The sequence below is a fragment of the Budorcas taxicolor genome, chromosome X, assembly GCF_023091745.1.
Source record: "Budorcas taxicolor isolate Tak-1 chromosome X, Takin1.1, whole genome shotgun sequence".
In the NCBI taxonomy this organism is placed as follows: domain Eukaryota; kingdom Metazoa; phylum Chordata; class Mammalia; order Artiodactyla; family Bovidae; genus Budorcas; species Budorcas taxicolor.
The window spans coordinates 55,753,540-56,906,972 of record NC_068935.1 but is presented as its reverse complement, the minus strand read 5'-3'; the positions used below and the strand labels follow the sequence as shown (position 1 = coordinate 56,906,972).

Sequence of the window (1,153,433 nt, the reverse complement as noted above, 5' to 3'; positions counted from 1 at the left end):
AGAGCACCTTTCAAGAGGAGACCTGCAAATGGCCTGTGGCTGCCCAGGCCTGTGGTTCTCAGGTGAGGCTGTTCACAGCCCCTCTATCCACCATCTGGGCCCATGGTCCTCATCTGTCCCCATTTGCTCCCATGCCTCACTCTGTGGTTTGATCACAGGCATCATGCTTGTGGTCGAGATGATTGAGCTGAGCAAGCTCAAGGAAGACCTTCAGGACCCAGGCAAGGCCCAGGGCCCTGTGGAGGCACAGCTCTTTGGGGCTGAGGCGGGGGAGGCTGCATCCCCCTCCGCTTCCTCCCCCACAGTCTCCTGCTCTGCCCTTGCAGAGGCCTTGCCCCAGGAAGCTCTGAATGAGATGGTGGCTAACCTGATGAAGTTCTTTCTCCACAAGTATCTGGCCAAACAGCTGACCTCCCAAGCGGAAATGCTGAAGAAGGTCCTCAGGGATAACCAGGAGCACTTCTCAGTGGTCTTCACTCAAGCCTCACAGTGCCTACAGGTGGTCATTGGCATGGAGATGAAGGATTTGAACCCCAGGGAGCACATCTACATCATGGTCCCCACCCTGGGCCTCACCTGTGATGAGATGCTGAGCAGTGGGCAGAGCCTGCCCAAGGCCGGCCTCCTGGTGCTGGTCCTCAGCCTGATCATGCAGAATGAAGACCTGGCCCCTGAGGAGGCAGTCTGGGGAGCACTGAGCAGGATGGGGCGGTGTGTGTTGGGAGTGAGCACTGTGTCTTTGGGGAGCCCAGGGAGCTGCTGACACAAGTGTGGCTGTAAGAGGGATACCTGGAGTACCAGCAGGTGCCTGACAGCCACCCTGCTCGCTATGAGTGCCTGTGGGGTCCCTGGGCCTATGTGGAGACCAGCAAGTGGCAAGTCATGGTGTTTGTGCTCAGGGTCAAACAGAGGGCTTTGAGGGCCTTCCACTCCTGTCTGCAGAGGCTGCGAGGGAGGAGGAATAGGGGGCCTGAGCCAGAGCAGCAGCCAGGTTGATCATTCCCTCTGTGAGTGAAGAGGGAGTAGTCAGCCTTCTCAGAAGTGAGGGCCCGGGCCAGTTGGGGGAACCAGTTCATACCATCTTTGGGCTTCTGTTCTCTATGATGACATGGAGGTTCATGTTTTCCTTAGAAATTTTTCAAGCTTTGATTGTTTTCACAAAAGGCTAAATAAACGTCAGTGTGTTAGCTTGGTGAATGATGTTGATCACAATGTGTTTGTGCTTACCCAGTTCAAGAACAAGAGTTTTGCTGTTTTGTAAGAGATTGGAAACTCTTCCATTTTGTTTTGTGATCCTGAAAGGGACACAATCGAATTGGAATCAGAACTGTTTGGAAATGTGAGCTTACTTAGCGGTAATATTGATGGGGAAAGAATTAGATGATAAAAGTAATTGTAGTGAATTCATCCTCCTGTCCTTCTTGTGTGTCATTCTGAGAGGGTAACAGGCAGGAAGGCCAGGGGTCTCCAAACAGAGGAAATAAGCTGCAAGTGTCAGACATTTTTATCTCTCTTAAGAGGCAGAAGGAAACAAACTAGTGATATTTTTTTCCTTCTCTATACAAATTTAAAAGGAGGTTTCTCTTAAAATACTGTGTTGCCATAATGACACCTGGTTTCACCTGAAGTTAACTATTCTCAAACCTTAAGTTAACCAATGCATTTTTCTTATGGAAATGTTTGTCTTAAGCTATGTTAATGTACTATGCATTTACCCCAGACTCTGTCTTCAAGTTGGTTTGCCTAATGGCTCAGAACCTAGTTGACAAACCAATATGTTATACTCAGATATTGTTCCCCTAATCTATGTAAACGAAACTATTTGTATGGTAATCTGCCCTTCTACAAGATTCAAGCCAATCATTTTATGGCCCGGGATGAATCATCTGGTGCCAAGATTATCCCAAAATGCATCTTATGGGTGAGGGGCCTAGTGCCATTCTGAGTTTTAAGACATTCCTTTCTTTAACAAACTGCTAGTGACTATATAACATCCAGCTGATGCCTAGCAGGGGGGTACTCTTTCTGCCCCCTTCTGATGCCTATGTCAGAAGCTTTCTCTATCTCCTTTATACTTTGGTAAAACTTTATTACACAAAAGCTCTGAGCAATCAAGCCTCGTCTCTGGCCCCGGATTGAATTCTTCTCCTCGGAGGCCAAGAATCCCAGCGTCTTTTCATTCAGCAACCACCTTTCAATTCTCAAAAACTAAATGATCTTTATTTGGATTTGCCTGGGTTATTTAAGGAAGTAGCAGACAATTCATCTGAGGCCCCTGCTCACTGGCTCATATGTTCTGAAGACCTTTATGGAGCATCTGCTACAGGAAAGGCCGTGTTAGCAGTGGGGACCCTAGGAGAAGCAGGACACCCCCACACCTAGAGCAAAGGTCTAGGAGCCGCAGTCACACAAGGAAGGTGGAGAGACGTCCCCTAGTCGCACTGAACAAGGCAACATGGGGCAGGGTGGTGGGGCTCCAGGAGGAGCACTCGAGTGTCAGTGCCTGAGCCAAGGTGGTTCGTGGCTTTGGGAAGCTGGGTTCCTTATGTGGGAGGTGATCATCATGAGGCTGGCTGGTGGCAGCCCTCAGACTTGCAGACAGTGTGTCTTCAGGGTGATGGCAAAATCTGAAACAGATCATTGCTGTAAGGTGTCCTTTTGCATCTTGGATAAAGCCCAGAGAGATCTCTTTCTGGGGAAGGAAGGAAGCGGTCATAACTCTGGTCGCATTGCTGTTGATCACAGGGGCAAAGGAGGTGTTTTCTACCCCATATCTGCTAGGAATCCTGCAGAACTTTGGTCGCACTCCCTTGAAGTGGTGCCCAAGAAATGCACGGAACTACCCTTTCTTTCCTGGCCCTGGGGGATCCAGAACCCAAGGTGTTAATTAGCTTACAATTATCTTGATTGTAATTGGCCATTGTACTCAAGGACTTGACCTTTGTTGGGGCTGCAATGAAGGAAAGTAATGTCTTGGATGGAAGACCAGCTGGGGCACAGACAAAGAGTGGTTCTTGCTTCTATTTCCTGGAGCAGCTTGAGTCCTATTGGAACACTCCTCCACACCCACATTTAACAGGTCTTCTATGGAAATGGGGCTTGCCCGGTAGCTCAAATGATGAAGACTCTGCTTGCATTGTGGGAGACCTGGGTTCGATTCCTGGGTCAGGAAGATCACCTGAAGAAGAGCATGACAACCCACTCCAGCATTCTTGCCCGGAGAATTCCATGGACAGAGGAGACGGGCAGGCTACAGTCCGTGGAGTAGCAGAGTCAGACACGACTGAGCTACTAACGTTATGGTCCACTATGGTCTAAGTAGCAAAGTTTCTTAGTTTTATTTATGAAACATCCTGTTTGGCTGATTAGCTATTCCACACCTTATTGAGGTGCATATTCTCTGACAAGCCCTGGACCACAAAGCAGCCAATTCCTTCCCACAGTGGAGAGTGGAGGACAGTCTTGGGGCAACATTGCGACAGATTCCTGCCCCGACATCACAGAGGCAATGGCCACCAAGCCCTGGCAGCTGCATCCTGTCCCTCAGGCGCATCCTGCAGCCCAACAAATGGGTTCCTCAAATCGGCGGGCTTCACAGGAGAACTTAGGCCACGGGGCTTGGGACCTTCCGAGGCCCACGTGCAAGTGAGGGCTGTGGGGGTCTCAGAGCACTGGTCTCAATTCCTCTGGAGCCCCAACCCTTTCCACACACCCCAGGCCACGGTCCAACCTTCCAACTTCTCATGCCATTCTCTCAGTGCTACACAATGCCTCTGAGGTGACAAAAAGCAGGTCCATGGAATGAAGGGGACAAGGAGAATCAGGAGCACTGTGGGGCTGCTCTGTGGTTTGCTAAGAACTGACTCTGCCTACAAGACCTTGTAGAACTAACACCCAAAAAAGGTGTCCTCTTCATTATAGGGGACTGGAATGCAAAAGTAGGAAGTCAAGAAACACCTGGAGTAACAGGCAAATTTGGCCTTGGAATGTGGAATGAAGCAGGGCAAAGGCTAATAGAGTTTTGCCAACAAAATGCACTGGTCATACCAAACACCCTCTTCCAACAACACAAGAGAAGACTCTACACATGGACATCACCAGATGGTCAACACCGAAATCAGATTAATTATATTCTTTGCAGCCAAAGATGGAGAAGCTCTATACAGTCAGCCAAAACAAGACCAGGAGCTGACTGTGACTCAGATCATGAACTCCTTATTACCAAATTCAGACTCAAAATGAAGAAAGTAGGGAAAACCGCTAGACCATTCAGGTATGACCTAAATCAAACCCCTTATGATTATATAGTGGAAGAGAGAAATAGATTTAAGGGCATAGATCTGATAGATAGAATGCCTGATGAACTATGGAATGAGGTTCGTGGCATTGTACAGGAGACAGGGATCAAGACCATCCCCATGGAAAAGAAATGCAAAAAAGCAAAATGGCTGTCTGGGGAGGCCTGACAAATAGCTGTGAAAAGAAGAGAAGCAAAAAGCAAAGAAGAAAAGGAAAGATATAAACATCTGAATGCAGAGTTCCAAAGAATAGCAAGAAGAGATAAGAAAGCCTTCTTCAGCGATCAATGCAAAGAAATAGAGGAAAACAACAGAATGGGAAAGACTAGAGGTCTCTTCAAGAAAATTAGAGATACCAAGGGAACATTTCATGCAAAGATGGGCTCGACAAAAGACAGAAATGGTATGGACCTAACAGAAGCAGAAAATATTAAGAAGAGGTGGCAAGAATACACAGAAGAACTGTACAAAAAGGATCTTCATGACCAAGATAATCACGACGGTGTGATCACTCATTTAGAGCCAGACATCCTGGAATGTGAAGTCAAGTGGGCCTTAGAAAGCATCACTACGAACAAAGCTAGTGGAGTTGATGGAATTCCAGTGGAACTATTTCAAATCTTGAAAGATGATGCTGTGAAATGCTGCACTCAATATGCCAGCAAATTTGGAAAACTCAGCAGCGGCCACAGCACTGGAAAAGGTCAGTTTTCATTCCAATCCCAAAGAAAAGCAATGCCAAAGAATGTTCAAGCTACTGCACAATTGCACTCATCTCACACGCTAGTAAAGTAATGCTCAAAATTCTCCAAGCCAGGCTTCAGCAATATGTGAACCATGAAGTTCCTGATGTTCAAGCTGGTTTTAGAAAAGGCAGAGGAATCAGAGATCAAATTGCCAACATCCGCTGGATCATAGAAAAAGCAAGAGAGTTCCAGAAAGACATCTATTTCTGCTTTATTGACTATGCCAAAGCCTTTGACTGTGTGGATCACAAGAAACTGTGGAAAATTCTGAAAGAGATGGAAATACCGGACCACCTGACCTGCCTCTTGAGAAATCTGTATGCAGGTCCGGAAGCAACAGTTAGAACTGGACATGGAACAACAGACTGGTTCCAAATTGGAAAAGGATTCCGTCAAGGCTGTATATTGTCACCCTGCTTATTTAATTTATATGCAGGGTACATCACGAGAAACGCTGGACTGGAAGAAACACAAGCTGGAATCAAGATTGCCAGGAGAAATATCAATCACCTCAGATATGCAGATGACACCACCCTTATGGCAGAAAGTGAAGAGGAACTAAAAAGCCTCTTGATGAAAGTGAAAGAGGAGAGTGAAAAAGTTGGCTTAAAGCTCAACATTTAGTAAACGAAGATCATGGCATCAGGTCCCATCACGTCATGGGAAGTAGATGGGGAAACAGTGGAAATAGTGTCAGACTTTATTTTTCGGGCTCCAAAATCACTGCAGATGGTGACTGCAGCCATGAAATTAAAAGACGCTTACTCCTTGGAAGAAAAGTTATGACCAACCTAGACAGCATATTCAAAAGCAGAGACATTACTTTGCTGACTAAGGTCCGTCTAGTCAAGGCTATCGTTTTTCCAGTGGTCATGTATGGATGTGAGAGTTGGACTGTGAAGAAGGCTGAGTGCCGAAGAATTGATGCTTTGGCTTTGAACTGTGGTTTTGGAGAAGACTCTTGAGAGTCGCTTGGACTGCAAGGAGATCCAACCAGTCCATTCTGAAGGAGATCAGCCCTGGGATTTCTTTGGAAGGAATGATGCGAAAGCTGAAACTCCAGTACTTTAGCCACCTCATTTGAAGAGTTGACTCATTAGAAAAGACTCTGATGCTGGGAGAGATTGGGGGCAGGAGGAGAAGGGGACGACAGAGGATGAAATGGCTGTATGGCATCACTGACTCGATGGACGTGAGTCTGAGTGAACTCCGGGAGTTGGGGATGGACAGGGAGGCCCGGCGTGCTGCACTTCATGGGGTCACAAAGAGTCGGACACGACTGAGCAACTGAACTGACTGCCGGGGACCTGCATCTCTGTCCAGTCCCAGGGCCTCCCACGTGAGGATGGTGCCCTGTCCCTGCTGCTGCCATGGGGCCTCCTGCCCAAATGAACCTGCCAGGCTCGCCAGCTCCTCACTAAGCAGAAGGGAGGGGGGGTCTGACCTTATGGCCCCAGTGACCACTGGGATAAAGCCCCTATAGAAGCCTCCTCCGATATGGGAGGGAAGGTAACACGACCCCCAAGGCTCCAGGTCTCCCCAACCACAGAGAGGGAAGGGAGCAGCTGGAGGGCCTCTGGGCTGGGGACACCAGGGCAGGGGACGCCAAGCACAGGGGCAGGAGAGCGAGGCTGAGAAAGGCAGGCCTTGGCCATCATGAAGGCTTGTGTGTGCACAACACAGCTGTCCTGAGCCACAGCTGACAAAAACTCCTCAGTGCCATGAAAACCCACTGCCAAAGCCCACATGGTGCCTGGAGGAGGGGGACCAGAAAAGGCAGCTCCCTCAGGACCCAGGGGGTGAGGAGGGGCCCAGAGTAGGGTGGGGGTGGGGGCAGGAAAGGCCACATTAGCCAGGCTGCCCACAGATAGCACAGTCTTCAGTCCCCTTTGGAGGAGCCACCAGGGACCCCCACTGAAGATCACAGCCTCCAGGGTCATGTCCCAGTCAGGTGAATCTAACTGAAGGAGCTTTATCAACCTGTTTAGGAGCACAAAGGCCAGGGAGCAAGCTCAAGTCAAGGCCTGTGAGCTCCATTCCGGCTGCCAGTCCTCAGGCCGAAGGGCCTCTGGGAGAGCCTCTTCCACACCCTCTTAGCTGTCCCCTTTCAGACACCAGGCTGTGGCCCTCACACAGGGCAAATGACCCTGCTGAGTGGCAGAACTAGGTGGACAGTGCCCTAGGGTACTCAACACACATACCTTTCCAAGGTGCCGGTCTGTCCCCTACATGGTGATTTTGCAGAACAGTGGCCCACAAAGGTCAGAGAACATGCACCTCGAAACCCACTGCCCCATCATCCATATGCAGTGAACACCAGTGACTCACTCGGGTTTTGTCCAGTCCCATACCCAGACTCTCATGCATTTTCAAATACAGGTAGATGGGGGCTCCCTTTGGTCACATCTATCCCAATAAGTCAGACATGTCCCTGGGAGTGAGTGTGTGTAAAGGAGGCCCTTTGGAAAACACCTAACCTGTGAGCCAGCAAAATCATTCGATGTTCCTGCCATCTGGGTAAAGGAGATCTGGTCCACAATGGTAGTGGGGACAGGGGAATGGGCGGAGAAGATCAGAGCTGGCCTCGTAGAGGACCAGTGAAGTGCTTGTTTTCAACAGAACAGGCTATATCTTGAACACCCAACCAAGTCCTTGAAATGGCAGGGAACCACAGATACCCAAGTTGGACATGGGAGGCCAGGACCGGGGGTAGCAGAAGCCTAACCACCCCACTATCAAAAGAAAACAGGGCTTTTGAGGCAGCCTCTAGGGAGGCTGAATCCGAGTCTGAGACTCTGGGAAGGGGATGGGAAAAGCATACACACAGATGGTCCCAAAGTGAGAACTCTAGGGCCACAAGAGTGGTCTTTATGGGAATAAATGGAAACTGAAGACAACGGCCTGTGATCTGCAGCAGGATGCCATCAGGGGGTGGGCAGAGCTCAGGAGGCTGCAAGCTCAGCTGAGCGCTTGGCTGTGCCCTACCACAAGGCCTCCTGGGGAGTCTGTCTCGGGTGCTTGGGGAACAGTCAAGTGGAACGTGAGGTCACTACCACTGTGCTTGAACACAGCTCTACACTGCGGAAGGCTTGACCTGGGGGGCGATGGGGGCAGGAAACAGGACTCTTGACTTTGGGGCCATCTGAGTGGGACCTACCAACTGGCAGCACCAGTCAGAAGAGACCAAAGCCAGAAGAGGGACAAGGCCTGGGGATGGGGGAGGGTGGGATCACCAACTCAAGCGAGGCCAACCAGCCCGCTATGGACCCCATCTTCTGGGAGGGACAGTCGCCAGGGGCCCATCTGACCCCTGGGGCCTCTCTCCAGGACTCACCAGGGCCTGGCCCTTTAGCAGAAGGCAGACACAGGCCTGTTCGTTGGAAGGGTAGGGGTAGAGCCAGGGGCATGTTTGTCAACCCATCCAGGGCCTGGACCCCTGAAACAAGGCGCATGGCAGCAGATGGGAGCCTTTGCAGGCAACCTGAGACATACTTTTCTGTACTTTCAGACAAGAGACAAGCTGGGGATCACATCTCTGTCCCCAGACCCCCTCCCCACACTGGGCCAGGGCTGCCTCTCCACATCACCTCTGTGACATCATGAAACAAGTAAGGAAGTGGACCACTTAATTGGCTGCCTGGCCCACGACCCAGATCCTAGAATCTCCAGACAGTATTTATTGGGCACTACCACCCTGCTCTGGAACACAAGCTGGAATCAAGATTGCCAGGAGAAATATCAATCACCTCAGATATGCAGATGACACCACTCTTATGGCAGAAAGTGAAGAGGAACTAAAAAGCCTCTTGATGAAAGTGAAAGAGTGAAAAAGTTGACTTAAAGTTCAACATTGAGAAAACGAAGATCATGGCATCCGGTCCCATCACTTCGTGGGAAATAGATGACATGGGGAAACAGTGGAAACAGTGTCAGACTTTATTCTGGGGGGCTTCAAAATCACTGCAGATGGTGACTGCAGCCATGAAATTAAAAGACGCTTACTCCTTGGAAGGAAAGCTATGATCAACCTAGATAGCATATTCAAAAGCAGAGACATTACTTTGCCGACTAAGGTCCATCTAGTCAAGGCTATGGTTTTTCCTGTGGTCATGTATGGATGTGAGAGTTGGACTGTGAAGAAGGCTGAACACCGAAGAATTGATGCTTGTGAACTGTGGTGTTGGAGAAGACTCTTGAGAGTCCCTTGGACTGCAAGGAGATCCGACCAGTCCATTCTGAAGGAGATCAGCCCTGGGATTTCTTTGGAAGGAATGATGCGAAAGCTGAAACTCCAGTGCTTTGGCCACCTCAGGTGAAGAGTTGACTCATTGGAAAAGACTCTGATGCTGGGAGGAATTGGGGGCAGGAGAAGAAGGGGACGACAGAGGATGAGATGGTGGGATGGCATTATTGACTCGATGGACGTGAGTCTGAGTGAACTCCAGGGCTTGGTGATGGACAGGGAGGCCTGGCGTGCTGCGATTCATGGGGTCGCAAAGAGTCAGACACGACTGAGCAACCGAACTGAACCACCCTGCTCTGAGGCCTTTCTGCCCTGACCATTCACTGCTTGGGTAGAGAATGCTTCTGAACTAGACTGGCTCCATGGATAGTCAGAGTTCCAACAAGCCATGTGCAGCCCCGCTCGCCCCATCCACTGATGGAGAGCCCGCAGCAGGGCACCCTCCTGATGTCACCCAGACCCAAATGTGGATTCAGAGGAGGCTTTGGAGAAGTGGTGGGACCAACCTGAGAGCCCAGATCCGGGCCCCCAAGACAACCCGCCCCACAGGGCCCGAACCCAGCAACAGCCAGTGAGGAAGTGAACAATGCCGTCCTTGGGCTGTCCTTGCCCAGGAAGCTCTGGATGATCGTGGAGGATGCGGCCTTCACCTCTGTGCACTGGAACGACGAGGGAGACATGGTGTTAACTGAGGCAGATCTCTTCCATATGGAGGTCCTCCATCACACATGCACAGACAGGATCTTCAAGACAGCATCAAAAGTTTCATCCGCGAACTGAACCTGCATGGGTTCAGTAAAATCCACCATTCGGGTTGCTCTGCAGGGAAGAAAAGGATGATGGTAATGTAGAAAGCCCTTCTGGGGAGCCTGGACTAGAAAAGCTGAGTGCTGGATGGATTTCAATTTCCAGGAGAACTTTTTTCTCGTGAGAGGGTGGTTAAGGAAAAAGGAGAAAGCAGGCCTTGTCGTGTTCCACGAATCCCCTTAGACAGGATCCACAGGGGTGACTCCAGACCCTGAGAGTCCACTTGATGTCAGAGAGTGCCCATAACACCTGCCAGGAATGAGAAGACCTTGTTTCCATAGTTAGGCAAGGACGGGACAGTGGTGGGAAGGAGGGCTGTGAGGAAAAGCTATTCTCCCCCATGATGGCTAAAGTGATTCGTTTCCTTTCAGATCTATCACTACTCCAAGTTCCAGAGAGACAAGCCTCTCCTCCTGCAGAACATCTAGAGGAAATGTGACCCCAGAAGAACTGCTCAGCCCGCCACCAGCACAACAGCGACCCCAAAAAGAAGCAAGCAGTGATGACCAGATGCTCTCCTTGATTCCATCACTAGTGCACCAAAGAGGCTGACAAGCAGGTCCAGAAGGAAGCCTCAACTGTTCACGGAACCCCTGGCCAGTGCTCATTTGAGTTCTTGGCCTTTGGTTTATGGACAGTATAGCCGGGCGGCCCAGGTCAAGCCATCTCCCCAGAGAGCAGGGCTGCCCCAGTGGAGAGGGTACATCCAGCAATGCCATGTCTGTACCCATGGCTACTGCTGGAAGGGACAGTGCAGGGGAACTGCCCAGGAGCTCCCCAAGGTACCCAGATTATGGTCTGGTGATGACTTTGTACAACACCTTTGATTCCATCGTGAGGGGAGCCGTTTCAGTTGTGGCCCCAAACGAGGCCCCTGAAGCAGAGGAGGAGCAGGAGGAGTCCTCAGAAGTGTGCCCTCTGTGAGTTCAAGGACAAGCCCGATCCCTGAGCTGCCAGGTCCCCAGGGACACCCAAAAGCGCTCTTTTGTAATCAAAAATCTATTTTTGGCTCTAATAGAGTACACCAAAACTCCACGGGAGTAAATAAAGAATCAAATGAGAGCTGCGAGTCTGTGTTCTTTCTGTCTGTCCATGCTATTCACACGGCACTGGGTGAGCCAGATGAGGCTGGAAGCCCACGCCCCAGGCAGGCCTCAGTCCAGTCCCCACAGTTCCTTTTCACCTGAAGCAGCAGCATTTCACACGTTCTGCCAAGAGTGTGGCTCCTGAGCCCTTCGCTGAGGCCATCCCAGGACGGGCGGGTCCCTGGGCCTTGCCTGCCACACAGCAGAAGACCCAGCCCGGCTCCTGACCATGGGGGTGTCACCTTCCATGAGTCATGCACCCTGAAGCAGAAGGGGCTCCTCCTGGGTCCCCCAATGATGCCACAAGTTTCTGATCAGCAGCTGAGCCGTCACCAGCTCCCAATCCAGGGGCTTCCCCAAGAGCCTCACTGGAAAGCAGGGTCACCCCAACCGCCAAGGGCCCTGCAAACACGTGACCCCATATCTGAAGACAAATACAAGGTTTCCACAAGGTGAACACCAGCCGGTGTTGCTCTGCCCTCACAGCTTTATTTAGAATTCAGGCCCAACACACAGTCCCTGGTCCAGACATCAGCCCCATGTGCTCGAGCATCCTCTAAGCCTGGTGACACAGAAGGGGGTGGTCACAGATGGCTGGCTCTTTCCATCTGCCTCCACGCTATCCGCTAACAGGAGGGTGGCAGCCCAGAGGACCCGTCCATCACATGCAGTCTGCAGGGAAGTCAGGAAGGAGGGCGGGACAGGTGGAGAGAGGCACATGGTGAGTTCCAAGACAAAGGGCCATGAAACCCTGGGAACACTGAGGAGGGAGGGCAGGTCCCCCTGGTTTCGCAGCCCAGTGGTTGGGCTCTGATCGTTTCTCAGCACAGACAGGCACAGTCTGGGCTTGGCTTCCTCCCAACCCCCACCCCATCCCTCATCTCCAGGCCCCATCACTGCCGACTCTGCAGATCCCCCATGTTACCCCAGGCCTCCTGAGCACAGATCTGTGCTAACCAACCTGGCCTAGGCCCTGGGGCTGCCCTTGACAGCCCTGCCAGGTGTCTTCCCCATGCGTTTGGGAGCCACCTTTCTCCCAGCCCTTCCCACACCACTGCCTCCACTGTCAGCAGATGCCTCGGCCCCTGCCCAGGGCCTACAGAAAGAACAAAGGAGAGCAGGAACTACTGGGTCGGGTGTTCTCCCTGTCCTCGCCAGGGCCTGGGATGGCACCATGCAGGGATCACAGAATTCAAACCTCAAATAACCTGCCAGGTTACTGTCACACCTTCCCATGGCTGAGGAGGCACCGAGGAGGTGCTGAGGGATAGAGAGATAGCCCATGACTGCAGGGGAGCTGACCACAGGCAACTCCATCCTCACTTTTATCCTTGTACCTGGAAGGGGGTCCCTGTTTACTGGAGGGGGGAGAGGCAGAGAAGCAGCGCCACGGGCCTGAACCTCAGCAGGGTCTCAGTGCCTTGCAGAGCCTCCATTTCCACATGGCTGTGAGGACGGGGACAAGGTCCCAGAGGCTCCCAGCCCAGGTCCTCCCTGGCCTTTCCTTCCCCAAGCACAGCAGAGCCACAGTTCTCACAGCCCTCATGACAGCCAACGACAGCCAACATCTCAACCCCGGCTTCTGGCCTCCTGAACCAGCACGGTTTGTAGTCTGAGTCACCCAGCCCATGTGACCCTGATGTGACTGCCAGCAAATGAAGCCAGAGAGTCAGCCCTGTCCAGACATCCCTCTGCAGGGGCAAGTGGGGAGTGGAGGGATGATTTCTACACTCCCAGCGCCTCGGGCACACTCCTCCACCTCTGCACAACTTCATGCATCTGTTTACACCTCCCAGTGTTGGGGGTCCCACAAGTTACTGATTCGTCCCTCCTGATGGAAGGGAAGGGAAAACTCATTCTGCCAATACAGCCACTCAAAGGGACCACACACGCACTGACTGAAGATCCATGCAGGAGGAGGCCCAGGGCACAGGGCACACACCCAAGGGGCTGACAGACACCAGCAAACAGCCTTCCACAAAGGCTCCTCCATGTCCATTCCCCCAACCACAGGCAAGGGTGCCATGTCCTCACACACTGGCGGGCCCTGAGATTCATCATCCCGCTGAATCTCTGTCTACCTGCTGGGTGACAAAGGGTCACCCTCCTCACTGGGTCTGGATGAGTTACCAGGGAGCCTGGCTGGCCCCTGGGGTGTGGCCATTGCTATGTCTTCTACTGGGGTATGTGACAGGATCCCAGGCTTGCCCAGTTTCCACCACTCAAGTGTCTCAGCCAACCCAACCCCTTCCTCCTAGGTGCCACCGAAGCTCAGCTGTGTGGGTGGGATGCCTGAGCAAGAAGGGGCTGCAAGCACTCCTACCTCTGGAAGCAGAGGGTGCCTGCTTGGTGGCCAGAGGAGAAAACACTCTTCTGCCTGCTTGTCTGGGCATCTTCACCTGCGCAAGGACCAGAGCAACAGGGAGAAAATCACCTGTGACAAGACAGCAATGTTGGACAACAGGTCACCAGTTTTCTTCTCAGCAAGGGCCTCGCACCACGGGGACCCAGGAGGGCCCAATGGATGTGAAACACACTTGCAGGTTTCTTCAGGGTGGGTTCTGCTCATCACAGTAGCTGGCCTGTTCTCACGTGGCTGGGACAGGGACCCCACGATGCCTCAGCATGCATCCCCCAGGAATGATGGTGATTTATAGTCCAGGAGACGCCACAAGGAACAAGAGAAAACGACTCCTCCCCTCACACTGCCACTCTGGAAGGATCTGGGGGCCGCCACAGTCAGTGGGCTGCCCTCCATGGACTCGTGGCTGGGCCCCACCAGGAGGGGAACCATGGACAAGCAACTGAGTCCTGCAGGGGCAGGGCCTGCCTGGTGGGGGCGGCTCGCAGGGATCAGGTGGGGCTCGCATGAGGTCACAGTCTGGGGGCGGAGCTGGAGGCTGGAAGGAAGTCGCAACCACGTGAAAGGAAAGGGGCGGGGACTGTGACCATGGAGGGGACCGGAAGTGCAGCGTGGCCATCCGGCAGTCACTCCTTGTCCCAGAGCCTGGAACCCCCGCCGGGAGGTATGATCAGCGCACGAGGCAGGTCCCGCCTTCCTGCAAGCAGAGATAGTGCCAGGCGATTTGGGATGGCCGGGCTGCAGCCACTAGGCAGGACAGTGGTCCGCCACCGGGGCCCGAGACCGCTGACAGGTGACAGCGCTGACTGGCCTTCGTCCCGTCGCGTCCACAAACACTGAAGCCCCTGATTTCCGGTGTGTATGGCTTCCTGTACTCACGTACTACTAGTTTGACTCAGTCGTGTCCGACTCTTTGTGACCCCATGGACTGGGGCCCACCAGGCTCCTCCCTCCATGGGATTCTCCAGGCAAGAATACTGGAGTGGGTTGCCATTTCCTTGGCCAGGGGATCCTCCCGACCCAGGGACTGAACCCGGGTCTCCCGCTTTGCGGGCAGACGCTTTAACCTCTGAGCCACCAGGGTGCGTACTCACGTAGGCACGCAGTTCTGTAGACACGCACGTAGGAACAAACGCGCATTCCCCAGCCAGCCCTGTCCCCTTGGAGACGAACTAGGATCCGCCAAGCTCTGAGGCGCCTGGAAGGTCAGGCCAGGAGGAGCCTCGAGACCCGCGGCCTGGAGCGGGACCCGGGGGAGGACCAGAAGTGAGCGGTCGGGCGGGCGGAAAAGAGGGGAGAAGATGGGAGGAGCAGGGCGAGAAGTCTGTGGCTGAAGTGTGGGAAACACGTGGGTGAGGAGGAGCTTCAGGGCTGGGGCAGGGCCCGGGGCAGGGCTGGGGCGGGGCCGGGTGGTGCCGGGCAGGGCTGGGGCGGGGTGGAGCCATCGGGGGAGCGGGGCGGGGCTGACAGGGATGGAGCTGTGGGTACTAGGAATGCACGGAGGCTAGGACTGACCCACTCAGTGGCGTAGGCCAGACCGTGCCCTTTTGAGTCTTTGCCATAGGCGTCCAGTCCGAGAGACTCGGCGAGAGGCAAAGTGACAGCGACCGCATCCGAGCTTCAGCGTGGACCCCAGGAGCCAGGGAAGCGGGGAGAGGCGGGGCCTCTGGGCAGAATTGCGCATCTCTGGGCAGAAAGCCCAGGCCAGCTCCCCTCCAAGCCACCCGGCGGCTGCTAGCCGAGTGCTGAGCAAGTCTTTATCTGGGTTTTTTTGCAGATGAGAAGGACAATCCTCGCTGTGTTTCTTGCTGCCCCTGGGACCTGAGATGTCCCAGAGAAAGGCAACTTCACCTTCAAAACTGTTTCCTGTCCTCTTCCTCTCTTCTGGGGGCTCAGCCCACCCAGGGCAGCCACCTGACTCTGCTCCTGACTCTGCCACCCTCCCTGCTGTGTCCCTGCCTCCCAAATGCCTGATCAGAGTAAATTCTCCTCTTCCTGTCCACACTGCTACTGGCTGAGCTCAGACTGCATGGCCTGGGGTGGGTGCTGTCAGCCTAGCCGTCCCCACCCCCCCACCAGCCTGAACCCCTCCTGTCTCTCCTCCTCCCACCGGTGTTTCACATACCATGGTTCTGGTCACACTGCATGCCCATCTGTCCTCATCAACCCCGGATGGAAAGCACAGCCGAGCCCTCTCCTCTTTCAGCCCCAACATGTCCATGGTGCCCTGGTGGGGCTTCCGGTGGTCCTAGGTCTCCTTCCTCATCGCCCAGCACTCTGGGTGGCTGTGCTGGCCATGCACTCTGCACTGAGCTCATCCGAGACCCAACACTTTCTCATGCAGTTCTGCCCCTGGACCACTGGCTCCTCTTCTCCTGACCCCCTACTGTCCTCCTTCCAGGCAGGACCTTAACATCCCTTTCTCCATCTGCCCGAGTGTCAGATGCTCTCATCTGGGAGTTCTGGGGCACCCTGCGTCTTCCTGCAGCCTGCCTTTGCCCCCCTCTTCCTCCCAGGCTGTGGCTGCTGTGCACAAGTGTGGACCGCCCCCCCCCCCACCCGCCCCGAGGTTAGCTGAGCCCCAGGAAGGCAGGGTCAGTGTCTCACTGGTTCCAGTTACCTGGGCACCCACACAACTGCTGCTGTGGGAATGAGTCGGTGGAGCAGTGCTTTCCCTTCCAGCGTGCAGCCTGCTCTCTCCTTGCAGAAGCCTCCCAGCCACAAGTTGAGGGGCAGAGGCTGCCTCCTGGATTTGAGGCCTCAGCAATGCCAGGACCCGAGTGGTCACCAGACCCAACTCCCTCTTGCTGGCGCCTTGCTCCTCACCCCAAGAGTGGTTACCAGCAGCCTCCAGACACCCCAGAATCTCCTGGTAGTGGTTTCAGATAATGAGGGAGGGTCCTGTGAACAGTGGGTGGGCTACTGCTGTTCCTCCGAAATCCTGGTTTTTTCACATTAATTAATTAATTTATTATTTTTTATATGACAATATACATGTTTCAATGCCATTCTCCCAAATCATCCCACCCTCTCCCTCTCCCGCAGAGTCTAAAAGACTGTTCTATACATCTGTGTCTCTTGCTGTCTCGCATACAGGGTTATCATTAAAAAGAATACATTTGAATCAGTTCTAATGAGGTGGATGAAACTGGAGCAAATCTTGGTTTTGAAGTAGACCTTGCCCAGTAACTGGAGACCTATGACATGTGGTTGCTGATGGGGCAGCTGTGAGGACCTCCTCCGTGGCATTTCTCCGCACCCATCCCTTCCCTGCTGCTGGCCCCAGCTCTCCTCATGTGTCCAGATGTGAGGACCGAGCCATGGGGAGTGCTGCCTCCCACCCCACCTGGGTCTCTGAGGCTTGGTGAAGGTTTCCACTTTGCTCCTGCTGTGCATTTGCAGGCAGCACTGATCTGGGACGGGCTCAACCCAGATTCTCAGTTTCCCTCGGGTCCTCCTTGGCCAATGTGGTTTCCTCTCTGAAATGCCTGTTGCCCATCTCTCTGCTGAGCTGTGTGTCCTTTCTGTGCTGAGTTGTGGGCACTTCTTTCAGGGTCTGGATGCTCATCCTGCCCTGGATTTTTGTGTTTCAGATTTTCCCTCTTCTGTTTGCAGACTAGTGACAGACTCAGTATTCGCCTGGTCTCTTGGAGCCGTAAGTGCCCCAGAGGTCAGTGCGTGTCCCTCAGGCCCTCCCACTGGGGGCTGCAGTCCATCCCCAGGCTTGGCACCTGGGGCGAGCAGTCCCAGAGGAGACACTGCCCTGGCATCCAGCACTCTGCCTGTGAGAGAGGGCTCCTTCACGTCCGTGTCAGTCCCTTGGTCCCTGCCTAGCTTCAGTTCCAGGCCTTGGACTTCCCCAGGACAAGCCTAGGAGCAGCCGTGTAGCTCTGGGACATCAACCAGCCTTCCCCTCTGTCCCCGGGGCAGCTCCTATTGGCTCTGCCCCTCTCCATGCAGCCCAGATCGAGGGGCCAACCTGAGAACCGACCGCACTTCTGATTTCATCTCAGTTTCACTGCAGTTCCTTGAGAGGACACGGGTGTCCACTTTGCTGCCACTTCTCGGGTGCTGCCTGCCCAGGGGATGGGGTACCGCCCAGGGGGACCTCAGGAGTTTATGTGAGCTTCTGGTGCTGCCCCGCTCACATTCACATCACAGGCCTTTTTATCGCATCTGACCCGGGAGCAGGAGATGCTGGTTTGCGTGTCTCCATCTCTCCTGAACTCTGGGGACTACGTGCTCTTCACTGTCCTCCATCTGGACAGGTTGGCCATGACCTGGGTGCCAGGCCCCCCAGCACTGGAGGGGGCTTCTGGACACCAGGCTGCAGCCCACTGAATGGGTCCAGCTGTTTTGTTTCTGAGATCAAGGAGCAGGGAGGGCAGTCTGGAGGGCACATTGCCATCCCATACCCATGGTGGGAAGACTTCAGTGATTGGACTCTTGTGCTCTGGGCGAGAGCCCCATCTGGCTACCCTTTGAGTACTTGCGTGCACACCATGGTAACTTGGCTAAGCACACAGAGGGTGTGAGCAGTCAGGAGCAGAGAATGCCCATGAGGCACCACCAGGGTGAGAAGGTTCTCCAGTTCATCAGTGGGATGTGTATCTTCTCCTCTTTTTCTGTGCCTTTCTTTTACTCACTGGAATTTACACAGGGTTTCCCTTTGGCTTTACCATCTTTCACTCATATCACATGTTCGCCCAGGTCTCACTAAGCCCCGCACGTGGCTCTGGGGGATACTGCATTCCAGGCTCTCCCAGCTCAAGACCCACTGATAATTCCTCAGGACTGGCCTTGTGTCCCTTGCCCCTTGACCCCCTCTGCTCAGAAAGCCCAGCCCAGGGGGTCCTCCCAAAGTGACTGCAGAGTCAGAGTTAACTGGGTCTGTTACATCAGTGTCAAGTTGACCCTGTGTCTGGCAACATCCACGCCTCTGAAGGTCCCACCTCCTTACATGGGGTCACTGACCAAGAGCCTGAGGTCCCTTTGGGAAGGGCTGGGGTCATTCCCTTGTTTGTTTGCTGTGGTGCTGCAGCGTCCTTCCCCCAGGGGCCCAACTTATCCCTGTTCTTTGGTTCCAGATCTGAGAATTGGCTTGGGGGCCGAACCTGGACGAGGGATCTTGACCTGTTTACTGGCGTGGCTGCCCTTGGCCTCAGCATCATTTTGGAGCGTACCTTAATCCGTTGCCCATCCACTGAACCCCCAGGAGGCCGTGTTGTACTGACCACCTGCCCGGCTCTGTGGGTTCGGTCTTCTGGGCGGCGGCAGTCCTCATCATGGCCCCTGGCTCCAGGCCACTCAGTGCGACCCTGGAAACTCTGCTGCAATCCCTGGGCAGTGGGGACAGGGAGTGGGGAGTGTCGTCCGTCTCCTCCATCATGAGGCCTGGCGAGCCTGGCCTGTGTTGTGTGGTGACTTCACTCTGCTTGGTGGCCGGGCAGTGTGTGACCACCTCTTCCCATGGTTCCTGGGCTCTCCTGCTGGTAGTGCTGTGGGTCCTGCCACAACTCGGGGTGGGGAGCTCCCCTGCCTCCTGGGATGGAGGGCACCTGTGAGGGAGGGCTCCAGTCCCGTTTGCTCCCTTGGGGGTGGGGGTGGGAGGGCACCAGCTCTTTATCGGGTGGGGGGATGGGCTGCTGCTGCAGGCTCCGAAGTTCAGAGACATCTGGGTAGTCCTGGTCTTCAGGGGCCTGCCTCCCAGTCTCCCTGGCCTTCATGTCAGGGATGCAGGTTTTCCCAGGAGGACCTCCGATGCCAGCGGGTCAGGTCTGCCTTAGCGGAACGTTCAGTGTCTTTGAGGTTCAGCCAATCCTGTAGAATCCTGGGCTGATGTTAGTCCACTGCCTGAAGCTTTGTCAGATACCGGGGAGACCTTGGCTCCCCTGCCCCCAGTTCTTCACCTTGAGCTGCTCAGCCCCCTGTGGACAGCACAACAAAGAGGTCACTTCCCTCTATTTCCCCCTTGTCCCACACTCCTGGATCTTCTCACTTGCCAGGGAATTCGTCTCCCCCTGCCAGCCCAGTGAAAGTTCTAGCAGCTGGGCTGTGGCCTTGAGCCCAGGGCTGAGTGCACCTGACTACCCCCAGGAGGGGATCTCATAATCAGTGGGGCAGGGGATGTCAACCCCGTACCAAGGCCCCATCTTGCCACCTCTCCTCGGACCACTCCAGGGCCAGCCTCCTCGGCATGGGTCCTTCGTGAGGCTATTCCCGGGGGTGGAGTGGAGGGGAGTTGGCGCTGGAGGCTGTCTGGGGACTCACCACTAAGGGGAGAGGGAGCAGGCAGGGTGGGCAGGGCATCCCTGCACCTGCGATGTTGACCTGACAGTTCCTGCCAGCCCGTTGGGAGGTGCAGAGCACAGACAGGCGTTGGAGGTATCCACGGTGGGCCCTGGTGGTCGGGCCCTCACAGTGCCTCAGGCTCGTGATCGCTACTGACCGAGCGGGAGAACTTAAACCAGGAATTGGTGCCTGAGCAGTGGCTGTGTGTACACACAGGATTCCAAGTGCCTTTGGCTGGGTGGCACCATGCTCTGCCCTGCTCTCAGCCTGGTGGGAGGGCCTCTTGGCGTCTTTCGCATGAGACAACTGCTGGGTTGGGCAGGAGAGCTGCTTCCAGTGCGCTGGCCACCTGGCCATCAGCTGGCCCCGGTGTAAGCACAACCTGATGGGAGAGGGCAGGTCTGGATGCCAGACCTCACGAGGCAAAGCACATTCAAGCCCAAGGACACCTGTCCTGCAACAGGCTCCTCCACCATGCAGGGAGTAAGGTCTCCACTCATCCCTATATCACTCAGGGCTGGGGTGGGGAGGCTGGAGCACATCTTCCAGGCAGATCTGTAAAGTGCAGAGCCTGAAATGAAGCAGAGGTTGGGGAGCATGAAGAGTGGGGAACCAAACACTGACTCACATCAAGGGCTTTTTAGATAGGAGTGTCATCTGGGCTGGGTCTCATAGTGAAGAGGGTCTCCTTGGCTGGAAAATGGGGGAAGGGCCCCCAGAAGGGTCAGACCCATGGAGGGAACTGAGCCCAGGTGTGTAGCTGGATCAAGGTCATGGGAAAGGGCCTGGGATACTAGCCTGGGTCCCACTCAGGGGCGACTCTAAGTCATCTGGCCTTTGCCCTGTGTACAGTTGATTAATGCCCTCACTTGCAGTTTTAAAGTCAAGCCTTTGCCTCTCTGCCCGAGAAGAATTCATTGATTCAGTGATTTGGTTAGTCAGTGATTGGACAAAGCTTTGTGTGCCTCCCATACACAGGGTCAGGCAGCAGATAGACAAGAGGGGCGCACAGGTGAGTCAGGCGACCGGCATGGCTCTTTCCAGGATGAGTGGCTCTGGTATCTGATGCCTGTCCTCGCTGAACTGGGCATGGGCACCTTCTTCCACAGGCTGACTTCTCCTGGCTTGTGATGAGGTCTCCAATTCTTGTTCTTGCATCCAGAAAGAGGTTTAGAGATATGACATTAGGTTTCTATGTTATGAGAGTTATTGTCGGGAGATGGTTAGATACCATCACCAACTCTAAATTGCCTCTCTGCCCGAGGAGAATTCATTGATTCAGTCATTTGGTTAGACGGTGATTGGACAAAGCTTTGTGTGCCTCCCATACACAGGGTCAGGCAGCAGATAGACCAGAGGGGCGCACAGGTGAGTGTGTGAATTTGAGCAAACTGGGAGATGGTGGAGGACAGGGAAGCCTGGCATGCTGCATTTCATGGGGTCACAAAGAGTAGGACATGACTTAGCGACTGAACACACAGGTGAGGGCGTTGGGCCCAGATTCTTCTGGCCCCCAGCAGTAGGTTGATTTGCCCCCTGTGGCACCCAGTGTCCTCCAGGCTGAGCAGAGTGGCTGCTGATGATGCATTGTGCAGAGAAGGAAGACGTGGTGCAGCTTTGCCCAGACCAGCTCCCCAGTGGCCTGAGCTGTGGCAGCTTCAAGCGCCAGGAGTTTAGCAGTGTGGGCCCCTCGCTTACTGCCTTAGAAGGAGTAGTGCAGACAGTGAAGACAAGATGATATGGGGAGGGTGGCCTTGGCCTGTTGTATTGCCCACCCAGAGTCCCCAGATGACACTTGGAGGAGGCTTTAGGAAAGGGGCCAGCTTTGTGTCTGAAATGAAACTAGAGTTTGACAGTAATGTGCTGCTTGCTCGTTGTGCCATCTGCTGGCCTGCTCTTCCAACTTCACTTTGTGTGTGTGTGTGTGTGTGTGTAATAAAGTTTTATTAAAGTATAAAGGAGATAGAGAAAGCTTCTGACATAGGCATCAGGCCAACTTCACTTTTTTTTTTAATTGAAGTATAGTTAGGACTTCCCTCATAACTCAGTTGGTAAAGAATCAGCCTGCAATGCAAGAGACCCCAGTTCAATTCCTGGGTCGGAAAGATCCCCTGGAGAAGGGAAAGGCTACCCACTCCAGTGTTCTGGCCTGGAGAATTCCATGAACTGTATACTATATAGTTCATGGGATGGCAGAGTTGGACATGACTGAGTGACTCTCCCTCACTTTCACATAGTTGGTTAACAATGTTGTGTCCATCGTTTCTGGTGTACATCAAGGTGATTCACTACATAAACACTTCCAGATTCTTTTCCATTACAAGTTATTGCAGATATTGAGTATAGTTCCCTGTTCTATACAGTAGGACCTTAATTATGTATTTTATACATTGTTGTTCAGTCACTCAGTCATGTTCGACTTTGTGACCCCATGGACTGCAGCACACCAGGCTTCCCTGTCCTTGACTCTCTCCCAGAGTTTGCTCAAACTCATGTCCGTTGAGTCAGTGATGCCATCCAATCATCTCACCCTCTAGCAGTCTCTTCTCCTTCTGTCTTCAGTCTTTCCCAGCATTAGGGTCTTTTCCAGTAAGCTGGCTCTTCAGATCAGGTGGCCAAAATATTGGAGCTTCAACTTTAGCATCAGTCCTTTCAATGGATATTCAGGGTTGATTTCTTTAGAATTCACTGACTTGGTCTCCTTGCTGTCCAAGGGACTCTCAAGACTCTTCTCCAGCACCACAGTACTACTGTTTTATACGTAGTAGTGTGTATCTGTTAATCCCAAACTCCTAACTTATCCCTTCCCCTGCTTTTCCCCTTTGGTAACCAAAAGTTAATTCTCTGAGCCTGTTTCTGCTTTGCAAATAATTTCATTTGTATCATCTTTTTAGATTCCACATATAATTAATATCATAGGACATTTGTCTTTCTCTTTCTGACATACTCCACTTAGTATGATAATCTCTAGGTCCACCCATGTTTCTGCAAATGGTATTACCTCATTATTTTTCATGGGTGAGTAGTATTCGTGTGTGTGTGTGTGTGTGTGTGTGTGTGTGTGTGTGTGTACCATTTATTCTTTGTCCGTTTATCTGGTGATGGACATTTACATTGCTTCCATATCTTGGCTACTGTAAATAGTGCTGCAATGAACATTGGGATGCATGTATCTTTTCAAACTAGAGTTTTTGTCCTTTCCAGGTATATATTCTGGAGTGGGATTGCTGGATCATATGGCAGTTGTGTTTGTAGTTGTTTGGGGAACCTCCATACTGTTCTTCATATTGAGTGTACCAATTTACTTTTCCACCAACAGTGTACAAGGGTTCCCATTTCTATGCACCCTCTCCAGCATTTAGTCTTTGTAGGTTTTTTGATGATGGCCATTCTTTCCTGTGTAAGATGATACTTCATTGGAGTTTTATTTGCATTTGTCTGATAATTAAGAATGTTGAGCATCTTTTCATGTGCCCTTTGGCCATTTGTGTCTTTGGAGAAATGTCTATTCAGGTGTACTGACCATTTTTTGATTGGATGGTCTTTTCTCTTTTTTTGCAGCTTCAGTTTTAGTAAAAGTGGTTGGTGATAAGAGCTTCCATGGCAGAAAGCTCCATGCAGTGCTTGGAGGGTGTGAATATAAAAATGAGGTGCTAAACCTAATATGTAATACATTGTAAATTATTTCTTTCCCTTTTCCTCCTCTGACCATTTCTGCCTTCTTAATCTTTATAACTTTCCCAAAGCATGGAGATGTCAGATACATAGCAATGGACATTAAAATGGATTCTTAACTCTCCTTACCACAAAGATACAGCAACTGAATTTGCATGTTCCGTGCCTTGAGCCTATAGCAGGAGCCCAGGCATTGGCACAGAAGCCCATTGTTTGTATCCCACAGGTCCGTGAGGGTGGATGGCTCCTTTTTTGAGTGGATGTGTGTCCATGTAGCTCATAGCCTTGGCCAATGCATAGAACACACAGAGGGGCTGCCTATTTGTGCTCATGATGTGAATGACATGATCCAGAACCTGGGCTTTGGGATCCAGGGACCCGGGTTTGGACATCAGCTCTTCTCCTGCTGTGTAGCCTTGGCACTTGCTATCTCTGGGTGTGTCTGTCCTCTGTTGAAAACCAGGTAGCACAAGATGATGCTCATGTCACAGGGCTTTTCCAGGGCACAACCTTGGACGTCATGATGTCTCCCACTAGGGCTCAGGGTCTGTCTTTGCCTCTACTTCTGCAGTTGGGAGGTTATTCCAGCAACACTGCCTATGAAGATTTTTCTTGATTCCCAGACTTTGTATATTTCAGAATTCTCTAACAGTGTTCAAGGGACTATAATGTGATCTCGGTAAAATTCCCTTATACTATTTGGAAGTTGTCAGTTGTGCATGTAGAAAATGAGATGATTGGTCCAGAACAGTGATTCTCCAACCTTTGTGCCCTGGGATATCTGTCTGGCAGGTGGGGTGGGGTTCAGCTTCCCAAACAGATCAGAGGCAGGCTGCTCAGCTGAAGCGAGGACTGCTTCCCATCCCTCTTCTTCTTAATCTGTTCCTGGTCCACTCCTCATAGAGGTCCCCAAAGTGTGCCAAAGAACACGGTTTGAAAACTAGATCTCAGATTTCGGTGTGCATTCAGATCCCTCAGTGATCTTGTCAAATGTGGCTTCTGATTCAGATGTTCCGAGGTGGATGTGAGATTCTGTGCTTCTGAACAGACCCTAGTTGATGCCTAAGTGTCTGGTCCATGGATAGCATTTTGAAAAGCAAAGGTCTGATCACAGACCGCCTTTGACCTTTCACATCCTTTGTTTCGGACTTCTTACTGTTACTCTGATTGTGTCATAAATTTGTTGAATGAATGTTTCTATTAAGGGCAACATCTTCAACTATACAGATCTGGAAACTGACCTGGGATATGAAGGAGACAGAAAGTATTTGTTTCTCAACTGCGAGTGTCTGAAACACCTGTTAAATATTTTCTGAAGAACACAATTTGGGTTAAGAAGCTATTGCACTTTGTTAAGAAGAGTTGCATTTTGGTTTGGTTGTAGTCTGGATCATACAGAAAGTGTTAGTCGATGAGTCGTGTCCAATTCTGGGTGACCCCACTGAGTGTAATCTGCCAGGCTTCTCTGTCCATGGAATTTCCCAGGCAAGAATACTGGAGTGGGTAGCCATTCATTTCTCCAGGGGAATCTTCCCGACCCAGGGATAGAACCTGAGTCTTCTGCATTGCAGGCATATTTTTACCATCTGAGCCACAATGCAAGCTAATGGACACTTTTCTAAGGGAATTTCTGATGGAAACAAGTGACCTGCTTTCAGACCCTGGCTGAGGCCTGTCTCCACACTCTTAAGTCTAAGTGAAGGTTCAGAATTGTGGACAGCTGTTGGTGTGTCTGGCATCCATGTGCTTTTTTGATCATCTTAATGACATAGCATCTAGAAAGATACCTTCATGTAAGTGGCCTCCACCCTTTCTGTCCATTGCTGAGTTGAGTGCTCCAGGTTCAGAGTTGGTAGAGTGTTGTCTTCTGCACTCTGTTGGGACTCCTCTGGTGTGTGTCCAGAAGACCGGCTGCTTTGACAGACCATGTCAGTCTTTGTCTGTTTCAATTCAGTAACATCATGGCTAAAGTGGACCCACTTTAGCAAGGAGACAAAAGCCCAGTTGCTAGAGTAGCCAGTGTGTTGAAATGTCAGGTATCCTTTGTGGAATACGGCAGGAGAACAGTATGCTCGGTGGCATTGCCCGAGCCCTTCATTCAGAAGGATGACCACTTTCCCATGGGGGTGGAGGTGGCATGTGCACCATCTGAGGAAGCGAGGTGAGACTGAACACCAGGGAGGCTGGATCCAAACACAGAGGTGTTCCTTTGGTGGTCAGTCAGTGAAGAGAACAGTCTAGGGGGTGTGTGTTCCCAGGACTTGTCAATGGGCTTGCATCAGGCACCTGGGAAGCCCAGACGGAGTGGGCCCAACCGCCCCCTCCTCAAGACGCTGACAGTCTGGTGACACTGGCCCATCAATAGCTCTGTCAACGGCCACTGGTCACCTTTTTCCTTCATTAATCCCCTCCCTCTCTGGTGTGTGAGCACCTCCTTGGTGCCTGGCCTAGGGATTACAAAGGTGGAGAAGATGGGGAAATTACTGACAAGCCCCAGACTGGCTGACAGCACAAGGGGCCTTAAGAAAAGTGCAGCCCCTAATCTGGAATCTCTGAGGAGGGATGATAGGCATGTTGGTGCAGAGGCCATGGAGCTCAGTGCATGTCTGGGATACCAATCCAGAGTGCATTGCCTTCCCGTCACATCCCGAGATCATTCGAGTCACCGTAGGTACACGTGGAGGGCCTGTGCCTGAGCCTTGCTTGCACATCTTCATCAAAACATGAGAGGCTCTTTTCCCAGCCACCCCTCTCCCCCTCAGTTCCCCCTGGCATAAAACCAACAGTTAGGAGTAGAGGAGTCTCAGATAGAATCCTTAAGAAGAAGTTTCTGGAAGAATACCCTGTCTGTCCAGTACTTCCTGAGCTCTCTTAAACCCAGGGCCTTTGCTGACATGACACAGGCAGACTACTAATCGCTCTCTGGTCCCTGCGACCCAGGCCACCCTAGTAGCATAAGCACAAATCTTAAACCACAGCTTTCCCCGAGGCAACCCCTGACTCCCACAGCTTGGTGTTTGAGTGCCTGCAGCTCTCTGGCTTTATCTTGTCCATCTGTCTAATGAGGTTAATGAAAACAGTTCTGGGCCCAGGATCAGTCGTCACTCTCCATGCTTCTCAGGGCTCTGACCCCCACCACGGGCCTTCCTCCCTTCCTCGCAGCAGCACTTCCCCCTGTCTCCCTGGTGGTCATGGACTCGCCTCCACTCCCGCAGCCTGACTCCCAGCGTGCCCAGCCCTCCACACTGCTGCTCACAGCAGATCCCTCCCTCCTCACTTCCTGTGTCCTCCTGAAGCCTCTGAGGCCGACTTCAGGACTGTTCCTTCCTCCCCACAACTTCCAGAATCCTCTCTGTAGTACTCTTTTTGTGAAAGGATACCTTGGGCGGTTTCTGTGTGTATGTGTTTGTGTGTGTGTGTGTGTGTGTGCATGTGTGTGCAACCTTCCAGAACCCTCTCTATAGTACTCTTTTTGTGCAAGATTACTTTGGGTGGTTTCTGGTGTGTGTGTGTGTGTGTGTGTGTGTGTGTGTGTGTGCATGCAACCTTCCAGAATCTTCTTCATAGTACTCTTTTTGTGCAAGGTTAGCTTGGATGGTTTCTGTGTGTGTGTGTGTGTGTGTGTGTGTGTGTGTGTGCACGCACGCGCATTCACATGAAACCTTCCAGAACTCTCTCTATAGTATTCTTTAGGTGCAAGGTTACCTTGAATAGTTTCTGTTTGTGTGTGCATGTGTGTGTGCATGCACTGTTACCCTAGCTAGACTGCAAGCCCTCTGAGGATAAAGACCCCACCCTGCTTACCTTGGTACTGTCCCCAGAGCTGCCTCTGCCAGAGGAGACACTAGGTGCTGACGGCTGGCTTTGAATCACTTGGCACTCATCAACTCTGCTGCACCACTCTGGACTTGGTAGGTGATGAGATAGACCCTACCCAGGAGGCAGTGTGTGAAAGGCGAGTAAGCAAGGCAAGTATGTCAGTAATCTCATTGGACACAGGACCACTCTCTGTAGAAACATCTGAAGTGCTAGAATGCCTCTCCCTGTGAGAAGAAGGAGGTGGGCTCTGAGTGGCACACTGCAGAGTGGGTGGGGTGTGGATGGTAACAAGACAGGAGTCCACCCTCAAGAGGCCAGTTCTGATCCCTGCACTCGTGACCTGCTCCCTGTCCCCAAAGAGGGTGTGGCGTGGAACATGGGACCTAGAAGGTCCTTTCAAGCTCGGTACATATTGGATGCTATGACTGTACCATCCTGGACCTCAGTGTTGACAGACTCAGCGGGCTGTCTTTGTCTTTGTCTTTTTGGTTTCTGCGTTACTTGACTCGATGCTGTGCTGGCCCAGCATGGTTCTTCTCTGATGCTGGTTCAAGAAGCCCGCCTCCCCTGAACTGCTCCCTCCTGTGTCTACCCAACATCATGCCGGGCTTCTCACCTCAGCCATGGAGGAAAGACAGCTGTGGAGTTTGGGTCCTTGTGTGGTGTCCCAGCTCAAGCCATCTTTCCATTCTTTAGGTCACATGCTACTCACTCACTCCCAGGTACTTTTTATTTTTTGAGCCCTCAGTAAATGTAGATGATTTTTTAATTTTTATTTATTTCTTTTGGCCCTGATGTGAGGCATGGGGAATCTTAGTTTCCTGGCCAGGGATTGAAGCCAGGTCCCCTGCAGTGGAAGCGAGGAGTCTTAACCACTGGACCACCAGGGAAGTGCCACTCCCAGGTACTTCTGGTTATCTGGAATTCATCCTGATTGCCTTATCCTTGCTTCTGGTTAAGTAACTTCCTCCCTTCTGCCTTGTTATCTGAGTCCCAAACCTTTTCTCAGTGTTTTGTTTCCCTTCTGTAACTCTTTGGACCAGCCAGAGATAAACAGCGAAGCTATTGAAGTTTAAGATTAAGCTTCAGAGTCATTCACATTTCCAGGACAGGAAGTGGCCCTACAATTATGGTATATTCCAGTCGTCTGGTTTGTAAAATCAGCTAAAGGTGGTTTAGCCACAGTTGGCTCAGGGCATCTCTGTGTCCATTCTGCTGCCTCCATCCCTCTTGCTCTTGTATTGGGTGGCTATACAGTGATCATGGGCATATTGGGAATCTGGCTAAGGGGAGATGAAATCAGGAGAAAGTAGTTTGGATTTGGAGAAACATATTTTAGGGGCTCACGTCCAATTCTGCACACATGCACATTATTCCTAGCCATACTGTATTGAAATAACTTCCAGGAATACTAGAACTTATGGTGCCTGTGTGCAGTATCAAGACAAGAGGTGTGAGGCTGGAGGAAACATTGTGATATGTTCACCCAGTGAAGAGGGTGACCCTTTGTCACCCAGCAGGTAAAGGTTCAGCAGGATGATGATGTTTGGGGCCAGCCAGTGCGTGAGGACATGGCATGCATGACTGTGGTTGGGGGAGTGGACACAGGGGAGCCTTTGCAGAAGGCCATTTGCTGGTGTGTGTCAGCACCTCGGGTTACGCCCTGTGCCCCGGGCCTCCTCCTGCATGGCCCTTCAGTCAGTGAGTGTGTGGTCACGTCAAGTGGTTGTATTGGCACAATGAGTTTTCCCTTCAAGTCAGTAACTTGTGGGACCCCCGACACTGGGAGATGAAAACAAACACTTGAAGATGTGCAGACGTGGAGAAGTGTGCCTGAGATGCTGGGAGTGGAGAAGTCATCCCCACACCCCCTCCTTTGCCCCTGCGGAGAGATGTACATACAGGGCTGACCCTCTGTCTTCATTTGCCGGCAGTCACATCAGGATTGCATTGGGTGGCTCACATTACCAACTGTGTTGGTTCAGAAGGCTGGCAGGCGAGGTCAAGGTGTCAGCTGATGTTGGCGCTCATGAGGGCTGTGGAGAGAGTCTGTCCCATCTCTCCCCCCCTCACTTCTGGGGCATTGCTGGCCATGGTGGTCGTGTCTGGGCTTGGAGATCTCTGCCTTCCTCTTCACCCCAGTTTTTCTGTGTGCCTGTCTGTCTGTAAGTGTGTCCTTTGTATGGGAACGGCTGTCCTGTTAGAAGAGGGACCATCCTAATCAGCTCACTTGAACTTCATCAGCTCTGTGAAGACCTTTCCTTTGTCTGTACTGAGGTACTTGGGATTGAGACTCCAGCACCTGGATTTGAGGGAATGTGATGTGACTCCTCACACCCTACAAAGGTTCTGAGGTAGGAACACACTGGAATGTTCCACGGATGGAAGAATGGCCTTCATAGCTACCAGGGGTGAATCCAAGGGTGAGGAGAGCAGGCCGCCAGGGCAGGAGCCAGATCACGTGGGGCCTCATGGGCCTGTGAGAACTGTGGCTCTGCTGTGCTCGTGGAAGGCAAGGCCCAGGAGGCCCTAGGATGGGTTCTTCTGGGACCTTGTTCCCGTCCTCACAGCCACATGGAAATGGAGGCTCCCTGCAAGGTGCTGAGATCCTGCTGAGGTTCAGGCCCATAGCTCTGCTCCTCTGCCTCTACCCCGATCCAGTGAACAGGGACCCCCCCCCCCCAACTTCCAGGTACAACTAAATAAATGAGAATGGATGTGTATGTGGTCAGGTCCCCTGCAGTCATGGGTTATCTCTGTCTCTCACCACCTCCTCAGCTGTAGAGTCAGATGACAGTAACCTAGTGGGTTATTTGAGGTTTGAATTCTATGATTCCTGTGTGGTACTGTCCCAGACCCTGGCGAGGACATGGAGTATGCCTGTCCCAGAAGTTCCTGCTCTCCGTTTTTTTCTCCAGGTTCTGGGCAGGGGCCGGGGCATCTGCTGACAGTGGAGGCCGTGGTGTGGGAAAGGCTGGGAGGAAGGCGGCTTCCAAAGGCAAGGGGAAGACACTTGGCAGGGCCGTCTGAGGTCCAGGGTGGCCTCAGGGCCGAGGCTAGATTGGTTAGCACAGATCAGCCTCAGAAGCCCTGGGCTAAGATGGGGGATCTGCAGAGCATGGGCAGGCATGCGGGCCAGGGAGTTGAGGGCTGCAGTGGGGGCCGGGGGTGGGGGAAGCCAAACCCGGGACTGTGTCTGTCTGTGCTGGGAGAGGACCAGAACCTGGCCACTGGGCTGTGAAGCCAGGGAACCCACCCTCCCTCCTCGGTGCTCCCAGGGCTTTGAGTCCCTCTGTCTTGGAACTCACCTCGTGCCCCTCTTCCGCTGTCCTGCCCTCCTTCCTGACCTCCCTACACACTGCAAGTGATGGCTGGGTCTTCTGGGTCACCACCCCCTGTCAGCAGACCACATGGAGATGGATGGAAAGAGCCAGCCCTCTGTGACCCTCCCCTCTGTGTCAGCAGGCTTGGCTGTTGCTTGGGCACATGCGGCTGAGATCCTGCCCAGGGCTGTGAGCTTGGAGGCCTCTGTGTCAGGCTCTTGGTCTTTGTGGTTCTGTGTTTCTGCAGCCACGTGAGGCCCTGGGAGCCCTGGGAGATGAAGTTCAGCGCTCTGTCCTTTTGACAGCCTTTCACAGAATTAGTCTTAAATGGTGTCAAGACCCTGGAAACTCAGTGCCGGCCTGTGCTATGCAGACCAAGCAATGTACCCTGGCCGTCCATATCAGGCACCTGCAGTGAGAGGACATGTCCTGGCGGGAGCTGCTGGAGCAGAGGCTGGGGATGAGCCCCACCCAGATCCGGGCCTTGCTGCGGGATGGGGACCAGTTCAGCCACAGAGTGACCTAGGGCAAGTGAGGATCGTGGAGCAAGCGCCCTGCCCCATGCTGCCCGCACGGCCCCAGGTGCTGCCCTGGATCTCAGCTGGGTTGTGCTCGTTTGTTTTCTGTTGAACCAGTTGGTGGAGTGGGCTAGGGTTTCTTCAGAGGGGCAGCGAGGGTACCTGGGCTAGGAGATGGTGGCACGAGGTACGTGACCACCACTCTGGGCCTCAGTCCTGGTTGTGCTCTGAGGCAAAGGTGGGTCCAGGTCTGCACGTGGCGCTTGTCTGTGTGTGTGTGCATGTTGAGAGGCAGCACAGCACCCAGCCTGGGTTCCCCACCCCCACTACCTGCAGCCGGGCCTGAGCAAGTCCCCTGAGTCCCCAGGGGTGAGGCCCCACAGCAACACCTCTCTGCTGGTGAGTCACTTGGGGACCTGATGTCCGCAGGCTCCCCACCGGGGCCCTCCTGCTCTGTCCCTGCGGCCTGCAGTGGGCAGACTGAGAGCTGCCCGTGGCCTGGTGGGTTCATGGAACAGCAGGCCTCTCCCTTTCATTTCGCTCCCTCCCTCGATTGGCCTCATCCTAAATTCCCTTTGCTGAGCTGAGCCCATCTGAAAGGCTCAAACAGAGGACCCAGTTCACCTCGGGTCTGCTCTGTGATACGGTCTTAGTCTCTAGTAAGCATGACTGTGAATCACCTTGTTCTCCTTCTGTGTCCTGTCTTTGCACACAGATCTTGTGAACGTTGGGGACACTTTGCTGTGCCCAGAAAACCTAGGTCCCGACAAGATGGAGGAGCTGGAGAATCAAACCCTGCTACCCAACCTGCAACAGAAGTACCTGACTGTGCTCGCTGACCCCCACTGGCTGCTGCAGCCCATCCTGGGGAGGGCCGGGAAAGACGTCTTCCAGGTAGACATCCTCAAGCACCTGATCCCCTTTGGGCAGGAGGCCTGTCCAGGCTGGGCTGTCAAGCGGAGGGTGATGGAGAGACCAGCTCATGGTGATACCGTCCAGTCACTGCTGTGCCCTGTATGTGCCCATCTGGTTCGGTGTGATCCGGCCCCACCCTAGGGTGTGGTGCCCACTTGGTGGGGGTTCGGGGTCCGGTACTCCTCTCATGTGGTTCTGCTCTCAACTCAGGGAGACTCTTGGGGACTTTGACCTTTATGAAAAGATGGCGTTGCCAGTCGTTTTGGCCCTGCTGGGTCTGGGTGCTTGAGAGAAATGTGTTGTTAGGAAACTGGTTAGTGTTTTTCCCTCTGTGTTCTGGTCCAAATTCCCTGTTTTGGAACAGTGTCCAGAGGGTGATGGGGGAGCCCGGGGGCTGGGCTGAGCGTCGGCAGGCAGAGAGGCCCACAGGCCCAGAAACAGGCAGCAGTCTGTCCTTGCAGGTGACCCTTGTCCTGCTGTAAAGCGTCCCTTGGCTCACAAAGCATGTGTGTTGGATACAGTGCCTGGCAGCCTCACATCCAAAGACAGGCTCTTAAATACACTTCTGAGGGCAGAGCGACAAGGGCTGGTGTTCACCTTGTGGAAACTTTGTGCTTGTCTTTGGGTTTGGGGTCATGTGTTTTCAAGGCCCTTGGTGGGTGGAGTGACCCTGCATGCTGGTGAGCCTCTTGGGGAGACCCCTGAATCAGTAGCTGGAGATTCTCAGCTGCTGATTTGAAACTTGTGGCAACATTGGGGGACCCTTGAGGAGCCCCTTCTGCTTCAGGGTGCATGACTCATGGGAGGTGACACCCCTAAGGTCAGGAACCTGGCTGGGCTGTCTACTGAGCGGCAGCTGAGGTCAAGGTGTCAGCGGACATTGGCTCTTGTGAGGGCTGTGGAGTGAGTCTGTCCCATCTTTCCCCCTCCTCACTTCCGGGGCTTTGCTGGCCATGGTAGGCATGTTTGGGCTTGGAGAGATCCTCTTTTCTCTTCATCGTGAGTTTTCCTGTGTGCCTCTCTATCTCTCAATGTGTCCTATGTATGGGGACAGCCATTGTGTTAGAGGAGGGTCCATCCTAATCAGCTCACTTGATCTCCATCAGCTCTGTGAAGACCTTTCCTTTGTAAGGTCCCACCGAAATACTTGGGATCGAGACTCCAGGACTTGAGGGACACGATGTGACTCCTCACACCCTACAAAAGTCCTGAGGTAGGAACACACTGGAATGTTTCATGGATGGAAGGATGGCCTTCATGTCTACTGGGGGGAATCTAGGGGCAAGGAGAGCAGGCCACCAGGATAGGAGCCTGATCACGAGGTGCCTTGTGGGCCTGTGAGAACTGTGGCTCTGTTGTGTTTGGTGAAGGAAAGGCCCAGGAGGCCCTGGGCTGGATTCTTCTGGGACTTTGTCCCCATCCTCATAGCCACGTGGAAATGGAGCCTCCTTGCGAGGTGCTGAGACCCTGCTGAGGTTCAGGCGTACAGCTCTGCTCCTCCCCACCCCCCTCCAGTAAACAGGGACCCTTCCTCCAGGTACAAGGGAAAAACTGAGGATGGACGTGTGTGTGCTCAGGTCCCATGCAGTCATGGGCTATCTATCTATCCCTCAGTGCCTCCTCAGCGGTCGAATGAGGTGACAGTAACCTAGTGGGTTACTTGGTCCAGGGTTGCCCCAGGGCCAAGGCCAGAGAGGTTAAAACGGATCTGCCCTCAACAGCCCTGGGCTAAGATGGGGGATTTGCAGAGCATGGGCAGGGATGGGGCTGGGAGCTGAGGGGTCTTTGTCAGTTGTGGCTCGGGACACTTGTGTTGTGCACACACAAGCCCTCATGATGTCTAAGGCCTGCCTTTCTCAGCCTTACTTTCCTGTCCCTGTGTTTGGCATCCCCGCTTCGGTGTCCCCAGCTCAGGGACCTTCCAGCTGCTCCTCTCCCTCACTGAGGCTGGGGAGACCTGAAGCCTCGGGGTTCTGCCCATGTTACCTGCCCTCCCGTATCAGAGGAAGCTCCTGTAGAGGCCTCATCCCAGTGGGCACTGGGGCCATTCAGTCAAACACTCCATCTCTCCTGCTCGGAGAGGAGCTGGTCAGCCTGGCAGGTTCAGCTGGGCAGGAGGCCCCATGGCAGCAGCAGGGACAGGGCACCACCCTCAGGCAGGAGGCGCTGGGATTGGACAGAGATGCCAGCCCCCAGCAGAGTCAGTTCCCAGCAAACCCCAGAGCAGCCCCACAGTGCTTCTGGTTCTCCTCGTCCCCTTCCTTCCACAGGCCTGATTTTGTCACCTCAGAGGCATTGTGTAGCACTGAGAAGAGGAAGGCAGGAGAAGTTGGAAGGTAGGGCCGCGGCCTGGGGTGGGCGGGAAGGGCGGGGCCTCCAGAGGAATTGAGACCAGGGCTCCGAGCCCACCCCAACCCTCACTAGCAAGTGGTCCTGGGAAGATGCCCAAGCCCCGCAGCCTCAGTTCTTCATCTGGGAGGCGAGCAGGTGTGAGGAGCCCCGTGTATTGGGCTGCAGGATGCCCCTGAGGGACAGAACAGAGCTCAAGGCCTGGCGGCTGTTAGCCCTGTGATGGCGGGGCAGGAATTTCCCACACTGTTGCCCCCAGACACTCCTCCACTCTCCACTGGATGGAGTTGGCTGCTTTGTGGTCCAGGACAGGTCAGAGGATATGCACCTCAATAGGATGTTTCATAAATAAAACTAAGAAACTTTTCCAGTTAGACCATAGTGGAACATAGTGTTAGTCACTCAGTCATGTCTGATTCTGTAACTCCATGGACTGTAGCTTGCCAGGCTCCTCTGTTCATGGAATTCTCCAAGCAAGAATACTGGAGTGGGTTGCCATGCCCTTCTCCAGGAGGATCTTCCTGACCCAGGAATCGAACCCAGCTCTCCCACAATACAAGCAGTTTCTTCATTGTTTGAGCTACCCGGTAACCCCATTTCCAGTTAGAGGAACTGTGAAATTTGGGTGTGGAGGAGTGTTCCAGCAGGACCCAAGCTGGTCCAGGAAATAGAAGCAAGAACCACTCTTTGCCTGTGTCCCTGCTGGTCTTCCATCCCAACCCTTATTTTCATCATTGCAGTGCCAATAAATGTCGAGTCTTTGATTACAATGCCCAGTGAAAATCAAGATAATTAAAAGCTAGTTAACACCTTAAGATCTGGGTCCCTGGGACCAGGAAAGAGAGGGTCAGCCCATGGATTTCTGGGCATCATTTCAAGGGAGTGTGACCTGAGTTCTGCAGGATGCCTAGCAGATACAGGGTAGAAAACACCTACTCCATTCCTGTGGTCAGCAGCAATGCGAGAAGAGCCAGGACCCCTTCCATCCTGCCCCGGAAACAGATCTCTCTGAGGTTTATCCAAGACCCAAAGAGACACCTTACAGCAATGTCTCATTTCCCCTCATTCCCACGATGTACCTCATGTGACTGTGGCTCTGAGACCATCGCTCCAGGTGTGGGGGTGTCCTGCTTCTCCCAGTGTCTCCATTGCTAACACAGGGCCTTTCACGAAGCAGAGACTCTGTAAAGGTCTTCAGAATAAATGAGCCAGTGAGCAGGGGCTGCTTGACTCAGATTACTTGCCACTTTTGATAACCCGGGCAAATTCAAATAAACCGAGATCCCTTAGCTGTACAAACTGACACACAACAAGTATAAGAAGCAAGAATTCACTACTATCACTTTTTATTTTCTAATTCTTCCACCAGTTATGTCACTGCTAAATAAATTCACATTTCCAAAATCATTCTAATTCTAATTCCATGTTATCTTGTGCAGGACCACGAAACAAAATGGAAGTGTTCCCAATCTCTTTTACAAAAGAGAAAAACCCTTGTTCGTGAACTGGCTAAGTACAAACACATGGTGATCAATGTCACTGACATAGTTAGATACTGGGATGCATCGTCTTCTATAAAAAGGAATAACATTTGAAAATTTCCTAAAGAAAAGAAAGATGAGTCTCCATGTCATTGTAGAGAACAGGAACACAAAGATGCCACACACTGGGTTCCCCCAACAGGCCTAGGCTCTTACTGCTGAGAAGGCTGACCGCTCCCTCTTCAATCACAGAGGGAAGGATCACCTCCCTTCCTGCCCCCCCTCCCCCAGGGCAAGCTGCTGGATGTGGGCCTGGAAGGAGCCTGGCTGCTCCTCTGGCTCAGAGTCCCCCTTCCTCCTCCCTCGCAGCCTCTGCAGAGGGGCTGGAAGGAGCTGGGACCCCTTCAACTGACTCTGTCCAGATACTCCAGGACTTAAAACTTGCTGGTCTCTGCATAGGCCCAGGAAGCCCACAGGAACTCGTAGTGAGCAGGGCTGCTGTCAGGCACCTACCGGTACTCCAGGTACCCCTCCCACACCCACACTTGGGTCAACAGCTCCCTGGGATCCCCATACGTGTAGTGCTCCCTCCCAGGACACCCCCCATCCTGCTGAGTGCTTCCCAGATCTCCTCCTCAGGGGCACGGTTGTCCTCCACAGTGATCAGGCACAGGATCACCACCAGGAGGCCGGCCTTGGGCAACCTCTGCCCATCCCTCAGCATCTCTTTGAGGGTGAGGCCCAGTGTGGGGACCAGGATATAGGTCTGCTCACTCTGGTCCACCTCCTTCACCTCCAAACCAAAGATCGGCTGCAGGTACTCTGAGGCTTGACTGAGGACCACCAGGAAGTGGTCCTGGTAATCTTTGAGGACACTCTTCAGCACTTCTGCCTTTGTGATCAGCTCCTTGGCAAGATACCTGCTGAGCAGGAATCGCACCAGCTCTTTCTTCTTCACCTGTAGTGCATCTTGGAGTGAGGACTTTGCATCTTCCTGGTCACCTGAGGTGTCTGGTACTTCATCTTGCCTGCTGAGGCCATGGTCTTCAGATTGGCTCCCAAGATTGGCAGCCATGGCAGTGGGAGAGGGGCAGACACCAAGGGCTCTGGGGGAGACTGGCTGTTGCAGCAGCAGCCACCTCCTCCAGGGTGCCCCAGACCAGGAGAGAGGAGGAGGGGGAAGCTGCATCTCCTTCCTTCATCTGCTCCTCCTCCTCCTCACCCCAAAGGAACTTTGCCTCCATCAGACCCTCATCCTCTCTTGGATCCTGAAAGACTCTCTCAGGCTGGCAGAACTCATGCATCCCAGGCAATTTGACCAGGGTCGAACTGCAGAAAGGAGTGAGACAGGGGGATAGATGGGGACCCCAGGTCTGCAGGAGAGGGAGGTTGTGATCGGCCTTGGCTGAGAAACCACCCTGGGCGGTCTGACTCAGGCCACTTACAGGTCTCCTCTTGAGGGGTGCTCTCGGGCCTCATAGAGGGGCTCCTCCAGATCAGCCTGATCCCTGTCTACCCGAAGGAGGACAGGAGTTGGCTCCCCAGGTTGCAGTCAGCACAGTGTGAGGTTCTGGGTCTGACGTGCTGTGGGGATTAGGGCCTTGTGGGTTCCCCTCTGTGCTGGGATGGGGAGCCCCTGGTGCACACTCAGGGCACCCTCCTCACCTTGACTCCTGGCACTGCCTGGACCTCCTCTGCTCTCTGACACAGGCCACAGACCTCCACCTTCACCTCCTGGTTCCTGGAGCTCCTGTATCAAAAATGGAGGGGGCACCTAGGGGGTAGACTGTGGCACAGACTTGAGCCTTCTGTGCTGGTAGAAGGGATGAACTCTGCGATGTCCCCCAGTTGTGGGGTGGTTGGTCCCCTCAGGACTCCCTTGTATTGCCCACTGTTCCCCTGGCATGGCCTGGTCCCTCCCCTTTGGGGGCCTGCAGGGAAACTCAGAACAAGACCTGAGTCTGAACAGAAAGCACTGAGGACCCCCACGTGTGGCGTCACCTGCCCAGGGCCTCCCGCGAGTCCTAGGCTGGGGAGATGCTCGGTGCTCACCTCCTCCTCACATCCCGCCTGGCCTCCTAACACTGACCACAGAGGTGGGAGGTCTACTCAGTCCTGCTTGAGGGTCTTGAGAGTCCATCCTCTGCGGATCTGAAGCTTCCACCCTCTGCCCTAACACCTCACCTCCTGAAGTTCTGTGGAATAAATGAACCAGTGAGAAGGGGGCTTATTAATCTCATCAATTTTCTCCTAGTTTCTTAAGTAACAACCTGGCAAAATCCAAGTAAACAGATGCAGATTAGCTGTAGAAAAGGACAGTCAAACCCTGTAAGAAGTGTGAATTCACTACAATCGTTTTTTATATTCCAGTTTTTCCACCAAACTATATACTGCTGAGTAAGTTCACATATCCAAAATACTTGTAATTCCAATTTTTATGATCTTGCTCAGGGTCACAAAATAAAATGGGAGAGTTCCCAATCTCTTTTACAAAACAGCAAAACTCTGGTCCTTAAACTGGTTAAGTACAAATACATGTGGGATCAATGTCATTCACAAAGTTAGACACTGAAGTTTATTAAGGCTTAAGCTGAAAAAACACATTTGAAAAATTCCTAAAAAACAGAGATGATTTTGCATGTCATCACAGAGAAAAGGAACACAAAGATGCTACACACCGGGTTCCCCCAAGTGGCCCAGGCCATCACTACTGAGAAGGCTGACCGCTCCATCTTCAATCACGGAGGGAAAGATCAGCTTGGCTACTTTTCTGGGTCAGGGCTCCTATTCCTCCTCCCTCACAGCCTCTGCAGATGGGGGTGGGAAGGCTCTGGAAAGCCTTTGGTTGTCTCTGAGCAGATACTCCGTGACTTCCTACTTGTTGGTCTCCACATAGGCCCGGGGACCCCACAGGAACTCGTATAGAGCAGGGTCGTTGTCAGGCACCTGCCAGTACTCCAGGTACCCCTCCCACACCCACACTTGGGTCAGCAGCCCTCTCGTATCGCTAAAGACACAGTGCTCCCTCGCAACAAACATCCCCATTTGCTGAGTGCTCCCCAGACCTCCTCCTCAGGGGCACGGTCTCCATTCCACATGATTAGGCTGAGGACCAGCACCAGAAGGCCGGCCTTGGGCATGCTCTGCCCACCACTCGGCATTGCATCGCAGGTGAGGCCCAGGGTGGGGACCATGATGTAGATGTGCTCCGTGGGGTCCACCTCCTTCACTTCCATGCCACAGACCAGCTGCAGGCTCTCCGAGGCTTGGCTGAAGATCACCGAGAAGTGCTCCTGGTTATCCCTGAGGACCTTCTTCAGCATTTCCGCCTGGGAGGTCAGCTCCTTGGCTTGATACTTGTGGAGCAGGAACGTCACCAGGTTTCCTGTCACCATCTCATTAAGAGTTTCCTGGGTCAAGGCCTCCACAAGGGTGGAGCAGGAGATTGAGGGGATGAGGCCGAGGCAGATGCAGCCCTCCCCGCCTCAGCCCCCAAGAGCTGCGCCTCTTCCGGGCCCTGGGCCTCTCCTGGGTCCTGAAGGTCTTCCTCGGGCTTGCTTGGCTTGCTCAGCTCACTCATCTCAACCATGAGCATGATGCCTGGGATCAAACCACAGACAGAAGTGAGGCAGGGGGACATGGGGACCACCCGCCTGGGGGAGAGAGGGGGTGTGAGCAGCCTTGGCTGAGAAACGCACCCTGGGCGGTCTGATACAGGCCACTTACAGGTCTCCCCTTTAGGGGTGCTATCAGACCGCACAGGGGCATGCCTCCAGAGTGGCCAGTCCTCTGGCTACCTGAAGGAGGAAGTGAGGTGGCTCATCAGGGTGCAGTCAACACAGCTCGAGATTTCCAGTGTGACAAGTTGTGGGAATTAGGCCCTTGTGGGTTCCCCTCTGTTCTGGGGTGGGGAGCCCCTGGTGCAGACTCAGAGCACCTGCCTCACCTTGACTCCTGGTACTGCCTGGAGCTCCTCTGCTCTCTGACCTAAAGGACACGGGCCTCAGAGCTCTGCCTTTGCCTCCCAGTTCCTGCAGCTCCTGTGAGAGAAATGGAGGGGGCAGCTCAGGGTTATCCTGTGGCACAGCCCTGAGCCTTCTCTGATGGTAGGAGGGGTGTACTCTGTGAGGTCCCCCCAGTTGTGTGGTGGGAGGTCCCCTCGGGGTTCCCTTGTAGTGTCACTTTTCCCGTGGCACGACCTTGTCTGTCCCCTCTGGGGGCCTCCATGGAAACTTAGAACAAGATGCAAGCCTCGACAGAAAGTGGTAAGTGGCCCCACATGTGGCCGCACCTACCAAGGACCTCCGACGGGTCCTAGCCTAGGGAGATGCTCGGTCCTCAGCTCCTCCTCACGTCCTGCCTGGCCTCCCAGCACTGACCACAGGGGCAGGGGTCTGCTCAGTCCTCCATCGGTGTCCGGCAAGTCCACCCTCTGTGGACCTGAAGCCTCAGCCCGCCGCCTGATCGCCTCAGGTCTCGAGGTCCCTAAGCCAGAGGTCAAGAAACTGCTCACCTGTTCACCCCACTCTGCGGCCTCCAAGACCATCAGAGGCAAGGGTCCCTCCCCATGTTGGGTCTAACTGCCTCATTCCTTCCTCTCATGGAGCCTGGACTCCAGGCAGGACCCGGGCTTATCGTGTCCTCCATTTTGAGGCCCTGCTGCTCCCTGTCTCTCTGAGACCCGCATGTGAGGAGGGCAGACGGGCCCAGTGTGCACTTCTCACCCCAAGGGCCCCCACGGCCGACTTCAGGGGCGGGGACTGTGGGGTCTCTCAATCCTCCCTCGGGTCCCCTCAGCTCTCCTCAGGCACCTCACCTTGCCCCCGGGCAGGACCTGGATTCTCGCCTCTCCCAGCTGAAGCCCCGCGCCTTACACCAGGGCCCCATCTCTCGCAGCCGCGGGTGTCAGGGAGTCAGGCCACGCCTGCTGCACTCACTCTACTCCACTGTCGCCCTGGACTGACAACGGAGACAGGCTCTCTGAGGTCTCCTCTGACTGGGGTCCAGGGTCCTCTCAGTCCTCCCTCGGGGTCCTCACCTAAACTCCTTCAAAGCCTCAGAGTCTCCCCTCCAATCTCTGAGGCCCCGCCCCTTATGTCAAGTCTCCAGTGTCTCTGAGACCCCGAGCTCATGCCCCCACGAGAGTCGCCCCCGACTGACAGCAGGTGCCGGGACCTGTGGGATTCCCTGTGTCCTCCCTCAAGGTCCTCATCTTGAGCCCTGGCAGGTCCGGGGGTGCCCCTTGCGTTGACTGGAGGCAGGGCCCTCACACCAAGCCATCACTTCACTGAGACCCCAAAGGGAAGTCTGTGGGCACGACATCAGGGCTCCAAGCCCGGGGCTTCCCAAGCTGAGATGATGTCCTGGGCATTCCTCAAGCCTCCTCCTGCCCTTCACTTTGACTCTCAGCAAGTCTGAGCACCACCCTCTGTCCCTGACCTTGCTCCCCTTAGAACCAGGCCCTCCCCAGCCAGGAGCCCGAGAGGCAAGCGGAAGTAGGGGGCTCATTCCCACAACCCTGCCAGGGCTGAGAACAGTGATGACCTGGATTGTCCTGGGGCCCCAGAGCCCCCCTGAGGGTTCTAGCTTGACTCCTAGCACAGCTGGGTTCCTTCACTCTGCTGACCTGAACCCGGGCACCTGACCCAGGCCCTCACTTCACTCCCATTGGGATCAATGACATTACATCTGGATGCCACGCCCCAGGGTCCCCCAAGGCTGTCAGGAGGGCTGCACATGCATCCCCTGGGGACCCTCAGCCTTCTCTGGTCCTCACCTTGAGTCTTAGCAGAACGTGGGCCCCTCCCTCTGCCCACCTGAGACTGCGTCCCAAAGAGCAAGCCTCTGACTCCCCAAGTTCACTGAGGAACTGAGGGGGTGTGGGGTCTCAGTCTGACAGCCCAAACTGGGGCCCTCAGGAGTCCCAGTCAGGGTGGAGTTGTATTCTATAGGATCCTCTGTTCCAGGGTGACTGGACCCCCTCGTCCTCTCTCAGGAGGGGGCCTCCTTAAGCCTTGAGAGAAGGCTGCAGTCCTAGCACAGATGCTGGATGGGGGCTGCTGTGCCCATGACCATGGGGGAGCACAGGGAGCCACTCGCCTTCCCATGGGGGCCCCTCAGCATCACCAGACTTCAGAAACTTTTGTATAAATAATGTTGTTTTAGCTGAAGAGGGTGAGCAGCGGCAGGTGAGTTAGCAAGAACTCAGCAGCCTATAGATGGCCTTGGCTGCTCACAGTAACTTCACATGCCTCCTCTCTGGGGTATCCCCAGGGTCATTTCCTGGTGGCTCTCTTCCACTGGTCTGCATGGATGCCCCCTCCCATGAGCCCTTCATGGGCAGAGTGGGCAGAGGGGCTCTCGGGGTTCAAGAACTCATGAGTTGTGGGTTCTAAGTCCCCACTGGTCAGACAAATTTAGACTCTTCTCCCAGAAAGGAGAGACATTCGAGGGGAGGGTGGGTGGCTGACCCGCCCTGCGCCTGGGGCCCCTGAAGGCCAAGGGCTCAGCCTCACTGCAGTCCAGCCTAGCCCCCATGATGGCCTGGCCATGCCCAGCCCCCCTACAACCCCCCATAGCACTGCTTGGAGGCCAGAGGTGCCACCTGAGCGAGGCTTGGGCATCCCCAGGTTTGCTGAGGGTGGGGGCATGCGGAGCTCGTCACCTGGGGGGTTTGCATGGGGCCTTGGCAGGTCCCCTGGCCGGGACCTCAGACCCTGGAGATGGGGACCATTGCTCTCTTTCCAGAGGCTCAGCAGATGGCTGAGCACCTCGCTGTCCAGTCACAGGCCTTGCTTGTGGGGTCGGGCATGGACAAGACCCAGGCTGTGGTGTCTCATCAGCCTCCCCTGCAGATCTGTAGCTCGATCCAATCCAGTGCCTTTCCTGATGACGGTTCCCGTGGAGTCCCAGGCAGTTCCTCCTGCAGAGAGCTGGCACTCGAGAGCACTGCCAGCTTTGCTCACCTTGTTTCCATCCTCCAGAAATCAGCCTTTTTCAGCCTCCCCACCTCATCCCTGTTTGGCCGTGGTGCCTCCCTTTGTGAAGGGACAGAGCAAGGGAGCCCAGGGGCCACTGAGGACCCAAGATGAGCACTGGGCTGAGGGAGGCTCGGGCAGGGCTGGGGGAAGTGAGTTGCCCATGGATCACCAGCTCCCCAGGGTCTGCCCAGTTGGGCCTCCAGGGTCACCCTTTCTTAGCTGGAGCACTTGTGAGGCAGGGCCCCTCTCTGAGACACCCTGTCTGGTTGAATTGCATTTCCACTCTACTAGACACTGTTGCCTGTGCGGCCCTGGGGACAGAACTAATTCTGTGCCTCTGGAGCCGCCTGGCCTCTCCTCTGGTGACCCGGGCATGCATGGGGCTCAAGACAGTTTCATTGTCCAGGGCCAGCCCATCAAGGCCATGCTCCCTCCCTGCACTCCTGTGTGACCTTAGGCTGCCGCCTCTGCCCGGCCCAGGAGGACACGTGCTTAGCCACTTCACTCCACAGACATCATTCAAAATCTACCGAGGACTGAGCAATGTACCACATGGGTCTCTTTTTTGATGTCGGGCAGCCTTGACTTTGTCAATAAAAGGTGCCTTTTGTGACAAGCAGATGACTTGAGATTGAAATCTGCCTCTCTCTGCTTTCTCTATAGATTTACAGGTAAGCGGGCGCTACACATGCTGAGGCTTCTGGGAACGTGGTTTTAAAATAGCAGCATCTGTGTATGATTCCAGGTCAAGAGGCATATGGAAGTCAAGGCAAAAAGACAAATGAGAACTTCTCAAAAGGTAAGGTGTTCCCCAGGTAGCGAACCTTCATAAGGGGCAGCGTTTTGGCTTGGAAGTGAGCAGCCTGTTCGGGTGTCATGGCAGCTCAGTGCTGGGGCTGACAGAACCCTGGCCTATACCGCCCTGTGACCTTTCTCAGGGCCTCCTCTGCCTGCGCCAGACTGTCAACAAGGGAGACCCAGCTTTCCGCTTCCAGTGGACTGGCGCTCTTCCCTCACCTGACCTCAGAGCCATTGTCTCTGCAGCATGACCCTGGAGGGCTAGTTACTATGCTCCTCAGGACAAACACTCTTTTAAGAGAAAGCATGTTACAAACTGGACACCCCAGCGAGCAGAGGGTGCTGAGGTGTGACACCCTCGAAGTGCTCAGCTGAAAAAGGAAAAGAAAAGAGAAACAAGAAAATGTCACCAGATGCAGGCCCTGCAATGAAGCCAAACCTTGGGCCTGGTGTCCAGACACCAGCGAGCCCCCAGACTAAACACCCGCAGACCTCAAGCAGGGACCACAGGCTCCAGCCCTGTGGGTCTCAGGGCAGTAAGTGCTCTGTTGGGGGCTTAATTTCTCCTCATCTGTCAAGTGAGGAGCCTGCTGGACACTGTCCCTGTGCCCATGAAGCCACTCCACCAGGCTCTTGTCCAGAGTGCGTGCAGGGCGTCTGCAAGACTTCCCCAGCTGTGTATGAGGTGCCCGCATTGTGCTGGGGTGAGTGGCCATCTGTCTTGCCTTCGCAAGCAAGCAGCTACCTGAAGGGACTCAAATGCTCAGCCAGGCCCAGGATGGAGGTACTGCAGATGTGTGCTGGGTGGGAAATCCCTCATGTTTTCAGCCTCTTTATTGCCCTGCAGTGTTCTGACCACAGGGCCACCTCTATCTGTCTGAATAGGGTGCATGTTTGGGGTCTTCTGGGGGCGGACCTGGAGGGGTTTGGGGATTATGGGAAAGAATGGCTGGAGATTATGGGAAAGAGGGGCTGCCTGAGCAGTAGCAGAAGGGGTTCTGGGCCTGAGTGGTCAAGGTCAGGTTGCGGTCTGGCCCGGCAGCCATGACTGGCATCCATGTGGTGCACAGAGGCACCAGCGTGGCCACTGGGAGCTGCCCAGAGGGTAGGCTGAAGATTTGGGTGGGCACAGTGGTGGGGCCCACCACCAGCATGGAGGGGACCATCTGAGCCGGAGGCCAGGTGAAGCAGAGCCTTGGGCCCTCAATGGGCAGGGCCACCACATCAGGGCAGGGCCACCACGTCAGGACAGGGATTAGAGAGACTGGAGCCTCTGTGCCCTTGGGCTGCCAGGTGTCAGGACCCATCAAGTGGGGAGGGCCCGCTTTCTCTGGACCAGCAGCAAGGGAACATAGGTCCTGGCCAGGGCGGTGACGGGGGTGAGTTCCAGGTGGCTCGCAGTCCCCTGGGCACCCTCAGGGCAGGGTGACAGGCCGCACTCTGGCTGTGCGGTTCTGGGTGCAGCAGGGATGCCCAGGGCTGCTGGCCTGCCCTTCTCCTGTCGAGACACAGACTTAACGTCTCCTCTACTCTTCATCTTCTCCAGGAGGTGTGGGCTGTCTCTTTTAAACAGAGGACTGCAGCAGAACTGTAACCTGGCTTCACTGAGAGAGAGAGAGAGAGAGAGAGAGTAAGAATAGCAAAGTCCGAGTCTCAAAAGGCTTACTGAAACCAGCACCCTCCTGGCTAGGCCCCTGGGTGCCCTCACCCATCCATCTCCAGGCCACTTTGAAGAAAGCAGGACCCACAGGAGGCAGTGCCCCAGCTTGCCCATCCTCAGGACTCACTAACTCACCATGGTCTCTCGCCCTTGGAAAATGACGCAGAGTGGCTCAAGAGTATCCGTACAAGTCCCAGAGAGGGGACTTGGCATTTGCAGTGGGCAGACTGCAGAAGCTTCTCTGCTTTCTATGCAGGTGTCAACCCCTGGCCTGCACTTCCTTGGCTGACCAGGACACTTCCCAGGAAAGGACCTGTGCTTCCCTGCACTAAACTTCTGCTCCACAGCTATGGGAGTCATGTGCTTAGTCAGTCATGTCTGACTCTTTGCAACCCCATGGATAATAGTCTGCCAGGCTCCTCTGTTCATGGGGATTGTCCCGGCAAGAATACTGGAGTGGGTTTCCATGCCCGCCTCCAGGAGATCTCCCCAACACGGGAATTGACCCCAGGTCTCCCATACTGCACGTGGATTCTTTCCGGTCTCAGCCACGAGGGAGTCATGGGGGCACAGAAGGAGGACAGGCTGCCGTCCTCTGGGCTCCGCAACCTGCCATGTCCACACCAGGTAGGCCTTGCTCTGCACATCATGGTCCCAGGCATGCGGGAGGGGGTGGTCTCCCTGGGCCTTCATGCATAGTGTGGCTCCCTTTCCTATGACTGCCATCCATGGGACCTCTGTCCAGCTCTGTGTCCAGGCCATGAGAGCTGCCATTCTGCTCTGGGGCCTGGTGGTCTAGCATCAAAGAGGCGGCCATGCAGGGCAGCCCACAATGCTGGCCCACCCCACTAATGCCCCTCACCCCAACTCTGGTCCTGGGGTTGAGGATCTTCCTGAGATTTCCAGAATCAGAAATGCCTCTGACCTTGAGGAGTCAGCCAGCTGGGGCCCAGGAGCCTGGCCCAGTGGGTGAGAGAGAGGGCTTGTGTGAGGAGATGCCAAGGTGGGCACTGCTGCCCTGCTGATCCCCAGCTGCTACCCAGCTGCCTGGTTCACTCACTCTGAGCCTCTGCTTCCCCACACAGGTAATCCTAGGAGCGCCTGCCTCATGGGGTCCCAAAGACTCGGGGGAGGTACAGGAGGTGGCAAGGTTCCTGACACTTAAGTCTGCCACGTGGTTATGGGGAAGCATGCTATGTCTCACAGCAAGTCTGCATCTAAGGTGCATAAGCACTGATCATCCAGTGGACCTTGGCTCCATGCTGGAAGCCTCCTGTCACCAGTGAGGGGATGGGCTTCCTTGTCAGTTCTTGCAACCTGGGGGCTGAAACACCACCTGAATTAAATGTTTCTAGACAGCTCGGGCGAGCTAGATAGCTTTGCCCAGTGTTTCCTGTAGCCAGAAGCCCTACTCAGTGCCCTCCCATGTGACCCAAGGATGGCTCAGACCCCTGAAAATGTGAGTTCCATTTTAGACTGTCTGGGACCCTGTGAACACTCTTGGCTACCTCCTCAGCTGTCAGGATTGTGGCAGGGCAGTCCCTGCCAATGGCTGAATCCCTCTGCCCTTTCCTCTCTGTATGTTCTGGTTGCCCTTGCATACTTCTGCGAGATGCTCACCCACCCCTGCTCCCTTTGGCTGTCCATGGCAGCTTGAGGTTCCCTTTTGTTCTGGCCGAGATAACTCCCAGCATCCTGGTCCAGAAAACTACTAGAGTTCATCAATGAATTCAGTGAAGCTGCAATATAAAAAATTAATATATAAAAATCTATTCACATTTCTGTACCCTAACAGCAACCAGAAGAAAGAGAACTTCAGGATATTATCCCATTTGCCATTAAATAATCCCATTTAACTGCATCAAAAAGAATAAACTACCTAGAAATAAACGTACCTAAGGAGGCAAAAGACCCTGTACTTGAAAAGCTGCAAGACATTGATGAGAGTAATTGAAGACAGCACAACATGACGGAAAACTATACCGTGTTCTTGGACTGCAGGAATCAATTTTGTAAGATGACGATACTACTCAAAGCAATCTACAGATTAAATGTAATCTCTATTAGATTACCAATGGCATTTTTTCACAGAACTAGAAATTTGTATGGACTCAAAAGACCCCAAATAGCCAAAACCATCTTGGGGGGCAGGGAAACAGAGCTGGAGGGACTTCCCTGGTGGTCCAGTGGCTAAGACTCCATGCTCTCAATGTAGGGGCACCAGGTTTGGTCCCTGATCAGAGAACTAGACCCCACATGCAGCAACTAAGAGTTACCAAGCTGCAACTGAGATTCACATGCCACAACTTAGAGTTCATGTGCTACAGCTAAAGACCCTGCATGCTGTATCTAAAGAGACCCCACGTGTTGAAACTGAGGATTCTGAATGCCACACCTGAGGATCCCATATGCCTCAATGAATATCATAGGTTCCATGTGCTGGAACAAAGACCAGACACTGTCACATAAAGGAAAAAGAGAAACAGAGTGGAGCTGGAGGAATCAAGCTTCTTGACCTTAGACTATACTACAAAGCTATAGTAATCAAAACAGTATGGTACTGGCAGAAAAACAGACATACAGATCAAGGAAAGAGGATAGAAATCATAGAAACATGCTTATGAACCTATGGCCAATTAATCTACAACAAACAGGCAAGAATACAGTATGCAGTGGATAAAAGAGAGTCTCTCCAGTAAGCGGTGTGGGAAAACTGGATAGCTGCAGGTAAAAGAATGAAATTAGAACATTATCTAACTGTATATACAAAAACAAACTCAAAATGGATTGAAGACCTACATGTAAAATTGAATATATAAAACTTCTGGATGAAAACATGGGGAGAACACTTTTTAACATAAATCACAACAGCATTGTTTTTGGATCCATCTCTTAAAGTCGAGGAAATAAAAGCAAAAATAAACAAATGGGCTTCCCAGGTGGCACTACTGGTAAAGAATTTTCCTGCCAATGCAGAAGGCATAAGAGATGAAGGTTCAACCCCTGGGTCGGGAAGATACCCTGAAGAAGGGCACAGCAACCCCCTCCAGTATTCTTGCCTGGAGAATTCCATGGAACTTGGCAGCTACATTTCATTGGGTTGCAAAGAGTCAGACATGACTGAAGCGACTTAGCATAGCACAGGGACCTAATTAAACCTAAAAGCTCTTGCATAGCAAAAGAAACCATTGAAAAATGAAAGAAACTACTGAATGAGAGAAAACATTTCAAATGACTGATTTGGGGTTAATATCCAACATATATAAGTAGCTCAAAAACACAATGTCAGAAAAGCAAATCACTTTAAAAATGGGGAGAACAACTGAATAGGCACTTTTCCAAAGTAGATATACAGATGGCTAACAGGCACATGAAAAGATGCTCAACATCACCAACCCATCAGAGAAATGCAAATCAAAATCACAATGAGATGTCACCTCATACCTATGATAATGGCTGTCATCAAAAAGAACACAAATAACAAACGATAGCTTTCATGCATTGGAGAAGGAAATGGCAACCCACTCCAGTGTTTTTGCCTGGAGAATCCCAGGGGCAGGGGAGCCTGGTGGGCTGCCGTCTCTGAGGTCGCACAGAGTTGGACATGACTGACGTGATTAGCAGCAGCAGCAGCAAGGATGTGGCAAAAAGGGAATCTTTGTGCACTGTTAGTGGGAATGTAAATTGGTGCAGCCACTGTGGAAAATAGTAGGGATGTTTCTCAGAAAAATAAAATTGAGCTATGTGACCCAGCAATTCCATTCCTAGCTATGTATCTGATAAAAACAAAAACACTAATTAGAAAAGATACATGCACCCCAACGTTCATGGTAGAATTATTTACAGTTGTCAAGATATGGAAGTAATCTAAGTGTCCATCAATGGATGAATGGATAAATAAGGTGTGGCACACACACACAGAGACATACTTATACATAATGGAATACTACACAGCCACAAAAATGAATGACATTTTGCCATTTGCAGCAACATGGATGGACTTGGAGGGCAATAAGCTAAGTTGAATGAGTCATACAGAGAAAGACAAATACTGTATGATCTCACTTAGATGTTGAATTTAAAAAATAAAACAGACTAATAACCTCAGATATGCAGATGACAGCACCCTTATGGCAGAAAGCAAACAAGAACTAAAGAGCCTCTTGATGAAGGTAAAAGAGGAGAGTGAAAAAGCTGGCTTAAAATTCAACATTCAAAAAATGAAGATCATGGCATCTGGTCTCATCACTTCATGGCAAATAGATGGGGAAACACTCAAAACAGTGACAGACTTTATTTTCTTGGGCTCCAAAATCACAGCAGATGGTGACTGCAGCCATGAAATTAAAAGACACTTGCTCCTTGGAAGAAAAACTATGACCAACCTAGACAGCATATTAAAAAGCAGAGACATTGCTTTGCTGACAAAGGTCCGACTAGTCAAAGCTATGGTTTTTCAAGTAGTCCTATATGGATGTGAAAGTTGGACTGTAAAGAAGGCTGAGCACTGAAGAATTGATGCTTTTGAACTGTGGTATTGGAGAAGATTCCTGAGAGTCTCTTGGACTGGAAGGAAATCCAACTAATCCATCCTAAAGGAAATCAGTCTTGAATATTCATTGGAAGGACTGATGCTAAAGCTGAAACTCCAGTATGTTGGCCACTGATGCAAAGAACTGACTCATTAGAAAAGACCCTGATGTTGGGAAAGATTGAAGGCAGGATAAGAAGGGGAGGACAAAAGGCGAGATGGTTGGATGGCATCACCAACTCAATAGACATGAGTTTGAGCAAGTTCCGGGAGATGGTGAAGGACTGGAAAGCCTGCCGTTCTGCAGTCCATGGGGTCAGTCACAAAGAGTCAGACAGGACTGAGCAACTGAACAACAACTGAATATTAACAGATAAGTAGCTGACTCACAGACACAGAGAACAAACTAACGGTTACTAGTTGGGAGAGGGAAGGAGGAAGGGGCAAGATAGGAATAGGGGAACAAGAGGTACAAACGATTATGTATAAAATAAGCTCCAAGGATATATTGCAAAACATGGGGGAATATATCCAATAGTTTGTAATAGCTATAAATGGAATATAACCTTTAAAATTGTAAATCACTATATTGTACATCTGTAACATATAGTTCTGTATAGCCACTGCTGCTGCTGCTGCTGCTAAGTCGCTTGAGTCGTGTCCGAGAATCCCCCATCCCTGGGATTCTCCAGGCAAGAACACTGGAGTGGGTTGCCATTTCCTTCTCCAATGCATGAAAGTGAAAAGTGAAAGTGAAGTCACTTAGTCATGTCTGACTCTGTGCAACCCCATAGATGGCAGCCCACCAGGCTCCTCTGTCCATGGGATTTTCCAGGCAAGAGTACTGGAGTGGGGTGCCATTGCCTTCTCCGGTATAGCCACTATACTTCGAATTAAAAAATGAGTTTTCTCAATTGGTTCTGTGGTTTCTAGAATTAGCTCTGTAATCTGATTAGGGTTAAAGGTGCTAATGACTTTGTAGTAAAGACAGCATCGATAGTCTATGGCAATACAGATATGCAAAATATGTCCTTTGGATATGCCTGATGAACCACTTAGAAGAAGTGCTGGGTGCAAGGTGTTCTGTGACTGTGTATATGATACTTTTGAACATTTTTAGAACACTGATAGGTATAATGAGCTTTCTGGTTGCTCCCAATGTAGTTGGAAAGAGTGGTGAAAGAAAAGGAGTAGCTCAGTTTACAGTTAAAGATGTAAAAGATTCTATGTGTACCCACAAGGAGACACTTATCTCCTGTAGATACAGGGTTGAGATTGCTAATGATCATATGCAAATGCTCATCCTGCAACTGGTTGAATTAGACTAGAAGTTAAATTCTGCCACTAAGGTGTTTCCTTTCAAAATGAGGGCGCTGACTTGGAAAGAATGGGATTCTGTACACTGTGATAGAGCTGTGTGGGGAGACCCTGATGAAGCTGGGGACACTGAGCCCATCAAGTCTGGTGAGTCATCCTTGCCAGGAGAAGTAACCTCCCCACTCTCAGTTGGAAGCAGCCTCCTGACCCCCAGTGGGATCAGCCTCCCCACAGAAAGCTACATCAGGCCAAAATGATTCACTAAGCATACATTCTGCATTTAGTATTGCAACTCAGGGAGTGAGAAAAGGCTTTCATTAGTTTGGTAGGCTGAACTATGGACCAAAATTTGGCCCACAGTGAGTGAGTTGGAAATGTCAGCCCTGCCTTGGTTTAATACAGAGAAAGGCATTCAGAGGTTTACAGAGATTTGACCATTAGTGTGGATTTGTCATTTAAGACCTACTCATTCATACTGGGAGAATCCCGAAAACATACATTTCCCAAGACTGTGAGGGGAGCCCCAGCACCCTTGAAGAACTCTGTGATTGCTCTTCTCTGCAGGCCAGAACTCACAGTAGGAACTGCAGTCCCTGAACTGGGAATCCTAAATGCAGTGGCGTATTTAGATTCCCAGATGGCCAGAGCCAAGTGGGAGCACACAACCACCAAGGGCCAGGTGGGCCTGGTCACAGTAATGGAGAGAAGAGTCAAAGCACCAAGTTGAACAGGCTGACTTAGGCAGCTCTATGGTTTTATTCAGTTGCTCATGATCTTCCTACAAGCATAAGAGTTAGGAAGCCCAGTAAGTTCTTACTTGGTCTGTATAAGCAGGGATGTCACCGGTCAAATGATCAAAAGTCTACTCTGAATCACAAAAACAGAGAGTCGCAGCCCTTTGATCAATTCCCAGACTTGAGCCATTAAAACTCTCAGAAGAAAATGCAGAGATGCATTTTTATGACGTTGGATTTCAGAAATGGATTTGTAGATGTGACACCAAATGCATGAGGAGCAAAATGAAAAAAGACAATGTAGGTGAACCTCAAAAACATCATGCTAGGTAAAGGAAGCCAGCCACCAAAGACCACATATTATTATTTCATTTATATGAAGTGTCCAGAATAGGGAAATCTACAGATAAGAAAAGAGAATTAACAGTTACCTAAGGCTGGGGGCTTCCCACGTGGCACAGTGGGAGACACGGGTTCGATTCCTGGCTTGGAAAGATCCCCTGGAGAAGGAAATGGCTACCTACTCCAGTATTCTTCCCTGGGAAACTCTATGGACAGAGGGCCTGGCAGCCTGCAGCCCATGGGGTTGCAAAGAGTCAGACATGACTGAGCGACTGAACACACACACACACAAGGCTGGGGTGGGCCGGGGGGAGGTGGTGGTGGATACAGTGTCTGTGAATGTTCATCCACTTGGGTTCTTACTGGTGTGCTGGATATTTTCTAAAACGGATTGTGGTTATGCTTGTCTGACTCTCCAAATACACTAACAATGACTGCATTTTACACTTTAAATGGACAAAGTTTGTGCTATATGAATTTGTATCAATAGACATATTTCAAAGAATATTTAAAAAGAAGTAGAATATCTATATAAAACTTAAAAATCGGGATTTGGGGGACTTCCCTGGTGGTCCAATGGTGAGGAATCTGCCTGCCACAGTGGGGAACATGGGTTAGATCTCTGGTCTGGGAAGATTCCACATGCCATGGGGCAACTGGGCCCATGCGCCGCAACTACTGAAGCCCGTGCACCCTAGAGCCCGTGCTCCACAACAAGAGAGTGGTCTCCACTAGCTGCTACTAGAGAAAGCCTGTGGGCTGCAACAAAGACCGAGCACGGCCACAAACAAAAGAAATAACTTTTTTTTAAGTAAGAATTTTGAATTATTATATAAAAATTCTTTCCACAAAGAAAAGCCCCAGTTCAGATGGCTTTAATTTTGAATTCTACCAAACATTAAAAGAATGAGCACTGATCCTCACACACTGTACCAAAATGTTAAAGAGAGAGGAAACACTTTACACAGCCAGTATTACATGCCAAAGTGAATAAAGTCATCACAAGGAAAGACAACGATAGGCCATGACAAATGTACAAACGCTCAACAATATGCTGATCAACTGGATCCCACACCACATAAGAGGGTTGATACACCATAGTCAAGTTGGGTTTATCCCAGATATGCAGCTGTTTTAACATGTGAAAGTCAATTAATGTCATGTATAATATTAATAGAAGAAAGGACAAAAACCACAGGATTACCTGAATATATACAGGAAAAGCATTTGGTGAAATCCAGCAGCCTTTTTAAATGAAAACTATGGGCTTCCCTGGTGGCTCAGAGGTTAAAGCGTCTGCCTACAACGCGATAGACCTGGGTTCAATCCCTGGGTTGGGAAGATCCCCTGGAGAAGGAAATGGCAACCCACTCCAGTATTCTTGCCTGGAGAATCCCATGGACAGAGGAGCCTGATGGGCTACAGTCCACAGGGTTGCAAAGAGTCAGACATGACTCAGTGACTTCACTCACTCACTCATTCATTCAATGAGCTAAGAATAGAAGCATAATTCCTCAACCTGATTAGGGTATATATAAAGAAAAACTTACAGCAAACACCATACTGAACACTAGGATGCATTCAATGATACACTGAAAATGAGTGAAGAGTAAATTTTCTGGTATGTAAATTATATGTCAATACAATTGGTAGATCAGTTGTTCATGTTGGTCTCCTGGGTGCTATTTCTGATTGGTAGAGAGAAAGAGCACCTACCAGGAACTTATGGCTTGCCTCTCTGGACAGTAACTGAACTGGGTAGTTTCCATCACCATGGCCCTTTCTCTTCCTTTCACCCTTTCCCACCCACTGCCTGTTACCCACAGGTACCATCTTGGCTGGGCACTGTGTGACCCTGGAAAAGGAGAGCAGAGAAAAGCAGAGGGAGTCATATGTGGGGGAACGGGGCTGGGAGACAAGTCAGTATGAGAGAAAGGATGCTTTAAGTATTTCCATAGTGGTTGCCAGCCATTTAAAATTCGGAGAGGCAACATCAAAATCTGGATTTACAGCTCAATTAGAAAAAGAGAGGAAGCACTGACAACACTTGGCCCCTGTGCTGGGCTGGTGTTTCTCCTGCAGCTGGGCAGCTTCATTCGTTTTTAACAGCCACCAAGACCCCACGAGCATCTGCATTTGTGTTCCTTTTGTCTTGCCCTGTGCCACAACCTTCTGTTCTGGCCACAGAATGACCCTATTGGGACATCTCACATAGGACTGCACTTCACACTTCTGGGATAGTGGTGCATGCAGTGAGCTTCCCCTCTCTCTCCTATTGTTAGCTTTTCCGTGAAGCCTCCTCCCATTCCGCCATTCATATCTGATTTCACTCTTCAGTCTCTGTTCTGAACCTTGCTCAGATCTGAGTAGGCAAACTCTACACCTACCTCTGCCCTAGGTATCTGCATGCTGTTCTAGGGCCTCCACTACACTTTCATCCTGGTTTCTGTCTTACTGATTGTTGCCTTGACTGCCTTACCCTTTAGATACGTGGTACAGAGTAGGTGCCTAATATTTTACAGACTGGATGGTTCTGCTGGTCTGGCCTGATGCTGAGAAAGGAAAGTTGCTATCACCATAGGAAAAGATTCAGCAGAGAAAATCATGGTACACTAACTCAGAGCAGTGACAAGTTAAGGAATTTAGCAGCAAAGACCATGGGGAAACACTCCTTGCTTGAACTAAGTCTGTTCAGAGATATTCCCATTCAGAGATATTTCACAATGTGGCTCAGCAGTAAGCAATCTGCCTGCAATGCAGGAGATGAGAGTTCAATCCCTGGGTCAAGAAGAGCCTCTGGAGGCGAAAATGACAGCCCACTCCAGTACTCTTGCCTGGGAAACCCCATGGACAGAAGAGCCTGGCAGGCTGCAGTCCATGGGGTCACAAAGAGTAGGACACAACTGAGCGACTGAGCACACAGGATCTCACTCAAACTGCAAGTGGCCTCATTCCTTCCAACAGCAATGCTCTCCTGATGGTGGCTCGTAAGTGACATGTGGGCAGCTAGGGGTGTGAAAGGTGATCTGGCCTGTGCAGCCAGTGCTTGCAAGTCTGACAATCACGTTTTCCGACAAACTCATGAAGGCAAAGCATTACTTCCCCCTCCCACTAGAACAGGCTAGACTTCAGGGATGATGTGCAGAGCACAGAAATCACTATTTATTGCCTGTCTCCACCTGAGACATTAGGAGAAAACCAAGAACAGAGGTTTGGAGGTGGGGTGGGGGCTGGGAAGGGAAGTCCTAACTTCTGTTTTCCTGTAAACCATTAAGATCAATTTTTTTTTTCCTTCATGGTCCTTGCTCTTCAGTCATGAAAAAATTTCTTCTCAAGAATGAATGAGATCACGCTCCTAAGGAACTGAGAACAACTCTTGCTAGGTGAGTCACACTCTGGAGCTTCCAGAAAGTCTCCACTGATGAAATCAGCCTCGATTACTTCTGAATATGCGTGCGTGCTAAGTCGTTCACGGACTGTAGCCCCACCAGGCTCCTCTGTCCATGGAATTTCCCAGGCAGGAATTCTGGAGTGGGTTGCTGTTTCCTCCCGCAAGGAATTTTCCAGACCCAGGGTCCCAACCCTCCTCCCCTGCAGCTCCTGCATTGCAGGCGAATTATTCACCACTGGGTGGCGGTAGGGTTTAAAGAACCGCTTGCCAACCCAGGACAGAACTGAAGCGACTTGGCAGGCACGCAGGAGCCACTGGGGAAGCCACTCCTGACTATGGAAGACACAATGACCCTGCATTCAGACTCTACAAGGCAGACACCACAGCACAAGGCGCAGTGAACACGTGGTGACTTGCCCCCTCCCCGTCCTGAAAGTGAACGTGTGAGTCTCTCAGTCGTGTCAGACTCTGCAAACCCAAGGAAGCCACAGTCTCCTCTGTCCATGAAATTCTGGGGTTGCCATTCCCTTCTCCAGGGAATCTTCCAGACCCAGCGATCGAACCTGGGTCTCTAGCATTGCAGGCAGATTCTTTACCATCTGAGCCACCAGGGAAGCCCCTCCCCCTTCTGGGGATCTCATTAATATGCAGATCCTCGCTGTGTAGCAAGGTGGAGCCTGAGATCTCAGCTCTCTTCTCTGCACCCAGGTGATGGGGATGCTGCTGGTCCAGAACCACTGGTGGGCTGCAGACGGCAGAAGTTGGGGTGGGGGAGGGGAGGGTGGCTTGCAATGGAGACAAAACAGCCAAAGTGGGCCTTTGCTCACCCCAGGCACAGGTGGATGCACCTGGTGGTCCTTGAGAAGGCTCGGTATTTGTTCAAACAGCCCTGGCCCCATAGCAGTTACTTTTGGCTTCTCTCTTCTTACAGATCAGAGATTCCCTGGTGTCTCAGAATCATGGTAAGGCACCTGCCTACAGTGCAGGAGACCAGGGTTCGATTCCGGGGTGAGGAAATCCCCTGGAGAAGGGAATGGCAATCCATTCCAGTGTTGCCTCAAGATTTCCATGGACGGAGGAGACTGGCAAGAGAGTCGGACATGACTGAGCAACTTTTACTTTTCCTTAAAGATCCACCAAAGGATGGTGACGGCCCTGGAACCGGTCACTGTGTGCAGGAAGAATGTCAGTGTGTAGTGTTGAGCATGGGCTGGGACTAGATATGACCTCCCCAATGTGTCCTTTCCCGAAGTGCCAGAGAGATGAGTGGGATCGGTCTTAGGGATGCCCTAGGGAACACGGGGGAGACCCCCACACCTCTCCCCAGTCTCTCTCCTCAAGGAGACCCTGGGTCCACTCGGGAGGTGCCCCGCAGCACCTGACAGTTCTCCCTCAGCCTTAAGCTTCTTTGATTCCCACCGGCCAAGGGCAGAGCCTCCCGGCTGCACCACGGTGAAGGAGTCTCGGGCTGGGGGTCCAGGGGACCTGGTGTCTCCACCAGACCGGGCACGCCCTTGGCCCCAAGTGAGCAGGCGCCCCAGGGGTGCTGGCCCGCAGAACTTTCCTCCCTGTCAGGGCGTCTCTCCACGGGTGCAGGTGGCAGCCCGCACCGCTCTCGTCGCTGTCCCTCCTTCAGGACCCTGTGGCGCCCCCTCAGCGGGACCATGCAGGCCCTGGTCTCCCTGGTGACCAAGGCCATCTTCATGGCTCTGTTCCTCTTGGCTATCCTGCTCATCCTCTGCATGATCCTGTGGTACATTTGCCGGGGCCTGGACAATGACTCCATCTGAAGCAGGTAAAGCTCTGCCTCAGCCCTCTGAGGCCCCAGCCCCGCGACCCTGCGTTAGTCCCTGGAATCCGCATCTCTTCCCAGGACCCCGAGCTCTTCCTATGGATTCTGTGTTGCTCCCCGGGACCCCAAGCCCTCTCCCAGTCCCGCATCCCTCCCCGTACTCTGGGTGCCCCCATCTCAGACTCCGTGCCTCTTCCTGAGACCACTTGCCTTTCCCTTGTTTCCAAATTTCTTCCCTGGACCTGATGCCCCTCCCCAGATTCCTTGCCCACAACCCAATCCCACGCCCCACCTCTCACCCCGTGCACTCTTCCCCTGGATCCCGTGCCCCTTCCCAGGACCCTAGTGCCCTCTCTTAAGCTCGGCATCCTTTCCCAGCACCCTGTTGCCCTCCCCAGACCCCCAGAGTCCTCTCAGAAATCTCCAGGATTCCATGTTCTTTCCGAGACCCTGTGGCTCCATCCTGATCTGTGATCCTGAGCCCTCTCCCTGGATCCCCCTCTCTTCCTTGGAGCACTCTCCCCTCCCCCCAAGCTCCAAGGCCCTCTTCCCATCGCTGAAATCTGTTTATTGCCCCTATTCCCCACCACAGCCCTGCATCCTCTTCTGACCCCACACTCTGCAGCTTTCTCCAGACACTGGAGAAACCCAGTCTCTTTCTTCAGAAACCCATAGCCCACCGGCCAGCACTTCTCATCCCTCCCCAAGCCCAGAGCCTCCCTCTCTCCTTCCCAGGATGCCTGGGCCTTCTCCCGAGCTTGTGCCATTCACGGGGTCCTTCGCCCTTCTCTGGATTCTGCTCCCACCAACCCCTGTCCCTACCTCCAGTACCTGCTCCCCTTTCTAGCTCCTGGCAGGTACGCAGGCTCACTTCACTGCCCCCTCCCACTCTGCTGTTGGATTTTGTGTCTGAGCAGCAGGTGACTGAAGGCCAGTGCGGGGAATTCTGGTGGCCAGGGGCCTCCTGTCCCCACCCTCCCCCACCCCGTAGCCTTTCCACACTGCCCTTGCTTGTTCCTGGCATGGATGTGCTTTCATCCCTCCCACAGGTAGAACTCCAGGGTTTCTTGAGCCTATACACCAGCAAGCAAACTGTGATTTGACATGTCACTCCTGTGTCCTAAGTTGCCTCAGATGAAGTTCAGTCCCACAAAGAAGTTGCTGGAACTGTGGGTGAACGTGACCCTGGAGATTAAAGGGTGCACCAGGGATGAATTCTTTGGTGGGCATGGAATAATAGAGGCTGGTCCATACTAGTTAGATCAATCACTTCTAGTTTTGCACTTCCGATGGGGTGGGTCCATCTGTGGGCAGATGGTTAGTCAGAACGTGACCAGGTGGACATTGGGGCATCATCTACTGAGGCTGCTCTGGGAGAATCAGGTGGGAATATGGGCAGGGAGTGCAAGGCTGCTGCCTTTGGTGCCCTTGGCATCACTAGGACATGAAGGCAGACCCAAAGACATGGTTGAGCAGAGTCTTGAAGTGAGTTCACCCCAGATTCTTCCTGCAGAGGCCAAGGGTCTCCAGCAGGAAGGAGTATGGCATCTGCAATGGACCCTCTGGACAGACGTGTAGGACGGTGCAGGTACATGGTGTGAGAGCTGGGTTCCCGTTCCAGGCCAGCTGATTACCAGCTGTACCACTGTGCACATTACATCTCCAAGCATCTATTATTTTATCTGTAAATGGGAATTAATGATGGTGTCAGGCTCATTGAGGGGATTATGTGAAATACTGTATTTAAGCTAATAAACAGTCTTACATGCATAAACTTTGCAGTTAGCGGTGGTAGTTATTTGTGGACAGCCAACCATCTTCTAAAGATAACCTATTGTTTTACTTATTTGTGGGGCATAAGTTACATGCAGTAAAATTCACTATTTTCTGTGTACACTGCTAAATTTTGACAAACACATTAAGCTGTGTAACTGCAACTATAAGTAAGATATGAGTACCTTCTATTGATAATCTAATACCAAAAATATTTTCATTTCCCTGTCTTTAAGTCCAAGAAAAATAGCATCTAAAGCTTGTTTTGAAGAAACAAGGGAAATGTTCATTTATATTTATATTCAATATAAACGTTCATTACTTGTTTAATATTTTAGTGGTTTGAGATTTGTATGGTACTGGTTTACTGCCCTACCAAAATGCGTCATTACTTTTTTCACCAATATTCATGATACTTTATGTTCAGTTCAGTTCAGTCGCTCAGTCATGTCCGCCTCTTTGCGACCCCATAAATCGCAGCACGCCAGGCCTCCCTGTCCATCACTAACTCCCGGAGTTCATTCAAACTCACGTCCATCGAGTCGGTGATGCCATCCAGCCCTCTCATCGTCTGTTGTCCGCTTCTCCTCCTATCCCCAATCCCTCCCATGCATCAGGGTCTTTTCCAATGAGTCAGCTCTTCGCATGAGGTGGCCAAAGTACTAGAGTTTCAGCTTCAGCATCATTCCTTCCACAGAACACCCAGGACTGATCTCCTTTAGGATGGACTGATCTCCTTGCAGTCCAAGGGACTCTCAAGAGTCTTCTCCACACCACACTTCAAAAGCATCAATTCTTTGGCACTCAGCTTTCTTATGGTCCAACTCTCACATCCATACATGACTACTGGAAAAACCATAGGCTTGACTAGATGGACCTTTGTTGACAAAGTAACGTCTCTGCTTTTGAATATGCTGCCTAGGTTGGTCATAACTTTTCTTCTAAGGAGTAAGCGTCTTTTAATTTCATGGCTGTAATCTCCATCTGCAGTGATTTTGGAGACTCAGAGGACTCAGCATACAGTTGCACTCACAGCTAAGATGTAAGTACAGCAATGCAATAGGGACACAAAGGTGGATCACAGGGAGAAAGACAGGCAGAGCCTGGAAGAATCCCTGTGCAGACTTCCTTATGCTCTCTCCCTCCCTTGGGGGGCTACAGAGAGGATACCCTTCCCTCAGCAAGGAAAATGCACTGACAGGTGTGCAATGTTTCTGCCCAGGGCAGCCCAGATTCAGAGCACACAGCTTTTCTTCAGGGCTGGTCACATAGACAGCATCTGCCTACTGTGCACCAGAATCCCGGACTCCCAGAAGGAAAATGGAGTTTGGCATAAAGCACTCTGTATAAATGGTCTAAGCACAGTTTTCTGTTAACTGGGGACATTCTGAGAGCCACGATGCTAGATGCCAGCAGAACGTCACTCTTATAAGCAGCCCTTTCTATGAACAGCAGTCTCAGGCCTGCTACATTAATTCATCTGCACACACACCCCTCAATGTTTGGGGTCTTGTTTCATGTCTGTGCCCACAATGTCAGGGATTCTGAAGAACATCTTTTCCCCCAAGCCCCATCCAAATGGGAATATAAATATATCTTGTGTTTATAATTGCATACGCTGCACACTGAGTATACTCCTGACAGGACAGACCTTGTGTTCATTGGCTTTACATATCTGATTCATGACTGAAAGACTTTCCCATAGACTAGCTTCTAGCTCCATGTAGTGTGACCTGTGAGGCTCCCTCACTGTCAGCATACTTCTGGTACCTAGTGCTGTGAAGCACAGTAACATCACAATGTTCCCTCCAGCCTCAGACCTCTTGTCCTGATACTGCACACAGGCATGGTAAGTTTGAGTATTCCTGGAAGCTATTTCAATACAGGACAGCTAGGAATAACTTGAATGTGTACAGAAGTGGTTGGGAGTCCCTAAAATATGTTTCTCCAAATCCAAACTAGTTTCTCCTGATTTAATCTCCCCTTAGCCAGATTCCCAATGTGCTCATGGTAACTGTATAGCCACCCAATACAAGAGCAAGAGGGATGGAGGCAGCAGAATGGACACAGAGATGCTCTGAGCCAACTGTGGCTAAACCACCGTTCGTTGATTTTACAAACCAGACCCTGGCATATACCATAATGCTAGGGCCCCTTCCAGGCCTGGAACTGCCAATGACTCTGAAGCTTAATCTTAAACTTCTTTAGCTTCGCTGTTCATCTCTGTCTGATCCAGAGACTTACAGAAGGGAAATTAAACACTGAGAAAAGGCTTGTGACTAAGATAACAAGGCAGAAGGGAGGAGGGTATCTAACCAGAAGCAAGGATAAGGCAATCAGGACGAATTCCAGATAACCAGAATGCGAAAGTACCTGGGAGTGGGACTTCCTTGGTTGTCCAGTGGTTAAGACTCTTTGCTTCCACTGCAGGGAAATGGGTTCGATCCCTGGCCGGGGAACTAAGATTCCACATGCCTGAGAGCAAGGCCAAAATAAATAAATAAAAATTAAAAAGACATCTACATTTACTGAGGGCTCAAAAAATAAAAAAATAAAAAGTACCTGGGAGTGAGTGACTAGCATGTGACCTAAAGAATGGAAAGATGGCTTGAGCTGGGACATCATACAAGGACCCAAACTCCACAGCTGTCTTTCCTCCATGGCTGAGGTGAGAAGCCCGGCATGATGTTGGGTAGACACTGAATGGTAGCAGGAGGAAGCAGTTCAGGGGAGGCGGGCTTCTTGAACTAGCATCAGAGAAGAACCATGCTGGGCCAGCACAGCATCGAGTCAAGTAACGCAGAAACCAAAAAGACAAAGACAAAGACAGCCCTCTGAGTCTGTCAACACTGAGGTCCAGGATGGTACAATCATAGCATCCAATATGTGCTGAGCTTGAAAGGACCTTCTAGGTCCCATGTTCCACGCCACACCCTCTTTGGGGACAGGGAGCAGGTCACGAGTGCAGGGGTCAGGACTGGCCTCTTGGGGGTGGACTCCTGTCTCACTACCATCCACACCCCACCCACTCTGCAGTGTGCCACTCAGAGCCCACCTCCCTCTTCTCGCAGGGAGAGGCATTCTAGCACTTCAGATGTTTCTACAGAGAGTGGTCCTGTGTCCAATGAGATTACTGACATACTTGCCTTGCTTACTCGCCTTTCACACACTGACTCCTGGGTAGGGCCCATCTCATCACCTTCCAAGTCCAGAGTGGTGCAGCAGAGTTGATGAGTGCCAAGTGATTCAAAGCCAGCCGTCAGCACCTAGTGTCTCCTCTGGCAGAGGCAGCTCTGGGGACAGTACCAAGGTAAGCAGGGTGGGGTCTTTATCCTCAGAGGGCTTGCAGTCTAGCTAGGGTAACAGTGCATGCACACACACATGCACACGCACACACAAACAGAAACTATTCAAGGTAACCTTGCACCTAAAGAATACTATAGAGAGAGTTCTGGAAGGTTCCATGTGAATGCACATGCGTGTGCACACACACACACACGCACACACAGAAACCATCCAAGCTAACCTTGCACAAAAAGAGTACTATAAAGAAGATTCTGAAAGGTTGCATGCACACACACACACACACACCAGAAACTGCCCATGGTAACCTTGCACAAAAAGAGTACTATAGAGAGGGTTCTGGAAGGTTGCACACACACACGCACACACACACACAAACACATACACACAGAAACCGCCCAAGGTATCCTTTCACAAAAAGAGTACTACAGAGAGGATTCTGGAAGTTGTGGGGAGGAAGGAACAGTCCTGAAGTCGGCCTCAGAGGCTTCAGGAGGACACAGGAAGTGAGGAGGGAGGGATCTGCTGTGAGCAGCAGTGTGGAGGGCTGGGCACGCTGGGAGTCAGGCTGCGGGAGTGGAGGCGAGTCCATGACCATCAGGGAGACAGGGGGAAGTGCTGCTGCGAGGAAGGGAGGAAGGCCCGTGGTGGGGGTCAGAGCCCTGAGAAGCATGGAGAGTGATGACTGATCCTGGGCCCAGAACTGTTTTCATTAACCTCATTAGACAGACGAACAAGATAAAGCCAGAGAGCTGCAGGCACTCAAACACCAAGCTGTGGGAGTCAGGGGTTGCCTCAGGGAAAGCTGTGGTTTAAGATTTGTGCTTATGCTACTGGGTTGGCCTGGGTCGCAGGGACCAGAGAGCAATTAGTAGTCTGCCTGTGTCATGTCAGCAAAGGCCCTGGGTTTAAGAGAGCTCAGGAAGTACTGGACAGACAGGGTATTCTTCCAGAAACTTCTTCTTAAGGATTCTATCTCAGACTCCTCTACTCCTAACTGTTGGTTTTATGCCAGGGGGAACTGAGGGGGAGAGGGGTGGCTGGGAAAAGAGACTCTCATGTTTCGATGAAGATGTGCAAGCAAGGCTCAGGCACAGGCCCTCCACGTGTACCTATGGTGACCCGAATGATCTCGGGATGTGACGGGAAGGCAATGCACTCTGGATTGGTATCCCAGACATGCACTGAGCTCCATGGCCTCTGCACCAACATGCCTATCATCCCTCCTCAGAGATTCCAGATTAGGGCTGCACTTTTCTTAAGGCCCCTTGTGCTGTCAGCCAGTCTGGGGCTTGTCAGCAATTTCCCCATCTTCTCCACCTTTGTAGTCCCTAGGCCAGGCACCAAGGAGGTGCTCACACACCAGAGAGGGAGGGGATTAATGAAGAAAAAAGGTGACCGGTGGCCGTTGACAGAGCTATTGATGGGCCAGTGTCACCAGACTGTCAGCGTCTTGAGGAGGGGGCGGTTGGGCCCACTCTGTCTGGGCTTCCCAGGCGCCTGATGCTAAAGAAGCCCATTGACAAGTCCTGGGAACACACATCCCCTAGACTGTTCTCTTCACTGACTGACCACCAAAGGAACACCTCTGTGTTTGGATCCAGCCTCCCTGGTGTTCAGTCTCACCTCGCTTCCTCAGATGGTGCACATGCCACCTCCACCCCCATGGGAAAGTGGTCATCCTTCTGAATGAAGGGCTCGGGCAATGCCACCAAGCACACTGTTCTCCTGCCATATTCCACAAAGGATACCTGACATTTCAACACACTGGCTACTCTAGCGACTGGGCTTTTGTCTCCTTGCTAAAGTGGGTCCACTCTAGCCATGATGTTACTGAATTGAAACAGACAAAGACTGACAAGCATAGCCCTATGGTCTGTCAAAGCAGCCGGTCTTCTGGACACACACCAGAGGAGTCCCAACAGAGTGCAGAAGACAGAACACTCTACCAACTCTGAACCTGGAGCACTCAACTCAGCAATGGACAGAAAGGGTGGAGGCCACTTAGATGAAGGTTATCTTTCTAGATGCTATGTCATTAAGATTATCAAAAAAGCACATGGATGCCAGATACACCAACAGCTGTCCACAATTCTGAATCTTCACTTAGACCTAGAGTGTGGAGACAGGCCTCAGCCAGGGTCTGAAAGCAGGTCACTTGTTTCCATCAGAAATTCCCTTAGAAAAGTGTCCGTTATCTTACATTGTGGCTCAGATGGTAAAGAATCTGCCTGCAATGCAGAAGACCCAGGTTCAATCCCTGGGTTGGAAAGATTCCCTGGAGAAAGGAATGGCCATCCACTCCAGTATTCTTGCCTGGGAAATTACATGGTCAGAGAAGCCTGGTGGATTACAGTCCATGGGGTTGCAAAGAGTCGGACACAACTCGTTGACTAACACTTTCGCTATGATCCAGACTACAACCAAACCAAAGTGGAACTCTTCTTGACAAAGTTGAACAGCCTCTTAACCCAAACTGTGTTCTTCAGAAAATATTGTACAGATGTTTCAGACACTCGCAGTTGAGAAACAAATACTTTCTGTCTCCTTCATATCTCAGGTCAGTTTCCAGATCTGTATACTTGAGGATGTTGCCCTTAATAGAAACATTCATTCAACACAGATTTATATTTTATGACACAATCAGAATAACAGTAAAAGCTCTGAATCAAAGGATGTGAAGGGTCAAAGGCAGTCTGTGATCAGACCCTTGCTTTTCAAAATGCTATCCACGTACCAGACACTTAGGCATCAACTGGGATCTGGTCAGAAGCACAGAATCTCAGGTCCACCTCAGAACATCTGAATCAGAAGCCACATTTTACAAGATCACTGAGGGATCTGAACACACACCAAAATCTGACACCTAGTTTTCAAACCGTGTTCTCTGGCACATTTTGGGTCCTCTATGACGAGTGGGCCAGGAAGAGATTAGGAAGAAGGCGGATGGGGAGGAGGCCTCGCTTCAGCTGAGCAGCCTGCCTCTGATCTGTTTGGGAGGCTGAAACCCACACCACTCCCCAGTTAGATATCCCATGGACACAAAGGTTGGAGAATCACTGTTCTGGACCAATCATCTCATTTTCTACATGCACAACTGACAACTTCCAAATAGCATAAGGGAATTTCACCAAAGTCACATTATAGTCCCTTGAACACTGGTAGAGGATTCTGAAATTTACAAAGTCTGGAAACCAAGAAAAATCTTCATAGGCAGTGTTGCTGGAATAACTTCCCAACTGCAGAAGTAGAAGCAAAGACAGACCCTGAGCCCCAGTGGGATACATCATGACGTCCAAGGTTGTGCCCTGGAAAAGCCCTGTGACATGAGTGGCATTTTGTGCTACCTGGTTTTCAACAGAGGAGAGACACACCCAGAGATAGCAAGTGCCAAGGCTACACAATAAAAGAAGAACTGACATCCAAACCCAGGTCTCTAGACCCAAAAGCCCAGGTTCTGGATCATGTCATTCACATCATGAGCACAAATAGGAAGCCCCTCTGTGTGCCCTATGCATTGGCCCAGCCTATGAGCTACATGGACACACATCCACTCAAAAAAGGAGCCATCCACCCTCACGGACCTGTGGGATACAAACAATGGGCTTCTGTGCCAATGCCTGGGCTCCTGCTATAGGCTCAAGGCACGGAACATGCAAATTCAGTTGCTAAATCTTTGTGGTAATGAGAGTTAAGAATCCATTGCTATGTATCTGACATCTCCATGCCTTGGGAAAGTTAGAAGGATTAAGAAGGCAGAAATGGTCAGAGGAGGAAAAGGGAAAGAAATAATTTACAGTGTATTACATATTAGGTTTAGCACCTCATTTTTATATTCACACCCTCCAAGCACTGCATGGCTGCCATGGAAGCTCTTATTGCTAACCACCTTTAATTAAAACTGAAGCTGCAAAAAAAAAAAAAAAGACTATCCAATCAAAAAATAGTCAGAACACCTGAATCGACATTTCTCCAGAGAAGACACAAATGGTCAAAAGGCACATGTAAAGAGGCTCAACATTCTTAAATATCAGACAAATGCAAATCAAAACTCCAAGGAAGTATCACCTTACACTGGACAGAATGGCCATAATTTTAAAACCTACCAAGAATAAATGCTGGGGAGGGTATAGAGAAAAGGGAACTCTTGTACACTGTTGGTTGAAAACTAAATTGGTACAGTCAACATGAAGAACAGTATGGAGGTTCCTTAAACAATTACAAACAGAACTATCATATGATCCAGCAATCCCACTCATGGACATATGCCAGGAAAATACAAAAACTCTAGTTTGAGAAGATACATGCATCCCAATGTTCATTGCAGCACTATTAGCCAAGATATGGAAGCAATGTAAATGTCCATCACCAGCTAAACAAGATAAAGAAGATGTGGTATACACACACACACACACACACACACACACACACACACAGAGGAATACTACCCAGCCATGAAAAATAATGAAGTAATACCATTTGCAGAAACATGGGTGGACCTAGAGATTATCATACTAAGTGGAGTATGTCAGAAAGAGAAAGACAAATGTCCTATGATATTAATTATATGTGGAATCTAAAAAGATGATACAAATGAAATTATTTGCAAAGCAGAAACAGGCTCAGAGAATTAACTTTTGGTTACCAAAGGGGAAAAGCAGGGGAAGGGATAAGTTAGGAGTTTGGGATTAACAGATACACACTACTGCGTATAAAATAGTAGTACTGTGGTGCTGGAGAAGAGTCTTGAGAGTCCCTTGGACAGCAAGGAGACCAAGTCGGTGAATTCTAAAGAAATCAACCCTGAATATCCATTGGAAGGACTGATGCTAAAGTTGAAGCTCCAATATTTTGGCCACCTGATCTGAAGAGCCAGCTTACTGGAAAAGACCCTGATGCTGGGAAAGACTGAAGACAGAAGGAGAAGAGACTGCTAGAGGGTGAGATGATTGGATGGCATCACTGACTCAACGGACATGAGTTTGAGCAAACTCTGGGAGAGAGTCAAGGACAGGGAAGCCTGGTGTGCTGCAGTCCATGGGGTCACAAAGTCGAACATGACTGAGTGACTGAACAACAATGTATAAAATACATAATTAAGGTCCTACTGTATAGAACAGGGAACTATACTCAATATCTGCAATAACCTATAATGGAAAAGAATCTAAAAGTATTTATGTAGTGAATCACCTTGATGTACACCAGAAACAATGGACACAACATTGTTAACCAACTATGTGAAAGTGAGGGAGAGTCACTCAGTCATGTCCAACTCTGCCATCCCATGAACTATATAGTATACAGTTCATGGAATTCTCCAGGCCAGAACAGAGGAGTGGGTAGCCTTTCCCTTCTCCAGGGGATCTTTCCGACCCAGGAATTGAACTGGGGTCTCTTGCATTGCAGGCTGATTCTTTACCAACTGAGTTATGAGGGAAGTCCTAACTATACTTCAATTAAAAAAAAAAGTGAAGTTGGCCTGATGCCTATGTCAGAAGCTTTCTCTATCTCCTTTATACTTTAATAAAACTTTATTACACACACACACACACAAAAAGTGAAGTTGGAAGAGCAGGCCAGCAGATGGCACAACGAGCAAGCAGCACATTACTGTCAAACTCTAGTTTCATTTCAGACACAAAGCTGGCCCCTTTCCTAAAGCCTCCTCCAAGTGTCATCTGGGGACTCTAGGTGGGCAATACAACAGGCCAAGGCCACCCTCCCCATATCATCTTGTCTTCACTGCCTGCACTACTCCTTCTAAGGCAGTAAGCGAGGGGCCCACACTGCTAAACTCCTGGCGCTTGAAGCTGCCACAGCTCAGGCCACTGGGGAGCTGGTCTGGGCAAAGCTGCACCACGTCTTCCTTCTCTGCACAATGCATCATCAGCAGCCACTCTGCTCAGCCTGGAGGACACTGGGTGCCACAGGGGGCAAATCAGCCTACTGCTGGGGGCCAGGAGAATCTGGGCCCAACGCCCTCACCTCTGTGTGTGTTCAGTCGCTAAGTCATGTCCTACTCTTTGTGACCCCATGGAATGCAGCATCACGTCCATTGAGTTGGTAATGTTATCTAACCATCTCATCCAGTATCCAGGCAATAACTCTCAGGACATAAAGACCTAATGTCATCTCTCTAAACCTCTTTCTGGAGTCAGTAACAACAATTGGAGACCTCCACACAAGCCAGGAGAAGTCAGCCTGCAGAAGACGGTGCCCTTGTCCCATTCAGTGGGGACAGGCACCAGCTGCCAGAGCCACTCATCCTGGAAAGAGCCATGCCGGTCACCTGACTCACCTGTGCGCCCCTCTTGTCTATCTGCTGCCTGACCCTGTGTATGGGAGGCACACAAAGCTTTGTCCAATCACTGTCTAACCAAATCACTGAATCAATGAATTCTTCTCAGGCAGAGAGGCAATGGCTTGACTTTAAAACTGCAAGTGAGGGCACTGATCAGCTGCATGCAGGGTACAGGCCAGATGCCTTAGAGTCTCCTCTCAGTTGGACCCAGTCTAGTATCCCAGCCCCTTTCCCATGACCTTGATCCAGCTACAGGCCTGAGCTCAGTTCCCTCCATGGTTCTGACCATCGGGGGGCCCTTCCCCCATTTCCCACCCAAGGAGACCCTTTTTACTACAAGTCCCAGTCCAGACGGCCCTTCATCTAAAAAGCCCTCCATGGTCCCTTGATGTGAGTCAGTGTTTGGTTCCCCACTCTACACGCTCCCCAACTTCTGCCTTGTTTCAGGCTCTGAGCTTTACAGATCTGCCTGGAAGATGCGCTGCAGCCTCCCAATACCCCAGCCCTGAGTGATACAGGGGTGAGTGGAGACCTGACGCCCTGCACAGTTGAGGAGCCTCTTGCAGGACGGGTGTCCTTGGACTTGAATGCGCTTTGCCTCATGAGGTCTGGCATCCAGACCTGCCCTCTCCCATCAGGTTGTGCTTACACCGGGGCCAGCTGATGGCCAGGTGACCAGCGCACTGGAAGCAGCTCTCCTGCCCAACCCAGCAGTTGTCTCATGCGAAAGACACCAAGAGCCCCTCCCACCAGGCTGAGAGCAGGGCAGAGCATGGTGCCACCCAGCCAAAGGCACTTGGCATCCTGTGCGTACACATAGCAACCGCTCAGGCACCAATTCCTGGTTTAAGTTCTCCCGCTCGGTCAGTAGCGATCACGAGGCTCAGGCACTGTGAGGGCCCGACCACCAGGGCCCACCATGGACACCTCCAACGCCTGTCTGTGCTCTGCACCTCCCGACGGGCTGGCAGGAACTGTCAGGCCAACATCGCAGGTGCAGGGATGCCCTGCCCACCCCTGCCTGCTCCCTGTCCCCTTGGTAGTGAGTCCCCAGTCAGACTCTGGCACCAACTACCTCCCACCACCACTCGTGGGAACAGCCTTACGAAGGACCCATCCCAAGAAGGCTGGCCCTGGAGTGGTCTGAGGAGAGGTGGCAAGATGGGGCCTTGATACGGGGTTGACATCCCATGCCCCACTGGTTATAAGATCCCATCCTGGGGGTAGTTGGTGTGCACTCAGCCCTGGGCTCAAGGCCACAGCCCAGCTGCTAGAACTTTTGCTGGTCTGGTGGGGGAGAGGAATTTCCTGGCAGGTGAGAAGATCCAGGCATATGGATCATGGGAGGAATAGACGGAAGTGACTTCTTTCCTTTGCTGTACGCTGGGCGATGATCAGCCTAGGGTGAAGAACAGTAAATACCAAGACGGGGTCGGCAGTGGGGGGGATGCCAGGGTCTTCCAAGTAGCTGACAAAGCTTCAGGCAGTGGACAAACGTCAGCCCAGGATTCAACAGGAGTGGCTGAACCTCAAAGACACTGAACGTTCCACCAAGGCAGGCCTGACCCACTGGTATTGGAGGTCTTCTTGGGAAAACCTGCATCCCTGACACAAGGGCCAGGGAGACTGGGAAGCAGGCCCCTGAAAACCAAGGTTCCCCAGAGGTCTCTGAACTTCTGAGCCTGCGGCAACAGCCCGCCTCCCCCCTCAACCCCATAAAGAGCTGGTGCCCCCTCACCCCCGAGGGAGCAAACAGGACTGGCTTCCTTCATCACATGTGCCCTCCATCCCAGGAAGCAGGGGAGCTGGCCGCCCCTGATCTGCTGCTGCTGCTGCTGCTGCTAAGTCACTTCAGTCGTGTCCGACTCTGTGCGACCCCAGAGACGGCAGCCCGCCAGGCTCCCCCATCCCTGGGCTTCTCCAAGCAAGAACACTGGAGTGGGTTGCCATTTCAGAACCCAAATCACTACCAGCACGACACTCCAGGAACCACGGGAAGAGATGGTCACCTACTGCCCTGCCGCCAAGGAGAGCAAAGACATTGTGTAACACAGGCTGGGCTCGCTGGGGCTGGTGATGGAGGAGATGGATGACACCCCCGCCCCCCTCCGTCTCCACTGCCCAGGGACTGCAGCAGAGCTCATGGTGTTGCACTGAGAGGCCAGGAGCCAGGGGCCAAGATGAGGGATGCCGCCACCCAGGAGGCTGGACCTACAGAGCAGGACAGGTGGTCAATACAATGTGGCCTCCTGGGGGCTCAATGGATGGGCAACCAACCAAGGTACAGTCCAAAATGACACTGAAGCCAAGGGCAACTGCCCCAGTAAAAAGGTCGTGGTCCCTCATCCAGGTTTGGCCCCAAAGCCAGTTCTCAGATCTGGAACCAAGGAATGGGGATGGGTGGGTCCCCGGGGGAAGGACCACAGCAAACAGACACCAGAATGACCCCAGCCCCTCCCAAAGGGACCTTGGGCTCTGTGATGGTGAACCCACACAGGGAGGTGAGACCACCAGAGGGATGCAAGTTGCCACACCTAGGGTCAGCTTGACACCTACGTGAGAGACCCAGTTTACTCTGACTCTGCAGCCACTTCAGTAGGACCCCATGGGCTAGGGTTTCTGGGCACAGGGGGTCAAGGGGCAAGAGACATGGTGCCAGTCCTGAGGATTTGTCAGTCGGTCTTGAGCTGGGAGAACCTAGAATGCACAAGAGTCCACTCGCTGAAGTCCTTCACCATGGGCATGGGATGGCAGCGCGCACTCCAGACTGTCCTCCCTTCTCCTCAGTCTCACAAACTAAATATCTGGACTCGTTCAGTGGGCCTCAGCAGGGTGTCTGGACGCCTCCTCCAGCGGTGGGCTGCTGCGATACGCTCCAGCCTGGGTCTCACCGTGCAGGCTCAGCTGCTTGTCTGCAGTTCCCCTCCTGGTGGGGCCCAACCACGAGTCCATGGAGGGCAGCCGCACTGACTGTGGTGGCCCCTGGATCTTTCCAGAGTGGCAGTGTGAGAGGAGGAGTCATTTTCTCTTGTTCCTTGCAGAGTCTCCTGGGCTGTAAATCTCCATCACTCCTGCGGGATGGGTTTCTATGCTGCGGGCTGAGGCATCGTGGGGTCCCTGTCCCAGCCATGTGAGGATAGGCCAGCTGCTGTGATGAGCAGAACCAACCCTGAGGGAACCTGCATGTGTGTTTCTCATCAGTTGGGCCCTCCTGGGTCCCCGTGGTCTGAGGCCCCTGCCAAGGAGAAAACCATGGCAGCTTGGTGTCCAACACTGCTGTCTTGTCACAGGTGGTTTTCTCCCTGTTCCTCTGGTCCTCGTGCAGGTGAAGATGCCCAGACAATCAGGAGGAAGAGGGCTTTCTCCTCTGGCCACCAAGCAGGCACCCTCTGCTTCAAGAGGTAGGAGCTCTTGAAGCCCCTTCTTGCTCAGTGATTCCACCCACACAGGTGAGATTTGGAGGCATCCAGGAGGAAGAGGTTGGGTTGGCTGAGACACTGACTGGTGGAAACTGGGCAAGCCAGGGATCCAGTCAGATACCCCAGTAGAGGACATAGCAATGGCCACACCCTAGGGGCCAGCCAGGCTGTATGGTAATTAACACAGACCCAGTGAAGAGAGTGACCCTTTGTCACCCAGCAAGTGGGCAAAGTTTCAGCAGGATGATGATGCTCGGGGCCAGCCAGTGCGTGAGGACATGGCATGCTTAACTGTGGTTGGGGGAGTGGACACAGGGGAGCCTTTGCAGAAGGCCATTTCCTGGCATGTGTCAGCACCTCGCGTGTGTGCCCTGTGCCCCAGGCCTCCTCCTCCATGGCCCTTCAGTCAGTGAGTGTGTGGTCACGTCAAGTGGTTGTATTGGCCCAATGAGTTTTCCCTTCAAGTCAGTAACTTGTGGGACCCCCGACACTGGGAGGTGAAAACAGACACTTGAAGATGTGCAGACATGGAGCAGTGTGCCTGAGATGCTGGGAGTAGAGAAGTCATCCCCACACCACCCCTCCTTTGCCCCTGCGGAGAGATGTATATACAGGGCTGACCCTCTGTCTTCATTTGCCGGCAGTCACATCAGGATTGCATTGGGTGGCTCACATTACCAACTGTGTTGGTTCAGAAGGCCGGCAGCCGAGGTCAAGCTGTCAGCTGATGTTGGCGCTCATGAGGGCTGTGGAGAGAGTCTGTCCCATCTCTCCCCCCCTCACTTCTGGGGCATTGCTGGCCATGGTAGTCGTGTCTGGGCTGGGAGATCTCTGCCTTCCTCTTCACCCCAGTTTTTCTGTGTGCCTGTCTGTCTCTAAATGTGTCCTTTGTATGGGAACGGCTGTCCTGTTAGAGGAGGATCCATCCTAATCAGCTCACCTGACTTCCATCAGCTCTGTGAAGACCTTTCATTTGTCTGTTTAAGGTCACACCGAGGTACTTGGGATTGAGACCCCAGCACCTGGATTTGAGGGAACACGATGTGACTCCTCACACCCTACAAAGGCTCTGAGGTAGGAACACACTGGAATGTTCCAAGGATGGAAGGATGGCCTTAATGGCTACTGGGGGTGAATCCAGGTGCAAGGAGAGCAGGCTGCTGGGGCAGGAGCCAAATCACGTGGGGCCTCATGGGCCTGTGAGAACTGTGGCTCTTCTGTGCTTGGGGAAGGAAAGGCCCAGGAGGCCCTAGAATGGGTTCATCTGGGACCTTGTCCCCATCCTCACATCAATGTCGAAATGGAGGCTCCCTTGCAGGTGCTAAGACCCTGCTGAGGTTCAGGCCCGCTGCTCTGCTCTTCTGCAGTCACCCCGCTCCAGTGAACAGGGAGCCCCCTCCAGGTACAAGGAAAGAAGTGAGAATGGAGGTGTGTGGTCAGCTCCCCTGCTTCATGGTTTATCTCTCTGTCTGTTAGCACCTCCTCAGTTGTGGAACAGGGTGACAGTAACCTAGCGGGTTATTTGAGGTTTGAATTCTGTGATCCCTGCATGGTGCTGTCCCAGGCCCTGGAGAGGACACAGAGAATGCCTGTCCCAGAAGTTCCTGCTCTCCTTTGTTCTTTCTCTGGGTTCTGGGCAGGGGCTGGGGCATCTGCTGACAGTGGAGGCCGTGGTGCAGGAAGGGCTGGGAGGAAGGTGGCTCCCAAAGGCATGGGGAAGACTCCTGGCAGGGCCATCTGAGGTCCAGGGTGGCCCCAGGGCCGAGGCCAGATAAGTTAGCATGGGTCTGCCCTCAGCAGCCCTTGGCTCAGATGTGGGATCTGCAGACCATGGGCAGAGATGGGACCCAGGAGCTGAAGAGTCTTTTTCAGCTGTGGCTAGGGACAGCCAGGGTCCCTGGGCTGGGAGATGACAGCTGAGGTGCCTGACCACCTCTCTGGGCCTCAGTCCCAGTTGTGCTCTGAGGCAAAGGTGGGTCCAGGTCTGCACGTGGCACTTGTCTGTGTGTGTGTGCATGTGTCTACGTGTGTGTGTGTGTGTGTGTGTGTGTCTGTGTGTGTGTGCCCAGTAGAGACCATGAGAGGCTGCACAGCACCTAGCCTGGGTTGCACATCCCCGCTGCCTGCAGCCGGGCCTGAGCAAGTCCCCTGAGTCCCCAGGGGTGAGCAACACCTCTCTGCTGGCGAGTTGCTTGGGGACCTGATGTCCACAGGCTCCCCACTGGAGCCCTCCTACTCTGTCCCTGCGGCCTGCAGTGGGCAGACTGAGAGCTGCCCATGGCCTGGTGGGTTCGTGGAGCACCAGGCCTCTCCCTTTCATTTCAGTCCCTCCCTCGATTGGCCTCGCCCCAAATTCCCTTTGCTGAGCTGAGCCCATCTGAAAGGCTCAGACAGAGGACCCAGTTCACCTCGGGTCCCCTCTGTGATACGGTCTTAGTTTCTAGCAGGAATGACTGTGAATCACCTTGCACTCCTTCTGTGTCCTGTCTGCACACAGATCTTGTGAACGTTGGGGACACTTTGCTGTGCCCAGAAAACCTAGGACCCAATGAAGTGGAGGAGCTGGAGAATCAAGCCCTGCTACCCAACCTGCAACAGAAGTACCTGACTGCGCTCGCCAACCCCCGCTGGCTGCTGCAGCCTGTCCCGGGGAGGGCTGGGAAAGACGTCTTCCAGGTAGACATCTTCAAGCACCTGATCCCCTTTGGGCAGGAGGCCTGCCAGACTGAGCACTCTAGAATAAGGTGACGGAGAGACCAGCTCATGGTGACACCGCCCAGTCGCCACCACACCCTAGGCATGCCCATCTGGTTCGGTCTGAATCAGTCCTGCCCTGGGGTGGGCTGGCGACTTGGTGCGAGGCCAGGGGCAGGGACTCCCCTCATGCAGTGCTGCTCTGGACTCAGCGAGAGTCTCTAGGACTTTGACCTTTATGAATATATGGCATTGCCACTCGTTTTGGCCCTGCTGAGTCTGGGTGCTTGAGAGAAATGTGTTGTTAGGAAACTGGTTAGTGTTTTTCCCTCTGTGTTCCAGTCCAAACTGCTTGTTTTGGAACAGTGTCCAGAGGGTGATGGGGGAGCCCGGGGGCTGGGCTGAGCGTCGGCAGGCAGAGAGGCCCACAGGCCCAGAAACAGGCAGCAGTCTGTCCTTGCAGGTGACCCTTGTCCTGCTGTAAAGCGTCCCTTGGCTCACAAAGCATGTGTGTTGGACACAGTGCCTGGCAGCCTCACATCCAAAGACAGGCTCCTAGATACACCTCTGAGGGCAGAGCGACAAGGGCTGGTGTTCACCTTGTGGAAACTTTGTACTTGTCTTTGGGTTTGAGGTCATGTGTTTTCAAGGCCCTTGGCCTTGGCATGACCCTGTTTTCTGGTGAACCTCTTGGGGAGGCCCCTGGATCAGGAGCTGGAGACACTTAGCTGCTAATCAGAAACTTGTGGCATCATTGGGGGACCCATAAGGAGCCCTTTTTGCTTTAGGGTGAATGACTCATGGGAGATGACACCCTCAAGATCAGGAGCCCAGCTGGGCTGTCTGTTGAGTGGCAGGCAAAGCCCAGGGACCAGCCCATCCTGGGCTCACCTTAATGCTTGGCTTATGAGCCAGATCCTTGGCTGAGTGTGTGAAATGCTGCTGCTTCAGATTAAAAGGGACCACAGGGACCGGACCAAAGCCTGCCTGGGACGTGGGCTTCCAGCCTCATCTGGCTCATCCAGTGCCATGTGTGAATAGCATGGATAGATAGATAGAAAGAACACAGACTTGCAGCTCTTGTTCGATTCTTTATTTAGTCCAGTGGAGTTTTGCTTTACTTTATTAGAGCCAGAAATCAATTTTTGATTACAAGATAGTGCTCCTGATTCTCTCTAGGAGTCTGGGAGCTTAGGGATTGGGCTTGTCCTTGACCTGCTCACAGAGGACACACATAATCTGAGGACTCTCCCTGCTCCTCCTCTGCCTCAGGGGCCTTGTTTGGGGCCATGACGGAAAGGGCTGCTATCAGGATGGAGTAACAGGGGTTGTACAAAGCCATCACTGATTTGTAATCTGGGTACTCTGGGGGGCCTCAGGCAGTTCCCCTGGGCTGTCCTTTCCAGCAGTAGCTGGGTGTACAGACATGGCACTGCTGGATGTACCCTCCCCACTGGGGCTTCCCTGCTCACTGGGGAGATGGTTTCCCCCGGCCCACTCGGCTACACTGCCCATAGACCAAAGGCGAGAGAGCACAAATGAGTGCCGGCTGGGGTTCTGTGAGCAGTTGGGGTTCTCTTCTGGACTTTCTTGCCCACCTCTTGGGTGTACTGGTTATGTTGGGAGTCAAGGAGAGTGTCTGGTTGCCACCGCTCGGTTATTTCTCTTTGGGGTCGCTATTGAACCGGTGGTGGGCTGAGCAGTTGTTCTGGGGTCATCTTTCCTCTGGATGTTCTGCAGGAGGAGAGGCTTGTCTCTCTGAAAATTGGAGTTACAACATATCTGAAAGGAAATGAATCATTTTTGCCATGGTGGGGGAGAGGAGCCCTTCCTCCCCGCTCTCCTCCCCACCACTGTCCTGGCCTTGCCTAAGTATGGAGATAAGGTCTCTTCATTCCTGGCATGTTATGAGGCTTTAGCATGTCGCTCCTCACTTGAGGTGTTACTGGAGCTCCCTGACATCAAGTGGCCCCTCAGGGTCTGGAGGCACCCCTGCAGGTCCCGGAGTCACCCCTGCAGGTCCCGTCTAAGGGGGTTCATGGAACACAACAGGCCCTGCTTTCTCCTCTTTCATTAGCCACCCTCTCACAAGAAAAATGTTTTCCTGGCAAATGAAACCCGTCCAGCACTTGGCTCGCCTAGCCTAGTCTCCCTGGAATGGCTTTCTACGTTACCATCACCCTCTTCTTCCCTGCAGAGCAACCCGGAGGGCAGATTTTACTGAACCCATAGAGGTTCAGTTCACGGATGAAACTCTTCACACTGTTTGTCTCAAAGATCCTGTCTGTGCCTCTGTGCTAGAGGACCTCCATCTGGAAGAGATCTGCCTCGATGACCACTATGTCTCCCTTGTTGTTCCAGTGCCCAGAGGTGAAGGCCGCATCCTCCACGATCCTCTAGAGCTTCCTGGGGAAGGAAAGCCCTAGGACAGCATTGTTCTCTTCCTCCTTGGCCATTTCTGGGTTCGGGCCCTGTGGCGGCAGATTGTCATGGAGGCCTGGATCGGGGCTCACGGGTTGGTCACCCTGCTTCTCCAGAGCCTCCCTTGAATCCACGTTTGGATCTGGGGAGGAATCACAGGGATCCCCTGCTGTGGGCTCCTCATCAGTTGATGGGGCCAGCAGGGCTGCACGTGCCTCATGGGCACTCTGACTAACCATGGGGCTGGTCTAGTTCAGGAGCATTCTCTACCCCAGCAGTGAATGCTCAGGGCAGAAGGGCCTCAGACCACGGTCGGGGTGCCCCATAAATAATATCTGGAGATTCTAGAATCTGTGTCTCGGGCCAGGCAGCCAATTAAGTGGTCAGCTCCCTTAATTGTTTCATGATGTCACAGAGGTGATGTGGAGAGGCAGCCCTGGCCTGGTGTAGGGGAGGAGGGGATGGAGACAGAGATGGGATCCCCAGCTTGTCTCTTGTCTGAAAGTACAGCAAAGTACATTTCAGGTTGCCTGCAAAGGCTCCCATCTGTGGCCAGGCCCCTTGTTTCAGGGATGGGTTGACAAACATGCCCCTGGCTCCACTCCCTCCCTACCGACAGGCAGGCTTCTGCTGAAGGGCCAGGCCCTGGTGAGTCCTCGCTCAGCTACCACTGAGAGACCCAAGGGGTCCGATGGGCCCCTGGCAAGTGTCCCTCTCAGAAGATGGGGTCCGTAATGGGCTGTTTTGGCCTAGCCTGAGTTGTTGGTCCCACCTCTCCATCCCTGACCCCAGCCTTGCCCCTCTTCTGGCTTGGTCTCTTCTGGCTGGTGCTGCTGGTTGCTAGGTCCCGCTGAGATGGCCCCAAAGTCAGAGTCCTGTTGTCCTGCTCCCCCGCCGCCCAGGTCGAGCTCTCCCCAGAGTAGGGCTATGCTCAAGCACAGTGGGAGCGACCTCACATCCCACTTGACTGTTCCCCAAACACCTGAGATATAGACTACTCATGACGCCGTGTGGGAGGGCACAGCCAGGCGCTCTGCTGAGCTTGCAGCCTCGCCAAACTCTGCCCACACCAGACATCATCCTGCTGCAGATCACAGGCTGCTGTCTTCAGTTTCTACTTCTTCCCATGAAGACCACTCTCGTGGCCCTAGAGTGCTCACTTGGGAACACCTGTGTGTGTGCTTTTCTTGTCCCCCTCCCAGAGTCTTGGATTCAGCCTCCCTGAGGCTTCCTCACAATTCCTGTTTCCTTTCGTCAATGGGTTGAATGGGCTTCTGCTACCCCTGTTCCTGGCCTGCCATGTCCAACTTGGGTCTCCGTGGGCACCTGCCCTTTGAAGGACTTGATTGGGGGCTCAAGGTACAACTTGTTCTGTTGAAAACAAGCATTTCACTGGTCTTCTATGAGGCCAGCTCTGGTCTTCTTTGCCCCTGCCCCTGTCGCCACCACCACTGTGGACCTGATCTCCCTTACCCAGACGGCAGGAACATAGAACGATTTTGTTGGCTCACAGATTGGTGCTTTTCAAGGAGCTTCCTTTACACACACTCACTCCCAGGGACATGTCTAACTTGTTGAGGTGCTGCTGCTGCTGCTAAGTCACTTCAGTCATGTCCGACTCTGTGCGACCCCATAGACGGCAGCCCACCAGGCTCCCCCGTCCCTGGGATTCTCCAGGCAAGAACACTGGAGTGGGTTGCCATTTTCTTCTCCAATGCACGAAAGTGAAAAGTCAAAGTGAAGTTGCTCAGTCGTGTCGGACTCTAGCGACCCCATGGACTGCAGCCCACCAGGCTCCTCTGTCCATGGGATTTTCCAGGCAAGAGTACCGGAGTGGGGTGCCATTGCCTTCTCCAACTTGTTGAGCTAGATGTGACCAAAGGAAGTCCCCATCTGCCTGTATTTGAAAATGGATGAGAGTCCGTGTGTGGGACTGGACGAAACCCCAGTGAAAGTCACCTGTCTTCACCACACATGGGCAATAGGGCAGTGGGTTTGGAGATACGTGTTCTCTGACCTTGGGGCCACTGTTCTTCAACATCACCATGTAAGGGACAGACTGGCACCTTGGAAAGGCCCGTGTGTGAGGACCCTAGAGCTCTGTACCCCTAGGGAGAGTGTCCCCCTAATTCTGCCACTCAGCAGGGTCATTTGCCCTGTGTGAGGGGCATAGCCTAGTGTCTGAAAAGGGAGAGCTAAGAGGGTGTGGAAGAGGCTCTCCCAGAGGCCTTTCAGTCTGAGGCCTGGTGGCTAGAATGGAGCTTGCAGGCCTTGACCTGTGCTTGCTCCCTTGCCTTTGCGCTCCTAAAGAGGTTGACAAGGCATTCCTTCAGGTCAGTTCATCTGACTGGGACGTGAACCTGGAGGCTATGATCATTGGTGGGGGCCCCTGGTGGCTCCTCCAAAGGGGACCAAAGACTGTGATACCTGTGGCAGCCTGGCTAGGTGGCCTTTCCTGCTCCCATGCTCACCCCACTCGGGGTCCCTCCTTGCCCCCTGGGTCCTGAGAGAGCTGCCTTTTCTGGTCCCCCTCCTCCAGGCACCAACCGGGACCTGGCACTGGGTTTGCGTGGCACCAAGGAGTCTTTGTCAGCTCTGGCTCAGGACACTTGCATTGTGCACACACAAGCTCTCACAACGTTCAGTACCTGCCTTTCTCAACCTCGCTCTCCTGCCCCTGCACTTGGCATCCCCGCCCCAGTGTTCCCAGCCCAGAGGCCCTCCAGCTGCCCCCACACTCAATGCAGCTGGGGAGACCTGGAGCCTCGGGGGTCTGCCCGTGTTACCTTCCCTCCCATATTGGAGGAGGCTCCTGTAGGGGCCTTATCCCAGTGGGCACTGGGACCATACAGTCAGGCCCTCCTCCCTTCTGCTCAGCAAGGAGCTGGTCAACCTGGCAGGTTCAGTTGGGCAGGAGGCCCCATAGCAGCAGCAAGGACAGGGCGCCGCCCTCACGCGTGAGGCGCTGGGACTGGACAGAGATGCCAGCCCCCGGCAGAGTCAGTTCTCAGCAAACCCCAGAGCAGCCCCACAGTGCTTCTGGTTCTCCTTGTCCCCTTCCTTCCCTGGGCCAGCTTTTGTCACCTCAGAGGCATCGTATAGCACTAAGAAGAGGAAGGCAAGAGAAGTCGGAAGGTTGGGCTGTGGCCTGGGGTGGGTGGGAAGGGTGGCGGCTTCAGAAGAATAGAGACCAGGGCTCTGAGCCCACCCCAACCCTCACTAACACATGGTCCTGCAAAGATACCCAAGGGCTGTGGCCTCAGTTCTTCATATGGGAGGCAAGTGGGTGTGAGGAGCCCCATGTGTTGGGCTGCAGGATGCACCTGAGGGACAGGACAGAGCTAGCAGGGCCTGGCAGCTGTTTGCACTGTGATGACAGAGCAGGAATCTCTCACATTGTTGCCCCCAGACACTTTTCCACTCTCCACTGTGGGATGGGGTTGGCTGCTTTGTGGTCCAGACATGGCAGAGAATATGACCCTCAATAGGATGTGGAAAAGTGAATCAACCAAACAGGATGTTTCATAAATAAAACTAAGAAACTTTTCTACTTAGACCATAGTGGACCACAGTGTTTGTTGCTCAGTTGTGTCCGACTCTTTGCAACCCCATGGACTGTAGCCTGCCAGTCTCCTCTGTCCATGGAATTCTCCAGGCAGGAATACTAGAGTGGGTTGCCATGCCCTTCTCCAGGCGATTTTCCTGACCCAGGAATCGAACCCAGGTCTCCCACAATGTAAGAAGATTCTTCATCATTTGAGCTACCTGGTAATCCCCATTTCCAGTTAGAGGACCTGTTAAATTTGGGTGTGGAGGACTGTTCCAGCGGGACCCAAGCTGCTCTAGGAAATAGAACTAAGAACCACTCTTTGCCTCTGCCTCAGCTGGTCTTCCATCCAAACCATTATTTTCCTTCATGGCAACCTCAACAAAGATCGAGTCCTTGATTACGGTCCTTGATTACGATGGCCACTTATAATCAAGATAATTTAAAGCTAATTAACACCTTGGGTTCCAGATCCCATGGACCAGGAAAAAGAGGGTACTTCCATGGATTTCTTGGGTACCACTTCAAGGGAGTGCAAAGGAGTTCTTCAGGATTCCTATCAGATATGGGGTATGAAAATACCTCCTTTGCCTCTATGATCAACAGCAATGCGACAAGAGCCGGGACCCCTTCCTTCCTGTCCCAGAAAGAGATCTCTCTGGGCTTTATCTATGATGAAAAAGGATACCTCACAGCAATGATCCATTTCAGAATTTCCCGTCACCCCAAAGACACACTGTCTGCAAGTCTGAGGGCTGCCACCACCCAGCCTCATCAAAATCACATCCCACAGAAGGAACCCAGCTTCTCAAAGCCCCAAACTGCCCTGGCTCAGCCACTGACACTCCAGTGCTCCTCCTGAAGCCCCACCACCCTGCCCTGTGTTGCCTTGTTCAGTGTGACTAGGGGACATCTTTCCACCTTCTTCGTGTGACTATGGCTGCTAGACCATTGCTCAAGGTGTGGGGTGTCCTGCTTCTCTAGTGTCCCCACTGCTAACATGGCCTTTCACAGAGCAGAGGCTCTGTAAAGGTCTTCAGAACACATAAGCCAGTGAGCAGGAGGCTCAATTAATTATCTGCTACTTCCTTAAATAACCCAAACAAACCCAAATAAACAGAGACAATTTAGTTTTTGAAAATGACACACAAGAAGGACAGAAGCACGAATTCACTGATTACTTTTATCATCTAATTCTTCTCCATCTATTACTGCTAAGTAAGCTCATGTTTCCAAAACAGTTCTAATTCCAATTCCATTGCATCCTGTTCAGGACCACAAAACACAATGGAAGAGTTTCCAATCTCTTTTACAAAACAGCAAAACTCTTGTTCTTGAACTGGGTAAGTACAAACACACTGTGATCAATATCATTCACAAAGCTAAGACACTGAAGTTTATTTAGCCTTCTGTGAAAACAATGAAAGCTTTAAAATTTTCTAAGGAAAACAGAGATGAATCTCCATGTCATTGTAGAGAAGAGGAACCCAAAATTGCCATACACCAGTTTTCCCAACTGGCCCGGGTCCTCATTTCTGAGAAGGCTGAACACTCCCTCTTCAATCACAGAGCAAAGGATCAGACTAGCTGCTGCTCTGGTTCAGGCTGCTGAGTTCTCCTCCCTTGCAGCCTCTGCAGACAATGGAGGGAAGGCCCTCAAAACCCTTTGTTTGAGCAGAAATGCCATGACTTGCCACTTGCTGGTCTCTGTATAGTCCTGGGAACCCCACAGGAACTCGTAGTGGGCAGGGTGGCTGTCAAGCACCTGACAGTACTCCAAATACCCCTCCTGCACCCACACTTGGGTCAGCAGCTCCTTGGGCTCCCCAAAGACCCAGTGCTCACTCCCAACACACAGCCCTATCCTGCTGAGTGCTCCCCAGAACGCTTCTTCAGGGCCCCGTCTCCATTCTGCATGATCAGAGTGAGGAGGCTGGCCTTGGGCAGGCCCTGCCCACCACTCGGCATTGCATCACAGGTGAGGCCCAGGGTGGGGACCATGATGTAGATGTGCTCCCCGGGGTCTACCTCCCTCACCTCCACACCACAGACCAGCTGCAGGCTCTCCGAGGCTTGGCTGAAGACCTCCGAGAAGTGCTCCTGGTTATCCCTGAGGACCTTCTTCAGCATTTCCGCCTGGGAGGTCAGCTCCTTGGCTTGATACTTGAGGAACAGGAACTTCACCAGGTTCCTGCCACCATCTCATTAAGAGCTTCCTGGGGCAAGGCTTCCACAAGGGCAGAGCAGGAGACTGAGGGGACAAGGCTGAGGGGGATGCAGCCTCTCTTGCCTCAGCCCCGAAGAGCTGCACCCCTACTGGGCCCTGGGCCTCTCCTGGGTCCTGCAGGTCTTCCTCGGGCTTGCTCAGTTCACTCATCTCGACCACGAGCACGATGCCTGGGATCAAACCACAGACAAAAGTGAGGTTGGGGGACAGATGGGAACCACAGGCCTGGCTGAGGGAGAGAGGGACTGTGAACGGCCTTGACTGAGAACTGCACCCTGTGCGGTCTGACACAGGCCCCTTACAGGTCTCCTCTTGAGGGGTGCTCTCATACCTCACAGGGGTGTGCCTCCAGGGTGGTCAGTCCCCTGGCTACCTGAAGGAGGAAGTGAGGTGGCTCTCCAGGGTGCAGTAAGCACAGCCTGAGATTTCTGGGGCTGACTTAGCAGGGGGATTAGGCCCTCGTGGGGCCCCCTCTGTTCTGGGATGGGGAGCCCCTGGTGCACACTTAGGGCACACTCCTCACCCTGACTCCTAGTACTGCCTGGACCTCCTCTGCTCTCTGACCTTAGGCCATGGGCCTCAGAGCTCTGCCTTCGCCTCCTGGTTCCTGGAGCTCCCGTGAGAGAAATGGAGGGGGCACCTTGGGGGTATCTCATGCATTTCTCAGCCAAGGCTGCTCATATACCCTCTCACCCTGAGGTGAGTGGTCTCCATCTGTACCCCTGCCTCACTTCTGTGTCTTGTTCAACTCCAGGAATCATGCTCGTGGTCAAGATGAGTGAGCTAAGCAAGCCCAAGGAAGACCTTCAGAACCCAGGCAAGGCTCAGGGCTGGGTGGAGGCGCAGCTCTTGGGGGCTGAGCGGGGGGAGGCCCCACCTGACTTGGCCTCCTACCCCCCAGCATCCTCCTCCTCCCCTGGGGAGGCCTTGCCCCAGGAAGCTCTGAATGAGATGATGGCTAACCTGATGAAGTTCCTGCTCCTCAAGTATTGAGCCAAGAAGCTGACCTCCCAGGCAGAAAAGCTGAATAAAGTCATCAGGGATAACCAGGAGCACTTCCTAGTGGTCTTCAGCCAAGTCTCAGAGTGCCTGCAGTTGGTCTGTGGTGTGGAGGTGAGAGAGGTAAACTCCAGGGAGTACATCTACTTCATGGTCTCTACCCTGGGCCTCACCTGCGATGCAATGCTGAGCGGTGGGCAGGGCCTGCCCAAGGCCGGCCTCCTGGTGCTGGTCCTCAGCCTGAACATGTGGAATGGAGACGGGGCCCCTGAGGAGGCAGTCTGGGGAGCACTCAGCAGGATAGGGCTGTGTGTTGGGAGTGAGCATTGCGTCTTGGGGAGCCCAGGGAGCTGCTGACCCAAGTGTGGGTGCAGGAGGGGTACCTGGAGTACTGGCAGGTGCCTGACAGCCACCCTGCCCACAATGAGTTCCTGTGGAGTCCCTGGGCCTATGTGGAGACCAGCAAGTGGCAAGTCATGGCGTTTCTGCTCAGGGTCAAACAGAGGGCCTTAAGGCCCTTCCCATTCCCTTCTGCAGAGGCTGCAAGGGAGGAGGACTCGGCAGCCTGAGCCAGAGCAGCAGCCAGGCTGATCCTTCTCTCTGTTATTGAAGAGAGATCAGTCAGCTTCTCAGAAATGAGGACCCAGGCCAGTTGGGGGAACTTGTGTGTAGCAATTTGGGGTTCCTGTTGTCTACAATGACATGGAGATCCATCTCTGTTTTCTTTAGAAATTTTTCAAACTTTGATTTCATAGAAGGGTAAATACACTTCAGTGTCTTAGCTTTGTGAATGATGTTGATCCCAGTGTGTTTATGGTTACCCAGTTCATGAACAAGAGTTTTGCTGTTTTTTAAAAGAGATTGGGAACACTTTCATTGTTTTGTGGTCCTGAACAAGATACAATGGAATAGGAATTAAAATTGTTTTGAAAATGTGAACTTATTTAGAAATAATATTGAATGAGAAGAATTATATAATAAAAGTAATTATAGTGAATTCATGCTTCTGTCCTTCTTGTCATTCACAGTAACTAAATTATCTCTGTTTATTGAATTTTACTGGGTTATTAAAGAAAGTATCAGACAATCTGAGCCCCCTGCTCGCTAGCTCATTTATTCTGAAGACTTTTACGGAGCCTCTGCTCCATGAAAGGCTGTTAGCAGTGGGGACACTAGGAGAAACAGGACACCCCCACATTTACAGCGATGGTCTAGAAGCTGCAGTCACATGAGGTTTGTGTTGGGGGTGAGGGGAATCTCTGAAATGGATCATTGTTGTGAGGTGTCCTTTTGCTTCTTGGATAAACCCCAGGGAGATCTCTTTCTGGGGCAGGAAGGAAGGAGTCCTTGCTCTTATCCCATAGCTGTTGACCACAGGGATGAAATAGGTGTTTTCCACCCACCATCTGCTAGGAATCCTAGAGAAATGTGAATCTTGCTCTTTTATGTATGGCCCAGTATTCCCTGTGCTGGCCCTCCTGTCTCTGCCCTGGGAAGCTGATTACCAAGTACATTGAAATAACAATTTATTTGGTCATCTGGACTTTATTACTTTCACTTGTGAGCATGGTCTAGATTTCATTTGGATGAAATGAGTGGAGAGAAGCTACAAAAGTGGATAGGACCTGCTGTGTGACTAGAATCCTGGGATCTTTGAGTGAGCTGTGCCCAGCTCGTAAAGACACTGCTCCCCATCCTCAAACCCTCACAAACACCCAAACTGAATAATATATCACCGGGGAGGAAAACACACAGAACAGCAATTCTGAGTGGTTTTCTATTTCATTTCCTATTGAGCTGCCAATTCTCTGAGGTGTCTTAAAAGAAAACAATTCCAGAGAAGAGAGGGACAGAGTCTGAGATCCAAATAACACTAGAAATAAGTAGTAGCCAGGAAAGATGCAACATCTGCCAATGTCCCTGAGTTCAGGCAGGTTGAGAAGTGTGAAGGCAGCAGAGACACAGGTTAAGGCTGTGCCTGGCATCAAAAGGCAGGAGTGACTTCTGGGCCTAAGGAGGTGGTAAGGTCACTGCAGTGGGGGGTGCGAATGGGTGCAGGGGGCTGAGGGGGCAGCTCTGTGCTGAGTGCCAGAGAACAACGGGAACAGGAGACGTGATTCTGCCCACATATGTGGCAGCTGCCAGATAGTCAGTGGACTCTTGGAAAAGGTGGAGAATTTCAAGACCCATGTGACCTGCTCAGACTCTCCTCCCAAAACAAAGGAGATTTTTAACCGGTGCTCTTCGTTGAGCATCTGCTAGGCAGTGTGCAATTGGAGAGATGTCAGGTGCTCGGCCACCTCTTGTCTTCCTCTCTTCCTGCACACATGGGGACACCACCCTGCCAGGCCTCTTCACTTAGGAAGGGTCATGTGATGACCTGTGACCAGTGAATTTTGAGCAGAAGCATTTTTGTCAGGACCATTTGTTTCGAAGGGACACAGGTGCCCAGGGCTTAATCCTCAAACCGGGACAACACACAGACACAGACTACTCTGAGTGTGGTTCCTCTTCCAGAGACTAAAGTCTTGTACTCTGACCCTTGAGAGAGGCTGCCCCACAGGAAGCTGGCTGCAGGGATTCCTCTCACCTCTCACACAGACACACACCCCCGCCCCCGCCCCACCATGAGCTGCACTGTCAGCCCCCTCGGGGCTGTGCTCAGTCCCCATCAGGAGGCCAGCAGCCAGCTGCCAAAGGCCCCTGTTGGGGTTGGGGGCATCCTCCTCTTGGGGCCCAGCCCTGAGGGCCCCCACCCCTGCTGCCCACAGTGCCCCCTCTCCCCGGAACCTGGCCTTGGGATTTGTCCTGCCTGCCCCCCAACTGAGAGCGGCTTAGGCCTTGGTCCTGATGACCTCATGTTGTATCTTTATCTGGAAGTCCCAGGGCAGCATCCCCTTCCACTGTGCTTCAGCTGGAGCCGGCAGGACTTAATGCAGCCTGTAGGCAAGTCTCCTGGTGGTGGGTCAGTAGTAATCATTGCCATGGAAGTGCGGGGCACATCTCTATGATCCCGAGGTGTATCAGACCATTCCCTGTGGAATCCCACATGTTGGAGTAAACTCAGGGTCTTGTGAATGTGACTGTGAGGTCCTGGCTTTTGAGCCTGAGTGTAAGAGGCAGAGGGGTGCCTGGTCAGCCACCTGTGCAGCCAGCTAGGACTTCGGTGTCCCTGTTATGGCTGTCTGAGCAGAGGATAGGCTCTAGCAGTTGGCAGGGTTGGTCCCCAGGACACTCCCAGGCACCAGAGGCCCCAGACTCCAATGAGGATTCAGAAAGGATCCAGGCAGGGGAGGACTGTGGGGTCCTGGGGGTACAGGCTGTAAGGAGGGTTGGCTGCCCCAGAGAGGTGGAAGCAGCAAGCCCCTGGAGATCTCATCAGACCTGCCCGGGGCTGGCCGGGAGAGGGAGGGGGGAGCAGATGCCACTGCAGGTGAGCTGCTGCCCCGGCCTCCATGAGGACATCTGCGCTCTGGGGCCAAGGCCGGGACCACAGCCCCAGGGGGCACTCCAGGATGTATATGTGACAGCTCTCATAACAGGTACTCCTCATGCCCCTCATTGGATATGACTGCTAGGTGTGGTTGGGTTCTTGCTCTGGGTATATAAGAACCTCAGGCCTTTGGCTGCTAGGAGGCGCAAACTGCCCCCCCACCCCCATCCCCACCGACTTCTCTGGAGGTTATTTCCAGGATCCAGCATCTTCTGCAGCAGTCTCTGTGTGGACACACACCACCCTGTTCCCCAGCTAATCTTGCCCAGGGCATCACAGATTGGACAGGCACCTCCCCTGGCTTAAGGAGTCTCAGTGAATGTTCTGTTCCTCTGAGAAGTCCCTGTGTCTCCTTATGGCTTCTCTGGAGGCTCAGTGTTAAATAATCTGCCTGCAATGTGGGAGATGCAAGTTCGATCCCTAGGTGGGGAGATACCCTGGAGGAAGAAATGGCAGCTCACTCTAGTATTCTTGCCTGGGAATTCCCATGGACAGAGGAGCCCCGGGGGTTACATTCTTGGGGTTGTAAAGAGCTGGACAGGACTGAGTGAATGAACACTCACATGTACGCACAGCTAAAGTTTTGCTCTGGACCCTTGTATCCTTGGCAACAATCTGAGTCCTGCCTGGATCTTGACAGACTTCTGTGGCAAATAACACTGGCAGATGTCTTAAAGTGGTTTTCTAGCAAATACAGGGTTCCAGGTCTATACCTGGCCTCGGTTGGGGGCTCTCCCCAGGGGGCTCTCCCAGGAAAAGCAGGTATTCTTTGTGTCTGTTCATGAAATGAGCTGACTGATGGGTGACAGTACTAGCCCAGGGGGAGTTCAGCAAGCATAACAATAGCAACCATATCAAGAGCAACCCAGGGCATTCTGGGGGAGGGGCATTTCCCGGGGAGGGGGTGGGGAGGCACCATCTTCTCCAGTAGATGCTGCATAAGCACAAACCACCCAGGCACCCAGGTCATTCTCACCAAGGTGGGGCCAAGCACAAGGAGCTCCCTGCCCATCAGAGTGAAGCTCTCACATTCTCTAAGTGCCCTGAGCCTGCCCCTTTAGGTGCTGGTGGGAGTTGTCTCAGCCACGGTTCTTTTCCGGAGAAGCCCCCATTCCCCAGCCACAGCTGATGTCTGTTCTGACCTCTAGCCTCCTTGGCAAAGGACTGACTTCCTGTCTGGCTCTCACCTACCCTCCTCTGTGGCAAATATCACTGGCTACTGCTTTAGGGACCTTCATGAGCAAGGAAGGAATCCCAGGCTTTTGCTTGTCCTGGATCCCTGAGCTAGGCCTGGGTACAGGGATAGGGCTGGGATGGTGGTGGGATGCTGGATGTGAAGCCAAGGGATACTCACAGGATTACATCTGGGTGGAAAGCCACGTGTGCTCAAGCATCCAGAAGGAGGGGCATCTCAAAGACCCACATTCTCAGACACTCACCCTGCTTTGGATGAGAGTCCACCAGCCCTGCAATCACTGTCCTTTAAAGGACAGGCTTCCCCTTGCCTGACATTCAGTCTGCCCGGAGCAGTGAGCCTGCAGGAGAACATGGAACTCTGCAGCAGCTGGGAGAGAAGGGAGGAGAGTGGGCATGGAATGAGAGAGCAGGACTGTAGCCTGAACATAAGAGCAGCCTTCAGTGGGCTGTGCCTCCAAGCCTCCATGTCCAGGAGCCTTCTCCATCCTGACACTCTCTGTGCCGCATCTCACCCCGCATCCAGGGTCTCAGTTTCATTCCAGTGGAGATGGTGTCTTGAGGGGTTTAGGAGAGTTGCTGTGGGCAGGGTCCAATGTCAGGCTCTCTGTAGAATGGAGACTGTAACAGTACAACTTCTGAACCTTGATATGAGATAATATTAGGTTCCTAGAGCTGTCCAACAAGGCACCACAAATTGGCGGGTGGGGGCAGGGAGGGGGGTTGTGACTTCTCTCTTTCCTCAAGGCTCAAGTGATTTTCTGAAAATCACGGTGCTGGTAGGGCCATGCTCTCTCTGATGGCTCTGGAGGAGGATTTTTCTTGTTTCTTCCATCTTGTGATGCCTCCAAGTGTTCCCTGGTTTATGGCTGGATTACTCCAGGCTCTGCTTTCAGGCTCTCGTGGCTGTCTCCCCTCTGGATATGCCTATGTTCAATTTGCCCTCTTCCTATAAAGATAACAATCCTATGAGATAGAGTTCAGTTCAGTCTCTCAGTCATGTCCGACTCTGCGACCCCATGGATTACAGCATGCCAGGCCTCCCTGTCCATCATCAACTTCCAGAGTTTATTCAAACTCATGTCCATTGAGTCAGTGATGCCATCAAGCCATCTCATCCTCTGTCGTCCCCTTCTCCTCCCACCTTCAATCTTTCCCAGCATCAGGGTCTTTTCAAATGAGTCAGTTCTTTGCATCAGGTGGCCAAATTATTGGAGTTTCAGTTTCAACATCAGTCCTTCCAATAAATATTCAGGACTGATTTCCTTTAGGATTGACTGGTTGGATCTCCTTGCAGTCTAAGTCTTCTCCAACACCACAGTTCAAAAGCATCCATTCTTTGGCGCTCAGCTTTCTTTATAGTCCAGCTCTCACATCCATACATGACTGCTGGAAAACCATAGCCTTGACTAGATGGAGCTTTGTTGGCAAAGTAATGTCTCTGCTTTTTAATATGCTGTCTAGGTTGCTCATAACTTTTCTTCCAAGGAGTAAGCGTCTTTTAATTTCATGGCTGCAGTCACCATCTGCAGTGATTTTGGAGCCCCCCAAAATAAAGTCTGCCACCTTTTCCATTGTTTCCCCATCTATTTGCCATGAAGTGATGGGACCAGATGCCATGATCTTAGTTTTCTGAACATTTAAGCCAACTTTTTCACTTTCATCAAGAGGCTCTTTAGTTCTTCTTCACTTTCTGCCATGAGGGTGGTGTCATCTGCATATCTGAGGTTACTGATATTTATCCTGGCAATCTTGATTCCAGCTTGTGCTTCACCCAGCCCGGCATTTCTCACAATGTACTCTGCATATAAGTTAAAAAGCAGGGTGACAGTATACATCCTTGACACACTCCTTTCCCAATTTGGAACCAGTCCATTTTTCCATGTTCAGATAGAACTGTTGTTTCTTGACCTGCATACAGGTTTCTCAGGAGGCAAGTAAGGTGGTCTGGTATTCTCATCTCTGAGAATTTTCCACAGTTTGTTGTGATCCACACAGTCAAGGGCATTGGCATAGTCAATAAAGCAGAAATAGATGTTTCTCTGGAACTCTCTTGCTTTTTCAATGATCCACCTGTTGTTGACAGTTTGATCTCTGGTTCCTCTGCCTTTTCCAAACCCAGCTTGGACATCTGGAAATTCACGGGTTAACGTACTGTTGAAGTCTGGCTTGGAGAATTTTGAGCGTTACTTTACTAGTGTGTGAGATGACTGCAATTGTGTAGTAGTTTGAACATTCTTTGCCATTGCCTTTCTTTGGGATTGGAATGAAAACTATGGGATCAGGCCCAGTCTAACGACCTCATCTTAATGTGACTATATCTGCACAGACCCTATTTCCCCTTCCGTTCCCCTGGAAGCTATGGGGATGAAGATTTCAGCATACTTTTTGGGGATATAATTCAAACCCTAACAACTATGATACAAGGTGTTACCTGCATATGAAGTGGCTGATCCAGAGTTGCTGCTCAGTGACAAGGGGCTATTGTTACTGAGTATTCAAAATGTACCTTCCCCCACATTTTAATATTCCCATATCTATGTATGTCTAACGATCCATTTATGCATTGCTTGATGCATATTTCTCTCTTTCCAGTTAAAATATTATCAAATGGATGACCTATCTCATGTCTGTGCAAACATGGTTTAACTTGTTCTATAATAAGATTCGAAAAGCCTCAGCATGTCCATGCCCTGGGAGAATGAGAGGGCAGCTGCCCACAGATAATGCCTATAGCTACTGGAAACTTAGGAAGCAGAGATCATGGTTCTGACAGAGGTGGGGGACCCAGGGTGAGGTCTAGGGTGCGGGGAAACTGCTTGCTAGCATGGCTCTTGTGTAGGTTGGACTCCCAAATTCATTTCCTGAGCACCTATGATCTAAGGGGCTGCAGGGAGGCTCAGCTGTCAGGACACAGAGTTTGGGGAGAGCACTACCCCCTTACAATGCAGAGAGGTCAGGGCAGGGTGGAGTGCTGTGTGTGGGGCTGGAGAAAACATTTTAGGAGGTGGCAGGATCCCACTGTAGACGGGAGACTTTGACAGAGCAATCTATCCATCTGACAAATGTCTACAGCTGCTTGACTGTTCCAAATGGTGCTTCTCAGAAGCCCTGGGACACTTTCCTGGAGTCTCTGGTGGCAAGAGAGGTCCACAGCAGAAGCCACAGGGACATCCTGGTGGCTCTAGAGGCCCAGACACAGCCTCCCTGCTTGACCTTCCAACAGGAAATGGTCCCTGCTTGCTTTAGTGGGTAGCTTGCTCCAGGAGAGGTGTTCATCCACTGGCTCCCAGGGATAAGTGACAAGAGGGCCGGAGGGGCCTGGACACACCCCTCCCTCTTGTCCCAGCAGCAGCAGTATGCTAATCCTAAGGGATTCCTCCCAGCAAGGGGTGGCCTTTCTGATCTCTGGAGGAAGATGTAGTGGGGGAGGGGGGTGAAGTTCAAGCAGAATGGAAGCCCCTCCCTGAGCTCCTCAAGCCCCCAAACCCAGCCTCTGCCAGGGAGCTCTCAGGGCACAAAAGACTAGGCACTCATGGAGTCTAGCTAAAGGAGCCAGAAACAAAGGGTCCTCTCTGGAAGTGGGCATGGGCATGGGGGGTTGCATCATATAAGTGAAGTCTTGGGACTCCAGGGATTTTCTCATTGGTGGCATTCAGGATGAGCCCTTTCAGGAACTCAAGAGTGCAGAATTTCAGGTCGAGAGGGCCAGCACAGTAATACAATTCACGCCCCAACCGCTCAAGCCAAAGAAGCTGAAGTCAACAGTTCTATGAAGACCTACAAGACCTTCCAGAACTAACACCAAAAAAAAAGATGTCTTATTCATCATAGGGAATCGGAATGCAAAAGTCAGAAGTCAAGAGATGCCTGGAGTAACAGGCAAGTTTGGCCTTGGAGCACAAAACGAAGCAGGACAAACATGAACAAAGCTTTGTCAGGAGAAAGCACTTGTCATAGCAGATACCCTCTTTCAACAACACAAAAGATGATTCTACACCTGAACATAACCAGATGATCAATATTGAAATCAGATTGATTATATTCTTTGCAGCTGAAGATGGAGCAGCTCTATACAGTCAGCAAAAGCAAAACATGGAGCTGACTGTGGCTCAGATCATGAACTCCTTATTGCCAAATTCAGACTTAAACTGAAGAAAGTAGGCAAAACCACTAGGCCATTCAGGTATGACCTAAATCAAATTCCTTATGATTATACAGTGCAGGTGACAAATAGATTCAAGTGACTAGGTCTGGTAGACAGTGTGCCTGAAGAACTACTGACAAAGGTTTGTTTGCATCATTGTACAGGAGGTGATGACTAAAATAATCCCAAAGAAAAAGAAATGTAAGAAGGCTGAATGGTTGTTTGAGGAGGCTTTACAAATAGCTGATAAAAGAAGACAAGTGAAAGGCAGAGGAGAAAGGGAAAGATATACCCAACTGAATGCAGAGTTCTCGAGAGTAGCAAGAAGAGATAAGAAAGACTTCTTAAGTGAACAGTGCAAAGAAATAGAGGAAAACAGTAGAATGGGAAAGACTAGAGATCTCTTCAAGAAAACTGGAGATATCAAGGGAAAATTTCATGCAAAGATGGGCACAACAAAGGACAGAAACAGAAAGGACCTAACAGAAACAAAAGAGATTAAGAAGAGGTGGCAAGAATACACAGAAGACCTGTACAAAAAAGGTCTTAATGACCTGGATAACCAGGATGGTGTGATCACTCAGCTGGAGAAAGACATCTGGGATGTGAAGTCAAGTGGACTTTAGGCAGCATTACCATGGACAAAGATAGTAAGGGTGATGGAATTCCCGTTGTTGTTGTTCAGTCGATCAGTTGTATCCGACTCTTTGCCACCCCATGGACTGCAGCATGACAGGCTTCCCTGTCCTTCACTATCACCTGAAGCTTGCTCAAACTCATGTCCATTGAGTCTGTGATGCCAACCAACCATCTCCTCCTCTGTCATCCCCTTCTCCTCCTGCCTTCAATCTTGCCAAGCATCAAGGTCTTTTCCAATGAGTCAGCTCTTCACATCAGGTGGCCAAAGTATTGGCGCTTCAGCCTCAGTATCAGTCTTTACAATGAAAATTCAGGACTGATTTCCTTTAGGATTGACTGGTTTGATCTCTTTACAGTCCCAAGGACTTTCAGGAGTCTTCTCCAACCCAAAGTTCAAAAGCATAAATTTTTTGCCATTCAGCCTTCTTTATGGTTCAACTCACATCCATACATGACTACTGGAAAAATCATAGATTTGACTATATGGACCTTTGTCAGCAAAGTAATGTCTCTGCTATTTTAATATGCTATCTAGGTTTATCATAGCTTTTCTTCAAAGGAACAAGTGTCTTTTAATTTCATGACTGCAGTAACAATCTGCCCTCCAAATTAAAGTCTGTCACTGTTTTCATTGTTTTCCCATCTATTTGCCGTGAAGTTACGGGACTGGATGTCATGATCTTAGTTTTCTGTGGAGTTTTAAGCCAGCTTTTTCACTCTCCTCATTCACCTTCATCAAAAGGCTCTTTAGTTCCTCTTCACCTTCTGCCATAAGCATGGTGGAATCTGCATATCTGAGCTTATTGATATTTCTCCCAGCAATCTTGATTCCAGCTTGTGATTCATCCAGACTGGCATTTTCCATGATGTACTCTGCATATAAGTTAAATAAGCAGGGTGACAATATACAGCCTTGAAACACTCCTTTCCCAATTTGGAACCAGTCCATTGTTCCATATTCAGATCTAACTGTTGCTTCTTGATCTGCATACAGGTTTCTCAGGAGGCATTTCATGTGGTCTGGTATTCCCATCTCTTTAGGAATTTTCCACAGTTTGTTGTGATCCACACAGTCAGTCTTTAATGTAGTCAATGAACCAGAATTACATATTTTTCTGAAATTCTCTTGCTTTTTCTATGACCCAATGGATGTTGGTAATTTGATATCTGATTCCTCTGCCTTTTCTAAATCCAGCTTGTACAGCTGGAAGTTCTCAGCTCACATACTGTTGAAGCCTAGCTTAGAAAATTTTGAACATTACTTTGCTGGTAGGTAAAATGAGTGCAATTGTGTGGTAGTGTGAACATGCTTTGCCACTGCCCTTCTTTGAGATTGGAATAAAAACTGATCTTTTCCAATCCTGTGGCCACTGATGAGTTTTCCAAATTTCCTGGCATATTGAGTGCAGCACTTTTAGAGCATTATCTTTTAGGATTTAAAGTAGCTCAGCTGGAATCCCATCACATCCACTAGCTTTGTTTGTAGTGATTCTCCCTAAGGCCCACTGGACTTTGCACTCCAGGATGTCTGGCTCTAAGTGAGTGATCACACCATAGTGATAATCTGGGTCATTAAGATCTTTTTTTTAATAGATCTGTGTATTCTTGCCACCTCTTCTTAATCTCTTCTGCTTCTATTAGGCCCATACTGTTTCTGTCCTTTATCGTGCCTGTCTTTGCATGAAAAATCTCTAATTTTCTTGAAGAGATCTCTTATTTTTCCCATTCCAGCTGAACTATTTCAAATCCAAAAAGATGATGCTGTGAAAGTGCTGGACTCAATATGGCAGCCAACTGGGAAAAATCAACAGTGACCACAGGACTGGAAAGGACCAGTTTTCATTCCAATCGCAAAGAAGGGCAATGTCAAAGCATGTTCAAACTACCACACAATTGTACTCAATTCACGTGCTAGCAATGTAATGCTCAAAATCCTTCAAGCTAGGCTTCAACAGTACGTGAACCAAGAACTTCCAGATGTTCAAGATGGACTGAGGAAAGGCAGAGAAATGAGAGATCAAATTGCCAACTTCTGTTGGATTGTGGAGAAAGCAAGATAATTCCAGAAAAACATGTACTTCTGGTTCATTGACTACACTAAAGCCTTTGACTGTGTGGATCACAACAAACTGTGGAAAATTCTCAAAGAGATGGGAATACCAGACCACATGAAATGCCTCCTGAGAAACCTGTATGCAGGTCAAGAAGCAATAGTTAGAACCTAACATGGAATAATTGACTGGTTCCAAATTCGGAAAGGAGTATGTCAAGGCTGTGTACTGTCACCCTATTTATTTAACCTATATGGATAGTACATCATGGGAAATGCCAGGCTGGATGAAGCACAAGCTGGAATCAAGATTTGTGGGAGAAATAACAACCTCAGATAAGCAGATGATACCACTCTAATAGCAGAAAATGAAGAGGAACTAAAGAGCCTCTTGATGAAGGTAAAGAGGAGAGTGAAAAAGCTGGCTTAAATCTCAACAGAAAACTGAGATCATGGCATCCGTTCCCATCATTTCATGGCAAATAGATGGGAAAACAATGGAAACAGTGACAGACTTTATTTTTCTGGGTTCTAAAATCACTGCAAATGGTGACCTCAGGCATGAAATTAAGACACTTGTTCCTTCAAAGAAAAGCTATGACAAACGTAGACAGCATATTAAAAAGCAGAGCCCTCATGTTGCCTAAAAAGGTCTGTCTAGTCAAATCTGTGATTTTTCCAGTACTCATATATGGATGTGAGAGTTGGACCATATAGAAGGCTGAATGCCAAAAAAATGATGCTTTTGAACTGTGATGATGGAGAAGACTCTTGAGAGTCACCTGGACAGCAAGGAGATCGAACCAGTCAATCCTAAAGGAAATCAACCCTGAATATTCCTTGGAAGGACTGATGCTGAAGCTCCAATACTTTGGCCACCTGATGCGAAGGGCCAACTCATTGGAAAAGACCCTGATGCTGGGAAAGATTGAGGGCAGGAGTAGAAGAGGGTGGTAGAGGATGAGATGGGGTTTGATGGCATCATCAACTCAATGGACATTAATCTGAGCAAACTCCGGGACATGAAGGACAGGGAAGTCTGGTGTTCTGCAGTCCATGGGTCACAAAGAGTCAGACACAACTGAAGGACTGAACAACAATAAGGGCCAGCCTGGATGAAGAAGCTCTAAAGCAGGTTCCCCAGGAACCCTGGGGCAGGCCCTGTCCCCCAGTAGGCCTGGCATTGACTCCTAGCTATCCCTCTCTCCACTGGAGGGACAGTGACACTGGTCTGAGTCTTCTGTGTCCCCTTCATTCTGCTGCTCTGGTTGCCTGGGGGAGCAGCCCTGGTGGCATGGACAGCTGGGCAACAACTATTTTGTTCCCTGACCCACGTCTTCCATGACCAGAGTGTCTGAAGGCAGCATTGGCTCCTTTTAGGGCCCTGCTCTTTAGAAGCCCACCTTCCACCCACCACACTGGAGTCAATGTGAATGTTGAATTGGAAAAGTCACCTACTTATCCGAAGCGTAGCATAAATCCAAGGTGGTCTTTAAAACCATGGTCCAGATATACATTGAAGTTTCTTGAACTCAGTAACACGTGTCCACTCCAAAGCCACATGGATATGCTTTCTGGTTTACTTGGAGTTCATGCGTTTTTGATCCAGAACCATTTCAGGCCTTTGTATGAAGATTATTGGCAGCCTCTAAGTAAGGTGGCCCTAAAATGTGGTAGCCAGTCCAGGTTGGCTAGAGATGATGAAGGTGTCATCCTTTGCATGGCTCAGGGGCTTTCCTCAATGCTCGGGTCACTCATGGATTTGTCCACACAGGCCATTGAAGCTTTGGGCTGCTGCACATGGTCAGACACTGAATGAGGGGTCTGAGGTGGGCAGCAGATTGGCAGCAGAGTCTTTTGTACTTGGAGAGAGGACAAGAGGGTCACCTGGATGCTCTGAATCTTATTTCCATGGGAGCCCCAGAAAAATACATGGCAGGGCCACCAGTAAAGTTGAGGCAGTCCAGGTACCTCCACTTCTCAAAGGTTCAGGATGGGAGGCTTGGGTAGTCCAATTTTTCCTATATGTCCTCATGGACAGGCCTTTATGCTCCCTTGGCAACTTGGCTTGTCAGGGCAAAAGAATACAGTGACAGTTGTTTGTGCATTGGCATCCTGTTCCCCCAGGCTAGGCAGCCCCCACAGGTTGATCATCTTGGATGTGGGAGGTACTACCAGTCTACAGAGCAGTGGCTCAGCTCTGAGATCCTCTGGGACCTCACCAAAGTAGTGCCTGCTCTCAAGGCTCCGGAGTCTGAGCAGCCTGTTTGGTCTCTGTCCATGAATCTCTTGAAAGGGCAACAGTACCTGGTACTCAAGTGTCTTAACTGACCAACAATCTCAATCTTAATGCCTGTTTGGAGTGAGGCCACTAGTAAGGAAGTGGTGCTGGCCAATCTGGTCACTGGCAAGTATCTCTTTTTTTGCAGAGTGTGGGCTGCATGTTTGTCAGGAACTCCAAGTCCTACCTCCTTAGTTGCTGGGCAGCTCAGGGCACATTATACAAGCTTTTCTGTGCCTCAGCTTTCCCTTCTGTATTTCTAGGCTCATTGAGAACCTCCTCAGGGGTAGACAAAGGACTCCACTGGAAGGATGGGCTGGGGAGATAGACTCAAACTCTAGGACAGTCCTCTGGTGTTTCAGCAGCTAACAAACTTGATTCAGGTCACTCATCCTTAAAAACAGCTCATATAATAATACCCATTCCCTAGTGGGTTTGGGAAGCCTAATTACCACTTGTGAAATGTTTTTCAAGTTCTCAGAAGAAAGGTAATACATCATGGCAAAGTATGCCTCTCATAATTGTGATATTCTCAAGCTGCCTCCAGGGCTAAATCCTATAAAATTGCCATTTGAGAAAATGCAATTGTAACAAAGTACAACTATTACCCATAATGATAGGAGACTAATGTCTAAGGTATTCCTGTGCCCATGGAAAACTCGTATCAGCCCGGAAGTGAAGAAGGTAGACTAGGCCACCTGCTCGAGCTTGCTCTGCTAATTTCAAAAGTTAACAGACTCCTTGAAGAGAGGCCCCTTTAGAAGCACCAGATAGCAACAGTGTTCTCTGAGCACCGAGTGTGCACCAGGCAGTGTGTTATGCACGCTATCTCACCAAATCTTGCGAAGTTTAGGAAGTAGGTTTTATTATCTCTGTTTTGCAGAGGAGAAGAACATGAGACTCAAAGATGTTGACTTGCCCAAGGAAAATGAACCCGGCAGTTATAAATAGGATGGGTCATAGTGGAGGAAGAGCTGGGCCAGGTGGGACGTGACCACAGAGTCTAGGCAGGAGCCAAGGAGACTTTGAACTAGGTTAGCAAAGCCAGGATAACTTCCAGATATCCAGTTTGGGCACCCCACCTTGCAACCAAGCCGGTGACTAGGTCTGCTGCCAACGCAGAGAGGCAACCAAGGAGGGGAAGGTCGTAGGGAGGGCGGATGACTTTGGAGCAGGGTGGCCCGAGTTTGGGACGGCCAGCATATCTCCACGCGCTGACGTGGGCCTTGGGAGGGAATTTGAGAAGCAGTCATTGACACGTTTGACAGGTGAAGCCTGGGAGGAGATCACCAAAATGCAACGTGATTCCCAGGGTCACTACCCTCAAGGCTCAGTTCTCGCTGAGGGAAACCTCCAGAAGGCAGCGCGGGCCAAGGTGTCAGGGGTCCGCGAAGACCTCCCCGCGGGACTCCCGGGCGGACGCTCCCTCCCCGTGGGCCTGCGCAGAGTCAGCAGCCCTGTTTGGTTCTCCGTGCCCTCCCTCGGGTCCCCTGTCCCTCTGGCCTCCGTCGTCCCCGCCACCTCCTTGGCCCGGTGCGGCGCCGAGGGGTGGGACCTTCGCGCAAGGGGAGCGGAGACACCGGCGTCGCGCGTTGCCCACCGCGCTCCTCGGGCCGGCGGGGCGGGGCTCAGGGCGCATGCGCAGCGGCCTTACGGAAGCCCGGAAGGAGGGGAGGGAGGTGCAACTCAGGTTTCTCCGGGAGGCGGCGGCGGCGACGACGGTTACGCGGCCAGCGCTGGCACCATGTACCCGCTGTAACGCGCAGACCGCGCTGCGCGGCGGGGCGGGGGGAGGAGGAGGAGGACGCCGCGGTGAGTTCTCCGCCATGAACCTGAGGGGCCTCTTCCAGGACTTCAACCCGAGGTGAGGCGCCGCCCGCACGGCTTGGGGAGGCGCGGCGGCCGTGATGCCGCGGTGGGCGACGGGGCCTGCCCGAGCCTCCTCGGAAAACCGATCGGCCCCGGCGCCGACCCGCTGCTCCTCCCGCGTCCGCTACATTCAACCTCCGGCCCACCGTCCCTTCTAGAACCTCCCGGCCGCGGCCCCAGCCCTGCCGGAACTCCGCGCCCCTCCGCTCGCCCTCCCTTGTCGATGTCCCAACTTCCCTCTCACCACTCCATCTTCTGGCACCCACTGCCTGCCTCCGTTCGCCGGGCCAGGGCCGCTTCACTTGACCCGACACCCCTACCCCCTACCCCAGCTGTTTCCTCCAGTTCCTCCCAGCCCTTGAGGTTTGCCTTGGACGTTTGCCCAAACCTCGCTTGTTTGCTTCTTTGTGGAACTGATATCTGAAATACTGTTGAATCCTTGGAGTCCGTGTCAGGGTATGGCGGGACCTTACGTAATGCTTTCTGGGGGGATAAACCTGGCAATTTTCCGTGCGTGTTGTCTCATCAATCTTGATTATATGTTTATTTGCAGGAAGTAGATATTGCCGTTCTGTTTCCCAGATGGGGACTAGCGAGTGGACAGGATGGAAGGCACTCAGGCTAAGGAATCGAGCGTCTCTCCTTGCGCTTGCCCAAGTGTTCTGTAACTCTCTTATGTCCCCAGACTGTGAACTCCCTAAAGCAGAGATGGTCTCCTACTCAATTCTCTATTCCCAACAGGCCCCGCTGTGTCTGACACACATAGGAGCCACTTGTGAAATATGGAACTAAACTGAACCCAAAGACCTGGGTTGGAGACCAGGCCATATGTAACTGGGGGATTTTCTGCTCATGTGAAAAATAAGGAGTTGGTCTAGCTGATCTCTTAAGTCCGCTGCCCTGTGAAAGGAGTGCCCTGTCTCTCATATTTGCTGTTTGGAAACCACTCACTCGGTGAACCTTTCCTATGCTGGGTCCTGGGCTGGGGACTTCAGATGCTGGGAGGGCCCATGGGAATGGAGAAGGGCAGGGAAATAGACGATTTATGGCAGTGTGCAGTGTTGTACTGTGTCAGCCCGGAGAGACCACTGTCCAGGCTGCTTGTGGGGGATGCAGGGAAGTCTTGAGGGAGAGATAGAGGATGAGTGTGTGTGTTGGGAGTGCCGTCTCCTTAGGGATGGTGACGTTTTAAGCTGCGAGCCACTGTGACTTCCTGAGTGCTCTTACTCCTCTTTGAGCACTGTCCTGTTCATCTTCTGTCTAGTCTGAAGTGCCAGTGTGCCCATCCCAGTGCAGTCATGGTCACCGTTGGCCTTCAGGATGCTCTGCATAGAGGAGCTTGTTGAGAGCAAGTAGCAGAGAACTGGCTACATGCACCGCCTTCCTCTGCTGCTCCTAGGTAGGGGTTAGGGTTCATCTCCGGTATAGCAGAGTTGGATAGGCCTTGTGTAGCTACACTGTTTGGCAATGGTGATGAGAACGATAAGATCTGAATTGCTTTCTGTCCTTGGGTCACTCACTTATCTGTTTTATCGGTAGCAGAATAACGAGGCCAATTTAATGATTGATTGCAAAGCGCTTTACAAATAGAAAGCTCCAGGACAATTTTGCAAGGTGACAAGAGCATTCTAAAGCTACAAAGAACTGCCTGAAGTGATGGAACTAACAGTTGCCGAAGCAAAACCGTGCTGCACAGATAACGTCCTTAACCACTTTTTTCGGTAGCTTCTCCCCTTGCTCCCCAAAATTTGCACATGAAAATTATAATCAAATACCAGCTATCTAAAGGCTTCCCAGGTGGCACTAGTGGTAAAGAACATGCCTGCCAATGCAGGAGACCTAAGAGACATAGGTTCGAGCCCTGGGTTTGAAAGATCCCCTGGAGGAGGAAATGGCCACCTAGTCCAGTATTCTTGCCTGGACAATCCCCATGGACAGAGGAGTCTGGCGGGCTACAGTCCATGGGGTCACAAAGAGTCAGACACAACTGAAGCGACTTAGCACACACACATGCACCAGCTATCTAAACAGCTTTATAGTAAACATCACCATATTTGTCAGCCCTTTAGTTCTACCAGGATTGAGATGCACAACTCCCTGGGAAGTGTAAAGGTGTGGTGGGTCAATGGAAGTGAGCAGTGTTTCCTCATGGCGGAGACTGCTGAGACAGTGGCCAGCTCACGTTGGCAGCTGCCAGTTTTCAGCTGGTGGTGTGTTATGTCTCACAGGCACACCTTGTTTTTGACACTGTTCTGTCATTTTTAGTCTTGCTTCATGCCGAGGAGGACCTGCCAGAGAGCTCACGAGCAAACAGGGCTTGTGGCAGGGCGTCCAGCTTTGCCCCCTGCCTGGGATTCAGAGCCCATTCCACACCTGCCTCCTAGCCCAGCACCTTGGCACACACTGTTCTCTTTGTTGGGAATGTTCCCCTCTCCTCCTGACCTAGTGAACTCCTGTTTCTCTTTGAGATCTCAGCTCACTTGTTGCTTGCTGAGGGCAGCTTTTCTGCCTTCCCCGACCAGCCCACTGAGCCCTGTTTGTACCCCTGTGCATAGGGTGCTGTGCTCCTCCTCCATGCACTCGTCTGGACCCTTGTGTTTGTCTGTGTGCTTGTTTGATTAATGCCTGTCTGCCCTGTGAAAAGGTAACTGTAGCTCTGTCGGGGCAGGGACTTGACTCTGTGCGTTATGGTCGCCTGCCTACCTGGCTCAGAAGGTGTTTGTGGGAGGGATGGATGAATGAATGAACGACTCACTCTGCAGAGTCACTGTCTTCCTCATGGTCTGTGGCCTGCTTCTCTTTCTTCTCACCCCCTTCCCTCCTTCAGAATGCAGCCCTTCCATCGGAGAGCTGGGAACACCATGACACCAAGCAGACTGTGGCTGCCTTGACTTTGCAGATTGTGTGTGTCACAGAAATAGTCACTGTCAATAGTCAAGGCAGGGGCCATGACTCCAAATCTCCTTTCCAGCCTTTTGATCTTGGTGAGTCTGAATCCGCTGCTGTATTGCCAATGCTCTGGGAAGTGGCACGGACAGAATGATTCACAGCTGTCAACACTCAGATGTGCAGGACTGCCAGCTGACCTTCTGCCTAGTTCCATCTGGCTCAGAACTGGTTGATCATGAGCTTCTTTTTAGTTACAGAGGTTAAGGCTTGCTGGTAATTAACAAAAGGGAGCTGCCTGGCCTTTAAGAGGTGTTTGTAAAGTATATGTAAAGCATTCCTTCATCAAACATCTCCCTGGTTCCTACTGCATGCCAGAGAGGTGCTGGGTGCTCGGAGTAAAACTGTGAATGAGATGTGGTCCCTTGCCACGCTCCTCAAGCCCAGCAAAAGAAGCAGAAATGGAAACAGATTAAAACACACACAGGAAGAGGCATTCCAGGGACAGGAACCTAAGAACCATATGCTGTGGGAACATGAGGGGCAGAGCCCCGAATTCTGTCTAGCTCAACAGGGAGGGTTCTACAGCCTGGTCCTGAAGAATAGAATTATAGGCTTTTGTCAGCCCAGAGGGCAGGGAGGGTATCTTAGGAGGGATGAAGTATGCAGAGGTGCAGGGTCATGGGAAGGCCTGGTGTGTTAAGACAGTGGTGAAAGGTCAGTGTGGTAGGGGCATTGCAGACAACGCCCATCATGTGATTTTAAAATACTCTATCTACATAGTGCTCACAATTCCTGTAAATATTTTTGGCACATTACTGTTTTTTTTTTTTTTTTAATGATGCTCCAGATGCATCAGTGGTGAGTGTATGTTGGTACTGTTAATGAACTCCTAACCTCCCAAATGTCTGTTTATCTGTCGTTCTGTCATCTCAGATTACCTATAGTAAGAAAACCCTGTTGATTATAGTGAGGTTATTATTAATAATAGCTATGACTTATGCGACACCTACCATGTGCCAGGCACAAGGTCAGTGCTCTGTACCCATTATCTTGAATCTTTACAGCAGCCCTGTGAGTTTGATATCAGCCTTGTTTTGTAGAGTCTTAGCTTGTGACTTCCTCAAAGCCACCCAGGCAGCAAGGGGCCAAGTCAGGATTCTAAGAGGTTGGTCTCTTTCTGAAGCCTTTGCTCTTTTGGGTAGACCATGCATGCCTTCCCTCTATTTTAGTGACATGCCCCCCACCCCAATCATGGCACAGTAGGTCCAATATACTAAGGAGCCTTCTATTTATGAGTGGTAATTAAACAAAGCAAACCTTGTGTTTGAGCTGACACATCCAAATGAGTGTTATCTTTCAAAGAAGTTACTTAGGGAAGAGGTAAATATATACCTGTTGCATTGCTCATACCCCTTGTTACTCATCTGAAATTTTCCTTTGAAGCAAATCATCTAAGAAAATCTGTCTCACTGCTTTATAATCATATACAATTGTTTAACCAAAATAGTGCCACCTAGTTTGATCACACTTCCTATTCACCAAACTTAGCTCTGACTGACTTTTGGCCATTTCTAAAAATCCACTGTCAATGAAGATTTGGCACCATTGAGGGTATTCAAAAGAACAGACTGTGGGTTCTCAAGGCAAGTCCAGGAGGAAAGGTCCAAAGATGACTTAAGCAGTGAAGTGGGATTAATGCTCTGGCTCCCAGGAGGACTGTTTAAATGAGACCAGTCTCACTTGAATGCAGAATTTCTGGTTTTGAAAATACCATTCCCATTACTTGCTAATTACACACACATTTTTCTTGGGTATGAGTTCTTTGAAGAGCAGGATGGTGAAGGGTTCGATAAATGTGCAGAGTGTTGGGTACAGAGAGCTATGAGCCATTGAGAACTCTGTTATAGGGGAGAGACAGTGGATTGGAGGCATTTCAGATAGTTTCCTAGGACTTTGGAAGTGAAGCTTCCCAATGTTGAGCTTGGGGTTTCCAATTGCATTGCTTGATCATAGGCCATGCCTGTACAAGGAGACTAGAATTTAAGATGAAATCCCTGAACTCTGGAGATAGGCTCTTTATAACTGACAATTTGTACTTTGTCACCTATGACCTAATAGTGAGTAAAATGATTGCTAAGTGAGCTTGTTACAACTAGTTTCTTTGATCATACTGAGGTAAAATTCATCATTTACAGGTACTTTCTTATCCCCTTATCTTAATGAGTGGATATATGAGCAACCTAGTGTGGAGAGAGTGACCCCCACCCCACAACCACAAAGCTGGGAAACTTCCCACAGTCCTGGGCTCTATCTAGTCCTCCTCAAGAGTCATTTGCTTTTATTTGGCTTTTGTGTGTTCTTGCCAGTAAATGACTAAATTTTGTAAGTTTCTGCTCAGTGTAAGAGGTGCAGTTCCTTTAAAATGTTGGGAGAGTGTCAGCAGCTTGTCGGAGCTATTCTCTGAAGTTATAGACAGGTGCTCACAGGGATGTGTCACCTAGAGCATGTATGTGTGCCTGCTTCAGGTAAAGCCAGCGGCTTTCACTGGAGAAAACTATGAGTCCAGTTGCATTCTTTTGACTTGTAGAAAACAAAATACTAGAACTTTATACTCACAGTGTCATCTCTTTACTTGGTATATTCCTTCCGCCCCTAAATCCTTTTCCCCTCACTCCAAGGTGGAGAGAGGGGATTTGAGCCTTAAGCAGAGAGCTCTGTGTACATTTCAGAGAGGATGCTAGCTTTGTAGTTTGACTCATGTGACTCTACTTAGTGATCTTGTATTGACATTACAGATTCAGATGAGAGTGTAGTAAATCCATTTTTAAGGTGTAATTGGAAGAGTGAAATTGAGGAAGTGGTAGTTCGATGCCAGAATATCCACTGGAACCTCCATTTGCTGATTCGTGGAGAATTGAGCAGTCTGTTTTTATACTTGGATTCTGGTCTGAAAGTTCCTTGAAAAGTAACTCATACTAGTTTAGGCTTTTTTTTTTTTTTTAACTTTTAATGATTTTTTTTATTGTGGTAAAAATCACATACTGTTCTAACCATATTTATCTGTTCAGGTCAGTGGCATTAAGTCCGTTTACATTGTTGTGCAACTGTCACCATCATCCATCTCCTGAATCTTTCACCTTCCGAAGTTTAGACTTTTTTTAAAAAGTAAACTTTCTTATCACTGTGTTACTGCTGTGTCATAATCTCTTCCTGCCAATCAGCTTTGAAATTTCCTATTTAATAGGCAGTCATCTTTTTCAACTTGGGTTTAAATGTATTGCTATTGTTGAGATACTATTCTTTTTCTTCCCAGTTAAAAATGTGTATAAATTCAACATTTTATAATTTCTGATGGTATTAATTTGTTTTATTTGATTGACTCTGGAGTTGTTTGTTTTTTCAAAGAGCCAGCTATTCATGTTACTTATTGATTTCATTTTGGTTCCACATTTCTACTTCTACTTTTATTATTTCCATATTTTGGCTTCTTTTCTTTTTTCCCTTAAAATTCTTGGAGAGGAACTCAGTTGTCTGGTTTTCCTTTTGTCTCTTTTCTTTTTAGCTTTGATTTACACTTCTCGAGTGGATACATGTTCTTTGAGCTTTGCTTTGGCAGCTGCCTAGGCATATTGATGTTTCAGTTGCATTTTAAATATTCTGTGTTAATTCTGTTTCGTCCTTGGTTTAGTCATTATCTAAGAAAGGAAACTAACATTTACTGAGTATTACCTGCTTGGTGCCAAGCCCTGCAATGGTGCTTTCTATATCTTTTTAAAAGAAATATTGTCAGATTAGTTCCATACTTTATGGTCGTGCTGTTAGGTTTTCATTATTTAGATTGTCCTTATTAGTCATTTGAATGCTTTATGCTTTGAAATCTAATTTATCAAATTAATCTACTAGTAAATTGCTCTTTTTCTTACTCAATCATGATAAACCTGTGTTGTCTCCTTTCTTGTAGTTGGTTTGACTTTTGACATTGGTTGCAAGTCTGACTGTTGACTGCAACAGATTTAGATTTTATTTTTTAATCCAGTAAGTGATCTTTCTTATTTTAGGCCTGTGATAGCAGAATAATGACACCTGTCCCCCAGATATGCCCACATCCTAATCCTTGGAACTTCGAAACACATTCCATTACACAGTAAAGGGAAATTAAGGTAACAGATGGAATTATGGTTGCTAATCTGCTGACCTGAAAATAGGGGAGATTATTCTGGATTTTCTGGCTGGGCCCATTATCCGAGGTCTTAAATGTAGAAGAGGAAGTCAGAGTGAGTCAGTGTGGGGAGGAGTGCTGGAGCTTTGAAACTGGAGCGGGGGGTTACTAGCCAGCTCTGAAACAGCTTCTGTGTGTGCGTGTGCTTCAGTTGTGTCTGACTCTGCAACTCTATGGGCTGTAGCCCATCAGGCTCCTCTGTCCATGGGATTCTCCAGGCAAAATATTAGAGTGGGTTGCCATGCCCTTCTCCAGGGGATCTTCCTGACCCAGGGATCGAACCTGCATCTTTTATGTCTCCCACATTGGCAGGCAGGTTGTTTTCACTAGAGCCACCTGGGAAGCAGCTTCTTGAAGCTGGTAAGACAAGAAAACGTTCTCTCATAGAGCCTCCAGGAGGCTCAGAACCCTGGTGACACCTTGATTTTCACCCAGTGAGACCATTTCAGACTTGACATTCAAAACTGTAAAGATACTGTTTGTGCTTTTTAAGCCACTCAGTTGTGCTAATTTTGTATGGGTGCAATAGAAAACCGATACCACAACACTTCATCCTCTTTAGATTTTTCCAGCAACAGTATTTGAAGAAGTTATATTTTGTTATTATAACTTATTATTTGTCCTCTTGTAAGGTCACCTTGTTTCCTTTATATTTTTAATTTTTCATGTAATAGACCCAGAGCTCTTCATATCCCTTTGAAAAGTGAAAGTGAAGTCACTCAGTCGTGTCTGACTCTTTGCAACCCCATGGACTGTAGCTCTCCAGGCCCCTTCGTCCATGCGATTTTCCAGGCAAGAGTACTGGAGTGGGTTGCCATTTCCTTCTCCAGAGGATCTTCCCGACCCAGGGATCGAACCCAGGTCTCCTGCATTATGGACAGACGCTTTACCGTCTGAGCCACCAGGGAAGTCTGCTGCTGCTGCTGCTGCTAAGTCACTTCAGTCATGTCCAACTCTGTGCAACCGCATAGACGGCAGCCCACCAGGCTCCCCCTGTCCCTGGGATTCTAATATCCCTTTAAATTATGTCAAAAATTATTAAATACTTTTCCAACATTTTAATTTTCATTATTTCCACTACTCTTTCTTCTATTAAGTAATAGAACTCTTTTAGGGAAGATAATGTATTTAGCTTACAGGGTTTAGTCTCCCCCACCTCATTTATTTTTTTGCTTATAGTCTGAAACTCTTTGGAAAATTTTTGTCTCCACATATTATCCTTTACCTAAGATCCTTGTGTTTGTCCTTGTCCTTGCATTTGTTACTGTTCTAATCCACTTTTTCTTTTAAAAATCCTTTCTGTTTTCCAGTCCATTGTTTCTGGCAATGATATATGTAGCTGAAGGCTTTGGTTGACAAATTGGTTCTGATTTTCTAGATTGTGTGATATCCCCCTGTGCTATCAGAGAGAAAAAGTTCTCTTACCTGCTAACTTTATTTCTGGTGATCACTCCATTTCTACTAGCTCTTGAACCCCCCTCAAACCCTTTTCTTCTCTGAAGTCTAGGAACATCATTCTTCTCTTGGCATCTTTCAGTTGTAGCGCTCTCCCTCTGTGTGGCGGCTTGTAAAGGCCTCTCCTTGTTTCTGAGCATGAATAATCATAATTAACATATGTTTAGTGCAGGAGTTATCAAACTGTTTTTCACAGACCCCCTTGGGGCCTTGAGAAACTTTCCAGGGATCTGCGAGGTCAGAACTATTTTCATAATAATACGAAGACATCTTTCGCTGGGTTGCCATTTCACTCCGGTGAGTAAACTGCTGGCACCTGAGCACAAATCAAGCTGTGCCAGGAAAAGTGAAAGTTGCTCAGTCGTGTCTAATTTTTTGTGACCCCATGGATTATAGTCCATGGAATTCTCTAGGCAAGAATACTGAAGTGGGTTGCCATTTCCTTCTCCAGGGGATCTTCCCGACCCTGGGATTGAACCCCGGTCTCCTGCATTGCAGGCAGAATCTTTACCATCTGAGCCAACAGGGAAGGCCTTCTGATAAAATAGGTTGTGATAACAACGAATGTGCTTTTTTTGTTGCTATAATATAGTGAAATACGTCAGCATTTAAAGATCTTCATTACTCAGTGCACTAATATTTTCTGGTTGACCTATATGGAGTTAAAATCATCCAAGGATAAAAGATTCATCCAAAGTGCAAGAGAGACCAGTGCATTTTAATGTAGCAGACTATAAAAAAGTTCACTGAAGGAATTCCCTGGTGGGTAGGACTCGGTGTTTCATTGCCAAGGGCATGGGTTCAGATCCTAGTCGCGGAACTAAGATCTTGTAAGCCTTGCAGCATGGTCAAGAAAAAAAGTTCATTGATAGTGTTTCAGACTCCACATCAGGGAACCACCACTTATTGAGTTTTGGTGTCCTATTGAAGAAAAATATCCACCATTATCTAAAAGACCAATTAAAATACTCAGTTTTTTTCTGATGACATATCTCTGTGACATCAGCTCTTCTTCACATGCTTGAACCCAGACAACGCCAACAGAATGAATGCAGACATAAATATTATAATCTAGGTATCTGCTATGAAGCCAAACATTTTATTTTTTTCTGATTAAAAAAAAATTATTTGAAGAATAATTGCTTTACAGTATTCCATTGGTTTTTACCAAAGAGAAACATGAATCAGCCATAGCCTTACCCATGTCCACTCCCGCTTGAACATCCTTCCCACCTCCCTCCCCATCCCACTGCTCTAGGTTGTTATCCAACCCTGGTTGGAGTTCCCTGAGTCATAAGGCAAATTCCCACTGGCTATCTATTTTACATATGATAATACATGTTTCCATGTTACTCTCTCCGTATCGCCCACTCTCCTTCCCCCACCCAGCTGTGTCCATAAGTCTGTTCTCAGTGTCTGTGTCTCCATAGCTGATGTGCAAATAGGTTCATCAATACCATCTTTCTAGATTCCTTATACATGCGTTAGTATATGATATATGTTTTTCTCTTTCTGACTTACTGCACTCTGTATGATAGGCTCTAGATTCATCCACCTCATTAGGACTGACTCAAATGTGGTCCTTTTTATGGCTGAATAAATATTCCATTCTATATATGTACAACAACTTCTTTATCCTTTCATCTGTTGATGGACATCTAGGTTGCTTCCATGTCCTAGCTATTGTAACTAGAGCTGCAATGAACATTGGGTTACACGTGTCTTTTTCAGTTTTGGTTTCCTCAGGGTATATGCCTAGTAGTGGGATTGATGGGTCATGGTGGTTTTATTCCTAGTCTTTTAAGGAATCTCTATGCTATTCTCCATAGTGGCTGTTATCAATTTGCATTTCCACCAATAGTGCAAGAGAGTTCCCTTTTCTCCATACCCTCTCCAGAATTTATTGTTTGTAGATTTTTTGATGATGGTCATTCTGACCAGTGTGAGGTAATGTCTCATTGTAGTTTTTACTTACATTTCTCTAATAATGAGCAGTGTTGAGCAGCATTTCATGTGTTTATTAGCCATCTGTATGTCTTCTTTGGAGAAATGTCTGTTTAGTTTTTTTTGCCCATTTTTTTGATTGTTTTTTTTTTTCCCCGCTGGTATTGACTTATATGAGCTACTTGTATATTTTGAAATTAATCCTTTGTTAGTTGTTTCATTTGCTATTATTTTTTCCCATTCTGAGGGTTGACTTTTCACCTTGTTTATAGTTTCCTTTGCTGTGCAAAAGCTTTTAAGTTTAATGAGCTCCCACTTGTTTATTTTTGTTTTATTTCCATTATTCTAGGAGGGGGGTCATAGAGGATCTTGTTGTGATTTATGTCATAGAGTTTTCTGCCTATGTTTCCTTTAGGAATTTTATAGTTTCTGGTCTTACATTTAGGTCTTTAATTCATTTTGAGATTATCTTTGTGGATGGTGTTAGGAAGGATTCCAATTTCATTCTTTTACATGTAGCTGTCCAATTTTACCAGCACCACTTACTGAAGAGACTATCTTTGCCCCATTGTATATTCTTGCCTTCTTTGTCAAAACTAAGGTACCCATAGATGTGTGGGTTTATCTCTGGGCTATCTATCTTGTTCCCTTGGTCTTGTTGTTCAGTTGCTTAGTCATAGCTGAATCTTTGCCACCCCATAGACTGCAACATGCATGGCTTCCCTGTCCTTCACCATCTCCCTGAGCTTGCTCAAATTCATGTCCATTGAGTCAGTGATGCCATCCAACCATCTCGTCCTCTGTCATCCCCTTCTTCTCCGGCCTTCAGTCTTTCCCAGCATCAGGGTCTTTTCCAATGAGTCAGCTCTTCGCATCAGGTGGCCAAAGTATTGGAGCTTCAGTATCAGTACTTCGAATGAATATTCAGGACTGATTTCTTTTGGATTGACTGGTTTGATCTCTTTGCAGTCCGAGGGACTCTCAACAATCTTCTCCAACACCACAGTTCAAAAGCATCAATTCTTCAACACTCATCCTTCTTTATGGTCCAACTCTCACATCCATACATAACTACTGGAAAAACCATAGATTTGACTATACGGATCATTGTCAGAAAAGTAATGTCTCTGCTTTTTAATATGCTGGCTAGGTTTGTCATAGCTTATCTTCAAAGGAGCAGGCATCTTTTAATTTCATTGCTGCAGTCACCATCTGCAGTGATTCTGGAGCCCAAGAAAATAAAGTCTGTCACTGTTTCCATTGTTTCCGCATCTATTTGCCATGAAGTAATGGGACCAGATGCCATGATCTTATTTTTTTGAATGTTGAATTTTAAGCCAACTTTTTCACTCTCCTCGTTCACTTCATCAAGAGGCTCTTTAGTTCTTCTTCACTTTCTGCCATAAGGGTGGTGTCATCTGCTTATCTGAGGTTATTGATATTTATCCCGGCAATCTTGATTCCAGCTTGTGCTTCACCCAGCCCGGCATTTCTCACAATGTACTCTGCATACAAGTTAAATAAGCAGGGTGACAGTATACATCCTTGAAACACTCCTTTCCCAATTTGGAACCAGTCCATTTTTCCATGTTCAGATCTAACTGTTGTTTCTTGACCTGCATACAGGTTTCTCAGGAGGCAAGTAAGGTGGTCTGGTATTCTCATCTCTGAGAATTTTCCACAGTTTGTTGTGATCTAGATGGAGGCTTTAGTTTAGTCAATGAAGCAGATTCTTTTTTTTTTAATTCTCTTGCTTTTTCTGTGAGCCAATGGATGTTAGCAATTTGATCTCTGCTTCCTCTGCCTTTTCTAAATCCAGCTTGTATGTCTAGAAGTTCTCAGTTCACATACTGTTGAAGCCTAGGTTGGAGAATTTTGAGCATTACCTTGTGAGCGTGTTAGATGAGTGCAATTGTGTAGTAGTTTGAACATTCTTTGGCATTGCCTTTCTTTGGGATTGGAATGAAACTGACTTTTTGCACTCCTGTGATCACTGCTGAGTTTTCCAAATTTGCTGGCATATTGAGTGCAGCACTTTCACAGCATCATCTTTGAGGATTTGAAATAGCTCAGCTGGAATTCCATCACCTGCACTAGCTTTGTTCGTAGTGATGCTTCCTAAGGCCCACTCAACTGTTGAAAGTTCTTGCATTTAATGTTGTCCCAGGGAACTCTGAGGCTATCCTCAATTCTTTTCATTCTTTTTCCATTATTCTGCTCTTTAGCAGTTATTTCCACCATTCTATGTTCCAGCTCACTTATCCATTCTTCTGCTTCCATTAATGTATTGGTTCCTTCCAGAGTATTTTTAATTTCAATAATTGAGTTATTCATCACTGTTTGCTTAATCTTTATTTCTTCTATGTCCTTGGCAATTGTTTTAATCATGTTGATCACTTCTTGCATTTTCTCCATTCTATTTTTAAGGTTTTGGAATATCTTTGCTATCATTATTCTGAATTCTTTTTCAGGTAGTTTGCCTATTTACTCTTCGTTTAGTTGGTCTTGTCTGTTTCTAGTTTGTTCCTTCATTTGCACCATACTTCTCTGCCTTTTCTTTTTAAAAAAAATTCATTGTGTTTGAGATCTCCTTTTCTCAGATTTTGAGGTCGAATTCCTCCTTCCTCTTGGTTTCTGTCCTTGGTGGGTAAGGTTGATTCAGTGGTTTGTGTAGGCTTCTGTTGGGTGTGACTTGTGCTTGTGCTCTGGTGGGAGAAGGTAAGTTTTTTTTTTTTTTTTTTTTGTCCTCTGGTGGTCAGGGCTGTGTGAAGTGGTAATCCTGTTTGCTGGTGATTGGGTTTGTGTTTTTGTCTTGTTTGTTGTTTGGGTGAGTCATCCTGTATTGTGTTCTGCTGGTAGTTGGGTACTGCCAGGTCTTGTATATGGGTGGAGGCCTTTGTGGGAGTTCTCACTAATTAATACTCCCTGGGTTAGAAGTTTTCTGGTAGTCTAGAGTCTTGTCAGTGCTCCCACTCCAAAAGCCCAGGGCCTGATCTCTGGCCAGTGAACAGAGATTCCACAGGTGGTTTGTAATGGCATTGCTAAGTCACTTCGGTCGTGTCCGACTCTGTGTGACCCCATAGACGGCAGCCCACCAGGCTCCCCCATCCCTGGGATTCTCCAGGCAAGAACACTGGAGTGGGTTGCCATTTCCTTCTCCAGTGCATGAAAGTGAAAAGTGAAAGTGAAGTCGCTCAGTCATGTCCGACCCTCCGCGACCCCATGGACTGCAGCCTACCAGGCTCCTCCGTCCATGGGATTTTCCAGGCAGGAGTACTGGAGTAGGGTGCCATTGCCTTCAAGGGGATTAAAACAAGAAACAAAATGCAAACCCCAGACAATTGGCAAATACAAAATCAGACAAATACTAATAGAAATAATGGAATATATATACACACACATATACAGATATAAACAAAACTGAAACAGTCCAAAAAACAAAAAAAAAAAAGAAAGAAAGTAGAAGAGATTGACCCAGCAAGCAAAGGAAAGCAAAAATGATATCCAACAGGTGAAAACAAAACTAATTAAAGCATAAGCTGGAAAACAAAGCCAAAGCAATATGCCAACTGGGGAATAAAGCCATGAAAGCAAAACAGACTGATAAACATGTTGAGAAAAAGAAAAGAAAGAAAGGATAGAAAAGCAAAGTTAGAATTAGATAAAGGAGATTTGTATATATTAAAGAATAAAAAGCCTCTTGAAAGTGAAAGAGGAGAGTGAAAAAGTTGGCTTAAAGCTCAACATTGAGAAAATGAAGATCATGGCATCTGGTCCCATCACTTCATGGGAAGTAGATGGGGAAACAGTGGAAATAGTGTCAGACTTTATTTTTTTCGCTCCAAAATCACTACAGATGGTGATTGCAGCCATGAAATTAAAAGACACTTACTCCTTGGAAGAAAAGTTATGACCAACCTAGATAGCATATTCAAAAGCAGAGACATTACTTTGCCAACAAAGGTCCGTCTAGTCAAGGCTATGGTTTTTCCAATAGTCAGATATGGATGTGAGAGTTGGACTGTGAAGAAAGCTGAGCACCGAATAATTGATGCTTTTGAACTGTGATGTTGGAGAGGACTCTTGAGAGTCCCTTGGACTGCAAGGAGATCCAACCAGTCCATTCTGAAGGAGATGAGCCCTGGGATTTCCTTGGAGGGAATGATGCTAAAGCTGAAGCTCCAGTACTTTGGCCACCTCACGTGAAGAGTTGACTCACTGGAAAAGACCCTGATGCTTGGAGGGTTTGGGGGCAGGAGGAGAAGGGGACAACAGAGGATGAGATGGCTGGATGGCATCACTGACTCGATGGACGTGAGTCTGAGTGAACTCCAGGAGTTGGTGATGGACAGGGAGGCCTGGCATGCTGCGATTCATGGGGTCACAAAGAGTCGGACACGACTGAGCGGCTGAACTGAACTGAACTGAACTGAAAGAGTAAATACGACAGGAAAAGAAGAAGAAAAGCAACAAAAGAATATATGTAGAAAAATAATAAATTTTAAAAAATAAAAAAAGAAAAAACCCTCAAAATCGTAAGAGGCCACCATAGATGCAGATGTATTTAAAGGAAATAAAAGGTGTGATTAGCAAAAATATTCTCAAAAGTGTAAATAGATTTAATAGTACTATTAAAATCAACAACTACAGCAACAGAGGGAAAAAAAGGAAAAAAGAAAAAATCCAGAAGCAACTACAGAACAAGTAAAAATATAAGAATAATGAATGTTTTTCTTTGATCTCAGTTGTCAATGTCATTTACCTCGCTGTGAGTCACAGTCCACCCTATGATGCCCTCCAATACTGGGCTGGTCTCTTCACCTGTTGCAGGGGAAGTTCAGACTCTAATCTGGTCCTGCTTCTGTGTGTCCCTGACTCTAATGTCCACATCTGCCCATGCTAGTGTGTTTCTTTTGAGGGACTTCTCATTATGCTTTTATATATTCCATAGACACACAGTTAAGCCAGATATTTTAAAAAATTGCAAAACTCTAAATACAATTTTGAAAAAGTTTTCATTAAAATTATGTTGTTTATGTTAATATGTTTATTATTTTTATTTTTATGAAGTAATAAATATTTTGAATAATGGTTTTAAAATCTGATATAGTAAATAGCAATAGCAAACATATAACCTATATAAACAAAGCTCTTTAGAGTCCTCAGTCACTTTTAAGAGTGTAAAAGATTCTTGATACACAAAATTTTGAGAACTATCAATTTAATGCTTTACACAAAGCACTTTTCATATTAATGATATTATATTCACAGCCACCTTATGAGGTACATATTATATTACCCTGCTTTTGTAGCAGAGAATGCTATGAAAGTATTCAGTTCAGTAAGAAAAGTCTGTATAGACACGCCAGTTAGAAACCTCTCCAGATTTGATGGTCCTACCACTGTTGTTTATACTCTTGGAGGTTAGCTTCTGAGCTAAATTTTGTGGGTCCTTGTTATTCAGTCGCTCAGTCATGTCTGATTCTTTGCTACCTCATGGACTGCAGCATGCCAGGCTTCCCTGTCCTTCACTATCTCCTGGAGCTTGCTCAAACTCATGTCCATTGAGTTGGTGATGCCATCCAACCATCTCATCCCCTGTCGTCCCCTTCTCCTCCTGCCTTCAATCGTTCCCAGCATCAGGGTCTTTTCCAAGGAGTCAGTTCTTCACATCATGTGGACAAAGTATTGGAGCTTCAGCTTCAGTATCAATCCTTCCAAGGAGTATTCAGGGTTGATTTCCTTTAGGATTGACTGGTTTGATCTCCTTGCAGTCCAAGGGACTCTCAAGAGTCTTCTCAAACACCACAGTTCAAAAGTATGAATTCTTCAGTGTTCAGCCTTCTTTATGGTTCAACTGTCACATCCATACATGACTACTGGAAAAACCATAGCTTTGATTATATAGACCTTTATCAGTAATGTGTCTGCTGTTTAATACACTTTTGAGGTTGGTCACAGCGTTCTTTCAAGGAGCACGCATCTTTTAATTTCATATCTGTAGTCACTGTCTGCAGTGACTTTGCCCTAAAGTGATGACACCAGATGCTATGATACTAGTTTTTTGAATGTTGAGTTTTAAGCCAGCTTTTTCATTCTCCTTTTTCATCTTCATCAAGAGGTTCTTTTGTTCCTCTTTGCTTTCTGCCATTGGGGTGGTGTCATCTGCATATCTGAGGTTATTGATATTTCTCCTGGCAATCTTGAATACACCTTGAGCTTCAGCCAGTCCGGCATTTCCCATGATGTACTCTGCATATAAGTTAAATAACCAGGCTGACAATATACAGCCTTGACATACTCCTTTCCCACTTTGGAACCAGTCCATTGATCCATGTCCAGATCTAACTGTTGCTTCTTGACCTGCATATAGGTTTCTCAGGAGACAGGTAGGGAGCTTTGGTATTCCCATCTCTTGAAGAATTTTCCAAAGTTTGTTGTGATCCACACAGTCAAAGGCTTTATCATAGTAGTGGAGCAGAAGTAGATGTTTTTTCTGGAATTCTCTTGCTTTTTCTATGATCCAGCGAATATTGGCTATTTGATCTCTGCTTCCTCTGCCTTTTCTAAATCCAGCTTGTATGTCTGGAAGTTCTCAGTTCACATACTGTCAAAGCCAAGGTTGGAGGATTTTGAGCATGACCTTGCTAGCATGTGAAATTAGTGCAATTGTGCAGCATTTTGAATATTCTTTGGCATTCCCTTCTTTGGGATTGGAGTAAAAACTGACCTTTTACAGTCCTGTGGCCACTGCTGAGTTTTCCAAATTTGCTGGCATATTGAGTGCAGCACTTTAACAGCATCATCTTTTGGGATTTCAAATAGCTCAACTTGAATTCCATCACCTTCACTAGCTTTGTTCATAGTGATGCTTCCTAAGGCCCTCTTGACTTTGCACTCCAGGATGTCTGACTCTAGGTGAGTGATCACACCATTGTGGTTATCCGGGTCATTAAGATCTTTTTTGTATAGTTCTTCTGTGTATTCTTGCCACCTCTTCTTAATCTCTTCTGCTTCTGTTAGATCCATACTGTTTCTGTCCTTTGTTGTGCCCATATTTGCATGAAATGTTCCCTTGGTATCTTTAATTTTCTTGAAGAGCTCTCTAGTCTTTCCCATTCTATTGTTTTCCTCTAGTTGTGGGTCATATCATCTTGAAATCTCCCCCCTTTTTTCCAATTGGAATTTCTTACATTGTTTCTCATAATAGAAGAGTAGTGCATGTATGTATCAGTCAGTTCACTTCAGTTGCTCAGTTGTGTACGACTCTGTGACCCCATAGACTGAAGCACACCAGGCTTCCCTGTCCATCACCAACTCCCAGAGCCTACTCAAACTCGTGTCCATTGAGTTGGTGATCCTGTGCAACTATCTCATCCTCTGTCATCCCCTTCTCCTCCTGCCTTCAATTGTTCCCAGTGTCAGGGTCTTTTCCAGTGAGTCAGTTCTTCACATCGGATGGCCAAGGTATTGGAGTTTCAGCTTCAGCATCAGTCCTTTCAATGACTATTCAGGGCTGATTTCCTTTAGGATTGACTGGTTGGATCTCCTTGCAGTCCAGGGGAATCTCAAGTCTTCTCCAACACCACAGTTCAAAAGCATCAATTCTTCAGCACTCAGCTTTCTTCACAGTCCAACTCTCACATCCATACATGACCACTGGAAAAACGATAGCCTTGACTAGACGGACCTTTGTTGGCAAAGTAATGTCTCTGCTTTTGAACATGCTGTCTAGGTTGGTCATAACTTTTCTTCCAAGGAGTAAGCGTCTTTTAATTTCATGGCTGCAATCACCATCTGCAGTGATTATGGAGCCCCCCAAAATAAAGTCTGACACTGTTTCTACTGTTTCCCCATCTATTTCCCATGAAGTGATGGGGCTGGATACTATGACCTTCATTTTCTGAATGTTGAGCTTTAAGCCAACTTTTTCACTCTCCTCTTTCACTTTCATCAAGAGGCTTTTTAGTTCCTCTTCACTTTCTACCATAAGGGTGGTGTCATCTGCATATCTGAGGTTATTGATATTTCTCCCGGCAATCTTGATTGCAGCTTGTGTTTCTTCCAGTCCAGCGTTTCTCATGATGTACTCTGCATATAAGTTAAATAAGCAGGGTGTCAATATACAGCCTCGACGTACTCCTTTTCCTATTTGGAACCAGGCTGTTATTCCATGTCCAGTTCTAACTATTGCTTCCTGACCTGCATATAGGTTTCTCAAGAGGCGGGTCAGGTGGTCTGGTATTCCCATCTCTATCAGAATTTTCCACAGTTTTTTGTGATCCACATAGTCTTTGGCATAGTCAATAACGCAGAAGTATATGTTTTTCTGGAATTCTCTGGCTTTTTCAATGATCCAGCAGATGTTGGCAATTTGATCTCTGGTTCCTCTGCCTTTTCTGCAACAGCTTGAACATCTGGAAGTTCACAATTCACGTATTGCTGAAGCCTGACTTGGAGAATTTTGAGCATTACTTTACTAGCATGTGAGATGAGTGCAATTGTGTGGTAGCTTGAGCATTCTTTGGCATTGCCTTTCTTTGGGATTGGAATGAAAACTGACCTTTTCCAGTCCTGTGGCCACTGCTGAGTTTTCCAAATTTGCTGGCATATTGCGTGCAGCACTTTCATAGCATCGTCTTTCAGGATTTGAATATTTCTGGAATATTCAACTGGAATTCCATCACCTCCACTAGCTTTGTTCATAGTGATGCTTTCTAAGGCTCACTTGACTTCCCATTCCAGGATGTCTGACTCTAGGTGAGTGATCACACCATCGTGATTATCTGGGTCGTGAAGATCTTTTTTGTACAGTTCTTCTGTGTATTCTTGCCACCTCTTCTTAATATCTTCTGCTTCTGTTAGGTCCATACCATTTCTGTCCTTTATCGAGCCCATATTTGCATGAAATGTTCCCTTGGTATCTCTAATTTTCTTGAAGAGATCTCTAGTCTTTCCCATTCTGTTGTTTTCCTCTATTGCTTTGCATTGATCACTGAGGAAGGCTTTCTTATCTCTTTTTGCTATTCTTTGAAACTCTGCATTCAGATGCGTATACCTTTCCTCGAGTTCTCCTTTGCCTTTAGCTTCTCTTCTTTTCACAGCTATTCATTAGGCCTCCCCAGACAGCCATTTTGCTTTTTTGCATTTCTTTTCCATGGGGATGGTCTTGATTCCTGTCTCCGGTACAATGTCACGAACCTCTGTCCATAGTTCATCAGGCACTCTATCAGATCTAGTCCCTTAAATCTATTTCACACTTCCACTGTATAATCATAAGGGATTTGATTTAGGTCATACCTGAATGGTCTAGTGGTTTCCCCTTCTTTCTTCAATTTAAGTCTGAATTTGGCAATAAGGAATTCATGATCTGAGCCACAGTCAGCTCCCGGTCTTGTTTTTGCTGACTGTATAGAGCTTCTCCATCTTTGGCTGCAAAGAATATAATCAGTCTGAGTTCGGTGTTGACCATCTGGTGATGTCCATGTGTAGAGTCTTCTCTTGTGTTGTTGGAAGAGGGTGTTTGCTATGACCAGTGCATTCTCTTGGCAAAACTCTATTAGCCTTTGCCCTGCTTCATTCCATATTCCAAGGCCAAATTTACCTGTTACTCCAGGTGTTTCTTGACTTCCTACTTTTGCATTCCAGTCCCCTATAATGAAAAGGACATGTTTTTGGGGGTGTTAGTTGTAAAATGTCTTGTAGGTCTTCATAGAATCATTCAGCTTCAGCTTCTTTAGCATTACTGGTTGGGGCATGGCCTTGGATAACTGTGATATTGAATAGTTTGCCTTGGAAATGAACAGAGATCATTGTGTCATTTCTGAGATTGTATTCAAGTACTGCATTTTGGACTCTTTTGTTGACCATGATGGCTACTCCATTTCTTCTAAGGGATTCCTGCCTGGCGTAGTAAATATAATGGTCATCTGAGTTAAATTCCCCCATTCCAGTCCATTTTAGTTGGCTGATTCCTAGAATGTCGACGTTCACTCTTGCCATCTCCTGTTTGACCACTTCCAATTTACCTTGATTCATGGACCTAACATTCCAGGTTCCTATGCAGTATTGCCCTTTACAGCATCGGACCTTGCTTCTATCACCAGTCACATCCACAGCTGGGTATTGTTTTTGCTTTGGCTCCATCCCTTCATTCTTTCTGGAGTTATTTCTCCACTGATCTCCAGTAGCATATTGGGCACCTACCAACCTGGGGAGTTCCCCTTTCAGTGTCCTATCATTTTGCCCTTTCATACTGTTCATGGGGTTCTCAAGGCAAGAATACTGAAGTGGTTTGCCATTCCCTTCTCCAGTGGACCACATTCTGTCAGACCTCTCCACCATGACCTACCTGTCTTGGGTGGCCCCACAGGCATGGCTTAATTTCATTGAGTTAGACAAGGCTGTGTTCCATGTGATTAGATTAACTAGTTTTCTGTGATTATGGTTTCAGTGTGTCTGCCCTCTGATGCCCTCTCGCAACACCTACCGTCTTACTTGGGTTTCTCTTACCTTGGACATGGGGTATCTCTTCATGGCTGCTCCAGCAAAGCACAGCCGCTGCTCCTTACCTTGGACGAGGGGTATCTCCTCACCGCCACCCCTCCTGACCTTGAACATGAAGTAGGTCCTCTCAGCTTAAGTAAATACCTAGGTATGGGATTGCTGGGCTGTAGAGTAACTGTATACTTAACTTTATGAGAAACTACCAAAGTGTTTTCTAAAGTGCCTGCACTGTTTTGCATTCCTGCTAGTAATATATGAGGGTTCCATTTGCTCCATATCCTTAGCAACAGTTGTCATATGCTGTGAGGTTAAGAGTCTAGGTTCATTATTCCTATCTATCCAGTTGTTTCAACACCATTTATGGAAGCCCAGTTCTTTCTCTACTGAATTGCCTTGGCATCTTTGACCATGTATGTATGGGTGTGTTTTTGGAGTCTATTCTATTCTCTGAGTCTCTCCTGATGCTAATACTGCATTTTCTTGATTACTGTAGCTCTATAGTTAAGTCATGAAAGCATGCAGTATAAGCACATAGTATAGTTTCTCCAACTTTGTTCTCTCTCATAATTGTTCTGCCCATTTGCAGTCTTTTGCATTTTCATATAATTTTTAGAATTAGTATGTTAATTTCTCCAGAAGAGGCTGCTTGGATTTTCATTGGGATTGCATTGAATCTTTTTTTCCTGTATATTTATAGCAGCTTTCATCATAATTGCCAAAACTTGGAAGCAACCAAGATGTCCCTCGATGGGTGTATGTATAAATAAACTGGTACATCCAATGGAATATTGTTTAGCACTAAAAAGAAATGAGCTATCAAGCCTTGAAAAGACACGGTGGAACCTTAAATGCATACAGGCATACCTTGTTTTATTGTGCTTTGCTTTATTGCCCTTTTCAGATATTGCATGTATTTTTTTCTTGCAGTTTTATTGAAACATAGGTGACAGACAGCACTGTGTAAGTTTAGGGTGTACGGCATAATCATTTGACTTACATACCTCATGTAATTATTACCACAGTAAGTTTAGTGAACATTAATCATCTCATATACAAAAATAAAAGGAAAAAAAATATTTTTCATTGTGATGAGAACTCTTAGGGTTTGCTCTCAACAACTTTCATATATAACATACCACAGTGTTAATTACATTTATCATGTTGTAAAATTCCTCTCTAATACTTATAAACGAATTTTCTCTGTTTTGACTACCTTCATCCAACTCCCCCTTGCCCCACCCCAACCTCCAGTAACCACATATCTAATATCTTTTTCTATAGGTTTGTTTGTTTTTGAGGTATAATTCACCCACAACATTACGTTATTAAATAGTTCCTGTTGTACAACATAGTGATTCGATATTTCTATGCATTTTTAAATGATCAGCACAATGTCTAGTTACCATCTGTCACTATTCAAAGATACTATATTACTTTTGTTTAGCACTAAAAGGGGACTATATTCCCCACACTGTATATTCCATACCCATAGCTTCTTTATTTTGTGGCTGGAGGTTCTAATTCTGAATCTCACTTACCTAGTTCTCTCCTCCCCTCCTCCCACCACCTCTGGCAACCACCTGTTTATTCTCTGTACCCATGACTCTGTTTCTGTTTTGTTTATTTCTTTTTCTAGAGTCTACATATAAATGCAGTTACATTATATTTGTCTTTCTCTAACTTATTTTACTAGTATAATGCCCTGTAGGTTCATCCAAGTTGTCACAAATGACAGGATTTCATTATTTTTGTGGCTGAGTAATATTCCATTACACACACACACACACACACACACACACACACACACTTCCCCCATGTTCATTAAACAGTCATCTCTTCATAGCACTTAGGTTGCCACTTAGGTATATTTTAGCTACTGTAAATAAGGTTGCAGTAAACATAGGGGTACATATATCGTTTCGAATTACTGTTTTTTTTCTTCAGATAAATCCCCAGGAGTCGAATTGCTGGAGCACATAATAGTTCTATTTTTAAGTTTTTAAGGGCCCTTCATACCATTTTTCATAGTGGCTGCATCAGTTTACATTCTTGCCAACATTGCATGTGGATTCGTTTTTTTCTATATCCTCGCCAACACTTGTTATCTGTTGTCCTTTTGATAATAGTCATTTTGACAGATGTCAGATATTATCAAACTAGACTACTTCCTCATACCATATACAGAAATGAAGTCAATTTGGATTAACAACTTAAATATAAGACCCAAAACCATAAAACTCCTCAAAGAAAACATAGGTAGTATGCTCTTTGATATCAGTCTTAGCAATATTTTTTTAATATGTCTCCTCAGGCAGAAGAAACAAAAGCATAAATAAGCAGATGGGACTTTGCATTGATCTTCAGAATAACGTGATGAGTATGGTAGGCTAAATAATGTCCCTCAAAGATATCTACTTACTAATCCATGGAACCTGTGTATATTACCTTCTCTGGCAAAAAGGTGAATATTACCTTATATGGCAAAAGATATGATTAAATTACAGATCTTGAGATGGGAGAATATCCTGGTTTATCCGGGTGGGCTCTAAATACATTCATGGGTTTCCATATAAGAAGGAGGCAGAGGACATACTATAAAGAGAAGACAATGTGATTGAAGCAGAGAAAGAGATTTGAAGATGCTGCCCTTCTGATATTAATAATGGACGAAGGAGTTCAAAGGAGTACAGGGAATACAGCTCTAAAAACTTGAAAAGGCAAGGAAAGGATTCTCTCCTAGTCTCTGGAGGGAGCGTGGCTCTGCTGACACCTTAGTTTTAACCTAGTGAACCCCATTTTGGACCTTTAGCCTGCAGAACTATAAGAGAATAAATGTGTGTTGTTTTAAACCATCATGTTCATGGTAATTTGTTATAGCAACCATAGGAAATGAATAGAGGACGTAAATTTCAACAGTATTGAATTTTTTAATCTGTAAAAATGATGGGTCTCTCCATTTGTTTAGATCTTTAATTTTAAGGCTTCTCGGGTAGTGCTAGTGGTAAAGAACTCTCCTGCCAATGCAGGAGACATGAGAGACATGTGAGGGTTCAATCCCTGGGTGGGGAAGATCCCCTGGAGAAGGAAATGGCAACCCACTCCAGTACTCTTGCCTGGGAAATCCCATGGACAGAGAAGCCTGGCAGGCTGCAGTCCATGGGGTGACAAAGAGTCAGATATGACTGAAGCAACTTAGCAAAGCTACAACATTTTTTTGGCAGTGTTTATTGGATTTCAGAATCTAAGTCTTGAAGATATTTTGTTAAATTTGTCTTTAGGTATTTCATACTTTTATACTGTTGGAAATGGTAGTTTTTTCATAAACTTCTGATTTTAAATATTATTGTTTTTAGGAAAGTTGCAGTAAATTATAGTTTTTAAAAAATCTGTGGCCATTTTCTCATTGCTAGCATATAGAAATGCAGTAAATGTTTTCATTTATTTACCTGGTATCCTGCAACTTTACTAAATTCACTAATTAGGTTTGGTAGCTTTTTTGGTCGAGTACTTAGGATTTTCTACATAGAAAGTCACATTGTCTGCAAATATTAGATTTACTCCTTCCTTTCCAAATCTTTATCCTTTTTATTTCTTTTCTTGTATTATATTTGTGGCTAGGGTTTCCAGTACAGTGTTGAATAGTTGTATTGAAGTGGACATACATCTTGTTTACCGTCTTAGGGGGAAAGTATTTAGTCTTTCACCACTAAGCATTTTTAACTAGGTTTTTTCTAAACATGAAAGTTGCTCAGGCGTGTCCGACTCTTTGCAACCCATGGACTATACAGTCCATGGAATTCTCCAGGCCAGAATACTGGAGTGGGTAGCTGTTCCCTTCTCCAGGGGATCTTCCCAACCCAGGGACTGAACCCAGGTCTTCTGCATTGCAGGCAGATTCTGTACCAGCTGAGCCACCAGGGAAGTCCAAGTCCAAAGGCCCAGAGCCCTTGGCAGCAGACACTGAAGGGGACTGTCAGGTTTTTTCTAGATATCCCTCTATTCCTAATTTGCTTAGAGATTTTATCTTGAATGAATAGTGAGTTATGTCAAATGTTTCTCCTGGAACTATTAAAATAATCATATGGCTTCTCTTTTTCATTCTATTAATTCAGTGAATTACATTGATTTCAAATGTTAAGCCAAACTTGCAGTCCTGGCTAAACCACACTTAGTCATAATGCAGTATTCTTTCTATATATTGTTGGATACAATTTCCTGTTTTTTAGGGGTTTTGCATCTGTCTTGCATGAAGGATACTGGTTTGTAGTTTTCTTTCTTGGTCAGGTTTGAGTATCAGGGTAATGCTAGTAGCTTCATAAAATAAATTGGGAAATGTTCCTCTCTCATGTTTTTCTGCAAGAGTTTGTGAAAAATTGGTACTATTTCTTCCTTATGTGTTTGGTAGATTTTGTCTGGGCCTGGCATTTTTTTGTGAGACTGATTCTAACTACAGTTTCTGTTGTTCTTTAAATAGATATAGGAATATGAAAGTATTTCTTCTTGTGTGAACTTTAATAATTTATTTATTTCAAGAAATTTGCTTGCTTGAAGCTGTTCATAACATCAACTTCTAATTCCTGTAGGATTTGTCATGATGTCCCTGATTTCATTCCTGGTATTAGTAATTCATGTTTACCGTTTTTTTCCTGATCACTCTAGCTATCAGCTCAGTTCAGTCACTCAGTCGTGTCTGACTCTTTGCAACCCCGTGGACTGCAGCACACCAGGCTTCCCTGTCCATCACCAGCCCCCGGACCCTGCACATATTCATGTCCATTGAGTCGGTGATGCCATCCAACCATCTCATCCTCTGTCGTCCCCTTCTCCTGCCTTCAGTCGTTCCAAGAATCAGGGTCTTTTCCAGTGAGTCAACTCTTCGCATCAGGTGGCCAAAGTATTGGAGTTTCAGCTTCAGCATCAGTCCTTCCAAAGAATATTTAGGACTGATTTCCTATAGGATTGACTGGTTGGATCTCCTTGCAGTCCAAGGGACTCTCAAGAGTCTTCTCCAACACCATAGTTCAAAAGCATCAATTCTTTGGCACTCAGTTTTCTTTATGGTCCAACTCTCACATCCATATATGACTACTGGAAAAACCATAGTTTTGACTAGATGCACCTTTGTCAGCAAAATAATGTCTCTGCCTTTTTAAAAAAAAATCTTTTCAAAGAACCAGCTTTTAATTTCATTGATTTTTCTCTAACATCTTTCTTATGTAGTTCATTGATATTTGTGTATATATTTATTATTGACTTCCATTCATTTTTAAAAAATTTCCTTCTCTTCCTAGTTTCTTAAGGTGGATCATAGATTGTTGACTTGAGATCTTTTCTACTAAGCATTGGGTCGGGAAGATCTCCTGAAGTAAGGAAATGGCAACCCGCTCCAGTGTTCTTGCCTGGAGAATTCCATGGTCAGAGGAGCCTGGTGGGCTACAGTTCATGGGGTCGCAAAGAGTTGGACATGACTGCGACTTTCACACACACAGAGAATACTTACTTTTGATGTAATTGGCAATAGGGTTAGATTTTAACTGCCTTCTTCTGCAGTCTGGAATTTGCCTCCAGGCAGTAAGTTGAGGCATTGATAGAGTGTATTTCCTTTTTTTTTTTCTTTTTAAATTTCTTTCTGCCATCATGGTCCTTCACTGCCTGTTGCCCATTGTTTGAAAACTGTTATTTCATATATTTCATCCAGTTTCTTTTTAAGGTGGAAGGGAAAACTCCATTCCTCTTATTCTACCAAAGTTGTAAGTAGAAGTCCTTAACAATGTAATTTCTAATTAATATTTTTAAAACACCCTCTTCATGAAGTTTGAAGTCTGTTTTATGTAAAATATGAGTGTATGTATGTGTATAATTCAGTCACCAAAAGACTAACACATGGATTAAAACTGTATATGACTATGGCAGGTGGCTACTTTTTAAAAAATAGAATCAAATAATAAGTGACACAACTTGACCATATCTTGAACTGTCAACTTTTTTCAGTCTCTATGTCTGGATGGCTAGCTCCTTCTGCTTGGAATGCTTCCTCATCTCATATCCTTTCCTGCCTGGTAGCTTTCTGTGTATCCTCCAGACCAGCTTCAGGCTTATCATTTCTCTGCTTCCCAGTCCCACCAGACAGAATCCATGTTTCCTCTGTGGGCTGTCATCACATTCTACCCATAGAATCATTCTGACATATGCATGTTATATATGTTTCTGTATGTACTTCTCTTACCAGGAAGCCCTGTAAAGCAGGGAACTTGTTTTAGTCTTCTTTATATTTCTTTTATCCTCTAACAACAGTATGTCTTCTACATAGAATTTTCAATATATGATTATTGAATTGGTGATTCTTTTCACATGCTAAAAAGTAATGCTGTTATCACACCTCATTTTAATATCGCCTATTTGTAATGTGAATCTTCTTTGTTTTTCTCCTAGTAAATTCCTCATCTATGCCTGTCTACTGCTGTTCTCTGTGTTGCTGGCCCTTCGTCTAGATGGCATCATTCAGTGGAGTTACTGGGCTGTTTTTGCTCCAATATGGCTGTGGAAGTTAATGGTCATTGTTGGAGCCTCAGTTGGAACTGGAGTCTGGGCACGAAATCCCCAGTATCGGTAATACTGCTTTATAAAACCTGTTGGTCTCTACCCTGGGCAGGTGCCGGGGGGAGTATCTTGTTTTTCACTTCTCATAAAGTAAGGAGTATTTTCTTTTCTACCTGTCAGAGGTTTTAGAAGAATATAAGCAAGCTTATTTCTGTTTTAAGTTTTTAAAAATTAAGTGTTTGATAGCCATTGTTAAACAAAAGCACTGTTATTTTAGGTGCTTAAGTTCCTAGCCGGCCCACAAAAGTTTATGTAATCTAAAATGCATCCAAAATATAGAACTGTTACACCATGCTAGACAAGGAAGTGTGAAACCATCATATTTGTAGGAGCAGTTCTACAAATCAAAGTTCTAGTTTTGGCCATCAGGGATATACCCTTCTCCATTAATTTCTGGAACTGTGTCTCCCCTTACCCCAATCTCCTAGTCCTGGGATTTTAGGCCTATTAGTGCTGTGGGGGAAGCAGCTTGGCCAGGACACAGTGAGGCCCTGAGATAGGAAAAGATGAGGCCCAGATGCTATGAAGGAGAATAGAGCCCTGGGGGCCAGGAAGAGGTGTACTCTTTACCTTCACCCGCTCCCCTCACACCTTTCTTCTTGGATGCCTCAGTCGGTCCAAGTTCTTGTCATGGGCTTAACTCCAGTGCACATCCTGCTGCTGCTGGGGCCCACCAGAGTCTGTCTGCTCTCCCTTGCAAAGTCTGCCACTTGGGAAAGGAAAAGGGGAGACTTGAGGGGAGCTATTCTAAACCATCACCAGGCAGATAAGGAGTGACAGAATGCCCAGTAGGCAGGTGGGGAGAGAAGAGGGGGACACATGCAGCTGCTCATATGAGAAAAGTATATACGTTGGGACCATCTCAACTTGTTTAAATCTTCATTATGAACTTTAAAAATAAGATTTCGATCATCTAAAATATGTTACCACATATGTAGCTAAGAACTTGAAAATAGCCACACAGAGAGCCTTAGCAGATGGGGGACATTAGTGTATAACTTAGATTTTTATAAATTCTTAGATTTTTTTTTTTTTTAAGATTACCTGTGTGGCCACAAATCTTTTTTTTTTTTTAATGAGATATTTTCAGATATCTAATGTTTGCTCTACTTTGTCCACCTCATGCAAAGAGTTGACTCATTGGAAAAGACTCTGATGCTGGGAGGGATTGGGGGCAGGAGGAGAAGGGGACAACAGAGGATGAGATGGCATCACTAACTCGATGGACGTGAGTCTGAGTGAACTCCGGGAGTTGGTGATGGACAGGGAGGCCTGACGCACTGCAATTCATGGGGTCGCAAAGAGTCAGACATGACTGAGCGACTGAACTGAACTGAACTAAATGTTTGCTCATTCTCTGCTGCCCCCTTCTCCTTTTGCCTTTAATCTTTCCTAGCATCAGGGTCTTTTGTAATGAGTCAATTAAATAGCATCACCGACTCAATGGACATGAGTTTGAGCAAACCCCAGGAGATAGTAAGGGGTAGAGGAGCCTGGCATGCTGCAGTCCATAGGGTCACAAAGAGTCAGACACGACCTAGTGACTGAACAACAACCTTTGCTACTCAAAGAATGAAAAGTGAAATCGCTGAACAGTTCAAGTTCCACTAGTTATTTAGAAACTGTTTGACCTTTTCTCTTTTGGTTTAAGATACCTTTCAAGATTCCCTTAAGAAAAGGAATTGTATGTGTGTAGTTGAATGTCCTGAATGTACAGACATGGTCATTCTAGCATCAACATTGTCCAGTGGAACATTGTTGGGTCTTACAGAATATAACTTCTGATCTCATTTTCTCTGTGTCCTAAAGTCACACCAACATGATGCATCACAGATGTTCACCTGTATATTGAATTAGGTGCATTGTTGGCCTTGCAGATGCATTTTTAACCATCTTCCTGATTAGTGGTTTTATTATTGTTTTAATTGTTAACCTATTAAGTCCATGCATGATCCATAAGCAGCTTAAACTGATTTAAAGAAGTGTTAATGGCTCTTCTTTAGCATCTGCAGGTGTTAGTTTATCCTAATGGAATAGGAAGGAAAATAACATTCATAATTTGATTTTCATTTTAAAATAGCACCTAACAACAGTTGCTATATTTTCTTGAAATATAACAGACACTTATGCAATAAATCTAGGTTTTTCTTAATTGTATTGCATGAAATATGATTTACATGGTTTTTAATTCATTGAGAGATGGGGATCATGAGATTTAAGGGATATGTGTCAGCTGTTAGCATTAGATGCAATAGCTTAAATAATTTTGGAAGTAGTTGAATTTAAATTTATGAACAAAAGTGTTAATGTACACTGTCAGGAAATAACTGTGGTATTGCTTCTGAGAATATTCAGTTAAAACTCTTAAGTCTGGTTTGGTTGTAAATGTTTATTGCTTGTCATGTAGTAGTTCTTTGATGTTTGAAAGATTGCCCCTTAAAGAGGAATGTTAACTTAGCTTTCCACCTGATTTCCCTTTGCCTTTTGTCAGATTTACAAATACAGTCCAGAGTATCCATGTAAGTTGGTGTTACATGGGCTGCTTGCTCGCTATGGAGATTCTGAACTGAGGATGTTTTTTTTCTTCTTCTTCTGTCCCTCTTTAGAGCAGAAGGGGAAACATGTGTGGAGTTCAAGGCCATGCTAATTGCAGTGGGCATTCACTTGCTGCTGCTGATGTTTGAAGTGCTGGTGTGCGACAGGATTGAGAGAGGCAGCCACTTCTGGCTCCTGGTCTTCATGCCACTCTTCTTCGTTTCCCCTGTGTCTGTGGCAGCTTGTGTTTGGGGCTTTCGCCATGACAGGTCACTGGAGGTGAGATTTCATATATTTAGGAAGGTTCAAAAATCAGAATCTTTTGATCAGTTACTGTGATAGAAGAGGTTGATCACTAATGCTAGATCATGGTATATAAGGAAACGAAAAACAATGGAAATGATCATGTTTCTCTTTCTTGACTTAAACACCCAGGCCATCAGGCTTCTTCCTGCTTCATGTCTTTCCCTGTTCTCCTGGATCAGCCAGCTTCTCCTGAGAAACAGACCCAGTTGGATAGATGCAGATGGAGATATAGTTGCAGATATGTAGATAGGTGTTCACATAGGAGGATTATTGGAAGGTGCTGGCTCACGTGCTTATGGGGGCTGGAGATTCAGCAGGACTTCTCCCTCTCCAGGAAACCATGGTCTTTACTCCTTAGGCCCTTTAGCTGATTGGATGAGATCTAACCATACCATCAAGGGGAATGTCCTTTAGTTAAAGTCAGTACCCTCACAGCAATACCTAGACTATTTTTTGATTAAATGACCAAGTACTACAGCCACGCTGCCTGCTTTGGCACTGCACCACCACCCCCCACCCCCGTGTCCTGCAGCCTCATCTGAAGGCCTTTGGAGCCCTCATCTCGCTGACTACTCTGCAGGTCCTGACACTCTGGGTCCCTCCACCAATCTGGCTACCTCAGCCTGCATTCAGCTTCTTCACTGAATTCCTCTTCCTCTATTCCTCACAAGTCACTGTTTCTTAGGCTCCTCAGTTTAGTCACTCAGTCGTATCTGACTCTTTGCGACCCCATGACTGCAGCACTCCAGGCTTCCCTGTCCATCAGCAACTCCCAGAGCTTGCTCAAACTCATGTCCATCTAGTCGGTGATGCCATCCAACCACCTCATCCTCTGTCATCCCCTTCTCCTCCTGCCTTCAATCTTTCCCAACATCAGGATCCTAACCTTGGGCATTTTCTGTCCTCACTGTGCACACTTCCTCTGAATGATCTCATTCACACTTCCTGCCTCCACTGCCACTTCTGTGCTCTCACTTCCTGATTCTCCATTTCTCAACTCTGATTTCCACATGAGCTCTAGGCTCCTACATCACTTCCCCCAAATCTGTATTCCCTGTATTTGTTGAAGGTGCCATTTCCAGCCAGTCACACTTACCTTTCCACCTTATGCCTCTTTTGCTTTGCATTCTTTTCTATTATCTGAGCAAATGAAGTAACAATACCATGGTTTAAAAATCATTTATATATTAAACAAAATCACTGACATTAAACATTCTAGATTCTGCCTATTTGGGGCAGTGTTTCTCAGTGGGGGCTGGATATGCTGTTGTCCTTTGGGATAGGAAATGTATTCTTGAGCAGGACTGTCCCCTGCATTTCAGGTCACTTACTGCTGATGTCTGCCTTGTAAACACTAGTGGATGTGCTCCCGCAGGTTATTGTCACATCCAGTAGGGTCTGTGCACATTTCCTAGCTCCTCCCCGGGCAAGCAGCATTACCCAGGTTGAAAAGCACTGAGAAAGTTATGTAAATACTGTTGGATGGGAGCTGAGGAAGAAGTTAAAGAAAACTAAAAACTTGAAACTTTATTTCTTAGAAAATGAAAGCATATACCAGGGCTACAACTATACTAGGCACAAAACCGTATTTTCCTAATGCAGAGTTCTAGAAAATATGTCACTCATAGGGTCACACTCTTGGCAGTCTACCTGTGAGAAGAAACCATGTGCCAAGACTTGAGCCCCCTCTTGGTTTTTATGTCCCAGGAGGAGGAGTACTCATTGGCTAGAGGTTAGTGGGCCTAGGCTCCCCCAGGGCCATGCAGGAGGAGTCAGGGTGTGGCAGGGTGCCCTGTGCAGGAAGGAAAGGGGATGGTATTTTTCAGGCAGAGGAAATAACACATAAGAAGCCATAGACATAGAAGAAAGTCTGTCATGTCAAGTGAACCAGTGGCTCAGATATGACTGCAGTATGGTTTTGCAAGATGCAGAGTCCTGGTGATGGTTTCACAGCCATACTCATATGTTAGTAATATGAATATACTTAATATGGTTAAACTGTACCCTTAAAGAGAATTAAGATGGTAAGTTTTACATTATTTGTATTTTTCCACAGAAAAAAATGCATGGAGCATAAAGTGTAAATGAAGGAACTAGGGAGAAGGGAGAGGCTATGTAGAGAGGGATTGGGCTGACTAAGGGCCAGTCCTTAGTCTTCAAGGCAGTGCCCAGCTGCCCAGGGCACCACAGGGTGCTCACAGGGCACCATGGGATATTGGGCATTTTTGAGGGAGAAGCAGTGATCCCTGACATCTGTGGGGACACACAGTGAACTACTAGCTCCACATAGTTTGGGTTTTATTGTTAGGTCACACTGCATTGATTTCAGTGGTGTCATAGAAGAGTCTAGGTTGTTCGCTTTCTCTGTGATGAGAAGGCAGTACTGTGCAAAAATCCATAGAGGGCTACTTAGGATGTCAGTATTCCTTTTAGATCTAATGGCTTAAGTCAGTGGAACCATTAGATGTTTCTTTTCGCCCATAGGCCTTAGAAGGAATGGCTGAATCACTAACTGCCCAGGAACTGGGAGCTTTGGGGCAGACCTGGGCCAGGTTGGGTAGTGTCGTATGATTTTCATTCTGTGGGTGGTGGTGAGCTGTTGAAGAGCAGCAAGTGCTGGAGCCAGCAGGAGGGCCACCTGTGGGGCACTGGGACAGAGACTGGGCTAGGGACCCTAGAGAAGTCTGCATGGTGGAGGACACAGGCAGTGACTGAGCCTAGAGCATGGAGAAGGGAATGCAGCTGTGCGCCCGTGTCCTGATTTGGGGAATCCAGGCTGCAGTGGCTCCTGGTGAGACAGGAGGCTATGGGAAGCTATGGCACAGGGTGAAGGAAGCCAGGTATGGGTGGTGATTGAATCCCTAGGGGATGGCCGTCAACTGAAGTGCCTCAGGGAGAGCTGACTCTGGGCCCTGCAGGAAGGCTGCAGTGGAGACGGAGGTTGCAGAAGCGAGCAGGAGGAGGGCGTGCCTGCCAGAGGTGTGGAGGCCAGCTCTGCTCCCCACTGAGAACGGAGCAACAGAGTCAAGGAAGTATGCATGTTTGTGTTTGTGTCTCTCCAGTGGGTAGAGAAGGCAGACTTCGGGGGCCACCACCATTTAAAGAGAGGAAAAGGTACCTGACAGGGAAGTATCAGAGACCAGGAGACTGGCAAGAAAACACACTGGGTTCCTCAACAAGGGAAGGAGTGATGGGCAGTGTCACTTGGTGTGGCAGTGCCCAGTCGGGTGCCAGTGGCAGTGTTCCCAACGCTGCAGAAGTGACTGGGGACCTAGAGGAAAGCAATTTCCAGGTAGTTGTGGGAACAGAGACCAGTGCACAGTGGACCCTGGGGCTTGGAGTAGCAGGGGAGGCCATGGAGACTCCAGTGTCCACAGTGTCTCACAAAGCTCTGGGGTGATGGAAGGAGAGAACTAGGGCTGGTAGGGGCATAGATCAAGAGAAGTGTGGGTTCATTCGGTCTTGGGGTTATTTTGTGTCTAATGGAGATGAGTTGAACATGTGCTTGCAGGAAGGATCCGTGGCATGGCGTGATTCAAGATGCAGTAAAGCATCCACGAGTGGCATCTTGATGTGACAAGGTCCTCCAGAATCCAGAAAGGAAAGTGTGGGGTGCAGGCGGAGTCCCAACACAAGAAGAAGGCAGGACAGTGATGGTTAGGAACCATCCTAACGTAGACGCTTGTGGGCAGGGACAGGAGGGGAGCTGGCGAGTCCAGCAAAGACTGCCTCTACAGATTGCAAGCCTGGAAACAGGTCACTGCATGGACGAGCTTAAAGGGCCAAGCAGCCACCGAGCAGAGAAGACAGGACACAAGGCCAGAGCCAGGCTTCTTCTTGGCACAGCACTGCTTTGCTCCTCTCTGCTGAAAATCAGGAGGTTCCAAGGGTGATGTAATAAAACTTTTGCTGCATTATAATTTGCATTGCCTTTTTAAAATGTTAACCAAACAACTGTGGTATTGAATACAATTGTTACTTTGTTTAACTGATTCTTCTCTTCATTTTTAGTTAGAAATCCTGTGTTCTGTCAACATTCTCCAGTTTATATTCATTGCCTTAAGACTGGACAAGATCATTCACTGGCCCTGGCTTGTATGTAACTTTTTAAATCTTTAAATAAACTTGTTTTGATTATAAAACTCATGTTCATCATAGAAATCTTGGAAAAGACAGATAAACATAGGTAATAGGATAATAATCACCCATAATCCCCTGGGAGATAACATAGTTAGTGGTTTTTGTTTCCTTGTTTGGGGGTTTACTGTTTCATAAGGACAATTGAGATCATACTGCATTTATAATTTAGTATCCTGCTTTGTTGTTCTAATGTTGTGTCATAAGCAGTTTTCCATGTCAATAAATGCTCTTTATATGTATAACTTTGAAAGTTTAATTGATAACAAAATATTCTTCAAATACATTTACCAGACTGTCCTCTCATTTCTGAATATTGAACTTGTTACCAGTGCTTTTACAATTATAAATCATGCTGCAGCATATAATTTTGTGTAGATAAATCTTTGCCTGGTTTTTTTTTTTCATTGCTTTTTTTAAGGAAAGACTCCAAAAACAGTATTACTGGCCCAGAGAGTAATAGCTTTTTGAGATTTTGAAATATAAACTGCACTGCGAACTCCCTTTTTCAAAAAACAACTGTGCCTGTTTATACTTTTGCCAGGGATGAAGTCTAAGTCACACTAGTGACCTCTGACTTCCATGAATGGCTGTTTGGTTAAAACTGATTATGCTTACATAGGTAGGAGAATGGATGGAGCTACACACACACACACACACACACACACACACACACACAAACATACGTGTAAATGGCTCCATCCATTCTCGGCAAGCTGCAAATTAGAGAATACAGTACAATTTCTACTAGTAACACATAGAAAGAAGATGAGAGAAAAGGTAGAAGACTTACGTTGCCTGTGTGCAATGAGGTCTTGCCAGGGTTTGGGATCCCGTCCCTCCACTGCTTGTTGTGTACTTTTGTACACAAGACATTTTCTGTGATGAACATGATTTACCTTTAAAAAAAATAACAAAGGTAAAAAAATATACTAAAAAAAAGAAAATAATCATTTGGAGACAAGAAAATAAGAGAATAAAAGATGCCTTTATAATGAATAAAGATAAGATCTATCACTTCTTCCTAAAATCTTTGATAAAACATTCATAATAAAAACTATTGTTCAGTCATCCATCTTACAGCTTCAGGGTTCTGTATCTGCAGAATGGTAATTGGGCTCAGAGCCTTCTCTTGTACCATGGCGGAAACAAATCTGAGTAAGACCACAATTTGAGTGTAAGATACAATCAGAAAAAAAAAAAAAAGATTAGGAAAAACTATGCATGTTTTCTATAGATAAACAAAGACATTTTTCCTGCCCCAGTGCTGTGCAAATCCTAGCAGATGAAACAGCCTGACTGCAGGTTTCCCACAGTGTTCAAGAGAAGCCCAGTGAGGTTACTCACTGACATTCTACTCACGAGGGCCAGGCCACTGTGCCTGACCCCAGATGTGCTTTAGGAGGAAGACCACAGCAAACCTCCTTGCAGGAAGTCCAGCCTCTTCAGGAGTCCAGCTTAAGTCCTACGTCTAAAAATGAAATGTGAAAACCAGAGAACTGTTAGGAGACAGTCTTTGGGATCTGTAGTTAGGTGAAGAGTTCCCAGAAATGATACCAACAACATGGTACATAAAAGAAGCTTAAAATTAAAGTAATATTAATGAAAAACAGGTTGCAGACTAGGAGGAAATACTCATAAAACACATGTGTAACCAAGGACATATATCCAAAGCATCTAAAGAACTCTTTTTTTTTTTTTTTTTTTTTTAGAATTTGTGTCACTTCTTTGGAGGGCAATAACTTTTCATATCTTATATATTAAGAATGCACATAAAAAAACTAAAAACCTTAGCGACAAAATTTTAAAATTAACTGAACCAACTATTCACAAAGAAGATAGACATATGGTGAATATGTACATGTAAAGGACAGCATTACCTACTAGGGAAAAGCAAATAAAAACCAGAATGAGGTGCCACAATACCTTTACCAAATGGCAAAGATAGCAACAGTACCAGGTGTGCTAGGGTGGAACCAAGGGACGAGGACATTTGCCCATTGCTGGTAGAAAGGCCAAACTGGATAGACGCTCTGGAAAATGTCTTGGCAATTTCTAATAAGGTTAAATATAGAGTTGCCATGTGACCTAGCAGTGCCAAACCTGGGTGTTTCCCTTGGAGAAATGAAAATGTACAACCACACAGAAACCTGGGCACAAATGTTTACAGCAACTTCATTTGCAACAGCCCAAAGCGGGAAAGCACCCTCATTTCCTTCCCAGGGTGAGCAGATAAACAGGCTTGGGTGCATCCATCCAGTGGATCACCACTCAGCAGTGACCGGTAGATAGACAACAATAGCCTGGAAGCATCTCAGAGATGTCCTGCTGAGTGGGAGAAGGCAGCCTCGGAAGGTGACATGTTGTATGAGTCCATCTCTGTCACATTCTTGAAGAGACAAAAGTGTTGTGTTAGAGGACAGAGCAGTGGCTTCTGGGGGTTGGGGTTGGAGCAAGTTGGTGACACAGCAAAGACAGAGCATGAGGGAGTGTGGCATGGTGAGGGAGTTATCCTCTGTCTCGCCCAAGGCCCCACAGATCTATACATACGTGTATGAACCATCATGGAACTGGCCACCAATAGAAAACAGTCAGTTTTACTGTTTCACAACAGAAAACAAAGGGATGACAGATGTACCCAAGGGGCCATCGAGAAGGGGGAAAAGGTCAAACAGAGGGAGCTTGGTGAGGCCCCTGGGACTCATCTTCTGGGCTTATATGGGGGGTGAAATGAAGTCTTTCTGATGTGACAGCAACAGACACAGAACCCGTCTGGGCGAGGCAGCAGGGAAGCCTCCTGGCCTCAATGTGCAAGTTCATGGAGGGCCTGGGTCCCCTGGGCAGCCTGAGTTGCCAGGGAGCACGATCCCCAGCCTCTGGCTACAGAACCCCTGGCAGGATGGGCAGTGCCTGGGAAGAGGGGACATGCTCGTGAACTGGGGCGGCCTCACTACCCTTGGCAGGTGGAAGGGAGGTGGGCAGAGCGCAGGCCAGCTGAGTGAGCTCAAGATTCAGGGAAATGGCTGCTCTCCACCTTGAGGGTGGCCCCGGCTGCGGAGGATCCCACCAGGAGCAGCGGATCCTCTTCACACACTGGGCACATCCAGGCCTGCCAGCCACTTACATGCAGAGATCCAAGATGAAGTCAGCCGTGCCTCCTCTAAAGACCTTTCTTCTCTCCTCCTGCCCTCAGGTCGTGTGTGTCCCCCTGTGGATTCTCATGTCCTTTCTGTGTCTGGTGGTCCTCTACTACATCGTGTGGTCCGTCCTGTTCCTGCGCTCCATGGATGTGATCGCAGAGCAGAGGAGGACACACATCACCATGGCGCTAAGCTGGATGACCATCGTCGTGCCGCTCCTCACTTTCGAGGTAAGCTCTCTGGCAGACTGTGCTCCCCCGGGGCTTGGAAGGAGTACAGGACAGTGGAGCTGCCTTTCTTTGGAGGCCTGGGAACTGGCAGTGGGAAGTGGACCTTTCCTGCTACCATGCGTCTGAATGTATTGGTTTGTCTTCTAGAAAGAGAAAGTTGGATGTGGTGTTTTGGTATTTGAGCCCTGTGGAGAATTAGAGAGTGGGCACTGTTGACTTCTCTGAAAAAACAAAACAAAACAAAAAAACACCAGGAAGAGTTTCCCATAACAAGCCAGATGTTGGAAATTTTCTAGGTGGATGGATTCTGCTTCATCCTGAAGAGCCATGTGAAAGCTCTTCTCATCCTTTCTCCCAGAATGGAGGGTTTCCGTTATCTCCTGTGGGGTGACCTTTCCCCCTTAGGAGGCCTGACGAGGGTGGGCAGCCTGGCTTCAGACAGGGTCCGTTTTCAGATGCTCCATCGACAGAACGTTGACCATTTCTCTTTCCTTAGATCCTGCTGGTTCATAAGCTGGACGGCCACAATGCGTTCTCCTGTATTCCCATATTTGTCCCCCTTTGGCTTTCCTTGATCACTCTGATGGCAACCACCTTCGGACAGAAAGGCGGAAACCACTGTATGTACTTAGCATTTCAGAAGTCCTTGAATGGTGGGTGTGCACGTCTCTGTCTGGTGTGTGGCTATATGGGTGTGTGTGTGGCCCTGCTCTATGAAAAAACGAACCTGAGGACCCCAGTCAAGGAGTTTCCCTGGGAAAGCTGGGACTGGAGAAGACCTAGAGTCTTCCAGGAAAGGAAGCACTGTTAATCCTGTGACTGGAGAACTAAGCATGGTGGGTGGCCTCTCTGAGTCCATTCACTGTGACATGGGAAACATTATCCCTTCTAGCCAGGGGCTCCTGAAGATTCAGTGAAAATCTGCATCATCTCCCAAACTCTGGACATCCTCTGGGATCTGTTTCCTCACTCTTGGCAGTATCATTCTTGATATCACTGACTCTCAGCAGTGGTTCCTGGCTCGCTCGCTCTCTCTCTCCACTGTAATGATACCTGTTTAGAAGTGCTCTTTGATAAGAGTCTCTCCTCACTAGTCCTTGAGCTCCTTTGCATGTAACCCTGGAACACACCCTTCTCAAAGCTAATGTGACAAGATGTTGTACCCAAGAAAAGCCAGCACTGACCTGATGGTTTAGTGGTACCCAAACAGGAAGAGCAGGCCTTGAAGAAGGAGCTTTGAGGTGGCCCTGTGAGCTCAGGCCACCTGCTGGCCTGGACCAACACATACCTATTGTCTTCCCAGACTCCAGGGGTGACAGAAACCCTTTTCTTGGATGACATTCGTTGTTGTACATGCCTTTCTCCTGGGCCAGGAAGATTGAATGGTTGACATTGCCTAGGTGCCATAGGCATTTGAGATTCATTAGGGCAATAGTTCTCAAACTGGAGGACCCATCAGAGTCCCAAGACCCCACCCCACCCCCCCACCCCCCCAGACACAGAGTTTCTGGTTCAGGAGGTTTGGACCAGGGCCCAAGATCGCATTCCTGACAGGCCCCAGGGAGACATCCTGGGGGCTGCCAGTCCAGGACCCCCAGCTACAGAGCCACAGAGCTGCAGGGCATCCTTCTGGTCCTTGTTGGTATTAAGGCCTAGCTCAGGCTTCATTCTAAGACATCAGGATAAAGCAGTACATTATACAAGGAAAACTTCTCTTCAGGAAAGAAAAGCAACCTGAGATTCAGGGGAGGCTAGTGTTTGAGAAAGTACATTTCTTCTGTTTCAGGGTGGTTTGGGATTCGCAAGGATTTCTGTCAGTTTCTGCTTGAAATCTGCCCGTTTTTGAGAGAATATGGAAACATCTCCTACGACCTCCACCATGAAGGTAGTGAGGAAACTGAAGAAACACCAGTTCCAGAACCTCCTAAGATCGCTCCTATGTTTCGAAAGAAGACCCGGGTGGTTATCACCCAGAGCCCTGGGAAATACGTCCTCCCACCTCCCAAATTAAATATCGAAATGCCAGATTAGACCGTGCTGCTCCCAGGGTAGATCAAGAGTGCACCTGGCCCGCCCTCTTTTCCACCTTCTTCTGCCTCTCCATTCACCCCCTCCCTCCCACCCTGAACTGAAGCTGGAGCTGGGTCTCCAGGGACTTCCATCTCATGCCTTGTTTGCACTCAATGCCTACCCAGTGACTCACCGCCACGGGACATGCGGCTGGCAGGTGCCTGGAACATGCAGCGTGGTGTAGGGTGCACATCAGTGGCTTTGGACCTGATGGAGGGAGCATATGGAGACAGAGGAAGCAACTCCCAGTGGGCAGGTGCCTTCAGAGCTGGCTTGGGCCCGAGAAGGAATGGCCACACAGCTGGTTTTCTAAGTGTGAAAATTTCCGTCAAAAGTGTTATTGAAAAATGTATTATTGAACCAAGCTAGCCTGGCCACTTAGCTCAGAAACTCCTGTTGTGGTATGGTCAGGGCCCCTGACTAGGCCTCAGGCCTCACATACACCCACACCACTGTGACTGGCCGTGCTCCTGCCATGCACATCATTTCTCTCTGGGTTTTTACTGACCCCATTGGTGAGCCCTTTCTAATGGAGTGACTCCGTGCCTGTATAGTATTTATACAAATATTTTAGCGTTGTAATATACCGTGTTAAATCCTAGTTCTGTACAGTATATTCTGTTAAAGTATTTTTTTACAAGCTTGTACTGGAGACATACACATTCTGTTGCAGAAGTAGAAGCCAGTAGCACCGCACCCCTGTCCTGACCACTGGAGTGCTACCCCCTTCATGGGACATTGCCATCTCCTCTTCAGTTTCTCCATATACATACTAGCTGCTGCTGCCAAAACCACCACAGTAAGCAAGAAATGGTTTGTACTTTTTCTCCCACACTGGGAACACTGACTTGCAGAAAGCCTTAAAGCACGCCTGGAAACCGGAGTGCTGGACAAGGGTGCCAAGACTAGGAATGTCCAGCAGCGTGCACAGGTTGAGATGTGGGGCTTGCTGTCCATCGCACGCTGGGCCTGTGCTTTTAGCTAGGAGCTTGGGGTATAGCCAAGAGTCAGAAGGAAAAAAGCAGATGTGATGCAAACAAGATGGCCATGAGTAGAAGAGGGTAAAAGGAGCCCTGGCTTTGTCACCCAGGAACAGGGGAGAGAGGGAGAGAGGGCAGCTACTACCTTGTGTAAACCAGGCTCCGCTGATGTACACTGCACCCACCACTCCATCCTGGCACCAGCCTGGAGCAAGCCTGTGCTATCTTCAGGGGGACACTTGGAATGGTGTTGCCTTTCCTGCTTGGTATGTAACAAATGTAGCCCAGTCTACTCGTTTCCTCCCCTTTAGCTGTTCAATAAACTAGTTCTTCATTTTCCATGTGCACTGTGCAGGTCTTACTTTAGATGTGGACCAGGATGCTGGGAGTTCTCTTGGCCAGCACAAAAGGGAATCTCGAGCTGCCACGGCCAGCTGAGGGGAGCAGGGGTGGGTGAGCATCTCTCAGGAGTATGCAGGGGCAGCCAGGACATACAGAGAGGAAAGGGTGGGCCCGGGGATTCAGCTATTGGCAGGGAGTGCCCTGCCACAATCCTGACAGCTAAGGATATAGCCGAGAGTGTTTGCAGGGTCCCAAATAGTCTAAAATGGAACTCGCCTTTTCAGGGGTCCGAGGCATCCCCGAGTCACGTGGGAGGGCACTGAGTAGGGCTTCTGTCTAAGGGAAACACTGGGCGATTCTGTCTAGCTCACTCGAGCTGTGTCTAGAAACATTTAATTCAGGTGGTGTTTCAGCCCCCAGTTTGCAAGAATCGACAAGGAAGCCCCTCCTCGCTGGTGACAGGAGGCTTCCAGCACGGAGCCAAGGTCTACTGGGAGATCAGTGCTTATGTGCCTTAGATGTAGACTTGCTGTGAGACACAGCAGGCTTCCCCATAACCACGTGGCAGACTTACGTGTCAGGAACCTCGCCACCTCCTGTACCTCCCCTGAGTCCTCAGGACCCCGTGAGGCAGGTGCCCCTAGGATTACCCATGTGGGGAAGCGAAGGCTCAGAGTGGGCAAGCCAGGCAGCTGGGGATCAGCAGGGCAGCCGTGCCCACCTTGGCATCTCCTCACCTGAGCCCTCTCTCTCACCCACTGAGCCGGACTCCTGGGCCAGATGGCTGACACCTCAAGGTCAGAGGCATTTCTGATTCTGGAAATCTCGGGAAGATCTTCAACCCCAAGAGCAGAGTTGAGGTGGGGGGCATTAGTGGGGTGGGCCGCCTGTGTGGTTTGCCCTGCATGGCCGCCTCTTTGATGTTAGAGCACCAGGCCCCAGAGCAGGATGGCAGCTCTCACAGCCTGGAAACAGCTGGATAGAATTCCCATGGATGGCAGTCCCAGGGAAGAGCCACACTGTGTGTGAAGGCCCAGGGCAACCACCCCCTCCCATGTGCCTGGGACCACGGTATGCAGAGCAAGGCCAGCCTGGGGTAGACATGGGCAGGCTGCAGAGCCCAGAGGATGGCAACCCATCCTTCTGTGTCCCTGGGACTTCATCTGTAGCCTCTATAGCCCCTACCCTTGGGCTCCTACAGACCAATGGCAGGACCCAGAGAGGGTCTATGTGGGGGACTGGGTGCCCAGCCAGCGACAGTGCGCAGAGGGCCAGGTGGCTGTACCCTTGGCCATGGACCCCCACTCTGGATGTGGCTGTGCTTGAGCACAAGGGTGCCATCCAGAACCCTCAAGGCACCTGTGAACACAGAGGATGGGCTGACTTTGAGGGTCACACATCTTTCGGTGCGCATCTCCCCAGACCTGGGACTCCAGGACCAGAAGGCCATGCCCAGTTCGCACAAGTGCTCGGCCTGAGACTTCACGCCCATGCACGAGTATCATGGGGCCCACTGCCATGATGAGCGTGGACCAGGAGGCTGACACGCTGACCAGCCTGGGTGCAGCAGCCCTTTATTAGGTCACTTAATGATTGCCTTGTAATGTCAGCCCCAAGCAAGCAAAGGCCTTTGATGAGGGGCCGAGCACCCTTGTGAGCCTGGACTGCTCCTGGCCACTGCACTGTCCCATTTCCAAGAGGGAGGGGTGCACCACCCTCCACGGGGCTGCAGACAAGGAGGGCCCCATGATGGATGGGGTGCCCGGCTTCCGGGGGGCTCCCTTTCTTCCAAACACAGGGCCTCCAGCCCTCGGCTCAGGGAGCTGTGACCCTCCCTGTGGACCTTCCAGTAGCCCTGGCTCAGCCTGTGCCCATGGGCCACCACAGCTTCAGGCTGCTGCTGGAAGAGAATGCTTTCCAGGCTTTGAGCGAAGAGCCTTTGTTGAAGAGGCCACACACCGAGTGTGGTGCCCTGCCTGGGGGAGAGGGCAGTCTCCTCTCCCTCCCCTTTCCCATCGTCAATAGTCACCGCTTTATGTCTTTCTGGTGGGAGGAAGACAGCACTTGCATAGGCATCAATGAGGAGCTCTTCGAGGACATTTTGGAGAGGGTGGCTCAGACAAGGTATTTGAGACAGACTGCATGAAGAGCTTCGTCTGCCAGCTTAGTCTGTACAGATTCAGCAAAGTGTGCCAGAATGTGCTCACCTCCCTCTGCCTGACCAGCCTGCTCATGGAGGAGCCGCCTGTCTGTGTCCTGAGCAAGTTAAGGGTGGGGGAGTACCTGCTGAGCCCTGGGGGCAGGGTGGGTGCCAACCTCAGGGCCAGCGGGAAAGCTGTGTGTAACAGGACTGGGGACCAGCGTGACTGCTGGAGCTGCCAGTGTGCATGCTGCGTTGGGGAGTTGTGAGGGGGAGAGCCTGAGCATTCTCAGCACAAAGAAGTCATTGCCCCTCCTCTCTTTCTCCGGTGAGGATGTCCGTGTGAGATGCTGGAGGTGAGCTGAATGCACAGTAGGGATCAGGTCAGGATACACGGGGGCCAGGTGTCTCTGTACCGCTGACTCATGGGCCCTTAGATTGCAGTCACACCAAGGAAAGAGATGACACTGCTCAAATGCTGGGCCTCCTGTCCTCCAGCCAGGGCACAAATGGGCCCAGGGTGGAGGCAGGCAGGGAGAGGGGTTTGTGTGCCCGCATGACTCCCTCGTGGGTCAGACCAGAAAGAATCTGCCTGCAAGGTGGGAGACCTGGGGAGGGAAGATCCCTGGGTTGGGAAGGTCTCCTGGAGGAGGGCATGGCAACTCACTCCAGTATTCTTGCCAGGAGAATACCTATGGACAGAGGAGCCTGGCGGGCTACTGTCCATGGGGTCGCAAAGAGTCAGACACAACTGACTAAGCACATGCCTCCCATAGCTGTGGAGCAGAAGTTTAGTGCAGGGAAGCATAGGTCCTTTCCTGGGAAGTGTCCTGCTCAGCTGAGGAAGTGCAGGCCAAGGGTCAACACCTGCATAGAAAGCAGAGAAACTTCTGCAGTCTGCCCGCTGCAAATGCCAAGTCCCCTCTCAGGACCTTGTATGGATATCCTTGGGCCACTCTGAGTCATTTTCCAAGGGCAAGAGGTCATGGTGAGTTAGTGAGTCTTGAGGATGGGCAAGCTGGGGCACTGCCACTTGTGGGACAGGGTCTCACTTTCTCCATGAGGCCTGGGGATGGCTGGGTGAGGGCACCCAGGAGCCTAGCCAGGAGGGTGCTGATTTCAGTAAGCCTCCTTTTGACACTAGGACTTTGCTATTCTCTCTCTCTTTCTCTCTCTCTCTCTCGGTGAACCCCAGTTACAGTTCTGCTGCAGTCCCCAGTTTAAGAGAGACAGCCCACACCTCCTGGGGAAGATGAAGAGGAGAGTGGGCGTTACGTCTGTGTCTCGGCAGGCGAAGGGCAGGCCGGCAGCCCTGGGTGTCCCTCCTGCACCCAGCACCGTGTAGCCACAGGATGGCCTGTCACCTTGCCCTGAGGTTGCCCAGGGGACTGCGAGCCACCTGGAACTTGTCCCCGCCACTGGCCTGGCCGGGACCTATGTCGCCCCTGCTGCTGGTCTGGGGACAGCAGCCCTGCTCCCCTTGATGGGTCCTGAGACCTGGCAGCCCAAGAGCACGCAGGTTCCTTTCTCTCTAGTCCGTCCTGACAGGTGGGCCTGCCCATCGAGAGCCAGTGGCTCTGCTTCACCTGGCCTCCTGTCCAGATGGCTCCTCCCATGGTGGTGGTGGGCCCCACCACTGTGCCCACCCAAATCTTCAACCTGCCCCCTGGCCAGCTTCCAGTGGCCATGCTGGTACCTCTGTGCGCCATCTGGATGCCTGTCGTGCCTGCCAGGCCAGACCCCAACCTGACCTTGACCGCTCAGGCCCTGAACCCCTTCTACTACTGCTCAGGCAGCCCCTCTTTCCCATAATCTCCAGCCATTCTTTCCCGTAACCCCCACCCCCTTCAGGTGCGCCCCCAGAGGACCCCAAACATGCACCCTATTCAGACAGATAGAGGTGGCCCTGTGGTCAGAACACTGCAGGGCAATAAAGAGGCTGAAAACGAGGAATTTCCCGCCCAGCACACGTCTTCAGTGCCTCCATGCTGGGCCTGGCTGAGTGTTTGAGTCACCTCAGGCAGCTGCTTGCTCGGGAAGGCAAGACAGATGGCCATTCACCCCCGGCACAATGCAGGCACCTTGTGCACACCTGGGGAAGTCCCGCAGACACTCTGCACCCACTCACTGAAGAGACCCATCAAGGGCTGGACAAGAGCCTGACTGAGTGTCTTCAGGGGCACAGGGACACTGTCCAGCAGGCTCCTCACTTGCTAGATGAGGAGAAATTAAGCCTCCCCTTGTCGGGGGCCCCAACAGAGCCCTTACTGTCCTAAGATGCACAGGGCTGGAGCCTGCAGTCCCTGCTCGAGGTCTGTGGGTGTTTAGTCTGGGGGCTCGCTGGTGTCTGGACACCAGGCCCGAGGTTTGGCTTCATTGCAGGGCCCGCATCTGGTGTCATTTTCTTGTTTCTCTTTTCTTTTCCTTTTTCAGCTGAGCACTTCGAGGGTGTCACACCTCAGCACCCTCTGATCACTGGGGTGTCCAGTTCATAACATGTTTTCTCTTAAAAGAAAGTTTGTCCTGAGGAGCATAGCAAATAGCCCTTGAGGGTTGCACTGCAGAGACAAGAACTCCGAGGTCAGGTGAGGGGAGAGCTCACACACCAGTCCACCGGAACCAGAAAGCTGGGTCTCCCTTGTTGGCAGTCTGGCATAGGCAGAGGAGGCCCTGAGAAAGGACTTGGGGCGGTGCAGGCCAGGGTTCTGTCAGCCCCAGCACTGAGCTGCCATGACACCCGAACAGGCTGCTCACTTCCAAGCCAAAATGCAGCCCCTTACGAAGGTGCACTGCCTCGGGAACACCTTACCTTTTCAGAAGGTTTCGTTCTTTTTTTGTCTTGACTCCTGTATGCCTCCTGACCTGGAATCACACGCAGATGCTGCTATTTAAATACCACGTTCCCAGAAACCTCAGCATGTGTGGCACCTGCTTACCTGTAAACCTACAGAGAAAACAGAGATGGGCAGATTGTAATCTCAAGTCATCTGCTTGTCACAAAAGAAACATTTTATTTACCAAATCAAGGCTGCCTGACATTAAGAGACCCATGTGGTATTTCACTCCCACTGCTCAGTCCTTGGTAGATTTTGACTGATGTCTGTGGAGTGAAATGGCTAAGCACGCGTCCTCCTGAGCCGGGCTGAGGCAGCAGCCTAAGGTCACACAGGCGTGCAGGGAGGGAGCATGGACTTGATGGGCTGGTCCTGGACAGTGAAACTGTCTCGAGCCCCAGGCGTGCCCAGGTCACCAGAGGAGAGGCCAGGTGGCTCAAGAGGCACAGAATTAGTTCTGTCCCCGGGGCCACACAGGCGACAGTGTCTAGGAGAGTGGAAATGCAATTCAACCAGACAGGGTGTCTCAGAGAGGGGCCCTGCCTCACAAGTGCTCCAACTAGGTAAGGGTGACCCTGGAGGCCCAACTGGGCAGACCCCGGGGAGCCAATGATCCATGGGCAACTCACTTCCCCCAGCCCTGCCCGAGCCTCCCTCAGCCCAGTGCTCATCTTGGGTCCTCAGTGGCCCCTGGGCTCCCTTGCTCTGTCCCTTCACAAAGGGAGGTGCCATGGCCAAACAGGGATGAGGTGGGGAGGCTGAAAAAGGCTGATTTCTGGATGACAGAAATAAGGCTTAGCCTGCGGTGAGCAAAGCTGGCCGTGCTCTCGAGTGCTAGCTCTCTGCAGGAGGAACCGCCTGGGACTCTGTGGCAACTGTCATGAGGAAAGCCCTTGGGATGAATCGAGCTACAAACCAGCAGGGGAGGCTGATGAGACGGCATAGCCTGGGTCTTGTCCACGCCTGACCCCATAAGTAAGGCCTATGACCGGGCAGCAAGGTTCTCAACCATCCTCTGAGCCTCTGGAAAGAGAGGGAAGGTCCCCATCTCCAAGGTCTGAGGTCTCGGCAAGGGGGCTCCCCGAGGCCCCATGCAAACCCCACCAGATGACGAGCTCTGCACATCCCCGCCCTCAGGAAATCTGGGGACATCCAAGCCTTCCTCAGGCAGCACCTCCGGCCTCTGAGGGGGCTGGGGCAGCCAGGCCATCATGGGGGCTGGGCTGGACTGCACTGAGGCAGAGTCCTTGGCCCTCAGGGGCCCCAGGAGCAGGGCAGGCCAGCCACCCACCTTCCTCCCAAATGTCTCTCCTTTCTGGGGAAAAAGTCAGGCCAGTGGGGACTTAGAACCCACGAGTCACAAGTTCTTGGCCCCTGAGAGCCCCTCTGGCCACTCTGCACAAGAAGGGCCCATGGTGGGGGCATCAGTGCAGACCAGTGGGGAGAGAGCCACCAAGGAGACAACTCTGGTGATACAGCAGAGAGGAGAGTGAAGCCATTGTGAGTGGCCAAAGGCCATCTCCAGGCTGCTGAGTTCTTGCTAACTCACCTGCCACTCCTCACCGTCTTCAGCTAAAACAACATCATTTAAACAAAACTTTCCAAAGTCTGGTGATGCTGAGGGGCCCCCATGGGAAGGTGAGTGGTTCCCTGTGCTCCCCCAAGGTCATGGGTGCAGCAGGCCCCCATCCAGCATCTGTGCTAGGACTGCAGCCTTCTCTCAAGGCTTAAGGAGGCCCCCTCCTGAGAGAGGATGAGGGGGTCCAGTCACCCTGGAACAGAGGGTCTCATAGAACACAACTCCACACCTACTGGGAATCCTGGGGGACCTGGTCCGGGCTGTCAGGCTGAGCCACCACACCCCTCACTTCCTCAGTGAACTTGGGGATTCAGGGGTTTGTCTTTGGGACGCAGTCTCAGGTGGGCAGAGGGAGGTGCCCACGTTCTGCTAAGACTCGAGGTGAGGACCAGAGAAGGCTGAGGGTCCCCAGGGGATGCATGTGCGGCCCTCCTGACAGCCTTGGGGGACCCTGGGGCGTGGCGTCCAGATGTAATGTCACTGATCCCGATGGGAGTGAAGTGAGGGCCTGGGTCAGGTGCCCGGGTGCAGGTCAGCAGAGTGAAGGAACCCAGCTGTGCTAGGAGTCAAGCTAGAACCCTGAGGGGGGCTCTGGGGCCCCAGGACAATCCAGGTCATCACTGCTCTCAGCCCTGGCAGGGTTGTGGGAATGAGCCCCCTACTTCCGCTTGCTTCTTGGGCTCCTGGCTGGGGAGGGCCTGGTTCTAAGGGGAGCAAGGTCAGGGACAGAGGGTGGTGCTCAGACCTGCTGAGAGTCAAAGTGAAGAGCAGGAGGAGGCTTGAGGAACGCCCGGGAGATCATCTCAGCTTGGGAAGCCCCGGGCTTGGAGCTCTGATGTCGTGCCCACAGACTTCCCTTTGGGGTCTCAGTGAAGTGATGGCTTGGTGTGAGGGCCCTGCCTCCAGTCAATACAAGGGGCACCCCCAGACCTGCCAGGACTCAAGATGAGGACCTTGAGGGAGGACACAGGGAATCCCACAGGTCCCGGCACCTGCTGTCAGTCGGGGGCGACTCTCGTGGGGGCATGAGCTCGGGGTCTCAGAGACACTGGAGACTTGACATAAGGGGCGGGGCCTCAGAGATTGGAGGGGAGACTCTGAGGCTTTGAAGGAGTTTAGGTGAGGACCCCGAGGGAGGACTGAGAGGACCCTGGACCCCAGTCAGAGGAGACCTCAGAGAGCCTGTCTCCGTTGTCAGTCCAGGGCGACAGTGGAGTAGAGTGAGTGCAGCAGGCGTGGCCTGACTCCCTGACACCCGCGGCTGCGAGAGATGGGGCCCTGGTGTAAGGCGCGGGGCTTCAGCTGGGAGAGGCGAGAATCCAGGTCCTGCCCGGGGGCAAGGTGAGGTGCCTGAGGAGAGCTGAGGGGACCCGAGGGGGGACTGAGAGACCCCACAGTCCCCGCCCCTGAAGTCGGCCGTGGGAGCCCTTGGGGTGAGAAGCGCACACTGGGCCCGTCTGCCCTCCTCACGTGCGGGTCTCAGAGAGACAGGGAGCAGCAGGGCCTCAAAATGGAGGACACGATAAGCCCGGGTCCTGCCTGGAGTCCAGGCTCCATGAGAGGAAGGAATGAGGCAGTTAGACCCAACATGGGGAGGGACCCTTGCCTCTGATGGGGGTCTTGGAGGCCGCAGAGTGGGGTGAAGAGGGTGAGCAGTTTCTTGACCTCTGGCTTAGGGACCTCGAGACCTGAGGCGATCAGGCGGCGGGCTGAGGCTTCAGGTCCACAGAGGGTGGACTTGCCGGACACCGATGGAGGACTGAGCAGACCCCTGCCCCTGTGGTCAGTGCTGGGAGGCCAGGCAGGATGTGAGGAGGAGTTGAGGACCCTCAGGAAGACCTGGGCAGTGCAGCCACATGTGGGGACCCTTAGCGCTTTCTGTTCAGACTCTGGTCTTGTTCTGAGTTTCCATGCAGGCCCCCAGAGGGGTGGGACCAGGTTGTACCAGGAGGAAGGTGAGCACTACAAGTGAGCCCTGAGGGGGCCACCCACCACACACCTGGGGGACCTCAAAGAGTCCACCCCTTGTACTGTCACGGAAGGCTCAGGGCTGTGCTATAGGACACCCCTGTTGTGTACCCTCCATTTCTCTCACAGGGGATCCAGGAACCAGGAGGTGAAGGCAGAGGTCTGAGGACCATGTCCAGAGGTCAGAGAACAGAAGAGGTCCAGGCAGTGCCAGGAGTCAAGGTGAGGCGGGTACCCTGAGTGTGCACCAGGGGCTCCCCATCCCAGAACATAGGGGAGCCCACAAGGGCCTAATCTCCACACCTTGTCAGCCCTGGAAATCTCAGTCTGTGCTGACTGCACTCTGAGGAGCCACCTCACTTCCTCCTTCAGGTAGCCAGGGGACTGACAGCACCCATGAAGAGGAGACCTGTACATGGTCTGTGTCAGACTGCCCAGGACGTGGTTCTCATCAGAGGCCGCTCTCATCCTCTCCCTCCCCCAGGCCCATGGTCCCCATCTGTCCCCCTGCCTTTTTCCTGTCTGTGCTTCGATCCTAGGCATTGCAGATGAGTGAGCTGAGCAAGCCCGAGGAAGACCTTCAGGACCCAGGCGAGGCCCAGGACCCAGAGGAGGAGCAACTCTTGGGGGCTGAGGCAGGGGAGGCTGCATCCGCCTTGGCCTCCTCCCCGCCAGTCTCCCTTGCAGTGGCCTTGTCCCAGGAAGCTCTGAATGAGATGCTGGTTAGCCTGATGAAGTTTCTTGTTCTTCAAGTATCAGGCCAAGGAGCTGGTCTGTGGCATTGAGGTGAAGGAGGTGGACCCCATGGAGCACATCTACATCATGGTCTCCACGCTGGGATTCACCTGCGATGCAGTGCTGAGCAGTGGGCAGGGCTTGCCCAAGGCTGGTCTCCTGGTGCTCGTCCTCAGCCTGATCATGCAGAATGGAGACCGTGCCCCTGTGGAGGAAGTCTGGGGAACACTCAGCAGATTGAGTGTGTGTTAGGAGTGAGCAATGCGTCTTTGGGGAGCACAGGCCACTGCTGACCCACGTGTGGGTGCAGGAGGGGTACCTGGAGTACCAGCAGATGCCTGACAACGACTCTCATCGATACGAGTTCCTGTGGGGTCCCTGGGCCTATGCAGAGACCAACAAGTAGGAAGTCACGGAGTATCTGCTCAGAGTCAGCCAAAGGTTTTCCAGAGCCTTCCCACCCCTGTCTGCAGAGACTGTGAGGGAGGAGAAGAGGAGTCTTGACCCAGAGAAGCTGCCAAACTGATCCTTCCCTCTGTGACTGAAGAGGGAGCAGTCAGCTTTCTCAGTAGTGATGGCATGGGCCACTGGGGAACCCGGTGTATAACATCTTTGTGTTCCTTTTCTCTGCGATGATGTGGAAATAAATCTCTGTTTTTTATGTATTTTTCCAATGTGTTTTCTCAGCTTAAGCCTTAATAAACTTCAGTATCAAACTTTGTGAATGACATTGATCACACATGTATTTGTACTTAACCAGTTAAAGGACCAGAGTTTTGCTGTTTTGTAAAAGAGATTGGGAACTCTCCCATTTTATTTTGTGACCCTGAGCAAGACAACATGGAATTGGAATCACAACTATTTTGGATATGTGAACTTACTAGCAGTATATAGTTGGTGGAAGAACTGGAAAATAAAAAATGATTGTAGTGAATTCTTGATCCTTCTAGTTTTTGTCTGTCCTTCTCTAGAGCTAATCCATATCTGTTTACTCGGATTTTGCCAGGTTATTATTTAAGAAAGTAGAAGAAAATAGATGAGATTAATAGCCCCCCTCTCACTGGTTCATTTATTCCACAGAACTTCATGCATCCTCTGCTCTGTGGAAAGCCCTGTGTTAGCAGTGAGGACACTGGGAGAAGCAGGACACCACCACATCCCATTTGCGCTGGTATCTGGGATGGGGTGGGAAGATGTTCTGGATGCAAGTGGTGCCACATCCATGGGGCTGAGCTCCCAAGAAGCAGGAAGGGCTCCTGCATGAGTGACTGATGGAAGCTCTGTCCAGGTGCCATCCATTCAAGGCCAAGGGTGAGGACCTGGGCTCCTCCCAGTGGCACAGTCAGAAGGTGGGTGTTTTTAGGAGAACTACTCTCTTCCTAGAGCCCTCCAGGAATAGTTATGATGTAGACAGGGTGGAAGAGGAAGGAGCATTTTGGATTCTGGGCACTGCAGATGGTATCCTGGGAGTGGTACAGCCAGAGGGACTGAGGAGGGTGGAGAGCCCTGGGAGCAAGGGGCAGGGATGCAGCCTAGGAGTCTGGAGCTGAGCTTCAAGGCAGAACCACGTGAAGACCACACAGTCCTCACCCTCTGCCCTCCTTCTGGGGTCCATCCGTCTCTCCCTTTCCCTTCATCACATGGCAGGGCTGGGTCAGGAGAAGAGGAGACATGTGGATGGGGAACTGGTGCCTGAACCTCTACGGAGAGGAGCGCAAAGTGCCAGGTGGGAACCATGGCTCATAGGTCAGTAGGACTGTTATGATATCTCCTGGGGGAACCATCTTCCTTTGGGAAGAGCAAGTCCTGTCACCACCATTAATAGAGTAACCAGTAGCCACATGAGGCTGGGTAGTGTGAACTCAAATGTGCTTAGTGTGTCCCAGGGCCTGACCATCTGCCTTAATATAATGTGAAGTCAAATGTAAATAGTTAGAAGTGGGTAACGGCTAGATAGCCCCACTGAGGAACTGCAGAACCTACTCGGGGGACCAGAAGCACAACTTCCCTTGTGGGTCACTGGGAGTGGTGGTAGGTGGGGTCACTGTTTCCTCTGGTTCCAGGGCCATATATCTTACTCAGTGGGGGAGCTAATGATGACAGATGTGGAGTTTGTCCAGTCCCTGGAAGGTGAAACCCCAGCACCGCGGGCTCTCATATCCCAGTGTGCACCTCACATGTTCTTCGTAGAGGCCATTCCACTGGCCCAGGAGACCAGCAGCTCTGGAAGCTGTGGTCTCAGGGCAATGAGGGCTTTGGTGTAAGGGTCCAGCCTTGGGTAAACTCAGGGACATCCTGTACCTTCCAGAGCTCAAGATGAGGACCCTGAGGAGGACACAAGGACCCCTTAGATCCCACCCCTGCTGTCAGCCCTAGGCATCCCTGGTGGCAGCATGAGCACTTGGCAGTGTGTCCTAGCTTTGGCATCCCTGTCTCTGACAGGTTGGGGCCCTGCTTTAAAGGGGCAGGCCTTAGAAGGAAAAGGGGAGGATCTTAGGTTCTGAAGAAGTCTGGGTGAGGACCCTGAGGAAAGACTGAGGAGAACCTGGACCCCATCACAGAGTGGGCTCAGGGAGCACATAGGGTGGGATTGAGCACATGCCGCATTTCCTGACATCCGGGTCTCAGAGAGACTGGGGACCCGGTATAGGCGGCAGGGCCTCAGGTGGGCAGAGAGAATTCCAGGTCCTGTGGGGTAAGCAGTTGAGGTCGCTGAGGGGGGACTAGGGGACCCTTGACCTCAAAGAAAGCTGTCTCTGTTGTCGGTCCTTGAAGACCGTGAGGTAGGATAAGAACAACAGGCATGGTCTGACTTGCTGACATCCGGGTCTCAGAGAGACGGCACGTGGTATAAGGGGCGGGGCCTCAGTTGGGGAGAGGAGAGAATCTGAACTTGTACTCGGAGACAAGGTAAGGCCTTGGGAACGATAAGGGGACCCCCAAGGAGTACTGATGGAGCCCCACAGATCCCTGCCCCTGTCACCCGCCCTGGGAGACCCTGGGGTGAGAAGAGCACACTACACCTGTCCTGACTTTCTGACATCCGGGTCTCAAGAGAGACCGGGGCCCTGGTGTGAGGAGCCAGGCCTCAGACTGGGGGAGGACAGGGCTCCGGTCCTACCGGGAGTCAAGGTGAGGACGCTGAGGGAGGAGTGAGGGGAGCGGGACCCCAGAACAGAGGGGACCCTGGTAGTCCCCAGGCAGGACGACCTCATGCCGCATTTCCTGACATCGGGTCTCAGAGAGGCGGGGGACCGGGTGAGAGCGGCGGGGCCTCAAAATGGAGGACGGGCCAATTCCAGGGCCTGCCGGGAATCCAGGCTGCAGGCGGGGAAGGACTGAGGCAGTTAGACCCCAACACAGGGAGGGATCGTTGCCCTTGATGGGGGTCTTAGAGGTCCCAGAGCGGGTTGAGCAGGATGAGCAGTTTGTCGACCTCTGGCTTAGGGGCCTGGGGAGGTGAGGTGCTCAGGCGGAGGGTGGAGGCTTCAGATCCACAGAGGGTGGAGTCCCCGGACAGAGCCAAACCCACCCTGGTGGTCAGTGCTGGGAGTCCAGGCTGGACGTGAAGTGGGGACCGAGCATCTCCCCAGCCTAGGACCCGCGGGAGGCCCTGGGCAGGTGCAACCACATGTAGGGCCCCTTAGCGCTTTCCTTTCAGACTCGGGTCTTGTTATGAGTTACTCTGCAGGCCCCCAAAGGGCAGGGTCCAGGCTGTGGCAGGGGAAAGGTGGGCACTACAAGGGAGCTATAAGGGGACAATTTCCCCCACAACTTGGGGGGGGGGGGGCTCAGAGTCCAGGGGTGTGCCACAATCTACCCCCGAGGGGCCCCCTCCATTTTTCTCACAGGGGCTCCAGGAACCAGGAGCAGAGGTCTGAGGCCTGTGTCCAGAGGTCAGAGAAAAGAGGAGGTCCAGGCAGTACCAGGAGTCAAGGTGAGGAAAGTGGATGAATGAGCACCAGGGGCTCCCCATCCCAGAACAGAGGGGACCCCACAAATCCCTAATCCCCCCACCATGTCAGCCCCAAAACCTCTGGCTGTGTTGGCTGCACCCAGGAAAGCCACTGCCCTTCCTCCTTCGGGTAGCTGGGGGTCAGACCGCCCAGAAGGATGGCCGCTGTGAGGCCGAGAGCGCCCCTCAAGAGGAGACCTATAAGTCGACCACCCAGGGTTTATTTCTTAGCTGAGGCCCATGGTCCACAATGTCCCCTGCCTCACTCTTGTCTGTGGTTTGATTCCAGGTATCGTGCTCGAGGTCAAGATGAGTGAGCTAAGGAAGCCCAAGAAAGACCTTCAGGACCCAGGCGAGGCCCAGGGCCCGGAGGAAGCACAGCTCTTGGGGGCTGAGGGAGGGGAGGCAGCAACCCCCTCAGCCTCTTCCCGCCCAGTCTCTTTGTGCGCCGCTGAAGAGGCCTTGCCCCAGGAAGCTCTGAATAAAATGGTGGCTAACATGGTGAAGTTCCTGCTCTGCAAGTATCGAGCCAAGGAGCCAACCTCTGATGCCGAATTGCTGCATACGGTCCTCGGAGGTAACCAGGAGCACTTCCCGGAGGTCTTCCGCCAAGCGGTTGAATGCGTTCTGCTGGTCTTTGCTATAGATGTGAGGCAGGTAGAAACTGCGCCCATCTACATCATGGTTCCCTGCCTGGGCCTCACCTGTGATGTGATACAGAGCGGTGAGCAGGGCCTGCCCAAGGCCGGCCTCCTGGTGGTGGTCCTCAGCCTGATCCTCCAGAATGGGGATCGCGGCCCTGAGGAGGAGATCTGGAGAGCACTCAACAAGATGGGAGTGTATGTTTGGAAGGAGCACTCTATCTTTGGGGAGCCCAGGGAGCTGCTGACCCAAGTGTGGGTGCGAGAGGGGTACCTGGAGTACCGGCAGGTGCCTGACAGTGACCCTGCTCGCTTCGAGTTCCTGTGGGGTCCCCGGGCCTTTGCGGAGACCAGCAAGGAGAAATTCACAGAGTATCTGCTCAGGGTCAACCGAAGGGCTTTTAGGTCCTTCCCATTCCCTTCTGCAGAGGCTGTGAGGGAGGAGAAAGAGGGGTCCTGAGCCAGAGCAGCAGCCAGGCTGATCCTTCCCTCTGTGATCGAAAAGGGAGCAGTCAGCCTTCTCAGGAGTGATGGCCTGGGCCACTTGGGAAACCCGATGTGTAGCATTTTTAGGTTCGTGTTCTCTGCGATGACATGGAGACTGATCTCTGTTTTCTTTAGGAATTTTTCAAACGTGTATTTCAGCTTAAGGCTTAATAAACTTCAGTATCTAACTTTGTGAATGACATTGATCACACATGTATTTGTACTTACCCAGTTTAAGGACTACAGTTTTGCTGGTTTTTAAAAGAGTTTGGGAACTTTCCAATTTTATTTTGTGACCCTGAACATGGTAACATGAGATTGGAATTATAAGTATTTTGGAAATGTGAACTTACCTAGCAGTGAGGTACTTGGTGAAAGAATAAGAAAATAAAATGTGATTATAGTGAAATCTTGCTTCTTATACTTTTTGTCTGTCATTTTATACAGCTAAGCTATCTCAGGTTATTTGGGGTTTCCCAGGTTATTATTTAAGAAAGTAGGAGAAAACTAATCCAACTAAATAAGGCCCTGCTCCCAGCTCGTTTATTCCACAGGACTTCAGGGAGCTCGTGCTCTGTGACAGGCCGTGTTAACAGTGGGGACACTAGGAAGAGCAGGCCACCCCCACACCGGGAGTGATCATCTAAGAGCTGCAGCCACATGAGGAAGCTGGAGCGACATCCCCTAGTCCCAGAACAAGGCAACACGGGGAGGGGCAGTGGGGCTCCAGGAGAAGCCCTCGAGTGTCAGTGCCTGAGCCAGGGCAGTTTGGGCTTTGGGAAGCTGGGTTCCTTCTGTGGGAGGTGATCGAGATGAGGCTGGGTGGTGGCAGTACCAGACCTCTCGACAATGTCTTACGGGTGAGAAGAAAATTTGAAATAGGACATACACAATAGAAGTTCTTCTTCACTTGGAGATGAATCTCCTGGGTCCAAAAGAGAAAGTGCACTTTGATCAGAATCACGTAGACTCCTGGTTTTTCTGCCTGAGTGTAAATACACTTGAAAGGTTCCAAATGAGACATGAGTGAATTCGGGTTGGCACACAATCTTCTCAGCCTCAGGGTTTATAGCTGAAGACATTTCAGTTACCATGTTGCAGAAACTGGTACTCGAGAATCCAAGCACGACACTAGGAGATTTGAATAACTCAGGTTTATTATGCTGGCAGGCACAGAGGAGTCAACACTCCAAGTTCTGAGCCCCGATCAAAGGGACTGCAGAGTTTTCATAGACTGTAGTGGGCAACACTAGCTGTTAATAGGCTGGTTTAAACTAAGGGTTTCTCACGCTTGGGAACAGTGGTCAAGATGAGGAGGGGGATGCCTGACCTGCACAGGCATGATTAAGCAGGTTTGCAGGGCAAAGAGCAGGACAGGGGTGAGTGAGATGAACTCCAGTTTCTAGCATTGCAAGTTCCCGCTTTCTGGGACTACAGGACCCAGGTGATCTAGACTTTGCAAGGGGGAAGCTGAGTTACAGAGGCAGAAGGAGAAGGAGGTCGTGTAAAATGTTAACTTTTCCTCTTCATTCCCCACTCTTGATGCTTCTATCACTCATTGTAGAAAGCATCGTTCCATGTTTTTGGTAGGACATTCCAAGCTCCCCATCATTTAGGGAGAGTGTACTGAATTATTAGCATTTGTAACTTTGTGGATTCAATCCGAGAGCTTATGAACTGGGTAAGAGCATAGAGAATACAAGGGCCAAACAAGAGCACTGCAAAGAGCATGAAGAGAGGACCTGTTAAAGGGAGAAGCCATGATGCCCAGCTCCAGATATTGCTCCAATTACCCCAAGAATTAGCTAGCTTTTCTCTCTTTTTATGATTTGTTCTCTTTGATGTTGGGCCATGTTCCTGACTATTTCTGACTGGTGTATATAAAAGCAGCATTCTTCACTCAAGAAGAGGCAGCTGAAAAGGCAGACACTTTTCAACTGTCAGTAGGTCTGATGCTGCTGCTGCTAAGTCGCTTCAGCCATGTCCGACTCTGTGCGACCCCGTGGACTGCAGCCTACCAGTTTCCTGCGTCCATGGGATTTTCCAGGCAAGAGTACTGGAGTGGGTTGCCATTGCCTTCTCCAGTCAGTAGGTCTAGACCTCTCTTATTTGGCAAAACCACCTCAGCCTGGGAGTCTAGTTGGTCCTGTAAGGCCACTAAAGATTTGGCCACTCTCCCAATGTCGTCTGTGAAGTCTTTGGATAGTGTATGCTAAGAGGTGGTTGATGAAGCAATTCCTCCCATTCCCATACCTATCCCAGCCATGATTCCCAGACTAGCTAGTAGGGGTATAAATTGGATGACTCTTTTTGACAGCATATGTGCTGCCAGAGGTACGGTGGGAGTCTGGTTGTTAGGGACAATATTCATCTGGGGAGTGAGGAAAGCTAGGGTGCAGATACCCACCTAATTGACAGGTAGACGTAAGTAAGCATCTGTCCCACAAACAAAGAAAAGGCCTTGATGGGGGCAGCACCATCTATAACAGCAAGGGACACCCAATGGCTGCAAAGCAGCCTGCACATAACAGATAACTGAAGACTTGCAAAAGGTTTTCTCCCCATCTTTGGGTTGTCATGGCTGTAGCAACTGAGCCTATCGTGAAGGGGCATCAGTTATACTGTGGAGCAATTTAGTTAGTAGGGAGAATCGATCGTAAGAGACTTCCAGTAAGAATGAAGCTTCCCATTACAGTGAGATAACAGACAGTTAACTGTAAATTCTGACCTAAATCCTAGTCCTGGGGTGCGACAGAAGCTAGTCCTGTGGCGAAGAGCACAGAAATAACAGCAATCAGGGATAGAGTCCAGGGTTGACAATGAAAATCCATTGATATTTTGATAGCCACATCCTGAAGCTTCTGCCATGTGTTGACCAGCTAGCTGCCGGAGTGTGGCTGGAGCAAGGCTGAAGAATCCTCAAGCTTCTGCTGTGCATGTACTTAGTCAGCTTCCAGAGTGACTAGAGCAGAGCTCAGCATCCTTCGCGGGTGAGGGTCGTCGTTTCTGAAATAGATCTTGAGGAGCTTTTTGGGGTCCTGAACTGCTTTCCAGGTGTCCTCATTACAGGAAGCCACTGCCTTCGTGACTCTGGTGTGGTGGATCCAGGGGATGATGCCTGTAACTTTAACAGTAGTAGGGGTTGCCAGGATGACCGTGTGAGGGCCTGTCCACACTGGCTGAAGTGGCTCCTTTGTCCAGTCTTTAACCCATGCCTCATCTCCCGGCTGACAGGGGTGAACCCAGTTGCCCAGTGGAATGGGTGTCCTTTCTCAGGTTTCTTAGGCGATATGGCGGAAGACTTTCCAGGGCCTGGGGGTGTTGGGACATCTCCAGGTTAGCTAGTTGTTGATGGTCTCCTTTGAGCTTTCTTATCACTGTGGGTGGTCTCCCGTATAAGATCTCAAAAGGAGAATAGCCTGAGGTCCTCAGGGTGCACTTACGGAGGGCAATGAGAGTCCACAGGCTAAGGCAGCTTGTTCTAGTGTTGTCTGAGCGTTGGCCAGGGGATATTTTTGTCGTACTACTACTTGGAGAAACAAACTTAACAAGAATGTTAAAGATATATTGCCCAAAGATTAATAGAAGTAGGAAAGCTGCTGAGGTGCAACCATGCCCAAAGATTAATAGAAGTAGGAAAGCTGCTGAGGTGCAACCAGGAGAACCAGGTCCAGACATTGGTTCGTGACATTAGTGTTTCTCTAGGTGGGAGAAGATGCAAGAAGTTGGACTCATAAAAATCTTTACCTGAAAATATCTGACTATCTGAAGGCCTGTTTTCCTGGGTTTTTCCCAGAGCACAGAATGCCTTATTTTTTGTCTCCACCCTGAACTCCTTTCAAGGAGGTGTTGAAGGTCAGCATCTTGTAGTGGTCATGATTCAGTCTTTCTAGAGGCAGCTGGCAAGGGCCAACTTCCAGTCAGCAGGGCCCCTTCATAGTCATATTTGACCATGTTTGGGAGACATTTCGTGGTCATTGTGTCCCATGGTGCTGGGAAGGCTCATTCCCAGGTCTAACAAAGATTCCATTGACAGGCCACTTAGTGTGTTGTCACTAGACCAGGCCTTGTAAGTAGCAAAAGTCTCTGGACCATACCTGTCTTACTAGCTTCTTGGTCCAGGAAAATGCTTCCTCTTGTTCCTTATTCCCATATCTAAAGTTACATTATTACAGTTAATGGTCTCATATGGAACTGCATATGGGCATTTTATCACAGGCTCTGTCACACATTTGGTAACATAAGAAATTATCTTCTGAAACAAGCTACATAGAAAATAATATAGCTAGCAGTTATTAGTAAGGTCACAAGCAAGAATTTAAGTCAAGAACTTTCATTGGGGATAGCCCGGTATACCCCAGGTCACCTGTCTCAGTTAAATGATTATAGCCAAGTGTTAATCTCCTGGTTGTACATCATGGAGCATCTGACCTTTATCCAAAGACTGGCTGCTGAGGTAAGCTTTAGAAATAATCTTGAGTGTCCTTTTTAATAATTTAATTAAACCTTTTAGCAATATAACATAACAAGGAACTATCTCAGAAGTGAGTCTTAGTAGCAGAGACCTTAATTAACAAAACTAGAACTTAATATTTAATGAAACATGATTTTTTTGGAGAATTCATGTGAGGGCATTAACACTGTAGCCAGGTAAGGCTTTAGCCCATCAAATAAAAATGAGGTCTGTCAGGGAGCTGGGAAAAGCTAAGCAACTTTCTTGGATTTCCCATAGCCCTGGATCTTTGATTTTTAGCTATTGTCTATTTATTTTTAATTTCCTGATTTAAAAGGAGACTGTCACCATGTTTTAAGGACATCAGGATAGCAAAAGTCTAACCTTGAAGGGTTATTTGTTGAAGCAGAATGAGCTTTGTCTACATGTACCATAATCTTAAATAATGTTTATTTACACTACTAAAGTAACAATAAGATTTTTAAAACAAATAAAAATCACTTAAAGGCAAATAAATTTATAATCTGTTATCAAAAGCTGAATTTTAAGAAAACTTTCTTCTCTAAACAGAGAGAAGACTAAATTCTAGTCTGGTACCAGCTTACTGTTAATAACAAAATTTGCTTATCTGTTTAATCTTAGAAAGTCTTTTCCATAAATCTTGAAGAACTAGCAGTATTCTTCTAAATGCATGGGAGTAAATTCATAGAAGACATGATTAGAATCTGATTCTATTGCGATTGACAAGGAAACCTGGTCATAACATTTTAATATGGACATGGAACAACAGATTGGTTCCAAATAGGAAAAGGAGTACATCAAGGCTGTATAATGTCACCCTGCTTATTTAACTTATATGCAGAGAACATCATGAGAAACACAGGGCTGGAAGAAGCACAAGCTGGAATCAAAATTTCTGGGAGAAATACCAATAACCTCAGATACGCAGATGACACCACCCTTATGGCAGAAAGTGAAGAACTAAAGAGACTCTTGATGAAAGTGAAAAAGTTGGCTTAAAGCTCAACATTCAGAAAACTAAGATTATGGCATCCGGTCCCATCACTTCATGGCAAACAGATGGGGAAACAGTGACAGACTTTATTTTTTTGGGCTCCAAAATCACTGCAGATGGTGATTGCAGCCATGAAATTAAAAGACGCTTACTCCTTGGAAGGAAAGTTATGACCAACCTAGACAGTATATTCAAAAGCAGAGACATTACATTGCCAACAAATGTCCATCTAGTCAAGGCTATGGTTTTTCCAGTGGTCATGTATTGATGTGAGAATTGGACTGTGAAGAAAGCTGAGTGTTGAAGAATTGATGCTTTTGAACTGTGTTGTTGGAGAAGACTCTTGAGAGTCCCTTGGACTGCAAGGAGATCCAACCAGTCCATCCTAAAGGAGATAAGTCCTTGGTGTTGATTGGAAGGACTGATGCTAAAGCTGAAAATCCAATACTGTGGCTACCTCATGCGAAGAGTTGACTCACTGAAAAGACTCTGATGCTGGGAGGGATTGGGGGCAGGAGGACAAGGGGACAACAGAGGATGAGATGGCTGGATGGCATCACTGACTCGATGGACATGAGTTTGAGTGAACTCCAGGAGTTGGTGATGGACAGGGGGGCCTGGTGTGCTGCGATTCATGGGGTCTCAAAGAGTCGGACACAACTGAGCGACTGAACTGAACTGACCTGAATTGTTGCTTCTTGACATGCATACAGGTCTCACGAGACAGGTAGGATGGTCAGAGAATCCTATCTCCTTAAGAATTTTCCAAAGTTTGTTATGATCCATACAGTTGGGATTCCCTGGTAACTCAGCTGGTAAAGAATGTGCCTGCAATGCAGGAGACCCCGGTTTGATTCCTGGGTTAGGTAGATCCCCTAGAGAAGGGATAGGCTACCCACCCCAGTGTTCTTGGGCTTCTCTGGTGGCTCAGCTGGTGAAGAATCCGCCTGCAGTTCTGGAGACCTGGGTTCGATCCCTGGGTTGGGAAGATCCTCTGGAGAAGGGAAAGGCTACCCACTTCAGTATTCTGGCCTGGAGAAATCCATGGACTGTATAGTCCCTGGGTTCTCAAAGAGTCGGACATGACTGAGCAACTTTCATTTCACACAGTCAAAGGCTTTAGTGTAGTCAATGAAACAGAGGTAGATGTCCCTCTGAAATTCCCTTGCTGTCTCTATGATCAGAAGAATGTTAGCAATTTGATCTCTGGTTCCTCTTGACACTGGATATGAGCCTTTGTTACTTCTCACAAGGACTTCAGGAACCTAGAGGTGAAGACCTAGGTCTGAGAATGTGTCCTGAGGTCACAGAATACAAGGTCCAGGCAGTGTGAGGAGTCAAGGGGAGGTGGGTGCCCTTGGTATGCACCAAGGGCTCCCCATCCCAGATTAGATGGAACCCAACATGCCGCAAATCACTTCCCTCCTCATCCCATGAAACACTGGCTATGCTGGCTGCAACCTCAGGAGCCATCTCACTTCCTCACTTGATAGTGGAAAGTCGACCAAGGAGGAACGCCCGTGTGAGGCCCAAGAGCAGCCCTCAGGAGGAGATCTGTAAGTGGCCTGAGTCAGAGCAGTCCAGGGCATGTCTCTCAACTGACCATTTACTGCTCCTCTGGGTCCCGCTCCGCCCGCCCCCTGCCCCACCCCGCTCCTCCGCCAGGCCTGAGGTCCCCGTCTGTCCCCTGCATCACTCCTCTCAACGGTTCGATCCCAGGCATCATGCTCATGGTTGAGATGAGTGAACTCAGCAAGCCCAAGGAAGAACTTCAATGCCAAAACCAGGCCCAGGGCCCAGCGGAGGTGCGGCTCAGGGGGGCTGAGGCAGAGGAGGCCTCAACCTCTCTGGCCTCCTCCTGCCCAGTCTCCTCTTCCTCTGCCATCGCCCATGCAGAGTCCTTGCTAAAGAAGGCTCTGAATGTAATCACAGCTGAACTCCTGGGGTTCCTGCTGCTCAAGTATAGCACCAAGGAGCCAATCTCCCAGGCTGAAACAGAATACGGTTCTCAGGGATAACCAGGCCCACTTACCGGTGGTCTTCCGTAAAGCCACACAGCGCCTGCCCCTGGTCTTTAGCGTGTACATGAAGGAGGTAGACCCCAGGGAGCACATCTACTTCCTGGTCCCCACCCTGAGCCTCACCCTCAAGAGATGCAGAGGGATGGGCAGAGCATGCCCAAGGCTGGCCTCCTGGTGACGGCCCTGAGCCTGATCCTTCCAGCAAGGGACCTGACACTGAGGAGGAAGTCTCGGGAGCACTTAGCAGGATGGGGCGGGTGTGTCTGGAGTGAGCGCTTCATCTCTGGGGAGCCCAGGGAGCTGCTGACCCAAGTGTGGGTGTGGGAGGGGTACCTGGAGTGCCAGCAGGTGCCTGACAGCGACCCTGCTCACTACGAGTTCCTGTGGGGTCCCCAGGCCTATGTGGAGACCAGCGAGTGGCAAGTCAGGCCATTTCTGCTCAGGGTCACACAAAGGGCTTTGAGGGCCTTCCCACCACTGTCTGCAGAGGCTGAGGGGGAGGAGGAAGAGGGGGCCTGAGCCCGAGCAGCAGCCAGGCTGATCCTTCCCTCTGGGATTGAAGAGGAAGCAGTCGGCCTTCTCAGAAGTGAGGGCCCGGGCCAGTTGGGGGACCAGTGTGAAGCATCTCTGTGTTCCTCTTCTCTGCCATGACATGCAGATTCATCTCTTTTCTTTAGGAACTTTTCAAACTTTGGCTGTTTTAATAGAAAGCTAAATAAACTTCAGTGTCTTAGCTTCGTGAATGATGCTGATCACAGTGTGTTTGTGCTTACCCAGTTCAAGAACAAGAGTTCCGCTGTTTTTTAAAAGTGATTGGGAACACTTCCATTTTGTTTCATGACCCTGAACAAGATGAAATGGAATTGGAATAGAACTATTTGGGAAATGTGAAAATACTTAACAGTAATATCATTGGGGAAGATTTAAGAGATAAAATGTAATTGAGGTGAGTTCTTGCTTCTTATATTTCTTGTCTGTCATTTAATACAGCTAAACTATTCCTGTTCAGTTGGACCTTTTTGGGTTATTATTTAAGAAAGTAAAAAAAAAAAATCTGATCCAACTTAATAAGTCCCCTGCTCACTGACTCATTTATTCCACATTTATTACTTCATGGAGCTTCTGCTCTGTGGAAGGCCCTGTGTTAGCAGTGGGGGCATGTTAGCAGGAAACATGGGATCCTTATGTAAACCTACCAAAATTTGGAAATAAATATGTGATTAATTCAATGCTTTTTTAAAGTAATTCATTGGAAGGACTGATGCTGAAGCTGCAGCTCCAATATGTTGTCCATCTGATGTGAAGAGCCGATTCATTGGAAAAGACCCTTGTGCTGGGAAAGATTAAGGGCAGGAGAAGAAGGGTGACCAAGGAAAGAAATGGTCGGATGGCATCATCTACTCAGTGGACAGGAATTTGGTCAAACTCTGGGAGACAGTGAAGGACAGGGAAGCCTGGCATGCTGCAGTCCATAGGATGGCAAAGAATGGGATGTGACTGAACAACAACAAGTTCACTGTTTTAAATACAGACAAAGGTTTTATCTAAATAACAATAGCACGCTGTTTGGGGGGAAAAACATACCATTTGCACTTTGCCTGGGGTGGGGTGGAAATGTATTTTGGAGGCAGGTGGTGCCACATCCATGGGCCTGAGCTCCCAAGAAGCAGGAAAGGCTCCTGACTGACCGACTGATGGAAGAGCTGTCCAGGCGCCATCTGTTCAGGGCCAAGAGGGAGGACCTGGGTTCCTCCCAGTGGCACAGTCAGAAGGTGGGTGTTTTTCCAAGGACTGCTGTCCTCCTAAAACCCTCCAGGACAGTTGTGATGTAGACAGGGTGGAAGAGGAAGGAGCATTTTGGATTCTGGGCACTGCAGATGGTGTCCTGGGGGTGATACAGCCAGAGGGACTGAGGATGGTGGCGAGCCCTGAGCCAAGGGGTAGGGATTGAGAGAGTCAATTCCCAGGCAGGTTGATGACAAGTCCAGGTTCCCTGAGGAGGAGAAAGGGGTCTGGGGCTCTCAAGGAGGAGATAGGGGTCTGAATCCTCAAGGAGGAAGAAGGGACAAGTGTTTTTCGCCTTTACATTTCTTAGTCTTAGTCACATAAAATGTTTTTTTCCTTTAAGCCTCAAACTGATGAGTACACAACAAACAACTCAGCTTAAACTCTGTACTAGGGATTATACAGCAACAATGCTTGAGGACAATTTCTCCTACCTGAAAACCTTCTGACTGACTAATCCTGCTATTTTAGAATGTGTATTACGGGAGTGGGTCTGGTAGGATCTTTCTATTTTTAAGTTCTAGTCCTGTTTTCCTAAAATGTAAATTGTGAGAGTGGGTCTGGTAAGATTTTTACAACCTTGAGACAGTCCTTTGATTAACTGTAATAACCAATTATAAAAAAGTATATAACTCCCTTGGTAACACCAGCAAAGGGGGCACTCTCCATCCCCCTTCTGATGTCTATGTCAGAAGCTTTCTCTGTCCCTTTTCTTACTTTAATGAAACTCCGCTACACAAAAGCTCTTGAGTGATCAAACCTGGCCCCTGGTCCCCGGTCCCAAAGCTAAATCTTCTCTGGAGATCACGAATCCAACATCATTCACCATAAGCTATCAGGATGCAGCCTAGGAGTTTGGAGCTGAGCTTCAAGCCAGAACCACGTGAGGACCACACAGTCCTCGCCCTCTGCCCTCCTTCTGGGGTCAATTCTTCTTTCCCCTTCCGTTCCCTACGTGGCAGGGCCAGGCCAGGAGAAAAGGAGACACAGAGATGGGGAACTGGCCTAAGAGCCTCTGGGGATGGTGAGAAAGCAGCTGGGGTACACAAGACTGTGAAGGCCATTTATACCAAAGCAGCCTCCGAAATCTCGGGTTCCTTCTCTAACCAGCACAGTCGTGAAGCATACCACTCTGCACACCAGGAGGAGCTGGAGTCTTGTGTATTTCTCCCTTTTTCATGAAATGTCACACTCTGCATGGCTCCTGATGTGAGTGGGGGTGGTGGACTTCATACAAGGGGCCACCCTTCAGGAAACAAAGTCCAGGAATTCCTTCCTGCCACCTGCTCACTTTAGCTCTCAGAGCAGCACCCTTCCATTGTCTCAGAGCTCTTTGGTCCTCCTGATGGTGCGTTGGAGGCAGCGACCCAAGTGGACCTCCAAGGATGGGGGCACCCTGTCCCTGGTGTCCAGCCCAGAGCTCATGTCACCCCTACTGTGGACCCCTTGCCCCCACTGTCTCCAACCTGGCCTCACTCTCTGCATCTCGGAGCTCTACACTTCCTGTCCCTGTCCAGACAACCTCCCAGCCAAAGGTGGCTGCAGGGTTGGCATTCCCTCACAAGTCGTATATGAAGGTCCCCAGATAATAGTCCCCTGTCACGACTGTTGTGAATCAGATAAATGGACAGTTGAGGTCGCTTTTGGTGAGTGTCATGACGGCTAGCAAATAACAACCCTGTGCGATGTGAATAATCACAAAAGGCTATGAATATGAATAACTATTGAAATAATTCCTTAATTCCCGATCTTTGATGAAAGTGATCAGTGAGCCTGGGTGGTAGAAGACTATCCTTTCTGAGGTTTAGCCAGAAGTGTGTTGCCAGGATGGTGTGTCAGCCACCACAGAGCCAGAGAGGACCTCAGTGTCCACAAACAGGCAGTTGGAGCAGATGAAAGGTTGTAGCAGATGACAGGTGCAGTCACCAGCCTGCTCCCCAGACCCCATCTTCCCCAGGCTCAAATGAGGGTGGGAAGTAGCTGGCTTCATCACACAGTCTTGTTTGTCCATGTGTGGGTCAGGGGCATTTCCTCACTGGAGCAGTAAAGGAACCCTGGCATTCGAAATCCAGAATGTAGTGGTTGTTCATTCTCCTCTGCATTACTGTGCAATGCACAAATATTCTAATCACAATAGCAGTGGTAAATGCTTACTAGTTCTGTTCTGTTTATTCACTGGGACAAGAAGATGATCTGACTTGTCAAAATAACCATCAGGGCACAGAAGCCTTGAGATATAGCTTTGTGATTGAGTCCAACAAAAATACGTGGGAATCATACACCTGGAACTTCTGACAGGGGCAGGGATCGCCCCTGCCCATGTCTTCAACCTCCAAAGGCTAAGCCTCTATGTCTAACTTGCCTTTCATTCTGTTGTTCACTTCTGGTGCCATTTCAGAGCACCGTGATCATAGTAATTTTCAGAAAGCAGACATGAAAAGGGAAGACTCTGCAGAGATCAGCTTAATCCAGGTGACGGGGTCAGGCCAGTGTATCCTCCCCATACTGATCCTGTGAGTAGTCTCTCACAACGAGCTGCCCCCAAGGAGGCAGTCCCCTTCACGGGAGGGCGAATTTGGAGAAGACTTTTGCTCTGAATCCTCATCCATCACACCGGTGGGCCTGCACAAAAGAGTGGGCTAGCCACAAAGAGGAGATCTGGGTGGTACCACAACATTCACTATAATAGACACCTCCCAACAAGGGACAAACACTCCCTTCATCTGGAGAGTTCACCACATCTGAGGACAGCTCCTTGCGGATTCTGGTTGGTCTCCTCTCCTCCTAAAGAAGCTCAGAGAGAAAGACTGGACAAATGCTGGGCCCTCACAGTTGCAGCAGCTGCTGAACCACAACTGATGGTCACTCTCTCTTGCCTGAGATCCGTTCTAAATCCCCTGTACTCTCAGCCAGGACCTCGGCCATTTCCAGTGGCTTCTCTGGTGAGGTAATACAGACTTTGTCCCTCAGGGTTCTGAAGGCCTGGGCCCGACGCCCTTCCCAGACCCTTGCTCTTGGACCTGTCAATTCACCACTGAAATGGGGCAGGAACCAAGACATATCCCCTGGCTGTTAGAGATGTTTCCTGGCTGTTTCCCCTGTGCCAGAGTAACCCACACACTCCTTAGGATCAAGGTCAGCTCTGTCTGCTGGGATGGGAACTATTCTCTGTGTGTGTTGGTCTCCTAGCAGGAGGAGCCCAAAGTGCCCAGATGGGAACCATGGCTGATGGGTCAGTAGGACTGTTATTGCGTCTCCTGGGGGAAACTTCTTGCTTTGGGAACAGCCTGTTGTGTGTCATGACCAGCAATAGGGTAACCAGTAGCCACATGAGGCTGGGTATTGTGAACTCAAGTGTGCTTAGTGTGTCCCAGGGCCTGGCCTTCTACCTTAACATAATGTGATGTCAAATGTAAATAGCTAGATGTCGCTAATATGGATAGTCCTGCTATGGAACTACAGAAGTTACTCTTAAGAACTGGAAGCACAACTTCCCTTGTGGGTCACTGGAGTGGTGGCAGGTGGGGTCATGGTTCTTTGGAGGTGGTGATCAGTGGGGTCACTCTACACTCTGGTTCAAGGACCATGCATCTTACCTTGTGAGAAGGATGGCAGATGTGGAGCATGTTCAGCCCCTGGAGGGTGACATCCCAGCATCACGGGCTCTCATATCCCAGTGTGCACCCCACGTGTGCTGTGTAAAGGTCATTCATTCCATTGCTCCAGAAGACCAGCAGCTTCTGGATGGTGGGGGCTGAGATAGCGACTTTGGATCCCATGGCCACTTGCCCTCTGAGCCTGAGGATCTCTTGGTCTTGCATGGTTTTCTGAAATACCCTGTGTCAGTCAGTTCTGCTTTCTGTGAGCCCTCAAAGAGTGGTGCCAGACAAGGTGCTGCAAGCAGGAAAGTGAAACCCACATCCAGAATGTGTACCTATCAATTTCAGTAAAGATGAACCTCTCCTCCTACAAGGATGGAACTGAGATATTGTGATCAACTCACCATTAGTGGCTCAATGATCTTCTGGCGGGACGGTGCCACTGAGGGATCGGCATCACTCTCTGTCCATGGTAGGGCAAACACCTGGTAGGCGCCGTAGCTCATCTGGCCTGCTGGTGGCGCCTGTGCTGCTGAGCCCAGATGCAGCACCACCCTCAGCCCCATGGCTCCTCCACGCATGAGAGCACTGTGCAGCCCTGAGGGACCACTGACAGAGGCTGGGCGCTCTCAGTTCTTCAGGCATCAGGTCTTCAGCCATGTTTCTTGCCTCTTGTATGCCGCATGCTTTTGTGAGTAGTAAGAGGCAATGCAGATATCTTCCTTTTCGGTGTCTCTTCCTATCGGTTCGTTGATGTACCCCTTCTCCAAACCTACTTGTGGCAATCTACCATAATGTCTCATTCTAAGTACCTGACTGACTGGCCAATCCATTTTCCATCGTCTTTAAGCCCAGTCTATTCTTGACGCAGGCCATTTCCTTTATCCATATATAGTGGATCCCTAGAGGCACCCTCAGAAGTTGCATCCACTGGGAGCGGATTTCTGCTCGCCCCCGTCTCTATGGCCACGTGTGGTGGAGGTGTACTGTACAGGAGTCCATTTCCACCTGCGGTTTCAGTTCATCTCCACTCAGCATTTCTACACCCCAGCACCTGGTCAGGAAGGAACTTCCTGGTCCATTAATCTCCAGGAATAAACTGAGGCAGAGCTGCTTGTGACACATTGGCAGGTCATATTGGGGTTTAGCTCACCTTCTTGTAATCGATGGCCCTGCTTGGGTCTGGTCTCCTCAGAGACACCACTTCTGTTTTGTGGTGGATTACTGTTGCAGTCGCCTCCCTTTGTGGGTCTGACAGAACCTAGCTCATGAGGACCAATGGCTGCATGCTGTATGCCGAGGAGGTGGCCATGTGTTCCAGTGAAAAAAAACAAACCCGGCAAAGCAGTTGCTATCGAGTGGGTGGTGGTCCACAGTCCCACTGATGAGGTATGGTGGGGACCACCTGCCTGCATCCTTTTGGCGTTAAGGGTGTCATTAATGTTGCACATCTCCCAAACCAGAGGGAATCTTGGTTTGCATTTACTTTCACAGTCAGGTGCAGGGAGTGCACTTGGTCTCCCCCGCTCTGAAGCTTCTATACTAATGGCCTTGTGTGCATTCAGGGCTTGTGCCCATCATCAAGCACGTCTGTTCTAATCACATATCTGCAGATGGCAGGCAGGAGCTCTCTGGGTCAGATCTAGGCCAGAACTCCATATGTTCCTGTGCACACATGCTCCCCATCCACTGCGGACACTGGCGGAGTGAAGGCCTGAGTATCACTTCCCACAGCATCCCATTTCTAGACACGTCCTTACAATGTTTGCGTCTTTCCTCTCTCGCCCGCATTCAGTCACCAAGGTGAACGATGTGGGTCTCTTTGTGGGACAGACTTGGGGAATGATGGCTGCATACTTCTGCCAGGGTGTTGCGGAGTCTTTACTCATGAGGATCCCTCCTTCCCTTTGGTGAATGGATTCTGTGTCTGACAATTGACTCAGGTCTTGGAACTGAGGAAGACCTCATGACTCTTTTGGAGCCCTCTCCTGCATCCTCCTGCTCACTCAACTTTGTTGTCTATCAGACAGTAAGGAGTCTGCCTGCAATGCGGGAGACCTGGGTTTGATCCCTGGGTGGGGAAGATCCTCTGGAGAAAGGAATGGAAACACACTCTAGTATTCTTGCCTGGAGAATTCCATGGACAGAGGAGCCTGGCAGGCTACAGTTCATGGGGTCACAAAGAGTCAGACATGCCTGAGCAATGAACATTTTCACTAGTACTATTTAAGTCGCAGATTTGTGGATGGCCCATGTCTTCCCTGGTGGCTCAGTAGGTAAAGCATCTGCCTACAATGTGGGAGACCCGGGTTCAATCCCTGGGTCGGGAAGATCCCCTGGAGAAGGAAATGGAAATCCACTCCAGCACTCTTGCCTGGAAAATCCCATGGACTGAGAAGCCTGGTAGGCTACAGTCCATGGGGTCGTAAAGAGTCGGACACGACTGAGCAACTTTCCCTCCCCATCTCTCTTGACCCTAAGAACACTGTGTTCTATTAGCAAGCTCTATACATCTCTGCAGATCAGAGCCTCTCGCTGCCACATCAGTGTTGTTAATTTTATAATAATAGAGATCACATTCCTTTTGAAATTTAAGTGCCACCTGCTGAATTGAAGGGGATGTGATCAAAAACTTCTAGGTATTTGTGTGTGTGTGTGTGTGTGTGTGTGTGTGTGTGTAATACAGGAACAGTGTCTCTGGAGTCAACACTTGCACAGGAATAATGCCAGAATTTTCTGCCCACAGGCGCTGCTGTGGGCACTGTCCTCCTATGGCTTTAAAGGGTCTGATAAACCAAATGTCACTTGGGCACTAGTTGTGAACACGCATGAGGCAGCTTGGAGATTTCGACCAATCAACCCTGTCTTGACTTTAGGAGGATGGTGATTCCATATCAGGGAGGACTGAGAGCAATTGATGAAATTTAACTTTTACTCTTTATACTATTCTGAAGGAAACAGGAAAGCCGGTATTACTGAGAGACAATATGAACTTGCATAGCAAAAATTCTAGCGAACCCACCAAAAATAAATAAATAAATAAAACATCTAAGAACCAGTTAATGAGTTCAGCCAGTATGCAGGATATGAGATCAATGTTGTAAAAAACAAATTACATTTGTGTATAGCAGCAATGAATCATCCCAAAGAGAACCTGAGAGAACAGCTCCGTTCAGCGTAGCATCCACAGGAAGGAAATTCTTCAGAAGAAGACTAATAGACAAACAAAAGATGTGTGTGACTTGCACACTGAAAAGTACAAAACTTTGCTGAGTGGAGTTTACAAACATCTATAAGAGAGAGGGTCTCTCTGTTCATGAGTCAGGAGGTGCGATGCTGTCAGACGGTGGTTCCTTCCAGCGTGATGTGAGTCTCTTCAGTCCCTCCCCAAATGCCCAGAGACTTTTCTGTAAAAATGGAGAAGCTGATCCAAAAATGAAGGTGCAAAAGACCCAGAATAGACACAAAATGTGGTGGGGGGTGGGGGGACGATGGAAGACTTATTTGCTTCGTGATTTCAAAACCCAGAGTTATGATAGAGGCATCATGACAATACAGTTTTCTTGTAATTGTAAATGTAGAGCTCAAAGGGACAGAATTGAGAGTTCATAAATAAGCTCACTTATTTATGGTTCACGGATTTTTTTTTTTCAAGGTGCTAAATCCACATGGAAAGGATAAATCCACTTTTCAACAAGTCGGGGATCCACCTGCAAAAAATGTGAGTTTGCACCACTTTCTCAGAACATACACAAAAACTAATTCTTCTGAGAAAATGCTCATGACTTTGCCTTTAGACAATATTTTCCCAAATAGAACACTAAAGCCCAATCCCTGAAGGGAAAACAAAAATCAATACAGCGTAATTAATTGAAAATTAAAACTCTTTTCACATATCCTTGCAATGGAATTCAGATTAGGAATAAAAAGAAAAGAATGACAAATATGTGGTATAGCATGGATCAAGGAAATAAGTCATGTGACTCCTTTTCTATGCAATTTCGAGGAAAGGCAAATCTCTTAGAGATGTGAAGAAGAGCAATGACTGCATGGGAGTGGGCTGGGCAATCAGGGATTAACTGTAGGTGGGCAGAGGTCATCTTCCTGAGGGATGGAAATGTCCCCAAACTGGACTGTGATGAAGGCTGCATGACTTAGGAAACTGACTAGCAATCACTGAATTGTACCTTTTCCATGGATGAATTCCAGGGTATGCAAATTACACTTCAATGAAGTTGAACAGTGCTTCTATCCGACCCTGGGCTCTCTGAGACAAGGAAGAAGACCTTCTTCCAGCAGGTTCTGGGCCTCACATCAGGGCAGAGTCACTCTTCCTCTGAGGAAACACTTGGAGATGTGGGTATAGAACACCTAGCTCCCTACCCCATTCAAATGTAATGCGACAGGCACCCAGGATGACTTCCTTTGTTTCCCCAGGAAGAGAACTCTCTGGCTTTACCCAGGATCCAAAAGGACACTGCTCAGCAATGTCCCCTTTCAGACTTTCCCTCATCCTTGAGACACACCGTCTGCAGGTCTGAGGGCTGCCACTGTAGCTGGCCAAAATCCTGGCTTTCTCTGTCCACTGAAGACAAATAAAAAACATGGAGACAAAGTGTGGAGGCAATAGACAGGTGGCTTTCATTCTCAGCCAGCAGAGAGGGGAACAAAGTAGGCTCATGCCTCAAAAACTGAGCCCCCTGTCCATGAGGAATCTAAGGGCTGATATAAGATGAGGGCTCCCAGTCAGGACTCAGTGATGAGGAACAAAGGTGTTAGGATCTTGATTTCTTCGTCTTGCATTGCTTCAAAGTCAGCCATAGACTGGCACCAGTAACCCAGTAATTGACCTGGCAGTTTGGTGACTCTGTGGCCTATTTTCTGATATGTAACTACAAGGGGAAGGGTGTTGTAAGGGTAAACACCAGATGCACGATGTATTTAGCATAGAGTCAAAGAAAAATAGATGTGAAGTATAGCTCCTGTGGGCTTCCCTGGTAGCTCTGCTGGTAAAGACTCCATGTGAAATGCAGGAGACCCCACTTCAGTTCCTGGGTTGGGAAGGTCCCCTGGAGAAGGGATAGGCTACCCACTCCAGTATTCTTGGGCTTCCCCTGTGGCTCAGCTGGTTAAGAATCCACCTGCAATGTGGGAGACCCTGAAGCTCCCCTGGAGAAGGGAATGGCTACCCTCTCCAGTACTCTGGCCTGGAGAATTCCATGGACTATACCATCTATGGGATCACAAAGGGTTGGACACATCTGAGTGACTTTCACACTTTTATAGCTCCTGTACAGTTAGGGTGCAGAAAGCAAACGTTAGTTACAGATATGCAGAGTTAGGAGCAGTTAAATTAAAAAAAACAAAAAAACACTAGGAATGTTCAGGCCTGCTCACTGTTCTCCTTACATTCTTCTCAGGAAAGGGTAAAAAAAAACAACTCGTTCTTCTTGTTTTCAATTTCACTGCAACACTACCACCCAGCCTCATAGCAATCATCTCCCACAGAAGGAATCCAGCTTCCCAAAGCCCCAAACCACCCTGCCTCAGGCACCGAGTGCTCCCTCTGGAGCCCCACCACCTCACACTGTGTTGCCTTGTTGTGAGGGACTAGGGGCCGTCTCTCCACCGCCCTCATGTGACTGCAGCTCCTAGACCATCGCTCTCGGTGTGGGCATGTGCTGCTTCTTCCACTGTCCCCTCTGCTAACACGGCCTTCCACGGAGCAGAGGCTCCCTGAGACTCTGGGGGAGAATAAGCCAGTGAGCAAGGTACTTACTTATTAACTGCAACCAATTTTACCATAATTTGTTTAATAACTAATGCAAATCCAAATAAACATAGATCTTTTAGTTTTATAGATTAACACATGACAAAAGGTTTTAGAATTAACTTTTATTTTTTGTTCTCTATTTCCTTTTATTTTTTTCCACATGCCCAGCAGTTTTGAGGATCTTAGTTCCCCAACCAGAGATTGAACCTGGGCCCCAGCAGCAAGTGCTGAGTCCTAACCACTGCACTGTCAGAGAATTCCCAATTCTTCTATTTCTTGACTCCATTAATTTTATTGTTCTTTCCCATTTCCAAAAAAATTCCTATTCCAAGGAAATGTTAGCTTCCTCAGGGTCACAAAATAAAATAGGAGAGTTCCCAGGCTCTTTTACGAAAGAACAAAACTCCTATCCTTAAACTGGGTAAGTATTAATACATGTGTGATCATTGTTATTCAAAAAGTTAGATATTGAAGGTTATTAAGTCTTCAGCTGAAAAAAACAACATTTGAAAAATTTCTAAAGAAGACAGAGATGAATCTCCATGTCACTGTGGAAAGAAGGAACCCAAAGATGCTACACACCGTGTCCCTGCAACTGGCCCAGGCCCTCAAGACTGAGAAGGCTGACCGCTCCCTCTTCAGTCACGGAGGGAAGGGTCAGCCCCCCTTCCTGCCCCCACGGCATGCTGTTGCACGTGGACCTGGAAGGAGTCTGGCTGCTGCTCTGGCTCAGGGCCCCACTTGCTCCTCCCTCTCAGCCTCTGCAGATGGGAGTGGGAAGGACCTGGAAGCCCCTTGATTGATTTTGAGCAGAGGCTCTAGGACGTGCTGCTTGCTGGTCTCCGCATAGGCCTGGGGCCCCCACAGGGACTGGCAGCGAGAAGGGTCACTGCGGGCCACCTACTGATATTCCAGGTACCCCTCCTGAACCCACTTGGGTCAGCACTCCCTGGGGTCCCCATAGATGTAGTGCTCCCTCCAGGGGTATACGCCCATGTCGTTCAGGGTTCCCAGATCTCCTCATGGGCGCAGTTGCCCTCCAGGAGGATCATGCCTAGAACCACCACCAGGAGGCCGGCCTTGGGCGTGCTGTGCCCATCACTCACCATCCCATTGCAGGCGAGGCCCAGGGTGGGGACTAGCATGTAGATGTGCTTCCTGTGGTCCACCTCCCTCACGTCCACGCCGAAAACCAGCTGCAGGCACTCCAAGGCTTGGCGGAAGGCCTCAGGGAAGTGGTGCCCGTCCTCTCTGAGGACCATGTTCAGGATTTCATCCTTCGTGGTTGGCTCCTTGGTGTGATACTTGAGGAGCAGGAAGCACACCAGCTCCAGCACCAGCAGATGCAGTGGGTCTGGGTGCGTGGACTTGGCCCCTTCCTGGTCCCACTGGGTGCTCTCGGCCCCTCATCTTGGCTGCTGGAGGCCTCATCTTTGGATTGGCTCCATGGAGCGGCAGCTGTGGTTGGGGGGGGGGGGGGCGAAGGCACCCTGAGGGCTCGGCGGGGGGCGGGAAATGGGTGCTTCCACATCAGCCAGCTCCAGCTCCTCCAGGGTGCCCAGGGACAGGGCAGAGGAGGAGGAGGAAAGCAAGGAGAAGGGGGAAAGGTATGCGGCCTCCGCCTCCTCCTCCTCCTCCTCCTCCTCCGCCTCCTCCTCCTCCACCTCCTCCTCCTTCTCCCACTAAATGAACTGTCCCGCCACTGGGCTCTCAGCCTCCCTTGGGTCCTGAAGGTTGGCCTCACTCTCCTCATGGAGCTCGCTCATCCCAGGCATGACTGGGATCAAACCACAGACAGAAGTGAGGCAGGGGGACAGATGGGGACCACGGGCCTGTGGGAGAGAGGGGGTGCGAGTGGCCTCAGCTGAGAAGCCCACCCTGGGTGGACTGACACAGGTCACTCACAGGTCTCCTCTTGAGCGGTGCTCTCGGGCCTCACAGGGATGCTCCTCCTGCGCAGGCTGTCTTCTGCTAATGCGAAGGAGGAAGTGAGGTGTCTCCCAAGGGTGCAGTCAGCACAGCCCGAGGTTCCGGGGCTGATACGGTGAGGGGAATTGGGCCTTGTGGGGTCCCGTCTGTTCTGGGGTGGGGAGTCCCTGACGCACACTCAGGGGACCCACCTCACCTAGACTCCTGGCACTGCCTGGACCGCCTCTGCTCTGCAAGCTGCGGACAGAAGCTTCAGACCTGTGCTTTCCCCTCTGGGTTCCTGGAGCCCCTGTGAGAGGAAACAAGGGGGTACCTCAGCCATAGACTGTGGCATGGCGCTGGGGCCCTTGGTGCTGACAGGAGGACTGGGCTGGACTCGGTGAGGTTCCCCTTGTCCTGAGGTGAGTGGTTCCCCCCTGTGCTCACAGAGGGCCCTCCACTTCCTCCTGGCAGTGTCTGGGCCCTCCTGTCTGTTCTCCTCAGGCAAAATTCTCAAGACAATTTCCCTGTACTGAAAGGAAGAAAGAGAGGGGCCCTGAATACTGGTCACGCCTGCCCAGGGGCTAACAGGGCTCACAAGGGACAAGAAGGGGTGGCCAAACTCTGTGGAGTGCCTCTGTGCTGGGACGACGGGTAGTCACATGAGTCTCCACCTTGACACCCTGAAAGGACCCTCTGTTGACTGTGACCCATCTCCTTAAGCAAAGGCCTTAACTAACATTCATGACACCAGAAGTGAGAACACTCAATGCACCCACCTATTCTGGGCCACCCCTGTGTCAACAAAGGGACATGGCAGGCTGGGCTCCATGTATTGGGTGTGAGGAGGGGGTCTCCCCGGTGCTCCCCCGACCTCTGCGTGGGCCTGAGTCCAGACCCTCAAAGGAAGGCCCCTGGCCTTGACCAACCATCTGGCTGAGGAGGTGGGCCTCAGGGTTCCAATGGTTTCTAGGGCTGGTAGGAGGGATTTCTGCGGCCCCCTCTCTGTGGAGGGGATTGGGGTTCCCCACTTCTCCTCAGGGTCCTCACCTTGACTCCCGGGGATTCTGGGGCTCCTCCTGCTGCTAAGCGGACATGCTCCCCAGATAGCTGCCCCAGCGAAGTCTCCCCCTCCGGGCCCACCTCCACCACAGGCGCTCCCCCATCCCCACCACGCAGGGTCCCCACTGTCCTGGGGGAGGCTGATCCTCAGTCCATCCTCAGGACCTTCGCTCTGATTGCCATCCAGCCTGGCCTGACCCATGCTGACTGATTTCCCCTGAAGCCTGAGCCCTCCAGAAACCCCCAGAGCTCCCTTCCAGGTACCTTGGCAGCAAGAGTGCATCACCCTGGCCTCCGTGCTGGGCTTCCGCGGGGATACAGCAGACCGCCCTGCAGGGAGGTTCCCTTCTTTCTGAGCAGGAGACCCGGCAGTCCTCCCCAAGGGCTGGCTCAGGCCTTTCCTGCCCAGGCTCACCCTGGGGCCCCTCGAACTCAGCCCCATCCCCCCGAACCCTGAGGTGCTGCAGTTGGGAGGGGGATGTTTCCTAGGGACCTTCCTAGGTGACCTCCTCCGGGTCCTCCCTCACTGTCTGATGGAGCCCGGGCCCCTCCCTCTGCCCACCTGCAGCCTCCTGACCCCTCAACCCAGACCTGCAGCTGGTCCAGATGGAGAGGCTGCCCTCAGGGGGCAGCACCTGGAGCCACACGCCCAGGCTCCAGGGTGACAGCAGAGCCGGAGAGGGGGACGCTGGGTTCTGGAGTCCAGGGCCCGACTCTCCCTCAGGGTCTCCACCCAATGTCCCTGCAGGTCCTAGTGGCCCGTCTTCATGCAGACAGCCCACTCCTCACACCAGGACCCCAACCTCTCTGAGACCCAGATGCGGAAGCTGGGACACACCACATTTGCTCCTCTCACCTGGGGGTCTCCCAGGCCTGGAGGCAGGGGTGGGTTTTGCTGGGGTCACCTCTGTTCTGGGGTCCGGGGCCCCCTAAATCCTCCCTCAGCGTCCTCATGTTCACTTTGGTCCCATGTAACCCTCCCCTCTGCCCACCTGGGTGCCCACCCCTATCCCAGGCTCCCAGTCTCTCTGGGACCCAGATGAGGAAGTTGGCACAGGCTGCTTATCCTGCCCTGCGGCCTTCCACAGCTGAGCGCAGGGCCAGGTTCTCTGGGACACTCCACGCTCACCCATATTCTGGAGTCCAGGGTCCCCTCAGTGCACCCTCAGGGTCCTCACTTTCTGACCCAGTAGTCCCTAGGCTTCTCATCTGCCCACCTGAGCCCCCCTCCAACCCCACGGTAACAAGTCGCAGTCTGGCTGAGACCTAATGCGAATGTCAGGACGCCCTGCCACGTGCCCATCCGCCTGGGGCCTCCCAGGCCTGACGGCAGGGCTGGGCTTCTCTGGACACCCCACTTTCTTACTCCCCACTTCTCAGGGCTCCAAGAGCCCTTCACTCCTACCTCTGCTCCTCATCTCGGCTCCCTTCAGGACATGGGCTCCTCCCTCTGCCCACTTGAATTTTCTGCCCTGAGACTCAGGCCCTCCCTCTCCGGTCCCCATTGCAACAAGCCCACTCGAGGTCTCCCAGGAAGGATGCAGATCCTGTGGGGTCTTAGTCCTCCCTCAGGCTCTTCTCCTGACACCCCCCCATATGGCTGGCTTCCTCTCTACCGGACTGGACCCTGCTCCCAGACCCAGGCCAGCACTTTCTCACACCTCTGAGGCTGACAGAAGTCGGGTGACATCACATTGGAATCCGTGGCTCAGGGCCTGCCAGGGCTGAGCTGGGAGTGGAGCTGGATTCTCTGGAGCCCCTTGGCAGAGGCCCCTCCCCAGAACTCACTCCTGAGGGTCCTCACTTGGGAGTCCTTGAGGAAATGCTGGCTGCAACGGGCTCCCTCCCAGTCGGGTCTGCAACTCCATCCAGCTGCACCCCGAGTGCAGAGTGACTCTGCGACCCAGACTGGATGCTGGAGGGGGGGCTGAAGCGCCCCTGACTGCAGAGGAGGGTCCCTGAGGAAGCACACCTTCCAGTGTTACCTCCCTGCCCGCAGCCAGACTTAGTTTGTTCTAAGATTCCTTCTCTGCAAGGAAGAGCCTGAGCAGCGGGGTCTGGGGAGGTCTTTTGAATCAAGTTTTCTAACTTTTCACAGTTCAGAGCACTGATTTTCACTCTCTTAAGCCACATCCAGTACTCTTGTCTGGAATGTCCCATGGACAGAGGAGCCTGGTAGGCTGCAGTCCTTGGGGTCCCTAAGAGTCGGACACGATTGAGCGACTTCACTTTCACTTGTCACTTTCATGCATTGGAGAAGGAAATGGCACCCCACTCCAGTGTTCTTGCTGGGAGAATCCCAGGGATGGCGGAGCCTTGTGGGCTGCCGTCTATGGGGTCGCACAGAGTCGGACATGACTGAAGTGACTTAGCAGCAGTAGCAGCAGCAAGCCGCATTCAGAGTCCGAAATATGTTTCACATCTTGCCAAATTTCAGGAAAGAGCATCCACTCTTACGCTGCCTGATTCACTCTGATGCTCAATGCTATTCTCTTATTTCTAGTGCAGTCTTTATCTGCTATTCAAAGCGTACATCTCGGAAAGGCCAGTCCTCACCCTAAGCTGAGGTGATTTCAAGTGGTTATTAGCACAGACACTGCAGCCCTACTGCCTCAATTGCCCCATTCTTTGTGCTGTCCTGATCTTACCCTGTGGCTTCTGTGGTCTGAGACACTGTCTCCCAATTTACACAATGAAATATGGGCAGAAACTTAAACTTTTCTGTTACCCATCCAGTCACCTGCTTCTATGCAGGCTACAGCTATATAGATATAAATACATTTAATTTCATTCACTCTCCCTTCTTAGTTTTTCAAGATTTCTTTTGGGAACGGAAGACAGAAGCTCAAGATTGACTGTCCTTTTGGTAGATAAGTTTATAGCACTAATCTTGTAAATCTACTTAAAAAAAGGAACATTGGTATTGTCACAGAATTCTGTTTCCCATCATTGGATTTGCTCTCCTGCTCTATTTATTGGGGAACTCTTGAACTTGAGTCTACCAGTAAGCTTGCGTAATGCCTCCATAGAGATCTTGTCTACATATTTGTTAGGATTCTTTTTAGATAACTTTTGCAATTTATTGCAGTTTTAAAATGAGGCATTTTCTATTACATGTTCTACACAGCTCTTGCTCTTGCTGGGCATAGCACTTGATTTGGCAGTGGAAGTATTCCTTCCCCTATTTTTCTGAAGTCTCTTATTCATTTGACCTTTCCAAGGGCTCATTCTTTTGAATTTGCAGGATAGATGATCACATTGTAATATGAAATATTTTTTTCAGTATAAATTTATATTGCAAAATATAAAGACATTATATTTATATAACTCTGGTTTTCTGTTTCAGGGCAGCTTCAAAAATTAGACAGGATAGATAACATACTTATAGGACTTGTCCCTAGCAAGAACACCTCTAACATTTCACATTGCTGTATGTATACATATGTGTATATACATGATCTATGCATGCTCTATGTTTATATATGTGCACACACACATATGTGTATATACAGTTATGTATTTATAGTTGTTTTCAGCTGCTGGTTTATTAAATTCAACTGCACTTCAACAACACTGCATTGTACTCTCTGGCCCATGTTTAATGGTTTGGACATCATTTGTCCTTTTGCTTTGTCTATGCCTCACCTATTCTTTGTGGATATAGATGATTTTCCTTTTCTCATTTGTCCTTCCTCCACGCTTATATGTGGTTGATTACTGCTTTCACTGTTCACTTGCTTTATCCAATGAGATTTCCCTTTGTAATTTTCATAGTTGTACTTGTGGCCTGTTCTTTTCAACTTTGAGAAGTCCTGTTAAAATTTCTTGTAAAATTGGTTTCATGGTGCTGAACTCTTAGTTTGCTTTGCTTCAGAAATTTTGAACTCTCCTTCAAATCTGAACAACAGGCTTTCTGGATAGAACACTCTGGAATGTACTGGGGGTTTTTTCCCCTCTTTCAGCATTTTAAAAGCAAGGTGCCCCTCCCTGTGGCCTGCAGCATGTCTGCTGAGAAGTCATTGGTAGCCTAATTGAATTTCTCTTGTAGGTAACCAACTGCATTTCTCCTGCTGCTGTAGTATTCCCACTTTATCTTTTATTTTGGACTTTTTAATTACAGTGTGTGGTGAGGTGTCCCTCTGAGCGTTGATCCTGCTTGGGGTTCTAGGTGCTTCCTGAAACTGGAGATCTGTTTCCTTTCCTAGGATAGGTAACTTTTCAGGTATTGCATCCTCCATTATATTATCTAACCATTTCTCTCTCTCTCTCTCTCTCTCTCTCTCTCTCTCTCTCTCTCTCTCTCTCTCTCTCTTCTCTTTCTGGGACCCATATAATGCAAAGGTGAGAGTGTGTGGTGCTGTTGTCTCAGAGGTCTCTTGAACTGTCCTCGTTTTTAAAGCTTCTTTCATCTGTTCAGCTTGAGTGATTCCCACTACTCACTCCTCAAGTTTTCTGACCTGTTCCTCAGTATCATCTAATATACTCTTGATCCTTATTAGTGTACCTTTTTTCAGCTGTGGCATTCTTCAGCTCTGTTTGGTCCTTTGTTTTGTTTTCTCAGTTTCATTGAACTTCTCACTTCACTTCAGTCAGTCACTCAGTCGTGTCCGATGCTTTGCGACCCCATGGACGGCAACACTCCAAGCTTCCCTGTCCATCAGCAACTCCTGGGGCTTACTCAAACTCATGTCCATCGAGTCAGTGATGCCATGCAACCGTCTCATCCTCTGTAGTCCCCTTCTTCTCCCTCCTTCAGTCTTTCCCAGCATCAGGGTCTTTTCCAGTGAGTCATTTCTTTGCATCAGGTGGCCAAAGTATTGGAGTTTCAGCTTCAGTATCTTTCCTTCCAATGAATATTCAGGACAGATTTCTTTTAGGATGGATGAGTTTGACCTCCTTGCAGTCCATGGGACTCTCAAGAGACTTCTCCAATAGCACAGTTCAAAAGCATCAATTCCTTGGCGCTCAGCTTTCTTTATAGTACAACTCTCACACCCATACGTACTACTGAAACACCTTCGTTTTGACTAGATCGTTATTGGCAAAGAAATGTCTCTTCTTTTTAATGTGCTTTCTGGTTTGATCATAGCTTTCCATCCCAGGAGCAAGCCTCTTTTAATTTCATGGCTGCAGTCACCATCTGCAGTGATTTTGGAGGCCAAAAAATACGTCTGTCACTGTGTCCATTGTTTCCCCATCTATTTGCCATGAAGTGATGGGACCGGATGCCATGATCTTAATTTCTGGAATGTTGAGTTTTAAGCCAACATTTTCACTCTCCTCTTTCACTTATATCAAGAGGCTCTTTAGTTCTTCTTCATTTTCTGCCATAATGGTGGTGTCATCTGAATACCTGAGGTTAATGATATTTCTCATGGCAATCTTTATTCCAGCTTGTGCTTCAACTGGTTCAGCATTTCTCATGATGTACTCTGCATATAAGTTAAATAAGCAGGGTGACAATATACTCCTTTCCTGATTAGGAACCAGTCTGTTGTTCCATGTCCAGTTCTAACTGTTGCTTCTTGACCTGCATACAGATTTCTCAGGAGGCAGGTCAGATGGTCTGGCATTCCCATCTCTTGAAGAATTTTCCACAGTTTATTGTGATCCACACGGTCAAAGGCTTTAGTGTAGTCAACAAAGCAGAAGTAGATGTTTTTTCTGGAACTCTCCTGTGTTTTCGATGATCCAACAGATGTTGGCAATTTGATCTCTGGTTCTCTGCCTTTTCTAAATCCAGCTTGAACATCTGGAAGCTCGTGGTTCACGAAATGTTGGAGCCTGGCTTGGAAATTTTGAGCGTTACTTTGCTAGCGTGTGAGATGAGTGCAATTGTGCAGTAGTTTGAACATTCTTTTTCATTGCCGTTCCTTGGGATGGGAATGAAAAGTGATCTTTTCCAGTCCTGTGGCCACTGCTGAGTTTTCCAAATTTGCTGGCATATTGAGTGCAGCACTTTCACAGCATCATATGTTACAATTTGACATAGCTCAACTCGAATTCCAACACCTTCACTAGCTTTGTTCATAGTGGTGCTTCCTAAGGCCCACTTCACTTCACATTCCAGGATGTCTGGCTCTAGGTGAGTGATCACACCATTGTGCTTCTCTGGGCCATGAGATCTTTTTTGTACAGTTCTTCTGTGTATTCTTGCCACCTTTTCTTAATCTCTTCTGCTTCTGTTAGGTCCATTCTGTTGCTGTCCTTTATTGTGCTCATCTTTGCATGAAATGTTCCCTTGGTATCTCTAATTTTCTTAAAGATATCTCTAGTCTTTCTCATTCTATTGTTTTCCTCTATTTCTTGGCAGTGATTGCTGAGGAAGGCTTTCTTATCTCTCCTTGCTATTCTTTGGAACTCTGCATTAAAATGGGTATATCTTTTCTTTTCTCCTTTGCCTTTTGTTTCTTTTCTCAGATATTTGTAATGCCTCCTAAGACAACCATTTTGCCTTTTAGCATTTCTTTTTTCTTGGGGATGGTCTTGATCACTGCCTCCTTTACAATGTCACAAACCTCCGTCCATAGTTCTTCAGGCACTCTGTCTATCAGATCTAATCCCTTGAATCTATTTGTCACTTCCACTGTATGATTGTAAGGGGTTTGATTTAGGTCACACCTGAATGGTCTGGTGCTTTTCCCTACTTTCACTATGTAACTTCTCACTATGTACATCTGTTCTTCTCTCAAATTCTTTCAGCCACTTTATGATCATTACCGTGAACTCTTTATTTGTTAAATTCTTTTCTCCTTCTCACTTAGTTTTTCTCCTGGGGTTTTATCTCATTCCTTCAACTGGAACATATTCTTCTGTTCCCTCATTTTTCTTCATTAGCTATTTTTATTTCTATGTCTTTGGCAGGTTGGTTTTATTTCTTCATCTTGGAGTAGTGGTCTTTAGAAGGAGACAGCCTATGTATCCCAGCAGTCCCCTGACCTCTTGTCACCAGATATACATGTTCTAGTGTTGTCCCTGTGGGGACTGCATGGTCCCCTCTCTTGTCGCAGGCTGACTGGTTGGGCAGCCTGGTAGGCATGGCTGACCCCTGGTCTGCTTGGTTCCCAGGCCTTGCCTTGTGCAGAGGCTGATGATCACCAGTAGGTGCAGTTGGGTCATGAGGTGTCTGGCTGCTGAGACCGGGTGGTCCCAGGTAGTGCCAGCCCACTGGTGGGGGGAGCAGTGTTCTGGGGTGGATGGTTACACTCCAAGGGTTCCCAGATCTACTGCTAACCTGCTGTTGTGTGGGGCTCATTCCTGACACAGCTGGTTTCAGGGTCCAGGGTGTCTGATTCAAGTCTCCTCCTTCTCGTCTGGAAATCCAGCTCCTATGGGATCCCAGGTCTGCTGCTGGCCTGCTAGTGGGTGGGCTTGGACCTGATATGGCAGGCTGTAGGGCTACAGTGGACCTAGGGTTGCTTCCTTTTCAGTGTTGGGTGCAGCCCAATCCTGGCGACCCTGGCTACAGAGCATGTGTTCCTGGAATGGGTGCCAGCCATCTGGTAGGCAGAGCTGGTCCCAGAGTTTCTGACTGCCAGCCTTGGGTTTGCTGAAGTTGGTGCCAGCCCACTGGTGGATGACGCAGGGCTTGGACCTCTGGCTGTGGTGCTGAGGGTCCCCAGGCTCGTGTGGACACACTGGTGGCTGAAGCACCATCCTGGGCACCCTGGTGGCAAGGCCAGGTCCTGTGTAGGCAGGGGACTCTGAGGGTCCTAATGCAAATGCCCTGCTCGTGGGTGAGGCTGTGGCCATGCTCACCTATCTGCTTGGTCTGAGTCTGCCCAGTAGTGATGCCAACAAGCTGCCTGGTGGGGCTGAGACATCTTGCTAATAAGTGAGATGGAGGATTTCAAAATGGCACTTACCAGCACCCATGTCCTTTTGTAGAACACAGGCCCTCAAGTGGCTGCCACCAGCAGCTCTGCCCCAGGGTGAGCTCCATTTACCTACTGCCTCTCCAGGAGCTCTCAGAGATGAGCAGGTGGGTCTCACGCAGGCTTTCTCAAATTTCTGCATCCACACAGAGTCTTGGAGTGGGTGAGGTTTTCTGTATGTACTTGAAGAGTGGAGTCTCTAGCTGCTAAAGCTGCCTGGCTCTCCTTAGCATAAGACCCGCTTCCCTTCAAGCCAAATGTTTTGTGGGCATGTTGTCCTGGTGCATGACCTACAGGCTAGGTGCCCAGTGTGGGGCTCGGATCCCTCACTTCCTGGGAAGAACATCAGCACTGGTGATTATCCTACCATGTGTGCATTGCCCACTCAGGGTACGGCTCTTGACTATACCATGAGTCTGCCCAGCTTACCCATCCTGATGTGGTTGCCTTTCTATACCATATATATATATATATATATATATATATATATATATATATATGTGTGTATATATATATATGTGTGTGTGTGTGTGTGTGTGCATGTATATAAATATATAATTCTAGACATATTAAATTCTCTATATATTTTTTATATATAAAATTATATTATTTTCATCACAGACTATTGCTCAATCCTCAGTGTCATACTGTTCTTCAAGAAGACCATTGAGCTATCAATGGTAAGTTGATCACAATATCTCACTTCCATCCTTGAAGGAGGAGAGGACTATCTTTGCTGAAATTGATAGGAACACATTCTTGACGTGGGTTTCGCTTTCCTGCTTGCAGCGCATTGTCTGGTGCCACTATTTGAGGGCTCACAGAATGCAGGACTGAGTGACACAGAATATTTCACAAAACCGTCCAGGACCAAGAAATCCCTTAATAGCACACCAGGGGCTGAGAGGGCAAGTGGCCATGAGATTCAGAGTCGCTATCTCAGCCCCTACTTTCCAGAAGCTGCTGGTCTTCTGGAGCAATGGAATGACCTCTACAAAGCACACGTGATGTGCACACTGGGATATGGGAGCCCATGGTGCTGGGTTGTCACCCTCCAGGGACCGGACATGTTCCACATCTGTCATCCTTAGTTCCCCCATGAGGATACATGGTCCTTGAACCAGAGATATAGTAACCCCACAGATCACCACTCTCACTGACCCATGACCTCACCTACCATCCATCACTCCCAGTGACCCACAGGGAACTTCTACTTCCGGTCTCCCAAGAACAGGTTCTATAGTTCCAGAGCAGGACTATCCACATTAGCCACATCTAGCTATTTACTTTTGACTTCACATTATGTTAAGGTAGAAGGCCAGGCCCTGGGACACACTAAGCACATTTGAGTTCACAATACCCAGCCTCATGTGGCTACTGGTTACCCTATTGCTAGTGGTGACAGACGACAGGCTGTTCCCAAAGCAAGAAGGTTCCCCCAGGAGACACAATAGTAGTCCTACTGACCTATGAGCCACGGTTGCCACCTGGGCACTTTGGGCTCCTCCTGCTAGGGAACCAGCAAACACACAGAATTGTCCCCATCCCGGCAAGCAGTACTGACCTTGATCCTAAGGAGTGTGTGGGTTACTCTGGCACAGGGGGGACAGCCAGGAAACATCTCTAACAGCCAGGTGATGTGTCTTGTGTTCCTGCGGTGAAGACAAGAGTCTTCTCTTGTGTTTCAGTGGTGAACTGACAGGTCCAAGAGCAAGGGTCTGAGAAGGGCATCGGTTCCAGGGCTTCAGAACCTTGAGTGATAAACTCTGTATTACGTCACCAGGGAAGCCACTGGAAATGGCCGAGGTCCTGGCTGAGAGTACAGGGGATTTAGAACGGATCTCAGGCAAGAGAGAGTGACCATCAGTTGTGGTGCAACAGCTGCTGCAACTGTGAGGGCCCAGCATTTGTCCAGTCTTTCTCTCGGAGCTTCTTTAGGAGAGGAGACCAACCAGAATCCTCAAGGAGCTGTCCTCAGATGAGGCGCACTCTCTAAATGAAAGGAGTGTATGTCAGTGTTGGGAGGGGTGGATTAGAGTGGATGCTGTGGTACCACCCAGATCTCCTCTTTATAACTAGCCCACTCTTTTGTGCAGGCCCACCAGTGTGATGGATGAGGATTCAGAGCAAAAGTCTTCTCCAAATTCGCCCTCCACTGAAGGGGACTGCCTCCCTGGGGGCAGCTCGTTGTGAGAGACTACTCACAGGATCAGTATGGGGAGGATACACTGGCCTGACCCCGTCACCTGGATTAAGCTGATCTCTGCAGAGTCTTCCCTTTTCATGTCTGCTTTCTGAAAATTACTATGACCACGGTGGTCTGAAATGGCACCAGAAGTGAACAACAGAATGAAAGGCAAGTTAGACACAGAGACTTAGCCTTTGGAGATTGAAGTCATGGGCAGGGGCCATCTCTGTGCCCTGTCAGAAATTCTAGGAGTATGAATCCCAAGTATTTGTGTTGGACTCAATCACAAAGCTGTATCTCAAGGCTTCTGTGCCCTGATGGTTATTTTGGCAAGTCAGATCATCTTCTTGTGCCAGCGAATAAATGGCACAGAATGAGTAAGCATTTACCACTACTATTGGAGAAGGCAGTGGCACCCCACTCCAGTGTTCTTGCCTGGAGAATCCCAGGGACGGGGGAGCCTGGTGGGCTGCCGTCTATGGGGTCGCACAGAGTTGGACACGACTGAAGCGACTTAGCAACAGCAGCAGCACCAATCACTACAATTATGATTAAAGTATTTATGCATCACACAGTAAGGCAGAGGAGTATGGATGGATGGACTCCAAGTTAGACATTTTCACCTGGCCTCCTGTGTGCATTTCATGGGGCACAAGGAAGGGGCTTCAGGCTGGGTACTTACAAATGTTAGTATCCTCTGTGACAAGGGATAGGTCAGCTACAGTTGAGGTACTTACTATCAGCCTCTTGTTTACTCTCTGAAATGAATAAAACAATAGAGACAGCATAAATAGCCAGTGTTTGTCTCTTATAAATACCTAAAGTAACAGTCATGGCAAGGACAAAGAGGGGCAAAACCTCGTTCGAGTAAAGGATAAAGGGATCTCCACTCCCACATCTTTCGGGACAAGGGAGACAGCAGACATGTGAAGCAAGGCTCCTTGTGGGTCAAAAGTCAAGGGATAATGCCAGACCATAATGAGTCTTGCTCCTCATGGAAACCTTCACTTCAAGATCCATGTTGGCTGAGGGATGTGTGTATGAATCCAGGGGAGTATCCCAGGGAGGTCAGGTGTGGAAAAAGAAACCAGATGATAGGCCTGAAGGAAGACAAAAATCCAGAAGGACTGCCTCATATAAATGACTTGACCGCCCCTTGACTGTGCTCCTGCTCACCGGGGGTGACATCCACACTCTTTCTCTCCAGGATTGCATCTCTGCTTTGCTTCTGTCTCAACTGAACCATTTCTTTCTGTGCTCTCCCACTTGTGCTATGTTTCTAATAATAAAGTCTGTACCTGCATTTACAGTTTCTGCCTCTGTGATAAATGCACTTTTCACTGGAGGCAAAGATCCATGAAACAATATCATTCAGCCTCTAGTCCTCGCTAGTCTCCTGGCTAGGATTCCGGGCTCTCATCCAGGGTACCCAGGTTCAATTCCTGGGCAGGGAATTAAGATGTCACTTCGCTCAACCGCTCCCTGCTGCCTCCCGAGATCAGTGCCATTGGGAGGATCCCAGGTCCTCACCTTGGCCCTGAATGGATGGCACCTGGACAGAGTTTCTATCAGTCAGTCAGGAAGAAGCCTTTCCTGCTTCTTGGGACCTCAGCCCCATGGAAGTGGCACAACCTTCCTTCAGAATATCTTTCCACACCACCCCAGATATCAGCACAAATGGGATGCTTTTTCCCCAAACAATGTGCTACTGTTATTTATCTGAAAAGGTTTTTTTCTGTCTTTGTATTTAAACTGGTGAGTTGATCATGTATTTATTCCCAAACTGTTGGAGGTTTACCTAGGATCCCATGTTCTCTGCAGGCAGCTTCCAGGAAGCAGAGGAGAAGAGACGTGAACAAGGACCTGGAGTCTCTCCCCTGCCCTGGAGTGTGCTCGGTGCTCAACAGACAGCAGCCGGTAGGGGTAGTTTGTGATGAAGACGATTCCCTTCGTGTTTGAGGAGTTCTTGAGAAAGCCAAAGTGCCTTGAATCCCCAACTGTGGACCCCTCTGTGCTGGCACTTTCAAATGCAAGATCTGATTTAGCTTCAAGGCTCCTGGGAATGTCAGGGAGGGGTCCCCCGGCTCCCTCCCGTGCTCGTTCTGCCCTTCCCTCTGCAGTGATGCTGCCCACAGTCCCAGCGACCTGAGGCTGTGCCCCTGCCTCCTGATGCCAGGCACAGTCTCCCCCGGGAGTCCCGGCTGCCTCCACACGCTGGGACTTGCCTGCGCACCTCCACAGGTGCCCGTAGGCTCCCGACAGCCATGAGCTTCATGAGGGCAGGTATCAGACAAGCGACAGTGAGAGGACAAGGGCAGTGGGCATTTTATTCATAAACTCTAGCTAGGATATGCACAATGCCGCACTTTCCACCTCCAAGGAGAATTCTGAGGTGTGTGAATTCAAGTTCAGTGCAGATTTTGCCACTGTGGTTTCCATAATCCCTCCTCATCTATGGCTTTAGGGCCTGACCACCTGGATAAGCTGATCCATTAGGTTAAGTGCACAGCCACCAGTTTTAAAGAAGACACTCCATCAAAATCCTACCAAAATTTGGGGATGCTTACCAAGACGTCTTCAACTATATTCTCCAAGACTGGGTAGATTGTGCAGCAAACCAAAGTCCACTCACCCCTCCCCATTTGGCAAATTTTTGGTGTACCTAGATCAAGCAGCATAAACTGGTGTCTAACTCTCCCTGACCGCAGCGTAACTTCCCTTCCTGCCCCAGGAAATTTATCTAGGACAGAAGCGGATCTTCTAATGTGTATGTCCCATTTCAGATTTTCTTCTCACCCATAAGACACTGTGTATACCTGGCTGCTGCCACCATTCACCCTCATCACCATCACCTCCCACAGAATGAACCCAGCTTCCCAAAGCCCCAAACCACCCTGGACCAGGCACCGACACTCAAGTGCTCCCCATGGACCCTGCCCCTGGTTGTCTCGTTCTGTGGAACTAGGGGATGTCTGTCCACCTTCTTCATGTGACTGCAGCTCTCAGATCATCACTCTAGGTGTTGGGGTGTCCTGCTTCTCCTAGTGTCCCCACTGTTAACACAGGGCCTTCCACAGAGCACAGGCTCCATGAAGGTCTGTGGAATAAACGAGCCAGAGCGGGACACTTATTACGTCAACTCAGGCTTCTTGTACTTTCTTAAATAATAACTTGAAAAACTCCAATTGAACAGAGATAGTTTAGCTGTATAAAATGACAGACAAGAAGTACAGAGGAACTCACCTCAAATATATTTTGTCTCTTAATTCTTACTAAGTAATATGATATTTCCAAAATAGTTATATTCCAAGTCCATGTAATCTTGTTCAGGGTGACAAAATAAAATGAAAGTGTTCACAATCACTTTTACAAAACAGCAAAACTCTTGTTCTTGAACTGGGTAAGCACAAACATACTGTGATCAGCGTTACTGACATAGTTAGACACTGAGGCTTATTAAGCCTCCTATTAAAAGGAATAACATTTGAAAGAATTCTAAAGGAAACAGAAATGAATCTCCATGTCATTGTAGAGAAGAGGAAGCCAAAGCTGCTACACACCTGTTCCCTCAACTGGCCCAGGCTGTCACGACTGAGAAGGCTGAATGTTCCCTCTTCCAACACAGAGGGAAGGATCAGCCTCCCTTCCTAACCCCAGGACAAGCTGCTGGATGCGGGCCTGAAAGGAGCCTGGCTGCTGCTCTGGCTCAGGGCCCCTCTTCCTCCTCCCTCACACCTATGCACACCGGGGTGGGAAGAACCTGGGACGCCTTCCATTGACCCTGTGCAGATAGTCCTTGACTTGCTGCTTGCTGGTCTCTGCATAGGCCCGGGGACCCCACAGGAACTCGTAACGAGCAGGGCGGCTGTAAGGCACCTGACGGTACTCCAGGTACCCTGCCTGCACCCACACTTGGGTCAGCAGCTCCTTGGGCTCCCCATAGATGCAGTGCTCTATCCCAGCAAATACCCCCATCTTGCTGAGTGCTCCCCAGACCTTCTCCTCACAGACCCGGTCCCCTGCTACGACAATCAGGCTCAGGACCGTCACCAGGAGGCCAGCCTTTGGTATGCTCTGCCCACCCCTCTGCATCTCATTGAGGGTGAGACCCAGGGTGGGGACCATGACATAGATGTGCTCTCTGTCGTCCACCTCTTTCATATCCACGCCAAAGGCCAGCTGCAGGCACTGTGTGGCTTTACGGAAGACCAGTGGGAAGTGGGCCTGGTTATCCCTGAGGACCCTATTCAGCATTTCAGCCTGGAAAATCGGCTCCTTGGTGCCATACTTGAGGAGCAGGAACTCCAGTAGTTCAGCCGTCATCACTTTCACAGCCTGCTTGAACAAGACCTCCGCATCCACAGCGGCAGAGGACGATGAGTCTGGAGGGAAGGAGGCCACAGGGGTTGAGGCATCCTCTGCCTCAGCCCCCAGGAGCTGCGCCTCCACTGGGCCCTGGGCCTGGATTTGGCCCTGAAGGTCTTCCTCAGAAGTGCAGAGCTCATTCGTCGGGACCACAGGCATGATGACTGGGGTCTTGTGCCCAGTGGGGGTGTGGCAGAGGGAAAATGGAGACCGCTGACCTGGGAAAGAGAAGAGAGTGTAAATGGTCTCAGTTCTGAAATGCGCCATGGGTGGCTCTGACTGAGGCCGCTTACTGGTCTTCCTTGAGGGCTGCTCTTGGGCGTTAACAGGGGCGCTCCTCCTTGGTGGTCAGTCCCCTGTCAAGTGAGGAAGAGAAATTCTGGCTCAGGGTGCAGCCAGCACAGCCCGAGGTTCTGGGGCCGACAAGGTGGGGGAATTAGGGCCTTTTGAGATCCCCTCTGTTCTGGGATTGGGAGCCCCTGTGCACACTCAGGACACCCGCCTCACCTTGACTCCTGGCACTCCCGTGACCTCAAACACAGACCTCAGATCTCCGCCGTCGCCTCCTGGTTCCTGGAGCCCCTATGGGACAAATGGAGGGGGCACCTCGGGGGTAGACTGTGGCACAGACCTAGGCCTTCTGTGCTGGTAGGAGGGGTTGACTCTATGAGGTCCCCCCAGATCTGGGGTGGGTAGTCCCATTGGGGCTCACATGTAGTGCTCACATTTCCACTGGAATGGCCTGGACCTTCCCCCTTTGGGGGCCTGCAGGGAAACTCAGAACAAGTGCCAAGTCCGGACAGAAAGTGCTGAGGGGCCCCATATATGGCCGCACCTGCCTACGGCCTCCCAGGGGTCCTAGGCTGGGGAGATGCTGGGTCACCTCTCCTCACGTCCTACCTGGTCTCCTAGCAGTGAACAGAGGGGCGGGGTCTGCTCAGTCTTCCCTTGGTATCCTGGGAGTCCAGCTTCTGCAGACCCGAAGCCTCCGCCCTCTACCAGAACACCTCACCTTAAGCCCGCTAAGAGGTTAATAAGCTGCTCACCTCACTCTGGGGCCTCCAAGACCGTCACCCCCCCCAACCCCCCCACCGCCCCCACCGCCCCCACCGCCACCACCCCCACCCCCACCGCCACCACCCCCCACCCCCACCCGCACCGGCCCCCACCGCTCCCACCCCCCCATCGCCCCCACCCCCCCCACCGGCCCCCACCGCGCCACACCGCTCCCCACCCCCCCCACCGCTCCCACGGCCCCCCACCGCTCCCACGGCCCCCCACCCCCCCCACCACCGGCCCCCACCCCCCCCACCACCGGCCCCCACCCCCCCCACCACCGGCCCCCACCGCCCCCACCGCCCCCACACCCCCCCACCGGCCCCCCCCACAGCCCCCACTCCCCCCACCGCCCCCACCACCAGCCCCACCACCCCCCACCGCCCCCACCACCGGCCCCCACCACCCCCCACCGCCCCCACCACCGGCCCCCACCGCCCCCCACCGCCCCCACCACCGGCCCCCATTGCCCCCCACCGCCCCCCACTGCTCCCACCCGCCACCACCCCCCACCACCGGCCCCCATTGCCCCCCCACCGCCCCCCACTGCTCCCACCCCGCCACCACCCCCACCACCGGCCCCATCGCCCCCCACCGGCCCCCACCACCCCCAACCCCCACCACCGCCCCCCACACCGTCTCCCACCGCCCCCCACCGGCCCCACCACCCCCAACCCCCACCACCCCCAACCCCCACCACCGGCCCCCACCACCCCCAACCCCCCACCACCGCCCACACCACAGGCCCCCACCGCCCCCCACCGGCCCCCACCACCCCCAACCGCCACCACCGCCCCCCCACCGTCCCCCACCGCCCCCCACCGGCCCCCACCACCCCCAACCCCCACCACCGCCCCCACCCACCGGCCCCCATCGCCCCCAACAGGCCCCCACCACCCCCAACCCACACCACCGCCCCCACCACCGGCCCCCATCGCCCCCAACAGGCCCCCACCACCCCCAACCGCCACCACCGCCCCCACCACCGGCCCCCATCGCCCCAACAGGCCCCCACCACCCCCAACCCCCACCACCGCCCCCACCACCGGCCCCCATCGCCCCCAACAGGCCCCCACCACCCCCAACCCCCCACCACCGCCCCCACCACCGGCCCCATCGCCCCCAACAGGCCCCCACCACCCCCAACCCCCCCCACCGCCCCCCACCGCTCCCACCCCCCCACCACCCCCCACCGCCCCCCACCGGCCCCCACCACCGGCCCCCACCACCCCCAACCTCCACCACCACCCACCCCACCGTCCCCCACCGCCCCCACCGGCCCCCACCACCCCCAACCCCCACCACCGCCCCCACCACCGGCCCCAATCGCCCCCCACCGCCCCCAGCACCCCCAACCCCCACCACCGCCCCACACCGCTCCCACCCCCCCCCACCGCCCCACCACTGGCCCCCATCGCCCCCCACCGCCCCCACCACCGGCCCCCATCGCCCCCCACCGCCCCCCACTGCTCCCACCCCCCCACCGCCCCCACCACCGGCCCCCATCGCCCCCCACCGCCCCCAACCCCCCCACCCCCCCCCACCGCCCCCACCACCGGCCCCATCGCCCCCCACCGCCACCACCCCCGCCCCCACCCGCACCGGCCCCCATCGCCCCCCACCGCCCTCTAAGAGAACACCTCACCTTAAGCCCGCTAAGAGGTTAATAAGCTGCTCACGTCACTCTGGGGCCTCCAAGACCGCCACCCCCCCAACCCCCCACCGCCCCCACCGCCCCCACCGCCACCACCCCCGCCCCCACCCGCACCGGCCCCCATCGCCCCCCACCCCCCCCCACCGCTCCCACCCCCCCCACCGCTCCCACCCCCCCCACCACCCCCCACCGCCCCCACCACCGGCCCCCATCGCCCCCCACCCCCCCCATCGCTCCCACCCCCACCACCGGCCCCCATCGCCCCCACCGCCCCCAACCCCCCACCGCCCCCACCACCGGCCCCCATCGCCCGCCACCGCCCCCACCCCCCCACCGCCCCCCACTCCCCCCACCGCCCCCCACCGCCCCCACCCCCCCCACCACCGGCCCCCATCACCCCCCACCGCCCTCTAAGAGAACACCAAACCTTAAGCCCGCTAAGAGGTTAATAAGCTGCTCACCTCACTCTGGGGCTCCAAGACCGCCACCCCCCAACCCCCCACCGCCCCCACCGCCCCCACCGCCACCACCCCCGCCCCCACCCGCACCGGCCCCCATCGCCCCCCACCCGCCCCCACCGCCCCCACCCCCCCACCGCCCCCACCCACCCCACCGCCCCCCACCGCTCCCACCCCCCCCCCCACCGCCCCCACCACCGGCCCCCATCGCCCCCCACCGCCCCCACCACCGGCCCCCATCGCCCCCCACCGCCCTCTAAGAGAACACCTCACCGTAAGCCCGCTAAGAGGTTAATAAGCTGCTCACCTCACTCTGGGGCCTCCAAGACTGCCACCCCCCAACCCCCCACCGCCCCCACCGCCCCCACCGCCACCACCCCCGCCCCCACCCGCACCGGCCCCCATCGCCCCCCCACCGCCCCCACCACCGGCCCCATCGCCCCCCACCGCCCCCACCCCCCCCACCGCCCCCACCCCCCCTCCCACCCCCCCACGGCCCCCCACCCCCCTCCCACCCCCCTATCGGCCCCCATCGCCCCCCACCGCCCCCACCACCGGCCCCCATCGCCCCCCACCCCCCCACCCCCCCACCGCCCCCACCACCGGCCCCCATCGCCCCCCACCCCCCCACCCCCCCCACCGCCCCCCACCGCCCCCACCCCCCCCACCCCCCCCACCGCCCCCCACCGCCCCCACCCCCCCCACCGCCCCCCACTGCCCCCACCACCCCCCACCGGCCCCCACCACCCCCAACCCCCACCACCGGCCCCCACCGCCCCCACCCCCACCCCACCGGCCCCCACCGGCCCCACCCCCCGCCCAAGAGCAAGGATCCCTCCCTGCCTTAGGGGTCCTTCCCCAGTCCTTCCCCGCATGGAGCCTAGACGGGTCCCCCGCATGGAGCCTAGACGGGTCCCCGCAGGACCCATGATTGTCCCGTCCGCCATGTTGAAACGCCGCCACATTCACCAGGGCCCCAGGCTCTCTTGAGACCCGCATGTCAGGAAACCCTGCACATGGTCATCCCGCCTGGGGACTACCAGGGTCCCCTCTGTTCTGGGGTCGCGCTCCCCTCCTCCCTCACCTTGACTCCCGGTAGGACCTGGACTCTGTCCTCTCCCTACCTGAGACCCGGCTCCTCACACCAAGTCCCCAGTCTCTCTGAGACCCGCATGTCAGGAAGTCAGACAGGCTTAGTGCGCTCTTCTCACCACAAGGGCTCCAGGGCCAACTACCGGGGCGGGGATCTATGGGGTTCCGTCGGTCCTCACGCAGGGGCCCCTCAGTCCTCCTTCAGGCACCTCACCTTGCCTCCAGTCAGGACCTGGGATTCTCGCCTCTCCCCAACTGCAGCCCCGGCCCCTCACACCAGGGGGCCCAGTGTCTCCAAGACCCGGATGTCAGGAAGTCAGACCATGCCTGTTTCGCTCATTCTATCCCACGGACACCCCGGACTGATAACAGAGACGGGCTACTCTGAGGTCTCCTCTGATTGTGGCCCACGGTACCCTAGTCTTCCCTCAGTGTCCTCAACTTGACACACCACAGGACCTGGGAATTGGCGCACCTGAGTCCGGGCCCCATACGCGAAGTCCCCAGTCTGAGACCCGGATGTCAGGAAGTCTGCCCCTTGTTTCAGGAGCTCAGGCTGAGACCCGGATATCAGGAAGTGAGACCACGCATGTTGGGCTCAACCTATCCCAGGCCCAGGGTCCCCGCAGTCCTCCCTCAGGGTCCTCACCCAGACTCTTTCAGAACCTAAGATCCTCCCCTTCACCCTCTGAGGCCCCTCCCCTTACATCCAGTCTCCAGTGTCTCTGCGACCCTGTGCTCATGCCGCCACCAGGGTCTCCCAGGGCTGACAGCAGGTGCCAGGACCTGTGGGGTTACCTGTGTCCTCCCTCAACGTCCTCATCTTGAGCCCTGGCAGGTCCGGGGATGTCCCTATGTTGACCCAAAGCAGGACCCTCACATCAAGGCCGTCACTTCCCTGAGACCCCGGGAGGAGACTGTGGACATGATATCAGGGCTCCAAGCCCAGGGCTTCCCAGAGCTGAGATGATCCCACAGGGGTTCCTCAACCCTCTTTCTCTTTGTCACCTTGACTCCCAGCTCACCTAGGCACCACCCTCAGCTGCCAACTTCGCTTGCCTTAGAGCCAGCATTCCCCCAAGCCAGGACCCCTGAGAGGCAAGCAGGAGAGGGGGCTCGTTCCCACAAGCCTGTCGGGGTCTCGCAGGGCTAAAAGCAGTGACGACCTGTATGTCCTGGGCTCCCAGTGGCCCCCTCAGGGTTCTACCTTGACTCCTAGCAGAGCTGGATTCCTTCACTCTGCTGACCTAGACACAAGCTCTGTGACCCAGGCCCTCATATCTCCCCTCCTAGTGCGGTCTGTGACGTCACATCTGGACGCCACACCCCGTGGTCCCTCATGGCTGTCGGGAGGGCCGCACATGCATCCCTTGGGGACCCTCTGTCCTCACCTCGAGTCTCTGCAGGACATGAGCCCCTCCCTCTGTCCACATGAGACTGTGCCCTCAGACCGACTCTGACTCCCTGAGTCACTGAGGAAGTGGTGGGGGAGGTGGCGCTCAGCCTGACAGCCCGGACCAGAGTCTCCAGGAGTCCCAGTAGGAGTGAAGTTGTAGTCTATGAGAACCTCTGTTCCGGGGTGACTGGACCCCCTCATCCTCATTCAGGAGGGGCCTCCTGAACACTCGAGAGAAGGCTGCAGTCCCAGGACAGATGCTGGATGGGGGCCTGCTGTGCCCATGACCATGGGGGAGCACAGGGAACCACATATCTTCCCGTGAGGGCCCGTCAGCAGTCACCGTACTTGGAAAACATTTTGTATAAAATATTTGATTTTAGGTAAAGAGGCTGAGTAGTGGCAGGTGATTTACCATTGGTTTGATGATTAGATAATATTACCTGTTGGTTGTTGTTCATTCACTCAATCGTGTCTGACTCTTTGTGACTCCATGGACTACAGCATGCCAGGCTTCCCTGTCCTTCACTATTTCCCAGAGTTTGATCAAACTCATGTCCATTAAGTTGGTGATGCCATCCAACCATCTCATCCTCTGTCGTCCCCTTCTCCTCCTGCCTTCAATAGTTCCCAGCATCAGAGTCTTTTCCAATGAGTTGGCTCTTCGCATCAAGTGGCCAACGTATTGGAGCTTCAACTTCAGCATCAGTCCTTGCAGTGAATATTCAGGGTTGATTTCCTTTAGGATTGACTGATTTTATCTCCTTGCTGTCCAAGGGACTCTCAAGAGTCTTCTCCAACATCACAGATCGAAAGCATCAATTCATCAGTGCTCAGCTTTCTTTATACTCCAACTCTCACATCCATACATGAGCTGGAAAAGCCATAGCTTTGACTAGATGGACCTTTGTTGGCAAAGTGATGTCTCTGCTTTCAGTTGCTTCAATTAATCTGCCTTTGTGGCTGTCCTGGTGTTACCCTAGGGTATTTATACCTATGGTCTGGGGCCACCTCAACTTTGTGCAATGAAATGAGTCCAAAGTTTAAAATCTTGTCTTCTTAGCCATCCCACCCTCTGCACCTATGCAGCCCAGAGCTTCTCCCTAACTTCCCCTCTGCTTCCCATCCCCTCCCCAAACACAAGAACCAGCTCTGCACAGTCTTCACTCTTCCCCAGAGCTTTCTCATGTTATGTTGTTTAGATATTGTTTATAACTATGTTTTTAAAAAGACTTTTAAAATATAAGTTTATTTATTTATTTATTTTGGGCTATTCTGGGTCTTTGTTGCTGCCCGAGCTTTATTCTAGTGGTGGAGAGCAGGGGCTACTCTCTAGTTGCGGTGTGAGAGCTTCTCGTTGCAGTAGCTTCTCTCGTTGTGGAACTCAGGCTCTAGGCACTTGTGCTTCAGTAGCTGAGGCTTATGGGCTCTAGTGAAAGTTGCTCAGTCTTGTCTGACTCTTTGTGACCCCATCAGTTGTACAGCCCATGGAATTCTCCAGCCAGAATACTGGAATAGGTAGCCTTGCCCTTCTCCAGGGGATCTTCTCAACTCAGAAATCAAACCCAGATTCTTTACCAGCTGAGCCACAAAGGAAGCCCAAGAATACTGCAGTCGGTAGCCTATCCATTTTCCCATAGGCTCTAAGGCACAGGCTCAATAGTTGCAGCACACTGGCTTAGTAACTCCACAGCATGTGAAATCATCCCGGATCAGGGATCAAACCCGTATCTCCTGCATTGGCAGGCAGATTCTTTACCACTGAGCCATGAGGAAAGCCCAAGACTTTTTTTTTAGAACACTTTTCCATGAACACAAAAATAGAGAGATGGTACAGCGATTTTCCATTTACTTCCTGGCTCCAAACAAACATAGCTTCCTCTGTTATTAAGAATCCCACCAGACTGGTACGTTCATTATAACTGAGGAACTTACTCTGATATGTCATACTCACCCAGAGATTATAGTTTACACAAGGATTCCCTCTTGGCATTGTATATTCTATTGGTTTGGACAATTGTAAATGAAATTCCACTTTCTAGATGTACCAAAGTTTATCCTTTCACTGACTCCAGGATGTCTGGTTTGCATCTATGTTTTGACAATAATAAGTAAAGTTGCTAAAAACATTCATGTGTAGGTTTTTGTGTGGACATAAGTTCTCAAGTCTTTTGGGTAAAGACACATATGGTTGCTGGATCATACAGTAAGAGCATGTTTAGTTTTATAAGAAACTGCCAAGCTGTCTTCCAACATGCCTGTGCCATTTTGTATTCTCACTAACAATGAATGTGAATTCTCGATGGTCCAAATCCACAACAGTGTGGTATTGTCCCAGGAACAGAGTTTGGCCATTCTAATAGGTGTGTAGATACTCTGTGTGTGTCTGGGTGTGTGACATCATCAAGATGTCAACTAATGGCCAACTAATCACTAAGGATCAAACTGGGAAAGGCACAGCCAGGCCAAAGCATTTTAGAGTCCTATCTGAACCATCAGGAGGCAGCTTTGGGCACATTATGTGAGAAGGTTCACATTCTCTGGACATAATTACTATTCTGACTGCTTTCTAGAAGGAAAAGCAGAAAACAAAATTGAAAATATTACAGAAAACAGCACGTCAGGATCAGAAATTGGTAACTCAGAGTGTTTTACACATTGAAAGACTTTGTGTGAGGAAGAATGGTTTTGAATTAACGGGGTGGAGAGGAGACCCTCCAGTTCCAGGCTGTGCAGGGGAGATTTGGAACGAGGTTCCATACCCAAGGAAACATGCACTTTGGAGAAGAGGCAGTAGGTCCAAGGCAGAAATGTTCCCTAGACATCCAATGGGTCCCCCAGGAGGACCCTCTTTCTCAGAGCCTTGTGGAGGGGGTTTGGATCAGGATGGTCCACCTGGAGTAGGTCTTTATGCTCCTCCCCCTGGCCATTTCCCATAGCCCAGAGCATTTGCCCTGCCCTGGGCCAGGACCATAACCATCACCCTTGCTTGGTCTAGACAAGTTATGCCATATTTAACAGTTCTGCCATGTGAGATGTACCGTTCTCCATAAAAGATTTTCAGGGAGAAAAGGAAAACTACATCAATCAATGTGCATGAGCTTCAAAAGATATGTACTGATTCGGAATCTTCACAATATTGGGGAAGGTACATCTCAGACCTTCAGTAACAATAGCTACATCCACTAACCAAGCATTTTACAGACAGGTCACATCAAATTGGAACTCACAGCAGTGCATTCACCATGTACTGTTATGAGGCCCATTTTACACCTGGAGAAATCCAGACTTTGAGTGTCCATGATTTCATTGGGTTATCAGTAGCAGGATACGTATTCAAACTGAGCTTCATGTGGGTGAAAAGCCCTATCTTCCCAGGGGCCTGACTTGTCTCCCTGACAGTCAAGGGGGATCCAGCTGTCCTCCCACCTGATGCCTCAGATCACATAATGGAGAAAACACAGGGAAGCCAGGCATCATTGCCCATGAGAGACTGACACAGGATTCTGCCCACGTGGCCTCCCCAGCGCCATCCAGTCACCATCCCTACTGAAATGGACACGAGGCCCATGGAGGAGGGATAGGGTGTAGGACTCAGAGTGTGAGGATGGAAAAGGCTCCTGGATGTGGGGGCACAGCCCGCCGAAGACGGCTCTTATGTTCAGGCTACAGCCCTGCTTTCTCATTCCACTGCCCCCTCTCCTCCCTTCTTTCCAAGCTCCTGGGGATTCCAAGCTCTCCTGCAGACTGGATGTCAGGCAGGGGGAAGCACAGTGATCATGGGTCTGGTGGACTCATGGCATCCACAGAGGAGTGAGTATCTATGCCCTTCAGGGCCACGTGGACACACCTCCATCTGGGTACTGGAGCATACAGGACATGTTCTGTACATATACTTGGTATGTCCATATATAAGTATATAAGCACATGTAATCTCCAGACGTTTTACATATATATCAGAAACACACCATACAGACATGTGAAATATATTTCACTCTATGAATGAGGATTAAACAGTGAAAATCATGGCACTCCAGTTGGTAATATTATCTAATCATCAAACCAAGGGTTCCCCTAACTCACCTGCTGCTGTTCACCCTCTCTTCTGCTAAAACATCTTTTCTACAAAAGGCTTCCTGAAATCTGGTGACTGTTGAGGGGACCCCCCATGAGAAGATGTGTGGTTCCCTTTGCTCCCCCACGGTCATGGATGCCGCAGCCCCCCATCAATCATCTGTGTTGGGACCGCAGCCTTCTGTAAAGGGTCAAGGAGGACCCTCCAGTGAGGACAAGGGAGTCCAGTCACCCCAGAACAGAGGGTCCCATAGAATACAACCTCATATCTACTGGGACTCCTGGGGACCCGGGGCCAGCTTGTCAGACTGAATCCCCCTGCCCAGCTTCCTCAGTGAACTCAGGGAGTCAGAAACTTGGTCTGTTGACATGTGGAGAGAGGGAGCGGCCCACATGAGTGGCCTGCAGAGACTCCAAGTGAGGACCAGAGGAGACTGAGGGCTCCTAGGGGATGCATGTGCTGCCCTCCTGACAGCCCTGGGAGACCACAAGGCATGGTGTCCAGATGTGACATCACTGATCCCACTGGGAGGTGGGGAAGTGAGGGCCTGGGTCAGAGAGCTCGGGTTCAGGTCAGCAGAGTGAAGGAGCCCAGCTGTGCTAGGAGTCCATGTAGAATCCTGAGTGGGTCTCTGGGGCCCCAGGACATCCAGGTTGTCATTGCTTTTAGCCCTGGGAGACCCCGGTAGGGTTGTGGAAATAAGCTCCCAACTCTGGTTTCCCTCTCGGGTGTCCTGGCTCAAGAGGGCCTGGGTCTCTAAGGGAAGCAAAATCAGGTGGGTAGAGGGCAGTGCCCAGACTAGCTGAGAGTCAAGGCAAAGAGCCCAGGGAAGGCTGAGGGACTCCCAAGACACCACCTCAGCCCATGGCGTCCTCAGCCACTAAGAAGCCCTGGGCTTGGAACCTTGATGTAATGTCTGCAGACTCCTCCTGGGGCCTCAGGTCAACGAGTCCCTTGGTGTGGGGTTCTGGTCTCTGCTGAGGACTTCATCATCCCAGGACTTGCCAGGGCTCAGGATGAGGACCCAGAGGGAGAACACAGCTGACCCCACAGTTCCCCACCTCTACTGCCAGCCCTGGGCATCCCTGGTGGTGGGATATGCACTTCACAGGGTGTCCTGACTTCCACATCAGGGTCTCAAAGAGACTGGGGACCTAGGATAAGGGGTGGGATCACATGTGGGCAGAGGGGAGGGTCCAGGTCCTCCAAGAAGTCAAAGGGAATACACTGACGGAGGACTCAGGGGACCCTGGACCCCAATCTGAGGAGACGCCACAGATCCCCACTCCTACATTCAGCCCTGGGAGGTCTCAGTGTGGAATTAGTGCTCTAGGCCTGTCCACACTTTCTGACATCCAGGTCTCAGAGAGACTGGGTACCTCGTGAGAGTGGTGGGGCCTCAAAATGGCAGACGGGACAGTCTCGGGTCCTCCCTGCAGTCCAGGCTCCACTCGAGGAAGGACTGAGGCTGTTAGACCCCAGGGCAGGGAGGGATCCTGGCCCTTGTGGTGGGTTTTGGAGGCTGGGTGAGCAGTTTATTCACATCTGGCTTAGGGGCCTTGGGAGGTGAGGTGTTAGGGCAGAGGGTGAGGCTTCAGATCCGCAAGGATGAACTCCAGAGATCCCAAGGCAGGACTGACCAGACCCCCACCTCTGTGGTCAGTGTTAGGTGGCCAGGCGGGAGGTGAGGACCGAGCATCTCCCCAGCCTAGGACCCGTGGGAGGCCCTGGGCAGGTGACACCACATGTGAGGCCCCTCAGCGCTTTCTGTCCAGGCTCGGGTCTTATTCTGGGTTTCCCTGCAGGCCCCCAAAGGGGAGGGACCAGGCCATGCCAGGGGAAAAGTGAGCACTACACATGAGCCCCGATGGGACGACCCACCCAAGATCTGGAGGGACCTCACAGAGTCCACCCCTCCTACCAGCACAGAAGGCGCAAGTCTGTGCCACAGCCTACACCCGAGGTACTCCCTCCATTTGTGTCACAGGAGCTCCAGGAACCAGGAGGTGAAGGCTGAGGTCTATGCCCCATGTCCACAGGTCAGAGAAAAGAGGAGGTCCAGGCAGTGCCAGGAGTCAAGGTGAGGAGGGTGCCCTGAGTGTGCACCAGGGGCTCCCCATCCCAGCACAGAGGGGAGCCCACAAGCCCCTAATTCCCCCACCGTGTCAGCCTCGGAACCTCAAGTTTGGCTGGCTGCACCCTGGGGAGACACCTCACATCCTCCTTTGGGTAGCCATGTGTCAGGCTGCTCAGGAGGAGCTCCTCCATGAGGCCAGAGAGCACCCCTTAAGAGGAGACATGTCAGTGGCCTGAGTCAGACCGCCCAGGGTGGGCTTCTCAACCGAGGCTGCTCACATCCAGCCTCTCTTGCAGTCTCATGGTCTGCCTCTGTCCCCCTGCCTCACTCCTGTCTGTGGTTTGACTCCAGTCATCATGCCTAGGATACATGAACTCTGCCAGCCTGAGAGAGACTTTCAGGATCCAAGAGAGAACGAGGGTCCGATGGAGGCATAGTGCGTTGGGGGTGAGGAGGAGGAGGAGGAGATGGAGGTGGAGCAGGAGGAGGAGCAGGTGAAGAAAGGAGATGCAGCTTCCTCCTCCTTCTGTCTCCCAGCCTGGGGAACCCTGGAGGAGGTGGCTGCTGCTGCCACAGTCAGTCTCCCCCAGAGCCCTCTGGGTGTCTGCCCCTCTCCCACTGCTGTGGCTGCCACTCTGGGGAGCCAATCTGAAGACTATGGCCTCAGCAGGCAAGAAGAAGTACCAAGCACCTCGCATGACCAGGAAGACACCAAGTCCTCGCTCCCATGCACTACAGGTGAAGAAGAATGAGTTGGTAGAATTCCTGCTTAGCAGGTCTCACGAAGGAGCCAATCACAAAGGGCAGAAGTGCTGAATAGTGTCATCAGAGATTGCAAAGACCCTTCTTGGTGGTCCTCGGTCAAGCTGCAGAGTACCTGCAGCTGGTCTTTGGTTTGGAGGTAAAGGAGGTGGACCCCAGTGAGCACACCTATATCCTGGTCCCCACCCTGGGCCTCACCCTCAACGAGATGCTGAGGGATGGGCAGGGGTTGCCCAAACCCAGCTTCCTGGTGGTGATCTTGTGCCTGATTGCTGTGGAGGACGACCGTGCTCCTGAGGAGATATGGAGAACACTCGGGAGGATGGAGGTGTGTCCCCGGAGGGAGCACTACATCTTTGGGGAGCCCAGGGAGCTGCTGACACAAGTTTGGGTGCAGGAGGGGTACCTGGAGTACCAGCAGGTGCCTGATGGCGACCCTGGTTGCTATGAGTTCCTGTGGGGTCCCTGAGCCTACTCAGAGATCAGTAAGTTTAAAGTCCTGGAGTATCTGAATAAAGTCTGTTGAAGGGGTCCCAGTTCCTTTCACCCTCTCTTCAGAGGCTGCAAGGGAGGAAGAAAGGGGAGTTTGAGTCAGAGCAGCCACCAGGCTCCTTCCAGGCCCACATCCAGCAGCTTATCCTGGGGGGCAGGAAGGGAGGCTGATCCTTCCCTCTGTGATTGAAGAGGGAGCGGTCAGCCTTCTCAGCAGTAAGAGCCTAGGCCTGTTGGGGGAACCCAGTGTGTGGCATCTTCGTGTTCCTGTTCTCTACAATGACATGGAGACTCATCTCTCTTTTCTTTAGGAATTTTTCAAATGTTATTCCTTTTTAATAGAAGACGATGCATCCCAGTATCTAACTGTGTCAGTGATGTAGATCGCAGTGTGTTTGTACTTAGCCAGTTCAAGAACAAGAATTTTGCTGTTTTGTAAAAGAGATTGGGAACACTTCCATTTTATTTCATGGTCCTGCACAAGATAATATGGAACTAGAATGATTTTGGAAATGTGAACTTATTTAGCAGTGATATAGCTGCTGGAAGATTTAGAAAATAAAAAGTGATAGTAGTGAATTCTTGCTGCTTATATTTTTTGTGTGTCATTTTGTACAGCTAAGGGATCTCTATTTGGATTTACCTGGGTTATCTAAGGAAGTAGCAATTAATCTGAGTCAATCAGCCCTCTCGTCATTGGTTCATTTATTCTGAAGACCTTTACAGAGCCTCTGCTCTGTGAAAAGCCCTTGTTAGCAGTGGGGACACTGGGAGAAGCAGGACACCCCCACACCTGGAGCGATGGTCTAGGAGCCACAGTCACATGAGGTACGTCGTGGGGGTGAGAGGAAACTCTGAAATGGGACATTGCTGTGGGATATCCTTTTGGATCTTGGATTAATCAGAGAGATCTCTTTCTGAGGCAGGATGGGAGGGATCTGGCTCTTGTTGCATTGCCGTTGACCACAGGTATAGAGTAGTAGTAGTTCCCCCTATCTGCTAAGAATCATACAGAACTCTGGTCACACTCCCTTGGAGTGATGCCCAGAAATCCATGGGCCGACCCTTTCTTTCCTGGTCCTGGGGATCCAGAATTCAAAGTGTTAATTAGCTTTTAATTATCTTGATTGTAATTGGCCATCATAATCAAAGACTCAACCATTGTTGGGGCTGCAGTGATGGAAAGTAAGGGTTTGGATGCAAGACCAGCTGGGACACAGGCAAGAGTGGCTCTTGCTTCCATTTCCTGGAGCATCTTGTGTCCTGCTGGAACACTCCTCCACACCCAAATTTAACAGATCCTCCAACTGGAAATGGGGCTTGCTCAAATGATGAAGAATATGCTTGCATTGTCAGAGACCTGGGTTTGATCCTTGGATAGGGAAGATCCCCCTGGAGAAGGGCATGGCAACCCACTCCAGTATTCTTGCCTGGAGAATCTCCATGGACAGAGCCTGGCAACCTACAGTCAATGGAGTTGCAGAGTCAGACAGAACTGAGCAACTAACACTATGGTCCACTATGGTCTAGCTGGAAAAGTTACTGTGTTTTATTTCTAAATCATACTGTTTGGCTGATTAGCTATTCCACATCCTATTGAGGTGCCTATCCTCTGACATGCCCTGGGCCACAAAGCAGTCAACCGCATCCCACAGTGGAGGGTGGAAGAGTGTCTGGGGGCAATAATGTGAGACATTTCTGCCCTGCCATCACAGTGCAAACAGCTGCCAGGCCCTGCGAGCTCTGTCCTGTCCCTCAGGCCCATCCTGCAGCCCAACACATGGGGCTCCTCACACCCACTCACCTCCCAAATGAAGAACTGAGGCCACAGGCCTTGGGCATCTTCCCAGGACCACGTGCTAGTGATGGCTGGGGTGGGCTCAGAGCCCTGGTCTCAATTCCTCTGGAGCCCCCAGCCTTCCCGCCCACCTCAGTCCACAGCCCGACCTTCCAACTTCTCATGCCTTCCTCTTCTCAGTGCTACACAATGCCTCTGAGGTGACAAAAAGCAGGCCTGCGGAAGGAAGGGGATGAGGAGAACCAGTAGCACTGTGGGGCTGCTCTGGGGTTTGCTGAGAACTGACTCTGCCGGGGGCTGGTGTCTCTGTCCAGTCCCAGCGCCTCCCGCATGAGGGCAGAGCCCTGTCCCTGCTGCTGCCATGGGGCCTCCTGCCCAACTGAACCTGCCAGGCTGACCAGCTCATCACTCAGCAGGAGGGAGGAGGGCCTGACTGTATGGTCCCAGTGCCTAGTGGGATAAGGCCCCTACAGGAGCATCCTCTGATACGGGAAGGAAGGTAACACAGGCAGACCGCTGAGGCTCCAGGTCTCCCCAGCTGCAACGAGGGAGGGGAGCATCTGGAGAGCCTTTGGGCTGTGGATGCCGAGGCTGGGCCACCAAGCACAGGGGCAGGAAAGCCAGGCTGAGAAAGGCAGGCCTTGGACGTCATGAGGGCTTGTGTGTGCACAACACAGTGTCCCAAGCCACAACTGACAAAACCAACTTGGTGCCACGCAACCCCACTGCCAGGGCCTGGGTGGTGCCTGGAGGAGGGGGACCAGAAAAGGCAGCTCTCTCAGGACCCAGGGGGCGAGGAAGGGCCCTGAATTGGGGGAGTAGGGGCAGGAAAGGCCACCTAGCCAGGCTGCCTACAGATGCCACGGCCTTCAGTCCCCTTTTAGAGGAGCCGCCAGTGGGCCCCACTGATGTTCACAGCCTCCAGGGTCGTGTCCTAGTCAGAGGAATCAACCTGAAGGAATGCTTTGTCAACCTATTTAGAAGAAGAAAGGCCATGGAGAAGCCCAAGTCGAGGCCTGGAGCTCATCCAGGCTGCCAGTCCTTAGGCAGAAAGGCCCCTGGGAGAGCTTCTTTCACACTCTTAGCTCTCCCCTTTCAGACACCAGGCAGTGGCCCTCACACAAGGCAAATGACCCTGCTAGTGGCAGAACTGGGAGACAGTGCCCTAGGGTCCTTGAACATGGGCCTTTCCAAGGTGCTGGTCTGATCCCTACATGGTGATGTTGAAGAACAGTGGCCCACAAATGCCAGAGTACACACATCTCCAAACCCACTGCTCTACTGTCCATGTGCAGTGAAGACCGGTGACTCTCATTCAGGTTTCCTCCAGTCCCACACCCCAATTCCCATCCATTTTCAAATATAGGTAATTGGGGGCTTCCTTTGGTCACATCTAGCTCAACAAGTCAGGCTTGTCCCTGGGAGTGAGTGTGTATAAAAGAGGCTCTTTCAAAAGTGCCTAAGCTGTGAGCCAACAAAATCATTCATTGTACCTGCCATCTGGGTAAGGGAGAACAGGTCCACAGTGGTGGTGGGGACAGGGGCAGGGGTGGAGAAGATCAGAGCTAGCCTCGAAGAGAACCAGTGAAGTTCTTGTTTACCACTGAACAGGCTATATGTTGAACCCTCAAACAAGTCCTTCAAAGGGCAAGTACCCACAGATACCCAAGTTGGACGTGGGAGGCCAGGACCAGGGGTAGCAGAAGCCCAACTACCCCACTGACAAAAGGAAACAGGACTTTTGAGGCAGTCTCCAGGGAGGCTGAATCCAAGGTTCTGGGAAGGGGATAGGAGAAGCACATGCAGGTGTTCCAAAGTGAGCACTCTAGGGCCACGAGAGTGGTCTTTATGGGAAGAAATGGAAACTGAAGACAACAGCCTGTGATCTGCAGTGGGATGAGGTCTGGGGGTGGGCAGAGCTTGGAAGGTGCAAGCTCAGCAGAGCGCCAGCATACCCTGCCGCACAGCATCCTGGAGAGTCTGTGTCTCAGGTGCTTGGGGGAAAGTCAAGTGGAACCTGAGGTCGTTTCCACTGTGCTCGAGCACAGCCCTGAACTGGGGAGAGCTAGACCTGGGTGGCAGTGAGGGCAGGACAACAGAACTCTAACTTTGGGGCCATCTGAGCGGGGCCTACCAACCAGCAGCACCAGCCAGAAGAGAGCAAAGCCAGAAGAGGGGGAAGGATGGGGGGCCACCAACTCAGGCTAGGCCAATCAGCCCACTATGGACCCCATCTTCTGGGAGGGACAGTCGCCAGGGGCCCATCTGACCCCTGGGGTCTCTCTTGGTGGAAGCTGATCTAGAACTCGCCAGAACTTTAGCAGAAGCCAGCCACAGGCCTGTACCTTGCTAGTGAGGGGAATGGAGCCAGAAGCACGTTTGCCAACCCATCCAGGGCCTGGCCACAGATGGGAACCTTTGTAGGCAACCTGAAACATACTTTTGCATACTTTCAGACAAGAGACAAACTGGGAATCACATCTCCATCCCCGTCCCCCACTCCCCCACACTGGGCCAGGGCTGCTTCTCCACATCACCTCTGTGACATCATTAAACAATTAAGGAAGCTGACCATTTAATTGGCTGCCTGGCCCACGATACAGATTCTAGAATCTCCAAACAGTATTTATTGGGCACCACAACCCTGGTCTGAGGCCTTTCTGCCCTGAGCGTTCACTGGTTCGGTATTGCAGTGAATGTTCCTGAGCTAGACACTGTCTCCATGGCTAGTCAGAGTCCAGATGAGGCATGTGCAGCCCCACTGGCCCCATCAACTGATGGGGAGGCCACAGCAGGGGACCTCCCTGATTCCTCCCTGGATGCAAATGTGGATTCAGGGGAGGTTTTGGGGAAGCAGGGTGACCAAACTGAGAGCCCACATCGGGCTCCCAAGACAACCTGCCCCCACAGGGCCTGAACCCAGAAACAGCCAATGAGGAAGGGAACAACACTGTCCTTGGGCTGTCCTTCCCCAGGAAGCTCTGGAGGATCATGGAGGATGCGGCCTTCACCTCTGAGAGCTGGAATGACGAGGGAGACATGGTGGTCATCGAGACAGATCTCTTCCAGACAGAGTTCCTCCAGCACAGAGGCATGGACAGGATCTTCGACAAAGACAGCATCAAGAGTGTCATCTGTGAACTGAACCTGTATGGGTTCAGTAAAATCCACCCTTTGGATCACTCTGCAGGGAAGAACAGGATGATGGTAACATAGAAAGCCCTTCTGGGGAGACTAGACTAGACGAGCTGAGTGCTGAATGGGTTTCACTTCCCAGGAGAAGGTTTTTCTTGTGAGAGGGTGGTTAAACAAAGAGAAAGCAGGGCCTGTCTTATTCTAGTATCCACTTGGACAGGATCCACAGGTGTGACACCAGGCCCTGAGGGGCCACTTGATGTCACGGAGGGCCAGTAAAACCTCAAGCAAGGCCAGGCCCAAGGAAGCTGTAGAGAGCACACATGCTAGGGCCTCATAACCTGCCAGGAATGAAGAGACTTTGTCTCCATAGTAAGGCAAGGCTGGGATGGTGGTAGAGTGGAGGGCAGCGAGGAGGGGCTCTTCTCCCACACGATGGCTAAAATGATTCCTTTCAGATTTATCGCAACTCCAACTTTCAAAGAAACAAGCCTCTCCTCCTGCAGAACATCCAGAGAAAAGTCGACCCCAGAACAACTGCTCAGCCCGTCAGTGGAGCAACAACTACCCCAAAGAAAAAGAAGTGAGCAATGGTGACCAGACACTCTCCTCGATTCCATCACAATGAGTCCACCCAAGAGGCTGACAAGAAAGTTCAGAATGGAAACCCAACTGCTCATGGAAGCCCCAGCCGGCACTCACATGTGTTCTCTGGCCTTTGGTCTACGGGCAGTGTAGCCGGGTGGGCTAGGGCAAACCATCTCTCCAGTGAACAGGGCGGCCCCAGTGGAGAGGGTACATCCAGCAATGGCACGTCTGTACTCCTGGCTACCGCTGAAAGGGACAGTGCAGGGGAACTGCCCAAGAGCCCCCCACAGTATCCAGGTTATGGTTCGGTGATGACTCTGTACAACACCTGCCACTCCATCCTGATGGCGGCCCTTTTAGTCATGGCCCCAAATGAGGCCCTTGAGGTGGAGGAGGAGCAGGAAGAGTCCTCAGATTACAAGTGTGCCCTCTGTGAGCAGTTCAAGGACAACCCCAATCCCTGAGCTGCCAGGTCCCTAGGGACACTCAAAAGCACTCTCGTAATAAAAAATATATTTCTGGCTCTAATAAAGTACAGCAAAATTTCACAGGAGTAAATAAAGAATCAAAAGAGAGCTGCAAGTCTGTGTTCTTTCTGTCTGTCCATGCAATTCACACGACACTGGTGAGCCAGATGAGGCTGGAAGCCCACTCCCCAGGCAAGCTTTGGTCCAGTCCACATGGTCCCTTTTCATCTGAAGCAGCAGCATTTCACACACGGCCAAGGGTGCATGCAGCTCATGAGCCATGAGGCCAGCTCAGCTCAGGCTTGTCCCTGGCTGAGAGATGGTTTGCCCTGGGCCTTGGCTGCCTCTCAGCAGACGGCTCAACCGGGCTCCTGACCTTGGGGTTGTCACCTTCCATGAGTCATGCACCCTGAAGCAGAAGGGACTCCTCCTGGGTTCCCCGATGATGCCACAAGTTTCTGATCAGCAGCTGAGCATCTCCAGCTCCCAATCCAGGGCCGGCTCACTGGAAAGCAGTGTCACCTCACCCGCCAACGGCCTTACAAGCACATGACCCCAAAGACAAGTACAAGGTTTCCCCAAGGTGAACACCAGCCCTTGCCACTCTGCCCTCACAGGTGTATTTAGGAGCCTGTCTTTGGATGCAGAGCGGCCAGGCACTGTGTTCAACACACACATTTTGTGAGCCAAGGGACACTTTGCAGCAGGGTAAGGGTCACCTGCAAGGACAAACCACGGCTTGTTTCTGGGCCTGTGGGCCTCTCTGCCTGACAGAGTCCTCGCCGGCTGCTGATGCTCAGCCCAGCCCCCAGCCTTCCCCCATCACCCCTGGACACTGTTCCAACATTGGGGAGTTTGAACCAAAACAGAGAGGGAAAAACACTAACCGGTTTCCTAGCAACACATTTCTCTCAACCGCCCAGACCCAGCAGGGCCAAAACGAGTGGCAACATCATGTTTTCGTAAAGGTCAAAGCCCTGGAGACTCTCACTGAGGCCAGAGCAGCACGGCATGAGGGAAGTCCTGGCCCCAGACCCCATACCAAGTGGGCAGTGCACCCCAGGGTGGGGCCGATTCAGACTCAACCAGACAGGCACGTCCAGGGCCTGGTGGCAACTGGATAGTGTCACCATGAGCTGGTCTCTTGGTCACCTTCCTCTTAAGAACCCAGTCTGGACAGGCCTCCTGACCAAAGGGGATCAGGTGCTCGGGGATGTCCACCTGGAACATGTCCTTTCCAGCCCACCCCGGGATGGGCTGAAGCAGCCAGCAGGGGTTGGTAAGCACAGTCAGGTACTTCTGTCCCAGAGCTGGTAGCAGGGCTTGATTCTCCAGCTCCTTCACCTCGTCATGACCTATGTTTTCTGGGCACAGCAAAGTGTCCCCAGTGTCCACCAGACCTGTGTGCAAAGACAGGACACAGAAAGAGAGCAAGGTGATTCAAAGTCATGCCTGCTAGAGAGTAAGACCGTATCACGGAGAGGAACCAGGGTGAACTGGGTCCTCTGGCTAAGCATTTCAGATGGGCTCAGCTCAGCAAAGGGAATTTGGGGTGAGGCCAAGCAAGAGAGAGAGCCAAATGAAAGGGAGAGGCCTGGTGCTCCACGAACCCACCAGGACATGGGCAGCTCTCAGTCTGCCCACTGCAGGCTGCAGGGACAGAGCAGGAGGGCCCCGGTGGGGAGCTTGCGGACATCAGGTTCCCAAGCAATTCACCGACAGACAGGTGTTGCTGTGGGGCCTCACCCCTGGGGAGTCAGGGGACTTGCTCAAGCCTGGCTGCAGGCAGTGGGGTTAGGGAACCCAGGCTGGGTGCTGTGGTGCCTCTCATGGTCTCTGCTGGGCACACAGATACACATGGGGACACACACACACAGACATATGTACACTCACAGAGACAAGTGCCATGTGCAGATACGGACCCACCTCTGCCTTTCAGAGCACAAACGGGGACTGAGGCCCAAAGTGGTGATCAGGCACCTGGGGCCACTGTTTCCCAGTCCAGGAACCCTCGCTGCCCCTCTGAAGAAACCCCAGCCCCACCCCACTCCCCCACCAAACGGTTCAACAGAAAACAAACGAACACAACCCAGCTGAGATCCAGGGCAGCACCGGGGGCCGTGCAGGCAGCACGGGGCAGGGAATCAGTTGCCCATGATCACTCCATGGCTGAACTTGTCCCCATCCCACAGCAAGGCCTGTATCTGGGCGGGTCTCATCCCCAGCATCTGCTCCAGCAGCTCCCGCCAGGATGCGTCCTCCCAGTCCCGGTGTGCGATGTGGGCTGCTGCCAGGATACAGTGCCAGTGGCTGCATAGGATGGGCTGCCACCACATTTCCAGGATCTTGACACTGTTTAAGACGAAACCCATGGAAGGCTGTCGGGAGGACAGACAGCTGAACTTCATCTCCCCAGGCTCCCATGGCCTCATGTGGCTGCAGAAACACAGAACCACAAAGGCCAGGAACCTGACACAGAGGCCTCCAAGCTCACAGCCCTGGGCCAGACATCAGCCTCATGTGTCCGAGCATCCTCCAAGCCTGCTGACACAGAGGGGAGGGTCACAGAGGGCTGGCTCCTTCCATCCATCTCCATGTGGTCTGCTGACAGGGGGTGGTGACCCAGAAGACCCAGCCATGACTTGCAGTCCGTGTGGAGGTCAGAAAGGAGGGCAGGACAGTGGGAGAGAGGCACGAGGTGAGTTCCAAGACAGAGGGGATTCGAAACTCTGGGAGCACTGAGGAGGGAGCGTGGGTCCCCTGGCTTCACAGCCCAGTGGCCAGGCTCTGGTCCTCTTCCAGCACAGTAGACAGACACAGTCCTCTTGACAGACACAGTCCTGGGCTTGGCTTCCCCCACTCCCAGCCTCCACCTCACCCCTCAGCTCCCCAGCCCCCAACCGTGCCCATGCTTTGCAGATATCCCACTTCAGCCCAGGGCTACTGAGTGCAGATCCATGCTAACCAATCTGGCCTTGGCCCTGGGTCCCACACCTTTGGGAGCCACCTTCTTCCCAGCCGTTCCCATGCCACGGTCTCCACTGTCAGCAGATGCCCCAGCCCCTGCACAGAGCTAGAGAAAGAATGAAGGAGAGCAGGAACTAATGGGACAGGTGAGCTCCATGTCCTTGCCAGGGCCTGGGACAGTGCCATGCAGGGATCACAGAATTCAAACCTCAAATAACCTGCTAGGTTACAGTCATCTTGTTCAATGACTGAGGAGGCCCGAGGGATAGAGAGATAGCCCATGAATGCAGGGGATCTGACCACATGCACCTCCATCCTCACTTCTATCCCTGTACCTAGAGGGGGGTCACTGTTTACTGGACAAGGGGCAGGCAGAGGAGCAGAGCCACAGGCCTGAACCTCAGCAGGGTTTCAGCACCTCGCAGGGAGCCTCCATTTCCATGTGGCTGTGAGGATGGGGGAAAGTCCCAGAGGAACCAGCCTAGAGCCTCCTGGGCCTTCCCTTCCCCGAGCACAGCAGAGCCACAGTGCTCACAGGCCCACGAGGCCCCACGTGATCTGGCTCCTGCCCTGGCGGCCTGCTCCTCGCCCCTGGATTCACCCCCAGGAACTATAAAGGCCATCCTTCCATCCTTGGAACATTCCAGTGTGTTCCTACCTCAGAGCCTTTGTAGGGTGTGAGGAAAACATTGCGTCCCCTCAGATTCAGGTGCTGGAGTCTCAATGCCAAGTACCTCAGCGTGACGTTACAGATGAAGGAAAGGTCTTCACAGAGCTGATGGAGGTCCAGTGAGCTCATCAGGATGGTCCCTCCTCTAACAGGACGGCTGTCCCCATACAAAAGACAGATTTAGAGACAGACAGGCACACAGAAGAACTGGGATGAAGAGGAAGGTGGAGCTCTTCAAGCTCAGACACACCCACCATGGCCAGCAATGCCCCCGGAAATGATGGGGGAGAGATGGGACAGACTCTCTCCACAGCCCTCATGAAAGCCAACGTCAGTTGACACCTCAGCCTCAGCTGCCGGTCTCCTGAACCAGCATGGTTCATAGTTTGAGCCAATCAGCTTGTGTGATCCTGACGCAACTGCCGGAAAATGAAGACAGAGGGTCAGCTCTGTCCAGACATCTCTTCGCAGTGGCAAGAGGGGAGTGGGAGGATGACTTTTCCACTCCCAGCACCTCAGGCACAGTCCTCCATGTTTGCACAACTTCATATGTCTGTTTTCAACCTTACATGGTGTCTGTTTATACCTCCCAGTGTTGGGGCTCCCACAAGTTACTGACACCTCCCTCCTGATAGAAGGGAAGGGAAAAATTCTGCCGATACAAGTACTCGATGTGACCACACACTCACTGACTGAAGGGCCATGCAGGAGAAGGCCCAGGGCACAGGGCACACACCCGAGGTGCTGACACACACCAGCAAATGGCCTTCTGCAAAGGCTCCCCTGTGTCCACTCCCCCAACCACAGGCAAGGGTGCCATGTCCTCATGCACTGGCTGGCCCCGAGCATCATCATCCTGCTGAACCTTTCCCCACCTGCTGGGTGACAAAGGGTCACCCTCTTTACTGGGTCTGGGTGAGTTACCAGGGAGCCTGGTCGACCCTTGGGGCTTGGCCGCTACTATGTCTTCTACTGGGGTATGTGACTGGATCCCAATTTCCGTCATTCAGTTTCTCAGCCAACCCAACCTCTTCCTCCTGGGTGCCACTGACTCTCAGCTGTGTGGGTGGGATCCCTGAGCAAGAAGGGACTGCAAGCGCTCCTACCTATCAAAGCAGAGAGTGCCTGCTTGGTGGCCAGAGGAGAAAACACTCTTCTGCCTGCTTGTCTGGGTGTCTTCACCTGCACAAGGAGGAGAGGAACAGGGAGAAAATCACCTGTGACAAGACGTTTTGAACACCAAGTCACCAGTCTTCTCCTCTGCAGGCACCTGAGACCACAGGGATCCAGGAAGGCCCAACTGATGAGACACACACGTGTAGATTCCCTCAGGGTGGGTTCTGCTCATCACAGCAGCTGGCCTGTCCTCATAAGGCTGGGACAGGGACTCCATGATGCCTTAGCATGCAGCACAGAAACCCATCCCCCAGGAGTGATAGTGATTTACAGACCGGGAGACCCCACAGGGAACAAGAGAAAATGACTCCTCCCCTCACACTGCCACTCTGGAAGGATCCACGGGCCGCCACAGTCAGTCAGCCGCCCTCCATGAACTTGTGGTTGGGCCCCACCAGGAGGGGAACCATGGACAAGCAGCTAAACCGTGCAGGGTCAGAGCCTGGTGGGGGTGGCTTGCAGGGGGCAGGTGGGGCTCATGTGAGGTCACAGCCCAGGGGCAGAGCAGTTCTGCCCCTAGACCACTGGCTCCTCTTTCCCTGACAACCTACTGTCCTCCTTCCAGGCACGACTGTAACATCTATTCCTCCATCTGCCCGAGTGTCAGGTGCTCTCATCTGGGAGCTCTGGGGCACCCTGCATCTCCCTGCTGCCTCCTGTCTCCCCCTCTTCCTCTCAGGCTGTGGCTGCTGTACACGAGTCTGGGCCCCTGAGGGTCGCCGAGTATCAGGAAGGCAAGGTTGGTGTCTCATTGTTTCCTGTTAGCCGGGTACCCACACAGCTGTTGCCATGGGAATGTTGAGTCAGAGCAGAGCTTTTTTTTCCAGCATGCAGCCAGCTCTCTCCTTGCAGAAGCCTCCCAGACACGAGTTGAGGGGAAGAGGCTGCCTCCTGGATTTGAGGCCTCAGCACTGCAGGGACCCAAGCGATCACCACACCCAACTCCCTCGTGCTGGTATCCCGCTCTTCACCTGAAGAGCGGGTTACCAGCTGCCTCCAGAAACCTCAGAACCTCCTGGCAGTGGTTTCAGATCATGAGGGAGAGTCCTGTGAACAGATTGTGGGCTGCTGCTGTTCCTCCCAAGTCCTGGTTTTGAACGAGACCTTGCCCAGTGAACTGGTGACCTATGACGTGTGGCTGCTGATGGGGAAGCTGTGAGGCCCTGCTCCGTGGCATTTCTCCACACCTGTCCCTTCCTTGCTGCTGGCCCCAGCTCTCCTCACGTGCCCAGATGTGAGGACCGAGCCATGGGGAGTGCTGCCTCCCACCCCACCTGGGTCTCTGAGGCTTGGTGAGGGTTCCACGTTCCTCCTGCTGTGTATTTGCGGGCAGCACTGACCTGGGACGGGCTCAACCCAGATTCTCGGTTTCCCTCGTGTCCTCCTTGGCCGATGTGGTTTCCTCTCTGAAATGCCTGTTGCCCATCTCTCCACTGAGCTGTGTGTCCTTTCTGTGCCGAGTTGTGGGCATTCTTTTGGGGTCTGGGTGCTCATCCTGCCCTGGTTGTTTGTGATTCAGATTCGTCCTTTTCTGTTTGCAGGCTAGTGGCAGACTCAGTAGTCACCTGGTCTCTTGGAGCTTTAAGTGCCCCAAAGATCAGTGCATGTCCCTCAGGCCCTCCCGCTGGGGGCTGCCATCCACCCCCAGGCTTGGCACCTGGGGTGAGCAGTCCTCAAGGAGACACTTCCCTGGCGTCCAGCACTCCGCCCCTGAGAGGGCTCCTTCACGTCCGTGTCAGTCCCTTGGTCCCTGCCTAGCTTTAGTTCTGGGCCTTGGACTTCCGCATGCTGGACAAGCCCAGGGACAGCTGTGTAGCTCTGGGAAGTCAGCCAGACTTACTTCCCCTCTGTCCCCAGGGCAGCTCCCATTGACCGCACCTCTCTCCATATGGCCCAGATGGAGGGGCCAGCCTGAGAACTGGATGTGTTTCTAATTTCATCTGATTTCATCTCAGTTCCTCTGCAGTTCTTTGAGAGGATGTGGCACACATGGGACCTGCGGACACGGGTGGCCACTCTGCTGCTGCTGCTCGGGTGCTGACTGCCCAGGGGATAGAGTCCCGCCCAGAGGGACCTCAGGAGCTTCTGTGAGCCTCTGGTGCTACCCCCACTTGCATTCATGTCACAGGCCTTTATATCACATCTGACCTGGGAGCGGGAGATGCTGGTTTGCGCATCTCCATCACTCCCGAGCTCTGGGGTCTACGTGCTCTTCACTGTCTTCTGTCTGTGCAGGTTGGCCACGACCCGGGCACCAGGCACCCCAGCACTGGAGGGGGCTTCCGGACAGCAGGCTGCGGCCCACTGAACCGATCCAACTGTTTAATTTGCGAGATTGAGGAGCAAGGAGGGCAGTCTGGAGTGTGCATTGCCATCCCATATCCATGGTTAGAGGACTTCAGTGAGTGGACTGATGCTCTGGGCGGGAGCCCTGTCTAGCTACCCTTTGAGTACTTGCATGCCCACTGTGGTGACTTGGCCAAGCACAGAGAGGGTGTGAGGAGTCAGAAGCAGAGGATGCCCATGAGGCACCACCAGAGGTGAGAAGGTTCTCCAGTTCATGAGTGGGGTGTGTATCCCCTCTATTTTCTCTGTGTTTCTCTTTTACTCACTGGAGTTCACACAGGGTTTCCATTTGGCCTTACTGTCTTTCCCTCACATCACATGTTCCCCCAGGTTCTGAAGGACTGCTCGACAGACGTCTCACTAAGCCCTGCACCTGGCTCTCGGGGATACTGCATTCCAGGCCCTCTCAGTTCAAGACTGACTCACAAATCCTCAGGACTGGCCCTGTGTCCCTTGCCCCTTGATCCCCTCTGGTCAGAAAGCCCAGCCCAGGGGGTCTTCCCAAAGTGGCTGCAGAGTCAGAGTTAACCGGGTCTCTCACATCAGTGTCAGGTTGTCCCTGTGTCTGGCAACCTCCACCCCTCTGTTGTCCCACCTCCCTGATGTGGGGTCACCAATGCAGAGCCCGAGGTCCCTTTGGGAGGGACTGGGGTCGTTCCTGTGTCTGTCTGCTGTGGTGTGGCAGCGTCCTTCCCCCAGGGACCCAGCCCACCCATGCTCCTCAGTTCCAGGTCTGAGAACTGGCTTGCGGGCTGAACCTGGGAGAGGGACCTTGACCCATTTACTGGGGTGGCTGCCCTTGGTCTCACTGTCATTTTGGACTGTATCTTGGTCTGTTGCCCATCCATCGAGCCCCCAGGAGGCCATGTTGTACTGACCACCTGCCCCGCTCTGTGAGTTTGGCCTCCTAGGCGGTGGCAGTGCTCGTCATGACCCCTGGCTCCTGACCACTCAGTGCAAGCCCACGACCTCTGCTGCAATCCCTGGGCAGCGGGGATTGGGGGAGGGGTGTTGTCCATCTCCTCGATCACCAGGCCCGGTGAGCCTGGCCTATGTTGTGCGGTGACTTTGCTCTGCTTGGTGGCTGGGCAGTAGGTGACCAGCTCTCTCCATGGTTCCTGGGCTCTGCTGCTGGCAGTGCTGTGTGTCCCACAGCAGATCAGGGTGGCCAGCTCCTCTGCTTCCTGGGACAGAAGCTTCCTGGGCACCCTTGAGGGAGGGTTCCAGTGCCATTTGCTCCCTTGGGGGTGGAGGTAGGGGGTCACCAGCTCTTTATGGGGGTGGGTGGCTGGGCTGCTGCCACAGGCTTTGAAGTTCAGAGACGTCTGGGGAGTCCCAGTCTTCATGGGCCTGCCTCCCGGTCTCCCTGGCCCTCATGTCAGGGATGCAAGTTTTCCCAAGAGGACCTCTGATGCCAGTGGGTCAGGCCTGATTTGGCAGAACGTTCAGTGTCTTTGAGGTTCAGCCACTCCTGTCGAATCCTGGGCCGATGTTTTTTCACTGCCAGAGGTTTTGTCAGCTACCGGGGAGACCCTGGGCCCCACCTTTGTTCTTACTGTTCTTCACCCTGAACTGCTCATCCTCCTGCGGGCAGCAAAGCAGTCACTTCCCTCTATTGCCCCCACGTTCCATACTCCTGGATCTTCTCACCTGCCAGGGAATTCCTCTCCCCCTGCCAGCTCAGCACAAGTTCTAGCAGCTGGGCTGTGGCCTTGAGCCCAGGGCTGAGTGTACAGGATGGGTCCTCATAATCAGTGACGCAGGGGACGTCAACCCCTTACCAAAGCCCCATCTCACCACCTCTCCTCAGACCACTCCAGGGCCAGCCTCCTCGGGATGGGTCCTTCGTGAAGCTATTCCCGGGGGTGGGGTAGGGGGGAGTTGGTGCCGGAGGCTGGCTGGGGACCTACCACCAAGGGGACAAGGAGCAGGCAGGGGTGGGCAGGGCATCCCTGCACCTGCGATGTTGACCTGACAGTTCCTGCCAGCCCGTCGGGAGGTGCAGAGCACAGACAGGCATTGGAGGTGTCCACAGTGGGCCCCGGTGGCCGGGCCCTCACAGTGCCTGAGGCTCGTGATCACTATTAACTGAGAAGGAGAACTGACAAAAGGAATTGGTGCCTGAGCGGTGGCTGTGTGTACACACAGGACTCCAAGTGCCTTTGACTGGGTGGCACCACGCTCTGCCCTGCACGCAGCCTGGTGGGAGGGACTCTTGGCATCTTTTGCAGCAGACAACTGCTGGGTTGGGCAGGAGAACTATATCCAGTGCTCTGGCCATCCAGCCATCTGCTAGCTCTGGTGTAAGCACAGAGTGATGGGAGAGGGCAAGTCTGGGTGCCATACTTCACAAGGCAAAATGCATTCAAGTCCAGGGACACCTGACCTACAAGAGGCTCCTCCACCGTGCAGGGCATCAGGTGTCCACTCACCCCTGCATCACTCAGGGCTGGGAGATGGGGAGCCTGGAGTGCATCTTCTAGGCAGACATGTGAAGGGCAGAGGTTGGGGAGCATGAAAAGTGGGAACCAACCACTGACTCACATCAAAGGACTATGGTGGGCTTTTTAGATGGGAGGGCCATCTGAGCTGTCTGGGCTGGGTCTTGTAGTGAAGAGGGTCTTGTTGGCTGGGAAATGAGGAAGGGCCCCCAGAAGTGTCAGACCCATGGAGGGAACTGAGCCCAGGTGTGTAGCTGGAGCAGGTGAGTTTCTGGAGGGCCCCCAGCCTGACACCATCAGTTCAGGTCCCCAGAGGGAGCTTTGGCAAAGGATTTCTAGAGACTCTGATGTGCTGTGAAGTTTCATCCATTGCTTGCAGAGGCAAGGCTGCGTGCTGGTATGTGTAATGCTACCCAGGTAGGCTGGGCAGACTCTGGTCCTCCACAGAGGCACTGTGAGAGGAAAACACTCTGCTCTGCCATCTCAAACCTGGATTGATCCGCAGCACCACCACTGCCGGAGTGTGAGTCTCAGCAAATCACTCACTCTCTGAGTCTCCATTTCTTTATCTGAAGGATGAGCACGGTGTGAAATGTCCCCATTAGGAGTAATCCTATTTGTCAGTGTATGTGATGGGAGTGAGGAAGTCACCGGATGGTTCACATGAAAGCAATCTGTAAACCAGAAAGCACCTACTATGAATAGTGGTTGAAAAGGCATCTCTTTTCCCAAGAGAGCTTTCCCCAGAATGAGTGGGAATGCAGGCTTGCGCCTTGAAGCCTGCAGCTGGGAGACAGGCAGACAGTGAAGAACCTCCAACTCGGAAAGGAGGAGAACATGGACACCATCGGCCCCCAGTCCCAAAGGTCCTATAGGATGTGGCCTGGGTTGGGACTTGAGGGCCATCAGTGGATTTCGAGTAAAGATGTATATAGTGGCCCCTGGGGACAGAAGGCAGTGTGAGCTGAGTCAAACTGACAGGCTTTGTGAACTGGGGGCTGTAGCATGACCAGGAATCCATAAAGCTGGGAGCTTCTTCCCTGAACTGCAGGAGTCAACATCTGCATGTTGCCTCAGGTCCATGATCTGCTTTCCACCATTCCGTCTCCCAGAACACTTCAGCAGCCAAGTGTTTTCACTAGCTTGACCTAAACACTTTTGGTAGTCACACCAAAAATGGATGATATGAAGAAGCTATTTATAGTATGCCGAGTTTTCCCTATGTAGCCCACTTGGTATTAACAGTCTCATTATTCACTGCAGCCATGTCAGTGTGTTTGCCAGCCCCTGCCAGGGTGTTGATGATCTCTGCCTCCCTGTTAATGATTTCTAAATCCCTAAACTCTTGTGGACCCCAAGGCTTTTGGACAGCATTAGGCACAAGTGATCCTAGCCCCAGTAAGAGCCAACATTTTCAGAGGACTGACAGAGGCCCAGGGGTACTGCATGTGTTACCTTCCTCCAGCCTCCGGCCTGCAGGGGTGCCCTTCCTGAGACAGGCAGGACTGAGGGCCAGCCCCAGGTCAACCTGGGTGACTACACACCCCACCATCTGCCAAACTGCCTCAGGATGTGAAATCTTTTGGTGCCAGCCGTGGTCTTCTGTGGTAGAAATGGGAGGAACCTAGAGCTAAAAAGAGGAAGGAGCCTTGGCAAGCACATGTATTCACTAGTTTGTAATTCTGGGCACCTGTCCACCATCTTGTTTCAGGACATCCGGAGCCTGGTGCGGTCTCCCAGTACAGACCCACAAAACCTGGGTCCACCCACACAATTCTGGGGTGTTAACATGATTCAGGAGTGTCTGGTTTGGGGATACAGGCAATGACACTGGAAGCTCAGCAGCATTAGGCTCACCTTGTTGACTTGCTTTCATAGCACACTTCTCAAGCACCGATAGGAAATGCAGGTAGAGGAGACGAGCAGAAAGGGCATTGTGCTGCTGCTGGTGCTGCTTGCCCTGCTGGGCAGCCCCCTCTGTCTCGGAGAAGCCTGTGCATTAACTTTGGACAGGATGGAAAGCTGCCTTCAGGGAGTGGCACCCGGGCCTCACTTGCAACATGCTTGATAGCTAATCATATTCTTAGGATTAACCTGGACCCTAAATTACAAAGACCATGTTTTCCCTGAGCAAAATTGTGGTTTTCCATTAGCCCATAATCAGGAAGCTGTTTCTTGAATGCCCACCCTGGCTTCTGTGCCCTGGTGACCCTCCAGGTACCCCAGTTATCTGTGAGGGTGTATGGCCATCAGCCTCCCAGCACAGGGCTGAGCAGCTCAGATCAGTGTCCTTGCCTGGGTTTGTCCTTTGCATTGTGGCGTTGTGGCTCAGAGGCCAGGGTTTAAGATCTTGAGCCAGTGATGACCCTTTTCCAGCCTCAGTTTTCACATCTCTATGCTCGGTACAGTAACAGTGCACAGTCGCTGGGACAGCAGGGAGGGTTCTATGAGTTGAAAGGCTGGGATAAATTTGGTGCTCAAAGATATTATGGGGAAGAGAACCAGGAAAATTATGCCAGGGTCTTTCATCTGCTTTCGGTACCTACTACTGGCTGACAAGGGAAAAAAAAAAAAAAGTGTTCCATGCCACGTTGCCTCCAGCCTGCTATCCTGTCCCTCTGGAGTTCTGGGGACTGTTTTTAAGCAGCTTGCTGTTTACACAGCAACATTGCCAGGAGAAATAACAGTAACCTCAGATATGCAGATGACACCACCCTTCTGGCAGAAAGTGAAGAGGAACTGTGGAGCTTCTTGATGAAACTGAAAGAGAAGACTGAAAAAGCTGGCTTAAAACGCAACATTCAAAAAACTGAGATCATGGCATCTGGTCCCATCATTTCATGGCAAATAGATGGGTAAACAATGGAAACAGTGACAGATTTTATCTTGGGGAGGGCTCCAAAATCACTGCAGATGGTGACTGCAGCCATGAAATTAAAGACACTTGCTCATTGGAAGAAAAGCTATGACCAACTTAGACAGCATATTAAAAAGCAGAAACATTACTTTGCCGAAAAAGGTCCGTCTAGTCAAAGCTATGGTTTTTCCAGTCATCATGTATGGATGTGAGAGTCAGAACATAAAGAAAGCTGAGCACCAAAGGATTGATGCTTTCGAACTGTGGTGTTGGAGAAGATTCTTTAGAGTCCCCTGGACTGCAAGGAGATCAAACCAGTCAATCCTAAAGGAAATCAGTCTTGAATATTCACTGGAAGGACTGATGCAGAAGTTGAAACTCCAATACTTTGGCCACCTGATGCGAAGAACTGACTCATTGGAAAAGACCCTCATGCTGTGAAAGATTGAAGGCAGGAGGAGAAGGGGGTGACAGAGGATGAGATGGTTGGGTGGCATCACTGACTCGATGGACATGAGTTTGAGCAAGCTCCAAGAGTTGGTGATGGACAAGGAAGCCTGATGTGCTGCAGTCCATGGGGTCACAAAGAGCTGGACATAACTGAGCAGCTGAACTGACTGGCATAGAAGACAAGTGACACTGGAAATGGGAGACCAGAGTTCCTCTGCTCATAGTTAGAAGCACCCCATGCTACAGGCTGTGGCTTCAGAACCAGAAACATTTCGCTGGCCCAGCTGGCACCATCGCTGCAGCTGTGCCCCAGGGAGGCTGGAGCTCGGGTAGGCCAGGGTCTGGGACTCCACTGGCTAGTGTCTGCTCAGGTGAACAGAGCCTGCTCCCCACAGTCCCTGCTTATTGAGTACCTGTTGGATGCTGGGAGCAGACCCTTAGGTCGTCTCTTTGCGGGAATTCATATTTCCTGATGCAGCAAGGGAAGTTTAGCAGTGGGTCAGGACCACCCTGGGGAGCTAAGATTGAAATCACATCTATTTGAAGGCAGAGCCAACAATCATTGCCCCATCAGTGTCCATCTCATGTGCCATCACTCACAGAGGTGGGATACAGGCAACTAGCTGGAAGCAAACAGGCAATCAGGGACAGTCACATTTGTCAGTGGGTGGTTTCTGCCCAGGGCAAAAGGTCAAGGCTAGGACTGGGAGTTTCAACTTTTTGCTCCTTCCTGGGGTTCAAAGGCAACACTTGGCTTCCAAAATTCAACAGAGAGAAATGCCAGCTTTGAGAACTTTTGCAAGCTGCATTTTGCTTGTGAACACACATGCCCTTTAGTGAGAATCCTCTCTGGTATGCCTTCCACCCAAGTGCTTTTTTTGTGTCTTTGTTTTTTGGTCCCTTAGAGATTCTTAGAGAAGTTTCCAATGTTGATAGACTTTAAATGATGTTGCAGAAATGTCATGTTGCATCGCTTACACAAGGGATAATATCGGCTGCTTCCCTAGTGCCCCATTTCTTCAAGTAAAACACAGACAACAGCATGCAGTATATAAGGAAATCATGTCCTGGTGAAGACAATTTAAATTCTTGATATTTTTAGTATTCGTACTGCCGTAGAAAATGAGGGCTTTCTTTTTCTCACCAAGCCATTTGTTCCCCTTGCTACCTTTCTGGCATAAACTACTAACCACAGGAGGACACCTGGTTGACGAGGCACGTAATAATTTGCTGTATGGCTGAAGAATTCTTCCACACTTCAGTTTTTCCCCTGAAAAGTGCTGCCTTTCAAGCTGTCTTTAGCTGTTCCTTCTGTGGATGGACCCATTTGCACCTGAGGTGTGTTGCATGGCACACCTATGAGAGGGGCCCCAAAGGAACGTTAACCCAGGCCTCACGCTGCTTCCCAGTTCCACTTTCACTGGAGAGGTGCAGAAGGAGTGGGGGTTGCCCTGGCCATCCTGCTGTGGGATCCCCTTTGCAAGAAACACCCAGATGTCAGCAGCTGACAGTGCAGGTGTGCAATGCCCCTAGACTGTCCTGGGGCTGACCTACAGCCCTTCCCTTCAAGCAGGAAGCCCCCCACCCCCTGACTGTGAGACTCCTCCCTCCTTGAGACCTCCTTATTTCCCTTCCCTGAGGCTCTTTGTAAAGCTCTATCTAAGGTAATATGTAGAAATCCTCCCTAGATGGAAGAGGAACGAGGAAAACCAGGAGGAGGGGGTGACCAAATAGAACCTCCATGTTCCCATGCATGCAGGGCAAATGTGGGGGAAAAAGCAGTCATACTTCATTCTATGCAATATGTGATTAGGCTTTTCTGTTTTGTCTGAAGTGTGTGTCTTCGTCTGTAATCAACAGTCCCCAAATTTTTTGGCACCAGGGACCGGTTTTGTGGGAGACAGTTTTTCCACCGATGGTTGGGGGTGGAGTGGGAGGTGGGGGAAGTGATGATTTCAGGATGATTCAAGCACATTACATGTACTATGCACTTTATTTCTATTATTACTATTACATCAGCTCCACCTCAGATCATCAGGCATTAGATCCCACGGTTGGGGACCCCTGGTCTTTATGTTGTTGTAAGGAAGTGAATCACCACTGAAGCCAGAGCTTGGGCAGCCCCTGGTGGAGGCTTTTAGAAATACTCCACTTCCTGACTGACAGTACTAGGGTTGCCTGCTCCAAGCCTGTCTGCGCATCCAGAACTGAGCTGGCCAAGTCAATGAATGGCAGGATTAAAAGGTCTGGGTTTGAGCAGAAAGGAAGGAAGAGGAGAGGAGAGGAAGGGGAGAGAATGGAAGGGAAGGGAAAATTCATTCAGGATGCTGCAAGGTGTCCAGAGACAAACAGGACTGGGACCAACTTGTTCTGTGATGAGCTGATCATCTCCCCTTATACAGGCCTTGGTGGAGCATGTGACTTAGGGCAGAGAAAGTCGCTCAGTCGTGTCCAACTCTTTGCGACCCCATGAACTATACAGTATACAGTCCATGGAATTGTACAGGCCAGAATACTGGAGTGGGTAGCCATTCCCTTCTCCAGGGGATCTTCTCAATCCAGGGATTGAACCGCACTGCAGGCAGATTCTTTACAAGCTGCACCACCAGGAAAGCCTGGAGCTCAGCAAATGTCAAGGCTGCAGTGATGCCCAGTCCTTCTTCTGCATCTTCATGTTCCACTGGGCTTTACTTCAACATCATCAGGTTCTGGTTGTACTTCAATTCACTTTCACTCCCCCCAGGAGTCCCCAGCTAGAAACCAGGCTGCGTGCATGCTAAGCCACTACAGTCCTGTCCTACTGTTTTTGACCCCATGGACTATAATAGCCCACCAGGTTCCTCTGTCCATGGTATTCTCCAGGCAAGAATACTGGAGCAAGTTGCCATTTCCTACCATGGGGGATCTTCCTGACCCAGGAATCAAACCTGTGTCTCTCATGTCTCCTGCATTGGCAGGTGGGTTCTTCACCACTAGCACCACCTGGGAAGCCGCAGAAACCAGGCTAGTCCTGCTCTATCATCCACCTCCTGGCAGCCCAGATCCAGGTCCGTGCACCAGCCACTCCCCAGGCAGTTAGAGACCTGTCTAGCACATCCTGAGACAGCCACTGCCTGGAACGGGGCCCTCGGTGCCCAGCACTTGTGGTAGCAATTGCAGTCCACATCGGGCTCCTCAGATTCCGCTCACATGCCCAGAGACAAGGGTGCTGCCTGCTGCTCTGTGCAGGGTGAGAGCCCTCACTGGCAGCACGCTGAGCACAACCTGGGCTGCTCTGCCTCCTCACTCAAGTACTTCTGATTGTGCTGCTCATCCCAGTGATTCCTCGAAATCCAACAAATCATGCCAGACCTGCTCATACAGCAGTGAATGGAAGGGGCAGAGGCTGACTTTGAGGAGTACCCATCTGAGGACCCCAGATCGGGAATTAAACAAGCCTTGAATTCTCCCCGAATCCTCATCCTTCTGCTGTGGCAGGATATTTGGGGATGTTGACCAACAGATGTATGTGTTCTATCCTCACACCCAGGAGTTAGGTGGTGTTCCTCCATACTGCCTTTGGTTGCTAGAATGCACCCTTAAGTAACCTTTTACTAAAGGATCAAGTAGGGGATAACTTTTTGAATTCTTGTATGTCTGAAAAACTTTATTCAGTTCTCATACTTACTTGATAGTTTGGCTGTATATAAAAGTTCATGCTGAAACTTTGTATACTTTTTTTTTTTAATCTGTACACGCTTTTGGAATCTTTTCCTATCCTTGGTGTTCTGAACTTTCACAAATTATGCATAAACTTGGGTGTGTGTTCATTCATTATGCTAGATACTTAATAAACCTTTTCAGTATGAACTGGTTTTTCTTTAGCTCTAAAGTCAAGATTGCGGGGAAAAATAGGGATAGCCTCAGATATGCAGATGACACCACCCTTATGGCAGAAAGTGAAGGGGAACTAAAAAGCCTCTTGATGAAAGTGAAAGAAGAGAGTGAAAAAGTTAGCTTAAAGCTGAACATTCGGAAAACTAAGATCATGGCATCCGGTCCCATCACTTCACGGGAAATAGATGGGGAAACTGTGGAAACACTGTCAGACTTTATTTTTGGGGGCTCCAAAATCACTACAGATGGTGATTGCAGCCATGAAATTAAAAGACACTTACTCCTTGGAAGGAAAGTTATGACCAATCTAGATAGCATATTCAAAAGCAGAGACATTACTTTGCCAACAAAGGTCCGTCTAGTCAAGGCTATAGTTTTTCCAGTGGTCATGTATGGATGTGAGAGATGGACTGTGAAGAAAGCTGAGTGCTGAAGAATTGATGCTTTTGAACTGTGGTGTTGGAGAAGACTCTTGAGAGTCCCTTGGACTGCAAGGAGATCCAACCAGTCCATTCTGAAGAAGATCAGCCTTGGGATTTCTTTGGAAGGAATGATGCTAAAGCTGAAACTCCAATACTTTGGCCACTCATGTGAAGAGTTGACTCATTGGAAAAGACCCTGATGCTGGGAGGGATTGGGGGCAGGAGGAGAAGGGGATGACAGAGGATGAGATGGCTGGATGGCATCACCAACTCGATGGACATGAGTTTGGGTAAACTCCGGGAGTTGGCGATGGACAGGGAGGCCTGGCATGCTGTGATTCATGGGGTCGCAAAGAGTCGGACACAACTGAGCGACTGAACTGAACTGAACTGCAAGTTATTTTTCTAATATGCCTTTAATTTCTTTCCCTCTATGCTTTTTTTCCCATTTCTAGAACTTAGTAAGATCTTGCTCTTCCTAACTATCTCATATTTTATTGCACACTCCCAGATTTTGTTTGCCTATGTTACTGAGGTATAACTTACACATAGTAAAGTGCACAAATCTTAGGCGTAGAGCTTAATTTTTTTCATATGTACTCACCCATGTAATCACTAATCAGATAATATACTAGAATATTTCCAGCACTCCTGAAGATTTCCTCATGGCCCACTCCTGTTCCATACCTTCCTCCAAAGATAACCACTATTCTGACCTTATCACCACAGATTTGTTTTGCTGTTCCAGAACATCCTATAAATGTCATTGCACACTATATACTCTTTGATGTCTGGTTTCTTGCAATCAATGCCATGTTTTTGGAATTTAATTATGTTTTGCATGTATCAGTAGTTTGTTGTTTTTATTACTGCATTGTATTCCATTTTGTGATGATACATCACAGTTTGTCTACTCAAATTATTGGATACAATCAAAGGACCTCTGGGTTGCTTCCAGTTGAGGGCTGTTCTGAATAATACTTTGAACATTTTTCTCTGTTTATTTTGGTGGCCAGAAGTCTCACATCTGTTGGGCATATGCCTTGGAGTAGAGTTGCCAGTTCATAAGGTAGGCATATGTTTAACTTTAGCTTTTGGTAAATTCTGCCACAGTTTTCCAAAATGGCTGTATCAGTGAACACTCTTACAATCAATGTGAAAGTTTGAATCGCTCTATATTCTTGCCAGCCCTTGATGGTGTCCTTTACTGTATTTCTGCTCAACATTGTAAAAGTTTCTCTCAACTTGACTTTTCAATTCTTTTATTGAATGTTGAATTTTGCAACTATAGTTTTAATTTCCAAGTGTTCTTTCATGTGCTGTTGGAATTTTTCCACAGCAAATCTATTCTTGTTCCATATATTCAATTGCTTCTTAAATCTTTCTGATGATGTTTACAAAAGGTATTTTGTTTGTCCTTTCAAAATTATACTTGGAGGGACTTCCCTGGTGGTCCAGTAGTTAAGACGTGGCACTTACACTCCAGGGGGCTTGGGTTCGATCCCTGGTCAGAAAACTAAGATCCTGCATGCTGCACGGCATGGTCAAAAAACAAATAAATAAATACAATTATTTTCCTGTGTCTTAGTCCTCTAGGGACAGCTTTGCTGTTTGTTCTTCTTGGTATTTCTCTGTCACCTTGTATGCCATCCTCAAATGTTTGACCTCTCTTTGTCACCTGATTACACTGAAGAATGAGGATGGCTGGAAGCTCTGTGTACAGCGTGGGAACTATTCATTTGCAGGCTTTGTTTTAACATGAAGAGGCAGTGTGCTGATAGTTTTGTTGTGGGTCTGCAAAATGTCATAATATGGAGAGATTTTTTTGTGTGTGTGGTGGTGTTTTCAACACTCATTCCAGCTTTCTAGCCTTCCCCCAGAGAATTTATTCAATTTCTTTAGAGAAGAGCCCTTCTTTTTTTCTTTTTTATGCTTGGGTTAAAGACTGATTTGGGGCTTTCTGGGGGAGGTTATCATCCATATAGAAACCTTCAATTAATCTCTCTGGTTATGTCCCATGTCTTACCATGCCAGTATCATATCTGCTCTCTTGGAGTTGGGAGACTGTCCAGGCTAAGTTTGTTCCTCATTTGTTGAAATCCCTTTGTAGGTATTCTAGGCTGTGGCTTCATTAGTCTCCATTGTGGCAGCTTCTAGAAACTTGGGTGAAATTTTTAAGCCATTGCAGGTCCCCTCCTGTTTTGTTTTTACTTTTTAAAAATTGAGATAAATTCACATAATGTGAAATTAACCATTTTAAAGTAAACAGTCTAGTGCATTCACAACTGTTGTACAACCACTGCCTCTGTCTAGTTCTAGAACACTTTTACCATCCTGGAAGGAAACTCAGTACCCATTAAGCAGTTGCTCCCCATCCCCTCTCCCCCAATCCGTGGCAACCACCAATTTCCATTCTGTCTCTACAGATTTATCTATTTCAAATATATTTTAGGGAAATGGAATCATACAATACATGACCCTTTGTGTGTGGATTCTTTCAACTAGCAGGATGCTTTCAAAAGTCATCCATGGTGTAGCATGCATCAGTATTTCATTTTTTTTATATGTCTACGTGATATTCCATTGTATGTATCTCCCCACAATTCATTTATTTGTTCATCTGCTGATGGGTAGTGAAAGTGAAAGGCACTCAGTTGTGTCCGACTCTTTGCAACCCCATGGACTCTACAGTCCATGGAATTCTCCAGGCCAGACTACTGGAGTGGGTAGCCATTCCCTTCTCCAGGGGATCTTCCCAACCCAGGGATTGAACCCATCTCTCCCCTCATTGCAGGCAGATTCTTTACCGACTGAGTCACCAGGGATATTTTCGCTTATTCTGCTTTTGGCTATTGGATGTGCTGCATGAACATGTGTGTGTTAAGTTGTTTCAGTAATGTCTGACTCTTTGCCACTCCGTAGACTGTAACCCGCCAGGCTCCTTTGTCCATGGGATTCTCCAGTCAAGAATGCTGGAGTACCAGGGTGCCATGCTCTCGTCCAGAGGATCTTCCCGACCCAGGAATCAAACCCAGGTCTCTTACATCTACTGCATTGGCAGGCAGGCTCCTTAACACTAGCACCACCTGGGAACATGCATGTACTTGCATATATTTGTTTGGGTACCAGTTTAAGCTGGAATCAAAATTTCCAGGAGAAATATCAATAACCTCAGATATGTAGATGACACAACCCTAATGGCAGAAAGCAAAGAGGAACTAAAGAGCTTCTTGATGAAGGCAAAAGAGGGGAGTGAAAAAGCTGGCTTAGAACTCAACAGTCAAAAAAAAACGAAGATCGTGGCATCCAGTCCCATCAATTAATGGCAAATAGATGGGGAAACAATGGAAACAGCGACAAACTTTATTTTCTTGAGCTTCAAAATCACTGCAGATGGTGATTGTAGCCATGAAATTAAAGATGATCCTTGGAAGAAAAGCTATAACAATCCTAGATAGTGAATTAAAAAGCAGAGACTTTGCTGACCAAGGTCTGTATAGTCAAACTATGTTCTCCCAGTAGTCATGTATGGATGTGAGAGCTGGATAATAAAAAAGGCTGAGCACTGAAGAATTGATGCTTTTGAACTATGGTGTTGGAGAAGACTCTTGAGAGTCCCTTGGACTGCAAGGATATCAAACCAGTCAATGCTAAAGGATATCAACCCTGAATATTCATTGGAAGGACTGATACTGAAGCTGAAGCTCCAAAACTTTGGCCACCTGTTGAACTGACTCATTGGAAAAGATACCAATGCAGCGAAAGATTGAAGGCAGGAGGAGAAGGGGATGGCAGAGGACAAGACGGTTGGATGTCAACACAGACTCAGCGGACATGAGTTTGAGTGAGCTCCGGGAGATGGTGAAGGACAGAGGAGCTTGCTGTGCTGTAGTCCGTGGGGTCACAAAGAGTTGGACACAACTGAGCAACTGAACGACAACCAGCTTTCAGATCTTCAAACCTTCTACCAAAGAGTCATATGGTCATTCCATTTAATTTTTGAGGAACTGAAATCTGTTTTCCACAGCAGCTGAATCATTTGACATTCCTAAGGGCAATGTATAAGGGTTCCAATTTTTCCACATCCTCATCAACACTTGTTAGTTTTAGTTTTTTTTTGGGGGGGGCATATTAATCAGCCTAGTGAGTGTAAAGTGCTACTTCACTGTGGTTTTGAGGTGCATTTCCCCAATAACGAATGATTTTGAGCATTTCTCCCATTCTATCTCGCTGTTAGGTTATATTATTTTGTTGTTTCATGATGATTTCGAAGGGCAGAAGAGATATGAATACAGATATGTGCAACCTAAGCCCCCTCTCAGTGGAAGCCTTCTTGCCCCAGTAGCTGAGAGGGCGGCACTTCAGGGACATATGCACCTTCAGGGCTTGCCTCAGTTACAGAGAACCTCCTTGCCCAAGGTCACAGCCCTCCGAGGGTAACCACATTCAATGACTTCTCAAAGTGATGTACAAATACTTGGCCATCTGGCCGCAGTTTGAGACAACTCTGAAGGCCAGTCCTAGCTCTAGACTGCCCCGTGATATTTGCCCAGGCCTGTATCACTGCTCGATTGATCTTTCTGTCCACTCTTGCTGCCTTCTCACCCTTTCCACAAGTATTTTTCCTAAAAGCACTAAACACCCTGCACACTTAACTCCATTTTAGAGTCAGCTTTCTGATGAACCCATCCCATGCATGTTCAGTCACTTTAGTTGTGTCTGACTCTTTGTGACCCCATGGACTGTAGCCCACCAGGTTCCTCTGTCCATGGGATTCTCCAGGCAAGGATATTGGTGTGGGTTGCCATGCTCCCCTCCAGGGGATCTTCCCAACCCAGGGATCGAACCCACATCTCCTGCACCTCCTACGTTAAAGGTGAATTCTTTACCCACAGAGCCACCTGGGAAGCCCAAACCCAACCCATAAAAGACAATAAATGCATGTGCCTGGTTAATTAATTTAGTTAATTTAATTTGATGGTGGTACCAATAATTATTTCTTTAATATTCCAGAAATGTATTTAAGATGTGCTTGTATAAGCTATTTTATATAGAAAGATTTGGGGCTGCGTGCTTTGAATGCCCTTATGAAATCTCATGAGCTACAAAGTAGTGCCAATCTTGATACACCCAAGCTCTGATTTTATGTTTCCACCTAAATATTTTAATTTTTATGGAAACTAAGTTCAGTTCAGTCTCTCAGTCATGTCCAACTCTTTGTGAAACTAAGTCATTCCCTTAAAAATTGCTCAATGAATTGGAGCCACTGTATGAGTGCAGCTGATATGGAGGAGGGCATTTCACATTCTGGTCTGTTGGGGTGTTTAAGTACTTAAAAAATTAGTTTTGAAATTTTAAGCCATGAGAATCATTAAAATCAAGGGTGTCTACAGCAATGAAGCTGCTTTGTGTTCCTGAAATTGGATTATGTGTTCAACAATGTCCGTCTTCAGCATTTGCTTTCACTTTCCTCCACTATCATCTCCCTTTACTTCTGCATTTCATTTTTCAAAGCTCTTCCACATCTGCTTGAGTTTTGTTAGGGTCTCCCTAGGAAGGAAGCTGACCTTGCAGTCAAAGGGCCTATTCATTATATGAATGAAGAATGTTGTATTCATCTTGTATTGTTTCACAAGTTACTGCAAATTTAGTGACTTAACACAACACACATTGGACTTCCCTGGCAGGTGAGTGGTAAAGAATCTGCCTTCTAATGCAGGAGACATGGGTTTGATCCTAGATCTGGGAGGATCCCACATGCTGCAGAGCAACTAAGCTCATATACCACAACTACTGAGCCTGTGCTTCAGATCTTGGGAGCCACACCTCTGAGCCCATACGTCCTAGAGCCTGTGCTCCACAACAAGAGAAGCCAAGATGATGGGAAGCCCACATACCACAACTAGAAAGTAGCCCTCACTTTCTACAACTAGAGAAAGCCCATGCAGCAACCAAGACCCAGCAGAGCCACACATAAAATTTAAAATAAACAAATAAAAAAATTTTTAAAACACCCCACATTTATTAGTTCACAGTTTCTATGGATCAGGAGTTCAGGCACAGCTTAGCTGGATCCTCTGCTCAGGGTCTCACAAGGCTGCGTTCCCTTGTGGAGTGCAGAGTCCTCTGTCAGGCTCACGTGGTTATTGGCCAAATCCATTTCCCTGTGGTCCTATGACTGAGTTCTTTTGGCTTCTTAATGAATGTTGCCTGGAGGCAGCCCTCAGGTGGCAATTTTCTAAATAGACACTGGGGTCCTTGGGTCGGCTCAGAGCTTCCTGAAACATTAGGGGCCAGACTTTGGGGAGGGAAAAGGCAGCCACCAATGCAAGGGCTAGAAGGAGATCAAACCAGTCAATCCTAAAGGAAATCAACCCTGTATTCATTGGAAGGACTGATGCTTAAGCTGAAACTCTAATACTTTGACCACCTGATGCAAAGAACTGACTCATTGGAAAAGACCCTGATGCTGGGAAAGATTGAAGGCTGGAGGAAAAGGGGATGACAGAGGATGAGATGGTTGGATGGCATCGCTGACTCTATGGACATGAGTTTGTGTAAGCTCTGGGAGTTGGTGATGGTCAGGGAAGCCTGGCATGCTGCAGTCCATGGTGTTGCAAAGAGTTGGACACAACTGTGCGACTGAACTGAACTGAATGCAAGTGTAATGTCAGCATGTGGAGGGACAGCTGAGACGCCACCTCAAGCCTGGCAGCTTGGGCACTTGGCTGGGCTGGCCCATCCCAAAGGATTCAACATGGTCTAGTCTGGTGAGTGCAGGTGGAAGCTGGCCCTTCCTGGGCAGGGCCGGCAAGGGAATGCCAGCCAGGCTGCAGTGTGAACAGCCACCCTGCGGGGACCTGAGGAAACAGCAAAGCAGGTGCTGCGGCAATGGTAGCAGGCCTCCTGCTATGACTGCATTGTGGCTACCAACAGATTAGGTTCCTTATCATGGAAGTTCACCCTGCACCTCCACTTCCTGGCTGTGTGATAGAGTGAGTGATTTAGCCCCTCTGAATTGCAATTTCTGGATCTGTGAAATGGGAATGATAGTAGCATCTAGCTCACAGTGTTCATGTGAGGAGAAAATTAGCATGTGGTCTGGTATAGGAAACCCTCAATGACAATACTAACATGTATGGATTATTGTATGCAAGAAAAGATCTCCAATCTGCCTGGCAATCTGCTAGGTTCTTATACTGGGAGAGGTGAGTCAGAGAGAGAGAGGATTGTGACATCCTTCTCAACCCTAAGCCCAGGCACACACTGAATGATTTTTGCCGTCAAAGAGTTGTGACCTTCACTTCTCTCACCTCTTACCTGGCCCCCATCTCCTGTTTCCCCTCCAGCCACACCAACCACTGTGCCATTGGCCCACACTGTCAGCATGCTCTCCACAATGAATGGTCCCTCACTTCCTTGTTTTTGTTCAAATGAGACTTTACTATTGAGGCTTTGCCTGGTCACCCCATAGAAAATAACATGAAACTCCCCATGCCCCCCCCCCCCCCATTATTTGGTCGTTTATTGTCCACAAGCTCCACCACGGTAGGGACTTAGAACTCACAAGCCACCAACAGTGCTCGGGATACATATCTGGTGTACTTAATAAGTGTTGAACAAATGCATAGGAGAAGAGTCCTTTTAGATGGAGCAAGGTGGGCTCTCAAAGGACACCATGGAAGGAGAATGGCATCCGGGCTGATCTACAGGGAAAAGTATGACTTTTATAGACAGAAGAGGGAAGGGAAGGGCTTCTAGGCGAAAAGCATTGCAGGAGCAAAGGCAAAGAGGCGGGAAACTGCTGGTTGAGGACAGTGGTTGCAACGGATATCTTTGAGGACACCTGGAAAGAGCCACTGTGCTCCTGTCTTACAGGGGCGGTAGGCCACCGCGAGACGCTCGAACAGGTGGGCGGAGCCACCACTCCCCGCGAGGAGGTCGGCCAGGTGGGCGGGGCCGCGGGGCGGGGCGGCCGCCGCGCTAGAGTCGGGGCTCCGCCCACTGTGGCCCGGATCTCGCGCAGGCGTACTCGCGCTTGCCCCCGGTTCCAGCTTGTGCGGCGGCTACAACCGCCTCGCTGTTCTCCTGGGTTTCCGATGAGGGACAGGCGGCGGGGGCGGCCCGGCCCTGCCGAAACCTGTCGCCGTCGCCCTGGAGCGGATGCTCTGGGGCAGAAATGCCGCCACCCAGTCGTTCTCTACTATGGCTTGGCCTGGTCCTGGGTGCTGTCTGTGCCTCCCGCGGACCCGCGGCGCCAGGCAACGCCACAGGTGCGTCCTTCGTCCCCATTGCGCGGCTCCGTCTCTCGTCCCCTGGCTACGTTCCTCCTTAACTCCCTTGCTCCTTCTCTCCTACCATTCCGGTCCATCCTGCCTCCCCTCCCTCGTACGGACCATCGCTTCTCCCCTCCCTTCTGCCCTCCCTCCCTTCTGCCCTCCCTCCCTGTTCTTTCTCTCCTTCCTTCCCTCCCTCTCTCATCCAGGCTTGAGGCCACAGCCAGAGCCTAACCTTGCCACCCAGGACTGGGGCTTCCACTGTGCGTCCGCTTCCACTCTCCCTGGCTTGGCTGGCCGGGCTGTCAAGGCTTCGGTGCCAGCTTTAGGCCTCTTGGTACCGTAGCATCTGCCACTGGTGGGGGTTAGGTGTCAGTCCAGGTGATCTCACTGCAGCCCCTCCCCCATGCAGATCCTCTGAATGTCCTTCTCATCATCGTGGATGATCTACGCCCCTCGCTGGGCTGTTACGGGAACAAGCTCATAAGGTCCCCAAACATCGACCAACTGGCCTCCCGCAGCCTTCTCTTCCAGAATGCCTTTGCCCAGGTATGTCTGGGCACCTCTGGGTGTGCCCCCCTCCCACTGTGCACTGAGGGTTGTGGGATGGCATCTCCTTATTAAAGGGGAAGGAACATGGTCTGGAAAATGGTGGTTGAGAAAACCTGGTTGTCCACTGGCGAGACATCTGGTTGCCTTCAAGGGGTACTTCTTCTGGGGTGGAGGGTGTGCCCTGGCCCTGTCGTGCTCAGGCCAGCCCTGCTCAGCTTTCTTCCCCACATTGGAGATTGCCTGGTGCTGAGAAGGAGGGGGTGCTGCCATGGTGGTCCTCCCCCCTGTGCCCCCCAAGACCCTGCCTGTTCCAGGCCCCTGAGAGACGCCATCAGGCAGAAGGACACAGTCATCTGCTGGATGGAGGGGCTAAGGCCTTCCGCTCCTCTCGGGAAAGACTTCTTTCTGGCATAAGGCCCAAATCCAGCTTGTTGGCTTTGAGATCTGGATGACTCAGCCAACAAGCTGTTAGCTGAGGACCGGGGAGGTTGCCTAGTTACCTTTTAGCTGCCAGACGTTGTTTTCCTCTGAGGACATGTCCTTCTGCTTCTGCTCCCTACCAGCAAGCTGTGTGCGCCCCGAGCCGCGTGTCCTTCCTCACTGGGAGGAGACCAGACACTACCCGCCTGTATGACTTCAACTCCTACTGGAGGGTGCACGCTGGAAACTTCTCCACCATCCCCCAGTACTTCAAGGAGAACGGCTACGTGACCATGTCGGTTGGAAAAGTCTTTCACCCTGGTACTGCTTGCCCTGCAGAGTCTGGGCTCTCTCTTCTTTTGTGCCTGGGGACTGGAGACCCCTCCTGGGATTGGAGCTCTCTCTGTAGAGGCCTTTTTGGGCTCGGTGGACACCTTGTTAGTCACTGACGTCTTTGTCCAAACTAGCACTTCTCACCTTGACTTTGTGTTCTCACCCACAGTGAGAAATGGTAGAAGAGCTTTTTCTTCCTTTCGGATACTGGTGATAGGGGGAAGGAAGCGGGGGCCAGCTGCCCGTGAGTCCAGCTCTGCACCTGACCCCCTGTACCCCGGGCTCCCTAGCAGTAAAGTAAGATAAGGGCAGCTCTGTTGACATGCCCAGTGAAGAGGCTGCAGTTTTGTGGGGGTTGTCTGCCTACTGTCTGTGAGTTAGGTCAGAAAGAGGAGAGTGAGCTGGTACCAGGGTCTCTGACCTTCAGCACTACCGGGTAACTGGCTCTCTTTAATGCCAAAATGAGAAGGATGAAGCACATAGTTTAATTTTTTTTTTTTACCTTGAAGTAATTCATGGTTATTTTGCAAAAAGTTGGGTGGAAAAGAAGGAAAGTATAAACTACTGCTGCTGCTACTGCTAAGTCACTTCAGTCGTGCCTGACTCTGTGCGAGCCCATAGACGGCAGCCCACCAGGCTCCCCTGTCTCTGGGATTCTCCAGGCAAGAGTACTGGAGTGGGGTGCCATTGCCTTCTCTGAGTATAAACTAAAGAGTATAAATTACCTGTACTTGTGGCACATGGAGAAGAGCTGTATTTTGATGACTGCATTATTTTTCTGATTTGAGATTTGCCTGTATGTACAGTTATATACTGTGAGTGTTTTAAGCACAAGCATTTCCCCACGTAGTGACTCTTGACGCCATCGTTTTTAATGGCAGCACGGTGGTAACAGAGACATGTACAGTAGTTTAGTCCTTGTTTTCAGGCTCTCTCACTTCCGCCTTCCATGGGATGGGCATCTCTGGAGGCAGAGTGAACTGCTGATGAGCAGTAGCACTGGGGTGCGGGCCCCTGGCTTCCAGTCCCAGCTCTGCCACTGCTTTGTTGTTGTTCCCTCATCCAGTCGGGTCCAGATCTTTGTGACCCCATGGACTGCAGCACGCGGGGCTCACCAACGTGAGCCAACGTGCATCACCAACTCCCGGAGCTTGCTCAAGCTCATGTCCATTGAATCGGTGCTGCCATCCAACCATCTCATCCTCTGTCGTCCCCTTCTCCTCCTGCCCCCAGTCCTGCCACTGCTTAGCTGTGCAGCTGACCTTGGGCAAATCTTCATCATCTTTGATCCTCCCATTCTTCCTCTGGGAAGCTGGAGTGGCAGCTGCCTTGATTCCCTTCCCAGGGAAGCATGGGGGTGCATTGTGAGCCCAAGCTCTGTCTCCAACGGAGCACTTATCAGGAGGGGCTGCAAAGTTGGGCCCAGTTTTGAAGGCGGATCTGCCAGGAGTCATGTTGCGTGGCCAAAAGGCTAGCAGCACTAGAACTGTCTGCTCCCATCTTGACACCTTCGCCTGAGCACCACTGGAGGGAGAGCCAGGGAAAGGAGACACAGTGGAGGGGAGATGGTGCTTCAGGAAGAGGGCCTCCTTCCTCCCAAGAATGAGCTCATGGAATTGTCTTAGTGGGGACGACAAATGCAGCACTGCAGCCCTTGTGGAGATACATTTTTCAAGAGGGTCTTTGTTCTCAAGAACCGGTTCTGTCAGGGAGGGGCCTGCCCGAGGCTGACTTGGCCTCCTTGACTGAGTGCCTGGCCACTGCTCTGATCCTCTGGCAGGCTGGGGGTGGGGTTTTCTCATGGGTGTGACTTCCCCAGGGAGGAAACTAAGGCTGGGTAGGTCAGGTCACTTGCCCAAGGTTGCATGGGCACAGAGGCCAGTGCTGGGGTTTGGAGCAGGTCTGAGCCACGTCTTGGCGCCTGGGGTGTTGAGAAGCCCTCTGCCTGCTGCCCCTTTGCCTCAGGCCCACCTTGCCCAGCTCGTCATGGCAGTCCCCTTGTGTGCCTGTGCTGCCCTATCACCTCCTCCCCGCTGAGCCCCACAGGCTTTCCCTCCCTCCCTCCCTCCGTCCAGGGCCCTCACTACGCCCCCTTGCCTGGACCCATGTCCCCTCTGTGCCCAGGGCTCCCTGCTTCCACAGTGCTTGTCCTCCCCAGATGCCTGCTGTCCTTCCTGGGTGTTGCACGTTGTTATTTTGTTTTCCCAAATAGACTGTGGACTACTGAGCTTGGGTGGGTTTCTGCGTCATGAATGAGCACTGGACCTGACGTCCTAAGGCAGGGGTTCAAGTCCCATTCCCCTCGCTTCCTGTCTGGTTGGCATCCAACAAGGCACCCCTTTCGTGGAACCTCCCCTGGCCTAGCCATCCCTGGTTGTGCCCGTGCCTCTGCTGCCTTCCTCGTCGGGTGGGGAGAGGTGCCAGCGAGGGCTCATCGGGGCCAGGTCCAGTGCTCAGTGCTCAGGAAGAAACCTAGAGGGACAGCTCTTGTGGAGACTTCTTGTCATCTGGCCTAGCTCCTGATCTTATAGATAAGGAGACTGAGGCCAGAAGAAGGGTTTGGCCCTTGCCCAGTTGTGTGCAAAGTGTACATGTTGGGTGGGGAGGGCATTAAGGGACTCGCTATGCTATATTTAATGACTTTTCCTTTTCCCCCCAAGGCATATCTTCCAATCATAGTGATGATTCTCCATATAGCTGGTCTGTTCCACCTTATCATCCCTCCTCTGAAAAGTATGAAAACACCAAGGTGAGGCTCTGAAAGGGGTACTGTTCTGAAGAGGAACCTCTTGTTCTCTGTCTAACAAATTAAAGTCAACTATTGCATGTATTCTATGTTCTTTCTAGCTGGTTCTATGGTGAGCTTTGTGGCTTTGGTTTGTGATCATGAATTGACAGAGACAAGTGTTAGGATCTTTAGCATTAGGTCCAGTGGAGAGGTGGCTGAGTTTTTAGAAGCTGGCTGGGATGTGTCGCTCTAGAAGCTTCTGCTCTAATGTGTATGACTTATTTAATGGCTCTTTTCTGTTCCTGGATAAAGCTCTGTGCAGAGGGTTAGAGGAGATGCTGAGACATGGAAGGGAGAAGACAGACCTGTGCTCTGAGCACCTCAGCCCAGATGGGGAGAAAGGCTTTCCAACTGTCTGTCTCTCTGTCTTGGGCCTAATGGATGTGTTCTGGTGCTGAGACCTTTGATAGGGGCTTTAAAGTTTTAGAGCATTATGAAAAAAAGGACTCTATAAGGTAACTTAATGATGGTTCAGAGGAACACCCCCCAATGTATAAATGCAACTAAAATTCACATTTAAGAAATTCAGAACACCAGCTAGAGCACTGAGAAATTACATGTTTCTCGGAGGTTTTTAGAGCCACCATGTGGGGGAAGGGTGTGGATTGGGGGAGATTGGTGGGGTGCAGAAGAATTTTCTAAATTTGTGGCAATTTTCATTTCAGAATACAGTGAAAGCCAGAGGGCTCTGACCTTTGGCCGGTGGCTTGAGTGTTAACAGAATGAGGTTGGAAGACTGCATCTCAAGCCTTCTGTTCCCTGAGATCATCTCCCTACTTTTAGTGGCCTCACAAATGCCAGGTCCCTGAAGCCATCCCTCATGTCATTCTCAAAGTGATGAGTCTGACTGCACCGCATCCCCAGGGGTGCTGGGGACCATGTGAGCAAGGCGGCTGAGTGGGTGCTGAGAGGCAGGTGCTGGCTTCCTGGCAGGGCGGCGTGGGCAAGGCAGGTCTCTGAAAGGATGCTCCCCAGCGAGATATGGCAGCAGCTGCCACTGCCTCTGCATGTTTGTGAGGCAGAAACCATGGTCCAAACTGAAATTGGCCTTGTGGCCGACGTGTCCACTTTAGGAAATGAAGCATTAGGTTCAGTTCCATCCTGTGCATGATGTACATGAGGACCTTGAAATTCTACTGACTATCACTTTATCCAGTTAACTGCAGCCCTGTCACTTAGAAGCTTTAGTCTGGCTTTGAAATTGAAAACATTTTTTTTTTTCATTTCCCTAATGACATTAAGTATCTCTACATGTAATTATTGGCCATCTGTCTATCTTCTTTGGGGAAATATGTATTCAAGTCCTTTGTCTATTTCTTTTTTTGTTGAGTTGGAGACAGCTATTTTTTTTTAATCATTAGTTTACTTGGGTTTCCTTTAATTAATTATGACATAGAGGCAGAAGATACACAATAGGAAGCTAAGTGCTGGTGGACTTCTGGCCTCTGTCTGGAAAACAAGAAACACTTCTGTGTTTCGGTACTGCTTCCTGTGTGCCTGTCTAGTCTGGATGACTAATACTTCATGTTCTGGAGGTGAAAAAGCTGAATTGGTTGTGTGAAACTCTCATGGCTTCTGTTTCTTGCATTTAAAAAGCTGATTTTATATGTTTTGTTTTGAAAGACCTGTAGGGGACCGGATGGAGAACTCCATGCCAACCTGCTGTGCCCCGTGGATGTGGTGGATGTGCCTGAGGGCACCCTGCCTGATAAGCAGAGCACTGAGCAAGCTATACAGTTGTTGGGAAAGATGAAAACATCGGCCAGTCCTTTCTTCCTGGCTGTGGGGTACCATAAGCCACACATCCCCTTCAGATACCCCAAGGTGAAGAGCTGGCTGAGGGCTGATCCAGCACAGCTGTGATAGCTAGGTCATCATAAAAGTGGCCACATCTGGCTGTCCCCAGTCACAAGGGCTGCCAGATGACACTGGTGTACTCAGTGGTGGGATGCTGGGTTTCAGAGGTCAAGGGTAAGAAGTAAACTTAGGATAGTAATCTAGTTGGAAACGCTGGGTTTTCTACTTCCTCCACTGGAGGGTTTTTTCCTTGGATACAGTGAGTCGTGTAGTGGTGGATGGTGAAATCATCATGGAGAAGGGCGGTAGAGCTGGCCACCCTAGCTCACGGTAAATGATGGTCCTTGAGACACCCCTCCAGGGGCTATGCAGCCCTAGTCAACTTAACTGCCTTTCCCCCGAGCTTTGAAACACAGGCCCCTGTATGGCTTGTTCGAGCCTCAAATCCTGTGCTTACATGCATATTATTTAGAGTATGTAGTCACTTTTTTTGCAGAATATTTTTCAGTTTTCCCTATCATGTTTTCCCCGGGCCTAAGCAGCCCATCCTTTTGGTTTCACAAAGCATGCCCATCGTTAGCGATGGGAGTGGAGACCAGAGGCTGCTCTCTGATGCTGTGGTTGTCTGCCTTTGACTGGCCCAGGGCATCAGGCCTTCCTCGCAGGACCTGTCAGCCCCCTTGCCAGAGGGGGACTCACTTCTGTGTCCCATGCAGAAGGAGTTAGCCTACCCCTGGGCCTGCTCATGAGGTTGGACCTTGGCCCAGCTTTGGGGAACCTGGCTCCTGGGAGTGAGTGTTCTCCCCTCTCCCAGAACTGCCGAGTTGCTCCCTAGGCCTGGACTGTCCACAGAAACCCCTGCTTTCCTGCCTCAAGTCTGGGATTTTGATCTGTGCAGGCAGAGGGTACCTGGGTGACCAGCCTCATCAAGGCCTTGGGCCCTGAGGCTTTCATGAGCCTCCGCTTCCCAGCTGGCAGTGTGGCATAAATGTCAAACAACTTATTGCTGGGGGAATGACTCAGATCCTGTGTGACTGCACTGGGGCTGTTCCTGGTGTCCCCCAGACTGTCCCCTTTGCTGTGTCTCGTATGCTTTCACTGTTATAATCGTAGCCTGTGAGTTCTCCAGTGACTCTCTGAACACGAGAGTGGTTCGAGGAGCTGGCAACACCTCTCCACATGTTTTCTAGTTGGAAGGGAGGTGGTGACAGAAATAGGAAGGCATCAGTCCCTGTGAGGGAAGAGAGCTGTCACTGATTGGTTTGCAGGAAACCAGTTGAGTGATTTCATTAGCACTGGCGTCTCAGGACGGTGACTTTCAGAGGGGGAGACACCTGTGTCAGTGCATCACAGATTGAGAGAAGAGGTCCAGCATGTGTCTTTGCCAGAAGAGTGACATCCTGGTGGCTTTGTGTGCTTTTCCCCCAAGGAATTTCAGAAGCTGTATCCCTTGGAGAATGTCAGCCTGGCTCCTGACCCCCAGGTCCCCGCTGGCCTTCCTCTGGTGGCTTACAACCCCTGGATGGACCTCAGGCAGCGGGAAGACGTCCAAGCCTTAAATCTCAGTGTGCCCTATGGCCCAATTCCTGCTGACTTTCAGGTACCAAGTTTCTATGTGTGAGGCATCCTGTGGAGCACAGGGGTTGGGGGTGGATGTGCTGGGTGGATCGAGAAATCTCCCCTTCAGCATCCCCATTCCAAAGAAGGGGATTTTCAGGAGACTTGGGAACTCACTGGCTGGGGCCCCAGGGTGGAGATGAGGCCTGGGTGACCCTCACTGATGGGAGATGATGTTGAATCCAGGTGACAGTCTGTCAGGTGGAGGGTGGTTGGCGACTCCTGTGCCAGCTGAAACTCTGGGTTTGCTGGTCCTGGTGAGTCCCCTCTGTGGGAAAGCTGACACTTGCACCTGTTGGTGTCAGGAGGTGGCTTAGTGAGTGGGGCCTTGGTGCAGAGCGTGCGGGGCACATACATGGCCAGTGCTGTCCAGCTGCTGTGTCTGGGGTCCATTGGTCATGATGTGGGGGTAGAGCAATTCCAGAGTTGGAATCCTTGTGCTGACTTGCCAGCCCCCCTTCCCTGCGTGCAAAGCAGATGTTGAGGACACTCTTTCTGGAATATTCCATATGTGGCCCTGCCCTTCTGTTACCACATGAACACTCCAACCGGGCCCTCTACATGGGAAGGCAAACAACAGTGTTTTCACACTGTCTTCCTGTTGGAATCGCCAGGTGTGCTTTGTGGGAAATGCAGGTTCTCGGACTCCACTCCCAGCTTCGAGCTTTCTGAGTCAAAGTGGGGCCAGGACACCATGCAGCCCACAAGTCTTCATGGGGATACTGATGCAGGCGGCCCAGGGAGACACTGAAAACACGATCTCCTTCCTTCCCGTGAAAAAGGCAGGGGCAGAGTCAGGCCAGCAGGCAGCTTCTGCTCCAGGAGCCACTCGGGCTGAGAGTCTGGGGAGGGTGCACTGTAGGCAGCTTGTTGGAGAGAACGTGGCTATGATCTCCTGCCAGGTGAGAAACAGCCCAGAGGAGAGGCCTGCTCATGGCCGCCCTTAGGGTTGAGTTGTATCCCTCAGGAAGATCCGTGACAGTCCTGACCCCCAGGGCTTCACATTGTGACCTTGTTTGGAAAATGTGACATGAGTGAGCTCATGCTGCCATAAGCCGGGCCCACATCCACTGTGACTGGGGTTCTCATGAGAAGAGAGAGACAGCAGAAGGACTCCACGGGTGGCTGGGGCAGAGGCTGGAGCCCTAGAGATTGCAGCCACCACCCTAAACTAGAACATCCTTCTCCTAGAGCCTTCAGAGAGAGTCCAGCCCTTCGTACACGTTCAGTTTAGACTTCTGGCCTTCACAACTGGGAGACAATCCGTTTCTGTTGTTTTAAGCCACCAAGTATGTCATACTTTGTTAGAGCAGCCCAGGATATGAATACAGCTTTATGGCATCTTTGGCGTGACTCTCAGAGTTTGGGACGGTAAAGCGTCTGCCTACAATGTGGGAGACCTGGGTTCAACCCCTGGGTTGGGAAGATCCCCTGGAGAAGGAAATGGCAACCCACTCCAGTATTCATGCCTGGAAAATCCCATGGACTGAGGAGCCTGATGGGCTATAGTCCATGGGGTCACAAAGAGTCAGACACGACTGAGCGACCTCACTTCACTTCTCTTCGGAGTTTGGGAGGCTGAGGGGTCAGTTTCTGTGTACATGGTCATCTCCTGAGACTCATAAGGATATGTGAAGGAGACAGAAAAGAATAGTAAGAGGCATATCCATCCAGTGTGATCTGTGCCCAAAAGTGAAAACTGATTTGCCGATTTGCCTCAAAAGTGGGAATTTGGCTGTGGCTGTGGAAGGCACTAGTGGTGAAGAACCTGCCTGCCAATACAGGAGACGTAAGAGATGCAGTTTCAATCCCTGGGTCAGGAAGATCCCCTGGAGAAGGGAAATGGCAACCCACTCCAGTATTCTTGCCTGGAGAATCCATGGACAGAGGAGCCTGGAGGGTTATATTCCATGGGGTCACAAAGAGTCAGACACGACTGAGCAACTTAGCACACACACACGTGGAGGCGAGGGTATGGGGAGGGAATGAGTGTTCTGTTCTTGTTGAAAATGTCGCCAAGGGCGCCAAAGGGCTGGGGCTCAGGAGGGGCGCTCAAACAAGCACTGTATCTGGGTATGCCATGCACTTTAAATCGTAGTCACTTGCATTACTATTTTCATCTGCAGCGGAAAATCCGCCAGAGCTACTTTGCCTGTGTATCCTATTTGGATACACAGGTCGGCCGCCTCTTGAGTACTCTGGACGACCTTCAGCTGGCCAGCAGCACGATCGTGGCACTTACCTCAGATCATGGTAAGTGTTTTGAATGGCCTTGGTGAGTCACTCAAAGCATCTGAACTTGTCTGTGAAAACTTCCCTAACTTGCGTGAAATAGGTGTGTATTCTCTTCTGTGAATCAGGAGTGCCCTGAGTCTGCACTCTTGGCTGCTTTTGTGTCCACCTTGTTAGACCCAAGACTTCTCTCCATGGAAGCCAGGCCTCTTTTGAGTCAAAGAAATATCTTGGCTGGTGGAGGTGGGTGGGCGGGATGGACCTCATACTAACTTTTCTTTCTTGGTGAACTCAGCAGGAGCCCCCACTTCTCACCAAGAGAGTTGGAGGACTCTTGGTTTGTCTGAGGAGGGTGCAGAACAATGCTGGCAGAGCCCAACATGGCCTTCAGACCTGACCCCTGCTGTCCTCTCTGCTGGGATCCTAGGGCTCACTACTCTGGGTCTCTAAGGAAGTTTCCCACATGTTCCAATAATGAAAATATCATTTTAAAAGAATTCTTTTCTGGGGTGTGTTTGGGGCCAGTGAGCCCCTTTCCCCATGTCCCTGTGCCTCAGTTATCTACTCACAGCAGTCTTGTTGGTCTCATCCTCATGCACACCCCCATCCCCAAATTGTTTTGAAGCCAGGTTCAGGTAGTTCAGTTTTCTAAATAGTACCTCTAATAAATTTGGCTCTTTTGAAGTTTGACTGTACTACCATTGTCCTACTTAGAAACAGGAAAATAATTCTCTAATATTGTCAGATATGAAGTGGGACAACTTTAGATCATAGCATGTGTTCATTGTGATGAGAAAGAAGCACACACAGCACACTGCCCTTTATCCCACTTGCCCAGAGCTAACTGGTGCTGACAGATAGGCATCCATCCTTCAGTCATGCATATACAGGGGACTCGATGTCATGAGTGTGTGTGCATAATGTATAGCCGTAAAACATGGCAAGATCAATAGTGCTTGTGTCCTGTTTAGTTCCCTGGTTTGTTTTTTCCACTTAATGTCATAGACAGTTCTCTGTGTCATTTCTCACAAGCCTACCTTATGCCTTATAAAGACCCATATTATTTTGTTAAGTATGGAGGTGTCATAAGTTTTCACTGTTTCCATAATGATCTGCCATCAGATTATTCCCACTTCTTAGTGCCCAGTTTCCTCCTCCAGTGCTACCCTGGCCCCTGCAGCCCTGTGAAGGCCAGGCAACTGGAAGCTAGCTTCTGCTCTGAGGCAGTTGCACTTGATGACAAATGGCCCTTCCTAAAGGGCCCTCCTGGGACTGCCTACATCCGTACCACAGAAGCCTTCTTGAACCTGTACATGGCAAATTGACGTGATTTTGTTTATTTTTTAATATGAAATACTTAATGCACAGTCTCTCTCTTTTATATTTTTTATATCAAAAAGGGCACTCAAAATGATTGGAAATTGCCAACTTGGGGTATTCAAGCTGTCTTTTACAAGAGGTATTTTAAAGGAGACTTAGGAATTGTTTTTAAATCAAGGTTAAGCATGTGCAACCAGAAGTTATTTTCTTTGGTCTGTGGTATTTTGTAAAAATTGAAAAAGATACGCATGTCTTTTTAAATGTGAGAAACTGTGCCCCAGTCTCACAGATCTTGTTTTTGTGGTATACACTCACAAGTGCAGACCTGAGCTTGTGTGATTTGAGTCACAATGACTCTACCTCCTACCTTTCTGTGTGGTAATTCTAGCAGAGTTTCTTCTAGATGCTGAGTTTTTGCTTCCTCTGGCTTTTACAACAGGGAATGAAATGGTGTCTAACTGAAGTGAGCAAGCCGTGAGGTGCTGATTCATGTTCTGTCATGCTCTGATTTTTATGACCAGGATGGGCTCTGGGTGAACATGGAGAATGGGCGAAATACAGTAATTTTGACGTCACTACGCGAGTACCTCTGATGTTCTATGTTCCTGGAAGGACAGCCCCGCTTCCGGTGGAAGGCGAGAAGTTTTTCCCTTACCTCGACCCTTTTGATTCCATCTCAGAAGTGCCAGAGCCAGGTATGGAAATGCAGAAGTGATGCTACTTGACAGCAGGGATGCCTTTAGTTGGTACAGAAACCCCCTCACCACCCAGCACAGGCCTTTCTACCTAGGGCAGGGGAGCGGCAGCGCTAGAGTTGATGAGGGTGGCCCCTGTCCCTGAGGGGCTTGGAAGGGGGAGGGGCAGAGCAGGGGCCATCCCAAGATGGGGAGAGCCATCATGGAGGTGAAAGGTGTGTGCTCTGAGCTCAAAGCAGGAGGCAGGGGCTTCCCCATTACAGGTGAGCAGAAGTTCATTACCTGCGTCTTTCTGGCTGGGACTCGGCCCTCTGCAAGGGGACGATAGCCACCTCAGCTCCTCCATCTGGTGTGGCGCCAGGTCTGTCCCATCAGTGGCTCTTGTTTAAATTTTTCTTGGTTCTAACCCATCATTCTGGCCTTTCTGGATCTTTCCAAGTTTGCTCTCTACTGCCCAGTTTTTTTCCGAACCTTTGATTTCTGTGTGCTGCATGCACTGTCTTCTTTCATGTCATTGATAAAAATGTTAAACAGTTTGAAGACATGACCGTAGCCCTTTATTTGCTGGGAGAAATCTTCTGACAGGTTGAGAATCCTTTTTGAAACTTCAGAGGGGAGGTGTTGAGCAGCTTATAAATTGATGTTGCTGCACTGTCATCCCATTTCTTTTCAAATTTTCTCTCAAGCCTGTATATCTTCTTTGATCTTTGGACTTGGATTTCCAACAGCCAGTCTAACGTGCCCAAAGCTGAATATTTGACCTTTGACTTTAAGCCTTTGACACTCTTCTCCTTCTCAGGAAATGGCAGTGGTTGCCCAGGCCAGAAAACCATGCTGATAGTGGCCCATTTTTTCTCTCACGGTCTGTGCGCGATGAGCAGTCTTTTAGCACTCCTGCCACTCTTCATTCAGAATCTGTCTACACCATTTCTCCCACTTACCGCCACTATCATGCACCACACTGCCACTTTCTCTTGGTAAAACCTCCTGGCTTGTGCCCTTGATCCCTAGAGTTTTTCTTCAGTGAGCCTGATGTTAACAGCTTCAGTGAGCCTGTTAACTCCCAAGCAGGTGGTTTCAGAACCCTGCTCTGGGGCCTCCTACATGCCTGTCTCAACTCTGAGTGAAAAGTTATTACAGTGGCCGGCTGCCACCTGGGCCCCCCGTATCTCCCTGAACTCAGGTTTTTCAAGTATCCAGGGCAGCTATATTGTACAGTGTTCTGCAGTCTGGGTTTGTCTGACTGCTTCCTGAGAGCTAGATTCAGGGTAAACCTTTTGGATACATGCTTCACCCTGTGAGGTTGTGGGTTCCACCTGTATACCATTGGGGACACTTCATGGTGGCCTGTGCCATTATTAGTGATGTCAGGCTGGACTGTCTGGTTAAGGTGGTTGTGTTAGACAGGCCTTACCATTGTAAAGGTATCTTTTAAAAAATATTCTTTACCTTTATTTTTATTTTGCTTACAAACCCAATGTGTTGGAAATAAAATTGAGCCATATAAAGCAAACTCTTAGAGATCCAGAAAGGCTAGAGTTATGGCCCAGAGTCACAGTAAATTTTAACAGGAATCACAATAAAGTGCAGGATTTAGCCTTTAAAGATAAATCAACAACAATGAGATATCATTTCATACCTGTTAGAATGGCTTTTATCAAAGCAGACAGAAAACGGCAGCGCTGCCAAGGGTGTGGAGAAATAGGAGCCCTCAGGCCTTGCCAGTGGCAGTGTGAAATGATTCAGTCCCTGTGTAAAAGTTTGGTGGGTCCTCCAAAAGTTAAACATAGAACGATTGCGTGACTTGGCAGTTCCACTCTTAGGTATATATCCCACAGAACTGAAGCCAGGTACTCCAAGAAAACCATGTAGAAGAATGTTCATAGCATTATTAGTAGCCCAAAGGTGGGAGCAACCCAAGTGTCCATTGACAGATGAACGGATAAGCAAAACATGGCACATCCATACAGTGGGCTATCGTCCAGCCTTAAAAGGGAAGGAAACTGACGTGTGCTATGACCCGGGTAGACTCCAAAGACATGATGCTAAGTGAAAGAAGCCAGGCACAAAAAGACAAACACTATGTGATTCCATGTCTGTGAGGTGCCTAGAGCAGTAGACACACAGAGACAGATAGTAGAAGGGTGGTGCCAGGAGCTGGAGGTGTCATTTCACAGGGACAGTTTCAGCTGTGCAAGGTGACGATAGTTCTGTGCTGGGTGGTGAGCATAGCTGTACAACAGTGGGAACGTCCTGAGTGCCCCTGACCTGGGCACAAAAACCTGGTCACAGCAGTAAATTTCATGTTGTTTGTATTGTACAACAATAAGAGGGAGATGGATGAGATGCAGATACCCAGAAAGGAGGGATCAGCCGGGTGATGCTGTGAGGCTGGGAACAGACTGTCCTCAACAGACTTTCCCCAGCAGTCTGGGCCTTGCCTGAATCACCAACACACTGGTGGGTCCTACATTTAAATCGTTTCTAAAAGTGCCAGCAAGCTGCGGGTACCTTCATTCTGCCCTGCTGTTGGGTGAGGACCTGAATTGGTTTTGTTCCTAAAGCTCTTGGGCTAAAAATAAATGCTGTAAAAGAACACAAGTCAGCATGTGGGGCTGTAACCTGCTCCACGGGATGGCTTCCTCTTTCAGGCCGGCAAACTGGGGACCTGGTGGAGCTGCTCTCTCTCTTCCCCACACTTGCTGGACTTGCGGGGCTCCGTGTCCCTCCACGCTGCCCCATCCCCTCGTTTCACATGGAGCTGTGCCGAGAAGGCCGGAACCTCCTGAAGCTCTTTGAAGGCCGTGGTGAAGAAGAGGAGCCCCACGTCCGCGGTAATCCCCGGGAGTTGATCGCCTATAGCCAGTATCCTCGGCCTGCAGACTCTCCTCAGTGGAATTCTGACAAGCCGAGCTTAGAAGATATAAAGGTCATGGGCTATTCCATACGCACGGTAGACTACAGGTATACTGTGTGGGTGGGCTTCAATCCCCAGGAGTTTCTGGCTAATTTTTCAGACATCCATGCAGGGGAACTATATTTTGTAGCTTCTGACCCTTTGCAGGATCACAATGTGTATAATGATTCCCAGGGTGGAACCCTTCCCCAATCATTCATGCCTTGAGTTCGCCAACCACAGAGATCATATATAATGCCAGTGAGAGAAGGAATTAGAGCTGGTTTTTCATGATTACCCATACTATCAGATTCAACCCCAGGGGCAGGGAGTTAAAACTGCATCAGTAATTTGGCCTAAGAATATGTAACAGCCACAACTTTTGATTTTGTCATAATTGGGCTGAACTTTTTCTTTCTTTTTTATTTTTATTTTTTTTGGTAACAGTCATAGCTTATTTATTGAATGAATAAGCACAGAGTGAGCAAGTTGAAATTGTCATAGCTTCAGCTATCAAGAGCATAGTAACTGAACATAGCACTGTACTCAAGAAATATAATACTTCAATTATTTGTGAAATGTAGTACATTTCAAAGTGTAACCACATGTCAAATTAGGTTTGACACTATAATTCCTGGTTCTTTTGTTTATAATTTAATAATATATCTAATTTAGCCTGATATACTCAAAATATTATATCAACATGTACCCTAGGTTTTTTTTTAATGTAAACTTAATAATGCTAGATGCCAATACCTGAAAGTCTAGCTCTAACTTTTCCAAGATTGCAAATCTTCAAATCCAAAAATAAAATATGCATGAGGTGATTACCATGGAATTTCTATATCAAATAATAAATAATGCTAAGTAAACTAGAGGCATGCCATGTATGAGAAATTTAGTTAAAAATTTTGAGAGACTTTCTGGCACAGACAAAACTTTGTTAGCAAGTAATATGACCCTTGATCACCACGGCCATCTTTAAAAGGCATCTTTATTCACAGTGGAAAATAGTTGAAGGCATAACTGTATCCCTGAATTGAGACATTCAAAACCATTAGCATTCTTCTTCTCTGGAGATTGTTGGTTGCAGACATGTATTTATCCAGGAGGCAGGAAGGAAATAGTCCACTGTTAGTTGCTATTACAAATAGCATTAATTTTAGTAAATTCTAAATTATTTTGAGAACTGTGAAAGCTATTCATTAATATCATATTAGGTGATTTCTAATTCCCCAGATGGTAGTTCTGTATTCACTAAATAAAGTTACCAGGAAAGGCAGGTAGTAGTAATAAGCTTAGCCTATGTCATCTTAAAAATAATGGAATATTCACAAGTCATGTTCACTACATGTTGATCAGTCATCGGTAGTCATCAGAAGAGTGAAGCACTCTGTTAATAAACATTAATGTAGTCCTGTATCAAAGTAACTTCTTGTAATTCTTTACATGTGCTGCTTTGGTGTTTAAAAGGTAAATGTTTGTGAACCAAAATACAGCAAATTAATTTACTGCACTGTATTACATTGTAACCAAAAAGGCAAGATATTATAAGATTACTTCAAATCAGTAAAATTTCAAATACAGATTTTAGTTTTTACTAAGCCTACAGTGGAGGCGTATATGGTGACACAACAGTCTTCTAATTGATTCAGTGACTTCATGTTCTGCCAACAGTTTGTACTTGCAGAGTGAAGGGCCCTGTTCCTCTCTGCTGATCCCATCTCTCTTCTGGAAGCCTCCACTTTTGTGGATGGTGTCCGTCAGCCTTTTCTTTTTCCTTCTCCATCCTCTCTATTGCTCACATCACTTCGATGCAGAATTTTACAATCCAGTCCAGTTTCTCGTGATGTCTTTTCAGGGTATTTAGCTTTATCTCCTTCTTTACAGTTATAAAGCTTTTATTTCAAAGCTTTTATTTTGAATTCCTGGTTGACTATCATCTGTACACTTCATCGTTTTTTCTCTTTATTTCTTGAAGCACATTTTAGTATCAGAAAATCTCCAAATTGTCCTCTTGCTGAAGTTGTAAGCTGAACTGTGCTGAAAAGAGCAGAGTGACTCGCATTCTGGCTGTCTCTCACCTGGGTGACAAAAGCCACTGCTGGGTCTGCTTGGGGGCATTTTGCATGTAGATCTGACTCTGCAGGAAGAGCTTCTGTCTTCTCTTTTCTTGGTGAGGGCGCAGACTCAGAATGCTGCTTCTCTCCTTAGGTCTTAGCTTTCCTTGGCCTCCCTTTACAAATGTCTCCTTTTAGAAACTCGGCTGCGTTTCACATACAGGGGCATGCTCTTCTAAATCAGCTCACAGGTGATGGTTGCTTTTTGTGTTTTTGACACTCATGCCAGGGTGGAGCCACTTGTGCACGTCTCCAGCATTCATCGAGACAAGCAGCTGCTCTCTGGTTTTCACAAATCAAAGCTGACCACATTCCTTATCTTGACCACGCTTAGGGAAACCACATATTTGTTGCATCACATAACTTTTCTCCAATCCTGCTGAACTGGACACATCATATGAATGCTTCTCTAGTCATTCTTTGTAGAAATCCCTATTTCACTTGAGCCAGGGAGTCTTTCGTGCAGTTTACTTGAAACCCAGACCAGTGATTTCAGAAATCTTGAGTGGCCCTAATTCAGAGGCTCAGATACATGAGGGGGCAGCTTCTGCTTCAGTGTGTCTGGGCGGGGGTCTGAGAGCCTGCACTTCTGACCCTTCTCCTCCAAAGAGTGCCCTTTGAGAACTATTGCCATGTGTGTGCTGACCAGTAGCCACTAGGCCCCAGTGACTTTAAATTTCAATGAATGAAATTACAGCCAACATTTTAAAGGCAGAATTTCTGTTGCACTTGCCCTATTTCAAGTGCTCAAGAACTAGTGTGGGTAGGGCACTGGGCCACTGTATCAGACAGATGCTACAGCCTTTCCATGTGGCAGAAAGTGCAATGAACAGAGCTGCCCTAGGTTAACTCTGAACTGGTTGACTTGATCCGCCTAGCTGTTGACAGGTTCCTCCCATGGGCTGATTGTCTCCTGTTTGCCTGCAAAAGCTTGTCCAGCGAGGAGCCACGTGTTTGGTATAAATGCAGAGCAGGGAGTTCCCTCTGCCAACTGATCTCTTCCTCTCCACCACCATCGCTATCACCCCAGCCCTTCCCTCCTCCTTCCCAAGTAGTTTACCTCCCCCCCTCTTTCCTTCCCTGCTCCCCTCAAAATCCATGTGTCTTCCTGAAATCCCTCTTTGATCCTGCCCTTTGAGAACACCGTTAGTGCCTACTTCTGGGTCTACACAGACCTCCGCTGAGCAGTCAGAGTCTTCCCTGACTCCACAAAGCCCCTTTCCTTGGCTGGCCAGTCTGTGAGCTGGTGCCTGACTCTCCTTTGCCGATCCCTCCCTCCCAGCCCGCCCCTAGGTTCTTCCCTCCCCCCTTCACCATCCATCCATACGTAATCATCTGCCTCAGCCTGCTTCTATGCCTCCACTTCCAAGAGGGTGAGGGCTCTGAACTCTCTCGACTGCATTCTTGGATGAGATGAATGTCACTGAAGAATCTTGTGGGCACCTTACTTTAATAAAAGGTTTTTTTTTCTGATTGTAAAATTAATATGTTAATTTTAGAAAAAAATGGAGAACAGAAATGTAATAAAAGGTGAGAAAACACATCAGTATTTTACACCAAGATAGTCACTAAATATCTTGCCTTTTTGGGGCATAAATTTTTTACACTGTTGTAATCATACCATGTCCTTTATCGTGCAGTTTTATATTCCTATTTTCCTATGTGGTTATTACAGATACTTTATATTGGTGGTAGTATATTGTGTTGTGTAGTTTTATCCTAATTTCCTAAACTTTCTTTCAGTTATTGGCAATTTAGTCAATTTTCAGATTTTCAGTATTGTAAATAATGTTGTGATAAGTAACTTTGTGAAAAAAATGTTTTTGTGTGTTTCACATTAATCCCTTAGGATGGGAGCTTAAGTGCCAAGTTGCCAAAAGCATCTCCATTTTAGTCCTTTCCTGCTCCCTTACGATAGTAAAACTGAAAATAAAGCAAACAAGCATAAAGATAATACGGACCATAAAAACAAACAAAAAAACTCACCCTCCCAATAATAGCTGAAAGTACAATCCTGTTTGAGCTTTGAATTATTTGCTTATTAATGGCCTTGATCATTGTTCTCTGTGTACATTTGTTGGGCATTTGTATATCTCATGTGAGTTTGCCTTTAAATTTTGGGTTTTGCTTTCTTAAGTAATCAAACAAATTGCTCTTTTCCTATGTGATTTCTTCCTTGTCTTTTCCTATTAAACATGAGACCCATCCCAATCTAGAGATTTAATAAATATTCATATTCCTCTCCTTTTCTTGTGGTTGGTTTTTATACTTAATTTACCCTGTCTCTCCATCCCATGATCAGAAGAGTATATATGCTCATTTGTAAAATTGGGAAGGCATGGGAAATGGTGAGGATGACCAGTAGCCACCTCCGACACCTGGACACCTACCACATTAAATCCTGTGTTCAGGTGTTTTGGTACAGTTGGCATGACTGCACCACCCTTCCTACATTAATCTTTTTTTTTTTTTTTTGACAGAAATTCTCAACTTCTGTATGCTTTAAAAAACTGTAGTAAAATGCATATAATGTCCGATTTACCATCTCACACATTATTAAGTGCACGCACTGTGGATTAAGGACAGTCAGTGTTATGCCGCTGTAACCAGCATCCATCCTCAGAACTCTTCCTCTTGCAAAAGTGAAACTGTCCCCATCCAACAGTTACTCCCCATCCTTTCCCTCCCCCAGCCCCTGGTAGCCACCATTCTACTTTTTGTCTCTGAATTTGATTACTTTGTGAACCTCATATCAGTGAGATCGTGCATTTAGTTGCATTTTGTGCCTGGCTTCTTTTGCTTAGAATATCTTTAAGGTTCACCCACATCTTAGCAAGTGCCTTAATGTCCTTCCTTTTTAAGGCTGAATACTGTTCCATGGCATGGATAGACTGCATTGTGTTTATGTATTCATCCCTGAGGGCACTTGTGTTTCTACCTTTTGGCTGCTGCAAATAATGCTGCTGTGAACGTATGTGTACAAATACCCAGCCCATGCTCACCTCTAAGCAGTTAAAAATGGTGGGGTATGCTGAGAGATAAGACTCAGCCAGCTACAGAAGGCAGGATTTCTCCAGACCCTAGCAAGGGGCTGGCCCTCCTCCTTCAGGCCAACTTCAGTGACACCTGCCAGGTGTCTAAGCTGTCCCACCTCACTGTGAGAACGAGAGTGTACACATTCCCAAATGAGGCTCAGCTTCTTCCCCAGTGCCCAAGTCCAACCGGTTATAGCTCCTCCTCTGAGTCTCAGATTCTGGCCTGGGCTCACATTGAGCTGGAAGCCAGCTGCCCGTGTCGGCCTCTGCCCATCGTCTCTTTGGGCCTTAGGTACAGCCCCTTGTGGTTGAACCTGCTGTCAACCTCACCCCTCCCACCCTGTGCAGTCTCTCTTCTGTGAAAGAGACCTTGAAGCTGAGAAGGCTGTCACTGATAGGGATGCTCGGGTCACCATACTGTTGTGATGCTCAGAGCCTTCACTTCTGTTGGGGACTTGCCCTCCACGTGCTACCGAAGCTCCTTGGGTATCTCTTCCATGTACTCACTTGCTGGGGCAGAGGCTGCCTTCCTGTCGAGTCTCTGATGTGGTCAAAGCCCACCCTCAAGGGCTTTTCTTTGAAACAGTTTCCTGCCCAAGATGGCTGGGAGCCAATGGCCCTAGTCACCAGATGATGGCCATACTTGGCTCTGGATTCGAGGCCATGATTCTGGGCCTCCGATGGAGACAAGTACAAGCTGGAGAGGACAGTTGTGGTTTGGCTTGGCTCTGGATGAGGTACCTGCACAGGATCACGTGGCACAGCCTGGGCAGGAGGAGCAGAGCCCTGGGAAACAAAGATACGAGGTCTAGTGTACTTGGCACTGGCCAGAGAGCAAGAGTTAGGATGTGAACAAAGGCCAAGAGTTAATAAGGGCTTTTGCTTTTTCCTGCCTGCAACAGGCACTGGGATTTATGCAGGGAAGAGGGTTTGCAGCAGGACCTAGGCTGCCATTTAGCAAGCCCTTGTCCTAATTTATCGTTGTTTCAAGTGTTTTGGAAAGAACCTTTTGCAAGTGATTTATATTCAAAACTCATTATTTACTTAACAGGTTTTATCAATTAATCTCTTCCACGCTATTGAAAATGTGGCCTTGTATATGTGTTTAAGTGCACCATGAGTTATTGTATGAATAAATCACATAAATTTGCCATTATCAGTGTGTGCAATTCTTACTGCTGCTTCAGGATGGCTTGCTGCTGCCCTTAAATGAATAAGGCCTTCAGCAGCTCTCAGCGCTGTAGTCCAGGTGTGCCGTGGGGTGGCTGCAGGAGCTGGATTCATGGTGAGAGAGGTGAGTTGCACCAGAGTGTTCTAGAAACACCATTCTGGGTGGTGATACTTCTGCCAGCTTGCCCTGCAGTTAGAGACTTCCCAGAAAGAAGGAGGCAGCAAGCAAGGTGGCCAGTTGGTGGGTCTCTGTTTAGGGAAACCAGATACGCAATAGTAATGACTTAGAGGAGGGCCAACTTGTTTTCTTGAATGAAATGGGTGGAATCCTGGGGTCCCAGCTGCAAAAGTCACCGCTCAGTACCTTGATTTAAAAGTACCTTGGTGAGCCTAGCCTTGTCTTTTTCCACCTGGCCTCGTGGATGGCTTTAAGTAAAGAATTGGAAGGTCTTTGAGGATGAAAGTGAGGACTCTGGAAGATCCATCATCCCTTTCCAAATGGGTCAGGACAGATTGGATGGACTGGGTGACCCTAAGCAGGTGAAGTATGTCCCATGGGTCTATTTGCTGTCTTGTTTACTGTGACCAGGGAATATATGCATGCAGCAAGAAGTTTACAAAGCACAGATGTGTATGCAGTCTTCATTGTGTGCAATTCATTTTCTCTTCCATCCCATCCCTAGCCACCCTGCTGTCCCCTGAGACAAGCATGGTTACAGACTTCTTGTGAAGTGAAATTTGAGAAGGATAAACATAGTCCTAAGGAGGCAGGGGGAGGGTGTGGGTGTGGGGAGTGATGGAAGAGAATGGTGTCACACAAAGCTTCAGCGTTTTGGCCAGCAGCTCAGAATGCTGTCCTGGTGTGACATAGCTGCGAACTACATGAACGAGCATCCAAGAGGAGGGAGGTGATCATGATCACTCCACGGCCAGCCAGCACCTGAAGCATCATATGTAACTGAGGACCTGACGCAGTCATGGACCCACAGAAGACCCAATCTGTCCTGTTAGGGACAGCTGAAGGAGGAATGCTCAACTTGGGAGAGAAAAGATTTGGCAGCAGGTGGAGGAGGGCAGTGGGGAGCAGAGCAGGGCACTATGTTGATCTCTGCAGAAGCATCATAGGAAAGGGAGATTGGACACAGTTGCTACCGGCCCCAAGGAAAGAAGCTGGAGGGAGACAGATGGTCGCTCAGTGAAATGCTGAACTCTCCAACAGCAACTCCAGGTTGGAAAAGCTTGCTTATAGGTGTGGTGAGGTCTCTGTCACCTGAGGTATGTAAGCAACACTTAGGCCAGTGGTTCTCAATGCGAGTTATTCTTCCCTTGGGGACATTTGGCAATGTCTGGAGTCACCTTTTTGTTGTCACAAGTTGGGGGAGAGATGCTAACATTGAGTGGTGAGAGGACAGGGAGGATAGGAAACATGCACAGGACAAAAGTCAGCTGGCCCATGTGGCAGGAATGCCAAGATCCAGAGACCCTGGCAGGTAATCATTTGCTGGAGCGCAGCTGACTCCAAATACCCCTTCTGTCTCTGGAACTTTTATGATTTGGGGAAGACACATTCAATTATTAAAATAGTGTGCTGGCTATATAAGGGGAGTGGCCCTTTGCATATAGCTTTGAAAAAAATCTTTCAAGAGGGCAAGGAGTTTTCAAATACAGATGAACATTTTCAAACAACAACAACAAAAGGTTTCTATGGTAGTAATTAATTGGATTACTCCTGTCTTCCTGTCCAGAGATTTTCCCATCTCAGCTTCCTCTCTGATAACAAAAGAGTTATATACATACTAGGTAATTTATTTTAAAAAATAAGATCGAATTCCTCCCTTATTGCAAAAGTATTTACATATTTATCACAGAAAATATACAAAGCAAAGATAATCTAACACTATAACACTATTATAACACTATAATCTAACACTACAATAATGTAGCCCTTCCTGTGCACAATATATGCAACGATTGGACCTTGTTCTGCATCCTATTTTTCTCCATATTTTACAACCTGCCTTTCACACTGTATGATCTCTAAGGGCTTCCCTAGCCCCATCTTTCTGACATGCAATTCTGACGCATTTCCATGTGAGCACGTGATGCTGTTTCCTTGAGGACAAAGCCTGAAAACTTGGTGTGTCCTTTCTCTCTCATGACTGCCAATCCATGTGGCTATTTCTACAAAGGTTAACACCAAGACTGCTGCTCTGCCCAGCCTTGACCTTCATATTGTCTGTGCTGCCATCCCCAAACATTTGGATGCAAAACCACTTCCTTGGGTTTCCTGCTCCTTCTGCACCCCAGTCCAGTTCACACAGTTCTGATCTTTGCAAAATGCAAATCTGTTCATGTCACCATTTGTACATCCCTCACAGGCTTTCCTGGTGGCTCAGTTGGTAAAGAATCCACCTGCAGTTCAGGAGACCTGGGTTTGATCCCTGGGTTGGGAGATCCCCTGGAGAAGGGCATGGAGACTCACCCCACTATTCTTGCCTGGGGAATCCTATGTACAGAGGAACCTGGCAGGGTACAATCCATAGGGTTGCAAAGAGTCGGACACGACTTAGTGACTAAACCACCACCACCACCTCCAAATGTGTCAATGGCTTCCCAGTGAAATGAGGGCAAGCAGAAAATGATTTAACCTGGCCTTTCTGTAGGTCCTTCATGGTTTTGTCCCTACAGACAGGCCTCCAGGTCCTGATGCCTCCTCCTCTTTCTTTAGGGCCAGCTGGACCCTCACCTCCCAAGAGCCTTCTTCCCTGCTGCCTCTGACTGGGCCAGGTGGCATCATGCCCACCCGACTCCTTCATAGCCCTCAGCTCACTTGTACTTTCACACTTGCTTTGGGACTGATTTCATTTATATCTGTTTCCCCAGGAAGCTCCATGGGGGCACAGAGTGTCCATTTTTGCATTCTTATCTCACGGTGCCTAGTACATGGTAATATATACAACAAATATTTGTGGGATAAATGAGTACCTGTAACGTATTAACATAATTCTAAATGATTAAAATGTAGAAATGGAATTTCCAGGTCAACGTGTGTGTGGAGGACATTTGTCATGATTTTGGCCACCAACATCACCATCTTGTGGGGCTCTACTTTTGGGTGGAAGGCATAGCCCACTTGCCATTGTGGAGGCACAAAATGTTGGATGCCCACCTTCCCTGTGCCTCCCTTGTGTCTAGAGAGCAGATGTGTGACGTCCACCCAGCTAGGCAGACCCCCTCCCCCCCATTTGGCCATAGGAGGTGATGGTGGCACAGCACACAGGCTCTGCACCCACAGCAGGCAAGTGGCAGCCACCAGTGCCTGAATACTTCATAGTGCGATTTCAGCTATGGTCGTGGCAGCTGCCTGCTCACCTATGTGCCTACCTGAGCCTGAGACTGCAGCCTCCCCTAGGGCTCTGTGAGTTACTCCATAGCCTTAAGGAAAAAAAAAAGCCAGCATCTTTTCTGCTTTCAAGTAACCAGGACTCCTGACTCATATAAGGTATGCATGTGACAATCTGGAAGCTGATGCCAAACTGGCCTCTGAAGGAAGGCCCAAATTTGTACTCCCATCAGCAGGGCAGTGCACCAAGCTGATCCCTCTCCTCAGGTACACTTTCTGTCACTTTGCAATGACCTTGTTCTCAGGAAACGGGCATTCCCTATTCATTTCCCTATGTTAAGCCTCTAACCCAGTGCCTGGCACACTTTAGGCACACTCATGTTTGTGAATTCCCATCTCTTTCAGAATTTTCCACAGTTTATTGTGATCCACACAGTCAAAGGCTTTGGCATAGTCAATGAAGCAGAAATAGATGTTTTCTGAAACTCTTGCTTTTTCGATGATCCAACGGATGTTGGCAATTTGATCTCTGGTTTCTCTGCCTTTTCTAAAACCAGCTTGAACATCTGGAAGTTCACAGTGCACATATTGCTGAAGCCTGGTTTGGAGAATTTTGAGCATTACTTTACTAGCATGTGAGATGAGTGCAATTGTGCAGTAGTTTGAGCATTGTTTGGCATTGCCTTTCTTTGGGATTGGAATGAAATTAAAAGACGCTTACTCCTGGGAAGGAAAGTTATGACCAACCTAGACAGCATATTCAAGAGCAGAGACATTACTTTGTCAACAAAGGTCCATCTAGTCAAGGCTATGGTTTTTCCAGTGGTCATGTATGGATATGAGAGTTGGACTACAAAGAAAGCTGAGTACCGAAGAATTGATGCCTTTGAACTGTGGTATTGGAGAAGTCTCTTGAGAGTCCCTTGGACTGCAAGGAGATCCAACCAGTTCATCCTAGAGGAGTTCAGTCCTGGGTGTTCATTTGAAGGACTGATGTGGAAGCTGAAACTCCAATATTTTGGCCACCTGATGCAAAAAGCTGACTCATTTGTAAAGACCCTGATGCTGGGAAAGATTGAGGGCAGGAGGAGAAGGGGATGACAGAGAATGAGATGGTTGGATGGCATCACCAACTCAATGGACATGGGTTTGGGTGGACTCTGGGAATTGGTGATGGACAGGGAGGCCTGGCATGCTGTGGTTCATGGGGTTGCAGAGTTGGACACGGCTGAGCTACTGAACTGAACTGATGTTTGTGAAATGAATGAACTAAAGGAATTAAAAACAATTTGAAGAAGGCTAAACGCATCTTGGAGCTCCTCAGGTGGTAAAGGATCCTCTTGCAGTGTGGGAGACGCAGGAGACGCGGGTTCAGTCCCTGGGTAGGAAAGATCCCCTGGAGCAGGAAATGGCAACCCAGTCCAATATTCTTGCCAGAATAACCTCATGGACAGAGGAGCCCAAAGATTCCAACAGGACTGAGCAACTGAGCAGGCACGCACGCACAAAGGCTCCAGTGCATTGAGAGAGACTAGACTTGGGAGGATGCCCACGCAGCTCATTATTCCACAAGGGGAAGCTAAAGCGCAGAGCCCAGCAGCCTCTGGGCCAAGGATTTGCAGGTGCCCCAGGGGGCAGGCCTCAGACCCAGGTTCACACACTTCTCCCACCACCTGTAATCCAGTTCTCCATGGCCCCCTGCAGGGGCTGCTGCAAGGGCATCAGCTCCTCTCCTTGGGTCTCCCCACACAGGAGGTAGATTTCAGCTGAAATGGTGTGCAAACGAGCCGGCTCAAAGCTATTCTGGCGCTGCCAGAATATCACACTGTGAAAGGGGAAAGGCGGGTGACCACCCATTCGGAAAAGTGCCTTTGTATGTACCTGGAAGATTCACGTGTATGTGTGCGTGTGTGTGTTTCAGGATCAAGAGCCGGCCCCTCTATGGCCATATTTTTCATTTCCCTTTATTCTTTGTATTGCTTTCAAATCAAAGGGAAGCTGCAGCAGAGAACCTTTTGCCCCGAGCTGCATATATGAAAATGAACAAGGTTCTGGGAGTCGTGTGTTTTCAATAATGGATCCGCCGGTGCAGCCCTTGCTTGGAAATGAAGCGAGACTGTTGCTAGGTTGGAGGTAAGAGGCAAGGGGTGGGGGTGGGAGTCCTCATTCCAGTGGTTTTACTTTGCCCACATCCTCCAGCTAGCCCTTTAAGTATCACCAACTGGTAGAATAAGAATCAATTCCGAGGCCAGTCTTCTCTCTATTTAAATGAATTTTTTTTGACGTTTCCATCATCAGGACTTGATAGTTAAGGAAGATTCACAAAGCCGAGTCCATTTGGAAGAGAACGACTGTAAAACTGGGTCAGCAGACGCGTTCCACATTGGCACGCAAGATGAAATATAACCTTGGTCTGGTCGGAGCTTCACAGCCACAGGCAAGAGCTTTATTTCCGCGTGGCGCATTTGGATTTATGCCTTTCGGCTGAGATCCTCCCACGCATGCCGGGCCCGGAGGTGTCTCGCCTACCGCACTTGCGAGGCCGGCCTCGCGTTTTGGCCGGCGGCGGAGACCGACTGCGGTTTCTCGATCGACCACTGGAGGCCACTGTGACACCAAGAACGCGCGGCGGGCGCCCAGTTGGCGGAGCGAGAGTCCCTTAGGAGGACTGGCACACTCACGCACCAACAGTTCTTGAATTCTAGTCCAGGATTTAAAAGATGGTGTTATGAATTAACGAGAAGAAAAGACTCGGCAGATGAAGCGCGGGTCTCAGCTTCCCTGGGGTTGTTTTCTAGCTACTTTCTAACTTATTTTCCCCCTCTGGGACTGGGTATCATCTGCATCCCACGAGATGCAGGCTTTCTGTATGGTGAAAACGCCCTCCAGAAACGACACAAGGGGAAGAAAAACCGCGGCTGCAGCCTGTAGTATTTTATCCCCCAGTACTTTTGCAAAGCAGGATATTTTACTGTTTCTCCAGCAACCGGTTTGGCGGCAGGTGCCAGCCACGAAATGGGCTGTGGGAGTAGCACTGCCTGATAAAATCCAAGATGCCCAGTTAAATATGAATTTCAGACGAACAGTGAATACGTAACTTACTATCAGTACGTCCCACATGTCACATGGGTCATGCTTAACTAAACAATGATTTGTTGTTCACCAGAAATTCCAATTTAACTGGGCATCTGGGATTATGATTTGCCCATTCTGCCCACCCTCCGCTGGCAGGATGACTTGGGTAGGGTAGCAGTGGACTGCCCTGAGGGGACTTTGAGCCTGGGAGTAGTTAGGGCTGAAACCAGGCACTGAGAGTTCTAGTCCAAGCTGGGCAGTGATAAGCACCACCGTGTTCATTCAGAGAACATATAGGTTCTTAGACCCACCTAGCAAATGGGAGTCTCAATTAGCAGAAACAACTAGAGGTATTGTTTGACTTTTCCCTTTTTGTTTACTGCTCTCGATTTAACACCTACACAGAGACACCAGTTTCAGGGGACTTTATTCTGAGCTCAACCGAGTTCAACCATTGATCACCCGGTTATGGCTCCGGGAGGCCCTGTGCACACAGGATGCACTGCTACAGGCCCTGCCTCTGGCATGGGCACCCCACAGTGGAAGAACCAGCACTGATTTAAACCTGGGTGGCCTGAGAAGGAGGCGAAACCTGCCAAGAGGCATTTGCCTGGTATCACAGGCGGCAACAGCAGGTATTTTGAACGTGGGGCTCCTGAGATCACTGGGGTCCCAACACATTCCTGCTCACTTCTCCAGACTCTTCACAAGGCTCTCCCGTCTGACTGGAGGGGTCCAGGACTCAGTGGGGATGCACCACCACAGAATTTTTGTCTTCTGATTTTGGCAAGTAAATCAGATTCCCAAGCAGCACCCTGTCTCTGGACCCCTCTTTTGGTCGGCTTGAGCCTTTAGATGTCTAAGCAAAAACCCTGGGAAGGTCCAGAAGAGCCCACACAGGTCAGGGTTGATCCCATTCCACCACGTGGAGGCTGAATGACCTTGTGCAAGCTATTCCCCCTCCAACGTGTGACACCCTCCCTCCCCATCGCCCAACTCCTGGCAGTATCTGGCCTCTTTTTCCAAGCTCCATGAGATCAGGGACCCTCTTGAAAGTGAGAAATCTGTGCATTCCAAGCTGCGACTGCTGGCATAGGAATAGTAAGAGGGACGGGGGTCCCTGGTCAGAGGATACTTTTGCAAAAAAAATAGCTAGGTAATAAAATTACTCTAAGTATTAAGGTCTATGGCAATTATTTGAAACATTTCTTCATTGTTTGCCTGGAGGTCAGGGATTGTGTTTCCATTTCTACCCTCCCAGTACTGACACTGAAACCCTGACCCTGACCCTGCCCATGACTCATGGGGTGACCTGGAACAGATCTCCTTTCTGGGCCTGGGTCACCCCATCTGGGGCTGATCCTGCCCAGCTGTCACCCTCAAAAGTCCTGTGAAAGGCCAGCTCTCCTCCCCACAAGAGCTGTGTTTACTATGAGCAACAACATGATCTCTGGGGTTTATTTTCCTTCTTTCTTTATAAACTAGGGTTGGATGAGTTTAGCCTCAAGCCAAACTCTCTCTCTCTCTCTCTCTCTCTCATACACACACACACACACACACACACACACACACACACACACACACACACACACACATTTTCTGACTTCCTGGGGCCACAGGGTCCAGCGCTGGCCTGACACCATGTCAGCCTGCAGCTTGAGGGCCACTTCCAGGATGGGCTCCCAGCCTGGGAGAGGCTTTCTGGTAGAAGAGGTGGGGTCATGGGGTTACCTTGTGGTTCCTCACCTTCTGAGGCCAGCCCCTGATCTGGACAGCCCAATTGCCCGCTTCCCTGCCTATCCAGTCTTCAGACCTGCTGCTACAGATTTCTCTTGTCTTACTTGGCTTTGCTATTTTTGAACTTGTTTTGTTCTCACGAATGTGTCATTGTACGTTTCCCTCACTGGAATATCAGATCCAGAAAACAGAGACCTTGTGGTATCTCCTTTACCATGCCTTCTCACAGTCAGCACTCAGATCAGGGCCTCGAGGGTCTTGAGGAGTACTGGGTTGGCCAAGAAGTTTGTTTGGGTTTTTCCATAAGATGTAACAGAAAAATCTGAAAAAAACTTTCTCGATATTTGTTGCATCAATTTTTGATCACTGTCTGAAAGCTTATAAGAGAAACCATGGCAGGTGAGAACAGACCTGATTTGAGAGTGAATTCTGACTCCCCTACCCTCAACTAGTTGTGTGGCCTTAGGTAAGTGCATTAACCTTTCTGAGCCTTAGTCACCTCATGTGTAAAATGGGATGATACATCTGCCTGTCTTACTGGGTTGTTTCCAGGATTTGCTCAGACCACTGATCTGTACAGACTTTCCAAACCCAAAGCCTTAGAGAGGTTCTGCTGCTGTGACATCACCCAGCATGTGGAGAGTCCTTGACACCGTGTGTGTCAGCTTGGGGGTCGGTGGCCATGCTGACACTTGGACCCTGGTTTCCTAATCTTTGATCCAGGTGGCTTTTGGTTCACTGCTCATGGTCTCATCAATGTGACCTTGACAAACTATGTATATGTACCCACATAGGAGAACAGCTGAATGGTTTTCCCACTGGGAACAGGGACCCTCAACTGGTGCTGATCAAAGCAGGTCAGACAGGGGGCAGTAGGGCTCAGAGGCTCGGCCTTGTTTGCTAAAGTATTTCCTCTCATGGAAAGTTCCTGCTGTCCTCATCATCATGTCCCCCTCGACCTGCCGCTAGAGCCCTTTCATTGTCTTCTTTTCCTCTTTATGTGCTGCAGCTGTGTGTGCTGCCCACCTACAGCCTGGATGGGGAAGGGGCCAGCTGTTTCCACACCTACCTGCATCTTCCAGGAGTGGCCCAGACCACGTGAGAAGTCTTGTCTCCGGGGGCAGTCAGAAGATTCTCAGCTGGGCCAGGGGTCCCTGCACCAGCCCCCTTTGTTTTGCTGCTCTTAACTCCCTAGGGTTTGCCATCTCTGCTGAGTTTATCTTGTGAATCCACTTGCCCAAATCTGTGGCCTTAGAGTCCATGACAAGAGAAGTTGCAGCATCTGTAAGCACTTGGGCAAATAGGCTCATGAGTGAGGACTTGAGAAGAACAGGATCAGCTCTGTGATACTAGTTTGTTCTTTTCTTAGGTCTCCTAAAGGCCACAGGAGGGGGAACCTTGGAAATAACTCCCTGTGTTGTTTGTTCCTTCCTGAATTGCTTTTCTCAGCCCATCAGTGTACAGTACCACCTCTTCCTGTCAGGTCCACACTAGAACCCTGCTCTGGATGGACTGTCAGATCTGGGCTCTGGGTATGCTAAGTCACTTAGTTGTGTCAGACTCTTTGTGACCCCAAGGACTGTAGCCTGCCAGGCTCCTCTGTCCATGGGATTCTCCAGGCAAGAATACTGGAGTGGGTTGCCATACCCTCCTCCAGGGGATCTTCCCAACCCAGGGGTTGAACCCGCATCTCTTGCATCTCCTGCATTGGCAGACAGGTTCTTTACCATGAGTGCCATCTGGGCTCTGGGAATGTTACTTCATCACAGTTCAGTGTCCTGGGCATGGGTATTCAGGGGGGAATATCAGGAAATGGAGTAGGTTTGAATGGGCATGTAAGTGTGTGGTGGGGGTAGGCAGGGTAGGGTGGGGCTGAAAGGCACCATTGACTCCAGTTTCAAGTTGCTGATGAGGCATCAGAGGCAGGGAGAACTACTCAGACTCTGCCAACTGCTGCCAAAGTCAGAAAGCACGGCCATGTGTTTCAGAGAGGTTCTGAATGGTATCTGAAGAGGGACGGTGAACAGTCTCTTCTTGTACACCAGGCCCTACCGACTGCAAAAGGCTGTCCAAAGTGAAGCTTGAGAAAGTTTCTGAAGATGCGACTGGGCCCAGAGGAAAAGATCAACTCACAGTGTCTGCATGGACACAGGAAGAGGTGGACGAAGCAAGCATTTGCCAAATCTTCATAAGTTGAAACAATGCCAGCGAGGAGATGGGGTTGCTCGTCTGAGCTTTACATCAAAAAATTTTGCGGCTTCACTAAGTCACTTAGCTCTATTTATCTATCCAAATATGTGTGTGTGTGTGTGTGTGTGTGTGTGTGTATAGATATAGCTACAGATTTATGATGTATTTTACGGATTTGGGGGCTGGAAAGTCAGAAATCTGCAGGACAGAACAGCAGGTCAGAAATGCAGGGAAGTATTTTTGTTGGAACTCAAGTCTGAAGGCCATCCAGAGCAGAGTTCCTTACTCCTTAGGGGAACCTCAATCTTTTATTCTTAACACCTTCAACTGATTGAATAAGGCCCACCAACATGGAGGGGTGCAATCTGCTTTACTCAAGGTCTACTGAGTTAAATGTTAGTTACATCTAAATAATACCTTCATAGAAAATGTAAAGAGATGTTTGACCAAACAACCGAGCACCATGGCCTAGCCAAGTTGACATATAAAATTAACCATTAGAGAAGTGATCTGAGAAAACATCTACAGAGGAATAAAAAGAGGACACAGGGAAGGAAAGCAGCCACCAAAGGGTATGTTATGAAGTCAGTCATCACTGAGCAATGAGAGCTTAATCCTTCTGGAGTTCTCTAGGTTCTAGAGTAGAACACCTGTCTCCAAGTGGTGCAGCCCAAGAGGTGAAGGACTAGGTCATTCATATGCTGACTCCCACCAGTTATGGGTTCAGAGTTGCTCCCAGCATAGGGTGAATTCATCATCCTTCAGGACTGCCCCATGGGCAGGTGGAGCAGATGCTAGTGGTCAGAGACAGTGCCCAGGCAAAGAAACTGGCAGCTGGAAGCAGGGCCAGTGTGCATGAGGGCTGAGGGACAAAGAAGAGAACCCTGAAAATGTCTACAAAACCAGAGAAAATAATAGTCACATTCTCAATCACCTTAAGTGAGTGTTTATAACAGTAAAATGAGAAAATAGAAATGAAAGTACTGGAATTTTAGTCTTTATGAATGAGGTACTAATATAATTAATTATTTACTTTAAAAGCTAGAAATTTCAATTTACCTAAATCCATTATTCTTTGAATATTCCATTTAGTCAAGATTTTACTGACAGATGCCATGTCAGGTTAATTCCTATTCATCCTTCCGACCTCAGAGAGAATGTCTTATTTTCTCTGTCCCTTCTGGGTAGGTCAGGTCCCATGTGATACACTCTCAAACCACCCTGTTCTTTTCCTTCAGAGCACTTCCCAGCCTGGAAGAAGGAACCATCTCTCTCTCTCTCTCTCTCTCTCTCTTTTTTATGCTACTGATACCCCATCACCTAAGAGAGTACCTGAAGCATAGTAGGTACTCAATAAATATTTGATTAAAAAAAATGAAGAGGATATAGTGGAAAACCTTTCTTGGAATCCATTATGGATCAGCAATTGTAAAATAAATTCATTCAATGACTCAGACCAGGATCAGAAGTTATCTTTGAGAACTTGCTTTAATGAAGAGACACTAAGGACTTCTTATCAACGTGGCAATTGTTGATTAGTAAATGGGTAGTCTTAAAGTTCTTGAGTGAAGTCCAAGGCTTAGAATTCTTAACTCCAAAGAAATTAAAGCCCACAATTTCTTCTCTCTAATTTCTGAGTCTTCTTGGTCTCAGCCACAGGCTTTCTTCAGCAGCTGCTGCCTAGCTGCCTTCCCCTGGAGTGGATATTGTTCCTCGGAAGCTGAATTAGCCTCTCGTGTGCTCTGCTTTTAAGAGTGCCACAGCTGTGGCCATGCTGGTCTTCTCAGCATACGCTGAGTTGGCCACACCATGGTAAAGAATTGGTCTTTGTCCCAAGTGCAGCTCATCCTTTGAAATGTTTTAAGAAGGAGGTCGACACGGTGATTGATATGAATTTTACACAGATCCTTTAGACTACGGAGTGGAGTGTAATTGGAAGGGGAGTTGAAACAGATGGAAGGAAGACCGGTCATCAGACTTGAAGAGGTGAGGCTGGAGTGGATGACAAGATGGTGGCAGTGGCAATAGAGGAAGTGGAGGAATGGGTTTAAAGATGTTGGGGAGTAAAATCAGCAGTATTGATTTGATGTGCAGGATGAAAGAAAGTTCTCTTTTTCATGCAGTGACTATGTAGTGCTTTTTCTTTTTCTTCCTTCCTTCCCTCTTTCTTCCCTCTCTCCCTTCCTTCCTTTCCTTCCATGCTTTCATTTATTCTTTCATTGAAAAACATATACTGGATGCTGCCTACATTGACTCTATTTTTCCTGAACTTTGCTCTGTGCAGCAGGGAGATAGAAAGAAGTATCTTCTCTCAGGAAACTCTGTCCAGTTGAAGATGCTCGGAACAGTTTCAAACAACTATGTGGTCATAATAGTGTCTACCATGTGCTGACTCCTCTGTACTGTGCCAGGCACTTGACATATTCAGTAGGACTTTGGTATTTAGGGGTATATATATTTTATGTGTTTTCAATGACTGTTCCAGAATATGTTGGCATTTGCAACTCTGATGGAGGCACTGGGAGGTTGGTAAATGGAAAGGAGGCTAGCCCAGGATCCAGCATCTGCAGATTCACATGGTTTTGCCCCTCTCTACCCACCCCTGCCCACAGAAAAGCTCTAATTAAGGATTCAAAAATGCCCATTAAATTTCCCAGTGATACCTCTTTTTTCTGGGGACTCTATGACTCTAATGTGTTATAGTCATCTTTGAACCCTGATTCTGTGATGGCAAGTCTTCTGGGAGTCATAAGTATTCATCATCACCTCTGACTTTCTACTTGTCCCCAGTGGAAGACCAGGATCGTGAAAACACTCTTGTGCAGGGAGTGACTGTGATTCACTGGGCAGGAGGAGAGGACCAGATCTCCTCCTTTATGCTAAGCACACCCTGCAGATATTTCACTACTGGAAAAAAGAATGAGGAGGTTTCATTCCCACAGGCTCCACATGGACTTGAGACCATTGTTCTGGCCCCCTAGCAATAATGGACTCCTTCTTTGGAGTCTGGACCCCAACTGGCCCAGCTGCTGAGATTTCTGGTGCCCTTATCTTTCCCTTAGCCTCCTCTCAACCCCCCTTTCTCCCTTCCTCTCTCAATGCACTGCAACCTCAATATTTAGAAATTGTCCGAGTAATGAAATTTGGTAACAACCAGCCTCGGGTAGAATCTACCCAGTGACCTCAAGGGGAAAGAATTTTTTTAAGTGACTTTTTTCTTTTATGTTTTCAAAGGAACAAGTACTGGACTTTTCATTTCACACATCACAAATTTACATCTTCAAAAGCAGGGAAACGTCAACACCTTGGAAAAATAGAGTGGAAAATCTGTAGATATCTGCTCGCGTGGAGTGGCAGTGATCACAGAACTGTGATCTTCTGGACCAGGGCATGACTAGGCTTCAGGGCCTATGATCTAACTTAGAGCCATCTTCAACCTTCTTAGCTTCGTATAACACACAAGGCCAGGCATCACATTCCCTGAATTAGGCTGCTTGTGAAACCAGAACCTTATTTCTATAGAAAGTCAACAATGAAGCTGTTGTGTTTGACTGGAGTTAGACAGGCTCAGAGGAGCTCCACTTCCCACGGTGGGGTAGCACGTTCAATGGGGCCTTCATCTCAAGTGCAACCCACGGAGATGGGAGTCAGAATTTTCAGGTATTTCCTGAGGGCCCCTGTCACAGTTCCCTCTCAACGTGTGCATTCATGGCCAGGTCATTTATCCTGCCTGCCACCTTGGGCTGATGAAAATGTTACTTTGACTTATGGCTTGAGCACTTCCTCAGAAAGTTGTGGACCCCGAGTGAGTTCCACTCTGGACTTTCTTCATGGAAAGGTTTTCATTGTTTATAGTCTGTGAATTTTGGCTGGCAGCCAAGGCCCAAGCCAAGAGGAAGGCATTCTCTGTGGGATTTTGCCTGCATCCACCACTATGATAAATATGTAATGTTATTATCAGTATATTTGACTTTCTATAAATGCTTTCTTTGTCTGAGAGGAAATGTGTGTGGTTTGCAAGTTCACACATTGTCCTCTGCTGTTCACTGGTCATCACAGATTCATTTAATTGTTAGGAGATTACTGCAAAAAAGATTACTGCAAAGAGATTACCTCTTTTTGAGCTCAGATACATCACATGGTGAAGAACACCCAGACCTTTTTGGATTAAGAAAAGCTACTCTTCCAGTAGACCTCTCTTATAATTCCTGGAAGATGAGTCCATTGTGCTAAGACCCAGCAGTATAGAAAAGACAAACTTTCTGTGGAGTGAGGCTTGGTAGCAAATAATAGAATTATTATTTACTTTGAGGACAATTGTTTTTTGGGATTGTAACTGAGAGAAGTGATAGAATCTTTTCTGACAGTCTTTAGGACTAAAAGACATGGTCCCGCCTGGTATAGTTTAGGCGTTGTGTTGTTGCAGTTTAGGGGGAGGCAGTGATGCTGTCTGGGGAAGATCCCTTGAAGGAGGAAATGGCAACCCAATCCAGTCCTCTTGCCTCGAGAATCTCATGGACAGAGGAGTCTGGCAGGCTACAGTCCACAGGGTCGCAGAGAGTCAGACATGACTGAAGCATCTTAACACGCACTCATGCTGTCTAGATACCTACGTGCCATCTAGGCGGATGGCTAGTGGTGGTGGGGTTCCTCAAAAGCAGCTCCTTGGTTGGGTCACCCCATTATAGAGAAGTGATTTTTTAAAAGCTTACTATTACTGGTTTTTTCTGAAGGGCCCAACTCAGAAATAGCCAAATGAGAAAGATGCATAGGGTAAGGTATTATTGGTGTAGGGTGTGGCATGGACCTTCTATATGCTCTCTGGGCAAGCCATCTTCCCAGCAGCTACATGTGTTCATCAACTGGGAAGCTACAGATGTGTTTTTTAAATAAGTTTTGGTTTTTTTTTTTTTTTTAACTTTCTGGCAACACTGTGTGCCATGTAGGATATTAGTTCCCTGACCAGGGATTGAACCCATGCCCTTGCAGTGGAAGCATGGATTCATAACCACTGGACCCCCAGGGATGTCTCAAGAAGTGGTTTTGACCCTTTTTTGAGTCATGGGCCACTTTGGGAATCTGAAAGATTTTTTTTTTTTTTTTTTACTTTATATCACTACATGCTCATATGCACCTGTGCACACATTTCTACATGTAACTTTATGGAATTCCTTGAACTCCTAAAGCCCTCTCCTAAAAGGACGTGAACCCTAGATGTAGCCTCCAGTTTCTGCAGTCGAGTTCTCAGTCTGAAGCTGTGTCACATCAGGGTGCCAGAAGTGAAGACAGACTCATGCAAGCTGAAATATCAGCAAGAGGTCCAAGAATCTATAACGGTATTTCCCTCTTTATAATAACTGGTGTTTTTGTGTCTCCTTCTTGGTCTCCAGAGACCTGAGGAGCAGAATCATTATGCCAAATATTGCTTGGAGAGGTGAGTGGCTGAGATGGGCATTTTATTCCAGCACTGAGGGACCATGCTGCTCTGTCCCTGTCTTGAGCAATGACCATCTCTTTACCAAGCTCAGATACAGGAGCTCTGTCCTTCAAATGGTGCTGGATAGACATGACAATCTGCACTTCTTTGAACTTGATTTTCCAAGCTGATTGGTCCCCTTGATGGATTCATTCTTTCTTTAGAAATTTCCTGTTTCCTGGAACCCTGGAGCCATGTGTGTCCTCCAACTAAAGGATGCCCACAGTCTTAGCTTCAAGATCACAGGTATGGAAGGTTCATGAGGGCTGAGGATGGAGTCCATCCCTTGTGTTCATTGCCTCTAGCTGTCCTAGGTGCTTACAAGAAAACTGGAAGGAGCTCCTGACAGTTTGATGTGGTTTGTGGCCTTCGTGTTTCCGTTGTGTCTACCTCAGCCCTGCAGTAGAGTTGCGCTTGGGACAGGAGAGGACAGCAGCCTGTGTGGTCAGGGAGGCTGTGATCTACCATTTTCCCCAGATGACTGATTCAGAGCATATATATGCCTGTTTTAATATGGTGTGTTTGTACTGCAGACCATATTTCCAGCTACTTTGCCAAAAATCCATCTGCATAGTGTGCCCCACTGGCTTCCATATTTGAAGATCCAAGGGGCCTGCAAAATGAAATAGCTGAGTGCCAACTTTGGGGGTTGCATAGCCTCCTGAAGTGCTGATGTTTGGGTATTCTTTGATATCCAAAAACACCTTCATTGACTCTTGTAACCTATGATGGTAGAAGGATGCATTTCTAAGCCCACATGAAGACTCCCTTGGCCTTTTCTGAACCCTAAAGGGGCAAGGTTATTTTGGCATACAAGGGCACCTGGGAGAATTGGTCTAGTAGCAATGCCTGAGAAGGGAACCACCAGCCCAAGCTTTTATTCATCAGTAGGTGAGCTGGCCATCTGGAAAGATGATGAGTATCTTAGAACAGTTATTACCTCCCTGTCGAAAGCTTGACATTTGAGCTGGGGCCTAATATTTCTAACAATAAGAGCAAAATGTTGCAGACTAATGACTGGTCCTGGAGAAGAAGGAGTGTCACAGCACAGAGCACTTGTCCCTGAGGCACTGCCTTGTATTTTCATTCTTGTAGACTAGCTTTACACCTCATAAATCTGTCAGTCTTTTCAAATAAACTTTCTGTTTGTGTTGGGCAAACCATTTCCAGCATTTTATCAGAATGACCTGGCAAACTGGTGAGTCAAGGAAGATTGTATTCCATGCTGAAATGAGGAGAGAAAATGAGTTTTTATCTTAACTGATCATTTCTTTGCTACCTCTAATGCTGCACACCTATTAAAAAGCTAGTGTCACATTTCCTTCAGATTGGAGAATTTAAGTTGAATCTTCTCATTTGGATTGCCATCTGGTGTGCTACTAACAGTCTCAGGGAGTAAGAGGCCATCTGTTAATACCTTTTCCAGGAAGCTTTTTATAGAGCAGTGACGTGGCAACTCTCAAAAACACATTGTAATGACTTACAAGATTTTGGCTATCTGTACAAGTTTAGGCTGATATTTTGTTTCTACCAACAGTATTTTTTTCCATGGAAGAGAGAGGAATCAGTAAATATAGTACATTTTGATGCAAAAAAATGTTTATCCCTGATATGTGGAGAGCCATAAGGCTACCAAGTTATCAGTCTTATGGTATTTCAAAAGGAGGATTGTAAATATATACACAGAAGTAATAATAATGATGATGATGATACTGATAGTCATTGAACATTCACCATCTTCCACCCACTGTGCCAACCATTTAAATCCATTGTATTCCTTTCTCCTTATGAGAACCCTGAGAGGGGGAAGGTCGAAGATGGTGGAGGAATAGGTGGGGAGACCACTTTCTCTCCCACAAATTAATCAAAAGATTATCTGAACACTGAACAAATACCACAAAACAACTTCTGAATGCTGGCAGAGGACACCAGGCACCCAGAAAGCAGCCCATTGTCTTCGAAAAGAGGTAGGATAGAATATAAAAGAAAAAAAGAGAGACAAAAGAGTTGGGGACGGAGACCCATCCTGGGAAGGGAGTCATAAAAGATAAGTTCCCAAACACCAGGAAACCCTCTCACCAGCAGGTCTGTGGGGAGTTTGGGAATCTCAGAGGGCAACATAACTGGGAGGACAAAATAAATAAATAAAACCCACAGATTACGTGCCTAACTGCAACTCCCAGCAGAGAACCAGCCCAGACAATTGCGTCTGCCACCAACAAGCGGGGTCTGAACAGGGAGGCACGGCTGCATTGCTTAAGGTAAGGACCAGGCCCGAATGTCCTGAGGACAACCTGAGGGAGCTATGTGAGATAGCAACCCAAACCGTGGGATAGCCAGAGAGAGAGGGGGAAAAAAAAAAAAAAAAAAGAGGAAAAAGAGAGAGAGAGAACTTTCCTGTGAAAAGCTCTAACCCGAGGCACTGCTGGCCCGCTCACAGAACAAAGGACTGAGCGAATACCAGAGGAGAGCTAGTCTGCAGAAGACTGGCCCATCCGCTGCCTGCCGGAGGCAGGCGGACAACAGCCAGAGCCGGAAGGCAAGGGGCAAACTCGGCCCCAGATACAGCATCCTCTACCCAACTGCGAGCAGGCTCCCAGTTGCTAACCAAGTCTTCCTAGGATCCTGGACAGTCGACATACGCCAGGAGGGTCGCAGCCAGAGATCAGCTCCCCAGAGGAGACACAGGGCACACCTGAGACGGCGCTCCTGCTGTGCACCCAGGAAACTGAGTGACCCAGACAGGGGAAGTGATAAGACACACCGCACCTGGGGAGAGTGCACTCGCCAAGCACCTGGTCACCTAAGCTGCTCAGACCTGGGAAGGGCACAAAATGCAAGCCCAACCAAGTCTGTGCCCTTGTGGAGTACCTGAGAACCTGGACCTGAGCAACACAGACCTGGTATGTGCACACAACGTAGGTCCTGCCTTAGACAAACAATAAATGCTGGAGAGGGTGCGGAGAAAAAGGAAACCTCTTACACTATCGGTGGGAATGCAAACTAGTACAGCCATTATGGAGAACAGTGTGGAGATTCCTTTAAAAACTGGAAATAGACCTGCCATATGACCCAGCAATGCCACTGCTGGGCATAGACACTGAGGAAACCAGAATTGAAAGAGACACATGTACCCCAATGTTCATTGTAGCACTGTTTACAATAGCCAGGATATGGAAGCAACATAGATGTCCACTGGCAGATGAATGGATAAGAAAGCCATGGTACATTTACACAATGGAATATTACTCAGCTATTAAGAGAATGCATTTTAATCAGTTATAATGGTGTGGATGAAATTGGAGCCTATTATGCAGAGTGAAGTAAGTCAGAAAGAAAAACACCAATACAGTATATTAACATATATATATGGAATTTAGAAAGATGGTAACGATGACCCTATATGCGAGACAGCAAAAGAGACACAGATGTAAAAAACAGACTTTTGGACTCTGTGGGAGAAGGTGAGGGTGGGATGATTTGAGAGAATAGGATTGAAACATGTATATTATCTTATGTGAAATAGATCACCAGTCCAGGTTCGAAGCCTGAGACAGGGTGCTCAGAGCTGGTGCACTGGGATGACCCTGAGAGATGGGATAGGGAGGAAGGTGGGAGGGAGGGTCAGGATGGGGAACACATGTACACTCATGGCTGATTCATGTGAATGTATGGCAAAACCCACCACAATATTGTAAAGTAATTAGCCTCCAATTAAAATAAAGAAAAAAGAAAAAAAATACAAGAAAAGATTTTAAAAATAAAGGGAAAGGAAACACACACATACACACACACAAAAGAACCCTGAGAAATAGTTGCCATTACTATGCAATTTACAAGATGAAAAAGAATTTGTGCTTGGAGACATTAATGACTGGCCCATGGCACAAAATAACTAGAAATAGCCAGGACTTGAATACGGTTTTCTTAGTTTTTCAGGCTCCAAAGTCCCTTTGTGTTCATCAGGCCACAGTGGGGAGATGTACACAGGGACACTTTTTAGGCAAGTCAGCTTGTCTTGGTTAGACAGTATCACTTCTGGAGGATTGGAAAAATAAGCAGTAATATTTAAAATATCTGGGTTTTTTTGGTAACGCCACAGGGCATTCAAGATCTTATTTCCCTCACCAGGGATCAAGCATGGAGTCTTAACCACTGGACCACCAAGGAATCCCTAAAAAATCTGTTTTATTTTATTTTTGTTATATTTTCTTTTACATCTACTGTTTATGTCTTAAATCCTTCATTGGGGTCCGATTGGCATTAAAAGCTGTATATATCAATATTTAATATAAATAACTTGCTGAGTTTGGAGACAAGTATACACCCATGAAACCATTACCACAATCTATGTCATAAACATATCTGTTACCTCCAAAAGTTTTCTACCACCATGTTTATTTATTATTTTTTATGATAAGAACATTTAACAAAAGATTTATCTTCTTAGCAGATTTTAAGTATATAATATAGTACAGTTAGCCTCTGGAACAGTGAGAAATGAATGTTTGTTGTTTAAGCCATCCAGTTTATGGTACTTTGTTATAGCATCCTGAACTAAGACAACCATGTTTTCTTTATCCATTCATCCTAATGGGTGTGAGGTGACACCTCTCTGTGGTATGGATCTACTTTTCCCTGATGATAAGTGATGTTGAACACCTTTTCATGTGCCTCTTGGCCATCTGTATGTTTTCTTTGAAGAAATGTCTATTTAAGTTCTTTGCCATTTTTAATTGAATTATCTGTAAGTTCTTTGCCATTTTTAATTGAATTATCTGTGGGTTTATTTATTTATTTATTTATTGCTACTGAGTTTTTAGTTCCTTCTATATTTTGGATATTAACTGTTTATCAGACACATGGTGTACAAATATTTTCTCCCATTCTGTAGGTTGTCTTTTCACTGTATTGTTTCTTTTTCTGTGCGAAGGCTTTTTAGTTTGATGTAATCCTACTTATTTATTTTGCTTTAGTTGCATGGGCTTTTGATGTCCTAGCCAAGAAAATCATTGCTGAGACCAATGTGAAGAAGCTCTTTCCCTGTGTTTTCTTTTAGGAGTTTTACAATTTTAAGTCTTGTTGTTGTTCAGTTGCTAAGTTGTGTCCGATTCTTTGTGACTCCACGGGCTGCAGCATACCAGGCTTCCCTGTCCCTCACCATCTTCCAAAGTTTGCCCAAGTTCATGTCCATTGAATTGGTGATGCCAACCAACCATCTCATCCTCTGTTCAGGTCTTACATTTAAGTCTTTAATCCACGTTGACTTTACTTTTGTGTATGGTGCAATAGAAGGGTCTAATTTCATTCTTTTGCATGAAGATATCCATTTTCCCCAGCATCATTTATTAAAGATACTATCCTTTCTCCATGTGTATTCTTAGCACCCTCTGCAAGATCAGTTGACTATGTAGTTGTGGATTTATTTCTGGCTTCCTTATTCTGTTTCATCGGTTTATATATCTGTTTTTATGTCCATGTGATACTGTTTTGATTACTGTAGCTTGTAATATATTATGAAATCAGGAGGTGTGTTGCATCCAGCTTTGTTCCTCTTGCTTATAATTGTTTGGGGTATGTGTAGTCTTTGGTGGTTCCATATGAATTTTAGGATTGTTTTTTTCTATCTCTGTAAAAATTGCTATTAGGATTTTAATAGTGATTGCATTGAATCTGTATATGGCTTTGGATTATATGGACATTTTAGTCCATGAACATGAGATATTGTTCCATTTATTTGTATCTGCTCTAATTTCTGTCATCAGTATTTTATAGTTTTCCTTGTACAAGCCATTTGCCTCCTTGGTTAAGAGGACTCCTAAGTATTTTATTCTTTTTTGATTACAAAAGTAATACAGGTTCATTGTTGAAATTTAGGGAAATATAGCAAAAAAAAAAGTTGTAAAAAGGAAAAATCACTAATGATTACCAGTGAAGTGAAAGTGAAGTCGCTCAGTCGAGTCCGACTCTTTGCGACCCCGTGGACTGTGGCCCACCAGGCTCCTCCATCCATGGGATTCTCCAGGCAAGAATACTGGAGTGGGGTGCCATTTCCTTCTCCAGGGGATCTTCATGACCCAGGGATCGAACCCAGGTCTCCTGCATTGCAGGCAGATGCTTTAACCTCTGAGCCACCAGGGAGTGAGATCCCATTAGAATAATAATCACTTTCGATGTTTAGAAAGAAACATAGTTCTTTTATATGCTCTTCTAACCACCCCCACCCTCCTAACAAAGCAGTCCCCCTTTGTGTTCTAGAATGCTGTGCTGTGCTGTGTTTAGTTGCTCAGTCATGTCCAACTCTTTGTGATCCGTAGACTATAGCAGCCAGGCTCCTCTCTCCATGGGGATTCTCCATGCAAGCATACTGGAGTGGGTTGCCATGCCCTCCTCCAGGGGATCTTCCCAACCCAGGAATTGAACCCAGGTCTCCTGTTTTGCAGGTGGATTCTTTACCAGTTGCGACACCATGGAAGTCCATGTGCTAGAGTACTAACCTGCAATATTTCTTTAAGATACTTACTGAAATCTGTAGTTGTATATTTATTTGTGTATTTGTATGTCAAATACATCTGCTGCAGCAGTGTCAATGCCACAGATCAAGTTTATGGCTGAGTAGTATTCCATTGTACATATATACCATATCTTCTTTATCCATTCATCTGTGTATAGACACTTAGGTTGCTTCGATATCTTGCCTATTATAAGTAGTGCTGCTATGAACATTGGAGGTACATGTATCTTTTCAAATTAGGGTTTTTGTCTTTTCCAGATATATGCCCAGGAATGGGATTGCTGGATTGTATGGCAACTTTAGTTTTTTAAGGAAACCTCCTTACTGTTCTCCACAGTGGGGACTCCAATTACATTCCCAATAACAGTGTAGGAGGGTTCCTTTTCCTCCACACCCTTTGTAGCATTTCTTATTTGTAGACTTTTTGATGGGGCTTCCCAAGTGGCTCAGTGGTAAAGAATCTGCCTGCCAAGAAGAGATGCAGGTTTGATCCCTGGGTCAGGAAGATCCCCTGGTGAAGGAAATGGCAACCCACTGCAGTATTCTTGCCTGGGAAATCCCATGGACAGAGGAACCTTGTGGGCTACAGTCCACGGGGTCGCAAAGAGTCGGACACGACTTAGTGACTAAACAACAATAGCAACAGACTTTTTGATAATGGCCACTCTGACCAGCATGAGGTGCTGTCTCATTCTAAATTTGACTTGCATTTTTTCTAATAATGAGCAATGTTGGGCATCTTTTCATGTACCTGTTGTCCATCTGTATGTTTTCTTTGGAAAAATGCTCTGGCAATGTGGGTTCTTTTCTGGGTCAATATAAATTTTAGGATTATTTGTTCTAGTTCTGTAAAAAAAATGTCATGGGTATTTTGATAGAGATTGCGTCAAATCTGTGGATTTCTTTGTGTAGTATGGACAAACTAAGAATATTGAGTCTTCCAATGTAAGGACACGAGGTATCTTTCCATTTCTTTGAATCACCTTCAATTTCCTTCATCAATGTTTTGAATCTTTCACCTCCTTGGTAAAGTTTATTCCTAGGTATTTTACTGATATTTTATTTTTGATGCTTTCTTTTTTTCAAAGTAACCATCTTCTTGAGGCAATTGTAAATAGGATTTTTTTTGTTTGTTTCTCCATCTACTATTTCAATATTAGTGTATAGAAATGCAACAGAGGGCCTTTCCTGGCAGTCCAGTGGTTTAGACCTTGTACTTCCAATGCAGGAGACACAGGTTTGACCATTGTTAGGGAACTAAGATCTCACATAATGCTGGACATGGCAAAAAAAAAAAAAAATGTATCAGATTTCTGAATATTACTCTTGTATCCTGCACTCTTTGCTGAATTTATTAGTTCTAATAGTTGTGAGGTAGAAACTTTAGGATTCTCTCTTTATTCTGTCCAAGTCTTTTTTCCTGCTTATTTGTAAGCACTCTTTACATATTAAGGTTATTGATCCTTGTCTTTCACATATATTACAGTTTTTCACCAAATTTGTTACTTCTCTTATTCTTATTTATGGTCTTGTTGAGGTAAATAAATTTAAAATTTCAATGTAGTCAAAACTACCACTCTTTTCCTTTATAGCTTCTACCAAATTATGCTTTAAGAATTATTCTTTCCCCTGGGATTAAATAGTCACCTTAATGCTGTGTAGCTTATTTCCCCCTAATGGTTAAATAGTTCACATTTAACTATTTATTTCATAAGATATTTATAATGGTGTAGAGGAGTAACAATAATTTTCCCTCTACCCTTCTAGATTCTTGGCTGAGACTCTCCTGCAATAAAAACAGATTAAAAGGAGAAAAACAAGCAATTTTAATTACGTATGCACATGTTTACATACAGGAGCCCTAGAAAGATATGAGTCTCAGAAAGGCAGCCAGGCACTTCAGGCTTATGTACCATCCTGGGCTAAGGAAAGGGACACTGGTCTGGAGTTTCAAAGGGGAAGAAGGCCACTCACAGGAAGGTGGGAAGAGGAAATCTATAGTGAATAGAAATTTCCCTGCCATGTAGGAAAGTGTCTCAGATGAAAATAATGATCTCTAGTAATAGCTCTCTTCCTGGCTCAGACTCCTTTCTAATGTAAATGTCTCTTACAAAAGGGTAGCTGCTACTCTGCTTTCAGAACTTTTCATGTGTCTGCAGTTTCTGAAAATAATCAGCTCAAAATAATCCTCAACAAAGAGTCACAGTTTGGGGTGGCATATTCTTCTGCTCTTCAATGGCATATAGTGTAGGACATTTATTCACTTTATTTTTCCCCGTTTTTAACCAATTCTGCCAACTCTGTCCAAACTCCTTACTAGCTTAGATTTCAAATCCTTCTTGCTAAAATCTTAATTTATTCCTAATATTCTAAAAGTTTTACTTGTGAATTGCAAGTTTCTTTTAAAATTGTATTTTCCAACTCGTAATTGCAGACGCATGGGATACTCTAAATCCTATACATTTGTTTTGTAGCCACCTCATTGAATTCTCTTGAGTTCTTATAGTTGATTCTCCTGAATGTCTAAGTAAGGTATGATAACATCTGCAAATATGACCATTTTGTCTCCTTTTCCCAGTATTACCTTCATTTTTCTTGTTGCTATTTGTATATCTATGAATAATTATACAGAATTGGGATTATACAGAACACAAAATTTATATACATGGCATATCTTCATTTAATATAGTGTGAACATTTCCTCATTGGTACCTTATTACTTTAAGAAAACCCTAAGTTTAATACTTGCATAAAATTTCTATTGTATGATATACAATATAATTTAAAAACTTTGAGAGGGCTTTTTTCAATTTATTTAACTTTTGACTTTGAAATAATTTCAGATGTACAAAAATTTGCAAAATAGTACAAAGGATTCTCATATTCCCTCCATCCAGTTTCCTCAAATGTTAGCATCTTACATAATCATAGTAAAAGTGTCAAAAGCAGAAATTAGCATTGATACAATATTATTAAGCAATCTACATATCTTATACAGATGCCTCAATTGTTACACTAATGTTTTCCTTTTTTGGTGTGAATGAATGAATATGTGTGCATGCTTAGTCATGTCCGACTCCTTGCAACCCTATGGACTGTAGCCCACCAGTCTCCTCTGTCCATGGGATTCTCCAGCTAAGAATACTGGAATGGGTTGCCATGCCCTCCTCCAGGGGATCTTCCTGACTCAAGGGTCGAACCTCCCCCACCCCGCCCCACTCTCCTGCATTGCAGAAGATTATTTATCACTGGACCATTGGGGTTTTTCTATTTTGGTCTAGGATCCAATCCAAGATCACATATGGCATGAAGTTTTCATGTCTCCTTTGTCTTCTATAACCTTGGATGGTCATTTAATCTTTATTTTCACTGTTTCTGAAACTTTGAAGAGAACTATCCACTTCTTTTGTAGAATGTCATTGAATTTGGGTTTCTCTGAGGTTTCCTTTATTAAACTCGTATTTTGCATTTGAGGCAAGAATATGCAGAAGTGATACTGTGCCCTTTTAGGGCATCATATCAGGAGGTGGATGGTGGTGATATGTCCCATGCTAATCATGTTAACTTTGATCATTATTTGCTAACTTTTTTCACTGTAAAGTTACTTCTTTTCCCTTAGTAATTCTAAGTATCTTCTGGTAAAATATTTTGAGACTATGTAAATATTATGTTGTTCATCATACTTTCATGTACTAATTTTAGCATCTGCTATTGATTCTTCTTGAAAACTGTGATGTTTGCCAAATGGTGATTTTCTATTTTCATTATTCTGCCTATATTTATGAGTTGAAAGAGCTTTTCTTTCTACCTCATTTATTCATGCCATCAAGTATTAGTTATTTTATATTTTGGGTTGTACTCCAATACTACTTTATTTTGTTGCTCAAATTATTCCAACTTTAACCATTGACTCCTGTTTCAGGTTGGCTCTTAAATTCCTTTGGCATGTCTTCATCCTTTTATTCCTTAAACAGTTGCTACTTTCTTGTATATAAGATGCTTCAGGCACATCTTGTACATTTACTGCCCCAGTCCATTTCTCCAAAAAGAATGATATTCAGAAATCAAGATCTGGGCACTAAGTGTGGTCATTGCCGTTGGGGTCATTGTTTCTAGGTCCTCTCAGTAGACAGAGCTAGAAAGTTCACATGTGTATACCCAGACACACATATATACACACTCAGATGTATATTGTATGTCCTGCTAAGAATATATCTTTATAATCACACTTTATTAAGAATGATTATTAAGAACTCATGTGGATTTTAACATACCCTATTAACATCTATCAAAATGGTCATATGGCTTTGATTCTGATGTGATGAATACTAATCATAGAATTTTCTAATGAATATCTAAAATAAAACCTACCTGGTCTTAGTAAACTAGTCTTAAAAAATTATTATTTTTCAGGAATTGCTTTGCTGATATTTCTTTTAGAATTTATGCTTCTATATTCACAAATTAGATTTTTAGTTCTTATTTTTGGTGGTTTGTTAGATTTGAATATAAAAGTTAAGGTGGTTATATTAGTTTCCAATGGTTGCTGTAACAGGTTATCACAAACTGGGTAGCTTGAAACATCAGAAATTTATTGTCCTAATTTCAGAAGGCTGGAAATCTGAAATGAAGGTATAGATATGGTTGGTTCCTTCTAGAGGCTCTACGGGGGAATTGGTTCCATGCCTCTCTCTGTGAGCTTCCGGGGGTTGTCAGCGATTCTTGGCATTTCTTAACTTGCAGATGCATCGCTCCACTCTCTGCCTTCATCTCCAGGTGGCTTTCCCTGCGTGTCTCTCTGTGTCCTCTTGTCTTCTCATAAGGACAGCCATTGTATTTAGGACTCACCCTAAATCCAGAATGGTTTCATCTTGAGATCCTTAACTAATTATAACTGCAAAAACTCTATTGCCAAATAAATTCACAGTCTTAGGTTCCGAGTGAACATGAATTGGGGTTGGTGTGGGGTGGGTGCAGCACTATTCAACCCACTACAATGGCCCAGGAAAATTAAGTGGATAACAACTTTTATTTATTTATTTATTTTTTTGCAAATTGGAACAAGAGTTTCCTTGTAGTCATGATAGCCTAAAAGCTAGGTGTGAAGTTCTTCAGTCAGTTCAGTCGCTCAGTCGTGTCCAACTCTTTGTGACCCCATGAATCGCAGCACGCCAGGCCTCCCTGTCCATCACCATCTCCCAGAGTTCACTCAGACTCATGTCCATTGAGTCCGTGATGCCATCCAGCCATCTCATCCTCTGTCGTCCCCTTCTCCTCCTGCCCCCAATTCCTCCCAGCATCAGAGTCTTTTCCAATGAGTCAACTCTTCACATGAGGTGGCCAAAGTACTGGAGCTTCAGCTTTAGCATCATTCCTTCCAAAGAAATCCCAGGGCTGATCTCCTTCAGAATGGGCTGGTTGGATCTCCTTGCAGTCCAAGGGACTCGCAAGAGTCTTCTCCAACACCACAGTTCAAAAGCATCAGTTCTTCAGCACTCAGCCTTCTTCACAGTCCAACTCTCACATCCATACATGACCACAGGAAAAACCATAGCCTTGACTAGACGGACCTTAGTCAGCAAAGTAATGTCTCTGCTTTTGAATATACTATCTAGGCTGTTCATAAATTTTCTTCCAAGGAGAAAGTGTCTTTTAATTTCATGGCTGCAGTCACCATCTGCAGTGATTTTGGAGCCTCAAAAAAATAAAGTCTGACACTGTTTCTACTGTTTCCCCATCTATTTCCCATGAAGAGATGGGACCAGATGCCATGATCTTCGTTTTCTGGATGTTGAGCTTTAAGCCAACTTTTTCACTCTCCTCCTTCATTTTCATCAAGAGGCTTTTTAGCTCCTCTTCACTTTCTGCCATAAGGGTGGTATCATCTGCATATCTGAGGTTATTGATATTTCTTCTGGCAATCTTGATTCCAGCTTGTGTTTCTTCCAGTCTAGGGGTTTTTCATGATGTATTCTGCATATAAGTTAAATAAGCAGGGTGACAATATACAGCCTTGACGTACTCCTTTTCCTGTTTGGAACCAGTCTGTTGTTCCATGTCCAGTTCTAACTGCTGCTTCCTGACCTGCATACAGATTTCTCAAGAGGCAGGTCAGGTGGTCTGGTATTCCCATCTCTTTCAGAATTTTCCACAGTTTCTTTTGATCCACACAGTCAAAGCCTTTGGCATAGTCAATAAAGCAGAAATAGGTGTTTTTCTGGAACTCTCTTGCTTTTTCCATGATCCAGTGGATGTTGTCAATTTGATCTCTGGTTCCTCTGCCTGTTCTAAAACCAGCTTAAACATCAGGAAGTTCACAGTTCACATATTGCTGAAGCCTGGCTTGAAGAATTTTGAGCATGACTTTACTAGTGTGTGAGATGAGTGCAATTGTGCAGTAGTTTGAGCATTCTTTGGCATTGCCTTTCTTTGGAATTGGAATGAAAACTGACCTTGTCCAGTCCTGTGGCCACTGCTGAGTTTTCCAAACTTGCTGGCATATTGAGAGCAGCACTTTCACAGCATCATCTTTCAGGATTTGAAACAGCTCAACTGGAATTCCATCACCTCCACTAGCTTTGTTCATAGTGATGTTTTCTAAGGCCCACTTGACTTCACATTCCAAGATGTCTGGCTCTGGATTAGTGATCACATCATCATGATTATCTGGGTCGTGAAGATCTTTTTTGTACAGTTCTTCCATGTATTTTTGCCACCTCTTCTTAATATCTTCTGCTTCTGTTAGGTCCATACCATTTCTGTCCTTTATCAAGCCCATCTTTGCATGAAATGTTCCCTTGGTGTCTCTAATTTTCTTGAAGAGATCTCTAGTCTTTCCCATTCTGTTCTTTTCCTCTATTTCTTTGCATTGATTGCTGAAGAAGGCTTTCTTATCTCTTCTTGCTATTCTTTGGAACTCTGCATTCAGATCCGTATATCTTTCCTTTTCTCCTTGGCTTTTCGCCTCTCTTCTTTTCACAGCTATTTGTAAGGCCTCCCCAGACAGCCATTTTGCTTTTTTGCATTTCTTTTCCATGGGGATGGTCTTGATCCCTGTCTCCTGTACAGTGTCACGAACCTCATTCCATAGTTCATCAGGCACTCTATCTATCAGATCTAGGCCCTTAAATCTGTTTCTCACTTCCACTGTATAATCATAAGGGATTTGATTTAGGTCATACCTGAATGGTCTAGCGGTTTTCCCTACTTTCTTCAATTTGAGTCTGAATTTGGTAATAAGGAGTTCATGATCTGAGCCACAGTCAGCTCCTGGTCTTGTTTTTGTTGACTATATAGAGCTTCTCCATCTTTGGCTGCAAAGAATATAATCAATCTGATTTCGGTTGTGTGTTCTTACACACATTTCTCACTTTAAATCACTGATGCTTGCATTTACCATAGTCTAATCTTTGACATTCTTTTGTTGTTTAGACTATTTAGTGCCTCAACCATCTTCATAGCTTTTCCCTTTGTTAATTGTATTTTCTCATATATAAATCTATAAATCACATGTAATCATGTCATTCAAAAGTGTTTCTGTTAATCAATGCATCAGGGTATGTATATGATATAAAGTGATAAGGTTATAAATATTGGCATCTGGCAATAAGCTGACATCTGGTGTGGAGTACTGCCAGATACTTCTTATTAATTGATTTATCTTCATAACTGGTTTATGCATACTACATAAATATCACTTTTATTTTTATTAAAAGATTAACCATACATTTGTGATAGCTTTAATATGGATTAAACTCTAATCAGCTCACATCATATTAAAGACCTGCCATTCTCACCATATGCCATAGAAAGGCGGCCTCAACTGTTAGTCCCGCTAGTGTCCCCAGAGGGGCCATTCAAACTTGCAAGATGAGTTGAATTTCAATGGGCATATAAAGTCTTCTGCCAGACCTAGGGAATAACTGAAGATACCAAGAAGATCAAAGAGTGGGGGTCTGGCAGGATCTGCAAGGAGCCTGTGTGACAGATGGGGAGGTGGGAAGGAGAGTCAGTGGGCCAAGGTCATTCTGTGTGGGAGGAAGTGCAAGCCCCACTTTCTCTTGTCAAGACCACTTGAATGGCCCAAGTCTTTTCTGCCCTCAGTTTGGTTTCTATCCAGCCTCATTTGCAACATCAGCGAGGCTTCCTTCACACCCCCACTCCCTACCAGAGCATCAGGTCCCAGTTTGTAGCCTTAGCTCTGAACTAGGAAATACAGGAGAGAAACTTATGACATTTAGAGGCTCATCTGGCCAGTAGGGGTATTTAATCCAACCTCACCCAAGCCCTTCAAAACTCAAGAGAACCAGTCAAGATTGAGAAACTGAGTCATGTGCTTTCTTTGGACACCCCCATCTCCACTTTTTAAATAAATACATGGTAGGTGCTCAAATGAGATTTGCTTTATAGTTCTTGGCACAAAGCTGAGCATGCAGGAATAACTGGCCACCATTTTATCAAACACCCTACTACCTACTGGTCATCTACCTGGGTTATCTCTCTTAATCCTCACAATGAAATCAGATGACACCAACCTCTGAAGTTGCTGTGAGCATTACAAGATAGAATCCATGTAAATCACTTGCCATAGTAAGTAGCTATTAAGAGACTAATTTTATAGATGAGGAAATGGAAGACCAGAAAGTTTAACAACTTGTCCAAAGTCACACAGTTAGGAAATCATAGAATTTAAATGGTAGTATGACTTAATCAGGCTCAAAGCCCAGGTCCCCTCTGTCCTATGCTAGAGGGAGTTTAGTTAACTGCTATGAAATAAAGAGCCTCTTTAAAGGCCAGGAGCACACTGAACTGGTTATCTGGCTACACAATTTTGCTAGTGAATTTAGTACTTACTTAAAACCACTAAAAATTATTATGGTAAAGTTTCACAGTTTCTGGAGAAAAGGTGATTTCATTTTGGCACAGAGGGAGAAGTAGGGGAGAGGCAAAGAGATGGAGGAGAAGAGAAGCAGAAGCCTGCACTGGCTTGCCATGTGCCTGTTTTTCAAATTAGACGTTCTTCCATCAGAGTAGTTTGATGTATCCTTCTAGGCAGATTTCCATTGCTTGGAAAAGACGCAAAAGCTTTTGTTCATCATGAAAAAATTTTCTCCTTCCCACCTACAGTAATTGCCAAGAATGAGCTCTGTTACAGTCATTGTAAAGAAGAATCATGGCCTGTCCCTGCCTAATGCCACGTCTTAGAATCAGGACCAGCTTGAGACACTGCAAAAGCAGCAGTCTCCTGTGTGGGTCAGCGGTGCTGTGGTTTGAGTTACCTTTTAGATCACCCCTCTCCAGGGAAGGTCCAGGAGGCTTCAGACACTATAAAGAATTGTATGCTTTTAAAAAGGGCCATCAGATTTTGGATGCAAAATCTGAACCCTAGAGAGAAGGGAGGATTTGGTCCATGTTATGCAGTAAGGGTGGCAGAAACGAGGGCTTCAACTGGATCTTCTCACTTCAGTGGGGAAATTGAACCGAATCCAGCCTTACTGAGGAATGCTGAAGAAGGTAACTAGTCATAGGTGCTAGATTAACTGTCAGGGGAAACTGGTAAAGAATTGTGAAGAACAAATGTCAAAGGTAGCCTGATTATTATGAAAAACTATATCAGAGAAACTACTGTCGAGGTAACTCCTGAGGTAAATTGAGTATGTGCTGCTTACTAAAAGTAGGGTGGTGAATAGTGACTATAGCTTTACTTCCATGTCAACAAATCTGAACATCCACTGTAATTTGGAGCTGCTTGCTAGCTCCCTGAATGAGCTCAAGGTTTTTGCAGCTCAATGTACACTGCAGAATCAGTGTCTTTGGGTCTTGACTTTTTTCTCTTCTTTTCCTCCAACACTTCCAGGCCAGCAAACTGCACTGCAGAGGGCCTTTTCACTTCTTGCCTGTTTGCTATTAGAGACCCAAGAGTGTTTTTGCAGGTAGTGAGAGAGTAGTCCTATTGGCAGAAATAAACACAACTCATCTTCCCCCATTCCCCCGAGCTCTACTGTTCTCTCTGTCCAGTTGTCTGTGAATTGGGAACAGTATAGCTGTTTGATCAAGGTGCCTGCCATCCCTGGCTGGGTTACTGGACAACCTTCCCCCATACAAGAATTTTTGGAGGTCAGAACAAGGATGTATGGGCACCAATGTATGCGTGGTAGGCTGAAAAATGGCTCCTCGAGACATCAGGCCCTAACTGCAGGGACCTGGAAATGCTACCTTATTTGAAGACAGAGTCTGTGCAGATGTGATGGAATTATGGATCTTGAGATGAAGATATTATCCGGGATTACCTGAATGGCTCTAAATGTAGTCCCATGTATCCTTATCAGAGGCTTGAACAACTTAAAGGAAAGTAGTGTAAACCAATTGGGTAGGAAATACTGGCCAGAAGACCAGTATTTGCAGGGGAAGATCACGGCTTCAGCTTAGGAGAAGACTGATGGAGCTTGAGATGCCTATTAGTGGTCCAGGTAGAGGTGGTGGGTAGGGAACTGGATCTTGGGCAGAGGTCCATCTGTGTGCCATTGCAAAGGTTAGGCATTGATGAAATCACCCTGGGGAGGAAGTGTAGGCTGAGGAAAGAGAGCTCAGAAGCAGTCTCTGGAGTACTCCAATACTGGCTTAGGAAAGAAAAAAAAAATAGTGCTTTAAAAAATGCTAAAAATAATAGCAGCTAATCTTTATTAAGGACTTCCCTGATGGCTCAGATGGTAAGGAATCCATCTGCAATGCAGGAGACCTGGGTTGGGAAGATCCCCTGGAGAAGGGAAAGGCTACCCACTCCAGTATTCTGGCCTGGAGAATTCCATGGACAGAGGAGCCTAGTGGGCTATTAGTAATTAATTTGTACAGAGCCCTATTGTAAAGGTTTTACTTGTTTTTTGTTTAATTAATTAATTTGTTTCTTTGTTAGTTGAGGCATGTGGCATCCTTTTAGATGCAGCCTGTGAACTCTTGGTGGCAGAATGTGGGATCTAGTTCCCCAACCAGGGATGGAACCCAGGCCTCCTGCATTGGGAGTGCAGAGTCTCAGCCACTGGATCAACAGGGAAGTCCCATGGCTTTTGACTGCTGAAAGCTTTCAAGCCTCATTCATCCTTCTTTCCCTTTGGCCTGGTAGCTGAGCAAGTCTGGTGATCCATCCTGGTGTGCATGTGTTTTAAGTTGCTTCAGTCATGTCCGACTCTTTGTGACCCCATGGACTGTTGCCCGCCAGGCTCCTCTGTCCATGGGATTCTCCAGGCAAGAATACTGGAGTAGGTTACCATGCCCTTCTCCAGGACTGTCCTGGCACCACTGGGAATTTCAAACCATGAAAGGCCCAGCTCCCCCCCACACACAAATATCCATTGCAGCTCCATCCCCTCACCACAATAAATACCTGAAGCCATCCACCACCATCTCACTGCTATTTTGCCCTAAACTGAACCTCAACTATTCACCTTGGGGAATCCAGTAAAGAAATTGTGGTGCCATTACTGAAAGATGGAGGGATGGATGCTTAATTTTCTCCTGTAAATGATAATCTGGCTTGCAATAGAAGCCTAACATATTACCATTGACCTAGATGATCCATTTCCACCCTGCTTATCCAGTGCTGTCTCCGACCCCTCCTCCTTTCCTCTTCCTTGTTCTTGCTGCTCCTTAGACAACCTAAGCTCATTTCTGCCTTGCCATTTTTATCATCTGTTCCCTCTGCCTGAAATGCTGCTCACTCTGGCCCTGTCTTTGTGTGGCTTCCTCCTTCTCTTCATTCACCTCTCAACTCAAAGATTATCTGTTGACAGATGCTTTCTCTGGCCACCCTAACTCCAGTGCTATTTTGTCTTTATAGTCACTTTGTTACTCTGTCTTCCAAGTTTTTTTCATTATTTGATGATATTTCCATTATGCCTATGTGCTTACTTCTGACTATCCTTCTTCCTTGATAGAATGCAAACCCCCCTGGATTTTGGACATGTACACACTGCTATATTTAAAATGGAAAACCACAATCACAGAAAACTAACCAACCTGATCACATGGATCACAGCCTTGTCTAACTCAATGAAACTATGAGCCATGACGTGTAGGGCCACCCAAGACAGACAGGTCATCATGGAGAGTTCTGACAAAACATGGTCCACTGAGAAGGCAATAGCAAACCACTTCAGTATTCTTGCCTTGAGAACCCCATGAACAGTATGAAAAGGCAAAAAGATATGACACTGAACAACAGCATCAATCCATTCTCGCCCAAACTCCTCTCCCATTCAAGCTGCCACATAACATTGAGCAGAGTTCCCTGTGCTATACAGTAGGTCCACATTCAGTTCAGTCACTCAGTCATGTCCGACTCTTTTTAACCCCATAGACTGCAGCACGCCAGGCTTCCCTGTCCTTCACCATCTCCTGGAGCTTGCTCAAACTCATGTCCATTGAGTCCGTGATGCCTTCCTACCATCTTATCCTCTGTCATCCTTCTCGTCCATCTTGTCCATCACCCATCTCGTCCTTCTACTCCTGCCTTCAATCTTTCCCAGTACCAGCATCTTTTCCAGTGAGTCAGTACTTTGCACCATGTGACCATCATGAAGCGGAGCTTCAGCTTCAGCAGCAGTCCTTCCAATGAATATTCAGGGTTGATTTCCTTTAGGAGTGACTGGTTTGATCAGTCCCTTTGCTGTGCACCTGAAACTATCACAACATTGTTAATTGGTTATACCCCAATACAAAATAAAAAGTTAAAAAAAAAAATAAATCCCATGGGATCAGGGACCATGTTTGTTTCATTCATCACAATAGTCCCAACATCCAACATAAGGCTTTGCACACAGCGGAACCTTAAGAAGTGTTTCTTAAATTAATAAGGAATTTAAAAACTGCAGATTTACTGAAATGAATTTTATGTATCATATGACATCACATTTTTGGACACAGAGCAATGGAAGGGGAGATGAGTGGTGAACAGAACCCCAAAGAGAGAAAAATAGTAGGAAGTTGGGAGCTTGATGATAATCATTCTGTGAAGTAACAGTATTAGAATGTCCAGGAATCCATGAAGATCAGAAATCAGTGCTGTGAACGGGACCTAAGGCAGCCATTCTCTGACGTGCTGTGGTCCAACACATTCTGTTTGTCATCATTTTCACACACTCATGTTCAGTCCTATCTCCATCTCTCTCTCTGTCATATTGCTGCATCTAATAGGGAGCTCACTGAGGCCCTGGCAGCTATATATTTCTTTGTTCCTGAAAGCACCTGCATTACTGTGCATGGGACTATTTCAATTCCTCTGCATCTTCAAAATCTCTCCAGTTGGTGCCAATCTATACAATGCTGCTGGGTGTCAGCATGCCCAGAAATCTTGGTCGCCATCCCTTTCTTGGAGGCATCTGTCTTCTGAAAGCTTCTACCACAGCAGAATTCTAGTGTCTATGGCAATCCCTGAAATGGTTACTGGGGCATGGCTCAGAGGCTCCAGCCAAGCTGAGAAAGGCAACCCAAGAAGGTGTGTGACAGATGACAGATTGCTGCTGCTGAGTTGGTCTTGAGTTCTGGGCCAGCCCTTGGTGCTGAGTGAATGAGTATCAGGTGTCTCCATCTGCACCAAAGGAATGGCGACACATATGCACACTCATCCATGGGCTGTCCAGAGCTGAATGTCCGCCTGCATTGGGCTACCTTCCCATCAGCTGCTTGCTCAGGTGTGAATAAACAGAGTGGCTGGCTCTGCTCAAAGCAGACAGGTCACAGTGAAGGTGGGAGAGTGTTGGGCTCTCTGTACTGAAAAGGACTTCAAGCTACCTACAGAACAGCTACCACACAGTGTCTTGGTGTTCACCATCCATTTAAAGGGACATTTATTTTTTCATTCAGTGTTTATTACATTCACCTTTAATCACATTGTTTTTTTACCAATTGTGGCCTTGTTATTAGTATACATTTTTATTCTTTTTTATATTGCTGCATAGGCACTTTTTATTACACATTATGTGTAAGCCTATCATTGTGAAGGCTGTATGTGTGATATTCTATCTATTCATACAATTGTGGTTTCAACCAAGGGCAATATTGTCCCCTAAGGGATATCTGGCAATATCTGGTGATATTATTTTAACTGAAGCATAATTGACACTTAACATTATATTAGTTTTGGTGTATAATATAATGATCCAATATTTGTATACACTGCAAAGTGATTACCACAATTAGTATAATTACCAGCCACCACCACACAAAGTTATGACATTTTTTTTCTTTTCTTTTTCCTTGTGAGGAAGACTTTTAAGATTTAATATCTTAGCAACTTTCAAACATGTAAAACAGCATTATTAACTATAGCCACTATGCTGTCCATGACATCCCCATGACATCTATTTTATAACAAAGTTGGTACTTTAAAAATTATTTATTTATTTTGAAAATTTGATATATTTAAAATATTAAAAAAATTTTTTTGGTTGCACTGCAAAGCATGTGAGATCTTAGTTCCCAGATCAGGGATTGAACCTGTGCCTCTTGTAGTAAAAGCATGGACCACCAGGGAAGTCCTAGAAGTTTGTATCTTTTGAAAAAGGGGTGAAGGGGGTCAGTTATGAAATAAAAAGTCATCACTTTTGGATGCAAACAGTGAGGAGAACCTGGGGCCAGGAAACTCTTACTCCAGAATAGCTTTCCCACTGTCCTAGCGAGAGGGTCTGGGAGCCCCCTGGACAGCCCTGTTAAACCACAGGTCTACGGATGAGGTTGTTGGGAGGCAGGTTGAAATCTGATAGGGGAAGAGAAGGCAGGGAAGTGGAGGTGTATAGTACCCATTGTTGCTAGGGCCCAGACTGAATAATTCCCTTTAAGGTAGCTGTCCCCCTTTGCCTTGATGGAAATGAATTGTTATGGTCATCCTAATGGCACAAGCTGCGCGTCTCCACTTTCAGGGTTGAACAGTAGCACCACGATGGTGTGATCACTCACCTAGAGCCAGACATCCTGGAATGTGAAGTCAAGTGGGCCTTAAGAAGCATCACTATGAACAAAACTAGTGGAACTGATGGAATTCCAGCTAAACTATTTCAGATCCTAAAAATGATGCTGTGAAAGTGCTCTACTCAATATGCCAGCGAATGTGGAAAACTCAGCAGTGGCTACAGGACTGGAAAGGGACAATTTTCATTCCAATCCCAAAGAAAGGCAATGCCAAAGAATGTTAAAACTACCACATAATTACACTCATCTCACACGCTAGCAAAGTAATGCTCAAAATTCTCCAAACTAGGCTTCAACAGTACGTGAACTGTGAACTTCCAGATGTTCATGCTGGATTTATAAAAGGCAAAGGAACCAGAGATCAAATTGCCAACATCCATTGGATCATTGAAAAAGCAAGAGAACTCCAGAAAAAAACATCTAATTCTGCTTTATTGACTATGACAAAGCCTTTGACTGTGTGGATCACCACAAACTGTGGAAAATTCATAAAGAGATGGGAATACCAGACCACCTGACCTGCCTCCTGAGAAATCTGTATGCAAGTCAAGAAACAACAGTTAGTGAGGACATGGAACAACAGACTGTTTCCAAATCGGGAATGGAGTGAGTCAAGGCTGTATATTGTCACCTAGCTTATTTAACTTATATGCAGAGTACATCATGCTAAATGCCAGGCTGGATGAAGCACAAGCTGGAATCAAGATTGCCAGGAGAAATATCAATAGCCTCAGATATGCAGATGATACAACCCTTATGGCAGAAAGCAAAGAAGAACTAAGGAGTCTCTTGATGAAAGTGAAAGAGGAGAGTGAAAAAGTTGGCTTAAAACTCAACATTTAGGAAACTAAGATCTTAGCATCTGCTTCCATCACTTCATGGCAAGTAGGTGGGGAAACAATGGAAACAGTGAGAGACTTTATTTCTTTGGGCTCCAAAACCAGTGCAGATGGTGACTGCAGCTATGAAATTAAAAGACACTTGCTCCTTGGAAGAAAAGCTATGACAAACCTAGACAGCATATTAAAAAAACAGAGACATTGCCAACAAAGGTCAGTTTAGTCAAAGCTATGGTTTTTCCAGTGGTCATGTATGGATGTGAAAGTTGGACCATAAAGAAGGGTGAGCACCAAAGAATTGATGCTTTTGAACTGCGGTGTTGGAGAAGACTCTTGAGAGTCCCCTGGACTGCAAGGAGATCCAAGCAGTCCATCCTAAAGGAAATCAGTCCTGAATATTCATTGGAAGGACTGATGCTGAAGCTGAAGCTCCAATAGTTTGGCCACCTGATGCAAAGAACTGACTCCTCAGAGAAGACCCTGATGCTGGGAAAGATAGAAGGCAGGAGGAGAAGAGGATGACAGAGGATGAGATGGTTGCATGGCATCACCGACTCAAGTGAGTTTGAGTAAATTCTGGGAGTTGTTGATGGACAGGGACGCCTGGTATGCTGCAGTCCATGGGGTCACAAAGAGTCAGACACTGCTGAGTGACTGAACTGACTGACTGAGGAGCTCCATGGAGGAGCAAGACCGCCAGTGGGCACATCTCTCGGACCACTGACCATCAGTCTCCTCCTGTCTTTTTCCCCCTGAGGGTTTGGCAGACTTGGTATCACACTGTGACTTATGTAAAAAGAGCCCCACACTGGTCCCTGAGCTTCAGATGGCCTTACTTTGAGGAGGAGACAGTGGGATCCAGAAGATGTGACCACACAGAGCAGGTGGCCACCTTCTAGATTACACAGTAGATAGATACCTGGGAAGTGGGAATTCCTTGCCTAAATGGCCATAAGCCCATCTCCAGAGCCTTCACATTCTCCTTTTTGGTGTCTGTCTACCCAGGGATACACATGTCATTTATGTGTGTACCAGTGTGCCTGAGTGGTGGCCAGGAGGTAGCCTTTGGCTATTCGGGGTGAATGGGGATAGAATTTAGAAGCATGAGCTAGTAAGTGCCCATGAGCATGTGTGCAGCCCCTCCAGTGAGGAGTGAGCCAGTGTGAGAAGGGAAGGGACTACGTGGTGGGTCAGTTGCTAGGGGCTGGTATTCTACCTTGAGGTGTAGAACTTTGAGTCAGAGAATTTAACATTTGAACCTGGCTTTCCAGGTTGTCTTGAGGGTGTATTTGTTAAGGTAGAAGGACGGGATATTTGGTTATTGCAAAGCTTTCAGAAGGAAACAGGAGAAAATCTTCACAACCTCCGATTAGGCAAAGATTGCTTAGATTTGATTTTTTAAAAAGCAAGCACAATCTGTAAAAAACAAAAGTTACAAATTGGACCTTATCAAAACTAAAAACTTATGCACTTTAGAAAAATTATTTAAAAAAGGAAAGATAGCTAACAGAATTGGAGACAATATTGGCCGATACTATGTCTGATAAGGAACTTGTACCCAAAGTACAAATAGGGCTCTTACAATTCAATAATAATAAGACAAACCAATTGATTCCAATAGAAATTCAACATAGAGCATTTATGAATGAATAAAGAGTCAGACTCGACTGAGTGACTAACACTACTGCTAATAGTAAGCACATGAGAAGGTATTCAACATCATTAGTCATTAGGGGAAAGTAAATCAAAACATAATGATATATACTTCACACACACTAGGATGGCTGTAGTTTTTTTAATGGAAAATAATATGTTGATGAGGATGTGGAGAAATTGGAACCTCCATACACTGTTGGTGGGAATGTAAAGTGATCCAGCCGCTTTGGAAAACAGTGTGGCAGTTCCTCAAAAGGTTAAACATAGACCCAGCAATTCCACTCCTAAGTATATACCCAAAAGAATTGAAAGTAAACAAAAACTTGTACCCAAACATTCACAACAGCATTATTCATAATATATGACAAGTGAAAACAACCTAAATATCCATCAACTGATGATGGATAAATAAAAGGTTGTATAGCCATACAACTGGATATTCAGTTCAGTTCAGTTCAGTTCAGTCGCTCAGTCATGTCCAACTCTTATTCCTCCATAAAAAAGAGTGAAATACCAGTGTGTGCTCTGACATGGATGAACCTTGAAAGCACGATGCTAGGTGAAAAGCCAGTCACAAAATGCTACATATTGCGTGATTCCATTTATATGAAATATCCAGAACAGGCAAATCCATGGAGACAGAAAGTAGATTAGTGATTGTTTAAGTTTAGAGGAACGTTGGCATAAGTAGTGACTGACCAGGCCGGAGAGCTCTCTTTGCAGTGGAAGAGATGTTCTAACACTGGAGAGTGGTGATGGTTGCAAAAATATAAATTTGCTAAAAATCATTGAATTGTGCATTTAAAATGGAGGATTTTACAGTATTTAAATTACATTTCAATGAAGCTGTTAAAAAAATAAACCCTGAAACCATAGGCCTGCCTAGAATGCAGTAAAATTGAGGAACAGAGGCCTTGCTGCCCAGCAGTTCACAACTTAGAATCTCTAATTCTAATGCTGATTTCATTTTTTTGTTTGTTTGTTTGTTTTCTGTGAGTTGTTCATGATAATCTAGATTTCTTCCCAAACTGTGTGAAATAAGCTTGGAACAGCTTCTGATGGTAGAAGTTTTTACTTATAAAAAACTAGTAAACTGCCCTTGGCCCACCTCTTTGCGTCATTATAAACCACACAAGCCCTACAGACAGCTGAACTTCCGCTTGTAATGTGTGTAAGTGATGAGGTATGAGGCCTTGGTATGACAACAGTATTTTTAAAGTTTTGCCTTTGTTTTCTTGCTTGCAGTATTCATGATATGGAGCTGCAATGGTGGCGTTTCCATCTATACTGCCCCTTCAGAATGTTTATTTCTTGCCATCACCTGGGCAGTCTAAGCAATCTATGTGCTATGTGCATGTGCTAAGTTGCTTCAGTCATGTCTGACTCTTTGCCACCCTATGGACCTTAGCCCATAAGGCTCCTCTATCCAAGGGATTCTCCAGGTAAGAATAATGAAATGGGTTGCCATGCCCTCCTCCAGGGATTCTTCCTGACCCAGGGATTGAACCTATGTCTTTTTACATCTCCTGCATTGTCAGGCTGGTTCTTTACCACTAGTGCCACCTGGGAAGCCCAAGCAATCTATAGCATAATTGTATTCTGCCATGAAGCTCTCAGCAACACGTTAATGCAGAACTTCTGAATGCTTAATGTAGTCATTGTTGTTGTTCAGTAGCTCAGCCGTGTCTGACTGCAGCATGCCAGGCTTCCCTGTCCTTCACCATCTTCTGGAGTTTGTGCAAACTCATGTCCATTGAGTCAATGATGCCATCCAACCATATCATCTTCCATCACCCCCTTTTTCTACTTCCCTCAATCTTTCCCAACATCAGTGTCTTTTCCAATGAGTTGGCTGCTTGCATTAGCTGCACAGTATATTAGAAATTTGTGGATATGGTAGAGGGTTGGGGAGAAGCTATTTTTAAAACAGAAACAAATAACAGAATATCTGCATACTTCTGCTAAGAGTCCCTATTTTCCTTTCTTCTTTAGGAGTTTGGAATTAACTTCACCAGAAAGAGCAGTTGAAAAAACAGAGTTGGACAGAACCAAAATTCTCCAGGAAGAGGTGTTGGGATGGGGTGGAAAGGCTCTCCTCCAAGAGCAAACTTTGGGGAGTCCGAGCAAGGCTGCCAAGCCCTTCTGTTGCTAAAGCGGGGGAGTGTGGTGGCACTTGTCCTGCTGTTTAAAAGTAAAAGTGCCTCGTACCAAAGAAAAGACTCCAACCTGTAGGAAGAAAAAATTCAGAGAGAGAAAAAATTAGTCCAAATCTTAAAAATAATGTTAAGGAATATTTTCTTAGGGACTTGATCATGTTTTTATAGAGCTGCACTGCTGTCTAATACAGGAGTCAGTAGTCAAGTATGGTTATATAAAACTGAATTGTTGTTGTTATTGTTCAGTCACTCAGTCATGTCCGACTCTTTGCGACCCCATGGACTGTAGTATGTCAGGCTTCCCTGTCCTTCACCATCTCTTGGAGATTGCTGAAGCTCATGTCCATTGAGTCAGAGATGCCATCCAACCATCTCATCCTCCGTCATCCCCTTCTTCTTCCACCCTCAGTCTTTCCCAGCATCAGGGTCTTTCCTAATGAGTTGGCTCTTTGCATCAGGTGGCCAAAGTATTGGAGCTTCAGTTTCAGCATCAGTCCTTCCAATGAATATCCAGGATTGATTTACTATAGGATTGACTGGTTTGATCTCCTTGCAAATTTGAATTAATGAAATTAAAATCTCACTTCTTCAGTCTTGCCACATTTCAAGTGCTCGATGGCCACATGCAGCTATAGGCTTCCATAACTGACAGTGTAGACCATTTTCATCTTTACAGAAAGTTCTTTGAAACAGGGCTACTAATCAAGGACAATAAGAAAAAATATTGTGTCTGGTCCTGCCTCTTTATACTATAGACAGGGAAACAAACATACCTGTTGAGGAGATAGGATTTTATGAGATTAAATCTGGGCCAAGACTTTGTGGATATGCATGTAGCTCCTGGGACTTGCCCAGATCAAATCCTTACACTCAGGCTCTTATCCTAGAGTTCTCAAATCTGACTGTTCCTTAGAATCATCTGGAGAGATTTTCACAGAGACTGAGACAGAACAGTGTTTGAGTGTCTCCTGTGGAGGTACAGGTCAACCTCAGACTGCTTCAGGCACAGGGACTCTGGGTGCAGTAGACCTCGGTATAGAATAAGCCCTCTTGAAGGAGGTTGCCATTAACCCCACCATTCAGTTCAACCTCTCAGCTGTACTGCAGCACACCAGGCCTCCCTGTCCATCACCAACTCCCGGAGTTTACTCAAATTCATGTCCATTGAGTTGGTGACGCCATCTAACCATCTCATTCTCTGTCTTACCCTTCTCCTCCTGCCTTCAATCTTTCCCAGCATCAGGGTATTTTCAAATAAGTCAGTTCTTCACATCAGGAGGCCAAAATATTGGAGTTTCAGTTTCAGTCCTTCCAATGAATATACCGGACTGATTTCCTTTAGGATGGACTGGTTGGATCTCCCTGCAATCCAAGGGAATCTCAAGAGTCTTCTCCAACACCACAGTTCAAAAGTATCAATTCTTCAACACTCTTTCTTTGTAGTCCAACTCTCACATCCATACATGACTACTGGAAAATCCATAGCCTTGACTAGATGGACCTTTGTTGGCAAAGTAATGTCTCTGCTTTTTAATATGCTAGCTTGGTCATAGCTTTTCTTCCAAGGAGCAAACATCTTTTAATTCATGGCTACAGTCACCATCTGCAGGGTGAGAATACACAGCCTTGATGTACTCCTTTCCCTATTTGGAACCAGTCTGTTGTTCCATGTCCAGTTCTAACTGTTGCTTCTTGACCTGCATACAGATTTCTCAGGAGGTAGGTCAGGTCGTCCGGTATTCCCATCTCCTTAAGAATTTTCTACAGTTTGTTGTGATCTACACAGTCAAAGGCTTTGACATAGTCAAAAAGCAGAAACATATGTTTTTCTGGAACTCTCTTGCTTTTTCCATGATCCAGCGGATGTTGGCAATTTGATCTCTAGTTCCTCTGCTTTTTCTAAATCCAGCATGAACATCTGGAAGTTCACAGTTCATGTATTGTTGAACCCTGGCTTGGAGAATTTTGAGCATTACTTTGGTAGCGTGTGAGATGAGTGAAATTTTGTGGGAGTTTGACCATTCTTTGGCATTGCCTTTCTTTGGGATTGGAATGAAAACTGACCTTTTCCAGTCCTGTGGCCACTGCTGAGTTTTCCAAATTTGCTGGCATATTGAGTGGAACACTTTCACAGCATCATCTTTTAGGATTTGAAATAGCTCAACTGGAATTCCATCAGTTCCACTAGCTTTATTCATAGTGATGCTTCCTAAGGCCCACTTGACTTCACATTCCAGGATGTCTGGCTCTAGGTGAGTGATCATACAGTCATGATCATCTGGGTTGTGAAGATCCTTTTTTGTATTGTTCTTCTGTGTATCCTTGCCACCTCTTCTTAATATCTTTTGCTTCTGTTAGGTCCATACTATTTCTGTCCTTTATTGTGCCTATCTTTGCATGAAATGTTCCCTTGGTATGTCTAATTTTCTTGAGGAGATCTCTAGTCTTTCCCATTCTATTGTTTTCCTCTATTTCTTTGCACTGATCACTGAGGAAGTCTTTCTTATCTCTCCTTGCTATTCTTTCAAACTCTGCATTCAAATGGGTGTATGTTTCCTTTTCTCCATTGCTTTCCAATTCTCTTCTTTTCACCGCTATTTGTAAGGCCTCATCAGACAGCTGATTTGCTTTTTTGCATTTCTTTTTCTTCAGGATGGTCTTGCTCCCTGTCTCCTGTACAGTGTCATGAACCTCCATCCATAGTCCATCAGGCACTCTAATCCCTTGAATCTATCAGATCTAGTCCCTTGAATCTATTTCTCACTTCCACTGTATAATCATAAAGGATTTGATTCAGGTCATACCTGAATGGTGTAGTGGTTTTCCCTACTTTCTTCAATTTGAGTCTGAATTTGGCAATAAGGAGTTCATGATCTGAGCCACAGTCAGCTCCCGGTCTTGATTTTGCTGACTGTATACAGCTTCTTCATCTTTGGCTGCAAAAAATATAATCAATCTGATTTTGGTATTGACCATCTGGTTATGTCCATGTGTAGAGTTTTCTCTTGTGTTGTTGGAAGAGGGTGTTAAAAGGCAGAGACATTTCTTAGTCAACAAAGGTCAGTCTAGTCAAAGCTATGGTTTTTCCAGTAGTCATGTGTGGATGTCAAAGTTGGACTATAAAGAAAGCTGAGCACCGAAGAATTGATGCTTTTGAACTGTGGTGTTAGAGAAGCCCCTTGAGAGTCCTTTGGACTGCAAGCAGATCCAACCAGTCTATCCTAAAGGAAATCAGTCCTGAATGTTCATTGGAAGGACTGATGCTAAATCTGAAACTCCAATACTTTGGCCACCTGATGTGAACAACAACTATTTGGAAAAGACCCTGATGCTGGGAGAGATTGAAGGCAGGAGGAGAGAGGGCGCCAGAGGATGAGATGGTTGGATGGTGTCACTGGTGTGATGAACATGACTTTGAGTAGGTTGCAGCAGTTGTTGATGGACATGGAAACCTGGTGTGCTGCAGTCCATGGGGTTGCAAAGAGTCAGACACGACTGAGTGACTGAACTGATCTGAACTGAATGCTCTGGTCACAAAGCTGACCAAGTAAAGCAGACTTTCTGGGGAGTTGGATCAAGCATCAGGTTTTTATTTACTCATTTATTTATGTCTACCCTAGGTCTTTGTTGCTGCATGTGGGCTTTTCCTAGTTGCAGTGAATGGGGGCTACTCTCTAGTTGTGATGTCCAGGCGTCTTATTGCTGTGGACTCTCTTGTTGTGGAGCATGGACTCTAGGGCATGCAGGCTCAGAAGTAGTGGTGTTTATCCTTTATCATATTCTGATTATCAATACCATTAGGTTTAAATCTATCATTTTCTATTTGTTTTCTATTTGTCCCATCTGTTCTTTGTTTCTCTTTTTCTGCCTTCTTTTTGGAAGAACTGTTTTTTATATTTCCATTTTATCTCCTTGGTTGGCTTTACAGCTCTAACTCTTAGTTTTATTACTCAGTGTTTCTTGTAAAGTTTATGATATACATTTTGTGCTTATCACAATACGTCTTCAAGTGATATTATACTGTTTCCAATTGTTGGGGTCCTTTAATGGACCAGAACCTGGTGGTCTGGAGTTGACAATAAGAAAGTGAAAGAAGGAAAGAGGCTAATAATCCCTGGGTTACGCTGCTGGCATCAGCCAGAAATAGAGAGAGAGAGAGAGAGAGAGAAGGAAGGACACGGGGCCCCAAGTCTCTGGTGGAACAAGGGTGTTTTACTGAATTCTGTGTGAGTATATATAACATCTTACAAGGTAGCTTCTTCAGATAAAGATCAAAAGACCAGACTTTACAAGTTACTAAGGAAACAATCTCAAAGAAAGGCTATGCCAGACAATGCTCAAACTACCGCACAATTGCACTCATCTCACATGCCAGTAAAGTAATGCTCAAAATTCTCCAAGCCAGGCTTCAGCAATATGTGGACCGTGAAGTTCCTGATGTTCAAGCTGGTTTTAGAAAAGGCAGAGGAACCAGAGATCAAATTGTCAACATCTGCTGGATCATGGAAAAAGCAAGAGAGCTCCAGAAAAATATCTATTTCTGCTTTATTGACTATGCCAAGGCCTTTGACTGTGTGGATCACAATCAACTGTGGAAAATTCTGAAAGAGACGGGAATACCAGACCACCTGACCTGCCTCTTGAGAAATCTGTATGCAGGTCAGGAAGCAACAGTTAGAACTGAACATGGAACAACAGACTGGTATCAAATAGGAAAAGGAGTATGTCAAGGCTGTATATTGTCAGCCTGCTTATTTAATTTATATGCAGAATACATCATGAGAAACGCTGGACTGGAAGAAACACAAGCTGAAATCAAGACTGCCGGGAGAAATATCAATAACCTCAGATATGCAGATGACACCACCTTTATGGCAGAAAGTGAAGAGGAACTAAAAAGCCTCTTGATGAAAATGAAAGAGGAGAGTGAAAAAGTTGGCTTAAAGCTCAACATTCAGAAAACGAAGATCATGGCATCTGGTCCCATCACTTCATGGGAAATAGATGGGGAAACAGTGGAAACAGTGTCAGACTTTTTTTGGGTGGGGGACTCCAAAATCACTGCAGATGGTGATTGCAGCCATGAAATTAAAAAACGCTTACTCCTTAGAAGGAAAGTTATGACCAACCTAGATAGCATATTCAAAAGCAGAGACATTACTTTGCCGACTAAGGTCCATCTAGTCAAGGCTATCGTTTTTCCAGTGGTCATGTATGGATGTGAGAGTTGGACTGTGAAGAAGGCTGAGCGCCAAAGAACTGATGCTTTTGAACTGTGGTGTTGGAGAAGACTCTTGAGAGTCCCTTGGACTGAAAGGAGATCCAACCAGTCCATTTTGAAGAGATCAACCCTGGGATTTCTTTGGAAGGAATGATGCTGAAGCTGAAACTCCAGTACTTTGGCCACCTCATGCGAAGAATTGACTCATTGGAAAAGACTCTGATGCTGGGAGGGATTGGGGACAGGAGGAGAAGGGGACAACAGAGGATGAGATGGCTGGATGGCATCACTGACTCAATGGACATGAGTCTGAGTGAACTCCAGGAGTTGGTGATGGACAGGGAGACCTGGCATGCTGCGATTCATGGGGTCGCAAAGAGTCGGAGATGACTGAGCAACTGAACTGAACTGAACTGAAAGAGAGTCATAGTATTCCCTGGTGGCTCAGAGGGTAAAGCATCTGCCTGCAGTGCCAGAAACCTGGATTCGATCCCTGGGTCAGGAAGATCCCCTGCAGAGGGAAATGGCAACCCACTCCAGTACTCTTGCCTGGAAAATCCCATGGACAGAGAAGCCTGGTAGACTATAGTCCATGGGATCGCAAAGAGTCGGACATGACTGAGAAACTTCACTTTTCACTTTAAAGAGGGTCTAATCCAATTCATATCACCTAAGAGTTTCTGAAAATCATTTAAGGTTATCAGTACGAATCTGAGTTAGTTGGGGAGTAATATGTTGTCTATTAACAACAAATCCTAAGTAATGATAAGGTGTAGAGGTTTGAATTTTTTCAGGGGCAATAATTAATCCAGAGTTTTTGTTGAGCTATATCAAACATGTGTTGAGTTTCTAAAATGGATGGAGCTGAAAACAATATATCATCCATATAATGGATAACAAGAAAGTCAGGAAATTGTTTTCTCACAGACTCAAGGGCGTTAGCTACGTAGTACTGACACGTGGTGGGAGAATTCATCATTCCTTAAGGCAATACAGTCCATTGGTATCGTTTATGAGGCCCAATAAGATTAGGATAAAGGGGAGAGAAAGCAAATCTCTCTCAGTCTAAAGGGTGTAGAGGTATATTAAAAAAAAATCTTGCAAATAAATAATAATAATGTCTGTTAAAAGACGCCATTTGTTAGATTTCTTTTCATAACAAAAAATAGAGTTCCAAGAAGAGCAAGACCCCTTGGTACATTTCAATTCTAACTGTGTATCTATAAGTTATTTAATGTATATCTGAGTTTGCCATTGCATAGGTAAATCCCTTCCTATTAAATTAAAGGGTGCATCTATCACATAAGGTTTTAATGTTGCAGGTTGGCCTTCTGGTCCCTCACATGGGTAGATTTGAACACTTTGATAAACTTCTTGTACTTTGGTTTGAGAAATTCCTGCAATTTGGCAAGAGATTTTTTTGTATAGGCCAGCATTTGGGCCATAAATATTTAGATATAATAGTAATATCAGATCCAATATTGAGGAGACCAGAAAATCTTTTACCATTAATTTTGATATTTATATTTGGTCGGGCATATTCAGATACCAATGATATCATAAAGATTGTTTTTGATCTGTACTGCCAAATCCACCTGTCCGTACATCGTTAGAAAAGTTAATAGAAATATAGGGTAAAAGAAATAATTGAGCAATTTTGTCCCCCCTTTTGAATTGCCATAAAATCTTAGATGACATCATAATTTGAATTTCTCCTTTATAATCTGAATTGATTACTCCAGGGTGAACAGTAATTCCTTTAGAAGTCAAACTAGATTGGCCGAATAAAAGACCAAAGGATTGTGGGGGCAGACTTTTGGAGGTTTTTTATCAGCTTTCTTAGGGCAATCCCTTTTTAAATTGTTCTTATCCCCTCCTGTAAAACACCCCTCATTTCCCTTTTTAAAGCAAGCAGCCATTGTTTCAGCTAGCATTCGCATTTTTTGAGTTTCTGATCCTAGATTGCGACAAGCCTTCAAATGATCAATAATAGTCCCTGTCTCACAAATTGGGGCTATAGCCTTTTGACATTTCTGATTTGCATTTTCATAAGCAAGTAATTTCTCTAGTTGCCTTTTAGCTTTTTTTCTGATTACACTACGGGAAATAGCATTTTCTAATCTAGCTAAAAAATCAGCATACTTTTCATTAGGTCCTTGTAATATTTTAGTGTAGCTACCTGTAGGTTCCCCTTGAGGAGTAATTCTAGCCCAAGCTTCAAGGGCCACTGTTTTTAATTGTTCATGCAACAAAGGAGGGCATTGTATTTGAACTTCTATAGCGTCAAATTGTCTGGTGCCAGTTAACATTTCAAAAGTAATTTGGTTTGGGGGAGTGCCAGCTTGAGCGTTTTTGTTTGTTAGCATGATCTCTGGCTATATCTTGAAACCACATTGTCCACTGAAGATATTCTCCTGGTTTAAGGAGAGCTTTTATTAAAGTTTGCCAATAGTAGGGAATAAAGGTTCCAATAGAAGACACCATAGCATTTTGAATTTCTCTAGTAAAAGGCGAATGTGGGCCATACATAGTTACAGCCTGTTTTATTTGTTGCCTGTGAAAAAAGTTAATATCTTCATATTGAGGTATTATTTGCCCTTGAGCATTAGCATTTCTTAAAACAGGGAAGGCGGAAAAACCATGGGCTCTAGAGACTCGTGATTGCAAAGCGAGCAATTCAGAGAGCCTCTGCTGTGAAGGAGAGTGAGTAGGTAGCAATTTTTTGCAAATATGAGTTTGTGCTAAGGACTTATCATTATTATCCAGAAAAGTATTACCAGTTTTGGTGTCAAAAAGTGTCTCAGAAGAGTCATCAGAATCATTAGGTTCTAGAAAAAGAGAGACTTTTGGATTCGTGCCTGTTGGCAGAGGAGGAGCATTTGGAGCAGCCGGGGCAGGGCTTGTAGGAAAATTCTGAAATATTTTATGTTGTTCTAATTGGGCCTTTTGTAAAGTTTCATCATCTAATTCATATTTATGTAATAAGCGTTCTGTCTGTTGTCGAATATCGGGAGGGCTAGAATTGCCTTGAAATGGCAGAATTACAGCTATAACGAGAGCCCACGGGGGCCAGAAATCAATTGGAATATTTTTTCCCGTCTGGCGGCTCGTTCAACATTCTCTTTGACCCGGTGCCAAATTTCTAAATTAAAACTGCCTTCATCAGGAAACCAGGGATAATGTTCAACTGTTGTTTGAAGGCAAGCCTCTACTCGTTGGCGCAAAACTGAAAGTCCCTGAACTTTAAATAGATGATGAAGTAAAGTGGAAAAGTGAGGGGGCTTTCCAGCCATTTGACCCATGTCCTTGTACTTAACAGCCTCAACAGGCCCTGAGTCACTCCGTCCAAAGTGCTGCGTATACCAGGCCCCTGTTCTGGGCGCCACTTGTTGGGGTCCTTTAATGGACCAGAACTTGGTGGTCTGGAGTTGACGATAAGAAAGTGAAAGAAGGAAAGAGGCTAATATTCCCTGGGTTACACAGCCGGCATCAGCCAGAAATAGAGAGATAGAGAGAGAGAAGGAAGGACGCAGAGACTCAAGTCTCTGGTGGAACAAGGGTGCTTTATTGAATTCTGTGCGAATATATATAACGTCTTACAAGGTAGCTTCTTCAGATAAAGATCAAAAGACCAGACTTTACAAGTTACTAAGGAAACAAGGAGCAATAGAGGCCATAAGGCCAAAAGGCAATCAATATCAAAAGAGGGTTGTAGATACTGCCTTTCACCATATGGAAGTATTGGAGTTTCAGCTTTAGCATCAGTCCTTCTAATGAACACCCAGGACTGATCTCCTTTAGGATGGACTGGTTGGACTTCCTTGCAGTCCATGGGACTCTCAAGAGTCTTCTCCAACTGACTGACTGACGGACCATATGGAAAAGCTAATGAAGGAAATCCTATGCAAGCATCCCATCTCTATGATCTCAGTCCTGGGAGTGGCTTGCCACTCCTCTTGTTCCTGACAGGAACTGATAAGGAATAGAGGGCTCAAGAGAGATAGGAGACAGCATACAGGAATCCTACTGTTAAACATTTCCTGACATCCAATAAATATGAGGATCATACAGGAGTATCCTTCAATTTCTCCCCTCCTGACCTTAGTGCTATAATTGTCATACATTATACTTCTACATATATTATAAATCCCCCAATACAATATTGCCATTTTTCCTCTTTAAAACAGTCCATTATCTTTTCAGCATCTTTACTTAAATGTATTCATATACCATATAATTTACCTATGCTCGCCCTATCTATATCACTCATTTGGAAAGAACTCAGTTTTCTGATATGCTATCTCATGTACCTAGCTGCTGTCTGTCTTTAGGGTAATCACACATTTAATAAGGGTTGTCATTGACTTGTCCTGAAAGCAGAGATCCATGACTTGAATCTTGAATTTTGGATGTGTATTAGATCAAAAAGTTTAATATTGGAAGACCTCAGTGCAAATCTGTTTGTCTAGCTTATTGGCTGAAGTTTTGTCAAGTCCATTCTCTAAGTCACTTTTGTAATACAGCACCAACAATATGAAAAATACTTAGAACAGTTACCAAATTCCCAGACCTTCTCTGTAGCTGCTTCACATGTTTTTTAGGACACTGTTTCTGAAGGAGTCATGAAGTGCTTCATTCTCAGATCAATATTAAGTTTAATAATCACCACCTATTTATTTTCTGTGCTTTCTTGAATAGCTCTAAGGGGCCAAGTCAAGGCCCCTTATTTTATTGAGCTTTGCTTTATTGAGCTTCACGGATAATGCATTTGTGTGTGTGTATGTCTTTACAAATTGAAGGTTTGTGGCAACTGTGCACTGAGCAAGTCTATCAGCGCCATTTTTCCAGCTCTATTTGCTCACTTCGTGTCACATTTTGATAATTCTAGCAATATTTCAAATCCTCCGCCAGCAAGAAGATCAGTACATGCTGAAGTCTCAGATGTTGGTTAGCATTTTTTAGCAATAAACTATTTTTAGTTAAGGTATGTGCATTATTTTTCTTAGACATGATGCTATTCCACACTTAATAGGCTATAGTATAGTGTTAATGTAACTTTTATCTGCACTAGGAAACCAAAAAAACTTGTATGACTCACTTTATTGTGATATTTGCTTTATTGCAGTGGTTGGGACCAGACCTGCAATACCTCTGAGGTCTGCCTGTACAGGCTTGAAGATAATTTGTAGCTAAGTGAGCAGGCTGCTTCATCAAAGCCTCCTTAGTGGGAAAGTGGATGCTAAAATTCTACAAAAAAAAAAAAAAAAAAAGAATTCTTTCTTTCCATCTGGGAAATACCTATACCCCAGTGGGTCTATAAATTCCTTGTGATTATTATTATTCAGCTTAATCTGAAGCCACTCACTAGCTCCCCTCCCTTCAGATTTTTGCCATTTGGGCTGTCAGCATTTCCACCAAAAGATTAGCAATCTATTAGTGTGCAGAAAGAATTTATAAATATGTGAGAACTGTGTTTCCCTGGGTTAAATGGGCTACAGTATGTTCCTGTACCTCATCCTTTGCTGCTTCCAGAAGCATCATAATTTCCTGAAATACAACAAGCACGTGCAAGCTCAATGAGCAAATAAAATCTTTCTTTGGTGGTTTTCTGGTGTAGGAGGAAAAGCCAGATTTGCTGGTAGATGAGTTTGTGAGAGATGCTTTTGTAATGCCCTGAATAGAAGGCTTGAGGCCAAGTACGTAATTGAGCAAAGCTCACTCCAACACTACTGTGTTAGTAGGAGCACATGATCCCTTCTGAGTGAGTTTACAACTGCAGGGCCATTAGGTGGCCATAGTTCTTCTAAGTACTAATGGTAATGGAACATGCTGGCCCACATCTAGCCACATTGGGGACAGTTATGCCAGGAACACTGCTCACTACTCAACATCATATGGACTATCTTTCTGGACAATGCTGCTCAAGTTAGCAAACAGTCAGCTTGGAAGTTATTCTTCTGAGACTTATTAGCTGCTGGTCTTCTAGCCAAATCGCTTTGTCATGTGTGCACAGAGCATTTTAAAAGGGAAGAGCGCAATGCACTTGGGAGATTCAACCTGATTATCTTGCTGTCAGTTGCTACAAACCCAAACATTAGTTTGTGCCATATCCAGCTCGAGGTGGCTTAGACTCTTTTTGGCAGAACACATAGGATATTCCATGTCACATGCTCAGGGGGAGCCATGACAATCTGCAGGGCCTGGGAGTAGGATATACCCAGACTGTGTCACAGGCCTATAATTATCCCAAATATTTCTCCTCCACCCAGCAACCCTGATTCTCCCAAGCTTGCCATCTAGAGTGGAGATCTTTGCCAAAAGCAAGGTGATGGTCCTGTACACTCTCGGCTTCATGGAATGGAGGAAGCATTGCAGGAGCCCAGAGAAGACTTGGGTTGGTTCTCAGCAAAGGAATTAGTAGAAGACTTGGTCTCTAGGTATCAACCATGGCCACACTTTCTCTTCTTTCTTCCCTTCCTACTGTCCATATTCCTGGTCTGCCGTCTCACTCAGCAAGGAAAGCCTCCATCATGATTCTAAATCAGTGATGTGAAGGGAGAGAAGAAACCTGCCCTGTGAAGATCTCAGGCAGTTTGGAGTCAAGTTTCATGTTATAAATGACAGAAACCTTCCTTGCTAGTAGAAGCATACAAGAAAATTTATTGGAAGGATACTGAGGGAGCTCCCAGAATCAGTGCAAGAACTGCAGGAACGAAGGCAAATCAGGAAACTTCAGGGACTGAAACTAGAGACTTGATAGCCTTGTGTGCCTATATGCCCCTGTGGTCCCTCTCTCTCTCTCTCTCTCTCTCTCTCTCTCTCTCTCTCTGTCATACACACACACACACACACACACACATCTCTGCTTATTTCTTCCCAACTCCAAACTTTGCTGTTGCAGATGAGCTTTCTTTATCTGGCATAGAACATGGCTTCTAGCATCCCTGGATTTACAAAATCCCAGCCTGGAGACCCCAGAGGAAAGATAAAACATCTTTGTTCTCTTGTCAGTGTTTAAACATCCCTAAGGAAGGATTTTGACTTTGAACATAATCCTAGGATTTTAGTTGGCCACAACTTGGCATAACGTGACATGTAGCCAATGAAAATGAGACCATGATCAGAGCTGCAATAGCATAAGCAGACTGTCTAAATCAAAACACGTGATGGATTCAAAATCGTCTCTAGTTTTATTTTTAAGAGAATGGGGATTGAGTTTATGAGCCCTCTAAAGATCTGGAAATCATGAATTATGAGGTCATTTTGAAGAAGATGGGGATGATTCATGAAGAGGAGAGAAGGCTCCAGTAGGGTTAAGGTAGTGAGGGATATGAAAACTGTGTCTGCGTGATGGAGAGGAATGAGATTTACTGGATGCTATGGAAAGTGGAATTACAGTCAGTCCCCTACACATAAACAAATTCCATTCTGAGAGCACGTAAGTCCAATTTGTTCTAGGTCCAACAAAGTTAGCCTAGGTACCCAACTAACACAATCCACTATATAGTACTGTACTAATAGGTTTATAACACTGTTCACATGAATAATACATAAATAAATTAAAAAATAGAGAAAACATGCTAAATTTTACAGTATAGTACCTTGAAAAGTACAGTAGTATAATTACACATCAGGCATTAAGTGAACAGGCAAGAAGAGCTACTGACTGGAGGAGGGAGAGGAGGTGGGAGATGGTGGTGCTGAAGGATCATGAGCAACAGGAGATGGAGGGCAAGGTGTAATTTCACTCACACCTGATGTGGATGGTTCAGGTTCTGGTTCCTTGCTGGATTCAATTCTATTTATCCTCTTGAAAAAATGATCCAGTGTTTTCTGAGTAGTAGCTCTTTTTTCATCATAAATGACATGGTAGCACTGGATTGCATTCTGATCTGCCGTGCCCTCTTAGAGCAGTCAACACATGGAGCTGGCAACCTTAGCCTGTAAAGGAAGTTTCAGATCTCCTGACAGGATGATGAGGCCTAGATTCTGAATTTTCACTTCTTTTAGGTAGTACCTCTTTTTGAAAGGGTCAGAGTGTGCCTGGAAGGTATTCTCTTCTAGTGGCATCAGCCCTTTCACACTTGGCTGGTTTTGCCCAGACAGTGGAACCACTGCACTAATTGGATGTTCTCTATTTGGCCACAGCAGGAAGTAACATAAACACTCTTCAGATTTTCACTGCTGAGAGTATTTTTGTTGTTGTTGTTTTGGTCTTCTCTTTGGAAAATCTCCATGGCTGCACCATTTGGCTATTGGAAGCTTTTGCATGCATTGCAAACACCATCTGTTATAACCCAGAACAGGCACACTTCGTGGAATTAGGAATAGAAGCCTGGGATACAGCTGGATGTGACTTCCTCTGTAGGACTGACATGGTGAATGGGGCATTGGTGGTTCATCTGAGCTTTTGTGCTCATCAATTCAAGATCTCTTTTGCCTGCTGTGAAGATACTGCCTATTTGATTCTAAAACTTGCCTTGGAGAAAACAAGTAGCTGTTTGTTAGTGTACGAGGAAGTCCAACCTGGGAGCTGTTTCAAGAGACCTAAGTAGGATTCCTTGGTCAAGAAGTCTAGCTCTAGGTGTAGGAGGTGTGGCTCTCTCTCTGTCTCCTTCATTCATATTCTCCAGAGGGGCCTTGTGGGCCCACCAAACTGGCAGACTCCCCATCTTCCCAGCTGGCCATGATAAGCTCTTGGCCTCTCTATTGCAATCTCACCTCGCATGCACATGATCACTGCAGCATCTCAAGCAGGGAAGACTCTACAGTGCAAAGGATTGAGGGCTCCTTTGTTCCTGTACCCCAGGGCCCAGTTGTCAGGGTGGCCAAGAGGGTCCTGAGCATCAAGCAGGCAATGAGGGCCTGGAATGCCTATTCTCTACCAGGCCCTTTGCTACCTGGGGACTAAGGATATGACTAAGCAACACTGAGACACAATCCCCTCCTGGAGTGGACAGTCTAGCTGGGGAGATGCACTGTAAATAATGAATAAACTGAGACATGATCACAAGTTGTGATGTGTTCTTGGAATAAAATTAATTTGCATGACTGTAGAGAATTGTGGGTGGGATGGGGTACCTACTCCAAACAGGTTGCTGTCACCTGTTAGAGATGATATACAAGCTGAGACCTAAAGGATGTGAAGGAGGTAGCCAAAACTTTTGGCTTTTCAAAACTCAGGAAAAGTACTTCAGACAAGTACCACCCACCCAGGCTGGTCCCACACTGTTATGCCCAGAAATCTTCCTGCTAGAGAGAGATGTACTGAGAGGCTGTGAAGATATGCCCTTGACTTTCAGAGAGAGGCTATGAGGTCTCAGCTCAAATGAGGCCAAAGACATTGATATGGGCAGGTGTCCCCCATTAGTTATGTAAACAGTACTGCACTTGGTGCCCCTCAAGGGCTTGATAGCTCTAAAACCTTTAAGGACTTCAAGGGTCCCTCAGTTTTGCTCTTGATGGTATCTCCACACTGATTCCTGGTAGAGCAAAATTCATCTGGCCAACAAATTTGGCAACATAGCAACATCCACAGGAATTTCACATTGGGAAAACATAAGGAAAAGAATTCTATTTATGTGCACCTTGCAGAGTGGTCCAAACAGGAAATTTGGAAGCTATCCAATGGCTAACAAAAAGTATTGGATTAGTTTAAAATGGTAGTTAGTAATAATAATATTGATATTGACCAGGGTTCTTGGCCTTCCCCAAACAATAGAAATTGACTAGAAGCCAGGCAAGAAATTCAGGCAAGGCTTTATTGGGTCTCCTGCTGCACCAGGGGGGCCAAAAACAAGTAACAGGTTCCCTTGCTTGCTTCCTGAAGCAGAGTGAGTTGGTTCCCTAAATGGGGTGAGGGTAGGGGTGTATCCAGGGGTCAGGCTGGAGGGGTGGCTTACATGGTTTGCCCATCTCTTTGGTGGTGCTGAGCGCAGGAGCATGCTTTTGCTCCCAATTCTTCAGAAATGGCAGTTGGGTTTTTTGATCTTTTTGTATCTTATGGTCCATAATTTGCTCCAACTGTGCGTGCATGCATGTGCTAAGTTGTTTCATCCGTGTCCGACTCTTTGCAACCCTAAAGGCTCCTCTGTCCATGGAATTCTCCAGGCAAGAATACTTGCCATTTCCTCTTCCAGGGGATCTTCCCGACCTAGAGATTCAATCTGTGCCTCTTACGTCTCCTGCATTGGCAGGCAGGTTCTTTACCACTAGTGCCGCATGGGCAGCCCCTGCTCACACTGTACCTGCATGCAGTTTTTAGTTCTTTATAGTTTCTTTGTGTTTTGTTGCTCAAGGAGTTGTTTGTCCAGGTTCAAGCACAGGAGTAAAGTGTCTCAATATCAACTAACACGTACTGTGGAGTTACTACCAGTACAGTCTGAAGTGCTTTATGGTATTAGCTCATTAGGCCTCTAAGCAGCCATGGTGATGGGTATTATGCTATTGTCATCCCTTGTTTATAGAGGAGACTAAAGGTCAGAGTGATTCACTTGTGCAAGACTATAGGCCAGGAGGTAACAGAGGTACAATTTCACCCCAGCTCCATCTGACCTCAAAGTCAGTGCTCTTAACTACTTGCAGTATACTTTTTGTCTCCATCACATCCACATCACAGACTATTATGTGGTTCTCAAAGTGATGGTTGCAACATGTAGAGATGCTTATAACTGCATGCGAAAGAAGCAAGATATGAAATTGTGGATATGACCAATCATAACCATGCCAAGCAAGTAGCACTTATTTATAACCAAAAAGGTAGAAAGGATTATACCAATGTTAACACTGGTCATTCGGGGATGGAAATACTCAATTTTCCTTTTACCCTCCTCTGTATTTTCTGCATTTTCTGTAATGAGCATTTATGAGCTGTGATATAAATGAATGTGTCTGCTATTGAGCTTGTCATTGAACAGGGGAGCAGCAAAGGAAACCCCCTCCCTCTTTTCCCACTAAATTTGTCTCCATTCCATTTGCCTTTGGCCCACAGGTTGTAAACCTTGTTTGTTTATAGTAAGCATAGGAAAGGAAGAGAAGTGTAGGAGCTGCTTCAAATGTTTGACTTTAACTCCTCGCAGTAGGAAGTGGTAACTTCTTGCAGAGTCTTAGAAGAAAAGCGTTTGGTGACAAAAGAATCCTATGGCTTTATATAGTCAGATGGAGAAAAATAATGTTGTTGCCTTTGCTTCCTCTCCACTTCTTTTCCCCAATGACAATCTGAAGAGTTGAGAGCTTAAATTGAGATGTACCATCGTTTATATTTGGTAGATGAAATCACATGACTCTAGACTTTCCTGGAAAAGAAAGTTTCCTTTGATTAGAGTCAGAAAGCCCTCAGTCCTTCATCTGTGCAGTGATTTACAGAATGAAAATGAAAGTCAGGTGGGCAATTTTTTTGGTTCTTTGATGGTTCTTGTTTAAACACCCAATACCCATTTCAGAACTTTTAACACTCAGTTTGTAGGTTGAGATGGCCTCTCGTCTGCTGTGAATCCTAAATTAGCAGGCATGTGGCTGACCAAGATTTGAGTGAGCATGATTACTTTGAGTAAATATTCTGCCTTCATGTTTGATTTCTTATTAAACAGTGTTTCAGAAGCTCTTGCTATACAATGTCCCTATTCATAAGTGTTATAGTTTATTTTTCAAAACTTCAATGTTGCAACGTATGTGTGTGTGTGTGTGTGTGTGTGTGTGTGTGCATGCATGTGTGCATGTATCAGTTAAGACATAAGACTCTTTATGTCTAGGAAGTAACATCTTTCTACCGTTAATTCTCAGTTTAGAATATTTTCCCCTTGCCAAATGTTATTTTCAGACAGATTGACAAGAGTTACTTTAAAGGTATGAATAATCCTGGTCCTGAAAAAAGCAGGGCAATTTCTTCTCTAGAGCAAAAGAGAGGCAACTTGAAGGATATTGAGTCACCTAAGACCAGGCTGTCAAGATGTGACTGGCTTGAATGCCTGGATTTTGGAATTTGAAATCTTTTTGTTTGAAATACCGACTCACCATGCAGAAGCTGTCTCTGTGAAATGGATCTCCCAAATGATGGCAGGAACAGCTTTTTCCTAATTATGAGATGCAGCCAGGCTGTCCATGGGATGACAGAGTAGGCCTGCATCAGCCAGGACGTGTGTCAGCGGAGCAAGTGGTGTCTTTGTGTCACTTGGATAATGAGCACTTTGCTCTGGGCTAATGGAGTGACTCTAAGGGCAGGGCAGAATTTAGACGCTTCCAGTCAGGCCCACTGCCATTTGCAGGGCCACTGTGTTGCATCCTTGCTGGGCCCTGTGCTTGGAGCTCACACTCCCAATTTCACCTGGCTCAGGCAGGGGTGGGACTTTTCTTGTGCTTCCATGGATCTGTCTGGGAAGATCCCTATGAGACCACCTCCTGTGCCCACAAGATAGAAATGGGCTGGATTTGCCTGAGAAAGGACATGCTGGGTCCATGGCAGAGTGGAGACTGAGCCTCCCTCCCAGTTTTGTATCTGTTCTCTGAGGCAAGTGTGAGTGTGCATTTCAGGGCTAGGCAGGCAGCTCCTAGGGCCTTGGCCATGCCAGCGCTGGTGGTCAGTATCAGATTTCCTGCAGGGACTGACTTTCCACATTCTGATCAGTGAGAGTGAATGTCTGGGCTTCCAGGGCACGATTCTTTCTCTCTCGGCCTTTTGTCCCAGTGGGAGGGGGCTTTGGCGGCCTTGTGAAGTGTAAAGAACTTTCTCCCCTTCCTGCCTTCCCCCACCCACCCCCACCACAGCCAGAGTCCTAACGGACCTCCTGACCTTCTACCTCACTGAGCATCCTCGAGAATTTCCCATCCGCTCCCAGCAGGATAAGGGAGGCTTCCTTGTGAGTGCCATGCTTCTCTCTCTTGCTGCTTGATTCCAACCTCCTTTTATATTTTTAAGAACAGAGGTGGAAGGAACATCAAGAATTGCTTTAATCTAATGAAAACTACCCACCCTCCCAGGGTCCTCCTCTCTCAGCAGCAAAATTTCCCTTAGTTCTTCTTTTTACATTTTTACTGCTTCCAATAAATCCAGAATTCTCTAGTAACAGGTAAAGGTAATTGTAGTAATCACACGTTTCATCTGTAATTTAAATTTCTCCTTTCAGGCTTTGCCTTTCTTCTCTGTGAGGTTTCGGTTGTTGTTGTTTTGTGGTTCACTTAAGCCTGATCAGAGAAGGAAATGGCAACCCAGTCCAGTATCCTTGCCTGGGAAATCCCATGGACAGAGGAGCTTGGTGGGCTGCAGTCCACGGGGTTGCAGAGAGTTGGACACAACTGAGTGACTAAAGACCACACGTACCCAAGCCCAATCTTCTTGGTTTTGGTCAGGCGATATTTTGACTATGAAGGATTTCAAGTGGTTGTGTGGTTGAGAAGGGAATATGCAAAGCAATCGGTGATGCTGCCTGAGTCAAGATTGACATATTTTTCCCTTTCCTAACTTTAAACCTGCAGTTTCAGATCGACAGTGTTAATATTCTTCTGTCTGCTGCCTTCTGGCCTTGTATGAATTGGCTGTGAGGCTGTGTGATGTGGTGTCTGGGCTGCGGATTAGAGGGCCCAGGTTTTCATCTCTAATGCTTTCCTTATGTTTACAGACCTCAACAGTATCTGTGTACAGAGGCACGTACGCGGGTGCAGGGAACTTCTGTCTCCCGGGTGACTGGAGGAGGCAGCTGTGAGCCACAGAACAATTTCCAAAATAATGGAGAAACTCAAATGGTTGTCACCTGAGTTTTAAAAACTCTCCCATTCAAGTGAAGTTTCCATCATTAGATGGCCTAGCTGGGAAGGCAGATGCATAATTCCAAGGGAAATGATTCCCCAGAGTTCTGGAATGTTAGTGATGGAAGGAGCCATAGCAGAACGTTTAGGCAGCAAACTCTTCAAGGCATCACGTAGATGGCCAGGTACAGTTTGGGGGTGGGGCACTGCTGGGGATACAGTGAGGTGCAAGCATCCTCCAGTCCAATCCACTCTCTTGGTGAATAGGCGCCTCAGTTCCCCAGGGGAGGGCACTTGCTTGAAGTCACACAGCAAGTGTGCAGCAGGGCTGGGCTGGAACACAGCACCCCTTGTGCCTAGGCCTTTTATGTCTTAACTCTGCTACTACTCCTGGCTGTGCTATGGCCATGGTTAAAGTCCCCCAAGTGATCTGAGCATATGCCCCCCATCTCCCCATCTCTCATCCTAAAAATTCCAGCTTCCATGCCATGCAGATAGACGGCTCTGGGTACCAGTCACCTGAGGGCGTGCCATAGGTCTGCCCCTTTGAGTGTGTATCTAAGTCCACAGATCTTCAAAAGAGGTGTGTGAAGTCTTCAAAGGAGAGACTAGGAAAGGATCCTGACAGGGCTCACTCAGGGCTTTCCTGGTGGCTCAGATGGTAAAGAATCCACCTGCAATGCGGGAGACCTGAGTTCGATCCCTGGGTTGGGAGGATCCCCTGGATGAGGGCATAGCAACCCACTCCAGTGTTCTTGCCTGGAGAGTCCCCATGGACAGAGGAGCCTGGCCAGCTACAGTCCATGGGGTCACAAAGAGCTGGACATGACTGAGCGACAAAACACAGCACAGGGCTCACTCAAGGACAGTCAGTAAGACTCTTTTCCTGTGCTCCCATTGGCCACAGCCCAGCTTAGTAGCCAAGAGGCCACTTTGAGTCACCTGGTCTATTAATGTCGAGTCTTCAGGATCTTACACATGGAAAACACTCTGTAAGTTTGGGCAAAATTGAGCTAATGAGTAAGAGGAGCACTTCAGAGGAAGATGGTGCAATCGCTGAATAAAAGGGGCCGGTTACTCCTGAGCTTCTGAACCATGAACTTGTGCCCGTGGGCAGGTGGCTTCAGAAACCTGGTTCCAGAAAGCTGGTGCTCCCTACCCTCCTTTTGCTGAGTTGTTTCGAGCATGGATGTGCCCTGTCACATCAGACACTGAGCTGAACGCTGTTGGGATTAGCAAGCTGCCACGTTAGCACATCTTTCTCTTTTCAGAGCAGAGTGTGCCAGTCATAGTGATGGGCAGCAAGACAGTGTTCATTGTGAATTAATTATTAGTTGTCAACTCCGAGACTTTGTGGAACTAAGAAGATGCAGGCAGGTTGTAGAATTCCTGCTTGAAAGATACCACAAAAACATTGTTTAGAGCAAATGAAACACACTCCATTATCAGAGTCTGCAGAGAGCCTTTCACACTTTGCCTCTGCTGAGAATTCACATCATCATGCCCTTACCTTAGGGTTGGCTCCTTGCATAATAGAAGGCCAAGAAATGAGATACTTTCATCATCTCTGAAATGTCTGAAAGTTTATTGTGTTTTCTAAAGAGAAAAGACTCAAAAAGGGATGACTTGGGCCTACTGTCCACTTCTAGTTTGGAAGGGTGACCTTGAGAGGTTCAAGACAAGCTTTTTCAAGAAGGATTTGGTCCTCATCTATACATACACTGACTAAGTGAACTGTAAGCTTATGGTGAACTGTCTTGTGAAATGGAACTCTCATCTGACCTGCTGCTGCTATCAACACACCTGTTTTGTTGATTTGATTTCCCCTATGTTCCCATTTAAGGGAGATGCATTTATAGCAAGTGAAGTGACTTTGACACTTGGATAAATGGGCTTTGGTGACAAGAGATGGAGTGTCTTACTGGAATTTAGTCTTGGGCAAAGGTCTTTATGATACAGAGCCCCAGAATTCCTATGGTCTCTTGTCTGGGGCCATTTTAGCAGCTTGTGGGTGATATCTGTAGACTTTCCAGATGCTTGCTTTGCAGTTCAAAGAGGAGATTACTCGGGACTTAAACTCTTAGGCCTGGTTTGACATATAACAAAGTAAGAGATTTACTAGAGCGTTGTGGGAGGAAACATTGAATGGCCATATGTGTGGGGATTTAGAGGTGATTGCTTTCCTTTAGCTTGTTTTCTCTGTTATTTCCTAGAAGGTTTGAGAATCATGCCCATTTCTTGGCCATCACGGCTTTTGATGAGCGATCTCCCTGGCTGGTGGACCAGAGGGCTACATGCTAGAAGTTTTCATGTCTCTAGAGTTGAAAGCCACACTTATAGGCTCTTTCCTCAGTGAAATAGAAAACTCTTGAGCCTTGCCACTCAAGTGTGGTCTGGGGATCATGGAATCAGCATCTTCTGGGAGTTTGTCTGAAATACAGGTTCTCAGGCCCCATCCCAGGGGCACTGAATCAGAATCTGCCTTTGAACAAGATACTGTAGACTCGTTCTGTTCTTGAGAAGCCTGGATTTAGTGATTAAGAGTTTGGGACTTTGGTCTTGGACAGGCTTGGGTTCAAATTCTGGATCTGCTACTTATTTAATGAGATGTCCTTGGGTATATTAATTGCCTGCTATGAGCCTCACTTGTGAAATTGAAACAGGAATAATAAGAGTATATGTCTTGTGAAGCATTGGTGATGTCTGCATGATTAATTCCATGTAAAGCACTGAGCATGGGGCCTGGTACAGCGCAAGCCCCCAAACAGGGTGGGGGTGGCATGGCTAGAACTGTGGTTGAAGAAGAATTGACTGGTCCTTTCTCAAGGGATGTTTGATTTCTAGGAATGAACTCTGCCCTCAGGAGCCTCTGGTCCTTCCAGTCCCGAAGGACGTAGTAGAACTTCTCTTTCAGCCAAGGGCAGAGGAAGGAAATTTCAAGGCACCAAGCACAGTGATGAAAGAAAACACCTTGTGATTCCTCCACTTATTAGGCACGGGCCAAGGAGAGACAGAAGTACCAGTGGACCACAGGCTGCAGCACAAGGGGATTAAGCCTTCACCTCAGCACTGGGGGAAGGGAAGCTCTGCAAAGAGCAGATGACAACCTGGATTGTTTTCCTAAGGCTGGACCCAGTGAGACTCTGAGCTCCCAGTCAAGCTAGAAGATGGGGTCCTGGCTTCAGATGGGGTTGACTGAAAATCATCGCTGATCTTGGGGGAACAAGATACCACCCTGAGTCTAGCCCTCTGATGGGAAAGGCCATGTCAGGTTGTGTGTTTTGGAGTGACTGTGAACTTTATACAACTTAGGCAGCCTGTCTGCTGATAGGTGGGGTTGTCCTCCTATCTTTCTTTAGAAAAATGGTGTAGATGAACTTATTTGCAGAGCAGAAATAGAGACACAGATGTAGAGAACAAATGTATGGACTGCAAGGGGGGAAGTGGAAGGTGGGATAAAATAGGAGATAGGGAACCACACAGTGGTAAAGGACCCGCCTGCTAATGCAGGAGATGCAGGAGACCTGGGTTCAATCCCTGAGTCAGGAAGATCCCCTGGAGAAGGAAATGGCAACCCACTCCGGTATTCTTGCCTGGAGAATCTCATAGACAGAGGAGCCTGGCAGCCTACAGTCCATGGGGTCACAAAAGGGTCAGACACGACTTAACGACTAAATAGCAACAACATGGGTGAGTTAGCTGATGACATTTGAATCCCTACTTCCTGTTGTTTCTGAGGATTCATGTCCTTTCCAGGCCTTAGATTTTTATCTAAAACATAGTTTTTTGAGGGAAGCTTAGGCTAGACTGGGCTTCCCTTGTGGCTCAGCTGGTAAAGAATCTGCCCACAATGCGGGAGACCTGGGTTCGATCCCTGGGTTGGGAAGATCCCCTGGAGAAGGGAAAGGCTACCCACTCCAGTATTCTGGCCTAGAGAATTCTGTGGATTGTATAGTCCATGGGGTCGCAAAGAGTTGGACACGACTGAGTGACTTTCTCTTTCATTTTCAGTAGGCTAGATTGATATTGATTTCTGTCACTTGCAACCAAAAGGTTCCTGAGCAATGGAGGTGGCCACAGATCTATTCTATGACTTCTGGAAAATGCCCAGAGAATGAAGCATGTAACTGAATAGCTGAAACTCCAAGGATACCTATGAAGAATAGCTACTGCCTCAGAGTACAAGGGACCCAGGCAAGCATCTTCTTGATCATTAAGTGAAGGTGTTGGATAAACAGGCAACTTAGGTGTCCTGCAAATCAAAAGGTTAAGCTGTATTTCCTATAGTCTCCTCCGAAAGAATGGAGGGGTCATGATGTTTGAACTCAGCTCTGCCACTTCCTGGTCATGTGGCCCTCAGTAAGCCACTTCCTCTCTGAACCTTGGTTTCCTCATCTGTTAAGTGAATGATGATAGTACTTCTTTTACAGGAGCTTTCTGCAGTTAAAGAAGTCAGGACAGAGGAAAGCATCTAGCATTGTGCCCTCAGCTCTGTAGAAACTCAATGAATATTGATTTTCCTCCATCCATTATTTCCCTGATTGAGTGCCATCAAGGAGGCTGTCCTGCCTCTTCTTAAAGAGTGTCTGAAAGGGCTATTTATCTATAGAGGCAAACTTCCAAATTTAATCCACAAATAAGCATCTTCTTTTAGCTGTCCTGTTTGTAATCGTTTCCTTCTTTCCTGGCATTTTCCCTGCCCCTCATCACAGAGAATTTCTCATCATGTCTGGATTCCTTTTAGACTTGAAAAAAGCCTGACATGGGAGTTATTTTTTATGTTGAAGTCTTGCCTCTCCTGGCCAGAGTGGTCTTAGAGAGACGACCTTGGTAATGAAGATGTTGTGGATTAAAATCTGCTCTCAAGGTGGGGCTCTCTTGTTCAAGTGTCTGCATGGTGTTTCTCCTTTGCAGAGATGAAGGATAAAAGAAAAATAAAATCACCAAGCATTTTTGTTTAACTATGCCATTGTAGTTTTATAGTAGTTTTATTACCTGAATGTATTTAGATATGAGGATTCTGAGAAGGCTGTGAAATACATTCTAAAGCTTTGGGGGCAGGCGCGTGCTCTGAGCTAGTTACTTGGTCTGTGTCTCAGGAGAATTATCTGCCAGGCTGCAGATTCTGACAGAAGGCGCTCTGCCTTTTAGAGTCCTGCTCTCTGAAGGGAGAGGTGGAGGAGGAGAAGATTCTGGAAAGTGTCTTGCAGAAGCCCAGCAGAGCTCTGTGTTGCTTTCAAAAGATGTTTCCAACTCCTTTTCTCGCTATTAAAACTACCTGTAAGCTAAGCAGGCTGCATAAAATGAGGGAAAAGGAAATGAAGTCCGTTAATCTTGCAAGACAGATATTTATTATCTGAAAGCCAAATGACACCTTCAAATTGTGGCCTCACATTCTGCAGAGCGAAAGGCTGATGCCTGGGGGAGCTTCTCTCTGATAGGGGGCTGCACTTGCCTCCTGAAAGAGGACTGGCCTCAGCCAAATGTCATCTCCACGAATACTGGCCCAAAGTTGCAGTTGCTGAAGTTACTGTTGATTAAAGAGCCATGATAAATGTCACAGCTATAAGATCAGAGCCCTGAATCTCAGAAGCCAGTCTCTTGTGAGATGTCACAGGAGTGTCACCCACTCCCTTGGAGTACTGATCTCTGGTCTGGGCGAGGCAGTGAGTACACAGGGTATGCAGGAGGTGGTGCCAAGTAGGGGAGGGAGCACTGGAGATGGAGTCTGTGGCTACTAGCAATTTGTAAATCACAGAGAGTGCAAACAGCCTCTGTTTCTCAGCACAGAATCGTGCATTCTGGACTTAAATGAGCTGAGTTCAAATCCCAGCTCCACTGCTCATCAACTATGTGATCTTGTGCAATTTACTCAACCTCTCTGCCTTAGTTTCCTCTTTTGTAACAAGAGAATAACAATAGTATCTACCTCAAAGGATTGTGATACAGAGTCAATGGGTTCATACTTGTAAAAGATCTGGGGCAGTGTCTGGTACAACGTGAGCATCTTATTCACTGTCTGTCAATTAAATGTCTTCCTTGTTCTCTTGCTTTTTTCATACCAAGTCTGTTCTCAGCACGTTGCAGATAGAGACACTGAGGTTCAGAGAGATGAAAGGACTGGTCCAAGGTCATCCACCTCATCAAGGCCAGCTTGAGCCCTGAAATAAAGGCCTCTGATCCTGTCCTGTGCTCTTCCAGCCCACAGTTGCCACTCTGCAGTCCTCCATGCGAGGCTGGGTGAGGTAAGCCTGCAAGAAAGGGGCGTGTAAGTGAAGTCACTGTGTTCAACGTTAGGATCTATTAGAACTCTGTGCTTATCACATGCGGCTGTTTGAAGAGATCTGGGCCATTGGATAGCAAGACTATTCAGGTAAAACATCTCACAACATATTCCATTTTCTTGAAAGCAGCACCCGAGTCTACGGAAGTTCTAAGAAATGACTTCAGCACTGAGGGATGTTTGTGTTATTACACCGAGGATGGGGAGGCCTAGGAGAAAGAGCTGGAGACAGAAAGCAGAGACTCTTGAATGGAGCCTAGCTGCAAAGCCTTGGCTGCTGTGTGGCGGTAGCTGCACTGGGGGAAGGTCCAGGTTTGGAGGGAGAGGGCTCTCTTGGGATGTGGGTTGCAAACCTGAGAAGAACTTACGGTTAGTCTTTGCATTTGAAGGGCTGAATGGGACATCCAAGACTGCTTGGTTCAAATTCCCTCTATCCCCAGGAAGGCATCCAGCCCCTGAGAGATGGAGCATGGTCCAAGGACCCTTGGTAGTATCTCCATGTTCCTCAAGTGACTTTCTCATGGTGAGTTGGTTCCCTGGGACCCATGGATGAGAGGGTCTAGGCTCCTTGGTAGTTTTAGTTCTTATTGTCATCCAGTCAAGAGTCTTTTAGTGTCCTTCCCTAGAACCTTCACAGCTTTTGGAGTGTAGGAGAGCACTCCCACAGCCAATCAACCCAGAGATCATGATGTATCAGCATAGAAGCTTAGCAGTGTGGACCAGGCCCCATGTATTCACCCAAGTGCCAGCTTGTTTGGTCTTTGATTAGCTGGCAGGCCAATCGCAATGACACTCTTTGTGTTCCTTTGAGCCACACATTTTCTTTTCAAAATATCACCACACTGCCTGAGAACAGGCAATAACTCTAAGAGTGGCGAACATTAACAATGGTTCTGTATGTTTTTAGAAAGTTCTGTCTCCTCCCTGGTCTGGGCAGAGGCCAACTAAAAGGAGCTGTCATCTCAAAGCTGGCTAATGACTGGGAAAGGCAGCCTGGAAGTTGCTAGAAGGCAGTCTGTGGTGGCGGTTGGGCTCCCCCCCTCCCCGCGCTCTGGGCTGTGGTGTGGTGCCAATGCTTCCCAGGGCATGGGATTGGTCCTTGCAAACAGCCAGCAATAGGGCCAAAAGGAGTCTCAGGAAGCCTGAAGTGTTGCATCACAAAGGCTGCATCTGCCTGCTCGTTCACTGTTCCCTAGAACTAACTCATCTCTCCTCCTCAAGACTCAAGGATGTTTCTGGAAGACAAAGCACATCACAAGCAGTCTGGAACCCATCCCATCTTAAGGTAGAAGGGCCCACTGAGACTGGCTTGCTCCAACCTGCAGGCAGAACTGGGGCTGTCTACTGCAGTTTTGCAGGTGGTATTCCTTATCTAAAAAGTTGCCTTCCTTTGGGTTGCACACCTTTTAACTTGGCCTCTCGACCACTCACCGCCCCCCTCCCTGGGATGTGCACCTGCTCTCAAGATAGGGTCTCCCACAGAACAGACAAGAACAAAATCCGGTCTGCTCAGGCTTGAGAAATCCCAGGGATGCTGGGGAGAGTTGGGACCTCCTTTTAGGTCACTCTTCCAAGAATCAGTTCTCTTTGGCCAAACCCTGGTCCTGCAGGCCTGTGCACCTGGGTGCAAGGTCCTGGAAGGAGCTTTGCTGAGGGGAGGTCTAGAGGAGGTCGCAGGGTGGCAGCTCAGTGAGGGGCCCCTGGGATGAGAAATAGACCAGCAGCCTCTCTAGGTTTTGTGGCCAGCAGATTCAGAACCAGCACATGGCAGGGACATGCTCCCAAGACAAGAAAGAGGGCTCAGATGGGAACAAGGACAGAAAGTGTTCAGGAGGGAAATGCTGTGCTCTTTCTTGACTGGTCAGAGGTCACTTGATGGATTGAAACCAAATATGGGCTTTGTACTCAGAGGCCCGAACAACAGTGTATTTATTCTATGGACTTACATACTCCGTCTGCTACTTACTGTGTGATCTTGGAGAAATTACTTAACCTCTCTGTGCCTCTGTTGCTTCCTTTGTAGAATGTGGTCATCGTGAGCACTAAGTAATCCATGGAGTGTTCCTAGCACAGAGTGGGTGCAGAGTCTGACTTCAATACATCTTAGCTGCTGCTCCTGTAGTTTGTTACTCCCATGAAGCTTCTATCACTAGTATCAATGTCTGCCATTCAACAACAATCTTGCCTTTGGGTTCTCTGAGTCTTCTCTCGGTTCTGCATCCTTGTTTCCTTCATTCTTCATCTGACATGATTTCCAGCTCATGCCTCATCCAAATTATGCTCTCCTCCCTCCCTCCCTTCTTTTCTTGTCTGTGCCCACCCATGAGATTAGGCGCTGGACCGAGGGCAGTGAGACTGGCAAACTTGACTGCTGGTGGTGAGGTAACAGGGCAGGGCTCTGGGAATCTTAGGCTCAGCCTGAAGCTGTCGTCCTCTTTCTGGGTGGGGGCTTTAGTTCCTGCAGATGAACTCAAAGGTACTGTTATGTACGTATCCCTTGAGGAGGAGCCAGCTCCTGCTTTAATTGCTGTACTATTATTTCTTGATTGCTCCCCCTTTGTTTCTGCTTCCCATCCCTTCTGTGGTTAGCAGCTATTTGAATTGGCTGGAAGCTGAGGCCTTTTTTCCTACAAGCCAGAAAAGGGGGACACAGAAAGGCTTTGGGACCCAGGATGACCACACAGGGTCCCACTGGATTTCAGAGCCTTCAAATCACTAGAGGATCATCTAAGAGTTAACATTTCTTTGTTATCGAAAAAAGCAGAGATCTAGAGGGCAGGGAGGAGACCAGTGATTGAAAGCAACAAAAAACTTACTGAGGGGTCCAAAGAGCCAACAACCTTCTTTAGGGAGAAGTGAGTTTCTTGAATTGGAGGAATTCAAGCAGGGCCTGGACTAGCCTCTGACCTCTTTAATATTTCTTTATTTGGCTGCACTGGGTCTTAGTTGTGGCACTTGGGGTCTTTAGTTGCGGCACGTGAACCCTCAGTTGTAGCATGTGCGATCAAGTTTCCTGGCCAGGAATGGAACCCAGGCCCCTGCATTGGGAGCTCGAAGTCTTAGCCACTGGACTCCCAGGGAAGTCCCTGGACTAGCTCTTGACAATGATGTTGCAGAGGGAATTCGAACATCAGAGGGCACAGCACTGGCTGATCTGCAAAACCCACCTACCTCACCCCTTTCTCCAGACTTCTTGTTGCTCATTGAATAGCTGGTGTTCTTGTGAGTGCAAATGATGTGTGAAGTTAACTTCTGATCTTTTCTGGCACAGTGCAAAGTTGTGCAAGGCTTAAGGAAATACTTAGCTCCACCTAGCAAGCCTTTCCCAAGTCAGTATTGGGGAAAAAAATAACTCCATTAGAAGTGCTAAATGAGGACCATAATGAGATATCCAGAGTCTTGCCAAGTGAATTTAATCGCTTTCTGATCCCAACAGCCACACAATTCAACTCTTTCTTAGCATAATTAAGCAAGTGACAATGAGGATACTATTCTAAGACACGGTAATGAGATGCCGAGGGGCCTAAATTCAGCTGGAGGGAAATTCCTATTAAATATTTATTAGATATGCAAGTTCTTTAATAGTTAGAAAAAATAGAAAAGGAAATTTAGTTAAGTGAGGTCCATTTCCTTTGAAATTAAACTGTTAAAAACAGAAGCTGCCAGGTCACTTGCAGGCATCTTCATCATAAAACTTCTTAGGTGAGAGGGAGCCACAGAAAAGGTGACTTAATTAGGAAATGATGGAGATCGTTGGCTGTGGAGTAAAGAAGGAAGAAGTAATGAGGTAGTGGAGTGGGGTAGGAGTGTGGTGTCCAGACCTGTGATTGAATTTCAGCTTGGAAATCACTAGGGATGTGTGTACACGTGTGGGTGTGCATCCGTGTGTGTGTGTGAGGAGAGAAAGTGCAAGTTCAGATGGAGCGCTTTACAGTTAAGGTTTGATCCCTGGGTTGGGAAGATCCCCTGGAGAAGGAAATGGCAACCTGCTCCAGTATTTTTGCCTAGAGAATCACATGGACAGAGGAGCCTGGCGGGCTAGAGTCCACAGGGTCGCACAGAGTCAGACACGACTGAAGTGACTTAGCACCGACAGTTCAGTGCAGTTTCCTGCTCTGTAAAATGGGTTTGTTCATATCTACCTCAGAAGGTTATTCAGAGGTCTAAGAGTGATACTGATTGTGAAAATGCCTTAGAATCTGGAAAGTTCTGGAAAACATCTGGGTCATTGACTCTGAATCTCTGCAAGAGAATTTCCTGGGGTGCTAGCAAGCTCCTAGCAAGTTCAAGCCCCTTCTCTGGTTGTAGCTCCCAGGAGAAAGATCAAATTGGCTGGAAGACCGGCTGTACGTTGAATTTTTTTCTACCAAGCAAGAGTTACCCTTGCACACCCACAAGGATCAAAATCTCACATTTCTCCAGGGAATGTGACTCAGTATGCAAATAACATGCAGGCTCCAGGCCTCACCTGTATGAGAGGCGGACTAGGGCGGGGCTTTACTCAGGTCAGCTCTTGGAAGACCTGTGTGAGCATGCACAGATGTGTGTTTCACATTAGTCTTCATCTTCGGAACAGAGAAACTCTTTTAGAAAAGTTTATCTTCCTTGTTTCAGGAATAAGGGCTTCTGCTGAGAAGCTTTAGGTCTCTGGAGATGGGAGTCAGAGTGGTGGAAGGACACTGAAGGTCTAGCCAGGTGAGGGTTACATGCCTCTCAGCACCAGAGAGCAGGAGGTCCCAGGAAGCAGATTTTTCTAATGATGGCAGCTCCCTTGCTTACAGGAGGATCCAGTCCTGACAGGAACCCCGCCATCTCTCCTCTCTCTACCACTAAACTTCTTGATCTTAAAAACATGGAAAACTAAAAATATACAAAGTAGAATAGTTTGATAAACCACCATACACCCATTATCCAACTTTGGCAATTATCAGCTCCAAGTCAGTTTTATTGTATCCCTGGCCCCATCTATTTCCTCCTTCCTGTATTATTTTAAAGCAAATCCCAGACTTCATGAATCAAGTAGTCCATAAATATTTCAGTATGTATCTCTAAAAGACATGAAATACTTTTATAACAACCGAAATACCATTATCAAATATAAATAGTGCAGTAATCTCTTAATATGATCGAGTAGCTCTTCACGGTTCAAATTTCCAGTTATGCACACGTGTGTGTACATGTGTGCACATGTCTGTGTACACACACACACACACACACACACACTACAGTTTGAATCAGGATCCAAATGAACTCCAAATTATCACAATCAGTTAAGGTTAATATGTCTTTTAGAACTTTCTAAAATTGTGGGAACCCTCTTCTTTTATCCTCCCCGCTCATAATTTATTTGCTAAAGAAACCAAGATGTTTTCCTACAGAGAGTTTCACAATCTGGACTTAGCTGATTGACTCTCCTCTGCCCTTAGTGTTTCTTATGAATTGGTAGTTGTATTTCCAAGCTTGATCTGATGCAAATTTAATTTGGGAGCAGCAAGAATGATGTCATAGGTGATGTTGGTCACCCCACACCCTCTCCAGGTGCCTACTTATTTCTTGGTGATGCCAGCGGTTATTATTGTTCAATACCTAGATCCATTGCTTCATTACCGATCGTGCAGTAGTGTTATTCTAACTCTAATGACTTCATTTATTGGTTACAATACTTCTTTTTTAAAATAATTTTATTGGAGTATAGTTGATTTACAATGTTGTGTTAGTTTCACATGTACAGAAAAGTGATTCAGTTATACATATATTCATTCTTTTTCAAATTCTTTTCTCATATAAGTTATCACAGAATATTGAATAGAGTTCCCTGTGCTATACAGTCGGTCTTCATTGTTTACCCATCTTACATATAGCTACAATATTTCTATAAAGAGAAATTTCCCTCATCTACTATTTGGTTGCCCAGTGGTTTAGTCCATAGAGAAATGTGGAATTAATACCCAATTCTTTGTCTAATTATCAATTTCCAAAAGAATAAATTGGCTCCCTTTCATGGCACTAAAGTGACTAAGTAGATTTTTTAAATAAATAAATTGTGAGTTTAAATATCTTTTAAGTCCATTGCAGTCATTATTATTATTTTTAAAATTTTTAATTTATATCAAAGCAAAGCTGATTTACAATGTTGTGTTAGTTTCTTTAAGGGCTTCCCTGATAGCTCAGTTGGTAAAGAATCTGCCTGCAATGCAGGAGACCCTGGTTTGATTCCTGGGTTGGGGAGATCCACTGGAGAAGGGATAGGCTACCCACTCCAGTATTCTTGGGCTTTTCTTGTGGCTCAGCTGGTAAAGAATCCTCCTGCAATGTGGGAGACCTGGGTTCGATTTTTCCCATAAAGGTTATTTTTTGTTTCTAGTACATCACTCCCCCCCCCCCCCCGCCGCCCCGATAATCTCTCCTTTTTATTTATTTATTTATTTATTTTTAAGAATATAATTTCTCTCTGCCACCAACTACACACACAATTATAGTTCCCTGTGCTACACACTAGGTCCTTGTTTTTATTTATTTTATGTATAGTAGTGTGTATCTGTTAATCCCAAATGCTTACTCCTCCCACCACCTTTCCCCCCTGGTAATCATAAGTTTGCCAATCCATGAAAGTCAGTATTTTTTGATATTCAAAGTAGCCCATCTTTGGCCAGTAGAAGCCTCTTTAAGTTGGTTTCCTGGGTTCTTTGGCCCTGATCCCTGTAGTTTTTGATTGTTTCTTGTTCTCAAATAGGACAATGTTCTCCAGATTCATCTTGTACATCTTCTGCCCCAGAGCTAAAACCAGCCATTTGTCCAGGAAGCCCTTGTTCCTTTTAGTGATAAATGATATTTCAAGACTACAATCTGCATTTTAAGGATGCCCCATTGCTACTGGGATTGTAATTCTTCCTAGAGATTTTCAGCAGAAGAGTTGCAATGCTAAATGCTAAGTCACTTCAGTCGTGTCCAGCTCTGTGCAACCCCATAGACAGCAGCCCACCAGGCTTCCCCATCCCTGGGATTCTCCAGGCAAGCGCACTGGAGTGGGTTGCCATTTCCTTCTCCAATGCATGGAAGTGAAAAGTCAAAGTGAAGTCGCTCAGTCGTATCCGACTCTTAGCGACCCCATGGACTGCAGCCTACCAGGCTCCTCTGCCCATGGGATTTTCCAAGCAAGAGAACTGGAGTGGGGTGCCATTGCCTTCTCTCTGCAGAAGAGTTAGGAAGTGTATTATTATTATTTTTAATTAATTTATTGCTGCACACAGGCTTTCTCTAGTTGTTGTAAGTGGGGTCTTCTCTCTAGTTGCTCTGTGCAGACTTCACATTGCTGTGGCTTCTCTTGTTGCAGAGTGCAGGCTCTGGGGCAAGGGCTCAGTGGTCGCAGTGCACCAGCTTAGTTGCTCTGTGGCATGTGGAATCTTCCTAGACCAGGGATTGAACTTGTTTCCCCTGCATTGGCAGTCAGATTCTTAACCACTGGACCACCAGGGAAGTCCAAAAGTGTATCATTTAAAGTAAAACATATCATGAGTTCATAACGATACTTCCAATTCAAATTCAGAACTACAGGGCATTTATGTAACATCTTCTATTAATATCTTACATCTACATCTCCTTTTTTCTATACTAAGAATCTCAGTTTTCAAGGCCACTGGGGATAATACAATTAAAGTATCACACAATTACTTTTTCAGTTTATCTCATCATACAAACAAAACTGTCTCAGAATAACAATGCTAATGCTACCAACACAATATAATCTCTATAAATAATTTACATATTTTTTCTAATTCTTGTACTTACAGCAAATCTCACTAGGGATCTACTATCAAATGACTGTGTTTAAAAGTCATTGGAAATAATTTCTCTCTGCCACCAAGTACATACACACAATTAGGTTCATCTATTTCATTTTGCTTTCAGTTTGGGAATTTCTATTTTGTGGAGTTATTAATGTTCTTTTATGATTATGTGATATGGTTACATGATTCCAAAGTCAAATTTGTAAGCCAACACATATTCAAATAATCTAGCTTCTATCCTTGCCCCTTTCATCCTGTTTCCTCTTCACCTTATAGGCAACCATTTCAAAAATATCTTAGGGCTCATCCTTCCATTTTTTAATGGTTTAACCTGGGAATATTCATCTGGATGAGCTTCCCAGGTGGCACTAGTGATAAAGAATCCGCCTGCCAATGAGGTGACATAACAGATGCAGGTTCGATCCCCACATGGAGAAGATGCCTTGGAGGAGGAGATGGCAACCCACTCCAGTATTCTTGCCTGGAGAACCCCATGGACAGAAGAGCTTGGCCATGGAGTTGCAAAGAGTCAGACACGACTGAGTACACACATGCACACATTCATACACATATATGATTTTTTTTGGTTACACTGGGCAGCCTGTGGGATCTTAGCTCCCCAACCCCAAATTAACCCAGAACCTTGGCAGTGAAAGTGTTGAGTCCTGACCACTGGCTAGCCAGGGGATTCCCCATATATGTGTATTTTTACATCCCTCCTTTCTTGCAAAAAAGATAACGTGATATGAACCTTTTCTACACCTTGCTTTTTTTCCACTTAAAAATAGGTCCTGGAAATCACTTTATAGTATCTTCTCATTTGTTTAACAGCTCTATGAATTCTTCGTGTGGATGCACCATTGTTTGTTCAACCAATCCTCTATCGAGGAACATTTGGGCTATTGCCAGTCTTTGCTTTTACAAATTATTCTGTGTCAAATAGCTCTGTGTATATGCATTTTCATATTTTTGCCAGTGTATCTATGGATTAGATTCCTAGGATTGGTATTGTCAGGTCAAAAGGTAAACACACACATATTTTTGTTAAATATTGCCACATTTCTCTCCATAGACAGGGTATAATTTTACATCCCTGCCAGCAAGGTCAATAGCATGTACCTTCTGTTTAGTGGCTGTAATTTAGCCTTGCCTGCTTTTTCTGTTGTTGAAAAACCAGTCGCAACTGTTGATAGTGAAGGACAGGAGAGAAGGAGTGATTTGGCATACAGTCTCTGGAGCTGAACCGCCTGCATTCCAAACCTTGGCTCTGCTACTTAGTAGCTGTGTGTTCTTGAGCAAATTACTCAACCTCTCTGTGCCTGAATTTTCTTATCTGTGAAATGGGGATGTGAGGGAAACTTCTTGAAAGGGTTGTTCTGGTTGATCACATTAATGCTTTAAGCAAACACGTGAAACTTTTTGTGCTCTGCGTGGCCGAATAGATGTTAGTTACAGCTAATATTAGTTTAACACTCCTTGTAAGAACTCTCTGCGGTGGCTATCATCAGCTCCCATGTAGAGCTGAGAACTCAGACACAGAAATGAAATCATTTGCCCTGGGTCACACAGCTAGAAGGGGGGAACTGAGGCTCAGGCCTGTCTGCCCCCACAATCCATGCTATTGGGCGATGTCACACTGCTGACTTCCTGTAAAGGGCTGGTCTGGGAGGAGCTGGGGCACAGGAAGCCAGGGATAGTCCAGGCTCCAACCCGCTTCCAGCAACTGTCTTGGGTACCACCACCACACCAGTCTTCCAGGCCTGCCATTCTCCCTGTCCCTCACTCTGGGCTCAGTTGGCCACATTTCCGCCATCCCTTGAAGATCCAGTGGGCTGTGGTGAGCAAGCACCCGATGAAGAGTGAAGACTGAACTTGGTTTTCCTGGCCCCCGCTCCCCTCTGTCTCCTAGCGAGAAGCCATTTTAACCCTTAATGAGGGGAGAACTTCCTCCCCTTAGGCCTTTGCCCACCTGATTTTTCAAAAGTTGCAGCTTCAGCATCATTCCTTCCAAAGAAATCCCAGGGCTGATCTCCTTCAGAATGGACTGGTTGGATCTCCTTGCAGTCCAAGGGACTCTTAAGAGTCTTCTCCAACACCACAGTTCAAACGCATCAGTTCTTCAGCACTCAGCCTTCTTCACAGTCCAACTCTCACATCCATACATGACTACAGGAAAAACCATAGCCTTGACTAGACAGACCTTAGTCAGCAAAGTAATGTCTCTGCTTTTGAATATACTATCTAGGTTGCTCAGAACTTTCCTTCCAAGGAGTAAGCGTCTTTTAATTTCATGGCTGCAGTCACCACCTGCAGTGATTTTGGAGCCCAAAAAAATAAAGTCTGACACTGTTTCTACTGTTTCCCCATCTATTTCCCATGAAGTGATGGGACCGGATGCCATGATCTTCGTTTTCTGAATGTTGAGGTTTAAGCCAACTTTTTCGCTCTCCTCTTTCACTTTCATCAAGAGGCTTTTTAAGGAATGCTGCTGAAGCTGAAGCTCCAGGACTTTGGCCACCTCATGCGAAGAGTTGACTTATTGGAAAAGACTCTGATGCTGGGAGGGATTGGGGGCAGGAGGAGAAAGGGATGACCGAGGATGAGATGGCTGGATGGCATCACGGACTCGATGGACGTGAGTCTGAGTGAACTCCGGGAGTTGGTGATGGACAGGGAGGCCTGGCATGCTGCGATTCATGGGGTCGCAAAGAGTCGGACACGACTGAGAGACTGAACTGAACTGAACTGAGCAGAGCTATCTAGATTTCAGGCTTCCCTGGTAGCTCAGATGCTAAAGCGTCTGCCTGCAATGCGGGAGACCCGGGTTTGATCCCTGGGTCAGAAAGATCCCCTGGAGAAGGAAATGGCAACCCACTCCAGTACTCTTGTCTGGAAAATTCCATGGACACAGGAGCCTGGTAGGTTACAGTCCATGGCGTCGCAGAGAGTCAGATATGACCGAGCGACTTCACTTTCGCTTTTCTTTTCTCTAGATTTCACCTCTCCTCTTTGGTACTCCTACCACACAGCTACCCCATCTCTTCTGACCCTCTTGCCTGGCTTGATTCCAAGGTGACCCAGAGTCTTGCATGGTCAGTAAATATTTTTTCTTTGAGTCCACATGCAAGAAGAAGTGTGGGGGGTGGTGAAAATTTTTCTGTGTGTAATTGACAAACAATGCTCTGAGTGATAGGCAAGTTGCGGCTCCCCACAGGGGTGACAATTTGCTCCTTGCTGCACGGTTTTCAGGCCAGGCAGCCCAACTCTGCTTGGTGGGTGCACCAAGCAAGCCTTTCCCCAGGTGTGGGTAACTGAGACAAGACAGGAATTTAATGCATAACTCACTTTTTATTATTAAAAATGTTTTGTGGAGGACTTACACAAATCATGAATATACCGACAAATCTCTGTGATCTTTCATCTCCTACCAGAAGCAGGTCTAGATTTGGAAGGCCTGAAGCTTACCAAATTTGTGTGACTCTCTTTAAGAAAAGCCACCTGAATCACAAATTCAAAATTCAGTACAAAATCCAATGTTTATTTAGAAAGGGAAAATAAATCACAGAAATCACAAATTTGGAAGGCTGACAAATACCACAGACATCATAAAATCCAGAAAAGTAGCACAATATTTTTATTAAGCAACTGTCTGACATATTCTTTAATCATTTGCACATATGACAATTTTATAGTATTCTCTGTGGAGAGACTTGGAAGATCATTTTTCTTTCCTCTATCATTATTGGTTGGAATTTGTTTCATATCATTTTTAGTTTAAAATCCTTTTTTTCCCTTCCAGCTTCACAACTCTTTGTTGGTAGTTCATCTAACCATGCATTGTTTCTATTGTCAAATTTAGGAAAATCTCTCTTGCTCTCTTTAAATCTGTATGTAAGATTTGAAAGAATTTTCCAAAGACTAAGCTTCTGACTTGGTGCACTATAGCCCCGATTGTTTTACACTACTGCCCACTTTTGGTACTAGCTGCTATAGGATGTGTGCCTAGACAGCATGACTTCTGTACCATTATGTCATGGCTCCAGGTGAGTCAACCTAGTGGATGGTACAAAGGTTCCACAAGTCATTCCTACAGCGAGATGCTTAGGGATAATGTAACTCGTCATGGAAGTAACTGCAAATCCCATAAATATATCTTACTAAACTCAAAATTGATCTATCCTAAGTCAACTTCCTCTAGTTCACTCCCCAAAATGTGTGAGGCCACTCCAATGCCACCTGACACAAGGGGAAATGGGGGTGGCAAGAAAGGCAGAGGAGAAAAGAGCAGTAGGCTTAACCAGCTGTCATGAAAAATCTTACTTTTGCAAATTTAACAAAACATATGGCCTTGTGAACACATTGTAATGACCCTGTGTACACCCACCCCTTCTCAATCCTGTCAATCTCTGGGCCCCTAGAACCTCATACAAGGCATGTCAAATTGTTTTGGTTGTTGTTTTAGTTTTTTGGCCGTGCCACATTACATGTGGGATCTTAGTTACCTGACCAGGGATCGAACCCATGCACGCTGCAATGGGCGTGTAGCATCTTAACCAGCAGACCTCCAGGGAAATCTTTTTGAATGAATGCTTTCAACTTCTGCCCTAATATGTTTCATGGACCAAGATTTAAAGAAATTAAAAACTTTCTTATAGCAATGATTTTCTATTAATATCTTGAAGACCTTGGGTATTTTATTAGGGATAAATGTTAGCCTCATGCTTCAGGGTGGAGACTAGGGTTCAGTAATCGAGCACACAGGATGGACAGTTCAAAGAGGCACTGGATGCCTCACTCTCATCCCACTAGTCCCAATCTGGTCACAGGCCTCACCTCTTCTAGAAGGCTCCCTGGGGTAGGGAAATATTTAGTTAATACTGAAAATAGAGTGTGAGTCCTTACCAAGTAGCCAAATGGCAACCTTTTTGCTGAGAGAATCTATAGGAACATACGGTCTTTGTACCGTAAGGGACAACATTCCAAATATGAGGACTGGAAATGTATATAGCACACAGAAGACTACCACCATTCTGGCTAAGACTCCAGGCCCAGGCACCAGCCCAAAGGCGGAATGAAGAGCACATTTAATCCTCTCACCACAAAGGCATGAATAAACTTCTCAGCCTCTGAGTTCAGAGCTCTCCTAGATGGATGGGGAAAAGGCTGTACCCTCCTCTCCAACATGGTGGAAAACGCATGAGAGTGCAGAAGGGAGAAGTGAGAAGAAGGTAAGAAGATTGCTATATGACAGGGTAGTATTGGGATGGCCCCTGTGTTTTACATTCCTGACTGCAAAGAAGTTGTGATCACCAAGGAGTCAATGCCAAGGTTCCCTCCATAACCTCTGATGATCATGTCACTAGAGGAGGGAAACTTTATATATGGATTCTCATTTTCTGGGTTCCTGGAATTTCTCTTAAATTTTCAAATATGCTAGAACCAAGCCAAAATGCATTTCACTTTTCTTTCCTTGTTAAACAATACAGGGAATTCCCTGGCAGTCTAGTGGCTAGGACTTGGCACTTTCACTGCCATGACCCTGGGTTCAATTCCTGGCCAGGGAACTAAGATCCCACAAGCCTCCTGGCATGGCAAAATAAAAAATTAATTAAAAAATACACACTCATTGGATATAATGTGTTAATAAAGTGTGAAGATGGAAGAAAAACTACTCATGATTTTATCACTCAGACATAACCATAGGTAATATTATGGTGCATTTTATTCTGGAATGTTTTGGACACATAGCCAACCTGCACACACATGCATGGGATCCAATTGATTTGCATACCACTTCTTTGACTAACTATATTTTGACCATCTCCACATATCATGATATTAAATATGATTTTTAGCAGCAATGTACTATTCTTATGTATGGAAGTACCACAATCTAATCTGTTGTTGAGAGTATAGGCTCTTTTCACATTTTAATTTGTTTATCTAATAGGTTCCTTAGACTAGATTCCTAGAAGTCACCTATGACTGTGTCAAAGGTCATGAGCATTTTTAGGGCTCATAAATAAGTAGATATTCTTATTCCCATTATACGGATGAGGAAAATAGGAACAGAGACATTTAACAACTTGCCACAGGTCACACAGCAAGTAAAAGGCAGAGCCAGAATTCAAATTGAAGTAGTCTGACACCACAGCAACCTCCGCATTGTGGAAAGGTATTGACTTTATGTTATAGTGGCTACAGATATTTTTACCCTCTGTCATTTGTGTCTTAAATTTTGCTGGTGATATTTTTATATGGAGATTTTAAATACATATCTGTAGGCAAATTTGTTAATATTTTTGCTTTATGTTCCATTTTTTCATGTTTATAAAATCTATATCCTATGAGCTGGTAAATATTTACCCATTTTGATGGACTGTTTGATAGCTTTCTTTTAAAACTTGACTCTTTCGATGCAGGATACAGCATGCTTGGGGCTGGTGCACGGGGATGACCCAGAGGGATGTTATGGGGAGGGAGGTGGGAGGGAGATTCATGTTTGGGAACGCATGTACACCCGTGGTGGATTCATGTCAATGTATGGCAAAACCAATACAGTATTGTAAAGTAAAATAAAGTTAAAAAAAAAAACTTGACTCTTTAATTTATTGGAATATTCTTAAATGAAAAAGGTGATTTTCTTTCTGGCTTACTTCACTCTGTATAATCGGCTCCAGTTTCATCCATCTCATTAGAACTGATTCAAATGTATTCTTTTTCATGGCTGAGTAATACTCCATTGTGTATATGTACCACAGCTTTCTTATCCATTCATCTGCTGATGGACATCTAGGTTGTTTCCATGTCCTGGCTATTATAAACACTGCTGCAGTGAACACTGGGGTACATGTGTCTCTTTCAATTCTGATTTCCCTGATTATACAGAGTGAAGTAAGCCAGAAAGAAAAACACCAATACAGTATACTAACACATATATATGGAATTTAGAAAGATGGTAATGATAACCCTGTATGCGAGACAGCAAAAGAGACACAGATGTATAGAACGGACTTTTAGACTCTGTGGGAGAGGGAGAGGGTGGGATGATTTGGGAGAATGGCACTGAAACATGTATACTATCATGTAAGAAACGAATTGCCAGTCTATGTTCAATACAGGATACAGGATGCTTGGGGCTGGTGCACGGGGATGATCCAGAGAGATGATATGGGGTGTGGGGTGGGGGGTGGGAGAGGGGTTCAGGATTGGGAACTCATGTACACCTGTGGCGGATTCATGTCAATGTATGGCAAAACCAATACAGTATTGTAAAGTAAAATAAAGTAAAAATAGAAATTAAAAAATAATAATAAAGAGAAAGAGATGAGGCAAAAAAGTTTTCATTTGTTAGTAGTTATTTGACATTTTGCCACTGTTATCAAATCCTGAGTGTAGAATAGAGATGGTAATAATCTCTACTCCATAGGATCATTGTTAGATAAAGTGAAAAAAATTTAAACACACACACACAAAGTTAAAAAATTAAACAAACACCCAACAAGAATTAATTCTTTTTCTCCAAATCAGTCTGCCCTACTCAGAAAAGGTTTCTATGGCAATCATATATTTACATCCCTCTCTTCCGTACTTTGGAGAAGGCAATGGCACCCTACTTCAGTACTCTTGCCTGGAAAATCCTATGGACGGAGGAGCCTGGAAGGCTGCAGTCCATTGGGTCGCTGAGTGTCGGACACGACTGAGCGACTTCACTTTCACTCTTCACTTTCATGCATTGGAGAAGGAAATGGCAACCCACTCCAGTGTTCTTGCCTGGAGAATCCTTCTGTACTTGCTTCCTTGTCTAGAGAAAAGAAGGGTCCTTATCTAGTTTTGCAGTCTTGAGAATTTTATGATTTCTCCTTGAAACATTTTATGAACAGTTTGGAACAATTTGAGTAAAGTTGACTTCTTTGAAAGAGCTATGCGCTTCATAAATAGTAGGTACTTTTGCTACTTTGTCTGGGGGATGATATTTAAAACATTGATTTATTTATGATGATGGATTCACCTATTGAATTAAGGAAATCAGTGTGTTCCAATTTGTTACCCTAATTATTTTGGTGGAAAAAAGATTGACTTTGTATTTATCTGTTTCTTCCATTTTGTGAGTATTATACTGTGGAGTGACCACAATTCCAATGGGTATGTCACTTGAATAATCACAAACATGATGGTTTAAATAATGGTGGCATCCTCAATACTTCCCTCTACTTCAACACATTACTAAGTTCTGTTGTATAGTATAACCTCTATCCATCTATTTTTCTCCCAACCCACTGTTCCTACTCTGGTCAAGTCACTATCATTCCTTTTGGACCACAGCCCCTGCTGGCCCCCTGCTTCCATCGCTGCCCCCAAGCAATTCATTCTGCATGCAGCAGCCCAGGGTGAGCCTCTTCATATGCAAGCCATATCTTGTCATTCCTCTACTGAAAACCTGGCATTGGTTCTACCTGTCAGTGTTTAATCTTAAGAGTGTGGTCCTTGGACTACCTACAGAAGAATCACTTGAGATACATATTTTTAAATATGAATATCTGGGCCTTGCCCAAGACCTACTAACTGAATTTCTGTGGTTGGAGCCTGGGGAATCATATTTTAAATAAGCATCCTGAGTTAGTCAGTTCCCAAAGAGATCCAAGTCCTTGCCAAGAACCCCTAGATGCCAGCGACCTTGACTTTTTCCTGTCATGTCCCTGCTGGATCTAAGAAAGGGCCTGGAACAGAAGAGATGCTTAGGCTCTCTGGGTTGACTGGCCAGGCTGGAGGGTACAGATGTGTGCATATTTGAACTAAAGCTTGAAGCAGGGTTCAAGACAGGGATGTTTGATTTGCTTTAATATTTGAGATCATTCCAACTCTGCCTTTCCTTCTACCTACTATTACTCCTGCCACCCCTTCCTCCCTCCCACATAGCCCTAGGTGTGCCTGGCCTGACTGATTCTGGAATCCTTGATTCCCATAAGCCTTATGTACAGGTTTTCCATTACTGTATAACATACGACCACAAACTGAACAGCTTAAACTGACACATGTTTATTATCTCCTGGTTTCTGGGATCAGGAGTCTGAGCACAGCTTAGTTGGAGCCTCTGATCAGAGTCTCACAGGCTGAAATCGAGGTCAAGGCTGAGAGCTCTTTTAGTGGCTTGACTGAGAAAGAATCAGCTCCCAAGCATCAAGATGTGGGCAGAATTAATTTCCTCATAGCTGTTGAGCTGAGAGCCTGAGCTTTTTGCTGACCATAAGCCAGAGGCCACCTGAAGTTCTTGCTGTGTGGTTTCTTCAACATGGCTGCTTCCTTTATCAGGGCTTCCGTGGTGGCTCAGACAGTGAAGAATCAGCCTGAAGTACAGGAGATCCAGGTTCGATCCCTGGGTTGGGAAGATCCCCTGGAGAAGGAAATGGCAACCCACTCCAGTATTCTTGACTGGAGAATCCCGTGGACAGAGGAGCCTGGTGGGTTATTGTCCATGGGGTCACAGAGTCAGACACAACTGAATGACTAAGACTTTCACTTTATTTTATCAAGGAGAATCCTCCTTCCAGTCTGGTGAGTTGGAGTCTTACATAACAAGATAACTGTGGGAGTAACATCTGATTGCCTTTGGCATATTCTGTAGGTTGGAAACAAGTCATACGTACTACCCATGCTCAGAGAAAGCAGAGTAGGCAAAGACATGAATACTAGGAATTGGAAGAAGCATTGAAGGTTACCTTAGAGTTTGTCTGCCACACCCCTGTCGTTGCATTGCCATTGGCCCAGGGACTCCTTCAGAGAAGCTGTCTCTTCTGACCCCACATCAGCATCAGTGAGATTTTCAGCCATCCTGTCCTGAGCCGTTGCCTCTTCACATTCTAAGACTTCTAATGGGATGTGCAGTCATAGTGGGTCCAGTACCTTAGGCCCGTCTAGGTCTAGCTCCTCTGGGTTGCTGACTGCATTGTGCTAACACCTCTGCCCCCCTGGGGCACATTAACCCAGGTGACGTCAGTAGGATTGGGAGGTGTATGTGGGGAGCCCAGGTTCATGTATATGTACATGTATATCTGTGCCTGCTACTATTTAAAGCAGTCCTGGGCTCAGGGGCTACTGAGATCTTGTACTTGGGTGTGGTCCAACTGGAAGAGTTTTAAGAAGCTGAGGATTGAGGGGAAGCCTTGATTTCAACTCATGGAGGAATATGGAGCTAATAAAAAGCCAGAGAAAATAGTCTAGAAGGCTGCCAAACTGGGGCCCCAAGGCCAGCAGAGAGAGGGTGCAGAGCCTGATGTGGATTACTGAGTGGGAAGCAATGGGTGATACACGAAAGACCTGCAGGATGATGACCCTGTTGGTCAGATATGATGAGCGAATCTTTTAAACATTTAATTTTACATTTTCACGTCAAGTATCTTGACTAAATGAATCGCCTTTAGACACACAGGGTATGTAGGAATCTGATGTTCTGTACAATCTAATCTTGGGTTCAGGTCAGATTGTGTTCTTGACTTGACAAGACATGTGGAATAAAATAGCACTAAAAGCAAATGATCTTGTTTTCTGGAACAAATGCCTCTTTGAAGGGCCATCCGGCTATCATTCTGTTCAGGCAAAGATTGTTCAACTTGTTCTCTCTTGATAGATCATCTTGCAGAGTCACTGGGTTAAACATTGAGATTTTCACCGTCTGATTTTTGAAACCTCTTCTACTTTCTCCTTAGTGGGCCTCCAGATGGGCTGGCAGTTGGCCAGATCAGCTACAGAGGGCAGATAGTCTAAAACGCCTGTATGCACTTGAATGTTTCAAAGGTCTTTAAAAGAACCAGTGAACAGTGTGTTAAGCAAAAACAAGCACTTGGGCGCGTCACCAGTGTCTTGTTCTGCAAGCTCTATTAACTGAGTCATGTAGGCCCAGGCTGGGAAACCTGGTTGTGAAACCATGAAGACGGCAAAGAGGTTTGGGCTGCTTATTGGCGGTGACAGGGGGGCTTCCACAACACAATTAGCATCACTTTTAAAGAATAAGCCCTTGGTCTGCAACCTTGAGGGGCCCTAGTCTTCTCACATGATGCTGTTTGAGCTTCCACTGACCAGTTCAGATGCCTTCCTGACTGAGAATGACATTTCACCTCAAAAAGTGCTGCAAATCACCAGGCCAGGGAGGGAGTACTCTCCATGTTTGTGTGGAAAGGGATTTCCTGCTGGAATAGAGAAGAAATAGATGCCAGACATGCAGAGTGTCCTCCTCCATCTCCCAAGCCCTATCTCAGTGGAGAGTGGTCTCCTCAACCCAGAATCTGAGAGTCATCCTCGACACCTGTGTCTCCCTGGTTTCCTGCAGTCAATCCACCACTCAGCTCTGGAGAGTCTGTCCTCTAAATAACTTTCCCCTCATCCACCCTCCTTCCTCCTCTCTGCCCAGCCATCATTGTCTCCTCTCCTCGGGACAAGAGTCCTGGTTTCCCAGTTGGCTCCATTAATCACTTTTAATCTGTACTCCATTTAGTGGCTCCAGAGACCTCTTAATGCAGATCTGATTGGTCTCTTTCTCTTTGCTTAAACCCTTGCAGTGTCTTTCTATGATCCTTGGGCTACATTTTCAAATCCTCAACACCACCGCCATGGTCCCTTTTGCCTCTGACAGCCTCACAGTGGGCCATCTCCCCCTTTACTGTCTGCTGTCCAGTCTGCTGTCTGCTGTCCAGTCCCACAAGCTGCCTTGGGATTTGTCAGAAGATGTGTCTTCCTTTCTGCTTCTGGGCCTGCCTTCTCATGTCTCTTTTGCCTGAATACCCCTTCTGCTCTTTTTTATCTAGTTATTGCTCATCGAGCCTTAGAAGTGTTACTCAAATGTCACTTTGTCCAGGAAGCCTGTGTGATCCTCCTCCGAGATGAGGTTAGTCTTGGCTGCTGCTGGGTCTCCTGGCAGCGAGTGCTGCTGCTTCATAGCACTAATCACCAGGGTAGCTATGTCATTAATTGGGCTATTAATTGTGTAATGACAGTCTCCCTCTATAGAGCATTGGCTGGGAAGACAGAGGACACGTTGTCTTGCTTGCTTGGTCAGCCTGGCACCAAGAACAAGACCAGTCACTGTGTGATCTTAGGCAAATTACTTAACCTTTCTGAGATTCTTCACTTGCAAAATTGACTGTTCTCAGGATTCAGTGAAAACATAGTTCACATAATTAGCCCATGATGGTTATTCAACAAATATCAGTCTTTTCTCTGAACAGAGTCAGAATCCTGGGAATTGGTCACTGGAAATTCTATCAACCTGGTCAAACATTTCAAAATTCATCCTGCTAACAAAATGCAGTGTTCCTTGGATGGGCCAGTGTCACTTGGAGTGCTGGATTAGGAATGTCTCTGTCTAGCCCTGCCACCCACCCAGAGCACAACTGAGCAATGCATGCATGCATCCATTCGTTTCCTGAACAAATATTTATGGAGTGCCTATCAGCAAGGTGATGGTACTATTAGAGCAACCAGTATTGTCTGTGACCTCTTACAGCTTATAGTTAGCTCCCCTCAGTGATTTTGCTTTCTTTTTCTCTTTTGTAAGAAATTGGCTGTGATGCCCTTTCTTTTTGTGTTTTGGGGTTTTTTTGACCACACCCTGCAGCATGCAGGATCTTAGTTCCTGGACCAGGATAAAACCTGTGTCCCATGCATTGGAAGCACAGAGTCTTAACCATGGGATCAGTAACAGAGTCTCAACTGTTGGATCTTGTTTACATGTCACCAAAGAAATGGCTTGACTCTTCTGGATCTGTCCTGAGACAGCCCTAGCTGTGGCTTGTGACATGGTGTGGGGGACACTTTAGCTCTCCTGGTTCAGTCAAAGCTATTTTCATCTCCAGATAAACTTGCACTGGGATTTTAAAACTCTATCCACAGTTCTTCTTCTTCATTTCCTATCTTCATCTTGTGCCCCCATACCCTGGTCCTCTTCTGAAGCACACCCAAGACTGCCTTCTTTCTTATGATGTGTTGGTAGATAGGATGCATGTTCTTATCCTTATAACAGCAGCTATTTGTGGAATATTAGGAAGATAAAAGAAAAGATGGGAAAGGCAAAGGAGAAAAGGAAAGATATACCAATTTGAATGCAGAGTTCCAAAGGATAGCAAGGAGAGATAAGAAAGACTTCCTCAGTGAGCAACGCCAAGAAATAAAGGAAAACAATAGAATGGGAAAGATGGGAGACCTCTTCAAGAAAACTGGAGACACCAAGGGAACATTTCTTGCAAAGATGGGCACAATAAAGGACAGAAATGGTACGGACCTAACAGAAGCAGATGATATTAATAAGATGTGGCAAAACCACAAAGAAGAACTATACAAAAAAGATCTTCATGACCCAGGTAATCACGATGATGTGATCACTCACCTAGAGCCAGATATCCTGGAATGTGAAGTCAAGTGGGCCTTAGAAAGCATCACTATGAATAAAACTAATGGAGGTGATGGAATTCCAGCTGAACTATTTCAAATCCTGAAAGGTGATGCTGTGAAAGTGCTGCACTCACTATGCCAGCAAGTTTGGAAAACTCAGCAGTGGCCACAGGACTGGAAAAGGTCAGTTTTCATTCCAATCCCTAAGAAAGGCAATGCCAAAGAATGCTCAAACTACTGCACAATTGCACTCATCTCACATACTAGTAAAGTAATGCTCAAAATTCTCCAAGCCAGGCATCAGCAATACGTGAACCGTGAACTTCCAGATGTTCAAGCTGGTTTTAGAAAAGGCAGAGGAACCAGAGATCAAATTGCCAACATCTGCTGGATTATCGAAAAAGCAAGAGAGTTCCAGAAAAACACCTACATCTGCTTTATTGACTATGCCAAAGCCTTTGACTGTGTGGATCAAAAGAAACTGTGGAAAATTCTTAAGGAGATGGGAATATCAGACCACCTCACCTGCCTTCTGAGAAATCTGTATGCAGGTCAAGAAGCAACAGTTAGAACTGGACATGGAACAACAGACTGGTTCCAAATTGGGAAAGGAGTCCATCGAGGCTGTATACTGTCACCCTAATTATTTAACTTATATGCAGAGTACATTATTAGAAATGATGGGCTGGATGAAGCACAAGCTGGAATCAAGATTGCCAGGAGAAATATCAATAACTTCAGATATGCAGATGACACCACCCTTTGGCAGAAAGCAAAGAAGAACTAAAGAGCCTCTTGATGAAAGTAAAAGAAGAGAGTGAAAAAGTTGGCTTAAAATTCAACATTCAGAAAATGAAGATCATGGTATCTGGTCCCATCACTTCATAGCAAATAGATGGGGGAAACAATGGAAACAGTGACAAACTTTATGTTTTGGGGCTCCAAAATCAGTGCAGATGGTGACTGCAGCCATGAAATTAAAAGATGCTTGCTCCTTGGAAGAAAAGTTATGATCAACCTAGACAGCATATTAAAAAGCAGAAACATTACTTTTCCAACAGAGGTCTGTCTAGTCCAGGCTGTGGTTTTTCCAGTAATCATGTATGGATGTGAGAGAGCTGGACCATAAAGAAAGCAGAGTGCCGAAGAATTGATGCTTTTGTACCGGGGTGTTGGAGAAGACTCTTGAGAGTCTCTTGGACTGCAAGGAGATCCTACCAGTCAATCCTAAAGGAAATCAGTCCTGAATATTCATTGGAAGGACTGATGCTAAAGCTGAAACTCCAATACTTTGGCCACCTGATGCAAAGAAGTGACTCATTTGAGAAGACCCTGATGGTGGGAAAGATTGAAGGCGGGAAGAGAATGGGTCAACAGAGGATGAGATGGTTGGATGGCATCACCGACTCGATGGACATGAGTTTGAGTAAGCTCTGGGAGTTGACAGTGGACATGGAAGCCCGATGTGCTGCAGTCCATGGGGTCTCAAAGAGTTGGACATGACTGAGTGACTAAACTGAACTGAGGAAGATAAAGGCATCTGTTGGGCAAGACATGTCCTCTAGGGTATTGAAAGCTGCTCAGTTTGCTTCATTCCTTACCCTGTGTCCAAGTGGGCAGCATGGCTTTGGTTCTGAAGTCTGTTTGCATTTCATGGTGATTTGAGTTCCCAACTCTTTGCAACCCCATGGACTATACAGCCCATGGAATTCTCCAGGCCAGAATACTGGAGTGGATAGCCATTCCCTTCTCCAGGGGATCTTACCAATCCAGGCATCAAACTGAGGTCTCCCACATTGCAGGGGTATTCTTTACCAGCTGAGCCACAAGGAAAGCCCATTAAAGACACAGAGCTATTGGAATACGAGAGAAACTCGCAACTACAAGGAACCCGAGTTCTCTCCCTCAGTAATTTTCAAGAATGTGGATTTATGACATTTTTGGGTGGATCAGGATCCCTTGACTAAGAAACACACATACAGAAAACTGCTTCACAGAACAGCTTACACCATCGTGTAGATCCAGGCTTGTGTGAGCCGCCTTGGGTCCACATCAGCTGGATGGAACCCCTCTCACCCTGAGTCCCCTGAAATTGTGGACCAGGCGGGTTTGCAAAGTCTGTCAGCCATTAGTCCCTTGCAGAATCATCTGGCTGGGAGGAAAGGAAAAAACTTGTCAGTACCCCATTTATTTATTTTGGAAGGAGGTAACAGAGCACCCATGTGTGTGTCTGGCTTGGAGTTCGTTGGTTTTGAGGGGGAAACCTTTCCTGTAGGGGAAGAGCCCCATTCCTCCTCTTTTTGGAAATGTGGGGGCCTCTCCTGTGACAGAGTTAGTTTCCCAGCTTCGCCTCTAATGGAGTGAGCAGATTGCAGGAAGAATGTGATGCTGCTCAGTAAATTTAATGACTTTATGAAGATAAATGTTTCCCTTCCGAGGCTCCTTCTTGTCAGAATACATTTAATACCACCATTCCTTTGAGAACTAAATTCCTGTAGCACTTTGCAGCATATTAACATGTTTTTCTCACCACATGAAATTGCACTTCAAGCAAGAAATAATAATGTTTCTGCCTCCCCTTGTACATTTTTATTACTGCCAATGAATAGGAGTAAATTAACTATTATGGCTAACATTATTCACGGGGACAAATTCCTAACTCATTTTACAGAGAATAATAAATAACAGAATGAATAAGATGCCTTTAATTTCACATGTGAATTATCAAAGATTCCTCAGACTAGTGGAAGAGAGGCCGTCTTGTTTATACACAAAATATCAGTATCCAGCCAGTGCTGAGCATCGCGATGTGTGTCACCTAAGGGTCACCTGCTTGTGGCTACACACATAACCAGGCTGCCCCAGGTTCCCGAGCTGGGGAAGCCAAATTCCCATCCATCGCTCATCCTCAGCTACCTAACGCACACTCTAATTGTACACTCAAACAACTATATTTAGCTTTTATAAAATTGAGTTCCCAAGTCTATCCAGGCATTTATCACTTCATTCCATAGGCAACATAAAGACCAGGCAGATCTGGTTTCCATTAAGGACATTGCAAGGCAAATTCCACTCAAATGGAAACTGCTGAAGTCCTGGCCAGTGGCTCTTTCATTCTGAACTGCCTTCCACAGCCCAAATTCCAGTACAGTGACACAATTTGAACACCTCCTAGAGCCTGTTCTAATGGGATTTTTGCTGTACCATAAATTGTCAAGAACCTGAGAGGTACAAGCAAGCAGGATAATAGGGGACAGAACAGCATACACACTCTTCTGGAATATCACTCCACTTAATGGCCTTCCCAGCTCTCTGTGGCTGCACTGCCACAACTGTGCTCTCTTGGCCAGACCACTATTGAGCAGGGACCATGTGTGGGTGCAGAATACCAATGTGAGGGATTGCCAATATCTTGGAGAGAATGCATGCTGCCTGGTATCCTTGGTTATTGGCCTAAAGGGGCCACAGGCTGAATGTCTGCAGGGGTGGGGGTGGGCCTTCAGGAAAAGAGGGTGGGTCTGATGGAGAGGAGGGCAGGCTGCAGAGTTGCACCAGCCAGGCATATGCCAGAAGTAGATGTAGGGACGTGGGAAAAGGCAGGAACACTTGTGCAGGGAGTGAGGACTCGTTTCTTCCATTTGGCCTGTGTCATCTTCATGCATACCATGAATTCAGATCTTCCCCTAAAAACATGGACTTTCTGGACCTAAGTGCAGAACTTTGGACTAACTTGATTAAGCTTCTTCAGACTTTCAGTTTAGCAATTCTTCCTTTCAAATGAGCATGTGTCCTTATACTTTTCAACATATGGGGTTGACCAAAAATTTCGTTCCAGTTTTTCCTTAACTAACATGGTAGAATTCATTACAATTGTGGGTGCATAGGTAATAATTCATGATAATTGTGAGTGCACAGTACACCCAACTGCACTGTGATGTATAGAATTGGCCATATATTCTTTTTGGAAAATTAGAAGCAAATTTTGCCTTTTCTATTCTTTTGGTGTCATTTCTCGTCTTTTGGGAGAACTATCTCAAGGATTGACAGACTACAACTGTTTCCTCTCTATCTTGGCCAGTTGCCAGGTCAGGAGATAGGAACTTATTTAGAATAACTTACAGCTGCCCTTTGGTAAAACACATATATTTCTGATTATAAAGTCACTGAATAAAATTTGGAAAACACAATAAAATAAGGAAAATGTTACATCACCAGTGATGCTAACTCCCTGAGGTCCCTTTGCTACCATATTTGTCTGTGTTCTTTCAGTATTGTTCTGTGCACATACAGATGTATACATACTTGTATAAATGGGTGCATTTTTCTACTTATTCCCATAGGATACATCTTAGAAATAAGTAGAAATATTGACTCAAACAGTATAGATTTTTAAGACTTTTTACATCAGTTGTCAAATCGCCATTCAGAGAAGTCATTATGTCTTCAGAGAAGACATTATCATCGCAATACATTTATCCCTGCCCCTCTGTCAATTGTGTGTATTCTCATGCTTACAATCTTTGCCAATGTGATAAAAAAGAAAAATTAGTGTCTCATTTTCATTTTGCATTTCTCTGATTGCAAGTCTTATTGGGCATTTTAATGCTTACTGTAGGATGTATGTGTTGTCATTGTCTATTTGTGTCATTTGTCTCTTTTGTGATTTTTTCTTATTGATTTATGAGAGCTTTTTGTGTATTAAGGATATAGTCTTGTCTTATTTGTTGGAATATTTAGTTTCTCATTTGCTTCAGATTCTTCTGTAAAATAGGGATGGTTCTATGTATTTTGCAAGGCTGATGTGATGGCTAACCATCATTAGTAATGTCCCTCACACAATGTCTGGGATGGTGGATGCTCAGCATGGGCTAGCTATTACTATTGTTGCCAGGGATTAGATTTGTAATCCACACTGTATGGGTATGGATGTTTGGGCATTTTCCCCACAGCCCAGATCTCTGTGCAGGAAGTTGTGACACTAAAACTGTCAGCAGACAAGCAAAGGGCCCCATCGCCTTCTTCCTACAGGTCTATTCATCAAGGAGGCTGACTTTAAGGGATGGCTTCAGCTGGAGGACACAGATCTTGGTGCCAAGAAAAGGATCTGCAGAAGTGGCACAGCATGCCTATGGAGTAGATACTGTCACCACTCCTACTTGACTACTGAGGAAACTCAAGCACAGGGAACTCAGGCACCTCCTCAACATCACACAGTAGCTGAGGCCAAGTGTATGACATCTCAGAAACCAGCTATGGGAACTTGCTCTCTGTGCTGAGGATTTCTCAGCCATAAAATGAAGAGGCTTTAGTAGGCAATCTCTGAGACCCTTGGAACTCCAGCAGTCCTTATTTCTGAAAAGAATCTGTGGGTACAGCCCTGATTCGTTAGCCATAAAATTCATTGTATTGATTCAGAGTTGCCCAAGGGCATTTTGTGTCCTTTGCAACTCTTGGTTCTATTACTTATGTTGCCAGTGCCAAGGGGGTTTGGAGACACAGGAAAAAACTTCCTTATTTTTAGGTTTGATTCCTAATAAAAATCTGTTCTATAATACAAAGTGCAGATACTACCTCATAGGCTCATCTAACTCAACACGTCCCAACTGAACTCAGCTTATCTTCTGGCCCCAGAGCTATTCCTTCTGGGAGAGCATCTTGGCTCCCCATCTCAGCATTTCTCATAGTTTGTAATTATGCCTGTCTTGGTGGTGTTATTTGCTTGATGTCTGTCTTTTCTGGGATTTCTGCCCATCAGGAGGTGAAAAGTGGTCCCTCAGTGTAACTGTGCATTTTGATCCTGCCTTTATACAGAATGCTCCATGCCATATTGTACTTGTTGATTTAGTTCTCTATATCTGGCCAAAGACTGTGAACTCCTTGAGGACAGGGCATGTTATAGACTGAATGTGTCCCCCAGCCCACCACCTCAATTCATATGCTGAAGCCCTAACCCCTAATGTGATGGTATTTGGAGAGATTGCATAGAGGAGGTAATTAGGCCCTGAGGATGGGGCCCTCATGATGGGGTTAGTGCCCTTACAAGGAGAGACACCAGAGATCTTGCTTTCTCTTTCCACACGTACACACTGAGGACAGGTAACATGAGTACCCTGTGAGATGGCACTTGTCTATAAGCCAGGAAGAGGATGCTTATCAGAACTGGACTGTGCTAGGCCCTGATCTTGGACTTCCAGCTTCTAAAACTGTGAGAAAATGGTATTTATGGTATTTTGTTGTGACAGCCTGAGCTGGCTGAGACAGGGCACCTTTTCCTTGTCTTTGGCCTCCAGTTCCCAGTACAAAATAGATGCTCAGTATTTTTTTAACTGACATCAAATAGATGCTCAGTAAAAAGTAGATGCTGAAAGAAGGATTGGCTAGCTGAGAATCCTAGCCATACTTCAGGTTAGAGCCGAGATCCCGATTCCCCTCAATACCAACAGAGCAGCCATGGTCCCCTCCTCTCAGCATACCTGTCATACACGATACTGAGAAAGCTTGACTCTGGACTGATTTCCATTCTCCAGGCTCCCGCTGGGTAAAAGTGTGAGAACCACTTCCCAACATGAAAGTGGCCAGGAGCCAAAATTGATAGCAAAACATCAGACTGTTAGATCTTTCAACAGCTTGTTGTAGACCACCCTTCCCTACTGTAAGAGCAATCTGAGTCTCCCAGAAAGAAGCCAAGGTTTCTAGAAAGAGACACTCTCGTCAAAGACAGGGTCACCAAAGATCCTCCTGAGAGTGCCCTGGTTTGGATGTCCCCTAAACTATGTCCAGCTCAGATGAGGACACAAACCTCTTCCCATGGTTTCTTGTGGCATAGCTGAGGCAGCCTGCAGTCTTCAAGACAACAGAACACCAAGAGAGCATGGCTAGGATGCTTTGCCACATGCAGGCTCAGGAGAATCCCAAGTGGCTGGCTCTCCTTTGCCCTTTAGCCCAGGATCCTTGAGCTCCAATATGTCACCATAGAGAGTGCCAGCAGGTTTCTCAGTGCAGCTGAGTGGCTAACTCAACAGATAGACCATATCCTGCCCCAGCCTGGAATGTGCCATTTTTCCAAGCAGCTATGATGCCTTTGAATAGGGAATTTAAGCCAATGTCTGGGGCCTAGGTGAACTCCCTGCTACTAGGACAGCCATGTTTCTAGGAAGTACACATACCCTTTGCATCCCTGACCCCACCATCTAATTTTAAGTTGCAGCTTGATCCTGATACCTTGAATTTCAATCCAATCTCCCCATATTTATATCTCTTTTCTTCCAGAGTGAGAACTGTGGTTTCCAACAATGTCAAGATATTTACCCATTTGATTAATGCATTACCAGTAGTTTTGGAGTTGTTGCACCCATGCTATTATCCACAACAGGCCTACTCAATCGAATTTCAGCTTCATTGGGAACAGAGGCACCACATCATTACTGCTAGATGAGGGTAGAATTCTCAGTTTACCGTTGGGTCAATTTTGACACCCAGGGTGGGTGGGGGTTCTTTTTTTAAATGCATTTATTTTTAATTGGAGGATAATTGCTTTACACTGTTGTGTTGGTTTCTGTCATACATCAACATGAATCAGTCATAGGTATACATATGTCCCCTCCTTCCTGAACCTCCCTCTCACCCCATCCCACCCCTTTAGGTTGTCACAGAGTAGTGGGTTTGAGCTCCCTGTGTCATACAGCAAATACTCACCAACTGTCTATTTTACATATGGTGATATATATGTTTCAATGCTAATCTCTGTATTTGTCCTACCCTCTCCTTCCCCTGGGTGGAGGTTCTTCCTACTACTGGGTGAGGGTGGAAGTTCATGCTCTCCACTTGGTCTTCACTAATTCACCTCTGGTTGGGTGAGGAAGGAAGGTGCTATTACCACTCAGCACCTGGCACAGGTGATGGGGCTGATTCCTATTCCTATCCAGAGGATGTGAGAATCCTGGCAGGGAGTAGGAGGAGTCCCTCTTTACTGCAGGGCAGGGTTGGAGTTCTGGTCACACCGCCCCCAGTGTTCCTACTCCCTCCGTGTTGGGGTAGCCTTGTGTATTAATCAGGGTTCTCCAGAGGAAAAGCACCAATTGCATGTGTGTGTATCTATATGAGGAGGTTTAATGTAAGGAATTGGTTCACATGACTATGGAGGCCAACAAGCCTGCTTTGGGAAAGCCTACTCTTCTTCACCCCTTTTCCCCACAGCTTCTGGGATCAGCGAGCCAAGCCATTTTCTTGCACACTGAGGCTGCTGCCAAGGGAGGTCACAGGGCAGGCCTTTGTCCTATATCCTGTCAGGCAGGAGTAGGAAAATTAAAAGCGAGAAGCTCATGACACTGAGGGTCAGGCTTGTCTGTGGTTGAGATGAATTACAATGGTGTGTCCCTGTTGTGTCAGGGCAGTCTCACATGAAATACTCTTTTAGGCTTTGTGAGGAAGGCAGGTTGAAAAATTTTTTTTAATTTAATATCACTCATCACATCTAAAGGTTTGAATGGAAAATACTCGGGGCTGAAATGCCTATTAAAACTTTAAATATCACTTGGGGCCAGGCAGACATGGCCTCTACCACCAAAAACCCCACAAAGGTTCTTCAGTGTCTCCAGCCTGGCTTTGCTACCCTTGGCCTTCATCTTTGCACAAGGGAGTTGAGTCATTTTCTTAGAAGTTCCCAAGTGAGAAGAGATACTTATAGAATCAACTCTAACCTCTTTAACATGGTGCAGACGGACCTTGAATGGTCCAACCTTGGCCTCTCTCACTCAATACTCCAGCTAGAAGAACACACTCCTAATTCAAGGGATTGCCAGCTCTGAGCCTTTCCTCCCATGACCTCTTCTGCCTGGAGATACCCTCCCTCCTCTGATGGCTGTCCACCTGGTCAATGGTCACATCACCTGGGAATGGTCCATCTTCAGTAGAACCGACTCCCTTGTAGCCCCACATAGAGTTTTCTCCCAGTTTCCTCTGCTTTTGTTTCCTCAGGTCTCAAGGGAATGTTCCTTGAGGGTGGGGATTGTCACTGCTTTATCCTTAGAGTTCTAGTGACTGGCATGAGGTGGGGTCATGTGGATGAGGACAGGAGGCTTAGCCTTGGAGATTTGGGAAGGAAAACCAAAGGAATCACAGGTGTACAACAACCACTGTGTCAGTAGTTTTTGCCAGTACAATTTTCTTTTGCTAAGTGTGATTTCAGACTCTAAAATGTCAACAGTTAACGTCACTCGGATCAGTGGGATTGACCCATCATGAACAAGACTGGTTGGTTTCCCTCTTTTTCAGAGAAATCTTCCTGGGGAGAGCTACTTGGGGGACTTAGTCATGTCCTCTAAGGATCAATAGCTCACCAATTTTGTTCTGTAGAGCAGTGTCAAGCGCTTTTAAATCACTTCCACTAGTGTTATTAGATCTTTCTGAGTCAAATATTTTTTGTAGTACCATCCTCTTAATAAAGCCAGACCTTTTTTTTTCCCCTTGCATTTTTTCTTTGACTCCTGGATTAGTATCAGACATGTTCTTCCTTTGGCCTGTACTCATCTATACACTTCCTGTTCCCAGGGTCTTTTCCATCCTGTAACATCCTATCACATCCAGACCAGATAGGACTCTTTCCAGCTGATCTAGTTCAGACTTCGGGAAATCTGAAAAGTTCAGACTTTTCCCAGCTTTATTGAGATAGAGTGGGCATATATTGGGTGAATTTGAAATATACAATGGGTTGATTTGATATACTTAGTATTTCATACTTCTAGTAACTCAGTGACATCACCTCCCATCTTAGATATTTCATACTTCTGGTAACTCAGTGACATCGCATCCCATCATTACCATTCTTTCTGCAATGAGAACATTGGATATCTACTCATTTAGCAACTTTCAAATATATGAGACAGTACAAGCTACTGTCTTGACTATAGAGCTTCCTCTGTTTGAGAGCTCCTACTTCTCCCCATCCACATGGCAAAATCCTTAAGCCTTCAGGTTTCAACTTTTTCATCATGCTTCTTAAAGCATCTCTCATCTCTTCATTCTTGCTTCAGTGTTCTTTGTTTGTGGTCCCATATGCCACTCTTTTCCAGTACTGAGCTGCTGCTGTCTTTTGGACTGATGCTGAAGCTGAAGTTCCAATACTTTGGCCACCTGATACGAAGAGCTGACTCATTGGAAAAGACCCTGATGCAGGGAAATATTGAAGATAGGAGAAGGGGGCAGCAGAGGATGAGATGGTTGGATGGCATCACCAACTAAATGGACATGAGTTTGAGCAAACTCCAGGAGATAGTGAAGGATAGGGAATCCTGGTATGCTGCAGTTTATGTGTTGCAAAGAGTCAGACAAGACTGAGTGAATGAACAACAAAGAACCATTAACAGGAGATCTACCCTCCTAACAAAATTCTCAGTGCACAATACAGTATTGTTACGTATAGGCACAATATTGTACAGCAGAGCCCTAGAACGTATTCATCTAGCATAACTGAAAGTTGATACACATTGGATAGTTCTGCCATCTTGAAAAATGCTAGTTGATTTGCCTGTCTCATCTTGAATACATCTTGAGTTTCTTGGGGACAAGGGCTATGTTTTATTCACCACTGTACCCTCAATGCTGGGCAGAATTTGGTACTAGGTAGCTGCTATCATCAGGATTCAACTGGAGAAGCAGACACTAAGTAAGATGTGTGTGTGCGTGCATGTGTGTGTGTGTGCATCTCACAACTATACTATATATTAATATCTTATATACAGTTAGGACTTCCCTGGTGGCTCAGACGGTAAAGTGTCTGCCTACAATGCAGGAGACCCGGGGTTCAATCCCTGGGTCAGGAAGATCTCCTGGAGAAAACAATGGCAACCCACTCCAATATTCTTGCCTGGAGAATTCCATGGACGGAGAAGCCTGGTAGGCTACAGTCCATGGGGTCGCAAAGAGTCGGACATGACTGAGGGCTATGTTTTATTCAACACTGTACCCTCAATGCTGGGCAGAATTTGGTACTAGCTAGCTGCTATCATCAGGATTCAACTGGAGAAACAGAAGCTAAGTAAGATGTGTGTGTGTGTGCATGTGTGTGTGTGTGCATCTCACAACTATACTATATATTAATATCTTATATACAGTAGTATACAGGGAATTGACTTATGTGGTTGTCCAGGCTGGTTAAGCCTGTCTGTAGGGCAGGCAGGCAGGAAGGGAAAATCACAAGCCAGCTGGAGCTGCACAGGCCCTGGCTGAAGCTTGTTATCCTCAGGCTGCAGTCAAAGGGGACAATCCTGGGCAGGTTGAAGCCCTGTGAATAGGAGCTGTTTGATGTCTCTGCCTCAGGGAAGGCATAAAGCTTCCTTTAAGAGCTTCCTGGATTAGACCAGGCCCACCTAGCATAATCTCCCTTGGGTTAATTTACATCTACTCATTATGGAATTTAATCACATCTGAAAATCCCCTTCATGGTTGCATCTATATTAGTGTTTGATTGACTAACTGGGGACTACAGTTGAGCCTAACTAAATTGATGTACCAAAATGCTGTCAGAGTGCTCAATAGATGATTCTGGAAGGAAGAATCATAAAGGAAAGTAAAGGAAGACTGGTTGAGGTCAGTACAGGGAAACAGAAAGGCTTTGAAGTCACTGCAGCCAGCAGAAGAAAATCAGAGTCCATGGAGTCATTGCTGACAGTGCATGGCTGTCTACAGCTCTGTGCTGAGGACCAACTGAAGGCCAGGTTCCTAGTCTCATGTTCGCGGCTTCCGGGGCCAGGCCACATCTGATCAGCTTCTCTGTGTGCTCTGCGTGTCGCAGGTAGGCCGGACTCAGGCCCGCGTCTCCCTATTTCAGCTGCTTTGCTTTTGGTCTGCTGTATCTCTGTTTGCCTCCTGTCTCTGCCAACACACACGCTCCCTTTGGGTCCTTCAGGGTCTTTGTTTAGAACTGTCTTGACTTCTTCCCAGTTAGAGAAGACTGCAGTCCTCAAGGGAGCCCCGGCCTAGGGCATCAAGCCTCCGGCAGTGCCAGCCCCCATGCTCTGTCTCGTGTTTCTGTGTGGCCTCGCTTTCTCATCCATGTTGAACTGAAGGCTCCACAGATCCTGGCAGCTTTGAATGAACACAATGAGTTTCAAATACAGCATCCTTATTTCTTAAGCTACTGGATTCTGTAGCCCAGTTCAGAGGAAAGAAAATTTGTCTTCTAATTAGGCTTTAATGAATTGGACTTGACCTTTGAGCTCTGTTTTCAACCTTGAGAGCAGGCCACAAATGGGTAAAATCCAAGGCTTGATTTAATAATAAAAATTACTTCTGTTTGTCTCACATTTTTACAGATTTCAAATTATAGTGCCTTCTCCTCTCTCACTTGAGCTGGGGGCTGGGGGTGGGCTCTCCCATCTTACAGATGAAGAAACTGAGAACTGGAGTGGTCCAGGCCTCTTTGGGATCACTCAGCTTGTCGGAGGAAATCAGGGACTCCAGGCGGGGTCTCGTGGCTCCTGGCCCAGCTTTCCCCGAGGAGGAGGGGAGCGTGCTGGTGGGGAGACAGCACCGAGCACTGGCTGGCGAATGTAGCCGGGGTTTGGGTTGCGGGGCTTCCTGTCGCCCCTGCTCTGTGTCCTCACCTCCCACACCAACCTTCCTGGCAGCAGGGTGTTTTCCCAGGATTCACTGGGCCATGGTGGCACATCTCCCAATATTTGCCCAAACCAATCTGCCTGTGTTTTGTCACAGCAGTGGCTCGAATGTGCCTGTGGCAACTTCCTTTTCTGTTTTTGGCTCTTGGCATAAATTATTTGACATGTTTTCTTACAAAATAGTTAGACTGGTCTGTAGAAGCTGGAGCAGTAAAAGATAAAAATGATGGCTTTGGTCACCAGACTGTTGACAGCACTTCAGGATTGAGGAGCCCTTTTCCATTCTTCATTTTCTTTCCAGTGCTGAGTGTCTGATGATCTTCTTTTGAGTCTGCAGTGATACTTGGGACAAATAACAGGGAAAGGACTGTGGTTCTCTCGGCCATAGAGTCAGCCCCTGCTGGGCGGCTCGTCCTGGGACAGGCTTGTCTCTGTGGCTGTCATTGTGCTTTTCAACCCATGGAAGCTCCTTTATTTTCCTTCTGACCTTGCAGAATCTTTGCCAAACTTTCAGCCATGTGTCACCTTCTCTGGGGAAACTGCTCAGATTACTCAGTCCTTGCTGAGTCACCAGGGGCACCACCTGCCTGCATGCACAATGGATGGAGCCCTTTACTCTCCCTGGGTCTGTTCATGTTCCCACGAGGGAGGCAGGGCTGTCAGCTTCTTACCCATTGTACAGTCAAGGGGCCTGGGGCCAAGGGAGTTGACATGTTTTTTTTTCAGGGTCACAAAGGTGGTGTAAGTGGTAGGATCTAAATGATTCTGTAGCCCCTTCCCTGCCCTGATCATAGCTGTGTCAGGCCAATCACAAGAGGGCTTGTGGGCATTGATCGTTGTGCTTCTGGTGTCCACCTTGGGTGCTGTGCCTGACACTAGGGTGCCTGTTGGTAAAGTATTTGCTCACAGGCTGAGTATTTTTGGATTTCTTTCCACGAGCTTTTCCCATGTCACTCTCCCTTCACCATTAGATGGTCCACCAAGAGCATTTCACACATGGGTGGACTCAGGGCTGCCATGTCCTTCAGAGCTTGAGGGCAACCCCTTAATGTCCTTGGAAGAACACAGACACAGAGTGGGAGGATGAATTTCCAAGGATTACTCAGTCAGGCTGGGATGTGAACCCAGATTCTGGCACTTTCCTCAACACCATCTGCCCTCATAATTAGAGACAATCTCCTCTCCTTTTAATTGCTATTCGTGTGTGAGTGAGGTCAAAGGGACTAGACTGTATGCTTTGTATTTACTTATTTATTTTTAGTCAATTGCTGATTTATCTATGTAACATTTTATTTTGTATTGGGGAATAGCCGATTAACAATGCTGTGATAGTTTCAGGAGAACAGCGAAGGGACTAAGGCATGCATATACATGTATCCCTTCTCCCCCAAACTCTCCTCCCCTCCGTCTGCCACAGAACAGTCTAAACTGGTAGGCTTTTAAAAGATGGGATCCACATCACAATTTTCACCCTGGAAATTAGTTATCCAGTGCTGAGTCACTAAGTTCCCCGCAACTTAGTGGCTTCACATGACTATGGTGTATTATTTCTCACAGCTCTGTGAGTTGACTGTGTGATTTTTTTCGCAGATCTCCCTTGGGCTCCCTCATGGGGTTGGATTTAACTGGTAGATGGACCGGGGGCTGGCCACAACGCTGGGGTGAATGATTGTGACTGGTCCCTGGGCCTCTTCACATGTTCTGTTGCTCCTCAGTCATTTATATCAAGTGTCCTAACATGGTACTGAATTAAAACTTCTGGGCCTAAGCTCAGAAGTCAGTGCCACTTTTACCACATTCTACTGGGCAAAAGCAAGTCACAGGGCTATTCCAGGCACAAGGAATGGGGCAAATCAAGTCGACTTGTTGATGGGAGGAGGGGCATGTGTTTACAGGAATGAGAGAAATGATTTGCAACTTTTTTTTTTTCCAGAAAATCTACCACAGAGGGTATTCAATGACTGTTGGTGAACCCCTTGATTAGGGATGCAAGTGGGGGTCAGCAGAGAAAGATAATTAGTGAAGTGATTGATGAATGAACCAGACAGTGATATGACTTGGCATATGGGAGAAGACAAGAGCTGAGTTGTGACAGATTGGTTGGACCAGATCAGGTTGGCCTAGTGGGTCCCATGGAAGACCTTAGGCTTTCTTTTGAAGACTGTAGGGTTGAAGGATTTTGAAGACTGTAGGGTTGAAGGAGGACTTCAAGCATTTCAGTTCACTCACTCAGTCATGTCTGACTCTTTGTGACCCCATGGACTACAGCATTCCAGGCTTCCCTGTCCATCACCAACTCCTGGAGCTTGCTCATACTCATGTCCATTGAGTCAGTGATGCCGTCGAACCATCTCATCTTTTTTCGTCCCTTTCTCCTCCTGCCTTCGATCTTTGCCAGCATCAAGGTCTTTTCTAAGGAGTCAGTTTTTGCATCAAGTGGCGAAAGTATTGGAATTTCAGCTTCAGCATCAGTCCTTCCAATGAATATGCAGGACTGATTTCCTTTAGGATTGACTGGTTGGATCTCCTTGCAGACCAAGGGACTCTCGAGTCTTCTCCAACACCACAATTCAAAAGCATCAATTCTTCAGTGCTCAGTTTTCTTTATAGTCCAGCTCTCAAATCCATACATAACTACTGGAAAAACTATAGCTTTGACTAGATGGACCTTTGTCAGCAAAGTAACATCTCTGCTTTTTAATATGCTGTCTATGTTGGTCATAGCTTTTCTTCCAAGGAGCAAGTGTCTTTTAATTTCATGGCTGCAGTCACCATCTTCAGTGACTTTGGAGCCCAGGAAAATAAAGTCTGTCACTGTTTTCATTGTTTCCTCATCTATTTGCCATGAAGTGATGGGACTGGATGCCATGATCTTCATTTTTTGAATGTTGAGTTTTAAGCCAGCTTTTTCACTCTCCTCTTTCATCAAGAGGCTCTCCAGTTCCTCTTCACTTTCTGCCATAAGGGTGATGTCATCTACATATCTGAGGTTATTGATATTTCTCCTGGGAATCTTGATTCCAGCCTGTGCTTCATCCTGCCTGGCATTTTGCATGATGTACTCTGCATATAGGCAGGGTGACCATATACAGCCTTGATGTACTCTTTTTCTAATTTCGAACCTGTCTGTTGTTCCATGTCCAGTTCTAACTGTTGCTTCTTGACCTGCATACAAATTTCTCACAGGCAGGTAAGGTGGTCTGGTGTTCCCATCTCTAAAAATTTTTCTGCAGTTTGTTGTGATCCACACTGTCAAAGGCTTTGGTGCAGTCAGTAAAGCATAAGTTGATGTTTTTCTGGAACTCTCTTGATTTTTTTGTTAATCCAACGGATGTTGGCAATTTGATCTCTGGTTCCTCTGCCTTTTCTAAATCCAACTTGAACATCTGGAAGTTCTTGGTTCACATACTGTTGAAACCTCTCTTAGAGAATTTTGAGCATTACTTTCTGATCCTGAGTTGTCTTAGCTTCTTCAAGCAGGGCATGGGCATAATAAGGTCTACATTTTATTTTTGATACATCTGTGTTTTAGCCAGATGTCCCTGGTAATAGAGTAGGAAGAAGAGTGACAGAGCACAGGGCGATAGCTAGGAGGTTGGTATGGTGACCAGTAGAGAAGTGGTGAGTGTTTGATTTATGGCAATAGCAGAGGAAAGGGAGAGATGGCTAACTTAGACAATATTAGGGAAGTCGTCCTACTTTGAAAATATTTTGTAAACTTGCACTTGCCCCCAAATCAGACTGGATAATTCATGAGGGATGGTTGACTGGGAGGCAGGAAGTGTGGTCTCTTCACTTGACTCCTCTTCTGTATTATTACTATGAGAGCCTTCTGTCAAACCTTTCACTTAGTTATTTCAAAACTCATTCAAGAAGAAGCCATGGTGCAGTCACTTCATGCCTTGCCTGCATCTCAGGGTATTCCTTAAACTAATGTTCAGGAGCAAAAGCCCAGGCCCTGGGTCTGTACACCATTTTACTCTGTGTTTAGCATATGTCTTCACTGATTCCTTTTAAAGAAGAAAAGTGACTTTTAGAAGAATAGTAGCTAAAAGTGACTCCATGTTTGTCCTTTCCTGAGTCTTCTGAGGATGATTTATCACAGTCCTGCCAGCCAGACTTGTATCCATGCTGGTGACACAGGAAAGGTGATTGAAAGCCATCTAGTCCAATCCATTTTCTTTTTAAAATTTTGCTTTTTAATTGAAGTATAGTTGATTTACAAAGTTCTCTTAGCTTTCTGTGTACAGCAAAGTGATTCAGTTATATATATACATTGGTATGTATCTATTCTTTTTTAGATTCTTTTCCATTATAGGTTATTACAAGATATTGAATATAGTTCTCTGTGCTAAACAGTAGGACCTTGTTATCTATTTTACAGCTGCTAATCCCAAGCTCCTTATTTATCCCTTCTTCCCCGTTCCCCTTCAATAAACATAAGTTTGTTTTCTATGTCTGTGAGTCTATTTCTGTTTTGTAAATAAGTTCATCATATCTTTTCTTTTTAGTTTCCACTTATAAGTGATATCATATGATATTTATCTTTCTCTGTCTGATTTACTTCCCTTAGTATAATAATCTCTAGGTCCATCCATGTTGCTGCAAATGGCATTATTTCATTCTTTTTTATGGCTGATTAATACTCCATCGTGTATGTATGTATGTGTGTGTGTGTGTGTGTACGTGTATGTATGTATATATATATATACACACACACACCATGTCCTTTTTATCCATTCATCTGTTGATGGACTTTAGGTTGCTTCCATGTCTTGACTATGTAAATAGTGCTACTATGAACACTGGGATGCATGTATCTTTTCAAATTAGAGTTTTCATATTTTCCAGATATATGCCCAGGAATGGGATTTCTGGGTCATATGGTAGTTCTGTTTTTATTTTTTTAAGGAACCTCCATACTGTTATCCATAATGGATGTACCCATCTACACTCCCATCAACAGTGGAAGAGGGTAGTCCAATCCATTCATTTTTGAGGTTGGGTATACTGGAGAGGGGATTGGACAGGAAACTGGAGAAAGAGTGTCATATGGGCAGTTCACAGAGGCCCCAGAGCCACACTCTGGGAGGCAAAGCAATGACTCCATGTCTTCCTAAGCAATGAAAAGTTGTCCTCTTCCCTCTGTGCTGCTCCATGCCTTGCACCAGGCCAGAGCATTCAGACATTTATTAAACTGCAGAATGAGCAAAGTCTTCTGGGAGAAAAGGCCCCTCTCCAGATGAATGGGCTCTCAGGTGACCTGGCCTTGAGATGACTCTCACTCTTGAGAATGCCACCTTCACAGATTTCTGTGAAACAAGCGTTGATGATGGGTGGAAGGAAAGCGGGAATGTCGGCAAGAAAAATATTTGCATCTGCTACATTTGTCACACAAATCATGAGGCCTTTATGTCTAAAGGGAGATCAGAACCCTGTTTACAGAACAACTGTCAAGGTGTGGAGTGATTTAAGCACAGAGGCATCTGGTTTATTTTATGTTTGGTGTTTTCCTGTAACATTTGTAGTCATTGGGAATGACGGGTGCGCCAAAGCCTGGGAAAGGAAGAGAAAGCCCCCAGATCTCCAGAGACTACTGAAAGGATGATGGAAAGGCAACAGCGAGGTGCGGTGCTGGCTCTATCTGCATGATGCTGATCATCACCGACATCATGAGCAACTACCGTGCGCTGGCCTTTGAGCTCCACTCTTGATGTGGATGATCTCATTCAGTTTTCTCTACAGTTCAGTTAAGTAGTCATGCTAGCTTCCCCTTCTTACAGATAAGTAAACTGAGATAGAGAGTGGTGAACTAATCACCCCCAGGACAGATCAGTGGAAAGACACAGAACTGGGATTCAGAATTCTGAAGTGAAAGGGGTTGGATGCCTCTGTATTCCTAGGCAACATTTCACTAACCCAACCCCTTGGCAGTGTTCAGTAACAGGGATCTGCGACCTGTTTCTACTACAGAGAAGCTGTGTGATCAAGGGAAGGTAGCTTAACCTCTCTGAGTTTCAGGTACCTCATCACTAAACTGGAGTGAAAAATTCCTGCCCTCCCCCTTTGCAGGATGAGCATAAGACTACAATTAAGCCAATTAAAGGCATTTGGGATTGGCCAAGTACCATATGTGTGGCAACTAGGAGAGCTCAGGACTCCGTGAAATCCTCAAGAAGAGGGGCCAGGCAGGAGCCCAGGAGCTTACAACTCCTACTGGGCACAGCTGGTGTAGAGCAGGGAGCTGCCAGATGCCAGGGGGTCCTTGGAGACCATGTGGTCTTAGCCCTCATTGTACAGGTGAGACCAACAGAGCCCAAGGAGAGGAGGGACTTTGCTTAAGGTCACATGGCAGATGCTTTTCATTTACCTTTCTCCAATTTGTACTATTTCATTTCAGCTTGGCATCGCACAGTTCCTGTCTCACTGAACTCCTCCTTTGCATGATAATAAGTTCTGCAAATTATTACAGTGTAAACTGAAAGATAAATGGTCGTGGCATTTGTTAATACTGTAAACACCATTTGTTGGCAAACGATAAGCTTTATTGATACCCCTAATGTATGTATTAGCAAGAACAATGCACCATAAAATGTTAACATCTGCCAACGCAGTGCAAACAATTACAAGTAACTTTCATTTAATGCAGAAATTATGCAATCACAAAAGGTATGCCTGCAAATTAATGTGACATGGAGCCAGGTTTATGCATTGAGAGGCATAAACAATAATTTTATACAGCAAGCCAGGAAAAGTTCTTTTAAGCGTCTGTGTCAAAAATGACTCCCTGACACCATATACAGGGGAAAGTCTGGGAATTGAGATGGTTATTAAATCTGACCTTGATCAGATTTTTATTATGTCAGAAAAAAAATGGTTCTTAAGAGAGAGAGTTGTCATGGGATTAGAGTCCATCTACAGTAAGACGTTTCCATGGCAACAAATCAAACACCATTTCCTCTGACTCCAGTCTCCTGCTTCAGAAGTATGAACTTAGCATTGAATAATTAGAGTGAGACACAGCAATGTTGTGTAAAGACAAAAAACAGAAGAATCAATCTGGAGGCAGTGAATTATTTTAAAATGGCAATTAACCCCATCACAGTGACTATCTGCAGCTCACACTGGCCATGACAGGTCCCACGTAGATATTTGGTTTTACAAATTGAAAGCATAATTTTTTTGTCACACACAACCTTTAAAAAAAACAAAGCCAAACCATAATTCCACCCAAATTAATGAAGTCTGAAAGTTATGGTGAAGGCCATAATAGAAATTCAGAGCTGCCTCTGAGTCTGCAGTCGGTGGTAGCATGCCAGATGCTACCTTACCTGAATTCTCCCCATGTTGGAGGGATCTGAAAACATACTTGATACCGGTGCGTGGTTAGTGTCCCACAACCAATGAGCTATCTAAATTCATAGGCTCCGATGTCACACTCCTAAAATCTTAGTGGAAAGTTAACCTGGTGCACACAAAGCCACTTAGAATTTAGGGAGATACCTATGCCTTTTAGCTTCTTGGTTGGCTTGCCATATCATGAACTAATTGCATTAAGGGCATATTGTTCTTCCAAAGAAAATGTATCTCAGGAGCCAATCTGGTAGATGGCATCTGAGGTTCACTGCCAGGCTGTGTTTTTCCCCAGATGTTTTCCATTTCTTCCGGAAATGTTTCCTACCCACAGGGAGAGATGAGAATCTGAGATCTGCATCCGAGTCAGGATGCAAGTTGTAATGAGTGAATTCATCAGTGCAGCACATCCATTCCAACCCTGTCTGTTTCTATAATGGGTCTTGGGGCTGGGGGCTCTAGCTGCTCCTTCAACACACACTTTGACTCAATCCTAAAACTTTCTTATCCTCATTTATAGGTCACACCCAAGTTCTTGCTGTCAAGGACCAATCCCCCTCCCGTCCCCGACCCTGCAGCACCCCGCCTCCATCACCCATTATGTTGTTTCTTAGCTGTGTGCAGGAGAGGGAAATTTTCCTGTAGATTATTTCTACATCCAGAGGAAAGGTTTTGTGTACTCACACATCTAGAAAACCACTAACTCTGAGAGGACCAGAAAGGGCCTTGATGAGAAACTTGTGGTCTTTATTCAAAGGCAAAACTCAGCCTGTCTTAAGGCAGTTCTTTGCATTTTCCTTGTTTTTCTCTATTTCCAGGATGCCTTGTCGTTACCTCTTTATTGTGCAAATTTGGGCTGGCCGCTGTGGGCTGGGAAGCATGCGAGAGCCCTGGAAACTTACTTCCAAGGATAGGAAGCTGGGGGGGCGGGGGGGGGCGTGGAGTGGGGAATCCAGTAGCAGGCCCATTCATTCATTTTTTCATTCCCAGTTATTCATTTTTTTCATTCCAAGTTATTCATTAATTGGATAAACAGATAGGAAGCACCCCAAGGTGTTAATCCAGAGAAGAGGATGAATCATGGAGCCAGGATGCCCAAGCATGGCTTGTTAGCAGCCCCCCATCCCCTGGCTCTATTTGGAGGGTGATGCAGACTCATCCTCATGAAGGAACATTCCCTCCCTCCATGTCTCCTCGGGTGGAAGTGCTGGACTAGCTTGTCAATGAAGTTAGATGTGAGATGAAACAGGAGAGGTGTTTCCCAATTTGCATGACTATGAAGATTAGTCCCTCATCCTCCAAAGGGGAAAGGAGCCCTGGCCAAGTAGTTCCTCAGGGTGGTCTATACGGAGTCAGATGGCTACTATTAGTTGATTATTGGACAGATAGAAGCCCCAAAGAGTACAGACATCAGTGTAAATCCTGGTGCTCTCTCTCGCTGGCTGTGTGACCCAGGGTGAGTTACTTCGCTTCTCTGAGTCTCAGTTGCTACAGTTGTAAAATGGTGTTAATATCTGCCTCACTGGATTGTTGCCAAGAGCGTAGGAGATAAAATATTAAGGTATTCAGTGTGGGGCCATACAGCTCAATACATGTCAATAGAATGCCAGTCAATGAATTGGTTGTTAACTGCATTTTCTGGTTAGACCTTAAAATAAGGATGATCATGAGGAATTTCTGATGAAAGCCAATGTAAATGGGTAGCTTATAAAAATGCATTGTGCTAGCATGACATCTCAGTTCTTTAAAACATTTTGTGGCTGAGAAAGTTAAGATAAACATTCTTCCCATGTTCCCTTTTCAATTCCCTTTATAGCATGAAATCTCTTACATGCAAATTGGTAGATACTTTCAAAAATGGGACAGTGACTCACTTAGGTGCTTGACCTCATGCGTTTGAAGGACCTCCCGATTTCTTTTATTCCAGGACAACTTAAAAGCCATCTCTGTTAATGGTGCAATAGTTACTCTAGGTCTATTCTAATGCCTTTAATAACAGTTGGCAGTTAGAGAGGTGACAAATGCAAGTGTCCCCAGACAAATTGTGTGTCGTGGGTCTTGCTGAGGGAACATTTACAAAGGTTGCTTTTTCGTCAAATGGCTCACTGACAAGCATCCTGGCACAGGGTCGATGACTCCCTCGGGGAAGAGGACACACCTCTGTAGAACATGCTGTTCTCTTGGGACTACTGTGAGCACCAGGCATCTGAGGGCCCCTTCTCCTGGGTGACAAGCAGCCCTGGTCCTGGTGTGCCAACTCTCAGCACCTAAAGGGCTGGGACACTGCCTCCATGGACCCTTCCTCACTCACCTTTTAGGGTTCCAAACTCAGCTATGCTGTTACCTATGCAGTAGCCAATCAAGAAGGAGAAAATGGAAAACTCCTCCCACCCCACCCCCATACCTGCCCCGCCCCTGAACCCCAATAACTGGAGTGGTTCCAGCCAAGTTCATGCTCTGCTGGACATGACTGCATTCAGAAGTCCCTCTTATGGCCTCCATGTCATAGTCTGGACTTGAAGTCTGTTGTCCGGTCCACCTCCCAGCCAAGCAGAAACAGGAGTGAGCTGCGGGGTGACAGGTTTCCAAGGGCAGACTGCCAAAAAGTAGGAAGTGACACCTGACAGAATAGGTGGCGACTCAGTAATTGCACAAAACTTGTTCTTCAATACAACACTGGAAATGCCACCCCCACCACCAAGAGCCTCTTGTTTGGAGCAAGGTGGGTCTCTAGGAGGCCCCTGCAGACAGCACCCAGTGCCCAGCTGGTGAGGGGATAAAAGTTACCAACCTCCTGGCAAGATCAGTAAGCTGACATGCTGGATGGAAGGGAATTGGTAGAAACAACACTGGGCTTGGCCATTGGCATGAGCACAGAGTTCTTATAAAATGCTAGAAACTGGGGAGGGAGTTCTAGGTCTGTCTCTAATGCACTATGTGACTGTGGGGAAGTCCCTTCTCTTTGGGCTGCCAGTTCTCCTTTAGAAAGCCTTTGGGGTTCATATAACTTCACTGCTCATTGCTGACCTCTGACCTTTGGCTATACTTGCTACTAGGATTTGCATTGTGTCCTCTGTCAGTTCATATGTTGGAGTGCTAAACCCAAATATCTCAGAATGTGACCTTATTTGGAATTAAAATCCTTGTAGTTGTGATCAAGTTCAGATGAAGGCATCAGGGTGGTCTCTAAGCTAGTATGACCGATGTCCTAACAAGAAGGGGAATTTGAACATGGAGATAGGCCTGCAAGTAGAAAGATGGAATGTGAAGATGAAGGCACAAACCATGATTATCCTTGCTGACACCTTGATCTTAGACTTCTGGCATTCAGAACTGAGACATTTCCATTGTTTCAGCCACTGAATTTGTGGGACTTTGTTAGGACAGTCCCAAGACACAAACTCTCCCCAGCCTACGATACAGCCCGGATGATCTCCAATGGTCCTGTCATTCCTGAAGATCGGAGTCCCCTTTGAGGGTATGTGCTGCTCCTGTCTCCTGAGGGCCCCACACAGGGCCGTGTTCCTTGGTCTAGTATTTGAATTTGGTGTCATTCCAGTCCTGCCCAAATGTTGCCAGGTATGTGGCAATTGATGCAATCACTTTACTGTATAGCAGAAATTAACACAACATTGTAAATCTACTATATGTTAATTAAAAAGAAGGCACGCACAGGAGCAGGCCCGCTGAAGTGCCCTAGCATGTTAGCTCTTCCCTAAAGGAGGGGTGTGTGTGTGTGTGTGTGGTCATGTACAAGCGCACAGTGGGTTGTGAAGGAGAGTAGTTACAGCGCCTGACGCACAGTGGGTGTTTAGTTCTGATGCTGTTAGCAATCCCTCCCCTCACCCTTCCACAGGTCTTGAAAGCTTCATCTCTCCAGGGAGGGCATATTCATACAGGGTTTAGATGCTGCCTTAGAGTCCTTCTCAACACAGCACTGTCAGCAGATACCCCAGTCATTCAGAACCAGAGTAAGGTGAATCCCTTCAGCTGTTCCTGATGTAGGCAGATCACTAGGTCGCCCACTAGCCTAAACAATCAGGACTCCAGCTTGGGGACAGTCCAGGGTATCAGGCCTAGAAAAACCTCTAGTTTTGCTCAGTCATTGGAGGTCTCTGTGAACCCTTCCCCAACCTGCAGGGAGTGGTTTGGGGGGCGTGGGGCGGAAAAGCAGGCCCAGGAGACTGTGTGATGAGGCAGGCTGCTCCCCACTGCCCACCCCTCCTGGCAGAAGAGCCACCCAGAAAGATGATCTAATCAAATAGAAGAAAAAAATGATCCCTCCATTCCTCTTAAATGAGTGTTTATATGACTTAGGGTAACGAGAGCAATAATGATTATATTGCTCCAATAATAAAAATTGAGGAGCCTCGTGCATCTGAGCTGACCATATGGGAAGCATCAGGCCTGGCAACAGGGGCACCGACTGAAGAGCTGCCGCGTGGTGAGCACAGTCAGGGTGGAGGAGTCCCCCACCCGTGCCTTCTGGGGGCCATCCCGGCTCTGGCTGCTCTCAGGAGACCTCATAATTTCACGAAGATCTTCTTCAAGCCAACAAAACCAGATAGAGGCTCTTGACCATATCCCCATGCACACCTCTCTTGCCACAACCCTGGGATGGCCTTCAGAGTATGGGATGACCTGGGGATTCAGGAAGCCATGGTCAGCAGCTGGCCTCTGCCTCCAACAAGACCAGGCCTGATCTGTTCCTTTCCCAGCAACTAAGGACTCTCGCCAGCCTGAGAGCCTCTGCAGGCTGGGGGTGGAGCTTCCTGACAGGACCACCCCCATGCCCTTTTCACTGCTTCCCATCAGAATCTCACTTGTCTACAAGGTCGCAGGTGACATTTCCTCAGGCTACCTTTCCTGGCACCATCTCTCACCACCTTCCTATCCCATCTAAACTAAGTTCACCCTGTGCTTTTTGGAACTCTCTTGAAGAACTCAGCAAGTCCTTTTGGACATTCAGAACTGTTGGGGGCCCAACTGTTCACTAGACTGTGAGCAGCTTAGGGACAAACATCCTGCTTCCTGTCTCCAGAGTTCTCCAGGGGCTGAGTTTTCATTTTTGAGCTTGGCTGTCCCAACCCTGGCTCAACAAGGTGGGCTGAAGTGGGGTCCTTACTGGCCTTGCACTTCCCTTCCTGCTGCCTGATGTGAAGGTACCCAGGAAGGAGAGGCCCCAGGACTTTCTTAGGCCTGGTAATCTCAGCAAGGTCCAAGATGCTACCTGATCTAATAAATAATATAACTCTAGTTTTAGAAGGGTCTCAGAAAGCAAGGGCTTCCCTGTTGGTTCAGATGGTAAAGAATCTGCCTGCAATTCGGGAGACCTGGGTTCAATCCCTGGGTTGGGAAGGTCCCCTGGAGGAGGGCATGGCAGCCTACTCCAGTATTCTTGCCCGGAAAATCCCCATGGATAGAGGAGCCTGGTGGGCTACAGTCCATGGTGTCGAAAAGAGTTGGACACAAATGAGCGACTAAGCACAGCAGAAAGCAAGCCGTGTTACTGCTTATATTTGAAGTAAGGGAACAGAGAGGGGGCTGTGACTTGTCCAGGGTCATAGGGCAAAGCCATGGTAGGAACAGGAAGAAAAGCAGGTCCCCTGATGCTGTGTCCACTGCATGGTACGTTCTGCCATATCCCTTAGCCAGCACCCATGGCCTGTTGCCCTGTGCACTGGACATGGGTGTGTCTGGGAAAAGGGCTTGGCGATTTCTGCACTCTGCATGTACAGTTTTTAGAAAGCCATTTATTATGATGCGTAATTGATTAATGTAGAATGCCCTTTCAGTATGTGAAGTGAAATTGCTATAAATAATTCACTAGATTCTCCATTTGACTGAGTATGTAAATTGTTAAAGGCAAGATTCGCGAGCAGAATGGCGAAATCCTCCTGGTGGAAATTCTCTGAATGATGGTTGTCTGTGTTGATGAGAGTGTGGTCAAAATGGTCCAGGGATTGTGCAAATGGGAAAAACGTCCTGGGGGTTGCTTTGCCTGTCATTTGCTGACTGACAGGCTCACTCCTCCCCTTCTTCATTCATTTTTTTCATCCACGATGCATGTGCTGAGTCTAGGCCAGGCCTCCCTGTCCTTCGAAATCCTGCTTCCCCTCAGCCGGGCTATAGAAAAGGATTTGTTCCCTCATTTGTTCCCTCAATAACTGCAGTTCCCTCAGAATCATCCCTGTGAAAGATAAAGTTTTGTCCTTAGACGTGGCCATGGCAGCATCATTTGTAAAAATGGGTATATGGAAGTTAACGGCATAGGGCTGCCAAATCACTCAGGGCCCATCACTGATGCAGCAATTAAAACAGCTGACTGTGAAGACAATTAAGAAGCATGTAAAATGCTTATGATCAGTGAAAAAGAAAAAGCCTTCTACAAAGCAAGGTTGTCTAGATAGCATTCTACTCATGTAAAACTGAATACTTGTGAACAGGGGCTGGAAAGAAGTTACTCAAAATGGAAGTGATGATTTTGTTGTGGGAGGAGTGGTCCTGAATCCTTCTGTGTTCCTAACTCCATGAGATGTCACTTAATTGGTTTTATTTATTCACTTAAAGGGAAACAAAGCCCGCTGTCTGCAGTGAAGGTGCTGTGCTGCAGCTCTGGTCTGCTGCCAGCAGATGGAGATGGCCTGCTTTATGTTTTCTGGCAGTCAGGCTATCAGCAGAAAAGGCTTGGTTTCAGCCTGAAGTTCCTGCAGATTCTCTGCATTTTTATTCAAATATCTAACCATGACTGCTCCAGCACCCGGGGAGCCCTGGAAGTTATTTCTGATCCTGTTATTTGCCTTCCAGGGAGCAGATCCAGGTTTTATAAGGCCAGAAGCTTATAGAATTTGGGGGACCTTTTTGAGAAAAATAACTCAAAATCATTAATACAAAATCAAGTGGAAGGCCTTGGAAGGGGGTCCCTGCAAATAAGGACTGTTTTGCTGAATCTTCAGTAGCTTCCCAATCAATGCACCGAAGATCACTGCTTTCCCCCAGTCCATCTGGCCTGGGGAGTAAGGGCACTGCCTGAGGGGACACCATGAGTTTCTTGGTGGTGGGGGTGGTCACGTTTTCATTTCCATCATTGTCTTTCTTCTCATTAGTACAACACTTAGTGTCTGGTAGATCCTTAGTGATGGCAGGTTATAGGAAAAGAGGCAGAAACACGATCTAGGAGGAAGTCTGGAGCTCAAACCCACTTTGGGGGAAGAGGAAGCTTGAAAATGATGCTTCTCTCTTCTGATCTTCTGAAGACATGTTCTGGACATGGGTGGCAATGGTCAGAAGGGCTGCTCTGTGGGTTGAATCTTTTCCTTCCTACACATCAACTACCTGGTCCAACTCATGTCTGGGTCCCAGAAGGTCTGGATTATGTATTCTTGTTTATGTATAGTTTAACCCCTGGAAGACCCCTTCAGTGTGAAATAAATAAAGGAAGCATTTCCTTTCAATTCTCCTATAGGCAGAGTTATACCCATGATTCACCTAGATTGCCCTGTCTCATTTCCTTCCTGTATTTTATATACAAGTAAGTCCCAGTCTTCCATAATACAAGGATTCCAGTGGTTGGCTACTTTGTTCTTACTTTTCTGACCATAGCAATAGTCAATCCCTTGTTATACCCATGGCACCTCTTTCTGGCCTCATATCGCTGCTTATTCTGGCCTATGGTAAGTCAACCAGCATTGGTCTCTGATCCCAATAATTTTTATAAGTTGTCCCTAGGGATAACTACACACTGAATAGGCTTCCCCATTGTCTTGCCTTCCTCACTATATTATTTTGGTTAGGCTAGGCTTCAGTAGTAAATAAACCCACACATCTAATGGCTGAACACATGAAAGTTTATTTCTTGCTCATGTAACAATCCAGGATGGTCCCAGATTGGCAAGGAGCTCTGTTTCACCTTGCCACTCAGAGCCCCAGGCTGAAGGAGGCTCTGCCTTCTCTAGTATGTGATTTTTAGTCTCTCCAAGGCTATCTCCAGCTTAATCAGACATAAGGAAGAAGGTATAGAAGAGGGCAGGTTGGGGGGTTTTAATAGGCAAAGCCTACAATTGGCATACTTTGCTTCTACTTAAATTCCATTGGCTAGATCTCAATCACATGGTCACATATAATTGCAAGAGATGCTAGGAAATGTAGTCTTGTTGTGTATTTAAGAAAAATAAATCGATTCTGGTGAACAGTCTCTGCCACACCACGTATAGAACAGCAGGTACAAGTTGAGCAGTCTAGATTCCTTCCAGACATTAATTTAAAGATATTGGAATAAAAAGGTCTTTGCTTCTCTCTGAAGCCAAATTAGGGGGAAAAAGAATAAGAAACAAAAATGAAAACTCTGTTTATGTTGAATTGGAAACACCTGTAATCTTGAACCACAAAAATAAGACAGTATGTCACACACAGTGAACACTGGCTTGAAGTGATGGGGACACCAATGGAGGACACATGCCTTTCCAGATCTTGGGAAGAGCTGGCAGAGCACAGAGCTCTCCAAAGTAGACAGTCTACTCTGTGGGCAAATCCAACAGCTCTTTACTTGGAACAATAAGATTGGAGTGCATGTTTGGCTACAGGAGCTTCCTGAGCCCTCTTGGATACTTTAAAATGGTACAGACATTAGTAGAAATAACTGAGAAAACTCACAGATGTCCCATCTTTGTAGATGTACAGTGCGTGGAGGAAAACTTGGTGGGTATTAAGTAACTCAATGTCAGCCATCTTTTTTTGGTGTGTGTGTGAGCTAAAAACAAAGAACAGTTAAACCACCTCTTGATCATTCACTCTCTATCACACACAACACACATCTACACACCACTCCCCCCATCTTCTCCCACAAGACCATAAACTATAAAGGACTTTACTGGGAATCAGGGGATTTTCTGCTAACCCAGAACATTGTCCTGGCTCCTCCCCCACACAATTCCATTCAAATATCTGTTCTAGGGAGATTTCTGCTCATTTGACCAATAATGGAAAAGGAACCAAGAGATCCATACAAAATATTACAAAATGGTGGAAAATAATGGGACAAAAAGGCAAACTAAGCCTACATAGTATGAGCATTTTGATATGGAGCTGATGAAAATCATGAATAAATATTTGTCTAAGAATTCAAATAATGTAACAAAAAGTCTAGTCAAGGCTATGGTTTTTCCAGTGGTCGTGTATAGATGTGAGAGTTGGACTGTGAAGAAAGCTGAGCGTCAAAGAATTGATGCTTTTGAACTGTGATGTTAGAGAAGACTCTTGAGAGTCCCTTGGACTGCAAGGAGATCCAACCAGTCCATTCTAAAGGAGATCAATCCTGGGATTTCTTTGGAAAGAATGATGCTAAAGCTGAAACTCCAGTACTTTGGCCACCTCATGCAAAGAGTTGACTCATTGGAAAAGACTCTGATGCTGGGAGGGGTTGGGGGCAGGAGGAAAAGGGGATGACAGAGGATGAGATGGCTGGATGGCATCACTGACTCGATGGACATGAATCTGAGTGAACTCTGGGTGTTGGTGATGGACAGGGAGGCCTGGCGTGCTGCGGTTCATGGGGTCGCAAAGAGTCAGATATAACTGAGTGACTGAACTGAACTGAACTGAACTGAACAAAAAGTCCTATGTGAAATAAATCCTCAATGCAGAGGTGTAAGGAATCAGGAAAGGCAGCAGAAGGCGATTAAAATTGAGCTGACTGTGTTTAGAGCACAAAGTGGAAAAGAAAACTAAAATCAGAAATTATAGCTGCCTTGCAAATAGACAAAAGGATATGGATGGCAGCCTTGAGACAACTGAGCAAAATGAAGGGGAAAATTTTAAAAGTGATTAGAGAAAAATTGTAGATATGGAAGACAGGCAAAGAGAAACAACATAAACACAAATGTTATCTTGAAGAGAAAACCGAGAAAAAATGAGAACATTTTCAAAGATGTAATTTTTAAGTCTTTCCTGATATTAAAGAAAATTTGCATTTAAACAGTGACAGGACACAGGGAACCTTAAGAAAAAAAAAAAAGATTAGCATAGAACCATAGTCTGGTAAAATTTCTTGAATTAAAAGATAAAGGGAAAAAAATCCTATGGGCACCCAGGTAAAAATGATCAAATTACTTATAACAATACAATAAAATGCACAAGTTGGCTTTAGACTTATTGAACATTAGATGACAGTGAAGGAATGCTTACAGAGTCTTCAGAAGGCAATATGACCCAATAATATTTACCAGCTAAATTGCCTTTCAGTTATATTGGCAAAAGGCAAATATTTCCAAATATGCAAGAACCCAGGTGTATAGTTCTCATGAACACTTTTTTGAAGAAACTAGTAAAAGATGAAATTAAATCAAAAATGAAGGGTAGAAGCTGTGGCAAAATCAAAAGTAAAACTGTGGATAAATATTATAACAGTTAAGGGAATTACCATTAAAGACAAAATGTCAATGTAGCCAAGCATCATAATGGAGAAATACTAAAATAATCAATGAAAGTTAAGGGGTATAAGGGAAGGGAAAGTGATTTTGTACATATAACTTGGATTTCTTATTTTTCATAATAGAGGCCAAAAATATTTTTAAGAGTGACAATTAAAATTTTAAAAATATAAATGTATTTGAATAGATAAAGCTAACTATTAAAAGAACTAGAAGAAGAACTAAGATAAATAGCATACACCACAAAATTGAGATGGAGGGGAGGGGAAGTTAGAAATAGAGGTATATTCGTTTAGTTTATTACTGTTATTAGAGAGTAAATAGATACTAGCTAAATAAACAGAGGATTACATATATAAAATTATTCTTACAGACTTTCACTAGAATTAGAAAGAGACCATACACCTTTGAAAATAACAGAAAGAAACACCATACCAAACAAAGCAGATATTCAATTTTAAAAGTTGTAACACTTACAGCAAACATATTGACTATGTTAATACACAGCAAAAGTGATTCTCATATTGAACTGACAAAGCAAGGCCCAGTTAAATACTGACTATAGGATACTTACCTAAAAGGAATGACTCTGAAAAAAGTAGGCAAAGACATGTAAGACAAATGAAAATTAAAGGAGAGCAAGACATCTGAAAATTACTATTCGACAAATATTAGACAAGGTTGAATTCAAGGAAAAACAAGACAAAGAAGGGCAGAATACAATACATAATGAAAGTCTAAAAGCAATGAATATCTACGCATTAAGTAACATGTCATCAAAAGTTATAAAACAAAATGTAGAGGAATGCAAAGAGAATTAGAAACACTCAGAGTAGGAGTTTTAAAGTTAGCTTCATTATTCCATGACAAATAGTAAAAAAAATAAGTAATTGTAGAAGACTTCACCAAATTTATAAGGCGTATTATTAAACTCAAGTTTTAAATCTACCTGATTAATGGCTAATCAATAGGTATATTGATTCTATATTCTGAAATTAGAGAATCTATCTTCTTTTCAAGGGCCCTTGGAATAATCACGAAAACTGACTGTACATTGATACTACAGAGGAAGCATTGACACCAAAAAAATGCTAGCTTGTCTGTTGCTCACTTGGCATCACCCTCAGCTCTTGGATGCAAAGGGACTGCATTTCTCAGAATCACCTGCCCTGCAAGTGTTCCAGGGTACAGTTGGCCACTCTCTAAGATTTAGAAGACCAAAGGGAAGCAGAGATCAATTGTCTCTGGAAATAGTGCAGTCATACATAGGGAGAAATGAGAGATTCATGGTGGCTGCTTATTGATAGTTTGAGAACTACCACTTCTTTTGCTGCCGGTGAGGAGTTTTTTCAGAAATTCTTGAGAATTTCAACAGCTTCCAAGTAGGAATTTGAGCAGGGAAAGGCAACCCACTCCAGTATTCTGGCTTGGAGAATTCCAAGGACTGTCTAGTCCATGGGTCGCAAAGAGTCAAACACGACTGAGTGACTTTCACACACTCACTCACTTCCTAAGACTTGGATCTTTGATGTCTGATTCCTGGACTTTCGAACCACAGATTTTACTGCTGACCTGCACTAACAACTTTCCCCAAATTTAAATAAGCCCAGATTCCTACATTAATTCAAATAATTCAAATTAATCTTTAGTCAAATTTATCAATCTTTGGCATAATGAATAGTTGTCGGCTACTCAGAATTAACTTTTGTTTCATTCAGTAACAGGCCCTAATTTTCATTTGGAATCCACCCTTACCCCTTGTAGTAGTATTGCAATAATAACTCATAAAATCCAAATAATTCCAAATTAAAACAAACCCAGATTTATAAAGTAACACTCCTGGGATGTTTCAGTGGCTCTGTTTTTCTGAATGAACCCAGATTCATAAATACAAAAGAAAATTAAAATCAGTGTGTCATGTGAATATAGATATTAAAATTCTAAGTAAAATGCTAGCAAATGGAATTAATATTTGCAGATATTATACCTGGAAAACCTGAGAAAAACACTGCAAAGCTATTAAAAAGTAAAATCACTTAATGTTATTGTTATTCTTCAGTTGCTAAATCATGTCCAATTCTTTGCGATCCCATAGACCATAGACCACTAGGCTCCTCTGTCCCTGGGATTCTCCAGGCAAGAATACTGGAGTGGGTTGTCATTCCCTTCTCCAAAAAATCTTCATGACCTAAGGGCTCGAACTTGGGTCTCCTGCATTGAAGGCAGATTCTTTACCACTGAGCCACCAGGGAAGCCCATAAAATTAATGTACAAATATTAATAGCTTTCCTTTACTCAAACAACAGCCACATTAAAAATATAGAGCAGAAGTCAGCAAACTTTCTCCTGTAAATGGTCAAATAGTAAATATTTTTGACTTTGTGGGGCATATGGCCTCTGTTATGAGTACTCAGTTCTGCCACTGTAATGCAAATACAGCCGTAGAAAACATGCAAGTGAATGGGTATGGGTATGGCTATTTAAACATTATTGTAAGACTTTATTTGCAAAACAGCAAGTGGGTTGGATTTAGCCTGCAGGCCATAGTTTGTCTATCTCTGATGCATCAATAGAACAAGGAGAGAAAAGACTACACTAGAAATCATCCAAAAAAGGATATTGGAAAAAAAAAAACAAGAATAAACTTATAAGAAATATGCAATATTTATATGAGGAAAAATGAGGGACATAGCAGAAGATGGGAATATACGGAAAGACATATTCTGGCATTGTATAGAATGACTCAATACTACAAAGATGTCAAATTGCCTTATGTTAATATATAGATTCAATGCAACTTTTGAGGCATAAAATCAATTTCAGTAAACAATATCTTCAATATTTAATAGTGTTTTAGAAAAACCTAGACGTGGCAAAAAGTAATAAGAAAAAGCAGGTCTCTGCCAAAAGCAAAACCAAAAGTAAAAAGACATTGGAGGAAAGAATTGGGTGGGCTGAAAGCCAAGTGGCAGCAGCAGGATAGAAAGGCAACATCTAGCTTCTCATAGATCCATAGAAATGGAATGCACTTTCACACACTTGGAGGAAAACAGATTTGTTAGGCTTATCACCAAGGAAACACTGCTCAGGTGCTTAAAAGTTCACCTAAGATGCTATATCACTCCCCAAGTTAAAAAGATGTAACAGCGGCCACCAGAAACATCAGCCCAAGGTGGTCTTGGAAGAGGAGACACTGTAAGTTCATCTTAGGGAAATGATAATAATAATAATAATAGTAGATCAACAGCACTTTAAAAAATAATATATTTATCTATAATTTGGTCTTAGTTGCAACACGCCGGATCTTCATTGTGCTGCGTGGGCTTAGTTGCCTCACAGCATGTGGGATCTTAGTTCCTCGACCAGGGATCAAACCTGCATCCCCTGCATTACAAGGCAGATTCTTAACCATTGGACCACCAGGGAAATCCTTCAATAGCACTTTTAAAGCATTTTTTGCAGGCCCTTGGTGGTTTAGATACATTAACACACTTAATACCTCATAATAACTCTATGAAGTGGCCATTATTATACATCGGGTAGGAAAATGGTGACAGTGAATAAAAGAGTTAAAGGAAAGGTATATAAAGTTTGCAGAGAAAGTAATGACACCCCACTCCAGTACTCTTGCCTGGAAAATCCCATGGACAGAGGAGCCTGGTAGGCTGCAGTCCATAGGGTCGCAAAGAGTCAGACACGACTGAGCAACTTCACTTTCACTTTTCACTTTCATGCATTGGAGAAGGAAATGGCAACCGACTCCACTGTTCTTGCCTGGAGAATCCCAGGGACGGTGGAGCCTGGTGGGCTGCCGTCTATGGGGTCGCACAGAGTCGGACAGGACTGAAGTGACTTAGCACGCATGCATGCAATGTAGATATCTGATCATGAAGTTGCTTATCTCTATTGTTTATATATGAAGGAAGTAAGGAGTATGGAAAAGTAGAATCTCAGTCCCGTAGGCCCCCTTGCAAGCAGCTGGGCCCAGGGTAATTTAGGCAGCCTGCTGTAAAGTTGAATCTCCTGTTCAGAGGAGGACATGCAACTGGAAGGCAGCAGCTGAACCCTGGCAGCACCTGAGGTTTCATGCTTGTCTCAAACAAGTCCCTGTTGTGGGGAAAGCAGGTACCAGGGAATGCCATGATTGACATGGCCAAGTCTGATTATATCCAGCAGGCTTTAGGCTTCTAAGCCACGCATACTGCAAGAGTAGAGAGGGGTGGATCCAAAATGAAAATTGTGGCTTATTACTGGATGAAGCAAAAATCAATTCTGGATAGGCCAACAGAAACTATCTCTTATGCAAGAGACTGATAAATGTGCCTAAATATTAATCTCTGCAAGGAGATCAAACCAGTCAATTTTGAAGGAAATCAGTCCTGAATATTCATTGGAAGGATTGATGCCAAAGCTGAAGCTCCAATACTTCGGCCACCTGATGAGAAGAACTGACTCATTGGAAAAGACCCTGATGCTGGGAAAGATTGAAGGCAGGAGGAGAAAGGGATGACAGAGGATGAGATGGTTGGATGGCATCACCAATGCCATGGGCATGAGTTTGAGCAAGCTCTGGGAGTTGGTGATGGACAGGGAGACCTGGTGTATGGCAGTCCATGGGGTCAAAGAGAGTCAGACGTGACTAAGCAACTGAGCTGAACTAAAATATTAACGAGTTCTACATAGAAAAATATAAGCAAAGTTGAAATATAAATGACAAATGGGGAATAATAAATTCTAAAGTATGTGGGTGATGAAGTAATCTCATTAATATATAAAGAGTGCCTGTAAATCAATAAGATAAACCTGTCACTCTTCTACTCAAACCTCCCAGTCTCACCCCATCTTACTCAAAGTCCTTATAATAACCTGCAAGGCTACTTGACCTGTCATGTGTCCCCATTCATCTACTGCTCCCCTCCTCTTTCTCATTCTGCTTTGGCCATACTTGCCTCTTCATTCTCCTCCAACAATTCTTACCTCAGGGCTTTGCTTTTCCCTTAGCCTGTAATGCTTTTCTCTTGGATGTCTATGTAGCTCACTCCTTCATCTTTAAGATTCCACTCAAGTGGCACCTTCTTGCTAAAGCCTTCCATGTCCACCACATTTACAGTTGTAACCTTCCCACTCCACATTCCCCACCTTTCTCACCCTGATTTATTTCTCTCCATGGTTCTTATATATGGATGTATGGATGTGAGAGTTGGACTATAAAGAAAGCTGAGCACTAAAGAATTGATGCGTTTGAACTGTGGTGTTGGAGAAGTTTCTTGAGAGTCCCTTGGACTGCAAGGAGATCCAACCAGTCCATCCTAAAGGAGATCAGTCCTGAATACTCACTGGAAGGACTGATGCTGAAGCTGAAGCTCCAATACTTTGGCCACTTGATGTAAAGAACCAAGTCATTTGAAAAGACCCTGATGCTGGGAAAAACTGAAGGCAGGAGGAGAAGGGGAAAACAGAGGATGAGATGGTTGGATGGCATCACTGATTCGATGGACATGAGTTTGAGTAAACTCCAGGAGTTGATGATGGACAGGGAAGCCTGGCATGCTGCAGTCCATAGGGTCGCAAAGAGTCAGACACGACTGAGCGACTGAACTGAACTGAATTGATGGTTCTTATCATCAGACTGTGTTGCTAACGCTTTGTTATCTGTTTCCTACCACTATACGTCACCACTGTGTCCTAAACAGTGTTTGGCACACAATAGGAACTCAATGAATATTTCTGAAATGAAAGGATGTGAATTGACAGTTTATAGAAATGGAAAGCAGATGAATTTTACTTTTAAGTGTGTATATAGAGCTGTTGCCAGAGAAGGCAATGGCACCCCACTCCAGTACTCTTGCCTGGAGAATCCCATGGACGGAGGAGCCTGGAAGGCTGCAGTCCATGGGGTTGCTAAGAGTCGGACACGACTGAGCGACTTCACTTTCACTTTTCACTTTCATGCATTGGAGAAGGAAATGGCAACCCACTCCAGTGTTCTTGCCTGGAGAATCCCAGGGACGGGGGAGCCTGGTGGGCTGCCGGCTATGGGGTCGCACAGAGTCGGACACGACTGAAGCGGCTTCGCAGCAGCAGCAGCAGCAGCAGCAGCAGTAGAGCTGTTGCATTGTTTCTAATAGTGCTGTGGATTTCCACAGGACAGATGTACTGGAGTTCATTTAACTGGTTCCCTACTGAGGAACATTTATGTTGCTTCCCATAGTGTGCGATTACAGATACTACTGCATTGTAGGAAGATGGTAATCTTCTCAGCAAATGTTGTTGGAACAAGTGCATATTCAAATGCAAAAAACCTGAATCTTCACCACTGCCTCACCATCATCAGAAACTGACTTGAAATGAATTACAGACCTAAATATCAAACTTAAAACTGAAAACAACTTCTCAAAGAAAATGAAGGAGAAAATATTTGTGACCGTGGCTTAGGCAAAAATAATTTTAGGTATGACACCCAAAGCACAAGCCTTAGAAAAACCAAATAATGTGGACTTTGTCAAAATTAAATATTTCAGCTCTTTGAAAGGCACTATTAATGAGTGAAAAGACAAGGCGCAGAAAAAATTTGCAGAGCACATATCTGACAGAGGCCTTCTATCCAGAATACATAGAGAACTCTCAAAAGTGTATAGTAGGAAGATGAAAGCCCTCTTCTGGTAGCCTGGCACCTTCAGGGACTGAAGCTTGTATTCTAGAGATCTGCTGCAAACAGTTACATCATTCATTCATCCAGCAAACATTTGCTGAATGTCTACTCTGGGCCAGACTTTATTCAAGCACAGTGGATACAGCAGTACACAAAACGATCATGGAGCACTCATTCTTGTGGGAAGAGGTGGGCAAAAACAAAGGAACAGGTTGGAGCAGTATAGTTGTAATCTAGTTAGACTTAAGTCATCCATATAATTGCATCTTCAGTTAACATTTTCCACTGCCACTGACAAGACAGGAGCCTCAGTAACATGAGGTTTCCTTTCAAGTTGTGGGCATCCTTAGGCATCTGAAGTCAGTCTTTCCCCTGTCCTCATGTATTAGAAGGATTTGATCGTATACATCCCTTAGGTCCAGTCCTTAGAACTGCTGTCTGCCAAGCCAAGCAAAATTCAAGCACCTTGAATTTAGGATACAACATGTGAATCTACTTTCAGTTCAGTTCAGTTCAGTTCAGTCGCTCAGTCATGTCCAACTCTTTGTGACCCCATGAATCCCAGCACGCCAGGCCTCCCTGTCCATCACCATCTCCCGGAGTTCACTCAGACTCACGTCCATCGAGTCAGTGATGCCATCCAGCCATCTCATCCTCTGTTGTTCCCTTCTTCTCCTGCCCCCAATCCCTCCCAGCATCAGAGTCTTTTCCAATGAGTCAACTCTTTGCATGAGGTGGCCAAAGTACTGGAGTTTCAGCTTTAGCATCATTCCTTCCAAAGAAATCCCAGGACTGATCTCCTTCAGAATGGACTGGTTAGATCTCCTTGCAGTCCAAGGGACTCTCAAGAGTCTTCTCCAACACCACAATTCAAAAGCATCAGTGTGCTTAAAAAAAAGTAAGTGTAACATGGCTCATGCATATCCATATTTTGCCAGATTTCTTCCATACTCTACAGTCAAGGATGAATATCACGTCATGGGATTTGGAGCTTGAGTCCTTCATTGGGAATTCTTTAATACAGCCTTGCCTGTTCTTGGCATCAGACAGTGCCATCTTAGATTGCCCTCCTAAAGATCAAGGTCCTTTCAGTTTGAGCCTCTTTTACTCATCTTGAGCCCAACCAATGTGTCATTTCTGGAAGTGGAAACATCTCATTATTTGTCTTACTACTCATCAGGAGCCAGGAGATCCCCAAGGGAAATATGCTACCCTAGGGGAAAATAGATGGTAACAGCCTCTGGTTTTCTGTAGGTGTTGGCACATGGTACTTGTGTGGTTAAAGTCTGTAGTTTGAACAGCCCCCAGCTAGCACTTTAGAAAATTTAGATTTATTCCAATTATTACTAATTACTACCTGCATGCTTCCTGAGTCTGGGTATCCAAGAACAGATAAATCATCCTTCCTGTTGACTTCCACTGCCCACTCAGGAGAATTCAGTCTGATGGACACACAGCAAATACATGTGAAGGCTCCACACTCCAATTAAGCCACTGGTCCAACCCATCTAATCCCTGCAATGAGCAAAGTTTTGACATCCCAGAGGAGACTGGGAGTGGTGATGCAGGAAGAAGATTTTCAAGCTCTCCAGCAGCCAGTGAATGCCGACCCCGCTCATGGAGCCAGGGTAGCTGGATGCTGTATAGGCTGCCTCACTGGACTTGTGCACCTGTCGGTGTAGGGAACCCCCATGCTGCACTCACACATCACTGTGGGGCAGAGGAACTACCTGATGCTAAAATGGCATATGCTCTCATCACTTCTGGCCCTTTATCATCCCTTCTACTTCTTTATAGTAAGTCTTATTGCCTGCCATATTGTTTGATTTTGATAGTTAATTTATCTATAAATTAACTCACTCAGAGCTCACTTCCTTAGGAGCAGGGACTTTTTTCTGCTCGCTGATGTCTTTCCACTCTTTAGCACAGTGCCTGGCCCATAGTAAATGCTCAGTAAATATGCTTGAAGGAAGAAAGAATGGAAGGAAGGGAGTGAGAGAGAGAGAAGGAGGGAGGGATGGAGAGAAGAGGAAGGCAGGGATCCTTTTCACTGTGAGGGTGCTCAATCTCTTCACTTCTGATGGAGCTGGCTTCATGGACCAAAGGCCAGAATTTGGCCCACAGAGTTGCCAAGTCCCTGCTTGAACCCCTTGCCTTAAAATTTCTCAGAAGCTCCTCCCCTTTGGTGCCAGGCAGTGGCAAGGGATTGCTGCTCCATTGTGCAGATGAGCAAAAACATGTCATATGGTAAAAGAAGACCTCACTCCTTCAGCTTTCTGCAGGTGACTCCCCAGTGGCTATGAAAGTGAGAATGTCTATCATTCTAAAAAACTCTCTCTTTCCCATGCTGCATTTCTTCCCTTATTAACTCTCCAATGCTTTGAGTTGGGTCTGCCCCCACTGCGAGCTCTCAGAAGATGTTGACTGACTAGCTAAATTATGCTATTGATGTGGCTTAATTAATACTAATGACTTATCATGAGAATTACAGATATGTACCCGTGTCTAGGAAGTGTCAGTGACAAGAGAATTAAGGTGTCAGTTCTCATAAAACATGAGCAAAAATCTCTTCAGGGTAACTGGAGACAGTTACCTTCTCTCCTAGCAAAAATGCCCTTGAATTATATTGGCACATCCTTGTAAATCTTGACTCTCTAGTCTTCTTAGGTTTGGAATGAGCATGGTAATATTGAAACTCCACATTCTACACTACTTCGCAGTTCTCTGTGAAAGGATAACAAGAAGGATGTGGATACAGGTGGCAAGAGTACTTGTGTTCAGAAGTGTGTTGAGCAGTGCTGTGGAATGGTTGGCAATGCAACTGAGCAGCCATGGGTAATATATATCCAGACAGAGGAAGGTATAGATTAGCATCCTGGGGTTAATTTCACTCTGCAGATAATTAACATGTCCTTATTTTGGAAATAAATGCTTCTGCAGTTAAAAATAAATGTATTTAATTAGTAAAAGCATTTAGTTCTGAAGTGGGAAGTGAATGTACTAATGGAATAAATGGTTGTATAAACATTTTATATTCCTAACCCAAGTTAAATGCATCTCCTTCAAGCTATATATGCGGGAGGTGGATCTTAAGTTGTGAGAACTCATTGCCATCAGGCTTCATGGCATGTGCCTCATGCCAAGTTGAAGGTCAGGATTGCCCAATTTGTCTGAGTCTCTGTTCCAAGTCAGTGACATTGTTCTGGCCTGGTTGAAGGTTGAGTCATCCCATGTGGTCAAGGTCATGTTGCTCTCTCCAGAGGTAACCTCCCTCCCTAGCTGCCTATCAGACATGTGCACCCAGCTGGCTGCTGAGACTTCCAGTACAAACTGGTCAGGACAGGTCTCTGCACTCCTGTTGCCCCCAAGTCCCTCCAACCACACAACCCCCGACTCCACAGGGCTCTTCCTCCATTCATCATTTCCAGTCCTGGCTCTTTGTAAAGCTTGAGTCACTCTTGCCTCCCACAGTCAAATCAAGCCCATCTTACACAGTTCACCATCATCTCCTTGACATCCGGACCTGCCTCTACCCTGTCACTACTGCTCCAGCTCTGTTAAGTCCATCTCCTAAATGTCTCCTCAGTCATCATCTGTCCACTTTCCTCCATGTCTTTAAATTTTTTAAAAAATTTATTTAGGGCTACACTGGGTCTTCATTATTGTGAGGGCTTTTTGCAAGTTGCAGTGAGCAGTAGCACTCTTCAGTTACAATGTGTGGACTTCTCATCACGGTGGCTTCTCTTATGGAGCACAAGCTCTAGAGCTCAGGCTTACTTGCCCTGAGGCATGTGGGATCTTCCCAGACCAGGGAGGGAACCCATGTGCCCTGCATTGGCAGGTGGACTCTTAACCACTGGACCAGAAGGAAAGTTCCTCCCCATGTCCTTAACTATTGTGGTCTCCTCTTTGTCCCTCTGTGCCTAAATCTTGCCTTCTGGTCTGCTCTCCACATGGCTACCTGACCCAGAGCTGACCGTGCCACACTCCTTTCTAAATTCTTTCATAGACTACTCTCCCCCTCCCATCAGTATGAAGCCCCCACCTGATGGTTGAGCCCAATGTCTCACACCTTTCCTGCATGTATCTCCAGACAAATAGCTTCCCATGGTAGCCTGCAGAAATTTCCATGCTCTTCACCGTCAGTGCCTTTGCTCAGACCATTGCTTTGTCCTAGGATGATGAGTCCCTTGGGCCTCTAACCTTGATTCATGGGAGGGGCTGTGGGCGAGTGTGGCCATGGATCCCAAAAGAAATTGCTCTTCCCTACCCTATTCCTTCCCCTACAAGAGCAGTGTTTAGCCTCTGGGGACTCCTGTGGATGAGTCTATGAATATATGGAGGGGGGTGCTCTTCTCTTCCTGAAGCTCTCCTTGGACTTGGCTTACAAACTAGTCTTTTTTTTTATACTTGCTCCCAGACCCCAGAGTTCCTAAGAGCACCCCAGGGTGAATATCCTGCTGTGAGGTCTACTTCCTGAGTTGGCTTTGGGCTAAAGGCTTTCCTCCTACCCCAGATTCTGTCCTGGTGGTGACAGGAGAACAAGGAAACTCTGCCTGTCCTCACCCCACAGCACAGGAACATTGGATAAGAGAACCCCTGAGCTCTGCCTCCTCTTTTTCTGTGTGATAGAAATAACCTGAGCCTCCCTGCTGGGGATCCCACATCATATGCACACAAGCCATCTGCACACACACAGCAGCACACTTGCACATGGCTGCATGCACACACAGCTACTCCTGCCCTGGACCCGGGCTGAAGACAGCAGGATCCATTGAGGTACAGACCACAGGAAGGTTCCGAAGAGTCATTATCATGCACCTTGCAATCAGAGCTCAGGTGCAAGCAAGAGCAGAAGTCTTTGAGATCCAGTAGAATCAGACACTTGCACTGCTGGAGAGTGCCTGCCTCCGGATCAGGGAGAAGGCCCAGCCAGGATCCCTGGATCCAGTAGAGTTCATTTATTTTATAAATATTTATGGAGCACCATGGAGAAGGCAATGGCAACCCACTCCAGAATTCTTGCCTAGAGAATTCCGTGGACAGGGGATCCTGATAGGCTGCTATTCATGGAGTCACACAGAGTCGGACAAGACTGAAGCAACTTAATATGCCTGCATGCATTGGAGAAGGAAATGGCAACCCACTCCGCTGTTCTTGCCTGGAGAATCCCAGGGATGGGGGAGCCTTGTGGGCTGCCGTCTCTGGGGTTGCACAGAGTCAGACACGACTGAAGCGACTTAGCAGCAGCAGCAGTATGGAGCACCAACTACATACCAGACACTATTCAATCTAGGCAATGAGGGAAAAACTATGACAATGACAGGTGTGATCTTCCATTTCGCTTATATTCTTGTGGTAATAAGAAACACAAGTCAATTGCCAAGTCCTGTCAGTCTGCCTCATAATAGCTCTGAAGTCTACCCATACCACTCCCTTCTGCTGCTGGTCCTTTGGTTCATGGTCTCATCATCCTTATTCATTCAACAAATATTTATTTGGGACCTCAGAGTGCCAGCAGTGTGCAAAACAGACAAGTCATGTTTCCTAGACTTAGAGTCTAGTCAAGGGAGACAGACATCAGGTGACTTCACAGGGTAGATTTTCTCAGATAACAGTCTGTCCAGGGAAACTTGAAGACTAGAAGGAGAAGGAGAGCAAGGTCAGTTCTTCAGTGTCAGTTGATGACCAGGAGACGCTTGCCATGAGCTGAGTCTTGACAGATGAAGGGATATCCTCTAGGTGAACAGAAAAGTGGGTTTAGGTTCAGGGAGCAGGAAGGGCAAACACACAGGGACAGGGCACAGTCTGGGGTATTCAGGGAACTGCCAGTACTTCAGTGCAGCTGAAAGATCAAGGTGGCTGATGGGTATGACCACAGCCATGAAAAAGACTGAGCCAGAACTCAGCTAGTTGCCCTGGAAGGATTTACAGGAGGGATTGCTGAATGAGGCCAGCAAGGTGAAGAAAAGTATACACAGTATGGTCTCAGTTTTGTAAAACAATGATCAACTGACCCAAATGTATTTATTTGAGCCTGTGTGTGCATGTGTGTCTGTGCGCACACTTATCCAAAATGATTATGTGAGCATGTAGAAAAATATGGAAAGACATGGTCCAGCTTGACAGGTGTTATAGAGGATGAGGCAGAAGTCAGTGTGTGACAGCAGAGGGAGAAGAGTAATGCAAAAAGAGAAAGAGATATTAAATGAGTGAATAATGCCATTCATTTACTTATGAATACGTGAATGAGTGGATCATAGATTGAAATGGCAGGAGTGATAGGAGTCTGGCTTCTTGAGTTCAGTGAACAAAAGTCCAGCCTGGGGTGGGAGTGGGCTGGTACCAATAGTCTACCCATGAACCTGAAGGTCTTTGCCGGGGTCCAGGGACTTATGATTTGGGACAAGTCCAGGCTTTATCCAGAAGCTGGAGGAAAGCCAAGGCTCACAAACACCTATCGGTAACCAACAGGAGTCAGTGTTGTGTGACAGCTGACACGTGTTTGCATTGGGATCATTTTGGATTAGAGTCCTTGTTTTGCCTCTTATGAGCTGAGTGACATTGAGTCAGGAACTCAGCCCCTCAGTGCACTTCTCCATTGCTTCAGTTATAGAGATCAAATTATCACCTCCCTTATGGGTTGTTGTGATGACTGAATGAGTAAATGTATGTACATCATTTTGGATGGTGCCCGGCATATAGTAATCATTCCATAAATGTTACCTAATAACTATAGCAGCAATAATCATTTCAGAGTTGAGAGTGCCTACTCTGAAGAATGCTGGAACTTTACATTGCAATTAGACTCAGAAGAAGGGGAAGGAAAATAGTATTTACTCAATGCGTACTATATGTCAGATAGTAATACTTCTCATAGAACTTTCAGGACAGTTCTCTTGGGATTATGTCCACTACACAGGTGTGGGCACTGAGGCTCAGCAAGGGGAAATAACTGGGCTGAAGTTACACAGCCAGCAAGTGGCAGTGCTGCCACTGAATCTCACTTTATCTGATTCTGAGGTCCTCTCTTCATTGACTTCACCCTTATATAGATGGTATCCAAATTCACAAGTCCAGCTCTAAGTCAGGAAAGATCTTGACAGTGATGAGGACACTTGAGCTGGAGAATGATTGGCCGATGGGGAAGGGGTGCCTTCTTGAGGCATTGACTATCTCCTCTACTACCCACTTTGGGGACTTGGACTCAAAGCTAGAGCTGCTTTCTCAAAAAAATATCCATTCCAGCAGAAGCACATAGCAGCGTGTGGACTGCTTCAGGGGTCTGTAACACTCTTGAAACCTGTCCCTGGACTCAGGTAAAACGTTATTGCTGGGTGGGGAAAGAACTTCATGGCTTCAGAGGCCTCCCAACCCGTCCCCTTGAAGCTTTCTTCTTTCTAGTCACCTGCTAACAACCCAGTATTTCAAAGAGGGAAACTTCAGAAGTGATCCCTTCTTTAGTTTAAACTTAAACCCCCTTTAGTTTATGAGTGTAGAAACTGAGGCCTGCCGCCTGAGAGGAGTGATATGCACCAGCCTGCATGGACCATTACCTGGCATTTTGCAAATGCTGTACCTGCACAGACTCCGGGGAAGGCAATGGCACCCCACTCCAGTACTCTTGCCTGGAAAATCCCATGGATGGTGGAGCATGGTAGGCTGCAGTCCATGGGGTCACTAAGAGTCGGACACAACTAAGTGACTTCCCTTTCATGCATTGGAGAAGGAAATGACAACCCACTCCAGTGTTCTTGCCTGGAGAATCCCAGGGACAGGGGAGCCTGGTGGGCTTCCGTCTATGGGGTCGCACAGAGTTGGGAACGACTGAAGCGACTTAGCAGCAGCAGTAGCACAGACTCACTTGATACTTTTTATGTATTTCTTAAAGGAGTTAATTTTATTTATTTATTTTGACATCGCTGCAAGGTATGTGTGATCTCCATTCCTGGACAAGGGATCAAATCTATGTCCCCTTCATTGGAAGGCAGATTCTTAATCACTGGATTGCCAGGGAAGCCCTTTGCTTAATTGTCCTTAGACTCTGGGTTCTCATCTGGCTCTGCCAATTTACTACCTGTGTGGGTAAATGACAAAATCTTCACAAGCCTTGGTTTTATTCAACTGTAATCTGAGGATAACTCCCAGGGCCACTGTGAGGATTGAGATACTATGCCTGTGTCTGGGCAGGTAACAGCCTAAAGATGCTATGTACTGCTCTGTTCCATCGACTAGTCCTCTTTGATGGGATGGGATGTCACCCACAACAAAGTGAACACATCTAGGCCCACAGTGGAGGGGCTTTTGAGCATCTGATTTGGGAGCAGCACCAGGAATACTCACATTTCTAGATACACATGGTTTGTGGGAGCTTTGGCAAGGTGCATACAGGATGAAAAGGCTCTGTCTTCCAGAGCTTTATCCTGATAGTGGAGCAGATAGAGGTAGTCATGTAGGGAGCACAGAGGGCAGGGTCTGTAGAAAGATTCAGGGAAACAGCTATGAGACCCTCAAAGGTGGGGCTGGGCAGTGAAGGCCAGAGAGCTTCAGAAATCAGATGTCAGCCAATCCCTGTATTGAGCAGAATGTATGATGGGAAAATCCCAGTAGAATCAACAGTTCTGTGCTCTAGCCAGTAAAGTTGGTGGCAACCCTGACTGTCTTTGAGATGCTGTCCTTCCACCAGCCCAGCCTTCCCTTAGCCACACAGGTGACTTCCAGTGCCCCATCCACTTTGCACTCATGAGTTGCCTAATGGCTGATTACCCTCTGCCTCGTGGCACAGCAGGGAAAAGGGCAAGCAGAGTATGGGATTGTGGCCCAACTGGGCTCTTTGTTGGCAATTTGTGGCTACTGCTTCATCACTAGTGGCCCCTGTGTGTCTAGGGATGCCATGAGGAATGCACTGGTGGAGTAGGGGGGAAAGGCAGTTCCACCTTTCTCACAGCTAGGCTGCTGTGGAGGTGAGAACACTCAGAGCTAAGCAGTTGTGCTCACTATGCAGGCAGAGTCTTCCCCAGCCAGCAGTCCTGATGCTGGGGCCTCCCACGCAGGCCTCGGCGGGGCTCACCATGTGACCCCAGCAGGGCTGCCGGATCAGCTCATCCCCCCACCCCCTGGTCCTCCCCTCTCGCATCCAGTGCTGAAGTGAAGGCTCTCTGGGAAGCCAAGCTCCCAGCTAGCAGAGGTCATTTTAAAATAACCTGCAGAAGTCCTTTGAAGACATTGCTGTCGTGGCAGATAAAGGAAACTCAGGGGCTACAGCGTGCCTGGATTTTTAAAAAGTATCTGACAGTGTTGGGCTTGGAGATGAATGGGCAACATGGGTAATGGGGAAGGCCGGTAGGTGGTGTGAGGGCTGAATTAAAAATAGCACCTGGCCCTTTTGTAAGTGTGTCTTTGAAGGGTCTCTCCTACAAAATGCCAATGGCTACACTCAGTTTCTCTCAAGCCAGACTCATCTATGAGCCCACTTATTTCTTGCCAACAGAACTTCAGCCTATTCAACACAGCTGCAGGGCTGGCTCCATAACCCTGACCTTGGAAAGGGAACCCCCGGGCACAGCATTTTGGACTCCCAGCTAAGACTCCCCCCATGCAGGGCTCCTGCTTCTGTGTTTCCCTTCACCTTAACTATTGAATACAGTAGCGCAATAGGGATGCAATATGATGTTAAGCCTACGTATAACCATGCCTTCCCAATCTAATTAACACCTGCCAACTGATGCTCACTGTGGCAGCAAGTCTCAAGGGCCACATGGATTGGGGGCACTGGAAAGACCCCCTCCACGCGATTGCACTTGGTCCTCCAGTATCTCCTGTTTGAGAAGCATGGCTGTCACTGACAGAGTGCTGAACTGGTGGTGGGAGAGCAAGGTTTGGGCTGTGTCCCATCATTTGTTAGGAGTGTGGCCTTGAACATATCACCTCCCTTCTCTCCACCTGGTTTCCTGATCTGTGGGGTAATGACTTCTGTGGTTCCTCTCACTCCGAAGATCTGTGATTCCATCCTGACATTTCTTTCTGGACCTACCTGCATAAGAATCACCTGTGGGTAGAAACAGGCAGATCCCTAGGTCCCTGGCCAGGCTCCTGACTCAGCATCTGAGGGCGGAGCTGGGGGACCTACACACCTAACAAATTGCCCAAAGAGTCACGATTTCTGTAGAATCAGAGAACCACTCTGCCCTTGCAGCAGTGCGGTGCTTTGTAACCTTTTGGACAAGGAAATCTCTGTAACGTGTTGTGAAGACCTCCCGGGGTGCTGCACAGCACCTCCTTGTGTAATGTAGAAGTGTATTCACAGGTAGATTACTGGCTACAGTGGGTTCTGTTGCTTTATTGCCTGTGAAACTGGGGCTTGGCCTCCCTGGCTGGGTGTTGTGGGTTAATAGAGTGCCTACCCACTGGGCCATGTCTTTGTTCCCTTCATGCTTCCATCTTTTTCTTAAATTGAAGTATAATTGATTTACAGTGTTGTGTTAATTATTGCTGTACAGCAAAGTGACTCGGTTATACATACACACACACACGCACACACATATACATTCTTTTTCATATTCTTTTCCATATGGCTTATCCCAGGATATTGATTATAGTTCCCTGTGTGATAGAGTAGGACCTTGTTGTCATGCTTCCATCTTTAAAGGCCAGCTGTGACCTTTGGTTTCCATGTAGATGTCTACTCATTGTGCATGGAGAAAGGATTTTGGGAAAGCCTGTGCTGGTAGTGAGGTTCTTAGAAAGCTGTGGAAAAGGGAGCAAGCTGGAGAGAGAGTCACCAATGAAGGTTGAGGGTTCTTGGGAGGGGAGCCTCTTCTGATTTACTTCTTTTCTTTGCTTCCTTGCGTGGTACTTGGTGCAAGGTGGGTGCTCACAGTGTATTTGTTGAATGAGTGACCATATACACCATCATCACCCATACACTCACACACATACACACTTTTTCATACATTTGAGTTCTTGCTGCATGCCGGATGTTTCCAGGCCCTTTAAGAGCCACCCATGTCCTCCTTGGTGTTTGTGGGTCTCAAGTGAAGCTCCCTCCTTCCCTTCTTCCTCCCAGGAAACACGTGACACCTTTACTGGGCATCCCAGGTTGGGGGAGGGGATGAGGGGCTGCAGCCATGGGAGCCCACCCTCTGCTCTCACCGTCCTCTCCCATCCTCTCAACTCAGGGGTGGCAGATGACCCCAAGTTCCCTGTTCCATGCCTCAAGATGCCAGGAGAGAGCAAGTGACTTTTGCTGTTCTTCTATTTATATTTTTAATTACAAGTAACTGGGGACAGGGTGAAACATTTTAGCGATTTAATCTTAGTGTAAAATCGTGTATTTTCACTTCATTAACTAAAAGGGAAATCAAATGGCTTATCAAAGGTTGAGCTTCCCATTGCATATGAGTCTGAGATTCCTGAAGCAGGATTTGTAACATCTATAAAAGGCCCTTGGCTGTCTCTGGGGATCACCGGCTTTATTATGCTGACTGCAGCATCATCCAATGACATTTGGACCTGGAGTCGGGCAGGTGCACTGGTGGCAGTCAGCCCTGTCTGCTGGCTGGGCTCCTGAAGCTGGTGGCATCAAATCTATTTTGAGTCACAGAGAAGCAAGCAGAGTCTCCAGCTGTGTATTAAGTATCTACAGAGGCAGAACAAAATCACCCCACAACCTAGTGGGTTCACACCATGAACAACTGTTATCTCACAATTTGTTTGGGTTAGGAATCGGGGTAAAACTTAGCTGGGAGCCACTAACTTGAGTCCTTTTGAAAAGTTGCCGTCATGATTGCTACAGTCACGTCCAGCTTTGACTAAGGGGGCCAGTGATCCTCTTCTCTGCTCACTCACATGGACCTCTCCAAATGGCTGTGTCCTGGCAGGGCAGCTGCCTCCCCCATGAGGAGTGACCCAAGAGAGAGTGAGAGAGTATAAGAACTTAAAGAAAAGAAAACCACGATGGAAACTAGACTGTCAATGATCTAATCTCAGAAGTTACATGCCATCACTTCTGCCACATTCTGCTCTGTTAGAAGTGAGTCATTGGGTCCAGCCCAAATCTAGCATGAGGGTGTTATTCAAGGGACATGGATACCATAAGGAGGGACCACTGGGCCATATCTAAGAGGCCACCTTCCATATCACTTACTGCCATTTGCAAGGGGACCTGGGAAGAGAAGTTATCATTGAAGATGGAGGACTAATTGACGCCCTCTTCAGACCTTCCTTCAAACAGTCTCCTTCTTTTCTTCTTGTAAGGACTTCTCTTCACCTCCAAAACATCATCACAGGGTGCCTCATCGATTTATGGTGGAAACAAATAAATCACCTTAAAATTTTTGACCTCATGAGAAACTCAGTTGTGCAGGTAGTGTCTGGTGATGGAAACTGACAGAGGCCTCAGTGTCTCAATGTGGCAAAGTGTGCAGCAGTCCCTAGAGAAGCATAGTCCCTAGAGAAGGGAGGAGAGAGGATGGGAGAACCACCAAGGCTGACCAAGAGCCGCTATTGGAGTTTCGTGAGAAAGAGGAGAGAAACGGGGTGAGTAGTGACCAAAAAGAGCAGGTTTCAGATGGAAAGGTGGAAAGATGACTCGGGGTATTTTGTTGCATATGCTATAGTATGAATTTTCCTCCTTGTCCCCTCTACTCTCTCCAGCCTTCTCCAGGGTCTCTTAGGAAAGTTCTGCCTTGCTCCTCACTTGATCTTAGCCAAAAGGCCGAGAAGCGATGCCTTGCTCCTCAAAGCATTCTGGAGTTTGGTATGTGATTTGTTCACCAAAACACTAGGCTGAGCTTAGCCTCAGAGTAAGCCAGTTTCCTTCCAGTTATAGATTTCTTTGCTTTCATAATATGCCTTGAGGAGCAGATCTTAGTCATCACTCCACCCCCATGATATGGCCCAGTCTTGGCAAACCTGGACTAGGTATCATAGACTGGGGAATGTTTATGGGGTCAGAGCGTACACTCATATCCACATTTTTTTATGGAACATCTAGCAGGTACCAGAAACAGTGCAAGGCTAGAGGGGAAGCAAACAACACAAAACAGCTCTTGTCCCCTAGAGACGGAAGACAGTGGACAGAGGAGCTAAGAAACAAGAACTTGACATAATATAGCATGTGCAGGAAGGGTTAGGAGATGGTGTGAGGGTTGAGCCAGGGGTAGCATGACTTGTGGCTGTAGGTGGGGAGAGTGTGAGATTTCCTGGAGGCTGGACTTGCAGATGTCAAGGGAGCAGGCTTCAAAATCGGTGTAGAGACAGACACAAGCATATTATTGCGGGAAGCTGGGATCCTCTAGCTTGGAAGGCTTGGGGTCCACACTCAACTGTGGTGGGGGGCAGGGTAGCAGTGGCAGCATCAGTTTGAACTTCTATCCAGAAATGTTTGAAAGCCACACAAGGGAGCTTCATGAGTCTTCAGAGGGATTCAATAGGTCCATTGTGCTTTGCTCCGGGATATGTCTGGAAGCTCTGTTGAGTGGGGTGGCTAGAGGTTTGGTCATGATCGGGGTTAGTGGGACTAGACTCCTGGATCAGGAAAGTGGTCAGGGGTGTGGACAGGAAGGACTGGGTGCGAGAAGCAAAGCGACTGCTGACTCCCTGGGGCTTGGTAACAGGTGGGACAGGTGAATTAAGGAGGAAGGAGGAGGCCTAACTGTCAGGCTTGAAGCCAGGATTGCTGGGAAAAGGTGACTGCAGACAAACACAGGGAGCACCGATCAGAAGGCCTGGGGGCTGGCCAGCTTTGTGAGGATGGTGCTGAGGATGCTGTTGGCTGATCTAGCAAATGCAAAACCAGGTATCCAGTTAAATTTGCTTTTCAGATAAACATTAAATAAGCTTTTGGTATATAGAAGTATAAGCCATACAGTATTTGAGATAAGCATAACTGTCATATATGTATACTCAGAATTTATTCTTCATTCGTCTGAAATTCATATTCAGCCTCCTGCGTTTTGCCTGCAGCCCTAGCTGAGCAGCCTCATCGCCTGGGGGTCAGGCTTGGCTTCCTGCTGTGCCTCTTTCTGGGGAGGAGGTCAAGCAGCAGTGGTTAACTGTGTGGGCCCTGGAGTTAGAGCAGCTGAGTTTGAATCCGCTATCTGCTGCTTATTACCTGTGTGACGTCATGAAGTGACTCAACCTCCCTGAAAGCTCAAGTAGGAAGTGGGGAGAATGAGTCCTGTCTTGACCACCTACCAGGGCAATTGTGGGGGCCAAATGAGGCAGCGGTGTGTGGTAGCACTTTGAAAACCATGCAGCATCTCGAGGCAGTGTGATGGTCCCCATGTGGGTTGGCTATGGATTGGAGAAGTAGGCTGAAGAAGATGAATACTTTAGCCTCATTAAGAAACCTGCTGGCTGGTGTGGGATTTGGGGCTCTAATTAATTCTAAATATCAAATACTGAGTGGCAGCTTTTTCTTTCTTCTTTCTAGAAGCTGAGGGAGGGACGGAGAGGGGAGCAGACCAGCACTGTCCACGCACTCCCACCTCCGGGACTTCATCATGTCCGAGGGAGAAATATTCTCCAAATAGCTTGTGCTTCATTTCCCTGAAGCTGTCATGCAGCTGAGACCAGAGCTCCAGGTCCTCCCAGGTACCTGTGTCATTGTCACACTGCCATTCCCCGGATCCATTCCTGCTCCTCAGCTGCCTAACTCTGGCAGGGGGAGGGGCCAGGAGCCTGAATTCAGAGTGCATCTCTCCAAAGGGGTGGGGCCTTGGAGGCAGGCAGGGCTGTCAGAACACAGGGATGAGACAGACACTCAACCGATCACAGCCTGGCACTTGAATAGAATTCCAGGGAAAGGGCATATTTATCAGAAAACAAATAGAGGGGTGGCAGGTATCAGCACAGAAAGCGTGCGTGTGTAATTGTGATTTTCCTCCAAAGCTTGACAACCAAGTCAGGGCAATGTGAGAGAGCCAAGGCAAATGATGGCAATTCTCATCCCTTTTATTGCTTGAGCTGTGCAGTGGTCACAGAAAAAACAACCACAAAACAAAGCCACAAAGCACAGAACTCCACAGCCTGTTAGCAGATGCAAAGATTCGCTATGTCAAAATGCTGGGACCCTAAACCTGCCCAGACGTGGTCAGATGGCTGTGTGTGTGGAGGGAGGGGCCATTTGTTTCTTGCAATAAATTCAGGAAGGAATTTTTCCTCTTTTGGCAGTACAATGCTGTCCCTGCTCTTTAGATTAACCTTAAAGTCTGGTATGGGCAGAATTATGATTCCTCACCCCCCAATCTTATGTTGAAGTCCTAATCCCCGGTAGCTCAGATAGTGACTGTATTTGGAAATAGGGCCTCTGAAGCAATGATTAAGATAAAGTGAGGTCAAGGAGAGAAGCCTCAAAATAAACCAAAATCGCCACCACCCTGATCCTGGACATGGATGGATCCAGCCTCCAGAACTGTGAGAAGATAAATGTCTCTGGTTTAAGCCCCCCAGTCTGTGGGCCTTTGCTCTGACAGTCCTGAACTAATACAGGACTATCCCTGCAGGCTCTTCCTAGTACAGTCGTGTCCCATACAGTTATTCAGGGCTTACAGGGATGTACTGGTCAGAACTTTGCAGCGTCTCAAACCACTGGATAAAGACTGGGCGTCTTCTTGGCACCATAATTGTATTTAGAAATTTCAAGGGAAATGGTTTAGATATAAACTCCCCATGAGCATATCTTATAGAAGAATGTCAAAATTTCACATGAATTTTTAAGACATGGTGAGTTACCATGAGTTTGATGGTACACTGACTCGATGGACATGAGTTTGGGCAGGCTCTGGGAGTTGGTGATGGACAGAGAAGCCTAGCATGCTGCAGTCCATGGGGTTGCAAAGAGTCAGACACGACTGAGTGACTGAACTGAAATGAGTTACCCTAAACAAACTTGCTGCTTGCTTCTGGAAAAGTATTAAGATTTAAATCATGGAAAAGCTTGTAAGCCAGTGTTAAATGTTGCTGTTCAGTGGCTCAGTCATATCTGACTCTTTGCAAACCCATTGACTGTAGCATGCCAGTCTTCCCTGTCCTTTACTATTTCCCAGAGTTTGCTCAAACTCATGTTCATTGAGTCAGTGATGCCATCCAATCATCTCATCCTCTGTTGCCTCCTTCTCATCCTGCCCTCAACCTTTCTCAGCATCAGGGTGTTTTCCAATGAATCAGCTCTTTGCATCAGGTGACCAAAGTATTGGAGTTTCAGCATCAGTCCTTCCAATGAATATTCAGGGCTAATTTCCTTTAGGATTGACTGGTTTGATTTTGCTATCCAAGAGTCTTCTCCAACACCACAATTCAAAGCATCAATTTTTCAGCGCTCAGGCTTCTTTATGGTCCTACACTCACATCTGTGGATGACTTTTGGAAAAACTGTAGCTTTGACTAGACTGATCTTTCTTGGCAAAGTGATGCCTCTGCTTTTTAATACGCTATCTAGGCTTAGCATAGCTTTCCTTCCAATGAGCAAATGTCTTTTAATTTCATGGCTACAGTCACCATTCACAGTGATTTTGGAGCCCAAGGCAAAAAAAAAAAAAAACAAACCAAGCTGTCACTGCTTCTACATTTTCCCCTTACATTTGCCATGAAATGATGGGTTTGGATGCCATGATCTTAGTTTTTTGAATGTTGAGTTTCAAGGAAGATTCTTCACTTTCTTCTTTCACCGTCATCAAGAGGCTCTCCCTCTCCCTTTTCACTTTCTGCCATTAGAGGGGTATCATCTGCATGGCATGGCTCGTAGCTTCATTGAGCTACACAAGCCCCTCCACGATGACAAGACTGTGATCCCTGAAGGGACAGTGTTAGGTGACTAGGTGATGAGGATGTAATGAAAGGTTTTGATTAGGGAATCTGACCTGGATTGTTTCTGTTCTGCAATATTCTAGGTGTGCGCTTGCTTCTTAGACAACATTTAATCAAGACATCAGTAATTTAAAACCCACAATTCCTACCTGAGATCAGGAATGGCTAAGGTAGGGTATGAGGGTGGGAGAGGAATTAGGCAGAATGTTTAGCTGTTTATTTTATTATTGGATTTCTTGTTGGTACCTGTGATGATTAATTTTATATGTCAGCTTGACCGGGCTAAGGGATTTTCAGTTAGCTAGTAAAACATGATTTCTGAGTGTCCACAAAGGTGTCTCTTTTGGAAGACTAGTATTTGAGTCAGTGGACTTGAGAAAAGAAGATCACCCTCAACAATGCATGAGGACATCATCCAATCCTTTGGAGGCCTGACTAGAACAAAAACTCGGAGGAAGAATGAATTCAGACTCTATGCTTGAGCATAGATACATTGAGGAAACATTGAAACATTGAGGAAACATAGAAACGTTGAGGAAACACGCATCGTTTCCTGTCATTGGACGTAGGTCCTTCCAGTTCTCAGGCTTTTGGACTCAGACCATGCCTTCATTGGGTTTTTTTTTTTTTTTTTTAATGTCAAGATTCTCAATCAGAAATAATCCACTTTACAAATGAATTTTGTTTATTTTTTTCTTTTTTAATTAATTAATTAAATTTTAATTGAAGGATAATTGCTTTACAGAATTTTGTTGTTTTCTGTCAAACCTCACCATGAATCAGCCATAGGTATACATATATCCCCTTCCTTTTGAACTTCCTCCCCAACTCCCTCTCCATCCTACCCCTCTAGGTTGATATAGAGGCCCTGTTTGAGTTTCCTGAGCCATACAGCAAATTCCCATTGGCTATCTGTTTTACATATGATAATGTAAGTTTCCATGTTACGAAAGAGTAATGTCAGCTTCTTGAATCTCAGGCTCTTTGCACTCAGACTGGATGACACCACCAGGTTTCCTTGATCTTCAGCTTGCAGACAGCAGATCACGGGACTTCTTGGCCTCCTGTAACAGTGTGACACAACTCTTACTTCATATATATATATATATGGTTATGGTTATATGCTATTGATTCTGTTTTCTCCAGAGAACTCTGACTAACACAGTGCCCATGGTTGTAGAAGATGGTAAGTTATAGCAGAGAGTATGGCGAAGATGGATTGGATACTCAGCACTTCTGCTTTCTCTCCCTAGACACAGAGGAAGACTACATTTCTCAGGCAACTTTGTGGTTGCCTTGGGGCATATGACCAGGTTCTGGCCAACAGTATGTGGGCAGAAGTGACAGTGTGGCATTTCTAAGGCTGGCCATAAAGTTTCCTGGACAACTGTCAACGTTCTCCTTGCCCCTTGTTTAGAGACTGTGGAAGCTCTCTGCTGAAGACTGCAGCATCACTAGATGGAATTAACCCTAATCTCTGGATCACTATGTGGAAAAGCACCACCAATGAAAACTGCCCAGTCCACATTTGATCTTGATGTCAATGAGGGATTCATCTTTACTGTGTTAAACAGCTGAGATTCAGGGGTTGTATGTCACAGCAGCTAGGTCTACCTGTCCTGAGCAATACAGGAACAGAGAGCTTTGATGACTCATCAAATAATTATTGAATGTCCATTATATTCCACCTACCATGTTAAGTGCTACTGCTGCTGCTCAGTTGCTTCAGTTGTGCCGACTCTTTGCGACCCTATGGACTGTAGCCTGCCAGGCTGCTCTGTCCATGGGATTCTCTAGGCAAGAATATTGGAGTGGGTTGCCATGCCCTCCTCCAGGGGATCTTTCCGACCCAGGAATCAATCCTGCATCTCTTACATCTCCTGCATTGACAGGTGGATTCTTTACCACTAGCGCCACCTGGGAAGCCCATGCTAAGTGTTAGGAATGAGCCAGTCAGACATGATCCCTGCACTCTGAACGTCCAGTTCCACGATTGCTCAGATATAAATAAAATTCCAACTGTGATAAGTGATAAAACAGAAAGGTACATGGCTTGGTGAGAATGTATAATAAGGGGGTTTGATCTGTTCTGTGGGGGAGGGGACTAAAGACGACAGTGACAGCTGATGTGTCTGCCTTCAGACAGACAGAGAAAGCACTTCCCTCTTCCTTACCTAGGTAATGCCTAATGTGTAGGCATTACCTAGGTAAGGAAGAGGAAAGTGCTTTCCAGGCAGAAGGAGCAAATAGCTTGTGTGTCAAACTGAAAGGAGGCCAGAGGTGTTGATTCTTTGGTAATTTTTAGCTAGAGTAACCTGCTCATTAGTCAAAAACTTGCTCATTTGGTTCTTTTAATAGCATCCCTTCTTCATCATTAGGGCTGAGCTGCAGGAATGCCTTCATCCACATTTCTTATTTACCAGAGATTCTAAGACAGAGAGAAACAAATGTGGTGAGAGGGAACTTTCTAAATGGATCCCTTGGCATAATCAGGGTTCCATTTTAATGATAAACAGGAGCTTCTCATTTGAAGCTATTGTAGTTTATCACATCAGAGCCAAGGATTATTGACACTAAAACCTCAACAAGGTGTCACAATCTGCTTGGGGACCCCTTAATCCATGGGATATTGATACCACTGACCATAACAACTTCTTTGGAGGGGAAATAAAATAACTGTATGATATTGCTGTGGCACAATAAAAATGGAAGTTGTAAATTTGACAATGTGAAATAGTTTATTTTCTTTTTTATAGAACAGATGTTGTTTGACCTAGAAGAAGGAATAATATTATAGGAATTGTGATCAGTCTGAAGGAAAAAAAGGGATGTCTAAAAATAAAATACAAATAGCAGCTGTTTGAATTGTCTTCCTAATATATCAGAGTTGACAGCTCTTACTTTTTCATTTGAGTAGGGATTTGCAAGGAGGCATTTGGTTGGGAAGATTGTTTCAGGAGGGCATCCACCATGTGTGGTGCATGGCCCCTTTTGGCAAGAAGCTTCATAGTCACAGGACATCTCTGAAGGTCTGGAATTAAACCCTGGAACTGAAAGCAGTCGCAGATCCATGAATCAGAGAAGAGCCCACTTCTTTTGCCATGGCATGCCCTGGCTTTCTTTCTCTTTCTCTTCCCTCTTGACCACTGATTTTGATGACACATTGACATGTAGATTTCCATTTTTACACATGGCCCCTATTCTCTACCACCATATTATTTCTTCTTCACTAGAGTATCTCAGGGAAAACTGGAAAGAGGAAGAAAATGTAATTATGAAACCACTATAGTTTGAGAACCATGGAGAAACCTTTCAATTTATGGTTTTGTTCCATTGAAACTTGCCATTAGTTACAGACAAATAACAGCTATTGGTTTACTCACAAGATAATGCAATCCTGTCTTGTTTTTGTCTCCTCCAGCTGAATCTACTTTAGGAACATCACCTTGGGGCTCTGACTTGCTCTCGTTCCTGGGATTATCTTGATTGGAGCTATCAACATGGAACCACATGGTGTGATTCTGGATCCTATCCCTCAGCCCACAGGATAGCTATTCCTTGAGGACACAATTCATGACACCCTCAAGTTCCTGTCAGTTAGGTCTCCCTCCACAATGGTTACGCAGACCATGGCTTCCCTGGTAGTGATCTGTCCCCTTGAGTCATGCTACTGGCGTTGGCTTCCTTGGACTCCTTGGTAGAAACAATCTCTTGATCCATATCTGAACTTGTTTTTCCTCCTAAACCCTTCCCCCAGTTTCTCACTTCAGCCCTGTGGAATACAAACACTCAGCCTTGTTTCTTTTCCTTCACCCAACATGTCTTGCTGAATACAGCTCCTAAAATCCCTCTCACATCTGTCTACTTTCCTTCCATTCCCTGCTATCTCTACCTCAGTTCAGGCCCCCATTGTCTCTTGATGTTGTTCAGTCACTAAGTCATGTCCAACTCTTTGCGACCCCATGGACTGCAGTACGCCAGGCTTCTCTGTCCTTCACTATCTCTCAGAGTTTGCACAAACTCGTGTCCATTGAGTTGGTGATGTTATCTAACCTTCTTGTTTCTTACTTGGACTATTTCAACAATCTTCCCATGTCGGTAGAGTATTTCCTCCTTTAATCCATCCTCTGCTCTTTCTGGAAGCCAGAGGGGTCTTTCTAGAATGAAAATCTAACCAGCTACTTCCTTGATTGAAACCTTTCTACAGCTGTCCATTACTGCAATGATAATTCAAACTTATAAATGGGGTTTCTTGATCAGGCGCTGGCCTGTTTCTCCAGCCTCGTTTCTTGTTTCTTCCTTCTCAGTCAGGCTAGACTTGGCTCTCAAAGCAGACTAAACTTCATTAGGTCCCCGTAATGTGTCTTGTTCTTATTCATCTCTAGGCCTTTGACCATGTGCTTCCCTTTGCCTGCAGTCTCCATTCTCCTTCATCTGACACAGTGTTGTTCTTTTCTCTGATCTCATCCTAGATGCCACTTCCCCCATCTTAAGTGCTGGCTTAGCATCTTACCTATCTTGATTAGCATACTGATCATGATGAATTTTGGGCTTTCCTAGTGGCTCAGATGGTAAAGAATCTGCTTGCAGTGTGAGAGACCTGGGTTCAATCCCTGGGTTGGGAAGATCCCTTGGAGAAAGGAAATGGGTACCCACTCCAGTATTCTTGCCTGGAAAATTCCACGGACAGAGGAGCCTGGTGGGCTATAGTCCATGGGGTTGCAAAGAGTCAGACACAAATGAGCGACTTTCACAGTGAATTTTAATTGGGCTATATGTATCTCTTCCTGCTACTTTGTGATCTCTTTGAAGTCCAATGCCACATCTTCTTCCATGCTATATTCACGGTCCCTTACATGATCTCTGCCCACAAGGAGATCACAGAGTCACCTGCTACTTTGGGTACAGCAAATGTTTGTAACATAAATGGAGAAATGACAACTGAGGAGCAACTTCCAGGCATGACAATTGGATGCCCCTGTCCAGTGCCCTGGTGCTTCTTTTTCCTTCCTGTAGATGATAACATGGGTCCACAGGCAAGTTCTGCATTGAAGAAATTGGGAGGTCTGGTTGCCTTGCTGTTGGCAAAAGGCGTGGGGATCCTTTTGGAAGTTCATATATTTCCACTAGGAAGTCATGACAAACAGCCTGTGCTCTGCTGTAGTTGACATTAAAGAAGACCAGCAAGCCATTTTTTAGATGCCAGAGCAGCTGAAATTCAGATCACGGTAGAACAGATACCATCCATTTTTATTCTTATACAAATGTGCTGAATTCCATCCCTTTCTCTGGGCTGCCCTGTCACAGGGGAATTCATGATGTTCACTGGCCATTTATTTGTCTCTGGCCTTGCTCTTCCCAGAGGGAGGCACGTCCTTTGGATTGATGGCACAATTGCTGCAAAGGGTACTATTTTCAAGTAATATCAGGAGGCTTTTGTATTCTGTGGCTCAGTGAAACCAGGGAGATGCAGCGTTGGTTACAGAGGGAAGGAAGCTCTGATGGTTGCTAAGCAAACCCCAAGTAATCCTGCAGCCTCCTGCTAGGATGGAGGGTTGGGATTGGAACAGAGCCAGAGGGCGACTCTATTTGTTAGGTCCTGACCGCCTTGATGCCACAGGTATTTCCTGAATATCTGTTATGTGTCATTATGTCCTGTTCTCAGGAAGCCCCTTAGTCTTTACAAAATGCCTTTTCAACCCATCTCTCTCTCCCCAAAAGGAAGGTTTATTTTCTCTTCCTTCTTCCAGCAGAGTCGGCAACCAGAAGACCCTTCTGAGCACTCTACAATTTGGGACAATCACAATAGGCCACTAGGGTAGCTGGAACCCAGTAAAGTTGATGGGAAAGTGGCACTGTCAGCTGCCTGGGAACCTGTGAAGGGAATAGCAACATGCTGACCCTTTCCACAGCTCCTGGAGATCACATGCTCTCTCTCTGCACCCATGGCCAGGGTTCATGGCTCCAGATGGGATTTCCCTGAGGACTCTGCATGGGCTGCTAAGTAGAAGCTTCCACTGGCTGTTGCCCACTTAAAAGTGCTTGCTGACTTGTGCCTGTGTCTGTGAGTGGGAGGGAATCCTAGAAATTCTGAATTTAGGCAAATTCAGGTTAAACAGGTTCCTTTCAAATTGTATATGGTTTATGCCAAACAAAACTTGGATTCATTCCTGGAAGAAAGGTTTGACTGTTTTCTTCTGTATCCACTTGTACTATATTTCATCTGATTTATTCTTACCAATGCTCTGTATTTTTAACCTTTTAGCCTCTTTAGTGGAGTTACAGACCAGCCTGTATCAAAAAAAAGGAAGCTGAGTTTCCTGTTTGTTCATTCTGCACTCATTCATTCACAAATGTTTGTTGGACCCCTTTTATGTGTCAGGCACAGGCAGAGAGGTGAAAATAGTCAAGGTCCCTATCCTCAAAGATCTTGCATTTTTTGTGGGGGAAATAAATAATCAATAGTCATGGTAATAAATGTAAAATTGCAGTGATGACAAGTTCTGGTCCAAGGATCAGGAAGGGCTCTCAGAGGAAGTACTCTCATGATCAAATCTCAAATCCTCCAGGATCTTCCTCTAGGTAGCCAGAGATGCTAGGCCTGGCCTCAAGGACAATTGCATGGAGAAAGAGTTCAGTTTTACAGACAACATCACTGCTCTTGGCAAGCGAGGGGAATGGCCATGTGGCAAGTTTGTGGAGTAGCTTATAGCAGGTGTCAGCTTCATTTTAAGTATATAATTCCCCATTTGACATTCCATCTGATAACAACTTGAGCCAAACTTTTGGGAGTATTTATTCCCTGTGAAAAAGTGAGTATCTGTGGTGCTCATTTTCACCCTCAACTAGTAACAACATTCCTAAATTTCCTGGCTTCTAATTTAGCAGGCTTTCAACTTGGCCTCTCCATGGAGGCCACAGGACATAGTGGAAAGAAAAAAAAATTTTTTTTAATTAGGCAGGTCTGGATTCACATTTTGGTTCTGTAACTTCCAAGTGTGATCTCAAGCAAATTTCTTAACTTCTCTGAGTTTCAGTTTCCTCATGTGTTTTTTAAGTGTACAGTTCAATGATTTTTATTGAGTTTACTGTGTTGCACCACCATCACTATAACTCAGTTTTAGAACATTTTCAGCACATTTTCCTCACCTATTAAAGGATATGAATAATACTATTAATATTAATAGGTTTTTATAAGGATGAAATGAGATCTTTATAAAAATAGATACTTCTGTGTTTGTAACACAGAAAATGTTTTTAAAGAATGGTATACAAGGTGACTTCAGCAAAATACCAGAATAAGAAAATCTAAAACTCTTTCTCTTGAGAAAAAGAATGAAAAATGACAGTACTATGAGAATCAACATTGGAAATATGCAAGTTAAATGTTTTCATCAACCCAGGGGAACACTTATTTTTAAAAATACACAACTGAATCTCAGTAATAGCAGCAAGCTTTATGATGTTTTCATTGACCCTAGTCCAATCCACAACCACTCATTGCAGAGATAGTCTTGAAATTAACTGTCAATATTCCTGATTCTGGAGGGAGCAGAACAGATTTCAAGGAAAGAATTGTCATTATTTCATCTGTCTGGTGGTTCCTCGGAAGATCTACTCAAAAGCTTTCTGTTTATTTTACCTGACTCAGAAGTCACCCAGTGCTAAAGTTGCTACCCTGGAACATATATTAAAAACACTTACAGGCAAATATTTTTGTCTTTGCTGCTTGAGGCAATTGGTAACAACTGGGACAAACACTAGACTAACCAAAAATGTTTGGGGGAAAGGCTGGGGGTTGAGATGTCTATAAGTGTTGTATATAACTCCCAAAATTGATATCATCCAGTTTTAGCAAAAAGAAGCAAAAATGAACAGGGCCGCAGAGACCTGTGGGCCACCATCAAGTCTACCAACATTTGCATAACAGGAGTCCCAGAAGAAAGGAGTGAGACAAAGGAGCAAAAGAACATCCAAGGAAATAATGACTGAACAAATGCCCAGTTTTTGGAAAAACATTCACCTGTACATCCAAGAAGCTTGAAAGTGGCAAGAGAGAAGTGACCCTTCACATACAAGGGAGCCTCAATAAAATTAATAGTTGATTTCTCACCAGAAACTATGTGGGGCCAGAAGACAGTGGGATGAAATAGTCAAGGTGCAAAAAGAAAAACGTCTTTCAACCAAGGATTCTATATCCAGGAAAACATTGTTGAAAGAAATTTAAGAAGACCTAAATAAATGGAAAGACAGTCCATGCTGATGGATTAGAAGACATTAATAATATGGTTAAAATGACAACACTCCCCATATTAATGTAAAGATTCAGTGCAATCTCTACTAAACTTGCATCTATCACAGAAATTGACAACCTGATCCTAAAATTCATATGGAAATGTAAGTGAACATTGATAGCCAAAGCAATATTGTAAGAGAAGGACAAAGTTGGAGAACTCACATTTCCTGATTTCAAAACTTACTACAATGTGTAAGTAATCAAGACAGTGTGGTAGTAAGTATAGAGACAGACATAAAGATCAACGGAAGAGAATCAGGAGCCCAGAAATAAACCCTTACAGTTACGGTCAATTGATATTTGGCAAGGATGGCAAGAAAATTCAATGGTGAAAAACAGTCTTTTAAAGAAATGGGACAACTGGATATCCAGTTGGGAAAAGAATGAATGTATCTGTACTTCACACCATATACAAATATTTACCCAAAATCTATCAAAAACCTAAATGTAAAAGCTAAGCACACTATGGAGAAAGTGAAAAGGTAATTCACATAATGGAAGAAAATATTTGCCAACCATATACTTATAAGGGATTTGTATCCAGGACAAAATTTTGTAATAAAAAGACAGATAGCCAAATTAGCAAATAGACATATTAATCTTAGTAGACGTTTCTTCAAAGGAGATATGAAAATGATCAAGAAATACATGAAAAGATGCTCACCATCATTAGGGAAGTACAAATCAAAACTATAATGAGATATTACTTAATACTCACTAGGAAGGCTATAATTTTTGAAAAAAACGAAAGTGCAAGCATTGGCAAGGATGTGTAGAAATTGGAATCCTTATACACTGCTGGTGGCTGTGTAAAATGATGCAGCTGCTGTGGAAATCCGTTTGGCAGTTCCTCAAAAAGTTAAACAAAGAGTTACCATGCAACCCAGCAATTCGACTCCTAGGTATATATCCAAGAGAAATGAAAACATATGTCTGCACAAAACTTGTATGCAAATATTCAGATTACCATTATCCATAATAGTCCAACTACTCAAATGTTCGTACAATGGAATATTATTCAGCCATAAAAGCATTAAGTACTGACACAGCTACAACATGGATGAACCCTGAAAACATTATGCTGAGTGAAAGGAGCCAAACACAAAATCCACATATTGCATGATTCCCATTTACATTAAATATCCACAATAAGCAAATCCATAGAGACAGAAGGTAGATTAGTGCTTGCCAGGGCATGGAGGTATAGGGAGGGGAGTAGAAAGTGACTGCTAACAGGTAAGGGGTTTTTTTGAGGTGGGGTAATGGAAATGTTCTGGAATTGGATTGTGATAATGGTTGTACAACTTTGTGAACATACAAAAAAGCCCACATTGAATTGTGTGTTTTAAATGGCGAATGTTATGTTACGTGAATTTTATAGACTTTATTTTTTATTTAATTTTTTGTTTGCTGTAACCTGAGTTTTTATTTTTATTATTTATTATTTTTATTTTTATTTATTTATTTATTTTACTTTACAATACTGTATTGGTTTTGCCATACATCAACATGATAAAATTTATATTCATGGAAAAACTAAGCAAAAGTACAGAGATTTCTCATATACTCCCTGTCCCCCACCTCCCAAAACATACAACCTCCTCCAGTATCAGCATCCTGTACCAGAGATGTACATTTGTTATAACTGATGAACTTACGTTGACACATCATAATCACTCAGTCTCAGAGTCTATAGTCCATAGTGGAACCTATATCTCCTATAGTTTATAGTAGGGCTCACTCCTGGTGTACATTCTATGAGTTCCAACAAATGTTAATGACATGTACCCATCATTAACAGAGCATAGAGAATGGTTTTACCATGCTACAAATCTGTGCTCTGCTGATTTGTCCCTCCCTAGCCTCTAATCCCTGACAATAGCTGTTTTACTATCTACATAGTTTTGTCTTTTCTAGAATGTTATACAGTTGAAACCATATAGAATGTAGTCTTTTCAGATAGGCTTCTTTCACTTAGTAAGCCATGTGAATTTTTTCTCAATAAGAAGTTGCCCAGAAAAACGGGTAGAACAAATCATAGTAATGCCATGATGTTGGTGGTAGTCATTACTACAAAAACTTCTTGAGGAAAAGAAACTAGAAATAATTTTTCACTCAACATTTGTTGACTTACTACAATATGCATGGAATAATGTATTCAAATATAAATAAGGCAAGATGGCTCAAGGCACTTAGAGTTTAGTAGGGGAGAGAGACACATAAACAGAAAATTAAATTATCAGTTAGTCATTCAGCAAATATTCCTTGGATGCCTCCTAAATGCCAAACCACGTATAGTGTGGCAAGTGTGGTCATGGGATGTCCATCGGGGCATGTAAGCCCAGCGTGGGGGAGAAGAGAGCACCCTGGTCAAATTCACCCAATGGTGGGGTCAGTGTAAACATGACACTCTGGGAGGGTTAAGGACATACTGGATGGAGCATGTCTGAAACAGTGGGTCAGGATGGAGAGGGTATATGAGGATACTTAACCCAGGAAAGAGAAGGCTTGGTGAGAACTAATTGCTTTTCACTAAGTGTCTGATCCCCAGTGAGCAAGGAGCAGTCTTAAGGGGTCAGGCTCATGGGGCCAAGGTGAGGCACTGGGAATAGGTGTGATGTGTCATTCTGGCGGATGGGCAAGGATCCGAGGGGCTGTACTATAAGGAGAGGGCCAAGATCAAAGCAGAAAACGAGTCTAAAACAGGGCAACAGCTTCAGGGCCAAGACATGAACAGAAGTTGAAATACAAAACCAAACAAGGGTGAAACCCAGAGTGGGTGAGGAGAAGGATTTGCGAATAGAGGGAGCAAAGTGACGCCACGATCTGGAGACAAATTTCCTTCATTTGAGTTTCATAGCAAGTTCGGCCACTTGCTAGCTTAATGACCTCGAGCAATTCACTTCACTCCTCTGTACCTCAGTTTCTCCAACTGGAGATCACAATGAAAGAAAGTGAAAGTGTTAGTCACTCAGTTGTGTCCAAGTCTGTGACCCCATCTACTGTAGCTTGCCAGGCTCCTCTGTCCATGGAGTTCTCCAGGTAAGAATACTGGAAATAGTTGCCATTCCCTTTTCCAGGGACTGACCCAGGGATTGAACCCACATCTCCTGCATTGCAGGCAGACTGTGCCTGACAGGAAGACACGGCCTGGATAATGGACCTTAAGGAGAGCCCAGGGGTTGCCACTTACCACAAATTTCTCTCCTCCTCTCCTAACAGTTCTACCAATAGAACTTTCTTTGGACGTCCAAGCCCCTCTCAGAATGTAAATCCATTTCACCAAGTCCTTCTAGAATCTGAAGATTACCGATGAAATTGGGGTTGCAACAGGGGCAACAGTGACTGAGTAGGAGGGTCTGTAACTGTGGTGGATCCGGAGGAATGCTTCCCAACCAAGGCCACACAGTGGAAACACCTGGAGCTTTTGTACTATATGAATGCCTGGGTCTCACCTCCACAGATTCAGAATTAACTGTTGGTGTGGATTCTAGTCTGTTTTAAAAAAGCTCTCCAGGCGATTCTATTGTGTAGCCAGGGTTGAGGGCCACTCAGCTAAAGATAATGGCAAAGCAAGAGCAAATGGTCTAGACCAAGTAGTCAACCTGGGAAACTTCAGTAGTCTCCATTTCTTTCAATTCACCACTTTTAACATATGATATGCATGACAGTATCCAGAGCTGTGACCCAACCAGCCTGGATACATGGGCAGGCAAGTACCACCAAGCTTCAGATACACAAGAGCTTCTGACTGTGGAAGTATGGGCTTTCCCTCGACAATGTCTGCTGCAGAGAGCCAGGAGCCTTGCTGGGTGCTTCCATGCAGATAGTGGTTTACAGGATTAGCTCTTTGAGTGAGTAAATAATGAATTTGTAATGTTAATTTGGAAAAGGATTTGTTTTGCTGAATTTATTTATTTTGGATTATTTGCCTTAAAATGTTGGAATGTGTTTAAAACAAAGAAGACTAGATCTTAACCCCCTTTTAATTTATTAGGCATATAATTATTTTGGGTGGTCAAACAAAGCTTGATTACCTGATGTGGTATAATGTGGCCATAATCTGATTGCCACAATCTCCACAAATGGTGATGTGATATATGTGTGCAACCATCAGCTACCAATCTTATAAACATGAGCAAATGGACAAGAGCAGGATTTTGGCCTCCAATCTACAAAAGCATTAAGTGTACCAACTTTCTAAGCCAAGGAAAAAGCAACACATGACTTGCCAAGATTCACAAAATTGACACTCTGTGCTGTCTATAAAATTATGCTAAGATTAGCCTGCAGTCATCAAAATCTTAGATGATAACCTATCTGAAAATTGCCACTGGTGGCTCTTGGAAAAAAAAAAATGTTTGCCATATGGCTGAGGGTGCCTTGCCAATTTACTACAAATTTCCCAGTCAAGGAGGCAGATGAACCACTAAAGTCCCCTCAACCATCTCAGTAAGAGCTCAGCTTGTCAAGACATGGAATTGCTTAGGACCAGGCTACTTCTGTGATGGAATTATCCTTGAATGTAGCTGTCGTGCTCAGCAATTATAATGTGGGGAGCTGAGAGAGCACTTAATCTTAGAGAAGATGTGCAGTGTGGGTATATAGGGTCATGACCTGGCTCCTATTTCTGTATCTGCCCACCTGTGTCTCCATATATGAATTTGGAACTCCCCTTTCTTCCATCCAGCAACTGTTATGAAGTGCCCACTAAATGCAAGGTATTGAAGGTTCAAAGATGAGTGTAATACGACCATTGTGTTTGAGGACCTCATAGTGCAGCAGTAAGTTTAGGCATATAGATCAATGTAATAGAACAGAGTCTAGAACTTGACACCCTCATATACTGTTCTCTACCACTAATGTTTTACCTTGTGGAGTATGTCACATAAATGGATATACCTGTAAGATTCATCCACAGTGCTTTTAAGATTCATCCAAATTGGCACTTATATCAGCGATTGATTCCTTTCTGTTGCTGAGTAGTATTCCACTGTATGGATGTCTTGCAATTTGTTTAGCTTTTCACTTGCTAAGGGACATTTGGATTGTTTACACTTTATGACTATTATAAATAAAGCTGCTTTAAGCATTAATATACATGCTTTCATATGGACTTCAAATCTAATTTCTCTGGGGAAGAATTCCCTTAGAGTGCTATAGGTGGATCATATGGTTCGTACATAATTTGACTTTATTTTAAAAAGCTGTCAAACTGTGTTCCAGAGTAGCCATACCATTTTTTAATTCCCTGCAATGATGTGGAAGAGTTCCAGTTGCTCAGCATGTTCTCTGTCAGTATTTTTTGTTTGAGACATCCTGACAGGTATATAGTGATGACTCATGGCTTTAATTTGCATTTCCCTGATGGCTAGTGATGCTGAACATCTTTCCATGTGCACATTTATCATTCATATATCCTCTTTGGTCACATGTTTGTTCAGATCTTTAGTCCATTTTCTAATTGAATTGCTTGTTTTCATGTTGTTGAGTTTCTTCCTATGTTCTCAGTGTAAGTTCTTTATCAGGTATGTGATTTGAAATATATTTCCCCCAGTCTTTAGATTCTTGTCATTTTCCTGCAGGGTCTTTTGCATAGCAAAAGCTTTCATTTTTGGTGAAATCCAATTTATCAACTCTTCCTTTATGGTGTCATGCCCAAGAACTTATTTCTTAATTTTAGGTTACAAAATTTTTTTCCTGTGTTTTCTTCTAAACATTTTATAGTATTAAGTTTTATATTTAGATTGATGTTCCATTTAATTTTTTTTGTAAAAGGTGGTTTAGGGAGATTGAGATACTTAGACTTTGTGGGGAGTGGGATAGGGTTGTTCATTCTGTTTTGCTTGCCTCTACATGACCAAAGTTTCCAATACCCTTTATTGAAAAGATAACCTTTCCTCTGTCAAAAATCAGTTTTTGTGAGGGTCATTTCTGGACTTTTTTCAGGTCCATTGATCTATGTGTCTATCCCTCTGCCAATATCACAGTCTTGATTGCTGTATTATAGCTATAGAATAAGTATATATAAAGCATAGAGATATAGTTCTATTTTAGCTCCTCTTCCTTTTTCATATATATTCTATAATCAGCTTGCCTATCTCTACAAAAAGTCTTAATGAGATATTTATTGGAATTGCATTAAATCTGTAAAGTAATTTTGGGAGAACACACATTGTTAGTATGTAGAGTTTTCTAATCCATGAACATAGTTTGTCTCTCCATCTATTTAGGTTGTCTAATGTTTTTCTATCAGTGTTTATAATTTTCAACATACTATCCTGTACATGTTTTGTCAAATTTATACCTACATACTTCATTTTTAAGCTGTTATAAATGGTGTAATTTTAAAATTTGGGTTCCTAAATGTTCATTGCTAGTATGTAGAAATATGGCAGAGTTTTGTGTGTTGACCTTGTATCCTGTGCCTTTGATGAATTCACCTACTAGTTCTAGGAGGGTTTTTGGGTAGATTCCTTGGAATTTTCTGTGTAAGCAATCACATCATCTGCAAATAAGCTCAATTTTATTCCTTCTTTTCAATCTGCATGCCCTTTAGTTCTTTTTCTTTCTTTATTGCACTAAATCTTTCAGTATGATGTTGGATAAGACTGGTAGAAGCAGACATTCTTGCCTTATTCCCAACCTTAAGGGGAAAGCATTCGGTCTTCCTGGAGAAGGAAATAGCAACCCACTCCAGTATTCTTGCCTGGAGAATTCCATGGACAGACCTGGCAGGCTGCAGTCCATGGGGTTGAAAAAAGTCTGACACAATTGAGCGACTTCCACTTTCATTTCACTTATTCCATCTTCTACTGCTGTGCTGTTAACTGTAAGTATTTTTATGATTGCCCTTTATCAGTTCAGGAAGTTTCTATCACAAGTGTATGCTGGAGTTTGTCAAGCGATTCCCTTGCATCTATTAAAAGAATCATGTCGTTTTTTACCTTAGGGTGTTAATATTGTGGATTTTATCCAGAGATTATTGATTATTGAACCAACTTTGTGATTTCAGGATAAATCCCACTTGCTTGCAACATTATTACTTTTACATATTACTGAGTTTGATTTGCTAATATTTTGTTGAGAAATTTTGCATTCATGAAGAATATTAGGCTGTACTTTTCTCATAATTACTTTCAGCCTCATAAAATGAATTGGAAAGTATTTCCTTCTCTTCTAATTTTGGGAAGAGATTATATAAAATGGGCTTTATATCTTCTATAAGTATTTGGTAGAAGTCATCAATGACTCCATCAAGGACTACTGATTTCTTTGGGGGAAGTTTTTAAAATGCAGGTTCAATATCTTTCATAGATATAGCTATTTTGATTATGTATTTTATATTTGATGAGTTTTGGTAGACTGTAATTCTCAAGGATTGATTCATTTTATCTAAGTGTTTATGGGGTTCTCAGTTTAAGAATGCTGAAGTGGTTCCCCATTCCTTTATCCTGTGGACCACATTTTGGAATGTTCAAACTACCAAACAATTGACTCATTAGATATGCTAGCAAAGTAATGATCAAAATTCTCCAAGCTAGGCTACAACAGTACATGAGCCTAGAATTTCCAGATTTTCAAGCTAGATTTAGAAAAGGCAGAGGAACTGGAGATCAAATTGCCAACATCCATTGGATTGTAGAAAAAGCAAGAGAATTCCAGAAAAACATCTACTTCTGCTTCATTGACTACATGAAAGACTTTGACTGTGGATCACAACAAACTGTGGAAAATTATTGAAGACATACCAGATAGCAGACCACCACACCTGCCTCCTGCAAACCTGTATGCGGGTCAGGAAGCAACAGTTAGAATCAGACATGGAACAACAGACTGGTTCCAAATTGGGAAAGGAGAATGTCAAGACTGTATATTGTCACCCTGCTTATTTAACTTCTATGCAGAATACATCATGTGAAATTCTGGGCTGGATGATGCACAAGCTGGAATCAAGATTGCCGGAAGAAATATCAATAACCTCAGATATGCAGATGACACCACCCTTATGGCAGAAAGCAAAGAGGAACTAAAGAGCCTCTTGATGAAGGTGAAAGAGGAGAGTGGAAAAGCTGGCTTAAAACTCAACATTCAAAAAACTAATATCATGAATTACAGTCCCATCACTTCATGGCAAAGAGATGTGGAAACAGTGGAAACAGTGACAGACTTTGTTTTCTTGGGCTCCAAAATCACTGCAAACAGTGACTGCAGCCATGAAGTTAAAAGATGCTTGCTCCTTGGAAGAAAAGTTATTACCAACCTAGACAGCATATTAAGAAGCAGAGACATTACTTTGTCAGCAAAAGTCCATCCAGTCAAAGCTCTGATTTTTCCAGTAGTCATGTATGGATGTGAGAGTTGGACTATAAAGAAAGCTGAGCACCAAAGAATTGATGCTTTTGAGCTGTGGTGTTGGAGAAGACTCTTGAGAGTCCCTTGGACAGCAAGGAGATCCAACCAGTCCATCCTAAAGGAAATCAGTCCTGAATATTCATTGGAAGGACTGATGCTGAAGCTGAAAGTCCAATACTTTGGCCACCTGATGTGAAGAACTGACTCATTTGAAAAGACACTGATGCTGGGAAAGATTGAAGGCAGGAGCAGAAGGGGATGACAGATGTTGAGACAGTTGGATGGCATCACTAACTCAATGGACATGAGTTTGAGTAAACTCCAGGAGTTGGTGATGGACAGAGAAGTCCGGCGTGCTGCAGTTCATGGGACCGCAAAGAGTCAGACACGACTGAGTGACTGAACTGAACTGAACTGAGGCTCGCTCAGGCCTTCCATGCCCTGGTGTCTTGCTGTCTTTCTGACTTCATTGGCCACCGCTCTCTTCCTCATTGCCTCCACTGCAAGCATGCTTGCCTCTGCTGTTCCTCAAATAAGCTGATCCTCCCCTTGCCTCAGGGCCTTAGCAAGTGCTTTTTCCTTTGCCTCAGTTCAGTTCAGTTCAGTCGCTCAGTCGTGTCTGACTCTTTGCAACCCCATGAATCGTAGCATGCCAGGCCTCCCTGTCCATCACCATCTCCCGGAGTTCACTCAGACTCACGTCCATCGAGTCCGTGATGCCATCCAGCCATCTCATCCTCTGTCGTCCCCTTCTCCTGCCCCCAATCCCTCCCAGCATCAGTCTTTTCCAATGAGTCAACTCTTCACATGAGGTGTCCAAAGTACTGAAGCTTCAGCTTTAGCATCATTCCTTCCAAAGAAATCCCAGGGCTGATCTCCTTCAGAATGGACTGGTTGGATCTCCTTGCAGTCCAAGGGACTCTCAGGAGTCTTCTCCAACACCACAGTTCAAACACATCAATTCTTCAGTGCTCAGCCTTCTTCACAGTCCAACTCTCTCCATACATGACCACAGGAAAAACCATAGCCTTGACTAGACGGACCTTAGTTGGCAAAGTAATGTCTCTGCTTTTGAATATACTATCTAGGTTGGTCATAACTTTTCTTCCAAGGAGTAAGCGTCTTTTAATTTCATGGCTGCAGTCACCATCTACAGTGATAGAATCCTCTTTCTTCTGGTTTCTCTTCCCCTCCTTCATGAAAGTGAAAGTAGCTCAGTCATGTCTGACTCTTTGCGATCCCATTGACTATACAGTCCATGGAATTCTCCAGACCAGAATACTGGAGTGGGTAGCCTTTCTCTTCTCCAAGGGATCTTCCCAACCCAGAGATCAAACCCAGGTCTCCTACACTGCAGGAAATTCTTTACTGTCTGATCCACAAGGGAAGCCCACCTTCATGGTTTTCCTCAAATGTTAATCCTCTTAGGGAGGATTTGCCTGCCCATCGTGTTTAAATTTATAATCCTTCCCTCTCCCAAACCTTTATTTCCCTTCTCTGCATCATTCGTTCTAATAGTAGTTTTCACCAACTAACAAACAATGTAATGGCTTGTTCACTACATTTCATTTTCTGCCCATTCCCCCACCTACCTAGATAGCATATTGAAAAGCAGAGACATTACTTTGTCAACAAAGGTTCGTTTAGTCAAGGCTATGGTTTTTCCAGTGGTCATGTATGGATGCGAGAGTTGGACCGTGACGAAAGCTGAGTGCCGAAGAATTGATGCTTTTGAACTGTGGTGTTGGAGAAGACTCTTGAGACTCCCTTGGACTGCGAGGAGATTCAACCAGTCCATTCTAAAGGAGATCAACCCTGGGTGTTCTTTGGAAGGAATGATGCTGAAGCTGAAACTCCAGTACTTTGGCCACCTCATGCGAAGAGTTGACTCATTGGAAAAGACTCTGATGCTGGGAGGGATTGGAGGCAGGAGGAGAAGGGGACAACAGAGGATGAGATGGCTGGATGAAATCACCGACTCGATGGGCATCAGTTTGAACTCCGGGAGATGGTGATAGACAGGGAGGCCTGGCACACTGCGATTCATGGGGTCACAGTCAGACACAACTGAGTGACTGAACTGAACTGAACTGATACCCCCACTGGAATGTAAACTCGCAAGCAGGCAAGGATCTTCATTTTGATCATCAGTGTATTCCAAGCACCTATCAAAATGCCTGATGCTTGAAAAATATTTGTTGAATAATGAATGGATGAATGAATTCTTTTTACTACTCTTTGATGCCTCAACAAAAATAACATTTTTTTTTGTAATAAAAGCTACTATTTATTGAGGGTCTTCCACTCAGATGCTGTGTGTGTTTCATCTTGTTTAACTATCCAAATATATCTGAAAAATAGGCTGTATCATGTGTATTTTACAGAGGAAGAAGACTGCTACTAGAGAGAATACAAAACGAGAGAGAGGTTAATAGCAGCGACCATTTGTTGAACATGTGCTACTAAGTATCAGCTATTATCCCAATAGCTTACCATGCTCTATCTCATTTAATCCTCCTAAAAGTCTAAGTGTTATTATTTTTCTCATTTTGCCAATGAGAAAACTGAACCATAGTGATTTTGAATGACATGCCCAGGGTTACACCACTGCTTCAAAGTGGCCTTGGGGTTTGAACACCGCCAATGGATTTCAGGGCCCAGGCTCTTCTCTTGTATGAGAGTCAAAGATAATGATGCCTAAGTTTCTGGCTGGAGCAGTTGGGGAGATGTTGATGTTATTACAGATGTGGATATGGCTTTGAGAGGAATCCATTTGGAGAAAGAAGAAAATCAAGTGTAGTTTGGCTCATTCAAAGATGTTTATGAGATGTTCATGATGATGTTCATGAGAACTCCCGGGGAAGATGTAAAGACAGCAGTAGACTGGAGACATCAATTTGTAAACCATGTGCAGAGAGCTGGTATTTAAAGCCATAGGGATGGATGTAATCATGGTCCCTTGTGTGTCTGTGGTATGCACACATGTGTTGTAGCTAAAGGCTGCCTGGGAAAGAGAGAATCCATCCCAAATGTATGAATGAAGCTGCCCTTGGAGATGAGTCCAAGCCCAGCTTGCATGGGATCCCCTAGCTACCACCATGCTGAGCTGGAGATGGATCGTTTTTCTGTCGGCATTGAAAAGCACCTCCCCTTCTTTCCAGCCATCTCTCAGAACCTCTAGTTTCAATTATCTGCATTACAGCTCCTGTCAAAACCCAGAGGAAGCCATTGATATTCAAGAGTGCCAGTTTTAGGGAATTCCTCCAGTGTTTCGAAGCTGTATCCCTATATCATTCCAGAACTCCAGGAAGCTACAGACCTGGTCTCTATCACTCTGTCCCCCAGTGGAATTGCCTTCACAGAACTATAGCTTAACATTATACATTTGGATTTTCCTGAGGGTCTACATAATAGATAGCATATGTGGACTATTGGTACATTTCTTGGGTAAAAAGTTCTGTTAAATATACCATCCATTATGTGACTCAAGTTCCCTTAAGCAAAGACCTAGGCAACAAATTTTTCTGAAAGTTCTGAAATGAGAAACCGGTTTTCTACTTGTTTTTGTGAGCTGCTCGAGGTTCTCTAGGCCATCACCTGTTCATCTTCACCTTATCTCTCAGGAACCTCAGAGTTTAATTGGTGCTCATTTTAAACAGTTTCTCTTCATCTAGGTCAGGAGTCACTAACTGGGACCAAATATTGCATATAGATGATTAACATTCAGCTAGCTTTGTATTTAAAAACAATCACATGGCTTTGGGGATGAATATATCTACATGTAGAATATATATACATTTAAGATATCTCTCAGTTGTCTTAAATGTATCCTGATTTGCACATCTATGCTGCCTGCCTGGTGCCTGTAGAGTTTGCAACCTCTGACCCAGATTTTTCCATGTCATCAATTTTCCTCCCCTCAATTCCTTATTAATACCTGGCCCTTCTAGTTCATAGCTCTTGTTTAAAAATTTTTCATTTCATTGTATTGCCACTCAAATATTGTGTTTAGGTTGCCTAAAATCCTTCTGGAGAAGTAGATTACCGAAGAAGAAAGCAAGGGAGGAATAAACTGGGAGGTTGGTATTTAACATATATACACTACTAGATGTTGGTGTTGTTCAGTCGCTAAGTCGTGTCTGACTCTTTGCGACCCCATGGACTGCAGCACTCCAGGCTTCCCTGACCGTCACTATATCCCAGAGTTTGCTCAAAATCATGTCCATGTAGTCGATGATGCCATCCAATCATCTTATCTTCTATTGCCCTCTTCTCCTTCTGCCCTCAATCTTTCCCAGCATCAGGGTCTTTTCCCATGAATTGGCATATTGAATTGGGTGGCCAAACTATTGGAGCTTCAGCATCAGTCCTTCCAATGAATAATCAGGCTTGATTTCCTTTAGGATTGACTGGTTTGATCTCCTTGCAGTCCAAGGGACTCTCAAGAGTCTTCTACTGTGCATAAAATAGGTAATCAACAAAGACCTACTGTATATCACAGGGAGCTCTACTCAGTACTCTGTAATAACCTATATGAGAAAAGAATCGGAAAAAGAACTGATGTATGTATATGTATAACTGAACCACTTTGCTGTACTCCTAAAACTAACACAATTTTATAAACCATCTATGCATGTGCTGTGTGCTTAGTCATTCAGTTGTGCCCGACTGTTTGTGACCTCATGGACTGTAGCCCTCCAGGCTGCTCTGTCCATGGGGATTCTCCAGGCAAGAATACTGGAGTAGGTTGCCATGCCCTCCTCCACGGGATCTTTCCAACCCAGGGATCAAACCCAGGTCTTCCACATTGCAGGTGGATTCTTTACCATCTGAGCTACCAGAGAAACCCAAGAATACTGGAATTTGTAGGCTATCCCTTCTCCAGGGGATCTTCCTGACCCAAGAATCGAACTGGGGTCTCCTGCATTTCAGGCTGATTCTTTAACAGCTGAGCTACCAGGGAAGCCCTAAATCAGCTATACTCCAATATAAAAGAAAAATTTAGAAAACTCAAACTTTGTTTACATTTCCACGTGCATTTGTATTTCCAAGGCTAATTATTTGAGGGATTGCTTCCATCTCATCACCACATGAAACTGTGTTGGAATTCTCATGAAGGCTCAGCCAACAAGCACTTTCAGAGCTCACAGTGTTCAGGGTTGCCAAAGAACCAAAGGAAATGTGGGGGCCCCATTCCTTGGAAGGATGACAGGGATGTGAAATGGAGGTAGTTTAGTTGAAAGGGCATTTCTCTTAAGGATCCTATTATGAAACTGGAGGGTGAATATTAAGATTTATTAGTTACACTAAGACCCTGTGCCTTCTGAAAGATGGTCAGCTGATGACAATATTAATAGGTCCTGTGTCAAGGTGGGTCATCTCACTTTTGTCCCCTGGACATTTTTGCAACTGTGTTCAGTGCTAAGCTGGATATCCAGGTTAGACTCTCTGCTCCTATTTTCCTCTATGAACATTTTTCTACCTTGTCCTAAAGGGCAAGAACATGGAAGTTTGCCATCAAATTAGTGAGCTTTGTGAAGTGGGTAGTAAATAGCCTGTGGATTAGGAGGCTCAAAGAAGGATTTACAATGATTTGTGAGTCATTGATCTCACCTCTTTTCAGTTAGCAAGGATCAATCAGGGATTTCTTTACAACATGTGTCCCACCCACTTCACACATGCTTTCGAGGTGGCCAGGTCTGAACAGCTCAGCGGCGGCAGGGATGTTGGGGACTATGGAGTCTAACTCCCACCTAGTGTCTGAATACCTGGCTGTTTTCATCTTACTCCTGTTGAAATGCCACAAATGATAGAGATTTCACTACCTCGTGAAGTGTGGATTCCAGTGTTGCACTTCTTTAAACGTTGAGTGTCTCTTCTGTCAAATTAAGATCTAAGTGATATAATGGAAAGAGCACTGGCCAGCGTAGAGGACAGAACTGAAGTCAAGATTCAGTTTCCCTTGCTTGACTCTTGGCAAATCCCACTGTCTCTCCAAGGCCCAGTTTTAGAGAAGAATAATTGTACTTCTTCATGGCATGGGCCTGAGTATTCAAGGAGACCATATAAGTGTATGTCCATTGTTTGGCATGGTAAAGGAATTCAATAATGCTTGGTTTAGACTCTGCATTTCCAATGCAGAGGGTGCAGTTTCAATCCTTGGTCACAGAGCTAAGATCCACATGCCATGTGGCGCAGCCAATAAATAAATAAAACATAAAATCTTTACATGTAGTTTGAGCTTTTCCTCTGGTGACTACATACAACCCCTTCTCCTTGTGATGTCCCCACTAATAAACTAAACACACTGACAGCACACCCATCTGGAACCATCACCCCACTAGCTGAAACCCTGGCCATCCTGAAAGGCTTTCCTATGCTGTGAGTTCAGACCCTTCCTTTCTGATTGACCTTCTCTGGACTTGGTCTACTTTCGCACAGCAACCCTAAAAGCGTGGGGCCCAGCCAGGGTCCCCATATGTCATGCAGAAAAGCCTACCCACTAGCCAGAGTCTGTCAGCTCCAGTCCCAGGTCTAGCTAGCTTAGGAGCCCATGCTTCCACAGAGCCCCTCTCTCCTTGTTGAAAAGCTCTTCAGTCATATTACAGCCTGATGGCAAAATGGCCTGCAGCCTCCAGGGATAGACCGCTTGCCAGCCTATCTTTAATTTTAATACTTCAATTATCCTCTAGTGCCTCTTTATGGCTGCCATCACTTTCTGCTAATTTCTTGATTATTCTGCCCAGGCAGTAGAAGAGCCAATCTTCTTCTGCGTTCCCAATTTTCATATCCTTTAACTGTAATTAGCCTTTATCAGACTCTAGATACTTCTCATCAGAATCCAGTCTTTAAATCGCAGAACTATTGGGGAATGAGGGGCTCAGGTTCTAAGCAGGCCTGATATGGAGGCCCTGTGGAAACCTGGCCAATTCTATGCCAGTCACTCCTTACAAAGGGTGTGAGGTTGGTGGAAATATCTGAGCCTAGGGGCCAGGCCACTTTCCTGTGACCTTGGCTGGTTGGGTAGCCTTAGGTCAAAAAATATCTCTCTCTGTGCAACTTGCCTTACCTGTTCTAAGATTTTCTATGAAGACAACAGTGAATTCACTGATGGAGAAATGCTTTGAAAAGCACAAGTTCTGAATTTATGCCAGGCTTGTATTACCATTAATGATCACCAGCGAGCATCTGACGGGCTGTCTGTGAGTGTGGCTAGGATGTTTGTTCATATATGGGCCACTAGGCATGAGGCTGGGGCCTCAGCTGGTCTGGATCTACTAGTGCTGCTGTGGGTCTAGGGTTCCAGGCATAGCCTTTTTGGTGAGGGCTTACCCATTCAGCCTTTACCTTACCAAGCCTACCACACCAGTGTGTTTAAGATCTAATCTTTCCTATCCATACTGTTGTTAACCTGCCACTGGCTTTACCCAGGGCACAGCCACTTCTATTCTATCCAGAACCTGAACTCCAGGGGTTCCCCTCCCATTGTTGGGACCCCATTTCTCTGACTACTTCATTAGCAGTCAGCACCTTCTCTCTGATTTCCTTGTATCCTGACCCATCCTGCACCTAACATACATCTTAACACTCATGATATATCAAGACACATCCAGAAATGATGTGAAAGCAGATGTTTGGAGCTTCCATGGCCCAGTCAAGTTGACACTTGAAATTAGCCATCACAAGTCCACCCCTTGTCAACCTGGCACCTACACACATCTTTGTAAACCATACTTAATCTTCAAATGAAGAAAATATTAAGATTGTCATTGTGTTTTCCATGATACAACTATCCTGCACACAAGTGAACATGTATCAAGTCCTTTCCCAGAAGAGGAGGTAAAGTCCTTGAGTGATGTTTACTGTCCTTCACACACTGTCACTGAAATACTATGATGGAAAATTACAGCAGTGGTAACCTGTGCAAGCCAGAGCTTTCACGTGACATCTATGTACTATGCAGTGCTTTGCTGCTGCTGCTGCTGCTAAGTCACTTCAGTTGTGTCCGACTCTGTGCGACCCCAAAGATAGCAGCCCACCAGGCTCCACTGTCCCCAGAATTCTCCAGGCAACAGTACTGGAGTGGGTTGCCATTGCCTTCTCTGATGCAGTCCTTTATGTTCTACCAAAGGCTTTCGCTCACATGTGAAACAACATCTAGTCCACTTCAGAATGAGCTAGAATGCCAACTTCTAGAGAAGGTGTTTAGTGATGTGAATGCCAAATTTCCTTTGCCTTTTGATAAGCTGGATAAGACCCTATTAGAAGCTTCCTATAAGAACCAACAGATGCTGTGCTGAAGATTTTGCAAAGCAGAAGCACAGTGCTCCCTGGGGATGGGTGACACTCACCTCAAATCAGACCAATAACAAATGAAATTTATTTCAGTAACCAAACTCAGGGTCTCTGGGTTTCAGGAGGGCTGGTGGGAGATGGGTATACAAACAAATGGACTACAACGCGCAGGTCTGTGTACCCTTTAATTTTCTAACTCTTTGTTTCAATATTATCTTATCAAAGCCAATCCCTTTGTGACTGGCCTTGCTGTTGTCATGTTTTATGTTGTCTTAAACCTAGCTGCTATAAAATTCTCAGAGATCAAAAAAGTGGCAGATCCTAATACTGTAGGGAAAAAACGAGCCCCTGGCTCAGATGGTGCGTTTGAAAGGGTCTAGGGCTCTAGCTGTTGGAGTTTCACAACTTGGCCTCTAACCCAGCTTTTCTGTTAGCGGGGGCCTCATCTACCTAGGTTCCTACTGGAAATGTGGCCAGTTTCCCCGTCCAGAGTCTGGTTTGGGGAAGATTATGTATCTGGAATGCCCATGCCTCAGTTGACAAGATTGAGGCTAGTGTCAAGTTGCCACAGCAGAGCCATCAGCTTGCAGAGCTGGTAGTCTGCAGTGGCAATCCCTTTGCCTTCAACCCAGAAATTCATAAGCTCCAGTGGTGTTTTCAGATCTCCAGGTAATTCTGAGCATTCTTGGATCCTGAAAAATGATGCATGTTCCATATTCTTCCCCAGAATCCTTTATTTATGCCAAGTGCAATTCTTGGTACAGCAAAGGGAACATTATCATACAGTTAGATTTTTCTGTGCTCCTTTTGTGGTCGGTAACATATACAATTTCTCCTTTAGCCCAGATTTAAACTCTACCTTAATTTACACATTATTGAAAACATTACAAAGCATAAATCAGTTCAATTTTGAAAGTTCCTGTATGATATTTTGAGAGCAACCAAATTCCCCTGCTTGTCTGGACTCTTTCCCACCACCTGCCCCAGCTCATGGCAGGCTAAATAACTGTGGAGAAAAAGCAGATTTTCGGCTGCGGCTCAGATTACTCTGTCACCCTTCCTGCGTGGCAGACAGATCCCTGCTGACATGGAGAATGAAGACAAGAAAATCACTTCATTATAGTGTGTCCTGATCAATTACAAACATCTAGGAGTTGTGTCTGTCCATCTGCTGCTCTGAACTGGCCCTGGACATAGTTCTGGGTTATGAAAACAAGGGTTGTGTTGCCTTAGCCCCCAGGAATGAGCAACCGAGAGGTTTTCATATTCCCAACTGGGGTTGCTATGCTGTGGCGTGTTCCTGTTGGAGTCAATGTGTTCAAGCTGGGCAGCTTTTAGAAATTGAATTTACCCATTTCCTTCCAAAGATCCAGAGGAGGGAGGGCAAGTGACATGCTCAAGGTCACAGCATAAAATGGTATTGGAGTTAAGTCTAGAACACAAAGAATGCATCAGGTCTCAAATATTATACCCTCAAGAGATGGCAGTTGATGTTTAGTTTTACCAGTAACCACTTCCTCTTGCTCCCTTCCAGAATCCAGAGTCCCCAGGGTCCAGAGTCCAGGGTCCCCAGTAGCACTCACCTCCTTCATAATGTCTGCGAGCTCTAAGGATGTAGGAGCCTGGCTTCCTGGTTTATGCCAGTTGTCTCCAGGTCATTCTCCATACTGTCAAGCACCTTCTATCCCTGGATGTATGTTTGTTCACTTAATTTACACAGCAACCCAGTTATCTTCACCAGTGCTTAGAGAGGTGACATAACTTACTCTACTAAGTCGCTTCAGTCATGTCCGACTCTGTGTGACCCCATAGACAGCAGCCCACCAGGCTCCCCAATCCCTGGGATTCTCTAGGCATGAACACTATAGTGGGTTGCTGTTTACTTCTCCAATGCATGAAAGTGAAAAAATCAAAGTGAAGTCGCTCAGTCGCGTCTGACTCTTAGCGACCCCATGGACTGCAGCCTACCAGGCTCCTCTGTCCATGGGATTTTCCAGGCAAGAGTACTGGAGTGGGGTGCCATTGCCTTGTCCTAACTTACCCTAAGTTACACAGATATTAGATTATGGAAAGCTTGGATTAGAAACAGTCTGTCTTCAGAACCCGCCTTTTGAACCACTGTGCTACACATGTCCACAATCCCTTACCTAAGAGCCAGGTGTGGTTCAAAGAGTTATGTTTCAAATGTTAGAAAGATAATATATTGCACTATTTTGTATATTACCTAATACTAGGGCAGCACCCCATCATCAAACAAGTGATGCTTCTACAGTAAAATGTGTGAATATTCACATTATGTGGGATAGATGAAAATTATGAATCTCCCTGGCCTCAAGTTCAAGTTGGATTTTGCTTTAGTTATAGAGAAACATTCCATGCTTGGATCTATTTAAAAGTGGATGATGCAGACAGGCAACGGAGGACTGGGGTTGCTGATCTCAGCGTAGCTCTCACAGTTTCCTCTCCCATTGTCCCTACAGCTAGCTGCGTGAGTCTGGGCCACCATCATTTCTCACCTGAGTGTTGCAATATCCTGTCCTCGGACCACAAAGCTGACAATGAGGAGACTTCTAGAAGGTAGGAGACTTGCTGGTATCACAAGGGCCTTTCTGGTCTTTGAGTATGTTGAGTCAGTCCCTCATATCCAGATTTTCCCAAGCTCTATGCTCTTCCCTTAGAGAATCATTCTTCCTATATCCCAGAATGTCAGTTGCCAAGCATGTGTTTCATCACTGGACAAAAAGAGGCCATCGACTTAGCCACTGTCTGATTCAGTTTGCTCTTAGGTCATTGAGTTGCATTCACTGGCTTCAAGTGAGATGGGTCTGTACCACAAACAGATACAGGGTGAAGGGGGCTGGGTCATAGTCGTGTGGCTTGGTGAGTCATGAAACACATCAAAAAGCCCTGGCTGTGTGCAAGAGAAACCTTTGCAGAACTCAGCACCTGTGATCTGAGACGGGTGTCCACCACTCTGAATTTAACAGCATGGTGGTGTCTTCCTGGATGCTGCCATCTTTGGCCTTCTGAAGCTGAAAATGTGATTCCTCTTGCTGACAGTATGAGTGGCTTAGGTAAAAATGATTCTTCACATGGGGAGAGCACTGTCCAGAGCACAAAGACTGTCTCTTCATAGTGGCATGTGATTCTCACACCAGCCCTGAGATGGACATAGGCTTTGGCAACCTCCCTGCAGACAGCTCTGAGGTACACTCAGAAACACTGTATTATCCATAGAGGAAAAACATTAAACTGCCACACATGCTAAGTCACTTCAGTCATGTCCGACTCTTTGTGTCCCTATGGACTGTAGGCTCCTCTGTCCATGGGATTCTCCAGGCAAGGATACTGGAGCTGATTGCCCTTTCTTCCGCCAGGGGATCTTCCTGATCCAGGGATCGAACTTGAGCCTCCTGCATTTCAGTTAGATTCTTTACCATGGAGCCACTGGGGAAGCCCTAAACTGCCATACCGAAATTCTTCTATTTTTCAGTTAGTACACTAGTAGTTTAGTACTTAAATTATTTCCTGAAGAAGACCTACTAAATTGGGAAAATTCAAAGTATGGTTGTACAGTGGTTATGTTTTGATGGTAGATGAAATGATGTGGGTAGTAAAAGATTATAAACAGATCACAATTATTATTATAGAGATGACAAAAAATAAACATCTATAAACTGATAAAGTGAAATTGTGTGCAAAAATACTCTTATTTCATTTATTTATTTGGCCATATGGTATGGCTTGTGGGATCTTAGTTCCCTGACTAGGGATTGAATCTGAGCCCTTGGCAGTGGAATAGTGAAGTCCTAACCACGGGACTACCAAGGAAGTCCCCCCAAATGCTTCTATTTTACATAGAGTTAAAACTAATGAAAACCTAAATACAAAGTCAATAGCCACAAAGAGCAAAGTCTTCCTGAGCGGGCTACATAGGAAGAAATATAAATCTATGATGAGGAAATGTACATAGAAGTTTGACTTAACAGATGAAGCAGATATAATATAAAAGTATTGCAACATTTAAAGCATTTTATCTATTCAAAAATAAGAGTATAGTTTAAATAAATGCAATTTATTGTATCTCAATTATACCACAATTACAAGACATGAAAAGGAACGTATAGCAATGGTCAATAATCCAGAGAAGCTCCCTGAGGACACTTCAATAGGAGGGGACCATTCTAGTAGGAGCAATTAACACATGACACTCCAGCCTTCAAGGCAGCCCAAGGGATGCTTGGACATGAGCCAGCCGCCACTTATAAATAACATCCTCCACAACCTATGAATTTGAGCTCTCTACAATTTTTTTCTGAGGACATAGTAGTTCATCTAAAGCCTTTGCACTCAACTGTATTGCATTTTTAAAAATTAATTACTTTTTATTTATTGAATTTGGCTGCACTGGGTCTTTGTTGCAGTGTTCAGGCTCCCCTAGGTGGGGAGCATGGGCTCTGGAGTGTGCAGGCTCAGTAGTTGTAGTGCGGGCTTCTCTAGTTGCATATGCGATCTTAGGAATTGAACCTGTGTCTGCTGCACTGGAAGCCAGATTCTTTACCACTGGACCATCAGGGAAGTCCAACCTATATTGCTTTGATTTGTGGTTTAAGACATGTGTCAGGGCAGGACTATGACAGTGTGTTAGGGCATAAGCCTGTCACAATGTCTTCCATGCATACTGTAAGTACTCAATCACCATTTTTTTTTCTTTTTCTTTTTGCTTGGGAGGAGAGTTGAAATGTTTCAATGTTTGCTCATTTAAAGCCATTCATATTTTACTTCATAAAATAACAAACTAACCTACAAAGGTTACATTATTTTTACTTTTACAGTTAATCAATGTCACTGGAATAGTTTTTAAAATATTTTTCCCCCTGATTACAGGAATGTCAGCCCTTCCAAATGTTTTCAGTGTTTCCTCAGGCTAACGCCTCAAAATTTACAGTGTGGTACATACACACAATGGAGTATTACTCAGCCATTAAAAAGAATACATTTGAATCGGTTCTAATGAGGTGGATGAAACTAGAACTGATTATACAGAGTGAAGTAAGCCAGAAAGAAAAACACCAATACAGTATACTAATGCATATATATGGAATTTAGAAAGATGGTAACGATAACCCTGTATGCAAGACAGCAAAAGAGACACAGATGTATAGAACAGTCTTTTGGACTCTGTGGGAGAGGGAGAGGGTGGGATGATTTGGGAGAATGGCATTGAAACATGTATAATATCATATGTGAAATGAATCACCAGTCTAGGTTTGATGCAGGATAAAGGATGCTCAGGGCTGGTGCACTGGGATGACCCAGAGGGATGGCAGGGGGAGGGAGATGGGAGGGGGGTTCAGGATTGGGAACACGTGTATACGCGTGGCTGATTCATGTTGATGTATGCCAAAACCAATACAATATTGTAAAGTAATTAGCCTCCAATTAAAATAAATGAATTTAAATTTTAAAAAATTATAGTTTATACCATCCTGTTGTTTGCTTTTGATGAAATGACTACAAAAAATAAAATAAAATAAAATAAAAAGGATTGCCATATTGTTTTTTACTGAAACCAAAGGAATGGATTCCTTTGGCAAGCAGAAATCTATTACTAATGCATTCATTCATTTTGTACTTCTCTTCCCCAGGAGAGTCACTGGGGACCCTGGATTCTGTGCAGACTTTCCCTACCTGTTAATGACTTGTTCCAGAAGTTTGAGCAGCTGAACTATAACAGAAAATACCACAATCCAACCAGGAAGAGGAGTAGCTATTTCCTGTTCTTGTGGAAATCTATTGCTATGGCTCGTTCCCTCATCACTTTCTCCCTGAGCCTCAGTGCAGAAAGGGGTAAGGAACAGAATTCAGTGTAAAACTGATTTGGGTTCCCATACCTGCTCCTCCACTTGCTCATTATGTGATCTGAACTGAGTTCTGAATGTCTTGACATGTCAGTTTCCATCCAAGTACAATGGGGTTTATATTGGTAAAGACTCTGTGGGCTTACATGAAATAAACTTGTGTGGAGAACTTGGCCCTGTGCCTGGTTCTAATGGTGGGTGCTCTTGTTGGCAGGACAAAGAAGGTCATGTTGAATTTGTCTAGTCAGGCCTTTTGGTCAATGGATAAGTCTGGACTGTGTAAGCATCTGCGTGGGCAAGTTAATTTCCAGTAGTGTGAAATTGCTGGGCCAGAGGGTATGTGAGTTTTAAATTGCTATAGATAGTGCCACACTGATCCCTAGAAAGATGACATCTCTTTACACTTTGACTAACTCTGTATGAGAGGCCTGCTTCCACCTGGCTGCACCAGCGTGGAGTATAACAGAGCCTTGTGTTTTGCTGATCCACTAAGCAGAAAATGATATTGTATGGCTTTGAGGTACATTTCTGTGTTTGTTTGGGAAACTGAGTATATTTTCTTGGCCCCACATTAAGAGAACCATTCATTCGAGTACTCTGGTTGTATTCAGATGCCACTCTACTGGGTTAAGCGTGGAGGATGCTAGACCAAGGTTGTCTTGGGGGCAGGACAGCTGTGTGTGCCTGGGGACCTCAAAGGCCTATAACAGAACTATTTCCCACCTAGTCAGGCTGAGTGTGTCTCAGCCTGTGCCAGCTCTCTTGTCTCTGGTCCTGGGGGGAAGGTGGGGAATTAAGGGAGAATTTGAAATTACTCAGCTGAGAAGTCACAGATATGGCCTGAATTCTCATCTCTGCCATTTACTTGGCATGGGATTGTGGGCAAACCACCCAAGCTTTCTTAACAAAGCCATGAGGGCATAAAGGGGCTAGGGCATCTCCTTTTGGTGGTCCTCTCTACCTAGGGCTGTCAGATAAAATACATGATGTCTACTTAAATTTGGATTTCAAATAAACAATGAATAATTTTTTAGTGAAAGTTTGTCCCATATAATATGTTTTATTTCCTTCTTTCTTCCTTCTTTTCTTTTTCTTTTTTTTTGCTAAGTTTGGAAACCCAAGCTATAGCAGCATTTCTATGTACACTTTTTGTATCCTCATTTCAGTCTCTCTGAGCCTCAGCCTTCTCCTCTGGAAAATGGGACTAATAACATGAGCCCTGAAGCCCTCACAGGAATATTGTAGGGGTCAGATGTGTTGATGCACATGACACTGGCAAATTATAAATATCAGGTGGCCTTACCAGGATTTATATATGGTGTATTATATACTATAGTATCCAGCAGAGCTGGCATTAGAGAGGGGGTCCTGCAGTGACAACACCCTTTGCTCCCTTTGTCCTCACCAAACAATATATAGGAAGTGTTTGGGAAAAGTATGGATTGTATCTCATGGACTATGGTATGTATCTCCAATACAAACACAATAGAGTTTCATATTTTACACTAAATAAGCACTTGGGTTTAAATATAACTCTTTCTGTTAAATCGATATTTTTAAAAAATGTTGGCATGGGATAATTATTTTCCCTAAAGAGCACCAGGAATCCATTGCAGCCTCCTTCCTGCTGAACAGTGTAGAGTAATAAAAGGTCTATCACCCTCAGAATGCTTATTACGGTGACAAATCACTAGGAGAAGGGGAAAATGATTTAGTACCTGCTCAACTCCATTTATTCAGATCCTGCACATTCCAAATCTGAGGCACACAGTCCTGGTTGGAGGGCAAGTGGGAAGCAATGGTTTGGGCAGAAAGGTACTGGGTCAGTTTTCCACCTGGATATCGTTTTCAAATTGTAGCCGAGCAATTAAATTTTTTATTACCAAAGTTCGATCACCTCCCTCCTGCCACCTAACTCTCCCCAAATAGCAATTCTCTTGTCTTCTCATCGAAGTGAGCTGTGCTATAACTTTAAGAGCATGAAAGCGAACGTGGGGAGGAGGTCAGTGTGCAGGGCACCCAGCAGGTTTGATGTGTCAGTGGATAAATGATGGGACCACATCTGGAACAGTTTGGTGAATAAATAAAATGTGAAACCTCATATATCACTACCCACCTTCCAATCTGTAAGGGAAAGAGCAAATACATTCTCTAATGACCTTGTAAAGCACGTAAAAAGTATTGAATAAACTCTAGAAATTTTGTGGCTCAAAGTGTCCATATTATATAATGAATTGAAGAGTGGGAAAATCCTTGAAATATTAGATGAGCCTTCCTCATAAAGTGCTGCTTTAGTTTATGTGTTATTTACTAGTCCACACTTGCAGAGCACTGAATAATGTAATTTAGATTTTAACTTGGTATCATAGAAGCACTCTTCCTGCAGAGATGTTCCCAGAGGAGTTTTTCGATCTACACCTAGGGAAGATTCTTCTAGATTTTTATGGCTTTGCCTGCTACAAGATTCTGTCATCTACAGTCCTCATTAATTGGTGCATATTTCCAGTGCCATTAGCTTTAGGAAATCTTTGGGACAACACAAGTACAGGAAATTCCATCTGACAAATATTCATCAGAACGGAGGTGCTCCTCAGGACAGGTTTGAAAGGGGGAGGAGGCCGGAGGTGACATGTCTTGGCTCTGTCAAGGATCCATCACACATACCTGCCTAATATTAGACAGCAACCGGTAAGCACATGGCTTCCTGCCCCCTGCCCCAGGAGACCTAGATTCTAGTCTTGATCTTGCCCCTAACTTTCTGTGTAACCTCAGACAAGCCTCTTCTCTCCCCACTTCTACTTTTTCATCTGTGAAATAAATGAGGGTGGCCCTAGTGCTCGCTAAGGGCCCTCCCAGCTCTGGCATTTCTCAACTCTCTGATTTGTCAGGTGGGACAGGCAGCAGCTGACTGACAAACAGGTAAGTATGATCGTGGTACTGAGAGACATACACGCAGACAAAGCCCTTTTGAGATTCTTTCAGTGACCGTAAAAGAAAAGACCGTCTGAGCCAAATCTTGGGCATCTCTGTCATTTTTAAGTATCACATGCTCCCAGACAGTTCTGTGGGTAGATCTAGCAATTCAGAGCCACAGTCATCTTTCAGTTAATATTGTTAATGAAGGCAGGGTTGCTCTGGAAGATCTGACTGAACTGTACATGTGTTGGCCTAGTGCTATTGTCTCACGTCTGGTCTGAGGACGTGGGAGGCCAGTTGCCCTCCATTCTCCTTCCCCAGCTCAGGACTTTGGGTCACTTCTCTTGCAGAAAGTGTGCCTGGTTGTGGCTGACCACTCCAGAAGCCTGGCTCAGGCCCTTGAAGGAGAACCTGACTTGCTCTCTTTTTCTCTCTCATTCTCTGTCCCACTCCCATTCTTCTCTCTGTCCCACTAGGATGGCTGATCTGGGGGAAAGCTTCTGACTTGCGGGTCTCTTCTGAGCTGTTGAAGAAGGATTTACTAATGTGATAATGAAGCCCTTGGTCATGACTCCAAGTGGCTTTCTCTTTTGCACGTATTGAATACATCTGCAAATAATCAGTAAAGGATGCAATTAGATAGTTGTTTCTCCAAATGACAGATGGTCTGCTCACTCCCATTAATTGTACCAGCAGTTGAGTATTTACAGGTGTATTCTGGACATTTCCCATTAGACTGCTGTAGGAACCACAGATATATCCAGAGAGAAAGTTTGATGGGAACCTTTAAATGGCCCATCCCTTAATTCCTCTGTTGCTCATATCCTGTGCTTCCAATTGGAAAATTCCTATCTGAATTGCCCTAGGACTCTGGGCATGTCTCTGGACAGACATCTTAGGATTTGGAAGAAAACCCCATCTACTAGTGAGACAGGACTGGTGTGGCTGTCTTCTCACTCAGCACCGTCTTAAAAGTGCAATAACCTGGGGCTGTTGGGCCATGTGGAGACTCTTGGTGAGAGAGCCAAGTCCAAGTGCTAGCTCTGCTTCTGGCTGTCCATGTGAACTTGGGCAAGGCAAGTGACTTTATCTCCTTGTCTATCTAAAGTGGAGATAGAGTCAAGCAGATTAATTAGGGTGCTGTTTGTAACATGTTGTCTTAAGTGTGAAATGCTCTTCTAGTACTTTATATGCGGCCACTCCTTTACAGAAACTGTTGCTACATCCTCACTTACTCTGTGGGAATTTCTCTCATATGAAAATTAGAGTGGTTTCTGTCCAGATGAGGAAATAATGTATATAAAAGCAGATCCTGCTATAATAGGAAACCACGTGTTGGTTGAATGCATAAACAAAGCATTATTTGTTGGATTAAAAATAAATATCGGAAGATGACAGAGAATGCACATTTTTCACAGTTTTACCTTTCCCCCAAAGGAATGCACCCCATTATCTCCCAGTATGACCAACTGCAATGTGCACAAACTCAGTGAAAGGGAAGGGAGAGGGCAGTAAGGGACAGGGTGATGGTGCCAGTGAGAAGCATTCTTCAAATACCAGAGTTAGGTGCATTCTCTCCACTCACTCTCAATGTCCAACCTTGGTGAGGAGGTTTTTTACAGGGCATAGACTGAAGTGTATTTGATGTTATTATGTTTTTAATTTTGTTTTATTATAGTTAATTTATAATGTGTTAATTTCTGCTGTACAACAAACTTACTTAGATATATGGATTTCTCCAGGCACAAATACTAGATTGGGTAGTCTTTCCCTTATCCAGGGGATCTTCCTGATCCAGGGTTTGAACTCAGGTCTCCTGCATAGCAGGCAGATTCTTTTCCATCTGAGCCACCAGGATGCCCATAAGATACATTATTTTACATATCCTTTTTCATTATGGCTTTAGTTCAGTTCAGTTCAGTCACTCAGTTGTGTCCAACTCTTTGTGACCCCATGGGCTGCAGCACGCCAGGCTTCCCTGTCCATCAGCAACTCCTGAAGCTTGTTCCAATTCATGTCCATTGAATCAGTGATGCCGCCAGTCATCTCATCCTCTGTCATCCCCTGCTTCTCCTGCCTTCAATCTTTATTATGGCTTATCAAAGGATATTGAATATAGTTCTCTGTGCTATACAGTAGGCCCTTGTTATTTATCTATTTTATATATAGTAATGTGTATCTGTTAATCTCAACCTCCTAATTTTTCCCTCCCCACATTTCCTCTTTGGTAACCATAAGTTTGTTTTCTATGTCTGTTGATCTATTTCTGTTTTGTATATAAGTTCATTTGTGTCATATTTCAGATTTCACACATAAATGATATCATATGATAATCTCTAGGTCCATCCATGGTGTTAACTGCAAATGGCATTATTTCACTCTTTTGTAAGGCTGAGTAGTATTCCATTTTATATATGTACCACATCTGCTTTGTCCATTCATCTGTTGATGGACATTTAGTTTGTCTCTACTGACCAGTTGTTTTTTTTTTTTATTTTAATATGAATTTTATTATGAATGAGTTTGAACCCCTTCATTTATTTATCTAAATTTTTATTTTTACTTTATTTTACTTTACAATGCTGTATTGGTTTTGCCATACATTGACAAGAATCTGCCACAGGTGTACATGAATTCCCAATCCTGAACTCCCACTTCCACCTCCCATCCCATATCATCTCTCTGGATCATCCCCGTGCACCAGCCCCAAGCATCCTGTATCCTGTATTGAACATGGACTGGCGATTCGTTTCTTACATGATAGTATACCTGTTTCAATGCCATTCTCCAGTTGTTTTGAAATCATGCTCTTTGCCCAAGTCCAGGGACAATCATTTCTTGCTAGAATGAAGAATCAGGTTTAGCCTTTTTCTGGCCCACTAAGGGGAAGAACTCAGTCTACACAGGCTGACACCGCAGCCCAGGAGATCATGTAGCAAACCTCCTGTGGGATTACTAAGAAGGGCCTGGACTTGTGGCTATGGCTTGGTATTGATGGATGGCATGATTTTAGTTCCTCCAGCATGAGTGCTGCTCCTTCCTTGAGTCAAGCCTGTGAGCAGCATGCTATTACAGAACAGCTCTGAGTTGCGCTGCTCTGGTGATGAGTTTGTATTAAACTGTTCAGCCTTGGAGGTTAGCCTTTCTGGGACAAATAGTGCCATTTATTGTGAGGTAGAAGGTCTTAGTGTTTCCCAGGTGGCACTAGTGGTAAAGAACCTGCCTGCTAATGCAGGAAACACAGGAGATGCAGGTTCAATTCCTGGGTCAGGAATATCCCCTGGAGAAGGAATGGCAACCCACTCTAGTATTCTTGCCTGGAGAATCCCATGGACAGAGGAGCCTGGTGGGCTATGTCCATAGGGTCACAAAGAGTCAGACATGCCTGAAGTGACTTAGCATGCAGGAGGTCTTAACCTGGTTGTGCCCTGGCTCCCTTAGTGGTCTGCTGAAGCCTATAGTTTCAGAAAGGTCTTTAAATGTATAAAGTACATGAGATTAGAAAAGGAAGCAATAATATTGAAACATAGTTATAAAATGTTTTAACACACAAGTATGTGATACAGTAGCATATGTACTTCTTTATCAAGGATTTTTGAACAATGACCATAACTTTGGAGGGGAAATAGCTATCAAATTACATGAGTGATGATTTGATTTATGGACTTTTTTTTGAAGGCATAGCAAAAGATTTAGTGACTTGTTTTTAGATAGAAGAATGCCCTGTAAGATCATAATGAGTAATGAGCTGCCTCATTCCCAGATCCTGGTAACAGGGATTCTCATTTGTTAAAAACACACACAAAAAAATACAAGAAAATATAAATATCTAATAAGGAAATTCCAATTCAGTTATTGCAATGCCAACCTAAGAAGAGGGACCAAGGTAAGCCAAGGACCTTTTGCTTTCATGTCTTCTTGGCTTTCAAAAGCCTCAGGATGTACCAGTGATTTGCAGTGCTCCCTTCCATTGCAGAGCACAGTTACCAAAGATCATGAACTCCTCGCTTCAGGAGTCCCAGACAGATTGCATATTGCCTATATTTCCAGATGGATTGCTAAGGCTTACAGTTTATAGGTTCCCCCCTACCCCCTCAGCCCAGAAGAAAGACCCCCTTTAATCTTAGCACAGCAATTCCTACCACCATCACCATGCCCACCACAGTCGCCATCCTCATCTCCATCATCATTCCCACCACCATGACCATCCCCACCTCCATCATCATCCTCACCACCATCACTATCACTGAACCACCACTGGAATACAAACTGCTGCTATGTTCATCCTCAGGGCCAGACCAAGCTAAGTCTTTCTTTCTCCTAGAAGCTCCTCAGTTTACTATTTGGCAGAAAAAATAGCATCGTCTGGGGCTCCCGGATTGTCAACACAAGAGGAGAGTGCTTTATGGCCACTCACATTTCTCACAGCAGCCAAGGAATGGACTGAAATATGAACATTCAAATCAAGTCTCTTTTGCTCTCTTCAAAAGTGTGGCTGGGGAAGGAGAAGGATTATGCTCCTGAGAATCATCCCTTTTAGGCTGTATTACAGTAGAAACATTGTCCTGGTCAGGGGCCTGTTTCTAAAATATTCCCAGGACTTTAAATTTTGAAACCCAAAAATGTGAAAGAAAGTTTCCTGTTATAGTTGTCCAAGGCAAACACATGGCCAGGCCCCCAGAAACTAGAAAGCACACAATCATACAGACAGACTCAAGGGGATCGACACAGACCCTAAATGGAAAATTGCTTGCTCATGCAGAATGTGAGACTATGGAAAGCAAATGTGGTACTTTCCCCCAACACCTCCTGGCCTCCCTGATTGGGAAGATTTATTAAAGCATCAGGCAGGGAAGAACAAAATTGCCTTTAGGGACCAGCTAATTTCATGTTTTTGTTGCTGGTAAATAAGTCCATGCTAGATATATGTACCCATCATGTGCTATGGAAGTTTCATTGGTAGAGGAAGAAACACCAGTTCTTTAAAATGTTTAGGAGATTTCTGTGTCAAGTCCACTCTTTCTCGCTATGTCTGGGCATCTGAGGTGTCTGAAGAGGTCTCCAGAGTCTAGGGCCTGTTTGAAATGACCTTGAGAAAGTCTTGCCTGAGAGGACCTGTGCCAGGGTCCAGCCCCGGTGGATCCAGGGTGATTCAAAGCGTGGATGGCGTAGGCGAGAAGAAATTTATTTATTTATTAATATAAGATTAGATTATGAAGAAATAGTATAGTAGGAAAATTAAGTGGAGAAAGGAGGCTGAATAACTTGGCTTACGGGGAAGACCAATAAAATCTCAGGACAAGAGATTTGCACCATCTACGTTGGGCCACCAGCGCCCACTTGAATATCAAAGGGTGCCCCACCTTAGGCTCCCTTTCGCAGGGGTCTTAGAAGCCAGGACAAGTAAGTAGACTTGGTGAGCCGCCCTGCTCCAGATGGGAATTCAGCCTGAAATTAGAGTAAAGAGGAGACACGGGGGAAACCAGTCCAGCGACTTGCCCGTCCTCTATTGTTCAGAAGGCCTTTTATACTTTTTGATTATACATAGCTATCAATGGGTAACACAAAGTTATGCAGTGTTAGCAGCCCAGACTCTTACCAAAACCAGGCTTTTCTCTCTGCATACAAGTCTTAGGTGATTTACATCATCTTCCAGCCAAAAGGGCCAATTAACATTTTACAGCCTTTTTTCTGATAAGGGTTTGTCAACCAGAAGACTTATTTGTGTTGATCTTCCCCAAAGTCTGGTGCCACTCTCAGAAAGCACTAAATAAAGTTACATTCTTGCATAGCAAGGACACAAGAGGAGTGCAGTGATATATAACAAAAGAAAAGTAATTAACTCAAAAGTCTAGTGTTGCGAACATCAAAACTACTATATATCTCTTTCCATATCCTGTTTACATTGATTAACATCCTCCCAGGTGCCTAAAAGATAAAGAATATGGAGGCCTGGCAGCAATCATTGAGTCAACAGTGAAATCCGTCACCAATATGATTTTTAGCTCTTTAGAAAAGGCTATGTATCTTTAAGATGCTTTAAGCTTTGTGCCTCTCATGGTTGAGGGGCTGTAAGCAATTCACAAGCGCTAAGAGGTCCGGGGGAACCTGTTAGGCAAGCTAGAGAGCTATCAGAGGGGGTATGAGCTGAAACATCCCTTTCAAATGCAGAAGACTAAAGCCCTAAGTTGACTTTTTCCAGAGAATATTAGAAGAGTGGAAAAGCAGAGTACAAAGGCCGGCAGATTTTTGCTTTTGGGGGGTACATGCTCAGGAAATTCCAGGGGGAACCCCTGAAGCCTGATCACATCCTTGTGTTTTGTCAGGCTTCCTTCCTCATGACCTTGTCACAGGCGGGATTCCTCATGCTGGCCCCCGGAAGACCTGGTCAAGTATTTGTTGTCATCCAGAAAGGGGTCAGTGACAGAAAAGTAATCGTTTCCTATCATGTCAGCAATCAGGCCATTCAAGGAATGACATTCCTCCCTCCCCAAGCCCAACCCCATATCGAACTGTAGCCTCTGGCTGGGTCATTTTGGAGAGCTTTGCTTGGCCCACAAAGAAGAGATGTCTGTGGGACTGCCACCATCACTCTGTTGATGAGGTTTCTTCTGCTTCTTGCTTAATGGTAGACTCTTCGAATCTACTTTGCTCAGTTCAAAAGTCACATTCTTCCTTATTGGTCCTGGACCAGTAAAATATGCCTCACAGGGCCAGACTGATGGCTTTCCCAGCCCCTGATTTCTTTTGTTTAAAAAAAAAAAGCCAAATTATTTTTTAACTGAAGTATAGTTGATTTACAATGTTGTGTTAGTTTCAAGTGTACAGAAAAGTGATTCAGTTATTTATATGTGTGTGTGTATTCTTTTTCAGACTCTTTTCCCTTATAGGTTCTTATAGAGTATTGTGTAGAGTTCCCTGTGTTATACAATAGATCCTTGTTGATTATCTATTTTAAGTATAATAATGTGTATGTGTTAATCCCAAACTCCTGATTCATCCTTCCCCCACTTTTCCCTTTGGTACCATAATTTTTTTTTCTATCTGTGGGCCTATTTCTATTTTGTATTAAAGTTCATTTGCATTTTTTAGATTCTGTATACAAGCAATATCTTATGATATTTGTCTTTCTTCTGACTTACTTCACTTAGTCTGGTAATTCCCAAATACATCCATGTTGCTGCACATGGCATTATCCCATCCTTTTTCTTGGTTGAGAAGTATTCCATTGTGTATATGTACCACATCTTCTTTATCCATTCATCTGTTGACAGACATTTGGGTTGTATCATGTCTTGGCTATTGTAAATAGTGCTGCAATGAACATTGGGGTGCATGTATCTTTTCAAATTATGTTTTTTCTCTGGACATATGCCCAGAAATGAGAATGCAGGATCATATGGTACTTCTGTTTTTAGTTTTTTAAGGATCTTCTATACTATTCTCCATAACCAGCCCCTAATTTCTGACATGAGTACCATGTGGGTCCAGGGTTGCTGAAAATTTACGTAGATTTTATAATACACCATCCTAGTGGATGCTCTTCCTTTAGTAGATAGCAAAGATTATACATTTCTTCGAATGTCTAGTGAAAGGGGTGGCTTTTCTCATGTTTACATAAAGGCTAGCAACGTCCTTGGGGTAGATCATCCCCCATAATGCAACTGTGTATCCAAGCTGCCCATCAAACCATATGACACTAGAATGAAAAGGACTTATCTGCAGGGAAATCAGAGGCCTAGCTGGGAGAAGAGAGGTGCCCACAGTTGCACAGCAGAGCTGGAGTTGGCACCCTAACCTGTCTCCCTGTCCTCTACCCTTTCCACTGTACCCATTCAGTACCTCTCACCAGTGCCTGTACTCTAGCCCTTTAGTGTGGTGGATCTGTACCAGAGAAATGTGGATCATAGACTTGACCCCAAACCGGACCTTTTCACCATTTAAGACTCTGAGCCAGTGCACTGGTGGAGGGAATACAGGAGGCTGGCACAAGGCGGAGTCAGACCATATCCTAAGAGAAAAGGGGATGCTTTGAAGAGTTTTATGCACAGAGATGACACTGTCTGGTTGGCCTGTGATTGCTTCTGCTCCCGTTACCTCTGCCATGTGTCACAGTGGAGGGAGCCAGGCTGAGCATGGACCTGTCCTGAGCTTATTTGATTGTTGTCACCTTCATCCTCTGGGCCCACTTCCATATGTTGTGACCAACAAATTCCTGACCCACTTGCCATGTGAGTTTCTTCCCGTTCCCAGGAGAGGCCACTTGCCTCCACTCCCCCTGCTCTGTCCTAACGAGGCAGCTTACAAAAGGCCTCTTTCCCTGTGAATGGATTGTGATTCCTCTTGCACTGCCTCTTCTCCCTGAGCCTTTCCTGCCCCAAATGAAGCTTGGCTCTGGCTTCCTTTTCTTCTGACAGCTCCTCTAACTCTGGCTTGTCTCAGACCTGCCTCCAGGTGAAGCCTCGGACAGCACTGATCCCACCTTTATATGCCTTGTGACTTGTCAGCCTAGAACATTTTGCTCATTATTCCCACACCCAATTAGACTGTTTTGAATTGTAACCTCTGCAGACCAAGACTTTGGCTTTTGGTCCTTGAAAGTTGTGTTTACATCTATTCCTATCTCTAAATGACTGCTTCCAGCCATAGGCACAACAGTTCCCACACTTACATTGAAAAATCGCTGCCCAAGCCCTTCTCTGTGTTCCTCTCCTGACTTTGCAGGAGCACAAAGCACCCTTGATGGGTCCTGAGGCTCTGGCTTGTGAAAGCCTTACTGGCAGCAAGGCTGACTTTGGCCAATTATATTCTCAGAAGGACGTTTTTTAGCCCTCAGTGAAGTGAAAAGTCGCTTAGTTGTGTCCGACTCTTTGCGACCCCATGGACTATACAGTCCATGGAATTCTCCAGGCTAGAATACTGGAGTGGGTAACCTTTCCCTTCTCCAGGGGATCTTCCCAACCCAAGAATCGAACCCAGGTCCCCCACATTGCAAGTGAATTCTTTACCAGCTGAGCCACAAGGGAAGCCCAAGAACACTGGAGTGGGTAGCATATCCCTTCTCCAGCAGATCTTCCCCATCCAGGAATTGAACCAGGGTCTCCTTCATTGCAGGCAGATTCTTTACCAGCTGAGCCACAAGGGAAACCCTTACAGATCTCTAAATTAGAGTTTAACATTTCCTATTGATGTACAAAGAATACAAACCATTAAAAGATGCTCATTGTTATCTATTTATATAGTGAAACTTCAGGAATAGACATACCACCCAAGAGGGGAGAAATGGCTTGATGCGTTTTGGCACATCCACTTAAGAGAGCACACTACCTTAAAAAATGATGATAGTGATGATGTAGAAAGAGGCAAGCAAGTCCACAGTAAGTGCAAGTGGCAAGCAATGAACTTCTGTGTATGACTATCATAGCTGGGAAAGGTTGTATGCCTGTGGGCAAGATCTGGAAGATAATATAAAAGGCAAAAATAATTATGACCAAAGTACCCAATAACCTACAGTTATGGTACTTTTATGCACATTATTTTAGTGAATGTTAACAACAACACTGAGAGGTCACATGGCTAGGAAGTGACCTAGCTTATTCTGCTCTTCTGCTTATTCTGCAGCTGCACAGTGCATTTCTAGGAAGTGGCAGGTTCAGGTCTCAAAATCTAATTGTCTTCTGGCTATAGAATTCTCTTTTATTCCTTTTGCTGGTGGAATCACAGGAGAATTATTTTGCTTTTGATTTCTGTAATGTTATTGGCACAACAATAGTCATAATAAGTTTAAACAAATACCTGGAGAAAAAGGAGATCAGGGACATCCTCCATCAAAGAATTCAGTGAGTGTAACCCAGCAACCATGACTAAGAGAATATTTTGTGAACTTTGTTTTTTCCCCCGTGTTGCTTATTTCTTATCCACTACCCCTCCCCCAATCTATTTATTATAGTGATGAGCAGGGAAGTCCTTACTTAAGAAAAGAAGGAAGGAGGAAAGGAGAAAAGAAAGAGGGAAGGAAGGCTCAAGGGAAGGGAAAAAAGAAGAAAAAAATGTGAGAACTTGTAGCTTACAAGGTTATAACCAGGCTCACTTCCATGTGACTTGCTGTAGGTTATATGGGGAGGTGGCAATGGAGCTAGGGTAGAAAGCACCTTTAAACTAAGTGATTTGAAGAAAACCCTAAAGACTATCCTTTTTCAAACTTTAGAAAATAACATTTTATATAGAAAATATATCAGTGTAAACCACTCAGAAGCCATTTCTATCATGGGGGTATAATGTACAGCATGGTGACTATAGTTAATAATACCGTATTATATTTTAAAGCAGACAGCTCAAAATTCCCCAAGCCAGGCTTCAATATTATGTGAACTGTGAACTTCCAGATGTTCAAGCTGGATTTAGATAAGGCAGAAGAACCATAGATAAAATTGCCAGCATCCGTTGGATCACTGAAAAAACAAGAGAGTTCCAGAAAAATATCTACTTCTGCTTTATTGACTATGCCAAAGCCTTTGACTGAGTGGACCACAACAAACTCTGGAAAATTCTTAAAGAGATGGGAATACCAGACCACCTGGCACGCCTCTTGAGAAATCTGTATGCAGTTCAGGAAGCAACAGTTAGAACTGGACATGGAACAACAGACTGGTTCCAAACAGGGAAAGGAATACATCAAGGCTGTATATTGTCACTTTACTTATTTAACTTACATGCATTACGTATATCATGAGAAACGCTAGACTGGATGAAGCACAAGGTGGAGTCAAGATTGCCAGGAGAAATATCAATAACCTCAGATAGGCAGATGACACCACCTTTACAGCAGAAAGTGAAGAAGAACTAAAGAGCCTCTTGATGAAAGTTAAAGAGGAGACTAAAACAGTTGGCTTAAAACTCAACATTCAGAAAACTAAGTTCATGGCATCTGGTCCCATCACTTCATGGGAAATAGATGGGGAAACAGTGGAAACAGTGATAGGCTTTATTTTGGGGGTGCTCCAAAATCCCTGCAGATAGGGTCTGCAACCATGAAATTAAAAGACACTTGCTCCTTGGAAGGAAAGTTATGACAAACCTAGACAGCATATTAAAAAGCAGAGATATTACTTTGCTGACAAAGGTCCATCTAGTCAAAGCCATAGTTTTTCCAGTCATGTATGGATATGAGAGTTGGACTATAAAGAAAGCTGAGCACCAAAGAATTGATGCTTTTGAACTGTGGTGTTGGAGAAGACTCTTGAGAGTCACTTGGACAGCAAGGAAATCCAACCAGTCCATCCTAAAGGAAATCAGTCCTGAATATTCATTGGAAGGACTGATGCTGAAGCTGAAAGTCCAATACTTTGGCCACCTGATGTGAAGAACTGACTCATTTGAAAAGACACTGATGCTGGGAAAGATTGAAGGTGGGAGGAGAAGGGAATGACAGAGAATGAAATGGTTAGATGGCGTTACCGACTCAATGGACATGCGTTTGAGTAAACTCCGGGATTTGGCAATGGACAGAGAGATCTGGTGTGCTGCAGTTCATGGGGCCATAAAGAGTCAGACACGACTGAGTGACTGAACTGACCTGAAGACAGTAAATCTTCGAAGTTATCACAAGAAAAGACTATACATCTGCATGGAGATGGATGCTAACATGTTGGTCATTTTGCAACATATACAAATATTGAATCATTATATTTTATGTCTGAAACTAATATAAATACTATATTAATTATACTTCAATAAAAAGAAATTCATGAGTCAAAAATTTATAAATCCTTTCAGCAGCCTGATCAGCTTCCCTGATAGCTCAGTTGGTAAAGAATCCACCTGCAATGCAGAAACCCCGGTTCAATTCCTGGGTTGGAAAGATCTGCTGGAGAGGGATAGGCTACCCTCTCCACTATTCCTGGGCTTCCCTTGTGGTGCAGCTGGTAAAGAATCTGCCCACAATGTGGGAGACCTGGGTTCGATCCCTGGGTTGGCAAGATCCCCTGGAGAAAGGAAAGGCTACCCATCCAGTATTCTGGCCTGGAAAATTCAATGGACTGTATAGTACACGAGGTCACAAAGAGTTGGACACGACTGAGTGACTTTCACTTTCACTTTAAGCAGCCTGATACCTAATAACATGTAACAAAATTGAATCCACTTTATTAAAAAGAAGACTGTCTAGATTCGCAATTGGAGACCTCTTTAATTTCATTTAAAAATCTTATTAATTTGCCTAAGTAAACAAAATGCCCAATAGAAAAGGAGACCTTTTCCTATTTGACTCAGCATCATAGCTCTTTTTGCCCTTGCACAGAATTGCCTCAGATTGCATGATTCTCCTTTTCCTTGACTGCCAGTTGCATAATAGGGTGCAGATGCCAAGCACACAGACTGGTGCTCAGATTATTCCTCTTTCAGAATCCAGTTCTGAAACTTTCTCATTGTGCATTTTTGGGGAATTCATCTAATCTGTCTAAGTCTCAAATTCATTGTCCCTTAAAAGGTACGGTGATAGAAGATGATGGAATAAAAAGCCCCAGACATTGTTCCCATACAGAGATGCCAACCTTACAACAATATCTGATCCAAAAAGCCTTTATGAGAATTCCAGAAATCAGTTAAGAAATTGCAGTACCCTCAGGCAAACATGAATCCAAGAACAGTCACATTAAAATCAGCGAGAAAATCCACTGCACTTAATCAGAGAAAAAACTTATAGCTTCTCCCTTGAGAGGGAAAGAGAAAAGTGCGTCTGATGTTCCAGCTTTTGGGAGAGCTGCCTGAGGGACTGGTTTCTGATGTGTCTGATTCAGAGCAACGATGGAGAAATGGCATACTTTGGATGTCTGAGAGCTTCTAAGAACAGAGGGCTCAGTGGCTTGTTGCCCCAACAGAGAACCTGCAGTACTGCACACAAACGCTAGAGGCAGCAAGGCATTATGAGCTTCTAGAAAGGAAACAAGCTAACCTAACTGGGAAATTTCATACAAATGCCCAGATAAGATGCATCCTCAGAGAAGGCTTGAGAGACATATGGAATCTCTCCAGGCTGATGGCTGAAATTCTTCCCCTGTGTGAAGCCAGTCCATAAAGACCTGGAGAGTTGGCTGTTTTTTCAAAATGTACAAATCCCAGCAAAAAAATAAATAAATAATGAAGCATATAAAGAGACAGGGAAACATAGCCCAATCCAAGAAACACAATAAAACCCCAGAAAATGACCCTAAAGAAAGAGATCTATGAATAACCTAAAAAAGAGGTAAAAATAATCATCTTAAAGAAACAATGAACTATAAGAGGTCATATATAGACAATTGAATGAAATCAGGAAAATGATGCAGGAACAAAATGAAAAAAATTAGGAAAGAGGTACAAATTATTTAAAAAGTAATAAATAGAAATTATTGAGCTGAAGAATAATTGAACTGAAATTTCACCAGAGGGATTTAATAAAACTTGATCAATCATAAGAACCAGCAAGCTCAAAGACAAGTCATTTGAAATTATCAAGTCAGGAGAACAGAATGAAAAAGGGATGAAGTGGAAAAAGCCCAAGGAACTTATGTGACACTATCAAATTGGTTAATACATACATTAAGGCAATCCAGGAGGAAGAGAGAAAGAGAAAGGAACAGAAAGCTTATTTGAAATAATGGCTGAATATTCCCCAAATTTAAAAACAGAATTATTGCAGGATAATTGCTTTACAATATTGTACACATTTCTCAAATGTGAAAATGGAAATTCACATCTAAATTTTAAAAAGTCAAAGGACTGCAAAATAGGATGGACACAAAAAGGCCTACACCAAGACACATTATAACCAAACTGTCAAAGTCACAAAGAGATAATCTTGAAAGCAGCAAGACAAAAGTGACTCGTCACGTACAAGGAAGGTCCCATAAGATTGTTAGGGAATTTCTTAACAGAAATATTACAGGCCAGAAGGGGTGAAAAGGCATTTTCAAAATGGTGAAAGGAAAAAAGCGATGCTAGCCATGAATACCATATCCATCAACAGTTCCCCTCAGAAATGACGGAAAAATAAAGATATCCATTCTTCCCAGATAAAAGCTGAGAGTCTATTATACCTAGAACTGCCTTACAAGAAATGCTAAATGGAGTCTTCCAAGTTGAAACAAAAGGATGCTAGCTAGAGAGCAAAAAGCATACAGAAATATAAAACTCTCTGGTAAAAGTAAATACATAGGCAAATACAGAATCCTGTAATCATATAGTAATGGTGCCTAAACTACTTTTAATCCTTGTGTAGAATTTAAATTATAAAAGCATAAAATAGCTATAATGATAAATACATGCTAATGGTGTTGAACAGAAGCAATTTCATAGAGCATCAACATCATAAAATACATTCTGTGACTCTGGTAGATCAGGACAAGATCAAAACTACTTGTAATCAAATCTGAGCACAGGCAGAAGCAAGAGCATTGTCCAAACCACTAAATGGACTGAACATCTCACTATCCTGGGGGACATGAATAACTGCTGCTTAAAAAAAAATTTACAGCCTTAGCCTCATTCTGTTTTCCCCACCTTCTAGATAAATATTATTATTCTCAGTCATAAAATTACCCCAGTTTACTGATAGCATCCAATTCATAGCAGAGTCCACTTCTTTGAACCTTTCCCCAAATTACCTAATGAAATCAGAAATGTTATAATGACCGCTATCTGTCTCTTACTTTACACCACACAGATCCCTATGGTATGTGATCACCTCATTGCAAAGAGTCAATAACTCTGATTTCTTTAACTGTGGATGTGCTCCTGATGGTCTCTATTAGAGGAAATCAACAGGATTGACCCTGCCAGGAGCAGCAGTCCAGAGGTGTCTCTAATGACAGTGTTTTTCATTGAAACCTACCTCCTCCTCAAAGTCTTTCTGGATTTACCCAGTTGGAAACAATCTCTCCCTGCCCCCACCCCCACCCCCACCCCACAGCATTGTTGCAGGCTACTCCATTGTCACTCTGGTCTCATTCTCCCTGGAATATATTCTGGGAGACATCAGAGCCTTATGGGTGTTAGAATCCCAGGATTCTGGGTTCAAATTCTAGAACTTCCCTGCATGAGCTGTGACCTTGGGCAAGGTACTACATCTGTCAAACCTCACTTGCTTCTGCTATTAAGTGAAGAAAATGATCGTGCCTAACTTGTTTGTGTTGTGAGGATTAATGAGATAATGTGCACAAAGCATTTCAGCAGTGCCTGCACACAGTAAATATTAAATGAATTGAAGCTGCTATTATTATGTTTGCTTACACAGAATTCTTCATTCCTGAAGATTTTTAGACTCATGGGGAAAAAAATGGGTTAAGGGGACTGAGATCAGGAATCATGTTCAGGGCCTCTTCAGGTTGATCTAAGGCTGTAGAGACTCCCACCAATGGGTTCCTTGCCTCATTAGACAACTTCCATTTGCCCTAATCTCCACAATGGTAGAGGTATCGCCAATGCCTCTGTAAATATAGAGCCTTAACTGGCCTTGGCTCTGTGTGGGGTAATAGCAAGCCCAAACGTACTGATCTTGACCTCGCTTAACCCTTGGCTTCTTTCCTTTCTCCCAGGCTTCCTTACCAGACTCTCAATTATTTTGTCTTTCTCTTTATCTCCCCTTTCTTTTCACTTCTGCTGATTTCCTCTTTTCTGGTCTCTTTCTTTCACGTTATTGTCAGTAGGAATGACCCCTGATACAGATGCACTGGAACTAAAACTAACACTGATGCTAAAAAGGCACAATGAATTTGCATTACCTAGAATGGTATATGAAGTGTTAGATTTGGGAGAGATAGCTGTGTACAAAGCTGGATGAAATAAGCCCTCAAAAGTGGTTTAAGCATAGTGCCATGGGAGCTCAAAGGAAGGAATGTGAGGTGCAGTTCATGGTGGCTACATAGAGAAGGCAGTCATTGGACAAGCTGGTAGATGAATAGAAGAGGCCAGAAAGAAGTCTTTGGAAGGCTTTTGCAATTGTCAAATCAAAAACTGTTGAGAGACTTAGGGAAGTGAGTGCAGGTAGGAATGGAAAGGAGGAAGATAGATAAGAGAGGCTTGAGGTACAGAATCCACAGAATATAGTATCATGCTGGATGGGCTCAAGCCTAGAACTGAGCTCTGAGATCAAATGTTATGAGGTCTATACCTCTCATAAGTTGGGTGCCCTTGGGCATTTTACTTCCTCTCTGGTGCCTCAGTTTTCTTATCTGCAAAATGGGGACAATAAGTATCTACTTCATAAGACTACTATGAAAACTAGATTTGAGGAAACATTCTGTTTTCTTATCTTTTGATGTGATAATTCTGTCCAAAGTATATTGATATTGTTACCAGGACAACAAAGTTAGTGGCAATGATTGCAGCAGTTGGAAGTCTCAGGCTGCCTGAAACACAGGATCAGTCTGGAAAGTTCTCACTCAGTGGAGGCATTCCTGTCCTATGGGAGACCTTCCTGGAGCATCTTCACCCCAGGGCTGTGGAGGATGTTAAAAATCTTGGAACAGGACTCCAGCAACTTGCCCTACCCAGACTGAGACCCAAGGAATGTTTCAGCCTGGAAACAGTTCTGTCTGTGGAAATGAGGGGAGGGTTCATTTCTGCAGTGGCATCTTATGAGAGAGCTCCCTAATCAACCCACCTCCTCAAATTCTCTAACTCTGAAAGGGCAACATTCACACATGATACTTAAAAAAAACAAAAACAAAAACTTTAGAACTATTAAGTGGCAACAGAGCATGCACCTTCTTTATTCTGAGTTCCTTTTCCTGCATGACTAATTGGGACTTGAGAGAAGCACTGGGCAGCACACCTGTTTCATCTGCTGTGGTGATCTCTTCTCCCCAGAGATTGTGTTCACTGTGCGTGAAGAGGAAAAATATGGAAATTGGCATGCACAACTGCTTATCATTCCTCTCCCCAAATCAGGTCTAGCCCCAACCTAGGAAAGAATATGCTGAAATTCATTAGTGTTGGTTTTTAAGAGGGAGTAGCAAATAGGTTGTTTTAAATTGTTATGACCTGGGGCTTCCACTGCCTTCCAAATATTGTGAAATATGCACACAAAACAATAATAATTAATAACTAGAACCCACCACCTACATTATGCCATGGAACATTGCCTGTAACTTGGAGGCCCCTGTATTCCCTGTCCCTCCACTTTTACCCCAGGAGTAACCTTTCTCCTAAATTTTTTGTCATTCCTTTGCTCTTTTTCATTTTTGCGTTTGTACACTGGCACTCTAACCAGTGTATTTTTTAAATTTTAGATTTATTTTTTTATTAAGATAACATTCATTTATAACTAAAATGGGCTTCTCAGGTGGTGCAGTGGCAAAGAATCTGCCTGCCAACCCATGAGATGCAAGATACTCAGGTTCAATCCCTGGATCAGGAAGATTCCCTGGAGTAGGAAATGGCAATCCACTCCAGTATTCTTGCATGGAAAATTCCCTGGCTGGCTACAGTTCTTGGGGAGGAGGAGCAAATGTGCAAAGGATCTATTGAGGGAATGCTTAGGAAGGGAAAAGGGGAAAGATCAGAGAGGTGTAAGCAGAAAGAGCCTTCAGACCTCAATGTTGCTCTGGACTCTGTGAAAGGAGAGAAAGGAAGAGAACTGAGTAGAAAGAGTCTCAGACTGATGAGGTGTTCCACAGTTAGAGATGTCCTGCCTCTAAACAGGGATGGTCCACCACTAGTACCCCTGTAATGCTCAGCCATCGGCCATGCTGTCTGCAGCAGGCTGTCCTGAAGGGATGTTGAAAGGCACACTTCTATGGTTGCCACAGTCATTGGATGCACCAATTTATGCTCCCACCAGTGGATGAGAATTCCTATTTCTCTACAATCTTGTTGACAGTGTTGTCAGACTTTCTAATATTTACCAGTGGTTTGTGTGTGAAATGATAGGTCCTTGTGCTTTCAATTTGCATTTCTGTGATTACTAATGAGAATAAGCATCTCTACATATGTGAGAGAGATACTTATGGGTCATTTATATTTAATCTTCTGGAAACTGCCTGTTCAGTCCTTTTCCCCAATTTTAACCTATTCAGTTGTGTGTATTTTTTATGATTGATTTATAAGAGTCTTTTTATATATTTTGGATATGAAGTACTTGTAGGTAATAGCAGTTTTACATATCTATAGATAGATATCATTAGGTAAATGTTTTTCTACCTTCTTTACTGAACAAAAGATCTTAATTTCTATGTATTTATTAGTTGATTTCTTTATAATTTGTGCCTTTTGTAACTTGTTTGAAAATTTCCCTACTCTGAGGTTGTAAAGATAACAATATTGTTATCAAAAGTTTACATTGTTTTACAGTTTGCAAAAACTAAGATCATGGCATCTGGTCCCATCACTTCATAGCAAATAGATGGTGAAACAATGACAGACTTTCTTAGGCTCCAAAAATCACTGCAGGTGGTGACTACAGCCATGAAATTAAAAGATGCTTGCTCCTTGGAGGAAAGGTATGACAAACCTAGACAGGGTATTAAAAAGCAGAGACATTACTTTGCCAACAAAGGTCCATCTAGTCAAAGCTATGGTTTTTCCAGTAGTCATGTATAGATGTGAGAGTTGGACCATAAAGAAGGCTGAGAGCTGAAGAATTGATGCTTTTGAACTGTGGTGTTGGAAAAGACTCGAGAGTCCCTTGGACTGCAAAGAGATCAAATCAGTCAATCCTAGAGGAAATCAATCCTGAATATTCACTGGAAGGACTGATGCTGAAGCTGAAACTCCAATACTTTGGCCACCTGCTGCAAAGAGCTGACTCCTTAGAAAAGACCCTGATGCTGGGAAAGATTGAAGGATGGAGGAGAAAGGGATACAGAGGATGAGATGGTTGGATGGTATCACCAACTCAATGGACATGAGCTTGAGCAAGCTCCAGGAGCTGGTGATGGACAGGGAGGCCTGGCGTGTTGCAGTCCATGGGGTCGCAAAGAATTGGACTACTGAGTGACTGAACAACAACAGTTTCCAAGCAAGTCTTTATTACTCCACTTGGAATTGATATTTTAGTATGCTGAGTTAAGGATCTAATTTTACATTTTTATTTATTTGAATAGCTAATTTCTCTGTACTAGTTGTTTAATGATATTTTTCCCCAATGGTTTGCAATGAAAATTCGGTCATATATCATTTTAACCTATGTGTCAGTTGGTTCCTGGGGTATCTACTGTGTTCCACTAGTATATTTGCTTATCTTATCGCTTCCTGACCTTTTGGTTAAGATCAGGTATAGTATATTTGCTCACCATGGGGCCAATCCTAAACTTATCTTTTATAGTGTAGATTAAAATTCGATCTTGATATCAGGTAAGTCTCCCTACCTTGTTCTTCTTTAGGAGTGCATTGACTAATTTAAGATATCTGCTCTTTTCATATAAAATTTAGAATCAATTTAACTTCCCCTGGGAAAAAAATCAGAAATTTTATTGGAATCACCTGGAATCCATACACATTTGATCAAAACTGCATTAAATTCTTTGCAAATCTCTTTAATGTCTGGTTTAATAACAGATAGTTTGTCATAACTGCTTTTGTATTCAATCTGTTGCATTATAGTGTTTTGGCTGAAGTATATATAAAAGAAATCTGGCCTCACACAGATACATAGTTGGAAAACTGATGTATATTCTAATAGCTTTTTAATGTAAATGTGGATATTCTTTTATATTTCACCAAACTCAAGTTGTAGTTTCTTAAAATTTAAAATGTGTATTCTGAAACCGTATTAATGAATCTTTCATATTCAATTATATCCATTGATCGCACCAACAGTGCACAAGGTTTTCCTTTTCTCTATTGCCTCACTTACACTTGTTATATGTTGTCTTTTTGATGATAGCCATTTGACAGGTGTGAAGTGATATCTCATTGTGGTTTTGATTTGAATTTCCCTGGTGATTAGTGATGTTGAACATCTTTTCATGTGCCTATTGGCCATCTGTATGTCTTCTTTGAAAAAATGTCTATTCAGGTCCTCTGCCCATTTGTTATTCAGATTGTTTGTTTTGTTGACATTGATTTGTATGAGTTCTTTATACATTTTGACTGTTAACAACTTATCAAACACATGAGTTACAAATATCTTTTCCCATTCAGTAGGCTGCTTTTTGTCTTGTTAAAATCTAAATTAATAAAGGTGGAAGATTATAATACCTAGAGGTGTATATGAATAACATGTTTCATATGTTTCTGTTTCTAATTTCACACTTTCTTTACCAGAGGTTTACTAGATACAGTTCAAGATTGTGGCTCTGTAATATCTTCAGTATTTTGTTTAGTTGATTACGGTAAGAATGATATAATTTAGCTTATAGACAAGTAGATAATGTTATTAAAGCCAATTTTACAGACCAGTATTTTTACCCAGATAAAAGTTCACCTTTTAGGGTAAAGTGAAAGTGAAGTCACTCAGTCGCGTCTGACTCTTTGCGACCCCATGGACTGTAGCCCACCAGGCTCCTCCGTCCCTGGGATTCTCCAGGCAAGAATACTGGAGTGGGTTGCCGTTTCCTTCTCCAGGGCATCTTCCCGACCCAGGGATCAAACCCAGGTCTCCTGCATTGTAGACAGGCGCTTTACCATCTGAGCCACCAGGGAAGCCTGGGTAAGGGAGAGATAAATTAGGAGTTTGGGATTAACAGACACAAACTGCTATATACAAAGTAGATAGCAATAACCTACTGTATGGCACAGGGAACTATAATCAATATCCTGTAATAAACCATAATGGCTAAGTACATGAAAAAGAATATATATATATGACTGATTCACTGCGTTGTACACCAGAAACTAAGACAACATTGTAAATCAACTGTATTTCAATAATAGTAAGAAGTTCTCATTTTAGACAGAATTTTGCTCACAATGCTGCTCATGCTATGGAATAAGAACTATAACTGCCTTCATTTTATAGATTAGAAGATTAAGGCACAGATATCTTAAATAAGTTACCTAAGGTGACATAGCTAGTAAGTAGGAGAGCCAAAAACTGAAGTCAGATAATCTGGCTTTGGCATCCATATTTAACCGTGATTCCTTCTTCACAGTGGGCTTCCCAGGTGGCGCTAGTGTTAAAGAACCTGCCTGCCAATGCAGGAGACATAAGAGACATGGGTTCAATCCCTGGGTCTGGAAGATCCCCTGGAGGAGGGCATGGCAATCCACTCCAGTATTCTTGCCTGGAGAACCCCATGGACAGAGGAGCCTGGTGGGTTACAGTCCATGGGTTACAAAGAGTTGGACATGACTAAAGCAACTGAGCATGTTCTTCACAGCTACTTCATCTCGTTCCACAACCTAAGCCACAGCAGAAATTGGCCTAGAAGAGTTTCAAAGTGCCGTCAGCCATACAAAACACTCATTCGTGTTATTTGAATAAGTTCTGAGAATCTAATATGCAGCATGGTGACTATAGTTCACAATACTATATTGTGTACACGAGAGTAGCTCTTACCTGTTCTCACCAAAAACTAAACTAAAATTCACACTAAATACACGAGCTGATGGAGGTGTTAACTAACCTTACTGTGGTATCATTTTGCAATATTCACATGTATCAAATCATCACGTTGTGCACCTTACACTTTCACATTATATGCCAATGGTATTTCAATAAAGCTGGGAAGAAAGTAGAATGGAGTAACTTATGGAGAGTAACGATTTAAATTTGAGTTGTTTTCTCAAAGTTCCTCAGAGCTGTGGCAAAATGTTAATGGAGAAATGGCATGAAGAGAGATGGCCTTCTTTTCCTGGGGCTGACAGTATTTACATGCAAGGCTTTTTGGAGATTTCCCAGGTCCACTTGGTTTTCCAACTAGCTGTTTTCATCACTGATGATTCCACGCAGGCTCTGCAAGGACGACTGTGCCCATTTCCTGGCTGCAACCCCTTCAACCTGCCACCCACATCCAGGGCCTAACCCCATGGGACTGCTTGTGGATGTTTACTGCATGGAATGAGAAATGACTTTTGCTGTGATAGTTTCTCTGGTGCCTCAGCATAGGACAACACCTTTCCATAGACCCATAAATTCGGGAAGAAGGCAGCCTCTCTTAGAGTTCTGAGTTACTTCCTAACTAGGGAAACTGAACGAAGGATCACAAAATTGCCTACAAAGCAGAGCATCATGAGTTGCAATTGTAATGAAGAGCAATGACTCAGCAGACCACAACCCACGCACACAGGCATAGAGGCCCCTGGCAGGGCTCCTCAGAGGGCGGGCCTGGCTCTGGGACCCACAGGGAAGATCCAAATTGGCCTTAGGATATTTTCTGATAGATTTTGGCTTGAACCTACTCCATGTGACACCCTTGTTCTGTTTTATATGCAACATCAGGATATAGAAGACCAAGCAGACAAGCCCTAATCTTTCAAGTGTGCCTGTTCCAAATGCCATGACAACCAGCCCAGGAAAACATTTACCCTTTCTCACCTTGTTTCCCAAAGTGTGCAGGTGATTTACCACTGACAACACTCCTATTGGAGCCTATCCTTTTTCTGGCCAACATGTTTGAAAGCTGCATTGAGTCACTGCCCTGGATCTGGTCCCCGGCAAACACTCTCTGAGATGAATCAAATATCGGTGGACTCTAAGCCATGGATTTTTGCTCCACTGTGCTAGCGTGGTACTTCACAAATTACAAGGTCAAATCCATTTATCAGCTGATTCTAATGATTTTGGTAGATGCTCATCCTACTACGCATGAGAAAACCAAGTGAGCTATTATAGTTAGGGGAGAAACTAGTGTTCCAAAGAAGTGAACTTCATACTTCTGGAAACTAGAGATTTTCAGACAGATTTTGCTCCTTTTGGGTTTGCTATTGGAGATGTATTGACAAGAATTGTTTCAATTACACGATACAGGCACTGCACCATGAGACCTGCTTTGTGATAAGTTTTCAAGAATCAGAGGGCTAAGGTTGTAATACGGTGGTAGCTTCCTCTCAATGCCAGAATATTCTTATGGCAGGGGATTCAGAGCCTCCCTGGGAGTAGATTGGGAATTGGGCTTCAATATCAGTGGTTTTCACTTGTGGGAGGGGTTCAAAAAGAAGAAGCTACCAGTTACTGAGCTCCTACTACATGCCAGGCACGATGCTAGCCCCTTATGTGTATAATGTTATTCAACTTAGACCTTAAATTGACACCACAAGGTAGATATTATTTTCCTTATTTAATTACTGCTTTTAAAACAAATGATAATCCATCACAACAGGCTAAATTTATTCTTATATTTTTACATTCAGTTAATTTTTAAAATATTTATGTATTTATCTGGCTGTGCCAGGTCTTAGTTGTGGCATGCAGCATCTTCAATCTTCATTTGGGCAAGCAGGACTTTTACTCATAGCACATAAATTCTTAGTTGTGGCATGTGGGAACTAGTTCCCTGGCCAAGGATCAAACCTGGGTTCCCCTGCTTTGGGAGTGCAGAGTCTTAGCCTCTGGACCACTAGGGAAGTCCCTAGTTAATTTTTAAATTGAAGTATAGTTGATTTACAATGTTAGGCTAGTTTCTGATGTACAGCTGATTCAGTTTTACAATATGTGTGTGTTTGTGTGCATGTGTATATATATATATATATATATATATATATATATATATATATCTTTTATCATATTCTTTTCCATTATGGTTTATGATAAGATATTGAATATGCTGTCTCTGTGCTATATAGTAGGAATTTGTTGTTTATCTGTTTTATATATAGTAGTTTGTATCTGCTAATCCCAAACACCTAAGTTATCCCTCCCTACCCTTGTTCCTGGAGTAATGGACAAATTTGGCCTTGGAGTACAGAATGAAGCAGGACAAAGGCTAAAAGAGTTCTGCCAAGAGAATGCACTGGTCGTAGCAAACACCCTCTTTCAACAACACAAGAGAAGACTCCACATAGGACATCACCAGGTGGTCAACACCGAAATCAGATTGATTATATTCTTTGCCACCAAAGATGGAGCAGCTCTATACAGTCAGCAAAAACAAGACTGGAAGCTGACTGTGGCTCAGATCATGAACTCCTTATTGCCATATTCAGATTTAAATTGAAGATACTAGGGAGAACCACTAAACCATTCAGGTATGACCTAAATCAAATCCCTTATGACTATACAGTAGAAGTGAGAAATAGATTCAAGGGATTAGATCTGCTAGACAGAGTGCCCAAAGAACTATGGACAGAGGTTCATGACATTGTACAGGAGGCAGTGATCAAGAACATCCCCAAGAAAAATAATGTAAAAAGGCAAATGGTTGTCTGAGGAGGCCATACAGACAGCTATGCAAAGAAGAGAAGTGAAAGGCAAAGGATAAATGGAAAGATATACCCATTTGAACGCAGAGTTCCAAACACTAGCAAGGAGAGATAAGAAAGCTTTCCTCAATGATCAGTGCAAAGAAATAGAGGAAAACAATAGGATGGGAAAGACTAGAGATCTCTTCAAGAAAATTAGAGATACCAAGGGAAAATTTTATGCAAAGATAGGCACAATAAAGGACAGAAATGGTATAGACCTAACAGAAGCAGAAGATATTAAGAAGATATTAAGAATAGACAGAACAACTATATAAAAAAGATCTTCATGACCCAGATAATCAAGATGGTGTGATGACTCACCTAGAGCCAGACATCCTGGAATGCGAAGTCAAGTGGGCTTTAGGAAGCATCACTATGAACAAAGCTAGTGGAGGTGATGGAATTCCAATTGAGCTATTTCAAATCCTAAAACACAATGCTGTGAAAGTGCTGCACTCAATATGCTGGCAAATTTGAAAATTCAGCAGTGGCCACAGGACTGGAAAAGGTCAGTGTTCATTTCAGTTCCAAAGAAAGGAAATGCCAAAGAATGGTCAAATTGCTGCACAATTGCACTCATCTCACAAGCTAGTAAAGCAATGCTCAAAATTCTCTAAGCCAAATTTCAAAAGTCTGTGAACCGTGAACCTCCAGATGTTCAAGGTGGATTTAGAAAAGGCAGAGGAGCCAGAGATCAAATTGCCAACATCTGTTGGATCATCAAGAAAGCAAGAGAGTTCCAGAAAAACATCTACTTCTGCTTTATTGACTATGCCAAAGACGTTGACTGTGTGAATCACCACAAACTGTGGAAAATTCTTAAATAGATGGGAATACCAGACCACCTGACCTGCCTCCTGAAAAATCTATATGCAGGTCAAGAAGAAACAGTTAAAACTGGACATGGAACAACAGATTGGTTCCAAATTGGGAAAGGAGTACATCAAGGCTGTATTTTGTCACCCTGATTATTTAACTTACATGCAGAGTACATCATGAAAAATGCCAGGCTGGATGAAACACAAGCTGGAATCAAGATTGCCGGGAGAAATATCAATAACCTCAGATATGCAGATGACACCACCCTCATGGCAGAAAGTGAAGAAGATCTACAGAGCCTCTTGATGAAAGTGAAAGAGGAGAGTGAAATTTTGGCTTAAAGCTCAACATTCAGAAAACTAAGATCATGGTATCTGGTCCCATGACTTCATGGGAAATAGATGGGGAAACAGTGGAAACGTGTCAGACTTTATTTTTTTGGGCTCCAAAATCACTGCAGATGGTGACTGCAGCCATGAAATTAAAAGATGCTTGCTCCTTGGAAGAAAAGTTATGATCAACCTAGACAGCTTATTTTAAAAAAGCAGAGACATTACTTTGCCAGCAAAGGTCCATCTAGTCAAAGCTGTTGTTTTTCCAGTAGTCATGTATGGGTGTGAGAGTTGGACTATAAAGAAAGCTGAGTGCCGAAGAACTGATGCTTTTGAACTGTGGTGTTGGAGAAGACTCATGAGAGTCCCTTGGACTGCAAGGAGATCCAACCAGTCCATCCTAAAGGAAATCAGTCCTGAATATTCACTGGAAGGACTGATGCTGAAGCTGAAAGTCCAATACTTTGGCCACCAGATGTGAAGAACTGACTCATATGAAAAGAACCTGATGCTGGGAAAGTTGAAGGCAGGAGGAGAAGGGGATGACAGAGGATGAGATGGTTGATTGACATCACCGACTCAATGGACATGAGTTTGAGTAAGGTCCAGGTGTTGGTGATGGACAGGGAGGCTTGGCATGCTGCAGTCCATGGGGTGGCAAAGAGTTGGACATAACTGAGCAACTCAACTGAAATGGACTGAACTGAACCCTCTTTCCCCTTTGATTACCTTAAGTTTGTTTTCTATGTCTGTGAACCTATTTTTGTTTTGTAAATAAGTTAATTTGTATCATATTTTACATTCTATATGCAGATGATATCATAAGATATTTGTCTTTCTCTGCCTGAGTGTACACCTATTAGAATGGCGAAAATCTAAAACATTGATACCACCAAATGCCTGTGAGGATGTGGAGCAATAGGAACTCTCTTTCATTGCTGGTAGGAATGCAAAATGCATCTTTGGAAGACAGTTTAGTACTTTCCTACAAAACTAAATATAATCTTATTTAGCAACCCAGCAGTTACTTCTTAGATATTTGGAAGCTTCCGTTCACATGAAAACCTGCACAGGGATGTTTATAACAGCTTTATTCATAATTGCTAAAACTTGGAAGCAACCATGATGTCCTTTAGGAAGTGGATGGATAAACTGTGGTCCATCCAGGTGATGCAATGTTATTTTGTGCTAAAAAGGAATGAGCCATCAAGACATGAAAAGGCATGGATGAAAACTAAGTGATTTAAGATGATTTGAAGAGGCTATATACTGTGTGATTCCGACTATATGACATTCTGGAAAAGGCAAAACTATGGAGACATTATAAGATCAGTGGTGTCAAGAGTTAGGGGGGAGGGAGGGATGAGTAGGAAGATCACAAAAGATTTGCAGCATAGTGAAACTCTTCTTTATGATACTTATGATAGTGGATACATGTCATTTTACGTTTGTCAAACTGTATAGAATGTACAACACCAAGAGTGAACCCTAATGCAATCTATGGACTCTGAGTGACAGTGTTGGGTCAGCATAGGTTCACTGATTGTAACAAATGGACCATGTGCTTTGGGAGTTGGGAGTGTATGAAGGCAGGGAGTATTTGAGAACTCTGTGCTTTCTACTTGATTTTGCTGTTAACTGTAAACTGTTCTAAAATATAAAATAAATTCAAGAAAAGATTATAGTGAAGCAATAAATGAGACAGGAGGGCAGGAAATTTAAGAAACCTCCCCATGTTTACACAGTGAGTATTGTTTAGAAGTCAAACTACTGGTAAAGATCATGGAATGGTCTTAATTCATGTAAGGTCTGAGCCTGCTGGCCTGCGTTCTGGCTTCAAAGTGGGGAGAAGGGTCTGTGAACTAATCAAGGTTGTTCAAAAAGTTGTGTAAAGATATATGTTCATTGTTCTGGAGAGAGTCCACCTAGCTTTCATAAAAATTCCCCAAAAGTTAAGAATCACATTGAACTCATGATATGGGGAATAGCTCCATGGATAAAGGCAGGAAGCCAACTTTGGAAACTATTTAGTATAATCAGTTTGAGAGTAATGGTTACAACATGTTCCAACCTGTCTAGGTTAGGAATGCTTAGAAAAGTAGAAGTGTATTATTCCTGTTTGTAGCTGGGGAAGCACACTATAAGATGAGAACTTCTTAAGGTTGATGTTTTCAGGGCAAATTATATTTTCTGAATATACAAGAGCTTCTTCTGTGGTCATTGGAGACATTACTTTGAGAAATTCAAGTTAGATCTGTTAGAGAAGAAAAGGATGTTAAAATTCCACATCTTTTAGTGTACACAAGAGACAGTGATTCTGAGAGATGAAGAAGAGCTTGCCCATCAAGCAAATTAGTAGCTGAGTCAGAAATGAACCAAGGTCTCTCACCTCCCAGGCTAATATTCTTTTCAGAGAGGTAAATTCTCTCATCCATTATATATTACTTCTCTGACCAATTATATCCAAATGCTTATTGGAGATTTCTACTCATACTCCTCTCAGGCAGTTCACACACAGCACACCTAAAACCAAACACATCATTACCCTTCTGCGCCTCTCAACACATCCTCTGTTAACTTCTATCTCCATTCTCTCTTGTCCCCACAATCCCTCAAGCTGCTGTCAAATTTCTCTGCTATCCTTATGTTCCAGTTATCTATTGCTGCATAACAAATATCTCAAGATAGTGGCTTAACATGACAACATTTATTTTGCTCATAAGTATGCAGTTTGAGTAGGGTTCTGCTCTACTTGGCCTCAGCCAATTGCCTCAAAAGCTAGAGGCTAAAATCTTTGGAGGGCCTATTCACTTACTCACAATGTCTTGCAGTTGCCCACAAGTAGCCTTTCCGTGTGACCACATGGCTTCCTCACATCGTGCTGGCTGAGTTCCAAGAGCAAGCATCCCAAGAAAGGGATGGAATGGGCAGGTGGAAGTCATATTGCCTTTTAGGACCTGGCCTACATTGTGAAGGCAGTAACAAAAGCCTTACAGGTTCAGAAAGAGGGGAAATACACTCCACCTTTTGGTAGGGGAGCAGCAATGTCCTGCAAGAGCATATAGTCCAAAAATATGGTAAATTATCTTGAGATCATTCTTCAAGGCACTAGTCTCTGAGAGCTACTTCCTATTTTGACATTTGGAGACTACTTGTTTAGTTTTCCAGAGCTCAAAAACAGAAGTGTGTGGTAGTATTACAGAATGGCAGTGCTAATCTGATTTCCTCATTTTTCTCCATAAGATCTAATGATATACCCGCTAGAACGTCAAAGAACCTTACATATACTGTAACATCTAAGTTACATAGTACCAGTATCATACAATCATACCAGTATCACACCATATGGTACCAGTACCATATTATAATCACTACTACCAGGTGGAGTAGAGTAGAAGAAAAGTTTGATTATACACACATCTAAAGTCTCTTATAGCCCTGAGATTCTCCAATTTGTGAAGTGAGCAAATGGCTTTTGGTCCATCAATTTTCACAATTTTAGTTCAATCAGAAAAACACTATATTGAATCCAGTGTGTTAAAGTAGGTATCAATCTCACTCTAGCTGCTCAGAATCTTACAGGTTTCTTTCAGGTTGGAAAATATCTATACTGCTGCTGCTCTAGATCAACTTAATCATCTCCAAAAGTTTGGTGAAGGCTCCCCAAAGCACTGGAGCTATGATTCAGTGAAGGTCAAGAGAAGGAAACTGAGCAAAGTGACCCAGTTGGCTTTCCAGGTTCCAGAGGGAAGCCATTCATTAGCCATGCATTCCTCTACTTTAATACATGCCAGGGAGATGGTCTTTAGCAGATTATATTCCATTTGTGCAAATTCCTCACACTATGAAGTCCACAAAGGAAGACTGGTAGGTCGACAGTTATTTTGATCTCTATTTTTCATAAGGACTTTACTCTCAGAATGTCAGTCTATTAGCAGTGTTGCTAGAGATTTAAACAGCTCAAGGATCATTGAAATTTAGATTGCATATTTATCTAAAGTATCTCTCCAATACTTTGTAAAGATGGAAAAGAGCAACAACTGGGTAGCAAAGGTGAATTTGTAAAACACTATAACACTGACTGGTTCAAGCTAATTTTCAGAGCTATTAAAATTTCTGTTAATGGGATTTTTATTTAAATAGGAGTTTAATATTCTGGATTGTCTCCCTCCCTTGCTCCTAATCTCCCGCCACACCCCCACCTCCATCCCAGACAGAGACAAACACCCTCCTGCCTCACAAAGACTGAAATTGATTAGTTGAGCCCTGCAAATAAATACATTAACCACATTAAGGCCAACTTAAAAAAAAAGTGTTTCTCAAAGTGCAGGCCTCAGACCACTAATGGGTCCCTGATGGTCTCCCTCAAGTGGTTCTGAAAGAGTATCATAGGTTTATGGAAAAGGCAATGAAATTAATTCATTTACATATACTCCCAAGATTAAAAATATAAGATCAATTATAATGGTCACAGAAATTCTTTAATGTTCCTAAAGATCATCACAGTCTTAAGGGACAGAATTTATCAGCTTGTCTTGCCTAATCATTCAGTTACAAGATGGCTGTTTGTTTTTGTATGTTATTTTGTGGATGTTATATTTTTTGTTGTTCCTGTTGTTTATTGTGCTCGTATGGCCTCAATTCAAAAAACTGAATCAATGATTCTAAATGGTCCAATGAAGTATAAAAGAACTCAAGAAAATGGTAACATACATATAACCAAAAATAGTGTAAACTTAGTGAGCAGGACTCATTTACAAATATAGACTGTGTATCTGTGTGTTCTGTAACAAGTAAATGTGTGATTTTGATTTTCACATAAGCAGCCAAAAAAAGAGAAAAGTGTGACTAGGAAATATGCTGATGACTAAGTTTAAAAATAAAATTTTGCATGAGGGTTTGCATAAAGGTATCACAGCTTTTGCGTCCTTTTTTAACAAATCACACAATATTGACTATTTCCAATGAAAGTATATCACAATGCTTTTTTAGTAACAAATTAATATTTTTTCAGTAAAGCAAAGAACATGCCAAACTAAAGATGCATTATTCAAGGATTTCCACCATATAGCAGAATCAGGATGTGACAGAGGCTCCTAGAGGTCATTCAGATCCATGTTCCCCTTTCATTTGCAAAAAGAGAAATTGATGTGTTAGTTGGGTACATGGACAATCACAATAAATACACAAGCGTTCAGTTTCTTTGAAGCCATGTATCATGTGACTGAATTTTAGCCAATGGGATTTGAGGGAAAGTGATGCATGCAACGTTTAGGGTGTGTTTTTAAAGGGACACCCTTCATCTCTTGTCTGAGATTTGGATGTGGTGGTGAGCCATCTTGGACCATCTAGGTGAGGCCAACACTTGAGAGAAGGCAGGATAATAGGCTAGGAGGAGCCTTGATCTCTGGATGACTCGCTGAAACAGAGCCTCCAGGGCAATCTTGAACCTTCTAAAAGTCCAGACTATTATATGAGATAGAAGTCAACTACTACTCTATTGAGGCCTCTGTTAATTTTAGTCCTTATTTCATGGAGTTAAGCACATACTCAGACTTAATACCCAGGTATAGGCTATTTGCCCAGAAGATTGCACTAGCAGCTGCAAATTTAATGACAAATATTCTGTTTAGAAAGAAAGAATAAAAAGGTGTTAAAGAACACTGTTGGATGTTACAAAACATCAATTGCAAACAAAAGGAAGAGCAATTACTATCATGTGTACCTGAAAGCAGGCATTTCACACTAAAGTTAAATGAAACCACTGATCTAGAGTGCAAATCAACTCTTGGCGTATGTGTGGGGCATATATGATTGTTGCAATCAATGACTTTTATTATTGTTCTGTTTATCACTGACAACCCAGAGTAAAGAAGGAGAGTGTTTTTTCTTCATTTAGTTAGTGATTATTTTGTGAGTGATGATTTTAACTGGAGAAAACAGTGTATCTGGTTGAGTCTTGATAGAGAATCTGTGATGTGTACAGCAAGGAAGGGTGTTGGAAAACAAAGAAATTAGAGGTTGTGCCTGAACTCCCAAGCAGATTTATTCATGGAAAACAACTGATGGTTAACAACCTGTTTCCTGATTGTGTCTCAGTTTTTAAAGGAAGTGTGACAATCAGAAATATGATCAAAACATGGCCTTGGATTTCACTTCCTTCTTGGCTATTGTGAGAAGAATTAAGCAGTGAATTCAAGACACTGCTTTTCTAAGTTGAAGTATGATGGCTGTCAAGGGACAAGATGCTACATGTGTTAAAGAATGTATATCTATGTATAACTGAGTCACTTTGCTGTACAGCAGAAATTAACGCAACACTATAAATCAACTATACTTCAATTTTAAAATAAAGATGCTACATGTGTTTTTGCAACAAAGGATGGGCTCTCTTCAGGACACGAAAACAATGCTAGTGAAGACCATTCTGACTTTGAGAGACCTTCTCAAGTGGGGCATTTTAGTGATTGGTTCTTTAACTAGAAGAGTCTAAATTGACCCCCTTCAAGGTGAAGTTGGCATTATGTTTTGTGTGAAGATTAACATCCAGAGATTCCTTAAAGCAACTGTATAGCACAGAGAACTCAGCTCAGTGCTCTATGATGACCTAGATGGGTAGAAAGGAGACTCAAGAGGGAGGGGATATATGTATATATATAGCTGATATACAGTGTTGCACAGAAGAAACTAACACAACACTGTAAAGCAATTATATTCCAATAAACTTTTAAAAACTCTTATCAGAATTTTAAAAAATTATTATCTTTATTTTTTATTGTAGGATAATTGCTGTACAATATCATGTTGGCCTCTGCCATATATCAACATGAATCAGACAAGGTATACATATGTCCCCTCCCTCCTGAACCCTCCTCCCATCTCCCAACCCATCCCATTAAGATTTTGATGAGAACTGAACCAAATATATAGATTAGTTTCAGGAAAATTCACATCTTTATAATGTTCACTTTTTCTTTCCAGGGACATGGTACATCTTTCTTTCCATCATGTCTTATTTGTACTTTATTTTTGCATATTTTTCTACTATAAGTAGAAACTTATACAACTAACTGTAGTGTTGGATAAGACTCTTGAGAGTCCCTTGGACTGCAAGGAGACCAATCAGTCAATCCTAAAGGAAATCAGTCTTGAATATTCATTGGAAGGACTGATGCTGAAGCTGAAGCTCCAATACTTTGGCCACCTGATGCAAAGAGCTGACTCATCGGAAAAGACCCTGTTGCTGGAAAAGATTGAAGGCGGGAGGAGAAGGGGAAAACAGAGGATGAGATGGTTGGATGGCATCACCGACTCAATGGACATGAGTTTGTGTAAGCTCCAGGAGTTGATGATGGACAGGGAAGCCTGGCGTGCTATAGTCCATGGGGTCACAAAGAGTCGGACATGACTGAGTGACTGAACTGAACTGATGGACTATAATCTTTGTGCTGTATTACTTATTTTGCTGAACTACAGCATCAAGAATTTCAAAAGTGACTGTGGATTGAAATCTTTCTGAGTCCAAGTATGCCTGGAAATTATTTTACCTTTTTGCATCAAAGCTTATTTGGCTAGGGATAAGATTCAAACTCATTTTCATTTTCATTATCTCATTATCCTCTAACTTCCAACATTATTGATGAGAAGTCTGATGTGAATCTGATTCTTGTTCTTTTGTGTGTACTCTCTGACAGCTTTTAGGGTTTTTCATTTATCTTTGGGATTCTGAAATTTCACCAGGACACATCTAAGTGAGTGTTTTTTTCATTCATTCTCTCTGATACTTTGTATCACTAAAGTGTCATGTCTGTCTTTAGCTCTGTGAAAATTTCTTCCATTATTTCTTTATTCTTTTCCCTCTGTCATCTCTCTCATCTCTTTTTCTAGACTTCTTATTGGAAACAGTTGCCCAGTTAATTACCCCAAGAGTTATCCTGGAGCCCCTCCAGCTACTTCTGTCTATTGTCTGTGAGCTTGGAATGATCTCATGTGCATATATTGGCTTTAGTTTCAGTCCAATCTGCTTTTTATCTTCCAGAGATTCCTGAACATTTCTGGTCTCCTGATGGCAATCTTTCTTGTTTATCAGCACTGCTTTACATTTATTGCCTTCCTATAAAACATATTCTTCTGTATTTTCTAATGATGTTAGGCAGAAAGGGTTGAAGAAGTATGTTCTTAATCTGCTATCTTGAGCCAAGCCTCCACTTTATTTTTGTCTTATTGTAGAGGATATGATTTATGTTGGCTCACGACCTTTGGAGAACTAAGCAGTTTTAAAATAACAAATACATAACATGAGTAAACAGCATAGAAATTATCAAGATATTGCCTGTTCATTTTCCACTAACCCCTGAAACTTTGAAAGCAGCTAGTTCTGTGTTATATTGTGAACTGTCTGGGGGCTTGTGTCCCAAACCACAGAGGCTCCAGAGGAGGGATATGGTGATCTCTGTGTGGCAGAAGATTATTCCAGATTCCTCAGGCCCACAACTGGGAGGAAGAGGTAGATTTATAAGACTCACCCATCAAGGGATGACATCTATTTGTTTCATTGGTCTATTACTTGCCCCAGAGCCATATCTATTACTCAAAAACTGAGTGGAAAAAAGCACGTGTTGCCCAGCAAGAAGGTACCAGTTATGCCTTCATGCTTCTCTTTTCCTGCTCCTCTTTTTCTTTTAATGTAGTCAACTGGTTTCTTTTTTTGTTATTATTTTATTGAAGTATAGTTGATTTGCATCCTTTCTTGCTCTTATATTGATATCAGAAGGATATTTTGACCAGTAAGACCCTGTGGATGGGTTTCCCAGGTGGTGCTAGTGGTAAGGAACCCACCTACCAATGCAGGAGACAAAAGAGATGCAGTTTGATCCGTGGGTCGGAAAGAGCCCCTGGAGGATACATGGCAACCCACTCCAGTATTCTTGCCTGGAGAATCCACATGGACAGAGGAACCTGTTGGGCTATAATCCATAGGGTCGCAAAGAGTCGGACATGACTGACGTGACTTAGCATGCACACACCCTGTGGATACAATCTCAGAGACAGCCATGTGTGAATTCCTCTTCCAGCAGTAGTCAGGGTACTTCCCCTATCCATTGGCAAAAGGCAATAGCTAAACATTCACTTAGTGCTTACTCTGTGTCACCTTGTGAGTGCTTTATATGTGTAACCTCATTTTATGTTTACAACAATCCTCTCAGGCAGGTGTTGTGATGCTCTTCAGTTTACAGATGAGAAAATTGGAGGTTGGGAGCGGATTCGAACCTAGACAGTTGGGTTCTGAGATCCATATGTGGAACCTGAATGCCACCCTGCCTCCATGTCAGATCATTTTTAGTACCCTTTCTCCACCTGATCTTTTAAAATGTCTTTAAGCCTGTCTGTGGAGCACTGACCTTGATTCTAGAGTCTCTTCTATTAGCCAGTTCCAAGAAGTCAAGACACTGAGTCAGATCTGAGCCAATGCACTGTGGCCCAATGCAATGTTCCCTCCAAAGAAGCTGTCTTGCATGAAATATTATGGAGATCTGGTTGTAAATTCTCCTCATAAAAATCTGCAATGAATGGAAACAATTTCTGAAGTTATTATTAGTAAGGAAAAGTCACTGAATCTGTGTTGCACTATCCTTTAGAAATGATATGATACCTCTGTTTATTGATTTATGGGCCACACATTTGTGCATAAATGATTTTTTAACTCTGTCACATACCTCATAAAATGAGCAGGACCAATTTACAAATGATGTAACGGTCTCTCTTCTCCCAGAGGAGCTTTCTCCTTCCTGCCTGACAGACTCAGTGCCTTAAACCCAGCAGCCCATCTCTTAAGCATTCATTGTTGGCTGTGGTTATTTTTTCAGGATTGTGCTCATCACTTTTAACCATATTTATAAGGAGCGAGATATTATATTAAACCAGAGGATTGATGCAGTATTTAGATTAAAAACATTCCATTTTTGGCTCCATTTTGCCATGTTTCAGCCAAGTATACATATATCTATGGAATGCAATTTAGATTTTCGTTCACTTCTTGCTGGTTTTCTGCTAATTCATTTTCCCTTTGCTTTGTGGAAGATTCCCTTCTCTCTGGACATTTTTAACTCTTGAGAATTCCAGTAATATATGCTCTAAGAGAGGCAAATAATCCCACAGATGAGTCAGGTGGTCACATTCAAGGACAACAATCTGTTAGAAGTTATAGCACAGTGTGTGTTGTGAGGATGCCATCTTGGCCAACTCATGATAGAGGAACAACTAACTTCACGCTTTAAGGATCTGAAAGGGCTGTTCCTGTGCACAGCCCTGTTCCTTAGATTTACAGATTGGAAACTGGGGAGGGAAATGTGTCTTGCCTGGAAAAGGTTAAAATAGATTTGTAACCAAAGAGATATGTCTAAGGGAGATATTTTTTTCCTTTGAGACTTAAATAAGCTAAAAAAACCCTGCCCTTCACTTAGATGGATTGAGTCCAGGTTTTCCCTTTTTAAAAAATAATTGAAACTGGAGACCCCCACCTCTAAGAGCAAAGGTCTGCTCTGAGGAGCTCTGTGTATGCGAGATCAGGTTTCCCTTGCAAATAGGATTGGATTGGAAACCAGCCTGAACAGACCTCCCATCCCCACCTCACCCTGCCCCCAACCTGGAAATGAACCCAGGGAATCACTTCAAAGTCTCAAATCTTCAGTGTAACTAAAGTACAATAGCCCTCCCCTCACCAAAAAAAAGTGGGCTATCTCTAACACTCTTAGACACTGAGCTAGCTCCAGCTGGCTGGAAGCTACATTTGTTAGGACTAAATATATGGAGAATAATATCAGTTACAACTCAAAGGAAAATTTTACATGTGGGCTTCTTGAGTGTATAGCTTTCATCTATATTGATCTGACTAACAACTATCCACTTTGCAAAAGAAGTAGCAGATTTTACTCAGCAGGATGGGGGAAGGGCAGACTTACTCTAAATGGAACCTACAGATCCTTCGTGTGTGTCTGTGTGTGCATGTGTGTGTTGGGGTGGGTGATGTGTGTGGAGGGTGGGCAGGATAGAGATAGTGCGATTTGAGTTAAATCTCTTGCAATCATTTTCAACTTGACAACAAGATAACATATCACTGAAGAGCCTTGAATTTTAGCAGAAGCTAATTACACAGTAGATGGGCTAGGGCCACTCTGTCTTATCATCTTCTCTCTGCAAACTCTGCATTTTAAAAGTCTTCCAACCAACACAAAGACTACCTCACTGCTACTCAAAAGCCACTTCAGTGATGAATTTCCTGAGGGACACCTTCTGCTACCTCTTGCCCCCCCATCCCCCACCTCCACCACACACAACAGGCTTCATGATTACTCATGTTGTTAGCATCTGGAAGGCAAGTGAACATCTTCCAAGATGAAACAGGTCTTGGGGTTTTGGTTCCATAAGTGAATTGTTAAGTGACTTTGTCTTTTCAATCCACATGCCTAAGATGTAAATGCAATAAAGACATTTGTCTGCCGAGTCAGACTCCAGTCTCTCATACCCACTGCTCCCAGGGACTTCAGGGTAGCTACGTGTGTTCTTGCGAACAGAAATCTTTTCCGGTTCCTAATTTTTTATTAATCTGCTTTCAAAACTTGAATTTCTGATTCAGGGCCTAGAAGTCTTAACAAGAAAAGTACAAAAGGCAGTGGAAATATGAATCTGTGTTTCCACCACACAGAACAAAAAGATTCAGGTTGAAACTGACTCAAAATGGAATCCCATTTGAAAGTAGAATTTGCAGTAGGTACCAACGGCCTTTGAGTATCTGTGGGGAATTAATTTTTTTCCAAGTTACAAATAAGGGGTTCTTTGGATAAACAAAGATTTGAGGGAAAACAAACTGAAACTGCTATAAATCCAAGACAAAAATATTCAGAGTGGTAATGAGAGACATTTGGAAGAAATAGCATTGCAGATCTGAGTGCTTGATTTTAAGGAAGCAATCTATTTTTTTTTCTCAAAGAAAACCTTTTGAACTTTCAGAACTCCATTCATTTGTGTTGATCCAATTTTTCAAGGCTAAAAAGGCCGTCTGGGTGAAATTGACACTCGTTTCTGGGCATACATTACATGTCAGAACCAGATTACTGTTTTCCTGAACCCTCTCCACTGTTTCTTCCTCACTGATGAGTCATTACATTGGGAGTTGCCACCTCAGGTCACCCAAGAAAGTCTCCATAGATCACTGTGGCTGGAATCTGTCACTTTTGACTGGCCCTTGTTTTGAAGTTTGGGATCTGGTATTAGGGATGACGGCACCTGTTGATCTTTCTGCTGGAAGTCCTGGCATGGACTACTTGTTTAGCTTTTAGAGCCTTTTGGTTGATTAGACAGAGTGATTAAATCTCCCGGATATGTTCACTTACATTTAATGTTCTCGGACATTAATTTTAATGCTCTCTAAATGACTCGGCTTGATAAGGTGTTAAGTGACCTAAATGGATAGAAAACAGCTCAGGAACCTCAAACAGGCTTTTCCCTCGACTTGGGTGGGGGAGTTTCTGAACCAGAGACCTTGCGGGGAGAAGTCATCGGTATATTTTTCCATCTCTTCTTACTGGCAGGAAGCTACTGGTTACTTGGTTTATGGGAAGGTTGTGAGTGAGCATGGCGTGATGTGAAAGGGCAAACTGATTGTCAAAGGGGCAAGCTTCAATCGCAGTGCATCCCTCAGAAATTATTCAGGGAAACATTTCATTTCTGAAGATAAATCTTGTTTAACTACTAAAAAACAAAGCAATTTCCCCAAAGAGAAGTCATTCCGTACGTGGCTATTTCTTTTCTCTGCTGACCCCAAAGAAGGCAACAATTTTTAATCTCCCAAAACAGCACGGTTTCTGTGACTTGCCTTTCAGAATCAAGTATTTCATATTCAGCTCACATCTCTGGGCCAGTTGTACCTGAAAATCACATCTGAAGAGGAAAATGTCAATTGACCCTTAATAATTGGCATTAGTGAAAAAATGATTTCTAATCTATGGTGACTCTACTACCTAGAGTCCTCATTAGAGCACCATCAATACATATTAAAATGCATGTTAAAATCAAGATCATCCAAAAAATATTTTAATTCTTATTTAATGACATTTGAATCATTGTCACACATGATAAAAGAATGAGGGTTGTGTGATTCAGCTAATGACATCTTTACTAATTTGAAAAAATCTTACAAAAGAATTCCCAGCTAATGATGATGGACTTGCTTTGTCTTGATAAGTAAAACTGTTGTCAGAAAAAGTTGATAGAGAAATCCTGTTTCAAAGTTACACTCTGTTGATTTTATATAAGCACATCTTAAGTTTTCTAAAATCTATGCTACATAAAATGACATTTGGAGGACAAATTATGGGTCTTTTGGTTTAAGAAGCATTCACTGGGTAGCCACTCAGGACAGTTACTAGAGATGCTGACAGGGAGAGGACAGAATTATGGAGACTAGTGCAGCCAGCAGGCAGGCACATGAATAGCGATGTTTTAAAATAGAAAAGATACATGCAATAGGGGGAGTGTATACAAAGTGTTAGGAACACATAGAGAAGGAGAAGGTACGTTCTATGGTGGAGATAACATAAGAGGTTGGTATGAACCAGAATAAGATGGCAGGGAGCCCAAAGGACAAGGGAGGAAGTTACAGGAGTAACCAGTAAGAACAAAAGTATAAAGACATGAAAATTGATGATCTATGTTATAAAAGAAGGTGCTGTGATGCGAAGCTGGATAAGTAGCTTGGGGGTCAATTGTCGGACAATGCTGGATGTTGGCTGATGTGAAAATTGAATGTTACTCTTCCAGCCCTGCAGGCATACAGTCAAATAAAGTCAAGGAATGTGATGGGTCTATAATACTAGGCCCAACATGGTCAGTTGGGGGAGCTGGAAGGAAAGAGGGAAGTAAGGCTGGCAAGAGAGAAGGGAAGCTGGTGGGGTTGGGGGTGGTAGGGATTAATGGAAATGTAACTTGGTTTTGTTTTTTTTTCTTTGTTTATTGAAGTATAGGTGATTTACAAAGTTGCGTTATTTTCTAGTGTACCACAAAGTGATTCATACATATATAAACAATTTTTTTCAAATTCTTTTCCCTTACAGGTTGTTACAAACTACTGAGTAGAGCTCCCTATGCTATACAGCAGGTCCTTGTTGTTTATCTATTTTATGTATAGTAGTGTGTATATCTTTATCTGTTTTATGTGTGCATATGTTAATCCCAAACTCCTAATTTATCTCCCACCCTTTTCCCCTTTGGTAACCATAAATTTGTTTTCTATGTCTGTGAGTCACTTTCCAACTTCTATGTAGATTCATTTGTATCATTTTTTTTTTAGATTCCACATATAAATGTTAGAAATATTTGTCTTTATCTGTCTGACTTACTTCACTTAGTATGATAATCTCTAGGCCCATCCATGTTGCTACAAATGACATTATTTCATTCTTTTTAATGGCTAAATAATATTCTACTGTATATATGTACCATGCCTTTTTTATCCATTCCTCTGTCAATGGACCTCTAGGTTGTTTCCATGTCTTGGGTATTGTAAACATTGCTGCTATAAACATTGGGATGCATGAATCCTTTCAAATTATGATTTTCTCTAGATATAAACCCAGGAGGGAAAAATTTAGGCAAAAGAAGCAGACGCCTGACATTTTTTATGGTGAATGATCAGCACAGATACTCATCCATCCATCAACCTAGGTGATGGCCATGTACCTTGTATGTGCCATGCACTGGACTCAAAGCTGCAGAAGTAGAGGAGAGTAATAAAACAGTGCCCCTAGACCTCAGGGGCTCACAGAGTGTGAGACCAAGACATGAGCAATCCATTCCCATGCAAAGGGGTCAGTGCTGGGCTCTGGGGCCTGTAAAGGTGGCAGCAAGGAGGGCAGGGGTTGAGTTTTCTCATGTAGGCTCAGGAAAGCTTCTCAAGGGGGCAGAAACATGAGCTGGATCTTATCTCTGTGAAAAGCAAAGGTTTGCCAAAGATCCAAGTGTTTACAAAGAGGAGCCTCCAAACCACCCTAAGTGAAAATCACAGCATATGTGGCCCTGCAGAGTCGGGACTGTAGATAGTAAGGAAAGGAGAGGGGCTTGGAGGAGCTTCAGGTAGGGTGGGCCCAAAGATGAGATGGAACTGGATGTGGAGGAGAGTCTGGGCATTGTAATAAGGAAGCCAGAAAGCAGAGAATATATCTTTCCTTTCTTCTCAGGGCAAGAAGCATCTGACCAGATATTACCAATATCTATTTTGAAGGCTTGGAGTGAAGGATCATGGAATCCACAGTTATTTTTAAAAATTTTTTTCATTGTGATAAAATATACATAACATAAAATTTGCCATCTTAACTATTTTAAGTGTATAGTTGAGAAATATTAAATTCACTCACGTTGTTATGCAACCATTACCACCATCCACCCTGTAACTCTTTTCATCTTGTAAAATTGAAACTCTACACCCGTTAAACAATAATTCCCAATTCTCCACTACCCCAAGCCCCTGGCAATCACCATTCTAGTTTCTGTCCTTATGGCTTTGACTACTAAGTAGCTCATTCAAGTGGAATCACACAGTATTTGTATTTTTTGACTGGCTTATTTCACCTAGCATGATGTCCTCAGGGTTCATCCATCTTGTAGCATGTGTCAGAATTTCCTTCGTTTTTAAGGCTGAATAATATTCCATTGTGTGGGTGGACCACATCTTGTTCATCCATTCATTGGTCAATAGATACAGATTATTCTGCATTTTAGCTATTGTGAATAATGCTCCTATGAACCTGGTCATACAACACTTTTTCAAAACAGTTGTCCATTCTTTTGGGTATATACCAGAAAGCAGAATTACTGGATTATATGGTAATTCTATTTTTAATATTTTGAGGAACTGCTATACTGTTTTACATAGCAACTGTATGATTGCCACCAACAGTGCATAGGGGTTCTAGTTTCTCCAAATCCTCATCAATACATTGTTTTATGATATTTTGATAGTAGCATCCTTAGGGTGTAAGGTGGTGTCTCACTGTGGTTTTGAGTTTCATTTTCCTGATGATTAGTGATGTTGAGCAGTTTTTCATGTTATTGGCTATTTGGATATCCTTGGGAAAATGTCTATTCCAATCCTTTGCCTATTTTTGAATCAGGTTGTTTGGAATTTTGTGCCTGAGTTTTAGGGGTTATGGACATAGTCCAGATACTAGACTCTTATAATATATATAATTTGCAGATATTCTCTCACATTCTGTGGGTGACCTTTTTATTCTGTGGACGGTTTTTTGATGCATGTGCATGCATGCTAAGTTGCTCATTTGTGTCCAACTCTTTGCAACCCCATGGACTGTAGCCCACCAGGCTCCTCTGTCCACGGAATTCTCCAGGCAAGAATACTGGGATGGGTTGCCATGTCCTCCTCCCGGCTATCTTTCCAATCCAGATCTCTTATGTCTCCCACTGACAGGTGGGTTCTTTACCACTAGTGCCACCTGCAAAGCCCTTTTGATATAACTATAATTCTCATGAAGTCCAGTTCGTCTATGTTTGTTGATGTCATTGTTACCTGTGCTTTTGGTATCATATCCAAGAAATCATTGCCAAATCCAATGCTGTGAAGCTTTTGTTCTGTTTGAGGTCTGACATTTAGGTCCTTGATCCATTTTGAGTTCATTTTTGTATCTGTTTTAGGTAAGAATCCAATTTTGTTCTTCTGCAAGTAGATAGTCAGCTTTCCCAGCACCATTTGTTGAAAAAGGAGGCCATAACTAGTGTCCTTAATTGTTAAAATGGATTTGAACCAGTCATGACCCCCACCTGTTTCTGTGTACTTTGGAAGAACAAAAGAGGGAGCATATTTCTCAACCCATCCCAATCCATGTGACTAAAAAGAAATGACTCTGACAAGATTTGAATAACTCACAAAGATGGTTTGAGGAAGACATTCTGAACACAACACCCTGCTTTTTTCAGGTTACCCATCACAGCCCTTGGACCTTCTGTGTTCTCTTCTTTCCCCAGCACTCCTGCAGAGCTCCTGCAGCTCTCCCCATGGGGAATTGCTATCCATCTCTGCTCAGTGTTTGTCTGCAGTCCTAACTAATTGCTAGTGGCAGACCTGAGATTGGGCCTTGATTGCCTAGAAACGTGTTGGTTATTTGATGAAGCAGGAGGAATTAACCCTTGGGCATCTGTAGCCTGGCCGTCAGGAATGTGTGTAGGAACCAGCCTCATATCTGTTGGCAAGCGCAGCCACAAGGCTTCACCTCTTGCAGCCCCTACCATTGACATAGATTAAAACTGGGGTGTCAATTAAAGCTCCAGTGAAGGGGACTCTCAGGGGTTGAGGCTGAGGCCTGTTGAAATAAAGGTAGGTAATCTCCAAGATGTCAAATAAGCCCAAGTGTATAGAAGGGTCACTGCTGCTTTTTACTGACCCCAAAGACACAGTCCTCAAATAACAATGTTTGTGAAATGGAATGAAAAATTTTTTCTTGGCAATTAATAAGGATAATTGCTTGCTAAATAAAATACACAAGCCAGTTGTTAGACTGCAGCATCAACTTCCAAACTGCACTCAGCACTCTCCACTCAAGACACTTGATAGAGTTTAAATAAACAGTAAAGAAATAGGGTGCTCAAATAGCATGCTTTTTGTAGTAGATTAAGGTAACAATAGGCTGTCCTTCCAGCAGCACACAAGTCTTGGGTTTGGCGTCCTGCTGCATCAAGTTACTCAGCAATAAAATAATGACAAATCAACAGTTCCTATTCCTTGAGCACCTACTAAGCTTATACAGTAAAATGGAAATGCATGATTTTACTTAACTGTTTCAGCAGCCCTCAAGGTAGACATTCTTCTTTTTCCTTTTTACAATGGGAGGAAATGAGAAGAGAGAAGTAACTTGTCTGCACTCACACTGCCAGCACATCCAGGTCTCACTGCACTATCCTAGGCTGTCATTGAACTATGTAACTAGAGACAGACCAGCCTGACAGTTAAGAACCATATGCTCATGGCCTAATCATTGCTCTGTGTCTCACCTTCTATACTGATGGCCTTTTAGATGTTTCACCCCTTCCTGATCTGGCTTTTTGCAAAATTAATCCTCCCTAGAGTAGAGAGTAGGGTTAGAAGGGGACATGAGGAAGACCTTGGGGATCCATGAGGAAGACCTTGGGGATCTAGGTAGTCTTCTATTTCTTGACCTGGATGGAGTTCACTTTGAAAATCCATCAGTTCTTATAATTTTGTATGTATGTCATTTTTGTTTAGTTGCTCAGTTTGTCTGACTCTTTGCAACCCCGGGCTACTGTATTTGTGGGATTTCCCAGGCAAGAATACTGGAGTGGGTTGCCATTTCCTTCTCCAGGAGATCTTCCCGACCCAGGGATGGAACCTTCATCTCCTGCATTGGCAGGTGAGTTATTTACCACTGAGCCACCAAGGAAGCCCCTTTGTATGTATACTGTACTTTAAAAAAATCCTACTCTATTTTCCTCTGATCTCTGTCTCCTTTATTCCCACTTTGATTCAATCATTCAGTTTTCTGCTAACTGGCCAGAAGAAAGGTTCTATGACAAAGTAGCAGGAGACTGGATGCTACATAGCCAAGTGGCCCACACATAGATCAATCTGGAACTTCTGCTGAGTATCGTGTGCTTTAAATTATTGAAATAAATTAAGCTGTCCCTACAATGTGGCCAGAGATCAAATTGCCAACGTCTGCTGGATCATCGAAAAAGCAAGAGAGTTCCAGAAAAACATCTATTTCTGCTTTATTGACTATGCCAAAGCCTTTGATTGTGTGGATCACAATAAACTGTGGGAAATTCTGAAAGAGATGGGAATACCAGACCACCTGACCTGCCTCTTGAGAAGCCTATATGCGAGTCAGGAAGCAACAGTTAGAACTGGACATGGAACAACAGATTGGTTCCAAATAGGAAAAGGAGTGCGTCAAGGCTGTATATTGTCACCCTGCTTATTTAACTTATATGCAGAGTACATCACGAGAAACGCTAGACTGGAAGAAGCACAAGCTGGAATCAAGATTGCCGGGAGAAATATCAATAACCTCAGATATGCAGATGACACCACCCTTATGGCAGAAAGTGAAGAGGAACTAAAAAGCCTCTTGATGAAAGTGAAAGAGGAGAGGGAAAAAGTTGGCTTAAAGCTCAACGTTCAGAAAACGAAGATCATGGCATCCGGTCCCATCACTTCATGGGAAATAGATGGGGAAACAGTGTCAGACTTTATTTTGGGGGGCTCCAAAATCACTGCAGATGGTGACTGCAGCCATGAAATCAAAAGACACTTACTCCTTGGAAGAAAAGTTATGACCAACCTAGATAGCATATTCAAAAGCAGAGACATTACTTTGCTGACTAAGGTCCGTCTAGTCAAGGCTATGGTTTTTCCAGTGGTCATGTATGGATGTGAGAGTTGGACTGCGAAGAAAGCTGAGCACCGAAGAATTGATGCTTTTGAACTGTGGTGTTGAAGAAGACTTTTGAGAGTCCCTTGGACTGCAAGGAGATCCAACCAGTCCATTCTAAAGGAGATCAGCCCTGGGATTTCTTTGGAAGGAATGATATGGAAAAGACTGATGCTGGGAGGGATTGGGGGCCGGAAGAGAAGGGGACAACCGAGGATGAGATGGCTGGATGGCATCACGGACTCGATGGACGTGAGTCTGAGTGAACTCCGGGAGATGGTGATGGACAGGGAGGCCTGGCGTGCTGCGATTCATGGGGTCGCAAAGAGTTGGACACGACTGAGCGACTGAACTGAACTGAACTGAATATATTTGTGTGTTAGTCAGTCAGTCGTGTCCCACTCTTTGCGATCTTGTGGACTGTAGCCTGTCAGACTCCTCTGTCCATAGGATTTTCCAGGCAAGGATACTGAGGGGGTTGCCATTTCCTTCTCCAGTCTGCAAATGGCAGGTTCCAGCCTGAGTGATATTGCAGCTTACTGCTACACAGTCCACTGCTCTCTGGGGGTTAATACTCTGTGAAGACACTTGCGCATCTTTAAACAGACGAAACGCATTTCCTCAGACCTCTGGCCTTGTCTCAGTCCCGCTGTTAATTTGATAGACTCAGCCAAATGCTATCAGAGACGTATGATTTATATATGAAAGATACTGTCAGAAATGGTTGGGAAAAAATGCATGAGGGAAAGGGGCATTTCATTTGTCTTCATGTAGCTGTTTAAAACCAGCGAGAGTAGCAAGGTGACTGGATTCTTCAATAAACCTTTGAGAAAGCATTAGGAAACTGACATGACATCTCTTGATGGACCATTACTGCCTGCTTCGGATGCCAAGTACTTTCATCCACTCCAAAGGTATATTAGATTAACAAGGCAGGAGAGGTGGACCTGGGAAATAAAAGCATCATCTAAGTATGGCTTTTATTCTTTGTTAATCATCCCCTTTTTCTTTTTTCTCCTTTCCATTTCAAAAGTTGATCTGGGCGGAGTGAAGCCTGCTGTAGTTTCAGGAATAAGAAACCCATGCTATTGGCTCCCCCTGGGTCTCCCTGATTTTTTTCCCCCCTCCCAGCCCAGGTGATGACAGTTTGAAGTTGTTGTTGGTTGGCTTCTCCCAGGTGCTTTCCTCCTTCCAATATCCTCTTTTTTCTGGGTTTCATATGGGTAAATGAGGAGTCAGTGGGCATGTTGTGTTGTTGAAATAGAAACAATGGCTTTTCGAAGGTGTGCCACCGAGGTTTGGAAGGTGGCTGAGGGGCATTTCTGGGACCAAGGATATTTCAGCAGTGTGTGGTGAGGGGCTCTGTTCAACAGACCTTGGGCAGCATTCAGGAGACTTTCAACTCCAAACTTTGGCATTTATTTCATGTTAAAGGGGGCAAGAAAAGAAATCGGGAGCATTCTTCAGATGCAAGTCACCAGGAACCCTGCCTGTCTTCTGCACAGAAGCCTGTGTTAATCCGTTAAAAATTGATTTATGTCACTGTCGGTGATGTGCTCGTGTGGAGACCAGAGAGAACCCCATCGAGATGAAGGGCTGCTCTTCATGCTGCATTTGGATGAAGAACTTAACACCAGAATTGCCCTGCTCTTCTCCCCCGCTCCTTTCTTCTGGGAAAGACACATTTCTGGTGTGTTACAGAATAGTGTTTGCTTAATGATGCCCTTAATGAAAATCCTTGATCAATGATCATTTGTGGGCTTCTCATATAGAAAGCTTGAAAAGCACAATCATTTAGCTAGTAACTATTTTCTCAGGCAAAAGGGGGGGGAAATCGATGCTTCAGGTCTGGTGAATATGACAGAAAGCTATGGATGGATGAATGCTAGCTAGACAAAAGCTGTTCATGAGGATGGGCGAGGGGGTGTAAACCAAAGTGATCATTGGCCAAGCAGAGATGAAAAATAGTAAGAGTGAGTGCCAGTGTAAACAAATGGGTGAAATGCAATGAGAGAGGAAATAAAGAGTGGATTGGGCGGCAAGGGCATATGCACTAAAATCAACAAGTTGGGAGACCAAACTGGAAAAAGCACAATATGGAGATCAAAACCAAAATTAAATTGTCTATAAAGGAAGACAGCAAAACAAGGTAAATGGTCATTAAGTCATCAGACAGTTGGCAGGCAGCAGGCAGGAATTCAATCAGGAATTCAGTGGGGAGGGAATGCTGTGGCAGGGGGAGGGCTGCAGGAGAAATCCCTTCTCTAACCCCCATGTGACAGGCAGGGACCTCAAGAAAGGAGGAGGGAGTCATCTCCAGCACACAGTCCACCAGAGGCTCCGAGGGTTGAAGTAGTGGCCAAGAGATCTGCAGCCAAGCAGAGCATCCTCCACTTTTTATGAATAAAACCCAAGACCCTTTAGGTCAACACATAGTCTGCTGCTCCTCCGACCCCTACTTTACCTCTCAAATTGCGTATATGTTCTCATGAGTCCAGGAGGCTTCAGTAACTTTGCATTCTGCAGTTTGCAATAGAAAGCCCATAGGTTCCCCACTCCCCACCTTTTAAATGTTCAGTTATGATATTTAAAGTGTTGTTGTTCAACTGCTCGGTCTTGTCCTACTCTTTGTGACCCCATGGACTGCAGCACGCCAGGCTTCCCTGTCCTTCACTGTCTCCGAGAGTTTGTTCAAACTCGTGTCCATTGAGTCAATGATGCCATCATGCCATAATATTTAGAGTGTCTTTTCAAATTCCACAACTCCAGAATCTGACATGCCCCCACCTTGGGGGAATGTAGCCCCTAGTCCTCACTGAAAGTCAATGACCTAGTGTATCTTTGAATAGATCCTAAGAGCCAATTAACATGAATCATTAAAGACAGATTCTTAGTTATCAATATCCCTAGTATAACATTTCCCTTTATTTTATTTTTTTTTTACAGATTATTTTTATTTTTATTTTTTTTTACTTTATTTTACTTTACAATACTGTATTGGTTTTGCCATACATTGACATGAATCCACCACGGGTGTACATGCATTCCCAGACATGAACCCCCCTCCCACCTCCCTCCCCATACAATCTCTCTGGGTCATCCCCGTGCACCAGCCCCAAGCATGCTGTATCCTGCGTCGAACATAGACTGGCGATTTGATTCTTACATGATAGTATACATGTTACAATGCCATTCTCCCAAATCATCCCACCCTCTCCCTCTCCCTCTGAGTCCAAAAGTCCATTATACACATCTGTGTCTTTTTTGCTGTCTTGCATACAGGTCGTCATTGCCATCTTTCTAAATTCCATATATATGTGTTAGTATACTGTATTGGTGTTTTTCTTTCTGGCTTACTTCACTCTGTATAATCGGCTCCAGTTTCATCCATCTCATCAGAACTGATTCAAATGTATTCTTTTTAACAGCTGAGTAATACTCCATTGTGTATATGTACCACAGCTTTCTTATCCATTCATCTGCTGATGGACATCTAGGTTGTTTCCATGTCCTGGCTATTATAAACAATGCTGCGATGAACATTGGGGTACATGTGAACATTTCCCTTTAAAAATGGAGAAACTGAGGCCAATGGTGATGTCTAAGCTCAGACTTGCAGTTAAAGGCTGAATCCTGAGCCCCAATTGGCTATTTCTGCCTCTTTTCATTAATTTCCAATTCACCTTGGGCTGAGTTGAAATATAACTGGGCTTGATCTGGAAATAACAAGTCAGTTAAGCCAAAAAATCTTGTTGCCTAAATTATAGAGGAAGAGATGGCATCTGTCTGCTTCAAGATCTCAGTGCAATACAGGAGCTGGGCCTCTCACCTGGCACAGAAACTAGCACATTCTAAAAGTGCAGAAGATATCTAGCAAATAAATGATGGATAAATTCAGAAGTCATCATGAGCAAGCTGCCTGGTTTAGCACATGGCCCATGGCACCCTGTTTCTTGGGTGAGCCACAGTTTTCTAGTTGGTTCAGAAAGAGCAATGGTGTTCCATCTCAAGCAGTCCTTGTGAGGATCAAATGCATGTGGAAGTGATTTGTAAACAGGGGAATGAGAATATTATACAGAAGAGCCCTGTGAATTTGCTTGATAAGAAGCCCAGAGAACAGAAATAAAGTCTCCCCCTCCTCCCCACCCCCCGCCCCCGCAATGGAATTATACAAATCCTCTTCCCACTGTGAGTTCCCTTCAAGCAAAATTGTACTGTACCAAGCTTTATCACTGTATACTTACCCATAAATCCGTGTGAGTAGATGTGAGTCATTCCCGATAGAGGTGGGGAATGTGGGGAGAATGGAGCCTTTGGGGTAGGGAATGAAATGGGAGAGTTAGAACTATGGTAAACAGCTCTAAAATGTGAAGCAAAAATTTAAAGGCAAAGATATCAAAATGAACCACAGTCCCTCACATCTTGATAACACCATGCCTAACATGATATTTACATGATAATTTTCTGAAGTGTTAGTCCTCTTGAAAAGAAAAAGCAAAAAGGGGAGAAATGAACCTTTGAAGAATTAGGCAAAACAAGAATAGACAAGCACAGTTACCTGTAAATAAACTGGAGTAAGGTGTGAATGAGCTATTCTTCTTGCTTTACCCTAGACATATTTATTTAATTACACACATGCCTATATTAAAATACTAGTGTGTGGCATTTGCAAGGCAAGCATATAATAATTATGGCTTGGTTTGCAACAAAGCATTGGTTTCATGACAAAGGGAACAGAAATTAACATGTGCCTTGATGTGGGTGTTGGGATCTTGGGCAAGACCCAAAACGTGGAAGTAAACCACATGACTTTAATAAATGAAAGTTCTTGAATGGAGAACCAGACATAAAAATACAATTACCTCCTCCATATCACGTATAACACAGCAGCACAAATGTAGAAACCTTTCATTGGCAATGCTGGGAGACTGAGATTCATGGAATTTCCAGTTAGTAAAGGTTGGTGTGTGTAAATGAATTACCCAGTCTCATGTCTCTCATTTGTGATGTATAAACTCCTGTTGAGATCTTTATTTAGTGGTCTGTCTTAACTGCTTTATTTTTGTGAAAACAGAAAGTAATGGTAAGGGTCTTTCATTGCTACTTTGGTTCCTTGAGGCTGTTTTAGGGTAGCATCTGTCAACCAGTAACCTCCAAAAAGAACCCACCATCATAATAATCTGCTGATCAAGTAAAGTCTGATTTAAGGTAGGTTATGCAACGCAGAGGCATGATTAAGGTTGGACATAGTTTGTGATATATTAATATATCACAGTTTGGACATATTAATATGTCCACAGTTTGGAACTGGTGGACACAGTGAGGTGAGAGTTTTGAAGCAAGCCTTGAAGAATAACAATCATATAAGTCTATTGAAAGACCTATCTTTTTGAAAAGGGAAATATTACTCCAGTGAGGATTACTTGAGTATTCCTTTGTTCAAATAAATGAATTTTCAACCCTTGAAACTTTCAAAAAGCTATATTTAATTTCATCTTCTTGGATAAGAATTTCATGGAAAGTAAATCATGTTCTTAATTCAGTTAAATTGTATGCCTGTAGGTAGTTTCAGTTCTCCAGTGGCTGAATTGAGGCTGAGAGTCTTGGTTTCAGGTAAGATGGAGTCACAACACTCCACCCTGTCTCTCCTATTGACTGTAGCTATAAAATTTAGACATAATACATGGAGCAGCTATTTTAGGGTTTTGTAAAGTAAATAGTCTCCTGTCATTCCATGGAGCAATGACCCAGAGCACTACTCAGTTTCAGCAAGGAGAACATATCCCCTGACAGTCCTTCTTTTATAGAGCAGACATGAAAGAGTAGTCTTGTCCATGGAGGGGGTGCTGCAAAAGACACTGAGCAACAGGCAAACTGGAGTTGGGATGCCAATGGTTTACAAGAGTTTTCTGGGACTGCCAGCTGCCCAAGGAATATTGCAATCTCCACTGCAGGAGTAAAGAAGATACCGGCCTCATGGAAACCAGTTTGGGTACAGTCCCTTCCCTTCCAGGAGAAGAGGGAGCCCTCATTCCCAGGTAGTTCATTCTTTGGGCAACTGAGAATAAACTATTAAGGTCATAGTCTGAGAGTTCTGCTCCTTGCACTGCAGGGGCTGCTGCAGTGGCCTAGACCAGGGATTAACCAACTTTTTCATAAATGGCCCAACAGAAAAGAGTTTTGGCTTTGTAAGCCATATGGTCTCTGTCACAACTGTGTAATTATGCTCTTGTAGCCTGAGAGGAGTCTTCAGCAATATCTAAACAATTCATAAACAAGTGACTATCTGTATAGTCATTCCACTAAAACTGTAGATACAGAAATAGATGGGGGCCAAATTTGGTCCATGGCCATAGTTTGCTGATCTCTGGTCTAGGCAAGAGATTATGTTGCCAATTTACTTTTCACAACAGTGCAAAAACAATCAAGTGGAGGAAGAATAGCCTTTTCAACAAATGGTGCTGGAGCAATTGGACATACATAGGCAAAACAATAAACTTTGACCTAATTTTTCTACTTTATATAAAAATTAACTGGAATGTATCATAGATATAAATGTAAAACCTAAAATGGCAAAAGCTTTGAAAAAAAGAAAAATTGGACTGAATTTAGGCAAAAAATTCTTTGTCACAACACCAAAAACACAATCCAAAAAAAAAAAAAAATGATAAATCAGACTTCATTAAAATTAAATATTGTTGCTTTGCCAAAGCCCCTGTCAAGATAATAAAAAGGCAATCACAGACTGGGAGAAAATATTTTTAAACCACATATCTGACTAAGGGTTTGTATGCAGAATACACATTGAATTCTCAAAACTCAACATTAAGGAAACAACCTAATTGGGGAAAAAATGGGCAAAATACTTCAACAGAAACATCACTAGTGAAGATATATAGATAGAAAATAAGAACATGAAAAGATTATCAACATCATCAGGCATTAGTAAAATATAAACAATAATGTTTACAAACCTATTAAATGACTAAAATAAAAAAAATAACAATATGAAGTACTGGCAAGAATGCAGAAACACTGGAACTCTTATGTATTGCTGATGGAAATGCAAAATTGTAGAGTCAACACTGAAAACCAGGCAACTTCTATGTAGTTAAACATATACTTTCCATATGATTCAGCAATCACCTTTCCCTAGAGAAGTGAAAAGTTATGTTTACACAGCACCTCACACTGGTCAGAATGGCTATCATCAAAAAAATCTACAAATAAATGATGGAGAGGGTATGGAGAAAAGAGAACCCTCTTGCACTGTTGGTGGGAATGTAAACTGATAGATTTAATAGTCACTATGGAAGACAGTACAGAAATCACTTAAAAAACTAGGAATAAAACCATATGATCCAACAATCCCACTACCGGGCATAAACCCTGAGGAAACCAAAATTGAAAAACAAACAAACAAACAAACATGTACCCCAATGTTCATTGCAGCACTATTTACAATAGCTAGGACATGGAAGCAACCTAAATGTCCATGAATAGTTGAATGGATAAAGAAGCTGTGGTACATATATGCAATGGAATATTACTCAGCCATAAAAAGAACACACTTGAGTCAGTTCTAATGAGGTGGATGAATATAGAGCATAATATACCGAGTGAAGTAAGTCAGAAAGAGAAAAACAAATGTCGTATATATGTTGTATATATGTCGTGTATATATATATGTTCCACACATATATATGGAATCTAGAAAGATGGTACTGATGAACCTATTTGCAGGGCAGCACTGGAGATGCAGACCCAGAGAACAGACTTGTGGACACAGGAGAATGGAGAGGGTGGGACGAATGGAGAGAGTAGCATAGAAACATATACACTACCATATGTAAAATAGATATCCAGTAGGAATTCGCTGTATGATTCAGGGAACTCAAACCAGGGCTCTGTGACAACTTAGAGGAGTGGGAGGTGGGAGGGAGGTGCAAGAAGGTGACATATGTATGCCTATGGCTGATTCATGTTGATGTATGGCAGAAACCAATGCAATATTGTAAAGCAATTATTCTTCAATTAAAACTAAATAAATTTTAAAAACCCAACCAAACAAAAAAACCCAAAAAAGTTCTGTTCACACATCACACATGACCTGCACATGAATGTTTGAATCCATTTATAATCACTTGGGTAGTCAACTGGAAACATAAACTAGTCCTTCAGTGGGTAATTGAAAGAAATTGTAGTGCACATACACAATGGAATATCACAAAGCCATAAAAAGGGAAGATCCATTGATAGACACAACTTGGATGAATGGCAAAGGCATGCCAAGTGACAGAAGCCAGTTTCAAAAAGGTTGTATGTTATGTGATTCCATTTATATGACAGTCTTGAAAAGATAAAACTGTAGTAGTAGAGAACAGATCAATGGTTGCCAGGGTATAGTGTCAGGGAAGTGTCATTATAAAGGGATAGCAGGGGTGAGAGGAGCTTTATGGAGTGATAGAATTGTTCTGTGTCCTGATTATGGTGGTAGTTACATGAATTTTTATGTGTGTTAAGGTCTTCCCTGGTGGCTCAGTTGGTAGAGTCTGCCTACGATGTGGGAGACCCAGGTTCAATCCTTGGGTTGGGAAGGTCCCTTGGAGAAGGAAATGACAACCCACTCCTGTATTCGTGCCTGGAGAATTCCATGGACAAAAGAGCCTGGTGGGCTACAGTCCATCAGGTCACAAAGAGTCGGACACAACTGAGTGACTAACACTTTAACTTTCATATGTGTGTTAAGATTCACATAGCTCAGTTCAGTTGCTCAGTCATGTCCCAGTCTTTGTGACTGCAGCATGCCAGGCTTCCATGTCTGTCACCAACTCCCAGAGCTTGCTCAAACTCTTGTCCATTTCACATAACTATACACCCCCAAAGTCAATTTAACTTTAACTTAAAATAAGCACCAAGTTTGCGATTCAACCTATAAAGCATGTTAATGCTTGTATGATGATTTTTTTAATAAATAAATTTATTTATTTATTTTTGGCTGTCCTGGGTCTTTGTTGCTGCAAGGGCTTTTTTCTAGTTTCAGAGAGCGGGAGCTACTCTCTAGTTTTGGTGCATGGGCTTGTCATTACAGTGGCTTCTCTTGTTGCGGAGCATGAGCTCTAGGGCCAGTGGGCTTCATTAGTTGCATCCCCTGGGCTCTAGAGCACAGGCACAGTAGTCGTGATGAAGGAGGAAACAGACAGACCTGGACTCCATCTCAGGCCAGGCTGTGAACATTAGGCTACACGCATGGTCACCCTCCCAATGGACTCTGAACTTTGTGCCCAGTCTATAGAAATGGCATACCAATAGAAAACCAGACCCGTGGATAAAAGAGCCTCAGGACTTGTACTTGGACTCTCCGTTGCCTAAAAGAATATGCTAATTATCTCTGTAACAGAACAAAGTGGTAAATTCCATTATGTTTATCAGGATATGACCACAGGCCTATTGATAAATGTCTACTGTTTATCTAGTCTTGTGACACATGAATAATGGGTTAACTTTGATCCTATCTCTCTTTTACCTTGTCCAGACTAGTTTCAGGGAATTTGGGGAGGTGGGTTTGAGCAAGTACACTTAGGGTATATAAGGTTTTCACAAAAACTGATCGGGATCCTTGGCTAAGAGGAGACTCTGCCTTGGGCCCGCAGGTGTAACAAATTGCACTCCACTATCTGCATTGTCCTTCTGAGTGAGTTTGTTTCCTAGAACGAGTGGCTACAACAGTGACACACAGGCTTAGTTTCCCTGTGGCATGTAGGATCTTCCAAGACCAGGGATCAAACCCTTGTCCCCTGCAGTGGCAGGCTGATTCTACATTACTGAAAAACCAGAGAATTCCCTATATGATCATTTTTGCTATAATATATCTCAATTGCTTTTATTTGTTAGCAAGCAGTCTCCAAGTTAATAATTTTTAAAATGACAATAGCCAAGACCTTTGGGAGGTTTTCAATAAAATTTGGAGGAAAAAAAAAAAGTGAAAGCAAAAGTCACCCACTGGTGTCCGACTCTTTGTGGTTAGCCATTCCCTTCTCCAAGGGAATGTTCCCTTCTCCAAGGGATAGAACCCAGGTCTCCTGCATCGCAGGCAGATTCTTTGCCAGCTGAGCCACAGGGGAAAACCAAGAATACTGGAGTGGGTAGCCTATCCTTTCTTCAGTGGATCTTCCCAATCTAGAAATCGAACCAGGGTCTCCTGCAATGCAGGCAGATGCTCTACAAGCTGAGCTACCAGGGAAGCCCCATAAAAATTTGGAGAGATTCTGCAAAAAGAAAAATCAAAATATTTGAGTCTGAAGGAGATGGAGTAACTTACCCAGCTCCCAGTTCCTTCCCAGGCATTTTGTTGCTATCACTGAAACTGAGCAGGACCCTGTGGGACTCCTGGGCACAAAGGCCTTTCTGTGTCCCCCTTTTCTTGTTTGTAGGGAATAGGCATCAGCCTCCATGAGCATCCCTGAGTTCCAAAGGGCAGATCTGAGCTATCTTAATCAGGGAAGGGAGGGGATGCAGAGACAAGTGAGGAACAGTCAAGAAACAATAATGCAACCTTGGGCAGGGTCCTAGTTCCACCTCAAGGGAAACACCTAAAGATATCTTTTGTGCTCTTTATAGAACTAAAACCCCCGATAAATGGAAGATGTCAGCATTCTATTCCAGAAAGCCTTGATAAACTCATCAGGAGACCAACTGAGGCCAGATTAAAGGAGTGCAGGCCCTGATCCTTATCAGCAACCTCACCCTTGAAAATTTAAATAAAACTCCTCATTATGTCCCCATCAGGTTGGGGCACACAGTTTTGACGGGCACTGTGTCCCTCTTCAATATCACAGTAATCCAAGTCTATGCCCCAACCAGTAATGCTGAAGAAGCTGAAGTTGAACGGTTCTATGAAGACCTACAAGACCTTTTAGAACTAACACTGAAAAAAGATGCCCTTTTCATTATAGAGGACTGGAATGCCAAAGAAGGAAGTCAAGAAACACCTGGAGTAACAGGCAAATTTGGCCTTGGAATGCGGAATGAAGCAGGGCAAAGACTATAGAGTTTTACCAAGAAAATGCACTGGTCATAGCAAACACCCTCTTCCAACAACACAAGAGAAGACTACACATGGACATCACCAGATGGTCAAAACCAAAATCAGATTGATTATATTCTTTGCAGCCAAAGATGGAGAAGCTCTATACAGTCAGCAAAAACAAGACCAGGAGCTGACTGTGGCTCAGATCATGAACTCCTTATTACCAAATTCAGACTCAAATTGAAGAAAGCAGGGAAAACTGCTAGACCATTCAGGTATGACCTAAATCAAATCCCTTATGATTATACAGTGGAAGTGAGAAATAGATTTAAGGGCTTAGATCTGATAGATTGCCTGATGAACTATGGAATGAGGTTCATGACATTGTACAGGAGACAGGGGTCAAGACCATCCCCATGGAAAAAAAATGCAAAAAAGCAAAATGGCTGTCTGGGGAGGCCTTACAAATAGCTGTGAAAAGAAGAGAGGCAAAAAGCAAAGGAGAAAAGGATAGATATAAGCATCTGAATGCAGAGCTCCAAAGAATAGCAAGAAGAGATAAAGCCTTCTTCAGCAATCAATGCAAAGAAATAGAGGAAAAGAACAGAATGGGAAAGACTAGAAATCTCTTCAAGAAAATTAGAGATATCAAGGGAACATTTCATGCAAAGATGGGCTTGATAAAGGACAGAAATGGTATGGACCTAACAGAAGCAGAAGATGTTAAGAAGAGGTGGCAAGAAAACACAGAAGAACTATACAAAAAAGATCTTCATGACCCAGATATTCATGATGGTGTGATCACTCATCTAGAGCCAGACATCCTGGAATGTGAAGTCAAGTGGGCCTTAGAAAGCATCACTATGAACAAAGCTAGTGGAGGTGATGGAATTACAGTAGAGCTATTTCAAATCCTGAAAGATGATGCTGTGAAAGTGCTGCACTCAATATGCCAGCAAATTTGGAAAACTCAGCAGTGGCCACAGGACTGGAAAAGGTCAGTTTTCATTCCAATCCCAAAGAAAGGCAATACCAAAGAATGCTCAAACTACCTCACAATTGCACTCATCTCACATGCTAGTAAAGTCATGCTCAAAATTCTCCAAGCCAGGCTTTAGCAATATGTGAACCGTGAACTTCCCGATGTTCAAGCTGGTTTTCGAAAAGGCAGAGGAACCAGAGATCAAATTGCCAACATCCGCTGGATCATCGAAAAAGCAGGAGAGTTCCAGAAAAACATCTATTTCTGCTTTATTGACTATGCCAAAGCCTTTGACTGTGTGGATCACAAGAAACTGTGGAAAATTCTGAAAGAGATGGGAATACCAGACCACCTGACCTGCCTCTTGAGAAATCTGTATGCAGGTCAGGAAGCAACAGTTAGAACTGGACATGGAACAACAGACTGGTTCCAAATAGGAAAAGGAGTACATCAAGGCTGTATATTGTCACCCTGCTTATTTAACTTATCTGCAGAGTACATCATGAGAAACGCTGGACTGGAAGAAACATAAGCTGGAATCAAGATTGCCAGGAGAAATATCAATAACCTCAGATATGCAGATGACATCACCCTTATGGCAGAAAGTGAAGAGGAGCTAAAAAGCCTCTTGATGAAAGTGAAAGAGGAGAGCAAAAAAGTTGGCTTAAAGCTCAACATTCAGAAAACGAAGATCATGGCATCTGGTCCCATCACTTCATGGGAAATAGATGGGGAAACAGTGGAGACAGTGTCAGACTTTATTTTGGGGGGCTCCAAAATCACTGCAGATGGTGACTGCAGCCATGAAATCAAAAGACACTTACTCCTTGGAAGAAAAGTTATGACTAACCTAGATAGCGTATTCAAAAGCAGAGACATTACTTTGCCGACTAAGGTCTGTCTAGTCAAGGCTATGGTTTTTCCTGTGGTCATGTATGGATGTGATGGTGGGACTGTGAAGAAGGCTGAGTGCTGAAGAATTGATGCTTTTGAACTGTGGTGTTGGAGAAGACTCTTGAGAGTCCCTTGGACTGCAAGGAGATCCAACCAGTCCATTCTGAAGAAGATCAACCCTGGGATTTCTTTGGAAGGAATGATGCTAAAGCTGAAGCTCCAGTACTTTGGCCACCTCATGCGAAGAGTTGACTCATTGGAAAAGACTCTGATGCTGGGAGGGATTGGGGGCAGGAGAAGAAGAGGACGACAGAGGATGAGATGGCTGGATGGCATCACGGACTCGATGGACATGAATCTGAGTGAACTCCGGGAGTTGGTGATGGACACGGAGGCCTGGCGTGCTGCGATTCATGGGGTCCCAAAGAGTCAGACACGACTGAGCGACTGAACTGAACTGAACTGTGTCCCTCTTTGCCTGGCAAAGCAATAAAGCCATTCTTTTCTGCTTCACCCAAAACTGTCTCTGAGATTCAATTTGGCACCTGTGCACAGAGGCTGGGTTTTCGGCATCATGAGGCACAATGTCTCCCCAGCTACCATAAGGGTCAGGTAACATACCGATTAGTTACCTGGGCAGGAACTCGGCCAATCTGTTGCAGGGATCAAGCTTTCCTGCACAGCGTGCTAGTTCACCCCTCCACCCTTGAGAAACTCAGTACCTTCCTTTCCCCTGCTGATAGCCCTGACTGAACACATCCCTCTGAATCACCCAGTAAACACACTTTTACAGTGATTGCTTGCTACTCCAAGGAGAAAAAATGATCTCTTAGAGCTCATTTTAGAGCAAATTAATAACATCAACAATAATAATTACTAATAGACATTGCTATTCTTTTAAGTCAAATTATATTTTGCTATAAACCAGACCTAAAATATGACTTTCTCTTCTAGTGAAAGTCTTAATTAAAATGATGCATTTTAATATACTTTGCTATAAGATATAAATTATGTTTCTTCCATTCTTGGATTCTTCCCTTTAACCATCTTTGCCGTGCAGCATTAAGGAAGAAGAAAACTGGTGATTAATAAAGGTGTGAACAGGTGGCCACAATACTTCCAAAAGATCAGTAGTGTCATAATCTCTTAATTATTATTATACTCTGTAAAGGGTTTTAAATATGTGATGATGCATTTCTGTCTTCTACTTCTGGCACCCTCTGCTCCTGGCATTCCATTTCATTTGGAATAATAATTAATGAGAAAGGAGGTGGCGTTGTACATTTTATTCCTCTGGTTTGCGTCTCTGAAATAACCTTCCTATCACATTTGCTATGCAAATGCACCGGAGCTGCCTGTATTTTCAGCAATATGGGAGGCTGCCTCTCCGAATGACTTGAAGTACTTTTTTGGAATTAACATTTTATTCCTGAAAGCAGAATTTTCCATATGTCTTTCAAAGAAGCAGATGAAAGCTGCATAATTGCTCTGTTTTCATGAAGGTGAATGAACCAGTGAAACATTGAAAGTCTCAGACAATGGAGGGAAAAAAATCAACTTGTCTTTCCTCTGGAGCTGGTGTCTGTGAAAGGGTACTCCACATATGATTAGCTACAGAGTACCTGCTATCCCAATAACCACCCACTTAGTTGGATAAGTGTCCCGCCTGTCCAGATAAGGCCTGCACTTGATTAAGGAAAAATCATTCCTTGTAAATACTGGCCTGGGCAGCCAATCAAATGCGGAGTCAGACTTGTCTATTATAGATCTGTCAGTCTTGTCTGTTTGCTTATTAAAGTTTTTTTGGCAAACCCAGTGGGCTCCCTTTGGTATGCTAAGTAGTCCTAAAGGATGCTTACATCTTGGAGTGAAGTTACAGGCCTTTGAATGACTCTAGGAGAATGGATGGTCTTCCCCAATTTACCATTTTGTTCCAAAAGTTTGTTTGTAAGTCAGTTGCTTGTAACTGGAGAAGCATTTTTCCCATGGAAACAATGTTACAAATGATGAGAAGGTTCACAGGCCAGTTGGTAAAAGCCTATTTAACCCAGAATATGGCTGGACTATAGGGCCCATAGCACTAGGGAGCAAGGCGCCATTAAAATAATTGTTTTTATGGGAAAATGTGCTCCCCAAGCTATTTGTGGATGCCGGGAGCAACTCCTCAGCCCTTTCTAGCCTTTGGCAGCTGGAGCTTAAACTCCTCAGTCCCTCTTTCCTTCAGCTGGAAGGTGGAAAGTCCTGGAGGGAATCAAAGAGAAGGGGCGTGGGAGGTTCAGCAGCTTCCACAGGAAAGTTCTATGATAGATTGGGTGGCCAGATGAGCAAATAAAGATTTGGGGTGTCTAGTTAAAGTCTACTTTCAGATAAACAATTAATACTTTTTCATATGTGTCCTGTGCAAGATTTGGGAAATTGTTACACTTTAAAAAGTATTTGTTATTCATCTGAATGTCAATTTATCCTGAGTGCTATATTTTATCTCACAACCCTAGGTAAGGATCACAAGCTTGGTGTGTTGCCATGGCTGCAAGGATGCTGGAACAGAAAGGCAGGGGTTTAAGAAGGAAGAAGGGAATCTTCAGGGGTCAAGGAATGCCTCTTCAGAAGCAGTAGAATGCTGCTTTTCCATAGAAGGAAACATTGCAGATAACTCAAGTTTATAGGATTCAGCTCAAGAATGCTTTTTATTTGATCTCTTTCTGTTGGAAATGTTTCTAAAGCATAGTACTTGCTTCCTTGCCTTCTTAAAAGGATGAATATAAATTCATCTTGATGATTTCAGAGTGACATTATGACCTTGGGAAAGTTATTTAACCCTCTGTGCCTCAAATTCTTCATCTGTAAATGAGGATATTAATATTACCTTCCTCATTGTTTTGTTATGTGGGCTGGATCTCTTAATCTGTGTAAAGGGTTTACAATGGTGTTTTGTGGGTATTGTTTATTGTTATTTTATTGTCTTCTAATTTACCTACACCCAGCAATGCACTCAGTGGAATTTCTTGCCTGAACAGTACATAGTCCTAGATAACTTTTTCCTTCTCTCTCTGTCTCTTAACTGTGCCATTTTCAATGCCATGGATAGACTTAGACACTGTCTTACAGAGTGAAGCAAGTCAGAAAGACACGTTTACCACTTCCTTTAATTTATATATTAACTGTTGCTTTTCTCTTTGTGTAAAGGCCTCAATGCTGCTAAGTTGGTGCCTTACTTTGTATGACTGATCACATGAAAGCCTGAAGTTTGCTCTGGCTTCCCACAGAGTATAGAACAAGTAGAGAGATGTATAATAATTTCCCCCAACCATTTCATAATGTAAATGCTCCTCAGATTTTATATTTTTTTAAATATTTTATAATGTAAATGTTCACTTTATAGCAGACCCCCTATAGCAGGTAGTCTTCCAAGATAACCCCTCTCCAGTGATCCCTACATTCTGATATTGAGGATTTTGTATAGTCATTCCCCTTAATTTGAGGGTGGGCTGGACCTGATCACTCACTTATCATTTGTATAATAGGGCTAAAGGGATTAGGTATCATTCCCAAGATTAGATCACAGAAGACCATGACTTCTGTCTTGCTAGCATTCTCTCGTGCTCAGTCACTGCATCACCCTGAGGAAAGCCAGTCGCCTGCCTTGTGATGAGCCACCCTAGGAAGGAGCCCATGTGACAAGGAATCAAGGGAAGTCTCTGGCCATTAGTCTGGGAGGAATTGAATTCCATCAGAAACCTCTTGAGTAAACTTGATCCACCCTCAGTCAAGCTTTAAAATGCCTGCAGTACTGATTGGAACTTGGTGACAGACTCTGTGCCAGAAGACCCCAGCTACGCCATGCCCTTATTCCTGGCTCACATAAGCTTAGAAATAATGTGTGCTATTTTAAGACATTAACTTTTAGAGTTACTTGTTTACACAGCAATAGATATAATGTATCCCATGTATGTATATTCTACAATTAATCTTTTACTATACTTACTTTATCACTATACTTGCTATATCCACCCATCTATCTATCCTTCTATTCATCCATCCTTCTACTCATCCATCAATTCATCTTATATAGTTTGTTGTTGTTGTTGATGATCACTGTATACATAGCTATTTTCACTTCTAGATTTATGGCTGTGTTCCAGATGCCTGAGGGTGAACACTGACCTTTGGATAATTAAATAATAGAGTGTTTGATTCTTCCTAAACTCTGGGTCAAGGACTTTCCTGGTGGCTCAGTGGTAAAGATTTCACCTGCCAATGCAGGAGATGCAGGAGATATGGGTTTGATCCCTGGGTCAGGAAGATCCCCTGGAGGAGGGCATGACAACCCTTTCAAGTATTCTTGCCTAGAGAATCCCATGGGCAGAGTAGCCTGGTGGGTTATGATCCATGGGGATCACAAGAGTTGGACATGACTAAAGTGACTGAGCACACACGCATGTACAAACTATGGGTCAAATACTAATAGTCTTATAACCAGGGGCATTATCCAATAACTTCACCTTGAAAATGAGGCTTTTGCTGGCAAGCCATTTTTCCCACTCTGCCTTGTGAAACTTTATATAATCTATTCATTTATTTATTCATCTTTCAACATTCCATATTAAGATGTGGCCACCTTTCAGTGCTTCAGCCAAAATATTCATTCTCTCATTCTGTTCCAATTACTACTACTGCATAGTAAACTACCCTAACCAACCTATGAAACAACAACCAGTCATTATTTATGCTCATGGAGTCTGTGGGTCAAGGACTTGGACAGTGAGGATTGTTCCACATTTTCTAGGGCCTTAGCTGGGAAGACTCATATGACCAGGGAGACTTGAATAGCTGATGACGAACTGGAATTACCTGGAAGGTTCTTCACTCACACATCTAACCCCTGGGCTATGATGTCTTCAAGGGTAGATGCAGCTGGGACAGGTGACTAGAGCACCTACATGTGAACTACAACTCATCATATGACAGCTGTTTTCTGAGAAGGAACACCCTGGGATGGAGCTTTCAAAGAAAGCAACTATTTCAAAAGAGGGAAGATCCCCTGGAGAAGGAATGGCAACCCACTCCATTATTCTTGTCTGGAGAATTCTGTGGACAGAGTCTACAATAGTCCATGGGGTTGTAAAGAGTCTGACCTGACTGAGCGACTAATGCTTTCACTTTCAGGCAGAATCTACCTGGCCTTGTATGAACTGGTCTTAGAATACAGTGTCACTTCTTCCATACTCTCTAATTGTCAAAGAAGTCACAGGCCCACCCACACTTAAAGGGGGCATGGACTCCATATCTCAGTGGGAAGAGCGTAAAACAATTCGCAGCCGTCTTTTACCACCATCGTCTTAATTTCTCTTGACAGTTTGTTGTTGTTGTTTTTTTTTGCCCACTAGTAAGATATCTTGGAAGACTGTCTGCCAAAATGGTTCACACACCACTTTTAGACAATCACAGGAAACAACAGTTGACTCAGTAAACAATGTAATTTCCAAACTGCAGCTGTTATGTGATACTTGAGAAAATCGACAGAAGTAACTGATGACTCATTTGCAAATTTAGGGGAATAAAAACTTGTTGACATTACAGAACATGTTGCCATCTCTATCTAACCTGCGAAGAAAGCCACAGCTGAAACACAGAAAACTGTTCTCCCGAATCATATTTCTATGGGACCTTAAAGTATATATGTACATAAGAGTCTTGCTATGACCTCAGGCTTCTCTTTTCGATCCTAAATCTGCTCATTCAATTGGTTGACCCACATCCACTTATTCAAGTAGTCCCTTCAAAAACATTTGTTGTAGAGAACAGAATTGTGGTTGCCAAGGAAGAGAGGAGTGGGGGAGGGATGGAGTGGGAGTTTTGGGGTTAACAGATGCAAACTATTATATAGACAATGTGTAACCAACAATGTCCTACTGTATAGCACAGGGAACTATATTCAATATTCTGTAATAAACCATAAGGGAAAAGAATATGAAAAAGAATGTATACACACACACGTAGGTATATGTGTGTGTATATATATATATATATCTGAATCACTTTGGTATATGCAGAAATTAACATTGTAAATATACTGTGAAAGTGAAAGTTGCTCAGTCGTGTCTGACTCTTTGTTATCCCATGGACTAAACAGTCCCTGGAATTCTCCAGGCAGAATACTGGAGTGGGTAGCCATTCCCTTCTCCAGGGAATTTTCCCAACACAGGGATCGAACCCAGGTCTCCCGTATTGCAGGCGGATTCTTTACCAGCTGAGCCACCAGAGAAGCCCACTATACTTTATAAGTCCAATACAAACAGAAAGGCAGTGGACAAGTAAAATATCTGATATATACAATGAAAATATATACTAAGTATGAAGGAAAAGGCCAGGGCATTCTAAGAGATAATAGGGAGGCCTGCTTAAATAAGATGGTCAAAGAAGTCTTTTCTGGGGTGAAGACATTGAAGGTGAGCTCTGAAGGATTAGAGTAAAAGGGTCAAGTGAAAAGTGGAAGAGAGACAGAGTAAATAAATTCTCATAGGTCCTTTATAATGGACAAAAGATAATGGCACTGAATGAAGTATAAGCTAGGGTAAGAAGTTTGCAAGGTTTTAAGTAAGAAACAGACTATTTCTTTCCATATCAGTAAACAAGGATGTCAGTCATGAAGGATTATAGCTCTCCAAAGTGAGCCGGTGAGCCTGAGAAAACTCAAGAAAGAATAGAATATCTGTCATCTAGCAGCCATCAGAGTGCAGCCACTCCCTATGGAGAGCCCTGAGGAAACTCAGGATGTGAAAACATAAGAAACTGGCCCCAGATAGCTGAGGTGCATATCAAAGGAATGATTTCAGTGAGCCTAGACTCTTACACAACTTTTCTTTAATTAACAATAATCTTTTGACATTCAGACTACCTGCCCTTTGTTGCAAAAGTCCTATATATCCTAGCTCTCCCCTTGCCTTCTCAAAGCAGTTTCTCAGAGACGCAAAACACTGTCTCCTAAGGTGCAGTCTTCATTTTGCCCCAAATAAAACTGAACTTGCAGTTCTCACATTGTGCATATTTTTCAACATAAGCAAGGGAGTGATATAATCTGATTTCTATGTTTCAGTGATCACTGTCTGCAATATGCATAATAGAGTAGAAGCAGTAAGGGTGAACACATTGCTTGCCTCTTTACTTTTAATGAGGTCTTTTCATATGGCTCAGACAGTAAAGAATCTTCCTGCAAAGCAGGAGACCCAGGTTCAATCCCTGGGTCGGGAAGATCCCCTGGAGAGGGGAATGGATACCCACTCCACTATTCTTGCCTGTAGAAATCCATGGACAGAGGATCTTGGTGGGCTACATACTATGGGGTCGCAAAGAGTCAGACATGACTGAGTGACTTACACTTTCACTTCACTTTTCATAAAAATCAGTTGTTTGCTATGTTCCAGCTTATCTTTTCCTTGATTGTTCAGTGCTTTTTGTGTCCCATTTTTAATTATTTTGAATTCTCAGTCTATGAAGATACACTCCAATATTAATTTCTAAAAGCTTTATTATTTGCCTTCACATTTAACTCTATGACACACTGATAATTGACTTCTATGCATAAATGAGAGACAGGCCCAATTTTTTCTTTTCAAATATATATCACGTTGATCCAACACCATTTATTGGAAAAACTGTCCTTTCTTCAGTGCTCTATAGAGCCACTTTTTACAGAAAACAATTGTCCAAATATAAGTGGGTCTATTTCTAGGCTTTCTATTCTGATCACTTCATTTCTGTATGTGTTCATGCAACACTGTCTTAACAACTGTAGTTTTATAACACGTCTTGATATATAATATAGAAAATCCCCCCATATTGTTCTTTTTGATTCATATTCTTGGCCCTATGCATTTTCATATGCATTTAGAATCACCATGTCAGGTTCTACACCTCCTCCCCAAACACAACCCTTTGTTGAATAGAATTGGCACTGAATCTACAGATTGTTTTGGAGAATTAATTAATACATTTGTAATGCAGAATCTTTCATTCCATGAACGTGGAATATCTTCCCATCTGTTTCCATATTCTTCAATTTATCTCAATATTATTTTACAATTATCTGCACAGATGACTTCTATGTTTTTGTCAGATTATTCCTACCTTTTGTATAACTGTAATGATTTTTTGGAGAGTTATGTTTTATTTGGAGGGAATTTTTAGGAACTTCAAGCCTGGGAGCACTTCAAGTTACCTTGAGAGAACTGCTCCGAGGAGGCGAGCAGGGAGCTGGGATATATAGGAGCTTGCAACAAAGGACAAGTAGTCTGAACATCAAAAGATTATTATAAATTAAAGGGAAATCAGATATCCCAAGTTAAGGAATTTAGTGCTTTACTATGTATGGGAAGATGCAAGAGTTTAGGCTCACTGAAATCATTCCTTTGATATGTACCTCAGGTATCTGGGGCCAGTATCCTGTGTTTTCTCCAGTGAAGGGGGCCTCAGCTACCTTTGGGGACTAAAAATTTTGTCTCACATTGGGATCACCTGAGGATTGTTTAAAAAAAAAATTCTCATGCCTGGCACTGACTTCTAGGCTTTCTGATTAAATTAATTTGGAGAGGATATGCTCTGCTCATTATTCCAGATCATTAGCTCATTTATACCTTGAAGTCTTTGCACTTGCTGGGTCATCTGACTGTAATACTTTCCCCAGATCTTCACAGGGCTGGCTCCATTGCCAATTTCTCTGTTCTGTTCAAAAGCCATATCTTCATAGACACTTTCCTTGACCACTCTCTCCAAAAATGGCGCCTCTACCATCAGGCTCACTTACTGTGTCACTCACTGACCCCTCACCCTGATTCATTTTGTTTCATGGTGCTTATCGACCTAGGATATTATATAGCTGTGTTTTTTTACCTGTCTCCTGACTAGACTGCAGGCTCCTTGAGGGCAGGATCTTTGCCCAATTTGTATCCCCTGTACCAGGTTGGGTAACTAGCTTCTAGAAAGCTATAACATACGCCACCCTGATGCCTGCTTCAGTGGGGATTTATCACCATTACTGCCATGTTATTTATGCATACCCTTGAATGTCATGCAAACTACAGGATGAGATTATAAATTAGTGCTCTGTGCCTGGGGTTAATGGATGTTCCTGATCTCCCTCCATCAATCCTCCTATCCTTCATCCCAGCACTCAGAGTCCCACTCCTCTCTTTGGCCTTCAGGCCAAACATTTCTCTAAAGGATATTGATGTAGATCAGAGTTCCTTTAGGAGTCATGGAAGTGAAAGTCACTCAGTCATGTCTGACTCTTTGTGACCCCGTGAACTATACCATCCATGGAAATTTCCAGGCCAGAATACTGGAATGGGTAGCCTTCTCCAGGGGATCTTCACAACCCAGGAACTGAACCCAGGTCTCCCGCATTGTAGGCAGATTCTTTACCAGCTGAGCCACCAGGGAAGGCCATAGGAGTCATATCCATAACTAACTGTTCACACGCAACCTGATTAAATTCTGAATAATTGAGCAATTCCAGTCTAGGATCTCTTCTTCCAGTGCCTGCATGCTAGATGTTTTTCCTACAAAAGACAGCCGCAGCCCTTGGCTAAGATCTGCTTAGTGGAATGTAATTTTTATTGCATCCCCATACCTGCTTGAGGAGGGCAGGATACATGTCAGTTCTCCTAACTACCATGACACCATACACGATTTCTCATGTTTAGGAGATGAGGCAAGTTATATAGCTTTTTTTTCAATTGTCATGTCAGGAACTAAAAGAAAACATTTACTGAGCATCTTGTCTGTGCCAGGCATTGTGCCAGATGATTTTACACATGTTATTCATCTACTTTTCAAAACCAACTGGAAGTTTGAAGTTCATTTCACAGGTGAAATAACTTGCTGCAAGTTTCCCAGCTAAGAAGTAGTTTCTCAACTTGGATCTAGTATAATTAGGTTCTAATGAATATTTTTGACTGGTTGACAGAGGTGTGGAGGTGGGATGAGAGTCTAGGCCCAACCAGCCCCTAACCTCAGACTCTGTTCAGCTAGAGAAATGTTTGGAGAAACCCCAGGGTCATGGGGGCAATGGCATGAAGGAGGCCTGTGATCATTTATGTTGTCCATCCAAAGAAATCATGAGGCCCTAACTTGGCAATAATTATACATTTTTGGCAAAGGTTGATTGAGAAAATATAGAATGACAATAAACTACTTCAGACTCAGTTTTATTTTGAAACAAATGTATGTTTTATTTATTATAATAGTACCATAGACAGTTGAAAATGTGTGATATGCATGTAATAGTGATCAAATTATTAATAGCCTTCACTTATACTGACTCTTGGGTACATATGATTGTTTATCTCTATTATATGGGTGAGGGAACTGGCATGGCAAAGTGAGGAACCTGCTAAAATAACAGAACTGAGATTGAACTCAGGAGTTCAGCTTCAAGGCCATGCTCTTGACCACCTAGTAGAGTACCTTTATGAAGCACATATGTGATGTATTCAGTCCAGGATTGATGCCCACTTTCCATGCTGAACCCTCTGCATTAACACCAAAGACCCACAGTTTTGTAGGTTGGGAAACAGTGGTGTCAAGTCCAGGCCAATGAATCTTCTTCCTTTGTGCATCTCCAGTCACCACCCTCTGTCACTTCCTCTGGGCCCAGCACAGTATCAGGCCCACACACAGTATGTGCCAATGTGTGGGGGATGATGCACAAGGGGATAGAGTCATGAATGACAGACATGAGCTCAGTCGAGTAATGCTTTCTGGCTAGGAAGTGTGGGACCATCCTCAGCAACCTTAGCCATCTCAGCTAGAAGCTGCCTGGAAATCAGCTGGCTGCAGTCTCAGCAGAACTTGGAGATCCATGGGTGAAGTCCAAGGTCTGGGCTCTGCACTTTATTTCCAATCTTCTCTTACACCAGCGTCTCCCCTTGGAGCCTGCAGGGGTCTACGTTGCACTTGAGTTGTGTTTGAAAGCATGGGTAATTCAAGTGGCCTTTCTCCAAGCTTCCACACTTCTAATCTGCCTCGTTTAAGGGGAAGAATGATGTCTCCTAACCAATCATGAAAAGTAGGGGAAGAGGGCAGGGCAGTGGGACCCACTGGTTTGGGGAATATAATCTGCTATAACATGAAATTTATCCTCTTAAAATGCTCATTGAACACTACATTATTGTCTTCCACGACACGATGGTGGACAGCTGATCCAGAGTTTTGTTATATTGCATGACTGAAACTCTGTTGCACAACAACCCATTTCCTATCCCCCAAGCTCTACTCCCCCAAGTGGAATGGCACCCACCATTCTACTTTCTACTTCTGTGAGTTTGACTACTTTAAGTCCCTCATAGAAGTAGAATCATGCAGCATTTGTCCTTCTGTGACTTAATTACTTCACTCAACACGATGTGTACTGTGCTAAGTCACTTCAGTCATGTCTGACTCTTTTGTAGCCCCATGGACTCTAGCCCACCAGGCTCTTCTGTTCACAGGATTTCCCAGGAAAGAATACTGGAGTAGGGTGCCCCTTCCTCCTCCAAGGGATCTTCCCCACCCAGGAGTCAAACACGCATCTCTTGCATCTCTTGCTTTGGCAGGCATGTTTTTTACCACTAGTGCCACCTGGGAAGCCCCATTTCACTCAGCATAATGGCCTTCAATTTCATCCATGTTGTCACATAGGATAGGCTTTTCTTTTTTAAGGCTGAACAATATTCCATTTTATGTATAGACCATTTTAAAAAAATCCATTCATCAATTGCTAGATATTTAAGTTGTTTCCACCTCTTGGCTATCATGAATAATGCTGCAGTGGACATGGGAGCATAAATATCTCTCTGAGATCCTGTGTTGAATTCTTTTGGCTATATACCCAGTAGCGGCATTGCTGGCTCCCATGACAATTTATTTCTCATTATGAAGGGAGTCTCCATACTATTTTCTATAACAGCTGTACAAATTTACATTCTTAGCAACCATGTATAAAGTTTCTGATTTTCCACATCCTTGCCAACTCTTGTTATTTTCTGGGTTTTTGAGTTTATTTGTTGATTTTTAAAATAATGACCCTAGTGCTAGTGGTAAAGAATGTGTCTGCCAATGCAGTAGACATAAGAGATTTGGATTTGATCCCTGGATTGGGAAGATCGTCTGGAGAAGGGCATGACAACCCACTCCAGGATTCTCACCTGGAAAAATTTCATGGACAGAGGAGCCTAGTGGGCAACAGTCCATGCTGTCGCAGAGTCAGACATGACTGAGCACCTGAACATAGCACAAAATAATGACCATACTAGGAGGTGTGGTTCAGTCTTATTATTATTATTATTATTTGCCTACTGCATTTTTGCATATTACAGGAGTGGGGCAAGATCCTTAGAGGCAAGAGAGACAAAGTACCAGTGGGGACACCACATGATTTCATGGCTTTCTTGTCTTTGAAAGGGATTTGTGTTCACTTTTCTGCTTTCCCAGTGTGAAGCATATTTATTTGTACTGTGGCCTTATTCCTGATAAGGAATAGAATAAGAATCAATTGCCCTTTGGAGATTCATGCACTTATGGGAACTGGTCTCTCTGATGAGAGAAAGCTGTGCTGAGGGTTGGAAAAAACTGGCCCAACCTGCCTCAGAGATTGCTTTCTGATGACTGATATTGGATTGTCTTTTCAGTTAAATGGGCCTCCTCCTGTTGGTGAGAAATGGTGACAACAGTGTTTCACAAACCAGGTTCAAGGGTCCAACAACTGAAATGGGCTCTTTCCTTTTCTTTCACGTGAAAAGTCAACCACTCCTGTGAATGCGCCTCTCTGACTACAAGCCATAAATGAAGAAGCCGAAAGACTGATTCATCCAGCACTCCCAAGAACACTGTCACTGGTCAGAATTGAAATGCCTGCTAGAGACAATACGACCAATGGTCACCACTGCCAAGCCCACTGTCATGGTGCTTCAGCTCTAGACACTGGGGCCAGGGAGGTGGGGGAGAGGGACAACAAAATCCATTCTCTTCCTAATTTCAGATGTTCCTGCTCAACTCATTAAGAGAAATGCTGAAATAGAAGCAGACGTGGGAATTCTAGTATGAGCTAGTGCTTTTGTGCCAGGAGCCACATAAGAAGCAGGACCCTCAAGCTCCTCCTTCACCTTGGAAGAGGCTTAGTGGAGGACACAGTGCAGAGGGAGCTGCTCCAGGGGAAGTGTCTGACAGGTGCAAGCTGTGCATTTCAGTAATTGGGTCACTTTCAACTCACAACAGAGAATAGAGAACATGGCTTCTGTTCTGCATGGCGGATGAGAGCGCCAATCTGTTAGAAAATGAAAAGTATGAAAGGAGTAGCTGTGGTGCCTTGAACATCATCCTCAAGAGTGTGTGGTCATTAGAGTCTGAAATCTGCTTTCTCCTATCCCAAAGGCTGTCAGGATGGATGGTGAGAAATGGGCTTTTCAAAACGGGCAAAACACTTCCATGTGGCTTGAACTGCACATGCGTGAGTCCAGGGCAGTTTCATCTGGGTTCCCCACAGCCTTGATGCTTTTGGAGTCTGACTTGCTTATTTTGCTCATTCCCTTTCCTCATGTTAAAATGTGTGAGTATTGAGGCAAAATTTCATCCAGATGTAGCGGAATTATTTAGCATGATAAAAAGGTCTAAGGGCCTTGTGACATCGTGATAATTGACAAAACCTTCACTAACCCCTTTTTTTCTGACTCAGAAGCAGAGCCACCACTGCTTTGGCTTCATTTCCGAAGTTTGAAGTCCAGAGTCTTCAAGGCGCACAACTCTGGCAGGAGGTTCATATTGTCCTCTTGTAGAGCTGCCCTGGGTTTCAAGATATGGGTTCAATCGGTGAGGGAAGAACAATTTCCAGATACATCAGGAGGCCCCAACACCTGGCGTCCTGGTTTTGCATGCCTGCCAGATTGGGGAAAACAATAGAATGGGAAAGACTAGAGATCTCTTTATTTATTTTTTTAATATAAATTTATTTGTTTTAATTGGAGGTTAATTACTTTACCATACATCAACATGAATCTGCCACAGGTATACACGTGTTCCCCATCCTGAACCCCCCTCCCTCCTCCCTCCCCGTACCATCCCTCTGGGTCGTCCTAGTGCACCAGCCCCAAGCATCCAGTATTATGCATCGAACCTGGACTGGCGATTCGTTTCATATATGATATTATACATGTTTCAATGCCATTCTCCCAAATCATCCCACCCTCTCCCTCTCCCACAGAGTCCAAAAGACTGTTCTATACATCTGTGTCTCTTTTGCTATTTCGCATACAGGGTTATTGTTACCATCTTTCTAAATTCCATATATATGCGTTAGTATACTGTATTGGTGTTTTTCTTTCTTTAAAAGAATTGGAGATACCAAGTGAATATTTCATGCAAAGATAGGCACAATAAAGGACAAAAACAGCAAGGACCTAACAGAAGCAGATGACATTAAGAAGAGGTGGCAAGAATACACAGAAGAACTGTACAAAAAGCTCTTAATGACCAAGATAACCATAATTGTGTGGTCACTCACCTAGAGCCGATATCCTGTAGTGTGAAGTCAAGTGGGCCTTAGGAAGCATTACTGCAAACAAAACTAGTAGAGGTGATAGAACTCCAACCAAGCTATTGCAAATCCTAAAACATGATGCTGTGAAAGTGCTGCACTCAATATGCCAGCAAATTTGGAAAACTCAGCAGTGGCCACAGAACTGGAAAAGGTCAGTTTTCATTCCAATCCCAAAGAAAGGCAATGCCAAAGAATTTTCAAATTGCCACACAGTTGCACTCATTTCACATGCTAGCAAAGTAAGGGTCAAGTCCTTCAAGCTAGGCTTCAGCAATATGTAAAATGAGAACTTCAAGATATACAAGCCGGATTTAGTAAAAGTCAGAGGAACCAGAGCTCAAACTGCCAACATCCATTGGATCATAGAAAAAGCAAGGGGATTCCAGAAAAACACCTACTTCTGCTTCATTGATTCCACTAAAGCCTTTGACTGTGTGGATCATAACAAACTATGGAAAATTCTTAACGAGATGAGAATACCAGACCACCTTACCTGCCTCCTGAGAAACCTGTATGCAGGTCAAGAAGCAACAGTTAGAACTGGACATGGAACAATGGACTGGTTCCAAATTGGGAAAAGTATGTCAAGGCTCTATATTGTCACTCTGCTTATTTAACTTATATGCAGAGTACATCATATGAAATACTGGGCTGGATCACTCACAAGCTGGGATCAAGATTGTCAGGAGAAATAACAACCTCAGATATGCAGATGATACCACTTTAATGGCAGAAAGTAAAGAGGAACTAAAGAGCCTCTTGATGAAAATGAAAGAGGAGAGTGAAAAAGCTGGCTTAAACTCAGCATTCAAAAAACTAAGATCATGGCATCCAGTCCCATCACTTACTGCAAATACAAAGGGAAAAAGTGGAAACAGTGACTGATTTTATTTTCTGGGCTCCAAAATCACTGCAGATGGTGATTGCAGCCATAAAATTAAAAGACGTTTGCTCCTTGAAAAGAAAGCTATGACAAACTTAGGCAGTGTGTTAAAAAGCAGAGACATCACTTTGCTGACAAAGGTCCATTTAGTCAAAGCTATGGTTTTTCCAATAGTCATATATGAATATGAGAATTAGACCATAAAGAAGACTGAGCACCGAAGGATTGATGCTTTCGATTTGTGGTTCTGGAGAAGACTCTTGAGAGTCCCTTGGACAGCAAGGAGATCAAGCCAGTCAATACTAAAGTCAATTAACCCTGAATATTCATTGGAAGGACTGATGTTGAGGTTGAACCTCCAATAATTTAGCAACCTGTTGTGAGGACCCGACTCACTGGAAAATACCCTGATGCTGGGAAAGACTGAGGGCAGGAGGAAAAGATGGTGATGGAGTATGAGATGGTTGGATAGCATCACCCATTCAATGGACATGAGTTCAAGCAAACTCCAGGAAATAGTGAAGGAAATGACACGCTGCAGTCAATGCTGTTGCAACTTACCGACTGAACAACAAAAACAACAACCACAGGCATAACAGAAGGAAAGGTTTGTGTACTTGAAGACTTAGCAATAGGAGCCATCTAGAATGAAACACGAAGTGTCCATCAATGTATACAAAGGATAATACACCAAGATCAAGTGGAGTTTGTACCACGAATGCAGGGTTGGTTACACATTTGAAAATGAACATAATTCATGTCATTAACAAGCTATAAATTAAATGAGTATGATCATATCAATAGATGCAGAAAGAGTATTTGACAACGTACAATGCACATTCCTTGGGCATCCCTGGTGGCTCAGTGGTAATGAATGTGCCTGCCAATGCAGGAGAGGGAGGTTTGATCCCGGGGTCAGAATGATCCCCTAGAGAAGGAAGTAGCAATCCACTCCAGTATTCTTGCCTGGTAAATCCCATGAACAGAGGAGCCTGGTGGTCTGCAGACCAGGGGGTCAAAAAAGAATCAACCATGACTAAGCAACAAACAAACATTCCTCACAGAAACTCTTAAGAAACCAGAAATAGATGAGAAAATTCTCAGCCTAAACAAAGCAAAACAAAAAGCCTAGACACTAGAGCTGAATTATAAAGGTTTTAGGCAATAAAATCTCTCCAAAATGTTAAGTGTATTCCACACAAGAGAGAGGAGTAATTTTAATACCCATTCAATAGAGCAATTTTCTATTTATAATTCAAAAAATAAAGAAAATAATAATGTCCAGAAAATAAACATAGTATAAAATCTATTGATCATTTTATATCTAATTATAATCTGTAAAAGTGTAAGGAATTTTTAAGAAAAAATAACTGCAAAAGATACAGTTTAAGCAGCCCCAATTAATGTAATTTTATTTTCTTTGTTCCATAGTCTCAAAATAACTGACAATTAATGAATTTCACTATAAAGCATATTTTTATGTCAGAGAGTGTTTTGCCTATGTTCTCCTCTAGGAGTTTTTTAGTTTCTAGTCTTATGTTTAGATCTTTAATCCATTTTGAGTTTATTTTTGTGTGTGGTGTTAGAAAGTGATCTAGTTTCATTCTTTTACAAGTGGTTGACCAGTTTTCCCAGCACCACTTGTTAAAGAGATTGTCTTTTCTCCATTGTATATTCTTGCCTCCTTTGTCGAAGATAAGGTGTCCATAGGTGTGTGGATTTATCTCTGGGCTTTCTGTTTTGTTCCATTGATCTATATTTCTGTCTTTGTGCCAGTACCATACTATCTTGATGACTGTGGCTTTGTAGTAGAGCCTGAAGTCAGGCAAGTTGATTCCTCTCTGACAGAAATCACAGCAGGATCCTCTATGATCCACCTCCCAGAATACTGGAAATAAAAGCAAAAATAAACAAATGGGATCTAATTAAAATTAAAATCTTCTGCACAACAAAGGAAACTATAAGCAAGGTGAGAAGACAGCCTTCGGAATGGGAGAAAATAATAGCAAATGAAGCAACAGACAAACAACTAATCTCAAAAATATACAAGCAACTTATGCAGCTCAATTCCAGAAAAATAAATGACCCAATCAAAAAATGGGCCAAAGAACTAAATAGACATTTCTCCAAAGAAGACATACGGATGGCTAACAAACACATGAAAAGATGCTCAACATCACTTATTATCAGAGATATGCAAATCAAGACCACAATGAGGTACCATTTCACACCAGTCAGAATGGCTGCGATCCAAAAGTCTACAAGCAATAAATGCTGGAGAGGATGTGGAGAAAAGGGAACCCTCTTACACTGTTGGTGGGAATGCAAACTAGTACAGCCACTATGGAGAACAGTGTGGAGATTCCTTAAAAAATTGCAAATAGAGCTGCCTTATGACCCAGCAATCCCACTGCTGGGCATACACACTGAGGAAACCAGAATTGAAAGAGACACGTGTACCCCAATGTTCATCACAGCACTGTTTATAATAGCCAGGACATGGAAACAACCTAGATGTCCATCAGCAGATGAATGGATAAGAAAGCTGTGGTACATATACACAATGGAGTATTACTCAGCCATTAAAAAGAATATATTTGAATCAGTTCTGATGAGATGGATGAAACTGGAGCTGATTATACAGAGTGAAGTAAGCCAGAAAGAAAAACGCCAATACAGTATACTAACACATATATATGGAATTTAGAAAGATGGTAATGATGACCCTGTATGCAAGACAGCAAAAGAGACACAGATGTAAAGAACAGACTTTTGGACTCTGAGGGAGAGGGAGAGCGTGGGATGATTAGGGAGAATGGCATTGAAACACGTATACTATCATGTAAGAAACGAATCACCAATCTATGTTCAATACAGAATATCGGATGCTTGGGGCTGGTGCACGGGGATGATCCAGAGAGATGATATGGGGTGGGAGGTGGGAGGGGGGTTTCAGGGTTGGGAACTCATGTACACCCATGGCAGATTCATGTCAATGTATGGCAAAACCAATATAGTATTGTAAAGTAAAATATAGTAAAAATAAAAATTAAAAAAAGAAAGAAACAATGAAATATTAAACACTCAAAAAAAATAAAGCATATTTTTCAAAATCAGCAAGATATTTGTGTTCAAATATAAGAAGATGTTTTACTTTTCAAGCTCAAAAACTTTGTACCTTGCAGTGAATACTTTGTTTCACTGATTTAGACATAAATAAAAGCACATTGTATGTCTTTACCTTGACAATTTTTATGGTATCACTGTGTATTTAGAATCAACTGTTTGAACGTGGGCTGTGTCTGAGTATCCTCCCTCAGGGACTGCAGGCTGTGCAAGAAGTGGTCTCAAGGCCTTTCAAACCATTAAGGATGCTCTGTGGAATGGAGCAGTGGTAACCATGGTGGCCTGTGTTGATGGCAACTATCTAACAGGGACTTCCCTTAACTAACTCCCTCATAGAAGATAATGAATTTTTAAAGATAACTACTAAAACTGTGGTTGTATGAAATTATATATATATATGGAATGCAGAATGAAGCAGGGCAAAGACTAATAGAGTTTTGCCAAGAAAATGCACTGGTCATAGCAAACACCCTCTTCCAACAACACAAGAAAAGACTCTACACATGGACATCACCACATGGTCAACACCGAAATCAGATTGATTATATCCTCTGCAGCCAAAGATGGAGAAGCTCTATACAGTCAACAAAAACAAGACCAGGAGCTGACTGTGGCTCAGATCATGAACTCCTTATTACCAAATTCAGACTCAAATTGAAGAAAGCAGGGAAAACTGCTAGACCATTCAGGTATGACCTAAATCAAATCCCTTATGATTATACAATGGAAGTGAGAAACAGATTTAAGGGCCTAGATCTGATAGACAGAGTGCCTGATGAACTATGGAATGAGGTTCATGACATTGTACAGGAGACAGGGATCAAGACCATCCCCATGGAAAACAAATGCAAAAAAGCAAAATGGCTGTCTGGGGAGGCCTTAAAAATAGCGGTGAAAAGAAGAGAGGCGAAAAGCAAAGGAGAAAAAGGAAGATATAAGCATCTGAATGCAGAGCTCCAAAGAATAGCAAGAAGAGATAAGAAAGGCTTCTTCAGCAATCAATGCAAAGAAATAGAGGAAAAGAACAGAATGGGAAAGACTAGAGACCTTTTCAAGAAAATTAGAGATACCAAGGGAACATTTCATGCAAAGATGGGCTTGATAAAGGACAGAAATGGTATGGACCTAACAGAAGCAGAAGATATTAAGAAGAGGTGGCAAGAATACACAGAAGAACTGTACAAAAAAGTTCTTCACGACCCAGATAATCATGATGGTGTGATCACTCATCTAAAGCCAGACATCCTGGAATGCGAAGTCAAGTGGGCCTTAGAAAGCATCACTATGAACAAAGCTAGTGGAGGTGATAGCATTCCAGTTGAGCTGTTTCAAATCCTGAAAGATGATGCTGTGAAAATGCTGCACTCAATATGCCAGCAAATTTGGAAAACTCAGCAGTGGCCACAGGACTGGAAAAGGTCAGTTTTCATTCCAATCCCAAAGAAAGGCAATGCCAAAGATTGCTCAAACTACCTCACAATTGCACTCATCTCACATGCTAGTAAAGTCATGCTCAAAATTCTCCAAGCCAGGCTTTAGCAGTATGTGAACCGTGAACTTCCTGATGTTCAAGCTGGTTTTCGAAAAGGCAAAGGAACAAGAGATCAAATTGCCAACATCCGCTGGATCATGGAAAAAGCAAGAGAGTTCCAGAAAAACATCTATTTCTGCTTTATTGACTATGCCAAAGCCTTTGACTGTGTGGATCACAAGAAACTGTGGAAAATTCTGAAAGAGATGGGAATACCAGACCACCTGACCTGCCTCTTGAGAAATTTGTATGCAGGTCAGGAAGCAACAGTTAGAACTGGACATGGAACAACAGACTGGTTCCAAATAGGAAAAGGAGTACATCAAGGCTGTATATTGTCACCCTGCTTATTTAACTTATCTGCAGAGTACATCATGAGAAATGCCAGGCTGGAGGAAACACAAGCTGGAATCAAGATTGCCGGGAGAAATATCAATGACCTCAGATATGCAGATGACACCACCCTTATGGCAGAAAGTGAAGAGGAACTAAAAAGCCTCTTGATGAAAGTGAAAGAGGAGAGTGAAAAAGTTGGCTTAAAGCTCAACATTCAGAAAACGAAGATCATGGCATCTGGTCCCATCACTTCATGGGAAATAGATGGGGAAACAGTGGAAACAGTGTCAGACTTTATTTTGGGGGGCTCCAAAATCACTGCAGATGGTGACTGCAGCCATGAAATCAAAAGACACTTACTCCTTGGAAGGAAAGTTATGAGCAACCTAGATAGTATATTCAAAAGCAGAGACATTACTTTGCCGACTAAGGTCTATCTAGTCAAGGCTATAGTTTTTCCAGTAGTCATGTATGGATGTGAGAGTTGGACTGTGAAGAAGGCTGAGTGCTGAAGAATTGATGCTTTTGAACTGTGGTGTTGGAGAGTCCCTTGGACTGCAAGGAGATCCAACCAGTCCATTCTGAAGGAGATCAGCCCTGGGATTTCTTTGGAAGGAATGATGCTAAAGCTGAAACTCCAGTACTTTGGCCACCTCATGTGAAGAGTTGACTCATTGGAAAAGACTTTGATGCTGGGAGGGATTGGGGGCAGGAGGAGAAGGGGAGGACAGAGAATGAGATGGCTGGATGGCATCACTGACTCGATGGACGTCAATCTGAGTGAACTCTGGGAGTTGGTGATGGAAAGGGAGGCCTGGCATGCTGCGATTCATGGGGTCTCAAAGAGTCACACACGACTGAACGACTGAACTGAACTGATACATATATTATATATTTATATATATATACACACACACATATATATATATACTAAAATTTTGTACCTTGTGAATAATATATAAAATATTAAAAGGACATAAATGACAACAACCTTTAAAACTTAAACCGACAAAATTTGGTTTTGCAGAGCAAAAGTATTTAATTGCTGACATTATTTTAGAATACTGGAGTATGGAGATGGTAATTAAAACAGAAACACCTTTGATTTGGTTTTATTCTTGTAATAAAACTCTTCGCCGGCAAGGGACCCCAGTATAGCCTGCACTGGATGTGGACCACTCCCCCTGCCCCACCTGTGGGAGTCCACTGCTTCATTCTAAATTTCTTAGCTAAAAAAGGCCTAATCAATGTTGGCTTTGTGACCTCCAAAAATGCCACTATTTTCCTTCCTTTCTTCCCTCCTTCCTCCCTTCTCTGTCTTTCTTTTCCTTTCTTATTATACAATTGTTAAAGTTTATCTTCCACTTATAGTTATTACAAAATACTGGCTCACTTTCCCATGTTGCAGAATACATCCTTGAGCTCATCTTACATCTAACATTTTGTGCCTCCCACTCCCTTGCCTTTATGTTGTCCCTCCTCCTCCTCCTCCCCTCTGGTAACCAGTAGATTGTTATCTTTATCTCTGAATATCCATTTTTGTTATATTTTCTACTCTATTGTATTTTTAGGTTCTATGAGTGATATCATAGAGTATTTGCCTTTCTCTAAGTTACTCTACTTAGTATTATACCCTCCATGTTGTTTCAAATGGCATTATTTCATTATTTTTATGGCTGAGTAGTATTCCATAGGTCTTTCTTGGTGGCTCAGTGGCAAAGAATCTGCCTGTCAAGCAGGAGATGTGGGTTCAATCCCTAGGTAAGGAAGATCCCTTGGAGAAGGAAATGGCAACCCACTGGAGTATTCTTCCCTGGAAAATTCCATGGACGGAGGAGCCTGGATGGGGGTCACAAAGAGTGGGACATAACTTAGTGACTGAACAACAAAGAGTGCCCCATAGTACATATATACCATGTCTTTATCCGTTCATCTATCATATGATGAACATTTAGGTTGCTTCCAAGTGTTGGTGAATGGTGTGCTTCAAGGAACATTGGGGTACATGTATCTTTTGAATTAATGTTGTGGGTTTTTAAAAAATATATAACCAAAGTGAAATCGCTAGGTCATGTGCTGTTCTATTTTTAGTGTTTTAAGAAATCTCCATACTTAAAACCACCATTATTTTACCCCTAAGGACTATCTTTCAGTAAGCAAGATTGAGTTTTTGAGGCTGTTAGTTGTCGACATCATATCTTGAGGTATAATAAACACTACTATGAGGTAGGTGCCCTAGGGGCAACTACTTTGTATGCCTTTTTAGGAAATGGCACTGCGACCTCACACATGACACGGCTCCCCAGCTAAGTTCCCACCTCTGCACTCTCACACAGGAACACCAAGTCCTCTGCCTCTTCTCCCATAGGAAGTATATCTTTGGGGCTCAGTCTGGACCCAGTTCTTCCCCCTACTTTCTGGCTAACTGGACCTTCTGGTCCCATCTCCAACTCCACAGGACCCATCTCTCTCCCTCTTCACACACATACCTTCCCTGCCCTCTCTGCACCACACTATCTATCAAAGAGCTCAGAGACATACATAATTTAACAGCAGGTTGAATTTATTTACTTTTCTTTATTAATGCATGCTGTTGGTATAAGTTTCAATGTCTGTACTGTTGGCCATTTCTTAACGGTGAGACACCTACAGATTTCTGAGGTCTTTAGCCATGCTCTGAGGTCCCTGGCTGCCCACTGGGCCAGCTGGATCGGCAGGGGTCTCCATGATCTCTGGGGCCTCCTCCAGTTTGTTCTGATTCAGCTTTCATTCACCTTGGAACACTGGCTACAGAGCTTTAAACCTCTGATTTTCTTAAGTTTCTTTGAGGTGGCAGTTTTTTGAGAAGCTTTGTTGGCCACCTTTTCTTGAATGTGCTTATTCACCTTCATGGTTGCCCTAGTCACCTGGAGAAAACAAGAGAGGGAGCACAGAATGGCATTGGTTTAGGGAAGAGGGTGAAAATGGATGGGAACAACAGCTTCAGGAGGAGAGGTGTGGGCAGAGAAGAGGTATGTGCCAGGCAAGGACAGGGGAGGGGGTCTTATGGGGGTGGTGTCAATGGGCAAGAGGAGCTTGGGTGGGTTCAGCTCACCCTGACACTTCCTTTGGACCTCAGTTGGCAGGAGGTCTTCATCTTTTTGTCCTGGGTATCTGGAGTTGGCTGCTCCATAACCTCTCTAGAGCTTTGTGGGTTCCCAGTCACCTTGGTCATTTTGAAGGCTCCCAGTGGTCTTCTGCAAAGCCCCTGAGCACCCATATATATATACTCCTCCCCAGGGGGCCACACCCTTATGCTTTATGAGGTCAGCAAATCATTTCCCTAGCCAATAGTGGCCCTGGGTGAGCCTTGACATCACAAAGCCCCATCCTGACACCTCTAGGGGAGGATGGAGAGAAACTCAGATGTTTTGGTGGGAGAAATGAGGCATTTTTAATGCCCCTGAAAAGCCCTCCAAACTCAACTGCCATCCTCATCTCTCCAAGTCAACTCTGATGGGTCACATAGCAGGGAGAGTGTGTCTCCTCCAAACCTTGCCTCACAGCCACAGTATTCAGGGTTTCATTCTGTTCTCTCTCACCTTTCACCATTATCTAGTTTTTAATATTTTGCCTAAAATCCCTCCATGGTAATTAGGCTGTATTTAAGTGTCTGTGGAAATGAAAATCATTCCACTTTCCTCCTACAAGGTGGCCTTAATGCACCTTGAAGATCATTTAATTCTGGGCCACCTACCAGAAACCTTTTCCATCCTACCTCCTTCTCTCAGTGTTCACGTAGCTCTCCTCAGTTTTCTAGTTTCCAGTCTAAAACCCCTGTCTTCAGGCTGTGAGACTGCACTGAATACACTTGCTCTTGCTCCATTTGCAACTGTCTTGTTTCAAGTCTAGGACTCATGGTCACCTCACTAGGGGTAGTACCCAGGCTTGGGTTTTAACCCAGGGTGATGGGGATGAGGCAGATAAATGCATGCTTCAGGTTGTGCTGGGTGATCCCATGCAGGAAATGACAACCTGAGACTGATTAGTATTCCCAGAAAGGGGTGGAGCTTGCCCAGAGGTGTGTGAGCCTTGTGTGCAAAGGTTTTCTCAACATGTGTCTGCACAAATCTCTTTTTTCACCTTGTTTTCCTGCTGGCAGCTCCATTGGAACTTACCTCACAGAATTCATTTCCATGAAGAGCTACCACAAGCTTCCAGCTTCTTGGAGGAAACACTGAGTAACCATGTCCTGCCCATCTAGTTCCCAAGGTCTCTCTTTGAAGTTGTTGGCTCTGGAGGAAAGGGGAATAAATTTGTGTGCTTCACCATACTTCTTGTGTTCCTAATTGGCTAGCAGGGTCAGCCAGCCTGAGGTGTGCCCCTGGGGACAGTTTTTTGGCTTAGTAGGACTTCCTGGGTTTCCTGTGAAGTGCTCACTTCCTAGTATCCACTGGTTGCTTATTCATCCAGGATACATCACAGTGTTTAAAAATTTTTAGAGGTAGAACAAAGCATACCAAAAACAAGCCCAAAAGATGACTCTTAAAATTTTTAGAACAAGGAAACTAAAACCTGATTTAAAAAATGTGAAAAGCACACAAACCACAACAGTTTATAAGAAAGATGTAGCACTGACCTTTAACTTTATTAAGAGATGTTTAAAAGGCATGAGCAGCCAATTCACAAGAAAGGTATGGAACTAGCCCCTAATCACATTAGAAAGATATTTAATCTCAGTAAAGTAAGAAAAATCAAATTAAAATTCCCGTGAAAAATCAAACTGACCCAGAATAGGCCTATATTTTAGAATTTGCAGACAGAGACATTAAATACTTGGAATAATTTTGTTTTGTATGTTCTAAAATTAAATAGAGGCCTGGAAATCATAAAATAGACCTAAATTGATCTTACAGGTATGAAAGCGGTCATGTCAGATGACAAAAACAGTGGATAGAATAGATGACAGATTAAACAGGGAAGCTGGTGAAAACTGTGCACTTGAAGAGGTAGCAATAGAATGTGTCCAGAATGAAGCACTAAGTCCATCAATATATACAAAGTATGACACACCATAATCTATTGAGTTTTGTCCCCCCACCCCCAAGAATGCAGGATTGGTTAAACATTTGAAAATCATTCTGTCTAGTTCATCTTACTAAAGAACTAAACTGATACTGAACCTGAGCTCCAATATTTTGACCAATTGATGTGAAGAAGTGACTTATTGGAAAATACCTTGATCCTTAGGGAAAGATTGAAGATAGGAAGAGAAGGGGATGACAAATGCTGAGATGGTTGGATGGCACCAGCCATGGACATGCATTTTAGCAAGCTCTGGAAGTTGGTGATATATTGAGAAGCCTGGCATGCTGCAGTCCCTGGGGTCGTAAAGAATTGGACATGACTGAGAGACTGAACAGAAACAAACAAAAAGAACTAAAAATGAAAAGCTGCAGGGTTATCGCAATAAATGCAGAAAAATAATTTGATAAAGTCTAACATCTTCCTCTATTGGGAAGATCTGCTGCAGAAGGGATAGGCTACACTCTCCAGTATTCCTGGGCTTCCCTGGTGGTTCATATAGTAAAGAATCTGCCTGCCATGCGGGAGATCTGGGTTCAATCCCTGGACTGGAAAGATCCCCTGGTGGAGGCATGGCAACTCACTCCAGTATTCTTGCCTGGAGAATCCCCATGGACAGAGGAACCTGGTGGGCTACAGTCCATGGGGTCGCAAAGAGTGACATGACTAAGTGACTGAGCACATTCTGTATAAAAACTCTAGGCAAACTAGAAACGGAAAACCTCCTCAAACTGATGAAGATAATAAACTAATATCACACTTTGTGGTACTGATGGCTTATGGTAAGTGATGTCAGATACGTGATCTCTGAAGAAGAAGATTTAGTTTTGGGACCAGGGACCAGGTTTGATCACTCAAGAGCTTTTGTGTAGCAGAGTTTTATTAAAGTGGAAGAGGACAGAGAAATCTTCTGACATAGACATCAAAAGGGGGACAAAGAGTGCCCCACTGCTACTCTTAGAAAAGGGAGTTATGTACTTTTTCAATTGGTTATTACAATAAATCGAAAGAATGTCTCAAGGATGTAAAGATCTTACTGGATCCACTCCCACAATTTACATTTTAAGATGACAAGATTAGAACTAACAATAGAAAGATCTTACCAGACCCACTCCCACAGTATACAAGTTTTAAGCTAACAAGATTAGTCAGAAGGTTTTTGTTAAGGAGAAACATATCCTTGAGCAAGATACAAAGCAATGTAGAAAAAAAAAAAATGTTTGTCCTTTTCTCCTTCTTGAGAGCCTCAGACTCCTTTCTACTTCTCGAGGGCCCTGGTCCCCTTTCTCCTCCTTGGGGACCCTGGACTTATCAACCTTCCTAGGAATTGACTCTCTCATTCCCCCCTTTTCTTTTAGGAGAATTATTTTACCAAGGGAAAGGGGCATTGTTTTCATTCCATAATTACTTCCTGCTGCTGAGGGGCATTGTCCCTAAATTTTTGAAGCAACATATTCTTCTAACCCTTGTATTGAGGATCTCTGATCCAGGGGTCCCAAATAATAGTTGAAGGAGGCTGTAGCACTCATAGGAACTTGAACAACCATTTGTAACTTAGAAGCTTTCAAACGGTTAGAAACAAACCCCGTTATACGGTTACAGATGTAAGGCCAAATAGTCATTAAACAAAGTTAAAACATAATTAAAATTAAAAGTTACATTATGTCCATGGTTACATCAGTCCATCTTAGGATTGTTAGATGTCATCAGATCAAGAAGAGGGGTCACATGTGATTGGTGTTGGTGAAGGTATATGCAGAGTTGAAGAAAGTCCTTTCCCTGAAGCAGAGAAACCCACCATGTAAAACCTTTAATTGATGATGAGGGGAGCATTCCGCAGACCCAGCAGTTAGACCAATTATGGAATGCAGCATAAGAATGAGCCCAGGACAGGAAGGCATTGTCTTGAATGTCAAATGGCAGACTCAGGACTTTTGGAGTCAGCAGATGCAGGCCCACATAGATTATCAGGTCTATTTGAAAAGTAAAAGGTGAATGCATAGAGGATAAGGAATAAAATAACATTGTTTTAGTTTTGGTCAGGGTGCCAGCTTTTAACTCAAGTGTGGTGCACCCAGGAGTCAATTCCTGGCACCTTGACAGCTGTGGGAGAAGAAATAATAAACTGGTAAGGGCTTTCCCAGAGGGCTTTAAAAGATTGCCCTCCAGATCCCAGAGGTTTTCATCAGGACCTCGGTGCCTGGCTCAAACAGCGGCTTGTTTGACTCAAAGGCTGGGTCAGGAGTTAGCCTCCTGGGAATGTCTGTTGAAACGCTAAAAGTTTAGTCACAGAGTTAATTTCAAGGCTTCAGGATCTATGAAGGATCTATGATATCTATGACAATATCTGTGCACAAAAATGGTCTACCATAGAGACAATCCCTTCTCAGGAAGAGTTCGCCCTCATTAAAGCTATGGGTAAAACTTTAAACCAACTGTCTTGTGTTTCCTGAGTTAGCTTACACAGATGCCTCTTAATAATGTCATTAGCCTTTTCAACCTTTTCTGAAGATTGGGGTCTCCAGAAACAGTGTAAGTGATATTTTATTCCTAGAGCTTTTGACACCCCTTGAGTCACAGTAACTTTAAAGACAGAGCATTGTTGCTCTGAATTTTAGAGTGTTTTAGATCCCATTCATGAGAAGTCAGTACAGTAAGATTTGCCCATTAGTAAACTTATGAGCTTTAGGCATTAGCAAAACAATAGCAGCGATTACCCTTAATGTAGCCATAGCCTTTTTTCACTAAACTAAACTCCAATCCTGTGGGCAAGCTCAAAGTTGGAGCCTGCAAGCGAGCAGTTTGAAGAGTCTTAAAAGCCTTTTGAGTCTTGGGAGACCAAACCAGCTTGTTGGTTTGGCCCTGCTGAGTTTCAGTTATAAGTTTATACAAAAGCCGGGCAAGTTCCCCATAAACTGGAATCCAAATGCAGCAATAGCCTGTGATCCCCAAAATCCTCTCAATTGTCTTAAAGTTATATTTGGCTTGTTTAGGAATTTCAGACAATAAAGTATAAGGATTAGGCACCTATTATTTGTATATCTTGAGCAAGTCTCCATTTATCATTTGACTTTTTCACACCGAAAATAAGAGTGTTGGATGGGTTATTATAGGAAATTAATAGCCCCTGTTCCTTTAAATTTTAAATGATGGGTTTTAACCCTTAACCTCAGGATTTAATGGATACTGCTTTTGATGTGAAAATAGATGAGGGTCATTGAGCTTGATAATGATAGAAACATCATTTTGTGTTCTACCCAGTTTTTCCATCAGTCCACACTCTAGGATTTACATTTTGTCCAATTTAGGGGAGAGAAAGAGCAGGCTACATATTCATGAAAACAGAGGCCTGGACCTTGCTCAGTATATCCCTCCCTAGAAGGGGTGAGGTAGACTCTGACATGATTAGAAACTCAAGAAAACAGTACAGAGTCCTAGTTGCAGCTAGGACAACTAAAATAACATTTGGCTTATCCAGACAGTCCCATTACGGTAGTGGATTGGGAAGAAAGCAGACCAGGGGCTTCAGTGAGCACAGAGAAAGTTACTCCAGTGTCCAGAAGAAATTAACTGATTGGCAGCCCATCCCCCACAGTAATTAAAACCCAGGGTTCCTCAAGTGTAATTATGATGGGAGGTTGTTATGGGGACCCTGGGGCATCTTCAGTCCCAATTGTCTTGAGAGTCTTACCCCTGGGGCCTACACCTTGGAGGGCAGTCTCTTCTTCAGTATGGTCCTTTGCAGACCAGACAAGGAGCTGGGGCAGCTTAGATGCCTGAAGGCAATCCCGCTTGAGATGCCCATCCTTTCCACAGTAATAACAAGTCCACCCCTTTTCACCTGGCGTCCTCTGGATATTTTTCCTCAGGCTGTTTCAGAGCAGGTCAAACAGCCATTGTTGGGGCTTCAGTCTATTGCCTGGTTCTTTTTTTTTTTGCTCTTATTTTCCTCCTCATATTCTCTACCATAATATACTGTCTGAGCTAGCTGCAACAGTTTTTCTAAAGACTGATTTGGTCTGAATGCCTGTTTTAGTAGCTTACAGCCGATATCTGGAGCCAACTGAGTGAGAAATCTATCTTTCAAGATTATTTTTCCCTCTAACTTTCAGAATCAATGCCAGTAATCTTATGGAGAGCCTCCCATAGTCTGTATAAGAATTTACCAGGAGTTTCCTTCTCTCCCTGTTCTATATCAGCCAATTTAGCATAGTTTAAAGTCTTAGCATGCGCTTGCTTAAGTCCTTCAAGAATACATCCAGCAAAGCGGCTCTGTTATTGAAACTGTTTGGCTCCCAGTAAGGAAGGCTATTTCATGTTCCCTCTTTTTCCTTGCCTCACACTTAAATCATTCATCTCCAAAAGCATTTCAGTTAGTTCAGTCACTCAGTCGTGTCTGACTTTTTGCGACCCCATGGAATGCTTCCCTGTCCATCACCAACACCAAAAAGAGTAGCTTCAAACTTGAGTTTTTGAGTCAGGAGTTAGCATCTGCCCCAAGGCATACATTACATTTCTCCAAGAAAGGTCATAAAGTAAAATTAGTCCCATAAAGGCTTCTATGAACTTTTCTGGATCCTCTAGATAGTGTTGACCACAATTGGTACTGCTTGCATTTCTACCAAGACCAAGGCAACCCCTCCTGAAAGGGTGCCCCTATTCTCAGCCTGTTCAGTTGGGAGCCCCAAATACAGGGGCAAAGTAAGAGGACAGGAGACAGCTGCTGTAGGTTTCACACTCAAATCTGTATCCTTAGGACATAACTCTGGCATGTCTTGCAGAGAGATAACAAGCAACACATATGGCCCTTCTATCCATTTCTCTTGTTTTCTACAGAACCGGTCTAGTTGTAAAACAGTATTATAATTAAGAGACCCTTCAACTGGCCAGTTTCCCGTCTCACAAAGGATATTGTGGCCATTCAGTATCACAGAATATCAGGCGTGTCTTTTTAAATTCTGAGGATCAAACTTGTCCCAGTTTTTTATAAATACATTTTAAAGGATTGCTTCTGGAACTTCTAGCTCCCATCTGTAAGAGAGAAAAATGTGACATCCACAGCCATGGCTTCTTTCCACCAGAGGTGTCTCTCCCTGCTTTAGATGGGGGTGTGGACAGACTTTCCACCAAAGCTTTCCTTCCCTGGCCAAACTTAGTCTGTCCCTTACTGACGCAGGCACCTTACTCATCCCTCCTGGTTCTACCACTGAGGCAGGGTGGAGATGCATCAAGGGTAGACCTGATGGCATCCCAGATTGATTTTCAGTTCCTTACCACCATGACCTTTGTTTAATTTGCCCTTTTCTTCTGATGCCACTCAGGTTGGAGCAGAGTAGCTTTCCAGGATGTTTCCCAAGCTAGGACTATGAGGGGAAGCATCCGTCTTACATGTGCCCATGCACATTCCTGAGTACCGTCCTGACCATAGTAGAAGTGGTGAGTCATAAAGGGATGAACAACAACCAAGATGTCCCTTATGATTGTCACCCCAGCAGTATATATGAGGTCGGGCAGTGAGGAAAAAGTGATTTTTGTCCTCAAGCTACTAGGGTCAAAGCTTCCAGTTCATTTCCACAGCTTTCAAAAAGAAATTTCTAAAAAGTGGAGACAGAAGCCATTTGAGAGCTTTCTCTGATCTGCTAAGAGCTAGCACTACCAGATGGTCAACACCAAAATCAGATTGATTATATTCTCTGCAGCCAAAGGTGGAGAAGCTCTATACAGTCAACAAAAACAAGACCAGGAGCTGACTGTGGCTCAGATCATGAACTCCTTATTACCAAATTCAGACTCAAATTGAAGAAAATAGGGAAAACCACTAGACCATTCAGGTATGACCTAAATCAAATCCCTTATGATTATACAGTGGAAGTGAGAAATAGCTTTAAGGGCCTAGATCTGATAGACAGAGTGCCTGATGAACTATGGAATGAGGTTCATGACATTGTACAGGAGACAGGGATCAAGACCATCCCCATGGAAAAGAAATGCAAAAAAGCAAAATGGCTGTCTGGGGAGGCCTTACAAATAGCTGTGAAAAGAAGAGAGGCAAAAAGCAAAGGAGAAAAGGATAGATATAAGCATCTGAATGCAGAGCTCCAAAGAATAGCAAGAAGAGATAAAGCCTTCTTCAGCAATCAATGCAAAGAAATAGAGGAAAAGAACAGAATGGGAAAGACTAGAGATCTCTTCAAGAAAATTAGAGATATCAAGGGAACATTTAATGCAAAGATGGGCTCAATAAAGGACAGAAATGGTATGGACCTAACAGAAGCAGAAGACATTAAGAAGAGATGGCAAGAATACACAGAAGAACTGTACAAAAAAGATCTTCACAACCCGGATAATCACGATGGTGTGATCACTCATCTAGAGCCAGACATCCTGGAATGTGAAGTCAAGTGGGCCTTGGAAAACATCACTATGAACAAAGCTAGTGGAGGTGATGGCATTCCAGGTGAGCTGTTTAAAATCCTGAAAGATGATGCTGTGAAAGTGCTGCACTCAATATGCCAGCAAATTTGGAAAACTCAGCAGTGGCCACAGGACTGGAAAAGGTCCATTTTCATTCCAATCCCAAAGAAAGGCAATGCCAAAGAATGTTCAAACTACTGCACAATTGCACTCATCTCACACACTAGTAAAGTCATGCTCAAAATTCTCCAAGCCAGGCTTTAGCAATGTGTGAACCATGAACTTCCTGATGTTCAAGCTGGTTTCCGAAAAGGCAGAGGAACCAGAGATCAAATTGCCAACATCCGCTGGATCATCGAAAAAGCAAGAGAGTTCCAGAAAAACATCTATTCTGCTTTATTGACTATGCCAAAGCCTTTGACTGTGTGGATCACAAGAAACTGTGGAAAATTCTGAAAGAGATGAGAATACCAGACCACCTGACCTGCCTCTTGAGAAATCTGTATGCAGTTCAGGAAGCAACAATAAGAACTGGACATGGAACGACAGACTGGATTCAAATAGGAAAAGGAGTACATCAAGGTTGTATATTGTCACCCTGCTTATTTAACTTATATGCAGAATACATCATGAGAAATGCTGGACTGGAAGACACACAAGCTAGAATCAAGATTGCCGGGAGAAATATCAATAACCTCAGATATGCAGATGACAGAACCCTTATGGCAGAAAGTGAAGAGGAACTAAAGAGCCTCTTGATGAACGTGAAAGAGGAGAGTGAAAAAGCTGGCTTAAAGCTCAACATTCAGAAAACGAAGATCATGGCATCCGGTCCCATCACTTCATGGGAAATAGATGGGGAAACAGTGTCAGACTTTATTTTGGGGGGCTCCAAAATCACTGCAGATGGTGACTGCAGCCATGAAATTAAAAGACGCTTACTCCTTGGAAGAAAAGTTATGAGCAACCTAGATAGTATATTCAAAAGCAGAGACATTACTTTGCCAACTAAGGTCCGTCTAGTCAAGGCTATGGTTTTTCCAGTAGTCATATATGGATGTGAGAGTTGGACTGTGAAGAAGGCAGAGCTCTGAAGAATTGATGCTTTTGAGCTGTGGTGTTGGAGAAGACTCTTGAGAGTCCCTTGGACTGCAAGGAGATCCAACCAGTCCATTCTGAAGGAGATCAACCCTGAGATTTCTTTGGAAGGAATGATGCTAAAGCTGAAGCTCCAGTACTTTGGCCACCTCATGTGAAGAGTTGACTCATTGGAAAAGACTCTGATGCTGGGAGGGATTGGGGGCAGGAGGAGAAGGGGATGACCCAGGATGAGATGGCTGGATGGCATCACCGACTCGATGGACGCGAGTCTGGGTGAACTCCGGGACTTGGTGATGGCCATGGAGGCCTGGCGTGCTGTGATTCATTGGTTTGCAAAGAGTCAGACACGACTGAGCGACTGAACTGAACTGAACTGAGCACTACCAAAGGAAGAAACCCACTGCACTTCCAATCTGACCAAGTCCTGCAATTCCCTCTCTGTGTCCTCAAAAACCTCATGGTTACCTGTGATGCTTGTATCCACACAGATCAGAAGCACAGCCATGACAAATACTCACTTTTAGGTTGCTGGCCCTTGAGACAGGCAGCCAAGAGATGGGCCTCTAGTCTGAGAGACGTTCCTGGAGCAAGAGCTTTGCCTCACTCCCAAACGTTCTCTTGTAACTTTTGGCTCCTAGCAAGGCTAGGCACTTCTGTACAAGGGGTCTAAGTAAAAGTACACAGTAACTTCATAGATCACAAGTCCCTTGGAAGTCTATGTTCTGACAGAGTAGGTTAGTAGTTCTAATTCCCCACGCAATTATGAAATGGTCAAAGAGACCAGGAAAAGGTGTTCAAGAAAGTAAAGTTTGGACCACATGCTTCGCCCATTTCTGGCCACTCCTTCACAGGGACCTTGGGTGTCTGTTGGCATTGGCAGGTCCATATAAACCCCTGACAAAGCTCCCCTTTTGGGGGCTGCCTTCAGTCATTACAAGGCACCTCAAAACCGCAGAACAGGACTCATCACTTGCTTCACGCAGGGCATGTCATTCATTCACACAAGCACACCAAAGAGTTAGTAAAGTAAAGCAGAAAACGTGTATACTGAGAAAGCAGGGAGACTAGAGCTCTGAATGTTCTTACCTTGTCCTGAAGATACCGGACGAGCCAAGATGATAGATTATGGAGAATGATGTTGGATTTGTGATCTCCGAAGAAGATTTAGCTTCAGGACCAGGGACCAGACTTGATCACTCAAGAGCTTCTGTGTAGCAGAGTTTTATTAAGGTGAAAGAGGACAGAGAAAGTTTCTGACATAGACATCAGAAGGGAAACAAAGCGTGCCCCACGCGCTACTCTTAGAAAAGGGAGTTATATACTTTTTCAATCGGTTATTACAGTAAATCAAAAGAATGTCTCAAGATTGTAAAGATCTTACTAGACCCACTCTCACAATTTACATTTTAATATGATAGGATTAAAACTAACAATAGAAAGATCTTATCAGACCCACTCTTGCAGTATACAAGTTTTAAGATAACAAGATTAGTCAGAATGTTCTTATTAAAGAGAAATATATCCTTGAGCAAGATACATTGTTATATTAACTAAGACAAAACAATGTAGAAAAAAATGTTTGTCCTTTTCTCTTCCTTGAGAACCTGGGTGCCTTTCTCCTCCTTGGGTACCCTGAACTTCTTATCAACCTTCCTAGAAATTGACTCTCTCAGTAGAAGACTGAGTGCTTTACTTCTAAGATCAAAATAACAAAAAGGTGTCTACTCTCATTGCACTGAATTTCTGTCCCTGAAATCATATCAGAAAATGTATGAAAAGTTATCCAGTTTGGAAAAGAATTAAACTGTTTTTATTTGCAGGCAACATCAGTGTAGAATATCCAATGAAATCTACAACAACAACAAATAACTAAAACTTATGACCAACCTAGACAGCATATTTAAAAGCAGAGACACTACTTTGCCGACTAAGGTCCGTCTAGTCAAGGCTATGGTTTTTCCAGTGGTCATGTATGGATGTGAGAATTGCACTGTGAAAAAGGCTGAGTGCCAAAGAATTGATGCTTTTGAACTGTGGTGTTGGAGAAGGCTCTTGAGAGTCCCTTGGACTGCAAGGAGATCCAACCAGTCCATTCTGAAGGAGATCAACCCTGGGATTTCTTTGGATGGAATGATGCTAAAGCTGAAACTCCAGTACTTTGGCCACCTCATGCGAAGAATTGACTCATTGGAAAAGACTCTGATGCTGGGAGGGATTGGGGGCAGGAGGGGAAAGAGACGACAGAGGATGAGATGGCTGGATGGCATCACTGACTCGATGGACGTGAGTCTGAGTGAACTCTGGGAGTTGGTGATGGACAGGGAGGCCTGGCATGCTGCGATTCATGGGGTCGCAAAGAGTTGGACATGACTGAGCAACTGAACTGAACTGAAGAAGTAATTTAAGCAATGTTGCAAGATATACAGTTGATATATGAAATCCAATTAATTGTTTTCTATATAGTAGGATAGACAATTGAAAATTAAAATAAAAATAGTAACATTAACAATAACATTTAAGTATGAAAAACTTAAGAGTCTGGCAAAATATATGAAAAGCAACAATGCAAAAAATGGACAAAAGATTTGGACAGGAAATTCACTAAATAAAGATATACAGATGACAACTAAGCACTGCACACCAAAATGATGGCTCTAGTGAGAGAACAGACAAGAATAAGTGTGATAAGGATGTGAAAAAATTTGAACTGTCATACACCATTTATGGGAATACAAAATAGTATAGCCCTGGTGGAAAACACTTTGGAAGTTGCTTAAAAAAGTTAAACACTGGGTTACCATATGACCCAGCAATCCCACTCCTAGGTATACACCAAAAAGAATGAAAAAAATGTTTACCCAAGGACTTGAACATGAATGTTTATAACAGTCCTCTTTCTAATAGTCAAAAAGTTGAAGCAACTCAAATGTCCACTAACTGGTGATCAAATAAATAAAACGTGCAATGTAATATTATTTGACCATAAAATGAATGGAGCTCTGATTCATGCTATACCTCTGAAATGATTATGTTAATTAAAAGAAGGCAGGCACAAAAGGCTGCATATTGCATTATTCTGTTCATATGAATGAATATGTCCCAGATTAGGTAATTCTCTAAAGACAGAAAATAAAGTAGTGGATGCCTGGGGCTAGATGAAGGGAGAAATGGAAAATGTTTGCCAACTGGACAGCATTTCCCATTAGAGTGATGAAAATATTCTAGAATATGGTAGCGGTTATGATTATGTAACCTATGAATAAATTACAAATCAATGAATTGTACATTTTAACTGGTAAATTCATGGTACATAGACAACATGTCAATATATAAAAAGCTAAAAAATCTCACTAAACTTGACTTCTATGTCCAGGAAAATTACCCTTCAAAAATAAAGGAGAAATAAATATTGTCATATGAACAAAAAATAAGAAAATTTACTCTCAACAGTTATCTTGTCTGTAAGAAATGTTAAAAGAAGTTATTTCCACAGGATAAGAAGATATTAAACAGAAACTATGAGTTAAGCATGAAAAAGTGTCATAAAATAAATAAATAAATGAAGGTAAAATAAAATGAAGCATTTTTCTTATTCTTAATTGGTAAAAGATAAATGCTTGTTTGGGCTTCTCCATTTTTATTTTTCACTGATTATGAATCTTCATAATTAAAGTCAGTTTCCTGTACACAACATATATTTTGGCTCAGCAGTAAAGAATCCACCTGCAATGTAGGAGCTGTAGGATACTTGAGCTCCATCTCTGTGTCAGGAAGATCCCCTGGAGGAGAGAATGGCAACCCACTCCAGTATTCTTGCTTGGAGAGTCCCATAGACAGAGGAGCCTGGAGGACTACAATCCGTAGGGTCACAAAGAGTTGGACATGGCTGAAGTGACTTAACGTGCATGCACAAATGTTTGTTTAAAGCAATTACAGCATCAATTGTTTATAACAAATGAACAAGTATATGGCTGCAATATCACAAGACAAAGAATGGAGGAACTGAGAATACTCCACTAATTTTATAAGAATTGATATAATGTCATTTGAGGGTTCAGTTCAGTTCAGTTCAGTTGCTCAGTCATGTCCAACTCTTTGTGATCCCATGGACTGCAGCACGCCAGGCCTCCCTGTTCCTCAACACTCCCGGAGTTTATTCAAACTCATGTCCATTGAGTCGGTGATGCCATCTAACCATTTCATCCTCTGTGGTCCCCTTCTCCTTCTGCCTTTAATCTTTCCCAGCATCAAGGTCTTTTCAAATGAGTCAGTTCTTTGCATCAGGTGGCCAAAGTGTTGGAGTTTCAGCTTCAGCGTCAGTCTTTCCACTGAATATTCAGGACTGATTTACTTTAGGATGGACTGGTTGGATCTCCTTGCAGCCCAAGGGACTCTCATGAGTTTTTTCCAACACCACAGCTCAAAACCATCAGTTCTTCAGCACTCAGCTTTCTTTATAGTCTAACTCTCACGTCTATAAAACCATATCTTTGACTAGACAGACCTTTGTTGGCAAAGTAACATCTCTGCTTTTTAATATACTGTTTAAGCTGGTCATAACTTTCCTTTCAAGGAGTAAGAATCTTTTAATTTCATGGCTGCAGTCACCATCTGCAGTGATTTTGGAGCCCCCAAAATATAAAGTCTGCCACTGTTTCCACTGTTCCCCATCTATTTGCCATGAAGTGATAAGACCGGATGCCATGATCTTAGTTTTCAGAATGTTGAGCTTTAAGCCAACTTTTTCACTCTCCTCTTCCACTTTCATCAAGAGGCTCTTTAGTTCTTCTTCACTTTCTGCCATAAGAGTGGTGTCCTCTGCATATCTGAGGTTATTGATATTTTTCCCAGCAAACTTGATTCCAGCTTGTGTTTCATCCAGCCCAGCTGATGTACTCTACATATAAGTACAGTACATATATGTAGAGTACATCTACATATATGATGAACTCTACATGTAAGTTAAATAAACAGGGTGACAACATACTGCATTGATGTACTCCTTCTCTTATTTGGAACCAGTCTGTTGTTCCATGTCCAGTTTATTGTTCCAATTGAGGGTAGACATATATTATTTTAAAATGTATAATATAAGGCATATTTAAACACTAAAATTTTTTTGTCATGAAATATGTTTTTATCAAAAAAGGATCTAAACTATAAATATAAAAAATGTTCAATTAAAATAGGAGAAAGCAGAAAGAGACAGAAAGAATCAAAGAAAAAATTTAAAGTAATGAATAGAAACCAGTCACAAAGATGCTAGATCATTAATTACTCTAAATGTGAATTCTCTACTTATACCAGTCCAAGGCAGAGGTTGTCAGAATGGATAAAACACAACAATAGCAACAACAAAATACAAAACCAAAGCACATTCTGTGTACAAGAAACCCACTTTAATTATGAAGATTCATAGTGAGTGAAAAGTAAAGATGGAGAAAACAACATCATGCCAACACTAATCCAAAGAAAGCTGGAGGGCTATCTTAAATTTAGACAAAGCATACTTCAAAATAAAAAAGATTAACAGGGGATAATGAGGGACATTATATAATGGTAAACAAGTTACTTTTACAAAGACACATAGCAATCCTTAACATTTATGTACCTAACAGCAGAGCATCAAAATACATGAAGCAACATGATAGAACTCGAAGGAGAAAGAGTCCACCACTACAGTTGGAGACTTCAACCCCTGTGTCATTCATTGATAGATCCAGCAAGCAGAAAATCAATAAAGATATGGATGACCTGAAGGGTACTATCAATCAACTTGATCTAAGTGACATTTATAGCATAATCCATCCAACAACAACAAAATAGACATTCTTCGGAGGTTCACATGAAACATTCACCAAGGCAGACTACATTCTAGGTCATAAAACATACCTTAAGAAATCTAAAAGAATAGAAATCATACAAAGTATATTCTCTGACAAAATTGTAATTAAACTACAAGTCAATAATAGAAAGAGGGCTGGAAAATCCCCACGTTTGGAAATTAAAATACACACTTCTAAATAAACCATGGGTCAAAGAACAAGTCTCAACTTATTGAACTAAATGAGAATGAAAATACAACCTATCAAACTTTGTGATAGAGTTACAACAATGTTTAGAGGGACATTTATAGAATTACATGCAAATATTATAAAAGAAGAATAATTAAAATTAATAACCCATTTCTATTTTAAGAAATAAAGAAAGAGGCTCTTAGGGACTGTGGTGTGTGCATCGCTGGAGGCCTAGCCCACCTTGCAGATCACTGTGGAGAATGGCTTTGGGGTTGTGCACAGCCAGGAGAAGGATGAATGGCTGGGGGGTGCAGCAGAAGAGTACTTCTTCCACAATGCTGACTTGGAGTTAGATGAGGTGAAGGACTTCCTCAGGGAGCTAATGACAAACGAGTTTAATACGGTTGTGGGGGGTGAGAATCTGCCCCAGGTGAGTCAGCAGCTACAGACTATGTTCCACTACTTCCGGAGGAGTAATAGGGCTGCTCTGAAGGCGATGGTCTCTCTCATCACCCAAAGAAAATGTAAGGTCAGAGTCAATGGACTGACTACAGCCAGAGAGACTGATGAGGATGATGGTGCAAATAGCATGAAGGAGGTGAAGACTGCAGCTATGAAAGATGGGGCGGGATCTGCCCACAACCTGAGCACTTTGGTCCAGACTCCCAGACTATTAAGGAAGAGGATACGGTGGAGGATGGCCAGACCAGAGAAAGAAATGAGTGGGGCTGGAAACGGTCTGGATCCTTGTTTTCTTGGGACTTGTTTGTAGGGTTTTTTGTTGGAGGGTTGCAGACCTCTGAACTGGTTATCTCATCTCCATCCTCACCCCATTCCCTTATCCAGCTTCTTCCAGGGGGTAGAAGAACCCAAGGGTCCTTGGTCTTGAGGTGAACTGAGTGATAAGGTCTGGTTTCCTAGCAAAGTGTCTCTTGGGTACAATTAGTGTGAAGAAGGAGGGATGAGTGGTATGGGAGTGACTGGGGGAGAAGCTAATCACTGGTAGGCAGGGGAATAGTAGGCAGGGGAATGTGTGAAAGGAGAGGACCAGAAGGAGAACCAGTGTTCCTGCTGGGTAAGGCATGGTGAGATGAGCTTGCAAATGGAAGAGAGATGAGTTGAAGATGTGAACCAAAGTAGGTGTTGCACCTCTCCCTTCCTCCCAGTCCCCCACCCTCACACAGAGCAGCTCTATGTTCCTGCCCAGAAATCGGAACCTCCCAGGAATGTTCCCTTCCTGCAGCCCAGTATCCAGCTCTGGGTTCCTTTAGGATGTCTAAGTCCTTGCCTAGGCAGTGGCCTCAAGGTCCCTCGGCTTTGTTTTCTGTCTCCTCCAACCTCTTTCCAAATGCCTCATCCCGTCAAAGTGCGGGGATGAGGCTTAAGACCTCAATAAATAATGCCTTATTGTATTTTAAAAAAAGAAATAGGGAAAGAACAACAAATTAAACTAAAGTAAGCAGAAGGAAGGGAATAATAAAAAAATAAGTCAGAAATCCATGAAATTGAAAACAGAAAAATATTAGGGAAAATCAAGAATGCTAAAAAGTGCTTTTTTGAAAAGTTCAATAAAATTGATAATTTTCTAGTCAGTCTAATGAATACAAGTAAGAGAGACCCAAATTACCAATATCAGGAATTTTAAAAAGGTTCATCAGGAAAGCTGTGAACAACCGTACGGCCACATAAAGTTAATAACTTAGATAAAATGAACCAATCTTTTGGAAGGCACAAATTACGAATATTAACTCAATGAGAAACAGATAACCTGAAAGTATTATATTCATTAAAATAAATTGAATTAGTAGTTGAAAACCTTCCAAAAATAAAGAACACCTGGTCCAGATGGTTATCCTTGTGTATTCTGTCAAAAACTAAAGGAAGACTTAATATCAATTTGACAATATCTGTTCCAGAAAATAAAAGAGGGAACACTTCACAATGCATCTTATGAGGTAAGCATTGCCCTAATATCAAAATAAGGAGACATTTCAAGGTAAGAAAACCATATACTACCATTTCTCATGAACATAGATGTAAAAATTCTCAATAAAATACTAGCAAATTGAATCCAACAATACATAAAGAGATTGTAATGGATTGTAACTAAGTGGATTTCATTCCTGGAATGTACAGCTGTTTTAACATTAATAAATCAATCAGTACAAGTCAGCATATTAACAGATTGAATAAGAAAGGCAATGTGATTATTAATGTATGCAGACAATGCATATGACAAAGTTCTACACACTTCATGATAAAAACTCTCAAAAATCTAGAACTAGAAGGGAATTTTATTATCATAATAAAGTATATATATATATGGAAAACCTATAGCTAAATGATACGCAATGGAGAATGACTGGATCCTTTCTCCCTAAGATAAGCAATAAACAAGGATGTCCTCTCTCACCTCTCCTATTCAACATTGTACTGGAAGTTCTAACTAAGGCAATAAAATGAGACCAAGGAATAAAATGTGTAGAGACTGGAAAGGAATAATTCCTTCATTCAAAGATATATGATTGCCTATAGGAAACCACAAATACTTCACAAAATATCCCTGAAACTAATGGGTGAATATATGAAGATGGCAGGGTACAACTCAAAATACAGAAGTCAAATGCTTTCCTATATGCCAGCAATGAAAAATTCAAATTAGACTTTTTAGGAAAACAGTGCTTATAATAGCACCCCAAAATGGCATACTAAGGTATTATTAGTGTAACAAAATATGTGTGGGATCTGTGCATAGAAACAATAAAATACTGATAAAAGAAATCATAGTAGATCTAAAGAAATTGAGAGATAGTCCATGTTAATGTATTATAGCACAATATTATAACGAGACCAGTTCTTTTCTATTTGATCTGTAGATTCAGCATAATCCAAATTAAATACCTAGCAAGTCAGGGAAGGTTTTAGATATTGTCAAGGTAATTCTAAAACTTACACAGTAAGCAAAAGACCTATAGTTGCCAACACAATCCTGAAAAAGAAGAACATGATCCATGAAATGAAACGTGAATAACTTGGACTTTTTTACTGACATTAAAATCTTTTGCTCTGTAAAATACACTCTTAGGAAAATCCAAAGTTATAACTTGTATCCAAAATACAGAAAGAACTATTAAAAATTTGACCTCATACCTCACCAAAGAAGACATACAGATAGCAAATAAGTGTGTGAAAAGAGACCCAATATCATTGGTCATTATGGAGCTGTAAATCAAAACAATGAGATACCACTAACACATTTCAGCACAGCTGAAATCCAAAAAACTAACAATTCCAATTGCCAGTGAGGATGCAGAGCAATAGAAACTCTCATTCTTTGCTGCAGGGAATGGAAAGTGAGACAGCCACTTTGATAGACAGTTTGGCAGTCCTTTGGAAAGCTGGGCTTACCTGGTGGCTCAGACAGTAAACTGTCTGCCTACAATGTGGGAGACCCGGGTTCAATCCCTGGGTCAGGAAGATCTCCTGCAGAAGGAAATGGCAACCCACTCCAGTATTCTTGCCTGGAAAATCCCATGGATGGAGTAACCTGGTAGGCTACAGTCCATGGGGTCGCAAAGAGTTGGACACGACTGAGTGACTTCACTCACTCACTTGGAAAGCTGAATATACTTCTATCATACAATCCACCAATGGTGCTCCTAGATATTTATCCAACTGATTTGAAAACTTATTTTACACAAAAACCTGTACACAAATGTTTATTCATAATCAGTCAAATACAGTTTATTTACGGAATGCATGAATGTTTATTCATAATCATATAAATAAAGCAGCTTTATTCATAATCCCTCCAAACTGGAAACAACCTAGATGTTATTTGGGAGGCAAATGGATCAACAAACTGTGGTACAGCCAGCAATAAAATGCAATTCAACGATAAAAAGGAATGTGCTATGAAGGAAACCAGTCTGCAAAGGATACACACTGTATGATTTCATTTCCATGACATTCTGGAAGAGACAAGAGACACACAATAGCTGAGTAGTTGTCAGAAGCTTGGGGAGGCGGTAACATTGAATAGGTGAAGCACAAGGGATGTCTTAGGCTGGTGTAACTATTCTATGGTACAGTAGTGGTGGATACACAGCAATATGCATTTGTCAAAATCCACAGAACCAGACAGCACAAAGTATGAATCTTTTTTTTTAATTGATTGGTAGATCACAAAACTCAATTGGCAGACTGTGACAAAATAACAGTATTACAAATGTACAAAATACCTGCACTGAAGTGGGTAACGGATAAGGGTGCTGACCTAAGTAACTTTGGAAATGAGTGGAAGTGTTAAGTCTAAAGACAAAAGGAACTGTACATAGCACTGTGTTCTAGTTGAAGTCATTTCCCATTGTGTGAGTTAACAATTTTCAAATCACTGTTCATGTATAATGTGTTTGAAAAAATAATAAATGAACAGCATATGGTATGAGCCATATTTCTCACTGTTTGAGTGAGAGGATACTGACAAGCAAGGAAGGAAGGCTGGAATGAGCCCCCTGGTCCTGGAATAGAGTCAGAGACAATAGTGCGAACTCATGTTTAGCTCGATATAGATATGGATGGAGATCAACAGAGAAATAACTACAAATATATTAATATGTATATACACAGGTTCATATGTACAGATATACTACGTGCCTCTCTCCACTAGAGAGACAGACTAGAAGCAATGACACCTTCATAGCAATAAGCAAGCCAGCATCTAGAATTTAGTTTCTAATTCCATTGTCCAAAGAAAGAAACCAGAGTTCCTTTGAGAAATGGCGGATTGCAGGGCAAGGGAAGGAAATATGTAAGACTGGCCTGGATCATCTTGTAGGGCTATAAAGTAAGGACATGCTCAAAAATACAAAAGGATTGGGACATGTCAAAGTGACATAGGAGCCAACCAGAAAAAGCTCCCAATGGCCAAAACTGAAACAAACTAAACAATGCAATAAGTAAGGGAATATTAGATTATAACTCAAATCCTGAAAGATGATGCTGTGAAAGTGCTGCACTCAACATGCCAGCAAATTTGGAAAACTCAGCAGTGGCCACAGGACTGGAAAAGGTCCATTTTTATTCCAATCCCAAAGAAAAGCAATGCCAAAGAATGTTCAAACTACCACACAATTGCACTCATCTCACACGCTAGTAAAGTAATGCTCAAAATTCTCCAAGCCAGGCTTTAGCAATACGTGAACCGTGAACTTCCTGATGTTCAAGCTGGTTTTCGAAAAGGCAGAGGAACCAGAGGTCAAATTGCCAACATCTGCTGGATCATCAAAAAAGCAAGAGAGTTCCAGAAAAACATCTATTTCTGCTTTATTGACTATGCCAAAGCCTTTGACTGTGTGGATCACAATAAACTGGAAAATTCTGAAAGAGATGGGAATACCAGACCACCTGACCTGCCTCTTGAGAAACCTGTATGTAGCTCAGGAAGCAACAGTTAGAACTGGACATGGAACAACAGACTGGTTCCAAATAAGAAAAGGAGTACGTCAAGGCTGTATATTGTCACCCTGCTTATTTAACTTATATGCAGAGTAGTACATCATGAGAAACGCTGGACCGGAGGAAGCACAAGCTGGGATCAAGATTGCCATGAGAAACATCAATGACCTCAGATATGAAGATGACATTACCTTTATGGCAGAAAGTGAAGAGGAACTAAAAAGCGTCTTGATGAGAGTGAAAGAGGAGAGTGAAAAAGTTGGCTTAAACCTCAACATTCAGAAAACAAAGATCATGGTATCTAGTCCCATCACTTCATAGGAAATAGATGGAGAAACAGTGGAAACAATGTCAGACTTTATCTTTTGGGGCTCCAAAATCACTGCAGATGGTGACTGCAGCCATGAAATTAAAAGATGCTTATTCCTTGGAAGAAAAGTTATGACCAACCTAGATAGCATATTCAAAAGCAGAGACATTACTTTGCCAACAAAGGTCCATTTAGTCAAGGCTATGGTTTTTCCAGCGGTCATGTATGGATGCGAGAGTTGAACTGTGAAGAAAGCTGAGCACTGATGCTTTTGAACTGTGGTGTTGGAGAAGACTCTTGAGAGTCCCTTGGACTGCAAGGAGATCCAACCAGTCCATTCTAAAGGAGATCAGCCCTGGGTGTTCTTTGGAAGGAATGATGCTAAAGCTGAAACTTTAGTACTTTGGCCACCTCATGTGAAGAGTTGACTCATTGAAAAGACTCTGATGCTGGGAGGGATTGAGGGCAGGAGGAAAAGGGGACGACAGAGGATGAGATGGCTGGATGGCATCACCAACTCGATGGACGTGAGTCTGAGTGAACTCCGGGAGTTGGTGATGGACAGGAAGGCCTGGCAATTCAGGGAGGTACTGCAATTCATGGGGTGGCAAAGAGTCGGACACGATTGAGTGACTGAACTGAGCTGAACTGAACAAAACATTAAATAATCATTCAAGAGTCTATACTGACATAAATAAATGATTGAATCAAAAATTAAGTGAAAGGGAACAAATCTCCTTTACAGAAGAAGTCCAAATATTTTACATAGTTACTACCCTCACAGAGAAGTAGAGCATCACTCCCTATCCCTTAACTGTGTGCTATGTATGGCGACTTCTTTCCAATGAGTACAATATGGAGAGGAGGAAAGCAGTGGAGAAACCTGATGAACACTACCTCGGCCAGGTGACTGGGGTCAAAGTCAACAGTGAAAAGTCACGTTGATAATATGTTCCCTTGGTATGCTGAAATGAAAAATTACACTTTGCCTCTGTGATCTTCCTCCCCAAAACTCATAACCCATGTCTAATCTTCTGAAAAATATCAGATAAATCCCAACTGAGTATCTTTTGACAAAATACCTGATCAGCTCTCTATAAAACTGTCAAAGTCATCAAAACAAGGAAAGCCTGAAAAACTATCAGTCAAAGACACCTAAGGAGTCATGACAATTCCACCTAATCCTATAAGGCTTCTGGGTCAGAAAAAGGACATTGGGTAAAAACTTGGGAAAATCCAATTAAAATATGGGCCTCAGTGATAATAATGCAGCAATAATGGTTCATGAGTTGTGATAAATGTACAAATGTAAGGCATTAACAATTGGAGAAAACTGATGTGGAATACAAAAGAACTGTTTGCACTATCTTTATAATTTTTCTGTAAATCTATAACTATTCTAAAGTTAAAATTTAATTTAAAACAAAAAATAAGGTATAACTGTGTTCCATTTGTTCCTAAGTAGCTCCTGTGTGCTGTGCTCAGTTGCTCAGTCATGTCTGAGGCTTTGTGACCCCATGGACTGTAGCCTGCTTGGCTCCTCTGTCCCTGGGATTATCCCAGGCAAGAATACTACAGTGGGTTCCCATTTCCTCCTCCAGGGGATCTTCCCAACCCAAGGATCAAACCAGTGTCTCTTATGTCTCCTGTATTGGCTTTACTATTGAGACACCTGGGAAGTCCAGAACACCTATAATCTCACCCATTTTAAAGGTGAGACTATCAAGGCTTCTCAAGGTAAACTGAGTAGCCCAATATCATAGAGATTTGTACATGAGAAACTAGGCTTTCAAAGCACACCCCAGATTCCATAGCGCATGGTGTTCCTATCTCTACCTGAATTACAGGAACCAGGTCATAGAGAAATCCTATGATTTTGTAACTCCTGTTTTTGGTTTGCATATTTGGATTATGAAGTTGATGGTTCTGTTTTTGGTTGATTATTTTTTTCTTTCTGGGTTTCATAATCTGGAGGTTTTCTGACAGATAAAACTTGAAGAGACAACAATAAAGTAAAGATCATTGTTTTGCACAAGATGAAATCTGTATCCTTCTTCTGCGGGGAGAGAACAGAATGGTGACGTGATTGCTTCCAGGCTGGCTCAAGACCAAGAAGCAAGATGCAGAGCCTACTCTCTTGGACCAGCCTGGGCCACTCTCCAGCCAGAAGGCACATCCAGCTCCAAAATTCTCTTCTTCCCACACCTTCCCATTCAATATAGTCTTTTCCAAAGGAAAGAGAGTTCATGGCCCCAAAGATTCTCTGCACTCCATGTATCGATTATTTCCACTTCTCTCCCCTCTGGGAGTGAGTTGAGATGGGATGTAGGGTGGAGAGGCGGAGAAAGGGGCAAGTGTGTCTTTTCTCCTTCCTGCAGGAGACAGCAGAGTCAGCATGACTACAACACCCTTGTCCTCCTCATTCACGTTTCCTATGGCACTAAATGTAAGTGCACCTTCAAATCACCCCTATTTACAGAAGACAAACTGAGGTTCAATGGTGTGAAATGACTTGTCCAAGGTCACAAAACTAATAAGAGGGACATAATTAAGGATGGACCTAGAGAATATACTAGCAGATGGGCAGAGGGAAGTAGAAGTAAAAATACATGCCTTTTCTCTCGATTTCCTCAATAAAGTAGGAACACAAGAGGAAATAACTGTTGTCATGAGGTTTGGGTTGATGAGGCAGCCAGCTTGTGTAAAATGCCAGACACCCGAAAGTGTCCTTGTCAGGTGTGTGTGCAAGTAATGTAGAGTGCAGGTGCCGAAGCAGACACTTCAGGACATTCAGGGCAATAGAACTTCTGTCCCTAGTTTGAAAGAGACAGGCAGAAGGAAATCATTTAAACCAGTTGTGTGACAAAGCCATCAGTTGATTGTCTGATATTTTTCACTTTTCCAGTGATTCTCTTGGCACTGGTGTAGACAGCCTGAGGTCAGGCCCCCGGGTCTGTAATTACACAGGCCACAAAGTCGGTGCTTTCCTTAATTACACAGGAAATGAAGGATAGGCGGGTTATTTATTTTTTCAACCTGAATTATACAGTGTGAACTGCCCAAATTTGCAAGACAATGGCAGTCCTCTGGACTTGGCAGCCTGGATTTGTGTGTGTGAGTTGCAGCGCCTTTATCAACTCTCTCACTGAGCCTACCTGGGAATTATTGCCTCCCCTTCCCCTGCTAGCCAGTTTGTAATGTGAAATATTTTATTACTTAGATGCTTTTTGAGGGCAAATACATTACTTCCCTGTGTTGAAAATGCAATTGATCTGCTGCTCAACATCAGCCATAACATTTAACTGTCCTGGAATCCTGATTCAAAGAAAGCCTAGTAATTTGCCTTAAAAGGTGATTATGGCATCTCAACTGAGTTTTGCATCCTCTTCCTCTATACAAATTACATTGCCATTGAGTAGGCATTTAAAGGGAAGTTGAAAATGTCCATCCATGCAGAAACAATTTCTCATCTTAGGAAGGAAGAGCTATTAGGTAGCCAGATTGTCTCATGGGCCCCAAACACTGAAGGGCCTAAATGTGACAGCCTGTCAGAGCCAACTAGATGAGTTTCTCACCTTGCTGCTGGGCCTTAGCCAATGAGGATCTTAATGACCACCATGGTGATCAAAAGAGTAGAAGTCCTTCCTAAGTTCACTGAATTGAGTAAGCCGTGGTGTTCTTTTCAGATTCATTGGTAGTGAGGCGGATCTCCTAAGAAAATCAACACCAACAAAAATGATGGAGCTCTGTGAAAGGTGGAATAATGGCCCTCAAAGTTATCTATGTCCTAAATCCAAGACCTGTGAATATGTTACCTTACATGACTGAAGGGAATTTGCAAATATGAGTAAGGTTAAAGACCTTGAGATGGGGAGATGATCCTGGACCGGCTTGACTCCAGTCGCGAGTCCTTAAAAACAGAGACTCTTTCCTGACTGTAGTCAGCAAGAAATGTCACAATGGAAGAAGGGTCAGAGAGATGCAATATTGTTGACTTTGAAGACTGAGGAAGGGGCCATAAGCCAAGGAGTGCAGACAGTCTCTAGAAGCTAAAAAGAGCAAGGAAACATATGCTCCTCCAGAGCCTCTGGAGAGGAGCACAGCCCTGCTAATACCTCTATCTTAGCTCAGTGAGACCCATGTGAGACTTCTGGCCCCTACAACTGGAGGATAATAAATTTCTGTTGGTTTAAGCCACTAAGCTTCTGCTAATTTGTTCCAGCAGTCATACAAACCAGTACAAGCTCAGATATTGATCAACAAAGACCTGGTCAGGAAGCTTATTCTCCCTACTAGAGGACAACAATGATGCCTCAAGGGATATAGTCTGTGCTTTTCTAACCTGTAGAAATGAGTTCTAGAATGAGTAAAGCAGAGTTCAAGCCAACCATCAGGATTTTGTAAAACAGATATATATCCAGTCGGTTGTTTAGACATTGGACCATCTGAGCCTGCACAACTTTCCAAAGTTCACTGGTCCCTTGGCCAGGCAGTTTCTAAGGCAGATACACCCCCAATAACAGGAAAGGAAAACTAATATCAGGAGAGGGAGAGGAGGCAAAAGAAAGAGGTGCTGCCAAATGTTTCTGGCTCAATTCAGGCTATTTGAGCTTGAACCCCCCTTTAAATATACATTTTGAGTTTTAATGGCTTAATCTAAAAGTGTAGTCTCATAATATGCATCTTTTATTCTCCCTGATCATATTATCCAATACCTGCATTTCAAACTTCCCTAAGTGATTGACATGCATACATATGTACATACACACACACAACCACACACACACACACACACACACACACACACACACACATACTCACATATGCCAATATGCCAAACTGGGTAAAAGCAATCTTGAGCTTCATTCTGTGAAGAACAGAACACGAATGTAAGCAGTCACCCAGAGCATGGGTTTAACGGACACTGTCATTTTCTCCAATTTTGCCCAAATGAGGTTTTCTTTTTTACAAAAATATCATGTTAGAAGCTCTTTCTTAAGATGTTTGTATGTGTGGTTGGATTATTCATTCTCTATTCACAGAGCCATCCTAATCTAATGTGTAACAAGAGTCTAAAAGCTAATCAATAATGGAACACAGCTCTGCCTATGGAAGTACCCGTGGCTCCTCCAAGAGGAAGCTACACCAGAGAGTCAGCCTCCAAGGGCAGTTCCAACTTTATGTTTATTTTATGATGACTCAACTCCATGTGTAATTCTTTGTATTGTCACTTCCAATTATTTTTGGAACAAAAACACCAGGGAAATGAGTTACTCATTTCAAAAAGTGCATTCATATTTGATAAATAGCTTACAGATTAGAGAGAAGATGTTTACTGAAACCAGGATTCAAAGAGCTTTTCCTGGGGATCAGGCTGACTCGCTAGATGAAGGATGACAAAGCTGCATCACCCAGATCGTCTGAAGCTATTATCTCAGGACTGTGATGACTTTCTCGTGAAGGCAGTTCCCTGGGAAATAGCATTATGACAACAAGGCGTTCAGGGGGGTTCTAGCCAGAGGCAAGACCCTGGGAGGCCTGCAGCCATCCCCCAACTTCCTGTTCAGTCTCTCTGGTGATAGAGGGGTCAAGGCCTCTTCTGGTTTGAGGGATGAGAGCCAACTTCCACCTTTATTGTCTCATCCTGCAGTGCCTGGCTGTCCCTAGCATCATGTACCTCTGTTCCTGAGTCCTCAGTTCCTCTTCCATTTCCAATTCAAGCCACAGCAGAGATTTGGGAACCAAGGCCTTATTTCTTTGTGCCCTATAAAGGTAGAAACGAAAACCCTCTTCTTACTTACACACTTCTATTGGTATATTTAGCTATTGGATTGTCTCAGCCTGTTCAGGCTGCTATAACCAAATACCACAGATTGGATGCTTTATAAATAGCAGAACATTATTGCTCAGGGTTCTGGAAACAGGGTGTCCAAGATCAGTGTGCCACACGGTCATGTTCTGGTGAGACCCTTCTTCTGAGTTACAGACACTGGACCTGCTTTTCCTCATGTGAAGGAAGGGGTGAGGGATCTCTGCTCAGCTTCTTTTATAAGGGCACTAATCTTATTAAAGGGCTCCACCCTCATGATATAATCACTTCCCAAGGGTCCCACCTCTTAATACCATTACCTTAGTGGTTAGGATTTCAACATATGAACTTGGGGAAGACATAAGCATTTGGACCATAGTGTGAATTATTTACTATAAAACTTTGCTGAAAAAATAGCATGCTTCATTCGTTCATTCACTTGTGCACCTGGCCTACATATACTTTCTCAGTGTTATAGTCTATGCTGGGATATAAACCAGATACTGGGGGCTCCACCTCATTTACATAACTCATTTCCCCAAAAATAATGCTTCTCCTGTTTTTTTTTTTTTTTTTTTTCCACCTTAATCTCTACTGACCTCAGTTCACAAGCAGAGGGCAGTTTGTCTGGACTGGGAAGATGACTTAGCAGCATCATCTACATCAGGGTTTTTTTGCTGATTGAGAAACTGAGCAGCTACAGGAACCTCATTCCAGCTGTGATCTAGAGAAGGATTGCTGGAAGACTTGATCTCTTCGAACATCTACTTCATAGGGCTGTTCATGAGCATTAAGTGAGTAAATACACATTAAGTACTTAGAATTATGTCTGACTTGGAACAAATGCTTTGGGAATGAAAGATACTATTTAAAATTTTGAAAACTTGGGACTTCACTGGTGGTCTAGTGGTTAAGACTCCATGCTTCCACTACAGGGGCCCTGGGTTCGATCTCTGGTCAGGGAAATTAAGATTCTACATGCTGAAATAAATAATTAAGACCTGGTCTATTCCAAGTGCAGCCTGGAGTCACACAGCTGCCCAACTAGTCTGAGGAACCCTAGTAATTCTTTGAGGAGGGACTAAGCTCTAGCAGGTGAGGAAGGCCTTCTGTCTATGGTGGTCTGGCCACTCAAGGCTGATCTAGAAACACCTGCATTGGCTCTAGGATGGAGACCTTGGCTTTTAGATCTTTCTATTGCTGACACCAAGCCCTGCAGCTTGGCAAAAGCTGTGGCAATGTTGAGGAGTCATGTTGGTTGACTCAGCTCAGTTCAGTCACTCAGTCGTGTCCAACTCTTTCCGACCCCATGGACTACAGCACATCAGGCTTCCCTGTCCATCACCAACTCCTGGAGCTTGCTCAAACTCATGTCCATCAAGTTGGTGTTGCCATCTAACCATCTCATCCTCTGTCATCCCCTTCTCCTTCTGCCTTCAATCTTTACCAGCATCAGGGTCTGTTTTAATGGGTCAGTTCTTCACATCAGGTGACCCAAGTATTGGAGTTTCAGCATCAGTCCTTCCAATGAATATTCAGGACTGGTTTCCTTCAGGACTGACTGGTTGGATCTCCTTGCGGTCCAAGGGACAGAGGAACCTGGAGGCCTGCAGTCTATGTAATTGCAAAAGAGTTGCAGATGACTGAGCAATTTGAGCACATACACACAAAATATATTAAGGATGTAATGGTACTATGCTAAGTGCTTCACATGTACAATCCATCAGTCTTCACAAAAACTCTGTGAGCCTGGTCCTCTTATTCATATTTTACTGATAAGGAAATTGAAACTCAGAGGAAAATTATTTTTCTAATAACATGCTACTATTAGGTAGAAAGGGTTGAAATTTAAATCTGGAGTTTTTGGACTCCAGAAGCCATCCCATCACTATCTTTCCCAATGAGACTACATCCTTACTGAGAGCAGGAGCTCAATCAGAGATTTTCCCAAGACCCCCGCCCCAATCAAGTGAGTCTGAGGCAACTGACAGCCTGGTCAGCCAGAAACCTTCCAACACTCCGTTCACCCCCAAGACCTCTTGACTGGACGCTGGTAGGGATCAAGCTGGAGTCAAGTGCTGGGAGATCCCAGTCTTCACTCCATGGGGTGGTTTTTCGCCTTTTTAATGGCTTTGATTGTTTAACATGCATCACAGATTGTAGGTACCTCTTTCCAGTTTAAATGGGAAGATGATTGGTTCCATGTCTGAGGCCTGTTACAAAACTGGTGATCTTTATCTCATCCAGAATAAATACCATTATGGTTATTGAACCCATCAATCATTAAGGTGTAGCTGAGTCTTCTTGACTGAACAGGTGGCATGTTATTTTGCTAATAACGTGTTAATATGGGGGAAAAAAAAAAAAAAAAACTTTTGGCTACAAAAGAAGGGCAAAGTGGGAGTCACTTGTGGATTCCAGGTGCATTTGGCTGCCATTTCATGCTAAGCTTAGAAATCAAGGTAGCATCAGTGTGAACACAGGTCCCTTAGCAATCAGCAATACTGTAGACATCACTTCAAAGTGGTTTTGTATTCGATCAGAATTGCAGCACAGTTGCCATGGTTTATAGTGTACTTTTAAAAAATTGTAAGAAACACATTAACATAAAATTTACCATCTTAACCATGTGAAAGTAGGCAGTTCAGTAGTGTCACATATATTCACATTATCTAAAGCAATCTCCAGAACTTTTGCAAATTGCAAAGCTGAGACTATTCCAGTGCTGTAGCCACTCCGCATTCCCCCCACCCCCAGCCATTGGCAACCACCATGCTTCTGTCTCCATGAATTTGACTACTCCAACTACTTCAAATTAGCAGAATCATACAGTCTTTGTCTGTGACTTCCTTATTTCACTGAGCATAGTGTCCTCAAGTTTCATCCTTTTTGTACCATGTGACAGAATTTTCTACTTTTTTGAGGCTGAATCATAATATACTGTGCATATACACTGCATTTTGTGTCTGTTGGTCCTCTGATGCACACGTGTCGCTTCCACCTCTTGTGTATTGTAAATAATTCTCCTATGAACACAGATGTGCAAATATCTTTTTAAGATACTGCTTTCAATTCTTTTGGATATATACCCAGAGGTGGACTTGCTGGATGATAGGGAAATTCTCTGGTTAATTTTTTGAGGAACTGCTGTAGCATTTTCCATAGCATTGACACTACTTTATATTCTCCCCCTTAGGGGTTACATTTTCTCCATATCCGCACTAACACATGTTATTTCCTATTTTTTCATAGTAGCTCTCTTAATGGATATGAGGATATTTATGCATTTTAAATTTCTGTGTTTTTTCTGCAATAATTTCTTAACATATGAAATGTGGCCTACTTTACAGAATTTCATCAAAATACTGAGGGAAAATTTACTCTGTGTGTGTGTCGGCAATGGCTCTGGGAGACTTGGTCTGCTTACTCTGGAGGAAAGCCCCAGTAGTTGTTGTTTTAAGTTATTTTAAGCTTTACATCTGATGCAAAAGTCTCCTTCTCTTTTTTTAAAAAAATATTTATTTATTGGAGTATAGTTGATTTACAATGTTGTGTTAATTTCATGTGTACAGCAATGTTATTTATATATATTCCATTATGGTTTATCACAGGATATTGAATATACTTCCCTTTGCTGTAAAGTAGGATGTTATTGTTTATGCACTTTATATCTAATAGTTTATGTCTTTTAATCCAAAACTCTTAATTTATCCTTTCCCTATTTCCCCTTTGGTAACCGTAAGCTTGTTTTCTAAGTCAATGAGTCTGTTTCTGTCTTGTAAATAAGTTCATTTGAATCATTTTCTAGATTCCACATATAAGCAATATAATATAATATTTGTCTTTGACTTACTTCACTTAGTATAATAATCTATAGGTCCATCCATGTTGCTGTAGGTGGCATTATTATTTTTTGTGTGTGTGGCTATGGAATATTCCATTGTATATATAGACTACATCTTTGTCCATTCTTCTGTCTATGGACATAGAAGTCTCCTCTTCTTTGATGCTCTCTGTAAACACTGCGAGGCTCCTGGGCTATGTGGCATCATACTGCTCTTAGTTGCCCACATGTCTGTCTCTCTTCTCTAGCTGCTGAGCAGTGCGAGGTAAGGTGGCTCTTTTTCTAACACCTACTAGATCTGAGCCCTGTGCTCTAATTCACCTCAGGGACTGCTTAGCTCTGCATTGTTTCTGGGTGTGTGTCCACACAGTGTAGCAGTTATACATGTGGGCTCTGGAGCCAGACTGCCTGGACTTGAGTCCCAGCTCTATTATGATTTGCTTTGTGACCTTGGACAAGCTACTACCACTCTCTGGGCCTCAATTTTCTCATATGTTAAATGAGGATAATAGTATCAATCCCATAACCTTGTTATGAGAAATACATTAGCTGCCATGTGTAACATGCTTAGAACAGTGCCAGGACATCACAGACACTCACATTTGTCAGCTCTTATTGTAACTGTAAGGAGCCATCACTGTTTTCCATTCCAATCCAGGGTCTGAGTCCTGGTAGCTGTGGTCTGAGTCCTGGTAGCTGTGGTCTGAGTCCTGGTAGCTGTGGTCTGAATCCTGGTAGCTGTGGTCTGAGTCCTGGTAGCTGTGTTCTGCCCTGATTCTCTGGGTCTATTCTTAGAAAAGGTGGATTCTTAGATGATAAGTAGGTAGTGACCTTTTGGAGGGCAGCAAAGGGTAAGGGGACATGAGTTCTCTTTAAACTGGCATTTCTGAGTCTCCTGGTTAGAGTTGTCTCTCTGAGCTACTACTTCTGGGTGCTTGCCAAGATTGCTTTTGTGGAGATTGTAGGTGGGCTGGGAACTAAGATGGGACAGGGCCAATATACTCTCCAGAGAATAAAACAAAAGTTGCAAGATAAATGTCTAGATTCCTAGCCTAGTTTTGTTAATTTCCCCATTGCTATTCTTGAGTCCTTAATGCTGCTGCTAAGTCGCGTCAGTCTTGTCCGACTCGGTGCGACCCCATAGACGGCAGCCCACCAGGCTCCCCCATCCCTGGGGTTCTCTAGGCAAGAATACTGGAGTGGGTTGCCATTTCCTTCTCCAGTGCATGAAAGTGAAAAGTCAAAGTGAAGTCTCTCAGTCGTGTCCGACTCTTAGCTACCCCATGGACTACAGCCTACCAGGCTCCTCCGTCCATGGGATTTTCCAGGCAAGAGTACTGGAGTGGGGTGCTATTGCCTTCTCCATCCTATAAAGTCTTATGTAAATGCGCCAGCCATGTCTCTGTTGTGGGGAAAGTCCCATGTCTACACTCGAACCAGAATGATGGGTAACAGGACAGGCCCACTGCCACCACCATGCCCACTCTCAACCTCCAACAAGGCCAATGTATGAGCCACATCAGGAATCAGTAAGAAGGTCAGATGATTAATGGGGCTTTTGGGTTTCAGTTCAGGGTAAGGTATAGCTTGGAGAGTCAATGTTCTCACTTGAAGGGTCTCCCTCTGGTATGAGGCTTGTCTTAGTCAGCTCAGGCTGCTTTGAGAAAAATATCATACAGTGGGTGGGCTCAAACAACCCAATTATATTTTTCACAGTTCTGGAAGCTGGAAATCCAAGATCTGGGTGCCATGATCCGGTGCGGGCCCTCTTCTTGTTTATAGATGGCTGTCTTCTTATTGTATCTTCACAGGGAAAAGACAGGGGCTGGTTGTCTCCTCAGTGTCTCTCCTTGTAAGGACTCTAATCCCATCCTGAAGGCTCCACCCTCATGACAGTGGTATTGGCCCCACCTCCAATACCATTATGTTGAGGATTAGGGCTTCAGCATATGAATTTGGGAGGAATACAGTCAGCTCATAACAGGGATTACCAGCCTGGAAGGATGTAAATTTTATATTGTTAAAGAAAGTAGCAATTTCCTTAAAGAAGTCAGAACCATCAGTACAAGTTTATGAATATAATTTCATTTATAACTATTTAACCTTATGGTGGCAAGACTGATCTTTAAGACTGGCTGGTCTGCCCCTCATTTCCTAGTCAGAGAAATGAAGGCTCAAAGAACAGAAGCCTTACTCCCAGGCCCAAAGCTAGAGACAGTAGAGCTGGGAGGAGGACCCAGGCTATTACACACTTTCTACTCTACCTAGATCTGTCCCAGGCTCCCCAAAGAAGTCACAGCAGGAAAGTCAATTGACGTCATCCTGGCCAGGTATTCCTAGCTGGGGACACATGCAGTTCAGGGGCTGAAGCTCCCAGAATTTTTGTGAAGACACTACTCCTTCTCATGGACATTTATCTTTGAGTGTAGATTAAATAATAAAGACATTTAAAATGTTTAAAAATCTTGTTTTTTAATTAAAGTATCCTTTTTTTTTTTTTTTTTTTTGCTGATTCTGTTGCCCTGAAGGCATCCTATTTCCCCACATCCAGATTCACTAATTTGAGCAGTGATTTTGGCATTAAGGGAAGAGGCAGAGACGGTCTACATCTGCACGAAACATATCACATTATACCTGGAACAGTATACTAATAACAGGGAACATTTCTTGAGGCCTTCTGATGTGGCAGGCACAAAGGATTTTACCTGGATGAATTCATTTAATTCTCATGACAACTCTCTATGTGGGAAGTGAGTCAGGTTTCCGCCTTTTGTAGATGAGGAAACTGAGACACAGAGAACATAAGTAACTTGCCCTAAATTCACACAAGTGCTGACAGTGCATATCATAAATTCTTGATAACATGCTCTATGATTATTATGATTATTACTGTTGCTGAAAGTTTTGAAGTAAGATGTTGAATCTGAAGGATTGTTTAGATACTGCATCCAGGCCCTCACTTTCCTGATGGAGAAACAGACCAGGAAAGGGAATGGGGTGAGGGCATGGAAGTGGGGCTCATGACTCTAAGATGGCACCATGAGCTTTCCCACCCATGACTGCCTCAGGTCGAAGGACACAATTCAACATGAGGCATTTCAAAGTCACTTTACCTACCTCCTCTCTTGCTCATCAAGGGCAGCCTCTGAGGACTGAGGTTGGGTGAAAATGTGCTTTTCAAAACTACCCCACAAGACTGCTGGAATGACTGTGTCAGGAAACTCTTGGAAATGAGAGTGGAAAAGATGTTTTTGTTCGCTTTTCCATGAGTAAGAGAAACAGTGACCATAACTCAGATCATACCAGGAAGATTTAGTATCACATTATTTTTTTTCAGAGTCCTTTCATTTTTTAAATCTCTTTAATTTCAAGACCTTTTCCCCACTGGCCCCTGCCCATCAGCTCTGTGATTTGAATGGAGTCCACTCTGAGGCCTGTCACCCTCAGGGAAGAGCAGCTCCTCTTTGCAAATGTGGATCATCGCACAGAATGCAAAGCAGTTGAAGATTAAGAAAATTTAGTGGGAGTCTTGAGAGCTTTCTGAACTTTTGAGGATTTATCCAATGTGAACTTTTACTCTTTTTTCCAGTTCATCCTCAGCTAATAGAAAGAAACCAGTGAGTGAAAGTCTCTCAGTCATGTCTGACTCTTTGCGCCCTTATGGACTATACAATCCATGGAATTCTCCAGGCCAGAATACTGGAGTGGGTAGCCTTTCCCTTCTCCAGGGGATCTTCCCAACCCAGGAATCGAACCCAGGTCTCCTGCATTGCAGGCAGATTCTTTACCAGCTGAGCCACAAGGGAAGCCCATATTCTCTGTAGACAATACCTTTCTGGCAAGCTGACCTCCCTCCCTCGATGCATGCAAACACACTGCATTTTCAGGCTGCAGAAAGTGCTCTCATTTTAGAGATGAGGAAAAAGCAATGTGCTTTGAGGGACAGCATGAAGGTTGGATTCTAAACTCTGGGTCAGCCTCAGACACAGGATACACCTCACCTTGGGACACACTTCCCTAGGCCAAGGTTGCACCAGGATGGGAAGAGCCCTGTGCTTTCTCCAAACAGTCCATAGGAACAAGATGATGCTGCCCAAGTATGAAGGCCTGGTTTCCCATCTCAGATCGATCACTTTCTAGCTGAGTCACTTAACTTCTAAGAGTCCCTGTTTTGTATAAAACAATTTTTACACTACTAATAAGATGACCACTGATAATAAAAGCCCAGTAGTGAATATTAGTTGAGTGCTTATTCTGAGTTGAGGATTTTTATTTTTCTCAAAACTTTTCCTGGGCTGTACCATTGAATATTCCCTGCAATTCAATGAGCAAGGTAATGTTAAGTTGAATCATACAAAATTACCATTATGTGACCATTTCTGACCTACAAAAATACAATTTCATAGAGTTAATCTAATACATCCCATTTTACAGATGAAAAAACTGAGGCATATAAAAGCTAAGTAACTTGGACCCCAAATTCAAGAGTTATAAAGGTAGTAAGAAGTGATATCTACCTCTCAAGCTTGTCTGAAGGATTAGGTGAGATGATGCATGTAAATCACCTAGCACAATGCCTAACCAGGGTAATTGCTCAATAAATAATAGCTACTATTATTGATCAATCTCTGCTGAGGCCAGGGCCAGCTATCTAACTTGCAATATCCACAGCAATTTAAAACTTGAGGCCCCTTGTTCAAAAGTCAGGTTAAGGTGCCATTAAAGTAACAAAAATATAAAACTTACTTCCTTTCTCCCACCATCTCTCTGGACCTATACTGGTGATCTTTATTTATTCTTTAATGTCACATTCACCTGATACTTGTGAGGCAAGTATAGACCCTTGAAGGTGCCGTGAGGGCACACAATGCCCAGCTGCCAGATTCCTTCTCCCACCCAGCTGGCAGATGTCCACACAGGGCCCTGGCTTGAGGGCAGGAAGTCAAGCTTGGCATTTCTCTTTGCCACCCAATCACCACTCCACCCTCATGGCATACAGGAGACTTCCACTCCAGGACAGACTTAATCCCTGGCTCAAGGCAGATACAGGCTCACCTCTGCCTACTTGCTGAATATATGGTGATGCTGCCAGCCTGGAGCAGGGACTGTAGCTGCCACATCCCACCCTGGCACTACATAGTACATGCATGCATAGTTCTGCCCTTCCCCATGCCTACCCCCAGCTCCAGCTGGGGATAAAAGGCAGGAGTGGTTTTGGGGAGGGGCATGGAGGGAGAGGCCAGGTGGTGCCCAGGAGGACCAGGGCCCCAGAAGCAGGGAGGTGAATAAGGGATGGGAGGTGAGGTGAGGCTCCCAGGTTTACTAGCCCACCAGACATCAATTACGAAATGTAAAGCCAGAGCTGAACTGATTTAGAATTTCAAGACAGTGGCCAGAGAACATTAAGCCAAGACCAGAGCCCTTCTCAACTCAGAGGTGTGGGCAGCTACCCAGGCTGCATGCCCACAAAGCTGACTCCTAATCAGACTCAGGCTGTGAACCAGCTGCTGGAGAGATCACAGTGGAATCCAAGCCCACCCAGAGCAGAGGAGGCACCCTTGGGCTGTGAGGAGCACTGTGTGGGCCTCAGATGGGAAGGGACCCACTGCAGAAGGGGTGCAGAGAGGCTTACCTGTCAGAAGGAGAGTGGGCATTGGGCATTGGTCTCCCTCCCTGGCTGAGTCCCAGGCCATGGGTCTGGATTCCAGGCCAAACTCCCTCCCCCATCACCTCCTCCTGGCTACTCCAGGCTTCTAACATCTCCTCAAACATAGACCAAAATGATGCTGTGAATTCTGGTGAGATGTAAACTCTTCTTTCTTCTCTCATTCCTGTGACAAATAGTAAAACCCTCTACTTTGCATTTCCAAACCATAGGAAAGAGTGTCACTCCTTTCTCTAAGAATGACTCCTGGGACCCTTCAGCAGGCCTCATTCTAGCTCCCTATTGGAAAGATGAGCAATGCAGAGGCTCACAGAAGAGGCACTGTGGAGTTTCGCTGGTTAAAATAGTTGAAGCACTTTGAAGATCTAATGTGCTACGTTAATTCTACATTCCATTATTACTAATAAATGCTCAACATTCGCACATCGGAATATCTGGAAAGGGACATTTGATTCACGATGAGTCAAGAGTGATTTAAAATGTTGACCCTAGCTCTAAGCATAGCCAGAGTTTTATGTGCATCATATAATGCAATAATTGCTATGGTAACTGCTCATTTATATTAATTAGAGGGGTAAATAGAGTTCCGTAATATATATTCCAGACTAATGCCGAGAGCATAAGTAAGATCTCCCCATTGAAAGGTTTAATTGATGCACTTGCCTTGTGGGAAAATTTGCTTTTTTTTTTTTTCCTTCATAGGTATATTTAGCCCATTTAAAGCAATTTTCTTTTATTCTCCATCTCCCTTCTGCCTTGCACTGCCTCTGGGATTCCAAGGCAATTAGCCATTTATGTGGAGAAAAAGAAGGCTTAATGTGCAGCAATCCTGAGTTTTTTTGCTCTGTGAGCACTGGAGACATTTTATGAGTAAATAACAGGAACCGATCCTTCTGAAGCCTTGGCCATTGGAGCAAATCTTCTAAGCATGAAGCGCTTAAAAATTTATACCTAAGTCATCAGGTAATCTTAAGCCTGAAATTTGAAAGACGATAGGTGAGGCCTATTCTCTGCTCCAGTTCATTTGATTCTCAAATTTATCAGGAGAAAAATGAGAAACCTGAACTACAATAGGACATCGCCTGCACACATTTCTCAAGAGGATCTTTGTATGGCTGTGATGCGCAGAGCTCCCCAGTCTGAGTAGTGCAATATAACACAGGTCTGGGTTTTGCTCCTACTGTGTGTTCACCAGGGGTCAGCAGAGTTCCTATACTGGTCACAGCCTTTCTGAGGCTCAGGACAATGGAGGTCTTACCTCAGCGTGAGATCTCATCATAACCTCAGTAAGAGGAAGACAATTCAGCAAATTTCACCCAGAAGTGGCAAGTTAACTGGCACTCATATCTCATGGGCCAATAAAGTCACATAACCAAACCTAGCTTCAAAGGAGGGCTTCCCAGGTGGCTCAGCTGGTAAAGAATCTGCCTGCAATGCGAGAGACCTGAGTTTAATCCCTGGGTTGGGAAGATCCCCTGGAGAAGGGAAAGGTTACCCACAGTATTCTGGCCTGGAGAATTCCATGGACTGTATGGTCCATGGGGTCACAAAGAGTAGGATATGACTGAGCTTCAAAAGAGGGTAGGGAAGTGTTGGGGGAGGATAAAAAGAGATCATACAGTATTCAACAACTCTATCCCTCGGGATTCTAGAAAGATAAAGGTAGTTTTTAAATTTTGCTTTTCTTTCATTTTTGAAGAAATATCTTTATTGTTATTATTAAAAACATATCATAATGCTCAAAACTTACAAAAACACATAAAAAGAAAGAAAACAAAAATCACCAATAATCACATGACAAGCACTTGCAGGCATTTGAAAATCTCTCTTCACCCTCTTTGTCTTGTTTTGTTTTGCTCTGTTTTTTTTCTTTTCCTGAGTTTAAAACAACATGAAATTCACGGAGCATTCTCATGTCTCTACTTTTTGGTCTTAGTTTTGTTTCTCCTCTGGCCTCTCCATAGGCCTCTCTCACTCAGATCATGTTGATTTCTTCCTGTTTTCCTCTTGATCGACCTGGAAGGAAAGCCCTCGGTGAAATATCTATAAATAAGCAAAACTTTAGCTGATATTCACCAATGTTTATGGAATAATTCTCTGAGATTTTACATCAAAGGCCTCCAACTCTTTCTTATGACTTCCCAAAGCCCTTTCCAGGAAGGAAGTGTGGGAGGGAGAAGCTCTGCCATGAGTGTTGGTGGAAGACTCTTCTTTCTTATATGAAAAAAAGCAGGTTTTTATCTTACCTTTAGACTTGAATGCTATACCAGTTTATCTTGATATGAACTCTTGATATACTGAATGATTTTACTTACTCCCAGGCTATAAACTTTTAAAACATATTAACTTCTCATTGACTTTTAAAAAATTAATTTTATTGGAATATAGTTGCTTTACAATGTTGTATTAGTTTTTGCTGTACTGCAAAATCAATCAGCCATACATAGACATGTATCCCCTCCTTTTTGAACTTTCTTCCCATTCAGGTCACCACAGAGCACTGAGTAGAGTTCCCGGTGCTATACAGTAGGTTATTACTAATTATCTATTTTATACATAGTAGTATATTTACGTAAATTATAGTCTCCTGGTTCCTCCCACCCCCTTTCCCCCTTTGTATCCACACATTCGTTCTCTACGTCTGTGTCTCTCTTTTTGCTTTATAAATAAGATCATGTATACCATTTTTCTAGATTCCATATATATGTGTTAATATACGATATTTGTTTTTCTCTTTCTGACTTACTCCACTCCGTATGACACTCCATAGCCCACCAGGCTCCTCTGTCCATGGGATTCTCCAGGCAGGAATACTGGAGTGGGTTGCCATTTCCTACTCCAAAGTATCCTCCTGACCCAGGGATCAAACCCACTCTGTGGCTCCTGCATTGGCAGGTGGGTTCTTTTCCACTAGCACCACGTACACTTGGCTTATTCAAATCAGAATCCAAACACATTATAAATTTATACTAATATTTGCAATTCAAACTCAGGATTGTAGGTTTTATACTTTTCAAAAAAGTATGTTTCTATTACTGCTGTCTTGTACAGAAAATCCCAATTGCTAATGACATTGACATAACTCCTTACATGCTTTATAACCTATTGCTAGATAAATGTATAATAGATTCAGAAGAATAATACCAAATTTTTTTTAAAAAATTATTCATTTATTTTTGGCTCCCTTGGGTCTTAGTTGCAGCATGTGGGCTTCTCTCTAGTTGCGATGTGCAACATTTAAGATCTTACTTCCCTGACCAGAGATTGAATCCATGTTCCTTGCATTGCAAGATGGATTTTTAAATATAAATTTATGTTTAATTGGAGGTTAATTACTTTACAATATTGTATTGGTTTTGCTATACATCAGACACAGATGTATAGAACAGTCTTTGGACTCTGTGGGAGAGGGAGAAGGTGGGATGATTTGCAAGGTGGATTTTTAACTACTAGACTACCAAGGAACTCTTCAATGAAACCAATTTGTCAATTACCAATATGATAACTGAAGACAGTACAAGAGGTTTTTTGTTTGTTTGTTTGTTTGTTTGCTGTTTTGCTGTTCTGGGGGTTTGGGGTTTGGTTGTGTGTTTTTTTGTTGTTCTTGTTTGGTTAGGTTTTTTTTTTTTTGGTCCTAGAGTATATCCCACTAGGGATGAACAGTGAAATTACTGCCACTTGGAACAATTCCATTATGTGTGTTTCTGCCACCGACTCAATAACACAGTTCATTTGTTCAAGTTCATTTTCAGTTTATAGGAATAGTTTTTGTTTTCAGTTTCATTTGATTTTGCATTATAATTAAATTTAAATTATAAATTTTCAAAAAATGTATATCAATCCAAAGTTCAATATGCAATCTGAATTTATAACTCCAAGAGGTATGACTTTTCTCTCTTTACTCTCATCCTGTGTCCCCTCTTTCCCTATAAGTGGCCATTTGATAAACGTTATGGTTATTTTTTGTGAGGTATAGTTGATGTACAATGTTATATAAATTATAGGTATACAATATAGTGATTCACAATTTTTGAAAGTTATACATCATTTATAGTTATTATAAAATACTGGCTGTCTTATACAAATACATCCTTGTAGCTTATGTATTTTATACATTTGTTGTTGTTTTTCAGTCGCTCATTCATGTCTGACTTTTTGCGACCCCATGGACTGCATGCAGCATACCAGGCTTCCCTGTCCTTCACTATCTCCTGGAGTTTGCTCAAATTCATGTCCATTGAGTCAGTGATGCCATCCAACTGTCTATCTTCTATCATCCCCTTCTCCTCCTGCCTTCAATATTTCCCAGCATCAGGGTCTTTTCCAATGAATCAACTCTTCACATCAGGTGGCCAAAGGATTGGAGCTTCAGCTCCAGCATCAGCCCTTCTAATGAATATTCGGTGTTGATTTCCTTTAGGATTGACTGGTTTGATCTCCTTTGCTGTCCAAGGGACTCTCAAGAGTCTTCTCCAACACCACAGTTCAAAAGCATCAATTCTTCAGCACTCAGCCTTCCTTATGGCCCAGCTCTTACATCTGTATATGACTACTGGAAAAACCGTAGGTTTGACGATACGGGCCTTTGTTGGCAAAGTGATGTCTCTGCTTTTTGATACCCTGTCTAGTTTTGCCATAGCTTTTCTTTCAAGGAGCAAACATCTTTTAATTTCATGACTGCAGTCACCATCTGCAGTGATTTTGGAGCCCAAGAAAATAAAGTCTGTCACTATTTCCATTTTTTCCCTATCTATTTGTCATGAAGTGATGGGCCAGATGCCATGATCTTAGTACAATTTTATACACAATACATTGTATCTCTTAACCCCTTACCCGTATATTTCCCCTACCTACTTCCCTCTCCCCACTGGTATACACTAGTTTGTTCTCTATATTCATGAGTCTATTTCTTTCTGTTGTATTCGTTAGTTTGTTTTATTTTCTAGATTCTACATAGAAGTATCATACAATATTTATCTTTCTCTGCCTCACTTATTTCACTTAGCATAATACCCTCCAATTCCATCCATGTTGTTGCAAATGACAAATTTTCATTTTTTTAAAATCTCTGTTTCTCTGTGCTGACTTTTAGACGGGTTCTTCAGTGTTATCCTCCAGTTTACTCATTTGCTGTTTGACTCTTACCTCTTTCCCATCTATTGAGTTTTATTTTAGTTTCCATATAAGTGCCTCTCTGTCTCTGTCTCTTTCTGTCTTTGTATCTGTCTCTCTTTCTATATGTATTTTCTATATATATTCATATATCATTTCTATTTCTAATGTATAATTATTTTATTTATCCATATATCTTTTTCATAATTTGTTGTTCATTTTATTAGTTACTCTTCCCTTTCTCTTTCTGTTGTTGTTGTTTAGTCACTAAGTCATGTCCAACTCTTTGCGACCCCATGGTCTGCAGCCCGCCAGGCTCCTCAGTCCTTGGGATTTCCCAGGCCAGAATCCTGGAGTGGGTTACCATCCCTTCCTCCAGGGGATCTTCCTGACCCAGGGATTGAATTCCTATCTCTTGCATTGCAGGCAGATTCTTTACCACTGACCACCCGGGAAGCCTTTTCTCTCTTAGAGGAGTATAAACATACTTATTTGAAAGTCCCCATCTCATGATTTTGCACTTGCCTCCATCCAGGCTCCCAGGCCCAGAGTCTAGCATAGAGCTCTCCTCTCGTCTGAGATACTGGGACTATTGCATGTCCAACCATAAGACCATGAGCATCCTGGCCCAAGACTTGGATGAATAGTTTGTTCTGCTTCTCTGCCTGGATGTTTGGTGCAGCTTTATATAAGCGGTAGCTGCAGGTACAGTGAATCATTGGTTTCAACCTCTTTTCTCAAGCAGAAAGCCTTGATCCTTTTTCTATATTGTGTGCTGTATTCCTGTACTCATGACCCATCAGGTAGTGAACTCCTAGACACTTCTGGTTGCTTTCAAAACAAGTGCCCTGTGGACCCTTCTGGACACTTCATCCCTGCTCACTACTTTTTCTATACCATTTTAAGTCCAGAGATGTTATTTTGTTTTGGAGTGTGGCTATATTTTCTTTCACATTTTCTTTCTATGTCATCTCACATTGGTGTGTGTGGAGAATGGGACAGGAAAGGATGATGTGGCCAGACAAAGCTCAAAGTATGAACTTACAATGGCATATTGAGTAGAAGTCTCCAAATTTTTCTTGGCAAAAATACTCTTGCATTATCATTTTTTCATATAATGGTGAATCAATGCTTTCTTTTTTTTTATAATCTGCTATATATTGAACATTTCCATGTGCCATTAAATATTCTACAATAGCACACTTCTATTCATGCTGCTCAAACTGGATTGTCCTTATCTGCCTGTATGTCCCCTGCTAGACTATGATACCTGAGGCTCGGATGAGGCTTTGTTCATCTCTTTCTGTATCCCCAGGGCCTATCACAGAGCAGGCCTCAGGGAATAGGTATTGAATGAATGAACGAGTCAATGAATGTGAACTTTAACTCCTTTAACTCAATGTGTGCACCTCAAGTTAGACTTTTGTGCAATTGCTTACAGGGATGTTCAAGCATGGATAGCTGAGACTATTCTAGGCCCAGGGGGCTAGCGATATATTTAGAAGATGAAAACTCAGTTGGTGATGAAGATGTTGCTTTTCATGCTGTCTCTCTTTGTCTTGCTCATATAATTCCATCATTTAGCTCTGTGGTGTTTCTTGCACTCTAATAGCTGTTGTTGTTGTTTGGTTGCTGTTCTGTCACTAAGTCGTGTCTGACTCTTTGGGACTCCATGGACTGGAGCACTTCAGGCTTCCCCGTCCTTCACTATCACCTAGAGTTTGCACAAACTCATGTGCATTGAGTCAGTGATGCCATCCAACCATCTTATCCTCTGTTGCCTCCTTCTTCTCTTTCAATCTTTTCCAGCATCGTGGTAATACTTCTTAAAGCCCACTTGAATTCACACTCCAGGATGTCTGGCTCTTGGTAAATGACCACACTATCATGGTTATCTGGATCATTAAGACTTTTTTGTATAGTTATTCTGTGTATTCTTGCCACTTCTTCTTAATATCTTCTGTTTCTGTTAGGTCCTTGCCATTTCTGTCCTTTAATGTGCCCATCTTTGCATAAAATGTTCCCTTGGTATCTCCAATTTTCTTGAAGAGATCTCTGGTCTTTCCCATTGTATTGTTTTCCTCTATTTCTTTGCATTGTTCATTTAAAGAAGGCTTTAAAAAAATCTCTCCTTGCTATGCTCTGGAAATTTATATTCAGTTGGGTATATCTTTTCCCTTCTCCTTTGCTTTTTGCTTCTCTTCTTTTTTCAGATATCTGTATGGCCTCCTCACACAACACTTTGCCTTCTTTCATTTCTTTGTCTTTGGGATGGTTTGGTCACCACCTCTTGTACAATGTTACAAACCTCTGTTCACAGTTCTTCAGATGTTCTGTTTACTAGATCTAATTCCTTGAATCTATTTGTCACATCTACTGTGTGATCATAATGGGTTTGATTTAGGTAATATCGATTGGCATACTAGTGGCATACTACTGGTTTTCACTACTTTCTTCTATTTAAGCCTGAATTTTGCAATAAGGAGCTGATGATATGAGCCACCGGTAGCTCCATGTCTTGCTTTTGCTGACTGTATAGAGTCCATCTCTGTACAGAGTCCAAGTTCTGCATCTTTGGCTACAAAGAATATAATCAATATGATTTTTATATTGACCATCTTGTGATGTCCATGTGTAGAGTTGTCTCTTGTATTGTTGGAAAAGAGTGTTTGTTATGACCAGTGTGTTCTCTTGACAAAACTCTGTTAGCCTTTGCCCTGCTTCATTTTGTACTCCAAGGCCAAATTGCCTGTTATTCCAGGTATGTCTTGACTTCCTACTTTTGCATTCTAATCTCCTGTGATGAAAAGTACATCTTTTTTGGTGTTAGCTCTAGAAAGTCTTATAGGTCTTCATAGAATCAGTCAACTTCAACTTCTTCAGCATCAGTGGTTGGAGCATAGACTTGGACCACTGTGATGTTGAATGGTTTACCTTGGGAATGAACTGAGATCATTCTGTTGTTTTTGAGATTGCACCCAAGTACTGCATTTTGGACTCTTTTGTTGACAATGAAGGTTATGCCATTTCATCTAAGGGATTCTTGTCCGTAAGTCCGTTCAGTCGCTTACTGCAGCACATCAGGCTTCCCTGTCCATCATCAACTCTCAGAGCTTACTCAAATTCATGTCCATTGAGTCAGTGATGCCATCCAACCATCTCATCCTCTGTTGTTCCCTTCTCCTCTCACTTTCAATCTTTCCCACCATCAGGGTCTTTTCCAGTGAGTTGGTTCTTTGCATCAGATGGCCAAAGTATTAGAGTTTTAGCTTCAACATCAATCCTTTTAATGAATATTCAGGACTGGTATCCTTTAGTATGGACTGGTTGGATTTCCTTGCAGTCCAAGGGATTCTCAAGAGTCTTCTCCAGCACCACAGTTCAAAAGCATCAATTCTTCAGCACTCACCTTTCTTTATAATCCAACTCTCACATCCATACATGACTACTGGAAAAACCTTTGCTTTGACTAGACAGATCTTTGTTGGCAAAGCAACGGCTCTGTGTTTTAATGTGTTATCTAGGTAGATCATAGCTTTCCTTCCAAGGAACAAGCGTCTTTTAATTTCATGGTTGTAGTCACTATCTGCAGTGATTTTGGAACCCCCCAAAATAGAGTCTCTCACTGTTTCCATTGTTTCCCTGTCTATTTGCCATGAAGTGATGGGACCGAATGCCATGATCTTAGTTTTCTGAATATTGAGTTTTAAGCCAACTTTTTCACTCTCCTCTTTCACTTTCATCAAGAGGCTCTTTAGTTCTTCTTCACTTTCTGCCATAAAGGTAGTACCCTCTGCATATCTGAGGTTATTGACATTTCTCCAAGCAATCTTGATTTCAGCTTGTGCTTCATCCAGGCTGGAATTTTGCATGATGTACTCTGCATATACATTAAATAAGCAGGGTGACAATATGCAGCCTTGACATACTTCTTTCCCGATTTGGAACCAGTCTGTTGTTCCATGTCCAGTTCTAACTGTTGCTTCTTGACCTGCATACAGATTTCTCAGGAGGTAGGTCAGGTGGTGTGGTATTCCCATCTCTTTCAGAATTTTCCACAGTTTGTTGTGATCCACAGAGTTTGTTGTGATCCAAGCCAGGCTTCAACAGTACATGAACTGTGAAATTCCAGATGGTCAAGCTGGATTTAGAAAAGGCAGAGGAACCAGCGATCAAATTGCCAACATCTGTTGGACCATCAAAAAAAGCAAGAGAGTTCCAGAAAAATATCTACTTCTCCTTTATTGACTATACCAAAGCCTTTGACTTTGTGGATCACAACAAACTATGGAAAAATTCTTGCCCATAGTAGTAGATATAATGGCCATCTGAATTAAATTCACCTATTCTGGTTCATTTTAGTTCACTGATTCCTAAAATGTCAGTGTTCACTCTTGCCATCTCCTGTTTGACCATGTCCAATTTACCTTGATTCCTGAACTTACCCTTCCAGGTCATGATGCAATATTGCTCTTTACAGGATCAGACTTTACTTTGACCACCAGACATAGCCAGTGTTGTTTCTGCTTTGACCCAGCCTCTTTATTCTTTCTGCAGCTATTAGTAATTGTCCTCTGCTCTTCCACAGTGGTATATTGGACACCTGCAGACCTAAGGGGCTCTTCTTCCAGTATCACATTGTTTTTTTTTTGTTTGTTTGTTTGTTTGTTTGCCTTTTCATACTATTCATGGGGTTTTTGATGCAAGAATACCGGAATGGTTTGCCATTCTCTTCTCCAGTGGACCACATTTTGTCAGAACTCTCCACCATGACCTATCTATCTTGAGTAAGGCATGGCTCATAGTTTCATTAAGTTACACAAGGCTGTGATCTATATGATCATTTCAGTTAACTTTCTGTGATTGTGGTTTTTGTTCTGGAGGCTGTGGTATCATAGTTCTTGGGTCTTCTGTCTGCCCTCTGATGGGTGAGGATGAGAGGCTTGTGAAAGCTTCCTGATGGGGGGTACTGGCTGTGGGGAAAATGGGTCTTGCTCTAGTGGGCAGGGCCATGCTCAGTAAATCTTTATTCCAATTGTCTGCTGACGGATGGGCCTGTGCTCCCTCCCTGTTGTTTGGCCTGAGATGACCCAGTCCTGGAGTCTACAGATTCTATGGTATGGCTATTGGTGACCTCCAAGAGAACTTATGCCAACATGTGCTCCCAGGCCTGTTTTTGCCAGTGTTCCTATCCTCACAGCAGGCCACTGCTGACCTCCTCCTCTGCAGGAGACCCTCAAACAGTCATGGGTAGGTCTGGATCAGTCTCTTGTGAGGTCACTCCTTTCACCTGGGTCTTAGTGTGCACAAAGTTTCATCCTCCAAGAGTGTCTGTTTCCCACAGTCCTGTGGAAATTCTGTAATTAAATCCCGCTGTCCTTCAAATTCAGATTCCCTGGGGATTCCCAGTCCCTTTGCCAGATCCCCAAGTTGGGAAGTCTGATGTGGGACCCTAGAAGCTTCGCAACAGTGTAATAATTTCTTTGTTATTATTGTCCTCCAGTTTGTGGGTCCCCACTCGGTGGGTATGGGATTTGATTTTAATATGATTGTGGCTTCTCCTTTGTCCTTGGATGAGGGGTATCTTTTTTTGGTGGGTCTTAACGTCCTCTTGTCAATGATTGTTTAACAGCTAGTTGCGATTTTGATGGTTTTGCAGGAGAAGATGAGCACACGTCCTTCTACTCTGCCATCTTAGTAGTCCTCTGATAGCTGGGTAACCACAAAAGTAGAAATAACACATGCTGGACATACCCAAGGTTGGAGTAAAGCCAGGACATTTCCTTTTGGGATGAGTTCTTGTGTTAAAACAGCTAACAATGAATTGTCCTTTCTTGTTTTCTAAGGCAATCATTCTATGGCTGGAAATCCCATAGTTCATACCAGGGGCCCTCTTGACAGCTACTTTCTGACTAAGACTTTAAAGTTCTTAAAGATTCCCAATTTAATTTTAGATTCTTAATGATCTTCATGGTCTTTTCCCCCATTACTAGCATGTATCCTTGTAAATCTGGAAGCTGCTCAGCATGGATGCCGTCAACCACTAAAAATGTCAATATGTTTCAAATAAGTATTGTAGCATCTCAGAAAAGTCTGTTCTTCATGAAAATCCCCCATTAAATCAATATCATCCATTATTAAAATCTACCTGCTGTATTTCACAGACAAATGGCAATATGAAGGGCCAAGAAATCACGTAGTCAATCAAAGATTTGCCTAAGAAAATCAGGGAATGCAAATCAACCTCAGTACCTCTCTCCATCTGTTTTTTTGGCCTCAGAGTTAACCGCTCATTGTTCTAGTTCCTCCATTTCTGAAATGGTTCCTGAACTTTGGGGGAATTTTGTGGAGAACTGAGACTCTGCTGTCTGAACGTAGAGGAGCAAAGTTAGTTTCGCACTGTACAGCTAGAGATGCAAACAAGCTAAAAGACATCCAGGGATTTGGTATCTTCACCTACCTCAGTGCTGTTGCATCTCAAGCTGCAGCAGGCTTAATGAGGTCGCTAGTTATCACGATGCTAGAAGACACATTTAGAGAACTTTAACACTGTATCATGCCCATTGTAAAGGTGAGTGAGTGAGTGAAGTTGCTCAGTCGTGTCTGACTCTCTGCGACCCCATGGACTGTAGCCTACCAGGCTTCTCCATCCATGGGATTCTCCAGGCAAGAATACTGGAGTGGGTTACCATTTCCTTCTCCAGGGGATCTTCCCGACCCAGGGATAGAACCCGGGTCTCCCACATTGGAGGCAGAGCTTTAACCTCTGAGCCACCAGGGTAAGCTCATATAAATTTGGGCTGTACATTTTGGATAACAGTTGGTTCTCTAACAAGCAAACCCCTCCAATGTCAACAGTTTAACACAATCAATGTTTCTCATTCCAGTAACAGTGCACCATGCACATTGCTGACTGGCAGCCTTTCCTCCACTTGTGCTCAGTTGCTTCCAGCTCTTTGCAACTGTATAGACTATAGCCCCACCAGGCTCCTCTGTCCATGGAATTTCCCAGGGAAAAATACTGGAGGGGGTTGTCATGCCCTCCTTCAGGGGATCTGCATCTCTTATGTCTCCTGCATAGGCAAGTGGGTTCTTTACAACTAGCGCTACCTGGGAACCCAGAACCTTTCTATCTTGTGGCTATGCTACAACTAAGACCTCAGACAACTCTCCTTCCAGCTGACAGAATTGGAAATCAAAGCTTCACAAGTCCTCCCTGCTCTTTACCTGGCTTTGTCGGGAAACAACTGACTTCCATTCCATTCATTCCATTGATGGGAACTGGTCTTCTAACCCCACCTAGATGTAAGGAGAGCTTTAAATCCAGTCTTGTGTTGTAATCCCTCCCTCAGACATGAATGAGCATGTCATCTGTGCCAGTTTCCATCCCTCAGGAGATCATCTAACTAGGAGCACTTTCTGACACTTTCTAAGATCCCCTTCCTGTGTGCGGGACTAGCCAGGGCCAGCAGTGCCCCCCTAAGCATGGTATCCCAGGCCTGGGATAGGTCCTTGGTGGTTCTGGTCACTACAAATGCCTCCCTTCAAATGTATTAGTCCCCTTCCAGGAACCAGTCAAATGGGCAGTGCCATCTGAGGAGGGCGCTGTGATTCTGTATGGAGAGCCAGGCCAGTCCCAGTCCTCATTTCTTATTTCTGTGCACCATTCAATGATTTCACTATAGTACCCTCACTCTGGATTGTGGGGGCAACCAGATGCCCCAAGAAGCTCCTGGACTCATATCTATGGATCGTGTTGTGTGGCATTTCTTTCACAGCATTGTGCAAGATTGGATTGTGATAACTGTGTGACATGCTGGCTTAATGTGACTCTCATTTGTGACTGACACAAGATGAGTCCAGGGCTCTGGGCTCCTGTCCATCCACCACCAACCGTTGGGCTTGAGTTGAATGTGTGAGTCTGTTTATGGGCCCTTGATCATCTCCAGTCTACTGCAGCTGGGTGGGAGGTAGTGGCAGGAGTGTTGTTGTGTCCTCCTGTCACCAGGATACCATCCCTTCTGTGAGTCTGTGACATTTGTGAAGAACTCATATGGAGGTGATGGCTGCCTCATTTCTCCATGGGCCCTTCTGATAAATGTTCTCTTTCACTTTCAATCATTTGATGATGTCACGTTCATTCCTTACATAAATGGGACCACTCTTCTTGCTCTAAAGATAGTATCCTCAGCTGTCCTCTCTTCTGGTGGCAGTATGTGGAATGCGGGGTGTGGTCAATATGCAGAAAGTTCCCATTCTAGGAATGCAGTGATTACATCTTGGGGAGCTCAAGAGAGGACATAGTTCGAAGATGTGCTGTTCTCCATTTACACTACAAAATTCAAAGAAAAAATTGACCAGAAAATGACTTATCATTCACACTTTCCTACATAGTCTGGGGAAGGCTTGTGTCTGTGGTCATCATCCACGAATCATAGTCATCATGTCTGAGAGTCAGTTCAGAGCTGGTGTTCACAGGTGGCCTGATGGATTTTGGCAGCATCACCATGAATGGTGTAGCCAGCATTGAGCTGATGACATCAGGGACCTGCAGAGCCATTGCATGTGAGTAACTACAGCAATACTTCCTCTTCTTCTCAATGGGAGATGTTGAATTATCCATGCACCTATGCCCTGGACAATAAGGAACATGAAGAGGTGGTTCCTGGACATGAACAGGAAGACATGAAGCCTGAACCCTACATGGACCCCACATGTACTGACAGGACAATAAACACACAGGGAACTCCCTCCTCTCTCCCCATTGTCCTAAATCTTAAGCACCAATTCACTATACTTTGAACAGTGATTCAAAGGCCCATGAAGTTTGTTGTACATGTTCTTCATCAAACTGCTTGTGTAGAGAGGAGTCCAGCACTGGCCAGGCTGGGGAGAAGGTCTCCCACATCAGATATGACCCCCATATTCCCCAACAGCCATATTGGCTGTGCCAGCCTACATGAAGCTCAGAACAGGGGGAAACCTCCTACCAGGTTGCCATGTCTCCTGCCCATGGTTCCTGCTTATTGTGCAACCTCTGTGATCTCCCTTTGAGACATGGAATTTGTTCTCAAGGTGGCTGTCCTGTCTGAGGCTCTCTGCAGAGAGGATCCTTGTGGATCCTTCCAACCCACCCTTCAGGTGCAGCCTTCTCTGCCTAAGGGGCTTCCCTTGCCTTCTCCTCTGTCACTCAGACCTCATTAGGCCAGCATCACCAGTAAAAGCACATGAAAGAAATGACCTTGGTAAGAAAAAGAGTGGAGTTTTCATTTTCCCAACCAAGTTCCCATTTAGTGAGCGCTTTTAGGACCACTGCTAGCTGCTGAGCGTGAATCAAGCCCATGGCCCTAAAATGTACTAAGAGTGTTTATATTCTTCACTGTGTACTTGCAGTTAGTGAAAAAAAAAAAAAAAAAAAGCAGTTTCACTTAAGAATGTCCTTGATAAAGTAGAAAAACAATTACTAATCTTATGAAAGCCCAAACGTTGAGTGTGTGTCTGGCAGGAACTCTGTGTAAAGCCATCATTATGTGGCGTGGTACCATTGTTGACTCAAAGTAAAGTACTTGTGCTATTGAGCTGTGAGCTAAACAGGCTGGTTTTCATTTTTTCATGGAACTCTATTTTTTTTTTCTTGACAGAATGAGGGACAAACCATGGTTATATAGAGTTGGGCATTTAGTAGATATCTTCCTGAAAATGAACAAAGCGAGCCTGTCACTTAAAGGAAAACAACTGGTACTCACATTTTTCCAATGATAATATCTGAGATTTCTAGCCAAAATCAGAAGTTTGGAAAACTTGGATTCACCACTGTGAGCTTGATGGTTTCCAGGACTTAGACTCTCCCCATCAGATTGGCAGTGCTGTTAACAAAAGTGACATGTAGGTATTGCATGGCGGAAGGGGTCACCATTTGGAAGATGGGCATAAGTCAGGGCACCAGTGTTTTCCAAGTGCCCCGTGTGCAACATTACAACATCATGATGGCTCAAAAGACCTATTCAAAGTGAAAGAGAGACCAGTGGATTTTAACATGGCAGAGTGCAATTTTTTTCATCACTGTGGTTTCAGATCTTTATTGCTATTAACTTTTCCAAAACTCTTCCCGTTGTTGACATTTTCATGTTGTAGCAGAGAAGAATATCCATGATTATCCAAAAATCTATTTAAATAGCTCTCACTTTTCCAAATGCATATCTGTGTGTATTTTCCTCTTAGACTTCAACTAAAACAACGTATTGTAACAGATTCAGTGCAGAAGGAGCATATTAAAAGTTTGCAAGACTGTAAAATAATATAACTCTTCTTTTGTCACCAAGTTGTTTTTATTTTGGAAAATAGAGTTATTCTTCTTAAAAAAGATGTTGTTTATGTTACCAGGTATGGAGTTTCCCTTATTTTAAAATGAATTAACACATTAATATTTTTTAATCTCAGCTTTAATATTTCTAATATGATAGATGATGCTGGACGTAACACACATAATTCACATACAAAATACAAACTCTTTGGGGGTCCTCAATAATTTTGAAGAATATGAAAAGGTCTCATGTTAGGAAAAAGCTTGAGATCTACTGTTGGAGAGGAAGGAGTGAGCCATTAAAACCCACGGATCACTTAGCACAGGTGGTGTGGGAAACTCTTGTCTGCCTCTGCTTGAGGAGGGCAGCCTGTTGCATTCAATTCTGTATCCTCCACATCTGGCATGGTGCCTAGCACATAGAGGGCATCCTGTAACTGTTGAGGTCATGGGGAAATAAGTGGAGAAAACACTGGAGAGCTTCAGAGAAGATGGGGGCTGAGAAGTCTGGCAGATCATGAAGTCAGGCCTGGATAGGACTCACCAATGAGCCTGTACCTGAAGCTCCAGTCCAGCTCTTTGACACGTGTTGCTTATGCCCTTGGCTTCTCTCAGGCTGATCCCACTGGCCAGGTTGAGTCATAGATCCCCTGGGAAGGACTGTTACAGGACGATGAAACCTCATCTGATGTGCTTTGCTTGGCTCTGTAGCAATGACACAATTCAAAGGGAAATGGGCATCATCTGGCTGCTGCCACCATATTAACCAGGTTCACGCAGGATCTGCATGGACACATGCCTCTGAGTGGAACCCACTCGGCAACAGACAAGGCTTGACATTGTGCTGGGGTGACTTATTTAATTGCTTCTGGCCTGAATTTACCTGCATCATGCATGCTCTGTAATGACCACTGTCATGTGCAACAGGCCAAATACATTAATCAAGTTCCCACATAGACAAGCTAAGGACTCCAGCCATTTCTGCCACATAGGTGTAGAAAGGCTGCCACCCTGAAAAGGTCTTTCATGGTTTGGCTGGGCCAGAGCCTAGCACCCCAGACAATAGAAATTTTCTAATTAGACACAAATGTCTTGATATACTTTAAAATATTAATGCAGAGCCATAAAAGCTTTGGTGCATTTAGAATTTGGGCAATTGTTTGATGGGGCAGCATCTGAAGTCTGCCCAACCCCCATAGGAACTGGATCATTGAGAAATATGCCCCTAGCTTTCTAGGCCAGAGAGCGGCTGCCAGATCTGTCCTGTTCCTGCACATTCTTCCAAACGACTGCTTCCAAATTAGCCTACATATGTGCTTTTTAATATCCTGCCCACCATGAACTTCCTGCCTTATAATCTTAACATCTTCCCTATGAGGGAGACCTTCAATTTTTACACCCCTCACCTTGGACTCACTGGGTGCTAATAAGCTCCCAGAAATTCTCATGGGGATTGGTTTTCTGCCTGGCCCCTCTGTGGTCCCCAAACCCCTCTCTTGGCATGAGCTGGTCCTTTATTGGCCATTGTCTTATTTGTTTGTGGAAGGACCTTGATGGCTTTTGCATGCCCCTCTGTAGTAAACCAGGCTGGAGTGGAAAGGACCAGAGACTTGGGTGTGCTGGTTTTGGCTGTTGGGACTTGTTGGGGAGGGGTAGAGCAACTCTGAGCTTCCTGTATCTCATACAGAACTTCCTCCCAGGGAGATTTGGGGCCCTGCAAGGCCAGCGGCTTATGATATCATTTGGTATTTAACCGGGACATGATAGCCTGTTGTGGGTGATCTTTTTGGGAAGCTTAGCTTTCTCTTTCAAAAAATAGGGTAAGAAGTGTGGCTCTGAGAAAGGAGGTATTAACTAGACAGAGGAAACAGTAGGAGATTTTCAGGTAAGAGTCCCTTTCAGAGCATCAACTCTGGGCAAGGCTTTGTGCTAACTGCCAGGAAGGAGATGGGGGACATAAAAGTGTTGCATTTGCCAGGCAGAAATGGAGGGCTGGGCATTTCAGGTCAGGAGAATAGTGTGGTCAAAGAAGGTATTTTCTTTGGAAAGTGGTTGGGTATGGCTGGAGTGGAGTGCGTGTCTGAGGGGCAGCTGGGGGAGGTGGGTGATGAGAGCTGAGATCAGTGGAAGACTCAGCTGGACTATTTTGTTCTAAGCTATGTGGACCCACATGCACTGCCTTCCCTTCTGGTACCATGGCTGGACCATCGGTGCTCCCGTCCAGCACACAGCTCCCACTTTTCCGGTCTATCCCCTCTCCTACCATCCTCAATGTCTGCTTTAGCAGCACTGACAACAGCATTCGAGAAGCCAGCTGAGATTGTCCTCTGCCTGTCTTTGTCACCTAAACAGAATCTCCATGACTTTCACTTTGTCATTTTGTTTTGCTTGTTCAACAATGTTGTGTTAGTTTCAGGTGTACAGCAAAGTGATTCAGTCATGTATATATATGTATGTGTGTATATATATATATACATATGCATCTGCTCTTTTTCAAATTATTTTCCCATTTAGATTATTATGTAATATTGAGCAGCATTCCTGTACTATATAAGACCTTGTTGATTATCTAAATATAGCAGTGTGTATAGGTCAATTGCAAACTCCCAATTTATCCCTGCCCCACTTATCCTCTGGTAGCCATGTCTGTTTTCTATATCCGTGACTCTACTTCTGTTTTATATATAAGTTCATTTGTACCCTTTTAAAATTTTTCTACATATAAACAATATCACAGGATATTTGTCTGAGTTACTTCACTCAGTATGGCAATCCCTAGGTCTATCCATGTTGCTGCAAATGGCATTATTTTGTTCATTTTCGTGACTGAGTAGTATTCCATTGTATATATGTACCACATCTTCTTTATACATTCATCTGTCAATGAACACTTAGGTGGCTTCCATGTCTTGGCTATTGTGAATAGTGCTGCTATGAACATTGGGGTTCATGTGTGTTTTGGATTAAAGTTTTGTCTAGATATATGCCCAAGGGTGGGATTGCTGGGTCATATGGTAGTTCTATTTTTAGTTTTTTTAAGGAACATTCACACTGTTCTCCACAGTCACCGTTCATTTTGTCTTTTTGTTTGCAGTGATCTATTCTCAACACCTAGATAACTCAAAGTGCTAAGAAAGCACTCAACCAATGCTTTCTGAATGAAGTTAATAACTGTTCAACAAAAGCCATTGTCAAACACCTTTGAGAATTTGAGGGTTAACCATAAATCATCCCTTTCCCCTGGTAGCTCAGCTGGTAAAGAATCCACCTGCACTGCAGGAGACCCTGGTTTGATTCCTGGGTTGGGAAGACCCCCTGGAGAAGGGATAGGCTACCCACTCCAGTATTTTGGGGCTTCCCTGGTGACTCAGACAGTAAAGAATTCACCTGCAATGTGGGAGACCTGGCTTTAGTCCCTGAGTTGGGAAGATCTCCTGGAGGAGGGCATGGCAACCCACTCCAGTGTTCTTGCCTGAATAATCCCAATGGGCAGAGAAGACAGGAGGGCTACAGTCCATAGAGTCACAAGGAGTTGGCCATGACTGAGCGACTAAGCACATCCCTCTTCCAGGGAATTTGAAGAGCCTTTAATATGCTAACATGCAAGTGAGATATGATGGTGGCTTGAACCAGAGTGGAGGCAGTGGACATGGAGACAGGAAGTGGTATTGGAGGTAGAGTTCATAGGACTTACTGATGAATTAGACATCAATGTTTATGGAAACAGGAAAATGCAAGATAACGTGTGTGTGCATGTGTGCACGTGTATGTGTCTGTGCATCTGTGAGTTCCTGAGTTGATTGCTGGTCTATTCACGGAAGCTCTAAAGGAGCTGGTAATTGGTTGGACAAAATGGGGGGGGAAACAGCTGGAAAGCAAGGCAAGGGCCAGGTTCTCCAGGCTTAGTCAAGTCATGCTGAAGCTTCTGGACTTTATCTTGGGCTGATGGGGAGTCTGTGAAGGATTTGAAGTGGGGAGTGGTATAATCAGATTTGCATATTAGAAAGATGCCTCTGTTGTAGTTCTGCAAATCACAGCCTCTGCATTGTGCCATGACCACTCTATTGGGAGAGAAGATGTAACTGTGATACAGTGCTGGTGTGAGCCTGGACCACTGGGGAGTGTGGGTATTGAACTCATGAGGGGTCCAGTCATTCAGGGGGACTGGGGTTCAGTTGTACTAGTGGATGGGTGGAGGGGTGAGGCTGGCCAGATGTGCACACATCTTCCAGCTGCAGACGTCAGAGCTGGGTGAGCACTTAAGATGCATCCGTTCCAACCCCCTTCATCTGTCGACAGGGAAACTGAAGTTCAGGAACTATTCATAGTTGGATGGTACGACTACACAAGGGGAAGAGGACAGCCCGGCAAGGAGGAAGATGGGAAGGCCACCCAGAGTGTCTGGAGATCTGCTTTAGACCTCTTGCTGCTCCCAACTCCCTGGACCTCAGTTTCCCTATCTGAGCCATGAGAGGCTTGGGCTGGGATTCAAATGCAGCATGTGGTCCTTGGCTCCTCATCCAGGTTCACCTTCCCCAGTCCCCACCTGTCACCCTGCCCACAATGATGGGCAAGGGTGAGGTTTCCAGGACAACAGGTTCAGACTGTCTCCTTCAGGATCCCATGGGCCACCAAGAGCATCCAAGAAAAGCAGCCAGATCCAAGCCCTGGGAATGTAATGAGGTGGAAAAAAGAAATCCTACCTGTTCCAAAATTTACACCTGAGCAAAAAGAAAATTTTATCCAAACAGCAAAGCTGCTAGGCTGCAAGTTTAATAAGCTATTAAACAGCACCATCTGAAACCTACAATCAAAGCAAAAACACTGTAAAATAAATCAAGAGAGATAAGAAAAGATTTCACATTGTTAAAAGTTTATGCTATTTCTGACTTCCTGAAATGTTACCATTAACCTGGGAGTTAATCAGAGTTTTTCATTTACCCATTGTTCAGAGTCATAATGATCACTTTAACAGGGTAAATAAAAAGATCTAAAGAAGCAATAAACGTGAGTGTCACAAGTGGCAATCATCTACCTTGCCATGCTCCTGCGGTACAAAGCGTTGCACAGCTGGAAACAAATGATTCCTCAGAACACTGTAAATAACCTCCAAGCCCATTCCTAATTAAAGTGAAGCTCCACTTTCTCATGGGCATTGAATCTATGAACCAATTAAGGAAATATCATTTCTTTCCTGAAAGGGCTGTTTCCCTCCTTCCCTTCCTCCCTCCCTCTCTCTTTCTTCAACTCCCCTCTTTATCTCCTCTCTCACTTGCTCTTTCTCTCTAAAGACTTTCCACCAAAGAGCTGGCCCCCTGATGTTCCCATACTGCAGTAATGAGACATCCCTGCTTTAAGCAAATTTTGCACCTGTAACCTGCAGAAATATAGCCGTAGCATTTGAAAAATTACCTCCATGCTGCACAGTGCCATGAAAATTTATCTTTGAGATGATTTTATTGCATGGTTACCCTAGGCAATTAAATCAATAAATCTTAACTGTCAGGAAGGTTGGCCCCATGCCAGAAATAAATGAAATGCACGAAATCAGTAAATAAAAGGTTCCTGACAACTCATTCCAGAAATTATTTAGCAGTTGGGGTGGTGGTGGGGGGGTGGTGGCTTCTGCCTCACTCCCCAGCCTTTATTGACATGCTTTCTGAGAAATGATTATGCTAACAAACAACAGTGGCTCCACTACAAAGAAGTCAGAGTTTACCGGGCCATAAATTACAGGCCCTGAAAGGTGGGAAGGAAATACAGCCACATGGGCAGAGGTGGTGGGCCAGGCCCCGGGTGGGTTGGGGACAGGTCCAGGGAGCAGCTGGCTTCCTGATGCCCTAGGGAGGCCCTAGCCCTGTCTCCCTGCCTCAGCTGCTACAGCCTCATCCCACTGGCCCTTGCCCTGATGGAAGATGCCCTCTCTGCAGGAGCTCAACTTGCTTGTCCTGACTTATCACCCTGTACCACCTGTGGTCTGCTAGCAATCTATCAATCTAAGCAGGTTTACCCTTGTGGGTAAGATTTGTCTGCTGGTCCCCGAACCAATCCCAAACCAAATTCCACATGTGAGTGTAGTAGTGGTGCAGGGGGTAGGATGTCTCTGTTAATGATCATATACTTTGGAGAGATTTCTCCTGTGCTATACCCTTTAAATGGGTTCAATACTGGGAGACATCTTTTTGACCACCCCCCTCTTTTCCAGATGAGAAAACTGAGACTTGGAAAGGTTAAGTGATATGTTCAAGACGACTTGGCAAGCAGCAGAGGGGCGATTCCGATCCATGTCAACCTCATAACTCTGAATCATGACACCTCTGCTGTGCATAAGAGCAGGTCTCATGGACCCAAGTTACTGAGAATGGAAGCCAGTGTCTGGACACTCCCATTTTTGCCTCAGCTTCCAGGCTCTTTTCTCATCTCAATTTCCCTCCCCTGGTGATAGATGCACTCAACGAAAGGTCCTGCGGGGGTGCCCTCACAGAGGAGACAAGTGCTAAATGGCACTGCTGTGTGGGCTGTGAAGCTGATGGGCATGTTTGAGGGCCATCTAAGAGCTTGAGCAGAGCCTGTGGCAAGTCCTACCACAGTCCTACCCAGTCCTCTGTCCCACAGTTGACCACTAGTTCCCATAGTGGGCTAGGGAGGCAGAGGCTGGGCCTTGGGGAGCATTCTTGAGGAAGAGAATGGACTCAGGAGGATTGTGTCAAGCTGCAAATGAGGTGGGCACTTCCCCAAGGGATGAGGGGTAGGCCCATTGAACAGAAAGCCCACAGGACCCACATGGGAGACAGCGTTGCAAGGACGCAGCTCCAGAGAGGATGCAGAGCCCAAGGGACAGAAGTGTGCAGGAATTTGAGACGGAGGCTTGGAGGAATAGGGCCTGGCCCCTTGGTGAGTCTATCTGGAGAGCACAGCTCAGCTCTTCTGGGAGGGCCTGGAAAGCAGGGGCCAGGAAGGCAAGTTGCCCCTGACGAGTTCCCAGGCCAAGAAACCTCCAATTATCCTAGGACAGCTGCAGCTGTAGTCAAAAGGAAAGACGGCTTGGGCTGCATGCCTCCCATGGAGACCCTGAGGCCCCTTCAGGAGTTGCAAGGTGCTAGAAGCCCGTCTACCACATCGTCATTATGCAGACCCTGGAAGGGAAGGTGGCATCGGATGTGGATATTTTCCCCCTGCTTTCAGGCCGGTTCTCCTCTTTGAGCTTCAGCTAATGTGAATCTCTTTTTATAATTGCTGACAAGTTCCCAGGGCAGATCATTCCCCATCAGCACATCATGAGAACCAAGGTGGTTATTTTCAAATTAATGGTTTGAAGCAAAACAGGGGCATTGTTTTTGAACCGGGGGTTGGGAGATGGCAAAGGTACAGTGTCTAATAACTAAGTGCAAACTCTGCAATGACAGCCACAGGATTTCAAAATAATAATAATAATAATTTGCATTTGATAGCACTTTTCTTCCAACTAATGAGCTTAACACAATTAATTCATTAATTTGTTATGCTCCTCTAAGTAGCACAGAAGTAAGGCTTCCTTGAATAGTTTTCTGCTTGGAGAAACTAAGGCAGAGAGAAAAGGCCTACATGGATGGCAGGGTCCAAGTTCCAGAAGCTCCAGGTCCACTGCTCCAAAGGTCGTGGTGAGGGTGAAGAGTTCACTGAGCAGATGTTCTTCTGGGGCCCAAGAGACTTGTGGTGGGTGGGAAGCTAAGACAGCCCTCCCCAGACCCTCACCTACAGTGTACATACCCTTTGTAAGCTCCTTTGAGTTCTCAAGTGAGTGCTAAGTCATTTCAGTCGTGTGATCCCATGGACGTGGCCCAGCAGGCTCCTCTCCCCATGGGCTTCTCCAGGCAAGAATGATCGAACCCACATCTCTTATGTCTCCTGCATTGGCAGGTGGTTTTTTACCACTAGTGCCACCCTTGAAGGTGGGCCAAAATAAAAAATCAGATTCTCTGGGGTGGACCCCAGGAACTGGTAAGCCATCCAACCCAGTCAAGGTTGAGGTGCCTCTGCTCAGAGGGCTGGAGATGAGCTAGGCCCTAAGTCCAGAGCCTGTGCAGAGGCCCCCTACCCCACAGGCTGGAGGGTAGTGGCTGGGGAGGCAGCCAGTAGGGTGTGAGCTAGGCCTGCATGATCAGGGGCACCAGGGTTGTCTGGGCCACCCCTGAGGGGAGCTGGCTCTTTCCCAGTGAAAGCTCTGCTTCAGGATGTGTTTGCTGGCTGGCACAGAACTCGGTTCAGTGAGTGGAGGCCAAGACTGGGCCAGTTTAGGGGGTGCCTGGAGTGCTTGGAGGCTGTCAGGAGGGGACCCCACGTGGAGTCTACCACCACTCCCTGTCACTTGATCCTTCAGGACTCTTTCTGCCACCTGGATGTAGTGAGTTCAAGGGACTGGCAGGTGGTGGGGGGCAGGTGGGGATGAGCGCTTGAGGGGTGGGGGGCTGTGAGTGAGGAAAAAGACACGGCCACAAGTTAGCAGTAGCTCACAGCAGGCTTCATCTCGGGGACCCTCTGGCACGTTTTCGTGTGGGGATGAAGTGTCCCTCACAAGATGAGACCTTCCAGAGGTTTCCAGCTTCCACTCAGGAGCGCAAGAAAACAATGGAATTCCCAGGAGGCAGAGTGTGGGTGGAAGCATCTCAGTGATGTGCTCAGTGCCTTGGGGTCTTTAAAGCCCCGGGGTTTTCCTTATCTAGGGCAATCAAATGTTGGGCAGTTTCTGGGTTCTGTAAAGCATGCTCTCCAAAGGGAAAAATGTGCTTCTCTGGGCTCTACCTGAAATGAATGGATGTGTAAAATGTTTGAGCTTTTCATCAGCAGGCTTTTGAGCTAACCAGTTTCAGCCAACAGAACCTCGATGAGGGACACTCTCCTCCTGCTCCCTGGATTATGCTGTGTCCTCAAAGTCAGGAATTCTGAGAGAATCTCAGCTCACCACCCATCAGCCTCTGCCCAGGTCCAGCCCTGCCCAGGACAATGTTTCCAGAGAGGTGCAGCCGCCCCTTCTCGGGGCTAACCTCACATCTCTGGGTCGCTGCAGGGTCTGTCTTATTTGGGAAATGAGAATATGTTCAAGTGAACTGTGGTCGGAACTACCTGGGCAATTCCTGGAGAGTTACAAAAGCGGGAGACATATTCCCTTCCCTGGAGAAGAGGACTCTGAGCTTGGGTTCCTACCGGATGTTTCCGCTGGGCACTACAGGCACCATCACCTCCTATTCCCTCTTAACTCTCAAAATCTTCTTCCCCCACCCCAAGAAAGTGGGTAGAATGAAGGGTGGAGAGTCGCCACTAGAAAGACAGGGCTTGAAAGTCATTTCCTGCCTTCCACTTGCCTCCTGGTCCTATGAGTCTCAGTCCCAGTAGACCCCCAGTTCACAAGCCACACAGAATCCATCCTAGGTACCAAGGGCCTGGAGAACACATGTCACTTTCCAAGGTCCATACCTGAAACTTATGGGCAAAATCCCCCTTAAGAAATTACATGGATCCTACTTGTATCACAGCTAAAGATTTTAGATTTTATTTCCTTTACTAAAAAAAGGGGGACAGGGGATAAAATCGCCCACTAAGCCTGAAAGGTGTTTCCTGGAGAAACTCACAAATCTCAACATATTCTTGGACCAAAGCAAGAGTCTCAGTGCTTCATGCCTCCTCCCACTATGCCTGTGTGGAACATTCTGCCACATCTACCCAGTTGTGGCACAGCCCCAGCCAGCAAGGCAACCAGGTGGTTGCCCCATTAACACCCTCAGTGGTGAAGTTTGCTGACCTTGATAATGGCAGCATGTTGGGGGAAATTCTTTGGGGCAACACAGTCCTCAGAGTTGCCAGGAGGGGACGTAGGATGAGAAACACCTACATTGATGACAGCTTGCTTATCTCTGGAAAGTGGGGAGAATATTGATATCATCAACTCCATTTTATAGAGGAAAGAAGTGGGGCATAGACAGGTTAAGAGTTTCCTTTGTCAGGCAGCAAAAGCCTGACCTAAAATCCTCTTTCAAAGCCCAGGACACTTGCTCCTCAGGGATGTTCTACCTCCCTTCTGTGCATACAGGTCACAGGAGTTAAACCACACCAGGTCTGCCTTCCAAGAGGACTGATTTAAAGCTCAGATAGCCAAAGACCTAACCATGAACCCAACCAGAGCGTCCAGCTAGCTGACAAGATGGTGCTCTCTCTTCTATTTGCTACTTCCAAACATAAGGAGTCCCATCTCACCACCTCTCTCCTGAGTTGCTGTCTCTAGCCAGGTCCTGATCTCAGTCTTCATGAAAGGTGGCATTTCTGGAAGACTGGCCCAAGGCCTTTCCTTTAGATTCCTCTGGAAGGACAGTAAGAAGCAGTAGACGGTAATGGTTAAGATCAAGGGCTTTGGGGCCACACTGTCCAAATTCTGATTGTGTGACTTTATGCAAGCTGCTTAATCTCGTGCTTCTGTCTTATCATCTATGGAACAGGAATATAATAGTATTGATACTTATCTCATAGGGTCATTAGAGGATTACATAAGTTAATATAAGAAAGTGCTAGAACAGGGCCTAGCACACAGTAACCACCACATAAACTGATCAGTTAGCATAATCCCAGTATTCCAATTTTGAAAAATGTCCCTCTGCCTTTTTCCTCCTGGGTCTTCTCTGCATGTAGGCTCACCTTTACCTAGGCATGATTATAATTTATGACATCTGTTTTTTCGAGTGAAGGCGAAAACAACTTGGTTGCTCAAGAACAAATTTATACTCTGTTTAGCTCTATTTACTCAGATTAAATATTTCTTCATTATCTCCTAAGAACAATGCTCATATTTACCGACACTGTGGGCTTCAAATTATGGAAAGAATTCGGAATGCTTGGTGATAGTATTACAAGCTTCAGTTTCAGCCACAGTTAGCTACAGCAGTGTTCTTACCTGGATTATTTCAGCAGAGTCAGAATATCAGGCCACGCCAAGTGCATTTCACTGGCTCACAGGAAGTTCAACTCAGCTGATTGTTAATTTCATGTTCACATACAAGTGCTTTGTGCCATGTGGTGTCTTAGCATTGCAATTGCTCATTTTGCATGCCCAAGGAAGTGATTCTTTATAAATGAAAATTCTAGGTAGCTGAAACCTCCTTGGCACTGCCTGAAAAATGTTAAACATTTTGAAGGTAATAGTTCTAAATATTTGGCTCTCCTGCCTTAGTAAAAAGGATATATTTAAAATAATTCAACCTTTTCCTGATGACTTGACATCATTATTGTCACCTAAAATGATTGCTTATGCTGCCCTCCCAGGCCAGTGACTGCACACCTTCACCGGAAATGGCCATAGTCATTGGCTGTGCTTTTAAGTTTTGAGTCTAGCTTTATAATTTAAAAACCATTGCAATTATGACTTTATATTTTCAAGCCTTTTTGTGCTGTGTACTAAGAACTCAGATAACTAAACACTTGATCATGTTCTCTTCAATGGGCTTTGAGTGCTAGACCAAAGGTCTCTCTTCAAATGAATTGGCTTTGTGAGAGTTATGCTCTTTCTGGCTCTGTTTTAAAGCTGTTGAGATAATTGGATGAGGGGGTTGACTATGCCTTAGAACACAAAAGGAGTGGTAATTTGGTACTTATGGCTGGAAAGTCTGTAAGCAGAATCATCTACATGTCTGATATGAGATTTTCATAAAAATTTTATTTTGCATTTTTCAATAATTCAATGCATTGGCAGTATAGTTAATGCCTCTATGAGAGAAACCAACGCGCCAGCTTAGCCAATATAATTTTTACAAAGACGTCGTGTTGGAAAATAACAAAACTACATGAAAACGTTTGTACACAGAGTTACTGTACTGAGAACAAAGCACCAACAAGATGCCTGTGTGCCACACATTTGAAATGCAAAGCAACACAGGCAGATACAGTTTCCTTCACGTAAAGCACACGAAACCAGTTTTGAGGAACCAGGTACCATTTCATTCACTGCTTGATGTTTGAACAGTTACCTTAGTCGATACAGAACATCAGAACTGACTGAAATTCTGATGAGATGAGCATGCTTGTTAAGAACAGTGACAGTCAGTGAATCTGTAATGAGTATGAATATTAGAAATCTGCACCCAAGAAAAAGTGGTTCAAAAGCTGAAATGGATTTTGGTAAAACAAAGGAGGTGCTTTGTGAGTGACCATCAAATTTTCATGGCCACTTGGGGTGCCCCCAGTGTGAAAAGGGTCTTTCACTAGGGGTAGAACTTCTCAGCAACCAGGCCAGGCTATTTCTGATGGTTCTGCTCATCAACTGACATGGAGGGAGCCCAAGCCAGGACACTAGCCTCAGGGACTTGAGCTGCAGCTCAAGGGCAAGTTCACACCAACTTTAAGGGCTCAACTCAGCTCAAATGCCACAGCCTCCATCTTTCTGCCTCCCTGTGTATCTCGGCCTGTGGTTTTCTCTTGGAAACTTAGCTGGATTTGAACAGAGCCTCTTGAGCTTCCCTAGTGATTTGGATGGTAAAGAATCCATCAGCAACGCATAAGATGGGGGAGACGTGGGTTCGATCCCTGGATTGGGAAGATCCCCTGGAGAAGGAAATGGCAACCCACTCCAGCATTCTTGCCTGGGTAATCCCATGGACAAAGGAGCCTGACAAGCTACAGTCCATGGGGGGTCTCAAAGAGTCAGACAGGACTGAATAACTTTCACTTTCACTTTTTTCCTCTCACAAAGGCCAATGGAATCCATGCAGTTGAGCCATAACACCGTGATAATAGCTTCCAAGGGAACAGGAGTTTATATTTCAAATAGCCTTCACATAGCAGTGGAGCCATGGCCTTCCTGGAACTGTACAACGTTTTTCAAGAAGAAAAAGCTAAAATCCCATGAAGAACAGCAAGCTAGACGTGTTGCACGTGTGTGCCCACACATACACACACGCACACGCACACACAGACACAGATGACATGTTCTATGTGGGCAACTCTGGCTAGCCACAATTGTCCAGTGACACAGTGCTGGTGAGCCACCCCCCCCCCCCCCACCACACACACAGAGCATATGATGACAATTAAATTCCATTTTGTATCCTGGTTACTCAATAAATATTTCCATGACACTTAAATGTACAACCTTTCTGTTTAAAATATGCATGAAAATGTCTTCTTATTTTCAAGAAGGAGAGAAAGTTTTATAGAGTCACATCTTCATTTACAACATGTGGGGGGGATTATCTCTCTGGTTCTTATATACAGGCTAATGTGAATGTGAGGTGATACTTCAAATGAGCACACAAGACAGGAATATGCCTCTAAGATACAAAGCAAACACACACGCTGTAGACCAGGCAGAAGACACCCCTGGTAAGTCTCGGGGGTATTTTTCAAGTCTCAGTCAAATGAGCACTGGAAAAACATGTGGAGTCATTTGTTAAACTGCATTAGGTTTCAAACAATGTCAGAAAAGTGCCCTTTGGTTCTTCAGTGTGGGGCATGGAAGGGCCACAGGGATAGGGAACATTCCTCTTTGAAAACCCATCAATGTCTGCTTAGACTCAGACTTCATTCCTGGCCTGATCTGATGCAGATTCGCAAAAGACTCCAGATTTAAATATTTTAACAAGGAAGGAGAGGGGAGAGAGAAAGAGAGGGAAAGACAGGAGAAATACACATTACGGTCAAAATATTTCTTCAGTCAATAATAACAAACCCCTTCAAAATAAAAAACAAAAAAAGGAAAAGAGAAAGAAAAGAAAGAAAAAGATGAACCTAAAATAAAACCACCTTGACTGAAGAGTTCTGGGAAATTTCTGGAACAGAAATTTGTGCTTCACATTTATCATGGTTATAGCAACATCTGAAAATGTTTGCCACCGCCAGGCCTCCAGCTAAAGTTCATTGAAAAATCCTGATGTAAAGTGTCTCATCTGCCTGCAGCCACTGCACTTGCTCCAAAATGGCATCGTCAAGGTCAAAACACTGCTCCACAAAGTTCTACAACCGGACAAATGAATTCAACAGATGAGTATTTATACTGCCATATGATAATGCAGTTGTTATAATATCACGGTTTCAGAATACAGCATGCCTCTCCAGATGTTTGAAATCAGAACACACCTATTTTTATTAATCTGTTATGTCTTAAAAGAAAGAACAAGTTACAGTTCAGAAGCTCACATTGAATTCAACTATTCATTTGCTTAGAGACAGAAAGAGCCCAAGCAGGAAAGTGAAAGCCAGAGCCAGATAAGCAAGACAGAGAGAGACAAGGAACAGCCACAGCCACCACGGTCACCAGCACAGAACAGAACAGAAACCAGTCTCTTCTTGGAGGAGCCTATGGATATGGCAGTCAGCCCATCAAGTGTGCTTGGGGGAAGAATCTGAGGGATCTTCTGATCCCCAGGGGCATTCTGAGCACAGTAGCTCCACCAGGCTCACTTTTAAACGGTTTATTTTATCCAAAGAGAACACTACATCAAACCATCTTTAGAAGCATTATTTACTCTGAGGAAAATAGGAATAAAAACAGCTATTTGTGGAATTGAACAAATGTGGGGGATTTCATCTCAGATGTTTCCCTTTCTAAAATACCCAGAGAGTAAAATCATCCAGGAAGAAAACTATTTGACAAACTGTCTTGAGGCAGAATCAATCTCATTTGTAATATTTGTGGGTGAATATGATTGATTCATGAGGATGGTTTTGAAATAGAAAATCACCGGATGATGATGAAGACATTTCTAGCTCTCTGTCTCCATGCAAACTGGTCCATGGCCTTGGGGGATGCCAAGTCCCCATGTGAGTGTGATAGCAATTAACCAGACCCAGATGGGACCATACCCAGGCAGGACAAATGTTGCAGGAATACCATGAGGGGCTTGAAGAACCCCGTGCTCAACCATGTTATCATGCTGGTCACAAAAAGAACTGCAGAGGCAAGGGAGATAGAGAGGGGCCAGAAAGAATGCATAAAAGATATGGGTATCCTTCAGGGCTAACACTTGACTGTGGACACAGGCCCAGACAGAGCATGGAAATGTTTAAAGAAAAATAGGATTTTACAGCAAGTTCTTCAACCTTTCCAGATACAAACCTCTTATTAACTGTAGAAGATTCATGGGACCAAGAGAACAGGTCATTTGAGACTTTCTGTTCTACTCTCGGTTGATTTATGATGAGGTCTAATTTGAAAAAAAAGATTTTGTGTGTGTGTTTTTGACAAAAACCTCATTGTCTTAGAAAAATACACTGCACTTTATGTCTTCTTGTTAGTGACACTGCTTTCTTTATATTGGGTAGAAAAGGGAATTGTTTTGCTTTGGAAGATAATTTCTAAATATTAATCATGGAACTGATCCAGGAGACATTTTAGTTTGATTTCAGAGCAAGGATAGTAAATAGATACTTTAAAATTAAAACATATGCTAAATAACTTCAATTACTAATAGCAAAAGCAAAAACCTTCTGAAAAACAACAGGGAGATGGGAGAATTACTGAGTTGCCATATAGTAAGAAAACGATACAGTGCATTTTGAATTGTGCTTTCTCCACAGAGGGCCTAATGTTTCCTAACTAGATGAAGGCTGTCATTAGGAGGAGCAATAGTAAATCATTTATCCAAGTGACATTTACAAGTTTGAAGTACTACTTGGGCATTTTAATAATAATAAAATGATAATAATGAAATAATAACAATACTCACCTATCCTTATTTTTAACCAACCATGAGAGTTTTCTAAGCACTTATTTCACTTCCATTTTACCTTGCAGATGTGGAGACGACCCACATACTCCCACCAATGCATCTATGCTTTGGGCTCAAGAAGGCTTCATTCCCTCCAGCTTAAAACCCACACCGCCAGGGTCTCATCATAGACTATCCACATTTCCTAGAAGATTGACCCATATTTGAAAATGATGTAATAGTTTGTCATTAAAGTGTGTGCGTGTGTGTGCACAGAACATAAGTGTGAACTCTGAGCCCCTTTGATTGGCTGCAATCAGTCCTGTGTTGGAGCTGGTTTGCCTGGTCTCCCAACTTTGCATCTATCTCTTTCCAACTCTGTGTTCAGTGACGTGGCTGGAAATAGGCTATGGTGGGAGCAGTTACACCACGGTGATTAGCAAATGCTACAAATCAACTGCTTTCTGTTCTCAGAGAGCTTGTTAAATGTTTAAGCAATGGATCACTGGTAGCGTGTTCAGCAGACCAAAGGAGAAGCTAACTCTGGATCTGGGCAACATGATACCAATTCAGCCTCTTTGGGGGTTTCCTCCCCAAGGCTGCTTCCTGCCCAAGGTCTCCTCTCCCACTGATGTCACAAGTACTGCAGAACCACAGAAGGGCACCAGCATTTTGGGGGGGGGGGGGGGGGCGGGTGCGCATTTGGCTGGCCTTGTGCACCCTGCTGGGCCCTAGGCTCTGAGATGTTTCCCCTATTGAGATACAGGGGTGATGCAGGCCATAACTGAACAGGTTGCAGTTCTGATTAAGCACCTGATCCGGCAGCTGGCTTCATGCTGCAGAGGCTGGAGAATAATGATACCCTCGTAGGAGCACGCTAGTCCCAGCTACAAGCATCCACAGGGACATTCTTTCTTCATGAGGGTTCCCAGTTGGTCTGCGTGTGGCACCTGACCAGCAAGTGCTGGTGGGCCCTGGGGGTGCTCCTCACAGCATTGAGCCAGGGGCCTGGCAGCAGGCTTCCTGTGTTCCCCCTTCCCTCCTCAAAGTCTGGTACAAATCGAAGAGCCAACAAAATTGAGGTCACTGGCAAAAGAGTTTGAAATTTTGAATGATTTTTATTAAACACCATTAGTCTACACTGCACAGTTAATGAAACAGCAAAGCTCCAATCTCTTAGAAGAATGATGATTGATCATGGATCGGAACAGCAGTTCTGTGTCCCCTAAACCCATGGTGAGCCTGATGGAGTCATTACCATCTCAGGTCAGAAGCAGAAAGGGGCAAGAACTGCAGCCTGGCCTGGAAGGGCTTCCCTACCCTCTAACCCCCACCCCACCCCCCCAGCCCTCCCCACAATGCTGTTTGCTTTGAGTTGATGGATTACAGACGGAAAAATGACGCTCTTGGGAAAGGGGGCTTCTAGGCTTGTGAGGAGGAGAACGGAAAGGGAATTCATACTTTTACTTTCCCCGAAAATATCAGATGGTAGGATCGATGTCTGAGACCAGCCTGTCCGATTAGCCTCCTGCCAGGGTCATTGCTGATTATCAATATACAGATACCAGTTCTGTTGTTGGAGTTTGCGAACACCAAAGAGCAAATGAATCTGAGTTTCATTATGAGAATAAGGCTGTGCGAGTGGAAATGAGAACAACAACAGCAACAACAACAACAACAACGATAACGACGACGAAGAAGAATTTAGTCCGCCAGTCGCACAACAGAGCAAGCGACAACGGGCTCCATATTTTTTCCCCATGGAACTGAATCTGGGGGCATGGAATCAACCCATCCATTCAATGTTGTGTAGCGCTAGTGTCTCGCCACACATTTTCTCAATGGGGAGGGTGATGCTTCTCTAAGCAAGCAGTTCATTGCCTTACTGAGTAGTTCTACCCAGTGATCCAGTTTGGTGTCTCCCACCTGCCAGCTCATGCAGGTGAATTTTATCATGTCTACTGAGAAATATGTGAGGGCTCCACCCCCACATCTACATCGATTCTGCCTTCAGAAATGCTTTCCAACTTCATTTTCCAACTTCAACCTCTGGGATGCAAATTTCAATAAAACAATCCAAATTAGATAACTTTGAGAAAGATATTGAGAGGATAAGTATCTTCCCAATGAAGATCCAGTCCAACACACCTACTAAGGTGCTGTCCAAAGGAAAATTCATCCATTTGGAAACTCAACAAAATACATTTCAGCCAATGGTTTCAAACTGAGCAACTTGGTTATTGACCAGAGATTTGAATCATTTAATGTCATTACATGGAAAAAAGGCATCCCAACCTCAAGTCTTTGAAAAGTTAGCAGCAGCTAATCTGCTTTTCCAATTCTGTCATCCAAATAGAAAACTACTAGCATTTTCCCAATGAGATTATTAAGTAATTAACAGTCTACAGGCTGGCTAACAACATGCTCACGGCTAAACTCTACCCCGAGGAACACACTAGTATACTCTTTTCAAATTAATCCTACCTACTGAACTCAGACAGTAATATGACAAAACCACTAAAAAATCCAAGGTTAATTAAAATACAAAGCCAAGCCAATATCATAACATAAACTTGTCAAACTCTCTGTGGTTGGAGCTTGGGTGACAAGTGAAGGCATAGTGGTGGCCCTATGTGGGTTCCGTTTGCAGGGCTGAGATCCTTTTGTGAACTTGCTTGCTCGGTGGAGCTGCCCGTTTCTTTGCCCATGACCCTAACTCCATGTGCTTTCTATGAGATGTGTCTCATCAAGCCTCCATCACAGTCTCAAGCAGGATCTCTCACCACCACCCACATGTCTCGTATCTCTCCCACAAACTGGTACACTGAAGAGATTTACTTGACAAAATATTATTTCAGTCCCTCAAAATGCTGCACACCTATGACACACATCACCATTTACAATGTGATGAATAGAGTGCCTAGAAAACAGCAACAATCCTTAATCAGGAAACTGAAAGATGTCTCATCTCCAGGGAGAGGAAGGCAATTCATCCTCCATGTTTAATTGGTTTCTAAGCTGCTTTACAAATGGCTCTGCTAAATAATCAGGTGGTGATCCTGAGCTCGCCTGTCAGATGTGATCATCGTGCTGCTGATCTGGACACACTTTACACTCAGCCACCAGAGGTAACACGTCAGGCAGCAAGCAGGCTGCCCTGCTGTCTCCCTGTTGTGTGTCAGGTAGATAGAACGACTCACTGAAACTAGAGGTACAAGTCTTTCGTTCATGAGGCAATATACTTGTATCCCCAGGAAACTGCCCCTACCTTTTAATGCCTAGTTCCTGGAGATTGAATTTCAAGAAGAATCTACTCATAAATCCATGATGGTCTAGGATCATGGTCTAGGTTGAACATGCAAGTCAGACCAGTGGGCTTCATTATATAGTCATAGTCAGGCACTCCACCTGGTAAGCCATGGGAAACAAACAGAGACCTTGAGTCACTGCAGAGCCATCAGCTTCATCTGTGTAAGTGACACCCACTTTGAGTATCTGGAGTCATTCATAGGATCATGCTCCTCACTTAAGAGGTTCAGAAAAGATTTCTCTTGGGTTGCATTGGTCAGTGTGTATCTGTGTGTGTTAGGCTTGATGCTGAGACTGCCAACATCCAGCTCAACCACACTGGGGGCATGAAAAGTGCTGGGTCAGCTGCTTGGATGCTCCCAGCTGTCATCTTCACAACGTGGCCTCAGCCACTGGAGAACAACGTCCACAGCCCTTATAATACCACAAAGGGCCTTCAGCTCAAAGATGACCAGAGTGGAGCTCAAATCTGGCTCTTTTGCAACTGGGGATAATAGCTAACCTTGACAGTGAGAGTGTGGAGGGGATCCTTTGCCATTTCTATCACTTGCATGACTTGCTTTCAAAAATCATACAAGTTTGCAACTTTTATGGGCATGTATCTATTATTTATCTGGTCATAACTCAGTGAAAAGAATCCAATAACTCAGCTGATGAAAGCTACATGGAATTAGATACCAGCAGGTAATTACAAGGAACTAACTAATGTATGGATAGTTTTTACCATGTGTGTGGGATTCTTCTAGTGGGTTGGAACACCAAAGATGATATTTACATTGTGATGTTTAGGGACACAAAATGAATGCAGAGAATCAAAAGGGGTGGGGATAGTCTCAAGTGACTCTGGAATATCTCCAAATCAACGGAACTGTTCCCCATCTTCAGAGCTCTTTTAAAACCACCCTAGGGTGAAGCACTACCCCAGCTCATTTTTTGTTAAAAGACTAGCTACAACTTAGAGAGTTTGGAATTTTCATTGGGATTTTCATGGAAATGATTCAAGATAATATAGACTTGAATAAAATCAGTGATTGTATTTCAGTCAAAAGCTAATGAGCCAAAATCAAAAGAAACAAAGGAAAAAGGAAGAGAAAGGTAGAAGTAAACAGAAAGAACTCAAAAAGAAATTCTGTAAAATAGCAAATGTGATAATAATTGGGGAAGTCCATATTTTAAAGCCATTAGGAAGCAAACTGTATATGACTACTTCTAGTAGTGAGAACTTGACTTTGGTTTCCAGAGATTTGAGCCAAACACAGTAAAAAAAAAAAAAAAAAAAAAGTCCTGCCAGTTATGGACCCACCAATCAACTGCAAAAGAGGCAGAGGTGTGCATTCCCTGGACAGTTGCCAGAGCCCTCTCATCTCTCATCTCTAAACTGGATTGTAGCATCTAGGCTACTAGGGCATGCGCCACTGAACTGCCCTTCAAAGGAGAGCTTTACACAAAGAGAATCACGGGTGAGGATTTACGCTTCAAATCATGGAGTTCAAAATGACTTATGCCAGCTGATGCCTTAAAGTTGTTGATATAAATGTTGCCACTTCTTCTCATCCTTGACATTTTTCAAACAGGGAATCAGGAAAGGGATCCTAACTAAAAAGTCCTCTGGCTGCATGCCAGAGTACTGTTCCAGAGTGGCATTGCTGTGCTCATGAATTTTCTTAACACTCTTGACTTTCTGATGTTGCTAAAATATCTAACCAGTGGTTTCAACAGTGAAAATTCTCATCTGAAAACTGAGTCTGTGGGAATCACAAAAGTTTAACAACGGATTCTGAAATACATTCTTATCTGGACAGAACAGCACAGTTTGGGGAATGGCTACTGCTGAAAATTTGAATCTTTGCAGGTTCTCTGTGTCTGCGTTCATACATAGACATATACATGACATATGACATATATATATATATACACACACACATACACACACACACACATATATATATGTATATATATATATATATATATATGACATTTTGTTTCACTTCTCAGGAACCTGTTCTCACAATTGCTTTCCATTCTTTCTTTTGGGTAGTGTGGGCCTAAAAAAATACTATAGGGACTGTCATTCCATCAAGCACAAAAGGATGGTGGGATCTGTGAAATGCATAGAAAATACAGAAAAATGACTAAGTGATAAAAGATACACTGCTCTCAAGGTGTAGTGTCCACTTACAATGACTTCTGTTTTTCACAGATATCAAAAGAAGCATCAAAACAAACATAATCAAAGAGAACTTTCCCAAATGAGTGGAGTTCCACCAGTGCCCATCGGCGCTCTGGTAGAGGTAGCGTGGTGGGTGGCAAGGCTGGAGATGGGGGCGCAGCCACTACAACAAGTGGGCGTCGATGCGCAGCCAGCACAGTCCCTGGCGAACGTAGCGGACAAGGTTGGTCATGCTGCTGTGCTGCGTCAGGGGCCCCATCAACGTGTCCAGATCGCCAAAGAATTCTGAAAACAGAGCAGACCTTAGTCAGGCCTTTAAATGACAGTAGGGCCATAAGCAGCACCCCAAGCACGCGGGCATTGGATGAGTTATTTTTGGTTCATTCATTCATTCATTCATTCATTATACATCAATTTCCAGAGTACCTACAAGGTGATCCAAACTTCATATGGATATTAAGCACTATGGTTTTAATCTTTTGTTAGCTCCCCAAACTCCATAGCATAAATCATGTCTGTATTACTGTGATTAAGAAAACACAAATTCACTCAAATCTGTTAATTCATAGCAAGTTTTTTTCAAATTACTATACATTTTCTTAGACTGTGACCTCTAAAAATACATTACAATCCTGTGGAGGTTTGTGAGATACACACACACATATCACAATATGCATATATTACACATAAAATATATTTGTCTATATATTTACATATATGTTTATAGAAACATATATAATATTTATAAATTGAAAATCTACACATAAAGTTATGTATCTAAATATATTTTATAAAAATATTGAATTTATATTTTTATGTATTATAACTTTCTAGTTAGAAAGGTGTCTTTATACAGAAAATGGTATATGATTCCAAGCTGTTTCTCATTCTCTGTGTTAGGCAATTGAAAATACTCTCTTTTCCTTTTGTGTAAATGAAATGACTTCACTGATGTTTCTTGGCTTGATGTAGATATAACCAGTGAGCCTGGACCACCGTTAGCACCATCGGTATCTAAGGCCAAGCCACTGGCTAGGAGGCATCTGACTTGGTTCATCTTATTCCTTTAGGGAAGGAAAATAACCTGTAAGGATCTGTCACACAGCATGTCCCCAGGCCCCCTGGGACATGGATGGTAAGAGTGCCTTGCTGATTCCCCGCCAGCTGACTCAGGCAAGGAACAGCACTGAGCACCCCCTGCCACTAAGCAGTGAGACCAGAGTCTCAGACTGTCTGCTTTGGGGTAGGATGTGGGAGTATATCAGAAAAATTCTTTGATGTTCAGAAACCAGCTAGGCTTCCCCTCTGTATGTCTGAATTGATTGGACTGGCACTGTATCGATCTCCATGAGAAGCAGGCTCTTGTCCGTGACCAAATGGCTCCTATGCTGGCTGGGCATGAGGTATCTTTGTGGAGGGAGAGGGAGGAGGTGTTGCAGACTACCCTCAAGTGGTTGCGATGCTCTCCTGCCTTCTTGTAAAGCAATTTCCATGCATGGGTTATGTGTGCTTGATTGCTTAGCAGATGGTGTTTCACTAAACAATGCATTGATTTTTCATGTTATATATAACATATGGGCTCCTTCTCCATGTATCAGGTTCATTTGATTATGTGATACTGTTTAACCTGTATGATGTAATAAAAGTAATTTCTGCTGATAAAGGAATGAATTATTTTGGGCATTGAAAATACTTTCTTCTGTAATACAATATTAAGGGAAATGTTAAAGGACCCAGTTGCTGTCGAATGAATGTGAATGAGATGTCCCTTGGGTATTCCATGCACAGCCCATGGTGGCGTTCTTAACTAGGTACCCAGGTCACCACTTTAATAAGTGCTTCAAGTCGGCAGCTGGGAAGATAGGGAACTGGGCTTCTAGAACAAAGGCCAGAGGGCAGAATCAGTCCTATTGGCCCATCTTCTGCAATGAGCCATCTGCAGCTATACTGGCACACTGACAGGGGGGCAGGGGTGGAGACCTTCCACTGGAACAGCCAATCTCAGCAATTTCCACTGCATGACTGCATGGGAAAAGGTGCACATACATGGTGGTCTCTGGGTGGAGGGAGAGTTTCACCCAAAAAAAAAGTGCCTCAGTTTCCCCATATCTATGAGGACAAGACAGGTATGGGAAGAGTCCCTCACTCTGAGCAGCTCAGAAATGACAAAGTGTGTGAAACTCAAGGCTGCAAAAAGAAGATTCCAAACTAAGTCCTCTGTCCAGGTCCCTGAACAGCCTCTGGACCACGCCAGCAGGGTGCAGTGCATTTCTGCTGGTGGAGTGACAGAATCATGTTGACTCAGTAGTAGGCAGGGACTTGGAACAACTCCCTGACACAGGGGCTGAGGACAAGATGAGTACCATCTCACTCAAACATCAGCCCAGCCACTATAGAGCTCCTGGAAAGGTCTGCAGTAAATTTAGAAGGAGTTACTTTACCAGATTTGAAAATGTATGCAGTTATGAAGGAAATCCATAAATATTGAACTGCCCTCCAGTTGCCAGTACAACATAAGACAGAGAAGAGTGGAGGCAGATAAGCTAGGCAAGACTTGAGATGGTTATGCCTTCATGATTAATTCTACAACTCATGGATTGGCCTGCTTGTCTGGGCCAGTTGTCTTTGGATTTCAAGTTAAGAACTGTCTCTTACTCGGATAACTGAGAACTCACTGAAGGTTTCTGAGGATGCATGATTAATTCTGCCCTCTAGATGGGCAGTGCATCCTGTAGGTTAACAGTTCAGACTCTGAAATCTGACAGTTCTCCACTGAATTTATGCTTTCAATATGATGAGCTGCGATATCATGGGAGAATTTCTGAACCTCATTGAGCCTCAGTTTCTACATCTAGAAAATGGGGATAAATGAGATGACAAATGATAAAACAAAGAGTACAGTGCCTGGCATATAGAAATTGCTGCATGAACACACAGAACCAACACATGCAAATAACCCCAGGACTCAGTGTTAATAGTTGGGTTGAGGGTTGAAGTCCCAAATTATGGAATATGCTTTGATAGCTACAGAATCTGAATTATATGTCATCATATGGGATAAGGAAAGAGAAAGAAATATTTGTAGGATTTCTACCTTGCACCTGATATTTTATGCTAGGTGATTGACAAATCTTGTTTTATTCCACCCATCTCTTATCATCCTTGTGGGCAGTTTCATTGTCATCCTGTCTTCATTATATCCATTATAGAAATGGAAGCTAGGGAGTAGCTCACAGATTTCAGTAACTGTCTGAGGTCACCCAGCCAGTAACTGACACGATTCAAGCTTAAATGATTAGGCTTCAAAATCTGCACCGTTTCTAGTTCTGTGGGACTGTTTCCCAGCCTGCTGAGTGATCCCACAGTAGAAATGCAAGCCAGGAGAAGGGGCCAGTAACTCATAGGAACTTCCCTCTGCATCTCAGTGGCCTGCAGCCCCAGCCTGATTCCATGAAATCCATGTTACTGGCCAGGACCCAAGCCCACTCCATGGAGCTTGTACCATGTCATGTCCTGGCAGGAGCCAGCAGCGTGTGTGGGCCATGAATTTTTGTCTGTATCTGGCCAGATGTTTCTGTTGCTCTAAAACTCGGCTCACCTCTTTGCAATCTGATCTGAAAGACCCACATCTGTCTCCACCTTAACTACAGTGGGTCGTTCACTAACTGCTGCTCCAGAATCATCAAAGTCCACTGAATGGCCAGGGCCAAAGTATGATTTCTTTGAACTTCCTATCTTCATTAGGATAGTGAGACTTCAGGGTGAACCTGGGTGGCAGCTAAGGTCACAGATGCAGCATGAGTGGTGGAGGACCACTGACTCACCCTCTGGTGAAGCAGGGTCCTCCCTGCATTTATTTTGCAGCAAACCTCATGTGTTCTCACGAATGGGGCCCTGATTCTTCGTCCCAAGTGTCAGTGGGTGAAAGACACTAGCTGACACTAGCTGAGCCTTGACCCTGGTTTCTGAATGCAAGCCACATTATCAAGTGCCCTGGAACTGATGATTATTATCTTCAATAATTTTTTAAAAATATATTTTGGCTGCACCATGCAGCATATGGGATCTAGTTCCCTGACCCGGGATTGAACCTGGGCCCCCCGCATTGGAAGCTCAGAGTCTCAACCACTGGACCACCAGGGAAATCCCTGGAGCTGATGAATATAATGAAAGTAGAAGGCCGTGGTGCTACCTCACTTGTCTTAAAGAAAAAAAAAAAGCCAATAGTATCTTGATCCCAATTAATTTGCAAATCATTCTTTTTTGCTTTGCTCTGTTTCTCTATGTTGATCTTTATCACTGAGTGAAAATCTGGAAAAGACATTTGACAATACATCATAATTCATGTTACTTTAAGTTTTAAAGGAGAACTCGATTCTAGATCTTCTCACTGTCTTCACAAAAACTGGTCACTGAGTCGACCCTGATCTCACCCTCTCTTCCCTCATCTAGCCTTAGAAATTAGACCAACAGAAAGAGAAGGTCATCATGAGAAACTCAAGCCCTTCAAAGCAGGTTGAATCCACCATGGCCCGTGGGCAACCAGTTGAACAGCCCAGCATACTTACCTTTGTTCTCTCTTGTCAGTTTGTCAGCCATGTCCCAGTGTTCATAGCCCCGTAACACGTTGCTTGTGATGTTGACGTGGCTGGCGGCCATGTGGTGAATGCGCTGTGGGATGGTGACTGGGCCGTTGTTACAGTTCCCCATTGCATTGATGGGAGAGACGTTGTTGAGAGACACTGGGGACGGAGTATTCCTGGGGGATGGGAAGAGACAGGGCTTGTTAGGCTGCTAGGGGGGAGTGACAATAGCATTTGAGCCCTGCCTCTTCATACTGGGGCCTCTTGAGGGTGTGATTTGCCACAGTGAGGCTTGGCATGGTGAACACCTATGAAGCTTACTCTTGCGTCCCACCAGCTCTTCTCAGAGGACACCCTACAGCTTTCACCCACACAGTAGTTTTACCCCTCCCCACTGTTCCTGCCTCATCAGACCAACCCACCCAGGGCTACAGTGCCAGGCTGTAGAAAGAGCCATCCTTCTCCTTTTCTAACTTTAAACACAGAAGTCTGACTGCCTTTGGCAACCATTGATGACTCTGTGCATGTTGCTACTTTGTTTTAAAATACCAGAGAGAGAGCTGGGTGAATCTTTCTCTGGCATTAATTCTACCCACAAATGTAGCTTTTACTTTGAATACATATAACAAGTCTTTTGATGTTCCAGAGAAAGAATTAGCTCAGAGTTACGATGCTTTCTCTACCTGCTGCCAGAATGGATACTGGCACTTAGAAAAACTTGATATGCTATATTGGTCTGTTATCAAAATGTTTTGTGGAAACTGGGGTGACAGTTTGCTCCAAATACAGTCACCACAATAAGCAAAGTATGATCCTTAAAAGGCCCCCAAGGAGCAGTAGTAGGGAAGCTGGAAATAAGTAAAATTCTGAATCTCACTTTAGGATTCTTTAAGACCTGCTACAGGATGGCTGTTAACTGCTGACAGTTCACCTGCAGACTGTCTTATAAAGAAATGTCTTGGAAATTCCTACTTTGGGCAGTATCATTGTTTGGAGGTAGATTTTTGTTTAATTCTTTAATATCAGTAAGAAGAAGTCACCTGCTGGCTGCACTTTGCATGGAGGGCGAGGACTTAGGTCCCAAAGGCTGGGTTGCTGCCTGTGCCTACCAGCCAGGTCAATATACATCTCAGCTCTCCCCATCTTCTTTCAACCAGGCTTTGAATGCCCAGTATAATGCACACTTTATTATGACTGATCATTTGGGGGAGTAACAGAAATGGGAGAAAGCTGTTTCTGGGACTCCTTCTTCCTCCAAACACACTCCTCCCATCATCAGGAACCTTCTCTCACTCTCCCTCCCCTTTACCAGCCACTTGTTGCCAACTACATTCCAGGGTGGCTGTATTCCTCAGAGCCAACCTGCTCCTAGAACGCATGTGCACCCTGACAGGCACCCATAGAGGATTTGGGGGAACAGCTATCCCCATGTACCAAAATGCTGAAGTGGGGATGACTCAGTCTGGGAGCAATTGAACTGATACGGTCACCTGAGATTCACACAGGCTGTGCCTCATGAGAGCTTTGGTCCACTTCTACCAACAGAGTATATCTTCTGTTATGTTCTAGTATGAGGGTTAAAGTGAATCCCCACAATTGCTCTGCACTTGTGTGATGTAAGAGGGTGTGAAGGTTTGCCTGCTCTGTTTATAACCTCTGAGATGTGTGATACTTCTTGATGTAAAGATTTATTTTCAAGGTAGGGTAGGGACAGAGGGATCATTAAACTCAGGGACCTGGGCACAGAAGGTTAACATAAAAGCAGTGAATGCTGGATTTTTTTTTTTTCATGGCAGGTGGGAAATGCTATTATCTAGTCTCTCCCCTCAGAGAAGGCAATGGCACCCCACTCCAGTACTCTTGCCTGGAAAATCCCATGGATGGAGGAGCCTGGTAGGCTGCAGTCCATGGGGTCTCTAGGAGTCGGACACAACTGAGTGACTTCACTTTCACTTTTCACTTTCATGCATTGGAGAAGTAAATGGCAACCCACTCCAGTGTTCTTGCCTGGAGAATCCCAGGGACAGGGGAACCTGGTGGGCTGCCGTCTATGAGGTCGCACAGAGTCGGACACGACTGAAGCGACACAGCAGCAGCAGCAGCAGCAGCAGCAGTCTCTCCCCTGTCCCCATCCCAGTGGTGGTCATTAATCCTTAAATGTCAATTTACAGCAAGAAAGGAAACCGTCCTCATTTGTAATCTCTAGAGAAGATTATAAAGGAGGTGTCAGTGTCACAAACGTTGAGACAGGGACCATGTGGTGCTTGAAAAGTTCTGGAATCCCAGGGACCGAGACTCCAGCCTGGGGCTCCTGAGCCCCTCCCCTTGCTGAAGCCTTTATGGACTGCAAGAAAAGGCTGGATTCAATGATTTCCAACTCTGCCCAGAAATCCCAAGGGGAAACACATCACCTTTGTTTACCTCTTATTTCCTGAAAAGGCCTTTTCAGTTTATAACATTGAGGAGCTAGTGAGGAGCTTTCTTTCCTTTCCACTTGGTGCTTTCTTTTAAATAATCAGTGGTGGAGGCAAGGAGAATGAGGGCATGCTTTGCCTTTGGTCATGACTGACCTGACATGAGGCTCCGTGAGCTATCTGGTGTGGAGAATGCCTGAACTCCCAGAACACCACATCATACACGTGAAATCCACCAATCCAAGCCTGCCTGAGACAGCGCTCCTCTGGCTGGAAGGGCTGCTGCAGTGCTCCTCTTAGTGTGCCTTCAGCTCCACCTTGGCTCTTCCCACAGCTGGGGCTTCATTCTTGAGCTCTCCCTCTGTGGATCTGCTTCAGATTTTATGCTTTTCTTCATGTCCACGGCACATGGCCATAAGTGTGCACACACCAGCACAGGCTTCCACCACCCATAGCGTGAGCACTCTAGATTCCCACCATCCTCTCTTGCCTCCCAGCCACACTCGCCCCCTGCTGCCCCTGGTAGTCACTAGCCACGCCCCTATCTAAGAAGGTGGTGGTGTCTGGCTGCTTGGAATGCGCTTCCCCCATGGATCTGCATAGCTCATTCTCTCATCATCCTTCCCTAATGTCCCTATTGAGGATCCTCCTCCAAGCAGCCCTTTCTGTTCCCCTTCCTTGTTTTAATTTCCTCTATGACATTTATCATTTAGCATATTCATTCTTTTTCTAATGTCTTTTTCTTCTGAAAGAATGTGAAATAGACAGGAATCTATTTCATCCAGCGCCATTCCCAGCATATAGAACGGTGCCTGGTATACATAACATGTACTTAATACCAGTGAGATAAGTGAATGGAGTGCCTTCCAGCTATCCCTCTGTTGTTATATGGTATCCACTACGTATGAGGTGCTCTGGAGAGGGAAGAAAAATAATGTAGAGCAGCACACGGATAGGGGATAAATACTTTGGTAAAGTGCCTGGAAGAGTGTTTCATACACAGTAGGCAGGCAATAAATCTTTGATGAATTAAAGAATGAGCAATTCCTTATTGAAAAGAGCAAACAGTCTAATGGGGAGAAGAATCCATTAATTTCTGGGAAACTAGGATAAGTGCCAAAAGTGACGTGTAGACCAAGAGCTGTGGGAGTTCTAGGGGCAAGATCACTTATGTTTTCCAACTTAAAAAGGTAATAATGATAACAAAACATGGCAGTGGCAGCAACTGCTATTTGTTAAAGTTGCTGTGCACCAAGCATGGTGCTCTGGGCTTCACTGGATTTTTATCTCTAAGCCTCATGACAACTCTCTGGGTGAGTTTCTGCTGTCACTGTTTCACAGATAACAACAGGGCTCAGAAAAGATCAGTTCCTTTTTTGAGAGCCACACAGCAGATGGTCAAAGAGCTGGGATTTGAAAGGTCTGTTTTCCTGCAAAGTCCATTTTCCTTCCATTCTGCTAACTTACCTCCAAGTCCTACCTTCCCTCTACTAGGTTTCCCTTGATGTGGGTGTCCACCTCGAGCCTCACCCTTGAGTCCATGTTGGCTTGTTCCTACCACTCTCCTTGGGCTCTTCCCATGTTTGTACAGGCACAGCCTGCCCTAAGCTTGGGGAGAAGTTTTGCTTGATAGAAATGTTCCCTCCAGTGACAACCAAACTCTTTGCAGTCCTTTTATTGGCCAATGTCCCCAACACGGGGCAATATTTCTTTTCTTCCGACCCTTTTGATATAGCACCCAAGGCCCCCAGTGTACTGAAACAGCTCTTCTAAAGGCCTCAAATGGCCTTGTTCTTTCCTCCTTTCATAGCCTTCTTTTTCATTCTCTCTGGGTGACATCTGAGACTGCTGCCCCTCCCTTTTTTAGCATCTCCACGATGTGGTTACCATGACACTCTATTGGGACTGAAAGCCCTGGTGCACCTCCTGTTTCTGCATGGCCTGTGAACTACAAATGTTTTGAAAAGATGAACATATGCAATCAATTTGATAAATGAGAATACTATATTTGAACCCAAGAACACAAAATTCTATTTTTGCAAAATTCCTTTCTTTTCCTTAACAGACTTGTATTCTAAAACTGCTATTATATCCTGAATTTCATCAGCAAGATTTTTGTGGAAACTTGTTTTCTCTCATATTCTTTTTACATAACAACCTCAGTTTTTTCTGGACTGGCAAAGCCCCAAATGTGTATTATCTGGCCCTCTGCAGCAAAGATTTGCTGACCCCTGCTCTATCTCGAATAGGTTTTTCTTCTCCTTCCAACTTATTCTTTGCACTGTCTTCACAGTCAGGGTCAGGGGAGGCTTCTTCTGGAAGGATCGTGAGAGGTCTGGTGCAGGGCCAATCATCCTCATCCACTGGGGGATGCAGGCTATAGTGTTGCTAGCAGACAAAGAAGCCCTCCTTGGCCACCCAGGGAGGCCCAAGCTCTCTTTTTCTTGGGTGTCCACAGAACTTTGTTCAGATCTGTCCCCTCCTGCCACTGGACCATGTGCTTCTGGAGTACAGGGAGCCTTTGGCATTCAGTGCATCCCCAGCCTCTCACAGGGAAATGCACCCAAAGTATGTGCTGAATGAATGGGCTGTAACCCCTGGGCAACCGTTTTGAGTTGCCTCAATCAAAAGCTCTCTGACCTACCAAAGGGAGTGTGCTTTCTTCAGATAGAAGCTGCTTTAAAAAATCATTTCAGGAGGCTTTTAATGTGACTTCATAAGCTTAGAATGTGTTTGAGTTCTTTCACTGCAGAATTTAAAAACTTTTTCCCAGTGATTCTTGAATGGGTGCTTACCTGAATTTGCCCTTGCTTTACTCCGTGTTCAGAGAAAACAGCTTTCTCTGGGCCTGTGGTCTCGCTTTTGTCCGTTAATATAAGAGAGAGACCTAATTCAACAATTTAAATGGTACTTCCTTTCAATACAGTAATTGAGTTGGCGCATAGTTTTTAATGGATCTGTTCCCTCATTCTGAATGTTTTTTTTATGATCTTAGAGTTCACAGTTTCACTCCTTTAGGAGTGTGCTTTGTAGCTATTTATAAAGCGACAAAGGAGACTATTTCACTGTTCAAGAAAGTGTTTGGATCAGAGACATAAGAATTTTGAAGTGGTGAAAAATGGGAGGAAAAGCAGCTCTTTTCAAAAGAATACATCTACTGGTGGGAAGTGGGCTTGCAGTGGTCAGAGAGGTATTGGACTCAGGAGGAAAGAATGCTCAGGTAAGTTTGGGCACATAGCTAGTTCAGGGCTGAGACAGAACTAGGATTCTGAATTGCCCTCTGAAAAGGAACCTCTCTTCAGAGGAGGCTCCAATGTCATTGGGTCTGGCCTTTCATTGCAGAGAGAAGGGGCTCTCTTAACTTTCATCCTGGGAACTGAGGGCAGCCTTGGGCCTGGGTCAACTGGTTTACCGGCTCCCACCCTGCTGCTGGAGGGCTGAGCTGTTCCAAGCAGATACGGCTCTAAGGACAGCCGTGGAGTGGGTGAGTTCATTGAGCCTCAGGCCGGCAGTATAGTAGATGCTTTTATATTTTAGGGCAGAGTATTTTAGTATTAATATAAAAATCATCATGAAGGCTCAGATAATTGGCTGATGAAGTGCCTTCACATTTTCAGCACTATTATGCCTTCGGTTTTATTAAAGCACTTACCATATATCAATGAATATTTCATTGGTCTTTCATTACTGAGTGAATCATTGAAAAATCACTGCAGTGGAGGTAACTCTACCCTGCCTCCCCGAAATGGCATGGTGCTTGCCATCTCATTAACTGATATTTTTATGGCCGTCATTTGGCTTAAAGATCAAATAGTGAAAGAAATTTGGAATCACATCATGTTAAAATTTTCTGTCCTACCATTAGCAGAAACCTGACTAGAATTTTGTGTGCACCCAAATTACTGTAATCTCAGAATTAACCTTTGTGCCTGGCTTGTCAATACCAAATATTTGGGGTCTATTCAATGACTAATTTTCATGAAAAAGCAATTTTCAGAAGATACTTACTTTCCATTGCCTACCCATGGAGATGGTATCTGAGCGACTTTTGAAGCATTTTGCTAAAAGAGAAAAACAGAGAGGGAAATGAGGACATCTATTTTGTGTTTTATTAATTCAGAAACAGATGGAAGTGTGATTTAGAGTACATTAATATTGATTGCAGCATTTTGGGATGCCTCCTGTTTCGTTAGCAGAGCTGGGATGTATGTGCACGTCAGCACACCATGATGCACACTCGATGAAAATAGCTGGTTAGGATAATTAGTGGGCTCCAATCAGGACCATGAAAGTCACTTGATGAAAGATCTTATATACTAAAAGGCCCAGTGAAATCAGACTCAGTTCTCCAAGAAGTGGTTTAATTATCCTCATCTGAAATTTATTCTGCAAAACAAGCTCTTCAGAGTACAGACAAGCTTTTCACCTTTAGCTCCAGTTGCAAACTTTTTCCCTGGGATGCAAGTTGGCTTGTCATTTCTAAAATCCCAGGAACTGGCCAGAACCAAGCAGCCTTTGTGTGTGTGTCTGTGTATCACCTGGATTTGCTATCGTCACATGCATATCCTCATGGCTGATGCTTTTCCCTGTTGAGCAGTGTAACCGGCCCAGGGCTGCCCCACAGTGGAATGCTAAACATTCTTTTCCCTCCGGTTTAAAGAATGGGCCTCCTTGAAAAGGGAACCCTCCTACACTGCTGGTGGAAATTTAAATTGGTGCAGCCACGATGGAGAACAGTATGGAGGTGCCTTAAAAAAACTAAGAATAGAATGGCCATATGATCCAGCAATCCCATTTTGGGGCATATATCAGGAAAAACATCTAATTTGAAAAGATACATCCATCCCTATATTCACAGCAGCACTATTTGCAGTAGTCAAGACATGGAAACACACCTAAATGTTCATTGACAGAGGAATGAATAAAGAAGATGTGGTACATATATACAATGAATTATGACTCAGCCATTGGCAGCAACATGGATGGACCTAGGGATCAACATCATACTAAGTGAAGTAAGTCAGAAAGAGAAAAACAAACACCATATCACATCTCTTATATGTGGAATCTAAAATGACAGAAATGAACATATCTAAGGACTAGAAATAGACTCACAGACATAGAGAATAGACTTGTGGTGGTCAAGGGGGAGGGAGTTGGGGAAGAGAAGGAATAGGAGTTTGGAATTAGCAGAGGTAAACTATTATAAATAGGATGGATAAACAACAAGGTCCTACTGTTTAGCACAGGGAACTAACTATATTCAATATCCTCCTATAAACCAGAATGGAAAAAGAACATGAAAAAGAATGTATATATGTGTATAACTGAATCACTTTGCTGTGCAGCAGAAATCAACACAACACTGTATATCAACTACACTTCAACACAATCCATTTTAAGAAAAGAATGGGCCTCCTCTGTTTTCATGACTGTACACTTGTGGAGCATGGGAAATCCTGACACTCAGCACCGTCTCACTAGTAAAAGATCAGCTCGTTAGAATGACCTCAGCAGGTGGGAGCTTCCCGTTTTGAACCTCAAAGAAGCTCAACGCTCTGCCAGAGGAGTGAGTTACTTAACATCAGTTTGGTATTTTGCAGTGCAGTGAACACGGCGCAGAACAGGCCACAGAGAATGGAGGCCAGGCCTGTGGCTCAGAGTGCCCCCAAAGGACCAGCATCAGCATCGCTCAGGGACTTGTTCAAAATGCCCATTCTTAGGCCCTGTCCCAGACCACCAGCATCAAGACGCCTTAACAGAGCCCAGGTGGAGACTGTAGACACACGGTCAGGGGCAGCTGCTGCATTTGACTGCATTTGGAGCCGCTCTTTTCCTAACTGAGTGGGCATTCCCACATAATCACGCACCCCTACCCACTGGCTTTGAACGTCTGAGGTAAGGTCAGGATTTGATTCATTTCAAACAACTGCTTTGATGCAACTGAGCCCTGTCAGCTGACGCACTTGGCAAAAAATAATATGAGTAAATAAATAAAATTATCCTTTTCTTTCAAGACCTGCCCAACAGCAACCTTGAGCCCTCAACTCTAACACACGATCAGCATTGACGGGTGGAAAGAGGAAGGTCCACGGAGCCTCAGCCAATGACACCCGGCATGGTTGCCAGGCCCAGCTCCAGGCTTGCCGTTTTTATCTGGGCTTGTTCCCACGTCTTGGCATTGCATCTTGTGGTTCAAATATTTCATTTTTCTTGCAAATCAAAAACACCAGCTCCCTAGAGGATGAGTTTGTTTATTTATTGTTGGTTTATTTTGACAGCCAAAGTTATCAGTTGTCTTCAACTGCAACCACTATCTTCAACACTCCCCATGGCCAAAGGGCCCCTGGGGGTGTGGCTGTGCCCTCAGAGCCCAAGGTGGCTGTGGTGACTTCTCTCACTGCTGAGAAATTTCTAGGCTGGCATCTCATGTAACATGAGCCATGTTCTGCAGGCAGTCCACAGTGCAGGCAGAAGGGATCACCATCCTGACTGGACCCAGGAAGGTGCCCAGGCCCATTTGTTCACTCCAGAGCATCATCAGGGGATTGAACTATGGTACCTTCTCTCCCTGGAACTGGATCAAACCCAAGCTCTCTGCTGAACTCCAAAGGAGAAGTGAGACGGCCATGGACGGCCAGGATGCGGAAAGTTTAGCCTTTGATTGTGACAACTGTGACATTTCATAACATGCCTGCCATGTCTCATTAGTGATTTAATCACCCAGGACCTATAAATTACACAAAATAAGGATTACCTTAAAATATTCCATCAGTGATCTGGAGTACTTCATGGCGTGGTCCTTCTTCAGTTTGAACATCCTTAGGTAGAGAAGTGACAGGCATCGGTAGCTGTGATGATGGGGAAAGGAACACATTAATGCCAACATTTCCTCAGACCTATTCATTAAAATACAACTCCCATCCGTAGCACCTCTCCTATGGTTACCGAGGAACATAAGTGAAAAAAACAAAATTTTTTAAAAAGAAGGAATAAGCATAGTACAGGGAACTATATTCAACAGTATGTGATAAACCATGAACCATAATGGAAAAGAATATGAAAGAGAATATATATGTATAACTGAGTCACACAAGCTGGAATCAAGATTGCGGGAGAAATATAAATAACCTCAGATACACAGATGACACCACCCTTAGGGCAGAAAGTGAGGAAGAACTAAAGAGCCTCTTGATGAACATCAAAGAGGAGAGTGAAAAAGTTGGCTTAAAACTCAACATTCAGAAAACTAAGATCATGGCACCAGTCCGATCACTTCATGGCAAATAGATGGGGAAACAGTGAAAACAGTGAGAGACTTTATTTGCTTGGGGTCCAAAATCACTGCAGATGGTTACTGCAGTCATGAAATTAAAGATACTTGCTCCTTGGAAGAAAAGCTAAGACAAACCTAGACAGCATATTAAAAAGCAGAGACATTACTTTGTTGACAAAGGTCCATTTAGTCAAACTATGTTTTTTTCCAGTAGTTATATATGGATGTGAGTTGGACTATAAAAAAGTTGAGTGCTGGAGAATTGATGCTTTTGAACTGTGGTGTTGGAGAAGACTCTTGAGAGTCCCTTGGACTGCAAGGAGATCAAACCTGTCAGTCCTAAAGGAAATCAGTCCTGAATATTCATTGCAAGGACTGATGATGAAGTTGAAACTCCAAAACTTTGGCCACCTGATTCAAAGAACTGACCCTGATGCTGGGAAAGATTGAAGGCAGGATGAGAAGGGGACGACAGAGGATGAGATGGTTGGATGGCATCACTGACTCGATGGACATGAGTTTGAACAAGCTCTGGGAGTTGGTGTTGGACAAGGAAACCTGGCATGCTGCAGTCCATGGGATCACAAAGTCAGATACAACTGAACTACTGAACTGAACTGTCACTTTGCTGTACGCTAGAAATGAACACACCAGTGTATATCAATGATATTTCAGTAACATTTAAAAAAAAGAAAAAGAGTTCACCAAAGATGGAAAAAGGAGGCAGAAGGTCAAAGTCAGGGAGACATGTTAAGATACATTGCTGACTTCTTGATGGAGGAAGAGGCCCTAAGCCCAGGAATGCAGACCTCCTCTGGAAAAGGCGGAAGTGGATTCTCCCTAGAGCCACTGGGAGGAAAGCAGCCATGTTGACGCCCTGATTTTAGTCTAGCGAAACACAATTCAGACTTCTGACCTTCAGAACTGCAAGAAAATAAATTTATGTGGCTTTATTTTTTTAAAGAAAGGATAAGCATTAAAATTCCATCTTGATAAGAGTGTAAATGTGGAGAGTAGATGTTTAGTCAGCAACTGAAGAAATCCATTAGTTAATTTTTCAGAGTTTAGCAGAAAACAGGAATAATGACTTAAGCAGCTTAAGTTGAGTTTTCAAATCTTTTTGTGACATTTCAGCTATTTCCTGGTCACCTCCATGAGACTTACCATAGTACAGCCAGCTTTTTGTCCCCATCTGAAGCTAGGGGGCTTGCAAAATTCTTCAGCCTCATGGCATACCTTTGAAGAGAAAGGACAAGCTCAAATGGAATCTGTCTGACCCTTCATAAAGCCCCAACACCATTGGTGTTGTCATCACTCGAATGAGCTGGGCCCACATTGGCTCTGGCAGAAGGACTGAGAAAGCCATGTGGGCAAAAGAGTGCTTTCCTGAAAACATTCACAAAACAATGACCACAGTGTGTCACAATAGCACTGGTGTGACCAATGGAAGCTCGCTCTGGAGAAGCCAGTTATATTTAGAGCCCATGCTCTAGAACAGTGCTGTGGAATTACTGTGGGTTTCACCTGTGTATAAGTGCTGAAAAAATAATGTTTCTAAGAATACTCCAGCTAAACAATATTATTAGCTTTCCACAAGAGGTGGACACAAATGTCAGTCTCAGTTGAGTTTTTGACACCTGAGGTAAACAATCACACAATGATGTCTGACACGAGCATGGCGGTGGGGGGGCCTCCAACACAGTTATAAAGGGCTTTTCTAATGGCTCAGGTGTGGAATATATTCCTGTAGGAAGTGGTTTTGTTTTTTTAAGGGTGGTCAATTTCACAGTAGGTGAAGGTCTGAGCACCTCTAATTTATGGTGCTTGCATAGTTTGTCTTTCCATTCTCTTTAACAGTTACCATTCCACACCAGGGCAATCAAAGGTTGAGTAGTTCCCATTTTTGTTCTTTGAGCTGAGCACATTCCATTCTGGGCATTTAGACTCTTGAAAATCAATTCATTGCATAAAATCATTGTCTGAGCTATAATGCAATTTCACAGGAACTCGTGGTGGAATAAGTAGCAAGTTCACTGTTGCAGAAGGAAGCTGAAGATGTTCAGGCAGCCTGGACTAGCTCTTCATCATGACAAGGCATTGGTGAGCCCACACTTTCAGCAGCCTCCCCAGAACACCATGCCCCCTATCACCCTGCTCTCCCTATTACTGCCACAGTTCTGTCCAATGAACATTTTCTGACAAAAGGACTCATGCACTTGCTGTGAGTCCCTCCTGTTGTTGCCACATTAAGCAAAAAGGGTTTTTATGATGTCATAAATCTGTGTTTGACAGCTGGATCACTTAAATGTCAGTCATTGTGATGCCCCACTTGTTTTCACAAGTATATTTCTAATGCAGATTCCCAAGACTGAGAGAAACCAAAATTACTTCACTGAAAAACAGGGTGCTCTACCATTAACAAGAGTATAATAAAAATCTCTTCAGCATAAAATTTGCTACTAAAAACTATGTTCTTATTACAGTCACCCTCTAATTTCAGCCATTGTTGAAATGCCTTGATAGTGGAGTTCCAATTGTTTACATGGGCAAGAAGACTTAGTTGCCTTAGTTCATTTTATTCCCAACTGAAATTTCTCTCCAAAGAAAATTATACACACACATACACTAGGCAGAAAATATATAATTCTATATAGAGAGAGGGCACATAAAGGATTGCACATAGAACTGGTGAAGTTTTGGGATAAAAGACCTGATGACATCTGAGCAAGGTGGATGGAATGTACCAATGTCTGTGTCCATGATCTTGGACTAGAGCTATGCTAGACAGCACCATGAAGGGAGATGGGGGGAGAGGGACACATGAACTTTCTGTGCCATTTCTTACAACTGCATGTGAGTCTACAATGATCTGAAAAGAGAGTTTCAAAAGACTGCCTTTAAAGTGAATATCTCTAAATTATCCATAGAGTTTTACTAGGTTCCACTGAAAATATACCCTATGGGGGAAGTAAACTATCATATCATGGAAAAAAAAACTGCTTGGAGAAAAAGAAAAGAAATTGTAAATAATAAAGGGAAAAGAAGTGTTTTCTAAAGGAAATAAGTATTACTCAGTGATTCACATTGTATTTTTAGCAAAAATGAAATGTGAGGTTTTGCTTTTCTATTCTGAGTGCATGTGTAAGAAAAATATGTGTGTGTGCATATATATATATATATATATATATATATATATATATATATAATAACTGTAATTGGGGGTGAAGTTACAGTTATGATCTTGTTTTCCTTCCAAGTTGGTCCACATGCAGAAACATGCTTTTCATGGTCAGAAATGCAGTGAGTCTATAATCCATATTATAAACATTTTCATGCAGCTACATGGTCTCCATCTCCCCCCATCTCCCTTCATGGTACTGCTGCATTTCAATGGCTGCAAATTATTCTGTTGAGAGTACTGTGAGGTAATTAATTACCCTTCTGTTATTAATGTTTTGCTTTCCTTCAAATTGGGTGCTATAACATAGGCCAAACTGAACACTCTATGGATAACTCATTCTCCTCTTACAATTCTTTTCTTCAGTACAGTGAGTTCAGATTTCTAGAATTAGTGGCTTCAAAGATATGAATGCTCACTTGTATACGTTTTCCTACATGATGCCAAATTGCCCTCAATTTACAAGGATCAATTTCCATTCCCACCATCAGCATGGAAGAGGTCCAGTTCACCATAATTTTGTGTGTGTGCTAACATTATGGTTTAGTGGTTACGTCGTGCCCGACTCTTGTGACCCCATGGACTGTAGCCTTCCAGGCTCCTCTGTCCCTGGGATTCTCCAGGCAAGAATACTGGAGTGGGTTGCCATCCCCTTCTCCATGGGATCTTCCCAACCCAGGAATCGAACCCAGGACTCCTACATTGCATGCAGATTCTTTTACCAACTGAGCTACAAGGGAAGCCTGTGCTAACATTTTTACATTTCCTTCTTAATTTAAAAGTGCCTTAAAATGTGTTTGTGTTAAAATAGAAGGTGAAGCTTTTCGTCTTGTTTATTCATTAAAGTTTCCCTTCCAATTTGATTCCTCATTTTTTGCCAGGATTTTCATCTTGTACATCTTTGAAAACTGCAGGCAGCCTTGGATAGACACTGAGAAATCAATTTCCCCTTAAAAGCTACAAATGGCAGTGGCAGCTTTCACATAAAGTATGTCTGAGAGATACTTTATATGCTTGTCAGAGCAGTGAAAACCAAAGATGGCTGCCTGGCCTGGCAGAGCGAGGCTGGAACTTTCCTCATCCTTTCCCTACTTCGGTGGCTTTAACTAAATCTTACGAGTCTATGTAATCATAGTTGTTTTTTTTTTTTTTTCCTTCTTCTTCTTTATAATGGTCCCCATTCTTTTGATCTTTTCAAGTGCTTTCCTCAAAAAAATATGCATGCTTCAGTCTGATGCCTGTCTGAAGGTTTAGGTACAAGTGTCTTCAGATTTTTAATGGTTTATTGCAGATGCAAGAACACAGTAAAAAGAAGGCCTGGCATTATCAGCTAATCGAGTCAGAGGTGCCTGGGATATAAGGGCCTATCAGGTGAAGAACTGCTCAGTCAAAAACCATGATGCCGTCCATCCAGCAAATGAGGGTGAGTGCTTATCCACTATTCAGAGGTGGATGAAATTCTTTTCACAAATACCTGAAGATTACAGGAAGGCACTCAAATGCATATCATTTCTTCTCCTTTCCCTTCTTACAGGAATTTTTTGATTACCCACAAACTCCACTGCACCAAGACCAACAGTCCAGAAAATTTCATTCAAAATGCAAATGAAACCAATAATCTGTGCTGTTAATACACCATTCCCTAGCGTCAGCCTCTTCTAGGCTCCCCTGCTACCAGCTTGACTGTCCCTCAAATTCTAGATGCCTGGAAAGTAAATAAATTTTCTTTTTCATAACAGAGGCAGAAACTCTTAGAAAACATGATTTATAGCAGAAATCCCAACAAGATTGCTTTCTGTGAATTATGAAACTGCTTTGAAAAGACAAGGGCCCGCTCGACACCATGAAATGATGATCCTTTATTTCCACCCACTACCTTTCCATTTTATGAATATCACAAGTTATAACACTCACATTAGAACCTCTGAAGGGGATAACTGATAAAAAGCAGTGTCCATCAGTTATAAGTTTCCCATGACGTGAATCGAATGGCAAGAACTAATTATGATGACTTCTGAGAAGAAGGTGCCTTGAATGAATCATTACTAGGTGGAAAAGATATTTTTCAAAAACATAGTAGCTTCTAATTATGAGTGGAGAGAGCTTAAGAAGAAGGTAGCAGAAAAGCATGAACCTGAGGAGTTCCACAGTTTCGGAGTACATGGTGTATGGAGACTTGGCTTCCAGAGGGTCTCTCTCCATCGCGTTGCCACATTCAGTGAAGGAAAGGGCTGCATCCGCGTAATTCACAGCTTTGCCAAATTTCTCAAACTGGAACAGGAAGAAGACTCATCAACATGACAGTTCCTTTTCTCTCCTTCATCGAAAGCAGTGGTGCTCAACCCTGGGAAACTTCACACCCCTCCCCCAGGGAACATTTGGCAATGTCTGGAGACCTCTTTGATTGTCCCCACTAGTGATGGGAGGCATCTAGTGGACAGAGGCTGGAGATGCTGCTAAACATCTGCAATGCCCAGGACAGCTCCCACTGTGCAGAAGTGCCTGGCCCAATCGTGCCAAGGTTGAGATATGGTGGGGGCAATTAGGAATTTGTCCAAACAAGGATGTAACTTATTTCAGGTTCTGTTGTCATGACATGGAGGCTGGATGAGAGGAGAAAACTGTAGCAAGGTATCATGTCTTCGTGGTATTCCTATTTTTGTTATCTTTTTGGTGGAGCAGAATTCAAATCACTGCCTCGACTAGTTTCTATTGACCACATTTACAGACTGGTCATCATAATGTCCTTAGAACAGGGATCCCCAACCTCCAGGATCTAATGCCTGATGATCTGAGGTGGAGCTGATGTAACAGTAATAGACATAAAGTGCACAATCAATGAAATGTGCTTGAATCATCCTGAAACCATCTCCTCCCCACGCCGCCCCATTCCAGTCCGTGCGAAAAATTGTCTTCCAGGAAACTCGTCCCTGGTGCCAAAAAGGTTGTGGATCACTGGTCTAGACAAAGTTTGCAGTGAAACTCCACTTTTTACAAGCTTCCTGGACAACTAACGCATCTAGTCTTTGCTTGGAACTCTAGCATAGCATGTCAACCCCATCCCCAGGAGAAGAGTAACAAATGGATGCTATTGTCATGAAAAATGGGAAGCTGCAGTGTGACTGGTGACAATAATCACATCACTTTCACTGTAAATGATGGTCTGAAATAGTGAGTCAGAAAGCTCCCAAATATAGCACTACTAAATATTTTAGTTTAGTAAAATTTTATTGCAAAAGGTTTTAGCCCTGATAATGGTCACGATTAAACTGACTTAGACATACTGATTTCTTTTTTATGTGTAATGAATATTATATATGACAGTTTTATAGTGAGTATTTTATAACAGTATTTAACATTTTCAATTTTTGATAGCTGGATGGAAGAATTTCACTAATATGGAATTTTATGTGAAAGAACCAATAGAATGCAGATTGACCTATTTTAATTTTCTTATATACTTTTTATCAAAATATTGTCTATGCAACTGTGAAGGTTTCAATTCTCAAAACAGCAGAGTAGCTGTCTCTAGCAAAGGATTAAGTACAACTATAAAATGATGAGTTACAAGTCTTGCAGAATCTCTTGCTGTAAATGACTCTTTTTACAATAAATGTTCTTTCCCTTTTATGTACTGCAGGAATTTGGTGCTTTCCTTTCTGTAAGCTGTTGTGGAAAAACATCAGTTTCAGCCCAATTGAAACTGATTTTATGAAAACCTTTGTGTATATATGTAAGTTATCTCCTTCTTCTCTTGCCTTCCTCAGGAGGCAAGATAACTTCCTCAGGTCATCCAACTCTGATTGGTTCTCTCCTGTGGAAATTAAGGAAATCTACAGGAAATCTGGAAATCAGGAAATCTACATCCTGATTTTTGAAACTGACTTTTCATTCACAAACCCATAGCTGGAAGGATCCTTAAAAACCACCTGGTCCAAATCTCTCTTTTTCCAAACGGAAAAACTGAAGTCCAGAGAGACAACTATATGGGCCATAGTGCCAATGAGTGGCTGAGTCACACCCTCTTCTGGGCCTTGGTTTCCTTATTTATAGCTGAGGGGCTTGAACTCCGAAGAAGTGTCTAACTCTGGTATAGACGTAAGCCTGGCAAAGACATCTTCTTCTAAATGAGTATTGCTCAACCTTCCCCCACCCTATTATCATTCCCTCTTCCCTCCCCTACCACTCAGTGAGTTTTTTAGACATTTTTTTCACACATCCCATTGAAATTTTAATACTAAAGATATACCAATTATCTCCTTATATACTGTGGCCCTTGAGAGGGCAGTGGATGGTGGCCATTCACAGGTGATGGTGCAGGGACCATTGTGGTCCTTCATTATAGCCCTCTCAGAGGCAAGCAGCACGGATTAGCTAAGTCCTGGCTGGACACAAGGCAATGATGGAGGATATGATTATTTTAAACCCAATGGAGTTGAACTGACATCTCAAATTATGCCAGCTTTAGTCAAAGGTGGGGATTCTGAATTCAGGGTCTTCTCTAGGGCAGTGGTTCTCAACATTGGCTGCACTTGGGAATCATCTGGGAGTTTTGACATCCACATCTGGTCCCAGTCTTGGAAATTCTGATTCCATTTTTCTGGGGTGTGGCCTGAGCATAAGGGCTATTTTAAAGCTCCCCAAGTGACTGTAACACACACGATTGAGATCCTCTGTTAGGTAGCTCAGTCAATCAAATAGCTCTCTGTGCCTGGTTTCTCCTGGTCTAGGTACCCATCACCCTTGGAGGCAGCAGGGCCAAGTGTCCTGGGAAATCCAGAAACCAGAATATACTTTCTCTGTGCAGGGCCGTAGGTTATCTAATGCAGCAAGCAGTCAAGTTTTTTCTACAGACCTGAGTTTCCCAAAGCCAGTGTTTGAGGCACTTAACCAGCTCTCAGCAACTCTCTCCCTGTCTACACCAGTTTGGAGTTCACCAGAAACCATGGGAGCACCCACCTTCTCCAGGGCAGTTTCAAAAGTCACTTCAAATTCAATTGAAAGGTAGCATAAGCCTCGGCACCTCTGAAGTTGGAACAAGGGGAAGAAGAGTGGGAAAACCAAGAATGGCAGGGCGATAGGGCACGAAGAACTTGGGGACTTTAATTCCTTTAATTCCTTGCGGTGCTAAGGAATTAACCAGTTCTATGTCGGAGCAGCAATAAGGAAACCTACCAGTGCATCAGCTTTGTGCTTCAGCTTCTTAGCCTCTTGCATGTAATAATCAGCATTGTGAACCCTAAACAAATGAAATGAGCTCATTCAGAAAGCAATGTTTCATCTTTTCATTAAAAGACTGAATTGTCATACTTTGGGGGGCTATAAATCCATTCTTATACAATGCCTTGAACAGGGCTGATGGATGCTTGTCATGCATATAATAACCAAGCTTGAAATAATCCAGTGAGTGAGATTGGTTCCTAATGGCCCATTGGGATAAATACCTATATCCTCCAACCCCAACCACTCAAGTTGCCCAAACAGATCCAACAGAATCTAGCTGTAATTCTCTTTGCTGGCACACAGTTCTACCTGAGGACATGGGTAAGCAAGGAGGACCAAGCAACCTAGGATTCAGCACCTGCCTTTGGAAACACTAACAGAGCTCCATGTTTAAAATCAGCCAATGACATTTCTAGGTGGGGATAAGGATGTATGTGAGGAGGAGGAATATACTTTTAAGGCTATAGGAGCTGCATAGCTGCGGCTAAGGTCTTATTTCAGGTGACACATGCATGGTGCTCGAAAAGCCATACTACCCCCACCCCCATTTGCTGCTCCCCAACTGGGTCCAGAGAATCTGGGGACAACATACGAGTCATCAAAAGTGAGCTTGGGTCTCCGGACATTGGTGGTGCTGGTGGACAGAAGGGGCAGGGCCGCCCACGATGTCATCTCCAGGTGACTGCTGTCCATGAGGCCAGTAGCGATGGCGGAGGTGATGGTGGAAATGGTTGTGGTAGTGGTTGTGGTAGTGGCCGTGGCAGTGGCTGTGGCAGTGCTGGTGACAATGGCAGTAGCAGTGGCAGAGGCGATAGAAGTGTTGCTGACAGTGCCAGGGGCTGCCTTTTTTGGAGTGTCTCCCTCCTGGGAAAAAGGAGGACAAAGAGTTTCCATTAGGTTCAGATTTTTAGAGCATCTTTTCATAAATGCTTTGCATGTCAATCACCCTAGGAAACAAGGCGAGAGAAAAGAAAACAATGCACATGGCTTGAGGGTACACAGGTGATCCTGGTATATGTCATGCACTCTGGCACTCACCAGCTTTTGTTCTATGATGACACCAAACACCAAGCCTCTTGTTACTCTGCAAAATGCCAGATCTAGTGCAGGAAACCAGTCATCCCTGGGCCATGAACAAATAAACCATGGTTCTTCCTACCATGCTTTCCATCTGAGCTGCTCTGCTTTAATCATATTTAGATATTGAAGTTCTCTAAATTATTTCAAAACATGATCATGCTCCTGAAACTCTTTTTGAAAACCACTGCTCGATTTCATCTCATATTTCTCCCTCTCCATTACCCTCACACAATCCATTACAAAGTCCTATTCACGCCCTCTCTCCAGTGTCTCTTAAATCTGTCCCTTCCTCCTCTGACACCTCAAAGGGCAGGCTCTCATGGCTTCAGATCTGGCTTCAACCTTCCCAGCTCCCTTCCACAAACCTGTCACCACACTGAACTCATTGTGATTTCTCCACTATCCTGCGTTGGTTCCCTTGAAGCCTTAGGGTAGAAAAAGCCTCCTCCTCGTTACTTTCTTTCACCTTGCTATAGTGTATTGTATTTTTCATTTTTAAAATAGAGGTAAAATACACATAATATCCAATCTACCATCTCAACCATTTTAAAATATCCAGTTCAGTAGTGTTAAGCACATTTACATTGTCCTCCAACCAATCTCCAGGACTCTGAAGTTGCAAAGCTGTAACTTTGTGCCCATTAGACCATAACTCTCCATCCCCATCTCCCCAGCCCCTGGCAATCACCCTTCTAATTTCTGTCTTTGAAAATCTGACTCCTTGAGTTACCATGTGCAAATGGAATCATACACTGTTTGTCTGTGACTGGCTGATTTCATCTAGCATGACATCCTCAAAGTTCAAGGTTGTAACACATGGCAGAATTTCCTTCCTTTTTAAGACTGGGTAAGATTCCACTGTGAATTTAAACCGCACACTGTTTAACCACTTCCCTTCATTTCTAAACCCTCCTTATCTTTCTTAATACTCTCAGCTCAACCCAGATCAACAAATGCCTTCTCAGGAAAACTGCCTATGTCTATGGCTGGAAGTGCTTTAAACCTTTCTTGTCCCTTTAGAGATGGGTCCTTTTGAAGAAGGAAATGTCAACCCACTCCAGTATTCTTGCCTGGGAAATCCCATGGACACAGGCTCCTGGTGGGCTACAGTTCCTGAGGTCACAAAGAGTCGGACACCACAGTACAGACATGGAGATGGGAGGGATGTGTCTCAAGCCTCCCCTAAGATGCCAATCAGCAGCTATTTTGTATCTAAGTTCATCGAGCATGTTTCATTGTTCACCTTAGAGTGAGAGCCCTTTCAGCGCTGGAGCCATCTCTGATTTGTGACACACACTCCCCAACACACCCTGTCCCATCACCCCACTGCAGTGTGCTCAGTGATTTGCTGACTGCAGGCCTACCTGCCTTAATTAAAAGGGTCACTTTTCAGCTAAAAGTCAAATGTGAACATTTCTTATATACATGAAAGTCTCATCTTTTCCACTTTATCCCAAATCTCCAAATTATCAAAAATTCTCACCATGATGAGCTCATTATGATAACTGTGCTGAGAGACTGCACATTTAAAAGTGTTCATGTTTGGGAACACATGTAGGAATTGAAGATTTTAAAATTAAAAAAATAAATAAATAAATAAAAAATAAAAAAATAAAAGAAAAAAAAATAAAAGTGGTTATGATGGATGTGGAGAAAATTGTTTCAAGTCCATCACAGATTTTATTCAATCCAAACACATAAAAACTCAGAGCTTTCTGAACTCCTAAGCCAGCTCGACGCTTCTATTGCCAATGTGTGACGGCCTAGACCAAACAGCAGGCCAGTCCCAGAGACAGAGCCACGTGTGTCTATGACCAAGACAGGTGACAAGAACCTTGAAACACCACGTCTACCACACATATGGCACTGATGTCAGTCCTGGCATATCTGACTAGAAATGACTGCGTTCAGCCAAAGTCATCTAAGTCATATAAATACGTCCTCTGTTGACCCTCACCCATCCACTGAGTCAATAAACAGGACTTCATGGTTACATGAAACAGAGAAGACTCTAAGAGTGCAAAATGGAAAACACTTTTGGAACTGGAAGAAGCTGTACAGATCACCTAGTCAAATCTACTCATTTCATGGACTCAGAGAGGTGTCATAATTTGCTCAAGGTCACCGAACAGATCTGTTACAGTGTTAGCACTATGTTTCAAGTAAGTCTCTTAATTTCCACAGTCTCTCAGATTGCAGGCCATGGCCAAAGAAGACGTAAGGAGTATTCAGTCATATCATGGAGAATTCTAGTGATTTCCTTAAGAAAATGATCCATTTCTAGGTTTTCTAGGTGCAAATGCAATCATATGTATCAGATTTTCCCAGTAGTTTTGAGAGCTTTCAGAAATGCCTTTGCAGATCCTTTTATTATCATTGTCATAAGAACATCCATATTAAGCACCTAATTATTGGTGACCATGTACTAGGTGCTATATGAAGAGAATCGCTTAGATAGGTAGGGCATGTGTCCTCCAAAAGCTTGCAGTAGAAAAAGCCTCAGTTGAAGTCTATCACATTAATTATATTCAGTATGAAAAATAGAACTGATTTTGTAATTATTGCTTAGAATAGATGGCTTCATTCCTAACACTGTAACTCAGCATCTTTAAATGTGAATGCAAATATAATCTGGGCACACATACAAATTTCATTTGGAAAATGACAACTTTATAATAGAGCCATTTCCTTATATCACCAATAATATTTACCTAGGTATGTATGTCATCTAGTTATCTCAGATGATGGAGGACCATAAATTGTGGTCCTTAAAGCTCAGAGGCCTCATGGCTTTTCATGAAGTGTTAAATGGGTACTTTTGGTTCAGGGGCTGCCAGATTGGTGCTAGACATTTGAAAACTCATTGATTTTCACTCGTTTGCTTTTTATATTACATAAAGGATCTTGAACTGCAAGGAGATCCAACAAGTCCATCCTAAAGGAAATCAGTCCTGAATGTTCATTGGAAGGACTGATGTTGAAACTGAAACTACAATACTTTGGCCACCTGATGTGAAGAGCTGACTCATTTGAAAAGACCCTGATGCTGGGAAAGATTGAAGGCAAGAGGAGAAGGGGACGACAGAGGATGAGATGATTGGATGGCATCACCGACTCAATGGACGTGAGTTTGAGTAAACTCCAGGAGTTGGTGATGGACAGGGAGGCCTGGTGTGCTGCAGTCCATGGGGTCGCAAAGAGTTGGATATGCCTGAGTGACTGAACTGAACGATCAAGTGCATATGTATTTGCATATACATGCATTTACACGAAAAGGCAGATAGATTTGCCACTAACATTCACTAGTGACACTATCACTCATGGTTTCCATGGTTCATGTACATATACCTGGGGCAGATAAAAAGACATTGTGTATGGATGTGAAAAGTGATACAAATTCTCAATCATTTACGCTAATCAGGCAGCAGTGCAGAAAATCCAAAGGACAGGATAATCCTTTAGTCGGGCTTCAGTTCAGTTCAGTTCAGTTGCTCAAGAATCGGAGAGTTTGTGTATTTGTGTACACACACACTTATATTAATATTTTCTCTCTGCCCCTTCCTTCCACCCCTCTGCAACATTTCCATGAGGTCAAGTTGATTTAGATAAGCTAGGTCAACTTGTTTCTACCTGACAATGAGAAGATTCCTTCTATGATGCTTACGTTTACAGATATCCCTTTGAAAGTAGCACAGAATTTGCCTTCATTCCTCTTAGGTTTGGTCGAGGTAATCTGTCCAATCATAGGGATGGTTTTGTCTCGACTGAAGGGACCATTATTGCCGCTGATGTTCCTGCGACGTGGAGGGTCCTCTGGCAGTGGGGAAAGTGGAGGAGGAAACAGCTTTTCATCTTTTCTTCTATTTGCTCTCCTGGATGAATTATTTCTGTGTAAACAAAAAGTACAGGGTGTCAGAAAACTGTCTCTCTTTATTCTGATCTTTTGCATGATGCTGCTACATTTAGCTAAAGTAATATGTTGGTTGATGGTCATTTACCTGGGATGAAGAGTATATAGAAAATGCGTAGACACATAGATGTCTATAGAGAGGTGGCCCTCCCTAGAGATTGAGCCATAGATAAATGCAAAAATCTAAGAATAAGCACAGGTCTTTGAAACAGAACTCCATGATAAATGGAAATGTCTAATGGTGTGTTGCCCCAGTGTGATATTTGCAACCTTTCAAGATTACTGTTAATTAGATTTTTATGGAAAATCCAATGCAGACTTTAATCCCATTATTTTTTAGGATGGTTCCTACTTATTCTGCCCTAGGATTTAACTGCACAGTCACACAATAAATGGTACAATAAACAATTAGTGGAAGGATATTTTCTTAAGAAATACAGTACTTAGACATTACCCAGAAATAAATAATGCACTAAATACTTCTGGGACATACTGGAAATTGTATATTCCAACTGTTTTACTGGAGGCATAATGAGCCCCTGACTTTGTTGTTATACTGAAGTACTGATGTACTCCGCTTTACAAAACTCCATTTGAAAAATATTTTGTCATTTTGCCACAAAACATATGTGGTCCTAGAAGTGCTCCCATGCTTTCAAACTGATTTATCTGCCCATTAAATGGGCATCATCAAGTAAACTGAGACTTCAAATAAAACAGAAAAACTAAAACCTTATGCTAGCTGCTTAACATGGTAATTGGGCCATGGATTTTTATTTTAGTTACTGTCTTCAACTAATCAATGAAGATTACTTGAATTTTAATCTTTTCTTAGACAACTAATATTGCCCTGTGCAGCCATTTACTTTTCATGATTATTGACTACAATTTTCAATAGCGAATTAAGTCAACAAGAATTTATGTTTTCCTCTTGGTCAATTTCAGTCAGTGTCTAGAAATATAGATTTACAATATCTCAAAGCAACAAATCAAAGATGAACAAGCACTCAAGTGTTTTGATTCCTGAAATGGCAGACACCAATGCAATCCCCTCATTCCACTTCTGCTGTGTTGCCCAAATTTGCCAGTTGTAATAACATTTGCTATCTTCTCTGTCTTCTGTTTCATAAACACAGTCCTATGTCAATTTCTGTCAGGCAGCCAAATTTTTAGAAAATTCACTGTTTCTGTCATTAATGTCTTTAATGGATTAAAATTAATTACAAAGTATTTGTCAGTGGATTTTTAAAATTGCTTTGACATGGGGAACCGTTTTAACAATAATGGTGAAGTCTGATGAAAATAATGGTGAAAATACAGGTTAGGATGCTTGTCCACAAAGATGCTCCAGCAACATCAGACCACACTGAGTATAATCATTACAGAGGAATTGCACTTTGGAGAATTTACATGGAAAGGAGTCAAGTTTTGCTGTGGCATCTATGGGAGTGACTGGTTCCTTACCTATGACCACTTGACCACTCCTGGCCTACTTGAGCTGCTGGAGAAGGGGATGGGGGTTGCAAGGGGAAGAGTTGTTCCCTAGAGGCAGTCAGCCTGCCACTGGCCATAGTCACTGGGCTAGGTCTTCCCATCTGCCACTGTACACAGTACATCATACACAGTACAGTACACTTGGTGCAGTGGCCACTGTCACCTGGCCCCCTTTCCTTCTGTATGATAGTGACCTGGAACCATGAGGCCTTTAATAACTTCCTGGGTGAAAGATACCCAGGGGGTATTTTCTAGGGACTACTCTGTCCATTACGACTTCTTACCACAAGGGCATCTTTTGTATAGGCCAGAAGATGACAGAAGGGAAAAAGAGTATCCCCTTTCATGCCTCAGAGGCCCTTATGATGGTTCAAACTCTAAAGAAGGGAAAAGGAACGCATCAGGGCCCTTCTAGTGGATGATGGGAAACCCCAGTTGTCAGGCTGGTGTAGCATCCTTCGCTAGGTTTAAAACACTCATTATGAAAAGTGAATTTTGTGTCATGGAAATTTCCAAGGATTTAATCTGAAGGGTCAACAAAGCACCAAGGAGCAGAGAAAACTCAAGGAGAGGGCTCCAAGGAGAAGAGCTCCAAAAGGCCTGTCCTGGTTTCCTTCTCCCTCAACTCTCGAAATTTTCCCATATAAGAACCCAATTCAGGTCCTTCCTGAATGGTAAAGGCTACTAGGTAAACATTGTTCTCCTAGACAGAAAGATCATACGGACCATGAGGTGAAACACCATTTTATGAGAACAAGTTTGAATTAAACATTTGCCTAATACTCGATCATCTCTCTTCTATGAAATGGGGAATGAGAGGGATTACTGGGTCATTGAAGCAGGCTTGCAATGGGGACTGATGGTGTGGCAATATCCCACGGCCCTCTAGCTCCTGCTTGTGCCTTTTGGCGGCCTGGCCCAAAGAGATGAGAGCCTGGGAACTGAGGAGGTACCACCATATCTGTCCTGTGCTGTGATTAGCCACTTAGTCCTGTCCAACTCTTTGCCACCCCAAGGGTTATAGCCTGTCCAGCTCCTCCATCCATGGGGATTCTCCAGGCAAGAACACTAGAGTGTGTTGCCATGCCCTCCTCCAGGGGATCTTCTTAACCAGGGATTCTGAACCCAGGTGTCCCTCATTGCTGGTGGATTCTTTACCACTGAGCCACCAGGGAGGCCCCAAAATACTGGAGTGGGTAGCCTATCCCTTCTCCAGGGGGTCTTCCTAACCGAGGAATCAAACAAATAGGGGTTTTCTGCATTGCAGATGGATTCTATACTGTCTGAGCCACGAGGGAAGCCCACTACCATGCCTAGAAGCAGGGAAATAGGCTTCTTTCCCAATGGTTAAACACCATCCTTCCAGGGCCCTCCTACTTTCCAAGGAAGAACCTAAAATGGCATCCTTGTAGTGGTGATACCTCCTCAATAAGAGGGCTGGCTTGCTCTACTAGAAGAGTGTCTAGTTCTGAGAACTCCAAGTATCTGAAGGGATCAGTTCAGTTCAGTTCAGTCGCTCAGTCGTGTCTGACTCTGCAACCCCATGAATCGCAGCACGCCAGGCCTCCCTGTCCATCACCAACTCCCAGAGTTCACTCAGACTCACGTCCACCAAGTTGGTGATGCCATCCAGCCATCTCATCCTCTGTCGTCCCCTTTTCCTCCTGTCCCCAATCCCTCCCAGCATCAGAGACTTTTCCAATGAGTCAACTCTTCGCATGAGGTGGCCAAAGTACTGGAGTTTCAGCTTTAGCACCATTCCTTCTAGAGAGCACCCAGGGCTGATTTCCTTTAGAATGAACTGGTTGGATCTCTTTGCAGTCTTAGGGACTCTCAGGAGTCTTCTCCAACACCACAGTTCAAAAGCATCAATTCTTTGGGGATATTTCATATCAAATTATATTGGGGAATACAAATGCATGTAACAAAGAGCTATGGGTCCTCAGGGAGACAGCAGCCCAGGACCAAATCTGGGCTGGCAGATCCTGGCAGCCCATGACCAGATCTCCTTAGTTTATCAAGCAGATCTAGTGGTCATTGATCTTTTCTTACCTTTCATCTCTAAACAACAAGGATCCAAACAAATGTAAACTGATAACTTATTTCCAACGTCTTATCTGTGGCAGACTGATGCCCTGTCACTGATGTTAAACAGTAATCTGTGAAATCCATTGTTAGCAGCAGTTAGCCAGATTGCCTCTCCACTCTGGGCTGCTAATAGGTTCCAAAACTGGTCATTGATGGAAGTTACCTCTAATGCTGAGTGAATTTATGACAATAATTATCCAAACAGAATAGTTCCAGGAGCTGACATGTTTGTTAGGGAGGGCTTCCCTGGTGGTTCAGACAATAAAGAATCCACTTGCAATGTGGGAGACTTGAGTTTGATTCCTGGGTTGGGAAGATCCCCTGGAGAAGGGAATAGCTACCCACTAGATTGTTAGGGAAGTGATGCGTGAAAGACAGAAGAACTCTTGTCACCATGCTTGGTAGGGAAGGCTGGGGTCCTATAAGTGAGCAGGGGACAAGGAAGCCTCCTGCCTGACTCTGGCACCTTCTGCAAAGAGATAGACAGGAGAAGAGCTGCCAGCTGATCGGCATTAATTTGTCTACCCCAAGCTGGCTTTTCCCAGCACAGAAATGCCTGGGGGTGTGGGGCACTCCTAGACAGCTCATGTCCCTGGCCTCCCCAGACATGTCATTCCCTTGGCCTCTGAGGAGTTTAGGACGAAGTTGTTGGTCCTCAAGCTTCATATGAGCACTATGATTTGACAGCAAAGAGGAAGCCTCTGCTGTATCATTCTGTTGAGGCCGAGGGAGATGGTTTCATCCCTATCAGAACTGGAAGTTGCCCAGAGGGAGGTGATTTGGCTCAAGGGGCAGGTGTCCTTTAAATTGGTTTACTTTCTTTTACCCTTCACTCAGTGCTAAAAGTCCACTTTGGCCAATTTTGGACATCCATCTGAGTTGGAGTAAAGAAATCTTGCTAAAAAGCTCAAGTGGTCACCCAAACCTTGCAGCCTGAAGCCCACCCTTTTTCCCACCCATGTTAGGCTTGGGGCCAGAGACAGCTGTCAGGACACAACTGAATGACTCCTGTTTCTTACCTAACATTCTTTTGGGATAGGACTCCCTACCCTTAAGGGTTCATTGGAGATTTCTTAGGAGTCCAAACAAGCAAATCATAGAATCAGGGCAAACTCACTCTTTAGTGCTGGGAGGCTTCTGAGGGGGAGCTGGTGAGATGCAAGGTGGCAGCAGGCAGATGGTGGCTGCCTCCTCCAGGCGCTGCTTCTTCTCAGGGATTTTCCCTGCAACTTCTGTCGGCTTTAACAGGAAAAAAAGAATACACAGAGTTTGAAATCCATGGAACAGGCAGACATTTTAAAACAATGAGCAAGGGAGACAGTGTGCTTCTATTTTAAGTCCTAGATTAGGTAGGGGCCTTAAAAGTACAACTTTGATCAGACAGAAAACTGATACATCTTGCCCCGCCTATTTCAACCAAGATGCTGGCATCAGAGAGGGTGAAGCTGTGACGTCAGTCTCTGATTGGGTGGCACAGAGATCTCATACCAGAATTAAAGAGAATCTATCATTTTCAGACACTTCCAGCAACAATGCCCCGACAAATGAGTAATTTAGAAACTAACACTGCAATTCTAACATGGCATAAATCCTGTCCAAGCAACATGGGGGTTGGGGGTAACACACAAAGGTCACTTGTACAACCAACAGTATGCAAGAAATTAACTATGTGCAAGGCACACCTTGTACCTTCCTGTATTGGTTCTGAAGGTATGCTTTCACTCCTAGTTGCACTGCTGTCGTCACTAAGAGCAGGAAAACAGTGATAGGGCAAGGGCCCCAGACTTTGTTCCCTATTTTGGAATGCTCTCATTAGTTAAGGTGGCACCACAGCTCAGAGATAAAACCACCTGTGAATCTTTAAAGCCAAACGATGACTTAAATCATCGTTGCAGGAGTCCCCAAGGCAGCTATTCAAACTAATATTACTCAAGAATCACCATGAGATGATGTTATGCTAAAAATCTACTGTGACACCCAGAGATGCATGCCATGAACCTACTGGATACAAACTCAGTTTCCCAGTTAGATGTGCAATGGAAAAGGCCATTCTGGGTTTCACCTTCTGATTACATTGAATCCAACCCGAATGTCCTGCAGGAGAGATTTTCATGAGTCAAGCCAACCACACAGGTCAGGGGGCCAAGCAGGCTGAACAGAACGTGTGTCTAGTAGGAGCCAGGGTAATCAAAATGGAACTGAATGGCAGGGATGTTTGTATGTAGAAATTAACAAGGCCTAGAGGATGCATTTTGACCTTATGAGTCCTGGGTGCCCTGCTGCTGCCGGCAGGAGACTGTAGAATAGTGACCCATGAATTCGGGAAGCAGGATCAGCTTAAATAGCTGACCTGACAGACTGGCTGCCTGGGGAAGGAGACTTCATGTTCTTTGTTGCTACACATCATAATCCCTCACGTGCCATACTGGATATTCTTGACATTGGTTATAAAACCTTGATTATCCCTAACACTTCCTCCCTGGTCATGTCAAATACTACATTCCCCAGGGAAAGTATTAATATCCGTGCTTTCACCAAAGACTGCAATCCACTGCCACCAGCCTGCTGGAAAAGGAGACTCAAGATCAAAGTAGTCCAGACAGCCACTGCTCCCGATCACGTGGCTGGCCAGAGTGGATGGACGGCTTACCTTGTGCTTACGCTTGCCCTTGGGGGCGGCTTTCTCTGCAGGCACCGCAGCCATCTGCCGCTTGGGCTTTGAGGCTGTCTCCTTGTGGTCTAGCTTGGCTGGTGCTGCCTGGAGTGAGCTCTGGCCAGGCACTCGAGACAGTAGGTCAAGGTCAATCTTCACCCAGAGATTTTTCAGATTCTCCTGATCTTGGACAGGAGATAGAACCTCGGTTTGTGTGACAGGGACTGGTGACTGAGTAGGCTCCTCACTCGGGACTGGTGGGTTGTTGCCATTGCCACTGCTGAGAAAGCTGCTGAGGGTCAGGCTGGCCCCACTGGCTTCCTTGGATTTGGTCGTGTTGCCCCCTGGAGCCATGCATGGAGGCAGGACTTTGATCTGCAGGGGCTCTTCCTGATCCGTGTTGGAATCAGACGTAGATGAATCAGTCTCAATGAATTCCCGGGACTTTGGAACCATCTTGCCAGGCCCTCGGTACTTCTTCTTCTCGGGAGCCAAGGGGATGCTGGCCCTCGGTTCTTTCCTGGGAATTGGCTTGTGGGCAATGGCTTTGCTGCGCCCTCTCGGGAGGTCAGGAAGCTCCCCACTTTCCTTTTCTTTGGGAGTGCTGCTGGTGATATTTGGTTTGGGCCAGGTAAATTCCTCAACGCTGGTGTTCTTTTCGACCCTTTTGGGCTGTTTTTTCCCAATTGTCCTTTGAGACGCTGTCTCAAGAGTTGTGGACAACTTATGCTTCAGAGCCTTTGTTTCTGGAGTTTTCAGGGTGGGTCGTGGACGGGCTTTCTCCCTGATGAGACCAAGGAGAGGCCTCTCTTTGGGTTCAGGCAGGACCTGGCTGGGGTTTGCCTTCACCTTGACCTGGACTTCCATTGGCTGAATGACTGGAGGAGGCACAGAAATCGTCTCCATGGGTGTTTCATTTTGTCCACAAATAAAAGATTTGTTTTGAGAAGTCACTTTGTTAAGCCATTTGTCCAACTGCCACTTGTTGGTGGAGGGCGGCTCAGGCTGTGGAGTGAGAAACGGTGGCAAGAATGAATGTCACCTTTGGGAAGAAGTCAGGAGGACCCTCAGTGCACTGACTGTTGACTGGTAAAAGCCTTGGCTGTCAAGTGACCATTCACACATTTAGAAACATACATGAAATTCTCATCTATCACATTCCCTAGACAGCCAAATACTTCACAAAGTGGCTCCACTATACTAAGTTTCACTCTTTTTCTGAAACTATCCCCTACTCTGGCCAGCAAGGAAAGAATTTTTCACAGGGTGTTTTTCCAGAGAGTGGGTAGAGAGCTAGGGAGGGAAACCGGTTCCCAAAATCCTTTGGTGGGATTCATTACTCAACCTCTCACCAGGAGGCTGAGAGAATGATCTCTGGTTCTGAAAAGAAATGTGAGTATGCCTCAAGTGTAATTCAAAGGGAAAGTCTTTCTCTGCCAAAGTGTCAGGGCCTCCAATACGATGTTGTAATTTCCTGCAAAAAGAAGAGGTCTTTTGTATTTTTACTGAAGGATGAAAAGATTTGACTTCCCAAAAAACCACTGCATTTTCATTGGTGTATGGGCAATAATCAGTTTATGTGGACATGCTTGCAGACATTAGCATCTGCTGTTAAGCCATGGAAATGATGCGTACAATTCGGGTGCTTGATTCCCAAGTCTGAATTCTGCCTGTTGAACTAAAAGAGCCATCATATTTTTTATTAAACTGCTCTTTTTTTTTTTTTTTTTGCAAGCCATCAGCTTAGGCTTATGGCACCAGCCAAGAGAGGATGACAGAATACAAAACGTTTTGAGTAGCCATGATTCCAACCGGCACAGAGCAGTGGCAGGTAAGGCTCGAGGCCATTGGAGCAGCTGCTACTGTTGGCAGCAAAGCTCGAGGTTAAGAGCTCCAGCTCTTGTAGCACACACCCTGGTTTCAGTCCTTCCTGTGAGATCTTGGGAAAGTTTTTTCTTACCCTCTCAGAACCTTATTCTTTCATCTATAAAATGGAATAACGATAGCCAGGACCCCATAGGGTTGTCATGAGCATGAAATGAGAAAATGCAAGTCACGAGCTTCTCATGGAGCCTGGCACGTGATCCACATTCACAAAGCGTGGGCTCTTACAAACAGCAGTAATGTCGCTGTGGCATCTTCTTCTGTTAATCTTTTCTGACTATTGACAAACAGTGTGTCCAGAGCCACTGAGGGATCAGCTTGCTGTAGCAGGTGCTGGCTCAGGAGAACTGAGAGGCTGGCAGTCAAAGAAGATGGAGGGGAAAGGCATGGCTTTGATCACAAAATTATAATTTTGGTATTTTGTGGGGCTATGTTAAATGTTTTCATGAATTGCCATTGAGTACATTTGAAAAATATTCTTTGAAATTAAAAAAACAAAAACAAAAACAAAAAAACCTGTGACCTTTCAACCAACCGTCACACTTCTTGGATCTTACTTGCCCAGTGACAATTCATCACTTCAACCTAGAGGAAGGGGTGGTGTCCCCAGACCTAGAAGTGGGTCTTGACTTGCTTCGTTGGTTCTCTCGAAAGGGAAGTTTCGAGCTCAGTGATTGCTATTCCAGTATAATAGTAATGGGGAAGCTCAAGGCTCAGAGTAACTGAGTGAGTCACATGGCACATCAGTCACATGGCAAGAAATCTCCGTTAGAAACTTTACAAAGACATGTGTTAGAAGAAAAAAGTGCTATCAAATACCTGAGTGCTTTTCTGGAGTATTTACTGTGCTGTAGTCACGACTGTGCTGGAATATTATTATTATCGCATTATTGTGTGTGCATGTCAGGGGTGCTGGGTCGGGGCCCTGGCTCCTCACCCACCTCTGGAGTGGTCACTCGTGGCGCCTCATTGGCTTCGCTGTCAGTGGTGCTGCTTTCAGTGTCTGAGTCAGACTCTGAGCTGCTCTCTGAGTCACTGGAGCTGCCGGATCCCCCACTGGTGGGCGCTGCAGGTGGGGGTTGGGGCGGTGCCAAGAGTGGGCTGAAAGGAAAATGACACCATTCATTGCCTCTTTTACTCCCAAACTGGCTGGAAAAGAATCCAGGTGGGCATGAAGACTGATCATTTGTGAGGGCCAGGCTGAGTGGAGTGTGCTGTTTCATTTCACAGATGGGAACTACGAGGCTCAGGAGGCCCAGGGAGTGACCCACAGTCCCAGGTTGTTTTTCTTTCTTTCTTTCTTTCTTTTTCTGTTAAGATACATTTTCAGTTGCTGTCTTATTCAGAAATCCCCAGGTTTGTAAAGGGGCTCTGATTTTAGTTATACGTGCAGTGCAGTCCTCTCAGCAAGAAGGGGTGAGTTGAATCCTCACTTTGGTCATAGAAAACTGAGGTTCAGAGGAGGGGGGTTCTTGCCGCAGCCTCACAGCTAGATAGTGGCGTGAAACTGGGACCATAGCCTCCCAGCTCCCTCAAAGGGCAGGGTTTAGTAAAGACACTGGCAGCCAGGTGCCCAGTGCCCAGCCCCAAGGTGAGCAGGGCTGACTATGTTACCATGGAGATGAGAGGGCGCACTGCACAGCCTCCTCCACCGGAATTTCTGTAACCTCTTCAGACAACTCCAACCAGGAAGCATGATCATACAGGGCCAACCATCTCTAATGGCTGATTTTAAATCTGTAAAGCTGACCAAGCAAAGCACAAGGAAACTGACACCATTTGCTACTCTGTCTTTATTGATAATCCATGCTCTTCCTTACTAATCGTTTGCCCTCTGTGCCCCATAACAAATCAACCTCAGCTGTCTCTTGGCACTTTGGGGTATGTCACTGCCTTTCTGTCCTTTTGTTCATCATCTTTGGGGGCTAGGTTTTCTGTTTTTGCTCTGACATGGGGCTCTAAAGTCGAGGGAGGGTTCTCATCTGTCCCTGTCTCATCAGCTCAGGCTCCTCTTTGGAGAGAAGTTTAAATCACAGAGAGGGGTGGCCTGGGGGCCAGAGCATCTTTGCTGCAGTGCTGGACTGGTCCTCCTACCTGTCTGGCTGGCCATCTGAACCTCACTGCCTCTCAGACTCCCAGCTCCTTGCCTGGCTTTTCCCAGAAAACCCAGTCCTGGCCCTGGAGGACACCTGTCTTGTGGTTCCACCTGCAAGTTTTGGCAGAGAGGGACTCCAAGGGCCCTCCAGTGTCTAAGACTCTGGAATCACAGACCATTATTCCTCACCTGCCCCCACTTCATCCTCTCACCAAAGCCTCATTTTCAACATAATAGCTCTTGCCTGGGAAGGCAGAGGATCCCTTTCAAACCAGCATGGGTGCCTCGTCCAACTCAGAGAGCCTTTTCCTTACATGTGCCTCGTGCCCCCAAAGATGGCCCCTTTCATTTCCCAAGTAGCTATTCTCTTTCATATAGCCAAAGCTCCTTTTAAAAGGCTATCTGCTAAGTAAATGCTATCTGCAAACACATTCGTCTGCCAAATACACCAAGTGATTAGGGGAAGCAGAAGAAACAGGGGCCTACACCCCCTGGGAAAGTGTGTGTGTATGTGTGTGTGTGTGTGTGTGTTTGAGACAGTGGGGCCAGGGATATATATGTACAACTCAGTGTGCCTCTTCCCCTGTATTCCTTTGCAGTATAATGAATCCATATTTAAGCAAAATACCCTCTAAATCTAATCAATTGTTTTTGTCTTTGATTACTAACTAAAGACTGAGGCAACAGATTTAAGTCAGACTAATCCAGAGGCTTGCTAACTTGGCCTCAATTCCTCCCAAGTAAAGTTTCAGATACAGCATAGAGCATTGGCAATACTGAGACTCCTGGCTGGTGGATTGACAGTTAAGATCTAACGTATACTCCCACATTTATGATTTTCAAATGAAAAGGCTGTTTCCTACTTTTGTTTCCTACCTATGCATTAAATTCTGGCTTGTGCGTGTTTGTATACAAGTGTTCCTTATCCAAAGACTTTTGGAAGCGAGATGAATTTTTATATTTAGATTTTTAAATAAACAAGTCATATGGTAGCTATACCATATCTATAATACCCCCTAGTGGGTTCAGGGTAGTACCCTTTAATAAAACTCATTAATACTGCTGCAGTTAACAGTCACAGTCATAAAGACTTGAAATTAATACCTGCATATCAGTCTAGGTCAGGTTTTGTCATCAAATGGCTCGAAGTCACTGACGACAACAACAGTTCTCCAAATTTTCTGAATTTCAGAATTGTGATTAAGAGATTGTAGGCATGGACAGAAATCACATATGAAAAAATTGACTATTTGTATGAGTAAATATAGATATACAGACGCAGATACAAAATAAAGATGATTTGAAACCTAAGCATAACCTTGATTGAGAACCAGTGAAATGAGGCCTGAAATGATTTTCCCCAAGTCTTCTTACAGGTAAATGTATTGCCGTGTCCTCCTTCCTATGGCCAGTCAACGTTAACAGTGACCACGCAGGGGAAACAAGTGTAAAAGAACAGGGAGAGGCACACGAGTTTTCCATGCTCACACTGATGGGCGTAAATACTTGGGGGTGAGAGGGACGGTGGCCTTGAAATCAGAGAGAACACCATGAGAACTCAAGTGGGGTTAAGGGCTTCAGCATCTTAATGAGAAAGAATTGCTTTCTCTGGGCAGTTGCACAGTTGGAAACAAGGAAGAGTCAGCATTGGTGGGAGGGAATGGCATTGCTTAAAATGGGAGTAAAACTGCTCTCCGCAGTACATTCCTCTGCCTTCACTATCCATCTGCTCTTCCTGTGGTTGGTGGACAATCTGGCTGCACCCAGCCTGCTAAGGGACATAGGGCACGCCTCTGAGTCTGACCCTTACTTCCTGTGGGCCCACCTTGCACCTAGCTGGGGCCCCTCCGAGGGCCAAAAAGTGAGTACAAAACCAAAACATTGTCTTCACAAGCAGGACAAACGTCAATATCAGGATTGACCAAGGGCCACATTCTTGTCTGGAATCCACTGTGGAGCTTTCATGTTAGCAAATCATCACTGTATTTCACTTTCAGTTCTTCCCTGAAGCCCGTTAGCTGTTCAGTTAGTTAAATTCCCACTTTTGCTATATTTACTTTCATGTGTCACTAATTGATTTTTCAAATGTATATTAAACTGGCTATGAGCAACACTAGGAAACACAACTCTTGATTCTGCTGAGAAGATGAAGGATGAATGTGCAATTTCCATATTCTTCATTTATCAAACTGCAGTAGAATCATTTCCCATACACCATTTACTATTGTATTTTAATAAACTGCTTTTAAAAGAATGCTAGAGGTTACAGCAAAGATAATAGATGATATTAAAAATCATTAGCATTTAATATATTAAACTATCTACTCTATAGTCTGTAAATATTAAAAGTGTATTCTGTGACTTCACCCTGCATGTAATAAAACTGCTCAAAGGACAAATGTGGACAACTTCAAACTGAACTGTTCAACCTTTTCAAAGATCAGATTTTGCTATTGTGTTCATTGGGGTGAGCAGTCTGTACCAAGTGTAGCATAGCCTCATTTTAATCCTAACCCCATTCAGGAGGTCTTCATGGTCATGGGCCAGACTAAGGGCAAAGAAGTTGGCTTAGCAAGTCAATGATCCTAGTAGGGAAATCCAGGGTGAGGGAAGGGGATCAAAGAGCAGGCCACTGGGGGAGAAGTTTGGGAGGCTTTTAAGATGCCTCCTCCAGACAGCATTGACCCTGGTGTGGAAGGCTTGAGAGCACCGGGGGAACAGATGTCAGTCTCTCTAAGCTTACACTACCAAGCCTCTTCTACAATAAAAGGCTCAATATGTGATACTATAAGATAGTCCAGAAGCCATATGAAGGAACAGGGACTTCTTTGCCTGGAGAAGATTCTGGGGCAGGGAGGAAGGTGGATCATGTGACAACAGTCTTTAAAAACTGGAAGGTCTGTCCGGGAAGGGAGTGGGCTAGCTCTGAAGGCCTTCCAAGGTAAAACTAGGATCAATGAGTTTGAGATCTAGCCAGGAAAGATCTCACCTCAACATCAGAAAAGGCTTAAAAAATCTACAGTTGGCCACAGGAAGAAGCCATTGCTTTGTAGGCCTGTGAGCTTGATACCTTCAGGTGAACAGATAGCTGGCAATTAAGATTCCTATTATTGACCTACAACGGAGTTCAGTGATCTTTAAAGTGTCTTCCAACTCAAAGATTATGATCCTCATGAAACAAAAATGTGTAGGGGATTTTAGGGGAGACTGTTCGGACCTCAGAGAAAATTGTGAGGAGACCTTTGCCCAGTCTGCTCATTAAGGCAGGTGTGAAATGACTTACTCTTGGCAACACGGCTCTTAGATGAACCACAGAAGATTAAAGCTGCCTTTCTGTAGGGCTATTTCATAAATCAGACTTTTCACTAATTCAGATTAACACCCTACAGAAAACCAAACATCTGCATCAGTGCTATCTGACTTGATTCTTAATTTAACTGTAAATTCCTCTCTCAGGAGATAAACAGGGATGATGAATTGGCCATTCTGCTCAATCAAGCTGTATGGGCATCAGAAAGAAAAGGTTCCAGAAGGGGTAATGACTTTCTAAGAGGAAACATATATGGGAAGGATTCGACAAGCAAGTCCACAGGGTATGGATCTGGGAAGCATATTTTACAAGACCCTGAAATTGCCAAAGAGACATAGCATGAGATGCTTGATGAGGGACTCTTGTATTAAACCCTTGTCTTTAGTTGAGACTTGTAAAAATTTCATCAATATGAGCCTTTTCCGGTTTTATGGAGATCAAATGTCTATCTACCAGATAATTTGAAATGCTTCTTTACTTGATTCCATCATTAAGTTGTAAAGGTTTGGCCCTGGGGCAAAGGAATCAACATTTATACCTGATCTTTCCTCTCTTGATCCTTTTCCTCTGAACTCTGGGTCCAAAAATGGAAACAATCGATCAGATTTACCATAGTAGGCCACTAGGGGTAGACACTCTGAGCCCTGAGCCTGGTCCAGTCAGAGGATGGGAGGAATCTATTTTGGTCTGAGCCAGTAGCTTTGAAATCTACCCCACCCACCCCACCCCAGAAAATCCATTTAGCTCTGTTGTCCAATAGAAACTTTGAAGTGAAGTGAAGTGAAAGTTGCTCAGTTGTGTCCAACTCTTTGCTACCCAATGGACTATACAGTCCATGGAATTCTCCAGGCCAGAATACTAGAGTGGGTTGCCTATCCCTTCTCCAGGGGATCTTCCCAACCCAGGGATCGAACCTGGGTCTCCTGCATTGCAGGCGGATTCTTTACCAGCTGAGCCACCAGGTGGGGAGCTAGGCAGAAGCATAATACATAAGACAGACAAAACCAGGACACGACTGAAGTGACTTAGCAGCAGCAGCAACAGACTAAGCACTTAACACAAGCATCTCAGTTTCCTCATCCGTAAAATGGGGTAATATATCACATGGACTTCCCTGGTGGCTCAGAGGCTTATAAGAGGACCAAGCTAGGAAATTTAGGTGAGAGAACTCTATTAACAAGTACTTCTCAAACTTTAATGTGCATTAGAATCACCTGGAGATCTGCACATGCAGATTTTAGTTACAGGGCCTGGAATGGGTCCTGAGTTCTGCATTTCTAACACATTCCCAGGTGCTAAAGATGGCCCTGGTCAGTGAACCACACTGAGAGGACCAAGGGTACAGAGGCTATTCAGATATAAACTGCTGGCAAAAAATAAGTTGGTGATCTGGACTGGAAACTAATGGCTAAAACACAGTTTTGAGATCAACTGTGGATTCTTTCCCCCATAATTATTCTGCCCTTCTTTAGCAACAAAGAAAGTCGACTGCCTTATATCACTTTGAATCTAACCTGATCAAGTTGAAGCTCTTTGGTCAATTATTCCTGAACAGGTTTTATCAGATTCCTTCTGATAAGCACTGACTTCAGCTTATAATTTTCCTGAGACTACCTGCCTGTATCTGTACTTGACCAAGTGCATAATTCTTTCCTCCAAATGTGTTCCAAGGATCACCAGGGCTTGCCACTGTCCCCGCCAAGTGTTGAGGTGGTATTAGAGTACATCCATGGTCATGGCTGGGGCCCTGAGCATGATTCATAATGGCTAATAGAGATGGAGGTGATGGCATTCCAGCTGAGCTATTAAAAATCCTACAAGATGATGCTGTGAAAGTGCTGCACTCAATATGCCAACAAACTTGGAAAACTCAGCTGTGGCCACAGGACTGGAAAAGGTCAGTTTTCATTCCAATCCCAAAGAAAGGCAATGTCAAAGAATGTTCAGTTGTACTCATCTTACATGCTAGTAATGTTCAAAATTCTCCAACCAAGGCTTCAACAGTACATGAACCAAGAATTTTTCAGATGTTCAAGATGGATTTAGAAAAGGTAGAGGAACTAGAGAGCAAATTGCCAACATCTGTTGGATCACAGAAAAAGCAAGAGAGTTCTAGAAGAAAAAAAAAAACATCTATTTCTGCTTTATTGACTACACCAAAGCCTTTGACTCTGTGAATCACAACAAACTGTGGAAAATTCTTCAAGAGATGGTAATACCAGATCACCTTACCTGGCTCCTGAGAAATCTGTATGCAGGTCAAGAAGCAACAATTAGAATTGGGCATGGAACAACAGACTGGTTGCAAATTGGAAAAGGAGTACATCAAGGCTGTATACTGTCACACTGCTTATTTAACTTATATGCAGAGTACATCAAGCAAAATACTGGGCTGGATGAAGCACAAGCCGGAATCAAGATTTCTGGGAGAAATATAAATAACCTCAGATACATAGATGACACCACCCTTATGGCAGAAAGCAAAGAAGAACAAAGAGCCTCTTGATGAAAGTCAAAGAGGAGAGTGAAAAAGTTGGCTTAAAACTCAACATTCAAAAAATGAAGATCATGGCATCTGGTCCCATCACTTCATGGCAAACAGATGGGGAAACAATGGAAACAGTGACAGAGTTTATTTTCTTGGGCTCCAAAATCACTGCAGATGGTGACTGCAGCCATGAAATTAAGAGACACTTGCTCCTTGGAAGAAAAGCTATGACAAACCTAGGCCGCATGATAAAAAGCAGACATTACTTTGCCGACAAAGGTCCATCTAGTCAAGGCTATGGTTTTTCCAGTAGTCATGTATGGATGTGAGAGTTGAACCATAAAGAAAGCTGAGCACTGAAGAAAAGATGCTTTTGAACTGTGGTGTTGGAGAAGATTCTTGAGAGTCCCTTGGACTGCAAGGAGATCCAACATGTCAATCCTAAAGGAAATCAGTCCTGAATGTTCGTTGGAAGGTCTGATGCTGAAGCTGAAACTCCAATACTTTGGCCACCTGCTGCAAAGAGCTGACTCATTTGAAAAGATCCTGATGCTGGGAAAGAATTGAAGGCAGGAGGATAAGGGTACAACAGAGGATGAGATGGTTGGATGGCATCACCGACTCAATGGACATGAGTTTGAGCAAGTTCTGGGAGTTGGTGATGGACAGAGAAGCCTGGCGTGCTGCAGTCCATGGGGTAGCAAAGAGTCACACATGACTGAGTGACTGAACTGAACTGAACCGAATAGAGACGGAGCATGCACGATGCACCAGGAAGCAGGTTCAGCGCCTTTCCTGCATCTTCTCTTTCAATCCTCACAACAGTCCCCCCTGAGTCCAATGCTCTTACTACTTCATCTTATGGCTGAAAATACTGAGACTTAGTACCAACAATATCAAGCTGAAAAATAATTTTAAGGATACTTTCAAAGGAATGGGAAAAGCCAAGGTGTCTGGATCCCCACCTCACTGCAGTATGAAATGGTATGGCACTATGGAGGGGGCCAGTGTGTTTCCAGCAAGGCTGGCCAGTGCTGGCTAATTAACCATTTATGTCTGACTTTTTTGTCTATTCAGTTGCTAAGCCATGTCCAACTCTTCGCGACCCCATGGACTACAGCACACCAGGCTCCTCTGTCCTTCAGGATATCTCCCAGAGTTTGCTCAAACTCATGTCCACTGAGTCAGTGATGCCATCCAACCGTCTCATCTTCTGTCATCCCCTTCTCCTCTTGCCCTCAGTCTTTCTCAGTATCAAGATCTTTTCCAATGTCTTGAGAACATCACAACTTGCATTAGGGAAAATAAAGCAGTATTCAAATTTTTCTAGAAATAATTAAAAGTCATCCTGACTTCTTTGTTACTGGTCAGAGCTGTTTCAACAAAACAGCTAGCAGATGGGGAAAAAATCAATACAGACAAGTATTTTTTGCCTTTAAAGTCTATATTTTAAAATGGGGGCAAGAAAGAGAATGAAGGTAAGCAAGTGGATGGAACTTGGACTCCCACGACCCTGTCTCCAGCAAAGCAGAGAATGAAAGGTTGGCAGCTCGCTTTCATAAGAAGCCCAGGGATGGTTAGAAGTCAGGAATCCATAACAAAGTCAAAGCCTTCCCATTAGAACTCCCTCAGTCACAAATCCTAGGTGGAGCTGGGAACTATTATGACTGGGGGACTTAAACCCAGAAGCTGCTTCTCTGTAGGAATCTCTCCACTGTGTCTAGACGAGTGGTCTGGAGATGGAGCCCAACTCCCATCAGAGCCCCAGCTATGGGCAGTCTGAGTCCCTGCTGCTGCTGCTGCTGCTAAGTCGCTTCAGTCGTGTCCTACTCTGTGCGACCCCATAGACGGTAGCCCTGGGATTCTCCAGGCAAGAACACTGGAGTGGGTTGCCATTTCCTTCTCCAATGCATGAAAGTGAAAAGTGAAAGTGAAGTCACTCAGTCATGTACAACTCTTAGCGACCCCATGGACTGCAGCCTACCAGGCTCCTCCGCCCATGGGATTTTCCAGGCAAGAGTACTGTCTGAGTTCCTAGAGGAGTACAAAGCAGGCTGCTGAGAGGCTCAGAGCTGCCTTTTCCTTGCTTGAGTTTTTTTTTCTGTTGCCCAAATACTCAGAGCTGCCTCACAACTGGGAAAGCAGGCATCCCTCTTCCAATACCCCTAGACTGCATTTCTTCTTTGATGTCTCTTAATGCCAATCACCTTATCAGTATTGTCTGCTCCCCTTCACATCTGATTTGTTATCTGATATATCAGAGACACTTGATTGGAGGGTAAGCTTTTAAGGCCAGAGGCTTCATCAACCACACACAAACTCTGCACGATGTTTAGTATGCTTAAGACCCCCTAGAATATAGCCACAAAGAGGTCTTCTCCATACACCTCTGGGAAAACTGTCCCTGGGTGCACCTACTGCCTATGATCCCAATAAGCAATCGTCATCATTGGATCAACCAGACCAAATACTTTTTAATTGCAGAGCACTTGATAATATTCCAGTATTTTCACTCCTATGACCTCATTTGATTGCTACAAGAACACTGGACAGGGACGGGGGGAGAGATGGAATAGGTATCCTCCTACTTTACCCATAATGCTCCAGGACCTTTTAGCCAAAGTCATGAGGCTGGGCTCTGAGTGAGGGTGGTGGTGATTTCCTCAAGCTACTGGGACTCTTTCTTAAACTGCCAGTCTAGCTTGAGGAATGGAAAAGAATACAGGAACCAGTACAAAATCCACCCTGTAATCATACCAAAAGGCAACCAGAATGCAGAATTAATCCCAAATGCTTTCTTTAAGTGACCTAATAGATGCACTATAAGAATTCAGTGTTCAAAACACTGAAGGCCATCCACCCTGTAGGCTAAGAAAACCTTGTTGCATTTGATTCCTTCAAATGTCAAAACTCACTGAGGCTAGAGGAAAATGTTTCCAGTTTACAGATGATAACTATTTCCACACAGAGTAGTAGTTTGTAAAGATTAAATAGGGGAAATGTAAGTGTCTTTTATGCTTTACATCCTTGTGTTTATTCAAAACTTGTATTTGTCTTTAAATAGGTAATAAACATGGTACTGAATTCAAAAGCTACAGTAAGGGATACAATGGAAAGTACATCTTCTGCCCCTCTACTGTCATGTTATACAATTTCCCAATGTTCTCCACTATTGTCAGTTTCTTATGTTTCTTCCAATAACAAAATGAAGTGAAGTGAAGTGTTAGTAGCTCAGTCATATCCAACTCTTTGCAACCCCATGGACTGTAGCCTGCTAGGCCCCTCTGTCCATGGGATTCTCCAGGCAAGAATACTGGAGTGGGTTGCCATTTCCTCCTCCAGGGGATCTTCTCAACCCATGGGTTGAACCCAAGTCTCCTACATTGCAGGCAGATTCATAATATTCTATGAATATTGCTAGGTATGCTTTTCAATGAAAGTATTTTAAATAATAAAAGTAGAGCTTTCCTTTAATTCGCCATGACCTCCGGGTGAGGAGATGCAGTTTTTTTTTTTCCTATAGGATTTTCAGAGCTCTTTTTCCATTACCCCTCTACTTTAGGACAAGTCTTTATTTCTCTCTATTTCCCATGCCTTGTTTGCCCTGTCTATTCTGTCTAGAATGACACTTTTTCTTTCTCTTTTGTTTTCTTAAATCATCTTTTCAGCTCATATTCAAATACCATGGATCTTCTCTATGACTTTAATTCTCCCAGATACTTCCCTGTTCTGATTTCTTTTCACTAACTTCATCACAGTTTATCGCTTAATTATTCTCAAATTATGACACTGTGCTAACATTTTGCCTGCTAACCTAAAATTGCACATGCCTTGATGGCTGGGGCAAGACTATACCATCACTCTGTATATCCCTAGGCTGACTGGCATGGTAACTTGTATATACTCTTCTTGCTATGAAAAAACACTCTGAATGGCCTCACAATGAACAGAAAATCAGCACAAACAAGGTCACCTGGTAAAGAACAACGCTTAATTATGAAATGTCTATGGACAGCTGACTCTCAAAAGAAGTCATACTTGGGCCAGCCCACCCAACATCAAAACATCCTGAGTCAGAATTAATTTGATGAACATAAGCAAATAGGTTGCCCAATGATGGATTTGTAACCTTTCAATTGGTTAGATGGCTGTTGGCCCAACCTTTCCTTCAGCTTCACTTCCACTGATAAAATATAACATATTTGGATGGACATGTGTGCATGCTCAGTCACTCGGTCGTGTCTGACTCTTTGTGACCCCATGGACTGTAGCCCTCCAGGCCCCTCTGTCCATGGGATTCTCCAGGCAAGAATACTGGAGTGGGGTGTCATGCCCTTTTCCAGGGGATCTTCCCGACCCAGGGATTGAACCCTCATTTCCTGCTTGGCAAGTGGATTGTTTACCACTGTGCCATTTGGATAGAGAGTTTCAATGTAATTGGTATCTTGAGCAACAGCTGTCAATGGGGTGCAGAGTGCAATGTACATGCATGAACATAAGAAATAAATGATGTGGCTCTTACTGAAAATGAGTGCTATCTATACACAGACTTTCCCACTTTTAATTAAAATGATGATTCCGTTATTCTGATTTGTCTGAAACGTGAGCTACCCTCGTCATATCATTTTGATACATTAACCAGCCTGGTCTACACTGTGCATGATATTAACTCCCTTTCTAGTTGATGGTTTTTCTAGTGGCATAATTAATTTCCTCATGGAAAAAAAAGTATTCAATCAATTTGGGATTAAATTTGAGGTTGAAGGACTTTCACAAAAGACAGAACTAAATCTCCTAGCCCACATGCATTGCTAATTATGACATACTCACATTAAGAACAAGAAGGTGTTCACTTCCCATGATAAATGGGCCTGAAAATCATCCCCAGCATTTACAATAAATCACAAAGATCATTAATAAACAGGCAGGGAGAAAAAAGATAGTTTCTACAAGAATTCACTCCCATTCTTTGCCTAAGACTATCAATGTCATATTTAAAGCTGACATCTTAAATCTTCTCTACAGAAGCCCTCTAAGTCAAAAAGCCCAGCTATTTTAAACAGAATTTCCTACGCCTGTTATTTTGAATGACAGCAAAGGAAATACTGGATCTTTAATCCTGTAATGCTATCTGCCTGAAAATCTTGCCTTCCAGCTAACAGTCTCCCTTCTCATCAAGGCTAAATTAAAGGAGGTCAAGTGTAAATGAGAGAAGAAGAGGGGCCCACACTTTCTTCATACTCTAGGAACTCCTTTGATCTTAAGCCTAACATGCTTTTGACATCAAGAGGAAAAGTCTGATCATGGCCACCAGAAATAAGATAGCTAAGTATAGGCAGCCTTATTCAACATAGATTCCTGTACGTGGAATGGCAGGGTTTACACTTGAATCTAGATCAATACCAGTAAGAACAGCAATCCTGTATGACAAACGAACCCAGAGCCACTTAAAAGCTGACCTAGAAAGAAATGGAAACAAACGTAGGCATTTCTCCAAGAACTTGCAGGATCTGTAATAACGACAGACTAGTAATAACAAGGTCAGGGTGTTTGGGCTTGTTATTAAGAAGAATTTGTCATGTGGAGGAACTTGTCATGCAGAGGAATTTGGGACATTTAGCCATTCTGAAGAAGGCAGAATCTAGAATAAAAAGGATTAAACAGACAATTAAACATACATTCAGAAATTAAGCAAATTACATTTGTGGTCATGTGAAAACCTGGGAATCTGCCTATCCTGAGAGCATGTCAGTAGCAAGTCAGCATTATACAGGGTCGCTACCAGCTAAGCCCAAACAAGTGTACATCTTAGGAATTATAGTGAAGAAAGGCATCACAAGGTGGGGTGGGGGCCGGGGTTTTAAATGTCCAAGGCAAGAAAAATATGCTTACTTACAAACCACATGAGATGTGTACTTTTAGTGAATGTGTTCTCTAGCCTGATGTCAAATTCCCGTGCAGTTTCCACCAACCTGCACTACTGGGGCTTTATAATGACAAGACCTATATATACTACTCTGCTGGCTGGAAACTTGGGCAAAAATTTGGTGGGGAAGTATATGCTAAAAATGTTCCCTTTGACTACAATTATATTTCACTATGTATTTCAGACAACTATGCCTAAATTCAAGGTATGTGAATGATAGAGAATGTGTGTACCCAGGTGTGAAGGTGTGTACATGCCTGTGACTGCGTGGATGCATCTATTGGCTAAAATCCAAGATGGCTAATACCAAGACAAGTAAAATAATTTCAGCATGAATTAAGATAGTTGCCTAAGGGATCCTCAGATGGCACTAGTGGTAAAGAACCCGCCTACCAATGCAGGAGACATGGGTTCCCTGGGTCAGGAAGATCCCCTGGAGAAGGAAACGGCAACCCAATACAGTATTCTTGCCTGGGAAATCCCATGGACAGAGAAGCCTGTTGAGTTACAGTACATAGGGATGCAAAGAGTCAGACATGACTGGAACAACTTTGCATGCACACCTAAAAAACAATATTGAGAGAAATACCATTCTTCAAATGATGTGCACAATGTTGATTTTAAAAATAGTGCTGCTATTAATTGGCTAAGAACAGAAATGTTGACTTCTGTAGCACACACTGGGCATTAAGTCATCGAATAAAGAAGATATTGTTGTTGTTCATTGTTTACATTAATATTCATGTGGGTTCTAGCCATGTTTTGATAGCACGCACAAATGTATATTCACATGTATGAAAGTCAAATACTATTAAGGTTCTCATCATATATGCAAAAATTAGTTGTAGAAAGAAGAATGTATAAAGGCAAAAAGTCTAAAAGAACTGAAATGGTGGCTATTTTTCTATCTGTCGAATGACTCATTAAATATTCAAGGTAAATGTCAACTCTCTTCCAGTTAGCCATGAAACTCATGAAAAGTGGAATGCTTCCAATATATGGAAACAACTGAAGTGTTCATTGACAGATGAATGTTTGAAGAAAATGTGTTATCTATTTTGTTGTTGTTCAGTCGTTGTGTCTGACTCTTTGCAATCCCATGGACTGTAGAACACCAGGCTCCCCTGTATCTATCAATCAATTAATCTATCTGTCTATCTAACGGATAGGAATATTATTTAGCCTTAAAAAAGTAGGAAGTCCTGCCATTTGCAACAACATGAATAAACCTGGAGGATGTTATGCCAAATGAATAAACCAGACACAAACAAAAATACTACATATTCTCACTTATATATGGAATCTAAAGAAAAAATCCAATTCATAGTAATGGAGCATAGAATGGTAGTTTCCAGGAGCTGGAAGGTAGGTGAAAAATTGTTCAAAAGGTATAAGCCTTCAGTTATATGATGAATATGTTCTGGAGGCCTAATGTGCATCATGGTGGCTCTAGTTAACGATACTGCATTGTATACTTGCAACTTGCCAAGAGAGTAGATCTCAAGTGTTTTCACCACAAGAAAAGGTTATCAGATGAGGTGATGGATGTGTTTGTTAGCTTGATTGTGCTAATCATTTCACAATGTATGTGTATATGAAAACATCACATTGTGTACCTTAAATACACAATTTTTATTTGTCCATCATAGTTCAGTAAAGCTGGGGGAAAAACTGATAGGCTTCTGATTGGTAATAGGACAATGATAAATTCCTGAGGCTGGAGCTATGGTTTTTATAGAAGCAACCTACTCTTCCAGGAGTATAAATGATCCAGTACAGATCTAGGATTTGATGACATCTTTGATATTTTCAGTAATTAAACAAATCTTGTCAAGAAAAAATACCAAAGTATAGCATTACTTTTTTCCTTCTTTCTTCTTTCCCCTCCTCCTCCTCCCTTTCTGGCATCTTACTTGTAAAAGTCTCAATATTCATAATACTGTCCATTTTTAATGGTCTTTTATTTCTGAATTGTATTACAAAAGGACCTGACAAAGTTCACTTACAGAAATGTTTCCAGGATTTTTTTTAATTATTTGAGTCACAATGGGAGAATTTTTTCCCAATTCCTTCTAAATATCTTGTTTGCCTATAGCAGGAGGTGTACTAAGTCACTTCAATCATATCTGACTCTTTACAACCCCATAGACTATAACCTGCCAGGCTCCTCTGTCCATGGGTTTCTCCAGGGAAGATTACTGGAGTGGGTTGCCATTTCCTTCTCTGGGGAATCTTCCCGACCCAGGGATCCAAAATGCATCTCTTAAGTCTCCTGCATTGGCAGGCGGGTTCTTTACCACTAGCGCCACCTGGGAAGCCCTATAACAGGAGAATACTATGCAAAAGAACAACTCAAAATTTAAAGGTTTTTTAACATTTCTATTTCAAATAGGTCTTAGTTGACTCCAACCTAGAATGAGCAGGGAGAAAGAACCCAACCTCCTACAATTTGCATATTATGAATGTCGTTTGAGAAGGGCAAGTAAGGGCATGGCATCAACTGCAACATGAAGAGATGTTAATCACTGCTTCTCTTGCTGTGCTTTTGCTTTAGAGGTTACATCTTTGGAAGCCCAGCCTGTGTTAATTGTGTTTCCAAATTGTACACGGATCTGCAAGAGGAGACCAAAGCCACTTTTGCTCCATGATTTTACTTTCCTTTAATATGATGGTTTATACACTGTAGTTTATTCATTTATTGGTCTGATGGTTTTTATGAGTTGTGATTCAACATAGGTTCCTTTCGAGTATGGTGTTTTATAAAGATATGGAGAATGTAATATAAGTCTGATACAATTATGGTTATGTGCCACACAAGACAATACTGTAAATATGAGGAGTCTGAAAAGCTGCTTAGCAAAATGATCTTAATATACAAGGCAGTGTGAAAATGTAAGAGGAATCTATAATGACAATGAAGATTAGCCATTTGCTCTCTAACCTTATTTACAGAAGCAATCAGAGGTATTCAGGTCGAGTTAATGACCCTGTCTCCAATTAATTCAATTGTCTACAAACAACACTGGTGCAGTGGCTCTCTTCAAGTCTGCCGCACAGTCTCAGAGGGAATACATAAGACTCCATTAAAAGTGACAATAATAATGCATTTATTACTGAAACGCTATTGTATTATAAATAAATTCCTCATGTTAAATTATGCTCCATGCTTTAACAGAAATTCAATTACTGAAATAATAAAAAGATGGTATATTTGCCAAGTGCTTGGACTATAATCTGGCTGCTTTAGTTACCAGCGGTTGGCTGTTTTGCAATTTTTCCTTCATAGACTATTTCTTTTGAATAAATGCCAGACTTTTTCATACACATTTTATGAACAAGTTGCAAAATGAAATTTTGAGCTTTTGAATCCAATTATGAAAGACATAACTAAATCTATTATTGAAAAAAAAATCTAGTAAGCCCTTTCTGCCGTTGTTCAGAACTGTCTGGTAATTGAGGTAAGCACAGGTGCTGCTCATTATGGACCATTGTGCACCATCTGAATTCTGGGAACTGTAGAATTCAGATGGTTTCAACTCTGTTTGTGTGAATAACAAACAGGCCTGATTCTGCACTTGTTTGTACAAGCTTGTACACAGCTCATTTGGGACTTCGAAGACACCTGCTTACCCTTTTGAAGCCAAAACAGTATCATTTATGTTCTGGCTATCCTTTCCATGACAATTTTGCAAAAGCAACAGATTTTGCCTGCTCCCTTCCTTCCCACCATCCCCTCCACCATGCAGTAACTTCAACACACCCTTGTCTTCAGTGATAGAAAAATGAGTTGAGTTAAGCTATGGCAATTATCCAATAACAAGAGAAGACACAGAGCTGTATGACATGGGCAGAGGGAAACAAAGACCCAGCTTTTCTCATGAAGGAGCTTTGACAAACCAACCGTCTCAGATGCACGGGGGATACGGTTTATTTATGTTTAGTACAGGAGATTTTTTTCCTCTTTCTTTTGCCCTTCCTCTGGGTTCTCACATTTGTCTTTCTAATGTCTTGTGTCTTTGTGTTTTTTTCAGCTTTATTGAGATATAAATGACATGACATCGTGGAAGTTTGAGGTGTATAACATGGTGAGATGGATGTAACAGAGGTGTGTAACAGAGGATGAGATGGTTGGATGGCCTCACCGACTCAATGCACACAAGTCTGAGCAAACTCTGGGAGATGGTAAAGGACAGGGAATCCTGGTGTGCTGCAGTCCATGGGATTGCAAAGAGTTGGACACGACCGAATGACTGAACAACAACAACATGGTTATTTGGTATATGCATATATTGTGAAATGATGACCACACTAGGGTTAGTTAACACCTCCATCACTCCATCGGCTCACAGAATTACAATGTGTGTGTGTGTGTGTTGAGGACATTTAAGATCTGCTCTATGTGTCATCTTTAGATGGGTCATCTGAAAGCAGAGAACCTTATAACACAGAGACTTGTTTCCTGCTCTCAGAATGCAAAGGGAAAATGACTTTTACCTATGGTCTCTTCTGTACCTCAGGGATATAGGCCAGCAGGCATCAGTTAAGTTGGCTCCCCTGAGGACAATGGAGCCTGCACTGCTACCCTGAGCTTCTGAGTGACTTCACACACCCACCTGAATATTCCAGCCCTGCAGTAGCTTCTCGGTGCTATAACTAACTTTAATTATCCAATGACTTGGCATTGTCTCATTTCACTGAGGTCTTACCTGCTGTCAAGATAATACCCAGAAAATAATGTAGTAACAAAGCAGTAGTTCTGCTGTACAGCAGAAAACAAATCTAGATTATCCTTCTCTCCAACTCACACTCCACCCAAAGTGACTACTCATAAAAGGTGACATTCTAAAATCCCATGTTTGAATGTCACAAATTGGGTGAAAGACATAAACTTAAAAATCTCATAAAACCCCAAATGGGGCTTGCTCATCCAGACTATTGCAGGCCTGAAAGGTGAATGAACAGAAAATTCCAGAATGGTTTCTGTTCCCCCGGGTTCATCAACAGTATCCTGTACATGGTTCCTTTTCCATGGCTGCCTTAGAAAGGGGAGGGAGTGGGGAAGTCGGGGGCGGGGGGGGGGGGGGTGGGGTGGGGTGGTGGCAACCAGCACAGTAGAAGAACAAATTCAACAATCTTAATTCCTTGGAGACTTTCTCATTTATGTTGTAATTCCAGTGTGCTGAACAGTAATAAATACACATCTGTTAAAAAAAAAAATCTCATGTTTGTCAATCCTTATGCTGGGAGTTTGATTTCATATAAGCATAGGAAATAATTGAAGATGGAGGGAATGAAAAATAAAATCAAGAGAAGAAATTATGGATGCAAGTTTTTAGGCTCAAAAGGTCTACTAGAAGACATACCAATTCACTCACAGTGTTTATAGAATCTGGAATGTAATTCTTCCACTTTAGCAAACATTCACACTCCAAGGTCCTAGAGGAGTCCAGTGGTGAAGCAGAGTAGGCAACCCATGTCCGTTGGCAAAAGCATAATGGCATATTATTCAATGTATGGCTACCTTGACTCTTTGTTACACGGTTATTTACCTTGTCCATCGGGCAAAGTTTCAGTCATGACCATGCTTAATAAAGCCAATCAAAGAAGTGATCTGCCAAAGTAAGTTCCTACATGTCAGATATGAAATATGCCTAATGTGGTTTGACAGTGGTCCACAGAAGGTGCCTTGGAACCTTACCTGTTCCCTTATCATTATCACAGAAAGTGCAAGAGAAAGCTCTGCAGGAATATCAATAATTTGGAAACCCTCATAGACAATATTCCACTGTGTGTCTCATTTGCACTTTAAAAAAAGCTGCCCTCCAGACCTTATGTACTTTTAAGATTTATCTGAAAGATACATGAAGAAGACTTCCAGCCAAAAAAAAAAAATGTACATGTTTAATGGAATTAGATCTCTAGGCAAGAAAATGTCAAAAGAAAAGGCGAAATATTAAAGCGAATGTGAGGTACTCCTCTCCACAGCTTTCCTGCTTTGATAAATATCTTCTGGGATGTCATTTACTAGAAAGCCATGATTTTACAAAACAGGGGGAAGAAAAGCTAGAGTATAAAATATACTCTCTTTATTGCTGAAGTAAGTTGCTATATTCACATTTTTCTCTGAAATCTGCTTTTGTCAGCCAGAGACCTTGATATTTGCCTTTATATCTGCCTTTTTATCATTCATATTGAAAACATGGCAATTATGGTGAAATACTCAAATTGCAGGCAAGCTTCTGATTACATAGCAGGGACATGGACGCTGTGCTTACTCCTTTCCTTTCCTTACGCCTTCCTCGAGGGGGAGTTGAATTCACCTGCAACTGAAGATCAGAGTTAGGGGTGGGGCTCTGCTGAGAGGGCTGCGAGAAAGTCCGGGAGACTTGCTCTGGAGAACAGAGATCACCATAAGCATCACTCCTGAAAATGAGCTACTGAAATAGAGAAGAATGGCAGGAATGTGAAACCTGGGCTAAGAACTGTCTAAAAACACATGGATTCTTAATAACACATATAATTCCAAATGAGAAAAAAAGGTGAAGTGCATTGTTAATCTATTAATAACCCATAGCTTACAAAAAGAAAGTCTCAAATATAACTTCAGAAGAGGGGAGATTTCTCTCTCTTCTGAGTTTGGTGCCTGAGTGTAAGAGCTACACACGTTGTTAGGATCTGATGCATATACAACTTTTGTCTAACATGCTCTTACTACCAAAATCTTTTATTACTCTTACCACCCAGGTTTTATGTCATAATGATAATACTCCTAGTATTTCATTTTATCCCGTTCTTAATATGTACCATGACTTGTCCAGGATCTCACAGCCAGTAAGTGGCTAGGAGGAAACAATCCCACTTTTTGGTTGTTTTTCTGTTTGTTCGAGCAGAACACAGTGTGAAAAATTTTGCTCTATTTTAGCCTATCTCCTATCCATATGTGTACTTTCAGACAGATCTATTGGAGAACAAGCACTAAATTATTTAAATACATGCTTTCATAAACTTATCTGCAGCCTTCTCTAATGACAACCGAAAAGGCATAATGTTTAGGAAGAGCAATGATGAAGATGATGATGGTGGTGGTGGTGGCAGTGACGATGCTGATGGTGATGATGATGGTTGTGGTGGTGGTGGTGATGATGACTATTTATTACGCTCATCTTCTGTTCCAGGCCTCATGCCAAGCACTTTTCATGAAATCTCAATCCTCACAACAGCTTTATGGTATATATACTGTTATCTTCATTTTACAGGTGAGAAAACTGAGGCTTAGAGAGAAGCAACTTGCTCCCAGATTTGAATGAGGGTCTTTCTGATTCCAAAGGCTGTGATCTTTTGCAAAACACTCTATTACAAAACACTATACTGAATTGACTTGGGGGTAATTTCAATATGTAATTTAAGTAAAATAACTATCACCATCATTTAGATTTCTGGCTTTGTAAATGCTCAGTTTGAACAGGCAAATGGCCTTCTAATAAAATTTCATAATAACAGCAGAATCATAGTATCATAGAATCATACTGCTATAAACGATCCTCGGAATTCGTAATCCATCTCTCTCTGAATTCTCAGAAGAGAAACTGAGGCCAATTAGCAGTATGTTAAGTGAACTGAAGGTCACATGGGTGAGTCAATGAACATCCCAAATCCCCATCTTGTAAAGACCAGCTGGGGCCATTCCGTTTTGATGGTAGGCAGGAGCTGATGACTACAGATAACCCAGAGAGAAAAAATACTTTATTTAAACTAAGCAGCTATTTTATTTTGAAAGCTGGTCAGTGATCAGTCACAAACCAGGCACTTGACTGACTCAATCATATAAAAATGTAACAGTGACAACATGATATGTGTAGCTGTATGTGTGGGTATGTGCTTAAAACAGAGAATCTGATTCCACAGGTTTGGGGGTGACCTCATATCTAGATTTCTTAACAAGCTTCATAGGTAATTCTGATGCATGTCTAAATTGAAGAGCGACTGGCTTTAGAGAAATGTCCTTATTTCTTTGGGGGCATTTCCCCTTTAGTATCGGTATTAGAAAGATAATAAGCAACTAACATTCTTCCGGTCCATGTATTATAAAAATTATTCACATATTTCTATCTGGTTTATCATGTTGTTAAATTTTTACAACTGCTCAGACTAAAAACATTGGAATCACAGGCTAAAAATTGTGGGTTAATTCTTGACTTGTATATTTTTTTCACATCTCCATTCAATCAAACTATCGACGAATCTGATGTGTTGTTTCAAAATATATCTCTAAATTCACCCACTCTTTATGACCCTCACCACCATTATCCTGCTCCAAGCCACCACCATTCTTACCTAGATTATGACAATAGTCTCCTTACAGAATGTTCCCTTTCTTTCCACCCCTGACTCCCATAGTCACTCCTCAATATCCACAGTGTGATCCTGTTATGACATAAATCAGATCGCTCCTAGACTGAAAATCTTCCAGATCGCTTCTAGACTGAAAAGCCTTTCCAATGGCTACCTGCTCTTGTACAATGGCTCCCAGTGAACACTTCGACCTCATTCTCACTCTGCTTCAACGGAACTATCTTCTTTACTGTTTTGAGGCACACCAGATACCCTCCTGTCTCAGGGCCTTTGCATGTGCTATTGCTTTTTTCCCCAAATCTCTGTGGGTTCATTGTCTTGTTTCCTTTAGATCTTTGTTCAGATGCCAGCTCTCTGTGGGGCCTTCCCTGACCACCCCATTTAAACCTGTAACTCGACTTCATCCCTCTCGAGGAAAGCACTCTCCCCTGATTTCTATCAGTAGCACTTATCACCTTCTAACATGTTTTTTATCATGATAGATTGATGTCATATTGTGTCTGTTTATACCCAATAGAATGTCAGCTCAACAAGGACAGAGCTTTGGATTGTTTTTGTTCCCTGCTGTACCTCCAGCTCTTACAACACTGTCTGGCATCTAGGAGGTGTTCCATAAATATTTGATGCTTGAATACATGTGAATCAACATGTGTGTGTGTGTGTGTGTATGTGTGTGTGTGTGTGCGTGCGTGCTAAGTCATTTCAGTCCTGTCTGACTCTTTTGCGACCCCATGGACTATAGCCTCCCAGGCACCTCTGTCCATGGGATTCTCCAGGCAAGAATACTGGAGTGGGGTGTCATGCCCTCTTCCCTGGGGATCTTTTTGACCCAGGGATCGAATGCACATGTCTTATGTCTCCTACATTGGCAGGCAAGTTCTTTACCACTAGCACCACCTGTGAATCAATGTAAGTGTGTGTTTTGTGAATTAGGTAAGGTTGGTGGATTCAATGATTGACACAGGAATGAGTGCCTGCTTAGTGAGCAACTATGCTATGCTAGGGGCTGAGTACCTGACAGAGTAACTGTAACCCTCACAGCAATTCTCTGAAGAGATGGGACCCAGTTGAACCCAACTGGAGGGAGAGGATGTATGAGTTTGATGTTGCAGGGCAGGCAAGGAAGGTTCATCAGAGTGTATGCAGATATATCCAGCTTCCAAGACACCAAGGCTCAAGTAGCTTGAGTAACCCTGCCTGAGATCACAGGGTTAATTATTGGAAGAGCTCCTGTTCAACTCCAGGTTGGCCTGACTCCAGAGCTCTGACTAATATGCAGAAGGGAGAAGTAAGGAGAGTGGAAGGTGCCCACATGGCTCATTCTTTCCACACCTAAAAAAGAGTGAGCTTCCCCAAGAAACCAAGAGTACCATGCTAAGTCACTTCAGTCATGTCCAACTCTTCGTGCACCATGGACTGTAGCCCATCAAGCTCCTCTGTCCATGGGATTCTTCAGGTAAGTATACTAGAGTGGTTGCCATACCTTTCTCTAGGGGCATCTTTCCGACCCAGGGATCGAACTGGCATCTCTCATGTCTCCTGCATTGGCAGGTAGATCTTTACCAGTAGTGCCATCTGGGAAGCCCAAGAAACCAAGAGTAGCCCTTGCTTGTTTATAATCTGGAAAATTCCCAGGAGTTAAAGTGGCCTCCAACCATACCCAATCTGGAACTATGCTACCTTCAGTCCCATGGGATTCATCCTCAAAAGTAAACCTAAAATCATAGCAGGCACATGGAAGTTTAGAGAACTGCACTTGGAGAATGTCTCATCTGTTCCTCTGGCTTTACAGCAGAATAAACTGGGGCCCAGAGAGGGGAGGCAAGGGGGAAGATTTGGTGGGAGACAGCTGGTCTCTTGGCTTCCAGTTGTGTCTACTATATATTTGCCATACTGAGGCTGACCATTGTTCGAGTCGTGTTTCTTGACCTCAGCCATAGCAGCAGCAGCAGCAAAGAAGACAGAAATAAAGCCCCACTTACACATAAATAGCAAACAAATGACACAAATGATTGGGTTTAAGGATGCACACACTGTGATCACGTCTCCTTTCCTTTTGAAGTGGATCTTGCCCATAACAGCGTTTGAGCTAGTCTTCTGGTGCTTAGCCAGTCCAAAGACTCTACTCTCTCTTTGAGAAAGAGAACCCCATCCCCACTCCAAGTATGATACAGTACTTGGAGCAGGATAAAACCACTCATTTCACCCTTCTTTTTCTTAACGATCCCAAAGGAAAATAAGATAATTTGTCTTCGTCTTTCTGAGTCATGTTAATAAATTTATTTCAACAAAATTAGTTATTATAGATGATAAAAGTGGTGCGGGATGTGGAAATTAGAAGATGCTAGTGTGGTGTGATTTGTTTTTCTAATGACTAAGGCCACCAATTAATTGGAGAAGTACTATTTATAACTGTACCACTCTGATAAATGGATAATAGTTACTATTAAAATTTTCACATTTTCCCCCTTTTTACTCTAAGAAGCAGAGCTATTGTTTAAAATATCAATGCACTGCTGTAGGCATCGACTGTGAAATAATTCAGTATTGACAATGCAAGTCACAACCATGGCTTGTATATGAATTTTCAAATTCTCCTATTAGCACAACCACTTGGGAAATGCACGTAGTCTTCAAGGAAATGAATGAAATCTATTACTCAGAGGCATTTGCAGTTTGCAAAAATTTCACTCATTCTAAGAGTCCCCAATTGAAGTCAGAAAGCCAAAGCTGCCAAAATAGCACTGCCTCAGTGGCCAGGGGACAGGAAGTGCTGGGTTATTTAAACCCCCAACATCCATAGGTAAGTTACTCACGAGATGACAGCCATTTTTCCAGTTCCACTAGCCAGGGGCCGTATGTATATGGGTTGGGACCAATAATGGTACAGGGAGGGAGGTGGGAGAGGGGTTCAGGATGGGGAACATGTGTACACCCGTGGCAGATTCATGTTGATGTATGGCAAAACCAATAAAATATTGTAAAGTAAAAAAAAAAAAAATCCACAGGGGTGAATGGGATGGAAGACTGAGAGGGTGACTTGTAGGCGTGGCACTGATTGGCCCTGGCTACTTGAGGATTGATGCTTTTGAACTGTGGTGTTGGAGGAGATTCTTGAGAGTCCATTGGACTGCAAGGAGATCCAACCAGTCCATCCTAAAGAAGATCAGTCCTGAGTGTTCACTGGAAGGACTGATGTTGAAGCTGAAACTCCAATACTTTGGCCACCTGATGTGAAGAGCTGACTCATTTGAAAAGACACTGATGCTGGGAAAGATTGAGGACAGGAGGAGAAGGGGACAACAGAGGATGAGATGGTTGGATGGCATCACCGACTCAATGGACATGAGTTTGAGTAAACTCTGGGAGTTGGTAATGGACAGGGAGGCCTGGCATGTTGCAGTTCATGGGGTCGTAAAGAGTCAGACACGACTGGACAACTGAACTGAACTGAACTTGAGGCAAACTGGTTTCCATGCTGGGGAAGGAATGCCAGGACATCTGACTCCACACAGGTCACAACAGACTCTCTGGTAGCCCCTGAGTACTTCCTTTCCAGCATAGAGATGGCAAGGGTCCTGCGTGACTCCCATCTCCATCCTTGCTGAGAGCTGCTGGTGTGGTTAAAGGTGAGAAGTTCCCAGATGGTCAAGGGAATCTCCCTAATGTCTCTTGGAGGCTGGGACATGTTGAGGCCCAGTGTGTTATCCATCTCTCCAGTCAACATGAGATGAGAATGAGAATAATCTCATGTTAGTTTATAGCTTCTTAGAGTTCACACATCATTTGGACACAGAACATTCTTTCTTGTTCCTTTACGTATCCTTGTGAAGGAGTCAGTGCAGAGATTATTACCCCCATTGACTAATGAACAAACTGATGGTCTGGAATGAAACTAGACTAATTCAAGACCACAGAGCTAGTACAAAGCAGTGTGAGGAAGGCCTGGGTCTGTCAGACACTTGGCTTCTTGTGGCAGAGCTCTGATGGAGGCAGTGATGCTGTGTGGCACACCCGGGCAAGGTGTGCTGGCTTCATGCCTTTAAGTGGTCCAGGTAGTGGATGCACACCCACTTCATGCACTTGGGCTTGACCCATTGGGTAGGGCCTGGCAGATGCTGGCTATGAGCTCTGGCTGGAAACTTCCAGAAGGCTTCTGGACTACCTATGAATCTGGGTCTTTTTCCATCTTTGCTTTGCAGGCAAGGAAAGGGGATAACACCCACTGGACCCCAGATTCTGGACTGGCCTCCAGTCCAGTGCAGACTAGAGAGCCATCTGCAGAGAGCACCCTTTAGTCACAGGATCAGGCTGTGGTTAGATGAAAATAAAGACCTGCATAGACTGGCAAAGCATTAGCTTATAATCGACAATGAATCATAAAGATTCATGCTGAATGACTTGCAAATGTAATCTAATTAGTTTTCTTTACTGTTTGGTGAGATTAATTTAGATCCAGCACAAAAAATGCAGAATACTACATAACCAGGAGATCTTTTGGCTTCTGTCTCCAGTCTGGGAGAACTTGAAGATTAAATCTCAGTGTGGCAATATCAAGAGTGATCAAAGTAGCAAGATGTGTAAGGTATGTGGCTCTGGCCGTCAAGTGGAGGAAAAGACTAGTGTCCTGGTCAGACCCCAAGTGAGTAACCCAAGCAAATTTGGGTTAGACTCTCAACTACTATGAATTAACCTTCTAAACCTCAGTTTTCTCCTATGAAGGAAGAGGACAAACTCTTGAAGAGTTGCTAAGCTAATGACAGATGATGCATATAAATGTGTCATGTCCAGCAGGTGCTCAGCATAGACAGCAGTTTGCCTGCAATGTGGGAGGCCCGGGTTTGATCCCTGGGTCAGGAAGACGCCCTGGAGGAGGGTATGGCAACCCACTCCAGTATTCTTGCCTGGAGAATCCCATAGACAGAGGAGCATGGCAGGTTACAGTCACAAAGAGTTAGACATGATCAAGTGAATACACTTGGGATTACTTTCTGAAAGGCGAGCTGTGTCTGCAGACTCTGACACAATGGACAAGGCCAGCTGTCTGACAGTAGGAAATACCCAGGACAGCCTGCCTCTGCATGCCATCTTACAATCTTGGAGTCTCTACTAGCTCCCAAAAGCAGATCCACACTTTTATATATCCATTACACAACTACTCATCCATCATTTGTAAAACTGTTTTTGAAAGATGTAAATGAAACATCCTGAGATGATGCCCAAATTTGTTCCCAACAAATGTTCTAGGGTGGCAACTTCCCATTCCGTGGCTAAATGAACCCAAGAAGCACTAATTGCTTTGAAGTTAATAAAGACTTTATTGGCTTCAAATAATTGGTGTTTGTTTGGCTGCTATGATTATAGCTACACACTCTCTCTGTAATGTAAGCTGGCAGAAGTTTCTACCTTTTACAAGTTTTAAATCCCAATACAATTGACAGCAAAGGCTATAACCACAAATTGGTTTGCAATTTTCCTCTTTCTTCCCAGCAAGTCCTGTATGGTTATATTATGAACCTTGCTTCACACAAACTGCTTGTGACTTTTATGGCCCTTGTGTGATCTAAATGGCTATCTCATAAGATATTCCATTGCTGCTTCTTTTTCAATTGCTTTTTACTGTGAAATGCCCTTGTGGAGAGTTCCAGGGACCATTTCACACTCTTATGGTATTGATTTGCTAAATCTGATGATAGGTTTATATTTAAGATACAGTATTGTATATGAACAGAGTGGGAAGCTTATGAAAAACAGAGCCAAAGTTTCCATGGAGGAGATGTTGGATACCATTTCTATGTTATAGGATACAAGGAAAATCTCTAATCATCTTGGCATTCATCTCATAAACTCAGCACATGGAAATACTGCCCTAAAAATGACAATCTGGCCTACTTAGTCATTCTTTCTCTAATACTGTTACATTCAAATGAGGTGCAATTTAACTGGGAAGACATAAAAACATTGTAACATCATTTGTTCAGTCTACTAAAGTAGGAAGCTTTGCAGGGCTTTTGTTATAAACATTTCTCATGACCCTCCATGAAAGAAGCCAACATCTGGCTGGGATATGGAACACAAGGTTGACTGAATGGCTGTCTGGTGCTCAAATAACCAAATGCAAGAGACTAGTTGGCAGCCTCTCACCTCTAGTCCAGCCTTCAGTTATTTCTGCCTTTGTTCTACAGACAGTGTGATGAGAGCAAGGCTGAGTTTCAGTCCTAGAGGAAGAGGAAAGGAAAGACTCTGAGGAAATGGGTAAGAGTGGAAAGGCAGGCAGAGAGGAAAAAGAAAGAGAAAACATAATACAAGAGAGAAAGGGGAGAGAAGAAAGTAGAAAGGGAAGGATGATTTGTGGTAATAAAGACCTTTATTTAAATAGGAAAATTATGAAGCTTATTGGCCTGGCTGCTGTAAGGTCTCTGCCAAGACATATTTCCTATCTTGAACCCTGCTTCAGCTGCATTCTCTCTCTCTAAAGAATTCTCCAGGCATTGCATTAGTAGTTATTAATAAATGTCTGTGTTCAAGGTCCCAATTTCTCTTCCTTCCAGAATCTATTAGCTCTCTGGATAAATTGAAAAGTGTAAGTCTCAAGCCTACCATTAAAAAAACAAATAAACCAGCATTACTCAAAGTGGCACCAAAAGGTAAACCGATGACTAGAGTTCATTAAAAAAAACAACAACAACAACAAAAAAAAAACCTCAAACACATCACTAGAGAAAATGAGACCTTAGGGCTCAGGGTTGGAGAATATTAAATTATCAGGGAAGAAACAGAACTGTGAGGAGGGCACCAACTGATTGCTTTGTACAATTTTCAATCAGAGCATCAGGGGAGAACACTTCACTTTACATGTGATATCAAGGTTTTTATTCTAAGAGGTCACCCCAGTAGATCCACCAATAAGCTTCCATCTGAGCAACAAAAATCAATGAATATGGATTGAAGTGGTATGCAAGATTCAATCGCTGGGAAAATGGCAAGGAGGTCATTGCAATTGGGCAAGGCTTTGATGTGGGAATGAGTGGATTGCAGCAAACACCAGCAAGATGGACTCTACCCCATCTCCTCTATAATTATGAGCTATAAATTCCACTCTGTGTTCTCCATATGCTACATCTTCATTTAGAAACCACAGCCACTTCCATCTCAGCTCTTCAATGAAACTGATTTCCTCATAGATCCTCAACAAGAATGACTCATGAACTTGAGAGACTTCCCTTTCTGTTTTGCGTAGGAAAGGTGATGTGACTTATGGGGTTGCCTACCTTCTGAGTTACACCATCGGTCAGCTGGTGTCCATAGTGGGGAGCTCATGCAACCACTGTGAAGCAGAGTGGGAGAATTTCTACTCACTGTTTTCATCTCAGAAGAGACCAAATAAATAGACTTGTCAGGCTTTGATGTGGTGAGGCTGCTTTTGGCAAAGGACATCAACACATACTTTGTTATTTTCTTTTATGCCATAGCAAGTTTAGAACAAAAATGGAACTTTCAGTCCAGCCTTGATGCTTCCCCAGCCCTGATTTTACTCTTTACATAAAGGCACAGTTCATGGGAAGCAGGAGAGCCCCAAGACAAGGCAAGGAAAATGCTAGAAACATCTGACCCATTGAATTGTAGCATCTTTTGTAGCAAGTGCACTAAGAAACTGCATCCAGCAGCTTCAGCAGATGTTTAGCCAGCACTTACCATATATCAGGGATTTTTATCCACATGATAAGGGGCATTATCTTATTTTAGAAATAAGGAAACAAATCTGAGAAAAGTTAAGAAAATCACTCAAGGCCAAGTCTGGAGCTCTTGCCACTGAACCTGAACCCAGGTTTTCCAATAGAGGGATGAACATCACAGCAGATACTTGCATAGCTAACTATTCCAAGAATGCATATCAACTCACTTAATCTCCATCACAGCCTATGAAGCAGGTCCTACCATTATTCCCATTTTATAGATGAGGAAAGGGAGGCAAAGAGAGGTGCAGCCATTTGCCCAAAGCTACCCAGTGGGGAGGGCTTCCCCAGTGGCTCAGTGGTAAAAAATTCACCTGTAAGGCTGTCCATCTCAGATGGAAGGCTACAGTCCACAGAGTCGCAAAGAGTTGGACACGACTAAAGAGAGTGAGCATGCATGCACACACCCAGTGGGGAAGGAACAGAATTAAGTTTTGAACCCAGACTCCACACTTCTCTATACTATGCCGTGGGTTCTTTGAAAAGCCTTGCAGAGGGTCTGTACTTTTGAGGCTAGGGCCAGTAGCCAGTAGCCAGATGGTGACCTATTAGCATCCCTTAAGATAATTGTGTGTGTGTGTGTGTGTGTGTGTGTGTGTGTGTGTCCTAAAGGCTGAGATGAACTTCACTGTTTATTTTATCCATTCATCCAAACAAACATTAAATGTCTACCTTGTGCTAGGGATTTACTCTTCATAAATTGGTTCAAAAAAAAAGTCAAACTATTTTTCCAATTTTTCTAATTTTCTCTAAAATTTAGAGATGATAACACTGTGTCCTTAGGATTGTATCTTTAAAATTTGAGATGAAACACTAGATATCCTCAAATTTATCCCTGTGGCTGTCCACTGACAGGAAACTACACATTAGCAGAAAGGATCCATAGATTAGACAGGATGAAAGCTGCCTGGAGCCTTACAGCCCAGCAGGCGCTTCTCTCATTGGAGTCAAGAGAAAATGGAGGTTAACCAGACAGCTACTCTTAAAAGCTAATTGCTAAAATAATACCATCTAATAGTATGCAGATTCTATGTGGGCCTACTTTTTATCACTGTCTGTGGAAGGGTTATGTGTGTGCAAGTGTTTTGTTATATGCATTTACTTATTGAATAAATCTTGCTGGGCTCTTTATTGATACTCACCCTATGAAGAACCTTCTGGTAAAATCTGAGAGGGGTGAAGAGCACAGAAATTAGAACTCAACAGAAGCAATGTAACTCCACATTACCCAAGGGTTGCTGGAACTGGCAGGATTTGTGGGGAGGTTTGGTTTCATCCTAACATTAAAAAATTATTCTCTATTACACTTGGGTTGACATCTATCCAGAACTGGAAGCTTCTATGTATCTGAGCTCCCCTCCTCCACCCCACAACAGAACTCCACTGGCATCACTTCAGCCTCTGCTTCAGGGTTGAGCAGAGTAGAAACTCAACACATTTCAATTCCAGTCCAAGAATCATGCAGAATGCTTTCCTGGGAGAGGTTCTAATTGTCCAAGTTATCTCCATTTGCAGAATCCCATAAAAATCTAGCATTGCTGATCTAGATAGCATGAGATGCAGGTAAGAACCTGAAGCTAAACAGCTTTGCTTCAGTGACAGAAAATTCATGTTTGCTGAAAGTACGTACATATGCATACACAAACATACACACAGTGGATTTTTCCGCAGGTCTCATTGTAGTCTCTTTTCATTAGCTGGAAGGTTTAATCACTATCTTTGATCATTAATTACATCCCTGAAACAAATCAAAGTGCAGACAGTAAAAGGATTTCACATTTTGAGTTCCCATAGTCACCACTCCACTAAGAGGATTCAAGACTCATCCATCTATATAAAGGTGAGATTCAATTCACTTTTTATAGAAAAATCTAAAATTTGGTGGTCGTTTCTAATGTTATTATCTCTGTCAATAGAACTTAAGTCTTCAATGTAACTAGGCCCCACGTATCTGCTGACAACTGCCAAAGTCTCAGCTGTGGCTCCATTTTGACCTATTCTACCTTTTCACAAAAGAAAAACAACCCCAGAGAATCACCCTTCACTTTCTTTTCTGTAAGAACTACTACCCATGAACAGTTGTCTTCCTTCTAAGGTCTAGACATTCCCCAGCCTGATAAACACATGCAATCAGATAAGCTTTTGGTTGGATTTAAAATGCAATTTTGGTACACTGTGGATTTCCTGGCAGAAAAGAAAACCCTTCTAAAGCAAAGGGTATATATGTCCTACAAAGCAAACAATCCTGTGTTTTCTTAGGAATTAAAGGATTTTTCGAGTTTCTAGGCTCTCTCTGTGGTACCCTGTTCAACTCTGCTAATGAATGCTGCGATTTTTAACATGCCTATATTTTAACTATCATGCATACTTTGTTTTTACTTACTAGTGATTTAGATATGCTTTGCTTTGTTTCTGTTCCCAGATTTCAGCATGCAGTGGTACAGTTTACTGTTCCTGCACTTACATCTCATAGCCTAAAGCTGACCCTAGAGGTAATATTGAAAAGTGGCATCTTTAGTGAAATCACCTTGTAACAAGGTACTTTTAGTAGCTCAGAGACAAAACCTCTCATGCCAAGCATATGATGTGCAAAAGTAAATGATTTTAATCCCCCAGTCAACAAAGTCTGATAAAAGCAATCTCTAATTGCATCAAACTATAATTTAGTCTATTACTTGTAGACCATCATAGTATAGATTTGGTTTTGAGGCATTAATTCCCTATAGTTGTTGGTATGTGAATGGTATTACTTGTTTGGTTATCTGAAAAATGTCTCTGTACTTTATAAGGGGCACCTGTGTAACAATGAGCATGGTGAGGGCCAAAGGACATTCATACATGGAGAGTGCCAGCCGATTGCTTGCTCTGGCTTCAAAATCTGCCAGTGAAATCTGGCAGAGCCGTGTGCTTCCCGTAATAAACTTGCTCTACCACCCGTGGCTATTGGATTCCCCACAAGCCAATGAGCTCTTTTGAGTTTGAAGCAAGAGAATATACCTTGGCAGAGAGGAAGCATCACAATGAATAATGAATGAAATCTCCCCATTGTTGGTGAGGAGGGAGGGGGGATAGGAGGGGTTCCTCACTTTTAGGGGCAGGCAGAAAACTGGAGAACAGGGACGATAAGTGGGAAATGACTTAGACTCCAGTGTTGATGTTTTGCTGAGAACATCCTAATCACCAAGGACAGAGCAGGGATATCTGAGTGCTCATTAATAAATAGCATCGAGGTATCTAAACCCCCTAGGCAAAGTCATTCTTGTATCTGAAAAGACAAAGGGAGGGAAAAGAGGGTCCTTAGATATGAACTACAGCTTCCCACATGGCTCAGTGGTAAAGAATCTGCCTGCCAATGCAGGAGATGCAGATTCAATCCCTGGGTCAGGAAGATCCCCTGGAGAAGGAAATGGCAACCCACTCCAGTATTCTTGCCTGGAGAATTCCATGGACAAAGGAGCCTGGTGGGCTACAGTCCATGGGTCACAAAGAGTTGGATACGACTGAGCACACATGCATGCACAGATATGAACTTCTTTTTTTTTTTCCTTGTTTTTCCATAAAATATAAGATAGTAAGATGAAACAGATTCATTGAATTCCCCCAAACTGAAACTATACTCCAAGAGGACCAAATGGTGTGGCATTTGAATTAGTCTTTAGCCACAAATTAGCACCTCTTAAGAGCTTCATGCTTTTGAGCCATTGATTTTTGATAAATCCTGATTAGCAAATGTGAGAACAGATGTAGGTGTGCCAGATGGTTTCCCCAGACTTACTCAGGTCTAACTGCTAGACTTTGGGCCAACTAAAGCCGAGAAAATTAAAGAAATAATTTATTCTCTTTTTCCTGACTCTAGGGATGGTTCTCGTTGTGCCCACTAGTTCAGGTACTGTGTGCGATGCCATCCATTTGGAAGAGAAACACTTATGCAACTTCCAGGCCAAAAGAAATATACCAAGGGAAGGAAAACAGAAAATAATTTCAAAAAATTAAAATATGCTGGAAAACAGGGAAAATACCAATTATCAGCTATCCGAGATTTTATGAGAAAACGTTTGATTCCTTTGAGCCAAACAGTGTTTACAGTTGCAGCGATGAAAATTCTAATTTTGTGCTCTGATGAACACGAAACGATCCACACTCAACCTTGGCAAAACTTATAATGACTGTGTAATTGAAGTGACTTTGTCATATTAAAATATTTCATAAAATTATAGAAAAATGCCAAGAAGTAAGAACACGGATGGGGAAGCCTTGGATATGTGATACAATAGCAATATCCACCCCACCCCTATTTTATAAGTAGAATGAACAGTTTACAGGATTGAAGAATGCATTTCATACTTCATATGAGTTTATCAGCCCATAAAATGTTAGATGCTTCTGAGAAAGATCCACATAATTTTATTATATTTTTAAACATAGCAAGTAATAATTTCTTTTGTTGCAAAGTCTCTCAATATACTATAAATGCTATTAATTCCTCCTTGCTATATATTTGGAATGTAGGAAAGGGAAGAATTATTTTTTCTCATGGTATTCCCTGGTTAGAGTCAGCTAGTGGTTCTCGTCCACAATGGAGGCTGTGGGGACCTGCAGTTTCCAGCATAGTTGGAAGAGAAATCCAAATCACAGTGATTCATGAGTGTAAACACACAGGCTTGGAGAGGTTCTTGATTACTCCCTAGTTCACAGACAACTGAATAGATATGAGGCCTGATTCCCAATCCCCTTCTCTTAGGGTTCTTGGATTCAGAATTGGACATAACCACTTCTGCACTGCTAAAGCTTCTGTTTTTGTGTCACATATGCAAAGTCTAAATACCTACTCTTTGGTTTAGCTTTCAAAACTGAAACTGTTTATACAAGTAAAATGACTTTAAACAATGTGTAATTGGGATCCACAATAGCGGGGGGAAAAAAAAAACCCTTGAAAAAGAATAAATTGGGAGGAACCACACTTTGCAATTTCCAAACCTACTATGAAGCTATAGTAATCAAGATAGTGTGGTACTGGAATAAGGATAGCTATATAGATCAATGGACCAGAAATAGTACAGAAATAAACCCTCATATTTATGTCTTTTCAACAAATAGGGCTAAGACAATTGTGTTTCTACATACAAAATAATGAATTTGGACCTCTACCTCACACCATATATAAAAATCAAATCAAAATGGATTCATGACATAAAAATAACACCAAAACCCCAAAACTCTTAGAAAAAAATCAGAGGTGAAAACCTTCACCACCTTGGGTTAGACAATGGGTTCTCAGATATGAGACCAAAAGCACAGGCAACAAAAGAGAAAAATAGATAAGTTAGATTTCAAAAAAATTTAGAAACTTTTGTGCTTCAAAAAACATCATTAAATAGTTAAAGAACAACATACAGAATAGAAGAAAAGTGTTGCAAATCATATATGATAAGGGATTGGTATTGAAAGTATGTTTTTTAAAAAGAAAACATATAAAGAATTATAACAGTTTGATAACAAAAAGACAGGATCCGAATAGGTATCTTTACAAAGAAAATAAAGACTTGGCCAATAAACACATGAAAAAATGCTTAACATCATTAGCCATCAGGAAAATGAAAATCAAAACCATAGAGAGATTTAACTTCACACCCACTCAGATGACAATAAACAAAAGGCAGATAATAAGTGTAGAAAATAGTCTAGCAGGTTCTCAAAAGTTCCTCTGTCCATGGGATTTCCCAGGCAAGAATACTGGAGTGGGTTACCATTTCCTTCTCCAGAGGATCTTCCTGAACCACGGATAGAACCCAGGTCTCCCGCATTGTAGGCAGACGCTTTACTGTCTGAGCCACCAGGGAAGCCTTGACAATAAACAAAAAGCAGATAATAACAAATATTGGTGATAGTGTCAAGATATTACAAGCCTCATACACTGATAGTAAGAATGTAAATGGTGCAGCCACTGTAGAAAATAGTCTATCAGGTTCTCAAAAGGCTAATCATAGAATTATCACATGATTCAGCATTTCCACTCCTAGGTATACACCTAAAAGAATGACTACACAAAAACTTGAGCATCAATGTTCATAGCAGCACTATTCACAACAGCCATAAAGGTGACAGCAACCCAAATGTCCCTAAACTGATGGCGGGACAAACATGATGTGGCCTATCGTCTACTGATAAAATGGAATACTAAACAGCCATAAGCAAGGTCTGATGCTGTAAAGAGCAATATTGCCTAGGAACCTGGAATGTTAGGTCCATGAATCAAGGCAAATTGGAGGCGGTCAAACAGGAGATGGCAAGAATGAATGTCGACATTCTAGGAATCAGTGAACTAAGATGGACTGGAATGGGTGAATTTAACTCAGATGACCATTATATCCACTACTGTGGGCAGGAATCCGTTAGAAGAAATGGAGTAGCCATCATAGTCAACAAAAGAGTCTGAAATGCAGTACTTGGATGCAATCTCAAAAACGACAGAATGATCTCTGTCCGTTTCCAAGGCAAACCATTCAATATCATGGTAACCCAAGTCTATGTCCCAACCAGTAATGCTTAAGAAGCTGAAGTTGAACGGTTCTTGGAAGACCTACAAGACCTAGAACTAACACCCCCAAAAGATGTCCTTTTCATTATAGGGGACTGGAATTCAAAAGTAAGAAGTTAAGAAACACCAGGAATAACAGGCAAATTTGGTCTTGGAACACAGAATGAAGCAGGGCAAAGGCTAATAGAGTTTTGCCAAGAGAATGTACTGGTCATAGCAAACACCCTCTTCCAACAACACAAGAGAAGACTCTACACATGGACATCACCAGATGGTCAACACTGAAATCAGATTGATTATATTCTTTGCAGCCAAAGATGGAGAAGCTCTATACAATCATCAAAAACAAGACCAGGAGCTGACTGTGGCTCAGATCATGAACTCCTTATCGACAAATTCAGACTTAAATTGAAGAAAGTGGGGAAAACCACTAGACCATTCAGGTATGACCTATATCAAATCCCTTATGATTATACAGTGGAAGTGAGAAATAGACTTAAGGGATTAGATCTGATAGACAGAGTGCCTGATGAACTATGGAATGAGGTTCATGACATTGTACAGGAGACAGGGATCAAGACCATCCTCATGGAAAAGAAATGCGAAAAAGCAAAATGGCTGTCTGAGGTGGCCTTACAAATAGCTGTGAAATGAAGAGAAGTGAAAAACAAAGGAGAAAAAAAAAAAAGAAAAACAAAGGAGGAAAGGAAAGATATACCCATTTGAATGCATAGTTCCCAAGAATAGCAAGAAGAGATAAGAAAGCCTTCCTCAGCGATCAGTGCAAAGAAATAGAGGGAAACAATAAAATGGGAAAGACTAGAGATCTCTTCAAGAAAATTAGAGATACCAAGGGAACATTTCAGGCAAAGAAGGGCTCAATAAAGGACAGAAATGGTATGGACCTAACAGAAGCAGAAGATATTAAGAAGTGGCAAGAATACACAGAAGAACTGTACAAAAAAGATCTTCACGATCCAGATAATCATGATGGTGTGATTACTCAACCTACAGCCAAACATCCTGGAATGTGAAGTCAAGTGGACCTTAGGAAGCATCACTATGAACAAAGCTAGTGGAGGTGATGGAATTCCAGTTGAGCTGTTTCAAATCCTAAACAATGATGCTATGAAACTGCTGCACTCAATATGCCAGCACATTTGGAAAACTCAGCAGTGGCCACAGGACTGGAAAAGGACAGTTTTCATCCCAATCCCAAAGAAAGGCAATTCCAAAGAATGCTCAAACTACCACACAATTGCACTCATCTCACATGCTAATAAAGTCATGCTCAAAATGCTCCAAGCCAGGCTTCAATGATACGTGAACCATGAACTTCCAGATGTTAAAGCTGGTTTCAAAAAAGTCAGAGGAACCAGAGATCAAATTGCCAACATCTGCTGAATCATTAAAAAAGCAAGAGAATTCCATAAAAACATCCATTTCTGCTTTATTGACTATGCCAAAGTCTTAGACTGTGTGGATCACAATAAACTGTGGAATATTCTGAAAGAGATGGGAATACCAGACCACCTGACCTGCCTCTTGAGAAACCTGTATGCAGGTCAGGAAGCAACAGTAAGAACTGGACATGGAACAACAGACTGGTTCCAAATCAGGGAAGGAGTACATCAAGGCTGTATATTGTCACCCTGCTTATTTAACTTATATGCAGAGTACATCATGAGAAATGTCAGGCTGGATGAAACACAAGCTGGAATCAAGATTGCCAAGAGAAATATCAATAAGCTCAGATATGGAGATGACACCACCCTTATGGCAGAAAGTGAAGAAGAACTAAAGAGCCTCTTGATGAAAGTGAAAGAGGAGAGTGAAAAGGTTGGCTTAAAGCACAGCATTCTGAAAACTAAGATCATGGCATCTGGTCCCATCACTTCATGGGAAATAGATGGGGAAACAGTGGAAACAGTGGCTGACTTTATTTTTTGGGGGGCTCCAAAATCACTGCAGATGGTGACTGCAGCCATGAAATCAAAAGACACTTACTCCTTGGAAGAAAAGTTATGATCAACCTAGATAGCATATTCAAAAGCAGAGACATTACTTTGCCAACAAAGGTCTGTCTAGTCAAGGCTATGGTTTTTCCAGTAGTCATGTATGGATGTGAGAGTTGGACTATAAACAAAGCTGAATGCTGAAGAATTGGTGCTTTTGAACTGTGGTGTTGGAGAATACTCTTGAGAGTCCCTTGGACAGCATGGAGATCCAACCAGACCATCCTAAAGGAGATAAGTTCTGGGTGTTCATTGGAAGGACTGATGTTGAAGCTGAAACTCCAATACTTTGGCCACCTGATGCAAAGAGTTAACTCCTTTGAAAAGACTCTGATGCTGGGAAAGATTGAGGGCAGAAAGAGAAGGGGACGACAGAGGATGAGATGGCTGGATGGCATCACTGACTTGATGGACGTGAGTTTGAGTGAACTCCAGGAGTTGGTGATGGACAGGGAGGCCTGGTGTGTTGTGGTCCATGGGGTCGCAAAGAGTTGGACATGACTGAGTGACTGAACTGATACAGTCATAAAATGGAATGAAGTACTGATTCATGCTACAACATGAATGAACCTTGCAAACATGAAGTTAAGTAAAGGAGGCCAAACACAAAAGTTTGCATATTACCTGATTTCATTCACATGAAAAAGGAAAACCCATAGAGACAAAACGTAGGTTAGTGCTAATGGTTGAGTGGAGGGCTAAATGGCAAGCGACTGCCGAATGGACACAGGGTTTCCTTTTAGGATGATGGAGATATTCTACAATTGATTGTAGTGACTGTTGTACAAATCTGTGAATATATTATGTGAATTACATCTCAAAATAGCTATTTTTAAAAAGTGTGTCATCATCTAAATAACACCACTTTATATGTTTAAAATCGAGAAAAAAATTTAAGAGAGCAATCGATGTTACATAACTCCTATTTTCCGATCACTTTACCTGCTTAAAATGGGCTGTGGCTTGAAGACTCTGCTTAGGATTGCTGTCCAGTTGATTCAGACTAGTGGCCCCTTTAGTGACCCCCTTGGTAAGCTAATGAACCTTCCAGGTTGTGCCCCCAGTGACTCCATATATCAACAGCAGTTTGGCCAAAGACACTTGTTTCTGGCTCAATGAGATATTGTTAAATGAGTATGGATTTGTTTAACTTATTAATAAGTTGACATCACTAACGCAACCTAAGTTTACTGATCCCACCGTGTTTCTAAGTAGATTTTTACATTCTTTAGACAAAAGGCTTCCAGGTCAAATATGCTTGGGAAACACTACAGTAACTTATATTCCTCTTCTGAGACATGCACAATGCCCATTAGAATATTAAGGGTCGGGACTTCTTTGGTGGTCCAGAGGTTAAAGCTCAGCACTTCCACTGCAGGGGGCACAGGTTCCATTCCTGGTTGGGGAACTAAGACCCCGTATTCTGTGCAGCACAGTTAAAAAAAGACTGAAAATTCAACTTAGAAGACAACTTTCAAACCCAGCATTCCCCATATTTATTTGGTCACTCTGCACCAAACACACACACACACCCACACATGCACCTGTTTCTTTTGTTTCCTGCATAACACCTATTATCCTTCAAAATAGAATCCATGGACCACTCTTTGGGAAACACTAACTCAGCCCATCAACAACTGGTGAAAGGAAGAGAAAACTATGACCTTGAAGCTTTCAGCATCTGAGTACATTGTTTTGTTTTAAAGCATCACATTGTTGCATCACAAAAGCCAACACAATATTGTAAAGCAATTATCCTCTAATTAAAAAGTCAATGTCAAAAGGGCATCTCTTTAATAAATGGCTCACTACAGTTTTGTTATCCAAGAAAAAAAAATGAGCATGGATGCATAACGCTAAAATACAAAAAACAGTGTTTTCTAACATTTTCCACACCTTGGTCCACACAGAAAAGGACTGGAATAGAATGACTTGTAGTCAAGAGACCTCAGGGCTCCTGGGTCCTGCCACCCCAAGTGTTACAAGGATCATTAGACCTGCATTTCCGTAATCTATGCCACTAAAAAAAAAATGTGGGGAAGTTCTGTTTTTAAAAATCCATTGCAAAACCACTCTAATCTGGATATTGGAGAATTTGTGCAGAGACTAGCGTAATGGTTTTCACGTCACTGTGAGATTGACTATAGTTTCATTGAAGTGGTAGGAAGCAGGTAAAGGATCAGTTCAGTTCAGTTCAGTCACTCAGTCGTGCCCAACTCTTCATGACCCCATGGACCACAGCATGCCAGGCCTCCCTGTTCATAACCAACTCCCGGTGAAAGTCATCTCCATGGAGTCAGTGATGCCATCCAACCATCTCATCCTCTGTCGTCCCCTTCTCCTCCTGCCCTCAATCTTTCCCAGCATCAGAGTCTTTTCAAATGAGTCAGCTCTTCACATCAGATGGCTAAAGTATTGGAGTTTCAGCTTCAACATCAGTCCTTCCAATGAACACCCAGGACTGATCTCCTTTAGGATAGCCTGGTTGGATCTTCTTGCAGTCCAAGGGACTCTCAAAAGTCTTCTCCAACACCACAGTTCAAAAGCATCAATTCTTCAGCATTCAGCTTTGTTTATAGTCCAACTCTCACATCCATACATGACTACTGGAAAAACCATAGCCTTGACTAGAAGGACCTTTGTTGGCAAAGTAATGTCTCTGCTTTTTAATATGATGTCTAGTTTGGTCATAACTTTCCTTCAAAGGAGTAAGCATCTTTTAATTTCATGGCTGCAGTCACCATCTGCAGTGATTTTGGAGCCCCCCCAAATAAAGTCAGCCACTGTTTCCACTGTTTCCCCATCTATTTCCCATGAAGTGATGGGACCAGATGCCATGATCTTAGTTTTCAGAATGCTGCACTTTAAGCCAACTTTTTCACTCTCTTCTTTAACTTTCATCAAGAGGCTCTTTAGTTCTTCTTCACTTTCTGCCATAAGGGTGGTGTCATCTACATATCTGAGCTTATTGATATTTCTCTTGGCAATCTTGATTCCAGCTTGTGCTTCATCCAGCCCAGCATAGGTTTGATTAAATACCAAATTGTCAAATCCAGGAACACAACTAGGTTTTATGAGAAGTGAGATTCAGCATGGTCGCACCTACATAGCTAGGTGTTTTTTCCCATCTTTAGTGAGATATAGTTAACATATATCATTGTGAAAGTTTAAGGTGTATAAGGGGCTTCTCTGGTAGCTCAGTTGGTAAACAATCTGCCTGTAATGCAGGAGACCAGGGTTCGATCCTTGGGTTGGGAAGATCCTCTGGAGAAGGAAATGGCAACCCACTCCAATATTCTGCCTGGAAAACCCTGTGGACAGAGGAGCCTGGGGGGCTACAGTCCATGGGGTCTCAAGGGTCAGACATGGCTTAAGGACTAAACCACCACTACCAAGGTGTATGATGTGATGATCTGACATATTATATTGCAAAATACCACAATAAGGTTAGTTAACATATCCATCACCTCAAATAATTACCTTTTCTCCCTTTTTTGGTCTGTGTGGTGATAACTTTTAAGATCTACTCTCTTAGCAACTTTCAAGTATCCAGTATAGCATTGTTAAGTACAGTCACCATGCTGTACATTACATCCCCAGAACTCATTCAGCTTAAAACTGGAAGTCTGTACTCTTTGATCACCTTCACCCATTTCCCCTGCACCTGCCTCCTCTGGCAGCTGCTTATCTATTCTCTGTTTCTATCATTTTTTTTTTTAGATTCCACATATAAGTGAGATCATACAGTATTTGACTTTCTCTGTCTTATTTCATTAGCATAATGACCTCACGGTTCACCCATACTGTCACAAGTGACAGGAATTTTTTTTCTTTTTTATGTGACTGAGTAAGATTCCATCAGATATAAAGCTGACCCTTGAACAACATGGGTTTGAACTGCATAGGGCCACTTATATGTGGATTATTTTCCCCACTAAACATGTACTACATGATGCACAGTTGGTTGAATTTGACTGTAGTTATACCTGGATATGATTGCATGGACTGGTGATGGGAGCCCCAAACCCTCTGCTGTTCAGAGTCAACTGTACACACATCACATCTTCTTTATCCATCCATCTGTTGATGGGCACTTAGGTGGCTTCCATGTCTTGGCTATTGTGAATACTGCTGCAATGAACACTGGGGTCCATGTATCTTTTTGAATTATGGTTTTATCTGGGTATATTCTCAGGAGTGGGATTGCAGGATCTAAAAGGTAGTTAATTTTTTTGTTTTTATAAAGGCAGTGTTTTATTTATTTATTTTTATTTCTGTCTGTGCTGGGTCTTCTTTGCTGTGCACAGGCCTTCTCTAGCTGGAATGCTCAGGCTTCTAACCATGGTGGTTTCTGTTGTTTTCGAGCCCAGGGTGTAGGGTGTAAGAGCTTCAGTAGTTGCAGTACATGGGCTCAGTAGCAGGGGCTTAGTTGCTCCGAGGCATGTGGGATCTTCCTGAATCAGGAATCGAACTAGTGTCCTCGGCACTGCAAGGCAGATTCTTAACCACTGGACCACCAGGGAAGCCCTTTATTTGTTTTCAATTTAAGGAACCTCCATACTGTTCTCCATCATGGCTGCACTTCCTAGGTGGTTCAGTGGTAAAGAATCCGCCAATGCAGGAGATGTGGGAGACACAGGTTTGATCCCTGGGTTGGGAAGATCCCCGGGAGCAGAAAATGGCAACCCATGCAGTATTCTTGTCTGGAAAATTCCATGGACAGAGGAGCCTGGTGAGCTACAGTCCATGGGATTGCAAAGAGTGGGACACGACTGAGTGACTGAGCACGCTCACACACACACACACACACACACGCACACACACACAAGTAAGTAAGCATCTAGAAATCTGAGCAAGCAGGATTCCCATGCAAATGGCACAATGAGAACTGTTCATTGTGATAATCTTGCCTGGTCTTCCTAAATCATGGAAGAAGGATTAGATTATGTGTGGCATTGTTTTTGGATCAGGGTATCGACACTCTTCTAACTCCTTGAAAAGCATTCTCTCCATATGTGGTAGTTTCATTAACCGAATTATTTTGATTAACCAGAGCACTTCAGATACAGAAGTTGTTGTTTTTTTTTTTTTTTTCAAACACAGACATTTTGTTTTTATTATTTATTTGCTGCTTTTATTCTTGTTTTGGGGAACTTGAGGTATATTGAAGATTTTTGTAGCAGTAAAAATTCTTTCAAGGATCAGATTTCAGAAGCCTTCAAAAATGTGCTTTCATTTGAAAGACAAATCCAATTCGACATGAAGTTTCATTATGAAGAAACTGTTACATGTGATGACACTAGTTATTGAAAATTGAAATGAAGTGAGAAGAAGCTAACACCGACTTGTATGAGATTCTGCTTTCTTTGAATGACACAAAGAACTCAATATATCTAATCATCTCCGTTATGCCCACTGGGGACTGTGCTCTGGAGATATTGCACAGGGCTGCTTCTTGATTGCTGAAAACCCAAGTATTAAGCCATATGTCACCTACGTCAGTAGTTAAAAGAGCTTTCTGTGACTGCTGGATCCTGGGAATTGTTTTACGCCCCCTCTCTTGGTTAAAGTAAATCTTAGTAATAATCTGGGCACAAAATTCATAAAAGAACGGTCCCAACCAGTCATTTTGGCTTTTACACTTAATGTCTGAATTATTTTAAACCGAGTATTGAGCACTGGGCCCATCATCTCTGATCAAGTTTTTTTGTACTCTGATCAGTGGCCCTAAGCAGAGAGACTTTGCACAGCTACACAAGTTGCTTCTTCTTTTTAGTATAGATTTTGCCTAAGAAGTTCAAGGGTTAAGATGCAGTATATACTTTGAGCACCCACTCTGTTCTGTCTCCTGCTCTTGTTCATATTACTATCCTTTCTGTCTCCCCCCCAACCAACTCCCCAATATTCATGAATCAAATAAGCTTCTGAGTACCTTTTCTTCAGTCTGCAGAAGCAATGTCACCCCAAGGTTACCAGAGCCTTCTGATGTGTGGCTTCTCCATCAGTTTCCCCCTTCCTCTCCTCCACCCTGGAGGTTCCATGTATCCTGTCTATACTGTTTTCAGTTTGCCCTTGCTGGAGTTTGGGAGCTGAGCTACATTTCTGAATTGGGGTCTCCTGTTCAGTTGGGCTGCACTGTGCTGTCAAGATAACTCTGGATTCTCTTTATAATTAAAAATGTCAACAAGCAGGAAATGATTGATGGATGAGCCATGCCTACTAAGGTAGTGTGAGAACTTCACTGCTAGTGTCACCATCCCCCTTCCATAATTCTGCCCTGTCATCCATCCCAGATCTTCAACGAGTCCTAGATCTCTGTGCCGAATTGTTTTTACGATCAGCAGATGAAGTAGAAACTACAGGGAGTCCTGCCACGATGAGTCAAATACTTAATGTGTATGTTAAAAGCTAGAATTTGATTACTGACCTGTTAGTCAATAAGTTCCCAAAACAATTCAAAGTAAATTTCCTTAATCTGTCTGGTCCTTTCACCCTGCTTGAAGGATTGCTAATGAATGTGCTGCCTGAATGAACAGAAAGATGAAAGATTGGAAACACACACAGCAGCGGCCTGGATAACATGCCACAGGCACCAGAAAACAGTTCATCCCGTGCAAAGTTTCCTCTGGAGTACATTCCTCATCCAGCGATGATTTTCCAATAAAATCAGCCTCAATTTTTGCAAGCATAAGAGCAATCCCCGAGGGAGGAGATCAGGCAATTCAATCCTAGGAAATGCTGTATGAGGCAAAATGAACCTTGAAGCAGTGTTATTTCCTGAAAACACGGTCTTGTTTTTTAGTTTCTTTCAGACACATCGATATTCAGTGAGGAATTTGTTTTTTAAACTCCATCCACTGAGATGTGACCAAAGAATTTAATTACTTCCATATTCATGAAAATAATATGAGATGAAAGTAGGCTTGTTTTGTTTCACTGCTCCACAAAGTTATTGTCTAAACCCTTGTGGCTTAAAGCCCAGCTCCCTTAGAGATGCTCACTTTGGGACTATCAGCCAATGGGAACAGTGAGTAAAGGCTTCTTCATGCTGTGATGGTGAAGGGTGTCAGGGAGGAAGAATGGAGATCAGAAGTTTCTCAGACTTCCCAGCACTAAGGACAAGGACAAGCATGTGGGTGTCCCATCCTGCTAGTTTCTGAGCATCAAGACGGCATTTCAAAAAATCAGAACTATCACGTGTTATCAGCTGTTAACTGAATGACCTCTCTGTTTTCATTCAGTCACGTTTGACTCTTTGCAGTCCCATGAAGTGTACCTGCCAGGCTCTTCTGCCTATGGAATTCCCCAGACAAGAATACTGGAGTGGGTTGCCATTCCCTTCTCCAAGGGATCTTCCTGAACCAGGGATCAAACACACATCTCCTGTATTGCAGGCAGATTCTTTACCATTTGAGCCACCATAGAAGTTCCTGCATTTCCCCCACCACGCCTTCCCTTCAAAATCTAAAACAGGACTATATCCTGAATAGGAAGGTGGGTAGAGACCAGAAACTTCACCTGAGATGGAAAATTCTAGCTCTGTAAACACAGGACAAGTAACGTTAAAATGCCTCAGAGTTAAGCCTATATGGAATATTGATGCTTTTAAAAGAAAGCTGGTTTCCTTTCTAGGAAAAGTTAGTAACTCACATGAGGACTAACAAGGATTCAGTGATTGTCCAAATGGCAGTATAAAATCAGGCTTCCTGTGAGACTAAACTCATACTCATGAACCACGAGAGTAAAAGTTCAAAATCATATCCTTAGACACCTGCACTCATTGATTCAACAAATACTGAGTTCCTACTGTTTGCCAGCTCACAAAGAGTTGGACATGACTGAGTGAGTAACACTTTCACTGGATGCAGGGACTGCTGAGGTACTAAGTTTCTTTTTGTTTAGTTGCTCAATCCTGCTTGACTCTTTGTGATCCCATGGACTCTAGCCTGTCAGGCTCCTCTACTGGAGTGGGTTGCCATTTCCTGCTCCAGGGGATCTTCCTGACCCAGGGATTGAACCTGAATCTCCTGCATTGCAGGTTGATTCTTTACCACTGAGCCGCCTGGGAAGCCCTCATTGTCTTGATTAACCACATTTTCAACATCCATGACTCTAAATCATTGTCCTGGGTTAGTTTTCAAAACTTCAACCCCAATTCAAAGGTCTGCCACCCATCACTAAGGACCAGCAGAAGAGCCTCATGTTCATGGTGGAACTCCCCAAGAGGATCTTCCCACTGTCTCTGTGCCACCATGATGTCACTGCAGATGGGCCCAGCAGTGCTTAGCTCTGTGATTGCAGGATAGACCTCATTTGGGTGGATTTAAAAACATGTATCATTTTCTAGTTGCATCACATATGAACACAGATGTTTCTGTACTAGGAAGTAGTAGATTCTTCCTGTATCTTTTAAATGTCCTCCTCTACAATCTTGTTTCAATCACATGAAATTCATCTTCAGAAGTAGGTGGGGCTTAAATTATATATGAATGAATGTATGTGTTTAGAGAGAGTATATACAAATCTACAGAGATCTTCAAAGCAAGTGCCAGCTGGTCTAATTTGCTTAGTAAACCCACTCATCTTGTTTTGAGGGCAGTTTACCTTTCACTTAGCCAGTATGGGTAGTAATACACATCTCCAGCTGGTGGCAGAGAGATGAATAGGGTGTGCTTCTCCAGGGAGATGCTGTTATTAGCAGATTCCTGGACACTCTCATTGTAGGATTTGATAACGCAGAGACCAGTGGGTGTGGAGGAGCTCCCTGATTGCTCAGGGCTTCCCTGTCAGTAACTCACCGGACTGCCATGGAGGTAGACAGCCAGTTACTCCCTGAAGCTGCTAACAAAATAAGCAGAATGCCAAGAGTTTTCTGAAATACTTTCCCTGACTACTTGAACCCCACATATGGGAATGTGGGACTAAGAGAAGGAGAAAAGCAGTCAAAATATTAGGGGGTGGTGAGGACAGAGGAATGGACACTGAAAAAAAGATCTGCAGCATCACCAGCAATGATTTTGTCTCGGATTTACTTACCATGGAGCGTGAGGGTAGATGGATGTACAGTGTATAAATGTATGCGCATGTAAAAACTGGATCATAATGACATGCTATCTACTGCCATGCTGTAAATTCTACATTTTCCTGTGGAAGAGTGATTTTACCTTTTTTTTTTTTTTTTTAATATTGACTCTCTACATAACTGCTGTTGGTTTAGGCAAGAGCTTTAATAAAGTAGAAACTATGTGTTTCTTATTTCATTCCATGGCCAAAGTAAGTCATTCCTCTGTTCTCAGTCTCCCCAATCTGGTAGTCAATTAAATAACTTATGACCCCTGGATCCTGACTTTGAATGTGTGCTGTGGTAGATGGATGATAGATTTAGTGTCTGGAGCCCTGTGTATGTTACCAAGGGGGCATGTGTCATTTCTCTAGAAACAAAAATAGCCCTACTGTGCAAAGAGTCAGACACGACTGAGTGACTTTCACTTCACCACTTCACCACTGTGCTTATACTTGTAGATTGATAAAAATACATTCAGAAAGAATTTTTATATTTGTAGAAAAAATTCAGAAAATGAAGCTAGAATAATACAGTTATGTGACGTGCCTATCAAAAACACTAAGTTTCATTATAATCTATATGTTTGAATAATGTGAAAGGCACCGTGTGAAATTTTTTTAAATGTAAAAAACAATCCAGGGTTGGTAAAGACACAAGGGAACAGCTGGAGGCTCAGAGATGCCCTGCAGGAGCTCAGATTTACATAGAAGGATTAGCCTGATGTAATCAGAAAGATTTGATGTCTATTTCTCTGCAAACATGTTTAAAAGGGTGCCTTATAATCCATTCCTAACTAATTCCCACCTTTAACTTTCTAGAACTAAAGAATCTTTCTAGCATTTTCTTCACTGTGTCTACTGTGCTAATATCCTCTTCATGCCCAAAGTGTGGCCCCAGTCTTTGGCAGTGTGATATTTCTGGTAAACTTGGTGTTTCCTGCTCCTGTGATATACACCTCCTCTCCTTAACTGCCTTGACCTCCCAGACGCTGCTCAAAACACGCATGTGCTTTTCTGCTGTGATGCGTTTTGCAAGTGTTGTTCTCTTCTGAATGGTTTCACCCCCACTGTTCACTGGGATTCCCGCATCCCAATCTCTGAGGATGCTGCACATGCTTCAGTTGCAGAGCCTGTGTATTCTATATGGTGATGATTGTCCATTTCCTCCCAGAGTGTGCCGACTTTCCTGGCAGAAACTTTCCTTAACTCCTTTCACTATCAATAGAGCCTGACACAGAGTAGTTGCACAATTCATGTTTGTAAAAGAACACATGACATGATTTGTTGGAATCTTGAGCAGACCAGCCATGAGCTTCTGAGTTTTCAACAGTTTTCTGAAAGATCGCTGAATGGTAATGTTAAAATTCTAGGTGTAACTCTTATATCTCAAAAACTGAGTTGGGGCTTCCCTTCTGGCTGAGTGCTAAAGAATCTGCCTGCCAATGCAGTAAACATGGGTTTGATCTCTGATCCGGGAAGGTCACACATGCAGCAGAGCAACTAAGCCCATGCACCACAACTATTGAGCCTGTGCTCTAGAGCCCGGGAGCTGCAACTACTGAGCCCTCATGCTGCAACTACTAAAATTCACGTGCCCTAGAGCTCGTGCTCCGAAACACAAGAAGCCACCACAATGAGTAGCCCCTGCTCACTGCAAACTAGAGAAAAGCCCAAGCAGCAATGAAGACCCAGCACAGTCAAAATAAATTAAAAACAAAGACTGAGTTGATTTCTGTGCATAAATTAAACAAACTCATCCATTCTTGTCTAAGCAGCAAATGCTAATAAGCTCAGAGTCGGAAAATAACATGCTACTTTATGAATTATTGGATGGCGACATGTTTTGGGAATGTTGTCCCTTAAAATGTGGCTGAATTACCTTTAAAAATGGTTTGATTGCACCTTGGCTGGCTAGTTTGAGGCCACTGTGCTGCACCAATAAATGGGTGCTTTTATTTCTATGCTTTCTATTTCTGTTATTGTCATGGTTCTTAGTATCAATTCACCACTTAAAGAAAAAAAGGTTCTCACCAAACTCTTAGAAAGATGAGTGCTGATAATGAGACAAAGCAGCAAACCTTTTTGCAGAAACTCTTTCTTATGACAGTTAAAGTGCCTGCAACTGTGCTGAGTCATTCATTTTTGAAGCATTTCTTGCCATATTCTCAGAAACCAAACTGTTACCAAAGTTAGATAGTAAGACTTTTAAAGTCAGTAACAGATTTATAGGCACTGAAAGTGACCATGTGGGTGCCAGCAGGTGGTGAGATCAAGGTGGTGGGTTCAATATGGAGGTTCTGGGCATTCAGCTCTCTGGGTCTCAGCTGTCTCCTCTGAGATTGCCTAGGTGATGCAATTCCAACCACCAAGGAAAAGGTGGGTGTCCAGAAATCTGCTCAAGTTTCATTAGCTGTCAAGATGACTGCTAGAACCTTCTCCCTCCAATTATAGCTATCTGGATGACATAGAGAGCACCATTTATTTTATAGAGCTGTTTAGAAAAAGGTTTCCTTGATAGCTCAGTTGGTAAAGAATTCGCCTGCAATGCAGGAGACCCCAGTTTGATTCCTGGGTCAGGAAGATCAGCTAGAGAAGGGATAGGTTACCCATTCCAGTATTCTTGGGCTTCCCTTGTAGCTCAGTTGGTAAAGAATCTGCCTGCAATGCGGGAGACCTGGGTTTGATCCCTGGGTTGGGAAGATCCTGTGGAGAAGGGAAAGGCTACCCACTCCAGTATTCTAGCCTGGAGAATTCCATGGACTACAGTTCATGGGGTCACAAAGAGTCAGACACAACTGATTGACTTTCACTTTCACTTCCCTTTAACTACCTTTAAAATGGCCAGAGCTTTTAAAATGGTCAACTATACTTGCGCGATTCATGGGGTCACAAAAAGTTGGACATGACTGAGCAACTGAACTGAACTGGCCTGACACTTTAGTTGACATCATAGAGAGCACAGATGACTGCTGGCTTCAGGGATTTCATTCAGAGGGACTCAACCTTCAATGTCCCTGACCATCATTGAGAACTGCTCCTCAGGACACCTACAAGTGATAAAAATCATTGAGAGTATGACACTTGTAAAAGACACAGGAGGTAGTCTATCATTTCAGACCTGGGGGATTTCTTTCTCTCCTGTGATTGACTTTTTTAATAATCTGCTCATCTTGAATACTCCTGTTAGAGACTGGATACCAATTTTTAAGTCCTAGGTTTCTCAAACTACCTACAGAGGCCAGGCCTCCACATGGTCCTTTTATTTCACATGGACAAGAGCATCTGATTCTGTGTCCCATGAAACATGGTGCTGGATAAAAGTGCCTTCTGCTCCAACACATTTGGGAAAACTTGGGTAAGGCAAAAATAAGCTGGCCAACTCAGGACCTCTCTGAGCCTGCAGTATTCACAAGGCACTCCAGGGAGGGGATGGTGCAATGTCTGCCAAAGCCCCATGGTGCTGGAGCCTTTTGTTCCTAAGGAAAACAATCCCACCTGACTCAGCAGAACACAGTACAGAATCCAAGGCTTTACCATCCAGAGAGGGGGATGCTCTGCATGTCTGTGATGTGTGTGTCCAAGACGACCAAAGAGATATGGACTCCAATCACAAAACCACCTTTGTTCATACGGCTCATCTAAGAGGCTCAACCCAACATCCTTGAAGCTATATTAATCTAACATATTCCTTTAAAACTTAAACAATGCGGTTTGTCCCTCATTTCATGAATGCATAAGGCAGAAATTAACAGAAAAAGTATTATGTGTATATGTGCATGTGTGTGTATAAACACATGTATTGTATTATAATGTTTATAATGCATGTGCTTGTATGCATCTCTATGAAACTAACATCAAGTATTTCCTCAAATAAACACCACTGTAAAACACAATTTCAAGCTTTGGCTAATGTTCAAGAGGTGGAAGAACCATATAAATAATGTCGCTGAGGTCTGTAGCAAGGAAGGGACATATCCAATCTCATACTACGAGCTAGTGTTAGGTTCAGGACTAGACCCCAGGTCCAAGGGTGGTTCGTTTATGCTTAATAACTAACTAGTGGACTAATGATGAGTCTCAGTAAAAAGGTAGAGGTCTTCAATGCTATCCAATTCTACCAAGCTCATTCTTTTATCTGGATAAGCTCTGAGGGCCCTAAGCCATCATTTCTTTGGAGCCTCAGTTCCCAGCCGGTCCCTTTACTGTCTGCCACCTCAGCACCAGTTTCTCAAGCCAGCACTCTCTGAAGTCCTGGTGCTAATGTCTCTTCCTCTGCTCCCCTCCCCCAGCTTCTCCAATAGTGATAACTGGAAGCACTTCTGTCTTGAGGGCTTCCCATGTACTTTATCTGTCACCCACTTAGCAAACCTCTCTCTATCTTGTACTTAGTTCTTTACAAACCGATTTTATCTCTCCTCATGGACTCTAAACTCCTCGAGGGTAAGACCTGTGTCAGATTTATTTTTAATTCCCTCAGCGTCTATCACAGTTCCCGGAATGCTGGAGATCCTCAATAAATATTCATTGGATGAATAAATGAATAATGTACACACATTATGGTCAGGAAAATCTTCGTGGCCATTTGTCATTTTCAATAATGAAATCACCGTATCTGTAAGATGGATAGGTTCCCAGATAAAGCTGTAGTTTCCTAAGCCGAGTGGATTCAGATCCTGATTTGTGAAAGACAACCATCACGTTGTTTAACTTTGTTAATGTGTAAATGCAAGGAAGAATTTTACGCTTGATAACTGCTTCTCCTTCCACCCCCTTCTCTCTCTCTTTTGGTAACAGATGTCAACCTCGGTTAGATTCAACTCAACTTATTAGTGCATGGCTTTTAGCCAAAAGCAATTCACATTTGCAGAAGTGTACTATCACATATGTCTTAATAACAGAAATGTGTTTTTTTAAAAAATGTATGTGATAAGTCACATATGGTAAAAGAAATCTGTACATCTCTCAGGCCTTATTTCCACAACGAAGCTTGAAGATAATTGCTGCAGAATATTCACATACAAGTGAAAGTCTCTCTGACACATTAAAGAGGCACAGTTTGAACATACTAATCAAGCTTTGATACCGGCATGGTTCCAACTGACTGATAAGTACACCAGTATCTCTTGTCCTGATCACTGATCTTAAAAATGCACAATTTTGATTCTTATCCTCAGAGGTAATACTGAATGCTTCAAGGTAAAGTCATTAGTGTATCCAGGTACATTATGTACTTATATTCACTAAGCATATACTTAATTTCTCCTTTGTATGGAGTGTAATTAACATGTACCCTCTCCCTATGGTGATGAAAGAAGCTTACAACCATGAAGTTATTAAAAAGAAATTAAACAAGTGGTTGAGAAATAAGGAGGGAGGAGATGAACCTTTAGAGAAGAAAATATGCAAACTAAATAATATTGTGAATCATTTACCCTCACTTGAACTGAAAGCTTACTCAGCCTTAGTTAAATCTTGGGAAGTAATAGAATTATAGAAAATGCCTTTTACAAGATATCCATCTACACACACCTTGGAAGACTATCAATATACTGTAGCTATGTGTTTACTAGTTTCTGAGGCATCACTGTCCCATGAATGGATCTCATATCCATGATGATCTTCCAAGATCTTGAATTTGGAGTGGTTTCTATACTCTGAATGAGGATTAGGTGATATATCGACCCCAGAAAGTCCCGAACACAAGATGAGAGCTCAGTAAATACAGTACCTACTCAATGTTTTTGGAGAAGGAAATAGCAACCCACTCCACTGTTCCTGCCTGGAAAATCCCATGGACAGAGGAGCCTGGTAGGGTGCAGTTCATGGGTCAGACATGACTGAACCATTGAGGACTCAGTGTTTTAGAGGGCAAAAAGAGAAAGGGTTCATAGTTTAACACTCACTAGCAAAGAAAAGCTGACATGTGCACTTTTGCCTACCTGACTAACCAGAGCAGGGGTCAGCAAACTGTAAAGAGCCAGATAAGAATATTTTTGGTTTGGTGGTTTGCACAGTCTCAATTCTGCCACTGTAACACAAATGGAGCTACAGACGATTTGGGAACAAATGAGTGTAGCTGTGTGCCATAAAACTTCCTTTATGGACACTGAAATTTGAATTTAATATAATTTTTACATGTCATGACATAGTCTTCTCTTGAATTTTTTCCCCACCACTTGCCAAACTCTGCACTAATCACTCAAAATGGTCATCTGTACCTATCTGTGTTCATCCTGAGTTGTAAATGCCACTAGACCTCCACTTTTCCAACAAGGCTGAACATTCTTTCCAATGTCTGCCCCCAGAAATGATTATATGTTAATTCTCGTATACAAGATCAAGCCAATAACTGGTCAAAGGCAATGCAGTTAGTATCATCCAGAGCAATGTGGTAATATTTTACATGTGGCATGAGTCAGAAGACTCTTGAGAGTCCCTTGGACAGCAAGGAGATCAAATAAGTCAATCCTAAAGAAAATCAACCCTGAATATTCATTGGAAGGACTGATGGTGAAGCTGAAGCTCCAATACTTTGGCAACTTGATGTGAAGAGCTGACTCACTGGAAAAGACTCTGATGCTGGGAAAGATTGAGGGCAGGAGAAGAAGGGGATGATGGAGGATGAGATGGCTGGATGGTATCATCTACACAATGGACACGAGCTTGAGCAAACTCAGGGAGATGTTGAAGGACAGGGAAGTCTGGCATGCTGCAGTCCATGGGGTCACAGAGTCAGACATGATTTAGCAACTAAACAACGTGAGTCAGAAGAGACGGACAGCTTGCTCAGTTACAACACAAGAGCCCTTCAGTCCTGATGCTACACTAGGGTCTTATTAAGCCTCCAGGCTGGGTTCCTGGAAGGATTGCTTTCTAGGACGCACTCAATTTGTTTACTTGTCTATTAATTCAAAAAACGCGTATCAAACCCTAATCCTACTTAGGGTCGCAGTGCATTATGTCTGACTAAGACATATTAGAAACGGAAAGAGGACTGCCAGACACAAAACTTTTTAAAGCCTTGTTTCTGCTCTGCCATCAGGCAGTGTAATTGAACCATTCTCTGAGCTGAGATTCTTGTCCCTGAGCTGAGGTCTTGAAGAAGTCTCTCTTTTTAGAGTCCTCAGATGGTTGTGGCTAGGCAACTGAATTAGGTAGCAGGTATTAGGTACCAAACACAACAAGACACTCAAACTCACACTGAGAGTGGTATCTTAATTAAAAGACAATTCTAAATACCTACCAGTTGGTTGTGATTTAGGCTTATTACTAGACAGATTTTCAAATATATTTAAAAATAAAATATCGTTTTAGATTCCATTAGTAATCCTTTGGCTCTTCTACTTTTCCTGATTTCTCTTTACAACATTCCTTAAAGTGCTAGACATTAGATAGAGTCTGTACTGTGATTTAACCAGAACTCATAAAAAATATAATTATCTGCAGGGTAGAATTCTCACAAGGAATAGACAGAAAACTGGTCCTACTTCCAGGCCATTAGAGTATGATTAAACGCAGCCCTGTATGTTGCCAATGGGCTGTCTTGTGCATGCAAAGATGGAGCTTGGGATTCACTTCCTATTGGGCAGGCTTGAACTTGGAGATGTTTGTCCCACTGAGGGCCAGATTTACACTCCTCCAGTCCCTGCCCCATCCCTTGTGACCTAGGGTATGCATCTGCCTGTGGGTGGACTGGAGGAAGGGGTACAGTCGGACTGTGGGAAAGAAGATCATTAATGGCCCACTGAGGGACTCAAGTTCTGGCCTTGGCCTCATTAGCACCATCTTCTAATCCACAGAGCTTGCCTACCACAGGCTCGCAGTAGAGAAGCCTTCCAGGCATAGACAGAAAAGAAATCAGGCTGCAGAGACGATTTCACCCCCTACCAAACAACCAGACAATAATTGGGCTACTAAAAATGCTCCTATAGACAACTACAGCAAAATACATCTCCAGACCACGGATAGCCCTCCAGAGGCTACAAAAGGCTGATATGGAATATTCTGAGGCCTCAGAAAACAAAATTTAAACACAAAGTACAAAAGAAAATCTTTTGGAGAAATGAATCGGAACTTACATTTAATGGTGTGCTAAACACAACCCTGGTGACTTGGAAAAGTTAATTACTTTTACAAAACACAAGCAGCCCTCTTGTCATTGGCATTAGCTGATCCATTCTCCCAGAAACTATTAAAAATCCAATGCACTCCCAACTATATAACTATATATATCCAACCCTATCAATAGTAACATTAAATGTGAATGGATTTAACAATCTAGCCAAAAGGCAGAGACTGCCAGACTGGGAGAAAAAACAAGATTTAACTATATGCCATCCACAGGAGACACACTTTATATTAAAAGCTACAAATTAAAAAAAAAATCAATGCATTTCCATTTCTGCATTTGGTATCTATTATAGTGGAAGTTGGCTGACATAAATTAACACATTGTAGTTCCTAGAGATGTAATGTTACTTGACCTGTAGTAACCCAGCAAATAGAGCAGGTCTTCCCTAGCCCACATGCTGGTGGACTGGTATGCATCATAACATGGTAATCAGATGTCATGAAGCCAAATGACAAGACAGACATCTTTAACTGGAAAGTCTCCCTTCTGGAGGAGACAGGATGTACTATATTTAAAAGACTGCTGTGCGGCTTGTTTATAATTTAAGAGTGTCTCATAAAATGCCTTGGAAATAGCTCTCTGTTAGCTAGAAAAACCTTCAGTTAAATATATTTTTATGAGCTTTTCATTAACAGAGTGCCGAGGCCTTGATGCCGAGGTGCCAAAGCTCCCCACGTGGCTGGAAATCACTTGGCACGTTTTCAGTCACTTACGTCTCTGTCATAGGTCCAAGGTTTGCAATTAAAAATGTAATCTTTTTAGCATGTGCAAAACCCAAAGGCTTGAAGTACTATGCATTGAATATGATTATAATAGTATTTGGCAGCTATTCATGGATGGCACATATTAATTTATGTAAACCAGGCATAACTTGGAGCACTTCCTCATCAGGACCACAGGAAAAATTGAAAAGCTGGTCCCTGCTCATTGAAGGTTTTTTTTTTTTTTTCCTTGCTTGTTTTGGTTTTTGTTTTTAAATCGTCACGAATAGAGATGAACTCAAAATCAAGGTCTCTTTTATGACCTTTTTTCACACGCTTGGAGTCCATTCAAATTAACATTTCCAACTAATAAAAAAAAATAACTTACTTCACAGGATTATTCTTAGGTTTTGCCTTTTCAACAGCCTGTGAACAGAAGAAAAAAATGCAATTAGACGACATTAGCAGACATAATCTTTGCAACTAGTTACCAAAACAATAAGGAATATAAAATGCTCTTCAGAAACATGAGGAGTTAACTGAGGCAGGCTGCTGGAGATAAGCAGAGCGGAGGTGCAGAAAGCAATTTCCCTCTCCTGGGGAGCATGGTTACCAGTCCAAGTACAGCTTTCAGACACAGGCAAGCATGGCCTCAGTTGCCTGGGAAGTTCAGCAGTGCCCATGTGAGTGGGCCCTTAGGCTCATGACTCTATCCTCCTCTTCTCATCTTTTCCTTCCATGTTTTTTTAAACCTGAGCCCTCTGCTTCTGGAAAACGGAGATCATGAAGAACTTCCCCACTCTACTCCATCCTTTCATGTTCTGGAAAACAGCTAATTTCAAAAAGGACCACACTGCTGTCCACATGCTGAGACTCAGTTCCATCCTTCCTCCTGATTCCCCTAAATTTCCTGGATGGTTTGCCTTTCTGTTTGGTCTGACCATCTGTTGATCACTGTAAAGGGACTGATGACTTACAGAGATCTTGTCTCTTGGGTAAAAGAGGACAGAGACTCTGGTTTATTGTTTCTTTATTTCTGTTTGTGTGTTTTCAGCTCAAATAAATTGAGATGTATACCCACTAAGGAGAGACCAGGTGTTTGAAATGGACCTGTGAACTTTGTTTATGCTTGACTTATGACTGAAATTTTAGAATGGAAAACTATAAGCTCTCTGTATCTGTCTGTATGTTTATATGTCTGTAATTCAGAAAGATCTTTCCCTCTAATTATGTGAATATGCAATACTTTCCTACCTCTGGATAATACTAACCAATTATATTTTAAATCCCTTACACTAAAGGAGCTCTATTGTGATTGACTTAGAGATAAGTATTCATATAATTGGCCATTCCCAGTACTTCAGAGGGACTTCCCAGGTGACTCAGTTGGTAAAGAATCTGCCTGCAATGAAGGAGACAGATGCCGGTTTGATCCCTGGGTCGGGAAGATCCCCTGAAGGAGTAAATGGCAACCCACTCCAGTATTCTTGCCTGGAAAATCCCATGGACAGAGGAGTCTGGCAGGCCACAGTCCATGGAGTCACAAGGAGTCAGACATGACTGAGCGACCCAGCATGCAGGCACACACACCATATTTCAGAAATATCCTCCTCCTCCACAAGCACCTGCTTGGCTTACGACAGGATGGGGAGGGAAGCACAGAGGGAATGGCCATGGGTACATCTGGGGATTTTTAGATCTAGGATGGGAAACTCTATACCTTGTATTGCTCCAGCCACCTGGCTGCACCTGCCTGGTGATAGAAAGGCCAAAGTGCCCATTTAAAAATCATTTTTATTAGCAGATATCACAAAAAGGCAAGAGCTGACAGACAGCTCAGATCAATTTCCTTCCATGGAACCTTTAAGGAAACACACACCAAATCATCAAAATGAGGAAATCTCTGGGCCTCTCGGCCTGTGTCCCTTAGACATGGAGCCTGGTCCCACTTTATTGCTGAACCCATTGATCTGTGTACAGTCCATTTATCATTCATGAAAAGAGCTAGTGATCTTCACAGTATATTAGAAGAAACAACTCAGATCATCTGTCAACAGCCCTCTTATTTCTGTTTCCCTCTCCACAGGGATTGCATCTCCTTCGATTCTTCTGGAATTAAAATGTTGCTAAGCAACACAGCTGGGGGCGCTGATGGCAGAATGGCTACAGTCTATCAAACTGTTTAAGCACCTGGAGGGTTTTAGTGATGATTTTTTTCATACTTCTGTAGCATAATTATGTAATCAGAACCAAACTTGTACTCCCCCAGATTCTTTTAGACTGTAGAAATAACATTCAGAATGGTGAGCGTTGAAGCAGTGGTTTGCCAACCTCGGGGTTCTTCAGATCCTTTTAAAAGGTATACACTTGGAGACCTTTATATTTGTGAACCCTGGAGTGGGTGATGGCTAAGAGATGAAGAGAAATATTGTAAAGTAATTAGCCTCCAATTAAAATAAATAAATTTAAAATTTTTAAAAAGAATACTGCTACAAATTAGAAGGCAGAAGCAACCATGTGTAATAGAGACGATTTATAATCTAACATTGGATTGACAATCTGAGTGACCAGTGCATAAGCATATCGAAACTTTCAATCCCTAACAACAACCCAATGCACTTGGAAGCAATTTGTTTGAAATCGATGAAATATTTCCTCAGTTTAGACATTACTGTTGGAAATCCAAGTCCTTTTCTTCTATTAAGTCTCAGATTCTATTGCTAGATACATATCCATTAATATTTGGGTACTTTTTTTCCCCTGGTGGCTCAGAGGGTAAAGAATCTGCCTGCAATGCAGGAGACCCAGGTTTAATCCCTGGGTCAGGAAGATCTCTTGGAGAAGGAAATGGCAACCCATTCCAGTATTCTTGCTGGAGAATTTCACGGACAGAGGAGTCTGGTGGCTACAGTCCATGGGGTTGCAAAGAGTCAGACATGACTGAGCAACAAACACTTTCACTTTTCACTTTGGCTTGATAGGCAAAAGTTATTTTCTCACCATCTGTGCCTGAGGTTGAATTTTTGCAAATGGTGGAATCATAAGAAAGTGAGGGAATGAGGTAACAGGTGAAAATGAGGAAACAAGGACAGTGTCTAGCTGGCCTGTCATCTCTCACAGGTGTTTAGGATATGATTGCCTATTTCTGAGCAATCCCTTAAAGGGTGCTGAAAGGAAGAGCCAGTTTCTGGCAAGGAGTAGGGGCAAGACCTTGACCATCACTACAGAATGTAGCCAGGCTGCATACCCATGTCTGCGCAGTGGGCTGAAGACAAGCCATTGTGGGAATGGCATGAATCTACTTTTCCAAATCCCTTAAAATCCAAACTAATCTGTTCCTGAAGAAGAAAGGTTACCATGAAATAATGGGCATGGGGTTCCAGTGGTTTTCCTTTTTTATTACAATTATTTTGGCTTTGCCACGGGGCATTCAGGATCTTAGTTTCCTGACCTGGGATGGAACCTGCGCCCCCTGCAGTGGACTGTCAGGGAAGTCCCTGTGGTTTCCTTTTAAAGCAAGTTGGATGTGATGGGCTGAGCATGCCACTGGCAGGAGATGGGAAGGAGAGAAATCAAAGCGACATTGCTTAACCTAGCTTTGATTCAGTGACACGCTTTTGAAAATGTCCTCTCTTCTCTGTGCATCAGGACTTTCAATTAGACCCAGTTATTTCCCTCTGATCAGGAGGTACATAATCATGTTCAAGGCCAGTCTCTTTCAAACATATGTCTTTTTATACAGCCATTATAGGAAAATAACTTCATTCAAATTAATTTTTTCTGGGTTGCTTGGCTATTGATGGAAAATATCTATGCTCAGAGGTTTTCTTTATTTTTACCCCCTTTGGAATTTAACCCAAGATCATTTCAGAGTCCCCACAGCTCTAGTCAGATGCTCTCCTGTCATCTTCCCATGTGCTCATCTCCAAACGATATGGTTGCAGGGAATGTCTTCCAGGCACAAGAAACAGCTCACCATTTGCGTTCTCCACTTTCACTGTATTTTGACTTTGTTTTATATATAATATAAGGAATTCTTAAGAGACTACAAAGAAAAATTAAGTGAATTATTTGTGTGCAAAATATACATTGATACTTTAAGGCAAATAAAAATACTTTAAGGGAATATAATTAAGTCTACAAAATATACGAGGAGAAAATTCCTCTTTTGAAATCTAGGGACAGGAAAAGACAATCCCAAGTTCCAGATACATGTTTGGGAATGTGAGACGCTGCAAAAGGAGGGAAGTCAAAGTGAAATGATACACGTTAAGTCAGCGAGCATTAAGAGGTTTACATATTGGGATTACAGCTAATTTTGAGTTTAAAAACATACATTAAAATAATTTAAACTGATTGGAAAATGGAGGTTAGATAGTCAACACTTACGTTGCTTTAATTTGTAATGTCTATATGCTTTTTAAACCCTATATTCTGCTTATTTGGTGTCATGTTTCCCCAACATGATACTTATCTTTCTATCAAGGAAGTTCTAGCCTAAGATAGGATGATAAATTAAGATGTTAGAAACCATAGTCCAATATGGTGCAATGAGAGGCAACGAGCTATATGTGGAAAGAATGCTGTGCTAGAAATCCACAAACCTGGGTTCTATTACCAGGTTTGCCATTTCCTAATCATGACATTTCCATCATCACGACATCAGTGATGCAGTTAACACCAGTGAACCTCAGTTTCCTCATTTTAAAAATGAAGACCGTCATTCCTGCCTTGTCTACACCAAGAGTGGTTGTGAGTAGCCAACATCAATGACAGTGTTCTAGAAAACACAGCATACTAAGCAAAAAGGTGCATCTTGATTGTGACTGCATTCCACACAGGTATCGGTGCACACATTTTTATTTTAACTGAACTATAGTTGATTTACAATGTTGTCTTAGTTTCAGGTGGACAGTAAAGTAGTTTGGATATATATTATTTTCAGATATTTTTTCATTATAGTTTATTACAGGATATTGCATAGAGTTCCCTGTGCTACACAGCAGGTCCTTGTTATTTACCCATTTTATATCCAGCAGTGTGTATCTGTTCACCTCAAACTCCTTATTTATTCCTCCCACGGATTCATATATTTTTTACAGCCAGAAAGTTGATAGGCTTTCTGACCACTGACCAGGTTGCAGTATCAAATCTATGCAGTTAATCCAACTAGGATTATAGAAGCCATTCTGCTCCTCTCTCCATATCAGTAGTAGTTCTGGGGTGAACAGAATGATTCTGTCTGCAAAGTCCTATTTGAGAAAGACTTTGATGTGTTTAGATCCTGCCAGACCTAGCCCAGCAGGAGAGAGGGCCCTCTACCTTCACACAGGCCTCCAAACCTCGCTGGGGTTCGTGTTGGTGGTAGACAGGTCAAGACAACTGAGATGCTGCAGAGGCACAAGTGCATGCCACTCCTCACTTTCTCTTCCCCTACAGGGAAGCCTAGGAAGCATCATTCTTTTCCGGGTGACCCCTCCTTTAGCTGTCCCTCCTCTCATGGGCTTCCTAGGCAGCTCAGTTGGTAAAGAACCCGCCTGCAATGCAGGAGACTCCGATTCAATTCCTGGGTTGGGAAGATCCACTGGAGAAGGGATAGGCTACCCACTCCAGTATTCTTGGGCTTCCCTGGTGGCTCAGCTGGTAAAGAATCCACCTGCAATGTGGGCGACTTGGGTTCGATCCCTGGGTTGGGAAGATCTCCTGGAGAAGGGAAAGGCTACCCACTCCAGGATTCTGGCCTATAGATTTCCATGGATTGTATAGTTAAACAGTCAGACACGACTGAGCAACGTTCACTTTCACTTTCCTTTCATACCTTACTCCATCAGGAGGGCTCTTTGCTTTTGCACTAACATTTGACCCTGAGGTTGGGAAGCTCCAGGGATGAACTTCCTCCATGATATAGGAGCTCAAGAAATTATATTCCCAAGGAGAACTTGTCTCCTTCCAAGGAGTACTCATGAGCTAATTCTTCCATCATTACCAGCGTTGTACTCTTGGTGGTATCCTGCTAAGCAGCAAATTTATTTCCTCAGGAGGGATGATGTGGCTAAGGACATGCTTAAGTTGCTCCCTCATTAACTATAACTTCCTAAAAAGAATGGCCTTGTCTCTCTGTGAGGTAGAGAATCCTTTTGCTGCACCAAAGCTGAAGTGACTCAAGGACCACACTGAATTACATGAACCATCAAATGTAGTTCTCATGAAAAAACAGAGAAAATGAAAGAAAACGGAAGGAAGGAAGGTGGCTCTCTATTGAGTCCCATCCTCCTGTGTAGACAGGACATCATATTTCTTTAGGAAGACAAATCTACTTATCTAGACAAATCCTAGAAAGCACTTAGGAAACTTGCTAGTCATCTTCTATATACTGATTGAACTTTGTCAAAATTCTTTGGTAAGGTAATCCTGCCCTAGTTATTAATATCATGATGTGTTACTCTAGTTCAATAGACATGTATATTATATTCACAAAAATATTTAGAGAATCTTTTGGGGCTTTTAAGAAGCATGACCTGAACATTTATATCCAGACTTATGCCATTATACCCCCTGAGACTGACAGGAAACAAACTCAGTGCAGTATGTTTGCTGTTCGTTGAGACCGTCAAAGTGAGCACGCAGAAGGCCTAGAGCGATTGAAGCCATGGATTCATTTTGCAAGGCTACAGAGTTGGGGACCGCTTATCTTCTTAATCAATAACCATACTGTCAGTCAAGCATAAAATGTGATTCTATTACTATTGCTCTACATGCCTTTTACATTCCCTGTTTATGTTTTTTTTTTACTAGCAGATACACCCAAGTTGCGTCTATATAATACATTATTTGATTAAAAAATGAAAAGTCAACCATTCAGATAATTTCAAATAACTGGATATCATACTTTATGGAAAAAAGAGAGACAAGCAGTCAACTGCATTGGTTTTCTGTTTCTATGTTTTAACTTTTCATGGGGCTGCTCTGTGAGACCTAGCCATACTTTTATCTAATGGCATGTGTTGGTAAATTGAATTGATTGCCTAAGTTCAAAAGAGAAACTCCCCTATGAACAAATGAACTCACCATTAGGGTATTCAGATGGTTAAAAATCAATACCTACAGAATTGGTTAAATCAATTAAAGAGACAAAAAAAGAGACATATCCTGAGAGCACTTGCTCAAATATAAAAATGATTTGCTTAATTACAGCATTTAAATAGAGTTCACTGAAATGAGTGAAACAGCAAGAGGCTTATATCATATCCTATAGGCTGAGTTATCAGCTGGCAGCACACACACACAGCCAGGATTGCAGCTGAAGAAGAGAAAATGGCACTCAGCATTTCACAACACCTGGATGCCTGCCTGAATTTCTGACACTACACCCAGGTATGGCAACACATATTCCCTAGCTTTGGAGTATCAGGCTTCTCCCATTTTAATTTAATCCATTAAAAAAAACCATTTAATTATTTGTTTACTTTTGGCTTGCTGGGTCTTCATTGCTTTGCGGGCCTTCTCTAGTTGCAATGAGTGGGGGCTACTCTCTAGCTGTGATGCTCGGGCTTCTCACTTCAGTGGCTTCTCTTGTTGTGGAGCACACGCGCTAGGCACTCAGACTTCAAAAGTTGCAGTTCCCAGGGTCTAGAACCCAGGCTCAGTAGTTGTGGCTCATGGGCTTAGTTGCTCCGCAGCATGGGCAATCCTCCTGGACCAGGGATTGAACCTGTGTCTCTCCTGCATTGGCAGGTGGATTCATTACCACTCAGCCATTGGGGAAGCCCTAAACCATTGTTTTTGATGCATATATAAGGCAGGCCTGTGCTGGACATGATGGGTACAGGATTCGAATTTTGACAGGTAGATACTGGAAGAAATTTGCTTCAGGTGTCTGGCACCTGATAGCCACTCAATAAAAGACTCGGTAAAATATCTGGGTCTGATTGTGGAGTCTGAGAGCCTGACTGCTCTGGATATGAGACAGTGCCAGTAGGTAACCAGCTCTGTGCAGAGGAGAAAAGAGCAAAAACTGGGCTCCAGGATCACATGTATCTGGATCTATCCTGCAACTGCCCACGAGGCTCGACTTCACACCCCAGTGAAGAGGGAGTGCAGAGCAGGTTGGACAGGGTACATGCCCATTCCTTCTTCACTTTTCCTGTGGCTATGGCCTCACTGGAGACCTCTTATTTCTCATCAGGACAATAGCTCTGGCCTCTTCTTTGGTCCACTGGTCTCTCTATTGTTACCCCATTGTATGCTCCCCTTTGATCATGAATCCTTCATGGCTTCCCAAGTCTCATTGAATTCTTGATCATCTTCACCCTCTCATGACCCTGCCAACACCAGTTGAATAGAGGCCTTATAGCGGGTCCTACCTGTCCTTACATGTGTATTTCACCAACAGGGCAACCTGCAGGAGTTTTTTTTTAGCATCTTGTCCAAAGATGATGTGATAACAGAATTTGGAAGTGCCAGCATTCCATGAAAGCTTGCTCCCTCCAGGCTAGCTCTTTTGCTGGATATAAAACCCTTCAGTAAGATTCACTTGTCAACTGGAAATTTTGTTTATAACTCAAGTTTTGGTATATTGTAACTTCATGAAAAATGCACTGTCTTTGGGGAAGAAGCACATTTCACTCCTGAGTCATCTATTGACACTAATCATTCTCTAAGTGGAGTAAATATGAAGACATGAGGCAGAGCATCTCAGTGTTGGCTTCTTTATTCTCCATCTTAGAAGGGCCAAGGTAAATGGCATTTGATTACTCTGTTCTCCTGAGGTTTGTGGATTTGAAAATTCAATTTTCTTTCCCCTAGCCAATCGAAATGCTCTCACCCTGATACTAAGGAGGCCCCCCTCACGAAATGACCTGTGTCCTTTGCTAGGAGACAATCAAGACCTAATAGAGGCTCTCTTCTTACTATGTGTGACCAGGGAAATGGGAAGCGTATTTTTAGTGCATAGAGGTACTCAATAATATGTTTTCCAAAACCTATGTGGGAGTGAGTACTGATGATGCATTTTCAGTACTAGCATACTAGCCTGTTCAGGGTTTCTGTCGCTTTAGAGTGTATTCTTTTTTTTTAAAATATAAATTTATTTATTTTAATTGGAGGTTAATTACTTTACAATATTGTATTCTACTCTGGGCAAGATGCTACAGCCATTTTTATTATCAATCTATATTATAAAACCCAGTAATGTTTCCACTCGAGTTTCTCCTTTATTCTCATACTACAACCACACTCACAATACCCTGACACCAGAAGTGTGCGGGCTCATCCCATACCAAGTATATTTCTGCAACACCAGCTGGGTATTCTACCATGTAACTCAATTCTGACACCGTCTACCTGGAGAATCACATACAACCAGTTAAGGGCTCAGGCTCATGAGACTGCCTCCTCCCGCCTCAGATACCAGTTGCCAGCCCAAGTTGTCACCTGTGCTTCTGACCAATTGGCTTAGACACCAGAGGTTCCAATGGCCCCCTCCTTGGGTTTGATTAATTTGCTAGAGTGGCTCAGAGAACAACAGTGACTTATGTTTACCAGTTCATGAAAGGATATGGCAAAGGATACAGATGAACTGAGAGATGAAGAGAGACATAGGGTGAAGTCTAGGAGGATCCCACAGGTAGGAGCTTCTGTCCCTCCGGCATTGGGGCATGTCACACTTCATGTACATGGATGTGTTCATCCACCTGGAAAGTCTCTGAACCCCACTGTTGTTGTTTAGTTGCTCAGTTGTGTTAGAGTCTTTGTGACCCCATGGACTGTAGCCCACCAGGTTCCTCTGTCCATGGGATTACCCCAGCAAGAATACTGGAATGGGTTGTGATTTCCTCCACCAGAGGATCTTCCAAATCCAGGGACTGAACCCATGTCTCTCATATCTCCTGCACTGCAGGTGGATTCTTTACCGCTGAGCCACAGGGAAGCCCTCTGAATCCCACACTATTGGGATTTTTTGTAGGCTCCCTCACATAGACGTGAGTGACTTCTGACCCTGTTTCTAGTCCCTCTCCCCTCTGTAGAGAATGGAAGGGTAGGGCTGGAAATTCCAAGCTTCCAATCATGGCTTGGCCTCTCCGGTGACCACAGTCGAGGAGCCCACACAGAGTCATCTCATTAGAATAAAAGACATCCCTATCACCCAGAGAGCAAATATTAGGACAAATGATGCTCCTATTAGTCTTGTTACTTGAGAAATTATAAGGAATTCAGGAGTTCTGTACCGGGAACCCGGGGCAGAGACCGCTATGTATTAATATATTTTCTATTACCTCACAGTACAACTGACTTCTCCATGCCTCAGTGTCCTTGTTGGCCAGAGTAAGGACTCTCCATGACCATTTTAAGGTCTGGTATTCTATATTTTAATATACAAAACTATTCTATTCCAATATACATATATACATGTATACATACATGTGTGATTCAGGGATAAATATGGAATCTCTGTTATGGAGTTAACCTCTATTAGCAAGAAATAAGATCTATCAGCAAATTTTTAAATGTTTATATCTAATGTTTCAGAGATTCCTGGGAAATCCTTCATGGCACATAGGCTACACAATGCCATACATTTTGGAAAGGTCTGCTGTCCTTACCTGCCCATCCCCTTGAATTTTGAATCCTTAACCTGGGATTGGATAGCTAATCTCAAATTTGGATACGTGTTCTGTGTGTTTACAATGCTTATGCTCTTTGCTCTTGCTAAATAAATAGAAAAAAATAAATATACCTGCTTAAGAAGAAGACAGATTCTGCTTTCCATTCACAACAAGGTCCTTGGGTGTTTGCAGCCTGCCTGGTAGATTTTCCAGCAGATGGCATATATTTGCGGGGGGGGGCGCAGAATAAACCATTCCTAGGCCCTAAACCAAAGCCCCAGTACACTTTTCCAAGCCAGCAGCTAAATTTCAAAATCTTACATTGTCAGTGTGACCAAAAGTTACTGGAGGCATTAATACCACTCTAATAGATGCTAGAACCACCAAAACTTAGGTACACATGGTACACTGCCTGGGGGGTGTTAGCTGATGACTAAGACTGAACATTCAGGCTCCAGCCATGGATTTGGGACCCAACTGGGGCAATGAAGGGGCCTAAGGAAAAGAGCAAGGTTGGACCAAACAGAGAGTGAAGGTGAGAGTAGTGAGAGGACCAATGTGACCCAGCCACTTCCTTCCTAGCCCAGCCTAGGCAGCGACAAGAGTAACATGGTGCTGTTCCTTCCAGCACTTTGATTCACACAGACTTCATGATCCTCAGCTTTGTGGAGGTGGCTGTTACTCCCCTGCCGCCCCCTCTACAGAGGCAGATATGTGTCATGTGTTCTTTGTGGACAAAAGGCTGTGGTCATTCATGTCCTACAGGAGAGTTATTATTTCTGAAACAACAGACTGTACCCATTTTTGTTTCCACTTAGATCTGGGGGTAAGCATTACATCCTTATCAATGTCTGATGTACAGTCATGGTGAGAAAACGTTCAGCTAAGCAAAACAGCCATTGGGTTTGCCATGAAAATGCTCATAAATGGACAATTCATACGTGGTCATGGACATTAGGCAGGACTGGGTCATCAGTGGTGATGGACACAACATGTGTGAAAACATTGTGCTCCTCTGCATCTCTGAGTGCTCAAAGCATTGTATGGCGATTACAATAAAAAGAAAATCTATGAAGATTACAAGTCAAAATATTTCATACTTAATGTAGAAGACCTAATTACAATGAAAAAATTCAGCAGGTTTCTAAACAGTCACAGACTTGCCTGCAGCATATTAAAAATCACATCATACAAGCCCTAAGCAGTTTCTTATTAATCTAGTCTCTATGCTAATACCGCCAAATGGGAAACACAATCTTGGGAATATGAAGGCCAATGTTATTCTATTAACCTTATATGTTATCCTATTTACTTTCCTGTCTTTAATGAATAAATTAAAATATCTTCTCATTCTCTAATTGCTGGAGAGTTAAGAGTATGACAACGTACGGATTTTATTCTGCTACCTTCTGCAGCCTGAACAGCCTGAATGTCCTCATTCTGCGTGGGATTTCAATGAAAGGCAATGACAGATAAACTGTTTACATTAAAAGACTCTATCAAAGTTATTTTGCACCTGGTTTCCTCCTAATCCATCTGCTATTTCTATAGCTCTGACAGGCTGATCTTTCTTGCTGTGGGTGCCACATTGATGTCATTATGGAAGAGGCCTTCCCCAGCCTTTCTGCGTATAACAAAGTAAATGGAAATGCAGAGAAATCTTGGGGAGGTAACAACTTGTTCAGCATGATAAGGGAAGAACTGTGGCTAAAAAATTGGAACCATTATAGCAGGGTAGAGTATATGTTGTCACAACGAATGAATTCACTATAGCACGTCAAGGGCCAGCTGAGAAAGGCAGTAAAATGTATGCCCTCCGCCCTTTCCATTAGCAAACTGTAATCAGAAAAGCAGGCTTGAATTTCACTTGGTCGCTAGGTTTGGAAAGTTCAATATACATCGGAGGTGCAAGGAACACATCTCACATCTCCCAGAATGTTCAGGTTTTCTGCTCCCATGTAAATCATTTCACGTGCAATTACCAAATAACAGTGGGCTTCACAGGTGGCTGATTCCCTGGTGGATCAGATGGTAGAGTCTGCTTGCAATTCAGGAGACCTGAGTTGGACTCCTGGGACAGGAAGATCTCCTGGAGAAGGAAATGGCAACCCACTCCAGTAATCTTGCCTGGAAAATCCCATGGATGGAGGAGCCTGGCAGGCTATGGTCCATGAGGTCGCAAAAAGACACAACTGAGCGACTTCACTTTCACTTCCCAGGTGGCACTAGTGGTAAAGAATTTGCCCACCAATGCAGGAGATCTACAAGATGTGAGTTCGATTTCTGGGTCGAGAAGATCACCTGGAGAAGGGAAAGGCTATCCACCCCAATATTCTTGCCTGGGAAATCCCAAGGACAGAGTCCACGGGGCCGCAAAGAGTAGGACACAACTGACACAACATTCATGCATCAAATAGCAACCTACTCAGTGACAGGGCCCCACCATAAGAACAGAAACTAACAAACAAAAATAAATCCAGTATGACACCTAAACTGGTGTCAAGAAACTGGATTTAAAACAAGCTGTTTTGTGTCTGTGAGGTAATTAGTGATGTTCGGATGAAAAGTAAAATTATGAAGTGGAGGAGAAAAGCTCCAGGACAATATTTTTCTGTAAATGATAACAGGCTTGAGGTGCAGCTCTGTTATTAGCATCTGTTGAAAAGTCCACACATCCCCAGTTACATGCTTTGAACTGAGTACCACATTTCTAAGGGCAATTCCTAGGTAGAAAAAGAAAGAAGATTGGTTTAAATAAAATTGGGTACATCGGAGCTACTTACAATAATGTGTCCAGACACAACTCATTAGGATGTCTTTGTGCTCAAAGCAAATTGAAATTGTTCAGCTCTGTTTTTAAAGCACCAACACACCTCTCCAAGCTTTATCTAGAGTCCTTTAGCTGAGCCTGCCACTAATTGAACATTTCCAGCCACAGTACCCATTTTCTGAATTTCTAACTGGGTTAAATGAACTCACCTCAGGTTTCAGTCTCATTCACATTAATCATTAAGATGGTATTAATATTAAAATTCTCTAAAGGTTGTTTCTAACAATACCTATTTCTTTTATGGCTTTTATAATGCTAAACTCTGATGCTGCTAATGTCAATCGGAGATGAATAGGTCACAAGAGAGCCATGCCCAGATCTAACCTGGCATCAAAACCCAAGTATCACAGACCATCCTACTGCCAGTTTAACAGACATTACATGCTTCGAGCTGCATAAATCAAGCATCAGGATAACACTCAAGGAAACATCAAGAAGGTATTTACCCACTTCTATGAATATATACTGGAGGGGGCTCTGGAGTTTGGACACAACACATGCTAGAAGCCTTTGGAATTGGTCGAGTTGTGGATAGCTCAAAACTTTAAAAACAGCAATTTTAATAAACCTGTCAATACAATTTATTTGTTAAAAAAAATATTTGCGACTGACTGGTGGCTTATATTGAAAGAGAAGCACCAGGTCTATATCTTTAGATCTTTTATTGAACTGCAAACACAGCATCAATAACTGCTTCTCAGCTGTAAATGAAAATTGATTCAAGGTTTAACCCCTCATTTTCAGGAGTTCTTTTAATCCCAAGAAATAGAAGAAGAAAAATGGACCAAAAGGAAAACTGCAGGTTCATTAGTATGAAGGGTGAGGGTGTGCAGAAAACCCCACACCTACACTTGCGGGAAGCCTGTCCTACTGGGCTGTGCTACTCTCAAGCCAAACCCCAGGGGACTCATCACAGTGTCACTGCCTACCTTTCATGACTGGCTGGAAAACGGCAATTCAATAAGTGTTGGATGGGGAAGGCCATTGCTAGGTTTTATATTTATGATGCCTAGAGTGGCAGCTGAGAAGGAAAAATGCAGTCAGCTAGGTAATGGACATTATGGAGCCCTCCCACCCCAACCGTGTTACTTTTTAAAAATTTTATTGAAATATCATTTCAATTCAGTTCAGTCGCTCAGTCGTGTCCAACTCTTTGCAACCCCATGAACTGCAGCACACCATCACTGATTTACAAAAAAGAATTTATATATACATATATATGTATATATAACTGAATCACTCTGCTATACATCCAACCATATTATTGATAGCTGACTTCAAAAACAAAACAGAACGCATTGCAACATGTATGTTCATGCAGACTAAATTCAAAACACTGCATCCAGTTCAAGCATTGTTCTTGAACATTTCAATGTCTGATGCCAACTTGAAGTTATTATTTATTTCCCATTCATGGGAAGCCCCTGAGAGAAAATCAAGATGACTAGAGCTTCACAGTAAATCCTACAGTCTTTCTCTAGGGCACAGTGAGAACTCAGAAAGAGAAATAAGAACTGGTATGACTCAACTCTGCACCCATGTTAGTCCTTTGAAGAAAAGCTCTGTTTTAGATATAATTTTCCTGGAGGACTTTGGGCAGTGTCATTGGCAACCTGGCCTTTCTTCCTGGGATATCTAGGTTAAAACTCATCGAGGCTCAGAGGGGAGGAAGAGTCATCCATACCCAATAGATGTGTTTGGGTGCAGTTAAGACATTCAACCCAGTTCCTAAAAGATCCCACGGAATGCTAAGGCCAAAATGAAGGGCAAGATCTATTTACCAATGGACCCCAAAGAAGGGGCTTCCACCTCATGTTGAAAAGGGCCATAAAGAAGGACAACCACCAATTTGTGTAGCAATTGTGTTTTTCAAAGCATTTTCTTATATACAATCTTCATCTTGTCCTCAGAGTTAGACAAGACTGGTTATTGCAGTTTATTAGTGAGATTGAAGCCCAGGCTGCTCTAGTCCCCAAATCATGCTCTTTTAAAACTTTTTTTTTTTTTTACAATTTGTGTTAATTACAGCAAAGTGATTTGGTTTTATATATATGTGTATATATATATATATATACATATATATATATACACACATATATATATACATATATATATATTCTTTTTCAGACACTTTTCCATTATAGGTTATTACAAGATAATGAATAGAGTTTTCTGTGCTATACAGTAGGTACTTGTTATTTATCTATTTTATACCTAGTAGTGTGTATCTGCTAATCCCAAGCTCCTAATTTATCCCTCCCCAATCCCATTCCCTTTAGTAACTATAAATTTGCAAAAGCTATGTTCCCAATGACTACATTTACAATTCCTTATGGCAAGGTGCACACAGCTATTATGTGTTAGGAAAAGACAGATCTTTTCATTCAAGTTTGCCACAAACTGGCTCTTTTCCAGATAGTTAATTCAGCAACTCTCTTTCACCTCCCATTGCTCACAAGAAAAGAGAAAGTAATGAATCTATTCTCTCAAACATGAGACACTTTAGATCATTAGTAGTAGTAGTAACAGATGATGATGATGATGTAAAGAGGTGAGTACTTAGTGCTAACCATAATTTCACATGATTTGGCCTGTATTCACTTACTCATTGAATTCACTTACTCATTGAATCTTCACTATGATCCAATGAAGAAGGAGCTATTGTTACCTCGATTACCTCCGTTTTATAGATACTTAGGTCTTTATCCCAAGATCACCAGACAAGTGACAGAGCTAGGATTCAAACCTGTCGGACTACACACCTATGCTCTCTCTCACTCTCCTCCATGAGGCCACCTATGTTCACCTATGGACTCAGCTGCCTCCCAAACTGTCCCAACCAAGACAGTGAAATGCAGTGGGGAATGTGGAGAGAGTATGCAAACTTTTAACAAATATTTTCAGGGTACAATCACCAGGGCTTTTTAACTGAAACCATGTGCATATATGATCATGCATCTCTGACTTTAAAGAGACCAGAAGGTAAAATATCTTCTTAAAAATGTATTTATATTCCTGGGTCTCCATAGCTGAGCATTTGGCATCTTTAATTTGTATATATGTATGAAGCTTTTCCCCTTAAGGCTTCCTGCTGTATTTCCCTGTTTGCAGGAGTAATACTTAGCATTTAAACACATCCTAATGGTTCTGTTGGTGTCTGTGCACAGGACCCGGTCAGCACAGCCAATACTGCTATGGAGGGTGCCCGTAGAGGGGCAGGGAGAGGGCACAGTGTTCTGATTAGGAGAGACTTGGATTGAAAGGTCAAATTAGAAGCTGAACATCTTGAACCCATGTTTCCTTTTCATACAAGCATTTACAACACATTCTCTTGGGATTCTTTATATCACAAACCATAGCATATGGTCTTAGGAGCTTTGGGGAAAAGATTCATGTATACTCACCAAATCTGGGCAATTTGGGTCTCCTTAGGTGAGCCCAGGTGCAATAATTATGAATGAGATGATCTGAAGAAGTCTCCAGAAAGCTAAATGCTTTTTTTATTGAACTATGTGTGTCTGAATGTAGTTACTGGGTTCTGAGAAAGTTTCTATGTATAATGCTGGCTCAAACCCATGGAGTGGTCTGATCCCTCGGACACATCATTTATCGCACCTGTGCATTTGTTTGAATGCTTTCCCTCCAACCATCCTGCCCAAAATAGAATGATTCTGCAATTCCACAGCTTGGACTGGAGGCCCAAATCTACCACTAACATTTGCCATGAGGTTTGAGTAAGACCAACCACCTAACTTAATGTTTGGCACAGATCAGTGAGAGTGCTCAGAACTTCTAATGTTGCTGGAAATGTGATGGGCTCAATTAAAAGATGAGGGAATAGTACCACATGACCTGTGTGGTGCCATGTTATCTCACTGGAAAAGAAAATGATTTTGTTTGTTCCTCAGTAAGTTAAACATAAATTACCATATGATCGAACAATTCCATTTCTAGGGGGGAAAGACTGAAAGAATTGAGAGATTCAATTCAAAATAACTGAAAACAGGTGTTCAACAAGAACGTATACACCAAGGCTCACGGCAACTCTATTTCTGATAGCCAAAAGGTGGGGCCCAGTGTCCATCACTTGAGGAATGGATGAATAAAAGGCAGAAGAATAGTATGTAGCCATAAAAAATGAAAGTATTGATCCAGGCCACAACATGGATGCACCTAAAAAACACAATGCTGAGTGAAAGAAGCCAGACACAAAAGGTCATGTATTGTATGATTTCATTCAAATGAAAAAGGCAAATCCACAGAGACAGAAAGTAGACTAGTGGTTGTCAAGGGCTGGGAGGTAGGGGAGCTGGGGAGTAGCAGCTCAATGTATGATTTCCTTGTGGGGTGATAAAAATATTTTAGAACTGGTGTTGGGTCCACAAGCTTGTGAATGGACTCAATGCCACTGAATTTTATACTTTAAAATAGTGGATTTTATGTTATTTGGGTTTTATCACAATGACAAAAAAAGGAAAATGATGTCAACCCATGCATTTTTAAAAAAGAATATTTGGTCCCAGAAAGGCAGAACTCATCAAAACTTGGTGTCACAGTGCCTGCCTTCTACTGCAGGAGCATTGTCTCCTGACCTTGAGCCTTTGGGCTTTGTAACTAGTCCTTAGACTCTGTAAGAAGGGGTCATTTGCAAATGTTTATAACTTTATGCCCACTACTTGCTAGACTCAGTTAGAGGGAATAAGTTGTCATTTTGCCTTACTTTAGGTATCCCAGGTTGACTCCCCCTTCAAATGAGAACCTCTGTTGGGGAAGGCATGACCAGGCCAAGGGCAGTGTGCCACGGAGCACCAGCAACTCACGAGCAGGGATTACCTGAGGGTCAAGGCATTGACATGGCCACCTGAAACATCTTAAACCCCCAAAGGATTCAGGCCAACTGACCTAATGCCACTTCTTCAGATAAATACAGAAAAAAACAATTCGAGAAGCCAAGGGCAGACTGAACTTGCGTAATCACATGAAGTCAACCTCCAAACTCTACTTTCGTTTACTGTTGATGATTTGCTGGAAGTGTATTCATTAAAAAGTCATGTTGCATCTGTCAAGATCAATGACCCAGGATTTTTTTGGAGGGGTTATTTGCCATTATAATGTTCTGGTCACTGGCACATTAAACACTGAAAGCAGGAGTGGCACACACGGGAATGTAAGTGTGCATTTTCCATTTGCTCTGGAGCCCAAGTAGGAAAGGGATTGCTTGCATTCAGGAAACGTACCACAAGCTCCTGGGAGACAAAGGTATTTGGTCTTTATAAAGCACCAAAGTTATAAAGATGCAATTTTTACATATTATCCAAAATACAAGCTGAATAAAGTGGAGAAAATAAGGGAGAGGGGAATTTTGGCTACCTAACATTCAGAAAACGAAGATCATGGCATCCGGTCCCATCACTTCATGGGAAATAGATGGGGAAACAGTGGAAACAGTGCCAGACTTTATTTTTTGGGGCTCCAAAATCTTTGCAGATGGTGACTGCAGCCATGAAATTAAAAGACGCTTACTCCTTGGAAGAAAAATTATGACCAACCTAGATAGTATATTCAAAAGCAGAGACATTACTTTGCCAACTAAGGTCTGTCTAGTCAAGGCTATGGTTTTTCCTGTAGTCATGTATGGATGTGAGAGTTGGACTGTGAAGAAGGCTGAGTGCTGAAGAATTGATGCGTTTGAACTGTGGTGTTGGAGAAGACTCTTGAGAGTCCCTTAGACTGCAAGGAGATCCAACCAGTCCATTCTGAAGGAGATCGACCCTGGGATTTCTTTGGAAGGAATGATGCTAAAGCTGAAACTCCAGTACTTTGGCCACCTCATACAAACAGTTGACTCATTGGAAAAGACTCTGATGCTGGGAGGCATTGGGGGCAGGAGGAGAAGGGGACGACAGAGGATGAGATGGCTGGATGGCATCACTGACTTGATGGACGTGAGTCTGAGTGAACTCCAGGTGGTGTTGATGGACAGGGAGGCCTGGCGTGCTGCGATTCATGGGGTCGCAAAGAGTCGGACACGACTGAGCGACTGGACTGAACTGAACTGAACATTGACGATGTACTCAATTTTAAAATTATACTAAATGGTAAGCATTCTCGTGGGGTCAACAATTATAGATGAGAATGGAGTGGGTGAGCCTTGGAGAGTTTTTCCTAAGGTTTTCTTTGCAGGCTCCTCACAAAATATTTAGTGAATGTGGAATTCTGTACTTGTTAACTACCTTGAAATACTAGTGCTTGAGCATGCCTTGAAACACCTTGGTTTCAGTTTTATAAGCTCAGGAGACTTCACTATAGAAAGAACATGATTAGGTCTTAGCATTTTTTTTTTTTTGAAGGTGATCGTTCTGTGTTTATTTGAGATTCTTTGGACACCCAAGAGGACCCCACAGGCAAGACAGTTTTCTGTCCTAAAGGACACACATGGGCATCACTGATACTACACACTCCATTGCCATTCTCATGATTCATATATGACACCTGACCTTTTTCAATCAACAGGTCTGGGCTCATTGGAAATGCTGCAAACAGACATTCTGGCCATCTAATTTGGTGTTAAGTCCTGTAAATATTAATGATGCAAAATGGAAGAAATCAGGGCAGCAACAACTTTTTGCCAAATGTCTTTTGCCTAAAGGCTCATGTGGGTAGTCACATTTATACTCTAAGGAATGGATGAGTCTGGGTGCTAAGTCTTGGCTGGAGTTACTATAGGAAAGTTACACTGCACTCAAGACCATACTTAGCCCAGGATAGGGAAAGGCTATCTATACTGCTTTTGATGACCAGTAGGTGTATATGGTGAGGAGGGAGCAAAGGCAGGGGTGAAAGCAGTGAATTTTAAGAGCTCAGCATCTCCTCACTGAAAGTGTGAGCTGAGTTGACCTGGTCCAGAACATTCTGCCTGCCCTTGCTTGTTTCCCTTGCTCCAAAGCCCAGCGATGAAGCAGCAGGTAGGCTTCTGCATGGCAAAACCATTCCAGTTTCTTCAGCTCCCATCCTGCGAGTCCAGAATGAGCTCTATGCTGTTCCTACCTGATAGAGCTCAGTGGCAGTGCACTGAGTGGTCAAGGTCTTCATGGGCTCAAGGTCATCTTCATCACTGCTCAGCTTCAAGTCGTCTTCAAGCATCCTACAAAAAAAAAAAAAACAGTGGCACTGACGTTAGAAAGCATCTTTTCTAAATCACCCTCAGATACATCTTGAGACGAAGATAAAATACTGATGCTCCAATCTGACAGCTGCAATTCTGTCAGAGGTGCAGAGGGAACCAAGATTCTTTCAGCTAATTAGATATTTGAGCTCTTATATTTATGTCTGACTCTGCACACATCCTCCCTCTCTACCTTCCCCTAAATCAAAGGAAAAAAAGGACTATTTCAGCATCTCCAGAGATGACTGGAGTCTATATATTTTTACTACTGAAAGTGTAATAAATGTACTGATCAATCATTGTGGAGGCAGAATGTGGCGGTGGATCTCTACAAGAAAAGATGCTTTGAGTCTCCCATGAAAGAACAGGGGCATGAGGGCAGCCCCTGGCTGGAGAGGCTGTTGTTGGAGCCTCCTGGGGCTCTATGGATGACAGAGGCAAAAGGCCCAGTGAACTTCCATTGCCTTCCAGTGCCCTCTGCACTGTGGCAGCTCGGTGGCCACAAAATAGCTGGGTGAGAAATGGCTCGTCATTAACCTTTTGATATATGACCGATCTCTTCCCGTAAAATTTGATCCCAGAGATGTAAGCCCACGATATGTATAAGAAATCTTTCTCTCCTAAGGCAAGTTACCTGGAAAATATGAGTGGTCAGAATTTGGGTGATGAACTAGCACTTTCAAAATTGTTTATCGAGCAGGCAGAGCCTTCTGTTTCTATAGGGATATTAATTCCAGTGCCCCCCGCTTTCTAACTCCAAACTTGAGCTACAGCATGAAGAGTGACTTACTGTCTTAGAATTCCAGTTACACTCTTTCCAAAGACCAATTGGTGTTACTATTTTTATTTCTTAAACACAAGTTTTGACCTCATCCCCAGGCTTCAAGTGGAGCCAGCCCCAGCTTCGCTGGACTGATTACTAGTTTCTGAGCATACTTGGCTCTTTCTTGCTTTCAGACTCAGCATCAGGCTCCACTCCCCGGCTAGAAGTCCCTTCCTCAACTCTGAAAGTTCTATTTTTTCCTAGACAGCTTAGTCAGATCCCACCTCCTTCACAAAAGCTTCCAAGAAATAATCTCCATCTCAAAAAGAATCCTCTTTCCCTCTCCCCACTCCCAGCTCTGGCTGATCCCAGCACTGGCTGTCCACTGAGCACCCCCCAGTCCCCAGCTCCCATGTACACAGGTGTGGCAGCTTATCCACCTTGGCCTTCCATACAGTGTCTTCCCAGAAATGATGTAGCCCACCGGCCTCATTTTGCAGACAAAGAAAAGTTCAGGGAAGCCAAGTGTTTTGTTCAAGGTCACACAGCTAATTAGTGCTACAGTCCATCCTAAAATGCCCATCTCCTGATTCCCGCTTGTGTGCATTTTCCAGAAGGGAAGCTGGAAGGCAAAAAGCAACTTCTAATTTGATAACTAGGAGAGCACATTATTTCGGAGGTTATGTCCAAATGTTAGAAAGGGATTCAGGTCACAGTGGGTTTCAGAAAATCTCCAACAAAAGTTCAGTTCCTCCAGTTTTGTGCTCAATCATCTAAGATCAGGATGTGTTCACTGAAACTGGAAGATGGATATAAAGGATGATTCGTGGGAAAGTTAGTTGTTAGAGTTGGTTTCAGATGAGTGAAATTTGCAGGATTTATGACTGTCCTGCAAGAGACTAGTGGATGTTTGGAAGATTTTAGAGAAGTAGACAGAATGCATGTTAGCATTTCCTTTGCAGTTGCAGGCTTATGACTGAACAAATAATTCTTTACAACCCATTGTGGTAAATGAAGACTGTATCATTCTCATAAGGAATAGAACTCAAACATTTAAAAACGACCTGTGATGGGCTTCATTTTCTGTGTGTGTGTGTGTGTGTTCTGGTAGGCAATGTCTATGTGTTAGTTTACATGTAAGGGTTCAGCAAAATAAATAATAAATGTTTAAATGACTCTAACCATTTAGAGAATCTATTTCTGTGTCAGGGAAGGTGCTAAGTATTTGATTGTTGTTGTTGTTTAGTCGCTTAGTTGTGTCTGACTCTTTGCAACCCCATGGACTGTAGCCCACCAGGCTCTTCTGTCCATGGGATTCTCCAGGCAAGACTACTGGAGTGGGATGCCATGTCCTTCTCCAGTAGAATCTTCCCGACTTAGGGATCGAACCCATGTCTTCTGCATTGGTAGGCAGATTCTTTACCACTGAGCCACCAGGGAAGCCCTAACTATTTGATTAGCAGCATGTAATTTGGATCTTAGGAAAGAAGTTCTCTAAATAATAATTAGCCCCGTTTTGGGGTGGAAATTATTAGCCCCTCCTGGAAAATGGGGCTACGGTGAGGCCTAGAGAGGTTAAGGAACCTACTCATGGTCACACAGCTCATAAATCATGACCGCAAACACAGAACCCAGACCATCTCCAGCCATAACATCTCCAGCCAGAGTATGTAATGTTTTCTTAGAGGATGTAACTTAAAAAGGGAAGAATAAGAAAGAAAATCAACAGCAACAACAACAACCCCACAAAACAAAACTGATGTGGAATCAAAATGTTGGATTCAACTGCAGGTTAATCATAAACTCTGATACAATAGGTAAGTCATTTACTGTCTCTGCACCTCATCTATGTCCCTTGTCAGTTAAATGGGATAATATTAATACTTAAACTCCTTGCAGGGTGGTGGCAGTAAGCATAACATAAAGCAATGTATGAAGAATGAAAATACAAAACAATGCAGGGTATTATCTGTTAGTTTGGAAATAAATTGCCACAATTAGAAATAACTGTTAGCAAGTCATCATAAGCAAAGTGTTAGTGAGACTTTGTTTCTCTCATCTCATTTTGCCAACCAAACCAAAGTCTGCTGTGGTGACTCAGGAAATGTCTCAGGGGTCTCTAAGATCCAGAAATGGGCTCATGATCTTTAGGCTACTCTCCTTCAGTTAGAACCAGGGCATGGAGAGCAGAACTCAGCGCTGATTCGACTCTCCAATCAACTTGATAAGATCTTAACATGAAAATGAAAGGCCCTCCAGTGAACAGTTCTAGAAACAGTCAGCCAATCTGTATAATGATTGACATTAAACACTTCCCGGGCAACAAGCTTGGTGTGGAGCTGGTTGTTAATAAAATAAAGGACAGTCTGATGCATAGATTCAAGTCCTGGCAAACACAAGTCAAGGAAATCACTAGAAAGGCAAATGATTATGAGTTATCTCTGGAGGTGTTAAGCATTCATTTCATCCCACTCCTTCCCTGATCTATTAAGCTTTATTATTGAATCTACATGTACTTGTTTGCATTTCCATCTCGAGCTAATGCTGAACATTACTCTAGGGAAAGTGGCGGATTATGAAAGATTTGGGATTTAATTATTATAGCAGCCCCATTCATGCCCATTGCAGTTCAGGTGGTCTCAGCAGAAAAATGGTAATCTCTTTTCATGAGGTTATAGTTCCAGAGACAGATTCAGCACACATTGAAGAGCCCCAAATGTGAACAGACCACAGTGAGGTGAATGTCTGCCCATGTGTGTGGTCGTCAACAATGACAACAACAATTGTTCTCCCACTTCTCAATTACTGTAAATCCCTAGTAGAAGTCTTCAAGTTGTGAACTGTCAAAGATGTGAACTTGCCCCTGTGAGCCAGCTGTTTGACTATACTATTGTACTTTTCCAGGTACTATTCTGTAAGATTAAAAAATGTTTTCTTTATTTTTTGTGTGTGTTTGTTTTTAAGGATTATTTGTGTGAAAAGTGAAAGTGAAAGTCACTCAGTTATGTCCGATTCCTTGCGACCCCATGGACTGTAGCCCATGGAATTCTCCAGGGCAGAATACTGGAGTGAGTAGCCTTTGCCTTCTCCGGGGGATCTTACCAACCCAGGGATCGAACCCATGTCTCCCTCATTGCAGGTGGATCCTTTACCAGCTAAGCCACATGGGACAGTTTTATAAACCTACTGCAGTACAGTACTGTATAGTTAATCATTTTAGTTGGGTACCTAGGCTAACTCTGTCAGACTTACAAACAAATTGGACTTATGAACACACTCTAAGAACAGGGGGACTTACTGTAGATGAAAACAGAACAAAGCAGTGATCCTTTGTGACTTCAGATGTTTTTTTCAGGATCTAGTGCTTCACGGGGTCTGCCTTTTCGTGAAAATTCTGTTTTCATTTTATCTATGACATCATTTCTTGAGTATTAAGAAATAAAATAATTCATTAGATTGTGTCAACAAAAATAAGTTCTGGTCTAGAAAAGCTTAGATACTTAAAGTTGGGACAGATGAGATGGGATGAATAAAAAGAACACTTGGGAGGCCTTGGAGGAGGAAGGAAGACCCATGTTCATGGTCTTCTCTGTTCCTAATTCTCTGGGCCTTGAGCAGATCCTGGTGGCCTCAGAGGGTTCTTGGCACCAGGAAACCCTAGGACACTATGATGTGACAGGCCTCATATTACTTGCAACTGTAACATCTGTTGTCCAGAAACCTTGCCACTTCACAGAGTGGAATGCTCAGGTGATTTTGAAGTGGAAAAAACAGAGAGCTTGAAACATTATTCCAGAAGTTTCCATGAAAATGAAGCCTTTATTTGTGGCAGCATGAGCCTCAGAGCAAGGGCTTAAGAGTCAGACACATCTGAGTTCAAATACTGGATTTTCTAATGGGTTTGCAGTCTTGAACTAGTTAATAAAACTCTTGGAATCTAAATTTTCTCACATGTTAAAATGAGCAATAATAATATCTACCTTGGAGAATTTTTGGAAGGATTTGAAAAATAAAGCTTAAACAGACTGCCTTGGAGTCAATACAGGTGGCTTTTGCTTTCATCTTGGTTATTATTACTATTGTTGCTATTAGTACCAAAGCAATGGTGCTGTAAACATTTGAATAATACCAAAAAAGTTCTGACGGTAACCCAAAGACTGGCAAAGGCATCAGCTAGCAGGCCTCATTGGAAGCCCTTGACCAGGTGAGGAGAGGTTCAAAGATCCTTAGTTCAGTTCAGTTCAGTCACTCAGTCATGTCCGACTCTTTGCGACCCCATGAATCGCAGCATGCCAGGCCTCCCTGTCCATCACCATCTCCCGGAGTTCACCCAGACTCATGTCCACCGAGTCTGTGATGCCATCCAGCCATCTCATCCTCTGTCGTCCCCTTCTCCTCCTGCCCCCAATCTCTCCCAGCAACAGAGTCTTTTCAAATGAGTCAACTCTTCGCATGAGGTGGCCAAAGTACTGGAGCTTCAGCTTTAGCATCATTCCTTCCAAAGAAATCCCAGGGCTGATCTCCTTCAGAATGGACTGGTTGGATCTCCTTGCAGTCTAAGGGACTCTCAAGAGTCTTCTCCAACACCACAGTTCAAAAGCATCAATTCTTCAGCACTCAGCCTTCTTCACAGTCCAACTCTCACATCCATACATGACCACAGGAAAAACCATAGCCTTGACTAGGCGGACCTTAGTCGGCAAAGTAATGTCTCTGCTTTTGAATATGCTATCTATGTTGGTCATAACTTTTCTTCCAAGGAGTAAGCGTCTTTTAATTTCATGGCTGCAGTCACCATCTGTAGTGATTTTGGAGCCCCAAAAAATAAAGTCTGGCACTGTTTCCACTGTTTCCCCATCTATTTCCCATGAAGTGATGGGACCAGATGCCATGATGGAGTTTGGAAAGTTTCCAGGTTTGGATTTATTCTAGAATGTTCTAAACACATTGTGGCTGTTTTGGGTTTCCTGAAATCCTCCAGCATGCCTAAGATCCCCTGGAGAATTTGAAGGCCAGTTGCAAGAGGAAATACCTAGGTAGTTCCAAGTGAGAGTTAAAAAAAAAAAAGAAGCCTGTCTTTGATTACCCACTCCTATATCTGCAGAGTGACCTGTGGACCCAGAGAAAGAGGTCAAGGATGGCCCCCATTGGACACTGTGCTCACCTTGGGTTCTGTCTTTGAGCCTACCACTCTCAGGAGGTGGTTCCAAGACACGCCTGACTTTAACCTTCACATGTAAGACTAGGCTTCATGAGCTGTTACTTGACCCAGAATCTTTGCTCAAAAGCAACCTTCTGAACCCCGAGTGGTTCTGCAACCTGCACAGTGCCTTTTTGTGAATTACAAAATGGGGGCCCCAAACTAAAAAGCCTCTTGATGTAAGTGAAAGAGGAGAGTGAAAAAGTTGGCTTAAAGCTCAACATTCAGAAAACGAAGATCATGGCATCTGGGCCCATCACTTCATGGCAAATAGATGGGGGAAACAGTGGAAACAGTGTCAGACTTTATTTTGGGGGGCTCCAAAATCACTGCAGATGGTGATTGCAGCCATGAAATTAAAAGACACTTACTCCTTGGAAAGAAAGTTATGACCAACATAGATAGCATATTCAAAAGCAGAGACATTACTTTACCAACAAAGGTCCATCTAGTCAAGGCTATGGTTTTTCCAGTAGTCATGTATGGATGTGAGAGTTGGACTATAAAGAAAGCTGAGCGCCAAAGAACTGATGCTTTTGAACTGAGGTGTTGGAGAAGACTCTTGAGAGTCCCTTGGGCTGCAAGGAGATCCAACCAGTCCATTCTAAAGGAGATCGGTCCTAGGTGTTCTTTGGAAGGAATGATGCTAAAGCTGAAACTCCAGTACTTTGGCCACCTCATATGAAGAGTTGACTCATTTGAAAAGACTCTGATGCTGGGGGAGATTGGGGGCAGGAGGAATAGGGGATGACAGAGGATGAGATGGTTGGATGGCATCACCGACTTGATGGATGTGAGTTTGAGTGAACTCCGGGAGTTGGTGATGGGCAGGGAGGCCTGGTGTGCTGCGATTCATGGGGTCGGACACAAAGAGTCGGACACGACTGAGCGACTGAACTGAACTGAACTGGGCAGACAGACTATCAGGTGCACTACTTGATATGGGCTGGATTCTGGCTTCCAGGTGTTGATGGAAATAGCTGCATATTGGTGGATGATGCATAGATGGACCATGGCTCTTCCAGTTGGAAGTGCCTAAAGTGTTACCTCTGTCACCTGTCACCCAGAGGAGGTACCTACAACATCGCCCATGTATGGCTACAGCCTTTGTCTCATGCCGTCGGACGTCTGTTTCTACTGTAGCTTTAACTATTTTCAGTTCTACCAGCTAGGAGTTGCCCTGTGCTATCTCATAGCTTCCATCTGGCAGCTTGAGTGCTCTTCTCTGTAGCCCACACTGGGACACTGGGCATGCAATGGGCTTGGGAGGTAGGGCCAGTGCTACTAGTTCCATTGTGTGGGGAAGGGGAGGAGGCTGTTTCAGTCAGGTTTTAGGCACTCAAAAACTGAGAACCATAGCTTCTCTCTCAATTATTTTGGGGTTTTCTGGGGACTAGCTTAAATTACCATTGTCCTCATAAATATTCAGAGCTGATAGTAATCAGGGTAAGTGTTTTCATTTTTTTTTTTTCCAAATGAATAACACAGCAGAGCTGGGCTGGGCATCCCAGAGAGATCAGGGTTGCCTGAAGACCTGAGCCTTCTTGTCAGGCAGCCTCTTACTGTGGATCTTTTTCTAGAATAGTATCTTAGTCCTACTGACTCCTTAAACGACACTTCCTCTTCATAAAGTAGGTTGAGGAAATGAAATATGACTGGGTTAGAACTACTCAGGGAATTGTCTATTTCCCTACCTAGTGCTTTGTAGCCTCGGCAGCACTGAAGCATTTGTGGATAGTGAGGCAGGCGATGAGGAAGAGGCTATGATATTTTTCAAAGCATTCATTCTGTTTCCCCAAGGTAAAGGCTCTTTTCTCTGGAGAAGCTGCATTTAATTTCCTCAAGGTTTTAACTTCAATGTCAGATTTCATGACCAACCCACTGGGAATCCTGGAAATTCCAAGTCTGAGGGCTGGGGCAGCGACAAATAGTTTGAAGATCCAGGCTGTATTCTATGGGGATAAGTCTCCAAGATGTATTAGGTGGGACCTCTAGCCCAGTGTCACCCAGTGGGTCCACAGTCTGGGTCCCAACTAGATCATGCACCCTTCCATGGGCATACAGACCAGAGAAGGAGTATCTTTTATAGCTGATGGTCTGCTTAGGGTTTCAGAAAATAGGGCATCTCATAAGGTTACTCTGGTTCCTTAGTGAGAGAATTGAGAGGTCCCTTAGGGACCATCTATTTAGTCCAGGGGTTGGCAAACTGAGGCCTTCAGTCCAAACTAGCTTTCCTTCTGCTCTTATACTGCCTGTGAGTTAAAACTGGTTTTACATTTTCAAATGGTTGAGAAAAAATCCAGAGAAGAATAATATTTCATGACATATGAAAATTATATGGTATTCAAATTCAAAGTCATATCGGAACATAGTCACACACATTCATGTAAATACTAACTGAGCTTTTATGCCACAATGGCCAGGTTCAGTAGCTATAATGGAGAAGATAGGGCCCCAAAAGCCTGAAATATTTACTATCTGAGCATAATAAAGTCTGATGACTTGTGCTGTAAACCAATGGTTTTCAAACTTTCCCACACTCAAGATTCCTCCCTTGCCAGGTGAAATCTTCTTAAGGACCCCAAATAAAAGAGTCATGCTGCTTGGCTCACAGCCAGGTTTGGGAACCTCTGGGGTACCCCAGGGATGATGAACATACTGTGGAAACAACTCATCTGGTCAAGTCATATGTTGGGGGTAATTATGGCTCCGTGGATATTATACAGGACTTTGTTAGAGAACATGAGTTAAGTTACTTAACTTTTCTGAACCTCAGTTTACTTCTCTGTGCAATAGGCATAAAAATAATATCTATCTCAGAGATTCAAAGGATGCAGACTAGTCTGTTTGGCTTGAGTCCTGAGTACATATGTATAAGGCAAAGGTAGGAAACAAAAGAGTAAGAATCTGATTTCTATCCACACGCATGGCATGTATGGATTTATATCTATATTGCATACATAAGCCCAAGTTCATAGAATGAGCCTTGATGTATATGATTATTGACTTGTATCAAACTGCCACCTCTTCAACCTTGGACTTCCATTGAATTGATCACATAAATTCAGCACAATACCAATTTTCTCCTCCATGGGATTTATTTTGAATTTGATTTTCATTTTCTTGGTATATTTCTCTGGGTTATGACATTTTCTGCAAATATGGGAACTCAAGTTATCATGCAAAAGACAAACTGCCTAATAGAATTCAGATGGCTTTCAAGAATGTTACACACACCCAAACATTATTGTATCATTTTTCAGGGTGTGTGTGAAAACATCTGAGAGTGGATTTCCCTGGAGAAGATCATAAGCCAGTGGGCCAACCTGGACCTGACAACAGCTGCTGGGATCATTCCAAAGGGGAAAAGAGAATCTTTTGTTTTAAAAAATATCCCAAGCATGCATCTTAATAGTAGATGGTGTCAACTCTTCAGTAGGACTGTCCGAGTCATCTTGAATGAATTGTGGAGAGTCATCCATACGGAGTAATAGGGATTCATTCAGGATCATTTACTGGGCTTGGTATTTGTGGGTGAAACAATGTTGGAGCACACAAGAGCACCGATTTTGCAGTTGGGCTGTGCTGAATTTGAACCTTAGTGCTAAAACAGGCTTCTCTGGTGGTTCATTCAGTAAAGAACCCGTCTGCAACGCAGGAGACCTGGGTTTGATCCCTGGGTTGGGAAGATCCCCTGGAGAAGGGCATAGTAACCCACTCCAGTATTCTTGCCTGAGAAATCCTATGGAGAGAGGAACCTGGCAGACTACAGTTCATAGGGTCTCAAAGAATTGGACACAATTGAGCAACTAACGCTTGCACTTTCTAAAGCATACTGAGTCTGGACTAGGGCAAGTTTTTTTATCATAGCTTCAGTTTCCTAATCTGTACAATGGGAGCAATAACAGTACCTATTTCAGAAGGCTGGTATGAGGATTAGATGAGATATGTATGTAAGATGGTTGGTAGACACTCTGTGATTACTGTAACTATCATTACTACTTGCCATGACTGTGCTTGGCCCTGGGGAGGCAACAGTGAGATGACATGGCCTCTTCCCCTAAAAAAACTCACACCTTAAGAAGGATAAGACTTGACAAACAAACAATAACAACGTAATGTTGTAAGCTCAATGTTAGAGGCATGTAAGAAGGGACTCAAAAGAAGGGATGTTGATGTCTACTCAGAGAGTCTGGTGAAGGCACTCGGAGACCAGTGACTTGCCTCTTTGCAGAGCCAGCTGAGCTGTATGTGGTTTCTGGGCACAGGGAGAGGCTGAGTGTAAGGCCTGAGCCTGCTCTGCAGTCAGGCCCAAGTTCAAACCCTCACTGGCTGCATCACCTTAGATCAAATCCCTTGAACTTCCGAGTGAGTCCTTGGTGACAGAGGACTCCTAACACTAACAGCTTATAGGACTGCTGTAATTATTAAATGAGACAATGCTAGCACATGGGAATCCCCCTACCTTTATCATCTATTGTGATTATTGGCTCAAGATAACTCAGCCTGGATTATTCTGAATACATTAGATGTCATTTTTACTTGGAACCAAGTAAAACTAGAGAAGTGTGTTTTCACATTAATGTGAAAGTTGCAGAAAGGAAAAGAACTGTACCTCAGCCCCAAATAGTTTTCCCACATCAGAGGTAGAAGTAGATCAATTTTTTTAGTACAAAGTCTATTAATATTATATCAACTTTATCAAATCTGCAAAATTCAAATCTACATAAAATAAAACTGAACTGCATATCATAAAATATTAATCTACCGGATTCCAGGAGTGTATAAAATGTTTGATATTGAGAAGTTTATTCATATACTACATCATGTCATTGACAAATGATAAAAAAATATGATCATCTCAACAGATGCCAAACACACACCAGATAAAATTTCATGCCTATTCCTGATTCAGAGCTTTAAAAACTGGGTAGAAAAGGATCCATCTTTTCTGGATAAGGACTATGTAATGGAAACTGTCAATCTAAAGGTATGTTTTAGTAGGTAAAAAGGTTAAATCAATTTTTAAACTTGTATTTTAAAATACAAATGGAATCACAGATGACTGTTTCAAGTGTTTCTAAAAATCTGTATTAATGTTGATTCATTGGGTAGGCAGAAGGAACACAAACAGACTAATATCATCCAATGACACCATTTGTTCTGATAATTACTCCAATTTAAACAGTTTTGAGGCAGCACATATGGCTTCCATGAGGAATTCTTCCCATGTAGGTAAAGACAAAATTAGAAAGTCACAGGAAAACCCTCAGGTTCCACTTCCACATTTCATAAAGTATTAATCCTTTAAAAACACATCACCATTGTATTGACATTTGTGTCTGCCTACAAGTTTTAAAAATGCAGAGATGCTGGGTAACTTGATAGAAAATTTGATCCTATTGTTTTAACAAAATGAGAATTGTTTTAGAAGGGGCTCCACAGTGTCTGGGCATAAATTTCCCCTAAGTAACAGTATGAGGCAAGCATTTTCTCCAGGGAATTCAACATTTATGTTGATGCACTTGGCTGCAGAGCCAATCCTGCACTGGCTCTAATACAGAGGAATTTTCTGAACATTTTGAGTAATGGGACTGAAATAATTTAACAGCTCCTTCTGTGCATGTTAAATTAGTTGCATGATAAATTTAGCTTCTGCAGAAAACTTGTTTACACTATAAATTACAGCACATGGCACAATCACATTGATGTGGAAAGCCAGCCATGTTGAATCATTTTGGCCATCTCTCTTCAAACTTCAGCATGGTGCAAATGAATTATCTGTGGTTCACCAACACAGTGTGGCTGTTTCTTAACCCTGGGATCCTGCTGAAGCCATGTAACGTCAATATCTTAGAACTTCCATTGACTCCAAAATAAAAGCTGAAGTTCTGAGATGAAAAGATTCTCAAGATAAGTGAGTGACACACAGATCTAAATTGTTCTGTGTTGTTGCTCAGCTGCTATGTTGTGTCTGACTCTTCACAATCCCATGGACTGCAGCACACTAGGTTTTATGTACTACCATTTTATCAGTGGATTAGAAGGGATTGACTTTCTGATTCAGAAACACAGAAATAACCCAGATGATTAATGAATAAGAACTCTGGTAAATATAAGCTCCTAAGAGATGTAAGGCCATATAAAGGAGAGAACAAAGATTTGGAAATTGCATGGACTAGGGGTCCAGTCTGGGCTCTTGTATTTACTAGCTGTGCAAATGTAGGCAAACTGATTGATCTCTCTGAGCCTCCATTTTTGGGTCTCTAAAACAAGGTCCCTGATATCTATTTTGCATGCATTTTGTGAAGAATAATGTGAAAAGAGTATGATGGTGAGTGCTTAATAAACGCTACCACTTCTATTATTATGGTATTAGGACAAATTGGATCCTGGTTCTTATACCAATGCATTCAGAAGCAGTATTAAAAGAATCCCTGCAGATGAAATTACCAGATCTCTGGTTGAAGAAAGCAGTTTCAGTCACAACAGAGTCATAAGTAGGTTTTACATACTGTCGGCAAACATATTAAGAAATTGGAGGTCTATCCTTTCATGATTTGCCTTAAGTAAGAAAGTGCCAATTCTAAATATTTGTCCCAACACTAGGCTATTTCTATCCTATTGTTCATAGACACATTTGTGATATATGGGCAGCTAGCTGTTTAGATAGAGAGAACAACAAAGAGAGCTATAAATATAGACATGGAAAGTGGCAGATCCCAATACTGGCCAGGAATTACCAGTTAATTTCTAAAACTATAAAATATACTTAGAATAAAAGTGTACTCATCTGAAATAAAACAGCTCCAGTCATTCTAGGAATAACACGATAGTCAATTCAAAGTTCTTTGAACATCACACTCATTAGATGTAAACTGAGGGCTCCGGGGCTCCCACCTTGCCTCTGTCTCACCATGAATCTAAGTTGGCTGATCCTAGTGAATGATCACAAGACTTATTCAGGTAAGTTCACTGTGTGCCGTAAGTTCACTGTGTGCCGAGTCACGGGCTTCCCCGGTGGCTCAGACAGTAACGCGTCTGCCTGCAATGAGGGAGATCCAGGTTCGATTCCTGGGTTGGGAAGATCCCCTGGAGAAGGAAATGGCAATGCACTCCAGCACTCTTGCCTGGAAAATCCCAGGGACAGAGGAGCCTGATAGGCTACAGTCCGTGGGGTTGCAAAGAGTCGGACACGACTGAGCGACTTCACCTCACTGTGTGCCAGACACTCACTCTGCCACGTGTGCCAATGGATCACTTCATTGACTCTTTTCAAAAAATCTGGGAGGCTGCACTTGTACTTTCTGTTTAGTTAAGGAAACTCAGAAAAGTCAAGAAATGTCTCCACAGAATGGGAGAAAAATAGTTGTGGGTCATATATCTGATAACAGTCTAGTATCAAAACTATATAAAGAAGCCTGGAACTGAAACCATAAAAATGCAGCCATGAAATTAAAAGATGCTTGCTCCTTGGAAGAAAAGCTATAACCAAACTTGACAGCATATTAAAAAGCAGAGACATTAGTTTGTCAACAAAGGTCCATCTAGTCAAAGCTATGGTTTTTCCAGTAGTCATGTATAGATGTGAGAGTTGGACCATAAAGAAAGCTAAGTGCCAAAGAACTGATGCTTTTGAACTGTGGTGTTAGAGAAGACTCTTAAGAGTCCCTTGACCTGCAAGGAGATCCAACCAGTCCATCCTAAAGGAAATCAGTCCTGAACATTCATTGGAAAGACTGATGCTGAAGTTGAAGCTCCAACAATTTGGCTACCTGATGCAAAGAGCTGACTCATTGGAAAAGACCCGGATGCTGGGAAAGATTGAAGGCAGGAAGAGAAGGGGATGACAGAGGATGAGATGGTTGGATGGTGTCACCGACTCGATGGACATGAGTTTGAGCAAGCTCCAGGAGTTGGTGATGGACAGGGAAGCCTGGCGTGCTGCAGACCATGGGGTGTCAAAGAGTTGGACATGACTGAGTGACTGAACTGAACTGAAAACAATCAAAAAATGGGCAAGGGATCTGAATGGATGTTTCTCCAAGGAGGATATACGAATGGGCAACAAGCAGGTGAGAAGATGCAGAACATCATTAGCCATGAGGAAATAGACATAAAGTGAAAACAACTGAAATATCCATGAAATGATGAGTGGACAAACAGCATGTGGTATAGCCAGAGCATAGAATATTATTCAGCCATAACAAGGAACACAGTATTGGTACATGCTACAACATAGAGGCATCTTGAAAACACTATGCTGAGTGAAAGAAGCCAGATACAAAAGACCACATGTTGAATGATTCCATGTACATTAAAAGTACACAATGCGCATAGCTATAGAGATAGAAAGCAGATTACTAGTAGCCAGGGGCTGGGGGTTTGGGGAGTGAGGAATGAGTACTCATGGCACAAGAATTCTTTTTGGGGTGATGAACATATACTGGAATTAGACAGTGGTGATGATGGCATAAGTCTGTGACTACCACAAATCACTGAATCGTACACTTTAAAAGGTTATTTTATGGTACCTGAATCTCAATAAAGCTGTTATTTTTAAAAAGCCACACAGCTGGGTGAGTGGGAGGAGGGAGAGGTGAGATGACAGCCTGCACTTGCCTGATGCCAAAGCCCATGTCCCTAACCACTCCACTAACTGCCTTGCTTGATGGAGATTGACAGGAGCTCTCAAATACGTTGCAACTCACATCCATGGAGAAAACTGCCTTGAGAAAAAGAGCTATTTTCCCCCACACACAATCCCTTTCTCCTTCCATTTTTTCTGTGTTAAAACTGTAGTTGATACAGCCAGCAGAAGCTTCACTGGGGAAAAAGGCTTTGTTTTTTCCAGGAGAGACAAAGCATTATATTAAAGAGACAGCTCTCTGGATGGTGCAGGGACCAAGCCCAGAACCCTTTAGCAAAGATGCTCTATCCCTCTCTGACTTTAGAATTTCCAAACCGGAGGGCAGTAAAGACAGGAATCCATCCGCACGGAGGTCTCCTCTCACAGGACAAATCACCTGTCCTCTCTCAGTGAACCCACAGGCAGGCACGTGTGTCATGTGGCCTGACGGTGTGGATGAGTTGATTTAAGTAGACAATTAGGACCTGTGGCAGAAGGCTCACATTTTAGTGGTGAAAGGAGAAGCCAGGGTGAGAATGTAGACTTGGTGCTCACTGATTGTTATATACAGAGGTTCATTAAAGCACAGGGAAAGAGGTGGGGAAAAGGTGTTAGTTCTCGCTGGCCTGATGTGTAGTCTGCCCAGGACTGTGGCAATTTCTCTTCAGTTGAGACCTCTCCATGCCCGGTGCTCTGCTACCTAATCGATTTCCCAGATTCTGACACATGGGATTAGGTAGGTGGGCTCCCATCAGGGCCCCACACTTGTGATGTGGTTCCTACACTCATGCAAATGTTAGATCACAAATCCAATTTAAACTGGGGTTCCCTTGAGCTGAGAGATAATTTGCCTTTAATCCTCTTCTGGTTGGCTATCATCTAAGCTTCCCCACCTGAGACATGACACTGTGAGAAATGTCCACAAGTCTTGAGCACACTCAGGAGTCCCCAGCATACACACATCCCGCCAGGAACACTGTTTCTAACCATAGAGTTTCAGGTCTTGACCCAGACCTTGAACCCAACCCAGATCTTGCTGCCATCTCCCTCACCACCCACCTTGCATTCCCAGACCTGGTCAAGGAAACCATCCACAGCTGGTTCAGGGACGATGCCCTGCCCTGGGGTCTCCACCTCTGACTGGGGGTTCTGTTCACGTGGGGAGTATTTGGCCACCCCATCGGTTTGGGGACCACAAGGTAATAGGAGCTTTCCCCTCTCATTCTTCATGCCTTTTGTTATTTTTAATCACCCACCTATCAGGGCCAAATTGCCTTGTCGCTGCCTCAGAGCTTGCATGTGACAGAGGGAGCTGCTATTGCTAATGCATGCCGTCACTCGGGCACGTTTCACTTGCCTCAGTTTGACAGCCACACAATAGCCACCTTCCCGAGAAAGAAAACTGTGATTTAGTGGGGAGAGAATGTGGGGCAACAGCCAGATTTGTCTCTGGGTCTCCAGCGGGCTCTCTTGGCACAGCCTCCAACTGCAAAGCCCAAGAATGATCGGCCCCCAGGAAGCAGACCAGTCTGAAGCCGGGGTTACTTCAGAGCTGCTGGCAGAGAAGGTGGGGACTGCTTCCTCTGAATGGGCTGTCTCCACAGGAGAAAAGCAAATCTGTTTTTTTTTTTTTTCATTACTTTCTCCATTGCCCAAGTAGCGGCTGAGCAGCCTTTTCTTAACTTGGTAATTGCAGTAACAATGTTATCTGGAAATTACTGTTTGCAGATGTGGCCTGAGTCAGCTCCCTACACCGGAGTCATTCTGAGGGTGGAGGAGAAAGGAGCTCAGCGTGGCTTTCCTGGGGTGGGTGGATGTGTGTGTGGGGTGGTCGGGGCGGGGGGCGGTGCAGATTTCATGTTCGTGAGGCTTCCCCCTGGCAGGGTTGGGACAGAACCCAGCAGCCCATCGCTACGTCCTGCCATCTGAAGGAGCCCATCTAACAAAGGTTGTGAGACCTGTGCCATGAAGGAAAGGCAAATTCAGGCAACAGGCTGATTATGGGTACCTCTGCATGTGACCATATTTGGAGACAGGGTCTTTACAGAGGTGATCAAATGAAAGTGAGATCATGAAGGTGGGCCCCCATTAGACACAACTGGTGTCCTGACAAGAAGAGGAAATTGGGATGCAGAAATACCTGTATATGGATGGTGATATGAAGAGATAGAAGGATGAGATGTCCATCTACACAAGCCCAGGAGACAGGCCTGGAACAGATCCTGCCCTCATAGCTCTCAGAAGGCACCAACACTACTCACACCTTGATCTTGAGCTTCTAGTCTCCAGAACTGGGGGACAATGCATTTCTGGTGTTTCAGCCCCCAACATGTGGGACTGTTACATCAGCCCCAGCAAACAAATACAGGACTATATCCAGGGCAACCAAATATGTGGATTGGAGAGGAATAGGTATCTTTTCACTCTTTTCACATACTCACCTTACCACCTAATGACCTGGGGAAAGAGGCAGTTGCTGAGGCGGGGGGGCAGGGTGTGACACTAACAGGCTTGCTCAAAGAAAAGAGCAAGCAAGGTGACAGGGGAAGGGAATCCCAGGGACCAGTTTTCTAAAGTGGAAAATAAGTGAAACTTGGGTCATCTGAGCCTCTCGATTGCCATATCATCCCCAAAACTAAAATGTAAGCAAACTCCAGGTCACACCTCACCCTGTTTAGGAGGGTCTTCTAGTGAAGTGAGAGTATTGTCATTTTGCTTGGTAATCCTCATGGATTTTACCTCTATTCTTGTCAGTGGTAAAGCTGAGTGTGGCTTCCAGTGACTTCTGATAATGCTATCTGAGGGCAGATTCTAACTCTTCAAATGAGTAGTATTTATATGAAAGCATTCTTATAGCATGGATTTGTCCCCTGGAGCGCTTACCATGTCACCCTTTTGGCACACACTCGGCAGACCTTAGACTAAGAGCTGAGTCACACAGCGTGAGAGGTGAAATGTCAGAGAGTGTGATGTCAGTGAAAAGCCCAGCACAGAATGCAAGATAATCACTGATGCCCGAGGCATAGCCAGCAATGGGGCTTATCATTTCCCCACCAGGAGTGATTGAGCACGCGCTGTAGACATGGTTCTGAGCTGCCTTGCTTGGGCTGCTCCATGCGAGTCATCCCGCCTGCTTTCTCCTCCTCTGTCTGCCCATCTGCAATGACACTCCTCCCCCTGAGCTCCTTGCTTTTCCGCTCTTCTTGGGAGATATCACCTACTGCCCTGCCCCCACATCTCCATCTTCAGCCCAGACATTTCCCTGAGCTCTGGACTCACAAATCCAGCTCTCTGCTAGACAGTTCCACAACCATGGCCCAGAAAGCAAAAATTACACCCATCATCTTTAGCTTCCTCCTCCTCCTGGTTTGTTTCATTTAAGCATTCATTTTGTTTTATCTATCTGCCCATCCACTGTTGTAGTTAAATACACATAACAGAAAGTTCACCCTGTTAAAACAAACTATTTAGTGCTTTTTAGTGCATTCACAGTGTTGTGCAGCCACCACCATTATCTTGTTGCAGGATATTTTGAGCACTCCAAAAGGAAATCCCATACCCTTTTCCTACCCCCCTCCCCTACCCTTGCTTCCCTCCATCCCTCAGTTCAGTTCAGTCACTCAGTCGTCACTCAGTCACTGACTCTTTGCAACCCCATGAATCGCAGCACTCCAGGCCTCCCTGTCCATCACCAACTCCCAGAGCTCACTCAGACTCACGTTCATCGAGTCAGTGATGCCATCCAGCCATCTCATCCTCTGTCGTCCCCTATTCCTCCTGCCCCCAATCCTTCCCAGCATCAGAGTCTTTTCCAATGAGTCAACTGTTTGTATGAGGTGGCCAAACTACTGGAGTTTCAGCTTTAGCATCATTCCTTCCAAAGAAATCCCAGGACTGATCTCCTTTAGAATGGACTGGTTGGATCTCCTTGCAGTCCAAGAGACTCTCAAGAGTCTTCTCCAACACCACAGTTCAAAAGCATCAATTCTTCTTCAGCGCTCAGCCTTCTTCACAGTCCAACTCTCACATCCATACATGACCACAGGAAAAACCATAGCCTTGACTAGACGGACCTTAGTCGGCAAAGTAATGTCTCTGCTTTTGAATATGCTATCTAGGTTGGTCATAACTTTTCTTCCAAGGAGTAAGCGTCTTTTAATTTCATGGCTGCAGTCACCATCTGCAGTGATTTTGGAGCCCAAAAAAATAAAGTCTGGCACTGTTTCCACTGTTTCCCCATCTATTTCCCATGAAGTGATGGGACCAGATGCCATGATCTTCGTTTTCTGAATGTTGAGCTTTAACCAACTTTTCACTTTCCTCTTCCATCCCTAGGCAACCTCTAACCTGCAGCCTAACTTCTAGCCTCTCTTGATTTGCCTAGTCAGGATGATACAATAGATGGACTTTTGTGTCTGGTTTCTTTCACTTAGCACAAAGTTTCTGAGGTTCACCCATGTCATTGCATGGATTAACACTTCAGCCCCAAGCTTCACGTTCTACCTGTCTCCGCAGTGTCACCATCTACCCATGTTTTAAAGCAAGAAAACTGGCAGTTACTTTAAAATTTCTACTCTAGCCCTCAGATCATATATCTTGTCAATCACTTACTCCTTGCGATGGGACCACAGACCATCCTTTCTCTCTGTATCCCCTCTTCTTGACTGACACCTTATCAAAAGCCTTCAGCATCTCTCTCCTGGGCCACAGCAATCTTTCTACAGCATGACGCTAGCCATATGATTCTACTTTGACGGTAGCAGTCTTGGGAGGTCTAGAATCTGTAAGGGGGTGTGGCCTTGAGGGAACTGGGGCCTGGGGCCTCTGGAGGAGGTTCTTTCACAGGTCTGGAAATGGGCTGGTGGGAGGGAGTGACTGGCACCAGAACGTATTGGGACTTGTGTGGGACTTGAATGGGATCTAGGGTCAGCATCACAGCATGCTCCCAGGGTTCCTGGTGAGAGGAACATCCCTTTGCCTTGGAAACAAGAGGTGTTCATGCAGCATCCAGAGAGCCTTCTGGCTGGGATGGTCAGGTGTTGGTGTGCCACCCTGAGGGATGACTACAAAAGAAGTACTCGAGAGATGAGGTGTGCCACATGAGGCGCAGGCCGGGAGGAAAGAGCAGAACTCATGAGTGGCACTGCCATCTCCTCTGTCTCTGTTACATACGAGTACATCAGAACCCCACGTAACTACCAGGTTGCTGTCTTGTACTTAAAACAGGACTGTTCATGTGAAAGAAAAAACTGTTGGGCTCATTTACGTGCAGACTATGCTAGTCACGAAAGGCTATTTTAATTGTGTTAGTTGGGATGGACTTTGTTCTGCTGAATGCATTCCAGCTCTTCTGAAAGTCGCTCACTCACCACAAGGCCCCACTTAGGGAGAGGGCTGCCTAACTTTACCAGCCTGCAGCCCTGGAGCCTGCCCACATCCCTGTCACCAAATGCTCCCTCCCTCTAGCCACTGTGGGTCCTCCCCAGATGAGCTCTTCCCTAGACAATTGCCCTCAGCAGACAGAGCCACTTGACTGAGGGACAAAGGTCCTCCGTGGGGTCAGGCTACATCCAGGCTCTTTGCTTGGCTGTCTTCTATCCATCTTCTATTTCTTAAAGATTTTTCCTTAAACACACATTCTTAGGAAAGGCCAGCTTTCAGTTATCCTGACATCAAACCATCCTAACTTCACATATGGTGTCTCACACCCATGGGTCTTATTGATGGGAATTCTTTGGGTCTATTTCATTTTCAAGATCTAATCCCTCAATCTTTTTAGGAGAAAGTAAGGGCTTAATCCATATTTAATATCCTCTCCAGCTCTTCAGAAATGTACACCATCATGCTACAACAACAGAAAAATCTGTTACGTTACAAACAATGGTTTTTATTCATTCTTTGAGTTGTTTATTAGCACTAAATTGAATAAATTCAAAAATAACAACTTTTGTATATTTACCAAGTATGCAATTATATAGCAAGAAGCCTTTGCTGAAATGTCAAGCATCTTTCCACAGAGTTTCGCTTAATATTTATTAAAACTCAGCCATAGATTCCTTTATCACATGCTGACTCTCCACCATCACTTATTCTCACGATATTTCAACCCTCTTCCAAGGCTGATGGTACTTCCCATTTTATAGATGCAAGTGATTAGAAACAGACCATTGAAAAGATGTATCATGCAGCATGCTGCAGAGGTCTGCACCAGTACAAAGCATCTTCTATGTTCTATACTACTGTGAACATTTAGAATGTGCTGAGATTGTTTTTCTCATCCTTAATACAGCTTCTTCTTTTTTTTCCCCTTTCTGCTTCTGCTTCTTTAAGCAGAGACAAACAAACCCACAAAAAAGTGCCTGTCACTCTGCTGTATTGTTTTTCCACTAATTATGCTTTATTTAATTAAAAATAAAAGCCAGTGTATATCCTAGGCAAAGAATCTTACTAAGTTGACAGCTTAGAAATGTGAAGCCTCTCTTTGTTTAGGGGCACAAATAATCCTTGAAGACTAAGAACGTAAGTTTACCTACATTGCCCTCCGCTTGTCCTGGAAAGAACAGCTCTGGGAGTCAGGGGTGGGGGGTGTCATAGAAATAACCTTGTCAATCCTTTCTGCCAACAAGGGTGCTAATTAGAGCCAATTAAGAGCCTCGTTTTTTGTCTGTGGAACATCTGTCCGTAGGCATTGAACTCTAACACCCCGACTCATTTTATCAAGCCCCAAAATATCAGAAAGCATTTCATGTTGGTCCCTGCTAATGCAGCTTGATTTTCAACTCATAAGAAGTTCCAAATTCTGTTCTTAGTCAGGATAGGCTACTATATTCCTGTACACTCTCACCGTCATTCATACTTACTCTATTTAGAAAGAAAAATCTTCGTGAGGTGTTAAGATGCCCTGGTCAAGAAGAGAAGTGGCAAAGATAAAACCATGGGAGACCCACGCTTCTTGCTTACCCTATATTCTGCTTCATTTTTCTAAAAAGTAATGTATTGTCACCTAGATAAATGGTCTTTGTTTTCTCTCTCTCTTTTTAATCCTGGTGAGGTAAAGGCCAGTGTAAAATAGCTTCTTTTTAATTGAACCTATTCTGTGTATACAGTGGGTCTATAAAAGCGCCTCCATCATTAGCGTTTGGTCATGCAAATGAAGGTGCCCTGCTGTTTCTTTCTCTCTTTACAAAGTGCCCTTTCAATCAATGTTTGGGACAGGACAGGACCCTTGTGACTTGCAGCTTGTTTTATTCTGTGTGGCCAGGAGAGAACTTCATTCATTCCAGGGTAGCTTTATAATGACACATTATCACAGAAGGTGCCTACGCTATTTCTTCCTACTGCCAAGTACGTGGTATATTTTCTGAATTCACTGCAGACTAGGAAATCTGTTCATTTCATCTGGCAAAGATTCCTTTAATTCGGCTGTTTTTTTAGATTCCATTATGAAGCCTTTTGTCCTTTCACTTCAAAGTAAACAAACACACTCATTGATCTTTAGAGGACTATCAAATTTTACTGTAAAATGCATTATTGCCATATCATTTTCTTCAGTTCTCTAATAATGTTATTTCACATTATTCAATTTGTGACCTGCCTCATGCAGTGAAATGTCATGAGTCTTCTCAGAGTGAGTTAGAGTCTCACAAGAAGTAGAAAAATAAATTTATTTAAAACAAGACGGAGTTCTGACTGTTAACACATTATAAATTGCTCTATTTTAAATGTCTGAACTGGGCATACTTAAAATACAAGGGCATATTTCATTAACGTTTATGCAATTTTTCAGGAGACTTTTCCCAGTGTTACCACTCATCATGAGATGAGAGAGCTTGTCAAGAAAAATTACAGTTAATAGTAGTTAATGGTGGTGAAATTCAATGGACTTGTTTCTATTTTGTTTTACTTTTGCTGGAAATAATGAAAGTATTACATGCACAACCCTTATGTCACTTGCAAAAATGCATCCAGTTTCAATGGTAGGTAATAGAAAGCTTCATCTGATTTATAAAACAATCTATGTAAACCTACTTTTATGTCTTATTTGATTCTCACCATTAGCCTGAGCTAGGAAGTAATTCTAAAATGTATCTCACAGCAGCAATTGGATGCACTATGCCAAATTAATCTGCATTAATCTATACCTGTGTATAGGACAGTGGAATGCATGTTTGTGAAAAAGCAATACATTCAGACTGCTGTGTAGGTGGAATCTGGGGAAAAGTCAAACCACCGGGCTTCACCTCAAATAGCAATGTTCACTTCCCCAGAGGCAACGCACATTGTCTATACTAACCACACCATTGAGTCTTCTAGTTCTCCATTGCAGGGAGGCCTTTCCACCCTTTTTGGCCAATCTCAAGTCGCTGAGTTGCATCCCCAACCAGTCGGAATTGGATATCCCTTTGAAAAACCACATCGGTTACCCATCTGAAGCCAATCCACTCTGGTATTTCAAGGTAGGCCAACCAGCAGTATGACATTCGATCAGCATGCTGCCTGCTTCTCTTAGAGTTAAATATCCCTCATTGCCATGTACCACATGATGAAGACGTGCTCAGAGGGCACTGGACCTTAATAAATGACAGAGAGCAGCAGCAATGAAGCCCTGAGCCCTGGTGTGATACTCTTCCATTTATTTCTTCCTTGGCTTTCATCAGAACTCAGTCTCAGAGAAAGGAAAGCAAAATAAGGAATTTATATTCCAAGGCCAGATCTACCCTCGGATGGATTTGCTGGCATAATTTTATCTAATGGCAAACCTAAAACTCTCCCAACTTCTACAAATTGAATTTCTACTTCTCTTTGTAACTGAAAATGTGTGTGTGATGTCGCTTCCATCATGTCTGACTCTTTGCGATCCTATGGAACATAGTCCACCAGACTCCTCTGTTCATGGGATTCTCCAGACAAGAATAGTGGAGTGGGTAGCCATTCCCTTCTCCAGGGGATCTTCCTGACCTGGAGATCGAATCCACGTCTCTTATGTCACCTGCATTGGCAGTCAGGTTCTTTACCACTAGCGCTACCTGGGAAACCCTGAATTCCTTTTCACATGGCCCCTGGATTTCCAGCCTCATTTCCAACCTATCCTCTTCTCCCTGTGGACAAAGCAAAGTATTGGGTTGGCCAGAATTCATTCAGGTTTTTCTGTACCATCTCACAGAAAAACCCAAACGTACTTTTTGGCCAACCCAATATAAGGACAGCATGAGAAGGCTCAACTGGCAGTAAGAAGCATCCCTACAAAACTTCACAACTTGACAAGGTAAGCTGGGCCTATGGATCTGCATTCAGTAAATCCTCAAAGAATAACCATGAATCTACATTGGAAGTTTACTGGTGCGCCTTTTATGCCCTTGAAAAAGTAACTTGCTACTCAGATGATGGTTCAATCTGAGACACCAGACTTTGGTGAATAAGCAATCAATGCACAGATTTTGAAAACACTAAAGGTGACTAGATGGCCACTTCCTAGTCCAGTTACCAAGATAATGTAAAGAAGAGCTCTGATGTCCGGACAGTGAGTTTAGTGAGATCACGTGTGTGACGGTCACCATCTTGCCTCGCCCGCTTCCAACCTGGAGGAGGGCATAGTCTTAGAAACAGGAGTATTGTACCACCCTCTCAGAGCACTTTTTATTTTCATCTTTGCTATTTTTGGGTGTGTACCTCACCCTTCTATTGCTGGATTTCTTATTTTAACCCTACTAGTATGCTGAGAAACATGGTATTTACAAAAATGCATCTGTGACACCCATGCATAAAATCAGTAGTGATAACGATGCTTGAGAAAATCTAAAGACAGAGTTAATTTCTTAAATAATATTTGAATTTCTCCATATTACAAAGTAGGTGTTATAATATCTTCCAAATACAATCACTGTATCATCTCTCTCTACAAATTTTGCAAGCTGCATGTTACTCAGTATCCATCAAGAATAAATACAAGAACAATATATAATTGATGATGGCAGAAAGAACCAACTAATCAGAACTCATCTCTGCTACCCATCAGTATTTTGGGTGCTTTCATATCCAATCAACTAATTATCTACCATCAAGCCTCACACAATGTGCATGAGATAAGACATAATGAAAATTATAAATTGCTTGTATGTTATATTCATTATTGTAAAATGTGTTCAAAACTAATGTTTATGTCAATAAAGTAATTAAAATGATAATTAAATGGAGTACTGTGTACACAGAAACATCTTATTTTAAGTGTGTAGCTCAAAAGACCAGAAATACCAATGTAGGGGTTATAATCCCAGTTTAACTACGTCGTAAATATTCCTCATAATAGGAGATCTGTTATCAAGAAAGTACTTAAAGTTAAGGACACATTCCTGGCCTCGTTGAAAATATGATTTGGCTGTATGGAAGGGAATACATCAGCTCTGGAGGACTGGTGCTTTTAGAGCCAAGCAGCACACAGAAAAGAAGGGTAACGTGGGAAATGCTTTCCTTTAGACTCTGGATTGGTGTGATCCAACCTCCCTCCCTACGGTGAAAAATAAATTCTCTTTTAATTGTGTTTTTTCTCAATCTAAGGTTATGCAAGTTTGCATTCTCAAAACGCATTCCCACAGAGGGAGGAGGGAAGCCAGCCAGCTGGGGCAGCCACAGTTTGAAGTGGACAATCCACCCGCTTAGATTTGAGAGGTGACTTCATTACTGCATTTTCAATAATAGCAGCATTCAGAATGGTCTCAAAAGTCACCAGGATAATAGGACTATTATCTCTCTCGGCAATATCTAATAAAAAGCTCTTAAGCACATCCAGTCCCTGGTTTTATAAAACATGCAGTAAATGATCTCCCAAGAATGTTCGGTGAGTCGGCAGCATTTCTTTCTGTATTCAGCCAGCTTTTCTCTCCATGGTGGGGGAAGATGATGGGCAGTGTTGGAGGCAGCCACCCCTGAGACAGCTTCTAGCTGCAGGTGGTCTGCAGGAGGAAGGAAAGGTTCCCACCAAAGAAATCTTTAGGAAGAAAGTTGGTGAGCTTTCAGAACACTCTCCACACTGTGAACTCAAAAATTAAGCCTCCATGATTTTTTCATACAAATTGTCATTTCACAAACTGCCTAAGAGGGCCATTTGCTTTTAAACGTCCTCTCTGATCTGGTGGGGCAACTGGAGGAGAAGTAGAGCGAGGGTGGAAAGATAAAAAAAGGAGTATTACCACTCCAGGAACATGTTGAAGCTGTGTCTAGATATATGATATATGTACAGAGAACTCCACAATGATGTTGTTATCTGGATGGGCACAGCCCAAGTTATGCTGGGCAAAAAAATTCTATGGCCAAGTCATAGAAACCCTTCCCATTCTACACCCCTATGTAGAAACACAGCGAACATTAGCATATTAAAGGCTCAAAGAATTCCTACAATGAAAAGACTCATTAGGTTTTTTTAACCCGCTGTTTCCCAAATATATTGGATCATAAAACTCCTTTTTCTTTTCTGAATAACAACTAATATTCTATGGTAATCCTTTTATACTAATATTTTATGCTAAAGCATTTAAGAAAAGTGAAATCTAGAAATTTCATATCTAAAAGAATTTTACCTTACATATCTGCATAATTGACAGAAAAGTGAGGTTATTTTCTTTCCCGCTGAATTGATTTGTCTCAAATATTCACAACATTTGCATGGCATAAATAAGACTATACAGCCAAAGTTTCCAAGGGAAGTTGTTTGACACTAATAAGATTTTTTTTTAAGTCACAGTAAAAAACTCTGATTTTCAATTAGGTGATGACAATCAACGTGCTGAAATTCTCAAAATAATCACCCAGAGCTACATTTATGACTCTCCCACCAGACCTGCCTAATGGTCACAACTGAACGCAGAAATAGACCTTTTAAGTGGAGAAACTCACTGTGTTCCTGGAAATTATCTGAAAATCAGTCTGAAATTAGTGCTCTACAAATCAAAGACCCAAAATTTATCCTGTATGATCAGCTCAGCAAAACCTTTGATAAAGCTTTTCAAGCTGAATTCCATAGGGAAGTTCAAAACTGTGTTTGGCCAAGTGATCCGGTGATGGTTTTCCTTTGTTTTGGAGGCTGCTTAATTTCATGAAGACGAAGACAAGTTTCCCAGAGAAACTGTATTAGAAGACAAGCAAATCCACAGAATGTCAATCTCTGTGTTGCTGTCAGTTTTCCTGCGTGGTCTGACCCTCTCTCTAACAGAGACTAAACACCTCTGTCGTTAAAAAGCCAAGCCATCAGCACCTGAATGAACGCATCACAATGAATGCAGGGAGCTCAGTCCTGGCTCCCTTTTCAATGGCATTTTGCTCTATTCTAATTGACGATTCCAGGTAACCTTTCCACATTGTCTGCCAGGGTTCTTTAAAGAATTCTTGATCTGAGAGATGCTACATCATGGCTCTAGTTACTGATCAGTCCATTTCACGTTGGCTGTGAGTACTCTGCACTCCAAGGATTACATTCCATTCCCAATGTTAGTCGTAAAAAAAATGGCTCTAATTTTGTCTCTAATTTATTGTTAGATTTTCACCTCATGGAATGTCCGTGAACCAGGCAAACTGAAGGGGGAAGAAGGGGCTGAAGGATTAGGTTCCCATGAGAACAAGAACAAGGCTGTGTTTGATTGACTGCTGTCGAAATAACGGCATTTCTCTAATTATGAATGAGCATTATGGAACCACCTCTGAGGCAGCCTGTGGCATCTCCATCTCTACTTGTGTTAGTGAAAGCTGCTGGACTATATATAATTAATATTAATGATGAGTACACTCTATAAACTATGGATTCCGATTTTTTAAACATTTTTTACCTTTTTTATGCTATACAAGTGAGCATCATTTTGCACAATAGATTTGTTTCAGGAAAGTGCATGTAAATTGATGTTTTGAAAATCAAACCATATTGTGAATGCATGAGATGAACTTACTATTTAGAGGAAACCTGCGGTGAATCATTTTCAAAGTGAAGGATTCTTTTTAAGGGTGAAAAATTACGTTTTTATCTGTTTGGAAATATATGCAAGAATTTTGTGACAGGTTTGCTTCAAGTGGGAAAACATCTTTCTGTATGTCCTTTCTTCTCTCCCACGTAAAATTGTGAGCCACAGTCATTCAATGATAACCATCATTCAGCCAGACTACACTGGGGTGGAGTGGGCACGTGGATGTGCATATTCTCAGGTTTTCATTATGAGAGACTGTCATAATTTGTCAGCTTTGTCCCTTGCCTTCTTTTGCAGAGGAGGAGCTATTGAAATGCTGTTTCTGAGAAACACTGCTTTGAAACCTTTGTATATATGCACCATTCACGTTATGGAATTAAACTAAGAAAATAGTTTCAAACTAGGTTCAAACGGGGGGAAATTTCTTATGGCTTTAAACTGGACCTGGTTTGACATGCTCTGATGTGCATAATGTTTCATCATACTTTTATTTACATGGAATTAAAGGACAACAAATCTGACCTGAACCATGATTTTGATTTTAAGAGTCAAGTTACTTTAGTTTAGATCTAAAAGTTTTAGCAAGAGTAATAGAAGAATTTTCTAGAAAAATACTTCCTATTAATCTATAATTTTGGAACAGGGCTTCTAGGAGTTTAATATAAAACTCTATGCAAAAGAATGGTCTTCAGGAGCCCTGCTCTTCCACAGAGGTGGCCTCTTAACCAGGATAATTCAGGCTGTCCAGAGGAAAAAAATCACTCTCCAGAACATGGAAATTCATTTACTTGTACTGATACATTTATTTTACCTACAGTTTCAGGTTCTTATAATAATAGAGGTGCCAGTAGACAATAAAAGTGATGCTGGATTCTAAATTAGGTTACAGATTGGAAAGATTTCATTGATCCTCCTTTGATTGTGTTTTATATTTAATTTCTGTCACATTCACAATCAAATTGCTAAAGACAATTGTTTGCTCAGAATTGTTATCTTCTAAAACTCTTTTAGATCTTCACTTACTATACCTCTTAACTAAATTCCTTATAGTATACTTTTCCTAGCAAGGGAAGAAAAACAATTAGTCTGTTGGGCCTGAAAGAGATGTTCTAAAAAAAGACACATAAGCAAATATTTTTCAACATTGCCTATCTACTTTATGGTGATATACTCTTAACCCAGTGCTTGGGACTGAGCAAAATAGCACCTCAGTGGATTATTTATCATAGTTCACTCAGTAATGTGTTTACTAAACTACTGTTACAACTATGTGCTGATATATTTTGATATACAGTATGTTGTACAATAGTGTGTCTTCTGAAACTTCATTCTTATTTTTAAAACCTATTTGAATGTTACTTTACCTTTCCTCTCAGCAAAAACAAGCTTATTTCTCAAGGGATTCAAAGTCAAGTCTGATCATAATTAAAGGCAGAGTCTGAAATGTCTTTTAAGACCAAGGAAACAGATATGCAGCATCAAGAATGATTCGACAAGGCAAGCGATTACAGTGCTTATTTCACAGAATGGTGGGGGCTTGTTCATGAAATTTTATTGATTTTTGTTGTTGTTGTTATTTGGATGAATCCTTTATGCATGCCAGAAAAAGAGGGAAATCAGAAAAGGATTCTGTGTTACTTGATTAGAACACTGCCAACGTGTTGCTCTAATATTTCAGAAATAGTCATTCACATAGATGTCAGCCAAGCAATCCACAAATATGAAATTACCCCAGTGGTGATTTTACCAAAGGTGAGAAGCTATCCTGGGAATCAGAGACAAAAAACATCTTGGGTCAAGTTCTGGCCCTCTGTTATCTCTGAGAATGTGTTGCATTTGCCAAGACAATAGAGTCTGGTAGATTCCAGGATTGGCAGCAAGGTGGCATTTCAGGAGTCTCTTACCGGAGTCAGCCTGACATAGGCTCAAGAAATGAACCCACCATTACTGGCTGGAAGAACTTAGTTTCCATTCATGAACCTTAGTTTCTTCTGGGTAAAATGTGGGTGAGAGTGGTGCCAACATCTCACTGGATTGTGAATATTCAATTAGCTAGTGAACATAAAACATTCAGCAGAGTACCTAGACATCGTTAAGTCATAGCTTTGTTTGTTTGTTTGTTTGTTTTTAAATAATCACAGAATTAAAAGCACAAGTGTGGCTGTGATAAGATGCTGCGGTGAGCTCCCAAGAAGAAAGTGCTTAGTTCCCAAAGTGGATGAATTTGACACATTTCCACCATTCTTCATTTTTGCCCCTGGGTCCTGGGGTAAGTGAGTCCACAGAGGAAAGGCTTGTTCTGGAGAGGTCTTCCTTGAACTGGGAGCCTCTGGGAGAATTCAGGGAAATGGAAGGAAGGACTCCCCAAGTGACTGAAGAGTAGAATGCAGCACAAAGGGCTCTGCCTCAGAGCATACAGTAATAATGACAGTATTAACTTTAAGCATAATGAATAAAACAGTTAATGTCTAATGTGAACTGCCCATGTACCAAGCACTATAATAAGCAGTTCAATCATTTAGTGCTATCATGCAGGTGCTATTATCATCCCCATTTTACAGATGAAGAAACTGAGTGACAGAAAGGTTAAGTAACTTGGCCAAAGTGAAGCGAAAGTCAGTCAGTCATGTTTGACTCTTTGTGATCCCATGGATTATATAGTCCATGAAATTCTCCAGGCCAGAATACTGGAGTGGGTAGCTGTTTCCTTCTCCAGGGGATCTTCCCAGCCCAGGGATTGAACCCAGGTATCCAACATTGCAGGCAGATTCTTTACCAACTGAACAGTGAAATTGGGACTTGAACCCAGGCTCTGGAGCCTATCCACTTAAATCTCTACATTACATGGATTTCCATGACTACACTACTTAGACACGCACATGTGCACACACTCACACATTTTTATTTCTTCTTATGACATTACCTTTTCAATATGGATTGAGGAATCTAAAAATAAAAGATCTCAAAAAATGTTATTTTTAATTCAGAATAGCTGACACCTTCTGGATCCTTATTTGACTATGTACTATTCACTCGAGAACAATTTCTGGTTATCTATTATGCAGCAGGTTGTGTCCTAGTTGCTAAGAAAGCACAGGTGAATCCATACCACCCTTGTCCCTAAGGAGAGACTTGTGAACCTATTATGTCAGTAGAGCCAAAGGCGTTACCTGAGGTTCTAGAACCCTCTCAAGGGGAATACTGGTAGTGTTTGCTGGGCTTTCCTAAGCATTTCTCGGGTTGTAGGAATATCGCAATTCCATCATTATCGTCCCAGCCTCCTTGGCACACAGACTGACCAAACCAGGCTGAAGAGACACTCAAGGGATATGAGAGGTTATCCCCTCAGGTCTTCAGCCAGAGCCGCCCCTCTGCGGAAGGCTAGAGTTCCTGTTGCCTCCCATCCTTTCCCCAGCTACCTGATATCGTCCAGCAGGTTGAATATTTGCTCTCTGTTGTGTGGGAAAGAGTCTGCCAACTTTCCCAGAGTGAGATCATCACTTCTGGTGGGAAACTGCTCCTTTCAGAGAGTTAAAGAGGTATTTTTTAATGTGTTGCCTAAGAAACACATTCCAATCCTGTTGTAGCGTGTCAAAAAAAGCCCAATCCAATTTTTTAAAAGCCTGTTATGGAACCACAGACAGAGCTCAAACTAATTATAAAGCCAGAGTCACCATGAACTGCTTGTCTTGAGAGAGAAATAAATACAAAAGGAAGGATGGAGAATTTCTGGAATTTCAAATTCCTCAATCCCTCATCTGCTTCAGAGGTGAGATGCCCCATATTGCTTGGTTTCTACTGCCCTCGCTTTGGGAGCAGCTCTTGACGCCACTGGGCAAATCAGCGCCTGCCTGCTGTCTTGATCTGCAAGTCTGTCATGTGCCTGGTCTGTTATTTCCATCCTCTGCAGAACCCTGGGCCCAGTAGCCTGTGGTTTGACAGTGGCTGCCATTTGGACCATGGGCCACTCAGGTTTGTCTGCGAAGGACCCCCCAGGAGTATCTTTTCTCAGTGTCTTTACATCTTTTCTGTGTCTCTTGGCTTCCTGCCACCCTGAATATCACAACTCTCTGTGAATACTATAAATTGAACTGACGCTGATTTAAATTTCATGCAGAAAATTGCTCTGCTTCAAACCACAACCATTTTTTATATTTAAAAAATTCATCAAGATATAATCTCTTTGTGCCACCCCCCTAAACACACACGCATACCAGACAGAAAGGCAGATTATGTAAATCAAGAGGCTGTCTCTAACAATCTTAAGTGACCTTTCTTCAAAGTTCATGGCAGCAGTGAACTTTTAAATTTCTTGTGACTGTCAGGATCTAATTTTCAAGGTATGGTTACCACAGTAGCAACCTGGAATTTTAATCCAGTTGTAAAGGTCAAGACAGGTCACTGGCTTCAGGTCCTCTTCAACCTCAGAATAAAACCGGCCCCCTCCTCAAAAGCATGAAGATAGGGTAAATCTAACTCCCAAATTCCATTCGCTAAGACAGTGAGATTGAAAAAACGTATGTGATTAAAAACAACAACAACAACAACAATTCAGATTCTTTTTCAAATGCTCAAACTGTCAATGAATCAAATAATGAGTGATCCCTTGTGGGTGGAGCATCCAGAAGTGTGCTGGGGACATCTAAGCTAAGTAGAAGAGTGGTCCACATACAACTGGCTTCCAGTCCAGCATCACTCTCTTGTCTGCACTGGGAATTGATCCTTTGATCCAAACCACATCAACAAAACATTTGTGAGAAGTAATGGCAGATACTAGCAAAAAGAGAACTCAGTTAGGGCCCAAGAAGTGGGACAAGAAGCCTTGCAACAATGAGTTGTGTGAGCTTAGGGCCCACGCTTATGCCATCTGAGCACGACTTTCCTCAGTGATAACATGAGGAGAGAATTAATGCCGAATGATGGTTGGCAAAGCCCATTCAGGAGTCCCCTAATGTTAGTGCATTTCATGATAGAGTCTGAGCAATAGCACATCTCTGTGTTACATCTGTTGAAACAAAGGCTCAGAAAAATGCCAGGTCACTTCATCAAGTCATATGGCAGGAAGAGCGAGAGCTGCAATTTGAGCCACCCGGAAGTGCAGGCCCAGCACCTGAGGCCCCTCCTCTGTCTTCTGGCTCCCAGAATTGAGTCAAGTCCAAATGTAACAAAGATAATGCTCTGTGTGGAAACAGAAGATGTCATAGAACCAGAAGAGTATTGTCTGTCTCTGTACTTAATTCATAATTGTTCAATTGAAACTTTATACAAGTGTGGCAGACAGGGTCTCAGAAAGAAAAGTTCGAGTTTTGTACTCCAAGAATCCTAGAGACTCTGTCTCCAATCATACCTGGCTTTGTCATCTTGAAACAGTCATTGAAAGGCTCTGAGATGCAATTTCCTTCTCCATAAAATCAGTTTCCTTTTACAAAGGGGCAGTGAAGACAGCAGGTGAAGAAACAAGCGAAGTAGAGCAGTGTGGCACAGCCCAGAGGACGTCAAGCAGGCCTGGTTCCAGCATTATCACCGGCATTGGCTGTCTGTCTGTAGGTGTCTGGGCTGTTTGCTAGGTGCCCTCTTTGAGCCTTTGAGAGAGGAATCTTGGAAGTGGAGATGATGACATCCCACCTCAGAGATGCTGCGAGGATGACACAGCTAATGCTTGTGAAATGTTGGCCCCAGCGCCTGGCCCACAGATGGTGCCTGCAAACGATGACTCTAAGGACTTCCCTGGTGGTCCAGTGGTTAAGAATCTGCCTTCTAATGCAGGGGATGCAGGTTCAATCCCTGGTCCAGGAACTAAGATCCCACATATGGCTGGTCAACTAAGCCTAGGCACCAAGACTATAGAACTCTGTGCACTGCAACTACAGAGCCCTTGTACTGCAATAGGAAAAGCCCTCATGCTGCCACTAGAGAAGCCCCTGCATACCACAACTAGAGAGAGAACGAACCTGCAGCTGCAACAAAGACCCACCACACACCTCACATGCAGTTAGTTTGCTTCCTTTTGGCCCATGTTACATGATATATGAGAATGATTTTGGAGAAATATAGAATGACCCTTGGAATTTCTAGATACTGTAGACAATTTCTAGAAATTACCAGCACTACATCCCTTTCTGGAGTTTTCTCTTGCAAATACAGAAATATCCCACATAGTTATGATATTGAGTTATCTAATGGGTATTTTTTAAAAGTGGGCAACTGTTGCAAAAACGAGGTAACTCCTGAACTTAGGCAGTGGTGGTGAGAGGACTGTTGGTTGCTCTGTAAATCATGACCTTCAATGACCTTTGCTTCTTCATCACTCTCTCAAGCATCCTAGAACTTGGCTGAGGACCAAGTGGTATATTAGGGGCTGTACTTGGGTGCCAAGATCTCACAGGGCAGCAAAGAAAAACAACTGTGTCTCACTGGGTTTCATAAAGCATATTCCAACCCTACCTTTCTCTGTCCCAACACTGGCAGCATATTTGCAAATGTCAATCAAATAATTTTGAGACCTTTTCCTTTTCTGGTCCTCACATTGCAGTGGAAGCATGAACCACAGAAAAAGGCATTTGTCTGATTTTTCTATTAATTTTGTGGCTATGATTGTGCAAGCACCTGCCATGTTCTACCGATGCTACCCACTCATTAGTAAAGTGGAAGGGCTTTTCAGCAGCTCTGAGAAGATGTCAAGAACAGACCACTTAAACAGAATGTTCCTGATACTGTAATTGGGGCAAAGTATGTGGCTGACTGTGAAATATTTGATAGGATGGAAAAGCAGAATGAATAGCTCAGAAGCAGGGTGGATATGCCTTCTCACCCATTCTAGGTTCAGTTGGGTAGGGTTTTGTTTTGTTTGTTTTTTTTTCTCAGGAGGGGTTGTTTGTTTCTTTTTAATTTCTAAGAATGATCCACGGGGCTTTTTGCACTGCAGCTATATTTTCTTCACCTGGTCCTGGAAGACTTGTCTATGCTCTGACTGATGAGTTCTGGCCCCACAGCATCTGGAGAACATGGGGACAAGGCAGCACACTCTGATGGAAGGCAGAATCCGTGCTTCCAGGCCCAGTTCCACCACTCCATAGCTGGCTATCTAATAGGATTGCTGTAACACTCACATGATGTTAATGTATTGTGTGAAAGTGCTATCAAATTCGCAATCACTGGGCATGTGAAAAGTAGTCCTGGTCATGGTATTTTACAACCTAGTAATTGAAAAAAGAGCATGCACATCTGTGCAAGCATCTCATTAGATCAGATGCATTAGAGGGGCTTGATACTCTGGGAGACAGGATGTGCACATGTGTGTGTGTGTGTGTGTGTGATCAAAACATCACATTCAATGACTGTTCTTGCTCAGTTGCTCAGTCATGTCTGACTCTTTGTGACCCCATGGACTACAGCACACCAGGCTTTCCTGTCCTTCACTATCTCTGGGGATTTGCTCAAACTCACATCCATTGAGTTGGTGTTGCCATCCAACCATCTCATCCCCTGTCATCCCCTTCTCTTCCTGCCTTCAATCCTTCCCAGCATCAGGGTCTTATCCAATGAGTCGGCTCTTCGTATCAGGTGGCCAAAGTATTGGAGCTTCAACTTCAGCATCAGTCCTTCAGTGAATAGTCAGGACTGATTCTCTTTAGGATTGACTGGTTTGATCTCCTTGCAGTCCAAGGGACTCTCAAGAGTCTTCTCCAGCACCACAGTTTGAAAGCATCAGTTCTTCAGTGCTCAGCCTTCTTTATGGTCCAACTTTCACATCCATACATGACTACTGGAAAAATCATAGCTTTGACCAGATGGACCTATGTTGGCAAAGTGATGTCTCTGTTTCTTAATACACTGTCTAGGTTTGTCATAGCTTTTCTTCCAAGAAGCAAGTGTCTTTTAAATTTCATGGCTATAGTCACCATCTGCAGTGATTTTGGAGCCCAAGAAAATAAAGTCTGTCACTGTATCCATTCTTTCCCCATCTCTTTGCCATGAAGTGATGGGACTGGATGCCACGATCTTAGTTTTTGGAATGTTGAATTTTAAGCCAGCTTGAACTCTCTTTTTTCACCTTCGTCAAGAGGCACTTTAGTTCCTCTTCATTTTCTGCCATTAAGATGGTATCATCTGCATATCTGAGGTTATTGATATTTCTCCCAGCAAACATGATTCCAGCTTGTGCTTCCTCCAGCATAGTACTTTGCATGATGTATTCTCCATATAAGTTAAATAAGCAAGGTGACAATATACAGCCTTGACGTACTCTTTTCCCAATTTTGAACCAGTCCATTGTTTGATGTCTAGTTCTGTTGCTTCTTGATCTGCATACAGGTTTCACAGGAGGCAGGTAAGGTGGTCTGTTATTCCCATCTCTTTAAGAATTTTCCACAGTTTGTTGTGATCCACACAGCCAAAGGCTTTAGTTTAGTCAATGAAGTAGAAGTAGATGTTTATCTGGAATTTCCTTGCCTTTTCTATGATCCAAGAGATGTTGGCAATTTGATCTCTGGTTCCTCTGTTTTTTCCTAAATTCAGCTTGTACATTTGGAAGTTCTCGGTTCATGTACTGTTGAAGTTTAGCATGAAGGATTTTGAGCATCATCTTGCTAGCAAGCGAAATGAGTGCAATTATCAATAGTTTGAGCATTATTTGGCATTGCCCTTCTTTGGGATTGGAATGATAACTGACCTTTTCCATTCCTGTAGCCACTGCTGAGTTTTCCAAATTTGCTGGCATACTGAGTGCAGTACTTTAATAGCATCATCTTTGGGGATTTGAAATAGCTCAGCTGGAATTCCATTACTTCCACTAGTTTTGTTTGCAGTAATACTTCATAAGGCCCACTTTGACTTCACATTCCAGGATGTCTGGATATAGGTGAATGATCACACCATCATGGATATCTGGGTCATTAAGATCTTTTTTGTATAGTTCTTCTGTGTATTCCCGGAGAAGGCAATAGCAACCCACTCCAGCACTCTTGCCTGGAAAATCCCACGGACAGAGGAGCCTGGTAGGCTGCAGTCCATGGGGTCGCTAAGAGTCAGACACGGCTGAGCGACGTCACATTCACTTTTCACTTTCATGCATTGGAGAAGGAAATGGCAACCCACTCCAGTGTTCTTGCCTGGAGAATCCCAGGGACGGGGGAGCCTGGTGGGCTGCCATCTCTGGGGTCACACAGAGTCTGACACAACTGAAGTGATTTAGCAGTTTAGCAGTCTGTGTATTCTTGCCACCCTTCTTAACCTCTTCTGCTTCTCACTCCCATTTACTGTTGAAAATCTCTAGGAGAACTTAGAAATAGGGCCATCAATTGATAATACTGGGAATAATTTTTAAATTTTTAAAAATAAGGTTGTAAAATAAAGCAACTTTTCAATAAAATAAAGCAATTTCCACATTGGTAAGCATGAAAGGTGATGGACAAAACTGTCATAAAAACCAACCCAAGTATCAGTTCTGTTCTTTTTACTTTCATATACGAAAATAGAGATTTCTAGAGAGAAATGTTGTTACCATCACAGGCCACCGAAATCACCCTTGTGGGAATTGCTAGGAGTGGTGAAGTCCCTTACAGGTTTGGATCACCCCACTTCACCAAAGGAAGCATCTTCCAGGCATGTGACAAAATCTGACTGCTGGCCCTGAGCTGCTGCTGCTGCTGCTGCTGCTGCTGAGTCACTTCAGTCGTGTCCAACTCTGTGCAAACCCATAGATGGCAGCCCACCAGGCTCCCCTGTCCCTAGGATTCTCCAGGCAAGAACACAGGAGTGGGTTGCCATTTCCTTCTCCAGTGCATGAAAGTGAAAAGTGAAAGTGAATTCGCTCAGTCGTGTCCAACTCTTAGCGACCTCATGGACTGCAGCCTACCAAGCTCCTCTGTCCATGGGATTTTCCAGGCAAGAGTACTGGAGTGGGGTACCATTGCCTTCTCCAGGCCCTGAGCTGAGGCTGAGGTATCTACAGAGTGTCCTCATCAGCACCCATGAGCATGTGCTGTGTCAGAGAGCCTGACTCAATGACAGTGTTCTGATCTAATCCTTTCCCTGATAGAAAGCAAATGACAGGGTCCATGTTAGCCCACACTGTGCTTGGGCTTCCCTGGTGTCACAGTGGTATAGAATCTACCTGCCAATGCAGAAGACACAGGGTTCGATTCCTGGGTCAGGAAGATCCCCTGGAGGAGGAAATGGCTCCCCACTCCAGTATTCTTGCCTAGGAAATCCCAAGGACAGAGGAGCCAGGTGGGCCACAGTCCATGGGTCACGAAGACAACTGACTGAGCATGCATGCAAGTGTTCAGTCTACTTTGGTCTGACACCAGGGAAAGGTCATAGGTGAATCCCAAGGGGGTGGCTTAAGTGCAAGTCAAGAGTATGTGCTCTGGAGTCTGTCCAGTTGTGGTTCTGTTACTGTGGCCCATAGGGTGACTCCCTCAAAATCCTTGAGTTTTGGTTTCTGCTGCTGTAGAATATAAGGTGCTGACTCCCATGAGTCTGTAAAGAGAGAAAGTTCCTGACATACTTGCTGCAGGTGCTCAGTGGGTAGGAGCTGGTTGAGATACTGGTGTTATCCATGGAAGTTTTCACTAACCTGTGAGCTCGTTGGTGGGGAGTGTGCATGGTTTCACTCTGCACAACCCCCTGCGTTGCCCAGAGCCTTACACATAATAGGGGCTCAAAGCATTTTTGTTGTAAGGAATGAAATAGTGAATGAACGAATATAAATATCGATGCAAATCAGGTAGAAAAGACGACATACTTGACTTTTTCCTGAGAGAAAAAGAGATGTTTGTTTCTAATTACAGACATGTCTCAAAATCCACCTGAAATATACAAATCTTGGGCACCTGAACAAAGACACAAAAAGCAAATCTGATCTTTCAAGATTTATGCTCCCTGAGCACAAACATCTATGTTTGCAGCTTTTGTAATGAAAGCAGAAATCCACAGTTCCTGTCAAAGGTGCCCCAGTTTTCAGTCTTGGCGCCTGTCAAGCACCAGCAGCTTCAATACTTCTTGACGTGCACATTGCAAATGCCAATATTGCTTGTTGTCACATTAGCCAATATACAGTCCTCAAAATAAAATCCTCTTGATGTCTGATTACTCCTCTTAAGGACCTCATGCTGATTCATTTCAAACTGTGAATTACCTTTAATTCACAGCTTGAAAAGGCTGCCAAATTTTGTTTTCTCTGCTCCCAGGTGGCTGTCCCTGATGTAGTGGAGAACTTCCAAAAATATATTAAGTCCTTAGGAAAAGTTGGCATGCTCTGAGATGCAGGGCATACAAGATGGGTTAAATGCAAGAGTTGGCATATGTCTCAGTTTGAAAGTTGGAATGGTTGCGACCAGTGACAGTCACCAAGATTACCAGTTTATTGGGAGAGTTTAGTTTGGTTTTTGTAAGTCTTAAACTGATTAGTAGTATTTCTAAATTCCAAGTACCAAATCATCTATTCTGATTAAGAATTAATCTGATTATGAAAATAACAGTCATTTTTCCCCTGCCTCGTTACACATTTACTTTGCTCCAGAAATTGTATCTAAGTAGAAGACCAAATTAACTGCTTAGGAAAGAACATATGAAATTGCTTAAATCTCAAATCAGATTCTCAAAGGAAACATTTTTCATGATGAAAGTTTTTGTAGAAAGATGGTCAAAATTTTCATGCATGTTTTTTGTGTTTTGGAGTTTTATTGATAAAAAAATTGTTTTAAAATTCATCTAAAAAATTATGTAGCACTTGCTACTGATCATAGCAAACTAGAAAACATTCTTATTATCTTTCTATTCCCTGTGATAACGAAGTCTTCATACCCTATAGAGAAAAGATGAAAAATAATGTTCTTTCAGTTAAATCAAGCAACTTTAACCAGGTTTGGAATCATCAACTTCAGCTCTTCAAGTCTATTGAAGGTCTGTGTCCAGGTACAAAATGCCAAATTTGGTGACCAAACCCCTGACTGCATCAGATTCCATGAGGAGGGACAACTCAGTGGGAAAAGAGAAGGCTTTGAGCATGCAAGCTTTCCCATGAAGAGCAATGTAACTTACTCGGCCCTCCTGTGTACTCATAGCTAACATGTCTGTTCAAGATAAATAGTCAGTTTGCCCTCCCACTGAACTGTGTATACTTCATAAGGAGGGATGATATTCTAGTGTCATTTTTCTCATCTGTAAAATGGTAATTATTGGGAGCCCCTCCAGGTTGGCATAGACTGTAGCCCACCAGGTTCCTCTGTCCATGGGATTCTCCAGGCAAGAATACTGGAATGGGTAGCCATTTCCTCCTCCAGGGGATCTTCCTGACCCAGGGATCAAACCCGGGCCTCCTGCATTGCAGGCAGATTCTTTACCAGCTGAGCCACCAGGAAAGCCCCGCTAAATATAATAGGGTGGTGCATATAAAAGCACCTGGCATGAGACCTGGCACCTAGCCTTGCCCATGATCCACCAGCACAGTGATTACTGTCACAGATGTCTACCATTCCTGTGAGAGTGTAACTTCCTTTCCTCTTATCTGGTGCTACATTCAAGAATTTGTCCATGTGGTATGCATAGTTGTCACCCACAGGTAAACTGGCCACAGCTAGATTCCCTTCGTCAGGTCTTTTGTCAACTGTCTGGGTCCATGGCTGGGAAGCTTTCAGACTTGTAGCCAGTGCCATAAATGAAGAAACTGGTTTCATGGCAAGGAAAGAGCAGACTTACGGTTACATCTACCTTTATGTTGGGCTTTTATGGAAACTATACAGGAATTCTCAACAGCACGACCTAAAACACAGGAGATACCTGATAAAAAGGGGGTCTGCATGATTTCCAACTTGATAGAATCCAAAGGCAAACAACCAAGGATGACAAAGGAAATATTCAAACATCCGTGTATGGAGCTGCCATCTTCTCACTGGTCCTCACCAAATGAGCTAAAGTCAAGGAAAGACTAGAGGGATACTCTTGAGTTCATGGTTGCTGTCTGAAAATGATTTGCAGGAAGAATTTGATCTGTCCCTATTCAGGATGGCTCATAAAAGACCAACAAAATCATGTATTTTGGTAAAGCTACTGCACGACAAATAATTGACAAGCTGATAGAGTCAACTAGATGAAGACATTTAACTCAATGGAGAAAATTCAAGTTTTTTGGATTTGATTTCCACTTTCTCCTCCATTGTTCTTTAATGGTGTCATAAAGAAACTAGAAGGTAACCCATATTCTAGGGTGTCCCTTCAATCTCTGAATCTTTTCCCTGAAATAAATGGGTGATTTAGAGGCAGGACAGACATGGTATCACTGTAGAACTACACAACTCTACAGCCTGAGAAATACAACTTGACCTTCAATAGCCCATGTCCCACTCTTTTGGGGGAAAGAGACCTTTTTTGAAGGAGGCTAGAAACTCCACTGGATTTAGAAGACCTGGGTGAGGCCTGTTCCAAGACTATAATACAACTCTGACTTATACAGGCTGAGGGAAACAAAACATCCTGGGTCTTCTTTCCTCCAGAAATTATTAAGGGTTTACATTCAATGCACTTTAAGGTTGAGCTGAATTACTAGAAATGTATAACTGTTTACATTTGAATTGTGACAAGTGTTTGCATGTATACCAATATGCATATATACATATGTTTGTTATTTTGCCTCATGTCCCTCAAGGGGCTCTATCTCTATACTCTGAAATAAAAATAAATTCCCCCTTGATTTAAACTTTAATCCTCTGAATCCGAGGTCAATGCTTTTCCCCAATGCCATCAGTGTCATGGAACAGAGACTCAAGCCTGGATCTTGAAACTCTCCCAGTTGCATGCTCTGGCCTCCTGGGAAGTCAGGGTTCCAGCTGGAACAGGTAGGATGTCATCACTTAGATGGACACCCTATAGAAAGCACTGTGTGTCAATGGAGCATGCTGGGGCGAGAACTTCCATCCTCCCAAGGCCAGTGATCCCGCCGCATCACAGAGTCTGGTTAGTTCCGAGCTTGCACTTGGGGAACCCTGCGCTGGTATTTTCAGTCCTGGTGCTGATCCGTGTAGTCCTTATAAACAACCCAGGCCCAAATGGAAGATCTGCATTTCATCGTTGGGGAAATGAGGCCAAGATGAGGAAAACAATCAAGTAGTCCAGTAGCAAAGGCACTTTGATTTACAAGGCTCCCATGTCTTCCTACTGCAGTGAGGGGCTAGGGGCTTGCCCAGGACATTTGTAAGCCTTAGGAGGGTGTCTCTCCTGCAGAAGGGCTGTCTTGGGGCTGCTTCCCACCAACCTCCAGCCACTAACAGTCTGTCTACATGCAGGATGTTCTCAGATGCCTGGAGGATGACCTTGCCAGATGAAAAAGCCTAGAAACTGACTTAAAAAGCACAGTGTAGTAAAATAATGGCTAAGTTGATAATGATTTGGAAGCTAAAAGTGACAACAATTATTATAGCTCTGATCTGTCCTATGTTAAACCTATACCCTACCACAAGAAGGTCATTTATTCCAGCTGAAGTCTGACAAACAATACTTAGACTTTAGATCAAGCAACTAAAAGAAGAGCGGTTCACTCATTAAACAGACTCAGTGTCTTCCAGTTTTATCGACAATGCCTATAGAGCACATTAGCCCTACTAAATGCACTGTATACACAGTGCTACTGTCTGGAGATGCAGCCTCTAGCTATAAATCACAATTGACAAGTTTATTTCTGTTAGTTACAAGCTACTGAAATATTGCATTTTATGGTCTATATGGAAATTTCACAGCAGGAGCCTAAAACTCTTGCTTTAGGAGTAGAATCATTTTACAATGGAAAAAATATTCTTGTAAGTTTTCATGTTGGGAAACCTGCACTGATTTCCTGAATGCTCAACTATGTGTGTGTGTGAGTGTATGCGTGTGTGTGTTTGTGAATTATATTGGCTTTGGAATAAGAGTGGAGCAATTTAGGAGTAGAGGTAAGGAGAATATGGTTTATTGTCTACTGGGATAACAACGGAGAGGTCAATACCAAATGATGACTGGAAAAGCTGGAATGAACAATATCAAAGATGATTTTGGGACTTCCCTGGTGGTCCAATGCTTAAGAATCCACTTTGCAATGCAGGAGAGCTAGGTTTGGCCCTTAGCTGGGGAACTAAGATCCCACCTGCCATGGGGGAACTAAGCTTGTGTACCACAACTACTGAGCCCATGCGATTTGGAACCTGCAAGCTATGACTTGAGAGAAATCCAAGCACCACAACAAGGACCCAACACAGCCAAAAAAAAAAAAAAAATTCAATTACCACATTTCTGTGTAATTTGGCCCTTAAATCAAGGTTATAGTTTTATTTTCCTCTTCTTTCTTTCTTTTTCCCTGGATTCTTTAAATGGAAAATTCTTGGGTATTGAAATGGAACCTTGACTTAGAAGGCACAGATCAGGCCAGAAAACCAAATAAGAGGACTGATGATGAGGTCAGTGTTTGGGGGAATTTAGTACTAAACAGAACTAAGACCATGGAAATACCACTGACTTTCTCAGAGCCTTGGTCTATTTGGGAGTCATTCCCAGTTGTTTTATGCAATTATTCGTGATCTTCCAAAAGGTGAGCAATTCACTTCAAGTGTGCCATTAGGCCACTCAAATGACATACATTATTTCATTTTGAAAATTTTCAAATATGTGACTATTACTCACACAGAAAAGTTGGCTTCCATTTTCTATTATTAGGAATGAAAGAAGTTGTGAGAGAACTACTCCCTTGATATGCTCTTGGACAAATGGATATTACAAAATCTACAATAGTTAATCTGAGGAAATTGGTTTCTCCAAGCCCCTCCTTCAGTGAACATTAATAAAAAATAAAGACAGTGTGGAGTGAATTGCAGGGCCCTGGCTTCTGAACTTCAACCTAGTATCATGCAATCTCTTATTCCATCTCTTGCTGGCTGCCCTTGTTTATTTTTAATATACAGTCACCAGATGACCTGTGAACAGCGAGGTCCCAGGCTGACTGGCCAGAAAAATGCACTCAAGCCCTCATGTTCAATCACGGCTGCTTAGGCAGCTTCTTTCTCCATCCTAGTCAGTGGTGGCCGAATGTTACATATAAAGATGTCTGTGGCTGAAGTGACACAATGTTCAAACAACTAGATAACTGAAGAATCACAGTTCAAACAACTCAAATAGCTCAAACAACTCAAGAATCACAGTTATTTTTGACCCAGCTTGTATCTACAATGCTAGAGAGCCTAATGGTGATTTCATTCATTTTGGCTGTTATTGGCTTATCGTGGGAAGTCTCATTCTCCCCTCTAATCACACTCCACATTGTTAAGAGGCAAGTTTCCTATTTTCAAGGAGCAGCAGAGAGAATAAGATTCCCTCAGCACCAAAGCACATTTTCCTTGCCAAATGCCCCTGAAGAAGCCTGTTTCAGAAACCTGAATACTCGGGACTTGAATGGTACTCACTTTGTAGAAGCTCTGCTGGTCGGGTCACTCCACTCTGAAAAGAAAGCACACAGACATTTACCATCCACGTTTTCTACTGTCAAATGATAATTCTGAACAACATTGGTCTTGAACATGCAGCCCTTCCAGTTACACTTTTTCACAGAATCCTGCCATGTATAACAGATGAAGTAAAAAGGAAACCAATTGGATATATCACAATGTGACTTTTTCTTATTGTTATTTCATGTTTTCATAATATTAGGTAGGAAAGAGAAGAAAGTGAGGGAGGAAAGGAGATAATGGTTTTGACCAAGAAATATTTTTTTTTTTCACAACACTTACTTTGTAAGGCAAATCCTGGAGTCAGATGTTGGGATTCCTATAAGGAAGAACACAGACAATACAAACATTAGTTAAATGATACAAAAGAAACAAAAGGTCTGTTTGTTACTGCTGAAGATATAACTTGACTAATGTTGGCAAATAGGAAACCAGAGTTAAGGAGTCCATTAATTAGGCTACTGTCGGTAGCTCTACTTAAAGGATAGACATTTGCCAGCTAAACCTGCTACAACTTGACCATAAGTGCCATTTTATCAGAATTACACATAAGACTGGTATCTGTTTGGAAATGTGCGCAATGTGGGAACAAACAACCCATGTGTGTGAGATTCAAATGTATAATTTCTCACTTAGCTAGGCAATGATGCCTCTATGGAAGTAAAGGGGACTCAGTTCAAACAAAGGATCATGACTTTGGTAGAGGTATACATAACACTGTAATTAACAGACTGGCTCAATTGTTCCATTTTATAGAAACAACTCCAATTTTCTACCTTGACGGTGACACATATGCAATAGATGTCTCTTATTTTTACAAGAAAAGTGTTCTTAAAACTTCATTGCAAAGTTGGAGATGTATAGGAAGCAATTCCAACTACGAGAGTGGAGCATGTAATCTAAAGAGATTTCAATTTTACTTGAAAGTCACCCTCAACATGACTTATAAGTGTGTTAAGAAATCCGGATTTGCACACATCAGGCCTTCTGGGAGCATGGACACATGTGTGGAGGAAGGAGGGAATTTCAAAGGCAAAGTAACTGTTTCCAACCAGAGACAATGAATTCAAATAAATACAAGAATTAGTTATATCAAGAACACACACACACACACACACACACACACACACACACATGTCTACATAACTGACTCACTTTGCTGTTCGTGTAAAACTAACAAAACATTGTAAATCAACTATAGTTCAAATAAAAAATTCTTTAAATGATTTATATCAATCTGCTGCAAGTAATCTATTCTTTAAGCTTAATCTTACCACCCTATAGAGTAAAAATAAGATCACAGCATTATTCTATGTAAGGGAAGTGAGCTAGAATGATGATGATGCTGTGTTTAAATTGAAAGTGAGTTTTCCAATCTATGTAGCATGGTTCTGTTAACCAAGACATCTATCTTCTGGCATAATCACCACACCAAAAGATGAGCAGAAACTCCACAAGACAGGAGAAAGGCCTCTCAAGCAAAGGGCTGACACTAAGCCCAGGTAGTTTGCTGCTCAAGGGGTTCTCCACCCCACACTCCATCCTTTCCCCAGTCTGCTAGACAACTAACTTTTGACAAAAGACCCTAACAAGCTTCGCCATCTGATTCCCACCCCTTAGCAAGTTATACATGGTGAGGAAGGGGAAACATTTCTAAAAACACAGCCACTAGAAACATTGAGACGTGAAACCTGACAGCACAGGGGGCCAAAGCAAGTGACACAGCACAATCAGAACTGAAAATACACCAGAGTCTATGGCCATTTAATACACAGGCAAGCATTCTTAGCCATGTCAATAGCTCCCGAGGACACAATTACAGCATAGTATAATATTACTTGGACTTCCCTGGTGGCTCAGATGGTAAAGAATCTGCCTGCAATGCAGGAGACCTGGGTTCAATCCCTGGGTTGGGAAGATCCCCTGGAGAAGGGAAAGGCTACCCACTCCAGTATTCTGGCCTCGAGAATTCCATGGACTATATAGTCCATGGGGTTGCAAACAGTCGGACACAACTGAGCAACTGAACTGAACTGACTGATGGAAGGATAGCCTTTTGTTATCCAAGAATTTCAGTTATCCAGCACATCACATTTCCCAGAGTGCCAAATAAATGAGGAGTTAACCATTTGTCAGTAACTATATGTTCATTATTTTTTTTAATTTAATTACAATTGTATAGGACAAGTTTGGTCTTGCATAGCTTCAGGAATCAAACAACAGCATTCAGAGTCAAATAAATGATATCTCTGATTATGGCCAGCCTTTGTACTGCTCCCAGAAATCTGGACTGAGTTTTTACCCTTCATCCATGTATCATGGACATCAGACCCAGTCAGTTGTTTGAGGCTTCAGAGCAGTGATGCATGAAACAAATTGGAGGGTTATATTTTTGAGTGAATTTGAGTCAAATCTGTTATGTATTCTTGATACAGTTTTTAATGTTTAGCTTGGTAAGCCTGTTTCAAACCAGAATTCCAAACCAATGAAACATCTTTGGATATTACCCAAGTTCCTTTGCTGCTGCTGCTGCTGCTGCTAAGTCGCTTCAGTCATGTCTGACTCTGTGCAACCCCATAGATGGCAGCCCACCAGGCTCCCCCTTCCCTGGGATTCTCCAGGCAAGAACACTGGAGTGGGTTGCCATTTCCTTCTCCAATGCATGAAAGTGAAAAGTGAAAGTGAAGTCACTCAGTCGTGTCTGACTCTTAGTGACCCCATGGACTGCAGCCTACCAGGCTCCTCCGCCCATGGGATTTTCCAGGCAAGAGTACTGGAATGGGTTGCCATTGCCTTCTCTTGCATACATACCTAATCCCGACTGAAAAATAGCTTGGTCATGGGGAGAATTTGCATTGTTCATACAGCAATTGTTGATTCACGTCATACAAATTTTTTTAAATGTCTGACTTTGATTTGTGCATTTCTTGTATGGACATGTCACACTGATAATTTTAGGAGTAGAATATAACAATGCCAAAATGTTTCACAAACTTATGTCAAGCTATTTTAAATAATAGCCTTAATCGTAAAATCAGAGGCTCCTGTAGGATTTAGATTCTAGAGCAAGGGTTGGCAAACCTCTCCTATAAAGGGCCAGATAGTAAATATTTTAGGCTTTGAGGGACCTATAGTGTCTGTCATAACTATCTAACCCTGCCATTGTAGTGTGATGGCAGTCATAGATAAGACATACATGAATTGGTGTGGTTAGATTCCATGAAAGCTTGATTTATAGACACTGAAATTTGAGTTCCATATCACTCATAGCATCTAATAGCATTCATATTACTAGTAATTTTCACATTCTTTGGAAAATCTTAACCATTTAAAAACCTAAAAAGACATGGGCTGTCATTTGCCAACTTCTGCCTAAAGGGACTTTCCCCAGGGGACATAACTAGCTCCCTCAATGTGGCATAGAGTTTTTCCATTTTCCATCTGAAAACGTGGCATTTCAATTTGAGATGGATAAGTAAATTTTACTAAGTTGAGGATTTTCAAGCGTATTGGTTTTTGTAAGTTTATAGAATCATAGATTATTTGGCCTGGAAAATCCACTGGGATTACACATAGCACACATGTTCATGCACGCACACACACAGTACAAATGAGGAAACTGATGCTTAGAAGAACTTGGACAGAACCACACAGCCAGCAAATGGCAGAACCAGGATTAACAACAGCCAGGTCTGCAGCTCCTAAGTCCCTTTCCTCCATGAAAGCTCTGTAGTGAAAGGAAGAAATAGATGCTTTCTGAGAGGCTGGTGTCACCTAGTCCTGGTGCAAGCACAAGGAAAGGACGAGCACTGCAGGTACATGTATTTGCTGGAGAATACCCGTGTTTCGGAAGATGGCATCTGAACTGGTGCATCTATAAACCGGTGTGATGAACATATCACTAAAACACCCAACTCTGAAGACAGGCTCACTCATTTATTAGCTGAGTGATTCTGAGCACATTTCTTGACTGTGTGCCTCAGTTTTCTCCTCTGTAAACTAGGGACAGTCAAATTACCAACATAGTGCATGTGTACATGCTAAATCACTTCAGCGGTGTCTGACTCTTTTGCAAACCCATGGACTGTAGCCCACCAGGCTCCTCTGTCCATGGAACTTCCCAGGCAAGAATATTGGAGTGCATAGCCACTCCCTTCTCCAAGGGATCTTCCTGACCCAGGGATCGAACCTGGTCTCCTGCACTGCCGGTGGATTCTTTATCACTGAGCCAATGGGAAGTCCACCAATATAGTGAGGATTGAATTATTTACTATGTAGTCAGTGCTCAGAACCAAGCTAGGCACACAACAGCATTATATGTGCTGTTCATGTTGTTATTATTATTTAAAATGTACTTTTCTTTCAAATCAACATTTTGGCAGGAATCAAGGGAGACAAAAGAGTGGGTGGGTAGCCATACTGGTTTCACCATTTTATCCCACTTGCGTCTACCTTTATCATGGGGTTGATGGTAGCACAGATAATTGACAGAAAATGCAGATCAGGCCTGATTCCAAATTTTGCACCTACTATAAAATCTCATTTCAACAACCAGTTCTATTGTAAACACTTGCAAATGTCAAAATTGCGACTTGCACATATTATCTGCAAAATTGGAAAAATACAGCTGAAAACACTGCAATCACTGTACAAATGTTGGATTCAACACCTGAAACAGATGAATTGATCGCTTGGCTGTGATGCCAGGGAGAAGGATATCAAACCCAGGGCAGCCTGACCACGGAGAGTTGGACTTCAGGAAGGAATGACACACCCCGGACCTGCTCACTTAGTTCTGATCCCTTTCAAAGGTGGAAGGGGATGATTAAACACAGTTTAGGCCAATGTTACTCTCAAAACAATGACTCTAAAATTTAAGGATGTGATTGGGTTTCTCCTACAAATAAAGTCCAATATCCTTGGTTGGCATTCAAGGCCTTTCCCAGAGATGCACTTATGTGCCTGGGGTTCACTTGAGACCATAATAGTCTACATCCCACCATGATCTCTCTAGGTACCTTGCTCTCCTGTTCTGCATGGAGTGTTCTTCTCTTGGGCCCTTCTCCACCTGTCAAAGTTGTAAGCAGCCTCCAGGTGATGTCACCTCTAAGCACTTGGTCACCGCCCCAGGGAGTATGAAATCCTTCTCAGGGCCTTTATTCTTTATGAAGGCACATGCTACATTGCTTTGTCATTTCGTGTTTTTCTTCATCCCTAACTTTATTGTATATCCTTGGTAAGTGGTTTCTGAATAAATGGATGGATGGGTGGATGGACAGATGGGTGGATGAATGGGTGGGTAGATGAATAGGTAGATGGGTGGATGGATGGATGGGTAAATAGATAGGTGGATGAATGCATGGATGGGTGGGTAGGTGGATGGGTGAATGGCTGGATGGCTGGATGGGTGGATAGATGAATAGATGAGTGGATGGATGGATGGACAGATGGCTAATTGGATGGGAGAAAGGAAGACATTATTTTTTTCTTTTAAAATGTGTTATTGGAATATCCACATCTACTCAGGCATTTTAAAAAATAATGCTGAGAAAAAATCTTACTGAGAGCAAGTGAGGAAAAATTTATATGAAACACTTGACAGTTCTACACTAGAACTGTAGGAGAAAAGGTTCTGTCAATATGATTTGTTGGCATGTGAAAATCTGTCTGCTTGTGGGCAAGGACTAAAAGTGATACATGAAAGTAAAAACTGATCCATTAGGCTGAAGAGTACTGGGTTTTTTTTTAATTAAAACAGTCTGGGATGTTGTTTCATCATCTATTGGGTCTTTCTTAAGGGGTGAGTTCACTCTTCTCTCTGGTCCATCAGCTCTGGGGACAGTAGCTTGGCCAGTGGTGGTGCTCTAGGAATAATGATCTACAAGCTAGCATCTGGTGGACATTCTCTTAAAGATGCTCTTTCAATACATATGTTATTTGTATTAACATCCTGAGGGACACGAAAGAGTCTAGATTTTATGGCAGTAGAACACCAAGGCCATTTCTGTTTTTAAGATTCCAATGGGAAGATTGGTATAACTGACATCATAGCAAGGGAAATGGAGCAAGAAGATCACTGACCTGTCCTGGGATGGAAAGTGTGCTCTGCTCAGAATTTCCAGGAGTATGCATGGCAGTGAGAGGAGTAGGCCAGGGATGGGTCATCTCCTGATGAGGAAAAACAAAGCAACTTTATTTGCAGGAACTTCAAAAAATGAAACACTTTCTTGGCACTAAATATGGTAGGCCCTTTCTATAATACCTACTGACTTAATTGGCTTAAATTTTTTCAGGGGAACTTAAAGTCATTCAGTCCATTCCCCTGCTCCACACTTCTGCTTAAAGCCTATCTTTGAGACAAAGGGCCATTCCACATCCACTTGTACATTGCCAGTGATGGGGAGCTCACTACTGTTCAAAGCAGCCAGTCTCATGTTCAGACAGCCTGATCACACTATTCTTTCCAGCCAGGAGCTAAAAAAATCTGTCTCCCAAGAGGTTCTACCTCAGGATCGCCCTTTGGAGCCACACAGAACACATCATTTCTTCTTTCTCCAGACAAGCTGTTGGAAGACAGCAGCCTGATCCCCTGGTGCCATCTTTTCTCCAGTCGGAGACATTGGAAACTTGTTCATTCATTGACAGGGAATCTTCAACTTCTCTTCTAATGCCTGAATTCTGCGTTCTGTCAACTATCTCAGGTGCTCCCAGGAGGGACTCAGGACTGCCTGGGGCTCTTCTGACTCTGGATCTCCCGTTTCAGGTGTGATCTGCTAGCTCAGGGCAGGGCAGCACTATCACCACCCTCATTCTGCATGCTCTGATACTCATTTTTCTTGATGTAGCCTAACTGTTAGTGACAAGTTTAGGACCATGCTATTGACACAGTGCGTTTGTGAGCTGAAGTCTTAATGTTGGCATGGCCCCTCAGGTGCCCACTCTCCACTAGCAGAGAGGGTAGCTCCTCAGTTCTTTTAAACACTCGCTTTGAAAAGAGGTGCTGTTCAAATCTTGCTGGAGTCTTAGGACTCATGGTACTTTCTCCGAATAGTGAGGGTAATTAAATCATATGCTTGACATCCCAGGAGAGATGACAAAGTTTGTGAAGCTGAACGGTGTCGGACTATGCTGGATTCATCAAACATTTTGGTATATGGACATTAAATCTAAAAATCAATGTAATGATGGAAATAAAGGCAAACTTGGGAGGAGGGGATCAAAGTTTATGAAAGGCCTTTTTAATGAGTTAGTTACATAATACTTTTCCCCAATCTTTATGGGTAACATAATTAGTCATTTCAAAGGTAATATTAATAAGAACTCTCAGGTAGCACTAAACCATGTTTTTTTTCCCCCTTCTATAATTATCCAGTTCAAAAAGAGTCTTTGATGTCTGAAGAGCTGTAATGCAAGGAGATACTTCACAGATTCATTCACAGTGGAACCGTTGAAGCAGAATCTGTAAGTATGATTCAGAGGAGCCCTGACACAGATTGGATTCTACCTGGCACTATTTAAAAGGAGGCGGTAAGTACATTAAAAATGCATACCAGATTTAGAGGGGATGCTTAACCTACTTAAAAGATAGACTATTTCCAAGTGTTTTCGAGTTGTGCATTTGTATGCAGTTGATAACATTCATGACAAACGCTACTTATATATTCATCAAAACTGGTCCAAAGTAACTATACATGACAACAGCTTCAAGCTGAATTCTAGTTACTCTGTGTCTTTAAAATACACAATGATTTCTTTGAAAATTTAGATAGTGTTTCCTGAGTAAGACTGGTCTTCTCCAATATTAGTCTCATCATTTAAAAGACACAGGTCCTAATGATAGAGTAAGCCCCAGCCTGGGATAGGAGTGTTGTTTCTTCCGCAAACGGGGAGGAAGATTTGATCAATGAGAAACTTAGTTATCCATACCTTTCCACCGTTGGCTTTAGAGGTGTGCGTCTGGATTTATTCAAAGGTGTTTCAGACACCTAGATGGATGAATCACTTCTTGAAGGTGTACCTTCTCCCTCAGCTCTGCTATATTTACTTAGTGGCAGAATCTGATCCTGAATTACTGTTGGAGTGTGCTTCTCTGCTGGCCAATGCACAGAAGCTACATATACTTGCACATTTTCAATGATGACTAAGTCACTGAAATCGTGAGATTTCATGAAACAGCAAGCTGGCTCCATGGTACCATCAATGCATTTGATTAAGACAGAGAGGAGGCAGCTGAAAGGAATATAATTTCCTGAAAGACTATCTTCAGCAAGGAACCTTGGCACAAGCTCTTCCCCTTTCAAAATGAGTTAGACCTAGAACGTGTGCAAAGCTCACAGCAGATTTTTCATTGTTATTCTTTTCATTCACACTTGAAGGATATTAATCTATTTTTATGTTCTTGTTATTCCCAAGATAAGAACATGCACACCCCCCTTATCCAACTGTAGTAATCTGCATGTTCTTCACGTGGGAATGAGCACCTGCTCCAAAGTGTTGCCAAAGCTTTGACAACATGCTCCAGGGCTGAGCACCTGTACTCAATACCAAGCATCACTGCTCCGTTAACCACAAAAGTTACACACACACACACGTGAGATTGGTCTGAAACTCCATCTCTGGGCTCCTTTGATCCTCCCTGAGAAAGATAAAGCAGGGATTCATCCCTGCACTAGGCCATCAATGTAGTGGAGGTTCTGAGAGGTGGGGCCTCACACTGGCCAGAAGCAGTTGCTGGGGACCAGGTCCATGGCACACACTCTTTCCACGACACTAGATGCATCTCCCCTTTGTGAGGTCAACTTTGGTTTATGGAGAGAGGACTAAGCAAGCAATGCTGTTTTATTTTTCAGTACTTCATAAGCAATAGAGAATTCTATGCAATTTCTAAAAATAGGGCAGATGCTTACCTTCCTGTGATCTGAAGACTCCCTAGCCAAACCCAGAAGAAATCAGAAAAGGCCCATTTTCCACTAGCAATGATTTTCCAACTAGATCCTCCAGCACTAGGACTTGAGCAAATCCAAAACAGCTTGTGGGGAGCTTTGCTTTGCCTGACTTAGAAACAGAAGCTGGGTGCTCCACACTCTGAGGGGCAGAAATAGTCAGAATTCCAGACCCTGCTGGTCTCATTTATGTCCCAGATTCATCCAACACACAGCTGGCTGTTTTTTCAAGTGTCTATTCTGTTGGCCAAGCCTTATCTCATTCACCTTTCTATCTCTAGTGCCTAAGACATAGTAACTGGCTATTGTGACATATTATTATTAGTCTCTGAAGTTTCTATGTGTGAATTATCATTATTATTAAGAATAACAAAAATGTCAAGATTTATCTAGTCATTACAGTGTGTCAAAGCTCCTTTCTCCTGGGTCCTGGTGAGCACAAGGTTTTGTTGTGCCTTTCACAGCAAATAGATGGGGAAACAATGGAAACAGTGACAGACTTTATTTTCTTGGGCTCCAAAATCACTGCAGATGGTCACCGCAGCCAAGAAGTTAAAAGATGCTTGCTCCTTGGAAGAAAAGCTATGACCAAACTAGACAGCATATTAAAAAGCAGTGACATTATTTTGCCAACAAAGGTTGGTCTAGTCAAAACTATGGTTTTTCCAGTAGTCATGTATGGATGTGAGAGTTGGACCATAAAGAAGGCTGAGTGCTGAAGAATTGATACTTTTGAACTATGGTGTTGGAGAAGACTCTTGAGAGTCCCTTGGACTGCAAGGAGATCAAACCAGTCCATCCTAAAGGAAATCAGTCCTGACTATTCATTGGAAGGACTGATGCTGAAGCTCTAATACTTTGGCCACCTGATGCGAAGACCTGACTCATTAGAAAAGACCCTGATGCTGGGAAAGATTGAAGGCAGGAGGGAAAGGGGACCACAGAGGATGAGATGGTTTGATGGCATCACGGACTCAATGAACATAAGTTTGAGCAAGCTCCGGGAGATGGTGAAGAACAGGGAAGCCTGGCATGCTGCAGTCCATGGGGTGCTAAAAAGTTGGACAGGACTGAGCAACTGAATAACAACAACAAGTGTGTCAGCCACTTAGTTCCCACACTTGGCCTTTCTGTACCATAAACTATAGAGGCAGGGATTAGCATCACATTCATTGGGCAGATGAGGAAACAGATGCAAAGAATTCCCTTTGATGGATTCTCTGCATTTTGTTCTACTAGCTTGTACTCTTATGTACCAGTCACCAGGATCCAGAAAGCATTAAAAGTCAAAGTTCTTCCACAAAGAGGTCCCTCTGCTTGACATACTAAGCTGTCAGGGAAGAGTTCGCTGTGCAAGGTCCTGGGAAAGGCTTTGTGGTGAAGGCAAGGGGAGCAGTGTGTGTGCACGTACATGTGTCTGTGTGTGTGTGTAAATAATGATAATAATACTGATGACTTACGTTGGGGCTTTGGTTGAAATGAATGCTTTCAGAAAAATTATCTCATTCAATAACTTAAACATATAGAATGCCTGCTTATCAAAATTGCAGGTAACAATAAATTCTGAGCATTCAAAATTCAGAAAGATCCTGCAAAACTGGCCTGAAGCCGATGAGATGAATTTTAACAGAGGTAAATGAAAACTGCAATTATATTCCACAAACCAAGTGTAAAACTGTAAAATGAGAAAGACTTAGCTGTAATTCATGGGCTAAAACCTCAAAGATTTTAGTTTACCCTTAAGTCAATTTGAGGGATTTGGCAGTCAAAAGAACCAATGCCAGCTCAGGTGATATGTAGGTTAGCATGATGCCCATAATGTGGAAGGCAACTGTTGGTTATACCATATCAGTACACTGTACAAGACAGAGTTTATCTTCCTAGATGCCCCATAACAGCAGGGACACTGGAATACTGCAAGCTCTTAAAAGGGATGGTTACCAGAACCATCAGAGCTTTGAAAGTTTATCACATTTATCAATGCCCTTCAAGAGAATGAGGAAAGTTTAGTCTACAGGAAAGGGAAGTTGAGGGAAGATCTGAGTGGTGCATTCAGATACCTAAAGGGTGGTCACACAGAAGAGATCTGGAACCCACTCTGTGGACCAAGAAGTTAGGACCAGCCCTATGGATCGAAGTTACCAGGGAAATAATTTTAACTCTAAGGAAGAATTTCCAATCAGGTGAGCTTTCCAACCACAGAGCCTACTGCTTCAGAAGGCAATGAGTGACCCATCTCTGAAGGCAAGACAGCCCCTGCCTAGGGTACCAGAAAAGGGATTTCTATAAAGTTGGGGGGCCAGGTGGGGCTCATGGACTAACTGCATTGCCTTACATAATTGTGGGATTCTATTCTTTCTCTCTGTAAAATCAATGATATTGATGAGACAATACAAAACTGAATCTGGAGCAGTAGGATCTTTCACATGACATGTAAACATGACTGATCAAACTGGCTAAGGAAATTCATCACACTCTTGGGGGTGGTGGGCAAGTGCCAGGGGAGCCTACTATCTCACAGTCAGACAGCGAACAACCCAATTCATCTGATTATTTGCTCAGCTCTCAGGAAGTCCAACAACGGTGGAACCATAGATTTTCCTGGGCGTCATAACTAACACTCCTACCAAACCTCTCCTGTAGTCTCAAAACCCTGTTCCACTTAATTTAATGAATATTCTTCTGTTTGGAATCCTCTTAAGACAGCCTCCTGAGCTTGTATCTCTGATGTCTATGCAAGTTCTGGTCAGGAAGAAGTAGAAAATCAACTGTTACATTAAACAACTTCCCAACAATGAGCCAACACACAAAATGCAATCCACTAGGAAAACAAACAAAAAAAGGCTGAAGTTTCTAACAGTAAAATATGATTTCACTGACATGTATAAAAACCCTGGCAATATTCTTTCAAATAAATAATTGACTGTTTTATTCAAAACTCTTTAGTACTGGCAGTTGTCTCAGGGAAGCTGGAAATTTTTTCCATTGGCCCTAGGAGTGTACATGCAAAACATCTAGCTCACACAGGCTGCCTTTGTCCTGGCAGCCCCCAAACCAGGGTTACACTAAAAAAGAGCCTGATTCTAATTTACAATTGGGGAGCGGTCATCAGTGACCCCGCAGCTTCAACATGTGCTTATTCAATCAATCAATTCATCTTCTTGCCATTGCCAGATGCAATCAATTCCATTTCATCTACTGAATATAATGGGGATGTGGATGGCCATAGGCAGGGCTTAGCCATGCAAATTCCTTTGGACCAGTTACTCCTCAGGCACTCCACATTTAAATGCTACAAAGAAACACCACGAAAGGCAGCAAAAGGGGGCAAGACCACCATAGTGACATACTGGGCAGAGTTCAACCAGATCCATCAAATTCTGCGTATTTTAGCAAGAGCAACATGAGCCCACAGCCCATGCAACTAATTGGATGAGCCCTCAATAGATGATTGCTTTGAAAATATCAATCCTTATCAGGACATTTGTCTCAATCAGTTGAACCCATCAGGACAGAAAATGGGCCAGCTCACTAGGAAATGTGGTTAGATTGAAATTGCCTTCTTTGGTAAAGTCAGTATTGGCATGAATTCAAGAGTAAGAAATGTAAGAACTTGCCATCGAGAAATGTTTTGGGAAGATCAGGAGAAGGAGGAAATCTCAGTGGAGAGCTTTTGCTCAAGAGTCCAGTGCAGGCATCAGAGGAATCTGATGTTACCCAAAGGCCATTTCTTAGCTTTTTTTCACCCGTGAATCTGTTTTTCTCATTTGTAATCTAACTTGGAAATGTGTAAGCTACTCTCATCAAAACTATTTTTTAACCTCATTGTCAAGTGTTTAGCTCTTCTTTTTCAAATTATTTTACCATTAAGTTTATCCAAGCGACCATCATTTAAAATATACTGGTTTGATTGTATCTATGTGTATATAGCCATCTTGTTGCAGATGACATTATTTCATTCTTTTTTTATGGCTGAGTAGTATTTCACTATGCATGTATGTGTGTGTGTATACATACATATATATGTAAATTTTCTTTATGCATGCTTCCAACCCTGGACATTTAAGTGGCTTCCATCTCCTACCTATTTTAATAGTGCTACAATGAATACTGAGGTCTATGTATATTTTCAAATTATGGTTTTGTCCAGATATATGCCCAGGAGTAGGATTGCTGGATCATATGATAACTCTATTATTACTTTTTTAAGGAACTTTCATACTGTTCCCCATAATGGCTTCAACCTAATTACATTCCCTTTTCTCCTACATTCTCTCCAGCATTTATTATTTGTAGACTTTTTGATCATGGCCATTCTGATAGGTATTAGGTGATACTCATTGTTGTTTCGATTTGTATTTCTCTAGTAATAAGCAATGTTCAGCATCTTTTCTTGTGCCTATTGGCCATCTGCATGTTTTCTTTGAAGAAATGTCTATTTAGATTTTCTGTCCATTTTTTGAAAGGGTTATTTTTTAATATTGAGCTGTATAAGCTGTTTGCATCATTCACAAATATTTTCTCACATTCTGTATGTTGTCTTTTTGTTTTGTTTATGGAATACTAATCATCCATAAAAAAAATGAAATAATGCCATTTGCAACAACATGGATAGACCTAGAAATTATCATACTAGGTGAAGTAAGTCAGACATGTTAAAGGCAAATATCATATGACATCACTTATATTTGGAATCTTAAAAAATGATACAAATAAACATATTTACAAAATGGAAACAGACTCTCAGACATAGAAGACAAACTTATGGTTGCCAAAGGGGAAAGGTTGGGCAGGGGATAAATTAGGTATTTGGGAGTAACATATACACAACAAGAAACTGTGGAAAATTCTTCAAGAGATGGGAACACCAGACCACCTGACCTGCCTCCTGAGAAATCTGTATGCAGGTCAAGAAGCAACAGTTAGAAATGGACATGGAACAATGGACTGGTTCCAAATTGGGAAAGGAGTACATCAGGGCTGTATATTGTAACTCTGCTTATTTAACTTATATGCAGAATACATCATGTGAAATGCTGGGCTGGATGAAGCACAAGATGGAATCAAGATTTCTGGGGAAATATCAATAACCTCAGATACACAGATGACACCACCCTTATGGCAGAAACTGAAGAGGAACTAAAGAGCCTCTTGATGAAAGTGAAAGAGGAGAGTGAAAAAGTTGGCTTAAATCTCAAGGTTCAAAAAACTAAGATCATGGCATCCAGGCCCATCACTTCATGGCAAATAGATGGGAAAACAATGGAAACAGTGACAGACTTTATATTCTTGGGCTCCAAAATCACTGCAGATGGTGACTGCAGCCATGAAATTAAAAGACACTTGTTCTTTGGAAGAAAAGCTATGACAAACCTAGACAGTGTATTAAAAGCAGAGACATCACTTTGCCAACAATGGTTCATCTAGTCAAAGTTATGATTTTTCCAGTAGTCATGTATGGATGTGAGAGTTGGACCATAATGAAGGCTAAGCCCCGAAGAATTGATGTGTTCAAACTGTGGTGTTGGAGAAGACTCTTGAGAGTCCGTTGGACTGCAAGGAGATCAAACTAGTCAATCCTAAAGGAAATCAGTCCTGAATATTCATTGGAAGGACTGATGCTGAAGCTGAAGCTCCAACACTTTGGCCACCTGATGCGAAGACCTGACTCATTAGAAAAGACCCTGATCTGGGAAAGATTGAAGGAGGAGAAGGGGATGACAGAGGACGAGATGGTTGGATAGCATCACCAACTCAATGGACATAAATTTTAGCAAATTCCAGGAGATGGTGAAGGACAAGGAAGCCTGGTGTGCTGCAAAGCTTGGTGTGCTCTTTAGATAAACAACAAGGACCTACTGAATAGCATAGGGAATTATATTCTGTATATTGTAATAACCAGTAATGGAAAGAATCTGAAAAAAGTATATATATATATATATATATATATATATGCATATATACATGTATATATATATGTATATTTATATATATAAATATATATAACTGAATCACTTTGCTGTACACATGAAAGTAATATGACATTGTAAATAAATTATGTCTCAATAAAGAAAAAAATGAATTTAAATATACTGGCTTGAAACAATTTCCCAAGCTTTCTTAATGTTACAAACATTTTTTTTTTTTGTCTTTTTTTTTTCAGAGCCATATTACCAGGTGGAATGACATGCTATATCCTCATAGCATGAGATATTTCTTTATGGTTAACCTCTAATTTGCACCTTCCCTCGCTTCTCCCCTAGCACCATCCTGAATGATCTACATTTTATTTCATTCATTCTAAAAACGTTTATCTGAGTGTCTGCTCTCTAGGCTTCCCTGGTGGCTGGGCAGCTAGAGATAGATGAGGTCCAGGCTCAGGGTGTGCATGGACTCTTGGTGGTTAGAATCTTTATAATCAGAATCAGTGTGAGATAACGACAATTATTAGTTATTATTCAAAGTGAAAGTGTGTTAGCTGCTCAGCTGTGTCTGACCCTTTGCGACCCCATGCACTATAGCCCACCAAGCTCCGCTGTCTGTGGATCTCCAAGCAAGAATACTGGAGTGGAGAATTCCCTTCTCCATTCCCTCTCAACATTTCCTTCTCCAGGCCATCTCTCTGACCCAGGGATCGAACTCCAGTCTCCTGCATTGCAGACAGATTCAAAGTAGAACTGAAATAAACTTTTCAGAGTTTTTTTTTTTTTTTTTTTTTAAGAGTAACATGCACTATGTTACCATCTTCCAAAAATTACCAAAGTGATTTGCTGATCTCTCACTGCTGGACAAATACACAGTGTAGATGCACCAACAGAGCAGTCATTTAGGAAGCCAGCTTATGCTATAAGTGAAAGGCACTGGAGAATGACAATTCCAGGCAAATGGAGACAGAAGGATAAATTTCTCTCAATCAAAGACTTACACAAGGCATTAGGATTCCATTTCTGAGGGCTGCTGTAGCTTTTCAAACATTATAGCATTCTTTAGTTTACACTTATCATTATTAAGAAAAATGATAATGAGTTCATGACAACTGCTTTGAAAATGAACAAAGCTTCAGTTGCTGAGGAAAAAAGTAATATCTATTTTCATGGAAAGAGGCCTCCAGTGAATGACTTGGCTGTAGCTTTGCTCTCTCATTATTTCTGAGCTCAGTAAAAATAAAGCAGCAGACCACTAATACAGCTGAAACTTCAGCCAATATGATTTGCATGGAATTGTCTATTTCAGTCTGAGAACTATAGAATCGCAGTGCTAGGGGGCCAAAAGAGAACCGGTTTGTGCCATTCACATGACATTAACTCGCAAATTGATCACAAGGTGTCAGTCTAACTGAATACCACCAGGCCCACCTTCCCGCCACACACACTCCCCCAATAAACAGAAAAATAAACCAACAGAGGCATCAAACTCTTTGCAATAGCCTGAATTTAACATCAAAACCACAACTAAGCCCCAGTGAAACTGATTCAGAGAGCCCCCTTGGAATATTCCAGGCCTGAGAGGCTGAGTATTCCTGAATGCCTGGACAGCCTCTCCTCTCTCCAGATTAGTTTTTTTCTGCAATTACTTCAAATAATGGGAAATAAATAGCTTCTTTATTCCACATAGAAGTGGCACAAGTGAGAGTCCTATCTTTTTCTAAAGGCATGTCTGACTAATGGAGAAAGAGAACATTCTCACCTCAGTATAAAACGCACCAGGAGCAGGTGGTATGGGAGGAAAACCCTGCCCCATAGGCTTGCTATAAAGCTTCAGTCCTGTGTTCAAATCAGCCAAGAAGGTTCTCTCTGCCTCAGGAGAAACAGCCACTTGCCAAACTGCATAAGCAAGGAAAAGCTACTGACACGACACGTCTTTGGAAATCATATCACGTAGCAATGAGATAATTCACACCAAGCATTTGCTAAGCAGAAATCCAATCCAATACTTGCATTTCACGCCCTAGTCATTTTTTTAAAAATAAAAAGTTAACAATTGCACTTGAAGTCTATCATCAAAGTGTCTTTTATTAAGTGTTTCCCATTGAACTCTTTGAGTCATCCACACCTGTACTCTCATTTGTTCACCACGAGGTGGGGATGCCTAATGACACCATGGGAATCCATTGCCCATGGATATCTCTAAATCCTCTTTAAACCTGTATGTGTTTTCCACCTAGACCACCTCTTGGGGTCACCAGGTCAATACTTTATTCCCTGTTATAAATTTAGTAAAACACCACAGAGAAGGTTGGAAGCTAGGAATGCCAAGCCCTTTCCCGGAGAGGGTACAGCGAGGGAAAGTCACATTGGGCTCAAGGTAAATAAATAGCATGTGGAGCACTCTCCCGAATAAACTGCCTCTCTTAGGTCTCGGCTTCAGACTGTGGTGTGTAATCAATTTGTATCTCTTGTCCAAAGCCAAGGGTCAATGGTTTTATAGCAGGCTCTAGTCACATCTTTCTTCACCATGCTAGGGTAGTTTGCCCCTCTCTTCTGCTTGCTCCTGTTCCCCTCGCCTCTCCCTCATTTACTTTGAGAAAGGAAAGGAATGTGCAAAATCATTTTTCAAAAGTCCTGGTCAGAGGTCTGCAAGCTACCCACAGAGACTGTTGTATGGCTGACAGAAATGAACATCGCAGGGTCTCTGGGCTAATTAAACAAATGTGACAATTTGAAAAAGCTGTGAAGTGCCTTGTGAAGCACATACTGGTCAAAGATGAAAAAGAAAAGAGAAACTTTGCACTGTATTGATGACATGAAAGGGGCTTACATATTTAATAACTAAGAAAACCATCACAGGGGCATTTTAAACTCCTCAGCAAAACCAGATTGGGAGGCTGTGAAGGCTTGAAGCATGGAATTCATCATCACACTTGGAAAATATTTGAACTTGCTGAACAACAATAGGAAGAATTACAGTAAAATCCACTAGACACTTTCATGTATCTAGGGGATAGAATGAACCAAATTTCATTTATATTATTGTATTTAATCCACTCAAGAATCTGAGGAAGGCATTTTTCTTGTTCTCACTTCATAGATCCAACTCCTGAGTCTCAGAGAAGAGGATTTGCTGGCATAAAGTCATATGACCAGCATGCGCCATGTCAAGGACCAGCATCCAGGGGTCTGACTTTGCATACTGAACTTTTTTCACTACCATCTTGCTCCATAAGGATGGGCCCTCTAAAAGGGAATGTTGTAGACTGTGTGGCAGGAACCAGGCGTTCTTAGCTTCCTGTATGCCAAGGACACCTGGGTGGTTTGAGGAGGTATCTTATAATTGTTTGGAAAGCACTGCCCTTACTCATGCCACTTTCTCAAGTCATTGTCATATGAGAGGGCTGTACAACCTGGATGGCAAGTCGAAGAAAACAAGTTCATCTCTAAGGAACCTGGATTTATTAACTGTACCTTGTCACCAGAATACAGTGCCATGAATGGCTGTTCACAGGACTTAAACAATATCAAGGTCAATAATCCAGCTCTAGGGTCCCTTTGCATTTCATGGGCACAATAAAGGACAGAAACAGTGTGGATCTAACAGAAGCAGCACATATTAAGAAGAAGTGGCAACAATACACAGAAGAACCATACAAAAAAGTTCTTAATGACCCAGATAACCATAATGGTGTGATCACTCACCTAAAGCCAGACATCCTAAAATGCGAAGTCAAGTGGGCCTTAGGAAGCATCACTATAAACAAAGCTAGTGGAAGTGATGGAATTCTAGCTGAACTATTTCAAACCCTAAAAGAGGATGCTGTTCAAGTGCTGCACTCAATATGCCTGCAAATTTGGAAAACAGCAGTGGCCAAACAGGACTGGAAAAGGTCAGTTTTCATTCCAATCCCAAAGAAAGGCAATGCCAAAAAATGTTCAAACTACTGCACAATTGTACTCATCTCACATGCTAGCAAAGCAATGCTCAAAATTCTCCAAGCCAGGCTTCAACAGTATGTGAATTGAGAACTTCCAGATGTTCAACTGGATTTAGAAAAGGCAGAGGAACCAGAGATCAAATTGCCAACATCCACTGGATCATAGAAAAAGCAAGAGAATTCCAGAAAAAAACATCTATTTCTGCGTCACAGACTATGCTAAAGCCTTAGACTGTGTGGAACACAACAAACTGTGGAGAATTTTTAAAGAGCTGGGAATACCAGACCACCTTACCTGCCTCCTGAGAAATCTGTATGCAGGTCAAGAAGCAACAGTTAGAACTGGACATGGCACAATGGACTGTTTCCAAATTGGGAAAGGAGTATGTCAAGGCTGTATATTGTCACCCTGCTTATTTAACTTATATGCAGAGTACATCATGCGAAATGCCAGGCTGGATGAAGCACAAGCTGGAATCAAGACTGCTGGGAGAAATATCAATAAACACCAATATGCAGATGACACCATCCCATGCCAGAAAGTGAAAAGAAACTAAAGAGCCTCTTGATGAAGGTGAAAGAGGAGAGTGAGAAAGCTATCTTAAAACTCAAGATTCAGAAAACAAAGATCATGGCGTCCAGTCCCATCACTTCATGGCAAACAGACAGGGAAACAATGGAAACAGTGACAGATTTTATTTTCTTGGGCTCCAAAATCACTACAGATGGTGACTGCAGCCATGAAATTAAAAGACACTTGCTCCTTGGGAGAAAAGCTATGACAAACTTAGACAGCATATTAAAAAGAAGAGACATTACTTTACCAACAAAGGTCCGTATGTATAGTCAAAGATATGGTTTTTCCAGTAGTTATGTATGGATGGGAGAGTTGGTCCATAAAGAAAGCTGAGCACTGAAGAATTGATGCTTTTGAACTGTGGTGTTGGAGAGTCCCTTGGACTGCAAGGAGATCCAACCAGCCCATCTTAAAGGAAATCAGTCCTGAATATTCACTGGAAGGACTGATGCTGAAGCTGAAGCTCCAATACTTTGACCATCTGATACAAAGAACTGATTCACTGGAAAAGACCCTGATGCTGGGAAAGATCAAGGGCAGGAGGAGAAGGGGACAACAGAGCATGAGATGGTTGGATAGCATCATCGACTCAATGGACATGAGTTTGAGCAAGCTCTGGGAGTTGGTGATGGACAGAGAAGCCTGGTGTGCTGCAGACCATGGGGTTGCAAAGAGTTGGACATGACTCAGCGACTGAATTAAGGGTCTCTGATAAGATTCCATCAAGTCATGGGTCATCTATAGTCTCTGGAGCTGTCCAAGAGCTGATGTGGTCCTTTCATTAAGCATGTACCTTAGGTGAATATCTCAAGAGATGGACAAGCTGGAGAGGGTAGGAAAGGGAGCATGAAAGAGAGGGAGGGAAAGGAGGGAGTGAATATGAAACAAGGTTTGGATTTTGATAGTAGTGCTTTGAGGGGGAGGGCCCTTCCAAAAGCTCCTGTGCTCTTTCCTTCCCAGAGCCTGGGGATGAAGGCAGCATCATTCCCATTGAACTTGCTCGAGGACTGCACTGCAGCTGGGCACTTCCCTGCACTGCCCACAAAGCCAAGCATATATGCCTGAAATGTCCCTCATCTCTCTTTGGCAAGAAAATATTCCTTATCTCTTTCTATCTATTTAGCCTGATTTTTGGTTCTTTTTTATGTAGTAGGGGCACTGCTCAGAACTAGAGTAACATTTGACCAATATATTCTACAGAAGTCTCAGGTGGAAATAAATTATTCAGATATACTCTAAACATGGCAAAAGGTACATAGTTAAAAAGGTAAAATTGGACTTGGTTTTATTTAATGGTAAGACTCAGAAATAAAGACTTAAAGCAGATCTTAAGAGATAATCTAGGGACAGTTTTGTTCACCAGAACTTTCTGCAATGATGCAAACACTGTATTTTGTATTCTCCAATGACAACCACTGGCCACATGTGGCTTCTGAGCATGTGCAGTGTGCCTAATGGACTGAGAAACTATACTTTTATTAAAATGTAGTTAAATTTAAATAACCAACCACATGTGGCTATTACTATATTGAACAACTCAAAACAGTCAACACTTCAATTTTACAGATGAGATGGAAATTGTGAAGAATGTAATGGTTAAGAGACTTGCCAAACGTCATAAAATAAGGCAGTGGAAGAAGAGTCAGGAGAGCTTTGAGGTCCCTTGATACCCAGTCCAGTGTCATTGCCACCTAGGTTTCTTCTCAATTCCAGTTCTCCCAAAGACAGGTGCTATGCAGTCTTTTACTCTGTAACACAGACCAGACTCTGACAATATCAGAGTGGAGCCTCCATATCAGACCATTATTCACTTTTGTATAGTAAGCACTGGATGTGTGAGGTTGTGATGGGTGCCTTCCATTAAAGAGCAGGAAAGAAGCTACAGAGTTTGAGGGTAGACAAGCTTCTCAGGTTTCCTCCAGTCCCAACAGGTCCTGAGAAGTTGAGAGCAAATTGAATAAAAAACCAATTAGAGGCCCAGACAGCCATGCTGCTTTTGTCTGCCCTATTTGTAGATTGGCCTCCGTTCTTTATTTTGTGAGTCAGCCACTTCCAGTTAACCTAGTACCAGGAGAGAGCTGGGTGAGTCTGTTGGTGTTAGCATTTTCATCCCCAGGATGGAGGACTTTGGGGCTCTGCTGTGTTTGACACCATTTTGGCTGTGAGGCTGAGAGTATTTAATGGAAGCAACACAAAGGTTTCCAGCAACAACATGGGCGGGGAAAGTCAATCGGGAGGAGAGAGCACATCTCATGGAGGCTTCTTTCTTGTGAGCACAATAATAATAAACACAGTGAATGCTACCATGTCTCCTCTCTCTGAGTATAGGAGCATATGGGGCCCCACCTTGGCTTTGCATCAATGCCTCATTTAAAGTGATAATGCCAACATTATTGAACTTTGAAGGGCAATAGTAAAAATAGTCTCGAGCAATGGTATTAAACAATAATTGGAAACAGAAAAACTTAGCACAAAAAGTGGGGCTAAATATATTATTTGGATTAATAAGAAATGGGGTCATTATAATGCCTAATATTTGTATAAATATTCTGCTCACTAAACACTGTTATCTGCTTATTAACATAAAATATCTTCATAGAAAATCAAATAATTATAAAATAATCTGTTGGTGGGAATAACACTATGAAGTGATTTTCTCTAACCATTTATCTACAAATTTAAGTCATTCAACAAACACAGAGCACCTGTTGTATGCACTTTTTATACACCTACACTTATTACCTTTGTGTGCATATGTCTATGTGTGTGGGGGGTAGGGGATGCTGGGCTGGGACAAAGGGACAGAGAGATGAGTTTGACACTGACTCTAAGGGACTTCACATTTACCATGAGAGGCAGCTCCCCCAACACACAAAGGTGACAGGTGTAGATGCAGAAAAAATGCTGAGGGGACCCAGGAGATGAAGAGACAGATTGCTTTCATTCAGTGTTAGAGCTTCAGAGAAGAAGTGACCTCTGTGTCGGGTCTTACGTGGTGTGAGCAGTAGTTCATTAGGCAGATGAGAGTGGATGGGGTTCCAGGCAGAGGGAGGGGCCAACACAGAGGCCCATGGAACAGGGGGATGGCATATCTGATGAAAGGAAGGAAGTCTGTGGAAGATGGAGAACAGGGCACATTTCTGGGAAAAGTGACAAGAGATGAGGTAGGCCTGAATGATGCCATAAAGGATGGGCCTGGACTGCCAAGATCAGGATTTGGGACTTTATCCTCTAGGCACTAGGGAAGCACAATATCTCTGCTTGAATACCTTTGGTGACAGAGACCTCACCTCCCTTCAATCCTTAGAGGCACCAGTTAGAGCAGGGAGAGAGGGAGGAGCTAACATTAATTGAGTTTCACATATATCACCTCATTCAACCCTCTCACTAATCCTGAAAATTAGGCAGTAATATCTCAATTTGGTAAATGATATTCAAGAATGTTTAAGTTATCCAAGAATGTTTAGCTGGGGAGAAGAGCCAAGCTCCACTTTCTTAACCATGTCTCTCTAGAACATTCTTCCTTTTATTGCTCAACTACTTATCCCCCTGTACCTGCCCCTCAGGGCTTCCATCATTTGATGTTTCCCAGTCTAAATCCAGCCTCTGAGTCTCACTTCTACATGGTAAGTCCCTGAGGCAGCTACAGCCTTCTCCCTCTTCTAGTTCAATTTCCTTGTGGTTAGCTTATCTCGTCAGTGATTCTGATTGTGAATCCACTCACTATTCTGCTTAGTCTTTGCTAAATGTATTTTAGTTCAGCAGCATGCATCTTAAAAACTTTTTAATGAAAGTAATGTAAATTACAGAAGTTGAGAAAATTTAGAAAAGAAAAAACTCACCCAAAATCCTATCACTCTAACACAATAAGAGCTATTATGTCAGTTTTTTTCTTTAGTTTCTTTTATTCATAGTTTTATATATCTATAAAATTTAAGCACACAAAATATTATATTCTGGTTATTTAACATTTAACATTATATCATAAGGTTTTTTCCCATGTTGTTATATCATCCTCAAAGCAACCTTTTTAATGGTTAATTCTTTTTCTGAGTGTGTAACTCAGAATTTGCCTAACTATTCCCCTATTGTTGGATATATGAGCTTTCCTGGTGGCTCAGTGTAAAGAATCTGCCTGTCAATGCAGGAGATGTGGGTTCGATCTGATCCCTGGTCTACAAAGGTCCCCTGGAGAAGAAAATGGCAATCCACTCCAGTATTCTTGCCTGGGACAAAAGGAGGACAGAGGCCTGGCAGGCTAAAGTCCTTGGAGTCGAAAGAAGAGTTGGATGCATCTCAGCAACTAAACAACAACACATCGGATATGTGGTTGGTTTGGTTTAGTCGCTAAGTCATGTCCAACTCTTGCGAACCCATGGAATGTGTGCCACCAGGCTCCTCTGTCCGTAGGATTTTCCAGGCAAGAATACTGGAGTGAGTTACCATTTCCTTCTCCACATCAGATATATAATAGCATTTTTTACTATTACAAATAATATTGTAATAATCATATAGTTGTTTAGGCATTTGAATTTCCCTCATGGCATACATTGCCCAAAATAGGATGATAAATTATTAATGTCCCTCTAAAAACAAGGTGGCCAACATAAATAAATGGGGAGGAATACCGTATTCATGAATCAAAAGATACAAGGTAAAGATGTCAGTTTTTCCCAAATTGACCTACAGATTCTTTGTAAATGTAGACAACATGTTTCTAAAATTCGTATGGAAAGGAAAGGGAACTATAATAGCCAAACCATTTTAGAAAAAGAACAAAATTGGAAGATTCACATTACCCTATTTTAAGAGTACACCATGAGAAATGCTGGGCTGGAGGAAGCACAATCTGGAATCAAGATTGCTGGGAGAAATATCAATAACCTCAAATATGCAGATGACACCACCCTTATGGCAGGAAGTGAAGAACTAAAGAGCCTATTGATCGCCAATCTATGTTCGATACAGGATACAGGATGATTGGGGCTGATGCACGGGGATGATCCAGAGAGATGATATGGGGTGGGAGGTGGGAGGGGGGTTCAGGATTGGGAACTCATGCACACCCGTGGTGGATTCATGTCAATGTATGGCAAAACCAATACACTATTGTAAAGCAAAATAAAGTAAAAATAAAAAATAAAAAAATAAAAATGAAAAATAAAATGTAAAAAAAAAAAGAGCCTATTGATGAAAGTGAAAGAGGAGAGTGAAAAGATTGGCTTAAAGCCCAATATTCAGAAAACTAAGTTCATGGCATCTGGTCCCATCACTTCATGGCAAATAGATGGGGAAAGAGTGGACACAGTGGCTGACTATTTTTCTGGGCTCCAGAATCACTGCAGATGGTGATTGCAGCCAAAAGACACTTACTCCTTGGAAGGAAAGTTATGACCAACCTAGACAGCATATTCAAAAGTAGAGACACATTACTTTGCCAACAAAGGTCCATCTAGTCAAAGCTAAGGTTTTTCCAGTGGTCATGTATGGATGTGAGAGTTGGACTATGAAGAAAGCTGAGCACCGAAGATTTGATGCTTTTGAACTGTGGTGTTGGACTCTTGTGAGTCCCTTGGACTGCAAGGAGATTCAACCAGTCCACCCTAAAGGAAATCAGTCCTGGGTGTTCATTGAAAGGACTGATGTTGAAGCTGAAACTCCAATACTTTGGCCACCTGATGCGCAGAGCTGACTCATTTGAAAAGACCCTGATGTTGGGAAAGATTGAGGGCAGCAGGAGAAGGGGATGACAGAGGATGAGATAGTTGGATGGCATCACCGACTTAGCGGACATGGGTTTGGGTGGACTCTGGGTGTTAGTGGTGGACAGGGAGGCCTGGCATGCTGCAGTTCATGGGGTCACAAAGAGTCGGACACGACTGAGTGACTGAACTGAACTGAACTGAAGACTAACTATAAAGCTGCAATATTCAAGACACTATGGTATTGGTGAAAGGCCAGGGATATGGACCATAGAAGAGACCACAGAATTCAGAAATAGATCCATATAAATAAGGTCAATCTACTTCTGACAAAAATTCAAAATCAACTCATGAGTGAAAGATAGTCTTTTCAACAAATGGTGCTATAACACAATGAACAAATTAAGATTCAACCTACACCTCACACCACATACCAACACTAATTCAAAACAGATGAAAGGCATAAATGTAAAAATAAAACTCTAAAACTCTTAGAATAAAACATGGAAGAAAATTTTTATTACCTTGGGTTAAACAACAAGTTTATAGTCTTGATACCAAAAATCACAATCCATTAAAGAAAAGCATCATAAATTTGGCCTCATCAAATTAAGAACTTTTGCTCTTATAAAGGCCCCATAAAGGGAATGAAACGACAAGCCACAAACTGAAAGAATACATTTGTAAATAACATATTTGACCAAAGATTTATGTCCAGAATATATAAAGAACTTCAAAAGTCAGCAGGAAGATTAAAAAAAAAAACAACTTGATTTTTAAAATGAGCAAAAGATGGAGAAGGAGATGGCAACCCACTCCAGTGTTCTTGCCTGGGAGATCCCACAGACAAAGGAGCCTGGTGGGCTACCATTCATATGGTTGCAAAGAGTTGACACAGCTTAGTGACTAAACAACAGCAACATAATAATAAATAATAAAAAGTAAAATAAGGAAAAAAGAAAAGGATGGAACCTGTATAGGCCAATGAAGATAAGAGGCTGTCAGCAGAAAAAGGGCTATGAGATGTTTTACACAAACTTCATAGTAACTACAAAACATAAATATAAAGCAGAGACATGAAGCATAAAAAAAGAGGACACTGAAAAAAAAATTGTAGAAAACCACCAAACCAAAATGGCAGATAGAAACATACGGAAAAGGAAAAAATGGACATTTAGAACCATAAAACAAAAGATAAAATGGCAATACCAAGTCCTTATCTATTATTCATCACTCTAAATGAAAATGAATTGAATCAAAAGATTCAGGGTGGCTGAATGGATTAAAATACAAGATCTATATGCTATATGTTGCTTCCAGGAAACTCACTTCAGTTGTATAGACTGTGAAGGAATGGATGATGATACTTCAAGCAAATTTCAGTCAAAAGAAAGTGGGTATAACCATACTCATATCAGAAAAAACAGACTTTGAGCCAAAAAAAGAAACAAGAGACAAAGATGGATGGTACATAATGATAAAGTGGATAATTCATCAAGAATACATAACAGTTATTAATATATATGCACATAACACAGGTGCACCAAAATATATAAAGCAATTACTAACAGTCTTAAAGGGAGATATTGACAACAACACAATAATAGTAGGGAATGTTAATATTCCACTGGCATACATCAATGTATAAATCACCCAGACAGAAAGTCAACAAAGAAAATAGAGGCCATTAAATGAAACATTAGACCAGATGGATTTGAAAGGTTTCTACAGAACATTCCATCCAAATGTTGCAGAATATGTACTCTTCTCAAGTTCACATGGATCTTTCTCAAGGGGAGACCATATGTTGGGACATGAAACACATCTCAATATATTTAAGAATTCTAAAATGATATCAAGCATCTCTTCTGATCACAATGGTATGATACTAGAGACCAACTACAAGAAGACAGATGGAAAAATCACAAACATGTTGACTCTACTGAACAACTACTGAGTCAATGAAGAAATCAAAGGAGAAATAAAAGAATACCTGAAGATAAATGAAAATTAAAATATGACATACCACAATGTATAGAATGCAGCAAAAGCAGTAATAAGAGGGAAGTTTATAGCAATACAGGTCTACCTCAACAAACAAGGAAAATCTCAAATAAACAATCTAAACCTACACCTAGAGGAATTAAACAAATCACAAACAAGCCCACTGTCAGTAGGAAGGAATCAGTAAAGATAAGAGTGGAAAAGCATGAAATAAAGACTGAAAAGTCAAAAGATCAATGAAACTAAGATCTGGTTCTTTGAAAAAGATAAACTAAATTGACAAACTTTTAGCCAGACTCACTAAGAGCAAAACAAAAATGCTATGATAAATAAAATCAGAAATGAAAGAAGAGAAAAAACACTGGATACCATAGAAATACAAAGAATTTAAGAGAATATTGTGAACAGCCATATACCAACAAACTGGACAACCTGGAAGTGATGGCTTTTCTGGTATCTCAGCTGGTAAAGAATCCACCTGCAATGCAGGAGACCCTGGTTCAATTCCTGGATTAGAAAGATCCCCTGGAGAAGTGATAGGCTACCCACTCCAGTATTCTTGGGCTTCCCTGGTAGCTTAGATGGTAAACAATCTGCCTGCAATGCGGGAGACTTGAGTTCAATCCCTGGGTTGGGAAGACCCCCTGGAGGGGGGCATGACAACCCACTCCAGTATTCTTCCCTGGAGAATCCCCATGGACAGAGGAGCCAGGTGGGCTATAGTCCATAGTGTTGCAGAGAGTTGGACACGACTGAGCGACTAAGTACAGCACAGAAGAGATGGATGAGTTCTTAGAATTAGACAACCTTAGAATTTGGCCAGTTCTACCAAATATTCAAAAAAATGTAATGCCTCTCTTTCACAAACTCTTACAAAAAACTAAAGTGAAGGGAATGCTTTCTAACTCATTTTGTGAGGCCAACATTACCCTGACTCCAAAACCAGACAAACACAACACAAAAAAGAAAATTACAGGCTAGTATCTCTGAGAGCATAGATGCAAAAATCCTCAACAAAATATTAACAAACAGAATCCAAGAATACATTAAAAGGATTGTACACTGTGATCAAGTGTTATTTATTCCAGGGGTGCAAGGATGTTTCAACATCCATAAATCAATCCATGTGATACCCAAATTTAGTGGTAAGCACCCTTTTGTGTGTACAGAAATAAAAATAATATTACATAGTGTTATAAGCCAATGTTACCACAATAAAAATTAATTTTAAAACTGGACAAAAGATTTTAATGGAAGATATACGAAAAGCACATGAAAGAATGCCACATCATTTGTCATTTGTGAAATGCAATGTAAAACCACAATGATCTGCCACTATATACCTATTTGAAAGGCTTACATAAAAAAATGACAACAAGATCAAGCAATGGTTAACAATGATGTGAACAACTGGGTCTCATATAAACAGCCACTCTGGAAATGGTACAGCCATTCTGGTAAACAATTCAGCACTTTTTATAAGGTTAAACATGCACTTGACCCAGCAGTCCCATTCTTAGGTATATAACAAGATAAGTGAAAACATATGTTCACATAAAAATCTGGACATGATTTTTGATAGCAACATTATTAATAATCACAAAAAACTAGAAGCAACCCAAAGATTCTCCAATGTATGAAAGGATAAACAAACCATGGTACATCCATGTAATGGATTCTCACTCATAAAGTAACGAACAATTGCCACGTGCAACAACCTGAATGAATTTCAAAGTTATATGCTGACTGAAAGACTCACTATGGAAAGATTACATACTGCATGATTTTGTTTATATGACACTCTGGCAAAGACAACACTGTAGGGACTGAGAACAGATCAATGGTTGCTAAAGGAGGAGAGTCTGACTGCACACAGGTAATATGAAGGAATTCTTTGGGATATTGGAATTGTTTGTATTAATATTCTGTTAAGGGTGGTGATTACAGGAATCTGTGCAAAATTTTAAACTCAAAGAAGGGTAACTAAAAAATAAAAGGGAAATTTTACTGAATTTAATTTTTTTAACATGCTGGCCAGAAATCAATACCACATGCCAAATGTGGTCTAAGTAGAACAGAGTCAAGGGGCCTTGTCTTCTTCTTATTGCTAGGTGTTCTAGATGAGGGGTCAGCCAACTTCCCCTCATAGGCCAAATCTGGCCGCATGCCTGTTTTTGTTGATAAAGTTTTATTGCCACACCATCACAAGCATTATTGTCTATGGATGTTTTCATGCCAAAATATAGTTGAGCAGTTTAGACTGAGATCATATGACCTAAAAAGCCCTACGCCCAAGGTAAGAGGAACCCAAGTAAGATGGTAGGCATTGCAAGAGGGCATCAGAGGGCAGACACACTGAAACCATACTCACAGAAAACTAGTCAATCTAATCACACTAGGACCATAGCCTTGTCTAACTCAATGAAACTAAGCCATGCCCGTGGGGTAACCCAAGACGGGCGGGTCATGGTGGAGAGGTCTGACAGAATGCGGTCCACTGGAGAAGGGAATGGCAAACCACTTCAATATTCTTGCCTTGAGAACCCCATGAACAGTATGAAAAGGCAAAATGATAAGATACTGAAAGAGGAACTCCCCAGGTCAGTAGGTGCCCAATATGCTTGGAGTTCAGTGGAGAAATAACTCCAGAAAGAATGAAGGGATGGAGCCAAAGCAAAAACAATACCCAGCTGTGGATGTGACTGGTAATAGAAGCAAGGTCCGATGCTGTAAAGAGCAATATTGCATAGGAACCTGGAATGCCAGGTCCATGAATCAAGGCAAATTGCAAGTGGTCAAACAAGAGATGGCAAGAGTGAACGTCGACATTCTAGGAATCAGCAAACTAAAATCTACTGGAATGGGTGAATTTAACTCAGATGACCATTATATCTACTACTGCGGGCAGGAATCCCTCAGAAGAAATGGATTAGCCATCATGGTCAACAAAAGAGTCCAAAATACAGTACTAGGATGCAGTCTCAAAAACGACAGAATGATCTCTGTTTGTCTCCAAGGCAAACCATTCAATATCACAGTTATCCAAGTCTGTGCCCCAACCAGTAACGCTGAAGAAGCTGAAGTTGAACGGTTCTAAGGAGACCTACAAGACCTTTTAGAACTAACACCCAAAAAAGAAGTCCTTTTCATTATAGGGCACTGGAATGCAAAAGTAGGAAGTCAAGAAACACCTGGAGTTACAGGCAAATTTGGCCTTGGAATGCGGAATGAAGCAGGGCAAAGACTAATAGAGTTTTGCCAAGAAAATGCACTGGTCATAGCAAACACCCTCTTCCAACAACACAAGAGAAGACTCTACACATGGACATCACCAGACGGTCAACACGAAAATCAGATTGATTATATCCTTTGCAGCCAAAGATGGAGAAGCTCTATACAGTCAGCAAAAACAAGACCAGGAGCTGACTGTGGCTCAGATCATGAACTCCTTATTACCAAATTCAGACTTAAATTGAAGAAAGTAGGGGAAACCGCTAGACCATTCAGGTATGACCTAAATCAAATCCCTTATAATTATACAGTGGAAGTGAGAAATAGATTTAAGGGCCTAGATCTGATAGATAGAGTGCCTGATGAACTATGGAATGAGGTCCGTGACATTGTACAGGAGACAGGGATCAAGATCATCCCCATGGAAAAGAAATGCAAAAAGGCAAAATGGTTGTCTGAGGAGGCCTTACAAATAGCTGTGAAAAAAAGAGAGGCAAAAAGCCAAGGAGAAAAGGAAAGATATAAGCATCTGAATGCAGAGTTCCAAAGAACAGCAAGAAGAGATAAGAAAGCCATCTTCAGCAATCAATGCAAAGAAATAGAGGAAAAGAACAGAATGGGAAAGACTAGAGATCTCTTCAAGAAAATTAGAGATACTAAGGGAACATTTCATGCAAAGATGGGCTCGATAAAGGACAGAAATGATATGGACCTAACAGAAGCAGAAGATATTAAGAAGAGGTGGCAAGAATACACAGAAGAACTGTACAAAAAAGATCTTCACAACACAGATAATCACGATGGTGTGATCACTCATCTAGAGTCAGACATCTTGAAATGTGAAGTCAAGTGGGCCTTAGAAAGCATCACTATGAACAAAGCTAGTGGAGGTGATGGAATTACAGTTGAGCTATTTCAAATCCTGAAGGATGATGCTGTGAAAATGCTGTACTCAATATGCCAACAAATTTGGAAAACTCAGCAGTGGCCACAGGACTGGACAAGGTCAGTTTTCATTCCAATCCCAAAGAAAGGCATTGCTAAAGATTGCTCAAACTACCACACAATTGCACTCATGTCACATGCCAGTAAAGTCATGTTCAAAATCCTCCAAGCCAGGCTTCAGCAATACGTGAACCGTGAACTTCCTGATGTTCAAGCTGGTTTTAGAAAAGGCAGAGGAACCAGAGATCAAATTGCCAACATCTGCTGGATCATGGAAAAAGCAAGTTCAGTTCAGTTCAGTTCAGTCGCTCAGTCGTGTCCGACTCTTTGCGACCCCATCAATCGCAGCACGCCAGGCCTCCCTGTCTATCACCATCTCCCAGAGTTCACTCAGACTCACCTCCATCGAGTCCGTGATGCCATCCAGCCATCGCATCCTCGGTCGTCCCCTTCTCCTCCGGCCTCCAATCCCTCCCAGCATCAAACTCTTTTCCAATGAGTCAACTCTTTGCATGAGGTGTCCAAAGTACTGGAGCTTCAGCTTTAGCATCATTCTTTCCAAAGAAATCCCAGGGCTGATCTCCTTCAGAATGGACTGGTTGGATCTCCTTGCCATCCAAGGGACTCTCAAGAGTCTTCTCCAACACCACAGTTCAAACGCATCAATTCTTCGGCGCTCAGCCTTCATCACAGTCCAACCATCACATCCATACATGACCACAGGAAAAACCATAGCCTTGACTAGATGGACCTTAGTCGGCAAAGTAATGTCTCTGCTTTTGAATATGCTATCTAGGTTGGTCATAACTTTTCTTCCAAGGAGTAAGCATCTTTTAATTTCATGGCTGCAGTCACCATCTGCAGTGATTTTGGAGCCCAAAAAAATAAAGTCTGACACTGTTTCTACTGTTTCCCCATCTATTTCCCATGAAGTGATGGGATCAGATGCCATGATCTTCGTTTTCTGAATGTTGAGCTTTAAGCCAACTTTTTCACTCTCCTCTTTCACTTTCATCAAGAGGCTTTTTAGTTCCTCTTCACTTTCTGCCATAAGGGTGGTGTCATCTGCATATCTGAGGTTATCAATATTTCTCCTGGCAACCTTGATTCCAGCTTGTGTTTCTTCCAGTCCAGCGTTTCTCATGATGTACTCTGCATATAAGATAAATAAGCAGGGTGATAATATACAGCCTTGACGTACTCCTTTTCCTACTTGGAACCAGTCTGTTGTTCCATGTCCAGTTCTAACTGTTGCTTCCTGACCCGCATACAGATTTCTCAAGAGGCAGGTTAGGTGGTCTGGTATTCCCATCTCTCTCAGAATTTTCCACAGTTTATTGTGATTCACACAGTCAAAGGCTTTGGCATAGTCAATAAAGCAGAAATAGATGTTTTTCTGGAACTCTCTTGCTTTTACCATGATCCAGGGGATGTTGGCAATTTGATCTCTGGTTCCTCTGCCTTTTCTAAAACCAGCTTGAACATCAGGAAGTTCATGGTTCACGTATTGCTGAAGTCTGGCTTGGAGAATTTTGAGCATGACTTTACTAGCATGTGAGATGAGTGCAATTGTGCGGTAGTTTGAGCATTCTTTTGCATTGCCTTTCTTTGGAATTGGAATGAAAACTGACCTTGTCCAGTCCTGTGGCCACTGCTGAGTTTTCCAAACTTGCTGGCATATTGAGAGCAGCACTTTCACAGCATCATCTTTCAGGAATTGAAACAGCTCAACTGGAATTCCATCACCTCCACTAGCTTTGTTCATAGTGATGCTTTCTAAGGCCCACTTGACTTCACTTTCCAGGATGTCTGGCTCTAGATTAGTGATCACATGATCATGATTATCTGGGTCATAAAGATCTTTTTTGTACAGTTCTTCTGTGTATTTTTGCCACCTCTTCTTAATTTCGTCTGCTTCTGTTAGGTCCAGACCATTTCTGTCCTTTATCGAGCCCATCTTTGCATGAAATGTTCCCTTAGTATCTCTAATTTTCTTGAAGAGATCTCTAGTCTTTCCCATTCTGTTCTTTTCCTCTATTTCTTTGCATTGATTGCTGAAGATGGCTTTCTTATCTCTTCTTGCTGTTCTTTGGAACTCTGCATTCAGATGCTTATATCTTTCCTTTTCTCCTTGGCTTTTTGCCTCTCTTTTTTTCACAGCTATTTGTAAGGCCTCCTCAGACGGCCATTTTGCTTTTTTGCATTTCTTTTCCATGGGGATGGTCTTGATCCCTGTCTCCTGTACAATGTCACGAACCTCACTCCATAATTCATCAGGCACTCTATCTATCAGATCTAGGCCCTTAAATCTATTTCTCACTTCCACTGTATAATTATAAGGGATTTGATTTAGGTTATACCTGAATGGTCTAGTGGTTTCCCCTACTTTCTTCAATTTGAGTCTGAATTTGGTAATAAGGAGTTCATGATCTGAGCCACAGTCAGCTCCTGGTCTTGTTTTTGCTGACTGTATAGAGCTTCTCCATCTTTGGCTGTAAAGAATATAATCAATCTAATTTTGGAAAAAGCAAGAGAGTTCCAGAAAAATATCTACTTCTGCTTTATTGACTATTCCAAAGCCTTTGACTGTGTGGATCACAATAAACTGTGGAAAATTCTGAGAGAGATGGGAATACCAGACCACCTGACCTGCCTCTTGAGAAATCTGTATGCAGGTCAGGAAGCAACAGTTAGAACTGGACATAGAACAGCAGACTGGTTCCAAACAGGAAAAGGAGTGCGTCAAGGCTGTATATTGTCACCCTACTTATTAACTTATATGCAGAATACATCATGAGAAATGCTGGACTGGAAGAAACACAAGCTGGAATCAAGATTGCTGGGAGAAATATCAATAACCACAGATATGCAGATGACACCACCCTTATGGCAGAAAGTGAAGAGGAACTAAAAAGCCTCTTGATGAAAGTGAAAGAGGAGAGTGAAAAAGTTGGCTTAAAGCTCAACATTCAGAAAACGAAGATCATGGCATCTGATCCCATCACTTCATGGGAAATAGATGGGGAAACAGTAGAAACAGTGTCGAACATTATCTTTTTGGGCTCCAAAATCACTGCAGATGGTGATTGCAGCCATGAAATTAAAAGACGCTTACTCCTTGGAAGAAAAGTTATGACCAACCTAGATAGCATATTCAAAAGCAGAGACATTACTTTGCCGACTAAGGTCCATCTAGTCAAGGCTATGGTTTTTCCTGTGGTCATGTATGCATGTGAGAGTTGGACTGTGTCGAAGGCTGAGTGCCGAAAAATTGATGCTTTTGAACTGTGGTGTTGGAGAAGACTCTTGAGAGTCCCTTGGACTGCAAGGAGATCCAACCAGTCCATTCTGAAGGAGATCAGCCCTGGGATTTCTTTGGAAAGAATGATGCTAAAGCTGAAGCTCCAGTGCTTTGGCCACCTCATGGGAAGTGTTGACTCATTGGAAAAACTTTGATGCTGGGAGGGATTGGGGGCAGAAGAAGAAGGGGACGACAAAGGATGAGATGGCTGGATGGCATCACTGACTCGATGGACGTGAGTCTGAGTGAACTCCCAGAGTTGGTGATAGACAGGGAGGCCTGGAGTGCTGCGATTCATGGGGTCACAAAGAGTCAGACACGACTTAGCGACTGAACTGAACTGAACTGAAAAAAGCCAAACATATTTATAATCTGGCCCTTTATAGGAAAACTCCCTTTTACAGGAAATCCCTGCTCTAGATGCTTGTCCTCAGATAATACATTTTTAGATAGCAGTATATGTTACTGCTAAACTTTTTCTGGTCCAAGAACATTGGTGGACTCAAGTAAATTACTATATAGTTATACTTCTGTGAAATTTCATTCTATTAGAATTAGTCCGTCTGGTAAGCTTTTTTCCTGAATTTGACCCATAACATTATCAGCAATCTCACCTAGCTTCACTGTTATCCACTGGGTCAGGGTCTGAATCCTCTAATAATCACTTAAAGTCTACTCTTTCAGCCCTCTATCTTCATGGTGAAAGGCAGAATACAAAACAGTTAACAACATGGATCCTGAAGCCAGAATGCTTGGGTTTAAATCTTACTAGTTAGCTGTTGAAAAGTCATTTACGCCCAAAGTACTTCCATTTCATTACGTATATGTTGGGGGGGGGTGCTGATAACAGTATTTGTTCATTGGTATGATTTTTATGAGTTACTATATGTAAAATCCTTAGAACAGTGCCAGGTACCAAAAAAAAAAAAAAAAACCTGTTATTTAACTGCTTGATATTATTACTAGTGTGCACATTCCATTCAGACCAACCTGAGTTCCAATCCTGTTTCATCTGTTTAGTAGCTACATGATTATGTGATCTGGAGCAATTTATTCAACTTCTTTGAGGCCTCGAGGCTGCCCTTGACCCATGAATCAGTGGTCTCTGAATAATGAGCTAAACACTGCTGGAGAAAAATCACACAATCTACAAATTGGAGCCTGTACAAATTTTATGTCTTCAAGATCACCTGGATCCTTGAGGTTGCCTCATAATGAATCATTTAGCTAGCTCTCACTCTCCCTTTCAATGACTATTTCAACCCTCCAATCTCCTCAAACTTCTGAACTTTCCCCTGCCATCTTATCAGGAGATGCGCTGGAAATGAAAAATGTAAAAATTCTCCCACAGTTACTTCTAATATTTATATTTTATGTGTTTTTAATCTTTCATGCATTTGGAAATAATATTGCTGTATGGTGTGAGGAAAGGATTTAAGATTAAGGTTGAGAGAATAAAGATGTTAGAATATCATTTTCCTATTCAGAATGGTATGACTTTCCATTCATTTAATTATTCTTTGGTATCTCTCCTAGTACTTAGTGTGTTCCTATAACTCTGGCATATTTCTTGTAAATGAACACATAAGATATAAATGAAGTATTTTTGCCCATTATTTCTTAGAGTTAGCTGTGTGCTATGTCACTTCAGTCATGTCTGACTCTTTGTGGCCCCATGGACTGTAGTCCGCCAGGCTCCTCTGTCCATGGGATTCTCCAGGTAAGAATACTGGAGTGGGTTGTCATGCCCTTCTCCAGGGGATCTTCATGACCCAGGGATTAAACTCACGTTTCCTAAATCTCCTACACTGGCAGGCAAGTTCTTTACCAACAGCGCCACTTGGTTGCTTTACATATAAAGATGATTTCTATATATTTATTTTGCATACTGAAACTGTGCAAAATTGTATTGTTCATAATAATAGTTTTGGTTCTCTTGAAGTTTTCAGGAAAATAATATATATATAATCTACAAATAATCATTTTACACATTCTCTCCTATTTTAATACCCCTTATTTCTTTAGTTTGTTTAATCACCTTGGCTAACCTCCAGAACAATATTAAATAATAAGGATGATAAAGAATATCTAGTCTTTTTCTTAACTATAACGGGAATGTCTCCAGACTTTCTCCGTGAAATGTGACACTAGATTTTGAGTTGAGATGGATGTATTTTATCATATTAATGATGTTTCCATCTATTTCTATCTATCAAGTATAAGTGTTGAGTTTTGTCAAGTATCTTTTAGCATTGACAAAGATGATCATGTATTTTTTTCTTTCTTATTCTACTCATAAGAGATATTATATTAATGGATTTCTTAATATTGAACCAGCTTTATATTCCTGAAATAAAATCCACTGGTACATATCCTTTAAAACACTATCTGATTCTCTTTGTTAATATTTCATTAAAGAAATTTGCATCAAGATTCACAAGGGATATCATTCTGTAATTTTCTTTTTTATATGCTGTTTTTGTCAGATTTTGGTATCAATATTATGTATTAGTTTAGCTTTTCTAAGAAAAATACTTTGCAAATGTTTCTTATTCTATGTTCTGGAACAGCTGAGCCACATTATACCTTAACGGTTTGGTTGAATTTCCCTATGAAATCTGGGAGAGATGATTTGATTTCAGTAATGGGCAGGATTAGTCTCCATCTCATTGATAGTGATAACTCTATTTAGATTTTCTCTCTTTTGAAGCCAATTTCAGTCAATTATGATTATATTTCACTAGAAAAATCATCCATCTCATCTAGATGCTTACATTTATTTGTACATAGGTGAGTAAATTGTTATTCATGATTATTTAATTTTCTCTGTATCTGGGAGATTATTTTTCTTTATCCTGCCTTGTTTCATGTTTTGTGCTTTTGATATTTTTTTTTCTTGATAAGGATACCAAATTATTTATTGCTGTTTCTCTTTTTTAGGGAAAAATACAGATCTTAAGTGTGCTAATTTTAATAATTTTCTGTTCGTAATCCATTACTTTGTAGTTCTTTATTTATGTACTTTTAAAATAGCATCTTTAAGCTCGTGTAGCACTGCTGTGGCTCTTGTCTTTTAGATAAAACTGCTTCATTTTCAAACAGTTCATGCTACTTTACTGGTCACAGCTTCAATCTGTCTCGTAGCAACATTTTTTCTGCTACATAGTTTTGCATAGCTCTATTCTGAAGGAGATCAGCCCTGGGATTTCTTTGGAGGGAATGATGCTGAAGCTGAAACTCCAGTACTTTGGCCACCTCATGCGAAGAGTTGACTCATTGGAAAAGACTCTGATGCTGGGAGGGATTGGGGGCAGGAGGAGAAGGGGACGACCCAGGATGAGATGGCTGGATGGCATCACTGACTCGATGGACGCGAGACTGATGAACTCCAGGAGTTGGTGATGGACAGGGAGGCCTGGCGTGCTGCGATTCATGGGGTCGCAGAGTTGGACACGACTGAGAGACTGAACTGAACTGAACTGTACTGATTCTTTTTTGATTATTAGTAATTTTTTTAGGGACAGGCATTCTTCTTGGATCAGTTATTTGCAGGATGTTTTTATGGAAGTGGGGGCCATAGTTTAATACCAGACTAGCAGGCATTCACTTCTGAATTCCAGGATGTGTGACCAAGTGCTTGGGCTTTTACTTCTGCCTTATCATGAGACATCAGCTCTGTAGGCTGCTCTCCAGCAGCATCTGGCTCTTCCACCTTTTCTCAGCAACAAAATGCTTTCCACAAATGTGGATTAATCATGTAACTTCTCATTCAATTTTACCTTTCCTACTTCTCAAAATCTGCATGTCTCAGAGTTGGTCCACAAAACTTCCCATCACAAACCTTTAAGCCCACTCCCATTATTGCAATATCATTTTTGTCTTCTGTGGTGTGCCACTGAAGATCAGTGCCTCATCATCTATGCCCCAGATCTATGACCATGGAATCATCTCTTGGATTCTTCTCTGTTTGATCTTTACAAAATTGTGACTTTGGCTTATGGATGCCTTCTAGTTAGAGCAATTATGGAGTTTACATTTCTTTTTCTCATTCTCCATAATACTTTTTGGTGATCAAAAAGAGAGTGGAGCAAATCATGCTTGATGCTTTCATTACAACTCTAAGATGCCTATCAAACTGATTTTGAGAGGCTAGTTTCTCCATGCATTTTTCAGAGACACTGGTTTTACCTTTACACAGATGCAAACAGAGTGGTTAACCTTTTTGCATTATAATAGTTTTCCCAACCCAATCCCACTAACACAGCTAGGACAAAAAGACTGGTTCTTAAACAACAGTTGGAAGCTATTACTTCTTTCAGATAAGCCTAGACTGCTTTTTGGCAAACTAATACATCATTTCATTACCATCCCAGTACATCCCAGATAGAGAAAGCAGGTGTAAATTCTACATGTGGCTTAAATTCTCACCTGCTTTCATTCAATTCAATAGAAAATAATAAATCACCATATTCAGAAAAGAAACAGGTTGACAGAAAATAGGCTTAGTTTTATACCATACCCCAAATATATACAAACTCATATATTTACTCAGCTATTTTAAAGGGCCGACTCTTGCTCACTCCCTGGACAGCTAAATGCTCAATTGCTAAGTTACTGGTATTTGACATCATCTCTTCCCTGACATGTCCAGGGTTTGACAGGTTCCCATGATTCACTGGGCCAGTCACCTCGTTACTCATGTTACTCATTTACCCAACAACGTCTGGATAATCATTTAAAATTCACATCATACACTAGCTGCAAACCCTCAGATTCCACATGAAAATATTTGTTCTGCTTGACGGGCTCTAAGAGCATTTGGAAGCCCACTGGATGGCTTACCTATATTGTTCACATAATAGTTGTTATAATTAAATTTATCATCTTTCTTCTGGGTTGGTTTGTATATAAGAAAAGAAGAAATGATTACTGGGAGGCAGATAATGGGTAATATCTCTTATGGGCCAATTTGGTTCCATGAATAGCTCACCTCACACATGCATAGTATGTATTAAGTCCATTAGTGCTTTGAATTAGCTTCAGAAAAGGTAATACTCCACATACTTTACCCAGTCAAGGGCATTTTCACCTGCTGACAAATTTACATATTTCCCAATGTCATTAGGTAAGAGCTAGTCATCAGAATAGCAGAGGTGCAATCAGTAGTTAGTTCATTTATTTGACTTCATCAATGTTAACACTAATTATAGTCTAAATTATATTTAGCAATTGTTGTCTTTCTTAGACAGAAAACTATATTACTATTTCAAGAAACTATAATTTTGAAAGTCCACAGCAGAATAGGATAGATGCTTTTCGAATCATCCTGGAAGGATTAGTATTGAAGATGGCTATATAGAAAATCGTTTGCATGATTCCAATTTGAATATTATTTATACATTAATTTGACAGGATATAAAATCAATTGCCTAATTATTGGTTAAATTTATCGAAGAAATTCTACTGAAAGGTGCTTGATTATGCTGCATAGTTATGATAATATAATCAAATTTCCTTTCAGACATAATTGTCTGACCAATTTTGCTTCCAGATCCAATTTCCCCCCCCACTCTTGAGATGGGCTTTTTCACTGTTTCTCCTTTAAAAGTAAAAAAACAGCAAGGACTGTACATGGTCATCCTGTAATATTTGGTAAGTCCTTTCCACGCTAAAACTGTGTACTTAAACACAGTTTAATAATATACTTGACAATATACTTACTTAATAAGCAGAACTGCAATAACTTAGAATGCTGTAAACACAGATCATGCTGCAATCAAAAAGAGGTGCCCATGTCGGTGTTTACAAACCTGATCCATATGGCAGATTTGTAAGATGCTACAGTTTATCAAATCAAGTTCCCTAAATCCTAGCTAGCAAATTCAGCATCCCTCATAAACAGTGAATTACCCATACAGATGTTTGCTTATGAAATTATCAACTATGGAAGGTACTCTGCTAGGAAACACAATCTGTTCGGCGTCATATTGAAGAGAAGCGCTGTATCTGCATTTTTGACTCTTGAAAGGATGTAATTGATAGTCTGTTGATATTTTTAAGTAAATTCTTGCTAAGAACAAATAAATCATACCATTGCAGAACAAATAATCATTGAGCATGCATCCTCAGCTAGTAGCATTTAGTACATGCTGCTCTCCTTGGCTTAACTCTACCAGAAATGATTACTCTAGGACCCATAAAACCCTGCAGAGCTAGAAAAGAAGCTGCTGCTGCCACCCAGATTATTACATATGAGCAGCTTAGGAATCTCTCATATGATAAATGAATTGTAACTGCAGAACGCCATCACTAGGGCCAGAGTTGTTATTATTTTTCATTTCTGTTTGTACTCAAGGGTAGCTTGACTCTAAAGAGAAAATGACATGCTGATGGAAACAGGTATGCAGGCTTGACTGCACTGCACAGACTGCTGCCTTTAAGTTTCTGATCTGTAAAATTTATAATAAGCAATAATATTACTTGACAAGAAGCACAGCCATCTGAATTTTCACAGCTTGTCTGATGGGAGAAGGGCAGGTGGCAGGAAAGGGCAGGTGGTGGGAAAGGTGTTGTGGGCTGGTGTATTCTGGTTTGTTGGAGAAACTATGTGGAATTATCTTGGCATAATTCAATGTGTACGAATTAAGGAAGCAATAGAAGCTGAAATGAACTGTTGGTTGATGCCATTTTAATGTCAATCATAAAATAGACCAGAGCTTATGAAATAAGGATGGGTTCAGGTAAGCCAACAGGAACAGAAAGCAGAAGGAATGGACAGCATGAGGGTCACTGAAGCCAGTTGTTTTCCCTGGGAACAAATTACTCAACTTCTCTTGGTATCTATAATAAGCAACTAATAACACAATCTTTCAGCTTTGTTGCGAAAAGTAAATGACATGAGGTACTTAAGAACTCTAAATGCATAAAGTGGCACAATACTATTAATATTTTTAATTAGTAGCAGTAATTTGTTATTGCTACGGTTGTATTATCTGAAATGAGATTTGAAAATATTCAAAATGGTCAGAAGAAAGAACTCATTTCTAAGACTGGCTCGAATTATGTTAGTTTGCTGAGATCCCCAGTTAAGAGTTGCTGGAAGTAAGTCTGCCAAGCCACCCAGGCCATTTGTTTTGAATCCAGAGCTTCTCATCGTAGGTTTGTCACAGGGCAGTGGACAGTTAAGTGCAAAGTGAAGACCACATTCTCCTTCTGCTTCTGCCATATTCTAGCCTTACCCACAGAGGCAGGTCATGTATAACCTCTCTGGGCCCCAATTTCCTGAAATAATTAGGGACTACCGTGTTTCCTGTGATCAAAATAAGAGAATGAGGTTCAAGTACTCTAAAATGCAGTCACGTGCTAGGACACAAGGTCACCATATCAGGGTGAGTGGACCCTGGAAGACCAGGCAACATGGGTTCTGGGGTAGAATGAGAAGCTGCCCCAGTGTGGTAAGAGGAGGAAAGTGGGTCTGAAGGGGAGAAATGGTGAGAGGAACCTTCAAAGGAAGCCCACTAGTTTGAATTTGAACAGAGTTTTGAAAAGAGGGGTGGGGTGCCAAAATCCAATACCTTAGGCTAAAGTATTTCCATTGCCTGAGTACTGAGGGGCTGAGAGCAGGGAGAGGCCAGTTGTGTCGCACTTGGTTAGTTAAAGACTGACCCAGTGTGAGATGAAGTGGCTTGGCCTGACGGGCTGTAGAGGGTAAAAAGGGGGAGTCAAGGAGGTGGGGAAATTAGGTGAGTGGACAGACGCGCAGTCTCCACATCACACACATCAATAGTGTGCACACTTTACAGACTCTTTCGTGGTGGGAGGAGGGCGGTGGGGAGGATAAGGAATGATGCCCTGTTTCCCAAACGAGGAAAGTGAAAAGCCCTACAGTTAGGAAGTGATATCATGTCAGGAGCAAGTGGAGGCAAGATCTTACCTGGAGCTAGTATGCCTTCCTCCACAGAGCCCCCTTCACTGAGAAAGAGAGAGCGTGACCTCACTCTGGACTCTGCTTAAGTGGAAAAGCATTGAGGGGGTCAGAGAGAAGAGGAGAGACAGAGAAATGTTACCTCCCCACCCTCGCTAGAAGGAGGCAGATGGGGAGCAAGGTGACCACCAGACTTACTATGGAATTGTCCACAGGGCTCCAAGGCCTGCAAACAGGCACGTGAACTTGCCAGAACAAAAAATGTTCAGTAAGCTCTCTGTGTGCCATGTAATGTGGTTTATAAAAATTTAAGAATAAGCCATAAAATCTGAGATATAAACTTCAGAAAGCTGATTTTCATTCCAAGCATGGGGATTGAAATATGTCATTCTTCAATAAAGGAAAGCCTACTCATTAATGGTATTGTCAATAAAACAAAACAAAACAAAAAAGCCCCCCAGAATTCTATACAATCTATAGCCCTTCAAAAAAAAAAAAAAGCCATTTCTCTAGATTCTCTTTCAAGAACAACAGAAAGTCTTTTGTTACTTTCTTAAAGGGTGCTATCTTTTATGAGCTTATTAAGGCAACTACTTTTCTTTCAGTGTTTAAGTGACATTCTGTTGTTTCTCTAAGTGGCTCTTCCAGCAGACTGGAGTTGCCAGGCTCCACCAGGTGTCCAGCTGTCTTTCCTAGCTCAGTCACTGTATGGGCCACCTAGGCACCAGAGCTGGGCTGCTCTGAAGTGGAGAATTTCAACTGTCACAAATGAAGTGGTGATTGTGAAATGGGTCTGACATTCTTTGGGAAGTTCAGAAAAGACCATGGCCTTAATTTGGAAAAGCAAGACTCTTGTAGGGACTAAAGGGAGAGGTTTATTACAGCATCACCTTTTTTTAAAAAAGGCAGGTGGCCAGGACCCTCACAGTCTGGTATATTGGTTACATCAGAGACATCTACACCTGAGGCAGGGAGCAAGTGGCTGGGTTCCCAGGGTGCATCACACTGTGGATTTCACAGCAGCTGCCCACGTTCCCTGCCCCCCGACCCAGATCCTAGGGACAAATGCCATCAGACTCTTCTCTTTAACAGTCAACAACAACAATCGATCTTGGGCTGAAAAAAGGCGCACGAATATTCACAGTAGGGGAAATCAGATGGCCAGTCAGCTAGATGACAAACAGGTTTCTGCTCTTTTTATTCCTTTGGGTGTATTTCCACAGGGTTTGCTTCCAGCACTAAGGCACTTAGCAGGGGGTGTGTCGGGGGAGCAGAGGAGACTTGGGTAAGTGACTAAAGGGGATGCAGCATTTTCACTGGCACAGAGGTTGTTTTCTTTCCTCAATGGAAAGCCGGCACAGTTTTCTCTGGGCTACACTGACCATTTCTCATAATAAGGAGGATTTATATACAGCTAGACAGCTTATAAGGGAATTAGGACAGGCATTACTGCCCTCTTTTACAGACAAGGAAGGGAGATTCAAAAAGATGAAGTTATCTGTCCAAATCACAGAAGTGACAACTGCTGGAGACAGAACTCACTCCACAACTCCGATTCTTCATCACCTTAAGATGCCAGCAGCCAGAGATGGGAGGGAAATACATACTTCTGCCTTGGCTTTGGTTTTTCCTTTTGGTTTAATTACGTATTTTGGGAGAGGTCTTTCGCAGCTCTGTGCTGCCTCCATGCCATTCTCATGAACCAAGTCACTCCCATGAGGAACATTTCCCACGACTTGCCATCATTCTCAACTCTCTCCTCATCTCCTCCCCTCCCTCCACCCCACCACATCTCATCCATTCATTGCAGGCCATGATCTCCATGACCCGGTCCCATCAACAATCTAACGTGGGGCAGCAATGAGGCTGACCTGAGATCCCAGAGAACAAAAAGGCAAAGGTTGCGGGTAGGATGCTTGAATAAGGAACACTTCCCAAAGGAGGTGGGAAGTCTCTGTTCAAGACCTCAAAAGAAAGAGCCAAAATGATGCAAGAAGGGAGCAGATCAGGAGACTAGCTTGACTAGAGAGGGAAAAGAGGTGAGAAATGAGACAGGAGATGTAAACAGAAGAGTCTTGAAGTGGAATGCAAGGATTTCCCCATCATGACACTCCTGGAAACAGAAGAGGAATTACTTTAAGCAGCTTAAGCAGATATATTACTTCATTATTCAAAGGCAGAGAAATAGAGGTTTAAACTCACCCGCAAGATTTCTTCAACACAGCTTGGGTCACTGGGAAGGCTTACCTAAAACAAAATAAGCAAACAAAGAAAAGAAAATGAAGCATAATCTAGTTATTCTCAGCAAAGCAGATAGTATAATATTTTACCCTGTGGGAAAAATTGTAAAGAAAGTAAATATAGCAGTAGATGTGGATTTTCCTCCCTAGTAAATACAATGCAATAAATATCAGCAAATGACCAATTTTGTTTTTCTTTAATGAAGCAGTAAGACCACAGTGCAAGATGAGGAGACAGTCTTGTTCTGTCACCAATTTGCTCTGAGATGTGGAGCCATCCTCCCCCATCACCTGGGCTTCTTTTTGTTCATCCTTCCAAAGAGAGCTCACCTTCCTGGTCCTTGAGGCCTCTTCCACTCTCTGACATAGTAGTTCACCATATTATTCATAACCACAGATTTGTAAAAGAGGACACCTATATGAAACAGTTTTGTGACTAAATTAAGTCCCCTTTTAATTCAGGAATCCAATCAGATGCCTACAATTCTTGTCCAAAACACTAAGGCCAAACTCTTGTGTAAATTGCACGCTTGCCCTGGCACGCAGAATCTCACAAATATCCACACTGAATGCCATGGGCTTTTTTTTCTCTCAGTGTGACTCACACCTTTCTAATCAATCAAAATTCAACCAACTAACAGAACTGTACTGAGGACTTACTCCGTGTCTGGCACATGCATTTTCCTCCAGGAGCTCCATAGTCGGTGAAAGTAAGAAGTCAAATGCCAAAGAGTGACATCAAATCAATTAGCTGGGCATGATGAGGGACCTGGGAGGGGGACCACTACCTAGAGGAAGGCCTACTGGGCATGCTGTCACCTGTGCAGGTACAGGCATTCCCCCAAACCTTCCAAACTCTCTCCTTCATACCATTACCCCCTCCAGGTTGGCAATTTGATCACCTCCAATTCCCTCCAGTTCCAGTAGGGAGAACATTTGGTCTCTTTCATTCATTGCCTTGGGAGGTGAAAGGCCAGTCCTGTAAAGAGAGCACTGCCACAGGGGCTATAGGTTCCAGGTCTCTCACAAGGACAATTAAGTCCCAATCCTCTAGTTACTGTGATAGATTCAGGTCTAAATACAACTATATTTGGGGAAATGGGGGAGAGAATATGGCATCAGTTGCCCTCAATCTTAAAAAAATACAATTATCAGTAGTATTAAATAAGCATAACAATCACTCCTGTACATGCTGATACATTAATTTCAACCAGTGTGCATTCTTCTTCTTCTTTTTTTCTTCTTCTCCATATAAAAGTTGCTGTTCTAAGCACCAGAAAATCCCTAGTGGGGATTAGAGAGTCACCAGCAATGATGGGGCCATCTAGCCTGAGTCAACTGGTATGGTTCCAGTGTACATGTGTTATCCTGGTGTCCCATTTCATCCTCAAAAATGTCCTGATTTGGATGATAAATTATATAGTCATCCTTCCAAGAACACAAATACTTGAGTACTGAGTGGAAAGAACAGTAGAAGGAAAGGCTGACAAACTGGCCAGGCAGACATTGTAAAGAACTTTAAATACAGGTTTTTGATAAGCAACCACAGGTGGTTTGATCTAGCAGAGTTGATTCATTCATTCATTCAACAAATCTTTTTTTTAAGGGTCAGGCACTGAGCCACCAGGCTCATGTTCGACAAAGATGCAATGGGAAGAAGCAAAAGGAGACACAGTTTCTCCTCTCGTGGAGTTTGCAGACTCAGGAGGAAGGGAGGTGTGAAGAATCACAGTTAACAGACCATTATAACCAGTCCTGCAAAATGAAATGTTCTGTGTCCAAATAAGTGTAGACCAACTTCCCTCTTGGCAATCCATGATGCAGATTAAAGGCTCTGAGATATCTATCAAATCAGTTTAAAGCAGCATATTCCAAACTTTCTTGACATTGAATTGTTGGGGTTTTAGTTCTCTCTCTCTCTTTTTTTTTTCAATTAACAATGATCACCGTTCCATAGAATGGGTGTTTGCAGAATATAAGCTAGAAGAGACTGGTCTAACATATTACAGGATTATAGAACTCAACTGATGATTCATAACAGCAAATAAACTCTCATTTCATCACTCGAGGATCCAGCAACTGTATTTTCTAAGACAGTTGTTGAATTAATGTATATCTTCCTGAAACACAAAGGTCAAAATGATTATAGCCAAGACTTAAATTTTCAGTATAGTTGTTGCACTGAATCAGCTGGGCTGCCCAAGCTAAACATATATGACTCAATCTCACAAAAAAAGTCTTAGTTTTTTCTTTTTCTATGCAAACACACAAATGTTAACTTTGGAATAAAAATAGGAAAAAATGTCAGGAACATGCAGACACAGCAAGAACATTTGCCTATGTGTCTAAAGAGTTGAGTGGGAGGCCTGGCCCTATCCCTCAAGAACAGGACTTTATCACCTAACCCTCTGAATTCCAGTTTGCCCAACTATAAAAATAAAATTAAGTACAATAAAAGAATGATAATAATAATACCAGCTGTTTTCAAATCTCACAGGGTTTCTGTGAGCAGCAAATGAAATATAAGGTATGCAAACCTGCTTTGTAACTGGAAAAGACCCACGCAGTGCATCAGGTTATGAGCCCCTGCCCTGCTGGTCTCCTAACTGCATCTTCCGAAGCCCAGTCTTCTTGTCTGCTCAAGGTAAGATCTGACTCACTCTTGCCAACTGCAAATATCATCTCTACACCTGGTATTATAAATATCCATTTCCTTATGGAGAAATGCTGTCAAAATACAAAGAGTTGTGGACTCTGGGGAAGAACTCTGCAGACACAGGCAGGCAAAGAAATATGCATCCATACCGAGTGTTCAGATTTTTTTTTTCTTTTTCAGAAAATACTGGAATCCAGCATTGACATGGAGTCACCAGTCCCACAAACTCATCTAGCCCTGCCCTGCGGATGTTTTCACCACCAAGACCACTCATTTGAGCTGTATTTCCCCCTCCCCTGCAAATGCTTTTGAATTAACCAGTGAGCATTTCCTCTGTGCCTAGAAGAGTGCTGGGCGAGGGGGGTCAGCGACACAAAGAACTATCAGACTTGGCTACTTTCTCTCAGAGGTAAACGTCTAGATGGGACAGGAAAACAAACAATTAGAGACCCACTGGGATGTACATTGTAAGGTGGTGGTGACAAGGGTAATAGGATCACATTCATTCACCCGTCCGCCTATTCATCAGTTCTCCCATTTATTTCTTTAGACAACAAATCCTGATTGAGCTCACACTGTGCTCAGGATGGTTCCAGGGGGATTTAAAGACACCAAAGGCAACGTAATTTCTTCCTTTGCGGCTCCATGTAACTTGGGGGAGACAAACAGTTACGGAAGAAACAGACAATACGGAACAGGAGGTCTGACTTGGGTGTCAGGGAGAGAGTACCTACCGGGTTCACGGACAGAGCCACGTCCGACAGGAGCTCCCAGCCGCCGAGGTCCCTGCTGTAGTCCTCGCCCCACAAGGGGGTGAGAAGCCAAGGATCTGACATGGCCAAGCAATGCCGGGCCACTCTGCGCTCTGGACAGAAGCTGGGCTCAGGCTGAGGGCTCGGCCCCGGCTGCCCGTTGCTCTCTCCGTCTGTCTGTCTGTCTCTCACAGCCCTCCTCCTCTTGCAGGAACTGTGGAGGAGTCACTCAGACAGGTGTGACAGGAGACAGGAGGAGAACTAGTGGGGACACTGGGATTAGAACTGCCGCCCGATGAGTTGCCAAGCAGCCGCTTAATTCCAGAGCCACCTTCCCTCCTTTTCAATGCACTCTTGAGTATTCAGATAGTCCACAAAGCGCAAGTTAGCCACTCAGAGCCTGCGTCCCTGTGCATCCCCCTCTCCGCCCCCTCCTCCAGGAGCAGACAGCAAGCGGCATGCCGCCCGGGAGGCTGTGCTCTCACTCCTGGCCCCAGACGACCCTCTCTCTCAGGCTGGGCACAGATGTGGTCCTCTGAGGGCCAGGAGGGGCGGGCGTCCGCGTCGGGCCGGTGTGAGTTGACCGAGAGCCCTCCCAAGTGCCTACCCTCTCTGCGTGTGACAGTGCAGGCGGCCACCGCATGTAGCCACAGGCAGACCACGCTCAGATCATCTGCCTGGTGATCAAGACATATCCTAGGAAATAATCAAGGTACCTTTAAATCATCAAATATTCAATTAATTGAAGCAACAATAAATGAATTGCATAGGATATTTTAATCATTCTGGAATTAATCAGTTTGGAGCATACTTCTTGGCGATTAGGGTAATACAAGATATCAAAAATACCCTGATTGTGGCATTGAGAGACACTAATAGAAAACATGAAGATTCATGTGAAACATTAAAAGAGCCATGATCATCACATAGTTAACTGGGGGGAGTGTGGTGCATGTCTCTGAGCACATTATTATTAAGGGATTGCGAGGGAAGAGAGGTCAGTTTTTCTAAAATCATCCTTTTGCCATCAAAGTGCCCTATTCTACCCGCATTTCACCTTGACAAAGACTTCGCCCAGTGAAAGTCACAAATCTCACGTTTAATTGCCAGTGAATGCCTGGATTCTTCCAACAAGCGCAAGTGACACTGAGTGACACATCACTAACACCAAAATCCATGCTACTGGCCCAGTTAAACAATATCCATGACTGACACTGCTGGCAGCTTCCAAACTAATTCCATTTGTATTTTCAATAACAAATTGGCACATTCATCCCCGTGATTGACAGACATTCCCTGACACGGCATTACTAACAAAATGCAAACAGGTTATGATATTCTACTAAGAAATGAGTTTTCCATCTTTTTTAAATGTTTAACCCTCCTGATCAGTCATTTGTGCAAACAAGGAGTAGCAGCCTCTGAAGTTCCTCTTTGCACACGATTTGAGATTTCCTTATCTCTCTTCCCCATCCAGCGAGTCCCTGATAAGTTCAGGTTAAGACCTTTCTGTCCCTGGTTTCCTGTCACATCTTAACCTGGCCCTGTTCTAGTTTATATGCATAAGTCTCTGGTTAAACGGGAACAGTTAATATTACATAAACTGCAGACAGAAATCCTCAAGTGATAGAACTTTAATCAAGACAAAAAAGATTTCACAACAGTGACTTGGTCCAGCCAACCAGCTGGACCATTTCATTTTAATATAGCAAAAGTCCTGGGTATCCAAGGACTTGGTGTTTAAAATACTGCTTCCAGCTAATTTTAAAGGGCATCCCATGGTCAAAACACCCCATGTAAAGCCAGCTAATATTCACTATTCCCTCTAAGAAGAGAAGCAAGAAAAAGTAGAGCATGAAGATTAAAGGAATTTATGACTTAACATTTTAAGCCAAGTACAGGAAGTGACCCTGTGTCTAGAACCTTACATGGAACTAAAACTGAAAAGGAGGACTCAGCGATCACATTTTATTTATTTGAGCAAATCAATGGGATCATTTACCATATTTTCTGGGGGTGTAAAGAGCATGGGCTTTGAAGCTGGACAGACGTGAATTTTAATCCCACCTCTGATACTTGCTCTGTGAACTTGGGCAAGACACTTGAACTTCTTTGAGCCTGTTTCTCTGTCTATATAAGGGGAATAAAATTCCACTTCAAGGACTGTATGAGGTTGAGATAAAGTGAGGCATATAAAAGTACCTCAGCCTGGCAGTGGGTGCATCTGAAGCCTCCATCAGCACATTTTATTCTAAGTTCCCTCTAAGGCTCTTGGAAAGCCAGCACCCTGAGCCTTGGGACCACTGAGTACCTAGTTTAGTCCCCTTGTAAACTGGCCCTCATGACATCTTGTGAATGCCACTAATTGTGAAATCCTACTTGGGGGCCCAGTGTATAACGAGCCTCAGGCTGCTGCTCCATCTGGTGGCTCTTACTGAAGGTGACAAAGGAGGCAGGAGATGGGACTTGAGGCGGTTAAGACAACAGAAAGCCAAGGGGGAGTGGGGGCGGGGTGGGGGAGGGGAAGGGTGGGCTTCATTAGGTATGGGCAACAGCAGAATGCATATGCAGAAAGGCCCATCATCAGCCTGAGGAGGACCTAAGGGCAGATGCAATTTAAAGTGAACAGTGCTTAATTCAGTGGGCTCTGAATAGCCATTAGCTCACTGTTCATTTATTTGGTCTAATAACTAGTTTCTATAGAAGAATGAGGTATAAACGGGGAGGGGGGTGACAGTCTTAAAGAAAAATAAGGTACACGTCTAGAAAGATTACACTAGGAAACCAAGAGCCCGTCTGGAAGATGCTGGCTGCCTGAGCCCCAGTTCCCCCAGGACGCCCTGCCTCTAGTCACCTGAGCTGGGCAGGGAGGTCGCTCTGTTGGCTGTCACTGCTCCTAGACACATGCCTGGGCTGTGCCGGGTGGGCTCCCCAGGGACAGAGCCCCTTCTCTCCCATTCTCCAGGCCTCATCTAGGTGCCTTAATCTCGCTGCTCTCACTCAAGCTTCACCCTCCTCCTTCTCTCAATGCTGGCTTCCCGCACTCTGACCCAATTTGCTTGCCCCTTCTTGCCTGTGCTCTTCTCAGCCTTCTGTTTGCTCTCTGTGTCTGCCCTGCAACCCAGAGACCTTCCAGCCATGGTCCCTGCCTTTTGAAATTCCTAGGCATGCCCAGGACTCCTCAGGGCTCACAAGATGCCCACTTCTGGCCAGTCCAGGTCCTATCGCTGAAACCAAGGACTGTTTAAGATCAAAGTCTTGATTCCATAAAATCCCTACTTAGGGCCCTCCTATTAACATTACTGGCTATCTTGTGTGCAGGTCCATGATCTCTTCTACTAAAAGAAGATACTGTAAAAATACAGATGTGCAGAGTGGAGTCATGTAAGACAATTTCTGAACCCCTATCCTTGGTCATTGTAAACAAAGTTAACACACATGATCCAAATATATTAAAAAGATGCATCAGGAAGCAAATTTACTTTTGAATTTTGTCAACTGAAGAGTGAATGTTGGGGTTTTCAGAGTTTTTTTTATGCTCCTGACAGTTCCAGGAACAATCATACTTCGTAGCAATTGCTGATAAATATGATCTTAAAAGTCATGAAAAGGAAAACATCCCGATAGTCAGGAAATACTTCCCTGTCCAAGTTTTACAACTAATTAGATGTTTTATTTGGGACAGTTCATTGCCTCACTGTCCAGGTGACACAACCATGGCATGGGATCTGTTACAAGAGTCAGTGCCTTGTACTTCACAAAACTAATAGGAGGTCTACATATGATTACTCCTTCTTGTTCTGAAAGGACATTACAGAAGCAACAGCCAAAAGGTAGGAAGGACATAAGTTCCAAAAGTTACATATTTGTCATACACGATATGACAACAAACTTATCCCACCATCAAACAAACTCACACATACCATTGGTCTTACATTTCCTATTTTGCCACAGAATAACAGCACTTTCACCTTGGAACTTTCAGTTGCCAAGTAAGATGATCCTCTCAGGTATATTTTGGGTTCTATGATTTTATTCACCTTCTATTTTGTCCTGTTCTATTACATGGATTTTACTCTATGTAGTATCTACTTCCCAACTCCAGTGATTTTCTCACTGAAGCTAATTGTCAAAACCTGGGTGCATTTCCTCTTCTCTCGCTGACAGTTTTCAAATTCATGGAGAATGCAAACTAATTTTTATACTAACTAATACAAACATGAGAAAGCAGGCAAGTCTTATGTAACATGACAGGCAGCATACCTGTGCCATAGGCCTCATCTGTGAAACTCGTTTCACACCCCAGTCATCCTAAGATGAAACTGAACCAGAAGACCATTTACTGTCCCTTGTGTGAGGAGTCCACATTTCACATGGCACAGCATCTGATCCATCTTGCGTGATGCATTTCAAAGCACCCATGAATTCTTAGGAGCAGCCAGGGAGGAAGCAAGCCAAGCAGGCAAGAGTGGTGTCCCAGGAACCTGGAGAAGAAAGTGCTTCAAAGGAAAATAAACCATTCAGTGAGATAAGGATGCAGAATGGACCGTTGGGTTTGGTATGATCTAGACCATTGGCCACACTGGGCAGAGCTGTTTCAGTCGCACGCTGCAGACGTGAAGCTGACTGGAGCATGCTAAGAAGGGAGTGGGAGGGGTGGATGCAGAGAGCGGAGAAACAATTCCTGCTGTGACAGGGAGCAGAGAGATGGGGTGATAGGATGTGGCGATGCAGTATCAAGGTTCTTCTTTGTTTTGTAAGAGGGATGATATTAAGGCCTATTTATATACCAATGGGTATAACTCAGTGGAGAGGCAAAAAGTATCGCAAAAGAAAAAAATTCATGATTGTCAAAGCAAGTCCTTGAGCAGGAGCCAGCAGACTAGGACACAACTGGAGAGGCTGGCCTGAAAGAAGAGCCTGGACACTTCTTCCATTGTAACAGGAGGGAAGGCAGAATGCCTTAGGTACAGAAGCAGTTGGCTTGGAGAAATTAAAGATGAGAAGATGAAGGGGTACTTGTCTGATTGTATCTATTTTGCTCCATGAAGTATGTGGCAAGGTCATCAGTGGAGAACGGGGTGGTTATTGGAAACATGAGATGAAAGGTAAGGTAGAAAATGGTTCAGTTGGAAAATAGGAATGGGGTATGCTGGGAAAGTATAATATAGCTCTCTGGCAATGTTTAGGGCAAGAAAGAGCGAGCTATCAGTGAAACACTGAAGGGGATGCTGTATGCCCTCAGTTTGGCGATAAAGGAAGGAGAAAGTGGGGGAAAGGGGAGAACTGGAGGCCAAGTAGCCCCTGGAGATTTAGAAGGAGGTGACACTCTGCTCCCCAGCATTAGCCACTGCACTTTGCAACACTGATTAGCTAATTAACCACAGTTCACAATCCTCCAACTGTTCTCATCTATAAGGGCTTCATTCTGAATGGAACAAGCAGAGCACCCAGGAGCAGGAGTAATGATTTTCTGGGATCCCACAGTGGTGAATTTCCTCACATTACCCAGAAGCCTGGATGAAGGGAAGCCCTGGGCCAAAGATGGCCCCGGGCCTGAGGAATGCCTCTCTAGGGATTAGATGAATTCAGCTCTGTCTGGCAGGAAGTAGAGATTTTGGTTAAACTGTATCCTCCTGACAGAGATCATTCTCAGATAACATAGGAAGGAGTTTCCAAATTGTTTAAAGAGCTGTTTTTTAAGTACTCACGTATTTTGTCTTTAAGCAAATGTTTTACCCATTTACTATGTTAGCATGAAACATTTTAAAATATGATTATCTTCTCTAATACATCTTGGATTGACAAGTTCTTCTAAGGATTTATGGTTTCTAAAAGATACAAGACTTCCTCACCGGAGGGGAGTTGGGGGAAGGAAATGGGAGCTCAGGTTTTTCTGGTAGCTTCTGAAGACATTTGCCGCAGGCATATGATGGGGTCTTAAATTACGTGCTATAACTCCATTTAGAAAAGAACCTTTTAAATATGTATCTTTGGCTCTTATTTTCTGAGAATCTTTCAGAAATGAAAGGTCTTCCCTTGACATTCACAATCCCTCACCTTAAAGAAACGAACGCCTCTGTCTTCTAAATACACGGCTAATGACTTAAATGTCTCCTTTAAAACAAGAAACCCAGATTTCAGTTTGATTTTGCTCTAGCTACATTTTCCTTAAAGCAAAATCAGTGGAATAGACATTATAAATTGTACCCACACATGTCCTCAATAAAAAGGTGACAACAGAATACACTTGATAGAAAGTGGCTCCACTTTCAGACAAATCTCTAAGGAACTTGGCGCCTTCTTGACTCTCTAAATCCTGCACTTAGGATTGTCTTAATTGCCAGTGGATGACACCATGATGCCACAGAAACAGACCTACAATTGCTCTTCTCTGACAGTGATGATCTGAGAGAACAAGCCCTGTGCACACGAAGTGAATCCTCGCCAGCTCCCCTATTATTTATAACTCTAATTAAAACACTTTTATCTATTAATGCCAAGTGACACTACTAAATATATTCAGGGAAGTTCACATTTTTTCTAGACTTCTGAAATCTCTCAGATCTGTGGTTTAACTGCTCACTAAAATGAAACGATAGCTAAGAATAACTCCCTTCCATTAGATTTATAAATCTCATTAATTAATTCTACATCTCCAATGGTGTAGAGACCAAACTCAACTGCAAGATCTAATTAAAGAGAAGTAAAAAAAAAAAAATGTTAAGAAACAACACTGAGATTGAAACACAGAAGTAACTGTTTAGCCTCAAATTAATGAGGCGCTATGCTAAGCAAGCATGTCCATTAATCCCTAATGAGGATTTTAAACACATTAAAACTTCCTAATACAAAATGTTTGCCTTCCTTTTATCCAATAACAAATAAGCCAATAATTTTCTGGCTCTAAATGACACTATTAACTGTCACGGCATGTTTTATTTGACAAACCCTCCATTCAAATACTGTAAAACCAATTAATTTGCCTGCTGTGAAATGTGTTTCTTGATAGCTTTTATGTGATTTTTTTTCTTCTCAAAGAAATGTAAATAGGAGGTCAATGTAGGTGCCTGATTTTGCTTTAAAAAAATATGCCACCATAGATATAGGTTGTTTCACCAGTTTGCAATTCAAATGAGTTAAAAGACAACCTCCATTTTCAGGTCACAATCCCAGATTGGTCTCCTGACAAGGAAACCTTGTCAGAATAATATTCTGATTCCCACGAAGAGGGTGTCATATTTGAGAATGGACAGTTGGCCAAATCACTACTTTGTTCAATAATAAATAATGATTCACGACCCTGGCCCTTACCAACCTGGCATGGTTACCTGTCTCCGGCTTTATCCAGCCTTCCCTCAAATACACCTGCATGTGTGCCCAGGAAATAGCTCTCTAAAATTGGAGTTTATTCCTGATGCTTTTATTTGAAAACACCATGATTTGTTACACTTCTTTGTTGGCAGAAAAAACAATTGAGCAAATACAAGAAGTTTCCATTTCTTAAACTTCCCCTGGGCCTTACTTAGTATCTCCAGTTAGCTATAGTATCTCCTTAGCTAGTATCCCCAAGGTCCCATCTGCCCAGCATTTACGGGACTCTCTGAAACTCTTGGCTCATGGAAAGGCACGGCACTTTTCCAGAAGATCACTCTGTAAACACAGACCCTTGATGCCATGTCACTGTCCACTGAAGATCAGAGATGGAATGATACATGGTGTCCCGAGCTTTATGGAGCCGAACAGTTTACACTAATTAACATGAGAAGCATATGCAGGGCCCCCACGATCCTAGCTAGTCTCGCTGCCACATGAAAACCAGGGACTGATGATTTCTTAGCTGTGAAAGTAGGCAGGATAAACAGACATCTGGCAGGTGTTTATGATTCCGGGTACAATGAAAACACTTCACTGATACAAATAAAATACATCCAGTGAAATAACCACACTCACTCCTGACCAGGATCAATGTGTTGAGGTATGTCCAAATGCAGTGCTTGGAAAACCTGTTCACATTAAGAAAATTGTCCTAAATGAAAACTATACATCACGTCCACACTATGCACAGTACAATGCACTAAGTGTTATGGGAAATTCGGTAGATGATAAAGAATAAACGTCCCACAGGGAACATCTACTCACAAGTAGATAGGACATACATACCAAAAGTGAGAAATGATAGTATAAGTTAGCACATATTTTCTGATCCCTAAATCAGGCACATGCACAGAAGGGGAATTTTAATTTGGGGATGACATGACTTAGATGGCCAAATATGGGAAAGTCCAGACTATCTAATAAGAGGAGGATGAAAATGATTATATCAAATCAGGACTCTCCTAGAAATCCCAGACAAAGCAGTGATACTACTTTTAAAAGACAGATGAATGGTTTTGACAATAACTGTAACAGGAAGTTGCAGGAGAAGAAACTGCCCATGGCTCTGGGGTAGTCAGGCAAGGAAGTGGGACCTGACCTTAACTTTTAGTAAGAGAAGAGATGTATATAGTGAATAGGGCACTGTATAACTTTGGGCTAGCCACAGCTTCTCTAGCTATAAAATCAAAGGGTTAGCGGAGAATCTAGGCTCTAAAGCAACTCCAATCCATTAAAATGAGTTTCAGTCTGTGGTCCAAAGCAAATTAATTTTAAAACTTCTACTTATGTTCACCAGTTGATCTCTAGTTAAAAGAAGTCTCCAATCAAAAACTATAAATTTTACAGGTACAGAGCCTGTGCCATGATCTACAGAAGTACAAATGTCAAGTCATCCTGGCAAATATTTTCAACATGGAAGCAGATAACACACTTTACGACTTCAGTGGAAACATTAAAATGTGGACAGTACCATTTTTCATATCAGGGAGACTGCAATGAAATTAGATGTCATTTTCAAAAATAACACGTTGGCCCCAAAGACAGAGTGCCTCAATTATATGATGGCTTCTTGTTGAGTTAGAAGTTCTTGCTGAATGGTAGTGAAAAGATAATCTATACTTGGCTAAGTTCATATACTTGAAGCCAAAGCATGTAGTAATGGCTCTGGTTGAAAAGCTTTTGAAAAGTCCCATAATAGTTCCTACATCTTCCATTTTTAATCAAGATTTGGAAATGTACTGGGACCACCAGACATCAAGTGTGCTTGCAACCTTTTCAACTGTCAGACCAGACAGATTTTTATCTTCTGCGAATCAACCCAAAGCCTCAAAGGGGCAGTGCCAGAGCGTGAATCCATTTCACTAGACAGTCATTGAAATTATAATTCAAAGTTCAACTTACTTTCGCATTTTCTACCGCAATACTTTTGGCAGCCCAAGGCAGAAAGTCGAAACCTGGTTTCCAATGGAGACCACTTCCAGTGGTTTCTAAATGTTGGCAGCAAGAATTCCTTTTTGTCAAATAGATCAGCAGTCACTGGCTTTCATTAATTTACTTTCAATGACTGCAGCTAACTCTCAGGAAGCCTTTCTTTACCTAAGGATGTTGACCTGCTGTTGGACCCCATCATAAACAGACACGAAGAGACACTGATATATTAGGAGATTGAGAAATTCCCTCCAGTGGCCTTTGTGGACTCCTCAACTTCCATTTATTCTCACGGAGGCCATGAGCACAAAAAACAAGATTTGTGGCAAAGACATATAGCTGGAATCTATAAAAGCTCCCAACACAAATAAATCCACTGATATATATTACACTATAAAGTGTTATTTGAAGATCTTTAGAATCACTTTGAAGGTCTTTCTTCATTGAAATGAATTATCATAAAAAAGAGGGACTTCTTAAATTTAAAATGATACACCAATTTAAATGATACAATTATGAATACTTCATGTGTATTTAGTTGGGTACCTGAAGGGCTCTGGGTTGAGGGCTGGCTGTAAATAAAAATGGATTATGATCACACTAATCTTGAAATTATCTAGCTGAGCACTTAGGTATACTTCTAAAATGCATTTCATTAATTTCTAAATGTTTTGTCTTTGTTTTACAATCTGTGCTCAAAAGGAAAGCATGACACCTTATCAGGATGCTACAAGGCTTTTAGGCAGCATCTAACATCTATTTTGTCAAGATAAGCTTCACAATTAGCATTTTCAATATTCTCAGTTTCTCTTCTCTCTAAATGATAATCTAACCCCAAGTGAGATCTTCTAAATCCTTAATGTGAGTATATTAACCCGTTAATTCAAAATTCTAAGAACAGCACACTTGTGGCATATGAAAACAAAAGGGATGAGGCCATTTATATGATTGTGATATTAAGAATATGTTTTACTATTATTGCTACTAAGACCAAGGCTCATACACATAATTTCTCGGAAATTTTGATCCTTGCTGGATTACAAAGTCCTTTCACATCATCTCTGCTGCCCATCTCTGCCCTGTATCATTTGTTCCTCATGACAATCCTATGAAAGTAGGCAAAATGATACAATGAGGGGGTCTTCCTTGGTGGTCCAGTGGCTAAGACTCCAAGTTCCCAATGCAGGAGGCCTGGGTTCCATCCCTGGTCAGGGAACTATATCCCACATGGAGCAACTAAAGATCCTGTATGCCAGAAGTAAAGATCCCATGTGCCACAACTGAGACTGGTGCAGCCAAATAAGCAAATAAGTAGATAATTCAAAAAAAAATAAAAGAAGAAGATACAATGAATTTCATTTCAAAGATGAAAAAACATCCTTGACTTCAAAAGGTTACATGACTTGTCTGAGGTTTTATGACCACTTAGCAGTGAAGGCTAGCCCCTGGATTTTCAGCTTCCCAGTCCAGTGTGTCTTTCACTATTTCATGTTCCTAGTCTGTAAACACAGACTTACTCACAGAGTGCCCACTAGAGCCTGAGGAATTCAGAAGCCAAGTACGTGAACCACAGTGAAGGTTCCCTTCTAAGATGAGATGATACTCATCTCTGTTACAGGGCAAATAATGTCATCACCAATTCCAAACTGACTACCAACCTACAAGGCAAAAAACCCCTAGGGGTCTAAAATGAGATGTCGAAAATGGCACATTGAAAAGTTAAGGGAGGAGGGAGAGCATCTTGAAGGAACATCATCTGTTCCGTCATGACTCAGAGTCTGGGCTTTGAAGAGCACCTGCTACAACAGAGGATGAGATGGTTGCATGGCATCACTGACTCAATGGACTTGAGTTTGAGCAATCTGCAGGAGAAGGTGAAGGGCAGGGAAGCCTGGAGTGCTGCAGTCCATGGGGTCACATGGTCGGACACGGCTTGGCCACCGAACAACAACGTCACTAGTAGACCAGCTCCTTCCTCTAGCCAGGCCTCCACCCTCACTAAGCACTCAGGTCTCAGGTTCAAGGGTAAGTCAACACCTCACTCCTCTGGTAATTGTTTCCTCCTTTAGCTTCTGCTTCTTGGCCATTTTACATCCAATTGAAGGAAGTTCCTACAGGTTCACTGGCTGTCCAGATATGCCGTGAAAACTGGCCTTCCACACACACCTGAATCAGTGTTGATTTGAGTCATGGATCGGTGGGAAAATGAGCTTATTGGCTCCATGCCAAGGCTGGAATGAAGAAAGACACTTGCTCATTCAATACAACATACCCTTTCCCTTTTATCATTCTACTCAAGGAATGGAGAGATGGCCAAATAGAGCTGGCAAGGGCAACGCTTCCATCCTGAGAAATTTGGTTACTTAGAGTAAGATGGACACATTGAAAACAGCCTGCTCCTGATAGCCATTACAGGTAGACAGAGGCCTTTGGTCCAAAGCATTAAAGCTCTGACCATGATCTATTAAATTTGCTGGAGGGCAGAGAGGAGAGGGACCAGGTAAGAAATGAAATAACTATGATAAATGTGCCATCTGTCCCATGCAAAGCTACTGGTTCCTTTTCAAAGGAACACTTTCCAGTTGCTTGTCCAATAATGGATATATTCATTTCCCGATAGACTCTTAACAGAGAAAGGGCCCTGGAGGTTATACACTCCAAGCTCTAATATGCAGCCCATTTTAAAAGATGGGGACAAATAAAGTACAGAGAAGTGAAAGGCCGTGCCCAGGATCACACAGCCATGCAAATGGAAGGCTTGAGACTGCCTCTGGTCTATTGGGCTGAAAGGTCAAGGTTTTGTTGTCATATTACACAACCACTGCTGACATAGTTCCCAAGACAGGGGACTCATTTCATGATTCTATTTGATTTAAATCAATTTATTTTAATTCAATGAAGCAACTCAAGAAGCTCTGAGCTTCTACTGGAAGATCTATCCACACAGTCCCCTTTGTATTCTGTTGGGCAGTGAGGGCAGGAGAGTTGTGCCTTACCTCTGAAAACAGTATCTAAATGGAGCAACTCTTCAAAAAGTTTAAATAGGGTGATGACATGATGATTATTAAGCTGTGATGAAAAGGTGTCCGAGAAAGCAGTGGACAAGCAAGAGCAGAAGAGGGAGGAAAAGTCTGACACCTTTTTGATAGGTTTGCTCTCCAGGCATCCAGCAGTGCAGAATCCCCTCCTCACCCCCTACCACCTGCCATCACCACCAACAGCTTCATCATCAGGAAGTCAGAATCCAGCTTTGCCTTGAGCCAGTATGTTATACAATAGGCTGGGTGGAGCTCCTAATTAGATTCTTTGGCTGTAGAGCACAGTGAAGTTCACTGGGACATATGGGTCATGGTCATTGCCTTGGCGTCCATAGCAGCATGTTCAGTCTAAACAACTGAGCCAATTCAAGCAAGGAGATGAGGAAATACAAAGCAAGCAAACTGGAAATATTGAGAAGAGAAGGCTAGATGAATAAACCTGTTTTGTAAATTATGACTTAAATGCAGAGAATAACAGTAATTGTTCATTTCTAGAGAGACATTCATTGGAGCAAATGCCCCCAGTTCTATAAATGATCCATTCCTGACTCCTTTCTAGTGGCATTTATTTCAAAAGTGAAATTGGGCACATTAAGTGGTATTTCTGAAAGGTTAGGCAACTGTTTAATCTCCTTCCTTTCTTTTCCTTGTCTACCTAATTTCACTAATGCAGTCTTAACACCCAGCCCTTAAATGGAAGAGCCACATCAATGGGGAAATGATCAGTTTCAATGGGGCTCCCTAGTTACACATCGGGTATATGCCATCATCCAAACCCTGGCCTAATAGCAACCTCCAGGCTTAGTCCATCCAGACTCTAGAATGAACACTTGGTGGCAGCTGCCCCCAGGGCACACTGAATACTACCTGCAGATCACCTGAGCATTGACATTTTACATAATCATTTTCACAATGCTTACTATACTGAGTTTGAGGTAAGGTGCAAAAATGCAAATTATGTGTCAATAAAACCTTTGGTTGTTATAGTTTTACTGTTAAAATGATCATATAAATGGCTATTGTTGAGTGCTTAACAATGGGTCAGACCTGTCTGGTCCACTTAATCTCCATGACAATAATATGATGTAGGAATCATTATCCTTATTTTATAAATGATGAAAGTAAGGTTCAGAGAGGATAAATAATTTGCCAAGGGTCACACAGTTCAGATGTGATAAAGTCAAGTTAGAAAACCGTGTCTCTATGACTTCAAACCTGTGTTCTTATGTTAAAGAAGATTGATTCCCAATTATATTATCAAAAAGTAGGGGATATAGTACCCCCTATTAAAAAATATGAGTTCTGCTATTTTCCCTCTGCAAAATTATTTTGTTGTGCCAATATAACATAATGTAGTGAATATGAAACACAAGTTGGAGTTCAATGAACCCAATTTTTCCATTGTTCTGATGAGCCTAAGGTTATATATACATGGCTCTGTAGGATAAACAAGAGAATATGGTTATTTATTTGCTTTCACAACTACTATGGCCAATAAAACCACCTTAATTTAATTTATATAAAGTACAATGTGTAGCTCAATGAGCTATTTCATAAGACCTCAAAAAGAAACTGATTAAAGTGGCCAGGAGAGAATTTGGTGCCATTTTCTTTCTATATAAGAAATTAAGTCAAACCAGAAGGTAAGATTATGTAGAGACTGCTGAATAAGGACAAGCAATTCAGGAGTGAGAGTTTAAAAAAGATTTAATTGACCTGCTGCGGCTTTCTGTATTTGAAACTTTCGTGTTTGTCTCAGCAAATGTGAAATATGTATGTGATAATGTATTATCGAGAACAAATATGCATCAGTCCACAATTGATCATTTAAAGGCAAAATGGACCCTCAAGAGAATTTCAAAGCCTAATTTTTCAAAGGCTGCCTTTCTCACATGCTTCTGCTAATGGGTTCACTACTAATTGTTTAATCTATTTGACTCCAATCAGAGAAAATACACTCTTTCCAGTATTATTATCACCCAAAGCTTTCAAAGTGAAGAGATCTTGTAGTCCAATCATTTTTGAAATGCTTCTTTGACCTTGATCATGGCCAGGCTGAACCTCTGCCAACCAGTTTCACTCTTTGGTCAATTCAAAATACCAATAGACTTATATTTCCATCTCTGTTTCTGGACTCTAGGTTGGACAATGAATATATCTCATAATGGTCCTGCTTAATTCCACCCATAAGTGGGAACTTTTTAATTGTATGGGTTATTATGGGAGGAGAGGGGTAGCCAACAGAACCCTGCAGGTGAGGTCAGAGGACCCTGGTCCTAGTCTTCTCTCTAGATCTCTCTCAGCTTTTTCACCTATGAAATGAACAGACTGGAGGAGCGAGTATCTCCAAATTTTCAGAGCTTCCCAAACAAAGATTGTGACTGGTGATCAAATAGATTAATGATACCAATCATCAGTAAGACTGTGAGTAAGTAATTTTATAATACTCTAGAAGTAATGATATCTTTTAGGAGGGCATGTTATGCTTTCATCCAGAACACTCCATAAAGGCTAGGCTGTTAAACCTTTATTTTGTCAAGGCAACTTTTCAGAGCCTCAAAATATGCCATTTGAACCATCCCTCACTATTTATTCAGGTAGTTGGGAGCCATTTTTCATCAAGTGTCATTTATCTGGCTGTGTGTCTTGTGTGAATCACTTCTGTCTCCTCACTACAAAATGAAGGGGTCTGATTCTCTCTGCAGTCTATTCTGGCTTTTATATTATATAAGGGCCTATATAATTATGATTCTTAAAGCCTCATGAAGTTTTACGGTGAAATCATCACCTTTGGCAATAAACAGTATTACTGTCCTAATTCAGGAGACACAGACCCTATTAGAACAGTGGTATGATCAGCCAGTGGGGGGAAAAATAGGACCATAGTGTTCTTGCCTGGAGAATCCCAGGGACGGGGGAGCCTTGTGGGCTGCCATCTATGGGGTCACACAGAGTCGGACACAACTGAAGTGACTTAGCAGCAGCAGCAGAAAATTCAAATCCACCATCCTTTTCCTGTGCTGAGTTCCCACTCATTTTGGGGGGTCTAGATAAGGGCTGCGAGAGTAGATTTGGAATTTCTGAGATAAGGCACATGTACATAGTTTATGAAATTGACAGACTGCATGTCTGTAGAGGAACATGTTTTTAGGATACATTTCAAAGCAGTTTAAAACCAAATAACAATCAATTCAAGAGAAGACAGAAGATCATATTCTTCAGCAGTTCTGGTGGGAAATATACCATCCCAGCTCCTAAATTCAGCAAGGAATTAATGCCTTCCAGGAGTGTCATTTCCCTCCCTAGAACAGATTCAAGTGGGTGTCACTGAGTTCAGCCTCTTTTGTAAATATTCAGGAAGTTGTATACATGGGCATAATAATCTGGGCAAACACACACAGGCCACACAGGCAAGGCTCGAGAATGATGCTCAGAAATTGTTTTAGTATGTTGGAAAAAAAAAAACACACACACACACAGTAAACAAAGCAGCTTAAAACCTGAAACAGATGTAAATCAGTTTTTAAAAACCCAAGCGAGTAATAGGTGAGTTGTTTACTCTGAGAGGCCCTCCAGGGCTGGGCCACCACAATCCTGGCCCCCAGACTGCAGGAGCTGATGGGACACACCGAGAGCAGAGCAGCCGCTGAAACAAAGAGGGCCTCATTGCCATGCCAAGCACAACACCCTTCAGATGTGATGAGAAACGTGACTGAATGACAAACGGGGCCTGGGGAAATTTCAAAATATGACCACCCAAGCATACAGAAGAGGGGGGTGAGGACAGGGGCAGGACGGTGGCAAGGTGGGCAGCCTTGGCACAGAGAAAGCCGGTTTAGGCCATAAATAGAAATAGTGATGGCCCCTGGGACCTGGAATCACACAGATCTCATATGAATAGGGATCTGCACAGACACAGTTCTTGAGACATGGCTTTGTGGAACTCCTGAAAACAGAAAACCTAATAGGAGGATGGCTCTCAAGCTTCATTTTTCTTGCATTAGGCTGTTTAGTATGCATTTTTACACATTGTTCTATACTGCTTTCAAGTGAGAATGAAAGCCATCACCGCCTGTGGATAATGCTGACAAAAGATAAACAACCGCTGAAGTCTCCCCCAACCCCGCCTCACCCAAAATGAGTTTTCTGTGAGGTCTAAGTCAATTAGAATGTGCAGCCAGATGTACCAGAGCTGGGCTTAGTAGGCAGAGACAGATCCACTTTTAGATAACACCGATGATGATCTAGCCATCCTACAGGAGGGCTCACATTAGGACCGGGAAGCTGAAAATGAACCAAGTCCCCTTAACTAACATAAGGACTTTCTTCTTCCACCAAATGCGCTCCTGTATTTTTAAAAGTGTCTGGTTCACTTGCGAAAGGACAAGATATTAATAACTGAGAAAGAGACTTTGCAAATTCCTCTGCTCAGATCAATATGACTCCCCAGCTCTGGAGTCTCCTTATTGATGACAACCTTTTTCATTGTAGGGATTAGAGATTCAGCAGCTTTAATCACCTTCAACATGACAACTACACGCAGCTATATCTGTGTGATTTACAGCAATTGACACAGTGTTCAAAATCAGTGATGATGAGGTTGGTTTTTTGGTGTTAGTGATTTTCTGATCTATTTCAACCAAATAGCAAATGATGCACATTAAGCCACTGTTGCAATGTTGAGACAAGGAGGCAAAAGGAAATCTGGATTGGATTTTTGACAGTCCTGTGCTAATGAACTGAGACTAGAATGAAGAACAAGGTCAATGTGAACTTTCAATTTTCCTAGTCTCACAAGTGCCTATGTCCTGCTTCTGAACTATTGGATGTTGTGGCCAATCTATGATACATTATTGTTACAGGAACTTTTTGTTGTTGTTGTTACAGAATAACACATATTTATGCAATTTAGGAGACATGTTTCAGTTTGGAGTCATGATAAAACTGGCGTTGCCTGTTCAAAAATTAAATATCACATCTCAAGGAGGCAACTTAGATTGCTCAAACACACACACACACAGGGTCATAGTATTAATTGTTGTTCAAAAAATCAATTTAGAAAGCTGACTAACTTTTGACACCATTCTAAACCACTGCCTGAAGTCCTTCCCATCACACAAGTACTGGGCATAAAACTAAGAAATGCAATGACAAACCACCTTAACAAAGAAGTTAAAAATCTAATTCTAGCCAACTGTTGGGACTAGACACATCCATACATTCTTTTCAGTCATTTATTCAGTAAACATCTGTGAATAATAACTACCCTGTAGTAAGCATCTATTATGTGGAGGTACATGATATATACATATATGTCTGTGTAGGTGTGCTATAATGTTCATAATACCCATGATACAGGAATTTAGAGAGGGGATTAGACTTAGACCAGGTAGCTGGCCCATGAGTAGAAAGACATGAGATGAGAACCCAATCTGTTGGTCTCCACCACTTCAGGCCCATTGCTTCTCCAATTGCAGTCCAGGTACGGCACTAGACAATGTTATGACTTTCAAAGACATATGAAACACAGATCATATCATTTATGGTCATTGTCATGGGTTGAATTGTGCCCCTTCCCCAGTTCATGTTGAAGTTTTAATTGCCAGGACCTCAGAATGTGACTTTATTTGGAGATAGGGTCTTTTCGGATATAATCGAGCTAAAACCAGGTCAATTACTGAGGGCCCTGATCCAGTATGACTAGTGTCCTTATAAGAGGAAAATTTGGACAAAGACATGCATAGAGGGAAGACTATGAAGACCCAAGGAGAAGACAGTCAACCACAAGCCCAGGACAGAGGCCTGGAACAGACCGTGCCCTCATGGCCCCCAGACAGAGGACCCACACCTTGATCTTGGACTCCCAGCCTCCAGAACTGGGGGACAAATCATTTCTGTTGTTTCAGCCCCCAGTCTGTGGGATTTCCTTACAGCTGCCTGAGCAAATTAATTCAGTCATGTAGCCTAGGTGGTGGGATAAGATCACTAGGTGAAGGCCTGCACTACAAGGCAGGCTATGGAACATGACCAAAGAGAGGCATGAACAATATTTTAAAGGCAGGAGGGATAGAGTTAATGGCTGGGGGAGGCGGGAGAGGACAACAGCACTGCAGGGCTAATTTCCCACATTTACAGATTAAAACGACAACAATAGAAATAATAATAGCAATAACCATAATCATAATAATAACAAATCACAGCCACATTTACAAAATACTTAATATGTGCTCAGCACTGTGCTAAATGCTGCACAAGGATTATCTCATTCAATCCTCACAGCAACCCTGTGACGTGAGTTCTAGCAGTATCCCTATGTGTCACTGGGCATCTGTGGGGCCACAGACCTGGGAAGCTGGGGGGGGGGTGCAATCCTGTTTCCCCTACAGCAGTGATACAGAGAGCATCTCTTCTTCTAGATCAAGCCCACAATTAGGGCTTCCCCTCGTCCTTAACCTCTGTGCTCCCTAAAAAGGTTCTGCTGTATTGGTCACAGACTTACGTGTCTTATGTGTGATCCATGTTCGTTTGACATTGGGCTCACAAACCAGTGCTAATTATGTTTTTTTTACAGCTGACCTGGCTTCCTTATAGCAGGGAGGGTATGTAGAGATTCTCCTAAGAGAGCCAGTGCAGACCACAAAGTCAAAATAACAAATAGATGCTGATTGCTAGAAGGGCCTGAGGTACAGTGTGCATGTGGCACATGAAGCCTGGGAATCCCACATGGTGTACAACTGGGTCTCTGGCTACACAAGTCCATAAACATCTCCCCTGCAGCCCACTCCTCACCCGCTTCCACCAACTCATCTTCTCTTCCCTCCCTCGCAAGCACACAAGCTCCAGATCATCAAATGTGTACTTGGCTGTGAATACTCATTTTTAAATTTACCAACTGTGTTATGAAACTAACAGATGGTCATGACAATAACAGAAACCTATAGCTATGCTGATCATATCTTTCCAAACAAAAAAGTAGAAATTATCGTCTGAAAGTTCTTTGTTCTGTGTGTCTGTGAGGGAGTGAGAGAGAGACAGGAGAGAAATAGAGGTAAGGGGGGAGGGAGGGAGTTGAGTATATTTGCTTTGTAATTCTTACAAACTTCATTCAGTTATCATGTAATGTAAAATTCATATAAAATATATTTCATTCAATCAAACCTCTTCTATAAACTGGGCATTTCGCTAGGTACCAAGACTTTGAGAGTTTGTGGAATGGCTTCATAACCTGGGATCCATGAATGGGCTTAAGGGGGTCCGAAATCTCATGCTAAATTGTGTGTGTGTGCACACACACACGCCTATGTGCATTTTCTTGCCAGAGGTTCTGTCATTTTGATCAGACTTTCAAAACAGACTGCAATTCATCAAAAGTTAAAAACTTCTGATTTGTGGGACTGCTGGGCAGAATATCTGAAATTAGGTCAGTCTTGACAAACTGAGGGCATATCTATTGTATATCATCCACAGCGCGAGACACACACTGGGCTCCTGACCCACAGACACAGAAAACTCCAGCATTTATCAGACTTGTCTTGTGATTGGGAAGGCTCTTACCAGTTCCTTGCACCCAGCACACAAGTGAAACGATGCTGAACCAGGTGAGGACAGGAGCCAAAAGGTGGAGTGTGGGTGTGGCAGGAGTCCCTATTTCAGTGCTACTGACATAAACCATCAGAATGTCCAAGAAATCACCTAAATTTCACTCCCAGGATGCATTTTACCCTAGAGGTGGAATAAATATTTGGATATTGGATTCAGATAAATAAAGATTCCTAAAGCCGTATGGGTGACTGGGAAAGATAGTAATAAAACCCCTGCCTAAAAGCTAATCTCACCAGGCAGAGGAACCATCAGTGAAAAGACAAGTAGCGCCAGCTTCACAAATGAGTGCGTGTGTGTGTCTGTTCATCCTATCTCTGTCTGCTGTGGGGCCGGGCCCAAGAGAAGCCAAAGCATAAACAGCTGAATTCATCAAATATCTGATTGTTTCTCAAATGTATATGTTGAGTTCCAAGCGAAAGCTGCACCAGATCGAGCCCTGCTGATGGCCTGTGGCTTTGTGTGTGTCCCCCACTTATGTCTGTCTCAGAGAGGGACGGCCCAGGCCTGGAGACAGTGGGCTGCTGGGGAGTGGCTTTTGCATGTGTAATTAGTCACAGTGCACCTGTACCTAACTGTATTAACAATGAACACAATTACATACACAATTGTGGAATTGCCCCCACTATTTGAATAATTAGTAAGCTAACAACATGATTTGCAGGTGCAATTGAGCAATTATGTACGGCTCCAAAGTGGAATATGCGTATTTAGAGGATTGGATGAGGCCCATTACTAAATCTTGTTCTAAATGGTCAAATTAATTGTATTATTAGAAGGAATAGCACTCGGCAAAAGGTATCTACTCCTTAAGCACTCCAGCACTAGGTGCTTTGAAAGGGTGCATCTTCTCAAGGGATTCAGCTGCAGGGTTCAGCAAACACAGCCGGCCCTGCAGGAACACTGCCAGCCTGCACCCTGTCCCCCAGCCCTGCCTGTCCCAGCATGGGGTGCCCTTCCCAACAGTTTTTGCCTCTCCTTTAAAACACTGCTACTAACTCACTTACTCCCTGTGGCTTTCCCTAACAGAGCCCTCTCTCTCTTGAGTCTTGGGTTGGGTGACCCAGCCCAGAACTAGAGGCTGAACAAAGACATCACTTCACCTGCCTCCTGCAAGGAAAAGGCCAGAAAATGCCATGGCAGTGCCAGGTGATACCCACTTCCAGGCCCCAGTGAGCAGGGCAAAGCCAGGAGTGACAACACTGTCAGGTGCGGGCAGTCATGGCTGGCACCCTCCTAGTTCTCTGACATCAGGCACAACGTCCCCCATCTATTCTGCTCTCTCGTCACCCTCAGTCTAAGTGAGTGACTCGCTAGCCACTGAAAAGGACATTCACTAAAGGTGTGGGTTTCAGACATGCACCATGGCAAAACCAATTGGGCCCATTACTGTGAACTGCTCAGGAAGAGAGTGTGGAAGCTAGAATGTGCTGGACACTCATGGAGAGACCAGGGTAGCTGCTGCTACTGCAACCACTTCACAGTGTCCACTCTGTTCTCAAGTGGCCCAGTGCTTGACTCTCCTATTACCTCACAGATACCCTCAGGAGAAGTTACAAATCCTGGTCAAATCTGTACATAGCTCATCAATACTGCCCAGTGTGATGGCATCTAAAAAGAAAGAAGAAAAACCCACCTATGGTCTAATTTGAATTTTTGGAGATCCTCTGCAAACAAAGGCAGTTCTTCCTTCTAGAGACAGGTTAAAAAGTCACATCTGTTAAATGTCCATCAACAGAGGAATGGATAAAGAAGATGTGGTCCGTATATATTATGGAATATTACTCAGCCATAAGAAATGAACAAAGTAGTGTCATTTGCAGAGATGTGGATGGACTTAGAGACTTTCATATAGAATGAAGTAAGTCAGAAAGAGAAAAATACCATATATTAATGCATATATGTGGGCTCTAGAAAAAAATGGTACAGATAACCTATTTGCAGAGCAGAAATAGGGACACAGATATAGAGAACAAACATATGGATACCAAGGGCAGAAGGGGGATGGAATAGACCGGGAGATTGGGACTGACATATACACACTACTATGTATGAATAAATAACTCATGAGAATCTACTGTATAGCACAGGGAACTCTACTCAATGCCCTACGGTGACCTAAATGGGAAGGAATTCCAAAAAAAGAGGAGATATATGCATATATATTGCTGATTTGCTTTGCTGTATGGAAGAAACTAATACAATATTGTAAAGCAACTATACTCCAATAAAAACACCAAAATGTCACATCTGGAGATGGTTATTACCTTCTAGAATGAGCATTAGTCATCTGCAGGAGATGTGTGCTTAGTGCTATATGTAGCAGAGGTCAAAAGAAACAGGAGGCATGTGCCTGCTCTTTGTCCTTTGTTTAACTACCAAGAGTGTCTGGGTTATGTTTTGCTTTTGTATTTGTTTTCTGAATGCCAATTTTTCTTTTTAAAGCACTGAGGGGTAAATGTCAATAGCTTCATACTTCTGTCATCTAGCCAATAAGATTCAAATAGAAAGACATTCAGATCAAAGATGGGAAGAACCTTTTTTTTTTTTTCTCCCCACAGTGTTCTCTCCTCCATACCATGGCAAATCAGAAATGAAAGCTGGAACAAGGATCATTTCTAAAGATTTTGGTGTGCTAAAAAGTGTCAATCCACTTTTCCTCATTTGTACTTTGGCTAATTTTTACAGACTGGGAAAATGAGTGGAGACAGAAGATAAGCTCTGTGTGCTAAGCTCTTTCCAACAAGACTCCAGGAAAATTATTATTTTGGGATATTGGCATTTTTCAGCCACCTCAATGCCATTTTTTTTTTACTGTTCAGCTGCATGAAAAATTACCTAACTGGTTGGAATAGATTTCTTGACCCACGTATAGCTACATTAAATGGTGTAATTTAATGCAATCTAACTAAATTAGCACCAATTAGACAGGCTAAATTAAAGGGCATGTCACTAATAAATTTTATGCTAAACATATTACTGATGATAAGCTCACTAAAATGCATAATGAAATAAAATATTTTTTAGCTTAGTTCAGTCCCAATCATATCTGAAAGTCTTTAGTATGAAATATATCAAGCAAAACCCTTACTTCCTTACAGAGAAGTGGAAAAATAATGCTCTGCTCTATTAACTGAGACTCCAATTTGTTTTTATGTTTGTTATTATGATTTGAAAATATTATTTCCAAAACATTTCTCCTCAGGTGGAGTCAGTGTCCTAACCTCTAAAAGGTGGTAACATTGATTGCTCTCCAAACTTATTCTAGGGTAGAGATAAGATATAGTTTCAGACAGTATTAGAAAAAACACAGGCTTTTTAAAAATACTAGTTTCTAGTTGGTCTCAATTCTGCCATTTATTGGTTGGATCTCCTTTGTGGCAGAACTCAAAATGGTCTCTGAAAGGTCTATCCCTGTCCAATTTTCTGAACATTAATTTCTATGGCAAAAGATGTGATTAGGTCAAGAATCTTCAGAGAAGGAGCTCATCCTGGATTATCTGGGTGGGCCCTAAATATCAATACAATCACATGTAACCTTACAAGAGAGAGACAGGAGTTTGAGGACAGACACAGACAGAAGAGTAGAAGACATACAAACACAGAAGAGAAGTTGCTAATGGAGATGGCAGAGATTGCAGTGATGGGGCCATAAGCCAAAGACTGTCAGCAGCCAGCTGGAAAGACAAGGAATGATTCTCCCTTGGAGCCCCCAGAGGGTCCTGCAAATACCTTCAGCTTTTACTCCTAACCTCTAGAACTCTTAGAGAATAAATTTCTGTTTCTGTTTTATTGACTATGCCAAAGCCTGTAACTGTGTGGATCACAATAAACTGTGGAAAATTCTGAAAGAGATGGGAATACCAGACCACCTGACCTGCCTCTTGAGAAATCTGTATGCAGGTCAGGAAGCAACAGTTAGAACTGGACATGGAACAACAGACTGGTTCCAAATAGGAAAAGGAGTACATCAAGGCTGTATATTGTCACCCTGCTTATTTAACTTCTATGCAGAGTACATCATGAGAAATGCTGGACTGGAAGAAACACAAGCTGGAATCAAGATTGCCGGGAGAAATACCAATAACCTCAGATATGCAGATGACATCACTCTTATGGCAGAAAGTGAAGAGGAGCTAAAAAGCCTCTTGATGAAAGTGAAAAAGGAGAGGGAAAAAGTTGGCTTAAAGCTCAACATTCAGAAAACAAAGATCATGGCATCCAGTCCCATCACTTCATGGGAAATAGATGGGGAAACAGTAGAAACAGTGTCAGACTTTATTTTTTTGGGCTCCAAAATCACTGCAGATGGTGACTGCAGCCATGAAATTAAAAGACGCTTACTCCTTGGAAGAAAAGTTATGACCAACCTAGATAGCATATTCAAAAGCAGAGACATTACTTCGCCGACTAAGGTCTGTCTAGTCAAGGCTATGGTTTTTCCTGCGGTCATGTATGGATGTGTGAGTTGGACTGTGAAGAAGGCTGAGTGCCGAAGAATTGATGCGTTTGAACTGTGGTGTTGGAGAAGACTCTTGAGAGTCCCTTGGACTGCAAGGAGATCCAACCAGTCCATTCTGAAGAAAATCAACCCTGGGATTTCTTTGGAAGGAATGATGCTAAAGCTGAAGCTCCAGTACTTTGGCCAGCTCATGCGAAGAGTTGACTCATTGGAAAAGACTCTGATGCTGGGAGGGATTCGGGGCAGGAGGAGAAGGGGACGACCGAGGATGAGATGGCTGGATGGCATCACGGACTCAATGGATGTGAGTATGAGTGAACTCCGGGAGATGGTGATGGACAGGGAGGCCTGGCGTGTTGCGATTCATGGGGTCGCAAAGAGTCGGACACGACTGAGTGACTGAACTGAACTGAACTGAAGCCACTCAGTTTGGGGTAACTTGTTACAGCAGCGATCAGGAACTAAACAACATTGGACCTCAGTTTGCTCAGCTAGAAAATGGGGTTAGCTAACCTCATAGATTCAATGTGATAACCTTCCAAATCAGTAAGACTATAAAAGGCTAGTGCTTACATAGCACTTATCATGTGCTACTGAGGACAGCAATAGACACATTAGCACAGGGGTCATAACTATTCCAGCCTGTCAGTTTCAGTAGTTCTAATTTTATAAGCTATTTTCAGATAATGCAAAAGAAATGCATCTCATGTAGAATTTATTGGCATAACTTGCAGGAATTTGTGAACTGAAAGAAGTGAACAACTCTTTCCTGGCCACGTTAATCAACTTTTATAACAAACGCCTTCCTTGATATCAACCATATCTAAAAGAACAAAGAAGATTCCACTATAAGATAGAACTTTTTACTGAAGCCAGATCCATTTGCATGAATAATCACTCAAAATAAGGATGTGTTGATTGTTCATAATTACAATGAATCAAGCCAAAGAGCTGAACCAACCAATCAATTAAAAATACTCTACAGGTTCCAGTCCAATAAAATCCAACTCACTCTTTCCAATAGCTCAAAAGGCCCCCCAAAGTTCATTACATGATGAAACACTTACTGATTTTTTTTCTGCCATTTGGCTTAAGAACAAGAAATAGCACTGGGTAATTGCTCTGCGGAGAGCAGCCTGATCAGTTAGTAATCGACTGCACTTCCAACCTACTGGTCTGAGGCCAAAGAAATGAAATTTCCCCCCAGGCAAAGTGACTATGTTCCCCTAAACATAACAGAGAAGGAAAGAGGAATTCCAGGCTTGTACAGGTTGCTCTTTGACTATCTGGTTGTTCTTTTTAAAGCAATGGCTATCATTATTCCAATAGCAGTTGCTACCTATATAGTCTACCTGTATTTGTACAGATTTAAATCTGATGGGAAAGACAAGAAAGGTTAATGAATAAGGGAGGATAAAAAGTCAGCAAAGTGGGGAGAAAGAGGGAGAAGTAGAGGAAGAGAGAAGACCATTAAAGTGTTTGTCACTAAGTACAGGAAAACTGTATGGGTCAATAGGGCATTAGACACAAATCTCTCCAGACTCTTATTTTCTTCCACGTCAGTCTGTCCTCCAACAAGGAGAAAATACTATCTATCTCATGCTAAAAGACAACCATCAGAACTCAAATAAGTGCTCAACTGTGGCTGGTGATTGTATATGAGGTTCTTGACATGTCTCTTCCTCCTAAATAATGTTTGTAACTTTTAAGTCATTATGTTAATTGTCTTTGATAATATTCCTCTTAAGTTTTTTGGCTGCATTAATTCATTTTTGGAGAAAGCTGGGACATATACCACTAATAGTGAGTTAAAAAATGAGAGGATATAGGCAGTAATCCTGACTCACCATTTCTGACCAGCATGTGCTGCTGGTTGTGTCTGCAATAACTCAAGATGTGTCCAGCATCTTCATTTGAAGAGAAAACTCTGAAAAAGCGGTTTTTCTCCCCAAAGCTCAAAACCGTCTATGTGAAATAACTTATTGAAAGTTATTTCCTTCAATAAATCAATACAGTATTGTAAAGGAAAATAAAGTAAAAAAAAAATTATTTCCTTCATGGAGGTCACTCGTCTCCCACACTTTAACTTTTCCCAAGATGAACAACTTCTGTGATTTCCAGACAGAAACCTAGTTTCCTGTGAATTTGGGGGCCTCCTCATCCCTGTTTTCTATATATTTCTAATAAGGAGGAATATTGGAGAGCTAACATCCTTTCCTAGACGGTTTTCACCCTGCACAAAGAGAAAAAACTACCTTCTGACTTATTTTCCACCAGAAATTCTCCCTGCACCTGAAATGTGAGCCAATTTCACCAACCCTTTGACAGCAGTTTTTTTTTTTTTTCAACAGCAGCTTTACATCTCTATAGCATACTCATCATTTGCATTTGTCATTCTGATTAATTCTCTTCCCAATTTTGCATATTTCAGGAATGAATCTCATTTACTACTCTGGAGGCTATCCTCTTCATAAGTGCTTGTGAAATTGCCCTGGCCCTCAATTTGGTTATAAGAGGCTAGTTAATAAAAGCGGGAAATGGCCTTCATTGGAGGGTCAGTTTCTCCTCAGAAAGATTTGAGAAAAAAAATGCAACCACAATTAAATGTATAGTTACTATTACTTTCATAGTTTGCCACATGAATTACTTCTTTTTAAAAACAAGATATGTAATCTTATTTTATCTTATGACAAAAAGGGCATGGTATATATATAAAATTTAGGAAATATAGGTAACGAAAAAGAAGACTTTATAGACCTCCTCCTAGAAATTACTAGAATTAGCATCTTGGCATATGGTCTTCTAGTGTTTTTGTTTTTAATCATACATATTTTTAAAACATAAAATGATTATACCATACATAACAATTGCTCCTTAATCAACGGATGGATGATTAGATACTATACTTTGTCTTATGTTGGTTTGGAATCCAAAGTACAAACAAATGTAAGCTAAAATGTATAAGGCATCTTTTTTCTCAGTCACAATTTTAAGCCTAGATATCTCTTATTTCTTCATTGCCTTCAACTATTTGGAAACTCGTGATAAAGAAATCATCACATAGCTTTCATTAGAGGATAAAAAGATTACATCCCAAACAGACTTTTGAAAAGGCTTTTGGATGTAAATTTTAAAGTAACCAAATGTTATACCTGAAATTCATAGGGTGCTCAGGTGAAAAGAAAAACCTTGAAAACGAAAACCACTCTTCTATAATAGTCACATGGTATTTTCAACAGCCAACGTTAAACTCATCAAAAACAGCATTTTGCCATTCTTTCCTCTTGGATTCTACATTTCAAACATCCAGGCTGCTTTCAGATGCCTCTATAATCCTTTCTTCATGGCTACACGCTGTGATGCATAAAGGATGAGAAATCAAAGTTGTCAGCCATCTGAGAATTGTTAATGTATCAAGCATTGCCTTCTAAATACATTTCTATTTCATTTCAAAAACAAAACATGAGTGATTTAGTCTAAAAATGTCAGTCTGGTTCATTAACCTATAACTGTACCAAAGCAAGAGTCAATTACATTGCCACATCAGATGTGTGTTGAGATAATTACCCTGAGAAGAAGATGTAAGGATGCCCATAAAAGCAGTGAAATGTGACCTATTAAATCAGGCTGTAACCTATTATGGGTCAAAAAACACATTTGCAGGGCCAGCAGTCCCCTGCCTACATCCAGTCTTGCATGAATTCTGCAGGTGTCTTTTGCAAGTAAACTTTCAATCTTTCCTTTATCAAATTAGGGTCGTCTTCCTATCTTCACAACTCCCAGATATCTGGGACACACGTATGGGCTTCAGAGAACTAACTGACTACTTAACATTACCTCCCTTGAAATTTATTAAAAAAAACCAAGATAACAAGAGGCCAAGACCCTGCTGTATTAAATAAGCAGGAAGTCATTTGGGTTCACTTTTCTGTAAGTTCTCCTCTTGTAATATTTTGTAGCATTGATTTCCATCTCCAAATGCAACATCTGTTACAGCTAGTGAGCAAATGAGTCAGCAACCAGAGTGACTGAAGATCACCTGGTGTGAAAGGAGGAAAAAATATTTACTACTGTCTTTACTTGGATACTGCCATTCACAACACAGACAAAATGGTGAAGGGGCTCAAAGGTGGCTTCTATTCTGGGAATTCAATGGGTTAGAGGAATGTTCATTACCACAGTACAATATGGAAATGAGGAGTCATCTTCTTGGAACTACAGATGGAAAAGAGGAGAAAGTGGTGACAAGGGGAGATGCAAGTCTTGGTCCTGTTTGTGGCAAATCATTAGGTCGTTCTATTATTTTGTATTTGAAAACTGATATTTCCTTCTCTTGGATTACACAAAGAAGCCATTTAGTCCCATGCACATTGTACTCCTGTTCTGCCATGTCCATAAAATCACCCACACTGGCAGAGAACTCAACATAGAGTTGTAGTCACGGCTTAGGATACTGATGGTATAATAAGGGGAAAGACACAAATGGCATCTGGAGAAATTCATGTGCAGGCTTCTTTATGTTCTTTCCCTTCCACAAAGGGCCACACAGAGTAAATTTTGTCCCAACAGTGAAAATGTGGTCACAGGCCTGTTATGCCTCTGCTGAGGGCAGCCCATTGGAGACTTGGCACTCAGGGTGTGGGGGCTGGCCACGTGGGCACTCTGCCTAACCTGTACCTAAATTCCAGACTCCCAGAAAGAAAGCAGTTGTTCAACATAAATCACATTGTTTGCAGGAAAGTCTAGGCTCAATGAGCCAACTTTTTCAGTTAGGGAATGTCTTCAAAGCCAAGTTCCCAGAGGCTAGCCAAGAGCCAACCTTGCAGGCAGGCTCTTCTAAAGATTCCGGTTTCAATACTGCAGTGTTCACTAGTTTTTGCATGAATACACTTGCAATGAAATGCATTTATACTGTATGAACTGCAAATAATCACAGTGTGCAAACCAGAAGGCATCCCAAGCAGGCCAAGGGAGTCTCTGTGTTAAAATATGTTTTAAAATCAATCCTCATGAGTGGCTCGCCCCATTCAGCCCCCTCAAATGTTTCATTCAAGACTTATTTGAGGCCTTTCCAGACTATGGGAGCCTTGGTCATCCCTTCCACTTCTCACTGGATCATAGATGACCTTAGTAATATCACTTATGATGCAACTGGAATTTGCATGGGATTCCACCATTCATGGGCTTCCCAGGTGGCTCAGTGGTAAAGAATCTGCCCAGCAATGCAGGAGACACAAGAAATGTGGGTTCAATCCCTGGGTGGGGAAGATCCCCTGGAGAAGGGAATGGCTATCCACTTGAGTATTCTTGCCTGGAGAATTCCATGGACAGAAGAGCCTGGCAGGCTATAGTCCATGGGGCCACAAAGAGTTGGACACATCTGAGCACACACACATACACCACCACTCATCCTTCTCTTCATTATACTTCCTCCACTTGGGGCGCCTTTTGCCCTTGAAACCACATACTTCCCTCCAACTCCACAATTAGAAACGTCACAGATATTTCAAAGTTCAGATCAAATATCATTTCCCACTTCTGAGGTCTTCCCCAATAACCCTGGATGGAGTTCATCTGTACCTCTCATAGCAGTTTCTAGCTTGAATTATAGAGGTTTGTGCACATATCTTGCCACACACATAGATTTTCCCTTCTAATCTGCAAGCTGGATGAAGGCAGGGTCCAGTCCAATCAGGATAAGTTTCTGTTCTCTCAGGCCTTCCCCCACCACACATGACTGACATCTAATCCAGTACTCACACATAGTAGGCACTGCCCAAGTGTATGTTGGATGGATGGATGAGCAAATAACTTGGAAAGGCTTTGAACTGGCCTGGATAAATTTTGTTTTGATAACTGGACTCACAGAGAAGGGACACATTCACAGGGAAAGCACTGCCTGCAGCAGCAGAGATGGCAGTGCTCTAAAAACATTTTTACTTGAATGTAAAATGGACTTCTTTGGAATGAACTTCCCATTTGGACAGCTAAAAATCTCGGGATCTTTCCTGGAAGTCAGCCCCAAATTTCATATCAGAGTAATGAGAAGGGGCCTAGGTTTGGAAGCTGTTGAATCAATTTCGAGACCAGAGTCGGAGGAACATGGTTTTCCACATGACTCCAACATGCCTGGCATGCTCCCCAAATGTTCAGAGCATCTGTTCTGGATTCCCACTGAAATGACAGTCCCAGAGGGGAATGGGAGCCACATCCAGGGTGGAAGGGCAGTCCCCTGTGTACTAAGAAATGGCTCTACATCTCTGACCAAATCACCCAGGGACACATTTGGACATAAAGCAACAGGCATTAAAAAACTGTTTAAAGTTTATCACAGGGAACAAGAACACATCACTGTCAGCACTGCCTGACACCCTATCTGTCACCTTAGTCTCTTCTGTTACAGATTTGTGTTCTGGCCGTTCATGAAAACCAGTCACCATCACTGCCTTTTCTCCCCAGGTATTCAGAAGAGTCCCTGCACATGGAAGGTGCATCTTGCTTTCCACAAAGCAAGTTCACATCGCCAAGGTTTTTATGGCACACCTTTGTACGATTAAAAAGAAGCCTAATTAATGTTTTGTGGTATGAATTTTCATCAATCAAGTTTCTCTCTAGCAGGGTGCCCGCTCCACTTTGTTGAGAGAGATGAGGAGAAGCAGAGTCTCCAAGCGAAGGCTGCCCACATGCCAGGTCCATGTGACATGCACTCCAGCTGCATGCGCACCAAGCTCCTTGGCCTCTCTGGAGCTCAACTTTCTCATGTGTAAGTGGAGGAGGAAATGACAACCCACTCCAGTACTGTTGCCTGGAGAATTCTATCGACAGAGGAGCCTGGTGGGCTACGGTCCACAGGGTCACAAAGGGTTAGACACCCCTGACCATGGAAGCAAGTGGGAGGGCACACCACCTCTTTCAAAGGGCTGTAGAGGAGAATTCAAGAAGAAAGTCTGGGATAAAAAAGAAGTGAGATGCAAGCAAGATCTGATTCGTAAGTCTGTGTTGTCAGGGAGGAATCACATGCCACTGAATAAAAATAAACAAAATGGGACTTTCCTGGAGGTCCAGTGGTTAAGAATCCACCTTCCAATGCAGGGGACTCGGGTTCAATCCATGGTTGGGGAACTAAGATGCCACATGCTATGGAGCCACTGAGCCTGTGTACCACAAGCAGAGAAGACTGTGCACTGCAACTACTGAGCCCAGGCTCTAGAGAACATGCTCTGCAACAAGAGAAGCCTGAGCACTACAGCGAAGACACAGTGCAGCCAGAAAAATAATAAGAAATAAATATAAATAAAACAGGGAGCATACTGACTACCACATGGGGTATTAAAATAATAAAAGTAACTTTTCACCAAAGCAAAGACATCTTGGTCAGTGCACCCAAAATGCGGCACGTTTGTCTTCTCCCAGTCTCCACCTGAGACCACAACTTTTCTTTGGAATTTATTCTTCCTGTGATATCTAAGGAAAAGCCTCACCTGTAGCCTAAGCCACTTATCTGTAGCCTAAGCCATTAGTCCTCTCAAACTGAAAGGTCCTACAGACCACAATGACTTAGAGATGTGTGTGTGTGTGCGCGCATGTGTATGTGCACACATGAAGCACACACACAATTTTGTTCCGTTTGCAAAGAGAACTCACCCGCCAACAAGATACTCTATGAAATCCTCAGTAAGGGCAGCAGTTGGGACAGCAGCCTTGCACCTCTGAGGACCTGCGAGTACAGTTCTGGAGGGGTGAATTAATGAAGACCATAATCTCAGCTCCTGGTTTGAGGAAGAGGGCCAGCTGCATATACATGGGAGAAAAGTCCCAGATGCAGGGGCCACAAGGTTTTACTGGTTTAGTCTGGGCAGTCCAGGTGAGGAGATGGCTGTAGTCTACATGATGGATGCACTAACAGCCATAGGAACAGAGGTAGGTGGGGCCAGGGAGGAACAGCTGGCGTGGTGCTGGGAAGGGAACAGAGAAAACTTCAGGAAGGAGACCAGAAGCAGGCTTTTGAGCAGTGAGTAAGAGTTCACCAAGCAGGGGAGTAGGGCTTCCCTGATAGCTCAGTTGGTAAAGAATCCACCTGCAATGCAGGAGACTCCAGTTCAATTCCTGGGTCAGGAAGATCCTCTGGAGAAGGGATAGGCTACCCACTCCAATATTCTTGGGCTTCCCTTGGGGCTCAGCTGGTAAAGAATCTGCCTGCCATGCAGGAGACCTGGGTTCAACATGTGGGTTGGGAAGATCCCCTGGAGAAGGGAAAGGCTACCCTCTCCAGCATTCCAGCCTGGAGAATTCCATGGACTGTATAGTTCATGGGGTCACAAAGAGGTGGACATGACTGAGCGACTTTCACTCACTTATTCACTCAAGCAGCAGAGTGGGGAGAGCCCAAATGCAATGTTCCAAGCAGAAGGAACAACCCAAATGAGGCATGTGGCCTGAGAGAGGCACCAGCCAGGGTGTTAATAGCCAGCCTCCTAGGGACCCTGGCTATTAGGAAATAAGCGTCCCGATTATGTTATCAAATCTCATTATATTGGAGCCACAATTTACAATCATTCTTTCTATACAATGGGTATAGTTATCATGACTCACTTCACAGAAGCCCTTGAAAGAAAAGGAAATACAGTTGCCTTGGATGATATCTGCAAACGTAAAAGGCTATAGAGCTGTGTAGTATCACTCATTAAAAAGGCATTCAATATCCTTCACCTCCATTACAAGCCAAGTTGTGAAAAATCAAGCTGTCTTATTTCATTAAGAATAAGCAATTGAGCTGGTAATGCCAATAATCACCCTCTATCAAGATGGCTGTGATTTGTTTGTCAGCCTTTTTTAAGTTCTCAGCAAATTCATTTGTTCAGCATGTGGTTGCAAGGATATAGGGAATCACGGGCTTTGGAATGCCTCTCTCCATTAAGACAGGGCTTTAGGATGCTAGAGGCCTTTGTTGGCGAGCCTCTACATCTAAATCTCTCAACTGAAAACTCTCTTCTGAGTCCAGCATTGGAGGTATTTTGTTTGCTTCTTCACAGTAGAAATCTTCCTGGGATGGTCCCATTGATGCCATTCGTTACGTCACAGTTATGCTTTCTTCCATGATGTGGTTTTCTCAAAGTCCTTTTACTTAAGAACTTACAAATGCTTAGCTTTTATAACTACCTTTTAACTGACTGCAATCATTTAATCTACATCATCTGTGCTAATACAAATTGGACCTTACGATAAATCATCATTTTTCATTTTGGCCTTGAATATCCTCTTTCCTTTCTGAATGCCTTTTTTAAAACACCAAGTACAATAAAGGAATCATTTCTATAATTCATGTTGGTAATAATTGTATCACTTACATAATAATCATCTGAGAAGTTATATTCAGGTGGCATTTGGGATATCTATGGCTGTGGTCCTTAAAATCAGATACTGGTTACTTCCTCTTCTGCTTTTTGCCCTTTGGCCAAAACTAACGAAATAAACAAAAACAGGACCCAAACAAAAATGTGGTGACCAAGGAAAGATAATGCTACCCATAATCAAGGGGGAATCCACATGTCAGTACTTCTGGCATTTCTGAGCATTGGAAAATTTTGAGAGAACACTAAGCAAAGAAGAAAGCTGACAATGATCAGGATCACAGAATTAGAGAAACCTTGGGCAGAATCACCCTAAATAAATAACCCTTGACAGATCAGAACCTTCACAGCTTCTGAGGAAGGAAATCTACAACCTCACATAGCAATCCTTAGCAACATTATAAAGGGCCCTAGATGGTAAGGCATTCAATGTTACTCTAGACAGAACTCTGATATGCTATGCAAAAAGGGGTTCTATAAACCCCAATCCATCTACTTTTGGAAAGCAACTAAGGTATACTTTGTTTATGCAGAGATAAAACTCTTTACTCACAATAAGGAAGTAAGGGACTTTGGGAAAATTTTCCTTTCTACCTCTCTTGCCAGAACCGATACATTTCCAACAAAGATGGCGTCAGGCATTTCACAATCTACAGTAACATGCACCACAATATAATAAAGTGAATCTAATGGAAAAGAATGAAATTACCCCTAAGAAGCCTTGGAGATCTAGGTAGGCAGTTAAGCCTACCACCGCTACTGAAGAGACTGGAAGCTTCACCTTGGAAGAAGGAAAAGGTGAGAAGAAAAAAGAAAACAAGAGGAGAGAAACAGGAAAAGAGATTGAGAAAAGCAAAGAATACAGAGTAGTAGAGCAATAACTCAGAAGCCCCAGAACTTGGGTCAGCACCTCACCCTGCTTCTCTCAACTGCCGGGATCACTGGAAATGTCACTCAGTCAAAGAGACTGATTCCACTGAGGAATTCAGGAACAACTGTTTCAAAAGGCTTTGTCAATGGGAAGCAAAATTTCCCTTTGAGTACAGTCATTCAGAAATAGCAAATTTGAACTTCAAGATGAAATAACAGGACTGTATCACAAGGTCTTTGACATCTGCATTTCTGAAACTGTCACAAACACTTATTGTACATGCCAAATGAATGACTGGACCCTTAGTTTTTATTATGCATGTGTGTATGTAGGTAAACATACAAAAAGAGACTTTGCAAAATGAGATGAAAGGCAGATTTTAAAAATAAAAGCAGATTCTCACAAAAAGAAACAAAACAAAGTCAGCAAAATTATACTAAGCCATCGACAGAAAAAAAATGAACATAACTCTTATCACTGCTACTATTAAGGCTGTATTCTTGAACTCACTTCCTGTTCTGATCTTGAACAAACAGGCAAATAAATCTGCATGTCCAGAGTTCAATTATTTAAACAACTTATTTTACAGCAAAACCCAGAATTCATCAAAACTGGCATCTTTTAATGCTAATTCTAATTAGAACAAGCATTGCATTTTGTATGCTTTCCAATTATACATGAGAAAAGTCAGCATAAGTGTCGTCTCTTATCATAATTATCTGTTTCTAATTTCAATTTTGGCTATGACTTTGCACTCAGTGATGTAAATGTAACTGTTCCCGTCAGATGAAGATTAATTTGATTTAAGCCCTCTTTGTTCTAATTATATATTCTATTTCTGCTCACTATGCAACTTTCTTTCTAAGCCACATCTGTATTTTATCACAACAATGGGGAATTCCTTTAGTATTTAAAAGGCAACCATAAGACTTCTTTTTGGCATTGTTATGACAATTTTCATTAAGCCTTTGCCAAAGGATTTAATATTTCAGCTGACTAATCTACAGACTAATGTAATTATTATTTGAATATTAAAGCATGAACTTTTCTGAAATGAAGTCTTTAAAAGTTATTGCTCTAATTACTCCCTCCACTCCAAGGAAAACCTTCTGGCTGTTAGTTTATTCCCTGAGAAAATTCCTTCATTGGGCGACACCTTGCATGCCATGCTTCTAACTGGCATCACTATAGACAGGGTGGTAAAAATTAAAATTAATCACTTGGGTATCAAAACTATGTATCTGGAGATCCAGAACCTGAGCATCACTGCATTCATCCTCAGTTTCTGTTAGTAATTTCCTGCTTTGCTCTTTCATAAGCATAATGAGGTGAAAAGAAGTGGAAGAGAGCAAATTAGACCTGTCATAAGGTCTCCTCATTCATTCAAATTAGAAACTGTTTGGGGTGTGGCATCATAAAAGAAGGACTTCCTTCCTGGCTCAGTGGTAAAGAATCTTCCTGGCAATGCAGGAGACACAAAAGACTCAGGTCAAACCCTGGGTCAGGAAGATCCCCTGGAGAAGCAAATGGAAACCCACTCCAGCATTCTTGCCTGGGAAATCCCATGGACAGAGGAGCCTGGCGGGCTACAGTCCATGGGGTCGCAAAGAGTGGGACACGACTGAGCGACTAAACAACAACAATCATAAAAGAAACACCGGTTCTTGGATTCAGTGACAGACCTGAATTTTAACCCTCCATGAACATGTTCTACACTTATCTCAGAGACCAGGATTTGGGGTTTGGGGTTTTGCTTCCCTAGAAAATCCCAGGAGGTAAAACATGCAGTTTTAGTAAGCCTCTTATCCTTCTCCATCAGATGGTAGAAAACTAACCAATCTAACCACATGGACCACAGTCTTATCTAACTCAATGAAACTATGAGCCATGCCGTGTAGGGCCACCCAAGACAAATGGGTCACGGTGGAGAGTTCTGACAAAATGTGGTCCACTGGAGAAGGGAATGGCAAACCACTTCAGTATTCTTGCCTTGAGAACCCCATGAACAGTATGAAAAGGCAAAAAGATAGGATACTGAAAGAGGAACTCCTCAGGTCGGTAGGTGCCCAATATGCTACTGGAGATCAGTGGATAAATAACTCCGGAAAAAATGAAGAGACAGAGCCAAAGCAAAAACAACACCCAGTTGTGGAAGTGACTGGTGCTGGAAGCAAGGTCCGATGCTGTAAAGAGCAATATTGCATAGGAACCTGGAATGTCAGGTCCATGAATCAAGGCAAATTGGAAGTGGTCAAACAGGAGATGGCATGAATGAATGTCGACATTCTAGGAATCAGTGAACTAAGATGGACTGGAATGGGTGAATTTAACGTAGATAACCATTATATCTACTACTGTGGGCACGAATCCCTTAGAAGAAATGGAGTAGCCATCATAGTCAACAAAAGAGTCTGAAATGCAGTACTTGGATGCAATCTTAAAAACGACAGAATGATCTCTGTTCATTTCCAAGGCAAACCATTCAATATCACAGTAATCCGAGTCTATGCGCCGACCAATAATGCTGAAGAAGCTGAAGTTGAAAGGTTCTAGGAAAACCTACAAGACCTTCTAGAACTAACACCCAAAAAAGATGTCCTTTTCATTATAGTGACTGGAATGTAAAAGTAGGAAGTCAAGAAACACCTGGAGTAACAGGCAAACTTGGCCTTGGAGTACAGAATCAGTTCAGTCACTCAGTCGTGTCCGACTCTTTGCGACCCCATGAATCACAGCACACCAGGCCTCCCTGTCCATCACCAACTCTAGGAGTTCACTCAGACTCACGTCCATCGAGTCAGTGATGCCATCCAGCCATCTCATCCTCTGTCATCCCCTTCTCCTCCTGCCCCCAATCCCTCCCAGCATCAGAGTCTTTTCCAATGAGTCAACTCTTCGCATGAGGTGGCCAAACTACTGGAGTTTCAGCTTCAGCATCATTCCTTCCAAAGAGATCCCAGGGCTGATCTCCTTCAGAATGGACTGGTTGGGTCTCCTCGCAGTCCAAGGGACTCTCAGGAGTCTTCTCCAACACCACAGTTCAAACGCATCATTTCTTCGGCACTCAGCCTTCTTCACAGTCCAACTCTCACATCCATACATGACCACAGGAAAAACCATAGCCTTGACTAGATGGACCTTAGTCGACATTGAACAGGAGGCAGTGATTAAGAACATCCCCAAGAAAAAGAAATGCAAAAAGGAAAAATGGCTGTGTGAGGAGGCATTACAAATAGCTGAGAAAAGAAAAGAAACTAAAGGCAAAGGAGTAAAGGAAAGATACACCCATTTGAATGCAGAGTTCCAAAGAATAGCAAGGAGAGATAAGAAAGCCTCCCTCAGTGATCAGTGCAAAGAAATAGAGGAAAACAATAGAATGGGAATATTAGAGATACCAAGGGAATATTTCATGCAAAGATGGGCTCAATAAAGGACAGAAATGGTATGGACCTAGTGGAAGCAGAAGATATTAAGAAGAGGTGGCAAAAATACACAGAACTGTACAAAAAAGATTTTGATGACCCAGATAATCATGACAGTATGATCACTCACCTAGAGCCAAACATCCTGGAGTGTGAAGTCTAGAAGGCCTTAGAAAGCATCACTACAAACAAAGCTAGTGGGGGTGATAGAATTCCAGTTGAGCTATTTCAAATCCTGAAAGATGATGCTGTGAAAGTGCTGCACTCAATATGCCAGCAAATTTGGAAAACTCAGCAGTGCCCACAGGACTGGAAAAGGTCAGTTTTCATTCCAATCTCAAAGAAAGGCAATGCCAAAGAATGCTCAAACTACCACACAATTGCACTCATCTCACATGCTAACAAAGTAATGCTTAAAATTCTGTAAGCAAGGCTTCAACAATATATGAACCGTAAACTTCCAGATGTTCAAGCTGGTTTTGGAAAAGGCAGAGGAACCAGAGATCAAATTGCCAACACCCATCGGATCATCGAAAAAGCAAGAGAGTTCTAGAAAAACATCTATTTCTGCTCTATTGACTATGATGCCAAAGCCTTTGACTATGTGGATTACAACAAACTGTGGAAAATTCTAAAAGAGATGGGAATATCAGACCACCTGACCTGCCTCTTGAGAAACCTATATGCAGGTCAGGAAACAACAGTCAGAACTGGACATGAACAACAAACTGGTTCCAAAAAGGGAAAGGAGTATGTCAAGGCTGTATATTGTCACCCTGCTCATTTAAGTTATATGCAGAGTACATCATGAGAAATGCTGGGCTGGAGGAAGCACAAGCTGGAATCAAGATTGCCAGGAGAAATATCAATAACCTCAGATATGCAGATGACACCACCCTTATGGCAGAAACTGATGGAGAACTAAAAAGCCTCTTGATGAAAGTGAAAGAGGAGAGTGAAAAAGTTGGCTTAAAGCTCAACATTCAGAAAACTGAGATCATGGCATCAGGTCAAATCAATTCAGTGGAAATAGATGGGGAAACAGTGGAATCAGTGGCAGACATCATTTTTGGGGCTCCAAAATCACTGCAGATGGTGACTGAAGCCATGAAATAAAAAGACACTTACTCCTTAGAAGAAAAGTTATGACCAGCCTAGAGAACATATACCCATGGCGGATTCATGTTGATGTGTGACAAAACCAATACAATATTGTAAAGTAAAATAATAATAATAATAATAAATTTTTTTACAAAAGCAGAGACATCACTTTGCCAACAAAGGTCCTTCTAGTCAAGCTATGGTTTTTCCAGTGGTCATGTATGGATGTGAGAGTTGGACTATAAAGAAAGCTGAGAGCCAAAGAATTGATGCTTTTGAACTGTGGTGTTCGAGAAGACTCTTGAGAGTTCCTTGGACTGCAAGGAGATCCAGCCAGTCCATCCTAAAGGAAATCAATCCTGAATTGCCTTTGGAAGGATTGATGTTGAAGCTAAAACTCCAATACTTGGGCCACCTGATGTGAAGAACTGGCTCATTTGAAAAGACTCTGATGCTGGAAAAGATTGAAGGCAGGAGGAGAAGGGGCGACAGAGGATGAGATGGATGGATGGCATCACCGACTCAATGGACATGGTTTTGAGTAAACTCCGGGAGTTGGTGATGGACAGGGAAGCCTGGTGTGCTGCAGTCCATGGGGTCCAAAAGAGTCAGACATGACTGAGTGACTGAACTGAATTGAACTGAACTGAACTGAAAACATGCAGTATAATTCAATTCAGCAAATAGTTTTTGATTGCCCACCACACTACGAAGTACTAGAAAATTTTTCACCAGGAGAATATGGGCAAATCTGGATACCTTGAGCCTGTAAAATGCTTTTAGATTCTCAATACCCCAGGAGATTTTTGAAAATTAATATCTGTTGTTTTGAGTCTACATGGTACATTTATTTGAAAATATAAAGTAATTCAGAAAAGCATGTTCAGAGTTCAAGAAGTAGGCGATCCAGAAAAGCTTCATCAGTCTGGGCTGTGAAGGTCAATGACTTCATGTCACATGCACTTCTATATGATATTTTACAAGTTCAGTCTTGTTCTGTCACAAAATGTGAGGCTGCTTGAGAAGATAAACATAACAGAATGACATAAAAAAAAAAACAGAACAAATATAGACAGTGGGATTAGATCAAGATCAAGTAACCCACATGCTTTCTACAAAAGTCTGGATACTCAGTCCAGGGGCTCAAAAAGGAGGAGCTGTTTCCTGGCAGCCAGAGTAAAGAGGGGCTCCCAAGAGGCTGGAGATGCAGAAGATGCTAACATGAGAACCAGCCAATTAGATACTCAGGATGAACCCTTTTCTTTACACAGAGAAACTTTTTTTCCTGACTCGTCAACAGCTCATGCTTAAGTGGCACCATGATATGATAAACTGTGCAGTGAGGTTCATAATTGGCAGACAAAGGTGCCAGGAGCTAACAAAGTCTAAACTTGCAGAGAACCATATCACTCAGTTTCTCAGTCATATTCATTCAACTGTTTGTCATCTATTCATCAAACATGGCTAAGTTCTCCTGTGCAGCAGACACTGCACTGAGCACTGGGGCAAACACGATGGAAGATCCAGGTTTTGTTCCCACTCCAAGAAGACAGTGACAGTATCTGCTGTGATCACTGCGATGTTCCCAGCACACAGCACAGAGCCTGGCATAGAATTAGGGCTCCATAAACACATGAGGAAGAAATCAATGAGTGAGTTTAGAGAGTCAGTGAATCACAGGAAGCTGAACTAACATCAGGCTTGAATGGAACTGGAAATAGCAAGACTGAATTCTTTCACTTGAGGAAATATTGGAAGAGGCATTGGGGCTTGATTTTGACAAACAGTTGAAGGGTGTACAGTTACAGTCATCCAATTTATTTATAACTCTGTGTCCCCATCTCCACCTAATATAGATACAGAGGACGACTCATTAGAAAAGACATTGATGCTGGGAGGGATTGGGGGCAGGAGGAGAAGGGGACGACAGAGGATGAGATGGTTGGATGGCATCACTGACTTGATGGACGTGAGTCTGAGTGAACTCCTGGAGTTGGTGATGGACAGGGAGGCCTGGTGTGCTGCGATTCATGGGGTCGCAAAGAGTCAGACACAACTGAGCGACTGAACTGAACTGAACTGAAGCTATGAGTATGATGATTTTTTCTTCAAACAGCAAAACACCAAAAAATATTGATAGTTTAAAAATATTTAAAAAATAATACAGAGAGGGAGAAATATTATATGGCATCCCTTATATGTGGACTCTAAAAAGAAATGGTACAAATGAACTTACAAAGCAGAAAAAGACTCACAGGCTTAGAGAACAAACTTACAGTTGCCAGAGGGAAAGGGACAGTTAAGGAGTTTGGATGGACATGTACACACTGCTCTATTTAAAATGGATAGCTAACAAGGACTTACTGTACAGCATAGGAAACTCTGCTCAATGTTATGTGGCAACCTGGATGCAAGGGGAGTTTGGGGGAGAATGGATACATAAATATGTTTCGCTGACTCCATTTGTTGTTCACCTGAAGCTATCACAACCTTGTTAACTGGCTGTACTCTAATACAAAATAAAACGTTAAAAAAAAACTGCAATCCCTAAATGTTTTCAAATAGCTAAATATTTCTACTGTAGTTGAAGCTATAACCACCCCCACTTTTTTTTTCCGTAGAAAATATTTATTTCTGTGATTTTAGAAAAACAATCAAAGCCAATTTATTTGACAGTACAAGAGCAATAAAACATTTTTTTTTTAATTTCTTATAAGTACCTGTTATGGGCCTGACCCTGAGGATACAAGAGGGAACACAGCAGGTACCACCCATACTTTTGTCCATAACATTGCTATTGATTATCATCACAAATCCAGGAAGGGGCAGGGAGATATAAAGCTGTTTTCAGATCAAGTAACTGAGGCCAGAATACAGAGTTATTCAAATGTAAGACTACGGTTTACATTTTTCTTCTAAGGCTACATGGATGGAGGAAGAAACGTGGAAACAGCCAGAAGCAGAAAAGTTACATTGACATCTTCACCTGGCAAATACAGGATCTTAGGTTTTATAATTGTAGGCTTGGCACTGCGTGTCAGCTTAATATAGGCATATTGAAAAAGCCTGAATATTTATATTTGGAAGACATGATTTCAAACTTTAATAAGAGCTGCACATGCTATTTACTGTATTGACAAACTCACCAATGGTGCGTTGCTTAAGGCACGTTGAAAATGCTCTAAGTGTTCATTCAAGTCGGTGAAGGATATAAACTCTCAGGGTGCACTCTACACATCAGAGTATTTTACTCTTTGACACACAGAAAATTTCCAATTTCTTTTCAGGGATTTTCCTTCTTCTCAACAATACTAACAGCCGACCCTGTCATTGTGCGGTAATTCATAGAGTCCGTCCAGCCGTGAGTATGCAGTTGGCACTTATTCCTCTCTCCCTGTTGATAGGTGACAATGACTGAAGGCCATATTTCTCCCTGAGGACACACTGAGAGACTCTGTTGAAAGCCAGAGGAAATGTTTGTGAATTCTGTCAGAAAAGAAGGAAGAAAGGTGACATCTCTGATTCACTCTTTATGCTGCTTTCTGTAATTAGGTAATAGCGGTGGAAACTAGAATTCTTTCAGAGAAGGCCCATCAGAACTGCACTTTGGCTTTTGAAGCAGCTCCATTCAAGGCTGCCTCCCAGTCTTCAAGAGGTGTGTCACTGTTTTCATTCTAAACCCTGGCTTGGGGAGGTCCTAGTTTGTTTATTAAACCTGGCATATTAGGTAGGTCTCAGCTTGGGAGTGAGTGACTTTTCCAATCAGATGAAAATTCCAACTATTGTGCATTGGAATGAAGAAAATCACAAATGGCCTAGTTTCCATGTTTTGTTTTTTAACTTTAATATGCTATTTATTGTTATGGAAAGGGTAAAATTGGCTTTGGGGCAGATTGTTTGGTTAAAAAAATGAATAAGCCCTTTCAGGTGAATTTTCCACCCTCTCTGCTCTCTACCTGTGGCTCAAAGCACTGACATCAGGAAATCCTCTTTCAGAAACACCGGGGAGCTCTGCAGCTTGCATGAGTCAGCTGCTTCGTAGGTTCTTTCACGAGGAGCCTGAGAATTGATGAAATTACTGGATTCACTTGGTGGGACAATGATTTCTCATCCGAGACAGAGCATGGCTTGGGTTTCTCATGATCACAGGACATAGGGGAAGTGAAGTGAGACCCAGGATCAATGTCCCTGAAGCGATTAGAATCTATTTATGATGGATATAGGGAGAGTCGAGGGCATTTCCTTGAACAAAACCATCTGTAGGATAACGTAATGATCCTTCCATCCTCAAACCATAATGAAAAATGTCTCCACAGTTGATCTCCCCTTCTGTGATTTGGAATTAACATTGTGCACAATGCATTCTGTGATTACAAGACTGTCAGCTAAGAACGATGGCAGAAAATGTCACTTTAAGAACCACGTTGCTTCTCCAAACACACTGCGCTCTCATTGTCACGCTGTGTTCATTCCTTCTTATCTCAGTAACAATCCTTGAACTCCGTTCACAATATTTCTTGAGCAGCCAAAATCCTTCATTCTTTCTGGTTTGGGTTTCAATGTGGCTTTTGGTCATAGTTCAAAAGAGATAAAATAGGCCCCAGAACCCATAAAGTCATGCAAATAATTAAGTCCAGTATGAAAACTTTTGAAAGGTCTTGAAGGAGAATGGGTTATAATTTTGTAAATATCTTCAAGGATCATGTGAGCCAAGACAAAGACTCTTCCACAGAAATGCACCTTTCTGGAAGGGCTCCCTTCATATGACAAACCAGCTGTCTGACATTTCCAGGATCCACATCCAGTGACCCAGTGACACCAAGGGAAACAAGGCAAACAACTGTTCTGCTTTCTCCGGGGCTATCTAGAATAGCATTGAAAATGCAGAACATACCCAGGACATACCCTTCTACCCAGACATACCCTCCTTCCCTGGCAGCAGGGGCTGAATCACTGCCTGGGCCTAGGCTCAAATGTCAAGAATAAAAAAGGATAGGGTGTTCCTATTTTTGAGAGACACCCTGTCCACAAAGCTTCCTGAATGGCAAAGATTCAGCCTTATACACTGGAACATCTCCAAATGCATCAGTAATAGCTAACAAAGAAGTAAGGGAAAGTATTTTGGAATAAACATTTAGAAACTCCTGATATTTTTAAATTGTCAAAAGAGCAAAACTTTCCAGGGAATGCTAAAAGTCTGCAAATAACAAATGCTGGGGCGGGGGTGGAGAAAAGAGAACCTTCCTATATACTGTTGGTGGGAATGTAAATTGGTGCAGCCACTAGGTATGCGTGCTTATGTGCTAAGTTGCTTCAGTCATGTCTGACTCTTTATAACACTAAGGACTATAGCCTAGTCTATAGGCTCCTCTGTTCATGGGGATTCTCCAGGCAAGAATATTGGAGTGGGTTGCCGTTTCCTTCTCTAAGGGATCTTCCTGACCCAGGGATCGGACCCACATCTCCTGCACCTCCTGCATTGCAGGCAGGTTCTTTACTGCAGAGCCACCCTGGGAACTGGGAAAACAGTATGAAGGTGCCTTAAAAACCTAAAAATACAGCTACCATTTGACCCAGCAATCCCACTCCTGAGCATATATACTGAGAAAACTCTAATTCAAAAAGATACATGTACCCCAATGTTCACAGCAGCACTATTTACAAGAGCTAAGACATGGAAGCAAACCTAAATTCCCATTGACAGATGAATGGATAAAAAAGATGTGGTGTCTATATGTACAATGGAATATTCAGTCAGTTCAGTTCAGTTCAGTTCAGTTGCTTAGGCATGTCTGACTCTTTGCAGCCCCACAGACTGCAGCACGCCAGGCCTCCCTGTCCATCACCAACTCCCGGAGTTTACTCAAACTCACGTCCATAGAGTCAGTGATGCTATCCAACCATCTCATCCTCTGTCATCCCCTTCTCCTCCTGCCTTCAATCTTTCCCAGCATCAGGGTCTTTTCCAATGAGTCCATTCTTTGCATCAGCTGGCCAAAGTACTGGAGTTTCAGCTTCAGCATCAGCTCTTCCAATGAATATCCAGGACTGATTTCCTTCAGGATGGACTGGTTGGATCTCCTTGCAGTCCACTCAGCAATAAAAATGTTCATAACCCCTGATCCAATAATTCCACTTCTAGAATTTTATCCTCTAGGAAAAAAAAAAGGCAGACCTACATAATACTGCTTATTGAAGTTCTATTTACAATGCTGAATAACAGAAACCTGAAGCAGGAGACCTGGGTGCAATCCTTGGGTCTGGAAGATCCCCTTGAGAAGGTAATGGCTACCCATTCCAGTATTCTTGCCTGGAGGATCCCATGGACAGAGGAGCCTAACAGGCTATATGTAGTCCATTGTTGGACATGACTGAGGGACTAAAAAACAACCATGTTAGGAGCATGACATAGTAATCTATATATGTGCTTAGCCATGTCTGACTCTTTGTGGCTTCATGGAATGTAGCCTGCCAGGCTCCTCTGCCCATGGAATTCTTCAGACAAGAATACTGGAGTGGATTGCCATTCCCTTCTCCAGGGGATCTTCCCATCCCAGGTATCAAACCTGCATCTCTTGTATCTCCTGCATTAGTGGACTCCTTGCCACTAGCACCACCTGGGAAGCCCAAATCTATATATTAATATATTGTTTTCTAATTAATATTGCATGTATGCTGCTCTAAAATTTAAATATCTGTGTGTGTGTGTGTGCTTAGTCGTTCAGTCGTTTCCAACTCTTTGTGACCCTATGGACTACAGCCTGCCAGCGTCCTCTGTCCATGAGATTCTCCAGGCAATATTGCAGTGAGTTGCTATTTCTTCTTCTGGGAGATCTTTCCTACCCAGGGATCGAACCTGGGTTTCCTGTGTCTCCTTGCATTAGCAGACTGATTCTTTACCATTGAGCCACTTGGGAATCCCCAATATGTGTATATTACATGTGTATTATATATACATGCATATGCATGCATGCATATGAAAAAGAGAAAGTGTTAGTGGCTCAGTCATGTCCAATTCTTTGTGACCCCATGGACTGTAGCCCACTAGGCTCCTCTGTTCATGGGATTCTCCAGGCAAGGATACCGTGGATTGCCATTCCCTTCTCCAAAGGATCTTCATGACTCAGATCCACCAGGGAAGCCCATGCATCCATATATGCTCAGCCATATATGTATGTATATATATATATATATATATGTGTAGTACATGCATATTATATATACATGGGGCTTCCCTGGTAGCTCAGACAGTAAAGAATCCACCTGCAATACAGGATATCTGGATTCAATGCCTGGGTTAGGAAGATTCCCTGGAGGAGGGGATGGCAATCCACTCCAGTATTCTTGCCTGGAAAATCCCCATGGACAGAGGAGCCTGGTGGGCTAAAGTCCAGAGGGTGCCCAAGAGTTGGACATGACTGAAGTGACTTACCATGCATACATATCTATATCTATAATGGAATACTATTCAGTTATAAAGCAAAATAAAGTAAAAATAAAAATTTTAAAAAATAAATAAATAAAGCATGCAGCCTAATTAGTAGAGTGAGAGAAAAAATAATAAAACCTGGCTACTTAACATTGAAAAAAAAAAGAGAAATCCTGCCATTTGTGACAACATTGATGGACTTTGACAGCATGAATATTAGAAAGACAAATACCACACGGTATTGCTTATATGTGGAATCTGAACAATAAAAAGTCAAACTCATAAAAAAAAAAAAGAGTAGAAGAGTGGTTGTCAGGGGCTGGGCTGGGGAAATAGGGAGAGGCAAAAGGGTACAAACTTTCAGCTATTAAGATGAATAAGTTGTGAGGATCTAATGTAAAACATGGTGACTATAGTTGATAACACTACTGTATCACTGAAATTTACTAAGAGAATAGAACTTTCTCACCAAAAAATAGAAAACTAGAGATAAATATTTGAGGTATGGATGTGTTAATTGACTTAATGTGGGGGGGGAGTCTTTTCAAAATAAATATGTATATCAAATGATTATGATGAATATATACTTTAAATTTCTCATAATTTTATATGTCATACCTCACTAAAGCTGAAATAAAATTAAATTTGAAAGAAAAAAAAACAGGATGTGTAAATTGTTTTTAGAGGAACAGGACAGGAGGAAACTGGGAAGTGATGGAAATGTTTATGGCATAGATTGCTGTGATGGGTCCATGGGTGTATACTAAACCCTGAACTCATCAAGTTGTATACATTAAATATGGACTGCTTTCAATGTGTCAATAAAATGGTTTTTAAAAATTTGTTTAAATAATTGAATATAGTACTGGCCACGCCAAAAAGTTATGCTGCTGCTAATTCGCTTCAGTCGTGTCCGACTCTGTGCAACCCCATAGATGGCAGCCCACCAGGCTCCCCTGTCCCTGGGATTCTCCAGGTAAGAACACTGGAGTGGGGTGCCATTGCCTTCTCTGCAAAAAGTTATATCCTGAGGCAATATTGTCATAGAATGAAATTCCCTATATACGCAGAATGGAATTGGAGGGGATAGACTTCTACAGTTGGATTTCTTCCTATTCTTCTTCCCTTTCGGAAGACAAGAACTCGTCTTCAGACCCTTTCATTGAACACTATGTCCTCATGCAATGGCTCCCTGACATTTCTGAACATTCACTGTGACCAGGATCAGTGGGCCAAATGGAATGATGAGAAGTCAAGTTCATTCCTTATATTTAGTATCTCAGTTTCACATGCAGGGGCACCCCAGGTGGCTCAGTGATAAAGAATCTGCCTGCCAGTGCAGGAGACACAGGAGATGTGAGTTCAATCCCTGGGTCAGGAAGATCCCCTGGAGAAGGAAATGGTAACCCACTCCAATATTCTTGCCTGGAAAATCCCATGGACTGCTGGGCTACTGTCCATGGTGTTGCAAAAAGTTGGACACAACTGAGCGACTAAGCACCTAGCACCAGTTTCATATATGCTACTTGCTTTCCAAAACTGTAACTTCCAAGAACAGACATCGTGCAATGCTGTCACATGAGCCCTCAAAATATTCATTCTCAGCCATCTAGATCTAATCAACCAGAAGGCGAGGAAGCTTTCACCACAAAACATTGGTTTCACTGATTTTATATTTAAAATTCAAAATTATACTCTCAGTCACTGTCCCCAGGCAGGTTTCAATGCTATTCAGACATGGTGAGTAAGTACTCAGATTCACTAACATCAAGATAACATAGGGAAATAAGTCAATTTTTAAATTGTCTTCTTTTTTAATTTATTTATTTTAATTGGAGGTTAATTACTTTACAATATTGTATTGGTTTTGCCATACATCAACATGAATCCGCCACAGGTATATACGTGTTCCCCATCCTGAATCCCTCTCCTTCCTCCCTCCCTGTACCATCCCTCTGGGTTGTCTCAGTGCACCAGCCCCAAGCATCTAGTATCATTCATCGATAGTTCTTTATTAATTATAAAGGACACAAATAACCACTATCACATGAAATGTTAACATCCCAAAGGCATCAAACTCCGAAGACTCATACTTCACCAGCTAAGAGGCAAGCATAGGTAACTCTTTCATACGCGATCCCAGTTCAAGGTACATGGCACAGTGAGGAGAGGCATTTACTGTACTCATCTAACTGTTCTTGCTGTCTGCCAACTTTAGTCAGCTCTGTTCTTTGGCCAAGGCAGCTTTATTTGAATGGTATATAAAACCATATAAACCATATGGTATGGTATAGAAACCATATAAAACACAGCTATCCTTTTGTGCTAAGTATTTCACAAGGTTTATTCTTTGTAATCCTTACTGATCCTCTAAGGTAGGTGCTATTATTATCCCCATTTTACAGATAATAAAAATGAGACTCAGGGCAATTAAATATCTTGCCCACAGGAGTATGAGGCAGCCCCTGGATGTAAATGCAGGCTGTTATACTCCAAAGCCTAGTATATTCTAATCCTCTTACACTGCTCCTCACTGATACAGGCCCACTCTTTCAATATTTTGTCAACCCCAGTACCTCAAACTTGTAAATTAATCATTAATCATAAACCTGACATCTAGTCAATATTCCAACTTCAGCTATTTTGTTTTACTAATTTTGCTTGAAGGAGCAAAGGGCTCAGATGACCAATGGCATGTTTGTTTCAGGGAAAGTGTTTAGGAATTCCAAGCAAAATTTAAGAAATGTCTCATAAGATGGCTTGGTAGACAGAACCGGACAGAGAGATGGTTATATACATATGTGTGAGCTTCCCTTGTGGCTCAGATGGTAAAGAATTTGCCTACAATGAAGGAGACACAGGTTTGACCCCTGGGTCAGGAAGATCACCTGGAGAAGGAAATGGCAATCCATTCCAGTACTCTTGCCTGGAGAATTCCATGGACAGAAGAGCCTGGCAGGCTACAGTCCATGGGGTCACAAAGAGTATGATATTATATATTATTTATAAAATATCAATTAATAATATATAATATTATATATAATCACCAATATAATAATTAATATTTATATACTTAATAATATATTACATATAAGAATTATAATATATATATATAATATATTATTTTTGGACTTCCCTGGTGGCTCAGATGGTAAAGTGTCTTGCTTACAATGCGGGAGACCTGGGTTCGATCCCTGGGTTGGGAAGATCCTCTGGACAAGGAAATGGCAACCCAATCCAATACTCTTGCCTGGAAAATCCCATGGACAGAGGAGTGTGGTGGGCTACAGTCCATGGGGTCACAAAGAGTTGGACACAACTGAGCGACTTCACTCAAGAATTATTTTACATAAACATCTACCCATAAATATAAACATATACATGGATATTTCACTATATGATATTTTTAATAATGCTTACATATTTTGGATACTGTTGTTAGAAAATTCTAAATACTTCCTTTGCCTAAAGAATAAGATGCTGTCACTGTGGTACTGTGATCTTACTTCAGACTATCTGCAGATGTGCAATACCTCTTCTGTCTTTTATGTTTTCTGTCGAGAAATTTGGCCCATAGAGTCAAAAATCAACAAAACATGCAATTCCAGCTCACTGTAGAAGCTGTCACCCCCATTAGTTTGTGATTTAGTGTAACTTGAACAGGAACTCTCGGCTAATTTGTTAAGGAACAAATACCCTGGGATCCACAGCTAGGAGGTCAGCCCCAAGGCTCTAATTAACATAGATTGGGAAAAACAGAAATGTTTTTCTGTAACTAAATATCATAATTAAGCACAGACAAGATTAAGCCTTGAACTGCCTCAGCATCACAATGATTTCCAAACAGAAGTGAAAAAAGTAGTTTCAGTCATGATCAAGACAGGAGTAAATATATAACATGGAAAGAAATGACTGAACATGAGAGTTTCTGGTGTGAGTGCAGGTAAAACGAGAACCTGATGCCAAGATGGAAAGCGATCAGGAAATTTCAAATATTAATCTATCCCCTTAACTCAAGTTGCTCTGACAACTGCAAAAATGTAATCACCACTACAATCAACATGAAAAACCCCATCTACAAGCTTGAACCCAATCAGCATGTCTATGTCTTCATCAGATTTAGCCACAACCCATAAAGATGCTATGGGGACAGCCCTGTTACTTATTTTATCATAATTCTTTGTATATTTCTCTTAGCCCTCCAAATAGATTATGATTTCTGGGGTGAGGAGGACAGGGGTTAACATATTATTCCTCCTGTATTCCTTAATGGTATATTTAAATTGAACAGTCTCTCAATAGGAAAGGGCCTCTACTCATGAGAAGTTACCACTTTTCAGCACTTTTACACAACCGCTTCAGCAACGGCTAATGGTTCCCTCAACAATGTATAACCAATACACTAAGGCTGAATGGATTTTCTAACAGGGCTCCATCCTACTGGTTCTGGGAAAGGAAATGGGGGAGGGGCAGAGCAGAAAGAAGGGTCAAAGCTGACTCATTCCATTAGTTGGCATAAAGAAATGTCAGATGTTTGGCTCCATACAAGGAGCCCATAAACAGCCCTTGGATTCTCAAGGCAAACAAATAAATCTTCTCCCCCTCCCCCACCCTTTTTTTCCCTCCTTTTTCCACCACCACAAGAATTGATATTTTGTGATTTCCAGTCACTTCAGAGATAAACCTCAATTTTTTAGGGTGTTATCTTGAGGGGTCGGAGAGGTTTAAAACCCAGAAAATAAGATCAAGAGTATTCTGGTCCCCAGACTGTTACCATGAAACTCCTTCTGAGATCTCCAGGGGTTTTGATTTTACAATGGTTATTTCTAAAGAACAAGTATACATATGAGGGCAATTCTCAGGTCAAGGGCATGATCCTGATGGTCTTTGCTACTGGGAAATTTATAAAGAAGAAAAAAAAAAACAGATACCAGCTTTCATTTCCCAGGAAAAAAAAAATACTTTTTAGAGATCTGGAAAACTAAATCAATTCCCCAAAGTTCCTTAGGACTCTAAGAAGCCAAACACAATTATTGGTAATTAAATGTTGAATTAATGCTTATTAAAGTTAGCTTATTAGATTAATAGAAATAAAAATTCTCAATGGTATGGCTGATAATGTGTATTGGTTACTATATGTAGGATAATGAGGGCTCATGTAATCCATGTGTATTGTACATTAGTGCTCTTTTATAGGATTTGGAAGATCATTTGACTAGGTCCAGTGATTTTGGAAGCTTACAGCTGTGCTTTCTGCTTTCCTGGTCTATTCTTGATCACAGCCCTGACTGATTGAAAGGGAAGATCTTGACCAGAAACAGAAGGCCCATATTGCATTGTTCTTTCGGGTGCAAAGAAAAAAAGCATTTGGTAAAATACAGGGCCATTTTGGAGTTTACATTATGTACATTTTAGCTAGAAACATTCAGGAAGAATGGAAGATGATGACTTTTCCAGAAAGAGTGGGAAAGATGTTTGAAAGTCTTAAGTGGCAGACCAGGTAGGAACGGCTTCCATGGAATTTAGAGTAAACCGTCAACGTGGTGTCAGCGATCTAGGAAAAAAATTTTCAGTTCAGGGCATTGTATAGACCCTCAGAGTTCACTAGCTATCCCAGTCATAATCAACAACAACAAGGGGCCCTCTGCCACCTGGTAAAATGCAGGATACACATCAGCACTCCAGGAGACCAAAACAGACACAGCATTGTCTTCCCTCAAAAGACCAATGTTGATGCTTTGCCAACCAAAGAAATCAGAAAAGCTATCACAGGGGAAAAAAAAAATGTCCGACTAATGAGATAACTAAAGATGTGCCACAGCATATAACACCGATGCATATGTGACAAAATCAGCTGGGCCCTGTGACTGGGAGGTAGCTTCTTAAGTCCATTTAGGTTATTGACTCAAAAGTTTCCAGCAATATATAATTGTGCATACAATTTACCCCACAGTGTATAATTTTCTGAGTCAAAACACAAACTTAAAAATAGCCGCAAAACTATCAGAGCAGTTACAATTCTCGGATTCTTTTGAATAATTTAAACTAGCATTATCAACACTCGGGGGCAGTTATTTTTGTAAAACAAGAAATAAAGGATATGTTTCATGACTTCCAGACAAGGAAAAAAGACTATGCATATTATAAAACTGTGGACTTGAGTGATTCTGGTAGAGTTTAATTTCATCCTATTTCTTCCCCTACAGACCAACAGCTATGGCACCACATAACCCCCCAGGTCTTAGCGCTGAAGAAGGAGAAGTGAGCCTTACTAATGGCTGCTCAAGCGCTCCCGACTCTGGCCTTTGCATCTGGGCACAGGGGTTGAGGTGTCCTGGGAAAGGAGAAGCATCGGCTGCAACGGGACTCTGAGAGGAGAGAGGGGATTTGAATGTTGTTAAAAGGTACAGTTTTTAAGAAATGGAGTCGATGTCTACAAATCCTCTTCTTAATGAAGAAATCATTGAGAAGTTCTTGGCGGAACATCAAATCCTGCATTTAAGACAATTAAAACGGTATAATGCAAAAACTATAATTAGAGACACATATGTGGAAGTAACACACTACTTTTCTTCTCTGCCATTAAAAGAAAAACAGGAATTTTTGCCAATGGTCATTAGGGTCTTCACCAGATAATGTTGCCTTATTGAGGAGATGGTTTCAGCTGCCACAAAGGTTAAATTAAAAAACAGCAAATGCCCCAAAAGGGCTATGCCCTTACATCACTGTTTAAATTTTCGCACAATATGATTAAATCAGGGGCGTGTTGTGGCTCGTTCAATACTAATGTGACCATGACATTCTCTCACTTGAAATACAGTTTTTTTTTTTAAATTGGGATGCTATTCAGGAATAAAACGAAATGTGCAAATTCCATAGCTGTTAAATGAGTTGTTTGATCCCCCAGTGGTTTGACTAAATTACCCTCTTCAGCCTGCCATCCTCACTCTACCTGCTTCCTCTTCCTTCTACCTATAAACACCAAGAAAGCTCATCCTTGGTCCAAGGAATCATGCTGAGTACTGGACATATGGAGATGGATGCACAGTCTAGCAGTGGATAAAGGCTAGAACTCACAAAGTCCATATAATAACTCATTGGCTCTGTTGTATTTGGAAGGCGGCTATGAATTAGTGGAGAAGAAGGAGTGAGAAAAGTAGGGCCTGGAGAGTGAACAAACAGGTCATGGCAGAATCCAAGAGGCCTAGTTAAGAAGGTGAGGGATTTTTATGTCACAATTATTTAGACATGTGGCCACCCAAAACGAGATGGTGGCTTCTGTATTCAGAAGCTTCTGTGTCCACTGGTACCCACATACACAATGATGCTCAAGTCACATGTGCTGTCTCCCAGAGCTGTCTCAGTACCTTCTCATGCTCTAATGTGCTTTCTCCTAGAGGAAAGCTGACCCGGCCACACACTGTCTGCCACGGTCAGTAGGCCATCTTAGAGCTGTGCAGAAATGCACCACGAGTTTAGGGATCCCAGTACCACACTCTCACATTCCCGGGGCAATTTTATTTTACAAATACCATGAGAGCATAGAGAGAAAGATCTCACTCTCACATATATCACAATGCAGCTAATGAATTAGCTGTTCAGAAGAGTCGGACAAGATTGGGCGACTGAACAACAAGATGGGGGAAAGGATTCAAATGGCTATCCAGATAATTTATTAGCTGCACAGCACTTCAAATCCAGCATTGTGAACTGGCCACATGTGACCAAAGCATGTTAGCAACTGCATCAAAAATGTCGGTGAGACTAGCAGATCTGTACAGAAACTGGCTGTTTCCTCGAAATATTAGGCAACAGTGCTAGCACAGAATATGAAACACGTCTGTGCTGTAAACATGATATCTTTATGTACTTTCAATTATGATCTGTAAACACTTGAGAATTGGGAAATATGCATAAATTGTTATACTTGGTTCAGAGAATGAAAATGAATCCTGTAAATTCTTGCCATCAAAAGAGGAATCAAGGGTATGCTGCTTTATGGAGGCAGGTTGATACATAGATATCTCCAGTTCAAGTTGCTCAAGGTCTCTCAGAGAGATGAGATATGGACATTAAGAATCTGAAAAAAATATATATGTATGTGAATGTGTCTATACATACACACACACACACACACATACATATAGAATAACTGAATCGCTTTGCTGTACATTTGAAACTAACACAATATTATTAATCAACATTTCAATTAAATAAATATACAAATAAAAGAATAACAAGGCAGGTTGTGACATGTGGCCTAATAGTGAGAGTACTAATAACAGAAACAGACAGAAACAGAAACAACAGCTACCATTTGCTAAGTGCTTATTGTGTGCCAGGTACTGGGCTCAGTCTTCTACCTCCATTATCTCATTTTTAACTGTTGCAAAACCTCTATGAGGCACTTATTATTTCTAGTTTGCAACTGGGAAATGTATGACTTAGAGATGTCCATTGCCCTTCTCAGTGTGATACAGTAAGTACTTTGTACAATGCAGATTTAAATCCTAATCAGGGGCAAGCAGAAAACAACTGGAAGTGCAAGAAGGGAGTCTGGGAGAGATGGCACAGGTCAACTACCTGGTTAAGAGAATCGGCACACTGGGGATGAATAAATCTGATGGCTGAGTTTGCTCATGGTCAAAACACTAAAATGATCCCCCAGGCTGGGGGAAGGAAAGACACGGGATGACAGATGGGAAGGGGAGACGAGAACAAGCAACATACAATGTTAAGGAAAGAGTTCTCAAAAGAAGGGTGGGAAATGTTCTCCCCTCAAAAAAGAAAATCAAGAAAGATAAGATAACAGAAGGGATCACTCTAAATGAATATTAGAGGTGTGAGATCCAGCACTGTGGTGAAGAAAGTGCCCACAATGTAAGGAAGGGAGGTGACAGCAGTGAAGGGAGGAAACAGAAAGATTTTGGCTCAGATTCCATATCAGTATCTTAATTGCTACACTCTTAATCACTTAACCTTCTCAAGCATCAGTTTTCTCATCTGTAAAATGGGCTTCAATGCCAGCTACCTTGTAGACGCTGTGAGAAAATGAGGAAGGAAAGCGTGCTGCGTGGGGTTGTAGAGCATTGGGTCTGGGTTTAGGGCAAGTGGGGTCTCAGTGCCAGCTTGGTCACTCCCTCCCATGTGGCCTTGGGCCATTCCTCAGATGCTCCAGGTTTTATAAAGTAACTAGCCTGCCCAAAGTAGGTGCTCAAGGATTGTGGAACAGATGTCAGTATAATTCTTAATGAAATTAAAATCTGCAATTAAACTAAATTCTACTCTCAAAAAAGGTCAACAAAATATGCAATAAAAACAGACTTGTCAAGCAACATAAATTTCACTACCTTGAACAATTTTCAAGCAGCAGAATGATTAGTTTGTGTATAATCTCAAACATGGAAGGCCAATACACATGCAATTCTATTTAGGAGAACAGGAAAATGAAGATGTATTTGTGGCTGAACTTTGGGCTGGGGTTTCCCCTTTTAAAATTCTATGAAGCACAGCTTTTACAGTTCCTCTGAAAATTAGAACAAAAATGGGAGAAACTTTTCCCAAGCCTAAAGGATATTATTCTTGGCAATAAAGAACCATGAAATTAATGAGCTGTCTACTAAAGATCTACCATTAAAAATGTATATGAGAAAACCGGTCTATGCAAACGCCATTCCCTCCACTTGTAAACACTATCCTGGGAGTTAAACTCAGCACTTAGGAAAGTTCCATTAACTGTTGCAAACTGCCCAGATCTCAGTCAGCTGTGAAAGATGCATTTGTTCTCCCCTCCCCCACCACCGGGCTCCAATGGGAAACGCGCTTTTCCAGAAACCTCCACTGCTGTCTCCTAACAGGGTCCCAAGTGCTCCCATTTGCTGACTGGGATGCTCCCTAACCCACTCCCCTACCCTGCAGCACCCTCCCTCTCCAAGGCACGGCACCCATGGTCTGCTAAGAATGGATGGGGGCCCATACTAATAGGCCCCACTCACTGCTTAGACTGGAAAATGAGGAAATGCTAATGAAATTGCTTTTATGGGCTGATATTCATGGATGGCAGAAAGGGACGTTTTGGAATGAGTCCAGGATTTGCTCTTCGGGAGAATTTTAGCTCCCGGCCAAAGCTCGGTGGCCAAGTGCACACGTGGGCACACCCATGCCCGCACGCACAGTCCATAAAGGTCACCAAGCACTTGTTAACCTTGAAGGGAAAAGAGAAACCTCAGGATTTCCCCCCAACAACACTCCGAGCCTCTTGTAAATCATCTTCATATTCATACACTTAAGCATCAATTTACATACTTAATTTCTGACAGGCTGACAACCGCAGCCCTTCTCCCCCTCAGTGTAAAGTGAGAAGTGAATTGTTATTCAGTGTATCCGTTACAGTGGTAGTGGCACTAACTGTATTTTATATAATGTGCTATCTGCACAAAGGCAGATAAGAATTTGATTTAACATCCAATTAAAAGCCGTCATTGAAAAATTACTTCAAATAAGCCTTTTATTTTCTTTAATCAGTCTTCAATTCAAGCCTTCCTTGGACCTACTGAACCAAGCATCAGGACTCATGAATTTTGATTAAAAAATTTGAGCCCATTTCTAACTTAAGCAGATTTTTTTGTTGCACTGTTTGATAGAAATTTAATAAATCTATGAATCCTAGCCAGCATCATTTATCATCTTTTTTTCCGCAAGACTGGCCTATTATACCTAGGCAGTAAATTATGAGGGAACCAGCAAACCAAAACTTTTCAGCCCGTTACTGAAGAAGAGATATAATCACTTGCATTGAACCATATAATTATAGTAGAATATGAAGCTCTGAAACATTAGGTCCTGTTTTGAATATGTAATGTCCATGATTTGAAAGCCTAAACGATTTCTAGCTGATCCAATATAACTCAGTTTACCACCATATAAAAGTATTGGTTGTTGATCAAAAATAACAGCAAGAAAACAACAACAAAAAACCCTGCAAACAACAAAATATTCCCAGGCAGAAATATTTGGGATGCCATCCTGGGCTGTGAAAGGCAAATGGAAAATCAAAACCCTTCAACTTCATGCTTTATAGTTCATGTCTTATATATTAAGTTTCAAACTGTGTCCCTTTCTCTGGCTCTCTGAGCTAACAGATTGATTTCTGGCATATATGCTCAAGGTTGTACTTGCATCCTTCATAGAGTTTTAGTGGGCTTAATGTATATTCAAAAATTACTAAAATTAAAAAAAAATATATATATATATATAAACCTTCTTCTGTGAATCAGGAACTACACTGAGCCTTGAGATACAGCAATAAGCAAGATAGGCAATTCAAAAAAGTGGCACCTGGGACTTCTGTGGTGGTTCAGTGGTTAAGACTCTGTATTTCCACTGCAGTGGGCACAGGTTTGATCCCTGTTGAGAAACTAAGGTTCTGCATACTGTGTGGTGTGGCCAAACACACACACACACACACGCAAATGACACCTATAATGTGTGGTAAGTGCTTTGTGAGGATACCAGCAAGTCAAGGATCAAGGGAGACTTCCTTGCAAGTGTCATTTCAGCTAGGTCTTGAAGGATGAGCAGGAGTTCGTGAGGAATAACCTACTTTCCTGCTAACATAAGTTTCCTCGATACCTTTGTCTCTGCATGTGAATCAGAAAGGCTTCATGCAGAACCACAGGATCACAGTGAAATATGTACTTGAATGAGCTTTGTATTTTTCTAAGTGAAAGTTGCTTAGTCGTGTCCAACTCTTTGTGACACCATGGAATATAGTCCATGGAATTCTCCAGGCCAGAATACTGGAGTGGGTAGCCTTTCCCTTCTCCAGGGAATCTTCCCAACCCAGGGACTGAACCCAGATCTCCCGCATTGCAGGCAGATTCTTTACCAACTGAGCTATCACGGAAGCTTTTTCTAACAGAAATAATCAAATGTCTAAAGCTTCTCTTGCGTCCAGGAACCCCACCCCACTCTGTCTGCCTCTCTGCCAGCATACCAATGACTACACAGGCTGAATTTCCTTCTTTCCAAACTCAGCTGATCCTTTCACATTTCTGTGCTTTGGTACAATCTATTTCTACCTACTAGGATATCATTCCCAACCAATTTCTGCCAGTGAGTTGGCCCTCAGTCTTCAAGAAGCAAATCCAGTCTGAGAAACCATCCCTGATGGCAGAGTCCCTCATTGCTTGAGTTCCCACAGCATCCTGGCCATTTCTCTGTTAGAGGGCATGGTATTGCCATGGCTCATTTACTTGTCTGTCTTCTACATGAGACAGAAGATATCAGGGAATGCAGAATGAATGAATGAATGAATGAAGTAAATTGATAAAATGCCTTAAACCTCTTACTATGCTGTTTGTAAGTCAGTGGTAATTCCTTTGTAGAAGGGAAAACACTAGCCTAAATCCTTTAGGCAGGGGTTTAATGTGCTCCAACAGATAAATGGCATTGATCCTTTTAGCAAAACCAACACTCAGATTGATACAATGAAAATAAGAGAAGGGATTCTGTCTGGCTTTGCAACCTGTGTTCTCTTATTCATCTTCCAAAACACTCTGAGTATAAAAGAAGGTGAATGATGCTATGAAATATTCATTTTTTAAAGGCTTGAGAGAGAAAAGGTTAGTCCATAGCTGAGTGAAAACTAAGCCACATCTTATAAACACGAGCATTTATCCAAAGGAGAAAAAGAATTTTCAATGAAAAACCTATCTGGGATCCAAGATTAATGAAGAATAGACATAGAGAGAAGACTACGCTCCTCGTCTGCCTGTAGCACCATCACACGCTACTAACAAAGGAGCCATTTCTACTGATATGAAGTGAAGAAATTCACTTTTAGCTTTGGCTACTATTATTTTACATTGACAAGCAACATACTAAATGCTTTTTTTCCTGCCAATAAAACAGTTTGACTGTCAGCTTATATTTACTGGTTCTTACTGCACATATAGGTGGGCTACAGTCCATGGGGTCGTGAAGAGTCAGACACAACTTAGCAACTGAACAACAACAACAATTGTCATAGACACTGCAGGCCTCAGGATTTAAAGAAATGAGAACAGTAAACATAACAGTCAGATAAAGGCACTGGTGCAAGAAGTCTGGGTTAAGTTTCAAAATACTTTTAAAAACATTTGCCAAAGTCTTTGTTTCATTTTAAGCAATGGACATTTCAAGTAAAATAAAATCGGTATGTTGCTGATCCAGCATGCTTGGGGCTGGTGCACGGGGATGACCCGGAGGGATGTTGTGGGAAGGGAGGTGGGAGGGGGGTTCATGTTTGGGATCGCATGTACACCCGTGGTGGATTCATGTCAATGTATGGCAAAACCAATACAGCATTGTAAAGTAAAATAAAGTAAAAATAAAAATTTAAGAAAGTACACAAAAAAAAAGAAAAAAGAAAAGATCTTTGTCCTCAACATTGAGTGATAAATACAGAATTCTCAGTTATGAATACTTTTTGACAATATTTTAGTCATTGATTTAATTTAGTCAACATCTTTTAAATGAGAGATCTATATGACAGCAAAAGTGTATGGAATACAAACATCACAAGCAATGTAACAGATGAGTGACTAAGTGGAGGAAAAAGTTGCATATATCAGATATGAGAATTTTTTAAAAGAGAGAAAAAACAGCAGTTCATATTGTGGTGTCTTAGTACTATTCCCCACTAATAAGAATCAATAATGCCTGGAGAAATAGCTCATTCCTGGTCTGGGACAGAAACATAAAGGATAAATAGAGAAATGTAAAGGATAAGCCTGAAACGCTTGTCAAATGAGAAATTAAACAGGCAACTAAAGATGACTAAGGTCATATCTGGCTCCTACTGGCCAAATATGGGGTAACTTGAATGTGAATAAGGGCAGCAAATGCAATGGATTGAAACACGTCCCTATATTAAAATCTTATGTCATAATGATGCTTAAAAATAAGCAAAAATAAACAAAAACATTTTGGTTAATCACTGAAACTAGCTAGGGCACAGACCATGTACTCTGAAATTTATAGTAAAAAAAAAGAGAGCTTAAAAAATTAATTAATTAATTAACTCATCAAAATGTTGTTTTGCAAGAAGCCAAGAAGCACTTGACTTCTAGAAGAAATCCAGGGCAGAGGAGGGAGGGTGGTCCATGGAGCAAGTGGTGAGTGGAAATTAGAAAAGGTCTTCCACTTCCCCATATCTGCCTGTGGAACATCAGATGCTCACATGTGGTCAGCCATTCACTGTCTGGAATATGATAGATGGATAAAAATTTTAGAACTTGTAGGTCTGGGGAGATCAGTTAGTCCAAATCTTTAGACAGTCCAGCATTTTACTTATTTATTTGTTTATTTTTTGGCAGTGCCATGTGGCATATGGGATCTTAATTACCTGATCAGGGATTGAACCGGTGCCTCTGGTGTTGGAAGCATGGAGACTTAATCACTGGACCATCAGGGAAATCCCAAGACACTCCAATGTTTTAGAGAGGAAGGCACAGACAGGAAATGACTGGTTCAAGGTCATAGAGTGATGAGAAACATGCCAACACGGAAACCTAGGAGTGCTGATCATTAGTTGATCTATAATACAAAAGGGCATTGATAAAGGAAAATTTACCAGAGCAATAATCTGCCAAGAGCCCATCTAAGTAAAGCAGGGAGCTGGGCACAAAGATCACCCCTTGCCAGGCCCTATAGAGACAGCTTGGGAAATCCTAGCTTGTCTTTCGCTTAGCCAAAGTCCTACATGTTAAAGGATCCAGAATCTTCATTGAATCCTCCCTTCACCAGTGAGGGGCACTCCTACTTTACAGATAAGAAACCAGAAGGTGATAATGACAAATCTGGGGGTAAACAGGGAAGCCAAGCCAGCTTAAAGCCAAACAGCTATAGAGACTCCCCCTTAGTATCTTTCTTCTTTGGACCTGATGCAAAAACAAAACAGAAACAAAAAGGAAACACTAAGGTGACTCTTCCATACAACAATACCTTTTTTTGTAAATATTCAAAAGTGCTTAGAACATTAGCAAATGACATGTTTCCATTGGAGCACTGTTACCTTGCAAAGGGATGGCACATGCTAGGAGAAAGGCACTGAGAGCTTCAAGTGATGATTCTGAAGCAATCCGATGACATGGGATAACGTTCACGATACTACTTTAAGAGGAGCTAAATGAGGTGCAAAGCTGGTTGCAATGAAAATCCCAATGCTTGTCTCCTAGGTGCACATACATGTACAAATAAGCCATCAGGTCAATATTTCTGGGTGGTGATATTATGCCTTAACTTTGTTTTCTTCTATATACCTTGTATACCTGCAGAGTACTTAACATTATATAATAATAAAGTTTTATCAGGAAAAACAGATAAGACACTTGGTTACAAGCCAAGTTCTAGCCCTAACCCCACCACTTACTGGATTTCTTAGGCTGTTTCTATACAGAAATCCCAGTAAAGTGAAAAGAATATAACAAAACCACACATTTACAGATTTCTTTCTATACATTTCTTATGAACATGTTTGTTTATGCTTCTACATCTTCTTTTAAAAGTCTTTCAAACTAATCCATTCTCTGTTTAGAGGCTCAGGTGGCTTATCTGTTAAAGAATCTGCCTGCAATGTGGAAGATCTGGGTTCAGTCCCTGGGTTGGGGAGATCCTCTGGAGAAGGGAAAGGCTATCCACTACAGTATTCTGGCCTGGAGAATTCCATGGACTGTGTAGTCCATTGGGTCGCAAAGAGTTGGACACAAATGAGTGACTTTCACTTCAACTCTTTTAAAAGTCTTTCAAACTAATCCATTCTATAGTTAGTGGTTTTTGTTTTTTCCATTCTTTGCCAGGATGCCACACCCCTAATCACTTAGGAATCTACTTGTGATAGAAACCATTTAAGGACTCCATTTTCAATCATATAATTAATATGCCCTCCTGTGATCCCCAAACAAAGTCCTTTTTATAGATCACGTTAGAGTTTCTGACTTTTCTACATGGGTATATCCTCAGTGTTCTTTGTTGTTGGGTGAGTAGACCTGTTCAGGAGATGAAAGAACTCAGGGACCTCCAGTGAAATGTAGAGAGCAGAAAGAGGAAGAAAAGAGGAAATTCATCATGTGTACCCCTCTGACATATTCACAAACACACCCACCCCTTACCCACAGCTCAAAGGGTCATTACTGAATGTAAGTTTTTATTGTTTAACAAGACATGGAGAGTGAAACATCCACACACAGGAAGACACTGCCAGGTATCCATATGAATCTCATCACAGAAGTCTTGAAGTTAATACATTGGAACATATGCAGCTACAGTCTTGATTGTAACTCATGTGCACAAAGAGACATGCATCATCTCTGATGGACTGCATTCATTTCTTTAAATATAGCAAAAAGGTGGAGATATTGGAAAAACAAATTTTAATATTCTAATATGTACCAACCCTTTAACCTCTTTGAAAAATGATAAACTATATGATAGGACCACTATATGATTTAGCCATGTTCCACCCCTAGTGCAGTGTTACTGTGTTTTAACAAAATGCAAGAGAGAACGAAATAAAAAACACAGACTGTGTTAAAATTCCAAAGAGCTAAATGCAGCTGAAAGGCAGAATAACTAAAGAAAGGATAGTTATGTATAAAAATAGCCAAAGAGCCTCAAATAGAACTGGGTATCAGACAATCTTAGATAATATTTTTGTCCTCATTCTTGCAGGAATAATTATTTTCCCAGCTCTTTGGTTTTTCTTACCATCAAAGATAACACACTGTAATGCTAGCTTTAATGCCTAAGATGTATGTGGTTCCCACACAAGTCACATGCTCTGATCTGTCAAGCCACTGCAGAATTCAACAGTCTATTCTTATCTGAACCTCCCCCTAAAGAGTTTGGGTGATCTAATTTATAGCTGTAGGCACACACTGAGATTTTCTTCAGAGTCAGGTTCTAGTGCTCCCACTTTCTTGCTGTGTGACTTTGGAAGAAATAACCATCTCCTTCTCTGGATCCAGGTTGACTCACCCATTAGACACAGTAGGTACTCTCAGAGGGTTTTTCCCGTTGTCATACCTGTTTCTCTGTATATATTCAAAAAGTTTGAAGTCACATAAAAATATAAAGGCAAATGACTTATAGAAAATCAGGTTCACAAGGGACTGTTTGGGCAGATTGGGCTTCCCTGGTGGCTCAGCGGTAGAGAATCCACCTGACAATTTAGGAGACGTGGATTCAACCCACGGGTCAGGAAGATCCCCTGAAGGAGGAAATGGCAACCTTCTCCAGTATTCTTACCTGGGAAATCCCATGGACAGAGGAGCCTGGTGGGCTGCTGTGCATGGGGTCACAAAAGAGTCAGACATGACTTAGCTACTAAACAGCAACAACATTTTGGTAGACAGTTTTCATTACCTTCATTATTTGGTGGAAGTAGCAGGGAAAGGAGCCTCTTTTCATTGGTAAACACTGAGCTGGACTTTAAAAATCTTCTTGATTTCTAAAATGGTTTTGGTGAACATGCTCAACATTAAGACACTGAGCAACCAAGAGAAGGGCCTGTCCTCAGTAGTTATCATCTGTGTCATTTTGCGATTCAACAGGGAAAGATGGAGTGGTAGTTTCCTTGATGTAGTGAAGAGATCACAAGGTGGGAAGTTAACATGGACTTGGGCTTGAATTCTGGTTCCATGCTTACTTCATGGCTTTGGGAATACTGGCTGATCACTCAGTGGAAATCTAATACTCAGTCCTTACTTCCTAGGGTGTTGGGAGGTTCTAATGAGATGGCAGGCATGCAGGCCTAGCAGAGTGCCAAGCACATAGGTGATACTCAGTAACTTTAATCCTTATTACCAAATTCAGACTTAAATTGAAGAAAGCAGGGAAAACCACTAGACCATTCAGGTATGACCTAAATCAAATCCCTTATCATTATACAGTGGAAAGGAGAAATAGATTTAAGGGCCTAGATCTGATAGATAGAGTGCCTGATGAACTATGGCATGAGGTTCGTGACACTGTACAGGAGACAGGGATCAAGACCATCCCCATGGAAAAGAAATGCAAAAAAGCAAAATGGCTGTCTGGGGAGGCCTTACAAATAGCTGTGAAAAGAAGAGAAGTGAAAAGCAAAGGAGAAAAGTAAAGATATAAGCATATAAATGCAGAGTTCCAAAGAATAGCAAGAAAAGATAAAAAAGCCTTCTTCAGCGATCAATGCAAGAAATAGAGGAAAAGAACAGAATGGGAAAGACTAGAGATCTCTTCAAGAAAATTAGAGATACCAAGGGAATATTTCACGCAAAGATGGTCTCAATAAAGGACAGAAATGGTATGGACCTAACAGAAGTAGAAGATATTAAGAAGAGGTGGCAAGAATACACAGAAGAACTGTACAAAAAAGATCTTCACGACCCGGATAATCACGATGGTGTGATCACTCATCTAGAGCCAGACATCCTGGAATGTGAAGTCAAGTGAGCCTTAGAAAGCATCACTACGAACAAAGCTAGTGGAGGGGATGGAATTCCAGTTGAGCTATTGAAAATCCTGAAAGATGATGCTCTGAAAGTGCTGCACTCAATATGCCAGCAAATTTGGAAAACTCAGCAGTGGCCACAGGACTGGAAAAGGTCAGTTTGCATTCCAATCCCAAAGAAAGGCAATGCCAAAGAATGCTCAAACTACCACACAATTGCACTCATCTCACATGCTAGTAAAGTCATGCTCAAGATTCTCCAAGCCAGACTTCAGCAATACGTGAACCGTGAACCTCCTGATGTTCAAGCTGGTTTTAGAAAAGGCCGTAGAACCAGAGATCAAATTGCCAACATCTGCTGGATATTGGAAAAAGCAAGAGAGTTCCAGAAAAACATCTATTTCTGCTTTATTGACTATGCCAAAGCCTTTGACTGTGTGGATCACAATAAACTGTGGAAAATTCTGAAAGAGATGGGAATACCAGACCACCTGACCTGCCTCTTGAGAAATCTGTATGCAGGTCAGGAAGCAACAGTTAGAACTGGACATGGAACAACAGACTGGTTCCAAACAGGAAAAGGAGTACGTCAAGGCTGTTTATTGTCACCCTGCTCATTTAAGTTATATGCAGAGTATATCATGAGAAACGCTGGACTGGAATAAACACAAGCTGGAATCAAGATTGCTGGGAGAAATATCAATAACCTCAGATATGCAGATGACACCACCTTTATGGCAGAAAGTGAAGAGGAACTAAAAAGCCTCTTGATGAAAGTGAAAGAGGAGAGTGAAAAAGTTGGCTTAAAGCTCAACATTGAGAAAACGAAGATCATGGCATCCGGTCCCATCACTTCCTGGCAAATAGATGGGGAAACAGTGGAAACAGTGTCAGACTTTATTTTGGGGGGCTCCAAAATCACTACAGATGGTGACTGCAGCCATGAAATTAAAAGACGCTTACTCTTTGGAAGAAAAGTTATGACCAACCTAGATAGCATATTCAAAAGCAGAGACATTACTTTGCCAACTAAGGTCCGTCTAGTCAAGGCTATGGTTTTTCCAGTAGTCATGTATGGATGTGAGAATTGGACTGTAAAGAAGGCTGAGCACCAAAGAAGAATTGATGCTTTTGAACTATGGTGTTGGAGAAGACTCTTGAGAGTCCCTTGGACGGCAAGGAGATCCAACCGGTCCATTCTGAAGGAGATCAACCCCAGGATTTCTTTGGAAGGAATGATGCTAAAGCTGAAACTCCAGTACTTTGGCCACCTCATGAGAAGAGTTGACTCATTGGAAAAACTCTGATGCTGGGAGGGATTGGGGGCAGGAGGAGAAGGGACGACCGAGGATGAGATGGCTGGATGGCATCACTGACTCGATGAACATGAATCTGAGTGAACTCCAGGAGTTGGTGATGGACAGGGAGGCCTGGCGTGCTGCGATTCATAGGGTCGCAAAGAGTTGGACACGACTGACCGACTGATCTGAACTGAACTGAACTTTAATCCTACTCTCTTCCATTTTCAGTGGTTCATCTCAAAGTACCACTATCCCCATTGCCCCTCTTCCAAACTTGGGCCAATCTCCTGAGCTGAGATCAGATAAGATGTCAAGGTCAAGAGCCAAAGAAGGGCCTATTACAGAAGATGACTCCATAGACAACCTCTGGCAGTAGAGTGGTTACAGAACACCCTTCCTATGAGAGCCTCGTGTGGCCTAGGATGTCCCCATGGGCTGAACAGAGGCTTCCAATCCCACCTTGTTTTATTTCTATAAGGTGATGCCATGCAAGGATATTTACTAGACTTACTGAGAAAAGCCCTGTTGTTAGAACTGAGGCCATGCATGAAAATAGCTGGGTAGGTGTTGGTCTCCTTCCCTTTAGATTATAGACAATACACCACACAGCTACATAACTGGCTACTTTTATCTCCCTGAACAAATTAGCATTTGGTCAGGCCCACTGTCAAATTAAGACATTTCCCTGTGCTTGGTGAGACTGAAAGCCTCAATTTCCAAGCATTAATTATATCTGCTGGTGGGTGGTGCCTCTACTGGTTAACACCATGGCAACATTCCAAAGGGGAAAGAAAACAACCTACAGGCAGAAACACACAAGACATGGCATCTCTGGAAGTGTGACTTTTGCTTTCATCAAATTGTATTTTTGCTCATTGGTAGTGTTCTGTTTCATTTTCAGAAAAATCCCTGTATGGACCCCTCCATGTCAGGGATCATAGATAAGCCTACGGAACCCCTCCCCAACCTGCAGAGTACCAGCTCAGTTCCTTAGATGAAATAACCATTTATTTGAATATTTACAAAAAAAGAAAGAAAAGTATACTAGGCTTCAGAAACATAGTATTTTATCACAGGAAGATCATACAGTGTTTAGTACCTAAGCTAAGAGCGATAGGGGCTTGAGAGTTGTGTCACAAATATTTTTTACTAAGTTCATGACACTTTCACCTGTCCATAATCAAACGTCCTAAATGGATAATGTAAAGCACGTGGGCAATATGTGGCATGAGTGGTGAAAATATGCTAATATTTGACTATTTTATTCTTGCCAGTTAATTGATGGGAAGAAATAGTGAACCCACCTCCAGATGAAACCTTGTAGGGAAAAGAATAATTATTATAATTGTTTGAGGTCGACCACTGTCATTGATGGAAAGTTAACTGCATGTCTAAACCAGGGTCAGTAATAACCTCTTGACCAAAGATCAAATCATGCTTCCTCAGTTTAAATCACATCTTTTACCACTGTAATTTTAGTCCTGTAATTCTGGATAAATTATCTAAATCATCTATACTTAAGTTTCCTCATTTTACTGTAAGTGTCATAATTGTGTATTAATTTAATTGATGTAAGGATTAAATGAGTTAATAAACGTAAGTGCTTAAAATGGAAAAAACAAATCATTTCAAATCTGGTGCTATTTATACATAAGGAGAAAGGAAGCCACAGACATGTCATTCGGTATTGTTTGACTACAAGAGTGGTCTGCTTATTGGTTTCTTCCTGCCTTTAGTGACAGGTAATTAACCTGGATAAGCATGCACCCTTTGCTCCAAATACATTCTTCATCTCAAACAGAAACTTCCAAATAATCCTTGAGAGTTTTCAAAAAAATAGTATGGGGGGCATCTTCTTCAGCCCTCCAACTAATGCTAAGAGGCTGGTGGGACAGATATCAGACTGTCCCATTTTATATGAGACAGAAGATCAAAATGCTGAAATGATTGACTCCAAATCACAGTAATAAAAAAAATGAGCACCTGGGGCTCACTGCACCCTGGGGCTTTTGAATCTGTACTCAAACTGCCTTCTAAATCCTTCCTTTCTAAAGAGAAACAGGGCTTTCTGTTCAGAAGTAAGTGCTATGTCCCAAATGCTTCCTTTTGTCTGTTACTTCAAAGAAAAGGTGGAGGTTATGCTGTGAAGAGAAATTCTACTTCTTAGCTGCTTGGAGGTGGGGAATAAACAGTGAACCAGTGATCTGATTTCAAGTCAAGGCCAGTCCCACACTCTCAGAGACTAAATCTTCCCATTCCTATTAAAGCAATCCATTTGGATGGATTGAAATGTCGGCCATCTTGGTTTAGGTCCTTTGGGACTGCTCCTTCACCAGAAACCAGCTGGTAAGGTGTACAGGCAACTTGGCTCAGCATGGCCAAGTCCTGATGTGTACAGACGTGCAGAGAAATGCTGCTCTGGAAGGCACCTGGAGAAGCTCAGGGACAGATCCTTTGGAGTCTTTGGCGGGTAGAGAAGCATCAGGGAAATTCAGGCCACTGGAGGAACTGGATGCCACACCTGGAAGTGATTGTTTCACTAAAATGACTTGTTGGAAAGAGCTGATTTCTAGCAGAGTGGCCTCTGGGGTCCCACCCATACATGTGCAGACAATCCTCTTGGTTGCTGAACTCCCCATCTTGGAGTCAGGTGCTTCAGCATTCTCTGGGGTGCCAGTGGCCCAAATGGAGTTTCTTCCATAGCCTCCCTTCCTGAGGGCACACTGCCACCAGAAAGTCACGTTTTTTGGCAGTGTGGGGCTCAGTTCTCACTTAACTGAATTTCCTATTTCACCTGGTTCTTAGTGAAGGACCAGTCCAAAAGGACCTAAACCAAGGTAGCAACATTTTTGCATATTTTTAAAATTGAAGTATAATTTATTTACAATGTTGTGTTAGCTTCAGGTGTACAGCAAAGAGATTCAGTTGTGGCACATACACACACTCTTTTACAGATTTTTTTCCCTTATAGGTTATTACAAGATATTGAGTATAGTTTCCTGTGCTACATACTAGGTCCTTGTTGGTTATCTGTTTTATGTATAGTAGTGTGTATTTGTTAATCTCAAACTCCTAAAACCTGAACTGGTATTAAGTCTCAAAAATAGTTTCACTTGTTTGTTTGCTGGTGGCAAAGCTGACATGCACCATTGGCTTTAGATGTTTTTTTTCTTTCAGCCTAGCTAATATTGACCAGCCAACTCCAGATGCTTTGAAAAACACAATTCTGACATCAACGTATCACAACACACGTGCGTCTTGTGAATGTGTACTTTTGCCTTTTGTGGAGAGGGCACAGGGGAGTAGGCTGGTTTCCTGAAATAAAATGTAATCTAAATCTTCCCTGAAATCGGCCTATTTATTTCCTTAACCCACGATAATAGCCTGAGGTCAGTTAACAAAGGCATTTTGTCCTCAAAGTTGCCATAACCATCTTAAAAAATAACAAAGCAAACACACACACACACACACACACACACACACACACACACAGACACACACACACAAACAAAGCACCTTTCAGTCACTGGGCCCTTGGGCCACAGGCAAAGAGGTCTGCCAAGCTCTGAGACACTCCTGAACTTCATCTGAGACCCACAGACAGATGGGGAAACTCACTACCTAGCAGTCTAAGGAGCTTCGAACATCCTTTGAGCTGGTAACAGGAATTCTCAGGGCAACTTTGGAGGTTGCATTGTATTATGAAATGAAGTTCTGTGAATTCAATGAAAATGAATCACAGGGGATTTGCAAATGAGAGGGAAGCCATCAGGGATTATTGCTTAACAAAATAGGGTCACCCTTTTATTACTCATATTTAAGATATGTTTCCTCATATTTAAGATATTCAGTACTGGGGGGGTGTTGACTTTTCTGAAGATCTTGAAGTATGTTAGCAGACGTATTAGCAATGTTATTAACGATAATTTCATGCCAAGAATATGCTAGCACTCACACAAATGCGTAGAGCATTCCTACAAGGCAATTACCATTGATGGCAAGAATTATTATCCATGTTTTACAGCTGGTGAAAAGGAAACCTAGAGATATCGAGTAATTTGTCCAAGTATACACTGGCTGTGACACAGGCAGAGCAAAGTGGAGAGTTGAGATGATATGTTCCCAAGTCAAGCCAATAAAAACCAGTGATTGAAAACTGCCTCCATCCCTGCCATCACCTGGAATTAGCCAGGATCAGTCTCTGTGTGGATTAAATGTACTGGATAATTGTTCTCATTCCCCCTTCCAGCCCTCATCACTTCTCCCTAGAACCACTGCAATAGCTTGCTGGTCTGTTTCCCCATCTTCAGGCCCCTCCAGTCCCAGCCCCACCTGCCACCAAAATTCAAACAAAGCCTGAGCATGCTGGTCTCCTTCTCACAAACCTCTACAGAAAAGACTATAAGCTCTTGAGGGGACATTGAGACCTCCACTATCCACTCCATACTGCCTCATCTCCTTTCACATGCTCTTCTGGACACCATGCCCGTCCACCTCGTCATGCTCTGTCATTATTCCTCCAATGAGAAATGGCCTTGCTCCATATTCTACCCATCAGTAGGAATCACACCCTTCAAGGCCTCGCCCCAATCATGCTCTTCCTCAGTCCCTTCAGTCAGAACTCTCTGCTTCCTCAAGCTCTGTAAGCCCAAGATTTCTCTTCTACGTTTATTTTATACACACATCCTATTGGCTTGTTTACATTTCTGTTCTCACCTCTTTTCTGATCCACCCATGAAACTGTAAATTCCTGGCAAGCAAAAACAATGTCTAATTCATCTCCATGTTTCAGTGGGGTTAGTGCAGAGCCTAGAACACAGGAAACACACAATAACCCTGTGTGTGCACACAGCCAAAGATACAAAGGTGCTCTCAGTCATAAGACACAAAACCGAGCATACCCAAAATAATGCAAACCTTCTTAAATCATGAAATTCTGATTCCTTCTAAAAGCTTAAAACTGCTCAATGAATGAAATCTGCATGTATTTTGTCTGTCTTAGCTCCTAAGGAAAAAACATTGTTAAGTTCTGTATTGAATTTTACAATCTTTGCCCATTCCCCAAATCATTGATTTACTCAATGACTGGATATTTTTTCCATTTATCAGATTTCTCGAGCTGCATGGAACTAGGCTTAGAGGCACTTTGGAAGAAAGTGCTTATAAGTTACTGTCAAAAAGGATTTCACAACTGGATCTGCATTTGTAAGCACACCATTAAAATATGCTTTAACATGACCAGAACATTTTCAAACAGCTGGCATATTCATCTAAAAACATAATTAGTTTTCAATAAAAGTTGCTTTTTATTACTCAGGAAAAGTTCTCCGGTGACTTTTAAGGATCTGCCAAGTGAAATTTCAAAATGAAAATAGATTATCCCTCCTGGCCAGGGGCCAAGTGGAATGAAACGCAAACATACGAATTTGTGCCAAGTCCTAGACGCGCTGGACCAAAGCAAAGTGGGGAAGTGCCCGCCTGGGTGTAGTGTTAACAGAAACCCGCCCATTGTCCTTCCCAGCTCCCCAGAAAAGTGTCCACATGGGGCCTCTGGCCTGCGGACTGCGCCAGTTTTATACCCTCTCTTCTTGCTGGCAGGAAATGAAAATGGGTTCAGGAGACGGCAGAGATGCCATTAACAAGAAGCCAGGTCTGGGGTAAGGCTACAGCCTGGAGATTTGTGGTTCAATAGCCTAAAACAAAGGAAAATGGCCAGTCAACCTGGCGATGTGATGAGAGCAACTCTGTTTGGAACGAGAATCGCATGCAGCTTCCATCCTTAGCTAGCTGTGCATCGTCAAACGATTAACAGAAGGCATTTGGTGATTGCTGTATCCGTGTTTCCAACCTGCAGTACCTTAGAGTAGTGTTTTGTTTTTGTTTTTTTACTAGTGAGGCAAACAGACCCAAGAGCCTTGTGGGCAGAAGTGTTGGCCAGCCCCAAGCTTCTCCAGTCCCTCTGACATCCAGAGGTCCTGTCTTCAAGCCCAACTAGCTCTGCCCTCTGGATAGTATTTGGTAAGTCTTTCCAGGTCTGTGTCTTGCAACTTCTTCCCTGTTCCAACAGCTCTTCTATAGCACTCTACCAGAAACATGGACACCGTCAACTACCAAAAAACCTACAGAACGTTACCTCTTCCTATAGGAACTCTACTGATCCTTCAATTGAAAAGGTGAGAAATATCTGTAACAGAAATTTCAGCCTTGGGACACTCGCAGGCTGTAAACACAGCTACCAAAAAGAACCACCTAGGCTTTCTATGTTGGAAGCTGTTTCCATGCTGAAGAACAATGAGGGGCTGAGAGTTCAAAAACTAGCCCTGAGGTTGGAGTGAAAAGCATGCAGAGTTGGAAATCAAAGTATCTATATTTGAATCTGAACTCTGTTCTTTCTTGGGAGTGATTTTCAGCATTTTCCAAGCTCCATTTTTTTTTTTTTTGACCTATAAAGTGGGAATGAAAATGCCAACCTCAGGGGACAGTGGTGGAATCCACGGGATGATGCTTCATAAACTCTAAAGTGTTATGTCACTATGGACCCATTTTCCCCTTTGTCCATTCATCTTAATTTCCAAATGTCCTAATGTCAAAGCCAATTTCTCATTTAAGGGACTGCAATTTAGCATTCGTAGTCATTTGGAGCAGCAACTACCAATTCTTCAAAGTGTTATGGTCTTGTAACGTGCACAACTGGCAAACAAAGTCTTATCTGGAACCTCTGACCTGACTCTCAGATGCTTAGATGGTCATTTTTATAGGACCATTTGTCTACTGATATATTTCTATTGTTAAATGAATTTTAAAATTTAAATTGACTAACTATGTATGTTTGAAGTGTTGGGCAAAAGAGCTCAATTCCTACCAGTCAGATTTCATAAACTGTGAACAAAAACGCCTACTTCTCTATCTCAATTTACAAACTCTTAGCAGTTACTTAGGTAATTCCAGACAGATGATTTACAGGAGAAAGGTGCAGATCTCCACTCTCCATCTTATTATGTTTGAGTAGGGTTAATGACCTACCGCTGTTAAGTCGCTTCAGTCGTGTCCGACTCTATGCGACCCCATAGATGGTAGCCCACCAGGCTCCCCTGTCCCTGGGACTCTCCAGGCAAATGACCTACTAGTCATTATTAATTTTAAATGAATACTAGACAAACATCTAAATCTGACTATAAAGCCTTCCTCCTACCTTTGAGGCCACACTGGGAACTCTGCTAACCTGTTCTACAGGGGGACCACGTGTACCCTCAGGAATTGTACTTCATGTGTGTCCCCTCTCATGACATCATATCAGTCATGGCAGGAGCCCAGGTCCACTCAGACTTCTGGCCAGAGTTATGCTATATCTGAACCGATGCCCCAGGCCAGGTTGCAAAGTCTCCTAGGGGGAACTGAAGAAGGAAGCCAGTCAGCTTTGTAAGGTAAGCTGTTAGGATTCCCTACACTAATGGGAAACTTGCCCTCAGTGGTGAGGCTGTTTTGCCTGCTTGGGACACTGAACACCCTCAGATTCTGGGAATCTGAAATTCTGAAAGTCACTAAGTAGAGTGGGCCTATGAGACCAGACCCCAGTAAAAGCCTTGGGCATTAAGTCTCAGAACGGCTGCCCTGGGCCTGTCTCACATGTGTTGCTGCATTTTTGCTGCTAGGGACAGAGCGTTTGTGTGGCCCCTCATGGGAGGGAAACAGCATAGGAAGCCTGAATATGGATTTCCCCAGTGTCTTACTGATTATCTTTTCCCTACAGACATGGCTGTACAGCCTTGATGTGCTTTGAGAATAAATATGAGCCATGATGAATATGACTATATGCTAAGTCCTAAGAGCCCTTCTAGCAAGTCAATGACCCCTGGCTGATCTCAAAAACCCCTGAAACCATCCCCATGTGGCCATTACTGAGGACAACTGGCCTGTTGCCCTTCAGACACTGGATTATTTTTACATAAAATTCTTCAAAAATATATTTGCTGGTAGTTCAGCATCATCGGAGAAGGCAATGGCACCCCACTCCAGTACTCTTGCCTGGAAAATCCCATGGACAGAGGAGCCTGGTGGGCTGCAGTCCATGGGGTCGCGAAGAGTTGGACACGACTGAGTGACTTCACTTTGACTTTTCACTTTCATGCATTGGAGAAGGAAATGGCAACCCACTCCAGTGTTCTTGCCTAGAGAATCCCAGGGACGGGGGAGCCCGGTGGGCTGCCGTCTATGGGGTCGCAAGAGTTGGACACGACTGAAGCGACTTAGCAGCAGCAGCAGCAGTTCTGCATCATACTCTAGACAGCATACCCTTAGCTCTCTTGAAAAGCCAGGAAAGCAAATTAAAGTGACCCAGACACTCTGTTTACAAAGGTTTCAATATGACAAATAAAACAATTCTGAGTTGCTCAAGTTCTTCTAACTAATGACCTTTTGGGGGAAAAAGCTATTAGAAATTACACATGTCTAGACTAATTCCATTGATTATTACAAAGGGAAAGAAACCATTCAGTAAGTGATCATTTGTGCTGAATAAGAAAAAAAAATAGGAAAAAGTAGGAAAAGGGAGAACTGTACTGAAAGTTTATCAGTGCTGCACATCATGTCACAAAAATGAAAATGTCCTGAAGAGACCAGCCATTGCCATTTCTTAGTGAGCCAAGTTTTCTTAGGATGCAGGCTTCATCTCTGCTTGTCTGAGAAGGGGACAGAATACCCTTTAAAAGGCTGTGCTAAGTTTCTGAGGCTTTCCCAGAGATCTCTGGAGCCTGATTCTGCTTTTTGTTTTATTGAAAGGAAAATCATTTGCTAAAGGAATATCCAGTCTTCCAGACCCAGGATCTGTACCCATAAATCCTCAGGAAAGGACCCCAGGAGACACCCACAGCCAACTCCACCTCCAGGGAGAGGGCAACATCTTGGTGGGCAGAGCTGAGAAGGCCAGGCCACGTGGGGGTGACACTGGTCCCAGGCTCCCTGCGGTAGGGCTTTGGGACTGGCATCTGTGCTCCTCACTGCACATCTAAGGGCCTCTCCTGGGACTGATGGAACTGTTGATGAGTATGGCTAGAATGGCTGCCTTCAGGTGTTGTGGAAAGGTCCAATGCCACCCACGGATCAGCAAGTTCAGTAGGCTGGTGTCTCCTCTTGACTTAAGCTACTGGGTGCCAGCTGTGCCTGTCTCCTCACTTGATTCATGAAAAACTCGCTCAGGGCCCAGCCATTGTCTAGGGCCAGGATCATAACATTTAGTGGTGGCCCATTAACAACTAAACACACACACACACATTAAAAATAAAATGTGGCTCCCAATAATAACAGTGCAAATTTAAATGCTGTATTAACTCCTGCCACTTCTGTTGCCTCCTTGCCTCCCATGGCTACTCTACTCTTATGAACCAGTTCAGTATTAATACCTTTACTGTTCCTCCCAATATTTATTGAGCATGCTACTCTTGGAATCTGTGACATTGAAAATAGTTGTCTTCTGTTCTTGACCGCATTCATTCTTAAGGTTTGGAAAACTGCACTCAAATGTAGGTGGCTGCTGCTGCTGTTGCTGCTAAGTCGCTTCTGTCGTGTCTGACTTTGTGTGACCCTATGACAGGCAGACCACCAGGCTCCCCTGTCCCTGGGATTCTCCAGGCAAGAACACTGGAGTGGGTTGCCATTTCCTTCTCCAATGCATGAAAGTGAAAAGTGAAAGTGAAGTCGCTCAGTCGTGTCCAACTCTTAGCAACCCCATGGACTGGAGCCCACCAGGCTCCTCTGTCCATGGGATTTTCCAGGCAAGAGTGCTGGAGTGGGCTGCCATTGCCTTCTCCGAATGTAGGTGGCATCACTCACTAATTTTGTGGCCTTGAGCAAGCCATTTAACCACTCTGTTACTCAGTCTCTGCATTTTAAAATAGGGTCACAAGATCTCTCAGGCAATGTTATTGGAAAGATGAAGGATAATGTAGGTAGAGCCCATCAAAAGCTCTCACTCAACAAGAGTGGCTACAGATGTTGATAGTATTATTTTTGAAATTATTTTAACATTCCTCCTACAGCAATGATGCAATTTATGCCAAGATATCAACCTTTGTCACAGCCTCCAGAGTATGAATGCAAAGTACTCTCTCAGAGGAGGAACAAACTAGTGGGCCTTTGGGTACCAGACCCCAAATCTACTTGTTTTTTGGCACATGACTTGTGAGGTCTCAGTTCCCTGACCAGGGATTGAATCTGGGCCCTGGCAGTGAAAGCCTAGAATCCTAACCACCAGGCCACCAAGGAACTAGACCCCAGACCTGTATCATGGGCTACTTTGTTACGAGGATCTAAACATGAGAAGAGCCTAGATCCAAAGTCTGCCCCAGCAAAGAATCACAGCAATCCTTCTAGCAAGGCCATCCTTTTAAACAATGCACCAGATGATGCTGGTGTATATAAAGGCCCATGGAAATCATGAGGATGTGAGATGCTTTCATTTGCCTTTGTCCATATTCCAGGATGATTTACAATTAGTCCTTTTTTTCCTGGGAATGGGGTAGAAAGAAGTGGCTGACCTTGAGCTTGGTAGTTGGTCAGACTTCCCCCACCCTTCTCAGCTGTTTGGTAATGAACATGGCTGTGTAATTAACATGAGGCAATGGGACCCTTTCCTCCCACCCCGCCTTCACCGAAAAAAAAAAAAAAAAGGTGTTCACACCTGAATACAATTTTGGTTACAGAACAATAAAGGACAGGTGACAGGCCCAGCTGGAAGGCCTCTTTTTCATTTTCCTGTGGCCACAAATCAGACATCTCGGGCTCACAGCAGGACAGGCTCCACTGGCAGTAATTGGCACCATCTGTAGCTGTCAGAGCACTGGCTGGCATTCCAGCATTCCATCTTTCCAGTCAAGGCATTCATCACTCGTCCAAAACTCAGCCAGCTGACACTGAAAGATTAACTTGCATTGATTTGCTTGGCTAAACTCGCCTGAGCTTCAGTTGGTACCGAGCATTCCTGTTTAATCTCCAGCCCCATCACAAGATGTTTACAAGGTGATTGTCTACGGAAGGTTTGTTTGTTTGTTTGTTTCCATTCCCCATCTTCTGCCTAACGTGTTCTCAATAATTAGACTTTGGGAAATGGTGAATTAAGACAGAGACACGTGAGCATGGCCTACAATTCCTGCCAAATGCCAGGGCCCGTGGGCTGTATAATTAGAAAGATTCTCTCCTTATCTCTCAGTTGCATTAAATTCCTCCTTCATCCCAGTTTTTGTAGGTGGTGTAGAAGATGTTTCTACCTGACGTTCTGCCAGAGGAGATGAAGGGGTCGGTCCTCTCAGGGGTAATTCGCAGACCATGAGGTTGGCCCACCTCTGCCTCTCCACTCCCCAGCCCCCAAACAGTTGCTGGCCACCTTCCCTGGGCCGGACCCACCACTAGACCTGGGGACCACAGACAGGCATGAACCACAGGCCCTTCTCAAGCCCTCGCTGTGTGATGGAGCGGAATCCGAGTTAACCAGGGCTGTGCACACTGGGCTGTGGGAAATGGCGGGGGAGGTGACGAGAGCTCTCTAGTCCTGAAGCTTAAGAAGAAGCAGCACCTGTCACAGAGCAGACTGTTTCCTGGATGGGATAGCTGAGTGATGAACATTGAAAGGGAATTAACAAGACCATGAAACTCAAGAAAGGAAGGAGCTCCTCAGAGTGACAGGGTAGAGGAAGACATTGAACATGACACAGAATGGTGTCTTTGATACTCTAGAGGACATAGTTTAGCATGACGGGAATGAAGGGTGCTTATGGGGAAATGGCACCCGGTGAGTAGAAAGGTGGGCTTGTGTGGCATTTGTACTAGACCAAGGAGTCTGAAGGCCAAAGAATTGATGCTTTTGAACTGTGGTGTTGGAAAAGACTCTTGAGAGTGCCTTGGATGGCAAGGAGATCAAACCAGTCAATCCTAAGGGAAATCAGTCCTGAATATTCATTGGAAGGACTGATGCTGAATATGAAGCTCCAACACTTTGGCCACTTAATGTGAAGGACTGACTCATCAGAAAAGACTCTGATGCTGGGAAAGACTGAAGGCAGGAGGAGAAGGGGACGACAGAGGGTGAGATGGTTGGATGGCATCACTGACTTGATGGACAGGAGTTTGAGCAAGCTCTGGGAGTTGGTGATGGACAGGGAAGCCTGGCATGCTGCAGTCCATGGGGTCACAAAGAGTCAGACATGACTGAGCAACTGAAGAACAACAAAGCACATCAGTGTGCTACTTCCTGAACAAAACCTTTCTTTTCTGTTCCTTCAGCTCACATAATGTCCATCACGTACAAGCCCTCCTTCCTCAGTGCTGCCTACTAGTCCTTCAGGATTCAGAGCAGCACTCAGCACAGAGATGGACCTTCCTAGCTACTTGCTGTTCTGGGTGAACTGTGCCCCCACAAGATACATTAAAGTCCTCACCCCTAGTTCCCCTGAATATGACTGATCCGATTTGGCAACAGGGCCATTGAAGATACACTTAATGAGGTTTAGATGAAGTCATAGTGGAACAAGGTGGGCCCTAAATTTGATACGATGGAGAATTTTACAAAAAGAGAAATACAGACACAGACACGCAGAGAGAGAGACCACCACATGACAATGGAGGCTGAGATTGGATGGAGGCCAAGCTGGAAGTGCTGACAGTTAGTAGTCAAGGAATACGTGGAGGCAACAGAAGCTGGAAGAGGCAAGGAAGGACCCTCTCCCGGAGTCTTCGGTGTGAGTGTTTCTGCCATCACCTTGACTTTGGACAGCCAGCCTCCAGAACTTTGAGGTGATACATTTTTGTTTTTGATGTCACTTGGCTTGCGGTTCATTTTTACAGTAGCCCTAGCAAACGAATAAACTTGTGAACTGAAACAATCAAAATAATGCCTTCTCCATGAAGCTTAACTTTTCTCTTCAAGCCTGAAATGATCCATTCTTAAAACCCCCAAATGATTCATCAGTTCACAGTCCTTCCTTGCTCTCCATTGCTGGTCTTAGGTGAATGGTACTCTCCTCATAGAGGGCTAACATGGAAAAACCTATCTCCTGGGACCATAATAATAATGGCTCTCAGTTATTAGCAGATTCCATGTGACAACCATTGGATGAATATTCTCTCGTATGATCCTTACATCTGACATTAAATGCATTCATCTCATTTGCACTTAATGATGACACCACGAGGCAATATCCAATATGTCCACTTTACATGTGAGCAAACAGTGGCCCAGAGAAGGGCTTTCTCCAATGCCATGTAGCAAATAAGTGGTAAAGTCAGTTAGATCCCACTCCACAGCCTGTGCTCTTCACTCCCATGTTCAAGTTGCCGTTTCTCTATATAGAATTATTTTTCACTTTGCCCAATTTTATTTGGTTTTATGCTATATCCTGTGTGAAGGATTCCTTTATACTGTGGAACATATTTGCTTTGATCATAAAATATATTCTCAAAGTCACCCTCCACCAAATGAGATGAAATCTCTTAACATTATAGATTTTAAGCCTTAATGTCAAGAGGAAATTCGACGTGTTGTTACCCTGGTAGATTGGAACCAACTCAGCTTTCTGAGGCATGGGAAGTATCCTAGGGTCCTGATAGAGGTTATATAGGTATGGATATAGATATAAATATATCAATATAGATTTTTCCCCATCTGAGCATCCCAGAAAACACACATTTCAAGAGAATAATCCTAGATCTATTTTAGAAAAAAAAAAAAAAAAAAAAAAACACCCAACAATTCCCAAGACCTCCCTTGGAAAGCAAAGCAAGTGATAAATTGCAAGTCTCACTTAAATTGCCACCCTCTTACTTGACAATGTAAATAAAATGTTCTTCTGTGAATGAAGATGTAGGAGTCAGAATAGCATGACAAATCTCTGTTTATATAGTTATTATCAAAATATTACTAACAAATATGCTTCCATCATCTTTTGGGGAGTAATTGATGGCAACATGAATGTTTAATTTGATACATCAGATAAAAAGCAATGAGGAATGGCACATATGTTGCTCTTCCTGCCACTATTATCACTGTTACTCATAAGAAACATTTATGGAGCATTGACCATGGACACTTATTAAGCTCAAAGGGGATAAAACAAAGAACTGACAAGAGTTGCAAACAAAAGATTAAATAGATGGGTATATAGGAATATGGATAGATGATTGATGAAAAGAAAGGAAGAAGGGAGCAAGGAGATGGTGCCCATGGGTATGGATTTGTGGCCTCCAGAAATTCCCAGGAATGAGAGCTCCTTTTCCATGAGTTGCCCAGCAACAACCTCTCCCCACCAAAAAGAAATAAACACTCTTCCTTCGAAATATAACTCAGCAGCCATTTCAGGCAGGAGGATTATTGTGAATGGGATGTATGCTATCTGTCACTCTCACTGGCAAACCAAGCCAAAGATGGCAGTGGGAGAGAAAGTGGAGTTGAAGGGAAGAGTTAGATAAAAAGACTACAGAGAAGAGGGAAAGTGCAGGAGGGGAAGAAAAGAGGCAAGGAAAGAACATAGAGGCAATAGTCTAAAGCCATCTAACTGGGCACGATGAGTGTTCTGTAGCATTCCATATGCTCACTGCCAAGCATTGCTCCTTGCGGCTCATCTGTATTTCTTACCAATGAGCATCTATTATGCACCAGGTGCTCAGCTAGTTGCTCACATATGCTGTTTCATAGCTATTGTCATTGTTGGTATTGAGAAAATAACAAATCTAGGTGATAATGAAGACACTGATGATGACCTCAACCTTGTGATGTTAGCTCATTCCATCATTCTCAGATGCATAGGTACTTAAAGAGCAGATAAATGGCTTGTTTTGGTTTTGCCCACAACCACTTGATGGGGCAAGGATTACTATCACTATTTGAAAGAGGAGTAAACAGAAATGATCCTTCAACGAAATCTCAAAATGATATCCACTTTGTTTCTGTCCACTGTTATGACTTGAGGGTCTCAGATGCAATCCACTAAGCCCTGGTTTTCTTTAGTTCTATAAGGGATAGCCAGCCAGTTCTCATCATCCCCACTCCTTTAACTAGTGCTTGTCTGAGCTTCCTTGCTTAGTGAGCTGAGGAGCCACAAAATTTTACCTACAAGGAAATGAATTTAAGCCCGTGTTTTGGATACTGTTAAGCCAAAGGAATCATCTCACTCTGATGAACGACTCATGGTTTTAAGTGTAAAGAGGGAAGAAAGCTCCTCAAGGCATTGGCTGGTGGCAGATCTACTGCCTACTCATAGTTCCCATCTTCCTCTTGAAGAAGGTCAGGAACTTGGAGCCACCTTTAGAACTTTGCAGACCAACAGACCAACAGAAAGAGATGAAGCCACTCTTCTATTGGGACACACAAATGTGACACTGTGATTTTCCCCAGGGTCCCCACCACCAAAACTCATATATACTGATCCAAGCAGCCTAGGTCTACTGGCCTCCAAAACTACTGTGGACTCACCATGTTCTTCATTTTAGGTGACAGCAAAGAAGCCAATCATGACATCATGTCAACTTCAACTTGCCCTGTCCATACTTGGACACATGAGTGCTCAATTTCCCAATCAGACAGGGTCCCTGGTCAATCCTAGGACCCTGTATGCAATTACTTGATTTGTGTAACTAAAAACACAATTGGTTTCTTTATGCATGTACTCAGTGGAACCTAACTGAACTCCTACTGTGCTCGCTCTCTCTGCTGGTTGCCTGGGCACGGAGATGACCAAGACATGTAAGAGGTCAGAGTCTCTACACATGTGCTGTTGTAAAATAAAACAATCCTTCAGTTCAGTTCAGTTCAGTCGCTCAGTCGTGTCCAACTCTTAGCAACCCCATGAATTGCAGCACACCAGGCCTCCCTGTCCATCACCAACTCCCGGAGTTCACTCAGACTCACGTCCATCGAGTCGGTGATGCCATCCAGCCATCTCATCCTCTGTGGTCCCCTTCTCCTCTTGCCCCCAATCCCTCCCAGCATCAAAGTCTTTTCCAATGAGTCAACTCTTCTCATGAGGTGGCCAAAGTACTGGAGTTTCAGCTTTAGCATCATTCCTTCCAAAGAAATCCCAGGGCTGATCTCCTTCAGAATGGACTGGTTGGATCTCCTTGCAGTCCAATGGACTCTCAAGAGTCTTCTCCAACACCACAGTTCAAAAGCATCAATTCTTCAGCACTCAGTCTTCACAGTCCAACTCTCACATCCATACATGACCACAGGAAAAACCATAGCCTTGACTAGACAGACCTTAGTCGGCAAAGTAATGTCTCTGCTTTTGAATATGCTATCTAGGTTGGTCATAACTTTTCTTCCAAGGAGTAAGCATCTTTTAATTTCATGGCTGCAGTCACCATCTGCAGTGATTTTGGAGCCCCAAAAAATAAAGTCTGACACTGTTTCCACCTTATCAACATAAAATACCAACAGATACTCTAGAAAGGAAGGATATAAGATTTTAAGTTTTCTGAATTACAGCTTTTGTATTTGATGACTGATAACAATGGCTGGGCATGCTGCAGTCCATAGGGTCACAGAGTTGGACACGACTCAGTGACTGAACAACAACAACAATAATTTTTATTTATGTAAACAAACAATACTTCTTAATGAATTTTCACATCTTTGATTCATATGCTCCCTAACATTACCCCATGAGATAGGGAGGTATAGTATCTTCACCTCTAGATGAAGATGTTCCTTCAGCCCTGAGGTTAAGTATCTTGTCCAGGGCTGTCCAGCTGACAGACCGAAGGGTTGGGCCCCAAACCCACACTTCTCTTCATCAATCTCCTGCTCTTCTCAGGTCACCTGATTGCCTCAATTTTAATCACCCTAAAAAGAAACCCTGTAGTTTTTAAGCAATCATTCCTCATTTTCCCTACTCCCAGCCCCTGGTAACCTCTAATCTGTTTTCTGTCTCCATGGATCTGTCTATTCTGGGCAATTCATATAAATGATATCATACAATACATGACCTTTTGTGTCTGGCTCCTTTCACTTAGCATAATGTTGTAAAAGTTCATCCACATTATAGGAAGAATCAATACTTTGTTACTTTTCATGGCTAAATAATATCCCATTGTATGGATAAAGCACATTTGTTTATCCATTAATTCATTGATAGACATCTGGGTTGCTTTCAGTGTTTGGCTATCATGAATAATGCTGCTTGAAGATTTGTGTATAAGTTTCTGTGTGGACGTGATTTCAGTTCTCTTGGATACATACCTAGGAGTAGAATTGCTAGGTCAAATGGTAAGTTGATATTTAACTTTTTGCACAACTGCCAAACTATTTCTCTCTTTTTGCCTAGTACTTTCCTTATTAATTCTATGGCAGCAAAGTGTTTCATTGTGTAATCAAAGGATGCATGCTGCAAGACTTTCACAGTGCAGGCAACATCTAAAATCACATAGACTGTCTAAAATGAAAGCCTTCCACAGACAACTTCAGTGGTGAGACCTGGGCAATAAAGATGATCTGTCCAGAAGATGAGCTCTTGGAGAGTTAATGTGGCCACATTTTGAATCTTGGTTCATAGGAAACAGATTGAAAAATTTCATGTCTAGGCTATCAAACAGTGAACTCATCCATCTAGATTCCAAAGGCTATACAAGGACAGCTACTGACTACAACCAAAATATCACAGACTCTCTTTGGACATAAGTGTTTCCATGATCCTCGGCCTCTTTAAACACATACATATAGACTGTGTTGGGAGATGTGCAAGAGCCTTCTCTGTGGTCTGCTCTCTATCACCAGAAGATGGGGCCTAGTCTGGCAGCATCAGGGAAAAGCTGTACTTAAAAGCAGCCTCTGTGTGTGTGTGTGTGTGTGTGTGTGTGTGCACGCGCACATGCACGCGTGCATGTACTCATCCACATGCATAAGCTTGGAGGGACTGGGGAGATACACATATACATACTGAGCTTTAGGCTTTCTTGGAGGAATACCTACTGAACTTGTTCTCCAGAAACTGAATTCAGTAATAGAAAAGGTACTAGAAGAACATGGTTATTGAAATCCATTTTCACACATCACCTGGTAATTATCCCAGATTCCTTACTGTTCAACAAACATAACACATCCTTTCCCATCTCAACACTTCTATCAGTGCCACTCTGCTAGCATAGACTGGTTTTTTCCACCCTCTACTGTTCAAGGTGACTGAGAAGCCTCCTGAAGGTCGCCACCATGGTGAAGGCATCTCGGGTTTCTGCTGTTTTCTGTCTTCACTCTTTACCCTGCATGCTCATGCTACACTTCCCTTATCTTTCTCTGATACCTGTCTTCATCTTCAGTCTCCTTCCTCACTCCACCCAGACTCTGAACTAATTTGAGGGCAGGAACTTTGACTTACTCACCTCTCATCCCAGCTTACAGCCATTCAGTAATATTCACTCTTGCATTTATTCACTTTTTTAAAGCAGTATGTGTCAAGCACTGAGATGGTTAATTTTATGTGTCAGCTTGGCTGGGAACATAGTAGTGAACAAGACACATGAAGCTCCTTATCATAGATAACTGAAGAAGATCTATGAGATTCCAATTGTGATCAATGGCTGTCCACATAGAGACTTTGGATCTAGAAGGTGATATTCTGAGGGAAGGAGACTGTAAACAGATCATTGACATAAAATGTTGGTTCTTAGTAACCTTATATTAGGGCCATGGTACATAGTGTTTCATTTTGAAGAGTCTGCATGAAGATGCTTCATGAACACCAAGTTGCAAATAGTAGGCAAACCACAGTCCCTGGAGCCATCTGACAGAACCCAACTGAACTAGCATTATTTTAAAATCAAACCCAACTATGTCAAATCAGTAAAAATCAACTTTAGTTCAAGCTTGAGTTTCAGAGTTTTTTATCTTAATGAATATGCATCACAACTAAAGCCACAAAGTAGAGATGCAAATATTAGTCTAAGGAGGAAGACACAGTCTAAGGGAGCATGTTTAAATAATTAGGGAGCAAATATACATAAAGACACAGACCCTTTAAACCTTTAAATCTTCTTTAAACCTTTAAATCGTCCTTTAAAAATTGGTGTTCTGGATATTTTATCTTCCTAGTACCATAGCAATTACTTAAAAGTTTACATATTTCTTCAATCCAGATACAACATGTCAACAACTGCCGTTAAATGCATCATAGAAATGGAATGTTCCTGCAGAAGGTTTCATTAAGTCTAACATGATTTACAGGACTTAAGACACATTGTGGGGAGATTTTCTATCATAGTCACAAGTACTCCTGGGATAGCCTGACCCACTTGAAATTGTTTTAGCTCCACTATTACCTGGGTCACAACTGATAGCAGCATATATCAATTACACTGTAGTCATTTAAAACATGCTTCCATGCATCACACTGTAGTCATTTAAAACATGCTTCCATGCATCTGGTCACCCAAAGAGTCACCTCTTTGTATTTTCATACCCTGGAAGCACCACTGTAACAGAACTCCTTGAACAGGCTAAGATGAACTCATTTACCTAAATAAGGCCCTTAAAAGACAGGCTACTAGGAAATATGCCCTGAAGGTTGCAAATGTTCTCTTCCTGCCATTTCTGAAGAAGGAGATTTTTCAATCTTTTTCCTGCTTTCTTCTCAGCACCTTCTATTTGAGAACTGACTGCCTCACATTGATTGCTGGACTAGTGTCAATAACTAAGCAGCTCTTTCAAGTTTATTTCTGCTGATGGACAGAAGGGATCATTTAGATGTCTATAATTAATTAGGCTGACTTTGGTGGTTTCTTGAATATAATTTATTGTTAGAAATTTTGCATATCTAGTGTAATAGGAAGCACTGGAAATTCTATACTAGAGGCATTTCCTATGAAATCTATTGCTAATTATTTAAGATCAGGGCAAATGTGCATCCTTCGCTACAAGGCTGATCTTCCCCCATCACTGACAGTGCTGGTTCCAGGACACAGAGGGTTTAGGAAATTCTCTTACCAAGGTTGACGTTATCCTATCAAGGGAAAGAATTAAACTTGATACATTTTTTTATTCACCAAAATGCCACGTCTAGCTCACGTCACTCAAAACTCTCCATGTTACTTACAGTCAAATCCAGGGTGCTGTCGACCTAGACTCCACCTTCCTGTTGCCCCCTCAAGTGCCTGCTCCACCCGCATTAGCTTGCTTCTATTTCTTGCACACATAGCCTTGCACGTGCTATACCCCTTTTCTGGTAGGCTCTTGCCACACAGAGTCACATATACTCAAGGCTCATCTTCTGGGGCCTCTACTTTTTGTTGTTGTTTAGTCGCTAAGTCGTGGACAACTTTTTGTGACCCCATGGACTGTAGTCAGCCAGGCTCCTCCATCCATGGGATTTCCCAGGCAAGAACACTGGAGTGGGCTGCCATTTCCTCCTCCAGGGGATCTTTCCACCCAGGGATCAAACCTGCATCTCCCACATTGGCAGGTGGGTTCTTTACTGCTGCTGCTTAATCGCTTCAGTCATGTCCAACTCTGTGAGACCCTATAGACTGTAGCCTGCCAGACTCCTCTGTCCATGGGATTCTCCAAGCAAGACTACTGGAGGGGGTTGCCATGCCCTCCTCCAGGGGATCTTCCCAATCCAGGGATTGAACCCAGATTGCCTGCATTGTAGGCAGATTTTTTACTGCTGAGCCACCAGGGAAGCCCCCACTAGATGGGGAAATGGTGGGAACAGTGGCTGACTTTATTTTGGGGGGCTCCAAAATCACTGCAGATGGTGATTGCAGCCATGAAATTAAAAGACACTTACTCCTTGGAAGAAAAGTTATGACCAACCTAGGCAGCATATTAAAAAGCAGAGATATTACTTTGTCAACAAAGGTCCATCTAGTCAAGTCTATGGTTTTTCCAGTAGTCATGTATGGATGTGAGAGTTGGACTATAAAGAAAGCTGAGTGCTGAATAATTGATGATTTTGAACTGAAGTGTTGGAGAAGACTCTTGAGAGTCCCTTGCACTCTAAGGCGATCCAACCAGTCCATCCTAAAGGAGATCAGTCCTGGGTATTCACTGGAAGGACTGATGTTGAAGCTGAAACTCCAATACTTTGGCCACCTGATGCAAAGAGCTGACTCATTTGAAAAGACCTTGATGCTGGGAAAGATTGAACGCAGGAATAGAAGGAGATGACAGAGGATGAGATGGTTGGGTGGCATCACTGACTCAATGCACATGGGTTTGGGTAAACTCTGGGAGTTGGTGATGGACAGGGAGGCCTGGTGTGTTGCAGTTCATGGGGTCGCAAAGAGTTGGACATGACTGAGTGACTGAACTGGAACTGGAACTGGGGCCACACCCCAACATCCTCATTGCTTTCCTGTTTTCCATTGCATTTATCATCATCCTGAATATTCTATAGTTTGCATAAGTATTTTATTTTCTTCTCCTCCTTATAGGTGGATGAGGGCAGGGACTTCGCTTGTTTTATTCATCATTTTATCTCCAGTGCCTAGAAAAGTGACAGGCACACAGCAGGTCCACAATAATGACTGCTGACTTAATGAATGGATGAAAATGAACGTATAACAGTTCCTCTTTTCAAATGACACCAATCTGTTAAAATGTTAAATTCATGAAAAACTAGGTGTTATAGCTAATTTTATTTTTTTTAATTGAGGAAGGGGTTTCCCATTTCATTCTGACCATTGTTCATCTTACAGGGCAGGGATTCCAAACCAAAGAGGCTGTCTAGGTAGAGAAGCACAAGATCTTTCAAGTTTTGCATTGATGATAAACACAGACCCTATTCTTCTAGATCCCATGATTACTTCTTACATCTGTGAGTTGAAAAAGACTAGACTAAAATCTCTGGTGAAGTAATCTGAGCCCAGTCTTCTAGGTGAGGATGAGGCAGGTGTAACCAAGTGCTTGAAATCATTACTCATCTTCATGTCTATTGTAGGTGGATCATGGCAGGGAGATGTTTCTTAGCAATGACCATGGACTCCAGTTCAATGGACAGCTGAGTGACCACCACCACCTCCACAAAAATCCAGAAGTGTAGATGGGGTGAGCAGGGAAGAAGGGTGGGTATAAGAGCAAATGGCAGAATGCTCTTGAACTTGTCCCACGCAAGACATTCAAAAGACAACATAGAGAGCATTTCTCTAGCAAGAGGCCTCTGTTAAATGACACAAAATGGGCCTAGCACATACCACTCCTTAAGCAGCAGTAGTGGCTCAATCCGGTTGATGAAGTGCTTCCATTTAAAGTTATTAATTGTGATAATGGCTTGAACTCAATAAAAGGGATATATTGGATAAAAAGGAAAGCTGAACAATATTGTCTTCATTAGCATAAAATCTTCCAGGTTCCCACTGCACTTTCCAAGGGGAATGGAGAGACGCCTCAATTTTAACCAAATTTTTATGGTTTTACAGCAGCCGTGGTTATGCATGAATTTCAGAATGCATTTGCTTGAAAATTCATTATATGAAACATTTATCCCATGAATAAATTAGAGACTCTGAAATACAGTGCAATAAAACTTTTGCTGCTAGAAGAATTTTTATGGGTGAAATAATGTGAAAATTAGTAACATCAAATATGATTCCCCTTAACCTAGACTAGTCCCACACACAATTATTTTGACATGGTCTGTCATACATAATAATGTAGATTTTGAAATAATGCCATAGAAAAGACTTGTAACAATTCTTAACAGAATTTAGAAATACATGATGAATCACTAGGTAAGGAAAATGGCAGTTTACCCATTTGACAGAATGATTTTTTTTCCCCTAGAGCCAAATAGAAGAATTTTTGTTCTCTCTTAGAGATTTTGTTAACTATGACACATTCAAGCAAGGGTAAAACTATTCTTCGTGGAATCAATGTCTTCATTCTTTGCTTATTCAGTCACTCTTGACTTTGCTGTCTAAACTTGGAATATTAAGCATTTTAATGATTATATTTCAATATGGTTGGCACAATTAAACACACATTAATATCTGTAACTTCATCAGGTGTAATTTGTTACTGAAAAAGGAGGTTTCTAAATAATTAAACAAGATATAAAAACAGCAATCAGTATGAAGAATACTAAAATGATCCCTGTCATTATTTTTAAGATAGATAATAATTATGTCAGCAAGCCAACTGACCTAAAACCTCCATCCTCCCATCCTATGGAACTGTGAAGATCTCACAGATGTAAAAACACAAAAACTCCCTCTGCTGAATATGGCATGTGCCTAGAAGATAAAACTGATTATTTAAATAGAATTTAGCAGGGGAAAAGACATAAAAAACCCACTGTGCAAATGATCAATGTGGAAATAATACACTCTCCCAACACAATTTTCCAAAATTCAATATGTATTTTATTTCCCCAAATACTCTATTGCAGCATTTCTGCTGGATAATGAAAGTTTTGGAAATGATAGCGGTGCTGGTTACACAACACTGGAAATGTACTTGATGCCATGGAATTGTGCATCAAAAAAGGATTAAAGTGGTCAACTTGATGCTTTTATAAAGGACAGAAATGGTAGGGACCTAACAGAAGCAGAAGAAATTAAGAAGAGGTGGCAAGAATACACAGAAGAACTGTACAAAAAAGATCTTCTTGACCCAGATAATCACGATGGTGTGATCACTCACCTAAAGCCAGACATCCTGGAATGTGAGTCAAGTAGGCCTTAGGAAGCATCACTACAAACAAAGCTAGTGGAGGTGATGGAAATCCAGTTGAGCTATTTCAAATCCTGAAAGATGATGCTGTGAAAGTGCTTCACTCAATATGCCAGCAAATTTGGAAAACTGAGCAGTGGCCACAGGACTGGAAAAGGTCAGTTTGCATTCCAATCCCAAAGAAAGGCAATGCCAAAGAATGCTCAAACTGCCGCACAATTGCACGCATCTCACATGCTAGTAAAGTAATGCTCAAAATTCTCCAAGCCAGGCTTCAGCAATACATGAACCGTGAACTTCCAGATGTTCAGGCTGCTTTTAGAAAAGGCCGAAGAACCAGAGATCAAATTGCCAACATCCACTGGATCATGGAAAAAGCGAGAGAGTTCCAGAAAAACATCTATTCCTGCTTTATTGACTATGCCAAAGCCTTTGACTGTGGGATCACAATCAACTGTGGAAAATTCTGAAAGAGATGGGAATACCAGACCACTTGACCTGCCTCTTGAGAAACCTGTATGCAGGTCAGGAAGCAACAGTAAGAACTGGACATGGAACAACAGACTGGTTCCAAATAGGAAAAGGAGTACGTCAAGGCTGTATATTGTCACCCTGCTTATTTAACTTCTATGCAGAGTAGAACATCATGAGAATCACTGGGCTGGAGGAAGCACAAGCTGGAATCAAGATTGCCGGGAGAAATATCAATGACCTCAGATATGAAGATGACACCACCCTTATGGCAGAAAGTGAAGAAGAACTAAACAGCCTCTTGATGAAAGTGAAAGAGGAGAGTGAAAAAGTTGGCTTAAAGCTCAACATTCAGAAAACGAAGATCATGGCATCTGGTCCCATCACTTCATGGAAAATAGATGGGGACACAGTGGAAACAATGGCTGCCTTTATTTTTCTGGGCTCCAAAATCACTGCAGATGGTGACTGCAGCCATGAAATTAAAAGACACTTACTCACTGGAAGGAAAGTTATGACTAACATAGACAGCATATTAAAAAGCAGAGACATTACTCTGTCAACAACAGTCCATCTAGTCAAGGCTGTGGTTTTTCCAGTGGTCATGCATGGATATGAGGCTTGGACTATAAAAAAGCTGAGCACTGAAGAATTGATGCTTTTGAACTGTGGTGTTGGAGAAGACTCTTGAGAGTCCCTTAGACTGCAAGGAGATCCAACCAGTCCATCCTAAAGGAGATACGTCCTGGGTGTTCATTGGTAGGACTGATGTTGAAGATGAAACTCTAGTACTTTGGCCACCTGATGCGAAGAGCTGACTCATTTGAAAAGATCCTGATGTTGGGAAAGATTGAGGGCAGGAAGAGAAGGGGATAACAGAGGATGAGATGGTTGGATGGCATCACCGACTCAATGGACACAGGTTTGGGTGGACTCTGGGACTTGGTGCTGGACAGGGAGGCCTGTCGTGCTGTGGTTCATGGTGTTGCAAAGAGTTGGACATGACTGAGTGACTGAACTGAACTGAACTGATATAATTACCACAATGAAAAAGTTTTAAATGCTAGCTATTTATAAAACCGTAAGAATTTAAATGTTTCCATTCATCTAAGCAGGAAGATAGAAAGAACCCTGGGAAAATTATAAATGTTGCTCTCAGATATATATTGCCTGTATGATGGATGGAAACTGCTATCGAGGGTGGCAGAGAGGAAGGGTAGTGGGAATCATCCATTTTCCAAGAGATCCATTTTATCACTGCATATGTTTTTAGAGCCTTATTTGTCTTCAGTTCTGTGGTGCCATTTTTTTATCCAAGTCACTGATGCAACGTGAATAACCTGATCAAGCTCATCACGGGTTAAATGTCTAATTTCTAACCTAGAATCTTCCCTTTAAATCGTGACCAGCCTTGGAAAATTTATGTTATTTAATTGAGTCTCAATTTCCAATTCTTTTGTCTGCCGAATCCTTTCAAATAATCTACGACTCTTGTAGAGTCTCTGATCATCATGACAAAGACATATTTGAGATTGAGTATTTATAGATAATCAATCCAGTCTCCTATCAGGCTTTGACAATTTATATTAAGCTTATCACCGACTCATGGCAATTAAGTATCTTAGGAAAGTCCTCTAGAGAGGGGCTGTCTTAAAAGCTCTCCTTCAAGCAGTTCAAGTATTCTAATTTCTATTTTACAGGAGAGGCAATTGAAGCAATATAGGTAATGATGTCTTCTGAGGTCAGGGAACATGCAGACTGTGGAATGGGTATTAGAATGCAGTTCTCCAGGCCAGTGGTATGTTACCATTTCTGGCATGCCACTCTGCATAGCTATGTGTGCACATGCATGCACATGTGTGTGTGTATGTGTGCACGTGTGCCTGTGTCTGATAGTTTCAACAGCAAAGTCATTACAAGAAGCCATTACTCTACTATATACCTTATACACGAATATTTACTAAGTGATTACAGCATGCCACATACTATCCATATGACTTTACATGATTATGTAATTTTAGCCTTACACCAACTCTATGAGATGGCTACAGTATAGTTTTGCAGAGGTGGTACATAATAGATTGTGTTTTTCCCTGGGAGGTGCTCACATTAAAAACACCAATTCATGCAGTCAGGAAATAGACATTTATTGAGTGCCAGCCACTGTGCTAGATTCCAAGGATATATGAAGGCATGTTTGAAAATAGTCACTGTACTCATTCTAACCCTATCTTTTCACATTCAAGTTAATAGCTGTCAGTTAAATGACTCCAGCACATTTGGCTAAGGATCCACTTAACCCAAAATTGGATTAACCATAAAAGCTGACTCATAAAATCTTGGTCTGAAGTGGTCTGGTTTGCATCACACTTCTAGACTTCTCTTTCAAACTGAAGTAGCTGCAATATATTCATGTAGATTAGAAGAAAGGCAAAGAGTTTACCTGCAGGAGATCTGCTTATTGTTTGTGCATTTCCAACTGACCTTACTTGATCAAAATATATAAGAATGTGATTACTTGTAAAACTCATTTTTCAGTTGGACTACAGTGGTGTATATGAGTAGTTGTCTCTAATGGAGTGACATGAGGCAATGTAAATTTTCATTTTTACTTGTTTTTATTCCATGGCATAGCTTTATAGGATGCTGTAAATATCTTTATGTTAAAATATACAGTTCAGGCTCTAATCCATGCAAATTTACAGACAAGCTCATCTATAATACAGGAGTCGCCTCCTTATCCATGATTTTGCTTTCTGGGGTTTCTGTTACCCTCAGTCAAACACAAACCCATAATATTAAACAGAAAATTCCAGAAATAAACAATTCACTAGTTTTGAATTACACACCATTCTGAGGAGCATGATGAAGTATCATGCCATGCTGCTCCAAACCCACCCAGGATGGGAAGCATCCTTCTGGCCAGTGTGTGCCTGCCAATAGCCCCTTAGTAGTCAGCTAAAGTATCAGATTGATTGTCATGGTATCACAGTGCTTGTGTTCAAGTCACCCTTATTTTACTTAATTATGGCCCAAGCAAGAGGAGTGATGCTGGCAATTTGGATATTTTCTTACTGTGCCTAATCCATAAACTACATGTTGTCATAGGTATGTATGCAGAGGAACAAACAGTATACATAGACTTCAGTACTATGTGCATTCTCAGGCATCCTGTACCTTCCTGCAGATAAGGGGGAAATACTGTATTCTGAGGATTTTTTAAGGATATAATTACCAGAACATTTTGCAATGACCAGGCATGCATGAAAAGATAAAATATCAGAGTGCTAACAATTCAGTTCAGTTCAGTTGCTCAGTAGTGTCCGATTCTTTGCAACCCCATAAACCGTAGCACACCAGGCCTCCCTGTCCATCACCAACTCCCAGAGTCCACCCAAACCCATGTCCATTGAGTCGGTGATGCCGTCCAACCATCTCATCCTCTGTCATCCTCTTCTCTTCCTGCCCTCAATCTTTCCCAGCATCAGGGTCTTTTTAAATGAGTCAGCCCTTTGCATCACGTGGCCAGAGTATTGGAGTATCAGCCTCAACATCATTCCTTCCAAAGAAATCCCAGGGCTGATCTCCTTCAGAATGGACTGGTTGGATCTCCTTGCAGTCCAAGGGACTCTCAAGAGTCTTCTCCAACACCACAGTTCAAAAGCATCAATTCTTTGGCGCTCAGCTTTCTTCACAGTCCAACTCTCACATCCATACATGACTGCTGGAAAAACCACAGCCTTGCCTAGACAGACCTTTGCTGGCAAAGTAATGTCTCTGCCTTTTAGTATGCTGTCCAGGTTGGTCATAAATTTCCTTCCAAGGAGTAAGCGTCTTTTAATTTCATGGCTTCAATCACCATCTGCAGTGATTTTGGAGCCCCCCAAAATAAATTCAGCCACTGTTTTCACTGTTTTCCCATCAATTTGCCATGAAGTGATGGGACCGGATGCCATGATCTTAGTTTTCTGAATGTTGAGCTTAAAGCCAAATTTTTAACTCTCCTCTTTCACTTCATCAAAAGGCTCTTTAAGTTCTTCTTCACTTTCTGCCAGAAGGGTGGTGTCATCTGCATATCTGAGGTCATTGATATTTCTCCCAGCAATGTTGAGTCCAACTTGTGCTTCTCCCAGCCGAGCATTTCTCATGATGTACTCTGCATATAAGTTAAATAAGCAGGGTGACAATATACAGCCTTGATGTACTCCTTTTCCTATTTGGAACCAGTCTGTTGCTCCATGTCCAGTTCTTTTTTTTTTTTTTTTTTTTTCATTTTATTTTATTTTTTAATATAAATTTATTTATTTTAATTGGAGGTTAATTACTTTACAATATTGTATTGGTTTTGCTATACATCAACATGAATGTGCCATAGGTATACACGTTCTTACTGTTGCTTCCTGACCTGCATACAAGTTTCTCAAGAGGCAGGTCAGGTGGTCTGGTATTCCCATCTCTTTCAGAATTTTACACAGTTTATTGTGATCCATACAGTCAAAGGCTTTGGCATAGTCAATAAAGCAGAAATAGATGTTTTTCTGGAACTCTCTTGCTTTTTCCATGATCCAGCTGATGTTGGCAATTTGATCTCTGGTTCTTCGGCCTTTTCTATATCCAGCTTGAACATCCGGAATTGTACGGTTCACATATTGCTGAAGCCTGGCTTGGAGAATTTTGAGCATTACTTTGCGTGTGAGATGAGTGCAATTGTGCGGTAGTTTGAGCATTCTTTGGCATTGCCTTTCTTTGGGATTGGAATGAAAATTGACCTTTTCCAGTCCTGTGGCCACTGCTGAGTTTTCCAGCTGGCATATTGAGTGAAGCACTTTCACAGCATCATCTTTCAGGATTTGAAATAGCTCAACTGGATTTCCATCACCTTCACTAGCTTTGTTTGTAGTGACGCTTTCTTCGGCCCACTTAACTTCACATTCTGAGATGTCTGGCTTTAGGTGAGTGATCACACCATCATGATTATCTGGGTCGTGAAGATCTTTTTTTGTACAGTTCTTCTGTGTATTCTTGCCACCTCTTCTTAATATCTTCTGCTTCTGTTAGGTCCCTACCATTTCTGTCGTTTATTGAGCCCATCTTTGCATGAAATTTTCCCTTGGTATGTCTAATTTTCTTGAAGAGATCTCTAGTCTTTCCCATTCTATTGGTTTCCTCTATTTCTTTGCACTGATCACTGAGGAAGGCTTTCTTATCTCTCCTTGCTATTCTTTGGAACTCTGCATTCAAATGGGTATATCTTTCATTTTCTCCTTTGCTTTTCACTTCTCTTCTTTTCACAGCTATTTGTAAGGCCTCCTCAGACAGCAATTTTGCTTTTTTGCATTTCTTTTCCATGGGGATGGTCTTGATCCCTGTCTCCTGTACAACATCACTAACCTCCGTCCATAGTTCACCAGGCACAGTGCCAGCAATGATAGCCAACAAATGCAGCTATAAATTAATACACCTTAAAAGATTTGAGGTCCTGCACAGTAATTCTGAAAACATGGTTTATTCTTGCTATTTTGTAAGTTTACTTTATGTTTTTAGTCATTTGAAATCCCAGCCCCTGACACCATCAGCATTAAAATTTGAGAGGCAATCCTTTAGGCATCTCTTTTTATGTTAGCTGTTCTTGGAATAAATGACCAGTATTGCAAAGTCCTAATGCTGACATTGTATTCAGACTGAAACACAATGAAAACACCATGCCATTGGCTGGAAGTTGAGTTGAATGGGTATGCTGCAGTGTAAAGAAACACTGGTATTGAAACTAGATAGATTTGCGTTCAAATCCATTATTCTGTGACCTCAGGCCAAATAATTTCATACCTGCAGCCTTGGTTTTGACATTAATAACATTAGGATACAGATTTAGTTGTTGTTGTTGTTGTACTTGCTTCAAAGAATCACAAAAATTAAATTACATGATGCATACAAAAACCTACCACACCTTGAGGCTCATATGACATACTCAATAAATGTAATTTACCTTATTTTCCCCAAATGACCAAAAAGAAAAAAAATATCTGTTATTTCAAATTCTGTAATGGTATATCTTTGTAAGGCAATAAATATGCCAAATTATGTGATAGAATTTCCAACCACAAAAGTGCCAAAGAGATTCCATTTTGGAGAACTAAAGCAGATTAATATGTTAATGATTATGATACATGAATCCTAGTCTCTAGAATAGATAAAACTTTATTAAAAGATATCTTTGTACAAATATGGAAAGCACAGCCATTTTAATTCTCAAAGAAATGTATTGCGAGGAATGTCTGAGGTCACCTTATTATTATTCCGAGAAATAAAAATTAGATTGTCTCTCTGTAGTTTTTTAATGCATTCTGAGAGTCTTCTAACAGTCTAGGCTCTTCCAGTTTGCAAATTGGACCTATTGGTATGAATCTAAAACCAAATTTAAAGCTAGAACAGGTCAAAACTTTCTAAATTCAATAAAAACAAATCACTCCAGCCAACAACTCCAAAGCCCTCACTATGGATGCAAGTGACTCTCATAGGCTCTGTGGACACAAGCAAAGACAAGGCATAATCTCTGCCCTCAAGGAGGTGACAGACTACTGAGAGAGGCAGCTTGGCTCTAAAACCAGACAGACGAAAGAATGTTATCTATCCTAAAATAAGAATCTTCTGTCTATGTGTAAATCAGACATCCACATTTGTAGACAGTTACTGTTTAAATTGGCTGATGAATTTTTCCCACTACACTTAAGAGTGAGCTTCATTCATGCACTGTGGAAGAGCCTTGCAAATGGGCAGTGAAGCAGAAATAGAAATACAGAGAGCCATATTCTTTTCAAATGAGTTCTCCCATTTTATTCTTTCTACGCTAAAAGCTATTTATGGGTTACAAGCTAGATCTGACATCAATACACCCCATGGTCCTAACCTGAAGATCTTCAGTCTGGAAAATGAAACACACAGCTATTTAAACGTACCTGGGACAACTCAGTTAAAGTGCAGGCATTACAGTCGTGGGAGTTCTGCTTATGTTGATCGTGCCATTAACGAGTGACAACGTGTGGGTTTCTCAAAGTAAGCTGATCTTACTGTGATATGGAGCTTCTATGCTAAGAGGAATGCTGATGGACATGACAGTGGGTGATCGTTCACAGAAACCATAAACATCTCCTCACCTATGCTTCTACTGCTCCATATGCCAAAGTTAAGCCCTTGTTTCCTTGTTGGATGGACAAGGTCCAAGCAAGAGATAAAGCCAAGATCACCTCAGAGAGCACTCACCTCTGAAGTTGTGACTGTGGAGCAGGGCTCTGAGAAACAAAGTTTCCTGAGTTCATTGGAGGGTGTGGGTGCCTCTGATGTTGACATTAAGAGTGTGACATCAGAAGCCAGATACTTTATAAACCCAATGAACTGATGAAGAGGGTGGAGAAACCCAGTTGTTGAATGGAGGATTAAAATGTCTATCGACAACTTGAGTCCATAAATGCTGTATGAGCTGATATAGAGCACCCCTCCCAGACACAGAGAACCATGTGATTGCAGGGCTGAAACTGTGGTCACCTCGCTGAAATCCTCTGGACTCTCTTGAGCAGCCTCTCTTATCAAAGAGTTCTCGGTTCATGTCCTTCCCGCAATAAGGAACTCAGGTTTCCTGTGCCTCAAGCTGAGGCTTCCATTTCTGGACACTCAGACAAAATCGGCCTTCCTGGAGCTTTCCACAGATGACTGGGATTCCATCCCTCAGAACCACCCAAAACAAGCTTACTTCCTCCTTCCTTCCATTCAACAGACTGTCAGCTGTAGGCTGAAAGCTCTTCTGTTGCCCTGAGTCCTCTGATTCTGCTTCATGTGATAAAACTTGGAGCCCTCCCCTTCCTCCTAACTCATTTCAGTTTGTGGTCCCATTAACTGTGGGGCACCCAGGCCTCAGTGAAACTCTCACATCACGGTTTTAAAAGTACAGTGCCAACTGCAGTGACCACTGTCCTTCTGCAAGATTCTTTCTACTCACCAATTATGAGGCTGCCGTTTTGATCACAATAAAGCACAATATCCCATAAAAACCATGAAGAAGCTGATTGCCTTCTCCACGAAGTCATGCCTGTTACACCTTGACCTTCTGCTACTTACTTGGATCCCATTTAATTTTAGTAGATTTAATGTAATGTAGTAGATTTATGAAGTACCTACATTGCGAAGGAAGGATATTGTTAGGGATTTGGGATACCTTGATGAGTATGACAAAGGACCTACTCAGGGAACACACACTCTAGAAGGAAAGACAGAAGTGCTAGCATAAAAAATTAAGATGTGATATATGTTATGACTAAAATATTCAAGAAGTTCTAAAGAAGAAAGCATCGTTAGCTCTGCTTAGGAGCTGTGGGGACACTAAAAATGGCCCAGAAGAAGGAGGAACTATTGTCAATGACTTTAAAAGGTTAATAGAATTTTCTTGTTGATATTTGACAGAAAACCACAAAATTCTGTAAAGCAATTATCCTTCAATTAAAAAAAAATAAATAAAGTGGCAAAAAAAGGTTAATAGATTTTTGATAGAAAGTTGTCCCAATGAAAGTAAATTTGTGCCAAAGCACAGAGGTGTGAAAGCATTTAGTGAGCCCAAGGACACTGCAGGTGGGAGAAAAGGCTCGTGGGTGGATGGAACTAAAGCTGGTGGCTGAGGGTCTGGATGACTTTGGACTTTATTCTGCAGAAAACACCATTCCATCCAGGTTTTTGAGGAGAGAACTAAATGATGAGACATGTTTTTGAAAAAAAATCATCAATTAAATATGAAAAATGACTTAGGGGGAGGAGAAAGCAGAAAACTGCTAACAGGGCCACTGGTCAGACAGGCTGTTGAAGTCATTCAGACAAGAGGGGAGGAGGCCTGGGCTGAAGAACTAATGGAGGCGAGGGTGGCTGGGGGCAGAGCCATGGGGGTAAACTGATGGACATGAAATGACTGGGTGCTGAGGGGAGGGTTTGGAGCCTGGAGGCCTGTGGAGATGGGTCCTCTAGGAAACAGAAATGGGGAAAATGCCACTATAAGAGAAAATGGAGCTATATTTTTTCCAACTTATATAAGGTTTCATTAATAATTACAGCTCATTCTCTAATTGTAACTGTTAAGAATAAAATAGTTGTTTTTTTAGCATGTGTGAAGCATCCAGGTGAAAATACAACATGTAGATGGAAATTTGAGTGTGGACAGGAGATCTGAGTAGGGTATCATCAACCTGGGTGACAGGGAGAGGACCATATAGTTCACCCTGGTGAATTCTATCACATTAGACTCACCATGGACATCCCACCTATCCAGTGGATCAGTCATTACAAAGCAAGGGATTCACCCACGAACAGATATGAAGCCAAAACTAAATGTCAAAATCTATGACTCACCTAGGATAAACCCACAGTTTTACTTTCCAGGATGAATGTACCTCAAATGCTGCACACAAGTCATGAGGGTCATTTTCCCTGGGACCTGAACCCAGCCATAATATGGGAAACAGGTTTCATTTTAAAGGAACCGTTTGGTATGCACATGTTCTCTCTTTATGGATAGGAGGAGCAGTTCCTGTTTACTGATGAGTACAGGGCAAAAAAGTAAACCATTCCCTAAACTATCCTGGTCAAAGCTTGGCATTACTTTGTTTTCATGGCCCTGTGATATGAAAAGACCTTTGGTATATAATTTGCTCCTGAACTAGGAGATTATAGTAGATATTAGAGTAGAAAAAATAACATTATTAAAGGCAACAAGAAATGCTGACAGCAGGACAGAGAGGTCTAGATGCCTTGACATCATATGTTCATTAAATACTTTTATATGTACTTTTGTTTGTTCTGGTCCTCTAAATTTCTGTCTCCCCCTGACTGGTTTTACCATAAGATAAAACAACCAAATCAAATACAATATATAAATACTGGCAGCTTTCAACCTCACTTTTCATCCTGAGCCTACAAGGCAGAGAACTTCTGTGGGTTTCCGGGTTGTTCCCAGTGAGTCTGGAGGGGTTTGTTTACCTAAGATGGAATCTTGGGCAAACAGTTCACTACAGCTCTACAAATAAGCTAAAATTATGACCTGATGCCATTGTTTCTCACAATCCGAAGCTTTGATGCAGGCTGCTTGCCCTTTCCAGTGTAATTGGATATAAAGCCACTCTTGTTTAAGATGAGTTAGGAAGATTTGTCATTCATTGGGTGGGTTTGGGTAATTCTGCTGTTTAGGTTTCACTGTGTCCAAGTGACTCAGAAGAATCCTTGGCAAGGGAATGACAAATCAGTCTGGTCTTGAGACACCAGCAAGGGCTTTCGTGGGAGACCCCTGACGATGTTAAATATTCCTTCACCAGGTGAAATGAACCACCTGTGCCCCTACTGAAACACTGAAGGGAAAGAGCATTAAGATTGGGAAAAAACAGGACTAAGATTGGAAAAAAACAGGACTTCCCTGAAAGTCCAGTGGTTAAGACTCCATGCTTCCACTGCAGGTGGCATTGGTTCCATCCCTGGTTGGGGAACTAAGATTCCATGTGTCGAATAGCATGGCCTCCCCCCAAAAAATGATAGGAAAAACAAGAACAAATGAGCGATTGGTTTGGCAGCATTTAAAAGAAAAAATATCACAGAAAAATGTGCCTGAAAATGGTGCTTCTTTCTTCTGTTCCCCCACCAATGTTTCTTTAATACCATTTCTACGTTTATGCCACATTGTGCCCAGTTTTCAACAATGCACATCATTCTAATGGAGCTGCTGTGACTCAATATTTCTGACAAGAATCAAGTAAAATTTCCTATTCTGAGCAATACAGTTCAACAGCTTTAAGTATGAGGAAATTTAGTTAGGAGGTTTGGCTTTTTAAAAATGAACTATAGTTATGATAGAATCCATTAACCAATTCTAAATTAAAGTGGAATTGAAATAAAATTATAGAACATGTATAAAAGAACATGTGACATCCACATGGATACCAAATGAATCCATTATACTAAGTACTTTTCTGGTAATAGCAAATGAATTCATAATGATGGCACACTTAAGATCAACTGAAACCTAAAAATATAAATGTCAAAATACCTATACATGGTTTCTTCTCATAATTTACCTTTGCATTGCACAACAAATACAAAGTCAAAATGCTTCCATGTTGAGGAGTTTAGTCTAACACTTCTCACTTGTGAATTGGGTTTGATGATTATAAATGGAGTTTTATGTAAATCAGAAAGACAGATGATAAATTTCATGGGTTTGTCATGGCAAAGATGGCAAATTTCACAGTAAGTGTCACAGGCTAACTTACAGAAACACACCCACAAATAAAATCAATTTAACTGCTAAGTAAATTACTCTTTGGGATTATAAATGAGTACATGAGTGTGCCACAAGGTAATTCCATATGATGCACTGAAAACTATATTCTAAAGCAACAAGTCTAGAAAAAAATAGTCTTCAGGAAAATAGTGATCTCTGTGTAAGCATACTGATCATTTCAAAATATTGTTGCTAATTTTGAAAATCTCAAATCATGGATAATCATTGCAAATAATCACTGTGTTCTATTTTCAGTGCTGAGTCCCTTTGGATTAGCTTTTTCATACAGGCTTTATATGGATTCTCTGAAAGTTCTGTCATTTATCATGACAATAACTAATAGAGCAATGAACACATTTTCCTTTTCCTTGAAGGAGTGGATGTCAGACAGATGGAGGGACCTACACAGTTTTTAAAGTCTCATGAAAAAAAGAGCATGTGAAATGCTAAAGCTGGCCAGTGTTCACCCAGGCATTGAGAGACAGGTCAAATATTTTTCACATGTAAGCTCAGGCTCATCAAAATGCTTACTAGCCCATCACTGAAAACACAATTTTGTCTGCCCATCCAAATACCAATTTTTTCTAAACCTAGGAGGCCCATTTCAATATTATCAATATGATATAATTGTTCCTGCCAGCATTACAGATTTTCATACAGATGAGTGGAATTTATCACTGAGGCAATTTACCATAATGGTGTAGGCACATGGGCACAACACACACACACACGTGTGCACACACACACACACACACACACACTCACACACACCCTATCATGATACCTACAAAAGAACGGCTCTCACAGAATACAAAGGACAAAGGTCCTATATGACTAACTGAAATTTTATTAGGGGAATTCTAGTTAATCTGGAGCTTTCTAATCTCTAAGAGCTAGAAAAATTTCTAGCCACAGAAAAAACATTTTTGATAGGACATTTGCTTGCCAATTAAATCCTCAGGAGTACAGCAACAGAATAGGGCTAAATAGAGATAATATAATTTGGCCTGTTGTTTGCACAGCAGTAAATTAGAATCTTGAAAAATAATTGAGTCCACAGATGTTCTTTCTAAACAACAACAGAACAATTTTTCAATGCTATTCTGCACTTATATTCCAAAACACCCCTTGCGAGCTTCTTCCTGGAAGCCTCGGCAAAAGGCCAAGGTCAGAATAGCTTATGGGGAAGAATGGAGCAGGGAAGGGGAGTCTGCAGAGGCAGAGGGGCTTCAGAGGCAAGACGGGAGTGGGTGCTGGGTGAGAAATATAGTGGTCCCTAAGAATGGGATCTCTCCACTTCCACAGCACACCCCTCTTTGGATCAGTAGGGACTCAAAGACTCTCTGGGGAACTCTATCACTTCAGGTGCCTGGTACATTTAATTAAGCTAAGTAGAACGAGCACCTGCCCTGGGTGACAGCCTGCTTGCCTGGCCCTGTTGCAGAGAAGGCTAGTTTGAACAGAGCATCAGGAAGTAGAGATTTGGCAATTTTGCAGTTCATCTGTTCAATCAAAGTGGCCAAGGTAGATTATTTTTTGTCTGAATTATCAAGTTTGGCTGTCTCTGTTGATGAAATGACCCAGATAATTGCCAAATCTCCATTTCACCAGTCTCCACGACCCAAATATGTCACCGATCTTTTGAGGATCACATCACTTACCCTGACACTTTCCCCATTTGTTAAATAAGATGAACAGTGCCCGACATCACATCTCATTTAGAAAGCAATATGTAACCTTCAGGTGAAATGCATAAATTACTGTGTGTTTAAGCTTTAACAGAAAATACAAAGACAAAGACCAATACAAACAACATTTGATATTAAAACCTTGAGATGCTATTGGCTATATTTAGTCTTTATTTTGTCCTTCCTTTGAAATACTGTCTGATTTTGCAGCGCTCTTGGTGAGTAAGCTGCTTTCCAAAGGAAACATATGGCAAGTGAAAATGCAAAGGCAGGGACCCACCAGTTTCCTAGCAGTAGTGCCTATTCTGGCAGCTTGTTTAAGGACAAATTGTGGCTTTCACTGTGCTAAATTTCTAAAACTGATTTTTCCCCCTGAAAGACCCAAACACAGACCCAGTGTGAGAGTTCATCATGATCTACCAAGAGTCATGACTTTCCCTATCACTTGGACTTTATTCTGACTTTGTTATGATAGCACTTGGCCTCCGGATACAGCCTTCCCAGCTCTTCCAAGTATCAGTGCCACCCAGATAGCATTATAGATGCCTTTTCCAAATCCCGCTCCTACATTTTCCTTGACTGCTCTACACATGATTAGTCATTATCGTAGCAGCTTACTCAAAGCCAAAGATATAAATGTGTCTGGAATCTGACTGGCAGGGGTGTCATAAAACAGTGCAGACTGAGTGTGTGTGTGTGTGTGTGTGTGCACGCACATGCACTCATACATATGTGTGTGTGCACACACACAAATGCATGCGCTTGCTTTCTACCTCTCCCTAGGGAGAAGGAGAAATATATTTTTCTCATGATAAAAAGCTAGAATTGATTCCCATCAATCAATCAAGCCCTGTCTACCCCTATCCATCTCTTCCCACAGCACCAGTCAGCAAACTCCTGAAATGTTTACTCGAATTATGGCCTAGCTACTCCATCAGAAACAGTAGCATTATATCGACTTGAAATGTGGCATATCAAAAGTTGAGGTCCATATAATATTACACGCTCCAAAACCCTCTGGGAAAAAGATTTTCTCACTCACATCAATTGCTGTCAATTGATCTCTCTTATTGTGAAATAAACTGCAAGACTCCATAAAAACACATATCTGCTTTCCTTGGTTTTAAAGAAATTCAGTCCTATATCAAGTATACAATCTAGGTTAACATACTAGGCAGAAGAAATACTGGAATTCAAAGGACACTCACTCTTTCAGCTGCACATTTCATTTTATTTATATCCTAAGAGGGAGGCACACATCTGTAAATATTTTCAAAGTTTCAAGCACAATGCAGAGAGACTGCCTACATTATCATCTATGCAGGGCACGCAGTCTAACATTTGTTTATGCAAACCATATAATTGGAAACTCTGTCCATTTTCTGCTTGTGCTAAGTATTCTGTGTATAAATACTTTTTCATAGTAGCTAAATAGGGTTTTTATTTAGGTCTTATCACCTTCATATTACATATTCATTGATTTCTAAACTGCCTTAAACAGCTCTGTAGCTGGGAAACATTATGAATTCAGCTTTGGCACCTTGGTATTAAATTTGCATAGCAGGTCACGCGTCGCTTGACATACATGCAAAATTGCACTGCGGCTATTTTATTACAAGCCACAAAAGATATTCAGAAACTGCATATAGCATCAAAAATAAATTAAAATGGATCAAAGACCCAATAGGAAGCCCCATTTCTTATTGTTTTGTGATGTCTAAAGCCATTTAGATGTTCTAGTCAATAAACAAAAGTTAGACTAACAATTTTTAGTCCTCCTGGTTTTATATTCTAATTACCAAAGGTTAACACATATATTTTTTTTTTATCACATCAGGACCAACTTTAGTTGTAGTTAAGAGTTAAATATTAAATCCCTTGTACTATGATGCCTACAATTACATGTCTACTCTAGATACACACGTGTATGTTTGTTGCCATAATAAAATTATGTTTCATTGCAACACATTCAGCATTTGTACTTCTGAGGGGATTTGGCATTTATTAAAAGTGTATCAACATCCCTTTAAAAATTACCTGTCCTGGTATTTTATGTTCAAATATATTAGCAAAACATTTTTCTAGGCTAAAACTATGACACATATTACAAAAGAGCTGTAGTTGTATCATTTCTAGATGTTCTGAAATCATGCTCAGTAGACAAAGGACTGAGAGATCTGGGTTGGACTCTGGTCTATCAGAGACACAACACCCCATCTGGTCCTTGTGAACCCAATGACTTCAGCTACTCAGGTATGAAGACTATTCATCAAACTGGCAAAGTTCATAATAGTAAATATACTTAAACTGACTCCTTTTAAAAAGGAACTATAGATAAGATAAATGTCTCCTGTTGGAGAGGAAGGAGAGAGACTGAAAAATGGGAGAAGAAGGCTTTGCAAGCAGGAGAAAGTGGTATGAACAACGGTAGGGAGGGAAAAAAAATGGGCCAGAGATTGGACTGTGGTAGATGGCCCAAAAGATGTCCATCTCAATCCCCAGAACCTTTGAATATGTGACCTTATGTTGCAAAAGGGACTTTGCAGATGTGGTTAAGGATCTTGAGATGAGATTGTTCTGGACTATCCCACACCAATATAATCACTAGTCCTCTAAGGTGGAAGAGGGAGGCAGAAGAGTCAGTGTAAGAGAAGGCCACGTGACACCATGAGCAGAGGCAGAGTGGGGCATGTGAGGATTGGAGTAGAGGTCAGAGAGAGAAAGATTTGAAGTTAGTGCACTGCTGGCTTGGAAGATAGAGGAAGGGGTTATAAGCCAGCGAATACAAGTAGCCTCTAGAAGCTAAAAAAGGCAAGAACCAAAATTTCCCCTAAAGCCTCCAGCAGGAACAGAGCCCTGTTGGCATGTTTATTTTAGCCTGATAATTCCCATCTCAGATTTATGATCCCCAGAAATCTAAAGGAATAAATGATTTGTTCTAAGCCACTAAGTTTGTGGTCATTTGTGACAGCAGCAATAAGGAACTAATAAAACTGAGTTTTTCCAGAATATTCAACTTCATTTCACACTTATTTTTCTTTGGTTTGTGCAGTTCTGAATTAAATGACAGAATTGCAATATTAGGTACAGCTGGCATTAACAGGACTGGGAACAACAAAGACAATGAACTCCCACTTCCAGACAATTCAACTGGCAGGAGCAGAAGCAGCAGGTGGATCTCAAGTTGTCTCGGGCCATTACTGCAGACATCAGGGTAGTAGATTCCCCACAGGGCATAGCCTACTGGCTAATCTTGCAAGTTCTCAACTGGGTGAGGGCAAGTGAAGGTAGCTGCTTCCCTGGTATTTAGTATTGGAGCAAAAGTTCTTCCCATTCCTACCCCTTGCCCTGCTCTTAAAAGCACAACACTGCCACAAGATACAAATATCTTTTGAGTGGCAAAGTAAATCTGCAAAACTATGTTTAAAGTTTGAATTTGGAATGAGAAATTTTGATGGATTCCTTAGCCTGGTTGTAGATCACTGCTAGAATGGTATACCTTCGGGAGTTAACTGGAGCTGTGCCTATGAAGATATACAGTTGTTGTTGTTCAGTTGCCAAGTCATGTCTGACTCTTTGAGACTCCATAGATTCTAGCTTGGCAGGCTCCTCTGTCCATGGGATTTCCCAGGCAAGAATACTGGAGGGCATTGCCATTTCCTTCCCCGGGGGATTTTCCCAACTCTGAGATGGAACTTGTGTCTCCTGCATTGGCAGGCAGACTCCTTACCTCTGAGTCACCAGGGACAATATACCATGACAATATACAGAGAGGCATATTAAAAACTCTTGAAAATCTTCACAAGCCCTAGTCCCTGGCCCTTGGACAGAAACAGAGGTCAGAATCATTCCAAAATAATGTAATGTTTTCCTGGAGTTTGTTCTCATGAGATGTGGTAGAAAATTTGGCATTATAAGACAGCTAAGCCACAATGGCTGTGAAAAGAAGGGAAGCGAAAAGCTAAGCAGAAAAGGAAAGATATACCCATTTGAATGCAGAGTTCCAAAGAATAGCAAGGAGAGATAAGAAAGCCTTCTTCAGTGATCAATGCAAAGAAATAGAGGAAACCAATAGAATGGGAAAGACTAGAGATCTCTTCAAGAAAATTAGAGATACCAAGGGAACATTTCACGCAAAGATGGGCTCAATAAAGGACAGAAATGATATGGACCTAACAGAAGCAGAAGATATTAAGAAGAGGTGGCAAGAATACACAGAAGAACTGTACAGAAAAGATCTTCTTGACGCAGATAATCATGATGTTGTGATCACTCATCTAGAGCCAGACATCCTGGAATGTGAAGTCAAGTGGGCCTTAGAAAGCATCACTACGAACAAAGCTAGTGGAGGTGATGGAATTCCAGTTGAGCTATTGAAAATCCTGAAAGATGATGCTGTGAAAGTGCTGCACTCAATATGCCAGCAAATTTGGAAAACTCAGCAGTGGCCACAGGACTGGAAAAAGTCCATTTTCATTCCAGTCCCAAAGAAAGGCAATGCCAAAGAATGCTCAAACTACCGCACAATTGCACTCATCTCACACGCTAGTAAAGTAATGCTCAAAATTCTCCAAGCCAGGCTTCAGCAAGACGTGAACCATGAACTTCCAGATGTTCAAGCTGCTTTTAGAAAAGGCAGAGGAACCAGAGATCAAATTGCCAGCATCTGCTGGATCATCAAAAAAAGCAAGAGAGTTCCAGAAAAAAACATCTATTTCTGCTTTATTGACTATAACAATGCCTTTGAGTGTGTGGATCACAATAAACTGTGGAAAATTCTTAAAGAGATGGGAATACCAGATCACCTGACCTGCCTCTTGAGAAACCTGTATGCAGGTCAGGAAGCAACAGTTAGAACTGGACATGGAACAACAGACTGGTTCCAAATAGGAAAAGGAGTACGTCAAGGCTGTATAGTGTCACCCTGCTTATTTAACTTATATGCAGAGTATATCATGAGAAACGCTGGGCTGGAAGAAGCAAAATCTGGAATCAAGATTGCCAGGAGAAATAACAATAACCTCAGATATGCAGACAACACCACCCTTATGGCAGAAAGTGAAGAAGAACTAAAGAGTCTCTTGATGAAAGTGAAAGAGGACAGTGAAAAAGTTGGCTTTAAGCTCAACATTCAGAAAACTAAGATCATGGCATCCGGTCTCATCACTTCCTGGCAAACAGATGGGGAAACAGTGGAAACAGTGTCAGACTTTATTTTTCTGGGATCCAAAATCACTGCAGATGGTGATTGCACCCATGAAATTAAAAGACGCTTACTCCTTGGAAGGAAAGTTATGACCAACCTAGACAGCATATTGAAAAGCAGAGACATTACTTTGCCAACAAAGGTCCGTCTAGTCAAGGCTATGGTTTTTCCAGCAGTCATGTATGGATGTTAGAGTTGGACTGTGAAGAAAGCTGAGTGCTGAAGAATTGATACTTTTGAACTGTGGTGTTGGAAAAGACTCTTGAGAGTCCTTTGGACTGCAAGGAGATCCAACCAGTCCATCCTAAAGGAGATCAGACTGGGTTTTCATTGGAAGGACTGATGTTGAAGCTGAAACTCCAATACTTTGGCCACCTGATGCAAAGAGCTAACTCACTGAAAAAGACCCTAATGCTGGGAAAGATCGAGGGCAGGAGGAGAAGGCGACGACAGAGGATGAGATGGTTGGATGACATCACCAACTCAATGGACATGGGTTTGTGTAAACTCCAGGAGTTGGTGAAAGACAAGAAGGCGTGGTGTGCTGTGGTCCATGGGGTCACGAAGAGTCAGACACGACTGAGTGACTGAACTGACTGACGGACTGAAGCCACAATGGAGAAACTTGTATAATATCATATAAGAAACAAATCGCCAGTCTAGGTTCGATGCAGGGTACAGGATGCTTGGGGCTGGTGCACTGGGATGACCCAGAGAGACGGTATGGGGAGGGAGGTAACAGGGGTTTCAGGACTGGGGATACGTGGACCCCACGGCGGATTCATGTTGATGTATGGCAAAACCAATACAGTATTGTAAAGTAAAATAAAGTAAAATTAAAAAAAAACAAACAAGAAAGCATCTCTTCTTCTAAATATATAAACTTCCATCAACAGTCAAATGGATAAAGAAGATATTGTACATATATACAATGGACTACTACTCAGTCATTAGAATGAATGAAATAATGTCTTTTGCATTAGCATGGATGGACGTGGAGATTTTCATAAGAAGTGAAGTCAGTTAGATAAAGAAAGACAAATTAATATGATATCACTTATATGTGGATTCTAAAAAATTAATACAAATGAACTTATTTACAAAACAGAAACAGATTCACAGACTTAGAGAATGATCTTATGGTTACCAAGGGATGGAAGGAGGGTGTGTGGAAGGGATAGTTAGCGAGTTTTGGATGGACATGTACACACTGCTATATTTAAAATCGATAACAACAAATATCTACTGTACAGCACAGGGAACTCTGCTCAATATTATTCATTAACCTACATGGGAAATGAGTTTGAAAAAGAATAGATACATGTATATGTATATCTGAACTACTATGAGGGACACCTTAAACTAACACACTGTTAATCAAGTATGGTAGTTGTGGTTTAGTCACTAAGTTGTGTCCAACTCTTGCGACCCCATGGACTATAGCCTGCCAGGCTCCTCTATCCATGGGATTTTCCAGGTGAGGATACTGAAGTGTATTGCCATTTCCTTCTCCAGGGGATCTTCCCAACCCAGGAATTGAACCCAGGTCTCCTGCATTGCAGGCAGAATTTTTACTCACTGAGCTATGAGGGAAGCCAAGGAAACCCATGACAATATACAGAGATCAACTATACTCCAATATAAAATAACTTAAGAAAAAAAGAAGTGAGATCAAAAAGAGAGAGAGATTTGTTTGTGTCTTGTAAAATGAGTCTTTTTCTACATCTCATTAAAGTACTTACCTTAGGAACCTACTGTATGGTCAAATAATGCCATGATGTTAGCATCTGTTTTTGTCTTACTTACACCAAAAAGCTCTACTTTTAGGTAAATTCTACTGGCTCATGGATGGCTTACCTCCAGTCTTGTCCTGGATTTCTGAGAGATTGCCCACCTGATGAAACCTAACTAGAACCACTTTCTCTAGAGTACAGCTTTTTAAAAGGAACAAATTCGTTCAAAGCATTATTACAGACCACCATGTGAAATTCCCACATTCTTAGCAGTTTGAAAAATGTTTAATTTATGTTTATGTATTCTTACTCAAAATGTTAGTTAACAGCCTGTAGGGACCCAGTAATAGGACCTTTTTTTCTTTTTTATGTTTATTAGCTACATTAATGACTGTTTCTGCAATTCTACTGTGAAGACTTTCATTAATGAATGCCAATTAATTCTGAAATGATTTTAAACAAAGGGTGATGAGAATAACCAATCAACCATGACAGTTTAGAGAGCAAGGAGGCTGCTGTGGCCTAAATTTCCTGCGTTGATTATTTGCTGTCAGATGGTACTGTTGTTCATCAGGCCTGTCTTCAGACTCTATATACACACAGTAGATGAGAGGATCATGATCTCAGACAGAGTTGGGGCCCTGTCCCCAATGGTACAGATTCTATCATGACCATCCAAATGGCCCGCTTCACTACTTGCCACTAAATGGGGTAAGATAGTTCAAATACTGCTTTCTACTTAGGAGGCACTCGAGAGATATCTGTAAAGTGGAAATGAGGCTAGATGTAAAACCTAGTCGACATAAATGGTGACTGAGTGGACAGGTTGCACGGTTGTTAAGAATGTGCTTATAATGCACCATTCATAGTTCAAAACAGACATTCTATTTTCCACTGTAAAAATTAAACAGAAATTCTCAAAACCCTTCCTAGAAATGTTTAAGCAAGTAATTTTCCTAAACCCATTCATTATAATTACATGACAATTGCAGTATAAAAGCAAAATGCTTACGTGTATGTATCTCTTCAACATTAGAGCATGAAAACATTCAAATAAACCCCGGGTGATCTGAGCCCAAAAAAGCCAGTTTTGTTTTTTTGTTTGTTTGTTTGTTTTTTACTAATAAGATTGAAAATACTAAAACATTTTGCTCAAGTGTAGCTTTGGAAATTTAAGAACGTCACTCCCATCCCTGCCCATCCCTCCCTCCCTCACCCGGCAAGGTTGATGGACATTAGACAGTAAGCAACAATCCCTTCAAGTTCAAAAAGAGTAGGGCCCTAGAGCTCTGACTTAGTTAAGGGTCTCCTCCAGCTAACAGTGACTTCTCCATAAGGCATCATCAATAGCCTGGTCTTAGCCAACTGCACAACTTTCTGTCCTTGGGTATTTCATTTTTAAATAGGACTCTGATTTGACTTGCATTTTGAAGGGGTGGCAGGAGGAGAGGGACTTGAATTCAATGTCAGTTGTCACCAAATGACACCTTATTGCCAGAGGAGACCAGTTGAAAGAACAGATTTTTTTTCTGGGAAATTCAACAGTTTCCTCTCTGTTGAAAGGTACAACCAATGAACTTTGGCTCTCACGAGTATACAAAACAAAGAACTATGTCCATATATAGAAAATGATGGCCCTTCCTCAAGTGGCTTGGTCCAGAAGGCCAGAAACAAGTATCAGCTTGGGTCAATTGAAGAAGTTAAAAGGAAATGGCACACATATCAGACTACTCCAGAAACAAATGGTGGAAGAACTAAAAATAAGCATGAAAAGTCATAAGTGAAACATCTATTAAATGCACCACCATCAATGTAAAGATCACTCTCCATCAGATGCAAGGGATATGCATATTTATGTAGAAACATGTGTCCATGTCATGTCCCCAGTGTCCCAGATCCCTGCCTCTATTCCAGACAGAAGCACACACTCCTCCAACAGCTGGCAGAGTTGGCTGCTGGTTGGTCTCAATTGAGTCATCTTTCCTGGAATAGCCCTTGCCCTAAGAAAGTCCCTTATCCAAAGATGCACCCAATCTTTGGGGACAGCCAATGTCCAGTAACTGGTTGATGCAAGGGTTTAAAGGCCTAGCACATGACCTTCATTCAGGATAACTCTGAAGGGCTATTTCACTTTCTTTACTCTTTCATAAGTTTTGATTCTAAAAACACTCCTCAAAAAATTTCCCATATACAAATCTCCATCTCAGAGTTGACTTCCTGGGGAAATTGATCCATCTAGACAAAGCTATGGTTTTCCCAGTAGTCATGTATGGATGTGAGAGTTGGACTATAAAGAAAGCTGAGCACCAAAGAATTGATGCTTTTGAACCGTGTTGTAGAAGAAAACTCTTGAGAGTCCTTTGGACTGCAAGGAGATCCAACCAGTCCACCATCCTAAAGGAAATCAGTCCTGAATTTCATTGGAAGGACTGATGTTGAAGCTGAAACTCCAATCCTTTGGCCACCTGATGCAAAAACCGACTCATTGGAAAAGACCCTGATGCTGGGAAAGATTGAAGGTGGGAGGAGAAGGGGAAGGCAGAGAATGAGATGGTTGGATGGTATCACCGACGCAATGGACATGAGTTTGACTAGGCTCCAGGAGTTGGTCATGGACAGGGAAGCCTAGCGTGCTGCAGTCCATGGGTTCACAAAGAGTCTGACACGACTGAGCGACTGAACTGAACTGAGCATCACTGTAGGTTAATAGTGTCCTTTTGTCTCTGCCTACTTATATGGCACAACATAAGTATGTAAACAGCATATGCAACTATATCTTAGGTTTTATATGGTTATATATAATATATGCATAGCACTAAAATAAATGTGATTTTATATTGCCAGAAATGAATAGTGCATGATTTTAAAAATTTACATAAAACTCTGCAAAACCAAAAGTGGATATTTAAGTTTAATTTACCTTAATAAAAACATCTTTTCTGAACAAAAACATGGGTGTGGAAGGAGCACATAGAAAAACAGGGCAAATTTTCCAAAATACCATGTACAGCCCAGGGGTCTTGAGAAACAAATTGGTAATGCTGATCAACCTACTGTGTTCCACATGTTTACCTTATTACAATAGAGAGTAATCCCAGGGACTTTGTTTTATTTGAATTCGTGAGGAAAATCACTTATCCCTTAGAGTAAAAGCAAAAATACTATGATGAATCATTCTTTGAAACTTTCTGCTGCTGAGTTTTAGGCCAAAATTCCCATGCCCACGAGATGATGATGTTATCTGAACATTTCATTGACCTTTAAGAACCTTATAAATTCAGATGAACATGGGGGGACAGTTTTACCTTTACTTTTTTTTTTTTTCCAGGAAACCCTTGTAAACCCAAATTGCTATATGTGATCTAACTCTAGTTCTTTCTGAGGAATGCTTGTGTCACATCTACAAATCATGCAGGGAAGAAAATTTTTGAAAATAAAAAATGACATAATTTTAGACTCTGATTCCCAAGACTAATTGTTTTTAGGTAAAACAAATGTTTCTGGCTTAATTTTTTTCATTAATAATGGCCATTGCCTCCAGCTGGGATGGAGGCCGCCTCCAGTCAATTAGTAAAGGCTGTGTTGCCATGGGCTCTAAGACTTTACTCAGGCACCCAGGGAATGACTGCTGCTATCAATTAGTCATGTTGGTCATCACTGACAGCCAACTCTAACATACAGGATATAAGTCTAACCTCCTGAGAAAACACAAAATTCTCTCTCATTGCATACCATTTTGCCCAGCACATCTGATAATCCAGCCATAGCAAACTACACTGGCTCCAGGCACCACCATGCTTTTTCCAACTCCCGGCCTTTGTGCATGGGCTTCCCTGGAGGCTCAGATAGTAAAGAATCCATCAGCAATGCAGGAGATTTGGGTTCAATCTTTGGGTCAGGAAGATCCCCTGGAGAAGGTAATGGCTACCCACTTGAGTATTCTTGCCTGGAGAATTCCATGGACTGAGGAGCCTGGTGTGCTACAGTCCATGGGGTCACAAAGAGTCAGACACGACTGAGTGACTAGCACATAAGCACAAGCCTTGTACATCCTGTGCCCCTCATTTATACTCCCAGGGCTTCCCTGGTGGTGCAGAGGTTAAAGCGTCTGCCTGCAATGTGGGAGACCTGGGTTCGATCCCTGGGTCGGGAAGATCCCCTGGAAAAGGAAATGGCAACCCACTCCAGTATTCTTGCCTGGAGAATCCCATGGACAGAGGAGCTTGGTGGGCTACAGTCCACGGGTCGCAAAGAGTCGGACACGACTGAGCGACTTCACTTTCACTTTTACTTTCATGCTTGTTGAACAACAGACTGGTTTCAAAAGGAAAAGGAGTATGTCAAGGCTGTATATTGTCACCCTGCTTATTTAACTTATATGCAGAGTACATCATGAGAGACGCTGGACAGGAAGAAACACAAGCTGGAATCAAGATTGCTGGGAGAAATATCAATCACCTCAGATAGGCAGATGACACCACCCTTATGGCAGAAAGTGAAGAGGAGCTAAAAAGCCTCTTGATGAAAGTGAAAGAGGAGAGCTAAAAAGTTGGCTTAAAGCTCAACATTCAGAAAACGAAGATCATGGCATCCGGTCCCATCACTTCATGGGAAATAGATGGGGAAACAGTGCCAGACTTTATTTTTGGGGGCTCCAAAATCACTGCAGATGGTGACTGCAACCATGAAATTAAAAGACGCTTACTCCTTGGAAGGAAAGTTATGACCAACATAGCATATTCAAAAGCAGAGACATTACTTTGCCAACAAAGGTCCGTCTGGTCAAGGCTATCGTTTTTCCAGTGCTCATGTATGGATGTGAGAGTTGGACTATAAAGAAGGCTGAGCACTGAAGAATTGCTGCTTTTGAACTGTGGTGTTGGCGAAGACTCTTGAGAGTCCCTTGGACTGCAAGGAGATCCAACCAGTCCATCCTAAAGGAGATAAGTCCTGGGTGTTCATTGGAGGGACTGATGTTGAAGCTGAAACTCTAATACTTTGGCCACCTGATGAGAAGAGCTGACTCATTTGAAAAGACCCTGATGCTGGGAAAGATTGAAGGCAGGAGGAGAAGAGGACGACAAAGGATGAGATGGTTGGATGGCATCACTCACTTGATGGACACGGGTTTGGGTGGACTCCTGGAGTTGGTACTGGACAGGGAGGCCTGGCGTGTGGTTTCATGAAGTCACAAAGAGTCACACAGGACTGAGTGACTGAACTGAACTGAACAGAGTCCTCCAAAATTCATACGTTGGTATCCTAACCTCCAGCATCTCAAAATGTGATTATATTTGCAAACATGGTCTTTAAAGAAGTAATTAAGGTTAAATAAGGTCATTTTGATGGGCCCTCATCCAACAGGACTGGTATCTTTATAAGAAGAGATTAGGACACAGACACACAGAAGAGAACCACATGAAAACCTGAGACCAAAATGCCATCTACAAGTCGAGGGGCCTTCAGAAGAAACCAACTCTGCCAACACCTTGATCTTGGACTTCTAGCCTCTAGAACCATAAGGAAATAAATTACTGCTTGTTAAGTCACCCAGTCTGCAGCCTAGCAAACTAATACAGACATGAAATACATTGTTAAAGGTCATAAAGCTAATATGGGATTCAAACTCAGGCAATTTGGTTCTTGAGTGAATGCTCTTATCTACCATGCTCTACTGCCTCTCAGCTGAGATGCTCAGCCACCCTCCCTCAAGTGAGAGCTGGCAGAGGTCCAAACACTCTGACATGATGAAGAAAGATGGCTGAACTGAGGGTCATGACACCTAAATCCTGTTCCCTGACGTATTTACTGGCGTAAAACACTGCTGCAAGGAATTCCCTGATGCTCTTTGGGCCTCATTTTACTCAAATGCCTAAGTGAGAGGTTTGGACTAGATAGCTTTCCTATGGATCCTTCCTTTATTCTATGTGGTTCAAGGAGTCTACAGTCCAAATGGCTAGAGAACTGATTGTAAGGATAGGTCCAGTGAGAAACCAAAAGTTTTTACCCAGGGTACTGAATAAAAACTTACTGAACCATCCTCTCTTCCAATTATTTGATGACTACAGCTGCATTTACCAGGTTCCCTCTTGCTGACAATCCTTCTCTGCAAACAGCAGTCAGTGCAGGCAACCATCCCCTTTCCTCTGGAAGACCTATGACCCTAGGCAGTTTTTCTTCTGCCATCTGGGTCGCATGACATCAGGGGCCCATTGATTCAAACAGCCCTTCCGCTGGATTAGCTGCCAGGCCTGGCTGAGAAAGGCTGAGTCTTCCAGTAACATTTTAATTTCACATCTCATCTGCAAGTGTGTCTGGAATTTTATGCACACCAAGAATCCTTTAGAGACTGCACACAATGCCATTCAATCAAACACACCAGAGAGACAATGGGTTATTGGTAATGTTTCCCAATGAACAAATAACCAGTAGATCCCATGCATCTATAAGGTGACAAATGTTCCAAGGTCAGCCAACTCTTTTCTGAGTATCCAAGTGTGCTCTACAGCAGCAAGCCAACTCAGAGGATATAAGGATAAAGTTTTCCAAATATGCTTGCAAAGAGTAAATGATAAGATTTGATCATGCAAAGATGGCATTCTGCTAATAGGCACATATGAAACAGGTAAAATAGCTTTGGGTACTGAGGGTAAGGGCACAGCCCTCTGCAACTGGCAGTATCACTGACATCACTAAGGGACATCCATGGTCCACCTCTGGTCTCTACAACAACCTAGCGGCATCGCTGCTCGAGCCAACTCAGCTGAACTAGAAAAAGGGAGATTTGCTGCCTGGCAGTGGTCTTGCAGAGCACACATGCACTTAAAACCTGGGGCCTCCCCAAGACCCCAGGAGTCCACTGTGAGAATCTCACTCCCATACATACATACATATGAAAACAGGCCTTAGGCAGGGCAATTGTCTGCCAGACTGCCTGTATCAGAAAGGCAAGTGCGAATTGAACTGTGCCTGCTCAAAATTATATGCGGAAGCCCTAATCTCCAGGACCACAGAATGTGACTGTGTTTGGAGACAGGGTCTTTAAAGACATGATTAAGTTAAAATGAGGTCAACGGCAAGCCTTCATCCAATATAAGCAGTGTCCTTATAAGAGGAGATTAGGAAACAAAGACACACGATGGGAGACCATGTGAAGACACAGGGAAAAGGTCCAGAAAAAACTGACCCTGCCTACCCCTTGATCTTGGATTTCTAGCCTTGATTTGGGGAGAAAATAGATGTTGTGCTTTAAGCCCCCTGGTCTGTGGTACTTCGTCCTGACAGCCCAAGTAGACTAATACAGCAAAAACACAGTGGCCAGCATTGACTGGGCCCCACCGAAGTGCTAGGTGCTGTGTGAGATGCTGGGTATACAGTGGTCAGCCACCTGATCTATGCTCTCTGCTTTCAAGGAGTTTCCAGGCTATTGGAAAAGAAACATATATAAAGAGGCAATCAAAATAGAATGTGATAGAGGAGTGCCTGACTTGGGAAGTCTTCCGAGAGAGTGTGAAGTGTAGAGTGAGGGCAGAAGGCTGTGGATGAGGAAGTGCTGAGAGAAGAAGCCAGTCATTGCAGGTCAGGTCAAGGCATTTCCAGACATTCATTTATGTCCTTAGGCACTGGAAGGCACTAAAAGCTAAGCCTGGTTGTCAGGTGAAGAAGGTACAGTGGGGATGGGCGGGACCAGAGGCCAGGAAACCAGGTGCAGAAACCAGGTGAGACACGATGCTCAGCTGGTGTAAGGTGAGGGCCAACAGCTGCAAAGTGAACGAGGGAGGGAGGACTTAACAGTAGATGAGAGAGCAGGAGGGAGCTGGAGGGATGCTGCCAGTTTCTGGAATTGACAGTAGTGCCATCAACTGTTCAGTGCTGGCTGTGTTGTGTTGGGGGTGCCTGTGAGAACATCTGAGTCCAGATGTCTCCACGGCAGCTGCATATGTATATCTGATGTCTAGCGTGTAGCAGGTATTCTACAGAGCACAGGGAGGCAGGTCGGGGGGAGGAGGAGAAAGGCGGAAGGTCACGAGATTTCCCCTACATTAAGTGTGAATCCATCACCCTGCTGGTTTTCTTTAAAACTTTCAGTGTTTCAACATCAATGTCTACGAAACCCGTTGGCACACCTCCCTACATCCTGAATTGTGTCATGAAGGGAAAACCCTGTATAGAAAGAGATCGGGAAATTAGAGACACAAGCCTCTGGTTTCACAGCAGGAACAAGTAGAAGGGAAATCAAAGTCTCTAGATAATGAGCTCTTACCTAAGTACCAATATCATCTTAAGGAGCAAACTAAATATGTAGAAAACTCTAAATCTCATCAACTAAATGACATTTGAAGATACGCTTTTTAACATTATTTTTCTACTATGAAAGGCACTACTAAATTTTCTGCTGCTCCCAAATCAACACGTTGATGTGCATCTAATTTGACTTTAATTAAAAATAAAGAAACAAGACCACCACTGTGAGAAAACTTTCAATTTCTGTCATCTCTGTTGTTATTTTTAAATGTCTAAAAAGTTCAAACCCATCCCAAAATGGACAAAATTACAGGTTTTAAAACAAGCTGTTGGCAAGATATTTTTTAAAGAGTTGAAACTGAAACCTGATAATTTTTTTTTTTAAGAAATGGCAACCCTGTGATATAGAGGTGGTTAGTTACTTACTATCTCTCTGTTCCAATGAAAATGCCAGTGCATGTTTTATGAAAACAAAACTGATGATTCCTAAGTCTGAATGAAGTCAGAAAAATTGCCCTCGTCATAAGTGACTGCTTGAGCATTAGACTCAAGTGTCTTTAGAGATCACATCAACTTTTTAAGCCCCCAGGTCTTTGTGTATTCCTTCAATGCAGGCATGCATAAAAATAAAGATTTTACCTGCCTATGTATCTATACCTATCTTGTTTCTAAAACATTTTTGCTCATTAAAGTAAGGTGTTCAATCTGTAGCTACCTAATAAATTAATTAACCAATGGTTCGATAATAAATGCAAAGATAAATAATAAGGCACAGACCCAGCTCTCCCATGAATTATGATCCATACAGCCTTAGAAGAAAACACGAAGAAACCCAAAGTATCCCAACAGAAGGAGCATTCACTAAGTGTCATCAAGCATGGGACAAAACTGTACAGGATTCCAGGCATGGGAATTCTTCCAGGGAAGAGAATGAAATGAACTCTTTTTGGAGGTGATACTCTGCACGGGGCATAGTTGGGCATAGTCCACATACCAGATGTTATTCTCACCCACAGCTGGAGAAAGTGAGGTTCAGAGATGCTAAATCACTTGTCTGAATGTCCTTTAGCTGAGGTCAAGTGCCTGTTGGACTGGTTCATGTCCCCTTTTGCTTTGAAAAGTGTCCCACTGAGAACAAGAACTCATATGGTTCTATGCACTCAATATTTAGCACAGAATGGGGTGCTCAGTTCCCGCATGTGGCAGGATTCCCTGATTCCATATGGACAGCAAAGAGAAGGGCCCACTGCTGCTGTAAACTGCACAGCATTTCTCTGTCCTAGTCTATTATCCATCACCTGGAAAATGAGATCAATGACTTCACCTCATTCCATAATTTTGCTTCAGATATATATGAAATTGTCAGGAGTTGGTTGGGATGCAAACCATCACGGAAACCTACCATTTCATTATCATTTTTATTAGTTATCATAGAATCATTTCAATTTTTGCTAAAAAACATAGATTTGAACATTTCTACCACCAATATTCTACTGAATTCTTTGTCAGTAGTCTCTGAAATTGAAAAAAAAAAAAACAAAACAAAAAAGAAAAAAGCATAGGCTTTGGGGCTTCCAAGAAACAAATGGAAATACATACCTATGTATGAGTGTGGGGGTTGGTGGGAAAAACAGAGGAGTGGAGGGTGAGAGGATAGATTGTCTTACCAGGACACATTCTATATTAAAGTTTCAAAAATTTACAAAATAGTTAAATAGAACTGAAATTTAAAAATGAAAGACAGTCATATTCTGGTAGGAATCTAGGAGGGAGCTACAAACTATATGAAAGATATTTGGCAGTTTTGAGCATTAAATTCCAAAATCCTTACACATACGTGAACATGAACTCAGAAATGGCTCACATTTATATTGGCAGTTCACTAGAATTGTTGTTATTCATTATAAAAAAGAACAGCCATATGTTCAATGGTATTTTATCCTTCAATTCTAGAGTTTGGGAATTTCATTTAGGTATTTATCATTGTGAATACCTTCAGTTCAGTTCAGTATCCAATGTTTAAAAAATCAAACTCATAGAAAAATTAAGTCACCACTTGAAGTAATTTGTGCTAATCAGGAATTAAACCTTAACATTGCTATCAAATAGTCTACATGACCCTTTGGCATACTCCGCTAGGTCCTGCCATGAAATAGGCATAACTCACTAGGTTGAGAACATTCCTAGTTTTGTTTAAATAATGCAGGAAGTAACTAGTCCACGAAGGTGATTATTAAATTCCTTTCAGCCACTGGTCACAACCCTTCCACCTCCCTTCACCCACTCTCCTGGCTGGAGTCAGCACCAGGATCTGAGTTCACCATGACCTAACAGATCACTCCACACTGCTCAGGACTGTGGTTCAGAGTCAATTGGCTTGCATTGGTTTGGACTTTAATTTGGGTTTTAACACATTTCATTTGAACTTAAGCACCTCCAGAAGTGCCTTTAGACAGAAATGTCTAACCTGGAATCCTCTTCTAATTTACGCTACTTGAATCGGAAAAGCTTATTTTTTTTTTTTCAAGTACACATTTACTTCCACTTAGCCGCTGGAGTTAAGAACTGCTTTGGTTTCTAAACATGTGTAATATAGATAATGCCTATGGTAAAACAGGTTCTAACAAACTCAAGGTTAAAAGAGGGCAAGGTTAGTCAAAATGAAGACATTTCCCTTTTGAGTGTATTGTACAACAAAGTGCAGCTGCAATGACCTGATTTCTACTTTACCAAATAATTACAATTGCATTTCTCAATTTAGCTACTGCGGTGCTCACTCTGGAAATTGATACTTGCTGACTGAGGGACACTTTCAAACTTAGGAGCACCACTCTGACATTTTGAAAATCAAATAGGTGTGTAGGTGGCCAGGCATAGATTTGTTCTAAGTGCCTCGCCACTGTTTTGAGTGGTTACAGGAATTTGTGCTCTGAATAGAGGACCCAGGTTAGGAAATTGGGACTCTGGCTCATTAACAGTGTGCTTACAGGTGATCCCTTTAATCGGTCAGACTTGCTATCTCACCTTCTAAAACTGTTTTGCAGAGATGTATTCCATTTCTCACAAATGCTGTTGGGGCTCCCATGTAACGTTGCAAAAACATTCTGTATTTGAAGCCACACGTACAAATTTAAAGGTCAACCAAAAGCTTCCTTCAAAATCAAAACTATTAGATATGGCTAAACTCAAAGAAGCTGTAATTCTAAGGGCTAACTCTAACCAATTCGAAAGCCTTCTGATTAGTAAGGGGTAATTCTAGTCATTCATTGTTTTATAACAATAATGATTCTACTTTTTAAAAAGATAGCCTCCATCATGTCCTCTCAATGAAGATGCTTTTACATTTTTACATGCTTTTCAGATCTAGCTTGTACATCAGTCTATCTTCATTTAAAATATTTGCACAGGCTTAAACACAGGGTAACTTCTGGGCAACTAGGTATGGGTGAAAGTAAAGTATGTCAGGCACAAATTCATTTTAATGATGAAAAGTCAACAGAAAGCAAGTTTCTCTTGGACAAGTTGCCTCGTAAGGAGAAATGCTTTAGATAGTTCCCCAAATCTCAACAGCCAGCACAAGTCAGTGATGCCAGAAAAGTGGTCTTCTGAGAGGCAACAAGCCAACTGAAAGTCTCTCACCCTTGGAAGGGCTCAAGGCTAAACGTTGACAAGGGATAAGCAAAGCATTTGGGGCTGGTGTTTTCTCAAGATGAGGGCTGAGTGGAATGAAGGTCAGCCAGGTTTGGAAACCTTCCAAACAAGAACTGCAGTTACAACTTAACAATGCAGATGGGAGAAACAGGCCCTGGATACAAACTCTAAGCTTAAAAGACATGTCTCCTACCTAACACTGGTATGAGCAAAATTAACATAAAAGTCATCCAGTGCCACTTCAGACCCTGCCCCCATCCACAAAAAAAAGTAAAATGGAAAAAAGTAATTCCATATGGGCAACTCGAAGTTCATAAACACCCCAAGTTAGAGCTCAATATGGCATTTTAACCTCAAATGTCAATCCATTCCATTAGACTGATATGGTCCTGCTAATAACACCACAGTGATTAAGAACACACATGTCACTCCGCTTGGACAGATAAAAGGGTCTGGGAAGCTCTAGCCTTGCATGCACAATTCACTTTACAGTTTAAATAGAGCTTGAACATCCATGACCTCAGTATATTTTCATACAGCCTTTTAAGAAAATTAGAGCTGGGATTCCTTCTCCCTCTGATAGAGGTGAGAAATATTCAGCTCAGACAAGGGATTTGGTATGTATGACCAATATCAGAAGACCCCAAACCTCAACTTAGATCAGCTGGATGATGGATGGTCAAGTTCTTTTCTGATCGCTCCCCTCAGTTCGCCTCCAGCAAGGGTTTGGTGTGGCAAGATGCATATCCACTGTGATTCCCATCCCTCCAGAACTATTGTCCTTCTAATAATAATAACAAAAATGGAAAAAATAATATCTGCTATTTCCTGAGCAGATATTCTTCAAGACAGTTTACCAAAGACCTGAGGTTTAGGAATTACGGCCTATCCAAATCACCAGCAAAAAACTCTCTGAAATAATAGAGGTAAGGATCATTTAATATAAATTTTGTTTTGAAAAGTACAGAGTTAACTATTGTAAACCAAATCACAAAAATTTTGTTTTGAAAAAGCATTTCCTTTTTCATGGAAGTGAATAAGCATGCCTTGATCTATAATGAAGATTTCAATCTTGCTGTATCAGTATCCTTGCTTGAAATGCCTACCATCATCCATCCACCCACCTGTTCACCCATGCACCCAGTCACCAACGTACAGGTATGAAATACCTACTTGGTGTCTAGTCTCGGACAAGACCTCATTGCTCTTCTCTAGTGCCTGCATTTTGCATCTTTCTCAGGAGCGGACTGGTCCAACAGCCCTTTCTTGCTCAGGTAATCTGAGAAACTCATTCACATGACTCTTGGCTGTGGCCCATGGTGGCAGGGGGCCATTGCCACTTCCATTCAAAGGATTGTAGATGTCAGGAACAAGCTTAGCCCACAGGGTGCGTGTGTGCTAAGTCTTTTCGAATAATTACTCGTTTTATTTTGGACAAAATAAGTGCAAAGCAATGAAAAGCTGAATGGAAGGTCTTTTGTTTGTGTAATGAGTATTTATTCCACCAGTTTTCTTAAAATTAGGATTACATATGTTTAAGCCCTGCAATCAAAACGTTCACCATACACAAAGCCAACCTGAGTCACCTGTACGATGACCAGCTGAGTAACTTTTGATTTTAAACCCAACCACCCATTGCCACCCTTCTTTTATTCCTTCACTAAATATCATGTTTGTAAAGCTATAGAATAAGTTTATACAACAACTACACTATGTGTCACCTGCTGCTTCTGTTCTGTTGTTACACAGGCTTTTGTGTGTATATGTGTATACATTTGGGTTTGTGTGTGTGAGTATGGGTGCTCCTACCTAGATCTTGAGGTATCCATCAGTACATCAAAACAAAAACATGCCAAACACAGATGATGGTCATGGGTATCTGTGGCAGGTATGAAAGCACAGAGCCCTCAGTAGAGGGGGAGACAAAGAGACCCCAAAACCCCATGGAGCGCATGACGATCAACATCCAAATAGAAGGCTCATTTTAGAATTTGCTTATGTTAGGAATTCAGTGTGGGATTATATTTGTTAATTTTGCCCCATATACTCATTCTCTTTTAAATATTGGGGATTCTTTTAAAGCACCAGTAGTTTGTTGACTTGGAGAAGGCAATGGCACCCCACTCCAGTACTCCTGCCTGCAAAATCCCATGGAGAGAGAAGCCTGGGAGGCTGCAGTCCATGGGGTCGCTGAGGGTCGGATACGACTGAGTGACTTCACTTTCACTTTTCACTTTCAAGCATTGGAGAAGGAAATGGCAACCCACTCTCCAGTGTTCTTGCCTGGAGAATCCCAGGGACAGGGGAGCCTGGTGGGCTGCCGTCTATGGGGGTCACACAGAGTCGGACACGACTGAAGTGACTTAGCAGCAGCAGCAGCAGCAGTTTGTTGACTGGTGGGACTAGAAAGAGGAGAGAGAGCTCTCAGTAAAATACCCTAAGTAAGCCCTAAGCCACTGCTCTCAGCATTGTGAGAAGCAGCATGTGCCTGGCACCTAGCCATGGACTCACATGACTTCAGTGATCTAATGTGATGCCTCAATACCATGAAGTAGGAGTCACTGTCCTTGCTTTATAGATGAGGAAACTGACACTCTGAGAGCTTGAGAAACCTGCCCCAATCACAGAACTAGAGGCGATGGAGCTGCTGTTCAAATATGGCTCTACCCTCCACCATTTTCCTCCATTATACCAAAGGTCTTCATTTTGTGCACATGGATTCCTCGAAGGGTCCACAGATTGTTTTCAGAAAGTCTAACCAATGGTATACAAAACTGGGTATATCCTTTTGCCCACTTTGCTGGATGGGGTAGCTATATATTTCATCAGCTTCTCAAAATGGTCTTGCTGTTGTTGTTTAGTCGCTCCGTCTGGCCTGACTCTTTGCAACCTCAGGCCTACGACCACACATAACAGTGAGCTACCGTGACTTCACCCTAATGCTCCATAGGATCTGGTGCGCATGGCAGTACTTCTCTAGACCAGCCTGCACCTCTGCTTCCTCTGGCCTCCCATAGCACTCTGCACGTTCCCTGACATTTTACCTTGCTTTGTTACTTGAATATGAATCTCAGGTGCCTCACTAGAAGTAAATTTCTGGAATGTAGGGCACAATCTTGCTTAACTTTGTCTCCCTCAAAGCCCCAGAACAGTCCTTTATACATAAATGTTCCTTGACAAAGGTCAAACAAGGCTGATTTTGTGACTGGTTTGTTATCAAAACTGTTCTTACTTCTCTTCTTGCTCTTGGGTCATCCAATTCCCCTCATCCAGAAACCTCACCTCTTTAAATCCTACCCTGTGTTGTTGGCCAGTCTCAGGGCCTTCATCTTCAAGAAAGGCCTGCATGCAAAATGCTCTGATATCTGTACCTTGTTATCACACAACTGAATATACATGTTCTTCTGACTACTGTCTAATTGCCTCAATATACTATGGACTCACCCATTCTTCAGAAGCCTAATTAACTTATTCGGCACATGTTTAATGAGCATCTACTCTTTGCCAAGAACTCTGACTGGAATTGGCAAAAAATCCAGTCATCTCTTTTTCTAACACCTTCAGATACCTGATAAAGACTAAAATTTCATTATGCATGTAGATGTGCCTGATACATAATAAATGAATGAATAACTATCCATCTTACCTTGAGATTGCTTTTGTTCTTCCTAACAGTTCAGAACAGGCTCATTTTATTCCTTCCATCTTTAGAAACATTGATTTACTCTGAAAATAGTGTGCTTGTTCAGGATTATGGGATTTATTAAACTTAAAAAACACTTTCTAATTAATTTATAGAGTTAATAAAGTAATGACCTTCATATTTATATTTGAAACCAGAGTCACATTCTCAGGCACTGAGAATCTTCAAATAAGCTGAAGTTACTGCCTCCTTGCCTTGGGAATGGAGATATCAAGCTGATAATTCTGTGACCTACAACCTTGGGATTTTACATATCTAGGAAGGGAGGAGAGCAGGGGTGATGGAAACTTATTTTAAGAAGAATCAGAATAAGAAAAAGCAATGTGGACTGTTCTAATGGAAATGTGTTTAGTTTGGCAAGGTGAGCAGGTAGTGGAGCTTCCACTCGGCATCACTAACATCTTAGCTGTCCAAGATGTTACCCAACCAACAGAAAAACTGTGGCCATTCATCTGGGATGTTATTCTGTCAGGGCCCTTCCATTTCTCAAGAGTCTTCTTTTTCAAATACTACACAAATGAATAATTAAAGAGGAGACTGAAAATACATATTAAGAGTTTTCTTAAACCATGTTCTCAAGGCTTTTTTATCCCATTTAAATTTTAAAGGTAATTATATTGCCTACTGCCAAGAAAGTTAACACTAATTATTGCAATAAATAATGCTATACAGGTTAAATAGAAAATGCAAAGACAAAAATGCCTAATGGCTTATTCAAAACAGGAAGCGCAACACTGTTATTTTGAGCTTGAAGTGCTATCTCCTCTTGATTTATGAAGATGCAATTTTTTAAAAACTTCTCTTGGTGAAGCTTCTTTTTCCCTATACCACTTGACTTTACTACAAGATTACCATTAAAAAATTAACAGTCATCTTTGCTCAGCAGTGATTAAGTGTAATTTTGGCTTGTTTTATTATACAGCTTTTATGTGTATATTGTTATATGGTTTGGAGAGAAATATATTTATGTCTACCTATGTAAATCACATAAGGAATGATGTAGCAATTAAAATCCACAAGCTAAATCTATTATTATGTTTGTTCATAATTTATCTCCAACTCAATATGTATTTTAACATGATAAAGCATTGCTATATAACACGTGGTGATTTCTAACAGCAATTTGCATTAATTCTACTTAAGAGTTGAAACAGTAATAAGAAAATGTAGAAAATGCCTTTTTATTGTGGTTTTGCCTGTGTAGAAAGCACTGGCATTCAATCTTTCAATCTTCTCAAACTCTAAAGACTAATTTCAGGAAGATTCAATAACACACTGCAGCTGCAATTTCATTTCTTTTCTTCCCAGAAGGTGAAATGAACATATTTATGTGGTAGGGATGCTGCTTCTTTTATAAGTCAAAATACAGAAGAAGCAAGATGTTGCGTTTTTCCTATGACTAATATATTTGCTGGAGTGTCCCAACTAAGGACTTTTATCCATAACTTTGAGTTGTGGAAAGTGGCCAAGTGCCACTTTGCACTTGATTATTTTTGATGCATGTGCTCTCACATGAAGTTATCATCTGTGGCTTTTAAGGACTTTCCCATTCCTGGGTGAGAAATGTGCAGCCTAAGAGCCGACTCATTTGAAAAGACCCTGATGCTGGGAAAGATTGAAGGCAGGAGGAATGAACATATTTATGTGGATTGAAGGCAGGAGGAGAAGGGGATGACAGAGGATGAGATAGTTAGATGGCATCACCGACTCAATGGACACAAGTTTGAGTAAATTCCAGGAGTTGGTGATGGACAGGCAGACCTGGCATGCTGTAGTTCATGGGGTCACAAAGAGTCGGACACGACTGAGCAACTGAACTGAACTGAACTGAAAGGCCAACTAATGCAATTCTATTAAGCCAGTTGACATTGTTGGCTTTGCAGACTCCTTCCAGCATCAGGAGTCTGTAATTCTATAAATTGCACCATTGTTTTTTAAGATGCTGGTGGCTTTGTTCTTTGAACTTAATGTACTGAGTTACGAGTCTAGAGTTCAAGGCTCAGCTCTGTAAGTAGTCATGGTGTGGTCTCCGCTGAGACCTCTCACACCTGCTTTCCATGTTCTTCACTGCAAAATGTGAGGCTCTCAGCTCCCAACCTCTCCATGTTTAGAATAATTTCTGAACAGGAAAGTATCAAGAAGTTATAGAGATGATTTCAAACAGTTGAGAAAAGGAGTAGATAAGCAAAATAAGGTAAATACATTATGATTAATCCTCCAGTAATTGAAAAACACAATTTTAATCCCAGTAACTATGAACTGCAAAAATGTTGTAAACTCAATTCTAGTCCTTTCTTCTGCCTCCACACCAGAAATTCATGACCTTAACTGAATGGCAATCTGCATATCCATCAAACAAAGGCAAGGAAGTGGAGCTGAACAATTTTCCAGGTAACAATTTATACAGACGGTCAGTTATAATAATCCTACACCAAATCTACCAGGGCTTCCCTGGTGCCTCAGATGGTAATGAATTTGCCTGCAGTGCAGGAGATCCAGGTTTATTCCCTGATTTGGGAAGATCCTCTGGAGAAGGGAATGGCTACCCACTCCATTATTCTTACTTGAAGAATTCCATGGACAGAGGAGCCCAGTGGGCTACAGTCCATGGGGTCACAAAGAGCTGGACACAGCTGAGTGACTAACACTGTCACTTTCAAGTCTGCCAAAAACAAAAGATGTGTTTTATTACTAAAGATTATTTCTTAGAGTGGGGGGGCGGGTAGGGAGGATGGTGTAGAATTGGAAGTTAACCCCAACTCTCTATTTGAAGCAGATGCCCTGTGTAGACAGCCTGAGTCTAAAGAAAAAAAAAAACAAAAAAAAACTCAGGGAAGATCATAGCAAGGCCCACAGCTATCACTACAAGAGAAATGCAACTGGTAATGTGCTCATTTGACTTCCCAAAATTACAAAATACAAAACATAATTTAATATTTAATATACTCAATAACTTATAGGAAAATTCACATTTTCTGTGATTTCTAAGAAAGTATTCAGCATATTTTCCTATGCTTTCTAAAGTACTAATAAAATCTTTATGAGTTATTAATTTTAAGCGGTGAATCAAAAAAGGCCATTTATAGGAAATAAATCCTTCATTGGAACATAAGAAAATAATCATGATTTTTTCATACAAAGCTTTGAACAAGCAGCACTGTGCAAACATTAATCAAATATCATGACATTCAAAACCTATAATATCATGACAGCATGACGATAAAAGAGATAAAAGAAGAAGCTTTTCTGCTTTGTGAAGATTTGTGTGTCAAAGAAAAGAATCTTAGATAATGGTGTTTACCAGCCATTGGTTGCACTAGCCTGAAACCTGAGTCATTTGAGATCCTCTCAGTGGGCTACCTTCCAATGGCCCATTTAATTAGTTGCCAAATCTCATCAAATCAACTCTCATCTCATCAAATCTGCTTCACTGACTATTCTAAAGCCTTTGACTGTGTGGATCACAACTAACTGTAAAATTCTTCAAGAGACAGAACATCGGACTACCTTACCTGCCTCCTGAGAAATCTGTATGAAGATTTAGAAGCAACAGTTGGAACCAGACATGGAACAACAGACTGGTTCCAAATTGGGAAAGGAGTATGTCAGGGCTGTATATTGTCACCCTGCTTATGTAACTTATATGCAGAGTACACCATGCAAAATGCTGGGCTAGATGAAGCACAAGCTGGAATCAAGATTGCTAGGAGAAATAACAATAACCTCAGATATGCAAATGAAACCACCCTTATGGCAGAAAGCAAAGAGGAACTAAAGAGCCTCTTGATGAAAGTGAAAGAGGAGAGAGAAAAAGCTGGCTTAAAGCTCAACATTCAAAAAATTAAAATCATGGCATCTGGTCCCATCACTTCATGGCAAACAGACTGGGAAACAATGGAAACAGTGAGGGACTTTATTTTCCTGGGCTCCAAAATCACTGTAGATGGTGACTGCAACCGTGAAATTAAAAGACGCTTGCTCCTTGGAAGAAAAGCTATGAGCAACCTAGACGGCAGATTAAAAAGCAGAAACAATACTTTGCCAACAAAGGTCTATCTAGTCAAAGCTATGGTTTTTCCAGTAGCCATATACAGATGTGAGAGTTGGACCATAAGGAAGGCTGACCACAGAATTGATGCTTTTCAACTGTGGTGTTGGAGAAGACGCTTGAGACTCCCTTGGACTGCAAGGAGACCCAACCAATCAATCCTAAAGGAAATCAGTCCTGAATTTCATTGGAAGGACTGATGCTGAAGCTGAAACTCCAATCCTTTGGCCACCTGATGCGAAGAACAGACTCACTGGAAAAGACCCTGATGCTGGGAAAGATTGAAGGCAGGAGGAGAAGGGGACGATAGAGGATGAGATGGTTGGATAGCATCACCGACTCAACGGACATGAGTCTGAGCAAGCTCTGGGAGTTGGTGATGGACAGGAAAGCCTGCTGCATTCCATTGGGTTGCAAAGAGTCAGACACGATTGAGCGACTGAACTGAAACTGAATTAATCATCAAATCTCATCAAATCAACCTTTAAAATCTATCTCAGGGCTTCCCTAGTGGTCCAGTGGTTAAGAATCCACCTTTCAGTGCAGGGGTACAAGTTTGATTCCTGGTTGGGGAGCTAAGATCCCACATGCCTTGCCCACATACCTCATGGTTAAAGAAACAAAACATAAAACAGAAACAATATTGCAGCAAATTCAATAAAGACTTTAAAAATTGTTCACACTAAAAAAAAAATCTATCTCAAAATTGACTCTAATTCAAACTGCTAGAATTTCTGGCCTGGAATATTTCAACAGCCTGCTCAGTGTCTTTCTTCCTCAAACCTTACAAGCCCTATCACACCCCTTTCCCCCATTCCCCAGCCAATTCCCCCACCAGCGTGACTTTTCTAAAACATTATCTGCTGTACTTGTAGCATTCAAAGTCTCCTCCTCACCTAGAGCTGACATCAAGATCCTGATCTTCCCAAGCAATATCCCCTCCTAACTCCCCAAACACAGCAGATTGTTTTGTGTCTCATGAATCCCAGGAGTCAATGGGCCCACTTATAACTTGATGTGGGCTTACATGGTAGGAAATGCCCGTACAGCCACTTCTTCACCAAGAGAATTTCTAATCACACTGCAAGTTACTTCCTCTTTTAAGAAGCTTTCCTGAACATTTCACATACCCTTAGTCGCTCTCTCCTCTCCCAAAGAATACTGAACAATCATCTATTAATATTATATTTCACTGTGATTTTTCTGCTTTTGTGTCCATATTCCCTGACTTAAGCTACTTAAGATCAAGCAACATGCCTTCAGCATTTCAGTCTTCCAGCTCTTAGCACAGTGGGAGGAACACAATGAATAAATCAAATCAATCAATAAAAGACGATATGAGATCTTACAGGCATTCTCTTCTAATGGGTCTTTCCAACAATAAATAAAATAATATTTTCAGATTTAAATCATCCCAATTCATAACATCAGGCTGAATGTGAACAACTTGAAATATTACACTGTTATTTATATGTTTGTCCTTGGGCCAGGTTTTGGACTTGTATATCCAACAAAACTATTTTCTTTGACACTTATTTTAAGTGGATTGTGGATTCAGACTTAGCTCTCTCATATGGGTCCTTTTTACCCATCAATCTTGCCTGGGAAGGGATATTACATCTTCCCATTTTCCCGAGGATCCTGAGGCCACATTTGTTCAAATATGTATCATAGAGCCACAGAGAGATTGTTTTGGTGTCTCAATACAAAGGAAAGACCATGTGACAAGACTCCACTCAGAGGAGCAACCAGGTCTTCATTCCCAGGTGTCCAGGAAGGCATATCTGGATGTCCCTTGGGAAGCCAGCTTTCCCAGTAAGTTTGCATCAAGACCTGAATGAACAGGAGATGATGACAGTCAGAGGAAGGTCTGCCATAAACCCAGGGTCATCTCCTTAACCAGTTTCAGAAGTCTTCAGTCCCATTGTAGCCTATGTGAATGATGACGCCTAAAACTGCAAGATGGCAGCTACTTCTCCCTTTGCCAACCTGGTTAATGAAATTGCAACACAGCTGTAACATTCTTCAATGATACAGTCTTTAAGCAGTGGGCTATCAGATCCATTCATTTGGCTAAGATACGATATCTTTTTTTTTTTTCCCCATGCATGAAGATTTTGCTTGAAGATTTAGCTTGAAGATTTTGCTCAACCTCATTTCACCTTTGAAACCTCAACAGAATAGAGCCTTTCCTCCATTATTTCTTCATTCCAAGTCACCTCAAAACTTGGATACTGTACTGCCTTGGAGGCTGGGCAAAAACTTCACAAAGTACCAAGAAAGCCATCATTCTCTAGCCTTCTCCTCCCAGAATTCCACTGGCTTTCTGTGGTTCCCCTAGAGAGACACACAGACAATGGCACATGTATATGTACACATGCATACACAATACCCCACATGCCAGTTACAAAGAGTCTAAGAGGCTTCCACAAACCATCAGCCTTTCCACTCCATTTAATCCAAATTCTCAGGCTCTGCCAGAGGACTTGCTATTCCTAGAAACTTGGAAATCCCTCCCACCCCACATCCAAGTCAAATACATACTTTAATCCTCCCAATCCATAACAGATTCCAGAATCTTAATTGTGTTTACACTAGGTTCTTTTCCCTAGACAAAATGACAGGATCAGCTTCCTTTTAGTGGTTATCTCTGAGATCATCTCTGTATCCTGTCATTCTGAGCCCAGACTGGGCACACAAATGGTCCCCTGCCCTAGGAGCTGAGCCACTCCAATTCTAAGAAAGCAAAAGATCGAATGCCCTTCATCCCACGAGTCAATAAGGAAAGAGAATCCCCTTTAACAGAGATGTGATTTGTGGTGTGAAGACTATTTATAATCCTGAGTATCAAGCCTTCTCCTCCATCTGCTTGTAAGTCTGAGGGAGCCTGTCTTCCACTGGCAGGTCCTACCTCCACTATTGACACACCTCTCTTGACTCTAGGATTCTGCAAGTTGCACAGCTGACCTTCCTCACCTCTCTACTCAAAGCCATCTTCCTATTGATGACAAGTAGAGCAAACCAATGTTTTTTGTTGGAAGCTTTGTCTTGATCTAGGCCACAAGTCAGCACACTGCATTGCAAGTCACATGCAGCCAACCACATGTGTGTGTTTTGTTTTGTTTTTTTTTTTAGTATGGCTCACAGGCTAAGAATGGTTTTTACACTGCAAGATGGTTGAAAGAAATCAAAAGAATGTTCTGTGACACATGAAAATAGAGGATATTTGAGTTTTGCTATTCACATATAAAATTTTATTGGCATATAGCCTTTCCCTTTCACTGACATATTGTCTATGGCTGTTCCCATGCTACAGTGACACAGTTGAGGATCTGCCTCAGACTGTATGGCCTACATGAGTGAAAATATTTACTTCATGGGAAAAAAAATTGCCCACGTAAGCTGAAGTTCATAATCAAGGCAACTGCACTGATAAATTATTTTTTCTCTATTACTTAATTAGAAAGAAACATTATAGTTACTATTCTAAAGGATTTTTAGAAGTCACTTCTCCACAATTGCATTTAACAGTTTATCCACAGCCAAATTTAAGAGCTTAAAGAGAATCTGGCTCAGAACCTTTGAGGAATAAACCTAATTTTAGTTGTGAGATTATGGAAGCCCACCTCCCTCTTGTGGACTGGCTAAGGTTTTTCATAAATAACTCTGCTGGCCCCCCTCCATCTTCAGTCTGGGAAATGTGAAGGATTACAGTTCTCATAGTGGGTTGACTGATGGCCCCCTACAACTCATGTCTACCTAGAACTTCAGACTGTAACACTATTTGGAAATATGAGCTTTGCAGATGTAATTAGTTAAGGATCTAGACATGAGGTCATCTTGGATACAGAGGGGGCCCTACAGCCAATTACTGATGCCCTTATAAGAAAAGGAGAGGGCACAGAGAGACATACAGAGAAGAAGGCCATGTGGAGACAAAGGCGGAGAGTGGAATGATGTGGCTACAAGCCAAGGAATGCCTAGGGCCACCAGAAACTGGAAGAGGCTAGGAAGGATCCTGTTCTAGAACCTTTGGAGAGTGCTCAACCCTGCCAATATCTTTTTGGATTTCTAGCCTCCATAACTGTGAAAGGATAACTTCTGGTGTTTTAACCTGCCCAGTTTATGATACTTTTGTTACACCACGTATGGAAAACTAATGTTGCATTGGCCAAAAAGTTCATTTGCATTTTTCTAACATCCTCTGGAAAATCCTGAATAAACTTTTTGGCCAACCCAATATATCTCCCATTTCCAGAATATAGTAAAAATTTCAAAGACCTTTCACAACTATTTAGTTCATGGATTCTCAGTGATTTTCTGAGTAGGCGGTCTATGGATTCTCTGTCCTCTTTTGCTAAGGTACAGGGAGACTTACCTATTCAACATGTAGGTAAAGGCGAGGGAGCCTTCCTGTTCCTTGCTGACTACTCTTGGAATTCAATGATCTGTAAGTTTTTCCCATTACTGTACTCAGGCAGGGGCTCAAACATTTGAGATACATCTTGTTCCTCCTATAACAATTATTTACATGCCCACTTTTAATTGATCCCTCATTCACATCTAAGGTTTATCTAGAATATAGTTGTTTCAGCTGCAGAAATCCAGATTTTAGCTCTGTTGTCTGAGCATTCTGCTAAAATTATCCTACCAAATAGACAAAAAACAAAACTTTATGAACCAAGAAAAGGTCCTCTAACAAGTTGTGTCATATGTTACTCATTGAGGAATATTGTAAAAACACTACTTCTCACCATATTTGTAAATCAAAAACACATGAGTGTAACCTGTACTACCACAGGGAAAATTGCTCTGTTGGAAGGTTTGGCCCCTGACTTTTGAAATATGAACCCATCAGGGGAATTTCAACTTAAGCTGGATTCAGCTCATTATTCTCTTGCCCCTCATGTGCCATTAGAGAAGCTAATTTTAGAAAATTAATCCATACATATAAAGTAGCACACTGGACACCAAATAGCATCATGGAGATGGCACTAGTGACCTGGGTTCTTGTCCCAGCATTGCCATTTGCTGACTGAGTGATTTTATGTTAGTAACCCTTGGTCTCTCTGAGTCTACATGTCTGCCCTTGTGAAAAAAGAATGATGATAATCCCAGGCTCTGTGAGAATCTAGTCAAAGTAAGATGGATGGGGCTTGGGGAAATGGGGAGATATTGGTAAAGGGGTACAAGGTTTCAGTGATGCTGGATGAATAAATTCTAAAGACAATATACAGCATGGTAGATCTAGTTAATAATACCATATTGTACACTTGAAATTTGCTAAGAAGGTAGATCTTAAGTATTCTCACCACACATGCACCCACCCACACACACACACACACACACACACACACACACACACACACACAAAATGGTAGCTGTGTGAGGTGATGAATATGTTCATTAGCATTATTGTAGAGGTTATTTTACAATGTTTATGTATATCAAAACATCAAGCTGTACACCGTAAACATGTAAAATTGTTAGTTGTCAACTATACCTCAATAAAGCTAGAAAAAATTATATGAAAATGATTGTAAACTCTAAGTATAAAAGGCAATAGATTTTTGTCTATTATTTTGTCTAATATTGTCACCTGTATTATAAACTCTATTCAGTAACCAAAGCATAGCACTTTTTTAAAAGATAGTTAATTAAAGATCATTTGCTTTCATGCCAATTTAAAAATGCTTAAGAGACTTACAATAGCCATAAAGACTTTTCTAACTCCTCTATAAAACCCTTCACATTCTCTATTTGGCATGAATCAATATGGTTATCTACCTGTCAATTTTTCTTATTCTTGAACACAGAATGTGAGCAGTCTGTTTTTTATGACTGACTCAGAATGTACTAAGCTAATCGATATATCCAGTGATAACAGGATGATTTGGAACACACGGAACAAAAGCTTATCACTTTACTGCATACTGAATCTGTCAAAATATTTTCCTAGAAGTAATGTGAAAATAGAAGTTCTCCATCTTTCATTATGTTAGTGGGTGGTGACAAAAGGATTAGGAGGCTATTTCCTGAGTTCACAGCTTGGTGTTTTCCAGTGAAATGCAGCCTATATTTGTTTTATTATTTTTTTTCTTAAAAAAAAAATGAGTTGAAAAATACTAATAATCCAGGAGGAATTGGCATCCAACCCCAAAAGAAGATCCAATTCGTGTTTGCCTGTATTGGCAAAGACTTCAAAATCTCCCAAGTGTTCTGAAGGATGGTAGTGAGTGGCAGGCAGGCAGGCCTCACACCCTCCATGTCATTCTGAGGCACATGCTCTTAGAGGGTAGGCAGGAGGGAGGCAATGGATGAAGGAAATTTACAAACAAGGTGGCCTTCACCTTAACCACAAAGGAGAAGCACATCCTAAGAGATGTATGGCTTGAAGAAACCTCACAGATGAGCTAATCTAAACACCCCCAATAACAAGAGGCCTACACTGGTAAAATCACTCAAGTTCACCAAGCAAGTCCAGGCTAGAAGTGGAACCACAACTCAGCAGACCTCATTCAAACTATACTTTGTGATACACCACACATTCATAAACATAAGACTTACTTCCAGTTAGCTCACAAAGAATTAATAAAAGTACTAATAAATCATGATGTTTTATCATTATTAGTGATGATTTAAATTGGCATGGTATAAAAATTAAAGGTTTTTTTCAGATTAAGAATAAATCAAACTTTCCAACTGGAAAAAAAATGTTCAAAGTGACAAGGGATTCACAAGCACAGAACTCCAAGATCATTGCATTGAACCAAATCATTGAAATTAATTTTTAAAAAATAGAATGTTGAAATAGCTAACTTGGTTCTGGGATGCTGATGGTGGAGTCAGTTACATACAGCCTTAGAAAAGATATATATATAAATATATGTATATACATGCACTAAAGAACAGGACTTGAGGAAATGAGAAGGAAAAAAAAAAGAGCTAGGTATTTACATAATCTTTAGGAAGCCAAAGTTGAGCTCTCTTCCTGAGTTAGGCTAGAGAGAACAAAGGGAGATGGGCTAACAGAGGACAAGGGAGAAGAGGGTTTACACCAACCATTTCAGCACGACTTCAGAGCATCCAGAGAGCATGTGAGGAAACTGATGCCCACACAACAAGAAATGTGATGTGCTTTCGGGTAATGGAATGGAGAACACAGTAGCTCAGAAATTACTGCTCAAGTCGGTGACTTACTGGCCTGAGAGTTCCTAGGTCAGCCTCCATGAAGCCACTGGGAAAATGGAGCTTCAAGTCCAGCATCATAGTCTGGATGCCACATCGCCCAGGCATTCAAGACATTACCAACTCTGGTTTGTTCAGCTCTGTTTCACTCTGGTCCCAACCTGCAGTTGCATGTTCTTGCATTTTTTTTTGCCTGCAAGTCTCTCCACCCATCACTCATTTGCATACATGTGAAAAATCTGTATGCAAGTCAGGAAGCAACAGTTAGAACTGGACATGGAACAACAGACTGGTTCCAAATAGGAAAAGGAGTACGTCAAGGCTGTACATTGTCACCCTGCTTATTTCACTTATATGCAGAGTACATCATGAGAAACGCTGAGCTGGAAGAAACACAAGCTGGAATCAAGATTGCCAGGAGAAGTATCAGTAACTTCAGATATGCAGATGACACCACCCTTATGGCAGAAAGTGAAGAGGAAATAAAAAGCCTCTTGATGAAAGTGAAAGAGGAGAGTGAAACAGTTGGCTTAAAGCTCAACATTCAGAAAACGAAGATCATGACATCAGGTCCCATCACTTCATGGGAAATAGATGGGGAAACAGTGGAAACAGTGCCAGACTTTATTTTTTGGGGCTCCAAAATCACTGCAGGTGGTGATTGCAGCCATGAAATTAAAAGACGCTTACTCCTTGGAAGGAAAGTTATGACCAACTTAGATAGCATATTCAAAAGCAGAGACATTACTTTGCCGACTAAGGTCTGTCTAGTCAAGGCTATGGTTTTTCCTGTGGTCATGTATGGATGTGAGAGTTGGACTATGAAGAAGGCTGAGCACTGAAGCATTGATGCTTTTGAACTGTGGTGTTGGAGAAGACTCTTGAGAGTCCCCTGGACTGCAAGGAGATCAGCGCTGGGATTTCTTTGGAAGGAATGATGCTAAAGCTGAAACTCCAGTACTTTGGCCACCTCATGCGAAGAGCTGACTCATTGGAAAAGACTCTGATGCTGCGAGGGATTGGGGGCAGGAGGAGAAGGGGATGACAGAGGATGAGATGGCTGGATGGCATCACTGACTTGATGGACGTAAGTCTGAGTGAACTCCAGGAGTTGGTGATGTACAGGGAGTCCTGGCGTGCTGCGATTCTTGGGGTCACAAAGAGTCAGACACGACTGAGCAACTGAACTGACTGAACTGAACTGAACTGTTCTGCCCTCCAGATCCCTCTTCACCTATTGTGATTCCACCCAGTATTCAAGGTCAAGTTCAAAATCTATCTTGCTTTGTAAATTTGTATCATCTTTTTAGATTTCGCATATAAGTGATATCATATGATACTTGTCTTACTGTTTGACTTCATTAAAAAGAAACAGACTCACAGACTTTGAAAACATTTATGGTTACCAAAGGGGAAAGGGGAGTAAGGAAAACTTAGGATCTTGGTATTACCATATAGACACTGCTGCTGCTGCTGCATCGCTTCAATCGTGTCTGACTCTGTGCGACCCCATAGATGGCAGCCCACCAGGCTCCTCCGTCCCTGGGATTCTCCAGGCAAGAACACTGGAGTGAGTTGCCATTTCCTTCTCCAATGCATGAAAGTGAAAAGTGAAAGTGAAGTCGCTCAGTCGTGTCCAACTCTTCATGACCTCATGGACTGCAGCCTACCAGGCTCCTCCATCCATGGGATTTTCCAGGAAAGAGTACTGGAGTGGGTTGCCATTGCCTTCTCCACATATAGACACTACTATGGAGAACAGTGTGGAGATTCCTTAAAAAAACTGGAAATAGAACTGCCTTATGACCCAGCAATCCCACTGCTGGGCATACACACCAAGGAAACCAGAATAGAAAGAGACACTTGTACCCCAATGTTCATCACAGCACTGTTTATAATAGCCAGGACATGAAAGCAACTTGGATGTCCATCAGCGGATGAATAGATAAGAAAGCTGTGGTACATGTACACAATGGAGTATTACTCAGCCATTAAAAAGAATACATTTGAATCAGTTCTAATGAGGTGGATGAAACTGGAGCCGATTATACAGAGTGAAGTAAGCCAGAAAGAAAAACACCAATATAGTATACTAACACATATATATGGAATTTAGAAAGATGGTAACAATAACCCTGTACGCAAGACAGCAAAAGAGACACAGATGTATAGAACAGACTTTTGGAGCCTGTGGGAGAGGGAGAGGGTGGGATGATTTGGGAGAATGGCATTGAAACATGTATAATATCATGTAAGAAATGAATCGCCAGTCTAGGTTCGGTACAGGATACAGGATGCTTGGGGCTGGTGCACTGGGATGACCCAGAGAGATAGTATGGGGAGAGAGGTGGGAGGGGGGTTCAGGATTGGGAACTCATGTACACCTGTGGCAGATTCATGTTGATGTATGGCAAAATCAATACAGTATTGTAAAGTAAAATAAAGTAAAATTTAAAAAAAATAAATAATAAATAAAAACAAAAAAATAAAAATAGATAATCAACAAGGACTTACTGTATAGCAAGCTCTACTCAATATTCTATTATAGGAATAAAAGGAAAAGAATCTGTAAAAGAATAGATATATGTATATGTATAACTGAATCACTTTGCTGTACACCTGAAACTAACACAACATTGGAAATAAACTATACTCCAATATAAAATAAAAAAAATTAAATTAAAACCTCTATCTTGCATTCCATCTCTGTGAAACCTTCCAGGGTTACTTCTATGCATTACTTTCTGGTGAGACAGCTTTATGATTGTGAGGAGGGTCTCAGCCACCCTCCCCAAAACACCTTTTTGAATCATTGAAATATGACAATCTTACTTAAATCCTCTCCTAGCAGCTCTGACCTCTACATCACAAAGAATGTGAGGCTCCAAGTCCTACTTCCATTATTGACTATTCTTTTCAGATGCTCAGTGAAGGCCACTTCATTCAGCTTAGGGGGACACTAAAGTTGAGACAGGGGCAGATAAAAAGATAAAATTCCTTAAAAGGAATTTTAATCCCAATGAGATCAAGAAATTGGAAGAGTTAGTCCAAAGCATAAAGAAAAAGCAACCACTAGATAATGGACTGGCAGAGAATATACAAAGCTTTCTGATTCCTATACTTCAATGGAATAAATCTGAAGGTCAAAGTCTCTGCTGGCACCCTTGAAATGTGAGGCCTTTCCAAGGTGTCTCCATTTTTTACCAATGAGGTGGGAATTACACCAGTTACAGTCTTAGACTGAATACTATCTTATTTCCATAAGAACGGGCAAAGAAATAAATTCGCAATGTATATCAAGTAAAGAAATGCTGAGCATGGCTGGCACACAGCAGCTGAATGGCCTTCCATTCTTTGAAGGACCTGCCTCAGTGGTTTCTGTGTAGCTGCTCGAATGCAACCAGTACACGAATGGTAAGTTCCCAGCATTCTCTATTGTTCTCACATGAGGGACCTGAGCTTCCTATTCACTTATAATAAATAAAGCTAATTACACCCCAGTGTTCACTGCATCTGATATAAAACAAAGCAAGCGCAGTCACAACTGTGAACAATAACTTTTCAGCTGGTTGACAAAGCTAGCCACTAAAATAAGCTAAAGCCAAATCCCATTATTCATATCAGTTTCATTCAACTTTTCTAAAGTCTTCTAATTTGGAGGCAATTGGAGCCTCAGATAGTTTTAGGTCACAGAAAAGAGCACCTTGGAAGGCAAATGATCCTTTATGGTGATGACACTACACATTCTTACTGTACTTCTGAAAGTCATTGAGCTAGGATGAAAATGCTTAATATGTCACTGATCCTTCCATTTGCATGGAATTATTTACTTCCCAAAAGATACTAATAACACATTGTACCAAAATGCAAAACTATCTACACCAGAATTTTTTTTAATCCTAATGAAAAAATAGGCAAAACATCTGTAATGAAACCAGGCATAACGTTACATTTATTAGCAAATTCATTTCCTAATAAAACACCACCTGCGAGCAACCCTCAGTTTCCACTTGATATAAATAGGTCTTTTACTATTTTCAGATGCAGTTCTCCAAAAATTCTTCTAAGTGCAACTGCAGAACAGTTTTTTTTTTCTTTTGGTTGCTTGAAATGATAATAGATTGTTTTTAAATATGTCATTTCTTTAAAAAGCATGATTCAATTAAAAAGCTGACCTTTGGCAATAAAGTGGGTTGGATTTTATTAATATTTATTAATATCATTATGATCAATACAGAAATTATAAGAAGGAAGGTAACTTTAAAGGATGGAAACTAAAATGTCCCCACTATGTAAATAAGCATAGACACAGCAACAAATATGAGCACACACACATGTACATTTAATTCCAGTAATCGTTTCTGGTCTCTCAACACACTAATATCATCATATCTGCTTATTTGTATATCTTAGAATGTCTCTTTTTCCTGATTATTCAACTCCTTACTCCACCCAAATGCACTTCACAAACACACATCAGCCTCCTATCCCTCAAGCCAGGGGAAGAGCTAGGAAAACTCAAAGAAATATCATGACCTCGCTACGGACAAGCTTTTCCAGTAATAATTCAAAATAATGCTACAAGTCATCGAAGATGGCTACTTTGACTAGGGACTCAGAATCTCATGCTTGGAACTCTTGGCGCCAGGAACTGGGGCTGAATTCTAATGGAAAGTGCTTTTGAAAAGTGCATCAAGATTTAATAGGATGAATTTCCAGACTTGGTCAGAGTTTTAGCCACATCAATTCCATTAGGTTCAAAGCTCCATAAGGCCCCACCCTGTCTATATTGCTGCCCAAGTTTTAATCTACACCCTTCTAAATTGTCTCTTAGGCTAGCTAACTTCTCATTCCCTTTCTGCCTATTTTTGGTTTCCACACTGCCCTTGAAGCCTGTATATTCTCCTGACCTTAGGGGCTCAAGCTTTTCTCCAGCCCTCCCTCAAGTCCTTCCTAGAGACCCATATTTTATGCTAAGTACTTCCTTCACTGATCTCTTATCATGACTTCATTGCACCTGACACATTTTTCAGGCAAGTCTCTACCATAGTCTGTTTGTACTATCACCAAACGCTACGTGCACACAGGCTGCTCCTGGGTCATCATCTCTAGAGCTGATGACAGCTCAGACTCTGTTTGGAAATGTACATCTAGTTGGTGTACCTGAGCACTGAGCGAAAGCACTGGGTTTCTTCCATATCTGAGACAACTGTGTTCTGAATGTGTAAGAGAGAAGATTACACTGGAGTGGATCTCACTGGTTCTGTGACCTCTCGTTCTGTCAATGAGGTGTTGATACATGCTGCCAGATCTCTTGATGGGCCAGTGCTGTTATTTCCAAACTAGTCCTTAGTCATGGAACTGCCATGTAAAGAGGGACCAGCAGCAGATACCAGGACAAAAGAAGAAGCAAGAATGATGGCCCAGCCTCTCATTAGATGCCCCTTCTTTCAAAGTAGGTTGCTTTCTGCCTTTTAAGTATCACACTCCTGTATTAAGTCATCCAGGAAAATGAAGATTAGTATTTCCAAATGACCGTGCAGGACAAGAGCAAAGTAAGGCACAGGCAGACTGGGTAAAACTAAGGAAATATATCTGAGGATGGATTTTCTAGCGATGGTTTACATTTGTTTGCATATTTGATTAACACTGTGGTTTAGAAAATGTAATCAAGTAACTTATTTTTTAAGTTCATTCATTCAACAAACATTTATTGAGTATCTACTATGTGTCAGGCGTTTGCTAGGCACTTGGGATACAGAAAAGAAATGAGACATTCCTTGTCCTCAGGGAGCTCACAGTCTAATAGAAGAGACAGACACATAAATGAATAACTACAATACAATGAGCAAAGGGCCAAAGTGTATAGAAGGCACTTGGGTGAGCCCAGAGAAAGAAGCTTGTCCTTAAGCCTGGTGGCATCAGTGAAGCATTTATGGAGAGAGTGATGACCGAGTATATTTGAAGGAGAAATAAGACTTCACTGGGAAGATTGAGGAGCAAAGGGAAAGACAGTCTAGGTTGAGTAGAGAGCAAGCACAAAAGCAAGGAAGTGTGACAAAGCATGATATGATGGGGAGCCACAAGTCGCCCTGCATGGCCAAAATCTCATCTTCATATGACAAAGCGGTGAGATATGAGGTCAGGTAAGGAGTATGAAATCAGAGTGAAGAGCACTGAATGTGGGACTAAGAAATTGGACTTTTTCCTGGAAACAATGAGAAGACATGGAAGACTCCAAGGGAGGGAGTGACATGGTCAGATCTTCCCATCAGATCAGCCTAAATGGAGGATGGTTTGAAAGAGAAGTGAGACTAGAGGGGGCGACACCAGACAGGAGGTGGCCTAGGCCAGAGATACTCACAGGAGCTTGGAAGGCAGTGAGGGTGAAGAGGTGACAGACTGGACAGATACTTGACAAGATGTGATGAGGGATGAGAAAACCTTCCTCAGAGATCAGTGCAAGGAAATAGAAGAAAACAATAGAATGGGAAAGACTAGAGATCTCTTCAAGAAAATTAGAGATACCAAGGGAACATTTCACGCAAAGATGGGCTCAATAAAGGACAGAAACGGTATGGACCTAACAGAAGATATTAAGAAGAGGTGGCAAGTATACACAGAAGAACCGAATAGAAAAGATCTTCATGACCCAGATAATCATGATGGTGTGATCACTCAACTAAGCCAGACATCCTGGAATGTGAAGTCAAGTGGGCCTTAGAAAGCATCACTATGATCAAAGCTAGTGGAGGTGATGGAATTCCAGTTGAGCTGTTTCAAATCCTAAAAGATGATGCTGTGAAAGTGCTGCACTCAATATGCCAGCAAATTTGGAAAACTCAGCAGTGGCCATAGGACTGGAAAAGGTCAGTTTGCATTCCAATCCCAAAGAAAGGCAATGCCAAAGAATGCTCAAACTACTGCACAATTGCACTCATCTCACACGCTAGTAAAGTCATGCTCAAAATTCTCCAAGCCAGGCTTCAGCAAGACGTGAACCATGAACTTCCAGATGTTCAAGCTGGTTTTACAAAAGGCAGAGGAACCAGAGATCAAATTGCCAACATCCGCTGGATCATCGAAAAAGCAAGAAAGTTCCAGAAAAGCATCTACTTCTGCTTTATTGACTGTGCCAAAGCCTTTGACTGTGTGGATCACAATAAACTGTGGAAAATTCTGAAAGAGATGGGAATACCAGACCACCTGACCTGCCTCTTGAGAAATCTGTATGCAGGTCAGGAAGCAACAGGTAGAACTGGACATGGAACAACAGACTGGTTCCAAATAGGAAAAGGAGTACGTCAAGGCTGTATATTGTCACCCTGCTTATTTAACTTATATGCAGAGTATATCATGAGAAACGCTGGGCTGGATGAAGCACAAGCTAGAATCAAGATTGCTGGGAGAAATATCAATAACCTCAGATATGCAGATGACACCACCCTTATGGCATAAAGTGAAGAAAAACTAAAGAGTCTCTTGATAAAAGTGAAAGAGGACAGTGAAAAAGTTGGCTTAAAGCTCAACATTCCAAAAACTAAGATCATGGCATCTGGTCCCATCACTTCATGGGAAATAGATGGGGAAACAGTGTCAGACTTTATTATTTTGGGCTCCAAAATCACTACAGATAGTGACTGCAGCCATGAAATTAGAAGACGCTTACTCCTTGGAAGGAAAGTTATGACCAACCTAGACAGCACATTATAAAGCAGAGACATTACTTTGCCAACAAAGGTCTATCTAGTCAAGGCTATGGTGTTTCCAGTAGTCATGTATGGATGTGAGAGCTGGACTATAAAGAAAGCTGAGCACCAAAGAATTGATGCTTTTCAACTGTGGTGCTGGAGAAGACTCTTAAGATTCCCTTGGACTGCAAAGAAATCCAACCAGTCAATCCTAAAGGAGATCAGTCCTGGGTGTTCATTGGAAAGACTGATGCTGAAGCTGAAACTCCAACACTTTGGCCACCTGATGCGAAGAACTGACTCATTGGAAAAGACCCTGATGCTGGGAAAGACTGAAGACAAGAGGAGAAGGGGACGATAGAGGATGAGATGGTTGGATGGCATCACCGACTCAATGAACATGAGTTTGAGTAAACTCCAGGAGTTGGTAATGGACAGGGAGGCCTGGCATGCTGCAGTTCATGGGGTCGCAGAGTCAGACATGACTGAGTGACTGAACTGAACTAACTGAACTGATGAGGGATGATGATACAAACAGCAGAACTGTCTGAGAAATGAAACAATACTCTAAACATTCATCCAGAAAATACAGCCAACAGTCCCAGTCCTCCCTCCCCTTGGGTGCCCATCATCCCATGCAATCAGCACATCTGCTGAGCATAAATAAAGGAAGAAGAGCTGGAGGGCACATAGGGTCAGACTTCTCTAATTCAGACACCACTAACTTGGACTCTGCGACAAATCAGACACACTGTGACTCTTAGAGAGTGAGAATTTCAACCTACTTTCTTCCTCTCTGTCTTTTCAAGCCTTTCGTCACCAGTAAAATCAGAGGTTTCTTCCAATCAAGCGCTTGAGGTGCAGTAGACAGCTGCTTGCATGGTGGCCTCTGAGGGGCACCCAATCTCTGGCCCCTACCCAGGGGCCATACGGCCTGGGATCCAATCATTAGTGATTCATTCCTCTGGGAAAGGATTTTGTCCCCCTGGACTTCTCTTTTATAAGGCAATGCTTCCTGAGATGGGTAAAATGGTTAGTCATTCTAAACCCAGTGGGATTTTGGTTGAGGATCATGCTTTTGGCTTTGACAGAATGGATCAAGGTAATACAAGAGGTTAGGTAGGCACTTGGAGAAGGTGATGCAGGAGGTAAGACTGAGGGATACGGAAGTTAATATTAAGGTCTCGCCAAGGAACAGCCCTACAAGTGCTCAAGAAACTATGGTTCTTAAAGAATGCCTTCCACTTCTGTTTTCAGCAAATCACACTTGTACATCCTTGTACCTTAAGGAACTTCTGCATTTTATGTTTCTGATGTGCTATCTGTTAGTGAAGGCCTAGGGTGACCCACTATTGTTTCACATATCTCATGCTGCTTAAGACCAATGAAAATCTCCAAAGTGATTCATGTATATGTAATATTACTACAAATGCTGTCTCTGAAACTATTTTATAACTCCAACTTTTCATTCACTCAGACAGATCTTGTCTTTTATCATTCCAAATTATGGAGATTTAGCTGTATTTGCAGAGTGTAAATAGGTCAAGTCACAAGCAACAGAAAATCAAGACTCTGACCTTGAAGAGTCTCACCTATAACTCCAAAAGGTAAATAAGAGCTGCTTGGGAAGCCCTGATTATAGAGGTTAGAGCAATGAACTAAAAAAAATAAATAACAAGAAATGAAACAAAGCAAAACTTTAAAAATTACTTACTTCACTTGTTTGAAGAATCGTGAACTTTGGCTGTTTAGTCTTTGAACTGGGTGCACTGGGCTTGCCATCCAAGAGTGATCCAAATGACAGATTCCCAAAGCTGTTGTCAAATTCAATCGAAGGTTTCAGTGTGGGAGAGATGTCCGGGGCCTGGTCCTGACCATCCATGGGTCGGACATAGGCGGTTGGTTTTTGCTGCCCCATGCTTGTTTTGCAGTAAAGCCCTGGTGGGAAGTTTTGAACCGAAAGGCCACTGCTGGGAGCTAATAGAGATGAGGCAACTAGGGGAGATCCAGGCGCTTGCACTGTAAATTCCGGTGCTTCTGGTGAGTTGGACTGATAGATTTCTTTGAAAGTATCCCCTCCACTGGACTTGAGAGTATTGTCTTCCTTTGCCAGTGGGTTTGATTCTTCAACCGCTCCAACTTGAGGCTGTTCGGCTGGGTAGACAAAGAAGTCTTCCAATCTGGCTTGGGGCTGGTCTGGGGTCGGCGGCTGCATCTTGTTGGGCTGACTAGTGACTTGGCTGGCTGCTACAATGCTAGTGTTCTGACTATCTCGTGACCAGTCAGGTTTTGACTTCCGGTTGCTGTGTATTAGAGTTGAATTCAGTATCACGACAGAAGGTGGAGGCATTGGCGCTGAGGAGTGCGTGTTATCTTGCTGGTGCACTGGGACCATTCGGTGCTTTTGTTCTGGAAAAAAGCTGGGTTCATTTTTGTTGGTGGGAGTCTGGGGCATGGAATTCTTTGGGATTCCCACTAGATGATTCTGATTAGAATGGTTAGTTAGCAAATCCTTCATTTCATCATAGTTTCCCAACGTGTTCTGGACTCGGTTCGCAAGTGCATCACCTTTGTTTGTCTAAAATAACAAAAAGATGGGGGTGGGAGGAGAGAGAATGAATAGGTTTGTGTTTCCTACTGTTAATGTTTCAAACAGATGTCCTAAGTAGACTAGCATATAGCGTTCTTTAAAATTCTCATGCTGCCATATAATTTCATACTTTTCAAGAAAAAAAATCAATAACACTATTGAAAGAGCCTATTGGAATGAACTGTGTGATGAATGTCTATATACTCCCTGGCTTGTTCTTAAATATGCTCATGGGGTGGGGGAGAGTTTTAAATTATGTTGCTTAGGAATTTTATTAGCAAAATAACTTATTTTAGGTCCAGTGAGTTGAACTGCTACATGCTACACTTTAACAACTTCCACTTACTGATCATTGGAATTATAATAGAATGTTCAATTTATATTTGTTCTTGACATATAACGTAGCCCTTTGTGCTACATTATAGCATGAAAACTCTTAGCCCATTGGATAAGGAAGTCAATTAAACTGTGCTATCATGACTATGTTCAGTTTAGAAAAGGCATGGGCTTAAACAATAACAAATTGAGCTAACTTATGACTAAAGCGAATCCAATTCCTTTTAATCAAAGAGTGTGTAAATTACTGGTGTCTGCCTACATATTCTGGGGACAACTATGTTTACATATTGGTGATTCATACTCGTTTACTTTGAAATGGTGCAATTGTTCATCAACAGTGACTCAAGCTTGCCTGTGTCTTTTCAAGGGTTTAGAAAAATTTATTCAAGAATTTAAGCTGTTGTTTAAATTAAAACAAAGTTAAATTTTAAAGTGAGGCTGGCAACTACATCATTCTATGGACAACAACACCTACCAAAATGGTTGTGATTGTTTTTAAATAATTAAGATTTCCATGAGCTTTTGTAACATAGTAAAGAATAGCTCTCATAGCTAACAAGTGGAGCTCCATATACTTGGAAATGACTGTCAAAAGTCTGGCTCTTCATCTTTGAACATGACTTTTTATTATTCTCTTTACCTGCCAAAGGTGTTATCAAAACCAGCTGCTGAAGTCAGAAAGGCAAAGGGCTTCTTTGTGCCCAGGCTGCACTACCATTGCAATGAAGGAAAGCTGTTTGCATCCGTGGAGCCATCTGGCAGCAGAGCCAGTGCATGGGGAAAACGCCCACCCTGGTAGCCTCCTTGTCCCAAGGGTCAGATGCAAGTTCTCCATGCACAGGAGGGGGTGACCTCCTCCCCATTAGTACAACCACCATTGGAGATTGATGTTTAACATATAAGGTTGCTTACACACCCTTAACAGCTGATGTGGAGCCCAGGAGTGTGCCTATTCACACCAGACATCTCAGGCTAAACCTCAGATGTACGGCTGAGTGCTGTTATCTGTTAAGTGAAGATGGGAGAGTGTGTGAATAAATAGAGGGTGAAGAGCTGGAAATGAATGAAATCACACAGGGAAAGAAAATGAGGAATGAGAAGATGAGGCTCAGGAGGGAGCCCTGTGGAACATCAACCTTTAAGAGACTAGGAGAAGACCATTCCCTTCTCCAGGGATCGAGCCTGGGTCTCCTGCATTGCAGGCAAATTCTTTACTGTCTGAGCCACCATCACCAGGCTAAGGAGAAGAGGAGGAGCCAGCAAAGGATAATGAGAAAGAGCAACCAGAGAGGGAATCAAGCTGAGAACCTTGGCCTCATTGTTAGCATAATTGCCACAGATTGTATATAGCATTCAACACAGATCACGTGGTAAATCATATAGGACACTTTCAAAGAAATGAGGGCATGTACAGAAATATGATTTCCAAGACTAAGGAAAAGTATGCAAAATGTATACTGAGGGCTCTGTGGGGGATGGGAAATCTTAGAAATCAAATAAATACCTGTCAGTTTCAGTTTACTTATCCTCAAGAACATCTTATATTGCATCACATGCAACCTGGTGCTGAAGAAGTGATTAAACAATTACAGTCCCAAATAATCTTACCTGAATAATCGCTCCATTTTCAGAAGTGCATTTGAAAGGCATAATTTAATAAATAAAGGGAGAAATTACTTTTATTCCCTGAAAGTCCCTAGGTTTGTCAATTTTAAAGGCAGAAATTATTTTGCAGCTAAGGCAGGAGTAAACACATTGTATACAGTGTTCTCCTTCAATGGAGTTGCACAAGGAATCAGCTAGGCAGTAGCCAAATCCAGACTCTCTATTCAATCCCTAAATTCAGAACAAAGAGACTTCATCATTGTGAAGGCCCAGTAGAATTTGATGCAAGTTTTTAAACTTGCAGGGTTGTTCTGGTCCCTGAAATAGTTAACCTCTTATGTAAGATGACTGCCTAATAAACACTAATACCTGCTGTCTTCAAAGATCTGACCCAACAAAGGGAAACAAGACCATTTTATTCTTCATTTTAAATGCTTCCATTTTTACTGTCTCCTTTAATGAATTAAGATAAGCTTCCTACATTAGACAAAGAGAATTCTATAACCTTTACCTTTTGGTTTTAGCTACCAGGAAGCTCAGTTATTGACCTCTCATTGAAAGTTCATTGAACTTTCCTTGAAAGACAGTTGTACTAGAATAAAAACTTTGCCCCCTGATGTCACAGAGAATGCCACAGTATCTCAAAGTTCTGAGAAGACATTCATTCTCTCTAGGCCAACATCATCAGGACTCAAGAATCTCAAGGCCCACTGGTTTGCCAGTAAGCTAGTGACATCCCTGTTCCTATTTTAGCAGTAAATAAAAGGGACATGTTCATCTTATCTTCAGTGGAGAGATCCTAGTTACGTTTTAACATCTCTTCAGTTTATCGTTATACTGACCTGGGTTTCTGATGCATGCTTAGAAATTTTTTTCCATCTCCAGGTTTTAAAATATGCTTGAAATTAGGAGAATTTCTAAGCTGGCCAATGTCTAAAACTGTTATCTACATGACTAAAATTAGAAGAAAACTGAAAGTTCTCTGAATAAAATAGAAAATCCACCTCCTACTGTTCAAGGTCTACTACACTTGTGATTTCTCTTCCAGCACAAAACTATGAGCTTTTCGTCAAGACTAGAGACCACTTTTATTCATCATATCCTCAACACTTAGCACCATGTCTGGTGCATATGAGGTCCTCAGCAAAATGCTGCTAAATTGAACAGAATCAAATAATAATCCATACCCTGTTTATATCAAAATAAAGGATTTGCAATGGCTTGGAGTCAAAGGTACATAAGTAGAAAAGCAAAGTTAAGCTAATTTGGTTACTGTGATTGAATATCAGATCGAGCTGCTTGGTAGCTAAAGGCCAACAGGAAATTCTCATAGCATGTAGAATTCTCTTTGTCTGATGGCAGGAAGCACACCCTAATTCATTAAATGAGACCCATGTTTGCTGGATACCAACAAGTGAAAAGGGATTCCTCTCACTGATTTGGTTTGGTTTGGTTAAAAGAACCTTTGGAAAATAAAATAGGTCTTTTTTTCAGTACCAGTTTTACAAGAGATGCAAAGATGTTCCTCACATTTCCTTATGATGACTAAAAAGCAAGAGCATTGCACTGCTGAAGTCTAACTCAGTGCATGTCTGCACATGGAGTTAGAAGTCAGGCTCACAGCTCCAAGTGTGGGGCTTTCCTGTACACTAATGGCATAAGGGATGAAGCTGGGATAACCTGGGGGAGTGGAAGGAGGTCAACTCCCTTCGACCAGCTTCCCCACACAGCAATTGTCAGAGGGACTTGTGACTGGAACTGCACAGCAGATAGTTCAAGGTTGAGTTCACTGGCGACAGTTTTGAGTTGCTGATTGACGGAAGATCTGTAACAGACGTGCTGTGGCTACAAGTAGCAATTACCAGGGTCATTCTTCAGACACACACTGGTAAATTTCAAACACTCAAGAGCCAGGGTTAGGCATGAAGGACACATAGACACACAGCCTCAAGAAGTCCACCATTCAACAACCTCAAAATAATTAACAGTACAGACCAGGTGGTCACCACAGGAGGTGGGTAACTGTCAACCAGTTTTTAAATTTCTCAAGATGTCAAGATGAGATCCATTCGATAGAAAATCCATTTATTTATACTTGCGTGATGGATGCTCATTATACACCATAGCAACTTCTGGCTCACACTAAATCTTCTTCATCCTCCAGAGTCTTAGCAACCCTTTTAAGGAGCAAGGGATTCTTAGCAGTCCTGATTGCACATTATAAACATGGCAAAAATGGAAATTTAGCCATTTCAATCAATTATAGGCTTCTTTCAATTTGGCCAATTCTTTACTTCCTGTTCTAGATAATTGATTGATACCTTAAAGGTAACCTCCGCAGCCATTATTTTCTAAGTAATCACAATTTCTCAATCATCAAGGAAATGCATTTCCAAGTATTTTCAGGCATAAATTACATGGCTGGTTTGTGGCTTATGACTAACAGCACTCCTTCATTTAAGCTTTTTGCCTCTCATTACTTTGAGAAATGCAGAGTTGCCTCAGTTTGCTTCTAATGTTATCTACAAATCAGTAGTATAATTTCATCGCAAGACTAATGTGTTAGGAGATTATGGTACCAGGGTATTTCTTTTTAATAAAAGTAGCAAAATAATTTAAGTTTGGGGGTTTATTTTTTCCTTTTATTTCATTATGGCTAATGTATGTGATTTGTAATTCCTTTTTTTTGAACTCTAATATTTTGACAATTAATCTTTTTAAGCTGTGAGTTGCTATTTCTTTCTCTAATTATAATAACCATGATACCTTGAATTTGTACAGCACATTACATATCTCAAAGCAAAGCTTCCCCTGGCTGTTTGGCTTGATTCTCACAGCCACCATGTGAGTCGGCAGAGCCGTTCTGGTCTAATCAGCCTTCTATGTGCCCTGACCCAAATGACCATGGATAAGCAATTTAACGTCTCTGCATCTCACTTTCTTCATTCTTGTTGATCTGTGAAGAGCTATAAAATGTCAGTTGCTGTTGCTATTAACAGGTATCATTTTTTCTATCAGCTATTATTATTCACTTCAGAGACAAGGAAACTTTAGGTCAGAGAAATAAAGTTTCTTCCCCAAAGTCACACAAGGTAAGCTTATAGGGTCTTCTGACTTCCTGTCAGAGGGTAAACAGCTTCCTGTTACAGGTAAAGAAGCACACTTATGGGGATATGAAGCTGTAGAGAAGCCACCTCACTTTCTGAGCTTTGAATTCCTCATGGGAAACATGAGGAAAATGTGTAGCCAGTTGCTGTAGGGACTAAAGAAACATCTGTAGAAAGTTCTAGCACAGAGGAGGCACTTGGTACATGCCAGTTCCTCATCCTTCCCCATCGTTCCACACTAATCTACACATGTCAAATGGCATTTCTCAAGCACTTCTGAACACATCCTTTTCTACAGCACAGTACAAACTCAGATTTGAAAGTTACTAATATAAATGAAAAAAGCAGCCACAAAGGGATGTTACCCACCATCACCCTGATTGAGAGGTGGTAAGCATTCTTTCCACTCTGGGAGTAATAGAAGTGAAGCCAAGAAAGGACAGCAGGTCCTAGGGACAGGTGCTCATTGGATAGTTTATGAACTACCAATGCCATCAGATAAGCAATCTGGTCATGCTTTAAGATTTAGGGTAGCAAGAAGTTTCCTGAAAGTCCTGATGAACCACCAGGAATTTTGATTTTTAATTTTGCAAGCATTCCTGCCACAACCCTCAACAAGAGTTGTGTAGGAAAATCCTCATTTCTACAGTGGACGTGGGCCAGCTCTAGAACTCCCACTGCCCCCAGCATGTCCAGATATTCCAAGGGTGTCCACACCAGTTGGGTCTAGGGAGCTCTTGGAGGTGTACCTCGCTTCTAGTATCATGATATGGGGGAAAGGAGAAGCAGAAGCATACTGCCCAGTAATCTCCCAGGGAACCCTGACCATGTACACAGCATAAGATGCCAGTCAGTCATCAAAGCAACAGTGAAAGAAAGAGAATGACTAGGTCATCAACTGTTAGCATTATTCCTTTCCTTCATAGTCTCTACTTCAAAGCAAAGGCTCTTCCCCATCAAGAAGCCTAAAGGCACCAGGCTACTAATCACACATCAGGCCTGGCCTGGCCCTACACTAATGCTTCCATCTGTGTCTCTACCTGACAGACCCTTTTTGTATCAAGACAGATTACTTTTGAAAACTTCTGACAATGTTGATAACAGGTTCTTTAACTGCCTACTCAAAATTACACTATTTACATCTAAAAATAAGTATGCATCTACATTACAGGCTTGTTAATAAGAGATGGCATTTCCCTACAAGGACATTAACTCAACAAGACTTTAAATTATAAAGGGGGAAATAATTCAACTGCTCTATACCTCAAAATAGTGTCAAGTATGGAGTAGATACTGAATTTTAAGAATGAGCCCTTGACTAAAGCTCATTTTTCTAACCCATCCAAAGATAAGAGGTGAAACTCAGCTGGCCATTCCTCTTTCTCAAGGAGGGATGAGGTTGGGAATTCCCTGGTGTCCAGTGGTTAAGACTCTGAACTTCCACTGCAGGAAGCGTGAGTTTGATCCCTGGTCACAGAATTAAGTTCTTGCATGCCACATGGTGTGGCAAAAACAAACAAACAAACAAAAACACCAAAGAAGAGAGGAGGTATCTGTCATCCTTTGACCTCGCTTCCATTTTCTGAGAAAAATGGAGGCCGCAACTTCTTGTCTTCCACACTCCTTCTTTATTCTCATCCTAATATTCCATTCCCTTTCCTACCCAAGGTTCATGACTCATCACATGTTCTCAATTTTGTATTTACTCATCTGCTCTAGGACCTTGCTCTGCTCATCAGTACCTCTCCCTCCTGTGTCTTCACCCTTTAGTTTCCCTTCCCTCCAATCCACCACTCCCCACACTTCCAACATCATTTTTACAAGTCTTCATCTGTCTTTGCCATTTCCTGACTTTAAAATTGGCGATGACTTCTCTTTGTGTACAGACTCATGTCCAAACACCTAGGTATTCAAAGTCTTTAGGCATCTATTCTCCTGCCTATCTCTTCAGCAGTTACAATGCAGTCATGCCTTCACTCATTTGTGATGATCTCTGCACTGGACAAGGAATTCCTTGAAGCAGGAACTAGATCTTATTTCTCTTTGGACACTAGTCTAAGACATGGCTGACACACAATGGGCCTTCAATAAATGCTTGTCAAACTAACCATATCTCACCATGTACACATTCAACAGCAGTACAGAAATTAAACCAACTGAAATAGGAAAAATGGATTATTAAAGATTACACTACTATTGACAAATTGAAAACTAGTAGTCTGTTTGTCAGACTTACCAAATTTGGAAGCACCTGAGCATCTCAATCAAGAGCTTCTTGCTTAGTCTGAACAAGGCAGCAAAGACTCTGGTCTTACCAGTCACCGATCCAGACAGCTCACTGTCTACATCAGTCAGTATCCCCTAAGTGGTGCTCTTCTAACATTATGGCTGTTTTACCTCTTACACCATTTTTGTTTCACTGAAGAAAATTACACTGCTCCTAAATTTCAATAAAAACCAATCAGCTGCTAACAATTCAAAAGGATTCTTCTCCCAATCTCCACTCCAAATAGAAAGTTCAGAGGCAGTCATTGTGAAATAGCCACTTGAAGATGTAGAAGTATGATCTTTATTGGAGCTACACACTAGCCAGAAGTCCATTAGAAAATCAACCAAGCTACACTACCCCCTGTGGTTGAGGCAATCGCCTAACCCATGATTATTAATCACCAGCAAAAAATGATTGGCTTTTTCCCTTTGTCCTAGAACAGTGATTTTCAAAGAGCTCTCAAACCACTGAACAGCTGCTAACAACCTGAAGTGGAAACAGGAAGCAGTGGTTTTGCGATGGATGGCACCAACTGGGAGGAGACACAGACATCTCCAGTGACTTTCTGATGAAGTCTTCAGGGGCTGCTTCCCTGATGATAATCAAAGTGAGATCAAGCATCAGGGGGCATTCCTTGCTAGAGGAGGTGCTGGGCAGGAAAGAATCCCTTGGAGACAGGCAGTCTCATAAGTCCCTTTCAAATCTTACTGTGTTCCCCCAAGAAACTGGAATTTGTCTCTGAAGACTTCCTCAGAAACTTGTCATGGCCCCAAATACAGCACAGGTATATATTTCATTTGTAAAATAGATTCTTTTGGAAATGATTTGGGTGTTTTAAAAATAGATTAAGTGTTGATCAGTGCATTCAAAAATATAACAAGCAACCATTTTGCAGAAAGATAAATTACATACATATTCAGCTACCTTGTAGGGCTCCCCAAAAAGATCAAAGCCTGAAGAAAAGAGATCGTCTTCTTGCTGGACTTCTTGATTCCTCCGCTCCCATTCCCTTTTCTTAAGTGCACTACGGTCTTGTTCATAGTGACTGATGTGCAAAGAAAAAGACAAAAGGAGACAAAGATGAATTAGTAATGGAAGCCATGTTATCAATAAGAAGAAAAAAAACAAGTTGAGGCTACCCAAACTGATACTGTACAGAGAGCCAACCTCCTTTTCTTTATTTAACCAGCAGGTTAAAGATCCTGACCAGTTCTTCAGAATCCAAAAGGAAACAGAAACTGGCTTATGAGGCATTGTAGTCATGACCATTTAAGTACAGCATAATCCTCTTCCCTTGTCCTGGCTTGATTACTACAAGCAATTACTACAGCCTACCCCAAAGTCAGTCCACTGTGCAAAAGAGTACTGAATTCAGGTTTCACTGTGTTGCCAACTATCTAGGGCTCAGAATTCACAGATGTCACCAAGTCCAAAGGGAAAGGAATTATCAAATATATTATTGCAGATAAACAGGAATTCTGTCCTGAGCCCACAGCCAGTATTAGTCTGTTGTAATGAAGTCGAAGGAGAAGGACTTCCCTGACAGTCCAGTGGTTAGGACTCCAAGCTTCAATCACAGAGGGCACAGGTTCCAGACCAGATTAAGGAACTAAGAATCCCACATGCCACGTGGCCAAAAGAAAAACTCAAAGGAGAGTTTAAGAACATCTTTGAAAGTCCACAAAAAAACAAATCACCCAGTCAGTCACACTCCTTTTTGATTTGTTGTTATTCTTCCCACAGTTTGCATCATAGGTGACTAGAAGTCTTTTAAGGGGTCTGGGTTGATCAACAAACTGTCATTAATGAAAAGAGGTACCAAAAGATTTAAATGACCTTAAGGCACAAATGTTTTATGAACACTATGTTACTCTGACTCTCATCACATTTCAGGCTTTCCCTTTGGAAGATCAGTACTATATCAAAGATACATTCTGGGTCCTTGGATTTTATAGAATGGAATACTTCCTCAATAAGAACACAATTATTTTCTTCATCATGCAAGACTATGTGTATTAAACTATAATCTGTAAGTCTCCCACTGGTGGGCTTTATTTTGTTCATTGGGATTTCCCTCCTGCTTTTGATTATAATCCTACTCAAGGTGAGCACACATACGCTAGGAAAATTTTAATTATACACATGTACATAAAGTGCCTAGAAGGTGCTGAATAAATGTTGCTTTCCTTGCTTATGTTAATATAGGTATCCCCTGCTTTCCAAACATTTGCCTTAAGCCACTTTTACGAGAGACCTATGTTAGTACCTATTTGCACTAACCAAAAGTAATCCAAAGGGGATTTTCGCTTTTACAAAAAACATAATTCCCTTACTAATGTAGGTCTTTCATAAAAGCAAAGTGGCATAATGAGAACTTTCAGAAAGTGGGGGATACTCTTCACTTTTACACCATTCTGCTTATTAAAGTTTTTATAGTAACGCTCTACTTTCAGCTACCGGATGAAACCTGTAATGTCATGTGAAGATTTAATTAGGTAATTAGCATGGAAGAGAACATAGTAGCTAAAGGAACTACAAGAGATATACTGATATAATATATAAGTACAGTCAACAGGTTTTGAATACATTTCAAACCTTAATACCTATCACTGGTAGCCTACTTTGTCCATGCTGCTGCTGCTGCTAAGTCACTTCAGTCGTGTCCGACTCTGTGCGACTCCGTAGATGGCAGCCCACCAGGCTCCACCGTCCCTGAGATTCTCCCGGCAAGAACATTGGAGTGGGTTGCCATTTCTTTTTCCAATGCATGAAAGTGAAAAGTGAAAGTGAAGTCGCTCAGTCGTGGCTGACCCTCAGTGACCCCATGAACTGCAGCCTACCAGGCTCCTCCGTCCATGGGATTTTCCAGGCAAGAGTACTGGAGTGGGGTGCCATTGCCTTCTCCACTTTGCCCATGAGTATCACATAATGTTAATTTACAAAATAAGAGCCCAGAGTATGTTATATTCATGGCAGCTTAACTAGATATTGATATAGATGGAATGGAAGAGGACAATACACTTAACCATCCACCTTTCTCCACAGGAATACTTGAACTGACAAACTAAGTGACTTTGACAGCTTTATCTCCTGGATAAACAACTCTTCATTTCCCCATTTTAAAATCATGGCAAAAAATAAAAAATAAAATAAAATCATGGCAATGTTTATAGGATGTTTGGGTTCAGTGATAAAGAAGCTGCCTGCCAATACAGGAGATGCAGGTTTGATCCCTGGGTCAGGAAAATGCCCTGAAGAAGGAAATGGCAACCCACTTTAGTGTTCTTGCCTGGAAAATCCTATGGACAGAGGAGCCTGGTGGGCTACAGTCCAAGGCGTTGCAAAAGAGTCAGACATGGCTGAACAACAACAACAGCTATCTTTTCGTAATACAAAAATGCCAGGTACAGAAGAGCTCCATGGATCACTCATGAGTATGCCCAGCAAATGTTATCACTGTCTCGGAAAATTCAAGATCATCCAGAGGTCCACCCAAAGCCTAGGCCCTACATCTGGGCCCTGCCTGGTCAAGAAAGACACCAAGTCCAGGTACTGGAAGCCGGCCCATCCTTCACAGCCTAGATGCCATCCACAGACACATTTGTTGGCATCATCTGTCATTTCCATTCACAAGTTGAGATCAGAACCCCAAACCTCTTCCATGTGGATGCTGACGTGTGGTCAACAGTTACGTTTTGGGTGCATGAAGGGTGGCGCACAAGACTCAGCATCGTGTCCTGGCCATGTGTAACCCAAGCTCATCATCAATTTGCCAAAACCGAACAATGATGGGGTGTCCAGGGTGGGATGGGGGACAAGTTAAAGCAATATTTAGTGAGAGTGGGAAGCTGGGAGGAAGGTTTGCTGCAGAGAAGAAAGACACTTCATTTGTTTGCTCTCAGCAGCCATGACCCTCCACATAAACTCGAGCACCAAAGCATCATGCTTCCAAGGAACATGAGCAAGATGTCAGTTTTCCATTCCATGCACCTGACAGCCCAGAATGACAGGCCCGGGGATCACATTTCAGTCTCCCACAAGAAGCACGGAAGGACTTCAGTCTCTTGGCTTTGCAAACTACCTCTCTCCGGCTCTGAGGGCCAAGATAATTAAAATCCCGAAGGAAAGAAAGGACAAGAAGAAAGGACATATGCTTCAACATGCATGACAACCCTTTCAGCGGCCAGCACTCAGAGCATTTGGTGCTTTCAACCCAGGCTGGATGCGTTAGGAGGCTCTCGGCTGCATTTTGCATCAGTTCATTAAGCTACCAGATTCCAGATGAGAAATCTGAATAGTAGACTGAGCATGCGCATGGGTGTTATCTGTGGCGAGCAAACTGCCTGCTGCATTTTTTAACACATACAACAAAGAACAGTTAATTCTCATATCTCTGGGGAGAGTGAATTTCATCTCCATAGAGTTCCGCTGCTCCTGGGAGGCAACCAATTCTCTCCAATTTTTTTCCTTTCTCACTCAGCACGGCGTTGCACTGAAAGCTTCACCCAACGAGGTATAATGAGGAACGAACTATATGGTGATGAGGCTTTCACAGTGCAGAACGTCACTGATTTCTGACTGAAACCAAAATGACTAATTTGAAGCACCAGCTAATTAAAACCCCAGCTATGTATTTAGCCTCTTGTTGCACCTACTGCAGTTTATAATCACGAGGACCTCTTTATCTACTCAATTAAAGTTCTTCAGATTCTGGGAGGTTGTGTTTGAACCTGTGAGCCCCACAGAGACCACAGGAAAGCCAATGTCTGTCCCTTGAAGATCTGATGCCCTGTTACATGCCTAGGCTTGTCTTCCCATGAAAAAAAGTTGGGGGGGCGGGGTGCTCCACGGCCCACGAAGACATGCTCAAGCCAGAAATCAGAATTCATCCCCATGTTACTGGTCTGAACAATTCAACTTTCCTCACACTGATGAAGACAGAGTGAACTAGGCCTCTCAGTGTGAAAACTCACTTTCACGTTAGGAAGTTGGGCCCCAAAGCACAACTTGAGGCCTCTACACTCTTAGCAAGGAAGAATGTTCTTCCAACTGTTTCCTACAGGATAGAAGGGAATTTGGCACATTATGGTGACACTGAACACTCAAAGTCCAGGGGGAGGGCCAAATCAGGGAGTGGGACCAAAAGATACAAACTACTATACGTAAAATAGACAAGCTAAAAGGATCTTTTATAGAGCACAGAGACTATAGCCAATATTTAATAATAACTCTAAATGGAGTATGATCTATAAAATTTTGAGCCTGTCATGTTTAACATCTGAAACAAATATAATATTGTAAATCAACTATATCTCAATTTAAACATGCTAATAAAAACAAGCCACCTCAGTTTACTCTTCACTGAACAAAGGCCTTAGTTTTTTCTCCGTACAGCCTATGTTTTTGGAGTCCCTGCTTCATTGACATCTCTACTAGCTGACACAGAAAGGACAGAAAAAAGAACAAGCTCCATTCAACTAAATACATTTAAGTCACCAAGACCTTGAACTACACTGGTTGGAGCTGCATGGGTCGAGTTACATGCGGATTTTTTCAATAGTAAATAGTAAAGTACCACACAATCCACAGGTGGTTGAACCCAAGGTTGGCTTAATCTACCGATACAGAATCACAAATAGAAAGGGACTGCAGATACAAAGGGTTGGTGCCCCTTAGCTCGCCTTGTTCAAAGGCCAACTGTACTCTGTTACTCATTCCAACACAAGGCAGTGATGAGATGTTACTCTCTAGAATGGATCTTTTATATTAGCTCTGGTTTCATCCACCCATTGGTCTCCCTGGCCTCCAGTTACAGAGAACCTGCCCTCCTAACACAAGAGGGATATATGACCCTCTGGATAGGAATGGAGCCAGCCCAAGGCCTCATCAGGGGAGTGGCAAAGGAAGATGCCAATCCGTGTCTCTTCCATCTTTAAGTTCAAGTGATATCTTCTCCTTCTCTCAGATATTCTCCTATACTCACCCTTAAAGCAGATCTTGGACTCAGGCAATTCCTACTTTCATCATTAGAAGCCACAGGTGCATTTGTGGGGAGATAAAACCTAGGACACATGTAAATAGCTTCACTGAGATGGAGGAAGCTCAATTCTGCTGTCTTCATTAGCTCACAGCAGTAGGACACCCAGGCTGACAATGCAGACTCGGCTGTCACCATCATCTTGTTCTTGTCTCTTCATTTTCCAGATGAAGAAATTGAGCTCAGAAAGGCAATGGGCCTCACAGGATGTCTGTAGCAGAACTGTGAGGTAGAACTCAGGTTTTCTGATTCCCAAACTAGCCCTCTTCCTAATACCCCAAGGTTTGTCCCTTCTGACTCCGTGTTTGCATCACCCTCAAGAATAAATATTAGTCCCATTTACACTGTTGGTCAACTTTCCTTAGGATGGTATTTTATTGGAAATTGCCAGTAGGAAAAACTTTAGGAGTTTAATTGGGATGCAAGTGAGTATAGAAAAGCCATTAGTTTCCTTATACCAAAATGTACAGAGCCTAAAGGGATTGTAAAAATTAACTACATCTGTGGGAAGAAGCTGAGCAAGTTGAGAGTAAAAACCAGTTTAAACCCATTTGGTTTGTATATTTCATGAAGTTTAATCATCATTGCTTACCTAATTTGGTTATTTTACAAAGCTAGTTGGGAAAAAACTGGTATTTAAAAACAAGGTTGTTTATACTGCTAACATAGGATTAACAGTAGTAACAATGTACATAGAGGTAAATAACTCAGTCTCACTTGTTTTCTAATCCAGATGGCACTAAAACACCTTTATTTTGGCTAATGTCTTTGTAAAAGCATAAAAATACATATTTAATTCACCCAAGGGAAAAACATAAGCTATAACTCACTCTTTGTGGTTCTCCTGAATGAATTTCTGCCTTCTATAAAATGTGTAGATATTTATGTTCACTGCATGTTCCAGAATTCCAAGTGGCACTTTTTTTTTCAATCCATTTCCAAGTTCAGTCACTCAGTCATGTCCAACTCTTTGCGACCCCATGGACTGCAGCACACCAGGCTTCCCTATCTATCACCAACTCCCAGAGTTTACACGAACTCATGTCCATCAAGTCAGTGATGCCATCCAACCATCTCACATTTTTTTAAATATCTAGCCCTATTTTGAATTTAACACTGATCTAATGTCTATACAGCTTGTCTCAGTTTTTAAAAAAAAATCACTCATTATTAGAGAAATGCAAATCAAAACCACAATGAGGTATCATCTTGCACTGGTCAGAATGGCTGCCATCAAAAAGTTTACAAACAATAAATGCTGGAGAGGGTGTGGAGAAAAGGGAACCCTCTTACACTGTTGGTGAGAATGCGAACTGGTTCAGCCACTATGGAGAACAGTGTGGAGATTCCTTAAAAAACTGGGAATAGCACTGCCACACAACCCAGCAATCCCACAGCTAGGCATACACACTTAGGAAACCAGAATTGAAAGAGACACATGTACCCCAATGTTCATCGCAGCACCGTTTACAATAGCTCGGAAATGGAAGCAACCTAGATGTCCATCGGCAGATGAATGGACAAGGAAATTGTGGTACATATACACAATGGAATATTACTCAGCCATAAAAAAGAACACATTTGAGTCAGTTTTAATGAGGTGCATGAAATTGGAGCCTATTATACATAGTGAATTAAATCAGAAAGAGAAAAACCAATATGGTATGTTAATGCACTCATATGGAATTTAGAAAGGTGGTAATGATGATCCTATATGCAAGGCAGCAAATGTGACACAGATGTAAAGAACAGACTTTTGGACTATGTGGGAGAAGGCAGGGGTGGGATGATTTGAGAGAATAGCATTGAAACCTGTATATTACCATATGTAAAACAGATGACCAGAGCAAGTTCAATGCATGAAGCAGGGCAACCAAAGCTAGGGCTCTGGGACAACCCAGAGGGACAGGGTAGAGAGGGGAGTGTGAGGGGAGTTCAGCATGGGGGGACATATGTATACCTGTGGCTGATTTATGTTGAAGTATGGTAAAAGCCACCACAATATTGTAAAGCAATTAGCCTCCAATTAAAATAAATTAATTAATTAAAAAGAAAACCTCTACCATTTAATACATTCAAAATCAACTTCAAGTTAAATTCTCATTGTATCTGCTAATATCCATGAGCATTTCAATGTGAAGTGCTATTTCCAAACTAGTCTAAAAAGCTAAAAACAGGCTATCATTATTTTGCACATATAGGGAAAAACACAAGAGAACCTTGGATCTGGAGATATGAACATGACCTTGAAAAAGGGTTTCTAATATTGGTAGAACCTCTAATGTTACATACAACCAAACATACAACCACTCTCTTCAGCAAATGGACCCTCTTCCTCACAGACAATGGTTCTCATTAAAAAGAAAAAAAAAATCAAGATAGGAATGAAAGGACAGAAAACACACGAGACATTTACTCTCCACATCTAGCTGCCCACCCAGTCACACCAATTTCTTTAGGTCTTAGGGAAGTGGGCCAGTGCTCATTCTGAGAGTTCCCTTAAATCTGTGCTTCCAGAAGTCCTGCATGTCCCTTGAATTCTGGCACCTTGAGGAGACCCCAGTTCCTCTACTTCTGAAAGACGAACTGGATTCAGTTCACCCTAGAGGTTTGTCAAATCATCCTCCAGTGGGGTCGGGCAGATAATTCAAGAACCACCCCTAATGTTTTATTTTTGTCTCACCTACTCTCCTTCTCTTCTACTCCCCACCTAGCTTTAAACATTATTATAACAACTCTATTGAGACATAATTCACAAACCATTCAATTCACCCATTTCAACTATACAACCAGTGGTTTTCAGTATATTCATAACATTTCACAACGATCACCATGATATAATTTTAGAATATTTGTCTGATGCCCCAAAGCAGCCATGTACCTTTTAGGCATTACTCCCCACCCTGAATCCTCCCTTCCAGGCCAGCCCAAAGCAACCACTCATTTCCTTTCTCTCTGAATGAATTTGCTTTTCCTGGATATTTCATTCACATGATGTAGGCTTTTGTGCCTGACTTCTTTCACTTATCAAAATGTTTTCAAGGTTCATCCACGTTGTAGCATGGATCAATACTCCATTCCCCCCCCCCCTTTTTTTTTGTATCTGAATAATATTCTACTGTTGGATATTCCTGGTCCTAAGTTACACCATGCTCATTCAGGAGGTTCAATCTTATGCATTGATAATGATTTAACTGGGGTTCTCTATGTGTCCCATTAGACATTTTACTCCTTAAGGAAAAGGTCCATGACTTCTAAGTCACTGACAGCATGCTACAGGTGAGCACAGCAAATCTTCTTATATATAAATAACCAATGCTAAATATAGATAGTGTGAGGAAGACACTTTTTAAAAGTATTTGACTTTAAGCTTAGGGCAAAATTATTTTGACTAGCCTACCAAACTCCCCAAATGATGCAATACCTCTAACATATACCAACTCAAGATGCAAAGATAATTGAATATATCTAGGAATGGTAAAAAGGCTTCCCAGGTGGCACAGTGATAAAGAATCTGCCTGCCAGTGCAAAAGACACAAGTTTGATCAGGCACAGGTCAGGAAGATTCCCTGGGGAAGGAAATGGCAACCCACTCCAGTATTCTTGCCTGGGAAATTCCATGGACAGAGAAGCCTGGTGGGCTATATAGTCCATGGTGTTGCAAAGGGCTGGACATGACTGAAGTGACTAACACATACACAGGACAGCACAGAACAGTTGATCAAGGTGGGTCATCAAAAATCTCAACTCCCTGCTTCAGATCATCTGAGCAGAAAATCTCAGCTTGGAGGGAGCTCTTGGAGCATGGTAGATACTCAGATGGGTAATGATTGGCAACAATATTGTAAGAGTGCACAACATTTTCATTTTTGAGTGGATTCCATTTTAATGGAAATGCCACTTTTTTTTTATAGAATGACCATGACTCTGGCAACCCAAAGGTCTGCCTGCAGTTGTACTCAACATTTCAATAACTTTCTAGAAGTCTGTTAAAATGCACGTTAAAAGCAATCTTTCTAGTAAAACTAAATTCTTTTGTCCTTAGACAATGTCCCTGTCTGCTGGAGAGAGAGATCTGTCTCCCTAACAAGTGTACTTTCCCTCCTCCACCAGCAGCCCAGGTTGTGCCTTATCTCCTTTGAATCTTCCTTCAAGCATCCTCCTCCTCTGCACTCAGGGACCACAGTACAAGAAGACACCATTGCACCATAGATATCTACGCAGCTGGAATTCCTTTTCTGCTTTTGTGATATTTTCTTAGCCTAGGTGTCTGATTTCCATTTTCATAGAAAATCATTTAAAAAGAACTCTAGTTCTGACCCATCCATTAAAAATGAGACATCACCATCACTCCTTCTGGCTCACTGACCTATTGGTAACACAAACCAATGTCTTACAAGTATCTTACAGTCTCTGTGGCCACGCCGCGAGAGCTGCATAATTGCATGACTCAAAAGCTTTCAAAGACACTTCCTGAAGACAAGTAGGGGCCTGGAATGGATAACACAAGCCAAGGAATATACATTCTGAGAGTGAACACAGTAAGTGTATTTATTTATATGTTTCTCTTTGAATTGCTTCAAAAATTAAAACTAGAGAAAATCAAAATGATAGAATATTCTCACCCTCCTCCCCCTTGTCAGCATCTACCCTGTTCCCCAATGACAATCAGAAATAAGAATTGTCATTGTCCTCTTTTTATTCATCTAGTGCTTCCTCCTGTGCTTCTTAGTGTCAACTTGAAATTATCTCATTTCTAATTCTCTCTTTGAATGAATCAGAGTCGATGCTAATGCTGAGCTTTAAAGAGCTGCAAGATCTAAATCTTGATCTTTCGTTTTTCCTAATCAGAAACGGTTCCATGGATCCATGCAAGAGGAGGCGGTGTCCTGCTTTGATTATTCTTAGTGGTTTCAATTCTGCCTTGTGGCAGGCAGGGTGCCTGGCCTGGCACTCTGCCCCTGATCATCCCTGGTCCAGCCTCTGAGGATCCTGGCACTATCCCACGGGCCACGTCCCCTGCTCAGTACCTGTTGCTTCTGCTGCCAACCTACACAGAACAACTCTGTCTTTCAAATTAGGAAAAAGCTGCCTGAAGTCTTTCCTCTCCATCCCGATTAAATATCAGTAATTCTTTTCCAAGTCAACGTCTTAATATAACCTGGCTTCTCATAAATGACACTTTTAAAAGGTGTTTTATTTTCAGTTAGCTATGAGCAAGACAAGTTCAATAACTACTTAATTTAAAGCAATATTTTCTCAGAAATTGCATTCTTAATTACTGTTAAACTAAGGAAATTAATGCTCTTAACAAGCAGTTTACAATTGACAGTCTTAAGCGGACTCCATTTTCATGTCTCACCAAACCCTTTGATCCATGTGTACTCACTAAACTCAGCCCAGGCAAATTCCACCCCCTAAAGGCTTCCTCTTTGGGCCCCTGCCCCTCCCTGGCGCATCCACCCCATGGAACTCCAGCCTGAGCACACAGCCAGGGCATGAGATGGGGACCATGGCAAACAGCCAGCGGGCACTGTTTGCATCCTCATGACTCCAGGCTCCTTTCCCACTTGGTCCCATGGAGCTAATTGGGACTTGCTCCTGGGTCACACTTCTCCCTCTTATCTCGATGAGGTGCCAGACAAGGTGCTACCGCCTCTCCCCCCATTTTGGGTTGAAGTGTGTTCCCTCATATAGTGGAACACATATGCTCATATGCTCATATAGTGGAGTGCCAACCCCCAGGACCTCCAAATGGGACCTTCTTTGGAAATAGGATCATGCAGATGTAACGAGTAAACATGAGATGTCATACTGGAGCAGAGTGGTCACTCATTCACCATGACTGGTGTCCTTATACAAAGAGGAAACATGGACGCAGAGAGAGAGAGAGAGAAAGAGAGAGAACCGCATGGGAAGATGAAGACAGATGGGGTGACGCTTCTACAAGCCAAGGAACATGCCAGGTGGCCAGTAAACCACCAGAAGCTGGGAGAGAGGCCTGGGACACGTTTTTCCCTTTCAGCCCTTGGAGGGAACCAACCATGCCCAAGCCTTGAATTCAGACTCTGAGCTTCCAGAACCAGGAGAGAAAAATCTCTGTGGTTTAAGCCTCCCAGTTTATGGCATTCAGTTATGGAGGTGCTGGCAGACCCCTACACCCCTGGATGGCATTACTGAGTCAGTTCACAGCCCTCACCACAGTAAATATGAATAATCAAGACCTTAGAAATGATCTATTTTACCCCAGGGACATGACACCCACCTCTCTCGCTTCGATACCAGCGCAACTCTCCTTAGACTTTTCTACTCGGCTTCTTTTCCCTTTTCCTGCTCTAAGAGAACCATGGGTGCTAAATGAAACTGTCACCAGAGAGGAATCATGCATTTCTGCTTCCCATTTATTTGGAAAAGTGCCATGCTCAGTGTTCAGCTCTCAATAAATATTATTTGACTGAATGAATGAACAAATGACAGATAAACATTTTTATCTGCCCAAGTTCGGTGACAAATGTTGACAAAGCTATTAATTACTTTGTCTATTTAATCAACAAACATTTATTGGGTGCCTACATCACACCACAGATCATGTTTAGTGCTCAGAAATAAAAAAAAAAAAGAAACAGTATGAGTCTTCAGGAAATTCAAAGGCCAGGAGGGGAGGCAAGTCCATTCTAAAATCATCACCATGCAGGGTAACACACATTGTAGCCAATAGGAAAAAAGTGCCCTGGGCACACTCTCAGGTTGGCCTGGGGTGGAGAGGCAAAACCAGGCTGCTGTGGTCCAAGCCTTGAGCAGAAGAGTCCCCAGTCTACACATCAGCTTGTTCAAGTACACATTAACCAAGTGACACTAAAGAAGGTCCCATGGGACAAACACAGGTGAGTAAACAAGAGATGAAAGACGCGACCAAGTTCAGTCACTCTGACTGGCCGTGTTTGGCAAAACTGGCCTACAACAGAGGTGGAAGACAGCAAGATTTTCTGCTGTTTGAGGAAGCTGGAAAATGAGTTTGGTCTTTACAAATGCTTGGATTCAAGGGTCAAACCCAAATTGCACTTGTGATACCCAGTGAGAGGAAGAGCCGCACACAGAGAAATGGATGAGTGAGATAAGCATGTGAATGGTGAGCTCATAAAGAATAGATGAGATTTCCAAGGGAAGCGTTTATTGTTTCCTGTATTCGAGCACATTGTCTTTCAATATGATTAGTTATCAGTCTCAGTTATCCAAAACTGGTATGAAATAAAGCGTTTACGCAGTTATGCTTCATTGATGTCAGCTCGGGGAGCATGAAAATCTCCATGAAGGTGGGTAATTGATGTGTAAATCAGAGCTCAATCACTCGGTAATAGAAATGGTCCCACTGAAAATATGCTTGTTGAACACAATTGCTGAGAAGCCAGAGGGAAAGAAGGAGGGCGGTAGGAGATAGAAGGCTTATTTATTAAAAATGATAATAACTGGCAATTTGGGCAATTTCCCCTTCAACAGAGGGCTGCTGTCAGAAATGTTTGCAAGCGAGTTGTGACCAATGCATCTGGATAGTTTCCTTCTGTTCTAATGAACTGTTTCTGTTTTATTTAACTGCCTGGAGACCCAGTTGTGGATATTTCAAAAGCGAATTAAAACAACACGTTCATCTTTTCAAACACAACACATGTTAATGACATCTGTGATAATAATTTGGTTAAGGATGTTCATTCTAGGTATGCTTGCTATTGTTATTAAAATCCTTCTGTTGCTTTGCATTGGCTCTCTGAGGAGCAGTGAATGAAAATGGACAATACCTTGCAATTTAAGATTTTAGTATCTCACACTGAAACCTAAAGGACTTCTTATTGTTGATCAAATAACAGCTCCTATTTCTATCATTCTGATCATCATTATCTTTATTATTACTTAAGGTGCCATGATAGTGGTGAGTGGCAGATTTTTCTTCCACTCTGCTGTCTTCATGGAATAAAGAGAAAATTCTCTACAGCAAATACTGCCACTGTAGGTGTAATAGCCAACATGCCTACCAATTAATATAAGAAAGAAAGCTCTGGTTTTTCGTTTTTTACGAGATCTTGTGACAAATGCTTGAGTCAATACAAGAGGCAGGTCTGTCCTTGGCGTCTCCTCCAGGGGATTCACCCATCTGTACGTAATCCATGCTTGAGTCTCAGCACAGTGCATGTGCACATCCCCATCTGTACACAGTAAGCAGGTTCCACGTGGCATCAGCATAGATGTGGCATCAGCACAGATGTGCTCTGTGGAGGTGAGGACCCTCTGCTCACCTGAGGTTACCAGCTCAACCCCATTTAAAAGCATGCGTGTGCTGATGGTTTGTTTCGTATCTAGAGCTGGGCCTTCATCCAAGTGTCCACACCTTGACAAAATGCCTGCATAGGAAAGACTGGCACTAGGTGCTAAGGTGGAAGAGGAGAAAGTGGGGGCTGGTTGAGAAAGGCTTCATCTTCTTAGTAGTGGTGTAATTTTTTGGTAGGTGAGTGGATTCATATATCTTTGATCTCCCTACAAAAAAATAAATGCATGCATCTGGTGTACACCAGGATTTAAAAATTTGGCTTCTCTCTTGAAAAGCAACAGACCTTCACATTTGCATGGTACTTGTCACTTCACAAAGCACTGCCACAAGTCTGATCTGATCTGAGACTTACAGCAAACTTGGCAAATAGGCCAACTGGGCGCTATGACCTCCCATTTCACAGATGAAGACACTGAGACCCAGAAGGGCTGACTGCCCAATGTTCACACTGTCGCTCAGCTAGTGAAGGGCAGGAGCAGAAAGGAAGACAAGCTGTCTGTATTCAGGAGCAGTTAATTTTTTTCCTACTATAAGACTTGTCTTTTTATTTTTTAATTTAATTATTATTATTATTATTTTTACTTTACAATATTGTATTGGTTTTGCCATACATCAACATGAATCTGCCATGGGTGTACACGTGTTCCCAATCCTGAACCCCCCTCCCACCTCCCTCCCCATACCATCCCTCTGGGTCATCCCAGTGCACCAGCCCCAAGCATCCTGTATCCTGCACCGAATCTAGACTGGCAATTCGTTTCTTATATGATATAATACATGTTTCAATGCCATTCTCCCAAATCATCCCACCCTCTCCCTCTCCCACAGAGTCCAAAAGACTGTTCAATATATCTGTGTCTCTTTTGCTGTCTTGCATACAGGGTTATCATTACCACCTTTCTAAATTCCATATATATGCGTTAGTATACTGTATTGGTGTTTTTCTCTCTGGCTTACTTCACTCTGTATAATCAGCTCCACTTTCATCCACCTTATTTGTGCTCTAACTGTAAAATGCTTGCTAATTCTAGAAAAGTTGCTAAGTGTTAGAGCAAAGGGTCATTATTTTAAGGATTTTAGAAAATAGCTTTTGATGGATCATCATTATTAATGCACTAATAATCCATAAATGTGCCTTTGTAGAAAAAACAATGAAATGGAGGGACGCATACTAGATGGATGCAAGGAGGAGAGCCTCTAGCGGAAAGACCTCAGAGAGTGATTCTGCCACTTAAAGTTTGAACGACCTTGAGCAAGTCACTGGGCTGCTCACAGTCCTCCAAGAGCCACTGACCCAGAAGAACACACAGTATGGGAGGAGGAGATGAACTATAATGGCGAATCGAAAACTGCATGAACACGGTAGCCCCTAGCCAAGCTGAGCATGGGCAACATGCCTAGTCTGAACTGAGATGTGCTATAAGTATGAAATACACACTGGATTTCAGAATTGGTATGAAAATAGCATTAAGTTTAGAATTAATAATTTTAAACGGATTCCATGTTGAAATGATATCTGGCATACATTGAGTTCAATCAAGTGTTATGAAAAGCAATTTCACCTGTTTCTTCTCACGTTTTAAAAATGTGGCTACTAGAAAATTGAAACTAAATGAATGTGAATTATGTTTGTGGCTCCCATCATATTTCTGCTGGGCAGTACTGGCCTAAAAAGAGAGATTTTTCTAGGTCTACTGAATAACCCATTTCACATAAACCACATTGGTTTCGGTGCTCTGTCTCCAAACAACAGAAGACCCTGTGCTTTTGGGTTCATTGCAACAATCTAACCTATGTGATCCTGTTCTGTTATCCCCCCTTCTCTATTCTCATTTTTTCCCTCCATCTGATTTTCATTTAGACCTTGAGCACATATGCCAGTGTTTATTTTCATGACTGCTGTATTGTCTAATTGGTGCACTGTTGATCAATAATATGTGAGGTGTTGAGCTCTGTTTGTATAATATGTTTAATATGCTTCTACCCAATGCACCATATGGAGGCACTGCACTGTACATTATGAGTGTATTAATGCTAAGACTCAACTGAGTATCACTGGTGCATAGTAAATGAGTGAAACAAAATTATGCTAAGTAGTTACTGAACATCGTGGTCCCTAATATTTGCAATGAGCATTGCAAACACTGTGCTAGCATGTGGGTCTCAGCACCCACCCTTCTCTGAAACTTCCAGTGAGCCTAAGCACTATTTCAGGCTTAATGTAAATGTCATTTTACAAGATGAAGGTATTTTTCAGGTAGAGAAACTACAGAGAATAAATAATAGAGTGGAACTTAATCTACCAATAAGTGTGTCTTTAAGTCGAAACTTGGTGCGATTGTAAAGCCTTTTATGCTTCTTTTCTTCCCCAGGTGCTTGGAGGAGCAGGGAAGAATTTTGATTAGCAGAAGCCACCAGCAGTTTCTTTCTACCTGTTTCACATATATTTCACACATTACTTTCAAGACTCCTCAGTTTACTGATATTTTCTTGGGAAACTGCCAATCAATCTGTAGCAAAAATAAACTCTGCCTTTTAATATAAAACAATCATTGATTAGCACATACTGTTCAAGCCAGATGAATCAGCAGCCTGCAAGGATGAAGCGTTTTATCACAGTAATACACCATTCGAATGCACTGATAGATGCATTCATTTGCTGCTGGGCACCGCGACAGGGAATAGCACAGGCCCACACTCAGTGGCACTTCACACTCCTGTTCTCCAGCACACAGTGTGCTCGAAAACAAGAATGTTGTCAGATGAACAATCTACAATGATTAGTTGAGTTTTATTTGTTAATTACAGATTCAATAAGAACTGAATGGTGAAGCCTTTCCAGTATCAGCTACCCATTGATCCATAGCCCCTTACATGTTCAAGTAGTACTGGAAACCTAATATAATTTATTGTTACTTAGAGCACTGATTGGCTAGAGGAATTATACTCCAATAAATGATGGCACTGCCATTGAATCCGCCTATAATTGCTTCCATTCATCGTAATGCAAGGAGATGATCAACTTCAAGCTTCAGCTGCTTCAAGTTCCACAATGTGTCCGTAAGCTAATGGATGTTGAATATGATGCTGATCTATATTCTGTGTTGCTCTAGATGGACCTTTACAGAGTTATATATATGCCACTCGTATATATTGCACATCTGTAGATTTCACACAGGTCTATAATTGATGACCACCTGGTGGACTTGCCTCCAAGGAAACAGGTGGGATTACTCTGCCAAGATGGGGCCAGGGTACAGATTTCTCAGGTACATTTGGTCCTTTACTGCTCTGTCCCTCATCCAGCAGACAAATGGAATCTTCAGGCTATACATTTCCTTCTAGAGTGGCTCTACCTAGGGCACAGTGACACACAAAAAATTGTGTCCAGATGTTTGTGACTCATCTTCCTCATTGCCTCCTTGAGCAACCTGCACCTAACACTGTACCTTACATCCAGGCTGGGTATGGAGTTGCTCGTCTCAATGCCTAGCACTCTGAAGCTCCTCTCCCACCTCAGGAAACTGTCCAGTGCCAAACAGAAGGTGAGTTCCTTGAGACAGGCACTGTGTCCATTTCCTATGGGAGCAGTAACAATCCAGCACAAACGTGATGGCTTCTAACAACACAAATGTATCCTCTTATAGTTCTGCAGCTCTGATGTCTGAAATGAATCTCCCTAAAGCTAAAAACAAAGGTGTCAGCAGGACTTGTTCCTTCTAAAGGTCCTGAGGGAGAGTCTGTTTTCTTGTCTTTTCTAGCTTCTAAGGGTTGCCTTCATTCCTTGGCTCATGGCCCCTTCTGGCATCTTCAAGAGCAGTGGCAGAGCATCTTCAAATCTCTCTCTCACCTCTGCTTCCAGCATCACATCTCTTCTGACTCTGACCCTCCCTCCTGCCCCCCTCTTATGCAGACTCTTGTGATTATAAGAACATCTAGGAACATCTCCCCAGCTTAAGACCCTTTACTTAATCACACCTGCAAAGTCCGTCTTTTAAGTAACATATTCCCAGGTTTGGGGGCTTTGGGGCTTTGGTGCTTTCCTGGTGGCTCAGACAGTAAAGAATCTGCCTGTAATGCAGGAGATCTGGTTTCTATCCCTGGGTCAGGAAGGTTCCCTGGGAGGAGGAAATGGCAACCCATTCCAGTACCCTTGCCTGGAAAATTCTATGGACAGAGGAGTTTGGTGGGCTATAGTCTGTGGGGTTGTGAAGTCAGACACCACTGAGTGATTAACACTTTCACAGGTTTGGGGGTTTAGGACATGGACCTTTGCAGGGGGATATTCTTCTGCCTACCAAAGGTACAATACTTGAATCACTCTTACCCTCCTGTTGCCTAAGACCATTATATGACAAATAGTAGGGCTGAGATATTCTTAGCAGAGTTGAATGAACTCATAAGAATGATTCATTAAAGCTTTCAAATGTCTCTTCTGAAAAGTATCTCACATGTGAAGAGCATCCAGTGGGTGAGGCTCCTGTTCATCCACACCTGCTCTGTCACGTACTGCCACTTCAGCTCTCCAAGGTGCACCTTTGCTCACCAGTAAGTGGCTCTGGGAACTTCTGTGACCCTCGAATAAGAGGACATATGTGACTATGCCTGTGAAGGTAAATGGCCTTCTCCATGGTATTCAGCATCATCCTTGCATCACTAAGAGAAGAGACACTAGATCTTGGAGAGAGGGACATAAGAGGGAAAGGTCCTGCTTGTATAGAGATGTAAGATGTTATTACTCAGTAAAACTAAATAGAAATAACCATCTGAAAGTGACCTGAAACTATGTTTCCTATTCATATGCAAGCAGCTTAGAAGACTGACACAAGACACTGAAATTACTTCAAATAACTAGATGCTCAATTGCTCAAGATAAGTGGGGCCACACTTGCCCTCTTATGTGGTAGCTGAGTACAACAATACAAGATGGATTCGTCATGTTTACATATTCCAGCAGGATGAAATCTGTGGTTACACATTTATAAAACCCTACACATTAACCCATCAATTTTATTGATTAATAAGAGGGTTCTGTGACATTACAACAGACATGACAATACATCTTCCCACAGGAGCGAAATTATCCTGAAAGGCACCACACACCTGCAAAACACTTTACTGTGGTTCAACCGGGAGTGTGAAAACAGGAGAAAATTGAGCATGAAAACAACCTTCAATCAAAGGGTCTTTAGCGGGGATGGAGATCAAAGCCTTCATTTTCTATTACAGGGCAAATCAAGTACAAAGAGGGCAAGCAGGTTGCCCAATGTCATCCACCTGGTCAGAGCCTGAACTTGGACAGGAGCCTGACTCTTCATGGAGAGCTCTCCTCACTGTACCACACTTTGGGCTTCCTGACCCTTATTCTGTGCTCTCAGCTCACTGCTTTGGCAGAGAAATGGGAAGTGGAAAAGGAAGTGAAAGGAGTGTGCCCTTTCTCCTGTGGTTTCTAAAGAGGAGGCCAGACATATCAAATGGGTTTGGGAAGGTTCCTGTAAAATGTTCATGAATCACTAAACAGGACTCGGCGTCTGCAAGCAACCCACCGCATGTGAGAAGGCTGTCATATTCCAGACTGTGTGGGATTCCTTCTGGAGAGGAGCAACTTGGAAGCTGCCCAGGAAAGCCCATGGTTTGGCACAAGGCAGAGAGAGTTAGTAAATAAAAGAGGTGTGGACTCTCTGGCCAAGCAGGGCCCTGAATGTCACCTTGGTGACTGGTATCTCCGTGCGGTATAGTATGCACAGCCTGAGGCCACTGACCTGGCTGAATGTCAGGACTGGTACACTCCAGTAAAGAATCTGCCTTCAATGCAGGGAACCCAGGTTTGATCCCTGGGTTGGGAAGATTCCCTGGAGAATGGCACCCCACTCCAGTATTCTTGCCTGGGAAATCCCATGGACAGAGAAGCCTGGTGAACTACAGTCCATGGGGTCACAAAGAGTCAGACACAACTGAGTGACTAACACACTAACACAATGGAAGGTCAGCTGCATCACTCCAATATCCAGCCTGAGTGTGTATGCGAATACACACCCACATCTGAGGGACAAGGCCGATTTATAGGAGAGCCTCTCTGAAGGGACAAGTCCACAGAAGTCAGTTCCCCAAATCCTCTTCTAACAAGTGGCAAATGCATGCTCAGGGTGCTCATGACCTCATAGGTTGGCCAGAGATCCATGTGCACGTGCCTGTGGCTGGGTGAGAACCCTGCCCCTCCTGGCCTTGCATCCAAAAGCTGGAGACCACACCCACTAACACTTGCTGGGACTTTTTACAGCATCCCTGAAAGTGAAACTGTAAGTTGCTCAATCATGCCCAACTCTTTGCAACCCCATGTACTATACAGTCCATGGAATTCTCCAGCCCAGAATACTGGAGTGGGTAGCCTATCCCTTCTCCAAGGGATCTTCCCTGACCCAGGAATCGAATCCGGGTCTCCTGCATTGCAGGCTGATTCTTAACCAACTGAGCTATCAGGGAAACCCACAGCACCCCTGGAACCCTAATTTTGAGGGTTTTGAGAGGAACAGATATATCATCCACTTGCACTACACCCTCCAACTGACTCTGAAAATGCCCTTTACAACATCGTTTCAAGGAATCTAGGAAAATTGACCCTGCCATTTATTTTTACATTTGCAAATTAATAAACCTCAGGGAAGTGCACATGGGCTTCTACCTTGATTGAAGTCTGGAGACCTGGGTTCCCATCTCAGATATATCACTCACTAGCTTGGTGATCTCAAGCTAATTACTTAACCCCTTTGGACCTCAGTGTCCTCACATGGAAAACACAGCATTTGTACTGGATAATTTCTAGGGTCCTTCTCTAATTGCACTCACTTTCTGGTAACTTCCTCTACCTCTTCCGATTGTAAGCTCATCCCTTTTGCACCACCCCTGAGCCAGCCTAGCTCCTGGCATGCTCACCAAAGGCCTCACAGACTCCACTACCACCCAAACTAGTGGATGGTGTTGTGTATGCACCTAAGTATCAATAAGATAGAACCCAGATACACAGATGATCAACAGGGACACGAAAAGTTGTTCAACACCGCTAATTCCTAGAGAAATGGAAATCAAAACTATGAGGTACCACTTCACACAGGTGAGAATGGCTAGCATCAAAAAGTCTACAAATAAATGTCAGAGAAGATGTGGAGAAAAAGGACCCCTCCTACACTATGGGTGGGAATGTAAATTGACACAGCCTCTTTGGAAAACAGTATGGAGGTTCCTGAAGAAACTAAAACTAGAGCTGAGAGATTGCTGAACCACGAAATACACCAGCATTCTTGGCCTCCGTAGGAGAAGAATTCAATACCGGGCCAGAGACGAGGCTTGATCGCTTGGAGCTTTTGTGTAATAAAGTTTTATTAAAGTATAAAAGAGATAGAGAAAGCTTCTGACATAGACATCAGAAGGGGGCAGACAGAATACTCCCCTGCTAGTCCGTAGCTGAATGTTATAGCTACTAGCAGTTTGCTAATTAAAGAAAGGAAATGTCTCAAAACTCAGAGAATGGCACCAAGCATCTCACCCACAAGATGCATTTTGAGATAATCTTGGCACTAAGTGAGTCATCCTGAGCTATAAAACGATTAACATGAATCTTGAAGAAAGGCAGATTCCCATACAATGTATAGTTTCATTAACATAGATTAGGAGAACAGTATGAGTATAACATACTTGTTTGTCAAGCCTTTTCTGAGCCTTTAGGCAGAACCTACTTGAAGACAGAGTCTGGGGTAAATGCACAGTACATTAACATAGCTTAAGACAAACATTAAGCACAGGGTTTGGCTCAGACGGTAAAGTATCTGTCCACAATGTGGGAGACCCAGGTTCGATTCCTGGGTCGGGAAGATCCCCTGGAGAAGGAAATGACAATCCACTCCAGCACTCTTGCCTGGAAAATCCCATGGACGGAGGAGCCTGGTGGGCTACAGTCCATGGGGTCGCAAAGAGTCAGACACGACTGAGCGACTTCACTTTCACTTTCACTTTGAGAAAAGTTAGGTTAAGGTGGAGCCAGGTGTCATTCCGGCAACACAGAATTTTAAAAGAAACCTCTTTTTAAATTTGTATTAAGAAGGGGAAAAAATGTAACACTAATTTGTTTCTTCTTGCCACTTAAGAGAGAGATAAAAAATGTCTTACACTTGCAGCCTATTTCCTCCATTTGGAGACCCCTGGCCTTCCTGCCTGTCCCTCTCAGAGCTACCATATGACCCTACAATCCCACTCCTAGGCATATATCTGGAGAAAATCATGGTTCAAAAGGATATATGCATCCCTGTGTTCATCACAGTACTGCTTACAATAGCCAAAACATTAAGCAACCGAAATGTCCACTGACAGATGAATGGATAAAGAATGTAGTACATATATACAATGGAATACTACTCAGCCATAAAAAAGGATGAAACAATGCCATTTGCAGCAACATGGATGGACCTAGAGATTATTATACTAAGGGAAGCAAGTCAGGCAGAGAAAGACAAATATCGTGTAACAATCACTTACAGATGGAATCTTAAAAAATCGTACAAATGAACTTATTTACAAAACAGAAACAGACCATAGACAAAGAAAACAAACTTATGATTACCAATGGGGAAAAGGGTAGGGGAAGGAATAAATTAGGAGTATGGGATTAACAGATATATACTACTATGTATATAACCAAAAAGGACCTACTGTATAGCATAGGGAACTGTACTCAATATCTTATAATAACCTATAAGGGAGAAGTATCTGAATAAGAATACATATATAAGTGTGTATATATATACATAAAGGTGTGTGTGTGTGTGTGTATGTGTATATATATATATATATATATATATATATATATATATATGTGAGGTGAGGTGAAGTCGGAGGTGAGGTGAAGTTGCTCAGTCCTGTCCGACTCTTTATGACCCCGTGGACTATAGCCCACCAAGCTCCTCTGTCCATGGGATTCTCCAGGCAACAGTACTGGACTGGGTTGCCATTTCCTTCTCCAGGGGATCTTCCCAACCCAGGGATCAAACCCAGGTCTCCTGCATTTCGGGCAGACGCTTTAACCTCTGAGCCACCAGGGAAGCCCATATATATATGTATATATACACATATAGATATATGTGTGTGTGTGTGTATATATGTATATGTATATGTGTGTGTATATATATATACACATATATACATATATATATATATATATATATATACACACACATACATTTTCAGGTGGGTAAAGAATACACCTGCAATGCAGGAGGGTCAGGACATGCAGGATCAATCCCAGAGTCGAGAGGGTCCCCTGGAAGAGGGTATGGTAACCCACTCCAGTATTCCTGCTTGGTGAATCCCATGGACAGAGGAGCCTGATGGGCTACAGTCCATGGGGTCGCAAAGAATCAGACATGACTGAAGTGACTGAGCACAAATGCATGCTTTATGTATACATGAATCACTTTGTTGTATACCTGAAAGTAACACAATATTGTAAATCAACTATAACTCAACTTAAAAAAAAAAAGGAAAAAGAAAAAAAAATAGAGAGAAATCAGCCAGAATACAAAGCGCACATGACCACAAAACCTAACACACAAGTATGAGCTGGAACTGTGTGCTTAGCAGTGTTTATTTTATATATCACAGTCCATTGCTCAAGTTGCCCCAGTCTCAGTATTAGATAACCCCCCATCCTCTGGGTGTAATGACTACCACACTGTAATTCCAAGTCAAAGTGTATCCTATTTTGAATTCTACACTCCCAATCTGTTTCCTAGTATAAATATTATACTATGTAATGTGTAAATATTAAAATTTAACTTTAACAAGTTGAGTCACAGTCACTGGAATTCGGCCAAGACTCTAACACTTTTTCATTATTTCCAAAGAAAGACCAATTTAAGAAATGCAAGCCAGTTCCAATTCACTTCAAAATCTGGCTTAACGTCAAAGACATTTTAATGACATTCTGCTTAAGCATTAAACATGAAAGTATTTATATGATTATTAAGTTAGCATTTAAGTTAGATAAAAATTAGTTTGGGATCTGTCACTACTGGGCTCATAGTGCGGGAAACCCAAAATGATAGCCTCATTTCAATACAATCAACAGCTCACAGAGACAGGCTTTTAAACAGACACTAAAGACACAACATTGTTATCTATCTATGCTTTATCTGCTCCTTTCCTGTTGTAGGGACATGGCGCTGCCATGGCAAGCTGGTGACCTTGCATGTAAGCAACGCCGTGACCCACAGCTGATGTAACTGTTACAAGCCTTGGGATCCTCTGAAAATATGAGAGGGCTTGAGGCCTGTGAGGAGCTGCCCTGAGGCTTGTCCCACTCACCTCCCTGTCTCCTCCAGAAGACTGTCAGGAGGCAGTTTTTCATCAGTTCTTGGGTTCTGGACAATCCACTCCCCAGCCCCCTTTGAATGGCGCTGTGGAGTGAAAAATCCCTTACCTGCATCCAGAAGGAACTCTTCACCCAAGGGGTATCCCATGGCTCGCTCTGTTCCCCTTTAAGTGTGTGGGGTGTGGAGGGTGAGCCCTGGCCTTTTGGCTCATCCTTTATCCCACTGTCTATGGAAGGACTGAAGCAGCTCAATCTGAAGGAGTTTTGCTGTACTTTTTTCCAACCAGGTCAATCAGCCTTTGTCTTGTCCTTGTCTTGTGCGTGTGTGTGTGTGGGTGTGTGTGTGTATGCTTGACAGTCACATGTGTTATTCCTCTATGAAAACTTCCTAAAAGCAATCTTATGCAAAAGTAGGAATCTGTTTTCTCCTTTTTTCATGGGTAAAAGCAGAAACAGTTTATTGATATAATCTCACTACACATTCTTAGCTGGAGAAGGGTTTCTTCATTCAGCATTGAGCTTCTAGGGTGGTTAGTCTTCAAGCAAATCAAATTCTCTAGAAGCCTGAACCCTAATAAAAGAGGAAACCCAAACCCAGCATTCTGAGACAGAGGGGTCAGTTGGAAAAGGTGGCAGGATCCTTGTCTTGAGGTGGAAAGTGAGAAGGGAGCCAGAGAGCCACAGCTACTTGGCAGCAGTGCAAGGTACTGTGTCTTGCAGAGAGGAAGAAAGATTAAGAAACTCATGCTCGATGACCAAACAGCTCTGATCTCCTGAGAGCAAGAGAAGATGAGTTCATCTGCTCAGGGCTACAGGAAGAGAGGGGGACCTTGGTTCATGGGGAGAGGGGAGCTCTGGAAGGACAGCTATGAAGACAAGCTCAGGCTGAACCAGAGACTTGCCCAGTAGCAGGGAGGAAGGGCCCAGGAAGTTAGTGAGGATGAATCTATCCGGACTTTGCCAGAAGGTTTTCCTTTCTTTCTGCCCAGAAACCTGAGTGAAAAGAAACAAGAGGGTCTGTCTGGCTAGGGACAGGGAGGTTCCAGAAGGGGCAGGAGAGGTCACTGTCTGCAAGGCTCCTCAGGAATGGGGCCCCGCAAGCAAAGGGAGGTGCCCAGGGAAACTTTGTAACCTTGACCTAGAGCAGATTGGGGAGGGGGGTGGAGTGGTGGGGGGCAGCTGCCCCCCATCTTGGCAACATCCATCATTAGAGCCGGCAGCCAGGTGGCCTCCAGTGTTTCCACCTGCAAGAATGCTGCTGCTGCTGCTGCTGCTAAGTCACTTCAGTCGTGTCCGACTCTGTGTGACCTCAGAGACGGCAGCCCACCAGGCTCCCCTGTCCCTGAGATTCTCCAGGCAAGAACACTGGAGTGGGTTTCCATTTCCCTCTCCAATGCATGAAAGTGAAAAGTCAAAGTGAAGTCTCTCAGTCGTGTCCGACCCTCAGTGATCCCGTGGACTGCAGCCCACCAGGCTCCTCCGTCCATGGGATTCACCAGGCAAGAGTACTGGAGTGGGGTGCCATTGCCTTCTCTGCTGCAAGAATGAGGGAGGGCCATCTCTGAGGACAACAAAGAGAAATATTTCTCCAAAGGCAATCTAATTACACAGGAAGCACAAATGCTGTTTATGTCCCCAACAACTGGTCCCCACGCTTATCCAGAAAATCAAAACCGAACCCAGCCCTCCACTCCCCAATGCATTTAAAAGCCCAGTGAGGAACAAAAACCCTCACTGAGGGTGTTTTGTAGGCAATGTGCCCCCTCGTCAGAAAGCTGTACAGGCTCACATGAAGGCCCCTCAAGAAGTCAGTCAAATCTGTTGCTCTGACTCCCCACAGGGAGCGTTTCCAGGGGGCACTAGCACATTCTCAGAGTGTGCTCAGCTCCAAAGATACACAGACGTGGCTCACAACACTGGTCTGTAGATGCTGGTTGAAATAGCTGGGGATGCTTTGCCTTAAAAAAGACAAGACTTGGGGGGCTCTGCATTTCATCTCTGAAGGGCAGGGGAGAGGGGACAGAGGTGACACTGGAGCTCCAGCACAGGTGGCAGGACTGCTAGGTTGGGAGGGGCTGAATCCAATAAGAAGGCAAGAACCTAAGAGTCTTGGGAAGGCTCCTGGCTTCTGCAATTGTCATTTTCAGATTCTCCAAGGACAGTATGAGCCATACTCCCTGGTCAGTGTGAGATGGAACCCATATTCATTACAAAGCTACTTTCTCACAATTCTTGGAGGTGCCTGGCCCGGTTCAGCTCTGCAGAGAAATTGGTAAGGGACCACCATTCTGGCAACTGAGCTGAAGTCTCAGCATTAGCTATGCTTCACTCAATGAACTATGTATCAGTGTGCCTTTGCTCTTAAGAAAATACATAATGGGATTTTAATTAAATTACACATTTACATATTACCAGCTGGAAATTAACTTAATAAACAATTTATTTCAATCGACTTATAGGAACAGATTAATGGTGCAATTCATCGAATATTTGACTTTTTAAAGTTTTGATTCATTAAAATAACAATTTGCTACTTGAAAGCCTGTAAAGCTTTATCTCAAACTCTTGAGGCATATCTGTGGCTGCCTCTATTCACAATATAAGAAGCACATAATATTTATAGTTGAAAGTATTCTCAGAGGTCAATTGGTCTTATCCCCTCATTTACAGATAAGAATAAACTGAGACCCAAAAAGGTCATCACCTCTTAGCCCTGTGACTCTCCGCCACTCCCCCCTCCCCCCACCACACAAACTCTCACTATGCTCTTGTAAATCACATGAGGACAATTAATACTTTTATAAGGTTTCTATAGACCCTAGAAAATTGTTTCAAAAAAGGACATATTTTGTGCAATGCATATTTTATTTCAATATGTCTAATAGAAATAGCAAAGCTAGTGGAGGTGATGGAATTCCAGTTGAGCTGTTTCAAATCCTGAAAGATGATGCTGTGAAAATGCTGCACTCAATATGTCAGCAAATCTGGAAAACTCAGCAGTGGCCACAGGACTGGAAAAGGTCAGTTTGCATTCCAATCCCAAAGAAAGGCAATGCCAAAGAATGCTCAAACTACCACACAATTGCACTCATCTCACACGCTAGTAAAGTGATGCTTAAAATTCTCCAAGCCAGGCTTCAGCAATACATGAACCATGAACTTCCAGATGTTCAAGCTGGTTTTACAAAAGGCAGAGGAACCACAGATTAAATTTGCAACATCTGCTGGATCATCGAAAAAGCAAGAGAGTTCCAGAAAAACATCTATTTCTGCTTTATTGGCTATGACAGAGCCTTTGACTGTGTGGATCACAATAAACTGTGGAAAATTCTTAAGAAGATGGGAATACCAGACCACCTGACCTGCCTCTTGAGAAATCTGTATGCAGGTCAGGAAGCAACAGTTAGAACTGGACATGGAACAACAGACAGTTCCAAATAAGAAAAGGAGTACATCAAGGCTGTATATTGTCACCCTGCTTATTTAACTTATATGCAGAGTACATCACGAGAAACGCTGGGCTGAATGAAGCACAAGCTAGAATCAAGATTGCTGGGAGAAATATCAATAACCTCAGATATGCAGATGACACCACCTTTATGGCATAAAGTGAAGAAAAACCAAAGAGCCTCTTGATAAAAGTGAAAGAGGAGAGTGAAAAAGTTGGCTTAAAGCTCAACATTCAGAAAACGAAGATCATGGCATCTGATCCCATCACTTCACGGCAAATAGATGGGGCTGACTTTATTTTGGGGGGCTCCAAAATCACTGCAGATGGTGATTGCAGCCATGAAATTAAAAGATGCTTACTCTTTGGAAGGAAAGTTTTGACCAACCTAGACAGCATATTAAAAAGCAGAGACATTACTTTGCCAACAAAGGTCCGACTAGTCAAAGCTATGGTTTTTCCTGTGGTCATGTATGGATGTGAGAGCTGGACTATAAAGAAAGCTGAGCATCGAAGAAATGATACTTTTGTAACTGTGGTGTTGGAGAAGACTCTTGAGAGTTCCTTGGACTGCAAGGACATCCAACCAGTCCACCCTAAAGGAGATCAGTCCTGGGTATTCAATGGAAGGACTGATGTTGAAGCTGAGACTCCAATATTTTGGCCACCTCATGCGAAGAGCTGACTAATTTGAAAAGACCCTGATGCTGGGAAAGATTGAGGGCAGGAGGAGAAGGGGACGACAGAGAATGAGATGGTTGGATGGTATCACCGACACAATGGACATGGGTTTAGGTGGACTCTGGGAGTTGCTGATTGGCAGGGAGGCCTGGCATGCTGCAGTGCATGGGGTCGCAGAGTCGGACATGACTGAGCGACTGAACTGAACTGAACTGAATAGAAATATGCTAGTAATTTTTAAAAGCACATTTATATATGTTGTAAATGCTTGTTCCTATGGGCGATGCCAACTAACACATCAAAAAGAAGTTCAAGTACAACTGGCATCTTAGCATACCAAGAAGTGCCTGCTGGAGACTGCCACAGTTCATCTGCCAAGGCAGAACTGAGTTTTCCACTACAGTGCAGCTGTTACATCAATCCAGAGAAGGTGGCAAAGTCTTGAAGAAACTGCTGCTCTATCTTTATGGCAATTAGCATCTCATTATCTAGAAGCCTTGGCATGCTGCTCCAAAGTCCTGTCTCCCAGCTACCTTCTCTTTCTGTGCACTTTAAATATGAACGTGACCCCTCTGGCTCTAAAGAGGCCATGAATCCACAGCCTTGGGGACTTTTGTACTCTGTGCCAAGGCAAGCTATGCAACAGAGGAGGCAACCCACTATGCAAGTATGTTTCCCAAATGACCAAAGAAAGTAGGACAACTGGGAGCAACTAAATGATCTTTCTAATCCTGGTTCTCAGGCCTGGCAAATATCCTGGCAAATATTGTCAAAGTAGTTTGCTTCCTCTTCTTCTTCTTTCCAATTCTCATTCCCTCAGACTCATCCACAGTATGTGACACTGTTGAGCAGTTCCACTTTGTGTGTGTGGGGGGGGGTATATTACATGATTAATTTTTTCAAATTGCAGATATATATATATATATATATATAAACTATAACTTATGTAGAAAATAAATTTACCATTTTACCCATTTTCAAGCATACAATTCACTGGCCTTGAGTATACTCACAAGGTCAGGCAGCCATCACCACTATTTCCAAACATCTGTCCTCCCCCACTTTCCTGACACCCTCATGCCTGGCTTCTGGAAAGTGGAGACCAGCAGCTCTGCATCCTGACAGCGCCTGCTCCTCCCATCCCATAAGCGCCAAAGTCCCCAAGCCTCTCTCTGTACCTGCTGTCTCTCCAGTCCCACACTTGCCCACCTCGGCCAGTCTCAAGGCTCAGAGGAGGAGTCCACATAAAAGATTCCTGCCCTCATGAACTCAAGCCCCCACATCTCATCTGGCTGAGAGTCCTCTCTGCCTGACCTTCCAGTGACTTCATGTTCCTCTTGTCTACCTTTCTGCCCCTGCTTGGTCCTCCTCTTGTGCTGTTCATTCCTTTCATTGATTTCACAGTCGCCCAGGCCTTATCTCTACCTCTCTCCCCTCCTTTGCTCTTTCCAGGCCACCCTCTCCTCCCTCTAGAACATGTAAATGTTTCCAGGCCATTTCACCTTCAGAAGCCAAATCTCCCCATCAGTCCTAGTGCTACTGCTCTCATGCAAGTTTCTGTTACCTTTCTCTTCCAAGTACTCGCACACTCTCCTGCCTGATTTGACAGCAGTCTTTTCCAGGCCAGTGGTTATAACATGGACCCAGTCTGTCTCCCTCCAGTCTCTCTATCCTGGGCCCAGGAAACTTGATCTTCATCCAGTCCTTCTCCATCCAACCCTGCCCCAATCCCTCCACTGTCGTGTCTCTCTAGTCATGAATTCCCACGTGGAAAGACCCTTCTTCTACATGCCTAAACAAGGACACCTCTTCCATTCAGTCTTCTCTGATGCCCACGCCTAGTGTGTGCTCCTTGGAGTGTGTTGAATGGAGACCTCCAAAAGATCCGGCCCCTCGGAACCTGTGAAAGGGAACTTATTTGGAAATAAGGTCATTTCAGTATAGATGGCACCAGTTAAGGCTGTCAGCAAAAACATCCTGGAATTCCTGGGCCCTGTGTCCAAGTACATGTGAAGACACTTGATGCCAGTAAACTGTATACTTGAATACTGTTCAAATGGTGTTCTAATCAGAGGGAGATTGGAGTCACTGAGAAGAGGGTGATGTGAAGACAGAGGAAGAGATCAGACTGATGTGGATGCGAGTCAAGGAACACCTGGGGCCACCATAAGCAGGAAGAAACAGGCAATGATTCTATCCTAGAGTCTTCACCAGATGCAGGCCCTACCAACACCTTTATGTTGGACTTCTGGCTTCCACAACTGTGAAGGAGACACAGATCTCTTATTTAAGACACCAGGTCTGTGGCAATTTGTTATAGCCATCCTATGAAATGAATAAACCCCTCCTTCTCAGAAAGCCTAGCCCTTAACTTCCTTTCCCTTTATAATACATTTTTATCATCAGCCCCACCCCACAGACCACAGCACCTTCAGTGAGTATGGATGCTCACTTAATATCATTGAGCAAAAGAGAGAAAGCAGGAAGGAGTGAAGAAGAGGCCTCAATCCACTCCAGTAGGGGGAAGAGACTTGCACATAAGCTGGAAAGCAGAAGGCGTGTCTGAATTGACACTCCTCAGCCCTATGCTGAACCCAAACATCCCATCCAAAGTAGACAGTACAGAGATGACATTTGAAAACAACACAACCTGGGGTCAATGTCTCTGTGGTCCATGATGTCTGGGATTAGGAACTGAACTGAGAAGAGGCAAGGGAGTAGCCAAACTTTGAGGCTTATCTTGGGACAACCAAATTTTCTGGAAGAGTATTTCCTTCCAAATTAAAGAGGGAAATTCTCATTTTAAAAATCCATTTACTTTTGTCTTGGGCTAACAATATAAAAGAAAATGATCAGGGCTTATTCACATAACCCATGCACCTCTGATTTTTTTTTGGGGGGGGGGGGCGGTTATAGCAGCACTAATTACCTCTGAATGAGTTTTGCCCTGGAATTAAATGACTGATGGGGGTTAATGGCCCTTTGGTTTTACTGTGGGTCATTGGCTCCCCTGAGTCTGTCATTAATCCCTACTATCTGCACTACTGAAACAGGTCATCACTGATAACTGGCTTTTGTGCTTAAATTGAACTAATGCATTTTACCTTCTCCTTCGAAGTCAGAATGGCTGAAGGATCCTCTATCTTTAGGAACAGAGGTATTTTTCCAGCCGTGGAAAGAAAGCATGATTTTTTTTTTTGTAGCATATTAATAAGACTAGACAAATGAAAGAATCTGAAGTCTTTGATGTCCAGTCCAGAGGCGTAAAGGACATACAGTACTTGATCACTAAATAAAGTGTCTTCCGATTAGCATGAGGCAAGATGTGACTGATAATGAAGCTGATGATGGGACATGCTCCTTCTGCCTGCAAAGGCTGACCATACTCCTGTGCTTTGAAGTTTCCTTTTGCTCCTTTGACCTTTTACAGGGGAGGAGTGGGTCAAAAGTCACCACCACTAAGTGTATCTATCACTGACAAAATAACAATTCCACAAGTCACATTGGTTTCAGAAGTGCCCAGCACATTCAACTGGTGACAGACACATCAATCTTGCCACTCAATGCCTAGAGGTCTGAATTCACAGCTAAAGACTGGACCAGGCTGCTGGGCTGAGAGATCCAAGTTAGCCTTCCCTTCTTCAGAGTAGCTCATCCCTGTGGACAAGCAAAGCCTGCACAGGAAGCGAATTACTAGGACAAATTCAGTGAAGAGTGGTAGGTCCCTTCTGCGCCTGCATGGTCAGTCACTCAGTTATGTCCGACTCTTGTGAATCCGTGGACTGTAGCCCACCAGGCTCCTCTGTCTGTGGGATTTCCCAGGCAAGAATACTGGAGTAGGTTGATGTTTCTTTCTCCAGGGGATCTTCCTGACCCAGGGATGGAACCCAGGTGTCCTGCATTGGCAGGCAGATTCTTTACTGCTGAGCCACTTGGGAAGCCCTAGGTCCCTCTTAGTTGCAAGGAGCTTGCTCAAAAGCCTTGTACCCTACAAGGGGCAGGTCATCTGATTAACATGGGAAGGGCAAGAACAGTGGAGCAAATGGAGTTCCTAACCAGAGATTCAACATTTTGCAAGTGATTAGTGGTTTCCTCTGTTCACTTGTATTTTGTTCTCAGCTGAGTACAAACAAAATTGAAGACATTCTGGGCAGTTTTTGTAACTCTGTTCTGAGGTGCCTCTATTTTCCTGAATATGATTTTAAGATGCTGATAATCTCCAAATATAAAGAGGATTGTCACCATATAGAGGAAATTAGACACATGACAGAAATTTTAGTTCCCATCTGGATGTTGGGTGCCCTGTAGTCTGCTTTCAGCAGCAGTCATTTTTCTTATATTGAAAGTGACTGTGAATATTATTTTGGCATTATAAATCGTATTGATGTGTAAACAAAATGAAATGTAAAGAAAAATGGAGATTAAGTGCATTGATTTTGAACAATCTAGTCTTATTTCCTTCTGATCATTACTGTCCTATAAAAAGTAGGCCTATACCTAAAGGAATAAATGTAAAATCAGTTAAAACTCATCCTCTTATTATCAGAAAATGAAATTTGATCTGCACAGGCAATATAAGAGGTATATTGATGCAGGTTTAGAAAGTAAAACAATGCTGGCAATATGACTACATTGCCTTTAAAAGGTGGAAGCAACTTTAATGATATTATATTCAGAGAAAGTCTTAAAAAAAAAAAAAAACAACCTCGTGTTGGAACCGAAAACATTTAGTGCTAGATCATTACAGTTTTGTGTGTACAATATTTTGGGGGGAAAGTACCATCCGAGCCACCAGGGAAGCCTCAAAGGAGAGCAATCTAAATGAAAGAGTGGCTGGTGACAAGTTTAGAGGTGTTGATGGGGGAGGGGCTGCGGACTGCAAAACCTCTGCTGATTCAAAAGAGCTTAACTTTGAGAAGACTCATCACTCAACACTTCAAAATTGCCCAATAAAACACAAATTTTAAAGACTTGGCCCTTTAAAAAATAAAGCCTATCCTATGATATTGATCATTAGCTTGCTACGTCTAGAGCTACTGGTTTAGAAACAACTTAAGAATTAAATTAAATGTGCGGCATTTGTCAAATTGCACTTACAGAATCACGATCTGAATATAAAACTGTCAGCTTATGGCAGACCGTCCACCGACCCTGGAGGCTGTAAAGGGCACACGTGTTGGCCAAATAATGAAACTTCATGTTAAAAGAGGCCGGGTTTCCACAGGAGCTGTGCTTACTCCACAGACTATGAAAAGCTGCAGCCTCTTTTATGCTCATGACTAATCCCTCTGTAGGTCTTCCCTACCTAGGGTTATCTGTTTAGCTTTATTATTTTACTTACCTTTATTGTTATAGCGTCCCCTGTTCCTCAAATTACTGAGGTGTTTTTAAACATGCGATCATTCATTTTAGACCAAGTGGAAAAGGAACATATCTTTATTCAAATACTGGAGTGGGAGATATATACACACTACCCAAGTCTCTGCTAACAATCACATGCATCTTCCCCATGCCAGGTACTAAAGTCAGCACAATGGGACGAGGGGAAGCGTGCATCATTTCACCTTTCTGAGGAACATGCGATTGCAAAGAGTCAGACATGACTGAGAGACTATGCACGCCTTCCTACATATCTTAAGTACAACGATGTCTTTCAAGCTCTAAGCTTCTCAAATGTTTCAAAAACAAAGTCTTTGTGAGTCTTTTAACATTGGCTTGGCCAAAAATTTCATTCAGGTTTTCCCTAACATCTTATGGAAAAATACAAACGAATCTTTTGGCCAACCCAGTATTAGTGACTACTCACGGTCTTCAGCATGGAAGTCAACTCAAATTACTAGCTAAGAGAATACTTCATCTGGACTTTTCATTTTACTTGTGAAAAGACTAAGGGCCAGAGAGGGGGGCACTGATTTGACCAGAAAGACAGTTCAGATCTCCTGAGCCCTACTGTTATGTTTTATGAGGCCATCATAAGCCTTTAAGGCTAACTTGAAAGCTTTTTATTATGTTTTTAATTTTGGGCAACTCCTCCTAGAACCAGTGGCTATACAATGCATCTCAATTATGCCACCAACCCCGACTTCATCCATCCCCTTACCTGGATGCCAACTCACAATGTCTTTGAGGTGCTTACAGTATAGTTGGAAGGAAAGGTTAGTGATGATTGAGCTGGTGCACTGTACTGAGCTCGGCTGGCCAATAGAGTGCTGAGTGCAAGGATCAAGAGAATGAAGCTGAGACATGCAGAAGAGGAGGAAGACAGAAGCAGGAAAACACAGCCTAGGTCACAATTCTGGCACAGCTGTCCAGGCACCGCATCAGCACAGGTTATCAGTAATAGACTTCTTCTATAGTGAAGGGTTCTGGGACTCATGACAGAGAATCCAGACTTAGAAGACCCCAACCCTTGAGGACAGAGACTGAGCTTGGTTTCTTTGCTCCCAGCACTGAGCACTGCACCTTTAGAGAGAAGGTGTAAATTCTGTGTGTCAATTTGGCTAGACTGTGATACCCAGTTGTTTGATCAAACACTAGTCTAAATGATGCCATGAAGGTATTTTGTAGCTGTGATTAATGTATTCAATCAGTGGACTTTGAGTACAGATCAACTTCCATAATGTGGGTGAGCCTCAGCCAATCTGTTGATGGCCTGAAGAGCAAAGACTGAGGTCTCCAAGAGGAGAAGGAATTCTGTCTCAAGACTGCAACAGAGGAATTCTAAGTTTCCAATCTTTGGACCCAGGACTGTGACATCAAGTCTCATCCAAATTTCCAGGCTGCTGGCCTGCCATACAAACTTCAGATTTAGTAGCTCCCACAACTGCATGCTGGGAGGGATTGAGGGCAGGAGGAGAAGGGGACAACAGAGGATGAGATGGCTGGATGGCATCACGGACTCGATGGACGTGAGTCTGAGTGAACTCCGGGAGTTGGTGATGGACAGGGAGGCCTGGCGTGCTGCAGTTCATGGGGTCGCAAAGAGTCGGACACGACTGAGCAACCAAACTGAACTGAACTGACCTGAACAACTGCATGGGCCAATTTCTTCAGTCTCTCTCTCTCCTTGTCTGTAAACTTTTTACATACATATATATAATATCTCCTGTTGTTTGTTTCCCTGGAGAACCCTGACTAATACAGTGCTCAACCTGTGTGCACTGAATAAACAGAAACCACTGATAGAGCTCTCAGAAGGGCCCACCTCAACTGTGCCTACACTTCCTCCTTCAGCATCATGGTATAGATACATAAGTAACACGACACATCTCACCTTGACTTTTTCAAGTTTGAGAATACATAACTTTTTAGTCACTCAGGAGCTATATTTTAAGTAAATAATTGACAATGTTAAAGGGAAAATAGTTAAAAATTTAAATAGTTAAAATGTTAAGGGGGAATTAGTGGTCCAGACTTATTGCTCCCAAAGTTTTGACATCATAAAATAGTAATTGTAAGTCATACAACATGAACCCAAGTAAATCAGATGAACTTCTACATCTATATTGAGTTGTTTATTTTCTGTCTGTCCCACAAGAACGTAACCCCCTGGCTGATGGTTGTTCATTTCATTCACGAATATGTTCCCAGCACCTACCAGAGTACCTTATACTGAGTAGGTGTTCAATAAATAGGATGAATACACCAACAGATTATCTTAACTCATTTGATTAAAAAAAAATGCCCAACAACCATAGCTATGGGGCACCTCCATAGAGTACTTGGGCACATTTGTTCCCAGTAGTTGAGCTGAATGCTTAGCACAAGGATTTTCTGTTTGTTCTCCAACTTATTTATGCCAGTTGTATTTGCTTGCATGATTACCTAACTAAACAAATACTAAGTAAATACTGATTTTAAAAGAGTGGAAAAACAGACTTACTGTTAAAAACTGAGCTTAATGACTGGAGAAACTTTTTTTTTTTAATAATTAGTAACTGCTGTCAAATTAGTTGTGGATTAGACAACTGTCAAGGATTGCTTTAAAAAAAAAAAAAACGGCAGAAAATTCAGAAGACTTCAGGGATGAGGTGGCCTGATAAGGGTCTTTAAGCATTTGTTGCCCTTCAAAGAAATAAACTGGAAATGGATTATGGTTGTGGTTCATACATGAGTCAACATGGAACACTAATCAACTAATCAGACACCAATACTTCAAAAAATAGCAAATAAAGACATAGGCTACACATGTAAAGTTAAAGTAAAATATTTTATATATTATCATCATTCAATAATTCCCTTCTCTGACTTTTTGATTAGTCAACCAACTACTAGTCCTGATCTCATCCAATAGGAAGGCATCTACTCTAATACAGGGATCATAGTTCAGAAACAGGATGTCCTTACCTCCTGCATGACCAGGCCAGCTTCTGAGACTGCCTCCTCTGACCCCAGAAGTCTGTTTGGTTCATAAATGTTAACTGCCTTGGACAGCTCTCCTATGAGTGCTTTCTATCATTAAAACACTCATTGATAGCACCAACAGAGGGCAGACCAGGAAAGAGAAGAATTGATAAGGCCCATCCATCCTTTCTGGTATAAGTCGGCAGCTATGATAAAGGCTTTCATGAAACATGTGGTTACCACATTGGGGGCTAAAATTTGGACAATAAATAGGCATTGCTTTTACATTAGGGACAAGAGGGTGCTGAAATCTACAGATGAAAAAAAAAAAAAAAAAAGAGCCCCTGCAGAGGCATAGGAGCTAAGACCCAGTAGAGATGTAAACTAACTTGCTCAAAATCACAAAGCATGATCAGAATCTTAGCAGAATCCAGCTCTTCCAATCTGGACATCTTTTGCAGAGTAAGGCCATTCTAAGTCACAACCCAAAATCACCATAAAAAGAGGATCTGGCCATATGCTATACTGAGCCCATAACCATGGTAAATGATTCAGAAATTAATCAGGCGAGAAAAAATGCAGCAATGTATAATCTTGGTGTCTCCTAAATGAACGGATTAACAGGTTTTTTTTTCCTAAAATCTTAACCTTATACTTGGAGGAGAGTTTGAAGGTAGAGCTATAAAGAATGCAATGAGAGAGAAGAATTCTTGGGAAAATGAAAACAATGTTTATCACAAACCCAAGTCTCCTGCCATCTTGCTCAGTCCCTTCACATTTGCCAGCCACGCACCACCAAGTATGAATTTCCTAAGAAAATCACTTACTAGACCACAAGTAGGAATGAGAGATGAGCCTTATTTTAGACAACCAGTGGCCCGAGGCACAATTCCCCAAGAAAAACGAACGCCTCTGGCTCCTGTCCTGGTGATGGTTCTGCCCAGACCGAATACCAGAGTTTGACAAAACTGACTATATGTACACGCACATGTTAGTGATGGGCTAAGGACTCAGTCCGCCCAAGCTAAGCACTAAAGGACCTGTGTTGAGGTAGTAGTTACTGTCATTCTCCTAAACGATGAACTTGTAATCACATTGAGCAAAATGCTTCGTCAGGACAATAATCCCAATCAAGAATTTCTTGACAAAATTGCTAGAACAAACAAAAATATGCTGGTAGATCACATAGAACTCAGAAAACCCCATAGTCGAGTGTGAAACAGCAGTCACAATTGGGTAAGTCACCCAGAGAGGCAAGATGGCAAAAAACAGATGCTATGATTTCGATATGTATCGTCTCCTTGATTTCTCTATGGAGCTGGTGTAGCTGGGAGCTCAGATACACAGACAATACATCTTTCCCACATGGCTGTTTACAGAATGTACATGTGGGATATGCTGGTACAGTAAGTCTCCTGCCTTGTTGTTGATGTTGTTTAGTTTTCTCAGTAGTGTCCATCTCTTTTTCAACCCCAAGGACTGTGGCCCACCAGGCTCCTTTGTCCATGGGACTTCCCAGACAAGAATATTGGAGTGGGTTGCCATTTCCTTCCCCAACTCAGGAATCAAACCTGAGCCCTCCTGCATTGCAGGTAGATTCTTTAATGCTAAGTCACAAGCGAAGCCCAAGTCCCTTACACAAGAACCTTCAAATTGCGAACTTTCAAAGATGCAAAGATGTGTTTGTGTGTCCAGGCAAGTTAAGTTAGCTCACAGGTCTGGTGTACATTGTCACATATGTGCATCCTGTACAAATGGCTGTGCTTTTGTGTACTTTACTGTACAGTACTGCATAGAGTACAGTAGTATGGTATCTTCATTTCAAGCCCAGGATGTCTGGAAGAAAACATAAAAGCAGTGGTGATGTGGCTGGTACTGCTAAGAAGTGCCGCTGTTGTACTGTACTAGTGTACCTTCCAAGGTACTGTAGTGTAAGATTAAAAATGTTTTCTTTATCTTTTGTGTTTGTCTTGTATGTATTATTTGTGTGAAAGGTATTACAAACCTATTACAGTGCAGTACTATATAGCTGACTATGTTAGTTGGGTGTCTAGGCTAACTTTGTTGGACTTATGAACAAATTAGGCTTAACGAATCCACTCTTGAAACAGACCTCATTCATATGTAGAGGATAGACATAGAGAAGTCTTCGATTAACACTGCATTTCCTCTTTCACCCATCACTCATCTTCGGGCCACCCTACCACCTTTTAGAAGATTAGGAGCAGGAATGAAAGTTGGAACTCATTTTTCTCTCCATTTCTTTGTCAACAGCTCTTCTACACAGATTGTACAGCAAATGCATTGGAGCTTTCTGGAAAAATCAGTTCAAGAGGGACAGTTGGGGATTTCATTTGCATCGTGCAACCTCAGGGCTCAGCCATGCATTTGGTTAAAAGTCCCTGCTCCAGTTCAGCATCCACAGCCATGGCCAGCTCTGCCTTGCTGTCGTTGGCACTTGAGCCATTTGCAGGAAAGGCTGTAGTCCTAGGATAGGAGAGGTCAGAAGGGACTCCTGCAGGACAAATTATCGGATCTTTCTGAAAGCCAGAAGGGACTGTATATAGGGCTATTTGTGGAATCCTCCAAAACTCCTAGCTTGAGGGATTTCAAAGAAGAATAACCAGCTTCGGTGAAGGAAAACAGAATATAAGACACTGAGGAAGGAACAGAAAACACTCATCATCTCAATGCCTCCAGAATCCTTGGGTATTGGATTCGCATTGAACAGGTTTTGCCTCTGAACAGTTGGGCCCTAACCCCCCTCAGTAGCATGGGTAATCCTCTTATCCTGATGGCAGTGAGTAGCTCTATGATCAGAACACAAGGGGCTACAAACTGTTAAATTCCCAAAGTCTTGGTCAGTAGGCATCCATTTCGGGTAGAAATCACTTCTGTGTACGACCTACCCAAGTTTTCCAATGCCAGAATCCACTTGTTTGGTCCAAGTGTTTTTTTGTTTTTTTGTTTTTTTTTCATTTAAACATTACAACCAAGCCTAAATAAACCCTCCCAGGTAAAACGATGCCCCCTTGTAAAATCTACCAGGTACCAATTTCTGCTGATTACATCAGACAGGAAAAGATCCACAAAGGAATGAAAAAGTACATTTTTAAAAAATTAGATTCATTCAGTCTCAAATCTTATAAGCTTCAATTGTCCCCTAACAAGAAAATGAGTTACGTTTACTGGCTCAAATGGATATTTAGAATTTTGTAAGAGTTAGTTACAGGAGAAATAGAATAAATACAAATTATATGTGTGTGTGTACACACACACACACACATATAGGGAGGGAGAGAGAGAGAGCTGTGTGTTTATTGTACATATTCAACATACTCTCCCTGAATGTCACGTCTCTTTAAAGGTTTATTGCTTTCTCCCTGTAAGATACTTTTCAATGGAAAGCAACATTTTTTAATTCAAAGCTTTATATCTTAATTCGGAAGAACTATGTTGGATCTCCTCTGGCAGCTGATCTTTCTAGTAACAAAATATTAGGGCATCCTGGGGATAGATATTTTCTATGAGGTTCTTATGTGTGGAGTTCATCAAAAAGTATACAGGAGAAAGATTTTACAGGCAGTAATGTAAGGCAACTATGGATCACATCAACATTAAAAAATGCAAGTGTCTTTAAAAATGCTGCCCCTTCATTTTAAAATTTTGAAACCCATGTTCTCAGTTATTGTATCCTCCAGCAACTTACCCACAAAATGCCAAAACAACATCAAAGTAGGATAAGGGATCCCAGAAAGGACATTTGCACAGTAATTTTTATTAACAATTAATTTTCATATGCAGGGTAGAGCAAAGCAGATTCACATAATTCTGGGTAGAAATGGGGTCTCGGCAGTTATAGGGTGCCAAATCTTCCATGGGGCCCCACAGCTTCCAAAATTGAAGAAGCCAGACCTCTAGAGAAGTTAAATGAGTTTCCAAAGATGACACAGCTAGTAAGTGGTGGGAGAAGGATTAGGGCTCAGGCTTCCAGACTTGCCCAATATGGTTTGTCTAATGAATTAGCATAACCAGTGGGAGGCCCCAAATGGCATTTCAGTTGAACACCTCTGAAAGTGATGAGCCTTCCCTCTCATCAGTGGGGAAGGGAGGGGGGCATAGACAGATGAGGGAAGGAAGGACAAGGCAGGCCTGTCACTTTCTGTTTGTGCACTTGGATAACCATGAATGAGTTAATGCATGCAGAGTAGAATTTTAGTCTGGGTCTCTACAATGCCAGACATCTGGATGAAAACTGAAATTTTTCATCAAAACTCCAGATATTTACAAATACATGTTTTCATCTAAATATTGGATTGTGCATAGACAAAGCTTAATGTAGGTAAGTGGAAAAGAGAAAAATCATAAATCTCCATGATTGGGTGAATTATTGCCTTTGGTTGGGGAGGGGAGCCAGGGTGGTATGTTCTGTATGCATGAAGCATTTTGAGATGTTTGCTGCGATGGATATTTTTAAACTCTTTCTAGCTATACATAGAATGCAGAAATTAACACAAGAATGTCTTAATTGGGCCTATTTTATATACAAAAGAATAATGGGCTAAATGGGTTGGAATGAATGCCATATTTATCCTTCAAGGGAGGAAAGACACGATGATTCACAGGCTGTGAAGCCAAGAGCATCCAGCCTTCTCATGAGTAGAATAAATATATCTCCTTTCATAATATTCTGCCTTCTAGTCCTTAAAGGCCCCCTAAAGGCACAAATAGAAAAGAGATGGGAAAATCGGAAACGATTCATTTTAATTTCACATACCATAATTCTCTTTTGGGGATTATGATGCAAAGCCATGATAATGGGTTGACAACTCTGTCTCAACTGGAAAATGCCCAGAATGACACTGCCAGTGTAAAGTTCCACTGTTAACTCTTTCATCTTCTTACATGCAAGTCAGTCAGTGACAAAGAGGCTCAGCAATGGTGCCTGAGCTCAGCAGAGTTTGTCCTTGGCTTCTGAGAGCATTCTTTGGGTTTATGATTCTGTTTACTGTGTATTTACTCTCTTAACCAAAAATGGGCTTGAATTCCCTCAGCAGGGAAATGACAGGAGGAAGAGGCAGGCACAAATTGCACCAGGTGGCAAAGGCCATATAAAATCGCTGCAGACACTCAAGAACTGATGACAACATTTTTCGAGCTGAGCAAAAAATAATTCTAGTTAACAGAAATGAACTTTCATTGGGAGAATATAAAAAGAAAGCGAGTATGGGGAAATGGCATATAATATCTCTTGCACAGAATCATTCATTTGAGAAAATGGATTAGTTCTTTATCTTTGCCTGGAAAGAAGGCTAAGAGGGAATTTTGGTTAAGTGTTCACCCTACAAGTAGGGGACCATTCCTCAGAGAGGATGCAAACTGGACTCCTGTATCTCATTTGTTAAATCTGGCCCCCAGCATCAGATCCACACACGAAATTAACAGACACTATTGTTCATCAAAAGGACAGGTCAGCTTTCCATCTAACTCTACAATGCCTGTGATTTCAGAAAGGCATAGGAGGCTAAAAACAAACAAAATATAGCTCATCGGTGTCACAGGTCCATGTGACACCGTGTTCTTGCAAAGTTGAATGTAATTTAAACTATCGTCAATTTCCACTTTCTCATTGACCATCATTTTAAAATGGTTGGTCTTTATTTCCAATTGATCACCAATTGATAGTTTATCCTGCCAATTCAGTTCTGTGTCTCAGATGTGCCCCCTCACCCCCAGCCTTTCCATTATCCTTAATGAGCTGCTAACTCTTTATATATTTTAAGAAATGTGCTCAGACTTGCTTATGCCAATTTTTTCCTAATCTGGATATATGGTTGTTGTTATTAATGTAATGAACTGGTGCCAAAGCACCAGGCTAGGATTTACAGGACCATACACATGAATGAGACATAAATCGCTCTAATTCAGGCTAAGAACAAGAATTTTTAAAAAGGTGCCAAGTGCTGCAGGAACATGGCAGATGATTTTGCCTTTGGCAAGAAGGACCTAGAAAACTTTCTCAGGAGAAATGGGGATTTAAGGTGGATCCTGACAGGTTAGTTAAGGCATATAATGCAGGGAAAAGCATTTCCAAGCAGGGAACAGATGAAGGAAAAAAGGGAGACTAGAGCACAGGATTCCCGAGAGAGTGTGATGGGAGACAAAGCTGTGCTGGGGTTCGAATCCCAAGCCCAAACATCTGGTCTTGATTTTGAATGAGAGGGAGAGGGGTGGAAGGCTGCACCCTTACTGAGCTCTTATAGACAGATGGCAGAGCCAGAGTACACCTCTAAATGTCTCCATTGTAAAGGACTTAGGGTGAATGGTCTCTTTGGCTTCGTCAAATAAGGTCAACCCTCAGACAAGGCATTTCATGTTCATTTTCACTCGCTTCAGCAATTCTTTCCTAGGACAGCATCTTAATCCATTTCTTCAGACGATTCCCACCACAACCTCCCGACAGATGCCTTCAAGATTCTGCACCTGCAATTGGCTAATTGCCAGCACAATAGGCCACTTGAGCCTTCAAAATTAAGGATTTAACGATAAGTGGGGAACTGCAATGATAAATGAAAAGCTGTATTCACACTTCTGATTTCTATGGCCTCATATATTCGAGAGTGTAAAATGGAGGCAGGCCATAATGAAGTCTAAAAACGATCCTTACGGTCACCATTGAGTGTCCCAGAAAGAACCTCTCCAATTTACAAATGGGAATGAAAGACCATCTTAAAATTGGCGATGTGATCATTATTAGAGCCTCAAAAGGCAGCTTGGACACAAATACAGCAATTATTCTGTAACTTCAGTGGAGGACCACCACCTCCCTTTTTCCCCTTCTCCTTTTCAAGGGCCACATTTTTAAAAAGCGCCTATCATGAAGGCTGCATTTTCCAGGGCCTCAAATGAGTTGGAGATTTTCACCCACAGGCTCATAAATATGTGCACATTACCTATGTCTTTTACTGAACAGAAAATCGCCTTGTACCAAGCATCCAGTCCGTCTTCTTCTGTAAGTGGGCTGCCACCAGAGAAGAAGCAAGTCACATACCCAACTCTTAAAGAGGCCACAGACCTAGGGCAGAACCTCCAGAGATGGTTTTTCCTCCACATTCAGTGTCTGTCTTTAAAGTCTCCCCAGTGGCTACTATGGCTGTATAGACTTTTTAGTTTGGCAACAATAGCAGCGGCGGCAGGTCTCTGGAAACAATGGTGTATCTTTCATAACTTTGTTAGATTAGAGTGTTGATGTCCTTATATGGGGAGCATCCTTGGAGCGAATGACAAGACTTCCCTTACAGAAATAGTGCTCAAGAAGAGAGGGCTTTGGGAATTCCCTGGCAGTCCAGCAGTTAAGAATCTGCACTTCAATACAGGGTGGGAGGGTCAGGTTCAATCCCTGGTTGGGAAACTGGATCCCACATGCCTCATGGCCAAAATACCAAAACATAAAACAGAAGTGATATTGTAACAAATTCAATACAGAGTTTAAAAAATTTGTTGTTGTTCAGTCACTAAGTAGTGTCAGATTCTTTGCAACAATTTAAAAATGGTCCACACACACAAAAAATACATATTAAAAAAAAAAAGAGGGGACTTTATTAACAGGGGATTCAGACATATTCAGCTGGGGAAACAAATTTCCATTGATTCAAAATCTCCTTAGATGGGTCTCGTCTGTCCATATAGACTGAAGCTTAGGCAAGGTCTCTATTGTCAGAACTCTTAAGAGGTGTCTGTCTAGCTTAGCATAGAACTTACATGAACTTCTGTATAGTTATGCAGTCTTAAAAATGAGCCAGGACATCATTTTCTATAGGAGACAGAGGGGGGCCTCCATGTGCAAGCTAAGAAATTAAATGTCAATATATGTAAATGGCATAAAGTGCCTGATTAAAAGCACACGAAAATAAATCCCAGAACAAAAGGCCTGCAAAGCTAATCCCTATTCACACACAACTGCTATCCAGAAATATGTATTTAAGGCTTACTGGGTGCTAAATGCTGAGTGGAGAGTTTGCCAATGTGGAAGTTCTGGCCCTTGATCTCAAGATTATAATTATTTGGAGAAATAAGACCTACAGACACGGAAAGATGATTAACCAAATTAGACACCTCCTCACAACTGCCAAATGAGGGCTATAGATCACTACCGGAGGTCTCAGAGAAGGGAAAATCCTTGAAGGCTAGAGTGGGCTTCATGGAGGAGTAGGAACTGGAGCTGCGTGAGATGGGCAGGATGCTGGAGGCGGCCTGGGGACAGAGAAGCCATGAGATTCCAGGCTAGGACAGCACCCAGCCCGCTCAGGGGACACCGAGTGCCCAAATCTGTCTGAAGAGAGTCAATTTAGGGCAGCAGAGGAAGACAAGATGGGGAAAGTCGAGGTTTTTTCTGGGGGGTGGTGCATCTTGTTTCACCTTGTTTTATTTCCTGACCTTTCATTTGTTATTTGATATCTCCCACTGACCATGTCACACTACAGCTTTTTCCTATTTGGAAAGAGACAACAGGAAGAGAAAAAGACAACAAATAGAAAAAAGCTGCAGTACCACATGGTCAGTGGGAGAGTCTTTTGGACTCTGTGGGAGAGGGAGAGGGTGGGATGATTTAGGAGAATGGCATTGAAACATGTATAATATCATATATGAAACGAGCTGCCAGCCCAGGTTCAATGCATGATACTGGATGCTTGGGGCTGGTGCACTGGGACGACTCAGAGGGATGGTACAGGGAGGGAGGAGGGAGGGGGGTTCAGGATGGGGAACACGTGTATACCTGTGGCAGATACGTGTTGATGTATGGCAAAACCAATACAATATTGTAAAGTAATTAACCTCCAATTAAAATAAATAAATTTATTTTTTAAAAATTAAAAAAAAGAAGAAAGCCATGGTACATATACACAATGGAGTATTACTCAGCCATTAAAAAGAATACATTTGAATCAGTTCTAATGAGGTGGATGAAACGGGAGCCTATTATACAGAGTGAAATAGCCAGAAAGAAAAACACCAATACAGTATACTAATGCATATATATGGAATTTAGAAAAATGGTAACGATAACCCTGTATGTGAGACAACAAAAGAGACACAGATGTATAGAACAATCTTTTGGACTCTGTGGGAGAAGGCGAGGGTGGGATGGTTTGAGAGAATGGCATTGGAACATGTATATTATCATATGTGAAACAGATCGCCAGTCCAGGTTCAATGCATGATACAGGGTGCTCAGGGCTGGTGCACTGGGATGACCCAGAGGGATGGGATGGGGAGGAAAGTGGGAGGGGGTTCAGGATGGTGAACACATGCACACCTGTGGCAGATCCATCTCAATGTATGGCAAAACCAATACAATATCATAAAGTAATTAGCCTCCAAAAAATAAATAAATAATATTTTTTAAAAAAAAGAAACGTGTGGATTGACCAATTCTCAGATTTCATCTGGTGTATCATCATTAGTAGTTGTAGTTGTAGTTGCTCAGTCGTGTCCGACTCTTTGCAACCCCACAGACTGTAGCCTACCAGGCTCCTCTGTCCATGGGATTTTCCAGGCAATAGTACTGGAGTGGATTGCCATTTCCTTCTCCAGGGGATCTTCCCAACCCAGGGATCGAACCTGGGTCTCCCGCATTGTAGACAGACACTTTACAGTCTGAGCCACCAGGGAAGTCAGGAAGTATCATCATTAACCACTTTTTATTTACATAGAAATCATCCTCCAAGGTGCTTATGGTATTTCAAGAAAGGTATTTCACTAAACATTAAGAGAATGGGAAGATGAATGGGCGTTTGAGCCAGTCCTTTACAAATGAAGAAAATGGGGGCATAAGAAGGTCAGTCGTATGTGTGGCAGGCTGGATCAGTTCAGTTCAGTTGCTCAGTCATGTCCAACTCTTTGTGACCCCATGGACTGCAGCATGCCAGGCCTCCCCATCCATCGCCAACTCATTTTGCTCAAATTCATGTCCATTGAGTTGGTGATGCCATTCAGCCATCTCATCCTCTGTCATCCCCTTCTCCTCCTTCAATCTTTCCCAGATCAGGGTCTTTTCCAATGAGTCAGTTCTTTGCATCAGGTGGCCAAAGTATTGGAGTTTCAGCTTCAGCATCAGTCCTTCCAATGAATATTCAGGACTGATTTCCTTTAGGATGGACTGGTTGGATCTCCTTGCAGTCCAAGGGACTCTCAAGAGTCTGCTCCAACACCACAGTTCAAAAGCATCAATTATTCGGCACTCAGCTTTGTTTATAGTCCAACTCTCACATCCATACATGACTACTGGAAAAACCATAGCCTTGACTAGATGGACCTTTGTTGGCAGGCTGGATCATGTCCCCGCAAAAGATGAAAAGTGAAAGTCGCTCAGTCATGTCCAACTCTTTGCAACCCCATGGACTTTATGGTCCATGCAATTCTCCAGGCCAGAATACTGAGCATTTCCCTTCTCCAGGGGGTCTTCCCAACCCAGCTATCAAACCCAGGTTTCCCACATTGCAGGTGGATTCTCTACTAGCTGAGCCACCAGGGAAGCCCCAAAAGAGGTGCACATCCTAATCCCTAGACATTGTCATCCTGTTACCTTACCTGGCCAAACAGACTTTGCAGAGGTGATTGATTAAGTTATGAATCTCGATGTGTTGAAATGATCCTGGATTATCTGGGCAGCCCAATGTTATCACATGGGTGGGTCTAAGAGTGAGGCAGAGTCCTGAAGGAAAAAAGTGAGGAGGTTGGAAGCAGGGTCAACAGCCAGGAAACACAGGAAGCCTCTAGGAATTGGGGAAAAAGGCAAGAAAAGGGATTATCCCCTAGCATATCAGAAGAAACACAGCCATGCAGAACCATTTTAGATTTCTGCCCTTCAGAACCGTAAGATAATATATGTGTGTTGTTTGAAGCCACTAACCGTGTGGTGATATTACAGCAGCCATTGAAAACTAATACTGCCTACGTGTATACACACATACTCCTCATTTTCACAGATTTATGATGCTAATCATTAGAACACAGTACCTGTTTTTTTTTTAAAATGTGACTAACTGTAGACAAGACAACAAGACATTGAGAGCCATCCAGAAGGAAGAGGTGACAAGTCAGCTTCTCTCAAGAGAACACCTTCCAAAATTCAACCACCTTCCTGGCATAACATCCTCAGGGTCATGCCACTCTCAGAGCATCAGCTGTTGTCAATTAGCATGAATTAGAAAGCTGTATCTCAAGAATGCAGCCTGGAGACTTCTCCATTGCCTAGAGCAACAGGTACTCAGCCAAGGCCTTCCCTGCCTGCTGGCACAGTAGATCCTGAATGTTCAAGCTTCAGCTGTCTGTCTAATCAAAGTCACGTTACGCGATTCCTAAATGGGTATGTTTCCTATTTCCCACTGGGAACACTAGGAAGACAGAGTAACACGCTGTGCTGAGTAATAAGAATTTTAGTAAGATACTGCTTTCAGGGCTCACTCGTACCGTTTCTTTAGAGGTTTTTTTTCTTCCTTAGCTTTATTTCCAGCTTAACAAGCTCCCTGAATTACCTTTTAAGGGAAAGGTATTGTTTATGTGGAGACTAAAATATATGAAAAATAGATTTTATTCTAACTCTTGACACAGAGGACATCACAAAGGCTGATGTGACTAGTGATAACCTGATGCCATTTTTCAAATGCCAGGTGGTAGCAGCACCTGGCATATTGGCTACATCAATTCCCAAGCTTCTCAGGCACGTTACCTGCTAGACATGCAGTTGGAAAGGCAGAAATTCACTTGACGGAATCAACCCCCAGCTGATTCCATAAATCATTCATCTTGCAGACTACAAAAGAAGTAATGCCATATCTTTTATGCTCCTTCAAAATAAAAGGTAAAAAGCAGAAAATAGAAGTACAACTCTCCAGACCCTCACTAAATGTTAATTATTGGCAAGGACCATTGTTTTCTGTTTTTCTTTATTTTGGAGAAGAAATACATAAAAAGCCATCATCTGCCACTGAACACTGAGAGGGCAGAGAGCAACATGATTAAGTAGAATAAACCCTGAACCAGGATTCAAGGATCCTAGATTCTCTTACTGGATTGGCTGTTACTACAAGTTGCGAAGTCATTTGCAGACCATTTGCACCACCCGAGACTCAGTACCAAGTCATGTCCAATCAGAAAATGAACATCAGCAATGATAATAATGCACCCATACTATGGATTAGGCTCTCACTCTCTGTTTGTGTGCAGTCCCTAGTTCTTAGAACAATACAGCTGAGTTTACAAGATAAGGGATGCGAGGTTCTGTGAGGTTCAGATTACTCAGTGGCAGGGCCAGGAAAGCACTGAAGAAACAGCCAAAAGCTCTCACGTGTCCTGAATTGCACTCACTCCGTGTCTTCCTAAGGACATGCTGGCCGTGAGGGGCAGGCCACTCATCTCAGAAAGACGTCTCATCTCCTTGCCTGGAAGCTGCCTTTCCAGCAAGGGAGGGAAGGATCAGATAGGGTGATGGTCCTCATCCTTGTTCCCAGGGTGGGTTACCCGGTTGTCTGTGTCTCAGGGTACAGGCTCAGCCAGGAACTTCATTTCCTCTGTCTTGCTTCTGATGTGCAGGCTGAGTTGGGAGCATGTGGGAAGTAAGGAAAAGTCTGCAAGGGAAGTCCTCTGGCAGCTCTGCTTTGACAAGAATTAAGATGTGCAGAAAAGAAGGAATGCTGTCATAAAGTTCCCCAAATTTAGTCTTGGTTCCGGATGAAAAGCTAAGAAAAGAGTGAGAACCCCTTATAATCCAGCCAATCATTACACACAGGTTCAGATGGGGCACAGAACAAAGAGCATCCCAGAAACAAACCCATGAACATTCAGAGCAACAGAACCCAACGAGCACATAAGGCAGGTGTTAATACAATTCCCCAAACCACATTTCCACGGTATTTCAAATATTTATAGGTTGTTATAAATTACAGCAAGGTCACATATCAAAGAATGAAAATCACCCATATTAAATTAATCAGAGATTTTAGAAAATTATACATTGCACATGGCTGAGTATAATCCATTTAATGTTTCAATGTCATGGAACATTTGCTTTATAAATAAAATATGAAAGTGATTAAGATCCCACAGACCCTCAGGAATATTACAAATCTACATGAGACCCCCCCTAAGCTCTGGATTTGTATCTCTGGATTTGGGTTAGTGGAGAAAAAAATAAAAAATCATGCAACTGAATTAGATCTCACTAGTTGGTGATGCTCCAGAGGAAAGTCAATGTCAGCATGGGGAAAAGTGAAATTCAATATCCCAGGTCCTAATACTCTGATTTCCTACAACAGAATTCAACTTTTACCCTCAGCTCTGTAAGCTCAGTTGTCGCTCTCCTTTAATGGAAACTTAAGTGCACAATGAAGGGAGGATTTGGCCCAAAGACTTCCTACACTGCACTAAACATTCCTATTGTTAAAAGCACCTTTACACATATATGCTATTACAAACTAAGATCGAATTTCAGGACAAGATGTAAAATACAGGCGTCAGGGGCAACTGCAGAAGAGTTTAAAATATTTCACTAACTCATCTACCAAAAATAAGCAAACTGCCTCCTCCAGAGCCAGGCAACTTCCCCAAAGTCACCGGGCAGCTGGAATTTCCCAGTGATTCTGTAGACAGTATTCCATTTCTCAGATTTCAAATTCCCTGTTTCTCAGATTTCATGGCACCCTCCCCATTGCTTTAGAGAGATACTTCATGGTTTTATACATCTTTTAAAAAAATTAAAATTAATTTTGCTTTGAGAATATTTGGATAACTTTATTATACTATGTGGGCAAATCCATTGACGCACTGGGGCATGTTCAAACTAGGGCTGAGAATTCCAGAGTTAGCCTTGCCAGGCTATATAATCCAATAACCAATCATGACTCTGTTGTTAACCTTCCTAATCAAATACCAGATAGAGAGGTCAGTGATGATGAGGACCCAAGCCTCATGGGTCTATTTTCCCCTGGGTCTCCATAAAGACAACAAGGCTAGATTACAGCTGTATGTTGACTCCTAGCGCACATAATGGAGAAGGAAATGGCAACCCACTCCAGTGTTCTTGCCTGGAGAATCCCAGGGACGGGGGAGCCTGGTGGGCTGCCGTCTATGGGGTCGCACAGAGTCGGACACGACTGAAGCGACTTAGCAGCAGCAGCAGCAGCAGCACGCATAATACAATGTCCTCTTTACAGGATATGTTAAATATTCCCTTCCAGCTGAAGTTCTAAAGACAGCAGGCATCATCAACTTCTTACAAGAACTCATCCTATTCTTCCTATTAGAAAAACTGCACGTGGCAGATAAAAGACATTTTCAGTCCAAACCCTCTTCTAGGTATGATCAGACAGCAAAGGCCTACAGGCATGCTACCAGTATAGAACTTCTGGAAGAGAAAAGAAACCACACAGAGTTTTAGAACCACGTCAAAGAGACTTGTTCCCCTACAATGAAATACAAAATAAACTCATTGATATGAATTTTCAGATGATGAGAGAAACAGTTGGTAGTAGATCATGTATCCGTGACCCATAGGACATTTCTCAGGCATTTGGAGAGAGTGGTGGGTGTGCTACTTTGATGTTGCCCTCTAGTCTGGATGAGCCAAGTCATCAAAGATTTTGTATCCCATTCTAGAGACAACCTGGGATAATGCAAAGAACCTGGGTTTGGGGATCTGGAAGATTTGGGTGAAAGGTTCATATACTAGCTGAGTGAGCACAGCAGTCAGTTATTCCACCTAAGATTTTTGTTTCCTCCTCTTAGAATACTCACCTCACAGTAGGATCTCAATGATCTTTTTTTTTCATCTTGATGCATGTAACCCTAAAAAAGTGCTTGTCACCTGAAGCCAAATTCTTATGATGGCCTTAGAGCAATAGAGGTGTCGAAGGCCCAGAAATGAGGTCAAGTGCCCTCAGAATGAATGCTTTTTTTTTTTTTTTTTAAAGAGAGCAAGTTATTTATTTCACTCTCATTAACTTGAGCCTAAATAAGGAAAAATCTCATTTATGTGGCATTATGTCAACCAGCAATCTCTTAATTGGCACTGCTGTGTGTATCTCTTCTGCAGTACAATGATAACTGAAGGCTCATAATCATGACCTGGAGGTACTGCAAAATCTGGAAAGTGAAGTCACTCAGCTGTGTCCGACTCTTTGCGACCCTACGGACTGTAGCCTACCAGGCTTCTCCATCCATGGGATTTTCCAGGCAAGAGTAGTGGAGTGGGTTGCCTTTTCCTTCTCCAGGGGATCTTCCCCACCCAGGGATCAAACCCAGGTCTCCTGCATTGCGGTCAGATGCTTTTCCCTCTGAGCCACCAAGTATCACCCAAATCAGCAAAAGACTCAGTTATATCCAATCAAGTTTTGGCATTAAGTGACTGAAAATGGGGAATCTTTGTATGGTACAGAAACTGAAAAAAATCTGCTTCAGACCCTTGGTATGTATCTTAGCTTGGGCTGCTATGCCAAAAATACCACAGACCAGGTGGCTTAAACAACAGACATTTATTTCCCACAGTTCTGAATGCTGGAAATCCAATATCAGGGTGCCAGCATGGTCAGGTTCTGGTGAGGGCCCTCTTCAGGGCTGCAGACAGCCAACTTCTTGTGTTCTCACAGGAGGAGAGCAGAAAGGAGGCAAGTCTTTTAAGGGCACTAATCGCATTCAAGAGGCTCCACCCTCGTGACATCATCATGACTTCCAAAAGGCTTCACCTCCAAATTCTATCACATTGGAGGGAAGGGCTTCAACATACAAATTGTTGGAAGGTATAAACATTCTGTTCATAACAACACACTATGGCTTGGGAACATAATGTAAAATATGAAGGCTACTAGAAAGTGAGCTGGTTTTAAAAAGTGTAATAAATCTATCTGCAAAGCTGACTTAGTTTCTTTTATTATTTTGAAAGAACATTAGACCTTATAGAAAAGTTGCAAACATAGTACAGAGAATTCATGTACATCCTCTGCCCATAATGTTAACAACGTACATAACTGCAATACAATTATCAAAAGAACAGGAAGTCAAAATTATTAAAACGCCATTAAATTTCACCAGGTTTTCCCGTAATGTCTGTTTTTCCATTACAGGATCCCATTCAGGATTCTGAATTTTATTTAGTTGTGTCTCCTTGGTCTCCTCCAATCTGGGACAATTCTACATCTTTCCTTGTCTTTCATGAGCTTGACTCTGTTGATGAATAATGGTCAATTATTTTGCAAAAAGTCTCTCAATTTTGGTTTATCAGGCATTTTATCATGATTATATGGGGGTTATGAATTTCAGCAAGAATACCACGGCAGTGACATTGAAGTTATCTTACCTTTTCTCAGTACATCACCACAGGGAGTTGTCATGTCAATATACCTTATTACTGGTGATGTGAACATGCATCATTTTGTTAAGGAGATGTCTGCTAGTTTGCTAAAATTACTATTCATTTCCTTTGCAACTGATCAAAATTTGGAGGAGATACTTTGAGATTACAGTAACATCTTGCTTCTCCTCAAACATTCATTCAAAGATTCTAGTATCTGTTGGTGGATAATGCCTACCACAATTATACCATGGTTCTTCTCAAATCATGACTTTGTATTCCATTCATCATTCATTCACTCAATTCACAGTACTATGGACTCATGGATACTTATTTTGTTCTATGAGTTATACCCCATTACTATCATTATTTATTTTATTGTTTACATTGTCCAGGATTTGATCATTTTGCACTTTTACGTGTTGGCTCCTATGATCTTTTGACATGCCTTGATCATTTTTTAGACTCACATACTTCTAGCACCATAAGATCATCCAGACTTACTTTATACTTTTCTTGTCACAGCTGAAATCAATCACTTTACAAAGTGTTCCTGGTTCGACTTATTAAATATAGCATTTTGAAACTAAGATCTGAGTGCTAGGTATGCTCATTGCTATTAGCATATTATTTACTTTTAGGCTCTCAACAGCAGATCAAGCTAGAGAATACAATATGTTGGAAGAAAAGTTATAACCAACCTAGATAGCACATTGAAAAGCAGAGACATTACTTTGCCCACTAAGGTCCGTCTAGTCAAGGCTATGGTTTTTCCTGTGGTCATGTATGGATGTGAGAGTTGGACTGTGAAGAAAGCTGAGCACCAAAGAATTGATGCTTTTGAACTGTGGTGTTGGAGAAGACTCTTGAGAGTCCCTTGGACTGCAAGGAGATCCAACCAGTCCATTCTGAAGGAGATCAACCCTGGGATTTCTTTGGAGGGAATGATGCTGAAGCTGAAACTCTAGTACTTTGGCCACATCATGCGAAGAGTTGACTCATTGGAAAAGACTCTGATGCTGGGAGGCATTGGGGGCAGGAGGAGAAGGGGACAACAGAGGATGAGATGGCTGGATGGCATCACTGACTCGACGGACGTTGAGTCTGAGTGAACTCTGGGAGTTGGTGATGGACAGGGAGGCCTGGCGTGCTGCGATTCATGGGGTCGCAAAGAGTCAGACATGACTGAGCGACTGAACTGAACTGAACTGATGCACATTATCTATCTATCAGCTATTCATCTCTCTTCTATTTATCTATCTAAAATACATGAGTTCACATGGATACTTCCAATTTCAAGCTTCATTCTAGCTTTCTCTCTTTTCTTGTTTGTAACTCCCTTTTCCAACAGTGAGAAAACTATACTTGTTATCTATAATATACTCACATGTTTGATCAACCCTAATATACATATAGTTTCAGAACTATGAAAATATATGGGCCTGGTGCTCTTTTGTGAGGTAATTCATTAATAATGTTCTCTATTTCTTTTATGGATATTGATCTGTTTAAACTTTCTAAATGATCTAACTTTTGGCAATCCATATTTGTCTAAGAAATTATCAATTTTATCTAAGCTTAAGTTTGCACAGATGTCAGAATAGTCTCTTGTGATTTGTTAAATTATTTTTTCAAGTGGATATCTCTTTCTTTTCATATTTCACTTGGTAGTTTTGCTTCTCCTTTGATAAGTTCGCTAGTGGTTTCTCTATTTGCATAATTTTTTAAAGATATGGATTTTGATTTATGGATTAGATCTTTTTTCTGTTCTTTATCTCATTATGTTCCATTTTAATCTTTGTTATTTCCTTCTTTGTGCTTTCTTTTGATGTACTTTGTTGTTCTTTCCCTAGTTTTTGATCTGGGTATTTTCCCAGTTATTTCCAGTCTTTCATTTTTATTAGTAAAAGTGTTCACTGCAATTAATTTCCCTCTGATCATTGTTTCAAATGCATCCCATAGATTTTTATGTGTAGTTTTTTAGCTTCCATTTTTTTCAATCTATAATCTTTATTTGTATTTCCTCTTCCATGCAGGAGCTATTTAACTGGAACTTTTAAAATTTTTGGATAAAAGTGGAATTCTAGTTTTTATTAGTGGTCTCTAGTTTTATTACACTGTAGTTGGAGAGTGTTCTGTGTACCATTTCTACTTTATGAAAATGATGGGTGTTTGCTTTGTGACATAATACATAATAAATTTTTTTGTGAATGTGTCATTACATAAAAGTGAAATTTTACACTTATCAATGGAGGAAATTCCCCTTTCAAGAAATAATCACACAGCACAAAAAAACTGTAAGCCAACATTGAGAAAGAATGCTATATACTCAAAAGTTATTATAAAAAAGGCATCTGAAGATATGAAACACCACCATGAATCAGAAATTCAGAAATTAAACTTCTAAATGCACAAAAAAACAGAAAAGAATGAAAAGTGATTTGATGAAATACGGGAAAGATATGGAAGAAATCAAAGTACCAGAGGGATGGTATGGGGAGGGAGGAGGGAAGGGGGTTCAGGATGGAGAACGTGTATACCTGTGGTGGATTCATGTTGATGTATGGCAAAACCAAGTAAAGTAATTAACCTCCAATTAAAATAAACAAATTTATATTTAAAAAAAGAAATCAAAGTATTAAATAAAGATGCAGAGGGGAGAATATATTCAAATAGCAATTTAACAAGAGATATTGAAGAAAGGTAGGAAACAACCAAGAAAATTTAAATGACACAGGGGGAAAAAAAGTAAAAGTGTTAAAGAAAAAGTAGTGGAAATGGAAGGAAGGCAAAGAAAAAATAATATTCATATGACTGGAGTTCCTGGAAAAGAAAAAAAATGCTGGAACACATAACCTTCAAAATTATAATGTAAGAAAATGTTCCTAACACAGATAACGACCTAAATCAATTTCACTGAATGAGCTCACGACATATTTGGGAAAATTACTCAGAATGATCAGCGTAAAGATATATGGTAGTAAAGTTACTAGATCTGAAAAATAAAGACAAAGTTTCAAGGCCTCTAGACAAAAACCATCAAATAACTTACAAAAGCAAGAGAATGAGACTGGTATCAGAGTTTACAAAACCAAGGGAACAGTGGAGCAGCATTAAAAAAAAATTCAATGAAATAAAGTCACTAGATTTTTTTTTCTTCTCATTTTCTTTTTATTGAAGGATAATTACTTTACAGAATTTTTTTTGTTTTCTGTCAAACCTCAACAGGAATCAGCCATAGGTATATATATCTCCCCTCCCAAGTCTGTTTTATCAAGGCTACAGACAGAAAAATGTCTCATCATACATGAAGTTAGGGAATTCTGTTGTCATCAGCTGTTTTTGAACTTTTTTTCAGTCTCCCGTTGATCAATGCAAAGCTGTGTATCAGAGCAGGGGTGGGGCAGAAGCCTGAGATCATGAGCTATGATTTGGCAACTTTTACCTTTTTACTTAACAGCCTTTTCACATTTTTGGCATTACCTTTCTCCCAGTGATGCTGAGTGTCTGGTTTAGTGTAGAACTTACTTTCCTTCTGTTGTGATTTCTCATGGTTTGTGGGAAAATATTTCAAGATAGCCAGCTATGCTGCTGACATTTGCCCTTGGATCCATGCAATTTCTGACTTGACTTTTAAATATGTCACATGAGAAATTTTACATTGAGGGGGTCCTCATCAGTTATTTAATAAAATTCATACAAAGTTTCAAAGCTGTCTGTCTCCTAATACTTGGTTGTTAAGTATCTTCTGAGCATGTATTAATGATGAACTGTGCTCATTTTCTTGGCATTAGTTACTACAGATTACATTTTAAAAATCCGTGGACTAGCTGCTATTATCCACCTTTTACAGATGAGGAAAGTGAGGCACAGAGAAGCCAATTAACTTGCCCAAGGATCCAAAACAAGGCCATTCGATTCCAAAATTGGAGCTCCTAGCTGTGACTCAACACTGCCCACTTTTTTCATCCTCGGCTTACTACATGGCTTCAACAGCCACACACAAGTCACCCTTAATTCCTCATGTTCCCTCAACCCCCTGAGCAAGTTTCATTTGTCTCCCAAATGGATTCCCTTTTCCTCCATCTGTAATGCCATGACTGGTCCAAGCCAGAATCAACTCTCATCTGAACAACTGCCTGCTTCCACTATCACCTCCTCCAGTTCATTCTCCACACTGTAGCTGGAGCAAATTTTTATTAATAAAACAGAAATCAGATCTTGTCACTGCCTGACTTAAATTCTCCAATGGTTTCCTATGGTGCTCAGAATGAAATCTATCTGTCCCTGCCTATTTCCCTCCTCACTGCATCTCATACCACACGCCAACTCCAACTCAACTCTCTTCCTGTCAATACTGGCCTCCTTTCTCTTTGTCAAAAATGTTAAGCTCACTCACACTTTAGAACCTTTGTCTTTGCTGTACAATTGGTGCCGTACTCTTCTCCTGGCTCTTCCTTCAGATTTCTGCTCAAATATACACTCCTCTGAAAGACCATTCCTGAGCACTCTATCGAAGGTAGTGCCTCCACTCCTCCATCTCACCCAATCCCTCCCTAGCACATTAGCCAATGCTTCTTCATCCATGGCAGTTATCACCTTTTGCTGTATCTTGCCATTTACTGTATCCTCAAGAGAACAGAAAGCCTTTTTAAATGAACAATGCAAAGAAATAGAGGAAAACAATAGAATGGGCACAACTAGAGATCTCTTCAATAAAGTTAAAGTACCAAGGGAATATTTCATGCAAAGATAGGCACAATAAAGGACAGAAATGGTAGGGACCTAACAGAACCAGAAGATATTAAGAAGAGCTGGCAAGAATACATAGAAGAACTATAAAAAAGATCTTCATGACCCAGATAACCACAATGGTGTGATCACTCACTTAGAGCCAGATATCCTGGAGTGTGAAGTCAAGTGGGCCTTAAAGAGTATCACTATGAACAAAGCTAGTGGAGACGATGGAATTCCAGTGGAGTTAGTTCAAATCCTAAAAGATGATACTATGAAAGTGTTGCACTCAATATGCCAGCAAGTTTGGAAAACTCAGCAGTGGCCACAGGACTGGAAAAGGCCACTATTCACTCCGGTCCCAAAGAAAGGCAATGCCAAAGAACATTCAAACTACCACACAACTGCATGCGTTTCACATGCTAGAAAAGTAATGCTCAAAATCCTTCAAGTGATGCTTCAACTGTATATGAACAAAGAATTTCCAGATGTTCAAGCTGGATATAGAAGAGGGAGAAGAACCAGAGATCAAATTGCCAACATCTGTTGACTCACAGAAAAAAGCAAGAGAATTTCAGAAAAACATTTACTTCTGCTTCATTGACTACCCTAAAGCCTTTGACTGTGTGGATCACAACAAACTGTGGAAAATTCTTAAAGAGATGGGAATATCAGACCACCTTACCTGCCTCCTGTGAAACCTGTGTGCAGCTCAAGAAGCAACAGTTAGAACTGGACATGAAACAGCAGACTGGTTCAAAACTGGGAAAGGAGTATATCAAGGCTGTATATTGTAACCCTGTTTATTTAACTTATATGCAGAGTACCGTGCTTTGTTGCTCAGTCGTGTCTGACTCTTTGGCACCCAATGGACTGAAGCCTGCCAGACTCTTCTGTCCATGGGGATTCTCCAGGCAAGAATACTGGTGGCTTGCCATTTCCTTCTCCAGGGGATCTTCCCAACCCAAGGATCAAACCCAGGTCTCCCACATTGCAGGCAGATTCTTTACCATCTGAGCCACCAGAGAAGCCATCATAGGAAATGCCAGGCTGGATGAAGCACAAGCTGGAATCAAGATTGCAGGGAGAAATACCAATAACCTCAGATATGCAGATGACACCACTCTTATAGCAGAAACTGAAGAAGAACTAAAGAGCCTCTTGTTGAAGGTAAAGAGAAGAGTGAAAAAGCTGGCTTAAAACTCTACATTCAAAAAATGAAGATCATGGCATCCGATCCCATCACTCCATGGCAAATAGATGGGAAACAATGGAAACAGTGACAGACTTTATTTTCTTGGGCTCCAAAATCACTGTGGATAGTGACTGCAGCCATGAAGTTAGAAGATGGTGATGGTGACGGACAAGGGAAGCCTGAGGTGCCACAGTCCATGGTGTCGCAAAGAGTTAGACACGACTGAGTGACTGAAGAACAAGTACCTAGAACATGGAGCAGACAGTAGCCACTCAATATAAATTTATTGAATGAAGAATGAATAATCAATATATTGGCCATATTTTGTATATGAACAATGGAGAAATCAGTTTAGTTCAGTGTGTCAGTCATGTCTGACTCTTTGCTACCCCATGGACTGCAGGACGCTAGGACTCCTTGTCCATCACCAAGTCCCAGAGTTTACTCAAACTCATGTCCATCGAGTCAGTAATGCCATTGAACTATCTCATCCTCTGTCATCCCCTTCTCCTCTTGCCTTCAGTCTTTTCCAGCATCAGGGTCTTTTCAATGGAGAAATAGGGCCTAACAAAACATCTTAGTGCTGCCTGCCGAAAGAAGCAAGCTGTTAGCCTGCTTGGTTAGAACTGGTTGTTAGCATACTGAGACATGGAAATTTCCGAGTCATTTGGATGGTTTATGGAACTTTGCTAAAATCTTCTAAAATAAACTATACTTAGAAATTCATAATATATGGATTTCAAGTGTCAAAGCCATTGCTTGAAGAAGTTCTAACACTAGTTGGAAGGGGGAAAAGATTCTTATAATACATGCACATGTCATTTACACTGAGTGCCAAGTGAGGGCCACAGAAGTTAAATGCTAAAGGAATTTAAAGGAGCTGGGCAATCCTAAAGGCAGACAAATGGAAAACTGATGGGATGGTAGAGGGTTAGAAAGTTTTTGTATTAGACTTGTGTTTCTTAAATGTGCATTTGGGGTAAACCCACTGAAGAGTTACGTATATGCCAGATTCTTCTAAAGTGTGAAAACTCTCCTCTGACCCTGTTAGGAAAGTTTAGAAAGGCTTTGCCCTTCCTGGGGTACAATTTAAAAACATGAAGCAGATAGCTTGCTAAATAGTACCCCTAGTGGTTTCAAAGAGTTCCTTCAGCTTCTTTAGGATGCTTCATTCCGCAAGCCAGGAGTAACATCACAATTCTGATAACATGATTCGTCACTGATAATATGTGCTAGATCTGTAATTATAATTAGTACTTAAGTAGCAAGATCTTCCCACAGAGCTAAACAATGACCAAGAAAAGAATTAGATATTTTTTTTTTGAATATCCAAAGATTTGAATTCAGAGATTGAATATTTCCAAAGATTTCTTTTTTAATTCTTTAGGAGAGGTTCACCCTAGTAACTAATTCCTGGGGGTCAGCTGGGAGTTTGGGGGTGGTGGACATGTGGAGAGGGAAGGAGGTGAATTCCCAAGAATGGTCATTGAGGAGCATGTACAAGTCTGTTCCCCCACATCAGGAGAAAAGGTGAATTGTCAGCAAACATTTCCTACACCTGATATCTTTTGTATGGCGAGCTGCACATTTAATAACGAAGCAGCTGCCACTACTGAACGATTAATCAATACTGGTAAGCTGACATCTTAAGAACTACTGAACTGAAGCTTTTCTTTCCCTCCCGCATTTACAAATAAAGTGCTCACTATTTGACTAAAGCCTGTAGACTTGACCGGAAAATATCAGAGTCCTATTTAAACGACATTTGCAGAGAATGAGATTTTCTTCTGGCCACTGCTCCTTATCGCTAATAATAACATCAGATTAGTGGATTTAGGCCAGTGGAAGAGCAGTGCCTTTTCTGATCCCTTCTTAAAGCAGCCCTTTCCATCTGTCTCATCAGGCCATCCTCCCCTATTTGTTTGGGCCAATGAGCAATTGCTAAATAGTACTTCATTGATACCAGGCAGGCTATCTACCTAAAGACCTATTGTGTTGCTAGATTCTGCACAAGACTTTCTCAGCTCTGCTTAGTTAGCCTAGAAAGATTGAAACCCTTGCAATGATTACAGGTGCAAATATTCCTCTAGGCCATTGGTCCCAAGCTTTTTGGCACCAGGGTTTCATGGAAGACAATTTTTCCACAGACTGGGGTAGGGATGGTTTGGGGATAATTCAAACACATTACATTTATTGTGCACTTTATTTCTATGATTATTACATCAGCTCCAACTCAGATCATCAGGCACTAGATCCCAGAGGTTGGGGACTCCTGCTCTAGACAATCTCCACCAAAAGTTGATGAGTAGCAGGACTTAAAGCCAAAAACTTTACTTTCAACTGACAAAGCTTTTCATTTGTCTAAGTTTAACCTGGCCGCATTTCAACTCATCAGATACAATGATGTTTTTTTACATTTAGAGAAGACTAAAGTTGTGATGGTTGATTGCTTCAGGGAAGAAAAATCCTTGACCAAATGCACACTTGCAAACTTAGATGATTATAGGGAAAATTGCCTTTATTATTATTTTTACATGAATTGTGCCACTTTGAAGACCACACACAATTTACAAGTGAAAATGCCAGGTCTCCCGAGAACAATTCAAAGTATTTCTAAAACTCGATCATAAATAACTACATTTAATTTCCTTTTTCAGCGTTTGGCACTTTAAAAGCCCTTTAACAATTCGCACCTATGCTACTTAAGTTAATGACTGGCATTTCCTTTTTGTAATACATATGTAAGTCTGAGAACCTCTGTGAGCCTGAGATAAGCCTGGAGACCAAGAGACCAGGAGACTCAGTATGAAGCCAATGTTTCAAGATCATACTATTCACCCATCTTCTTGTGCCTATTTTGTTTTTCAATAACGTCTAGTTCATTCTTCACTCTGACCAAAGAGTATTTCTTTGTGGTACAGAACCCCGTGCCAAGCAGAGCCATTTAGAGCCAAATGCTTTGACTTCATCAGGCCATACGGCCTGAACTAAATGTTTAGAGGTTAAAGGAGACTGCTTTTCAGAAACAGCACTAACCAACACTTAAAAGGAAAACCCTGGATCTGATGTCCAACTGCTTTACCTACATATTTTTCAAAGCATTACACTGTTAACAAAGTTACACTAAAAGTACAACATAAGCAATCAAAGGCTACTTTTATGGAAGGCATGCACTCAACTGTCAAATTTTTGCACATCGCATGTCATAAAAATCAGTAATGCATCCTGCATGTGACAATGTAATCTTCATTTTACAGGGTCACATTAAGTACATGGCCAAATTTTACTCAGGATGTCCACAGACACTGAACCATGCAGCATCTGCATTTGCAAACAAGCCTGGGCCAATTTGGAAGAACATCTTGGAGAAATAAAGGCTTCCCAGGTAGCTCAGGGGTAAAGAATCCGACTGCCAACGCAGGAGACACAGGAAACTTGGGTTTGATCCCTGGGTCAGGAAGATCCCCTGGAGGAGGAAATGACTCCTCACTCCAGTATCTTTGCCTGGGAAAACCCTTGGACAGAGGAGCCTGGCGGGTTACAGTCCATGAAGTCACCAAGAGTCACACATGACTAAGCGACTGAGCACAACAAGAAAATGAAAACACACACACACTTTTGAGAAAGCCCTAATGATTTTGGGAGGATGGATGTGAAATGAAATAAATCTGATCATTTAGGTACAACTCAGATAAATACAGTGGTTTTTTAATAATACTAAGGGAAGTGTAGTTGGTCAAAATGAAGTTTACAAGGTTTATAAAATGTTTACGAGGTTTCTATCTTTATAGTCAACAAGAATGAAATTCTCCTGGACAGTAAATGTGAACACTGCACTGCCAGGTACCCTGTTAGGTGTTCAGTTCAGTTCAGTCGCTCAGTCATGTCAGACTCTTTGCGACCCCATGAATCGCAGCACGCCAGGCCTCCCTGTCCATCACCAACTCCCGGAGTTCACCCAGACTCACGTCCATCGAGTCAGTGATGCCATCCAGCCATCTCATCCTCTGTCGTCCCCTTCTCCTCCTGCCCCCAATCCCTCCCAGCATCAGAGTCTTTTCCAATGAGTCAATCTTCGCATGACGTGGCCAAAGTACTGGAGTTTCAGCTTTAGCATCATTTCTTCCAAAGAAATCCCACGACTGATCTCCTTCAGAATGGACTGGTTGGATCTCCTTGCAGTCCGAGGGACTCTCAAGAGTCTTCTCCAACACCACAGTTCAAAAGCATCAATCGGCACTCAGCTTTCTTCACAGTCCAAATCTCACATCCATACATGACCACAGGAAAAACCATAGCCTTGACTAGACAGACCTTAGTCGGCAAAGTAATGTCTCTGCTTTTGAATATGCTGTCTAGGTTGGTCATAACTTTCCTTCAAAGGAGTAAGCGTCTTTTAATTTAATGGCTGCAGTCACCATCTGCAGTGATTTTGGTGCCCCAAAAAATAAAGTCTGACACTGTTTCCACTGTTTCCCCATCTATTTCCCATGAAGTGATGGGACCAGATGCCATGATCTTCGTTTTCTGAATGTTGAGCTTTAGGCCAACATTTTCACTCTCCTCTTTCACTTTCATCAAGAGGCTTTTTAGCTCCTCTTCACTTTCTGCCATATGGGTGGTGTCATCTGCATATCTGAGGTTATTGATATTTCTCCCAGAAATCTTGATTCCAGCTTGTGTTTCTTCCAGTCCAACATTTCTCATGATGTACTCTGCATGTAAGTGAAATAAGCAGGGTGACAATATGCAGCCTTGACGTACTCCTTTTCCTATTTGGAACCAGTCTGTCATTCCATGTCCAGTTCTAACTATTGCTTCCTGACCTGCATACAGATTTCTCAAGAGGCAGGTCAGGTGGTCTGGCATTCCAATCTCTTTCAGAATTTTCCACAGTTTACTGTGATCCACACTCTCAAAGGCATTGTTATAGTCAATAAAGCAGAAATAGATGTTTTTCTGGAACTCTCTTGATTTTTCCATGATCCAGAGGATGTTGGCAATTTGATCTCTGGCTCCTCTGCCTTTTCTAAAACCAGCCTGAATGTCAGGAAGCTCACGGTTCATGTATTGCTGAAGCCTGGCTTGGAGAATTTTGAGCATGACTTTACTAACATGTGAGATGAGTGCAATTGTGTGGTAGTTTGAGCATTCTTTGGCATTGCCTTTCTTTGGGATTGGAATGCAAACTGACCTTTTCCAGTCCTGTGGCCACTGCTGAGTTTTCCAGATTTGCTGGCATATTGAGTGCCGCACTTTCACAGCATCATCTTTCAGGATTTGAAATAGCTCAACTGGAATTCCATCACCTCCACTAGTTTTGTTCATAGTGATGCTTTCTAAGGCCCACTTGACTTCACATTCCAGGATGTCTGGCTCTAGGTGAGTGATCACACCATCATGATTATCTGGGTCATGAAGATCTTTTTTGTACAGTTCTTCTGTATATTCTTGTCACCTCTTCTTAATATCTTCTGCTTCTTTTAGGTCCATACCATTTCTGTCCTTTATCAAGCCCATCTTTTCATGAAATGTTCCCTTGGTATCTCTAATTTTCTTGAAGAGATCTTTAGTCTTTCCCATTCTGTTCTTTTCCTCTATTTCTTTGCATTGATCGCTGAAAAAAGCGTTAGGTGTTAGTCCCTCCTTTTTGTTGTTTATAAGCCACTGGTGAGAGCAGTGGGAGGTTCGTTTATTTTGCTTTCCTTTTGTGTGACCCCTGCTCTAAGCCTATGATGGTCCCTAAAGGAAGAAATAATTAGGCCTAGTTGTTGGGATGCACTCAGGCCAGGGCAGGGAAACTCTTGCATAAACAGTGCCTACCAGTTGGCACTGACACAGGAAGGATATTGGTCATTTTACTGTGTTTTGGTTTGTGTGGGTTTGATGTTTTTTTTTCATTCATTTTTCCTTTGGAAGAAAGGGAAAGGAACTATGTTCTAGAAGGTACCAGAATCTTCTCTCCTGCTTAAAGGGCCATGCTCTCCTGTTGTCACATCCAGGGCTGGCTAGAGTGCAGCAAAAGTCTCAGAGGTGGAAGCAACCCAAGAGATCATGGCTGAAACCGAGCAGATGGATTTTTTTTCTCTTTCTTCGACTTTATAAGTTACCATCCTATTCTTCTATGATTTCATTCCAAAAAAGGTTGAGGACCTTTAATGCAAGAACTTTCCCACTGGATAAAACATGATTAGATCTCTGAATATCTGAAGTTGACATTTCACACACCCAAACCACCAAATGCAGACATTCCCCAAAGTGGAAACGATAAATTGAAAGTTGCCCTGAACTCTCACAGGTGGTGTGAGAACAGCACGATGGACTGTTTCAATCTTCTGAACCATGCATGGGCGTTGTCCCTATTAATAGATGAAACTCCTATACAGTAGACTTCCCTGTGGCTCATCTGGTAAAGAATCTGCCTGCAGTGCAGGAGACCTGGGTTCGATCCCTGGTTTGGGAAGATCCCCTAGAGAAGGGAAAGGCTACCCACTCCAGTATTCTGGCCTGGAGAATTCCATGGACTGTACAGTCTGTGGGGTCAAAAAGAGTCAGACAGGGCTGAGCGACTTTCACTTTCACTATGCAGTAGTGAACCATTTCCTATGATCAAACTCATTTTCCCTCAATTTATTTCTGCATAAAACAGAAAGAGTTTCCGATTAGCAGGGTGTGAGGTGATCCAGAGTAATCAGAGGCCCATGGCAGCAGAGGTACTCAACTGCACCTTTCGCTTTGTGATTCCTCAGGGGGATGATTATCTGCTGATAATCATACACCCCCACCCATTGTGCCTTATTGCTTAATTAGCCTGAAATGCAGTTCTGTTTGCATCAAGTTTATGTCTGCTGTAATTGCCCTGAGTTGCAGTTCCAAGATGAAAAAAGTGGCTCAAATAACTACATATATTTCGTTTGATTAATCATGAAAAAAATCATTCAGGGATTAAAGTGAAACCATTTTACTCCTGCTGATCATGTTCAGCAATCTGAAATTATTTTATGATCCCGATCAATGTAATTAATGAGAATGGCTGTTAATTAGTTACACTAGCAGGTGGGCCATGAAAAATGTATTCGCTTAATAACACCATAGAACAACACGCGATTAAGGGTTCCTGGGTGGATTTTACCTGGTGCACAGGCAGAAAGTCACTGGCCAGCTCCTTGGCACTGCCTTCTTCACTCACCTCTGCTTCCCCACCCACTTTTAGCGCCTTTCTTTGGCGACACACCAAAACAGCAGGGCTGGAGATTTTTCAATGCTATTAAGCAGTTTTCAGCTTAGAAGTTTCTTCTCTATGTGGCAAGGCTCTGGAGCAGAGGTTCCTGGTAAACTCAACCAAACCGACTGGAGTTTCAGCCTAGGAAATACGGCAGCTCTTTCATCCTTAGCAGCCTCATGCCATGTTGCTAACCCTTTCTCTAGAGGCCAGCTGTAGTAACCCCTTGGTTGCTGCCTGGGGACAGGCAGGAAGTGTTGACACCACATTGTCACTGAGTCATTCATTACTGACCCTGAGTGTACTGGGAAGTGTTCACTGTCACAAGATATATTGCAATCCCCAAGGAGCTAGACAATATACATGGTTATCACCATCACCATGTCAGTTATCACTATGCAGAAATACATAAAGAAGTGAAAACAGGAACCAATATTTTAATATCCTCCCAGTTAAAACTACTGAGTTGTGCCAATGATGTGAATGTCTACAAATATCTGTCAATATAATTTGCCTGTACACTGAGTTCCTCAGTTCAGTTCAGTCACTCAGTTGTGTCTGACTCTGTGACCCCATGGACTGCAGCACGCTAGGCCTCCCTGTCTATCGTCAGCTCCCGGAGTTTACTCAAATTCATGTCCATTGAGTCGATGATGCCATCCAATCATCTTATCCTCTGTCGTCCCCTTCTCCTCCCACCTTCAATCTCTCCCAGCATCAGGGTCTTTTCAAATGAGTCAACTCTTCATATGAGGTGGCCAAAGTATTGGAGTTTCAGCTTCAACATCAGTCCTTCCAATGAACAACCAGGACTGATCTCCCTTAGGATGGACTGGTTGGATCTCCTTGCAGTCCAAGGGACTCTCAAGAGTCTTCTCCAACACCACAGTTCAAAAGCATCAATTCTTCAATGCTCAGCTTTCATTATAGTCCAACTCTCACATCCATACATGACTAATGGAAAAACTTTGACTAGACGGACATTTGTTGACAAAGTAATGTCTCTGCTTTTTAATGTGCTATCTAGGCTGGTCATAACTTTCCTTCCAAGGAGTAAGCGTCTTTTAATTTCATGGCTGCAATCACCATCTGCAGTGATTTTGGAGCCCCCAAATATAAAGTCTGACACTGTTTCCACTGTTTCCCCATCTATTTGCCATGAAGTGATAGGACCAGATGCCATGATCTTAGTTTTCTGAATGCTATGTTTCAGGCCAAGTTTTTCACTCTCCTCTTTCACTTTCATCAAGAAGCTCTTAAGTTTTTCTTTGCTTTCTGCCATAAGGGTGGTGTCATCTGCATATCTGAGGTTATTGATATTTCTCCTGGCAATCTTGATTCCAGCTTGTGCTTCATCCAGCCCAGCATTTCTCACTAAGAACACTGAGTTCTTAGATTTCATTAAACCCTGCTAATTGGAGGTTGGGGTGTGCCCCACTGTTCAAGGTGTCACTAGGTGGGCTAATTGAGAGAGCTGAAATGCCTGGAATCCTTGACAGAGGAGGTGGAGACATCGCAGATCCACTCCATGCTCTTTTCAGAGGCAACCTCTGAAGTGCCCACTATATTCAGGTTGGTTCCATCGGATTTGCGAACAATTAAAGGAGAGACCTGGTCAGAAGAAGGGCTCTTTGTGCAGTTTTCCTGAACCTTGGGCTACACAGTCAAACTTAGTGGCCCTAAAGTGGTGGGGTGGGCTCCCTTTGGTGCACTGGCAACCGTTTCCTTGGTTTCTTCTTCAGAATTAACATTTAAGGAAGGCTTTGCTCCTCTGCTGGTGGACTTTTCATCTTTTTTTCACTCTCTGCTTCTTTTCCCTTTCTCCCTTCTTTCTTACTTATTGGTCATCACCTGCTTAGTAGAACTTTCTGTTGTTACTTGGTTCATTTTCTATCTTAGCGTATTTTCTACTTTTGTATTTTCCAAAGGAAGCAGCAGATGCTTGGGATTTTATCCAATGTCTGTATGCACATGGAGATAAAGCATCAAGTCCTTCCAAAAAGATTTGTGAAGATGAACTGCTGTCTCCCGCTCTGCACATCACCCCGGTCTTCCTCCCCCTTCTCAAGAGGCAACTAGCACAACTTTTTGTCAGGTCATTTTGGGAGCACTTGCCCCCCTTTCTCTGAATAACACAACTCTATTGCTGTTTCTCGATTTTCCAGTTTCAGGTATTTTCTACTGACTTCCCTGTGCAGAAGATGAGTACTTAGCCTTCTTCCTTTCCCCTTCCCCCATCGCACAGTGAAGTTCCTTCCACTTCTCTATCTTTCCAACATATTTCTAGCAAAAGTTCAGTTACCTGAACATTTATTTTTACATTCTTAATATGCTATTCTCCACTAAACCATATACCATGCCATGATTTTCCTTTCCTGAGCAACTCTCTGGAGTTCATCATCTTTGGCTTGTTTTGGTGTTTGGCTTAGTTTTCTGTGCACTTATCAGTGATGAAACCCCCAACTCTTGACCAGTTGAATCTTCTTGATAAATTTCATCCACAGCTTTCAGACCTGCTCCAATCTAGTCTGATCCCCTCATCATCCGGGCTTCTCTCTGCCATCAATTCAGTCAGTCAGTCAGTTCAGTCACTCAGTCATGTCCAACTCTTTGTGACCCCATGAATCACAGCACGCTAGGCCTTCCTGTCGATCACCAACTCCCAGAGTTCACTCAAACTCACGTTCATCAAGGCGGTGATGCCATCCAGCCATCTCATCCTCTGTCGTCCCCTTCTCCTCCTGCCCTCAATCCCTCCCAGCAACAGAGTCTTTCCCAATGAGTCTGTTCTTCACATGAGGTGGCCAAATTATTGGACTTTCAGCCTCAGCATCAGTCCTTCCAATGAACACCCAGGACTGATCTCCTTTAGGATGGACTGGTTGGATCTCTTTGCAGTCCAAGGGACTCTCAAGAGTCTTCTCCAACACCACAGTTCAAAAGCATCAATTCTTCGGCACTCAGCTTTCTTCACAGTCCAACTCTCACATCCATACATGACTACTGGAAAAACCATAGCCTTGACTAGATGGACCTTTGTTGGCAAAGTAATGTCTCTGCTTTTGAATATGCTGTCTAAGTTGGTCATAACTTTCCTTCAAAGGAGTAAGCGTCTTTTAATTTCATGGCTGCAGTCACCATCTGCACTGATTTTGGAGCCCCCAAAAAATAAAGTCTGACACTGTTTCCACTGTTTCCCCATCTATTTCCCATGAAGTGATGGGACCAGATGCCATGATCTTCGTTTTCTGAATGTTGAGCTTTAAGACAACTTTTTCACTCTCCACTTTCACTTTCATCAAGAGGCTTTTTATTTCCTCTTCACTTTCTGCCATATGGGTGGTGTCATCTGCATATCTGAGGTTATTGATATTTCTCCCGGCAATCTTGATTCCAGCTTGTGCTTCATCCAGCCCAGCATTTCTCATGATGTACTCTGTATATAAGTTAAATAAGCAGGGTGACAATATACAGTCTTGAAGTACCCGTTTTTCTATTTGGAACCAGTCTGTTGGTCCATGTCCAGTTCTAACTGTTGTTTCCTGACCTGCATACAGGTTTCTCAAGAGGCAGGTCAGGTGGTCTGGTATTTACATCTCTTTCAGAATTTTCCGCAGTTTATTGTGATCCACACAGTCAAAGGCTTTGGCATAGTCAAGAAAGCAGAAATAGATGTTTTACTGGAATTCTCTTGCTTTCTCCATGATCCAGCGGATATTGGCAATGTGATCTCTGTTCTTCTGCCTTTTCTAAAACCAGCTTGAACATCTGGAAGTTCATGGTTCATGTACTGCTGAAGCCTGGCTTGGAGAATTTTGAGCATGACTTTGCTAGCGTGTGAGATGAGTATAATTGTGTGATAGTTTGATCATTCTTTGGCATTGCCTTTCTTTGGGATTGGAATGAAAATTGACCTTTTCCAGTCCTGTGGCCACTGCTGAGTTTTCCAGATTTGCTGGCATATTGAGTGCCGCACTTTCACAGCATCATCTTTCAGGATTTGAAATAGCTCAACTGGAATTCCATCACCTCCACTAGTTTTGTTCGTAGTGATGCTTTATAAGGCCCACTTGACTTCGCATTCCAGGATGTCTGGCTCTAGGTGAGTGATCACAGCATCGTGGTTATCTGGGTCATGAAGCTCTTTTTTGTACAATTCTGTGTATTCTTGTCACCTCTTCTTAATATCTTCTGCTTCTTTTAGGTCCATACCATTTCTGTCCTTTATCGAGCCCATCTTTGCATGAAATGTTCCCTTGGTATCTCTAATTTTCTTGAAGAGATCTCTAGTCTTTCCCATTCTGTTGTTTTCCTCTATGTCTCTGCAATCATGCAGCAGCATATACTGCCTGTGTTGGCGCTCCTGTTCCCTGTACCCGAGCCATCCTGTTCCTTAATTTATTCCTTCATTTTGCTGAACAAGCTTCCCAGGTGGCTCTAGTGGTAAAGAATCTGCCCGGTAGTGCAGAAGACATAACAGACTAGGGTGCAATCCCTGGGTCTGGAAGATCCCCTGGAGGAGGAAATGGCAACCCACTCTAGCATTCTTGCCTAGAGAGTCCCATGGACAGAAGAGCCTGGCAGGCTACAGTCCATGGGGTCGCAGAGAGTCGGACACAACTGAGCTTTCACTGTCACTCTGCTGAACAAAGACATCTTCTGATAGCTTACTGATTGGTTGGAAGTAAATTTTGTTTTCTGATCCTGAGTGTGTGAAAATGTCTTCCTACTACCCTCCCACTTGACTGAGAATTTGGCTAGGTAGGACTCTTAGGGTGGAAGGGATTTCCCTTGAGAAGTGTCTTCTAGCTTCCAGTGTTGCTATATAGTCAAACCCATTCTGATTTCCATCACTTTGTATGATACATGCTTGCTCTCCTGCCCATGTGCTCTCTCTCTCCTCCCTCCTTCCTTCCATTCCTTCCTCCCTCTCCATGTGTCTCCCTCCTTCCCACTGGAAGCTTCTGGAAGTTTCTCTTTATCTCCTTTTGTCTGGAATGTGACAATGAGGCCTGGGGGAACCAGACTGGCAGTCTCTGAATGTAGCGGTGCTGGAGGCATGTGATCACTCATGTTCCTGTTAGGAGGGAAGAACCCCAAGACAACCATCTTCTGCCTTACCCTCTCCCCCATTTTCTGCCATGGGGGCAAGATGGAAGGGTCCATGAGTGAGGGAGGGGAATTAGGGATCTAAGGTCTTACACAGCTTTCAACCAGTCCTCTATATTTTAGACCTTATTCACTCCCACTTGGAGGGAAATCTGGTATGACCAACTACTGGGCTTTTTAACAGCTGTGTGACATGGATCAATTATCAGCTTTTCCCTCTGCCAACTTAGGACTACAATTCCTAGATCTGCTCAGTAACTATTTGTCCAAGGTTTTCAAACTTCCCAAATTTTGTTATTTCCTCTCCCATCTTCCAGTCCTTTGGGATTTATCCCCTTCAAACGTCCCTTCATAGTAGTTTTAGTGTAGTTTTGAGAGGGAATGAAATTAGATGCATGTGATCAATTCACTACTGAAAAAATTCAAAGCAGCTAATTCACATATGACAATCACAAGCCTCTCTCTCTCTCTCTCTCTCTCTCTCTCTCTCAAACATTAATTATGTGCTTGATATTACACAGTTAGCTTTGTAAACTGAGCAAGAACCTGAAATTGAGCAGACATAAACATAAATATAAAGGAGGTCCTGAAGCGAGTGTCCCAGATGCATTTCTGAATTGATTCCAGACATTATTGAGCCTTGCCCAGGTGGAGTGGCTCGAAAGGGCTGTCCTGTAGTTCGAAGCAAGGCACAGAGTCCATAGATGTTGAGGGCATCCTACTCACAGTTGCATACACATGGCCTCAGCTCTTCAGCTGAGGCTGACGTCTCATCAGCTGAAATCCCCAGACTGGTCTTTTTCCTACTATGATCACTGCTAATAAACCATTTCACATGCACAGTTTACAGAGTACTAAAATATATATCGACTCATAGAAACCATCATGATGGTGGTCATCTTTACTTTCCACAATGATGGTTAAGAGCTTCAGCTCCAGACTCAGCATCACCCAGGTTAGAGTCTGGCTTTCACATTCATTATTTGTATGACATGACCCTGACCCTGGACAAATTAGCCACTGTCTCTGAGCTTCCTATATAATGGAGATCACTATCATATTCAAACATCCTGAGGGTTTGAGGAAGACTGAAGACAATAATACCTGCAAAGCAGTCAGCATGTGGCTGGTACATGGGGAGCCCTGGATACATATTAGCTATTACCCTGATTCCCATCCAACAAATGAAAAATCCTGAGATTCACAATGGGGTGTTACTCAGCCACTATGACGATCAAAATAGGGTCATCATATATTAACACATATATGTGGAATCTAGTAAAATTTATGCAAGAACCCTTATGCAGGGCAAGAATAGAGATGCAGATGCAGCAAACAGACACATAGACAAGGGGGGAAGGTGGGACAAACTGGGAGACTGGGATTGACATATACACACTACCATGTGTAAAATAGATAACTTCCGGGAAGCTGTTGTATAGCACAGGGATCTCAGCTCGGTGCTCCGTGATGACCTGGGTAAGGGGGAGGACAGGGTGGAGTGGGAGGGAGGCTCAAGAGGGAGCAGATACTTGTATACATATGACTGATTTACTTCCTTGTGTAGCAGAAACTAACACAACATTGTAAAGCAATTATATCTCAATATTTTTTTAATTTAAAAAAAACTTTTTAAAAAGAGAGCTGAAACGATTTCTCAAAGTTCACAATGCCAACCAGGGACAGAGACCAGGCTAAGAACTCTTGTCTTTGACTCAGAATCTCAGGCTACCACACACGTTTCTCACAGCTGAATGCACAATCAAATCACCTAGCGAGCTAGGAGAACACCTCCAAGGAAAAGCATTCCCCAGAGATTTGGACTTAACTGCTCCAGATGGATTCTGGACACGGGTGTATTTCCCAGGCTCCCTAGGCGAGCTGATGCTAAGTCCACGTTGCAAAGCTATGCTCTTTACCAAACTCCCTCTTCAGTTCACAGGTGGCCTTGAACTGAGTATTTCATCTACCACCAGGCCCTTATTCACACCTGTGTTCTAGACTCTTGGTCAGTACAGAGAAATGCGATCCTGATATACTATTTAGAAAAAGTGTTAAACAAACATAAAAAGTGCTGCCCCTGCCCACTACTTGACCACTGCAGGAACTCACTGGTCTCAACAATTCCTAGCTGGTCAGAAGTGAGTAGAAATGAGTATGTCAAGTTCCATCTACAGTCTTGCCAAGTTTTCCTGAACACACGGGGAGGTCATTCTGTGTGATGAGCCTGGGCCCCCTACAGGGTCTGCAGAATGATCTATTGCAAACACTGTTAGGGCAGGCTGAGGAGCTGAACTAAATTATCTCAGACAGGCTTCCGGTCTTGCAAGCCAGAAGGATACAAAGGGAGGCTGGGTAAGGGGGCAAGGGGGAAAATACCTCATGGCCACTTTTGGGGGAAAAGAAGACAGAAGAGGAAAAGCAATGGACAGCCCAATATCACTGATGTCAGGGCCTGAGCACAGCTGAGAGCACATGTAGTTGAGGAGGTCAAGGTCACAGAACTGACTCCCCGGGAGGTACATGGCTGTGGGGCTGGGGAGCGGTAACCTGGGGGTCCAAAGAAAACTCAGGCCCCATTGCATATGGTCAGGCCAGCCTGGAGCAGGCCCAGAATCCCAGAACCTCACACATCATTCTTATCTTTAGCAACAAATGAAAGCTGCCATCATACATTCAGGGAAACTTCGTGAAGGTCCAGCTGGAATTTGACACCATTAACAAATGTTTCTCTTCATTTTTGAAAAGTGCACTTGGAAAAAAAGTAGATTTCCTATTAATGGGCCATGGGCTTAACAAGCTTTCTTTCCATGACCCTCAGCATAATGACCTTGTCCACACATGAAATCAAAATAAAAGGACCAAAGTATCTTCTGTGGGGTGAAGAGAAAAATGGCTAAAAGGAACAAGATCATCCTTCAAGGAGCTTCTTCCATACTAAACCAAAATGAAGCTTCAGGGCCCTAACCTAGTTCCTCCAGCCCCGGGTGATTCTCACCTGCCCATCTTGGAACAAAGTGTGCTGTTCACAGAACTGTAAGCCCTAGGCAGCATCTACTGGCCTCTTAGGATAAAAGACAATTGGCAGCGTCAGGCTCCTGAGCACATTTTCATAATCAGCCTGATCATGGGTGCACGGCAGCTGCTAGATTGATGGTGTTAGACAGGGAATAAAGAGAGATGCCAGGAGTAACCTCAGATCTGACATAACGAGGCAAACATCAGTCATTTGGCTAAAAGGCTCATAAAGGCTCCATCAGCTGTGACACCGGCGTCTGTCTTAGGCAAAGCTAACGAGGAAATGTGGCGGTAAGCGTCTTCGTTAGACAGGAACAAGTTGTGAGTGAGCTGCATTATTAGCGGGAGGGGAAAAAAAAGAAGTCCTGTTGAAAATGGTGTGTTGTCTTGCTCTGATCAGAAATGATAGGTCTGTGTTTTGAAACAATTGTCTGAATGGAAAGATGTTTGTTTGAAACAGTTCCACTTCATTGGCCAAATGCTTAAGAGCACATAAAATTAGTACTTCAAAGCGGGTGCTTCTAGAGAAGGCCACGTGACACAGAATGTCATCTTGGCCCTCTCAGAAAAGGAAGCTTCTTCGCTAATGATGCAATAAATCCAGTCCATGCCTCGAAGGAGGTGATCATGGTTGGAAGCCATTACATAAGGATTTAGATAATAATATACATGCCACAAGAATCACCAGCATATGCCTGACACTTTTTGCTATTTAAAGCACTTGGAACTGTATTTGGTCTCAAGCTTAGTGAGAAGAGCAGGGTAGAAATGACTATCAGCTTGATCCAGACAGAGAGAAACTAAGGCTCTTGTAAGTGAATTAAATTAGCTGAAGACCCAGAGCTGTTAGGACTGGGGCTGGGTCTGGAACCCAGGACTCCAGCCTCCAGAGCTCTGGAACTCTTTGCCCTTACAGTTGAGCCAGGGGACAGACTTGTGGACAAGCTTCCAGACACAGTTAAGTGTTCTCTCACTTCAAGCACTGCCTACAAAACTTGACATCAGCTCATGCGAAGAGTTAACTCATTGGAAAAGACTCTGATGCTGGACGGGATTGGGGGCAGGAGGAAAAGGGGACGACAGAGGATGAGATGGCTGGATGGCATCACTGGCACGATGGATGTGAGTCTGAGTGAACTCTGGGAGTTGGTGATGGACAGGGAGGCCTGGCGTGCTGCAATTCATGGGGTCGCAAAGAGTCAGACACGACTGAGCGACTGAACTGAACTGAACTGAACTATGATAACCTATGCTCCCCCTGGGCTTCCCTGGTGGCTCAGCAGTAAAGAATCCACTTGCCAATGCAGGAGACACGGGTTCGATCCCAGGGTTGGGAAGATCCCCTGGAGAAGGAAATATGCCCCCCTCCAGTATTCTTGCCTGGGAAATCTCATGGAAAGGGGAGCCTGGTGGGCTACAGTCTATGGGGGTCACAAAGAGTTGGACAAGCCTTAGCAACTCAACAACAACAATTTTCCCCTACTCCTGGTGGCTCATGTGTGTGGATGGACCTTTGATTAAATATTATCTTTTGATAGCACCACCAGTGACAGCTGCACAGCAAGAATAGGAAGCTCAGGGGAAGGAAAATTAGACTGAACAGTTTTAGATGAGGATTGTTAATGTTTCGATGAACGTACAAGTTCATTAATATGGATATCTCTGTAACACCAGGTTGGCAGCAAGAGTAATTAAAAGAGAAAGAAAAAGAACCATCTCCTGCATTGAAGGCAATCAGAAACAGGGGTTCTAGAATATAAAGTGCACCCCCTTGCTGACCGGCATGCACAAATACTCTTTGAACCTAACATCTGTGTAGCTTCCAGATGATGATCCAGTCGTTCTGCACATGTGACCTTCCCCCTGCCTATGTTTACCCTTCTATCAAATCATAATGAAAAGTATCCATTTTCCTGAGTCTTGCCAGTAGGAAGCATTTCTTAAAGAAAAGAAACAAAATAAACGTGAAAATTCCTTACTTTGGTTATTGGTTCCTGTTGGGCTCTCTTCTGCCTCATCCTCGTGATTCTCTGGGGCTTCTAAAGAGAGCACCCCACACCCTGTGCCAGTCTGGGGCCCTGAGTAAGGCAATGTCAGGGCTCACCCCCAGTTCTTAGCAGAGGATGGGGGTAAGAGAGAATTCTTTCATGGAGAATCACCAACATTCCCACGGCTCCAGAGATCAAAGGCAGAAAGAAAAGAGAGTGGGAGAGAGAAGGAAGGAAGGAGGGAAAGAAACACCTCAAAGTGAACAGATAGCGTGGCACTCACAGCACATGGTGCAGAGCCAGAAACCAAGCCTGGGCAGATGCCCACTCATCAGGACAGGAGAGGCTTAAAGAGACGCAGAGATAGAAAAGCAGTGGTGTCTTGTCTAGGCCCCCTGAGCAATCTAATCTTTAGACAAAAGGGAAGGGCTAATTACATATTGATGGATTTGCTTCTTTCCTTTTTTTCTGAATAGCCAATGGCTGTCTCGTCTTCTCAGACAGCCAGCAAATCCAAGAATAGCTCTGTTCACACTGCCAACTCAGCTCTCAGTGGAAGGTAGTATATTTTAATGTCTATCCAACTGCGTGTTTTGTGGTAATGATTAGCAGATGTCTTTGCTAAGGGAGAACTACACTCATGTTCTGGAACCTTCTTGATGTGGAGAGCAGTTCTGTTACCAACCTCAGTGCCGAATCCATTGGTTTTGCTGAAAAGTAAATGCTGCAGCATTTGATTGGTTTACCTTCCTGCATTTCTAGGTGGGTTCCTCCATAATGTGGCCTTTTGAGCTTATAATCCTATAAATTAAACATCTGCCTTACAGCTACACTATTTATAGTGGTATTTTTTCACAGGTGACTTTCTACAATGTATTTGGGGTAACAAGATTGTTCTTTAGTGTAATATGAAGCTGGTGGAAGACAGCCTAGTTCTTCTGGAGCTGGTGAGATTTTCCTAGCAAGAAATGCATACTCTAGAGTCCCAGGTGATAGACTAAGTGGCAGACAATCCCAGAGCTTCCACAAACCTACCTGTGAGTGGGTGCGTGGATTACACGGCCACCCCGAGAACCCGGATGCAGTGGTATCTACACGAAACACAGTACAAGCCATATTTCAAACCTCATAACATGCCAACATGCAAATAAATAAATTCTCCTTTCCAAATGTCACCAGCTGGGTGATTCCCGTGCAGGCACTGCCGTATTTTCCTGAAAGGGTAGAAGTGACAGTCACTCTCCTCTAAGTTTGAGCTCCCTGGCTTGCTGCATTCATATTCGGAACCTGCATGGAGTAACCCTTTGGGGATAGGTATTAATGAAGAAACGTGCTCATGCCAGAGCCTACTCTTTCTCTGAGAGCGAAGGGTACAGTCTGTTCAGAGTGGCTTTTTAATTTCTCACAATTAACCCTGCCAGAATTAACATCCATGGCACCAGTGACAGCAAATTGAAAAAGTCACATCAGCACAGAGCAAGACCCCTCACTGCCTCTGTGTTTCCCCCTTCTGTTGAAAGAGGAAAGTTCTTGAAGCCTGCCAAGGTGATTGTCTTGTCACTGCACTGAGACCTGCTGGGCTAGGTAGGAGCAGGGCACTTTTCCAACTCTCCTGCTGTGAATTCCAACCTGGTTCGGCTCTTCACTGGCCATGTGCCACAAACATCCATGGATGGCCTGGGCTCTGTCTCTTTTAGTCAATGACAGACAGAGGCCCATCTGATCTGCACAGTGAGCATGGAGGGCCGAACTCTGAGTGCCTCATTGCATTCCTACAAGTCTGACTGGTGACTCTCCATTGAAAGACAGACCAGGGGTCCTAGTACACCCTTCAATCTAGCCTGACATCATTTCTCTCAAACATTCCAGGGCTGCTGCTAAGTCGCTTCAGTTGTGTCCAACTCTATGTTACTCCATAGACTGCAGCCCACCAGGCTCCCTTGTCCCTGGGATTCTCCAGGCAATTCCAGGGCAGATGATTAGAAAAAAGAAGACAGGGGTCCACAGATGACCAAAGAAACATGACTTTGCCCTGGTAAGTTAGTGCTTTGACATTTCTGCCTTCACTTATAGCACAACTTTTCCCAGTGAAAGGAAAGCCTACTCATCCATTTACACTCAAGTTGTGTTTTTTTTTTTTTTTCATGTGGACAGGAAATGATTGGTCTGGGGGAAAAAATGTTCATGTGACCATTTATCTTGAATCACTGAACAACTGCACAGACTCACAGTGTTCTTTATTGGAATCCAGAAGTCATAGGTCATCTCTTCTCTTGCTTACAGAATGTTCCTTCTGGTTTGATCTCTTGGTGCAAAGTGGCAAATTCAAAAGTCGGAAGGGCTAACAAAGGGGAGGCCTGATGAAGTGACAGCTGTGGGACTCGCACTGCCTGCAGCACAATCAGGCCTCTGCCAGGTTCCTAAAATGAAACTCTTAAAGCAACAGCACTACCGAGACCCCATTGTTTCAAATAGTGACCATAGCTGCCTCCCATAACTGCATTAGAGATGTCTACATTTGACACATATGAACAAATATTGCTGCTTCTGTATTAACATTGACATTTTATGAACTTGGAAAGCTACACTATGTATATGTCCACACAAATACATATACTGCCCAAGAGCTGATGCTGGAGACAGCAAAAGAGCATGCTATTTTCCTGCTGTTAAAAGTTCATTGTAGCACCATTTACAACAGCCAGGACATGGAAGGAACCTAGATGTCCATCGACAGAGGAATGGATAAAGAAGCTGTGGTACATATATAACAATGGAACATTACTCAGCCATAAAAAGGAATGAATTTGAGTCTGTTCTAGTGAGGTAGATGAACCTAGGGCTTGTTATACAGAGCAAAATAAGTCAGAAAGAGAAAAAATATCATACATTAATGCATATATATGGAATCTATAAAGATGGTACTGATGAACCTAGTTGCAGTGCAGCAATGCAGATGCAGACATAGAGATATGGATACAGGGGCGGGGGAAAGGAGAGGGTGGGATGAACTGAGAGAGTAGCACTGATGTATATACACTACCATGTGTGAAAGGGATAGCTAGTGGGAAGCTGCTGTCTAGTACAGGGAGCCCAGCTCAGCTCTGTGATGACTTAGAGCAATGAGGGGATGGGAAGGGGATACAAGAGGAAGGGGAAATATGTATACATATAGCTGACTCACATTGTTGTAGAGCAGAAACTAACACAACATTGTAAAGCAATTACACTCCAATTAAAAAAGAAATTTTAAAAAGTCACTAACGACATCCCAAAAAAAGTGTCAGGACTTGTGAAGACACCAGAGCTGACATACCCTGCCACTCCCTGAAGACGACCTTGCAGACTGACTTTAAGGGGAAGCAGAAATCCATGAAATTCAGACATAATCAACAAGCCTGCCTGGGATGCCTCCTACTGCCAAGTGCATGCAGGCTAACCAGGAGGGTGTAGGACGTGAACACACAGACTTGGACTAACAAGAAAACACTGAGTGGATCTCTAAGCATGCATGGAAAACAAACAAATCTCTAAACCAATATATCTGCTTTTTTCAATAAGAGGGCCCAGAACTCTGAATTCTATCTGTCCCTTCTCAAAGGTGTTTTGGGTGAGCCAGGCTGTGAAGCCACTTTCCACCCTAGAGCTTCTTTCCCTTGGCAAAGACCTGAGTGTAACTTCAGAGTGATGTTTCCTTTTAAGGACTCAAACTTTCAGGACAGGCCCTTTCTTTTGTGATCTAGTGCTGTAATGCTCCACAGTTATGCACTGCTGTGTGCTTTTTAGGGGTTATTAGCCCCTGTAAAGCCATACTTTTGTAATCACCTTTCTTTTTTCAATTATGAAATTTATTACATATTTCATGCTGCATATTACAAAAATTCAGAAGCTACTCACAGGCACTTTGATCAATAAAATATTCATACAGTAAAATGCATGCTTTTTCATCATGAGTAATATGTTTAGAAGTAATTTCCCATTGGTCATCCACTTTTGGAGTGGTCAGCCTTTCTGGCTTTGAAAATACTGTTAAGATTAAGGTAAAACTAAGAGCTCCTGCCTGTACCTACCAATCTCTTAAAATATGCAAAATGCTGGTCACATTATGTTACAAGTGTTTTCGTTTAATACAAAAGCCATCTCCCCTTCTAAGTTGTCTTAGTGAATCCCTAGCAGAGGGACAGACGAATGTGTGAGCTCCAGCGTAGAAGACAGGCAGTAAGAGTCTCCGGCTGGGGTTGTGAGAGTAGCGGGCATTGCCACCTCCTTCACTGCTGGATCCAGTACCCAGAATGGAGTGCCTCCTAGAAGGTACCCAGTTCACAAACATTTCTTGGAAGAAACTCAGCAAGCAGGGAAACAAAAGGGAGGGAGGAAGAGAGAGAGGGAACAGAGAAAGAAGAAAGGGAGGAAAGAAAAGGAGAGAAGGAGAAAGGGGGGGAGAGAGGGAAGGAAGAAAGGCTGAACTTGATGTGTGACTTTGGGCAAGTCACTGATCATCTAAGCCTCACCCCCTCATTGGGTCAAATGAGGAGGGTGGACCAGATTATTTCTAATCCTGCCACCTCTAAAAGGTGGATTATCTCCATGATTTACAGAATTAAATCTATGATTCTGAGATGTAAATTGTCCACTGATGTCAATGGGATACAGATAATAAAAAAGTACTTTGCTCACCCATGAATATGTAAAAGTATTCAGAAGAGTGCCCCTTATTAGTCCAGTATCTGTCCCATTTTCCAAACACTAGAAAATTCTTCATTTCAAATATTTAAACTGCACTGGAAAGATGAACTGGGTATATATTTGCTTAATTTGTAGACTGACAGAGCTCAGATTCGTAAGTGTTTCCATAGGTTTACTAAAACCCTTATCACCACTCAAGTTCAACAATTTCAGTATCATCCTCTTGAAATAATGTATACTAATAAGAAGAAAGAAAGCTCATGTCTCCTGAAATGAACACATGTGGAATATCAATCTCCTGAAACTCACAAAGCTTAAAAAGCATTTCCATCATGGTGTGACGGAGATTATCTTCTGCTATTTAAAGCACTGCTGCCACTAATTCCTCCACTTCCAAAATGGTCATCTCACAGAAGTGAGGACATTTAAGTTTTTCCAAGTCTCCAAAACCCCTAGAAGTCAAGGCTAGTTGATACTTTGTGTTAGTAGATCTAGTGCTTATATTACAACATGAATATTTGCTCAAGTTTGGAAAATATTCTAAAATCATACAGTTCATCTGAATGCACATCTACCAAAACCAGGTTACTGGTGTGCTCACAGTTGTACTGTATCCCAATTAGATGTTTTCTCTATTACATCCCACTACAGATGCTAAGGGGCTTCCCTGGTGGCTCAGCTGGTAAAAAATCCACCTACAATGAGGGAGACCTGGGTTTGATCTCTGAGTTGGGAACATCTCCTGGAAAAGGGAATGGCTACCCACTCCAGTATTCTGGCCTGGAGAATTCCATGGACTGTATAGCCTATGGGGTGGCCAAAAGAGTCAGACACAACTGAACGACTTTCACTTCACTTCATAGATGCTAAAGGAGTTGACCAGAAGTGGGGAACTATCATTATTCATTCATCTGCTTTGTCCTAGGGCCACTGACCAATTGATATCTCTTAACCTCCCTCTCATTCTTTGTCTCTGTCTCTCTTTCTCTCTGTCTTTTTCGGTCTCTCCTTCCCTTTCTCTCTCCTTCTCTCTTTTTTTCATGTAACAGCAGAAGCTGGTTAAGCAATGATTTAACTCAAGGGAGTTCATATAAATACCACCCCCCCACACACACATCTATACATTAATTTGAAGTCACCAATAACACTCCATTACCCACAAAATAAATTCAAACTCCTTGATCTGATACCTAGAATCCTCCACTTAGAAGTTATGTGACCTTGTACAAATCACTTAACGTCCCTGTGACTCAATTTGCCCTCATTTGTCAAGTGGGGATACCAGTGATACTTATTTCACAGAGTTGGTGAGAGGAGTAAGTGAATAGATACATAGAAACCACATAGAAGAGTGACCAGCACACAGGAAGCCCCATATAAATATTAGCTACTATGTTGCTCCCGTCACAGTGGAGTCTCAACATAATTTTGGGCTCTGTTTCTGACTGCTCCCATCTTGAACATTCTGGCTTATTCATGCTTCTTAAGGTATAGCCCCTGCTTCCCTACCTTTGATTTATGGAGAGCATATTATGTGCCAAGCACTGTGCTAAATGTTGCATGGATTACCTCATTTAAGCTTCACACGATCTCTGTGTGAAAGGCACCATTCTCCTTCCATTTTACTGACGAAGGTAACTGACACATGGGAGGGTAACAGACTTGACCATGCATGCATGCATGCTAGATCGCTTCAGTCCTGTGCAACTCTTTGTGATCCCATGGACAGAACTGTCCATGGGGATTCTCCTGGCAAGAATACTGGACTGGGTTGCCATGCGCTCCTCCAGGGGATCTTCCCAACCCAGGGAGTGAACTCACATTTTCTGTGTCTCCTGCATTGTAGGCGGGTTCTTTACCCACTGAGCCACCTCGGAAGCCCATGCCTAAGGTCTGAGATGGAGTGTTAGTCACTCAATTGTGTCTGACTCTTTGTAACCCCAGGGACTGTACCATGCCAGGTTCCTCTGTTCATGGGATTCTCCAGGCAAGAATACTGGAGTGGATTGCCACGCCCTCCTCCAGGGGATTTTCCTGACTCAGGGATCAAAGCTGTGTCTCTTGCTTCTCCTGCATTGGCAGGTGGGTTCTTTACCACTAGTGCCACCTAGGACTTTACCATAACAACTGTGTTAAAAGATGGCAGAGCCAGTGGTGAAATCCAGGCAGACCAGCTCCTGTGCTCTCCTCAAAACTACTGGGATATACTGCCTCTGTTGGTACCCACTGTCTGTCCCACTTCCCTCCATGGCTTTCCCTGCCCCTCACCTATCCGTGTGCTCTGCAAATCATCTCAGATCTCATCTTTTAGACATCTGCCTCCCAGGCCAGTCCTTGGAGCTCTTCAACTCACGACCTCCTTGGAAACTGGGACGCTCCATTTATCGTATAATCTAATATGCTGGAACAGAGCCTCTATTTTCTTGAATTCTGAAAGATCTGACTTTCTTTTTGTTCATGTTTGGCTTCTTTCTCCAATTAGATCTGATGCTCTTTAAGGTCAGGGCCTGCATCTCATGTTTCTTTTATATCCTAAAGAGCACTTGGCACAAAGTAGAAACTCAGTAAAAAAGTGATGATTTGATTTAACCCCCGTGACACATAACTAGGTCAAGCTGACCTTGGCACCACACTTTTGCAGCTGTTAAGCAGACGTAATAAAATTCAGGTTTTCAATTCTTTCCTTGATTACTCAATTATTACATCAGCCATTTTCCTAGTTTTCTCTTTTGGATGATATTGTTTCCTCTGTATTATCTGCCATCAGTTTAAAATGTATCCTGAATTCTGGAATTTGAAAATAAGTTTCAGAAGAAAAATAAAATGACCTTTTTAGGTAAAGAAGCAATAAATTATTTGAAATTTCTTTATTAGAGCTTTGTTTAATTAAAATAAGCTTTAAAATGAGGACAAGCTCTATGAACTGATTTGGAGTAAGGTCCAAGATTATATTTTCAAGTGAAAAAGTTCTAACACTTGGAACCATGTTAATGTTTCACAATGATTTCAAAAGAAGAATAATAAATTCCAAGACTCCAAAAGAAACAAATGAACTGAACTGTATTTCAAATAAATAACATAACCACACTGTGCAAGGAGTTGAGGGGGAACAATTTTCACAATGTACCTTTAGGCTAAAGAAAAGAAATCTAAGCAAATGCTGTATTCTAGTCAGTAGGCTTCTTTTCATAGTGCCATGGGTTAGCAATTCTGGAACTTCTTTTGGTGTATTTTAGAATTGAGCAAATAAGTTAATATATGGAAAGTAATAGGATCCAGGTTTTTTTATATCAGAAAATAAGATTATAAATATGGAAAAGGAAAAGGACAGAGTGAACTCTATGGTGTCAGATGGGAATTAGAGGAATGAGTGCAAACTCATGGTTTTTAATGTGTGTGTGCCTATGTATGTACAATATACACATATTGAAGTTTATATGAATATATACTGAAGTCTACATGAAAGACAGATAAATATAGAAATGCATAATAGATGTATGAATACATGTGTGTATGTACATATGTACACATCTGTATACATGTATGTTTTAGCTTTATCTGCTTAGAACCAATTGCATCTCAGTAGCAATAAGCACATGGAGTGCCCAGATCTTGGTTTTTAAATGTCATTTTCCACCGAAAGTCTTCTTTGGAAAACAATTGATTTCAGGGCTAGAACAGAGAAAGTACAAGATGACCCAGGGTATTTTATGCATAAAGTAAAGAAAGACTTAAAGAATGATGGAGCTGCGTCAAAAGGACATGCAAACCACGTTATTTGGGCTCTCACTCAAACGGAACAATTTGAGCATCAAAACACATAGCAGTAAAGGATTACAACCCATTGAAAAATGTCAGAATCCACAGTGAAAGATAGGGAAAAAAAGGAAGGGAAGGAGAAAGGGAGGGGAAAGGGAAGAGAAGAAAGTTTGTCTTCACTGTAGAGAGCCAACAGAAATATCAAAAGAACTATGAAATTTTAAAAATCACCATTTGGCATCCACCACAATAACTGATTCGATGGAATCATTAATGAATCATCAACAAATGCTAATTCAATGGATTTTAATATATTCACAAGATTGTGCAGCCATCACCACTAATTGCAGCACATTTTTTATTACTCCAAGGAAAACCCTGTACCCATCAAGCAGTTACTCCCCATTCCTCCTCCCTCAGCTCCTGACAACCACAAATGTACTTTCTGTCTCTACAGACTTATTTATTCTGGACATTTCACATAAATGGAATCATACAATATATGGCTGTTTATGACTGGCCTCTCTCACTTAGCATGATGTTTTCAAGGTTCATCCATGTTGCAGCATGTATTAGAATTGCATTTCTTTTTAAGGTAAATCATACTCCATTTTATACATACAGCATATTATTTTTTATCCATTCATGAACTGATGGGCATTTAGACTATTTCCACTTTGGGGCTATATGAACAATGCTCATGTACAAATGTCAGTGTGTATGTGTGTGTGTTTTCAATTCTCTTGGATATATTCCTAGGAGTATAATAATTTCTGGATCATATGGAAATTTTAGGTTGAACTTTTTGATGAACCACCAAACATTTTTCCACAGCAGCTGTACCACTTTATATTCTCACAAGCAGTTTATGAGGACTCCAATTTCTCCATTTCCTCATCAACACTTCTTATTGAATATCTTTTGGGTTCTAGCCATTCCAGTGGGTGTAAAGTGAGATCTCATTGTGGTTTTGATTTGCATTTCCCTGATGATTAATTATGTTGAGTATCTTTTCATGTACTTATTGGCCATTTGTATATCTTCTTTGATGAAATGTCTATTCACATGCTTTACCCATTTTTAAATTGGGTAGTGGGTGAAGCTTTGAGGAGAAGCAAGATAATTTACATAGTCTCAAAGTATCTCCCTACAAGATACTTATAAATTACAAAAGAGAAAGTGCTTACTTTACATGTAGGAAGCTGTACAGGGGGACACCTTAACGTGGTGCTCAAAGTTAATATTACTAGTAGGGCACAAGCCAACAGCATGTCCCCCTGATATGAGGCAGAGAGAAGAACAAAACTGCACTTCTGTGATATTACTGCCAATAGCACATAAGCTGAATCTAATCATAGGAAAACGTCAGACAAACCCAACATGAAGGACACTCTGAAAAATAACCAGCTTGCAATCTTCAAAAATATGAAGGTCACAAAATAACAAAGAAAGACTAAGAAATGTTTCCAGATTAGAGGAGACTAAAGAGGACATAAAGATTGCATGTAAAACATGATCCTCAAATTTCTATTACTATAAAAGGACAGTATTGGGAAAGTTTATAAAACCTGACTATCTCTAAATTAGAGAATATATTATACCATTATTAACTTTGCTTATGTAAGAGAATGTCTTTCTTTTCAGGAAATATACATTCAACTATTTATGGGTAAAGAGTACCATGTTTATAACTTATTCTCAATTCAGAAAAAGTTAGATAAACAACAGAGAGAGAGAGAGAAGAAATTAGATGTGGTCAAATGATAACACTGGGGAAGCTGGGTGACAGGTATATGGGAATTCTTTGCACAATTCTTGCAATTTTCCCATATGTCTGAAAACATGAAAAATAAGTTAAAAGAAAAAAGTGAACTTTAATAATAGTGTATAGCTCATCTTTCTTGTTATTTACATTAAGAGTTAAGTTGTTTAATTTTAACCCACTGATCTAAGGTCTTCTTTTTTAAATATAGCTGTTAGGAGCTTATTCCTTCAACAAAGTTGCTAACTTCAAGTAATTTCCTTAAAAAAAAATTCCGGCCTTTCCACAACTCGATTAAACCATCATTTTAAAGAACAAAATTATATTTTTCATTTGAACAATTTTTACCTTAAAAGAAATATCCAATGACCTGGATTTTTAGGGGAGGGGATTCTTTTACAAAAAGTGCATGTGCTTACTCTAAGGATAAGCCCCCTATAAGCTGAGACTCTCACAAGCCGAGCTCAGTGTGATAAACACAGACCTCAATGGCTCATAACCAGTAGCAGCCATCTGGCAACTAGGAAGCATTGGGCACAAGGATACTGAGTATGAACAGACAAGTTCACCCAGGCCAATCTGGCCCTTCTTGGAGAAACAGCTTAAGTGATAGTTTCATAGCATTACCTTAGTTATAAGCAGTAGAGCATGTCTGGCTCAGATTGAAGTCTCTGAGCAAATACCAACTTGGCAGGCGAGGAGATAGCTTAGCATTGGAAAAATTTTAAAGCCACATGTTATCCCTAAAATATATGCTAGAGATTCAAGGCCCAAAGGAAATTAGCTTAATGTAACTGCAAAAGAAATGCTTCCCATTTTCTCTGTGTCACCCCAAGCACAAGAAGAACCCCACACCAAATCTTGCCCCCTCTGCTTGTCATTCATAGCACCTCACAATACTGACGCTAAAGAAATATTCACATTTTATCATGGTTGTTCAACTACCTTGCAGACTGAATGCAATAAAGCCAAGCCAGTAGTTTCATGACAAGCTTTCTAGGCACAGTCACAAAACATAAAACTATCTTTAACCTGGTTTTCACACACTGTGTGCCATGATCGCTCTTTAATTTTATTTAGTCCAGTTTTCATGTAGGTCTGTGTGCATCAACAGATTCTTGCTATATTATTATGTTTAATAAAACAAACATGAAACAGCATTTATGTTGGGGGCATAAATGACTAATAGCATCATTTAAATATATTACTACAGACAACTCTCTTTTTACGATGGCAAATGACAACAATCACTTTATTTTTCCGAACACGGGTGGCTGTGATATACATGTAGCTGATAAAAGCCTGTTATTCCCTGAACTAAATTGTGCTTGGCCTTGCACTGAACTCAGAGAAAATTGTGCACGTGCAGCTCAGGTAAAATTTAGCTCCAGAGAGATGTGTGTACAACTCCAATGTTATTTACAGACAAAATATATTGGAGACAATCTGGTAACAAATACGGAGGCTATATTCAGCCATTTCAGTCATCAATTACAGACAAACTTGGATTTTCACTTCAACATATGGAGACTAACAGTGGTGTTTAACTGTCACAACAAAAACATTTTTATTTCAAATTACTCTTTGATTGTGTCTGCAGCTGCATTTCTGATCAGAGACACATTTTCCATAAGTTTACAAGGGCCCTGGTGTCTGATCCTTCAAAACAGGTCAGCTACAGCTCTCGTGCGGCATGACTCCAGGGGAGCTGACCCCAGCCTAGAAACAAAGTCTGCAACTTAGGTAGTACTCAAGCTCAGCCTCTGGGAAAAGGTATCATTTCTGGGGGAGCCCCTAGAGCAGGTCTCCAGGGGAGATCTTTTCATTTGTAATTAATTAAGGTGACAGTGGCCATTTTGGGGGGAGAGGCATATCTTCCGAAAACACTTGCTTAAGAGTTCAGATTCTAGTAATATTTACATCACTGGACATTCTCTACCTTTTTTTTTTTTCTTCTTCAGTTTAAAGTCCTACAGCGAGAAATTTCAAAATTGCTCCATTTTTAAAATCAATATGTTTCACAGTCTGTATTCAAATATCTTTGTCTTGCAGAGTGCTACCTAGGTGACAAACCTGATGTCCCATGATGTGGTTTTCTTTTCCCCAAACTAGACCACATCTAGAGGTCGCCCAAATCATCCAAGGTCACAAAACAAAACCAGCCTGACAAATCTTCACAGAGTTTGAAATGAAACCAACAGTGTTAGGAGCGTTATGGGGCAACTCCTCTGTGCTAGACACTGTCCAAAGGGTAGGGATAGAAAAAGAAAGAAGAAAGGTCCTTGTCCTTAAGAACCATACAGTTTCACACACCTGCCAGGGCTGGGCATAGTCTGCTCAAAGGCATCTGGTTCTGTATGGGAGGTGTGGGTACCACGAGAAAGAAGAGATGATCCTCAAACACTACCTTCCCAGATCAGTAGGAAAAAGCTAGAAAAAGTGATGAGGGAGAGGGAAGGTGCTGGGCCGCCATTGTCCTTCAGAAACAATGAAGGAGAGGAAGGATTGGGGTGAGGAAGTATAAAGAAACAGCCTTAAGGATACAGCTGGGAGAGCTGGGAATAAGTCAACAAGCCCTTGCAAACAGGTAAACTGCATAAATACAGCTCACATTTCCAAAACCAAAAACCATGAGCAAAATGACACCAGAAAGGGCACTTGGAATTCGAGGTATTTGGAATTTTCTGACTGGATCAGTTCATATATATATATATATTTTAAAAAGGCCAAAAAGCTACACTAAGTGCAACACAAACACATAACTAAATCGAAACAGTAAAATAATGCACTGACTGTGGGACCAGAAAAAGGACTGGGGGCTTCTGCTGCAGCCTCGGCACAGCGTTTGTCTGGTAATTCCAAAAAGAATCGCAGAGGAGCTGCAACTTATCAACAGATGGATGGAAGCCGGGCCAGCAATGCAGCCGGAATCCTAATTAAAGCCCAGGCACAGTCTGAGAGGTGCAAAGGAGGTGGGGCCTCAAGCAAGTGAGACACTGTGGCATTGTTGTCAGGACATCTGGGGGAAAGACAATACAGCTGCACGAATTCACCCGAGAGCAAGGATCTCCCGAAGACAAGAGGAGAATCAGGGGCTCCAAGAAGGACCCCATGGCTCAGGGGTACTTGGCAGGCGGGATCACAGAACCAAATAGTCCACACATTTCTGTGAGAAAGTCCATTTTTAAAAAGCAAGCAGAAAACTTGAAGTAGTAACAAAAATAGGTCTTTGCTTTCCTTAATCCTTTTTAATCTTCTAGTCTTGGTTAATGGTCTTGCTAATCACTTCCTTTATCAGTCTAGGAAAGCAGAGGCTTGGAAGTCTTAGACACTGAAGCTGTTTGTGGAATAAACCTGAGCAAATAAGAGTATAACATGGTTTATGAAACCAGAGGGTTTGTACTCTATAAATAACTTCCATTTATTCTTATTCTTTACACGTACACTACTACTGAAGACTGGATGATAGCTTTTTGCTCTTGCCTGGTTGACTTCTTACACACACACACACACACACACACACACACACACACACCCCAAGGTAATGATGATATTGATTCTGAAGAGACACTTTTTGAGACAAATAAAAGAGCCATGCAACTGCTCTAACAGAACAGTTTATAAACTTCATGGGAAAACTGTAGTCTTTTTGGTGAATAGCAATTGTCTAATACTTGAAAATCCTGCATCCTAATATCATCAGAGGTTTGGGGCAGTGATAGAAAGGATGTGATACCTTAGAGATACTCAACACAGTGAGTGGTCTATGCTATTTTCTTGTAAATTAAGTTCTACATTTTCTCTTTAATAAAAAAGTAATAACCTGTGATCATGAACAGCACTAGAAAAAGTATGAAAACATAAGTTTGCATGTGAAAACATCTCAATTAAACAGAGTCCAAATACCCAGGGAAAGAAACCAATTAAGCGATTCAAACACAAAGATACAAAAATAATGTATGATGAAGCATGGATTAGTTTCATACTCTTCAAAACAAACATATAAATAGGCCCATAATCACTGCACTGAGCTTGAGGAATTGGGGAGAATGCTTTTGTCTTTGGGGGATAGCCACCTCTTTTGGTTAAATGTTATATTCAAAATGTGCCTAATTCTTATAATCCAAATATGTGGCACTGCTTGGGTTTCCATGACTACTGCTCTGAAAATCATATTAATTATTCAAGAGGTCCATGCCATTCTCCCTGCATGCCCTAAGGAATGCTGGGAACCACAACATGCCATTAGAAAGGGAATAGCTGTTAAACAGACTGCATGACCAAACCTAAATAGGAAAGTTATTCCCTTCAAGTCCTGACATCGTCCTGATAGCATTAAGCAGTATTATTTAAACTCCTTGAAACAAAACGCAATGAGCAAATGCAAGAGTTTTGCTTCACATTTAATATCTTTACAATCTTTGTAAGACCATAAAAGTGTAGCCTCTGCTCATTCTTCTGATAGGATCTTATTTTCAACCAAGTCGGTTGCCTTGCATAGGACAGCGCTCATTTCTATGAAACTTTCCCCTCAAAGGCTGCCATTTCAACACTGCAGAACTTGGAGGAAATCAGATAATCAAGTTAATAAGACAAATTGTGACTAGGCAGCTGGGTGCCATACCCGCCAATGGCTGAATACCACAATAACCATAATTTGTGCAGCTTGTGATCTTGCCTTCATCATAAATAACATTATCAAAGCAGAGGCAGGGAGGTCTGAGGGTAGTCAAGCAACATGCACACTGCTACTGATTTCCTGTCAAAGCTAAACTCACAGTGTCAAACCTGCAGCAGGGCAATGAGGGGTGTTATCAGCCCAATTACTCAAAGATGAGGAGGGGAGCGAGCAGCTATTACTACATGCTCTTGAGCTCCTTCGGGGTCACAGACGCTTAGATACAACATTTGCATTTATTATAATATAATTGTATATTGCATTAGAGCACTGTGTAATGCTTATATGACATGTTATATTATTATATATCATTTTAGATGACTAGATATTATATTATTCTTTGTCTTTATTAGCAAAGGAGACTGATTTTCTAAGAGATGACTATTGCAATGAGACACAAGTCAAAGTTTCCAAGTAGAAGTTTCAAGGTCTCTGATTTAGGACACTTACAGAGATTTACACACTTATTCAGCTTCATTAATACTGTGTTCTTATTTATCATGCACATACAGGGTGGAAAAAAGAACTGCAAATTTTCCAGCAGCAAAGAATGTGAGAGAAATCAGGGTGATTTGAATACACTGAATTCTGTACTGCATAATCTTGTAATCAAATTTCAAAATAATGTGATAAAAAATTATACCCTGTGGAAATGTAATCACCTGCCACAAGTGATAAAGAAATAAAATCAAATGATATGTAACAATTATCTAAAACATAATGAACAGTCTATTTGCTAATTAAAGGGAAAACATATCATGTATTGTAATTACTATTCAATATTTAGTAATATAATTTCTCTATAGTTAACTTATGAGCCTTTTTGTGAATTAAATGCTGATAGAAAGGAGTGAAAACTGTGATAAATGCTTACCCCACAAATAAACAGCCTTTATTATTAATTATTCTTCCCATCAAGCAATTACCACTCAAATTGTCAGAAAGCTAATTACAGCAGGAAAGCCAACTTGCAAAATCTATTTAGTGAGATTTTAATTCAATTCAACTACTATCTATTGAACCTGTTAGGCAAAATACTCAGTGCTGTTCAAGACAAAAGAAGTATGGCTCTCATTTACTGAGGGGCTTCATGTCCTTCTCGTGTCCCAGGCACGGTGCTCAGCTATGAGGCACACACAAACTTCCCCAGTCCATCGGCACTATGCATGTATTCATTAATCTGCACAATATCTCAACAGAGGCAGGTAATACTATCCATAAGGACTTCTGAGACCCTGTTTCATCCTCTCCAAGATGGAAATACTAATGTGTACTTCTTAGATTTTTGCTGAGCCTTAAATAACAAGGTAAGTAAAAAGCACGGTCCAGTACCAGGAAATTGTAGTTATTATTAGATATTAACAGGTGAGTGAAGGCTACGGTCAAAGCCACTTGGCACTGAATTGTTCAGTCATTTGATGAAGCAGGCAGGCAGGGAACAGCACCACCAATTCAGCCCACCATCCCCTGTCTGAGAAGCAGCATACTCAGTCACATCCCCTTCCATGAACAGTTTGACCCAAACAAAAATAAACAAGTTGCTGGGCTACAGAACGAGTCCTTGCGTTCCTATTATAAAGAGCGATTTCCAGGTCACTGACGGGGATCAAAGCGACAAGACCAAGAGCTGTGGCCAGGGCTAAGTTTGTTGTGCTGCTGCCTACAAGAGGCCATGAATCATAATGAAGAAGCCACTAACTTTGGCTTTGTCAACACCAACATTTCTAGGGCTATTCAATCAGCTCCATTCACAAAGCCCCAGCACTCCCTTTTGTCACCAGGGTGGAAGAGCCAGAAGTAATCCACGTATCAGACAATCTGGTTCATATACTGGTGAGCATTAAAGATATACTGTCGAGAATGAACAAGGTGTTGCAGATCACTGCATATTTTCATGAGCCACCAGGACACAACAGACAGGTTACTGATTTTTAGGATTCAGACAATAATAAAATCTAGTTGTGGCTAAATCCTTACTGAACATTATTTATCCTTTCTTTGGATGATTCAGGTCATCATAAACCCTGACGCTGCTGTGGGAAATAGAGATTGGGCTAAATCTCCACTATCCTTCTGATATAACCTCTCTATTTATTCTCTTAAAAGATTGTTGGCTTATTCTTTGTCTCTTCCTTATCAACGCAGAGTACATGAGGCTAAGGGGGAAAAATACAGCTCTATGCTATGCTTTTCACTTTGGATTCCATGAAATGAAAATTTGCCAAATATTTTTAGTTACAATTGTCAGATCAGAATGTGACGGTTAATACTGAGTTTCTTATTAAATTATGACTTTTCTTTCTCCTCAAATTACACAAAATATTCCAACGTTTGGCATCTTTTAAGCTTCACTTTCTAGAGGATAAAATTTAAAATCTCGACATTATTAAACCTGAACTTGTTTCCAGGACTGCAAAAAACACTGAATTCCCCATGTGTGGAAATAAGAGAGATGGTAACCTTCCTCCCCACATGCTTTAAAAAAAAAAAAAAGTAACCCATAATAACCCTGATGTTTAATTCAAACAGATTCTAATTTCAATGTCTTATCTATGCTATTCTTGGGGACAAAAATTTTTGTCACCATTTTAAAGAGCACAAGGTTGGTATCAACTTGCATTTCACAGACACACACATAAGAAGCTATACAGTAGCCTAGAATTCCAACTTCCTCTCCATTCCACAATCTTTCCCCCAGGCTTTTAACTCACCACACTCATCTTAGGCATTCTTTATCTCGCTTGCTCCCCCTCTAGTGGAGGTGCTGGGCACCAGGGTCCCAGAGGCTTGAAGGAGGCTAAATGGCTGATCGTCCAACTGGAAAGACAGCAAACCACTGCGTGTTGACTGCCACTGCTCGCTGGCCCAACACTGAAACCTTTCTGTCTATCTTCTTCTGGAAGACGGTGACTCTTATCTAACTAGACTGCTTAATGTGTTCCAATGTGATTTCCCTAACAAATTTCTAAGTCTGCCTGCTATTTATTATCACTATGCCGTAGCAATTCTAAATGCCAATGATAAAATACTCCTCCTTGGAAAAAATTGTGTTGGGCTAAGTTGTAAGCAAAGAATCTAGCTACCGTTTCAATGAATCATCAATGAACAGTAAAACTAGCAAGTGAAACTTTTTTTGGCAATGGAACTGTGTACAAGCCCCTGTGTCCTTGTACTTTGAAGTAAAATGCTGACTCAAGAGGTAATGATTGGGAAATGTAAAGATGTAGAAACAAAGAAGTGCTGTTGGACTAGGGAACTGGTAACAATTTAGACTATAATTCTGCCACATAGCAGAACCACCCCCAAACTCCCAGTTCCCTGAAAGATATAGATAAAGGCTTGACACACATTCCTAAGTTGTTTTCACAGGAAGCAGACCCTCCTCCAGATGAAAACTACTGACCATAAGAACATAGACCCTAGACTGGCTGAAACCAGAAGGTTGATAATATTTGAAACTTCACCTTGATGCCAACGGATTCAAGAACTATCCACAAGCTGATCACACCCTGCTCCTTGAACACTATAAAACTCCTCACTACCCCTTCCACGGTGGGTCACACAGTCTAGGGCATTAGCCCACTGTGGCCCCCTTCGCCTAGCAAAGCAATAAAAGCTACTCTTTTCCACTTCACCCAAAACTCTATCTCCATGTTTCTATTCAGCACTGGTGAACAGAGGCTGAATTTTGGCAACAGAAACAGTTTTACTGAGATATAATTCATAAAAATATGATTCACCATTTTATTTTATTTTTTTTAATTTTTATTTTTACTTTATTTTACTTTACAATACTGTATTGGTTTTGCCATACATTGACATGAATCCACCACGGGTGTACATTTTAAAGTATAGACTTCAGTGGCTCTTGTACAGTCACAGAGATGTGCACTCAACACCACTATCTAGTTCCAGAGCATTCCATCACCCTCTCCAAAAAATTCCTGTACCTATTAGCAGTCACCCTCCATTCTGCCCTCTCCCCAACTCCTGGTAACTACTCTATGGATTTGTCTATTCTGGTTATTTTATATAAATGAAATTGTACAATATATCACCCTTGGGTCTGCTGTCTTTCGCTTAGTATAACATTTTCAAGGTTCATCCACATTGTCTGTTCAGTTCAGTCACTCAGTCGTGTCCGACACTTTGTGACCCTATGAATCGCAGCACACCAAGCCTCCCTGTCCATCACCAACTCCCGGAGTTCACTCAGACTCACGTCCATCGAGTCAGTGATGCCATCCAGCCATCTCATCCTCTGTCGTCCCCTTCTCCTCCTGCCCCCAATCCCTCCCAGCATCAGAGTCTTTTCCAATGAGTCAACTCTTCGCATGACGTGGCCAAAGTCCTGGAGTTTCAGCTTCAGCATCATTCCCTCCAAAGAAATCCCAGGGCTGATCTCCTTCAGAATGGACTGGTTGGATCTCCTTGCAGTCCAAGGGACTCATGTATCAATACTTTATTCACTTTTGTGGCTGGATAATATCCCATTGTATGGATAAAATATTATTTTGTATATCTTTTCATTAGGTGATGGACATTTGCATTGTTCCTATATTTTGGCTACCGTGAATAATACTGCTATGAACACTGGTGTACAAAGTTTTGTGTGGACATATGTTTTCAACTCTCTTGGATATATAACTAGGAGTAGAATTGCTAGGTTATATGGTAATTCTAGTATATTCTTGCCTGGAAAACTCCATGGACAGAGGAGCCTGGCAGGCTGCAGTCTATGGGGTCACAGAGAGTCAGACATGACTGAATGACTGAGCACAGCACAGCACAGCAAGGTAACTCTATGTTTAACTTTTTGAGTAACTGCCCAATTTCCACAGTAGCTGCACCACTTTACATTCCTATCAGCAATGCATAAGGATTCCAATATCTTTGCAACTTTACCAACACTTGTTAGTCTTATCTCTTAGAGCAGTGCCATCCTAGAGTGTGTGAAGTGGTAGCTCATTGTGGTTCTGATTTGCATTTCCCTGATAGCTAAGGATGTTGAACATCTTTTCATGTGTTTATTGGTCCTTTGCATACCTTCTTTGGAAAAAAGTCTATTCAGAGGTTTTGCTCATTTTTGACCGGGTCATTTCTCTTTTGATTATTGAGTTATATTTTTTCTTTATATACCAATGCCTCATCAAATGTGTGATTTGCAAATATTTTCTCCCCTTCTGAAACATCTTTTTACTTTCTTGATGATGTTGTTTGAAGTTCCCTATCAATTTTTTGATAGGTGCTTTGGCACTTCCCAGGTGGACCAGTGGTAAAGAATCTACCTGCAATGCAGAAGACACAGGAAATGCACACACATAATTTTAATTAAAATAATCACTAATGCCTCAGGCTGAATAATATTTTTTCATAGTTTCTAAAAGTGCTTCCTATATGTAGATGGACCTAGAGATATAGTTTTACTAACGATGACCCTCTGACCCTGTGCTAATCCTTAGTTAGTGCCTGCTCAGTCACTCAGTCATGTCTGACTCTTTGCAATCCCATGGACTGTAGTCCACCAGGCTCCTCTGTCCATGAGATTTTCCAGGCAAGAATACTAGAGTGGCTTGACATTTCCTTCTCCAGGGGATCTTCCCAACCCAGGGATCAAACCTATGCCTCCTGCATTGCAAGCAAGGATTCTTTACCCCTGCGCCACCTGGCAAGTCCATCCTAGTTAGTTAGATTGGACCATAAATACTTTATGAGGTGTCCATCTGTCCTTAGGACAAAGAAATTCCTCAAACTTCCCAGAAAACTTTTTGTAGCTTTACAATGATCATGCTGCATTGTGAATACCTGCTTTTGAGCAAGTAAACTCAGTACTTTTTTAAAAAAATCATTGGTGTTATTTGGCCAGGAGGATTTGGGTTAGCAGCTTTCCCATAGGAACGCAGTCTAGCTGCAAGACTTTTAGAAATCCTCTCTTTAATCAATACTACCTTTTACTTTACACTCCAAGACAGCTTTACCATCTGGTTTCCCATTAAATTAAATTTGTCTAAAAGTTTAAATTATCTTGCTATCATTTGGATCTAGTTAAGCTTACCAATTCAGACTAAGTACACTGAGGGGCAGGGTAGAAAGCAACCCAGGCTGAATTTGTGACCAACTGGCTCAGACGGTAAAGCATCTCTCTACAATGTGGGAGACCTGGGTTTGAGCCCTGGGTTGGGATGATCCCCTGGAGAAGGAAATGGCAATCCACCCCAGTACTCTTGCCTGGAAAATCCCATGGACAGAGGAGCCTGGTAGGTTACAGTCTATGGGGTCGCAGAGAGTCGGACACGACTGAGCAACTTCACTTTCACTTACTTGCAGCATATTTAGAAAGTAATACTGCAGTAGCTAATTAGGCATGGTGATCATGTCCCTCTTTAAGGATCCACAGAAGCAGGGTCTCAGGGCAAGTGGCCAAACAGTAGGCCCTGGGAAACAATGAAGTAGCCCACAGGCTTGGAGTTGCTTTTCTCATCTACAGCTTCATCTGGACCACAAGTATCAGAAGCATAGCTGCTCGTAAACTTCTGGGATGATAGCTTAGGGATTAAATTGTGTCTGTCTCTGAAAATAAACACTATGTTGGACCCCTAACTCCCAAGACCTCAGAATCTTACTATTTGAAAGCAGTGTCTTTAGAGAGATGATCAAGTTAAGATGAGGTCCTTAGGCTGGACTCTAATCCAAAATGACTGGTGTCCTTTAAAAAAGGGCGGGGGGAAACATTCACACAGAGATGGGCATGTGCAGGGGAAAATCCATGTGATGACACAGGAAGAAGCTGGTGATGTGAAAGACGATTAGCTTGATGTATCTACAAGCCGATGAACAGCTGCGGCTTTTTCTCTAGAGCCTTTAGAGGGAGCACGGCCACACCAACACCTTGACTTCAAACTTCTAGCCTCCAAAATTGGGAGACAAAACAGTTTTGCAGAGTTTGTGGTGTTTTGTCACGGCAGCCTAAGAAAATGAATCCACAGCTCCATGCAGCATGCAAAGGAAGGACTTTGGGTATCTCAGGTGGAAGGATTGTAGTCATTCCAGTGCTGCTGGCACGCCCAGACCATCAGTACAGTCAGTAGTAACATCTTGGAAATGAAAAGGAGCAATACATGGTATACACCCCACATTTCTTGTCTGAAGATGCACATTTCTACTTTACTAAATGTTCTGAGACTTTATGTCTCTTTCTGGCTGTGCGTCTGGTGTGTAATAAAGGAAGAGTAATGGTTGTCTGGGTCGAATTGATGAGGCTGTGAGCTAAATAAGTCAAGAAATCAGTGAAGAAATCATCACCGCCTTCTCACCCCAACTCATTCTTTATAAATAATGAGGATGTCTTATTGGGTGATATGAAATTTCATCATAGGCATATTGAAGGGCTATAACCACGTAGGTATTGTGAGGCTGTGTAACTAGTAGAGATCAAAATAAAGCTAAATGACAGTGATAATGACTGTCTGTAGATTATAAATCACTGCAAATATATACTAGGCACTTCAGATTGGTAGAAACTGTAAATAGTCTGCATCCTGATCCAGCCAAATTTAAGCCAAATACTGATACAATGACAAGTTGGTACTGCTATAAATTAATGAGGCCAGTTAAATAGATGCAAGGATTCTTTCCATTTTATCTACCATTATCCCTTTTTCGTACATTGCCTGTGGGATGATATTACACACAATTGTGTGGGAGGAAAAAGATCACTGAAACAAATTTATCAAGACTTGTTTGGGCATTTCATTTTTAACTTTATTTCATGATATTGTCATTTATTCATTAGGCAGGTATCTATTGAACCCTTATTACACGTACTAAGCAACCAAGGCACAAGAGCTTCTAAATACTGATGTCAGATGAAGCTGATATGGTGACTTCAGCCTGAGAGGTCAAACACACACAGTTCTCCAGAAAAGTCTTGGGTCTGTCACAGCAAATCTAAAGGTTTTTTTCATCTTAAATATGTATAAGGACTTGAGAGATTTTCACCCAAACTTTACTCCCAGGGAAAAAGAAGCCAAAACAAAATGTGTCTAGAAAACACACGGTATTTCTCATTCCACGTATGTCTCCAATTTAAGAAAGTTTGCTTATTTTTCTGACAAAGTATATTTTAACAAAAATTTAGTTCTCATTGAACAGCAGAAAAATGATGGCTGAAAGCTTGGTGAAAAAGAACTGCTCAATACTAATGTGTTTACTTTTGGGGTATGAGGAAAGGAACGTGGCATATATTATGTACTTCTTATGTGCAGGGTTTTCTAGAATTTTCTTAAACCTTATAGAACCCTAGGAGGGAGACACCTTTCTCCTCCATCTCCTCCTCCTCATCATCACCATCGCCATCATTTGTATTATTATCATTTTGTAGATGAGGAGACTGAAGTTCAGAGAGGGGAAGTGACTTCCCTAAGGTCACACACCCAGCAAGAGGCCACTTCATACTCTCCCACACTGCAAAATGCTGCTTCCAACTTACAGCTTCAAGAAAGATATCCAGCTTTTAACACCTCCTCACTATATGTAGTCTTGTACATTTGTCCCAGTATTTTATCGCTGTGCTTAGTCACTCAGTTATGTCAGACTCTTTGCAGCACCATGGACTGTAGCCTGCCAGGCACGTCTGTACATGGGGATACTCCAGGCAAGAATACTGGAATGGGTTGCCATGCCCTCCTCCAGGGGTTCTTCCCAACCCAGGGACCAAACTTGGGTTTCTCACGTTGCAGGCAGATTCTTTACCGTCTAAACCACTAGGGAACCCCAGTATTTTATTAGTGAACGTGTATTATATTTATGACTTATAGACTCCTAAATATCTTCCTTTTATTTCATAATCTTCTCCTCTTATGTCTTGTGTTCTCCAGTGATATGTTTTAGATCTGAGAAAGTTTATATTTCAAAATGATTCATTTTGTTCTGCCAACTGCAAGGCAAGACTGCAATAAATGCATTCTTGTTGATCAAGACTGTGTATTTGTGAGCAGAAAGAAATACTATCTGAATTTACATTGTGTTCTGGACCACCACCAACTAATACATTGACATGCCAATATACTGGATTGTTTACATACAAAGTAAATGTCAAACAAAGGGAAAACCCTTTTGTCAGTTACTAGATATTCCTCTTACCTTCTGGGACCTGTCAGATTGAAGCAAAATGTGCCTGCTTCATCCTGTCATTACATTTGACCTAAACTTCATTTAAAAGACTGGAGAATTCATTTTAAACCTGTAGTATTGATTAGGCTTTAGAAAAGTATTTGCCTTGGAATTTGATTTAAGTCTTGCTCAACATTCACTTGTCAGGAAGGTAACAGCTTTACAAATGAAACCAAAAAGGAGGCATTTCATTCTAATTTCATTTGAAAAAAAAAAAAGATTTTATAGAAGAGACAAATTGGAAGAGCAACAAATTATCTTACCATCAAGGGCTCAAATGCCTGCTTTGGCCAGTTTATCAGTTATCTGGGCAGGAGACGACCAGGACATTTACTGCTCAATGGTAAGGAGCACATTGAAAGGCCTGTTGACAGCTGATATTAGAGCTTTCCTTACGTTTATCTTTTTCTTCTTCTTTCAACAAGAGATTCCTGTTAAGAGCCTTTCTGGCTTTATGATGCTGAGCGACTGTGGACCGCAGCCCTACTCAGCCCATGGGGAAGCTGGGATTTCCAGCAAGATGTCCCCCACTGCCAGTGAGATCAAAGGGACACAGACAGAGGCTCCCCCCCGACAGTGGGTCTTTAACCAGCCCTCTAGTGTGCTGGGGACTGCTGAGCTGGCCTTACTACCATGTACACTTGAAAGAACACCTCGCTCCTCCTGATCACTACTGGTTTCTATAGAAACAAGAAAGAATCTGTTCTTTTGCGAAAATTTTCCCCTAAAGCTTTTTCTAGCACTGTATAAAACATTTATTTTTTGCTATCACTCTCCTCCATTTATACCATCATTTAACCGATCAAAGAACAATGGGCTGAGTAAAGATGAGCGTGTCCTTCGTGTTCAGAAACCAAATCTTAACGTGCATTAAGCAGCCATGGTCAGTTCATGTCTCCTGGGTCACTTTAAGACTCAAGTGTTTTAGAGTAAATACTTGAAACAATGGTGTATCGGAGAGGGAAAAGGGGTCAACAAGGTATTTACCCCACCACAGGCTGACTTTTCCACTTCAGAATACTTCAGCAGTTACAGTATTTAAATGAACTCTGTCTCATCAGCATCACCATAAATTATCCTTGAAAACTCTTTGGCTCCTGACCACAGGAACGTGAGTCATGGCCTTGATGCCTGTGTGGCTTAGCTTTGAGATAACAACTGGGTTTCCCTGAATTATTATCATGTGCCCTTCTCCAGGGACTACATTTGCTCAAGAGTTGCTAAGTCTAGTAAATATTGTATCTGTCCTCTTGTAATCACCAAGCAAACAGACTTGCCCTCCATCACAGAAAACCCCCAGAGCTGTTAGGTTAAAGAGGTACTGAACTAGGGCCGTGCTTAAAAACTAAGAATGGGAATCTCTCTAGCATAAATCAAGATTAAATCCGCTACCTGGTTGCATGTGTCTACTCTTCTATCACATTCCATTCATTTATTCCTGACTCAATAAAAATTGAGTGTCACCTATTTGCCACACATGGGGTTTCAAGCACTGTAGGTAACATGTGGCATTGAGCAATACACACAGTCCCTGGCCATCGGGAGTTCATAGTCCAGCATGGGAGACAGGCATTAAACAAATACTCACACAATGAACTACAACAGTAAGAAAACCTATGAAGCAAAAGGACCGACTGCCTAAGAGGGACTCTGATGTAGGGCCTAAGGGGTCACAGAGACACCAGGGTGTTTTTCTAGCACGTTGTTTATAAAGAGATATAAAGTAGGGTTTTCACTTCAGATGAAATTAGCTTGAAATTTGTGCATTGTAAAATCGTGGAACTGTCAGAGATCTTGAGAGGTGAATGGTTTCAGATGAAATTATCTTGAAACCTGTACCTGTTTTGCAAAATCATGGGACTTCTCAGAAATCTTGAGAGGTGAATGATTCAGTTCTTCAGGATAATGGCTTTCTCAATCTGGAGATTCTTAAAAATGAAGGCTTTTAGACTTCTTTGGTGGCTCATCTGGTGTTTAAACATATTATAACTCTGAGAATTCCATCTTAGCTACCAAGATAGCGAATGGACCACATCATAAAGTAACTCACCCATAAAGTAGCCTTAAACTGGGAGAGAAGGGGATGCAACTGCACTGAAATGCTGTATTTTATGCTCTGAATCCAATACAGACTGAGCACCAGAGTCTGAGGACTAACTCTCTACTCATAAAACCCATAAACAATAAAATAAATCCTTGGTATTCATGGTAATCCAGTTTTGCTATTCACACGACCATTATCATTTTCATACTTTTCATTCTTTTGCCTTTATTCTGAATCTGAACTTCTGAGACAAAGTTGGTATCTGGTTAAAAAAAGAGACACTTACAAATGCATATTGATAAAATCAGACACACTGAGTTTGAACCCTAACTGCACCACCTATTACTGTATAAACTTGAGCAAATCATACAACATTTTGAGTCTTGGTTTTGTACCTGTGAAATGGGGATAATAATAACTCATGAAGTTGTTGCAAATGTTAAATGAGATAATACATGTAAACTATTTGGCACAGTGCTTGGCACAGAGTAAACATACAGAAAACAAAGGCTTAGGATATGCACACACCTGAAAATGCACTTTTAACTGACCTATACTTTTATACATATTTTATAAATATGTATGTGTGTATTTCTTCCTACCTTATTGCTATTGTGAGAATAAAGGAAACCTCATTTAAAATGGAGTCAGGAAGCCCTGAAAGGGGACTCTCTGTCACTGCACTACCACTCTCTGCCACTTGCAGACCCCAGCAGGAAGAAGTGTACTTTGTATTTCCAAACTACAAGAAGTTTACACATTCTTGAAGGAGGAAGAGAGATTTTCTCTTGGCCTAGCAACAGTCCAGCCAATGAGAAAACACCACATTTAGCCAATGAGAAGCCACCACCACCTTGAACTCATACTTTACTCCAATGAACTTTCATTTTAAACAACCCTTCCCAACCTCCTCCTTTCCTCTATAAAAGTATGCTCCTCTTCTTTGTTCTCCAGGCTTGCCTATGGCATGACATAGTTTGCTTATGCTGACTGCAATTCCTCTGCTATTCTCAAACTAATTTTGCTGGTAAAATAACTAGCTATTTTATTTTTAAGGTTGACATTTCATGGTGTCAGAAGTGGGATCCAAAGATGACAATCTCCTGAGGAAATAATGACTCCTGGAACTGTCTGGAATATCCACTTGAGCAGCTTGTACTCTCTCCTTCTGTGAGTTATCTTTTTCTATTAAATTGAGTAGGCCTTTTCTTGGATCCAAGCTCTCTTCCTTTGGTCAAGCTCTCTGATTTTATTTGGGACCTGTTTTTGTTTTAATGAAGGCTCTTCCCTTTCTGGTGAGTACTCTTCGGTTTTCTAAACTTTAGAATTTTGAGCAGTGGGATCAAACTCTCCTCAACTATCTCGAGGGGGTCCCCCTTCTGGGATCCCAGCTGGTTTTATGTTTAAAAGCTATGGTCCCTCCTTATGCACATTTTAACTAAATGGACCAATTTGACCAAAATAATTTAGAATTCCAATGGCCATTATGGGTAACTTTTGACCTCTCCAAATTTGATTTTCTCAGAACTAAATTAGAAGACCACATCTCTAAAATTAGGGCTCCTGGAGGCTTCCAAATGCATTCAAGACTCTAAAATCACCTCTTTATAAAATACTATTTCTAAATTAATTGAGGAAAATAAACAATTGGAAAAAATTTAAAAGCTACTAAGGTCTCTTTTCCCCCTCCCCTACCCTCTATGTCTCCAGGTATACAGCAGCCATCTTGTGCCAAGGTCTTGACCCTGGTGCCATTTTCCTTTTTTCCTCTGTGCTATTCTACCTTCTCATTCTATTCCTTTCACTGAACTTCCTATTTTCTATGAACTTCTCCCTACTTTCACCTTACCTGAACCTATTAAAATCTTCCTCTTTAAATTAGGCCTACTGAAGATTCAAATGATAAATCTCTAATTTCTTGTGTTCCTTTTACAAACGCTGAACTACAAGCTATAGTTCAGTTCAACTACATAGTCAGATTTTCCCAAAGTAACTGAGGATCCCCACAAATTTGCTGAGGAATTTAATATGGACATTCATACTTATCAGCCTGGTTTCTCTGACTTACATCTGCTAGTTCACATGCTTGTCAGTGAAGATCAAGCTGAATCCTGGATTAAGAACTGCTAGTTGAGTAAATCCAAAAGAGTTCTTAGGAGTACAACCAAGGAGGCCAACTCTCTATTATATGATCAAACTCAGGGAATTGCCAAGTGACACCATTTGGCAACTTCTAAGCCTTTCCCAAAACCTATTAATTGAAATGAGATTCAGACTTGAACTCAGAAACCCAAATGAACCTCTGCACAACTATCACAGTCAATTCCAAATTATTTTTAAGGACAATTCTGGTCTATGGATGTTGAATCCACTCAGGTAGGCTTTACCTCCATGTTAATTAAGGGCTAAACCAGGATCTTTCTCTTCCAGTTAAAATGACCAGGGTGGAATGGGAAACTACATCTATGCCAAATTTAATTAATTTAGCAACCAAGTTTGTCTAAACCCAGCATGATTCAACTAAAAGGAAGACCACTAAAATCTTCACTTTCTAACTCCAACTAATGGAGGTCCATAAACAAACAAAACAAACCTCCTGGTTTCAGCCATCACTGCCAAAAGCCAGGACACTGGGGAAAAGACTGTTACAAGTTTAAGCACTCCAGGTACCTTCAGCCCTCCAACCAGCCTTTCCAATGCCCTCCTAACCCCCAGTGATGGGGCTCTGAGGAACTATAGCGTGAGTGCATGCTAAGTCCCTTTAGTAGCATCCAACTCTGCAACCCGATGGACTGTAGCCTGCCAGGCTCCTCTGTCAATGGGATTCTCCAGGTGATAATACTGGAGTGGGTTGCCTTGCCTTCCTCCAGGGGATCTTCCCAACCCAGAGATCAAATCCGTGTCTCTTATGTCTCCTACACTGGCAGGCAGGTTTTTTCCCGAGAGGACCACCTGGGAAGCCTAAGGTGTGCTTCCAAATCCTCCCTCTTAATAAGCTTGAAGAAATCACTCTCTAGATTGGGAATGAATATTTCTATGACCTTATTGACACCAGAGTTACACTCTCAGTGCTTTACCCCACTGTTATTAAGCAGTGCCTGCCTCAGAGTATTAAAAGGGTCAAATAGTGGTGATCCCAAATAAAAGTCAACAGGTTCTTGTTTCTAAACCTACCTCTTTCCATTTAGGCCCTCTAAAAGATAATACCCAGCCTTTGCTCCTTAGTCCCCCCACTCTTATTCATTTACTGGGTTGAGATTTCCTAGAAAAATATTCTGGATTTTCTTTTTCCCAAGAAATGGAGAATAATTCTAGAATTTAATAACAGCAACCAAAATAGCCACCTACTGAGTGAATCATATGACCCTTGAACATCTTTTATTTGCTCCATCTCTGATGGCACTGAACCTAATTCTCAGGAAACTAATCATTTGTCCCTATAAGATCAGCTGCCACCTCCTTATGGGCAAAATCCTCAACTGATATAGGCAGAGTCCTCCTATTAAGATGCAAATAGATCCATCAAAGCCTCTTCCCAGAATTAACCAATACCCTATAAATAAAGAGGCCCTCCAGGGCATTAAGCCAATAGTGGATGATTATATGGCCCAGAGTCTCATTATGTGGTACACTAGTCCCTGCAACAGGCTTCCCAGGTGGCTCAGTGGTAAAGAATCCACCTGCCAATGCAGGAGATATGGGTTCAAGCCCTGGGTCAGGAAGATCCCCTGGAGAAGGAAATGGCAACCCACTCCAGTATTCTTGCCTGGAAAATTCCATAGAGAGAGGAGCCTGATAGGCTGCAGATCATGGGGTTGCAAAGAGCTGGACATGAAATTAGCAACTAAACAACAAAAATGGTCCCTGCAACATCCCTGTTTTACCTACAGAGAAACCCAATGGCCAAGGATGGAGATTTGTCCAAGATCTCCAGGCCATAAACTATACTGTCATCACTTGTCACTCTGTTGTTTCCAATTCCAATACTTTTGCAGCCTCATACCTGCCAAAGGCAAATTTCTCACTGTGAGTGATTTATTAATATGTAGCACCTTTCTTTAGCATCCCTACAGATAATGCTAGTCAATATCTCTTTGCCTTTATTTTGGAAGGACAACAATATACCTGGATAGTAATGACCCAAGATTTTATCAAAAGTCCTTCTTACATCTCACAAATATTGAAAGCTGATTGAGATGATATAAAATGTTCTGGAGGCTATACTTTATTACAGTAAGTAGATGACTTGCTTCCCTGCTCCCCTTCCCAGATCTTTTTTTAGGAAGACAGCATCCCCCTGTTGAAGCTTTTAGTCTCAAAGGGACATAAAGTTTCTAAGGAGAAACTACAGTTTGTTCAAACCCAAGTTCATTATTTGGGGCACCTGGTCATGGGAGAGCAGCTGGGCACTTAAACCCAGATAAGCTTCATGGCATCCTAAACTTCCCAAAGCCCAATACCAAACTCAGTTTTGAGGTTTTCTTGGGTTGACTATTTATTGTTAGAACTGGATTCTGAACTTCTCTTTCATGGCCCAGTCTTTTTTTTTTAATATTTTTATTTTTACTTTATTTTACTTTACAGTTCTGTATTGGTTTTGCCATACATTGACATGTTCCACTAAAGAACAGCAAACCTGACTCTTACTGCTTGGGAAGATCTGCATGACCCAGCTTTTAATACCTTAAAGGAAAGCTTGATGCATCTTCCTACCCATGGACATTCTAATTATCAACTTTATATTGGAGAAGGAGACAAGTACTCTAGGAGTACACACGGGGTTCACCACTGCCCCATAAGGTACTACAGCCAGCAGACAGACCCTATGGTATGAGGACGCTCCTTACCTCAGAGCCATTTCTGCCACATTCCTTTTACTTAAGGCCACCAAAGAGATAGTCGTGGGATCCCTTCTAATCATCTTTGTACCCCATGCAGTAGAGCCCTCCTGAATTCTCATCACTCTCAACACCCTTCAGCCAGTCATCTTACTTTCTAGGAAATCCTCATAGTAATCACTCCTCATGTAACTCTCTCATTGTGATCACCTTAGTTCTGCCACCCTTCTTCCCTTCTCTAAGGACTACACTCCTCATGAGTGACTGACAGATCATCTTTTGCCCCCCTTGCCATGATACACAGGAAACTCCTCTAACCAATGCTGTTTTCATGGTTTACGAATGGTTCTTAAAGAATTAAAATGGTAAATATTGTGCTGGATATGTAGTATCAACTCCTTTTAAAGTCATCAAGGTGGGACTTTTGCCTTTGGCTACCTCCGCCCAACAGGTTGAAATATATGATCCTACTTGGGACCGAATTTCATCAAAGGGCAAAACAGCAGACAGTAGATATGCCTTTGGAGTAGCCCATGACTTCAAAGTGCTGTGGAAACAGCAAGTCCTCTTTACTTCTAGTGGGGATAAGATTTTCAATGGCTCTTATGTCCAGGATGTATTAGAGGCCACATTCTTGTCAGCCACTTCAGCTATGATTAAGGTCCCTGGGTATTCCAAACTTGACTCCCTGGAAGCTAAAGGAAACCACATTGCTGACATTTCCACCAAGAATGCTGCCCTCAAAGGAATGAAAGATCAAACCTCTGTCATGTCCAAATTGACAAATGATAACCTAGAGAAATCAGTTTGAGGAGCCCAAGAATCGGCTCCAGAAAAGGAAATACAAGATTGGAAATCTAGTAACTGTTGGCTCAATAAAAGGGAGAACTCTGGTTTGGGCCAAATAACAATCCAGTCTAACCAAGGACTCTAAAATTCTCATTACTGTATATGCATTAAATCATTGGTCCACACCAATGATAAACACAGATAAAATGATCAACACTGGTGGGAGATAACAATAAGGCCACAAAAAGTGCCCATTTTGCTTGCCCCACCTGCCCAAAACATATATAATTCAGGAAAACCTATTGACAGTGCTCTTGAACACTTTAAATTGCCCAATGGACACTAGAGGTTTGGGAAGTAGATTTTACTCAATTTCCCCCATCTCATGGATATAAATATGCTTCAGTCATGGTTTATATGTTTTCCCACTGGGTCTAAGATTTCCCATGTAGACAAGCTACCACCTCTTCTGTGCCTAAAATTCTTTTAGGAAAGATTATCTTTACCTGGGGTAGTCCTCTTGAGCTCCACAGTGGCCAGGAACTCATTTTACTGGTCACATATCACAAGTCTGTACTGTTTGGCCAGTTTTCACCACACTTCCCACCCTCAGCTCTCAGGGCTGGTCTGATGAACTAATGGCAACATTAAGACTCAGTTCACAAAATCCGTGAAAAATCTTTCCATTTGTAGTACCCTGGCCAAAGGCGCTGCAATCAGTCCTTCTAAATCTCGGGTCCAAACCCTTTTGGAACCCATAAAATCTCACCTTTTGAGATAATCACAGGATGCCCAATGCACCTGGCTTCTGCTTCTTTTGATCCACAACTGATAAAAGGAGATCAGACTTCAATATTGTAAAGGCTTAATTGCTTGCTTCTGTTGAAAATTACCATGCTTTAGAAGTACAGTCTTTTCACAGTGTCTCCCATCTTTCATATTTTCTGGAGACAAAGACTTAAACATCACTCCTTACAACCTAGAGATTTCATCTATTGGACAATACACCTCCAGAAAGACTCCTTTCAGCCTCGTTGGGAAGGCCCCTATCAGGTACTATTAACCAATTGTGTTGTTAGACTCCAAGGAATAGACTCTTGGATTCACGTATCACATCTAAAGAGAGTGTCAAGCCCTGGCTGGACCTGCACACAAACTGGTGACCTAAAAATACAGATTTTCAGAACTTGAGGTGAACAGCCATTGAAGGAGGCAGCTTTCTAAAGATAACCAGACAGGCCTATATACCCATTTTTCACTGTTGCTTCTCACTTGATTTTCTCCTTCTCTTTATTGGAAAGACAATACTCGTACCTGACTTTCCGATCTCCTGAGAAAGGAGGAAACATTTCTGAGTGTTGGATCTGTCAGCAGAAACTCTGATCTGTTCACAATGTTGGTGATCCCTTAATTTTATCTGTAACCAATTTCTCTTTAGTCCCAAATACCACTGTCAGTTATACTCACTAGCCTATGCATGTTACCTATCTGGTTAGACTATTACAGCCAGATGTTCCCATACTTTGTTTCAAACATTCTCCAACAATAACCACACTAGTGCAGTTGAACACCTCCATCTTTGCACTCTTTTTCTTATTTTTAAATACAACCCATTACCTTGGGACCCAGTCCTTCTGTTGACTCTGAGCAACATCAATGAAATAGAAATCATTGTAATTGAATGCTCTCAGGGCCATAAACCCAGTTGCAAGCATATGAATCACTACATTGTATTTGCATCCTTAAAGTTTGGTAAACAGCTTAGAATGAAAAAAGTTAACAAATATGACATTTTTATCATTATTAAAATAAAATGGAGAAAGCTAAAGATAGCAAAGAACCGGAAACCTAAAGCTAACATCTTCAAATGACTATGTATTTTAAATTATTATGGCTACCAGTCAATCCTAAAAGAAATCAACCCTAAATATTCATTGGAAGGACTGATGCTGAAGCTGAAGCTCCAGTATTTTGGCCACCTGATGGGAAGAGCCAACTCAGAAAAGATCTTGATGCTGAGAAAGACTGAGAGCAAGAGGACAAGGGGGCAGCAGAGGATTAAATGGTCGGATGGTATCACTGACTCAATGGACATGAGTTTAAGCAAACTCCAGGAGATAGTGAAGGACAGGGAAGCCTGGCATGCTGCAGGTCATGGGGTAGAAAAGAGTCAGTCATGACAGCGATTAAACAACAACAATGACCTTAATTTTTTTTCTAACTCTGTTTCCTAGGAGTAAAAACCAAATCATCTCTGATAAAAATATATTCACAAATTTTTGCTGCTGGTGCCTTTAGGGAAATACTGACTAAAGTGTTTGAAAGAATCAGTCTCCTACAACCTAAGAAAATACAATACAGGGGAGATAGCATGAGTTTTTATCATATATATATATATATATATATATATATATATATGATAAATTACCGAATGTTCCTTCAAGCAGAGAAATGTTCAACTATATACTATGGCAAATTCTTAGGCTGTGATCACAAAGTCAAGCACTGACAGTTTCCTGGGTTGACAATAACAGGCCAGTCATTAGCATAATCCTCAACATAACATAAACCAGAGGAAACATGGAGGAAGGAAGGTATAAATTCAGCTTGGAGAAATCCAGGAAGGCTGCTTGGAGAAGGCTGCACTTGGGTTGAACACTGCAGGATGATTAGGTTAGCAGTGATGGAGAAGGTGAGAGAGACCTCTTCCTGACCATTGGAAGAGCAAGAGTAAAGGCACAGATGAGGAAGGAAAGAACAGAAAATAAGTAATTACAAATATGAAATGGCCGAGCAAAAGGTGTGGTGAGAAAGGACAGATGAGGCCACATCAATGCCTCCAAAATAGTATGTTGAGTACTCTTAATGCTTTTTTCTCTAATAAAGAAAGAACTACCAAATGCTTTGTAGAAAAACACCTGTCTTCCAGACAGTTCATTGCCTCTCTTGCATCAAATGAATGAGGCAGCTCCTCTATAATTACATAGGCATTTTGGACTTCACTTTCTTACCAATTTCTTTATTAGTTATTGAATATAGTCTAATGATGGAGAAGGAAATGGCACCCCACTCCCGTATTCTTGCCTGGAGAATCCCATGGACAGAGGAGCCTGGCAGGCTGCAGTCCATGGGGTCTCAAAGAGTTGGACACGACTGAGCAACTTCACTTACTTACTTACTTATAGTCTAATGATATAGTATATCTGTCATCCTAAGTGCCTTAGACATGACCAAAATATATATTTAAAATATATCTGGGATTGAATTCAAATGATCAAATAGAGTTGCAGTTTAGTCCTAAAACACTGCTACTGCCAGACAGGTAACTGTCCATGATGGATTTATTAAGTCTTTCCACAGTAAGAGAAACATCATTTGCAGCATGTTTGTTGTTTCCTTCAATTGTAGCTTTCCTTTCTGAGTATATGGAGATTTCTGTGTCAGTCTGCAGAGTTTCCCTAGCTTGATTAACTTTTTGGTATCTCCTTCATTTTTGTGTTAACCTCTGGAAAGAAGAGGTAGACAAGTTCCAAAGAGGGTCTGTTGTCGTTCCTTCCTGCCTTTCACCAAGCATTTACCAAATGCCTGTCATGTGCCAGCCACCAACTTGGACACTCGATGCACCAGAAGATATAAGAAAGTGTTCCCACTCTACCCTCAAGCAGTCTTGTTGGGGAGACAGCCCAGGGTGAAATTCAGTACAGAGATGTTTGCAGGCTTACAAATGAGTGCATGGAATGGAGGGGTAAAAGGTTCCCAGTGGCTTGCTTACAAACAGTTTTATTTTGTTCTTGTCTCACCAAAGATAAAACTTCAATCACTATTTCACAAAGGCTAGTCCTTTATTATAGGAAAAAAAGAAAAAAAAACATTTCAAGAGCCTGTAGTTATATAGGCATAAAGCACCATGGTCCGCCTGGCCACTCAAGACAAAAATTGAGAGAACATGTTCAATTCCTCCCTTTCAGTCAAACTTCCCCCTCCAGAGACACACATGGGATCCATCAGCAACCATTATTGACTCCATCTCTAACACATGTCCTGCATCCATGCACTTCTCTCCATCCGCGCACATCATCACTCGCCTGCCCCACTGCAACAGCCTCAAGATCTGGCCTCCCTCATCTCCTTCTTCACCTCCCTCCAGTGTATTCTCCAAAGGTGCCCTTATAATATGTGAATTGCCTCATGATATTTCCCCCTTCAACTCCTCCAATGGCTTCCCACTGCAGATGGAATAAAATTGAATTTCCTCATCTCAGTCTTTGAAGTGCCCACCAATTTGGTCCTTGTGTACCTCCATGACCTCAGCCTCTGGAAGGTTACCCTCCTTAACAAGGTTCACTTTGTTCCTCGAAAAAGCCAAGCATGTCCCTGCCTCAGGGCCTTTTGTATTGTGCTGCCATCTCCCTGAACAGTTGCCCCAAGATCCTTGCTTCGTTGGCTTCTTCTCATCATTCAGGTCTCAACTCCACCAGGGTCTTCTCAGAGCACCCGGCTATAGTCGGCCTCCTCTACTTCCATGACTGCATCACACCATCCGATCTGATTGTCTTCAAATCACGTACAGAAATCGAAAATGAGAGCATCTGTTGCTTTTTTCACATCTGCCCACTCGGACTAGAATGTAAGCTCCATGAAAACAAGCACCAAGTTCCCTACTGGCCGCTCAGCATCTAGCAAGCGGGGAAGGAAGGGGAAGGAGAGAGGGAGGGAAGGAGGCAGGAGAGGAAATGGGAGGGAGTTTCCTTTGACCTGAGTGCATTTGTTTTCAGTTTCGATTTTCTGGAATAGTTGAGTTGGCCTGTCTAACTTTGGTTGACATAGGACTTGGAAGAGGGAAGGGAACATGGGAGACAAATCATTTTTTTGACTCAAGCAAAGGGATAGGACTACAGCCCATTGGTGCAGTGTCCCCTGTAAGGATGAGTGATGTTGGGCTCTTTCTTAGAGTGGCCTGCAGGAGTCAGAGAGCCAAGGGAAGATACTGAAGGTATTCCTTTCCTGATGGACTTGGCCAGACTCTAGGCAGCCAACTCTGTTGTGTCCACGGGTTTGTATTCTAGTGTTGTATGACTTTTACTCACTATTCAACTATGGCTTCTTAACCCTAAGTCAATACACAGCCCCCAGGACAGTACCCAGTGTGTCTACTTGATGCCAAAGCAACCTACCAACTAAATAAATGTGGTTAAAAAAAAAAAAAAGAAAACAGTCAAGTAGACAGGTTCAACATCAGGTAGACAGAGCCATGCTGTCTTGTGCTGGCATTCCTCTTTTGTCTTAAATTGCACACAAAAAAATTAACAATGCTGGGGGACTCACCACTGTAATTAACATCTTCCCATAAGTAGGTTCAGTAATTTCACACGGTCTATAACTAGGATTAGAACTCATGGACCCTGAAATTTAATCATATGAGCTCCTCATGGAAGGGGCCATTTCTATACTGACTTTCACTGTCTTTGATTTGAAGTGATCATGAATACTGTATAACTTGCCCTACTTTTTTTTTTTTTAAGTGGGTACCCTTAGGTGAACCAGTTCCGTTAAGAGAGGCTCACCATTGAGTCACTGTCACAAAAATATGTCAAAGAATGTGGCTCTCTAACAAAGTCAAGCACCCCCTCAAACAGGTTGAGCTCACAGAGCCCTCAGGAAGATTCTTAGTGTGCTAGGGTATCCATGGCCCTTCAGGATCAGAGCATCACTGCCCCCATCCAGAGGGTCTGTTTCATCATTGTGAGCTGGGGCCTAGGGAGTGCCTGGCATGTTGGGGAAACCCCTACCCCATCTCTGAACTGCCCCTCTCCTGCCTGCCCCCTGAGCTGGGACTGAATCCTTCTTAGGAAGCAAGATGGGCAGGGGAATGGGGTCACCAAGGGCACATCATCACCACTCCTTGAACCTGACTCCCTGTGCGCCCTCACAAGGGACAGTCTCTAGAAGTGGTTCCCTCCATGGGACTCGTGTTTCCCAAACAGTGTCCCCACCTGACCCAGGGCTGTAGATAGGAATCACCATGGAAAACAGATCAAGTTCTCAAAGACTCAAAAGCTGATTTCACTTATTCACTGAACTCCTTCTTCACTCAGTTGTTGTTTTTAACAACCATGAAATATTTCTGAGTACCTACTGAATGTCAGGCTGGCACAGTGGATACAAAGAGCATAAGACATGGCGTTGATCCTCAAGGAAGCCAGAATCCTCTGAAAGACGAAAATACTGCAAACAAATAATCACGCTGTTGGGAGAGCTGCAGAAAGTGTTAGGGAAGCCCAGAGGTAAAATACACTGTCAGCAAGAAGCCCATGGAGGGGGAGAGAAAGAAATTAGGGAAAACTCAAGAGAGGGAGCATTAGAATTGGGCTTTCAGGGTTAGCAGGAGGTACCCAAAAACTCAGTCATCAATTACATTAGAATTTTAAGGCAAATTCTTAAAAATCAAAATTAATGCAATTTTTTTTTCCTTTTGCCTCAGGCTCCAATGTCCCTGAGAACATTCTGATTCTGTCATCGTTTAAAAATTAGATCTTTTTTTCTTCATTGTGGATTTTTTTTAATTTTGATTTTTCACAAAGACTCTATTAAAATATTACTGTCTCAATGACTGATGCTACCTGAAATGCTGGGTTGGGGTGATGGACCTGCCTCCCCCTAGTCATAGACCTTCCCTAAGCCAAGCAATGTGTGTGATGAGGGGTAGGCAATCAGCCCATTTTTCCACCCAGTCAACTAGAACAGACCAACACGAACTACTAAACTCACTTCCCTGGCACTACTTGGCAGAATCAAACCTGGCTTCTTGATGTGGGAACCTCACTGATCACTCGTGTATACTTAGTTGCTCAGTCATGTCCGACTCTTTGTGACCCCATGGACTGTAGCCCACCAGGCTCCTCTGTCCATGGGATTCTTCATGGACAGAATACTGGAGTGGGTTGCCATGCCTTCCTCCAGAGGATCTTCCTGACCCTGGGTCTCTTATGTCTCCTGTATTGACAGGGGTGTTCTTTACCACTAGCGCCATCTGGGAAGCCCTATGTGCCCTCTATTATCTAACACACACAGGGCACCAAGAACTGAACACACAGCATTCAACAGCCAGCTCCCTGGATTTCTGGTGTCTGTTAATGGCTTTCCTCTAAGTGAAGTCAGTACTTCAGAAAAATGGTCATCCCCCTTCATCAGAAAGTTGAATGGCATCCATTACTATTTTCCTCCCTTTTACTAAATGAATGCATTTGGCACTGGTAAAGAAGCTCCCTTTAGCTGAGTAAAGCTAAAGAGCTGGTGCCAGTCTCTTCGAGGGGGATGGGGGGATGGAGCCATTTCCAAGAATTCCGGGCTATAATTTTTACATTACAGTCTTATTACCAAGAGGTGGTTTGGTTTGGCACATCCTTTTCGGTTTCTTATACATTTGGAGACAGACATGAGAACATATGTGCCCTCTATTATTTCTTCTAAATATTCCTCTTGTTTAAAAGGGGAAGGTGGGCCTTGGGAACCCAGCTTGATGACAGAGCCACTATAGATAGGTCTGTAAATGAGCCTCTGGCTTCTGGCTTCAAAGATACAGCATGGTGAGCAGGGAAAACACTCAGGCCCACAAAACTGCCTCTCACTCTTAGAGCTCATAACCTCATTGATTTCAGTCCAGATTTATGGCATCATTTGTTCCTGATAAGAACTACTCGCCTGCACAACTCTACCAGGAAAAGGTAAAATATAACCTAGCAGGGCAAACTAGAAAGGGAAAAGAAAAATCAAACCGAGTGAGGACTTGACAAATTCACTGCTCTTGCTTTGCTTCTTTTGTTCATTTAATACAACTTGCTCTGTAAAACTGGCCTCAACAGTCCCAATTTGTGCCTTCATCCTCCAAGGGACCAGCTCAAATGCTGGGGACCAGTGAGCTGTGACTATCCAAGACCCACGTGTTTGTTAAAGGCAGTTAAGCATCAGATGGGGTGAAAGCTTACATCAGCCCAAGTTCAAATCTCACCCTGGCCCTTTATGAGCTGTGTACCCTGGGCAAGTTACTTAATGTCGGCACCTTTGGAAAAGATGAGTGCCTAAGGTTCTCAAAAAGCCATGGGTTAATGAGTGAAAGCATAGCAAACACACTGCCTGAGTCATGGTAAATATTCAACAAAATGATACCACTATTAACAGACACTTTTGAAAATATTTACATTCATTTGTATAAAGATATACTTTAGGAACTGTTCTTAACAGGTACAACAGGTCACGACAATTTTTAGTGTTATGACAGTCTACCACTGAGAATTAAGAAAGCTCGTTTTATTTAAATGGAGTAGAATCATAAAATAATGAGGCGCTTCAGATAACAAACTAGCAGACATTTGACATTCAAATGAATGCCGGCACCTTCGAAGCAGCACCATGAGGAAACTGTACCCTGTTTTCAAGGAGACAGACATTGCTCAACCGAGTTTGGAATTCCTCCGAGGGAATTACCTTCAAGAACAGTTATGAACCAGGCATGAAAATGAGGCTCATTATTTTCCAGCTCATTCATTCTTCAGTAAAATGTGTATTCGACCTTACCAGCCTCCTTACTAGCCAAATCTGGCTCCAAATGACATTTCGTTGTTTCAGGGAAAAAAAAAAAAAAAAAAAACTGCTCTCAGAAGATGAAAATCTGAGGCCCAGAATGATATTCAAAAAGAACAATGCACAGATTTCAAAAGCCACTCACAAAGACAAAATTGCCACCTCTTACCGATCTGGAGGATATCACTTTGGATAGAGCCAAACTCAGGTTAGACAGCTACCTTTGTTGTGGACGTGGCCGTTAAACATCAGCCACTTTCCCATTAACATTAGGAGACCTACAGCCATTTATAGCAAGTCTATTTCCTAATTAAACATTGTGACCATTTCCACTTTTTTAATTTAAATTTATTTATTTTAATTGGAGGCTTTTTTGAAAATTATTCTCTGCCTATTTTGAGCATCTACATAGAAACAGCGATCTTAGCAATAATAATCCCTCTGAAATCATCTCTTTTTAAAGTTACCCTAAACGTGGAAAGGACATTCCACTGAGATCTAGCCAGATATACAGAATGCAAATTTTTTTTTAAGGAAACAGTACACAGAAGAAGAGAACTTCTTCCATATAGGGTTCATAACGAAAATGCTGATATGACCTTAAGGATGGTGGCACCCTGAACCAGCGCTATAATTAATCTAAATGTACTGTAATTACACTAAATGTTACTTCTGTAGAATAGTTCTGAATCATGTGGTTTTTATGCTTAGATAACATGCAGTTTATTTCCAATCATGGATGTAGGCATGATTTACTAAAGGAACATTAGGTCTGGAAGCAATATCTTAATCAAATCAGAATTTTTTCTGTAAAACAAATCTTCGGCTTTTGAAGAATTAGCAGCATCTAGTGCCTTAGGGTAGAATGTGAAACTGAGCTGAAATCCCCACCCCTGGATCTCTCCCTCTGCCCTCTGGCTTCCAGTCACTCACGAGTATATCCGTGTGGCCTCCCACACTTTCTGTGCTCATAAACCACCAGGGCTATGTCTAAATTACACCCTGAAAACTCTGCGTAGAAAATCAGTTGTATGAAAGTTCACCTTGTGTGGTTTATTCATTTCTTCAGAACAGAAGCTGGTTCCTTTTGGAAAGAACTCGTTTAAACAAAACCTAATAGCAAGCATCAGTAAATTAGAAGGTTATTGGTATGTGCATAATTTCATGCATAAAAACTGAATGAATATTCCAGGGCTGAAAATGCAGGCTCTTACACATGCAGAAAAATTTTTTTGGTGATGCTAGTGTTTCATGGGAGGACTAACTGGGATGGGACACAAAGTCACTGGCTGCTGTCATCTTTCGGTTTTGTGGTTTTTCTCCATGCTCATCTCCCCAATGTTGGAAGCTTAAACAGATTTGTCACTGTCCCCAAAAAGAAATGTCAGTCTTGGTTTAGAACAAATCTTAATGAATCCAAGCCTGGTGCTCCAATCAGGAAGCAGAACTTGTTACATATGGAAAAGGTGGAGGAAACCGCCTTCTCAGGGCAGAATTTCCACTCAATTTAGGACAATATGTACTTTCAAATACATGTCAGATGAGGGGGCATTCTCCCTCTTCATGAGGGAGACATCATGGTGCACATCAATGATCAGGTATTCAGTGGGTGAATGATGAGAAGAGAAAGGGCCAAACATCGGTTCCAAGAGAGCCTAGAATCCTCTTGCTGTCCTTTCACTAGCCTTTGTAGCAACAGTGGAATCAGCCATCTCCACCAAAATTCTCGTTAACGTGCTCTGTTCTTAACCAGAAGGAGTTCAGTTCCCCAGACTAGAGCGTTGTGAGCTCTCACACAATTTGTGGAGGCCAGAGGCTGGGACAGTGAAAGAAATGAATCCTGGGAGACAGGTGATCATGGAAAGTGACACATGATCCCAGAGGTCATGGAGTTGAACCCATTATTCTGCAGGTTGGGCAACAGACAGAGAACAGTTAAGTGACTTGCCCCAGATCACAAAGCCTGTGAATGGCAGAAAAAGAGCTAGAATCCAGATATCCCAACTTCCAGGCCAAGGTTCCTTTTGTGGGGAAGCAAGAGGCCTTACCTCTGCAGGTGCTGAATCAGCAGAGCCCCCAGGAAGTGCTTCACTGACTCTGCCAATGGTCATGGGCAGCAGTCCACCCGCTGGCCCATGTAGCCGTCCAACACACATCTAGAGCAAACATCGTGTGCCAGGCTTGGTGCCAGTGGTTACACTTCAGTGACGTCAATGAAAACTGAATCCCAGGCAGCACTGTAGAAGGACTGAGTAGAGGAATGGGGTGACAGACTGAGTACGGTATGGTCCCTAAACTCAGAGAGTCTGAAAGGTAAAACGTGGCAAGTGCAGATTCAGCCCAAGTGTCTTCTGCCTTATCCCTACAAGTGAACAAGTTAGTCTGGTTTTATTTAAATACTTGAATAATCCCAACTATTGGTAAAAATTGAAGATTTTCAAAATGTTTTCAGTAGGAGTGAGACTGTGAGGGGGTCCCCATTCTACCTCTCCACTGCTACCTCCCTCCACTAATCTCCAACACCCCCACACACACACCAGGCACATGTAAACCAACCTCCACCACACACACACACACACACACACACCAGGCACATGTAAACCAACCTCCACCACACACACACACACACACACACACACACACACACACACACACACACCAGGCACATGTAAACCTGACTGAAATCTCTCAAGTCTTCCCCAGTAGCCCATGGCCTTCCTTCAAGTCTGCTTTTCCTCCTGAGAAAACTACTGTTCACTAACCCCTCAAATGGATATCAAGTTTTCGGAGGCTACAGACCATGCTGTGGTATCCCTAGCAACTAGCCCAATATCAGGCACAGGGTAGATGTTTTCAAGTATCTGCTAAACAAATGAATGAATGCAGGAACCAATCACGGTAGCAGATTTTTAACAGTCTTGTTTGATTTCTTGTTTGACATCTCTGGTAAGTAAGTATCATTATCATTGTTTTACAGATGATGGAAAAGAGGCCCAGAGGTGTGATCAATTGGCCCAAGGCAGGACACAGCTGGTAAATGATAGAGCTGGCCATCAGTTTGACTGTTAACTCTTGCTCTATTCATTCTTAATCCTGTTCTTTCTGCTGGTGCCTTTGCCTCATCAATTTCTGACCATGCTTTAAAGGCGTTCCAGAAGTTTCTTCTAGCCCAAGGGCTGTGTCATATTTCTCTGAAATGGTGCTTAGAAGTATCCTCTTCCACTGGTTGTGAGCCACTCTGGGGCCTGGACAAGGTGATTTTTTTTTTCTCTTGCAGTACTCCAAGGATGCCCTGTACTTAGGAAGCATTCAGGAATATTCATAGAAGGAAACTGAGGAGTGGGAATGGGGATGAAATGAACAGCTCAGGTACAGTTCGGTTCTTCAGATCATGTCACATGTCTGCCTCTGTCCACAGGGACTTCAAATTCAGTGTCACTGGAAAATGGAAATCCAGGGAGAGCATTCTGTTTGAACAAGTCCCTATTCATCCAGCTCCTGCACTTTACTATACCCCTTTCAGAGACGGTCATAGTAAACTTGATGTTACATGTAGTTAATAAATTTTTTTTAAGTCAGCATCCTAATTGAGATGTTATAAGTATAAACGATATATCAAGTTTCAAAGACGTGTTACCCAAGAAGTATAAAATGTCTTATTATAATTTCTACATTACTTTTCTACTGAAATAATGACATTTTAAATACACAAGGTTAAAGATAGAGTATCACAATTTCACCTGTTTCTTTTTTTACTTTTTCTAATGTGGCTACTAGAAAATTCTAAATGACATATGTGGCTTGCATTGATTGCTGTTTGGTGTGATAGTCACCAGGGTGCATGCAATTGTCAAAAATTATACTGAAGACTTAAGATCTGTGCATTTTATTGTGTGTTAAAGTTCAGTTTAAAAAAATCACACACATACACACACAGCAGAGAGAGAAAGACGGCTACAGAAGAGTCTTAATCTTTTTTTCATCCTCAAAGATTATTCTGACATAAAGGGGAAAACCACCCTGCACATTTTTTAAATCCTATTAGATGTCAGGTCTTTGGTGCAATTCCCTGCCTCACCACCAAGATCAAACTACTGAGGGAAGACTCTCTCATTTCCTATTGTTTTGCTTTACCTCCCACAAGGCAACAAATATTCAGAATGGAGCCAAGACCCTCACTGACTTAGCAGCCATCCCCACAGAGGTCAGGAGTAAGGGATGTACTGATTTCCACATCTAGAGGTAAACAGGCTTTGAACAAAACATATTTGAGATAACTAGAAAACCAGAAAGTCTTCCTTCCTCCTAGATTTGATTCTTCATTCATACAAAGGCATCTGCACTGTGAAGCCAGGACTGGGTCTGTCATATTAAATTTGGCCCCTCCACTTGAACACAAAGCAGCCAACTGAGCAGCCCAGCGAGTGGGGTGGGCCATCAGGAACCCTGCTCAGAACATACTAGAACCAAAGACCCCACTTTTGCCCTGCTTGCCTGGCAAAGGCTATGCGGCCACTGCACCCTCATGGCTGTGATTCCATGGGAAAGAAGGGGGCCTTGGCCAGAAGCCAGCTCCCACTGGGGGCATCAGTGCACCGACCCTCTGGCCCAGGAAGACCCTGACTCCAGAAGGGCCTCGTGGCCAGTTCTGGCCAGCCAGCCAGCAAACTGGAGCTGGCACACATGGGGTAAGGCCACAGGTGTGGGGTCTTCACACCACGATTCAACTGTAACCTTACCCCTCACTGTCTATGAGTTAGAGGGCATGTGGCTGGATCAGGGGTACCTGAGACCAGCCTCAGGAACAAGGTCTCATTCACTAGAATTTACTCATTTATTATATCAGTATGTATACAAGCAACATACAGTCATCGTCAAGCAACATCAGTAATTTCAAAGAAGTCCAAAGAAGAATATCCAATCAATGCCCAGTATATGGATGTGCCAAATTTGATGCATTTCTTCTGTGACTGCTGAAACTTTGGACTGTTTCCCATTTTAGGCCTGCTTTATGATTGAACTTGCTTAAACACAGCCATGGAAATCAATTCCCTACCTCTGCAAGGAGACTTGGGCATTTAAATATCTTCTACAAATGTACACCACAAAGGTCCTGATTCCTGATATCACTTCTTTTCACAACATTCACATGAAATTTCTTGGTTAATATCCCATTTGTGCTCAATCTTTAACATTTTACTGACCATGACATACTTCACTAGGCTAAATCTGAATTCTGTCAACTCTCATTCTAACAAAAATCCAGTCTTGGAGATAAGAAACAATCCACTAGGGGGCTAAACAATAGCAAATCAATATCTTCAAGTTAAAGGACCATTTTGGAGCCACAGAATTATATGGGAGAGGGAAAATCTTCCTCCAGTCGTTAGAGGAAGCTATTCAAAGATGCTTAATAAACTATTAAGCATATCAGTTTCAATAAGCAAGAGGGAAAGGCAGGAGCCTCCTTTTCTGATGCTGTCTGATCACAATCATGAGTTCTAGAAACAGCAACTAGGGAAAGGAAGAGCCAAGAATGGTCAAACCAGAGTTTGGAAAAACTCTTCAAAACCTCCCCTGTCTTATGATTATCTTCATGTACTAATGAGGACTGATTGTCATCATCCAGGTTAAGATGCAAAATGCTCACTAATCCTCTGTAAATCTTGCTTTGGCATACCCAGGCCTGGAATCCACAACTGAGAGAGGATTACCATGCACCCAGGGATCAGAGAGCCCCAGAGACAGCTACAGGCCTGGAAAGATGAGCCTGTGAGGAAAGGGAAACAAGGCTGTGATGATACAGCCAGAAGAAGAGTAGACCGAGGGAAGAATTCATAACTTCTTTCAAACACGGAGAGGGTGGTGAGCAATGGCAGAGACTAACCTAAACACTCAGCAAACAGAATAAGAAGAAATTGATTTTATCTGTGACATGAGGAAATAGCCTTAGCTATAGTGGAAAACGTCCAAGTGGCTGTCCATCCTTTCTTTCATCTGGGCATCCATTCCACAAATATATGCTCAGAACTCACTTGCTAGACAATTCAACACGGTTCCAATAAAGGCTTGTTCATGTATATGAGCCCCTGCTATTTTCAGTTAAGAAAGGAAATACAGAAATAATTGCCACAGCCCCACCCTCAAGGTTATGAAAACTTTCTCAGGACACCTTTGGAAGCAAAGGGCACCTCCATTTCCCTAGAATGCCTGCATGCATGCTAAGTCGCTTCAGGCATATCCAACTCTTTGTGACCCCTTGGACTGTAGTCCGCCAGGCTCCTCTGTATATGGGATTCTCCAGGCAAGAATACCAGAATGGGTTGCCATTTCCTCCTCCAGGGGATCTTCCCGACCTAGGGATCGAACTCATGTCTCTTATGTCTTCTGCATTGGCAGGTGGGTTCTTTATCACTAGCGTCACCTGAGAAGCCTTGCCTGGAATGGTTAACCCCTATATTGTGAGGACAAGTCAGATAATCTCTAAAAGTTCCTTTAAGTTGTATGAACCTTACTGTTTAATAAAGTAAAACAAAAAAATATAAAAACCAAATATTTTATACCAATCAATTTTTAAATGAGAGAGTATATTTGAAGTCTTTTAAAACATGGTAGAAGAGAGGAAATCAAAGGATCAAGGAATTAGAGCATTATGTGAATTCATCAGCAAGATGTACAAATCTCTTTTATCAACATTGTTTTTATGGAACTAGGGGAATAACACTGTTGGTCTATTTTTTAAATGTAAGCCATTGTTCACCTCTAATTTTTTACCAGACAAAATGAGCAGCTTAAATCCATGAAACAAAGATTTTTGTAAAGTTGGGAAAGAAAAGTAAAAGATCTATCTAGCCAGTGTACATGAAGGCACACACATGTAAAAAGATGACATTTTGAGCCTTCTGAGTCTATGAGCTAATTGGTGAGAATCCAGTCCATTAAAAGTACTCCTGTCTTATGATGATGCTGATCAGAAAACTAGACATGTTTCAAAGAAAATGCGAAATGGCTTCTTTATATGGCCGCATCCTTAGACATGAATGAACACTGCAGAAGCAGGCAGAGCCAAAATGCAAATCATGAGAACTCTGTGTGTGGCTAATCACTGGAAAGGAGTGGCTGGAAATCAAACATTTTCTCCAATCTCCCCACCACAGGATGTCTGCTGGTGAGACCCACTGGGCAGAGGACACACAGTTCGATGGCCGTGGGTGGTGGTGGGAAAAGAACAAGTTGATCTCGGCCCTCCAACCCAGGAGTGTCCCAAAGCCTGACATGGAGATAGCACAAAGCTTGCTGAGCTATTTTAGAGAACCGCAATAGACTTGCAATAGTCAAATGGGCCACACAGCACTGCCAAGTCCTGCTTAGCATGTGGCCTCTGATCAAATCGCAAGGAGATGTCCAGTGACCAGAGCTCGGCAGTGAGAGCAGACGAGAGTGACAGATGGACGATGAAGAGGAGGTGGGGTTCTCTTCTTGGGACACCGCTAGCTGGGTGGGTAGCACAAAAGCAAAGGTGATGCCTCCAGCTAAAATCCTGTTTCCAAGGAAGGGCTTTTTTCTTTGAACGTAGTTAAACCTGGACACTTCAAAAGTCAACATTTCTCTCTTGACCGCTTCCAACTTCATAGAGGAGCCTGGGGACCAGACCCATACCATGGAAACTACCTGGGTCACTGCTCAATGACCCCACATTCTTCTAGGAAGTATGTTGGGAGCTCTGCTCTTGAAAAGCATTCACAGGCCTTACTGAAAGGTGAGAATAAAGAATTTCCTTCCTTGGAACCACTGTGGGAGTGAAACGAGAGAAGGTACAGAAGACGCCTAGCACAGTCAGGGGCCCATGGCAGGGGCACTGGTCCTCCACATGTCCAGGTCTCTCCAGCCTCTGTGGCAAGTGGGTCATTGGCAGGTAGGGGCACATGCCTTTTTACATGCACAGTGGCCAGGAACAATATTTCTCAAAGTGCCAAGGGCAGAGCCTCAGAACGACCCATGTGCAGAAGCCTGGGCCACCCCCAGATCACAGAATCAAAAATTCTCCCGAGGGTTTCAGGCTCAATCCTTAGGCCCACTAGGGCTTGAGACCCATTCAATCAGGATGATCCCAAGCACGCACATAGTTCCCTATTCCAGATCATTTATATTACACTTTCAAACAACTATATTCAGACAAAACCTCCACTGAGGAGAAATGGCTCATTCCAAAACCACAGGGAGGTTCTGAATGCCTATACTTATAAATATATTGATTGCTAAAACCATCACCTTCCCTTTTCCAACTAGTTGCCTAACTGACTTTCTGGTCCCATCCCTCTGACTCAGGACATAAATGAAATTGCCCCAGACCACAGGTCTAACGCCCCTCCCTGCTCACTTACAGTGGCTCCCAGGGTCTGCATTCTCTGCCTGAAGAGCCAGGGTTGCTAACAGTGTGGCCACAATGCTGTGTGCTACCCTCACCTTCTGCTACTGTCTGCCTGCAGCCAACAACCCCCCTACTCACATACACACTCATGCACACACACACAGTGGACCCACGGTCTCCTTTCACAGTCCCTCTCATGCAGCCAGCCAAATGAATATGCAACAGCTCCCTGGAGATATATATATATTTTTTTGCCTTTTTCCCTCTGTAGCTTCTACTTAAACTGTCCTTCCTCATCTCCTCATGGACAAAGTCAATCTCAGGGCCACTCTCTGCATGGAAAGGGAGCAGCCCTTCCTTTGATTTCCCAGCAGGCTCTTTGAAGCTCCTGGTCACAGCTCTTAACTCTGTCTACTTTTATGTGATTGTGAGCTGTCTCATCTCTCTAACCAGACCGTAAATTCCTTGAGGGCAAAGTCAGTGTCTTAGTCATGCGTTTATTTTTCATAGCCCCTTGCACTTACTAGCTGCTCAATAAATGCACATCTGGTAACATACAAACAATTGCGCTTACTTCCCATGCTAGTAAGGTTATTCTCAAAACCCTTCAAGTACGGCTTCAATAGTACTTGAACTGAGAACTTCCAGATGGATACAATAGACAATAGGTCTTCAGAATTCTCTGGCAGTCCAGTATGAGTTAGGACTCTGCACATCCACAGATGTGGCCCAGGTTTGATCCCTGGTCAAGGAACTAAGATACCACATACCATGTGGCATGGTCCAAGAGAGAAAACAATGAACACTGTGTATCAAATTCAGTTCTGGCTTTAGTTTCTTCTTGTACATTCTTCTCCTACATCGGGAGCAATGCAGAACACATATGGCAGCCACTTAAAAGCTGGAGATGCCATTGGAGAACACTGGCTTCTATCAAGGAAAACCAAAACAAAAGATTGCTAAGTGTGTGGTCATCATCAGAGTCAGTGGTGTGTGTACACACACATCCATCTTGAGTGTCTCCTCCACATGAGGAACAGTGCACAAGATTAGTTTATGTCTTTAGCCAAGCAGGTAGAACAGCCATTTACCCAGGCCATCTAGGAGGGCAGGTGCCAACTGGGTCCCCAAAGCCACTGCTATAAACGCAGATATGTTGGCTCTTCTAAGTGACTCTGTTTCCCTTTAAACAAAAATGAGAGCCAATGAAAACTTGAAAATAGGTAGAGGAGAAAAAGGTTTGGCAAGATTTACAAGCTATATTCAAATCAAAGGTGGCTGTATCTGACACCATTTAGGACTATTAATGGTACTTGAAAATATTGATATCACTTTTTATGTACAATAATATAATTAGCAGTGCTATTACTACTATCTTACCTGTGTCCCTAACTATGTCTCTATAAACATAATTTACTAGTTGGGAAAAGTGAAGAATATTTTAAAATAAATATATCCCATGGCATCATGCCTAGGTATAAAAGATTACATTCTAGTAACAAACAATAATACCTACAAGTTAAAAGTTTCCTGATGCTAATCAACATACTCATCACACAGTATGTCTCTAGTTCTGGAGGTGATGAGGCCCACCATTTCTGTTTCCATGTCAGCTGTAAAAAACAGGCACAGTACAGAACATCTGTTGTTAATTCTGGTTAATTGACAGGGAAGGAGCCCATGACAAATACTCAGCCCTGAAAAAGTATTCCTTACACAAGCAAGAGCCTAGACACCCAACAACCATGATGTCAGCTTGAGGTCTTATCACCGTGTCCACAAACCAGGTGATATAAGGATACATAATGTTCAAGGAAGATTCCAAAGCAAATGTAAATCCTGTTGAGAACAGAGGTTGAAGGTTAGACTCTTACTGCAAATACACATGGCTAGAGTGATTGATCTGTGAAATACTCTTCCTGGTGGTATTATGAAAAACTAACACCAGATCACTACATATAAGCTATGAAGCCCCAAGGAAAGCTAATTGTAATACAGTGTTTGAAAGATAGGTTGTCCTAATGCACTTTCTTGTTAAGTGAAAGACTTGTTGAAAATTTTTCATCCCATGCCTTATTGTTAAAATTCCTTTGAAAACGTGTCATATCCCTTTTACTTTTCTGCGTTAATAAGACCAGTAATAAGGTATGTATCATTCTGTACATGCAGATGGGGAGCAGAACGGAATAAGTCTAGCCTTATTCCATGACATAACAGAGAAACAGAATCCAGTTCAACTTAGCAAGTATCTATGTATTTATTTATTGTGCTTAGAACTGAGATGAATACTGCCTGCCCATGCTAGGAGCCGCTGATAGCAATTGTTTCCCGATCTCCTGAATTTAAATAAAAGTCAAGAGTAGAAAAATGTCAATTTAGATTCTCGATTGGCTGATGCCCAATTAATTGAATTGTCACCATACTTGTAGAATGGACCAGAAAAAAATTTTCATAAGGTACCAGAACCTTAATATTACCTTGTTCTCAGAGTTCAGGTGCAGGGGTCCCAGATCTATTAATACATCAGGTGCCCCTGGTGTCCACTCGCAGGGCACTTTGTGCTTGCCACTGTTCACTTGCCTCACTGACTATCTGCCCCTCACCAAGCAGGACAGTGCCTGTCACACAGCAGACAGCCTTCATACACCCATTCATCCACTCCCCTGTGAATGGCTGTCCAAGGCTTAGCACAGCCATTCTCCAAGGGGGTCCCCCAAAGGCAGCACTGGCATCACCTCAGAGCTTATTGTAAGCATCCATTCTAGGGGCCCAGCCCAAACCTACTGAGAGAGTCTGTAGAGGTAGGGCACAGTGCTTGACTGTGCAGACTGTCCGATGGAGCCATTTGCTCTGCCAACAGCCATACAAACAGAGCTCAGTGGACTGACTGCCAGTCTCCTGTCTTTCTCACTGAAAGCTTTGTGAGATGATGACTTCTTAGAAATTCCTGAGCCTGGTAGCATGGCAGCTGGCAAAATCTCAAAGTATGAAAAAAAAAGATGATCGTTCATACAGAATTGTCCTATATCATGCAGAAGAAAATACTACACTTGTGAACAATGAACACGTAGGGGAACTTCCCTGTCACAATCTGCTCTGCAGCAGCTCGAAAGCCTTAAACAAAGACTGAGATGCAGACGTATACAGACAGGCACCCCCATAAACAGGTACCCATTCTGAGATTCTGACTCAGTCTCAGTGGCAGAAAGTGAAAGAAAGTGAAAGTTGCTCAGTTGTGTCTGACTCTTTGCGACCTCATGGAATAGTCCATGGAATTCTCCAGGCCAAAATACTGCAGTGGGTAGCCATTCCCTGCTGCAGAGGATCTTTCCAACCCAGGGATCAAACCCAGGTCTCCTGCATTGCAGGCAGATTCTTTACCAGGGAATCCCAAGGGATTTTGGAGGCAGAAATTCCCCACCCGAAAGAGAAACTCACCTGCTTGTCTGTTTTTAGAGCATCAAGTCATTTCCCACCTAGGATCCTAGGATGATTTTTTTTTTTTTTTTTGCCATGCCATGTGGCATGTGGGATCTTAGTTCTCCAACCAAGGATCAAACCCATGACCCCTTCCCTGCAGTGGAAGCCCAGAGCTCTAAGCACTGGACCACCAGGGAAGCCCCACCCCCGCAGGATGCCTTTAAGAAATAGTTAGAAGTAAAGAAAGAAATTATGTGGGTAATGCAACCAGTCCATTCTAAAGGAGATCAGCCCTGGGTGTTCTTTGGAAGGAATAATGCTAAAGCTGAAACTCCAGTACTTCGGCCACCTCATGCAAAGAGCTGACTTATTGGAAAAGACTCTGATGCTAGGAGGGATTGGGGGCAGGAGGAAAAGGGGACGATAGAGGATCAGATGGCTGGATGGTATCACTGACTCGATGGACGTGAGTTTGAGTGAACTCCAGGAGATGGTGATGGACAGGGAGGCCTGGCGTGCTGCGATTCATGGGGTCACAAAGAGTCGGACACAACTGAGCGACTGAACTGAACTGAATGCAAACACGGAATCCCAAAATGACTGGGACTAGGAAAGGGTTAGGTTAAATTTAAACCAGTAAGTATTTTGTTCAGGAAAAATGTAACCATAGAATGAGTCTGGGTAGAGGCCAAGAAATACAAAGCAATGCCTGATGCAGAGGATGGCCCTGTGAGTCTTCCTGCTTACTGACCATTCACTTCAATTTTGAAAGCGACAACCTCACCTCAGACAGTGGCAAATCCTCAGCTTAAACAGACTTGCCCTTTTATATGCTTTTTGTCTTTCCAGCTCCCTCCCATGGGAGGTAATTAGATGCTGTGGCTTAAAAGACTTCTGCCTTCATGAAACATGGAGGGACAAAAATAAATAAATGAAAGAGATGGTGGCAGCAAAGGGTTTGATCACCTACTCTAACCCTATTCATAAAGAGTGGAAAGTAAGACGAGCAGATAATTGAGCACTCAACTGAAGCATCTATCCTCAAACACCTCTTGAGCCCAATGGGATTGTTCACAATACCACCAAATAACGATTCTTGCATGTTTATCAGCAGATGCTGAAAGCTGCTATAAAAAGTATCACCCTTATCATTGGGGCTAGTAAATAACAATAATGACATCATTCCTCCAGAGATATCCCCTGAAGAACTAGGTTATTCTGTCTCTTCCAAATGGTATCTCTCTGCTCCCTCCTACAGCATGCTATCCTAGGAAGGCTTTAGAACCTTGTCTCACAAAAGTGGGTTCAAATCCCAGATTTGCCAGATCCCCTGGGACCATGGGCATGCTGCTTTGTGCCCTTCAGCCTCGGTTCCCTGCCTATAAAACGAGAAAGCCAATGCTTATCACACAGGGTAGTTGGAAGGCTGACAAACACGTCTCTAATAAGCCAAGCACATTTGGGTACTGGGGCTCAGTCAAAATCAGCCCCGGCAAGCTAAATGTCCAATGACAGATGAATGGATAAAGAAGATGTGGGGTGTGTGTGTGTGTGTGTGTGTGTGTGTGTATAATAGCATACTACTCACCCATAAAAGAATGAAATATTGCCATTTGCAGCAACATGTATGGATCCAGAGGTCATTATACCCAATGAAGTTAAGTCAGACAGAGAAAGACAAATATCACACGTTAACACTTACATGTGGAATGGAAAAAATAAACTGATACAAATGAGCTTATTTTCAAAACAGAAAGAAAACAGACTCACAAAGTAAACAAACTTATGAATACCAAAGGGGAAAAGGTGGAGAAGGGATAAATTAGGAGTTTGGGATTAACAGATACACACTATTATATATAAAATAGATAACCAATATGGTCCTACTGTAGAGCATAGGGAGCTATATTCAATATTGGGTAATAACATATAAGGGGAAAGAATGGATATGTGTAGATATATGTATATGTATAATCGAATCACTTTCTTGTACAATTGAAACTAACACAACATTGTTAATCAACTATGCTCCAATATAAAATAAACATTTTTTAAATGGATGTATGCATATGTATAAAAGAATCACTTGAACTAACACAAAATTGTAAACCAACTATACTCTAATATAAAATATACGTTTTTTAAAGATCAGCTCCCTTTCCATTCTTTTGCAAAAGTAAAGCAAAAGGACATAAGTTTGCTCATTTGCTATAAGATTTAGGTTTCAATGGATGTCAAGCCAGTGTGCACTAAAGTGCCACATCTACATCACCTGCGGGTCTTGTCACACTGCTGGCAGCTCAGGGGGTCGAGCTGGCCTGGTGCTGGGCATCTCTAATGAGCTACACCAAGCAAGGCTGGCACTGCTGATCTGTGAGTTGCTTTGAACAGCCAGGGTCTAGAATTTAGGAAGCCCACACTCCAGCCATGGCTCTGCCATGCAGAGTATGAAAAGTTGTCAGAAAAGTGTCGGGAAAGCATTAACTCACACTATGATGCCAAGGCCAGATGGCCAGATTCGGGCCTGGGGGGAATGCGGGATTTCATTGCAGCTCTACCCCAAGTGATTCACCAAGTGATGCGGGGGACCCAGCTCCATTTCCACATGTGGACTCTGGTGAAGAAGACGGGGATGGCCTCGAGAATACTGACGGGTGGCTGAACTCTCACTAATATCCTCGTCCTTCTCGTGGATTTCTGTAACAAATACGTACTGAATTGCTCTTTGGGGCTAGGCTCTCGCTCCACCAAGGGAAACTCATAAAAATAAGACGAGAAATATTCTTAAGTTTCAGTTCCCATCCCACTTCCTACTGTCCTCTGACTGCCCTTCCGCCCATCAGCACATATGTGCACAGATGGATACCCACCAAAGGGGGGCGCTGTGGATCCACTACCTCCCTTTTGAAAGAACCATGCCCCAGTGTAGACAAGCTACCTTGAAGTGTGTAATCATTACATGTGCAACGCACCTTCACTCCTGGGTTTGAAAACGCCATCTGGGGGCATGCTAGGATAGTGAGCTGAGGCCTGGGTTCCTAGGGGCAAATGTCCTGAGTGCCTCCATGACTTGGCAAGGGACCAACTGCACCTCGCTCTAAAGGAGAAAAAAGTGAGTGTTAGTCACTCAGTCATGTCTGACTCTTTAAGACCCTGTGGACTGTAGCCTGCCAGGCTCCTCCATCCAGGCAAGAATACTGGAGTGAGTTGCCATCCCCTCTCTAAAGGAGAAAGTATTCTAAATGTGGCTTGGGAAATGATGACTTCCTAAGGGCTTAGGACCCAGGTCTATGTCTTTAAGGACACTCTGCTTTGCCAAGAAGTAGACTCAGGGCTTCCCAGGTGACCCAGTGGTAAAGAATCCACCTACCAAAGCAGGAGACACAGGTTCAAACCCTGGGTTGGGAAGATCCCCTGGAAACGGGAATGACAACCCACTCCAGTATACTTGCCTGGGAAATGCCATGGACAGAGGAACCTGGCTGACTACTGTCCATGGGGTGGCAAAGAGTCAGATAACGACTTAGCAACTAAACAACAACAACAAGACTTCACTCAGTTTGACTACGAAAAAAAAAAAAAAAACTTGTTTGAGGCAACTGAAACCACCCACAGGCCATGCTTCCTGGTGCTGCATATATGACTCGCACAGCCAGCAATGCCTGTCCTCAAAATAAATGCAGAAGTAGCAGAGTATGCTCCTAGGAGCCAAAACTAGCACACTACCATTGGTGAACAGAACATGCCTAGCTCTGGTTAGCCTCTGAGTAAAGAGAGATTTAATGATGGGTGGCATACACTGAGCACAGAATACAACACAAGTCATTCATTTTCCAAAGAGCTGTGCTCACTAGAGGGTGGTTTCCTTTTCCGGTATAGAATACACGTGGAGAAGGCACAGGTCATAAAGCAGAGGTTCCAGGAGGATGGAAGTGTGAAGCCCACTTCCACCCAGCTCACCGCCACTCCTTAGGCCCTTTAGGTTCATTGAGCACCAATTCGCTCATCTGTAACAGGACCACAGAGCCTGCCCTGTGTACCTACTGAGCCTGAAAGAGCTCTGTGAATTCTGAAATCCTCTACGAATGGAAGCTCTCTCTGTTACCCATGGAACAGAACAACATCTGCTATAACGCGGTTTGTTTAAAATTAACCTGATGTGCCAGGCAATGAACACAGACACCGGCAGAATGGTAATAATATGATATGCCGGACTGATTAAAATTTTAACTCTGCCATCCACCCCCATCTCCTTGGAAAGTTAATGAATTAATGAATCTTTAAAGGACAGTCAGGGAGGCCTTAAAAAGAAGATGCCTTTCTGAGAAAAGAGAGAAAGTGGTGGATTACAACTTAATGGCTTCAGAATAATGGTAATTTCCCTATTTTCTTCACTTCCCTTAGCTCAGCTAATGGCTTCATTAATGGCCACGCTCCCCAGAGAATAATAGAAGCCCCTGTCACATCCATCATAGTCACGTCACAATAAAACCAGTTAAATACAGTCCAGCTCCCTGTCCCATGCCAGTCAACATGAGGAATCAGAATTAGGAGAACCACCCGTACGAAAGCTTGTAAGTTAAATTTCTTTTAACAATAAGTGTGCAACAGGCTACTGGTAATGCAATGTTAAGTGTATTATACATGCCATGTTGAAGAGATAGCTATGGCAACAATCAAAAAGCTGTGAGGATGAGCTTCTTTTTTATTACAAGTAGAACCACAATGTCTTTTTATTTCCTTCCTTCTAGTCTGATCAGAGTAGCATATTTTCTCACAATTAGCACAATCATGTCAAATCTGCAATGTCATATCATAATCTAAAATGTCACTTCATAAAATCAGGCTGTTTGAATGACTGAGTTCTTTCTTTTCAAAAGCATCTGGTGTAGCTGAAAGATCTTAAATCTGTAGACCTTTCCTTTCCCCCTTTTTCTCCGTACATCTTGGCGACTTTCCTCAAGGATATCAGTGATTCTTATTAACCAAGGTACCCAGTATGGCTGCTTCACAGCTCTGCACTGGAAGTAACAGGATTCTGGAAGCTTCTGGAATATGTCTTGGTGTTTGGTGCACCTTAGGAAGAAACCGATTTTCCCAGTACTCAAGCTTCTCCTGGTAGTTAGGATGTTTTAGAAGCTGCATTCATTCACTTTAGGCCATTAGGGCACCGTTAAGTGTCCTGAAGCAATAACTAACTGAATGGGACCCTGGTGACCTGAGGCCAACAGGGAAAGCAGCTACCAAAAATGCTTCATTTACTCCCAGGAAGTGGTGTCTACTCCAGGGAGGGAGGGGCTGCGTTGATGTAAATTATACTCCAGGAAGATCCCTGCTGTGAGGAGTAGAAACCTGACATCTGAGACTGGAGTGGCTTTTCTTTGTTATATTTTGGTCCTATCTTATAATGCAATTTAATGGGATTCATTCTTTCAGAATCAGAGAAAACAGTCAATCTTGAGCTGGTCAGTGACGGTCTTTGTTCCTGCTGGTATCATTAGCGTTTCCCCCTCTGGCACGCAGCTCATGGCAGATAACGATTTGTCCCTTTAATTTTAAGAATTCAGAAGGTGGTGTGCATTTGCAGTGCTTCCCTAATCCCTCCTCCTGGCAATGTAAATATGAACCAGCTGGACTTGGTAAGGTTTTAGGTATTTCATTTTCGTCCTCATCTTGAAATACTGTTTATATTTAACATTTCTCTTTATTAGCAAATGTAATATATAAACCCCTTTGCCATTCTCTTGAGTAACCCCAGATTAACGAAAGTGCACATACTTTTGGCAGATGCCTTACAGTTATTTCTAATTGAAACAATCTGGTGTGGTGGGCTATGGGAGAAGAAAACAAATGACGTCTCATATCTAGCGACTCAGATCCTGTCCTTCAAGTACAAGCAGAATGTAACACTGAAACTTTCAAAGTGACATGTGGCATTTGCCCTTCATTAATGGGAAGCAAATGGTACTCTTTGAAGTTGTGAGGGCAAGAGTGAAAGCTACTAACCTGAAGACACGTATGTCCAAACTGTAGGCGGTGTGAAAGTCGCTCAGTCGTGTCCGACTCTTTGTAACCCCATGGAATATACAGTCCATTGAATTCTCCAGGCCAAATACTGGAGTGGGTAGCATTTCCCTTCTCTAAGGGATCTTCCCAACCCAGGAGTCAAACCCAGGTCTCCCACATTGAAGGCAGATTCTTTACCAGCTGAGCCACCAGGGAAGACCAACTGTAGGCTAGGGAGGGTATATTTCAATCTTAGAGATTCTTGGGTGGGGGGAGGAGTGGGGACTCTGGTGGAGAATTTCAGTGGATCTATTCTGCTTCCAGTCCATATTGAGTCTCATCAAAATAATAAAAACAAAACATAGCTACCAGTATTGACCACCACATGAATGCCAGGTATTATGATTTGTGTGTAATGGCTTTTATTGTGCCCATTTCACAGATGAGGAAACTGAGAAGCAGTACGGCACAGGGGAAAAAGAATGGCCTTGGAATCCCACGGAGCTGGCTTCCAATCACACCTCAGGCTCTCTCTAGCTGTATGATACTAAGTGGGTCAGTAATGTCTCTAGTTGTTATTGGTAAAATGGGGAAGATAATTCTTACCTTCAGGGTGGTAAGCAGAGTTAAAAAAGCAAACAGGTAAGCACAAGGTATATAATAAGGCTTAATACATGATACTTTTTTCTCTGCCCATAATTCTCCTAAGACAAACTAAATTTGAAGACTGCCTAGAGTTTAAGAAAAATGACAGTTTTATAATCCACCACATGTTTATTGGAGGATCAAAAAAAAAATCTAGTTGGCAGAGGCTGTCTGTTTATCTGTGTGGAGCCATAAAGATTCTGTTTAGCTGAGAACATGTCAAAGAGGGACCAAAAAGGGACATGACTGACAGAGGGCAGACAGTTTGAATATCAAATGAATGTCTTCAGAGTGGATACTGCATAGCTATTAAGGGAAAGAGGATGGTAGCAAAGAGAAGTCACGGGACTTTAAGATCAGTCACACCTGCATTCAGACCTGGAGCCATTTCCTTAGCTGTGCACCCTGAGTGGGGACTTCCCACTCAGCAGTAAAGTAGGAGACACAGGAGATGCAGGTTCAATCCTGGGTCAGGAAGATCCCCTGGAGAAGGAAATGGCAACTCAGTCCAGTATTCTTGCTTGGGAAATCCCATGGACAGAGGAGCTTGGCGGGCTACACAGTCCATGGGGTCACAAAACAATCAGACATAACTGGCCAACGGAGCACACATGTACCTAGCCTGAGTGATCTCTTTTCTGAGGCTCAGTTGTTTCATCTGTAAAATGGAAGTTGTCTTCATTTAATAAGTTCTTGTCAGGACTAAACGGGATAAGGCACACAGGGCGTCTAGCACTACATTTTGTCCCTGTAAGGATTCATAATTAGGAGCAATTTGGGGATTGAAGGTTGCTTTATCTCTTTTTTTGGCTGCACTGGTCTTTATTGCAGTGCATGAGTTTCCCATGGAAAATGGAATCCCCATGGAATGTGGGATCTTAGTTCCTAAACCAGGGATTGAACCGACATCCCCTGCATTGGTAGGCAGATTCTTAACCACTGGACCACCAGGGAAGCCCAGTCTTTTTAAAAGCTGGTCTTGACAGATCAGGATCCAATTGTTCTGCCAAGCACATCAATGGGCTTTGCATTTTTTTAAACCCCTGGACCACACTTGGAATAGCAAGGCTACAGGGCCCGTTAGAAGCACCAATGTACTTCTCAAACTTTCAGTTCAGTTCAGTTCAGTCACTCAGTCCTGTCCGACTCTTTGTGACCCCATGGACTGCAGCATGCCAGGCCTCCCTGTCCATCACCAACTCCTGAAATTTACCCAAACTCATGTCTATTGAGTCGGTAATGCCATCCAACCATCTCATCCTCTGCTGTCCCCTTCTCCTTCTACCTTCAATCTTTCCCAGCATCAGGGTCTTTTCAAATGACTCAGCTCTTCACATTGGGTGGCCAAATTATTGGAGCTTCAGCTTCAACATGAGTCCTTCCAAAGAACACTCAGGACTGATCTCCTCTAGGATGGACTGGTTGGATCTCCTTGCAGTACAAGGGACTCTCAAGAGTCTTCTCCAACACCACACTTCAAAAGCACCATTTCTTCAGCACTCAGCTTTCTTTATAGTCCAACTCTCATATCCATATGTGACTACTGGAAAAACTCTGACTAGATGGACATTTGTCGACAAAGTAATGTCTTTGCTTTTTAATATGCTATCTAGGTTGGTCATAACTTTCCTTCCAAGGAGTAAGTGTCTTTTAACTTCATGGCTGCAGTCACCATCTGCAGTGATTTTGGAGCCTCAAAAAATAAAGTCTGACACCGTGTCCATTGTTTCCCCATCTATTTCCCATGAAGTGATGGGACCAGATGCCATGATCTTCGTTTTCTGAATGTTGAGCTTTAAGCCAACTTTTTCACTCTCCTCTTTCACTTTCATCAAAAGGCTCTTTAGTTTTTCTTCACTTTCTGCCGTAAGGGTGGTGCCATCTGCATATCTGAGGTTATGATATTTCTCCCGGCAATCTTGATTCCAGCTTGTGCTTCTTCCAGCCCAGCGTTTCTCATGATGTACCCTGCATATAAGTTAAATAAGCAGGGTGACAATATACATTCTTGACGTACTCCTTTTCCTATTTGGGACCAGTCTGTTGTTCCATGTCTAGTTCTAACTGTTGCTTCCTGACATGCATACAGATTTCTCAAGAGGCAGGTCAGGTGGTCTGGTATTCCCATCTCTTTCAGAATTTTCCACAGTTTATTGTGATCCACACAGTTATAGACTTTGGCATAGTCAGTAAAGCAGAAGTAGCTGTTTTTTTCTGGAATTCTCTTGCTTTTTCAATGATCCAGTGGATCTTAAGGGGTTAAAAAAAAGCAGATCATGACTTAGTAGATCTTGAGAACTGTGTAAGCAGCCTCTGGGGCTTTGACCCAGATCCAGTGAACCAAGAAAGTCTGGGGCTGGCCCCAGCAATCTGTATGTTTCTAGTTGTCTGGGGTGGGAGGGGGTTGGGATTGTGTGAGGGCCAGCACCTTTCACATAGTAAACATTCAGTGTGTGTGTGCTTAGTCGCTCAGTCATGTCCAACTCTCTGCAACCCTGTGAACTGTAGCCTGCGAGGTTCCTCTGTCCATGGGATTCTCCAGGCAAGAATACTAGGGTGGGTTGCCATGCCCTCCTACAGAGGATCTTCCTGACCCAGGGATTGAACCCAGGTCCCCCACACTGCAAGTGGATTCTTTGCCGTCTGAGCTACCAGGGAAGCCCAAGAATACAGATTCTTTATCACTGAGCTACCAGGGAAGCCCAAACATTCAATACATATCCCATAATATCTTTCATTTCAATTCTTGATAAAGAGTTCCCATATCAGAAAGGGTAGAATTTCTTGGATTGAGTCAAACATCTGTCAATGTCTCTGAGACTCTGATAGTAGGCGGGAGGTTGGTCTAATCACACCTCAATCCACCTTTGGCGGAGGAGAAAGATGGCCCACTTCTGAGTCTATCTTAACTTACTTCATTACAAACCACCTACACCCCCTCACATCCTATGCGGTCCCACAAGGACATGGCTCTCAGAGCCTGCCTCACAGAAAATGCCTCCTTTCCTATCATAGATGAGAGAACTGTTTAATCTTATGCTACTGATGGGGCCATTTCTGCTTCTCACTAACCCACTGCCTTTTCCCCCTCTTCTCTCAGTGCTTCATTTCAGGAGGATGGGACAAAGGGGCCTCCCTCATTATTCCCACGTCCCCAACAGAGCTGAGCTCTCTCCACAGCTGGGAGCTAAGCAGCAGGGAGGAGATGCAGAGCTGCCGCCAGGGGCTGGCCAAAATGCACCTCAGTCAAAGCTCCTAGAAATAAACAAGGACCTCCACTGCGTGTTATTTTCCCTGAAGCACCATGGCAGCATCCAAGGTCTCCCAATTACATAAGCACTCTTGAGAAAAAAACATGGTGGACAAACCAAATTTAGGCATCTCTTCCTCCTCCTTTAACTTCCAATCCCTCAGCTTCCATCGCAGAGCAGGCTCTCAGTGGCTTACACCTGAACCATGCAAATCATCTCAGAGAGCCTTATCTTTGATCTCTTGTAACCAAGGGCCTGGATGTTCGGAAAATGTCCCTGTGTATACAGACCACTGTCCCAAGCTCTGACCATCCTTGAACTTCACTCCTGCTTCACCAGGCCCTCTTTTTGATATCTGTTGCCCTTTCTACTGAATTTGCTTGCAGGATATTAAGAAGAATTTTCAGTCTCATGACTACATTTAGAAACAAAAGCAACTTCCCCCTAAAGGTTAAATAATTCCGTTTTTGTACTTTCTGTTAAATTTGCTCAGACATCTTACCAAAATATTTTTAATGGTATCACACACGTCCCGTGCTTTTGTTTGCATGTGTCTCTAGATGTGTGATATCCTTTGAACATCACACAACCTCGGTGGAGTGGGCAGGGCAAAAGTTACTATTTGCATTTCACTGCTGGGGACACCAAAGTCCAGAGAGGTGTGAGCTCTACAGTCTTTATTCTATGGCCTGGCCAAGGTCACACAGCATTTCAGGGACAGAACTTTGGCCTGAATGTTGCCTCCTCCTCCCTTGTAGAGGTCCTGGGCCATTTCCACACCTCCAGGTCATGCTGAGCAATTGTTGATGAGGCTATTTAGCAAAAATATTTAATTTCAGGACTATCAAATTTATTTTTCACAGTCAAGGTAGGCATAAATATTTTCAATATCTAACTTAGCCACACAAAAGATATTTTGATTTGTCAGCTCCATATCTGTCTGTCTAAAACATCTCAGCCCCTAGTCAGTCTGCAGCCTTTCAGGGGTCAGTCTCCCTCACCTAAGGGGCCCCAAAGGTTCCCAAGAGACATTTTCACCTAAGTTAGCAAGACAGACTCGTATGCCATTTGGGGGCTTCCCAGGTGGCTCTAGTGGTAAAGAACCTACCTGCCAATGCAGGGTACATAAGAAATGAGGGTTTGATCCCTGGGTTGGGAAGATCCCCTGGAGGAGGGCATGGCAACCCACTCCAGTATTCTTGCCTGGGAAATCCCATGAATGGAGGATGCTGACAGGCTGCAGTCCATGGGTCACAAAGAGTCAGACACGACTGAAGTGACTTAGCATGCATGCATGCATGTGGTCTTATGCAAGCACAGAATTCCCAGAGTAGGTGGCATCTTTGAAGAAGTGCCTTAGCATGCAAGGACACTAGCTGCCCAAACTTGCCTTTTCTGAGTAAAGTTTCCAGTTTAATTAAACTTTTCCTTAATTAAAATGCAAATATTCTAGGACTTTAACAATAAATTGTTTACACCAGACTGATTAACAGCCCTCAAGGCTTTGGAAAAAATAGTTTCAATTGCAAGCTATAGATTCAGATTTCACTGCTCACTGAGATGGGTAAAGATCTTTTTTTTTTCTATTGGCTTAGCCTGTTTTAAACAAAAGTGCAGATGTCATAATGGGTATCTACGAGTCACGTACAGAGACCAAAGTTCATGGTGGCAAAGAAAAAATTAGGCCAGGTCAATGTCTCCTCTTTTGGTTTTGAAATAACTTTTACAGGACCTGGGGTAACAAGGCAAAATGAAAAACAAAGCTGCATATAAGTTAATGCTGTCTATGAAATGCCAGTCTCCAGAGTTCAGATGTACTGATAATTCTTAATCAATCTTTAGAAGAATAACCACAGTGATAATGGGAGCAGCGATCATGATGAAGTATTATGGCAAGTCTCTGTGTCAATCACCTCACAATCTTGGGTACCATTAGGTATCTCCATTCTACTAATGAGGAAACTGAGGCATGAAGAATTAAAGCAACTTTTCCAAGGTCTCCTGGCCAGTAAGGGGAAGAGCAGGCATCTGCATTCATGTGTCTTGAACCACAGAGCCATGCTTGTTTTTATCATTTCTTTATACAACCTCTCAGAATGTCCCTTGTGGAGCCATCCTATTCCAGTGAGCAAGCAGATCACGAGACAGGATCCCTGATTTAGAAACAAAACAGAACTATGCTGGCCAATCTAGGATAGCCTAGAGAATTTCATCAAGTTGTGAGGATCTAGACTCCTGGGAGGTAGACAATGAATACAAAAGAAATAAAACTTTATCAGACATCTTTCAGTACCTATCAAAGTAGAAGTAGTTTTATTCTGTCATCATTAACACCATGTGTCCCAGGAGTAGCAGCTAACCTCTACTGAGTGCCTTTTACGTGCCACACAACAATTAGTTCGATACTTAAAACAGTCTTAAAAGGTGGATACTGTTATTTCACAGACATGGAACCTGAGGCCAAAAGACCTAAATGACACATCCATGACTGCACATCTCAACAGGGGGAGTGCTATCTTGTGCTAGAGTTTGATCTTTAGCCAACACGTGATGCCTGCTTTGCAAAACCTTGCTCTATTAGCTAAGTCATACGTCATCTGTGCATTTACACATCCTTTACAGGTTTCCAAAGAGCTTCACTATGGATGAGGATACATGGGCACAGAAAATTTGAACAACCTGCCTAAATCCAGGAAGCTGGTGCTAGACAGAGGTCTTTGGTCTCTTGGCTCAGGGCTGGCCCACCATAGCACCCAGTTATCCTATCTGAGGAAGGCAACAAAGCTCGGACCCATATACCCATATATACCCCTTTCACAAAGGCTAAATTCCTCTCAAATCCTTTGGCTCAACATGACCTAATGAGTTAGTGTGAATGAAATTTTCAAAGTCCAGACCATGTTCTAAAATCTCATTTTCCTCCAATGAATTTAGCTGGAGCAGAGGGAAATCTGGGCTTCCCTTGTGGTTCAGCTGGTAAAGAATCCGTCTGCAATGCGAAAGACCTGGATTCGATCCCTGGGTTGGGAAGATCCTCTGGAGAATGGAAAGGCTACCCACTTCAGTATTTTGACCTGGAGAATTCCATGGCCTGTATAGGCCATGGGGTCGCAAAGGGTGGGACATGACTAAGCAATTTTCACTTAAACAATAGAGATTACAATTTAAGTGTGGTTTGTAAAAGAAAACCAAAGGATTTACTGAGCTGTATGTCAAACCATAAAATTTAACTGAAAAAGTGCTCCAGGAGATTTATCTTTCATTATTAAGATATTAAGTAACAAATACTGAATATAATGATTTACTCTTCACATTTTTCAGAGTACTGATATATTTTAAGCCAAAGCAAATGAAAATCGGTTTGGAGATTATGGGAAATAAATTTATGAAGGCAGTAAAACTAATCAATTTGTAGATCTGTCTTGCTAAACTTCTTATTAGAATAATGGCATAAATATGACCTTAGTGGGAAATCCATAACATATTCTCTTTATTTTGGTTAAACTCGCAGGAAGATCACTTGCTATGAATCTAGATTCCCCAAATTCATTGCCAATTAGAGAAGCTAAAATGAAATATATTACCAAAGATTGACATGATCTACTCAACACCACAATGCCACATTTCAACATTAAAGCCATTACCAACACTTGCAAATCATGAGTCACACACTCCTTCACACAACAATTTTTGGCAAAAGGAAGGATTTATTTCCCTTTCATAATTATCACATCAACGTGTTTAACCTTTACATCTGAAAAACGCAATCTGAATTTCAGAAACAGAAAGATGGCCTTGAGTTCTGTTTGGAGATAATAGAACAGGACGGCAGATTCCTATTTCCCAAATAAATGGGTTGAGATGATGTCTTCCAGAGTTAGCCCTCTGGGAACCACCACTGAAAACTGGCTAAGCTGCTCCCAAGACACCAACACTTAATTTAACTTACGTTTGATAGAGTATAATGATGGCGTGCTATTCACTGCTAAACACAAACACACACACAGGAGTGCATTCAAGCACGCTCTATCTGCTTGAATATTCCTAAGCGATTTGGGAAAAACCATTATGTGCCCAAATAAAAACACACACAACTGGTTTTACCAAATCAGGGTTGCATTTCTCATCCACAAACCTGGGAGGCATCCAAAATTACACTTACTTCCTAATATTCTGCTCAAAAGACTGAATGAGATGCCTTGACCTCTTGCTACATTCTACTTTTTTCAGATATTATTAACTACATCTCTCAGGTACTCTCCGTTTACCTTTATTTGCTTCATCTTTCTAAAGTAACTATAAAGAATGCCTCTGTTAATGGACAGAAGCTCTATTTTTTTTTCTGAATGAACTGCCATAAATCCATGCCTTGACCATTCTTCCTGTGTGTGTTTTGGTTGTGGTGCATATGGTTAAATAAATCTTACTGAAATGCACAATAGTGTCATCTACAACCAATTACCATCAGCAATTGCTCTGTAAACACTCAACAATAAAACAATTTATTTTAGTGAACAGAGTCTATGTCAGTCCAACATTAAGTTAAAAAATAGCATGGAATCCACCTCAACCACAGTAGTGCTTAATTGCTACTCAATTTGCATAATTTATACAAATTAATGTAGACTCAATAATTAGCATTTTCATACGGTTTATTGGAATCTAAAAGGCATAACAGTATGGTCTGTTAACAATCTGAACATGTTTAAACAATATGTTTTATGAGTCATTGGCATCTTAAGTTAGCTTTGCACAAAATGGGAATAAAAAAATGTACAAATGTCAATTGGTATGTCCTGCCTTGCTTTGTTACTAAATCTAGATTTCAGTAATGTACTTTTTGGTGGTGATGATGAACTTATTAAAAACCACCATCACAGAAAGTTGACAACACTTGAACAAATAAGACAGGCAGATGCTAGTCCAATATTTTGTTTTTTAAAGGGCAAATCACAATATCTTGTAAATACTTATTCTTCCCACATGCTTACACAAGCATTATAAAAAGTAAATAAAAATAAAAGTTGAGGAAATCCAGCTGAATTCTGTAAATTTTAAAGCAACCAAATATCTGATCTCTGGTGATACAAATACTGATATTTTCAACTTACATAGATGGACAGATGCTGTATTGCATAGCATGGGGTGCGTGCTCAGTTGTGTCCGACTCCTTGTGACCCCATGGATTGTGGCCTGCCAGGCTATTCTGTCCATGGAATTTTCTACGCAAGAATACTGGTGTGGATTGCCATTTCCTTCTCCAGGGGATCTTTCCAACTAAGGGACTGAAGCTGTGTCTCTTGTGTCTCCTGCATTGGCAGGCAGATTCTTTACCACTGCCCAACCTGGGAAGCCCTAGATGCTGTATAATCAACCATAATGTTTCCAAGGAAAAGCATTAACCCCTTAACCACCCCTCCATATTTGTATATTACTTAAGAGTCTACAAGTGCTTTTTCACCTACCCTGCCTCCTAGGACCTTTGTAACAATCTCATCACACAGATGAAATGATTCAGGCTCATAGAGGTCCCACGTTCCTCCCTCTACATCAGGCTTTCCCTATAGGAAGTGGTCATGCACAAATGAATGCATATTTATTAATATATTCCTCTTGCCCTAGTGGGATTCATGGTAACATTCCTGGTGATGCTGAAGAATATTTCATCTTCTATATAAGATACAAAAGACAGGTTGGAAAACTGAGATATATATCATTGCCACATGAAAGCTACAGTAGGAAAATTTTCAGATCACTCATTTTACTTGGTCATTTTATTTCTGCCTTGTTTTGTGAAACTAAATATTCTCCTAGTAAATTCAGTACTTTGTGAAGACTATTTCAGATGGGGGAGGGAGAGACATTGCAGCACCTGGATTCACCTCCACCTCACCATCCCAAGGTCCATTTGAATGTTATATTCTGACTTGTACTATATATCTTTGCTTTCATCTTGCTGATATACTTTTAAAAAAGAAAGTCTGTTTTAATAAACAGAAGCTCTATTTTTCTGAATGAAATACCATAAAAACCACTTTTCCTGTGCGTGTGCCTATAGAAAAAGAAAAACCCAGGGCAAGGTTAATATCTATTTTCTACTTTTCCTTATCATCCATCCCCAGAGGACTTAGCTGAGCACCTTGCAGACAGTAGACTCTCAAACATCTGCTAAGTGATCCAACAAACAAAAACAAGAGATTTTCAGCTTTAAATACTCTCACAAAAACAGTCAGGGCACCACGCCTACAGCATTCCTTGCCGTGGGCCAATTCATTTCACACAAGTTCCATCATGGACCAAGTACGACCGTTATTTGTTTCCCTGAATTCCAAGCTTCCAATCTTAAATGTTGAGGCTGAAATCTGAGGGGTAGTCGTCAGCCCCTGCTGGCGACACAGGGAAATGCAGCTTCACTGTACTAGACATTGCAATCAGGCTAAAGGCAACCACATCAAGGATATCTCAACACAGATGGTTAATTCTCATGAAAAGAAGACATCACAGGGGAATAAATACAGTGGTGACACTTGTCGGGTCATCTACTTTGGAAAATGTCTTCAGCCCAATGAAACAGGATATTCTTGGGCATTTTCTTAGCGCAGTAATAACTTTAATAGTAATGATGCTAATATGTACTGAGGAGTTATTACCTGCCAAGCATAAGATTATAGAATAATTATAGCTACCATTTATTGAGCACCTACTCTTATGTTGAAACCAGCAGCAAACCTGCCCACAGATAACCTGAAAAGGATAATAATTATAACAGCCGCTAATATTTCTTGAGTGCTCAGTATAACCCAAGTACTGTTCTAGACACTTGACAGGTATGAACTCGGAATCTAACACTCGCGAAAGCCCTGTGAGGAAGGCCCTGCTATTGCCACCTGCCAAGCACACTTCTTGGTATTTTTACATATTCAACAGCCACAAGCACCCCATGAGCCAGGTACCAAAGTGACAAGGAAGCAGTGAGCTGTTCCCAGAGAACCACTTACGTCTCTTCGTTTCCAGCAACAGAGGTTAAAAAAAAAGCGTTCCAATTTTGTTTTAATAATCTTTGAGACCACGTGGTAATGCTTAGGAAAACCTGGATGGGTTTCCAAGATGGTTCCTTCTTTGGTTTGGAAACCTGGTCCCTGCTGAGGGTACCCAGAACTTCAAAGCACCTTGCCACGTGGTGGGACCCCGCCTACTCGCAGCATCATTCATTTCCCCCTCTTGCCCCACTGGAGGATCTGGGCACATCAAAAAATGGTTGTTCAAAACTCATTTTGCATCAGAGACAAGAGAATAAACACGCACTCAATTTATCACTTTCTCAAGCTCAGTTGTGATATGTTAACAACCATCAGTTAAACAAACAAATGATTAGGTTTGGAAACAGAAATGTCAACACAGTGACTGTCTACTCACTTCCTCCTCGGCCAGTCGCCAGGGCTATGTTTATCTGTACCTTGTGTTTGTGTAGAAAGGCCCCATTAAATAAAAACAGAAAAGGTGCCTGAGAAATTCTCTGATCCCCCACCAGAAGCTGAGGCCCAGAGCCAGTGGGTGGCAGCCTCTTGACGCCTAGTCGACACAGCCATGTGTCACCCGTGAAGGATGAGGAAGACTGAAGGAAAGCTTGGCCAAAATGGCAAGAAGGTTGTGGGGCTGGCTGAAGCCATCACTCTCCCAGCTTCCGGCTGGCACGGATTTTCTTACTTTTTTTTCTGATTTTTATTATTTTTTTATTTCTTTTTTTTTTTAACTTTACAATATTGTATTGGTTTTGCCATACATTGACATGAATCTGCCACGGGTGTACATGTGTTCCCCATCCTGAACCCCGCTCCCACTTCCCTCCCCATCCCATCCCTCTGGGTCATTCCAGTGCACCAGCCCCAAGCACCCTGTCTCATGCATCGAACCTGGACTGGACTGGCGATTCATTTCACATATGATAATTTACATGTTTCAATGCCATTCTACCATATCATCCCACCCTCGCCCTCTCCCACAGAGTCCAAAAGACTGTTCTATACATCTGTGTCTCTTTTGCTGTCTCACATACAGGGTTATCGTCACCATCTTCCTAAATTCCATATATATGCGTTAGTATACTGTATTGGTGTTTTTCTTTCTGACTTACTTCACTACAGTCCATGGGGTTGCAAAGAGTCAGACCCAACTGAATGACTTTACTTCAATTCACTTCACTCTGTATAATAGGCTCGAGTTTCATTTACCTCATTAGAACTGATACAATTGTATTCTTTTTAATGGCTGAGTGATATTCCATTGTGTATATGTACCACAGCTTTCTTATCCATTCGTCTGTTGATGGCTATCTAGGTTGCCTCCATATCCTGGCTATTATAAATAGTGCTGTGATGAACATTGGGGTACATGTGTCTCTTTCAATTCTGGTTTCCTCGGTGTGTATGCCCAGCAGTGGGACTGCTGGGTCATATGGCAGTTCTATTTCCAGTTTTTTAAGGAATCTCCACACTGTTCTCCACAGTGGCTGTACTAGTTTGCATTCCCACCAACAGTGTGAGAGGGCTCCTTTTTCTCCACATCCTCTCCAGCATTTATTGTTTGTAGACTTTTGGATAGCAGCCATTCTGACTGGCATGAAATGGTACCTCATTGTGGTTTTGATTTGCATTTCTCTGATAATGAGTGATGTTGAGCATCTTTTCATGTGTTTGTTAGCCATCTGTATATCTTCTTTGGAGAAATGTCTGTTTAGTTCTTTGGCCCACTTTTTGATTGGGTCATTTATTTTTCTGGAATTGAGCTGCAGGAGTTGCTTGTATATTTTTGAGATTAATTCTTTGTCAGTTGCTTCATTTGCTATTATTTTCTCCCATTCTGAAGGCTGTCTTTTCACCTTGCTTTTCACCTTGCTTATAGTTTCCTTTGTTGTGCAGAAGCTTTTAATTTTAATTAGGCCCCATTTGTTTATTTTTGCTTTTATTTCCAATATTCTGGGAGGTGGGTCAGAGAAGATCCTGCTGTGGTTTATGTCAGAGAGTGTTTTGCCTATGTTTTCCTCTAGGAGTTTTATAGTTTCTGGTCTTATGTTTAGATCTTTAATCCAGTTTGAGTTTATTTTTGTGCATGGTGTTAGAAAGTGTTCTAGTTTCATTCTTTTACAAGTGGATGACCAGTTTTCCCAGCACCACTTGTTAAAGAGATTGTCTTTTCTCCATTGTATATTCTTGCCTCCTTTGTCAAAGATAAGGTGTCCATAGGTGCGTGGATTTATCTCTGGGCTTTCTATTTTGTTCCATTGATCTATAGCTCTGTCTTTGTGCCAGTACCATACTGTTTTGATGACTGTGGCTTTGTAGTAGAGCCTGAAGTCAGGCAGGTTGATTCCTCCAGTTCCATTCTTCTTTCTCAAGATTCTTTTGGCTATTCGAGGGTTTTGTTTTGTTTTTTTTTGTATTTCCATACAAATTGTGAAATTATTTGTTCTAGTTCTGTAAAAAATACCATTGGTAGCTTGATAGGGATTGCACTGAATCTATAGATTGCTTTGGGTAGTATACTCATTTTCACTATATTGATTCTTCCAATCCATGAACACGGTACGGATTTTCTGACACCCTTGGAGCAGATCAGCTTTTTTCAGTAGCTCATGTGAAAACCTTGATATTGAGTGAGATTTCATTTGTGGAACCTCCAACAAAATTTGTATCAATATAATTTTAGGTTATGAGTTTCTACTTTATGAGCAGAGAAATAAAAGTGAAGAAACTACAGAAGGAAAGTCTAAAAGATTTTATCAGCATGTGGTATTTTCCAGTTCAGTCATTTGAATGGTGTCTGTATGGATGTGCACACAGGCTGGGTATCTTCCTTTTCTTTCCCAGCTCCACAAAAGAAAAAAAAAATAGGGGCCACTTGCATTCATGGAAAAGTTAAAGCAAATTTCCTAGCCAGCTGTATAACCTTCTGAATGAAAAACAGCACCTAGGTGGCTTTTGAAATACCCTGGACTAAGTGAGTTAAGAACCAATAGTTTCTTTTAGAAATATTCATTGTTTTAAACAATTATAACTACTAACAGAAAATAATAAACTGAAATGAATCCAAAATGTTACTGGGAAGGCTCTGTCCCCCCACCCCTCCACCAGTTCTAGAATGTTTTCTGGTCCAGATGATTTCTATAGCATCATGACCGGTGCCAATTTTCACTCTCTACCTTTCAAGACCTTGTGAGCAGGAGTTTGTCTAGGGTCTCAGGCTGGACACCAAGAACACCATGAGGATTTCTGTTGTCAAAAGTAGGATGGGATGACTAGTTTTACAAAAGTGAAGAAGTGAAGTGAAGTCACTCAGTTATGTCCAACTCTTTGTGACCCCATGGACTATAGCCCACCAAGCTCCTCCATCCATGGAATTTTCCAGCCAAGAGTCCTGGAGTGGGTTGCCATTTCCTTCTCCAGGGGATCTTCCTGAGCCAGGTATCAAACCCAGGTCTCCCACATTGCAGGCAGACGATTTACCATCTGAACCACCAGGGAAGCCCTTTACAAAAGTGTTTATCTCAATTCCACTTTAAATGGGAAGCCCACTACACTCAGTTAAAAGCAGTATACAATTTACTAATGTGCTAAAGATTTCCCAAAGCTGATAGAATACATAAACTAAGGTATACCTGTGAGGGCAAATATCTAATAAATTAACAAGTCTCTCCAGTTCTTATTTGCCCTCTTGTTTTTCCTTTACTATAGGTGAACTTAAGAAGTAAAGTGAATTACCATGTTCTGTGCTCTCCACCTGGCACAATGGTTACCTGCTCATGCTACTTTGGGTATATCAAAGAAGCCATAATCTGCAATTACAGGACTATTTACCTATGGCTTGCAGCATCATCACTTTCATGGGCCACCCAGAGGCGCATGGTCACTTTAGAGCTGGTAAAGAGAGGCAAGGGAAGGGGCAATGTGTATGTACATTGCCCCTCAATTGTTTTTCTGCAGTCCAGAGGCATGAAGTCAACAGGAGAAATGCAATCTAGAGGTCGGCTCATCTGAGCCAAAACTAGAGTTAAGGCAAGCAGTCAAGATGGCCTTGTGCATGTGTGCTTCGTCAAGATGGCCTTGTGCTCAGTCATGTGCGACTCTTTGCGTCTGCATGGACTGCAGCACACCAGGCTCCTCTGTCCGTGGAATTCTCCAGGCAAGAATACTGGAGTGGTTTACCATGCCCTTCTCCAGGGGATCTTCCTGACCCAGGGATCAAACCCATATCTCCTGTATTGCAGACAGATTCTTTACCCACTGAGCCACCTGGGAAGCCCCCATATAGGTTTATATCTTCCATTTAGTTGTCACATCTCTTTAGTTTCTTTCAGCCTGGGCAAGTTCTTCTCTTCCTTTCTGTTTTTCATGACCATGACATTTTTGAAGAATGTAGGTCACTTATTTTGTAGAATGCTCTTTAATTTGGGCTTACTGTCTGAGGTTTCTTCAGGATTAGATTCAGGTTACACATGTTTGGCAGAAGTGATGTGTCCTTCTCAATACCTCATGTCAGGAGGCATATGAAGTCAACTTGTCTTAATATGAGGATGGTACCTTTAATCACTTGAGGAAGGTGATTCTTTACCCTCAGATTACTATTTCTTCTCCCAGGATTCTTTACCCTCAGATTACTATTTCTTCCTCCTGACATTAATATGTTTTGTGGGGAACTACTTAGAAATTATGTAAATATCTCATTACTCCTCAAACTTTCATCCACTATCTTTAGATTCCATCAATGATTCTTGCCTGAATCAGTTTCTCACAGTAGTCTGGGTTAGTACATGTGGACTGAGCACATAAATAAGTATACTGTGGATAATGAGAGCTAAGTTTCTCACTTTTATAGAATGGAGTTACAAGTAAGAAAAGGAGGAAGACTGCAATGTAGTGGTATGTGTTTGAAATAGGTGGTATCCCTATGTCATTATGGTATTTATATATATATATTATTTATTATATATATAAACATAGATATTTGTATAAGTATGTGAATATGCATATCTAAATATCTCCTACCTGTGTCTGCAGAGTAGCTTAGAAATTATGACACTCTGGTAGTAAAATGCACACCTGGCCTCCACGTTTTGTTCTCTAAAACCATTTTCCAATAAAAGGAATCAGGGGTCCTAAGAGAAATGGCTGATTTCAGAGCTGTAGCAGAGAAGCACATGATGAGCCTGGAGCTATTTTTTATGCCAGAAATTAAGTGTTCAAAGATCAAAAGGACACAGAAGCCAACTTGAAGGTGCTCCCATGCGTGAAGTCTGAGATAATTTACACATCAAACTAAAAAAAATGAGGTTGTGGCATTGTACTATAGTTTTGTAAGATATTATTATCATGTGGAAAACTGGATAAGGGTACACAGGATCTCTCTATATTATTTCTTGCAACTGCAAATGAATTTACAATTATCTCAAATTTAAAAAAAAATAAATATAACTTATGATAGTACTATATATTAACTGACTGAATAAAATAACAATCCACTGATTAAGTACAGAAACAAATCCAAGGTGAGCTTAGAGTAGAAACCAAGCTTTTTGCCCATTTTTCCTCTTCCATTTCTGCCAATATTTTCTTGTGCTCTGAAGATCATTTCATTGAATCAAAACAATTCCTGCAACTGCTCTCAGAAACATCTGCAGATATCACCAGATCTAAGGGTTGGTCTCTCTAAGTTGTGACTGGTATGCTTTGGTGATTTCAGAGTCTTGGAAGTCCTGAGCTTGGCAATGAAGATCTGGTACTCTGCAGAGGTTCTAAACATCACAGCACTCAGGACTTCCAGATCCTCATGTCATTTTCGCCTGCTAACTCTGGGTCTTCATACACACATATGGAAATATAGTCCTGTTGCTTCCTTAATTCATCTCCAAACTGGATGAATTATTCAGAATGTCCTTCCAGTCTTCGGCTGTGGATTTCACAATTCGTTTGTTTTTCTAACATCTAAAATCTTAATAATTATGGCTCAGATGTGATTCCTTTCAATGATACTAAAAAACACATGAGTGTTAACTTATAACTTCCATCTCTTTATAGTAGTCATATCTATAGGTAGATGGTGTTGAAATCTATAGCCAAAGATCCAATATCTATTTATGAAGTCTTCCATTCAGATTATTTAAATATAAACTATTTCTATATAATATAGATAAGGAAAATGCCCCAATCTGACTAATGTCACTGTTCTCTCTGAAAGTCGGCTCATTCACTGGACTGAGATTATCACCCACATACTTGAACAGTGGTAGTTTAGTGATAAGTGTCTCAATTTTGTTTATTCTTTATAAGCTTTAACATTAGCCAGACCTTTTTGATTAAAGTCAATATTAGCTGTACAATATTGACATTGGCTGTAGTTTAGATTTTAAATGTTATGTCAAAGCTCTTTTAATGTCTTATGTTTGGTTATGGAAAGGAAGAAAAGGAAGCCAGTGACTGACTCTTAAATACACTCTCTCTCTCTCACACACACACAGAGACAAATGAAATTGTTGTACTTACTTGCTTTTATACAGTTAGCATGGCCAATAGAGCAGGAAAATATTACTCAAACTATTTCTTCCTAATAGAATTCTGACGTCTCTGTTTTTCACTTTTAACAAGCTACAATTACACCTGCAGTTGAATCTTTCTGTATGGGTAATTTGCATTCCAAAAATACTAGAAAATTCAACTGACCTAATTTCTCAAAACTCGTTACTTTAGAACAACACTTAAAAGGGAGAGGTGCCCACAACAGTTGTTGACAAGTTGACTGAGTACTTCATAAGTCGTGGCTCCAAATGGTGATGTGGCAGCCACAGCTCCGAGTCAAGAAGACAGGCATGCTGCCTGCTGCTTGCAGAAGCCTGGGTATAAAATGCCTCTTAGTTTCCATATGAAAACAGCCCTGAGAATGAGAAAGTGTTCTTTACACCTGGCTTCTTATGTAGTTGTAAGTTTGTCAGTGCAGATTTTGTCTCTACATTCCCTTTATGGCAGAAATATTCTGAAAAATTGGACACGACTAAATGTGCATGGAAATCAAGTATCCAGGGATCCTTTTTTCAGTCCCTCTGTATCTTTATTTATGAAAACGTTTTCAATTGAGGAGAGGGATTGTGCTAGGAAAAGAATTCAATTCTACAGCCAAATTCATGAGTGAGACTGACACTTTAAAAATAATTTCCTTTGGGAATTCCATATGGTACATTTGGAAAGGCAAATTTTAATACTAAGTTCCTGGGGAAGTACTTATCTGAAAGGCAATGAAGAAATGAGAAGTAAACTAAACCATTAGCCTCCCAAAATAGACTATTTCTGGAAAGTATAAAGTCATACAAAGCCTTCTGGAACAATATTTATAAAATGGGCAAATTAAAAATGGAAAGGTAAAAATATATGACTCCTCCTCTCTCTGGGGGCATTTATGTACTTTTTAACCTCCCCTCTCCCAAATTGAAAGTCTAGGTTAAAGTCTGTAGGAGGGACACAGAAAATTCTCAAACCACCATCACCATGATGACCACCTCCCCACCCCCACAACCACACACAGAGACTTTAAGCTATGTTGCTGACTAGTACTGAGATGCTAATAGTAAATTTAAGTGGCAAGAAACAAGGCTCTTCTTCTGCAGTGTCCCATGCTTTGAATGCGAATCACATTGACAGCTAAGAGCCACTTTCAAAATCAAAGGGTCCGGTACACAGAAGAGAATTCTCTCCCCTCTCCCACCCTCCTCCTCCCGGCCCAGATGATGACCCTTAGGAGTATGTCATTTCTTTCTCAATCTGGAGGAACTGGATCCAAAGATTTTCTGAAGCAGTGAGAGGGCTGAAATCTCTGCTATGAACTACACAAAAGATAAGCAAAGAAGTTATAATTCACTTTTAAACTTGAAAAAGTTTAAAGCCACCAAGGAACAGAGATTAATATTGGGGGATTATTTTAGGAACAGGCATTCCCAGGTTTTTTTGTTTTTGTTTTTGTTTTTGTTTTTTGTTTTTTGTTTTTTGCATGAAATCAAACCAAACAGGCTTCGACTTTGATCTGAATTTCAGGACCCTTCTTATAAATGGCTGCTAACATCTCTATATGTGCTGCAAGAAAGCTATTTTCGCTTGAGCTCCATAGTATATAATTGAAGTCAGAGTTTTAAATCACTGGGCCATCTGTCCTTAAGCTGTCACCAATCATACATGGAGGAGCATATGTATAATGAAAATAGACTGACAAACTTTTTGAGTTTACATGCTTCTGAGTTAATTAATCCTCTGTCCCACACATTTAAGAGATTCTTTAACAGTATGTTTGATGAATCGATTTAATTACATGAATGGGGTATGTGTGTACGTGTATGTTTTACAATGTCGCTATCACAAATCCAAAGGAAACCATGCAGTTGACTTAACATTTTCACTGAAAATGAAAATATATCATTTTAATCACATACAGAACCTAGATCTATTGGCCTCGTTTTGCTCATTTGGTTATTAATGTTGAAAATACATATTAACATCAACAGAATGATATCTCACTTTCATCTTAATGGAGATTTATATGCATATACATCATCTTTGCATTCCACAAAGATGCTGCTGGGAGCGAGTGTTTTAGTGACTGGAGTCAAATTCCAATTTCAGAGGTGTTTTCTCCATGTTCTCACTGACACGAAATTTGGTCTCAGCAAAGTTCAATGATTTCTCTGTGCCTAAGTTTCTCTCTCTCTCTTTTTTTTTTAGTCCGTGTGTGTGTGTGTGTGTGTGTGTGTGTGTGTGTGTGTGTGTGATCACATAGCCCGGATCTTTACACTAAGGTATTGGAATGGTTCATGAATGAATATGTGCCAAAAGGCTTAAGTTGCAATAAATGAACATACAAACATGATCATATCAACAAGATAGGAATATCATAATAAAATCGGGTTGCTGAGGTTTTTTTCGCAAAAACTGGGACAAAGCTAGTGATGCCACTAGCCTGAATCACTGGAAATACACATGAATCATAAGAAACTGCAGTTTTACAATGCAAAGGAACTGCACCAGCCACTGTGCATTAAAAGTCTTTTGAAAGACCTGATGTGCATTTAAAATTGAACGCCTACTCGTTGTAGCCCTAAAACAAATAGTAAAACAGTGAGTACAAAACTGACAAAGTCCTGCAGCATGGTCCGCCAGCAGGAAGGAACTGAAGTTTTCCCTCAAAGCCTTTTTTTTCTGTCCTTTGTAGTCATGAGGTATGCCTGTTTCCATAAACAAGACAGCACATGCCCACCGCTTCAGACAAAATGCCCGAGAAAACACAGAGAATGTGAAACTGTGCTTATCAGCAGATGGGTTGGAGATGACCTGGTCATCATGCCCCACACAAATGGGTGCACAGCCTTGTCAAGTGCTCCTGTGACAGCCACAGTGTTAAAGATAGTATGCTGCACACCTGCAACTTTTGGGGAAGAAGTGAAGACTTGAGGTCCAGCGGGGTAACCCAATTTCCTCTTGTCATCAGGACAGGTGGCTAGCAAACAGCAACCACAGTTTGACTCTTTTGCATGAGATTTTTTTTCAGGGCACACTTAGGAAAAGAACAGCGGGGGAGGCTAAGCGTGTCCAAAGGCATGCTCAAGCCCCTTGGGGCCCAGGGAAGCCAGCTGTGGGGTCTGGACAGCCCTCAGCAACCCAGGCAAGGTGCCCTGGCAGAGACCACAAGGGAAACTCCCTGCCCCTGTTGACTGCCCTGATCTGGCAACGGCATGAACTCTGCAGAAAAAGGATGGAACAGAGGGTGGTCGTTGGGGGAGCAAGGCCTGGTCCACAGACACAGTGCCTTCCCAACCTATGCTCTCTCCATCTTCTACACAGAATCCACACACTCAGAAGCAGAAAAATGAGATTTACAATGAGGTCCAGTCTGATTTGAAATATTCACGTGCAATTCCTCGTGGCCCCAACTGAGAACCTCAGTGGTCACATCACATCACTGGCTCTCACATCAGGACAAGTTCAAGGAATGACATTAGCAGGGTTGGAAATCCCTGAAGATCTCTCTCTCTCTCTCTCTCTCTCTCTCACACACACACACACACACACACACACACAGATATATAACTTGGTTCTAGACCTTCTTAATGTTTATGATCTAGAGTGACTATGCCTTGTTAACAAAAATGATCTCATATGAAATATGTTTAAGTGTTAATTCCTGAAAGCAGACATACTCTTTTTTTTAATTTATTTAATTGGAGGCTAATTACTTTACAATATTGTGGTTAAGCGAACGTTTTAGCTAGAGGAAGATAAAAGTGCCCCACCCCACAGGCTGCAGAACCTGAGTTACACCTGAATGTACCTGAAGCTGGAATGTTTGCTAGAGGCTGCGCTGGGTTTGCCTTTAGCCAGTCCTCTGTGTTGTAAGAGGGGTCAGGGAGGGTGACAGTGGCACCGTCCGAGGCTCCCTTGGGAGGTTACCTGGTCTGGTATTCTGCCTCTTCCCTTCCTTGCCTGTGCCCTGTAAGGCCAGCTTCTCTCAACCACAGCCCGTGAGCAGGAAGCAGGTTTAGGGTCGTGTCTATTCAAAGTTCATTTCCAGTGCGTAGTAAGCCACACACAGAAGACCAACTGCAGCGGCCTGAGCCATGGGTGTCGCCTTTATACTCCACTCAACTGTTTGACTTTCACACAAAGACTTCTTCTCAGGGGCACTGTTTGGATCATTACAGAATGGGCTTGTCAGAGGGCTTTGTAATTGTAACCATAAACAAATTACTTTAGGAAAAAGACCAGAGCCACCAGCAGCCATCAAAGAGATTTATCAAGACTGTTTCTGATCATTTTATATCAGATTCCTTATTAAATGGAAAAAAAAAGAAGTAACTGCAGGTGAAGTGATAACCATTTTTGCAAAAGCTTTAACGTCTACAGTGAAAGACACACTATAATGAGGCATGGAAGTTATTTCCACTTTAAGACCTTTAATTTCAGATGGCGAACTAGGACAAATGCCTTCCCTCTGTGAAGAGCTGAATGAAAGTTCTGGTAAAAGGGAGTCAATTCCCTGTTCCGTTTTATTTAGAAAGTCATTCTATTATATTCAAAACAGAGGCAGCTGAGCCAGTGTTAAGAAGAACCAAAAGAGGCCTGTTAGCTATAAGTCCAGTCAACCCAGCATAAAAACATGGCAGCCCAGTATCTGCCACCTGAAGGCCCCTGACACACTAAGGAATTCAGAAGTGAACTTGATCTGTTCAGGCATTTATGCATCATATTTTATCCCCTGGACAAATACACCTTTCTTGTGGGAAGTGGGAGGGAGGTTGGTGGGAGAAGTTCTAAAAAGCTTATTTTTTTAAATGCACAGATGCTTCTAGAACATCAAATGGCTCTTACAAACAACATTTTGATGAGTTAAGTGTAAATGAATCAAAAACATATGGATTACATTTCCCTCCGAACACAGAGGGGTCTCAAAATTAAAGAGGGGGACAAGGGCTTGAGGCAACATGCATTTGGGTTTCCCTGAATGCAAAAGTGTTTGAAAATAGTTCTAGGCAGGCAGCATGCCCAGAATGCATCCTGGACATTAATGGATTTTATAAGTTTGAAAAATGTTGGATAGTTAAGGTTCCCTCTTTGAAGCATCTCAGATGTAAGTTTGTTTTACATGATTTTTTCCCCTTCAATGCACAAGTGTTCAGGGCATGTGGCATTGATTATGATTATTTTATTCTTAAAAAAAGTGTTTAAAATAAAATAATGGCATAATTTATTTAGACAAAACAGTCCTCAACCAGACAGAGGCTAACAGAGTAAGAAAGGTTGTTTGTATATACGGGGGAGGGTGGTGGGATAGGGTATCAGGGCCATATATCTTAAGAGTTCAAGTTTCACAAAAGCCTAGAATCCACAGCTAGCTTATAGAGGCATGCACGTCTGTGTGTGTACAGATATGCGTATGTATACATGTGAGTGTAAATACCTATATATATATACACACACACACACACATATACACAGATAGGTAAACATTATTAACTTATTTCCTTAGATAGGTCTTGAATGGCCCATTCTACTGCCATATGCGGAATTTGTAGCCATGGACACAAGGAACAGTTCAAATCCCTCTTTGAATGTTTAAGTTCTCGTTTTATCATTTTTGCTTTCTTAAATTTGTAGTCCCTTCTGCTTTGTATTATTTTCACATCTATACAACTGAAGCACAGAAAGTCACTACTAACCAATCTGAACTGGAAATGGCTATCAGGGATTTCACCAAAATGTCTTTAAAGTCTGCAATATTTATTCCATGATGTGACAAACCAAGATGAAAAAGATGTTTAGGTTTTATTTCACAGATACACAGGAAGTGAGTGGAGAAGAGGGAGATAAATATCCATTCTCCTTTGCGGAGGATGTTGACGCATCACTCCTGACCAGAGAATGGTCAACACCTTCTGTAACAAGTCTGTCAATAGCAAAATGGAGTCAGGTTCCAGCACAAAGCCAGGAATGCAAGAGTGAGGAGTCTGGGCAGAGCAGCCACTAGCTTCTCTGCCTCTATTTATATAAGGTGCCGTTAAAATGCCAATAGGAGGCAATAGGAATTAATAGGCTCCATGTGTTGAGCTCACAAATGAGCCAAGAAAAATTTTAAAAGCCTATATGTGTCAGCGATTCCCAATCCTTTTAATTAAAACTTTTTTTTTTTAATTTGGACTGCTGATGCTATTTTCATGGTTTGTTGTATTTTATGTGGCAGTAATCTTCTTCATGTTTTCCTGCTCACATTTCCTCCCCCAAATCAGGCAAAACATTGTGAGCTCTCTATTTTTGAAATTTAAAGTGAATTTAAGGTGATCTGATGTAAGCATTATTTTCTGACAATTGCGAGCTTGAGATTCACAGCCAATGTGCCCTCTGCTACAACTTTTCTCCTGAGGAATTTTAAAGCATCATAAAAACTCAGCAGTTGAAACAACCTCAAAGGTCATCTAGTTCAGCCTTTATCTAATGCTGGAATCCTCTCTACAGCATTCCTGATAAGGGTCATCTAGTCTCAGCTTAAATACCAGACATGTATACTTCTCTACCTAAAACTCCACAAGGTAACATCCACTCAAGTGGAAAGTGACCTGACACTACACGTTATCCTTTCCCCTCCCCATCAAAGTGCAGTCATCTGTGGGGTCATTGCTCTGGGCAGAGCAAAGAAGACTCTTATGCTCTTGAAATAAATGACCCACCGTCATTCTGTCTCTTGTGGGAGGGACAGACCATGCCAAGCACTGCAAATACAACAGACCACGACCCAATTGCATACAATAAACTTCTTAATGCACAGGGTGTCATCTGTCATCCAGGCTGATACTCAAGGTGGCCCTCTGGAAGAACACAGATGGCTCTGTTTGGTCTTATTAGCAAAATCCACACTCCAGTGCCAAGACTTGCCCAGAACAAAATGGCATCTAAAGTCTCTTTAAAAGAGTATTCGCCCAAGTCAAGACGAGTCTTGAGTCTGGAATCTAAACTGAATATTTCTAAAAGGCATTGGTAGCAAAAAAACATTCATCTTAGGATGTCCCATGAAGAGCTGTGAAAAAGATGAGTGAAAAAAATTCTTTTCCAATTTAGAGTCCTTTTAGCAAAAAGACTCAATATTGTACAGCTGAATTCAAAAGTTGACAATAACTCATCAATAGTGCAGTACAGGAAGTGGTTTGCTGAATACTGATGGAAAGGTTGCGGTAATCAACAATTCAGTGCAATGTCATAGGGGCTGGATTTTGACTTAAGCTCCCTCTCATGCAGCAGGTGGAAATAATGAGTACTAGACATTGAAGAAATTACTCAAGGCAGTGCTGGGTCAGCCTAGCTTCCTGGCAGCCAGAAATAAAGCCAGATGCCCTGTGCCATGCATTTCACCATATGATTGATGACTTGAGCCCTTTCAGAACAGTGTCTTTGGAAATGGTTTGCTGTGGCTCCAGCCAATCCTCTTTGTCATGTCGATCTGCTTCACGTAAATCTTCTGCAGGAATCAACCAGGGCCCTGGTCCTGAAGGCTGGGCAAGGAGTATCTGTTTTTGTTATCTTAAAGAGGGCTGTAATCCCTGCAATTGGAAGGATCTTCAGATATGACCTTGGGTGTCTTGAAGAACCAATGGACCTCTGCCCAACTCTCATCCTAGTTTAAGCATTTAGTGATCTGGCTCCAGGGGCCATGTACGCAATGGCCACCATAAGATCTCCATGGTGGTGGTGGTGGTTTAGTCACTCAGTTGTGTCTGACTCTTGCAACTCCATGGACTGTAGCCTGTCAGGCTCCTCTGTCCATGGAATTCTCCAGGCAAGAATACTGGAGGGGGTTGACATTTCCTTCTCCAGGGGATCTCCCTGACGCAGGGATCGAAACCAGATTCCCTCACATTGCAAACAGGTTTTTTATCGTCTGAGCCACCAGGGAAACCCTAAGATCCCCATAACACTTAAGATTTTACCCATTGCAAAGGTTTGCCTATGGCACATATTGTAAGGAGAATGGGACCACTCAAGAATGTAGGGTCAGAGTGGGATGCTATTCAGATTCAATCCCTATCTTGGAAGAAGATGCTCCAGCCTGCCAGGCCTGGCCACCTCCACTCCACATATCTATATAGGGACAACCATGAGTCCCTGCATGTCGTTATCTGCATACTGGAATGTTCCACCCTGAGAAATGAGAACACAGTGAACACAGGAGGGCTGCCCTCAGACCCAGGAGGGCTGACGTGAGCCAAGGTGATGATACATCCTTTGTGTGGCCTTCAGGGAAGAACTAGAACCAAGGGCTGGAAGCTTGAGAGGCCTTTTCATACAGATGATGGAATGTGTAGCTAAAATTCCCAGATAGGAAAGAACTGGCTGCTTTGAGAGGAGGTTTTATTCTCCTCCCATTTTCTGGCTTGCTTTCTGGGCTGACAGAAGCTGGGTAAGCACTGCTAGGGAGAGCAAGGGAAGGGCATGGCCAGGGAGCTGGCCGAGGCCCCCACCAAGGCCCCATTCCCCTGAAGGTCTGAAGCTCTAAGACAAGCATGGGGACATGGACCTGTGAGCAAGTGTTCCAGAGAAGCAGACGCACCTCTGCTCTCCCTCCACCACATGATTCATGAAAACTGATCCTATTTCTCTTTAGATTTTTATACCTTTTCCGATTCTTACAATTTAGGTTTTAAATGGGAGATTATCATTATGGAAAAAAGAAAAACAAACTGAGGCACACAGAGAGCCTTAATTGTCTGCTTAATTGTCATAGAGGAAGGCTTCAACACCCATTGTCTATTTATGAAAATTCTGCCTTATTATTAAACTCCATCAACACCAGTGGCTTAATTTGCCAAGGAAAAATGGCTAGAATTTCCAATGTCTTTCCATTTCGTTGAAAATAAAGGTCTAATAATTTGACAATTTAAATTCAAGATGCCTTCTTGGATTTTTAAAACTGATGGAGCATAAATCTCCATTAGCCACAAGAGTTTTGGACTTGAAACTTGGAATTCATTGAAACAGCTTGCAAGATATTAAAGGCTTCTGTCCCCAGAATATGTCTTCTTTTTTTTTTTTTTTTCCAGTGAGGAAACAGAGCAATTTCTCTATTACCCTTTCAAAATAAGCTTACGAAATGTAAAAACTGCTTCTTTTTCCTCTGAAAAAAAAAGTTTCTTTTTGTCAAATCTTCTCATTCAGTGTTGGCTGCCTCATTCACGACAACCTTTTAAACATTCCCCTCATAAAACGCATAAATAGTCTTCAGAAGAAATTAGTTAAATGGCTCCCAGAAAGCATTGTTGTTTTTCCCCTTTCAAAAAACTGCCGTAAGTATCCCAGCTCACTAATAAAGGGTAAACAAGTCTGCAAATTTATTGCATGTAACAGATATGATTAAAAGGAAGACAATGAGGAGGTCAGTGACGCTCATGCAATGGGCAGTCCTGTTTTCAATGCATTAGACCTACCCAAAGAAGGGAATAAAACTGCAGCTACTAACCCCTTCATAGGAATAAATGTCAGGAATCCAAAAGGCAGAGACAGAAGGGGAGGTGACAGAGCACTAAGGAGTCAAAACTAACATCAGGCTTCTCCAGGCCTATTGAGAGGGAAGCCAAAAGTCACAGGAGAGGCCGAGTGAGTTATAGGATTGATAATATACAGGCCCATTCAAGGTGGAACTTCCCCACCCCCAACCACACCACCAACATGGCTGGAACTCCTTTTGAGAAAAAAGTAACATCAGAACTTCATTCAGGAAATCCAGGTGCTGGAACGCATTTGAACAAACATGAATTCACAAATCTCCATTTCATGACCTACCAGCCATATCACCCCACACAGCCCACAAGGTGAGGCCCAAGTTCACAAGTGAGACTGGGACACATTTTAAACTTTCATAGTATGTGGGGAATAAAAGGAAAGAGGAAACTGTAGAAAGCTGGAAAAGTAGCCCTAACACTGGCATTGCCCCTTTTCTTCTGTTTTTGGCAACATTTTGTTACCAGTATTTACACCTCTGCAGTTTTCTGTTTTTTTGTCCTTGTTGTTGTTAAATAAATGTGTGTCCATGAAATAATAAAAGCCACAGGAACCCCCGATAACTTGGACCATATCTGTGGAGTCATGTAGGCACATTCACTCAGTTACTCCTCCCCTTTCTAATTCCTATGAACAACAGAAAAAACAAAATTAACTAATTAAAGCTCAATGAAGATTTACGAGGGGACTTGTTTCCCACCTTCTGCCCCTGTAGCTGGGTGAGGCAGCTTAACTAAAACATCTCTGAGAAATGCCATGAGCCATGAAGTTTCTGACTTGAGTATCATTTATGATACCCCTGGGGAGCGGGCCTGCCTAAGAAAACTGAGTCCCGGCACCCCATAAGGTTCTCATTACAAATAGGAATGTGCCAGGCCAGATGCACTGGGGGTTGTCAAGCTTTGCAAACTCTCCCCACCAAAAAACTCATAAATTTTGCAGAATATATTGCTTTTCCTTGGATTTTTATGATTATGTTCAATTTCAGGAAACTTACCCCATACTTCATCATTTGCCTTCGTTTTTTAAGAGTTATTTGACGTCCACAAAGTTCTACGGGCTTTTTACTAATCGTGTTTTTTAAATCTTAAAAACATAAACCTACATATTTCTAGCCAGCCATGAATTTAAAACCTCCCCTGCCACCTTCCAATTCTGGTGTGCAATTGCAGGCTGAGCAGATTTCAAAGTTTTTCTATTAGACAAACTCACCTTTCCATCTTCCATGGACATAATGAACCCAAAGAAAGATGACAATAATAGCGATCAGAGTGTATGAGGTAGTCACATCTCAGGCACTAAAACTGGATGGTGGAGGTGACGTTGTAAGGCATTCACAGCCCAAGGAAAAGACTCCCCAGCTCCAGGGTCAAGGGTACAGGCATAACTGGTGGGCTAGGGTTGGTCTGGGTACCTAGGCAAAGTTTGGTATACTCTCACATTTTCACATGGTAAAGTGAATTTTAGGGATTTTAGTCCTATTTTACCAAGGTTACTTTTCATAATACATATTTCACATTTGATACTTAACCAGTCTCAAATTGGTTACCAACTTAAAATGTAATCTTTCAGCTGATTGTGTATTAAAGCAGCAATGTCTATAAACACTTGTGCATCTCACTGTAGCAGTGGCAGTTCTTAATGCTACACCCAAAGCAGTAAGTCTCCATTACACACCCAAGAAACCCAGGGTCAGGGCAAGGCCTACATGATCCAGTCCCCTCTGATGAGATATGTAAAGATCCCACTCTACTACAAATGTTCAGAATAGGAAGACACTAGGGAGCCAAATGTGGTCCTGTGCTAAATCAGATTAGGAGAAGCAGACAAAATCACAACTTTATTCAATGTGTCATTTATCCTGGGTGACTAATGCATTTGTATGAAGTTAAAATTGAGCTTTGAGAAACTATGAAATAAATCAAATGCCCTGCTTTATGTAATTTTAACAGACAGATCCCATTAGGATTCTACTATGTGTAGCTGTTGGTTAAAATCATTGACCAGTATCCCTATAAATTAATCAGCTGAGGTAATACTGGTGCTGCTGTCACCATTTGTGACTAATCTACAGTTAAAATTCACTTTAACTTTTCAAGCCTCTTGAGATAGGTTCATCACATTTCAATTTTTGTTCAAAATATGTGAGTAATTGCAATTGTTTACAAAAACCTGTATGGTATAAGTCTGCCATGGGTGTCATTTTTCAATGGCAGTAGAGTGTGCATTGGCATTTCATTGTAATTTCAGGGTAAAATGCTAATCAGAATCCAGCCATAACGGTCTTCATCATTCTTGATAGGAACTTTATCCCTCGCAGTCTGAATATACGTGCACCACTGAAGTTTAAACTGTTTTAGAATTGCAAAAAACTAATGGGCCAAAATGTCTAATTATACCAAAAGGGATATAGTTAATATTTAGCAGTTCACTTTTTTTTTAAAGACTGTCATGGCTCTTGCGTTCCTCCTGGATTATTAATACTTGGATATGTTTCCTTTCTGATATGAGACCTAATTTATTAAAAACTCGTAAGTGCCTACAATTTCTCCTCAAAATATGTACCTTAATGTCAAGCTAATTTAACTGTGTACTTTATCTCTACAAAAATGTCCTAGATTTCTTTAATGCCTTTTATCTTTCTTTCTTGACTTGAATCTCGTGGCCTTTAAATGTATACTGTAAAAACAATAAATAACATTTAGCGGGTTCCCCCCCAAGATTAATTTTAATTAATCTTGAAGTTTGAAGTTACCCATGAACTCTGAGACAGCTGATGTCCAACTCTTTGAAAGCAGTGGGAAAAAACATCTATCTTCTGGGGGTGCTTGCTCAATAAGGTGATGTGTGTAAAACATGGAACACAGTGCTTGGCAAAATGCTACTTCTCTTATGCTGGCACTCAAACCATCTTACAGAGTGCTGCAAAATGAACACACAGGGAAACGTTCCTGCACATCCTTGAGATGAAACTGCAATCTGAATCCTTCAGAGGCATAAATAGAAAATGTGTTTGGTCCAAAAATATGTTGCACGTTGCATGTGTGTTTAGTCGCTCAGTCATATCTGACTCTTTGTGACCCCATGGACAGTAGCCCACCAGGCTCTTCTGTCCATGGGATTCTCCAAGCAAGAATACTGGAGTGGACTGCCATTGCCTCCATCAGGTGATCTTCCCAACTCAGGGATCAAACCCATGTCTCCTGCATCTCCTGCATTGGCAGGCAGATTATTTACAACTGTGCCACCTGGGAAGCCCCAAATCTGCTGCTGCTGCTGCTGCTGCTGCTAAGTTGCTTCAGTCATGTCCAACTCTGTGCGATCCCATAGACGGCAGCCCACCAGGCTCCCCCGTCCCTGGGATTCTCCAGGCAAGAACACTGGAGTGGGTTGCCATTTCCTTCTCCAATGCATGAAAGTGAAAAGTGAAAGTCAAGTCGCTCAGTCGTATCTGACTCTTAGCGACCCCATGGACTGCAGCCTACCAGGCTCCTCCACCCACAGGATTTTCCAGGCAAGAGTACTGGAGTGGGGTGCCATTGCCTTCTCCAAATATGCTAGGAAAATCCAAACCCCAGGTTAGCCTCCAAAGCAGGAGCTATTTTTAAAAGAAAGAAAGAAGGACAAAAAAAAACAAACAAGGCATCTGCCTCAAAGGAGATCATGGTATAAAAGTGGGGAGAAAAATATTGAGCAAATGTTGAAGGCATGTTCTTCCACCACCACCCACCCCCCACTCTGAACTAGAGGAAAGCCTCATTCTGGTGACAATAACAATTTAAGACACCTTTCTTTAAAAAAAAAAAGTTCACAAAATTACCCTCACGGTATTGTTGTAGATACTAAATGTAGGTATACCTCGCAGAAAGAAAATGTGTAACTATCTAAAATCACAAAACTGGTAAGTTTAGGGTTGTTAGGAGCGATTACTCACATCAACAAAGAATTCCCCGCAGGATTTCTGGCAAGCAAGATGCACATAGAGAGACTGACTTTATAAAACTTTAATAAGCATGCTGTTTCAGGAACATATCTACCTGTACCGGCCTGTCTGACCACCGTGATTTTAGATATTCTCTTAGACCTCAGTCTGTACCTCCCAGCTCTGCTCACAAAGCCGATCACACAAAGCATTAAGCAGGTTACTGTATATCAAACCATTCATTGATTTAGCAAAAGTAACTGAGCACCTACTGTGTGCCACTGTTCTAAGCAGTGAAGCTGCAGTAGTAAATCATACCAGCCCCCAAAAGACTCCACCTTCATGGAGCCCATATTGAATGCATCTTTCTCCCAAGCACTGAATCTCATGCTTACACCAAAGAGGAGCAGAATTGAGTGTCTCTTGCTGGAATAGATATCAGGCCAGTTAGACCTTGTATACGGTTATGGATGAAAACCCGATGCTGGCTTGTAAATACTAAATACTAAATACTAAAGAAGAGTGACAGAGGCCTCGTCAGCCTCGTCCGCTGCCAAGCGCCACAGCACGCAGGGCTTGCCACTACTTTAGCATCTCTGCCAGGGTATTATCATGGGCAAGCAGTGCTGTAAAGGATTCACACAGCCTGTGTGTTCATTTCAGCTCTGCAGCCTACTCTCAGTTGCTGAACCTCTCTGTCCCAGATTCCATGCCCTGCAAAATGGGGAACTCAGAGAACACAAATCAGAGCCTATCACAGAGGAAATGCTGGCTCTGATTATTATTTTCACTCACAATTATTAATATGACTTATTATGATGGCTTCCCACCTAGACATAATATTTGGAAGACCTAGTGCAATGCCTGAATGACTCAGATAAGCGAACGATGGTGCACCTTGGATTGGCTTAATTAGGCTATTACTCTGGGCCAGACACTAACTAGGATTACATCAATAAAAGACATGTTCTCATCCCTCAAAACAACTCAGGTGCACTGGAAATCGAGTCAGGGCAGCATGGCAGCTTAGAGGAGAGGTGTCTAACCCAAAGGGGCAAGAGTATGTGAGTTTAGGGGCAGAGAGGCAGGAGAATTATAGCCAGTGGCTTCTCTAAGACAGAGCTCAGATTCGAAGGAGGAGACAGCCAGACAACGAATTATTTGGTGGCCAAACAATTTATTATAAACATAGATATAAAAGCCAATCAGATGGTACCAAGGCACCAACTTACCCTTTAGGGGAAAAAAAAAGGCAAAAGGAAAAACATTAATACACACCTTTCAGAAAAATAAGCTAATAATTTTTTCAAAAGAAAAAGAACAAAAGAACAAATATATCTGGGTACATCGCAAGAGCCACAATATATGCATCCTTCAAAATAGCTACTTTGCCAGTAATGGTGCCAATTGACAAACATTTGTTTCAACTGATTCGGGAAAACAAACTTTAATTTGGTATTTCTTTGAAGAATCCTTGCATCAATATTTACATAATTCAGACAGTTAAATAATTGTCCATAATTTTGTGGTTATCTCACAGCCAATGGTGGTCAGTGGGTGATGACAATACTCTGTTCACATAGCAAAACATAACTGCAGCAATTATGTGATGACTGTGAGTGACTATCCAACCAGATAACTGTGGGTCCAAAGACAACTGTTGAAGAGCAAGTGTTGGCTGCCCTTGGTCTTCTAAACAGCCCACATTTCTGGTTTTCCATTTCACTCTTGGCCTTGAGGAAGACTGCTTCTCCTCCTCTAGCCCACAGTCTCTCTCTCTCCCTGAATTCCTAGTTTACTTACATCCATGTCCTACTATTTCCCCCAAACTAGTTCTACATTCCAATGTCAAGTCAGTGGGGCCAGAGGTCACCTTCTACATTCCTTTCCCCTCCCCCTAAGAGTGGCTGCCTAGCAAAGCACTGGGCACAGAGCTGGTACACGAAGCAAACACCTCTGCCGTGCATGCTAAGTCGCTTCAGTCACATCCAACTCTTTGCAACCCTGTGGACTGCAGCCCACCAGGCTCCTCTGTCCATGGGATTCTCTAGGCATGAATATTGAAGTGAGTTGCCATTTCTTCCTCCAAGGGATCTCCCCAACCCAGGGACTGAACTCGAGTCTCTTACGTCTCCTGAAGTAGCAGGCAGGTTCTTTACCACTAGCACCACCTGGGAAACCCCAGAAACCATTCTGGAGAGAGTGACAAATACTGAACCAGGGCACGAGGGCTCCAAACCCAACCCAACAATGTCACATATGGACTATACATCCTTGGGCAAGTTATTTCCCCATCCTTGGCCTCAGTCTCCTCATCTGTACAATGAAGAGGCTGAACCAGATGATGGTGAAGCCCTCCAGTCTTGAAACATTAGGTTCGAGGAATTGATTAATATCTACACACCTAAGCCAAGACTTCTGCCAGCAAATAAGTAATGGCTAATTGATGAGACCTCTCCAGGATTCCATGGCACTTCATCAGAAACATCCATCAAGCTGAAATTTAATTTAGTTACTGTGGCTGTGCCGACCTGGTGTGAAACCACCAGTCCCTTTGGAAAATTAATTTATTAAAAAAATTCATTGACTGACATCCTGGAGGGAGAAATAAAGCCTCTGCAATTGCATTTCTCATTGTTCATCAGACAGTTAGGTCATCCTGTACATATTGCCACAGTCAGAAGGTTAAATTGTCCTCAAAACACACTCCTTCCAGCAGGGTGGTTTGATCAAATCATACTAGAGACCCAAAGACCAAGAAGACATGAGACTCCTAAAAAGTTCTCCTGGTGACTGTTAAAACCCAGGCTGCAACTGCAGCACCACTTCAAGATGAGTAGGATTTTATTTTTTACTCATATAAAAAAGAGACCATTTCAATGCTACTGACAGGAGATATGTGGCCTCCAAAACACAAAATTTGGATTCCAGAAATAGGGTTTCATCAATGCCACCATACATACCTGCTATTGAGACCTGGTTTTCACTGAAGCTGGTCGATGATACAGACAACTCTTATTTAGAAATCTAAGAAAACAAACCACTCTTTATCGGATGGAAGTGATGTGTTTCTTCTTTTCCTTTTCTCCAGTAAAATGAACATTGAAAAAATAAACAGATGAGCGATTTCAAGTTTCCTTAGCTATTTCCCACTGTGTGGCCTTTACACCTTCCAAGACCAGCACAACCACATCAAAGATAATTTTCAATCACTGGCTGATTTTCTTTTCCAAATGAAGCAAAATGCACAGGTATATGAAAAATAGCATTCCATAAACTAAGCAATCCATAATCAAAATCAGATTATAGCTGGAGGGCTAGTGTCAGCTCTGCTTAAATCATGCCATTTTATTTAAGCACTCAGATAATTTTTCTCAGCTCAATAAGTAGGTGGATGTTAGCAGCTAAGGTCATCGAAAAGATTTACCTTAAAATAAATTCAACAATTGAGAGCACTGCCCTCTCCATGGTATAAAGTGTGCCTCGCTTTGAACATGCATATAAAATTTCATTAAAGTGCAACATAAAAGTTTTACATTAGAGGAACCCAGTGCTGGACCTTTGTTTAACAGTCATGATAATTTATGGCGTGGATCTGCTACAGTTAAGTAGAAAAACAGCCTTCTCATGATGAAATACAAGTCATAAAGGCTGAAATTCAAGGAAAGCTGGAGGAATCCCAAGCCTCCGATCAGTCAATTCTTCTTCAGATTTTTATCACACATTCTTCTTTAACGTTCTCTACACAGATTGAGACACAATACAGTCCTGGACTCCTCAACCTTCAAAGCTGGAGTTTGCAGTTCTAAGCATACCTTAGAATTCATAGGAACCTGGTTTTCTTTTTTTAAGCACACGAGTAAGTAACAGGGGTTCTAATTTTGCCTTTTCCTATTAAGCATTTTTTGGGTTACCATCATTCTTTCTCAGTCCTTTCCTCAAAAGAGACCAGACTGGCTAAGAGACCTTCAAAAATCACAAAACAATTAAAACACTATCAAACAGGTAGAGGGGTGGGATAACCACCAGGATTTTTGCAACTATCTTTGAAAGACAGGAATATTTGCATAGACCACTCTTGGAGCTGGTGGGGTTCTCATGTTAACAGATGTTTCTTGAGCACCTGTAATGAAAAAGGCACTGTCCGAGATGATGTGAGAAGGTGTGTGAATATTTAAACACAAATGACTTAATGCAACAGTAGTGACACAGTGAAAAGAACAATAAACACAAATCCTAAGACCATCCACACACTGAAAACTTAGGCAAGTCAATTAACCTCTCTGAACCGCCATTTTTGCCATCTACAAAATGAAGCCAGTAAGATCAGTCATGGAAAACCCACAAGGTTATTGTGAAGATCAAATCAAATGACAGATGAGGTAAGTTATAAAGCTTTGGAAAGAAATGCTATCTATCCCTTACACCCAGCTTTAAGGCTTCCAATTAAGTAGACAGATATACCGTGGTCTTCTTTAAGTTCAAGTACTGAATCTTCAAAATTAGGGTATTTGAATTTAAATAGACAGTTCTCAAGGATTTGAGTTTTGCCATATATATATGTGGAAAATTATATATATATGTATATACTATACATATAAGAATGAAAATTACAATATACATATATTATCATGTGCTATTCATACCTTCTCATTAAAGACGCATCCATAAAAAAGTGCTAAGAGATTGTATCATTACATAAACTGCTCCTTATTTGATTAAAAGAAAAAAGCAGAGTTCCATGGCTAGTTGATTACATGGTCATTCCACAGCAATTTTTTTTACACAAGCATAACATACACAATCTAATCTGTTTGTTTCAGTGAGAGCTAAATGCTCCAGCTCCCCCAGCAACAATAAATATTAGGAGATAATAATAAAAAACAGGCAATGAGGGTGTGCGGGAAGGCAATTAAGCTGGAAAGTGGGAGATGTGTATTTCTGATCCAGCCCTACCATTGATACAAATCAGGCTGTGTGAACTTAGGTGTCAATCAACCTATCTAGGGCTGTTTGTTCATCTGTAAAATGGGAATAACACCTGTGCATTCTGATGCACAATGATGGACAGAGATGATGTACAAGGAAGGATGGCACCTGTTGGAAAGGCTGAGACAAGATGTCAGTTGCTGATGCAGACTCAGGCGTCAGCTCCATCTAGGCTGGAATCTGAACTGCATAACTGAGAAGCCAGTGCCTCCACTTCTTCATCTAAAAATGGAGGTCATATTAGGACCCATCTTATAAAGTTGTCTAAAGGATTAAGTAAAATTGAGAATTTAAAGCACTAGCTACTCAGTCATGTTTGGGGCGCTGAGTAGATACCCAAATAACAGCAACAATGATGATGACGCAACTTATCACATACACGGGTGAAACACACACATACACACACTCCTCAAAAAGGTTTCTCTGGATTGTGGTCTTGAGTTCTTACATTAGCAATAAATTTCTTTCTATTCTCAGTAAACAAGTTTTTAAATCTCTTTCTTTATCCCACAGAAATCAGAAAAAAACAAAATAAAGAGTGAAAAATGTACTCACTGTACCAATTGTTTTGTCTATGTGACAAACTCATCAAGTATGTGGTGGTTTCCCTTTCTGAGGTACAACCTACAGCTATAAGCTAATGGGAGTACAGTTTGTTCCAGAGATGGCCATTTTATCGGGCTTTTATGATTTTTTCAATTGTGTTAAATATGTGCAGATTCTGCATGCAAGCAATAGTCTTAGCTAAGAATAATGGGCATGAAATAAAGGTTCAGCACATTAAAACCATTTCCATTCAACAATAATTAGCATGTTTAAATACAATAACATTTTTATCCATCTACAATATGCTTAAATGTTTGGAATCTCGTTTATGTCTATAATGACAGATTCATATTTGAGGCAGTCATTTTCAATCTTGATTTGTATATTTTAGACTTGTTAAATGCTTGACTGAATCATTAGCAAAACAATTCATGTATCATTAAACTGATTTCTAACATGAGATAATTTTCTTCCTTGTCCAACAGACATGCCTTTTAAGATTTACAGAGATAGCATTTATTCTTTGGGGGTTTCAGCCGGGTGTAGAGCAGACCTTATCAGTAGCTAATTTCACCACCCTGAGTCTTACTCTCCACCCCACCATACACTCAAGCTCAAGCGGTTTTCAGAATGAAAGCTCAGACACACTGGAGAATGAATATTGTAGCAAGGAAAAAGAGACCACTGACTGTGTCCCTGTCATTGGAAAGCAAACAGAGGGGAAGGGGGAAAGATAAATGGATGGAGGTAGAGAAAGAGAAACCCTGGCAACCTGTGGGCCTTGGTCAGAACAAGATCTAGGGGATCCCCCTTGGCCCTCTCCGCATTCCCACCAACCCCAGGTAGAGGTGGGCTGCCTTCTCAGTCTCTCCCTGACATTCCCATTCACCAACAGGCCTCTGCCACTCTTTCAGAGGATCGAAGAGAAGGAGGCCTCCCAGATCTGTGCACGTAGAACGGGAAGAGGCAGCCGGGCTGCCGCCATGCATGGGCCATGCCCAACTGAAGCTGAAACAGTTCACTTTTGTCTGGAGAGCAGGGTCCCCGCCTCCCACAAGGCTGAGGGAACCTGGGCAAAGTGGGGGCCGGTGAGGCAGCGAATGAGGGGGAGGGGAGGAGAAGCCTGGCCCGCACATGGCCCCTTCCCAGCCTCGACAGCCCCACACAGACCTTTGAACTTTCTATTTATCTAACAGTTTAGTGAGTTTAACTCTCTTCCTGTATAACTGCCCATTTGCAAGCTTGCCTCTAATTAGGCTACTTGTGAGACATCACATAAAAACTACAAACCATGGATGCTGGCCTCTGTCCTTCACAGGCAGAAAGTCGGCCACTGTCGTCCTGGCTTAACTACAACTGTCATCAAGCTTTGGAACATGGTAATTTCGCCCTCACGGTGATTTGCTTTTTCATTACTATTTTTTAGTGTGAGCCCCTTCCTGTATCTGTCTTCCCTTCTTTCCTTCCTTCTGTCTTTCTTTTTCAATAATAAAATGATGATAAGCACCCCTGCAAAGAACCTCGGCCTGTCACAAAGCAACATTTCATCAATACAGGAAGGGTGCCTGCCGACAGAAAGGCTGGACACTTGGCAGGCCCTCAGATCCTGCTGTTAAAGGAGTACAAATCTAGCCACGTGATCTCCAGACACCTCAAGAATTCATTTACTGGGTTAGCAAGGCAAGTGTATGCAATGATTTAAACGATCAAATTTGACTATTTTTTCCTTTATCCTTTATTCACTTTTTAAGAGCAAGTGGTATCTTTGGTGCACACAGCCATCAGTGCCTTCCTCTTTTCAACAGAATGGTTCATATTAAATTCAGACACAGGTGAACACTGCTCATTCACCGAGGAATCTTCAAGAATGGGAGCTTTGGCCCTTTAATTGAGTCAAGAGCATGACCCATTAAGAGATTCTTGCCGTGTGTGAAGTTCAGGGCTCTGTTCCGTTAGCGCCAGCACTCTTAGCCGCCCAGGCTGGGAAGTGTCACCCATGCCTCGTACTGCCCATTTGCATTCCTCCTGAGGAATGTGGATGTTTCTAAATGGGCACACACTTTTTGTTTACTATAGTCTAGTGTCTGTAAGTGACACATATGCCTGTTTCTGTAAAGTCTTTCTCCATTAGGTCTTGGAAGATGAGTTTGTTTGTTAGCCGGCCTGATCCGGTTATTATGTCAGACATATAGGGTTGTGGTAGAGATGGCTCAGAGCTCTCTGTTCCACAAGTGAATGCTGAGAAGAGGTCCAATGGAAATGAGATCCTTAACTTGGCTGGTTCCTTTTTCCTCCTAGGCCTTCTTGGAAGGTTTGGGGTGGGGAGCAATGGATGCCATCACTCTAATCAAAGACTTACTCCCCAGGAGGGGAAGTAAACATGTAATGAACATGCCATTGCCATGCTCTGGATGTGCAAGGGAGTTTGGAAAGGTACAGACTTTCATTCAAGGCAATAGCAAGCTCTTTAGTTCACCCAGTATTCACATTTCTGTTCCTTTTCTCTGTGGGGATGTACAACACACAGATGCACAACCATAGCATTACAAATGTTTACAAACACAGATGTAGAAGGAAGCTTGCCCCTCACACTCGAAGGAGAAATTTTCCTGGAACGTGTGCACAGAGGGAAAAGGCTGGCTGATTTATGCAGACATGTTATACTAATTCATCAGTATTCACATAATATCCACGGAGTGTCTGAGTCCACATGTTTCTTAACTGATGTGGCAGTTAGGCATCTAGAGGAAATCAGGTTTTGCATTTTCCTTAATATAATAAAATAGTTTCCAAAAAGGGAGAGAGATGTATTCTTCTGAAAAGACAAATCAAAAGAGCCCACCCCTTTAAATATGCAACTGCATGTGCCTAAGATTAAACTGAAATTAAAATAGTATAATAAACATGTTTTTTAAAAACCTAATACATTGTATATATGTTTAACATTTGAACTACACCCACAAAATCAATTATAACAACGTCTGTTAAATTAATGATGTTACCCACACCGTATATTAGGCAAATTGTATGCAAATAGTAATGTTGTGGTTATCAGGTGCCTGCAAAATAAATTAGTGAACCAGAGTAAAGGCTGTGTGCAGGAGCATGATATTTAATGGAGCAGTAATTTTATTGTGATCTTTACTTTTAAATAACAGCGTGGTTATTAAAAATTGCAACGTGTTCTTCTGCAGAGCTGATAAAACCCTGCATGGTATCAAAAATGCCTTATAGATTAATACTGATACAGCGTGATTTGTGGCTTCAAGGATTTACCCAGAATTGCTATAAAATAAAATGTGTTTAAGTTCTGGTTATCTTGGATTTTCAACTAAAGGAGTCATGATTGGCATAATGAAGCTATTGGCTAAGAGTGTGACCCTTTTCTAAAGAAGGAAATTGCCTAAAATATCACATCAGCGAGGGAAATCCTTGTAAAAATACACAGCATTCAGAGTCAACGGCTGCCAGGAGTTTAACGTTGCAAAAGATTTCGCACTGCCGGTCGGTACTATAGATTATTCCAACTCCATTTAAAAAGCCAATAGCGAAGAGTGCAATTCTAAGTCTAAGTCGCTACCGCAGTGCCTTCCCCTCATCTAATTCCATAGGCTGTGGGGGCAAACTGATAAAAAATGTTATGACAAATGAACAGTGATAACGTTGGTGCAGGAGGTGAGGCTTTTGTAAAAGTTAATAGATATGTGCATCGCTGTTGATGCACGCGCGCGCGCACAGCACGCAGAGTAACAACTTTCCAGCTCTCAGTCACCTCTGCACCGTCTTTCACAGACAGCCCTCTTGGCGACAAGTTGACGGTATTTGGAGAAGAGCTGACTGAACCTATGAATCCGAGCTGAGTACCCATGACACAAACGGGTGGCTGCCTCCCAGTTTGGGGGCGGGGGTGGCGGTGGTGCGGACAGGACCCAGGGGTTAATGAAATGTGCGGTGACTTCGCAGCAGCCAACTTTAGGGGCCAACTTCAAAACGCCGCAATACTGAAAGCCAATGCCGCAGTCGGCCCGGACCGCGGGGTCCCCCGCGCAGTGGCCCCCGAAGCCGCCGCCAGGCTCCCGATTGCGAGCGGGTGGAAAGGAAGGCGTGCGCGCCGCGCCGCGCGGGGACCGAGGTGGCGGCGGGGGCGGTGGCTGCCGGGGACGCAGAGGGCCACCGGTGGCACCTGGCCGCTGCCTGTCCCCCCGCGACCCGCCCCCAGCGTCGGGCACCTGGGAAAGTTGGGGGCATTTCGAGCGGCAGCATCCGGTGCGCTGGGAGGCCGCCAGGCCAGCTGTTAGGGGAGAAAATCCCGGGCGGAGGTCGCGCGGCTCAGACCCGAACAGCAGTGCATCCGATTTGGGCCAAACGCAACTCTTCGGACTTGGAGTGCAAAGCGACGCCTTCCGGACTCGCATTCCTCCCTCATCCGCACCCACCCCAACCCGGGCACCCGACCGAGGAGTCGCGGCGGCTGGGGCCAGAGGTGGCCGAGAGCAAGTGGGAGGGCGTCCGGGGCGCCCCCACCAAGCCCCGGCTCCTCTTAACAAAGGCGGAAAGCCCAGCCCCAGCGCAGGGACCCGCGCAGCAAAGGAGAAGGCAAAAAGCAACACCTACCACTGCTGCTCCAGGTCCCAGTCCCTGAAAAAGTCGAATAGATCCATAACGGCCGGGCGGCGGCGGTGGCGGCGGCGGGCGGGCGTCCGTCGCTGCTCGCGGCGGGTCTGCGCGGCTCTCGGCGCGGCTCGCGCGCTGCTCTCGGCAGTCCGGCTCTCCGGCCCTCCTGCCCGGCTAAAAGTGCCCGGGCCGCATGGGCGGCGAGGGCGGGCGCCGGAGGTGCCGGGTCCTGAGCTTCGGGGCGGCGGCGGCGGCGGCGGCAGCGGCAGCGGGCGGGCAAGTGCCTGACCGGCCGCTCGGGTCTGCTCGGTCCGCGGCTGCCCGCGCGCCCAGCGCCCCGACGCAGCGGCGGCAGGGGCGGCGGGCTGGGGCAGGCGGGGCCGCCCGCCTGGCGGGCTGCGGGCTGGCGGAGGCGGTGGCGGCGGCAGGGGCGGCCGGGGCAGCGGCAGCGGCGCGGCGCGGCTCGGCAGCCGGGGCGGCAGCGGCGGCTGCTGCACAGGCGGCGGCGGCGGCCGCGGCAGCATCACACACTTACACACTCACAGGGGGCGGAGCCTGGACAGCCCGAAGCCGCGACATGGAGCCGGCGTTATCATCCCCGGATCTGGCAGGGGCTTGCCCCTCCCGTCCGCGCCGCCCGGGACCCCCCTCTGTCAAAATCAGCTGGTGGGAGCGGCTGCAGACCTGGGGACTCGCGCCCCGGGGCCCAGGCCGGAGGGGCAGCTGCACTGAGGCAGGCGGGGGCTCGGCGGGGCCAGGCGGCCGGCTTCCGGAAGGAAAACCTCTCTCGGAACCCCCACCTACTCCCACCCCTGCGAGTTAAGGTTCGGGACCCGAAAAGAGCGCACAACGTGCCTCGGGGATGAGGGTCCACCCCTCGCTGCGGCGCGCACAGTCCCTGCCCCGGGACGCTTCTTGGGGCCCCCGACCACTGGGAGCAAACTTTGGTGGGCCCGAGCATCCCTCGGCCCCGCAGCGCAGAGCCCTCGAGGCCAGGAAGAAGGCGGTCACCTTCACCTTCCCTGGCGCCGCTTGTCTGCACCCAGGCCAGCCAGGCATGCCGCAGTGCCGCCGTGACCGCACTGCAGGGCGCGGTTCGCACCTAGTAGGTCCGCAAGCTCTGGGCCCTGGATTCTGTAGGCTGCAAGGGTCGGCACGAATGACCACCCTGGGTGATCCTCAGGTTCGCCTTAGGACGCTGGAAACTGGGTGGCACTACCACCTTCTAGGCACAACCACCACATGCCTTGGGCAGAAGGCGTCAGCACTCCCTACTCTGGGAGATGAGAAATCTCACAGAGTGTGCCCACTGTCCCACCCTCTGGCTGCCTGTCTCCCTCTGGCCAGAGAGTCTCTCTCCGCGTGCAGCAGCCTCCCTCCCTTCAGCCTCCACTGGTGGTCCAGGACCAGTGGACCTCTTTAGCCAACACCCTCGGGGAAAGCTTTCCCGACCTCCGATACCCAAAGCGGCGTCAGAAGAGGCAGAGTCTGACACTTAGGGGGTCAGGAGCACCCGGAGTCCCAGAGCTTCCCTAAGTCCTTGCGCAGGCAAAATAGTATTGGCGCATCATTGAAATCCTAAGGTGAGGACCCTCTAGCAAAGCAGTAGACTGAGTGCTGACAAGAGCTGGGTGCCAGTTCTGACTCTGATCCTGTCACTGGCTCTGCGTGTGACTCTAGCAAGTCTCTTCTCTGAGGCTCCTTTTGTAAAAGACAGAGACTTGACAGAGCTGCCATCTGGCTCCTGCACCTCCAGCTTTCTGCTTTCTATTTGAATATGCTTCTCTAATATTATCTCATATTCTCAAAATCATCTTAATAATTTCTCTTAACTTTTTTTTTTTTTCCAGAAGAAACTGAGGCTCTGAGACTGGGTAATTTGCCCAGGATCTGACATTTCTCCTAAAGGGGGAACCGAGATTAGAACGAAGAATCTGGGAAGCCCATTTAGGGAGGGCTGAACTCAGCTCCAAGAGGTGGAGGACTTGAGAATCTGAGCTTGAAGGGGCCCTGAGTTCCGTCTCTCTCATATTCTTTGTATGGGAAAAAGCATATCACCCACATACACAGACAAGACACTAAGATTCTGCAACTCTGGCATCCGATGATGCTTTGCTTTGTTTATTTATTTTCCATAGGGTCAAGTTCTTAACAAAACTAGTAAACTGACTGCAGATCAACCAATGGGCAGCCAAGGGAAGACGGCATTTCAAATCGCCTTTTCACTTTGGCTACTTATAAACTCCTCTAGTCAAAGACTCCAGGGCAAAAGAGCTATTGGTAAAAAATGGTGCCAGAGATTTTCAGATTCTCTCTGTGCCTTCTTTACTTGTGGAGTTCCAGTCTTCAGCTGGAGACTGTGAGCCCTTGAGGCAACAGAGACTTCCTCGCTCAGATCCACAGCTCCCAACCTTAATTCCCTTAGTAAATGATCCTCGAATTGGATTTGATTGCTAATAATGATTGTCGCCTGGGCTAATGCTTGATCTGCTTGAAAATCTTTAGAGGAAAACCAGAACATCTACAATTAACATGTAAATGGTGATTATGGTCACTTTGTATCTGATTCACTTTTCTCACCAGATTATATTGATTGGGGGAAGACAGAAAAAAATTATGTGCTAGATAAATAAATTTTGAAAAGAACTAAAGCTGTTCCTTTAAGAGTTCCAGACCCCCATCACCCCACTGGTGCACTTTCTTCCCAATCAGCGGGAGGACCAAGCAGAAGCAGAAGGAACCAGCGAGAGGCAGCACTCTGAACAGAAGTGCCTGCGGGAAGGAGAGAAGAGACAAGTGGTGCCGGCTGCCATTTCAAAAAAGGGGCTGGGGCTTTTCCTTCCAGAGATCAAAACCAAGAGGGGAGGCTGCGCTGGGTGGAAGGAGTTCCCACTCCCAGCCACCCTCCTGGAACACGGAAGAAGCTGGGAGAGGCAGAACTGAAGAGACCAGGCTATCCCTAAGGCTGGCCAGCCAGCCCAAGCCCAGCTCACTGTCTGAACATCTGCTCCTGGGCAGAGGGCAAGCTTCACCTTCTCCCTTCCTTCTCCTCTTCTTGCCCATTCTCAACTCTGATGGAGCCAGAAGGCTTAGAACTGGGCTCTTCAGTGAACCTTCAGACAGCCATCCAAGCCCTGTATCCTCCAGCACACTGGCAGGAGGGAAGGGAAAGCAAGTTGCAGGGAGAGCAAAAGCAACAGGAAGTAAAAAGGCGAATCAGAGCTCACTGCTGCTGTCATTCTGGCAGCTCTGCCATCTAGTTCCCACGGGTCAGGTTGCTGCCCTCTCATTGCACTCTCTGGGGCATCTTAGCAAAGGTGGAAGGTTCCTCTGGCTCAGGCTGCCGTCCTGGCTTTGCCTGGAAAAGCCCCTCTCTGATCTCACAACACAACTCTCAGCTCAACCCAGTATTTCTGCAGTTGTAACCTCTCCCCTTTGACCCTGCTCTCTGTAGGCTTCTCCCATGCTCTCTGTTAGGGCCCCCTCCTTACCTCACCAATCTCCTCCATTCAGAGACCTCCTGGAGGACCACTGGGCCAAGAGCAAACCATTGTTTCAGAGAGGACAGAATCAAAAGTAAGACTCCATGGCCCAATCTCTTGAAGTAAAACCAGAAATCATTCTAAGAGGCTTGATTGTATGCAAATGCTGATTCTCAGACTTTCTGAACTGGGATTTTGGACTTGAATTACTTCAAAGGAGTTTAATTTGGAGTCTCCAGGTACTGATCTTCATTTCAAAGAACTGGAACTCCTCCATTCTTGTAGTTGGAATAAAGGCACTGTCATTCTGAGTCTGGTAGATAGTGTCTACAAATTAAGATTAATTTAAGAAAATTTCACTGTGAATGTCAGCTCCACGAAATGAACAAACTGACAGCATATGATTCATGTGTCATCCTGTCATACCTGTGATTTCAACTTAAAATATTAAGTATTTTTTTTCTGACCTGGTGTGCAGTCAGGCTGAGTTACTTTCTAGGAGAAAATTATGATCAAGGTTACAGCTCATCTGAGGAAGATTGAAAAATTCCATGGGCTTCCTTGGAAAGTATCAACTCCCATTACTGGGGATCTCCTTCTGGTAGTGCAGCATGGTACTGTTGTGAGTTGCAATGGACCGATTAGACTGTGAACGTGGGGCAGTTTCCACACATGATCCACAGTATCCAGAACAATCCTTAATGGAAGGAGCATCTTCTTTTCTAACTTCGGAGAATGTCTGTTCTTACTTGTTTCATGTCAGTGCTTCCAGAACCTATAAGTTTTATTAGGTCCCATTTGTTTATTTTTTCCTTTTATTTCTATTGCCTTGGGAGACTGACCTAAGAAAACACTGGTACGATCTATATCAGAGAATGGTTTGCTTATATCATCTTCTAGGAGCTTTATGGTGTCACATCTTAAATTTAAGTCTTTAAACCATTTGGAGTTTATTCTGTGTATGGTGTGAGGGAGAAAGACCATATAATTTTATGTCAGTCACTTCTTAACTAGATTTACAGTACTTGAAGATGATGCTACTCAGATTTTATATGGTGTATTGCTATGATTCCTTGTACATATTGAGCATAACAATAAACAGAGATAACATGGATTGAGTCTTTTTACATATCAGAGTGCTCAGCATTTTAGAAACATTATCTCATTTACACCTCACCATAATTCTCTGAGGTAGTCACTAGTATCACACCTATTTTGCAACAGGAAACTGAGGCTATAAGAGGCTCAGCACTTGCCCAGAGTGACAGAGCTCACAAGTGCTGTAGCTGGGTGCTGGCCCCAAGTTTATTCCCTGCCTAAGTGCCTGTACTTATCCAAGCTTTCCCCAGTGTCTCCATTCTGTCTGAATGAAGGGTTTCATATCACTGTACCCCAGGGAAAGTAAGCAAGGAAGGAACCATTATCTCTATTTGACAGTTGAGGAAACAAGTGAAGTGACTTTGCCAGGATCACAAGGTGGCAGAGCTGCTGAGGGGGGGCAGCTGTCATCTAGGCACAAGTTCAGTGCTCGTTCTGTGAACCACATTATTGTTTATAATCCCAAGGCCACTCTAGTGAACACTCTGGGAGTCTGGGACTACAGTGGCATCAGTTTACTGTTGGATTGAAAAAAAAAAAAAAAAAAAAAAAACCTATCGTGGTGCAATTTCCCTGATCTCAACTGTGGCTGAATTGGGGGAAGGCAGTTGGCTGACCCATGCCCTCATATTAAAGAAAGTCAGTCAGATAGGCAACAGGAAGCAAGAAGATTGTGGAGTAATTCTTGCTTCATCATTTAAGGAGACTCAGATGGGCTTTTTTCCTGGAGATTAGAAATCTAGAGCTAAGATACCTCTTCAGTCTACTGTGTGGGAGGGTATGGTAGTGGGCTGCTGGTGGTGATGGGGAATTCTCCTGGGCAAGACTGTATAGCTGGGGAACTGCAAATCTATGGCTCTCTCCTAACTTCTCGAAGGCTCCACTCCCTTGTCTATAAACTCAGGGCATTGGGAACGACTCCAGCTCTGATATTCTATGCCTCTTTGATTTGAAGTCCCTTTACTCAACCTTCCGTCCATGACCAAAGCAGACTGCTCCTTCATAGTGACGAGGGGGGTAAAGTGAAGACTCACCTCCATTACCCAGATCCATCATCTCCATTCCTGATCCGGTGATTGAGACATCTGCTCCCGGCAGCTCAGATCCCTGTCCCCAGGCTGCCCTTATAAACCCATTCTGCAGCGTGGCTGCCAACAGTCTCTTCCCAAAGCCCCCTCTGCGGGGTTGAAGGGCTGGATTCCAGAGGAAAGTCTGCATTTTCCCAGCAGCCAGAGAGGGAACCTAATGTATACAAAAGTGCTTTGTAAATGGTAAAAAGCCCCATATAAGTGCACTCTCTCACCATCCCTAGGGTTGCTATCTCAGAGCCTTCTCTGTCAGCTGAGGTCAGCAGTGTTGAGCGTGCTGGCTTTACTTTTAGGGTTTTCCTTTCTTTTTAGATTTTTATTTCTGTTTGTTTATCTGGCAAATGGGGACACATGCCATGGGTCCCAGAGCCTGGTTAATAAGTTGTAAGTTTTGATGCTGTCAAAACAGTATTAAGAAGTTTAAGCTTCTTTTTATGCACTAATCATTTTTTGGAGGCAGTTCAGGCCACTGATTTTCACAGTGAAACTTTTAAAAGTAATTTTGTTTAAGACTTTCCATATCTTAGTATCACATGAACCTGGATTTTCTATTAAGTTGCTAACAACCAAATCATCACTAATGACATTAGAAGAAATGAAAGATCACCTAAAGTCAAATTTTAGCTGCTTCTGTCTAGTTTCAGAAAGTAGAATGCACTGATAAGGCCCTCCAGCTTTGAATTATTCTTTTTTCAGCCTTAGTGAGGTATAGTTGACAAAATTTGTACATATTTAAAGTGTACAAGGGGCTTCACTGGTAGCTCAGATGGTATAGAATCTGTCTACAATGCAGGAGACCCAGGTTCAATCCCTGAGTCAGGAAGATCCCCTGGAGAAGGGAATGGCTACACACTCCAGTATTCTTGCCTGGAGAATCCCATGGGCAGAGAAGCCTGGCAGGCTATAGTCTATGTGTTGTAAAGAATCTGACATGACTGAGCAACTAAGCATGCAAGTGTACAAAGTGATGGTTTGATATGCATATATATCATGAAATGATAAACACAATCAAGCTACTTAGCACAGCCATCACCTCCCATAGTTGCCATTGTGTGTGTGTGTGTGTGTGTGTGTGTATGATGAGAACACTTAAGATCCACTTTATTAGCAAATTTCACATATACAATACAATATTATTAACTATGGATACCATTAGATCTGTATATTAGATCTCTGTACATTCCCTCTACATTAGATCCCCAGAACATATTCATTTTATAACTGAAAGTTCCAGAGATGGACATATAGTACAATTTTTCCCTGGAAGAAGGGAGAGCAGAAGCCTCAGCCTAGGGAACTCTTGCCTAATCACATGACCTCCTGGGAACTGCTGCTCCAAAGAGGCCATGCTGATCCCACTCGTTGTCATATACCCAGACAACACGATAATTCAAAAGGATACATGTATCCCAATATTCATAGCAGCACTATGTACAATAGCCAGAACATGGAAGCAACCTAAATGCCCATTGATGGATTAATAGATAAAGAAGATGTGGTATATGTCCACATTGGGATATTACTCAGCCATTAAAAAACAAATGAAATAATGCCATTTGCAGCAACATGGATGGACCTAGAGATTATTATACTAAGTCAGAAGAGAAAGACAGATATCATATAATATTGCTGATGTGTGGAATCTTTAAAAAGGCTACAAATAAACTTATCCACAAAACAGAAATAGAGTTACAGACCTGGAAAACAAACTTATGGTTACTGAGGGATAAGGTAGGTGGGGGTGATAAATTGGGAGATTGGAATTGACATGCACACACTGCTATATATAAATAGATAACTAATAATGACCTATTGTACAGCACAAGGAGCTCTACTCAATGCTCTGTAATGGCCTATAGGGGAAAAGAATCCAAAAAATTATATATATATATATATATATATATGCATAACTGAATCTTTTTGCTATACATCAGAAACCAAAACAATATTGTAAATCAACTCTATTCCAATAAAATTTAAGAGAAAACAAACAAATGAGAAAACACAAAGAGGCCATGGTGCCTTTCCACTCAGTGGTTCTTTCAGAGCAACTGAAGCAGATCATGGAGAAGAGACCCAGATTGGCCTGGACCATTGCAGATGCATAGTCGAGAAGTCTTTCCACCACTCACCCAATGGCCCCGCTTAGGCTCTTTTTCCCTTAACTTCCAACTGCTTCAATGAATCAGGTGCCTCTGGATCCACTGCCAATGACAACAGGATCTACTGTGAAGCCTCAAGTGCATCTACCTGGGGGTCCACTTTACTTTGCTCTAAGGGATCTAATTAAAGGATGTTTTCCAATCCATAGTATCTTCACAAACTTCTGAGACACTACAGCCAAAAGTGGGACCACACTCCTAACCAAGCTACACTTTAAGGTGTCCCATTTCAGCCTCAGTAGTATTTTCCTTATGTCAACTCTCCACACTTTGTGATTTATTAGATCATGACCTTTTCAAAGTTAAATTTAAATTTATCAGCAGGATGGTGCCCCGACATCACCTTTTTCATTTCAGCCAGAGCTTAGTTTTATGTACCATGGAATCATAGGCTATCAGCATGACCAGGAAACTTATTGACTATCTCTAGACCAACAAAAGCCCAGATTGCTCACCAAGATCACGCAGCTAGTTACATCAGAGTCAGAACTATAACCATATCTCCTAAGTCGCAGCTGAATATCTGTCATGCAATCCTGAAATTTTAAAACACTGCAACTGGCACTATTTTTAACTACATCATAAAATAATTGTTATTTGACCTATTAATTAAGGAAACTCTCGACCTTTGGAAAATACTCAAATTTCTACATAAGTGGCTGTAAGATAATTATTGATGTTTTGTTTTGGTTTGGGGTGGGTTTTTTTTGTTCTTTGAAGGTCAATACTCTCTCTAGTCAATAATCATCAACAAGTGTTTATTAAGCTCTGAAAGTTCTCAAGTTCTGCAGACACTTTGCCCCATAGCACTGCTTGAAATAAGAAAATGGTAAGCTCTACTTAGAAAAGACATCCAATTCCCTTTATTTAAAGCAGGTCTTCCTGGAATTAATTATACTGGCTCTATTGAGTGTAAGGTGCCAAAGTATCAATTGTTCTCAATTAAGAAGAAAACCAAAAGCAAAGCTACAGTCTCTGGAGAGGGAAATGTTCTGGCTAGACTTCCGTTTTCCATCAATCTCGTCAATAATGTGTTTTCTGCAACATGGTACCTTTTACAGAGTATATGTGGGTGATAAAAATCTTGCCAATGTAGGGCCCATGCACAGCCTGCTTTCTGTTTCCCCAAATCCATCCTTTCCTTCCTATCAGGATAGAATTTTTCCCTCTCCATTCTGCTTTGCCTAATTATGTTGGGCAAGTGTTTCATCAAGACCAACTGGCAGTAATATTCTATCTCTGAGGCAGGCAAAACATTTGCTTGCTTTTCTTCTCCACCTCAAGTGTATCGGAGACAAAGGTGATACGTGTGAAGAAAATCTTTTTCTTATTATTTTTATTCCCTTGATCTCATATTCAAGAGCTAGTGAAGGATGCACAGATACAGTTTGGCTCAGAGTATCTGCCTCCAATCTAAAGCAATTACTAGCTTGTAGACTTTTTTTTAAAGATTCATCAACCTATATTAATAGGCTTCCATGTAGCTGATTAGAATCTATGCATAGCACTCACCAAAATGTAATTTCTAGAAGTTCATTGATAAGATGATGATAGAAACTTTCTCTAAGAATTGTGCTTATCATTAACATTTTTTAAGGTTAAAGAGGCATCAGGATGGTTTATAGTGACAAGAAGTTCCCAATCTCTAGGAAGCTTAAAGATAACCATAAAACAAGGAGCAAACTTCTCATGGTGAGTTCATTAGTCAAAAGACCTGATGGAATATACAACCTAGGGCTTTCTATAAAATAGGAGATAATATATATAAAACCTTTCAAAGTTTTTTGAGTTTTCAGGTGCTAAAGAGTGTGCCTCCTAGCAAAACAAAAACTACATAGGTAGCATTCCCTGGCATTTGGAACAATATAAATATGTCCTAAATAAACTTTGATGTATAAACATGTCAATATCAATATTGACATATGATATACAAAATTTTAGAAATTGCTGACAACCTCACAGAAATGTTTAACTAAAAAATATCCTTATTATAGGGCCTCTGTCTCTTGCTTCAAATCCAGTGCTCATTCCTCTCCTTCACATGCTTGTCCAGAAAACTCTCCTGTAATTGACATCCTCTGGAAGAGTGCTGAGTGACTCCACCATATGAGTCTACAGCCACAAGAAGAAATATTAATACCATTCATTCATTATAGTCTGTTTACAAAATATTTGTAGTAATCCAAAAGAAAAGTTTTGTTTTACTGAAGGTAAAATGTATATTATACAAGTATATAAGCACTATGTTTCTGAACTACACAAAAAACATATATAGGTAGAAGACAAAAAGCAAATATATCAAAAAGTAAACAGTAGTCTCTGTGAGGAGGTGAGAGAGTGACATTTGGTAATATTTTTTCCTCCACATTTCTGTGTTTTCCAAAGTTTTTAGAATTCTCCTGCATTACCTTTTAAACTTAAAAAAAAAAAAACTTACAATAAGCTTTAATATGAAAATTTTAATTATGCTCTAAAATTCAATTCAGTAGGGCCTCCTCAGAATCCCCCAGGGTCAATTTCTATTTTTTGGATATCAAGAATCTGCCTCCTTTTCTCTAAGACATGGATATTAGGAGATTTCAGGAAGACTCCAACAAAGGAAGTTGAAAGAGGTGGGGGAAACCAGGAACAGCATCTTTGTTGCTCTTGGTTCAAACTGTTTAGAGTTCCATATATTCATGTGCATGTATGCTAAGTCGCTTCAGTCATGCCTCTTTGTGACCCTATGGATCGTAGCCCACCAGGCTCCTCTGTCCACGGGATTCCCCAGAACATACTGGCATGGGTTGCCGTGCCCTCCTCCAAAGGATCTTTCCAAGCCAGGAATCAAACCCACGTCTCTTACCTCTACCTGCATTGGCAGGCGGGTTCTTTACCACTAGCGCCACCTGGAAAGCCCCCATATATTCATATTAACATCAAAAACTCAGCAAAGATTCCTAAAAGAACCACAGAGCAACTCAAGACTGCAAACAGAAACTATCAAAGTGCAGGAATTCCAGTCTGCCTATCACACCAAAGGCTTAAGACTGTCCATTACCCCAGGTTATCTCTGTATTTCCTGACAGGGTAGGTTCAGTTTTCTTTTTAACTTAGTAGGTTTTTTGTTTGTTTGTTTTTCCCATCAGGATGATAGCTTCAGAAGGGGAGTATTGTTGTCTCTCTTTTTGGTTTTTTACTTTTTATTTGCAAATGAGTTTAGACATACAAAACCATAGTAAAAATATTATGGAAAGCTGCTGTATACCCTTCATTCAACCAACTTCCTATAATGTCAACATCTTATAAATGATCAAAAACAAGAAATTAAAATTGATACAATACTAGTGACTAAACTACAGAAATTATCCTGGTGTCACTACTTTTCTCTCAATGTCAAATTTTTCTGTTCAAAAATCCAATCTAAGATCCCACTTTGCATTTAGATATCCTGTGACCTTAATCTCCAATCTATTATGGTTCCTCACTCTTTAGATTTTTGTGACCTTGGTTACCTCGAAGAGTACTTATGACTTATTTGGAGAATGTCCTTCAATTTGGTTTCATAATATGTTTTCTCATGATTAGACTGAGGTCATGCATTGCTGCCAAGAATATTACATGAGTAATACTGTACCTTTCTTAGTTCATGATACTGACATATTATCACTACGATCACATATTTAAAATGTCTGCTGGGTTTCCCACCAATTCTGAAGTAATGATTTTCCCCTTGTAATTAATAAATATCTGAAGGAAGATACTTTCAGACTATGGAAATCATGTTTCTCCTCAAATCTTTGCTCACTGATTTTAACATCTAGCAGTAGATTTTGCTGCAACACTTATCACTGTGATGTTATCATGGAAATTTTTATTTCCCTCTTTGCTTCTACACTTATTTTAAAATTGTTTTGCCACACCAGCTTACAGGATCTTAGTTCCCCAACTGGGGATTTAACCTGGGGTCCTTGGCGATGAAAGCATTGAGTCCTAAACACTGGACAGCCAGGGAATTCATGCTTCTACATTTATGATTTGGCATCATTCTCTAAGGAAGAGCTGCTCCCCATATATGGAATTATTTAGACTCACAGACACATATTTTATGAGTTATAATCTAACACTATCATAATTTCTTTGGGTTTTCACATTGTTTCACCTTTGGCCATGGAGAGCTCTTCCATTTTTGGAGTCTATTTTCCTTCTTACGTGCATCATTATTTTTCATTATCACAAGATGTTCCAGGCTTGTCTTGTATTTTCTTTGCTCCAGCTCTGGAATCAACCATTTCTTTCAGGATCCCTGACTTCTTTTATGGGAGCAAGGTATTTAGAGGCCAAGAGACTAGGGTACAGTATCTCTTTCATCACTACTGGGGTATCACTGCACCTCGATCCTCTCTGTAGACAGAGCTAGGAAGAATGTGTGTGTGTGTGTGTGTGTGTGTGTGTGTGTGTGTGTGTGTGAATTTTCTCTTCTTGTCTGTTTTCCCATTATTATATTGGGTTCTTGCATAGTTTGTTCCTCAATTTTTAGGAGCTCTTTACATAATGGGATAAGCCTTTTTGTCCATGGTATACATTGCAAATATTTTTCTCCAAGTTTATCATTTGTCTTTGATTTTATATATATTGTTCTTTGCCATGGATTTTTTATTGTATGTAGTCAAGCTAATTGCTCTTTTATCTTATTGGTTCTGAATTTTGAGTCATATTTAGAAAGGCTTCCATACCCCAAGGTTAAAGAGGTGTCCATCTAATATTTGTCCAGTACTCACTTGGTGTCATTTTAATCCCTATCCATTTGGAGTCTGTTCACACTTTTTATGTGGGATGAGTATATAATTCATCTTTTTTAAAATGACTTCCAAGTTTTCCCAGAAATACTTATGAAAAAGCTCCAATACTTTGACACCTGATGTGAAAAGATGACTCATTGGAAAAGACCCTGATGTTGGGAAAGATTGAAGGCAGAAGGAGAAGAGGGCGACAGAGGATGAGATGGTTGGATGGCATAACCAACTTGATGGACATGAGTTTGAGCAAGCTCCGGGAGTTGGTGACGAACAGGGAAGCCTGGTATGCTGCAGTCCATGGGATCTCAAAGAGTAGGACATGACTAAGCGACGGAACTGAACTGAACTGAATCTGACTTAGGTACCTATGCTATACTCACTTCATAAAAGGAGTTACAAAGATTTTCTTCCTTTTCAGCCTCAGGGATAATTTACAGTGCATTGGAACAAAAAGATATTTGAAGATTTGGTAGAATTCCCCAGTAAAACTATCTGAGCCTGGTATTTGGTCTTTTGGGGTGGTTGGGGCAGGTGGTCGTAAATCCTTAAAATTTCTCTCTTCCTTCTATTTAAGATTTAAGCTTTCTAAATCCAAAACTTCCCTTTCAGTAACCTGAATTTTCATAAGAAATCATCCATTTTACTTAGTTTTTCAAATATATTTATATAGGTCTGAAAAGTAATATCTCAGGCTGTATTTAGATTTCTTCCATCTTGTCATTACTTGTTTGGTACAATTTTAATTTCTCCTTTTTTCCTTTAGTTACTGACTTAATTTTGACATTTTTAAAGGAAAAATCTTCAATGATTTTGATTTATTAATTCTACTCTTTTTCTGTTCTAGGCCTCATAAATTTGTTTTTAACTTTATTATTTTCTTCCTTGTTTGTTCATTTTTTTGGTTTGCGTCTATTATTTTTCTAGTTTTTTTGAGGCAAACAATTTATTTTCTCTTTCATTTTTATTGATTAAAGTGTATAGTACAATGAATTATTCTCTGATCACTGTTTTGAATGCATTCCATAGATTCTGACATGTAGCATGTTCAATGTAGTTCTTGGATTATTTTAATTCTGTAATGTAAGCTTACATTGTCTATTTCACTCAAGAGCTGAGATAGTCTTAATAGCTGTTCAGTTAAAGATTGAAAAGCATTTTCTACCTTTTGTGTGTTTTTTTTTTAACAATGAAGGCAATGGCACCCCACTCCAGTACTCTTGCCTGGAAAATCCCATGGACGGAGGAGCCTGGTGCAGTCCATGGGGTCGCTGAGAGTTGGACATGACTCAGTGACTTCACTTTCGCTTTTCATTTTCATGCATTGGAGAAGGAAATGGCAACCCACTCCAGTGTTCTTGCCTGGAGAATCCCAGGGACAGGGGAGCCTGGTGGGCTGCCGTCTATGGGGTCGCACAGAGTCGGACACGACTGAAGCGACTTAGCAACAGCAGCAGCACAGGATTTTCCTGGTGGTCCAGTGTTTAAGACTTTGTGCTTCCAATGCAGTCCATGGGGTCGCTCAGAGTCAGACATGACTGAGTGACTTTACTTTCACTTTTCACTTTCATGCATTGGAGAAGGAAACAGCAACTCACCCCAGTGTTCTTGCCTGGAGAATCCCAGGGACAGGGGAGCCTGGTGGGCTGCCGTGTATGGGGTCACACAGAGTCGGACACGACTGAAGTGACTTAGCAGCAGCAGCAGCTTCCAATGCAGGGGGCATGAGTTCAAAACCTGGTTGGGGAACTAAGATCCCTCATACTGTGTGGTGTGGCCCAAAAAAAGTCTATTTTAATTACACTGTGATAAGAGAGTGTTGCATGTAATATTTTTATTTTATAGAAGCTACTGATATTTTCTCTACTTTCCAGCATTGATCAATATAGTGCCTCTGCCATGGCTTATTGAGAGAATGTGTATTTGCTGTTACAATGGAATTCACTATAAAACCCACCCAATTGATTATGTTATTTAGATCTTCTTTCTACCTACTTAATTTTGTTCCACTTCATCTTTTTTGTACTGGGAGGGTTTATTCATCTCTCCATTATTAGTGTCATCTCCTATAGTTGTTGCTTCATGAAGGCGGTTCATGTCTTACTTTGTGCATAAATATTCATAACTGATATATCTATTGTGAGTTATGACATTGCACTAATATGTATTCTTTTGCCTATAAGAAACCCACTTTAAATATAAATAAATGAATAGACTAAAATTAAAATAAGGCGAAAAATATAACATGAAACTACCAACTAAAAGGAAGCTATATTAACTTTAGAAAAAGCAGACTACAGAACATTATCAGGGATAAAAGGTGACATTATATAACGATAAAAAATCAACTCTTTAAGAAGACAGAACAATCTTAAATGTTTATGCACCTGAAAACAGAACTTCAAAATACATGATGTAAACACACTGATCAATCTGAAAGGATAAGTAGACAAATCCATACTTAGAGTTGGAGACTTCAATATTCCTCTCTTAGTAACTGATAAAACAAGTAGGCAGACAATCAGAAAGCATCTAACTAGCCTGAACACTACTATCAACCAACTCTACCTAACTGATATTAATAGAATGCTCCACCTAGCAACAAGCAATATACTTTCTAAGTGCACGTGGACTATTCATGATGATGGACCATATTCTGAGCCAAAAGACAAAACTTAACACAGTCAAAAGAATAGAAATAATAAAACCATGTTCTTAGACTGTAACAGTTTTTATATAGAAGTCAAACAACAAAAATATCTGGAAAATACACAATATTTGGAAATAATATACTTCTAAATATCCCACAGGTCAATGAGGTATTCTCAGAGGAAAATAAAAGGGTATTTGGAACTGAATACAAATAAGAAGACAGCATATAAAAAACTGTGGGACACAGTTAATGCAGTGTCAGAGGAAAATTTATTGCAGTAAACATATAAATTGGAAAACAAAATCTAAAATTGGTTACCTGAGATTTCACCTTGAATAACTAGATAAAGAAGACCAAATAAATCCAAAGCAAAGGAAGTAAATAATAAAGGTTAGAACAGAGATCAATTATATTGAAAACAGAATAAAGAAAAACCAATGAAACCAAAAGATGGTTCTTTGAAAAGAGTAGTAAAATTGATAAAACTCTGGCCAAGAAAAACTAACAAGAATAAAGTTTTCTACTTCTTTACATTTAATGCTTTGTCTGGTATTAGTATGACTATCTTTTGTAAATTTTGGGGCCAAGCACCACAGCCTATGGGAACCTAGTTCCCCAAACAGTGATAAAACTGGAGCCCCATCTTGGAAGGGCAAAGTCTTTAACCACTGGACCACCAGGGAACTTGTAACTATCTCCTTTGATTGCCATTTGTCCGCTCTTCTTTTATCCATCTATTTATTTTTAGCCTTTCCAAGTCAGGTTGTTTAAGGCCCAGCTTTATATATGGCTTGTAGTAAGATCTTCTGTTGTAAGCCAATGAAAGTGAAGTGAAAGTCGCTCAGTCATGGCCAACTCTCTGTGACCGCCCCCCCCCCCCATGGAATATACAGTCCATGGAATTCTCTAGGCCAGAATATTGGAGTGGGTAGCTTTTCTTTCTCCAGGAGATCTTCCCAACCCAGAGATCGAACCCAGGTCTCTCTTTACCAACTGAGCTATCAGGGAAGCCCAGCCAATTAAAGTGTTAATTTAAAAGTAACTGGGGAATTCCCTGGTAATCAAATGGTTAGAACTCAGCACTTTCGCTGCTGGGGCCTAGGTTCAATCCCTGATGGGGAAGTAAGATTCCACATGACATGTGGCTGGGACAAAAAAAAAAGAATTAATTGAGTTACTTGTTTTCATTTACTGATATTATTAATTTTTTCTCAAATCTGCTCTGATATTATATCATTATTAATTTTGCTATATTTTCTGTCTTTCTCTATAAGATATAAATTCTTTTAAAATAATTTTCTTCTATTGTGTACCACTGGATCATCAAAAAAGCAAGAGAGTTCCAGAAAAACATCTATTTCTGCTTTATTGACTATGCCAAAGCCTTTGACTGTGTGGATCACAATAAACTGTGGAAAATTCTTCAAGAAATGGGAAACCAGACCACCTGCCCTGCCTCTTGAGAAACCTATATGCAGGTCAGGAAGCAACAGTTAGAACTGGACATGGAACAACAGACTGGTTCCAAATAGGAAAAGGAGTACGTCAAGGCTGTATGTTGTCACCCTGCTTATTTAACTTATATGCAAAGTACATCATGAGAAACGCTGGGCTGGAAGAAGCACAAGCTGGAATCAAGATTTCCAGGAGAAATATCAATCACCTCAGATATGCAGATGACACCACCCTTATGGCACAAAGTGAAGAAGAACTGAAGAGGCTCGTGATGAAAGTGAAAGAGGAGAGTGAAAAAGTTGGCTTAAAGCTCAACATTCAGAAAACGAAGATCATGGCATCTGGTCCCATCACTTCATGGGAAATAGATGGGGAAACAGTGGAAACAGTGTCAGACTTTATTTTTTGAGGCTCCATAATCACTGCAGATGGTGACTGCAGCCATGAAATTAAAAGACACTTACTCCTTGGAAGGAAAGTTATGACCATATAGCATATTCAAAATCAGAGACATTACTTTGCCAACAAAGGTCCGTCTAGTCAAGGCCATGGTTTTTCCAGTGGTCATGTATGGATGTGAGAGTTGGACTGTGAAGAAAGCTGAGCACCTAAGAGAATTGATGCTTTTGAACTGTAGTGTTGGAGAAGACTCTTGAGAGTCCCTTGGACTGCAAGGAGATCCAACCAGTCCATTCTAAAGGAGATCAGTCCTGGGTGTTCATTGGAAGGACTGATGCTGAGGCTGAAACTCCAATACTTTGGCCACTTCATGCAAAGAGTTGACTCATTGGAAAAGACCTTGATGCTGGGAGGGATTGGGGGCAGGAGGAGAAGGGGACAACAGAGGATGAGATGGCTGGATGGCATCACCAACTCGATGCACATGAGTTTGGGTAAACTCCTGGAGTTGGTGATGGACAGGGAGGCCCGGTGTGCTGTGATTCATGGGGTCGCCAAGAGTCGCACGGAGGAGCCTGGTAGGCTGCTGTCCACGGGGTCACGAAGAGTTGGACACTTTTGACTTTACTTTCACTTTTCACGTTCATGCATTGGAGAAGGAAATGGCAAACCACTCCAGTGTTCTTTCCTGGAGAATCCCAGGGACAGGGGAGCCTGGTGGGCTGCCATCTATGGGGTCGCACAGAGTCGGACACGACTGAAGCGACTTAGCAGCAGCAAAGAGTCGGACACGACTGAGCAACTGAACTGAACTGATTGTGTACAAAAGCTTGTACTTTTATCTTATTATAGTTATTATAGAAGTTGTTGTTACACTTCTTTGAAAAATGTACTTCCTGCCTGGATTTCTCACTTCACCTTTTACTATTTGGTTTACCTGTTTGTTTTCCAATTCCTTTAAAACATACCTGTTGCCTATATGCATGCATGCATGCTAAGTCGCTTCATTCATGTCTGATTCTTTGTGAGCCTATAGACAATAGGCCACCATGCTCCTCTGTCCATGGGATTCTCCAGGCAAGAATACTGGAGTGGATTGCCATGTCCTCCTCCACGTGATCTTTCCAACATAGGGATCGAAACTGCATGTCTTACATCTCCTGCATTGGCAGGTGGATTCTTCACCACTAGTGCCACTTGGGAAGCCATATTGCCTATATAGCACCGAGCTTTTCCTCTTTTCTAGTATCATTTCTACTTTGTCAAAATTCATAATTCTTTACATTAATAGTCTACCATCATTCTTACTTTTGGTCTTAGATATATTTTTATATGCTTACCATTAGCTCTTTTACAGAAGTTTCCCAGTAGTAACATGATTGGATGAAGTTCATCCCCTAGTATATCATAAAAGTAAGCTGATGACTTCTGAATTCCCTGAGTTCTTGTATGTTGAAAACTATTCTTGTACAGTCTTGAAACTCAGAGGAGAGCTTGATTGGATATATACTTTCTTTGATTGTTTTTCTTTTAAATGTTGCTCCATTGTTGCCCTGCTTTGCATGTGGTTTTGAAAAAAGTGAATGTCAGTCTAATTGCTTCATATGTTAATTGATTTTTTTGTCTGGAGCCCTTGAATATTTTATTTTTGTTTTTGAAATCTAATACTTTTATTGGATCATGTCATGGAGCTGATCATTATCTATTAATTTCTCTAGGTACCCATGGGTCAGTTCAGGTCTTTTTCTATTTCTGGGAAGTTTTCTTGCTTTATCATTTTAAATCTTAGCTTGGCATCAGTTTTTCTCCTTTTTTTTCTCCATGAACTCCAATAACACAAATATTAATCTTTGCCTTTGTATCTATTCCCTTTTCACTGTCTTCTCCCTGACCATTTTTACTTATTTCTTTGTGGCATTTTTATCCTCTTGGTTTTTTATCCCTTCCTTTTGAAATTTTTCATTTCAACCAATTCTCCCTTCTTTGAGCCCTTTCTAATTTATTTTTCTTTCATGAGATAATTTTGGTTTTTTCTTTCATTATTTCCAAAGTCCATTCAAATCTCTTTATTTCTCCTTGTTTTCAATCCATTGCTTCTTTTAGTTTTTTTAATTTGATTCAACATAGTTTTTTAAAACCTTATTAAGATCTTATTTGAGTATATTTTCAGATGTATGGTGGATGACATATAGGTTTTTTTATGCTTCATGTTTTGTCTTGTTTTATTTGAAGGGTGATATTATTCTCAGTTCATGTATATAATATTTTATTTCCTGATTTTCTGCCATAGCTTTCTTGTTCATTTTTATGGTATTAAGGCTTTTTATAAGACTTCTAATTTAATGGTGCCACTATGGACTGAATTGTGTCCCCTCAAAATTTATATGAAAGTGTTAGTCGTTCAGTCAAGTCCCACTGTTTGCGACCCCATGGACTCTAGCCCACCAGACTTCTCTGTCCATGGAATTCTCCAGGCCAGAATACTGGAGTGGGTAGCCATTTATTTCTCCAGGGGATCTTCCTGACCCTGGGATTGAACTCTGGTCTCCTACATTGCAGGCTGATTATTTACCATCTACCCACCAGGGGAAGCCTTATATGTTGAAGCCCTAACCCCCAGTGTGACTGTATTTGGAGATGAGTTCTTTAAAGAGGTCATTAGGTTAATAGAGGTCTTGTGTAGAGCCCTCATTGACACAGAAGATGGCCACGTGAGGACACAGTGAGAAGGCAGCTGTCTGCAAGCCAGGAAGAGAATTCTCAAAAGAAACTGAACCCTGCCAGACTTTGTTCTTGGACTTTCCAGGCTCTATTACTATCAGAAAATGAATGTCTGTAGTTTAGAAGCCACTCAGTCTATGGTATTGCTTGTGATAGCCCAAGTTGCCTTAATACAAGCTTTGCTCTTTTTTCAGTACAGCAAAGCCCATCTAATTCTGTAGTGGTGGTGGCTGTTGGAAGTTTTTAGGTTTGTGGTTCTCTTTTTCTTGCAGGACCCTAAACTTCCCCCTTTTCCTTTTCAGTCCTTTTGAATACGCCCTTCCTTCTTGTGATTTTTCTTCCCCCTTCAAAGCTATGAATGTTGAAAACTGCTCATTCACATCATGCCTGTCCTTTTACATCATTCCTCCTTATTCAGATAGGGCTTGAACACTTTAAACCACATGATCATGTATAATTTGAAGTTCCTTCTTTATAGTTCAAGCTCTGGTCTTCCTAGAAACTTTTACTTCTAGTATTTTAAGACTTAGTGTAGACTTAGACTTGCTGGCATTAGATTTGCAATAAACTTAGGACCTTTTGCTAACTTCTCTGTTCGGTTTTCCTTTAAGATTTTCTTGGTCTATCTTTGTTTGCATAGAGCCTCACAGTAGTCTAGGCAAGTGGTAGAACTATAACAGATCACACCTTGGGAATTGGTGAATTTTCTCTTTTCACTTACATTTGTTTGAAGTTTGGGCACATTCTTTGTCTTCAAGTTATGCTAAGGGCATGGTTTTCATGTTGTTGTTGTTTCTCAGTCATCAGTTGGGTCCAACTCTTTGTGACCCCATGGATGGCAGTATACCAGGCTTCCTTTTCCTTCACCATCTCCTGGAGCTTGCTCAAACTCATGTCCACTGAGTCGATGATGCTATCCAACCATATCCACCTCTGTCACCTATTTTTCCTCCTACCTTCAATCTTTCCCAGCATCAGGGTCTTTTCCAATGAGTTGGCTCTTTGCATCTGGTTGCCAAAGTATTTGGCTTCAGCATCAGTCTGGTTTTCATGTAGATTCCCTTTAAATATCTTTTTTTTTTCCTTTTAATCATTGTGGTAGCATGTATTAGGAAGTAGGTAGTTATGCTGTGATCATTGTCATCTATCTGATGTCTGTGTTTACTAACTAAAAATCAATTTAAGGATGCTTTTTATTCCAACTTACAAAAAACTAACTTTGCTCCCTTTTGCAGATGGGAGTAATAAGAACAGCAATGTTCCTACAATTCAATGGAGAATAAAGAGAATAAAATATAAGGATTTAAAATTGAGGTAGGAGGACTACCCACTAGCAAGAGACAATTTAAATTTTAGATATAAAAATTATGCCTTATGAAAACATTCTACCATCAGACATATCCTTAAAGTATACTTTGTATAGCTTTTTTGGCAAACCAGGAGCTAGAAGTCATGGATATTTATATGGAAAAGTATCTTCACATTTCTGAAACTGTTATTCAGTCTTGGGTTATATATTCATTGGGAATGTTTTTGGCTGAAAGTAACTAATACCTGATGAATATTAGTTGAAAGTACAAGGATATTTACCTGCCATTTAAAAGCAGGTATGAAGTAAGGCAGCCTCATAGTTGGGCAGATAGCTCAACAATGTCCTCACGGACTCACGGATTTTGGCTCTTTTCATCTCTATGTTACACTCCAAGTGTATGCATGTGTAGGGGGTGATGAGGTCTTAGCAGATCATAGTCACAAGAAGGCTGCCATAGCTTCAGACATATTGTCTGAATTTTAGTAGAAAGAATGAAAAGGAAAAATCATATGTGCCTTGTTATCAGGAGACAACAAGCATTCCTCCAAGTCATACAACAGATTCTATGTCTCATTGTCAGAACTGAATCCTGCAGCCAGACCTCATTTTCCAGGATCTACAGGCAGCAGTGAAAAGGGAGTCGAAAATGGCTGTTGAATTTGCCAACCAGCAATGTCTGCTAATGATTCCAGAATAGTTGTCACTAGGAGTTCTAGAAAATACATCAAAGGATATTATCAGCTCAAGTGCTTCCAAAATAACAGCAACTGTCACTAATCCTTTAAGACTACCTACTATAACCAAGACATGGAGTTTCAAATGTTTTCTCATTCTGACCAGTCTGTTTCACTTAAGACTAAAGTGACTTGAGAAAAGGGTATCAAGCCACACCCAGATGTGTGGGTGTTTGGAAAGGTGACATGGAGTGTTCAGTGAAAATGTGGGGAGTTTGCATGTAAAGCACAGCATATAGAAACAGTGACGCTGTCTGACCTGAGTGATTAAGAGGCTGAGAATGTCACAGTGATATTGTGCCACTGGAAAAAAGATGAGTACAAAAATGACGTGATTCCTTCTTGAGTATCACCAATTGATAATACCTAGAGCACACTGCAAATTCTGGAAACTGAATTGCAAAGGCTATTAATGGTTTATAAGCTTTCAAAATGAGAGAACTTCGATTGGGGAACAACAGAGCATCCGAATAGAATTTAGAAGGTCAAAGAAACCAAACCACTTTTCATAAATTATTAACTAAACAATGAGACATGGAAACTGATTTAGGTATAACCATCAACATATAACACTTAAGAATCCTCCTACTCTTCCTTCTGATATAATCCATTTCCTTATTTATCTCTTTTGACTTCAGTGTAAACTCCGCCAGCTGGCATCCTAGTGAAGTGTAAACATTCTATAGTTATTAAACAACAACATGTCATATATTACATTTGACATGAAGATAAACAACAAACAGTTTCTTTATTCTCTTAGAAGAATAGCAATACCTTTTCTCAATAATAAGAATCCAGTACAAGTCTCTGGTATTTTATGGTTTGCAAAACTCTTTCATTTTACTCTCACAAGAAAACATGAGACATTTTTCATCTACTTTGCAGATGAGAAACCTGAACTCAGAGAGGGGAAGTGACTTGTCCAAAGTCCTCTGGCTTCTTAGTGAAAGCAACAGGGCCTGGCCTCAGGTTTCCTGGGCCGTCACCCATTGCTCTTTCCACCCCTTCAGGCTATTTCCTGGACCACTTCATGGGTCATTTTGTTTTTTTTTTTTTTTTTCTTTTTTTATTATTTTTTTTTTTTTTAATTTTAAAATCTTTAATTCTTACATGTGTTCCCAAACATGAACCCCCCTCCCACCTCCCTCCCCATAACATCTCTGTGGGTCATCCTCATGGGTCATTTTGAAATGATGTGCTTCTGACTTGTTTACTTCCTCTCTCGTGCTGCAAAACTTCAAGTCTCAATCCTGTGGTCTGCTTGGAACCAATATTTCAAAGGAATTAATGCAACTCAAGTGTTTTGGCTCACTGTTCCTGTCAGTAAAGAAAACATCTTGTCATTCTTGTGCTAGCTCTCATGCTTTTCCAGTTGGACATAAGCTAGACAGTTCCCAAAGGCAAGAGCTGATTGCCAATAGCACAATCATGATACTATTTACCTATAAAAGCAATGTCAACAGATAATAGAAAAAAACAACAACTCTGATATTTCTGTCATAGCCATGTAAGGTAAGATGAAACCAAGATAGATAAAAAAAACAAACCCCACTGTTAGACTTTCTTCTTCCTTCTCCTTGATAACAGGAAGGTGAAACCAAAATCATTAAGAAAACCTGTAAAATTAGTATTAGGCAATGATACCATTCAACCGAGATACTGCTTAAAGGTATTGACTAAATATGTTCTTTATGGACTTCTAAAAAAGACCCAGAGTAAAAAACTGAGAATGAATTTAACCAAAATTTACAACCAATACCAGTTTCCAAGTTTGTCTTGGATGAACATAAACTTATTTTAAGTCTGTATGATTTTACCTAACATGATGATTAGTCTCCAAGAAAAATCTTATTAAAAGGCTTAACACATTACTTAAACAATACATAACATCTCCTTAAGTATTTTTCTCAAATACGCAGATTCACTTTTCCATATAAAATAGAGTTTGAGAAAAGGCATTTGAACTTTTCACAAATACCTGAAGAATGGTTTGCTGAGTTAATCATGGCACAAACACAGTTTACTTAGTTCACTGTGCCCATCCATTCAGAGAGATGCCAACATGTGCACAGGTGCTGAAGTGCTCTCTTTTCTTTGCCCACTAGCATGCAACTTTTTTTTGAAGTATAATTGATTTACAATGTCGTGTTAGTTTCAGATGTACACCATAGTGTTTGATTTTTTTTGCAGATTATATTCCATTATAGCTTATTACAAGATCTGGGGTATAATTTTCTGGGCTATAAAGTATATTCTTGTTGCATATCTATTTTATGTATAGTAGTCTGTATCTGTTAATCTCATATTCCTAATTTTTCCTTCCCCCACCTCCTTGTCCCCTTTGGTAACCACTACTTTGTGTTCTATGTCTGTGGGTCTGTTTCTGTTTTGTATATAAGCTCATCTGTATCATTTTTTAGATTCACATTTGGTGGCTCAGATGGTAAAGAATCTCCCTAGAGTGCAGGAGACCTGAGTTTGATAGCTGGGTCAGAAAGATCCCCTGGAGAAGGAAATGGCTACCTACTCCAGTATTCTTGCCTGGAGAGTTCCATGGAGAGAGGAGCCTGGTGGGCTACAATCCATATGGTCGCAAAGAGTCAGATACAACTGAGTTACTAACACTTTCATCAGTGATATCATAGACTATTTGTCTTTCTCTGTCTGACCTATTTCACTAAATATAAGATTTTGTAGGTTCATTCTGTTGTGGAAAATGGCAATATTTCATTTTTTGTGGCTGAAGAATTAAAATGCAGCTTTTAATGAATTTCACCCGGATCTCTATAAACAACAGGTATTTTTATTTGAAAAGCAGAACAAAAATGAGTAACAGAGGAAAAAGAAGAAAATGGAGGTCAACTTTTCTATCCTCTGGTCTTTTATCTTTATTTTAACCATTCCAGCAAGATCAGCCTCTTATTTTCACTGTTTCAACATCAGCTAGGTAATTTTTGTAACAGCTCCATATGGAAGATGTACATGTTTCCTGGCTTAAGTCTGCTCGTATGCGCATGATTCGACACCAAATGGCAATTGCAGCCAATGCTCCATAACCCATAAAAGGGAAAGGAATTGTAGTACAGATAATTCAAGATGTCTGAAGCCCAAAGTCATTTCTATTTGGCTTTGGAAGTGTACTATCTTAGGTTAGGACATTTTGTCTTTTAATTTATCCTACTTTCCTAATTCTATCTCATGTTTTTAACTTTAGTCAGTATCCCCATTAAATGAGACTGTAAATAATTCCAGTTAATGGGAAGAGATGGTCTGAGAGAAAAGCGAATGGGGTTGTGAGAAGATGATACATACACTACAAAAATTAACTCAATTCACATAGGGGAGAAGATCCAGGCTAGGCAGGAGTTGACTCTATTATACTATATGCAGAAGGTGAGAGTTATGTCTATTCACTCTTCTTATGCCTTCATAACTGAGGGGAGTGTCTTACCATCTACAGAAAGCACCAAGTATCTATCTGTGTGTCTAAATCCCTTATTGCATTATTTTTCTTTTAATCATTTACACCTATAAATGACATAGCCTCTGATGAAGCAAAATAAAACCAAAAACATCTAGAAAAACAGTACTACTGGGGGAAGATGCTGCTTTGGGGAGAGATTCTTGTGGTTCTCCTCACTTGCTATAAGTAATAAATCCTTGCTTCTCCTCTTTTGCACCCCCGCCCCGAAAAAAAAAAAAAAAAAAAAAAAACAAAACAAAACACTGTACTGTTAGCATTAGGCAATGAAAGCATTCAAATGAGATTCTGCTTAAAGGTACATCAGGGAAGATTTAAATAAGCTCAGCCAGAATTCCAAAAACAGAAAGGAAATAAATTTCAATATTATGTGCATCACTGACTCGATGGACATGCAATTGAGCAAGCTCTGGGAGTTGGTAATGGACAGGGCTGCATGGCGTGCTGTAGTCCATGGGGCTGCAGAGAGTTGAACACGACAAAGCAACTGAACTGAACTGACTCGATTTTGTGCATAAGTAGGGGAGATTTTTACAAATAAAAATGCCTCATGTATTATGTGTGCTTCTACAATGTGTTTAAATTCTGTGGCTTAGATACTAATAGCTGTGTAAAGCTTGATGAAAATCAGGTAAACTCAACTGAGGTAATGACTGTTTACCAGGGGCCTTTTCAATGCCAGACATGTGGCCCATGCCTTCCAATGCTTGCCCTTCTCCTCTTGGGTTCACCCAATCTTTAATTATCAGGGTAGATGCTGGAACTGGGGTTTCCTTTGTTACCAGATCATTGTGTTAGTATCAAATTTTTCCTGTCCAGTGTTCAATGTCTTTTAATCAAGTTTTTGAGCTATGATTCATATGTACATTAATATGTGAAATTATCAGAAGCTATATTCAAGAAGGCACAACATTAAAGGTAAGACAGAGGCCTGTAGAGATACAAATCAATCAGAGGAACTGTCTGAATCAGAAGGCGGCACACAGCTTAGCTGCCAAAACAATTCTAGGCTTAAGGGTTTAAGGTATCTTTGTTCCAATGACACACCGATCTTTGGATTAAACCTTTTTTCAAAAACAGTATCCAAGATGTTCTTGGAGATTTCTTGTCACTGAGAGTCTGATGCCTGACATATTTATTTCATAAAGCGAGAAATAGCACCATGTGAAAATAGCTCGAATGAGTGTTATCTAGCTCCTTTCTGGGCAATGAAATGACCCTGCCTTGTTTTGTTCTGGGAAACCTGCCAGGTGAGCTTTGAAAGGCGAACAGAGAGGAGGTGACTCGCCTGGCTGGGTGGTTCATTCTGACACAAACCCAACAGAAGGCACATTGTGTGCTTCCTGTCATTTGGTGGAGACCAACTTGGTCCTGTACTCTTGCCTGGAGAACTCTATGGACAGAGGAGCCTGGCATGCTACAGTCTATAGAGTCGCAAAAAGTTGGACACTACTAAGTGACTGAACACATACGCACACAACTTAGTCCGACTGTACTGAGATCTGGACCTGCACAGTCCCTCTAGGCCTTCAGGTGCTGAGACTTGGCCGGAGTCACTTGCTAGCCTCATGAACTTGGGTAAGTTACTACACCTTCCTGGGTGAGCTTCATATCCCTCAGCTGTGAAGTGAGGAGAGTAATAACCAACGCCTAGCATGGTTGTGACTAGTAGAAGAACTAAATATGCATCTCAGGTGTGACTCTCAGGCCTCAACACAGGTGTGCAGGATCTGTGACTTCTTTTTCTATAAATGAAATGAATTCTTTTCTGATCCCTGTTTTGCTCTGTGGCGGACACATTGTCTCAGTTAGTTCAGGGGTTCTTTCTCCACACTTAGCACTAGGGTGCCAGGATGAAGTGCATCCAGTCATGGGAGGGAAGTGTCCTCCCCTGCTGGCATCTGTACAAGCTGCTACTGCTCTAGCCCTCACACCTCACTGTGGACCTCTCCCTACCCTGGCTCTTTCTCAGCTGTGAATTCTGTGTCAACTGATCTTTCGGGCTGCTCTTTAGCTGACGGAGACTGTAAGTCTGCCTCTGTGTCTTCAGCCTAGGGACCTCCCCCCAGGAGTTTCTAAAGTTTTTTCTCCTGAGTCATGCTGGGCTAGGAGGAAAATCACCCTGGGGCTTGCTAACACCCAGAGCACCATCTACAAACTGCAACACAAGTCATGTGTGTTCTTGAAATCCCAGAACTTCCCCTCAGTTCCCATAATCCTATCCTCCTCCACCCCCACATCAAAGCTGGGGATCTGGGGGACAGACCCTCTTGCTTCCCCTTACTCCTTCTCCTTCCCCCCTACCTAAGAATGATCAGCACTGATAGAATGATGGCTATTATACACCATGTACTGTCTTAAATACAAACTGAATCCTCAGACTAACCCACAGAGGTATATAGTACTGTTATCACCATATTGCTGACAGGGAAATTGAGGCATAGAGAGGTTAAGGGTCTCGCTAAGCTCATGAAGCTAGTAGGTTGTGGAGAAGGGATTTGAATTCATACAGCTTGTATCTGCCAGTCATGTTGCACCTCTCAGAGAATATGTATCTAGGGAGTGGGTAATGGGGAACTGATTCGGAAATTCTGAAGCTGTGAATTTTGGATCTCATTTCCTCAGTAGCATCCTTTCACTATGGCCATGAAGAAAATGGAATATAGGTGTAGTGTTTTATATATTAATATATATAATACGTATATATGTATATGTATGTATATATCAGTTCAGTTCAGCCGCTCAGTCTTGTCCAACTCTTTGTGACTCCATGGACTGCAGCACACCAGGCCCTCCTGTCCATCACAAACCCCTGGAGTCTACCCAAACTCATGTCTACTAAGTCAGTGATGCCATCCAACCGTCTCACCCTCTGTCATCCCCTTCTCCTCCCACCTTCCATCTTTCCCAGCATCAGGGTCTTTTCAAACGAGTCATTTCTTCGCATCAGGTGGCCAAAGTATTGGAGTTTCAGCTTCAGCATCAGTCTTTCCAATGAATATTCAGGACTGATTTCCTTTAGGATAGACTGGTTGTATCTCCTTGCAGTCCAAGAGACTCTCAAGAGTCTTCTCCAACATCACAGTTCAAAAGCATCAATTCTTGGGCGGTCAACTTTTTTTATAGTCCAACTCTCACATCTATACACATAACCTTTGTTGGCAGAGTGATGTCTCTGGTTTTTAATATGCTCTCTAGGTTAGTCATGACTTTCCTTCCCAGAAGTAAGTGTCTTTCAATTTCATGGCTGCAGTCACAATCTGCAGTGATTTTGGCATCTAAAAAAAATAAAGTCTGACACTGTTTCCACTGTTTCCCCATCTATTTCCCATGAAGTGATGGGACCAGATGCCATGATCTTCGTTTTCTGAATGTTGAGCTTTAAGCCAACTTTTTCACTCTCCTCTTTCACTTTCATCAAGAGGCTCTTCAGTTCTTCGCTTTCTTCCATAAGGGTAGTGTCATCTGCATATCTGAGGTTATTGATATTTCTCCGGGCAATCTTGATTCCAGCTTGTGCTTCTTCCAGCCCAGAATTTCTCATGATGTACTCTGCATATAAGTTAAATAAGCAGGGTGACAACATACAGCCTTGACGTACTCCTTTTCCTATTTGGAACCAGTCTGTTGTTCCATGTCCAGTTCTAACTGTTGCTTCCTGACCTAAATATATATAAATGTTGTTGTTTAGTCACTCAGTCGTGTTCGACTCTTTATGACCCTATGGAATGTAGCCCAGCAGGCTCCTCTGTCCATGGGATTCTCCAGGCAAGAATACTACAGTGGGTTGTCACCCTCCTCCAGGGGATCTTCCCAACCAGGGGTCAAACTCGTGTCTCTTAAGTCTCCTGCAGGCAGATTCTTTACCACTAGCGTCACCTAGGAAGCCCATCTTAACATTAATAACCAATGTTTTAATGACAAGATTCTGTTTGCCTTATATATATTTTTTCAATTAAGGAAAACATCGAGCTCATGTTTCCATCATTCCTCCTTATCCTTTCATCCAAAGCTTAGAAAATTCCAGAGAAAATATGTGTACATTTTAACAAGGGCCACCGGGTTGTCTTTTCTGAGTCCAGTCAGTTGAGATCACCACAGATACAAACCTGGGACCTGGCCCATAGAAGGCCCTCAAAAATAATCTTTAACTGATTGTGAGACACCAAAAAAGAGAGAAGATGTCAAATGAGGAAGTTCTCTGTGCCACATGCTTGACTAGACAGTCACACATGGCCAAGCACGTTTCCTGAGCCCACTGTCAGTGTGTTTCACTGATCCTGTGGGCATTTGTTATCTCCAAGGGCTCAGGGCCCATGTTCTCCTCTTGAAAGATTTTGGTTCTATGCTCTTGTCTTCCTAGAATCGCCCCAAAATGGCAATTAGGTGTTTAGCAAATATTTTTTGATGGAGACAATGTTGTGCTGAGTGGTCAATAGGCTGCGGCACCAAATTTTACAGCTCTCTGCTTTGGTTATTTTGTTAGAATGCCAGAGATGGTTGAGGAGCATGTTCTCAGGTCCTGGATGAATTGATGCTGCTAAACTATTGACACCTTGGAGAGTCCAGTCGTTGTCCCACAGCTTTGGAGAACTGATGAATTTTTAGAGCTTCAAAGAGGAACAGAATGCTACCACCAGCTCAAAATGCAGATACACACCTCTGCCAACTCCCCATTACAATTCTCTGCCTCTCAAATGGAGATGAAATGCAGTGCCAAGATGTGTCATCTGGCGTTGTGTTTTTGTAATGTGGACAAATGTCGACAAAATTTGTGTGGAGGCTCAAAAAATCTAACTATTTATGAATTAAAATTAAATTTCAGTTTTACCAGGGGTAGAAACCTTAATTGCTGAAGCTGGATTCACTGCGCTATTATCAAAACAGCAGCACTTTCTTCCTGCAATCAGCAA

The 1,153,433-nt window shown here is 43.7% G+C and overlaps 8 protein-coding genes, 1 non-coding gene and 11 pseudogenes across 11 annotated transcripts; 13 read left to right on the top strand and 7 right to left on the bottom strand.

The window, feature by feature from the left end:
* Positions 1-178: 178 nt before the first annotated feature.
* LOC128070634 (melanoma-associated antigen 9-like) lies at positions 179-965 on the top strand (annotated as a pseudogene).
* Positions 966-9,649: 8,684 nt separating this feature from the next.
* Positions 9,650-11,043, top strand: LOC128069364 (heat shock transcription factor, X-linked member 3-like; annotated as a pseudogene).
* A 19,881-nt stretch (positions 11,044-30,924) lies between these two features.
* On the top strand, positions 30,925-32,371 carry LOC128069439 (protein EOLA1-like; annotated as a pseudogene).
* Positions 32,372-36,346: 3,975 nt separating this feature from the next.
* Positions 36,347-36,987, bottom strand: LOC128069437 (melanoma-associated antigen 9-like). Its single transcript, XM_052662639.1, is given in 2 exon segments — positions 36,347-36,513; positions 36,516-36,987. Coding segments are annotated over 2 exon segments (639 nt in total).
* A 1,709-nt stretch (positions 36,988-38,696) lies between these two features.
* LOC128070632 (melanoma-associated antigen 8-like) lies at positions 38,697-39,492 on the bottom strand (annotated as a pseudogene).
* Positions 39,493-76,138: 36,646 nt separating this feature from the next.
* LOC128070585 (heat shock transcription factor, X-linked member 3-like) lies at positions 76,139-77,607 on the bottom strand (annotated as a pseudogene).
* A 4,908-nt stretch (positions 77,608-82,515) lies between these two features.
* On the bottom strand, positions 82,516-83,292 carry LOC128070631 (melanoma-associated antigen 9-like; annotated as a pseudogene).
* A 624-nt stretch (positions 83,293-83,916) lies between these two features.
* On the top strand, positions 83,917-84,710 carry LOC128070636 (melanoma-associated antigen 10-like; annotated as a pseudogene).
* A 14,915-nt stretch (positions 84,711-99,625) lies between these two features.
* Positions 99,626-139,899, top strand: TMEM185A (transmembrane protein 185A). 2 transcript variants are annotated; one of them, XM_052662933.1, is made up of 8 exons: positions 99,682-99,809; positions 102,642-102,798; positions 127,260-127,436; positions 130,034-130,241; positions 134,280-134,363; positions 137,599-137,775; positions 138,272-138,395; positions 139,562-139,899. In XM_052662933.1, the coding sequence occupies exons 3-8, from the start codon at positions 127,378-127,380 to the stop codon at positions 139,804-139,806; spliced, it is 897 nt and encodes a 298-aa protein (XP_052518893.1). In that variant the 5' UTR covers positions 99,682-99,809; positions 102,642-102,798; positions 127,260-127,377; the 3' UTR covers positions 139,807-139,899. The 2 variants fall into 2 exon arrangements, with proteins under 2 accessions (XP_052518892.1, XP_052518893.1); XM_052662932.1 differs by lacking the exon at positions 102,642-102,798 and having other exon boundaries at positions 99,626-99,809.
* A 9,958-nt stretch (positions 139,900-149,857) lies between these two features.
* On the top strand, positions 149,858-150,949 carry LOC128069436 (melanoma-associated antigen 8-like; annotated as a pseudogene).
* A 3,738-nt stretch (positions 150,950-154,687) lies between these two features.
* On the top strand, positions 154,688-155,479 carry LOC128070641 (melanoma-associated antigen 8-like). Its single transcript, XM_052663943.1, has one exon. The coding sequence runs from the start codon at positions 154,688-154,690 to the stop codon at positions 155,477-155,479; it is 792 nt and encodes a 263-aa protein (XP_052519903.1).
* Positions 155,480-162,697: 7,218 nt separating this feature from the next.
* On the top strand, positions 162,698-163,513 carry LOC128069435 (melanoma-associated antigen 9-like; annotated as a pseudogene).
* A 27,405-nt stretch (positions 163,514-190,918) lies between these two features.
* LOC128069434 (melanoma-associated antigen 10-like) lies at positions 190,919-191,707 on the bottom strand. Its single transcript, XM_052662638.1, has one exon. The coding sequence runs from the start codon at positions 191,705-191,707 to the stop codon at positions 190,919-190,921; it is 789 nt and encodes a 262-aa protein (XP_052518598.1).
* Positions 191,708-191,813: 106 nt separating this feature from the next.
* On the top strand, positions 191,814-204,587 carry LOC128069433 (basic proline-rich protein-like). Its single transcript, XM_052662637.1, is given in 17 exon segments — positions 191,814-191,817; positions 192,587-192,692; positions 192,938-193,031; positions 193,033-193,241; positions 193,349-193,476; positions 193,570-193,658; positions 193,691-193,794; positions 194,054-194,171; positions 194,173-194,214; positions 194,312-194,643; positions 194,739-194,922; positions 195,060-195,155; positions 195,157-195,330; positions 195,333-195,541; positions 203,267-203,359; positions 204,000-204,094; positions 204,223-204,587. Coding segments are annotated over 17 exon segments (2,442 nt in total).
* A 4,543-nt stretch (positions 204,588-209,130) lies between these two features.
* Positions 209,131-210,595, top strand: LOC128069378 (heat shock transcription factor, X-linked member 3-like; annotated as a pseudogene).
* Positions 210,596-211,585: 990 nt separating this feature from the next.
* EOLA1 (endothelium and lymphocyte associated ASCH domain 1) lies at positions 211,586-213,006 on the bottom strand. Its single transcript, XM_052662636.1, has 2 exons — positions 212,751-213,006; positions 211,586-211,998 (listed from the first exon to the last, which is right to left on the bottom strand). Exons 1-2 carry the CDS (start codon positions 213,004-213,006, stop codon positions 211,586-211,588), a joined length of 669 nt encoding a protein of 222 aa, XP_052518596.1.
* A 22,925-nt stretch (positions 213,007-235,931) lies between these two features.
* IDS (iduronate 2-sulfatase) lies at positions 235,932-251,325 on the top strand. 2 transcript variants are annotated; one of them, XM_052663522.1, is made up of 9 exons: positions 235,932-236,076; positions 236,492-236,628; positions 237,195-237,372; positions 240,045-240,133; positions 241,796-241,996; positions 243,399-243,569; positions 245,713-245,839; positions 247,660-247,833; positions 250,485-251,325. In XM_052663522.1, exons 1-9 carry the CDS (start codon positions 235,983-235,985, stop codon positions 250,955-250,957), a joined length of 1,644 nt encoding a protein of 547 aa, XP_052519482.1. In that variant the 5' UTR covers positions 235,932-235,982; the 3' UTR covers positions 250,958-251,325. The 2 variants fall into 2 exon arrangements, with proteins under 2 accessions (XP_052519482.1, XP_052519483.1); XM_052663523.1 differs by lacking the exons at positions 236,492-236,628; positions 237,195-237,372.
* Positions 251,326-337,523: 86,198 nt separating this feature from the next.
* TRNAE-UUC (transfer RNA glutamic acid (anticodon UUC)) lies at positions 337,524-337,596 on the top strand. The gene has a single exon. It is a non-coding gene; the product is annotated as a tRNA-Glu (tRNA).
* A 99,549-nt stretch (positions 337,597-437,145) lies between these two features.
* On the top strand, positions 437,146-585,830 carry LOC128069431 (pre-rRNA-processing protein TSR2 homolog; annotated as a pseudogene).
* A 1,839-nt stretch (positions 585,831-587,669) lies between these two features.
* On the bottom strand, positions 587,670-972,085 carry AFF2 (ALF transcription elongation factor 2). Its single transcript, XM_052662634.1, has 21 exons — positions 971,931-972,085; positions 948,145-948,265; positions 939,025-939,888; positions 788,948-788,992; positions 750,333-750,419; positions 744,534-744,570; positions 744,210-744,243; positions 700,126-700,222; positions 680,033-680,070; positions 624,231-624,390; positions 621,403-622,410; positions 619,870-619,991; positions 614,925-615,147; positions 610,773-611,044; positions 610,133-610,196; positions 607,092-607,228; positions 602,944-603,015; positions 601,261-601,354; positions 598,512-598,564; positions 592,075-592,265; positions 587,670-587,791 (listed from the first exon to the last, which is right to left on the bottom strand). The coding sequence occupies exons 1-21, from the start codon at positions 972,083-972,085 to the stop codon at positions 587,670-587,672; spliced, it is 3,996 nt and encodes a 1,331-aa protein (XP_052518594.1).
* Positions 972,086-1,153,433: the final 181,348 nt, after the last annotated feature.

Coding starts and splice junctions, on each gene's coding strand:
- EOLA1 (XM_052662636.1), bottom strand. CDS start 213,006: ATGAAGTTCAGCTGTCTGTCCTCCCGACAGCCTTCCATGGGTTTCGTC. Junction 211,999..212,750: donor CAGCCATGGAGTGATCATGG/GCAACTGATTCC, acceptor CTTTGCACACAG/GTCTGGTGGACACTGGGGAC.
- LOC128069434 (XM_052662638.1), bottom strand. CDS start 191,707: ATGCCTGTGGTCCCGACGAATGAGCTCTGCACTTCTGAGGAAGACCTT.
- AFF2 (XM_052662634.1), bottom strand. CDS start 972,085: ATGGGATACCCCTTGGGTGAAGAGTTCCTTCTGGATGCAGGTAAGGGA. Junction 610,197..610,772: donor AAGCTCACTTTTGATGACTC/GTATGTTGTCCC, acceptor TCATTTGTTTAG/GGTTCACAATGCTGATTATT. Junction 598,565..601,260: donor CACTGATGGAATATTTTAAG/GTAATCCTTATT, acceptor TTTCTCTTTTAG/CAAAATGCTTCAAAAGTCGC.
- LOC128070641 (XM_052663943.1), top strand. CDS start 154,688: ATGAGTGAGCTAAGGAAGCCCAAGAAAGACCTTCAGGACCCAGGCGAG.
- IDS (XM_052663522.1), top strand. CDS start 235,983: ATGCCGCCACCCAGTCGTTCTCTACTATGGCTTGGCCTGGTCCTGGGT. Junction 241,997..243,398: donor TCCCCTTCAGATACCCCAAG/GTGAAGAGCTGG, acceptor TTTTCCCCCAAG/GAATTTCAGAAGCTGTATCC. Junction 247,834..250,484: donor CTCAGAAGTGCCAGAGCCAG/GTATGGAAATGC, acceptor TTCCTCTTTCAG/GCCGGCAAACTGGGGACCTG.
- TMEM185A (XM_052662932.1), top strand. CDS start 99,772: ATGAACCTGAGGGGCCTCTTCCAGGACTTCAACCCGAG. Junction 130,242..134,279: donor GCCATGACAGGTCACTGGAG/GTGAGATTTCAT, acceptor CTTCATTTTTAG/TTAGAAATCCTGTGTTCTGT. Junction 134,364..137,598: donor TCATTCACTGGCCCTGGCTT/GTATGTAACTTT, acceptor TCCTGCCCTCAG/GTCGTGTGTGTCCCCCTGTG.